At 43.5% G+C, this 979503-nt stretch overlaps 59 protein-coding genes and 4 long non-coding RNA genes across 158 annotated transcripts in view; 21 read left to right on the forward strand and 42 right to left on the reverse strand.

Annotated features, from left to right (window-relative positions):
• slc52a3-2a (solute carrier family 52 member 3-2a) overlaps window positions 1-2729 on the reverse strand; it is a 3889-nt gene extending 1160 nt beyond the window's left edge. The window contains exons 1-3 of the mRNA XM_086062931.1: window positions 2640-2729; window positions 291-1279; window positions 1-38 (exon numbers count right to left, since the gene is read on the reverse strand). The exon at window positions 1-38 is cut by the window's left edge and continues 86 nt beyond it. Of these exons, the coding sequence (XP_085919057.1) occupies window positions 1-38; window positions 291-1264 (1012 nt within the window). The 5' untranslated portion in view covers window positions 1265-1279; window positions 2640-2729. The remainder of the gene's footprint in view (window positions 39-290; window positions 1280-2639) is intronic.
• A 1057-nt stretch (window positions 2730-3786) lies between these two features.
• slc52a2 (solute carrier family 52 member 2) lies at window positions 3787-9498 on the reverse strand. The gene is made up of 5 exons (XM_086062166.1): window positions 9208-9498; window positions 7922-8506; window positions 7261-7570; window positions 6953-7076; window positions 3787-5838 (listed from the first exon to the last, which is right to left on the reverse strand). The coding sequence occupies exons 1-5, from the start codon at window positions 9335-9337 to the stop codon at window positions 5629-5631; spliced, it is 1359 nt and encodes a 452-aa protein (XP_085918292.1). The 5' UTR covers window positions 9338-9498; the 3' UTR covers window positions 3787-5628.
• A 539-nt stretch (window positions 9499-10037) lies between these two features.
• LOC147157426 (uncharacterized) lies at window positions 10038-36243 on the reverse strand. Of its 3 annotated transcripts, none has more exons than XM_086062162.1 (3): window positions 36151-36243; window positions 12910-12976; window positions 10038-12802 (listed from the first exon to the last, which is right to left on the reverse strand). In XM_086062162.1, the coding sequence occupies exons 2-3, from the start codon at window positions 12968-12970 to the stop codon at window positions 10311-10313; spliced, it is 2553 nt and encodes an 850-aa protein (XP_085918288.1). In that variant the 5' UTR covers window positions 12971-12976; window positions 36151-36243; the 3' UTR covers window positions 10038-10310. The 3 variants fall into 3 exon arrangements, with proteins under 3 accessions (XP_085918288.1, XP_085918289.1, XP_085918287.1); XM_086062163.1 differs by lacking the exon at window positions 36151-36243 and adding an exon at window positions 14657-15041; XM_086062161.1 differs by lacking the exon at window positions 36151-36243 and adding an exon at window positions 13289-13375.
• On the forward strand, window positions 13896-18478 carry fbxl6 (F-box and leucine-rich repeat protein 6). 2 transcript variants are annotated; one of them, XM_086062164.1, is made up of 10 exons: window positions 13896-14250; window positions 14723-15271; window positions 15662-15820; window positions 15897-15960; window positions 16065-16196; window positions 16584-16691; window positions 16757-16870; window positions 17233-17464; window positions 17743-17983; window positions 18195-18478. In XM_086062164.1, the coding sequence occupies exons 2-10, from the start codon at window positions 14766-14768 to the stop codon at window positions 18322-18324; spliced, it is 1686 nt and encodes a 561-aa protein (XP_085918290.1). In that variant the 5' UTR covers window positions 13896-14250; window positions 14723-14765; the 3' UTR covers window positions 18325-18478. The 2 variants fall into 2 exon arrangements, with proteins under 2 accessions (XP_085918290.1, XP_085918291.1); XM_086062165.1 differs by lacking the exon at window positions 16757-16870.
• On the reverse strand, window positions 18758-36218 carry eppk1 (epiplakin 1). Of its 2 annotated transcripts, XM_086062159.1 has the most exons (3): window positions 36151-36205; window positions 32577-32670; window positions 18758-31602 (listed from the first exon to the last, which is right to left on the reverse strand). In XM_086062159.1, exon 3 carries the CDS (start codon window positions 31585-31587, stop codon window positions 19009-19011), a length of 12579 nt encoding a protein of 4192 aa, XP_085918285.1. In that variant the 5' UTR covers window positions 31588-31602; window positions 32577-32670; window positions 36151-36205; the 3' UTR covers window positions 18758-19008. The 2 variants fall into 2 exon arrangements, with proteins under 2 accessions (XP_085918285.1, XP_085918286.1); XM_086062160.1 differs by lacking the exon at window positions 32577-32670 and having other exon boundaries at window positions 36151-36218.
• A 6466-nt stretch (window positions 36244-42709) lies between the features above and the next one.
• Window positions 42710-110467, reverse strand: pleca (plectin a). Of its 12 annotated transcripts, XM_086062158.1 has the most exons (37): window positions 110293-110467; window positions 109762-109799; window positions 107100-108290; window positions 102815-103028; window positions 71628-71689; window positions 70501-70515; window positions 69969-70058; window positions 68495-68572; window positions 68313-68405; window positions 66231-66397; window positions 64566-64681; window positions 64365-64471; window positions 64006-64125; window positions 63839-63934; window positions 63078-63205; window positions 62532-62625; window positions 61605-61759; window positions 61049-61415; window positions 60898-60975; window positions 60630-60791; window positions 60369-60473; window positions 60187-60282; window positions 59889-60014; window positions 59653-59805; window positions 59363-59517; window positions 59160-59286; window positions 58084-58267; window positions 57907-57927; window positions 57286-57443; window positions 57033-57211; window positions 56833-56971; window positions 56107-56463; window positions 55522-55605; window positions 55337-55441; window positions 55155-55253; window positions 50239-53586; window positions 42710-50164 (listed from the first exon to the last, which is right to left on the reverse strand). In XM_086062158.1, the coding sequence occupies exons 1-37, from the start codon at window positions 110450-110452 to the stop codon at window positions 43991-43993; spliced, it is 15141 nt and encodes a 5046-aa protein (XP_085918284.1). In that variant the 5' UTR covers window positions 110453-110467; the 3' UTR covers window positions 42710-43990. The 12 variants fall into 12 exon arrangements, with proteins under 12 accessions (XP_085918284.1, XP_085918273.1, XP_085918278.1 ...); XM_086062147.1 differs by lacking the exons at window positions 102815-103028; window positions 107100-108290; window positions 109762-109799; window positions 110293-110467 and adding exons at window positions 69655-69690; window positions 100927-101101; XM_086062152.1 differs by lacking the exons at window positions 102815-103028; window positions 107100-108290; window positions 109762-109799; window positions 110293-110467 and adding exons at window positions 69655-69690; window positions 95264-95400.
• A 722-nt stretch (window positions 110468-111189) lies between these two features.
• eif3eb (eukaryotic translation initiation factor 3, subunit E, b) lies at window positions 111190-116527 on the reverse strand. The gene is made up of 13 exons (XM_086063299.1): window positions 116372-116527; window positions 115533-115650; window positions 115178-115295; window positions 115051-115093; window positions 114852-114956; window positions 114176-114301; window positions 113971-114095; window positions 113682-113808; window positions 113499-113600; window positions 112229-112338; window positions 111875-111977; window positions 111652-111786; window positions 111190-111500 (listed from the first exon to the last, which is right to left on the reverse strand). The coding sequence occupies exons 1-13, from the start codon at window positions 116510-116512 to the stop codon at window positions 111462-111464; spliced, it is 1392 nt and encodes a 463-aa protein (XP_085919425.1). The 5' UTR covers window positions 116513-116527; the 3' UTR covers window positions 111190-111461.
• Window positions 116528-122701: 6174 nt separating this feature from the next.
• LOC147157431 (transmembrane protein 74-like) lies at window positions 122702-130829 on the reverse strand. Of its 3 annotated transcripts, none has more exons than XM_086063254.1 (3): window positions 130084-130829; window positions 128425-128483; window positions 122702-123837 (listed from the first exon to the last, which is right to left on the reverse strand). In XM_086063254.1, exon 3 carries the CDS (start codon window positions 123730-123732, stop codon window positions 123265-123267), a length of 468 nt encoding a protein of 155 aa, XP_085919380.1. In that variant the 5' UTR covers window positions 123733-123837; window positions 128425-128483; window positions 130084-130829; the 3' UTR covers window positions 122702-123264. The 3 variants fall into 3 exon arrangements, with proteins under 3 accessions (XP_085919380.1, XP_085919381.1, XP_085919379.1); XM_086063255.1 differs by lacking the exon at window positions 130084-130829 and adding an exon at window positions 129254-129268; XM_086063253.1 differs by lacking the exons at window positions 128425-128483; window positions 130084-130829 and having other exon boundaries at window positions 122702-123978.
• Window positions 129773-134248, forward strand: trhrb (thyrotropin-releasing hormone receptor b). The gene is made up of 2 exons (XM_086063252.1): window positions 129773-130587; window positions 131786-134248. The coding sequence occupies exons 1-2, from the start codon at window positions 129790-129792 to the stop codon at window positions 132224-132226; spliced, it is 1239 nt and encodes a 412-aa protein (XP_085919378.1). The 5' UTR covers window positions 129773-129789; the 3' UTR covers window positions 132227-134248.
• A 3559-nt stretch (window positions 134249-137807) lies between these two features.
• nudcd1 (NudC domain containing 1) lies at window positions 137808-185235 on the reverse strand. 9 transcript variants are annotated; one of them, XM_086062614.1, is made up of 18 exons: window positions 185112-185235; window positions 183972-184183; window positions 182114-182203; window positions 177498-177645; window positions 176830-176861; window positions 172387-172565; window positions 172080-172195; window positions 171097-171193; window positions 168075-168285; window positions 149588-149742; window positions 148089-148274; window positions 147756-147939; window positions 147264-147458; window positions 144540-144747; window positions 144320-144464; window positions 143667-143792; window positions 140831-140990; window positions 137808-138671 (listed from the first exon to the last, which is right to left on the reverse strand). In XM_086062614.1, the coding sequence occupies exons 9-18, from the start codon at window positions 168091-168093 to the stop codon at window positions 138382-138384; spliced, it is 1668 nt and encodes a 555-aa protein (XP_085918740.1). In that variant the 5' UTR covers window positions 168094-168285; window positions 171097-171193; window positions 172080-172195; window positions 172387-172565; window positions 176830-176861; window positions 177498-177645; window positions 182114-182203; window positions 183972-184183; window positions 185112-185235; the 3' UTR covers window positions 137808-138381. The 9 variants fall into 9 exon arrangements, with proteins under 9 accessions (XP_085918740.1, XP_085918738.1, XP_085918739.1 ...); XM_086062612.1 differs by having other exon boundaries at window positions 171083-171193; XM_086062613.1 differs by having other exon boundaries at window positions 171083-171193; window positions 172370-172565.
• eny2 (ENY2 transcription and export complex 2 subunit) lies at window positions 151079-153244 on the forward strand. 2 transcript variants are annotated; one of them, XM_086062621.1, is made up of 5 exons: window positions 151079-151258; window positions 151348-151418; window positions 151730-151800; window positions 151886-151960; window positions 152943-153244. In XM_086062621.1, exons 2-5 carry the CDS (start codon window positions 151351-151353, stop codon window positions 153017-153019), a joined length of 291 nt encoding a protein of 96 aa, XP_085918747.1. In that variant the 5' UTR covers window positions 151079-151258; window positions 151348-151350; the 3' UTR covers window positions 153020-153244. The 2 variants fall into 2 exon arrangements, with proteins under 2 accessions (XP_085918747.1, XP_085918748.1); XM_086062622.1 differs by lacking the exon at window positions 151079-151258 and having other exon boundaries at window positions 151265-151418.
• On the forward strand, window positions 154211-188957 carry pkhd1l1.1 (PKHD1 like 1, tandem duplicate 1). 4 transcript variants are annotated; one of them, XM_086062607.1, is made up of 74 exons: window positions 154211-154282; window positions 154379-154436; window positions 155045-155122; window positions 155224-155368; window positions 155816-155924; window positions 156006-156063; window positions 156145-156238; window positions 156677-156730; window positions 156840-156913; window positions 157101-157143; window positions 157415-157485; window positions 157571-157681; window positions 158195-158299; window positions 159042-159307; window positions 159381-159472; window positions 160784-160943; window positions 161018-161153; window positions 161280-161423; window positions 161522-161676; window positions 161754-161864; window positions 161950-162093; window positions 162171-162295; window positions 162370-162533; window positions 162627-162799; window positions 162910-163042; window positions 163284-163561; window positions 163793-163898; window positions 164051-164158; window positions 164230-164394; window positions 164496-164617; window positions 165528-165660; window positions 166596-166788; window positions 167036-167172; window positions 167404-167508; window positions 168103-168294; window positions 168628-168801; window positions 169432-169637; window positions 169753-170725; window positions 170800-171048; window positions 171121-171270; window positions 172000-172174; window positions 172381-172540; window positions 172729-172885; window positions 173027-173236; window positions 173346-173475; window positions 174016-174257; window positions 174330-174466; window positions 174934-175963; window positions 176520-176711; window positions 177278-177429; window positions 177520-177673; window positions 177824-177992; window positions 178063-178151; window positions 178313-178476; window positions 178560-178808; window positions 178894-179023; window positions 179465-179638; window positions 179712-179815; window positions 179892-180012; window positions 180095-180216; window positions 180393-180483; window positions 180560-180708; window positions 181546-181668; window positions 181742-181853; window positions 182168-182284; window positions 182634-182799; window positions 183562-183794; window positions 183997-184161; window positions 185756-185913; window positions 186012-186147; window positions 186277-186621; window positions 186769-186920; window positions 186996-187142; window positions 187863-188957. In XM_086062607.1, the coding sequence occupies exons 2-74, from the start codon at window positions 154388-154390 to the stop codon at window positions 188256-188258; spliced, it is 12636 nt and encodes a 4211-aa protein (XP_085918733.1). In that variant the 5' UTR covers window positions 154211-154282; window positions 154379-154387; the 3' UTR covers window positions 188259-188957. The 4 variants fall into 4 exon arrangements, with proteins under 4 accessions (XP_085918733.1, XP_085918734.1, XP_085918731.1 ...); XM_086062608.1 differs by having other exon boundaries at window positions 172384-172540; XM_086062605.1 differs by having other exon boundaries at window positions 154217-154282; window positions 154379-154442.
• Window positions 188958-189600: 643 nt separating this feature from the next.
• gdf6b (growth differentiation factor 6b) lies at window positions 189601-193452 on the forward strand. Its single transcript, XM_086062620.1, has 2 exons — window positions 189601-190020; window positions 191305-193452. Exons 1-2 carry the CDS (start codon window positions 189732-189734, stop codon window positions 192165-192167), a joined length of 1152 nt encoding a protein of 383 aa, XP_085918746.1. The 5' UTR covers window positions 189601-189731; the 3' UTR covers window positions 192168-193452.
• Window positions 193453-202338: 8886 nt separating this feature from the next.
• On the reverse strand, window positions 202339-212036 carry ints8 (integrator complex subunit 8). 2 transcript variants are annotated; one of them, XM_086062610.1, is made up of 28 exons: window positions 211915-212036; window positions 211300-211438; window positions 211055-211229; window positions 210730-210870; window positions 210597-210668; window positions 210466-210517; window positions 210198-210380; window positions 209864-209971; window positions 209621-209782; window positions 208979-209079; window positions 208353-208494; window positions 208212-208282; window positions 207958-208133; window positions 207766-207896; window positions 207576-207686; window positions 207284-207488; window positions 207090-207211; window positions 206045-206229; window positions 205900-205933; window positions 205765-205824; window positions 205616-205677; window positions 204980-205098; window positions 204808-204911; window positions 204670-204720; window positions 203522-203595; window positions 203384-203448; window positions 203265-203308; window positions 202339-202644 (listed from the first exon to the last, which is right to left on the reverse strand). In XM_086062610.1, the coding sequence occupies exons 2-28, from the start codon at window positions 211430-211432 to the stop codon at window positions 202528-202530; spliced, it is 3000 nt and encodes a 999-aa protein (XP_085918736.1). In that variant the 5' UTR covers window positions 211433-211438; window positions 211915-212036; the 3' UTR covers window positions 202339-202527. The 2 variants fall into 2 exon arrangements, with proteins under 2 accessions (XP_085918736.1, XP_085918735.1); XM_086062609.1 differs by having other exon boundaries at window positions 205900-206229.
• A 919-nt stretch (window positions 212037-212955) lies between these two features.
• LOC147157438 (putative C-mannosyltransferase DPY19L4) lies at window positions 212956-220344 on the reverse strand. Its single transcript, XM_086063457.1, has 19 exons — window positions 219985-220344; window positions 219792-219926; window positions 219211-219335; window positions 219041-219131; window positions 218815-218936; window positions 218585-218730; window positions 218376-218499; window positions 217122-217256; window positions 216925-217056; window positions 216658-216759; window positions 216479-216552; window positions 215524-215682; window positions 215332-215451; window positions 215126-215246; window positions 214209-214265; window positions 214051-214133; window positions 213858-213990; window positions 213491-213649; window positions 212956-213408 (listed from the first exon to the last, which is right to left on the reverse strand). Exons 1-19 carry the CDS (start codon window positions 220058-220060, stop codon window positions 213244-213246), a joined length of 2259 nt encoding a protein of 752 aa, XP_085919583.1. The 5' UTR covers window positions 220061-220344; the 3' UTR covers window positions 212956-213243.
• Window positions 220345-220890: 546 nt separating this feature from the next.
• Window positions 220891-225535, reverse strand: LOC147157439 (uncharacterized). 6 transcript variants are annotated; one of them, XM_086062854.1, is made up of 10 exons: window positions 225197-225535; window positions 224248-224367; window positions 224093-224176; window positions 223923-224018; window positions 223501-223650; window positions 222747-222893; window positions 222517-222696; window positions 222202-222354; window positions 221433-221558; window positions 220891-221355 (listed from the first exon to the last, which is right to left on the reverse strand). In XM_086062854.1, exons 1-10 carry the CDS (start codon window positions 225207-225209, stop codon window positions 221303-221305), a joined length of 1122 nt encoding a protein of 373 aa, XP_085918980.1. In that variant the 5' UTR covers window positions 225210-225535; the 3' UTR covers window positions 220891-221302. The 6 variants fall into 6 exon arrangements, with proteins under 6 accessions (XP_085918980.1, XP_085918976.1, XP_085918979.1 ...); XM_086062850.1 differs by having other exon boundaries at window positions 223923-224015; window positions 225176-225535; XM_086062853.1 differs by having other exon boundaries at window positions 222202-222351; window positions 222517-222681; window positions 225176-225535.
• Window positions 225536-226267: 732 nt separating this feature from the next.
• On the reverse strand, window positions 226268-235174 carry kdm1b (lysine demethylase 1B). Its single transcript, XM_086063462.1, has 21 exons — window positions 235001-235174; window positions 234562-234704; window positions 234069-234190; window positions 233862-233951; window positions 233662-233773; window positions 233468-233581; window positions 233345-233383; window positions 232266-232458; window positions 232006-232190; window positions 231667-231837; window positions 231505-231579; window positions 230669-230803; window positions 230273-230444; window positions 230081-230208; window positions 229847-229978; window positions 229679-229753; window positions 229493-229609; window positions 228511-228636; window positions 228299-228421; window positions 228041-228193; window positions 226268-227228 (listed from the first exon to the last, which is right to left on the reverse strand). The coding sequence occupies exons 1-21, from the start codon at window positions 235014-235016 to the stop codon at window positions 227145-227147; spliced, it is 2505 nt and encodes an 834-aa protein (XP_085919588.1). The 5' UTR covers window positions 235017-235174; the 3' UTR covers window positions 226268-227144.
• Window positions 235175-235433: 259 nt separating this feature from the next.
• cfap69 (cilia and flagella associated protein 69) lies at window positions 235434-244589 on the forward strand. Of its 3 annotated transcripts, XM_086062921.1 has the most exons (24): window positions 235434-235707; window positions 235802-235994; window positions 236138-236197; window positions 236398-236463; window positions 236625-236734; window positions 236815-236891; window positions 237903-238067; window positions 238408-238560; window positions 239196-239373; window positions 239580-239703; window positions 240171-240219; window positions 240301-240422; window positions 240506-240737; window positions 240975-241139; window positions 241371-241495; window positions 241559-241677; window positions 241890-241971; window positions 242318-242510; window positions 242579-242716; window positions 242862-242938; window positions 243296-243493; window positions 243630-243716; window positions 243802-243885; window positions 244191-244589. In XM_086062921.1, exons 2-24 carry the CDS (start codon window positions 235914-235916, stop codon window positions 244347-244349), a joined length of 2844 nt encoding a protein of 947 aa, XP_085919047.1. In that variant the 5' UTR covers window positions 235434-235707; window positions 235802-235913; the 3' UTR covers window positions 244350-244589. The 3 variants fall into 3 exon arrangements, with proteins under 3 accessions (XP_085919047.1, XP_085919048.1, XP_085919049.1); XM_086062922.1 differs by having other exon boundaries at window positions 235434-235994; window positions 241371-241486; XM_086062923.1 differs by having other exon boundaries at window positions 235434-235994; window positions 237903-238004.
• Window positions 244590-244973: 384 nt separating this feature from the next.
• Window positions 244974-246296, forward strand: LOC147157442 (uncharacterized). Its single transcript, XM_086063011.1, has 3 exons — window positions 244974-245158; window positions 245292-245358; window positions 245608-246296. Exons 1-3 carry the CDS (start codon window positions 244983-244985, stop codon window positions 245758-245760), a joined length of 396 nt encoding a protein of 131 aa, XP_085919137.1. The 5' UTR covers window positions 244974-244982; the 3' UTR covers window positions 245761-246296.
• A 5579-nt stretch (window positions 246297-251875) lies between these two features.
• Window positions 251876-272069, forward strand: LOC147157443 (sodium/potassium-transporting ATPase subunit alpha-3-like). Of its 2 annotated transcripts, none has more exons than XM_086062498.1 (23): window positions 251876-252104; window positions 260451-260564; window positions 260723-260782; window positions 260871-261074; window positions 261602-261715; window positions 261791-261925; window positions 262017-262134; window positions 263050-263138; window positions 263198-263377; window positions 264473-264671; window positions 265107-265351; window positions 265440-265632; window positions 265963-266138; window positions 266204-266340; window positions 266417-266567; window positions 267646-267814; window positions 267889-268043; window positions 268678-268801; window positions 268871-269016; window positions 269111-269241; window positions 269588-269689; window positions 269925-270016; window positions 270150-272069. In XM_086062498.1, the coding sequence occupies exons 1-23, from the start codon at window positions 252099-252101 to the stop codon at window positions 270176-270178; spliced, it is 3069 nt and encodes a 1022-aa protein (XP_085918624.1). In that variant the 5' UTR covers window positions 251876-252098; the 3' UTR covers window positions 270179-272069. The 2 variants fall into 2 exon arrangements, with proteins under 2 accessions (XP_085918624.1, XP_085918623.1); XM_086062497.1 differs by lacking the exon at window positions 251876-252104 and adding an exon at window positions 255334-255426.
• Window positions 272070-276167: 4098 nt separating this feature from the next.
• Window positions 276168-338198, forward strand: pou2f2a (POU class 2 homeobox 2a). 12 transcript variants are annotated; one of them, XM_086063133.1, is made up of 20 exons: window positions 276168-276339; window positions 278916-279159; window positions 279900-280015; window positions 282360-282439; window positions 292230-292418; window positions 324539-324601; window positions 324773-324801; window positions 325076-325129; window positions 325653-325835; window positions 326610-326909; window positions 327024-327144; window positions 327236-327330; window positions 328374-328607; window positions 328697-328838; window positions 329524-329672; window positions 329750-329947; window positions 330030-330078; window positions 331620-331749; window positions 331894-331967; window positions 337837-338198. In XM_086063133.1, exons 5-20 carry the CDS (start codon window positions 292319-292321, stop codon window positions 337899-337901), a joined length of 1986 nt encoding a protein of 661 aa, XP_085919259.1. In that variant the 5' UTR covers window positions 276168-276339; window positions 278916-279159; window positions 279900-280015; window positions 282360-282439; window positions 292230-292318; the 3' UTR covers window positions 337902-338198. The 12 variants fall into 12 exon arrangements, with proteins under 12 accessions (XP_085919259.1, XP_085919250.1, XP_085919248.1 ...); XM_086063124.1 differs by lacking the exon at window positions 337837-338198 and adding an exon at window positions 333255-334330 and having other exon boundaries at window positions 292002-292418; XM_086063122.1 differs by lacking the exon at window positions 337837-338198 and adding an exon at window positions 333255-334330.
• Window positions 338199-345417: 7219 nt separating this feature from the next.
• On the forward strand, window positions 345418-376969 carry erf (Ets2 repressor factor). The gene is made up of 5 exons (XM_086062247.1): window positions 345418-346089; window positions 367402-367636; window positions 370475-370587; window positions 372973-373835; window positions 375455-376969. Exons 1-5 carry the CDS (start codon window positions 346068-346070, stop codon window positions 376040-376042), a joined length of 1821 nt encoding a protein of 606 aa, XP_085918373.1. The 5' UTR covers window positions 345418-346067; the 3' UTR covers window positions 376043-376969.
• Window positions 376970-380364: 3395 nt separating this feature from the next.
• Window positions 380365-410143, forward strand: cica (capicua transcriptional repressor a). Of its 4 annotated transcripts, none has more exons than XM_086062245.1 (22): window positions 380365-380502; window positions 391132-394654; window positions 394885-395155; window positions 398522-398656; window positions 398810-398960; window positions 401214-401316; window positions 402342-402524; window positions 402778-402904; window positions 403398-403567; window positions 404296-404431; window positions 404656-404738; window positions 405337-405916; window positions 406083-406219; window positions 406513-406649; window positions 407019-407247; window positions 407509-407692; window positions 407764-407891; window positions 407978-408156; window positions 408953-409104; window positions 409186-409320; window positions 409405-409530; window positions 409676-410143. In XM_086062245.1, exons 2-22 carry the CDS (start codon window positions 391325-391327, stop codon window positions 409918-409920), a joined length of 6921 nt encoding a protein of 2306 aa, XP_085918371.1. In that variant the 5' UTR covers window positions 380365-380502; window positions 391132-391324; the 3' UTR covers window positions 409921-410143. The 4 variants fall into 4 exon arrangements, with proteins under 4 accessions (XP_085918371.1, XP_085918369.1, XP_085918372.1 ...); XM_086062243.1 differs by lacking the exon at window positions 380365-380502 and adding an exon at window positions 382849-383021; XM_086062246.1 differs by lacking the exon at window positions 380365-380502 and adding an exon at window positions 382849-383021 and having other exon boundaries at window positions 405337-405616.
• LOC147157447 (uncharacterized) lies at window positions 384204-387930 on the reverse strand. The gene is made up of 3 exons (XR_015091377.1): window positions 387869-387930; window positions 385656-385711; window positions 384204-384770 (listed from the first exon to the last, which is right to left on the reverse strand). It is a non-coding gene; the product is annotated as an uncharacterized LOC147157447 (long non-coding RNA).
• Window positions 410144-414125: 3982 nt separating the features above from the next.
• LOC147157448 (glycogen synthase kinase-3 beta-like) lies at window positions 414126-422737 on the forward strand. Its single transcript, XM_086062999.1, has 11 exons — window positions 414126-414512; window positions 417047-417132; window positions 417215-417316; window positions 417389-417472; window positions 417573-417683; window positions 417769-417899; window positions 418776-418980; window positions 419048-419143; window positions 419232-419418; window positions 420198-420275; window positions 420386-422737. The coding sequence occupies exons 1-11, from the start codon at window positions 414329-414331 to the stop codon at window positions 420445-420447; spliced, it is 1326 nt and encodes a 441-aa protein (XP_085919125.1). The 5' UTR covers window positions 414126-414328; the 3' UTR covers window positions 420448-422737.
• A 444-nt stretch (window positions 422738-423181) lies between these two features.
• On the forward strand, window positions 423182-428435 carry LOC147157449 (transcriptional regulator ZNF706). 2 transcript variants are annotated; one of them, XM_086062944.1, is made up of 4 exons: window positions 423182-423243; window positions 424052-424202; window positions 425827-425940; window positions 428216-428435. In XM_086062944.1, the coding sequence occupies exons 2-3, from the start codon at window positions 424068-424070 to the stop codon at window positions 425920-425922; spliced, it is 231 nt and encodes a 76-aa protein (XP_085919070.1). In that variant the 5' UTR covers window positions 423182-423243; window positions 424052-424067; the 3' UTR covers window positions 425923-425940; window positions 428216-428435. The 2 variants fall into 2 exon arrangements, with proteins under 2 accessions (XP_085919070.1, XP_085919069.1); XM_086062943.1 differs by having other exon boundaries at window positions 428302-428435.
• Window positions 428436-428977: 542 nt separating this feature from the next.
• On the reverse strand, window positions 428978-441994 carry bmp8a (bone morphogenetic protein 8a). Of its 3 annotated transcripts, XM_086062801.1 has the most exons (8): window positions 440394-441994; window positions 438047-438239; window positions 430140-430288; window positions 429886-430065; window positions 429723-429802; window positions 429528-429638; window positions 429207-429403; window positions 428984-429128 (listed from the first exon to the last, which is right to left on the reverse strand). In XM_086062801.1, exons 1-7 carry the CDS (start codon window positions 440869-440871, stop codon window positions 429254-429256), a joined length of 1341 nt encoding a protein of 446 aa, XP_085918927.1. In that variant the 5' UTR covers window positions 440872-441994; the 3' UTR covers window positions 428984-429128; window positions 429207-429253. The 3 variants fall into 3 exon arrangements, with proteins under 3 accessions (XP_085918928.1, XP_085918926.1, XP_085918927.1); XM_086062802.1 differs by having other exon boundaries at window positions 428978-429403; window positions 438047-438266; XM_086062800.1 differs by having other exon boundaries at window positions 428979-429403.
• A 999-nt stretch (window positions 441995-442993) lies between these two features.
• macf1a (microtubule actin crosslinking factor 1a) lies at window positions 442994-574226 on the reverse strand. 7 transcript variants are annotated; one of them, XM_086062443.1, is made up of 101 exons: window positions 573854-574226; window positions 571137-571377; window positions 534071-534132; window positions 531864-531953; window positions 529880-529957; window positions 529709-529801; window positions 523175-523341; window positions 522911-523023; window positions 521966-522072; window positions 521751-521870; window positions 521388-521483; window positions 520710-520837; window positions 520414-520507; window positions 520187-520341; window positions 518828-519110; window positions 518627-518755; window positions 518454-518531; window positions 517837-517998; window positions 516790-516894; window positions 516486-516707; window positions 515806-515958; window positions 514159-514313; window positions 513804-513930; window positions 513371-513554; window positions 513134-513294; window positions 511979-512157; window positions 511756-511894; window positions 511471-511664; window positions 511194-511353; window positions 510899-510982; window positions 510574-510681; window positions 510398-510496; window positions 510066-510188; window positions 509473-509564; window positions 509257-509392; window positions 501757-507708; window positions 501516-501671; window positions 501126-501341; window positions 500866-501012; window positions 500490-500762; window positions 499662-499817; window positions 499306-499539; window positions 498906-499061; window positions 498547-498720; window positions 498237-498404; window positions 497834-498031; window positions 497000-497173; window positions 496789-496912; window positions 496510-496709; window positions 495936-496253; window positions 495361-495527; window positions 494439-494595; window positions 494247-494358; window positions 494082-494144; window positions 493737-493975; window positions 493286-493415; window positions 492968-493167; window positions 491577-492069; window positions 490109-490707; window positions 489749-489937; window positions 489441-489647; window positions 488472-488789; window positions 487741-487923; window positions 470156-470317; window positions 469906-470076; window positions 468810-468976; window positions 468150-468309; window positions 466273-466357; window positions 465963-466189; window positions 465669-465875; window positions 464558-464785; window positions 464279-464497; window positions 463652-463855; window positions 461402-461627; window positions 460850-461076; window positions 460097-460219; window positions 459876-459977; window positions 459699-459800; window positions 459446-459619; window positions 459177-459332; window positions 458573-458770; window positions 458359-458487; window positions 457531-457713; window positions 457303-457458; window positions 456992-457198; window positions 456754-456873; window positions 456432-456601; window positions 455546-455705; window positions 455200-455394; window positions 454812-455084; window positions 454452-454640; window positions 453424-453535; window positions 453133-453308; window positions 452829-452991; window positions 452348-452502; window positions 452033-452107; window positions 451078-451095; window positions 449988-450105; window positions 446852-447060; window positions 444787-444895; window positions 442994-444642 (listed from the first exon to the last, which is right to left on the reverse strand). In XM_086062443.1, the coding sequence occupies exons 2-101, from the start codon at window positions 571360-571362 to the stop codon at window positions 444395-444397; spliced, it is 22608 nt and encodes a 7535-aa protein (XP_085918569.1). In that variant the 5' UTR covers window positions 571363-571377; window positions 573854-574226; the 3' UTR covers window positions 442994-444394. The 7 variants fall into 7 exon arrangements, with proteins under 7 accessions (XP_085918569.1, XP_085918568.1, XP_085918567.1 ...); XM_086062442.1 differs by lacking the exons at window positions 529709-529801; window positions 529880-529957; window positions 531864-531953; ... (1 more) ...; window positions 571137-571377; window positions 573854-574226 and adding exons at window positions 445795-445899; window positions 448566-448598; window positions 448855-448917; window positions 466660-466986; window positions 524881-527089; XM_086062441.1 differs by lacking the exons at window positions 529709-529801; window positions 529880-529957; window positions 531864-531953; ... (1 more) ...; window positions 571137-571377; window positions 573854-574226 and adding exons at window positions 445795-445899; window positions 448566-448598; window positions 466660-466986; window positions 524881-527089.
• Window positions 574227-576008: 1782 nt separating this feature from the next.
• On the reverse strand, window positions 576009-577489 carry ndufs5 (NADH:ubiquinone oxidoreductase subunit S5). The gene is made up of 3 exons (XM_086062980.1): window positions 577391-577489; window positions 576472-576691; window positions 576009-576203 (listed from the first exon to the last, which is right to left on the reverse strand). Exons 2-3 carry the CDS (start codon window positions 576685-576687, stop codon window positions 576096-576098), a joined length of 324 nt encoding a protein of 107 aa, XP_085919106.1. The 5' UTR covers window positions 576688-576691; window positions 577391-577489; the 3' UTR covers window positions 576009-576095.
• Window positions 577490-577828: 339 nt separating this feature from the next.
• Window positions 577829-596236, reverse strand: rnf19b (ring finger protein 19B). 2 transcript variants are annotated; one of them, XM_086062063.1, is made up of 10 exons: window positions 596023-596236; window positions 587862-588882; window positions 585053-585252; window positions 583847-583991; window positions 583585-583747; window positions 582693-582807; window positions 582426-582566; window positions 581433-581622; window positions 581230-581364; window positions 577829-580472 (listed from the first exon to the last, which is right to left on the reverse strand). In XM_086062063.1, the coding sequence occupies exons 2-10, from the start codon at window positions 588512-588514 to the stop codon at window positions 580043-580045; spliced, it is 2172 nt and encodes a 723-aa protein (XP_085918189.1). In that variant the 5' UTR covers window positions 588515-588882; window positions 596023-596236; the 3' UTR covers window positions 577829-580042. The 2 variants fall into 2 exon arrangements, with proteins under 2 accessions (XP_085918189.1, XP_085918188.1); XM_086062062.1 differs by having other exon boundaries at window positions 596012-596236.
• LOC147157454 (hepatic lectin-like) lies at window positions 595954-604947 on the forward strand. Of its 4 annotated transcripts, XM_086062066.1 has the most exons (9): window positions 595954-596431; window positions 596745-596972; window positions 597171-597250; window positions 601927-602001; window positions 602427-602531; window positions 602611-602697; window positions 603006-603157; window positions 603362-603486; window positions 603565-604947. In XM_086062066.1, exons 3-9 carry the CDS (start codon window positions 597172-597174, stop codon window positions 603740-603742), a joined length of 801 nt encoding a protein of 266 aa, XP_085918192.1. In that variant the 5' UTR covers window positions 595954-596431; window positions 596745-596972; window position 597171; the 3' UTR covers window positions 603743-604947. The 4 variants fall into 4 exon arrangements, with proteins under 4 accessions (XP_085918192.1, XP_085918190.1, XP_085918191.1 ...); XM_086062064.1 differs by lacking the exon at window positions 595954-596431 and having other exon boundaries at window positions 596438-596972; XM_086062065.1 differs by lacking the exon at window positions 595954-596431 and having other exon boundaries at window positions 596438-596972; window positions 602611-602691.
• Window positions 596714-600851, reverse strand: ak2 (adenylate kinase 2). Its single transcript, XM_086062068.1, has 7 exons — window positions 600646-600851; window positions 599451-599576; window positions 599267-599377; window positions 599093-599187; window positions 597892-597964; window positions 597446-597668; window positions 596714-596934 (listed from the first exon to the last, which is right to left on the reverse strand). Exons 1-7 carry the CDS (start codon window positions 600742-600744, stop codon window positions 596927-596929), a joined length of 735 nt encoding a protein of 244 aa, XP_085918194.1. The 5' UTR covers window positions 600745-600851; the 3' UTR covers window positions 596714-596926.
• A 134-nt stretch (window positions 604948-605081) lies between the features above and the next one.
• Window positions 605082-618209, reverse strand: LOC147157456 (zinc finger MYM-type protein 4-like). 2 transcript variants are annotated; one of them, XM_086062061.1, is made up of 27 exons: window positions 618068-618209; window positions 617038-617422; window positions 616065-616667; window positions 615497-615687; window positions 615161-615411; window positions 614149-614329; window positions 613752-613955; window positions 613531-613684; window positions 612779-612894; window positions 612536-612700; window positions 612307-612457; window positions 612072-612244; window positions 611063-611210; window positions 610901-610987; window positions 610741-610803; window positions 610490-610521; window positions 610242-610404; window positions 609942-610054; window positions 609672-609864; window positions 609410-609526; window positions 609202-609311; window positions 608042-608210; window positions 607704-607855; window positions 607507-607621; window positions 607037-607276; window positions 606384-606549; window positions 605082-606116 (listed from the first exon to the last, which is right to left on the reverse strand). In XM_086062061.1, exons 1-27 carry the CDS (start codon window positions 618128-618130, stop codon window positions 605891-605893), a joined length of 4731 nt encoding a protein of 1576 aa, XP_085918187.1. In that variant the 5' UTR covers window positions 618131-618209; the 3' UTR covers window positions 605082-605890. The 2 variants fall into 2 exon arrangements, with proteins under 2 accessions (XP_085918187.1, XP_085918186.1); XM_086062060.1 differs by having other exon boundaries at window positions 615161-615414.
• Window positions 618210-621921: 3712 nt separating this feature from the next.
• On the reverse strand, window positions 621922-640643 carry LOC147157457 (paraspeckle component 1-like). 4 transcript variants are annotated; one of them, XM_086063037.1, is made up of 12 exons: window positions 639348-640643; window positions 638578-638766; window positions 638197-638498; window positions 637935-638030; window positions 637639-637835; window positions 637478-637562; window positions 637275-637386; window positions 637138-637186; window positions 636634-636740; window positions 622405-632757; window positions 622210-622310; window positions 621922-622008 (listed from the first exon to the last, which is right to left on the reverse strand). In XM_086063037.1, exons 1-10 carry the CDS (start codon window positions 640500-640502, stop codon window positions 632647-632649), a joined length of 2403 nt encoding a protein of 800 aa, XP_085919163.1. In that variant the 5' UTR covers window positions 640503-640643; the 3' UTR covers window positions 621922-622008; window positions 622210-622310; window positions 622405-632646. The 4 variants fall into 4 exon arrangements, with proteins under 4 accessions (XP_085919163.1, XP_085919164.1, XP_085919165.1 ...); XM_086063038.1 differs by having other exon boundaries at window positions 637484-637562; window positions 638578-638769; XM_086063039.1 differs by having other exon boundaries at window positions 622405-622456; window positions 638578-638769.
• A 328-nt stretch (window positions 640644-640971) lies between these two features.
• Window positions 640972-647875, reverse strand: lypla2 (lysophospholipase 2). 5 transcript variants are annotated; one of them, XM_086063097.1, is made up of 10 exons: window positions 647798-647875; window positions 644484-644576; window positions 644346-644377; window positions 644090-644155; window positions 643956-644003; window positions 643790-643860; window positions 642671-642744; window positions 642425-642526; window positions 642175-642348; window positions 640972-642086 (listed from the first exon to the last, which is right to left on the reverse strand). In XM_086063097.1, exons 2-10 carry the CDS (start codon window positions 644559-644561, stop codon window positions 642036-642038), a joined length of 696 nt encoding a protein of 231 aa, XP_085919223.1. In that variant the 5' UTR covers window positions 644562-644576; window positions 647798-647875; the 3' UTR covers window positions 640972-642035. The 5 variants fall into 5 exon arrangements, with proteins under 5 accessions (XP_085919223.1, XP_085919224.1, XP_085919221.1 ...); XM_086063098.1 differs by lacking the exon at window positions 647798-647875 and adding an exon at window positions 647602-647789; XM_086063095.1 differs by lacking the exon at window positions 647798-647875 and adding an exon at window positions 646143-646247.
• Window positions 647876-648315: 440 nt separating this feature from the next.
• On the reverse strand, window positions 648316-650802 carry pithd1 (PITH (C-terminal proteasome-interacting domain of thioredoxin-like) domain containing 1). The gene is made up of 6 exons (XM_086063042.1): window positions 650488-650802; window positions 649627-649670; window positions 649416-649493; window positions 649186-649290; window positions 648978-649086; window positions 648316-648656 (listed from the first exon to the last, which is right to left on the reverse strand). Exons 1-6 carry the CDS (start codon window positions 650674-650676, stop codon window positions 648555-648557), a joined length of 627 nt encoding a protein of 208 aa, XP_085919168.1. The 5' UTR covers window positions 650677-650802; the 3' UTR covers window positions 648316-648554.
• A 1173-nt stretch (window positions 650803-651975) lies between these two features.
• On the reverse strand, window positions 651976-662123 carry eloa (elongin A). 2 transcript variants are annotated; one of them, XM_086062340.1, is made up of 12 exons: window positions 660160-662123; window positions 658759-658815; window positions 658567-658679; window positions 657951-658489; window positions 657085-657434; window positions 656804-656915; window positions 655999-656151; window positions 655795-655892; window positions 654704-654884; window positions 654455-654584; window positions 653932-654089; window positions 651976-653843 (listed from the first exon to the last, which is right to left on the reverse strand). In XM_086062340.1, exons 1-12 carry the CDS (start codon window positions 660229-660231, stop codon window positions 653782-653784), a joined length of 2025 nt encoding a protein of 674 aa, XP_085918466.1. In that variant the 5' UTR covers window positions 660232-662123; the 3' UTR covers window positions 651976-653781. The 2 variants fall into 2 exon arrangements, with proteins under 2 accessions (XP_085918466.1, XP_085918467.1); XM_086062341.1 differs by lacking the exon at window positions 660160-662123 and adding an exon at window positions 659437-659469.
• Window positions 660927-670212, forward strand: klhl43 (kelch-like family member 43). Its single transcript, XM_086062339.1, has 7 exons — window positions 660927-661259; window positions 662971-663385; window positions 663478-663626; window positions 664857-665203; window positions 666396-666695; window positions 666775-666950; window positions 667723-670212. Exons 2-7 carry the CDS (start codon window positions 663069-663071, stop codon window positions 668537-668539), a joined length of 2106 nt encoding a protein of 701 aa, XP_085918465.1. The 5' UTR covers window positions 660927-661259; window positions 662971-663068; the 3' UTR covers window positions 668540-670212.
• Window positions 664868-670880, reverse strand: LOC147157462 (uncharacterized). Its single transcript, XR_015091158.1, has 4 exons — window positions 669164-670880; window positions 666292-669039; window positions 665336-665516; window positions 664868-665237 (listed from the first exon to the last, which is right to left on the reverse strand). It is a non-coding gene; the product is annotated as an uncharacterized LOC147157462 (long non-coding RNA).
• Window positions 670881-670972: 92 nt separating this feature from the next.
• Window positions 670973-674019, reverse strand: rpl11 (ribosomal protein L11). Its single transcript, XM_086063445.1, has 6 exons — window positions 673957-674019; window positions 673003-673156; window positions 672586-672692; window positions 671339-671470; window positions 671148-671258; window positions 670973-671052 (listed from the first exon to the last, which is right to left on the reverse strand). Exons 1-6 carry the CDS (start codon window positions 673960-673962, stop codon window positions 671023-671025), a joined length of 540 nt encoding a protein of 179 aa, XP_085919571.1. The 5' UTR covers window positions 673963-674019; the 3' UTR covers window positions 670973-671022.
• Window positions 674020-674750: 731 nt separating this feature from the next.
• Window positions 674751-678890, reverse strand: LOC147157464 (elongation factor 1-alpha-like). The gene is made up of 8 exons (XM_086063117.1): window positions 678807-678890; window positions 678236-678388; window positions 677616-677795; window positions 677133-677429; window positions 676914-677064; window positions 675559-675815; window positions 675223-675457; window positions 674751-675085 (listed from the first exon to the last, which is right to left on the reverse strand). The coding sequence occupies exons 2-8, from the start codon at window positions 678377-678379 to the stop codon at window positions 674967-674969; spliced, it is 1383 nt and encodes a 460-aa protein (XP_085919243.1). The 5' UTR covers window positions 678380-678388; window positions 678807-678890; the 3' UTR covers window positions 674751-674966.
• A 141-nt stretch (window positions 678891-679031) lies between these two features.
• Window positions 679032-682182, reverse strand: LOC147157465 (elongation factor 1-alpha). The gene is made up of 8 exons (XM_086063116.1): window positions 682017-682182; window positions 681245-681399; window positions 680818-680997; window positions 680440-680736; window positions 680209-680359; window positions 679882-680138; window positions 679567-679801; window positions 679032-679481 (listed from the first exon to the last, which is right to left on the reverse strand). The coding sequence occupies exons 2-8, from the start codon at window positions 681386-681388 to the stop codon at window positions 679360-679362; spliced, it is 1386 nt and encodes a 461-aa protein (XP_085919242.1). The 5' UTR covers window positions 681389-681399; window positions 682017-682182; the 3' UTR covers window positions 679032-679359.
• Window positions 682183-684973: 2791 nt separating this feature from the next.
• Window positions 684974-692385, reverse strand: LOC147157466 (sialin). The gene is made up of 11 exons (XM_086063114.1): window positions 692255-692385; window positions 690009-690172; window positions 689623-689837; window positions 689299-689532; window positions 688193-688367; window positions 687893-688011; window positions 687645-687806; window positions 686508-686640; window positions 686241-686388; window positions 685998-686088; window positions 684974-685919 (listed from the first exon to the last, which is right to left on the reverse strand). Exons 2-11 carry the CDS (start codon window positions 690094-690096, stop codon window positions 685740-685742), a joined length of 1545 nt encoding a protein of 514 aa, XP_085919240.1. The 5' UTR covers window positions 690097-690172; window positions 692255-692385; the 3' UTR covers window positions 684974-685739.
• Window positions 692386-692638: 253 nt separating this feature from the next.
• On the forward strand, window positions 692639-693916 carry LOC147157467 (c-Myc-binding protein-like). Its single transcript, XM_086063118.1, has 5 exons — window positions 692639-692744; window positions 692919-692994; window positions 693083-693131; window positions 693659-693773; window positions 693836-693916. The coding sequence occupies exons 1-5, from the start codon at window positions 692730-692732 to the stop codon at window positions 693872-693874; spliced, it is 294 nt and encodes a 97-aa protein (XP_085919244.1). The 5' UTR covers window positions 692639-692729; the 3' UTR covers window positions 693875-693916.
• LOC147157468 (gap junction alpha-9 protein-like) lies at window positions 693857-697633 on the reverse strand. The gene is made up of 3 exons (XM_086063115.1): window positions 697297-697633; window positions 696847-697116; window positions 693857-696006 (listed from the first exon to the last, which is right to left on the reverse strand). Exons 2-3 carry the CDS (start codon window positions 697087-697089, stop codon window positions 694771-694773), a joined length of 1479 nt encoding a protein of 492 aa, XP_085919241.1. The 5' UTR covers window positions 697090-697116; window positions 697297-697633; the 3' UTR covers window positions 693857-694770.
• Window positions 697634-698164: 531 nt separating this feature from the next.
• Window positions 698165-701970, reverse strand: LOC147157469 (uncharacterized). 3 transcript variants are annotated; one of them, XM_086062216.1, is made up of 7 exons: window positions 701790-701970; window positions 700639-700743; window positions 699789-699892; window positions 699633-699662; window positions 699491-699588; window positions 699151-699204; window positions 698165-698745 (listed from the first exon to the last, which is right to left on the reverse strand). In XM_086062216.1, exons 1-7 carry the CDS (start codon window positions 701852-701854, stop codon window positions 698392-698394), a joined length of 810 nt encoding a protein of 269 aa, XP_085918342.1. In that variant the 5' UTR covers window positions 701855-701970; the 3' UTR covers window positions 698165-698391. The 3 variants fall into 3 exon arrangements, with proteins under 3 accessions (XP_085918342.1, XP_085918344.1, XP_085918343.1); XM_086062218.1 differs by lacking the exon at window positions 700639-700743 and adding an exon at window positions 700173-700482 and having other exon boundaries at window positions 699789-699895; window positions 701790-701956; XM_086062217.1 differs by having other exon boundaries at window positions 698395-698745; window positions 699491-699662; window positions 701790-701967.
• A 190-nt stretch (window positions 701971-702160) lies between these two features.
• Window positions 702161-705156, reverse strand: LOC147157470 (fatty acid-binding protein, liver-like). Its single transcript, XM_086062219.1, has 5 exons — window positions 705035-705156; window positions 702924-703066; window positions 702678-702850; window positions 702528-702617; window positions 702161-702289 (listed from the first exon to the last, which is right to left on the reverse strand). Exons 2-5 carry the CDS (start codon window positions 703045-703047, stop codon window positions 702239-702241), a joined length of 438 nt encoding a protein of 145 aa, XP_085918345.1. The 5' UTR covers window positions 703048-703066; window positions 705035-705156; the 3' UTR covers window positions 702161-702238.
• Window positions 703619-712298, reverse strand: slc9a1b (solute carrier family 9 member A1b). 2 transcript variants are annotated; one of them, XM_086062214.1, is made up of 12 exons: window positions 711751-712297; window positions 709763-710223; window positions 708901-709151; window positions 708600-708817; window positions 707936-708132; window positions 707724-707813; window positions 707305-707375; window positions 706942-707112; window positions 706180-706288; window positions 705980-706078; window positions 705329-705404; window positions 703619-705242 (listed from the first exon to the last, which is right to left on the reverse strand). In XM_086062214.1, exons 1-12 carry the CDS (start codon window positions 712058-712060, stop codon window positions 705052-705054), a joined length of 2244 nt encoding a protein of 747 aa, XP_085918340.1. In that variant the 5' UTR covers window positions 712061-712297; the 3' UTR covers window positions 703619-705051. The 2 variants fall into 2 exon arrangements, with proteins under 2 accessions (XP_085918340.1, XP_085918341.1); XM_086062215.1 differs by lacking the exon at window positions 707305-707375 and having other exon boundaries at window positions 705072-705242; window positions 711751-712298.
• Window positions 712299-713519: 1221 nt separating this feature from the next.
• Window positions 713520-843436, reverse strand: pvrl2l (PVR cell adhesion molecule related 2 like). 2 transcript variants are annotated; one of them, XM_086062552.1, is made up of 10 exons: window positions 841872-843436; window positions 781842-781954; window positions 778391-778634; window positions 767199-767492; window positions 766054-766171; window positions 765107-765255; window positions 717395-717524; window positions 717205-717262; window positions 716779-716877; window positions 713520-716225 (listed from the first exon to the last, which is right to left on the reverse strand). In XM_086062552.1, exons 1-10 carry the CDS (start codon window positions 841972-841974, stop codon window positions 716052-716054), a joined length of 1482 nt encoding a protein of 493 aa, XP_085918678.1. In that variant the 5' UTR covers window positions 841975-843436; the 3' UTR covers window positions 713520-716051. The 2 variants fall into 2 exon arrangements, with proteins under 2 accessions (XP_085918678.1, XP_085918677.1); XM_086062551.1 differs by lacking the exons at window positions 713520-716225; window positions 716779-716877; window positions 717205-717262; window positions 717395-717524 and adding an exon at window positions 744584-746435.
• Window positions 843437-855504: 12068 nt separating this feature from the next.
• On the reverse strand, window positions 855505-861909 carry tcf19l (transcription factor 19 (SC1), like). 3 transcript variants are annotated; one of them, XM_086061950.1, is made up of 6 exons: window positions 861753-861909; window positions 860243-860793; window positions 859063-859232; window positions 858569-858980; window positions 858030-858477; window positions 855505-857182 (listed from the first exon to the last, which is right to left on the reverse strand). In XM_086061950.1, exons 2-6 carry the CDS (start codon window positions 860520-860522, stop codon window positions 856819-856821), a joined length of 1674 nt encoding a protein of 557 aa, XP_085918076.1. In that variant the 5' UTR covers window positions 860523-860793; window positions 861753-861909; the 3' UTR covers window positions 855505-856818. The 3 variants fall into 3 exon arrangements, with proteins under 3 accessions (XP_085918076.1, XP_085918077.1, XP_085918075.1); XM_086061951.1 differs by having other exon boundaries at window positions 855505-857179; window positions 860243-860863; XM_086061949.1 differs by having other exon boundaries at window positions 860243-860863.
• A 447-nt stretch (window positions 861910-862356) lies between these two features.
• On the reverse strand, window positions 862357-881675 carry LOC147157474 (uncharacterized). 5 transcript variants are annotated; one of them, XM_086062282.1, is made up of 13 exons: window positions 881506-881675; window positions 876889-877000; window positions 873654-874024; window positions 871753-871812; window positions 871482-871502; window positions 870972-871238; window positions 870816-870903; window positions 870079-870308; window positions 869710-869997; window positions 868625-868806; window positions 867316-867341; window positions 865920-866012; window positions 864740-864953 (listed from the first exon to the last, which is right to left on the reverse strand). In XM_086062282.1, the coding sequence occupies exons 4-13, from the start codon at window positions 871796-871798 to the stop codon at window positions 864887-864889; spliced, it is 1308 nt and encodes a 435-aa protein (XP_085918408.1). In that variant the 5' UTR covers window positions 871799-871812; window positions 873654-874024; window positions 876889-877000; window positions 881506-881675; the 3' UTR covers window positions 864740-864886. The 5 variants fall into 5 exon arrangements, with proteins under 5 accessions (XP_085918405.1, XP_085918404.1, XP_085918406.1 ...); XM_086062279.1 differs by lacking the exon at window positions 867316-867341 and having other exon boundaries at window positions 862357-864953; window positions 873654-873785; XM_086062278.1 differs by lacking the exon at window positions 867316-867341 and having other exon boundaries at window positions 862357-864953.
• On the forward strand, window positions 874426-881014 carry flot1a (flotillin 1a). Of its 2 annotated transcripts, XM_086062284.1 has the most exons (12): window positions 874426-874705; window positions 875066-875149; window positions 875545-875620; window positions 876211-876301; window positions 876396-876539; window positions 876607-876726; window positions 876883-876978; window positions 878263-878597; window positions 879087-879132; window positions 879301-879438; window positions 879523-879684; window positions 880422-881014. In XM_086062284.1, exons 2-12 carry the CDS (start codon window positions 875107-875109, stop codon window positions 880440-880442), a joined length of 1272 nt encoding a protein of 423 aa, XP_085918410.1. In that variant the 5' UTR covers window positions 874426-874705; window positions 875066-875106; the 3' UTR covers window positions 880443-881014. The 2 variants fall into 2 exon arrangements, with proteins under 2 accessions (XP_085918410.1, XP_085918409.1); XM_086062283.1 differs by lacking the exons at window positions 874426-874705; window positions 875066-875149 and having other exon boundaries at window positions 875227-875620.
• A 505-nt stretch (window positions 881676-882180) lies between the features above and the next one.
• Window positions 882181-888523, reverse strand: zbtb22b (zinc finger and BTB domain containing 22b). 2 transcript variants are annotated; one of them, XM_086061975.1, is made up of 8 exons: window positions 888386-888523; window positions 887680-887886; window positions 887276-887588; window positions 886233-886582; window positions 885837-886124; window positions 885292-885477; window positions 884767-885231; window positions 882181-884713 (listed from the first exon to the last, which is right to left on the reverse strand). In XM_086061975.1, exons 2-8 carry the CDS (start codon window positions 887884-887886, stop codon window positions 884642-884644), a joined length of 1881 nt encoding a protein of 626 aa, XP_085918101.1. In that variant the 5' UTR covers window positions 888386-888523; the 3' UTR covers window positions 882181-884641. The 2 variants fall into 2 exon arrangements, with proteins under 2 accessions (XP_085918101.1, XP_085918100.1); XM_086061974.1 differs by having other exon boundaries at window positions 882181-885231.
• Window positions 888524-888885: 362 nt separating this feature from the next.
• On the reverse strand, window positions 888886-896687 carry kifc1 (kinesin family member C1). Of its 2 annotated transcripts, XM_086062889.1 has the most exons (17): window positions 896457-896683; window positions 896263-896351; window positions 895729-895828; window positions 895598-895651; window positions 895442-895525; window positions 895193-895373; window positions 894921-895086; window positions 893459-893626; window positions 893261-893374; window positions 892309-892395; window positions 892038-892238; window positions 890777-890941; window positions 890480-890618; window positions 889531-889670; window positions 889377-889450; window positions 889220-889295; window positions 888888-889128 (listed from the first exon to the last, which is right to left on the reverse strand). In XM_086062889.1, the coding sequence occupies exons 1-17, from the start codon at window positions 896473-896475 to the stop codon at window positions 889084-889086; spliced, it is 1902 nt and encodes a 633-aa protein (XP_085919015.1). In that variant the 5' UTR covers window positions 896476-896683; the 3' UTR covers window positions 888888-889083. The 2 variants fall into 2 exon arrangements, with proteins under 2 accessions (XP_085919014.1, XP_085919015.1); XM_086062888.1 differs by having other exon boundaries at window positions 888886-889128; window positions 893261-893626; window positions 896457-896687.
• A 727-nt stretch (window positions 896688-897414) lies between these two features.
• Window positions 897415-906555, reverse strand: znf384a (zinc finger protein 384 a). 3 transcript variants are annotated; one of them, XM_086063186.1, is made up of 11 exons: window positions 906409-906555; window positions 904987-905054; window positions 903971-904283; window positions 902933-903055; window positions 902699-902853; window positions 902556-902632; window positions 902250-902474; window positions 900510-900677; window positions 900288-900366; window positions 899385-899543; window positions 897415-899305 (listed from the first exon to the last, which is right to left on the reverse strand). In XM_086063186.1, the coding sequence occupies exons 2-11, from the start codon at window positions 905047-905049 to the stop codon at window positions 898946-898948; spliced, it is 1722 nt and encodes a 573-aa protein (XP_085919312.1). In that variant the 5' UTR covers window positions 905050-905054; window positions 906409-906555; the 3' UTR covers window positions 897415-898945. The 3 variants fall into 3 exon arrangements, with proteins under 3 accessions (XP_085919312.1, XP_085919313.1, XP_085919311.1); XM_086063187.1 differs by lacking the exon at window positions 900510-900677; XM_086063185.1 differs by having other exon boundaries at window positions 902556-902853.
• Window positions 906556-907367: 812 nt separating this feature from the next.
• On the reverse strand, window positions 907368-913104 carry daxx (death-domain associated protein). 6 transcript variants are annotated; one of them, XM_086063516.1, is made up of 13 exons: window positions 912756-913104; window positions 912173-912206; window positions 911878-912076; window positions 911317-911736; window positions 911103-911234; window positions 910902-911018; window positions 910574-910805; window positions 909563-909717; window positions 909393-909486; window positions 908910-909216; window positions 908135-908329; window positions 907879-907996; window positions 907368-907802 (listed from the first exon to the last, which is right to left on the reverse strand). In XM_086063516.1, exons 2-13 carry the CDS (start codon window positions 912196-912198, stop codon window positions 907743-907745), a joined length of 2055 nt encoding a protein of 684 aa, XP_085919642.1. In that variant the 5' UTR covers window positions 912199-912206; window positions 912756-913104; the 3' UTR covers window positions 907368-907742. The 6 variants fall into 6 exon arrangements, with proteins under 6 accessions (XP_085919642.1, XP_085919643.1, XP_085919645.1 ...); XM_086063517.1 differs by having other exon boundaries at window positions 912938-913079; XM_086063519.1 differs by lacking the exon at window positions 912173-912206.
• On the forward strand, window positions 911953-913446 carry LOC147157480 (uncharacterized). Its single transcript, XR_015091460.1, has 3 exons — window positions 911953-912104; window positions 912218-912282; window positions 913376-913446. It is a non-coding gene; the product is annotated as an uncharacterized LOC147157480 (long non-coding RNA).
• A 356-nt stretch (window positions 913447-913802) lies between these two features.
• tapbp.1 (TAP binding protein (tapasin), tandem duplicate 1) lies at window positions 913803-917254 on the reverse strand. The gene is made up of 8 exons (XM_086062807.1): window positions 917033-917254; window positions 916112-916297; window positions 915791-916030; window positions 915372-915731; window positions 914672-914995; window positions 914504-914605; window positions 914228-914256; window positions 913803-914149 (listed from the first exon to the last, which is right to left on the reverse strand). The coding sequence occupies exons 1-8, from the start codon at window positions 917100-917102 to the stop codon at window positions 914138-914140; spliced, it is 1323 nt and encodes a 440-aa protein (XP_085918933.1). The 5' UTR covers window positions 917103-917254; the 3' UTR covers window positions 913803-914137.
• A 622-nt stretch (window positions 917255-917876) lies between these two features.
• Window positions 917877-922403, forward strand: tap2a (transporter associated with antigen processing, subunit type a). Its single transcript, XM_086062806.1, has 11 exons — window positions 917877-918829; window positions 919065-919179; window positions 919347-919477; window positions 919570-919775; window positions 919871-920068; window positions 920224-920352; window positions 920453-920641; window positions 920726-920899; window positions 921114-921273; window positions 921461-921597; window positions 921731-922403. Exons 1-11 carry the CDS (start codon window positions 918310-918312, stop codon window positions 921926-921928), a joined length of 2157 nt encoding a protein of 718 aa, XP_085918932.1. The 5' UTR covers window positions 917877-918309; the 3' UTR covers window positions 921929-922403.
• Window positions 922404-925897: 3494 nt separating this feature from the next.
• brd2a (bromodomain containing 2a) lies at window positions 925898-935479 on the forward strand. 2 transcript variants are annotated; one of them, XM_086062290.1, is made up of 12 exons: window positions 925898-926521; window positions 929615-929924; window positions 930761-930898; window positions 930985-931135; window positions 931272-931471; window positions 932153-932698; window positions 932774-932902; window positions 932988-933182; window positions 933262-933521; window positions 933633-933952; window positions 934062-934187; window positions 934490-935479. In XM_086062290.1, the coding sequence occupies exons 2-12, from the start codon at window positions 929643-929645 to the stop codon at window positions 934609-934611; spliced, it is 2469 nt and encodes an 822-aa protein (XP_085918416.1). In that variant the 5' UTR covers window positions 925898-926521; window positions 929615-929642; the 3' UTR covers window positions 934612-935479. The 2 variants fall into 2 exon arrangements, with proteins under 2 accessions (XP_085918416.1, XP_085918415.1); XM_086062289.1 differs by having other exon boundaries at window positions 925899-927932.
• Window positions 935480-936010: 531 nt separating this feature from the next.
• On the forward strand, window positions 936011-939529 carry hsd17b8 (hydroxysteroid (17-beta) dehydrogenase 8). The gene is made up of 9 exons (XM_086062790.1): window positions 936011-936072; window positions 937194-937399; window positions 937538-937654; window positions 937717-937812; window positions 937891-937976; window positions 938049-938133; window positions 938821-938863; window positions 939173-939247; window positions 939345-939529. The coding sequence occupies exons 1-9, from the start codon at window positions 936027-936029 to the stop codon at window positions 939362-939364; spliced, it is 774 nt and encodes a 257-aa protein (XP_085918916.1). The 5' UTR covers window positions 936011-936026; the 3' UTR covers window positions 939365-939529.
• LOC147157485 (uncharacterized) lies at window positions 938449-940045 on the reverse strand. Its single transcript, XR_015091282.1, has 2 exons — window positions 939857-940045; window positions 938449-939234 (listed from the first exon to the last, which is right to left on the reverse strand). It is a non-coding gene; the product is annotated as an uncharacterized LOC147157485 (long non-coding RNA).
• Window positions 940046-940265: 220 nt separating this feature from the next.
• col11a2 (collagen, type XI, alpha 2) lies at window positions 940266-970795 on the reverse strand. The gene is made up of 65 exons (XM_086062556.1): window positions 970417-970795; window positions 961528-961689; window positions 960356-960566; window positions 959201-959363; window positions 959000-959122; window positions 956446-957468; window positions 955536-955655; window positions 953398-953646; window positions 951678-951731; window positions 950960-951001; window positions 950788-950850; window positions 950638-950712; window positions 950407-950493; window positions 950122-950178; window positions 949989-950042; window positions 949855-949908; window positions 949730-949783; window positions 949605-949658; window positions 949471-949524; window positions 949343-949387; window positions 949155-949208; window positions 949034-949078; window positions 948910-948963; window positions 948791-948835; window positions 948583-948636; window positions 948464-948508; window positions 948299-948352; window positions 948164-948208; window positions 948039-948092; window positions 947837-947944; window positions 947672-947725; window positions 947555-947608; window positions 947427-947471; window positions 947291-947344; window positions 947149-947193; window positions 947020-947073; window positions 946885-946938; window positions 946746-946799; window positions 946470-946667; window positions 946345-946398; window positions 946171-946278; window positions 945990-946097; window positions 945853-945906; window positions 945721-945774; window positions 945533-945640; window positions 945402-945455; window positions 945274-945327; window positions 945135-945188; window positions 944991-945044; window positions 944798-944905; window positions 944675-944728; window positions 944535-944588; window positions 944402-944455; window positions 944283-944336; window positions 943750-943857; window positions 943614-943667; window positions 943370-943531; window positions 943236-943289; window positions 943114-943149; window positions 942968-943021; window positions 942596-942881; window positions 942404-942513; window positions 942186-942254; window positions 941876-942112; window positions 940266-941661 (listed from the first exon to the last, which is right to left on the reverse strand). Exons 1-65 carry the CDS (start codon window positions 970532-970534, stop codon window positions 941515-941517), a joined length of 6375 nt encoding a protein of 2124 aa, XP_085918682.1. The 5' UTR covers window positions 970535-970795; the 3' UTR covers window positions 940266-941514.
• Between the last annotated feature and the right edge of the window lie 8708 nt (window positions 970796-979503).

Below are 979503 nucleotides of genomic sequence, written 5' to 3' on the forward strand. Positions count from 1 at the left end.
TGCCCACCAATGTCAGCGCCCCCATCAGCCACAAGGATCTGGTCACAAATGAGATTATGCTTTTAATAAATGAAAAGCTTCCCAGGTGTCTCGACATCTGCATGTGCATCAGCATGGTGAGGAAGTGTTTTTTTCCGATGACTCTGTCTTCCTCCCAAAATGTCAAAACCATGCGTGGTAGGTTAACTGAAGACTCTAAACTGTCCATCGGTGTGACGGCATGTGTTGGGCAGGTGGCAAGGGAGCAGCAGGTTCGAGATCGATAGCAACACCACTGTGCCCGTACTTACCTTATTGGGAAAAACATGGCGATGAAGCAGGCCAGAGGGTTGGAAACGGCCGCCATGGTGGCAGACAGGTGATAGGCGTTGTTTCCGTACGGCATGCACGAATACGACTGCACCGACGGGAGCACCACGTTGGTCAGCGCGTTGGTCCACGCCAGGATCACGAAGATGTAAAACACCTGCATCCAGCTGTAAGTCCCAACTCCAAAACTGCTTTTGGGTCTTGAGGGTCTGTACGGCTCCATCATGGGCTTCTTCTCCACCCAGTTCTTATCCTTGACTCCATTGCTGTATTGGCATTTGGTCTTCTCCCTGGCAACGGCGGGGTGATGGTTGAGCAGAACGAACGCCAACAGGCACACCAGCATCATGGCGCTCAGGAAGTAGAAGAAGATCTCAGCTGAGAAGTTGGCCGGCTGGCGCTCAGCCCGAAGCGTCGGAAGACCGTCGGTGGCGTTTCGGTCCTGGGTGCCGTTGACGCAGTGAACCACACCGACGCCCTGAACCAGCGCCACCACGGCCGGCAGCAGGCCGCTCACGCCCTCGCCGATATAATAGGTGGTGAGGTACTGAGGCTTGAGGCGCATCATGAAGGGAAGGAAGGTAACCGAGGAGGTGCAGTCCACGACGGCGAGGAAGAAGGTGAGGACGAGCAACGCCACGCTGCGGGGCGCCCCCGCTACGACAACCGTCTCCTTCCAGAAGAAGCTTAACAGGAAACTGGCAAGCGTTCCCAGTGCGATGATGGCGTAAACGACCGCCGTCTCGCTGAGGGCTCCCGGTCGGAAACGGTGCATCAGGGTGACGAAGAGCGGGCCGACGTTGGCCATCTGGATGAGAACTGAGAGGTACGATGGGAGGTACCAGCCCTCGGGAATCTGGGGGACTATCAGGGGAAGCTCCACCCACAGACCATTAATGGACACCCAGGAACCCGTGCCGAAGAGGCACGCCAGAAGGTGGGTGAGCGCAGACATGGCCGAGGTTCTTTTCTAGAAGGTAGAAGGTTTGGAGTTAGTCGTGCTCACAACAGGATTTGGATGGAAAACCAGCAAGGATGAGACCCGAGCCCTGGTCCGAGATCAGGGTTGGGCAATCCAGGTCCTCCAGGGCCGGTGTCCTGCAGGTTTTGGAGCTTTCCTTCTTCCAACATGCTGATTCCAACCAACAGGATCGTTATCAGGCGTATGCAGAGCTTGCTGATGAGCAGATTATCAGCTGTGTTGGAGAAGGGAAACATCTCAAATCTGCAGGACAGCGGCCCTCGAGGACCGGAGTTTGACACCTCTAAATGCTACCCGTTTTAAAGTATCCTATCCGGCAAGGGTTACCAACCTCGTCCTGGAAAGCCCCTACCCTGCATGTTTTTGATGTTTCCCTCCTCCAAAACACCTGATTCAAATACTCAGGATTGTTATCAGATTTCTGCAGATCTTGCTGATGAGCTGCTCATTTGAATCAGGTGTGTTGGAGTAGTGGTTCTCAACCGCGGTCCACGAGTACAGCTAGCCAGCCTGTTTTCCATGTCTCCCACAGCCAACACAGGTGTTTCAAATGATCAGCTAACTAGCAAGCTGTGCATGAAGCCTGATAACGATCCTCAGCTGTGTTGGCTATGGGAGACATGGAAAACAGGCCGGATAGGGGTACGCGAGGGCCAGGGTTGAGAACAAGTGTGTTGGAGGAGGGAAACATCGAAAACATGCAGGATAGGGACCCTCCAAGACTGGTCTGAAGATATAAGTAGCGACATTATTATTATTATTTTCAGTTGTGAATTAATGCGTGACCTGCAGCAGGAAGTGTTTTGAAGCCAACTTTACGACAATTGCCATAGGTTAATTTTTTACTTCATCTCGTCGTGCATGGAGCACAGAACACTTATTTGGAATTTAAAAAAAAAAAAAAAAATTGCGCACGTGTCTAAGCGGTCAAGTGTGAGTTAACGTCAACATGACTTGCTGTTACATAAACTGGGAAACATGAGACTGAATGCATTGTTTATTATTATTGAGGCTTTACAAGACTGAGAGGATCAGACTTGGCCAGGGTGGACTTGAGACATTCCGGCCTCCCTGTGGTCTTCATCCCCACCAATTGCACTTGCATCCATTAAAAAAAAAAAAAAAAAAAGTTACGTAAAAACGACAGCAGCATTGTAATCTAGTCATTCAGGGTTCGTACAATTAGTGACGCATCAGCGCAGCCTTTCACACATCAAAAGACAAAATTCCTGTTTTTCCTTCATCAAAAAGTGGAAGCAAGAGTTGCCGAATCACTTGACCTGATGTTAGAACTACAAACATCATCAAACATGGGTGGTATATACATGAAGGCAAAAGGTATACTCACAAGTTGTCAGGATGTTGCGTTTGGAGCGAGTGACTGAAGCCCGAAGTCCGGGATTAAGAGCCTTCTCGCTGAGAGTGGGCGTGTTCACGCTCGTCCGGCCGTGGCACGTGCTGGTTTTTGCTGATCACAATGTTTTTAAAAAGCGCATCCGTGTGACGCCTTCGGGGGGGGGGGGGGGGGGGGGGGGGTCACATGTTGCCGTCTGCCACCACTTTGCCTGCAAGCCTTGTTTTTGACTGAACTCATTGGAGGTTCGGAACAACAAAACACACTGGCTAATTCATTTGCTAGAACTGCACAAGATGATGAGATCATGCAAGGGAATAGCCCACTGAATGTCAACTCATAATAATTAATGTTATCTTGCGAAAAGCAAGATGGATCAATTTCATTGTGCAAGTGTACTAATTATAATGGCTGTTGAAAATGTGACTATACTCTGGAGGATTTAATTTTTTTTAATATATATATATATATGTCATTCATAAATTGGCTCAAATAAGACACTGTTGGACAATTGCCATTAAACAAACTTAAAAAAGGTTTTTTTTAATTATTACATCAGTTGTCATACATACTCAACAATACCGGTAATCTATTTTAACAAGCAACATATTCTTTTCCATAATAAAAACAATTATGTGATTAAAAACTAAATATCCTAACCTCTAATAGACACTTGGTCTTTGAGGTTAATTCAAGCTAACATTTGGAAACATGTTTATCAAAAAGTAAAAGACTACAAACCCATGTTTAAAGTTGTTGTTGTTTTAGCATTTAAATAAAAACTAAGCAGATGAGCAGTGTTGCTTTTGCATCAAACGTACTTTTTGGATGTTCATTAAGTTTAACGTATTTTTTTCAGGCCGTTAAACTTTTTTTTTTTTAATGAGAGTTTCGTTCCAGTCCACTGAACCCAAGGTTGAACTTTCTGGCCATAATTCCAAAAGGTATCTTTGGAGCAAACAACACTGCTCATCAAAAAAAAAAAAAAAAAAAAAGTCAATAGAAAACAGTCTACTACCTAAAGTGAAGCACATTTTAGTGGCAGCATTTTTTTTTCTTCCTTCAACTGCAACGGGAATCAGTGTTACTACAAAACAGTTTGACTTCTGTGAGAAAGCAAAACAAAATGACAAGAAAAGCCTACAAGAACAGCTCAACTTTATTTCGGCTTACTCGGAGGCACTTTTTAAGTAAATGTTAGCGGACGCGTGCCGAGTCGACCTCCCGCCTTGAATAGATAACTTTTAAATCGAGTTGAACTTCAACTTGTATTGTCATACATTCACATTAATGGTGAGGAAAAAATTGCAAATGATTTATCTTGGTCTCACGTTGTTCAGATCACAAAATTCTGCCATTTGAACAGAGGTGTGTAAACTTTTCGTACGTCTTCATGACTTTGCTGTGTGACAACAAAAGAGTAACACACACACACACCAGCCATGTGATGTTACAAACGTTACGTGCATTTAAAGGCAAACGAGAGTCCGATTGATAAGAAAGGCAACAGAACAAACATCAATCGCAATCACAAAAGGTCGGACTCGCACCCAAAATCCCGATTTGCCGTTCCTATTGATGTTGGTGACAGAGTTCCGACATGATTCATACCTTTTGCACAACAAAAAAAAAAGCCATCATAGCCCAACAGATGAAAAATCAAATTTGATCAAAATGGTGAATTTACTTAATTACACATCAATTTATCTACACCAAATGATGGGTTACCAAATCGACTCACAAAGCCTGACATTCATATTTGAAAACTTCTCGTACTCAACACTGATGGCTGCCGCTTTTAATTGCCAAAACTTGCCAACGTTTTTTTTTAATTTTAAATAGCGTACGTTAAGCAGGATGAGGCGCCGCATTGTGCCTAAAGGGATGGAGGACCAAAGCTGCCAAAATTCTAAATAAATAAATGACTAAAAGTGAAAATAAAAATGGATATAAAAATAGAATTCAAATAAATAAATAGAAAAAAAAAATATATATATATATCCATAAATAAATAAAAGTAAAAAATTAAATAAAAGGTGACAGTGGTCAAGATTGTTGTACATTGCTGGAGCTCTCCATGCAAGCCGACCATTAAAAAGCAGCTTGCAACGGCAAAGTCCAACCCAAGGCACGTTTAGGACCGCCCCCTAATTTGAATAACATTTCGTCCTAGGCAGAGCGTCTGCAGCATGAAATAAATAAATGTGAGAGCAGCGCGTTTTTATTTGTTGATATTTTATTGTATTAATATATTTTTTTATAATCTTGTTTTTTTTTTTTTTTTTTGTATTTTTTACTGTTATTTATATATATAGTTATTTTTATTTCCATTTATATTTAGGATTTAATTTTTGAATTATATATATATTTTTTAAACCTGTTTTTATTTTCACTTTTAGTCATTTATTTAGTCATTTACTTATTTTGAATTTTGGCAGTTTTGGTCCTCCATATGAAAAAGGTAGCAGCTGGGTTGGTTATTGCGTCTTTTGTGCCCAAATCAGGATCCAGCGTTCATTTTTCCACGACCGCGCAAACCCCCATTCGAATCACCAGCGACTTGTGCACAGCCCTATTAATTACAGTACAATCAATGGTGATTTAAAAACAATGTATAAAAACTGAAATTCCTTCTTAACATTAAAGCAGCACAACAGCAGAAGCAGTATTTTTTTGTTTAAAAAAAAAAAAGACGGCAGAGGGAATTCCTTTGAGAAGATTACGAAACACTGAAGCAGATTGAATCAATGAGGAGGTATGGGGGGGGGGGGGGGGTTCGAGTCCCTGAGGAAAATAGTGTCACATGGTCCAATGTAAACAACTGCACAGGTTCAATTCTCATACAGCACATAAAAGCCCCTCGGCCAGCGTGCGGCAACACAACGCTTCCACTGTCATCGAGCACTTTGGACCTCTTGATGCTTCAGGACCACCTGATGCTCTAACCGTAATAACATATATTTAAAAAAGCTCTTATCTGGCTTTAATCGCATCCATTGACGCAGTCCAGTCCCCGCTCAAAGACGTTGTAGATGTTGACCAGCGGGAACATGGTGAGAGCGCCCACCAGCGAGCCGGCTTGGATGGCGATGCCGCACCACAGCAGGCCGGCGTGGCCCGCCTCGTGCAGCAGCGTGCCGATCACCACCTTCAGGTAGGAGAAGAGGCCCGTGAACGTGATCCAGGAAGACACCTGGCAAGGAAGGCACATGCGGGTTACTCATTCGCATAGAGGATCTGAATGTTTAACTACTTTGTAAAAACTTATTTTACCCTTCAAAACATTTTTTTTTTTTTTTTTTTTTTAAACATGGCAGCTAACGTGACATGTTTCGCGTGATATGACATTTAATGCCACACTTAACTTAAAAATTGAGTGCAATATAATGTAACAGACGTGTGCGTCGGGTTCAATAAATATGTTTTCCAGAATTTATTTACTCCGTAGAAGACAAAATGGGACCCAGTTTGTCTTCTTATTGTCATGTAGTGTCGCAATGTGAGGGGAAACGGAAATGTTCCGGAAGCCTAAAAGGCTGAATGGAAGCAGAGTGCGCAGATTACCCAAGAATTGACAAAACACTGATACATAAAAAAAATAAAAAAATTAAACTAATTCAGATTAAACTCACCAATATACAAAAATAACCACCAAATAATAATTCAAATTAAAAAAAATATATAAGAGGAATGAAAAATTATAAATTAAGTACATTTAACTGTTACAATAAGGTACTTCAGTTATGTCGTTTCTCAGTCTAAACACTAGGGGGCAATGTGTTAATGGAGTACATACAGTGAATAAGAGATGAAGAAATGAGAGACATAGCTACCTTAAAATATCTCCACATCGCAGTGTGTTTTGTCAGCATTTTTCAAGTCTGAGTACAGACGTACAGTATCATCACCGATAGGGCTGATCGATGATGATGAAGAAAATATTCATCACGAATATATTGGTATTAATTGAAATCACTATTAGGACAATCTTTAATTTTGGGGTACAAAACAAGAAAATATAATTATGCAAGTTCCTTTTGGATGAAATGTGTTATTTTAAAATAAAATAAAAAGGTTGCAAATGTATACATTTAAACAACTCCGTTTTTTTTTTTACGATTATGCTGATTTTGTAATTGTGGAGTGTAATAATTGAACTATCTAATTGAATTTCGATTAATTGCACAGCCCTAAATCACTGATACCGATCCTGGTATCCATAACTAAAAAGTCTGTGATATTGTTGTCATCAAAAATATGGTTACTAACTCCAATAGGATTTCAGATGAAAAAAAATGCCCACTCACCACTAAGACCACCCCAGCAGTTTTCCCATGCAGAGGCGGACACGGACTGCGGACAGCCAGAGCCATGAGGTAGGCCGCAAAGACCCCGCCTGCCAGGGACAACATGCCGAGACGCGAAGAGGACCTGGAATGCAAAAAAAACGTTAGCTCAGTGCGACCCACCGAACAAATTACTGAGAGTCAAGTTTAAAATGTACTCTTTTAACATAATAAAATATAAATAACTGGTTAATTATTACATTTTAAAACAAATTTTACCTCAAAAAATCAAGGCTACATTTGAGCACTAAAACGTGCCCCCCCCTCACCTCAGGGTGACAAACATGGCAACGAAGCAGGCCAGTGGGTTGGCAATGTTGCCGAGCACCACCGAGAGGTGGAAGGCCATGGCGCTGTACGGCAAACAGGTGAAGCTCTGCACGGATGGCAGGACGCCGTTAGTCAGCGCGTTGGAGATGGCGAGCAGCGCCAGGAGGTAAACGTTGTGCGGCGTCCAAAACGTCTGAGCGGGCGGCGACGGCGCCCCCTCCAGGCGCACATCCTCCTGGGACGACGGCGAGCTGCCGTTGCTGAGCGGGTGCGTCTCGTCGCCACTCTTAACCGTGGCGTCCAGGGTTCCTACATATTTGAAATATGGAAATTGCTTTCTTTTTATAAACCGTAATTTCCAGTCTTTTCTGTAATTTTTTTTTTTTTTATAATTCTCAGTAAAAAATAAACGTTTAAAAATGTATTAAAAAAAATAAGTAAATCGTATCGTAACCATGCATAATTGCATATTCAATTACGTAACTTACATAAACCTAAAATAATAATAAAAAATAAAAACATTTACTTGTATATTTAAATTAAATTTATATTAATATTAGCAAGCGCATTCATTTTGCGGGCATAAATGACTGTGCAGTCTTAGACACCCCCCCCCCCATTTCCATACTTGGAAATGTTCAAAGTACATTTTTTCCATACTTTCAATACTTGCGTATGATCCCTGTGGGTCGTTAGAAGGAGGCGGGGCGGCTTCTTTCGACGCCGTCGGCCGGCGCGTCAAAGCCAAGAAGCTCAGTGCGGAAACCGACAGCATGACAAACAGGAACCAAAAGAAGTTCTGCGCCGGGAAGTTCTCCTTAAGGTGGTGCGGCTGCACGGTGCCATTGACAACGGGGCACTCTAGCTGGCCCACGCCCTGCCCCAGAGCCACCACGCACGGGAACAGGGCGCTCAGGCCCTGCCCGACGAAGAAGGTGCGGATGTACTGCGGCGGGTAGCGGAACATGAAAGGCAGGAAGGTGACGTTGGACGTGCAGCACACCAGCGACAGCACGAAGGTGAGGATCAGGAAGGGCAGCGAGTGCAGCTGCCCCGCCACCATCGCCGTGCGCGACCAGAAGATGGCCAGCAGCATCGATGCCACAACCGCCAGTGCCTGGATGCAGTGGATGACCACGCGCTCGTTGAGGCGGCCTGGCGAGCAGTGGTGCGTCACCGTCACAACCACTGGACCAACATTGCCCAACGCGATCAGGACTGAGAGGTAGGCCGGCAAATTCCAACCTGCAACCACAACACAAGACTGCTTTTTTTTTTTTACGTCCTCATACTGCTCCCAATGATTTTTTTTTTTAATGTATTTTTTGTTGTTGTGGAAATTTGATGTATCAAAAGTGCCAGTGGTATCGGTGCTTGGTTGGGGAACTATTATCAGCCGGGCTGATCATCGGTGTCGATATTCAGTGTTTTGACGAATATCGCCAACAGGCTTTTTTTTTTTTTTTTTTTATTAATCTGACAGCCAATAAAGTATCTATTTAAATCTGTGTTAACTTCGGGGAAGTATTTTACTATACATTTTCAATTATCTTTATAAGAGACACTGCTGACCCTGGGATTTAACTCTCTACAACTCGTGTTTTTGTTTGAAATTAAAACAAAGATAAGTGAAAACTTGACATTTCAAATATTTGGAAATTTTGGAAAACTTTATTTACTATAGAAAACAATAGCAAGCAGTTTACCGTCGTGTTTTTATTTAGTTTTTTTAGACGCTTTTTCTGACCGTTAGCAGAATCGTAGTATGCTATTTCGGTATGAATTAAAAGCAAAAGCGAATGATTATGTTGGTGTCAAACGCTAGCTGGCTAATTGCTAGCTTGTTCTTAAGTCCACCGAACTATTCCATGTCAATTCAACCGGTGAGCAAAACTGCAACGTCTTGTGACTAGCCGAAGAGAGAACGCCAAGAGACGGCCACTGACCTTCGGGCAGCACGCTGACGATGACCGGGAGCTCGACCCACAAACTATTGACGGAAATCCACGAGCCCATAGCGAACAGCGCCATGAGGCCGTGGGTCACCGCATCACTGCTCCACCAGCCCGCCGACATGACGCCGTCGACTCTGGCCCAAGGAATGGAGAAGAAACCACGGTGAACAAACCAGGAAGCGGTTCAAGCTACGGGGTTTTTAAAAACGAATCACCGGCAAAGCTGCGCTCCGCACGCCGCTTTCGAAATGAAGCAATGGTGGACACTTATCAAAGAGTTCCCGCCCCTTGAGATGCCTTCAAGTACTCTTCGGAAAATAATGACAGCTTCCCTTTCCACACGTTCGCGGCTGTATGAGTGCAAAGTTAGCTTATGTATGCTTTCCTTTGTATGAATATTGCAGAACCCAAGTAACACAGTTATACCCATAAAATATATATAAGACCTTAGTTATCACTGTGTTAAGTAAAATTTTCCCCGAAAAATATATCCAGTGTTTTGAGAGCCTTGAAAGCATCACGGTTGGTTGGTTGATAAGGGTCTGTTCGTTTTACAACCACGACAACAAAGCAGGAAGGAAGATCAGATGATACGTTTCGTTCACTTTTCATCTTAAAATCTTACTCGATGCGGAATGTAATTTGCTCACATTTGCGCATTAGTTGTATAAACATGACCTCGAGTGACTGGGCTTTGTGATGCAACCACTTAATAACCTTCAAATGTCACTGCAAAGCAAAGACAAAACAAACAAACACGTTGCTTAAACTCACAACGATTGTGCACAATGAAAAAGAATGTGCCTGACAATGACCAACTATGCAGATATTTATTGATGTTTTTATTTTTTTTCCAGTAATACTCATGATCAGTTCAGTTGTCACATGTTTAAAAATGCATCTTTTTACAATAAATCAAAGGAACTCTGCTACATTTATGAATAAGTACATGATCAGTTCCAAAATAAAGACGACTCGGAAATGACTAGCTATATATTTAAAAAAAAACAAACATATTTTCCTTTGAGTGAAAAATCAATAATCGATTCTATATTTGTTCTTTATAAACGAACACTCATGATTGATTGATCATATTACACCTGTTGGTTTCCTTCAGGTTTGGGGTGGCCACTCAAACTGTCCTGCACGCTAGGACGCACGCGCTTCATCACCGCAGTCTTCCTGGGGGCCAAAACGATTGAGTAGCCCGGCTTGAGGCGGGGCAGCGCCAGCTTCAGCTTCAACGTCATTTGGGTGGTGTTGCTGAAAGAGGAGTTGAGGATGGGGTCGGTGTTGTGCAGCACCATTTTCTGATAGGCAATCTCGCAGCGGATAGCCTCGCGCTTGGTCTGCCTGTCGTCGTCGGCCAAACGCAGCAGCATCTTGTCCACGTCCGGCTGGGTGCGGCACGGCCCCCCGTTCCTCTTCACGGTGGCGGTGATGTAATCCAGGTCCATGCACTCTGAATAGACCGTCTTAATGGCCGGACGTTGAACACTCTTCTGCTGTCCACGACCTTTTACCCATTGTGCCGACACTGAAAGGGGAGGAGCTTGGTTTCCGAAAGTGTCTTCAGATTCAGATGAAGTCAATTCCTCCGAGCTATCCGAATATGCGGGGTTTCTTTTCTTGTTTTCTTCTGACGGTTGGCTGTAGGGATAGTCGGCTAACAGGATGAAGAACTTGCAGCTCAGCAGCTTGATGTTCAACTCGGGAGACGGCACTTTGGCAAAAATTCCTCCCGGTAGGAAATCCATCAAGTGCAACTCAGCGACGCCGGAAATGGTCTTGATCATCCTCTTCAAGCAGACCCTGATGAGGTCCCTGTTGGTGTGCAAATCCGAACAGTAGTTGTACACGCCGGTGTAGGTCTTATCGTGCACCGCGAACTGCAGGAAGACATTGGTGATCTTTTCAGGCACCATCAGCTCGGAGGGGTCTTTGGACCATTCGAGGAACTTCTGGTAGAGGCAGAGCAAGTACTGGCTGAAGAGGGAGTACTCACCCGCGCTCTTGAGAAGCTGCCAGTAGGGACCTACCACTTTGCAGTAGATGATTGCGAGAACGCACACGATGCTCTGGATGACAGAATCGCTGGCGTCAGCGACCACGCTCTCGAGGAGAACGTTGGGGCAATTGTCGTTGCGGAGCGCCAGCATGTCAGAGAAGAAGAGCGCCACCTCCTTGTGGTGGTGAATGAGACCCGCGGCGGCTTCAAAGTAGCTGCTGAATAGCGTCGGCGGCTTCCTGAGTAGCTGAGAGGGGTTGTCCTTCTCATTGCAGAAGGCAACCCAGTGTTTTTTGTAGCCAAGCAAAGCTCCCTTGTCGGGGTCCAGCATGTCTGTGGACATTTGGATGAAGCGGGAGGTGGCGCTCTCGGTGAAGTTGACCACGTTCTTGAAAAGAGGGTGCGCGTCCCGGCCCAGCTTCTCACCTCGCGACTGGGTGATCTCGCCCTCGAAGGCTATAATCTGCTGCTCCACCGTGTCGTGCACATCCACCAAGAAATTGGCGTTGTGGTGGAGGAAGACCACCGGGGGCGCCAACGAGACCTGGTTGCCGACCGAGTGAAGAGTTTTCTCAAACGCATCCATGGTGGGGTTCTCCTTGCACGTTAGCGCGTACTGATTCATGAGGAGGTCCCAGGAAATCCTCTTGCACTTTTTGGTTTGCCCACGATGTATACTCGACAGCTTCTTGACAGACAACATGGCCACGTCCAGGAGAGATGGCAATATTTCGTCTTTTTTTCCCGCTGCGGCTACGCGGGATGCTTCCCCAGTGTTCACTGCACCACTGCAGACTGACACTTGATTTCCGACTAATCGAACCGAAGAATTCTTCTCGGACTCGTTGCTGGGAGAGATTTCGTAGGTATCGTATTCCTCTTTGATCACCATCTTTTCACAAGATGACTGTGGGCGCTTCTTGACCAAAGTTTTGTGGTGGTCTTTGGACGTCATCAGCTCAAACGGACTTTGAAGCAAATTCTCCATCACAAAGTTACGCCTGTGACTTCTCGTTTGACAATTGTAGTAGCACATCTTTAACCTTTTGATCTTCACTTTCAGGATTTTGTAAGCTTTTTGAATTTTGCCATCTTGGCAGTATTCCGGGTTGAAGTTCCTCAGCCAGGTGACCAAGTTGATGGGAGAAACTCTCTCCCTTGTCACAAAGTTGTTCAGTTCCAGGATCAAACCGTTTGTGACCTCAATGGACTGCGCCCGCTCGGAAAAGTCTTTCATCTTTAAAAGGTGGTCTCGTTCAACACCAATGCTGTCGCTTATGGGGCCCACAAAGTTAAAATTGACATACGACTCCAGAAACGCCTCCCTGGCACTGCCCGTCAAGCTCAAGGTAGTGGCAATCCCTCTTTCTATCAAGCACCGAAAGTCCGCAGAATGGTAGGCAGGGAAAATCCTCTTCAGCCAGTCGACGACGGAGATCCATGCGAAGTTATTTTCCTCCCTCATGAGGCCACTTTGAATCAGCAGTCTATTTCTGCAAAGTTCTCTGTCCAGATCCAAGCCTTCCCCCGTCTGAGGGCCAACAAAGTCTGCCACCAGCTTCCAATAATAATCATCTCCTGAAAAACAGAAATATTAGCAAATTATACCTACACCCAAAGGGACATATAGGTACAAATACCAATTTAAATTTGAGATTTCTTTACATAAATGTCTTTAGACTTACTCAAATTAGCTTCAGTTACAGCTGCTTTTCCACAAAGCGAGTAATTCCCCCCAGACGCCATTGCCAGCTGTTGTGGTAGACAAACAATGCAAGTTAACTTCTCATCAATACACTGCGACCTATACTTAATTATTGGTGTGTTTAAGTGTCACTGGGATTAGTAGGTAACGGCGATTCTACACAAACTAAAAATCTGTAACGCTACACAAGTTATTGTAAAGTCACGTGCAAAGCTAACGTTAGCAATTACTGTTTGCTAGAAAGACCGCTCATCGGCACCGCTGTCGCTAAGAAAAGTTAAAATACACAATAATAATGATAATTAAAACAAATTACAATAAAATGCAAATTCATTTTGAAACGTTAACAACTGTTTTACCACGAAATGTCCAAAGTCACTGCAAAGCGTGTTTGTGCTAGCCCGGAAATATATACAACCCGATGATTGGACGAGTAATGAAAGTAGTTGAGCTTTTTACCAATCGTATGGCCCGCTTTGTTGTTAGCATTTTAGCCTATAGATGTATAAAGACTAGATACGCTGATGCGCCAAAGTAGACGTGTCTACGGGGCGGCCACCTTGGATGTGGCAACGTTCCCATCTAAGGTTATGTATGAACTTTATTGAAATGTTATTTTTAATTATGTTAACACAGTGAACACAGTAAATCATGCTTCATGTAACAATTAGCAAATGAGGTGAAGGGAAGCTCGAGTACGTAATAAAAAAAAATACACCACTGTTCAAATGGCAGTTTTTTGTGATCTCTCCCCAAATATATATTTTTTAAAGGAATTTAAAAAACAAAACAAATGTTGTCTACCTACAACCCGTAACCCATGGCTTTTCAAAATATGAATCACATGTGTACATAATGAAAACAAAGTTTGTTGTTGTTGTTTTTTTCTTTAGGGCGTGACCTACTAGCAGCAACCAATAATATTGCAGCAATGAGCGTACTCCAGCCAATCATGTTATAGCAGGACGTGTAGTATCCTGCCGCGAACCTGTTGGGATGAAAGCAACAACACAACAACGGAAACAGCCAATTCGCTCGAACTGAGGATTTGTAGAATAAATTGAAAAGCTTTATCTTGCGAAATATAACGACGCTAGTTCAACATTGATTCACACCTAATATAATTATGTCTTTTGTCGTCGTTGTACCGCCCGGCGTTGTTTACTTCCTTAGCTAACAGCTAGCTGCAGTGACGACCGAGCTGCTCAATGGTGTTTTCGAAATCAATTGTTCCCGAGTTGGTCTGACTTTTGCCCACATTTGGGTCTGACAGTGTTATAATACCATAAAAAAGAGCTGCTGATGCGGACACGGCTTTCAGGTAATAGAACAACACAGGTAATTCAGTTTGTATATTTGAAAATGGTGTCTTTATCTCCGTGATGAGCAATGGATGATTCAGTCATAAATAGGAATGACACTTTGAATTAGCTCAAATTGGGTAGTAAATGTAATATAACGATAATAAGACACAAACGCTTCACACATGTACACATGCAAATAAAACACTGGACAGTTTCAAATATACATCTGTAGGCAAGGATGCAAACATGTCACTAAGACAAATCTAGAACATAATAAAACAGAACAGGAGGGTAGATAGAAAGGCTTGAGGAAAGGGTAAGACTAGTAGTAGTTCAACAGGGAAAAGATAAATGCAAACATTTATTTGTAATTTTTTAAATAAAGTCTTAATAATTTTACCGCTCCCAAAATTAGATTTGTACCTCTTGGATGCAGTACTTCCATGAGCCTCACAAATCCAGTAATATTTCTTTCTAACTATTTTTCAGATTATTTGTGTTCATTGGCTTGTAAGGACAAGAAAGCATCCTGATGATGGCATCCACTGAAGGGACGGTTGAAGATGCCGGGGCATCCGTGTCCACCCAGGGAGATGATGCACCAAAGCCCGAAAAAGCCTCACTGAAAAGGAAAACCGCTGAGCCCAAAAATCAAAAGGCAAAAAAGAAAAAGACGAGCGTGAACAGGGCGGCCTGGCCCGGATACACGGTCCACGAGGGCGAGGACATGCTGCTCGTCATATCCAGCAGCACCTCGCGGGATGACGGCTCCGTCTGGGCCCACAAGAAGAAGAAGGGAAGAAAGAAAAAAGTTACCAATAAAGGAAAGGGTGGAAAAAAGACTGCAGCGAAGAAGGAAAAGAGAAAATCTATTATTCGTACGTCAGCTGTTGAGACAAAAGAGGAGGCGACACCGCCTGTGTTTGTGGCGGAGAAGCCAAAGGACCACAGATGGGGACAAAGTCTTCCCGAGGAGGTTCTGGTCAATATTTTTAAGATGGTGGTCACGCAAAATGGTGCCGTCCCCTTTCTGTGCAGGTAATATTCAACCAGTGTTATAAATTAAAAAAAAAAAGATATGAAATTTGAAATGTGACTACCTCCATGTCTTTTGAGGCAAATTAAATGTAATAGTTGAAAGCTCAAAAAAGAATACATTCTAACACACAAAATACATTTTTATTGCCAGTGGATTTCATTCTTTATGCTGAAAAAAAGAAGGAAAACATAGCCAACAGTAAACCTCTACTCTAATTCAAAATGATGCTTACTTTTCACACATTTCATGAAATTTTTACATTTGAGTGAGAATTTTCTGTGTTTTTAGGATACAATTTTCTCTTCTTTTTCTTTTTTGGAACACTCTTGACTTTCGTATTGATGTTGGCCTAATTACCGAAGTTAAAAACGATGCGTTTCCCATGCTAGGGTGGCAAGAGTGTGCCGCCTGTGGAACGCCGCCGCCGCCACTCCTGTCCTGTGGCGGAAAGTCTCCGTCGGTCACTGCTGGATCGCGCCGGGCAAAAGTCAGCTGCCAAAAACACAGAGTCGGATTAAAGACACGTTAGACTGGCTGGCGCAGGACAGGTATGGTACTCGATGTTGCTATTTAGATTCGCTGTGTAAATGCCCTGTGTAAGCGTAGCCTTTTATTTTTTTAAAGATTCTCTCAGCTGCGGGATTTCTCCCTCCATCACTGGTCCAAAAATGTGGACCACGCAGTAGACGTAAGTCAGCAGGTTTATTCACAAAATCTGCTTTCTAAAGTTTGTTGCATAGTTACACTTTAAGCTATTGATTTATTATTAAAAATAAATACATCTACTGGCAGGTGGTGTCACAGTTCTGCCCTAACTTGAGAGCCCTTACGCTCTCCTACTGTACCGGCTTGACGGGGGCGGCCTTCCAGAGCCTGGGCCTGCACAGCAGATCGCTGCAAAGTTTAAATCTACAGTACACGGAGGTGAGCCGATGACCACGGCTTGTGCTGTAAAATGCGATTACAAAAATGGCATAAAAAGCCTGCTAGAACTTCAGATTTTTTTTTAGGGGGTGGGGGTAATACGAGGCATTTTAAATGGTGGCAGACTTTCACTATGTATGAGTTTGAATGTGATTGTTTGAATGTGCCGTATTACGAGGGTGTGCACACTTTTGCAACCACATCTCTGTTTTTACTTTTGAGATTTTTCCGATGTAAATAATGTGCCTTAGTTCAAAAAAAGGTTGTGAGACACTAGTTTAAGATGCATACCAATTAAATTTTACACAACTGCGTGCGTAAAAAAAGACAAATTTCTGTCAAATAACTTCAATAAAGTACATTTAAGAAGTGTTTGTGTTGCTGTAGTTTCAGGTGGAAGGTCTTCTCACTTACCTTGAAAGTCACGGCGCTCAGATCCGGCAGATTTGGTTCACCCACGGACTGAAGTACGACCGACTCCTCGCCGCCATCTCCGTAAGGAACCACAAGTCTCGCAAATGCAGCGGAAGCAAAGCTCAATGCCGCGCTTCTGTTTTCAGAGGGGATGCTGTCCCGATTTGGAGTTGCTGGAGGTTAACAAAAAACTGGACAGTAAAGACGGCGAACTGCCCGTTTGCGTCCAAGCGTTACAGATGGCTTGCCCCAAACTTAAGGTAGAAGACGGTAAATATCAGAAGTGGGGGATTCGAGTCATGTTACTTGACTCAAGTCAGGCTTAACTTGTCATTTGGTGACTGCGAAGTGGCTAATGTAATACATGTCGTGTGCCTGGAGATGGTGCTGTGGAGTCGATGTTGTGGATTGTCCCTGAGGGACATAAGCTGTATGAATCCACTTGCTTGACGTGTGATTTTTGCCACAGTAATTTGGGACTTGCTAATACTTGAAGTTTAAGACCTGAGAGTTTATTATGACATGTACATGTGTGACTCACTCTCACCTCTGGTAAATATTTTATTACGGCTTACTGATTTTCGTCCATTCCCCAAAAAAACTCCATTGAACTTGTCATCAGACCTTCCGGATGCTGAACGTCCGCCCGCTGCACAAGAGCATGCGCAACGGTGCCGAATTGTCTCCTGGATTTCCTCTACTGGAGGAATTGTGTATCGCCACCACGTCGTACTCCTACATGACCGACAAATACTTAGGAGACATACTCTTTGGCTCCCCCCGGCTGCGAGTCCTGGACCTGCGAGGCTGCTCACGTGTCACGTCTGCGGGTCTGACAGCGTTACCCTGTCTTGGTAAAGGGGCCATTTTTACTTTAATGTCTTTATTTTGCGGTTTGAAATTAAAGTTAGGTTTTCAGAATAAAGTTTTAAGACAGAGTTAGGGTTTCAGAAGACGGTTACCGTTTAAAACTAGTGTTAGGGCTTCAATCCAGTTAACCAAATTTTAACAAACAAAATTTTGATCAAAATTCAAACATACGTTTTTACAGCTAAGACATTTAGCAACTCTCTTAAATTTGACCTTAAGTACCCTTCAAAAGTTTGAAATGTGCCTACTTTGTGTCTGGCAGAGCTGGAGTGCCTCTTCTGGGGTCAGTATTTCAGCAGACACTTGGGCACATCCCAAAAGGAAGGCCTCCATGCTGTGATGCAGAAGTGGAGTCACACGCTGCGGCAGCTGGACGTGGCCAATCAGCTTTTCTCTGAGGAGGACCTGGAGGTGGCCATGTGTCACTTGGCCCGGGCCAACGACGCCGACACCCTGCGGTCGCTCAACCTTAGCGGGACCAGAATCACGCCAGCTGCTCTGAGGTACCAGGAACCACTTCCTTTGTTTACCTTTAGAACCAGTGATTCCCAACCACTGTGCCATGAGAGACCATTACGCAATTCAATGAAATGATTCCATTTTGCTGTCGACGTTTGTATGAATCAATAGTAAAACCTGTACCCTGGGTTGGGAAATACTGTTATAAACCACAATGACTGATTGTATTTCCATCTTTCCGTTTTGGTTTTGCAGGCCTGTCATAAGCCAAATGACAGCACTCGACTACCTCAACCTGTCCTCCTGTCGGTATCTTCCCAGAGGGCTAAAGAGGATTTATCGCGGACAGGAGGACATTCGCCAGTTGCTGGACAAATTGGAGTAGAGCTAAAACCATGAGACGTGATTGCTTCAATAATGTTCCTGAAGCTTTTTTTAGACCGCAGTGAAGCCTGGATTCACACTTTGTGTTCTATCATTCAAATAGACACAGTTTTTTCCCCCATTGATTATTGGAAATAAATGTTTACAGTTTCATATTGCCTTTGTTTGGTTCCTTTAATACGACACAGGTGATATTTGAGTTATAATCATGACACTAAATGTTTTTAGTCATTCTTATATGAAGCAAGGTTTTTTTTTTCCCTTTTAGGTGCTTAAGCTAAAATAAAAAAATTATCAAGCTTTTTGGAGTATCGCTTGTCTAATGTTTACCCTTGACATGTACTCTAAATGCTTAATTTTAGGTGGAAAACCTGTTCACTGAGCAAATAAGAGCTTCAGAAAGCCAAATCATACTGGTAATAAAACAAACAGTGTTTACATTCCTGTTTATTAGGTCAATTTTTTTAATAACAGTACAGAAAAACTAGGTTATATGACCTTGACTTAAACTAAATAGGATTTAAAAATCATGTATTTATTTCATGAGACGTAGCGCAACAATTTCCCGGCATATCAGTATGAAACATGAAAAACTAAGATTAAATCTTCTTAAGTGAAAAAAGTAGTGCTTACCTAATGCTAATTATGATTTACAACAAAGCACAAAAAACATGAAAAAAATTAATTACTTTTTGATCAAGGGGAGTAAACTTAGTCCAGTGATGGGATCTATTATGCACCTTTTGAGCAGCTGGAGATAGGTGAGATTCTCTTGTGTATTGGGATCAAAAAAGCCCTTGGTGTCATCATCAGAGTCGGACAGAATCTGGTTCATTTCCTCGTCAAAGTAACCTCTTTGGTAAGCCACCTGCACAGGAACTCTGTGGCTGTATTCTGGGTCAATGATGCCTCCTGTGGCAATTTGAGCTTCCAGGAGACGAATTCCATGATCTTGGACGATCAAGTCCTTCTTCAGGGCCTGGAACAGAGATATTGTTTTTTCGGTGTAAGGGTCTCTGTATCCTGTGACAGCTCGTTCTGCTGACAGCAGTTTCTTTTGCCACTCAATGCCAACAACTCTCTGAGCCACAGCTTCCTCCACTGAAAGTTTCTTGTTGTTGACTGGGTCGATGACAAATCCGGTGGCAGCTTGGGCCTCTAGGAGCACAAGAGACGTTCCAGGAGTCAGCAGGCCTCTGGACTTGGCTTCATGGATGCTCAGGGTCTCTTTGGTGGACTGTAAGTACACACCTGCTATGCAGTTGGTCCCTTCTAGATACTTACGGACAGAGTCCATTTCACTTATTTCCTTTACTGTGATTGTTCCTGTGTTGAGATCTTTGAAGAGGTCTTCATTGATGATTTTAGATTCTAGCAACTCTGTAGCACTGACATCCTTCCTAATACCATGAAAGCTTTCAGTCTCTGTTACTGTGGTGGTGCTGTCAACGTTTGTTTTTGATACTTGACATGTGGTGACTGACGATGTGGTTGTAGTGGTGGTGTGCTGCTGAATGATCATCAAGAAAATCTCCAAAAAGCGTTCAATCGTGATAGCACCAGACTTGTACTGTTGCACAAGCTCTCGCCTCTTCTCCTCAGTGACATATCTGGAGTAGAGCAGATCCCACAGTGACACCGTGGTTCCCTGATACTTCCCGCCGGCTCTGGTGGTAGTTGTAGATTTCAGTATAAGTTTTGTGGCCTCGTCAACAAAGAAGTAGACCTCCCCTTTCTTTACAATAACCAACAGGCTAAGTCCAGTAATGGGATCTGTGATACATCTCTCGACAAGCTGGAGATAGGTGAGGTTCTCCTGTGTGTTGGGATCAAAGAAACCTTTGGTGTCGTCATCAGGGTCGGACAGAATCTGGTTCATTTCCTCGTCAAAGTAACCTCTTTGGTAAGCCACCTGCACAGGAACTCTGTGGCTGTATACTGGGTCAATGATGCCTCCTGTGGCAATTTGAGCTTCCAGGAGACGAATTCCATGATCTTGGACGATCAAGTCCTTCTTCAGGGCCTGGAACAGAGATATTGTTTTTTCGGTGTAAGGGTCTCTGTATCCTGTGACAGCTCGTTCTGCTGACAGCAGTTTCTTTTGCCACTCAATGCCAACAACTCTCTGAGCCACAGCTTCCTCCACTGAAAGTTTCTTGTTGTTGACTGGGTCGATGACAAATCCGGTGGCAGCTTGGGCCTCTAGGAGCACAAGAGACGTTCCAGGAGTCAGCAGGCCTCTGGACTTGGCTTCATGGATGCTCAGGGTCTCTTTGGTGGACTGTAAGTACACACCTGCTATGCAGTTGGTCCCTTCTAGATACTTACGGACAGAGTCCATTTCACTTATTTCCTTTACTGTGATTGTTCCTGTGTTGAGATCTTTGAAGAGGTCTTCATTGATGATTTTAGATTCTAGCAACTCTGTAGCACTGACATCCTTCCTAATACCATGAAAGCTTTCAGTCTCTGTTACTGTGGTGGTGCTGTCAACGTTTGTTTTTGATACTTGACATGTGGTGACTGACGATGTGGTTGTAGTGGTGGTGTGCTGCTGAATGATCATCAAGAAAATCTCCAAAAAGCGTTCAATCGTGATAGCACCAGACTTGTACTGTTGCACAAGCTCTCGCCTCTTCTCCTCAGTGACATATCTGGAGTAGAGCAGATCCCACAGTGACACTGTGGTTCCCTGATACTTCCCGCCGGCTCTGGTGGTAGTTGTAGATTTCAGTATAAGTTTTGTGGCCTCGTCAACAAAGAAGTAGACCTCCCCTTTCTTTACAATAACCAACAGGCTAAGTCCAGTAATGGGATCTGTGATACATCTCTCGACAAGCTGGAGATAGGTGAGGTTCTCCTGTGTGTTGGGATCAAAGAAACCTTTGGTGTCGTCATCAGGGTCGGACAGAATCTGGTTCATTTCCTCGTCAAAGTAACCTCTTTGGTAAGCCACCTGCACAGGAACTCTGTGGCTGTATACTGGGTCAATGATGCCTCCTGTGGCAATTTGAGCTTCCAGGAGACGAATTCCGTGATCTTTGACGATCAAGTCCTTTTTCAGGGCCTGGAACAGAGATATTGTTTTTTCGGTGTAAGGATCTTTGTATCCTGTGACAGCTCGTTCTGCTGACAGCAGTTTCTTTTGCCACTCAATACCAACAACTCTCTGAGCCACAGCTTCCTCCACTGAAAGTTTCTTGTTGTTGACTGGGTCGATGACAAATCCGGTGGCAGCTTGGGCCTCTAGGAGCACAAGAGACGTTCCAGGAGTCAGCAGGCCTCTGGACTTGGCTTCATGGATGCTCAGGGTCTCTTTGGTGGACTGTAAGTACACACCTGCTATGCAGTTGGTCCCTTCTAGATACTTACGGACAGAGTCCATTTCACTTATTTCCTTTACTGTGATTGTTCCTGTGTTGAGATCTTTGAAGAGGTCTTCATTGATGATTTTAGATTCTAGCAACTCTGTAGCACTGACATCCTTCCTAATACCATGAAAGCTTTCAGTCTCTGTTACTGTGGTGGTGCTGTCAACGTTTGTTTTTGATACTTGACATGTGGTGACTGACGACGTGGTTGTAGTGGTGGTGTGCTGCTGAATGATCATCAAGAAAATCTCCAAAAAGCGTTCAATCGTGATAGCACCAGACTTGTACTGTTGCACAAGCTCTCGCCTCTTCTCCTCAGTGACATATCTGGAGTAGAGCAGATCCCACAGTGACACCGTGGTTCCCTGATACTTCCCGCCGGCTCTGGTGGTAGTTGTAGATTTCAGTATAAGTTTTGTGGCCTCGTCAACAAAAAAGTAGAACTCCCCTTTCTTTACAATAACCAACAGGCTAAGTCCAGTAATGGGATCTGTGATACATCTCTCGACAAGCTGGAGATAGGTGAGGTTCTCCTGTGTGTTGGGATCAAAGAAACCTTTGGTGTCGTCATCAGGGTCGGACAGAATCTGGTTCATTTCCTCGTCAAAGTAACCTCTTTGGTAAGCCACCTGCACAGGAACTCTGTGGCTGTATACTGGGTCAATGATGCCTCCTGTGGCAATTTGAGCTTCCAGGAGACGAATTCCATGATCTTGGACGATCAAGTCCTTCTTCAGGGCCTGGAACAGAGATATTGTTTTTTCGGTGTAAGGGTCTCTGTATCCTGTGACAGCTCGTTCTGCTGACAGCAGTTTCTTTTGCCACTCAATGCCAACAACTCTCTGAGCCACAGCTTCCTCCACTGAAAGTTTCTTGTTGTTGACTGGGTCGATGACAAATCCGGTGGCAGCTTGGGCCTCTAGGAGCACAAGAGACGTTCCAGGAGTCAGCAGGCCTCTGGACTTGGCTTCATGGATGCTCAGGGTCTCTTTGGTGGACTGTAAGTACACACCTGCTATGCAGTTGGTCCCTTCTAGATACTTACGGACAGAGTCCATTTCACTTATTTCCTTTACTGTGATTGTTCCTGTGTTGAGATCTTTGAAGAGGTCTTCATTGATGATTTTAGATTCTAGCAACTCTGTAGCACTGACATCCTTCCTAATACCATGAAAGCTTTCAGTCTCTGTTACTGTGGTGGTGCTGTCAACGTTTGTTTTTGATACTTGACATGTGGTGACTGACGACGTGGTTGTAGTGGTGGTGTGCTGCTGAATGATCATCAAGAAAATCTCCAAAAAGCGTTCAATCGTGATAGCACCAGACTTGTACTGTTGCACAAGCTCTCGCCTCTTCTCCTCAGTGACATATCTGGAGTAGAGCAGATCCCACAGTGACACCGTGGTTCCCTGATACTTCCCGCCGGCTCTGGTGGTAGTTGTAGATTTCAGTATAAGTTTTGTGGCCTCGTCAACAAAGAAGTAGACCTCCCCTTTCTTTACAATAACCAACAGGCTAAGTCCAGTAATGGGATCTGTGATACATCTCTCGACAAGCTGGAGATAGGTGAGGTTCTCCTGTGTGTTGGGATCAAAGAAACCTTTGGTGTCGTCATCAGGGTCGGACAGAATCTGGTTCATTTCCTCGTCAAAGTAACCTCTTTGGTAAGCCACCTGCACAGGAACTCTGTGGCTGTATACTGGGTCAATGATGCCTCCTGTGGCAATTTGAGCTTCCAGGAGACGAATTCCATGATCTTGGACGATCAAGTCCTTCTTCAGGGCCTGGAACAGAGATATTGTTTTTTCGGTGTAAGGGTCTCTGTATCCTGTGACAGCTCGTTCTGCTGACAGCAGTTTCTTTTGCCACTCAATGCCAACAACTCTCTGAGCCACAGCTTCCTCCACTGAAAGTTTCTTGTTGTTGACTGGGTCGATGACAAATCCGGTGGCAGCTTGGGCCTCTAGGAGCACAAGAGACGTTCCAGGAGTCAGCAGGCCTCTGGACTTGGCTTCATGGATGCTCAGGGTCTCTTTGGTGGACTGTAAGTACACACCTGCTATGCAGTTGGTCCCTTCTAGATACTTACGGACAGAGTCCATTTCACTTATTTCCTTTACTGTGATTGTTCCTGTGTTGAGATCTTTGAAGAGGTCTTCATTGATGATTTTAGATTCTAGCAACTCTGTAGCACTGACATCCTTCCTAATACCATGAAAGCTTTCAGTCTCTGTTACTGTGGTGGTGCTGTCAACGTTTGTTTTTGATACTTGACATGTGGTGACTGACGACGTGGTTGTAGTGGTGGTGTGCTGCTGAATGATCATCAAGAAAATCTCCAAAAAGCGTTCAATCGTGATAGCACCAGACTTGTACTGTTGCACAAGCTCTCGCCTCTTCTCCTCAGTGACATATCTGGAGTAGAGCAGATCCCACAGTGACACCGTGGTTCCCTGATACTTCCCGCCGGCTCTGGTGGTAGTTGTAGATTTCAGTATAAGTTTTGTGGCCTCGTCAACAAAGAAGTAGACCTCCCCTTTCTTTACAATAACCAACAGGCTAAGTCCAGTAATGGGATCTGTGATACATCTCTCGACAAGCTGGAGATAGGTGAGGTTCTCCTGTGTGTTGGGATCAAAGAAACCTTTGGTGTCGTCATCAGGGTCGGACAGAATCTGGTTCATTTCCTCGTCAAAGTAACCTCTTTGGTAAGCCACCTGCACAGGAACTCTGTGGCTGTATACTGGGTCAATGATGCCTCCTGTGGCAATTTGAGCTTCCAGGAGACGAATTCCATGATCTTGGACGATCAAGTCCTTCTTCAGGGCCTGGAACAGAGATATTGTTTTTTCGGTGTAAGGGTCTCTGTATCCTGTGACAGCTCGTTCTGCTGACAGCAGTTTCTTTTGCCACTCAATGCCAACAACTCTCTGAGCCACAGCTTCCTCCACTGAAAGTTTCTTGTTGTTGACTGGGTCGATGACAAATCCGGTGGCAGCTTGGGCCTCTAGGAGCACAAGAGACGTTCCAGGAGTCAGCAGGCCTCTGGACTTGGCTTCATGGATGCTCAGGGTCTCTTTGGTGGACTGTAAGTACACACCTGCTATGCAGTTGGTCCCTTCTAGATACTTACGGACAGAGTCCATTTCACTTATTTCCTTTACTGTGATTGTTCCTGTGTTGAGATCTTTGAAGAGGTCTTCATTGATGATTTTAGATTCTAGCAACTCTGTAGCACTGACATCCTTCCTAATACCATGAAAGCTTTCAGTCTCTGTTACTGTGGTGGTGCTGTCAACGTTTGTTTTTGATACTTGACATGTGGTGACTGACGACGTGGTTGTAGTGGTGGTGTGCTGCTGAATGATCATCAAGAAAATCTCCAAAAAGCGTTCAATCGTGATAGCACCAGACTTGTACTGTTGCACAAGCTCTCGCCTCTTCTCCTCAGTGACATATCTGGAGTAGAGCAGATCCCACAGTGACACCGTGGTTCCCTGATACTTCCCGCCGGCTCTGGTGGTAGTTGTAGATTTCAGTATAAGTTTTGTGGCCTCGTCAACAAAGAAGTAGACCTCCCCTTTCTTTACAATAACCAACAGGCTAAGTCCAGTAATGGGATCTGTGATACATCTCTCGACAAGCTGGAGATAGGTGAGGTTCTCCTGTGTGTTGGGATCAAAGAAACCTTTGGTGTCGTCATCAGGGTCGGACAGAATCTGGTTCATTTCCTCGTCAAAGTAACCTCTTTGGTAAGCCACCTGCACAGGAACTCTGTGGCTGTATACTGGGTCAATGATGCCTCCTGTGGCAATTTGAGCTTCCAGGAGACGAATTCCATGATCTTGGACGATCAAGTCCTTCTTCAGGGCCTGGAACAGAGATATTGTTTTTTCGGTGTAAGGGTCTCTGTATCCTGTGACAGCTCGTTCTGCTGACAGCAGTTTCTTTTGCCACTCAATGCCAACAACTCTCTGAGCCACAGCTTCCTCCACTGAAAGTTTCTTGTTGTTGACTGGGTCGATGACAAATCCGGTGGCAGCTTGGGCCTCTAGGAGCACAAGAGACGTTCCAGGAGTCAGCAGGCCTCTGGACTTGGCTTCATGGATGCTCAGGGTCTCTTTGGTGGACTGTAAGTACACACCTGCTATGCAGTTGGTCCCTTCTAGATACTTACGGACAGAGTCCATTTCACTTATTTCCTTTACTGTGATTGTTCCTGTGTTGAGATCTTTGAAGAGGTCTTCATTGATGATTTTAGATTCTAGCAACTCTGTAGCACTGACATCCTTCCTAATACCATGAAAGCTTTCAGTCTCTGTTACTGTGGTGGTGCTGTCAACGTTTGTTTTTGATACTTGACATGTGGTGACTGACGACGTGGTTGTAGTGGTGGTGTGCTGCTGAATGATCACCAAGAAAATCTCCAAAAAGCGTTCAATCGTGATAGCACCAGACTTGTACTGTTGCACAAGCTCTCGCCTCTTCTCCTCAGTGACATATCTGGAGTAGAGCAGATCCCACAGTGACACCGTGGTTCCCTGATACTTCCCGCCGGCTCTGGTGGTAGTTGTAGATTTCAGTATAAGTTTTGTGGCCTCGTCAACAAAAAAGTAGAACTCCCCTTTCTTCACAATGGGGAGTAAGTTAAGACCTGTGTTTGGCTCAGTGACACACCTCTCTATAAGTTGGAGATAAGTGAGGTTCTCTTGTGTGTTAGGATCAAAAAAGCCCTTGGTGTCATCATCTGGGTCAGACAGAGTCTGGTTCATTTCCTCGTCAAAGTAACCTCTTTGGTAAGCCACCTGCACAGGCACTCTGTGACTGTATACTGGATCTATTATGCCTCCTGTGGCAATTTGAGCCTCAAGAAGACGAATTCCATGATCCTTGACTATGAGATCCTTAATCAAAGCTTGGAATAAAGAAATGGTTTCACCAGTGTAGGGGTCAATGTATCCTGTGACAGCTCGTTCTGCTGAGAGCAGCTTCTTTTTCCACTTGCTGCCGACTACTTTCTGAGTTACAGCTTCAGCCACTGAAAGCCTTTTGTTGTTGACCGGATCAATGACAAAGCCAGTGGCAGCTTGAGCCTCTAGAAGTATAAGAGACGTCCCAGGATTCAGCAAGCCTCTGGACTTTGCTTCATAGATGCTCATAATCTCCTTTGTAGACTCAACTCTGACACCGGCTATGCTGTTTGTCGCACCAAGATACTTTTGGATGGATTCCATTTTGTTAACATGGTCTACAGTCACTTCCCCTTGTACGATCTGTGTGAAAAGCTTCTTTGAGATTATCTTTGACTCATAGAGCTGACTTGCTGAGACCTTCTTCCTCAGTCCGTTGAACTTTATTTCTTTGGAAGACACCTCTGTAATGATGACTGTGAGTATTTCAATTAACTCTTCAACAGTTATTGTGGCAGTCTGGTATTGTTGTACGAGCTGCTCCCTCTTCTTCTGTGATATGTATTCAGACAGCAACAATTCCCACAAGGTCACATCTTTGCTTTGGAATTTACCCACATGCATTGCAACTGTTTTGTTTTTAAACTCAAGCTCTATTTGTTCCTTTGTGTGAAAAACATTTGATCTATCCTCCTGCAGCGGTATAAGAAGCAGTCCCGTTTTAGGATCTATTTCACATCTCTTCATCAGCTCAAGATAGGAGAGTTTTTCCTTTGTGTTGGGGTCAAAATATCCCTTTGCATTTTCAGGAAGGTTCAGCAGAAGGATTTTTAGTTGGTCATCCAGAAGTCCGCTTTTGATTGCAACATTAACAGGCAGCCTGAGACTTATGTTTGGGTCTACAATTCCACCTGTTGCTATTTGTGCCTGAAGAAGACGAATGGCATCACTTCTTTCAACCAGCTGCTCATTCATAGCCTCAAACAATGATATTGTTGTGTCGGTATAGGGGTTTTTATATCCAGTAACGGCTCGCTCGGCCAACAGAAGCTGTTCACACACATCTGGCCCAATTACTTCCTCTTTTGCAGCCTCGTCTACCCTGTAGAACTTGTTTGTGAGAGGGTCAATAACCCATCCTGTAGAAGCCTGTGCTTCGAGCAGTAAATGTGCAATGCCATCGGTCAACATCCCTTCCGTTTTTGCACCATATATGCTCAGGACTGTTTGCGATGGATACACTTTAATCCCAGCAATGCTCCTTGATCCATTCAGGTATCGTTGCACGCGCTCATCTCTGGTGACTTCTGCCAAAGTCACTTTGTCTTCCATCACCTGGTTGAATGTGTCAATGTCGATAATGCCACAGTCGAGCAATTGTTTGGCTGAGACAAGCTTTCTCAGGCCCATTGTCATTTTGGGCGCTTTACTCTTCTCCAGTTCTTCAATGGTAGATACTAATATGGTGATGATAGAGTGTGTGGTGACCTTTCTTGCTCTGAAATTTTCCAGTAGTTCATTTCGCTGTTCTTCAGTGAAGTAGCCAGAGTGGATCAAGTCCCAGAGAGAAATAGATTTTCCTGCATAGCGTCCTAACGTTATGCTCACCGCTGTCTCTTCAAACACTTTCTTTATTTCACTGTCAGTGTACAGGCACACATTTGTTTTTGAGGTTTTTGGTGTGCTAGTCATTGGTAAGAAGAACAGTCCTGTTTCTTTATCTTTGACACACCTACCCAACATTTCCATGTATGTCAGATTCTCTTTGGTGTTAGGGTAAAAAAAAACTTTTGTGTCATCACTTGGGTCCAACAGAATTTTATTCAGTTCTTCATCAAAATATCCTTTCTTGCAGGCTACGTCAAGAGGTAAGTGAAGACACTTCAATGGATCAATGATACCACCTGTCGCAATTTGGGCCTCGAGTAAACGTATACCATGCTCCTTTACAATGAGATCCTTTTTCAAGGCTTGGAAAAGAGAGATCTTTTGGCCCGTGTACGGATCGGTGTAACCAGTGACGGCCCTCTCTGCAGACAGAAGCTTTTCATACATCTGAGGACCAATTAACATTTCCCGTAGCGCTTGTTCCACGGTGAGCTTTTTGTTTGCCAGTGGATCGACAATGAACCCCGTGGCTGCCTGTGCTTCTAGGAGGCAAAGAGCTGTGCCTGGTGTCAGGATGCCAGTTTTCTGTGCTTCGTAGATGCTCAGCTTCTGATTGGAGGGCTGCAGTATCACACCGGCGACGCAGCTCTTTCCTTGCAGATAGGCTCTCACGCTGTCCATTTGCAATACATCATTACTCTTTAATGTTCCATCAATCAAGTTACTGTAGGTTTTTTTATCCACTATTTGAAGCTCCAGAAGATCCACGATGGAAACCTCCCCCCTGAGGGCTCGGAAGCGTAGGTCTGCTTGCTGTTTTATCTCCTTGCGCTCAATGATGACTGAAATGGACTCACTGATTTCCTCAATTGTGAGTTTCCTTGACTTGAAGAGTTTGAAGAACTCCTGTCGCTTTTCCTCTGACAAATACTCTGAATTGATGAGGTCCCAAAAAGTGGCGTGCTTGCCCTTGAAGCGGCCATACCGTACAGAAACAACTGTTCTTCTGAACAGTTCCTTCATGGCGTCATCTATGTTGATTTTGTGACTTTTGCCTTTGAGTGGCAGGAGACAGAGTCCCGTACTGGGATCTGTGACACATCTGACCATGAGCTGCAAGTAGGTGAGGTTCTCATGTGTGTTGGGGTCAAAAAACCCTTTAGTGTCATCACTGGAGTCACTCAGGATTTCGTTCATGTCCTCATTGAAGTACCCACGCTTGTAGGCCACTTGGACAGGAATACGATGGCTGTTAACCGGGTCGATGATGCCACCAGTGGCAATTTGTGCCTCCAGGAGTCGAATGCCGTGATCCTTTAGGATGAGGTCTTTTTGCATGGCTTGGAACAGAGAGATTGTGGTCCCGGAGTACGGGTCTGTGTAACCTGTCACCGCCTTCTCTGCAGAGCGCAGCTTTTGGCATAAATCTGGCCCAACAATCTTGGCTTTGACTGCATCGTCCACGGAAAACTTTCTATTTCCAATAGGATCAATGATGAATCCTGTTGCCGCCTGTGCCTCAAGTAAAACCAGAGCTGTTCCTGGCATCAGTTTGCCTTTCTGTCTAGCTTGGTAGATGGTCAGGATCTGGGAGTCAGGCAGAAGAACACCTGCAATGCTGTTTTTCCCTTGGAGGTACACATGTAGGTTTTGATCTTCAATCACTTCCGTAACAGACTTCTTCCCTTTCTTTAGATCGTCTAGGACCTCCTCGCTGATGATGTCAGCCTCAACCAGCTGTTTGGCTGTGACCGTTTCTCTGATGCCTTCAAAGATGACCTTGGTGGTTTTGACATATGTCTCAATGATTTCTAGAACTGTTGTGACAATCATCTCGATAGTGAGCCTCGTCTCCCAGTATTTCAGTATAATGTCTTTCCTCTGCTCTTTATCCAAGTATTCTGACATGAGCAACTCCCACAGAGATACTGTCATTCCCGTGTACTTGCCACATGTCACTTCCACCTTCTTCTGTTTGAAGGCCATCTTAGTTTGGTAGTCAATGAAGGTGAAGTTCATTTCATCCAATTTGTCTCGAAGAGGGAGGAGGCAGAGTCCGGTGGCAGGATCTGTGACACACCTTTCTATCAGCTGAAGATACGTTAGATTCTGCTCTGTGTTTGGGTCAAAGAATCCCTTTGTCTCATCTCCTGAATGTTCAAGTATGGCTTTCATTTCTTGGTCGAAATAGCCTCTTTTGAAGGCCACCTCTGTAGGAAGTCTGTGGCTGTGGATAGGGTCAATGATTCCCCCTGTGGCAATTTGCGCTTCCAGTAGGCGGATCCCATGTTCCTTCAAAATGAGATCTTTGGAAAGTGCTTGAAAGAGGGAAATGATTTCTTCGGTGTATGGGTCTTTGTATCCAGTCACAGCTCGTTCGGCAGAGCGCAGCTTGGCGTAATATTCTGGGCCAATGAGCTTGTTTTTTACAGCCTCATCCACAGTGAACTTTTTGTTTTCTACGGGATCAATCAAGAATCCGGTTGCGGCCTGCGCCTCCAGCAGAACTAGCGCTGTCCCAGGCATCAGTATGCGGTGCTTCATGGCTTCATAGATGCTCAGTCTCTGATTGGATGAGAGTATCGCAATGCCCGCGATGCTGCCTTTGCCCTGAAGGTATTCCTTCACGTTCTCATCCAGCATCACTTGCTGGGTTGTGGTCTTCCCTTTCTGCAGGTTATCATAGATTTCTTTGTCAATGATTTTGGATTCAAAGAGTTCTGCGGAGGAAATTCCTTGTCTCAACCCCTTGAAAGTGATGAAGATGGGGAGAAGAAGCAGGCCTGTGTCAGGATCCACGATACACTTCTCCACCAGCGATTGATAGTTGATGTGCTGTTGTGTGCTAGGATCGTAGAACACCTTTAACTCTGACATCTGGTCATCCAACAGACCTTTTTCGTAGTAGCCTTTCTGGATGGCTGACTCAACTGAAACGTTTGTCTTCTCAATTGGATCAAACAGGCCATGCGTGGCGATTTGCGCTTGAAGTAGTCTCAAGCCGTAATCTCTGGGTACTAAATCTTTCCTCATGGCTTGGAACACAGAGATGGTTTGGTTAGTGTAAGGGTCCATGTAACCAGTGACGGCCTTCTCCGCAAAGAGGAGCTTCTCCCTCAACTCCGGTCCAACGAGGTCCTCTTTGATGGTTTCCGTGACTGGAAGTACTTTGTTCATCACGGGGTCTACAATGCCTACTGTGGCAGCCTGCGCTTCCAACAGGGCCAACGCGGTTCCAGGTTTAAGTAGACGCTTCTTCATGGCTTCGTATATGCTCATCTTCTGCTTAGACTTCTCCAGGTAGACACCCGCCACAGGTCCATGGGTGTGGGTGTGGCCATTTTTCTTCTTCTCATTTGGATCAGCGGGCTCCATCTTGGCCTGGTGTAGCTGTGAAATGAAACATCAGATAGAATGAATTGTCTGAAGGAGCGATTCTCAACTGGTGGGTTGGGTGCCAAAAGTGCTCATGGACTTGTTATGGGTGGGTCACAGTTAGTTAAAAATTACAGGGGGTCCTTGGTTTATACTCATACACATTTACCAACGTATTTACTGTTTTTCATTGGATTGGTTTATATTTAAGGCCTAGAAGTGTTTTTTTTTCTCTTCCAAATATCTATGTACTGTAATTATGACTGTTTCACTAAAAATTCTGGTTACATTGCCATCGTAGACTGAGGACCCCCTGTACAGTAAAATATTTAACATGCATTATTTGCTGTGCCTTTTATTTGGAAAATAACATTTGATAGGTATGTGTCTGAAACTTTATTACTTGGGAGTAGCCGTATCTTTACATGTATTTGTACACATCTGTATGATACTGTATTAAAAAACAAATATGACATTATAATTGTTGTTGTTTTTCCACTTGAGTTCAACCTTGGGGGAGGTCTGTGTTTAACTGATTGACATTCTAGCAATTTACTGCCATTACAGTATATTAATAAAATAACAACTGTAAGACATTCTCCTCAGTACTGCATTGGAATTTACAGTACAGTCCACACATATTGCTTCCGTTCAATCAACATTGTGCTGCTCCTTCTGTTGTATGTGCCATGGCCACCTGGGGGCAGTATAATACAGACATACTGTACATGGAGCTGGTCACAGCTTCTCAGAATGTTGCAGTAGGAGGATAACGACGATATGCCTGTGGCGATATTTAAATGATCTGTTTACACGTGTGACTGTGTGTGTGTTGAATACAAAACTTTGTATTATGCTTAGTTTGACAGTAATCCTTTAGCTAGGGGATTCCAATAAAATAGGAATTGTTCTTTTTTTAATAAAAAAAAAAAAAAAGTATAGTTCACTATCTGCAAAACTGCAGCTTATAGTGTATATATAAGGCATACCCAATTAGTTGAGTTTCGTTTTGAGTGTTGGCAGCCTTATCTCTGATGTGACCATCCAAAATTCCAGCGAAGGTTTATGGCGCAATCGCTGCCCCTGCAGAGATGAGGCCTTCATTTTATCATTCAGTTAATCATTTTCACATTAAGCCGTGTGTGACCCTGATCACAATACGTAATAAGTAGGTTGACGACACAATTAAGAGCTCACAATTTACATTTTAATGCAAACTTTGCATGCCAAGTTGCCAGTCAAGTACTCGATCCTCGAACAGTCGCAAATGCAAAAATAGCGCCCGTCACTCTTTCATCATCATCCCGCTTGGACCCAAGGTGTGAATTTCCTTCGCCTGGGTGCCGCTTGGTGACATCATCACAATAAGAACCTACAGGCCCGACTGGACGCGAGTCTGCACACAAAACACAAGCGAGTCGTGTTTGCGCAACAGACGCTTGCAGGTGCCCAGTGTGTGCGAGCACACGCCCACACGCCCGCACACTTTAATGAACGTTTTGAAAGCTGGCGTTCTGTAAATTTGCACCCTTCAAACGCCAAGGTTCCGCAATTGAGATTTACATAACGCCATCTTTCAAAACGTTCATTAAAGTGTGTGGGTGTGTAGGTGTGTAGGTGTGTGCTCTCAAACCGCAATTGAGATTTCGCTTTCACATTAGAAAGTAATTACTGTCTAATGTGAAAGCGAAATCTCAATTGCGGAACCTTTGCGTTTGATGGGAGCAAAAAAAAAACGCCATCTTTCAAAACGTTCATTAAAGTGCGTGGGTGGGTGCTCTCAAACCGCAATTGAGATTTCGCTTTCACATTAGACAGTAATTACTGTCTAATGTGAAAGCAAATTTTTTTACAACTGTTTCGTATGGCACCAATAAAATTCAACTCCAATAAATTTATCACATATAATATAAAAAAGTTTACACTAAACATTAAAATGTACAAGTATTCATGTAAAGTGTAGATGTGGTTCTTGTTTGGCATAAAAGGTTCAGTTTCACATTAGACAGTAATTACTGTCTAATGTGAAAGCGAAATCTCAATTGCGGTTTGAGAGCACCCACCCACGCACTTTAATGAACGTTTTGAAAGATGGCGTTTTTTTTTTGCTCCCATCAAACGCAAAGGTTCCGCAATTGAGATTTCGCTTTCACATTAGACAGTAATTACTTTCTAATGTGAAAGCGAAATCTTTTACAACTGTTTTTTACGAGATTAACTCAAAGATCTAAAACTTCTTCCACATACACAATATCACCGTTTCTCCCAAATATCAAACCAGTTAAAATCTGTCACGGTGAGCCCTTCTCCTTTGCCGAGAATATCCATCCCACCTCACAGGTGTGCCATATCAAGAGACACCATTAGTGCACAGGTTACCTAATGTGCACCTTATAAAATAAAAGGCCACTGAGAGGTGCAGTTTTGCTACATTTTCTGGGGAGTTCCCAGCCCCCCCCCCCAAAAAAAATAAAAATAAAACAAAATTGCACCTACAACCCTAGTATAGAGTATCAGTGAACTTTAATACTTCTCTCCGCTCTTAATGCCAAACATCATACAATCAAGATGTGTTTAAAAAAGGAAAAGAAACAGTAAGCAACTGTTAAAGCCGATTTCATTGTGATTTACGGAGATTTCCTTCCATAGTACTAACTGTCATGTTGCCTTCCTGTCATTGTGAATTACGAGCGTCGTGCAGCCGAGCGAAACATTTGCCTGGGAGCCACCGAGGATCGATTGTCCCGTCAATTAAAAGTCAACAGCCTCCAAGCTAAAAAGTTGTACTACATTTGGAAAAAAAAAAAAGAAAAAAAAAAAGGCAGACAGTGGGGGCATTCCGTCATAGTTTCTGTAGCGCTGCTTACCTTGTGTCAACAAGTCAGTGTCTCAACTTGTGAGCCGTAATAGAGTGACATTTGTATGGGTGAAAGGCGACTGGGGGAGGAATGTTTGCTTTCTCTCTCTCTTTTAAAAAAAAAATATATATATATATTTTTTTTTAATCAGAAAGCGTGTTGTCTCTCTCACCAAGCAGGATACTGACATTTCACTATCAGCACCAGAAAGTTAAAAAAAATGATGTCAAACTGCTGATTCTTGTCATACAACACATTCCACTTCGCATTCGGTCTGAACGGAGTGTTTGCGCAACAGCAGCTTGCAGGTGCCCAGTGTGTGTGCTCGCACACACCCACACACCCACGCGCGCACACACACGCGCCCACACACTTTAATGCCCGTTTTGAAAGCTGGCGTTATGTAAGTTTGCTCCCATCAAAAACAAAAGGTTCCGCAATTGAGATTTCGATTTCCCATTAGACAGTAATTACTGTCTAATGTGAAAGCGAAATCTTTTACAACTGTTACACTTTCGTATGGCACCAATAAAATTCAACTCCAATAAACTTAGAACATATAATAATCAATTTAAAAAAAATAAAAAAAACGTTTACACCAAACATTTATATGAGGAAACTACTTTGAATATTCATGTGATTATTGCATAATAGTCATTGCCAACATCGCAGTTCACCACCTGATAAGTGAAAAGATGACAAAATAAAAGTAAAAATACTTTGATGGCCTTGTTACTTATAAACTTCTGAGGACCTTTCCAGAGCTGGAAAAGGGAAAATGAGTCAAATCTCCAGTTCACCTATCGTAGGAAATGTGATTAGAGAAAAGGTGAAGTATTTTTTTTTCCAATTACATTTATATTGATATTTTTACTCAAGTGGAGAATGTGATTCAAAATGTACTTTTACATTTTACTTTGACTGTTAGGCGAGTACAATGATGGAAAATCCCAAATAAAAGTGATTTTTAAAGTAACACTGATTGTCACACCCACTTAAGTGGAGCGAAACTCTTTCTCCGCATTTTGACCCATCCCCTGAGGCAGTGGTGAGCAGCAGCAGGAGCCGCGCTCGGGAATCATTTGGTGAATACATCATATTTTATTAGAGAAATTCAACAACACGTTTTTCCAGATCATCGATTCTGATACCAAGTACAGATACCACTAGTACTTTTAATGCATAACCCTCCCCCCACCCCCCGAAAAATGACAGATATACTCAAATATATAAACGCAACACTTTTGTTTTTGCTCCCATTTTTTTACGAGATTAACTCAAAGATCTAAAACTTCTTCCACATACACAATATCACCATTTCTCCCAAATATCAAACCAGTTAAAATCTGTCACGGTGAGCCCTTCTCCTTTGCCGAGAATATCCATCCCACCTCACAGGTGTGCGATATCCAGATGCTGATTAGACACCATGATTAGTGCACAGGTTACCTAATGTGTACCTTATAAAATAAAAGGCCACTGAGAAGTGCAGTTTTGCTACATTTTCTGGGGAATTCCCAGACCTTTTTTTTTTTTTTTTTGAAATCACAAAGGGTGTTTTCTCACCAAGCAGGATACTGACATTTCACTATCAGCAGCAAAAAGTTAAAACTGCTGATTCCAGTCATACAACACGTTGCACTTTTTATTCGGTCTGAACGGAGACGTTAAAGACAGGACAGGACAAGGCAATAAAAGATCTTACTTGTTGCAGAGTGGAGTGCACAACGTCCAACTTCCTCAGCAGCCGATGTCGTCTGCCGTGCTCACAAAATCTCCTCAGAAGTCTCGCGGGGCGTCCGGATTTAAGGCTTTTAGGATTGAAGTCCAACCCCCCCCCCCCCCCCCCCCCATTCGCTTTGGAAGAACGTCCTCCTCCGCGGCTGTCTCGACCAGGAGACCGAGCCTGCAGGATGCCAAGGATTCCTGAGAATCGCCTCCATTGTGTTGTAAAGCGATAGGGGGGGGGGGGGGGGGGGGTGGAGGATGTCTAATTGTGCGTCAGGTACGCTTTAAAATTACTGCCAGCGGAAGACAACATTTCATGTGTCATACAGATCTGGAGATGTCCGGTAAATGGTTTACCTTCCAGCTGTTTTTCTACTTGTGATTCTTGACTACTGTGCTGCCACTCAACATGACTAAACCAGGGGCGTCGCTAGAAATTATTCAGTGGGGTGGCCAGGGTGACAAGACATCTCACCAAACATACTTTACAAGACAAATCGGTTCAGAGTTTGCATTCAGATCAATTGCAAATTTGCCCTTTAAATATGCACGGAATATAAATGAATTGTGGCAGAATATTAAAAGAATGAAAGAATACTGCATCCGTGTGAAAATGACATTTTCTGCCAGATTTGGGGTGGCCAGAGAACATCCCTCAGCACAATGGTGTATATACCACGGAGGAGGCGGGACTTCCGACTTCCTGGGTTTCACACATCCGTTTCCTGTTTGCGACGTGTGGGCCGTGTCCCAGTTCTTGCGCTTCCGCCTTTGTGCCCCTCGGTTGCGCGTTCCTGTCGACGGGTGTGAGTGTGTAGTGTGTCTGTCTCAGTTGTCTGAAGCATTTCAGAGAGTTGAGACATCGGCGGGAGTGCGCGGTCGGGGGGCGCATAGGTGGGGGTGCGAGTGTTGGAACGCGGCCATCAGTGGCCGGAAACAACGCTGATTTGTGAAACCCGGAAGTCGGAAGTCCGTGGTATCTATGCCATATCCATTGAAGCAGGAAAAAAAAAAGTATCAACAAATGTTGAATTCTTTTCCGTAAGTAGTTCAATACTATTGATTGCTTTTCCTTAAAAAAATACAAAATTTTAAAAAACATCGGTTATCTGAATTTTTTTCTGCCAATCCATTTCAGTTAGGCCGTATTGTCCACTAGTTCAGTATTCTTTATCCTCTGCACACACAAAAAAGACAAATTTTACTACGGCTTACTGAGTGACCTCCTCCACATTTGTCTGTTATACTGCCCCCAAGTGGCCAATGTGTGTACATCAAGAGGAGCAGCACAATATCCAGTGAAGCAGATTTTTTTTAATTAGATTTTTTAAAAATAATTTTCAGTATATAGTTTAATACTATAGATTGCTTTTCCTTAAAAAATATAATAATAATAATAATAGGTTATCAGAATTGTTTTCTGCCAAATACTGGAATTAACCCACCCCCCTCAAAAAATATATTTCAGTTGAGCCCTATTGTCCACTAGTTCAGTATTTTGTATCCTCTGCCAAAAAAAGGACAAATTTTACTGCGGCTTACTGAGTGACCTCCTCCACATTTGTCTGTTATACTGCCCCCAAGTGGCCAATGTGTGCACATCAAGAGGAGCAGCACAATTTTTACTGAAGCAGAAAAAAATTATTAAAAAAAAAAAGTTACATTATTTTCAGTATGTAGTTCAATACTATAGATTGCTTTTCCTTAAAAAATATAATAATAATAGGTTATCAGAATTGTTTTCGGCCAAATACTGGAATTAACCCACCCCCCCTCAAAGAATATATTTCAGTTGGGCCCTATTGTCCTCTAGTTTAGTATTCTTTATCCTCTGCACACACACAAAAAAAAGACTAACTTTACTGCGGCTTACTGAGTGACCTCCTTCACATTTGTCTGTTATACTGCCCCCAAGTGGCCAATGTGTGTACATCAAGAGGAGCAGCACAATATCCATTGAAGCAGAAAACATTTTGTCAAAAATGTTTGAATTCTTTTCAGTATGTAGTTTGATACTATAGATTGCTTTTCCTTTAAAAAAAATAAAATAAATCATCGGTTATCTGAAATTTTTTCTGCCAAATACTGGAATTAACCAACGTTATTTACTCACTACCAACATCTTTGCCAGTGACGCAAAGTGACGGGCATAATAATGAAATTTGTGATTAAATTTCAACGAAATTGTCATAATGTCAAAGTAATTCCGTATTCTGATATTGCCATGACTTTTCGTTTTTTTCCAATATAAACAGTGTGTCTTGGTCCAAAAGTCGGGCAACATCGTTTTGCTGCATAGCACAGCGGGGATGTGAAATCTTATCTCTTATTAGCAATCACACACACACAAACACGTACATACATGACACAAAGCAGTCTTACGCATGCACAATTAAAAACGGGTAAAACGCCCCCAAAGAAGACATTACTCAGACGATAAAGCATGTTGGAACGCTAACGACAATGACGGGCGCTTTTACTCGCTCGTCGTCATGTAAACATGCACGGAAATTCCATTGCATCACCAACGAGTGGGAATATTAGTGTAGGTGTCACATTCCGACCAGATAAGCAGCAATTATTGTTTTTGTGCCGCTCCGCACCTCCATTGAGCCGATATGGAGTTAAACAATGCGAGGACCTCATTTTTATGGCCATCATTTTCAGTTGGCAAGATAAAAAGAGGTGAAAGTGCAAAAACTTTGTTTGTTAGTCGTCCATCAGACTCGGAGAGAATGCAGTACCACTCCAGTCCTGTAGGCGGCAATCATTACAAAATGGGAGGGTTACAGCTCCACTTCTCCACAAAGCAAGCGGATTGTAACAAAAAACAGACTTCAACAAAATATCTTTTTTTTTGGTTAACCAACAAACAGCAATCAAAGCACGACCTTTTCGTGACAGGGTTAGAATTGTTTTGGATTTTTCATTATTACTTTTTATTGCGATTTGACTTTTTTTTAAATAGTTCTAATAAGTTTTCAAGCTGTTTTGTTTTTAGTTTTTGTCAGAAATGCTTCATTTTTGTTTCGTTTTTTTGAGTGCTCAACGCTCATCTATATATTGACAAAGATGAAAAGATAGTTTTTTTTAACGCAAGATGTATTTTCAGTTAATCTTCATTTTTTAAGAGCATTTTTGTTATTTCACAATAATGTTTTGGAATAAAAATCTAATGGCACAATGTTATCGTAGCTTTTTCCTTGGCCACTCTACCAAGTTTAGTGGAATGGTTACTTTTTGAGATTTTTACCAGCTCACCAAAAAAAACATCAATACAATCAACCCTCGCTATTTGCTGTTTGGGGACTGGCTGGCCGCAAATAGCAACAATCAGCGAGTAATTGAAATGGCCATTGAAATGCCCTGGGAGGGTGGGGTGGGGTTTAACCCCCCCAAAAAATCTTCCAAACAAAGACTGCTAAAAATTCAAGATATGCTTCCTAAGAAACACGAGGGGGGAAATGGGTGGGGGGGGGGGGGGGGGGGTCAGCTTCCCTTTGGGCCTGAAAGTGGTTCCGTTCCTTCCAGATGACGTCATCCCATTCAATCAATGCAGTTGTCTCTTCGACTAACAATCGTTTGAGATTTGGCCTCGTAAGTACGTCATGTCAGATTTACCTCACTGTCTGTTGTTACAAAGGCGAAGGAGTGCTACTCACCGGCACTTTTTTTAAATTTATTTTAAAGGTCACTTGTTTAAACAGGTCCAAACAAAGCACGGATGATCCTGCTTAAATCACATCCAACAACATTTGTAACAATAAAAAAAAAAAAACATAAAAAGATTACCACAAATCTACAATAATAACATTTAAAGGACGACCCAGACAGATTTATTTTGCCTGTGGGCTTTTTCGGCTACGCAATGCGGGCCGTGTTGACTAATTGCTTTCCACGGAAAATGTGGCGGTTGTGAAAGAGCACGGGCAGAAACACGCTTCTTATTTGTTTTCCTTTCTGTGCCAACATACAAAAGGATTGTGTGGCTCCTGTTGGTTTTGAACCCTTCTGTGGTAGATGGCCTAAATGTTTCTTTGAATATCGTCAGTTATATTTTGACACAAAAAAAATGGCAGAACGTTGGCCACTTCTGCTAAAATTGGACACATAGTTCAACAGATCATTCAATTGTAACCCTGAAATAAAATTAGTAATAGGCTATTAGGCTACATATAAAATCAGTATTTGGTGCAGTTTTTCACGTTTTCTGAAAAGGCCATTATTTTAGGAAGCTGACGATATTGCATGTTGTTTACCCCTGCCCTAAAAGGATTCCCACTCCCAACCTTCCCCAGCTAGGAATGTTAGCAGCGGTGTTCCCATTGTCCACTGTTGTCAGCACCACGCCCAGTTCACAAGTCTGCGTAACGCCAGCCTGTTGTTTTGCCGCAAATCTTCACTTGCCGAGAGTGCGTTTTAAGGGCGATCTCTTTTTCTGGGGCCTAATCCTGCTTCTGTACACTAAAAACCGCAAGAAACCGCAAAAGCTTACCCCACTCATAACATTTATCAGGCCCTCAGACACACATCGTCGTCGAAAGCCTGGAGGCATGTAAGGCCGACCCGCTTGCCGACACGTTCCGCCGCAACAGAAGGTGACGTTTCTCAATGATTCCATTTAAACCTACGGTAAAAAACTGGTTCCAGTTGTTGGACTCGGCCATTACAAAATTTTACTGGAATTAAAAAAAAAAAAGAAGCAAAGATTAGGTCTATCTACTCTTCAGAAAAGTAAATCCAAAGGAGGTCTAGAGGCACCAATATAGCTAACCAGCTTCAATATATCATTCTGTGGGCACAACCCAACAGTTCGGGGGTTGTCCCTTGGTGCTGCCGCGGCCTGGGGGGGGCCCTGAGGTGTTGCGCTTGCTCTGTCCTGGAGGGGGTCGACGGCTCCCCTCTTTGGTGGAGATTTTCATGCATGCCAGATCCACCACACCAGCATCTATCGAAACTCAGACACGATCTGCTTCCTCCTCAGGTTATTGAATCGGTGGAGGCTGGCTGGTGTCTGCGGATCTCACTCTGCTTCGTCTGTCCTTCCTTCCTTTCCTCAGTCTCTCCTTTGGTCTCTTGAGATCTCCCTGATTTGTTGGAATTTAGATGTTTCTGGGGTTGGTGAAGGACTCTGGTTGGTAGCCCGGTGGGTGGTGTCTGGTCGGTGCTGGATTTCACTTTCCTTTGTTTTCTTTGGTCCTTCCTCGGGTCTCCTGACGGCCTCACGACTCTGGCTGGATTCTGAAGTGTTCGGTTTAGGTGAACGGTATGGGATTTTTTAATAGGTTTTAGGTGAACTAATGCATACACACTCACGCACATACAAAATAAATATGTATAAAACAAATATAAAAAAATAAAAAATAAATTAAAATAATTTAAAAAAAGAGAGCAATGATGATGACATGTCAAATCGGTAAAATTAACGAATGAACTGAGCTCTCCATTAAAAAAAAGAAAGAAAAAAAATTAGGTGAAGTAGCTTTAGGCGCATGCCATCACACCGTGACCACGCTGGGCAGGTTTTCAATTAATGTGCAATCACAGGCGCACCCGGTTTAACAGGAAAAAAAAAATGCCTACTTGACAAGAGTTGTTTCCTTATCGGCGCTTGTTGAGACACGTTGACTCAGAAGGGGCAAATGTTAAACATTATTAAGAAACACAAATTTGTTGTGTGTTGTATTTGGCTTCTAGTAGCACTCGTTTTTCCAAAGAAGCTCAGTCAACGAGAGTGGCACTCAGGAATGAATATACCTCTGCCAAGGCCAAACAATCTATATTTAGATCGATACCTGCTTCCTGCATAGCCTGCGCCAGGTGTCAAATCCAGGCCCAGGAAGTAAAAACCCTGCCACAGTCTGGCTTTAGCCGCCAGGTGCTAGCATCTGTAGCTAAAGACAAACTAGTAGGATTTTTACTTTCTGGACTTGAATTTGACACGTCTGGTCTTTGCCGTTACGATCCATGTGTTATTCATTAGGAAATGAAGAAAACCTTCCAGGATACTCAACAGAGCCAAAATCTTGAAGCCCCTTTCACCCTGGCTTTATCTCTGGCCTCAATGCAGGATGGTGTTTTCCAGCTTTTGACATAACAGAGGGGGCCGCCACCAGAGTGTGAAGTTTCACACCTTGAGTTGAAAGCACTTGTCACTGTCCGAGAAACTGATGTCTAATTACAGTGGGTCATCGGTTTTGTTCCCCCGAGTTGGCAGACTGTTCATCTAGAACAGGGTTCACCAATTCCGGTTTTCGAGGTCCAGAGGTCCTTCCTGCAGGTTTGAAATGTTTCAAGCCCACTAGCACACCTGATTCATATAATCAGCTCATCAGCATGCCTGATAACGATCCTGATCTTTAGTATCAGGTGTGTTGGTAAGCGGAAACATCTCAAATCTGCAGGACTCCGGATCTCGAGGACCGAAATTGGTGAACCCTAATCTAGAAAAACACTTGTTAAAGCAGAGACGTCTGCCAGGCTCCCAAAAACATTTTTACATCATGTTGATAAGTCTTCAGAGAAATGGTCACAGAATGTTTCATATCTTTGTTTATTTACATAGCGAGGGCGTTACAACTAAATTCCTTTTCAGCATTTTTTTTTATTATAAATACACCACGCATTAAAATATATCCTTCAAACCCCTTTGGTGCATCATCATCATCATCATAATAATACAACAAATGATTTAAAGGGTACAGCCCGATTCATTTGTTTTTTTAAATGTTAGTAAATCATGCAACTGAGAAAAATATTGTGTAGGAAAATAAAAGGATATAGGCTAGATAATTAGGCTTTGCTTTACAAAGGAGCTTTAACATCAAAAAATACAAACACTGAGGCTGGTGGCAAAACAAAAAAAAAAGCTTAAGAACTAAATAGAATCTGTTAATGGCTTCCAGCAGTGGCGCGTATACAGTACATACAGTCACGTCAATATTAACATTCATGAGTGTTTAATGTGGATTGTGAGATAAACCTGATCGCATCCTGCTCGGTCAGTCATGCAAGCGTCAAAACCACAGCACCATCTTTATAATATGCGGCAGCCGCTCTCAACGTCTTGACATGTTTTTTTTTTGCAGGCACTTTAAGGGTTTCTAACATTGAGCGAGCACAGGGTTAGTTGCGAGTGATATTTTTGCATAAATTCCGGCTACAGTGAAAGTCCAGGTGAAGGTTTCTGGAAGACACGGAGTACGGTATCTAAAAAGGAGCACATGGTGACGTCAGTACAAGGGGGCAAGACATTGGTGGTGGGGTCCTGGGAAGCAGCGACTACTTGGGTTACTTTGGTGTCAAGAGTCTAGAAAGTCAGATTGATGTATTGATGGTCTACCAGTGCATGGGAATGTGCTCTTTACTGGTTCCCATTGAGCTGTTAAGTCCAGGTTTTATGAGAGACGTCGGGAATGGAGTCCAGCTGTAGTTTTAGCAGGCGTGCGGCGCCACAATCGAGGACAAAGATCTTGAAGCTTAGCATTGAGAGAGACATTCTTCATGTCAGCAATCGTGCCGAGACTCCGAATTCTGCTCTGCAGTGTGGCCTTCAGCTTTCAATATATTCATTGTTGGAGAAATATGTTCTAAGAATATGTTCTAAGAATATGTTCTTTCGGTTGTCGTGTTACACTCAAAGCTAATTTCCTGTCTGTAACAATAAAATATACACAGGTGAATGTATATAGGTAAGCAAAAAAGTCTAAGTTGTACAAAATTAAATATCTAAAGTCTTGCAACAACCACATGCAGAGCAGAAACATGGTAGTCTTGAGTCCACTGACATTTAGGCATCTCGGTGGCTTTGTCGATCCTCAATATCGGCGGCCATAACTCGGCGAACTGTACGAGGAGGAGGAGGAGGAGAAGGTGGTGGTGAAACTGGACCCAGTTGCGTCAAAGCTTCCTCTTCTGGAGCCGGTTCTAGAGCCTGAGCGCGAGCCGGAAGCCGAGCCTGAGCCGCTGATGCTGTAGGGGCTGTAGAGGCCTTTACTGGACTGAGAGGAGGCCTCCAGAAGCCTGAGGCCGGTGCCCTCCTCAATCATGCTTCTGTCCAACGCATCCTTGTAGGAAATTTTGAGTTTGGTTTTGGGACATGTGAGGTACTTTGAGTGCGTGTTGACGTCGCGGAGCTTCTGTGCGGCGCGAGCATCCAAGGTGCCCTTCTTCAAGGCGTCGTCCAGTGAGACTCTGCTGGTGACGTCTGGTTCAATTAAACCACCAGTCAGATATTGGACTTCTAGGAACCGCTGACCGGCCTCGTAGTACAACCAGCCTTTCTTAAGGGCTTGAGCTGCTGACATTTTGGTTTTGGTTCGAGGGTCCTCGAATCCATCGCAAGCCTTCTGCGCAAGGCTGATGCGGTCCACCATGATCTTGTCCACAAGCCCTTTGTTCACTGCGTCTGTGACAGAGAATTTTTCACCAGTGTTTGGGTCGATGATTCCTCCAGTGCAGGCCTGAGCTTCCAGCAGCCTCTGACCGGTTATGTTATCCACAAGGTTTCGGTGAATGGCCTCTGTGACTGACACCTTCTCTAGCGTTTGCGTGTCCAAGATTCCGGCTACGGGGCCGCTTTCCTCGGTGGGGTCATTCCATGTGACAGGCGGTGTTTTTATGGAAGGCATCGGACTTGAGGTGTAAGAGGAAGTGGATCCAAAGGAGGATGACCGTGATCTAACACCGCTGGAATTTCCAGATAGCATGTCTGCAAACTCAGTGATAGATAGATTTCCACAGCGGTACTGGTCCAGAGCAGACTTCTCAATCAGGCCGCTTGAAATGGCATCGTCAATGTCGTACTGTCGTCCAGACCTCCTATCGATGATTTTGGATTTTACAACTCCATCAGACGAGGTGCTGGTAATTTCCTCCCATTCGCACTCCTGCTCTGCTAGCTCCAAATAGGTCTGGTGGTCAATGAGTCCTTTCTGGTAGGCCTCGTACACAGACATCTCCTTGCCTGTCTCCGGATCGACGATGACAACTCTGCGTTTGCGAACAGATGACTTGGAGGAAGTCTTCCTTTCCCGCTTCTTTTCCTTCAGCAACAGGAGAGCAAGCCCCGTTTGAGGGTCCGTCATGCATCTCTCCATGAGCTGCAGGTAAGTAAGGTTTTCCTCTGTGTTGGGGTCAAAGAAGCCCTTAGTGTCATCAGATGGGTCAGTGAGGATCTGGTTCATCTCTTCGTCAAAGAGGCCGCGTTCGTATGCCGCTTCCACTGGCAAGCGGTGACTTTCCTGGGGGTCAATGATTCCACCCGTGGCAATCTGAGCCTCTAGCAGGCGGATGCCGTGGTCTTTCAGGATCAAGTCCTTTTTCATGGCCTGGAACAATGAGATGACCTTGCCAGAATAAGGATCCCTGTAGCCTGTGACCGCTCGCTCGGCTGACAGCAGCTTGTCTTTAAACTCTGGACCCACGACGCCCATCTTAACAGCTTCGCTGACATTCAGTTTGAGATTTTTGATGGGGTCGATCACATACCCCGTCGCAGCCTGGGCCTCAAGAAGCTCAAAGGCAGTTCCTGGTCTGATCATGTTCTTCTTCATGGCTTGGTAGATGGACAAGCAGTCTTTGGTGGATTCCACAAAGACACCGGCAATGCAGCTGAGGCCTTCGAGGTACTTCTTCAGGTCCCTGCTGGCCTCTTCCACGCTGATGGTGCCCTGAGTAAGTTCATTGTACATCTTTTGGTCAATAATCTGAGAACGAAGCAGCTCATCCACGGTGATTTGCTTCCTGAGACCCTTGAAGAGAAGTCTCCTGTCCGCTAGAGACAGCAGCTTCAGTCCACTCTCTTTGTCCAGCCGACATCTTTTCAGCAGCTGAGCGTAGGACACATTCTCATCTGTCGTGGGGTCGGTATAACCTTGCACGTCGGCGGTGGGCTCAGATATTTTGTCCAGTGTCTCTTTGTTGATGTACCCGCGCTGCATGGCAACGTCTGCGGGCAGGCGGAAGTAGTATTCGGGATCCATTAACCCCCCGGTGGCATTCTGGGCTTCCAGGAGCCTCAAAGCATAATCCTCAGGAACCAGATCTTTCTTCATTGCCTGGAAGAGAGAAATCACTTTTCCGGTGTATGGATCCTTGTAGCCTGTCACAGCTCTTTCAGCAGAGAGAAGTTTGTCGTGAAGTTCAGGCCCCACAAGCCCCTTGCGCACAGCTTCATCCACTGTGAGAAGTTCGTCTTTCACCGGGTCGATGATAAAGCCAGTTGCTGCTTGGGCCTCAAGAAGTGTCAGAGCAACTTCAGGCTTAATCTTCCCGTTTCTCATGGCTTGATAGATGCTGATCTTGCTTGGTGTGTCCGACATAATACCAGCAATGCAACCAGTTCCAAATAGGTACTGTTTGACCGATGGCATTGCCATGATCTCACTAATGGTCATTTTTTCTTGTTTCAAGAGGTTGTAAGTCTGCAAGTCTATAATTCGAGCACTGTAAAGCTCCTCAATTGTAATCCTCCTTCTGATAATGTCGCACGACATTCCCTGCTCAGCCTTTTCGGCCTCCCTATGCTCAATGATTTCAATGATGATAATGAGCATCCTGTCCTTTGTGATTGTACCCAAGCGATACTGTTCCATGAGGCGGTGTCTCTCCTCCTCGGGAAGCATGTTTGAGTTCATGATCTCCCAGATGGTCATGCTCTTGCCTTCAAAGCTCTTGTGCGGGATCTCAATTTTAGTGTTGGCCAGATCTGTCTGGGCTTGCTCCTCAGTGTACTCGTAGGATTTCTCAGCAGGAGGAACCACTTCAGCTTTGGACAGTGGCAGGTAGCACAAACCAGAGTTGGGGTCTTTGACACATTTCTCCAGAAGCTGCTTGTATGTGACACTTTCTTTGGTATTGGGATTTGTGAAGCACTGTACGTCACCGGAGGATTCGTTTAAAGATTTGGCCATTTGTTTACTTAAATAGCCACGCTGAACAGCAACATCAGTGGGAACACGGTGGCTACCGATTGGATCAATGATGCCTCCTGTGTTGAGCTGAGCCTCCAGGAGAGGAATAGCATGCTCCCGCAGCACCAGCTCTTTCTTCAGGGCTTGGAACAGAGAAATCTTATTGCCTGTGTATGGATCTTTGTATCCCATCACTGCTTTTTCAGCAGAGAGAAGTTTCTCATGAAGCTCTGGGCCAACAGCTCCGGCCTTGACGGCATCATCCACTGAATATTTCATGTTTTTGACAGGGTCCGTTATGAAACCAGTTCCAGCTTGGGCTTCAAGTAGTGCGAGGCCAGTGGAGGGCTGCAGAATGTTATTTTTCATAGCTTGATATATGCTCAGCTTTTCCTTTGTTCCTTCCATTGCAATGGCATCTATGCGCTCTGTGCCTTGCAGATACTTCCTAACTTTATCATCTTCACTCACTTCCTGAGGAGTCTTTGTGCCCTGTTGGAGCTGATCAAATGTGGCCTTGTCGATGATGTTGGCATCCATCAATGCACTAGCAGGAACTGGTTCCCTAAGACCTTCAAAACAGGGTTTTTCTTTTTCCTGGGTTTCTTTTTCCTCCACAATGGTCATTACAACCTTTATTAACTTTTCTATTGTCACATGGCCCATTCGGTACTGACGAATCAGTTCAATTCTCTTCTCCTCTGTGATGTACTTGGAGGTGATGATTTCCCAGATTGTGACCTTTCTGCCTCTGAAAGGTCCATAGTCCAGCTCCACAGTACTCTGGTTCAACGCCTCTTTGGTTTTGGCCTCTGTAATCTGTTGATCCTCTTTGGGCTTAGGAGCCTTCTTTGAGAGCGAGAGCAAGGGAAGTCCAGTTTCATTGTCAGAGATGCATTTCTTCATCAACTGCGCATATGTGGCATATTCCTGTGTGTTGGGATCATGGAAGACCTTGGTCTCGTCCATGGACTTGCTCAAGTTCTTGCTGGTTTCCTCGTCCAAATAGCCACGTTTGCAGGCAACCTCGTGTGGGACGCGATAGCTTTTAACTGGGTCAATAATTCCCCCAGTGGAGAGTTGGGCTTCTAACAGACGGATGCCATGATCCCTCTTGATGAGACCTTTATTAATGGCTTCAAACAGAGACACCTTCTTGCCAGAATAAGGATCTTTGTAGCCACTGACTGCTCGTTCTGCAGATAGCAGTCGCTCGTGAAGTTCTGGGCCCACCAAGCCCGACTTGACGGCTTCGTCCACAGGCACCCGCTCATTTTTGACGGGATCGATTATGAAGCCAGTTGCCGCTTGAGCCTCGAGAAGATTAATGGCAATCTCGGGTGAGAGAAGCTCTTTCTTCATGGCTTGATAGAACGGCATTTTCTCCTTGGTTGGTTCGTTAAACAGTCCAGCTATGCTTGGTGTTCCTTGGAGCGCTTTCTTCACAGGATCCATTTCAGAGATCTCTTTGACGGTCATTTTGCCGTTACTTAGCTTGTTGAACACGTCTTTGCTTATAACCTTCGACTCCAGAAGTTCACTAGCTGGCACAGGAGCCCTAAGGCCGTTCAACACGTTTTCATTGTTCTTCTCCTTATCCTCCACAACGGTGATAACAATTTTGATGATCTTCTCCACCGTAATCTTGCCTGTTTTGTACTGGCGGATCAGCTCTCGTCGCTGCTCTTCTGTAAAATACTCGGAGTTGATCACTTCCCAAATGGTGACCGTCTTTCCTTTGAACCTGCCAAAGGGCACGGTCACGTTGGAATTGCTGAACACTTCTTTCATCTCGGCATCTGTGTAAGTCCTCTCACTTTGGGCGGCTTTTTCGGTCACAGGTAGAATCATCAAGCCTGACCCCGCATCCTTGGTGCATTTGTCCAGTAGCTGCTTGTAGGTGAGGGCCTCCTGGGTGCTGGGTTCTACAAACAACTTGTATTCCGGCATTTGTTTATTCATGTCAGTGTCGAACTGCTCCTGCTTGCAGGCTGTCTGCAGCGGGACTCTATGGCTGTTGATGGGGTCAATGATTCCACCAGTTGCAAGCTGCACATCCAGGAACTTGGTGGCCTGCTCCTTCTCAATCAGACCTTTCTTCATGGCCTCGAAAAGGGAAATTTTGTCTCCTGTGTAAGGGTCTTTGAAGCCTGTGGCAGCTCGCTCAGCAGACAGCATTTTGTCATGGAGTTCGGGGCCAATCAGCTGCTCCTTAACAGCCTCGTTCACAGAGAGGAGTTTGTTTTTAACAGGATCTATGAGGTAGCCAGAAGCTGCCTGAGCTTCCAGCAGCATTACGGCTGTATTGGGTGTAATCTTATTGTCTTTCATGGCCTGATAGACGCTCAGTTTCTCCTTTGACGGAGTCAAGACGCCAGCGATGCAGCTTTGACCATTAAGACATGACTGGATCTTGTCTGTCTTTGCGAGGTCTTGCACTGAGACTTTACCCTTCTTCAGTTTGTCAAACTCTTTTTTGGTCAGGACGCCGATGTCGTGAAGCCTCTCAGCAGGAACCTTGTCCCTTATTCCATCAAAAGCCCAAGGTGAATCTTTCTTCTCGCCATCAACTTCAGAGCCGTTATAAATTTTCTTTGTTGTGACCGACACTGTGGCAGAGACTAACTGTTCCCCAGCATCATTCTCTGTCTGAACCTCAATTTCTTTTCTTTTTGATGCACTTTCTTTGGACGCTACCTCGAGATTGTTGAGTTTTTCCCTCAGTTTTTTGTTCTCATCTCCCAACAGCTTCTCTTGTTCATTCCTTTTCTTTTCAAGCACCTCCATTTCCTTCTGCTTCTTCTTCATCTCTGCCTCAGCTTCCTTCTGCTTCCTCAAAGCATCATCCATGATTGCCTGTAGCTTGTTCCGCTCATCCTCCATCAGTTTCTGCTGACGTTCTTGCTCCTCTTTGAGAGCCTTGGCCCTGCTTACTTCAGCCTTGAACTGTTTTTCCAGCTTTTTCTTCTCGTCTTCCACCTCCCTCTCTCTTTTTAACAGCAGCTCCTTCTCGGTGAGGAAGGTCTTTTGAAGAATGACTTTCTGTTGTTCAATTTCCTCTTTTTGGGCAATGGCCATCTAGAAAACAAGAACAGAACCAGTAAAAAAACTGTGAATTCATTAAAGAGTGTTCGTTACTTTTGTTACATTACCTCTTTGGAATTTTTCTGAAGTTCCTCCGCCTCTTTCTTCAGCTTCTCCCTCTCTTTTTCCAGGTCAGAGATGGCTTTCTTGAGGTCGTCGGCCTCTCTGGTGCTCTGCAGCCGTTGAGTCTCCAGCTTTTGCACCACAGTCTCACTGACTTTCTGTTGCGAGTCTCCAAGGCGAGCTTTGGCCTCATCTGCCTGCTTCTTGAACTTCTTGGCCTCCTCCTGGGCTTTAGCCTGAGCATCACTGAGCTCTTTCACCTTCAGCTTCAACTTCTCCGCCTCGGCTGACACCTCCTGCTTTCGCTTTCGCTCGGCCTCCAGGGATTTCTGGAAGCCTTCGGTCTCATCGTCCAGCCGCTGCTTTATCTGCTGATTGTCCTCTAGGAGCTTCTTGGCCGCCTCCTGTGCCTTGGCCTTCTGCCTCTGGAGGTCCTCTGCCTCAGCTTTCAACTTCGTAGCCTCCTGGATGGCCTGCATTTTCTCCTTGAGCATTTTCTCTGCTAGTGCCCTCTGTTCGGCCAAGTCAGACTCTGCAGTCTTTCTGAGTTTGGCAGCTTCCTCGGCCTCCGCACTGAGCCGAGCTGCTTCTCCCGCCAGGGTCTTCATCCTCTCTGCTTCATCTGCAAGCAGTTTCTTTGTGTTATCTTTGTCCTTTTGCATGAGACGCTTGTTTTCGCTCTCGATTGTTATCTTAAGCTTAACAAGCTGCTCCATCTGAATCCTGACTTTGGCGAGTTCATCCTCTACCAGCGCTTTCTGTTTGACGGCGTCATTGACCTCGCCCTTTACCCGCTGGAGCTCCTCGTCCAAAACGGCTTTGTGCTTGTCAGTTTCCTCCAACTGCAGTTTGATCGTTGACAGTTCCTTCTCAACCTGCGACTTCTGCTTCACCGCTTGCTCGGCCTCCTTCTTGTGCTTGTTCATTTCGGCATCGGCCTGCTTCTTTTGTTTGAGAGCCGCGGCCTCAGCTTCCGCTCGCTTGGAGGCCTCCTTTTCTGCCTCTTTCCTCAGTTTCTCTGCATCCTTCTGAGCTTTGGCCTGCTTGGCGGCTTCATCCTCCGCAGCTTTTTTCTGCTTTTCAGCCTCCTCGGCTTTCTGGCGGAGCAGCGCCGCCTCTTTTTCTGCTTTCTCTTTGGCCTTTTCAGCTTCACGTGCAAGTTTTTTGGCATTCTCAAACTCCTCCTTGAGCTTCTCCTGCGCAAGATCGCCCTCTTTGTTCTTGCTGAGGACATCTTGAGCTTTTTGCTCAGCGGCGCTGCATTTCTGCGCGGCCTCCTTGGCCAGAAGCACCTGCTGCTCTGCACCCTTCTCAGCTTTCTCCCGCTGCTTCTTAGCTTCCGCCGCTTTCTTTTTCAGACGCTCCACCTCCTCCTGAGCAGCTTTGCACTGCCGCGCCGCCTCTTCCTCCGCTGCCGTGATCCTCTTAACCTTCTCCTCAGCTTCCTTTCGCTTCTTCTCCTCATCTGCAGCAAGCTGCTTCAACGTCTCGGCTTCCTTCTCCGCTTTAAGTTTACTCTTTTCCGTGTTGTCCGCAATCTGTTTCAGCTTCTTTAATTCATTCTCTAAATCTGATTTGTCCTTTGAGGCCTTCTCAAAGTTGATCCTAATGATGTGGATCTCCTCCTCCACCACTTTCCTTTGTCTGAGAGTTTCCTCAATGATTGTTTTCTGTCGCTCCAATTCAGAGTTAGATGAGCTCTGCAGATGCTGCATTTTTTCAGCAATGTCTTGTTTGTGCTGAGCTGCCTGATCCCCCAGCAGTTTCCTCTGGTAGGCTTCATCCTCAGCTTGTCTTTTCAGCCTTTCGTTCTCGGCCTCTTTAGCTTTCAGGGCGATCTCGGCTTCCGCCTTGAGACGGGTTGCCTCATTAATGGCGGCCAGTTTCTCCTTGAGGATCTTCTCCGCTTCGGCACGCTGTTTGGCCGCCTCCTCCTCGGCAAGCTGCCTCTGTTTCTTGGCCTCCTCAGCCACAGACCTCAGCCTGGTCGCTTCATCTGCAAGTTGCTTCATTTTTAAGACTTCCGACTCGAGGAGCTGTTTGGTCTTTTCCGTGGTGGACAGCGTCTCCTTCTCTGCTTTCATCTTCATCTGGAGAAGAGCATTCATTTCGCTTCGTACCTTGGCCAGCTCCTCCTCCAGCTTCTTTCTTTGGTTTTCAGCGGCATTGACTTCATTCTTTAGACGCTGGAGCTCGTTGTCCAGGAGGCTCCTCTGTTGCTCGGCATGTTCAAAGTCGGTCTTTAGGCGGATGCATTCTTGCTCGGCTGACAGCTTCTGCTGGGCGATCTGCTCAGCGAAAGTCCTTTGTTTGTCCAGTTCTTTCTCGGCATTCTCTTTCTGCTTAAGGGCGGCCTCTTCTGCCTTTGCCTTTTTCTTGGCGTCACGCTCGGCCTCCACTTTTTGCCTCTCTGCTTCTTCCTGCGCCTGGCTCTTCCTCTGGGCCTCCTCCTCGGCTTGCAGCCTCAAGCGGAGAGCCTCGTTGGCCTTTTGCCTCCACGTCTCCAGCTCCTTCTCTGCCTGTTCTTGAGCTTTTCTGGCCTCCTCTTGCTGTTTACGGAGCTTCTCGGCTTCCTCCTGCAACTGAAGCACAGTGCCCTGCTCTTTCTTGAGGGACTCCTCAAGTTTGGTTGCCCTCTCATTGAAGGATTTGGAGGTGTTCTGCAACTGGACAGCAGCACTCTTTTGTGCCACCTCCTCCACCACCATGACCTGCCGGAGTTTCTCCTCCTCCGCCTGTTTCATGCGCCGCTCGGCCTCCTCCGCTTGCATCTTAAACTTCTGTAGGTCGTCCAGGGCTTTCTGCTTCTGCTTGGACGCTTCCTTCTCCGCATCGGCTTTGCGCTTCAGCTCGTCTTCAGCGTTCTTCTTTTTCTGAGTCTCCTCAGCCACCTGCTTGCGAAGCCTCTCAGCCTCCTCCTGAGCAGCTTTACGCAGCTTCTCAGCATCTGTGGCTCTGTCACGAAGCTGCTGAAGCTCCACGTCCGCCGTGCTCTTCTGCTTGATGGTTGTCTCGAGTTGGAGTCGGATGATGTGTATCTCTTCCTCAATCCTCGTCCGACTTATGAGAGCGTCCTCCAACTGAATGCTTTTTGTCTTGATCTCCTGCTCCGACAGACTCTTGAGCTGCTGCAGCTCCTGCTGGATGTTCTGCTTCTGTTTCTCGGCGTCCACGGCGACGTCTTGTCGCTTTCCGGCCTCTTCTTTCATCTTCAACTTGAGAGCCTCAGCCTCTTGTTCGGCCTTGGCCACCGATTGAGCGTGAGCCTTAGCCAGCTGTCTCTGTTTGTCCAACTCATCTTGGATCTCAGCCAGCTTCTTCCGCTCCGCTTCTTTCAGCTTCTCGGACGCTTTCTGCATTAGTAACCAGTCAGTTTGGGGGTTAGAGAGTTGTTGAAAACATTGATACAAAAATGTCAGCATCATAAGCTATTTTCAGTCAAAAAAACACACGCAATCACTCCACAACATAAACACAAATGCACTTGTTTTCAGGCACTTTAACTCATTTGCTCCCAAAAACGTATACATTTGTTCTATTTTAAATATTACCATACTCCTAACGACGTATTTATACGTTGTTGTTTTTTTAAATGCTAGACCATACAGAAGGCTTTGATTCAGCCTCTGAACTGAAGAGACTGCTTGAAGCAATGTTAGTTATTACAAAAACAGCCAGCAGGTGGCAGCAGAGTATAAGAGATCAACCAGGGCCATGTTGCAAAAAGCTCTTGAAACTTAACTATATTCTAATGCTAATTGCTGCAAAACAGAAACAGATAGGAATATACTTTTTTTCTGATGAAAAAAGAGACACTAATCTTTCTTTTGGTAGGTTCCATGTTTTTATAGAAATCAAACACAATATTCTGTGGGCCTTGCAAAATCAGTCAAAATCCAGTAAAATAGTTGGGAGCGGGGAGCGAAGGGGGTTGCTTCAGTGAAAATGGCTGAGTTAAGGGCTTTATATTCATATAGCCTTGATATAATAAGGCATTAAAAAAGATGATTTTCTAAAGTGTGCAGATTATGTTGCTTGTTTGCTAGTGAAGTCCATGGTCATCAAAATTGTAATTAATATGTTATTAACTAGTAATAACAGCCCTTCATGAGCTCTGTAGAGGTAAAAAGTACAGGAACGATACCAAATGATCCTGAAGCCTAATTAAAATATAAAATGATGGGACATGATGTAAATCAACCACAAGACAATTTACGGATTGCCCTGTTTTCACGTTGAACTCGACAAATGACTGGACAGACATGATTGACAGCTCAAGGGAAGGTTCAGCATTTATATGACTCGGCAGAATTAGATGAGTGAGCAATAAATACTCAGAGCTGAAATAACATGCCAGCTCAAATGAGCGTTTAAATACTGAACCTTCACTTTTGCAATGAAAAAATGTCTTTAGGCAAGTACCTGCTTGGTCTTTGTGGTTAACTGGCCTCTTAAGATTAGTATTCATCGTGACAACGCGCTGGCAAGCAATTCAAAAAGGAAATGAGGATGAAAAAAAAGTAATAAATAGATGTTAGGGGAAAGTAAAAGTGCCCTGGGAAACAAGCAAAAGAGTAAGAAGTAAAGCAAAAAGTAAGAAGCTGGTGAATGAAAACAATGGGAACATTTCAAAAGTAAATAAAGAGGAAAAATCCAAAGTGAAAATAGATGGAAGAGCAGTGTGCGTTGTGTTGTTATGCGGCACTACAAAGACTGTATATTCTGTTTAACGCTGGATTTTTTGTCGTAATTTAAGTTTTGTGTGCAAAACAGGCCCCGATTTTATATGGTCCGTATTGTGATCTTTACATTAGATAATAAGGTATCTCATGCTTCAATTTTGAATTGTCCAGGAATATCGACAAAAGTGCAATTCATCAACTTTCATTTACCAAACGTCACATTTAGAGCATGTAGTTACCTCATCGGCCTCTAGGCGGTAACGTGCGTCCGTGATGAACTTGACGTATTGGCTGACAAGCGTCAAGAGCTCGCTGTAGCGGGTTCTCAGCGTCACATACTGCGAGCGACGCAAAACAGGGACAACGTTAGATGACTAATGATTATTTCAATTTATCGGCCATCTTGCCGGTGAAAACCTGCCTCTTGGATGATGTCATCTGAGGCGCACTCCATTTTGGGCTTCTTCAGTGGTGAGGCAGGCGGGTCTTGCAGGGCTTTGTAGGTCAGGAGCTGGAGCTCATAATCCTAAAAGGACAAACATAAATATTTTCATTGTGATTTTACATACCAACCACATTCATATATACACACACACCCACACTCACCTTGACAGAGTCAATGTAGTCTTTGGCATTTTTCTGGCACTTGTCGATCTTGTCCTTGTTCTTCTCAATCTCGTCCAGGAGTTTCTGTAAGAATTGAGAAATAAAAACAATGTACCCAAACATGTTGACGAATAACTATTTCTAAAACGTGCATGAGTTCAAGCAACATGTAGAGGAAATCATTTCTACTGTTTGAGCGATGGAATAGGACCCAAAATGGCTGCTTGAAAGCCAATGGTCAACTTCCTGTTTTTGGGCATGGGTCCTTGAGACTTTTTTGTGTGTTATTTTTATATAGACGCGTCCACCAAACTGTGCCAATCGATAAAACTAGACATGGGGGAACGTTTTTTTCTCTCCAACTTTCGAGGCCTGATATTCGCCACAAAATGGCTGCTTCAAATATAAAATGGTCAACTTCCTGTTCAATTTCAGGCAATGGTTCGTGAGACTTTTTTCTGCGTCCCGTTACGATAAACATCCAATTTGGTGAAACTGGTGTCGGGCTGAATTTTTCTAACTTTCCAAAAGTGTGACAGTGACTTTGGGACTTAATGAAGTGTTCCGTGAACACGTTTGAAATACCTTCTCCTCTGCTAGCTGCTCCTTCAGTGCCGCTCCGTCCCCAACGGGCAGTGCCTGGATCTCTCCCTGGCGCCGCCTGGCATCTGCCAGCCAGCGCATGAGCAAATCGTAGCTGTCGCGGTAGGCGCCCATGTGGCGTCGGAGCAGCTCCAGCTCCTGTTTTCGGATCTCCAGCTGAGTCAGCACCGCCTGCCAGCGCTCCTGCAGGCCGGCCACCAGTTGGCGGTAGTGCTCCAGCTCGGCGTCGCGCTCGCTGTGGACGCGCGTCATCTTGTCGTGGACGGCCGACGCTCGCTTGAGCTCGTCCTGCATGCGGTCGAAGACCGCCTGGTCTGCTTCAGATTCGGTTTGCATTTTCTGTTGGACACAAATGATCAAAACTCAAAGACAAAAACTCCACTAACAAGCCTTCATTTGTACTTCTAGCAAAGTTGCACTCTAAAAACAGTTGGGTCAAAAGTAACCCAATTATGGATAAAAAATGGACCGATCCACACTAATGGGTTAACTTGACCCAACTTTCTGGGTTGGTTTATACAAAATGACCCAATTTCTTGACCCAAGCAAAGGATCTGACCAATATTTATGAGTTGATTTACACTAAAAGACCCATTTCTTGACTCAAAGTTAGGTCAAATCGACCCAATTAGAGAATTGGTCCATTTTTACTTGGGTTATTTTTGACCCAACTGGTTTTAGTGTAGTTTACAAAAGTCCAGTTGATACCTTTATCTGGCTCTGTTGCTTCTCCGCTTCCTTCTCCTCGGTCGGCACTCTGTGGACGTCCAGAAGACGAGTCTCGTAGCTCTTCAGCGTCTCCTCGCCGTCGTTGGTGTTCCTGATCACCACATCGATAGCCTTCAACCTGAGAAAAAAACGTTAGCACCAAGACGATGTGTCTAAAATGGAAACTAAGGGAGGCTTACTTGTCCAGGTAGATGGACGAGAGGCTGTAGACGCGGTCCATCTTCTTCTGCGTCCCGTCCAGTTCTGAGCGCAGCAAGGGGCCGGAGCTGAACAGTTGAGGCGAGGCCAGTACCTCCTCCGCTTTCTCGCCGATGGAGTTTAGTTCTTTCTTCAGGCTTTCCAGCTCGTTTTGGACTTTCTGCCAGCAGGAATGAGAATTGTTGAAGCACTCAGGACAAAAATGTCACACATGTCTCCATTTTGGATTTTCACCATCTGCTCAGTGGTCTTCAGGGCGCAGGCTTTGAGCGGTTCTTTGTCGGCAAGCTGGCGTAGTCGCGTCACCGTTCGGTTCTCGCAGCCCTCCAGCCTCAGGCGCAGGTCCTTGAGCTTGGTCAGGTAAATCCTGCACACGGACTCGTCCTGCTCTCCTGGTGGGAGCAGAAAAACCGGGGAAGGACACTTAGCATGCATCCGTCAAATCCACTGTGACTTTGGATTGAAGATAAATAGTTCGAACAGGATTAAACATGCCCTTCATTCACGTTAAATCATGTGACAGATCCAGTCCGTCAGTCGTCAATTGACTTCATGCGTGATTAGACGGTCCCGGTTTTGAAGGGCCGTTGACATTCAAAGCCATGACGAGTGCGGTTAGGAGAGAACGCAGTGAAGATGATGATGATTGGTGGGGTTAATTAGTGAATGCATGAATGGAACTTGGAAGCACAGCAGTGCCGTGGCAATCACAAGCTACAACACACACGCTAATTGTTCACACTGGCGCATCCTGACACATACCGGCCCAGACAACAACAACAACACACCAGGACGCACTAAGACACAATCACACTGACATACTGGGTGACACTTAGATGTAGTCAAGCACCTTACCTGTCTTGGGGGGCACGTAGCCTGTAATTTGAAGCCAACAGTCAACTTATTCATCAATCGTGAACCGTGTGATTGATTGATGCGTTTATGGTCTTAAAACAACAACAAAAAATGAATTCCAGATGCTTTGCCAACTAAAAGCAGCCACATGGTGAGGAAACCCAAAGGCAGACCAACCTTGTTCTGCGGTGCTGACCAGCGTGTTGTAGTGCTGGTTAGCTTTATTGTAGCTGGACTCCACCTGCATTCGGTCCTCGGCCCCGAAGGCCTGCGAGTCCTGACTGTCCCTCAGGAAGTCCTGGTAGTGCTGCTCTAGGTTCCTCAGGGCCAGCCGGTACTCCTCCACCGTCAGCGTCTTGAACTGGCAAAGAGAAGCGCCGTGAGACTCAACACTCTAAAAACAGTTGGGTCAAAAATAACCCAATTATGGATAAAAAAATGGACAGATCCTCTACTTGGGTCAGTTTGACCCACCTTTGGGTTAAAAATTGGGTCATTTTCTATAAAACCGTTTTTTGGGTTTTTTTGCACACAAAAAAAGGGGGGAGGCATTTTGTATAAAACAACCCATACTATTGGGTCAGATTCTCTACTTGGGTTAATTGGACCCAACTTTGGGTAAAAAATTGGGTCATTTTATATAAAACCACACTGAAAGTTGGTTGGGGAAAAGCAAAACAAACAAAAAACAAAACAAAGTTGGGTCAAATTGACCCAAGTAGACAATCTGACCCATTAATATGGGTTGTTTTATACAAAAGGTCAGATTTTTTACTTGGGTTAATTTGACCCAACATTGGGTCAAAAATTGGTCATATTGTTTAAAACAACCCAGAAAGTTGGGTGAAAAACTAAACAAAATAAAACAAAAACAGAAAGTTAAGTTGGGTCAAATTGACCCAAGTAGAGGCTCTTACTCAACTTTTTGTTTTTTCACAAAAACAAGGGGGGCATTTTGTATAAAACAACCCGTATTATTGGGTCAGATTCTCTACTGCTAAAAAAAAGAAAGAAAAAAAAAGTTTATTTTGTATAAAACAACCCAGAAAATTGGGTCAAATTGACCCATAAAGTGGATCGGTCCATTTTTGATCCATAATTGTGTTAGACTGAAACACTAACAAAAGCCTGGTGGCCCACCAGGCCTATAAAGCTCTGGAGGAAACCCTGTAGCTGTTTGAATGATCAATAACCAGTATTACAGAAATCAAATTTGTGTGTGAACCAACTCTGATAGGAAAGTTTGGTGTTACCATGGAGATGTTCCAGGTCTTGATGATATGGATGTCTCGCATGAGGTACTGCCAAGACAGGAGGCTCCTCAGATCCACAAATAAGCTCTGCCACATTGTCTGCAGCTTCTGCAGGTTCCCGTCCAGCCTGAGAACAACAGACACCACGGGTCAGCGGTCATTGGCGTTGCAAAGTTGCCATGACGACGCCCCGGCGTCCTCACCCAGCGACGCTGTTGACGGCGTCCTTGTTGGCGGGCGGCACCAGGAAGCAGATGGACGGCACCGTTGCCTCGTTGCCCTGCCGGTTGAGCACTCGCCACTTGTACGGCTGCGAGTTGTTGAGCAGGGCGCACTCGTCTCCCCGGTGGACCGTGATCTGAAGGCAGATAACATGGGCCATCAGCGCCATCTGCTGCTTGATAGGTGGCATTGCAGGTTGGGACAGGCACTCGGGTAACATTGGACAAACACTGGCAGACATTCAGACAGAGTGTGACAACCAAGACTTTACCTCCATTTGCTTGAAGTCGCACGCCGCCTGGATGGGCAGCTTGCTTTTGATGGCGGTGGCCGGGTTGCGCGGCTTCAGCTGCACCACGTTCTTGGCGCGCCTCTTCAGACCTTCCAGGTGAGTTTGGAACTCGGCCAGCTGCTCTTTCTCATCCTGGACACCAACCAGCGACACCGTAAGAAGTCAAGATACTTCCAGTTTGAGACAGGAAGTAGCGTTTGTTAGTCGTAACGCACGGCAGCGTCCTGCAGGAGGTCCTCCAGCCTGGTGACGGTGACGGAGCGGTCGCACGTGTACTTCCTCTTCATGTTGTCCTGCATCTTCTTCAGCTTGTCCTCGGCCTCTTTCGCGTCAGCGAAGAACTGCGAACATACAAAGCCGTGCTGTGTTCAGGAAAGCAACCGTAATCCAACATTTAAGATTTAACAGAGGATCATAAAGCATCAATGCATTACTTTTAGCATGTACACAATCATGAACCAATTCTAATATAGAAAATGGCAGACTGGATGGCTTCTGATGCATTGGACCTACCTGGAAGTAGGCGGTGTTTTCCTTCAGGTGGCTTTCGATGCAGCAGCACAGCTGGAGGATCCAACTCCACTGAGTCTGCAGGGCGGCGGTGAAGGCCTGCGGAGGACCGACCATGACATCGGCGTATAAACATCAGCATCTTGTCTATTCGGAGGTGAATCCGTCCGGGCCCGGGGTCTTACCTCGATGGTCTTCCTGCCGGGGTGTCCGTCCCTCAGCAGCTTGTCTCCCGTCACCTGGACGGTGCTCATCTTCTTCTCTCGCAGCTCCAGCTCCCGCATCAGACCCTGAAAATGCACCAAGCATATGAATGAATGTTCAGTGGATAGAAAAAGTCTACACACCCCTGTTCAAATCCCAGGTTTTTGCGATATAAAAAATGACTAAGGTAAATCATTTAAAAACTACAAGTCAATTATTTTAAGTCATGTTGTAACTATTACCGAGTAGTTGTCCTTCTTGGCCGCCATGTTGGTGTTGCGCTCACTCCAGTCATAGTTGACCTCTTCCTCTTCCTTCTCATTGAGCCACATCAGCTCCTTGGTGGCGGCCGTGATAAAGGTGTGCAGCTGCTCCAGGTGGCGCAGGCGAGACTTGGACGAGTTCTGAGCGCAGGTGGTGAAAAATTTGTCAAATTATCACAACTAACCTTTTCGACCCTGTCCTTAATAAGTGTCCAGGGATACTATTTGAGTGTTTGGGGTGACTCACCAGGAGCTTCGCATACTGTTGGTCCAGTTGGATCAGGTAGTCTCTGTAGGCTGCCTTACTCACAGGTGAGATCTGACTCTGCAGCCAAGAGGTCAAAGTTTAACGCTACGCACATGTTAGCATAAAGGAAGTAACGGGAATGGTAACGAACCTCATCGGCCTTGGCCCGCTCCACCTTGGAACGGAACTCCTCCACGGAAAGGTGCAGGCCGCGGTGGCTGCCCAGGTGCGACTCTACGGCGGGCAGGTCGGCGCCCCACTCGCCCTGGTCCACGCGTCGCTGGTTCTCCTCCACCCAGCCCAGCAGGTCCTGGGCGTAGCGCAGCGTCACCTCGTCCAGCTCGGGACGCAGCCTGACGGGGGCCTGCTGGAGGACCTGCGACGTGTGCACCTGCGTGGCGTGCATCTGCGTCATGGGCAACTGCGCCGCTGGCACCTGCGCCACGCTCACGCCAGACTTGAGACGCAGGTTGTACTCGCTGCGCAGGTTCACCAAACGCTCGTGGAGGCGATACACTCTATAAAAAAAATCACATTTGAGATTTTGTGACTAAGTCGTTGGGGCTAGTAGTATATCTATCAATTATATATAATATGTATAAAACTAAACATATAATTATTATTTTTTATTGCTATTGTAAGTTGAAATTGACTTTTGCACCTGTGCTAAGAGGCTAACAATATATTATGTTGTATATTTGGAATACCTGCGGTACATCTGCTCGGCCTGAAGGTGGCGCCCATCTTTAAGCGTCTGCACATCGTTGAAGAGGAAGCGAATCATGCCCTCCGCCTTTTCCAGGTCCGCCTCCACCTCCGCTGTGTGTTGGGCCGGTTTGCCTGAGTTCAACAGCCGCACATCCTGCAACACAACACAAGTTTTGAATTTAATTGGATGCTTTGGCTAATTAAATGCATTTTTAATTAATTTAATAAGAAATAATTTAATATTTTCTTATTTTATATTTTATTTAAAAAAAATGTACTCCACATTTTCCAATGTTAGTTTACACAATTCAGTTTTACTTCATACATTTTAATTTGATTAAATCAAATTAAATAAAGTACATTATATTTGATTGAATGTAATTTATCACATTTTTGTACATGCACAATTATTTTACACAATTAAATTTGGTAATTTATTTATTACATTTTTAAATATTTAAAATTTGTAATTTAGCACATTCTAACAAAATTGTGTTATTTTGTTTTTTTCCCCTAACTTTTTATCTTATTTTAAACGAAAGGTAATTTAGTACAACAATATGTCAATTATTTTGTATTTTTTAATAAATATTTGAATTAGCAATGTTCTATTATTGATTTTAATTTAGTAAAATTTTACTTTATTTTACTATATTGAATTTACTAAATTTGTATTTTATTATATTTTAAGTACATGTTTATTGTATTACTTGAATTTAATACAATGTTATGACATTCAATACATTTTGAATGTTATTTTGTAAAATTGTATTTGATTAAAAAATATTATATATTAATATAATCTATTTAATTTATGTATTTACTTACTTTTTGTGTGCTTTTCTTCCTTTTTGTAAGTATATATTTTTGGGGTCTTTTTGCTTTTCATTGTGTTGAATTTTTTTCTTGCATTTTTTTCCCCTCACCGTTTGCAACAGCGCCTCCACCTGGTTGAGCTGCTCCTCGCACACGCCCGACTCCATCTGCACCTTGCCGACGACCCTCTGAAGACGCTCCAGCCTGCATAGCGAGGGGAAAGGTCAAAGTTCAAGGGTCTCACAAAGACAAGACATAGTAGAAAAGCGCTCACTCTGTCCTGCGCCGGAATAAAAACTTAAAATCATATCCCTGATGCAAAAAGGCCATGATGGACGCCTGTGAAGCTCACGCCAAGACGGAACTTTTTAAATAATGCGAGTGAAATTATTGAAGAAGTGAGATGAGCGAACCGACTGCCTGCTCAACTTGTGATTCTTTCTGCAACTGTCATTATGACCGCGTTTTTGTTGGATTATTGCTCTGCCTGCAGCAATCATGTGCTTCCTCTCTTCATTTTCTTGCCAAAGTGGAAATGAGTCATCTCAGTGGTCACACTGTGCCACTCGTCTCATGATTTTTTTTTTTTTTTACTTATTTGAAATTAATGTTAATGCCGGTATTGTTTGGAGCTGTTGACGAGGTGGGCGGCTTGCCTCTCGAACTCGGTCCTTAGCAGGCGCTCGCGCTCCAGGATGGCCACGTGCAGGCGACCCCATTCCTTCTCCACGTCCAGCGGGTGGTAGCCCGGCGGCACCTTGACGTGGCCCGCCTGCACTGCGCCCTGACACACAGACAAATAGGGCAAAAAGGGATTAAAAGTAGATAAGAGCTCAAAACACTTGTATGGGGAAAAGGCATTGATCTTGTTCCAGCTCTCCAAAAATCACTAACAAATATTTTTGCAATATGTTTACAATGACAAAAATAGCACTAAAAACATACAGTGACACTATAATTAAATAGAACGTAAATAATGTAATCAAATCGCTGTCTTGTGTTTAAGTATCCGTTGCTTTACTCATTCAAACCCCAAATCATATAAACACGTCTTTTAATACTTTGTCCTTCACTCCCCAAAACGTATTTATACTTTTTATGCAACAGCATACAGAAGGCTTTGATACAGCTTCTTACATAAAGAGGTCACTTGAAGAAATGGTAGTTATTACAAAAAATGGCCAGCAGGAGGCAATGGAGTATAAGAGATCAACCAGGGTCATGTTGCAACAAGCTCTTTCCACCAGTGTTTTCAACAGATTTGTGAATAAGGATGAAACTTAGCTATATTCTAAGCCCCCCCCCCCCCAAAAAAAATTTTTTTCCATTTGATCCCATTTTCAACATTTGACAACATAAGTGAGCAATTGCTACTCGGCGATGGTCCAGTAACTCGAAAGTTAATGACAAGACTCACCTCAAAGGACTTGAAGATGTGTTTGGAGCGGTTCTTGTCAGCCTCCTTGGCAGGGAGCTCAGTTTCCTTGAACTTGAGAAACTGACGCCAGAGAACCTGCGGCAGGAAAAAAAGTCCTCAGTCGTGTTTATGAAAATGAGCTTTCAGTTCAATGGGGTGCCACTAACCTCGATCTCCTCGTAGCTGGTGGGGAATTTGCGCTCCTCAAAGACCAGGATGTGGTGTCTGATCCACTGCAGCAGCATGGTGACCAGCTCGTGGTACTCTTGCCAGCGCAGCTCGAGTTCCTACAAAGTGGATTTCAGTCACACAATTTATTTCAAGCCAAAAAAACCGCAGTACAGAATTGGATTGCTGGATATACAGAAAATGATTTATTTTCCGATTTTGTGGCGCCCTCTAGAGGCCATAGCACACATCATTTGCCAACAGTATATTGCCTAATAGCTAACTGGCTCTGGATATCATATTTAACGTTTTTTCTTCCTAAATCTTCCCATGACTCCTGACAACATTCCATACTCACGTTAGCCTTGACGCCGTCCTGAACGTCGGGCACCCTCGGCATGGCGTCGTACAGCGACGACACGTACGTAATGATGGATTTCTCGTCGGGATGCGGCACGTCCACATCTGCGCGCAAACGGGACATCGTATAGTTGCCGTTAGCATTTCCATTGGGTCTCGACATTGGATTGGCTGCCGACGGCGCCGCCGCCCTCCTTACCTTCGGGGTCCAGCAGTCTGGTGACGCCCAGTTCGCGCTCGGCCACGCTGAAGGCCTGCTCCAGGTTCTGCTGGTTGGTCTGGCGGCCCACTTTTGTCATGTCGATGAGGTTGGGCCTGCGGGCACACCAAGCGGGCATTTGTTAATTTTCCTCGCTGCAATAACATCGGATATACTTTTTAGAATTAAACCTAAAATGCCGACGAGCTATTGCATTTTAATGTTGCTCATTTTGGTGGTCCTCGAAGTATTTTTAGGTGATAATTGCTGTAAAAAGTTGAAGAAACGCTGCTGTACATCCCGCACAGACGTGCTGTAGCTGCGGGCCAGCGCGGTACGAGCCAGGACACGAGCGCTAATACCGCAGAAGCTTCACATTCCCAAATTGGAAGCAAAAAGCGGCGACGTCAAACTAGCGTGCAGCCACAAGCTCAGCTTAGAAAAATATTCTTCATGTACATGTGCAGGGTCCGGTCCTGCTCCTGGTAACAGGCGCGTCTATATAGACTCGGGACGCGGTTCATGGTCTTGGCGCTGCGAGGTGTCGCCCCCTAGTGGCTCCCCGTTGCTCTTCGGGCGCCTCCTGGAGCGGAACTTCCTCTTCAGGTTCAACATGACGGCGGGGGAAACTGGAAAAGCTCCTCGGCGATGTCGGAATCTTGAGCCTATGGCGGACGGATCGGAGTTCTCCAGCGCGAATGGGCGCGAAAGGAGGTGGCGCGCCGTAAATCCGCGTGATGCAACAACAGATCCATGCCAAGGCCAGACTGAGAGAGACTCCACCCGAATGAGCTCAGTACGAGGATGTGCCATAAGATAAAAGAGGAAGGAATTTTTTAAGCAAATCTGCTTACTTTTGAGGTCTCAAGCATGGAAGGACCCATTGATTTTTGGGGTGGGGGGGGTCTTTAGCATACCAAAACTCTTAGAATTTTCAAACATCTCTACTACAACCAAAAAACAAACAAACAAAAAAAACTAGCTTCCTTGATTAATGCAAAATGTGGTAGGATTGACATGACAGGACAAATGAAAAAGTCTCATGTATTGTAAATAAGCCCTAAAAAGAACAGGAAGTCGGCCATTTTGGTGAAAAGTGGAGTTTTTTCTCCAATTGCAAGGGCCTTACTTTAAAAAACTCTTACTGGAATAAAGAAAAATTCCCTTCCAGACAGCAGCTTTATTGATCAGTGTGAAATTTGGTGGGACTTTCTATCGTGACAGGAACTACGAAAAAGTCTCAAAGACCCATATTCTAAAATGGACAGGAAGTCGGCCATTTTGGGCTAAAATTGGATGTTTTTTTCCCAATTCCAAGGGTCTCATTTTAACCAACTCTTACTAAGATTGAGAAAAAATTGTTTTCACTATTGTGACAGAATGCACAAAAAAAGTCTCATGGGCTAAAAAACACACACATCAAGTCAGCCATTTTGGGCAAAAGTGTCGATGTTCCGCCAATTTTAAAGCCTCAAGGTGCAAAGACGCCTAAAAAACATAGCCACTGCAATATTTGGAACCCATGAACTAAAATGTACAGGAAGTCGGCCATTTTGGTTAAAAATTTTAAATTTGTGGCCAATTCCCAAGGGTCATACATTAAGATACTCCTCCCACGGAAATCCAACCAAAAGAGTCCAAATTGGATTTCTTGGAAGTTCTCACCTGTGTCTGTGTATGATGGCATTGAAGAGTTTGCCATCCCTCCAGTTGCTGGTGAAGTTGTCACAGCGGAGACCCTGGTAGCCCTCCACCATCCTCTGCGACCACAGCAGCAGACGCTCCTTGGCCGTCATGTCGTCCGACTGGCCGTTCACCTGGATGTCGGAGATCTGCAGGGGGGGGAGATGGGGGGGGGGGGGGCGCAAACACGTGATTGGCACATCGCTTGTATTGGATTTATTTTTGGGCTGTGGCATGTGTACCTAATAAAGCGACTTGAAAGTCTTTATTTCCACATAAGCAGCCTTTTCTTCCGCAGAACTTTACATGAGTCAGTCGAACCGCAATTAAACTTACCGTTTCCAGATTTGTACACGAACCCGCAGTTTACAAAATTCACATGAAATGAATCACGCAAGCAGTTTGAAATAAATAAACTGTCATTAAAGTCAACGAGGGCAGCTGCAAAGGAATGCTGGTATGTTTTTTTTCCCCCGATGCCTCCAAGGCTATTTTTTATTTTTTTTTAATGAATTGCACAGCAGAAAAATGTAAATGAAACCCTACAAGGTCGATTTTGTGTTTGTTTTGCTCGACTTTATGTGCCACAAGGGTGGACTTTACAACATAACCTGCAAATACAATCGCAGGAAATGTGCTTTTTTTAATACCCGTTTTACTGCTTCTTTGTTTTTCTGATGTTTTTAAATATCAGTCTGTTTGATTAGCAGAGTTTCAATGACTCACGGCCAACTTTCACCAACAGGCTCTTTTTTTTTTGTAGGAAAGGGGAAGAAGATGGGGAAACCCAAGCATAGTGATTCAGACCCTGAATGGAAAAAGGACCTCCACCCAGTTCCTTCTAAAAATCTGCACATGAATTTATTATTTTTTTGGTTGCTTTTTGGCCTTGAAAACATGAAAGCTGATGAAAAAAATGCCAGCCGGGGATTCATTGTGGTCGTTCCCACTGCATTTCGAAGCAATCACGCCCACGATTTTGCCTTCTGGCATCCCCCGGGGAAGCACTGACTCACTCAGGAAAATGAAACCCGCATCCCAACGTGACCATTACGCTCATTATAGCTTCAAAAAAAAAAAACAGATGATCCTTTACTCCCACTGCTTTGGACTCAAAGTTTCCAAACTATGCTGCTCCATGAAACGGCTCATTCTTGTATCCTGGCATTCATATGGAAGTGAGGAACCCTATTAACCCTAGCGTTACTTGAATCCCAAGAACAACCCGAATCCAACTCCAAAATCTTCCATAACAGGCCCTCGAAACAAAAACCCAACATGAATCCTGACCCACTCTTGAATCAATAAAGGACGATCTAAAGCCTAACCTCACCTCACAAGCCCTACCCGAGCCTGATAACAACCTTCAGCCCTACTCCCCTAACTTCACCCATGAGCCAAGGCTAAAACAAAGAAAAATGAAGTCAAGTGAAGAGAGAGAGAGAGAGAGAGAGAGAGAGAGAGAGAGAGAGAGAGAGAGAAAGAGAAAGAAAGAGGGAGAGAGAAAGAGAGAGAGGGAGAGAGAAAGAGAGAAAGAGAGAGAGAGAGAGAAAGAGAGAGAGAGAAAGAGAGAGAAAGAGAGAGAGAGAGAAAGAGGACGAAATGGAAAAGGAGAGTTAAACAGACAGTGAGAACAGATGAAAAAAATATTGCAAGTACCAAGACAAGGGCAGGCGGAACTCTCAGACCCTCCGCATCCTGGTCACCACCTCTTCCAGCTCCTTATATTAGTTAACGAAAACTAACGGAAAAATACTAAAACTAAAATTACAATTAAAGTAAATGTCTTACTTTTTTCATTTGACCATGGTGTTTAATAAAAATTGCACAAGTAATACACTTAAAAAAAAACAACGAATACTGAAACTAACTAAAATTAAGCATTTTTCATTTATTATTTTTTTTACTTTTATTATTACATTTTAATTGATTATTTAATTTAAATGAACTAAATTCAATTTAAAAAGTCTACAATTGTTTACTTTCAAACTCGGCTTGTAGCAAATGTGAGCGACGTCATGCCTAACCTGAAACCCAGTTATATAAATAACGGCCAACGTGTACCTGGAAGTGCAGGATGATGGTCCATATAAGCCCCAGGGTCAGCTTGGGGTTTCCGTCGGCGATGTCGTCGTTCCTGATGTTGACCAATTTGACCTGCAAGGGTTGGAAATGATCCCGTTTCGGACACGTTTGGGAGACGAATGAAGGTTTGTGTGCCAATTGGACGAGAATTCCTTGCCCACCTGTCTGTGCTTGAGGAAGTCCAGCGCGATCTGGACATTCTGGAGCTTGTGGAAGCGCATGCGGCCCTTCTCCCGAGGCTGAAAGAAAGCAAAGGGGACACACATTTGGGAAAAGCAGCCAATGGCGAGCAAAGTTCTGCGTGACCTGGATGAAGGTGCGAGGCCATGTGAGAGCCAGGCGTCAGATCCGCATGACGGCACACGTGACCCGGGGCAGGACGTCGGATGGGGATGGCCAGTTTATGAACATGCACATTTAGTGCTAAACGACCAATCAGCTGGCAGCGATTGAGGGGGACTCGGTGATTACGAGCACTGGTGTTAAAACATGTGAAGCATGTAATTAAAGTCCGTCAATCAAAATAACTGAGATGCAGCATGGAATTATGGGATGTGCAGAAAAGACGATGAATTCATTTTCGATGTCACGACGTAGCGTAGCTGCTAATGAATACTTTACTGGAAGGTCTTCGATGTATGGTAAATACGATCGTATAAATACAATCCAAATCATCAGCATCCAATAAAAAGCAGGTATTTTTCATTTAGACTTTTTTTGTAATCTAAAAACACAATGAATATTATTTATTTATTTATCATTTTTATCTAAAGCAAAATGAAAAGAAAAACAGTTTTTTTGGTTTTAAATAAATTGGAATGGACTCAACATTTTTTTTTTTACATTTATTTAATTTACAACATATTTAATATTGATACAGCCATATATAAAATACATTTTTATTCACTTTTGATCAGCTATTAATTTATTTAACATTTATTTTATAATAAAAAAATAATTAAACAATTACATGTTTTTAAAAAATGAATTAAAATTATTTTTAAAAAATACTATGAAATTTCTATAAGAAAAACGAAAATAATTTTTTTTTATGTTAATAAAATGAAATACATCTTTCCAAGTCCATTAATGAGTCGCTTTCGTCTTATCAAGAACTAAAGATCACCACCTAAAGTGTGACTGAAATCCACTTGTCGTCCACTTTTCATCCACTGAGCACCCGATATGACACCTAATGACTAACATCAAAACATGCACTACCAGTCGATGTTTGGGTGCAGGGGCTGATTTTAGGGGAGGCGGGGTGGTGGTCGTGCGTTGACGCATGCCACGCCAGAGCCAGCGTGCGGGCAGCACTCACCAAGCGCACGTTCCTCACTAGGTCACGCTCCCTCGGCTAGCACGGCAAGAGCATCACAAGGAGAAGGACGAGGCGGGCGGAGGAGGGTAAGGGGGTTGTAAGGTCGTTAGAGCCCAAAACAAAAGGAGTCAACAAGATGGCGGCCAAGAATGAAAATTAGTTGAACAGGAGAATCAACACATGCCACACAACAGTACAACAACAACAACATCGAGAAGAGTAGAAGACAACACAAGAAGCGAGGGAGGAGGAGGGAGGGAGGGAGGGGGGAAGACAGGAAGTGAGGGTGGGTTGAAAGGTCAAAGGTCACTCACCAGGGTCTCTCCGGAGAGAGCCTCCAGCAGGGAGATGAGGTTGTGGCCATCGCGCAGGTCCTCGTACAGGTCACTGACATGTCGCTGGGCCTGAAAACACACAAACGTATTTAATTAAATAAAAAATAAATAAATAAATAAATATATATATAATAATAAATAATAATAAAAATAAATAAATTAAGGGCAGCATGGCGTAATAGTGGTTAGCACATCTGCCTCACAGTTAAGGAGTTCTGGGTTTGCACGCCAATATTCCCAAAAATTTAATTAGATTTAAAAAAAAAACATGCGTGTTAGGTTTATTATAGACTCTAAATTGTCCATTATGTGTCAATATGTTCGACTCTACGCGTGCGACACCGACTTGCTTAATTTAATACAGCAACATAGGTCATAATATTAGGTATAGCCGGGTGGACGGATTTCAGTTGGGAACTACACACTGACAAACGCTTTTAGCATCGTACTGCAGTCCATGCGTTTAGCATTTAGCATTTATGCCGGGGGCCCAAAAAAAAAAAGAACCTACCTCAGCCTTCCAGTGCTGATCGGGATAAAGAGGACAGGACGTGTGGTGGACGGAGGGGGAAACAAAAGATTTGACAATAAAAGATGATCAAAAGAAGAAGCTTAATGGACAGATGATTTTGGATTAGCTGGAACCTTAAATTGAACGCAACTGAACGCACTCCGTAGCTAGCTATTAGTAAATGGAAAAATGTAATTAATAGTTACTTAGTTACTTTTTGTTTGTTTTTACTTCATTCTCAGAAAAACGAGTAGCTACTTCTCTGTTCTTCTCTGTTTTGTGTAGTAATGTCTAAGTAGAAACAAACTGATGTAAGCCATGCTAGTTAGCTTGTTATCCACCCTGGTAGCAAGTATTTAGCATTTACCTTCACATGCTAACTCTCGTAGCTAGTTGCAAGCGCTCATTTCAAGGCAGCGTCACAGTAAAATTAAGAGGATCTTGAATTTGTTTGTGATATCATAATGGAAATATAGCCTCCTATATTCGTAAGCTAACTTTTTTTTTGACAAGGGCGGTTCACAACAACGAAAACCGCTAAGGTTTTCATGTTTTTTTTTTCTTTCTTTCTTTTTTTAAAATGGCGGTACACCTTGAAACTGGAATGATGTCCAAAAAAAAAAACCTGAGAATGAGTCAGCTCCCGCATGGCCTCATTTCCATGGACGCAGACTCATAAAAACACACAATAACAACACATCCTGGCCCGTTTGTTAGCCTGATGCTATCGCAGGACGCACATGGCGAGCCGCAGCAGCCCCACTTGGCTCGCTTTAGCTTCCTTAGCATAACAGATGACATCTACGTAACCATGACAACTCAAAATGATGATTTTTTTTTTGGTGTGCGTGTTTGTGTTGCAGTTGCTACATGAAAACAATGTTGTTGCTCTTGTGACTGGTGTGTCACAAGACTTTGACTTACAGTGAAATCATTGATATTGCTAAAGGGGAGGGCGGGGTGGGGGGGGGGGTGCAACACTTTGATGTGACCCAGTGGCGAGACGTCAAAGCCACGTGTTTTGAAATGTCCTCCAGATAAGAGATGCGTCATGGATGTGCTATTTTCCTTCTTATCAAGCGATCAGTCTTCAATCAGCAGGCAAGTGAAAGCATGTGTTCTCGTACCTTCACTAGATGCTTGTTGACCCATTTGGTGAAGGTCTTCTTCTGAACTCGGTCGCGCTCATCTGTAGGGGGGGAAAAAAAAAGAAGACGTTTTCGTTCAAAAGGACAACAAAGCTGCTGCTTATTTTTTTGTTTTATTGTTGTTCATCAGGAAGACAAACGAGTGAATGAATTACAGGTCTCACTTTTCACAAATGACATCACAAGTCAGCTCATTTACGTAATAACCTTCCTCCGCCCATAAAATGATGAGGTTGGGTGGGCCAAGATCCGGAGCCACTTTCAAGCAATGGTCCGACGTCACTTCATTTGTCAGCAGAGCTTCATTGTGGCAAAAATTTTTCCTTTGGGTAAATATTCTTATTAATAAGACACTTGGGAACCATCTTTAATTATGGTGAGGTCAGAGTTGAGCCAATAAAAATATAACACAGGGAGGTTACAAAACAGAAAGAGGCTTAAATGAGATCTGTCATGCTGCACATCATTGCGTGTACAGGAACATGTTTCGCCATGCAGGACTGTTCCTGCGCACATTCCTCAGCATCAGGACATAAAACACTCGAGACTTCAACATCAGCGCTTGCGCTCAGAAAGTCCAACGTGGATCCATAAAGTTGTATTCGTACCAGGGGACGATGAGAGTGACGGCAAAATGTTTTTAAGTAAAGCAAAATGAGACACGAGTTGCACAACAAAAACAAAAAAGGCGACCCCCCCCCCCCCCCCTGTTTTTAACAGCCAATCAGAGACTGGAGAAAAAATACATAATTATATAAATGATGAACATATTAATGACAAAATATAATATTATTACAAATGTATTAATTAAAATTCACTGAATAAAAATGAAACAAAGCTATTGATGTATTCATCACAAAATGGAGAAATTTGTTTGAATGTATGATGATTCGAATGACAAATTTTTAAAATGTTTTATTATTTAAAAAAACTATATAGCATTATTATTAAACAATGGTTTAAATGTATCAATGCGGATTAATTTTAAATTAAATGTACTTAAATTACAATAGAAAAAATTTAAAATAAATTATACTATATACTTACGTATAAATAATAGAAAAATAATTAGATTTACTCTTATAATAAAGACATTTAATTTAATGTACAGTATCATATTAATGATGGTCGTAAAAATGCCTAAGAAATAAAAATGTAAAATATACCATTTAATGCATTCATTCATTCATTTAATTTGTTGACAACATAATAATACAAACAATCTAATATATAGAGTATTTATTCAAATTTTTGAGTATATGAAAAAAATTGAATACATAGATTAGATAATTCAATTTATTAATTGAAAAATTTAAATTCTACATTAAGTAGAACTCTAATAGCAAACTAAAAAAAAACAACCTTAAAATGACATCTTCATCCGAAAAAATTGGAGTGCACTTTAAAGCATTACTATCAGATCTCCTCTTCAAGTTGATCACCCCCCTCCCCATTAAAAGACCAAACTTCAAAACATATGAAAGGGGGAGTGGCCTATTTGAAGCCCACCACCACCACCAACAACAACACCAACACGCTGCACACACAAACTTTGCTTGTGCTTCCAGCAGAAATGCAAATAAAGTTACTGTCAAGCCGCGTCTACCTTTCCTGCAGTCCATCGACTTGAGTATGCCCTGGTAAGGCGAGTCCTCGATGAACACGCCGTCGCTGCTCAAACTGTCGGACGAGTACTGTCGCAATCTGGCCTCCATCGCAAAAAGAATCCTCGTACGGGGAAACAAGAAGAAACAACGGCTACCCTTGACTACTTTGAAAGCGACTGCCTGCTGCGTCAGAGTCAGTCTGCTCCGTCCCTTGTCGACTTCCTCCCCCCCCCTCCCCCCCCCTGCACCGCCACGCTTTTTGTTTTCCCCACGCGCACACGCAAGCGTGCCTGCGGGCGACCGTGTCACTCAAGAAGTAACACGAGAGGTAAGGGGGGAAGAGACGGGAGTCTTTCTTCCCGGTCTGGCGTGGTAAAGGTGCGACCGCACCCTGACACGACAACAAAACGCCTCCCCCCTCCTTGCTCCTCGGGTCCTCAAAGACCACCTGACACGTGACGAGTGTGTCTCGGTGCAACCGTAACGTCCGTCTCCGTGCATGGATGACTTTGAGGTCGCAGATGCGCACAGGTGCGCTATTGTTTACCTCAACCAGGGAGGATTGCGTTTCCCTCCGAGTCTCCTTTAGGGATTTAGGAATTATTTGAATGGCGGTGGCAGCCATTTTTCAGATACGATTAACCCAACTTTGAGTCAAGAAATTTGGGTCATTTTGTATAAAACAACCAGAAAGTTGGGTCAAATTGACCCATAAAGTGCATGGGTCCGTTTTGGATCCATAGTTGGGTTACTTTTGACCCAACTGTTTTTTTTAGAGTGTTACAGGCAGAATTTAGTCTACCACGTGTAACCGCATACCTCTAAGTCCATGTCTCCAAAGATTGTTCCAAAAAACTGTTTGGTAGGGTGTGCGTAAAAGAATGCGAAATTTAAGTCTCATATGGTTTTTTCTCTGTAGAGGGGTGGCCTATGGGTAACGAGGAATCCCAAAACGTGAACGTTTGCGTAAAGGACGTTACAGTTTACGTTTGCCAAGGAGGTTGTGTTTTCATATGCCGCCATGGCTCAAAGAAGAACCCACCAAATGTACGTCGATCCAAAGATTTTTCCATGAAAAGTCTATGGAAGGAAGTTTAGTCAAAAGTTGACGGAGATTTTGGTTTCTTATCCATTTGGTCCATTTGGTTAGGTTGGCCCAGGAAAAGTCAAGAAAAACCCACAAAATTTTCTGTATAAGTGAACGTTTAGGGGAGCAAAGTCAAAGTTTAAGAAGGTCAACATTAGTTTTGGTCCACATTGACATTGACAAAATTTTTTGTTCTTTATGTCGACCAAGCATTCGTCAGTCTGTATAAAAATAAAAAAAAAAACCCATCCCAAATCTTCCAGGGAACGCCCTCTAAATTTTTGGGTTTTGTCTCATGACACCAAATCAAAGCGGTTCATGATAACCAGCTCTTTGTCCACAGTGGAAACAGTGAACAGAGCCAAGACTCCGTGTGTGGTGGACGTCTTCCACAAGGGGTGCGAAGCCCACATGACGACCATGAGTCAAGGAACAAGGTCATTCTCTTCATCACACGAAAACTCCCAGCATGGACTCAAGAGGTCCAGTAGCAACATCTGCACTTTGGAAACTGGGAAAGGTTTTCCCTGTTGCTCTTGGATCATTGCCACTTTTTTTTTTTTTTTTTTTATAAAAGCTTCTGTTGTAAAAGGTGCTCGAACCAAACCAAATCAAACAAGGGCAGCCATTCAAGTTACATCTTCAACTGTCGATTTGGCGCATTGAACTAAAAAAAACAACAACAAAGCATTGACACATTCACGTCTCATGAATTCCTGCAAGAGCTTTCGCTGTCGGGAAGAAAGGATTCCTTAAATGCTTCCTTGGAGAGGAGGCTTGTCGGGACAAGAGGAGCAAGAGGCGGTGTGGGGGGGGGGGGTTCCATCCCTGCCACTCGACCCCCGACCCACCTTGAAGATCCACATTAAAATATCCATCTTCAAAAACTTTAGAAAGCAACATGCAGACAAAAGTTGAGTGTGTGTTGATTCATGGATTTAGTTGGACTCTTTCCACAAATTCAGAAACAAATTAGTAGAATATATCCTTCTGGCTTGTCATGGATGTTTTTGGCTTCTGCATTCTCGAGGAGGGCGAGGCCACCCCCCTTCCCGCCACCCCCCACCAGCCCACCCTATCACCCATATCACTCCCACCATGTCAAAAAAAAACAACAACAAGTGTGCAAGTGAAAGCATGCGTGTCCATCACAGAGAAGAAGAATGCGCAGCAGCGCCAGGTACCATCTGGCCCCGCGGCATTATGGGTCCGTGCCGAGCTGACGCACTGCGAGTAGTTCTGTTACTGTTCAACACTGTGGAATGTACTCCCTTGTAAACATTACTCATAAGACGTTTGCAGGTGAAAAATTAACTCGTTCGGTAAACAACACATTTTTTCAGCGCTGTTTTTGTCTCTCTCTAGTGGCGATGGGGTGCAATGACGCTTGAGTTTACTTAAGGAAAGAGGGGAGGGGCAGGGACATTGTGGTTTGGGTGGTAGCCATGGCAACGCTGAAAACACATGCTTCTGTTAGCATTGAAGTATGCCACTTTGTTGCTGCAACCGTTTACTGTTGCTAAAAAACAAAAAAAAACATTGTTGTTCAAGACTAAATGCACACAATGAATTCATGAATTAGTCATATTTTGCTGGACAGGCTAAAAGAGGAAATAGAAAATAGGAAGGTGCGGTCATTAACCAACTGCACAAATTATTTCACCGAAAGACAATGCCAATTCAGTCAATCATTAAAAAAGGACCAGCTCAAACACTCACTTCCAAGACCCCCCACCCCTCAAAGAGCAAACTCAAAGATCCTCCTTAAAACTTCCTTTAAGACAATCTCAAAGACCCTTCTGACAGACCAACCTTCAAGACCAATCTCAAAGACCGACCTCCTAATCAAATTTAAAGACCATCTGCAAAAGCTAAAGTCAAAGACCCATATCAAAGACCCTCCTCAAAGAGTCTAATAAGAATGTTAATAATTTCTTCAAGTACCCTCTCAACAAAGCTCAAAGATCATCCTCAAAGACCCTGCTTTAAAAAACAACCTAAGAGACCCAAAACAAAGACCCCCTCAAAGACCACTCAATGACCAAAGCCAGAGACCCTCCTCAAATAACATAGACTCAAAAACTCGTCTGAAAGACCACCCTCAAAACCAAGTTCAACAATTCCTCTGAAAGACCAACCCTTAAGGGCCCACCTCAAAGACCCTCCTCCCCCCCAAAAACCTTGAAGATCCGCCTCAATATCCTCCTTACAGGCCAATATCAAAGAGCAAGTTCAAAGACCAAACTTCAGGAGCCAGTCTTGAAGTCCGACCTCAAAGACACACTAGCCTCAAAGACCCTCTAAATACAATGACATCATCGCCACGCCACCACAGATGCCAACTAGGCTCATTTATAACCAGTACAATGTTATTTGTTATTAATAACTAATCAAATTGTTAGTTACAAATTTGATACGTTTGCTTCCACTTAACATGCGATTTAACGACTATTTAGAGTACTTGCTAACGAGCTAACATAATGAGCTCTCTCTGTTAATTGAAGTCAGACACGATTAATCAATCTCACATGGACTCAAAGTTTCCAGCTTGGACTTCCACTTCCGTCACGCACGCACGCACACACCCACTCATGCCGCGATCAGGAGGATTTGCTCGAGTTCCCCAAACTGCGCGTTGAAGCAAAACAAAACAATGCACAGAGCGCATGCGTGCGCCAATCCTCCTCCTCCTCCTCCTCCTCCTCCTCCCTAATGTAATCCGCCTACGGGGACGTCAGTGAGCGCGCGCGCGCGCAAACGTACCTGCGCAGCACATGCGGCTGTAGAGGTGCGAGCCCACGTCCTCGCACCGCATCTCGTGAATAAAATTCATCGTACGGTACGCGAAGACGCGCTCCGCCACTGCGCGGTCTTCCGCGCGCGCCTCCATGCTTGCTGCCGAGCGATGTCGATAGAAAAAGCCCGCGTGGATTTTTTTTTTTTTTCCGCGACTAACTTTTGTCTCTACCCGAGCTCCATGGAGGAGGAGGAGGAGGAGAGGAGCAGTGTCGTCTCGGATTGCACCCAAGTCCAGCCCACTCCGGCTGCTGCGTTCAGCGGCCGTGCGTAAAAAGCTGCCATTTACGCACAGCCACGTGCAGGCGCCCGAGGCTCCCCCCCCCCCCCCCCCAATTTTTTTTTTTTTAGTTTTTTGGACATGTGTGACATCTGCACCGCCCACCACTTGCATAACCCACCCCAGAGCTCCAATTAAACACACGCACGCAACACACACATGCAGATTGTAATAAAAGTCAAATTAAACTCAGTTACTTATAAAACGACACAAAAAATACACATTTTAAACAAAAACAAACAAATATCTGCTTTCTTTGCGTACAGTTTGGTTGTAGAATTACAAGAAATATTCAAAATTAAAAAAAAATACAATAAAATCGGTATTAATATTGCAAATTATATGTATATTTTTAAAAATAATGTTTAAAAAGAAAAAATGCTTAGTAATTTTTTTTTTATGTGATTTTGTGAGTAATTTTTTGACCCACCCAGGCCAGTTAAGTGTCGCGAACCACCAGTCGAACAACCCTCACGGTACATAGTGCACATTTTTAGCCTCACTTCGGCCATGTTTGCAACAGCTGTGCATCATAAATAATCGCCCCCCCCCCACACACACACACTGAAGCTAAACTATTGTTGTCTTGTGTGCAATAGTGCTCAACCATTCATGTCCTTCACAGCATGTGAAGGAGAAACACGCATACGCAAGCTGTGGGAGGACTCTTGAATGGAAACGTTTGTCTGCCGACAGTCATTTTCTCTAAACGGGCACGTACAGAAATGTGTGGTCGTGGACCACCGCAGAGTATATACCCCGGGCATTTTCGGGGTGTTTATGATACAGCAAGTTGTTCAGGAAAACCGGATTTGAGTTTTATAGCTTGTTTTTAAAGAATCCTGGTAAATAGACAAGATGAGCCAACAAGTTGCAGCTTCAAACCACCGTGGCAGACTCCCTGTGTGTTTTTGAGCATGGCTTCTTGAGACTTTTTGGTGGGTCTCCTCATGATTGATACGTCTACCAAGTTTCATGTTGCGAATTAAAACGGCCGTTGGGGGCTGAATTTTCAAAAGGCGACTTAGTTTCATGTTTTGTTTTTGGCAAGTTATCAAAAATGGCCACTTCAAACCCCCGTGGTAGACTCCCTGTGTCTTTTTGAGCATGGCTTCTTGAGACTTTTTTGTGGGTCTCCTCATGATCGATACGTCTACCAAGTTTCATGTTGCGAATTAAAACGGGCGTTGGGGGCTGAATTTTCAAAAGGTGACTTCGTTTCATGTTTTGTTTTTGGCAAGTTATCAAAAATGGCCACTTCAAACCCCCGTGGTAGACTCCCTGTGTCTTTTTGAGCATGGCTTCTTGAGACTTTTTGGTGGGTCTCCTCATGATCGATACGTCTACCAAGTTTCATGTTGCGAATTAAAACGGGCGTTGGAGGCTGAATTTTCAAAAGGTGACTTAGTTTCATGTTTTGTTTTTGGCAAGTTATCAAAAATGGCCACTTCAAACCCCCGTGGCAGACTTCCTGTCTCTTTTTGGGCATGGCTTCTTAAGACGTTTTTGTGGGTCTCCTCATGATAGACACGTGTACCAAGTTTCATATTACTCAATGAAACGGGCTTCAGGGGATGAATTTTCAAAAGGCAGAGTTAAAGTAAGCATTTTTTGGGGGCAAGTCAGCAAAAAAATGCAGACTTCAAACCACCGTGGCAGACTCCCTGTGTCTTTTTGAGCATGGCTTCTTGAGACTTTTTGGTGGGTCTCCTCATGATCGATACGTCTACCAAGTTTCATGTTGCGAATTAAAACGGGCGTTGGAGGCTGAATTTTCAAAAGGTGACTTAGTTTCATGTTTTGTTTTTGGCAAGTTATCAAAAATGGCCACTTCAAACCCCCGTGGTAGACTCCCTGTGTCTTTTTGAGCATGGCTTCTTGAGACTTTTTGGTGGGTCTCCTCATGATCGATACGTCTACCAAGTTTCATGTTGCGAATTAAAACGGGCGTTGGAGGCTGAATTTTCAAAAGGTGACTTAGTTTCATGTTTTGTTTTTGGCAAGTTATCAAAAATGGCCACTTCAAACCCCCGTGGCAGACTTCCTGTCTCTTTTTGGGCATGGCTTCTTAAGACGTTTTTGTGGGTCTCCTCATGATAGACACGTGTACCAAGTTTCATATTACTCAATGAAACGGGCTTCAGGGGATGAATTTTCAAAAGGCAGAGTTAAAGTAAGCATTTTTTGGGGGCAAGTCAGCAAAAAAATGCAGACTTCAAACCACCGTGGCAGACTTCCTGTCTCTTTTTGGGCATGGCTTGTTGAGGTTTTTTTGTGATAGATATGTCTACCAAGTTTCATGTTGCTAATGACAACAGGCCTCAGGGCTTAATTTTTAAAAACACAAACCAAAGTTAGCAAGAACGGAACATTGTTGTCTTTTTGTTTGGGTGTGCAGTAAAAGTGGGCTGCTCTCCTCTCGTCGAGTGTGTTATTAGTGAAAGGAGGCCTCAGAGTGAGTCACTGCAGCGCGAGATATAAAGCGCACTGCAGTTTTGGGTGCGGCTCGCCACCAAATGGAATCGGCCTCTAATGGACTCCGTTGCGGCTTGACGATACGAACGCTGGTACAGCCTCGAAGGTTTCTGTTGAGAAGTTTGCAGTTTGAATCTTTTGTTGTGACTTCTTTGTCTCCGGGATACGGCGGCAGACAACCGCCAGTGTCAAGTTCGCCGCCTGGCGTGGAACTTGCCGAGCTTTTTTTAAACGCCGGCACGCACCTTCCCCACTGGGTCAAAGGCACCTTGGGCTCCAACTTTAAATGACACGGATTGAATTCACCCCCAGCGGGACGATAAGAATTAATAATTATCCCGGAGAGGTGTCACGTTGCTGCGCGGGACACGCTTTGAAGCGATCAAATTCAGACGCGACATCGACATGGCCGCCGGCATCGTCTGTCACGCGATACTTTCGCCAGTGCAAACAGGCCCAGTGTTGACACTTTGGTTTCATATTTGCGCGTCATTGCAGTCAAAGGCCGTCTGGATTTAACGGCGCGGCTTCCAGGAAGCAGATGTCATTATGATACATAATCATCGTGATAAGGATAATAATAAGCTCTGTGCTGCTATCACATGAGCGGACTTTCAGCTTTTCTTCATTACCGCAGACTCGCACCCGCCAACCCGTGAAGAAATAAGTTGTCACAGAACCGGCTTCTATAAAAAGCACATCTACAATTGCCAACACAAGGCAACATAAACATCATTAGCTAGTCGAACATAGCCTACCATCGCGTGTTAGAACATATTGTAAAGACCCCATTAAGTGTCGGTGCACTTTCTATCGCTTTACTGAACTAACGATGACAAAATAAACACGTAATAATCATTAATACACAATAGACAAAACTAACGAAGCTAACTGGTAGCCAGTCAACAGCTAGCCGCCAACTTGAGCTCACAACAGCCTAGTCTACAACTCGACACTCTCGTTCTCTGACACCCATGTCACTCACCAGGCTCGGGATCCGCCTTTTAAAGTCACACACACACACACTCAAAGTCACAGATAATACAGCGCCCAATATGAGAATCACGACCCCCAAGTGGACAAAAATGTACCTGAAATTCAACATTTTGTTAAATAATAATAATAATAATAAAACATACATTTGATTCACTAGATTAGATGATGGGATAATTGGTAGAATAATTGACTCGCAGTTACAACGCCGTAAAACGTAAATAAAAAGTTCTTGCATTTATGATCGTTAAGAAAGCAGCAGAATGCACATTGAATAATAAAAGACACGTAAAACTGTTTAATGCGACTCAATTGCATTTTTAGAGGTTCTTAACTTTTATATAAAAATACATTTTAATTTATATAAAAATGTAACAAATACATTCATTATAAATTCATTACATTTAAAAAAAAGTACTTTGATTCATGCTTAAAATAAAAAAGGTTCATTTTTAGTTTAGGTTTAATTCCTGGATTTAATCAATTTCTTACATCCTGTATCCATCTCTATCAAGCTATTTACTGTACACGATCAAAATCCTCCTTGGTGGAGGTAATTACGAGGTTGAAATGGGCGTGTCAAAAGCCAGTTTTTATCTCGCCAAAAAGGTGTGGCCCGTCCTCTTCCTTTCTGAGAGCTTTTTATGACCCCAATTGCCCCGCCGGGAACGCTAAAGGAAAAGCGGCCGGCCCAACCTGGTTCTCCAGCAAACAATGGCTTCAAGATGGCCGCCGCGCCCTCACAGCGGGTCGACAGCAACGACGACTGCGGCGGCGACTTTGCTTTGAAGGCGGCGCTTTCAAACCGGTTTGTCCAACATGCAAAACAATCATCCTCCCTTTTTGACTCGACGTCAGGTGAGCTCGTTTGAGGGCCGCCATTGCGTCGCAACACGCCTGCCTCTGGCACGTCCCGCTTCCTCGCTGCCACCAAAACGTGCAACGATTTCCACTGAAAGTCACTTTCAAACGAGTTGAACGGGTGTTAAGATGTTTCCCTCTAATGACTATTATTATTTTTCATAAGCGCTTAAAACTATGCAACAACAGGGAAAATGCATCACAAACAAAATCACAACTTCGAGCGCGGAAAATAAATGTACATTTAAAAGTTAAATACAACTGAACTGTACATAAAATAATGCACTGTACTGTATTTTAGGACGTTTAGAGAGTTGTATATGTTGTCCATTTTATTTGTATTTTTAATTATGTGATTCTTTGTGTACCCCTAGAGGGAGCCCATGTAACACTAATGGGAATCTTACGCACTTTTCCACAGAGAAGGAAATCTTTGAAAAAGTTTTGATCAAAAGTTGCTTTTTAAGAGAATTTTGTGTGGGGGAAATGTATACATTTCATGAAAAACATTTTTTATGCAAAACTCGTATATCACGAAGTTACGACTTCATTCTGAAAATATCCACTGCATAAGTTTTGTTTAGTTAAGTTTCTCTTAATTATTTTTTTGCCTTATAAACAAATAATATATTGTAGTTTGTATCAAAAACTATTAGGATATTGTGTGATATTTAATTTGTTGTGTATTACTTTTTGCTGTTTAAACACACAATGTTTCATTTTGTCGCGCTTCAGTTTCGCCGTAAACTTTCTCTACAATGAACAATTGAAGATACGAGCAGCCTTCCGCAATGTAACTTGTTCCAAAATAGCGGCTTGTTGTCATGCCAACGCACCCAAAGACATTCTTAGGGTGCAGTCTGAGGAAGGAAAACTGACACGCGTCCAAAACCAAAACTAAAAGCAGATGCCGCCTTCCCGCCGGCGTTCACGGGGTTAACTCCGACACCGTCATTCCACGGGAAACTGAGCCGAGGGAGGAGCAGAGAGGGGAGGGGGGGGAAGGGGGGGGTGGTGACGGCAGACGGGATAAGAGAGCAGTGAGGACAGCGGCGAAGACCGAAGTGAGCGAGCAGTGGAGCAAAAGTTTCCGTCCTCGGAGTTCAAAGCGGCGAACCCCCCCCCCCCCCCCCCCCTCTTTGAGTTGCCCTTGAAAGTGGCACGGGCGGCGCTTACCTTGCCTCCTGCGCAACCTCCAGCGCCACACCAGCAGCAAGGTGACCAGGTGGCCCGTCGCCACCAGCGAGGGGAACACATTTCCTGGGGGGCTCGCCGGCATCGGGCCTGGTTTCGGAGTGCGGCGATCGCGGCGGATTTTGTTTGCCCACACGTGGGAGGGCGCGCGCGGGGGGGTTGACAGGTGAGGAGGGGAGGGTAGGAGTAGGAAGTAGGAAGGAAGGCGTGGAGTGGAAGGGGGGAGAGGAGAGGGGGGGGGGGGGGGCGCTTTAGGGGTGTGTTGCCATCCGGGACGTTTGAGAGCTGCAGCCAACTCCTCCGGTAGGTTTTACAAAGAGAGAGAAGTCGCGGCAGGAGCACGCCTCCCTCTCATTCTCACTCCCTCCCTCCCTCCCTCCCTCCCTCCCTCCCTCTCTCACCCCTAACCCTCCCCCTGCACTCACTCCTGAATGATAGCGAAGTAACACTCGGTTTTACAGTCGGATCAGCGACTCGCTTCCTCAACTGCACTCCTGTCGCTTTGCAGCTTGCGAACATTCATGAGCAAACAAGACTCCCCCCCCCCCCACCGGTTCGAAGTAAGAGCAGGGGAGTGTCTTCTTTCATTTACTCCCTCCCTCCACCCGTGTTCACCACTGCCACTCGCGGCTCAAAAGCACTCCGGCAGCTCACTCCTGCTACTCCACGTCAACCCAAAACTGCCTGGCAGCAACTTCCAAACGTTAGCGAAGAGACGACACTCCACGGCGAGTTTGTGCAAAAAGGGGGTGATTGGTCTGAAATGCTCACTCCTGTAGCTCACTCCTCTCACTTCAGGACGCCAACTCACAAGGTAAAAAAAACTCCTGTCAATTATAGAATAAAAAAGATTCTGTAAGTTTTAGGAAAAAAAAGTGTGAAACTTCGGCCCATTCACTCCTTCACCTTGAACTCACTCCCACCACTCTGCCACGCCCCCCCCCCCCATGCAGTATGGCAAAACAAAAGAAAACCCCCTGCAAGCTACAGAACTTGACTCCTATGATAGTTTTCACACAAAAATAACGACGCACGAGTGAAACTTCCTCACATTCCCTTTTCACCCTGCACTCACTCCTTTCCACTCCTGCCACAACTTACGAATTTCACAGAATAAACAAAACTACCCGCGACCCTCGTGAGGATATGCGGTTTGTATAATGGCTGGATGAATAAAACAAAACTCCTCTCCTCGTATTTGCACACGTGAGGTCAGTCACTCCTTACACTCATCCCCTCCCTCCCGCTACTCACTCCCGCCACTCCACGTTGCCCCCCCCCCCCCGCCGCCCCCCCAAGCTGGCCAGAAGTCACCAAAATAAACAGGACTCCTGCCGCCCCTTCTGTGACTCGACCGGCCTTGCTCGACAGACTCACTCATTGCAGTCTGTTAATAATACATGAACACGCACACATCCGTGCACGCACACACGCACACACACACACACACACACACACACACACACACACACACACACACACACACACACTTCAAGCAGGATAATCAGCCAGGCTCAAACTTTCCTAACTCCCTCAAGCTGCCCCGCACTCCCTTTTCCCATTTCAGGATCATCCCAAGACGATCCCCTTTCCTCCCTCTCTCTCTCATGTTTACAACAGAGCCATTTTTTCCCACCCCTTGCCCCACTTCACGCCTCGATCCCGCGCTCTCCCAGACTCGTTACGCAACTCCCGCCAAGGTTAATTGCAACCTCATGCTACAAGCTGGACAGCAAACTCTCCCGAAATTCTTCGCAGCTCGTAAAACGATAACAACAGAAGCCGGAATGCTTCCATCCCCTTTTTTTTTTTTTCAGCCCCTTTCACGCGGCATGTCATGTTCGTAACAATCGGGAATGGCGGGGGGGGGGGGCCGATTCCCCGAATTCCGAGGGAGCATCAGAAGCGGCAATTTGGCACGAAGTCAGCATGAAAGAGACTTTTTGTCTGCACTGTCACAAGCGATTCACTGCAGGCGGAAAAAGGGCGTCGGCGCCGCTTGGATCGATCCAGAGAACATTCGAACATGGAGGGAGGAAGGAAAGAGAAGATGATGATGCCGTTTTGTCTTGGAAAAGGTGTTGCTCTCATCTCTAAAAGGAAGCTGACACCGAGACGTTTGTTCTTCTTGTTGATGTTGGAGGTATTCGTGCTCATTTTTGCAGGTATTCAATCAAATATTTTGGCATTAGGAAACATAAATGCCAAAACAATTTAAATAACAATCAGCCTGAAGGAATGAGTGGTGCCACTATGATGATTGACGCATGAAGGTGGCCAATGGCAGCAGTGCAAATCATGCCGCGACAGTCAAGTTTTATTGCTACTCATTTAATCGTTTTCAATGAAATGATGCCTACTAGAAAAAAAAATTTATGTCATGAAATTTCATTTTGTTTTGGATTAAAAAAACAATTAAAGGAAACTAAAGTTTTAAAAATAGTTTAGGATAGAAAAAATATCTTAAAAAGTTGTCATTTTTAAGGAAGACATTTAAATCAAGGCTATTTTATCTCCTCAAAAATTGAGTTAAATAAAAAGAACAGAAAAAAAAAATCACATTTTTATTTTTTGATTGGTAATAAAAAAATTAAAAACTTTTTTTAAACAAAATCTAAACAAATATTTTTGTGTTTTGTTTAAAAAGGAGATTTATATAAAAAAAAAATCTTTGTTTCAGATTGAAAAAATAAAACTTACAAAATGTGGCTAAGCAATACACAATTTCTGTTTCTTTTTCTTCTTTAATAAAAAAAAAAAAGGGGGGGATCATTTCAAAATGTTAAGATTTCATGTCAAATTTTTGGTTTCTTTATTTAGAATTTTAAAAAATATAATGAAAAAAAAGCACATTTTGAAATTTCGTCACAAAAATGTAAATTTTTGTTTTGCTTTGTATTTAAAACACACCCAAACAGACACACACCCACACACACACACACACACCAAATGTGGCTATTAATTAATAATAGTTTGTTTAATTCCTCCACTCAAAATAAGGTCAACATTTTCATCTCAACTTTTCTCTTTTAAATAACGAAATTAATTCAAAACAATTCTCTCATGGTACCAATCAAAAGTCAGCGTTATCATCTCTGTGGAGGCCCGCCATTTACATTGAGTGCCATTAGTATTTAAGTGTACCTAATCAATTGACTTGTTTATATTCAACATGTCAACCTGTGAGGACATAATGCAAACATGAAACAACAGTAAACATTTGACTAACAACAAACGCAAACCAGCCTCAACGCAGTAAAGTTCTGTCCGGCTCTCTGAGCCATCCGACAATTTGAGCGGAACAGATGTGCGGAATTCCCTTTAACCCCCCCCCCCCCCCCACTGCTCCAAAAGGGAGGAGTTGGCGGCCGCTCCCACACGTGCGACGACGCGCAGACGCTCAGCATCCTCGACCGCTCGTTCGCTCAATAAACACTTTGGCCGTTGCCCAATGAGCCGATGTAAACACCACATACACAAGATGATGTCGCACAACGGAAAGCGCTTTCAAAGTGGACTCAACAGCAAAAAAGAAAACAACAAGAAGTCAAAACGTACCACGAGGAGATCCGGGACAAACGCAGCAGCACAAGTCCATCCTGCCTTGTTGCGTGCTCACCACTTTTCCACAAAATCTTCCTCCTCAGACCTCAACTCTCCACATTGTGTCTTCTAATCAGAAGCCAAAGGGAGGCGGAGGCGGACGGAGGGAGGGAGGGAGGGAGGGAGGGAGGGGGGCGTGCTAGGGAAAATAACGGGACGAGAAAAAAAAAAAAAGTGGAGGCTTGTCAGCCGGGAAAGCGAAAAGCAGCGAGCAGAGTGGAAAGAGCATCTCATGCTTGCTGCTTTTTTCCCTGGATGCCGTCCACGCAGGGGGAAAAAAAAAAGAAACATTTGGACAAAGGGCGGAAAAGGGGCCTGACAAAGAGGCCTCTGTGGAGGTTGTAAAAAAAAAACAAAAAAAAAAACGCTGCGTCTCGTCCGCATGATGTGCCTCATTTTTCTTCCAGAAGCGTGACAGCAATGCTTCGGTCTGGGGCGCATTGATTAAAGCAACAATTTGGGACAACGGCTTCAAAATCAACATGGCGACTGAAAAACACCCAGTTGAGCCGTCTCGAACCTCAAAAATTTACTTTGCTAGCCAAGTACCGGCAACATTCATGAAATCGCTGCCAGACCAGTTCAAATGGATCTTTGACGTCCGTAGCCGTCAATGGCAGTGAATGAGTTAAAAGTACAGTAGCTAGTAGACTTAAGTGTTCATCCACCACACGAATGCGTCAATTTTTTCGTCTTTCTGACAATTTTTGGGGGTTTGAATTGCGAGCAAAATGGTGGCCGTAAACTCTCTTCAACTGACTTCACAAAAAGCAGCAGTTTAACTGTCAAACTAAATATAGCACAAATAGAATGACACTTTGTGTATATAAAACGACATCGTTTAGGCTTAACAAAGTCTGCTTATCTTAATGCTAACAACAATAATACAAAACAACATAGAACCGCTAATAAATAGCATAGGTGTTGTGATGTTATCACTCTTAAAGCGACAAATATTTGAACTCAAACAGTTTGCAGTAACACACTGTGGAAAAACTAATATTTTTAGCTGTGTTGGTGTTATACTGCCCCAAGTGGCCTAGGAATGAACAGCACAAGGAGCAGCACAATGGCCAATAGATAGAAGAAAAAAAATGTGGCAAAACTTGAGCAGTTTTTTTTTACATTTTGCTTAATTATGTTATTACTGTATGATTTAATTAAGCACTGTTTTACAGAGTGCCATTTTGCTTATTAAGAAGCACTTCATAAAAAAAATATTGTTTTTGAGAGGTCAGAACAGGCATTTCCATTCAAGAGGATTAACAAAAATAATAAAAATAATCTTCTTGAAAACTAAAAGAGAACCAAAGACAAGTGAGCCTAGTAAGCTAACAGTCTTAATGACTCATTACTACCACCCGAGGCCAAACGTGGTACTGCATCTTTTATCAAAAAAAATGTGAACGAATTCAAATAAACCCAAAGCTAATTTTCCCAAAGAAAGTCAACAATCTGCTCCGAAGAGTAAGCATAGAAAATAAAAAAGCGTATCCAACATCCACACGGCGGCCCGCAACAGCCACTCGCCGCGAAAAAGCATTTGCGTGCTGACACCTTTTGGCAAAAACACTGAACTGTCGCCGCCCTACCTTGACCGTTCTGAATCAAAAGCTCCATGAAGTCTCGGCTACGCACGGGCTCCATCTCGAGACTCCTTTTGTCACGTCCGGACGCATCACACGGCGAGGGAGAAGACCAAAAAGCCAGTCGGCCTGTGAGACGCGCGGAGGGGGCCGCTGCCCGCCACATGTTGCACCCGCTTCTTCGCCCTCCCTACACCAGAGGCCACCGGCTGGAAAACATGAGCCGGCCTGCACCACACCAACATTTGCCATCTGCAGGCCTGGGTTGCTTTTCTTGCGTGCACATTGGACACACATTTTGTTTTTATGTGTATATTTCTATCAAAAAAGCAAAAATCATGCTGACCTGGATGCAAAGAGAGTTTCTGGGCAGCAGGGGGCGCCAGAGGAAAAACTCCAAATGTGTACCATCAAGCAAGTGAGTTAAATAGAATAATATATATAAAATATGACCAAAAAACAAAGAATACCCGAGTGATTCCTGCCCAAAAAGATCTCTTCAGCCAAACTATTTATAACCATCGATAAAGTCTTAACCGGACTTGATGAGCGCGGTCGCTTTCCGCCTGCTTCTCATTTCGCCGCATTGAAAACGACAAGCTCATCACTTAACCGGCGAGCAAATCGTATTATCAGCTCCCGCAAAAAGCAGTCAAGATGACTTGAGATGATGATCGCGGACGCAAACAAGGCAATTAACCCGGAAGCGGGTCAATGAACAAACAGAGCGCCACATGTCGAACACCCCTGGGGGAGGTTCGGGTCTATAAAAGAGCAGACTTGAGGACAGTAGCGGTTGCAAACATCTGGAAGCTATATAAAGGTCGCGATATCCACCCGAAAGCATTTAGGATCATATATCTTCTTAAGTGCGCATTGAATGATGTAATCCGCCATCTTAGCACGGCGGCAGTCAAGATTGTTTATGTTTGAAATTTGAAAGACTTGAAATCATCCTGATGGGCTCTGCGGCTACAATAAGCTAAAGCTAAAATTAGCTCAAAAATTTAAGCTAAGGTCAACAAAGCTCAAATAAAGCTAATACGGGTAGAACAGGGATTCATTGTGTGGAAAAAAAAATGCCGTTTGAGGCCATTTCATTCGTCGGCCGTGAAACTTTTGAGCACGTGCCGTTTTCTTTTGGACGCGACGGAATATCACGCAGCGGCGTCGCACTCATTTCTTCCGCGTTCACGACAACAATTGCGCTGGTGTTCTTTTCCAAGACAACCTCCTCGGGAGCTCGACTTGGAAGGAACGCCGATTCGAGGAGGTGCCGCGGTTGTTGGCGGGGCCAAAAATATACACGAGGTTTGGAACATATTGACAGTTTTTTTTTTTTGTACTCCTCCCCCGTAATTAGCTTTTAAACACACTGGTGGAAGTGCGCCATCCTCTCATTTTCATCCGTGCAGAGACGCCACGCTGCCACGCCATCACTGCATGCTGCTTTCTTGATACTAACAACACCAAAAAAAAATGAATGGCAGAGTTCCTGTGTCTTTTTGGGGCGTGGCTTCTTGAGACTTTTTTTGTAGGTCCGCTCATGATAGACGTGCCTACCAAATTTCATGCTGCTCAGATAAACCGGCTTCAAGGGCTGAATTTTTCCAAAAGTTGAGTTATGAGTTTCGCGTTTTAGGCAAGTCGTCAAAAAAATGGCCGCTTCAAACCAAAGTGGCAGACTTCCTGTGCGTTTTCAGGCGCGGCTTCTTGAGACTTTTTTGTAGGTCCGCTCATGATAGACGTGCCTACCAAATTTCATGCTGCTCAGATAAACTGGCTTCAAGGGCTGAATTTTCCCAAAAGTTGAGTTATGAGTTTCGCGTTTTAGGCAAGTCGTCAAAAAATGGCTGCTTCAAACCAAAGTGGCAGACTTCCTGTGTGTTTTCAGGCGCGGCTTCTTGAGACTTTTTTGTAGGTCCGCTCATGATAGACGTGCCTACCAAATTTCATGCTGCTCAGATAAACTGGCTTCAAGGGCTGAATTTTTCCAAAAGTTGAGTTATGAGTTTCGCGTTTTAGGCAAGTCGTCAAAAAATGGCCGCTTCAAACCAAAGTGGCAGACTTCCTGAGTGTTTTCAGGCGGGGCTTCTTGAGACTTTTTTGTAGGTCCGCTCATGATAGACGTGCCTACCAAATTTCATGCTGCTCAGATAAACTGGCTTCAAGGGCTGAATTTTCCCAAAAGTTGAGTTATGAGTTTCGCGTTTTAGGCAAGTCGTCAAAAAATGGCCGCTTCAAACCAAAGTGGCAGACTTCCTGTGCGTTTTCAGGCGCGGCTTCTTGAGACTTTTTTTGTAGGTCGACTTAAGACACATCTGCCAAATTTCATCTTGCCAAGTTCAACTTAAAATTGAACGAACCCAAATTGATCAGAGATCACACCTGCAACCTGCAATTTTCACAGGCATGAAGACACCTGCAAAAAAAATTCAAAAACATTCTGCAAAGTTTTTTCAAGAGTTCAAAAAGCTCAAAATCACGATATTAAATCATTCACATGGCCAAATGGATCCCGCACGTTTTGATAAGCGGCCCTTGCTGGCAAAATCCCAAACATGGGAGATCACAAGGATGCTTTACACCTTGGCGGTCTGGGTTTGAGTTATATTTTTTTTGGGACGGCGCGAGCAGACCTTCACCATGTGCTCTTCATCACCTGACATACGTCATACATCAAAGTTAAAGATTTATGCCATGCGAGTGCGTTGAGATACTTTTATATCTGACAGTATAATCCAGCGGTCCTCAATAGGTGGACACGGGAACTGAATCTAGACCAAAGTACAGACTACATCATTCAGACCAACCCGCATTCCTGATGAAGCTTTACGGCGAGTGATTTAGGACGCAAGGGTTGTCTTCCAAGCCTGCCTGGGAACTCTTGGACCCGAGCTTCTCCCGTATGAGAAACATCTGGCATTAAATTTGTTGGGAGCGTTCCAGCAAAGGATCGTCTTTCATCTGATAAACACACCCGGAAAATGGCGACCAGTGATTGGCACAAATGAGCTACGCGTCTGTCTAAACATGCCAACAATAGCTTGTAGCAGAAGAGAGTAAAGTATTAATTACAGCGGATCGAGAAGTGAGCCCTGTGGCATTCCACATGCTTTGGTTGGGTCTCTCTGCGAGCATGAAATAAGATGTGCCGCATAATAATCTGATCAGGTATGCGTGTTATCAAAATTGTCTCGGTATCAATATTTCTATACTATAAGCAGCGAGCGGGAGCAGCTCGCCCAGTTTTGTTTGCAATGTACCAAGAAATGAGCCCTTTGTTTTGGTTGCCTCGAGAGTCAAAAGTATGAAACATGAGGATGAAGCACCCTACAATAATAATCGTACTGATTATATGCTATCAAATTAAGTGACGCCGTTAAACATTTCAACAATAACCAGCTACTGGTAGTAGCTTGTCAAGTTTAAATGACAGTGGGCTGAGATGTGAACCCCTGCGGGACTCCACGCGCACAACATGAAAGAAATATGAAATATGAGTATGAAAATCTTAATCGACACGCGTGACATGAAAGAGAAATGTCAACATCAAGCAGCTCATACTGTCGTAGCAGCTTGTAAAGTTTGAATTGCAACAGACTGAGAAGTGAGCCCTGCGGGACTCTACATGCTTGGCTTTAGTTTCTGAAATTAATATTTATGAGTATAACATCAAATAATAAATCTGACAGATACGCAACAATGTGGCACGACTCGTCTTTTAATTTGAATGACGTCGTGGCAAATTGAAGCAATGAAATCTGAATGCGAGGCGCTAACGGATGCTAGCTAGCAGGAATTTGCCCTCGGACTGCCTCAAGAATTTGGTGTGAAGGTGACTGAGCTCAAGTTTATTTGATGAACCGCTCGTTGCCACGAATAATCCCAAAAGGTCGGTAACCGTGGCGACGTGACCTTCCACCAAAATATGAGTAAACACTGTTGAGACAGAGGCGCGAGCATTGCTGCTAATGGCAACACTTAAAAAAACGACAACAACAAAAGACACGTACTTCCTGGTCGTGAGTGTGTCATGCTACACAATGTTATGCTATGCGCTTTAGAAAAAGGTTTTTAATATGATTTAACGTAAAGTACTACCATATATAAATAAAGTTTTATTGTATTTGGACCGCCTGTGCAAAAACGTGTTCTTATTGTCTTCTAAGACTTTTAGTCGAATGTCTCGCTCAAACAGAAGAAAAAAAAAAAGAAAAAAAGAATAAAAAAATAAAAAAATAAAAAAATAAAATAAAAATAAAATAAAAAAAATAAAAAAAACAGAAGGCCATAAAACATCTTGTATCAATATTGATGTGGGGGGGGGGGGGGCTCTGCCATTATAGGAGTCAAGACTCGGGCGGCCTTGTCAACAAGATATACCAGTTATACATAACTGGACCCCTTTTCGAACCTGCAGGTGCCGTTCCTGTCTTCGGGGCATTTGTACCCCCCTTGAGGAAAAACAAAAATGCACCAGGGAAGCGTAGCACTTAAACTTCACAATAAATACGAATAGGAAATATGACAAGGACAGTGCAAGAGCATCTTGCAACGCAGCTTCATGAACGGGTCCAACCAAGAGCACCATCTAATGGACGCTAGAGGAACTACAGACTAGAAAACATTGGCTTCCATTCATTCACTCAATTCAGAGCTTTATATATTTTTTTAGAAAGTAGAAATGACACTAACTGGACACTTAATTAGGTACACCTGCACATTCCAATAAGCTCCAGAACTAGCGCTCAATATTGCCATCAGATTGCCTCATGTTTGTAGTCCAAATTATTAGGAACAGCTCTCACGATGACACTTTCCAGTTCATCACTGCATATATTTTAGATTTTTCAACTGCCTTTCCACACGACTAGCGTGGTTGCGGCATGCCCGTCGCGCACGGAAGCAGGTGAGGAATGTCAGCCATTAAACGCCGGCGCCTCAAATTAGCGGCGGAAGCACGCGAGAGCCGCGCAGTGAAACGCGAGAGGTGCGAATGTGCGCGCGTCGGCAAAAAGTGCTGTCCAATGCTGCCGTCTTCGTGTGGCGTTCAACACAATTACGCACACACAATGTTGTAAATGCTTTGAAGGCCTCCCGAAGGGCGCATTGGATTGGAATTCCACAACAATTTGCTAATGCGATCGATCAATCACGGCTGCAGACGCATTGCAAAGGCACAAGTAACGATACAATGCAGGATATAAAAAAAAGTTTTGATCTGCTTGCATTGAGACCAAGTGATGACCAGACGTCGCCAATGGTGAAAAAAAAAGCGTGCAATTTAATATTGTAATGTGCATTTCCACAACCTACAAGACTTGAATGGATCATCATAAATCATTTTTTTTAACTGCTAGATGGACATTTGTATTATTAATATTCATCATTAAATAGCATTATGCGACAGCTCCAAGCAAACGGTTTGACTGGACAAGATTCCTTCCATGAGTGATGATGATCAGCAAAACAATACTTTGACATGCTAACGCGGCTAACGAGTGCACGCTGATCGCGTCAGTTGGCTTGATTTGCATTTCCTGGCTGCTTTGCGTCATTTTTCCAAAATAAGTGGATCAATCATCCAACGCTAGCCCCTGAAAGTGGAACAGTAAAAACATGCTTTCTTTATTTTTTGACGCTTGGGCTAATTTGCATCAATGCTCTTTTAGCTAACAAAGATATGTCCAGCTTTTGTTTTGTTTTTTTGATGTGTGATTTTTACTCAACAAAAGTTGAGTTACAGTTTTTCCGCTAGGTTTATTAGCACTTTAACCACGAGTGTGTGTACACTACAAACGCCGTACACGACGAAAACAAAAGACGGCACAACCTTGCACGTGTCGCGTGGCAAGCGCTGACCTTGTGGCACCGACTTAAAAGATTGTCGTGTTTAAATGCTGAGTCATCAAACTACTCCGACCAAAATCTCAAAAAATTTGCCCCCAAAATAAGTGTGATAATAGGCTTGTAAAATAAATAAATAAATAAATAAATAAATATATATATATATATATATATATATATATATATATATATATAATTAACAAACGGAATCTTTGGCCTTTGCCGTTTACCAGATCAAGACGGGATAAACCCCCCAAATAAGCTGAGAATATTTAGGTCGAGAAGTGAGCCAAAGCTGTTCGGAACTTTGGGCTGATCTATTCAGAAGGAAGTTCTGCTGGTGTTTACTAATGACTAACTTTTAAGTCCAATGAAGCGAGGGAGTTTTTGTCTCTGGATTGCAAAATGCGAACCGCCCCCGCCTTGGCACGGCCGAGTGGGTCAGACAATTTCACGTCCCTCTTCAAAGACCTTTTCAAATCAGCAAACGCTAAATAAAAAAATAAAAAATAAAAAAAGCTTCTGACTGATTTGTTGAAAATCTCTACAGAAGTCACATTTTTGCATGTATGCTCACTGGCCACAACTTTAGGTACACCTGCGAGGGTCAAATTCATCCTGATCCAATATCAGCTGGTTGAAAAATTCAGATAATAGTAAGTTAATATGCAAATTAATCAGTTAGTTATGTCACAAGTTAGTAAATAAGATTGTTACAAACTAGTTAAATCCCTCAGTTGTTTTTTTTTTTTTTTAATTCAGCCTCAATGCATGCTTATTTCAACTTTTGGCCGGTTACAGTCAACTTGCATTGGGGCTGACTTCAAAGAAAAAAAGTGTGCCAAGAGCTGCCTAACATGATGGATTATTTTCAAGGTTGTCTTCAATACACATCCATTGAAAGAGACGGCAGGCGAGCGCCGGCTCCCGATTGGACGCCCACTCATCGTGACGTCACACATCCCGGGGGACAATCACGCCCCTTTTAAGTCAACTTAAACAACATGTGGTTCAAAACAACGAGTCAAGTCCACACTGTGCCCACGACGACCTCGTTGCTACGGCGATGCTGCATTGCTGCTCCACTTTGCCGCATGCAGCAGCAGTGACACCCCCCCCACCCCCTCCACCCCCATCCCAGCACCCCTGCGGCCCCCCTTCCGAGCAGGACACAAAAGGCAACAAAAGCGACGGAATGAGCCTCATTCCTCAACTGTTTATGAATCGCCGGCCACGGATGCATTGTGGGAAAACGAGCTAACGTCGCTAACGGGGTGAAGTACCTTTAAGAGAGCTGATCTCGTGCTGGATGGACCGGGCCGGATCCATGCTGGCTCGCTCGCTCGCTCGCTCCCAAACAGCCAGTCTGAGGATGCAATAGTCTGAGAAGTGCAACAACCAGCCTATCCCCTGCTACTGCCTGCTCTCTCTCTCTCTCTTTCCTTCTCTCGCTCACTAGTTGGCAGCTTGGTGCAGGTTTTTGTCCCCTCCTGCCTCGCACACAATCCCTTTCATTGGAGAGAGAGAAAAAAAAAAGTGTGAAAAAAACCAAGCACACCTCCTGTGGCCCCACCCTGATGGTGCATCCTCATCGTTCTCCTCCTTCAAATGGAGGCGGCAACCTGCTCTATATCTATATGACTAAATGATATGATTGATGCTATAGAGTTCGCTTTTTTATCTCCTCCAGACAGTGACTCAGCATTATTTGCTGTGGAGGTAAGGTAATTCGTGCATCCAACAACAGTGCAGCTCTGTTTAGGATTTGGCTTTGATAGTTTGTCCCGGCCAATATTAGCGCTTGCAATGTTTTTTTGCTGGTTGCTTTTTTTTTTTTTCTTGTTGAAGCAAATTTTTGTATACATTAATACATAAGAAAAAATAAGGACAAAAGGTTAAAGGTCATACATCTATTATTTTAAGCTATCGGTATCTCCTCGCCCTTTTTACAATTAGGAAATAGTCATTAGAAATGAGAAGAATAGAAAATTGCCATTCATTTCATGCAATTTTAGCTAAAATTTATATATATTTATATATATATATATAAATAATTTGTTTTTTATTTTCTATTTAGTTATATTTTTTTAATTAATCAGTTTATTCTCCCGGCCTAAAGAAATTCAAATTGGTCAGGCCGTGTTAAATAATTAACGTTATGACGACGACTGAGTGATGAGTCAGCGTTTTTAAAAAGGCACACAAGTTAGTGAGCTTTTTTTTTTTCTCTCTCTGTGTCCCATAATGGGATTAATCAAATAGCTTTGACCGTCACATGATTGCCGGCATGCAGGCTTCGTTCATCGTTATGATTACATCAAATGTTCTGTGGTGAGTTTTGATCAAAGGCCTCACAGCTGCTTTTCCATTTTATGGCATAAATGCCAGACACAGAGAGAATTATGTTGGAGCAGTAAATTATGACCAGAATTTATTTATTTATTTATTTATTTTTCCTTAGCACAGAGCTGCTGAATTCAACAGCAACACTGAGAGCTTGTTCACTCGAAAGCAACCATCAACCATTTTTGGACTGAAAGCTTCATTTTATATACGTGGCGATTTTTTTGACTCGATTAAAATCGGCAGACGTGTCGTTAACAATCTTGAAACATTGAAAATCCTCTTGGAAATCAGATCTGGTTTGAATGATCTTGTCCGGAAGAAGGAGCGCAAAAGCTGTTAGCACAGTAGAAGTTGCACAGATGACAAAAAAGCCTTGGTGGAGGTCAGTGCTCATTAAACGATGGATGACTTGATTGAAATGAGAGTCATTAAAGTCGAAAAAAGCTGACAAAGCAAGTTGGGTCCGTGGCGGCTTTTCTTTTAAGCGGCGCTGGACACGACGGGGGGGGACGCGGACGGTCCAACGGCTGACATTCCGCGCGAGAGTCGGGCTCGCTGTGGCGTGCCTGAGCCCGCCTGGCGTTAGCGCCATTGTTGTAGGGATGAGCGGGTGGCAGACGCGCATCATCCTGTTTACATCATAAGGTCTTGGTGAAGCAGCATGTGGCTCATTATACAAGGTTATTTTTGAAACGCCTCGAGTGCAACAATTAATTCGTCAAAAGACTTTGAGTTCATGTATTAATCTTTAGTTTAGTCATGGTAATTACTCCTTTCCTAATACAGCAACATCATTTAAATTTCAGATTGAAATATTAGGAACTTTTATGAACAAATTAAATATTGTTCAAGTGGTGTAGGCTTAACTAATGAAGTGACTGAATTAAGTTATTGAACAAGATTGATAATATAATAATAATAATAATAATCAAAATATAAAAAAAGGGAAAATATGTAATTTATTTTATTTTAAGTTTCATAAAATACATTTCTCTTTTCATTATAATATCCATAGCTAATTTACATTACACAACATTTTCAAATGAGCAGTATATGCGCCAAATGTATTTTCTAATAATTATTGTATTTCACTTTTTACAATAAATCATTAAATGTTTTTTGGGTTGTTGAAAAATGAATAAAAATAAATGAAAAATAATTACAGGTCAAAAAATAATTAAAATAAGTGAATTATTTTATTAGAGAAATATAAAAAAAAAAAAATGAATATACAGTATAAATATGAAATATAAAAATATAAAATATTTTGACAAAGCATTTTTTATCTTTGATAAATTCACTAATTCTTTGATGTAAATTATATCTTTAACAAATACATGTATTTTAACGAATCATTTTAGCATGAATAAATTTAAATAAAAACTGTAAATAATTTAAAAAGAAAAAGAAAGTCATTTTAAGTACTTTTTCTAGTTTTTAGCGGGGGAAGCTAAATTTATTTAACATATGACAGGAATTGATCATGTCAAAGTTTGTTGGGTCGGATTAAAGAGCCGAGACCGTGGACCAAAACAGAATCAAGCCCGGGTGCAAAACTCTACAATAAAAGTGTTTGTGTGCGTTTCATGAGCAGAAATTGTCCAAAAGTGGACTTTGACGGCCGATTTTGACCTTCCACTTGTAAGTCTGTTTTTAGGAACGGGTGTTGCGGGTGTGGGGGGTTGCGTAATTAATGTCAGCTGTCTCCAGATCTCATGTCCGATGCTCCTCTCATCAGATCCATTTCAAAGCGCACTTCCGACTCTGGTTCCGATTCACGTTCACTTTGCACCCGACCGAGGAGTCCATGATTGCGTCCTGTTGCCTCCTAGTATTATTATTATTATTATTATTATTATTATTATTATTATTATTATTATTATTAAAAGTATTGAAACACAGATCAAATGTGTCCCAATACTTTTATCCAAGTACGTCCTCTGTCGCTTTCGGCTGAAGACAACATTGCTAAATGATCACCTTCATGTTTTACACCTTGCAAAGGTTCGAAGAACATCTTTCACACGGAGTATATTTCAGTCATTTTTACGCGCTGGCGCTAAATCTCGCGTGTGGCCGAGAAAGCTGTGCTCACGTCCAAAGTGAAGCGTCGGCGTCAACGTGCGTGGAGATCATTTACGAGCACGACCTCCGTCAACGGGGGTCACGCCGGCGACCCCACAAAGAAGACCGTTGCGACTGAACCGCAATGAATATTTGTATTAGTATTGTTATGTTGCCAGTCCACATGTTGCACCATTTGTGTTCAAATATCGGTTGGGTTATAAATACAGCGACGTGGATGATTTGGGATTTTGGTTTTTTTTAGTTTGTTTTTAGCCTGTCTATTGCATTTTGAATTATGCGTTAACATTAAGCTAGCAAACAAAAGTAAAAAGTGGTTTGGTCAAAAACCATGTTTAAAATCTCTATGATGAACTGCAGCCGAGTGTGTGTGTGTGTGTGTGTGTGTGTGAGTGTTACTATTTTTGAGCTGCATGAAAGTGATCTGAGGGAAGCACGGCATTAATGGTGGGGGGGGGGGGGGGGGTGGTGGTATCATGTGTGTGTGTGTGTGTGTGTGTGTGTGTGTGGGGGGGGGGGGTTCTATACACACGCTCCCAAAACAAACTCATCACATCGCCGTTTTAGACATGAACTTTCCTGGCATTTGCGCATGCACGCACGCACACACACGTTTGTTTTACTATCTTTGTGGGGCCATCTCATTGACATAATGCATTTCCGAGCCCCTTCCTCTTACACCAACCATCAAAAAATGATTGCCTACCCTTATCCCTTACCCTAACCTCAACCATAACCCAATTCAAACCTAAACTCTAAAACCAAGTCTTGACCCTTAAAAAGAGGTCTAAATTTGCGGGGCCCAGCGAAATGGCCCCACGTGGACGGGTGGGCCCCACAACTCTGTGAAATCCCAAAATGTTGGCCCCACTATGTGACAAAAACAAGACCCCCCCACACACACACACACACACACACACATTAAAGCAGGACACACACGTAGCTGCGTATTTCCAAGTGTGTATTTCGGGTGTCTAAGAAGTGGGCGGGGCACATTGCATGCTGGGATGCATTTAGACCGTCGCGTCTAAATGCAGGACAAACAAGGAGGCTCTGTTTGCTTTGCACGTCAAAGATAAAATACGGTTAAAAAAAAAAGGCATTTCTTTTTTCTTTTTTTTTTGGTCTTACTTTAAGTAATTTAATTTTAAAAATATACTTTATTTTTAAATTTAGTTAATACATATTTTCCATTCATTGAATATGTATAATCGTCTGTTGAACTACACTCGCTGGCCACTTGATTAGGTACACCTCCAATACGATGTTCGACCTACGCAGGTGTGCCTAATGAAGTGGCCAGTGCACGTGAGAAGAGCGTAAATATCGCAATAAGTGTGTGCGCGCGATTCTCCCTCCGCAGTTATTTCCGAGCCGAATGCTTCGATAACGATTGCCTGCTATTACGCCGGCGACTGAAACTCCGTTTCACCTGCTGCAATAAGTTATAGAGGGACAGCTGGCGTGTTGATAACAACGTGTTCACGGCGGCTGCGGGCATCAACACTCGCCATTGGTGGCGCTGAAAAGGGAACGTGGGGGAGTCTTTAAAGAGTAAAAAGTCGAAATGGTCCCACCGTGGAAACACGACGATTAACTTTCATGTGAAATAAAAAAGTAGTAGCCTTGAAACAAATACAGCCATAAAAGTAGCAGGAAGTGATAACATGGCAGGATTAGTGGGCAGGGAGGAGGTCGTGGGAAAGAAAATAACAGATGGCAAAGACTTCCCGATCGGGGACCACGCTGTGGAGGAGACTTTGTTTGTGTTTGTTTTAGTGAGCGAAAGAAACGGAACTACCTTATGTCACTTTGCACAAATAACAACACTGCAGCCCTGACGGTATTTCCAGAACGTCTGACCAAAATGTCGATCATCTCAACTGTCTACTTAAAAGAAAACACAAAAATGGTATTTTACTGTGAAAGTATTCCACTTCCTGTTCACCCAGAAAATTGATATGAGATTACATTTTACTGTGAAAGTATTCAACTTTGCAGCAATGAGGCCTCGCCTGTTCTGACATCGGATTTTGTGTGCCGCAAAACTGCATTTTACTATGAAAGCATTCCACTTCCTGTTTCCCCCAGCAAATGAATGTGGGACCCATTAGCGTGCCACTTGCTTGACAGATGGGCGTACTGTACATGTTGTGACATCGTTTATCCAACAAAAATGAGATCTTACAGTGAAAGAGTTCCACTTCCTGTTTCCCCACCAATCAACATGGGACCAACTCGTGCTCATTTATCGCCCCAACATGGCATTTCGCAGTAGAAAAGTTCTACTTCCTGTTTTCCAAGCAAACCGATGTGGTACCAATTCCTCTCCCTTGACACGTGGGCTTACGTGTTGTGACATTCTTTATGTCCTAAAAATGAGTCGCCCCATTTGTTTTTGACACACGGGCTGACATTCTGACACAGGCAGCTCATCTGGTCCTAATAAAAGTGCTTGGTTGCATTCCACTTCCTGTTTCCACAGCAAAACCGGCGTCCCCTCCCCTTGCCTCACCTTTATACTTCTCCCTCACATTCTCGTAGGCTTGCATGTAGTCCTGCTCCTCGGGCAGACGCTGGCCCGGGGTGAGCACGGCGGGCCGGGCCTGGCCCGGCTCCGGAGGACGTATGCTCTCCTTGACGCTGGCCACCGCCTCGCTTGAATTTGCGCTCATCTCGGCTCAAAAGGAAAGTCAAAGTAGTACAAAGCCTGCCCCCGCCCCTGCCAGCCTGGCCTGCCCGTCCGTCCGTCTGTGTGTGTGGACCCAGACTCAGCCTGGACTGCGTCGAGCCCCTCCAGACGCACACCTCAACACACACACATCATGTCATGACATGTCAGACCCTCCTCTTAAAGGCGCAGAACGCATGCTTTTTTTTGGGGGGGGGCTGGGAAGATGACACGCGTGCGCTTCTAATCGGATGACATCACAGGTCAGTTGAGGTCTTTCTGTTGGAGTGTATTCACAAAAATTGATGACTCAACTTTTGCTTTGTGGCAGCCAATGAACAGTTTTCATTGGTTTTTGGCTACATACCTCATTTGAAACACTAAATGCGAAACATTGCTTCGAAGCTGCAACCCAGGTTTGGAAACTCACTTTGAAACCTAACTCGAGGTTCAAATCCTACTCAAACTCATAGACAGGCATGGAACCCTACTTTAAAACCCTAACCTTGGCTTGAAACCACAGCCGAGGTTTGAAACCCAAAAACTGGTCCTGAAATCCAATTGTAAACCCAAACGCTAAACTTTCTTGAAACCCTAATCTTTGCTTAAAACTCTCATTTTGAGACCCTAACCTTGTCTTAAAATCTTAACCTGAAACCTAAACACAGGCTTGAAACCCTAACCCCATCCTGAAACCCAACTGAAAAACAAAGGCGAGATTAAAACCCTAACATAAAACCCCAATCCTGTCTTGAAACCCTAATCCAAATTTGAAACCCTAACCACAGTTTAAACCTATAACCCTGTCTTGAAACCCTACCTTGGAACTTGAACCTCAACATGATTGCCAACTTGAAAACCTCCACCCCAATTGAACTCTAGTCAGGCTTTAAAACCCGCATTTCAAACCCGAGCCCTGCCTTGAAACGCCAATTCACAACCCCAACCACGGCTTCGATCACTAATCAGACACTTAACCCTGGTTGAAACCAACTTGATTTCCAAACCCTGGCTAGAAACCCTAACCCTGGGTTTAGAACCCTACCCCTCAGTTTAAAACCCAGCTTTGAGCTCCTCACCTCGGCTTGACGCCCTACTCTAAAACCACAACTCTGAAAAGTCCTAAAGTGGATAAACATGATCATAATACGTCTGTTTGTTTGTTTGTTTGTTTACTTCCTGGTTCGTGGAGGACAACGAACAAATCAGATTAACTGGACTCCAAGATGACCGACTTTACTTCCACAACAATGAAGTACCCCTAAAAATAACACACTCACACACAAGTGAGGTAGTATGTTATTATTATTATTATTATTGTGTGTGCGCGCTTTCTTGGCTCTCCTGGCAGCCGCTCAACAAGCTTGATAACAAACGTTCCTGTTTCCGCGAGTGCTGACATCAAGTCTCGGCTCCGTCCTTATGTGTGTGTGTGCACGTGCGCGTGCATGTCGCCCTTGACTAGTTTGCGTATCATCTGCATGACGTCACCCTGCTGCAGTACCCCGCCCTGATCAATTAATATCAGGGACGGGCAAAGGAAGGGGGTCTTGTTTCATACCGCGCGTCCGCTTGTAAATCGATACGCGCCTATAATCCACCGGCCGCTTCATTAGGTACACACAGTCTGACAAAAAGTCAATACACGGAATACAAGCAAATGGACGTTTTTGTAGCACATATAATCATTCGAACCCGCATCTCAGGGAGTGGCCATCAAAAAGGAGGGTACCTGCGATCCGGATGACGGCGCGCTCGGCCGGGTCCAGCACGTCACCCGAGGCCGACTTGGAGCGTTTGATGCGCTGATGCTTGGGCAGGTTCCAGGGCAGCGTGTCGCCCGGGGACGGCGAGCCCCCGAGCGGGTACATGTCGGCCGTGCTCTCCTCCGACGCCGCCCGGACCAGGGGCCTCCTTTTGGGCTGGTCCTGCACCTCCTCTGTGGCCTGCGGGCAGGGATGCAGAATTACTACACGATCTCGTACATACAGTCGAAGATATAAAAAGTCTACACCCCCCCCCCGTTCAAAGATCGATCGATGAACACAGGGTGTGCACACTTTTGCAACCACTGTGTTTAAATAATCAAACGTGTAAATAACTTTAATATTACAACATAATTAAGATGATTTACTGTATTAAATACATATTTTGACACGCTATTAAGCTCAAATAAATACAAAGTTTTCTGAAGCCGATTACGGCGAAACATCAAAACGAGCGCACGTGAAGGACTCGCTCGTCTTGCCTGTGCTGAGTCACCATCAGCAACAGAGCAAAGCGCGCACGCTGCCTGTCGACTGGGCGCTGGCTGCGCCATCACACACACACACTCTCCGATTGGACGGGAGCCAGCTGGGAGTTTAAAAAAAAAGAAAAAGAAAAAAAAAAGTCCCCGGACGGCATCCGTCTGCTTCTAAACACAACAACCATTATATCTAGAGTGTCCCATTTCACATCCCTCCAGACTGTTGCTCAACTAACACGCGGCAACACTTTTATTATCGATGGAGAATTAACAGGAAAGAATTGGAATAGATATGAAGGATGAAAAACATAGATAGCAGATCTAAAACAAAACAGATCGAGTTAGATAGGCAGACGGATGTCGTACAGACCGATCCAGGATGCATCGCAATAATGGATCTAGAAAAAAAAAAAAAATCAATGGACGTCCACAGATCTAGAATACAATCGACCTGGCATTGATGCATCTACATTTGCTACATTTGTCCGTTTGTATAGGCCCAGATGATAAAAAATAGCCCAGCAAGTGGAGAATAGAATATCTAGAAAAGATGCATCTAGAAAAGAAATCGCAAGAACCACATTACTTAGCTCTAGACTAGCCAAGTTACAGTATAGCTACAGTAGAATGAAAATAGATGGATAGATTCAGAATAGCCAGATATAGTATGAATGCCATTTCTAGAAAAGATGCCTCGATTAGACTGGTTGATCAAGACTAGCTAGTTCAATAACAGGTGCGTCTCGGACGGTTAGCTAAATAGAGCTAGAATAGGCATAAAGAGAAGAAAAAAAATCCAGAATGAATGGATCAATCTACGTTGTCCAGAATTGGATCTTGGAATAGCTACAAGCGAGACCTTGTGTATTTTTTGTGTATTCATTTATATCTAAAAGAAATAGCACTAGATTACAATTAAATATCAAATAACTACACGCCAAGCATAGATCTCGTTTTGAATAACAGAGGTAGAATAGTTAGAAATGTCAGCCCTACAATGGATAGATCTCTTTTTTTTTAATAATAATTACACTGATTAAGAAAAATTGTAAATACAGAAGAAATCACTCTAGATTACAATGTATAAAACTCAAAGCTCAAAGTAATGAGACAAAGCATGGATCTAAGAATACATGAAGTCAAAACGCCGAGGGCAGCCGGATCGAGGATGAATCAACAGATCTAGAATAGCGGGACGGCATATATAGTTCTAGATCGTAACAACAGAACCAGAACAGGCAAAAAATAACTAGGCCAAGGATGGATAGAAAGATTTATGTATCATATGAACAAGTAGCGTCTAGACAACATAACTCTCGATTAAAAATAATGACATCTAGAATATTGCATAAGGGCTGCATTTAGCATAATTGCATAGGTCAGGCACAGAAACACTGTTGTTTAGAATTTGCTGTCATTAGATTGCGCAGGTGTACCTAACGAAGTGGCCTGCAAGTGTACCGTACACGTCATCGGCGGAACTTAAAGGGAAACCCATTCAACATTTACTGCCTCCAAAAGAGCAATCACGTGACCACTGACGTTCGTGCCATATGAACACTTTTCACATCCATCACGCGTTAACAGCGCGGCCTGCACCTGCGAACAACCCCCCCCCCCCCCCCCTTACTGTGCTTCCGAACCGACACGGAACCTGCTGCCGACGTCATCATCATACTCACGGCAGACATGTCCACGGTAGCGGCGGCGGCGGCGGTGCCGGCGGTGGGGGGCCCACGCAAACAGTGCGTTAACAAGCGTCGCATGCAGGAGTTGACGATGGCACACTTGAACGCGCCTACATCAGATTCTCTGCTGCAGCAGCGGCGAAGGAGGCGCGCATGCGTGCTGCGTGACTTTTCAGGGGGGGGGGGGGGGGGGGGTGTCCGTCCCGGGCTGAACCCAATGCAAAACTTCACACGGTGCTATTTACGCTACTTGGAGCGTATAATCATACCGCGCCGAGGATGGGGTGACTTTAAAAGTAGATATCGATCTTGGATTGCTAGCACTTGATTGACAGATTAATCCATTATACAGTCACTGTAGTAACGTTTCCATAATCAGTCTAGATAGAGCTATATTATTATTTATTTATTTATTTTCTCTCTCTCTCTCTCTCTCTCCATCCATCTCTTCCGGGCCATTCCACTGAATCAGTGCTATTTGCTTGTAGCGCTCTCAATACATTTAAATTTCCATTCAAAAAATTAAAAAATCATCAAAGGGATTTAACCCTGCCCAAAAAAAAAAAAGGGGGGGGGGGAACAGGTCTATCTTAGATTTTACTTGCCTAGTCATAACTGAAATATCAAATAATAAACTTACTTTTTTGCCTGCAAGTGATCTGCAGCGGATCTGATGATGCAACTTCCTGTGGACCGCGTGACTTGTGAAACAAGCTAAATTTTTAAATATTAAATCAGTTCAACGTGCAAGACATTGCTTTGCTCCGTAAAGAAAATAATAATAATAATAATAATTCCCTTCACCATGACGAATGCACGAGAACCAGATACAGCGACGCAGCCATGAATAATAATGAATTAAGAGCAGTGTAAAAGTGGATTATGTTGAAGGGGGCGGGCGTCATTATTTGACAAAAACATTTCTCATTTCTAAAAACGTGTGTAGTCCTAAATGAAGTGCAGAGAGTTGAAACAAAAGTTGTCCTGCTGCGCGAGGTGGCCTAATGAGCGAGCATTGTTTGTGTGAATGGACCAGTGTGCTGCTCCACTTTTGTTCCCATCGGATCCGCATGCCATTGCGGCGTCTCGTGCCAGCTCTGAGGCCGCCATCTTCAGCCCCGAGAGACTGACTTCTCAAAATGATTCAATTAGATCGGACACAAAATGTCTGCCCGGTGGATTGCAGAGGTGTACCTAATGTTGCGTCCAGTGAGCGTAAATGTAAACAAACCGACGACAGCTCACCTTTTGACCCCTTCGCCGCCGCCTCTTCCTTCCAGACGGTGATGATGCTTCCACTGAAGATGCCTCAGATTCCTTCAGTGGCTCATCAATCACCTCCGGGACCACCTTCAGCTCCTCCTCCTTGGGTGGTGTCTGCCCAGTGGATTGCACAGGTGTACCTAATGTTGCGTCCAGTGAGCGTAAATGTAAACAAACCGACGACAGCTCACCTTTTGACCCCTTCGCCGCCGCCTCTTCCTTCCAGACGGTGATGATGCTTCCACTGAAGATGCCTCAGATTCCTTCAGTGGCTCATCAATCACCTCCGGGACCACCTTCAGCTCCTCCTCCTTGGGTGGTGTCTGCCCAGTGGATTGCACAGGTGTACCTAATGTTGCGTCCAGTGAGCGTAAATGTAAACAAACCGACGACAGCTCACCTTTTGACCCCTTCGCCGCCGCCTCTTCCTTCCAGACGGTGATGATGCTTCCACTGAAGATGCCTCAGATTCCTTCAGTGGCTCATCAATCACCTCCGGGACCACCTTCAGCTCCTCCTCCTTGGGTGGTGTCTGCCCAGTGGATTGCACAGGTGTACCTAATGTTGCGTCCAGTGAGCGTAAATGTAAACAAACCGACGACAGCTCACCTTTTGTCCCCCTCGCCGCCGCCTCTTCCTTCCAGACGGTGATGATGCTTCCACTGAAGATGCCTCAGATTCCTTCAGTGGCTCATCAATCGCTTCCGGGACCACCTTCAGCTCCTCCTCCTTGGGTGGTGTCTGCCCAGTGGATTGCACAGGTGTACCTAATGTTGCGTCCAGTGAGTGTAAATGTAAACAAACCGACGACATCTCACCTTTTGTCCCCTTCGCCGCCGCCTCTTCCTTCCAGACGGTGATGATGCTTCCACTGAAGATGCCTCAGATTCCTTCAGCGGCTCATCAATCACTTCCGGGATCACCTTCAGCTCCTCCTCCTTTTGTGACTTCGCCTTCTTCACCTCCTGGATCACCTTCACTTCTTCGGTTGTTTCCTTCATCGTCTTGACTGGTTTTGCCTTCTTCGCTTCCTCCTGGACTGCAGTCAATGTCTCCTTTACTTGTTGGACGACCTTCACCTTTTCCTGGGTCACCTTCAGCTTCTTGACTGGTTTTGCCTTCTTCACCTCCTCCTGGACCATCGTCAATGTCTCCTTTGCCTGCTGGACTAACTTCATCTTCTCCTTCACCTCCAGCTTGACTGGTTTTGCCTTCTTTGACTCATCCTGCACTGCAGTCATTGTCTCCTTTGCCTGCTGGACTGCCTTCAATTTCTCCTTCTGGACTGACTCAGACTTATTCACCTCCCCCTTTGCTTCCTGGACCGCCTTCACATCCTTCTTGCTATCCTTAGCCTCCTGGATTTTGTTAGACTTTTTGACAGGCTTCAACTTCTCCTTCACCTCCTGGACCACCTCCAGCTTGACTGGTTTTGCCTTCTTTGACTCATCCTGCACTGCAGTCATTGTCTCCTTTGCCTGCTGGACTGCCTTCAATTTCTTCTTCTTGACCGACTCAGACTTATTCATCACCTCCTTCGCTTCCTGGACTACCTTTTTGCCCTCCTTCTCTATCTCCTTGACCTCCTGGATGGACTTCTTGACTGCCTTCGACTTCTTTGCCACCTGTTGGAGTGGCTCCTTGACCTCCTTCTCTATTATCACCTTCACATCCTGGACAGACTTCTTGACTGCCTTTGGCTTCTTCACCTCCTGGACCATGCCCTTCTCCTTGACCACATTTGCCTTCTTGACTATCTTCTCGGTTATTACTTTTGTTTCCTGGACCACCTTCAGCACCTTTTGCTTTACCTTCTTTACTACCTCCACCTTCTGAACCTCCTCTCGATCCACCCTCACCTTCATCTCCTCTGACTTATTGACCTCCTCCTCTTGATGCTTCTTTTTTGCATTTGGGACCACCTTGGTCTCTTTTGCCTTCTCCGCCTTGACCACTTTTGCCTTCACCTGGTTGGTCTCAGCTTGCTTGTCTTTGGGCTTTTTCCTCCTCTGAAACGTCACAAAAAAAAAGTCACCACTTAGCACTTCACCGGCAGTTTTTTGTCCGTTTCTAAAGGACACAATTGGAGCGTATAGAAACTGTACAGCGTGTACTGTGTCGGAAATGTACAGTATTTAGAAAGTTTGTGGCATTTGCACGCACAAACCCTCTCATTCACTCACGTCATTGTGATGGAATGACGAGAACAACTTGTTGGCGCTCATTGCGTGCCGTCCATGCCATGACATTTTGGATCTTTGTATTCATGTTGGCGGCACACAAAGAGCTTCATACATGCAGGCATGTTGAACAGACACAATCACAGTCCGCTCTTTTGCAAACTGGCGGCAGGGGGGCCGCCACACCCATTGAACATGATGCTCAGGTTAAAAATAAAACCACTTTGTTCACCCGCGCCATCAAAGTCAGGCCAGCTCTTGATATATTGGAAACACAATGAAACACTTTTGACAGTTCAGGGAATAAGAAAGTGAAGATTGCTAGATTTTATTGCCAAAAAAGAAGGTTTTTCTTGTCAGTTCTGGGTTGGTTCTGGTAGTTTGGAGTCGGTACAAGTGTATTGGTCCAGCTGTAGAGCTCCAGACCAATAGGGTTCGAACTGTAACTGCTTATAGGCCAAACTTCTAATGCAACTGTTCATTTCAGTGAAATGTCAAGTTTTACAGAGGAAATTATTTACCTCTCAACAACCCTAAACAGGAAAAGCATAGAAAATACATAGATGTGATTGACATTTTAGAATTTTTTTTTTTTTTTTAAACATGCATTACTAGATTTTAAGTAAAAATATATTTTTTAAGAAGAACTACTTAAATTGATAAATAACAGGACTATTTTAATAAAAATATATATTCCTTTACCTATTCTAAGAAATATGTACAATGAGCAGTAATTGTGTTGCAATTTCTATCACATTTAAAACAACGCAACTTCTTTCAGTGAAAAATATTTTTGGGACGAAATACTATAAAAAAAATTAAATTGTTTGCAGGCATTTTGTACACATCTTTTAAAATTTTATTTTATTTTTTAAACAGTAAATATTTAACTGATTGAATATACACTATTTGTTTAAACATAAATATATAATAATAAATCATATGCATTGTGCATACTTTTTGGAAGAGAAATTGGAAACAGCTTTATGTAAGCTTTTTTTCTTTTTAATATTTAACCATAAAATTACATGAGTAAAGTATCCTGTGAGTCTTTTTTTAGCCCCAGTACATTGCTAAAACCACAAGCCCGCTTATACTTGCTGGGTCCACTTTAGCAAAAGTACTTTAAAGTGAACTTCATTTTGAGGACATTCGTCATGAGAACATTTTGAGATGGGATGGTGGTTTTGTTACGTCATCGGGTCCCAGGAGGACAACCGGAGGGAAGTACAAGTAAGCAGGGACCCCTAAAGTCCAAAAGGAGGAATTACATCACAGTTCCTGGTCACGCTGGTCTCACCTGAGCGGGACCCTTGGATCCGGGCGGCTTCACCATCACTGTGTGGGAGGGGGTGGGGTGGGGGGGGGGGGGGGGAGAATAAACAGATTTACTACCTTGACTAACGAAAAGAGGATAGTTCACATTGGGAAAATGTGATAGAGCACCAACAAACAAAAATGTCAGAAAAAGTAGACGATCAGTTGCATGCAACAGCAGTTTGTGTTCAAAATAGTATGTTTATTTCATGTCGTTTGTTTTGGATATGAAGTATGCTTGCAGTACCTCCCAGAATGAATGCATTGTAAATGTGAGCGTAAAAAGAGCCGTTGTACGCATCCAAGCCGGCCAATCAGCACTTTTCCAACCACAAAGTAGAAGCAGAGCCAGTTCAGTGGCGGAAAAAAAAAAAAAAAAAAAAAAAAAAAAAACCCCGGGCCCCCAAGTGAGTCAGAGTGGAAACAGGAAGAGTCTATCACGTGGGCCGGGAGGGGAAGGGAGGAAGGGAAGGAAGGCGGGAGGGAAGGAAGGAGGGAGGGAGTGTCCACCTACCTTCCAGGTAGCGCTCCATGGAATCCGAGGAGCCGTGGTTCCACGTGTAGCAGCAGAAGGAGAAGAACCACACGAGCAGCGTGGCCAGCACCAGCGCCAAGATCCACAGGATCCGGACCACGGCCGGGTCGGTCGCCACCCAGGCCGTCAGCGTGTCCATGGTTGTGCAAGTCACTCCGGAGAGGGAAGGAGCGCAGGAGCGGAGTCAGGAAGTAAGTAGCAGGCAGGACGAACAGCACAGCTGATGGATTCCAGCTGCCGCGGCCCACGTCAGCTGCAGGGAAACAGCAGAAAAAGGGAGAAGAAAAAAAAAAAAGAGGAGGCGGTGTGGACAGGCCCCTCCTTCAAGACACATCAGAGGGAATCCTCACTTGAAAAGACAAGTTACAAAAAATGCACCTGAGGCACTTTGCCCGCACACAAAGAAACACATTAATTGGCCCGCAAGTATTTAGCAAACCAGTTTGGGAGGAAAAACTAAACAAAAAAAAAAGTCCCACAGTCCGCTGACACCAAAGCATAACAGGTTTCGCTTGACATTATCAAAGGCAAATATTTGCATGGTGAAGGCGGATACAGGTCAGGTTTAATATTCTAAAAGTGCGGCTATAGGAACAGCCCCACTTCCCTCTAATGGAATACAATAAATGCTCACCTGTATTGATTAGTTAACTACAGTTCAATAATCAATAGTCCCACATTTGTACACGTCAGGATCGACAAAGCCGTTGGAATGCTGCAGACGGCAATCAGACAACATCGACATCTAGTGGACCAAAATGCAGGTGAAACCAGACACTTGAATGCTTTAAAAATTAGCAATAAGCACAAAGCTTAGACAACACTGACACCTAGTGGACAAAGTGTGAACCGAGAGGAATAAAAGAAAAAGCACAACACTTTTGCAGGGTTTATTTTCCAAAGAGGCAAAAGTTTTAATGTTGGTTTGACTTTTTTTTTTTTAATGTTGGGTTAACTGCTTCAAAAATATTGGACCTGGAAAAAAAAAAATACTACTAATAATAAAAGGTGACATATCTGAAAGGGCAGCAACATGATTCAAGCAGCCAGTTGGAATGACGCAGGGGCTAAACTGAGTCAAGTAAAAAGTTGCGATTATTTGCCAAGAACCAACAGCGTCCTCTTTTTGTTTTCCTTTTTTTTTTTTTTTAGTAGAATCCGGAGTCTTGAGCAGCCCAGTTTGGAGTCTGTGGAAACAAGATGAGACAACATGACGAAAGATCCAAAATGGACTCTCGTGCACAATTCTCAACTCATCATAATTGAAGTTTTATTTATGCTTTAAACAATAAACAGGCAATCATAATGTTTTGTTTTTTTTGGGGGGTGGGGGTGTACCTCGTTCCTGTTGCTGTGAGCCACCTTCTTCTCAATGTTCATGGCCAGCATTTGGCTGCGGAAGGACAAGCTTTTGGTCTTCTCGATGACCTGCTGGTAGGGCGACACTGCGTTGTTGCCCATCACCACGTGACCCTGCGAGGCGCACACACGCAAGATGCGGCATGAGAACGGCCAGGCTGAGATGTTTTTGCGGCCGGCAGTTTCTTCTGCCGGTGCTCACCAGCTTGGAGTCGATCTTGGCATCCAGCCGGGCGTTGCGGATGAGGTTGACGATCCACCTCTCCGCCTCCTCGGGCGTCATGTTGAGCTTGTCGGCCAGCATGCTGTGCGGAAAGAGCGGCTCAGTCGGGAAAATAACGTGGAAGGTGGTTCTTTATGTGACACGGGTTCACGACTGTGTACAAGCAAGCAGCATGTCGTTGATGCTTTATGATCCCCTCCATTTTTAAAGCGCTTTACCGCCATCTTGTGGCAACTGCATGCAATTGCAAATCCTTAAGGGGGGGGGGTCAATTCACAGTTGGGCTGGGTGCTTCGAGAAACGAAAAATGTTGATGAAGGTTAGGTGCCGTACTTGATGCTGATGCACTGATGGATGCGGCAGAAGGTCTCGAAAATGAAGAGACGAGCGTTTTCAATGAAGTCCTCCAGACATGCCACCAGGAAGAAGTCGTTGACGAGGACCTGGAGGAGAACGGCATCATCAACATCATCATCATCATCAGGTCAGTAGCGAACAAAACTGCATCAACAACATTGAACCAAATTCCACCATTTTGTAGTGCATTTGACGATTTTGCAGCGTCAGCTTATTCTTAAAGGGCTTAAGCTTAAAAGTATGAAGGTATTACGTGTCCGACAGTTTGAAAGCCAAAGTCGTAGGCACCAATAGAACACTGAAAGACTCATTTGGCACTCCTCTTGTTTACATATCGTTGGCCTAATAGCATACGTGACTCACTAATTGTCACTATATCAAAATGTACTTCCTAAAATATAATGGCTGTCAGATAACAGTAATTTGCAAACGTTGAATCGAGGCATCGTCAAATTGTTTTTTCTTCTTCTCTCTTTTATAAATGTCTATTTAAAGATTTTGCCAACCAGGGATGTAAATGAAGCCAAAAAACATTTTTGGAAAAGGCACAGCAACAACAAAAATGGCAAATGAAGGAATAATGTGTTGAAATGATAGAAAATTGAAATTGAACATTTAAAAAATAAAGACCAGAAATGACATGCGATTGCGTGCCAATGTTTTTAACTACATAATATTTGCTAGCCAATGAAATCGCATATCCACATTGTGAATTTTCTTTTCATCTAAATAAAAAGGAAAAAAAATGTTGGTCACTTCTTGCATGAAAACCACAAAACAGAGAGAAATGCTTTACATTGGCCAAAGACCAAATATTAGGACTTTGTCGACTTTTGTTTTTTTATTAGTTCTAAAAGCAAGTTAGCATGTGGATACAAACAAACAATCAAGCTTCCACAAGGACCTTCGGACCAAGGACCCTCTGGCCAAAAAAGGACAAATGAAATCCCAGAGGATGCACACAAGTCGCCGTGTGTGACAAGACAAATGAAGCCTGCGGCACTGCCACAAAAATTCTCAAAAAAGCAAATCTGAGCAAAGCACAAAGTGGTCCCAAAGCGGAGAATTCAAACTGCAGGCTGGCCCTAAAGCTGACAGCGGTTCCGCTTAACAAAAAAAAAGAAGAAGAGAAGAAGCTGAATTTGAAAAAGGATTTACTGATTGGATTCGGTGCAGCTGCCTCGGTCAAAGCTAAACCGTCGAAGCGCGTTCACGGCTGAGGAAAAGCAGGAAAAAGTTCTCTCACCGACTCGCACTCCCTCAGCTTCTTCTGGGCGCTGTCAAAGTCAAAGTTGACGTAGAGGCACTCCACAAACTCCGTGATGGGGTCCTTGTACGTGTACGACTCCTGAGATGAAAAAAAAAAAAAAGAAAGATGAATCAGCGTTCTGGACGCCTTTGGTAAAAACAACGTTGTGGCGGTCTTTACCTGCTGAATGACCTTGACCAGGTCCTTGAGAACTTGCCTGCGCTTGCGCACGTCCTTGTTGGTGATGACGGCGGTGGTCAGGTAGCGCAGCATGTGCGGGCACATGGTCTGGATGGCGTTTAAGTACCTGCGGGGGGGTTCAAAAGAAGGTTCGAGGAGCTTTTAGCTCATTTACAATGGATATAAAAAGTCTACACACCCTTGTTCAAAGGCCATGTTTTCTGTGATATTAAAAAAAAAGAGAGAAATGAGGTCAAGGTGAATCATTTGATGCACGGCAAGGACTCACTGAGGCTGGTAGAGGAAGAGCTCGATGATATTGTCTCGGCCCTTGGGGTGGTTGAAGAACACGAAGAGGGACCAGTGGATGAGCCAGGTCCTCTGCTGGAGCGACTGGAGAGGCGAGCTCACCGACTGCGCGACGGGACAAAAAGGAAATCTCAGGACCGACTTCGATAAGAATCCCAATCAAAAAAAGCTTTTGTCGCACTCACGTTGTTGTCGATGGTTTCCCTCAGTCGCGTCAGGTCCTCCATGGCGGCCTCCCAGTTCTGCATCAGGATCTCAGAGGCCAGTTTCCCCCACAGGGAACTCAGAGCGTTCCTGTCTGTCGACGGAACCTGAAACCCAAAAGCCCAAAACTGAATGTACAGAGGATATTAAAAAGTCAACACCCCCCCCCCCTATTTAAATGACAAAAATAAACGACAAAAAATAATGTGGCTGCAAAAGTGTACACATCCTCTTATAACGGTTATGTGGCTTAGATTCTGAATTAACAAATGAATGAAGTCACATTACCACTTATGTTAAGTGAGAGTCAGCACAAAGCTGTCACGATTTCAAGTGCCTCTAATTAACCCCAAATAAACCCTAGCTGTTCTCGTAGGGTTTTCCTGACTTTTGGGTTTTGTGCCAACACTGACTGCTATTTCAAATGTATCACATTTCCTTCCACTTTATCCAAGGCATCAGTTCCCGCTTGTTTCCAGTGGTTGACTACTCTTTACCATATGACTATAAATGTTAATAAAGGTTTGGCTGGTTCCAGTTTTACATTATTTCCTATGTTTCAAAATGTAAACCAAGACACACTAAAACAATACTGACTCCTCTTATTTATTTATTTACTTTTTTTTTTTAAATAAATGTTTGTTTTTGTGTTCTTACCAGGACGCGGAAGAAGTAGAGATACTCTGCCGCACCAGAGTAGTTTCCACACTCGTACTGGAATTTGGCGTATCTGTACAGAGTGTCCAGGTACTCTTGGCGGAACTAAAGGATTCGCAAAATTGTTGAAAATTAACAGGCATAATTTTCAACTCCCTCAGAAAATGTGTGAATGGTGTGAATACATTCAAAAACTCACATTGTGCTTCTCTGAAAGATAATCGAAAAGCATCCTCCCGTCTCTGTCAAGAAAATGACGAGTTAAAATTGCGCAGCTCAATCCTTACACCAGGATTGATTGTCTCCAAAAATATTTTTAGAAGGACCTGGTGGACTGCATCTGCCTCGTCGTCTCGGGGTCCTCAAACATCTTGACAATGGGCTCCGTCTCCGACTGGAGCTGCTTGAGCTGAGCCACCACAGTGCCTCTCTTCTCCTTCAAGGCTACAAACGGGGATATGTTTCATCAGTGACATTGGAAAAAGTACATCTCGAAATCTAGCTCCGCTGTTTTTGTGTTGCTGCTAGTGCAAGCAGTGTTTGATGAGGCGCTCTTTGAACTACAGGAGGAGACCAACAAATCATCCTGAAAAAATGAAGTCAATCACCCAGCATAAACGATTTAAAAAAACAAAAAAAAACAACAACCATGGAACAGGCGGAAACAGCGCATCCACTTACAATGTGGGATCTCCTTGTCGGGATAAAGGTTCTTGTATACATCCATGGCGAAGTCCACCATGTTGGTTTCACTGAGGAGGTCCAGCTTGCCTTGGAGTAGCTCCTTTTCATTGTAGATCTGTTGCGAGGCAAAACAAAGTGTAGTCTGTTAAAGATAATGTTTACAACGGTATAGACATAAGATGTTTCGAGATTGCAAAATGCCGGGAATTAACCCGTTTTAATGGGCAGTGCAAGAAAGAATTACAGGGCACAAGTCATGCTCCATTAGCACCATACCATACTAGTTTTTTTTTATTAGACTACGTAATATTTTTGAACTAACAGTATTTTTGATAGCGGTTTCATGTTTTGCAAGTCTTTTCTAAGAATAATACAAGAGTGCAAAGATGAGTGAAAATGTATGGTCCTATTTTGTGCTCTTCTTCAGTTTCTTATTAGTAGGATGTCGACAGGTATTTTTGAACAAGACATTTTCTGTACTGTTCCTAACTTTTATTAAAAGCAGAGGGATGCTAGTCGCTCCCTTAGATACAAACCAAGCGTAGCTAACAGGACACTGCGTCGCCAGAAGTCTAATAGCGGTAGATTGCAGTCATAATGTTATTGCTCCTATACAGAAACATGCTAAAACGCAATTTAATGTGTGAACTACTAAAATGAATAAATCCCCGAATTAGCATCGTCTAAGACCGCTGGCTAGCCAACGTGACTGCAAGCTAACGCTAGCCCGGCTACGGTGGCTGCTCGCCGGCTTTAAACGCATTTGCAGGTCCAAAACACAAAATAAAAATAGCTGCACTTGAATAAAATGTCATCCGACACAAACAGTGACGTACCTCTTTCACGGAAAGGAATTCCAGGAGGGGGAAAACCAAATGCCGGTCGAGAAAATGTGCTATCTTGGTTGTAAGATCGTAGTCCGCCATCTTGGCTGCTTTGAAAAGAGGAACTTTATTGACAATGTGATCGGAGAACATAGCAAAATATGACGTCACACACATTTCCACACGCCCAACGTTTAAAAAAAAGTAACAAAAGTAAAATAAAAATTCTACACTTATTACGTCTCTTGCTGTGTTGGGTGTATTTATGTTTTTTTTTTTTTAAATCGGATAATTTTGTTTGTTTGTTTCTTTTTTTTAACAACTACAGTACAACAAAATAGTTTGTGACGAGTTAAAATGGAGGGATTTGACTTCAGTGGCAAGAGAAAAATAAACTTGCTTTAAATAACGATAACCGTTTAAAGGAAACAGATTTAATGCAAAGGATATCATGTTGTTTCTTAAACCATGAACCACAACACCACTATGGAAGCAAATGCAGATTAAACTAACAAACATCCCTTTAAAACATGAAAAGACTACCTGAAGTCAATTTCATAAGTTGCTGTTTCACAAATGTCCTATTTGAGTGGGAAATAGTCTCTCTCTCTCTCTCTCTCTCTCTCTCTCTCTCTCTCTCTCTCTCTCTCTCTCTCTCTCTCTCTCTCTCTCTCTCTCTCACCCTCTCCCTCTCTCCATCCAGCAATTAAATCCCATCATGCAACCTCAATAGAGAAGATATAACTGTAACAAAAACACTCTGTTGACACCAGAAGCCACGAAATGCAGGAGAGGCCTCAGATTTAAAATGCGCAAGAACAAATCACTTGCAAGCAACACGGAAATCAGCAGCAAGGTTAAAAATGCTGTCCAGAATATCCTGCACCCTCTGTTGAATAATGTTCTCTTATGTGGTGCGAGCTTGCTTCAAAGCCGGTGAATTTCCATGTCGCGACAATGACAGTGTGTCCCGGGGACGCTCCCCGCAACTTCTCAGTCGGTGCTCGCCGGCTGATTTTGACTTGAGCTGAAAACACGCTGCGGCGTCTTAGGTGTGCTGGCGGGGCGACATTGATAAGACTCTTTCCTCAGGCTTAAGTGACACTAAGAATAACGTGGCGGCAGTCGAAAGGAATGCAAAGAGGGCCAGTCACTTAAAGCACAGGGATGAGTTCGGAAGTTCTTTGTGCAAACAAGTCATGTGACTCACAGGGTGACACGAAGTTGTTTTTACTTCATTATGTGGACGAAACACTCACATATGCAGAAAGCTCCCATCTAGCGCCTTGATATGTGATTTGACTCAATAGGGGTTGGTCCCAATTTCATTTTGAGTGGAGTTTGATTCCCTGAAGGCCAAAGTCAGTCACCACTCAAATTGCAAATCAGATGAGACGCTAGCTACCAAACTGTGAGACCATTGGGTGACCCCCCCCCCCAAAAAAAACCAAAAAAAAAACAAATTTAGTCAGCCTGTCAGGTTTACAATAAGATTGAAGGCAAACATATTGCTTTATTGTGTTAACATCATTGTATAGTAACAAAATAATCACACAAATGCAAAGCCCTTATCAAGGGCTTTATTATGAGACATGACTTGATGTGGTTTGCTGCATAGGAATTTTTGATGACCTGTCACCAAATAAAGATCATCAAGAGGTGAAAATGAAGCATCGCGGCCTTGCTCAAAGACACTGTAGAGCTGTAGTCACAAAGTAAACGGAGCTCATGTCGCCGTATTTCATTCCGAATCAAACAATACGTCTGTGCCATTTTAATTCGCTTGACTAAACAGCCTTTGAGAGCGCATGTTGGCCCCTTGGCTTGATAAAAGCCAGTCAGATTCAATTTGTGTCAAACAGCACATTTACTGTGTGTACTGCAATTGAGGTTTGGCTGCGCACACACTCGCACTCGCACTCGCACTCGCGCTCGCGCACACGACGCAGAGTACTGATGCCTCGGGAGACCTAATTAGATTCAGTGGTTGAATGGCGACGTTTATGCCCAGCACGCTCGCGAGGGTGTTGGAGTGACATGCAGTGTGCAGAGCGCGCAGCTCACGTGAGCTAATTGTTGTTGAATGACAGACTGAAGCGTGTTGACAAAGGCCCGCCTGGCGCGAGTCACTGATCGCCAAAATGCTCCCAATGTGCGGCGTTGGACTGAGACGTTGCATCCGAAGGAGCGAAAGCGTCCCGGGAGAAAGCTGCGATGTCGTCTTCTGACTTGTTTACATCGTCGTCAACGCCGCCGTGAGGGGGCTGAATTCATCAACATCCGCTGCAGTCCTGCAGGTGGCACTAATTGAAAAGCATATTTGAGCGGACAGGGACAACACAGCACAGTTCCATCTGCTGGGTCACTCAATCACTTGACCCCACTGCAAGCAGAGTGTAACTGCAAAATCTTACAGACACTTTTACATGTCTAACTACTTACCTACCTACACAACTGTCCAACTGTCTACCCAACCAACCGACTACCTACCTACCTGACTGTCTAACTACCTACCTGCTCAACCAATCCAACTAACCAACCAAATATATTTCTAATTACCTAGCTAGCTAGCTACCTAACCAACCACCTACCTACCTGACAGTCCAACTAACTACCTGTTCAACTATCTACCTAACCAACCAACCATCCATCTTCTCAACTACTTAGCTATACCTACCAAACCAAACCAACTACTTACCTACCTATACAACTGTCCAACTATCTAACTAAATTTCCAACTACCTACATGCCCAACTAACTACCAACCAACCAACCAACCAACCATCTACCTACCTACCGGCTGTCTAACTACCTCTCTAACTAACTATCTGCCCAACGATCTACTTAACCAAACATCTGTCCAATTACCTAGCTAGCTAGCCAGCTAGCTAGCAACCAACCAACAATCTAGTTACCTACCTGACTGTCTAACTACCTGTCTAACTACCTACCTGCTCAACCAATCTAACCAACCAACCAAATATCTGTCTAATTACCTAGCTAGCTAGCTACCTACCTAACCAACCAACTACCTACCTCACAGTCCAACTAACTACCTGGCCAACTATCTACCTAACCAACCAACCATCTGCTCAACTACCTAGCTACCTACCAAACCAACCAATGTCCAACTACTTACCTACCTATACAACTGTCCAACTATCTACCTAACTAACCACCTACCTATCTACCTGAATGTCTAACAACTTACATGTCCAATTATCTACATGCCCAACTAACTACCAACCAACCATCTACCTACCTACCTGACAGTCTAACTACCTACCTGTCCAACAACCTCCCCAACTGTCCAACTACCTACGTAGCGGCACTTGTATTTCACACCTGATTAATGACAATGTAAAAAAAAAAAAAGGCTTTATTTAATGTCACAGTTCTTTTCCAGGCAACTAAACGTAATTGTGGTGATCTTTACTGCATCATGCGCATATGCCATAATAAGTGGAATAATTAAAATTGAGGAAGTGTGTGTGTGTGCGTGTGTACGTGTGTGCGTATCGCCAATGCAGGTCTGGGAGCAGGTCGGCGCCGTCAGTTTAATGATGTAAGAGGAAGGAGAGGCGCTGCCGAAGCTTTAATTGGTGTCTGTGTTTGCTTTGCCAGGGGAGCCTTGCAGACATGAAATCAAACCTGTGACACACACACACACACGCACACGCGCACACACACGCTCACGCACACACACGCTCACACACATCCAGAGTAATCAGTCAGCGTTATAGGTGGCAGCAGGAAATGGAACTGGATCGCTCACGGGGTCAAAAGCTCGGGCGTGGTCGGCGAGCAGGAAGATGGACGGCCTTAGGGGGGGTCGGACGCTTATCAATGGCGGTGGTTCTCAAACTGCCGTTGGCGAGCTGCACGTTCGGGGGCTGCAAAGTTATTTGTAATATATTATTGCGTGGTATTGTTTTAAAAAAAAATACAGTATGTGGACTGAAACTCCAGAAAAATAAACACAATAAACCGATTACTGCTCTCTACCTTAACTTTGGCGAAGTTAGCAGTTAGCACCATTAGCCAACAACCCCGGCGAGACGACTTTTTATCCCCGGCGCGATACGTCTTTGATTTTTGTAAAGACGACAACATGATGGACTTGTGGGCGCCGCTGATCATCAGTCGTGCGACGGCAGGCCTCTTGAACTTCCGTTAATGATTTAGTCAATAACGCGTACGACGTCGTCGCGTAGCAACCGAGGGGGCTCGCACCAGAGGCAAAAGCGACTCAGCTAATCGGGGGGGGGGGGGGATGTTTTTAAGGAAGAAAAGACAGACAGAGCAAGCGAGCGAGTAGGCAATAAAATCAAATCACCCTCCTCATCGTTTAGCGGCTTTATTCCTTGCGCTCGGGAAGGATTTCAAGTGCAAATCCTGCACAGACGCAGCACTCGACTTTGAAGAGGCGATACCTGAGAAAAAATGCTGACAAATTGCAGCAGGGATTCATTTTCTGTTAAAGAAAGACACAATACGGAATTGAAACAGTTCGCGGATGTCTTAAGGCTGCACTTGGTAACAATTTGCCCAAAAATATATTTACAAAAGCCTTTTTTGGACCATTTGTTACTGAAACATTTTTTTTTTTTAATAAGTAGATTAACACCATAGCTGTTCATAATGGGAGGTCCTGTAAGCCTCTGGCCAATAGTTTTCAGACTGGATTCGGGTTCGAATTTCCCACCCTCTGGCTGCGGATGTGACGTCACGTGCGCATTGTGGACGTGAAGAAGGGAAAATGCAGTTTCCCATAAATGGAACTTTTTAAACTTGAAACCTTTATACAAATTATTTTTGATTGAAATTGACAATTATTTTAAGTGTCTTAAATTTGTAACGAACAAGAAATGTCATTTGATCATTATTATACATGCAGAATTATTTTATTTTTAAATTGTATTTATTGTGTTATTCATGTAAATTGGATTGACTGGTATTTGTATTATTTTTCAATGGTCAATATATATATATTTTTTAATTAATAAAAAAAATAAAAAAAAATAAGGGAAATGCAGTTTTATTTTCGGCCACAGGCGGCAGTAGCGATTTGAAATGACATTTTCTGCGTTATATAAAAATATCTTTGATCAAAATAGCCACAAAAAATGAAGATTTACAGCCCACTTTTTGCTCTCTTTAAAGGGTCATGGGGGGAATCTTGAAACAGAAAATAATACATTTTAAATCTGCACTTCCTAATATGATATCAACTGAAGTTCAAGCTGACCCAGGCCGGAATATTTTGTGCGCGGATGCAAAATGAGCAGGACGCAACACCCACAACATTCCTGGTAGGGGGGGGGGGACCACCTGCTGAGGCACTGCCCACATACTGCTCATCTTCCTTTTCCTTCTTCTTTCTTGCCATTGTCGCGCTGGAAGCAAAGCAGGCAGGACATTATTACCATAGCAACGAAGTCGGCCTGTTGCTACGGAGAAATTACGGTGAAGAAGAGGGAGGGGGGGTGGGGGGGGGCGCACGGCAGAGGATGACACCTCTGTTTTGCACTCGCCTTTTTCCTTGACGTATGTCGAGTTGCTTTGTTAACGTATAGTGGAACAAAAGTGCGCATTCCTTTTGTTTCTCTCGCTCCAGCCTTCATCAATTATCTTTTCAAAGCATGTGCAGCAACGCAAGGTCGCCCTTTCCCGGCACTTGTCATCATCAGCGTGCGCGCGCGCGCGCGTTAAGTTCCCCTCAGGTTGTCTCCGCCGCGTGTTTGAGATCCTTTTAAGATGATTAAGTATCAACGCTTGACGGCGTTTCAGGAGCTCTAAGTGCATTTATTGCGCTGTTCGGCTCTGTCAAAATTAATGAAAATGTGTTTGGACCTCGCCAAGTGCTTTGGAAGTTTACACCTGTTTGTTTTGAAGAGCTTCTTAAATGATACCGGATGATCGTAATCCTTTATCAGCATGATTCAATTATTGTGATTACCTCATTGCAATGTAAGGAAATGCTATTAATCCATTCTAGCTTCTCAATAAAACAAAAACATTATACGATATATGAAGACATTGTAATGATATAATTATGAAGCCGTGAGATTGAAAAAATTATAAGATGTGGCCCAAGAAGGGCGCCCTGAGGAACTCCAAGCTGTTTTCTTTGAGTTCCAAAGTCGTCTTTTTTTGTTCTTCTTCCCAGCAACACAATTATTTTGGTTCCTTTTAGACTAAAACTGCTTTAAAAAAAAAAGTTGTATATACTTTAATTTAAAGCTGAATTATTCATTATTGACTTTTTGAATTTTTGACGACAGCTGTTTTCAGTCAAAAATAAAGGAACTGGCCTGTATAAATACAGACATGCACTTGTGATAAATGCAAACTTTTTCACATTTTTATTTAGGCTCATAAGAAAGAACATTGCAAGCCATGATGCACATGCATTCCTAAACACAAATAATTCATAAATACTGAACATTTCCGAGCATAATGACATCCAACCGTGAGTCACAACCTTCAAGGCGCAAACACAACCATTCGTTTGTTGATTCTTTAGCCGACTTGTGAGTCCTTCAAGTCTCCCAAAAGATTTGAATGACTTTAAGGTTCACATTTTGGAACTTGATTGTCTGCATTTGATATTGATATGCTCTTCATCCAACGGCTGATGCGCATTTAAGTCAATAGCGAAACAGGTTCATGAGTCTCCGGGGAAGATTCATTCATCAACAAGCCCCCAGTCCTGCTGATGATCGATTTCCGACGGACGCAGCCGCAATTCTCGCAGAAGCACAATCACAGAATGAGGATTTTTACTTTAATCAATTTATATTTGTATTGGAGCTGCGCATGTACCTAATAAAGTGGACACTCCGACATCTCAAGCTCAGTATGTCTTTAAAGGGCCGCCACCCCCCAAAAAAAGTTTCTCCATTTCAAAATTCAACCCAGTCATCAGCAAGGGCGGCCAAACTGGCCCCGGGGTCCGAGTGGCCCCTGCACCCGATGGCCCCGTACAAGTTGCGCTCGCGCTTGGCCGCGCGCGCCCGCAGGGCCCTCCTGCGCATCCTCTCCCCCTTCCACATGGACGCCATGAGCAGGCTGGAGAGCAGCACGCCGCCCAGCGTGAGCAGGCACAGCCCGGCGATGACGCAGCGGTCCAGGTGGGCGCCCAGCCGCGCTCGCTCCCGCTGCAGCCGCTCCATCTCGCGCGCGGCCACGCCGCCCTCCCCGTCGGGCACGCGCGCGTCCCGAGGCACCGCGTACGAGATGGCCACCAGGGAGATGCCCGTCAGCAGGCAGGAGACGGCGGCGATGAAGCCGTAGTCCACCGAACCCTCCGAGGACAGGTCCGAGTAGTGAACTTCATCCTCCTCCTCCTCCTCTTCCTCACATCCACTCATCTGCTCCTCCCCTGGGTCTTCTTCACCCGTCAGAGGGGCCTCATCCTCGGCGGAGGGACCCGGTGCTCCCGGTGCTCCCGGTGCTCCCGGTGCTGTGGTGCGCGACTGCCCGCCCGGACCCGGCGTCACCCCCATGGAGAGAGAAGGAGAAGAAGACGCAAAGTTTGCCAAGTGGCGCTCATTTTACGCGCGCCGCTGCACGAAAGGCGAGGAGCAAAGCGAGAGGAGTCATTTGCACACGCAAGCTCCGCCTCCGCCTCCGCCGCCCTGTCAATTAGTGGGGGGCTGGTGGCAGACCCCTCCCCCTCTGCGCGGACGCGCATCTGCGCCTGCACGGGCTCGTGCGCACACGCCAGGATGCGCCGGCGGTCAAATATATGCACGCGGCGCAATATCAAGTCGATTACCGATTGTTTAAGACGTTGTTGGGTCAGGGGCGGACAGCCGTCATCTCAGAAGGAGGGGTGGGGGGGGTGGGGGTGGGGGTGCGAGTAAGCCAACTTTTAAAATCAAATGATCATCCTCTTACAAGAACACAATAACCAAACTAGGAGGTAAAACATATGCAGATAAAAAAAAAGATGATTTCTTTGATGTTGAAATCACAATTACTAAACACGATGATTCACTGATTTCAAAATGTTGTCATTTAAAAAATAAACCAAAAGAAGAACGGTAAAATCAAAAAGTGTAAAGTTAACTACCACAGTGTTAAATTTAACACTTTCCCTAAGTTTATGTTCTCACCAGTTCAGAGTTAAATTTACACTTTCAAAAGTGTAAAATCTCTTTTGGTAGAGTGACTTTACAACAGCCACAGTGTTCTTTGACACATAAAAGTGAGCTTTTTACACTTTAAAGTGTTATCTACTTTCACTTTTTCAGTGTTATTTTTTAACACTTAAAAGTGTTATTTCCTTTAATTTTTTTGGTGTTAATTTCTCACAGTTTTAGTGTTGTAAGTTTTTATTTTCAAACCCAAATCAAATTATTTGCTCACTACCAAGGCTGATATGTAAAGCATACAAATATAATCATGATGATCTTTGATTTTGAAGTCACAATTAATAAACACAAATATTCACTGATTTTACAAATGTAGTATTATTAAGTAATTTTAAAAATAAACCAAAAGAAGAACTAAAAAATAAATTAGTAATAAGCAAAAATAAAAATAATGTAAATGTAAACAAATTAAAAAAACATAAAAATAAACATCTGCTGTGCACACCTTGGCCTCTTGGGGGCAGTGTGGGGCAGTGAATGTGGAAATATTGCACACATTTACATTAGTGTGAAAACTTTTGTTTTCAAAATAGTTTGGCACCCGTGGATTCACATATTTGTTTCCAAATTAAATTCATTATTTTCATTTTATTTTTACTTTATATATTTATTATTTTTTTGGAGGAGGGGGTGTCAGGGTTTTCCCCCCCATCATTTTTTTCATGTATCTTGGGAGAAACGTACGGTTGACGTTTATTAACGTTTATGAATCATTTTTAGGGTTTAATATTTTTATTTATTATTATTTTTCCTCTCCAGTGCATTTCAATGACGTGTATTTTCGCAATTTGCGGGCCGGCACCGTCCCCATCAAATACCGGGGACCGACTGTACTTTATGTCCGCCCACTCTCGTCTAAACACGGCATTCTGATCAATATTTTGTTTTCGGAATAACAGTTCAGCCGCCGTTTTCAGCCACCTCAGGAGGCTGACATTTAACGCAGCACCGCCCCCTGCTGTCCACTGAAACTGACGTCAAAATGCCTCGGGACTTGTGTTGCAATTCGCAGCTCACCCGTCAAGAGTGCGAAGGAAAAAAATCCGGGAAAAATAACTGAAGAAAATGTCACGATGCAAAATTTCACCAGTTGCTGATGTTGAAAAATGAAAAGAAGCTGGGATGGTTTATAAAAATGCGGCGGGGAAAAAAAAAAGAGGATTTTCCACTTGCTGAGCTCCTTATGGAAAGCCTCCTGCATGTGTGTGCGCGTGATGCAGATGTAGGTTACACTTTGCCAAAGGTCACAATTTATCGGCAAACTCGCACAGCATTCGTCCTTCCTTCCTTCTTGCAGCTCGAAAAGAAATGAAACAAAGAAGGACAATGTGCTATTGATTAATTTTTTTTAAGCTCCTATTCACTGAACGTCCCCAAAAGCAGCAGCTTGTTTGTTATTATATTCGGAGCCACATTCGTGCCTCGTCGTTGACGTGGAACGGGAGAATGTGCCGCTATATTAGTCGCGCGTTTACATTCAGACCGTTTCAAAGCACAGTAGGACTATTATGCATGAGCAGAAAAGCTGGCACGCTCTCACACGCACTATGGAAACTTTTCTCCCTCGTGCGCCACTAAAATACTCTCACGCGCTTAACTTTGTTTTCACTATTGCACATTATTGAAACGACCTCAGAAGCACTACAGAAATGTCTCACACTACTGAAATATTTTTTTGCTCACATTCAATTTGAATGCTCTCCCACACACACATCTAAAACACTCTCATGCACTACTGAAATGCCCTCAGTTGACTCCAATGAAACACTCGCTTACACACTCATTAAATAAATGCTCTCTTATATCTCATTCACGACTGAAACACTGTCACACACACTACTGAAACACTCTCAAACACACACATGAGTGGAATACTCTCACGCATGTCGCTGAAATATTTTTTTGCTCACACAAAACTGAAACGCTCACACACACACACTACTGAAATTATCTCATGTAAACAAATAAAAATATTTTTTTTGCTCACACACAATTTAAATGCTCTCACACACTACTGAAATGCCCTCAGTTGACTCCAATGAAACACTCGCTTACACACTCACTAAATAATTGCTCCCTTATATCTCATACACTACTGAAACACTGTCACACACACAGCTGAAACACTTAGACAATACTGAAACACTCTCAGACACACACATTAGTGAACTACTCTCACACATGTTAACGAAATATTTTTTGCTCACACACACACATTACTGAAATGCTCTCATGCTGAAACACTCCCATACTGTCACCAAAATATTTGTTCACTCACACTCACACACTGCAGAAGCACATGTACACACTATTGAAATGCTCTCACGCTCACTGGTGAAACTCACACATTACTGAAATATGTGTTTTGCTCACACACACCAGAAATGCTCAAACACTACTAAAATACTCTTGTGTAAACTAATAAAACAATCTGAAAGACTCTCATAGAAACTATTGAAATGCAAATTTCAGTGAGTATATCATATGATATGAGCGTTTTAATTTGTAAAAAGGATTTCAAGAATGTGTGAGAGCGTTTTGGTAGTTGTTAGCTTTTCCTAATATTGCAACCCTCTCATGTAACGGAATAATGACAATCATTTTTGTAAGAGCAGAATTTTTCACTGGATATCATCAGAACGTGTATACCTAATGAGGTGGCTGCTCAAATAAAAGATGAAATAAGGCTGCCTCTCATACATAAGCATGACTGCCAGTGCCAGCACTCACGCACACGCAGGCCTGAGGGGCATCAGTCCAACAAAGCACACGCACACACAAAATGGTGAAAGACGCCTGAGAAGAAGCTTTTGTCACGCGTAAATGTTGTGCTTTGTTTGATTCAGAAGACGCATGAATAAAAGAACGAATATTAAATATACATCTGACTCATCTCAGGTGTGATGTTACACAATCTGGGGGGGGACATGATGATATGAATTTGTTATGAGGGAGGGTTGGTTTCAGATTTTAGGGTTATGTTGGATTGAGATTGATACAAAAAAATTGGATTGAGATTGATACAAAAAAATTGGATTGAGATTGATACAAAAAATTAATATAAATGGAAATAAAACAAAAACAAAATATACCTGAAAGAGCGCGCCCAGCATGAAATATATATAAATGTATTTATTATTTGTATTTATTTAAACAATTCGTTTTATTTTTTTAATCTGGTTATTTATTTATTCATTTATTTTTACTTTTATTAATGGATATATACATAATTTTGTTGTTGTTGTTGTTGTTTTATTTCCATTTATATTTATTTTTTGTATTATTATTATTTTTTTAATATCTGTTTTCATTTTCACTTTTAGTCATATTATTATTTAATGATCAATTCATTTATTTATTTATTTTAATTTGGGCAGTTTTGGTCCTCCATGTGGGATTAGAGGATTCAGGATCAATTAAATTGAGGGTTTACGCTGGTTATAAATAACCCAACATTGGCTCAATGCCTATCGGACCCAGCACCGGATTAGCTAGCTCTTCATTTGCAAAAAAAAGAGAAAAAAGGAGAACATTGATAGAGCATGTTAACATTTACACGGGATCACGGGGTCTTGGCGTGTACATGTGAAGACTAATGTGTTCTGTCAGCGAACGTAACACACAAGTTTTTTCCCCCAACAAAATGAAACAACAATATATATCTACCAGACAAAAAAATACAGCAATTTGTTGCTTTTTAAACGAATTTAGTGTCTTTTTTTCTTTTCTCTTTTTAAGAATGATGAAAATGTTTAAATGAGTGTACTGTTCATCAGTGTCCAGCAGGTGTCAGCAAAACCTTGCGGACACATTGATGCGGAAAAATACTTTCGAAAGCATGAGCAAATAAAACATATTTAACTGTCGTTTTGTTGTTTTATTTTATTTTATTTTTGAACTCCTCACCTGTTACTTTTGTTACCTCTTCCAGGGAAGAACTTAAGTCCTTTGCTGCGTGGGTCCACCTGAAAAACCACAACAGAGACAATTTCTTGGTGATTCAAGAGTAGTTGTTTCCCTTTTTTTCTTCATTTCTTAGCTGGTGTGTGCGCGCACAGTTGGTATGTGGAGGAGCGTCCACCGCCTCCACACTGGCTGGCCTCAGCGGAGAGAGACATGTTATTAAAAATAATAATAATAATAATAATAATAACGACAACAACAGTTGTGCCTCGCTCGCTGCCAGCCACCAACACAAACGCTGCAGTTTTCTGGCTGCCAGAATCAGTTAAAAAGTCTTGCCTTCGAATATGGACCTTACCACTCAGAAACTCCTAATTACGACTGAGTTCTGTTCATGTGCTTTTGTACTTATGGCAAAACAAATAAAAATTAAAAAAAAAATGACACGTAGCAGCGGATGTACTCTTTGCTTGCAAAACCGAACAATTACAGTAAATAATAAGTTGAACATTGAATTATGTATGCTACGTAAACGTGTAGATTCTAAAACAAGCTGCTAAGTGGACGTCACCGCCCTTATAAGTGTTAATATTTCACGAATCCTTCGGCGCAAATCCGCCATGTTGAAACTTGGAAAGTTCTCTCAGCTCGGAAACTCGGGTATCAAAATAAATGTCCAGTTGTTCAGTAGAAAATGTGACATGAGGGGGCGTCGACATTTGGTATTTACCATAATTTCTATACCACGTGAAATGCAGCATGACGAAAGTTGTACAACATCACACAAAAAAAATGGATTTGAGGGCAGAACAATCGCAAAATGTCCACTTACGTCGTACGTGTAGGCTGAGACGAGTTGATTGACCAGGAAACCAAATATGGTCAAGAGGAAGACGTTATAAATGACGTCACAGCTGCGTGCGTAATGAGAGTGTGTGCAAAAAGGAAGCAACAGAACAAGGGCGGTAGACTTTTACGCACAACTCGAATGGAACAAATGCTTTGCTGCATCGGTGTAAATTTTTCCACTTTGCAATTTTGACGCACATTTCCGGAACTCTCTGAGATACATTTTTTTTTACCGCATCCCTGCTTTGATGGTGTACAAATGGACTTTTACGCACAGCTTTTTGTCCAAGAATAACAACATGAAATTGCGAGGAGATTGACTTGTACGGCACATCTGAACTCCTTTTACGCACACGTCCTCTCCTCTGCGGCCACGCGCATCCCACATGCGCGCGCGCGCCAGCACACCATCCCGGCAAGCAGCACCGGGAGCGCACCGCTCTTAAAAGCAAAAACCCCCCCAACCCCACCCCGACCCCACCCCCTGCCAAAAAAAAAAAAGCGACTCTGCAAGGCCAAATGGAGAACTCGACCAAGCAGACTCTGGGCGTGTGGACGGACTCGAGCGTGCAGTACAAAGTGGTCAGCACCGCGCTGGTGCTGCTCATCTGCTTGGCGGGCGTGGCGGGCAACGCGATGGTGGTGCTGGTGGTGCTGACCACCAAGCACATGCGCACGCCCACCAACTGCTACCTGGTGAGCCTGGCCGCCGCCGACCTGATGGTACTGACGGCGGCCGGCTTGCCCACGGCGGCCGACGGCGCCTTCGGTTCTTGGGTGTTCGGCCACTCGGGCTGCCTGTGCATCACGTACCTGCAGTACCTCGGCATCAACGCGTCGTCGTGCTCCATCGCCGCCTTCACCATCGAGCGGTACATCGCCATCTGCCATCCCATCAAGGCGCAGTTCCTGTGCACGCTGTCCCGCGCCAAGAAGATCATCGTCCTGGTTTGGACGCTGACTTGCGCCTACTGCGTCATGTGGTTCTACCTGGCCGACCTGCAGGTGCTGGTCTACGACAACGCCAAGGTGACGGCGTGCGGCTACCGGGTGTCCAGGAAGCTCTACCTGCCCGTCTACTTCTTCGACTTCGGGGTGTTCTTCGTGGTTCCGCTGCTGCTGAGCGCGGTGCTGTACGGGCTGATCGGTCGCATCCTCTTCCTCAACCCGCTGCCCTCGGACCCCAAGGAGCAGCAGCAGCAGCAGCAGCAGCAGCAGCAGCTGCAGCAGAGGCACAACAACAACAACGAGCACGGGGTCAAGAGGAGCTGCAGGAACTCCAGGCACTCCAGCTCCACCGCGGCCTCGCGGAGGCAGGCAAGTAGCCCTGGAACCCGAGTGCAGTCCGAGGCGTGCCTCAACGTCGGGTAGACTTAAACGCTCACACGGATTTAAAAAAATAAAAATAAAAATGGTTTAAACTATTTTTTTTCCTAACAAAATTTGAAGATTTAATGGTGCGCCGTCTTATGAAGTGAAGTTATTTTTTTTAAAAACACATTATGGAGTATCGAAAATTACAAACGCTCAAGCCTCAAGTCAGCCGGGGCGGAGCTCACTAAACGGTTTAAGGAAGAGGCGGAAGTGCAGTACTACATATTCCCAGCAGGTAGCGCATCACTGGACGATTGAGGTTAGTGTTCAGGTTTCGGTCAGTTTTTCATTTTTAGTTGTTCAATAAAGTGTTCAAAACATACTGTAATCGTTACGTGGTAGGGTTATGGTTAGGTTTAACAACAAAGAAAGAAGGCGCTTGAAGGTCAAAAATCCGTATGGGAGGAGTCAAACGTTTAGGTCCACCTGACGTTGAGGCACGCCTCGAACTGCGCTCTGCATCCAAGGCTTACTCGGGACAGGTGGGAACTTGATGCACACACGGACTAAATATAAGGGACACGAACCTGCCAGTTTTTTGGGGGAGGCGATCCCGCGTGGATCGCAAAGTTTTTTTCTTTCAGATTTTTTAAAATGCCAGTTCTAAGGGAGTGTAAATCCACATATCAATGACGCCCATTGAAATGCATTGGATTTTTTTTTTTGGAAGACACACAAAAAATACATATATATTCAAAAAGCATTCAATATACGTTTTCCATGAAAAACGGGGTGAGACTATAAAAACAACCTCTAAAAATCGAAAAAAAAAATTGAGAAAAAAAACCCACCTGCAAATATGTGAATCCACGAGTGCCGAACCGCGAGTATGCAGTCCAGTGTACAATGTTTATTATTATTGTGCTGAAATTTCTGTCGTCAAAGTCAGTTCCGAAAGGACTCGTCTCGTCGAGCCTGAAAATGAAGTCAGCAACGGTGTCGATTTTGGGACCGCATTGTGTCAGTTTCGGATTCAAAGGAAATAAAATAAATACATAAAATAAAAACACTTAAATCATTGAAAGCTCGACAGGACATATTTAAACTGGGGTGCCAATGAATGACTTAAGTCAGTGGTTCTTTTATGTACCACTAGAGGGAGCTCGCGTGCCACTAATACAGTGCGTGTGATCCCCATCAGGTGACCAAGATGCTCGCAGTGGTGGTGATCCTGTTCGCCGCGCTGTGGATGCCGTACCGCACCCTGGTGGTGGTCAACTCCGTCCTGGACCGCCCGTACCTGAACAGCTGGTTCCTGCTCTTCTGCCGGATGTGCGTGTACCTGAACAGCGCCATCAACCCGCTCATCTACAACGCCATGTCGCAGAAGTTCCGCGCCGCCTTCCTCAAGATCTGCCGATGCGGCCGCAGGAGTTCCGACAAGCCGGCCGGAACCTATAGCGCGGCGCTGAGCTACAGCGCCGTCAAGGACTCGTCGGCGGCCGAGAGCGCCGACCACTTCGCCACCGACGTGGAGGAGGTCACCGTCACCGACGGGCTGCTGGCGGAGCACAAGGCCGTCTTCGCCGGATCCACTTCGTCACCCTCCTACGGGAAAGTGGACTTCAAGATGGCGGCTTGACAAGGGTGGCGACCAGAGGAGGATGTTCCGCACGGAGTCAACAGTCGATTACAGTTTCCCAACCTCTATCGCGCCAAGGCACTTATTTTATACTTCAAAAAATATCACTTTATATTAGCGTGTTGCTCGTCAATACTATCGATGAGCCTCATTTGAATGTGATTTGCAAGGGTTGGGAATCTTTGACTGTCCCACAATTTGATTCGATTCAAATTCAGATCTTTGGGCCGGCGATTCGATTCAGAATCAATTTTCGACTCTTGATTCAAAATCGTTTGATTGACAATGATTTCTGCTTCAATTTATAAATGTGCACAGAATCGTCATGATCTCCTCCAGTCTGGTTTGCTGGACACGATGACAAATGGAGACATTCAAATGTCTCACTATTCTTTCAGGGTTTTTTTACATTTATTAAAGTTTTGAATTGCAAGGAAAGTGCCCCACAAAAACTCTACGTAGCTAGCTAGCTAGCTATAGATGTTATCGCTTTTACAGTATATTCTGCCCTCCCTAAACAGACTAACTACAGTTTAGCACACAGCGAACAGTCCCTCAAAAAAAAAAAAGAGTCCAATGCTGGTATCGGTTTCACCCTGTTCCGTTTTCACCGATCATACAGAGTGGACGATTAAAGCGGTGACTTGTTTAGCTTGTTTCCCCCGAACGAAGCTAGCTCAAGGCTAACGTACAATGGAATGTGCCATTGACGCGCTAACGGCAATTAGCGCGCCACTCGCGGCACTTTTGTGACTCAAAAGAACGGCTATTCATACAAAACGATATGCAGAGAAGGATCTTAACATGACTCAGCGGCATATGCTTTTCCTACGCTGCAAAATAAAAACTTGATCGTGACTTCCCTTCGACTCTCTCATGTGGCTAACAATTGAACAGTGCATCAGAACGCGCGGACCCACACTGCCCCTAAGTGGCCAAATCGTGTACAACAATAAAGGCACACACAAAACAAGGGCAAGACAGTATAAAACAATTTAAATCAAATTGATTTTGGGACATTTCAAATTGATTCTGAATCGTACTAAATGAGAATTGCGATTCTTATGAGAATGGATTTTTTTTTTGGCACACCCCTAGTGATTTGTTTGTGTTGAATCATTTACTAACAGTCATCTATGTAACATGGGCTCATCATTGTGGTCACGCTCGATGTATGGCTTGTTGACGCTTTGCTGATTACTCTTTGTCTGACTACGTCATTAATGCCGGCTAATACTATTGATGAGACTCAGGTTTATTTGAGTCGATCAATTGACCTATTGAACACACACAAGAGTGTGGACACGCTAGCGGCATGGCGCGGATGCTAATTGTTAGCCCGTGTCCAAGACAACAGTAAAAAAAAAAAAAAGAAGAAAAAGAGCAATTCCTTTTTTTTTTCTTTTCCATCGTGCAGTTGTTAATTGTGCCTTTTCCGTGAAAGACTTTCTTCAGGCGTCTGATTGGCTAAGAGGACCTTACACATGACAACTTACCTGGGAAACGCCTCTTTACGCGGACATTCCCTTTCTCCGCCATCACCGTCGCGGAGGCAGACGAAAGAAGGCCGACCGCCGTCTCCTGGCAACCGCATCCCTGATTGGCGAGATGCAAATGAAGGTGACGGCAATTGAAGCGGTCATGCCTATGGGGGAAAAAAAACGCCGTTTCGTGTTATATGTTCACGTGAACTTTTATTTATTTTTTCTCCCATCGAGCCGAGAAAAGCGTCTTTTGTTGAGCTGCTGTTCTGTTGTTACTTGCAATCCGCGGGATGTAATTGGCTGTCGGCAGCAGCGGCGGTGGAGGAGGAGGAAGATGAGGAAGATGCTGTGTTGCTGCTGATAAGCTGTGGTTATCTTTTGTGTGTGTGTGTGTGAAGTCTGTGTGTGCGTTGGTGCAAGCCTGTGGTTTTAATGTGTGTGACTTGTTGAAAAAAATATTTTTATATTGATTATTGGCCATCTTGGACAAGTGGATGTTGTTAAGTTGCTGCCATTGGTGGAAAGTGTGCTGCTAATAAAGATGTTTGTGGAAATGGGATTGAGGCTTTTTGTTATTTGGACTTTTTTTTTCTCCCCCAGACAAGACTATTCAAGTTAGAAGATAGTATTATAAAAAATAAAATATAATAAAAATCTATACCGTGGGGGATTGGGACATGGTTGGCCTGCAAAAATCCTAAGTGATGCTCATTATAAATGCATTGAGGAAATTTAATATAAAAACACACATATATAAGCATCTTCCACAAAAAAACAACAGTTGGTATTAAAAAGCAGTTTTTTAAATTATATATATATATATATATATATTGCAAATGTGTGAAAAGTTGATTTTCCATTTAAAAAACTGAATCTTATGAAGATTTATTTTTTATAAATCTGTCTTTTCCAGGAAAATTTTTGATTAGAATTTTTTATTTCGAACATGCGGTAAAAAAAATTAATACATAATGGAATTTTTTTTTAAGCCAAAACTTAAACATAAACAGCAAAAAATAATAAGAAAAAAAAAACAATTAGAGGAAACAAGAAACAACACTAAATATAAACATTATTTCTACAACTATTTATCAAGCCATTTTGCTATTTTCTATTTTTTCCCCTCAAGAATTTACAAAACAAAACAATAATTGTATTTTTTGAGAATATTTTTGCTTCTTTTCAAATAATTTTATACTATAGATTAATCCACCCTTTCTCATCCAGTTCGGGATGCGGCCATTTTGTCATTTTACCGTCTTCTACCGTGGACTGAAATTGACGTCAAAATGCCTTCGGGCTCGCACTGCGAACATCTCACGTGACCATACCCGGAAACACAGAAGAGGCGTGGTCAAGTGGAGTCCAATGAACGTTAATAAAGATGTTTGTGGAAATGGGATTGAGGCTTTTTTGTTATTTGGACCTTTTTTTTTTCCCAGACAAGACTATTCAAGTTAGAATATAGTATTATAAAAAATAAAATTAAATAAAAATCTATACAGTGGGGGATTGGGACATGGCTGGCCAGCAAAAAACTCTTAAGTGATGCTCATTATAAATGCATTGAGGAAATTTAATATAAACACACCCATATATAAGCATGTGTGAGCCTAACGTTGTGCACGTTTACGTTGCTGTTTATGCCGAAGCGACGTCGCATCGTTGGACGTGCAGCTCGTTGGACGCGCAGGGTGAAAACTCACTGATGAAATCAGTCTTCTTCTCAGGCGCGAGACGAGGTGACCCTGTGTCAGACGCCCGACGTGGTCGGCGTGCATAGAACTTTGTTAGCACGAGCGTGTCGCCGGCGGGCGCAACTTTTCAAATACGCGAGGGAAATGAGCGAAAGGCGACCTGCGGACTCCGAAGGCCTCTTTGCACGTCTACTACGGGCCTGCTAATAAAAAGAGGCAGGGAGGCGAGATTCAATTGCACGACCGCTAATGACATTAGACGTGGCTTTTCCACAACAACAAAACACAACGAGACAACGGGAAAAGAGCCAATTGCGAGGATATTGAACAATTTCTGTGGGATTTCGTGCACAAATGAGAACAGCTAAAAAAAAAAAAGCCTGCCAGGCTTGATCTCACACGTAAGAGTAAAAATAAAAATAAAATAATAATTAATGACTAAATAAATGAATAAAGTGAAAATAAAAACAGATATAAAAAATATATTTCCAAAATTTAATACAAATAAATAAATATATATATGGAAATAAAAGCAACAAAAAATATATATACTGTAAATAAAAAAATAAAAGTAAAAATAAATATACAAAAATAAAAAACGAGATTCAAAAAATTTAAATATAATAAATGTCGAAATAACCCAACCCAAGACACACTTAGGACCGCCCAACTCATTTGAATAACATTTCGAGCTGACAGCGCGTCTGCAGCATTACATAAATAAATGTGAGAGCAGAGCGTTTTTATTTATTGATTGATATTTAATTCTATTTATATATTTATTTTTGTAGTTACTTTTATTTATTTAGGTATATATATAAATATATATATTGTATTTAATTTTTGCATTATATTTTTTATATCCGTTTTTATTTTCACTTATTCAGTTTCAGTCCTCCATAAAAAAATACCTTTACATACTATAAATGAAACGCTACATACAGAAAACGGATTTCACAAGATATGTCAATAATCTTGTTCAAACTCACTGACTTCACTAAATGAGCCTCCAACTGTCGCTTTTTGTAGGCGTAAAAAACAGGATTGAAAAGGATTTGACATTAAATGACCTTCAGCATAAATAACGTTGAGTTGAGCTGAAATACTTCCTGTTTTATTTCATCTGTTTTGCAGTAGCAGATGAAAGTGTGCTGCCATCTAGTGGTCGACATTCATATTACCCCTAAAATAATTGAGTGGCAGAAAAAAAATAGTTATATGGTGTACACAAAAAGTCCACAAAATAGTGGGGCTGCAAACATGTAAAATGTAATGGAGTTGGGATTACTCTACTTCCAGAATAAACTCACAAGAATAAGGACAGATTTTATGTGAGGAAGAAGTTGTATTTTTGCAAGAACATTTTTTGGGGTGGAAAATGACAAGTCCAAGAATACGGTATTTTCTATCCTGAAAGATGATTATATTTTATTTTTTCCCCTCAGGAAAAGTCAGGATCACGTCACATTTGTATTTGTATTTGTATTTGTATTTTTTTTTAAATTGGAGAACTACGAGAGACTCAGAGCGCCAGTCTTGGACAAAAATCTCCGTAATGCTTTCTGATTGCGTATCGATAGGCATCATGAGTGAAAACGACGCGCATGGCGAAAACGCTCGCACGTCGTCCGTGCGAGCGTCAAACAAGTTCCCTATTCCGCTGATATGAAGCTTCGGGTCAAGGCTGCGTCAAAAGTGGTCATGCAAATGTATGCAAATGAGTACAAACTATCAAAGGAGCAGAGCTGAGGGTTTTCCATCGCACCACGACAGGAAATTAGGAATGTGGTGGATTATTGGCGGGCGTGAGGTGAATAATAAATGCGCATGAGCAAGTGGCGCCACTGGAGACTTACAGCATGTTACACGAGAGCGCCCAGTTGACGTCATTCAATTAAAGTTGTTGTCTCATGACTTCCAATATTCTCCTTTAGAAGCAGGCGATTGAGACATTCGCGTTGTGGTGTGCAAAGGGTGGACGATTGTCCAGCCCACTGGACATTACTATTACGAAGACTCCACTAAGATTTCTTGCATTCATTTAACAGGTTTTTGTTTTTTAAACAAAAATTGTTTAGTTAAAATGGGTTTCATTTTTTAAGTGTTTTTTTTCTTCTAAATTCATTTATCATGAGTGATAAAATTATTTATTGTAAAAAAAAAAAAAGAAAAAAAAAAGGAAATAAGTTGGTTGATTTATTATAAATGCAAGAAAAAATATTAAAATGTAAGTGTTCATGAAATAATTGGTGAGTTTATTATAAATAAAAGGAAAAAATTGGCAAAAACCTCAAATTGTATGCAACCTTTTATGTATTTTAACACACAATTCAAGTTTTGAATTGTACACATGGCAGTACATTAAATATATTTTATTTTGTTAAACAATTGGCTAATTGATTTATTGTAATAAAAGAAAAAATACAACAACAAATTCAGTTTCATTCATTTTTGAATTTGTATTACTGATTCATTAATTATAATCAATTATAATACAACTTAATAAACAACACTTGAACATATGCTACTAGTTTTAATCTAATTTTATTCATGGTTCATTATAATAGGTAGGTAGGTTGTACATTTTGAAATGTTACCAAAATAAACCTTGTTCATTAAATACGTTATGTAATTATGACTAAATTACAAAGAAAACTAAAAAGTATTATATTTTCTTAATAAAATAAATGACATTTACATATACATGTGGTCATAATGAAATTATTGGTTACTTATAAATATATTTAACACAATAATTGTTACTTCATTATAATTAAATGATGAATATAATAATAAAAAAGAAATAAATGAGAACAATGTATTTATTTTTTAAACATCCTATACAAACGAGCTGGCCCATCTCTGCATTTTAAGGTCAAATTGGACCCTTAAGTACAAAAGTTGTCCCATCCGAGCAGACTTAACATTTGCCACTTCCAGTCGTTGCTTTTTCCGAAATGCTTTGGCATCCATCTTAATTATTATTAACCTTAAGCACAAAGAGTTTGCGGGAGGTGAGGGCGAAGAGCCTCTCGTCGGTGGCCCTGAAGCCCAGCACGGCTTTGTCCGAGTCCACGCTGGCCACTTGTTGCTTGGCGACCTGTCCTACCTGCCGGCCCTGCTTCCTGTTGAAAAGCACGCCGTCCACCGCGGACGGCTGGCGGTAGATGAAGGCGCGGCGCAGGCATTCGCACAGCGACGCGTACGAGAAGTTGGGGGCGCACGTGGAGAACTTCTTGTCCCGCTTGGACGCCTGCACGTAGCCTGGCGAAGAGGAAACACGCTCACAATTAGGCTAGCATGCTAGCTGATACTATTGATGAGCCTCAAGCGAAGCTGCTTTGTTCGTCTTGAATCGGACACATACTGAAAACTGTTGTTGATGGAACATTGATTTGGCTGTTTTAAGAGATTGGTCGCCATCTTGTGGCAGCGATACGCAATCGCAACCTTTTATGGGCGGTCAAATGATTTGCGACGTTTTAGTAGGGCTTCGATCGATTGGATTTCGAGTCACAAGAGTTCAGTTCGATTCGATTTTTCCCGATTCGCTTCGCTTCAATTCAATCCAATATCGATTCATTATGGCACATCAATTATTCTTGAATGTCAAAGACATGATAAAAACTTCACAAATATTAAATTCCAAAGTAAATTTGGCGGAGGCAGTAACGCTAACATTGACATCAGCAAGGATGAGATGAAAATATTTTCATAATCTAATTCAATAACTGTAAATATAAATGTAATAACAGACAAAAACAGTAAGATAAAAATATGCGAATAAAGTGGTATTATTTTAAAAAGAAAAAAGTGTTGCATATTTTCCTAAAAAGTCTTAATCGTACAAGTAAGTAAATCATTCATCAGGGGGAATAGAATAGTTTTCTTTTCTTTTTTCTTTTTGTAAAGCAAAAAGTCCATTCAAAATTTTTTTTTTCAGAAGCGGGAAAGGCTTTTTAGAAAATAGTCGAGATCTTATAAGTCAAGTTTTCATGTTTTATACTTTTAAGAAAAAAAAATCGAAATCAAATTGTTTTCAATATAATAAATCTTCTAAGACTAAAATAAAAAAAATTCAACACTGAGGTGCATTTCCCCCCTAGATTTTAAAAGAGAAAAGCTATTAAAGTTCTAGATTAAATTTTTTTTAAAGATGAAAGGTCATATTACAGATGGCCTCAGTGTTGGCCATGAGACAAACAAAAGCTTTCAGGAGGCAGAAAAACTAATTATACTCCATTTGAAGAAAAACAACCTGATTAGCACAAGGCCTCATTGCACACCTGCCGACTTTGCCTCTTCTGCGTCCTTCCTAACAAGATGTGTGCTAACCGTTTCCCCAACTTATTGTATTTTTCCAGAGATAGAAAATTATAAAGCAGTCGTACCTCAACTTCATAGTCTGTTCAAGAAAAATATCAAACTGTTGGCCACTCCCAGTTGAAGTTTAAAACTAAAGCTAAAAAAAAAAAATGCAAGTTGCGACTTCAAGCAAACAACATGCTATTACCAAAAGGCAACTTTTTTTTTCTCTCTGAGAAAGTCATCTTAACGCTAACACATAATGGCAAGCGCTGCTCTCCCCATGTGACTCAATTAGCAAAAGAAGGATTGCAGGTGTGCACTCAAACTGAGGTCCATTTTTCATGATAAGTCGAGCAAATTGGTCAAACTAATGAATGCGCGGCAGCCGTCAAACGGAAATTAAAAGCGCTTCCGGCGGCGTGGGCGGCAAACGAGTAAATGTGGCAGGAGCTTAATTACAGCAAATTGAAAGAGGCTCCTGGGGCGCAGATAAATAATATCGACGCGCACGTGAACGTATAATGACATCGATGAAACGTTCATTTATGGGCTACTATTTACTTTCTGTGTGTGCTCACACTGGGCGACATCATTGACAATAAGCGAATACTTCATGAAGTACATCATTTAATGAGAGACAATAGAAGTCAAGCTGGATCTGATCTCTGCCATTACACAATAATATCGAGATTTGTTTGAGCGCCGAAGCCGGCTTAGCTTCCGTCTGGACGAAGCCTGAACCTGTTGCGTTTGTCCAGTCGGTGTTGGTGCGTTGCCTACGATGTGTGGACGTTCCCATGTCAAGTATTTGTCACAGCCAAGTAGCCATTGCCACAGCCACAGCCAGGTCGTCTTCGTCATAGCCAAGTCGTCTTCGTCACAGTCAAGTCGTCACAGCCACAGCCAAGCCAAAGCCCCAGCCAAGTTATAGCCACTCCACAGCAAGTCAAGGCAAAGCAAATTAGGTCACGTCACGTCCTGTCCAGTCATGGCGACCAGTCTAGTCACATCCTGTCCAGACATGGAGTCCTGTTCAGTCATTTCCAGTCCAGTCATGGCAACCAGTCCAGTCACATAATAATTATATCATTTCTAATGGAGTTGTTCTTTCCTACCCAGAGCGTTGAAGGTCGCGACGTGCTCCCACATGTCGGCGGGCCGGTCGGGCCGCGGCTGCCACAGCAGGGCGTCCACGTCGTGGCGCAGGCACAGGCACGGCATCTGGGCCGGATCCACGGTCACGGTGAAGAGGTACTGATGGCTGCCCAGGTTCACCTGCAAGGAGGACAAAATGCATCCACTAAATTGGTTATTGACTTCTTATGTCTGGTGTACTGATTTGCTTTGATGCAAATGAACCCTGGCTTGAATAACATTTGCTTTTCTACAAGCGAAAAGGGGTTTGACTTTGAAAATCGGACTTTAGTGAAAATCCTAAGCAGGACAATTTATTTTAAAACTAGCATCGAACATCTCTAGCGCCTTGCGAATTAAACCGGTGTAAGCCGACCGGCATTCCAGCGAGCTATCACACCTCCACTCCAAATCTCATTTTCACGCCACTTTCCAGGCCGGCGCAGTTTAAGTGGTGAGGAAGCAGGTTGCGAGGGACCATGACCCACCATGCACCCGAATAACTGAAGCCAAGACGAGAAATAAAGTGAACACATGCACGGAGAAACCTAGCTTGACATAAAATGTTACATTTTAATTCAGCACCCATTAGTGGTAATTATCATCAATTGTTATGAACAGACCAGGCCAATTAGTCTGTATAGACTCTAGAAGATCTGCAAAACTACAAGGTTCACAAGTGGTAGTTCTTTGTGTGAATTCTAAGGCTATTATGTACATTTAAAACCCATTTTTGTTATATCTGAAAAATATGATAAGCATAGCAATGGCTTCAATGATATTTTTGTTCATCCTCAACCTTTTGGGTTTAAACTTTTCAATCCTTATGGAAGCTGATGCCATTGAAAACCAGCACATACATCTTTGCGATAAAAGCTCAAGTTATACAACCATTTTATTATGCATGACGTTGTCAACAATGAGTCATCGTGCATTTTGCTGCGCTAATGCAAGAACTTGTTTTCCAGATACAAAAGCTTACAAGGGCCGACATTACAGAAGCATTTCTATAAGAACATTTTTAAAAAAGACACAAGCAAAACCCTCGTCAGTTTGTCCTCATAGCTCAACAATCTTCACCACTTTCTCTCCCGCCCGCCCTGGCATTTCAGGGGGGAAAAAAGCCACCTTTGTGGCGATTACGCAAAGAAAACACTTCAATAAATGAAATGTGCGGCAAGGACGAGGAACGGGCTGAGAAAGAAATGATTCGAGGCTGGCGAGCATCTAAAAAGTCCTTGTTGTCATGATGCTTATCCTTGGCCTTTATTTGTTTGTTGGTAACAAGTTTGGCCGGGAAGTTCCTCATGAACTAAAGTCTCTAAATGAATAGGATACGCTACAATTGAAAAAAGATGAAAGGTTATTTTACACAACAAAAATAAATATTCAACTTGACACAAAGAGGGCTGGAAGAAAAAAATGGGAAGACAAGCCTTCCGAAATGACGTTGTAATAAACGCACGCATGCACTCAGTCACATGCTCGCACAGACAGTGGTAGCCTTTAAAAAAAAGGCGGATGGTTATTTGTGAGCAGCGGGGAAACATTCAAAGGCTTTTCATTTTCCGGAAACACACAGCATCGCTTACATTCAAGCTAATGATGAGCCCTCTCATTCATTAGGCCGTGAAGTGGACTCCCGTGGGAGCTTTGTAATGGACAGAGAACCAAACAGAGAGACAGGGCCATTAGCCTCCTGGAACACACTTCATTCAGACCTTTTTTTTTTTTTTTTTTTTTTAAACCATTCTTAAAAAATATATAAATATATTAAAAAGAAAGTACATCACTTGTGTGTCACATGTTTTCAACGAATGCTGAGCTGGTGCTAAAAAAATAGCATACATGTCACCTTGGGGAAAACAAAAGTGGCAAGAAGGTCACTGGCAGCCTTTTCCTACCCTCCATATATGGAAGGCCTTCTAACAACAAGTCCATTTCAAGCTAAAAGCAATAAAACATGTACGGAGGAGGCTGTAAATGACAAGGTATATACCTCGGCGCAACATTAATGTCATCATAAATCATAAAAAGCGCCATCCTCAAGTGCTTTTAGTGTACTACGATACTTAAGTCCCAGTCATGGACAACGGCAGGAAATCCATCATTAAAAGGATACACATCTCCTTGGAAGCACACCGTGAAGTGATGTTCCGCAAAATAGGAAGTGTGCACTGATGCAAAAAAGAAAAAGTAAATCTACATCAGCAAATGGTTGCCGGATGCTTGTGGAGATTGAAAACCAAGGCTTTTCATTTGCAGGGCTGATTTGCAACAAGCCCATACATTAAATTGAACTACAGCACTCGGCTCGATTGGAAAGTAAGCATTCATATTTCATACCTACGTTCGACTTCCCTCCAGTTGCTGCTTTACGTGGTTTATTATTATAATTATACAGTGTTGCAAAAAATCTAATCCTTTCAATTTTAATAGAGTAATATATTGATCTGAACAGCTTTCTATTTTATTCAAATACCCTTTTTTGTCTTCATTGCTGGGCTGCCTCTACAGTGTTGCAATAGTCAGCAATGTGGAATCCATTTTCAAAACGCTATTTAGAAATGCAACCGGAGCACACAGTGAACAGATCTGTGACCATTAACTTCTAGACAGATTGCATTTTTTTTTAAACAAATAGGCCGATTACTCGGTTAGCAGAATTTTACTCAAAAATCCATATCAGCCAGATATCAGTCCTAGTTACATTTGAGTCGTAGCTGTGCTCTCATGAATACCAACAGTGCACCCAAGGGGGGCTTCCAAGACGGCAAAGGTTGTCATGTTGAAGTGTTTACCGCCGCAAGTACTCACCACCTGAGTGGCCTTGAGCGACTCGCCGTCGAAGTGCATGAGGCTGGAGGTGTCCTCGGGGTAGCCGTCGCAGTCCTCCAGTTCCTGGGAGTTGCAGGCCGGCTTGTCCAGGTCAGGATTAGTGTTCTGGGGAAAGCGCAGAGGCGGCTGGTTATTTCCGTTCTGCATGCATTAGCATTGAGGCGGGCCTTGATTAGCTTGGAGAAGCTGGAGTGGGAATAGAGGACGCTCACAAGGGCTGAAAGGAAGTGGGGCCCCAAACGTCAGATGATGGGCGAGGGAAGCGGGGCTCTGAGCAACTGAAGGGGGTGATCATCAATCAGTACAGCGTGCAAATGAAAGCTAATTTAAAAGTTGGAGGGATCAATTGCATCTGGAATGAAAGTGGAACAGAGCATGCCTGAAAGACCACAAAAAACTGACAAGAGACAAGAAAGAGGTTATTACAATACAAGTGGTTGATGAGGACATTGATAAGCCTCACCAAGCAAAACTGTTTGTGCTGGGAGACTAATCAAGAAAAGGAATGAATGGAAGGTCTGCGATTGGCTGGCGACCAGTCCAGGGAGCACCCCTGCCTGTGGCTCAAAGTCAGCTTGCATAGGTGTACAGAAGATAGATAGTCAACCGGGTAGCACGAGGCGGGGCCTCACCAGGTCTTCGGTGGTCAGGTGGGTGAGCCTTTCGTGGATGAGGGCGGCCTGCTCGTCGCTCATCACGTGCTCCCCTCGACGGTCACCCATCACCAGCTCGGGCCACGTGGGACCTTCGGTGCGCTTCTGCAGGGTCACTTCCAGGCTGGCGAGACCAAAATAACAACAACCGTCAAACAAAAAGTAACTTTTTAAAGCATTGCGTGTTAAGACGGCACACCTCTTGTCATCCCTGAGGATCCAGGCGCTGGCCTCGGGGTCTACGGAGGCGTACAGCTGGCCCTCCAGCAGGGGCGCGAATCCCTGCACGCTGAGGCTGATGGTGTCCGCCGTCAGCCGGAACTGGACCGCGTCCTTGGTCACGCCCTCTGGCAAACGCACGCTGGCCGTGATGTCGTTCGGCGTCTGCTGCCAGAAGTAGACGGGATCTGAATTGCAAGCGGGAAAGAGGGCTTATCATTAATAGCATGTAAAGTCAGCTTCACGTCAAAGCTACGGCTAACCTAGACAGAGCTTGAATAACAACTACTGTAATTTCGTCAGTGAGTGACCCTCAAAAAAAGATGTGACCCCTGGTGTTCTTTTCAGGAAATGCTTTTGTCATGTTTCGGTTCTGTGGGGGTTGGGTTTTTGTCTGTGGTTGTTTTTTTTGGTCTTGTGTTCCTGGTTTCTTCCCTTATATCGTTACATCCAACCACAAGCTGTGTGTGTCTTCCCTTCCCCAGGTGTGTCTCATTAGTGTATTTAGTATGTTGTGTTTGTCCAGTCGGTGTGGGTGCATTGTCTATGTTATGTGTGGAAGTTATGTGTGTGTCAAGTCTTCGTCACAGCCAGGTAGCCATTGTCACAGCCAAGTCATTCTCGTCACAGCCAAGCCGTCCTCGTCACAGCCAAGCTGTCCTCGTCACAGCCAAGCTGTCCTCGTCACAGCCAAGCTGTCCTCGTCCACAGCAAGTCAAGGCAAATCAGGTCCTGTCACGTCACGCTCGTTCCAGTCATGGCGACCAGTCTACTCACGCCCTGTCCAGTTACGACGACCAGTCCAGCCATGTGCCGTCCAGTCATGGCGACCAGTCTACTCACGGCCCGTCCAGTCACGGTGACCAGTCTGCTCACACCCCACCCAATCACGGCGACCAGTCCATTCATGGCAACCTGTCCAGTCATGGCGACCAGTCCAGCCGTGCCCCGTCCAAACATAGCGACCAGTCCAGCCATGTGCCGTCCAGTCCTGGCGACCAGTCCACTCAAATCCCATCCAGTCATGGCGACCAGTCCAGTCCCGTCCCATCCAGTCATGGTTGTCTGCTCACCTTTCTCCCTATGGTTAATAAAAGTACCATGCATTGCACTTGATTCCTGTTTCCCTGCATTTGGGTCCACCATCCCTCATCCACTCACGTTCCATCATGACAGCTTTGATGCGCCGTCCATTATTGTGTTACTGAACCAGAAAGAACACGGTGGATCGGATTTGGATTTTAGGGTTATGTACTAGCCTAAAAATTCAGCTAATGTCGGAGATTGGCACTCTTGTATGAAACATTGCCATTTGCCTAATGATCTTGGCAGTAATCAATGCTTGACACATTATGTGGCCATTCTGGTACTTTTGCTCCGTTTTAATGAGTCAGAATGGGCTCAGGCTAATTATCTCATTAGTCAGACATCAAGCCCAATGCGTTGTCACATAATTGCCTTTTTCGGGAATGTTTGCTTAAGTTTGCATGTCGTCGAGCTTTCCCTGCAGGCGATAGATAGCAAAGCTCTTTATTTGCTTTCTTCGATTCTTGGCATCTGAGTGACATCAGGGAGGAAAGCTTTTAACCTGAGGCCAGAATGCAAAGAAAAGGTTGCCTTGAAAGGCAATGGGGCGCAGGGCATTGCTTTCTCAGATTGTTGTTTCCCGTCTCGGAAAGATATCATCATCATCATCATCATCATCTTGAGGAAGAGGCAGCCTCCGACTCAAGTACGACTGTGAAATTGCCTGCTTTCAGATTTTGCCATTTGTTGAGATTATTGGTTCACGAGTACACACTTGGCAGGCAAAAAGTCATTTCTTTGATCCTAGTTGGATTCTTACGAGAGGAGTTAAAACAGGACACACTGAAGCTTGGGAAAAGTACTCAACTTAAGACAGCTGGTCTGCTTTTGCATTAAATGAGCTATTAGATTCGCAATCGTGTCCCTAACAGAGACAATTAGGTCTCTGGATTGCTTATTACTTTGTCTTAATTAAAGACAGGTCGCTTATCTTATCACAAAAACAAACCCTTGCTATTTAATTTAAGATAAGTAGAGGATGACTGGACTAGCTTAAGTAGCTTAGCAGTTGTAGCTTTTTTGATATATGTTAGTTTAGCTTAGCATGGAGCATATGCAGCAGTAGTTGTTTTTTGTTTTGTTTTTAACCACCTGGTATACCTTACGGTATGCTTTGTTTCAGAGAGAAAGATGTGGAATTTTTAACTAAAAGATGTTTATAATTGCTTATATTAAGAGTTTAAAGTCCAAATATACCCCAAACAATCTATGCTCATGTCTGTTAGCCTGTCTAAAGGTGTTTTGAATCGAATCGCAGACACAGAAATCGAAATAGAATTGAATCGTGAGACAGTCAAAGATTCCCACCCCTGGTATCAAGTGCTGGTGGGTCTGGAATTCCTGTGATAAATGGGTGTTCAGTGGACAGAAAAACTGTCATGGTGATTTGTGACTTGGTGGACGTCTACTGTATTTCCAAAGCTGGAAATGAATAGAAACAGCCGGGGGTCTGAACGAATGTAATGAGCGACAGACTGCCAGGCATGAACAACACACTCATTCCATCACAAAGAGAAGAAAATGTCAGATACATTGCTTGCTGTGACTAAGCGCACGCCTTCATCACAGCAAATTAAACAGGGATAAAAAAAACAAAAAAAAACGGTGTTCTACCCACCTGCCTTCTCCACCTCCATGGCTTGCTCATCCGACGCTGGCTGCTGGAGGGACTGGCCATCCACGTGCGTGAAGGCAAAGGGCCTCTCTGACGCCACCATCAGGCCCTCTCCCTGCGGTGTCACGGCGGCATAATGAGGCGCCGACTTGCCTTGGAGGAGCCGCCTCTTCTTCACTTCGTAATTCTTCTCCACGCCTGTGAGAAAAGAAATCCGTTATTACGAGTCCCCTCAGGCCACGTTAAAAAAAATAATGTGACATAGAGCTGAAAAAGGTGTTTAGTGGCAACATACATGTAGGTGCAGAATATTAGCTTGGTAAAAAAACAAGGTGGAGTTCCAAAATGGATCCATAAACACTTGAAAATATCCAAAATGATGAACCCATAATGGCCACTTTGAATCAAAATGGCTGACATGGCATTGGCCCTCAAAATGGCCGCCAACTTGCGATGAACATGGCCTCCAGATGGACTAGATTTTCCTGCACGCACCTTGCCCCGTTGCATTGGCGACTGAGATCCACTCGAGTGTCACCGAGTATCCACTTCCCGTCGTTTCCTGAGGGTCCTTGACGATGCGAAGCAGCAGGACCTCCAGCGTGTGGGCGCCCGCCCGGACGTGGGCCACGCTGTGGAGGACAATGAAGGGCTCTCCCAGGTCCTCTGTGAACAGCGGCTGCAGACGCAAACGCTCCAAATGACACCTTTATTTACATCTATCATTCATACAATTAGTAATAATATAGAGTGGATATAAAAAGTGTACACACCCCTGTTTAAATCCCAGGTGTGTGGCTATATCTACTGGAAGTACCGTATACGAACCTCCCACTTTAAGTGGGTACTCTCTCCCCGCTTGCTGGTCCGAAGGAGGTAGAGGCGCCCGGCGCCGTCGGAGAGGGCGGCCCATGTGGCCGACGTGAGGCTGAGGGAGGGGCACACGCGGTTTTCACGTTTGTTCCATTCGGTTGCTAGGCGGAAGACCTCCCTTGGTTTGCCCAGCACTGTGTCCTGCAAGATGAACACAAGAGTGTCATGGTTCGTTTCTGTGGGGGTTGGGTTTTTGTTTGTTATGGATGTTCTTGTTGTTTTTGTCTGTGGTTTGTGTTTTTTTTGTCATGTGTTCCTTGTTTCTTCCCTTGTCTTGTTATGTCTAACCACGACCACCTGTGTGTGTGTCTTCCCTTCCCTTCTTGTTTGTCCAGTCGGTGTAGGTGCATTGCCTATGTTATGTGTGGAAGTTCATACGTCAAGTCTTCGTCACAGCCAAGTCATCTTGGTCACAGCCAAGTCATTTTTGTCACCGCCAAGTAGCCTTCGTCTTATTTTTGTACTATTTTCACTCCCAAGTTTGTATTTTTTTCAGATAAAATGTTTGTGCTTGTCCCCACCATTTTGTACCTTTTACTGATATTCGCTTTTAATGTTTTTTTCTTCCCTTTTGGTATTAAAACCCCCCCCAAAAAAACGATACCGCCCCACCCAACATTACTCGTTAGTGATAGATGGATATGTCCTTCCCGTTGCCGTGGCGACGGGTCCAGGGAGTTTTACACGGCTAACTGGCCTTGCACATTCACATCTGTTGCGCGAACATGACTACACACGCATGGGCACACACGCACGAACACGCACAACATTGATGATTGGGAACATGACAAGACAGCAGATGAACATCATTCAACTGTGTGAACTGTGAGGCGGACTTGGCAACCGCGAGACCACCGTGTTGCTCTGAGCTCCATCTCGAAGGATAAAACTGTTATATCAGCTAAAAAAAGGAATGATTTTTCCCTAAAATTGGTATTAAATGTGTTTTCACATGTCTATAATTCCTTATTCATCTGAGTTTTTTTTTTTTTTTTTTTACGTTTGATGTCACATCAGTAAAAAATACTGAACTATTGAATCTCCAAAAGTATTTTATAGGAAATTAAAACTGGATATTTTTTGTTATTAAACATTGCAGCATTACACTTATCATTCTATTTTCAACACTTTGTTAATTAAAAAAAAATAACAGACCCGTGAGCAATAGTATCAATTTGTAAAAAAAAGAAAAAAAAGATATTTTTCTTTATTTGTTTTTTCGTCATCTATGAATTGTAATGCCCATCTGTCCATTTTGAATATCAAATGTCGCACTTGAGCACTTAAGTTTGCCCACCCCTTCTACGAAAACTACAAATCACATCCAGCCATGTGGTGCTGTTGGTCACCACCTGCTGGTGAGTCAGACACATTGAAGCCTCATTTCAAAATGAACGAGTGTTGGATTGTGGCCAGAAAACACACACAAAACACACACATCATTCAAGGCCTACCAGAGTGACGGTGAGACTGAGCACTCGTCCTTTGCAGTCCACAAACAACACGCTGTCTTGGTACCAGGGGTCCAAGTGGAGGTAATTGTACATGCCAAACGCACGCATGTGCTCCAGCGTGTACTGGCAGTCCTTCAATGTCACCTCCTCCACGGCTGCATACAAACGAGAGAGCAGAAAGGTCAAGGAGAAAAGAAAGGCAAGGGACATGGCAACTTGGCAACAAAAAATTTACTTTTATGAAAACTCTGCCGATCATTTATTTAAAATGACTTGTTAATGCCTTATTTACTACTCCTTAAGCAATATTTTTGGCCAAAAAAATGTGACAAAAATTGGCCAAAAAAACAACAAACAAATCTGCCGATTTAAAAAGATACAGCTCCACCCTAAAAAACCCCAACAACAATTGAAATGAAAACTTGTTTTTGATGATGTCATTGTCATTTGCTTTTTCTATTAGCGAAGGGGGAGAAAAAACACTTAAAACTGGCCACATCACCCAGCCCTACAAAAGGATAATGTGACCCATCACAAAGAGCGCCTCTTTCACAAGCTGGACAAATAGTGCAATTTGCATGATGAGCCATTTTTCGGTCACCTAATAAGCCTGATTAGAGGTTCAATGGTGGGTTTAGGTCAACCTAATTAGCTTGGCGTCACATTATGAGTCCCACAAATATCCATCCAACCTCATTAGGCTCGCGGGTGAACTGGGGCCTATCCTAGTATACTTTGAATGACAGCACCTTTAGGTGAAAACCTGTGTGACGTTGAAGCCAACCAACCTACATTAGACAAAAGCATGACAGAAGGAGTGGGTGTGGCGTTAATTACGGAGTACATATAGACACACGGCCGATTACACCTAAGGATAACATGTTCTTGGAATTTGGAGGAAGCCGGAATACCCAAAGAGAACATTCAAACATCACGCCTGGATTGGAACTTCATCGTGCCAAACACTTTTACACCATGCTGCTCTCCCACAATGCATGGAATCAGATTGATACTATCATGCAGTTACACACCACAAAATGTTGCATAAACTTCCTTATGCAACAACGCCTTCGTCATTAATTCAAACAACCACGAGTATCGAGTAGTTGTGAGGCTTTTTATTGTGTATACAATTGAGATAATTCTGTGCAAATTGTGCCTTGTGGAGGTTCCATGCTAACTTCAATCTTACCAGCGTCCAGCTCAACGTTGTACGTCGGTATGACGTCCAGGGAAAGCCGGTAACTCTCAAAGTTGGGGTCCAACAGTTCTCTGTTGACCTTCAGGGTATAATTCGACGTGGGCATGGCGTTTATTTTATATTTAAACTCTTAAAAGATTCACGGGTATTTTTTTAAGGAAAGGGAAAGATGGTATGTACTTATGACGCGGTCGTTTTTTGTTTTCAGCCGGGGATATTTTGAGAACGGACGCGGAAGTTGATACGCCGGTATAATAATAATAATAATAATAAAACATTCAACGCGGACTCACGGCTGGAATAATAAAATATTAGAAAGGAAAATAAACATTTGAATCAATACAAAGTTATACGATATGCAAGTTGTTGAACAGCAGCAGAGCGGAACTAAATAGGTCCGGGTCGTGTTGTAGCCGGTGCATTGTTAACAAGGGACAACTTGCTCCCTAGCCGATCATATCACGAAAAAGGTAATCCGACGCAATTTTTCGCTATTAATACCTCGTTTACCTCGCTAAAATACGCACGTGCGTGCTTATTTGCGTTTATTCCTCGTCAGAACATGAGCAAGGACTCCCAAATGAGGGCTGCCATTAACCAGAAGCTGATTGAAATGGGCGAGAGGGAGCGGTGAGCAAACTGCAGTCGTTTACAAAAAACAACAAAAAAACACTTTGTACTCACTTATAGGTACACCTGCAGTATTCAAATGTACAGCTGTGCCTGATGTTGTGTCTGGCCTAGTTTTTTTTTATGTTACTGTACTTGAGTATATTTTTCAGGTATCTACGCTTGACTATTTTATGACCATTGTTTACTTGTACTTAAATAAATTGATTGATTTGCATAAGTGTCAGTACTTCTTCTACTTCAGTGCAGGTTGTGAGGACTTCTGAAAGCGTCATATAGATTTGATGCATTTTTAGTATTTCTGGCTGCAGGTTGAAAGAGTTGCTCAGGGCACAGCTGGTGGAGTGCGGTTGGAAGGATCAGCTGAAGGCGCACTGCAAAGGTACATGTTGGGCCTCATTTGTGTACTCTTGTTAAACCGGCTTCATTTGAATTGTTAATTACATCTGCCGTGTGTGTATGTGCAGACGTGATCCGAGAAAAGGGCCTGGACCACGTCACGGTGGAGGACCTGGTCACCGAAATCACACCCAAAGGCAGAGGTAATGCCAACACGCTTACTTAAAACTGTCATTGATTGCACAGTGAACCGCAGGTCATGAGCATCAAAATCTAAGTGACCATGCACATATTAAAACATTCCTATCTCAAATCAACTACCTAGTGATGAAATGAATGGAAATGCCATTAATCCTTTACAGCCAGCCTCTTATAAAAAAGCCACAAATTAAAAAATGAAATAGTAATAAAGTAAAAATAATTAAATAAAAATAAAAAGTAATATAATTGAATAGAATGTCAATTAATGGGGCATTATGCTGTTCCGTTGTGTGCACACAGTGGCCACATACATAGTACTTTATGTATTGCATGTTTGATGAAACAGAAAATCACAACTGAACTGGGTTTTTCGCAGAGGATAAAGAATATATACCTGTCAGTGTTGTAATATTTCAAGTATAAGTTGTGGTTTAAAGTGAAAAAGATAAAATAAGGTTGAAAAAAAATAAAGTGCCTATTACCTGTCTACACTCTTCTATGCAACTGGCCTGGGAAACCTACTTAAAAATCAAAGTTCTTTGATATATTTGAATGTTTTTCAAAAAAATACAAAAATAATTACTTTCCCTCATAAATGATCACATTCATTAAAGGCATTACCAGTTACTAATACAATTACTTTGAGGAAATTAATGAGAAACTATAAGTACAATTTTAATTGTAACTTAATTTAGATTCTATCATCCAAGTCATTTTCACATTTGTAAAAAGCTAAATACATTTGACAAGAATTGCTTTGTTTCAACCTTTTCGGATTACTATAACCTGGATGACTGACAATTTAGAAAGAATTAAAAAATATATCTTATATGTAATATATCTGAGATCGTTGCAAATGATAATGGAAAATTACAAATAAAGTGTTAAAAAATATATATGTATTGTGACAGGAAGATTAAAATGTCATAGGCAATTACGCTGTTAGTCTAACCATTTTGCTGTTTTGTCTGACCTTCCCCTTAGCGCTGGTTCCCGACAGCGTGAAAAAGGAGCTCCTGCAGAGAATCCGAGCGTTTCTTGCTCAGCACGCGGCCTTGTGAACACCACTGCTGTCCACTTTTTTTTTTTTTTAATGAAAAATGAATGAATGAATTTGTATTTTATCCACTTTAGCTAGCTTGGTAGATCCATAGTTAAAATCCAGACTGAGGTTCATTTTCATCATGTTTTGTAACACGTTTCATATTGATTTATTATTATTTTTTAGTTATGAAATCAGTTTTGGGAGAAAAGAAATAAAGTCATGCCTATTTTGGTTATCAGTGCTTTCTGTCTTTTGACACGACTCTTAATTATATAGCGTTGAATGCACACAAACACGTGACACATTCTCAGACACAAAACATTTGCTGTCTCTTTTTGACAGCAAAGATGGTAGCGTGACAAAAATGCTGCTGCCTTTTGTTTCACAGAGGCTTAAATGACTTGGAGGTCTTATGTAATGAGTTATATTTCCACTGAAACATCCTCTAAAGTTACATAACAAAAGATAATCCAGTATGTTGTGTATAAAAAGCCTACACACCCCTGTCTTTGTGATGTACAGATTTGCTGCTCCCCCCGCTAAATTCATACATAATTGCATCATATATAAAAATATAACTAAGCCACAATATAATAAACCTGGAGTGGGCAAATCTGGTCCACTGAGCATTATCAAAACTCGTATAGTATTTTTGCATACATTTTTGGTGAATTGATGAAATACTTAAAAAAAAAAGTATTATTTTTTCTTTTTTGAATTGCATTATTTGTAATATAATTAAAACTGATCCCAACTATTTAATGAAATAAATGTGTATATGTAAAATTGTTTTAGATTGGCTGAATTTTTTTACTAATTATTGTCATATATCAACTAAATTCAACAATTATTTTGTGAGATAAATGATTGAAAGGGAGGGAGCGCACGCTGTTAAATGAATGCAACAAAAACAGGACTCTTCATAATATAATTTATAGGTGAACCTCCATAAAAGGACATACTTGGCCCAACCTTAGTCCAAGAATGTTCTGACATTTGTTGACATGTATTTCAAAACAATTCTAGTTAATAGCTTTGGAGAAAGTGTGACATCTGACACCCTTTCACCAGTTGACAGCTCTTTTGTCTTTGTACCCTGTCGGTGTGGTGCGTGAGCATCTGGGCGTGGAGCTCGGCCCACTTTGCACGTGAGGCCACCTTCATAAAGAGCCATTGTTTGCCACAGAACACCACAAAAAAAAAAGAGGGAAAACATAGTAAGTGTTGTTTCCTTCCTTGAAGACCCCAAGACATTAAAGATTTTTGTGACAGAGTGCGGGTGAGACAAAGACTTTCTGTGCGTAGTGGTTTTTTTTTGTTTTGTTTTTTTGCATTTGACCTCAATTTCTTTCCGATTCTTGTTCTGATGTTGCAGCGGGAAAGGATGGGGGTCCAACCGGCGTCTCTGCTCATCGCACTTTGCTGCTGCTGCTGCTGCTGTGAGTTAAGTTGCACTACAGTAGTTGATCCCCTTCACAATAACAATGTGCAATCATTTGTGGAGTCGTGGGAAATATTTACAGCAGGTCTGTGGGTTACTCCTGTGGTCTGCGGGGCTACTTGGTGCTGCTGGGCAGTATTATTGTTTGCAATGCGCACAATGTCGCGGTTGTTCACAATATTAATTAGAGTATACTTTTTTAGGAGCACTATCCTACTGTATTTTACGGAAGAGGATTAGGGCCAGTGAAGAGAAAAAAAAGAAGTTGGTCTGACTATTTTCAGAATTCTGAGAATTTTCACTATCAGAATTCTGACTTTAAAGTGAGAATTCTGAGGAGAAAAAAAATCAGAATTCTCGCTTGATAGTCAGAATTGTCATCTGACTTTTAAGAATTCTGTGATTAAAGTGAGAATTCTGAGAATAAAGTGAGAATCCTGCCAGACTTTTCCCCCCTCTCTTCACTAGCCTTAATCCTCTTCCGTATAATTTTAATGTTAGTATTCCAAGCATTACTTGGAGTGTTGAGTCTTTTTTAGATAGGATTGTGTTAACATTTGAGAACTACTGGATTACTGTAAATTAAACTGTTTTACTCAGATGCCCAGCGCCTGGATTACGTGCAACCACATACAGGAAGTACAGAGGGAGCAACGCGTCTTACCCTGACGGGAGAAGGTAACCCCCCCCCCCCCTCCCCCGAGATCCTCAAAATATGACCTTGCAAATGCTTCATTTACCGTCAAGTTGGCCTTCTGTTTTGTTACTTTTTCCATAAGGTTTCGCTCAAGAAGGACAGTTCCAGCTCAATCCCCAAAATGACTCATTTGGGAACCGCGTGACCCTGGTGTCGGACACTTTGTCCATCCCATGCGATGTTGAGAGGGACTCCACTCATGGCAACCAGATCATGTGCTACACCAGGTATAGATCACGACGACAAAGTCAAGGGAATCTATAGGGACAGCACAGTGATCTAGTGGTTAGCGCATCTGCCTCAGTCATGCAGTTCGGGGTTTGAATCTCTCTGGATGTTCTTCACATGTTCGTGTTTTTTGTTTTTTTCCCTCCGATTTTTCCGGCTACCTCCCACACTCCAAAAACAAGCTTTAGTAGATTCATTGAAGACTCTAAATTGTCTGTAGAATGTGAGTCCGGAATGAATTGGTGACCAGTCCAAGGTGTACCCTACGATACCGAAGTCAAGAGTCAAACCTAACTGTTAGGCAGACATGCAAGTTCACCGTGCTGAGCTTGACAGTGAATGAATTCCAGAATTTGTGGATACCAATTGAAATAATTCACCATAGATTTGCCTTGTAGCCAGACTGTAGTCGTATCACTTCATCAAGTACGTCATTTTCTTGGCAGACGCATGCCGAGTGACCGGTACACGGTCCATGTCAGCATCAATGGTCTTCCCATTCCTAATGGAGACAAATGCAGAGGTCATGTCAATTCGTACCACTGCAGCTTCTATGTAAGAGTCCTTAAAGTCAAAATGAATCAATTTGTCTTCTTTTTTAATGGCCATTTTGTAACATCGCACTTTTCCCTCCAGACAAGATGGTACCGCACACCAACCATCCGGTCTCTCAGTCCCATTAGCGGTCTACCAGGTGACATCTCTACTCAGATTTTTATTTTTTTTTTTAAATACACTCTGTGAATACCTAAAAACTGAAAATCATCTCCTAAAGGGACCTTGGTGACAGTGCGAGGAATGATCTTCACAGACGTCTATGGCAGCAACACCGCGCTGAGCTCCAATGGAAGGAACGCCAGATTTCTCAGGTATGACCAGTCACATGATCCAAAGTGGGTGATTAGTAAGCAGTGGTCGGAAAAGACTAAAGACAAATACTTTGTTGCGCAAGACTAACAGTATCTGGCATTCAAAAGTTCTCTGTTTTAATCTCATAAAACATATTCAAGTAGCCCAAGGTTAACATTTTTAGTTCTTATCATTATCTAACTTAGCATTTTTTGTTAGTTCATAACATTTGCAAAGCTGAGGGAACATCTTTTTTATTTTTACAGTGTAAAAGTTCAGCTACGGCTCACTAGTTCTTAAACAACAACATGCAAAGTGACTTGATTTTGTTGTTGTTTTTTTCCGTATTATCTGTAGCTGTTGTATCGATACTTCTAAAGCGTGTCTCCGTTTGCTATGTCTGCTAATAGGACTGCCTTGTAAAATTAGTTAAAGAATACAAACGTTCCTTCACACAGGGCCTACATGAAGGGGATGCCTTGCGAGCTGATCAAACCAGATTCTGATGAACTGTAAGTATCACACACAAAAGAAATGGATTAAATGTATTCCGGTCGCTACAGATGCTGTAATGTATTTATATTTCCACAAGTATTTCAATTATGTTATGTGTCTTTGAAGGTATAATCTGAGACTGGATTCGGAGTCCTCTGTCTGGGGATATATGAGCTGCAAAACTACGGGGACTTATGTCGGTAAGCTACAGTAGCTGACTACAATTGAAAAACAATATATATACACCCATCGGAATTTAATTAAGGTTTGAGAGAGAACTACAATTTGTTAAATGAGGTTACGTAGAGGGGGATTCATTTATTTAAATTAGGAGTGCCGTTTTTACTTTGTAAATTTTAACCATTTCTCCCAAACTGCCTCCCACAGGACATCACAACATGAGCTACATTCTGGATTCGGATTATGGCAGGTAAGGAGGAATCGTTTTTATTTTTTCATCTCAGACAACCTTTTAATAATAGTTTAATTTAACTGCCATTACTTGGGAACTCAATAAAGTATGTATGTATTGTATGACCATGTCACATACATACTAGAATCCAAATTACATGATAAATGAATACATTTTAACTACAGTTTGGCCAGTTTCTGAAATTATTGCCAGGGTACTAATGTTAGGAAGCGACCATTGTATTTTTGAAAAAGTAAAAAAGTAATCACACGGCTATGTTTAAATGCAGAAGTTTACCCGATAAGCATCTCATGAGGGTCTCGTCTCTGAGCTCGATCTTCATGTTTCAGACATTTGCAGGTAGGTAAAACTTAAAATTATTAACAATTTAGTCTGAAGTTATCAGAATCCGACTAAACCATGCTCTGCTTTTTTTGCATTTTAGAGGTTACGGGCATTACGCCTTCAAACGGCAGCGTCATGGGTGGCACCCTCCTGACCATCCACGGGCACTTCTTCGACGAGACAGACTTTCCGGCACGTGTTCTTGTGGGAGGTAATCACAAAACATACGCTCCCCTCCTCCCCGTCCCCACCCTTGTTTCCGTGACGATGTCACAGCAGACATTGTGTGTCAATCATAAGACAACAAAAGAGACAACCATGTCTGTGGGCTGACACGCAACAGTGGTAATCGTCTTCAAAGCAACATGTGCACAATTGCACATACTGTACTGACAATGGAACAATGGAAATGTGTTAAGTAATTGCACAGATTCTTCTGGCAGATTAGTGAGACCATTTCATAGCCACTTATCTGTAAATTACCTTTGCCAAGGCACATATTGTACAGTTAAAAAATCATAAAAAACAAAACTCATGGCAAAAAGGTACATTGTTAGCCAAATAGCATGATTGCCCAAATCATTTTTAACTAACTGGTACCAAATCAATTTAAAAAATACCAATGTTTTTGAAAAAGCTCAAATCCTGGATTTGCACCATCTGCACCGAAATTTTACATAGTTTTCTTCTTTGGTCCCGTACCCACTCTTCAACATTTCCACAGGGTTTCCATGTGAAATCAAGAGTCTTATCAAAGACAAGATCACATGCATTACTCAGGGTCAGCATGTGGATGACAGCCACGCCAACAACATGACAGTCTACCCAGGTAAAACGCGCAGACTTTAAAACATGCAGAAAACTTGCGACACGTCTTTGTGTCTCACCCTCACTTGTCAACATTTCGATCCTTTGTGTGAGATAAGGTGATAAATGACTTTGAAGGTGAACAAACCCAAACAAGATCTGTTCCTGACAACCCAGGCAATGGAAAACACCTAACTCCCAGAGCAGGCCTACGCGCAAAGCAGGCTGTCTATTCAGAGGGCTGCACTGGACTTCAGTAGTGACAAAAGCTCGACTGAGCAGATGATTCAGATAGTGATAAAGTTTTACCTCAGGTTGACTTTCCACAGCTTTGCACGAATGTCTGTTATAGGAGTTTGATGTTTACAACAGAGGCCTTCCGCTGCATAAAAGAGAAAATTCAGTTTTGAGAAACTTGCCATGGAGAGCGAAAACCGCACTGCGCCTTAGAGCAGTGTGACGGCCATTAAGTTCAAACTGGAGCTGAATGGCAGTCGGGACTGGAAAAACATTGATTTTGCACCGCTGGGCCAATGTCAACTCGCGAGCCTTAAATGAAGAAAAGAAGTGTATTGTGAATCTCGAGACCCTGTACTTGGAGGACAGAGACAGTAGAAACAGAAATACAAACAATGGCAAGCCAATGTGTTGTATATTTTGTATCACTGTATTTTAATAACTATATCATGAACTTTGTGAGTCCTCCCTGTCAAAAGTGCTAGATACAGTAAATAACATCCACTTCCTTACGGCATTCAACCCAGGTGGCCGAGGCTTAAAGATGCAGGTGTGGAATAACACACGACCCTCACAACTGTCCGACATACGGGGCTACAACGAGAGCAAAGAAGGCTACTGGGAACAGTGGATCGACTCCATGCCCCACAGCTTTGCGCTGGAACTGGACCACTTCAGTACGAGAACCACAGGCTTCTTTGTGGCACCGGCCAGCGGCAACTACACCATCTACCTCAACTGCGACGATCGCTGCGACTTGTACTTCAGCAATTCCAGCCGCCCAGAGGACAAGGCATGACAATGTACAGCACAATCAAAAATCATGTTTCCTCCTTAAAACGATTGTTTCACAAACACTCCTTTAGGTGAAAGTGGCCTATCAGCCAAGCTACGTGTCAGACTACACAAAGCTCGCATCGCAAAAGTCGGAAGTCATGATGCTAGAGAAAGGAAATGCGTAAGTGCAAAGACTCGTTCTAACAGTGGGGGGCCATCACAATCACTGACCAACAATTACAACCTAAATTCTAATATCTGCTCCAATACATTTTATTCATTTATTCCCAGCAATCTATTTTCTTCATATAGCGTTTCTCTCGGCTGCACTGCTTCCAGTATGTGTACACGGATGTTTTGCATAGTCAGATTTCTGCCTCGTATGTGCTGCCATGCCAATCTAATCTGCACAAGGCCTTTAGTATCAAGAGGGTTGGCTGATAAAACAAACTATATTCGCAAAGGGACTTCTCTAATCAATCAATCACATTTAAAAATTTGTCTCTGATCATTGGTTGGTCAGAGCAAACCTTTTTGGGTGGAGAGCCGGACGTTGACGTCACACGTCCCAAAATGGGCGCTAGCGAAGCCATTTTGGCATCATAGAAAACACCTCTGCCACTTTGCGTAAACGGCAAACACCACACTTTAACAATTATTGACAGCTGTTGTTGACCAACTGCCACAACGAGAAGAGGCAAAAAAAAGGATCGAGCATGCTCCAGGCTACCAAGAGGAACCAATACGTAGCCAATATTGCACTTTGTACATGGTGGCTGACTCGGCAGATGCCTAACTGTTACCGCACACAAAATGTGGGGGAAATAATCTGTTTGGTTCATTTGTGTTGCTACGGTTGAATAGATATTAGTTTAATTTAATAACTGACCAACCCCATAAACAATACTTTTTACGGCGGCCGCGACCGAATTAGCAGCTGTTAAGTTGCTAACGTACCTAAAAAACACTGCCAAGACGTGCATGAAACTTCTAACTTCGATGGCATTTTGACCACACGTAAAGAGAAAATAAATCCGGATTGTATAAACTTGTAAAGCCTTTGTATGATCTGATTTGAAAGCACGCACCAGCAAGAGAGGAGGTAATTCCACGTAGCAGCGTCACAGAGTTTGAAAAAAGAAAAAAGCCCTCCCGACACTTCAGCAGCAATTTAACATGTCCACCTTGCGCATGTATATCGTGTCCTTTTCATCAAAGTGACTGTCAATGCCCTTGGGCGGAAAGTTGACGGATAGACGCTAGCTTTAGCCCTCCTCGCCGTTCTAGTCCATTAACGCTGCGTTGCTACTTTCCTGCCGCAGGGGGGCATGTTCAGAGAAATAGTCACGTGATGTCCGGATCTCTATTGGGTAAATCCCTACAGTAGGCCCTGGTACTAAATGCATGGTCCGCCACTGAATACAGCAATACAGTACTGTCTCTATGTTCATAAGACCTGCAAAATTTCCGTTTCATTCAATTACTCCTGCAGCTACTACATTGAAATTCTGCATCAAGAATATGGTGGAAGAGCCGATATCAATTTAGCCATGTTCCGACCGGAGAGTCCGTTTACAGAAGCCCAGACGAACGACGCTGTCAATGAGGTCCAACATATTTTGGTGGAGTCCGAGATGTTTGATGAGGAGCAGGTAGGTGGAGATTACTCTCATTTCTTAAAAAGTGGGCCCCTGTGAGTACAACACCTGTTGATGGCATCTTCTAGATGCTTACCTTGGAGTCATGGCCCAGCAGTGCTAATGGTGTCAAAGAAGTTCAGAAAGTGAGCATCAATAGCAGCTGCATCGGCCTTCAGTGTGGAAGCATCTACTTCCGCCTGCAGTACGAAGGAGCAATCACTGGTAACTTAGATGCACTGTCAGATCCTACCAGGCACACACTCATTGTGGAGAATCTTCATTCGTTTTCATTTTTAATTAAAAAATCCCAATGATACACATTGAATGAATGAACCTAAATCCCTTTAGATCAGATCGCTGTGAGCGCCACTGCAGCTGTGGTGGAGAGAGCCTTGAACAGCCTGTGGTCGATCAAACCCGACTCAGTCCAAGTCGTCAGGACCGAGGACGCTGATGGAGTTCATTTCACCATCACCTTCAATTCCGACAGAGGTGAAAAGATGGCGATCTAATCGTCTTTTTCTAAGAGTTGCACTGGACTTATGTCAACACAACTTCAGCATGAACCTCATCCTGTTTTTGATTCACAGGCGACTTCAAACCTTTCTACTTTGAGATTCATGACCAGTCCACCAACATTACAATTTACGAGGTGACCAAAGGCAGGAGCAATATGGCAACGTTTACCTTGCTCTGGGGAGGCATTGCTTCAAAACCCATTCCATACAACGCTAGTGGTTTAGAGGTCAGTTCCGGGATTATTTCCAAACTGTGTTCATGCTCAGAGCAAACCTAACGGGAATTTTGTGGGACTATGGCCAGGTTCAGTCAGCTTTGGAGGATCTGATGAAGGCCGAGTGTCCCGTTGAGATTCTCGCCGAGGAAGGAAGAGATGTGATTTTCTTCAAGGATTATGAAGATGACAACTCCATGGTTAGTGAAGTGACGAGATGGTGGAATAATCATGTAGTCAGATTTAGATTTTCCAACAACCTAGACTGATTCTTGCGTTGAGCAGTTTGGCAACGACAGAGGGAACCCCGTGAGAAATGGTTTCTGTGGCTTGTGGTCGCTGGAAAACGCAAAGGTTCTTTTCAAGAGAAGTTACACCAAAGATTCCGGCGCCATCTATGGGGAAATTTCCCTGAACCAGTATCCAATGGTAAATCTGCTTTATTTGTTTCTGCACAGATTAGATGATTATTTGGATTAAAACAACACTGTTCCCTTTCCTTCCAGCTCTGCTTTGCACATAAGGGAATGCTAAAAGATCAAATTAGGGTCAAGTTCACGTATAAGGACACTGTAGGCAGAACTGTGACACAAACTGCAAATATCAACGTATCCTTTACCAAAGGCCACATGTCAGTAAAGAGAACATCCAGTAAATCTATATTAGTCTAGACTTGAGATGATGACTTGGTTTATTTCTGCACAGGTGGAGTTACAAGTGTGTGGACCTGCACACACCTCTGCAAACAGAATACAAAGGAAGTGCCTACGCTGTTGAGGAAATTTACTTGGACAAAGATGACTCTGGGGAAGATTTCTATGTGGATGCTGTCCACATCGGCAAGACGCGTACTACCCAGGAAGAGCAAGGTAAGCAGCCCCGGTTTTAGGTGACTGCTTTGAGAACGACCCTATTCTGTTGCCTGAAAATGATATAAATGTATTCATGCGATTTTCCCATAGCTGTTCCCCACAGGAGGAGACCGCGACCATTTGAGAACTCTGGTCGTGCTTTCCAGGAGATCTCTGTCATAAAAAAGACAAAGTCAAATGCTTCATTGATCTGCTATGAGATCACAGCCACACCATTGGACTGCGCTTTTGGCTTCCCTCTCATAGACATCGGTTTCCTGGAGGTAATTCATCAAAAGATCTCCTATAAGAAATAAACGTTTGTTTTTTTCGTGGAACGTCATCGTAGCATCTCAGCCTTGGTTGAATATTTTTCCTTTACGTCTATTTCAAGATGTCGAACAGTAGCGACGACATGAACGAGTTGCAGGAAGGGGCAGCAAGGATCACCGTCACTCGCACTCACAGAGCCACCCCATCTGTAAATGGCACTTTCGACCTGGAGATGCATGGACAGCGTACTGAAGGTAGCCCAGCTGGACTAGAAACACCACCACAGTCACCAAATGATAGTTAAGTTAAATGGAAGCAACTGAACTCTTCTTTGTTGAAAAAATTAATCCAAAAAGCTTCTTTAGTTCTAAGTTTTAGGTGTGGAGTCCCCTTATTTACACTATGTGTCTGATGTGTGTGTTCTCTGGGTGTGGCCACATAAAAGTTGAACCGGTTCTTTGGAGAAGCATGTGGTTGACCAGCGCTTGTTCTCAGGTTTGTCGGTGGACATCAGTGCAGAGGGCCTGAAGTACTATCTGGAGGGAATCGCTGGCATGGGCGTGGTTGATGTCAAATACACTGGAACATGCAGGAGGCCCAAGTGGGTGGTCGAGTGGCTGACACAACCAGGAGATCAGCCTTTGGTGCAGTTGGATGGTTCTTCGCTTGAGGGCAACAACGTGGTTATCTGGGCCCAGGAGAGAAAGAAGGGAGGACAGATGATATCGAGTTTGACGGGAGACTTCTTCCGTGTCGGCGAGACCAAACCGCAGGTATGATTCCAACACTTTAGATAACCACCTCTTATAGTCTGCTAAATGTGGCATGGCGATCCAGTTTGGATCACAGGTATTTTGTGCCTATGGGTGATCTTAAAATTGTAGGACAATCACTGTTGGCGGATATTCCCTTCCACTGTCGTCCCACTTCTGATATATGATGCCTTCCTCGATGAGTTCCAAATCCAAACCTTTTTTCATGCAAACTCTTTGACATTCTCACAGGTGGAGGTTTACATCAACGGCATTCCCTCAAAGTGTTCCGGAGACTGTGGCTTTGAATGGTCAGAGGAGAAGACACCAACAGTGAGCGGAATCAGTCCATCTGAAGGTGATTTGTTCGTTCTTTTATCACCAGAAAATGGCATTCACATCCTAGTTGAAACTTGGTGTTGGATGCTTGGATTGTGGGACTTGAGGGTGGTAGGGTTACAGCTGTGAGCGCCAGTTCATACTGCTGATTAACATGCCTGACCTTACCAGGATCCGTTGGACTAGGGACCCTTTTGACGGTAACCGGCACTGGTTTCAGCAATGAAAGTGCCTCCATCATGGTGGGAGAAGCCCAGTGTGTGGTTGAAGAAGTCTCAGGTGCATTCAGAAACCATTTAATCTTGTGAAACTCAATGAAACGAAGCTAACCAAGAGGGTTTTTGTCGCAGTCAACCGATTGGTGTGCCGACTGGGAAGCTCTGCCGCCGGTACCTTTCCCGTGTGGATCAACTTCCCCTCCCTGGGTCGTCCTCGCTTTGTAGGCGGTAGCGTTCTCAACTTCACCTACCAGCTCATTGTGTCCTCCTTCTCTCCTGCATCTGGGAGTGCTGCAGGTAAAGCTCAAATCGTGATACGACTCACACAGCCAGAGATGGCAAAAGAATAAGTACAAATAGTAGTAGGCTTAACCGTTTTTTGTGTGCGTGTCTCCCAGGAGGAACTGTTTTGACCGTGGCGGGCTTCGGCTTCAGTTGGGAGACCAATGTCACTGTCGGTGGCGCAGTGTGCGAGGTGGTCCATGCGAGTCCCACGGAGCTCAAATGCAGAACGCCAGCAGTGAGTTTCCATGTTGAAAAACTAAAATGTCACGAATGTTCATAAATTTTGGTGTAAAAACCATTGAAACGGTTTCCCTGGTTGCCCTGTGTAGCTTCAGGGGAAGCGGCACATATCGCACATATCAGAAACAGTCACTGAGTGTCAATTTGGTGCTGATCCACATTATGATTTGAACAACTTTAAGAATGTGATTTTTTTTTCATTTTCTTACAGGATTTATTTTATCTTAATTTTGCAATTTTCATGAATATTAGACATACACAATAGACATTTTGTGTCTTAAAAAATGTCAATTTGGTTTTGATTCCACATCATGATTTGTTTATTGTCATCATGATTACTTCTGCACTTAAGTTAACTCATTTGCTCCCAAAAACGTACAAATACGTTCTATTTTAAATACTGCCATGGTCCCCAAAACGTATTTCTATGTTTTGCTAGAGCATAAAGAAAGCTTTGATGCAGTCTCTGACCTGAAGAGGTTGCTTAAAGCAATGGAAGTTTCAACAAAAAACGGCTAGCAGGTGGCAGCAGAGTATAAGAGATCAACCAGGTCCATGTTGCAAAAGAGCTATTTTCCACACTGTTTTAAACAGATTTGTGAATAATAATGAAACTTAGCTATATTGTAATGCTAATTGCTGCAAAACGGAAACTGATAGAAATAACCCTGATGAAAGAAGAGACTCTAATCTTTCTTTTGGTAGGTTCCATGTTTTTCTAGTAATAGAACACAACATTCTATGGGCCTTGCTAAATCAGTCAAAATCCAATAAAACAGCTGGGAGCAAAGGGGGTTGCTTCAGTGAAAACGGCTGGGAGTGAATGAGTTAAAAAGGACAAAAACTGTGTTTACCCACTGTAGTTCTCAGAGCCTCAAATGTATCATCTCACTTGCATGGTTCAGGGGAGTGCGGGCTCACAGATGGTCACAGTGAGCGTGGGCAGCATGAGCGAGAACGCAAATGACACCTTCAACTTTGACCTCACCTTGACACCTCAGATCACCGACCTGAGTCCTGCCAAGACCACCGTGTTTGGTAAGGGCGCCTAGTGTGCTGATTCACATGCATCCTGACAAAAGATGCATTTGTGGTAACACTATCATTGGAATGTGAGAAGTCATGAACCATATTGTGATGCCCCCTAAAAGTCAATCCATGTGCTCACAAGGGCAGGTGAGTTTTGCTTTACAGCAGAAAAACAGACGTGGTGCTGTTTTGTACTCGTAAAAATCCCATGCTGTGCTAATTATGCATGTTTAAAGGCAAACAAGTGAACAATTTAATTTACAGTTGTGTGTGTGTGTGTGTGTGTGTGTTTAGAGTTGTGCAGTTACTATGTTTCATAGTTTAAATGTTTTATTGAATCTATTTATTTATTGAATTTTATTGAAATGTTAGATTTATTCTTTATTATAATATTGTGTATATATATATATATATATATATATATATATATATATATATATATATAAAAAATCTTATTTGGGTAAGTTGCATTCCAATAACATATCTAATAAAATTGAGGAAAGCTAAATAGAGTTTTGAATTAAAAGGGAATAATAAAACGCGAATTCCAAGTCCATAATGTAATGTTGTGGTAGTTGGGTGGTTCAGCAGGTGAGTCAATTCAAATGTCAAAATCATTTAGTCTGCTGGGAATGTGTCTCCCATTGTTGTTTACTATCACTGAGGAGCCTCTTATTAACCATCTACAGCAATTATAAACCTGAGCAGGTAAACAAACACCCAAAAGGAAGAGCGTCTTATCTCTCACGCTTCATTTACTGTTTTTTTACATTGTCACATGTTTTTTCCATCACCAAGCACCTCACATTTGCAACGCGTAATTACCCCACACAATGGCAACAATAACTTAGTGATTTCAATTGCAAAGCTGGCAATTATTTGAGTGACAGGAGCGACATGTTTGATGGAAAATAGCTCACGTGCGTGTTGGGTTATTTTCTCAGGACGTCGCATCCTCACTGTGGTAGGGTCAAACTTGGGCGAGCCAGCCAATGACGGCAAAGTATTTGTGGGCAAGATGGAGTGCATAATCGAGCAGTGGACGTCCACAAACGTCACCTGCCTGCTGCCTGTGTTGCCACCCGGCCTGCACGAGGTGCACGTCCAAGTTGGGAACAAGGGTTACCCCCAGACCAGGTACCCCATAAAAGTATTACGAAAATTGTACAAAATGCAATTTTTAAAGGTGACTAAAAAGTAAAATTACATTATTTCACATAGCACTAACAACAATGGGTGGAGAGAAAATAGATTAAAACCAGAAATTAGATTTTTTTTGGTAATTTTTAAGGCTATTAGCTAAGCCCTGGGATCCATTTTGATTTTCAAGCCTGGCAAAAACTGTTCATTTGGATTTTGGGTTGTTCTTTCTTGGTTTCCATAGCTTGGACGCCAGCATAGAGTACGTCCTAGAAGTCTACAGCATATCCCCAACAACAGGCTCACTGATGGGAGGAACCCAGCTCACAATTTCGGGATCCGGTTTCAGCCAAAACGTCTCTGATAACAAAGTCTATTTTGGTAAGCAATGTGATTTCCCACATAATGCAACTGATGCTTCAATTTGATAGAATTATTATTATTCTTAAAGAAAAATAATATGCACCAGCTTTCATTGACCCCTGGAGAGTGCTTTAGTTTATGTCGTTTTTCCCCTCAAATTAAAGTCCGCAACTTGGACATTATGCAACTCTAGGGTCCAAGATATATTTTCCCATTATGTCACACTGTTTTCGTGTACGTGTGCGACAGGCAAATCTGAATGCAAGGTGCAGGCAGCCTCGGAAAATGAGCTGCACTGCTTTCTGCAGTCACAAGAGGAGACCCACATTGTTACCAACCAGGGGTTGCACCCCGGTAGGTTTGCTTTCCCTTTGTTCACATGTCAAACATAACTGGATTCACTTTCAGAAAAATGCTTAAAGCAAGGAAACCGTCACCTACCGCTTATGTCACACGCGTGTTTTTCTCACATGTTTATGGATTAATCGTTCCTGTCACAGACATGACCATTAGGAAATAGGAGTAACATGCATGTGTAATGCAGTGATTGAACTTAAGAATTCGAATTTTCTACTATACTGTAGAGTTCCCCCTTTTTGGGGTCAATAAACCTCCAAACAAATCAAAAATGTTCCAATACAAGAAGACTGTAAAGCCCAGACCTTTTTGACAACAGTGTGTTGTAGTGACTTTACATGTGTTTAAAGCATGTATGAGGTATAAAACTATAAAAACTGTATTTGAAAAAAGAATTTCCCATGTCATGTCTGGGGTTCCGCAAAACTGCTAAGCTAATAATAATAATAATAATAATAACTCATTACATTTGGAAGTGCCTTTCAAGACCCTCAAGGACACTGTACAACAGTTTGAAAAAATTAGCTAAAAAACAACAATACTGTATCATCTGCATGTCTTACCAACACTTGTCGTCTCCATGTTGTCCAGTTCACGGTCAGGGGTACTCTTGGGATCCCCCTTCTATCACCGTGGAGGTCGGAGATCAAGTGCTGTGGAGGTGGGCGGTACCAATGTTCCAAAATACTTTCCGTTTCGGTGTCCACCACGTTCCCAGTCCTGGTGACGCCATTGATGACGATGACATGCTGTTCTCCAGTGGAGAGCCAAAGCCTGGGAATGGTAGAGAATGCAGTTTCTTTAAAAAAAAAATCTTACAGGCATCTGCTCCAACACCCCTGATAAGCTTTTTGACATGCACACACCTTGGTGCACCCCTAACTCATACACCACGATCCCCCAATGCATCCTTCAGAAATAATCTAAACAAACTGCACCCATAGCCCAAGCAGCCCCAGGGGTGGGCGCACCACAGTTTACTGCTGTAATATAATACCAATCCACTATACGTAGTACATCATATCACCCCCAGCGTGGTGAGCCTTACACTGTTGGATCTAAAAAGTAAATAGTACTTACAAAGAAGGACCTGACAAATTTGTTCTCTCCCTGCAGGCTACTTCAGCTACCGTTTCACCATTCCCGGTGTGTATTACTACAGCAGCGGGTATATCGATGAGAACAACAAGTTGGAGTTAAGGGGCGCCGTGAGAGTGGAGCCCCTGGTCACGAGCAGCAAAGATGTCAACGTCCGAGTCGGGGTGGTGGACGCCCTACACATGCCAGGCAGTATGAAGATGTTATCTTTTATCCCAAATCATATGTACAGTACAGTAATTGACATACTCACTATATGTTTATATTAATAAACAAAGTTAGTAACTCATTCAGTCCCAGCCATTTTCACAGAAACAAACCCATTCGCTTCCGACTGTTTTACTGGAATTTGAAAAGATCACAGAATATTGTGCTCTATTGCTATAAAAACATGGGACCTACCAAAAGAAAGATTAGAGGAAAAAAACGTATATTTGTATCTGTTTCCGTTCTGCATCAATTTAGAATATAGCTAACTTTCATCACTATTCACAAGCCAGTTAAAAACACTGTTAAAAAGAGCTTGTTGCAACATGGCCCTGGCTGATCTCTAATACTCTGCTGCCACCTGCTGGCCATTTTTGTAAGAACCACCATTGCTTTAAACAACTTCTTCAGGTCAAAAGCTGCATCAAAGCCTTCTGTATGCTCTAGCATATAAAAACATTTTTAAAAAAACGTATATATACGTTTTTGGGAGTGCAGGACAAAGTATTAAAAACATATTTATATGTTTTTGGGTTTGAATGAGTTACTAAATAATTCATTAGGATAGAAAAACAGCTTGCTAGGTCTTCAGTCTTCTTTGTTGTGCGCGGGCAGAATCGCATCGCATCTCCAGGTCAACACACGAGTGTGTCGCCACGCCAGATTGCAATCAGACCAACACATCATCCAACAGCCTTTCCTTCAGTGCATCTGCTTGCTCAACCCCGAAAGTCAACTCCATCTGGCCCAACCAGGGCTCATACCACCAGGTCATCCACATCCAGGGAGAAGGCTTCAGCAATGTGACCTGCGCCACAGAGGTTTGTGCCATTTTACAAATTGACTTTCCTCATTCCTTGACTGTAGAACCCAGTTTGAAAATGACTGTGCTCCAATGAAGCATCTTGCTTGCTGACATGCACCCATGCTGTGCAGGTGACGGTCTCGGATGAGCCCTGCAACGTCATCAACAGTACCCAGTCGGAGATCTTCTGCAAGCTGAGCGCAAACAACAATCTACCAATTGGCGTCCGTTTACCTATAGGCGTTAGAGTCAACAACTTGGGCAGCGCTTGCATCGCAGTGGCTAAGGAGGAAGAGCGCCGCTTTGTGATTTTGCCAGTTATCGACTCGGTATGGCCCTCTGAAGGCAGCTCCACCGGCCATACCCGGCTCTCCATCCAAGGGTCCGGTTTCTCAGAGGGACTTTTGACCGTTGCTGGAGAACCATGTTCTGTGGTGTCAGTGAATAACACCCTGGTGGTCTGTGACAGCACCCCTTCCCAGCCACATGACGGTGATGTCATCTTCCATCGGGGAAGTATCCAAAGTTCCTGTTCTTCAGATTGCTCCTTCCTGTACACATCATCAGTCATTCCAAAAGTCATAGCCGTTTCGCCTGACAGCATCAGCGATGTCACCAACGTCACCATCTCCGGCACAGGGTTTGGCTCCGATGTCAAGGATGTCACCGTTTTTGCTGATAACATCGAGTTGCAAGTCACCACTGTTGTTGACAACGCCATTACGGCAATGATCGAAGCTCTCCCTGCGGGCGAGCATGGCATTCAAGTGATTGTGAGAAGTAAAGGCTTGTCGTCCGGGGATGTCACCTTGACCAGCCAGGCTCAAGCCACCCTGAGCCCCAGTGAGGGCAGCCTGGAAGGGGGCACCAGGCTTCAGGTCACTGGCAACGGCTTCCTCCCGGGGAACACCAGCGTGATGATCGGCAGCAAATGGTGCGAGATTGAGGAGGTGACACCTGGTAGCCTTAAGTGCCAGATGCCTCCTCACGACGAGGGGCTAGTGTTAGTCAACATCCAGGTCCTAGATGTCGAATATCCTCCTCTTAATTTCACCTACTCTGCAGGCCAGACCCCCATCCTCAGCTCCATCAGTCCTGCTACTGGTGAGCACCCTGTTCTTGAAGATCTAGCTGTTAAAACCTCTGGCATTTCACCCCTTGTGCTTTTTACATCGTAGGTTCTAGCGGTTCAGCAATCACACTAAATGGGTCCGGCTTTGGCACCAACACAATGCAGGTGACTGTGACGGTGAACAGCGTGGCATGCGACATACTCACGCTCACGGACAACCAAGTGGAGTGCACCGTTGGGGACAACCCAGGGGGGGAGTACCTGGTAATGCTGTACCACCACATCAAAGGTTACGCTCAGTCAAACGTCACATTCAATATTGAACTGACGTTCGACAGTGTACAGCCCAACGAAGGTAAGCATTCAATGTAGGAGCGACTGATGTAAACCTTGAAGCACTGACTTGGCTGTTTCGCCTGCTCTCCAGGCAGTTTTGGTGGTGGCGCAGAGCTGACTATCCAGGGTTCGGGCTTTGACCCGCTCAACTCTATGGTGCTGATCTGCAATGAGAAATGTGATATTGATAGAGAAGCGTCCACATCCACGCACCTCTACTGCCTATCTCCGCTCAATAACGGTATGACAGTCACCCGCATATTCAACAATTCGTGCAACGTTATTAGGTACACCATTTGGTAGTGAGTGAGCTGCAGCCTATCCTATCAAAATTGACTCTGGGCGAGAGGTGGGGTGGACTGGCTGCCCCTAATATGAAACAATAAAAGTACCAGGGTTATTAATTTAGGTACCGATACCAGGTATTTCATGGTATCAGTACTCGTGATAGGTATCGATACTGGTATTGGTCCCGCTCTTGTGGCCGTTTTTTGGTCAGGAACTAAAGGTTGAAAGACTAAAACGAAGGACATTTTTGCTATTAATAATAGTTTTGTAAACATAAAATGTCGTTTCAGTTAGTTTTCGTTTTTTAAAAAGCATTTGTTTTATTTTATTTCATCAACAAAATTGTTTTGGAAAAAAAAAATTTTTCGTTAGTTTTCGTTAACTGCAGATAAAGGCAGGATTTTTGCAACTGGAGCCCTTTCTAAATTACACCAGTGCCTCAGGTAGTGTTTTTCTTAACAAGCATGTTTTTCCATTAGCTTGTTTTGTCAGCAGCTCATCCATTGATGTGCATTTAACCGCTGATCTTTGCTAAGAATGTGACAGCGCTGGTTCTCTGAATCTCGACAAATCTTCAACTCCATTGTATAACAGACTGCAGAAATGCAGTCTGCCTTGACAGTGACAAAGCACCACGAATGAGGACACGTTCTTCTCATTCTTGTGTGATGTTTTTATTCAGGCACCGACTCGGAGGTGAGCTGCACGGTGGCTATATTTAACCCACTAGATGCCGTCAACGTGTCGGGCGGCTTCACTTACAAGACTCAGCTCACGCCTGTGATCACGGAGGTGTCGCCACGGCGTGGAGGCACTGCCGGAGGCACCACTCTCACCATCAGCGGCTCAGGTTTCAGGTGCAGCCAAGGGAACAGTCCCTATACATGTAACACACGTATAACACAATGGCAGAAAACATACAGATGAATGATGTCTTCATCGTAAATACATCACATGCTATACAATTTTGGATGCAGCTCTAGTGCCTTTATTCAACAAATACACTAGAACACAATACTTATAGTGATCTTGTGTTTTCACCAAATGACAACCTTGTGTGTAGCAGTACCGACTTGAATGAGGTCAACGTGACCATCGCGGGCTCCGTGTGCGACGTCCAGTCGGCCAACGACACGCAAATTGTGTGCATCACTGGAGCCCAGCGTCAGTCCCAGGAGACTACGGTGCAAGTCGGCATCAGAGGCCAGGGCATCGCCAAGACGGTACCTTGTGTTCTTATTTGAGCCACTAAGAACAAGAGGGGGATAACTCAATGTTTGTAATTTGCAGTTTGTCAAAAACATTTAGTTCAGCATGAATCTAAAAGCCATGCCGCCTTTCCTCTTTCACTTTCACACATCACGGGTAGGTCTGGAATACAACATCATCCATTATTTGTCTTTTGCTTTAGGACAACGCCTATTACTTTTACATTGATGTGTGGTCGTCCAAATACACATGGGGTGGACTGCCTCCACCAGAGACCGGCTCATTTGCAATTGTCACCAAAGGACAGACCATACTCTTGGACACCAGCACCCCTGTGCTCAAAATGCTTCTAATTCAAGGTGACAAAAATGGAATTCAACCACTAGTAGCGGTTTCAAACATGTTTTCATGGTTGCCCTCTGCGTTGGAAGTAAGATCTGGACAGTCATGGACCAGAATACTTCTTGCTAGGACTAAAGTAGCTTCTTGTCTGAGTTCAGGTGGCATGCTGGTGTTCGACGAGGCCGACATTGAGCTGCAGGCAGAAAACATCCTCATCACCGATGGCGGGCGGTTGCAGGTAGGCCTGGAGGAGGCACCGTTCCAGCACAAAGCCATCATTACCCTGCACGGACACCCACGCTCGCCCGAACTTCCCGTGTACGGCGCCAAGACGCTAGCCATCAGAGAGGGCATCCTAGACCTGCACGGTAGGCAAACAAAACAGTGGACAGGGAGCCTCTGCTGTCCCTTTTGTGTGTTCCTGAGATTTTCAAGTCCAACTTTACTACGAAACTTATTTTTCTTCTGTTCCTTAAGGTAAACATGTTCCAGTTGTCTGGACACACCTGGCCCAGACAGCGGAAAAAAACTCCTCCCTGCTGACCCTGATGAAGGCGGTGACGTGGGAAGTGGGAGATGAGATCGTCATTGCCTCTACCGGTCACAGGTAGATGTTGGCACACTTACTTTTCGGCTGTCAGCACAAAAATCGGTAAAAAATATTAATTTTCTTTAAGAAAAAAACAAGGCTCCCAGCTGTTAATTGCCATTACTATTTGAATTTTACTGTCAATCGAATCATAAAACAAAAAGAATGATGGTGCACTTAACCAAATTATTTTTCTTTAGGAGAGTCTGGTAGCTTAATACTAACACACAAGTCAAAACTGCAACTTACTGAGCCTTTCCTGTATATCTGAATGTTTAGTATTATACTGTATATACATGCTGTCTTATACTGCCATCTGGTGGTGAAGGTGCACATACAAGGGGCCCAATGCAGAAAAACAAAAATATATATTTTGTTCTTGATTGCATTTCAGTTTGTGCCCAAATCCAAGAGTTGAATCAGAATCTTTTTTCATAAGTATCTGTACTTCTACTTAAACATAGCAAAAGTCCTTACACTTTTGTCACTTCTGCTTAAATGTAATCTGCCAATCAAAGGGTATTAAAAACCCGACTTTGACTCCCTGTTTGCTTCCAGGCACAGTCAGAGAGAGAATGAAGTGAAGATCATCGCGGGCGTGTCGGCCAATGGCAAGACAATCACCCTGACCGAACCCCTTAAGTACTCCCACCTCGGGATATCCGTCACCCTGCCCGATGGCACATCCTTTGAGGCTCGGGCGGAAGTGGGTCTGTTGACTAGGAACGTGGTGGTGCGAGGCTCCCAAAGCATAGACTGGCAGGTGAAGATCGAGGCCTGCCCAGCTGGTTTCAACACAGGTATTGTTTTGATCTGGCGGCAGAGTGTGTCGAATGAGAAGAATTTGTCATGAAACTGATGACTGCGTGCAGGTGAGTTCAGCACCCAAACATGCTTCCAAGGAAAATTTGGGGAGGAGATGGGCAGCGATGAGTTTGGTGTCGGCATCATGTTCCACGCACCCCGACCAAGCGAGGGTCTTGCTGTTGGCAGGTTGACCTATGTTGAGGTACATTCTTTACTCGCGACTGCAACCCCGCTGTATCATGATAGTCTGAGGTTTATAGCAATCGCCTTTCTAAAGGTTATTACAACCTTTTACGTTACTATAAATGCTCTACAGTACAAAGAAATGCAGCAAAATGTCGACACAGTAATGCCATGACTTACGAGTTTAATTTGTTCCGAAACACTTATTATTAATTTTTAAACATTAGATGTATATAAAATTAGGAACATGCTTGTACTCTGATTGGCTGCTGGCATCATCACAAACAAAATACTTTCATTTTGAATCCTACAATGGCTTTCAAGCATCTTTGGAAGAGGAAGATCCTGACAACAAACAAACCCTTCGTGATTATTCTATTGTCACTTCACTTTCTTCTGACGCAAACGAAGGAAACTTTTAATGTACATTTAAGGCAGTGTTTCCCCAACCTTCACCTTTTGACATGGTTTGGTTCTTCCGCACAGATCTACCACGCAGGACAGGCCTTCAGGTTGGGACGCTACCCTATTCATTGGCATCTGATGGGAAATCTGGAATACAAATCATATGTCCGCGGTTGTTCCATCCACAAGACGTTTAACAGGGCCGTGACAATCCACAACACCCACCAGCTCCTGGTGGAGCACAATGTCATCTTCAACATCATGGGCGGTGCCTTCTTCATTGAAGACGGTATCGAAACGGAGAACATCTTGCAGTACAACCTGGCTGTGTTTGTCAGGCAGAGCAGCAGCCTGCTGAACGACGACATCACCCCCGCCGCCTACTGGGTCACCAATCCCAACAACATTATTCAACACAACGCAGCGGCAGGGGGCACCCACTTTGGCTTCTGGTACCGCATGCACGAGCACCCCGACGGACCCTCCTATGACCCGAACGTCTGCCAGAAGAGGGTTCCACTCGGCGAGTTTCGCAACAACACGGTACACTCTCAAGGATGGTTCGGCCTCTGGATCTTTCAGGACTTTTTCCCCATGAAGGGCGGCAGTTGCTCTTCCACTATGCCTGAACCTGCTATCTTCCGGAGCCTCACCACCTGGAACTGTGAGAAAGGAGCCGAGTGGGTCAACGTGGGCGCTGTGCAGTTTGCTGATTTCCTTGCGGTTAATAACGAGAAAGCCGGGCTCGAAGGCAAACTGATCCTTCCATGGGCAGTAACCAGCTTCGGGGAGAACGGTGGAGCGGGGGTGTTCAACTCCACCATCGTGGGTCATGTGGACGAGCTCGGCCTGGGCGCAGACTACTGTACAAATCGAGGCGTCATCACACCGTTCGCTGACGGCATGAGCGTTGTCGGCACAAAATTCTTGAACTTTGACCGTGACTCGTGCGCAGCTATCGGGGTGACATCGATCGACGGGACATGCGTGGATCGCTGTGGTGGCTGGGGTGTCCGCTTAAGTGGGCTTCAGTTTGTGAACTCAACCAACAAGGCCGCCTTCAAGTGGGAGCACGAGGCGCTGCTGGTGGACATGGACGGCTCCCTCACAGGTATTCTCATCCTAGCCCAGCAATTCGTTACTGAAGAGAATCTTTTGAAGGACTTCTTGATAAACTTCACGCCAATTGAGCCACTGAGAACTACTCATCATTTCAAAGTCAAGCACAGAAAAAGCTTTGTGGCCTTTATTTCATCTTAAAAATAGAACTATATCCTCTAAAACACAAAATTTGCCCAAAAATTTGACTTTATTCCTGTAATACATCCATCTATTAATTTTCTCAACCGCTTATTGCTCACCAGAGCCGCATCCTGTAATACACCTTTTGTTAAAACAACTGCTCATGCAAGGATTATCATTTTATTTGATTATGTCACACATTATCAGCGCTTCAAATAGGCCCAAAGTTTTTTTTCTTTCTAAAATTGTTTTAGTATGTTTTATTTGCATGCCAGTCCCCTTCCGTAGCTATGCACTTTTTAAAATAACAAGAAAAAATTATTGCAAGTTGTTTTGCTGACACCATTTTAAGAGCCACTGATTAGGTAGATATTCAGGTCAACTTTGTGATTGTTCTTTGACATGGTATTCACATTGTTTTCCAGGCAATATCAACCATAAAGTCATTCCGATGAGCAACCTGCTTGACCCGGCACACTGCTCCCTGAGCGCCGAGTTTAGCTTGGTATTCCCTGGAGCTGTTTGCGACCAAACAGTCAATTTTCATCGCGTGGGGCTCAACAATCCCACGCCGTCGTCTCTAAACTCCAAGGATCTCATATTCACCAACTCACATGGTATTAACATTACCCGGACAAGCTGCTCTTAATAATGCATTTCAGCTTACCGGTATATTTAAACGTATATACAGCAAAATAAGTTATGAGTAATAAAATGCATGAGAAGTCAGCCTACCTGCACGTTTTCTGTAACTTTTGTAAAGTGAGCTGTTAGAAAAACAACAAAACAGTTAACATCTTAAGAATAAGCATATTAGCTATATTTATGAAAATATTGTGTGAAGTGTTGCTTAGCTCAATGACAAGGATTTTCCATAGACACGCAAACAGAAATTAGCAGACGCGGCGAAATGTTCACATGAAAAAACAAACTTAATTGGTCATTTAGCCTTTGTTTTCATTCTTTAAGATGCTACAGCAGAAATTTCATGAAATAAATTTACCATCAGTTTACTGAGTTTGTCAAATGGCACATATTTGGTGCCCGCTCAGTGCTAAAACCTATAGGGATTCTCCATCGAAATGCTAACAGACATTAGCTTTAGACATTATACATTGTGTTAGCTTTGTCTACCAAACACCACAAAGATATCGAATAATTATGTTTTTTTCCCCCCCTTAAGGCCACACTGTGATCCCGTACTTGAAAAAGAGATTGACCCACAAGTTTGGCTGGATGGGCATACTGCCTACAAGCCTCACGTACAAAATGCACTTTGATAATGCAGACCAACTCACAAATATCAGCTACAGTGCAACTTTCTATGGCTTTGAGGTACATTATTGTTTTACCCCCACCAAAAGTCTGACATGATGTTGAAGCTGTGTTGTGCGTTGACTCACCAGCAGTCTCTCCGTCTCGCAGTCAGATCAGTTTGTGATCATCCACCACAACTTCAGCCAGAATCCAAACATGGTCCGAATCCTGGATGAAAGGAACGCCTCATCGTCGCCGCTCAGCTTCGGTGCTAACCACAATGGTGACTGGTACCTTGACAATAACAACCTCTTTTATATGGGTGAGGCCCGCTTTTTTGTTTTCAAATGTTAACAGCCGTGTACACATGTAGCAGTTTTTAACATCTTAACCAATTTGGAGACCTCCACGTGATGAGGAAAAACATATCGCAAGATAATCACTTAAATCACCATTGCGTTCATTCATTCAGTGTCAGGAAAGACGAGCCAGAGCCAGCGCAAGCGCCGCAGCAGCGTGGATCGTTCCTTAGTGGACGTAGCAGTGAACTTCAAGGTCTACCGTTGCTTTTTCGAAAACTGCATCCCGCCGCCGCCCACCACCATCACCACGCTGCCCACCCATCGCCCAGATGACTTCATGTACGGTAACATTTAACACATCCGAGTTATGTGATAGTCATGTTTTATAAGCGTCTGTGTGCTTTTGCAGTCTGTGGTCCAACACATCATTCTGGGAGGGCTCAGCTGAAAATGGCTTCAATACACCAACAGAGGGCGCTGATGTTTTCATCCCGCCAGGTAGTGTTTAATTCTTGTAGAAATATTTGCAGATTCTAAAATTAATTGGGAATATCTGGCTCTGGTGACCATTGAAAGGACAAGCCAAAAATCGCAACAACATTCAGTTGGATTTGTGGTTGAAAATCCAAAGTCCAACAATTCACTTCATCCATCCACAGGAATGTGGGTGCTTTTGGACAGCAACACCCCTCCCCTAAACAAACTGATAATCATGGGAGTCCTGGAGGTCCCACAACCAGCCAACAGCTCGTCCAGTCGTCCGGCTCGGGCCTTGCCACATAACCACACCGTCGTCATCAATGCCGTCTACATCTCTATTCAGGTAGGGGTCAAAGCTGCAGTCTTTCTTATGACTATAAAGAGGGAGCTGCATGTTGACAGAAGTGATATGTGCTTGTGTTCCAGGGAGGGAGGCTGTTGGCAGGCTGGGAGGACGAACCCTACAATGGAGATCTGCACATCAGATTGAGGGGGAACCACAGCACCCCTGACTTGCTTCTGCCAAACGGGCCCAATCAGGGATCTAAAGTTTTGGGTGTGTTTGGCACCCTGGAGCTCTATGGACAACCGCACAGCGTTTATCATACCAAACTTGCCACCACGGCCAACGCCGGGTCTAGCAGACTCACCTTGGTGGAGGCTGTTGACTGGAAGGTCCATCTGATTTTTTTTTAAGATTCATTTTCAGTTGGTTCGTCTTCAAGTTGTTACAGTTACTCATGTATGCTTGTGTGCACAGGCTGGAGACGAGGTGGTCATCTCCACCACCAGCTACAGCGTCTGGGAGACGGAGAAGCGAGAGATAGCCGTCGTGTCCGACAATGGCCTTGTGCTCACCTTGACCCAAGCTCTGAGCCACACTCATGTCGGTTGGTTGTTTTCACTTTTTAATAATGATCATACTCCTTAAAAAGAGGCAGAAGTTGTGAAAAGGGCCGTCTTGTCAAGTTTGCGTGGGGGGTTGAGGGGAGGTAGATACAAATACAGGGAAGCAAGGGAGAGCAGAAGGTAGCCACCTGGAGAAGCATTTTGGATGAAAGGTGAAACCTCTTAAACTACCAAGAAGAATCCAGTTGCCTCCATTCAACTTCGGCCAGTTACCATGACTTAAAATGACTGAGAAGCTTCAGACGATTTAAAGGCTTGTATACTCACCTCCAAAAATATTGAAGTAATTAGATCAATGCCCTTGTTTCATGTGAACAAAAATATTACAATGGCTGTGATTTGTTGCCCATCTGTCAATTTCATTAATTGGGCGCTGATTGTCCATGGTCAGATATGGGTTTTGCCTCTATTTACCGTACCAGGTGAGATTCACTCCATCGAGGGAACATCACGGTCGTACAAGCTGGCAGCAGACGTCGGCCTGCTGACCAGAAATATCAAGATCATCGGTGACGAATACGCAGAGATGATGACAGAATCGTTTGGGGCCCGATTGCTGGTCGGCGCCTTCTCCTCAGGAGGAATCGACTTCCGAGGTAAGAGGTAAAAATATGTGCCATTGTGTGGGGCTACATGTATTGTGACTCAGTTGTCTAACTGTTCTTCAAGGCAAGGCTCAACTTCGGAACATAGAGTTCTTCCAGTCTGGTCAGGAAGGCTGGACTGATGAATATGACCCGCGATATTCGGTGGCCTTCTTAGGCCTGGGACAGGTATGTCCAGACGTCAAGCATTTTATTAGGTACAGTTGCTGAGTGTATTTAAAAAGGGGACTCTGTTGTCTTCCAGGCCAACGACTCGTCTATTCAGGGCTGCTCCTTCCACAACGGTTTCTCGCCCGCCATTGGCGTGTTCGAAACTGATGATCTGGCTATCGACGACAACGTCATCCACCACACAGTGGGCGACGGTAAACATTTTATTCTGTTGTGCTGCTTTAGTTTTACTTTCACAGAGTCAAAATCTAAAGGTTTGTCATGGTGGTGGTCCAGGGATCAGAGTGTGGGGGAACAGGATTACACTGAGGAGGAACCTGGTCACAATGACTTTGTGGCCTGGATCATACCAGGACCGAAGGGAAGAATTCAACTATGACCAAAGCGCCGGCATCAAGGTCAGTCCAAAATGCCAAATGCCTCTAAAATGTAAATTTTTACCATGAAAGTGAATTAATTCTTAAAAAAAATTATTAATTGTATGGGCACAAGAATTTTGGGGGCAAATTTGTTTTAAAAAATCCAAACAAAAGCCACCCTAACTACAGTATCGTTTGCTTATTCTTGGTGTCAGGTGAATGAGGGGACAGACGTGGTCATGCAGCACAACATCGCGGCGGGTTACGAGCGAGTCGGTTTCCGCATTGATGGAGAGTCTTGTGTGGGTAAGGACTGTTTTTTTTCTTCAAAATATACATTTATATACAAACATCCTCTGAGAGGTGAAGCAAACTTGTGCAGGTTCATCTAATGGGAAAGAGGCCTGGTCTCACAATGAGGCTCATGGCGGCCTTTACGGCGTCTTTATGAACCGCGACGGACTACCCAGGTGCTCGCTAATCCGTGACTTCTTTGTCTGGAGAAACTTCGACTACGGAATCTATTTCCAGGTAGGAACTCACCTTCTCTCGTTAGGTTTCATTTTGATTTTTTTTTCTTGTTTTAAATCTTGCATTAACTGAGCCACTTAAAATTAAAGTGGACTAACTCCATCTTTGTCATTTGGTAGTAGATTGATTTAAAGTTCTATTTCGTCCCTCGTCGACCACCAGATGGCGGTGCTGAACAGCACAGAAAATGCCTTTGTGCACGTGCAGACAAGAATGTATACCAAATAGACACAGTCATCGTCTCCCGGGTGATCCATTTCGTATGTATAAAAGGCCATGGAACCCGGAAGACAGTCTCTCAAACTTTCTCGCGCATTTGACTTGCTCTTGCTTTGCATACCGCTGTTCTTGTGTGTCTTCGTTGGCACTCTGATAAGGCGGGGGTCACACTATGGCCCAACGCCGCTTTCGTCCCCAAAGTTTTGTCTGGCTCCCAAGTTAACCGTCCTATTTGTCTTGCTCATTTTGCCACCCACCCCAGTTGGTGGACGGAGATGTCGATCTGAGCTTTTTATGCCGTGTGAGAGCTCTCTGCCCTTATGTTGGTGCTAAAGCGTGCTTCCATAAGTCCACTCAGCTCTTTGTGTCTTACGATGGCCCTGCTAAAGGCGCTGCTCTCGCTAAGCAACGTCAGTCTCATTGGATCCGGGATGCAATTCGGCTGTTGTACCGGATCTCTAATCGTCCCCCGCCTCCTGCTGTGCGCAGTCATTCTACTAGAGGTGTTTCTACATCTCAGGCCGTTCTGAAGGGCGTCTGTGCTGCTGCGTCCTGGTCATTTTATGGCTACAACAAAATCTCGGGGATTTATGACTCATATTCCTGATTACCTCCCAGACCATCATGAGCATCACGGTGTCCAATGTGACCTTGGTGGACAACGGCATGGGAATCATGCCCATGATCTACGGACCACCCTCGCTGTCCCACCAATATGCTGACAAGAAGGTCCGCGTGGAGGTAAGACTTCAACAGCGGCTCTCTTTTTATATGCTTGCCACACCCTTTCTTACCCTCAGCTTTTTCCCCCCAGAATGCCGTGGTGGTTGGCGGAAGCCCCCACTTCAACTGCTCTGACACGCTCGACGTCAACGACTTCAACACAATCAGTAGCAGCGTCCATCGAGCACCCAGGCCCGTCAATGGTAACAAATTAAATGACACAAACTAAATTGTCACATTTGATGCAATCATAAAAGTACATTTATTACTTGAATTAAATGTCAAACTAAATTACAAAATGACATAGAATTTGTGTATAAAGTATGCAATAATGTATATATATTTAGTTTTAAAGGAGTATATAAAAATAGTAAATTAAAATTGTGAATTTCTTTACAATTAATCAAATTAAATGTTTAAATTAACAAATTACAGAAGTAAATAAAATTAATAAATAACTTACCGGTAAGTTAAATAATTCAAAATGGGTCAGTGATCTCCTTTGTGCTGGTTCCAGGTGGCAAATCGGGAATCTGCTGGCCGTCTTTTGCGTCTGCACACAACAACGCTCCGGTGAAACCCTTTCCCGGCAACATCAACTACAACGCTATCAAGGGCCTGATGGAAGTGGCGGGTGAGTTGCAAAAACGCCCGAAGCTTGACCATACTTGCCTATTTTGGGTTGTGAAAAACAGGGAGATTTTTTTCATCGGCGTATTGATCGGCCCACTTGCTATTGGGGGGTTGTTGTTTGACGGACATCCAGCCATTACTATTTGTGATTAGTCACCGTAGGAAGGGAGTGTGCACAGCGATGGGCGACACGCCAATTAATATTTATCGACTGGCTGGAAAATGGCTGCGTTTGCCAGTCAATGTGTCAAATAATTCCCCACAATGTGAACTGTGCACTTTGTGGTCAAAATATGGAGATGAGCGTATCCTCATTCCTCACAAGTCCGTCGTCGCGCTCCCTCATCCAGATTCGACGTTCGTGGGATTCGGCAGTGCATGCGCGGGCCAGACCAACGTGATGTTCATGACCAACCCTCTCAACGAGGACCTGCAGCACCCCGTGCATGTTTTCAACCTGACCACCGTTAACAGCACCAAGGACGGGCGAGTCTTCATACACAGGCCCGATGTCAGGTAAAAAAAATAAAAAAAAGATGTTTGTGTCAACATGGTCGAATGTACGACGGTGCATTATGGCCACATATATTTTTTTATTTATATTTTATATTTATTATTCTGAGAAAAAAATGACAAATTTGCCACTTCATGAAGTGGCAAATTTGCGAGAACAAAGCTCAGAAACTTAGGAGAAATCCACGTAGCGTAGTTAGTTTTATGTGAGCATTCGTCAGTGGTTACAAAATAAATATAAAATGAAAACGCAGGATGGAGACAGATTCATTATTAATTTAAATTTTACTCATCATACACAGCAGCTAGAGCAACAACACTTCCTGATCCCCTATCAGCTGACTAACACTAATCAACTTAACTACTTGTACAAAAAAATACCAAAGTATGTGTATATAATAATTCTGGAAACATAAATGTACAAGTAAATATACATTTTACAAATAAACTTAAAAGCTTTTGATCCTCAGGGTGTGGACCTTCGCAAAGCGCAAAGCTTCAAACATCATATGGTTAATCTCTGCTAAAGCAATTACTATCTCCTTATTTGAAAAACCCGACTGAAAAGTATTGGCCCAAACATCCGAGTAGTACGCTACGTGTATTTTTTTTTAAGTATCTGCGTTTTTTTTTCCTCCGAATATTAACCCCCACTACCGCCCCCCGAATTTTTTTTATATATATACGTGGCTCTAATACGCCCTCGTAGGAATGGAATTTCTGGAAGCTTTTTCATTTTTAATGTTATGTGTGCGTGTGTGTCAGCAAAGCGAACCCGGCTGACTGCGTGGACATGGATTGCGACGCCAAGAAGAAGACTTTGCTACGTGACCGGGACGGTTCCTTGCTGTTGTCGGCAGGCAGCGTGGTGCCGCAGTCTGAGTTTGAGTGGAACGGGGACCCCAGGAGGGGGCTGGGCGACTACCGCATCCCCAAGGTCATGCTGACCCACCCCAACGGCACCCGAATCCCCGTGGAACAGATCGCCCCGAATAAAGGTAAACCAGCGGGTAACCTAATCGGCGAGCGCCGAATAAATGTCATTTCATTTGGAATTCATTCAATTAAATAAAAAGTGTACATTTAATTATTTGTAAATGATATGAGGTTTGTAAACTAAATGAGAAAAGGATTTACTTTTGTACATTTGTCAATGAGCAGACTTCCCGACTTACTTTTTGGCGTCTTCTTTGTCATCAGGCGTGATCCGATCCAACTGCACGTACGTGAGCGCCTGGCAGGCGTACGAATGTCACGAGCTCAACTACAGGATGCTCGTCATCGAAAGTCTGGACAGCGACACGGAGACCCGACGTCTCAGCCCGGTGGCGGTGCTTAGCGAAGGCTACGTCGACCTCATCAACGGTACAAGCGCCACGATGTTTACCTGAATAATATTGGACATAAAAATGACAGGGTTTTGTGACCGAATAGAAAAATAAGACCACAATAAATCAGTTCAACGTGACATACACTGTACAACTCAATAGAAAAAATATAATATTTTCGGAAATGGGCTTCTGACGGTGAATCCCCTAACACACAGGCATAAACGGAACTGTGACACAAAAAAAAAACATGTTTTTTTTTTTTTTTTACTGGCGGCAATGGGCTTCCATACATTGCAAATACTTCCTTAATACTGTGAAAACAAATGGATTGTTATAGTAGTCAAACGACATCTCATAAAATTTGTAATTCAAAATAATATTTTCAAATCAAATAACGATTCAAAGTCCAGTGCTTTTCAATGAGCAGTGTGAATTCTTTCACCTAATTGACCACCATTTTGGCTTGTGACGTAGTTTGGAATTGCCATTGGAAACACTGTTGTCAATTTTTATGTTAAGTAAGGTTGTCCATGTCATTTGAATGTTGTAACTAATAAAGTAAATTGTTATCAAACTTAGCTACTTTTAAATCATACATTTCAGTAAAGTTAATCTTCCAAGGGAATTTTAGTGGTCACTCGCGCTGTGGACGTCGCAAGATGGCGACGCATGAAATGTTTGTACATTACCTTACAGAAGGATTCGACATGCCAAATAAGTACAACATGTCAACAAACACACAATTCTCGACTATGCTTTTCTACATTATACTTCAAACACCGAAAAGAACACATTAATATTCATAAGTTATGTTTAAAACTCGTGATTACTTGGTGCGAGGTGAAACTTCAAAGAGTTGCGCCGGGGAGCTGTCAATCAAATCGGCGCCGAAACGCAACACGTCACAGAAATGGCAAATAAACACGGCGGCGCCACAAATAAGTACAATACGAAACGACAAAAGTCATTATTTAGTTTACTCACTGTGTTTCAGAGACGGACACAATCACTATAGCACTGGACACATGCTTCCACGGCGGCGTAAAAGTTTAGACTGCGGGCTCAGTCACTGCTAAGTGCTAACCATAATGGACAAGCACCCAGAATGCATTGCGCGCCTTTTGTGGGAGGTTATGACCTCATTCTATTCTTAATATTCAGTACGCGCATCCAAATATAAGAATAATAATGAACGTTAATATTTAGAACCTGTTAACAAAAAAAAATAATAATAATTTATTTAAAAAAAAAAAAGGGATGCAGTGTTCAGAATGCAAATAAAATTCAACCTCTTGTTATTTAAACAGGATTCGATTAAACACAAAAATAGTTCAGTTCTCGTAGGTTACTAGTTACACTTATTGTTTTAATCAAAGTTATAGCTACTGTTACTATATACAAAGTCAGGATGTGGCTGCACTTGGAATTATCTCATCAAATTTAGCCTCGGGCTAAATTAAATTATAGTTCCCCGACTTACTTTCATTTTTGCTTTAGTTAAAGCATTCCCACATGTGTTCTTGTGCTTTTTATTCTCCACACTTTTTCTCCAGGCACTTGATTCACATGAATCCTTTGCAGATGTTGTAAAAGTTGTATGTGCGTTTTATGTGTGCGTGTGTGTCAAGGCCCCCAGGATCACGGCTGGTGTTCAGGTTACACATGTCAGAAGCGAGTGTCCCTCTTCCACAGCATCGTCGCCATGGGACGCGCCGTGGACGTGTTCTTCACGAGCAGCAGTCCCAAGAGGCTGCGCCTCACGACGCTCAACGCTGGCGAGGACGAGGTCGGAGTACATCATGTTCTGGTTTTTTTTTCCTTTTTGTGCGTTTGATGTAATATGTTAGTAGATGGGTTGTTGATGGCCTTGTTTGTCGCCTGCAGCACGTGCTGGTGTCCGTCTTCTACTCCAGGCCGCAGCGGATGGACGTTTATGTCGGCAACCAGCTGGTGGCGCCCACCAACGCCGAGTGGAACGCCGACAACACCGACTACGCCCTCAAAGAGCCCACCTTTGACGGTACGTTTATGGCTACACTGTTATTGTTGCTACTTTAGTTAGCCTGTCATCCTATTATTGCGTTAGCATTAAGCTAGCAGACTTGGACTCCTTTTTTGTCCCCTGAAGCGTCCCGTGTTTCGCCTGCAGGTGAATATGTCCCGCAGCTCAACGTTTCCACACCGCATGGCTCCAACTTCTTTGATCAGGACTTCAAGATGTTAAAGGTCCTTCTGAGAGGATCGGAGGCCGTTGAGATCCAGATGTCACCCTTGCTCATTGTCTCCTTCGAGCTGCCCGCCATGACCGAGGACCAGTTCTTCGGTGACAACCTGGTCCGCAACCTGGCCGCCTTCTTCAAGGTCCCGACCAACATGATCCGGATCACCAAGATCATCCGGGAGGACTCCAGGCGGCGGAAGAGGTCCACGGGTCTAACGGTGGAGGTGGAAATTAAGAAACCGCCGGTCCAGCAGGTCTCCAACACCACCGATGGTGAGATTTGGATCATGGTGGACTGGTTGCTAGCTTTAGTTTTGAGGTTCTGGGTTTGAATACCATGTTTTTTTCCCCACACACATCAAGCAACATTTTGCCTTTAAATTTTTTTTTTTTTTTTTTTTTTTTTTTTAACTATCCTAGACGAGGAGGACTTCAAGCTATTGCAGAACATCGCCGACAATTTAGGTCAGGCGGCTGTCTCGGGCAACCTCAGCCAGTCCATCGGCTTTAACGTATCGTCGGTGGGAATGGTGGCGCCGCCGCCTCCGACTTCGGACCCCCGCTGGAATGAAGTAAGACGGAATCGCCTGGAGTGACAACATAACAGGAAGGCAATTCATACCTTGGCTTCGCCTTCGCCTTCGCAGGAGGCCTCCGAGGAGCCGACGAGAGAGGAAGCGAAGGTGAGCCGCGTGTCCAGCGTGGAGAAGCTGCTGGTGGTGCGAGAGCCTGTCGCCGGAACATATGTGGGGCCGTTGACGCAGCAGCCGAGTCTCATGGCTGTGGACCAGCAGGTGAGCTTCTACACTGATTTACAATCCTCCCAATTGTCAGGTTCAGTCAACCTAGAACATTTAATAAACAACAGACAAGGAAGGAAAACAAGAGACTTAGACTATTTTTGCTCGCGAAGAGAACGGACAGAGATGTGCAGTTACAGTCTCCTACCGCTCTGAAACACTCTGCCGAGCCCTCTCTTTTTATTTCTTTATTTCTTTTTTTTTTTTTTCTTTTTTTTTGGGTGGTCCCTAGTTACACAGCAATTGCTGCTCTAAAGGTTGGGGTGCACACAGCAGCATGTGAAAACCATCACCGATATGAGCCATTGCGCAGATAATAATACAGACGTGTCTTTCTTTGGAAAATTGGCACTGAAAATTTCAAGAGTCAAAGTTCAATAGTTCAGCCGCAAAATGTTCCGGCCACTATCTTGTGAAAAGGGCACAGTTCCTGTTCCTCCTTCTCAGGGGGACTCTGCTCTCTTCACAGATATCTTCAATTTACAAGGTTTTACCACTGAATAAATGCTTTGCAATACTATAAGAGTTAATATGGGATAACTTACGTACATTTATTCTAACACCAAAAAATGTACATTCCCTCTAAAGGAAATTCTGCAATACCCTTTTTTAAACACAACTGAACTGTATTTAAGCAGTTATTTTGCATACCACTAGAGGGAGCCTGTTTACCCCTTTTACATTTTGCTAATCTTCTAAAAATTTGACCTCCAGGGAGATTGCGTGTCGGTGGGCGTGACCACCATGACGGTGACGGCCAGCCTGAAAGATTCCACCAATGCCGATGTGAAAGGCCTCGAAGGCAACGGCACCGTCTCGTTCCACTCCTGCTGGGCGAACTTCAGCGACCTGTCGGTGGTCAACGGCGGCGACAACCTCACCATTGTTTTCACCTTGAAGGACCTTGTGAGCGCCCGCTCACAGGAATTCAGCGTCCAGGAGATTCCGGTGCCCACGCCGACGCCGACGCCTTTCGTCACCGTCACGCAGGCCGCCACGCCCGACGACAGCGTGTTCGGCACAGGCGGTGCCATCGTGCCCGGGAGTTTGTGCCTGGTGAGCGTCATCTACACGTTCGCCTGCTGCACCGACGACTTGCCCCTTTGTTAAGGGGGCGCTATTCAGTCACCACCTGGGACAAAAACGTGCCAGGTTGCGAATATTTAATCATAGCAATGATGATCATTTGGGTTTATATACTCAAAAGTTGATTTTTTTTTTCTTCCTTGCTTGTGCACGTTGTGATTGCTGAAAGCATTATTTTGATATGCATCTACTTTCACATAATCATATCATCCAAATTTCAACAATTTCAAAAAATCTGGCTTTTGCGGGCTATCATTTTTGTCATTCCAAACATTCATAATTTTCCCGTAATTTAATATTTTCAACCAAAAATTCCCCATTGATTCACAATGGGACTCACATTGTCACCATTTGAAATTCAAAACATTAAGCTCAATCAATTCACTACCCTGAATTCCCATTGGTCAAAATTTCAACATTTTCACCACTAAAAATTCCCACCAAAAAATGACACATTCAACAAAACAGGTTCACATAATTGTTCCCATTTGAAATTCAAAACCTTCAGCACATTCGCCATAGGTGTCGATTTTCGACATCCCCAAAATGTCCACGTTACACAAAAAAATTGCCCATTCACATCATTTTAAAATCATTCTATATATTTTATAATTCCACATGCTTCCATATTTTTTTTCATTCAGCATTTCAGCATTCACACGCAAATTCTCCAGAAATGGCAAATGTCTGATTAATAATAAAAGCTATGATGCTTAACATTCATTCTTGTGTGTGTCAATTCATGAATTGGTGACTTGGGGAAAAAAAGTGGAAGATATTAAATGACCCGTCGCCAGCTAATTGAGTGATACATGTATACATTTCGGTTCCTGAGCAAGCTGGAGTCTATCCCTTCTAAATTTTGGTGAGAGAAGTGGGGATCCATCAACATATTCAGTAGACAAGCATTCACATTCACATCTACGTACAATTTGCAGTCTTCAATTAAGATAAGCTGACGTTTAGTAAGAGAAGCGGGATCCGCCCAGCATTGGCTGTGACTCTGTGTGAATGTTTTCTTGCCTGTATCTGCCCTATGATTGACTGGCGACCAGTCAAGGGTGTGCCCCACCTCTCACCAAAAGTCAAATGGCATTAAAGACAGTACATTTTTTAGAGGCGCAAATGTCCGCAAAAAAAACAAAAACAGTACTCTGTCCATGGTCCTGAACTCTTTTGGTGTTTCGCCTGCCTTCTTTTCCGCTCCACTGGAGGGCAGCATAGCTCCATGGCAATGGAATACAATGAGCTTAAAAAGTCACAATCAGCGGGGGAAAAAAAGAGGCATCTTGTCTGCTCCCTCGCCAGGGGAGGGGTGACTGCATGGGACTCCCACAAAAACTTTTACAGCCTTCATTATGTGGGAGGGGGGGTGGGGGGGGGGGCAACACTTAAACTTTGCCTGCGTTCACGCACCGTGCGCACTTTGCGTGGACGCCTGTGCGTGCGTGTGTGTGTGTGTGTGTGTGTGTGGGCCCCCCCTCCTCCAGGGCCCCCATGGATGTCTCTCTCGTGGCCGCTCTGTGCGGGGCTCTGGTGTTCGCCTGGCGGGTGCCCCCCGGCCGGCCCCTCGGCCTCTGGTCGCAGCCGGCCAAGGCGGCCAAGCAGGCGGTTAAGGCGGCGGAGGCGTCCCGCCACTTGCCGGAGGTCCGAGCGGAGCCCCACGACTACATGATGTCCATCTACAAGACCTTCTCCGCGGCCGAGAAGTTGGGCCTCAACGCCAGCTTCTTCAGGTCCTCCAAGGCGGCCAACACCATCGGCAGTTTTGTGGACCGCGGACAAGGTACGTTTCTTACAAATGACATGGAGTTGTTTTTGTGTGTGTTTTTATATATGTGACGTTTTTTGTTGCTGTTGTTTTGCAAACTCTTTTGATTGCGTGCTCTTGTTTTTGTGTGTGCTTATTTATTTATTTTGGGGGGGTAATTTGTTTTTTTTTGTTTTTGTGATTTTAGTGTTATTTTGTTTTGTTTACAGTTAACATTGTATTTATTTATTTCTGCTTGTGCTTGGTAGTTTTGTATTTTCTTGGTCTTTTTGGTGGACAATTTGTTTTGTTTTTATTTGGTATATTTTGTTTTTGTTTTGTCTTTTGGACAGTTAATTTGTTTTGTTAATATTTTGTGTTTGAAGTTTTGGTTAATTGAGTGAATTTGTGGTTATTTGTCACTATTGTGACAAGTTTTTTTTTGTGGGTGAGAACAATTTGTGTTTATTGCTTCCTGTGGTTTTGTTTGGTTTTTATGTTGCAGGACATTTAGTTTTCTCTGTTTGCGGGTGTTCTGTTTTTTGGTATTTAGTGGACGTTAAAATTGGGAGATTTGTCTGTGTGTCAATGTTTACTGTAAGCTTCCTTGGTGTGATTTGTGGACAACATGATCATATCACAAATAAAAACAAAATGTTGTCCTTTTTTGGGTGTTGGGCAGACAATTTATTTTCTTTTTTCTTTTTTTGTAGACAGAGGATGAGGTATGTGCACAATAAATCACTTCTGTGTTTGTTTGGTACTCTATACATGGCTTTTGTGTTTTGTGGGGGGAGGGGGCTGTGGACAATTAATTGTTCTTATTTCTAGCATGTTTTTCAATAGATTTTTGTGTTTGTTTTGTGGGTATTGAACAAGGTACAATCTCACAAATGACATATTTCATGTGCAATGTTTTTTTTTTTTTTTGTGGACCATTTATTCAGAATTGTGTTTTTTTATTGTTTGTGGCTAATAAACAATAATTTGCATATCCAATCTAAAAAAAAAACAGTATTGCATGTTTTTTTTTGCTTACTTTTGTTTTCCATTTTTTTTCTTTTGCATAATTGTTTTGTCTGTGTTTGTGTGTTCTTGTTATGTTGTCGTTGGTGCATTTTTTTATGTGGACTTTCCTTGTGCTTTTAAGATTTGTGGACTGTTGACAAGGCACTACACTTTTACATTTATTTATTTATTTAGTGAGTAGGTCAGGTATAATTTATGTGGATTTTTGTCCCTTTTTTTTTTCCAGGTACCGTATAATATTCACGATAACTCACATGGATGCTTTTTTGATTGTGCTTCATCTTTCCTCAGACGAGCTCCCGTTTTCTCCCCTCAAGAGGCAACGTTACGTCTTCGACGTGTCCACCCTGACGGAAAAATCGGAGGTCCTGGGAGCCGAGCTGAGGCTCTATACTAAATTATCCGGCAACGTTGGCCTTTCCGAGTCAGTGGAGCTTCATCTGCTCTCGTGCCAGGACCGGCGCCCGCTGGACTCCAAAACCCTGGAGCTGCACGAATGGTCCGGGCCCAGATGGGAGGTCCTGGACGTGTGGGAGCCGTTCAAAGAATGGAAGCGGCAGGGCGAGAGCGCCGGGAAGCAATTCTGCCTGGAGCTCTCGGCCACGTCGGACGACTCCGACGGGGAGCTGGATCTGACCCGGCTGGGCCTGCGCCGGCACACGAGGCCCCGGCAGAAGAAGGCCATCCTGGTGGTCTTCACCAGATCCAAGCGGCGGCAGACGCTTTTCGCCGAGAGGCGGGAGCTCCCAGCCCGAGGCCGGGGGCTCAAATCCGGCCGCAGCAGGCGCACGGCGGCGCCCAGGAGCCGCCACGGGAAACGTCACGGCAGGAAGTCCGGGTCCAGGTGCGGTAAAAAACCACTCCGGGTCAACTTCCGCGAGCTGGGCTGGGACGACTGGATCATCGCCCCGCTGGACTACGAGGCGTTCCACTGCGAGGGCGTGTGCGACTTCCCGCTGCGCTCGCACCTGGAGCCCACCAACCACGCCATCATCCAGACCCTGATGAACTCCATGAACCCGGGAAACATGCCGCCCAGCTGCTGCGCTCCAGCCAAGCTCAGCCCCATCAGCATCCTCTACATCGACTCGGGCAACAACGTGGTCTACAAGCAGTACGAGGACATGGCGGTGGAGGCGTGCGGGTGCAGGTAGGACTTTGGACCCTGGACCCTCGCCAGCTTTGAATCCTGAAAGGACTGAAATGGATTTTAGAGATGGTTAATACCTCATACCGGATGCTCCTTGCAGATCACACAGCACGAGGTGTTTTAGGCACAATAAAATGCCACTCGAACCCGAGCCGACAAAAAAAAGAGCACATTTTCAAGTGGCTTTTTATTGTGGGCAGCCAAAGGCACACCTGTGCAATAGTCCATCCATCCCGCCATTTTCAGTGCCACTCATCCCGTTCAGGGTTATGTAGTGCTGGAGCCTATCCCAGCCGACTTTGGGTGAACGTGTCCAATAATCGTTGCCATCTAATCAGGATCTTGACTATCTAGGCAAAGGAGAGGTGCTCACTAACTCGGATTGAGACAAAAGTAGACGTCAATCATTCGTTTCAAGTAGTTAAACATTAAAAGGGGTCAAATTGCTTCCGAAGATAAGAAGAGTGTTAAATGGATGATTTGGGGAAGGCAAGACTGAAGACCTCTGCCAAGGCCTCGCATTCCGAATTTGGATTAGCATCTCATTTTGAAAATGAGATTTTATGTAGTGCAACTAAATAACAACAACAACAACAAAAAAAAACGACTAAAAGTGACTTGGTGGAGGTTGCTGGTCCTCAACCAAACAACAATAGTGCAGCACAAAAACTAGAACGACACAAAATTCAAGGTTCTTCCAATTAGCGTAGCTTAGCTTTAAAACGTATGCAGGTTAGCAGTTAGCCGTTGTTTACACTCCTTTAGCCACACAAAAGGCACTTTAAAAATAAAAAATAAACTTACATTTCACGCTTCATTTAATGCTGAACTATTTGTTTAAAGCCAAAAAAAAACACAAAATACGCTCCAGCTTTTATTTTATTTTAATTGCATTAATCAATGAAAAAATATGTTCCAGATATTTCATTATGTTGTAGATTTGTAGCCAATGGAATGTCATTTATAGTATAGAGTGCGAATGTGGGAATATTTCAATGCACGTTCTCAAATGTTGCTGTTTGTTGTTCTTTTCAGAAGCACTGATGTCAAAAAGCACCGCATGTAAATATTCGATGCGCAAATGATGCTAATTTATGTTTCCATGAGTAAGTTATTGCAAACGCATGCTGGATGTTTTTGTATGCTGTCAGATGTCTGTCCTAAAATGATCATTTCAGACTAAAGACATTTTTTTTCTTTTTTTCTTTTATATTTGCCAAATATTGTATATTATTGATTTTTTTTTCACTTAAACAATATTTTAAAATTGCTCAACTAAATAATTATATTCATATGAAATGTAAAACAATATACCTAGAGTACTAATTAAAGTATATATAAACATGTCCAAGTTTCAATGTTTTACTGAAATTTTTTGGGGATGAAATCCCAACTTTCATGAAAACAACAAGGGGACCCGAGACGGAGCCCCTGAGGGATATCTTAAGAGTTCAGCGCCACAGTACAGTACACAAAACTGGTCTGCATGGACGGAACTCTTCCTGTCTCGTGTCAAAAAGTGCTGCGGGGGTCAAGAGGGGGTCAGCAAACAAGTGGGCCCAGCGCCATCTTGCCTGGGTGGCCTCGGTGTGCGTGCCCGCTAATACTGGACAAACAAATTGGCGTACAGATGCAACTAGGTGACCCCTATTTAGTCTACAGCGGGACAATGGAGGAGGAGGATCCCGACATCAGATTAAGGCTGGCTTCTCCACCCGGGGGTTCAAAGTTCAAGTGGCCTATTGTCTGCTACTAAACAACCCCGAAAAGGCTGGAATGGAATGCCCAATGACAAGGTGAGATCAAAATAAAAAAATAAAAAAAACAGGAGGGGACAAAAGAGCGGAATGCGACGTCTCTATAGTGGCCCCCGTGGAGGCGTTCCCGCTTTGGGGAAGATTTGCGGCGAGATGGAGCGATGCACAAAAGACGCGCGGGTTATCAGCATGGAAGCGGCGTGAACGTCTCCCACATGCGGACAAAGACGAGGCGGGAGAAGGAATTTCAGTCTGCAATGAGCAAGAGGGCTTGAAAGGAGATGAGTTGAGGAAAAAAAGCCCCCTCACTAAATAATTTGATTTTCACACTTGTCTATGAAAAGAGTTTCGCCTGGTGAAACTCTTAAGATTTGAGCGGCAGTTTGAGGAAACGATAAAAAAAAAAAAAAAAACTTTTTTAAACCTGCAGGTGTACCTAATAAAGCGTAGTGGGAGGAAGTTTCACTCGCACAAACGCACACTCCATGATGGGATTTGGGTGTAAAACAACAATAAGGGGCTCCGAGATGGAGCCCTGAGGGACGTCTTAGCACATTAGCGATGAAAGCTAAAGTGAAACGAATGTGTGTGTGTGTGCGTGTTGGCTGGCCAAGCTACTTCTATTCATGAACGTTATGTTTACCATTTTCAGTTTGTAAATTGTGTCAGTGCACCACCTGGTGGTTAATGTTATTTGCGCGTGTAGAAATAGTAGTAGAAGAAGTCACAAACCGGAAGCAATTGATCTTATGGAACCCGCAGACAACTCCACTCTTGTTTCCTTGTAGTTTCTTGTTCAAGCATCGTCTGTAAGCGATTAGATGTGCGCCAAATTGTGAATGTTTGTCAAACTTATGCGATCGCTAATTGTTAGCATATGCTAATTACATTTGTTGTCTTATCAAATGTGGCTCATATGGCCTAAAGAAATTTGCAGTGACTATATAATTACTGAACAATGGATTTGTGATTTCATGCTTTGGAATAATAGAACTTTTATCGCAGCACAATATTTAAGCTACTCTTTTTTTTTTTTCTCTCTCACAATTGAAATGTAAACACGTATCAAATGTAGCAATCGTAATAGAATGCCCCTGCAAGGTCGAATTGTAACATAATTGCTTAAAGCACATCAAGCATATTTACTTAGCAAATACAAACAAAACATAAACCTTCAGAAGTCAGTGGCAAGAAAGTCCATTATTTATTTATTTTTATTTATTTTAATTTTTTTTCTGTTACGTGGTTGATCCTCGTGTTGTGGAGGCAAAAAAAATAAATAAAAAATCACCAATGCTACTTGTGTATTGCTGAAAATAGTTTTTCCCCCTTGCGATTGAACCGGCAACCCTTCCCGCAAGCGTTATTTTGCCGTGAATCTCTATGACTGGTCAATCAGAGGCACGAGAGAAAAACGCCGCGATCGCTCGGGGTACGAATAACACAAATGTGCACGTTTAGGCCTTTGGGCGTGCACGGCCGTTGAGCAACAAAAGCTCGCCCCTCCGACCAGCAATGCCTCGATAATGGCTGTTCTTTTTTTTCTTTTCTTCTTTTACTGTCACATCGGGAGGAGGATGAGGATGATGAGGCCACATGTTTGCAATAGCGACTCACAGCTGGCTCTCATGAGTGCACTTGACATCCATCCTTGTGTGCAAAGAAACTTCTGTGTGTGCGTGCGTGCGTGCGCGCGCGCGTGTGTGTGTTTACTAAGTAAAAACAGAGCGAGTGTCTCTCACAGGATGACAATCAGACATTTTGGACGCGGGTGCCGTTGGTTTGGGGGGGGGGGGGGTGACAGCGCTTGGCTGAAGGTGTTGCTTTACAATCCGGCTGCACTCGGAAAACACAAAACAGATGAATCCTCTCGCTCGTTAAAAAAAATGTCTGCCGGGAAGTCGTTATGATGCGACAGACGCGAAGGGAATGGATACAAATAATAATAATAATAACTTCATTTGGAGAGCAGGCTTCGTGCAAAACAGATGAGAGAGAGAGAGAGAGAGAGAGAGAGAGAGAGAGAGAGAGAGAAAAAAAAGCAACATTTTTGGTTTCAAGCCGAGGAGTCAGGTTTTGAATTAGGGTCTCAAATTAGGGTTTCAAACAAGGCGTGCAACATAAGGGTTCAAATTTGGGTTTCAATCCTGGATTAAGATTTCAAACCAAAGTTAGGGTTTTAAAGTTGATTGGGGTGTCAATTTAGGGGTTCAAAACAGGGTTAGGGTTTGAGAGTTGGGAGATTCAAGCCTGGGGAGGGTTCCAAACAAGAGCTCAGGTTTTAAAGTAGGGTTTCAAGCCTCGTTAGGGTTTCAAAACTGGGTTAGGATTTCATACAAAACTTCACATTTCAAAGGTGGGTTCTAATCATAGCTGGGGTTTCAAACCAGAGGTCATGTTTTAAAACAGGGTTTCAAGGCTTTGGTTAGGGTTTCAAATGATGGCTCGAAGGCTGGTTTAGGCTTTCGAAAAAGGAGACGGGTTTCAAGTTACATTTTTTAAGACCAGGTTAAGAGGCTACATTAGGGTCTCATGCCTGGGTTTGGGTTTGGGTTTGAGTTTCAAATGGGCATTAGTGCAGTAAACTTATGAAAAAGTCATCATATAAAACGAAGACTTCCTCTTCACTGTGCTGGACTGTCTTCCCCTTTAAAAGCAACAGTGGGGGTGGGGTGGCGGGGGGGGGGGTGCGGCTCGGTGGTGGTGGGGGTCAGTCAATAAAAGTCAAAAAGGTCTTGATTGGCTTTGAAGGCGTTTTGCCGTTGGAGGGAAACCCAAAACGTGACGCGGCGCCCACATGAGGTCGGACGGGAAATGCAAGGAGACGCCGATGTGCTCAGCGAGGAAGTGTTGATGGGGGATGAGGGGGCGGGGCGAGGGGGCGGGGCGGGGGGGTCTGGGCAATGATATTTTCCAAAAGGCTCCCACTCGCAACAAATTAGGGTTTTAAACAAGGGTTAGGGTTTCAAAGTAGTAGAAAGCCCACCGCAGGCTCCTAACCGAGATTTTTTATTTTTTTTTTGCAATCATTTTTGGGTGTTCTTCAAGGCGGTACCCCAGAACCCTTGCATTTCTCTAAAGTGGTCTTCAGATGCTCTCACTCTCAGTAATCTCCCCCCCCCCCCCCAAGGCTGGCCCTCTTTGACCTTTAGGTGTTGATTGCTTTGTGATCGCTAAGTCTTTCCCGCTCGCCAGGGTTCAGAGGTCAATGAGGCGGAGGGGCCTAATGGCGGCAAATAGCGTCAATCACCTTAAACGCCAAAAGACGACACACACAATCACACTTGCGCGCACACACAGATGAGGAATGTTGGGAATCTGGTACGGGTTAAGCCACCGCCACTGAGCGCGCGCACGCACGCACGCACACACGTACGCACAACATTTTAAAAGCGCAAATGTTGAGTGTCGTATCACCAAATGATGTGAAATATTTTTATTGTGAAATGTGTGGAACCAAATGTGACCCGTTATTTTTACTGAATTGTTTGTATCTTAATAATATATTTTTTCATTTTATTCATGCTTTGTCCAAACTTGGTATTCTTAGTAAACTAAAAATGCTTCACATTTATTCAATTTTAGGATAATTATGTATTTTATATTGTACTATAATACTGTATATACAATATTAATTAAGCCATGATATCTTTTTTTACAATGCCTACTATATACTTAACTATACTTAGAACAGTCCAGTCACATTCTTTAATATGTTATTTATATTTACTGTTATTTTTAAAATAGCAGTCTTTTATTTTATGCATTAATTAAATTGAATTAGCATTTTATTTTCATTTATTTTGCTATTTGAATTAAATTACCCATCATCCATAAATAATCCAATTACCATAATTATTTTTTTATTAAATGACCAGGCTTTTTAATTGAATTTATTTGTATTTATTTATTTAAATTAAGATTATGTATTTCCATTTTCAAAGTAAAATACCATTCTTTAAAAATGGAATTCCTTCTAATTTAATTTGAGTCTTTCTCATTGTTGTATTTATTTTCTTTTTTTGCAAAGTCAATTACCAGCCTTTTTAATTGAATTTATAGATACCAATCTTTTTTGTTGCATTATATTTATTTTAATTTTTTCAAGTAAATTACGAGTTTTTTTTAAATCGAATTCAAAATCTTGGCTGCCTCAGCCAAACCAAACCTGCTATTGCGATTTAATCCTAAAAAGATCCCGTGACAAATTGTGTGTGACACCGACAACGCAGCGGCCAAGCAACCCTCGGCTTTTATAAATCCAAAAACCAGTGCCAATGTTAATATAATGGTTTAAGGACCACCGACATGGTCCTGCCGCCTTTTTGATTCCAATGCTACGAGGCAAGGTGCAGAAATAAAAAATTATACAGTACATCTCGTGCGCGCTTCTATGCTGGATTATGGCAGGAACGAGCTGTCAATCAAAGCCGCGGTTGCTGAACGGCAGCCAAAAGTCAAACAACAACACCGAGGCCTTCACTTTTTTTCTTCTTCTTTTTTTTGACACTTCCCATTATTCGCTTATATTTTCCACATGTTCCTAATGCGGCGTGCGGAAAACATTTCCCGCACACGTTGTTTGCATCTGCACTTTCCGTGCCTTCGCCCTTCTCGTCTTCCTCAATTCCGCAATCATTGTCGCTTTATGGCGGCCATTCACTCGCCGCCGCCGCCGCCGCCGGTCTGAGCGGGACGGCGGCGGCCGCCACTCGTAAAAGTCCGTCCATGTGGTTCCGGACAAAGAGAGAAGAAGCCGTAAATTCTTGAGAATTGTGAACGTCCGCTGTGTTGACCTCTTGACCCCCCCCCCCACCTCGGTTTACATCGGGGTTTCAATAGTTTTACGTTTGTAAGTTTTGTTAGTTTTTCTTTTTTGCAAATGCTTTTTGTTTAGTTTTTGTACAATTTAAAAAAATAAAAATAAAGGTCACAAGAGGTCAAAAGGTAATTTGTGTATCATACTGCCCCTGGTGGCTTAGTGTTATTGTTTGAATAGTTTTACGTTTTTAATTTTTGTTTCGTTTTTATTTTTCGCAAATGCTATGTTTCAGTTCAGTTTTTTGTTGAGTGCAATTAAAAAAAAAAAAAAACCTTAAGGTCACGAAAGGTCAAAAGTACTTCTTTAACTCTCATACTGCCCCCGGTGACTTGAGTGTGTTATTGTTAAGTGTTAACATTTTTTGACGGTGACAGTTTGACCTTGCAACACATGATTTCCATTCTTTCCTTTTCAAAATTCTAACAGTCCGAGCTGTCATGGTGACACAGTGGAGCAGCGGGCAGACGACCAGCACACGGTCATGGGAATCAAACGGGGGGGTGGGGGGGGGGGGCACATTCTTAGCCGCTCATTCCCTGGCAAACAGCAAATCCAGATTTCACAGTGGCATATTTTTACCAGTCAATTGATGTATTAAGGAGCTATTTTGCGCAAGTTGCTAACGTCTGAGCTAATAAATCATCTTCATGTTGCCGTTTAGAGCCTTAAAAGCTCAAACGAGAGTTTGTTGATTTGAACAAATGACGCGTTCTTGGCGCCGCTCTCTCCGTAGCAGCTGCAGTGCAGACCGGCTGATATGATCTTAAACTAATAATAATAATAATAGTTTGTTGTTTCAGAAAAAAAAAATCAATGCAAGTCTCGTCATCAAAAGGAACACCTGACTGGCATCATTGCCTTTTGCACAGTTCCAAGTTGCAGCCAAAACATGAAGGCTTCTGCAAGAAAGCAACAAATGTCATGGAAAGCCCACTAGAACAGGTGAACTTCGTTTGGGCTTCGCATTGCACATGCGATTGCTTCGTTCTCAACAGTCACATTCTACATTGTAACCAAGGCAACTGTAAAAGCGGACATTTGAACAAGGGTGTGTAGACTTTTTATATCCACTGCACATGAATGTTATGGAGGACCAAAACTGCCAACATTAAAAATAAATGAATAAATAAATGAATAAATACATTTTAAAAAGTGGGGAAAAAAACGGATATAAAAAAACCATATATATAAAATTAAATAGAAAAAATAAATATAATAAATGGAAATAAAAACAACAAAATATATGTATATCTATAAATAAATAAATAAAAGTAAATATAAAAATGACATTTTTAATTTTGGTCCTCCATAGAATGTTGCCTTTCAGGCCTTGCTGGCTGGTTCAAAAGTTGAACATGGCTTGTCGGCTGGCGGAGGCCCTCAAGGCTCCCCCCGATGCCCCCTAATCCTTTTGTGTGTAACTGATTTCATGAACAAAGTGAAAACACCAGCTTGATCTTTTAATCCCTTCAGCGCTACCAGCTACTTGAAGAGCGCTCCTCGGGCACGCCCCCCCCCCCCAACCCCCCCCCCCCCCCCCAACCCCACTCCACCAACGCTTCTTCGAGATGATCGATCGCTGCAAGAAATCCACCACCAAGCCACCATTTTGTATCTTAAAACGTTTGCGAATATCAGCCAAGCGTGTGGAATCAAACAAACTGCGAGAGGAGGATTGGTAATAGATCATGCTGCATACTTCTCTGTGGAATCCGTGTGTGTGTGTGTGTGTGTGTGTGTGTGTGTGTGTGTGTGTGTGTGTGTGTGTGTTGTGGCATGTGAAAGAGATTGAGTTTCATAAGGAGCTCTGCTAGTTAATTCGCAGTGTTTATCTCCACACACACACACACAAAGTTCTGAACTGCATTTGACATTCATTTATCGGCTTCTTTTATCTTTATCTACTTTTCTCATCACATCCTCCTTTTTTTTTTTCACCCCCACAAACACATACTGTTCGCATATTCTCAAATGCCGTGTAACACATGTTTTTTTTTTGTTTTTTTTGTTTTCAAACAGCCAATTCTGTTGTTTATTAGCTCGATTAAAAGCGCGTTAAAGTTGATATTTACATCCAAAATACTTTGGTCTGACGAGCAGCAGAGCGGTGCGAATTCAAAGGTAAACGAGGAGATGTGGCGAGCCCGACGGCGAGCCGACCGGCTGATGGGACGTCCGTTGCTGGAGGGAACAACAACAACAACAACACAACTTTTAAAATGGCGTGATTACTGTGGGAAATTAACGAAAAAAAGAAGGTACGGGCGCCGTAAAGTCAAAACGACGCAACTCGAGGTGCCGGAAAAAAGTGGCAACAACTTTTCGTTACATTCTATTTAATTACGGCATTACCATATGTTTTTATAAAAAGTGTTGTTTTTTTATTACAACAGCACAAAAACAGTTTCTTATTTTACTTTGTTAACATGGCATGCTCTTTTTGAAGGCATTTTTTCCGGAACTATAATTGAATTTAATATGGATATGGAGAGGTTATCGTCATTTGTGTGGTATTTCACAATTTCATAGTGAATAATGTCGATTTTTCTTTTTTCATTTACTTTTCTTTCAGTTTTTACTCCACACAAAAAAATATATATATATAAAAAAAAGGCCTCAACTGTGCAAGATACTGAACTTCTAATCCAAGTTTGGAGCCCCACCTAGTGGTGAAATTCCACCTTCTCATTCACATGATTGCATCGGGCGTGCCAAACACAACATACATTAATATTAAAATGGAGGCTATTAATCATAAATGTTGTAGTCTGCAGTACTTGACAAATGGAAGACTGTGACTCACTTTTTTTTTCTTTTTCTTTTTTTTTTATAACCTTGTCTTTTTAGGGGAGGATAAAAGAACTTTCTGTGGTGGACATATTGAATTTATCCTGCAAATTAGATTTGACAAAAATGTCATGGATAGCGTTGAAGATGTGCAAGACTTGCAGTTCTCATTGTCCGCATGTGTGATCTGTTTTGCGTCTGCCTTGATAGCAGTAACAATGTCTGTCGAGGCCCGGGGACTTCAAAACAATACATCGAGAGCATCTTTTTGGTGCATTTGGGGGTTTTTTTGGGGGTTTTTTCACGACATTGATGGCTCGGCCCGCAAAATGCAAAAACATATCACGTTTCTCAAATGGAACGCAACAAAAGAGCCGCGCGTGGGAATACAAGAATGATGCTGGGAAAAACTCACAAGTGCTCATTTTGTACAGCAGGTGTGGGCGAGGGAGCGCAACAGTTTTGCTCTGACCGATTAGAGAACAGAAAAATGTTGACGTCCCGCTGAGAACTCATGTGAAGAGCGCAGCACTTCTGAAATTCGCTCAAATGACCTTTAAAAGTGTTACTGTTATATTAATAACTCGACTAAGTGCTGAATGCTTATGAAGTCAATTGAAAGATAAATTATGTGAAAATGACAAACGTATTAATTGTAGTTGGAAGGATAAATGAATAAAAAGAACACTTGAACCCGGGAGGCGTGAATTTTTGTAGCAAGTTGAAATTTATATGGAAAAAGTGTTATCCTCCATTCATTTAGATGGAAAAGTGGAACTAATGATATCCAATGGAAAAATGAAACTCAATAGTGCCACCGAGACATTTAATTTTTTGTTGCTTTCATAAAAAAATGAAAAAAAATGTTGATTTTCAGCAATTTTAAAAGAGTTAATATTGGCCAATTAAATCGGCCAGCCGATTAAATCGGCCAGCCGATTAATCGGCCAGTCCCGACTTGTAGCGCAACAAAAAAAAAAAAGAGAAAAAAAAGGGATTCAGAAATAGAGCTTAGCCATAGCCTGCAGGAACTTCTTCTTGCGCTTCTGCGCCGCCAGCTGCAGAACCTCCTCGGGGTTGCTCGTGTTCAGCTCGGCCTGACCGATGGCTTTCATCTGGAACGGACCGCGTTTCATTAGGACACGCCCGCACATTTGTACAGCGCCATTTAAATGTGATTTTCAGTAAAAAAAAGAAAAAAGGATTCCTTCCATTGGTTTCCATAAACATGCAAATATCCTGTAAAAACATTTTTGGGTTTGTTTAGTGACTTTTTAACAATTTAATTAGCATGCAGGTGTACCTAATAATCAGGTAAGTCTTAATCATACAAATTACACACGTCACAATGACTCCTATTTAAGGCTGAATTGCAAACAAGGTGGATATAAAAAGTCTACACACCCCTGTTCAAATGCCATGGTTTTGTGATCAATACTAAAAACTGGGATCAAAATAAATGATTTGAAGCAATCGCATGTAAAATGGAAACCAACACGTGCCACTAATTAGTGCCTCTGATTAATCCCAGATAAAGTTTAGCTGTTCCTGTCGACTTTCCCTGACCATTTCGCTTGTCACATCTTACAGCACAAGCCTTATTTTGCAGAGAGGTTCCATCAGCATCAAAATGATTTTTTTCTCAGTCTCGTTTTGTTACATCACAAAAACCTGGCATTGCAACACTGGTGGGTGTGTAGACTTTTCATACCCGTTACAATTGAATGCTGCTTACCGCTATTTGTCTCTTTTCCGTTTCACCGCGCTTGTGATGGATGTCTGATCACAGTCAAGGTTATAAAAAAAAAAAAAAAAAACTGAAAGTCAGAAAGTGGACCATTTGAGTAAGGATACGCGTGAGGTATTCCAAGATGGTGACGTCCCAGATGTAGTCGTAGAAGGAGTCCATGGCGTCGTGACTGCGTCCGAGGTTACAAACAAGGTCATGTGGTGCACCTTTGGTGGTCAAGGTTGCGCGAAACAAAATCGTACCTGTTCTGTTCTTGGAGCGCTTTGAACGCCGTCATGTAGTCCACCTCTCTCAGGAACTGACACAGGACCGCCACCTGCGGCACGATCATATTTCGAGTTTCTGCAGGCATCTGAAAATCTCATTTAATGCTTTTTAATGCCATTTTTTTAATGTAACTTAACACCAATTAATCTCAAGATTTCCATAGTTAATTTGCGATTAATTACATAATATATATGTTCCAAATGTACAATATAATGTTTTCCATGCTCTTGTTAGTAGACACAAAAGTGGACAAATATGGCTACCAAGTACAAATGTGGTTGTATCTTCCAGTATTTTTTTTTATAGTAAGTAATTAATAAAGTTATTTGAATTTTTTTTTAAAACACATTAACTCATTCACTGCCATTGACGGCTATAGGCGTCAAAAATTCATTTGAACTATTTCTATCAGTTTAACATTTTTTCCCCACTTTTGTTAACAAGACTATGAAAACCTAGAATTTTTTTTTGTACATTTAGAGTTAACTATTGAAGTCATGCGATTAATTACAATAACAAATTCTAATCGCCTGATTTAAAAAAAAAAAAGAAAAGAGATTATTAAAAATTAGGGGCGTCAGGCGATTATTTTTTTTTTAAATCGTAATCAATCGCATGACTTCACTTGTCAACTCCCGGTTAATCACAAATTTTATATCTATTTAAATGTACAATATTTTTTTTCTAGGTTTTCATACTCTTGTTAACAAAAGTGGGAAAAAATGTTAAACTGATAGAAATTGTTAAAATTAATTTTTGACATCTATAGCCGTCAATGGCAGCAGAGTACGAAGCATTGAGTCATAGATTTGTGTCGAGTTTTTCCCCTGCCACTAGGTGGCATTGGTGTTTCATGTTGGACGTTGTTGACAGGAACAGTACAATTTTCTTTTCAAATTCAGAGCAATTTTATTGTATGCATTAATTGTATTTAATTTTTTGATGCCTCTGGACATGATATTTCAATTAAAAATTACAATTTAATAACTTCCAATTCTGATTATAATTGCATGAAAAGAAAGACCTTTTTTTCTTAACTAAAATTTTTTCGAATAAGAAGGGAAATACCACCAATAATATAATATTGTGTGTGCGCATGCACATGTGTGAGATGTTGTGTGACCTGTGTGTGGCAATTCATCATGGAGCAGCACTTGATCATCCTTTTCAGAACCTGCGTGGAACATTGAAGGACAATGACGAGCGGTCGCAGGGAAAACACGCACACGCGTGTCCAATCAAAGCGATCCGTGCCCCCCACCTGGTCTGTGTAGACGTCAGGCGGTACGACTTTGGTGAAGAAATCCGACGACACGCCGCCGGCCTGGAGGTACAAGTTGAGAGCGGCCGAGTACTGATTGGTTGCTGCGGGGAAAACATGGCACGAAGGTTCATGTTGAAATTTGTTAAAGTTGCGGAAGGTTTTGCGTTACCAAAATAAATGTCGGCCTGCGTGATGAGCCACGATTGGTTGTTGGGGTTCAGCGTGAGGGCGTAGGTCACCAGCTCCTTCACCGTCACGGCTACTGCCTCCACGTCCACCGCCTGGATGCTACACGACACATACAGAAAGACACGTAAAGGCTAAAAAAATAAAATCTAGTAAAACCAACTATAAAAATAAAACACAAAAGTACAGTAAGCAACATAAAAAAATATATTAAAAATAAATATTAAAAATAATTCAATAAAATAATTTAACAAATTAGAAAAATAAAATAAAAATAATTTTAAAACAAATTTAAAAACTAAAAACAAAATACATTTAAAAAAGTTTTAAAAAATGAAATAAAAGAATAAAAAGAGAATGCAGTGTGATAGCACATTTGCTAAACAAGCGTTTCCAAAGTGTTGCACATTTAGATCCGCACACTACACATGAAATCTATAAAAAAGTAAAATAAATAAAATACAGTTAGTAAATAAAATACATTAAAAATACAAATTAAAAATAATTCATTAAAAGTAATTTAAAAAACACATTTTTTTTTTTTTTAATTATTTAAAAACAAATGAAAAAAAAAGTTTAAAATAGTTTTAAAAAAAGAAAAGAAAATCCAGTGTGATACTTTGGCAGAGACGCCGGCCAGATGGTGAGGTGCTCGGCCGTCACTTCGTTGACAATGTCGTCCTGCAGGGGGGGGGCGACAAAGCCTTAAATCAACACTTGGACAAGCCAATGTTGCGAGGAAGAAGAAGAAGAGGCGCTGCGTCGTACCCTGACGATGCTGTGAAGCCTGACGAAGAGCGAGATCAACGTGGTCAGCACCAGCGGCTCCTGACGCACAAACGCAAACGTCACCTCAGCAACACAACATCAAAAACAACATTTTGCTTTGAATCATGTACTCACTCTGATCTTCTTGGCGAACGTTACGAATTTACTCCTGGGAGGACAAACAACCACAAGAGAAGAAGAATTATTTTTGTCATTATTTCTTTCGTATTTTTGTGGCGGTGCCATTTTGAAGGGAATTTCAGAAAGTAGTCGCTGGCACCTGTGCAGGATGCCCAAGGAAGAGTCTCGGTGCTTGATGAGCGCCACGCGTCCGTCGTTGCTCCTCTTCTGCTGGACTGAGACGCTGCAGATTTGCACCACGGCGTCCCAAAGCTCCTTGGCCGTGCGCCGGCTCTCTTTGGGACCGGGGAGCTCCTTGCACGTGGACGCCAGCAGCTGGCCCAGCTGAGTGGAAGATTGGAGAAAAACAGGAAATAGTGATTCTTTTTATACACACACATACATATATATATATATATATATATATATATATATATATATATATATATATATATATATATATATATAAATATATATAAATATATATATATAAATATATATATAAATATATATATATATATATATATATATATAAATATATATATATATATATATAAATATATATATATATATATAAATATAAATATATATATAAATATATATAAATATAAATATATAAATATATATATATAAATATATATATAAATATATAAATATAAATATATATATAAATATATAAATATATATATAAATATATAAATATAAATATATATATATATATATATATATAAATATATATAAATATAAATATATATATATAAATATATATATATATATAAATATAAATATATAAATATATATATATATATAAATATAAATATAAATATATAAATATATATAAATATAAATATATAAATATATATAAATATAAATAAATATAAATATAAATATATATAAATATATATATATATATATATATATATATATATATATATATATATATATATATGTTTTTTTTTGTTTTAGTTTTTAGTAAGGTCACTGTGTAAAGTGTCCCTCTATGTTAATTTCACTTGTGACTTTTTTCTTTTAATTAGAAATGTTTGATAACTTGTGGGCACCATCAAAATTTCCTCACAATGGTAGTTAAATCTGGAAAAACACACGTGTATGGGCCCCACAATGTAGCAAAGACAAAGGCACACACACACACACACATATTTAAATGTTCATGTTGCCATTTGAAAGAATTGCTGGCGCATCACCTTGACGTAAGGGTTGTTGACGACAGCCGAGGAAGGCACCTGCAGCGTCAAGTAGTCGTTCTCCCTCCAATTCAACATGAAAGCCACGCACTCCTCGCCAACCACCTGCCGCAGAGGAAGATCTGCACCCCAAAAAAAAAATAGAAACCGTTCCAGCCTCACCAGTCGGACCCGGCAGAAGCCATAAAACTCACCGCGTATCCTCATCTCCAGGTATCCGCGCACTCTGCTGACGAGGTCGGGCGGCGGCCTCTCCTTGCTGCCGTCGGCCGCCGCCGTCTCGTGGGCTCGCACCTCCATCAGCAGCAGCTCGTTGAGCATCACCTGGCGCAGACGTGGCGAGAACTCCGTCACCAGCTCCAGGCAAGACGAGAAGAGCTGCCGCGCGTGCAGGAAGTCCTGAAAGGAAACAGTTAAGGGGAGGAGGGGGATGTGGCAACGAGACGGTGACTTCATGATGATGCAATACGATGACATCATCCTTACTCTAATGGCTATGCAGTGGAGGCCTTTCGCCATGAGGATGTAGATCAGATCTTTGGTCACGTTGTCTTTGATGGCCAGGATCACGTTAATGTAATCTGGAGGAACTTCCCACTGAAAAAAAAAATTGTGATAGCCGTTTGTTTTTTCCCAGTGTCCATGAATGCAGCACGATTCCGTACACATCGTCTACCTTGCTATTGACTCTCCAGAAGGGTCTGTCCGCCATGTCGTGGAGCTCGTTGAGGATCTGTCTGATCCTTCGCGGGTCCAAGGAGAGGATGAGCTGCTGCTCCAGCTGCCCGACGCTCACGCTGGCCGACGCTGCGGGGAAACGCGGCTCATCAGCGAGGAGCGTTCCCGCCGACAAGCGGCGCGCGCCTACCCGGGATGTCGTAGAAGGAGGGCAGCGGTTTGGCGCTGAGGTTGACGGCGGCCGAGCGCTTCCTCATCTGCTCCACCAGCAGCTTGCGCTCCTCCTCCCTGAGGAGCTCGGTGAAGAGCTTGTGAGAGGACACCACGAAGACCAGGGGCAGCTCCTCCAGGCTTCCGCAGAGGGTGCTGCCGGCCCGCGCAAGGACGGGAAATGCTGAGACGCCGCAAGACTGAAACATAATGATGACCGTTTACGTCACTCACTGCATGAAGGTAGCCATGTTCCTTCTGGATGCTTCTGACGAACGATCTTTCTCCAAGGACCGCGTGCACACCTGCAAGATGGATGGATTCAAGTCACAACATTAGGTACACCCCAACAAAGCTAGTTAGCTTGATGTTTACCTCTAAAATAAAGTCCACCAGGCGCTTGCTGGGCTTCATGAGCAGCTGCTGGAAGCGCACGCCGAGCACGTCCCCTTCCAGGGCGTCGCTCACGGCGTTGCACACGCACAGCTGGTGGCACACCTCGTCCAGGCCCGTCTCCCTGCGTGACGCCATGTCGCAACTTTGTCTCATTCACACTCGCAGCCATTTTCACTGAAGCAACCCCCTTCGCTCCCGGCTGTTTTACCTTATTTTAACAGATTTTGCAAGGCCCACAGAAAAAAAGTATATTTCTATCTGTGTCCGTTTTGCAGCAATTAGCATAGGAATATAGCTAAGTTTCATCATTATTCACAAATCTGTTTAAAACTGTGGGGAAAAGAGCTTGTTTTCAACATGGCCCTGGTTGACCTCTTATACTCTGCTGACACCTGCTGGCCGTTTTTGTAATTACCACTGCTTCAAGCGGTCTCTTCAGTTCAGAGGCTGCATCAGACCCTTCTGTATGCTCTAGCATTTTAAAAAAACATATAAATACGTTTTTGGGACACTGTATAAACGTATGTATACATTTTTGGGAGCAAACGAGTCAATTGGGACCGATATGGACACGTGTTGGATAAGCGCAGGACGTGTTTGCTCACCCTTGCTGGGCCTTGTACAAGACCTCCCTGAGAACGGAGCGTCTGAAGTGCTTGGGCAAAATGCGGCTGATGTTGTCTTTGATGAACGCTTCCACCACGGCCTGCGACAGGGATAAGCGTTATTCCGGAACTTAAATTTCCACTTTATAAAAATAGGAACTCCCTACACTTTTTATTTAAAAAATAATAATAATCAAGAAATTATGTAGACATTTTTGGAAAACTTTATTTACAGTAGAAAACTTTAGGGATCTATTTACTTGCTTAGTTTTTCATTTAGCTTAACACATGCTGATGACCCTGGAAATTCCCTGCAATTTTTGTTATAATTTTTTAACCAAATCTGTCAAGATAGTTGAAAATATTTTTTTTTACACTAAGATTTTTTCTTTTACTGCAAATGAATATCGGCTTGAAATATCGGTTATCGGCCTCCTTGACTACTAATAATCTGTATCGTATCGGCCTTGAAAAAAAAACATATGGCAAAGATATCATTTATTTATTTTGAATTTTGGCAGTTTATCCACAGATATATAACTTGTTCTCATTTTTCATACTACAAAATCCTGGCATTTGAACAGGGGTGTGTAGAGTTTTTCTATCCACTATACATTCACGGCAGCTCTGCTGATTTCTCACCTGATATTTGCGGGCGCCGAGCAGTCCGTTGATTTGGTCGTAGTGTGTGCTCTGAGAGTCGCACGAGTCACAGTCGCCGGTCAGAGCTTTGCAGGCGTTCCAGTAGCCGGCCAGGCGCTCCTCGTCCAGGTGGTCCAGGTGGACGTGCACCGTGGAGTCCAGCTTGGAAGACAAAGACGGAGGACAGGACTTGTGTGTGTGTGTGTACTTTAACACGGCATGCGAACGCGAGTGAGGTGGTACCTTCTTCAAGAGCTCCTTGGTCTGCCTAAAGTGGTCTCTGGCTTTCTCAAAGGCCGGCTGGTCCGTGCAGCCTTGCTGGAAGAAAATGGCGCCCAAGTCATAGTGAACCTAAAAAGACCAGAAGGCGGACACTGTTCAAGTAGTGATGCCATCAGGAAATCATCCAATTTCATTTCATTGTTGAACGATTTATAAAAAAATTTTTTTTAAAAAATTTAAAAAAAGAGAGACCATTTTTCTATTTCTTTTTTAGTGAAGAAAAAGTTACATGGAGGAAGTTTTTGTTATTGTCATCCTGTCAATCCGAGTTGGGAAACAATGCATTTGAGCCCACCTGGCAGTGCAGCTCGTTGGCACTGATCCGGAGGCCCGCCGTGGAGGACTCGGTCTCGCCGTTGGCTGCGGCCGTGTCGGCGGCCAGCAGGTCCAGAGTCCTCATGGTGTGCACATAGAAGTCCTTCTTCAGACGCAGCGCCCCCGCCAGGACGCTGATGGAGTCGCTGGCCTGCTCTTTTAACTGGACGCACAAAATGGCATTGATGTGGCAATTGTAATTCATCGCCAGTTTTCCTGCCAGATTTTTTTATTTCAACATTTCTCACCACACTGAGAATGTTGTCTGTCATCTCTTTTTCCTGCTGCACAACACTCAACCTGCAGAAAAGCACAAACAAATTCAAGTCTGTGTGAGGTAATCGTGATTAAAACGCGTCCACTGCGGGAGAAAACTTGCATGTTCATTTGGTGCGGTCCCGGTTTGGTCTGTTTCTCTGGAAAGCTGCTCAGCACGATGGTTCTGATGGCCCTGTAAAGCGGGAAGAGGTTTTTATTCTGGTGATTTTAAATATAATGTCTTTTTGTCTTACCAGCGGTTGTAGATGAGGACGGCCATGGCGGTGGTGGGCGGCAGCGTGGAAAGATCCAAATCTACGTGTTTAACGCCCGCCGGCACTTTGCTCACGCACAGTAGCTCGTTGAGCAGCATGTTCAACACGGGGATGGTCAAGCTGACAAGGAGACAATGTTTACATTTTTCTACTTTAATCTCTGCCTGTATTATACTGCCGCCAGGTGGCCAAAACACACACACACCTGAAAGAGCAGCACAACGTCTATTAAATTGAATCATAAAATGTGTCACAAACGGTTTTAAAAAACAGATTTAAAAAATTTAGATTATTTTTTTCGCACCCTTTCTCCAGTGCATCCAGATCCCACTTCATGTACGCCGCCACTTTGAGTGCCAGCAGCTTCAAGGTGCGGTTCCTGCGGTTGTCGGCTGGAGGCTGTACTTGATTCTGCTCGTTGACAGACGGCTTGGAAGCCTGCTCCAGAAACTGGACGACGAGCTGCACCCCAGTCGGGTCTGAGGAGGCGCACGGGTTTCGTCATTGTCATGTTGTTATCTGCAGAATGTTACGAGGCTGACTTCTCACCAGGGTTGGAGCTCTGCAGGTGTGTCTCCAGCAGAGATGCGTCCAGGAGGAATTCAAACCAGGAAGTCTGGAGCGGCGTGCTGGGCCGGCTGCTTGTCACAGCGGCGACCCGGTCGGCCGCTTCCGCGCTCATCCTCCACTGATGAACACAAGTCAATATTTGATTTGTGAAATGTTACAGAACAAATAGCAACAAAATTATAAACTTAACAGTGTGTTTGAGCCAGCACCAACACTACCTAAATAAAATTTCAGCCAAGAAAAACCTTGAATGTTAGGATGTTTCGAAGCTTTCTCTTGGTTCACGGTACTAAAACTAAAATAGCACATTTATGTGTAAAATGATGTGCAATAAAAATATTTCCAGTACAAATATGGTACTACACATGAACCTAGCTAGCTAGTTTATTATTGTGTTTATGGCAGCCCGACCGGGCGGGGTTGTCGTTGTCGTCAATCGAAGTGCAGTGCTGTGTACACCGGTACGGCGCAGCCTCTGCTTCAAATATCAAGCGCACTCCCCCGTACTCTGTTATGTTTCATTTACGGTTTATTTTCTCGTTAACTGATAAACTTTAGAACCCAGCACGTTAACTGGAAAGTGAATTATCTTACCTTCGTACGGTAACAATAACTATAACAACTTAGAAGGTGTATATAATCTCAAAGTGGGCTTAAATGTTAGGAGAGCGACATAGAACTGCTGCTTCTCACGTAATTGGTTCTGAGCATCGCCATTGCGTCGCTTGGATTTCCGGTTCCGGTTCGTCTTCGGTAGAGCGCATATTGCGCCGCATTTTGCGCATATTTATAGTATCCCAAAACCAAACAAAAATATTTCAAGAGGGTCCAACTTCTTATTACACATTTTCATTTTGTTGCTATTTTAGTAACGCCATATACAAAGTTGTCAATTTATTCAGCTTTCAATGTGCAAAACGTCATTATGGATATCAGTGTCTGTAATGTACTACACATTTTGAACAAATATTACTGTAGCAGTTATTTTATTTACCATATACAGGCATGCAATATCGCATTGCTCAGATTTAAATATATTTTAATCCCTGTTGTATTGCATTACATTGTTGTTTTTGTAACTAATTTGATTTCCTTACATGATGAATGTAGTATCTAAAAATAACTAATACTGTCATGCAACAACAAAAAGTCACACTATATCATACAAAAATGTCAGTTTATTTGGACAAAATCTTGAAGACATGTAGAAAAGATAAAGAGTAAATCAAACGCCATAGTTTAACGAAAGCTAACTTGTACAGTGTGGGAATTCAAGGATGGACAAACAAATGAGCATATAAGGCATCAGAAGCAAGAGAAACACAAAGGCAAAATATCATCAGCCTCCAAACACACATTCACTTAAATGAGGCACTACTAATGTAACAATATATTTTGAGTTAGCCAAAAAATAAAATCATCATATTCACATTCTGTGAACACGATGATATTATAATATATTCTGTAACTTTGCAACCCTCTTTATCTATGGCCTGATGCAGAGACAATATTGGCATCTCAGAAAATCCAATGAGTTTCAGCAGACAGGAACAGTAAATGCACATTTAAAAATAAAATACAATTACAGTACAGAGACTACAGAGACTACAGAGTCCCCCCCCCCCACCCCCTCACTTTTTGACTGGCCATTATTCATACTATTGTTGTCTTTTGTTTCAGCTGCACATACATGTGCAAGTATGGACAGTCACAATGTGAGGACAATTTTTAGGACAAACTGCATTATGGCATATTTCATTTCAATTCATAAAGACCCACTTTTATGGAACGCAAGTTTAACTTTACTAGTAAGACACACAGTTGCTCTACACGTGCGCTGAATCTTACCAGTGAGGACAAAGTGCATACTAGTACACAGATATCAAGAATATCAAATAAATGCTCAAGTTCAGCTGCCTTCTGTTAATACTGGAAGGAGATGACCGCGTTGACTCTGTAGACGTGGTAGGACCGGTTCCAGAAGACGCGGGTGAAGTAGTTTGTGTAGGGCGAGCGGTTGGTCTTGATCTCGTGGCAGAAGCGGCGATGTCTGGAGAAGGCGTACGTCTCGCCGTTGTCGTGAACCACCTGTGGGGGGGGGAGGGAAGGCATGGAGGAGGTGGGGGGTCTTTATTGAAGATAAAAGCAGAGTGTGGTTTGCGAGACTCACGTGTCCGTTGGCGACGTCCAGCAGGTCCTTGATGCGGCAGCCGCGGTCCGCAGTGAAATCGGCGCACAAGGACTCCTCCATGATCACGTAGTTGGCCTTGCGGGAGGTCAGGATCTTGTACACCTCCTCGGCGGAACGCATGGAGTATATCTGGTAGGTCTGAAATACATTGAATCAAATGAAAATAATTCAACAGTTTGACATTTTTGGCTTCAATTGTCAATATGTGAATTCTAGTTTGCTGCTCCTTCTGGTGTGTGCACCGTGGCCACCTGGGGGCAGTATAATACAGATAAACATGGAGCTTCAACTCAACTTACATCATCACTTAATTATGGAAACCGAACGCAAGGCCGCCGTAACTCACGTCCTCACTCCTCCTCAGCATGTCTACATCCGAGTGCAGCGGCAAGCTGGTGACGGCGGCGCCAGAGCCCGACTTGATGGCTCCTAGGAGCTGAGGGCTGCCGGCAAACACGGCCGCCGCTGGAAGGTGAGTCCTGCGAGGAGTGGGATGATGACTACACGTTGACGACATGCTCGCCTGAAGGAAGACTCACCGGATCCAGCTGATCATGTTGGCCGCGTCGGGATCGTAGAACACCTCAAGTTCGGACAGGTCGGTCAGGACGCGGGGGCAGTACTGCCGAGGATGGAGAATACATTTTATTTATTATTATTATTATCATCACTACTATTATTAATATCAAAGTCTCACCTCTTGCCACAAGCTGAAGCCGATGATGGCCGGAACGGCAATGCTCAGGATAAACGACTGCAAGGAAGCAACCAAAAACAAACCAAGGATTGAATTATTATTGCTTTCCTAATTATATTCTATAATTAATAAGAAATTGCATTGTATCGTATTGTACATGATATTTGTCCAGGTTAAAAAACAAGTACATTGGAATTCTTGTGCATAACCCTGAGTCAATAGCAAAATAATAATAATGATAATGAAATTACAATAAAATTAATAAATACATTTAAAACAATAATTATTGCATAATTTAAAAAACTATAAATTCCCGTAATGTAATGCTAGTGAAGGATTAAAACCTTTCTAAAATATATATTTTTAAAGTTAATAAAAATTATAAACAATTGGAAAATAAAAAGAACAGAAATTTAAAAAAAATTACTCATTAAAAAGGTTAAATGTTTTTTCTATTTAAAAAAATCTAAACAAAAACTAAATTAATTAAATAAAAAAAATGTAACAGTAATTTTAAAGGTATAAAAAAAATACATGTTAAATATTATGAAACAATTTAAAATAAGTATACTGTAGTAATAAAACAACACAAATCGTCAAAAAAAATCATATACATTTCAGACAATTTAAAAAGATATTTAGAAAAAGCTTATGTGACAAAAAATGTTGAATATTTACTCCATAAAATTGTATGTTTACTGACAAAAAATAATTAAATAGGTATGCAGCGGGAACTAAAAATAAGAAAAAAAGACCATTAGTAAATATTTATTACTTTTAGAGGTCAGCAAAAATATTCCTCCAAAGTCAAGCAATTTGGAGTTTAACCAAAAACTGAAACTTTAGAAAAAAGAAAAATGTAATGGCTTTGTAATGCAATGTAAATGGATTCAAGTTTTAGCCTGAAGGCCTCTCACCAGTACAACAGGATGGACCGACTTGACCTTGAGCCACCGAAAGACGGTCATCCAGAGATCCGGCGAGCACACGCCAAACGCCGCGAATGCACACATGTACGGCGTCCACAAGTACTTCATCCTTCCGGTGACCGGGAAGACAACACGTTTGAATCAAACAGAGCAGCAAAAACGATGACAAACTGTTAGCGGCATTTCCGTCCTACCCGTTGAAGAGCAGCGTCAGGCCGCCGAAGAGCAACGTGTGCAACACGTGGTAGACGACCTCGGGGCGCTCGCCCACGTGTCCGTCTTCTGGCCGCCGCTCGCTGCTCTGCATCGGCTGACTGCTGACGAAAGAAGGAAGACAAACGAGTCAGTGGCGAAAAGAGACGAGACGAGACGAGAATTCGCGAGACCTGAGTCTGGTGTAGACGGCCTGCAGCGCTGACACGGCGCAGACGGCGAGCACAAGCAGGTAGAAAGGAAGAACGGACGCCTGAGTGAGGCGAAGGAACAAATCCTGACCGGGAGACTGAAGACTCTCTTGGCACACGAGGAAGTTGCTCACAAAGTCGCTGCAGCACACCGAATGTGAAGCAATTATAATGCGTTGACATGTTACATTTCATAGCATAAATTGCAACAAACTGAATAACTCCCTCAAGTGGAATACAAAAGAATCGCTGAATTAAATGTTACCCTGGTGTACAATACACTACATCTGCTGAAAACTGTTAAGTCGTTAACTTTTAAGTACAATAAATTTGCTTTTTAATCATTTACAAGAGTTTGCTTTCATTTATTTAGGTACTTATGTAACTTGGATGGGCTACACATTTTAAAAGATTTTTTTTAACTAAATGTATTACATTTTTTTATTTGATTTTTCCCCGCCACATTTTTACGCAGTATAAATAGATGTATTTTATTTTTTTAGTTAAATGTTTTTTTTTTCCCCTCACATTTTAAATGTATTTAATTTCCCCCCTCACATTTTTGCTCATTATCAACAGATAAAATTTTTTTTTAATCAAATTAAATTAATTTAATATTTTAATTTTGCCCCCTCCCATTTTTGCTCAGTATCGATCGATTTTTTGTGCAATTTTTTTTAATTTAATGTATTTAATTACCCCCCTCAAATTTTTGCTCAGTATCAACAGATTTAAAAAAATATATATATATTATTAAATTAAATTAATTTAATATTTTAATTGAAATTCCCCCCCCCCTCACATTTTTGCTCAGTATCAATAATTTTTTAGATTTTTAAATTACATTTATTTAATAAAATTTTCCCCCCTCACATTTTTGCTCAGTATCAAGATTCAAACTGCCCCCAAAGCCCCCCAAACAGTCAGTGAGGCTCACTTTGTCGTATTGAGTCCAAACTTCACCTCCAGGAACTTCAATACAAATTCACTTTCACTTACAGGCACGACTTTCTGCAAGTTAAGAGAATATTTGATTATTATTTTTGAAGTGCAACAAAACAGTCTGATTACAATCTGTTTTTTTTCTCCTAAACGTCCTTAAAGTCATGTCAGCACCTTGATTAAATAGTTGAAGGTGATGCTCGTGGTGAAAACCAAGTGGAAGTGAAGGAAAAGTTTCATCACTCTGGCCACCAGAGGGCCCTTCTTCATCTTTTGCTGGGGGAAAAAAAACATCGTGTTACTCACATACATGCGCAGTCGTTGGATCATAAAAATGGATCAGCAAAATTCAAACAAAACACACACACAATAGAAAACAAATCAAGAGTGGGCAAAATATGCATAAACTGAAGGTCATACTACATAAGGGGACCACACTACCTGCAGGTACCTCGCCAGCCCGGAGCCAATCAGGAGGCTGAGCAGCGGCGAGCCCAGCAGCGCCATGTTGTGAAAATGGAAGAAGAAGGCCATCAGCAAGGAGCTGACGTACACCTTGTGGATGTCGGACAGCTGCGCGGAGAAAAAGTTGATCATTTTTAAAAAAGTCAAACGAGCAGGAAGGAGACATGTTGTACCTTACGAGGTGGCACCAGGTCCAACGAGTCCAGGAGGAAGAGGCAGAAGGCTTGGACGAAGAGCACGTAGTGGCTGTGCTCCCACACAAGCAGGAAGGTCAAGGTGGTGGCGCTCATGGTGAGATAGCAGAACAGCTGAAAGCAACGATCGGACGGTTCAATTTGGAGTTCAACCAGAGTGTTCTCCAACAATATGCCTTAAAAATGAAAAAAAAATTGGAAAAATAGCCCAAAAGTCAAAATATTTGGAGTTAAAAAACTAAGTGTAACTCAAGTCAAACAATTTGGAGTTCAACACTACTTTCTCGATAAAAAAATATGGCTTAAAAGTCAAACCATTTGTAGTTCAAATACAATTTGCTGGAAAAACGAATTTCCTTTAAAAGTCATACCGTGAGTGTTCTGAAAAAATATAACGTTAGCTAAAACGTTCTGGGGGGGGGGGATCTGCCCCAAAAGTAAAAAAAAATGGGAGTTCAAATTCCATTTTCTGATTATAATGTACAGTTCAGAGTTCAACCATATTGAATTGGAAACGTGCCAGCAAAGTTTCACAATTTAGACTTCAACCAGAATGTTCTTGAACCATGTGACTCAAAAAATTATAATTTAATTGGGGAAAAAATGCCCGGAGAGTCAAAATATTTGGAGCTAAAACAAAGTTGAATTGAAGTCAAACTATTTGGAGTTCAACACTATTTTCTCGATAAAAAAATATGGCTTAAAAGTCAAACCATTTGTAGTCCAAATACCATTTGACGTTAGCTGAAACGTAATGGAAAAAAAACATCTGCCCCAAAAGTCCAAGAATTGGGAGTTCAAACTACATTTTCTGATAATAATGTTCCTCAAAAGTCAAACAGTTCAGAGTTCAACCATATTGAATTGGAAACGTACCAGCAAAGTTTTACAATTTGGAACTTTCTAAAAGAAAATATGATGGAGTTCAACTAAAATGTTCTGGGGAAAAAAATGAATTTAGGGTTTAACTAAATTGTTCTGGAAAAATATGCCTGAAAAATAAGCAATTTGGGAAAATGTGACTCCATACTTAAACAATTTGTAATTCAAAAAAAAAAATCTGGAAATGCATACCTTCAAAATCAAACAATTTGGACTTCAACCACATTCTGTTAATATATTCCTCAAACGTAAAATAATTTGGAGTTTAACTACAGGAAAAGTATGCCTCATAACGTGTATGACCTGCCAATGACCAAAAATTGGGGTTCAACCCCCAAAATAAAATCTTACCTCAGCTGCCATGCCAATGTTATTACAAAGAAAGCCGGTGAGCGCCGCCACCTGACAGGCGTAGTACGGCAGAGCCCAATTCTCCCGCAGAGGAAGCGCCTGCTCCACTTTGGTGGCGTCGGGTCTGAGATGTTGCCGCAACGGACAGCAATTCAACAACCGGGACTCGGTTCAAAGTCCCTGACTGACGCCGTCCGTCCAGGACTGACCTGCTGATGACGTACCAGGCCACCGTCAGCACGCCGGCCACCCAGGTGCCGCTCATCAGCCAGCTGCAGGCGAACAGCGCTGTAGCGTACACCGCCTGGAGCGCCAGCACCGTCCCCACGTAGAAGTAGATGGGCTCCACCATATCCTGCAAGGCGCCCGCAGTCTCAAATTCCTATCCCCCAACCATCAAAAGTCCCTTTTCCATAATACGTCCCCTGTTAAAGCTGACCTGGCATCCGGAGACTCTGTAAATGTAGCTGGTGATGACTTCAGGATACAGAGAAAGACGCTCCACGGCGTTGATGGTTTGTCCCGCCAGAGTCCTGTCATCTTTCATCAGCTCGTAGAAGGCTGTCTCGGCGCACACAAAAAAACAAAACAACACAAATACTGTATGACGTGTTCAGACGGACTTGGTTTTCCAAACAACACCGAGGGAGCGAAAAAAGTCACACCTCTATCGAAGGACGTCGCCGCCAGCATGTGTTTGTAGTAGTAGTAGTAGATGGCGCTGCCTCCTTGGAAGGTGAGCTCCCGTTCCACTTCCTAAGAACAGGTCAAGGTTCATGATCGTGTACATTTCAGAGGCATGGCTTCCGCCATCCAAGGAGCGGGCGTGACTCACCTGTCTCATCGAGAACCAGAACTTCCTCTCGTGAAATGCAGAGAGGTAGGCGGCATATAGCGTGCCGCATGCCACCGCCGCCAAGCATCCGAACAAGACCCTCAGTACGCGCTGAACAGTGCTCACTGCAGAGAAACGCGCAAATAATCGTGTTATTAACATGGCACCGTATTAGTGGTATGTGGAATATACATTACATGTTGGTATTCAGGTGAAACTTAATGTATAGTTATGTAAAAAAATATATATAAAAGCTCAAGGCCCTAGAGAGGAGCATTTCGTCAACAAATTGGATATCTTGCTGTGATTTGCGCGAGAACTCAAAGTACAAATTCTGTGCTGGTGACTGTGGACTAATTTAGGGGATAATGAATTTAACCCCTTAAGTGTGGGGCGCCATGGGTTTGAATCCCGCGCACTATAAAGATTTTTTAGGGATATATTTTTTTTCTCAACAGCTAGGCTGGTAAAACAAAATAAAATAAAAAAAGACACAAAGGGAATGAAGCGAAGAAGGAGCTATAACCAATCAGAGCCGTTCACGGCAAAATAACTACTGCCACAAAGAATGATGAACTTACACGCAGAAAGACGCTTGGAAACTCTGACCGTTGACTCTTGTTTGAATGAATCTTCCTCTTTCTGTTGACAATGTTCGTCCTCCTCGCCTACTTTCGATTGTTTCTCTTCAGCCGCTTCTTCTTCTAATTTACCATCTAGTCCATTGGGATGAAAAACTTGAGCCGACGCCAACAACAGCAACATCGAACTTACCATCACTTCGGGGTTCTTGCTCCTCTTCTTTGGCCACCTCGAAAGTCTCCGACGTCCGACATCGCAACCCGGTCATGGCGAGGTAAATCTGTTTTTTTAAATGATCTATAATATTATCTGGCGTTCTGCAAAGGCAACATGCTAACTAGTTAGCCAGTTAGCAGATGGCTAGTGACACCGGTCAACCCAGGACGACAGGAAAATGCGCACCTCTCGAAAATATTGTGTTAATGTTTAAATCGCCATATTTTAATGTATTAATGTGTCACGACAAAACTAATGTGACAATTCAAACGCAGGAAATGATGTGCCTGGCATCTGGCGACACAACCCGGAAGTTGTAATCCACCGGCAACCGAATTGCGCATGCGCAAGTGAGCAGCTGTGGTCAGGTGTGGATATATTAACCACGTGAAACCGGCGGCCAATGTACGCATGCGCGAGCAACATTGCGTTTTACTAATAATGCTAAAAAATGAAAATTTTTTGTCATATCGTTTCACATACGACACCTTTATGTAAATTAGCATATACATAGATAACGATTAGCACCACCTGAGGCATTATTTTGTTTAGTACTGTAAAAATGATTTTAAGTATTGACTTATACAGTACCATGAAAAAAAAGTGGTATACTGCGCATATCTGCATGTCATTCTGTAATCGCAGTTACAGGTATTAATTTAGCATTATTTTTCTGCACAAGAAATCTAATTAGAAACATGCAATATACTCTAATAGTATGATAGCATGTTACATGGCATAAGCATTAGATTAATATTAAAAAATAAAATAAAAAGCAGGACTATTATCTTTGTAAAGAATAAAGTTTTTATCTGATTTAGTTGCTTATGTGTACCTAATTTTTTGGCCGGCAAAAAAAAAAAAAAAAAAAATCCACACACATTTGTTCCTCATTTTTTATATTACTTACTCAAACATGCTAAACATATACATTGAAATCATGAAAAAGCTTAAGAGATATTAGAGTGCAACTTCAAAATTTTCCAGATGTAAACAATAAAACTCACCGATGGAAAAACTAAATTGGCACAAATTGTAAAATGACACTTTACAAGCATGCTTGTGTGCACATAAGAGCAAAACTGACATTTGGACCCAAACTAAAACGCGTTTGGTCCCAAACTAAAAAAAGTGGAGCCAAAAAAAAAACGACTCCTTGAAAACTTTCACATATAAAACACATCCCCCCCCCACCCCCCTCAACATTAAACACGGTTTAGAAGGCATCTCGCCCCAAAATGTCTTTTAACAAACTGGTTTGAACATTGAACGCATTTCTCCTGAGCGGCAACGATTACTCAGAACTCTCCTCGAGTTTCTCGCTGGGCTCCTTGGTCAGCCGCCATTCTGAGTTGAGGAGCGAGAAGGACGGTCAACACCCGTGGACGTTTGATGATTTCCGATTCGGTTACGCGCTCGGTTACCTGCTTGGCTTCCCGTGGCGGCGGCGGCTTCCTTAATCTCGCACCTCTCCAGCTTGATGCGGAGCGTTTTGGTCACTTGGGGGTGTTTGATGGTTTCCATCAATGGCTCGTCTTCTGAGCTGACGCCTGACGAAACATCAGCCGGCTTTGCATTTTTCAAACATATTTGAAAAAAATTGTTGCGAGGAAGAGTAGCCAAACAAGCAACACTGACTGAGCTGTTGTTTGCAGCCATGTTGTTTAGTGGCTGCAGTGCACATGAGCACATTTTTCAAATTGAAAATATTTGCCCTGACAAATGGAAGTCATCGGCAAAAACAATGATTTTCAAAGCGTAAATATCAGCCGATTAAGCGATGGCCATAGCACATATTCCTTGTTTTTACCAGTGTTCATTTTGACAAGAAATTTTAATTTAGTTTTAGTTATAGTCTTTTGACTAAAATGTATTCAAGTTTTAGTCATCATTTAGTTATCCGATTGTATTTTAGTTTCAATCCAATTTTAGTCGACGAAATTGACAGTTTAGTCAATTTATTCCTTCAGCGTACATTTCAACTTTTATACAGAAAATGATAACACACCTATTTGTAACTGCAGTTTAACACACAAGACACATTTAATACAACGGTGTCTCAGTTAACGTTATCGTCTCAATGAATGGCTTCTATTTTAGTTTTAGTTTTAGTTTAATTTTCGCCTGGAAAACATTTTTTTGTGACAAAATATGCCACGGCCACGAAATTCTCACAGTTTTTTCATGCGTTACCTGCCGTTGCCTTCGTCCCGGCTTTGGGAGTGGCCCCCCTCTTCTTGGGGGCCGAGGGCTGTTTCTTCAGCTTGGACTTTTTCTCCGTTTGGGATTTCTTCACCAGATTGATGAGGGGCTCGTCGCCCGAGCTCTCGTCAGACTGACCTGCTTCTAAGTAGACAAGATTTTGACACATATTACGCTTGCTGGTTTCTTCATTACAGGCTTTGGTCAAATTAACCCAAGGACTGTCAGAAACTTTTAACAGTTTGCCTTAAATCAGGCTGCACCCCTCTACTGCGGGGTGTGCCAACTACCAATAGTTTCATCTACCTCGCCTCTTTTTCGACGCACTGCCTTGTGACGCGGCGCTCTTTTTTGCTGGCTTTTTCTTGTCTTGCGCCGGCTTCGTCTTCTTAGCGATGAGGTTTACCAAGGGCACGTCATCGTCGTCGTCGTCGTCATCATCATCATTGCCGTCGTTTTCGGAGCCGTCGTCTGGGGACAAAGATGCTTTTCAAATCTGTCACGTCGCCGCTGGAAATGGGAGCCTCGCGCCTTACCTTTCTGCGCTCTGCTTACTCGCTTGGCTCTGGTTTTCTTGTATTTGGCAGCGGGCGTTTGCTGCCGATTGGCGATTGCCTTCTTCCTCGCCGTGGCTGCCAGCTGGTTGTCGTCCGAGCTCTCGTTGGAAGACTCTGTGTATTTGACTGGGAAAAAAAAAAAAAAAAAAAGAACGAAAAATGTCAGTGAACCTAAAAAAACGCTGATTTTAAACTCACATGGCTGGTTAGTGGTTATATTGCTTGTGTTTATTAACTCATTCACTCCAGCCATTTTCACTGAAGCAATCCCGTTCACTCCCGGCTGACTTACTGGATTTTCATCATTATTCACAAATCTGCTTGGAACTGTGGGTAAATCAGCTTGTTTTTAACATGGCCCTGGTTGATCTCTTATATTCTGGTGCGACCTGCTGGCCGTTTTTGTAATTACTACCATTGCTTTACTCGTTGAGAGGCTGCGTCAAAGCCTTCTGTATGCTCTAGCATAAAAAAATTTAAAAAATTAATTAAAAAACGTATAAATATGTCATTGGGACACTTTAAACATTTAAAATAGAACGTATTTATACGTTTTGGGGAGCAAAAAGAGAATAGGAAATTGAAAAAAAACCACCACAATATTGAGGGAAAAAATAATCTTGGTGTTCTTTTTTTGAAAAACAAGAAAACTAACTACAGAAAACCAGTTAACAAGAATTAAAGGACCACTTGGCATATTTAAATAAAATAAATTCCATTTTGTGACACTTGCCTCTTTTCTTGGCAGCGTTTCTTTTGGATGGGGCCTTCGTGGCTTGTGCGGAGGTGCTCGCAGGCACATTTTCCTTCTGCTGCGGCTTCAGCTTCTTGGCGATTACACTCAGAGGCTCGTCGTCCGAACTCGCATCCTCATCTCGAACCTCTGGACAAGGAAAATGACTTTTACAAAAAAAAAAGGGGAGGGGGGAAGAGGAAAGCACTTTGGGAGACGGAAGATTCCAATAGAGGCTGGAAGGCAGGTGAGACTACCTGTGGGGATGCAGAGAAAGGTCCAGATGGATACTGGCAGCTTAAGAGTTGATCAGTTTGTAAACCCAAGGTACGGTATGTTATTTTGCCAATTATCAAAATTGGCATTGGCCTAAAAAAAAAATCCATATTGGTCGGGCCCTACAAATCAATGCAGTTTATTACCTTTCTTCTTCTTTGTCTGTGCAAATTTCTTGGGTGGCGTGAACTTCTTGCCAGCTTTGGCTTTCACCAGAGGACCGTTGTCGGAGCTGTCGTCTGCTTTTAGAATCACAAGCACGGAGACGTTTACAGAAAAAACTAACAAACAAAAAAAAAAATGCAACTTGTCTAACCTGCATTCTTGGATTTTTTGCCATGAAATGGGGATAATCGGTTTTCTTTCTTCTTTGACTTCATCTTAATCAGCGGCTCGTCATCTGGCGAGTAAACAAAAACTCGTCAGAACTTTGCCACAAGGAAGAAGATACAAATAATCCGACGCCTTCACCGCTCTTGTCTTCGGCGTTGGAGCTGTGCGCGTCCTCGGCGGACTGCTTCTCCTTTATGGATCGCCTCATCACGAGGTCCGAGAGGGGAACGTCATCCTCGGAGCTGGAGTTGTCCTTGCCTGCAGTGCAACAGTCACCACAACGTCCAACGGAATAGGAAAATGTGCAGTTAGTTTAAAATAAATCGTAAGTTCTAAAATAAATAATCAAATACTTTAAGTCGAATAATACGATAGCTCCAGCCTTTTACTAGTCACAAAGTTATCTCCAAAATTGGGGAAATTTGCTTTTGTTTGCTTGTTCTAACATAATTTGACCTTCTTTGAACTCACTACTTTTTGCGATTGCTTCACAATTTTCACAACAGGTGTTTGATCCAAGAATGGACCGATACATTTCCTTGTCATCACACTGCCCACATTTTTAACATCATCGAAACAAAGACAATACCAAACTATTGATTAATAGCATTCAATTGATTAACAACATTCAAACAAAATGCTCTCAGAGGGAAGTTGCTACAGAGTGTCATCTGCAGGCTGTAGCTGAGATACATAGGGACTGGGATAATCAAAGAAAGGCACACAAGACAGAAGTCCATTCGTTTATTAGGATCAAGACTTAATAAAAAAAAATATGATGAACGTTTTGGTAGCATGTTTTCCTTTTCTTCTTCTTTTTTTTTGTACCATTCTGTATGTACCTCGAATTGCAGGTCACTACATTTTTCAAGGAGCTTGCCCATCACTGTATCCTGTATTTAGTATTTCTAATTTAAATAGTTGGTTGTGACAAAATGACGTTGAATGTTTATTATTACGGGCACACTACAACGCACGCACAGCATGTCGCTAACGTAATGGCACATTTCCACACACACGCAAGCTAAAACGAAAACTAAATGTAATAAACTAAACGAATGACTACCTGGAGACTTAAGTAGCGTACCGCGGCGGTCCATTTTGTCGCTGATTGGGAGTGAAGATGCTCATCCAATGTGCGTCCAAAAAATAAAATAAAAGGGGGGAAAAAACTAGCTTAATTCGCGTATAGCAACGCTAGTAGCCCACTTGTCCGGCGTTTTGTCGCTTGGCCAGCGGCAAAGTTTGGGTCATTTGTTCGACGTGTTATAACGAGAAGAGCACGAAGGGAGCCGAAAAGGCTCGCTCGTCTTGTTGGAGATGCGGCGCAGTTGACCTGCTCCTCCTCGCCGACTACACCTGACTCGCTCGCTGACGGCCGTTTGAAGAGAGTCGAGACGTTCAGGGCTCTGTTTTGTGACGTCACTGCGCGGGCTCACGGTTTGTTTTGGCGTGAGTGTCGCTTTAATGTGACGTCACAGACATGCCTTTTTTTCCCACAATGGAAACACGGAAATACTTTTTACTTACTTACTTTTTTTTTTTTTATACTAATTTTAACCCCATACAAATTTAATGTGTTCCAAAAGAATTATCTACTCCGTGTGAAATCATGGCCTGTTCAGTTGAACACAAAGTTAATCACATTGGTGGTTAATTCTGTAATATTTTACACCAAATAAGTACTACATAAAAAATGAATAAATAAATACTATATAAATCCTCCATCATTTCTAAAACAGCAGGCCTAATGGTTTATCACAAAAACAATGCAGATTTAGTGATTTTATTCCTACAAGGTGTATTATTGTAAACCATTATAACATTATGATTATGCAGTTTGAACAATAACACTACACCCTAAATTTCGTGACAAAAAGTGTAATTTAAGTCAACCCCCCAAAATTCTGTTCTATGCGCCCTTACTAGTGTAAACTTGGCACTGTGATGAATATTGAGTTTGTGGAACATGAACTAAGCAGTGAAAAACACTTTTTTTTTGCATATAAAATATTTAAAGAAAATGTTGGGTCAACTTGAAATGTACTGTTTTATTTATTGCACGTAAATATGACTGAATTCACGATAAAGTATTTTGAGTTATTGTTGGCATCTTGGTTGACAAGCTAAAACCGTCATAAAAAGGTTGCTACACATGGCAGTTTGCAGCGCGTTTTATTACACAGACAATAAAGCAGATAAATACTACATGTGACAAACAGAAACATCTCAAAATGTCACACATTTGGAAAAACAAAAACACTGGACAAACGTCAGAGACAGTGAGGATATCGTTGTGCTGTTGACCAACTTTAGATAACAGTGAATTTAGTATTTTTTATTTTTTTTTAATCAGGTAATTTACTGTACTGCCTGTCCTGATGTCATCCCTGAGAAAGTAAAGAGTTTGTTACATTATTCACTAAACAATAAGCATATTTGGCTTTTTGAGTGAAATTTCAGGAGGAACCAAAGATTACATTTACTTGTCTGACACTTAGTAAGGTTTAAGTTGACTTGTAAAGGTTATAAGTTTCCTCCTAAAATGTCACCCAAAGCTTAATATCTCAAACTTATTGCGAATTGTTTCCAAACACATCAACTAATATGACATATTCCCGCTTTGGCTCAAACGGGCGTCACAAAAATCAACTCAAAGTGCTACGACAGACATATTCTGACTTCTTCTACACATGTAATCTTGCACACGCACGACACATCACCAGCCATATCAAACACTGAAACAAAAAACAAAAAAGGATGCTATTTTAGTTTTTAAATAACAACACAGGTCAGTCTTGCTGGTTAACGGCGAGTTTAGCGATGCTTGATTCTCAGGAGTTTTCAACCGAGCCAGGCAGGTCCATGCTTTTTTTTTTTCTTCTTCTTTACGCTGTGTTTGGAATTGAGCACCAACGTTTTGCTGAAGCCCTTGGTGGTTCACGTGGTTCATAAGTGTGTGCGTTCGAGACACGGTTTGGCGGCGTTTCAACCCGTGCGTCTGTGCTGGTGACTTGAGAGCGCTCGGTGAAATCTCAGAGAGCGGCCATCTTGCTGGCCTCTCGGACCCCGCTCAAGTAGGCGCCGGTCACGGTTTGAGGGAAGTGTCGGTTGGTGGCCTAGAAACACAAAGCGTGGTAAAACAAAAACAAAAAAATCCAGTTCAGAATGTTTCTTAGTTGTGTTAAGGGCCACATTTGGTACACTATTATAAGCCTAACAATAGGTCTGCTCAATTATGAAGAAAATATTAATCATGATTCATTTGGTAACAATTCCAATCACGATTAGGACAAGCATTTGTTTTTTGGTAAAAACAAGTAAATAATTAAAAATATATAAAGACAAATACATTTCTTTGAAACACTAGAATTATGCAAGTTCCTTCTGGACCAAACAAGATTTATTAAATTTGTCATTTTAAAATAAAAAAGGTGCAAATATATACATTTAAACAACTCCAAATTAGTATTAATTATCTTTTATTTTAAGAATTTTGTAATTGTGGAGTGTAATCATTGAAATTGTAAATTTAATTTCAATTAATTGTATTTTAAAAAATATATATATTTATAAATTATTATTATTCATTAAAAAAGTAATAATTTTTAATAAAAAACAACTTAACATTAAAATAATAAAATTATTATTATTGTTATTACATAATATTTATATATATAAAATATTCATAATTATACAATAATAATAATAATAATAATAATAACAACAATTAAGCATAACTAGCATGTAGCAGTATATACAATATATGTGATAAATGTATAGAACAGGCCAAGGATATAGATTTGGACCCTATCGACCAATACCAATGGCGCTTATTGATGACATCATCATCATAGCTGCCACAGTGTGAAAATGGTGTTAAGCAAGCCTGACCACTACCTAAAAATGACATTTGGGCAGCTTGTCGTACCTCGCCGGCGAAGAACAATTTCCCCTGAACGTCCTCGGCGATGATGTCGTACGCCTCACCGCTGCCGCCCATCTTCACGAAGCTGTAGGACATCTGCGACCACGCGTCTTTGCTCCATTGTGTGACCAAGAAATGCAGAGGCTCCGGGACTTCCTGTTGCAGATGGTGAACAATATTTTGGAAATGTTAATAATAATGTCTATTTCCATGCAAGTCAAGAATATTTCATAAGGTTTGCTTACAGGACCACATCATTACCTGCTCCATGAAGAGTTCCCGCAGCACCTTCATGCACTCGCCCACTACGTCCTTGTCCTGCATGTCGTGCACGGCGGCGACGGCATCCCCGGCGATGACCGACATGAGCACGGCCTGCTTCCCCTGCACGTAACGCACACACGTGGATGCATTCGCATCAGGCAAAGGGTGGACTTAATGTGTTGAAAATGAGGGGGGGGGGGGGAACAAACCTGCGGGTCCATGTCGTAGAAGACGGTGAACATGCCTCGCTTGTCGGGAGTCGGCGGGATGTGACCGAAGTAGTCGGCCCCTTGGATCTTGTTGTCCCAGAATCTGTATGGGAACTTCAGAGCGATCTGTAAAATTCACATTATGGTTCAAGTACACAATCCCCAGACTACATTTGAATTTGAACATTTAAAAGAAATACAAGTAGTTAATGTCTCAAATGCATCCAGTTGGCTGTTTTTATTAACTATATAATGGATTGGGTCTAAAATGTAGTGAAGTAAAAATAAGAAACAAAACCTACTCGATTGATTTGCTTAAATGTTTGTTTTAAACATGCGGAACAATGTCCAATGTAGGGTTGCTCGATTATGGAAAAAATAATAATCACGATTATTTTGGCAATAATTGAAATCATGATACATCGTTTTTTGGTACAAAACAAGAAAATGTTTAAGCATTTAAAAATATTAAGACCATTTTAAAAAACAAATAGAAACACTATAATTATGTAAGTTCCTTTTGGACCTAACAGAATTTCTAATAATATATATTTATAATAATTTTTATTTATTTATTTAAAACAAATAAAAAATACTAAGACAAAAATTAAATACAATTCTAAAAAAAATAAAAAATAATACAAATACATTTCTTTGAAAAACTAAAAAGTTCCTTTTGGATTGAACTAAATTTATTAAATTAGTTATTTAAAAAAAAAGTGCAAATGAATCAATTTAAACAATTCAAATTTTTTTAGCAATAAACTTTCTTTTTACGATTATGCAATTGTGGGGAGTAATAATTTAAATTGTAATTTAATTTAGCTTAACTGCACAGCCCTAGTCCAATGTAAATATTATGCCAGTGCGAAAACTTACATTTAAGTCCAAATGTTGTACAGATCTTTAAAAAAAAAAAAAGACTTTAAAAAGTGCATAAAAACAATTGAATTACATGAGTAACTTTGCTGTAACTCTGTACCTTTTCTATGATGCCTGCTCCCAGACTGTGGATGGCTTTCACTTTCCTCTCGGGAAGCGGCGGGACGAACTGGATGAAGTTCTTCTGCAACAACGTCAGCGGCACCGTGACCAGAACCTAAAGAAAGAGAAAACGTTTGAAAAAGCACGGGGCTCAACAAAAAACACTTTTCTCGCTCGCTTTTACCTTCTTGGCTGTCCACTGGGAGCCATTCGAACAAGTAACCCTAACGGCATCACCTGAGTAGTCAATGGTCTTCACCTGAAATAAAAACATTTTACATAAAAAAAATATAAATCATATTTCCAACATGATTGTAGTTGTACTATACAAATCTTGATAGGATTGTCCTACCGGGCACTTTTTGCGGATGTCCAGACCCTCGGCCAGTTTGTGGAGTAGAGTGCCGTAGCCTTTGGTGAGCAGCGTGTGGTCTCCTGAGAACTGCGCAAAGAATTCGTTGTGGTCCCAGGATCTTGCGGAAACCTGCAAACACGCGTAAGACACTTAAAAAAAAACCACCCTTTAATTTATAACCCGCTTATCCCGTTCACAGGAGATCAAAATCTGAATCCCGACAAGTCTGACCTGGTTTAAAGAGCTGCCACAGGCGTACTCCAGGTTGCTGAGGTGAAACTGAAGCACCTTTTCCTCCAACTCACTAAATTGGATGCCGGACTCCTGAAGAAAGTTCTTCTTAAGCTCCTGCACTTTTTCTGTCAAAACGAAAACAAGAGTTTTAGTTTCTCTCGATACATTTGCTGTAAAGAATAAAAGCACCTCCGAGCGGCGTGTCCTGGCTCTGAGATTTGTCCTTCCTCCATTCCGACACCACGTCCAGAATGGCGTTGAAGTGGAAGTCCATGCGCTTGTCGATGGCGGGGTCGGTGGCCTGCCCGCCCTCTTGAAACAGGTCGCAGCGCTCGCCCAGTTTGTGCATGCGGATACCCATCTGTGTTTTTGTCATACAGAAAAATTTGACCCCCCCCCCAAAAAAAATTCAAACCCTCTTCCACCATCAATATAACCTATAAACCGTAAAACCAAATGAGTGTTTTTTTTGTTGTCTTTCCGAGAGAGTAGGTAAAAAATAAATAACTGAAATAATGTGGTTGTAAAAGTGTGCACAAGAGCCTTAGCAAATTTTCCCCCCCACATGTTTTCTGTCTCTCTCACCTGCTCACACATCAGGGCCACCGGGTTGTTCACGCAGCCGTTGACGATCTGTGCGCCGCGACCCACGACGACGCCCAGCGCCGTGTCGTCCCACACGCGGCCGCCGATTCTCTCGCGGGCCTCCAACACCAGCACCTGGAGCCAGCCCAGTAGAACATGTAAGATGTGACAGAATCGGTCTAAAATATGAGAATGACTTTTTCTACATAAAAAGTAATAAACCATAATTTGTCATTGTAAAATCTAAATTGTAACATTTAGTATTTTTAACTCATTCACTCCCAGCCGTTTTCACTGAAGCAACCCCCTTCGCTCCCGGCTGTTTTACTGGATTTTGACTGATTTTGCAAGGCCCACAGAGAAATTGTGTTCTATTGCAATAAAACGTGGAACCTACCAAAAGAAAGATTAGAGTCTGTTCTTTCATCAGGGGAAATAATGTATTTCTATCTGTTTCCATTTTGCAGCAATTAGCATTAGAATATAGCTAAGTTGAATCATTATTCACAAATCTGTTTAAAACAGTGGGGAAAAAGCTTTTTTCAACATGGCCCTGGTTGATCTCTTATACTTTACTGCCACCTGCTGGCCGTTTTTGTAATTACTACCATTTCTCCACCCGTTCTCTACAGTTCAGAGGCTGCGTCAAAGCCTTCTGTATGCTCTAGCATTTAAAAAAAAATAGAACGTATTTATACGTTTTGGGGAGCAAAGGAGTTAAGGGTCATAAAAGTTTTAAAAGACGCGAACCACTTAAATAAGAGTTTGGAATTCACACAGCAAGATACACCCGTCAGCATAAGTACTTCGTACTGTTCAATTCAGAGGTCACAAACCTGAGTGCCAAAATTGTGCAGCTGGCGTGCAGCGGCGAGCCCCGAGGCCCCCGCGCCGATCACAATGACGTTCTTCTGCAAAAAAAAAAAATCATATCAGAAAATCATATGGTTACGTCTTATTATTACGTTAACTTCATTTTTCGCAAGGCCGACACTCACCGCGCGATGCTTCTCGGGCAGCAGGGGCCGCTGGACCGCCAGCACCCCCGTGTTGATGAGGCCCTTCCTGGTCATGAAGTGGAGCACGCGCTCCATCTCCTGGACGCAGCGCACACGCACCAGCCCGCGTACCACCACGTGCATGATGCACTTCTGGACAGTCAGCACCTCCTTGCGGGGGGGGACAACTCACTTTGGTTTTGTCCATACAATTGATTGTCACATGATCGACACACAGACAGATTTAGGGTACAAGAGCTAAAGAGTTCAACGCAAACATGGTGAAGCAGCATTTAGCTGTTATGCTGCTCACAAATGGATTCATGTGCCAACAGATACCTTGCAGTTTGTGTGCCAGGAGGCCAGAATGAGATTGCGCAGTGCCAAATACATGGTGGGGTCGCGGGAAAATTCTGGAAATTCATAAAGTTCGTCCAGCTCCATCATGTCGGGCCTGACGCACAGAGCCTTGCCGCACTCGTTGGGCTGGTAGAAGGGCTGGAAGTATGGACACAAGCCTGCGACTGAGCAGAGCGGAACGATTAGTGACGAGAATTTCCAGGAAGCTGCTGATGATGATGAGGTTCACGCGCACGTACTTTGTGGCTGCACGGTTCTGCAGTGGTCGGCCCTCAGCTCGCTCAGCGAAGTGCCGCCGAGCGAGCCGGACGGACTCATGCCCACGCAGTCGGGGTAGTAGGCGGCCAGGAAGGGCGTGGCCGGGCTGTCTTTGAACAACGGCGGCAAAATGAGCATCGAATGCCACCAGCTGTCCGTCACCTCCGCCACTCTCTGGCACACAAACACAAACAAACACGAGCATCGCTCAAGGAATGTGAAATGTGGGGACCTCCCAAGTTGGCCAAAATGCACAGGTAAGACCGATACACTCGCAGCCATTTTGACTGAAGCAACCCCCTTCGCTCCTGGCTGTCTAACTGGATTTTAACTGATTTTGCAAGGCCCACAGAATATTGTGTTCTATTGCTCTAAAAACACGGAACCTACCAAATAAAAGATTAGAGTCTCTTCTTTCATCAGAAAAAAAAGTATATTTCTATCTGTTTCTGTTTTGCAGCAATTAGCATTAGAATATAGGTAAGTTTCATCATTATTCACAAATCTGTATTTTTGCAACATGGCCCTGGTTAATCCCTTATACTCTGCTGCCACCTGCTGGCCGTTTTTGTAATAGCTACCATTGCTTCAAACGTTCTCTGCAGTTCAGAAGTTGCATCGTCTTCTGTATGCTCCAGCATAAAAAAAAACAACATAAAAAACGTATATGTCTTTGAGAGCATGGTAATATTTAAAATAGAACATATTTATACATTTTTGGGAGCAAATGAGTTAAAGACAAGGTAAGCAAAGTGTGGCCTGAGGCTTTTTTTCTTGTAAAATTGATTAATTAAAATGCATTAATTTATTTGATCATTTACTGTTGATACATAAATAATAAAAATACAAATACACTATCATTCAAAAGTTTAGGGTAATTTTGAAATATTTTTTAAAACGGAAGAAAAATGTTAAATTAATCAGAAATACAGTTTGGACATTGCTAATTTGGTTAAAAAACAAACAAACATGCAAGGCAGCACAGCTAGGGTGAGTCCAACTACCTTGGCGGAGGTAAACATGGTAAAAATGAAGGCTCAAGCCTGTATTATTATTTTACCAGGTCTTCTGGCTGGGAACACTGGTCCGGCCCTTCGCTCTGTTCACAGACAGACACATAATGTCACAACACTTTTCCGATTGTGCTCTCCATGAAATAATTACTTCTAGCCTGTGGCTTTACCTTGACGTTATTGAACTTCATCCCACAGCGGTACGTGGCTGCCAGCGAGGGGGTCAGCTGGATCTCCTTGGTCAGCTGACGCCACTTCCTGCAGTCGGGTTTGGTGCACTGGACCTAAACGGCACATGGGAAAGAACATTCCGGCGTCAGTGACCGTAGCGGCGATGGCAAAGTCATCCACGCCAAGTTGTTACCCAGTAGGGAAGCTGCTGGTCTGCCATGAAGGCTTTGAGACTGGGCTCGCTTTTGCCGTTACTCGTCCACGCTTTTTTCCAGGCGGAAAATGTCTCGTAGCCGTCTTTGTGACTGGGAAGAGAGAGGAAGAGAAAAAAAAAAAAGACACCATTATCGACTACAACGGGTACAAATTTAATAGTGTCAAATGCGCTTTTACCTTCGGTAATAATGATCGAAGCACTCGTTGCAAAAGTGCTCGCCACATGACAGATGGTACCAGCGGGATGTGTATCCATTTTTAGCACATCTGAGGAAAGAAGAAAAAAAAAAAACATCTATAATGAATTTTTTTTTTATAAAAAATGCAGTTGTGCCTGGAGATAAGATGATAATTAACGTGTGTTTTGATGGACAAGGTTCCCACCGGTCAGAAGCGCTTGCAAAACAGACGGGATACGTGGCCGAGCAGCCCGCCTTCTCACACTTCCTGTATTTCTTTTCTGACTGGTCGTCTTCCTCTTCTGTGTCCGTCGCTTTCCTTTTGCTCTGAAAGGACACAAATCCAACATTTTGTTATCGCTATGAAATAGACGCGTTCAAGACCCCATGACGGACCTCTAGCAATGACATGCGTTAAGTTAACACAGCTCAATTTAGAATAACTGTACATAACAGTAGACCACCACACATGTATAGTAGTGGCTAGTTGGTGTTTAGCAAAGCACTAGTCTCTTGCCCTCCCTCACCCCATGACATCTGGATTTTGGCCTGTTTTACTGCCACTTCCCCTCTCTCTAAACTGAGGTGAGGCTGTTGCTGTAAGGATTCTGCATCGACTGAGCAAAAAGATGCATGGGTTAATTAATCGGAGGGTTAGGATACTAATGATGTGGGTCTGGGTTGGTCGACCACTGCACCTGTCCAGGGGGAGGGTTGTTTGCACGCTTCACCCGGACGTTGGACTGCCTCCCGGAGGATCGCAGGGCCTGGCCGTCGCCCGGAGACTCCCCGGAGTTCCTCCTCTTGGCTCGCCGGGCGCCGGAGCCGTTGCCCGGGTAGTCTGATGAACAAAAAGCCCCGCCACCGATGAGTCAGTGGCATGTCAACATTGTGGGACAAAGCGGTGCTCCACTACGGCCTTTTGTCGCGCTGTTACCAGACAACGCGGCGGTTCTTAAGCGTCAAACCATGAAGAGTGAACACAAATATGAGGGAGTTAACGACACACAAGTGAGTTTTGTGTCTTAACGTGACAAAAAACACACATCAACGAACTCTTTAAATCAGCCATGTTGTGTTAGCCTGCCACGTTTAGCATGTGGCTAACAGCGTTGGCTATCCCCATGCTTCACTAACCTGCGTCCGACAGCATGTTGTTGGACTCGTAGTGCTTCTGGATTTAGATGTAGTTTATTTGAATTCTTCTATTCCTCTTCGAAGATTTCCACTCGTTGCCCCTTTATTGTTGTGGTGAGGAATGAACACGTCGTTTGTTGTTGCGGGAATACTACTACCGGTTTGGGGAGGAAATGGGCGTCTTCTTTCGAAATTTCTTTGAGTTCCTCTCGCTCGCCGTAGCTGTAGTCTGTCACCATGGCGACTGCAAATCAAACTTCCTTCATGGTGCCTTTCAGTAACTATGGAAGTTTGAAAACCAAGGCGGATAAGACGTCAGTTTCACGTCTGTCGAAAAGACAAAACGCGTGGTACGTCACTAAAATAATTGTATTCTCACTTTATATATAATGCTCTAGCGTGGAGTTTTATCATACAAGATAGCGGTAGCAGTACATGTTGCTTCTTTTTAAACACCATGCAGCTACTAAAGTAAACCACATACTATGAAAAACGTAATATAAATTCAGTTGACACACTCTAAACACGCTGGAAACAGTTAGCGATATAATTTAAAACGATAAAGATTTCCCGAGTTTATACCCTTGTCCAGTTGCCTTTTTTTCGACCGTGAAAGCGGAACGTTCTAACTTCCACGGGAACATGAATGCACCATCATCCTCTGGCAGCGTTTTGACAGCGACGTGATGTTTGCGAGGTGATCATAGGTTGTAATCAAGTTCTTTATCGAGTTTATTTTTTTATAAAATGTTCCGTTAGATAACTAATTCCCTCAATTTGTTGTCTTTTGTCACATTTCAGTGTGGCTTGTCACATTTTTGACGTCGTTTTGGGTGAATCGGTGACCCGGGTAAAGAATGGCAGGTGTCAAATGCTGCTAATGAGACACGTTTCGTTTTGATTTTAATTAAAAATGGATTCGTGTGAAGTTGTGCACAGAAAGAAAGCGGAGGTAGCTGTTGTCCGGCCGAGAGTACCAGACCATGTCGAGCAGGTAATTTTTATTATGTTTTAGCCTGTTGCATACAACAGCAGTGCATATTTGCTGTCGTAACAGTTTGAATTTTATACATTTATCTACCAATGCAAATAATGATAAATGTTTACAAATGGGGTTTTATGTCTTGTCTTTGTCAGGCCTGTCCAAGGCATCTCGACCTTGGCAAGGTGATCAGTCTACTTGAAGACCCCCTGACAGTAAGTGATATTATGCACTTTTTATATCATTTGCAGCGTTGTGCAAAGAGGGTGGGGGGACACCTGAAAGTGCCCCCACCCACCCCACTCCAGTGAGACAGAGAGGTATCAATAAGCAGCAAAAGGTCTTTTTGCAGGCCAACATCAGATGCATGCCAAACTGAATAACTTAACATTATAATAATGCTCTATTTGTTTAGACCAACATGCTTGAGAAGCACATTTTTGTGCTGAAGAAGCTATTCAAGAGGAAACAACAGGGCTTTGTATCCTTTCTCGTGTCAACTTTTCCTCCTGAGTGCTCCCTAGGTGTATGCGGGGATGGAAATAGATTCCCAAATAATCCCCAAGCGCTCATTTATCCCTACGCACGACTGTCAGCATTTTTTCCCCATGACAGAAATGAGATTTTCTTGACGATGTCAAGCTACTGAGGGAGCTGGCGAGCATCTCAAGGATCATCAAAGTCTGCGGCGAGAAGGCCGACAAGCAACCAGAATATTGCAGCATTCTGTGTGAGGCTCTGAACATTAGCAGGTAGGAAGCATGCGTTCTCTGTTTTTAAATGGAATTTAGTTTCTTGAACATGACAAAATGTTGTTGTTCTTTCTTCTAAGGCTGCCATTCTTGAAGGAAAAAATGTCGGATGAGCTCAACTATGCTGAGGATGTCAAGCAGTTTCTCTCTCGCATGGGTATTGAGTACAAACATCATCATGTACTTATTTGGCACTTTATTAGGTATACCATCGAAAGAGATCTAATGCAAGAGCGTATTACTTAGGTTATACTATAATAATAATAAATAAAAAAAGTATAATTTATTATTATGATTGCAAGTTTCCCCAGAGTAGAAAAATATAAAAACATATATTTTTAAATATAGATATAAAAAAAACATTTTTAAAGATTTTTTTATTATTTAAATTACTTTGTTATTGGCCAATAATTCATAATTAAAATACATATTTTTCATTTTATTCTTCACAGTTTATTTAATTGTAATTCATCAATCAATTAATCAATTAACCATTTACTAAAATAAACAGAAATATTGTAGTGATATTTCATTATTTATAATAATTTAATCTGAGAGGAGTTTTAAAAAGAAGTTAAAAAAATCTATGCAAAAAAGTTAGCATAGTGTATTTTAAATAATACATTATCTTTGTAATTTTAAATGTTTACAATAAATCATTCCTTGAGGATGTTAAAAAGAATGTTTGTTTTTTAAAGTAATAAATTATGTAACTATTCAGACTATATATGTGTACTATATATTTAATATACTGTATAATTTTTATAAAAGTAATAATATTGGCAAATATTAAATTTTTAAAAATGAATTTGAATAATTATTTTTCATTTTTTAATGTTATTATTTCAATATAACTACGTAAGCAATTATTAAAATAAATACAACATTTTACCAACACTTTTCCAAATGTAAATATTATAAATAAATGCCGTTTAAATCAAATCAATTTGAGGGGTTTTCCCTCCCTAAAATGGGTTAATTGAAATTATTCACATTTTATTTTATTCTATATTCATTATAGCAACAAATATTACTTCACTGTAAATGCTCACGTGGCCCCTGACCATACTTTAATCACCTTTGTATAATTATTTTCTGCAAAGTTTCTGATGAAGTGGTTATCTCTAATCCAGCTGTCACATTGGCGTGTGTGCGTGTGCGCGCGCAGGCTACCTGATGGGGGTGTCGGACGGTGAGGTGAGGCGTAAAGTAGTGGAGTCGGTCAAGTCTTACTTCAACTGTTCGGCTCCCAGCAAACCGCCGCTCGACGGTATGGTCCGACCCGCCAAGCCCAAGTATCGGACTCTCCATTACCGCAACCGACTTCTACTAAGTCAGCTTCTCTTCCTCCCTTTTTCTTCCACTTGTCATCTTGTCCCTCATCTTCATCTTTTTGTTTTCCCATCTACATTTAAAATCAAAGTATTTGTAGTGTAGTTGTATTCATTTTAGTGCTGTTTTATTGATATGTAAAGTGACAGACACAATATTAGGAACACTTGCACAGTCTGATATCGTAAGATTAATATCTTTAATAAAAAAGCCAAATTTGTGTTCTCGATTTTATTGGCTGGTGTACCTAATGTTGTGTCCTGGTCATTCGACGTGTGTTTTGGCCTCATTTGGCTCATTTTGGTTGTGGGATCTGCGTTAACGAGTGTCGATGCGCACAGGGCCTCAACCGACGTCCCCCGGCTACCGACTTCAGCTTCTGGAGCACAGCGACCTGGCCAAGACGCTCTTCCTGTCCGTAGCGGCGCTGGAGCATCAGCCCGCCATCAAGCTGCTGCTCCTGCAAACACTTCAGATGCTCTCCAGCACATCTGGTCAGTGCCCAGGGGATTACTGAAGAATCCTTCATTATTACTGGACCACCTTCATTAACAACACAAGGGTTCTTGTGTCAATGTCAGCGGGTTGACATGCTGATTAGCATGAAGTGGATATAAAAAGTGTACACACCCTTGATGAAATGCCAGCTTTTGTGATAAAAAAAATAATAAATTAAACACCCCTGTTGAAATGCTTGAGGAAATTATGAACATTTTGAAATAGCACTCAGTGCTAACACAAAACCTTCAGGTTTGTGGTAGGAAGCAAAAAAAGGGCAGGAAAAGCCTTCTAGAACTGCTGAACTATATTCAAGGTTAATGAGAGGTACTTGAAATGGTGCAGGCTGAATTTGATCGGTTAATTCAGAACACAGCCCCAGTTACAAGAGGGTGTGCACACATGTGCAACCATATTATCTCAGTTGTTTATTTTTATGTCCCCTTTTGTAAAAGTTAAAATTTTCTTCATCGCACTATTGGTGGAAAAAGTTTTGAGTTATCTTGGTCTGCTTTAAAAAAAATATATACATATATATATATAATCAGACAAAACCTAGCATTTGAACAGGGGTGTGTAGACTTCTTATAATCACTGCAGGTCACTAATCCTATCCTACATCCATCCCTAGATATGAACTGCGCTTTAATGCTGAGCGTGCGAGGGGCCGAGAGCGTCTGCCTGCGCCTGAACGAGCCAGACCCGTCCGGACTGATCCTGTTCCACTCCTCGGAAATCCTCTGGAACCTTCTGGAGAGCAGCAACAAAGCTGCAGTGGCCGCGCAGCTCAACAACTTGGAATGTGCCGTGTATGTCGGATCCCAGAGCCCCAACTCCATGAAGCCCGCTCATACTCTTGTGTTTCTCTATTGTGTCACTCCACTGGTCCTAGACCAGACTTCATTTAACCCGAGCACCTCTACCCCCTTACAAACCCTAACTTCACCAATCCTAATCCCAATAACTCTAGTCTGTTTGATCCTATATGTCTTATCTCTCCCTGTCTGTCCCGTAGATCTCTAAAAGAAGCCTTTAAACACGCCCTGTTGAACACTTCCCGACACGTCGACCTCCAAATCCGCAACGATCTGCTGGTGCTCACCACCCTCTTTGCTGAGAACTTCTGCGCTCTGCTCATTGTAAGTGATGCCTTCTACGGCAGTCATTCTCTGGGTTAGGATTAGGTTGAGGGTTGATAGAGTTCGGTTGACTGAAGATAAGGTTAGGGGGTTAGGGTTAGGCGCAGAGGTGGGCATCGAGGGCCGGAGTCCTGCAGGTTTTGCATGTTGCCCTTCTCCAACACAGCTGATATATGATCAGCTCATCAGGAAGCTCTGCATAAGCCTGATAACAATCCTGTTGATTGGAATCAGCTTGTGTTGGAAGCGAGAAACCTCCAAAACCTGCAGGACTCCGGCCCTCGAGGACCGAGATTGCCCACCTCTGCGGTTAGGGGGTGTAGGACTGGTAGCTTGAGTTTTGGTAGGGTTAGGAAGACCGACTAGAAGCATGTACTGTATGTACACGACAGGTAAGTTGTCTGTCATTCAGGATCAATAGCATTATTGATTTGGAATAAACAAATATCAATTTTTTTTTTTTTTAGGAGAGCTTCTTCGCCAAGGAGCTTGTTGCCCTCAGCACGTTTCCCGAGCGTAAGTCAAATTCCCACCCGTTCCACGTGAATCGTTTTTTGGATTTGACGGACGCAGACTCTCCCGCGCTTCCATTTCAAGTGAAGAGTGACAGCAGTTTGGTGGGCGAGCTGAAGCTGACGTACAACATGGAGGACCTGCAAATGAAGAAGCTGCTGTTAAATCTTCTGGTTGTGATGTCCAGAGATGCGGCGGCCATCCCGGTGGCTGCTCCTTGCTTCTGTAAACGTTGAAAGCACATACGTAGTTATTGACGTGATAACGACGTTGTCCCATTGCGGAGTAGATCTTCAAGGAGGAACAAGTGATACTGGCTCTGCTGACCCTGGCCAGGCCGCCCGCCGGACCTTCCGAGGAGAAGTCAGGCTCTCGTGACTGGTCATATGTCCAGATGGAGGAGCTCCAGCTGCAGGCTCTGGCAGTCCTTGCGACCGTGGCCCCGCTGATGCTGGACCACTACATGGCCTGCTATGGCAACGTGGCCCTGCTGCACCTGCTGGACTGGTGCGCCAGGCAAGGTGAGACACCGAGGACAGGGTTAGGGCTAGTGAAGCAGAAGCCGGGGACTCGAGTCACATGACTTTGACTTAGGTCCGACTTTGATCTAGGACTAGGACTTGGGACTTGCTTGACTAAAAATGACCAAAATCCTGACTTTAACTTGGTATTAGTTAAACTGAAGAGAGTACATGACTTGACTTATGACTTGCTTTACCCAAGGGCTGACTTGACTTGACGGACTTTTTGATTCCCAGATGGCTACTGCGGACAAGGTCACAGCTTCCATGCTACTGGAGGACGAGGCAGTAAGAAGGCTCATATGCGCTACTGCATCAGATTAATGAGAGCCGTCACCTCGCTGGATGACAAGACCCTCAACCAGGACCTGTGCGACCAGGGAACCACACAACTGTTTCTAGGTCTGTGGGGATGATTAGGGTCTGGGTAAATGAAGATGGGGGTAGGAGTTAGGGTTTAGGGTTAGTAAAGTTTGGGTTACTGGAATTCATTTAAGTAAGGTTAGGGTTTGGAATTACTAGGGTTAGCAGGTATTTGGGCCATGGTTTGGTTTAGTGCAGTTAGAATCTCTGTTCTAGTCAATTCAATCCCTCACCGAAAACGCTCTCCAACTCATGCGTTGACTCCCTCAGGGCTTCTGATGCAGATGGAGTCGAGCCCCGGCGATGAGGATGCGTTTACCGTCGAGATGAAGTCCGACATGCAGGTCATCCTCTCAGCTCTGTGCGAGAGTGACATGCACAGAAAGGTAATGGCGGTAAGTTAAAAGTTTGAAAACCCAGAAAAAGTATGTCTGACACACCCGGCGTTCTCATGCCAGGAGCTGTTTGGGTCCGAGGGCGTGGAGATGGCCGTGCATTTCCTGAGGAGGGGTGCCGGCATGTTCTACAGTGGCCTGGGACACAACAAGCTCCTGCTCTCAACATTGATGTGTGTGCGGTAAGTGCAGCTAAAGCTAACGGTTTTCACTCTGTTGCTGATCATGACGAGCGCTCACTCTTGAAGAAATGTTGTTTGTGCCATCTGAATTTGGGTTACTATAGTTACGGTGATGGTCGAGGGTAAGTGGGGTGCTTGGGTTTTAGTAGGGCTAGCGAAGTTTGACTTAAACGAATTAAATAGAAATGGTTAATTTGTGATTACTTTGTTAGCACCTGTATCGTAGGCTGCTGCCCGACAGAGGATTTCTTCCTAGCCCAAGATGGTGTTTTGGTTTTACTGGACCTACTCAGTGTAAGTAACCCAAACCTTAATGACATCCAAGGAGAGTTTTCGGCAGAGGTGGGCACGTCCGTCCATCGTCAATTCCCGTCAATGACGATGCCCACCTTTTTGGCGAGTGCTTCAGCACTTTCACCAAATGCTTGGTAATGCGAAGCCTCACAAAAATACACAGAAGGAGAAAGACCGTGTATACTCACTGCGATCGACTGAAGTAATCCTGCTTCACTCCTTGACGGGAATTGACAATTGACGGAAGTGCCAACCTCTGGTTTTCGGGGGTTCTTAAAATTTTGGGGTCTAGAAACTCCTTTTAAAGAGGAGACATTTTTAACCTCTGCCTTCATTTTTCTTTCAGTCGAGTCCCAAGTGTGTCCACATTGTGGTTCTGGCCACCCTGTTGGAGCTGTGCGACAACCAGAACACGATTCCTCACATCCTGAGCTGGAGCGACGGCGGTGGCCGGACGGCCCCGAGTCTCCTGCTGCGACTGTGGCGACGTGAGGAAGAGGAGTTGGGAGTCAGCCGGAACCAACACGGCGGGATCACAGGTTCGTTTGAGTTGGCGGCTCTGAAGAACAAACAAACGCCGTGACACATTTTTCTATCCGACGCAAAGATCCTAAGCAGCCCATCCTGGCTCATCGGAAGGTGGACGACGCAGAGCTGATGTCGACTCTGGACACTGCGAGCGCCGCCGTGCTGGAGATGCAAGAGAACCTGCTAGCCAAGATTTACTTGATCTTCTGCAGAATTGGTAAACTGGACGCGGGGCAAACAAATCAAACACGCAAATACAAAATGAGGCTGGCGGCCAGTCTAGGGTGGGGGCTGTGATAGGCTCCACCATACCTGCAACCCTAGTGGTCTATATAATTGTGATTGATCTTGATCTTGTGCAGGTTTTGAGGATCTTCCGGGATTGTCCGTAAAAGATAGAGTGACCTTGAGTATTGTCAAAAGGTACCTTGATTTCAAGGTAAGAACAAAACAGCTTTGGAATTATTCTTCTGACAAATGACTCCCCTTTTTGGGGGCATCACCATGCCTGAAAATGCACCATTTTTGGCAAAACCATGGACCTGGTGACATTTTTTTTAGTTGCAAGAGTCCCAAAGGCGACATCCCAAAGGTCACTCAACAGTGCCCCCTAAAAAAGTTAGAAAAAAAGCAGCCCCAAGCAAAACTTTCACCAATCACCACAAAATTAAATGGCCGTGTGTTTCATAACGGGACACACAAAAAAAGTCTTAAGAACCCACACCTCAAATTGAACAGCAAGTCGGACAGTTTGGTTTGAAGCACCAAAATAAAAGTATTTGATAATGTGACGCAGGTGAGCGAGGTGTGGGACGAGATCAGCCGCGAGCTGAGCCTGGAGGGCGTTCGGCCCGTCACACCGGACCAGGAGACTCTGCGCATTGCCCGGCAGATGTCGCAGCGCACGGCCGAGGAGGTGGTCGCCGAGCAGGAAGAAATCTTGCGGCAACATGCCCAAGAAGCCAACAAGGAAGAAGAACTCATGTACGAAGAGGTGAGAACATTCAACATCGTCAGCAAAGGCAATGAATGACTAACTTTACTGCAGCTTACTGAGTTTTGAACACCGTCGCCATGTATATTCGTTAGATTTGAGGGTTTTTTTCCTGGTTTTTTTTTTTTTTTTGCAGATGAAGTCTCACTGGAAGCAACGTCAGCTCACAGTCAAGTCGTGGAGCAACTTTGTCTCCAAGACGTCCAACTATGACATCCTCAAGGTTCGTTTTTTGTCCTTCATCAATTCTCCTTCGTCCCACTCTGGAAAGCTTTTCCTCTAGAAAGTTTTATTCTTCTCACTTGAAGGAAATCAAAGAAAAGAGGGAGAAGCACATGGAGTCCATCAGGACCGAACCAACGGAAGAGGATGTGGCACAGCGTCACGAAGAGGTCTGACACCAAAACTGAAATAGTCTTCACCTGCTACATCACAGTTTTTCTGATGAGAGACTTTTCAATTATTATTTATGATCAAATAATTTCCCTGTCCTGATTCCAAGGGCACCTAATGAAGGGTCCAGTGAGATTGAACCTCATTGAGGGAGCTCAATTCATGTCTATAACTGTTCTCTAACATAAGAAAGTAGAAACAACTTTCACCAAAATAAATTAAGATAGCAGCAGAAAGTTATAAATGACAAACATGGCGTTCTTCAGCGGGTATTTTCTCATGTTTTTCTTGTTGTTTGTTGCAGGTCTTTATCGGGAAGCTGATGGTGGACACGGATAGCGACGGCCGTAGCAGCGTGAACTTAAAGGTGGTCCAAACTCCTGTGATGGCGGCAGCGCACGAGGAAGCCTTGCTCGCCCCGCGGGAGCCGCACTACTTCAACACGGTCCCTGTAAAAGACTAAACAGAGACCAAGCTTCTTTTTATTATTTTTTTTTATTTTTATAAATGCCATTTCTGCTATCTTCATTTTTATTTGTGACCCAAAAAAAACTTTGCGTTTCGATTTCCCAAACAATGTTGCATTTCCTACAAGAAAAATAAATACTCAAATAAATGGATACTATATACCAGGGATTCACATAGTGGGGTACACACATACATACCACTAGTGGTACACAGGCTCGTTCTAGTGGTATGTAAAAGAATAAAAACATAAAAAAATAAAAATAATAAAAAATTAAAAAATTAAAAATTAAAAAAATAAAAAATTAAAAAATAAATAATTAAAAAATTTAAATGAATATATGCACACATGACATCATATCCGTAGACAGAGGGTGGAAAATTCGAACTCTGATCCAATCTGAAAACTATTGGCCAGAGGTTTGCAGGCGTTCCCATTATGAACAGCTGAGGTGTTAACCTACTAAGACAAATGTCTCCAAAGACGAGCATTTTTCTTGTGCAACATCACAATCCAAGCTTGCCCTCGTTCTCAATAAAAATGTCCCAAAAGCCTGAAAGTGCAGCATTTTCACCTCTTTGACACTCTCATGGTCCCATTAGGACACTTGTTGTGGTGCTTTCAAGGGGAATGGGAATGGCGCGGACTTACATAAGTCACCGCAGTGCATTAACACACACGTTCCTTCAAGCGTGCATCCATGCGAGACGGGACAGGTCGCAGTATAAAAGCCGCCTGCAGGCTGAAGACAGGGGCGAGCTGGCAGACCGTTTGGATCCACTGCTGAGGTTCTACAACCGACGAAGGTACAATTTGGGGCTCTTTTGAACAGTTTGTTAAAAATTAAGTTGGCTTTTGTCGTCGCGGAAAGGCTCAAAAAGTGCATGAATTTGTGTTGATGTTGAAAAGTTGCAATCGATGATGACCCCTCTATGAAAGGTGTCCAACAGCAGAAATGATCATCAGACTGGGAAGACTGACCCCGGGTTACTTCCGCCTCCTTCAGGTTGGTGCATCAGCTCCTTTATTCTTTTAAAAATGTGCTTTCAGCTCATATGAGGGAGGACATGAAATTGTGTTATGTAAGCCCCTAAAGACGAAGCTAAAAAAAAAATTGGGCTTTTACTAATTCATGAAGCCCAAGATATGAGCTTTAGTCGATCTTCACAGAGGATCAAGAATATGTACCCGTGAGTTTTGTTAAATTGTTTGTTTACATGTGTTCCCCACTGCGCTATTCTGTCTCGTCTGGTAGCGGCAGATGTCCGGCGAGGTCCGCATGCAGCCTCCAAGCAGCCTGGTCAACCCCTTGGCCGCGACCATGGCGGCAGCCGGCTCCTGCGTGAGTCTCTACAGTGCCGTACAGATGGTGGTCAGGATGCATCTGGACCAGCGCGCCGACATCTAAAACGGCAGATTGCAACAATGGATGCCATGATTGTGAGAGAAAGTCGAGAGTGCTGGAGGAGGATGAGGGCGATCGGGGAGACATCAGGGAGGTTTTTGAATACAGTCGCAGGATTCCAGAACCATAAGGAGAAAGTCTGCAATATAAAGATCCAATAAAACTCCTACATGGTTTAAACACTATAAAAACGGATTAAAACACTTTTTAAAGTATTCCTTAGCGCTTGTTGTCACTCCCAAGCTTTCTATTTCTCACTCCTAACTGAAGTTCACTGTAAAACTGACCCATGAAACAAACGTATTGCTAGCACGTAATGCTAATCGGCTAGATGAGCAGAAATTAGCATAGATGTTACGCCGGTAATTCTAAACTTCAAACAACCCGATTTGCTGTAGCAATGGTACAAATAATGAACCCGCTCATTTATTTCAGTGTATGCACTTTTGACTCAATGTGATGTTAGTGCTAAATATTCACTTGCCTTAGAAACTCCTTGTATTTGAGTACTTTTCATAAATAAAACGAATTCTGTTGTCTCTTTGCGTGTGCGTGTGCTTCGCAATGAGAACATTCGTGCGCGGTTGACCGCACAAACTGTATGGACTCATTCATGTGAAGGACAGTCGGGCCGCAGAGGAATTTTACTGACACTTTTGGACGCCAGCCAGTTTGAGGCCTGCTGGGTTCAGGTCTCAAGAGTTAGGGTTTCAAGACTTTGGCTTCCAAATTAGGGTTTCCGTTTCCTATTAGTTTATGCACTAAACTTAAAAAAAAAAAATGGAGTCACTCTGAGCCCGACTCAGTTCTCAGTGGTTCAATTGTGATTGCATTTGTGTTTGGTTATGCGTTTGGCCAAGCTATATGAGAAATGTCACATTTGTGTGAAGAATCTCTCCCATGTTGATATTTAATCCCGGCGTCCTCGTTTATTTTTACGATGGCTCCCACGACGCCGGGATTCCTTGCAGACATCGTTTTCACCAAGCGGCACAATCCTCACTGAAAAGGAGGAGGACGAGGAGAGCGAAAAGGCTGATAGCCATCTCCATGGAAACAGCCCAGCAACAGGCTGGATGCTGGCGGCCAATCAGAGCCTGCCCTGGCCCGCTCTCTCTCTCCCTATTGGTGAGGGAGGCTCGGGGGACGGGTGGTGAGATTGGGGCCCGTCAAGGTGAATGAATGTTGATTGAGGTGTGACCAGCTGCGTTCACTTCCTGAACTCACCTTTGCAAATTGTTCACATATATTTATTTCTATTATTCCACTACTTTTTTGTCCCTCTGGTCTTGTCGCATTTCTCAAATGAGTCACAACACTGGAACAAAACTGTCCAGTGCTTTTTGCCCCTAATTAAAAACCAAACTAAACTAACGGATTAAAAAAAAAATTATAATTGAAATGCTGTATTTTTGTGGGCTGGTACAGATTAATGACATTTCCATTCATTTCAATGGTGAAAGATGATTTGAGTGGACATTCTCTCCTCTTAACTAGACTGGGAAAAATGAGGTGGACTGCAATGCATTATGGGCCAGGTGCTGACCTGTGCTCATCAGCCACTCTCCAGGTAGAATCCCCAATCATAAAACAATGCTATTTTTAGCTCATCCCAGTCATCCCATCAAAGGAACACCCCCACAATTTTTTTTTTTTACGTAACATTCCAGGGCACCCCGGCCCTTCACCACAATGCATTGTGGGATGACGCATCGACACTCGATATTTGTTTGGCATCTCCTGTGCGTGTGTGTCACATGACCTGCAAAATCCGGATGCGGTTACCAGGCAACAACAGCCTCTCGCCTCCCCTCCTCTGACTCGCTCTTTTCAAACATCAAACTGTGATTGCGTGTGTGTATTTGTGTGCGCGCGTGTGTGTGTGTGTGTGATAGATGGAGTTTATTTATAGACGCGGTCTAAAATTAAACTCCCCGTCTCCCCTTTTAACCCTCCGATTATCCCTCACATGGTTGTCTCCAAGCTCCCTGCTACATTCATTCACAGAGATGGCAATGGGAATGGGGTTTGTGTGTACGCGTGTGTGTGTGTGTGTGTGTGAGACTCTCTCGGCATGCATCCGACTCTCCGAAAAATATATGCATTTTCACTAATAATATATTAATTATAAACTCATACAGTGGTGCCTTGACAGTTAATGTAAAAATACAAACAGGCATGCATTCTTTATCCTCTGTGAAGAATGAATATTACTGCCGTACTGAGGAGCTGCTAAGAGTTTCCAGTACAGTATTTGCATAAGTCTGTCTTATACTGCCCCCAGGTGGGCAGTATATTTATTGAATATTTTCCCAAAGAAGCACATAGTGGCTTAAATTGCCGCTAAGACACAGACAACATGAGTCTGAAATCGTTTTCATATTGTTTTACTCGTTTTCGCCTCCGCCTCTTCTCGTCAGTCCCGTTCCTTGTGCTCTCTCGTATCTTGTCAATTTGTTTGTATTCACGTCACTGGTGTGGAGTCAATGCTGTGTTGTTGATACTTTGAATCTTTTTTTTTTTCTTGTGACTTTGTGCTAATTTCCTATTTTAAGTCCTCCACGTGTCTTGTTTGTCCTTTTGCTTTTGAAAATAAAAGATTTTCTGCTTTTCTGCGGTTGCTTGGGTCCTCCCGCTTTTCTGACAGAATAGCTCAAACGCTAGCATGCTAACATTTAGCATGTTCATTAATACAATGCTAACATGCTAACAGCTGCTGTGCTTATATAAAAGCAGTTTTCCGTTAAAATGTTTGACACAGTAAATGAACTCATCCTTTTCTTTAGTTTTTTGTTTGTATATCGTAAACTCCCGACTAATTCAAGCGCAACTGCTGTTTAATATCCATGAGATGTTACAAACATGAGGGCGAGCATCCACTGGTGGATCTCAAGGTCTTTCGTTTCTGCTCCTCGCATCACCGAAGCTGATGAAGTTGATGAATGGTTTCCTCCGCAGAGTCGACCCTCGCGTGTGCTCGTGCAGGAGAAAAGGAAGCCACATTATCACGGACAATCACAAGGCAGACACAGAGATGGATGTCTGCGCTGGCGGGGTCAGCATTGGAAATAAAGTTGTCATCTCCACCACATGATATTAATACTACTACTAATAATAATAATAATAATGATATATGGGGGAAAAAGAGGGAAAAAAAGTTATATTGCCTGAAAAATCAATCTTTAAAAAAATATTTTTAAGGGTTTTGTCATTGCATAAGTGCTCACACCCTATAACTGGGATGTAGCTCTATTCGGATTTAACATTCAAATTGACGTTTAATGGGAGTCAATGCACACCGGCCTCTAATTAAAGTGCCTGATTAACCAGACATACATTATAGATGTTCTAGTAGGCTTTTCCTGGCTTGTTTTTTCCCACACTGTTATTTCAAACTGTTTCTAAATTTGGACTTACCTGTATAGTGTAATAAAAAAAAAACATTTAAAAGAAATTGCTTAAAAATCTGCGATATACGAGGCATCACTGTGAAAATAAATGCTTGCAAACCCAGACAAATATTGGTACAGATTTGCTGCCAAAATCAAAAAAATCCAACTAGCAATAAACAAGAAGTAGACACTTGATTTGCTTTAGTGGGCTTTTAGTTTGCAACCCAGGTTGTCGGTTCCTCTTCTCCACCTCGTGCATGCAAGGGATTGTGCAACGTTCATTGTGTGTGTTAGGAGGAAAAACGTAAAAGACAGAGAAAAAAGACCCCCTCGCTCTCCCTCCTCACTCGGCTCCGTCAAGGTCGTCCACAAGGTCGGTCCGCACACATTTCCTGGCAGAGCCAGTGACTTAAAGGGACAGATATTTCAGTTCCTCGACAGAGTGGCTGTCTTGCACAAAGACGTTTATGTGATACGTCGGCTGGATTTACGCTGCAGGTGCAAGGGCCTATACTGTATATGTCTGCTCTCATTTCAAGTGCCACATGTTGCATATTGCTGTATTTAAATTCATCTGTCAACACGAGGTTGTGACAACGTGTAGGTAAATAATAATAAAGTAGAAATATTCCTGTGGACATTTTAAATGCCTGAAGGATTTCTTGCAAGTTGGGCAACAAAATATGTAGTGACCACCCTCTGACCGGCCCTTTGATTAATTTAAAATTTGTAGTATGTTTTTATACCCCCAAAATGTTGGGATTGGAAATTATAATCATGTTTTCTCAACTACAGTGGACTGCAATTCAGCACTCAGACTTGACCTTTTTTTCTTTTTTCATTATTAAAAAAAAAAAAAAATTTTTTGCAGGACCCCCATTATTTGCGGAAAATGCACATTGGAGGTTCATCAGTGGGTTTTTTTTTTAGGTTTATAATCCCCCTGTCATGTTTTGGTTCTGTGGGGTTGGGTTTTTGTTTGATTTTGGGTGTTCATGTCCCTTTTTATCTGTGTGTTCAGTGCTAGCTAGCTAGCTCCCTGGCGGGTAAACGAGCACTATGGGTGTTAGCTAGCTAGCTAGCGCCCTAGCAGGCAAACAAGCACCGTGGGAGCTAGCTAACTAGCACCTGAGGCTAAAGCCAAACCGAATCTATACAGACATAAAGAAGAAAGAAACACAATTTGTAATAAACACACAGGTCACCTTTATTGATATTGTCACAGTATGTTGAAAATGACATAGGCAATTACGCTATTAAATTGACGCTCATTTTATGAGAAGTGAATTATAATTGTTAATATAGCCCGTGTTTACTTGTGCGAAAAAAGGTTATTAAATGTTTCTTTATCTGTGTTTTATTATTAATTGTTAGTCCTGCTGGCTGTACAGCACATTGACCCGCTGGGATAATAAAGTCCTCCCTTATGGCGACTAAATGTCTCCTATATCGTTGCTAATAAAAAAAAAAACGTTGTTGCTCATGGTTACAGTTACTTAGCATTTTCCATCACAACATTTGTACGATAATTACTCCATTAGTGTTTATTTTAATGGGATGAGTAAACCATGGTAACCTGACACTTGTTGCTATGGTGACCTGCAGGTCTAAAAACAACAACTACAAATTATTTGTTGTAAGCAGTTGAATCTCCACAATCCTTTTTGTGATGCTCACTGCTCTCATTTGAAAAATTTAAGTTTTGATATTATGAAGTTGTTTTCTCCTCCAGCTTCAAACTGTCACCGTTATTTAAAAAAAAGATGATTTTCATGCCGTGTGCTTGACTTCCCCTCTGCTTCGTTAGCAAATGATGGATGAAGCAGCTGCAGCGCAGACAAAAGAGAAATCAGGCCACGCTGCAATTATGATGGAGGCCAATATTGATCCCATCTCACATATTTGCTCATTGACTCTTATTCATCTTTATAGTTCATGTGTGTGTGGGTGGGGGGGGGTATAAAAGCATGCATGTAATTGTCTAATCCTCCTCAGCAGGTGGAAAATAATCACGGCAAAAATAAAAGCCTTGTGTGTCCTTATTAGCTCACTGTTATGCACGGCATCTTTTGTCGTTATGTGCACGAATGTCAACCAGCTTAAACCCGATTAACTGTCTGCTTTCTTTCAATCTAAATTGTCGTCACAGTGTCTACTTATTTTACTAATGCGGTGATGTGTTTTTACACCAAGTACAAAACAGATTATGGCAGTAAAATGTTTCAGTGAACTTGAAGAACAACTCTGGCAAACTAATAGAAAAATAGGGCGCACTACTAGTACATTTTTCTACTCTACTACTCTACTACTTCCACTATTGGATGAATGTAGTACAGCAAAGGTGCACTGGTTGAATGTCGAGAGTGTACTATGAATAAAGTTGTTTTGCTTGGGTCATATTACTCAAAAGTAAAAGTAGGCCCACTCTTACTTTCGTAAAATGTTTGGCTAACTGTTTTCTGTTTTCAACTGTATTTTATATTTTTTTTACGCAAGTATATGTAGCTACTGTGGGCTATTTCATCACAATATGTGCTTTTCAGTTGAATTTTACAGGTTTATTTTGACGTTACCGCAAAAAAAAAAAAAAAAAAAAGTTTTGAAACGATGTTTCTGAACAGATTCTGTATTTGCAACGAGCTGTTGCTTGGCTCTAGTTCCTTGCGCGGAATCCGGAGAGCGAACAGCCTCGCGGAAGGACACGACATCCGAACATCTGCCCGGCTCTACTTTCTCCAGCAGCATCATTTGCGACGAGGAAGGAGACAGCAGCGACCGTGGCTCTTGTGGTGGTATTCAAATGTTGAACACTTCTTCATGACACTTTTTATGTCTCTATAGGGCGGTAGCCGACAAGTGAAGGGAGATCTTTTTTCTTCGCCCACCTGACGATCTTTTTTTAAGCGGACAAGTGCACCTGCTCGAACCGAACCTCCCAGTGAAGCCAAAATGGGGGTAAGGACGACATTTGTCCGCACGTTTATTTATTTTTTTAATAGCATGTCTATTTCTTTTTCTATGGTGCTTACGTGCCGACCCGCTGTTTGCGTCACATTTGTGAGCTGCGTCCAGTTGCGGAGTAACTGGAGTAACGCGTTGCATTAAGGGCACATCTCAATTAATTACGAGCAAACGTTTAATAGCCATAAACACAAAGTTAAGATTAACAGTGGGTCGGGCCAGGGAAATGCCACGTTATTGGGCTTAATGTTAACCGTGTCGAGATTCGATTAGTAAAGAGCAACATAACAATTGAAAAATGTAAGAAAAGACAATCACCATTAACCAGGTGACGCCATTTAGTCAAAGTGTGTGATGACAAATTGGAGGCTTGCAGCCATACTTCCATTGAGAGTATTTGTCTTTATATAATATACTTGCATGTTTGGATTAGGGTTGTGACTCCGCATGATGACAAAAACAGGCGCCCTATAAGTTACATTTATGATCTCCTTTCCAATTTATAATACAGGGTCACACATCAACTCACAACAGAACATTGAACAAAAGCAAATCCACAACGCATATCAAACCAGTCCTTCATTTCTTGCCATGTTCATCAATGGCAGCGATGGTCAGGAAATGCTCAGGGGCTTACAAACATGCCCAATTTGGTGGACAAAGGATTGCAAATGTTGCTAATCACTGAGAACAAATCTAATATCTTAATCATTTTTTTTTTTATTGTTAAGAGATGGTACATGAACATGTTGCGTATTGGGGCTAAGCTGAGCGAAGGGGGCGGGAAAATGTCTCCCTTACTTGTTGAAAATGTGCACCATCTGTTTTCAGGATGTGTTTCTATGAGGCTTCTGGTGTTCATGTTTGGCGGACCCCTCAGTCTCGTAGTACGTTTATTCATCCCGCAACGAGGACATTTACAACAGCAAAACAGAGTTGAAGCGTATACGGGATATGAATAGACAAATATGATGATGATGGTGGTGGTATAATTGTAGTCAAAAGTATAATTTTTTTTTTTTAGTGTTGTTATGTTTGTTGTGACTACCACGATTTGTGGCTTTAGCTTGTCTTGGCATAAACTTTTGCGTATCTGACTACCTTTAAAACCAGAGGTGGCAAATCCAGGTCCAGAAAGTAAAAACCTGCCACAGTTTGGCTTTAGCCTCAGGTGCTAGCTAGCTAGGTCCCTAGCTAGCTCCCATGGTGCTCGTTTACCTGCTAGGGAGCTAGCTAGCGAGCATCAGGGGCTAAAGCTCAATTGTGGCAGGGTTTTTACTTTCAGGTGCTCGCTAGCTAGTTTCTAGCTAACTCCCATGGTGCTCGTTTACCTTCTAGGGAGCTAGCTAGCATCAGGGGCTAAAGCCCAATTGTGGCAGGGCTTTTACTTTCTGGACCTGGATTTGCCACCTGTTTTAAAAGCCTGATTCACTTCTTGAGTCTCTCATTATGTGATGAAATGACTTTAAAAAAAATAAAAATAATCCAAAGTAGCACATTTCGACTTTGTGAACAACCCAAGCTAAACTTAGCTCCTTCTCGACACACTTTAGGCAGACAAATGATCATAAATGTACCGCCTCAATCTGAGCCAGGAAAAACCCTGACTGGAAGATGCCTGGCAGGCTACACGGTATTTTCCACCAGTGGGACATTCTAAGCTATTATCGCAGTAATAGTCATCGTGTATAGTCACGATAGACTCCAGTCCTATTAGCGCCACGCTAACACGCAGTGTAGCGAGCCTCCCACTGCATCCAGTCCTTCTAACGAAGTGTGATTGGCAGGGGCCTCTCCTCCGAGCTGGATTCGAGTGGGTGGGAGGTGGCAAGCTGGAATCGTGGGATGAGAGAGCATTCAGGCCGGGCTGGAGAAGTTGTGCCGCTCTGTCAGGCTTTGGCCACGAGCTCGCCCGAGGCTAATTGAAACGAGCAGGGTACTGTATGTGTGTGGGATTTTTACTCTAGAGGAGGAAAACGAGAGTGGGGGCGGGGTTGATAAGGCATCTGAGGTCAATCAATCGGGAATCCGCTGGCGATGGGGCGAGGGCGAGGGTCAGGTTGGGATTGGCATTCCTGATTGGCAAGAGAGAGGATGGCAAAGGTTCTGCGCGGAGGCCGAGTCACCTTGAGGACGATTTTGGGAAGTCATGTGCGGAGGTGTTGAGGAATGCTGTGGGGGGGGAAAAAAATGACAGGTGAACACATTCAGATGGGCTGTTGGGAATCACTTGCTATCCGCTATATAGAGCAGGGATGGGCAACTGGCGACACATAGCCACGCCCTTGATTAAAAATAAATAAATAAATCTTCAAGAAATGATGATAAATATTAAATACCGGTAATACGTTTTCAATGGAAAGTGAAAAATTCAGAAAAAAAACCCCGGGGGGGGAAAAATGGAGAAGAAAAAAAAAAGAAGCATATGTTTAAATTGTAATATCACCATTCACCACTAGATGGCAGACATGTCTTATCTGCGCTTACACTAAATATTTTACAACTTTTTCCTACAATGTGAGTTAGCCTAATATTTTTTTGCCGGATTTGGAATGATTTGCATACCATAGTACCTAAATAAATAATATTAAAATTTTGAGTGAGTTGCGTTTATAAAAAATGACAAAATATCCAAAATGAGTTCTTGTTTTTTTTCTGTCCAGGAGTTTTGTGTTGTCCTTAAATGCTAATCTTATGCAAGAGAGCTCTTTGCAAAACATTATGAATTTATTTTGCGGTTTGCATCAAACCCTTTGTGAGTGGGTTATGATATGTATGCGTTGAATGTATTATCAAAAATGAAGTATTTTAAAGATCACATATTTGGCACATATGCATGTATTTTGTCCATATTAAAAAAAAAAAAAAAAATAATACAATTGGTTAGGAAGTGCGCGTGGTCCCATGTGGCACTGATTGTGGCTCCCTCCAGCATTTCACTTGCCCATCCTTGCACTATATAATATATAATAAAACCACTTGTTTTTATATAAATACTTACGTCTAATCTGTTACCATATTTTAATGTGATGGTTTTTTTTTTTAAGAAAGTCCTTGATGTAAATAAGTCAGAGAAGCAATGCACATTGTATGCGACTTCACCATTTTGTAATGCGACTATCCCCTCTATAGTGTATCCCACAATGCATCTTGTCCAGTAAAGCAGCCCTCAACCAATAGTTGCTCGAGAAATAATCTATCCCATGATGCATTGTGCCAAAACAGAAAGAACAAAGAAAAGAAAATGGCAGAGGGAGACATACAAGGGGAGCAGTGGCAGCCTTCGTCTAATTTGAGGCGAGAAAACATCTTCAATGTTAGTTGAGCGACTCATCACAACACGGACATAAAGTCATTATTTGTACATTTTGTACACTACGCTCGTCTCCAAACAATATGTTAGTATCATGCATTTGTTTCATATTTATTGCGTACGTTCCACCAGTTGACGTCGAGCCGGTGCGCAGTAATCCAAAGCGACTTTCCGAGTGAACTATGTCGTCCGCTTTCTAAATAAATACTTCATAGCGATTAGCGTGTCGCGAATGAGTGAACCATTCCAAGCACAGCCACGGAGGAGGTAATAAAAGAGGATGGATGCTACCCATCATGCACTTGGTGTGTCAACCAATCGCCGCGAAAGACAGACGGTCTTGTTAATGAGATGTCGCTGTCTCGCGTTTTGTTAATTTCAGAACAAATTATCGTATCTGCCGCAGTTAAGACGTCGGCGTCAAACGCGCGCTGATTCATTTAGTATTTAATTGTAGAGAGAAAAATTGGCAAAAATGTTTGATAGCGGATGTTTAATATATTTAAAAAAAAATCAACAAATATTGGCAAAAAAATTGGCAGATTTTTCCCAACCAGCTAATGAACCATTTAAGCCTTATTTTGGTATTATGTACCTTTTAGCTGACATTTTTGTTTGGTCGTGCGCAGAAAAATTGGCAAAAATGTTTGATAGCGGATGTTTAATATATTAAAAAAAAAAATCAACAAATATTGGCAAAAAAATTGGCAGATTTTTCCCAACCAGCTAATGAACCATTTAAGCCTTATTTTGGTATTATGTACCTTTTAGCTGACATTTTTGTTTGGTCGTGCGCAGAAAAATTGGCAAAAATTTTGATAGCGGATGTTTAATATATTAAAAAAAAAATCAATAAATATTGGCAAAAAAATTGGCAGATTTTTCCCAACCAGCTAATGAACCATTTAAGCCTTATTTTGGTATTATGTACCCTTATAGCTGACATTTTTGTTTGGTCGTGCGCAGAAAAATTGGCAAAAATGTTTGATAGCGGATGTTTAATATATTAAAAAAAAAAATCAACAAATATTGGCAAAAAAATTGGCAGATTTTTCCCAACCAGCTAATGAACCATTTAAGCCTTATTTTGGTATTATGTACCTTTTAGCTGACATTTTTGTTTGGTCGTGCGCAGAAAAATTGGCAAAAATTTTGATAGCGGATGTTTAATATATTAAAAAAAAAATCAATAAATATTGGCAAAAAAATTGGCAGATTTTTCCCAACCAGCTAATGAACCATTTAAGCCTTATTTTGGTATTATGTACCCTTATAGCTGACATTTTTGTTTGGTCGTGCGCAGTGAGATTTTTTTAAATATGTGCTTTAGCCCGATGAAGGTTGGGAGACATTTTGTAATGGATGCTGAAGCCCAATTGTGCATTTGTACTCAGTCGTTATAAAGCAGCATTAATTAGCCTTAAGTGCATTTTATCTTGATTTAAAGCAACGCTAGCAGTTCTTTCATGTTTTTGATGTCATCTTAGTAGCACTTCATCATCATCATTCATCATCTTTGTAGTGGCATTTTATGCAGACACAAAGCCGTGTTAACGCTTCGATGATTTGTGTAACTCGTATGTTAAGACCAAAGTGGATATTTGCAAAGCGTCACATGTTGGAACATGCGCAAAGTTAAAAACTTTTAAGTACTTGGTGACCTGAATTAGTTGTCAGGAGCATCTCTTGAGTATCATGCAGTTGAGTACAACCCCATTAACTCATTTGCTCCCAAACACGTTATATTTTAAATATTGCCATGGTCCCTAAAGCATATTTATTCTTTTTTTTTTTTTTTTTATGCTAGTGCATACAGAAGGCTTTGATGCAGCTTCTGACCTGAAGAAGTTGCTTAATGCAATGGTAGTTATTACAAAAACGGCCAGCAGGTGGCAGCAGAGTATAAGAGATCAACCAGGGCCATGTTGCAACAAGCTCTCTTCCCCACTGTTTTAAACAGATTTGTGAATAATGACGAAACTTAGCTATATTCTAATGCTAATTGCTGCAAAACGAAAACGGATACAAATGTACTTTTTTCTTGATGAAAAAAGAGACTCTAATCTTTCTTTTGGCAGGTTCCATGTTTTTATAGCAATAAAACACAATATTCTGTGGGCCTCGCAAAATCGGTCAAAATATAGTAAAACAGCCGGGAGCGAAGGGGGTTGCTTCAGTAAAAATGGCTGCGAGTGAATGAATTAATAATTATAACGTTAAACCCCCCCCCCCCCCAAAAAAAAATACTCCACATATAACACCAATGTGCTTGCTAAATAAAAAAAAAGATTTTTTCTTCATTGGGCATGTTGCATAATTAGTCGATATTTGGTCTATATATATTTTCCATCTGAGTACGACGAGTGTGTGAGTTTTGAATCGATGACAACGCGGCACTGTGAGCTCACTCACTCCAGCAGCGTGCCGTGACGTCAGGCCTTAGCGGCGTTTCCACACACTTGCGTTTCATAATACGCTTTCGCGCAAGGTACATCATTAAAAAAAATTATAATAATAATCCAGCACCACCTCTCTCTGCCTCTTGGCTGTCCTCCTGGAACCATTTAAAATTCCCCGGCGGATTGGTTGTTGCTAGGAAACATCACACCCGCTGTTAGCTGTCAATCACCAGCAACTGGCATTTTCTGGCGATGCTAATGACGGCGGCTCATCACCGTAAACTTTCATTTGCGTCTGTGTGTCATGTTTTGAACGGTGCGAATGTAGTCATCATTTTGTCATTAGACGCAAGTAGACAAATGTCTAGAAGCAGATGGGCGTTCCCAAAGGAAGTGAATGCAAAAGATGGGGGTGGGTACGGAGGCATGGATTATGGAGGAACCCCCCCCCCCCCCCCCTCATATAGAGAGAGCAATTTCTAGGTCGACTGCTCCACTGATCTGTGTGTAATCCATGACGTGTGTGTGTGTGTGTGTGTGTGTGTGTGTGTGTGTGTGTGTGTGTGTGTGTGTGTGTGTGTGTGTGTGTGTGTGTGTGTGTGTGTGTGTGTGTGTGTGTGTGTGTGTGTGTGTGTGTGTGTGTGTGTGTGTGTGTGTGTGTGTGTGTGTGTGTGTGTGTGTGTGTGTGTGTGTGTGTGTGTGTGTGTGTGTGTGTGAGTGTGACAGCCACATCGACAATCCACCAATCAAAACCAATCACCCACCGCTCGGCAATCTGTCTAACTGAACGACGTCGTCCGATTTTGGCTCGAAACTGAAAGACTAGACCGACTTATGTTACTTTTTTAGTCTGTATTAGTGATGATACGCGTGGAGGCTGTCGATACCAGCCACGATACTTAAAGAGGCAGTGTGTGTTATGTAGCGCCATCTTGTGGTGAACTAATAATTCATTCATTTAAAATAACACTATTCATTCCAAAAATATCCCCCCCCCCCGAAATACGTTTGATCTCATCAACATACATTCATTTATAATCATAGGTCTAGTAATTATATTAGATAGGTCACACCACGCCTTACAGGTGGCTGCCATGTTTCACCGCCATCTTTGTGCTGAGGATACCCGAAGGAGAAGAACTTTGCTAACTTAGTTAGCCTCTGCCGCTTGTGCGTGAATACAATATTAGGACGCTTGCCTCCCTCTGCTTTGCTCTTGCTCGCTTTTGCTAGCTGCTCTTGTTAGCCGCTCCAGCTAGCTTGTGCTAGCTGCTCTTGTTAGCTTCCGCTCACCTGCATTCTATTAGTTCACCATTAGATTGCAATAAATAATACACACTGTCTCTTTAAGGGAAAAAAAAAATTTGGGCATTGGTTAGTCCTCCTCAGCACTAGTTGGCGCTATACTGCGACAATAACAGTTGAATGTATGTTGACACAGATCCCTGTACATGGCAATGTTGCAGCAATTTGGATCTGAAATCAGCACAGCATCATGTTGTACATTTTGGTCGTTTTACGAGCGTACTAATGTTGCTGAAGCTCTTTGGCTCAAATTGACTCCCATTTAATTGCCACACAATTGTTAACAATTCCCAACGGGCAAGGAAGTGGAACCCAACGCCAGCATGCACCTTGCAGCCTTACTTGTGCTCACGTTCTGATCAATTTGACTTCATTAAGCCCTGCGGCGAGCCTGGAAAAATGTCCCGAAACAATAACAACTGCTGTCAGCTATTTATTTCATAGACCACATTTAAAACGTAACAGGAAGTTGAAACATCAATTATGCTCTATAATGTATTAAAAACTATGCAAATGACTGATTTAATCTGGACCTCTTGATGAGCCTCGTTAGTGCTAAATTGCCACAGATAGGATTTCCACGTAAGGGGAACGCATGCATTCTCTTGATCACATGACGCCCACTCCGATTTAAAAAAAAAAAAATGCAAATGAATCCTCGGTCGTGCTCGACTGAAAACGTCGTGGGTTTTATTAGGACTTTTGTTGAAGTGAACGGCGCACTCGGACCTGCTGAGATTATTGTTGTTCACTGGCCACTGGGTTAATCTGCCAGTGTAGTAAAGCGCTGTAATCTGATGGACGCCGCATGACAGATGGCAAAAACGCGCACACACAAACGCACACTGAAACAATTAAAGATTCTTCAAGTAAGGTCTTGAGGTTGGGCTCAATTTGCTTGCTGCCCGAACAGGTCGCCATGCAAGCCATCTTTCGAACTATATAAGAAAAATAATAAATAAATACTACATTTCGCAATACAGTACTCGTCATAGCAACAAGACAGACTGGTGTTGAATAAATGGGGAACAAAACATCCCATAATGACAACATGAAATGATAAAATTCCAATAACAGATTAATTGGCTGATTATAAAAAGAGCTAATATCGGTCGTGGCACAAATTTTTATTACATTTGCAAAAAAAAAAAAAAAAACGCTTTTTATTCCGTTATTATGGTCGTGTGCACAATTTAGAGTTTTCACAAATAAAAAGTGCTGCGCTATGACGCCTTGTCCATTTGAATGAGCCTGAGATTGTGCTACCTTTTTTGGTATAATTCTGTTGTCTGTAATGAAGCTTTTTCCATGTTTCGTTGTCAGTATGGACGGTCGGACAGCTACCGCGTGGCCACCACGCAGGACAAAGATGAGAAGGAGTCGCCCAAGAAGAAAGGAGGCAAGGGCATGGACGACCTCAAGAAGGAAGTCCCGATTGTGAGTGTTCCGTCGATATCTCCAGAACATGAGCAGGGAAGGCGTTCTATGCGCTTTCTGCCATCTTGTAGAAAAAAAATGTCATCATTCTGCCTGTCAGTATACGTCTTCGTCATTGATTCGTGAACAAACCAATTGTCTCCATTTCAACTCTGCAGACTGAGCACAAAATGTCCGTGGAGGAAGTTTGCAGGAAATACACCACTGACATCGTCCAGGTACGTCAACATAACGATACACTGAGCACTTGATGCTCTCGAGAGGCTATTCATCGACGATGAAAAACCCAAATGGCGCCCGGTCCAGGGTCTGACCAACGCCAGGGCTGCGGAGTACTTGGCGAGAGACGGCCCCAACGCCCTGACCCCGCCCCCCACCACCCCGGAGTGGGTCAAGTTCTGTCGCCAGCTGTTTGGCGGCTTCTCCATCCTGCTGTGGATCGGCGCCATCCTCTGCTTCCTGGCCTACGCCATCCAGGCCGCCACGGAGGACGAGCCTGCCGGGGATAACGTGAGTGCGGGGGGGGGGGGGGGGGGTCAGAGCGCATGCTGGACTAAGGCTGACACACACACAGAACCAAAACGACATTTGGTCCATCTCAAGTTGCAGCTACTCCGCCGGGCCGACTCTTCCAGTTACATAGCTGTTGCTGCTCTAAAGGGGAGGGGTGCACACAGCAGCAACCATCGCGGGTATGAGTCATTGTGCAGATAATAATACAGACGTATCTTTCTTCGACATGCTGAAGGTTTCAAAAGTTCTTCCGCAAAGTGTTTCGGCCGCTATTTTGTGATGAGGTACAGTTCTTTGCATAAATGCATTGCAATACTCTTAAGAGTAAATATGGGATAACTTATGTCCATTTATTCTGACAATTAGCGATTTCAAAATCGTCAGTAATCGGCAAAAAAGCAGATTTGTTAGTTTTTTGTTTTATTTTGTAGCCATCAAGAAGGTTCACTTGATCTTTAACCGAGAGATTTGTTACCGCTCCATGGGTTGACTATCTTAACCGGGGACCCCCTCGTATCTTCCAGTTGTACCTCGGTATCGTGCTGTCGGCTGTTGTCATCATCACCGGCTGCTTCTCCTACTTCCAAGAAGCCAAGAGCTCCAAGATCATGGAGTCCTTCAAGAACATGGTCCCCCAGGTACTTCGCGACTCAACGCGTAGCTTGAAAAAGTGGAGAAAGTCACCGTCACGCTTTTTTTCTCTGCGTTCCCAGCAAGCCCTGGTAATCCGCGAAGGGGAGAAGATGCAGATCGACGCCGAGCAGGTGGTGGCCGGGGACCTGGTGGAGGTGAAAGGTGGAGACCGCATCCCCGCCGACCTCCGCATCATCTCCTCCCACGGCTGCAAGGTGATGACGTAATGCTGTCTTACAGGGAGGACACCTTTAGTCGCGGTTCGAATCTGAATCCTCGCCTTGGTTTTTTTTACGTTGACCGCAGGTGGACAACTCCTCCCTGACTGGCGAATCGGAGCCTCAGACCAGGTCGCCAGACTGCACCCATGATAATCCGCTGGAGACCCGGAACATCGCCTTCTTCTCTACAAACTGTGTGGAAGGTAAGACCACCATGTGAAAGACTCTGTGACGAGGGTGGGCAACGTATGGAGTTGGCGTGGCCACTTTCTGCACGTGCTCCAAATTCCTCCCACATTTCTATTTCTTATTCTTTTTATCGCAGTGATTCTCGAAAAGTGCGGTGATGTTACGCTGGTTCCCTCCAGTGGTATTCGAAAGAATCATTGATGTACAGTTAAGTTTTATGAAATAATCTGTGAAATGATTGTGAATAATGAAATAACAAAATTGATTAAACAAAATAAAAACATTTAAAATGCTTAATTAAATTTTTGGTCGATTATAATTAAATGGAATATAGATATTTTACAAAATGAGAACGTATTATTTTATTAATAAGGGAAAGTTTTTGAACATACAGACTTTTTTATTTTATTTATTTTTTTACTTCCTCTACAAATATCCTGCCCTATCTGTCATTTAATTTTTTTTTAATGTTTGCCTCCTAGTGCTTTATATATACTGTAATAGAAAAGTGTTTTTTTTTTTTTTTAAGTGTGCTACACTAGCTCCCTCTAGTGGCAAACAGGAATCCGTGAATTAATTTGCATATTTTATATGTTTGAGTGTCTTAAACTACATTTGAATCCACAACAGTTGAGCTCTATTTAAGTGTTAAGTACAACACATTTTCATTTAATCTTTTGGAACTTTTTTTGTTTTTGTGGGGCGATACATTTTAATTTGTCAAATAATAGTTTTTGTTTTGGCAATGTTAATCTTGAAACTGTGAATAGTGTTACACTGGCTTGCAATAATACTAGATACACATTTTGGGAATGAAACCTATAACCTATGTTTGGATGGAGGTTAAGAATAAGGAATGGCGCCCTCTTGTGGTAGAATCGTTGCATTACATCACAGAACTGAACCGTCCTCCCATCCTTTTTGTCCAGGCACAGCTCGCGGTATCGTGGTGTGCACGGGCGATCGCACGGTGATGGGCCGCATCGCCACCCTCACCTCGAACCTGGAGACCGGCAAGGTGAGCCTGCCGCTTGCTCACACCGCGCGATGACGTCGCTCATCTTCTGCATTCTGCAGACGCCCATCGCCAAGGAGATCGAACACTTCATCCATATCATCACCGGCGTGGCCGTCTTCCTCGGCGTCAGCTTCTTTGTCCTGTCGCTGGTCTTGGGGTACTCCTGGCTCGAGGCCGTCATCTTCCTCATCGGCATCATCGTCGCCAACGTGCCCGAAGGTCTGCTGGCCACCGTCACTGTGAGTGCCGCGCCAGTGATACAGGAAGCGAAGAGAGAAGTCTTCAAGTCAGCCTAATTTGAACACATGTTTTTCCCACTTTACGTATATAAAATGTAAATGACATCAATTCATAACATGTTTTGATTTCCCCGTTCTGGGATTAGCTTTATTTCAAGTTTTGAAAATGTTTCCCCTTAATATATTTTCACCCATAAAAATAATAGAAATATTTTCTTCCTCTGCAAAAAATTTGAAAAACTTAAATTAGGCAATTAACATTTTAAATGTCAAACACTTGAAGTCAACTTTATTTAAACATTTTGGAAAAAAACGATCAAAACTGAATTAAACCCCCCCAAAAAAATAGCAAAGTCAAAAACAATAGAAATAAATAAAATGCTTAATAAATCAGAAAAGTCACTAAGAATAGCAACCAAATCGCTAACGCTTTGAACTATTTTAAAAATGAGTCGAAATAAACGAATTGGAAATACTAAATCGATATTCGAATCAGCCCGCATGGTTGCATTGACTTGTTGTGTGTCTGCTTCTTCTTCTCTCTCCGTGCTTGTCATTTCAGTGCCGCGTGTTTGTTGTGCTTTTGTGTACGTTCGTGTTGTCGTGTCCCCTTTTTTTCTTGTGTCTCTCTCTTTCAGGCCAGTCGCGCCTGATGTTTATCTGCAGTGAGACCAACTCGCACATGTAATTTGGCTAACGACTGTTAATGCACTCGTCGCGTTTTGGCCCTTGCGATTGGCTGTCGTTGTGCATCGTGATAACGTAACCTAACGCGCCGCCGGCCGCTCTGCTTGACTGCTTTACTCACTGCAGCCTGGCCTGTGAAAGATGCTTTGACTTAAGCGCATTTTGCGGTCGGTGGGGGGGGGGGGGCGGGGGTAGGATGGACATCTCCAGGTTTTTTTTTTTTTTTTTTTTTTTTTTTCCAGGTTTAACTGGGAGGGTTTAGGTACTTCTGTATTCACTACTATTCAGGTATAGTATGGTCCCAAATTAGTTGCGGTTTGTTTCCCAGCTGCCTGGAGGTGTCCTACCTGTTCATCATTAGCTTCCCCAAAGAGGCTAACATTGATTTTGTGCCGTTGGCCCCGGTAGGTGTGTCTCACGCTAACTGCTAAGCGAATGGCCCGTAAGAACTGCCTGGTCAAAAACCTGGAGGCGGTGGAGACGCTGGGGTCCACCTCCACCATCTGCTCGGACAAGACGGGCACCCTGACCCAGAACAGGATGACCGTGGCCCACATGTGGTTTGATAACCAGATCCATGAGGCCGACACTACTGAGGACCAGTCAGGTAAAGGACGGACGGACGGACGGATGGATGGACGGACGGATGGACGGACGGATGGATGGATGGACGGACGGACGGATGGATGGATGGATGGATGGATGGGGATGTGGCGATATCCAAACCAACCCAAATATGGGCACATTTTCTATGACGTCATTTGGCCCTATGCCCAAATATGGACTTCCTATGACGTCACACTTCCGGTGATCCAGAACAAATCAGGACATGTTTTTGACAGAGATGTTGAAAAATATTTTCTGCTATGATGGATTTATGGAAGTGATAACTGCCACATTGGCCAAAACATTCCTAAATTACACTACTGTAATAAACTAACCACCAGAGGGTGCTAATGTTGCGATATTGCCTTTATCGTTACGTCCCAGATAGATAGATAGATAAAATGGACAGATGAAAATGGAGAATTTTTCCCCTCAGGCTCCTCCTTCGATAAAAGCTCCAGCACATGGGTGTCCCTGGCCCGCATCGCCGCGCTGTGCAACCGCGCCGTGTTCAAGGCCGGCCAAGATTCGTTGCCCATCCTCAAGCGCGACGTGGCCGGCGACGCCTCCGAGTCGGCGTTGCTCAAGTGCATCGAGCTGTCTTGCGGCGCCGTCAAGAGCATGAGGGAGAAGAACAAGAAGGTGGCCGAGATCCCCTTCAACTCCACCAACAAGTATCAGGTTGGTACGACCCGGTCGGACCTTTTACTGGCCACGACGTTCGCTGCGCACACGCTGACGGCAATTTGTACTTTTTCTTTGTCGCCAGCTCTCCATTCACGAGAGCGACGACGAGTCCGACAAACCCTACCTGTTGGTGATGAAGGGGGCCCCCGAGAGGATTCTGGACCGCTGCTCCACCATCATGTTGCAGGGCCGCGAGCAGCCAATGGATGACGAGATGAAGGAGTCCTTCCAGAACGCTTACCTGGAACTGGGAGGCCTGGGGGAGAGAGTGCTGGGTAAATACTGGTGGTTTTTTTTTTTTTTTTTTTTTTCAACTTTCACCATACAACCCTTAAGAAAGCACCACAAGCGCAAAATAAAGTTTGAAGTGATGGAATTGGAAGTGTCAGTGGTAGTAGTAAGTGCTTATGTTTCAAGCGTGGGACAGCACATTCAGAAAATTGCTGTGCGAGAGACTACAAACCGGACGCACAGAAATAAGGAGTTGAAACCATTTAGGTTGATGTCGCATGGCATGACTCCTTCTTGTTATTGTCGCCAAGTAAATCAGGCCCATAATAGCTAGTCATCTTTTTTTTAATTATTATTTTTTTTTATCCTGCCAGGCTTTTGCCACCTCTTCCTACCAGAGGAATCCTACCCAAAAGGTTTTGCCTTTGACACGGACGATGTCAACTTCCAGACGGACAACCTTTGCTTCGTGGGCCTCATGTCCATGATTGACCCGCCCCGAGCCGCCGTCCCCGACGCTGTGGGCAAGTGTCGCTCCGCTGGCATTAAGGTGAGATCGCGTTGGGTTTGTCTTCTTTTTTCTTCCGTCCGCTTCACTCGTTCGTCCTCCTTCAGGTCATCATGGTGACCGGCGACCATCCAATCACAGCCAAGGCCATCGCCAAGGGCGTGGGCATCATCTCCGAGGGCAACGAGACGGTAGAAGACATCGCCGCACGTCTCAACATCCCCGTGAGTCAAGTGAACCCCAGGTGAGAGACGGACGTCCATATATGGTCGCGCGCCTTCCGAGAATGATTCTTAATGGTCCCAATGCGCCCGCCATAGGGACGCCAAAGCCTGCGTGATCCACGGGACGGACCTGAAGGACCTCAACCAGGACCAGATGGACGACATTTTAAGGGATCACACAGAGATCGTCTTTGCCAGAACTTCACCTCAACAGAAGCTCATCATCGTCGAGGGCTGCCAGCGACAGGTGCAGCGAGCATTTGATTATTTGGAATCAATCAAAGGAAGCAGTTGACTTTATAGATAATTAGGGTTGTCAAAATGAGTGCGTTCATTTAAAGGTCCTTTTTAATGCCACAAATTTTGGGGAGTTGTATTTTGCGATTTTAAAAATGTGCACAATTTCACAAGCCACTTTATGTTAAAGATTAGATAGCTCTTAATATGAATACAAATGCAATTATGCCATCTAGTGGCAGAAAAATGACCAACACAAATCAATATCACACTTGCTTTTTAATTTTAACAAAAATTTCAATCAATGACTAAAAGATGCAGCCATATTTCTATTAGTTTAATATTTTTTCCCACTTTTCTGTTAACAAGAGTATCAAAACGTGGAGATTTTTTTTTTATTGTACATTTAGAACATATATAAAATTTGCGATTAATCACAAGTTAACTATTGAAGTCGTAATTAATTATGAAAAAATGTTTGCGCCTTACACCCCTATATTAACTCATTTGCTCCCCAAAAACTTATAAATACGTTCTATTTTTATATATTTCCATGCTCCCAAAGACGTATTTATGCATTTATTTATTTATTTATTTTTAGGCTAAAGCATAAAGAAGGCTTAAATGCAATCTCTGACCTGCAGAGAACGGGTGAAGCAATGGTAGTGATTACAAAAACGTCCAGCAGGTGGCAGTAGAGTATAAGAGAGCAACCAGGGCCATGTTGCAACAAGCTCTTTCTGCCAGTGTTTAAAACGGGAATGTGAATAATTATTAAATGTAGCTATATTTTAATGCTAATTGCTGCAAAACGGAAACAAAAATATACTTTTTTTGATTAAAAGAAGAGACTCTAATCTTTCTTTTGGTAGGTTCCATGTTTTTATAGCAATAGAACACAATATTCTGTGAGCCTTGCAAAATCTGTCAAAATTCAGTAAACCAGCCGGGAGCGAAGGGGGTTGCTTCAGTCAAAATGGCTGCGAGTGAAAAACCATTCGAACGGACCAATTTTAAGGGGGGGAAAAAAGTACAAATGAATAGACCAAATGTTGCAGGACTCAGTTTTGATGTTTCCTCGTTGCCAGGGCGCCATCGTGGCCGTGACGGGCGACGGCGTGAACGACTCTCCCGCCCTCAAGAAGGCCGACATCGGCGTCGCCATGGGAATCTCGGGCTCGGACGTATCCAAGCAAGCCGCCGACATGATCCTCCTGGACGACAACTTCGCCTCCATCGTCACGGGCGTGGAGGAAGGTGAGCGCAACGTGGCGGAGGGAGGAGGAGACTTGGGGATGTGACGCGGCTTGAATGTTTTTTTGCGCTCGCAGGCCGCCTCATCTTCGACAACCTGAAGAAGTCCATCGCCTACACGCTCACCAGCAACATCCCCGAGATCACGCCCTTCCTCTTCTTCATCCTGGTCAACATCCCGCTTCCGCTGGGCACCATCACCATCCTCTGCATCGACCTGGGCACGGACATGGTGAGTGCGATTATGGGCGAAAGTATTGGGACACGTGCAACCTCAAAATGATCATCGACACGCTGGAAGGTTGTGTAATTGCACAATTGGATGCGTGCGAGGAAAAATGAGTGTTATCGTAATTTGAGTTGAGCTTCTTTTTTTTCTTCTTTTTTTTGTAGCTTCCGTCGTGCACCTTCAGTGTTGCTAAACGAGCAATATATCATATATGCATACTATTTATATCATATTTAGCGGCTCTTTTTCAAAAAAAGCAACTATTGACTTAAAATAATAATTTGTTAAAACTATCACATGAAGAAAAAAATCAGCCCTGTCTGGCAGCATCTTTTACCTTTTATTAAAAAAAAAAAAAACTGTGCAGAAACAACCAATCGGAGACAAAGGGCGGGGTTTATGTGGTGTTAATCATTTGTTGCCTTGTTAACCCAGAAAAGCATCCTATTCATAATGGAATGTCACTCTAGCACTAAATGTTACCGGTTTAATTTTGGGAATTCTTGGAATTTGGAAGTTTTTTTTTTTATTATTATTATTTTTTTTAGAAAACAACCGTAACCAATCCAAAAACAATTGCCTCGATTCTTGCTTTTACCCCAAATCATATGAAACCATGTGACTTTTACGCGCTCAGGTGCCCGCCATCTCTCTGGCGTACGAGGCTGCGGAAAGCGACATCATGAAGCGGCAGCCCCGGAACCCGACGAGGGACAAACTCGTCAACGAGAGGCTCATCAGCATCGCCTACGGGCAGATCGGTGGGTTTGCCAGGTTTTAATGAGCAGCCCGCCGGTCGTTGTCCTGACGCGCGGCCGCCGTGTCTTCAGGTATGATCCAAGCCCTCGGCGGCTTCTTCGCCTACTTCGTCATCATGGCGGAAAACGGCTTCCGGCCTTCCGTGCTGATGGGAATTCGCCTCAATTGGGACGACCGCTCCAACAACGACCTGGAGGACAGCTACGGCCAACAATGGGTAAACGACCCGATTCAGTATTTGGACGTTTTCAGCTTCGCCGCCGACAAAAACGGCATCCTCTGGTTATATGTCAACGTTGGAATTTCCGCAGACGTATGAGCAGCGCAAGATCGTGGAGTTCACGTGCCACACGGCCTTCTTCGTCAGCATCGTGGTGGTGCAGTGGGCCGACGTCATCATCTGCAAGACCCGACGCAACTCTGTTTTCCAGCAGGGAATGAGGTCGGGCCGTTTCTTTCTTTTACAATCATCATACGGCGCGGCGTTCAGAGGAACGCAATTCAGTTGGCCCCCCCGTCGCCTTCTCTTCCAGTTGTGGTTTCCGCTAGCGGCCGCTAGGTGGAAGCAAAGCGCTCGTTTTTTTATAAAGTCGAAACACAAGCCACTTGATTAGGTACACTTGCTCAATCTAAAGCCACTGAACAGAAGCAGAACTTTACAAAGACAATATTGATTAATAAGTAATTATTATTTTACTTGTATCACTTCTTCTCTGAGGACTTTGATTGCCTGTTTTTTTTTTTTTGTTTTTTTGTTTTCTGTTGATGGGTTTTACTTTTTCCCATAGGAACAAGATTTTGATCTTCGGCCTGTTTGAGGAAACGGCCCTCGCCGCCTTGCTGTCTTACTGCCCCGGCATGGACGTGGCGCTACGGATGTACCCGCTCAAGTAAGAGGAGCTCTCTGGAAGTTTTTGCTTCGTTCCCGCAAAACAGAAGAGACGAGAAATGTGCTAAGTCACCACTGGCGCATTTGAAACGAGACCGTCAGCTACTTAGTTGTGTCCATCTTGCGTATCGATGATGTATTCTACCGCCCCCTGGTGACACCAGAAGAGCAGCGCAATGTCAACAGGTATTGAAGCCTAAAATCATGACACACAAACTGTGTCACTTTTTTTTTAGGGCCAGCTGGTGGTTCTGCGCGTTCCCGTACAGTTTCCTCATCTTTGTTTACGATGAGATCCGGAAGCTCATCCTGCGCCGAAACCCTGGTGGTAAGCGCGCACACACAATGCGTCTCGCACTCAGCCATTAAGCCCCTTTTACCAAATAATTTGAGTTTGAATCAAATAATCCTGAAATGTGCTGTTTTTTTTCTTTTTCGTCTTCTTTTTGTGATGCGTTCAGGTTGGGTGGAGAAGGAGACGTACTATTAAATTATCAAACATCACAAATGTCTCATCATCCCCCTGCCCTCTCTCACCGACCCTTTTGTCTCACCCCCCTCTCCCCTTTCTCAAACCTCACCCCGCGTCCACCGCCGGCCCCTCCCTCCCTCCCTCCTGTGCTGTCAGCTGATTGGCTCGCACATTACAAATGCACGTGCTAGACCATGAAGTGGCATCCATTGTTGTTGTTTACATTTAGAGAAGTGCACGTTGCCACGGTAACGAGCTGGCGATTGTTTACTTTTCTGCCATCTGCACACACAAGATGGCGCCGGGACCAACGACGGAGCGGGGGAGGATGGTGTGGTGTGCGGGCGAACGCGCACGTGCGTCCTCCTCTCCGTCGCTTTTCTTCCCTCTCAACATTCAGCTCGAAACTGCCAACCGTCGCCATTGTGCCGATGCTCGTTGCCACGGCGCCCAAAGTCGCCCGTTGTTACCGCTTTCCAAACGCCGCTATCGCACCGCGCCGCTTTTCAGAAATCCGGAACGAGAGTTGGGACACTTTTTGTGTTTGTGTGTTTGTTTCCAGCTCGACCAGCACGATGGTGGAGTGGTTAGCACATCTGCCTCGCAGTGCTGAGGTTTTAGCGTTCGCACGTCCTCCTCTTCCCTGTCGCTCTCCCCCAATCGGTCACTTACTCCTGCAGCCACTTCCACTGTGTGCTGGCTGTTATTTTTTTTTTAAATATTTTTATTTGGGAGTGCGTGTAAGCTGCTTGTTATCATTCGCACGTGACGAAGCACAGTGCCCCCCCCCCCCCTCCCCCTCGACTCACCCCCACCCGTCTTATGTGTTGACGCTTGTCTTGTTTGTGAACGCCGTGCGACACCCGCCGTCCTTGTGGAACCACCAGGGGTGGGCAAACGTTGGAGCTCAAGGTCCGGATTTGATTTTGGAAAAAGGACAACTGGGCCAGCAAATTCATAGATGAGGTAAAAAAATAAATAAAAAATAATAATGTTATTGTAGAATGACAATTCTATAAATTAAATGTTTAGCATTACATTATTTCCTAGAACAATTTTTTTTTTTAACCTTTTATCTATTTTAATATTTGCAATCAATCAACTAACCGGTTATTGAATCAGATAAATGAATGAAACAAAGACATTTAAATAAAATAAAAAGTTACATTAATGCATTAAGAAAGAAAATGTTCATATTTATTGCTTAATTTGATGTGATGAACCCATTGACATACTTTAAAAAAAAACATTCATAAATATCAACTTTTTTATTTTACTAAACGTTTTACAATTTCAAATCCATTAACCTCAAAGTAGAAAACGTATTTTATTTCAACAATTTTAAGTTAATACAGTTGTGTTAGCCTACACTGGCATTTTTGTAATATGTATAACATTCTTTAAAAAAAAAGAGTAATATGGCAAAACACGTTTATTTTTTTTAAAGGATTGTAATTCACTACAGTAAAGCATTTTAGAAGAGCACAATCATTTGACAAAACATAGCAATAAGAAAGGAATGGCCCGTGTTGCCAATACTTCACAAATTCTGCCAGGGTGTGTCAACTTTTGAGAATAGCTGTACAGCTAAATGAATGCATCAAATGTTACAGGAGAGCCACACTTTGCCCACCCCTGCAACAAATCGACTTTCTGTTAATAATTAGAAAAAGTTCCAATCTGTGTGTCCTGGGAAAAAGAGATTTCTCTCTCATTTTCATGATTTTAATCGGTGGAGCAAGACGATGACTTCACTTATGGAAACGGCAGCAAAACAACAACAACAGAAAACATGCAAAGGTTAAAAGAAATGAAATACAATCGAAGATATCTCTCTTTTTCACTTTGCTCTCCATTTTGTTTTTGTGTCATGAAAATGGAAATAAACGCTGTGAACAGTTGTTACTGATGTCTCCGGTGTCCTGGCGTCTCTTTCCACAAACGTTCACAAATGCACTTGAATGCCTTTTGCCTCTCTTAAGACTTCAAGTTAGCCTTTCTATAGATCAACAACTGATCGTTGAGTCTTGATGTGAAGAGACTGGCCACTCCTTCCTCTGCATGTTTTTCATTATCGCTATGGATGAGTACATATAAGTAATAAAAACACTTTTAAACACATATTTTGAGATCAAGATCAATGGATAAGGCAAAAATATTCTAGTTCCAAACGAACAAATTTATCATCTCACAATATACGTCAAGAATCATGCCTAAAGATGTACGTAATAAAATGAATTTAGAGCTGTCACTTTCTGTAGGCATACATTGCAGGATTGGCTGGAATGAAATACTTTTGTTTGAAATTTGCACTAAATTGTGCCGCCATCTAGTGGTCAAGAGAGAAATTAAAACCAAAATAAATTGGAGATAGACCAAAATAGTTACTATGACGACATTCAATAATTTTCAACAAAAAAGGCTGCGCTGAAATATTTCCTGTTCTTTCAAATTTACACTAATTAGTGTCGCCATCTAGTGGTCAACGGGGAAATGACAACCAATATAAATGAGAGTTAGACCTAATTAATTACGATGATAATAATTTTCAACCAAAAAGGCTGCGCTGAAATATTTCCCATTCTTTCAAATGTTCACTAAATTGTGTCGCCATCGAGTGGTCAGCTGGGAAATTACACCCAATATAAACAAGAGATAAACCAAATAGTTACTAACTACGATGACATTCAATAATATTCAACAAAAAATGGCTGCGCTGAAATATTTCCCTTGATTACAAATCTACACAAAAATGTGCCGCCATCTAGCGGTTCATAGTAAAATTACAGCCCACAGCTCTTAATCGTAAATATTGTATTTATTTTGTCGGAAAACCCTTGTGACCAGCAGAGTAAATTCAACCCTCTTTTTTTTGTAAACTATTTTCTCGACTCTCCGAAGGGTCAACTTTATCCATCATATCCATATGATCTGACTTCTTATCCAATGTGTTGTGATCACGTGACGCGTGTCTGTGACGTATGCGTGCGCAGATGGAGAAAACTTTCCGGACCAGGAGTGGACTCACTGAGCGGAAAGAAAGCGATTGTCAAGAGTTGACGTTCACCTTGAGTTGAGGTGTTAAAAGGCGCGCGGAGAACAAGCAAGAGAAGCCGCTTCACCTGCGTGCGTGCATGCGTGCGTCCGGTTGCGCGCATGTGTGTGTGTGTGTGTGTGTGTTTCATGAATACTATTACAAGGCTCACGGAGCAAGTGAGTGGGGCTGCACACATCTCGAAGTGAGGACAAAGGTCACCTCTTCTGTCTTGATTCCTCCCTCTTGTTCTACACGCGCGCACACGCGCGCACACTTGATTCTGGACTCTCACGTTTGTGACGCCGAGGCACCGCAAGGTCGCAGTGTGTCAATTCGTGTCGCCATGGTGACCGAAGCCATCATGAATGATTAGGTAGCAATAACAAGGCTCAAAAAACCGGACCAGCTGAATAGGAAATACATTGTGACTGTTGATCATGTTTACGGGTGTGTTATACTGCCCCCTTGTGGCCAAAGTGCAAAACTGCACACAAGAAGGAAGAAAGAGCGCAATGTCCATTTAAAAACAAAAATGTGACCAAAACTGTGGATGGTTATTCTTCACATTCCAGTATGTATGTAATACAATATTATAGTCAGCTTTTATTCTGAAGGACATTTGGGAAAAGACAGGGAGCTCTGATTTCAGAGTGTCCTTGAAGGCAACACCAGATATATGGATATATATATGAAATACAGCAATAGTCACAGATGTAAGATTATTTTCTTTTTCATCTTTTATCAGTATATATATAATGTTTGTTTGATTTTTGTTTTCAAATCCCCAAATTCTTCAAAAATTGTAACTCTAATATACATCCACGATGCACTTTCTATGAAAAACGGTGGGAAAAACAAAAGGAAACCTAAAAAAAAAAGACAAAATATTGATAGTAAAAAAATTGCAATAAAAAATATATTATAAATATTATAAATTCAAATCCGTGGATGCGGACCCATGAGTATGCGACTGTAAATTCAAACCCACATTACAGTATGTAGATTTGAGGGAAAATGTTCATTTCCCACCGAACCTCGAAGCTAACACCTGCTAACTATTTAGCATATGTCCCTAACGATGAAGGCGCCAAAGCACGACAAGACAAGTCAGCCATTTACTTTTTGTATTTTAGCATGTGCACACAAAAGTACAAAATCTGCCACAAATTATGCAAATTGATGCAACTTTGCTTAAACTTTGACATTCTGACAGAATAAAAAAAATAAAATAAATGAAAGTAGATATTAAAGTCACACACAAACATAACAAAAAAAAGCACACACGCCCCTCTCAATCTCCTACCCTACCTGATTACACACACACATCTTTTCCATCTCCCACCTCCTCTAAAACCTTTTCCTCTCTGCTACAAACACGCACACACACATGCCTTCTTTTTTTTTTGTCACAGACCCCCCCCCCCTCCCCCCTCCCACAAGCCCCTCGCCTCCCCCCAGTAATCTGGCTGGCCCGTGGCCTCCTCTCTCTCGCTCCACTGTTCTGTGTGATAGAATATCGATCGCTTCGCCTCGCCTTGGCGGGGAGGGGGGAAGAGGGGGGGGGGGTCTTGTCGGGTGTGTTGTGTGTGTGTGTGTGCGCGTGTGTGCACGTGTGTGTGTGTGGTGGTCAGATGAGCTCCATCCAAGGTTGTTACCACGGCAACGGCAGGATGGGTCAGGGGGTTGCCATGGCGCCTAGGTCGCCGGGTCATGGGGAGGGGTCCTGGAGGGCTCGGAGTGTGTGCGTGTGTTAATAGGGAGTGAGGTGGGGGTGGCGGGGTACGAATTGGGGGGTGAGGAGGGGGGGGGGTTGGCTAGGGATGAGACAGAGGTGTCCACTTGCGCTCTTTTCATTTGATGTTTTTTTCATTCATTTGTAAAACACACTCCAAGTAAAGCACATCATGATGATATTATGGGAGGAAATGACCCAGCAAATACTGTATATACTAAATAATCTATTAGATAAAAAATGTGTGTGTGTGTGGGTTTTTTTACCTTTATAAAACATTATTGTTGTGACTGTTTTCACACTGTCGAGTATAGTCATTTAAATGAAAAGCAAATATTAGTAAATAAATATTTATTTTAAAGTAAAAAAAAATAAAAATCATAAACAACACTATATGTGCACATTTTTATTTGATTTGAAAAGGCCTAAGGTAAAATATGTAAATGTATTTATTTTTGCTAGTTTTAATATTGTTATGCGTAATGTGAGCGAGTCAAGTGGTTTCACTTTATGGTCATATTTTATAGATTTATCAGTTAAAATATAGTATTTTTTGTTTAAATCTTTAAGGCCAGTGTAGATTTAACATTAATAAATATAATTTACAAGCATAATTTAAAATTTTCCATTACCATATGGACGATGCTTTTGAGTTGAAAGTTATTGAACATTTGTCAAGACACATTTACTATATTTATTAATTCACATAGAGTGCAAAACTGAAAACGAGTCTATGAAATGAATACATATTCATATATTTCATGATCATGTTTTGCATATTTGTTTGTATAAAAAAATATTATTGAATTAAGCCAGTGTTACGGTAACTGTTACATAAGATCGATGGATATATTCATATAGTCCAAATTATACAATTGACCACAAAATGACTCAAAAATAGCAAAATAGCATTTATATGTAATGCACAAAATTGTTCCACTTGTCTTGGAAATTAAATACATATAAATGGTATGCCATTATAATTAAAAAGTGAATGCTAATTTGTTGAATTTAAGGTGCTTTTCAAATTTTAATCTAACTTGTGCACAAAATAATTGGATTCATGTTTCCTTTTTTTTTTTTGTTAAGTCATTGACAGTCAAAAGTTTGTCGCGGACAAAGGAGCTCCTTCTTCCTGAATGTTGTCATCCGGCCACTGGGGGGCAGGCGAGGCTCTTCTGCATTGAACAAGTGTGTGAATGCAATAAACAAACCCCAAAGTTGAATGTCTTTTGATCTTCTCACATCGTCCAACTTTCTGTGCTTATCACGAGCAACCGGCAGGCTGTTGCTGCCGGTTGCACGGGACAGGATGTCGACGCCTCCTCACCTGGCGGCGCGTCGCCGTGGCAACAGTGAAGCTGCTCCGAGGCGGGAAACTCTCGTGAAAGAAAGCGTATTGATTTGAAGGTGAGAAGCTGGTGCAGAAAAGGCGGAATTCAACGGAATCCCGCCTTTGTTGCGGCTCGGCAACTTTGGCCGTCATCTTTTCCTTCTTTTACATTTTCTCTCTTTTTTTCTTTCTTTATCTCGTCTCTTCATTTTCATCTTTGCTTTGTTTTGCTTCTTTCTTTATTTCTTTTAATTGTCGTCATCTTTTTCTTGTCTTTCTTAAGGTTCCTTTTTTTCATTTTCTTGTCCTTCTTTACTCTTTTCTTCATCGTTTTTTTCTTACTCTTTGTTTCTTCGCTTATTTTCCTAAATGACTTCCCCCCCACTATTTTTCTTTCTTTGCCTCCTTTCCCCCCCCTTTTTTTTTTTTTACTTCTCTCTTCTCTGTCCAATTAATTCTCTTTACCTTTCCTTCTTTCTTATTCCCTGTCCTTCCTTTTTGTCCTTTTCTTGTCCGTCTTTTCCCTTCCCTTTCCTTATTGTCCTTTTTCTTCCCTCCTTTTGCTTTTTTTCTTTGCAGGCTGAGAGTCCAGATGGGCCGCAGCTCCTTTTCTTCTCGGGGGGGGGGGGGGGGGGGGGGGCGCACGTGCCGAGGACACGGGGGCCTGGCGGCATTTCATTTAAGACACCCTCCCGCCTTCTCTTCGCCCTCCTCTTCCTCTTTCCCGGCTTCTCGTTCCCCCCCGCACACGCTCACACTTTGTTTGCGTGTGCTGGGCCTCGTGTACGCGCTTCTTGCCTTCTTGCCTTCTCATCCTTTCATCTTTATGATTTTTCCAGTCATCTCTAAGTCCTCTTTTCACCTCTGCTCATCCTTTTCTCTCATCGTCTCGTCTTCTCATCCATTCACTTCCTGATTTTCTCATCTTCTCATCCTTTGGACGGAGGTCCACTTCTTCTCATCTTGTCCTTTCCTTTTGACATCTTCTCATCACATGGCCTCCTCATCCTCTCACGCATAAAAGTCATCAGGGGTGACATGTCAGCACGTGGATTTGGTTTCAACAGATTTGATTTCACATCCGTTGTGCTCACCTGACACAATGTGCAGCTGAATGTAATGTATTAAAAATAATTTTCAATCCAATTGTGTTGGACTCTACTGCATCGCATCAAGATCTGTTTGTTACTTTGTTTTTCTTTTCTTTTTTTTGCACGAGCTATGAAGTGTCTGGTACATGTATATGACTTTATATAGTTTCATTTATACAGTGTTTAAAATTCCACAAAGGGAGAATAAATTGTGCCTCTAAACAGGCCTATGGTATTATTATCGTCACTTTTATTATTGTTCAAATGTGATTTTGATTTGCCCCCATTTCCCCCCTGATCCGAATGTGTCCCAGTCATTTTTTTAATCAATTCAACGAATGATTTGTCCAAATTTCCACAAGTGGACTATTGCTTTTCATTCTCAGATTTTTTTTTTTGTCTCATTATTTAAAATACATGCCCAGCTCATTTGCATGCGTGCCGTTGAGATTCCCACGCGTGTTGTATTCGTGCCGTCTGACTGTAATTGTTATCGAATGGCGACTTTATTTAATGAGCTAACCGCCGCGGAAATCGATGGCGACAAGACTTGAGTTCATTATGACAAATCAATTAAAAGGCCGAGATGCTGCGGTGACGTCACAAGCTTTCCATTCATGGGCCTCCTGGACGGGGGGGGGGGGAGGACACGCGCACGCGCACGCAGGCATCGATCCACCAGCGCGCGCGCGCGCACGTCTCCCGCAAACGCTGCACGTGGACTTCACCTGCTTATATTTTCATGTTGTTTAATATTAGAAATGAAATGTGTGATTTGGTGTCGATTGGATATGATTATATTCTACGTGTTGGTTACATTTAAGGCGCACAACGCACCTGAGTGGTCAAATAATCGTCGCAAAAATAAAAGGTACAATTTATTTCTTTTATACATAGACAATTGAGCATATTTTAAGCAAATGTGCATTTTCCTTTTTGCATGCATTTGAACCGCATAAAATAAAATAAAAAGATACTTATGCAAGTAGTGATATGTGGAATTAATCTGCTATGTTGATTCAATCAAATTAATTCATCACAAAAATGCAAAGATTTTTATTTAAATACTCGTAAATTACTCATTCAAAACGTGAGGTATTTTTTTAATGAAGCTAAAAAATGTATGATCATTTTAACTTAATGTTTTATATATATATGTTTTGTTTTTAATGTAGACTCTGCAGTTATGATAAAAATGCAAATAATTGTTTGGACGACATTTACGAGTACTGTATCATATTTGAAGAAATAATAAAATAAAACGTGTTTTTCATTTGTATGGATGAATTGCAGGCAGCCACGATTTCCTGCACACACAAAACGTGCCTCTATGAAATGATCTGTTATCAAATCAGTGTATACTCCAAGCTTACAATTTGTGAGCTGCTGTAGATCATTCCCATTTGTATAAAAAGATAATTGCGTGAATTGTAAACATCTAACAGGTTTCTTTCATTTAAAAGAGGACAATACCATAACAACAGCAACATTATTGTGTCTGCAGTGTTGACGTGATGGGTTTCTTTTAATTTAATTTTATTGATTTTTTTTTCACTCCCCAGCTTGCTCGCGCAAGGCTGACCCCGCCGACGTGACGTCAGAGGTCAGCACGGCCAGTCTGCTATTACCACCACCTCCTCACCCTATCCATCTTCCATCTATCCTTCCCCCCAAGCGAGCACCGGGTGAGGCCGGTGTTTTGCTGATATCACGAAGCCTCGAAAACCGTTCTGAAGCTCGGAGGCCGGCCGGACACTTTCAACGTCGTGAATTTCGCCTGGTTTCCTGGCGACGCCACACTTTACGGTAGTTGCGCATATTTGGAAGCCATTAGCCGGTAGCTGCCGCCGCTAATTTGTCAAATGTAACGAAATCACAATTTCTCATCTTATAAACTGTCTCTATAGCTCATTTGTGGCTTCTGGCTTTAAATTGGGGAAAACAACTCGCAGTGAAGCAACTTAAAGTGAAATAACGGTAGATTATATCGTCTTTTTAAGCGAGGCTAATGTCACTAGCCACTTTTGACGCATCTCAATGACGTTTGTTAATTGAATGTTAGTTTTTTTCCGCTAAGCTAGCGTGTGTATTTAAGGACAAACAAGTGAGCAAAACAATCACATTTACACCCACCCTAAACCGTACGTCGGTGCTTTTGTGACATTAACTAAACTGACAATGTTTGATGTTTACCATACGTAAAGAGAAATAGTCAGAATACATCCGGTTTTATCTTAGTTAATTTTGTTTTGTGTTGTGTACAAAAATAATTTAAACCATTACAATTCGGTGGCATTTCAAAGTCATTTGTGGAGAGTGTTTGGTTTTTTAAGGTACGCCAAACTTAAATTTGATTCATCTGCTGTAGCCACATCACAATTAATGTTATTTAGGGACCGTTCTGGCTTCACATTTTCACAGTAAGTAGCTTGACTGATCACAATAAAGACACAAATGAGTTCTACAAGATATTTGTGTTGTTTCGATGTGTGCCGCCTCAGCCAGTCGGGTTGTTTAATAGCATTTTCTCCTCCGTGGCTAATAAGGATCATGAGTGTCTGCCGGCTGATAAGCGGCACAGCCCTGCTGATGCTGCCCCCCTCAAAGACCCCCATAACCCCACCACCATCATCACCGTGGACCACATGAACTGATAACAGCTGTAAGTATGATGCTTTTCTTGCTTGCTTGCTTTTTTTTTTTGTGTGTGTGTGTGTGTGTGTGTGTTTTTTATTAAATGGATACAGTAGCACAATCATGTCCGCAAAAAGTTGAATAGGAGCAACTGGACTTTTCTTGGTCGTTGAAAATGTTTCACCTTTAATCCAAAAGGTTTCTTTAGGTTTAAATCTTTGCTGTGAGGGAGAGCTCAAGAGTCAGCAATTCATTTGTAGCTTCAAAATCAGGGCTATTGCTTTTGAGGACAATATTGGCCAAATTCTGGACAGAAGGCGTTTCGAGAGAGCCATCGATATGTCAAACTAGAAAGGCTCACTCCGAAGGGAGGAGGACGTTTCTCTGTCACTGACCGTCTTGCGAGATGGTCACTCGGCACCCTCATGTGAACACCCCAAGAAATAAATACTCTCAACCAATCCATTCATCAGTCAACCTATCAACTGACCCACCGGTCAAACCAATTAACCAATAATTGAATAATCAACTAACCAACCAATCATCTGATTAACGACTGACCAACCAATCAAGTGACTAAATATTAACCAACCAAATAATCATTTCATCAACCAAACGTTATGTCCAACATAGCAACTAGGCAATCAAATGACTAAACAACTAGTCAGTCAAATAAGAAACAAAACAGATTAATTGTCTTAATAGCAAACCAATCAATCCGTTGAGCGGTCAACAAGCCAAAGCAACCAAACAATTGATCAGTCAACTAACCAACAAGTCAATGAAGCAATCAGTTGACCAACCTGCCAAACCAATCACTCAATCAATTCACAAACTAAGCCAATTGCCTAATGAACCAAGTCACCATCCAAACAACCAATCGAGCTATTAACTACAGCCTATCAATTGACTCACTAACCAATCACGCAACTTACCCACTAATCAGTCACTGACTGTCAAATCTACCCAACCAGCTAACCTACCAATCTTTTTCTAGTCAGCATTGCGATCATGTCTGTGACATCACAGGAAGTCCCGGCTTGTTTGACTCGATGGAGCAGGAAAACACTAACTCCTCCCGGATTGATTTCCAATAAACCTCGCATCCCGCAAGCGTGATGCAGGCTGGGAATTGTCACATTCGTGTGCGTGCGTGTCGTTGACTGCCTGTCGCCGTGGTGATAATAGCCGCTAATGAGATATTAACCCCCGGATAATGAAGAAGCGGGAAGCCGCTAGTGCGCCCATCGATTGCTTCCGCCTTGATCAATAGCGTTGCGGCCTGTTCTTCGACGGCGGCGAAGGCGACGAGCGGCTTGACCTCGTCGCCTGGGAAGCGACCGGACAAATCCGACACACGCACGCACGCACGCACGCACGAGTGAGAGAGTGTGTTGTCCAGCTGCTTAGAATGCGAGCGAGCAGTTGTGCCCTCTGGGTCGAAGGTCAGCACCATGCCAGACGTCTGACCCCATCCACCAAGGGTTGACCTCCAGGGTCACGGGTGTGTGTGTGTGTGTCTGTGTGTTTTGGGTATAGAGCCTTACAGATCGAGCAAAAGGGCAGATGGAGGAGAAAATAGCAAGTGAGTGTTAATGTGTTTTTATTTGTAGTAAAAAAACAGGCCTGGCTGATACGGCATTTCATAAAAAATAAAATAAAACAAATCGATTTTAATAGATGCTTGTTCCCCCTCTTATTACATAAAACGGAAATGACAATGACAGTTTACAAAAAAAGTTTTCAGATATTGAGAATTGGATATGTAACTATTTTTGTATCCATCTGTTTTAAAAAAGTCTTCATAATTTAAAATATGCAAAATTATTTGCCTTTTTGTAAGATTTGTGGGTTTATTGTTAATTTGTATTGATGGCAGAGTTACAATACAGTCCATAGAGCACATTCAATACAATAATCCATATTTTAAAAATAATTATAATAATTGCTTAGTGCCTTGTTATGTATCATATATTATTACAAATATAAATAAGAGAAATATACTTTTTTTTCAGGCTCATGTTAAAAAACACATTTATCATTATTTTAAGGATCCAAAATGTGTACACTTGTAAGGCCACACAAATATTTTAAACATACATGACAGAATTTGTGAAATTATAAGGCTGCAGTTGTCCCAACTTTAAAGTGTTGTCCATGTTACCTCCCCCAAGGAAGTTCAGTTACTTGTACCATTTATAGTTATTTATCTATTGAATCTTTCGCTATTTCTTTACTTTGCTCTAATTTCGCAGTGACATTTTTTAATCTCCCAACGGTTTTTCTTAAACACAATATCTGGTATGTATTAATGACCCAGTCAAATTTGGTTTGGCTGTCCCTGAGAGGAGGTTGTCTTTTTGTGATTGCAGTTAATGAATCGTCCAGCCCGGTCCCGTCTCCTCTTCGCAGCGTTCTCGCTCGGCCGCCGTGCGATGCTTCAAAGACGAAGGTGAGTGTGAGGAGGAGGAGGAGGAGGATGAAATAGAGGAGGAGGCAGGATAAAAGCAGGGCTGGAAATCCGGCTGGTCGAACCCCCCCCCCCGTGCCCCGTCCTCGTCACATTCTTCTTCTCCCGCTTTCGCGCTCTCCTTCACCCCTTAATCCTTTACTACTCGGCTGCATATGTTTCCTAATCCGGCCTGCGTGTGTGGGAGGCCCGCCTTCATCCGCCTTCATCCGCCTTCATCCGCCTCCTTCTCGCGTTGTTGCATCACTTCGCTTATTTTCGCTCACACCTTCAAATACTCGTGTTTTTTTTTTTTTTTTTTTTTTTTACATCTTTTTACATCCACCCCTTTTGCTTCTTCAATCGTGTCAACAATCCATGAAAAGTCAGTACGCCTTTTGAATGGATAGTGAACCCCTATTTTAATACCGGAGATACGTTCCAGCAATCGTTGAGAATCTGAGATAGAGAGAAATCAGAAAGAAAAAGAAAAAAAAATCAACACTTTTAAGCTTCTTAAAATACTTTTTTTTTTTTAAAGCATAGGTTGGTGAAACTGACACATAAATAAAACACAATTGAATGTTATAATATTTAAACACGAAGAGAACAGAAGTCCGCTAAAAAATTAAATACAATTAAATTAGCATAGCTGTTGCATTAATTATAAAACTGCTCCTGAAACAAATGTGGAGCAGCAAAACAAACCCGAGCCCGACCACGAGATGCAAAATTCAGTGAATTATTGATGCTCCCTTAAATTTGTCATGAAAACAAACCAAAAATATAAATAAGTAAAAAACACACACACAAATTACGTGGGATAGCTTCCAAAACAATAAACTGCAAGTATGTAAATTTTTGTGAATGTCGAACTGCAAAAAAAATAAAAAAATCCTCTTTATATTCTCTCTGCTCTGTCAGAACAATTGATGTTAAAACGGCCTTTAACATCATCTAACAGAAGACCACTAGCTCCGCGCTAACATAATGAGAATTGTCATAGACCGGCTAACACAAATTAGCATAACCTTTCAACAGGTGCTATTTAACTCGCATGGAGCAGCAACACATACAAACAGAGCATACAGGCTCTCTTCTTTGTGGGAGCAAGTAATGTTCCAGTCGACCTCAGTGCTGCCTGGCATGTTGTGGTGCAACGTGGTACTGCATTAGCAAAGAGCAACTCCACAGTATACTGTAAAAACCCATCAAAATTGATTCCAATGAAAATGATTTAGTCAATAACTATAAACAAACTCATTTTTTAATTTAAAGGGTTTCCAAAAACAAGTCGTCATTGTACTTTTGTTCATCCTTTTTTGCCAGTGCTCTAATTTTCTCAGGTGATTTTCTTCTTCATGTCCCTCATTAAAGATGCTCTTGAAACACGCACGCACGCACGCACGCGCACACGCGCACATGCGAGAACACGTTCTTTTTGTCCACCGTCCTGCCCGAGCTTTGCCTCGTCACTGAATGAGTCTTTTATAGGCACATGCCAAGTCAAGTTATACTGCCGCATCTTGAACGGAATTAATAGCCGTCCACCCAAATAATCTAAAAAAAGTAAAATGAGACAATATTGTAAGTCTGCCTGTAGTCTCTCTCTCTCTCTCTCGCTCAAACACACACACACACACACACAAAAAATCTTTCTAACATATATTTTATTGTACTAAATCATGGTAATAATAAATACCTGTTTTTAAATAAATAAAATGCACATGTTTTAAATAAATAAAATAAAATGAGATTTAAAAAATTTATAAAAAATTTAATTTAATTTAACAAATATATAACTAAAAACCTCAATTTTACATTTTATTAATAATTTATTAAAACAAAAAATATTTCCATCTGTATTGAGTGTAACTGGATTATTCATTCTGGCACCATTCATAAAATTGCAATATTTATATAATTGTAGAACATTTCTTCAAGTCTGTCGCTCACAAAAAAATTACATATTATAAAAATATATAAATTTTAAACTAATGAAATTAGACATACTGTACATAAAAATGTGTAATTTATTTAAAAAAAAAAAGTCAGTTCCCCAAAAAACGGTAAGAGTTCGAGCATGCTTGCTTCAAGCTGCTTTCTCTCATTCCCAATTGAAATTTACTATAAAACTCACACAAAACAAAATAAAACAAAGCAGTGTATATTTAAACACTAAAGTGTGCAACCAAACCATATATTAATGAAAGTCCTCTATCTTAATGCTAGCGCACAGTACAGAACAACATAGACCGGCTAACACAAATTAGCATCAATGTGTAACGGTAATTACAGGTCTTCATAAAAGTGTTACGGCATGTTAATTGCATATGAACGTTTTGGGGGTTTCCCCAGCACTTCCTGCTCGGGGGAGCCATCTTGGAGCGCGTTTGCAACCTCGTCAATAGTGTTGTATCGATAGGTTAATAGGCGGCGTGTCACGTTCACTAACTCCCTGATTAGTTGACACTTCACTAATCCACACGCCGTCCTGAGTTATTGGGCCGGCCCATTGATTTCCGCGTCGCCACCAGCCGCGGGGTCGGAAGTGAGCCTGCCGCTATCGATTGGCCCCGCAACAACCCTACACGTGCGCACACACAAACACACACATACACGATGAAATTAAATATTAGATTTAGTTATTTATTATAATCAATTCTTTTAACAGTTTTAGATTTAAACAATATTTTGAATATTTTTTGATAAATTTTTATTTAATGCAAAAAAAAGAAAAGAAAAAAAAAGACTTTGACCAAGTCCTCCTTGGCAGTAGTTGGCGCTATACTGCGTCAGTTTGACAAATCATCATCTGCGTCAGAAATGTCTGTTAATGTGTTCAATGAAATGTTATATATCAAAAAATACTAAAGGTATTTATACTTGGTAGAGCGAAAAATAGCGCGAATACTCTATAGTAATAGTAATAAATTATTAAATACATTTCATACTAAAAATATTTGTAAATTTTAAACAATATTTTTTTTAATAATTTTAAATAAGATTATAATGGTGAATAAAATCTATGGAAAAAAATGTATACAGTAATTTCTGGACTACAAGGCGCACCTGACTATAAGCCGTTGCAATTATTAGCAGTAAATAAACACCATTACTGTGTGTGTGTGTGTGTGTGTGTGTGTTTGTTTGTGCGTGCATGTGTGTGTCGGGTTGCGTGTGGGCTCCGGTTCATGGCGGTTAAACATTTTTCTTCCTTCTTAATTGTTTTTACTCGGGCCATTGGCATCCCGATTAGGCGCCATTGATTCCCCTCCGCTAACTTCATTGATTTCTACATTTCTCATTGATCTCCGACTCTAAATCTGCCCGCACGCTTTCACTGTGTCTCCTTCTCGCATTTCAGGTTGTGTGTGTGTTTGCGTGCACGTGTTTATTTGTGTTATCTGTCCACACTTGATACATTTCCACTAATAATCAACAGCACTACGAAGCTTCAGGGATCCATTTTTACTTTGCATTCATTCGCTCACATCATTCACCAGGCTAGGCCCCGCCTCTTAAAGCCATACACACTCAAAGTCACAAATAATACGGTGGAGAATGTGAGGTAGTGACCCCCCAAGTGGACAACAGTAATATCGGGCCCTCACGTGCATTTTTTTTTCAGCTAAAATAACACATTTTTAAGTAGTGCTCATATCCTTAAACCTTTAGTACCAAACTTTTGGAAGCTGTGCACCCCTTTCCACATCCCCACAAAACTGAGCGCACCCCCTCTGACGACCTCAAAACGGAGTAAGATAATTTTCAGAGGTAATGGTAATAAAAATAATAGTTTAGGAACTTTGGGCATCCTTCTTGAAAATCCCTGCCGAATTAGTGCACACATCTTCTGACACCCTAAAAAAAAAAATGTTTTTTAAACCTAATTTCACAAATTTTACAGGGAAAATGATAAAACATTTAATCCCATTGCACACCCCATCTGATGCCCTCAAAAATTTATTATTATTATTTTTAAATCTAAATTTACTTTTTGGGGCAGTCGTTCCCAAACTTGAAGATGCGCACCACCCAAGGCACACATGCCATTAGCTAGAAATTTGTTACCAAAAAATGAAATGTTCGATTTTTAAAACCATATTTGGTGCACATCCTCCACCTCCTCCTGCAGTGTGCTTTTAAAAAAAATAAAAAATCCACCATTTCCTGCACTCTGCTCATGATCCTCTCACTGTTGAAGTCAGTCATATCACACACTCGCAGGCAGACAGGCGCGTCGGCACGCTGGAGGTTACGCCGGCTCGCAAAGCTGCATCCGTGTCATCGGCATTACCGCCGGCCTTGATGGGGGCCGCGTTTGTGCCGAGCTAAGCGGTTTAGGCTTCGCCCGATCGGGGCGTCGGCGCGGCGTGTCACGGCGCTCGTAAAATCGGCGGGAAAAAAAGCTCCGGCGCGTTGGCGTAAAACCAGCACTTTGTTACGCACGTTGTAATGCTAGCGAGCTGCGATGCTATCGCTAACGTAGCGCGGAGGGCGTTTGACGGCGGCAACGACTGTGAGTAATAGATACGCGGCAGGCGTATTGGCAGCAAGAGGAGCAAACTATTGACGATCTGTCACCATTGATTACTTTGGGTCAGCAGGCCATGCTGGGCCAGAAAGTTATACGACAACAAACGGATGCCAAAAATAAATATCTTCACTTACCATTTGAACTCGTTCCGTGACATTTAAAACCACAGGATCTTTTTGTTGGGCATTTGGAGCTGGTTACTCTTAACATGTCTTTTTGTATTTTTGTGTTTGACTTTTGTCTAGATGACAGGACATGGGCTCTCCTTGCCCGCATGCAAGGGCAATAGAGTGCCTTATTGTCTGCTGGTGGTATCTGGAGCTCGCTCACAACGTCAAGCAAAAAATAACAAATAGGCCAATACACGCCTTATAACGGGAAAACCCGTCCGTGTAAGTTACTTGGATGCTCAAAATTAATTAACTGTAAATATGCCACAAAATATGATCTGAAAACACTTTATGATTTCAAATTCATCTTTCAACATTAACCATAAAAAAATGACTATCAAAACAATTCTCGTTCACACTGACCTGCAAGAAGCAATAAAAATAAAAAAATCCTGTAATGAGCATGCCAGACATTCATTCATTGAGTTTGACTTAAGTTTTGTCACGTTATAGTCGACTACGAAACACTTTAGTTAAAATGAGCGAATGAAATCAACGTGTCAGTAACGTCGTCGGCAAATGTACACTTTGATGGCGACGCGTTGAGAATCTTGAAGTTTCAACACGTTAACATTTGTTTATCCAAAATAAGCAATTATCACTTTGCGGTGAAATGGACCAATCAGGTCACGCTTGCGCTGTTACCGTGCAGACAAATCATGAATTTTGCTTCTTTTGTGGCATCGTCCCATCTTAAGGGTGTAATAAAGTGAAACCGCTGGTATCCATTGCAACGCTGTGGGCCGTGCTCCAGATATGATTCATTATGTTTTTTAAATATATTGAGTCACACTTGTGGTAATGTGTGTGTGTGTGTGTGTGTGTGTGTGTGTGTGTGTGTGTGTGTGTGTGTGTAGTGCACGCTCATGCTATAACTTGTGACATAATTGTACGTCGGTATTGATTGCAAGCTAGCCCCCTTACGTACGTAAAACCCCCCCGTCCCCCCACCCCTTTATTGATGAGAGGGAATTTAATTCAACCACCTCGTTTGTCAACACGACACAGCCATTTAACAGTGATCTGTCTGACACACACATGATTTATATATTGTGTGTGTAATATAAAATGCCAATCCTGAAAACTGTATATAGATAGATAGATCTATCTATCTATCGATAGATAGCTTGATGCATATATGTGTGTGTGTGTGCGTGTGATCAGATGTGCATTAACGGCCTGTGTCCAGTATCCGTAAAAAAAAAAAAAGTATATTACAGGAGGGACGGAGAGGAAAAAGAACATATTGCTATTGATGAGGCCCGCCGTGCGCCATATTGCTCACCTCTCCTTCAAACCCCAACACCCCCACATATACACACACACACACATATACATGCACGCACACACACGCACACACTCCCTCCCCAGCTGCGATGGACGCACAACACACACTATATTTTTCAAGAAATAATTGCTTTTGTCTGGAAGGAGTTGGGATGTGGGGGCTCCTCCGCACTCAAAGCCTTTTATCTGCAGAGGGGGGCTCCGGAGGGCCGACCGGTCGCTGCGTCCGCTCGCTCGCTCGCTCATTGGACACGCAGACGTCATCTGTCAATGGGGGGGGGGGGGGGGGGGGTGGAAGAGAGGGTTTGGGAGGAGGAGGGGGTGAGATATTAGCTTGTTGGGGCTCCTTTGTGAGGCCATACTGAAGGACGAGAGATCAGTGGAGGACATAATATTAGGGACATCTGCACTATAGCAACAAATCTGCCAACACAAAAATGATTATGCTTCATTTTTATTCATCTGGCCCACCACACGTTTACATGATCAAGCATTTTGCATAAAACTGGTTCATTAGAATTTTCATTCCGTTTTTTGTTTTACGTTTTTATTCATTTTGCGTATTATTATTATTATTATTTTTTTGAAATAAAGTAAAAATATTAAACATTTTAAATAGGTCAAATGTGTGTGTAAATTATCTACATTTTTCATTGCATTATTAAATTAATTACATTTCATTTACTACAGGTCAGATTCTATAAAAAGTATTACATATTTTATAACATATTTGAATGATTTTTTTCTTCATTTTGCTAATATTTGAAAAATGTTTATTTCAAGAATAAAATTATGATTCAATCTCATTGTAATTGTATTTTTCTCATTGGATTATTTAATATGAATGGAATTTATAATTAATTATCGTTTTATTTAAAATACAAATTTTAAATATTAAATACAGTCCAATACAATCAAAATACAAATTTTTTCCATGTTATTTTTTTATTCATCTATTATTTTATGTAATAGGATTTTTTTTTAAATGAAATAACTTGTTCCCTTTTTTAATTGCATCATTTGAAATGAATGCTTCACAATTAATTCATGAATGATTTAATACACACGCCTCATCTCGAAATGACCTGTCCCGATTTTCAGCAGCGACATTTTCGCAGCTCGCAACGCGTCTGAGCATCCGTTCGGGTATCGATAGCGTCCAAGTGAGCTGAGCGGCGCTTTCGCTGTATCAGTTGCTGTGTAAAGCGCCGGCAGAGATCCCCCGGGGGCCGTAACGGATCAATAACTTATTAACACCTGGTCCCTTCAGGAGTGCGCGAGGAGGAGAGCGGCGTACGTGATTATTGACTGCCATATTTACCGTATCGATTAGTGTATTTGGAAGAATCTTTATTGGCGCCGATGATGATCTGTGGTGCTTACTCACACTACACATTCAGTGTCTCTACTTGCTATTGTTGCCTTGACTGAAGTACATTATTGTACTTTATAAAAATAAAATGTCAATAATTAAACAGTGCATCATGATTCATGGTAATTCAATGGGCTTTGTGCTGCTCCTTCTGTTGTGCATCCCATGGCCACCAGGGGGCAGTATAATACATAGACGACAGTACACAGATTTGATGATGTAAAACAGAATATCGTAACTACAAGGACAAAGGATATACCCCGGTGAATGTTGGTGTGAGCCTGTGTTAATTGAATTAATTCGAGTTAATTCATCAATATAAATTCGACATGCAATTTTGGGGTAAAAACCTCCCCGCTTCATTTTGGTCGATTGGTAGGTTTATCTGTATAAGTCGGCAAATCTAATTGAAGTAGATCAATAAACTGACTTTCATATTAATTCATGTGCTTTTATTTTTTAACAACTTTGAGGCATATTTTTCCCAGAAAGTTTTAGTTGAAATCGTAACAGCTATGGAAGGTGCAAGATACTATTGTAAATATGTAAACATGAGAAGAGAGAAGGCGAGAGAGAGGTGCACCCACTGAAATATACATCAAACGTGTGTGTGTGTGTGTGTGTGTGTGTGTGTGTGTGTGTGTGTGTGTGTGTGTGTGTGTGTGTGTGTGTGTGTGTGTGTGTGTGTGTGTGTGTGTGTGTGTGAGTGTAAGTGTGCGAGGAGGCGATCGATGCTCTCCAGGCTGATGTGATGATGTGATTATTGGCTTCATTGTCATGACGTTTTCAGAGGATCAATTGACTGGATGCGCGCGTGTACGTCTCTGTGTGTTACAAGACCAAGGCTATTGACCTGTAAATAGAGACCAAACGGCAAGACTTTGTTTGCTGTCATCCGAGTTTGAATGTGAATTTCAAATTTTCAATTTGTATTAGAAGGTTGAATTTCAAATTCATTGTCAAATTCAGATGGCACAAACGTTTGGAAGTATATCTATGCGTTCTAATTTAGATTTTTTTTTGGGCTATTTTTTTTTAAACCATATTTTTTTTTGTGTAGATAATAAAAAAAAATCTGTAGAAAGAAATATCAAATTCACGCTCACGAAATTAAAACATAAAAAATGGAATTTAAACTCTGATCACTATTAAATTTGAATTCCTTAGTTTGAATTAGAATTTCCGATTTTAAAATGTAATTTCCGATTTGGAATTTACATTTCAGGTTTTGAATTAGAATGTTTGAGTTTCAAATTGAGTTTCTCATGATGAATTAACGCTAAATGTAGTGTAAAAGTTTTACGTATCCGGTGCCAAATTCAAACTAATTTGGCAAAAGTCAATAAGTATTTATCTGTACCATCTGACTATGAAAAAAAGTGGAATTCTGTAAAATGTCATTTCCGATTTGGAATTTAAATTTTAGATTTTGAATTAGAATCTTTGAGTTTGAAATTGAATTTCCGACATTTTAAAAATATATAATGCATTTAAAAAAAATTAGTGTCAAAATTCAAACTGATCACGGATTTGGATTTCTGATTTTTGAGTTCAAAATTTTTAAGTTGAATTTGAATTTCTCATGATGAATTAACGTTAAATTGAGTGTAAAATTTTTACGTGTCTAGTACAAAATCAAACTCATTTGGCACTAAAATACTGCAAAAGTCAGGAAGTATTTATCTGCACTATCTGACTTTGAATTAAAATTTCTGAGTTTGAATTTTTGAGATTTTTGAGATGCAGCATTTTTTTACACTGGGGAAAAAAAAAAGGTGTTAGAAACTCCGTTTCCAACTCAGAAATTCTCCCAAAACTCTTGATACACTTCCATACGTTTGGTCCATACACTTTGCGAGTGTGTGCGTGTCGGGGTGGCCATTGGGGTTGGGGGGTGTTAGAGAGAGAGAGAGCGAGAGAGAGAGAGAGAGAGAGGGGAAAAAAGCGGGGGGGTTGGGGGTGTGTGTAAAAGCGGGGGTGGGTGTCTCTTGTCTCTTGTATCCCGGACGAGGCGCCTCGCGATCAGCAGAGCGCGTTGAGGCTGCGCGGCGACGGAGCGCGACTACCGTCGTTAGTGGTGGGGGGAAGAATCCCGCCGAGCACCAAAGAATCGAGATCACATGGATTTACTCATCGATTGATCAGCTATCGGGAGCGGAATCTCACTTTTTTTGTTTTCCATGCCGTTCATTCCAGCTGAGAAAAGGACACTTTGCCTGCAAGCTGGGGTAGCGCGGAAGCCGTCGAGGAGCCGCGATGCCGTCTTTACGCACGAGAGCGGGAGCGTAGCGCCTCACCTGCACTCCCCCTCCAAGCTTTAATTGCCACGACCAAAGAGGAAAAAGAACCAAAAAACTGATTATACTACCAAGAAACCCCCGGGGGAAAAAAACGCTCCTTTTTTTTTTTTTTGTGTCCGAACAGAAGATCGGAGGGAAAACTAAAGACCAGAGGAGAGCACAATAAAAAGCAAGGAGCAAAGAAGGGAAGGGGTCCCAGGTCGACGGAGGACCATGTTTGTCCCCCTGCCGGTGCCCTTCGTCTTTCAGAGAACTGCGTCCGACTTCAGCGCCTGGAGACTCAAGTCGTCGCTGGCTCCGCGGTCCAGCCCCGGTAAGACTCCGCCGGAGACCTCCGCTTCATTCTCGGCATTTTCAAAACGGAGAATACTCGCAATATAATGACATCAGAGAAATAATCATCAAAAGGAGAATTTATCTTCGCCTGAAACATTTTTTTGACACCCTGTATTGAAATCCACCTGAATTATAAATCAAAAGTTTTCCACTCTACTATATGTAGAATTCACAAGCAGGTGAAGCTTGGAGGGGATTCATCATTTATTTATCAAAGCATAACACATTCCTTGAAAACATTTTTGGGAGCTTATTAAGTATTTCAATGCAGAAATGTGCATTCATTAGCATATTTGTCCACGTTTTCCTTATTCCTGCATCCATCCCTCACACTAGGTTCATGGTCATCTATCGATTAGTGGATATTGATCCGGGTCTGGGAAAGGTGGGGAGGGGGGGGAGTGTGGGGTCGGTTGCCGGCAGAAAGTTTGGCGGAAAAGAATACTCTTGTCATGATGTAACAGTGGAACAGGCTTAAAGAATAGACGAGATCATATCGCCGAGTGGCTCATTGTGTGTTTATGATTGAATCTGAATGTGTAGTTTGATGGTTCGTCAGGGTCGCGCTTCCTCCCGTTTCATCCCGTTTCCTCCCGTTCACCTATAAAACGCCATTCGGTTGTTTCTAGTGGGTGCACGCTTAAGTGTATGTATGCGTGTGTGTGTGCGTGCGTGCGTCACATTTGCTTGTGAAAGCAAATGTGACTAAAACCGGTAGTTGTTTGAAAGCAAGCGACCACATGAACATTATATATATTCAACATCATTTTTGTGAGGTGTATTGTGTAATCAACATTCATTAAAAAAAAAGAGAGATTTTGGTTCAATCCCAAATAAATTTTCCACTAATTCAAGTGTTTTTGTTTTTGTTTTATAAAATCCTACTCAATTCATACTCCATCCACTATGATTATAATTTCTTTCTCTTTTCTTTTTTTTTAATTGGGGTGTATTTTTATCAACTTTAGTTCATTTGGTAGAGAGAAAAACAACAACATGTTAGTCACACTGTTAACATTTTTGTTGCTTTTTTTTGTTAGTAAATAAATACAAATAAAATTTAATAAATATTTTAAATAAAATAATAAATTAATAAATAATAAATAAGTTTTCACCATAATGTTTTTTGTAAAGTAATAAATAAATACATAAATTAAAAAAAAGAAAAAAAAATACAAATAAAACATTTCATTGTAGTGCTTTTTTTTTGTTAAATAATAAATAAATAGGCACATAAATAAAAATAATGCTACAAATTTCGAAATAAATACTTGTCTCAGCCATTCTCAGCAGCAAGAAGATATTTTGTCTATAATTGTGATAACTTCATTATTTTCCTTGTACAATTAATACATTTAAAAACAAAAACACAATTTTGCCCGCTATCAACAGAAGATGGCATCGTACCTTGCTCGGGGGAAGAAGTAACGACCAATCATGGCTCAGTTTGCTAACATCACATGACCAAACCCAGGACTCAGGTGAGCCGTGATTGGTCGCTACCCGTTTCCTGAGCACGGCTGATGTCGTCTTTAGCGGACAGCAAGTGGCAAAATGTGTTTTTAAATTGTACATGAAAAATGATCAAATTAATTCTAGACAAAATATTTACTTTTTACCTGCTGAAAATGGCTCAACGAGTAAAGTATCCCGTTAACAGAACGGACTCCATCTACCAATTGTTAACCATCATTCATTCAAATGGAACAATAAAGTTTATTTTGTGGGTCACCTTAAAAAATGTCTTGAAAATTGGTAGTGAATTTCCCCCCAAAATCCTACTAAAATATTTGTAAATTAACCTCCATTCACTGTGATTATTTTTATTTTTACGATGAACAATTTCCACTCAGGGCAGTGCAACATCCCACTAAATTTGATCAAATTTTGCCCGCACCACAAAAGAAAATGTCAGTTGTCAGTCTTTGTCTGTTTTCACCTGTGTCCCGTTAACACTATTCTTGTCCCCAATGTGTGTGTGCGTGTGTGTGCTCAAGTGAGACTAGAGGTGAAAGTGTCCCCATCCCCACTACGCTGGCTCAGTCCATCCAGGCAGAAATATCTAATGGCCGCCGTGGGGTTGGGATGGGGTTTGGCGTGTGTATGGGGCGGGGGGTTGGGGTTTGCGCTGGTGGATTTAAAGGCGGATTGGTCCGGGGGGGGGGCGTGGCGGGGTAATTCTGCCTTTCACCTTAAGTAGGTGTCAACGGCAGGGGGAAAAAAATGGCAGTGGGTTTAATGAGTGGCGCTAGTGGACGTTTGACGGGCGACACGTAATCACTGCTTGGGGGGGGGGTGGGGGCGGTTAGGTGCTGGTGGGGTCACTTTGTCTGTCCACGCTTTAAGAAATGAAAGTCAAAGAAAAGATGAATAATGAATGAAGCATGTATGCTAACAGGGAGGGAGGATGTATGACTTGATGCACTTTATTAGGTACACCTGCACCTTGCTAATGAAGTCCAAGGTGCAAACATGCCACCCCTTTTACTTTTGATTGACACTGTTAGAGAAGTTATTATCTAGAAATATGTTTATTGTTGTGCTTTTATTTATTTATTTTGCACATTTTATTTATCGCATCATTCATGGCTCTAAGATCCTTGAAAAAGAGGTTGGGGAAGATGACGTGACCATGGTTGTTTTTGTGAAGACTTAAAGGATTTTTTTTTTTGCCTATTAGATAAGCAATTGAACATGATTTTGGGCTTGTTTTGGCTTAATTAAGATTTTGAATTTTTGTGTGTGTGTGTGGATTTCCTGTTTTATCACTCGTAGTTGTCATGGATGTGGGTGTCACAACCCCCAATTTTCAGGGCTTTAGGCTGACATGGCTGCCTTAGAGTGTCTTGTCGGCCGTGGGTGCCATTTCTAACCATTGTGTTCAGCCGGTCTTTTATTTTGGGTGTAATTCCACTGCCGACCACTAGATGGCAACACACTATTTAGTTTGGTGTCAGTTTGAAAGATGAAGAAGGAAAACAGGAAGTACTTTATACGACAGCGTATTAGGTCCATGTATAAAACTTGCAAATTTGCCACTTTACTAACTTGCAAATTTGTAAAAAAAAAACTAGCTACGTGTATTTCTCGTAAGTTTCTGAGTTTTTTTTCTATTTTTAGAGTTTTTTTTCTTGGAATATATTAACCCACCGCCCCTGCCTCCCCCCAACCCCTTGAAAAAAATATATATATGTAACTCTACTTTTGCTCAGCCTAGTTTTTGCTGATTATTATTGAATGTTAGGCTGTTGTTTATTTTGGGTTTAATTCCACTGTCGACCACTAGTTGGCAGGACACTATTTAGTTTGGTGTCTGGTTGAAAGATGAAGAAGGAAAACAGGAAGTACTTTGAGCTCAGCCTGTTTTTTGCTGAATATTATTGAACATTAGTCCCATTTAATCCTCATTTTTACGCCTACAGAAAGTGACGGCTGTAAATTGAATTTTATAATGGGCATCTTTGGGCATGATTATTACACACATTTTGAGATGATAAGTTTGTTAGTTTGGAGAAAACTGGATTTGTTTACTGAAGTCCAGTGTACAATATTTTTGTATTATCAATATGTGTTTAAATGTGTGACGTAAATGCTATAAAAACATGCAAAGGGTGTCTTTAAATAGGGTATTTCTAGATGGCGAATTACTGTATTTATTTTCACTGGAATTTCAAAACTCACCAAAAATTGGTCGTGTTTTTCGGGGTGCTGGAAATGGATGTCATGTCATTTCAATACGTTTCAGTAGATGCTTGCTGTAACAGTTGTGCGAACATAACTGCTTGGCAAGGAAGTAAAGTGCGGATCAAAAGGTGGGGCGCTCATTCCTCGTCATCCTCGTCTGGTCTTTCTGTCTCATCCCGTCTCTCCGGAGACTTGGCAGCCGCCAATCCTCGTCGGCGCTCCGGTTTGCACCGCCAACTCCAAAGCCCCGCCGGTGGAAAAACAAACCCCGGCACTCTCTCGTCTCCCCAGTCGACGTTGAATTGGATTTGCCCGCCGCGGTCTGGTCCGGGCCCCCGTAAGCCACTTTAGCTAAGTCTGTTAGCCGCCGCAAGTCCGCCTGGCTGTGATCCGCACCTTTGACCGTGCTTGTGCATCTGTATGATTGCTTGCCACCTCTCACCCTGTCACACTCTTAACTCGTGGTGTTTATACGGCCAAAGACGAAGTCGGCCGCATTCGGCAGACGCTAGCATGAACTCAACTTACGGGGTTTTTCTCAGCTCTGCCTGGGCTCAGCTGGGTCCCGAGTCGCGTCGCCTCATCACCGCCTTTTCAATAGAATTCATCGCGATTCCACTCTTCTTACGGTTTCTCCCTCTGAATTTACTTCGGGTTGCTATGCTGCAGGGCGCCACCCCCAGAAGTGTAATTCAATAAATTGATCAATACTATATTTTTTTATAGCATCTTTAATGTTTAAAAAAAACGTGAAGTCTTTCACAGAACAGGGAACAAGAAAGGGTAAGAGAAGAAATGCGTAACGTATTCGTACAGAAAACTAGTTCCATTTGCACCATTCACGACATCTTAAATCCAAGACCCCTTGTATGAACAGAAGTTGCCATGACAACAGAAACACGAGTCATCATTATGGGTCTGGGTATAATTTATTTTCCAGCAGGAAAAGCACTTATTTTCACATTATCAGCAAAAAACAACCCAAAAAAGTATTTAATTTCCAAGAAAGTTGAAGAAATTGAATGCCTGGGAAAAAAAAACTCATTTCTAAATCTGTTTGCTAGGGCTGGGGTTTAAAAAAAATTAATAATCGATATTGAATAAATTTTCATTTTTTCGCCTGATATTAATTCATAAAACCATGAATTCTCTTTTATTCCCCATAAATTCATAAGAAAATATCATTTTAAAACTATTTTTTTTTGTATTTTACTGTTTTCTTTAAATTTATTGTTCATATGAATTTTAAAGTATTTTCTTACATTAATGGACCTGACTTATTGCACTTCAAGAACACTCAGAATATGTATTTAGAATTTGTTTGTGGAGTTTTTAATCATCTCCTTGATCTTTAAGAAGAATTGATTTTTCTTAACTAAGCAATAGCGATTGAATTGAAGTGGATCGAATCGGGAAAAATCGAAAATCAAATCGAACTGAACCCGTGTGAATCAAAATCGAATCGATGAAGGAAATTAGAATCGATACCCAGCCCTACTCTTTGCGATTTAGAGAAAGAAAAAAAAAAAGAGATTTCAGAAAGGGGAAAATCAAAAGCAAAACTTGTTATGAATGGTTTGAATTGAATTGAATTAATGTGAAGAAAAATCTGTAATTTTATTTTCAAGTCATTGTAAAGTGAAAAAAGGAATTTGACACAACCCTGTGAAATTTAATTGATAAAAAAAAATCAAGTATATAAAATGAGCACTCAAAACCATGAAAAATCAATTTGTTGTCTCTCTTCTGAAATGCTATATGGGCGTGTCCGCTTAAGGCTACTGGTAGCTACAATATTTGCTACCGAAAGACGCTAGCCTCCTGCTAGCTTGTGAGCTTGCAATTGCGGCGAGAAAGTGATGCAAACAAAAGCCCGAAATTCCGGCACCATTTTAGCTACGCCAAAAACAATCTGTAAATTGAATTAGCTATTAGCTTGATCATTGATACCGCTCTACGTCTAATCCATTGGAAAGGGATGGACGGAAGTTTTGTTGCGCCACGACTACAAGAATTGAAACTCAAGTGCTTAAATTGTTAGCTTTGAAATTCCCTCCAAAAATGTCAGTGACGTCCCTGCGCTCATTATCCGAACCTTCTTTTCATTTTGGGTCCGCCAGCATCTGATGTCTGAGGCTGACAGGAAGTGGCGAGACGCACTGACCGCAGTACGCTGAGGCAAGATGGACGTCGGTTTTTAGTGGAAGTTTTAGGGAGAAGTTCCGAACACACACACACACACACACACACAAATGCACATAATGCTCCGTGCTGTCGGATAACAACCTCCCTGGATTTTTACCTCGCTGTGCTCAGGAGGAAGGGGGTTGGGGTTGGGGGGTGGGGGTGGGGGGGTGTCTGGTGCTAGTGTCTGGACCAAACTGCCGAAGCGAAGGCCTGGACTAATTGGCTCTATGTGTGTGTGGATGTGTGTTAGTGTCTCCTTGCATCTGTCCGGTAGTACCGGCTTTTACTAGTTAATAAAAACATACGCTCCCCCAAAAAAAGGAAAGACATGTTTCAGTGATAATCCTCGCATTATTTCAGGAGCACGTAATACGGACGGCAAAAAAGATGTTTACTATGCAGCACAAATTGGTAATGGTCAGCCAATTAAAAACATGTCACATTTTAAAGTTAAAAAGTCAAAAACGGTCATAAAGCGGAGTGGAGCTGTCAAAATTAATCGACTAATCGGCAAGTAATCGATTATCAAATTAGTCGACAACTATTTTGATAAACTAGTAATTGTTTGGAGCCATTTTTTAATTGGAAATTGTCCAAATCCTCTGATTTCAGCATATCAACAGTAACTGATTTCTGTAGTCCTTCATGAAACATCTGTTTTTATTTGGAAAACAATGATCAAACCGGTAACATAGTACATCATCAACCCCCCCCCCCCCCCTTTTTTTTTTAAATTACTATATGAATATGAAGTACAAAATAACCACAAATAACTGGTTAATAAACAGTAATGGGGAAAAAATGCTTTTATAATACACTTAAATGCTAAACTAAAATGAATCCAATTGGTCGATTTATCGATTGAATAATCCACTGATTAATCGATTCTAAAACTATTTGACAGCTCTAAAACGGAGAGATGCAGTTTGTCAGAGTGCAAAATTTTGGGGTTTTCCTGGCTTAAACTGAGAGTGATGCTACCTCTCTGGTCACGCGACCGTTCGGAAATGGGAAATTCCTTCTTACCTGCCACTTGGGACGGCACGTAGAAATTAGCTGCAAAGCTGTCATTTTATACAGAGCATTGCAAATCTACATTTTAAATTTTCCCTGCAAATTGCAGTTGAACGTCAGTACCCTGTAGATCGTTAAAGTTAGGTACTTAGCGAGCTAGCTAACTACCCAACCTGATGTCACTCACAAGGAGGCACCCTTCAAAGGCACACGTCCAACACACCATTGTTATAGTCTGTATAGTGATTACACTGTATAAAATGAGTTTATTCACACTATTTTTTAAAAAATATATTTCATGTGATTTGAAAATGAAGAAATGGATTAAAAGAATTTCAAAAGGGGAAAACTTATTTGATGATGACAAAATTGAGTCTCTCAGCGTGTCAAACTTTCAAAGTCAAGGTAGCAGTGCACTATTTCTTTCATGCCAAAAGTGCGCAAACAGTGTGCCCAACACCATAAAGTCACAAAAACTGCGCTTTGTGTAAGTGTGTAAAAGCGGCGGATACACGCAGGTTGACGACTCAATAATTGCACGTTAAGGTCACATGTGCGGTTTATCTGCCAGCAGCTCACAGCGGCCCATTGTGTGATTGGTTTTAACCTTCCGCGGCTATTGATCAGCACCATTGACTTGCCTCCCGCCGACGCCAGTGTGTGTGTGGTGTAGTGAGCTGTGGATGTGAAGGAATGTGTGCGTGTATGGATCAGATTTTAAAAAGGGGGAATCGGGGGGACGGGTGTGTGTGTGGGGGGGGGGGGCAGCATCGTAGGCGAGCCGCGGCGCTAACGTGATTGCCAATGACAAAGCGTCCGGGCGGGTTTGTTAGCTCCATAATGGGGAATCAATAGACACAACACAGATGTCAATACAACATGCTTTATTGCGTTAAGCTGCCTCACACCCATGCTGAGCTATATACACACACACACACACACACACACAAGATGCCCTGCAATGCAAGCGCACATTAAACACACACAAGTTGTTTTAGTTCACTTGTTTCACTTTGGCTTGTTGTCACTACAGCATTATATTTACCTTTAATGGCAAATATCTATGACTGTGTATTAGGGCATCGTATGTGTGTGTGTATACATATATATATATATATATATAAATGTGTGTATATATATGTGTGTATATAAAATTTTAGAAACTCTTAATACACTTCGCAAATGTACAAGTTTTTTCTCTCGCAAATTTGCCACTGTATAAAGTCACAAATTTGCAAGAGAAAAACGTGTAAATCTGCGAGACAAAAACTCTCAAACTTACAGCAAATACACGTAGCGTAGTGGCAAATTTACCACTATATGAACTTGCAAATTTGCACGTTTTTTTTCTCACAAATTTCCCACTTTATAAAGTCGCTAATTTGCAAGTATTTTTCGCTCGCAAATTTGCCACTTTATAAAGTCACAAATTTGCACGAGTTTTTTCCCCCCAGAATTTTGCCCCCACCCTCTAAAAAATATATATTTATACGTGGCCCGAATACGCCGTCGTACAAAATCGTTATCACACTCATTTTTAACAATTTTAATATATATATATATTTATGATGTGCATCTATATGTATGCGTGTGCATATAAATATGAATATGTTTTTGTCACGTGGCTGCACAAGTCCCACTTACACGGTGTGTAGAAATGTCGCGTTTCCACCAAATATAAATATAAGTGTACTGTACCGTCAAATATCATAAAGGAGGAAATGGTGTTGCGCGCCATTTGACAATATGGCGGCTACCTGCTGCTCGCGTTTGAACTCGGCTTCACCTCCGTCGTTACCGTGGAAACATTGGCTGGCCATTAGACACACGAAAGCGGCGAAGTCAAGGTAAGCACGCACGCACGCGCACACACACAGAGCGCTCATCGTTGTCGTGATGGGCGCAGAAAGCATTAGCGGCTAAATTGGCTGCACTCAGGCTATATTTGACTGCCCATCATGTGTGTGTGTGTGTGTGTGATTGACAATTACGTGCTAGTGTGCGTTTACCGACATTTCTTGCTGCCTTTTGTGCTACTAGTGCGTCTAACCTTGCACTTATTTACTTTCTCCCCTGTTGCGCCGCAGCCCCGCTTGATAATGAGCCTTCCTGGCCACAGGCGGCCACCCTTGTTTTGATTCAACGTCGATGCGACGCCCAAAGCGAACACACTGTGTGTGTGCGTGTGTGTGTGTGTGTGTGTTGGCATTCCTGGACAACATAGAAGCAGCATAGAAAAGCGCAAATGTCAATTCCCTTACAGACGACGACAAAAGGCCACAAGACTGCAAACTACTGATGACATGTTCATGGCAACCCGCAACTATCGAGTGCCAAAAGTGGGGGTAAAGTCGCATTATGTTGAAGTTTTAAGATGAGTTGAGTAATGACATCTGAGCACCACTACTTTCACTGCACATTCATTCATGCTCAACAGAAAAAGCATCCCGTTCCCTGTTTTTCTCTAAATTGGTCGTTCTCGTTGCCGACCGTTCTCATGACTCGGACCAGGTGACAGGATATTTTCCTTCCACTTCAGAAATATGTTTCACTGAAAACTGTCTTGAGGCTGAGCTATGGTAGCCCAAAAGTGATTAAAAAGAAATTATCACATTATTTTGTTTTTGTTTTGCCATTTGTGGATCTCATTCTGCTGCATCTATCCTTCCTTCCTTCCTTTAGTCTTACCACTGGTCTCTTGATGTCTCCCTAATCATGTTGGTGAAAGATTCTGGATTTGTAACTCTGTGGGTGGAGGTTGGTGTCTGACTGGTGTTGGATCTTTCTTTGCTTCATCTTTCCTTCCTTTAATCCTTCCTCTGGTCTCCTGACAACATCATGACTCTGGCGAAACTCTGACGTTTCTGGTTAAGGTGAAGGGTTTTTGGATTTATGACATGCATGCACGCGCGTACGCACAACAAAAGAGAGATATGATGATGACATGTTGACTTGGGAAGGCTGCCGAATGAATAATACCGAGCTCTCAAAACAAAAAAAATAAAATAAATTATGACATTAAATGTTGATATCAAGTACAGGCCACAAAATATCATCCTGCGGGCCATAAATGCCCCCCAGGCCGCAGGTTTGAAGTACACCTTACCTGGCAGCTATGTGGCTTTTCAATAAGCACATTGCAGTCAGTTTCAAGTTGTTTCAAGTTACAATTGTTGATTTTTCTTTCATTAACAATAAACAGCAAGTTCAGTTTTGATCTGGGGCTGCTTTACTACATCTGAACCTGGTATCTCATAACTTTATTTTAACTGCAACCGATCACCGATTTTGCATAAAATGCAAAATATCTGCCGATCTGATTCGGCCAATTAGATCTGTGTAAAGTCTAGTTCCAGTGAATCTGAACCCATAAAGGTACAAGTGTACTTTCTAGCTAATTCTGTGGATTGGCCGCGACCTTAATGACTTCTCGGCTACAATCCCGGCGGTGCGCACTTAATTGCTTTCTCCACCCGCGCACCCACCCCCTTTCCGGGATTAATTTTTCAACCCTTAAATTCTGCAGTCGGAGCTGGTTAAACGATAAGCGTCTTATGCTGCTAATCCCAGATCACCGCCGCTATGTCATCTGGATGTCTTCTCTGGCGACCTGTCCTTATCCCCGACACCTCTCTCGCGCTCACTTTGCACACATTGTGCCGCCACAAACACAAATCCACTTGGTGATTGTTGACTTTAGCGTGCGGCGACTGCGGCGCCCAGAGGTGTGATCACTTGTTGGTTGTTGTTGTTGTTGTTGTTGTTAGCTCGCATAGAAAATCCGCCGGACCTCCTCACGGGGGTCTGCCGTAATGAAGCCGCCGTTCGGTCCCCCGCCGGGCCTCTCTGCATGTGCGTGAGATGACGCTGCGGGATGCAGACGCTCAAGTTCTCTGTGATGTTTAAAATAAATAAATAAATAAATATATATAAAATTTGTGTGTTTGCACGTTTGTGTACTCACTGCTGTAATGTAATCCATCAACCTTGAGATACAAGTAATATTTGTGTTTTTTTTTGTGACAAATAAAATATACCTGTGAATATTTTTGTAGTGTGTCTAGATGTGTAAATGTACTGTTTGGGTTCAAATATCTGTTGCTTAAAAGGTCATAACTGTGTGACTATCAATGCTAACCATGAGCCTGTTTGCGGCGTTTTCCATTGTGTGTTAGCATTAAGCTAGCGCAAGGCAAAGTTGTTTGGTTGTTTTTTTATTACACACCATGCAATTCTCTTAGCAAAAAAAAAAGAAGAGAGTTTTGTATCTCTCAAAACTCTGACATTTTAACAAAAGTGCCACAAAAGCAACTATAACGCTGACTGTCTATGCTGTGTCTATGACGTTATGCATTGTGTTAGCATTAAGCTAAAAGAATGGCTCGGGTATAATGAAATAAAATTTGAGATTAAATTTTTCCTTTGTGTGTGTGTGTGTGTGGGGGGGGGTTTAGACGGTGTGTCAACAATGGCCTTCCTTCCTGCAGCAGCGCCACATTTAGCTAATAAAGTCAGATGACACATGTGGCGGTTAGCCCAATTGGATCTTTTGTGTCCCCTTGGCCGCTGGTCAGCGCAGTTTTGGGGGCCGACGAGGGGCTACTCACTCCCCCAATTTAATTTAGCGGACAGGATATATGCTAATGAAGGTCAGAGAGGGATTGGAGGGAGGGGAGGCACCTTGTCCTTCCTTGGCTTGGACCCCCTCCCTCTGTACTGGCAATGGTGACTTGAGTTTTTTGTGTGTGTGAAAAATGAAATATCATAAGGGGGTGTGGGGGGGGGGTCTACATGTGTGTATGTATGAAAAGAAACAAGTCAAGTGACAACAATGGAAGATGGAGGAGAGGGCCTGGTTGGACAATGTCTTCAATAAATTGGAGTGCTCTGCTTAGTGCTTCAATCTGCTCAACTAACCTCGCACACACACACACACTAACACAACACAATCACGCACACATTCACAAAGTACATCCACAATACATCGCATGAACACGAGATGTTCCAAAGTCCGCTAAAACATGCAGTTACTCGTCGTCCGTCGTACTTTAATTTAAAACTGTTGCTTCGTTACGAGTCCCCTTTATTGGTTTTGAGGCCAGTGGGTCAGTTTGACCCTCAAGGAGAGGTTTTCAATATTTATTCATCAAGTGACTTATCCTTTTTTAAATCAACACTAAATACCGATTCAAATGGTTTGTTGAGACGTAAAGAACATTCATTTCCCTTTGTGACACTTTGATGGTGAACATTTTACCCGGGTCAACTTGACCCAGGGTCGTTGTTGCGTATTCCTGTGAAACTAACAGGACAGTTAAAGTGCACTTTATTTCTATTCTTTACATTTATTTGGACATTGAGCCTTTAAATTGAGTACAGTGGGCGTTAAAGGATACTTGACTCATTGATATTTTGTCCAGAATGAATTCAGTCGACAGCAAGTGGAAAACATAATTTTTAAAGGTATACATTTTCATGAAAAAAGTTATCACATACATTCTGAACAAAATATCAACTTTTTTACAGCTTAAAATGGCTCAATGTTTCAAGTATACTTTTAAGATATGAGATGGCAAAGCATCTTTCCCCATTGAAATGAATGGAAATAGCATTAATCCGTTCCAGCTACCCCAAAAAACAAATACAGTACATACAGTTGAGTAAACATAAAATAACATAATGACATAATTGAATAGAATGTAAAAATTAAACTGTTTTTGTCACATTTTTTGCTTCAATTTGATGAATGTTGTGCTGCTCCTCCTTTTGTTTGCCTGCCAATCTGTTACAAACTGTGTTACAATTGAACTGTATGTACAAGACAACTACTTGCTGGACACTTCATTAGGTACACGATGTAAAGTAATCCAATACAAAACTAACCAAAATGAATAGCGTAGAAAATAATAATAATGCTAATTTTTGAAGCTATCCATTGATTAAAGTGAATTTCCGAAACCCTACATGAGAAAAAAGGGCAAAGCTGCCTTCGAGTGATGTTTTTTTGCCTCCATCTCCTTGATTTAAAATCACAATTTAACCCCCCGACTCACACACACACACACACACGCATTATCCCCATCAGATAAAGCAGGAAAACTGGCTCCCAGCTCTCCTCCTTATCACCATCCTCCCTCCTCCTCCTCCGTTTTTTTATCCTCTTTTATTATCCGCCGCTTCTTTACCACAAATGAAATGAATCTGTTGTAGCACACCTCGCCATCCTTCCTCCTTCCTCCCGGCGCGTCTCAATCTCCTCGTGACTTTGACTCGTCACTTTAACCTCCTCGTATTGCTCGCCAATCCGTTAGCTCGCCTTAGCGCCCTCTCGCTAACGCAGGCTACATTCTGTACACACACACGCACGCGATCCCGTTTGTGCACGTTTCGCATCCTATCAGGGGACTGTCATTCGACACTGATTAATAGGGGACTTGGGTTTGTGGTTATTTTTAAATGGAAAAAAAAAACAACATAGAAAGTGGTGGAGTGAGTATGGGCTTTAACACGCGCGCACTTGTGAGTCCCCAGGGCATCTTAGACATGATTTTAGCATGATTTTAAGCACGCTTTAAGCTTTTTTCCCTATTCACGTGGAGTTTGTGAGGTTGTAATGACAACAAGGACCCCCCCCCCACACACACACACACACTCACATCCACAGAGTAACGTTGACATGTTGCGGCTCGCTTCAATCCAGCACATTGACACCAATCTGTCCCGCGGTGGCTGTTAGCAGCAGCTGTTTCTTTAGCGGGTGCACATCTTTCATCAAGGCCTGTGAATGGAAAGGAGCTGTTTAAACACTCAAACACACACTTTTTTAGAGACAACAAGACAAGGCGATATTGGCGGAGTTTAACCTTATTAAGACACGCGACTGAACTGGACAAAAGAAATGGAAACTGCAGACAATTGCTAGCGTATTAGGGCTTTTTTAAAAATAATCAAATTGGGATTTTTTTTTCTTCAATATTGTGATTGCGATTTAACATGCAATTATTTTCTCGAGGTAAAAAAAATAAAATTAAAATAAATAAATATTTATTGAATAAATCAAATCAAATAGAACAAATAAAGTAATCAGCATTATAATAAACAATATCAGATTGATCATGTTAGTTTTGGTCTTATAGGTTAGTCTTATGCAAAAATAAAGACAAATTAATATAAAAACTGGGTTTATTTATTTATTATTTGACTCATTCACTGCCATTGACGGCTGTAGACATATATATATATATATATATTATTTATTTATTTATTTTTGAAGCACCACCTATATGATTTTTTGGAACACAAAGCCAAAAATCGCGAAAAAAAAACACGAAAAACTTGCCGTACCTGCAAGTCAAATCGCTGTACATGGAGCGTCCACCTTTTGTACTTTGTCTCATCTTCTTTAAAATTCTTTGCACTTTATTAGGGTGGAGGTCGTATGAATGAAAGGTCTTCGTATAAAAAAAAAAGGCTGGAAGGGACACTCAGGGAGGGGAGGGGTGAATGTGTGGGGGGTTACGAGGGATAGAATGCGCACAGTTGCCTCTAATGGTCCCCCCTCGGGGGTTTTGCGGCCGTGCGAGCCGGTGCGTTGAAATAGGACAGGTGACCCCCCGCCCCCCCCCCCCCCTCCCTCGGTAAAGAAGTGGTATGAATATGGTAAACCCGCCGTCCGCTTGGCAGCACGATTCTCTTCCAGTAAAATGGCCCCCGCGTCGGCGTTCCCTCGGGGGTACGCGCTAAGAAGATTCTGCATTTAGGCCCAGCACTCAGTCCCTCTGTGCTCTCTGGGGGGTTTGAAAGGGTCCCGGTAGCCTCCCGCCCCCTCGTTCAATCCTCCCCCTATCTATCTCGCGGGATGGTGATAGCGCGTAACGCGGCCTGACGGCGGCTTACGTGGATCGGGGTCGGGAAACGGTGCGGCAATCGCGATCTCGTGCCGGAGCATCCGTGTCAACGGCGGGCGGACTGGCTGAGCCGCGTCCATTTAGCTTAGCTACGTGTGCTAGCCTCAGGCGGTGCAGGGAGCTCCATCAGCACACACACACACACACACACACACACACACACACACACACACACACACACACACACACACACACACACACACACACACACACACACACACACACACACACACACAGTGCTTAGAGAAAGTCGACACACCCCTTTTAAGTCACTGTTGGGGGTGGGGGTGGGGGGCACAATCTCACAGCATCCTTATACGTATATCAGGGCTAATTTCTGTCAAGTATTGACTCTGTGCTATTTGTGACAACAATCTCCCGCCTTTTCTGGGCTAATTTATGGTCCTTAAAGTTACAATGACCTTCCATCTTTCATAATTTGGACCAATTTCTTGCAAGTACTGGTTGTGGCCTACATATGACGACATATCTTTTTCCTTTAACTGGGCTGATTTCTGGCAAGTAATGGCCAAGTCCTTCAATCTTTCATCTTGTTCATGTGTCCATGTCCTACATTTGATGACAATCTCCTGTTTTCTTCATATGTTTGTGCTCATTTCTGTCAAATAACTAACCGTACCCTACATGTAACAACAATTTACCACTTTTTTTTTTTTTTTACCCTGATTGGTCCTAAATATGACAACAGGCCTCCAGCTACTCATAGATCTTGGACTCATTTTTTTTCTTATGGCTGGCTGATTCATGGCGAGTTTAGCAGAGGTCTACAATTTTGTGTCGTCTTCATGTTTCCACTGTAATTTCTGACCCTGCACGTGGGCTAATTTTTGGCAAGTACTGGACATGTTCTGTCTTCTTCACACATCCTGGCTAATTCCTGGCAAGTGGTGACCGTGTCTCATGTTTGACAACAACCCTTCATCTTCGTCATACATCCAGCCTAATTTCTGGTCATACATGTGACACTAATCTTCCGTCTTCATCAGGCTGATTTCTGATGCTGTCCACCATCTTATGTCTTGGCTAATTTCTGATCCTACACATATTGGTAATGTTTTGGTCCTGTTTACATATCTAGGCTAATTTCTGGTCCGTACTGTCCTACATGTAACAACAATCTCTTGTTTTTTTCCTACTTCTAGGCTAACTTTTGCTGTGTCCTTACCCGTGACAACAATCTCCCATTTTCTTTGTTGTCAAAATAGCATGAAAATAACTCACAAGCCAATTTGTAAAAAATTAGACACCAATTATTGATGTGCGTGTTCACGTCAAACGGGTTGTGCGTGGGCTCGCTCGTATGTGTGTGTGTGTGTGTGTGTTTGCATAGTGCACCTGCCCATGTGTGCCTTCATCTTGCACCCCCCCCCCCCCCCCCCGGCCCTCCGCATCACAGCCTTTGTGTGCTCGTCAGTTAGCGTGCGTAGTGTGTGTGTGTGTGTTGGTGGGGTAGGTTAGAGAGGGGGTTAACCCTCACCCTTCACCCCCTGACCCCTGCCCTCCCCTCAACGTTGACACTCCCCGTCCCATCCAGCCATTCATATGCAAGCCAGGCGTCATCGAGGCCATTCTTCTTCGTCTTCCACGCCCGGCCGGCCTGTTGTGGTGTCACGTCTCAAGTTCAAGTGAGAGAGAGGGTGGGGTCAGGGGTCAGTGGGCGGGGCTGGGTGGTTAGCTGACCAGACGGACCCGCAGACGGCGGACTTGACTTTGGTGCTGCTGCTCCGAGTGGGGAAACCAAAGCCATGAAATTGACGAACGTGTGCGCGTTGAAATATTTCGATAGTCTTCGTTTGTAATGAATATGATGTAAATATAGTACATTAAAGGTGAATACGCTTGAAATATTATGTAACTATGGTCTGTTTGTGATGCACAAATATAATATGATGCAAATTGTTATATATTAGAGGTGTATACAAAGTAAATTAGCTAATTATTTAATGTTTAAGTCATTAATTATAAATGCTACATGAGAGATGTCTCGTACATCCAGTTCATAAATACATGTCAGTACAAAATATGATGTAAACAATATATATTAGAGGTGTATACACATTAAATGATTTAAATATGGTACATGAGATGTATTGGGGGTCGGGGGGGGGGGGTTATTCCCAGTCCTGCTACTTGCGTCTCCTCTAACCTCATAATCCACAAGTGAGTGACGGCGAACTAATGTTACATGCGGTATATTTGGTTGCGACACGTAAAAAAAATATAAAAAGACAAAAAAATATATATTTACTTGAAATCTACTTGGGTGGTGGCCAGTTTACTTGGGTGGCCCGCCCAAGTATTAACATGGTGTGGGAAACACTGTAAATATGCAAACATGGTACAAAATATGGTACATTAAAGGTGTATACATATTGAATGTGATGTAAATATGCTACATTACAGATCTATCAAACGAACAAAATCCGGCCAAGAAGGTACATTCGGGGTGCCTACACATCAAGTATAATGTAAATGTGGTACAATAGAGCTGTATGAAAGGGTAAATATGCAAATATGGTTAGTGGTGTATACACATTGAATATGATGCAAATTTGGTACAGTAGAGGTGTATGCACAATAAATATGGTATTTTGTAGTATGTACAGTACATACATTAGATATGATGTGATATACAGAAACATATTGAGCATTAAATATATAAATAAGTATATATTAGAGGTGTATACTAATAAGTGTAATATAAATATGGTACAGTAGAGGTGTATGCACATAAAATATGATGTAAATACGCCATATTACAGATCTATCGATCATACAAAAACTGGTCAGTAACTCTAAATTGGGCGCTTGGGCCATGAAGTGTAAATCTAGTTTAATGTAAACATGCTCATTTATGTCAGGCAAACATATCCACTGACACACACACCTTTACACACACACACACACACACATGCACATACATGTCGTCCTTCAGTGTGTTTGTGTGCTAAAAAAAGGTTCCAATGACAAAAACATGTTTTTCTTAAGCAGAAAACCTCCTCCAATGTGCGCGTGAGAAGCAAACGCCTTCAAGTCAAACATTGTTGCTATCACTTTGCGGTGCAGTCACTGCATCCAGGATACATGAATCCTTTTTTCTCTCTCTCTGGTGACATTTGAACCCGGCCGCTTGTGTTTGCGGCCTCCTCCCACATAATGGCGGCGGCGGCGATTTCGCAAAAAAAAAACATGCCGATTGACGACTGATTGAGCTGGCCTGTAAGGTTACAAATGGAGGAAGACCTCTGGTACCCGCGTCAGACGCTAATGGCCGAGCGAGCGCGGACGGCTGGCGTGGGGGCGCAGGTTCCGAGGCGTTTAGAGAATCTGTAATGACCTTAGCAACATGGCATCTGCACCAATTTAGAGATGAAGCCATATAGTAAACCAGTAGGAAAAGTCATGTCATAATTCTTGCATTAGCTGTTTTATAGTTATATATATTTTTTATTTATTTATTGTAAATAACAGATTACTGTAATTTCATGTGATTAACTCATTTACTGGCAGCCTTTTTCACTGAAGCAACCCCCTTTGCTCCTGGCTGTTTTACTGTATTTTAACTGATTTTGCAAGGTCCACAGAATATTGTGTTCTATTGCTATAAAAACATGGAACCTACCAAAAGAAAGATTAGAGTCTCTTCTTTCATCAGGAAAAAAAAGTATCTGGTTCCATTTGGCAGCAATTGGCATAAGAATATAGCTTAATTTCATCATTATTCACAAATCTTTTTAAAACACTGGGGAAAAGAGCTTTTTGCAACACGGCCCTGGTTGATCTCTTATACTCTGCTACCACCTGCTGGCCGTTTTTGTAATAAATACCATTGCTTTAAGTGACCTCTTCATGTCAGAAGTTGCATCAAACCTTCTGTATGCTCTAGCATAAAAACAAAAACAAAAAACGTATAAATATATTTTGGGGAGTGAAGGACAAAGTATTAAAAAAACATTGATGCGTTTTTGGGTTTAAATTAATTAATATGCAATTTTTTGCCTTAAAAAAAATCTGTATTGTACAAGGGTTGATTAAAAATAGCTTCTTTTTTTTTTAATATTTAATAGACGTTCACCAGTAGCTACAAGTTAGTCCGTATAATCGCGTGAGTTAGTTAGCAACATTAGCCTGCTAGCTTTGCCCACGAGATGTTTGCGGCACAAAAGAGCCGCCATTAGCGCGTACGCCGACAGCTCTTGTGCGTGGCATTTATCTGAATTATTTCTAGTGCTCACACGTGGTCAACTTGTGGTAGCAAAATAGCGGCCCAAGAGTTGTCATGTTTATCAAATATGGAGTCTAGTCAAAGTTGTACAATTTAGCCGCTGAGAACTCGAGTGGGCTAACCAAATTGTTGTCATTTTGCAGGAGACGGAAAATCTGAGGGATTTTTATCTCAGTATATGGCTTTGAATACTTCTTCTGGATACTTACATAAGGATTTTGCACTTGGGTCATTTTGTATATTCATATTTGATGTACTGTCATGATCTTGCGTTTCATATTTTTGATCTTTGTGTTTGGCTCAAAGCGAAAATATTGGTGCAAATTCAGCAAGTTATACCTCTTTCTAAATTAAAACCTGACAGAGAAGCGTTTGCTCTTTCTTCAAGAATGTCGCTTATTTTCTTTTTTTTCCTCAGCGTGACATGCGCCTGCGCCTGTCGTCAGCCCGTCTGTTCAATCACTGTCTTTCCCCATCTTAAGTGCTGTCACTTTTCTTGCTTTTTTTTGGGCTTGTTTTTACCTCCGTGCCCATCAACTGGCCAGCACTCTGCCCATTGAAGTGTAAAGAACATCAATTATATGCTCCATTAGAGATGTAGAGGGCTTTAAATATGATGTTAATGGCTGCCATTTGCTGATTGTAACGCTCTTAGAATAAATCTGATGATGCGTATCAACCTACTCAGAATGTATCGTATGCAACCTTTTTTTATGTCCTTGCTTTTGTTTTGGATTGCGGCATGGCTCAGCGGAAGAGAATTTTGAGGTTGTGGGTTCAAATCCCTGGTCCATGTGACCATGTTGAAGTGTCATTGAGCAAGACATTGAACCCCCCCGTTGCTCCTGAGGCTGCGCCAGCCCATCAGTAGGTGAATGGGAAGGCAGTGCGAAGTGGAAAAGTGTGTAAAAATTAATTTAACTCTACTAAAAATCAGTAACAGCACTGAAAGTAACGAGGGATTTTTTTTTAGCATGGAATTAGCACATAGCATTGATGCTAATATAACAGTAGCAACATTTTTTGCCCACTGTGGTCAGACGAGCATCAGACAACATCAATAATGGGCCACTTCAAGCTAATTAATACGAGTGATTATTATTATTATTATTTTAGCATGGAATTAGCACATAGCATTTATGCTAATATAACAGTAGCATTTTTGCCTACTGGGCCACTTCAAGCTAATTAATATGACTTTTCATCTTTGTTTACTTTTTCGCTTCATCACAATTGCTGCCTCTGAACCAGGATGCTGCTTGCTAATGCATATAAGCACCCACCACCTCCCCATTCCCATTCCTATCCTTCCCTCAGGAGAAAGCAAGAGGGGGTCCAGAAAAGAAAAAAAAGGGGGGGGGGGGTTGAGAGGACGGAAAGATAGCACAGATAAGCAGGACAGAATCCTAGTGAGTTAGGAAGGATGGACGGACGACGTGATGGCTCAAAGAAAAAAGAGTTGACTGTGAAGGGATGTGGGGGGGGGGGGGGACACACACGCACACACGCACACCCCCCCACACACACACCAAAGTCAGACAGACAGTGAGGCATTAAAATTCATGGCCTTTTTTATTTTCTGTGCTGAAAATCAATACTGTCTACTATGGATGAGGTGAGATGTGGACAACAGCAGTTGCCGGCCAGTGCGAGTTGGGGGGGGGGGGGTTGCTTGCGTGTGCGTGTGTGTGTGTGTGTGTGTGTGTGCATGTGTGAGGAGTGGGGGGTGTCGTCAATATTAGCAGTGACACGGCCACTGCAGGCCAAGGTAGAGCTGGATTGAAGAGGGAGGGGGGGGGATGGGCCGCGTGTGTCGGGTAAGGTTCATTAAGTCTGACCAGCAGCAGAGCTTTTGGCCAGCAGGCTCTCGCAGATGGACGTCCTGATGGATATTAGCCCCCTTCTCCATTGTCATTCGCCAGCGCCATCGTTTAGCCAATGGACGAGTGTTTTGACTTCATGTCTGGCAGATGTCGGGACGATCGTTGCGCGCGCCCTACTATTGTTGCAAGGGGGGGCTGGGGGTCAGCCAGCGTCTAATTCTGGAAATGGAGATTCTTGTGCATCTGAGAGGATCATAAATCTTCCCCCTGTCCCTTCTGGTCCTCCACACTTATTGCATTTCATTCATTTATGTAATAAGAATTATATGGCGCTAATGTCCCATATTTGTAATTATGTTAATATCTTTTTTGTTTGTTTGGTTGTATGCCACTTTGTCGAAATATGTCCTTACGTGAAGCAGGTTAGTGGTGCAAAAAATATCGCAGACATTAATTGATTCATTGTTGTTGAAAATTTCTATTTTCGTGGGATGCAACTTCTCGTTTACGAGGGGGTCCCACACACACACACACACAAACAAAAAGATACAAAGCAATTATAACACACCAGACATAAAAGACAGGAAAAATAAAATAAAACCAAAAAAACATATAGAATAAAATAACACTTAACAGAGACCTCCTTAATCTCAAATAATAAAATAACAAATACAGCGTGACAATACAATATTAAAAAAACATTAACAATCTGTTTTAAAATAATTTAAACAATTTAAATTTAAATTAAAAAAAATATGGAGCAACAAATGAATATTAACAGGTAGACTATTAATCAGTCAATGATTTAATATTTTTTGGTGCGGACTGACTCATACACGCTGTAGTTTGAATTGTAATTGTCTGCGTGAATTTCGTCGAGGGAGCAAATATGGAATTCAAAATGGCCGCCAGAAATGATTTTTGCCTGCAAATTCATAAAGCTATAAAACTTAATATAAGGAATGAAAACATAAAAATATTCATGAATAATTCAAATAACGTGTCACGTGACTTCAACCAGCCAACCAACAAAGGGAGGTTGCTGCTAATCATCAAAAACAAAATATTGTTAGCTCATTAGCATAATTGCCAAGTCGCGTTTACTTACTGTTACAGTAGCAATTCGATTAAAAAATAACAATGTGCTTGCAAATTTTATTTTTTTAATTTATTTTTTATTTAAAAGCTATCCAGGTCAAAGGTTGAATCGAGGCAACTTTTTGTTAGTTGAATTTGTGTCTTGTTTTCTGAAGACATTCATAAAGGCTTCGGCTAGCAATTGCGTTGTTATGCTAACGCACTAACAAAATAAAACATTACAAAATATGTGAATTATGTATTGTTACATTATTTTTACAACCTCCTTATTGTACTTTGAGTCAGCACTGACATTATTGCTCTTTTATATTATAAGTTAGCAGGAGTTTTGTGTTTGTGACGCCAGTTGCCACGGAGACGATGCAGGTAGCTAGCTCAGAGAGAAAGAGAGGGATGCATCCATGCAGGTAGCGAGCGAGCGAGCAAACTAGCGAGGGGAGTCTGTGCTGGTTTTGAGGTGTAAAGCGTCATAAATAATGGAGGCTGCGCCTCGCATTGAAATGCAAAGGCTTCCACTCGGCCATCGGCCGCGCACAGCTCATGTTGCCTTTTTTCGAACCCTGAGCATCCTCCTGTCACACCTGGACGCATGTACATTACTCAACAGTATTGTACTTCATTAAAAAAAATACACTGATAACATAATTAAACAGAATGTGAAGTATTAAACTTTTTGTGCAGCATGAAAATTTGTTTGGCATTCTTGTCTTGACCACCAGGGGTCAGTATAGGTTTGTAGACATACCACACATAGATTTGAGGATAAAGAATGCATTCATGTGAGTATTTTGTATGCCTGCCTGCATATGTTACTACAGCTTGTGTTCATAAAAGTCGTTAAAAGGTTTATAATTAACGCGGCATTGATGCTAGTTCTGTGAGGCAGTTTTGGAGTGTGTGTTAGCATTAAGCTAGGAGCCATTTTTAAGGCAAAGTCAACGTGATTTGGTTAGACACTCAACATTTAATTTGCTTTGTTTTACGAATTGTTCACCATCTGCCAAACTAATGCTTGTTATGGAGTTTGTTGCCACCACAGCTCGCACTTGTATCTCAAATATCTGCTCGCAACTCAAGGCACTGCTTGTCGAGAGGTTACCACTGTTCTAAATTGTTATTACAAAATTCTCATTTAGGTATAATGTGTGCACAAAATACACATTCATGACATTAGTATACTTCCTGGATGTTTGAGTCGGCAAATGGAGCGCACGCTCTCGAGAAATGGAAGGAGAGGATTTGCCGTTTACAATGGAGGTGCGCCCCATTCGTGTACCCTGACGTCCAACTTGTTCGTGGGAAAAGATATTAAATCCACAAATTCATATTTTATTAATTAGCTAACTATTTTATGGCTATATGTTAAAAAATGACACACACAAACACACACTTGAATAAGGTCTAGCCATCATTAGTGTGTGTGTTGGTGTGTACATGTGTGTTTGTGTGTAGTAACATGCCACAGTCAGCTGCAAAAAAAAAAAAAAAAAAAAGCTGGACTTTCAGCCAGAATGTGGATGAGGCTCCTAACTATGTGTGACTTAGCACAGCTGCTCATATGTAGCCTCTGCATGTGTGTGTGTGTGCGTGTGTGTGTGTGCGTACACAATAACACAACATTGCCACTCGTGGGCTTTTGCAGCGTGATGCATTTACAAACAAAATTGCTTTAGATTTGACAGTGCTACATGTATTATACAGGGTCCCACCGATATTGATTTCTTGAGGCCGATGCCAATTTCAGTATTTGGCAGAATAAAAGTCCGATAAGCGAATAATCGGCTGATTAAGTCAAAATGTATATAACGAATAAAATTGCATCTTTTGTGGTCCCTTAATGCTTCCAGCAATACAAATATGAATTGGAGGCCGAGCATTTGAATATTTCTTTTTACAGTGCTTTGTCCTGTGTTATATAAATAAAGTTGACTCGACTTTACAGTGGAGAAAAAAAATCAGCTTTTGGGGGGGGGCTGATTGTCAATATTTTTGTCTCATTTTGTGATGTCTCAAATTAATGTGTAAAAAAACCCAGCATGAAAATCAGTTTTTTGTTTTCAATTATAAAAGTGCTAATATCGGTTTAATGTTTGTTTATCGTATGGATACACAATATATAAATTTTTGTGACAGCATCTTATAGAAAATTACCTCATTCACTCGCAGCCATTATAACTGAAGTAACCCCCTTCGCTCGCTGCTGTTTTACTGGATTTTGACTGATTTCTATTGTGTTCTATTGCTATAATCCATCTAAAAGAGTTTTTTTTTTTTTTTTCAAAAAACAAAACAAACAACAACTTTCATTGACTTTGGACCATTCCTAAAAAAAGTCCAAAGTTTGTCAAACAAAAACAGTCCAGTGTCAGCGAGCCGTCATAAGCGGCCTCCATCTTCATCTCGTTTGAGCTAAGAAGCCTCTCGGCCTGTTGTGCATCGTCAACGCGGCAACCGGCGTGCGCACGCGGACGTGGAGGCAATCTGGCGTCCGTCCGAAGCATCATTAAAGCTGTTGCCAGCTCGAGAGGCGTTTAAGTGCCAGTTGGTCTCAGGCCGACAATTTCCATCCTGCTCGCTCCGGCACCTCCAACGCCATCAGCTGACCCTCGCCAAGGAGAAGAGTGCGTGTGGATTGTTAAGGGTGTCATTAAAAAAAAAAAATCTCTTTATTTATTTTTTTTTTTTTAAAGAAGCTTTTGTCTGACGCTTTTCAGTGCTGGGTTAACAAATTCCCCCAATTTGGGTTCGTGTGGACCCAGCAGCTGTATCAAATGTTCGTCGCTATCGATTACGACGAACTTTGTCTTGGCCCGAATTTCCCGCTGAATTTTCGCAGGGCGACTTTCCTTGGCCATGCCCGGCGGCTCTCTCCCGCCGCCGGCGCCGCCGCCGCCGCCTTCCCCTCTTCCGTCTCCATTGATCCGGCCGTAGTTTTCCGTCTTGGCCGTGCTGGCTGGCTGCCTTTAATCAATAGAGATAATTGTCTGCTTTCTCTTCATGCCAAACACGCTGTTTTTCTCAATGAGCGCTGCTGGTCTTTCCCCGATTCCCCCCCCCCCCCCCCCCTCGCCATGCGGGAATCCCTCTGTTAATGACAGGAGATAACCTGCTTTCGTTACCGATTTTTTTTTTTCCCGCTCGCCCCCCACCCCACCGCAGGTTCCCTCGCTTATCGATTAGCGTGAGATATGGCCCCGCCTGCCCCCGACAACTCATGTAAACAGCGCTGTGAGTCCAGGACAAATATTCCCGTTGACAAATGTGTGTCACGGGCGTAAAAATCGCGCGGGAGATGCTAATATGACGTTAGCTTTAGCGCATTGTTTTGTTTTGAAGGCACTGGGCCGCCCTAAATTTTGGAGTCCGACTAAATCGTGTTTTTTACGAAGAGGTGCTTGTGGAACTCTGTTCTTGCTAGTAAATATTTGTCAATACAACTTTACCATTGATCGAAGTCTCGGGCTCGTTTTATTGGCAGTGTGCTGCCCGAGTGCATCGCGTCAGGCTAGCCGTTAACTTTTCTCGCACCTAAGTTTGATTTTATAGGAGTTTCTCTTCTTCCTGAGACTAAGTTGACAGTTTCCTCATTTGGTTTTTGATGTTCTAGATACATTAGGTCAAAATAAAAGAATATATTAAAATAAACAAAAAAAAAATACATACAAATTAAACATTATTAGCTTATTTCTCACAATAAATAAATATATATATATATATATATTGGAGCTGTCTAACGATTACATTTTTAAATCAGATTAATCACATCTTAGAATTGTATTTAATTAATTAATCACAATTAATTGCTTATTTAAAAAGGGTTTGTTTTTTTGCCCACCAAATTTGAAGAGCACCTGTTATGTTTCAATTCTTTTGACATTTAATGTTCTGAGGACGTCGCCAACATTTGTTGATCCACTGCACACACACCCTCCTGTTTTTCTAATCACTTAATTATTTGCATAATAAAAATTTAAAAAACATTAAAAATGACCCCGATATTTTGACATGAACAAATATTCTAAATGTCATACGCAAACATTGACTTTAATGCATATATATTCTTGGTAACATTTTCAAATTTCCTTTACGACGACCCCCGCTGATGCCATATTCAGCCATTTTGAACTTGTGTACATTTTGTGTAGACGTGTGTACTAGTGTGATGAACTAGTGCAAATTGTGTGTTTGTGTATAAAAGTGTGCCGGTGCAGAGAAAATGGACCCTTATCTAATTTGTACTGGTCACTAGTGTGAAATGGCGCTAGGTCACTCAGCCGCTGTGTGTGTGTGTGAATCCCTCACACACACACACACACGCACACACGCGCTTGTAGTCGGTAGACTAAAGGCAGCGATTCCGGCCTCAATGATAAAGACACTTTGTGCGATGCAGAATGTAACGCTGAGAAGCATGTTGTGTTGTCTCCTGCTGCTCGCGCACACCAGCAAGCATCAAGAAACAGACCTGCATTAAATTGCTCGTTATTGTGACCGATGTCACCCATACAATCGCACACATCGCTTCTTCTTATGAGCTCGCAATTACTTACACACACCTTTCATGTGTGTGTGTGTGTGTGTGTTGTGTGTGTATCTTAGAATGTTTTGATGGTACTGAATTTCCTGGCCTTGGAAGTAAGTCGTTTGCAACACACAGGTGGACAAAGTCTGCCCCGCTGGGCATTTACGTCATCAAGAGTACGGCAATGCATATTTTGCTGGGTTTTATTGTAAAATGTGTTGATTTAACATTATTCGTTCGGCTAATTCATTCGTTCGTTGATGTAAATACATTTTAAAAGTCAAATCAAAAATCGTAATTATTTTTAAATATTTTTTCAGTTATTTTGCATTCTTTATAGTGCTTGTATATAAATATTATTTTTTAAATTTAATTTTGGTAAAAGTTTGGTATTTTAGTTACAAATGAACTCTTTTGACTTTCTAATTTCAATAAATAGATTAATTAATCATAATGGAATTGATCATCAGTAACACAATAAAAAATTATTATTAATTATTTTGATATTTCGTATTTTTTTATATCTAAATAAATAATTGTTTAATTGGCTCACAGTTCAATAAAAATCTCTTCGCTAGCTCAATGCTAACACACAGTCGGAAAAGTTATAGACCAGCTAACAATTAGCATGTATTTAGCATTTTTAAGCAAACAGTAAAGCAACACAGTTTTGTTTTTGTTTTTCGCCTCACTGCTCTTATATTTATGCTGTATATACATATATGTTACACGTTTGTCTATATATACAGTATAAATATATGTTTTTGTTTTATGGCATTGTATTTTACATTGCTTTGTACGAGGCTGTCCTTTTGTGAAGCACTTTGTGACTTCTATCTGTGAAAAGCGCTGTAGAAATAAAGCTTAGTTAACAGGCATACATTTTTTATCCTCTGCGAAGAGTGACTAACATTCGTGCGGCTTATTAAGGAAGGAGGTGAGCACACCTGAAGCAGTCCATTGAATCCAAGCAAAACTATTTTTAATATATATATATTTTTCTTTTTACTGTTATTATGCCAATACAGGAAATTCTTTAGGAAAATAAAAGAAATTTTTTTTTGTGTGTTTTAACCGCAAGCCAGCCCGTGAACTTCACAAGCGTGTGTGCGTGCGTAGCTCACCTTCTCGCTCTGCTTCCTCTCATCCCTCCATCCCGAGGCCACACTTGGGACCCCTGCACCCTTAAATCCTCAAATTTGGAACGTGCCCGTTGGCGTGCCTGATCCTGCGCTTGTCACGCTCGATCCCGCCGGATTAGGGTCAGCGGTACAGGTGTGTGTGTGTGTGTGTGTGTGTGTGTGTGTGTGTGTGTGTGTGTGTGTGTTAGGTGTTTAATGTCCTTCCATCCATTTATGATAGCACTTGTGCTCTTTGGGGTGGCAGGTGAGCTGGAGCCTTTCCGAGCTGACTTTGCACCAGAGCTGGATATGTCATTATGAATACTTTATGAATAATAATCTATGTTCATGTAAATATTTCTCGCATAAAGTGTGCAAGGGTGCAAATACTGTAAGAGAGTGACAAAAGTAGCTCAACCTGCCCAAGAGGCCAAAATGTAATAATTGCTTCGACAGCATTCCTAGGAAATCACAATGCCTCATGACTGGTAAGCTATTTTTAGACTTTTGTGGTCGCCAGCCAATTGCAGGGCACATGTATACAAAAGCATTTACGTATATATATATATGTGTCAAAACTGCAAAATGTGAAGCAGTGGCACCAAACCACTAGGGCGCCGCGCCGCTGTTGAATCTTTATCCAACTAGCGTTGACAGCGATTGCGGACGAGCGAAATCAAAGCGCGCGCTTGGTCGCAGCAGACGGAGGGGCCTGCAAAAGGGGCCGGCACGCGCGCGGGTCCGACTCCCCCTTTGGCGGGGGCCCCGATCGATACCGACTCAGAGCAATAAAGCTTCCCCCTGTCATCTCCGCGGAATACAAAGCAGAGCCGGGATGGAGGGTGTGTGGAGATTTGGGGGGGGGGGGGGGGTGTTTGGTTGGGGGGGTTCTGTTCCGCTAGCCACACCAATTTCCTACCCCCCCTCTACACACACACACACACACACACACACACACGCCACCTTTCACCCCCCTCCCTTTTCCAAGTAGCCCCCACCTCCACCTTGCTTTCCCTCCCGACCGTCCTTCCTTCCTCCCGCCGCTAGTTTATAATTAATGTTGTTTGAATAAATACGCTCAATAATTCATCGGCGTGATTTAAGCAGGGGATGACGCTTCGGAGCAAGGATGGCATTCTGGCTGTTTAAACACAACGAGGGAAAAAAAGGGGGGGGGTGGGGGGGGCAGCGGGAGGGCGCTGAAGAGGTATTAACCGAGCGGGAGATGGACGGCAAGGTGAGGGCCAGACGAAAGGGTCAGACCGCAGCCGCCGTTAATTGGCAGACAATTTAGGGCGGCGGCAATCAACGGGCCGACAAGTTGACAACATCGCAAACGTAAACTAGCATTGGTAAAAACTACTTTAGCTTGCTAGCCGCCATTTTGTAGTCTTCTTCACATGTAAACTAGCATTAGTAAAAACTATTTTAGCTTGCTAGCCGCCATTTTGTAGTCTTCTTCACATGTAAACTAGCATTAGTAAAAACTATTTTAGCTTGCTAGCCGCCATTTTGTAGTCTTCTTCACATGTAAACTAGCATTAGTAAAAACTATTTTAGCTTGCTAGCCGCCATTTTGTAATCAGCTTCACACATTATATCGCGCTCAAAATATAGAAAAATAAAACAAAATCTGGTGTTTTTCTTTTTTTCAGTTAGATTACGAAACAAACTAGTCATGATAAATGCGTCTATCATTCTTGCCGCCTTGTGTCCAATTGGACCTTTTGGCCGCCATTTTGTCGGTCAGCCGCCATTAGCGTCCTTCCCGGCGTCGTCGTTTCCGCGGAAATTTTAACATGGCAGCGGCTGTGGCTCCCTCTTTGCTCCTTCCTTTCCCGTTTTATTCGCGCCGCCCTCCTCCGGGGAGGGCCGGTAATAATGGCGACGGAAAGGCGCTGCCATTATTGTCTTGTCGGGAGTCCGAGGGATCGATCGGCGCAGAAATATGTGGTGCGAGAAACAGCCGCCGCATCCGATATAATAAACACTCCAGGGACAGTTTGTGTGTGTGCGCGTGTGCATGTGGATGGTCTTGCGTCCTAAACCTTGAAAAGTGTCTTGCCTGTGGACACTTTTACAGGAAGTCTTAAAACCTTGTGCGCGCCTGTTTCTGACTTGTGTGTGTTTTTGGTTGTGTGTACGTGCGTGAGTGTTAGTCTGCATGCGCATGTGTGTGTGTGCGCGTGTGTGAGAAACCACCTCCACGTGTTAGCATGCTGCAGCTAGCAGACGCGCTTATTCTTAATGATCACACACGCACACAGGTGTGCGCACGCACATACACAATGCTCTTTCTCGGCTGTTGCCTGGCAACCGCCGGGTTTGTGTGTGAGCGCGGCGTTGTCCAGGCCTGGCCTGACCGGGTTGAAGTAGTGAGTAACGTCTCAGAGGTTCAAAGAAGACAATTTAGAGGATTTAGAATGATTGTTATGAGTTGTTTTATTTTGAATATTTGAATGGAGTTGAATTGCTTTTGGAAGAAGTTGATGGCACAAAAATGCCGTCTGCGTGAAACTTTTTACTTTATGGCTGTTAATCCCAATAAAGATGATGAGATAGAATTTTTCATATACTGCTTTTCTATTATTATTATTATTTGTATTATTTGTATTATTATTATTATCATCATTATTTTGTTTATTATTATAAATTAAAATAATTTATTATTATCATTGTTGTTATTATTATTATTATTATTATTATTATTACCATCATCATTCTTTTGTTTATTATTATTATAAATTAAAATAATTTATTATTATCATTATTATTATCATTATTATTATTATTATTATTATTATTATTATTATTTTCCCGGACATGTTATTACAACAGATTTCGCCGATCACGTCTCATTTGCAACATCATCGACATCCGAAAATCGCACTAATAGGTCTCCAATAGACAAAAAAAAGCAATTACACTTTCACATGATGAAGCACACATCACTAAAATAGGAAAAAATGTACTCAGAAATCAAGCGTAAAACCATCATAAAGCAGTATAATATTTTCTATAAATAATGAAAATCGAACACTGCTCACTAACTTGTCTTTGTTTTTCTGCTTACTCGACACTGAAGTTAGCGCTACAGCGCGCGTGTGTGTTTGTGTGTTTTCCTGAGCGTGACAGCGGGCAGGTGGAGAAGGCAGGCGGCAAGCAGCTTGACTGTGTGTGTGTGTGTGCATGTGTGCAAGCGGGACAGGACCGCTACCATGTGCCTGAACTTTGACCTCCACACGCCAAACAGCGCTGCCCGCGGCCCCCTCAACCACACACACACACGCACACAAACGAACCCACGCGCCGTCTGTCACGGGCCCCTGACAGGCGTAACTGAGGCGGGGTTGGTGGGCAGCAAAAGAGGAGGTGGGCGGGGTGGAGAGGCCAGTTTAGGACCCCTCCAGCCATCACATTAAAACACACACACTCGCTTCAGCCATTATGTGGCCAGCTTCACTAAAAAAGGCAAATAAGGAAATGCTCTTCTTTGTGTTACATTTAAGTTGTGTTTGTTGTGTTTGTTGTCGTTTATACATTTTGGATTGAGAATGGTTGCCCCATTTTTTCATGGATGCAAAAGATGATGTACCTAATGACGTGGCCTGCTCATGTGGTGTTCTTCTTTTGTGCTGGAAGGTGCTGCCACCATTTGGCGCACTTGTGCAACTGCACCCATCCACACACACTTCGACACTTCTGTAATATCCCAAACTTTATTGAACCAAAAGAGAAAATATGACAGCACACCATCAAGATCACATTAGGATGCAGAAATTCAAATTAAGGGAAAAAAGGGAGTAGAAAAAAAGAAATAGATGACGGACAGAAAGTGAGAGCGTTTGAGCCAAAATGGCGTCAGGCAGTGTTGAGTAATGTGCCGTGCTGGAGTAAGCGCTTCCTTCGCCGCCGTCCTTGTCCCCGTAATTACCGCCTCTGTCCCAGAGGTCGCCGCAAACGGATGTCAGCCAACAGTCCTTTTGATTAAATCTGTCGCTCTTTGTGGGATGTTTTTTTTTTTTTTTTTTAATTGAAGAGTTGAAGTCAATAGATTACACTAACATGGAGGATGATATGGCCTTTAAATACAAATATCAGATTTTTCTGCACAAAAATACAGAGATTTATTTTTAAAACCCACCCAAAAAAATAAAATAATAAATAAAATAAAATAGAAAAAGTCTGATTTCTGATTTGGCTCATGTTGGCTGTTTTTTAGTGTCGGAAAGAGTTGCAAAATATTGCCACCAAATTGTTATGCTTTGGTCAACTAACTCCTTCATGTCATAGCCATCATGTTAGTGTAAGCAGTGCACATTAGCAAAGATGTGTTTTAATTAATTAATTTCAATTTGGAAGCTGTCAGAAAAGGTAAAAAAAAAAAAAAAAATTAACTCAAATTATTCAATAAAATGAATAATCCATTTCGGATTCTTGTTTTTCTCCGTCCACGTCTTCCATTTCACATCTTTTTAATTTGTGTTCTTTGCAGATATCAGGATGTCCAAAGCAGAGGAGGAGAAGGCCGGGCCGGACTATCACGGCGATGGCTCAGGTACAAAAAAACATTTCTGTTTGCTGACATATATATATATATATATATATATATATATATATATATATATATATATATATATATATATATATATATATATATAATTATTATTATTATTATTGTTCTCTCGTTTTTTCCCTTCTGTCATTTAACATCCTTCTTGTGTTTCAGACTCAGACAGAAACAGTCCAGACGACCAGGTTAGTCTTAAAATATTAACAAATATGTTCATTAGTCAGGATTGTTTTAATGTGAATTTTTTTTTCTTGCCTGTAATGTTAATAATAAACATAAAAATTGTCATGTACTTTTTATGAAATATGACCATGCTTTCAACAGATGCAAAATTCAATACCTTTAACATGTTTTTTTTTCCTCACTAGTGTGTGAAAAGTAAAAAAAATGTATTATTAATATTTCTGCATAAATTCATTTTTTATACTGATTTTTCATCTTTTCTTTTTCTTCCACAAGCTGCAGCCGATGGAAAGCAGCCCGTTCAGCCTTTCACCAACCCCAGCCAGCAAGGTGTGTGTGTGTGTGTGTGGGTGTGTGTGTGTGAGTGTGTGAGTGTGTGCTTGCGTGTGGGCCTGAACATATGAAGAAGGCGTTTGGTCTTAATAAGCTGATCCATCCCTTTAAAAGATGCTATATGAAGCTTGTATAATAGATATTATAATATACTATTTAGAATGATTATAAATTTAAATATAAAATAAATACATAATTATGTATATAAATAAATCTAAATCCGGGGTATTATTGAGTGATGTATTTGTTGCATTCATTTAGCAATAATTTCTCCTAAAATTGATTGGGTAAAATGTATTTTTATACATTGATATAATTAAATGTTGTTGTTTTTTTTTGTTAAAAAAAAAAAAAAAGAATAGTAAGATCAGCAATTTGATGTATGTGTTTGACTATAAATAATGCAGTTTAAATATTGTAATTAATTTGCATATTTTGCATAGAGTTGAACTCATCTGAGCCGTCTGCCCATTTTAAAAACCTCAACTATATATTGAAGAAGTGTGTTGTTGTTTGTCAGGTGAAGGCGGAAGAGAGTTGTGAGATGACCCGCAGCGCCGTCCCGCCATCTTCTCAGCAGCAGCAGCAGCAACAGCAGCAGCAGCAGCAGCAGCAGCAGCAGCAACAGCAGCAGGCACAAGCACAGGCGCAGGCACAGCATCACCACACGCAACTGATGCTGGCCGGCAGTCAGCTGGCGGGGGTGAGGACGCACAGCCCGCACTGGGGTGGGCGAGGGATATTCATTGATTTTATCGATTCATTTCTGTTCATTTGCTTGGACGATATTTGTCGCGGGTCCGGGCTGGTGGGCACTGCTTACACTCATAACGCGGCTGCCAACAGCGACACAAAACGTTTGTTGGCAGCATTTCTGACCAACCTAGTAACTATTAAAAAAAAAATTTTTTTTTAGTTTTTCATTAAGGATGAAGAGGGAAAAGTTGATCAATATTCTCAGAATTCTGACTTTAATACAATAATTCTCACTTTAAAGTCAGAATTGTGAGATTAAAGTCTGAATAGAATAAAGTCAGAATTCAGATCATTCTGACTTCTGAATTCTGAAAATAAAGTTTCGGAGAATAAAGTGAGCATTATCACTTTAAAGTCAGAATTCTGAGAATAAAGTCAGAATTAAGAATTCAAATGTTATTCTCAGAAATCTGATTTAAAGTGAGAATTCTGACTTTATTCTCAGATTTCTGAAAAGTCTGAAGTTTCTGAGAATAAAGTCAGAATTTTCATTTTAAAGTTTGAATTCCGATTTTAAAATCAGAATTCTGAGAATAAAGTCAGAGAATAAAGTCAGAATCCTACCAACCTTTTTTCCCCCTCTTCGCTGGCCCTAATCCTCTTTTGTAGATTTTTGTTTTTGTAAAAAAAAAAAAAAAAAATCTAAGATTTAATTTTAAGGCGATCTCTCGCCATTTAAATGTCTTTCCTGTCTTCAATTTCTGCCTTTTACCTTTTGCAGCTGGCCGCACTGCTGCCAGCCCAGCAGCAGCTGCTCCTGCAGCAGGCCCAAGCTCAGCTCCTGGTGGCCGCCGTCCAGCAGTCCAACGCCGCGCACGCCGCTCACGCCGCCGCCCAGCACCACCACCACCACCAACACCAACAACAACAACAACAACAACAACAACAACAACAACAGCAGCAGCAACACCAGAGCCAAACATCTCAGCAGCAGCAAGCCGCCAAACAGGAAGTGACTGTTCAAGCTCCTCCTCCGCCGCCTCAGCTGGCCCTCTCTCAGCCAATCCAGCTCACGGCGCAGGTACCAGCAGCCAATCGCAGCGTGCCAACGCAACGATGGAAGAAGGTCGCGCCAGCTTGTCAGGTTTTAAAGGGTGTCGTCACCTTTTTTTTTTTTTTTTTTGTGGTCCCGTAGGACATCCAGCAGCTGCTGCAGCTCCAGCAGCTGGTTCTCATGCCAGGCCACCCGCTCCAGTCCCCGGCCCAGTTTCTCCTTTCGCAGCCGCCCCCGCAGACTCAGCAACAGCAGCCGCAAGGTACGACAGGATAACTGCTGGAAGAAACAACAACTGTTGAGGATAGAAAATGGATATTGATGTTTTTGTGGCGGTTGTTTTCCCGTCACAGCTTTGCTCTCCACGTCAAATCTAATCCAGCTACCTCAGCAAAGCTCGGCGGGGCTGTTGACGACGCCGACGCCTCGCCTGAGCCTCCAGGCACAGGTGAGCAGTGTGAGGGGGCGTGGCAACAGGGAGAACCTGCTTGCTCAGCCCACTTATTTCGTACACGAGCAATCGGAATGTTGGTGCTTGGTGGGAAATTTGGGCCAATTGCCTGCTTTGGCGATTGGCCCAAAATGGCCGCCTCAAATCAAGATGGCCGACTTCCTGTTCAGTATCTGGCTTGGGTCCTTGTGACTTTGATGTCCACCCAAATTCGTGCTGATCTGTGGAACTTTGAAAACTTGCAAAAAAATCTGCAAAATGGCGGCCTCAAATCAAGTTTTGTATCATTTCTAAACTTTGCTCCGCCATTAATGTAACTCATGAACTGAATTTATTTCCAAGAGAGGTGAAAATGAACTACTGAGATCATGTGGTTGCATAAGTGTGCACACCCCCTTAAAACTGTGCTCAGGCTGAGCCAGTCACATTCAAACTCATGTTAAACGCACACACCTGCCACCATTTCAGGTGCCTCTAATTAACCCCAAATAAAGTCGAGGTTCCTACAAAATGATGCTCCAGTTTCTCGGCATTTCAACACATTTGGCCGTGAATCCCCATCCGCTCATCAGCTGGGCATCCGGCATGCACAACAGCAAGCACGTCCATTTTGGAGGAGTTGTCAAAGGCGCGTTTAGCATCTCCCGCCATCAGGAATTCAGCCGCCAGGATGGCCGAATTGAGCTCGCATCATGCAGAGCGTGGACCGGCGCCGCGCTCATTTACATTCTCCGCCAGCGTGCATAAGCGGCACTTGGAGCGGCGGATTGCAAACATGCGGCACGTCGGCCGACGTGTGCCGGCGCATTCAGACGCCACTTTAAGCTTGATGTTTGACATGCCGCCGCGCTCTTTGCATTCGGATTCATTCACAAAGCAAATGCGTAATGGAAAGCTGTTCCCGCTTTCATTCAATATCCTTCTTCATGCATTAGTTAACGAGTGCAGTTTTGCTTCACCAGTAACATGTGGTTGTCCGACCAGTGAGGTCAAAGGGCACATTAGCACATTGACCTTACTCCCACCTGCGTTTCCTCCAGCAGAGGGAGAAGAGCAGCGATGTTGGCTCAAGCATCAGCGCCCCGGTAGCATCCACGGGCGTCGTCGGCACGGCGGCGGCTGTGGGCTCCTCGGGCGGCGGCGCCATGGCGGCCTCCCTGAACTCGGCCCTGACTCCCGGGGGCCACCTGGGAGAGGAGCCCAGCGACCTGGAGGAGCTGGAGCAGTTTGCTCGCACGTTCAAGCAGCGTCGCATCAAGCTGGGATTCACACAGGTACGACATAAAGCGCGCGCGCGCGCGCGCGTGTGTGTGTGAGTTTGATGTTCTGACACGGTGCGCTTGTTTGTGTGTGTTCCCCACAGGGCGACGTGGGCGTGGCCATGGGCAAACTATACGGCAACGACTTCAGCCAGACCACCATCTCGCGCTTTGAGGCCCTTAACCTGAGCTTCAAGAACATGTGCAAGCTCAAACCTCTGCTGGAGAAGTGGCTGGGGGACGCAGGTGAACACTCGCTCACTTCACCTCGATCCAGGGATCGAGCATAGGTCAGCTCCTGGGATCATTTGAAAATTCTGACCCAGAAGCCAGTGACACTTAAAAAACACGAAATTTGGCAGGCGTGTCATTCATGAGTAGACCCCCCCCCCCCCCCAAAAAAAAGCCTCAAGAAGCCATGCCTGAAAAGACACAGGAAGTCGTTTGTCAATTTGGTTAGAAGTGGCCGTTTTTGGGCCATTATCAGAGGTCCGAAGTCAAATTTGTCACGGGAATTTTTTTGAAAATGTAGCCCACAAATCGTGTTTCACATAGCAACATGAAATTTATTTGACATGTCTGTCATGAGTAGACCCACAAAAAAAATGTCTGAAGAAGCCATGCCTCGAAGGACACAGGAAGTCGTCTGTCAATTTGGTTCGAAGTGGCCATTGGAGGGCCAGTTTTGGGGATCCATCGTCTTTAGTCTTAGGCATTAGTCTCAAGAAGCCATGCCTGAAAAGAAAGGGCAAGTTAGCCTTTTTTTGTTTTTAAGTGGCTATTTTATGATCATTTCCAGGTGCCAAGCTTAATTTCACAAATTTGTGATGCATAATCATGAGGAATTACATTTCATGGTCGTTTGATGACCTGCCGTAAAATGCTCCTTGGTGGAGGTCATGCTTATTTTTGGTGTCGCGTGCATGCGCAGAGATCATGGCAGTGGACAGCATGCTGCCCAGCCCCTCTTCCATCTCCTCCCCCCTGCTGGGCTTAGAGGGTCTGGCGGGCCGACGCCGGAAGAAGCGCACCAGCATCGAGACCAACGTGCGCGTGGCGCTCGAGCGCAACTTCTGCGCGGTAAGAGAGCGCCACATGTCGCGCGGTGGCCCGCCGTCGCCGGTTCGCTTGTGATCTCACGCCGTTTGCGGCCTCAGAACCAGAAGCCCACCTCGGAGGAGATCCTGCTGATGGCCGAGCAGCTCAACATGGAGAAGGAGGTGATCCGCGTGTGGTTCTGCAACCGGCGGCAGAAGGAGAAGCGCATCAACCCGACCAGCAGCAGCACGCCGCCGCTGCCCGGGCAGACCTCGCCCGCCGTCACGCACAAAGCCCCCTGCTACAGCCCGCACATGGTACGTACCTTTTGCCGGCATCACTCCTTTTTCTTTCTTTCTTTTTTTTTTTTCCCAACCACTCTCCTCTCTATGTTGGCAGATATCCAGTCCAGGTGTGTCTCAGGGCAGCAGCAGCCTCAGCACAACAGGTGAGCAGCAATCAGCTTCATTTCTGATCATCGCACTTTTTTTTTTGTGGTTCAATAAAAACATAATGCAGTGTAAGTGGCAGAGTTGTAAGCATTTTGGATTTTGTTTTGTTTTTTTAGAAAAAAAAATTCGAGGGGGGAGCTTCGTTTTAGTTTTGTTTCTATTAGTTTTAGTATTAATTTTCTTTTTTTTTCAAATGTGTAAAGTATTTAAGTGTGAGATTTAAAAAAAATAAATTCTATTAGTTTTATTTTTTATGTTATGTTAGTTGTTGAGTGTAAGATAAAAAAAAAAATTGTTTCTTTTAGTTTTAGTATTAGTTTTAGTTTTTTTAGAGCGAGAGAGAGAGAGAGAAATATTATAAAATACTATAGTAATAATATAAATACAAATTTTAAAATCAACCCCAAAAATTCATCAATGATGCTAATTGACAACATTTTCACTACAAATTTTCCAAATTTTAGTTAATTTATTAAACATAAAATATAGTTTGATTTTGTAAACGCTCTTTTAAATTTTTTTTTAGTGATTTATCAATTTTAGGTTTAGTCGTTTAATTATAGTTTGCATTAACTATAATAACCTTTTTAAGTAGAGCCTCAAAACGTTCCTCTGATAAAGACCTTTTTTTTCATTTGATCACCAGGTTATGAGTCTTATGAATATCAAGTCAAAAGACATGAAATGTGAATCATGCGTTTTAGCCGGGCGAGTCCCAAGTCCAAAAATCGGTGACTTGAGTCTAACCGGGGTTAATTCATGTGACTCGGGTCCCCCCACCTCTGGTGAGCGGTAATTCACGTTCTTATTAAAGCTTGTCCCACATGAGCCCGTCAGCGAGATGAAAAATGCGATGGCGTCTTTGATGAAACGCCGAAGAGGCCGATGACTTCTCTGAGCGCGAGTCAACATTGATTGTGTTGTGAGTGACACATAAGACAACTTTGATGATTTCCACTGTGTGACAAGTCGCCTCGTCTCCGTTATCACGCAGTCGATGACAGTCTGCAAAAAACATTGCGCTTTATTAGACAACAACAACGTGTCCATTTCCTGGAGCCCAAAACAACACAAAACATGTCGAACATACGAACAGCGTAATAGGGCCACCTATAAATATATATTTTTTTCTGTGACAAGAAAAAAACTCTGAAACTTAACGAGAAATACGCGTCGCTATAGTCTAATGTGAGGATTCGTTGGTTGCTTATGAAATGAAAAGGCAGGATGGAGACGGATCCATTCTTCATTTAAACTTTACTCGTCATACGCGGCAGCGAGAGCGACAACACTTCCTGATCAGCTGACTCAGACTAACGAATCGGAAGCTAGCATACTTCAGGTAAATGCAAGTGAATGACGGGGAGCAGCCGATTCGACACACGAATATTTATTTTAACAATTTAACTTAACTTTTCATTTTTTTTTAGAGCCCAATCAAACATGTCTACTTCCTGGAGACCAAAAATTTCCACGTGACGTATTTCGTCCTAAACTAGCTCCTCTTTCTTTGTCTTACTTTTTGCGCCCCTTGTAGTTGCCACTTTGTCACCGTCGCCCGTCAGCTCCGTGGCAGCAGGATCCGCTTCCTCCTGTTTGACTCCGCCCCCTCATAGCACAGCCAGCCCCGCCCCTCCTGGTCTGGGTACTCACGGCCTCAACACCGGGTGAGTTCCGCCACGCCGTTTTTCCGGCAAACGTGGCAGCCCTGCGTTAATTAATTGCATGCTATGCGTGTGCCATAAAACAGTGTGGCAGATTGTGGACATGAACTGAACGCAAACGATAATTGGAGGTTTTTGCTCTCTTAGGAACACGATGATGGGCCTAAGCACAGGGATGAACCAGGCGCTCATGGGAAGTAATCCATTGGCGACCATGCAAGGTTGGTGTTATTATATATGCCAGATAAGGCTATAGGGACCTAAAAACAAACAGTGTATATATTCTTTATCCTCTTACTGCAGCTTATTGAGTCACTTAATTGGGTCTGTCTTCATGTATTTATTGTTGGTAGTATATTGCCCCCTGGTGGCCAATAATTGTAATTGACTTTTTAGTTGTCTTCATGGTCCGCTGCCAAAAAGTTGTCGGCAGCACTTCTTCTGATACATTTTTACCACAATGGGAAGAGAAATTGAGTAGTCAGCGAAACTGGATGTGTGTGCGTGTGTGTGTATGCGTGTGTGTGTGTGTTATTGTGCCTTCATCCATTGTGACCACACTGAATGTCGCGTTGCTCAGTGGACTCGGTCAGGATGAATCAAATCCGCACTAAAGAAATCCTCTGCACTCCTTCCAAATCAATGAGACGTCACAAAGGATGTTTTGCGGGGGGGGGGGGGGGGGGGGGGCTGCTCTTTGAAGCGACCTCCTGCAGGGAAAGCCAAATGAAGGGATGATGTGGGGGATTTGCGCGGCAGTCACCTGGATTGGCATTGTTAGCATAGCGAGCACTAAGTGGAAACTCGGCTCCATTTTGATGATGGATTCACGAGGGATTATCGACCACTTCACACTTGAGAAAGTTGAGTTGACTTTATTTTGTTTCTTTTTTTAGGCCGACGCCAATACTGATTTTTGGCAAAAAAAAATACAGATTACAGATTAATCTGCCGATTATTTTAAAATATATATTTAATATATTCATTATTTGAAGAAAAAAAACCACTCCTGAAGTTGATGCTAACTTCCTGTTAGCATTTGAATGGGATCTTCCCTTCACTGTTAGCATTAGCGCTCGTCTTGCGACGTTTTAAAAATGAAGCATGTTTTATATTTAAATATACGATGGTGGATGTAATTCTTATCGTCGTGTGTTTAGTTTTATATTTAACTTCAACTAGTGTGTCATTAAACCGCTTAAAGGGCGCTTGGGGACAACAGAATAACGAGAAGAACATACGCTACACACTTGCTAGTTGCTAATGCTACGCAAGCAAAATGGTGCATTCAGGGTACTTTCACGGCGTTGGAAACTTAGGTTTTCTTCGATGATAACATTTTAAGGGGAAAATAATTCATCGGTCGGGCCCTATTTCTTTTCTTCTTCTTATCAACATTCAGATGTCTTCTAATTTCTGTACTGACTTTTTCTACTTCTTTCCCTCCCTCCACATCTTTCTTTCTTTCTGTCTATTCCCTTCCTGCCTTTTCGTCCCGGCCTCGCCAGCAGCACTGGCAGCGAGCGGGGGTCAGCTGTCAATCATGGAGGCAGGTGCGGGTCACTTGATTCTGGGCGGCGGCCGCGGCGGGGTGCCCCCCTCGCTGCGCCCCTCGCTCTTCCTCAACCGCTCGGCCCTCCTGCCCATGACGACGGGCTCCATCTCCATGGCGACGGGCTCCATCTCCATGGCGACGGCGTCCCCGTCCGCCATGGGGCTGGTGAGGGGTCCGGCGGGGGGCGCCCCCCGGCTCGCCTTCGCCCAGTCGCCACCGGCCGGTCCCGCCCACCTTCTGGGCCCGCCCTCGTGCCCCGACGACTCGCCCTGCTCCAGCCCCGCCTCCTTCTGTTCCTTCAGCGAAGCCTCGCCACCGCCCCTGGGCGGGGCTATGGCTGAGTGACGGCCTATCGGAGAAAAGAGGGGGCGGAGACGGGAAGCTTTAAAAACATCGCCTTTCAACCAAAGCCATCTCTCGACCTCGCCGACGTCCTCCCAAGCCAAAAATTGTACACAAAGGACGAGGAGGGATGGCGAGGAGGCAGAGAAGAGGAAGAGGCGACTTGAAACCAAAAAAAAAACAAAAACCACGTGGAGCTGAGGAGTCAGGAAGTAGACTAAGTGCATGATAGGAGGCGACCAACACCAAAAACCAAAATCTACAAATACCAAAAACTCAAAACCAAATAGAAAAAGACAAAAAAAAGAAACGGAGAGAAAAGCTTTAGACGTTTGCATTCCGATCCATCTGGGATCGCGTTTCCGATACATCCCGACCCCATTTTCACGCATTCCCATTTCACTCAGGATGATTTCAATCGATTTCTCTTACTCATCGCTCGCTATGACACGTAGCGTGATGTTTACATGCCGAACTTTCTACCTCGCCAAACACGCCGCTTGTTTTCACCACCAGGGGGAGCAGACGGACGGGGCTCACCGCCAAGTTTGCCGATTATCACCAAACTTTGCAGTCGTCATAGCATTTGATCTGGGAATTATTCACGGCGGTTACGATTTAATGCTAACCCTGAACCCTATCCAAGATGGAAGACACGGGCAGGATGCGAACTCAAGTCGGACAAGGAACAACTTGGAATTCCTGCCTTGGATTTATCATTGAAGAATTCCAGTTTAGGGCCGTTCTCGCACTCGCAGTTACACGTGACACCCCACAGTTGCCTCTGAGAAGGGAAAGGAAACGGCTGAACTACTTTTGTATGCTGACAGAGTCAACTTAAGACACAAAATATACTCAAATATGTAATAAGGTCCTTGTGCTAGCTAGCTAGCGCCCGAGCAGGTGAACGAGCACCCGGGGAGCTAGCTCGGGAGCTAAAGCCAAACCGTGGCAGAGTTGTTACTTTCTGGACCTGGATTTGCCACCTCTGATGTTTGGGTTTAAAATCAAAACATGAATATGAGACCAAAGTTCAGAAGATTTCCCATAGACAGATCTCGTGTCTTCATGTTTGCGCAACAGCAAATGCAGTTTTTACAGGTAAAACTCGAAGCCAAAAACGAACACTATCCACAATTTTTGTTCTACCCACAATAGTGGGTAGATAAAAAAAAAAAAAAAAAAGTGCTCTGTCCAGAGTTGTTTCATATATTTAGATGTAAATACCATCAAGTAAAAGCTGGAATTGTCATCTTTTGCTCTGAAACCAAAATGTCTTCAGTTTACAACAAAAAAACAACGAAATTGACCTTGCCATTCCAATATTATTTAACCCCGCCCACCTGTCAGATATTCAGGAATTCCAACCTTTGAATTCTTCGATTTTCCTCTGAGGAATCCAAGTTTGCAACCAAGTTTAGAGAAGAGAAGTGAAGCGGCAATAAAACAGACCAAACAGACCGTAAAGTCCAAAACTCCAAAGCTACTTGATCAACTAAACCCCACCCGCCTGTCCAGACGGGATGCGTTTATCAAACGTCCACTTCGTTGTTGTTATCCGCCTGCCTTATATTTTTCTGTGCCAAACCAAAAAAAAAAAAAACACCTTTCAGTCTATCAGGAAGTTCATCGCCTTCATCACCAGCAGCAGCAGCAGCAGGAAGCGCAATGTTTGCTCAAACCAAAGTTTTCATGCGAGGGCGCACCCTACAGGCAATTTGAAGTATTTATTTCTTATTATATTTATTTATTTATTGACAACGGCCTCCATACTTCATCACCTCCATCATCATCATCATCTTCATCATCTCCCAGCAGACCGTCACTCTCGGATACCAAAGCCTGGCCTGTGGCAGCCGCCGTCTCACCTGAGACGCACACGCGCGCGCACACGCACACACACGCACACACGCCCAAACTGAAGAAGAGGCGGGGAAAACACTCCCCTGCCCTCCATCCCTTCCTCCCATCCTTCCCTTTTGTTTCCAAAGATCTTCGCATCAAAGGACCAAAAAGTAGAGGAGGAGGAGGAGGAGCTGCAGGTGGTTAAAGAGGAAGGGGGAAGGGACGAGGTGCGCTGGGAGCAGGAAAAACCAAAAAAAAAACTACAAACAAAGCAAAAAGTCAACCCAAAAAGAAGCAAACGTGAGTGACTGACACCCTGAAACCAAATAGGAACAAAAGAAGATAGCGGGCGGGGGTGGGGGGGCGTCAGGGGGGGGCTCTCGTATGTGTGTGTCTATAAATGTGATGTTTTCGTATGGACGCACTCAAACACCCCCCCCTCGCCCCCGTTTTGACGTTTTTTGGACTTGTAGTGACTCTCAGAGAAAAATGTCTATTTTCCCCCCCCCCCCCCCGTTTTTTTCTTTGGCTTCTCATGGTGTTTTTTGTCGATAATGACGATGATGTGCGGGATTTGTCTCATGACTTGATATGTGGCGGGAGGGCCCGGGGTTGGGTTGGTGGGTGTGGGCGGGCGGGGGGGGGTGATGTCCTACCTAATTTCATATATTTTACTTGTGATTTATTGATGAGTGGAGCAAAGTGTGAAGATGTAGCTTCCCACGACGAGGAGAAAAACATGGAATGTTAAGACGAAAAACAAAAAAGCCAAAAGTGAAACAAACCCAAAGTTTTTCGACGTAGACGCAAACCAAATAGAACAAACCAAATCCACGCACGACAAACTGCAGGACTGGCTGAGTGTGCGTTTTTGTGCGGATGCTTGTGCGGCTCATATTCCTTCACAACACACATCAATAATAATGCATTTTTTTACAGCGTAATAAAAACTCATTATCATCATCAGTTTCATCTGACTTTTTATTAGGGCCTGACTGATAAGGATTTTTTTTTTTAGTCCCATTCCGATATGCAGAATGAAATTTACCATAATCGATTAATCAACAGATTAATTTAAAGAACATATCATTAATAAAAAAAATTTTTTTTTTTAAAAGCGCTAATATCAGATGGTCAAATCGTTCGGGCCTTAATAATAATAATGATGAGAAAAAATACTGATGATGATCAGGGCGGAATGTTCTTGCTGTTTCTCATGGGAGAAAAAAATACCAAAAAGCTTTACACGGAATTGTATTTATCGTAAAAAGTATTAATTTGTACCTTATTTATTTTGCGGAGCCTTTAAAGTGACGGGGGATGAATAATGTTTCTCATTTTGATGAGAAAATGATCCCAGAAAGTTTCTTGCCCGAATGAGAAACATTTCAAGCCCACCCATTTCACTTTCAGGGGCTCCGTATTATTTATATCTTTTTTGTATTTATTTTTATGTATTTATTGAATTCTATTTAAAACGCGTTATGGTTTTGCAGGGCTCGTCGGGAATATTGTTATGTTGGATTTAGTTGGAAATTATAAAAAAAAAACACACACAAACTTGTCATACACGCGACGCCAAATTCAATTTGGTTTGGTGCGAAAATGCATCATGCTTAAAAAAATTTTTTTCCTCCTAATAGTGGTTGAGTTTTGGTGTAAAATGCTACTAAATTCCACCGTTGGAAGTTTAAGTTTTAAAGGATTTCGGACACACAAACTCAACATGAATTGGCCGAAAATTGTAGTAAATTGTACCCCACACACAAAAACAAAAATCTTTTCCAATTTTTGGTGTAATGTTTGAACACAAAAAAAGCATATTGCTAAAAATGTCATTTATTTCAACTCATTCAAATGGAGTTTTGTTGTACACAATTCGACTAATTCGGTCATATCAACTTTTTTTCACGCCAAAATTCCGTATTTGTTTTTGTACAAAAAGTATAAGAATGGAGGAGATTGTAGAACATTTTATTTAGTAACACAGTTTTTTGACCTTATAAGAAATGATTTGGAACGGCCCCCCCAAAAATGTCACAGAATTTGGTCCGAAAAATCGTCTTCTGTTTTGCTTATGTCATTTTTTTTCTCAACTCATTGCAGTTGAGGTGACAAAATCGTGCCACGAAGAAAGTGATTCGATGAACGTGTTGACTTTTGTGGGTAGAAATTTTCTCTCTCTCGTGAAAAACCAAATCAAACGTTTGCGCTTTGAGGACTGGTGTGAACTCAGGAGCGGAAGTCAACGACCAAAGTTTTCAAAGTCCACATGAGTGCAACCTTCAGGATGCGTTCATGGCCAACACGTTGGCCAACACGTTTTTTGTCCTGTGAATGTTTTTCAGCTTTTCCTCCGACAAACGTCGCTCGGCTCGCCCTTGATTTTATTTGGATGATTTTTTTTTTCTAGCATGCAGCTTCAATCCAAAGTTCGATGAGAGGACAGCAAAGATTTTACTGCTAAGGAAGAGAAAAACCTCAATAGTAAAAACCAAAGAACTCCACTCGATCTTTTGTTTCTTGTAATGTAGATTCCTGCGTTTCTATTTATGATGATGATGATGATTACTGATGATGAAGATGATGATGATGATGTAACAAAGGCCACTCTGGAAACTTTGACATCTTTTCTCGTTCATGACGATGATGTTTTTGCAACCCGGATGTTCTTCTGTCCGGGTTTGTGTCTCTGAACGCATCGCCTGGTGTGTGCCTGTGGTTTCTGGGGGGGGGGGGGGGGGGGGGGGGGAGGGGAGAAGGGGGGGCTCAAGCAAACTGTAAGTGTTAGAAATAAAGTGCGGATTTAGACCAAAGACCTCATGTCTTGTGTTTGTTCATTTAGCGTGATGCTAAGCTAGTGATGCTAATCTACGACAAAGTATTAAGGCCACGTATAACTGTTTTTTTAGCAAATTTATGAGTTTGTTTTTGCCTAAATTTGCCACTTATCAAGTCCCAAGTTAAGTTAAAAATTAAGTTTGCGACTTTATAAACTCGCAAATTTGCCATTTTATAAACGTTTTGATTTTTTTCTCTCACAAATTTGCCCACTTAATGAAGTGGCAAATTTGCGAATTTATATTTGCCTAAATTTGCCACTTTTGCGACAATTTTTTTTTTAATGTGAATCTTGACTTTATAAAGTGGCAATTTTTTTCTCTCTCGGAATATTACCCCTCCTCTGAAAAAAATTATACTTTTTTATACGTAGCCCCAATACGCTGTCGTACTAATCTTACCAAGAACCTCAGAAAGTAAAATGGCGAATAAATTGCGAGCGGCCTCAAGGATGACATCCGAGCACTCTGATTGGCTGCTGACATCTTGCTTCGATCCGAGCTTTTTGACTTATCTGGCCGAAGTTGAAATCACTGCCAAACTTAGCCAAACTTTCCTGGTTGTTTTCTGTGCCGCCGGCGACACGACGACACGTCAGATCTTTGACTTTTGATGCCTTTTGTCCATCAACTGGACGTTCTTCCCGGACTCCCGCAGCCCCTCGGACCTTCGTGGATAATTCATATGGCGTCCGCGTGCCGATCAGAGACGTCACAACTTGCACAGTCCCAAATGCTGCAACACCCGATCGGACCCTGAAGGCTTGCAAGCATTTCAGATTGCGTCGGACTCTTGATGACATGAAAGAAGATTCCGCAGCCGCTTTGTCGGGCAACTTTTGCAACACTTCACATGTGTGTGTGTGTGTGTGTGTGTGTGTGTGTGTGTGTGTGTGTGTGTGTTGGTATGCGAGCGTGTGTGTGCAGAATGCTGCCAGTGTTGGGGTGGTCCCACTTGGCCCCATTCTGGGTGGCCCTCATCCATGTGTGTGTGTGTGCGTGTGTGCTTCCAGTCAGCGTCTCTTCTGGCAACGAGTGGGTCAGAACCGCAAGTCTACAGGGTTTCAGCACACACACACACACACGTAAATACGAACAGCGCGCACACACACGGCCGGTGTGAGCGCTTGTAAATGGACCTCTTCAGTCAGCAGGTGTCAAGCAGAGGTGAGCCGAGTTCACTTTTCATGTGGACATGTTCAAAATTGGATTGCGAGGCATTTACATACAAAAATATGGCACGTCACTTTATTTTTTAATATTTGACTTTATGTTCATTTTTGTGTTTATAGCTTATTTAATCATCTAAAAAGATGGGATTTTTTTCAAAGACTATTTTAATACAATATTGAACATGAAAGCCCCAGTGTGTATTTTTAGCGCCGTCTAGTGGTGAACTAATAATTCATTCAATTTAAAAAAACACTATTGATTAACTTTAGTAATCTAATTTACATAAAAGCAATATATTAATAAAAGTTGTATTTTTAAAATAAAAACTATCATAAGTTTAACTAAATTGTGTATGCAGTAAAAAAAAAAATATCAAAATGTTGCACTATTTTATATTTACTGTTATTATTTATGATGTAGTGACAAGTTCTCATACATAAACATAAAAAAAACTTTTTAAATAAAAGTAAACATTATTGATTTAACTTTAGAATATTCACCATCTTCCAAAATAATTTTTACTTTTCTCATCAAATCCTTTATAAATGTTTTTTTTTCCCTTCTCTCCTTCAGCTTATTCTTTTGGTAATGTTGATTCAAAATACAGGTATAGTCAAGCTGAAATGTGACGTCTTTCCACCAGGGGACGCTCTTGTTTTGAAAAAAATCCGCGACGGCCTGTTGGCGGGAAAGTGGCCCGCTCATCTTTTCCTTTTTCATGTTCATACTTCATCATCATTCGTTGTTTTGTTTTTCCTATTCTTGACTGATAAATGTAAATGTGACTTTTTGTTAAATATTTTCTTTTAATCAGGATCTGATCTATTTTAGAGATGCAAGTTACAAGTGTACTTTCACCGAACACATCATTAGGCACACCTGCCCTATAGTGGAAAGTGTGCGCGTGCGCGTGTGAGAGAAAAAGAGGGAAAGTGCGATTATATGAGAGGAATACACAATACGCGTGTTGGAATGGGGGGCACCAGCTGTGCGCGCGTGAGGGCGAAAGTTTGTTCTTGCAGTGCATGTATAATGAGTGTTTGCGTGTCGTCCTGGCTCACACTGCATTCGCGTGTGTGCGTGTGTGTGTGCACGCACACTCATTTCATATGTAAATCGTGTTCACAGTTGCACTGCCTTGCGTGGCAACGGGGCGACAACAACAAAATGGCTGCCGACGCGCAAGTGAATGCAACTTGGTGTCAGCAAGTTGCGACGTGTCATCGTTGTCACTTGGATGCCATTTTTTTTTTTGGCCTTCCTTCTCAACATCCGCCTCCTTTTGTTGGTCCTCTCTCTCCTCCGCACGCATCTTCTCCTCCTCCTCCTCCTCCTCCTCCTCCTCCTCCTCCTCCTCCTCCTCCTCCACCTCCTTCCTCCTCATCCCCGTCGTCGTCCTTGCGGCGGGGACGGCGGGCTGCAGATTGGCGAGCGTCGCGACCGCGGCGGTCCTTGCTGCGATGTCTGTTGCCATCGCAGCCAAAAACAAGAGGCCAAATAAGACACAGAGGCCTATAGACGCACGCGCGCGCGCGCGCGCACAACCCCAAGGTGGAGCCAAAACCTACGCAAACACACGGCGGGCCAAGTCGCAGACCATCCAAGCCCACCCTGCTCCGCCCTGCATTTGATACGTTCGCACCCGCTCGTCCCGCACACGCACGCTGGGAATGATGGCAACAAAAAGTCTCCAGTTAGAAAAGTTTAAAATAGCACGTGTGGAAAAAAAGTGAAATTTGCTGCACGTAGGCCACGTTTGTGTGTGTGTGTGTGTGACCCCCCCCCCCCCCCAAAAAAGTAATTAGCCTAATCCAGGATGGACGAGTGCTGATGCGCAACAGCAGCACATGACTAGACTATACATGTCAGAGGAAATGTATACACACGCGCACGGACAGGAAGTGAAGCACTTGGATGACGCTCAGCATTCCCTCCGACTGGAATGTCACTTTTACACGCCACTGTCCTCCTTTACACTTCCTGTTTGAGTCCAACATTGATGTCGGTGCCACAGTTACGGCAATATGGGATTCATTTTACTGCAGTGAGTCCGTGAGTGGAAAAAAAATAAAAGTTGGGAAAACCCTTCCTTAATAATTGCGCTGAGTGTCTGGTGGTGTGGTCACTTGTTGCTGGGCAGGCTTCATAAGGCCCAATCTTCGACTTTGATCTTTTTTATTGTGACAAGGCTAACTGTTAGCTCACTAGGTAGCCGCTTACAATGCAGCGACAATTCATGAGGATCACTAATTCAAAAATTTATATAAACTTAATAGATGCTCTCGTTATGGCAATATGGTTATATTTTACTGTATTGAGTTTGTGAGTGAATTTTTTTTGAAAAAACCCTTCCTTACTAAATTAAAATAAAATTGTAATATAACCCATTTGCATTGAGTCTCTGGTGGTGTGGTCACTTGTTGCTGGGCAGGCTTCATAAGGCCCAATCATCGACTTTGATCTTTTTTATTGTGACAAGGCTAACTGTTAGCTCACTAGGTAGCCGCTTACAATGCAGCGACAATTCATGAGGATCACTAATTCAAAAATTTATATAAACTTAATAGATGCTCTAGTTATGGCAATATTGTTATATTTTACTGTATTGAGTCCGTGAGTGAATTTTTTTTGAGAAAACCCTTCCTTACTAAATGAAAATAAAATTGTAATATAACCCATTTGCATTGAGTCTCTGTTGGTGTGGTCACTGGTCAACTTATTTCTTTTTTTTTTATTGTGACAAGGCTAACTGTTAGCTAGCCACTTCCAACTCTGCAACAATTCATCTATTTAACATTTAATATGAACAAAACCAAACGTAAACAAACATGGCGTGGCGTAGCTAGCGCGAATGTTAGCACTTTCACGTTGACTGGGGGGGGGGGGGGGGTCTTATGTGGGGGTCTCATGACGTCCGGCAATGGATGCCAGCTCGCCAGCGCAACAGAGAAAATAAACAAGCCTTTTGATCACAAAGGCCCCTTTCACCCCACCCCACTCCCCCATTTTCTCCCCCCTCCCCCATTCCTCTTGGCCTTGGTGTTGGCCTCCTCGGACCCCCCCCCCCCCCTTCCCTGTATCATCTGATCATGTGACCTGACAAGAAACAGACAAGGGGGCTCCTTCTTCATCAAACTTGTCATCATGGAGGGAGGGAGCGAGAGGGCAGTGGGGGGTTTTGGGGGGACGACATGGTCCATCAGAAGCACAAAACAAGAACAGGAAACTTTCCCCTGCAGGCCACTTGGCAACATCGACTGTCACGAGTGCATGGCCGCGTGTGTTTGTGTATTTGTGTGTTGTTGTTTTTGTTTACTTCTCATGATAACAGTTTGATCCTGGGTTGTATTTTTTTTTTTACTTTCCATTATTTCCTATGTGGAAAATGTCTCTGGACTAGAATCCTAGAAATGATACTGTAGTTTAAAAAAAGAAGAATCTGGAATATGGACTGACTTACTCATTAGCACGGCAGCAACAAAAGTGCGCTGATCAATTAGCGCCGACCCCGCCGCCAATTCTCACGTATGCTGCACTTTCGACGCCCCGCTGGGCTTTTGTGGCCGACACTTTCACATGCAGAGCCAGCAGCGTTCATGCCGCAGACACACAGCTTGACCCCCCCCCACCCCCCACGACACCCCCCCTTGAACCTCCCCTCTCCACACACAAACTATTCCTGCCCCCCCCCCATCTTCTTTTCTTCAGGTGTTGCTCGATAAATAATACATTGCAAGAGACACCCAGTGGACACTTCATTAGGTACACATGCATGTATCAAGCAGACAAGATGGCGCCCACTTCAAATCTTGCCAACAATAAAAAGCAAATATTTCCAAATTTGCATGTTTTTTGTCCCGATTGCGATCGTTCCCAGAAAGATGCCGAGTTTTTCCCGTCAGTCACGAGCTCAATTCTGCTTTTTCCTCACATTCTCTTTTTAGGTCGCCGGGTAAACCTCAAACGTGGTCGAGTGTGGATGTCGTTTTCAACCGTTTTCAAGTCGAATGAGATGAACGTCAAGTTTCATGGCCGCTCGAAAAAGCTTCACGGCTGTTGGGGTTATATACGTTTTCCGGGAAAGGAGGCGCAGCGAGCGTGTTGCGACTTGTTCTTGTCAACTTACTCGTCCTGCTTTCTGCAAGGGGGGGAAAGGATGAGAAGCAAGGGGGGGGGGATAATTGAGGTGAGGGGGAAAAGGAGGTGAGGGATAAGAGAAAGAGGAGGAGAAGGAAGTTAAGAAAAAAAGGTGAGGAGGAAGTGAAGCAGAGGAGAAGCTCAGGTAAGCAAAAGGAAGTGAGGAGATGGAGAAAAGGAGGCGAGAAACAAGGGGGGGTGAGGAACATTCAGGAGCGTGGATAAAAAGTGAGGAGTAAAAGGGGAAGAAGTGAGAAAAGAGAATGGGGAGGGGTGAGATGAGCTGAATGGCAAGAAGTGAAAAGCAAAAGGAGGTGGGGAACAAGAGTAGGTAAAGAAGGGAGGAGTAAACGGGAGTGAGGAGCAATGAGGTGGGGAAAAAATAAGAGTTGAGAATCTAAAAGAGGTGAAGAACAAGTGCAAGCGAGGAGTAAGAGGAGGTGAGTAAGTGACAAAAACAAGGAAAAAAAATTTAGGAGAAAAAAAGGAGGTACGGAGGAACAGGAAGTGAGGTACGAGACGAGGTAAAGTGATAAGCAAGAAGGAATTCGGGAGGAAGAGGAGGTGAAGACAGGGCAAGGAGGTGAGTAACCAGTAGAGGTGTTGGATAAGAGGTGAGGAGCCATAGGAGGTGAAGAGGTAAAGAAAGGAGGAGAGAGTAAAGCAAAAGTGAGGAGCAAGGGGAGGTTAAGAGCAAAAGGAGGTGAAGGGAGTGAGAAAAATAGAATGGTGACTGAAAAGAGGAGGTGAAGAAACGGGGCCCAAGGAGGAACTGAGGAGTGTGAACAGCAAGACGCGAGGGGGGGAAAAAAATGGAGGAAGGAGAAAGAGGAGGTGAAGCACAAGAAAAGCTGACGATCAGCCTGGAGTGCAGGAGACGACTTCAATTGCGGCGAGGAGGCATGCGTGGCCGAGCGAGGGTGAGGAGTAGAGCGGGCCCCCTCATCCGCCCACTGAGGAGGCGACAAGTAGGAGACACACTCACGGATGACGAGGAGGAGGAGGAGGAGGAGGAGGCTGTGCTGTAACAGGTGACGAGGCTGACCTCGCGTAAGCAACAGTTGTCGTGAGATGTCGGACGACGCGCTCCGACTGACAAACACACGGTTGGATGGACGGACGGACGGACGGACGGATGACAGAGAGAGAGAAAGAGATGTTGATTGGCTCTTCCTTCCCTCCTCACCTGTCTCAATCTCTTGCAGGTTAACACGTCCTGGTTTCCATAGCAACCTGTCAGAACCGGTAGCACTTCGTGGTGGAAGTCATCAAACATCAACAGTGGACCAAAATCGACTTTGTAACTTGTCGGTTTGACATGCTAGCATGTTCTACTTTTCAAACTTTTCAGATTTGATGTCGTGCTTTCACACCAGCACTGAATTGGCAGATATTTGGCACGCGGAATTCTTGTTTGAGATGATTTGTTAATTCGGTTTCACGCGCGCACAACTTCAGTCCGTGCTTCCTCACGCGAACTCGCACAATACGCTCATTGTAAATGACTAGGGCACACATTTGCCACGCTGTTTCCGTGAATAAGAATGGTTCAAGAATAGTGTCTGTTTAATCCTAAACAAAAGATGTCGTTTTAATCCAATTAAAGTCGACTTCTAGGGAGAAAAAAAAATGTTGAATCAAACGGAATGTTGAAATCCAAAGAACGAAGACGATCTTTTGGCAACAAGTGGGCGTTGAGTTCCCCCCCCCCCTCCCCCTCTGCCTCCCTCCGTGGGTGCGCGTGGGCGGCCCCGTGTGGCAGGAGGGGAGAGCGAAACACGACACCCGACAGAAGAAGAGGAGGAGGAGGAAGAGAAGGGGGCCCGGGGCGCTCTAGCACTGAGTGGAAAAAGAAAAAGCGTGCGCCGGAGAAAGCATTGCACAGAAAGGAGAGTTGGCTCGGTCACTTTTGTTTCTTCGAGCATCGCCGCCGTTTGGGTCGCGGAAGACGACGACGACGAGGACGAGGAGGAAAAGGCGGACGATGATGTGGAAGGCGAGTGGACCACCACGCGACGTCGCTCCCGCAAGCCGACTCGAACTGTAGCCTCGCCGCCACTTCTTCTCCATTCCTTTGCTCCCGTCAAGCGAGCCCTCGGCACCCGCCCCCCAACTTCGGCCTGCCTACCGGATTCCCCCCCAGCGGAGACACGGGGCAACTTTTCCCGCATGAAGACAAAAAAAACCTCAACGCGGCTCGTAAAAGTTTCCAAGCGGCGTGCAAAAAGTCAGCCAAAGTAATCCAAGCCAGGCTTGAGAGTGAAAGAACCCGAAGGAGCTGCTGCTTTTTTTTGCTTTTTTTTCTTCTTCGGGGCCACTCAGAACAAACACGGGAGGACTGAGAGGCTAACGCGGCTAGCCAGCTAAACCCAGGGGAAAAGTTAGCACTCGACGGGAAAAGTGAGCCGAGAAGCCCGTCGACGACCGCAATGAAGACCCCGGGAGACCCGGGTGAGTATATATTCTCATACTTTTAAACTTGACCCCCCCCCCCCTTAATTTGAAAACATGTGTTGTAGGGGCGAAACAAGAGTGTTTAGCTTTGGTGGCTAACCGCCGCTAGCAAGCTAAGTCGCCAACTTCTCCAAGGGAAAGTGGCCGCAAGCGATGGCGCCTGAGAGGCTCCGTCCCAAACTCTCCGTCGCTATTGTTCAACACGCCCGAGAAGGGAACGTTCTCTGCCGGCGTGAATTAACAATAGCATTTGCATCATACTTGACGTGCCCCAGGCGCTTTTTTGATCAACGGTGATGTTCTGCTGAGCACTTTGGAGGAGTTGAGGCAAAGCCACCCTGCCGGGAAACGTGCTCGTTTATTTGCATTATTTTGCATGTATTATTTTAAACAGTTAATCCAGAGACGTGACTCCTATTTATGGGTTTCAATGTTCTAGAAGGTCATTATTTTTGACACTATTTGGAATATTAACATTTTAGATCTGATGCGTGATACAAAATATGTTTGGCAAAATTCACGATACACAATTTGTCCGACTTTAGGAACCCACTGAAATTTTTCACAGCCCCTCAAACGTAAATAGCAAAGTCAGTAATTTGGCATGCATATCACTTGGTTTCGCCAAGGACAAGTTCTCGTACTTGACGATCCAAGTACCAACACTTTATGATGTCGGTACCTCTTGCAATTGTGGTACACGTTTTACTGTATATTCCAATCTGATACTTTCCAAAAACACAAAGTTTACAAAAGCACGGCCCCAAGTTTCACGCAATATAACATTTTTAAGCGTACCAACTTGCCGTTAATGTGCATTTTAACACCCATACGCATCATTTTCCTAACACTTGCCATACAGTTCCATTCAGGGCAGCCTGTAGCACAAGGCAATTCAGTTATGTAGTGTCTCAGTCTGGCCATGAGAGGGCACCGTGGGAAAGGAGTGCACCGATGAGACCGATAAGAACGTAGAATTGCGGCAATGTGGACGCCATTTCACCGCGGTGTAAAAACTACAAAAAGCGAGCTGAAAAAATATATAAGACTGCTTCCTGAGAATAGTTGTAAAATAAAACAGAGACGCGACAACTCAAGTGCTACTTTATCACGCTTTTACTTGACTTTAAAAATAAGCCAAGCGACATGTATTTATTTATTTATTTATTTAAAGGATAGATGCGTAATGTTGCCACTGGAATCAGTTTCAGTGCATCGTAACCCGGTAGTAAATAACACGTGCCGTTGTGGCCTCTCGGATAAGATTGTCATATTTGCCAATGTGGCAAACCAGGAAGCGCGTTTTGTGTACAAAGTGTGGTTTTGCTTCGCCGCAAGGAGCTTGTTGCATCTGTGGTGTGACCCGATTCCGGGCCAAGTCACTTCAACGCTCATCGCGTTTTTTTTTCTTTCTTAAAGCCGATACAAACGCGCCCCTCCTGAGCTTTGCAAACCCGACAGCCGGTCCCGGTTCCATATCGACCGATGCTTTGACGGGAGACGAGCGTGAGATTAGGGCCAGGGCGGCCTGATTAGATCACCCCTGCTGGGATAAGACGCCTATGATGGTGTGCTTGGCAAGAGAATGGCCAATCACGTGAAATAATCCACTTTAATTTATTTGCTCCCAAAAAAACAGTTCTATTTTAAATATGACCACGGTCCCAAAAACATATTTATACGTTTTTATTTTATTTGATGCTAGAGCATACACAAGGCTTTGATGCAGCCTCTGACTTGAAGAGGTCGTCGAAAGCAATGGTAGTTATTACAAAAACGGCCAGCGAGGTGGCAGGGGAGTATAAGAGATCAACCAGGGCCATGTTGCAAAAAGCTCTTGAAACTTGGCTATCTTCTAATGCTAATTGCTGCAAAATGGAAATGGATTGAAATATCCTTTTTTTTTCCTGATGAAAGAAGAGAGACTAATCTTTCTTTCTTTGTTTTGACAGCAATAGACCACAATATTCTGTGGGCCTTGCAAAATCAGTCCAAATCCAGTAAAACAGCCGGGAGCGAAGGGGGTTGCTTCAGTGAAAATAGCTGCGAGTGAATGAGTTAATGACGTTACTGGTTCTATTAAAATGGTGGCCACGTCTTTACAGCGTGGCAACAAGTGTGTTTATTTTTGGTCTTATTGCAGGTTTGTTAGTACGTGACTTCATTTTTGTTGTTTGTTTATGTTTCATATGTTGTTTGTTTGTTTTTAAACAAGTGTAAAGAGAATGAAGCACTACATAACAATGCAAAACGTTTCAGTCGCAATCTCCCGGTTGTGTTGTTGTGGCACGCAACACGCGCACACACACACACACACACACACACACACACAGGCCTTTTGTGTGTGCGTTTCCTGTGTGACTTCATGCACATACGTGTAAATATAAATGGGTCAAACTCTTCCTATCAGGAAGTCGGCAGTCTGGCCGCTGGCAAGTCCAATTTTCCACTTGTGTTTGCTCCTTATATCAACACGGCCGACGTCACGGCCGGCGCGCTTTGTTGTGCTTAGCGTGTGCGCGAGTGCGTGTGTGCGTGTGCGCTAACTGGGAGCCCAGTCAAAGGGGCCATACATGAGCAATTAGCCGGCGTTAAGTCTGGCGAGGACGGGCCCCGCTGTTAATGACCGCCAGCGCATTTATGTGTTTGTGACTTGTCGTGTGTGCGCGCGTGTGTTTGTGTTGCGTGGCCACGTGTCGGGTCAGTTTGGCGCCGCGTGACATTGACGCGCTCGCAACGCGGCCACGGTTTGACTTTTGAGGCCGCCCAAATTGCCCTTTTGGGGCCACCATTTGTCGAAGGCAGGAAGAACAAGATATGGAGATGAAGCACCGGGGGCCATTTTGTTTTAAGACGGGGACCCCCTGCCGGTCCTTGCTAACGTTTGCGAAGGTGTTGCTGAGTAAAGACGGCGCGGTTGACTTTGAATCCTCGGCTGTGGTTTTGTGTAGACGTTGTTGCATCACGTGCCTGTTGGTGCCCACTTCCTGTCGCCGGCAGAATTTGCTCCTTCGGAATCGTGCGTCATTCCCTTTTGAAATGTTGATTCATTATATAGTGTTGATCAAATTGGAGGGAATCGGTACACTTATGGGTTGTTTATGCGAGGCAGTTATTTTTATTTTTATTTTTTTTTACAATCATGTTCTGTCTAATTTTCACCCTTTTTCCAAAATGGAAGCCTTAATTATCCTTGAAAATAACACTTAACCCGTAAATTCTAACTTAAAAGGTCTTAAAAAATACCACAAATGTGCACTTAATCTCCAACATATTCAGAAATTTGCTTATTGTTTTTTTGTGATTTCACAGTAAATTATGTAGAGCCAATTTGACACTATTTAGTAGCGTTAGACCGTTAAGGGTTTTTCGGGGCCAATACAGATTATTATTAGTTATTGTCAAGGATGCCAATAACTGATATTTGGAGCCGATACTCATTTTCACTAAAAGGGAAAATATTGCCATGAAAATTGTGGGGGGAAAACAAACTCTAGCTCAAAAAAAAAAAAAAAGAAGAATTTTGAAGCATATGTTTATTGAACAACTTTCAGGGTTTGTAAAATATTGGAAGTAAAAAAAAAAAAAATCTTAATCAATAGACATCTTTGTGTTAAAAATCTAACAAAAAGTTATGGAAATCTCCTAGGGGCAGTAGCACGTTTTCTAAAGTTAAATAAAAACTTAAAAAAATTGTTTTCTACAGTAAATAAAGTATTTCAAAATATCTGAAGTGTATATATTTTTTACTTATCTTAGTTTTGATTTCAAACAAAAACAGAAGGTGCAGAGAGTTCCCACGGTCAGCAGCATAAAAAAAGAAGAAGTAAATTTAAATGAGTTCCCTGAAGTGAACACTTTTTTTTTTTTATGGTTCTATTATCGGTCATATGATTCTTCAAAATGGCTGATGCCGATATTCGTCAAAATGCTGATAATGGTCTATCCCAAGGATGGCGAGATCCGGTCCTCGAGGGCCGGAGACCTGTAGGTCTTGGATATTTCACTTCTTCAACACAGCTGATTCATGATCAGCTTATCAGCAAGCTCTGCATAAGCCTGATAACTATCCTGTTAATTGGAATCGGCTGCGGTTCGAGTAGGGAAACCTCTCAAACCTGCAGGACTCCGATGGTTTTGATCTCCTCTTGTAGATAAGCAAACCGTAGGAGTGGCCATATCTCAGGTGGTAAGTGTCTCCTAAATTGAAGGTCGTGAGTTCGTTCCTCAACCCTTGAGTGACTTTTATTTATTTATTTAAATCTTATTCTTTATTTTACTCTCTTCCAATTGTAAATATTACTCTAAAACGGAGTCTATTTGGTCCCACTCTAAATCGAGTCAAATTTATTCTACATCATTTACTGTGTTGCTGAAAAACTCACCTATTAGATGACCGTTTGTTATAAGCAGGAATAACTTGTTGAAATTGAGTACTGGAGGCCATTTTGTGCACAATAGAAACCAAACTAATCAGCTAAAGTTTGTGATTTTTATTTTTGTCACATGCTGCTGGTGACCACTTCCCGTCTCCGCCATTTCTAAGGGAATGGCGAAAATGGCGATTATATGCCGTTGAAAATGGGGGGGGGGGGGGTGACTAAATTTACGGCTCGTCTCATCTTTGAACCCGATTAATTTTCACCCTTTCCAAAATCGAGGCCTTAATTGTCCTTACGGTGGAAAATGAATCTTCCAATCTGCCGTTCAAGGTTTTGAAAATAGTGACAAAAAGTTCAGTAATCCGCTGTGTCTTTGCGGTTCACGATTCACAAATTGAAACGATTCATGCCGGTGACGGATGATGTGGTTGACTTTGACTCTCCGGCCGTGACTTTGCAAACAAGTTGTTGTATCACATGCTGTCGGTGCCCACTTCCCGTCCACGCCTGATTTTGGTTCCTGAACAGCCGTGCGTCATTTCTGTTTGAGTGAAGAAAATGCCGATTTATACGGTGTTGGCACGTGTGCGGCCATGTTTATGCGAGACATTTTGTCCATTTAAAAAAAACAAAAGCACATCACATTGCCATTGCAACATTTTTATTTCTCAAACCTATGACTATTAACCTTCTACATTATAATTATCAGTCAAATGGTGGTTAGAAAATAAATCATGCTGCTGTTTTGACATTGATCAATAAATCAGACGTCCGACAGATGGAGTAAATACAATAATGGCAGGAAGCAACTCCCCGAACGACCGTCACGCGCATCAACCCCCCATCGCATTCCTGATTGGGACCAGAAAAAACGGCCGGAAAAAAAAAGAAAAGTGCCACAGAGTGACGTCAGCATCTCCCTGGCGTGTTGTGAAGCCGCCGCTCGGGTCGTCACCGTGGTGGCAGGCATCCTTTCCTGGAAGCGTGAGTGTGTGCGCGCGTTTGTGCGTGTGTATACAGTGGCTGCGGTGACCCGAGTCGGAAGAATAGAAAGGAGGTCGCGCACAAGCTGGGACATGCGGGCCAAATAAACTCGGGGGGGGGGGGGGGCTGCTGATTGACGTGTTTGTGTGTCTGCAGTGCGTTCGTTTCAAGTTCCTTTAATGCTACTCGTTTTTTTTAATGACCGCCCGCCCCTTACGTCGAAAGCCTGTAAGGGGTGAATTCCAATCGCAACGCAGCTGACACGTACACGTCAATAATTAGCAGTGATAAATGTAATGTGACTGGGGTCAAGTTGTATTTTACAATTTTAAAAACCTGCAGACTTTCATAAGTTACTTCATGTTAAAGATTAGGTAGCTCTTAATGTGCTCTAAGCTGTCACCGTCTTACAAATGCAATTATGCCATCTCGTGGCAGAAAAATGGCCAACACAAATCGATATCGCACTCGTTGTTTCTTTTAGTTTTAACTCAATTTTATGAATTATTATGAAATTACTGTGTCAATGACTACAAGATGCTGTTATTTTAGGTTAACATTTTTCCCACTTTTGTTAACAAGAGTATGAAAGCCTATCATTTTTTTGTACATTTAGAACTGATATTAAAAATAATAATAATCGTGAGTTAACTAGTGAAGTCATGCACTTAATTATGATTACAAATTTTAATCGCCTGTGTCCCTCATTTTTTTCTAATATTTTCTTGTAATATTTCATAAAACATTATTTTTAAAGAAAAGATTATTAAAAATTAGGGGCATCAGGCGATCACAATTTTTAATCGTAACTAATCGCATGACTGCACTAGTTAACTCACGATTATTATTATTTTTAATATCTGTTCTAATAAAAAAAAAAAAATTCTAGGTATTCATACTCTTGTTAACAAAAGTGGGAAAAATAATAACTAATAGAAATAGTTCAAATGAATTTTTGACGTCTATAGCCGTCGATGGCAGTGAACGAGTTAATATTAGTTGTTTTTCGCAGGGGATAAATTCTATATGCTTGTGTGTACTGTTGGAAAAGCGCACTTTGCGGCACCCTGACGATGTGCTTTTCAATTGTGGGAAATTGTGGGAATGTCCTTCGTGTGATCACTCGAGCCTTCCCGGCGTTTTGGAGGCTGCTCGTGTTTTGACTGGAGTCATCCAAAGTGAAAGAGGCGTTCCTTGTTATGTCTGCCATCTCCGAAACACGACGCGCCCGAATTGGCACCGGCGGCCCAGGTGCCATCCCGTCCGCGCCGGCGCCCCGCAACCCCGTAGAAAGCTCCGCCTCGTTGCAGCGGAGCGCGGCCAGTCGGCTCATGTTGTCGTAATTAGAGAGATCCAGAATGTGTGTGTGTGTCTTGTTATAATTTTTTTTTTTTCTTTTGCCCTAAATGGCAGCATTCAGACGTGCAAGTGTGGCATCTGTTGGCGGCGGCGCGCGAGTGGAAAGTCTGGAGCGGGGAAAAAGTGAGGCGGATTCTCACAAGCGACCACCGCCTGAGCCGCCGAGCCGAGAAAGTCGACGGAGGGAAAAAAATAAATCAAATAAAAAGCCCAGTTTTGGTTTTTGCGGCGGCTGAATTTGGGTTGATCCGTCCCAGACGTGTCCCGAGCGCGTACACTTGCTGCCCGCCTGCAATCCAAAAAGCTAATATTTTTTGGATGTGCCTTCCAAGCAGACAGCCAACGCTGTTGTCTTTTGAATGTTGATGAATGTGTGGTCTCGGTGCGGTCGACTTGCGCACACTTCAGCGGCTCGTGGCGACTATTTGCTTTCATTTGATGCTTCGCGTCCGCTCGGCCAGTAGCGGGCGACGACCGTTTGCGGTCCAAACCACCTCGGCCCGCTCGACCACCATCAACGTGTTTCCATCTTCCCGTCGGGGGGGAGAGTCTGGATTTCAAATGGTCACCCGACTGTTGTGTGTGTGTGTGTGTGTGTGTGTGTGTGTGTGTGTGTGTGTGTGTGTGTGTGTGTGTGTGTGTGTGTGTGTGTGTGTGTGTGTGTGTGTGTGTGTGTGTGTGTGTGTGTGTGTGTGTGTGTGTGTGTGTGTGTGTGTGTGTGTGTGTGTGTGTGTGTGTGTGTGTGTGTGTGTGTGTGTGTGTGTGTGTGTGTGTGTGTGTGTGTGTGTGTGTGTGTGTGTGTGTGTGTGTGTGTGTGTGTGTGTGTGTGTGTGTGTGTGTGTGTGTGTGTGTGTGTGTGTGTGTGGAAAACAGGTGAAGAGTTAACATGGACCAAAAATAGCGGCTTTGTTTTCAAATTTATGACATTGGTAAAGTTTTGATAAAACTGTAACCGGGTGTCTTAAAAAAAAGGCTGTAATTATAGTAGAGATCGGTTTCCATTCTAATTTCCTCAATCGATTCAATCCGTTATCGAGTGCAATAAGTTGGGTCTTTCATTCGATAGCGATTGTTCAATAAATAAAAAAAAAACATATCAGCCTTAAATTATGGTGATGTCCATGACGGCGTTCACAACAACTCGGTAGTGTGCATTGTTTTTCTTCAAACCACTCACTCTATTGCCAAAACTCATATATTGTCAAATCGAGTCTATGTATTGCCCTACTAGTGTAAAAGGGGGCCCGCTGCGGGTGGGAATCTTAGAATGTCTCACGATTCGATTCGATTAAGAAAGATTTTGAGATTGAAAATGATTTGCTTTTGACAATGATTTTTGCTTCAATCTATAGATGTGCAAGGAATCGTAATGATCTACTCCAGTCGGACTCGCTAATGCTAATTAGCGCGCTACTCGCGGCGCTTTTATCACCCAAAAGAACGGCTCCACGCTGCAAAAAAAAATTAACTTTTATTGGAATAACTTGATGGTGACTTTTTCCTTCCGCTCGCTAATGTGGCTCCAACTTAACAGTGTATCAGACGGCGTGGAACCACACTGCCCTTAAGGGGCCAAATCGGGTGCAACATGAACAGCGCTCCCAATAAAGGCACACACAAACAAAAGGAAGACAGTATCAAATAATTTAAATGATATAAATTTTGGGACATTTAAAATGGATTCTGAATCGTACTAAATGAGAATCGCGATTCTTTTTTTTTGGGCACACCCCTAGTAAATTTCTAGTATGTTCATCCTGCCAAATGTCTTCACTTTTGTGATACTTTATAAGACTGAGCTGGCATCACCTGACATTGTTGCTTTCTGATGACCGCGCGTGTGTGCGGCAAGGACGTGTCAAGACGACCACTTGGAATTTCCTTGCGACGAGGAGCAGGATTCTCACCAGAATTCCTGCCTGATAAACAATCTCAAAATGGCGGCCGTCCTCGGCGGCGGAGAGATTCTTTAGCTCAAGCCAAATATATGAACAAGGAGTTGAAATATTATCTGCCCGGTTTTCGGTCGTGTTTGTTTTGATCAGTGTGGCGGGGTACACCCTTGGACCCTGTTGCATCTTTCAAGGAAAAACAATACAACATGTGAACACTAGGATGTCGAAATTGACATAAATGGTCCAAAGTTTGGTAGTCCAGCCTACCTTGCAGCGGTCTCGACCTTCCCAATGATGTCGTCGTGTTTTGTCTAAAGCGCAATGGGAAGGTTTTCTCCTGTTTTATCTCAAACCTTGAGAAATTTGACGACTTTTCGTCTCTGCCGTTCTTTTTTTCTGTCCTGACAAGCTGCAGGTGCGCTTTTGATGTCACTCTTTCCCGTTCACACGCTCGACACGCAAATGGCGCAAAGTCATTGACTTGCGGCCGAAGCCCATCTTTTTGAGTCATCGATCCGATTTCTGCGGCAGGAACTGTCGAGCAGCTCCGAGGTGCCGTCGCGCGCTTCAAAGGTGGCTCGTAAACGCCATTAGTGATAAGCGCGTGCGGCGTTTGATCAGGTCGGCCCCGAAAGGCCGCTTGTTCACCTTTGCGCTCTCACCTTATCAGTGACAAAACTTCTGTGGTTGTCATGGTAACCAAAGGGCACGGAAATGTCACGACTTCTTTCTTGGCCCGAGCGCCACCCCTCCATCAATTTTTACGGAAACAAGAAAAAGTCCTGCCAACTTCCTTGGTGGAGGTAACCACTCACAAGTCCCAGTGAAAGTCAGTCACGAGCCCCCCCCCCCCCCCCCCCCCCCCACACACACACACACAAGCGCAGTAGTCTGTCTCGCATTAGTGCGCACACGCTCTTTTAATATTCCCGCCCTGGTTGGCGAGTGCCGCCATGTCCCTGCGGTGACGCCGCCGCGCCTCCGCCTTTAATGTTTTTTACGCCAAGCACGAGCCGCTCAGTCTAGAGGCGAGAAGATCCAGCTTTAATGCCGTCGACGGGGGAATTAAGGCGGCGGCGGCGGCGGCGGCGGGTGAGGAAAGGCTGAGTAACGCGGCCAGACGTCTCCTTGGGGAGAAAGTCCCGTTTTGTTTTTGCTGCGTGGGGAATCGAACGCGCGGGCCGACTTGCAGTCGGTGCGAGCTGCTGCACCCCACAGTGCTTCCATCGCACAGCGCCACCCTGCGAGGAAAAGCAAACATCAGTGCCATGTGGACTTGCGTTTGCTAAAGCTGATCCTAGAAGTTGGGCTCGGTCACAAAAGCTGTCAAAATTAATCGATGATCAAATTAGACTATTTTAATAATCGAGTCATCGTTTGGAGCCAGATTTCTGCATCTGTCTGATTTCAGCATATCAACAGTAATCGTTTACTGATTTCTGCAGTCCTTCATGAAAGAAGACTGATTATCTTCTGTGTTTAATCAAAATAAGACATTTACTTTGGAAAACAATGACCAAACAGGTAACGAAGTACAACATCAATCCCCTGTTTTTTAATCACGATACGAAGTATGAAATGCACACCAATCACTAATAAACAGAAATCGGGGGGGGGGGAATGCTTTTGTAATACACTTTAATATAAAACTAAAATGAATCCGATTAATCGATAGTTTAATCAATTCTAAAAATATTCGATCGTGACAGCACAAGTCCCAAGTCACTGTGGCAAAAATCAAGCAACTCATTATTTGGGTTAAGCAGGTCATGTTAGTTGGTTAGTTAATAAGTTAGTGCTTAACTATAGGCTATTTATAGTTAGCTTTGCACAACACATTCACACTCGCATCATTTTATCTCCGCATTGTCTATTAGTTTGTCCTGTCAATTATTCGTACTGATGTGAAGATCTGTTGGCACACTATTTTCATAATGCACATTTTCAGATGCAAGACGTGCCAAGTCATGAAGTTGAAGTTTTAGCCAAGTCCCAAATTCTGCAACTCTTCGCCACACAAAAAGCGATTGAGCGCTGCACATTTACCGACACGCTGCAACGGAAAATCAGGTTGTGATACTCCACATACAGTGTACTACTGTACTGTATTTAAAAATAATAAGAATTGAACCATAAAATCATGGTGCGATTGTCGGGGGAGAAGTTGATTGCCACAATGAGAGGAAACGGACAATAATAGAGCGAGCTTACTTTCCCTTTGAACCCAGAAACGTTTGAAATCTTGTGTGTATTTTCGATTGACTGATTTGCCAGCGATTCGCATTTTGAATCGGAGCGGAATCTCGTGTGCATGACTTAAAGCTGAGTCGCTGTGTGCGGCGGGACCTCAAGTCTGACTTGGAGTCGAGTCGCCCGCTTCTGTTTGATTCCCTTGCAAGATGCTTGTTAGCATTTCACCGATTGTCGTATCGACCCTGATAACATTTAGTCATAACAACAAAAAAAAACTCAACAACTTAGTGATGCCGTTGGATGTTTTGGCTAACAAAAACGCGAACTGGAGTTGTGAGTATTTGAGCGATTCTGAGGGAGAAGCGTTGTCTACTTTTCCACATATTTGTCAAAAGTGACAAATAGCGTTCACGTCTCGCAGCAGCCACGCGTCGAATATGAAACGGTTTTGGATGTGCTGACGCGCGCTGAAGAAAAGTCTTCTCAGCAGAACCCGCGGAGGACATGTGGAGCTGATCACAAGCTCGACGTTTATTCCTGACGAGCGTCCAGGAGCTCGTCTCGCTTCCATCGTTCCCAGTTGCAGGAGAAGGCAAAATGTTTGCATGGCGGCTTTTATCGGTTCAACCCCCCGCCGTTGCAAAGTGTCACGATGGCCGAGGAAGGCCGCTCGGAAGGTTCGATTGGCGGCCAGTTGAGGAATGAGTCAGTGGTACGAGAGAGCCTCCTGGATGTCAAGCTCCGAGGGCCTATTCTGGGATGTGTGTGTGTTCGTGTGTGTGTGTGTGTGTGTGTGTGTGTGTTGGAGGAAAATGAAAGTCGTCTGGTGACCAAAACCACAACACGGGAGCCAGTTCTAAATTTCTCCCAGCACCGCCGCGCTACAAACGACTGCAGCTGCGGCGTTTGCCTCGCTCGGTTTCTTCTGGATTCCAAAAGGCTGCGCTTTTATCCCGGGTTTGCATGAATGGGCTCCCAACATCTCACACAATCCATGAGTTTTTCTGCTAGAAAATGAAGATACTGAACTTGTTTTTTTTTTCGCATTCATATCGTATTTGAAGGCGGAGCCGTCTCATTTTCCGTCCATTTCAGTTCTACTAGGGGTGTTACAAAAATCCATTCTGCAATATATCGCGATATTACAGCGCACAATTCTCATATCGATTCAATATGCAGCCGAATCCATTTTTTAAGATCAAATGTTGTATGTAAATATTCAACAAAATGTCTTAATTAGGGTTAGGGTTAGGGTTCACACTTGAACTCATTCACTGCCATTAACGGCTATAGACGTCAAAAATTCATTTGAACTATTTCTATTAGTTTTTTCCCCACTTTTTTTTTACCAAGAGTATGAAAACCTAGAAAAAAATTATTGTACATTTAGAACAGATATAAAAAAAATTCGCCTGACGTGATTAAAAAAGAGAAAATGTTATCTAAAAAAATATATATATATATTTATATCTGTTCTAAATGTACAATAACAAAAATTCTAGGTTTTCATACTCTTGTTAACAAAAGTGGAAACAAACGTTAAACTAATAGAAATAGTGCAAATAAACTTTTGACGTCTATAGCCGTCAATGGCAGTGAATGAGTTCATCATGGAAGAATGTTATATTAAAGGAACAACCATTCAAACACGAAACCGATTGCAACCTGTTTGTTAAATACAGAATCATTATCACAATTATAAGCCTGAAGTAAATTTCCATTCAAATCTTAAAGTGCACATGTACAAGTTTACTGATTTAGTATTTTCAAAATTTGAGCTAAAAATTTTTTTTTAGCAATAATTGATTCATCGAATCGTGACCTATGAATCGTGATACAGAACGAATTGCATCTGAGGATCCGTATTTGTTTGCAGTGTTTATATGCGAATAAAAAAAAAATGTCATTAGACATTAGCAAGAGCTTGTGCTCCCGTTCGGCTTGTTTTTATCACCATAAAGAAGTAATTGAACCCCAAACAAAAGCCTGCCTCTTCCACAATAACATAACATAAGCCAAAATATTTGAACATGAATGTTTTCATGCTCATCGAAACACATTTTCTCAAATTGGAAACGTCTCATTCATTCATGAAAGTATTCAAAGTATGCTTTTGAAGACAACAAGGCCCGACCCGTGAACGGGGATCGCTTCCAAAGCACTCCCAATGTTCATCGGAGCGAGATCCCGCGCCGCCTCGTCCCAGAGACGCTGACTCATCTCCCTCACCTCTTTTGTTTGTCTGGCTCTTATTCCGCCTCTCGCTCGCCATCATTCACTTCTTCTCCCATCCTGATGCTTGGGAGCCATCTCAGGTTGGAATGCTTCTACAGGCGTGTCATTTTCTGGGAGCGGGTCCACAACGACCTGCCCGGACACGATTCCCAGCGTGGTCTTGTACCGACGGAATCTGCTGGTCTTAGCGCTTCTATCATCAGACGAGGATTTATGAATCAATGATTTTTGAGTTGTCATCAGGTCAACTATGATAATCGCCTCCTTTTAAAGACTGGATTTTAGTCTCTTGTGGGTTTTCACACTAACCACCGGAGCTCACCTGAGAATTGACTTGGCTCTCGTCATGTAAACAGTCTTTGTTGTGCATTTCAGTTCTTCTTTCTTCTGTCTGTGGGACCAGCGTTCATTAAAAGGCTTTCGGTCTATCAAACAGATCTTAAAAACCCTCGTAACCTAATTTTTGTTTTTTTTTATGACACATAAGTAAAATGAGCCCAAATTTGGCTCACTGTTGTAATTGTGATACTTAAGTCATTTCTGATATTTTTTTTATAATTTTTTTTACTTGCGACCACTCAAAATGTTCAGTGGCATCAGACCTTTCTATACATACATAATATTTTTATTTATTTGTTTTTGATGCCCTCAACTTTTTTTTTTGAACGCCCCTACTAACTCTCATCTGTGTGTGTGTGTATGTATATATATATATATATATATATATATAACACATTCAAATAGGAATATTCACGCACGCACATACACTCATCACATACTCGTTACACGTCACTGTTACTGCGTCCACTCACAGGCCTGAGCTCTCGAACCCAACCGTGCTTTCTTGTTTTGGTATAAGAATGGGGACTCCAGTGAAGGGATAAATAGGTAATCGTGGGGAATGCACTATAACACATCAGGTGTACAGTGCATGAAAAAAATATGATTTGTAATGGGAGTCAATGGGCCAAAATTTGGACATTTTTACTCATGTGTACTATAAAAAAAATTCCTACATATAATAATGACAATTTTGAAATTTTGGACGGTGCCATTTTGAACTTCAGCGTGTTTTGGACGATTGCGTGCAATTTCAGCTCACTCGGTGGTATTTTCATATTCTTTATATTTGATATGAATAAAAAGCAAACATTTGACATTTTCCTTTTCAACAAATGCAGGCTTATTGAGTTTTTTTTTTTAGAACCAAACAAAGTGAATCACTGCTCAGTATCTACGCTCCTTAACTATAAACGGTCCGAAGCTATCATTGCGATGATCACACCCGAAATACTGCTCCTATTGACACGTCGGGTTTGGATGAACCGTGGGAAGAATGTCAGCAGGTCCACAGAACCATGCGACGAGACGGCACAACAGCAACAGTAATTGTTTTGTAGTCGGGTTCATGTTGCTCCAGTAAGTTCTGTCCGCTCCCTTGTCACGAGTGAGGCCAACCTTCTTCCCCTGCTTTCATCTCGGCAGGCTCGCCTTTCCCCTTTTGTCCATCGGCCCTTCTCCTCCTCCGCTAATCTTTCCGGCCCGTTGCCTTCCCGACACTCCCGCTGCTTTTCAGACTCTTCTCTGGCCCGTAGCCAGCGAATATCCGTCCTTGAAAGGGTAATTACGAGCTCAGGAGTCCAGACGGAACCGTGTGACGCACGTGGGCGCAGGTGCACTTCGGGCTCCGACTGAGCCCCGGACGACCAGCTGAGTTTGTGCGATTTGATCTTTTGGCCGCACGTACCCTTTTTTAGATCATTAAAAAAGTGAAATGCCGGGAAAGCTTAAAATGGCTTCGCTTCTCTCCCAACGACTTTTCGGAGGCCTCGACGTACCCGGAAACTCGACGGAGTCTCGTGGCCCGGAGAAAATGGGTTGTATTTGAGGGTTTCCCAACATGACGCCACAGGAGCCGCCGTCACAGCCCAAATTGTAAGAAACGGGGCTGCATGGAAAAAGTCTCAAGGGCCCGTACCTGGAATGGAGCAGCCACTTTTATAGAACTGCTTTCCTAAGTTTCCCATTGTTTATTATGATGCCTTTTCTGACAGGACTTTCTTCCGTTTTCTGATGGTCTCAGACGACCTGGCTTCGGGTGCCAGCTGTTGCGTCTCCAGAAAAAAAGACATTTATTTTAGGGCATCCGTTATTTATTCCCTTTGGAAGTTGGCTTTCCGCACATGCCGGCACTTTCCACGTCAGGGAGATTCCCCCCCTTCCCCCGCCTCTTCTTGTCGGCAGGCCATCGACTTCCTGCCTTATTGCGCTCGGGCCGGCCGATGGCATCCAGATAACCTCCCGCCCTGGACGGCAGCCAGCCGTCGCCGTTTAGCACAGCCCGCTCGCCTCTCTGCATCGCCGCCGTGCCCCTGAGTCACAGACGACCTTTGAGAGGGCTAAATATAGACTCTGCAAAGAATAGGAGGAAGGGAGGGGTGAATGCACAGAGTGGGTGGCACGCTACAGAAACTTGTTGCTGGCGGCTTTGGATGCATCTTTTGTTTTTTTTAGCTCAATCAGTGACTCTGTTTTGGAACGGCGGTATTAGAAAATATCTCTCATCATATTGTGTCTAAAAAGTGTCAAGTATATGGATTTACTTACTTTGTTGCCGGATTCATATGGACACCCCAGAGCCATAATGGCAAAAATAATTTTCACTTGTGGGTGCAGCACTTCATGCCAGGCACAAATATGTACCAACCTTTGCCCAAGTTTACCAAGCAATCCAGTATGTGCCGCTTTTCAGGTGGCAGCAGAGTATAAGAGATCAGCCAGGGCCGTGTTGCAACAAGCGTTTTGCCAGTGTTGTCAACAGGTTTGTAAATAATGATGAAACTTAGCTATATGCTAATGCTAATTGCTGCAAAAATGGAAACGGATACAAATATACAGATGTGTATTTTTTTCCTGATGAAAGAAGAGACTAATCCTTCTTTTGGCAGGTTCCACGCGTTTGTAGCAATAGAACACAATGTTCTGTGGAGCTTCCAAAATCAGTCAAAATCCAGTAAAACAGTCGGCAGCGAAGGGGGTTGCTTCAGTGAAAATGGCTGCGATTGAATGAGTTAAACAATATTTGAATACATGAATGTTTTTGTTCCATTTCACTGGCTGCCATAATGCTTGATGATTGACCCTTGCGGATAGAACAAAATCCTACCGCAACCATCTCGAATACGAAACAGGTTTTGCAGCATTTTTGCCGAACGTCTCGGCGTCAGCTCTCTGTCCAGATGTGAGCTGATCTGCTGGCTCGCCGCCCAAAACTCCACAAACTCCTCTGGCAACTTTTTTTTTTTTTTTCCCTTCTTGTAATTGAATCCCATCTAGTCGTGAGTCAGCCGCTTATTTTTAGCGCTTAAAAGCTTGCGTTGCCAGGCGACTGCGTCTCAGGGAAGGCGGCGGCGACGGGCGGGCGGGCGCGAGGGCGGGCCAGCCGTGAAAGGGAAAAGGGAGACGGCAGCGAGGCGCGATCGGCGCACGACAAAAGCCGATGTGCCGTGAGTCAGCGGGAACGCGTACGTGGGCGTGATCACTATTCCTGTGTTCTTTGTGCACGTGCGGCACGCGCCCACGTATGAACCCACTTACCTCGCCCACAAACCTGCCCGTTACGCGTGCGCGCGGCTCGCCCACAGCGGCGCTTACGTGAGACATGCACGCGTACGGCACGTGCGCGCGCGAGTGATTGGACCCCATTGACAGATGCGCTTTCTAAGAACCTCATTGTCTGCCGGCTGAATCACGCTCGCTCGTTCGTTCCCTCGTTTCCAAGGATGGATACATCGATGAATAGCTAACTGGTTAAAAAGTCTCGTCATTAATCGAGTCATCGTTTAAAGCCATTGTTTGACTGCAAATTGTCCAAATCTTTGGATTTGAACCTCTCGCCGGTAATTATTATCACATTTCTGTGCTCCTTCATGAAAGCAGACTGATTGGCGTTTGTGTATAATCAAAATAAGATTACATTTGCAAACATCTGCTTTTACTTTGGAAAACAATGACTGAGTCTGTTTTTTTTTTTTTTTTTAAGGTTGGTGAGTGCAACATCAATCCCTCTCGTGTGTTATTGTTTAGTTGGGTTTTCCAGTAAACAGTACCTTTTTATAAAAACAATATTTGATTAATAAACATAAATGGTTTTGCAATAAAATGAAACATAAAATGCAATTTTATTTGATCACTTGATCAATAGTTTAATAGACTGAATGAAAATGCAATAACTTTTTGTACGCGGATGCCGCCGATAATAATGGGCCGATTATTGCCCTTCAAACATCGGCCAAAACAATCGGCCAATTATTTTCCCCTTAAAACGTTGTCGAAGAAAACCAAAGTTTCCGACGCTGTGAAAGTACCCTGAATTCATCATTTTGCTTGTGTAGCATTAGCAACTAGCAAGTGTGTTATTCTGGTTATTCTGCTGCCTTTTAAGCTGTTTAATGACACCACAGTTGGAGTTGACTGTCAAACTAAACACACGACGATAAGAATTACGTCCACTGTATATATAAATACAAAACATGCTACATAGCTAGCCTAGCGCTAATGCCAAAAGCGAAGCGAGGATCCCATTCAAATGCTAACCGGAAGTTAGCATCAACGTCGGTAGTGTTTTTCCTTCAAATAACGAATATTCACACACAAATGTTATATCCACAGATAAGATAACACTACGCAAAGGCACAAATTCTTCCCAATGTGTAAAAAATGGATGCACGGCACCACACTGCCCCCAACAGGAAGAGTCAGTATTTGTTCAGTTTTTTCAGTTGCTATTATTTTAGTTTATTCTATTCTTTTTTGCTTTGTCATTGTCCTTTCAAGTTATATTTAAATAATTAATCGGTAATCCGTATTTTTTTCCTGCCAAATATCGGTATCAGCCTAACAAAAAATGCATATCGGTCGGGCCCTACTGAAGATCGATTCATACATTTGGTGTAAAAGTGAAATTCCTCAATTCTGTTCAAAATGTTGATCGCTGGTCTTTTAATTTTCACACAGACTGTTTCAATCAAAAACGAATTGCGCAAGTGTACCTCATGTTGTAATCACGATGACCCAATCAGACATTGTTTGTCCATCATCACGTCTTCATCGTTACCTTTTTTGTTCAGTCCAATTCGTGGTTGTTGTTTCTAAAGCTGCCAACCGTAAAATGTCCAGAACGAGCCGTGTTTTTTCCATCAAGACGATTATAGGCAGCTTGAATGCGTTACATTTTGTGGATCACACTTTTTCCCACCGTTTAGCCAAAAGATTGATCACAGTTGCATTCACATTGTTCTTCTTTCATTTTTTTACTCGTCTCCACGTGCGCTGGCTTGTGAATGATTACCGCCGCTAGCCCCGCCGGCTTCCTCGCCAATGTGTGACGTTGCCCTTTATACCCGCCGTTATGGTGCCATGTTGATAAGCAGAGAGTCCTGTCGCTGCTTGCTCAGGTCGTAAATGATCTGCTACGTAAATCGCGCTCGTGCGGGCACAATGTGCCGAGTCAGCACGCGCACACTCCAAACGAGTAGCGCTGCTTTTAGAGCGTTAGAGAGTTTCAATGGTCACCGGTACAAAATGCCCATATTTTGATGGAAATGTTTTACTTGAGTCAAATATTGTTCAGAAGTTTGTCCCAAATGATCAATCGATTATTGTTTAAATTGGCACACACTCGCACACCAAATTTGACGAGGGCCTGACCGATTCATTGGCCGCCGGTTATAATCGGCCGATGATTGTCCTTCAAACGTCGGCCAATTGGGCCAAATGGCCGATTATTTTCCCCTTAAAACATTATCTTTGAAGAAAACCCACATTTCCGACACCGAGGAAGTAGCCTGAATGCACCATTTTGCTTGCGTAGCATTAGCAACTAGCAAGTGTGTAGTGTTTGTTGTTCTAAATATTCTGAGACTGTTTAATTAACTGTCAAACCAACACACGACGATAAGAATTACATCCCATGTATATTTAAAAAAACATGATTAGTTTTTAAAACATTGCTAGCCTAGCGCTAATGCTAAAAGTGAAGGGAGGGATCCCATTCAAATGCTAACAGTAAGTTAGCATCGACTTCTGGAGTGTTTTTCCTTCAAATAACGAATATCCACACACAAATGCTGCGGAAACGCATACACTCAGGTGAGATAGCACGACGCAAAAACACAAATTCTTCCCAATGTGTGAAAAACAAGTTATTTGAATAGAATTCGGGCCCTCATTTTTACTCCTACACAAACACACGACCCGTATAGAACCACCCGACGGCGCTCCTCGCGGCTTCTTCTGGGCATTTCCCGACATGCAAGCCACAAAAACAGTTTTTTGAAAAGTAATGACTTGAATGGCCATCTGGGCTCCATATTGTGATACCTTTTGGCGGTGGGAGGCCATTTTGTCTGCCAGGTGTGTCTTCCTTTGTTTTTTTTTTTGTGTTTTTTCAATTTTTATCTGCTTTTCATGTTTTCATCATCTTTTATGACACTGGTCCAAAACTTTTACAGGCCAATAAAGTGCACCAGATGTGCGCACTTACGTGTGACATATCGGAGTAGTATTTTTTTGTTTGTTTGTGTGTTAGCGCTTAGCTTACCATGCCTAAAGTTGCCAATATAGATATGACAGTTTGTGGAGTGTGGGAAACTGATCGCAACCGAGGCGCTCGCCATAGGGCTTTTCTCACACGCGCACACAAAGCAGTATTGTTATATTGTGCCCATATGTTTCCTAACCTCAGCGCTGAGCCCGGGTGCCAAGCACATCTGGTTTTAATGAGGTGTGTGCGCGCGTGTGCACGTTATATGTGCGCGAGTGACACTAAGGCCGAATGTTGAGTCTTTTACTGCCGCACACGCCCGTCCACATGCTTATATTTTGTCTGCACCTTAGCAGCGGTCCGCCCGTCCGTTTGAACGCGGCCGATAGCGGCGGTGATGCGACCGCGGCCTGCGGGAAAGCCGCCCATGGTGGCGGCCAGCCCGACTTTTTCCCGGCAAGCGAGGCAAAGTCGGCACGTTGTGTTCCAGTTATTGTGGTGCTGAGAAAGCAGCTGTGCAAGAATTAAGAATCTGGAGCTGTTGCACGCTGAGTCACACTTGTTAAAAAAAAATGTCGACAATTAATTTACAATTTAGAGTTTTAACAAGTTCCTAACGCAGTTGCTAATGTACTTTTTTTTTAAGGAACATGCAGCAGGAAAGCAAGTCAACTAAAAAAAAAAATAACAAAAACGGGGTACACGCACCAAGATTTTTAGCATAACAGATTTTTTAAATATGGGAGACGTTACATGTAATGAAACCTAAAATGGCCGTCTTTGTACTGGAAATAACCGACACCGCACACTAAGCACATAACGATGTCTGGTGTAGTACCATGACTGACCTGTGGGGGGTGGCACAGGAGACTCCAGACTGCCGAAAAATACAAAAAAGAAGAGAGAGTACGGAATAGAAGAAGTTAGTTAGGGCTGGGCAACTAATGGAAATTCAATTACAATTTCAATTATTACACTCCACAATTACAAAATCAGCATAATCGTAAAAAAAGATTATTAATACTCTTTTTTGAGCTGTTAAAAGTTTATACATTTGAACCTTTTTTTTTTATTTTAAATAACAAATTTAATCAATTTTGTTTCATCCAAAAGGATCTTGCATAATTATAGTGTTCCAAAGATTTTGTTTTGTCTTAGTGTTTTTTATCTTTTAACTCAAACCCCAGTTTTTGCCAGCATCAATAAATAAATATATATTATTATAAATTCAGTTTGGTCCAAAAGGAACTTACATGTGTTTCTATTTTTTTTTAATTGGTCTTTGTGCCAAAAAAATAATCGTTTGAATAATCATGATTACAATTATTTGACATAGAATGTCACTATAACACAATTTAGCAATAATAAATGTGATTTAAAAAAAAAAAGTATTTGTGGGGACTGGAGACTAGTTGTAATCAATTTACAAAATGGCGTAGAATCCACGAGTTGCTTTATGTTCCGAATCCCAATTGCTCTGAATTAGAAAATAAAATGTACTGTTTCTGTCACCACCCAACATGAAACACAAATGCCGTCTCGTGGCAGCAAATTACCTCAACTCAAATTGATAACTGAGTTTATCATAACTTTTTAGCGTCAAATAACTATTGCGGCCTCGTCAGCGCCAACATCTAGAAAGGAAAAAAAAACGTTCCCCCTCTCGGTTCATCCGCCATCCACCTGACGTCCATTCTTGCCTGTCATCCAATGCCAGGGTACGCCTTCCCCGAGTGGGCCTACAAGCCCGAGTCGAGCCCGGGCTCGCGGCAGATCCAGCTGTGGCACTTCATCCTGGAACTGTTGCGCAAGGAGGAGTACCACGACGTCATCGCCTGGCAGGGGGACTACGGCGAGTTTGTCATCAAGGACCCGGACGAGGTGGCCCGGCTGTGGGGCGCCCGCAAATGCAAGCCGCAGATGAACTACGACAAGCTCAGCCGCGCCCTCAGGTCAGACCGCAAAGGATACATGTTCAGTTTGGGAAAAGCTGATCGGTTTGTTTTGATAAGCGGTTGACATTTTTTACATTTCAGATATTTTCACATTTTTGAAAGCTTTATTCACGATAGAAAACAATAGGGAGGCGTTTGCTTGTTTAAGTTTTCATTTAACTTTTAAAGACTGGGAGCTACCTAAACTTTTTGTTAGAATTTTAAAACAAAGATGTCTATTGTGTAAATCTAAAAAAAAATTAAAAAATCGTCATTTTTCAAATGTGAAAAGTTTTTCAATAAACAAACATTTTGATTAGGTTAAGAGTTTTTATAATATTTTCCTTTTTTGTGAAAGTTCCAAATAGCAGTTATCGACCTCCTTGACTGCTAATCATCGTTATCGACCCTGAAAAAAAATCATATCAATCTTTTGTCTATTCTCAACTCTCCTCATTTCCCACAAAAAAAAAAAAAAGATTTGTTCAGTTATATTGAAGACTTTTGCCAAAATAAGACATGACAATGTTGCTAGCAGGTGGTAATAGCTAACGGGTTAGCAACCTGTGTGTATTGCACACCAGTTTGCATCTCGATTTTTTTTAATTTAAATTTTTCCTGAGTAGTGTATTTTACGACCGTGGAAAACCTCTGAAGGTTTTTCTTCGGATGGAAAAGAACTTTATAACATAAAATGACGTTACCCTGCTGGCACGCACCGGAGTGGCCATCATGACTCCTGTTTCTCATTTCCAGTTCTACTCTTGCTCATATTCATCGTTTTTTTTTTTTTTGTGTCTGTCACACGCCTCCGAACGGGTCCAGGTCAGATTGACGCGAGAGCGGAGGGCGACCGACCATTTTAGAAATGTTCCCTCGGCCTGCGTGGCGCACACGTATGCCGATGTTACTGTCGCTGGGGTTTTATTTAGCGGACGGTCTGTTCCCTTGCTGTACATAACACACACACGCGCGGTTTGTCATTGGCGTGGCCTCCTGTTTTGTAGGTTGGTGTGGCTTCCATTTGCCGGATGACTTGCGCTGTCTGCTTACACGCGCACGCACACACACGAGCTTCGCACCTTGTTATATGTCAGCCCTCCTCCGGCCCATCTGCGCCTTATTTGCCGCTCTTCCTATTTTTCGCGCCGAGCGGGGAATGTTGCGGCCGCTCGTGACTCGGGCGGGCCCAGCCAGCGAAGAAGTTCAAGTGATCTTCAAAGCCAGACGGGGGTCGACCCCGGTGCCATGTGTGTGTCCTTTCGCGCGTACGTGTCGGACATCTCCGCGGCGCTTTCCAGGATTCGTCCCGACGCCGCCCACGTCTGGCTTTTATTTGGAGTGCCGGTCGCTTGGATACGCTCATCAGACACTTGATTAGGTACACCTTCACGGTGCGATAAGATCCAGTCCACAATCTGCCTTGACAACAATAATGCTAATGACAAATTGTCGACCATCTGTTTAGTATGTGGTTCAAATTTGCAAATGTCGATTAAATAGCCAAAATGACCCCGATTTGAATAAAAATAGACTTCCTGTTTCTTTTCAACCATGGATTCTGCTAAGTCAAACCAACTTCAGGGGCTGAATTTTCAAAAAATTAGTTGAGCATCACAAATATTTTTAGAATCGATTAATCAATCCATTAATCGACTAATCGAATTCATTAAAATTCTGCATTAAATTGTATCACAAAAGCATTTTTCACCCTGATTACTATTTATTAACCAGTGATTAGTGTTTATTTCGTACTTCATATTTGTTATAGTATTTAAAAAGTTTGTAAATGTCTTATTTTGATTAAAAACAGAAGATAGATAATCAGTTTTCTTTCACGAAGGACTACAGAAATCAGCGAGCAAATGCTGTAACAAAGTATTTGGACAATTTTCAATAAAAAAAAAAATTGGTTCCAAACGATTACTCGATTATTAAAGGTGCATTGTGCTGTTTAAAAAGGTCATATTCAAGGTTTTTCTACATCAGGCATGCTCCACCAATGCCCAGATGAGTACAAAGAGCCCTGACTGTTTTATTCTGACTGCACCTATCAGCTTTAATCTTCCCTTTGGAGTAGTGTGGACCCGTTTCTTTGAAGAGGGGCGGAGTTTTTTGTTTTTAGTAGAGGTGGCAGCCGCATGTAAAAAAAAAAAAAAAAAGTGACAAACGATCCTTTAAAGTAGTTGCCGATTCATTTGATAATCGATTACTTGACAGCTCTACTCGCACTAGTTTGTGACTCCCACGTCACTCACCAGACCAGTTGCAACAATAAATGGACAACTATACCTGCACCTCGCATGCACGGTTTTTGGGTTTAATAATGTCAAATCATTTTTTACCGATTGCTGTTATAATCGGTGGAATGATTGATTCAAAAAAATACTTGTTGCTGTAGCTCTCTGATTGGATCTCATTCGTGTCCTTCATCGTGTGTGGAGCTGCATAAGAAAAAGTATATTTGATGGAAGGAGACGTAATCTTTTCAGCTTGTTGACATCAGAATGTGTGAATGCAGCCAAGCGCGCGGAAAATGTGAATAAAGTCCTCCCCGAATGAAGTTTTCGCCTTTGACAATGGAAGCGAGAGACGATGTTGAATCAAAGTCCGGAGGCTCGCTTGTGTGACTCACGTTTGATCATCTCGTTAGATGAGCTGTCAGCCGCTCGCTTTTCACTCCTCCACCTTCTCTGACCGTGACTCATACTTCCTTCACGTATAGGACCGCATGTTCTTGCCACGGGGGTTGGAGTTGGGGGGGGGGGGGGGGGTTCGCCACGTCCTGCCTGGAACGTCGCGTGAATTGGAGGAGGAGGAGGCGGTGATGATGACGATGTGCTGTCGCCTCCGCAGGTACTACTACAACAAGAGGATCCTGCACAAGACCAAAGGCAAGAGGTTCACCTACAAGTTCAACTTTAACAAATTGGTGCTGGTCAACTACCCCTTCATCGACATGGGCTCAGGTACATTCATTCACACTCGGGCTGAAGCAATGTTGCACGGCTCCCGCGCCTTGCGAAAGGCGCGCGGCACGTTTCAAACCGTTTTTAGGGCCGCCGATTACAAGCTTCGGGCATTGAAACAATTATTATTATGATTATTTTCCCCTTAAAACGTGTTCGAAGAAAACCAAAGTTTCCGACGCTGTGAAAGTACCCTGAATATGCACCCTTTTGCTTGCGTAGCTTTAGCATTAGCAACTAACAAATGTGTAGCGTATGTTGTTCTGTTGCCCCCAAGCGCCCTTTAAGCTGTTTAATGTTAACTGTCAAACTAAACGCACGACAAAAAGAATTGCATCCACTGTGCATTTAAATGCAAAGCATGCTACGTTTTCAAAACATCGCTCGCCTAGCGCTAATGCTCAAAGCGAAGGAAAGATCCCATTCAAATGCTAACAGGAAGTTAGCGTCGACTTCAGGAGTGTTTTTGCTTCAAATAACGAATATTCACACACAAATGCTGTGGGAACGCATACCCACAGGTAAGATAACACTATACACAAAGGAACAAATTCTTCCCAATGTGTAAAAAATAAGTTATTTTAACTTTCTTCTGTACTCACTTTAAGTGTGTACAACATGGCCGCATGGCACCACACTGCCCCCAAGAGGCCAAAACGCACAGGAACAGTCAGTATTTGTTCCGTTTTTTTCAGTTGCTATTATTTTAGTTTATTCTATTCTTTTTTTTTTTCACTTTCTTATAGTTTTATTTTGTCATTCTCCTTTCACGTTATATTTAAAGTTGATATTTCAAGGATTCAAAGACTTTCTTTTCTCAAAATTCAAGTTTTTTTTTGTGCGCGTCTTAACACACATTTCCACATGACATGGCACGAAATACAATCTCCGAGGTCCCGGGTTAGCCCAGTAAGTCCAAAGACTGGTGACAACGCACACACAAGATAAAAATATACAAAAGAAAAGGTTCATGCTTTACAGCAGTTGTAAACAAGTAAGAATGGTTTTATTATTGACGCATACATCTACAAAAAACTTGTATATTTCATGAAATTTGATGATAAGGTCAGACTATGGACTTGTCATTCAAAGCAGAGAATCTTAATGACCAAAGTTTGTGCCCAAGTGACACCCATTGAAAAGGAATCGGGTCATTTTATGCATTGTATATATTTTAAATAATTGGCAGATTCATTGGTAATCTGTATTTTTTTCTGCCAAAAATCAGCATTGCCCTAAAAAAAAAAAATGCATATCTGTCAGGCCCTCATTTTTATATAGTTTTGTTGGAATTAACACTTGTCTAATGTAAAATATTTGCCTCCGCACAATAACGGGCCGGAAACATTGCTAATTAGCAGCGTGGCTAACATGTCAGGTGGCAAAGCACTCCAAATCCACTCAATTCCACACAATGGACATCGGTCTTTCAACGATCAATAAATCGTGTCGTGATGTGCGTGATGTCATCCGTCATCATGACAACCTCACCCACACGCCCCCCCCCACCCCCCTCCCTCCCCGCCTGCCTCCCCCCTCAAGTGGTCTCTCTGTGTTCTGTTCCAGTGTAAACAGGGCCCATATGGAGCTGACTTAAGTGCGGCACGATACTTTAATTATAGTGTGTGTGATGTGGCCCACGCGTGTTGGGATGTTACATGCGCACACACGTGCCCACGTCAGTCTGCGCTGATTGTTGCGCGCGCGCGCACACACACACACACACACACACGCACACACACAGTGGCAGTCCACTGGGGGAAGGAGAGCAGCCCAGCCCATGTTTGTAATGGCAGCCAGAGCAACTTTTCCAGTATTTAATTCTGGGCAGGCCAAAAATTCATTGCAGTGCCACAGTCTTGTTGGGAGGGGGGAGGGAGGGGGGGGGGTCAAGCGAGGGTTCAAGAGAGGTAGAGGCCATCATGGACCCGTTTTCTCTAAGCAGGGGGGTGCAGGCAAATTGTAGGGAATTGTTCAATTGTGTTGTTTACATTGAAGCCCAGTTAATTGCAAGGAAGTCAGATTCTTGTAAAACTTTTTTTTTTTTTTAATTGTTTAAAGTCCGTATCGCTCTTCCCTTGCCTATGATTTGATTGCTTTTCGCTTCTGGCAAACATTCCCTTCCTGGCGTCAGCTGCATTGATGCGACGCTTGTGGTATTATTTGCCTTTTCTCGCCCACAAATTCCCCAAACAAGTCAAGTTTTGTATGCGCAGCCAGAACCTCACATGGTTTCTTCTTAATAATTTTTCTAAGATCTGTTCCAGAAAATGATTAGAAACACAGCAGCGGTGAGTCACAGTGGAAGGAGGATGGCGTTCATCCGCAGCGCTAAGTAGTCCCACTTTGCTCATTGTCATGTCTAATCGCCTCCCCCGGTTGCAGGTCGCGGCATTCCACAGAGCGCCCCGCCGGTGCCCACCGGGGGCAGCCACTTCCGCTTCCCCCCTTCCACGCCGTCGGACGTGCTGTCGTCCAGCGAGGAGCTCCGCAGCCCGGGCGTGTTCAGCGGCGTGACGCGGCGCATGGCCCGCGGTTCCGTCAGCGACTGCAGCGACGGCACCTCCACCAACTCGGAGCTGGAGGAGGCGGTGGGGGCGGAGGAGCGCGGCGCGGGGCCCGAGAGAGCTTTCAGGGGGCTCCTCCCGCCCCGCCTGCCTCACGAGTCTCTCTTCAGGCTCTACGGCGCCGCCCCCAACCCGGCGGGGCTCCCCAGACCTCACAGGGTCCACCCGGAGCCGCTGTCTCCCTTCCCGGTGTCCCCCCTGCCGGGCCCCGGCGGGCTGCTGGCCCCGACTCTGTCCCCCGCCCTCTCCATGACCCCCACCCCGCACCTGCCTTACACCCCCTCCCCGTCCCTCGCCTCCCCCTTGATGGGCTCCCACTTCTCTTTCAACCCGGAGGACATGAAGCACTACCTTCAGGCTCACACCCAGTCCGTCTACAACTACCACCTCAGCCCCCGCGCCTTCTTCCACTACCCCAATATCGTCATCCCGCAGCCCCACCGCCCCACCCCGGAGAAACCGGGACCCCACCACATGCACGGCCTGCCCATGCAGCTCTCCCATTCGCTGGGAGGGCAGCCGGGGGTCGGCGGCGGTGGCGGCGAGGAGGCCTTCAAGTTCAAGTTGCAGCCGCCGCCGCTCGGTCGCAAACAGAGGGAAGCGGGAAGCTCGCTGGCGGCGGCGGCCTCGTCCTCGGCGGCCGGGCAGTCCTCCTTGTTCGCTGCGGCGCCCAAGATCAAGGTGAGACCTGGAACAGGAAGTGATGTCGTGAGAGACTCCTCAAGCAGACGTGTAGCAAATGCTTTATGTGAGATTTAAGAAATGTATTTTGCTAGCTTTGTGGCTAATACTGTGAAGTCCGGCGTGTGCAGTTTCTGTGATGAAGCCAGACTCCAAACAAAATTTAAATCAATTGCTCTCGATAGTTATGAGTTGCTGAGCAAACCTAATGTCGGCTTCCCGAAGAGAACGACGAGAACGCCAGAAACGGCGCTCGTAAAGGAAAGAAAGATGAAAGAATTACGAGTAGTAGTTGAATGGATATAAATGACTAAATCTAATCTTATTGGGCGGCAATAGTTTAAGAACTTTGGAGCTTGGAACTCAGACCTTCTCTGAAGATTAGAACCCTCTCTCTCGCGGGTTTGGTACTTGAGTGTTAACTAAATAGAGAACGAGTAAACATTTGTAATCATTAGATTAAAAGTTCCATGCATTGCTTTGGTGGCTCTCTGTTTCCCAAATACATTCTATACCACATGTCCGTTAACTCATTCACTCGCCACCATTTTCACTGAAGCAACCCCCTTTGCTCCCGCTTTGGCTGATTTTGCAAGGCCCACAGAATATTGTGTTCTATTGCTCTAAAAACATGGAACCTACCAAAAGAAAGATGAGAGTCTCGTCTTTCATTCGGAAAGTAAAAGTATATATTAAAATATTTCTATTTGTTTCTTTCTTGCAGCAATTGGCATTATAATATAATTAAGTTTCAGCATTATTCACAAACTTGTTTAAAACAGTGGGGGAAAGAGCCTGTTGCAACATGGCCCTGGTTGATCTCTTATACTCTGCTGCCACCTGCCAGCCATTTTTTGCAGTAACTGCCATTGCTTTAAGCCACTTCAGGTCAGAGGCTGCAGCAAAGCCTTCCGTATGCTCAAGCATAAAAAAATTATAAATACGTCTTTGGGACACTTTAAAACATTTAAAATTGAACAACGTATTTTCACATTTTAGGGAGCAAATGAATTAATGAAATATTAGCGCACGCTGACTTTCCAACTGTATGACAAGTGTTAATTTTGTAAGTTGTCACTTTAGGAAGTTGTCAATTTACTTATATTACTTTATAAAGCATATCTGCCACATTCAAGATGGTGGACACACTGACGCGTCGCAGAAACAGGCCACCCTGCTAAATGACTACAACTACAGCAAACTCCATCGAGGGAGATACTTTCCAAAACTCGTGATAAATGATAATTGATTGAAGTGATGTAGAGACCAAATAAAAAAAGTTTGTTTTTAACATTTAAACACTTAATTGTATTAAAAGACAAAAGTATTCTCACTGTTGGCTCAATTTTTCCAAACTAAGGCATACTGTGCTTGCTTGAAGCCGTTGACTGTAAATTGACACACACAATGAAAGAACTGAACCAAAGTCCGCTATCTTAACGCGAACTTAAATTGCAAAACGCCATGAACACGCTGACAGAAATTAGCATAGCTTGTTGCAGCCATTGTAAGGCTTCAGTCGCTACTTTGATACACAGCAAACAAATACTCAACTGTAATACAGTACATGTCCTGTGAGACCCTCAGCAGCTCAAATTGATAACCCGCATCGCTTTCAGGTGGAACCCATATCCGACATCGAGTCCGAGGAGGAGGTGGAAGTGACCGACATAAGCGAGGATGAGCTGAACCCAGAGGATGACGACATCTTCGCGCCCGCGTCCCACCATCAGCTCCACAATCATTCCAAGGCCAACGGCAGCCCCCCCGCCATCTATCCGCAGCCGCCCTCTCACCCCGACGACGACGACGACGAGGAAGTCTTCAAAACTCCGGCCACTCCGCCTCTCTGCGCCGGTCATTCGGCGTTCCCTCTGCTCAGCCTGAAGACGGAGCCGGTGCCGGCGCCGGCGGCCCCCGTCAGCCCCGGCGGCACCCGCTGCATCCCGCTCAAACTGCGCTTCAAGCGGCGCTGGAGCGAGGACCAAAAGATGGAGGCGGACGGCGAGCGGGACGAGGCCGAGGACAAGAAGGTGAGGGCCGAGGGGCGCGAGGAGGCGGAGGAGAGGGAGGGGCCTGTGGACAACGGGGGAGGACGGGGCCTGATTTTGGGCTTGATGATGCCTCCGCCGCCCACCCAGCGCCGGGCCAGCTCCGAGCTGCAGAGAGCCACCGCCCAGTTGTCTTTGGAAAATGCCAGCTGCTGAGAACCCGAGGCAACAAGTCATCACGTGGGAACTTTTTTTGATTTTTTATTAATGTGGCCATAATATAGACAAACTGTCTTCAAATGCTAATTTGTGGCCGCGAAATAAGTGCACACAAAATACTTGATGGCTTTCATGTCATTCCCATTAACAGCTTGGACGAGAGGAGCGGAGAAATTCCTGGAATTTGACTCACTAATCTGAATATACGACTGGATAGCCGATAGCACGTACACGCCACAGGGCGGCCATCTTGCTCCTCCCATCTCGCAAGCAGACTACTGTATAAATTATATGTATACGTACAGATTAGACATACACAGTTTGTAGGCTTTTAGTATGGGGGGGGGGGGGGTTTGCCGGGGTGGTCACTATTTTAACAAGTTAAAAAAAAAAAAAGAACAAGTGGACGGTATGTGCTTCTTTGAAGACCCCCTTTTATTTTATCGCGCAGTTCCTTTAAATATAAAATTTGGCAGAGACATCTTTTGTTGAATTAGTTATAATTTAAAAAAAAAAAAAATTTCCTCCTGTAAACATCAATAAGCATATAATTTATGCATGTATTTAAGGCAGGTTGTAAAATGTCTGAAGTCCTCTTGTTTATGTTTAGCAAATTTAATTCTAATAAATCATGCTGTTTATACTTAGTACTATCTCAAATGTTCTCCAATTTCAATTCTGTAAATGTATAGGATCGTATGCCGCAAAACGTTTCTTGGGAGGAGCAATATGGCGGCCTCGCCGCTTCAAAAGTTTTGACCTACCAGCCATCCAGTAATATATACAGATCAGTGTATTGACTCCAGAAACGGTCCGTTCAGTCCAAAATGGCAGACTTCCTGTCTCTTTTCAGGCATGGCTTCTGACACTTTGGTGTTGGTCTAATCATGTACCGATATAACGATATCCAGAAGTCACGATATTGTGGGAAGGCTGGGAAAAAAAAGAAGAAGCTCACGGTAGTATATAAAATGTCACGATATCGTAAAAGCGCTGTGTGTTCGGCTGAAGTGGGCAAAACGTTTTTTTTGTTTTTTTTGACGGTGCTGCTTTTAATATCGTAACGACGATATGGTGTCAATTTTAACCGCAATATCGTTATTACGTCCCTACATAATAGACCCACCTACCAAATTTCACGTCGCTGAGTAACTGATGTTATTATTTTTGGTCATTTTTGTTTTTTTTGCGTGCATACAACTAATTTGTGGTCAGATAAAAGTGCTAGCTTCTTAGGAAACACGTGCAAAACCTTGCTCAATTCTTGAGAGAATCGATTATAGTCACTGGGATTTTTCGGTTCCATCATGCTGACTCATTGGCTTTGAATCATTTGAAGATTTTTTTTTATTTTATTATTTTTTGGGTGGATCGCCTTCTTTTTTGTATAAAATCCTACACAAACATTTTTGGTCAAACTCATTGCATCTGCTATGATTATTTTTCACTTTATTTCAACGAGTTATACTTTTATCCAAAATCATTCATTTGTTGGTTAATTCATTTGCTTCCAAAAACGTATAAATATGTTCCATTTCAAATATTACCATTCTCCCAAAGACGGATTTGTACTTTGTGCAGCCTCTGAACTGAAGAGAATGGTTGAAGCAGTAGTAGTTATTACAAAAATGGCCAGCAGGTGGTAGCAGAGTATCAAGAGCTGAACCAGGGCCACGTTGAAAACAAGCTAATTTCCCCGTTCTTTTGTTAAGTTCCATGTTTTTACAGCAATAGCACAAAATATTCTGTGGGCCTAGCAAAATCAGTCAAAATCCAGTAAAACAGCCAGGAGCAAAGGGGGTTGCTTCAGTGAAAATGGCTGCGAGTGAATGAGTTAACCTTAAAAAATGTCTGTTTCGTTTTTTTTTGGTACCAAATCCTACTTGTATTTGACTGTTTCTTGACTGCAAATTGGCATTTTGTTTGCACGTTATATCAATATTGTGGCCACAATTTATTTTTTTTGTTCTGGTTGAAAGAACCACAAACTCCTTCGAGGACAACAACTTGGACTTTTTTTTTCCCAGCCAATCGAAGTCAAATGGTCATAAAGTATGAACAGTAAACATCATTGGACTGTATGGAATCCCCTTTTTTGGCAGATGGCGAGCCCTCCATTTTGTTGACTTGACAGAAGTGCCCGGCCAAGATGGTTTTAAGACTGAAGAGGGACCCCTGGCCCGGCGTCGTGGAACGCCGGGAACATTCCGGACTTTACGGAACCGCTTCTTCCTGGAGGCGAGGACGTTTTGTACGCTTTCAGGAAGTGACTCAGACTCGCCGCCAGCCATGTTGTGTTGCCGAAGGCGGACATTTTGTCCCTTCTGCTTACTAAGAAACTTGAGCATTTTTGGAGCTTTGGCGAATCCCGTCGTCATTCCCGTCGATTCCAAAGACTCCCGGCTTAGCGCGTCGACGTATTTTTGGGGCATTTTGCTTATCAGAGCCAAAAAAGCGGAACCTTAAAAAATATATAATAATTTTGAACTCTTTATTGGCAACAAGCGCAACTGACGGATGTCTTTTTTTCTTTCTTTTTTTTTTGGTGCGCTGCTGCTGCCATGAATGTCACAAAGCGAAACTCAGGCAGAGAGCTTATTTTTCTTGACTTAAAAAAAAAATGTATTTCCAATTTTAAATCCAAACAAGCGTGCCTTTCAAAGCACCACATACCAACTTGCCTTCTGTTTTTAAACATCAAACTATATATATATTTTAGTCACAAAAAAAAAATCCAAATGTTATATTTCAATATGGTCGTTTGATACAAATTGGGGAACTACAACCTATTTTTCGTGCTGAAGATATACGTGTACATATAAATACAGTATATATATATATTCTATATAACGCCCACTGTATTACCACGCCTTTGCCTTCTTGTGCCGCCGTTGGAGTTTATATTTATATTGATAAATATGAAAGTTAGGGCCCACAATATCATGGAAACGCACACAAAAAATGTCAGGTCCAAAGCTGGCGCCATGCTCTGATTGGCTGAGATGTGGACTGTTGACCAGCACGCGCACACACACCCGTGTTAGGTGACATCACAGACGTCGCCATAGAAATGGCACACGCCCTTTCCACAAACACACACACACAGGAAATGACATCACTAAACCTCAGCGCAAGTGTGGCGAGAGCGGGACTTCCCATAGAATAGCTCGCTCGGTGTGTACGTGAGTTTGTGGCAGTGTGTGTGTTTTCAGAGCGCGTGTGACGCCGTGAGTGGATCTGTTTCCACAGTTCCACATAGAAAGCCAGCTGCGGTCTTGCACATTTTTTTGTCATCATCTTGGCCAGAGAATGTGCTATTTTGACTCTTAAATTTGATAGTTTAAAAAAAGCGGGTCAAACCTTGCACAAAGTGTTTGTTTTTGTTTTTTAAAGTAGTGCTCAAAAAACATCACACCAACTTTAACCCCCGACCCTTCCCCCGCACACATGCATATATTACTGTTACTATTTTAATGATATTGTATCGTGATATTAACCAGCTTATTTTGTATGTACGTTTGCCCAGTCGCTTTTTTGCTTTGGTTATAATTTTTCTCTGAATGATTTATTTTATTTTATTTTCAATTTGCACTCTTGTCTTTCTAGTGGACCTTTTTTTCTTTTTAACTTTTTTTTTCTTTTTCTTTTTTACCACAAGTGTGTAACCCAGGAAACTGTTTTCTTTCTTTTTTTTTATTACTATTATTAATGCTGTGTGTATATATATTTTTTCTTATTTGGAGAATTCTGTAAGGAAAATGTGTTAAAAGAAAAAAAAGAGCATTGTAATGTTGAACTGTTATTCCAATTTGTCGGTGTCTCGTCAGCTGTCGGTCAACGTGATTGACGGCTTCATGGAGGAGGGGAGAGGCGGCCGCTCAATGTTTCTTTTTCTGTGTTCATCTTCACGTGTAATTAAAACAATAATCAGGGTTCATTAAAAAAAAAAAAGGAAAAATGCATTTGTTTCCTGTTTGTTTCATTTTGGCGCCACCAACAGGTCTGTTGAGAACACACAGCCTAGCATTGTGTTAGCATCATTACACTGAGCATAGCTGGCTAATGCTAGCATGTAGCGCTTAGTTTACAAGTAAATTTATTTGCTAACTGATGACAAAATTGCTTTTTAGTGTCTTTAAGAAAACTACCAATATCGATGCATTGTGATTAAAAGGTATGTAAAACAGAAATAAGTCTTAAAAATGTGATGGCCTTATTGTCATTTCCTATCCTGGCACATATGGCAGCCATTTTGAGGATGTGATGTTTTTGTGTGTCTTTTGTCAAGCAGACCTTTGTGTTGCGGTACACGGGAATCTCTTGGGGAAGATTGGAACTCTTTGTGTGAGTGTTTTGTGCTGGATGACACCATGTCACACTTTGTTCTCCTCCATCTGCAGGAAACACAAACACTTCATTTGACATCTTTCGCCGAAAGTCTACGTGTGCTGCCGGAGGTTCGATCTTTTTTTCTCTCCCCTTTTTCAGTCCTCAGAATTTTTTTTAAAATGGTTGAACTGCCCTAAGTTTAGTTAATTACATTTAAACGGTTCAAAAGAGGACATTCACATTTGCTACTTGTGTCCTTGCCTAGTTACAGTTTGTGTCCACCACCATGTTAAAATGCGTCGAGGACATTCATGTTTTAGCTTTTAGGTGGTTACTGTACTGTATACACTTTAGCTTCACTAACTGTAACGCCCCTTGGTGGCAGTATACAGTATTGCAACTCGATACATCTTTCTTGACTTTTAACAGTGCATTAGTAGTATACATAAATGAATACATTATATCAATGAGTTTGTAACGATGCACGCAACAATCGTGACATAAACTATACACGTAGCAGTTTTTGAGTTGTATATTTGTGGAATAGTATACTGAAAGATTGCCCCTATGACCCGGTTGTCATTTTAAAACATCTTGTTAATATCACATTTTTTGTTGTTAGTTTTGAAGCGTCCGCCACAATGTGATTGACGGCCTGTTTGGCCTCCAGCTGAGAGGCACTGTTGTCTGGCTGAGGGATGGGGTCAGAGGTCACGCACCGGAGGGGGATGAGAGGTCGGTGAGGGTCCGGGGGAGGGAGGCACCGAGACAGAAAGCAGATCACAGCACGGCTAATTATCACACATTGTTAGGGGCCCCTGCTGGAACGCAAAAATAACATTCACGTCTTACACAACAACAAAAATTCTTACACTAACAATAAAAAACTCACACAAGAAAATACCATTGTCACCAAAGACTCGCACTCCATAAACATTCATCTAAAACCCTAAAAACTCACAATCACTAAACACACACACACTAAAGCAACCTTGTACATGCAAATCATGAAGAACCTCTAACCGCAGAAAAACAACTCAAGTCTCACCCCACCCCCTCCCTTAAAAAAACTCTCTCAAAACTTATGCAGCAAAAACAAAATACCTCTCATGCAAAAACACACAAAAAAACTTAGACAGGCAATTAACAACTTTTCACACAGCAAAAAACAAAACAGCATGCCTGTTTTAGTTCAATACAGTACTTTTTAAATTGTGTATAGTCTAATTTCGCGTTTTTTTATTGTATTTGTTCTGTTCTTTTTAAACATTATTTTTCTCTAGTACAACTTGTGTTTTTATGATTCCCAACCGCTTAGTTGCACGTTGTATTAATGCGATGGCGCCACCTAGTGGGCAAAGTGGCTTCCTGCAGCGGTTGCTTATGATAAAACAAAAACATAAAATTACCATCAACTACCATGAATGGATAGATAGATAGATAGATAGATAGATAGATAGATATAAATGATTGCCTTGGTGCACGTTCACAAACATGTCTGTGTCTGCGAGCACGTCAAGTTATGTAACACGCGGAATGCTGTGCGTGCGCGCGCCAGTCAAGACTGCAGCGTTACCGTCGGCTAACTTCACATCGCCGCTTGTTAGCTATTTGTGGACAATTTGTAACGCACGCGTTAAATAGTTATACGTGCGTGCTTCCAGCATCTCAGTGTCTTAAAATGAAGCTTAATCCCGCCCTTGGAGCACTTTACTCTACGGGCTTTTCCCGTTTGGCGAAGCTGATGGCAACAAGCTTCTCATGACCTCACCGCTGCGTTCGCCTATTGGTCCGCGCAAAACAGCGCCCTCGGCCAATCGTGCGCGGCTATGGTGACGTATGGCTGCCCTGCGCCTGCACCGATTGGGCCGGAGGGCGGAACTCGGGGAAGCAGTGGTGTTTTGAACGTCTCTGATTGGTCGAGAGAACGCAAGAGCGCCTGTGAAAGAGAAAGTGTTTCAGTTGGGAGTTATGTTGTTTGCTTCTGCTCAAATTAGTCTTTGGGTTTGTATTTGACATGAGAAGAAATCAGACATAGAAGGAAGTTAACTCATTTTGGTTTAAGTATCTTTACTGTTTGAGCTGACGGCGCAACGTTTTTAGCCATATTAAAAATGACCGGTTCTTCTAGTGTTTTATTTTTCGTCTATTACATGTTTACCGGTTTAAAACACTTGATTAAAATAAATAAATAAATAAGTGAATACAAGACATATAACGCCGCTACTTCCGCATAAGTCACGCCCACAGAAGCACCCGATTGGCCAGCGCATCCTCGATCTCCCAACAGCTGTTCTGTGTTTTCCCACACCGCCATTGGCCTCCTCACTCTGTCAATCAAATTTACTTTCCGGCCTTCTCCCGCCCCTACCTCGTCTCCTCGCGCTACCATTGGCTACTGTACCCGTCCGCGTGTTGCCATTGGTCGAGTGTGTTGGTTGTCAAGGCTTCGGGGTCTCCATTCACCATTTTGCGACTGTAGCGTAGAATGTACAGGGGCACTAGTTTTTTCTCGCCTCATTTTAAGTTGCCTCGCCGGAGAAACATGGACGACGACTAACTGGCAGCCGCGGACGACCGGAGCGGCCTCCCTTGCCCTATTTTCACCCGCGGACTCAGCCCGGCTCTCGTCCACATTAGCCGCGCGGTGAGTGTAAGCTAACTAATGCTTCTCTTACAGCACTGCAGCGAGCCGCTAACATTCTCCCTTTTTGTCTTATTCTTATTTAACGCTGTTATTTTCTGCGTATTTTAGTGAGGGGTCTAGCTTGGCGTGTGCGTGAAAGGGGGCAGCCGAGGGAAGGGAAAGGAGGAGGGGGGGAGAGAAAAAGGGAGCGGTGCGTCTCGACATAGTGAGCCTGGCTCAAAGTTTTCCACTAGAATTAAATCCAACGTCATAACTAACAAACTACACCGACGGCTGCGAGTTCAGAGCGCAGAGTGTCGTTATCACGACTGACTGCAAGGGAGGGCTGCGGGGGGGCTGTCGAGGAGCCGTGTCGTCCCAATATATATATATAAATAAATAAATAATTAAAAAAAAACATTTAGAATCGGGCCAATGACGTCGTGAGTGCGTGCAAAGTTGTGCAGGAGGCCTCAGCTGTCATTTCACACAGCTGTCACTCTCAGATGGGGTCGAGCTGGCACTTTTAAAAGACACTTGGATGTCTTCTTGTTGTTCGGCGTTTCCAATTTTTGGGTCGCCGAAGAAGGTCTCACTCAATCCTAGGGGAGAGCAGGATTTCCTTGCGGCCTTGTGCGTGCGCGTGTGTGTGTGTGTGTTTTGTGCGCGCCTGCTCGGCCTGCAAGCATGCATGTTGCCAGGCTTGCACAAAACTGGTGCAAACATTCACGTAGTCACTTGCTGCTTTTGTAATAGTCAAGTTTGTTTATATAACGTAGACTCTGAATATTCTTTATTGGCCAAATGTGTGAAAAGTAGGGCTGGGTGATATGCCAATAATGGTAATTAATGAATTTTTATCATTTACTATGACCTGCAGGGAAAAAAGAAGAAGCTGAATTTAGGTCATTTTATTTGAACTTATAATGCTTAAGCTCAGCACAACTATGAAAAGTTAACTTAATTGGTCAAATTAAAGGTTAAATAAAGGCTGTTTGAAACATAAAGGGGCTGAATTCCCCCCCCCCCCCCCATATAAGCTAGAGCGGTCAAATTCATTCCTGTCGTGGGCCACTTTGTAATTGCAGTTTCCCTCGGAGGGCCATTATGACGGTGACACCATATAAATGTTTAATCGCCTCATATTATTACACACACTATATATATATATAGTACACAAAGTGATGGCTAACTCATTTAGAAATCATTACTCAATAATAATTTGTCATTCATTTGCTCCTTTGATGCTAACATTAGACAAAAAAAATGTCAACTGTCATTTTGGAATATCAAGCGACATACAAACCTTTTAGAAATTCAAAATATATTTGTTAAACAAACAGCACACAGTGAGTTAGGTAACTGAATCACGTTGCAACGTGAACGTACGCCACGTGCTCATAAAATGCTAACAATAGCCAAAAATGTCATGTCTGTCATAGTGAAATATCAGTTGTTATAGTAATAATAATAAAGAAATAAAAAAAACATCAGAAATTCAGAGCAGCGTAACAAACACTCAATAAGTAATAGTCGCTGCTAGTGTGAGTAAACAGGCTCGGCTGCACGCAGGCCCAGCTGTAATAATCCTGTTACTCACTTAGTTATTCCCCCGTGCACAGAACGGCACAAGCTTTTGTGCATGACAAATAGACCATCCATAGGTTTCAGACATCCCATAATATGCGGACAGATGACCCCCGGTTGAGGACAAGCGCTGTAGAAAATGGATGGATGACTGTTATTCCCATTTCATTTCTGCGATGTTGCCTACAGGAAATAATAGAAATAAGCTTTTCAGGGTCAAAATGTCGCCGCCGTAAAACTTTTAAGTCACTTTTGAACCTTCTGAGACCGGAGGTAGGAAAACGATGGCGACGTAACTGCCCGTCCCGGTCTTTAATATGGCCGACCAAGAGTTTAAAAATACATTGTTTGCGTAATAGCATGAATTGCGTGCATAATAAGTTTTTGAACTTTTTTTAGAAAACAAGAAAAATATAGAACATATTCAATAAACGAAAATTGCATAGATTCTACCGATTTGCACGAGATGGGTGACTGAGAATCTCATTTAGTATTATTTTCTTATTGGTTGATTCAAATGTATTTGATTTAAAAAAATATTGTTTAATTAAATAATTGGTTGCTTGATTTATTGAAATTAATATAATTTTACATTTACTTATTTACTTCATTAAATATTTGATAGATTAATTATAATGACATAATTGTAAAATAAATAATAATAATACATGAGAGTTATTTTAATATTAAAATAAACTATATATTTTTCAAAAAAGTCATCAGTAAAGGTGTTAAGCTAAAATATATTTGATATTATAATTTCGATATTGTTAAATATTTGGTTGATGTAATTCTGATGAATAATTTCAAAAATGTTTTATAAGTAAAGTTAACTCATTTACATCCACATTAAAATTTGGATCAAAATATGATATAATATATGTAGATGTACATTTTTTAAAATTGTTTCTTTTAATAGTTCAATATTAACTTTTGCATGTTCCACAAAAACATACTTTTTTACATAAACTTCCGCTCTATTTTATATAGCTCATGTCGCAAACCACATACTCGCAGAAGCAAATGAGGCCCTTGAGCACAAAAAGTGCGCACACCCTTGTTTCTTACCTGTCGTGCAAGTGTAAAAAATAATTGGCTCATTTGGTCCGCGAGCACCTTCCACCCTTGAACACACAAATTGTACAACAGTTGACATTAACGCAGTGCACGGCAGCGTAACGGCGGCATTGTGCCATCCATTTCATGGAACGACATATCTTTGTCAAGTCATTTTTCTTGTCATGAGGCCTTCAGGGTCCCCTTTGAACAGTAGTCTTAACTGTCATTATAATAATGTTACACTTGTGTGTAATTATAATTATAGTACACTTTTGTGGGCACAAAAAACAAATAAACAGCAACTAAGTGCAAATAGAAAAAAGTCAACACGAGCGGATCAATAATAATAAATAAATAAATCATAAAATTGACCAGTTCAGTTTAAATGAAAGGTTAATAATTACCGTATCATAATTAGAGTATATGTCACACACGTTTGAATTATGACAGAGATAAATAAAAAAATATATTTAAAAAATCCACCCTTATTAATGTGGCTATTTTGTACAACTAAAAAAACAAATTAGCTTCGGCTGTTTGAGTAGGCTTTTCCTGACTTTTTTTTTTTTTTTTTTTTCACAGTGAGGAGTTACAGTTATTTACCTACAGTTACGCCATCACAGTTTCAGATACTTAGTTGAAGTCACACAGTTGAAGTCATTTAGTTCCAAACTTGGAATGTGGCTACGTTACAAACTGCGCAAACTTGTGTTACATTGATTGGAGTCATTTAACTGACTGCTATTTGGATCTGTTTATAATTTCCCGCACCCTGACTCAAGTTGCATCAGAATGAAAACAGCCCCAAAGCATGATTGTGCCACCAGCAGGCTTCATTGGAGCTTTGGTGTTGTTTTGGTCACGAGCCGTCTTGTTTGCCCCAAACATGCTTTTAGGAATTATGTGCCCAAAAAAATTTATAAAAATCATCAGACATTTTCCCACATGTGTTAGGGAGATTTTATTATGAAAGAGACACGTTTTACAAATTCTTCAGGTTTCTGCAATAAATAAATAGCTCGATTGTGATTGTCATTTAGAAGAGGGTGTGCACACTTGTGCAACCACGTTATTTCAATTATTTATTTATAATTCCCCTCTCAAAAAATGTAATAGAATTATTTTGTACAGTGTAAAGGTCTCGTAATGGTGCGAAATGATTGATCTTGGCCTCATTTGGTTACATCGCCAAAACCTTGCCTTTTAAACAGGGGTGTGCAGACTTTTTATAGCCGCTGTACTCATCACATAGACATGACATTCCTTGACCTGACACGGGGAATCCACGATCGCGTGTGTTTTTTTTTCTTCACCTAACATGACTCGGCCTACGACAGCGGATATTCCTGTCCATGTGGACACGTGACATACAACTGCAGTCATTAGCAGTTTTACATCAAGACGTGTTTCGCCTTGGCAAACAAGAGCAGCGGCAATATTAGTTGTATTTTTGTGGAGGATAAAGAATATATGCCCGTGAGTAGAGTTGTACAGTGGACGCCGACATGTTCGCGGCTTGATCTCGTGTTATTTGTGGAAAATCCTGCTTATTTGTGGCTATTTGTCCCCCTTATGTTGCATTAACAACAATTCTAATATACCGGTATACAAACAATAATGTATAAGCTTTTTTTCATGGCAGTTAATGAGTGTCATTATTCACAGATGTCGGTGTTGAAATATGATTGGCTTCGGGGCTTATAACTAGCATGACATCGATGCTATTTTTGTTAGCCCGTGTGTTAGCATTAGGCTAGCAGACGTTCGGAAGTTATGTGGTTATTAAAAACACAACACTTCATTCTCTTCTTGTTTAAAGTTCAACTGGGACTTTTGGACTTAAATACATGTAAAAGTCTGTACTTTTTGAGGTTTAAACATCACTTTTTCCTTTTTGTCTACAAGTTCTACTACTACTAGTACTACTGCTTATTGTAAATACAGAGTGTATGATTGCTACCTGTAAAGAATTGACGGCTCGGATTGCGGATGATTTCTGTACTTTAATGCGTATTCCATTTTGTTGACATAAACCGCAAACGCAAAATTCCTCAAGAAAAGCCTTCTTGAGAATCGCCATTTTTCGAGGGTACCCGAAATTTGCAAATACAAAACTGTGAAAACCACAGAGTTCTTTATAAACACATCTGCTTGACAGTACTCATCAATTTGCTCTCATTTTTTTCTCATCGTTAAGAGACTTCAATGCCCGTCACGTATACCTGTTCCGTACGCGCTGCAGTTGAGGCCGCCGCGGGTTTCACGCGGCCGAACGCGAGTTGCATCAGGTCTTTGACGCCGGCGCGTTATCATCGGCCCCATGACTGCGCCACCAGCTGTTGCTCCGCCCCGCGAGCAACAAACCGCACTCACTCACTCACTCACACATGCACTCACTTACTCACACATGCTCGCTCTCACACACGCACGCTACCTCAGCTGCCACCATGCCAGGCTCATTATGCTCTCGCTTCCAACACAGCAGTACCTTGACTTTCGTGTTTGTGAGTCAATGCCGACATTGACTGGCAGCCTTTTATTGTTGTGTGGGACCAGTTCTCGTGTTTTGTCTCATACTTTAATTTTTTTTTTTTTTGTGGACTTGAGCTTCTTAATGATGGCTTTCCTTTTAATGTCTTGTAACTATAACAACAAGAAGCGGTGATGTCACTCTTTCCTATCCTATGCGTTGTTGGTTTTGGCACTTTTCGCAGTCGTGGTTTTAAAGTGCTCGTCTTGTCTTTCCGCTCGCACTGACCGCTCTTGGACTATTAGCACTACTATGAGTGAGATGTTTCATTACCGCCTTTCGTTTTTGGTATTTTATGTTTTTTTTTTTTTTTTAAGTCGCGCAGTTTAACTCTTGACTGCACAAAATGAGGCAACGGAGAACAGATGAGCAAACAAACAAGTTAAATGGTGACAACAGGCCCCCATCAGCCACATTCAACATGTCAGCTAAATCAATCTATTGAGCTAGTCACCCCCCCCCCCCTACCCCCGCCCCCCCGAGCGGAAGCACAAGTGTGAGCGAGCGAGGCGATTAGGACGATTATGACTGATTCGTTCTGAATGTGAGTGAAAAGAACGAGCTAGGAGTCAAAAATCAATAGCAGGGGCCGTCACACGTAAGCGAGGCCTCAGCTGGAAAAAGAGGAATCAAACATACCGGTACTCGTTTTTTATATATTTTTTAACTAAAACTATGGCATAAAAACAAACCTATTTATGCCTATCCATCTATTTTTGCGCTCTTTCTGTAATGGCTTGACAGTGACAACAGTGTGAGTCAACGCATGTTGCTACAGCTAACTTTTTTAGGTCCAAAGTTTGCGATCATGTTGAAGAAAACATCAGAGGCACCGCTGAAAGATAACTTCAGAATCTAACGCTGGATGCTAACATTGGTCGAAAGCTAATATCAGAAGTTAAAATTGGTCTTCATTAGGATTAGCGGTTCAGAAAATGGATGGATAGCTCTAGGTAACGTTGGAAGCTAACTAAAGCAGCTAACACTAAAAGCTCACTTTGGACGGTAATGTTGAAGCTAACGTTAGAGGTAACATAGACGCTAACATTAGAAATAAAGCCGGACGACAACTTGAAAATCTAATGCTGGGTGCAAATTGTTGCGAGCAACAATTTGTAAGATAATTTTTGAGCAACATTGGAAGTTGATCTTCATTAACACTAACATGAAATCTAACATTGGGTTCTAAGGTCAAGAGCAAACGTAGGGCTTCGTTAGCGCTAAAGTGGTAATGTTGGAGCTAACATGAAAGCTCATGCTGGAAGCTAATGTTGAAGCTAGTCCCATTAACAATCTAGGTAACAAGCCATCTTTGAAATCTTAACTAAAAATTGGCGGCAACATTGGAAGCTAAGGTTGGAAACTAACATTTGGTGAAAATATTGGAATCTAATGTTGAAGCTAACTTGAAAGATAACTTCAAATGGTAAATTTGGAAACTAATGTGCTAACAGAAGCTAATGTTTGTTTCCCAATGCAGAGAAATTGTCCAAATTGGTGTTGACGGTGGCGGAAGTTCAAAAGCCAATAAAATGGCTAATCATAGGAAAGTAGTAATTAGTACTTTTAAAGTTTGTAAAGTGGCAACATACACGCTGGAGAAATCAAATAAACTGTCAGCCATTTATTTTTAAAGGTACTGTTGTTAGATACATTTGAAATACTTGAGTGTTTTTTTTTATCATAGTTTGGGGTTTAAGAACTGTTAATACAGGCAATTTTGCCACACAGCTCATTCAACATGTCAGCTAAATCTATCTGTTGAGCTTTTTTTTTATTTTTTATTTTTTTTAAAGTCTAAGCATTAGTGTGAGCGATATCGGCAAATACAGTAGTTCCTTCCGAATGCGAGTGACAAGTCCAAATCAACCGGAGATGCGCTCACGCGCGTGAGCAAGGCTGAGAAAAGGAGGAATAAAGTAAAAGAGGAAGTTAGGTAATGGAGGAAATGGAGTTAGTTGGGGCGGATTGACTCTGCTTTGCAATACAGTAAACAGATAAAGGTCGCCACAGAAGAGGAGGAAGGAGCGAGGATGAGGGTGGGTGGAGGGTGCTCAAGACAGAGCGAAAGGGAGGGTTTGACTATGCGAGCGAACAAGGAATTCCCCCGCCCCTGCTTCCCCGGATAAAATGCAGTGTGTGTGAAAGAGAGTGAGAGCGAGTAGGAAGACTTGCCCGGGCAAACTGCAAAGTGCTCGTCCATGTTTTACTTCAGCCACGGCTGCCGCCGCTTCAATGTGTTTTAGCCTGCTAGCCGCTAGCCTTGCGTGGATGCATGTGAGTACAACGTCTTATGTAACACCGTGTTGTGTTATCAAAGTGTCAATGAGTCACATTCATTACTACGCCAATTCATCAATAAGCCGCTTAAAACCTTAGCCAGAAATGAAGGCCAGGCAACTCGCGACAATGCTTCTTCCAAGTTTGCGGCGAGAGTTTTGGTCGAGGAAAGCCTGCAGGCCGGGAAATATTTTGTGTTATTGCCGAATGCTGTTTGTTGGTCTGTGAGGAAGACTACGAAGCACGCGTCGACAACGTTTCCACGTACCTCAAATTAAATGGAAACTGTTTCCCAATCTCTACTGAACTAAGAACATTGTACAACTCTCATGGCATTGCACTAATTACAATTGTCACAAAAAGTACATGTATTGAAGTAATGAGGATCTCATCTCAATGGACCCACAAAATGACCATGTGGTGTGTATTTTGGGACAGTTTTTCTGTTTTTGTTGTTCAAATGGCAACAGGTGGATGCATAAGTTAATTGTGCCATCTGCCATCTAGTGGAACAGCATTTAATTGTTCTGCCTATCACTATAAACAGACAAAAATATATATATATATTTATAGTGGATACATGATTTCCAGACCAATCATACATTAATAAATTGATTGATGAAACTCCTCCAACGCTCTTGTTGTGTTGTTATAATTATCATTCCTGTCTTTCAGCATCTCTGGAATAAAACGGTGGCAAGTGAAGAAGTGGCCCCGATCGAGAAGCAATGACAGCAAGGGTCCCTGGAAGACATAACTAGAGAGGAAAGAAGAAAGGAAGGGAGGGGGGGGGGACAGAAGAGAAGCAAACGTGATAGAACAACTAGGAGACGGTCTTGTCCGGAGGAAAGCCTAGCTTCATGACAAGATGAAGCCAATCAAAAAGCAGGGCCGGCGTTCCCCCCCCTCCACCCGGGCCAAAGGGGGAAAGCGGCGGGGTGCCAGCGAGGCCCCCGAAGGAGGCGAGAAAAGAGACTCTGATGAAAACCGAGACAGAACCATGCAAGGCCAAGATCACTTTTCTTTCTCTTCTCAGTCTGAGACCCCCGATCCAGTTAGAACCCGGGACTCTTCCAACGGGGAATCGCTTGTCATTGACTCTGAGAATTTGCTAGCATCGTCAGACGTTCGATCCGGACATTCGGCGTTGAGTGCTGGGAGCCACAGTGACAGTAATGCTAGCAGCTGCAGCAACAGCAGCACACCAAGCGCCAACAGCAGCCCCAACCCTACGTCCAGTCGCAAAACTGCCACCTTTAAGGCCCGCGTTCCCAAGAAGAAGTACACATCTGAACACTGCTCCATTACTACTGGCAGTAACCATGGCAACCTTGCCTCCAGGACCCCTCCTCCACTTGTGAGCAGCGGGTCCCTAAACCAGGGGTCATCATGTTCAGGTAGTCCCATAAATGTTTCACTCCCTGATGGCCATAGCCAAAATCTGGGTCTAATGGCGGACAGCAGAGAACCACATCAGGACGGTTCTCCCGGACCTCCTATCCTGTCACTGCGAGGGGAAAGGGACAGGCCAGGAGGGGCAGAGGTGGCCAGGGATGCGGAGCGAGTGTCGCCCAGTCCCCTGCCCCGCTGCTCCTCCACAGACACGGCCAGTGAGCACTCGGCAGACCTGGAGGTGGTCGCAGATCTTTCCTCACGTCCACCCTGCAGTCTCTCCGAGGCGCTCTCTGAAGCTCTAGCCAAGGGACTCAAAAATCAGCGAATCCTGGCCCGTCAACTCCTAACAAGAATTGATGAGGATGGAGGAGCTGAAAGACGAAGCGATGGGAAGAATATGGACTTGGTGTTCTGCGCCGGTGTTGTCCGTAGAGTCAACGGTGAACATGGAAGCTTGGAGGTACAGCTGAATGGGCAGAAGACACTCTACCGTTACCCTTATCGACACATAAGCCCCCCAGGGGTTGTAGACATCATCCTTGATGCCCCTCCTCCTGGTGTGCACCCTATTCCACTCGGCACCCGCGTCTGTGTACCCTTCAACAACGAGGAAGGCAGCGAGGGCAAGTGGTACCGGGAAGGTGTGGTGACTCAGGTGGATACTCATCCAGCAGTGGCCAATCGCTACCGTGTTCTCTTGTCTGATGAGAAAGTGTCATCTCTGAATGAAGATGAGGATGACAGGGTGGCAGCCAGTTCCACCCAGGCCGTGTGGGTGTCCAGGCAAACACTGCGGCTCCTGGTGCCACCTTGGGACCTGGACTTACCATCAAGAGAGACAGATGTAGACGCTCAAGATCATGAAATGGCGCAAGAAGACAGGGATGAAATGGACGTGGAGCAGGAGGTGTGTCGTCTCAGCCGTGGGATGACACCGGTTGTCGGGTCCTTGTTGGGGAGAGTGTACCCTTGCATGGTTCCTGTCTCCACCACACCAGGACACAGCATTACCACTCCAATCACACCGGCCTCAGTCCTCAGCCTGGCTCCTTGGGACATTGAAAACGATTTTGGAAGAGAGAGGGACCTTCAGAGAAAGCAACAAGAAAGGGAGAGTATTGTAAAGCAACAGCAGCAACATCATTCATACATGCCACTCACCCCCGAGGAAGACATGGAGGTGTCCCGCTTCAACATGGTCCCCATGGGAGCATTTATACCGGAACCCAAACCCATGGCAGTTCCTCAACATCGCCACATTGTCTCAAAGCCTCCACCCGGCTACCTCAATCCTCATTTGTCTGTGGTGCAGGGAATTGGAATACCCTCTGGCCATCTTGCCCTAAACCCTCACCCACCTCTCTCCCCGGTCCTGCTTGGCCTGGACCCGGTTGTCGCAGCCGTGGCAGCTAGTAATGCCATCATTTCCACTGCACAGCTCCCGCCCCTGCCCCCTATCTCCTCCAGCATGTCCTCCTCCAGAGTGGAGAAAGCATCAGGAGGCGTTTCCTCCAGTGGAGGTGGTGGTTCTGGATCAGGTTCCAATTCCTCCTCTTCCTCACGTTCGCGCACCCCACTGACAGCCGCCCAGCAGAAGTACAAGAAGGGAGACGTGGTGTGCACGCCAACTGGTATCCGCAAGAAGTTCAACGGGAAGCAGTGGAGGAGGCTTTGCTCCCGCGAAGGCTGCTCTAAAGAATCCCAGCGTCGAGGATATTGCTCCAGACACCTCTCCATGAGGACTAAAGAGATGGAAGCCAGCGGGGGGATCCGAGAGCGAGGAGGGGCCAGCAGCACGGGGACCTTGACCCCGTCTGATCTGCGACTGAGCGGCGGCCGAACAAGCTCAGAGTTTGACTGGGATGAGACTTCTCGGGAAAGCAGCGAGGCCAGCAGCCGTGGAGGAGACTCCCGGCCACGTCTGGTGCTGCCCTCCCTGCTCCCTCAGGACCTTTCTCGCTTTGACTTTGACGAATGTGAAGCGGCAACCATGCTAGTTTCCTTGGGGGGTTCGCGTTTGGGCACGCCTTCATATTCACCCATCTCTAACCAGTCCCCCTTCTCCCCTACACCATCGCCGTCTCCCTCGCCACACTTTTTCCGCCCGGCCAACTTCAGCCCCATCACTGCCCCCTCGCTGCGTCATCGCCAGCTGAGTGGCACAAAATTGAGCACTCTGGGCGCAGAACGGGAACGCCACCTCTCGGGCATCGTGCCCACTTGTCAGACCAACCTCACCTTTACGGTGCCCATGAGTCCCAGCAAGAGGAAGTTGGACAGCCACCCACCTCCTCCACTGCCAGCAGTCCAGGACTACCAGACCAAACTGGAGCAACAGCAAATGGTGGCTGTGGGGGGAGGTGTCGTGGGGGATCTGAACCTCGGGCCCGCTGCCTTTAGAGTCCTTTCACCCCAGAGTCAACCGACAACCCCTTCCTCGCTGACTTTCCCACGGCCACGTAGCGCCACCAGCCGGCCCCCATCCTCTGCCGCTTCCACACCCCCACCCATGCTGGTCTCTCCCACGCCCCCCTCCCCACTTCCCCAGGAACCCTCTCCGCGTCGCATCGTGCCCCTACGAGATTCTCCGGTTATCGTCCGCAACCCCGACGTCCCCCTGACCAAGTTCTCTGACGGCCCCCTCACAAGGCGGGAGAGAAGCCGATCCAGGGAGTTGAGCCAGGCCCAACACGCAGTCCCTCCTGGCCTTCAGGCACCCGTTCCCATAAACGGAGCCACGACCAATGGCGCTGTTCTCCTGCGCAACCCTGCATCTGCCCTAGTCCTGGTCACGTCCAGCTCGGTAAGAAAACATAGTTTCTTCTTTTTGTTCTAATAACTTTCATTCAACCAAGCTGTACTCTTTAGCTTGGTTTTCTGTTTCCATTGTCAAAGGGTATTAAATTATGTACCTTGGCTGACATTGACTGGCGACAAATCCATTGTGTGTCTATACGTGCTCTGACTTTGATTGACTGGACAATCAAGGGTGCGCCCCACATCTCATCCAAAGTTTCCACTTGCTCTGCCCAGTCCCTCACCCCAGCTTCAGCAGGCCACGCCGCACTCTCCAGTTCCTCCACTGCCAGTTCAACGTCGACCAACGCAGGGCCCATCCTGTACTCGTCAGGATCCGGGGGCAGGGAGAGAAAGCCTGAGGGTCACCGGGAGGCCACCGGTGGGGTCTTGCCACAGCCGGTAGCGTGTCACCCAACACCCACAGCCCTCTTGCCACTCATTCTGCCCGCCGAATCTTCGCACCCTGCACCCCGCAAGCAAATCATCATGGGACGTCCCGGAACGGGTAAGGAGTTCTCTTGCTCACCATAGACATATAAACATAGACGCCTCAATGAGTGAGAGAAGGTACTAGTCCAGAGAGAAGGTGTTAGTTCCCTCTGTACTGACTCTCTAGGAACTAGTTCCTAGAGAAGTTTAGTCCCCAGAGAATCTACTAGTCCAAGAAAAGGTTGTGGTCCCCATTCGGGGTTCAAGTCTATAGAGAATGTTGTAGTCCCATGATTAAGGTTTGAATAAGTAGAGAATGAACGTCCCTGTTCCAAATATAAATTTCTGTTCCACAGAGAATGTTCTACTCCCAAGTCAAGGTTCTAGTCCAGAGAAAATGTCTTAGTCCTGAGAAGGTTTAGTCCCAATAAAAGGTAGTAGTCCCCGGCAAATCTTCTAGTCTCGAGAGAAAGTTGTACTCCAGAAAGAAGGGTCTTGTATAAAGAAAAGGTTGTAGTCCAGAGATGAGGTACTTTCCCCTAGAGAAGTTTGCAGTCCTGAGAGAAGGTTCTTGTCCAGAGAGTCCCTAGAAGTTTTCAGTCCCCAGAGAAGATTCTAGTATCAATAGATACCAAGATAATCTCTAGCTTATTTTCCATTTTGTGTCTGCTTTTCTGGTGTTCCTTATTGTTTGACTTTTCAATGGCTTCGCTTTAGTCTCGCTTTGAAACAAGTGGGTGTCTTTTGTTCTCGTGTGTATGTATTTTGGCAACATGTGATTCAACATTGTGCGAGATAAGTAAAGGGAGGTGTTAATCACATACTGTCCAACTGTTGCCATGACAATCCTCCTCACATCCACTACGGCCAAATGCAGACGTATAAAAATATGATGTCCCATGCGGAAAAAGATTTGATATAATTTATACCAATACTTATCATTTAACTCTAACTTATCTTTACTACAAAAGTAGGTTATGTGAAGATGAGGGAAACTATAAACTCTTGAATTATTCGTACTGGTCACCCCACCCATGCTGCTTATTATTAATAACTATGACGTTTGCCTTGTATCGCTGGATGTGTGCTGCCATGCATAGTTTCTGTGTGTGTGCGTGTGTGTGCCAGGGGTGTTGCCCTTTATACCAGCGTGTGTGCGTGTAAGAGATAAGGAGTGTGAGTGAAACTCTCAAAGGGTGAAAATATTGACATGTCTAGACATGCAGCGCAGAGTGCAACAAGGACGTTCACGCTTGCACGCACGCGCGCGCGCGCGCACGCACGCGATCCGAGAGGGCACTGAGTCTGTCTGATCGCTAAAAAAGGAGCCGTGGTGGTCTACGGCTGGCGTGTTGTCATGGTTACGCGTTGGAAGAATTAGCGCACTAGCTGATTAGCCCAGCGCTAACGCCCTCGCACATATCCTTCGCACGGCCGCCAGCCACCTGCCTTTGTAGCGTAGCGTCGCCTCCGCTGTGCCATACAAAAAGAATATGTGCTACAGGCAACCCCCATTTATGAAGTTTACTGTAGAAATGACACAAATAAATGAAAGAGAATTAAACGTTGTAATTTTAAAAGCCAAAATGTTCACCCCAACTATGTCATTTGGTGTAAAGTCAACACTAAGGAACTTTGATTTTACATTTATTATGGCGGCGCCATATGGACAAAAGCGGTATTGTTATGCCTGAAGAAGAACCACATTTCCCATGAGGACAAGTGCATTGCGTCGTTTTTGAGCTAACGCCAGCGAATGAAATCCAGGCCAATGTTGATGCTTGATGTCCTTTTATCCGGGTAGCTTCCATTTGTCGTTTTTGTCTCCTCAGACAAAACTTTTCAGTTGTTTTGCAGCTTCTGCCAGGAAAGCAGTAATCGTGTGTGGCGACATTCAAGTTGACTGGATGGCGAAAGGGGGAAGTGACGTATGCCATAAAGCAAGTCAGCACATTTGTAGTTTTTGTGTGGCAGTGTTCCTACCATCCTCCTCAAAGTTGCCTAGTGCCAGTAAAAATGATACAGACCCCAGGTACCATTCAACTGTGGATGTTTCATCAGAAGAGTTATGGAAATATTTTATTAAAGCAGGTACCATTCAACTGTGGATGTTTCATCAGAAGAGTTATGAAAATATTTTATTAAAGTTGAAAAGTTCCTTAGTGCTACTTAAATGCTAACCTTATTGAGACTTTTACTTCCTCAGCTTAGTCAAGTTTGATTGTCTTCACTGTTGTGATGCAACCTTGCAAATCGCCAGCAAACCTGAGCTCTTATGAGAGAAAATGCTAACCTAGCATAGCATTAGCATGTGGCGTAAGAGCAACCAGCTGGGTCACCAAGCTAGAAAAAAAAATGTCAAGTTTTTTTTGGCCCCCATTATTCTTTTTTGGGTGAACCTATCCTCTGCCACTTGCTGAAAATTTCACTTATCCGCCATTTTGTGTGCAGGCTCAAACCATGTCTACTATAGAATATTGCATTGGCGCCATCTCGTGGCATATTGCTCCCAAGTAACTGTTGAACTAAGGGAAAGAGATCAATTTTGTCTGGCCATAGCCTTGTCTAATAGAAAAAGCACTTTGCTGCCCTCTTGTGGCGTCTGTAGGTGATTACAAACCTTTTGATTGGCCGTGAATTAGCAGGCCTTAGCCTTTCTAACGCTAATGGCTAACAAACGTGGTCCTGTATGACTGACTTACTCTCCTTCTTGCCCTCAATCACACTGCATCTTTTGCAGTAGAGCTCAGTGCTGCCTGGCCTGTTGTGGCACATCGTGGTACTGCGCTGACGGCAGGCAACTCTGAATTCAAGACTCGCCTGTGTGCTAAAAACCCAAACTAAAAGGATCGCTTAATTATCCGCAATGAACTGCGGTACAACGCGGGTTCACTGTATACATATAAAAACAAACAGGAGGCGGCGGAGGCCCCCGCGGATGAGATTCCTCCTCAATCTAAATATAGAGCAGCCGCATTGGCATCAGCAGGAAGTGAGGCGGGTGGCGGCAGGAGTGACGACTCAGCAGCGGCGCAACTTCACCTCAATGTGTTAGCTCGTACTACGAAACCTTATGCATCGGAACACCATGGTTTTTGCTTTAACACCACATAAATCGTGTCAGAGGCTTACTGGGATTCATTTTGGTCATCAACAACTGTGGATTTCTCATAAGAGCTGGACAACTTTCTTAAAAACACAAACATGTCATTGTAATATTACCAGGGAAAAAAACTGTTTTTTCTAGATAACTCTTTTTTTCTCTCTTTGTTTTTGTCGTAATGTTACAAGAATAAAATCATGTTTGGATAAATTGTAATCCCATGACAATTAAGTTTGGATTCTTTGTTTGCTAGAAAAAAAAAGTTAGAACATTTTCAGAAAAAAAGTGGTCTTTTTTAACGATCATTTTTGTATTTGTCCTTGTCCAAACACACACCAGTGTGGACCAATGTGGAGCCTCGCTCTGTGCCAGTGTTCCCTTGGCACTCGCTCGTCCCTTTCCTGGAGCCCAGCCCATCGGGAGCGTCCGTCCAGCCCGCCATCGACGGACAGCAGCTCGCCAATCAACGCCAAGGTAACAAAAAGGGAAGAATGATGTCGCATTTTGGTCAGTTAAAAGTAGTCAGTCACCAGAGGACAGCTGTATAAATAAATTAAGAATATATATATATATTAAATTTATGAGAATTAGGACAAAGTTGCTATTTGTATTGTTGCAATGTTTCAGAGCCTCGTTGCGGCGTGGCCCTGGTGGGCGACCGACGACCCCCTGACCTGGAAAGGGCGTCGCCGTCACGTCCGCCCCCGACCAATAACAACAACGCCCCTGCGGAGAGGGGCGGGGCCGACAGCGAGACTGAGAGCGACACGGATGACCCGTGAGTACAAAACGCTTGGCCACAAAGAAGAGAAGTGCTTGCTTCTTCACTTGTTGTGTGTTATATATAAATCATCAAACATCAACCCTGTGTAGGTTTTTTTTTTTTAATTGACAACATTTTATAATAGAAATGCTTTGTTTTTTCCTATTAATGTTGTTGTTAATGGTGTTGTATTATGAGGTTAAAGTTGTACATTTCAAGAAAAAAATTCACCATATTGTGGAGAACAAAGCTTTATTTGTCAAGTGGTAACCTAGTGTTTAACACACCAAAAAAATTCTGACAATATATATATTTTTTTAATAATTTAATATTACCATAATAAAGAGGTAGTAGTCTTTCGAGAAAAAACTCAAGTTTGATTTTTTCCTATCTATCTATCTATCTATCTATCGATAGAGTTTTTACACAAAAACGGTAATATAATAATTTTTTTGAGGGAAAACAGTCACTGTACTTTTTTTAGGACTGGAACTTTGAGTACAGTTGCAATTTTCTTTTAAAACAAAATGTGATATGAGAAAAAAAAACTATTTTCTTGAGAAAATAAATTGAATAACAAAGGTTGTTTTTTTCCCCTCGTTATCTTATGCAGAAAACGTTTTTCCCCTCCAAAAAACATACAATAATAGTTGTCATTTTTTCAATTAAAAATAGTATTATGAGAATAAAGCTGTATTTTTTTTTTATATATAAAAAAGGTGCCATCTTATGATAATAAAGTAAGTTATTGTTGTTGGTGTTTTTTTGGTCAATGTCAAAGTCAACATTATGGCAAAAAGTTGCTTTTTTTCCCCCCCAATAATTTTTTTTCCCCAACCAAAGTGCCCTAATATAGCATGAATAAACTTTTTTTTTTTTTTACGAAAATGTTGAATATTACAAAAATAAAGGCTTATTTCTACACGTATTTTCAAAGTTGGAACTTACAAGGATAAAGTGATAGTGGTGTATAAATTAGTGTTGTCTCGTTGTGAAATGGTGCTTTGATTTATGTGAGCACTCCATGGAAGCACCACTTGTTCTTCCTCTCAAGGATGCTCCTCTTACACACGCGCACACCCCCACACACACTCGCACACACGCACACTTGTTGTGTTGTGAAATCTGCCTCCTCTGAGAGTGCGACTAAAATGGCGCGATGCCGTCCTCGCGCGCGCGCGTGTGTGTGTGCGCGCGCGTATGGTACACACACACACACACACACGCTGCTCGCTGGCTCTTCATAACGTCTGATTCTGTTTTTGCTCTTTCACGCTGACTCAGACAGGCTGTCTGGTTTGTAGCGTGCGTTTTTTTTTTTTTTTTTGTCAAAGAAATGTTCCAGGGTCGCCGCGCTCACAAAAGGCCACCGTCGCCGACTAGAAAAGAGAGCTTCCTCCTCTTCCTCCTCTTCCTCCTCCTCCTCCCCCGTTGTCTGACTTTGGATGGACTACAAAGTCAACATGTTTGTCTAACCTTAGCATTTTTTAGCATGCGGTTCGACAGGACAGCTCAGGTGTCTTTTGCGTGTTGACTCAGTCACTTGCGCTGAGGCGTTGCCATGGCTACAGACGTTACATCACCGGCCACTTCATTAGGTACACAGGCTAATGAGGGCCAATGCAGCAGCTGTGTAGAAAATGAGTTGTTGTTTTTTATAGAGATGACAATGCTCAGTTTTGATTGAGGGATTACAAACAACAAACGTTGTAACAAACATAGGCTACGAGGATAATATTTTTTTTCTTTCTTTACAGACAACATCATACTCTGATGAACAAAAAAAAATTTGGGGGTGGGGGGGAGGGATGAGGGCATGAAACAATAAATGTGTAATATTGTTAAAATAAAGCAGTATTTTTTTTCCCAGAAAAGTAATAATCTTCTTATTTGTGTAGGTTAAGTCTTATTGTTCCTAAATATTCTATTATGCAGAAAAAGTCAGAATATTACAAGAAATACGCTGTTTTCTCTCCCCAATAATCTTACAATAATAAAATTATATATGGGATTTTAAGTCTTATTTATTTATTATTTATTCATTTATTTGGAGATATTTTTTTTTTCAGAAAAGGTCAACATATAAGAAAACAGTGAGAATAAAGTTTAATATTTTATAACACTACAAAAATAAAATGGTTGAAATGAAATGAATGATTTTTTTTCAGCAAATATTTTCAAAAGTGAGCTTTTTCCTTCCCAAAAAAAATCAAACTCTTGGCACTATTTTGAATCATGCAAATGTTGTTTTGTGTCTTCCCACTGCAGCTTCTCCCCCGGCGTGGCTGCCAACGACGCATCGCCCTCGCGTGGCCCCGCCAAGAGACGCACGCAGTCCCTCAGCGCCCTCCCCAAGGACGCAGACAGGAAGGTCGGTCCGTCGTCATGACCACAAAATTCACACCAAACCATCGTTACAGGTGGTGGAATAAGAAGTTTCATCCATTTTCATGTACCTCAGGGTGCTGCCATTTTGTTGCCTGAAAGTGGCCCGCATTGCCAACGTCGTAATTTTAGTCGACACCAGAGGGCAGTACAGGACAAAAATGGACAAAAATGGATGGATTAATCTTCTTATATCTTAATCTTCTTCTCACATTCATGAAAAAAAAAGGTTTCACTTTAACATGGACAGTTTTACATTTAATTATGTGATTGTTTTGCATACCACTAGAGGGAGCCCATGTGCCACTATTTACCTAGTATGTATCTGTATTATTGTTTATTGTGGGAATGCTGGAAGAAAACAACTCCCACATAATACTTCCGATTTACACTGTTCAAATTTCTTGCTTCAAAAATTCACGCCTTCCGGGGTATATATCGTCTTACTTACAGTACTCGCACAATTTAACGTTAAATGTCAACTTTTCCCCATTCATTTTCAATGGGACTGACATTGAACTTTTTTTAAGTCCCACTTTCCACACCCACTTATGCATACCATACATACAGCTGATCATCATTACCAGCTCTCTGATACAGCTCAGTGGCGCACTTATTGCATTGTCCAGTAAGCAGGAGGTCACGGGTTCGAATCCCATATTCATGGCAATTATGCTAAGGGTTATACACGTATACCAACTGACTGTCATAGTTCCACTTTTCCATCTAAATGAATGGAGGGCACTTTCAGATAACACTTGCTTCAAAAATTCACGGGTTTGTGTTCTTTTTATTCATTTATCTACAATTAATACTTTGTAATTTTCACATCATTTATCTTTCAATTTACTTCATGAGCATTCAGCTATTAGCATTCAGCTATTAGCATTCCCACGCAATTTCAACAGAAATTGCAATTAGTCTAGTCTAATTAGGAACTGGATAAAAATATGGACTTTTGGAACATGAAGGAACCTTGATGTCCTTCTTAACATGCCCTTCTTTCACCAGAGGGAGAAAGACCACATTCGCCGGCCCATGAACGCCTTCATGATCTTCAGCAAGCGCCACCGGGCCGTGGTCCACCAGCAGCACCCCAACCAGGACAACCGAACCGTCAGCAAGATCCTGGGCGAGTGGTGGTACGCACTGGGCCCCAACGAGAAGCAGCAGTACCACGACTTAGCCTTCCAGGTCGGGATGCAGGCTAAACGATTTAACTGCATTACATCACCGGACTATTTTTAGCACTAGTAGTATTTAAACGTCACCTTTGCTTGTGTGTGATGTGGCCTTTAAAAAAAAAAAAAGGTTGGCATTGAGAATGAGAATCAATTCTTAATGACCTTAAATCCTCCTTTTTGTCAGAATATTTACATTCACGTTTGACCATATTAACAATGTCTGCACTGTATTTATGTTGAATCGAATGTTCCCTTCATGGCAGGTGAAGGAGGCCCACTTCCGAGCCCATCCCGACTGGAAGTGGTGCAACAAGGACCGACGGAAGTCGCTGTCTGACGGCCGTGGGGCCCCCAAGGAGGCGCGGGAGAGAAGCATGTCCGAAACCATAGGTGGGGGAGGGGGTTGTTGTTTGTAATGATGATGAAAGTGGAACCACGTAAATGTATAATCGCAGGGTTGTATAATGCTAACCGTGATGTGTGGTTATATTTGTTCATAGGATTGCAAAAAGATGTACTGTACTGTAAAAAACAAGTGATTTGTGTTGAGGTCATTTTTCCTGCCACTAGATGGCATAATTGCATTTGTAAGACGGTGACAGCTCAGTGCATTTTTCTTTTCATATTAAGAGCTATCTAATCTTTAACATGAAGTCACAAAAATTCTGCACATTTTTAAAATGCAACTTGACCCCGGTCTTCACAAATATATGCATTATTATTAAATGCATTACTGCTAAGTTTAAACGTGGGCGTGTCTGCTCCCCCAGTACAGGCTTTCCAAGTAAGGGGCGGTCATTAATCGCACGTTTGAAATGAAAGGAACTTTAAATCAACGCACACATTTTGACACCATTTTTGTTTTTTTCTTCCTTCTGCCCAGACCCGCATTTGGAGTCTCAGGCGCTGGAGGGCAAGGTGCTGAGCTCGCCGTGGACCGGCGGAGGCGAGCGCCAAGCGGGCGGCGGCCCGTTGGGTGTTCAGCACCCCCGTCCCAGAGCTTTTTCCCACAGTGCCGTTCACAGCCTGCGGCGCCGCGCAGACGGCGAGAAGGTGGGAGACGCTTGCGTCTGCTCGCGACGCACTCGTGTGCGATTATCTCCCTGCCGGAACAAAAGCGTGAATGCAGGCCGTGTAAACAACACGAGTGTGTGCGCGCGCGCGTGTGCGCCCACAGCTACCATGTGTCCTTCGCGCCGCTAAAAGGGAGTCTTTGTGTGATCTTGAAACATCTTTGTGCTTTTCAATGCCTTTGAAGTGTGCTAGACAGCAAACCACACGGGAGAGAGCGAGCGAGCTCGTCTCGGAGGCAATGAGTTTGCGTCGTTGCTAGCAACTCTGCCGCAGCGTCAACCAGCCCGAAATAAATCTAAATTGGATTAATAAATTCAAAATGTTGGGGCATTACATTCATTTCATGGTGTCATTGTCCACTATCTGAAGAATAGGAAATGAATTCAAACACTGATCACGCACTCTTAATATACTAAAAAAGAAAGAAAGAAATTTTAATTTAAATGTAAAATTATTAATTAGATTAACATACTTGATATGTAAACAATTGAAATGTTTGATTTGCTTCATTTTATTATTATTTTTTTTTAAACATTATAAATTCATAAATAAATAATAGCAATAATCACTTTTTCTTTACTGATAATGAAAAAAAAAAAAAAAGTTTCCTTTTGGAGAAATGCACCCGATGATATTGACATTTGTATTCGCACCTTTTGTCAATAGGAGCTTTCAAAGATAACCAAATCTTATTTCTTTTTGGTCAGGAGGACGGCCCCGGTTTTTTCCGCAACCGGCAACTGCCGCCATCTTCCCACCATCAGGGCGGCGCTAACGAGGATGTCAACAGTGACGAGGAGCGCATGGTCATCTGCGAAGAAGAGGGGGACGACGACGTCATGGGTGGGTGGTCCTCGGCAACAGATTACCATTCAATTATGATCGTAATTTGTTTTAAATGATCTCATTTCATCGAATAAAATTGCTTTTAAGAGACAGTTGAAGTTTACCGTTAAACCTGGACAGACAATGAATCATTGTATAAATACACATTGAGTTGATGCGAACATATAATGGGAAACGGCATGGATGTGAAATTAACTGTGACTTGACGCGTGTGTCTTCAGAGGACTCGTGTCCCGAAGGCTCCATTGACCTCAAGTGTAAGGAGAGAGTGACGGACAGCGACGAAGACGAGTCCGATGGCCAGGTACGAGGCGTAGAGCTGTGCAGCTTTATTTGAAAAATGCTTTTTCCATCGCAAATTGATGAATTGGATGATTTTTATTTCCCCACACCCCCGCTTGTCAAGTCGACTTGACTTGGCTACTCCACATTAGCGATTCATTGCTAACCTCGTGTCTTTGGCTTCTCATCTTCCAATTTAAATCTTCAACTCATGAAGCCAGTCATGTTATTGTTGACTTCCCCAAAAATCGGTTAATCATTTGGGGATGACATAAATAAGTCCTTATTTTTTGAAAATATTTTTTTTTACCATATGTTTTGATCAAAAATGGGATGTTTTCCAAGAAGAAGCGCATTGGTTTTTTTCTCTATTATTTCTGTGGAAGTTGATGTCATACAAGTTAATAATCAGAAAATAAAACGTTTGCTATCAAGAGATACAAAGCAAATCCCAGAAGGGGGGAAACAAAGATTTTATTTGAAGCTTATGTCGTCCAGCCCGAGCATGAAGCTGTCTTATGCATTCAAACTTATTGCAAACGCCGTCGAGAAAAAGTCACGTAAGAGATATCATATTCCACTTTTTCTTTTGATCTCCCGTCTTTTTCCTTCGCCTCCAGCCTGGCTTCCAGCCGTTGGCTCGCTCCTCCCTCGCCTCCCCCTCGCCTCCCGACGAGCGTGCGAGGAAGACGGCCGTCGATATGGACGAAAAGGACATCATGGGAAGCGCCGTTGGAGGAGAAGGCGGGGGGACGCCCTCCCTGCCTGTAGGGGGCTCCACGCCCAGCACCCAGGCTGCCGTTGGTCCCGTCGAGGGCGCCGTCACCCTCGGCCCCCCGCTGCAAGAGAAGAAAGCCGCCATCCTGATTGGAGGGAAGCAGCTGCCAATCACCGCAGGGGGTGGGTACCTGTCCTCCGCCTCTCCTGGTCCCGGCTTAGCTTTCGCTGGCTCCTTGCTGCCCGCCCAGCCTGTCAAGCTCCCGCCCCACGCCCAGCCGCCCCCCCTAGCCGTAATCAGACCCACTGCCACCACTTCCCCCGTCCCGCCAACCCCCAAGTACATCCTGCCGACCCCCCAGATCCACTCCCCGCCTGAGCTCACCTGCCAGCAAATGGGCTCGGTGGCCGCTGACGCCCCCCCGTCGGCCAATGGCACGCCGCACCCGGGGGCGAGAGTGACAGCAGCCACAGAAAGCAGAGGTGAGATGCAGTGAGCCTTTCAAAATAAAATGCTATATAAACGATTGCCGCCCACCTGTGCCACTCCAACTATCTCCCCACCTCTGCGTCCGTGCCCCCCCCGCCACCTGGTGTCCATTCAGTATGGCCTCCATTCATGTCTTTCGTTCTCTTTTTCGTTCATCAGTTCAAGCCCAGCTGCAGAGTAAGATGCTGGTTCCCATGGCGACGGTTCGACCCCCCGGGTCTACGCCCCCTCATGCGCCCGTCTCCTTGCTGGCGCCGCCTCTTCCTGTGCAAAATGGCGCCGCCGCTGGAAATAAGGTGCATGAAGAGGCCGCAACGCAACCCACTTGACAAATAAATGCAAACATTTTAAATGTCTATTTACATCTATTTTATGTACATAAATATAAAAATAAATAAATACAAATAGATCTCATTTGATTCGTTCTAATGAATCAACTCATTTGAAATTTGTATAAATGTCTGGAGAAAAAAAGACTGCTGACATACTGTTGATGATATTGTTTAACATCATATAGTAAATTTCTTGTATCCTGCGTCATTATGGTTAATGTGGTGTAACTGTTGTTGCCTTGCCGTGTCCTCCACAGATCATCCAGATTGCTCCCATGCCCGTGGTCCAAGGCAGCGTTCACCATGGGAGCGCCTTTCCTGTTTCCATGGCGGCAGTGATGGCTCCCGGCGCCACGCCCCCACAGACCCTCCTCCTGACCACGCCGCCCACCAGGTTAACATTACCTGAGCATCTTTATTTTGCTAACAATTAAAATCTGCGAGTAATTGACCTAAATGTGTTTATGCTGTACTGTAATTGCCAATAGATGCCACAAGATGGCAGCACAAATAACTCTAAATGAAGATACTCTACTCGCCGCATCAGACGGCGCCAAAGCAATACTGTCATTGCTTGCTTGGAGATTTTACTCTTCTTCTTGTTAATTACGCTGCTTCCAGTAAAGCTCAGTGCTGCCCAAAAATTTTGTGGCACAACATGGTACTACACTTACTGCGCACAACTCTAAATTTGTAATTGTCTGTATACTGTAAATGTTTTTTTATTTGTTGACGTCAACACTCAACTGCATCTCACCCGCAGGATCACCTACGTCCAGTCCAGTCCGGGCGTTACCACGACGACTCCCCAACAAGCCCAGGTTCCGCCGCCGCTGCCGGGCACTGCGTATCTCTCGTCCCCCCTGACGACATTAGGCTTCACCGCCCTCGCGCCGGCCGGACACCCTCTCCTGGCCCCGCCTCCCAACCTGACTGGTCAGAACCACAATGCTAAGACCGCCTCCACCTCTGCCAACACTGCTGCTCGGCAGGTGAAGATCAGCAAGTAAAAAAAATCAATAGCCTTCGATGGGCTAATGAAATTAGGACATAGGATATTTGAACACAAGTGAACACGTGTAGAAACACAAAATGCCAATACTGACATGAATATATTCTTCATCCTCAGCAAAGAACAACTAATATTAGTGCAGTTTACCAAGCAATCTATGTTTTGTATTATACTGCCCCCTGGTGGCCAAGGCAAATCACATTAAGTGTGATTTTAATGCTTAAACAATCTCCTGCATCAGGTTCTCACCACCATCTACCCCGCCGGGTCCACCGCCCCGCTGGTCGCCGTGATGACGGCCTCGCCCGCCACCGACGCTCTCGACGCGGCGAAGCCCTCGGCCGCGACGGAAGTCGAGACGAAGAAAGCGCTTAGCGGGCCGGCCATCAAGCAGGAAGCGGATCAAGACATGGAGGAGATCAGAGGTAAAACTAGCGCTCTCGTCGTCGAGTGGTGGTGGTGGACTGTCGAGTTGGAAATCTTTCACCTCTTGCAGAAAAACAGGACGACGACATTGGACATTTGATCAAGGAGGAAAATGTCAAGATCGAGGAGGATGAAGAGCACGAGGAGAAGATGAAGGAAAGCGGAAATGAGAAACAAGGAAGAGAAAATGAGAAAGAGGTGATATGTCCCCAAAATATATATAGTTTGTTGCATTTATTTTTTTGTCATCATGGCTCCAAAAAAAATGTCCTTTTTCATCACAGGCTGGAGCTCATTCTTCTCCTCCACCTCCTCGGCCTCCTCCTCAGCCGCCATCTTCAGCTTTGGAGCCGCCGCCACCTCCACCTGCCGAAAAAGAGCCGGCGGCGGCGGCGGCGGCGTCCTCCAAGAGGATCAAGTTCCGACCTCCGCCGCTCAAAAAGACGCCCATTTCTCATGACAAGTGAGAGCCCTTTCACGGGAGACTTTATTTATTTTATTTTATTTATTATTATTTTTTTGAACGTACAAGCATTCAACCAACATCTGGTACAAAAAGAGATCTAATATTCCAAAAAAGTGAAAGGATTATGATGTGTTCTGTTTTCATCTACATAATAATTCCTCCATTCTTTTACTCAAAAACAATATCCTGTGCATGCAATTAATCCAAATTAAATTACAATTTTAATTAATGCACTCCACAGTTACAAAATCAGCATAATCGTAAAAAAAAAAAAAGAAGAGAATTAATACTCATTTTTGAGTTGTTTAATTGTATACATTTGCACCTTTTAAAAAAAATTTAAATAACAAATTTAATAAATTTTGTTTCATCCAAAAGGAACTTGCATAATTATAGTGTATCCATTTTTTTTTATTTGTCTTCATTTTTTTTTTTCAACCTTTAAACATTCTTGTTTTCTACCCCAAAAAATGTCCTACTGTACAGCGCACATGCTGCACTCCAACTTCAAGTTTTTGCCAACATAAATGAATAAATAAATATTATTATAAACATATATTATTATTAATTCTCTTTGGTCCAAAATGAACTTACATAATTTAAATGTTTCTATTTTTTTAAATTGGTCTTAATAATTTTAAATGCTTAAACATGTTCTTGTTTTGTACCCCCAAAAAATTATATAATAATAATCGTGATTTCAATTCTTGCCAAAGTAATCGTGATTATAATTGTTCCCTTATTCGAGCAGCCCTACTGACCCGCCCGCCCGCTCGCTCGCTTCTCCGCGCAGGCTTTTGTCGGAGACGTACTTCGAGGAGCGTTTTGCCGAGCTTCCTGAGTTCAACCCGGCGGAGGTTTTGCCCTCGCCCACCTTGCAGAGTCTGGCCACGTCCCCTCGAGCCATCCTGGGCAGCTACCGCAAGAGGAGGCGCAACTCCACCGGTAACGACATTTTATCCTCCCGCCATTGCACCCCTCGCATTGCTTTCATTTGAATTCCTTCTCCTCCATCGGCCCATCAAGAAGTGGATCCGGCCAACGATGACCCGAGCTCGCCGCGGAGGAAGACCCGCCGCCTCTCCAGCTGCAGTTCGGAGCCCAGCACTCCGAAAAGCGCCGCCAAGTGCGAGGGCGACATCTTCACCTTTGACAGAGCAGGTGGGAGCGCGGTGGCGGACGGCAGCCAATCACAGCTCAGAGCTCTTCCGTTGGGTGTCCTCACTCCCGCCGTTGCCCCGGCAGGCATGGAGGGAGAAGATCTCCTCGGAGACCTGGACCGGGTGCCCTTCTCGTCCCTGCGTCGAACCCTGGACCAGCGGCGGGCGCTCGTCATGCAGCTCTTTCAGGAACATGGCTTCTTCCCCTCAGGTCAGAGAAACTTTATCATGTGCTGCAGGTGCAAAATATTAACATCACGTGGGAAACACTGTTAAGCTGCTCTAATTGTCACGGGTAAGCCCAAAAACGAGGAAACTCTCGAACCGGCTGACCTCTTCCTGCCTCCTCCTTGCAGCTCAGGCCACGGCGGCTTTCCAGGCCCGCTACGCCGACACCTTCCCCACCAAGGTGTGCCTGCAGTTGAAAATCCGCGAAGTCCGCCAGAAGATCATGCAGGCCGCCACGCTGGGGAGCCTGGAGGGCGGCGGCTTCTCCATCGAGGCCGGCAGCCCCGCCGCCACCTCCGCCTTCAACCCGCCGCCGAGGGAGGACGCAGGGGGAGGAGCGGAGCAGCCGGACGATGGAGGCGCCCAAAAGTGAAGGTTTCTAAGAAGGGACGAAGTTTGGATGCAGGCGCTTCTTCATCTTCATCATCTTCATCATCTTCATCATCTTCATCTTGACCTGGGCGGGAAATCTCAGAACAACAATATTCACGAATATACTCGGAAAATCTACGCCCAGGTCTGCCCTCAGCACATTTGTACAGTAGTTTGTAGTCGGGACACAAGCTCTGTGGTACACACACACACACACACACACACATATTACACACATGTTACACACATATTACACACATACCTGTATGTATGTATTACGTATATACATACACACCTTGGTGCAGATGTAATCTTCAGCATGACGCTGACACACTTAGCAAGTCAGACTGTTACTCTTGGATGGCAGCAGCCAGGACCGCCACCCAGCGCACGCACGCACACACACGCACACACACACACATCTTGAAAAAAAAAGGCACTTTGTCACTTGTTGTTGTGCAAATGCAGTTTAGCTGTTGCCAGCCAGCCCTCAGTTGCCATTGACTTGACCTCGTCGTCCGTCCACTCCTCAGCACAGTTGGGCCCGGACGCAAAACCACAACCCCGACGACCTCCACTCATATTCCACGGCCCCTCGATGCTGCACACACACACACACACACACCAACACACTTTACACCTTGCAGTCAGTGCGGCGTGTGCGCACACAAATGCCGTGACCAAGCCATGGGCGCCCCCCACGCACAGTTTAGTGAGCAACGGCGAGGACAAAAAATGAAAGATCTGGCCGTGATTTCTGTTGTGGCCAAAACTTTTGCACTTTCCGTCGTCGCCCCTCAAGAGATTTTTGACAGACGCAAAACTGGACGCTGGATGGAAGGTTGACTCCCAAAAAAAACAACAAAAAAGTTGATATGCAAAGCAGCAACACGATGTCAGGTCCAATGACGGAGAGAAGGAAAGAAAACGAAAGCGCACTTGTTGCTTTCTGGTGGAAATGAGCAGTTTTTCTGTTTCTTTTCCAGCATCACGTCAAGAAAATCACTAAAAAAAAAAAAAGAGACGTTGGACTTCAAATGGGGGGGGATTTTATCTGTCCCCAAGCCCGAATCTTGATTTTAAATGTACTCGCGTGGGGGTGGGGTGGGGGGTGTGGGGGAGAGGTTGCCCCCCGCACCCCCGCCCCACCCACCCCCCCCGCCACCACTCTCGTGGTGTCTCTTTGTAAAATGTTGAAATCAGGTGTTTGCACAATCCGTGCGGCGCGTCTCGTGTGAGAGCGCCGCAAGTTAAATCAGGAAAGTATTGTTTTTAGAGATTGTTTTCGTAGAGCAGACAGATCAAGTCTGCCTTGTTCCACGTGTTATCAATCACCTTTGACCCCCCCCCCCCTCCCAGCCCCCCCCCCCCTGCCCATCCCTCCCTCTCCCTCGCTCGTTCAAGCGTTGTTAGAAAGTGCCCTTAAGCACTGGTCCCGGGTCAAGCGCTATGTAGCTCAGGATGGTTCTGGTTAGGCTTCAGTTCAGGGAAAGCAGATCCTAGACCAGCCCTGGAGGGCAGTCTCTCGAACCCTCCCCACTTCCCTCGCTTCTCGACACTTTATCCTTTCCCATCAAATGGTGCAATAGGACTTTTTTTTTTCTGGGAATACTGGGAGGGTTGTTTTTGTTTTGTGGGGTTGGGTGGGGGGGGGGGCTCAGTGCCATAGAGAATGACAAGCAATGCAGTCAAGTGAGCGAGCGGAATGTGATGCTGTAGCTTACCAAGAAGTATTTGGGCCAGTTTGAAAAGAACACCAAAAAATATACGGATTAAGGTTTTTATTTTTGTTTTTTTTTGTCTTATGATGAGAATTTAAGGAAGGATGTCAGGTGCGGAAAATTGAGCATGCCATTAGCCTAATAGCATTATTTTATTTTTTTTATGGGTTTTTTCCAGAAAACAACACAACACAACAAAAGTCCAGCTGCATAGATAAAAAAAAAAAAACTTCTTCTTTTTTTAGCAAGCACATTAGTAATTTTTTATTCTCTCCTAACATTACTTTTTATCTTGTTGAAAGTAGGACTTACAACATAACATTAAGTACTTTTTATAATGTATTATTTTTTTTCCCTTTAAAAAAAATCTGCCTTATCTGAAAAACATCAACAAAATCAAAGACCATGCATGCTCTTTATGTTTTGACTTTTTACATACATTTTAAAAAATACAAGCTGAAAAAAAAGGTAATTAGGGCTTTCTTCTTGGGATATTGTAAAGATATTTTTGCCAATTTACCAATTTAAACTATTTCCATGAAGTTAGGACTTTTTCTGAAAATTTTACTTTTTGATCTAAATCTAAAAAAAAATGCAAATATACCCCCCCCCCCCCAAAAAAAGAAAAAATAATTAATAAATGTTCTTCCCCCAAAAAAAATTCTCCTAACATTACGACTTTTCCTGATGAAAATTTGACTTTATTCTCATAATTTTAAGAAGTATATTTGGAGAAATAACCCCATCTAAAAAATGTTTTAAAAAGTACCGGTAAGACTATTCTCATAAGGTTATCACAATACGTATCGTCATTATTTGTTTTCTTTTGAGTGTGGCCCTAATACTCCTTGGTAATATCTCAGCTATGGTATAAAAGAAAAAATGAACGTTGCAATTATTGTTGTTGAAGAGATTATAGCGTGTAACTTTACTTTTTAAGTAAAAAATAATAATAATTGAATAGCACTTTGTGGCTCTTGGCTTCCTTTGCTAAAGAGTTTGGAGGGGGTAGTGATTGTTATTATGGGTATTGCTTTTATTTCTCTGTAAACCGTTGGATGTGTGAAAAAAAACAACAACAAATATATAAATATATATATAGATATATTCACCGTTTTTTTTTCCATATGTGTGCATTTTAGGTCTGTGTTTGGGTGTGCGTGTACGTTTTGGCACATGCAGGTAGTGCGTAAACATGACCGACCACTCGTTCTGTCGTCGCACTGCAACAGCATCGACTAACGACAAAATATATATTTTTCATGCTAGACAGTATTTTTATAGTCGCCACGACTATTTTTGTCCGCCATGTTGACTGTTATCAGTTACGTTCAGGATGTATACAAACGATATATTCAGGCTCTCTGATACACGCAGGTAAAAAAAGGAAAAAGAAAAAAAGACTTATCACATCCCCGAGAAAGTGTGGGTCAGGGCCGCCGCGTGCCCCCCCCCCGTCTGCATGCATGTGCAATGGCATGCAAACACCCACACAGACGTATGTGTACACACACACGCACACACGCGCCCGCACACGTATGTATGCGTGTGTAACTGTATGATTGTGCTTCAAAAATGAATTGTCCTTGCTTTGGAGAAGGAATTTTACGATGAGTGAGGCGAGTGCGATCTCATAAGCAAGCATGTTGACCATGTGCAATATTTCTAAACGACGACAGAAGAAGAAGAAGAAGAAAAAAGAAACTAAATATTAAAGATCTAACACAAGGCCCTTTGTTGTTGACGTCACTGTGTTTTGTTGATGAATGCATCTGTTTGCGTAAGTCTACACACCCTGTTTAATGCCAAGTTTCCAGTTAATGTGACCGATAGCACTCGATTTAAAAAGTAAACAATTGAAATAATGTGGTTGGACTCGAAAATCTGAACTTTATTTGGGTTCATCAGAGATGCTTTTTAAATGGCAGATTTACTTGTAAATGGTGACAGTGGTGTGCTGAGTCCAATTTAACACGAGCTTGAATATGATCGGGTTGATTGTGAATACATTCTTACCGCAGTTATGAGAGGGTGTGCACATTTGTGCAACCACATTATCGCACTTTCAAAAATATTTTTAAAGAATTGAAATGAGTTATACAGGTTATGTCAGTCACATCAATTGTGAAAAAAAAAAAAAAGGGTTTTGAATTGTTTTATATTGGTCTCGTCTGTCATTTCAATAGGGGTGTGTACACTTTTTGTATCCACTGTTTATTTAAAAGGACTTAAAAAAAATATTTTTGCTGATAAATGACACCATGCATTAATAAGTGGTTAACACAAGAGTTCTCACAAATCAATTCAATTTTAATACAAATGCTATGAGTGCAAACGAGGAGAAACGAAACAAACATTATAGACTTGTGTCTTTATTTCTTTATTTGAAACATTTCCATTTAGCTGTACATGTACAGTCCGCAATATTTTTTTTTTTTAGGATCGTATCGAACTACATTCCCCAAGTCGCTTTGCGCGCAATCTGTTTCTGGGTGTCTAGCAACAGCTAACCAGCCCCGCCGCCAGGCAGACAGCAGCCGGCGGCAGCAGCGGCGGCCTTTCTCGGCGTGTCTTCCAGAAAATTGCTCGCTGTCGGGATATTCGCATTTCGTTGAGACATACTCGCTCAGCCGGGAGGGGGGGGAAAAAAAAAGAGTGGGAAGACAACCGCGAGCCCTGCGCAAAGATATGAGCGGCAGCGGGCGGCCCAGGACCAGCTCGTTTGCTGAGCCGCCAGGAGTTCCAGGAGCCGCCGCCGCCGCCGCCGCGCCCGCCGGATCAGCCGCTGCCGTGGGGAGCAGCACAGGAAAGTCCGGGGTCCCACAGGCCTCCGGCAGTAGTTTGTCGGGATGCTCCAACCTCAAGCTCGCCAGTAAGATTTTAAATACAATACTCAATATGATATACTTTCTAAATTAATGTTACATATTACTGCGCTGCCTTGACTTTTTTTCCCCCCCCACTGTTTGAGTCACAAGAAGACAATCGTCCCTGCTGGTTAGCATGCTAACGTTAGCCACTTGTTTTGTACGTTAGCAGCTCATCGCTCAGTGTTACCGATGTGCTCCGGCCGGACCCTCGTGAAATTGAAAAGCGTCTTCCAATCGCCATTTTTGTACTTTGTTACACATCTCGCATCTTTGAGCTCACTATTCATGTCCAGGCCAGCATCGAAACGAGGTAATTACTGTAGCAGGGGTGGCTAAAGTTCCGAGCGAAACGGTCATTGTTCACGCGAGCTGCCTGCCCGGTGACTCGCATCATCGCGGGATTCCCGGGTGGAAAGTTGCCCGCTCACAAGGTCACCTGTGCGGGCTCGGGGAAGGCTCCGGTAAGGCGCGTGTGGTCGTCCGGGGCCGGCCGACATCTGGAGGACGCCAGTCATTGACGTCCAGGGCGGCTTGGGGTGTTAGCCGCCTTGCTACGGTGCAAGGACGTGTCTAAATCATGTTATTAACATTTAAATGTCAATGCGCACACCTCATCGCACACCGTAGGACATTTTGAAACGAAAAGGTTGCCTTTTTGGGTGTGATGGATGTGTCTGCAGGTGAGTTATCCACAGATGAACCCCGTTAGCACGATGAATTGCATGGGGGGGGGGGTGATGTGCTTTGACATTTTTTTGCATCCCTGGCGTAAAGCGAGCCACTTGGGCTTGCATTGGTCAAATGTCAAGTTGCCGTCAGAATCGCCAAATGTTTCCAAAATCCCGTCCCAAACATTGTGTTCTTTGCAAGTCTGAAAGTGACCTGACATCCTTGGGATTATTTTTGACAAGCGTGCGACCCTAAACAAGAACCCCCTCCCCATGTGACCTAAACTGTAAATTGGTGTTTAAGAAGAGGATGAAGGGCAGAAAGATGAACACCGCTTGTCGCCACACGAAACATCAACTTGAAATTACATTTACTTGTTGTACAAAGTATTTAGATCCGCACTGAAAAAAATAGCAACAATTATAAGATTATTGTCGAAATATTACGAGAATAAAATGTATGACTTTTTATCGTTAATATTGTTGTTCTTAAAGTATTGATGAATTGACAGGAGGTGACTATTTTATGACTAAAGAATAGGACGGTGTACAAAATATGCTATATTTTCCTAAAAATGACGACGGCTTGTAAATACAATTTTATGGTAAATATACTATTCTTTCCCAAATGTACAACTTTTTTCTTGTTTATTTTTAAATGTTTGGGGGAACATAGTCCCTGTCATTTGTGGACATTTTTTCTCTCACTTTTTTTTACACAATCCCCTGCTTATTTGCGTTATTATTTTTTTCACTGCAGTTATAAAGTCAATTCCGAGATTTTCACTTTTCGTGGTCCAACTCCAGGTCCACTGTATTCAAGACAAAAATATGCAATTCATGCAGAGTAATGTTTATTGTCTATGATAAATGGAAAAACAATATTTTTCGTTTTTTTAAATAGCGTCTACCAGCTGATGCTTTGGGATGAATATTAATGAATGTAACTTCCTTTTGTGACTCCATTTAGAACTTGGAGTTCATGTCAGGATCATGTTTTGCACTTGGCTACTTTGTACCGTGCACTTCGCCACAGCAACTCTGTCTGTTGCGTTCCAATGCGAGAGACACGATGCTCATTTTTCAGTCATTTATTTAACCACAAATTGTTATTGTGGTTATTGTCTGCGCTTGAAATGCACTTGCTACCACACAAAGAAGATCTCTTTCGTGAAATGAGAAGCTAATAAATATTGGAAGCGGATCTCAAATCAAACGAGTAAAGCAACTGTGGCTTCAGCTGTCGATTACTTTGAGAATTGATTATTCTACCAATTATCTATCCCAATGAGATTCTCTCGATCCAATAACAAAACTGTTTGGCATTTGCGTGATCTCATGCGGTCGCCAAACTCTCATTTGGCGACCGCAAGGCTCTATGTGGCTTTGAGTGTGTGCGGCTTTAAAAGGCAGGTCTGGTCTGGTGAGTGACGTGGGTGTCAACAAATAAATGCGCCGTATTGCCACTGTGCTATTTCTACATTGGGGGGGGGGGGGGGGGTGCGTGTAACGCAAGTGTGGAAAAATGATGACTTAACGCTTCGAGGCAGACATTTTGCTGTAATATTTGTAATCAAATTATTTAATATAATTATTAAAGTATGTTGTGATGCTAACGTGTGTTTTAAGTGGTTCAAAAAATGGCTCGGCGGATGAGACGACAATCGTCATTTAAAGCGGTCCCACCAGGAGAAAGAAATTAGAGGCTGGCCTATTTTTGGAGCATTCCCCCATTTAATTATCCACAGTGTCGTCTTAAAAGTGAACTTAACGATCCGGAGCGGTAATGAAAGTTGCCTTATTAACCCTCGTATTAAAAGAAAAAATGTCCAGTTGAATTCATCTTACGACGTCATGTGGTTTCCAAGGAGACAGCGGCAAGGTGACGACGGTGGTGGCCACGCCGGGTCAGGGCCCGGACCGCCCGCAAGAAGTGTCCTACACTGACATCAAGGTGAGACGAGGCCCACGCCACGTGCGGGGGTTGTTGTGTCCCCCCAAACGCGACCTTTGACCTTTTCCCCCTCCCCACTCAGGTGATCGGCAACGGCTCGTTCGGGGTGGTCTACCAGGCGCGCCTTATCGACAGCCAGGAGATGGTGGCCATCAAGAAGGTTCTCCAAGACAAGAGGTTCAAGGTGCGGCATCCGCAGAGACGGTTAAAAGTGTGTGCAACGTGTTGGTTTCCCTTTTTTATTTTTTCATTTTAGAATCGTGAGCTGCAGATCATGAGGAAGTTGGACCACTGTAACATCGTCAGACTACGTTACTTCTTCTACTCCAGCGGAGAGAAGGTTGACTTTTTTTTTGGGGGGGGGGGGGGGCGTGTGTGTGTGTATGCACATCTGCGCTGATGTCAATATGTGACACCCGTTTTTGTCTGATCTGATCTAGAAGGACGAAGTGTACCTCAACTTGGTGCTGGACTTTGTCCCCGAGACGGTCTACAGGGTTGCCCGGCATTTCAACAAGAACAAGAGCATCATTCCCATCATCTACGTCAAGGTCATTTTTCTTTTTTTTTTCCCATTTCCTGCCTTCCCCCTTTAAGCGCGGCCGTGACGTCGCGCGCTCGTCTCTTCCCGCGCAGGTGTACATGTACCAGCTGTTTCGCAGCTTGGCGTACATCCACTCGCAAGGCGTGTGTCACCGGGACATCAAGCCGCAGAACCTGCTGGTGGACCCCGAGACTGCCATCCTCAAGCTGTGTGACTTCGGCAGGTGAGCCCCACACACACACACACACACGCGCGCAGCGCGCGGCGGCCACGTCTGCTCGCCAAGCGGACCTCCTTCGAGGTTTCGAAATCGGACTTCGCGCTCTTCAAACAAAACGTTTGGGTCAAGCAACCCAAAGTGGGTAAAAAAAAATGGTTAAATATTTGGCTTAAAAAGTTGAATAACTAATCAATGTTTTTGAGTTATTTGACCCCAAAAAGTTGGGTCAAATTCAATTAATAGGCCACAGACTGACCAAAGTTTTTGGGTTAATTGAAGAACCCAATTGAATTGGGCCAAAAGTGAAACGACCCAACTATTTGAGCACACAAAAAGTTTTGTCAAATTAAATGAATAACCCAATTTTTAGGGTTGTTTTGTGCATTGGAACAAACTTTTTGGGTTCATTGAATAATCAAAGGAAAAAATTCGATCAATTCCTTTTTGACACCGTTTGGGTTCTTTTTGACCCAACTGCTTTTGAGTGATTTTAACTTTTCACGCCCAGAGTCGAATCAAAAAGCTGGCGGACATTTTATCAGTCAGCCACTTAGGATTGCCTTCGACCTCGAGATGCTGCCGTGCGGCCGATGCCGTGAGTCGTCCATGATGGAAAGAAGCTTTTTGTTAACAAAAACACTTTGGTGTCGATAGGGAGGAGCTAAGTTGCGTTAACTTGCGCATTTGTTATCTTTTTTATTGTCACTATTCTAAAAAAAAAAAAAAAAAAATGTTTTCGTGATTAGCAGCCCATACTGAAGTAGCATGCATACGAACATGCCTTGGTGGAGGTCATCAGCATACGTCTGCCGCATGGAATGGTTTTGATTGGGCGGCCGATTTAACGACGAAGCGCCGCGCGTCTCACTCCTTCCTCAGCGCCAAGCAGCTGGTGCGCGGCGAGCCCAACGTGTCGTACATCTGCTCGCGCTACTACCGGGCGCCCGAGCTCATCTTCGGCGCCACCGACTACACGGCCAACATCGACATCTGGTCGGCGGGCTGCGTCCTGGCCGAGCTGCTGCTGGGCCAGCCCATCTTCCCCGGCGACAGCGGCGTCGACCAGTTGGTGGAGATCATCAAGGTGAGCGCCCGGCGTCGAGACGACGACGACGTCGGACCTGGGCTCACTTTGGCTTTTTTCCCCCCAGGTGCTCGGCACGCCGACTCGGGAGCAGATCCGGGAGATGAACCCCAACTACACCGAATTCAAGTTCCCGCAGATCAAAGCTCACCCTTGGACCAAGGTAAGTCGGACCGCCGCGTGAAACGTGTCGCCAATCGCCACAAAGGTGTCATTGAATGTTTTGTTTTTTTTCCTTTCCCGCCGTTGAGGTGTTCAAGCCGCGCACGCCGCCGGAGGCCATCGCGCTCTGCTCCCGCCTGCTGGAGTACACGCCGGCCTCGCGCCTCTCGCCGCTGGAGGCGTGCTCGCACACCTTCTTCGACGAGCTGCGGCAGCCCAACACGCGGCTGCCCAGCGGCCGGGAGCTGCCTCTGCTCTTCAACTTCAGCACCACAGGTACGTACACAACGCGCGGGTGCAGGTTCCAATCCCGGATCTTCAATCAGACGTTAGTTTTTGACTGAGGTGAAAGGTCAAGAGAGGGGAAACTCTGACACTCGTATTTTTACGAATATTTATGAATTATTATTAGCCTGGAAATGATTTGGGGTTGACGAAACCAAAATAACATCGTGCCAGAAAATGCTCGCTTCTGTTCCAACAGATTTGCAAGATTTTTTTTCTCTCCGTAAAATATCGTCAAAATATCGTTAGCGAGTGTTTTGAAAAAAATATCAAGATATTTTATTTTGGCCCATGTCGCCCGCCCCTATAATCACTAATAACGGAAGTGCGCATACAAGGAAGAACAAAGACATTTTTGATTATTCAGTGTTGATTCATTTTAAAAACTCACTGTTAATTGTAATAATATGCAACAACAAAAGCTGAAAGTTGTTTTTTTTTCTTTTTTGTAGTGCGCATGCTTTGAATTCAGGTCACTGCATTCTATTAGTTGACCGCCAGATGGCAGTAAATCGCCACATTGCCCTTGAAACAACCCACGCAAGGCTTAGTTAATCTGACCTACTAAAATGTTCGTTTCGAGGTCTTAGTTTCTGATTTTGGTGCCATACTGTACCATCTTGTGACTCATCTAAAAAGAGCAGGAAAGCACTAATACGATTAATTAACGATAAGATGAGAGGAATGTAAAATAAGATGGACTGTTCACAGAACTTACGTCGGATCGAATTATTGAATTTCGTCCAATCCAACGTTGTTTGTGTGTGCAGAGTTGTCAATCCAGCCTCAGCTGAACTCCACGCTCATCCCTCCGCACGCTCGCGCTCACACAGCCGCTTCCTCTCACGGTAGGAACGCGCTTTCCTTCCTTCCTTCCTTCCTTCCTTCCTTCCCACGACGAATCGATTCGCGCAATGATTGTGTTTCCCGCGCTAAGCAACACGTTTGCTCTCGTCAGACGGTACCGGCCCGGACGCTTCCCAACTGGGATCAGTACCAGGATCGCTCAACAGCATCTGAAGCGACCAATCGCCTTCCTGCCTGTCTGCTCGGCCAGCCCCCGAACCCCCCCCCCCCCCTCCCCCTTTCTTCTTCCTCTTCTCCCTCAATTACGACACACGTACGTGAATTCTAAGCGCTCATCTCCGTGCTTCCTCGTAGATGATGTTTTTGTACAGTGGACGCGTTCGACAACACCGCAGACGGAGATTTAGCCAACACACACACACACTCACACACACACACACACACACACACACACACACACACACACACACACACACACACACACAGTGCCGTCTGGCTGCTGCTCCAGTGGTATGTGAAGGTTCAATAGTGGGGGCTGGTCCTCTGTAATATAACCTTTTTTTTAATTTTATTTTACATTGACTCCACCCCCCCCCTCTCTTTTCTTCACCCATGTTTGTCTTTATTTATTTATTTGAACACATTTCCTCATTCACTTAGCGTTTTTGTTTTGTTGTTTGAAATCAATGTTCAAGTGCGTGCGACGTCAACTGGACACGGCGCGAGCCACAGAATGTTCTCGTTAAGCTGAAGATGTTCACTCGGGAGATCGTCTCATTTTCTTCCACACTTTTTTGTTTTTTTTATTCCGATTTTATGTTCCTCACCCCAGCCGCATGTTTCGCTTCCATCCGTTCTTACTTTCTTTGCACACAAAAAAAAAAGAAAAATAATTTTAGACCATTTTATTGAGCGTTGTCATGTTTTTAAGACATTTTTTTTTTCTTGAGACATTCTTGCATTTCCCATGATGCACTGGCACGCGTCAATCACGAAGCGTAAACATTGCAGAATATTACATAAACAATATTTGTGTCATTAATTTGGTACTGCAATTTGATTTGATTTCACCAGAACAAAACCATACACAAGCAGCGTGCGTGACTCTCCGTAAGAACCCGTGCTAAACTTAGCTCCTCCCTCAATTACTACTTTCCTACTATCCAGGTCATCTCGTGATGTTTTGACGCATTACACAAAGTAGAAGAATCAAGGTGAATATGTGAGCGGGGGATTTGTAGGCAAATGTCGATGGTCCTCATGTAGCAGCACATGCCTTCCGCAGCTTATTTTTATTTTTATTTTTATTTATTCTCGTTCCTTGGTGAACGAGAGACTCACTTCTTGTACGCGTTTTGTCATCGGTTCATATTCATTTCCAGGCACAGTCATGTCGTAACTGGAGGCTTTTTAAACTCCCCTGGAGATCAGTTGAAATCCTCACGCTGTCATGGCATGTGTAAATATATATTTTTTTCTCTCCCCATTATCTTACCTTTTTTTAATTTTTTTTTTATTATATTACAGAGCTGTTTATATCTGCTGCCACTCATTCTGTCCATATGTTCGTGCTTGTTTATTCTGTAAATACAGTACACCTTTGTGTCGCCGTGTAAATATTGCAACAGAGAAAAGAAAAAGAAGAAAAAGCTTGTCATGTTTGTCCAGCACTTTTTCTTTCTTTCTCTCTCTTTCCTTTGCTTCCTGTGAAGTAGCCGTTTCGCTTCGGGGGGGTTTTCCTTGAATGAATCTCTCGCTAATCTATCCTGCAAGTGACGCTCGTGGGTCGGTAGCTAGGACACGCCCTCTTGCCGTTTGTTGGTGTGGTGCGCACCTTCACTTTATTTGGCAATGGAGCTTCTTGTTTGTGTATCCTGTGCAGTGTTTAGGGGGTGTTACAAGAGTTACATTTTGTCACTTGTCCAAGTGTGAGGACGTTATGTATTGGAAGGAGCTCCAATGTGCTGCTAATTATCATCAGGTGACATTTTGTGGTGCGACTGCCTTACAAGAATGTTTGTGTCATTCCCCCCCCCCCCCCCAACCCCTGATTTTTTTTTTTTTTTTTTTTTACCTATGATTTTTGCTCTGAGCTGTGAAGGAGAGAGAAAGAAAACCAAAACCTGTTTGTCTCTGTTCTGTGCGCGCGCGTGTGTATGTGAATTCATTTACTGTAATAAAGTGATGATGAAACTTTCACTCAAATTGTTTTTATTCACACTTAACGAGTTAGTAGTGAAATTGGCATTTATAAATATACATTTCAAATCACAGGGTTTAAAAATATATATTTTTAACGATGACCTAAACATTTAAAAACGTGAGGACGTGAGATCGAGTGGGGCTTCGGCCTTCGTGGGCGGCGCTTCTACGTTCTTCCAATGGTAGGCGGTGGCGGAACGGGTGGCCGACTGGTTAGAGTGTCCGCCTCCCAATGCGGAGGACGTGAGATCGAGTCCAGTCATCGGCCTTTCTGGGTGAATCTTGTACGAGTGTGCATTTTTTTTCTCGAGTGTGCTTTTTTTCTCTCCGGGTACTCCGGTTTTCTCCCTCGTTTCCAAGACGTACATGGCAGGTTCATTTAACACTCCAAATTGTCCGTAGGTGTGATTGTGAGTGTGAATGGTTGCCTGCTGACCACCTGTCAGCTGGGATAGCCTGCAGCGCCCCCTGCGACCCTTGTGAGGACATGCGGTTAAGAAAATGGATAGATGACAAATGACATTCGTTTAAAAAATTTTTTTTAATGTTTGATCGACGTTGCAGATCAGTGTCTCTTTTTTTTAATTACGTAATAACGATAGATAATTTTTTTATAAATACATTTAAAAATATACATTTATGGCAAGGGGTGAAAAAAAAGTGACGTACTGCTGTTGTTCGTCTCCAGAACAGAGATGGCGCTGTTGTAAGCGCCTTCCCCGAAGTTTTTAAAATATGTGACGTACTTCCGGTTGACGTTCAAATACGAAACGACAGAAGAGCGAGCGTGACTGCTAGACCTCCTAGGTAAACGAAGCTTCAAATTGTTACATTCCTCTGCGAATTACCGTTAAAAAATAACTTCTGTGTTTTATTGGTATGTTCAATGTTCGAAATGTTCGAAATGTCCTCATTGAAACAGAACCCAGCCTGACCTGTAATGTCTTGGCGTCGCTGCTATCGAAGCGAGCTAATTCTGTTAGCATTTTCGCTAAGATATTCCCCCCTTTCCCCCACAAAATTACAAGTCGTAATATCTTTATGTAAATGTGTTCCATTTCGACCAAGTTGAACAATTTCAATATTTTTCATCTTCTCGTGTTTGATTGATGATTAATGTTAACTCGGTAATGCGAAAAGCCGACGCTTTTACGGGTTTCTGGGCACTAAGCCAAGCTACGTGTTCAAAATGTTTTTTTTTAACTGTTTCAAACACACATCTACAGGAACCAGTATGCAATGAAAATAAAATACACCATAAAATACAATTTAAAATAATAATAAGAACAACTTTTCACGTAACATGTATTTGTCAATTATACAAATAAGTTTAATAGCATTCCTATTTTTGATCAGTTTAAGGCTCTTTGAAAATAAAACAAATTTGTGAAAGTAGTAGAAATTTGGTTTCACATGTTCAAAATGTTAGCTGTATGTTTCCACTGTACCAAATTTACCTCACAGGATAAATAATGAAATGTAGGTCGCTATAACAAGATACCTTTATTTAAAAAAGGTTTGTAATTGAGCACAGTTGTGGATGAAATCTGTATGACATGACTTAATACTCTTATGAGCTTTCTAACGGCGTGCATGTGATATGTTGGCTTTTCAGGTTGCATGTGAGGGCCATGGCTCGCGGGCAGCAGAAGATTCAGTCCCAGCAGAAGGCCGCCAAGAAGGCCGCCGAGAAGAAAAAGGGTCAGGCGGCCGACCAGAAGACAGCAGCCAAGGTGGCGCTGGTCCACACGTGCCCAGTCTGCAGGGTACGGACACACACAAAAAAAAACTAAAAGCCTCTTGCGTGTATTTATGATCTTGGTGTCAAAGACAACATAAGTAGTGTTCAACAAACCTTTTTAGAGGGGCACTTTTTTTTTTTTTTTGCCAGTCACAGCAGGGCTCTCCCCCTTGAATAGTAGATGTTCGCTGCACTTTTTTCCCCCTTGGAAGTATTTTTTTAAAAAGTGCCCTTTTTTTCCCCCGGAGGCATCAAATTTGCCTCTCTTTTGGTTTTGGTTTATGGTTTTATTGAACATATAAACATAAAGTAAACACATTACAAGTATAAAATACAAGTTGAAGTAAAAAAAGAAAAACAAGAATAGGGAGAAAGAAAGGAGTTTATATGTTCAAAAGGCGTCGGAGGAAGTTAAAAACGTATCTAGTTCTACCCCTTATTCGTTTTATGTTGATAAAATAATAAGGTTAATGTATTTCAACAAAATACGTGTTGTGTTATAAGGACGCTCTCTTATTTCAAACAGCTGCTGAGTAGATTGTTGTGTTCTTTAAACATTATTTGTGCTATTTCAAATTCAACTAAGTGGTAAAATTTCATTGTATTTGATTTAATAGAGAATGAGTTGGTTCAGTATATTTGATGGCTCTTTTTTGCAGTTTGAAAACAGGATCGGTATTTGTTTTATATGCGTTTGCCCAGATTTCCACACAATAGGTCAGATATGGTAATAATAATGAACAATATAATGTGTAGAATAATTTCTTATTCAGGACATCCTTGGTTTTAGAGAGTAGCCCTATCATTTTGGACATTTTCCTTTTGACATTATCTATGTGTGACTTCCAACATAATTTTCATCAATAACTACTCCAAGAAATGTATTTTCATACATTCTTTCTATTTCAATTGAATTTACCATAATTTGAACCTGTTGTGTGGTTTGTCTAGTACCAAAAACTATAAACTTAGTTTTATTTAAGTTTAGTGATCATTTGTTCGTATCAAACCAATTTTTGAATGATAATCTACTTTAAAAAAAATAATTTGTTGCTATTTTTAATTACATGATTTAGTATTTTCCGTATTTCTTTTCCTGGAAGAAATTTTTTTTTTCTTCCCCATAAATGTTTTCCTAGATGTTTGTTAATCCTCCCAAAAAGATTTTCATGCAAATTTCCCCTTTTATATACAAGCTTCTTTCCCCAAGGGTTCTGTTTTTTTCTTCTGACTAAGTATAAATAATCAACTCTATATTCTGAAAACAAATGCTATTTTATTATTACGCTTAGGGAGGATTTGGGGGAGGAAAAATACTATCCACAAATTTACTCAACATTTTTTTTTAATCCTCTTAAAATACTTTACCTGATTTATTTATTTTTTGCCCCTCAAGATTTTTTTCATCTTTTTATATATATATAAAAACATTTTTTAAGATTCTGCCAGCATTGATCTGTTTTCGAAGAAAAAAAAGGGAGAACTGCTTTTTCCTAAAATATTTTCTTGAAAGATTCCTTTTTCTCTCAGAAAATAACTTTATTTTCTTATATTACTGCGTTTTAATTTTTTCTAGAAAGAACATATTTTTTGTTGAACTATGCAGAAATATTTAACGGCATTTATTCTGATGACATCATTTTTTTCAGACCCAGATGCCCGATCCAAAGACCTTCAAGCAACACTTTGAGAGCAAACACCCAAAGTCTCCAATGCCTCCCGAGCTGGCCGACGTTCAGGCTTGAAGCATCGCAAACCAAACGGTAAGTGCCGCACGCACACCCTTCTTGGCATGTCGCTCATTTATGGCGCCAGATCAGTCTTGTAATGAACACACACATGTTGTGAGATTCATAAACACATCGACACAAAAACACATTTTCGATGCACGCACTCGTCTGGCACAAAACACGCACATTTTGGGATTTGTGAACACATGTGGCACGAAGCACACACACATTCATCAAATGTGTGTGTGTGAACTGTCTTGCGTGCATTTATAACGTGCGTTCGTTTTGTAATTCACTCTCGCGCGCGTGTGGATCTTTTTGAGACTCATTTCACGCGGCGAAGAAACACACTTGCATTTTTTCTAAACAAAGCCCGTCTGGAGCCAATCAGATGTCTCCCTCCTTTACAGCCAATCACACGGGCCGGGTGTTGTGCAACGTCACTCATGTAAGCATACATATCTATAAAAACGAATAGATATCTCGTCCACACGGGGCGGCCATCTTACCACCGTTACCTCACTCCGCCTCTCATCACTGTTGAGTCGTGGCAGCTTGACGATGCATTCGGATGACGGAAACTCAAAAAGATGAATTTTCTTTAGCCAAGTATGGCTTATTTATTTGAGAACTCAACAGAGCAAGCACGTCTGCTTTCAACAAGCTTCAGTTTTAACATAGAAGAAAAAAGTGTGCCCCCGCACGATGACGCAAGCGTCCCATATTCAGTGTCCTTGTGGCCCAATCGCAACATTGCACCTCAACTGAGTACTGTACAATAATAAACAATATCCCTTAATATTTACTATGTTTTATCGTACATGTTCTTTTAAATAACTCAAAATAGCGGTTTACCTAAAAACAACAGATTATCGGGCAGTTTATATGAATAAAGTCGCCTATTTTCTATTGTATTCTCTTCTAATCTTGTCTAGTCTTTGTTGTAAAATGGATATGGACTAAAAATTAAAAAAAAATAATGATTCAACTGTATATGTATGTATATATATATAGATGTATGTATATATGGATGTATATATTTATATGTGTATATATGTATACATGTATATATATATATTTGTGTATATATATATGTATACATTTATATGTATGTATATATGTGTATATGTATATATATATATTTATATATGTATATATTTAAATATATGTGTATATATATATACATATATATATATATATTAAAAAATTCAGGTTGCAGTTTGTTTCATTTTTGAATAACACTGAAATAAAATATTAAGGCTTAATGTTCCATTAATATAACATTCTTTCATGCTTAATGTGTAACCCAAAGTAAGACGTTTTGTTGAATATTCCCATAAAAAATTATGCTTAAAAATGTATATATGTATGTGCGTAAATGTATATATGTAATATATATATGTTAATATATTAATATGTATATTTATTAATATATATTTTAAGGTTTCCCAAAACCGCAGATAGGTGGAAGAAATGGGAACTTGCTTTAAAAAGGGAGGATTTATTATTAACAAGTATGTAGTATAATAATTACGCTTCTAAACTTCTCGATAATAAGTTGTTTTGTGGTAAACCGCTATTTTTAGTTATTTAAAAGAACATGTACGATAAAAACAAAAGTTAAGGGATATTGTTTATTATTGCCCTGTACTCAGCTGATGTGCAATGTTGCGCATGAGCCACAGTGAGGCGCTAGGACACTGAATATGGGACACCTGCGTCATCGTGGGGGGGGGGGGGGCAAACTTTTTTCTTCCGTGTTAAGACTGAAGCTTGTTGAAAGCAGACGTGCTTGCTCTGTTGAGTTCTCAAATAAATAATTCATACTTGACTAAAAAAATAAAATCATCTTTTTGAGTTTCCGTCATCCGAATGCATCGTCAAGCTGCCACGACTCAAAAGTGATGAGAGGCGGAGTGAGGTAACGGTGGTAAGATGGCCGCCCCGTGTGGACGAGATATCTATTCGTTTTTATAGATATGTATGCTTACATGAGTGACGTTGCACAACACCCGGCCCGTTTGATTGGCTGTAAAGGAGGCAGACATCTGATTGGCTGCAGTCGAGCTTTGTTTAGAGAAAATGCAAGTGTGTTTCTCCGCCGCGTGAAATGAGTCTCAAAAAGATCCACACACGCGTGAGTGCCAATTACAAAATGAACACGCGTTATAAATGCACGCAAGACAACTCACACACACATTTGATGAATGTGTGTGTGTTTCGTGTCACATGTATTCATAAATGCCAAACTGTGTTTGTTTGTGGCAGACGTGTGTGTGTGCATCCAAAATGTGTTTTGTCGTGTCAGATGTGTTCATGAATCCCACAACGTGTGTGTTCATGATGAGACTGATCCGGCGCCATACGCAGCAACGCGCGTGTCTTCTCTCGTAGACAACACGGATGGAGACCACCGGGACCAGGTGACCCGACGACGAGGAGCATACGTGTGTGTGTGAAGACCGCAACAAAAGAGGCACAAGTTCAGCAGTGTCCAGTAATAAACTTATTTATTAAAAAATGCGCAACAGGCTTACAACTGTCAGGAATTCTTTGGCAGAATGACTGGCAACAAGTTTTCAAATTCTTAGTGTTCCTCCCCCCCCCCCGCTTCAGCCATGTAGGCTCATGCTGGCCCCTCCCCTCTTCAGCCCAGTGGGCTCCTGTTGCCCACCCTCCCTCCCAATGGACCCTTTGGACAACGCCGCTACTTCCTGAACTCGGTGCCGCGTCGTCATTTCCTGTCTTTCATGATTGGACAACCTGATTAATCCAGGTGTGCCTGACGACTGAGGCCACACACAGCTGGATTAATCAGTTTGTCCGATCACGAACGACAGGAAATGAAGTCGCGGTATTGAGTTCAGGAAGTAATGGATTTGTGCAGGGAGGATCCATTGAAAAGGAGGAAGTGAAACAAACACTTTGAATTTGTGAACTTGTTGCCAATCGTGCTGCACAAGCAAGTTCACAAATTCAAAGTGTTTGTTTCACTTCCTCCTTTTCAATGGATTCTCCGCACAAATCCATTACTTCCTGAACTCAATACCGCGACTTCATTTCCTGTCGGTCGTGATCGGACAAACTGATTAATCCAGGTGTGTGTGGCCACTGAGGTCAGGCACACCTGGATAAATCAGATCGTCCAATCGCGAAAGACCTGAAATGACGCCACCGTACCTATTTCAGGAAGTGGTGGCGTTGTCCAAAGGCCCCGTTGCCTGTTGAAGAGAAAAAAAAGAAACCGCTCAACTCAACTGTCGTGACCAAATAAACGTGCGCATCTTGTAATAAAACACCTCTTGCGTCGGTTGCTTCTCCGCCCAAGATGGCCGCCGGCCCCCACTCATAAGCAGCCGCAGGTCTTGACCACCATGTTGCGGTGCTTCTTGAGGATCACGTTGTTGTTGTCGTCGTAGAAGAGCACCGAGATGGGACTGAGCTTGGTGGGCGCGCAGCACGCCTTGGGCACCTCGTCGGGCTTCAGCAGGTGCACCTGCCGCACAAAAACTTTGTACTTTCATTGTGAAATGCCATCCAAGTGGAATATGCATATTTTTGTGTGTGTGTGTGTGTGTGTCATGAATGAATAAAAAAAAAAAAAAAGTGCTGCTACTGACTACTTGCTGGATGAGGGCGTGGTTGGTGGCGTTCATGCAGGCACCGAGAGGGTAGAAACACTCGCCGTGGCAGTAGTACGCCGAGTAGCCTGTGGGGGCCAGAACCCAGTCCTGGCCAAAAAAAACAGGACACAGAGAGAAAGAGAAGAAGATGTGACTTGTCGTCACAAACATGCCATTGAAAGTGCCACCGACCTTCCATCCCAGGTCGCTGAAGCTGACGTAGAGTTCGTGTTTTTTACACGGCTGGCCGCCGCTGTTGACGGGACTTCGATCTGAGCGGGACCAGATGGGTTTGGAAATCAACGTCGGCGATTCAGCAGGATTTGTTCAAAGTTGGGTGAAAAGCCGACTCAACTGTGGATGCTGGGCACGGGGAGGTCGTATTTGGGCTTCTTCCTGCGGGGGTGCGTCTTGACCGCGCGCGGGGGCCGGCAGGGGATCTGGCTCTCGCGGAAGAAGGTCACCATGAAGGGCTGCTTGGAGCGAGGACCCCTGCGGCCCACCAGCCCGATCCAGGCGGCCGACAGCGAGCGATCTGGAAAGGCAACGACAGTCACGGCGGACATCGGGCATAAAGAATAACCGCGGCGGTAAAAAGCGGTCGCGGACCCTCCTCGGTCTCCACGTAGAGGCGGATGCCCAAGTTGCTGCGGGGGTGAAGAAGCCAGTGGTTGGATGCCGAGGTGACGTCGAAGGCCAACCAGCCTTCTTGACCCGCAGGGACCGACTGCATGTCCAACAGCACCAGTTCGGGCTCCCTGAAAACAACATATGTCAACAATAACAAGTACAGGTCAATGAAGTAAAAAAAAAATGTGCACAGAATTACGCTATACCAAAAAAGTTAATCGCGTACCTATAACTTTAATTTCTTGAACAAAACTTTTGTATGACCATGTATATATAGTAAGCCGTTTTTTTGGTATTGTATTTTTTTTAACGACCATGTAAGGCGTTTGTTTCCTTTTTTTTTTTTTTTTTTTACGACCAGTAAAGCGTTTCTTTCATAAAAAACACGGCCATGTATATAGTAAGGCGTTTTTTCCATAAAAAAACACGACCATGTATGGTAAGGCGTTTTTGTTTCCTTTTTTTTAATTTTTTTTACGACCATGTATATAGTAAGGCGCTTTTTCATAAAAGGCATTTTTTTCATAAAAAACACGGCCATGTATAGTAAGGCGTTTTTGTTTACTTATTATTATAATTTTTTTTACGACCATGTATCGTAAGGCGCTTTTTCATAAAAGGCGTTTTTTTCATAAAAAACATGACCATATAGTAAGGCGTTTTTGTTTCCTTTTTTTTTAAACGACCATAGTAAGGCCTTTTTTTCATAAAAAACACGACCATGTATATAGTAAGGCGTTTTTGTTTCCTTTTTTTTTTAAACGACCATGTATATAGTAAGGCGTTTTTTTCATAAAAAAACACGGCCATGTATATAGTAAGGCGTTTTTGTTTCCTTTTTTTTTTAAACGACCATGTATATAGTAAAGCGTTTTTTTCATAAAAAACACGACCATGAGTATGGTTAGGCGTTTGTTTTACTTTTTTTTATTTTTTAAACGACCATGTATATATAAGGCGTTTTTTTCATAATAAAACACGGCCATGTATATAGTAAGATGTTTTTGTTTCCTTATTTTTTATATATTTTTTTAAACGACCATGTATAGTAAGGCGTTTTTTTTCATAAAAAACACGACCATGTATATAGTAAGGCGTTTTTTTCATAAAAAACACGGCCATGTATATAGTAAGGCGTTTTTGTTTACTTATTTTTCTTTTCTTTTTTTAAGGCGCTTTTTCATAAAAAACACGGCCATGTATATAGTAAGGCGTTTTTTTCATAAAAAAACACGACCATGTATAATAAGGCGTTTTTTCATAAAAAACACGGCCAAGGCGTTTTTGTTTACTTTTTTTTTTTCTAAACGACCATGTATATAGTAAGGCATTTTTTTCATAAAAAACACGGCCATGTATATAGTAAGGCGTTTTTGTTTCTTGTTTTTTTTTTTTAAACGACCATAGTAAGGCGTTTTTTTTTCATAAAAAACACGGCCATGTATATAGTAAGGCGTTTTTTTCATAAAAAACACGGCCATGTATATAGTAAGGCGTTTTTTTCATAAAAAACACGGCCATGTATATAGTAAGGCGTTTTTGTTTACTTATTTTTCTTTTCTTTTTTTAAGGCGCTTTTTCATAAAAAACACGGCCATGTATATGGTAAGGCGTTTTTGTTTCTTTCTTCTTTTTTTTTTAACGACTATAGTAAGGCGTTTTTTTTCATAAAAAACACGGCCATGTATATAGTAAGGCGTTTTTGTTTCCCTTTTTTTTTTAAGCGAACACAGTAAGGCGTTTTTTTCATAAAAAACACGACCATGTATATATAGTAAGGCGTTTTTGTTTACTTATTATTATAAAAAAAATTACGACCATGTATCGTAAGGTGGTTTTTTTCATAAAAAACACGACCATGTATGGTAAGGCGTTTTTGTTAACTTTTTTTTTTTACGACCAGGTATATAAGGCGTTTTTTTTCATAAAAAACACGACCATGTATATAGTAAGGCGTTTTTGTTTCCTTTTTTTTTTATTTTAACGACCATGTATATAGTAAGGCGTTTTTTTTTCATAAAAAACACGACCAAGGCGTTTTTGTTTACTTTTTTTTTTTTTTAAACGACCATGTATAGTAAGGCGTTTTTTTTCATAAAAAACACGGCCATGTATATAGTAAGGCGTTTTTGTTTCCTTTTTTTTTTTTTAAAATGACCATGTATAGTAAGGCGTTTTTTTCATAAAAAACACGACCATGTATATAGTAAGGCGTTTTTTTTCATAAAAAACACGGCCATGTATATAGTAAGGCGTTTTTGTTTACTTATTTTTCTTTTCTTTTTTTAAGGCGCTTTTTCATAAAAAACACGGCCATGTATATAGTAAGGCGTTTTTTTCATAAAAAAACACGACCATGTATAATAAGGCGTTTTTTCATAAAAAACACGGCCAAGGCGTTTTTGTTTACTTTTTTTTTTTCTAAACGACCATGTATATAGTAAGGCATTTTTTTCATAAAAAACACGGCCATGTATATAGTAAGGCGTTTTTTTTTTTTAAACGACCATAGTAAGGCGTTTTTTTTTCATAAAAAACACGGCCATGTATATAGTAAGGCGTTTTTTTCATAAAAAACACGGCCATGTATATAGTAAGGCGTTTTTGTTTCCCTTTTTTTTTTTTAAGCGACCATAGTAAGGCGTTTTTTTTTCATAAAAAACACGGCCATGTATATAGTAAGGCGTTTTTTTCATAAAAAACACGGCCATGTATATAGTAAGGCGTTTTTGTTTCCCTTTTTTTTTTTTTTTGCGACCATAGTAAGGCGTTTTTTTTTTCATAAAAAACCCGACCAAGGCGTTTGTTTACTTATTTATTTTTTTTAAACGACCATAGTAAGGCGTTTTTTTTTCATAAAAAACACGGCCATGTATATAGTAAGGCGTTTTTTTCATAAAAAAAACACGGCCATGTATATAGTAAGGCGTTTTTGTTTCCTTTTTTTTTTTTAAATGACCATGTATAGAGTAAGGCGTTTTTTTCATAAAAAACACGACCATGTATATATAGTAAGGCGTTTTTTTTCATAAAAAACACGGCCATGTATATAGTAAGGCGTTTTTGTTTACTTATTTTTCTTTTCTTTTTTTAAGGCGCTTTTTCATAAAAAACACGGCCATGTATATAGTAAGGCGTTTTTTTTCATAAAAAAACACGACCATGTATAATAAGGCGTTTTTTCATAAAAAACACGGCCAAGGCGTTTTTGTTTACTTTTTTTTTTTCTAAACGACCATGTATATAGTAAGGCATTTTTTTCATAAAAAACACGGCCATGTATATAGTAAGGCGTTTTTGTTTCTTGTTTTTTTTTTTAAACGACCATAGTAAGGCGTTTTTTTTCATAAAAAACACGGCCATGTATATAAGGCGTTTTTTTCATAAAAAACACGGCCATGTATATAGTAAGGCGTTTTTGTTTCCCTTTTTTTTTTTAAGCGACCATAGTAAGGCGTTTTTTTTTCATAAAAAACACGGCCATGTATATAGTAAGGCGTTTTTTTCATAAAAAACACGGCCATGTATATAGTAAGGCGTTTTTGTTTCCCTTTTTTTTTTTTAGCGACCATAGTAAGGCGTTTTTTTTTTCATAAAAAACCCGACCAAGGCGTTTGTTTACTTATTTTTTTTTTTTAAACGACCATGTATATATAGTAAGGCGTTTTTTTCATAAAAAAACACAGCCATGTATATAGTAAGGCGTTTTTGTTTCCTTATTTTTTATATATTTTTTTAAACGACCATGTATAGTAAGGCGTTTTTTTTCATAAAAAACACGACCATGTATATAGTAAGGCGTTTTTTTCATAAAAAACACGGCCATGTATATAGTAAGGCGTTTTTGTTTACTTATTTTTCTTTTCTTTTTTTAAGGCGCTTTTTCATAAAAAACACGGCCATGTATATGGTAAGGCGTTTTTGTTTCTTTCTTCTTTTTTTTTTAACGACTATAGTAAGGCGTTTTTTTTCATAAAAAACACGGCCATGTATATAGTAAGGCGTTTTTGTTTCCCTTTTTTTTTTTAAGCGAACACAGTAAGGCGTTTTTTTCATAAAAAACACGACCATGTATATATAGTAAGGCGTTTTTGTTTACTTATTATTATAAAAAAATTTACGACCATGTATCGTAAGGTGGTTTTTTTCATAAAAAACACGACCATGTATGGTAAGGCGTTTTTGTTAACTTTTTTTTTTTTTTTTACGACCAGGTATATAAGGCGTTTTTTTTCATAAAAAACACGACCATGTATATAGTAAGGCGTTTTTGTTTCCTTTTTTTTTTATTTTAACGACCATGTATATAGTAAGGCGTTTTTTTTCATAAAAAACACGACCAAGGCGTTTTTGTTTACTTTTTTTTTTTTTTAAACGACCATGTATAGTAAGGCGTTTTTTTTCATAAAAAACACGGCCATGTATATAGTAAGGCGTTTTTGTTTCCTTTTTTTTTTTTTTAAAATGACCATGTATAGTAAGGCGTTTTTTTCATAAAAAACACGACCATGTATATAGTAAGGCGTTTTTTTTCATAAAAAACACGGCCATGTATATAGTAAGGCGTTTTTGTTTACTTATTTTTCTTTTCTTTTTTTAAGGCGCTTTTTCATAAAAAACACGGCCATGTATATAGTAAGGCGTTTTTTTCATAAAAAAACACGACCATGTATAATAAGGCATTTTTTCATAAAAAACACGGCCAAGGCGTTTTTGTTTACTTTTTTTTTTTCTAAACGACCATGTATATAGTAAGGCATTTTTTTCATAAAAAACACGGCCATGTATATAGTAAGGCGTTTTTGTTTCTTGTTTTTTTTTTTTAAACGACCATAGTAAGGCGTTTTTTTTCATAAAAAACACGGCCATGTATATAGTAAGGCGTTTTTGTTTCCCTTTTTTTTTTTAAGCGACCATAGTAAGGCGTTTTTTTTTCATAAAAAACACGGCCATGTATATAGTAAGGCGTTTTTTTCATAAAAAACATGGCCATGTATATAGTAAGGCGTTTTTGTTTCCCTTTTTTTTTTTTGCGACCATAGTAAGGCGTTTTTTTTTTCATAAAAAACCCGACCAAGGCGTTTGTTTACTTATTTTTTTTTTTAAACGACCATGTAAGGCGTTTTTTTCATAAAAAAACACGGCCATGTATATAGTAAGGCGTTTTTGTTTACTTTTTTTTTTTAAACGACCATGTATATAGTAAAGCGTTTTTTTCATAAAAAACACGACCATGAGTATGGTTAGGCGTTTGTTTTACTTTTTTTTTTTTTAAACGACCATGTATATATAAGGCGCTTTTTCATAAAAAACACGGCCATGTATATAGTAAGGCGTTTTTTTTCATAAAAAACACGGCCATGTATATAGTAAGGCGTTTTTGTTTCCCTTTTTTTTTTTTTAAGCGACCATAGTAAGGCGTTTTTTTTTCATAAAAAACACGGCCATGTATATAGTAAGGCGTTTTTTTCATAAAAAACACGGCCATGTATATAGTAAGGCGTTTTTGTTTCCCTTTTTTTTTTTGCGACCATAGTAAGGCGTTTTTTTTTTCATAAAAAACCCGACCAAGGCGTTTGTTTACTTATTTTTTTTTTTAAACGACCATGTAAGGCGTTTTTTTCATAAAAAAACACGGCCATGTATATAGTAAGGCGTTTTTGTTTACTTTTTTTTTTTTAAACGACCATGTATATAGTAAAGCGTTTTTTTCATAAAAAACACGACCATGAGTATGGTTAGGCGTTTGTTTTACTTTTCTTTTTTTTTAAACGACCATGTATATATAAGGCGCTTTTTCATAAAAAACACGGCCATGTATATAGTAAGGCGTTTTTTTTCATAAAAAACACGACCAAGGCGTTTTTGTTTGCTTATTTTTTTTTTTTAAACGACCATGTATAGTAAGGCGTTTTTTTCATAAAAAAACACGGCCATGTATATAGTAAGGCGTTTTTTTCATAAAAAACACGACCATGTATAGTAAAGCGTTTTTTTTTTCATAAAAAACACAGCCAAGGCGTTTTTGTTTATTATTATTATTTTTTTAAACGACCATTTATAGTAAGGCGTTTTTTCATAAAAAACACGGCCAAGGCGTTTTTGTTTACTTTTTTTTTTTCTAAACGACCATGTATATAGTAAGGCATTTTTTTCATAAAAAACACGGCCATGTATATAGTAAGGCGTTTTTGTTTCTTGTTTTTTTTTTTTAAACGACCATAGTAAGGCGTTTTTTTTTCATAAAAAACACGGCCATGTATAAAGTAAGGCGTTTTTGTTTCTTGTTTTTTTTTTTTAAACGACCATAGTAAGGCGTTTTTTTTTCATAAAAAACACGGCCATGTATATAGTAAGGCGTTTTTTTCATAAAAAACACGGCCATGTATATAGTAAGGCGTTTTTGTTTCCCTTTTTTTTTTTTAAGCGACCATAGTAAGGCGTTTTTTTTTCATAAAAAACACGGCCATGTATATAGTAAGGCGTTTTTTTCATAAAAAACACGGCCATGTATATAGTAAGGCGTTTTTGTTTCTTTTTTTTTTTTTTTTAAACGACCATAGTAAGGCGTTTTTTTTTCATAAAAAACACGGCCATGTATAAAGTAAGGCGTTTTTGTTTCTTGTTTTTTTTTTTTAAACGACCATAGTAAGGCGTTTTTTTTTCATAAAAAACACGGCCATGTATATAGTAAGGCGTTTTTTTCATAAAAAACACGGCCATGTATATAGTAAGGCGTTTTTGTTTCCCTTTTTTTTTTTTAAGCGACCATAGTAAGGCGTTTTTTTTTCATAAAAAACACGGCCATGTATATAGTAAGGCGTTTTTGTTTCCCTTTTTTTTTTTTAAGCGACCATAGTAAGGCGTTTTTTTTTCATAAAAAACACGGCCATGTATATAGTAAGGCGTTTTTTTCATAAAAAACACGGCCATGTATATAGTAAGGCGTTTTTGTTTCCCTTTTTTTTTTTAAGCGACCATAGTAAGCCGTTTTTTTTTTCATAAAAAACACGACCAAGGCGTTTGTTTACTTATTTTTTTTTTTTAAACGACCATGGCGTTTTTTTCATAAAAAAACACGGCCATGTATATAGTAAGGCGTTTTTGTTTCCTTTTTTTTTTTTTAAACGACCATGTATAAGGCGCTTTTTCATAAAAAACACGGCCATGTATATATATAGTAAGGCGTTTTTGTTTACTTTTTTTTTTTAAACGACCATGTATATAGTAAAGCGTTTTTTTCATAAAAAACACGACCATGAGTATGGTTAGGCGTTTGTTTTACTTTTTTTTTTTTTTTAAACGACCATGTATATATAAGGCACTTTTTCATAAAAAACACGGCCATGTATATAGTAAGGCGTTTTTTTTCATAAAAAACACGGCCATGTATATAGTAAGGCGTTTTTTTTCATAAAAAACACGACCATGTATAGTAAAGCGTTTTTTTTCATAAAAAACACGGCCAAGGCGTTTTTGTTTACTTTTTTTTTTTTTTTTAAACGACCATGTATATATAGTAAGGCGTTTTTTTCATAAAAAAAACACGGCCATGTATATAGTAAGGCGTTTTTTTTCATAAAAAACACGACCATGTATAGTAAAGCGTTTTTTTTCATAAAAAACACGGCCAAGGCGTTTTTGTTTATTATTATTATTTTTTTAAACGACCATTTATAGTAAGGCGTTTTTTTTTCATAAAAAACACGACCATGTATGGTTAGGCGTTTTTGTTTTACTTTTTTTTTTTTTTTAACGACCATGTATATAGTAAGGCGCTTTTTCATAAAAAAAACACGGCCATGTATATAGTAAGGCGTTTTTGTTTCCTTTTTTTTTTTTTAACGACACTCTGTCAGTCATTAAAGAGGAACACGGTACCTTACCTGTGCCTGTTGTCCTTCTGGATCTCGTACACGGAGATGTGCAGGGTTCTGTTGGCCCGCTGGCCGAGCGTCAGCGTCTTGTAGATGCGGAACTCGGCCGCCGTCACCGTCTCTCCCTGCGGCAGAGGAGTCAAGTCGAAGCGAAACTCCTTCCAGTAAGGACGAGGCTGCAGCAGGTCGCGCTCCTGCTCCACTGCGACGTGACAGAAACAAAAAAGCACTCGAAATTCATCGTTATAATACAAACACGTCGCTTTTGTCGCTTGTTTAACGATTGCAGCATTGCGTTTACTAAACTACCAGAAACGCAGCGTGTCCGGAAGTATTTCCTACACGCCGACCAATCGGAGCCGTACACTTCCGGGAAGGGCGGATTGGGTTAGGGTTGAGTGTCAAATTGAAAATAAAATTGCGTAAAAACAATACATTTCCCTACATGTATTTTTTATTCATTATTTAGTAAACATGACGGTCTAAAGTAACTCAAAATTGCTCAATAAACTGGAGGCGTAGACCGAAGCGCTTTCCTCGGGGTGACCAATCAGAAGAGAGGGATACTTCCGGGAAGGGCGTCTCTTTAAAGAGACAAGCAACCTCTTAAATGAGAGGTTGAAGCTGAAAAATTCCTCAAATTGAGAGGGAAGGGGCAAACAAAACGAATCACTGTATAGCGTATTAGTTTAATATTTGCGTTTAAATAATGTGGATGTCAATTGTACACTGTAAATCAACTGGAGGCATCCTCTTTACGAGCCACAGATGCACGCCCCCATGTTGTGTAAACTAACATTGCACTCAAGTGGATGGGAATCTCAACAGTTTTTTTTTTTTTAGTTTTTTTTCCAAGAGCCACACGACACATTGGACACAATCAAGGTAAAAATGAAGCAGCAACACACACACACACACACACACACACACACACACACACACACACACACACACACACACACACACACACACACACACACACACACACACACACACACACAAATACCCTGGATGGATGTTAAATAGAGACACAAAGTTGTGGGCACTCCTGATGGCTTGAGCATCCCTCCCGCGCGCACACAATAATTAGAGAGACTTTCGTGCCGCGCACCGCAGCAGCTGCTGTGCACACACGCACGCCACAAATTGCAGGCCCGCGTTGTATCTTTCCGTATTTTTAGCTCGCGCCGCCCGCAGCCGCATTTTCATCTCACTCGGACCCGGCTGGCTTCTCTGCCGGTGCGTGTCATTCGGGCCCTTTAATCGAGCGCAGCTGTGTGTTCCCTGGCGTGCGCGCCGGGTTCACGCTCGGATGAGGTCATCGCGCGCGCAAAATAGAAAGGCGGCGTACCTGCCGGCGAGCAGCGGCAGGTGAGAAGCTTTTAATGTGGAGGGCCTGGCCGGTGTTTGCGCAACACGACCGCGCTGCGACATCAAACCATGTTTTTTTCTGCAGCGTTGACTGAGAAATTCCAGAGTGTGTACTTGCTTCGGAAAAACACACTTTTGAAAAGAAAAAGGGAAAGCCTTCATTACATTGAGGTGAGGGAGGGGGGGGGGGGTGATGGGTGAGGGGGGGGGGGTGATACGCCACTTGAAGCTTTCCCACCAAGCTGTCCTGCTTGCAGGAAGGAGGCAATCCGCAGGGGCATGCTAATATTTATGTTGGGACCGATAGGCATCAGCGCACGCACGCGCGCCATTTCACAAATGGCAACAAAAAAAAAGCAAAGATTTGCCAAAACAACAAAATGCAAAGCATGCGATTATTTTGTCTTGATAAAAAAAATATTTCTGCCCATGACTTCTCTCCTCAACGTTTACAGTCGCTCGACTGTACGCGCGTGGTTCCTAAATCGAATGAACTCAAGTTCCAAACTCTAATTTGAAACCTTAACACCCGAGTTTAACCCGACCTCTACTTTGAAACTTGAGGTCACGCATTTTCACAGATGCATCCATCATCCGAAACACTGACCCTACTTCGGAACATTAACCCCAATTTTAAACCCTAAATTTAGTTTAAAACCCGAACTCGACTTGAGGTCAACTTGAGCTAACCTCAAGGTCACACATTTTAAGGGTTGCATTCATCATCCAAAACTACTTTCATAAATTGTGACCCTATTTTGAAACCCCAACCGTACTTTAAAACAACACTTTGTAACCCTAAAGTTATTTTAAAATCGTGCTAACTCCAAGAAAATAAAATATTTCACAAAATCGATTGTATCCTGATATTGGTATCGGTAAACTACTGCGATTGTAGTCGATTTGATCACAGACATCCATTATGGCACGCATGACGACATCATTGTGAACATATCACATTCCATCACTTCCTGTTTGCACTCACCCAAGTTGACGAAGCTCATGACGGTGTCGGCCTCGCTGACGACGGTGCCGAGCGGCGGCGTGTGCGTGCTGAGGGTGGGCAGCGCCGGGCGGTGGACGGCGGCCGCCCTCCGCTCGCCGCCGCCCCTCAGCCGGACCACGCCGGGCCTGATGACGTCGTTGGCGGAGGCCGGGTCGTCCTCGCCGTCCACCGCCATGGCGTGGTAGAGGTCCAGCATGAAGAGCGGCGCCGACGAGGGCGGCCTGAGCGGCGGGTGAGGTCTGGGCCGACCCGGCAGGCCCAGGATGGATAAGATCTCTTTCTGCATTTCTTTCTTCTCGCGGCCGCTCAGACGCCGGAAGCTGGAGTGCAGCGCCGTCTGGGCCTGCTGGGCCAGCGGAAGGAGCAGGACCAGAAGCAGGACCAGGACCAGGTGCTCGGACAGGAGTTTAAGGACACCCCAGCGCGGCCTGCTGCTTTGGCGCCGAGACGTCGCCATCCTTGACGTTCACCGTACGCCAGTCTGGAGCCTCCACAAAGAAGTCTTGATCCTCCCGGGAATCTTCTGAAGGTGATGTTCACTTCCGGAGTCTGGTTCCGACCCAAGAGTCCAACCTTCTATAATTCCACAAACAGGGAGCCCGTGGGAGATGTTTAACTCTCTTCAATCCAAGCTTCTCCAGTCCAGATCCTCCTGAGGTTCTCCTCCCCAAGATGGACCCTGTAGATGTTCAGCTCCTTTCTTCGGGTTTCCAACACAAGATCGAACCCTGCTCAGGTTCTCTCTCTCTCTAGTCCAACCTTTTCTAGTTCGGTTCCTCCTGAGGTTCTCCTCCACAAAATGGACTCTGAAGATGCTTTCTTTGGATCTTCAACTGCTCCTGGTCCAGATCCTCCCGAGTCTTCTCCTCCTCGTCCCCGCAAGCTGGCCGACGTTCACCTTCAAGTGTTTACGTCTCCGACCTTGCGGAATTCCTGGCGCTTCGCAGGCAGCCCGGCGTGGGCGTAATCAGCATGGAGCGGATCCTCCCGGCTTTGAAGCAGCAAACTTTAATTTGAGAGGAGCGCAGGTGCCGAGGAGCTTGCGGTGAAACCGGAGACGGGCCGGCTCATTTCGGACCGAAACGGGGGAGACCTCACAGGAATCCGCGGAAAATGAGAAATAACAAAACGTTTTCTGGACCTTCTTCGCGCGCGCGCGTGGTTGGGAGCGTCTGAGCTGAATTTTCAAGGAACAGGAGGGAGCGCTGGTCGGGTTCCGCCCACATCAGCCCTCCCCCCTAAGAGGGAAGGAGTTCATCGACCGCCTCCTCATGACTGCTTCCTTTCATACGGACACCAGCAACCCGTCCATCTTTAACAGAATGTTTACTCACAACTTGCACTTCCAAATGTAGACTTTTTTTTTTTTTTTTTTTTTAACTTGCATACAGAATTCCACAAAATGTGGTAGTGGACCTCATACCTCCACTATATTGCAGATATTTTTTATATATTTTTTAATATGGTCTCTATATCGTGTGTTTGCCTTATTCTTCGTGGGTCTGGAATATCTTCTTTTTTTTTTTTTTCTAGAGAAAGAGCTCAGTATTGTTCATTCGGTAATCTTACCGATTTGACATGTCAACATCATTGCTCTCTCTCTTTTTTTCTCTTTTTCTTCTTTTTTTCGTATGTGCGTGAGTACGTGCATGTGCGTGTGTGTGAGTGTGTCCTCATGAATTCCCCAAAAAACCTATTAGAAATCCCATATTGTTCACCTGAACCGAACACTTCAGAATCCAGCGAGAGTCATGAGGTTGTCAGGAGACCCGAGGAAGGATCAAAGAAAGGAAGGTGAAATCCAGCACCGAGCAGACATCACCTACTACCCACTCATTCACTGCCATTGACAGTTATAGACGTCAAAAAATATTTTTAACTATTTCTATTAGTTTCACATTTTTTTCTACTTTTGTTAACAAAAGTAGAAAAACCTAGAATTGTTTTTGTAATAGAACGGATATAAAATTTGTGATTAATCGTGAGTTAACTAGTGAAGTCATGCGATTAATTACGTTTAAAAATTGCAATCGCCCGACGCCCCTAATTTTTTATCATTTTTTCTTAAAAAAAAAAATTACATTATTAAAACCTACAAATATTTTTTTCCCCATCATTTTTTGATGTGCCACTGTTTCAAGAATGAACTTGTGCAGTTTGTGTGTGCGCAAGGAAGAAGTGAGTCAAGCTTTGCGGGCGCGCTTTTGCACGTTTGTGCGTGCCGGCCTTCGAAGACGACGACGTGCTTGCGGCAGGAACGACCACGCCGGGCCTCGAACCCAGCCGTGATCGTAGCGCGTGCGCGACACAGATGGAGCAAATATTCACACAAGTCGCCGCCGCCGCAGCAGAGCCAGCCGGGCGTGTCCTTATCTCAACGCGGGAATTACTCAGACATGTCCGGCCCGGGGCATCGCGGTGGCGTAGCGGTTAGCACGCGTGCCTCGCAGTTCAGACGGGCGTCGATTTTTTGTGAACCTCACATTCAAGTTTTTTTTTTTTTTAAATGAAGACTCAACATTGTTCCATTTGTGTCGCTGTGCCAATATTTTTGTCCACAAATGAAAAGAGACTTTTTTTTTTTTTTTACTGCAAGCATCATTTTAATAGAAAAACAACAAAAAAGGTTTACAATTTTAGTTTTTTTGCTTCATTTTACACAACTTGCCCCCCTTTTGCTCCTCCGTGTTGACACGTGAACGCAGCATCTTGTGAAAGGGAGACAATAAATAAATAAAAATCCATAAGATGTCTTTTCTTCTTTGTCTTATAAACGTCTGGGGGAAAAAAAAAGCCACTTTTGCTCTCGAGTCCGCACATGATTGGTCACGAGACAAACGCGCCCGCTGTTCGTCTTCTTCTGCCAACTTCATCATTAAATATTAGATTTTTATTCCGAGCTAAACAACAACAAAAAAAAAAGAGTTGGATTATAAATTAACAGAAAGAAGTGACATGAAAATCTTCCGTAACGGGCAGAAGAAAGAAAGCAGCCCCGAATGGTCGGGGAGACGAAAGAGTCGGCTGTCCAAACTTGACGGCCCTGTCCCGGCATGGCGGAATTCTCTTGCCGCGTTGATTCCATATCCCGGCAATTCGGACTTGCGGGAGGAAAAGGCAGGAAAAATAAGTCGAGGGAGTTCACCCTCCCGCATTGACTCACTCGTGCCACCTTGAGCGGCTTCAAAAGGCCGAAGAAGGGTTCGAGACCCAGAATGATCCCGCCCTCAGTTACGGCAGAAAAATTGCCGCGGTGACTTCATCTCCTGCCAAATTTGCGTTTGGCAGGAGGAAACGTGGGAGTGCACTTTTTTTTGTTTCGCGTTTCCATCCTGGTGTTTAAAGTTCCAAGTTTGGAAAAGTGAGCGTCACAATTCACAAGTTCATTTGCAGCACGGCATACAGGTGTGGTCATGTCTAAGTTAAGGCGGGAAATGACGTGCCGTTGGGTACGTAATATAGGCAAATGACTCACTAGCGCCATCCCTTGGTTGGAAGCCGGGAAGGGCTCTTGCGGCGTGCCGCCAAACCACAGCAGCTGGCGCGGCTCCCTCGTCAATGTGGGTGGCGGCCCCCGCCTGCCCCCGCGCCTTCCCGTGATGCATATTTGCTGGCCCACAAGACAAACAAAAAAAAATCCTGAATTCTATCAGGAGTTTTTGTGTGTGCGTGTTGTCGCAGCACGTCGCGTATGCCGGGAAGGACAACGACGGCGGCGGAAGCTTGTCACTTTCCTTGACACATGATTTTCTTATTTCTTGCTGCAGTGACTCACTTGCGCCACCGCAAGGATCCTGGAAGCTTGTGTAAAATGTCGCCATTTTTCAGATTTTTGCAAACCATGAGCGCGGTGACCCCACCTGCGCCTCCCTTTCGTGTTCCACGTGGCGCCAGAAGCCCTCTTTTTTTTTTCAGGATTTTTTTGGGGGGGTCACAAAATGGATGCCAGAAAGTGTTGGCAACAATGTCTTTTCCCGGTCTTATTTCTTGCTGGACGCGGGCGCTTTGGGACTGGGCGCCTTCTTGCTGATGGTGGGGATTTTGGAAGGTTTGGCGCCCCCGCCGGGCCTGCGGGGGGTGTCGGACGCGTCGGAGCAGACGGAGCGAGCGTCCTGCAGCTCCGAGGCATCCGAGGCGTCGCTCCCTCGACGACTGCTGGCCCGGCTGCCCGCCCGGCTGCCCGCGCGGCTGGTGGGACCGCTGGCCGACGAGCCGGCTCGCTTGGGATCTGTTCCGGGGACGGGAAAGCGTTAGGGACAAGATGCACTATTTGACACACGAGGCAGCAAGTCAAATCAAGCGCAGTCAAGTCATGACTAAGCACGTCATGTGACTTGGGAAATTTGAAATCAAACGGATGCTGAGGTCTCACCGCTTCGTTTGGCGGCGGCGGCGTGCGCCGTCCCGCCGTTTTCTCCGGTCAGCGAGCCGCGACTCGAGTGGAAGGTTGGACGCTTCAGCTTGGAGCCTGATGACGCCCCCTGCAGGAAGAGATAGGAAGTGTCAGCTTACCTTGTCGGGTGCTACTAAACTCGTATTTCTGTAACAGTGTGTGTTGTTATAGCAACTAAAATACAATGATAGAATAATATGAAATATCATAAAATTAAAATATATTATTATTATTAATAATAATAATATGTATATATATAATTAGATAGTATATAATATATAGTTAAAATATGGAACGATCGTAACAATACATAACTATACATAATAATAGTACCAGTAATTAAAAATAAAAATAGAATTAATAATATAATTAATAATAGAATACAATAGAAAAATATCATATAATAATATGTATAGAATATGATATAGTATAGTATATAATTCAAACACAGAACGGTCGTAACAATCAATAACTGTACATAATGTTACTAGTAATAGAAAAAATTAATAATAATAATAACGGTTAAAAAAATACAACAAAAATAGTGCTAGTAAAAATAGTCATAATAAATTATACGTACATAAATAAATACTTTCACCAATGCTTAGTTTTTAAACGTGCAAAATTCCACAGTAAAGTCAAGAGTATATATATTCCGCGAAGACCCCTGCAGGCCAGTGGAGGTTATTGCATTATGTTAGCAAGACAACACGCAGCATGAACAACAAGACATTAAACAGAAAATAAACACACATTCTATATCAAACGTGTAATTAACGTCAGAGTTGATTGTTTTCCGATCGTCGGTCTTGAAACCGTTTCATTAACTAATTCATTGAAAAGTGATGCAATCAAATGATGGAACATCAAAATGCTTTAGCGATGAAATGGCGTTTTAGCGGGAGGGGGGAGGGGGGGTGGGGGGTGGCTAGGGGAGATGGAGGTGGGATGTTCTTATGTCTGGGTGGTCTTGTGGTGCGGCGTTACCTCGTCTCCGCCGACATCCGGGCAGCACTGACACTTGCTCGCCGTGGCGCTTTTACTGTGCGCCAGCCACGGCTTGGCGTAGTCACGAGAGTGAGTGTGTGACGACTGAGGGGAGGAAGGCAGGAAGTAGCGAGGGCCAGGGAGGAAGTCAGGAAGCGGGAAGGAGTAGCAAGGTGAAGATGGAGAGCAAGAAAGGAAGGCAGGAAGTAGCGAGGGAATAAAAGCGGCGTGGCAGGAAGTGAATGTGTCGCAAGGCGATGTGCAGATGTGGAGTCATTGTGACAGTGTTTGATTTGGCGGGAAAGGATTTTGGTTTTAATCAAGTTGAGTTGATCAGAAAAAAAAAAGAAAAGCGTGAAGGAAGATTAACGACGACGAGAGACAAAAACAAGACAAGACCAGAAACATGTCAACGTTGAACAACGTGGTAGCACACAACAACACACATCACGTCATGGAACAATTCAATTCTCCTCCACCAGAGGGCAGAAGGTTTTGAATTTCTTTTTTTTTAATGTGATCCCCTGCTGACCACTGCTGTAAATAGCTACAAATCATGAATGAGTGACCCCCCAAAAAGGGTTACATTTGCCTATAGATGGCAATTACTTGAAATTTTAGTTATTACTCTCCACAATTACAAAATCAGCATAATCGTAAAAAAAAAAAAAGATTACCATAATACAAATTTTTGAGTTGTTAAAATGTATACATTTGCACTTTTTTTTCTTCTTAAAGTAACTCATTTATTAAATTTGGTTTCATCCAAAAGGAACTTTCACAATTATAGTGTTTCAAAGAATTGTATTTGTTTTCATATTTTTTATTTTGTTTTAATCGATAAATAATTGATTGACCTCCTGCGCAGTACACGTGCTGCACTCCAACTTTGCCAACATAAATAAACAAATAAATAAATAATTATAAATTCTGTTTGCTCCAAAAGGAACTTACATAATTATAGTGTTTCTATTTTTTAAATTGGTCTTATTTATAATTTGATTAAATATTATTATTATTTTCTTGTTTTGTGCCCAAAAAAATCGATGTCACCTACCCTGGACGAGGCCGATGCGGTGGGCGTGGCCGGCGTGGAGGGCGCCGAGGCGCCGCTGTGCGAGGCCGAAGACGAGGAGCGCGTGGGCGAGGCGTTACGGGAGCCCGGCTTGGAGCGGCGGCCCCGCGAGCGCAGGGCGCACACGCTCTGCGGCGTCCCCTCGGGAAGGATGAACTTCTCTCGGAGCTCCAAGTTGGTGCGCCCGCGCGCTGGGAAAACAAACGCAGTGAGAAGGCACAAACGTCACGAGAGGTCTCCGGGGGGCGGGGCAGAGGACGGGAGAAGTGCAGCTCATAATAGTAAAATAATACATCAATAAATAATAAAATACTGCAAGAAACCAGTAAAAAAAAATGATAATAAATGATAGTAAAAAAAAAAAAGTAATTATAAATAGTAAAAAAATAAACTATAAAATAATGTTCCTAATCATAATAATCATTATCATAATAAGGAATATGAATATAATGAACATACAATACTGACGATAAATAGTAGCAATACAGTAAATAGTGAGAAAGAATTCTTTAAAATTAATAATAAAAATAACTTGTAAAAGAGGAATCTAGTAATTATGATAAAAATTGTAAAAATAATTATCTAAAAAAAATTGTCAAAATAGTAATACAATACAATTATGGACAAAAAATTGTATCAATAAATAAAATTAATGATAACACGAATAATAGTAATATTAGCAGTAACTAATATTAAAAAGAGAAATAATAAAAATGTATTATAGTTTAAAATAATACTACAAAAAATATATATTTTTAGAAATAATAGCAAAAACTATTGGTAATAATAATAAATTAACTAAAGAGAGCACCGGCACTTTCTTAGCAGTGGACGCTTGTTTAGCAGCATTGCACGTGCTCGGGTGGGTGGGCTCATTTTGAATGGGTGCGTTTGTTTTCGAGTGGATTGCATTTGATGAGGCTAAATAAATGTTGGCCTCTGCGGGCGTTGCACTCCAATAACATCAGCGTGCCAGTAAATGCGTGTGTCGGTTTGTCACTGGGCAGCGTTCGGTGACTCCACAGAGCGCAGCAGCCCCCGTCAAGCGGACAACAACAAGCCTACACAAGCTACAAACATCATCATCATCATCATCATCATCAACAATATTCATATTCATCATCAAAAGAGCAGTGAGAAGAAAATGAATGAGAAGTGCGCGGGAAGGTCAAGATGCAGGCGGTAAGCAGCAGTGCAGCAATTAGCTTAGCTTAGCTTAGCTTCGGCGCGTCATCAGTACTACGAACATGACTTTGTACATCTACAGTATGTAACACGAGTGTTCGCATTGAAGAATGTTTATCAGCACTTGAGGTGCATTGTGTGACAAAAATATAGATCAAAAGGCCAACTTAGTACTTGTGTCGACCATTGACAAAAATGTCAAACTTGAGAGGAACCACGTTGAAAAACGGGCCCGCCCGGGTCTCAAGTACTCGACGCGAACGAGCAAAAACAACAAAAGCGGACTAACAAAGAGTGAAAAACCCGTTCGGGAGGCCTTTGAGCAAGCAGCGCTAACAACCGTATGAGCACAAACTGGACCGCAATTCCAAAACACACACACACACACACGCACACACACACACACACACTGTCAAGACAGTCAATGCGCAGCGGTGTGAATTAAAGATGGATGGATGGTGATGGAAGGATGGATGAACGGCTGGAGAGAGAGGAGAGGAAGGGTAGATACCTCTGCAGCAGAAATAGCCTGGAGTGACTGCCACTGAGAGACACAGGAGACAATGTGAAACACGCACACGCAGGCGCACACGCGCGCACACACGCACGCACACACACACACACACACACACACACACACACAGCAGCAACCAGCCACGTCAGGACAAACGATAACGTGAGAATCGAAGGGATCACAACATTCGTGAGCAAAACCAACAAAAGGGAGGAGAAAAAGAGACGACAGAAAAGTCGCGGCGCGAGCTTCTCGAGAGCGAACGAGCGAGAAGGAGAAGTCCAACCTATACGAGATGAGATGGAGCTACTGGAGTCGGAGCGAAGGATCTTAAGTCCGGGATGTTGAACTGGAGGAAGAAAGAGGAGTGGAAGGAGGGAGGAAGAAAAGGAGGAGAGGGAGGGAGGGAGGGAGGAGCATGCATCATGCGCTACTTGATACGACTCACGAGTCATCAAATGTGACAAAAGGCGGCCGCGAGACGGACACACGCTCACATGGACACAAAAACACGACAAAAAATGTCTCGTTCACAAATGTTGTGTATTGTATAAGGAGAAGCGGGGGGGGAAATCGAGTAATAATTGTATCTAAAATAAATAAATAAATAAGAGGAATAATAACTGAATAAAAGTAATATAAATAATAAATATAATTATATTAATCAAATAAATAAAAAATAAAAGTAATATAAGTAATAAATATAATTATATAAATTATACAAATAAAAAATAAAAGTAATATAAATAAATATAATTACATTGATCAAACAGAAAAATAAATACAAGTCACATAAATAATACATATAATTATATAAATAATAAAAAAGTAATATAAATAATAAATCTAATTATACTAATTAAATAGATAATAAAAAAGTAATATAAAAAATAAATATAATTATATTAATTAAATATATAAAAAATGAATGTAATATTAAAAAAATAAATGTAATATAAGTACTAAATATAATTATATTAAATAAATAAATAAAAAAGTAAAATAATAAATATAATTATATTAATTAAATAAATAATAAATGAACACAAGTAATATAAATAGTAAATATAATTATATTAATTAAATAAAAATAATTGTACAATTGTCTTGAGATACATATGTTTGTAAACAATAGAAAATGAACGGAAAATGTCAACCAAAAAAATACATTAAAAATACATGTAAATAAAATAAATTCTCATTTAATTTTCATGATAAACTACTTCTATTAATTCCAATTAATTAAAAACAACATCAAATGTAAAGTATGAAATAGTTTGCCGTCTGTAAATGGAAACAGAACCGAACCGGACTGGACTGCACAGTAACCGACATCAAACACCAAGGAAAAAGACAAACGACAAATTCTGTTTCTTGATATGGATGCTGCTGACCGCCATTTTTTTTGGGGGGACTCACCTCGACATGGATCGTTCTTGACCAGGAACTCGTCCAGGGCCATCCAGCCTCCGCCCACCCGCACCATGACGGTGCTGCGTAGGATGCGCACCAGCCGGAGCTGCTGCGAGTCGCCGAACTGCGCAGAGAAAGACGAGCCGTCAAGACGAGGAGGCCTTGAACCGCGTCTCGAGTCGCACCAAATCAAGCAGCCATGCAGGTCAACATGCACCGGAAAGACCATTTTCAGCCACAATCTCCCAATGGAAGCCATGACATCATCACGCGTGTCATTTTTGAGCAAGGCCACGAAAAAATATAAATCGATAGGCTTGAGATCAATTCCACATGAAAAGAAAAAAGTGTCAATATTTGCATGGTATAACAAAGTAAAAGGTCAACAGTGTTAGTGTGATAGCTTTTTTTTTAGAGATTACATGACCTCGTGTAATCAATTATAAAATTCAACTTTTTTTATATTTAAAAATCATTTTAAATAGTGATACCTTGTAACTTTCAAATACAATTACAAGTTTGACCCCAAAAAAAAAATATTTATTATATTTTTCACCTTCAAAAATGATTAATTTGAATGAATTTAAATTAAAAAAAATCATGTGACAATTTAAATAAAACATTCCCCCATTTAATTTTGTATTAACCTTTACTTAAACGCTTTAGAAACGATTGATTTCAACAATAAAATATGCAGAAAACGAGCAGACTTTTTCTTTGAGGTAAAAGCAGAAGTCTGCAGCGAGCCCACGACAGAAGAAGAAGAAGGAATTGCCTTCCCTTCCGGCAGCCTGATTCCTTCACCAGCGTCAGTCCAAAGCACAGAAAAACACTTGCGGGATTATCACTTTACAAAACAAGGGTGCTGAAACCTGCTTCCGACCACCGTTTCATATTTTGCTTTGCTTGCTTTTGGAAACAAAACAACAAAATAACAATGTTGTTGTTCATCATATTGCAGAACGAATTGCTGCACTTTCTACATTTGTGTATAAGTGTCCATTTTGGAGCCAAATTCATTTTTGCAATAAATAGGATTGTGAAGGCGAGGAAGCAGATTTCGCACGTCCAATGACAGCATCAGAAGTGGCGTTACCTGGTTTCCGAGGAAGAACTACAAAAAATCCGGCACAGGCGGCGCACGGAAACACAAAAGACAAAAGAAAGAAAGGAAGAGATGACGATCGAAACAACAAAAATGACAACAATATAAAAACAACAACAACAAGCCTGTGGAGGCGCTTTCATTTTCATGGGACAGCGGCGCCTTGACTTAAGAGCTCCAATTGCTCATTTGCAACTTCAAAACTCCTCAAATCAGATTTCCTCCATTGAAATAAATGGAGAGGATAAAGAATGTGCTCAAATACAAGTCGATTAAAGTTTTAAAACGATTGCTGCCTTCATGCTACTTCCATTAGCCTTTCCATTGCGTGTTAGCATTAAGCTCGTGGCTCGTATCTTGAAAAACTCGCAAGTCGAAGGCACCGCTGCGCGTTATCAAATACGCTACTGGAGTGTGACGTGAGTTACGAGTGGGAGTGACACACAAAACATGAGCAGACACACACGATGTGACAACGGGGCGAAAGCGTGGGAAAACAGCACGAGGTGCGCGTCGGGACCTCATCTCGTCCGCTAAGCCGAGATTAGAGCGGGATGAGAACATTTCTAAATATAAAACATGAGGTTAGAGTGTGAGGTGCGCATTTGGTGATCTCCTCCAGACGAGAGAGGCGAGACCACATGGTGGGGTCAAGAAAACATGAGAGGATAAATAAAAAAACATGTTCTCATCCGATGTCATGTGATGAGCGCGTGAAGGTGAGACGCGCGCGCGTGACAAACGCATGCAAATGAGGTTAGATTGTTAATCGCTTCCTTCTGGTTAAAAAGACAAATGTCAAGTTATTCACAAGTGGGTCAAACAGTCTCTAATGGTGGATCATGCTTTTTAAAAAAAAAAAAAACAACAACCAATTTCTATGCCGCAAACATGAGAATTATTCAGTAATATATGAGAAGTAAAAAAAAAGTGGGTTTTAGCTTACCCGGTATTTGTTCTCCCCAATTTGCTCCACCTGGAACCGCTTGGCACACTTACACTGCGCCACCTGCCGAGTCACCTGAACCACATCACGAGAAGAAGAAACCTTTAGCTTCTATTTAGGCTAGCGTGCTAGCTAAGACGATTGATTCTTTTTTTGCGTGTGTGTGTATTGTAATGACTGAATCTCTGATGCTTTGTGAGCCTCTGTTTGCATTTTATACGCAATTACCAACCCCCTTGTTGTTATTATTGACGGAGTGCGAAAGCAGCCCCCCCCCCCCCCCCCCCCACCTGCCGGTCAGGTGCGCACACTCACCTCGTCCTCGATCTTATCGGCATCTGTGGTCGGCCTGTAGGCGTCCTTGTTGGGATGCAGGGCGGCCACAAACTCGTAATAGTCGATGTAGCCGTCGCCGTCTCGGTCGAAGATGTCCGCCACTGCCGTCATCTCCAACTTGCTGGTGGGGAACTCTGCAGGGGGGAAAATTCAACGTAGAGAATTGTACACACGCGTCAATTAGGGATGTAACGATAATGGCAATATTGTGATATTAAAACTGCCACAATATTGTCACGTCACGATATTATCTGTTAAAAAAAGTCAGGTTAATTTCTATTTGTGCAGTTCTAGCACCCTCTGGTGGCTAGTTGTTTTTTTGTGTGCAGTTTAATTTTCGTAAGAGATGTTTTGGCCCTTCTATGTTTAAAATCCACGCTAATGGTCAGATGAAGGGAAACGTAATATAGTCCACATCCGAGTGTGTGTGTGTGTGTGTGTGTGTGTGTGTTGGACGCACTGGATGCCAGGATGCCGTCGATGAACTCTTGCCGCGTTATTTTCCCGTCCTGATCCTTGTCGATGCGCCGGAAGAAGTCCATGACGCGCGACTTCTTGTGGTTCATCCAGCGCATGTACTTCTTGCGCCACACGTCAAAGTCAAAGTTGGCAAACTCTTTGAGCTGCCGCAAGCACATGCAAAAGGCTCAATTAAGAAGAATGCAAATCAAAGGAAAAGGGAAAATGTACTTTTTGTTTGACGCCACTCAAAACTACGATCAAACATTGTGTATTTGAGGATGAAACTTGACGCTGTCTCGTACCTCCTCCAGTCTGTCCAGAGCGTCGTTGAGTTTCCGTTGCCGGTCCAGCGCCAGAAGCCAAACTTGCTGCCAGCGGGCACACAGCTGGTTGAGTCGCGGGTTGGTTCCTGGCACCTGCATCGAGGCCTGATGCTGATGCTGCTGCTGTTGCTGCTGTTGCTGCTGTTGTTGCCGCCCTGGAGTGGACCAATCATTTAGAAAAAAATGATCAATACCAGATGACTCGGCTCGTACTTGGCCTGTAAAGGCGGTATCGGCGTAATCCCGAGAAATAATCCATCTATCACTCACGGCCCGCTCTCCTCTCCGCCAGGCTGCTGGGAGGTTCGACGGGTTTCCTTTTGTAACTTTTGGTCACTTTGTCCACGTCCGGCTGCTTCCTCGTCATCTCCTCCATGAACATCTGACACAGACACAACATTTACATCGAGCGCAATCAATATTTGGGTATTAGTTCATGCGTATATGATTAATATGTACGGATCAAAATGAAGGCCGTGGATTTGAATAATGTACCAATGAATAGATTGTTGTCTTTAAATGTAATTGTCTTAATAGCTTCTATAAATTATGTATATTTATTGATTATAACTGTTGGAATTGGACAACATTTCCTGGACCATTGGAGAAACTGTCAAAGTTACAGGACGATTCATTATTTTCAGTTAATTCTTTTTGTTATTATACAGCACCTTTCAGGACACCAAGGACTCTTTACAGATCAGAAAATAAACATTTAATACAGTGATTTTTTTTTATGTACCACTAGAGGGAGCTCATATACCGTAAATGGTACTCCTAACTTGTTTTGAAAATCATAATGGTGTGTCATAGTTAAGATTATTTTAGTTAACAAACCCTAAGGAAAAAAACAAAAATTCAAAAAACATTTTCATTAACGAAAAATAAATAAATAAATTAAAATTAAAAAAAAAAAAATATATATATATATATATATTTTTTTTTTTTTTTAAATAAACTAACTGAAACTACATTTTACGTTTACAAAACTAACTATAATTATAGTGAACATGCCCTTTGCTTTAGTCTCTGGTAATTGATTATTAATTTAATGCATGAGCTTTGGGGATGATTTTAAATGTGATTTTAAGCAGATGTACTTTTAGCATGCTGTTAAGTAATACACATTTTTTTTTAAACTAAAACTAAATGAAAACTAAGCATTTATGAAAGAACTAAAACTAATAAAAACGAACAGAACCACCCTGAAAATTAATTAAAACTAAGAAAAATGAAAATTGCAAAATTATAATAACGCAGTGTCAATAGTCGAGGTTTGAATCTGTCCACATGCCGACCTGGTGTTCCGTGATGAGTCCTTGGACTTGGGGGATGTCCTGCGGGAGGGGCTCCATGTCTCTCTGCACCAGGGTGGTCTCGGCCCACTGGAGCCACGACAGCAGCTCCTCCAGCAGGTTGGCGTTGTTCAGAACCTCGGTCAGCGCCGCCTCCAGACGCTGCTCGTGCTGCTTGGCCCACGTCAGTACCTACGCGCACGTAAATAGGACACTTAGCGTACCTTCTTGTACGGCGTGAAGATGCACCCTTAGGCCACCTATGACCTTGACATGTCATAAGATGGAAAGACAATTACCCCCCCCCCCATCCCCCCCCCCCCCCGCCTGTCCGCCATCCGCCCCAAATGTCTCCCGACCCACCTCTTCAAAGCGTGCCCGGATGATGGTGATCCAGTGCTTGATGGTGGTGATGGAGTCCGGGTGGCACAGGGTGAGGATGGCCTCGCCCATGCCCGCCGCCCGGTTGACCTCGGCCCTCTTCTCCTCCACGGTGCCCAGGAATTGGCGGTGGGCGTGCAACAGCGCCTGGAGGGTCTCCGCCTCCTCGGGAAGAACGCCGCGGAAGCGAAGGCTCTGCTCGGCCTCCGACAGCCACTCCAGCAGCATCTGCACCGCCGTGCGGAACTCCTCCGCCTGACACGTGCACAAAAACAAAAACAAAACAAAAAACTCATTGGCATCATCTCGGCCAGTCTTTTCATTTTATGGACAAGACAATGAGACTGAAGAAGTATTTTTCATTTGTTACCTGTTTGAGCGCCTGCTGCAGTCGCGTCTGCTTGGTGACGGACAAAGCGCACACCGTCTCCCAGCGGTTGCTCAACTCCTGCAGCTGAACTTTGACCCACGCCGTGTCGTCCCGACCCGTCTCCATGAGCTCTCGCGCCGAGCGCTTCAGGGCCTGAACGCTGCCCGTCCTCTTGCCCATCTCCTTCTGGAAGGCCTGGAACAGGTTTTCGGACAGAAGGTGGCGTTGTTGAAGGCGCGTCATGGAATGTCGAACCGTTAAAAACACGAAAAGAACTCAAAAAGGCCGTGGCAGTTTTTGGCTTTTAAGCTACGACTGCGACAGCTTAAATGGCTAACGTCGGCACCTTATGGGAGTCCATGAGGTTGGAAACCAAGTCCAGGTCCCCGTGCACGGGCAGATCTTCAGCCAGCTGAGGCTCCACGCGGTACAGCCAGTCGACCAGAGCCTGGAGGGCTTCGGCGAACTGACCCGAGAACAGCAGAGCCTCCTCCAGCTTGTGTTGCCTGGTGGATGACAAACATCAATTATAAAAAAAAAATTTGTATTTATGATGCTATTGCAACGATATGTGGATGCAGTATTATTTAAAACTAGGGGTGGCAGGCAATTCATATTTTTAATCGTAATGAATCACACAACTTCAATAGTTAATTTACGATGAATTGCAAATTTTGCAGTTGTCATACTCTCGTTAACATAACTGGAAAATAAATTAAACTAATAGAAATAAAGCTGCATTGTTTAGTCAATGATACAGCAATTCTAAAATAGTTCATAAAATTGAGTTAAAATTAAAAAGATGTACTATACTGTAAAAAACGAGTGCGATATTGATTTGTGTTGAGGTCATTTTTCTGCCACTAGATGGCATAATTGCATTTGTAAGACATTGGTGACAGCTCAGTGCTCGGCATTTTTCCTTTCACATGAAGTAATTTGTGAAATTCTGCACAATTTCAAAAGTGTAAAATACAACTTGACGCCATTCTCCACAAATATATGCAATAATATTGACGTGGGCGTGTCTACTGTGTTGCGGCTGGAATCCCCCCGGCACAGGCTTTTTGCAAGTAAGGCGCGGTCATGAATTGCGCTGCCGTTAAAGGAACTTTAAATAAACGCAAAATGAACGCACTCATTTTGACACCCTTATTTTAAAAATTGAATTCTAATGAATTAACAGCACGCCTTACTTACAAACCCCCGATTTGTCTAAAATCTCCCCTTACCTCTCCACGCTCTTCCCACAGACGGTGTCCCACTTGTCACGGACTTCGCCAACCAGGTGGTCCAGTTTCTGGGTGTCGGCCGGCAACTGAGCTTTGTCGCGCATGGCCCGGCCGGACCGCACCGTGGTGTCGTAGACGGGCTGCTTGGAGCCCAGCGCCTTCTGGAACTCCTGCAAGGCCGACCGAGACGGGACGTGAGGCGGGACGTGAGGCGGGACGTGAGGCGGGACGTGAGGCGGGACGTGAGGCGGGACGTGAGGCGGGACGTGAGGCATCGGGATGTCCAACGTGAGGGACGTCAGCGCTCACAGGATTTCCGTACCTTGTGTTTGGTCAGCTGCGCTTTGATCTTGTCCGGTTCGTTGGGGATCTCCAGCTCAGAGTCCAGTCGGTTCTCGGCCTCCTCCAGCCAATCGGTCAGCTTCCTCCAGGCCTCGTGGAACTATAGAAAGATCAAGTTTTTTGTTTGTTTATTAAAATTAAAAATAAGTGCTTTGCCACCAAAAATCCTGATATAGTTCTCTCAGTGGAAAAACTAATTAGTCATCCCGGTTAAGTACCTGCTTGGCCCGCTTGCGAGCCTCGTCCAGGTGCCGCCCACGGTCCAGAGACCTCTGGACCAGTTTGTCCCAGCGGGCCTGGACACTTAGTAGCAGGTTCTTAATGAGGACCACGTCCTGCTTCAGGCTAGCGAAGCGCAGTTGGGAGCCGGACTTTTCAAGGGCTAGAACCTGCTCGCGGTGCGTATTCACCTCGTTGACGAAAACCTGAACACGGACGGGGCAGGCCAGAAAGAGAAAAAATGTTTGCAAAAAGCACCAAGAGAAGTGCGTGAAAGGACAAAAGCAGTTTGTCGTGCTCGGCCACCTACCTTGTGCTCGTCGATCTGGAAGAGGACCGTGTCCAGGAGGAGGCTGGGCGGCTGGGCCATGTTGAGGGTCTGCTCGGCCTGCGTCAGCCAGTTGATGGTGTCCTGCAGGGAAGTCTGGAAACTGGTCGCCAGCGAGAGAGCCTCTTCCAGCTTGCCCTGCGTGGGCGACAGTTCACAGTCAGGCACGTGAACTGACCGACTGTCGCCAAAACGACAAACCCGGCTTACCCGGCGGTCGTCCATCTTGGTGTTGAGGCTGGCCCACTTGTTCTGCAGAATGGCCAGGTTCTGTTGGGTCTGCGTGGTCCCCGGTCCCGCATCCTCTCCACCGCGAGCCAGAAGCATGGACTCTCCGGCGTCCAGTAGCCGGTGGTACTGGTCGGCCCGCTGGGTCAGCTGGCCTTGGAGCTCCTGTGGACAACAGGTACAAAAGATTTTTAAAAAGTGTTCATTTAATTCATCCAACCCCAAAAACGTGTAAATACGTTTTTTAATACTTTGTCCTTCACTCCTAAAAACTTATTTATATGTTTATGTTTTTTTTATGCAAGAGCTAACAGAAGGCTTTGATGCAGCTTCTGACACAAAAGCAATGGTAATTATTACCCAAAAAAAACGGCCAGCAGGTGGCAGCAGAGTGTAAGAGAACCCGAACCCTGGACTGGGCCATGTTGCAACAAGCTCTTTTTGACCAGAAATGTGAATATTGATGAAACTTAGTTATATTCTAATGCTAATTGCTGCAAAACATACAAATTTATTTTTTTCCTAAATAACTGTAATCTTTCTTTTGATAGGTTCCATGTTTTTATAGCAATAGAACACAATTTTATGTGGGCCTTGCAAAATCAGTCAAAATCTAGTCAAACAGCCGGAAGCAAAATCCAGCTGTATATGTAACATGGAACCATAAATGTGTACATGTTATATGCATGTTGTTGCGGTTTTGTTTTACGTGCTCTGCTTATGTCTCTCGCTATCTGAAGGTAATTTTTTCATGCCTAAAAAATGTGGGGTCCATGGAGCTGGTTTTAAAGATGCATTTAGTTTAGTCACCATGTGCTGCTCCAGTTGCTCCCTGGCCGTCTCGGGGAGACCTCCAGTGGGCTTGGCTGCAGACAGCTGGCTCTCCGTGCGCCTCATCCACTGGAGGAACTCCTCCAGCTCGCCGTGGAAGCCCTCCGCCTACAAGAACAGCATTTAAAATGAGATCCGGTAGTTTCAGGGTCATTTTTTTTGGGAGCTGTATGTAAAGTAAAAGGATTTTGACCTGCTGCAAGGCGGCTTCAAGCAACTTTTGCCGCTCTTGCGTCTTGAGCAGAAGGTTCTGCCAGCTGTGGTTAAGCTGGTCCAGTTGTTCTCTCAGGTGGCTGGCCTCGTCCCCGGGGGACGACTCCAGCAGCTCGGCGGCCGCTGCGTTGACCGCATCCACCGTGACGTGGTGGGACAGCACGTCGTTGCGCAAAACCTGGAACCAAGGATTCAGAAATGTTGCCTCAAAAAGTAGCTAAATAATCACTTGTACTGTATGTATAAAATAAATGTTGTTGTTTTTTTCACAAAAATGAGATTTAAAAAAAATACGTTTTTCTTAAGGTTTTTTATATATTTTTTTATTTTTGTTCTATCGATTATCCCATCAATTAATCAGATAAAAAAATATTTTGTGTTACTCAACATAATTAAAATTTCTGTCCAACATCCTGATGTTCTACTTTAGTATTGTTGACTTTGAAGGTTTATGACTTTAAAAGTGACGTGATTTAAACTACATGGGACGCTTATGAAAAAAAGTTGAATTGAGCAATACAATTAATTGCTTAGAGCTATTTAGAAGGCAAAAAAAAGAGGGGGGGGGGGTGAGAGAAACTCACATGATGTTTGGCCAGTTCGATTTCAATGGCCTTGGGGTCTGAGCTGATTGGTCGCTGTGTGTCCAGGGTGGTGTACGTGTGACTCAGCCAGGCCTGCAGTTCAGACAGGGCATGCTGGAACTGACCCAGGGCCAGCAGGGCCGCCTCCAGCTTGTGCTGTGGTGAGAATAAAACAGCTTGCGGTTAAAGCAGTTGCTCGGATGCGGAAGTCTCTTCTTCATCATCATCATCATCATCATCATCATCGTCATCATGAGTGGTTTGCATACCTGTCTCTGGGTGATCTTGTCCCCTAAGTTGTCCCACAGGTGGCGCAGCTCGATCAGCGGCTCCTGGATCATGTCCCGGTCGGTCTGATCGGAAACCTTCTTCAGCAGCAGCTCCCCCTGGTGGCAAAGCTTCTCCATGTCGATCTGCTGCTGGTACACGTCCACTTTGTAGTGCTGCTCCATGCAAACGCCACAAAAGACCTCATTCAGTTCTACTGAAATAAAGCGTCACGTAAGCATTTCAGATGCCAACCTTGAGCTCCTCAATCTGGTGCTTGACTGTTCCCAGGTCGGTGCCCACCGTCGACATTTCGCACAGTTTGATCACCGCGTTGTCCAAGTAGTCGAACATGGACTGCAAAATACGCAACAATCATCACCGTCGAGTTTTTGCTGTTGGCTTCAAAAGGACACTTCAGAATGCAGTCACCTGCAGTGCATCTTGATACTGCACCGAGGCGCTCATGGCCTCGTCCAGTCTCTCCATCCTCTCTCTCCACGTCCGGTTCAGACCTTCCCAGGCGCCGTTCATCTGAGAGTTACAAAAACAAAAACAAAAAAACAAAGCATAAGGAACCGAAACGCAAAGTCTTCAAGCCCTTTCTGAATTTTCTCAGCAACTCTTGAGCATGTCACATGTTTGCTATTCACCTCATCGATGGTCTTCTTGACTTCGGGTTTCTCGGTTTCTCCGCAGGCAAAGATGAGGTCAGCCCCGAGGGTCCTGACAAACTCCAGTTCCTCTCTCAAGCCGTCCGTCTCCGCCTTGATGGCCTAGACCACGGAAACAGTCAATTCAAATATAAATGGCTTGAGAACCACTTTGGTCATCCATGCTGGATACACGACGAGGTAAAACACTCTAATATCCATGATTAGCATACTTTTTTTATTTTTTATACACAACAGTGCCTCTGCTGTTATCCCAAAAATGTATAAATACGTTCTATTTTAAATATTACCATGTTCCCAAAGACGTATTTATCCATTTTTTTGTTTTTTATGCTAAAGCATACAGAAGTCTTTGATGCAGCCTCTGAACTGAAGAGAATGAATGAAGCAATGGTAGTTATTTAAAAAAAATGGCCAGCAGGTGGCAGCAGAGTATAAGAGATCAACCAGGACCATGTTGCAATAAAGCTGTTTCCCCCACAGTTATAGCTATATTATAATGCTAATTTCTGCAAAACGTAAACAGATAGAAATATCCTTTTTTTTTATTCTGATGAAAGAAGAGACTCTAATGTTTCTTTTGGTAGCTTCCATGTTTTTATAGCAATAGAAAATAATATTTTGCGGGCCTTGCAAAATCAGTCAAAATCCAGTTCAACAGCCGGGAGCGAAGGGGGTTGCTTCATTGAAAAAGGCTGCGAGTTAAGGAGTACCAACCACGCATTCTCCTACCTCGGCGGCCTCGATCTGCTGCTTGATGAGCGAGGGGTCCACGCCGGGGTCCTCCAGCTCCTTGACGATGTCTTGCGAGTCGCGCAGCGTGCTCAGCAGTGCAGCCACGTCCGCCCAGAACTTGCCGGCCAGGTCCAGCACGTCGTTGAGCTTGCCCTCGCGCTCCTCGGCGCGCTGTCGGATCTCGTCCCACAGCGAGCGCAGGCGCAGCAGGCGGGAATGGACGGCTGGCAGGGGATAATTTATCATGCTCATTTAAAAGCATCAATTCAGCCTTAATGAGTCTCATGACAGTCTTACATAATTGAACTACTGAATATAGTCATTTATATAACATGGGTTCATAATTGCATATATGCTTGAAGTATGATTTTGATGCTTTATGATCCTCTCTTAATTTTAAATTAACGATAAAAAAAAAGTTACAAATTCCTTTTGGAGGTGTATTAATTATTCACAGGCGTTCGCGATTGGTTGCAGGGTCAAAAACAAGAGTTAATTGGGCTACTTCCTGGTTTCCATCGTCCAATAGTTCCTCATTTCCTCACTCACCCTGAGCAGCCGGGTCGTCGTGGGCCGCCCGGCCGATGAGTTCCTCTCCTCGGGCGCAGAGGGCGGAGAAGCTGGGCAGCAGTTTGTCCAGCTCCAGGCCCTGCGCCCGGTGCTCGGCCAGCTGCTCGCGGATCTTGTCCACCTCGGCCGCCACCGGAGGAGGCTGGCGAAGGCGCTGCGCGGCCGCCTCCAGGGTCTCCAGAAGGGGGTCCATCTTGTCGTGGAACTGCAAAGAGGGGAATTGCAGGGGGAGGTGAGGGCGAGGAGGTCGCTAAGGTGGAATATACACTTAAGAGGGCTGGAGTTGAGAACCAATTATTTTCCCGATTATCCCATTGATTAATCTGATAGAAATGTTTGCATTATCAAACCCCAAAAATTGCTCTCCTTACGCGTTCACAAGACTCGGCAAAATGTGTATGTGTGTAATTTTCACCTTATTTTTTAAAAGCTGTGTTGATTCATTGCAGAAACATTTTCTGTCAATCATTTAAAAACATCAAATCCGTACCAGATGTTCAATATTTATTTACATTCTGTACAACGTAAAATTGGATTGTAACTTTAGCACTGAGCTAAACTGACACGCTCACCTTTTTTGTTTAAGCAATGCAGTTAACTTTTCTTCTCAATTCTTTATTTGGTATGCTATGCCTAAAAAAAGCCCAAGTTTAATCTTTACAACTAAAAGTAATTAGTTAATTAACTCATTCACTCGCAGCCATTTTCACCCAAGCAACCCTTCTTTGCTTCTGGCTGTTTTAATGGAGTTTGACTAATTTTGCAAGGCCCACAGAATATTGTATTCTATTGCTATAAAACATTGAACCACCAAAAGAAAGATTAGAGTCTCTTCTTTCCTCAGGGAAAAAAAAGTAAATTTCTATCTGTTTCCATTTTGCAGCAATTAGCATTAGAATATAGCTAAGTTCCATCATTATTCACAAATCTGGTGAAAACACTGGTAAAAAGAGCTCTTTTGCAGCATGGCCCTGGTTGAGCTTTTATACTCTGATGCCGCCTGCTGGCCGTTTGTAATAACTACCATTGCTTTAAGCGTCCTCATCAGGCCAGAGGCTGCATCAAAGCTTTCTGTATGCTCTTGCATTAAAAAAAAAAAAAACATAAAAAACGCATAAATACGTTTTTGTGACCATGGCAATACTTAAAATAGGACATTTTTATACGTTTTTGGGAGCAAATGAGTTCAACGTGAAGGCATTCAGTGCCTTGTCAGCATTTTGTTGGTCGCGCTTCATTTCCAAAATGTCCCTTTTGGCATTTTCTGCTTTTTCTAAAAATAGGGTCAACATTTGCATCAGGTAGTACAACTAAAATGCTTACATTCATTTATTCTAAAGAGGACCAAAACTGAATATCAACCAAATTGTGCGTAGGAGGAAAGCATGTGAGAAAGCTGCAGTCCGTCTTACCTCCACCAGCTGGATGAGAGCAGTGAGCAGTGACCATGGAGAAAAGTGGAGGTGGTGGTGGTGACATGTGGCGACAACACACAACCGACGGGGCGTGACGGCGTGGCGGACGGGACAAAACGACATGTTGGAGACGGTACAGTTAAAGGACGGACAAGGAGGGTTAGGACACGGTGGAGGTGGACGGACGGACAAACGGACGGTTGGAGGTTGGATGGAGGGTGGAGAAACAACACAAGCCGTTAAATCTGACACATGCCTTCACAGTGCAAAAAAAAATGGACAGCGGCAACCAGAGGTGGCAGTCGGTCAGGTGCATATAAAAAGTCTACACACCCCCTCTGTAAATGCCAAATACACCAAGATTACGTTTGAAAACTTTTAGTAAAAACAAACAACTGAGATAAAGGGGTTGCACAAGTGTGCGCACCCTTTGACAACTGGGGGTGTGGCTGTGTTCAAAATGAACAAATCACATTCGAACACCTGTTAAAGTTCCCCTGGTAAACTCCAAAGAAATTTCAACTGTTCTAGTAGGTTTTTCCTGATATTTGTTTGAGTACTTAAATCTTTAGTTAATAGTTCCACACTTACAGTTACATCAGATCAACACATTTTCTAACGTGCCTTTGAGATATTCGGAAAGTGTGCCATATTTAGTCATACAGTTCAAGTCATGATCCAAGTCCTAAAATTGTCGACCCCACCTCTGATAGCAACTTATGATGTGAAGCAAAATAGAAGAACATTCTTGATTATCATCACCAAAAACACACGTGCTATTTAGTGCTCACACTTCTTGTGACGTTTGTCCTACCTGAGCAGACTGCGACACGGCCTCGTCCAGTAGCGCCGCGCGACTTTTCACCTCCTCCTTGATGGCCAGGTAGCGGCGCTCGGCCTCGCCGTAGCACTGCATCACCCGTGAGCCCTCCGTCGCGCTCAGCTCGGCCATCGGGGGTCCGATCTTGAGGAGCTTGTCGATGTGCGGCTTGTGCTCGGCGATGGACTCTCTCAGCAGCTGGACATAAAGGTAGACAGAATTAGCAGTTGATTCGATAGATTGCTTCATCGATCCTTCCTTCCTTTCTTTAGTCTTTCCTCTGGTCTCTTGAGGTCTCCCTAATCTGTTGGAATTGATATGTCTCTGGGGTTGGTGAAATATTCTGGTTTTGTAACTCTGTGGGTGGTAGGTGGGTGTGCGGTTGGTGCTGGATTTCACTTTGTTTCTTTCTTTTGATCCTTCCTCTGGTCTCCTGACAACTTCACGACTCTGGCGGGACTCTGAAGTATCCGGTTAAGGTGAAGGGTAGGGGATTTTTTAAAAACAGGTTTAAGGTGAATTAAAGAGCACAAACCCACACGCCCAAAAAAAAGAGAGCGATGATGAAGACATGTTGACTCTGGAAAAAAGTAGTCGCTTTATTTAATTATTTTTTTTTACCCTCATCTGGTCTTGTTGAAGGCGCAGGGCGTCCGTGTCGATGGCGGGCGGCGGCAGTTGCCCAATGAGGGTCTCGGTCTCGCCCAGCCAAGGCTCCAGTTCCTCGTAGGTCTCCCAGAAGCGGGCCACCAGCACCTGAGCCTTCTCCAGGGCCGCGAAGCGCTCGCTGTGAATCTGGTTGACGGCGTCGTAGCGGGCGCTCAAGGCGTCGGTCTTCACCTGGAGGACAAGATAGGAATTAAAAAGTTTGTCAGTTTGCGGCTGATGTGGCTTCCTCACCATCAGCGCGTCCTTCTGGGCATCGCTGCACGTTTCCAGGATGTCGTCTCTGGTGACGAGCAGCTGGTCCACGGTGTCCTTGTGGCGGATGATGTCGATGTTAAAGGCCTTTTGGACCTGCAGCTGGGCTACCGTCACGTCAGGCTCCAAGCTCAGCGGGCCCAGTGATGCCAGCTTGCGCTCCGTCTCGGCCACCCAGGCCAATTCCGCGTCCACAGCTTCCTCGTACTGAAATAACAATGGCGATAAGAAACTCAAAACAACTTGAAATAATCCAACGGAAGCGAGATTTAATATTGTCAAAGAAAATTAAAAACAAAAATAATTTAGTCAACACACATTTTTCACCAGACTAAAACTAGACTAGACTAAAACCCTAATTAATAAAAAAAATAACAGACTAAATCAGTATGCATTTTCGTTGACTAATGAAGACAAAATTAAAATGTACTTCATTTAATAAAAACGGGACTAAAATCTATGGACATTCATTTTAGTATATAAACAAAAAAAGAGATGAAAATGATATGATTTTGTAAAATCTTGTCTCTGCTAATCTGTCACTGTGACACGACACATCACCTTTCAAATCTGCAGCGAGCAAGTGCAACATGCACAAACACATAGGACAGACAGGAGGTGGATTCACGGCGAAAGGTAAAAAAAAAATATACAATTAGAACGTAACATTAATCCAACGGCAATATAATAATGTTAATCGGACCGCTAACTAATGCTGGCTAATTTACTAGCTCATAGCATAGAGCTACAGTAGCCACACTGTAATTGTACGTGAAGTTGTTTTTCATCAAAAAGGTGAGAATTGTTTTTATGTGAAATAGTAGTTTTAGAGCCAAAATGTTCCACATTATTATGACAAAAAAACATACAGGGGTAAAATGATTGTCCTGACTAAAATTAGACAAATTAAATTAGGTTTCCTTGGACTAAAATGCTAGATTTATAGTCAACTAAAAATGGACTAAATAAAAATGGGATGAGGTTGACTAACAATGGTAAAAACTAACAAGCGTGATTGAACTGGGACAAAAAGACGATAATTGAAAAATGTCTGAAAATTAAAACGTTTGTAGCAGTAAAACCGCAGTACCTGCTGCGACCTCTGGATGGCGGCCTGCACAAGCTGCACCCGTTGTGTGATGGTGTCGTCGGCCTGTCGGTAGCGCTGGTTGGCGTCAGCGACCAGTCGGTCCAGGCCCTCGCGCGCCCGCCAAGGCACAAGATCCAGTAGGGCGCTGCCCACCTCGTTGAGTGTGTCCAAAACCAGACGCTTCTCAGCGGAAACTTTCTTTAACTCCTACAAATTAAAAAACAATATATATATATATATATATATTTGTTTTTAAAGATACAAAAGAGCCTCGTTTGAAAGCCACTGACGTACCTTCTGTCGCTCCTGATAGGCTGGGGAGGCATCAGGCTCCACGTCATTGAGCTCAGCTTCCACGGCGTCCAGCCATTGGTTAAGATCGTGGTGGGCGCTGGCGAATCGCGTGGCCAGCTGCAGCGCCTGCTCGAGTGTTCGCAGCGCTTTGCTGCTGCCCGCCGTCATCTCGGCGTAGCGAGACTTGATGCCGTCCAGCTTCTCCTGGATCAGCAGAACCTCCTCTCCTGCGGGAGGAAGACCAGAACCAGGTCAACCGGAACCAACAACTACTGACGGACTGGATCGGCGAAGACCACCAGACACCCACCTGTGGTCTGCTTGAGCAAAGCTTGTCCGTTCTTGATGGCCTGGTCCACCGTCTTCTTTCTGCTTACAATCTCCTCGTTTAGAGACTGTGAAGGACAAAAACAATCAAACACACATTTCAATAAGTTCTTATTTCTTTCTTTTTTTTCCATTATTGATTGAAACCATCACACTGACAAAAGTATTGGGACACACCTCAATTCCATTAGGCAAATTCTATAAAAATACAATTTAACTAATGTGTTGTACTGGATAAAAAAAATCTAACACAGTTTCAACATTTGAATTGAGTGATATATTTGTACACCACTCGAGGGACCCCACACATCACTGAATTAAGTCACCCGTTACTATATGAGTCTATTTTCTCCTCCCGCCGTGGTCGTACCAGCGTGTGTTTGTGCTGCTCAGCCAGCACGTCGGCCCGGTAACTCTGCACCGACACCAGCGCCAGCCGCTGGCCCACCTCGGCCAGCCAGTTGAGCACCTCCACCTCGTCCTCGCCAAAGAGCCGGGCGTTGGCCAGCGCCTGCTCCAGCAGCGCCGCCCGCCGGGCGCACCACTCGGTGAGCTGGGCGTGACCCGATCGCACCGCCTCCACGCGCTCGCCCAGCCAATCGCGGTCCGACGCGCAGCTGAGCGGGGCCAGCGATTGGCTGAGGGAATGCAGGCGGGCCACGTCCGACTCGCGGGCGCGCACGTCGTCTTGGATGGCCTGGGAGGTGTGTGCGTGTGCGTGTGTGTGTGTTTGATGGAAGGGGATAGGTGATGGAAAAGAGAACAAAAGATGGAGACAAACTTAACAAAATGAGCATGCTGGTGACAAATCATAAAACTGGAAATCATAAACTTGATGACAAATGAAGAATAACACAACAAAAGTATAAATAAATGATGAATATGAAGTTTTATAGGCCATGTTGCCCTTTTTTTGCGATTGGTTTCATACACTGGGTGTATTATATTTCATCAATATGTCTTTATACATATACCTAACTTACTGTAGTTATACTTACCGTACGACAATACAACATCTTAATCAGATTTTTCTTTTTTAGATTGGATTTGAACTTCTTTTAATACCTCCTCAATGTTGCTCTGTTTTTGTTTTACGACTTTGGTTGTACTATATAATTAATACAAGTGTTTATATGTGAATATTGCTGCTGTGGTAATCTAATTTCCCCTCAGAAGCATCTTGGACTAGGTAGCTAGCTAGCTTTCTAGCTATGTAAATATCTAGCTAGCTTTCTAGCTACGTAAATATCTAGCTAGCTAGCTTTCTAGCTACGTAAATATCTAGCTAGCTAGCTTTCTAGCTACGTAAATATCTAGCTAGCTAGCTTTCTAGCTATGTAAATATCTAGCTAGCTAGCTTTCTAGCTATGTAAATATCTAGCTAGCTAGCTTTCTAGCTATGTAAATATCTAGCTAGCTAGCTTTCTAGCTATGTAAATATCTAGCTAGCTAGCTTTCTAGCTATGTAAATATCTAGCTAGCTAGCTTTCTAGCTATGTAAATATCTAGTTAGGCCTTCATACATAAAAGGTTAAACAATCACTAACAAATGACAAACAGGTTTCATTATTTTGGCAAGCCAAAGCCCCACTTATCAGCCAACAGGGAGTCAGATTGTAAATGTTTTTTTACGAGCAACGATGGGTTGCCCCCCCTTTTCTGCTAAGTGTTATAGCCAAAAGTGTGCTCACTATTTGGTAAGGTCACACATTGTTTTCATTTAAAAAAAAAAACAACCCTGTTTATTCAAGCTGTATGAAGTGTTAACGATCTAATTAATACCCACGTTTTAAATAAATATTAAAGATGCTTGTGAGTGTGCTCGTAGCGTTCTCAGGAGAGTTCCGCATGGGGGCTTACCTTGTGCTTGGCGATCTGCTGGCTGATCTTGGCCGTCTGGGTTCCCATGGGCTCGGCGGAGCTCACGCGCCTCTCGGTGGCACTCAGCCACTCGCCGAGCGGCTCCAGGGCCTCGTGGAAGTCGAGCGCCAACACCTGCAGCTCCTCCAGCTGCCTCTGCCTGATGATGCCCAAAGATGAGAGAGAGGATTTTTCTTAGCATTCTACTACTTAGCTCAGACCAAACTCTGGGTCCTCCAGCTGTTTTAAGAAACGGTTCGAGTGTGTGCACATAATAAAAAAAGTTATTTTTATACTGTGAGGCAATTAAAATGTGTTATGTAGATGCCACAGGAACAGGTGATGCTGTAACCCCTAATTGTAAGATCATTCTAGTCAATCACAAGACTTCTTGAATTAGTGCTCCTTATTTATTTATTTTTTTAAATGGGAAAGGTGTTGCATTTTGTAATATTGGAAGTCATTCAACATAGGCCATTAATTTAGTCTCAACATAACAATAAACCTAAGCAATTTCAAGAGGGCCTTCCTTTATTTTCGCACTATTTTAACTTATGTTTAAAGTGAATCCAGAGAGTCCATGTTCATGACAGCCTGACCAGATGTTCGTAAATGTCAGGAATCGTCCGTCTTCTCAAACCACAAACCACAAACCGGTACCTGGAGCTGGCCTTGTCCAGGAGGTCGCTCCACCTCTCGGCCAGACTTTGCAGCTGGCCCCGGATCTTCTCTCGGTCCTGAAGGTCGGCGGTGGCGGCGATGCGCTCGCCCTCGGCTCGGATCATCTCCACGGTGGGCCGCCGGTCGTCCAGCAGCCTCTGGAGCAGCTGGACGAGGAAACACAAGAGAGTGTAATTATTTAGAGCGCTTCGGATTGAAATGAGAGCATGGAAAGCGCTGCAAACATATCTCAGTGTGCGGTTCGAATCGAGTGGTAGACGTAAACAAAAATGATTGATGACTAAACACAAATACAGGAAATAAATGTAAATAAATACAATGAAGATGAGGACTTCCTGCCTGCCTGTTGAGCACTAACACGGTTTTAAATTGTATGCAGAATGGAATGGAATCAAATGTATTCTCATTACACATGCACGTAGCAACACAATTCACTTAACAGTTTCACGAGATATTAAAAAAAAAACAAGAGAAGCCTGATAGGTCACCCAGATTTTCTTAGGGGGAAAAAAGGCAGGATGAGGGAACAATAATAGTTTTGCTGTCATAAGGGAGGAGCACAGTATGGGATTGGAGAAAAATATGAATAAAATATGAATGTTGAGCAACCCCCTTGGCTCCCGGTTGTTTCACTAGATTTTGACAGATTTTGCAAGGCCCACAGAATGTTGTGTTCTATTGCTATAAAAACATGGAAGCTACCAAAAGAAAGATTAAAGTCTCTTCTTTCATCAGGAAAAAAAGTATATTTGTATCAGCAATTAGCATTAGAATATAGCTAAGTTTAATCATTATTCACAAATCTGTTTAAAACAGTGGGGGAAAGAGCTTTTTTTTCAACATGGCCCTGGTTGATCTCAAACTCTGCTGCCACCTGCTGGCAGCATTCTCTTCAGTTCAGAGGCTGCATCAAAGCCTTATGTATGCTCTAGCATAACCCCCGCATAAATACGTTTTTGGGAGCATGGTAATATTTAAAATAGAACATATTTATATATATATTTTTGGGAGCAAATGAGATAATGTGTTTGTTTTTTATTTCACTACAAAAGTGTGCGTGAGATCCTGGTCCCACCTTCTGCTCTTGGATCTGGGCCTTGACCACGCGGTACTCAGCCGACGGCGGCTTCTGATTGGCCACCAGCTCCTCGGTGTCGCTCAGCCAGCTGAGCAGCGGCTCCAGGGCGTCCTGGAATTTCCCACAATGCAGCAGGGCCTCCTGCAGTTGGGCGATCCTCTCGGCCACCTGTCGAGCACACACGCTTACACTTTCGTTTCCAGAGATCGGTCGTTCCGGGTTTTTCTGCCGTGGATTTCCTGGTTACCCTTTTGTTGAGCGAGTTCCAACTCTGGTTGGTTTCATCCAGGTCGTGCTCCAGCGCCCGCGTGTCCGTATTCTTGGCGGCGCTTTGGATCAGACCCTGGCCTACAGCGTTGACGTGCTGCAGCTTGGCTTGAACGCCGTCCACTTGCTCCCGTTCCAGAGCCTGAACGGTCAAGACACACAAAGAGTCTAAATTAAGTCACCGCCAGGGTTCGACACATATTCGCAGATTTGCACTTTTCGAGTCAAGTCGTTCAGAACTTCTAGCCAAGCAAGTTCACAATTCAATTCAAGTCATGCGACTCCAGCCTGGCTATTAATGACTCGCTCGCCTTCACTGAAAGAAAGAAACAACAACTGCCGCAGAGTAATCGGTCGCGCATGCGACACTATCTTTTCTCCACATATAGAAGTCACCTATGAGGGGACAGACGGACTGAAGGCAGACAGACAAGGGGTGGGAAGAGGAGAAAGGAGGCTGGGAAGGGCGGCAGAAGGGGATTACGAGGGATTAAGGGGGGACAGGGGGAGCGTAAGGGGGTTGGCTGGAAAAAGATGAGTCAGCAATATTTGCACCCATTGTGTAGGCCACAAATTCATGACCGCTAACGCATAAATGACGCCGTATGTACTGTACATGCACATCTGGGGTCACGAAGTAGAACAATGTAGCATTTGAATAATATGGTCAAATGGTGTATTCCAATGAATTAAAGGTCTCAGTCAAGGGAGGAAAAAACTGTTTGTTATGAATTGGATAACTGCCACTTGGTTCTCTAACCCTTTGCTGACTCCTTTTGCTGTTTACGCTTGTTATTAAACAGTCAGGAGGGGGAAAAAAAGGCATCCAAGATAGCCAGTTGGCTAATCTGATTTGTTGAGCTCTGATAACATCAACCAAAAACACACTTCCATTAAGTCAACAACAAGAGAAAAATAGGCTGCATTAAGAGCCTGAAAACAAGCCTGTCATGATTTAATACTAATATTAATTCAATAAGCACAACGGAAAGTTGCTGAAGGATTTCTTTGGAGTGGAAAATGAAAAAATAAATCAAACAGTTTGCAGGTTTCTGGCTGTTTTTGAAGCAACAACTTTATTTATAAACGAATGTGAATTATGACGTGACTGGTCGAGTTCCTAGTATGACTAAACACTGCATGTGTGTGTGTGTGTGTGTACTTTCAAATACACACTGGGAGTATCATCGCGTGATAGATAATATGCAATGGAATCATTGAGGATAAATAAAGACTCTGTGTGTTTATGCGTGATTAATTACACATCTGTAACCAGTTGTGTTACTCAGGTACACACCTGTGAAGATATGTGTATGTGTGTGCGTTTCTTTCCAGCCTCTTACTTGTTATATCACTTCCAGCTAAAAAATGATCCCTAAAATAAATTCACATCAACTGAAAATGTGTTTGTTGTACATTGCTGTTGAAATGTTCACAGTTTTTTTTTTGTATATATGTATATGATTAAAGAAAGAGTGTTTTATAAAAAATAAAGCATGAAAAATTGTGAGCTCAGTTGCGTTCTACAACTATATGACTTTGTGTGTGTACTTTAGAAAATTGGATCAAATTGACTCATAAAATGGATCGGCCCATTTTTTTTATCCATAATTGGGTTACTTTTGACCCAACTGTTTTGAGACTGTATGACGCCCCACTAATATGGTATTCAGGTTAATATTGCGTTAGTGGAATATAATTTAATCAGAAAAATCCAAAAGTTTTTTATCAATGTCAGAAGACGGCCATTTTGCCACTTACTGTCGAGCAAAAATGACAAATCACAGTTGCTCGGGTCTCAGGTACACAACCTGAGCTCAACTTCAGAAAACAGCTGAGCTGTGATTGGTCATTGCCTGAGCAACTGTGATGTCATCTTCAGTCGACAGAAAGTGGCAAAATGGCCGCCCCATGAGATGAAAAAAAAAAATGGGCTGGATTTTGCTTCATAACTCATTTTCCACAACTGTAATATTAATCAGAATGTCATGTTTCGACTAGCGAGGTCACATATAACATATTATTTATTGTCAAGAAATGTTAAAGGTTGACTTCCCCTTTAACACTTGCATGCGCGTAGATGTGCGAGCGTGAATGAGCAAAGAGAAGCAGCTGTGTCGTGCTGCGGTGCCGGGCGTGGATATGCCTGGCGCAGGAAATGTGCGGACCAGGAACAACAATAAGCAGCAGGCCATGACCCGTCCCACCCTGCGTGTGTGTGCGTGCGTGTGTGTGTACACTCGGCGTACTTTGTAGTTGACTTCTCCTCCTCCCTCTGGCCACAGTCCACACACAAGCGGCGTTGTGGAAAATGTCCCACATACTTGTCATTCTTCCATTCCTCCACCAGCACGCGCGCGCACGCACAACCCACGCACAATCCTCCATCTTTTCTTCCTCACATCCTTTGTCGTCCTCCCCTCCGTTAACCGCCTCCGCCCCATCCTGGTTTCCGCGTGTGCGCCGCGCCGGCAAACTTTGCGGTTTTGGCTCAGAGGGGATGACAGTTGAAGATAGTTCAAGCATTTCAAACTCATTTTTGCCACATGCGACTTTTTAGATGGCTTTGTGTCTAATTGCATCATTTTAATGTTAGGAGTCGGAGGTCAAAGGTAACTAGACTATGTGCAATTTCTGCAGAAATTGCATGGGAATGCTGAAAGCTAAGCTAAATGCTAATAGCCGAATGCCAAGCTGAATGCTTATGAAGTAAATTGAAAGAGAAATTATGGGAAAATTACAAAGTATTAATTGTAGTTAAAAGATACATTAATAAAAAGAACACTTGAACCCGGGAGGTGTGAAGTTTTGATGCAAGTTTTTATATGGAAAAGTGTTAATCTGAAAGTACCCTCCATTCATTTAGATGGAGAAATGGAACTATTGATATCGAACGGAAAAATGCAGGAAAAAAAAAATCATCATCATTCTAGCGCCACCTAGGCATGCAGTACCTTCATTTAGATGGGAAAGTGGAACTATAATAGTCAGTTGGTATACATGATAATGAATGGGGAAAAGTTGATATTTAACGTTAATTTTTGTTGAAATTTGAACGGTGTAAATCGGAAGTATTATGTGGGAGTTGTTTGATGCCAATAAAGTGAGGAGAATAAAATGCTTTCAGCAAGGTTAGTCCTCGGGCAAAGGTTAACAGACCTAACAAACTTCCTTTTACTAAAAAGTAATCATTCAGAGTTTTGGAGTAAGACAGGAAGCCCTTGGGCACCACCCGCGGCCTCCACAAAAATGACATTTATTGCACTTGTTTTCCATGACCCGAATCGAAAAACGTCTCTGCTATCAGCTTGGCCGACTGTTTGTCTTAAGCCTCTTTTTCCTCACTTCCTGCCTGCGGCCCGGTCGCCCTCACTCACTTCCTGCCTTTCAGCCCTCCATCCTTCCTGCCGTCACCGAGCGAGGAAAACAAGCCGCGGGTCCGACAACGTGACGTGACGCCGATAACGATGCATGAGCCTTCCCCCATTCTCCGCAGGTTGCGCGTTTGAAGTCTCGCCGCCGTGTTTTTGCAAGGATATGCAAAAAGTGAATTGAGTTTTGTTTTTTTTCTTTCCCATTTCCAGCTCGTTCACGTCCAGCGCGAGATCAATGTTTCCCGGCTGTGGCTTTCATGCATTCATCTTGTTTGAATTATCACATCAATAGATACACACAAACGTATGAAGCGCACACCTAAGCGATGTCTGGACCCTATTTGAGTTTTTGAGAGGCCAGAACACTGAAAACTAACGTCACGTCCATCAATTGCCGATATGAGCGAAATGTGGCACGACGATTCAATTTTGATGCTTGAAATGTTCTGCAGGTGTCAAAGAGCGAACGTGAGGCTCGCCCCCGTCTGTACGCTTGCACCCTCCAGCCAATCAAACAGCATGCTAATGCTACGTCCATCTGTCTGTCTAGTCTGTCGTGTCTGTCGTGTCTGCGGGGCACACAAAAGCGCGCTGGCCCTTTAAATGAAACCAAAAAGCCTTCTGCTGGTGCGCCAGCCTGCCAGCCCGTTTGCTCTTATCTTGGTATCAAAAGCTAGCGGGAGAACGAATGCACATGCACACGCACACACTGGTTAGCTCTCACCTCCTTATCTCATAAACAAAAGGCATCCAAGCGTGGATGAGAGAGTGTTTGAGGGGGGGGGGGGTCAGTTGACAAGAGGCCTAAAAAGGATTTAATAACACGGCAGGCGTCAATGTCACCTTTGACAAACCAGCAAAAATGTTTGCATTTTCTGGTGTTTTTGTGTTCATTGTCCATTATAATCACGTTCAATTTGGGACATTAGCATGTCGTCCAATCAAAAAAAATAAAAAAATCTGCAGAATGAATGTCTGAAAAATACTTTTTGGGGGAGGGTTCAGACGGCAAAGTTGGTTAAAATTAGCTACATGAAATTTGGTCAAATCATTAATCACGAGTAGGCTCAGAAAAAAAAAAAAGTCAAAGTTTGCCATTTTGTTCCAAAGCAGTCGTTTTAGCGTCATGATGACTTATTAAACAAAAAACTCTCATAAAACAACCACAACATTCTTTCGAGAATAAGTCCCTGAAGCCAGTTTCAGAAATTTGGTAGGCACCTCGACCATAAGTAGACTCACATTAGAGCCTCAAGGAACTTTAAGTCTTCTATTAAGCGTCCTTTCAAAAATTGAGGAGCAACAGCTGATGCTTCTCCTCGTGATTTTTACCATTTGATGTTATCAAGCAGAGCATCGTTGTCCTCGGTGAGCGCGCACAGACGTTTTGTCGCGTTCAAGCCGAGACGAAAGCGGACATGGCGACTGATGCGACGGCGACAAACAAATCACGCAAAAGTGCCAGATGAAAAATGCACTTGAAGCCTGTAGTTATCATACAAACGCTCGAGTGTGGCATCGAGGCCTGCCTGTCTCTGTGTTACATCTAATTGGATGAGATCTCTCGCAGGGGTCACGCGGTTAGCGTTTGGCGAGCGGAGATTGGACAATACTTTTAGCTCTCACCACATGCTGCTGCGCTAAATGCTGCGCTGCAAAAAAGAAGGCCAGCCACAACGAGAACAAACACTATCGCGCATGTAATTATAAACATAACGACATGTTCATCTTCCTGCTCTTGTGTTAAATGTCATATTCACACAGGTAAACACAAAGAACACTTACGGTGGTCACCGAATTCAATGCGAAAAACAAAACAAAACAGTTCAAATGATCCGCACACGACACCCACCCACCAGGGACACGCCCGACACCCGAGCAATTGTGAACTCGGGCAAAGAGTCAGTCACGACAAGACAAAACGTTCTAAAGCTGACATGAACCTTAACAAGCAGGCTGACACTTCTCGTCGCTTCACGCACATAAATAACTTGATCGCTCACACACTCGCGCCCTCCCCCACCGCACGTAGATTAGCGCTGACCTCCCACCCAAATGCCCGCCACAAATACGCATACAACTTCAGGGCAGCCGCGCACAAGCGGAGAGCATCGAGTTGCAATCGGTTAAAGTTGCCCCGCGCTCGCAAACGCACTAACAACGGCGTCTGCATAACTTGAGCCCGTTTTGAAGAACAAAACATTTCAATGGCGGCATACCTCGTCCTGCGTTTCAGTGTCGGAAAATTCTTGCACTGATCCACCGTCTGATGCAGAGCTCTCACTTGGCGTGGTGGTTCCAGTGGGACTAACTGGGGATCCCCTCAGGGATTCATCTTCCACCATGCTGGTCTCAGGCTGACTAAAGAGACCTTGTAGCAGGCCTGGCTCCAGTTGGTCCCAGACGGGGTCCTTGGAAATGAACGCCGGGAAGTCCAGAGCAGAGTCTTCAGACTCCCAGTCGCTGTCCTCTCCCGTAACAGAGCCCAGGACAAATTCCACACCATCCATCCCAGACTGAGTGCCCTCCGAATAAGAGTCTAGATCTCGGATGTCCCCGCAGGCCGAGCTGACATCCGACGGGCCAGGCTTGGGCCGCTCAGGTGCTGCCATGTAAACAAAACTATCAGGGGAGAGGACAGGGCCCTCCTCGTCCTCGTCTTGGCCTGAGCAGCAGGGTGGTTCGGGTACCGGGCTTGGGGAATTGGAGCTTTCGAGTGGGGATGGGGAGCACTCATTTAAAAGCGGTGGAGGCGCCGACACTGCCAGGTAAACAAAACTATCTGATATTACAAAGGCCTCTGAGTCTTTAGAATGTGAGGCAGCAGCACAGTAGTCGGATCTAACGAGGCACCGAGATAAAGAGGATGCAGGGCTCGAGTGTGTGACCTCAGAGGGCGGAAAAGAGTCTGATTCAAAGAGGGACTGGGGTAAACTTGAAGACGGGTCTGTGAGCGGAGGGGATGGAGGATGGACAGAGGCTGATTTTGGGGTGCTTGCTTTCACCTCAATTGGAGTTTCCAAGTCCACGTCTTGTCCAGGCACATCCGCCTCAAAGAACATTCCATCAGACTCCTCAAAGGGGACCAAGGCATCCTGGTAGGAAATTTGACCGTCAACATCCTGTTTAGACCCTTTTGTGTTTTCCCGTGTGTGCAGAGGTTCATGGGAGTGATCCCCAAGAGCTCCCTCACTGCTGTCCAAACTCGACTGATCAAAAAGATCTAAGTCAGCTTCAAACATGTCTTCTTTTAACTCCATTCCTTGCTGTGTTTGCTCGGATGCAAATGGATTCACGGGAATCTGAGGAGACGGAGCATCACCTTGTGATGATGCCCCGCTGTCTAGGTCCGTCTCAGCCTCTGCTGGTATTTCCTTTACACAGTCTGCCTCGCTAGTGGCGGTTTTGTCTGGCTGAAAGGTGTACGTCCCGCTGGAGTCGGACTCTTGCTGATAACCAAGAGCTGAGTCTGTGGGGAAACTCCTCTCCTCGTCCCCGACTTCATAATCACAATGGACAACATCTTCATCATCATCAATGAAGCAGTGTTCTTTTTCACAGTCCTGCGCACGCTTCGAGTCAAAGTCTTTGAAGTCAATAACATGTGACTCTGCAGAGGGGGTTTCAGTTAAAGGAAGGGTCCCCTCACAACTTTCCCAGTCATGAATGGATTCTTCCTCTTGTTCGTCTTCCTCTAGATAAGGACGAGAATATGGATCAAGAGGCTCGGGGTCTACACTCATCTCCACTCCTTCATGCCCTTCCTCCTCCTCACATCGTCTTTCCAGCTCGAGGAACAGGTCATCTGATTCAGCCTCAGAACTAGGGCAGGACGACGCGCCAGGTGCCTCGGGGCTTCCGAAGCCCACAGGGGGGGTTAACACAGGCCACTGTCCAGCGGAGCCGCTTAATTCCCATCCCTCTGATTCCAATGTTTCCCATGGCTGGTCTATCACCTCCCTGTTATCCAATTTAAGGACTGCGTCCCACTCTCGCTCTTCTCGTTCAGCTCTCTCTTCCTCTGCTTTAGCCCATTCCAGATTCCATATGTCCTCCCTCCTCTCAAGCATCTCCACATCTGACTGCTCTTCTTTCTCTTCGAGTTCCTCAAGAATTCTACGCTCGTCCTCCTCAAACTTGAGCTCAGAAGCTGTGCGTTCTCCGAGATTGCCTCCCCACCCAAGCAGACTGTCGTCACCACCCAACTGACTGATAGAGGGGGACAGAGGCAAGCCTCTATATGCCAGCCCTTCGTCTTCCTTCAAGAATGGCGACGGAGGATCCAGCAGATAAAGTGACTCCTCGTCCTGGCTGCTCTCCTCACCCAAAAGGGGAGGCAAAGGTGGGAGAATGGGAAAGTTGTGCCTCAAGCTCCCTGGGGTCTTTTTTCCTGGTGTCATCCCACGGGGCCACGTGCGGGCTTTGGTCGGAGGGCAGAAGACTGGTTTTGGTGGAAGGAGAGGCATATCGTCACCCTGGTCCTGTTCTAAAAGAGGGGAATCCCTCTCGGAATCTGAGGTCTTTACTAATTCAACAGGTTCCTCAGCAATTTGCTTAATTCTGCTCTTAGAAGAGCTTATAGTTCGTTTGTGGCCTGCATTTTTGGGGGGGCTCTGCTGGCAGGACTGCTCACAAGTCCTATGGCTCTGACTAAATGTGAGCCCCGGGTCTTTGGAAGGTGAGGACAACGGGTCACGTTGTTTAGCTTGTTTGTGCAATAAAGGGTGAAGCTGCTTTGGTTTGCTGGGATGCTGCAGGAGCGTCGGCACAGGGAAAACGGTGGGTGAGGAGGAGACGGGAGGCGTGTGAGGGGCAGATGAGGACGGCGAGGGCGTGTAAGGAAGTAAGGTAGGAAGTAAGGTGTAGGAGGTCGGCGTGGATGGGTGAGAAAGAGGAGCGTGAGGAAGGCCTGCCGCCGACGAACGCTTTTCTGCACATTCGACTGACGCAAACTCCAATCTCTCTGCAAACTCTGGAAAAGTTGGCGGCATAAAAGCTTTCCAAGAGCGACGGTTCGGGTTGTCCCGCTTCTCTCCGGCCTGATGACGCCTCTTGGCCACCAGTGATACTCCTGAAGCGGACACCGAAGGTGGATTAGTCAGACCTGAACTCAAGATGCCCACAGGCGGTGAAATAATCTGAGCATCGCCAGTTAGTTTTAGGGCATCAAAAATCACCCTCTCGTCCAGTTTCCTGGCTCCGCCGGGGTTTTCCACAGCCCGAGAGACAAAAACACCTCCGAGGTCAGCTCCGATAGTTCCGTTGCTGGACAGCGTGCTCCCTTCGCCTCGTATCTCCCCGCCCGAGCCCAGAGTACTCCGCGAAGGTTGGCACAGTTTGGCCCCTTGATCAATCTGCTCATTGATGCGCATGGTGTCATAAATGGACCTCTGTGGGACGTAGCAGTCCTCGATATAGGCCTCATCCTCGTCGCCTTTGCCCAGGCAGCGGGGGCTCTGCTGGAGACAGTCGGGTCGACTCAGGGGCTTCCCCATGTTGCCCTCACTGGCTTTGGTGTGCCGCACAAGTTCCTTTGAATTGCAGCAGGTGGCAAATAAAAAACAACACACAAAAAGACAGTCTCTCTGAAGAAATCCACAAAACCGCAGAGCACATTTGGAGCTGGACAAGTCCCCGGGAACGGTCTCATCCACTATGTCACCTCAACAGCTGTGCAATTGCGTGGTCTTTGTGTGATGCTGCGTGGCACCGGCGAGGGAGAGACACAGGCGGCCCCCTCCCTCTCGGCACCATATTAATCACAAGTCGTGTTTATTTAAAAGGAGCGAAGGCTGCCGGCGCTGAGTGAGGAAGAACGAGTCGTCATCTCCTCCGCCTCTCGGAGGCGCAAAGTCCAAAGCGAGGCGATAACATCCCTTTGTGTCGCCTCGACGAGAGAGGAGCGCGGCGATGACGTCCTCGTCCATAGTCAGAAAGAAAAAGTCATTCTGTGGCTGCTGTGCGGCTCTTCCTGAGCTCCGGCATGCTGCTTCCCCCCGTGTAGGTGGCAACGTGCAGTGGGGAGGGAAGTGTAAAAGTCTCCTTTTAAGGTGACAAAAAGCCACGCGCTTATCTGCAAGGAACGAGCATGTGGAAAGTGCAAAAGAAGAATGTCAATGCTGCTTACTGTCCGTCCTCCCGTCACAAAGAATCTGGGGTTTGCTTCAGGATTCCAAGACGGCTCAGCGCCACAGAAATAGAAAAAAAACAAACAAAAAAACAGTCCAATACTTAAAACGAAGAACAAAAGAGGAAAAAGGGTTTGTCCCCTTGGAGGTAAATCCCAGTTTCAAAGTGGCTTCATTTCTCTCTCATCTCAGGTTTATCCCACAGCTCCTGGGGGAGAAGTGGTCCAGCAACTCCGAAGCAGGCAGGTTCTTCACAGGGGGAGATCAAAATAAAGGAAAAGGGGGGCGGGAGGGTGTTGGATCCCAATCCAGGCAATGAGCGTCGGGATGGTACCAAGGGAGGCAAAGACCCAGACAGACCCTCCCAGCCCCGCTGCCAGCCCTTTGGGGTTACTGACGACGGGCTCCCTCCTCGTTAGTGCAACAAAATCCCGAGACGCTCCGCTCGCTTCTTGCTCTCTCTCTCTCTCGCTCTCTGGGAAAACAAAGTGCCACGCAGTTCCCCTTTTTCTCCTCCTTTCCTTTTCTTTTCTTTCTGCCGTGTGTGCTGCCAAGCTGTGCTCTCTCCCTCTGCCTCTTCTCAGGCCGCCGCACAGCAACTCAAATGGGTTGCAGCTGCTAAAAAAATCTCACTCTCGCTCTCTCTCTCTCTAACTCCCACCCCCTCTCTCTCTCGCTGCTTGTATTTGAATTCAGCTCCGTTTGTTCTGTTTCCTGCACGGGTATTAAAACACAGGAAGTGCTCCAATCATGCCGGTTTCCTGTCTTGCACAAAAAATAAAATAAAAAGGGAACAACAGATCGGAGCTGGAGAGAAAGTTGTTTGCTTAGGAAATACCACGGAGAAGCAACACGCCAAACAATTAGAGGAGGAATAAATAAGTCAAGCAAAACAAGGCTCGCTATAGCAGAAACTTCAGTCCACTTTCGCCCTAAAAGCTCCACTGGGAGTGCGTGCGCACACGGAGCAGAAGAAGAATTGACACATGATTTAACAAGCGACTTTTCCACCGCCAAAGCAACAGTCCAGGCTTTGTTGAGCTCCTCCTATGCTTCAATTAAGTGCATTAAATACACACGCGAACAAAAAGTGGGTGATTCACACACAGGCTCCACTTGCGCATTCCCGTCTGAAACTCAATCCAGGCCGGGGGAGACCAGGGAGGGCGTCAGCGGGAGAGGCCGAGGGGCCGGGTGGGGGTGGGGGTGGGTGGGGTATGCGGACGGGGTTTAGTGGTCTGGCTCTTCAGAATTCCACACAAAACATGGGGAGCAGACCCCAAGCAAGTGGCAACACAGTAACCTGCTACCCCCCTTGAAGCGCTGCCACATTGTTCTCACCACGTTATCTAAAGTTTCAGGCTTCCCAGGAACACGCGCGCGCTTCCGCCACCTTGGTGCACCAAGTAGCAGCATCTATGCTAGCTTAGTTAGCTCCCAGACCGGGATGCTTGGGGCATTCAAGTGTGATTTCTCTCACGTACCACAGTAAAACGCGGTACTTCGAAGCCATTTTCACCGAAGCAACCCCTTCGCTCCCGGCTGTTTTACTGGATTTTGACTGATTTTGCAAGGCCCACAGAGTATTGTGTTCTATTGCTGTAGAAACATGAAACCTGGAACATGGAAACATAGAGTCTCTTCTTAACATCAGGAACAAAAAAGTATATTTCTCTCCGTTTTGCAGCAATTAGCATTAGAATAAGTTTCATCATTATTCACAAATCTGTTTAAAACACTGGAAAAAGAGCTTTTTGCAACATGGCCCTGGCTGATCTCGTATACTCTGCTGCCACCTGCTGGCCGTTTTTTTTTTGTAATAACTACCATTGCTTCAAGCATTCTCTTCAGTTCGGAGGCTGCATCAAAGTCTTCTGTATGCTCTAGCATAAAAATAAACATATAAATACGTCTTTGGGAGCAAATGAGTCAATATCAAATGAATTAAGTATATATTAAAAATATTTGGAGGACTACTTATTATTGTTGCCTGACTCATATCATTCTAAAGTAATAGTACTCTTACTTGAGTACAATTTGTGGCAACTCTACCCACCTCTGCCCCTTTCACACAAGCAATCGCAAACTCCTCGGGCCCTCGCCACCATCGTCACAGCATCGGCAGCGCGCACCAGTACAGAAGCCTCACTCGACTGTCTGTCGCACCCGTGGCCTGCATGTCAAATGTGCTAAATACACCAGTCTTTCTTTGCAACTGCCAACACGGGCACACAAGCGCGCACACAGTCAGTTGCGCTGCAGCTGCCACTGCTGCGTCTCGGGCAAACGTCTCGTTGGAAACAAAAGGGGTTTGTCGCCGCCTTGTTGCACACACCCACGTACAAACACACACACATGCGCAACATCTCGCGTGATCAGCTGCGCGCCCACAAGACTTCCTCCACCATTTCAAAGCAGACTTATTAGCGTGTGAGGACGGTGAAAATAAGAGAAGTGGAAGTCGGACAGAGGACTACGAAGGCGCGTTATTACTGTAGAGGGCACCTATAATAAATCTCTTAAGGTGCCACCAGCGCACACAAGACATTTTGGTCAAGTTCTGACCTTATGGAGTTGTGTTATTAGAGTTTTGTGATTTATGGGGAGTCATTTAACTTTGCTGCCAGGCTCCTACAATACACAATGGGAAAAGAATAGAATCTTCCCAGAATGGTGGACTTCCTGTGTCTTTGAGGTGTGGAGTCTTGAGACTTTTTGGTGGGTCTACTCATGATAAGACATGTTGCGAAGTCAAACTAGATTCGGTTTTCAAAAAATCTCCGTGACAAATTTGTCACCTCTGGAATGAACAAAAAAAGACCCTAAAATGGCCACTTCTAACCAAGATGGCAGACTCTCTTGTGTCTTTGCAGGTATGGCTTCTTCGAGATTTTTTTTGTGGGTCTACTCATGATAGATATGTCTAACAAATTTCATGTTGCTAAGTGAAATTAAATCCGGGGACAAATTTTCAAAAAAAAATTCCTGCCTGAAAATGACCCAAATGATCTTAAAATGGCCACTTCAAACCAAAATGGCAGACCTCTTGTTCTTTTCCAGCATAGCTTCTGGAGACTTTTTTGTGTTGGTCTATTCATGCTCTATCTGCCAACCAAATTTCAGGATGGAAAAACAGGCTTCAAGGGCTTAAATGTGTTATTGTTTCAATTTGATAATGAGAAAGCCTTCAAAAGTTGATGGAAGAGTAACGTATGAATAAGGAACAAAGCAATTCCAAAAAGCCAAGGCTCCGCCTGCGGCTCGCATAAGTGGAGGTGCTAAAAGGACAATAGAGGCGATAAAAGGATTAAACTGATTTAAATGACACATTGTCCCGCCTCCGCCCTTTTTGACAGTGACCGTCTGACCCCCACTGATGTGGGATGTGGTCAAGCCTAAATTTGATTAGGCGAGGGCTTCCCTTTAATTATCTCCATTCCTACATCATCATCATCATCATCATCATCATCATGACAGCTCTGCGTCCCTGGGGGAGGTAACTGCACACAAAGAAGAGCATACAAGCCTGGACTACTCGACTTCAACAAGTGCGTGTTGCCACTATCAAACAGGAAGTTGACACTTTTTCATCTCAGATTATAAAACGGACCCGTACAGTCAACCAAAACACCAAAATGTGAAGCCAAATACTATTTTGTCAAATGAAAGTCTATTAGCTTAATGCTTAACGCGTTTTGCACAATACTGAGGATGAGCTAACAGAAATTAACATGAAACATTAAAATAAGTGCGACATAGTAATAAATAGTTGTGTTCTGTGCATTTTTTTTATCGCAAAAATCTGAAGATTATTTTTCATTAAAAAAACAAAACAATTATAGTATAATAAGTAGTTGTGTTCTGTGCATTTTTTTTTTAAATCGCAATAATCTGAAGATTTTTTTTAACCTTTTTTTTTTTAAATATGTTACAACACGTAACACAGATAATGATCAAATCTGCCAATTTTTCTCGCTGTTGTGAAATAAAACAAATACGAAAGTATTGTAAAACAGTCAAATGTTCTGTCTGTAATTCATGTCTTTATTGCTGTAAGCGTGACCAAAACAAAGTTATTTGATCAATTATATATATTTTTCAATTAATCAGCCGATTAACCTGTTATCTAAATTCTATTGTGCCAAATATCGTTAGTTGGCACTGATCTAAAAAAATTAATAAATAAAAGGTTTGCTCGCACCCCTATATAGATGCAATTTACTTATTTATTTATTGATTGCTACATAACAGCAAAACGCTGCTGAGCCTCCTTTTTTGCTGTCCACGTACGCCCTTAAAGCGACAACGCGCTCTTTTTCAAAAACCTCCGTCCTCCTGACTCGTCGTCTTCTTCTTTGCCTTAAGTTGAACATTAACTCAGTAGCCTGATTCCTCACGGACACACAACTTCATGGAAAGTATGTCAACACACGCACACACACGCGCACGCGCGCGCACACACGGTATGTAACACGCACCAAGTTTGAGACGCACGTGTGAATAATGCAGTGAGGACTTTCCACGTCGTAAAGACTTGACAGTTCGCTTGTGCTTAAACACACACGCACAGAATGAAAAAAAGAGTGTGTGTGTGTGTGTGTGTGTGTGTGTGTGTGTGTGTGTGTGTGTGTGTGTGTGTAATAAAGGGACACTACACGGACCTTCCTAATAGTTGACCTTCTTCCAAGACAAAAGATGATATTAAATTTCATTGCAAATGAAAAAAAAAAAAAAAAAGTGAGTAGGCGGGCCTGAGTCTTGGCATACACAGCTAATTCACAACAGCTGAGGCAAAACACAACCTGGAAGTGGAACGCGCACACAACATTTCTGAAATATTTAGTTGAATCATAGCGCATGACAAGCTGCCATTTTTCTTCATTTGACACACAGGAGACGATAGAGAAGGAGACAGACACGGGATTACAGGATACATTCAGGCAGGCAAATCAAGTTTTACAGAAATGATGTTAGCCAAGTGACATCATCAGCCCCCCCCCCCCCCCCCTTAAAGACACACACACACACACCTACAGATGGGTGTGATGGTGGGACACAGAAATCCCTTCTGATCAATCAATAACTCGGCTACCCAGATTAGTTCTTCGACACTATCCTCAAAAAAAAAAAAAAAAAAAAAAAAAACTTAACTCAGTCACTCCCAAAAACGTATTTATACGTTTTTAATGGGTTTTTTTTTTTCCATGCTAGAGCAGGGGTGCTCAAGTTTTGGTCCTCGAGTGCCCCTATCCAGCCTGTTTTCCAAATGGCGGCGAGTGAATGGGATGATAGATTAAAACGTGTTTAAGAATCTGCGCTTCACTCCAAGATTGATCGGGAGGTAGCATCCAATTACTCTTGCCTCAATTTCTCCAGTCAATTTCCAGCTTTGCGGAGGGGACGGCACAACTCGTCTGACCCACTTTAGCGCGGCGCTTAAACCCATTATCTAATAGACACTGCATGTGTGTACGTGTGTGTGTGTGTGTGTGTGTGTGTGTCACAATGACTCATTGGCTAAAAGGTTCTCCATGGAGACTCCGGCGAGGTGGAGAATGAAGTCATGTTAGCAGGGGAGGTGAACAGCGTGAAAAGAAAGTGGGGGTGCAAGATGTGCTGTTATCATTTACACACCTACACAAACAAAAACACACAAAACAAGCACATTTAACACACGCACACACAATTAGCCTGTCCTGGGAATATCCAACTGTAGCCATACACTCACTAACTGTGTCAGCCTGTCAGCTGCACACAAGTTGAGTGGGGGGGGCTGATGCCACACCCTAAAATGTGTAAGCGTGTGTGTGTGCGTGCGTGCAGACAGCTGAGATTCTTGCGCCGTCCGGAAAAAGACGGCAAGGAATCAGAAGCATCCGGCGGCCATGTTTAAATGATAGTCTGGTGGGAAATAGGCGCACCTCAATCCCTCCCTCCCCCATTAAACGAGACCCCCCCCCCCCTTCTTTGCACCCCACCCATTCTTTGAGGCAGGATGACATCATGGCTGTGGACTGGAAAAGGGCCCATCGGGGGAGGGGAGGCCAGACAGATTTCGGAATGGAGGGGGATCGCTTACATGCACATGGGGAGTGACATGGGAGGGATAGGGGTAAATGGGGAGTTTAGGGGGGGGGGGGGTTTAATAGCTTTGTTAAAAGTTTGAGCACACTTTGCCCCACATATTGGAAGAATAATGAGAAATCTTGTCTGCTATTCTTAACTCATTCACTCGTAACCATTTTCACTGAAGCAACCCCCTTCGCTCCGGCTGTTTTACTGGATTTTGACTGATTTTGCAAGGCCCACAATATATTGTGTTCTATGGATATAAAAATATGGAAACTACCAAAAGAAAGATTAGAGTCTCTTCTTTCATCAGGGGAAAAAAGTCTATTTCTATCTGTTTCCAAGCCAGTTCGCCTTAGCAACATGAAATTTGGTAGGCATGTTTATCATGAGTACGCCTACAAAAAAGTTTGACAACTCACCACAAAACAAAAACTCAGCTCTTTTTAGTTCAATAGCAAACGTTTGTGGGAGTTTGTCAGAATGAGGAGAAAAGATGAGAATCTGAAAATGGAGGCCAGCGCTATTCCGTCCTCCTACGCGTGCTCGCAGCGGCGAGCCGAAAAGCTTTCTTTCTTTTTCTCTCACTGGCCGGGAGAAAGAAAAAGCATGGCGGAATGTTTCAAATGGCGTTTCATACGAGCCATCCATCACTTTTGGAGAACGACACACAGACACTTATCATCATGTCTCCTTGGGCCCTCGCTCGCACACACACAGGAAGTGACATCACAGCCATAAAATGTGCTCTTTCGTGACGGCGTGGCGACCGAAAGGGCAACATGCAGGCCTGTGAGAAAAAAAAAAAAGTCATAAAAAAGCAAAGAGTGGTGCCTGTATGCACATTCCTGTGGTCGGCTACACTTTTTCAAGTGCAACACAAGGACACAAGATGGTCACGTTCAATATTTAAATGGTCCAATCACAAAGCAGCAACAAGTTATAAGTGCCAATTTCTGGTGGAACGTTTGACTAAATCTCCCCCCGGGCACCAGTTTCAGTGATCGACACAAAATTGAGTGGATACGCATGGGAAAAGGCTGAAGGTGCCGTCCCCAAATTCAAACGTTTGTTAACATACGAGCCATGGAATTTGTCCAGAATGCCTCAAACCAAAATGGCTGACTTCCTGCTCAATTTTGGGCATGGGTCCTTGAAACTTTTTTGTGCATCCTGTTGTGATTGACATGTCCACCCAATTTCATGGCGATTGGTGAAACAGTTTTTCCTCAACTCATTCAAACCCCAAAACATATAAATACGTTTAAAAATTTTATATATATATATATATATATATATATATATATATATATGCTAGAGTATACCGAATACTTTGATGCAGCTTCTGACCTGAAAGGTCGCGTAAAGCAATGGTAGTTATAACAAAAGCGGCCAGCAGGTGGCATCAGAGTATAAGAGATCAGCCAGGGCCATGTTGCAACAATCTCTTTTTGACAGTGTTTTAAACAGGTTTGTGAATAATGATAAAAACTTAGCTATATTCTAATGCTAATTGCTCATTCCTGATGAAAAAAAGAGACTCTAATGTTTCTTTTGGTAGGTTCCATGTGTTGATAGCAATAGAGCACAATATTCTGTGGGCAGAACAGCCTGGAGCGAATGGGGTTGCTTCAGTGAAAATGGCTGCGAGTAAATTAGTTAAATATATACTTTCCAAGGTGCGCTCCACGGAGTGAGATATTGGGAGGCTCGTGCTGGGGACAACCAATAAAAATATTTTTTCTAGTTTTGGGGAATGTTGCAGCCTCTTATAATGGTGAATCACAATAACACAAAGATTCTAAAAAATAGTCATTTTGCCAAAGTTATACAGCGACAATGCAGTGGAAGGCGAATTCATAAGCACAAGTGGCAATTTTCGAAAGGAGCTCGTATTATTAGGCGGGTAGGAGAAAGGGGTGTGGGTCTGTGTGGGAGGTCACAGGTGCAAAAACAGCAACAGCAGCAGCAAAGAGAAGTGAAGAAAGTCCAACCTTGAAGTCGTCGAGCTGCTGCTTGATGACGTCCACCTCGGAGCCCACCGCGGCCTGCGCGTTCAGACCCTCCTCGGCGGCTCCCAGCAGGCCTTGCAGCTCGCCCACCAAACGATAGAAGTGGCCCACCCGCTCGGAGGCGTCCTGGATCTGGACAAGACGTGCCTGGCCGCGCTCGTTCAGCTGAAACACATGCACGTCATGTTGGTTTGAGAGTTGAGTTTTGATTTTGTAAAAAAAATTATCTGTTTAATTTTGAAAATATTCATTTGACATTTTATCTTTCACATTTTGTACATGTGTTATTAACTTGTAAAAAATTTTTTTTACACTTTTTATTTATACTTTTGTATTTTATTTAAGTTTTGTACATTTGTATTTTCCAATGTATTTTTATTTCACCGGTTGCCATTTCTTTCCAATTTTGAAAAAAAAAAATGAATAATTTTCTTTCACAATATTTAATTTATTACAATTTCGTTTTATATTTATATAAAATATTTTATATTTTGTAAGTATATATTTTTAAATTCCTCAGTCTTGTTAACACATTTTTACATTTGCTTCACATTTTGTCAATTATTTTTACCATTTTTTTTTTTACTTTTTATTCATTGCATTTATAGTATGAGGCTGCAAGAGGATGTATTGTAGATTCCTTTGTATGCAGCCTACGTAATCGGCGTTCCATTACATTGACCTCATAAAAATCCGATCCCCTTCATCCTCACCTTTCCAGCCTGCCGACTGAGCGCCTCCGTCTCGCGCCTGAGAGCCAGCAGGTCGGGCGATGAGCCTTCCCGGCGCAGCATGGCCGTGCACTCGGCGGCGTGCGTCTCCAGTTCGGTGCGGAGGGCGGCCAGGCGGGACAGGAAGCCCCCCAGCGTGTCCGCCTGCGAGGCCAGCGAGTCGGCGTCGCGTCCGACGGGGCCCAACGAGTCCAGCTCGTCGTCCAGGTCGGCCAGGCGCAAGAAGACGTCGCGCACGTGCGACTGGACCTCGCCAACGCCGTGCAGACGCGATTCCAGCGTGGAGCAACACTGCTCCAGCTGAGAAGAAAATCAACTCAACTCAAAATCAAAAAAAAAAATTTTTTTTTGGGGGGGGGGGCTTCCTACACATATACAGTACATAGTGCGTAGATACACATGTGTTTGTACTCACTGGTTAAAACATTACATACTGTATTTGCATCAAATCTGAGCGTGTACAGGTGTGCCTAATGAAGCGGCCGTTGAGATGTAAATACAGCAGGCCAGTTGCTGCCAACCACTGGTTTGCATTTCAAGCGCTCCAAAGTCCACAGTGACCATATACGGGCGCAGGAAGTTAAAAAGCTAAACTGTTTCAGTAGCTCTGTTTTCTTTCAGTGTGATTAATGGGCGCACATTTGTTGTAAACTGTTTCGCTCAGCTGTGTCAGCTGTTCACTCATTCAACTAGCATGCTATGCTAATATTTACACTACTGTAATCTTTAAATATGCACTTTTGAGTGAATTCTTGCTCAATTGCGGTTTATCATTCACGGCAACGCTATACTGCAGATTTTTTTTAAGCAATTCTAAATTTAGAATTTTCACGCCATCATTTTGCCGTTTTTATATTTGTCGTTCACACAGACAGCGAGACTATACATGAACATTGTGCTGTCTTCAATGTGACCCTAACAAATGGCGGTGCGCTATAAACGTATTCGTACCTTGTTGCTGACGTCGTCAAACTCGCTCTGGGTGTGTTTGGCCTGCTCCTGCAGCCTCTGCGCGCCCTCGGCGCTGCCCTCCGGTCTCTGGGGGGCGTCCTGCACCAGCCCCTGAGCCAGATCCCGCAGGTAGACCACCTGAGGCTGCAGGCATGCTAGGTTCTCCTGCTGGCTCCTCAACCTCTCCAGGCTCTTCGCGCTACATGCCTGAAATGAAGAGATTAAAAAGTTGAATTGAGCTTTTTATTGTCGCGTCCGCCATTATAGGTCACTGGCATAGATAGTTGTAAATCAGCGTCTTCACCCACCTGAGGCCCAAGCGCCTCCTGGACTTCGATCTGGTGCTTGGCAGCCTCCAGGCGTCTCTCCACCGCCTGCTGACCTTCCTCGAACTCCTTAAGGCGGCCCGAGAGCTCTTCCAGCTGTGACGTGCGACCGAGGAGACGTTCGCTAAGGACGTCCAGGCGTCGGTTCAGCTGCGCCTTCTCGTCTCGGACCTAAAGAGAACGTCGGTTCACGGTTAGCATATCCCCCCCGCTTTCTTCCACTTTACTGTTGTGCCCATTGTTTTGAATTTGTACAGTGCCTTGAACTACAAAAAAATTTTTTGAAGTGTCTCATTGGAAAAGTTTTGGATGTCCCTTTATTAAGTCAGGGACAGGAAGTACCTCGTCCTCTCCGACGCAGCACTGCTCCAGCAGCAGATCGGCGGCCATATTAAAGGCCTCCAAAAGGGGTTGTCGTCTCTCCAGGTCCAGGGCGAGCCCCCGGGCTTTCTGCAGGGCCTCATCCAGACCCGCCGGGTCGAGTGACGGCTGGATCTCTGCGTCTTTTTCCTCACATTCATCCAGCCAGGGTGCAAAGTCCGCCTTGTGCCGCTGGTAGCTTTCCGCTTTGCTCAGGGTGCTTTTCAGTCGGCTTTCCCGCTCCGAGAGCCTCCCGTTGACGTCTTCCCAGTCCTGCCGCAAGCGGGTCAGGCGGGACTGCAGCGCGGCGCGCTCGTCCCCGCCGACGGGCAGGGCGGCCAACAGCGACGCGCCCTCAGCCTGGATCAGCTCGTAAGATCCTCGTTGGGCGGCGACGGCGCGCTGGAGGTCGGCGGCGGAGGACAGCAGTGAACGGACCGCTTCGGGTCGGCAGGGCAGCGCATCCAAAGACGAGTCCCGGAGCTCCGCCTGCTGGTCCAGCCACGAGCGCACGTCCTCGAACATCTGCTGGAACTGCTGTGTGGAGGACAGCGCGGCCTGCAGCTGAGACAGACCGTCGGCTGGGGACAGGACAAAAACACATTTTCAAAGGCTTTTGTTGGTCAACCAGGAGGCTAAATAGTATGGAGGACCAAAACTGCCAAAATAAAAAATAAATAATTGACTTAAATAAATAAATGAATAAAAGTCAAAATAAGAAATGTAACTCAAAAATGTAATACAAAAAATATATAAATGGAAATAAAAACAATATATATATATATATATATATATATATATCGAAATACATAAAAGTAAAAAAAAAAAAAAAAAAAAAAAGATTCAAAAAGTAAAAATAAATACAAAAATAAATAGATAATTAGAATTAAATATCAATCAATAAATAAATAAAAACGCTCCGCTCTCACTTTTATTTATTCCATGTTCCATATTTCAAAATGCAAACTTCCGTGTTCGCCGACCCGCTCACTCCAGGCAGTTTGCAACAGCGGAGTCCAACTCAAGACAAGCTTAGGACTGCCCCCCTCATTTGAATAACATTTTGACCTGACAGAGGGTCTGCAACATGAAATAAATAAACGTGAGAGCAGAGCGTTTTTTATTTATTGATTGATATTTAATTATATTTATATATTTATTTTGGTATTTATCTCCACATTTATTTATTTTTATTTTTTGAATCTTGTTTTTTTTTGGGGGGGATGTATATAGTTTGTTGTTTTTATTTCCATTTATATTTATTTTTAATTCATATTTTTAATTCTTTTATTTTTGAATTATATTTTTCATATCAGTTTTTATTTATTTATATATGTATTACTTTTTCTTTTATTGAGTAATTTTTTTTTATTTTGGCAGTTTTGGCATAAAATAGGGCTGCAGCTATCAAATATTTTCGCATTCAGAGTCCTCGTAAAAAAATCGTCACCTGCGCGTTCCTCCAAGCTCTTGAGCGGCGCGCTGACACCCTCCAGCCTCTTTTTCAACTCGTCCTTCAGGTAAGGCTCAGCCACGATGGCGCTCAGGTCCTCGCACAGCCGCTCGGCCTCTGCCAGCTGGCCGCGCCGCCTCTCCAACTCGGCACGGATCTCGCCCGTCTCCTGAAGACGCTGCCTGAGCGCCTCGGGGCGGGCGCTCAACTCCGCCTGGCCGTCCAAACGCTCGGCGAGTGCCGCCGCGCTGGCCGACAGCTCGCGCAACAGCGCCTGGTAGCGCTCGCTGGTGCCCTGCGCTTGCTCGATATGCTCCGAGCGCTGGGCCAGCTTGCCCGTCAGGTCGTGCCACTGTTTGGAGACAGAGTCCAGTTCGGCCCGAACTTCCTCCAGCTCCGTGGGGTCCTGAGTCTGTGAGAGGATGCCCTCGGCTGACTCGGTGAACTGCTCGAACTGCGGGCGACGGGTCTCAAACTCCCGCAGCATGAACTAGAACAAGTTGATGTTGGACGTCAGTGATTCTCAAAGTGTGGGGCTAGTACAGCACAGTTCAGTTGTATTTAACTTTTCTGTTCAGTACAATTCTATCCTATGCATCATACTAAGCTCGTCTCTGCTTTGAGATGCATTATATTTCAACATACTTCTTTGACACCAAATCCTATTTAGACAGGGATTTGGTGCCATCTAGTGGCATGTTACAGTGTTTCAGAAAAAACACCCAAAAAAAACCACAATAGTTCATCAAATACGTGTTTTATGTTTTTTTTTTATGCTAAAGCATACAGAAGGCTTTGATGCAGCCTCCGACCTGAAGAGGTTGCCTAAAGCAATGGTAGTTATTACAAAAAAATGGCCAGCGGGTGGCAGCAGAGTATAAGAGATCAGCCAGGGCTATGTTGCAAGCTCTTTTCCCCAGTGTTTTCAACAGGAATGTGAATAATGATGAAACTTAGCTATATTCTAATGCTAATTGCGGAAAAATGGAAACAGATAGAAATTTTCTTTTTTTCCTGATGAAAGAAGAGACTCTAATCTTTCTTTTGGCAGGTTCCATGTTTTTATATTAATAGAACACAATATTCCATGGGCCTTGCAAAATCAGTCAAAATCCAGTAAAACAGCCAAAAGCGAAGGGGGTTGCTTCAGTGAAAATGAGATGCAATACAAGAATTCTGTTTTTATAAGGTTCGCTTTGATAACCACTATCAAGGAGATAATCATTGAACAACATGTTTATTATCTTGTAGTATTAAAAGAACACTGCGTCACATTGGGAGCCGTTCCTAATATTTTGACCAATTGAGGAATTGAGCCTTTTAGGGGCAAATCTTGGAATTTTTAGATTGTTCAGCTGCACCTGTGTGTGTTGTGTCCCAACACCAACCTGCACTTGTTGCTTCTGCGTGTTGAGCATGTTTGGGTCGATGCTGAGCGGTCCCAGCACGCTCATCATCAGCTCCTTCTCGCGCAGCCACGGGCCGAGCTGCGACGCCGCGGCCGTGAAGCTGCCCAGGCGGTCGGCGCACGCCTCCAGCTCCGCCTGGCGCCGCGATGCCGTCTGATTGGCCAAGAGCCAACGGGAGTCTGAGGTGAGGCGGCCAATGGGAGAGATGAGTTGAAGAGTGTCCAAAATGGTGTCTTGCTCTACTTGAACACTGACGATGACAACTTGAAAAGTCATTTGTGATGCGGTCGCACGTACCGATATCCTGCAGCTGTTGCTTCCAAGCGTCGGCCTCGGGGGAGTCGGGGTTGTCAGTGATGAGCTTCCTCAAGGTTCCCTTCAGCGCCTCCACTCGGGCGGAGTGCTCGGCCAACTCCGACAGCAGCGCCTGGTCGTCATTAGATTTTGCATCATTATTAGGCAAATCCGATGCCGTTTTAGGAGGTCTTGTTTCTCGGCCATATTACCGCAACCAACGTCTATGCTAATTCCTGTTAGCCTGTCGATTGTATTTCCTATTACATGTTAGCATTAAGCTAGGGGACTATTGCTAGATGAAATTGTATGGTTTGACTTTAGTCTACCAATAAATATTGATGTACATAGTGTCTCTATATTGCGTATCTTGCACATCTGCAATAAACCGAGGTTCACTGAACACTTCAAACGATACGTTAGAATATAAATATAAATAAAAATCATGAACGACCTTATTCTCTTGGGCCTGGGCGCGCACCACTTCCGGCTTGGACGGCGAGGCGGCGTGTCCCTGCGCGAGGTTCTCCTCTTTGTCCTTCAGCCAGTTCTGCAGCTCCTCGGCGCCGCGCCTGGCCTGCTGCCTCTGCTCCAACGAGGCCCGCTGGCGGCCCAGGCGTTCCGTCAGGTCCACGCCCAGAGCCTCGTGTCGGCCGTTGACGTCGGCCACGGCCACTTGGATCTCAGTCAGGTCTGATATACACAAAACAGGAAACACAGGATGCGTTTGAGGACGAAACATTGCGCTTAATAGTGTAGATGATGAAACATGCAAGCAGTTGCAATTGGTCATTTGAACCTTTGCAAGTATGAATGCCGTTGACGCTTCCGGGACCTGCAGAGCCGTTGATTTGGAGAGGGCCTGTGAAACACAAAGGGGAAAAAAATATGTTACTATTACTCTTGACTCGATGGCATTAAAAGCCCTGAGCTAATATTTTGTTTGTAAAAACAGTTTCCTTACCAGATTTTCTCTGAGGGGCCGTGATGTCGATGACTTGCGCCTCCAGCTCGGAGCCGCTCTTGTTTAACTCCTGCACCCTGGACGCCTGCGACTCCCACTCCTTCAACAGCTCCTGAAGGCATCATCATCATCATCATCGAATTAAAGAGGAAGGCAGCCCACGTGACCGGGTGGCGAGTTGGCGGAACCCACCTGCAGCTGCTGCACTCGCCTCTGCAGGGCTTCCGTGTCCAGGGCGACCTCCTTGGCGGGCAGCTGCTCCTGCGCCGCCTGGAGCCACCTGAGGAGGGAGCTGGAGAGGCCGCGGAAGTGGAGCAGCTGCTGCTCGCATGACAAAATGGCCGCCAGTCTGCGCCAAGGGGGTAAAATTGGAAGGAGGACACTGTTAAGACGTTATGGCTTCTCACCATTTTAGTTTTTTTCTTTTTAGCTTTAGCTCTAGATGTTGGGAGGACACACAATAGGGTTTTACAGAATTCATACTGCAGTAAAAAAAAAATAATAATAATAATCTGTATAATGATTAAACTCATGTGATGATGTCTGCTTGTTTTCAAGGCTCATTGTACTGTAAGAAGGATTAATGCTTTTTAAACTCACATGACTGTGTCGCTGATGAGCTGTCAAGCTCGGTTGCCATAGTAACCAGTGCTCCGGGTTAATTGCCGATTTGGGGAAAAGGCCTTTTTGGGCAAATGCCAAATCTAATCTAATCTCTATCACTGCATTGATGAACTGAGCCAGATTTCAGTATTGGTTAAAAGAAACATGTATAAAAATAGAAGTTGCTTTTAAAAGTCATCTTTGAAGGCGACGTATTATGAGAAAGTGAATTTTGTTTATTATTGCGATTCTTTTCTCAATTTGGACCCGTTGTGATGTCACAATTTTGGCCAGGCTGGCTGAAGAGCCTCTGCCACTTTCAAGCTACTGTGTGTGAAACACTATCATGTTAGACTGTCAATGCGTGTCCTCAATTGTCATGATATCAAAAATCTGTGCTTGTCTTTGGCCCGTGTGAGCAGTGGCCGACCTCTCAAAATGGACTTTTGATGTTACAGACATGTTAAACAAAAAATTCAATAAAAATGGCTCCTTTATTGTCTTTTCATACCTTTGGTTGACGTCGTCCTCCAGTTGCTTGAAGTCATCTGACACGCCTTTAACATGTTCCAAGAGGTTTTGCGTGTGACCAAAAACTTTTAACGTGCTGACTTCTTCCGCCAGGTCGCAGAAAGATTTCAGCTGAGGAGCTTCCTGTTGCAGCTCTGACTTCACTTCCTGTCAAAAAGACAACCAATGCATGTTGGAAGTAGAGAATGGATTTTCAAGATGATTTTGTCAATTTTTCTGCACCATTTACACTAACATGTCTGCGACTCGAGATGGGCTAGTTTGCGAAACCACAGGGGTATAGTTGATAAATTAGTGACTTCTCCGACCCCTCTAGCGACTACGGAATTTTATTCCCACAACAACAAAAAAACAAGACAAAGTTCACAAAATAATTTTCTTATTATTGAATAATTCTGACATTTTTGCAAGTGTCTTTGCCTCATGCATAGCACAACTCTTGGTTTGGTTGAACATTTGAACTTAAATTAAAAAAAGAGCGAAGACTTTAAAAACGGTTTAATGTGTTTGAAGCGCAAATTTTCAACCGTCCGTAAACTGCTCAGGAATGCTGACCTCCACAGTCTGCCTGTAATCATCCACGCTGCGATCTGGCTGCCCCGCCGGGCTCAGAGCATTGGCACGACTCTGGATGAAGACGCGCAGGTCGGCCGCCAGTCGCTCGTAGCTTTCCAGCCTGGGTAGCAACCTTTTAAGCTCCGCCTCCCGCTCGGCTTGGCTGACCTGGGCGGCGGCGAATCGCCTTGTCAGCTCGTCCAGCGCCCCCTGCAGGCCCGATGCCGTGGAAGCGTCGGGGCTCTGGAGCAGCTTGGAGACGGAGTCCCGCGTGGCATCCACGCTGCCCTGCCGGGAGAGGAGCTCCTGACGAAGTTTCTGGGGCAGGAATATATTTCAAATGGTCAAAATGGAGAACATGGACCAAGACTTCAACATTGGTAGGGTACACTTCTAATCATTTTCTATTAAAATTCCAAAATGCAAACCCAATCCCAATTCATGTTAAACAGAAATTAACATACACCTGCCATCATTTTAAGTGCCTTGGATTAACCCCAAATAAAGTTCAGATGTTCTAGGAGGCCTTTCCTGCCATTTGTTTTGCTTCCTAGCACTTTAAAGGAGTTGCTACCTGGTTCTGAGTGAGGGCGTCCTGGAGCGCCTGCGCCGTGGGCTCCACGGGTGCAGGGTCCAGATCCAGTGTGTCGAGCCAGGCCAGAAGAGCCTTCAAGCCCTCTTGCACGCTCACCGACTGGGCCAGGGCCGTCTGGAGCTGCTCGGCCCGCTCCGATACGGACGCCGACAGAGACGAGAACCTCTTCTCAAAACCATCTGAAAAAAAATAATGATAGAACATTTAATGGAAGCAGAGGTTCTGCTGGGAATGTGATGACGTGATGTTGGTTTGGACCTGCAGCGCACAGGATGTCCACGGCCTTCAGGGAGGGGGACTCGTCCGCGCTGACCAGAACTTTTCCAGCTCGCTTCACCTTCTCCAACTGGACCGAACGCTCAGCCAGCTCGTCCTGTAGCAGCTGAATGCACGCCGAAAAAAAAAAAGAGCTCAAGTATCTCATTTGGCAAGAGACGAGCTTGGTGCGGAACCGCCAAGAATGCGTTACCTGAACTTGCCGCAAGGTGTTCTGCAGGTCATGGGGGTCGGTGTCTCCGCTGGGCTTGGTGATGCTTTGGTTCTGTTCCTGGGCGCTGAGCCACGAGTGGAGCGAAACCACCTCATCCTGGTACTGCTGGTAGCGCTCCAGCAGGCCTGACAGGCGGCCACCCAACTCTGACGACTGCACACAAACACACAGTGCAGTTGTCGCACATGAGTAAGTTTTATCCTGAATTCTCTCTCTCTCTTTTTTTTTTTTTAGTCTTTCAGTCTTTGTCCTGACAATGCGTTCATTTGACTTGCAACCTTATGCATGTTTACCCAGGATACATATAAATAAATAAACCAAAATCCCCAAGAACAAAGCCTCCCGCCATTTTTTTTTGTTTTTGTTTAATCAAGATTATAAATACAAAAAATAAATTGTCAATTTGAAGTTCAATTTACATTTATATATAATTTTATATGGAATGGAAATTAAGGCAGTGGATTAAAGAAAATCATCATTTAAAAAAGAAAAAAGAAAAAAGGAAGAAATAAAATAAACTGTAGAAGTGTCATCCTATTTTTAACATTATTTTATTTATTTATTATTTCTTAAAAAAGACACACAAAAAGGCCATCAGCAGAGTTAAATTTTTCCCCCCATTATTATTTTTATTTATTTCCCCTTTTCTATTGGCAAGGGTAGAATTTGGTGAAATTATTTGTCCAAATTAAAATATACGTGTTCAGTAAAAAAAAAAAAAAAAAACGCAACTGACTGACTGCAATGAAGGTGTTGTGCACATCCCTTTTATTTTATTTATTATTATTATTATTTTTTTTTTTAAGTGCTCACCTTGGCATGGAGTGAGGTATATCTGTGGTTCGAGTCTTGCAGATTGTCAGTCACCAGCTGCTTGGTGGCCTCCAGGGCAGCAGCATCGCTGGCGCCCTCTTGCTGTTCCATCGCGCCTTGACACGAGTCCAGAACCTTCTGGCCCGAGATGGAGACGAAGCGCAGGTCGGCCTTGTGGCAGATGACGTCCTCGGCCAGCTGTGGACATATTCATGATTGTAAAAAATTATCTATTTGGGCCCCCCGCCTCTGCTACAACTACTGAGCTAACAGCACCTCCTACTGGCAAGTAGAAAAAGTTGCACTAGAGAAGATGCATTCTACAGCAACCGCCTTCTATTGTGTTTACGGGGTCGAGGGTCCAAGCGAGACAACGCAAGAAACGGATGAGGGTTCACTGCACCTTTCTGTGCTCCTCCAGCCGGTTTTTCAATCCCTGAGCGTCCGTTTCGCCTTCCCCCAAGCATCTCAGCTCCTGCTCACTCTGCTCGAGCCAGGCGCCCAGATCGCCGTGCTCCTGGAGAAACTTCGCCAGCTCGTCCTTCAGTGCCTCAGACTTCCTCAGTCGCTCCTAGAAGCGATGAGACATGACATCATTCCCCATCATAGGGCTGGATGATTTGAGATTTTTTTTTCACACCTTTGCTAATCGATTTAGGTTTGAAATCATATTGCTTATAGAAACAACTATTGTGGCTATTTTCTAAGTCTACCTGGCAGCTGTGTAGCTTCTGCTGGTGCTCAGCCTGCAGCTGGTCCAGCGCGGCCCGCAGACGTCGTTTCTCCTCAGGAGGAACCGTGGAGTCGGGCTGGTCCAGCAGCGTGCGAGCTGACTGGCTGATTTGGAGAAGTTGGGCCTGCTGAGCCTGCAGTCTCTGAAGCTCGGCCTGAGTCACAGAAAAAATCCTCAAGATGGAGCGATATGCCACTCACAGAATGTTAGCGTTATTGTACTTGTGAGGTGAAATTACAAAACTGAGAATGGAAGAGAAAATTCACCCAAAAATCCAATATCCTAAAATATTTGCGAGTAGACTATAATGACAGATGCTGCAATGGAGAATTTTAGGACCTGCAGCGCCCCCTTGTGGGACATGATGGCGGCGTCCGGCTGCGAGGACGACAGGTCGGTGACGTCTTGAGCTGCTGATTGGTGAGTGGCGGACAAGTCCTTCAGCAGGGAGTCCATCTGATCCTGGGTCTGCTGCAGCTCCTTGAAGGCTTTAGCCTAAAAAGACAATCAGAATGAATATAGATGCAACTTGACAATATATTTATCAAAAACATTTTTGACTTGTCATCTGTGTTCCTTTAATTAGCCTAAAATGGCAAAGCTAGCTAGAAAACCATTGACAAAAAAAATTCGGAGCATAAATTAATTAAATAATTTTTTTGTGTGTGTGTACTATTATATATATTGTAACACATTTGAGTGTGCAATCAAATATAAAATATGTCATATGTCATCTCACCCTCTGTGAATTGTGCTGCAGCGTGGCGTTGATGGTAGTGTCCACTTCCGACACGGACGCGTTGGCTGCCTCCGTCAGGGCGGCGTATTGCTCTTTCATCCGCGCTAGCGCCACCTGTAGGCCCTCTCGCTCTTCCGCACTCAAGCTTTCCCCTCGCTCGGCCAACAATTCCTCCGCCGAGCGGATGGCCTCGGCCACGTCTTTCGCTCTGGTCTGGAGGTCCTTCTGTACTTCCTGGAAAGTGAGAGAGACACGCGCTAAGACCTTAGCTACACTCTATGGTAAAAAAATAACAACAACAAAAACAAATTTTTGCAGTATACAAATGCAAGAAGGTTTACTTGAAAATTTCCCACCTTTAAGTTCTTCTGCTTGTCCTGCAAGATGCTCATATCGTCCGAGTCCGCTGTCGACTCCGATTGCTGATTGGCCAGAACGGCGGCAGCTCCTGCCAACCAGGCATTGAGACCTTCTAGTTTGTGAGAACATTCTGCTTTCTGTTGCTGGACCACCTGGGGAGATGGAGGACCACCACACAAAGGCAAATAACATGTCAGCACATTTTTGCTGTAAATTTATAAAAAAAAAACGGTGTTGTGCCAAATTATGAGCATATTGTGTCCAGATACACATTCACAATGACACAAAAATCACACAAATGGAAAAAATATCTTTATTATTGGAAGTTTGCCCGCATTGCACATAAATAAGCCGTTACCACGCAACGCAAGCGGCTCCTGTCGGCGGCCATCTGCAAGAGCAAGGCAAACATGTTAATAACACGCGTGTAGCACGACATGCCCGGGGGGAGGAACACTCGTGATGTGAAAGTTAAGCAGTGCAAGTTTAAAGTATGACACACTGTGTTAGCAGTTGAGTGTGCGATATGAGGGGATATCTGGAAATTGTTGAATTTATTTGAATTTGAGTACCAAAAAAAAAGAAACTTCACTTTTGCATTTTGTCACTTTTGGGCACGTGTTGCGTCATCAACAAGCATTATTACAATTACTCAGCTGAGATGGACTTAGGTCATAGGTCATAGGTCATAGGTAACCCTATGATGACGAGGTCTATAGAAAATGAATGGGTGAATGCTTATGAATGTTTTACGAGCAGTAGTTTTTGAAGTTAGTAAGAAAAAGCCACCAAACCAAAGCAACTCATTTGACGATTTCCCAAACCTCTCTCTCTCTCTCATTCAGCTTCTCCTCGACGTCAGCTCTCCGTTCGTGCTGGCGCCGCCTTTCCTCCTCAAGCTCCCGCTGAGCGGCGGCCCGGGCCCGAGCCTGCCCTGTCGCGCTATGGAAGGCCCGCTGCAGCTGCTGCAGCTGCCCCAAAAGTCGCCTGCTCTGCCGGGGCGCCAGGTCCTGCGCCCGCTCCGAGACGAAAACTTGGACGTCCGAAGCCACTTCGGCTACGTCGGCGGAGCGAGACGTCAGGCTGGACTGAAGCTCCTTAGAGAGGGAGATGCCACACAGACGTTTTATAACCGGTGTCCCAAAAAAAACATGCTTACTCCGTGGGTAAGACCGCAGTACTGCGATTATTAAAACGTGCCTCGGGAAGTTGCAAGTGATGCAATAGTTGACCATCTCCATCCGTATTTTCACTTTCTTCTTTTACAAGTGCCTCCGTCTCCCTCAACCAGGACAGCAGAGCCTCCACGCGTCCTCCGAGTGACTTCAGCTCGGCTTCTACGGCCTCCTGAGGGATAACGATAACTCCATCAGTTCACAGTTTGATCCCATGAGACCAGTTTTATTTTTTAACTGAACATTTATATACACTTTTCTTCTTCTTCTTTTTTTTTTTTTTACCTTGTATGAGTCTCTGTGAAGTCGCAGGTTTTGCAGGACGTCCTCAGAAAGTGCTCTGGCCGCCTGGTACGCTCGCGCCAAACTCTGCCGGTCCTTGTCCAGAGCCATCAGGAGCTGCGGAGGAAGATCTCTGGGGTGGCGCGACAAGAGCTTCTGAGCAGCTTTCACTTCTGTGGTGACCTCGGGTTCCAGGTCCCGCAGCTCCACATCCAGATCCTGGCCGCAATTCGAGTCAAATGCCAGTCAGATGCAAGTCAACTCACGATCTTCTGAATGCGAGGCTAAACTCTAATGCTGGATAACGCAACGTCATACTACAAATTCTATAATACTACCGATGCTGGAGTGTACTGTTAAAACCCTCATCATTCATGCCAGTCTTTTCGTCACCTGCGTCTGCCCGATGTTATCATCCAAGACGATCAGGCTGCGTCCGACCGACTGCTGCTGCTGCTGCTTGAGTCTGACCTCCGTGTGTCTGACCATGGAGACCAATGCTATGATCCTCTGGTCACGCTCCAAGCACTCCTGACGCACGAGCGACGACTTCGGGAATAGAACAAAAAAAAAATAATACATCCGTTACACATTTAGAATAATTCATGAGCTGTTATGGTTTGCTGTTATATACCTTGCCAGACGTGGATGTCATTTCATCTTCGCTTGACGTCACGTCCACTTTGTCATCTTCCGCTTCTCGAATAGCAAAAGCTGGAACCGACTTGAGAAGTCCTGCTGATCCGGAGTCAGCAAAAGCCCCCTCTTGTGAGAGGACGGGTGCAGTGTCTGGAGACTTAACGTCAAGACCTTTGCTAGTTGCAGCTTCAGGTGATCGCCGCTCCTTTTTCTTTTGTTCTGCTCGTGTGGCCGAAGCCTCAGACTGGGCCTGAGGTGGATCATGCGGTTGGCATGCGTGTTCCTCGTGAAAATCACCAACTTTCGTCTTCTCTGAAAGCTTTTTTTCAAGAGCGTCACGTTTGGGATCCTTGGGGTGAAAATTCGGTTCCGCTAGCGGTGTTGAACTTATTCTAGAAGTTTGCGTTAGCGCAGTGCTTCCACCGGTTAATGGACTCTGCGTAGCGCTATTACGATCGATTCCTGTCGTCGTTTTGCTTATTTCTTTTGTGGACTGAGAATCTTCCTTCTGGTCTGTTGGTAAAGTGGCATGCTCAGCTTTCAAGTTCTTGGACTTACTTTGTTTACTATCTGCAGGCTTGACCGCTTCATTCTTTAGTGACATGGCGTCACCACTCTTCAGAGTTTTTTCTACGTCTGGGGTCTCTCCCCTCCTGACCTCTTCAGAAGCCTTCTTGTCAGTAACTCCTGCCTCGAACACCTCCTTGAGGTCTCTCGCTCTCATCTTCATGGTGGCCTTCTGCTCGTCTGGCAGATCCGCTTTCGGAGGCACCTCCTGTTTGCTCTTTCCAATCACCTCCTGAATGCTAATCGATTGTTCTCGATGGTTCATCGGCGACTGTGGGGCTTCAGGTTTGAGTCTCTGTTGCACCCTCTTGTCAGTGGCCTCTCGTGAGGGGGCTGCACCTTCCACATGCCCGTTTCCTTCATTTTGGGGTTGTTTTACCACACAAGGTTCAGCCTCTGCTTTTGTCTGCGAATTGTCGTCTTGAAGAGTTCTAATTGCCCTGGCATGACTCGGTGCTTCCTCGAGCTGATACATTTCAGGTGGGAGTTTGATTTCTGATTGCTGCGTGTTATATTCTTCCTCTGCCACTTTTGCCTTCTTTTTACTCCTCTTCTTTTTCTTGGTTTTGCTTTCTTTGTCCAAAGCCTCTTTCAACAGAGGTTGTTGCTTCTCGATGGAAAAAGAGGCCTCTTTTTCGAAGCTCAAAATGTTCTCTCTTTCGGCATCGTTCCCCTCCACACAACCTCCCATCCTACTTTCCTTATTCGTTTTCTTTAAGTGTTCTTTTGTTTCGTCTCCTGTGTGTTTACTTCTGGAATCAATTGGTGGATCCTCTTTGACGCTGACTGATGAACTTCTCTGGTCATTGGATCTGCTGTGCAACTTTTCAGGAATCCCATCTCGCTTTTCTGCATCCTTTTCTTTCAAACATTTGTCAACATCCGCGTCATGTGCTTGAATTGATTTTAAAAGTGAACTTTCAGGCATGACACCTTTTTGTCCGTCTGTGTTCTGTTGACTTATTTGAGATGCATCTGCAGCCATTGGTTTAGGAATCTCCTCTCCTCGAACGACCTTCCGTGGCGCCGCCCCCAATAGCGGTTCTTGCCGCTCCATGGCAAAAGGAGCCTCAGTTTCAACACAAATGTTCTCTCTTTCACCATCACTCACTCCTGCGACATGCCGCATCCTACTGGCCTCGTCACTTGGTTGTACTCCATCTTTATCATCCTTCTGCTCCACCTTTCGAGAGTCAGTCAGTAGACCGTCAATGTCATGTCGCTTTTCAGGTTTGCCGTGTGACTCGTTTTTGTCCTCTTCCATCATACTTTTATTCACATCCATGTCACATTCTTGAATCAACTCTGCAACGAAACCTTCAGGTATGCTTTCTTTTTGTCCACCTGTGCTCTGTTGACTTTTCTGCAGTTTGTCTGCAGCCGTTGGTTTAGGAGTCTTATTTGAACTGCCGAGCTGCAATACGGCCGTCTCCAACAATAGTTTTTGCTGCTGCATGGCAGAAAAAGTTTTCGTTTCAAAGGTCAAAATATTCTTTCTTTCTCCATCGTTCCTTTCTGCAACATCCCCCATCTTACATTCCACGTCACTTGGTTTTGTGCATTCTTCTTCTCTGTCAGCTATTCTGGAGTGAGTCAGTGGACCGGCAAAGTCTTGGACTGACATACTTTTCTCTTCACTGGATTTACACAGCAACTTCTCAGGTATCCAATCTGACTTTTCTCTGTCTTCTTCCTTCGTGCCTTTATCAAAATCTGTGTCATGTGCTTGAATCGATTCTGCAACCAGACATTCAGGCATGCATACTTTTTGTTCATCTGTACTTATCTGTAATTCATCTACAGTCTTTGGTTTGAGAATCTTCTGCGCTGTAGTGATCAGCGGTACGGCCTCCTCTATGGCTTTCTGGATTCTCTTCTCAACATTTGAAGCAAAGCTGCTCAAAAGGTTGATGGACCGATCAGGTTCCAGCATCTCGTCTACTTCAGTTATAACATCAGTTGATTCTGCAGAGGTCAAAAGTTCAACACCACCCCATGAGGGGACTTCAGGGCTAACAGGGCTATGTGTACTTTCTGATGAGGTGATAGTAGGTGAACTATTGTTACTGATTTTAATCTCCAAAGGAGTCAATTTTCCCAGGATTTCCGAAGCCGCGTCACCAGAAATCAGCCGTAAAGCAACCGCGTCACTGAGATTCAGCACTCGCTGACCAGTTGTTGGATTAACGAGACCACCTTCCATAACCTGGTTGGAGGCGATTTCTAAAATCATATCCTCTGAGACTAAATCATTTTTAGATGCTTCAGATAGAGGAAGCCTCTCTCCAGTGGTGATATCGACAATGCCACCACTGTCTGCCTGGCTTTGGAGCAGTCTCAGAGCTGGAATTGGGTCAACTTGTTTAGCGGATAAAGCTTCAGGAAGAGTCATGAAGCTTTTTGTTTGCTTGTTCTCAATTCCACTGAATGGTTTCACTTCCAAAAATCGCTTGCCCGTCTCAATATCAATCTTACCCTTTCTTACAAGGTCTGAGTAAGGCACAATCAGAGCCGTTTGGGGGTCAAGCACCCCCTGTGTTGCTGTTCTTGAAGCCATAGCTTCACTTGCAACCTCCTCGTCCAGAAGACCCCGAGCAACAGCCTCGCTCAATGTGACTCTACATCCTGACTGGGGGTCAAAAATGGCTCCAGTTGATGCTTGTAAAGTCGCAGCCTCCACGCTTGAGTCTCCGCCTTTACCTTGGTAAGCCCACTCGATCTCCTCCAAGCCACGAGCGACAGATCGATCCACGAGACCTCTGTCGACAGCATCAGACACTGACAGCCTCAGCCCTGAAGCGTGATGGATTATACCCCCCTCGGCCACTTGTCTGAGCAACGCCTGATATGCATCGTTGGGGTTTATTAAGTGCTTCTCAATGGCTTGGTCCAGAGGAACAGGACACTCAGTCTCTGGATCAATAACACCTTCCATCTGTAGCTGTAAACTGACTTTAGTGAGGGCTACTTCAGACACACTCGCCTTCCCTTTGTAGGCCTTCTCAAGTGCTAATAGTTCTTCTCTCTGATCATCCTCTATCAGACCAAGGTTTGACGCTAAGGTGACCGAGACTTTCTTATCCCTGTGGAGGTCTAAAATACCTCCAGACGCCACCTGGGCTTCAAGCAGTCGAGTTGCAGTGTTGCCGTCAATCAAACCAGCCTGAGCTGCCTCCCTCACGCCACATATCTGATTTTTCTCCACATCCACGATCCCTGAAAGTGTTTTATCTGACTTAAGCACACTCCACATCAGATCCTCATCTAGTAGACCTTCCTGCATGACGTCATCTATGCTCAGCGACTCGCCACTTCGAGCATCGAGAAAACCGCCAAACAATCCTATGTGAGCCATTAATTTGACCGCAGTGTGACCGGGAAGGATGCCCTGCGCGACTGCTTCATCCGGGAGCAACCTTTCTCCATCTTCCGTCAACAGACCTCCCTGAGAGAGGTCGAAGGCCCAACTTGACAATTGAGCATCTTCCTCCCCAGATGCACATTCAGGAATGTGAACCACAGGTTTGGCCAGCTTTGACACTTCCTCTTTGAACTTCTCGGATTCAACCCAACTGTCAGGTTTCCTCAAAAGTTTTGAATCGGAATCGTCATTTACGGAACGCTTTAAAATATTTTCTGGTCCAAGTGCTGTCTGCACGAGTTTGGCTTCAGCTGGAACCTCATCTTCTGTGTCCTTCGATTTCTCTCTAAGATGTTTGAGCTTTCCTGTTGAAATCTCAAGACTGGATGTCCCCATTTCTCCATCTGTTATACTTTTACCTTCAACAGTTTCTGATGATCTGTCTAAATTCATCTTAGCAGTTGCCCAAGACTCAGGTTTAGCTTTATAATTGGCTTGCTGTCCGTTTGTGCTGCAGGACTCCAGGTCTTTGTTTTGTGTGACTCTATTGGGTGTTTCCTCTTTTGCCTGAGTTTGCCTATCAGTAATCTGTTTTCCCATCAAATCGTTATGTGCGTCCAAACTGACAAAAGTCTCAACTTTGTCTCTGCCAGCCTCATCCCCAGTCGTCGGCTGAACCGCGTTAACTAACTCCGGCAACTCAGGGTCGAAAAGCACCACGCGTTTCCCTGTGTGTGCGTCCACATAGCTGCGAGTCATGAGATGAAAGAGCAGCCTGTGTTCCGCTTGCTGCTCAGCGTCCATCCCATCTGCTGCCACAGCATCCCACGCAAGGCTGGCAGGAGGTGGGGAGCTTGAAGAGCCCCAACTCAGGCGGTTCAAAGACGGCGTGCCTGACTGCTTCATGTTGAGGAGAACATCTGGCAAATGGATGTCTTGGAGAATATGGATGACACTGGGCTTCAGGACCTCCTCAAAGGGCAGCAACTGGAGAGTTTCTGAGTTGTACAGCGCTCCAACAGCATTCCGCTGCCTGAGGATGTTTCGCGCCATCTCCCCTGAGATAACTCCCTGCTGAAGAGCCTCCGCGATGGACAGGACTTCACCAGATTCAGGCCACAACATTCCCATAAACGTCCAGAGGGACTCGAGGACTAGCAGTGCCATACGAGAGGAGAGTAGTTCCCGTTCGATACTGTTCTCCAAATCCAAACGTTCTCTAGTTACGGGGTCGAGAATCCCACCATTTTTGAGCTGTCGCACAAACAGGGAGCAAGCCAAGTCCTGGTCCATGAGTCCATGACGAATCGCCTCATGAACGGTCAGACGGTGTCCAGATCTGGGGTCCACGATGCCACCGGCAAACAGCTGAGCTTCCAGGAGCCGTTTGGCCACTTGCCGATCAATCAGGCCTTCCTCAATGGCACGGAAGATGCCAACTTTTCTGCCAGAGCGGAGGCAGACGCTTCCACCGGGCTGCTGTTTGACAGGAAGCAGGAGAAGACCCGAGTCATCGTCTAGGACACAGCGCCGAAGCAACTCAGTAAGGTTTACTTTCTCAGCCGTGTTTGGATCAATCAGCTCTCTGCGTTGGAGCCGAGATTCAAGTTTGGCCTGAATGCTGCTGGACGACAGGAGCTTCAAGTCTTCTCCTCGTATTAGAAGTTCGAGAATCCGAAGTCCTGCATCCTCTGGAATGAGTCCAGACTCCATAGCTGTAGCTAACGTATCTACATCGAGTTGTTGGTCACGAGTTGCAGATTCCACCAGAAGCAGAGTGTTCTCCAGTTCCAAGAGGGACTGCCTGGCGTTAGCATCAATCAAACCTCCAGTCAGACTTTCATCCAGGGAGAGGCCGAGGGGGGCGTCGGGAGAGAGGAGCCCCCCCGCGGTGACAAGCTGGGCCTCCAGCAGAATGCGACCCGTGTCCTGGTCAATCAGACCCCGCTGGGCAGCTTGGAACACCGGGAAAGTTTCCACACTTCCCAGGTCGATCACGCCGGCGATGCAAGGCGGCGTCTACAAAGATGAAATAAAATGTGTTATCATTAATTGCTTTATATGGAGATGTGTTTTGTTGTTATATAGGCTTAAAGAATCCAACAGAATACCATGCTATAAAATAGAGCTACTTCTACTACTTCTGTAACAAAATGACACAATACCTCTACTACTATTAGTAACAATAATAATAATCATCATAATCACCACAATAAATGTGACTTAAATAGCATTTTATGAAACCCAAACATGGTACAAAATATTTTTGTCAATTTTATTTTTAATCTCTTTTAAATTGATTTATTCTACCATTAGTATTAAAAACAAAATACTAATAATAATAATACCAGCTATACAACAATGACAATAATTAATTTATTGCACCTCTACCAACGAAATAATGATGATGATAATAATAATAATAAAATAATACTACGATAGCCACTACTACCACAAAAAAATATATACTACGCATATAATACTTTAAATAAAATCTTGTTTAACATTTATTGTACTTATAGATAAAAAAAATCATGAAATAATATTTAGCAGGCATTAACCCCCCCCCCCCCCAAAAAAAAGCAAAAGAAAGAAATAAGCAAACTATTCTAGCATATCTTTAGGCAACATAATAGACAAAGCGAGCAGTACTTACCGGCTGGTGGAAACGCACGCTTAACGGGCAGAGTGCGGCGCAGCGCGGCGTGAGAAGCTGATGTTAGCGTTGTGCATGCCACACTCCATCCTGACCCGTAAACACTACTTTTTTTTTTTTAAATTATACAGTAAACCCTAACGATAAACTGACGGGGGACGTCCACAACGCTCCTTTGTGGCCGCTTGCTGTTAGTGGTTGTTGTCAAGCAAAATGCTGGTTGAAGAGTGACACACTGTTAGAAAATTGCATTAGAACAAACAGGACAAAATCAGACATACACACATAAACACTCGTGATCTGGACACAACATGCTCATGGTGAGGTTTGTTTTTGCATAGCTGGCCTCTGGTGCGCATAAACACACACACACACACACACACACACACACACACACACACACACACACACACACACACACACACACACACACACACACACACACACACACACACACACACACACACACACACACACACACACAACAGCAAAGCAACACACTCAGACACATTTGTATCAGTGTACTCATTATGGTGATGAAATATATGACTTTTATGGTGACAGAGTTTTCTGTATATCCACAGCGTACTTTATTAGGTACCCTTGCACGATTTAATAAAGACTTAAGTACGCAAGTTGAACTCTCCTGTTCTATTGTGGGTTAAATTGAATGCTTTTGGTACCAACGAAGGCCTGGTGTTATTAACGACATCAGCAGCCCGGCAGATGTGATTGGATGTGATGAAAATAGCAACATGAATTTATTAAATGAGGTTGAGGGTGAAATGAATGACACATCTGAAATAAATGAGACCATTTGTACACACAGACAGCGTGAGCACACCTCATGCACGCACACGCATACTCGGTTTGTGAGTGATGTGGAGTCTCAAAGTGACTTTTCCGCCCACCTTCCTCTCCTCCTCCCTGGCCAGTTGCTGCTCCAGCTGCTGCATCTGCTGCGTGGAGGCCTCGCACATGTTTCGGTAGGCGGACGTCAGCTGGTCCAGCTGCGCCTCCACGTCGGCGCGCTCGCCCGGGGACAGCCTGTGGGACGGGCGGGGACGACATGGGTTGGACGCTGGACGCTGTGGGAGTGGACGTCGCAAGCGTGTGAAGCGGCTTACTTGGCGGCTTGTTTGGAGAGAAGGAAGACCTGCGTGCTTCTGATGGCTTCGGCAACGTCGTCTTTCTTGGTGGCAAGTTGCTCGTTAATGGCCTGCATGACAGGAAGAACAGGGCATAAAAACGTCTACCGTATGATATGACCTTTTTTTTGGTTTGTCATTTTGATGTGTGGGGTATTGGGTTAAACCCAGGGGTGCTCAAGTTCGGTCCTCGAGAGCCCCTATCCAGCCTGTTTTCCACGTTTCTCTCCACTCACACACCTGATTCGTGATCAGGATCGTTATCAGGCTTCTGCAAAGCTTGCTGATTAGCTGATCATTAGATTCAGCTGTGCTGCAGGAGGGAAACATGGAAAACAGGCTAGGGTAGGGGCTCTCGAGGACCGAACTTGAGCACCCCTGGGTTACACTAACGTAGCATCCGAGACGGGAGTGGAACAAATGTGGCCTATCTATTAGGTCCCCATGTTAGGTCTGAACAATTAAGACACCTCAAATCGACATCACATATTAAATCACAATATTGAGGAAGGGGGGGGGGGGGGTTAGACACAACTATATTATGTTTTAAATCTAATCTAATGTTTGTTTACTTGTTGTGCAGCGAGTGACGACTCAGCGTTGGGACCGCCGGTCCGTCCCTGGAGACCTCCGATCCAAGCCAGCAGGTCCGACACTTGACCCACCCTGGCCTGCTTCTCCTCCTCCACCTCTTTCTGCATGCGAGGGAACAATGGCTATTACCTCAACCAAGCAGACTTGCTCTTGACACCAAATATTGTAGCACTACAAGCTAAGGCACAATAACAAAGTAAAGAGATTAATAAAAAAACATTTTTTTTAAACATTCATTAGAATAGGACGTGTATTCTTCTTGGTTCAATGTTTTTGCTATGAAATACAAAATTCGTCATTCACATCTCACCTCCTCTTCTTCGAGTCGTCTGAGGGCGTCACTGATGTATTTGACGTGTTGCGTTGTCAACGTGACCAAGGCCGTGTAGCGTGTGCGCAAATCCATAAACTGGGCGGCAAAAAAAAAAAAAAAAAAAAAAAAATTATTTACGAGGCATCTTCATATATAAAAACGAATGAATGTACCTCCTGAGTGATGGCGTCAGAGGAAGAATGCATCCTCCTCCTCTTCACCGGTGACTTGTGCGTGGACTCCACGAAGGCTCTAAAAGTCATCAGTTGAAGCTCATAGTCCTGCAGAAAAAAAAAATATATATACTTTAATTGTTTAAGTGTTCAGGCATTAAAAAGCCACCTGGAGCCAATCACATTGCATTTTCATAGTTCAATTATTGTATTATACAGATTGCCCCTTTGTCATTAAAAACTTTATTATGCAAAGAACAGGATGACTTGTCTTATGTCTTATCCAATAACTGTGATAACTACAAATACTAGCATATACACTTACCTTGACTAAGGTGCAGTACTGTTTGGAGTCAGTCTGGCAATCGTCTAGTTTGGTCTGGTTCTCTTCAATTTCAACGACCAAAGCCTGAAATCAGTTTCAAATGGAATTAATATATGTATTATTAGTACATACAAAAAAACATAATATTAAGTAAACATCATTAGTATGACCCTAAAAAAATATGTAATTACAAAACAATAATAATAATAAATACATAAAATAAAGCTCATCTTTACGACATAAACATTGTATATATGAATTCAGATGGCGTTTCTGTCTCAGCGCAGGCACCGACCGTCTGTTGTGCCAGCTGCTCCGAGAGCGCCTTGCTGTCGCTGGTCCCGGCCGGCGTGTTCTCCTGCCGCTGCGTGGTCTCTCGGATCCACGTCATCAGCTCCGAGTGTCCGTCTCTGTAGCGCTGCAGAACCGAACCAATTCCCTCCAGCTCTGCCCGCCTGCGCCCACGGGACAAAAAAAAAGAAAGAAAGAAAGAAAGACACATAAATGTACAGTAATCCCCTTTTTTTTTGTTTTGGATACCGATACCACATGAGGCGTCCGGCACCACTCACCGTGTTTCGATTTGTTTCTTAACACCACTCCACCGCTCCGTTGCCTGAGTGGCTCGTTCCTGGTAGCGCTCCAGCTCGGGACTGCGGTCCGGGTGGAGGACGGCGAGACGGGACGCCGCTTCTTTGGCGTGGAGGACGTCCGACTGAAGGGACTGGAAGACGCCCTCTTGCTCAGGAAGCTCACATTGCCACTTCTATGAAGAAATTCAAAAAAGTTGTTGATTCGGATTTTAAATATCGATCCATGCATCGATCAATTCATTGTGCAGGCGCTTCACACTTTACCCCCAATTGATCTATCAGGCTTTGGATGGCCGACGTGTCCGCAGGAAGGATGTCCTCCTCGCTCAACCTGCTCTCGTACTTCCTGTTCTGACTTTCCGCCTCCTCCAGGCAGCGCATCAGCACGTCCACCGTTTTTAATCTGGGAATGAACACGAAAAAAAAAAAGAGTCTCTTTTAACGGCGAGAACTTCACCGTGCTGCATTTAAACTTGAGCCCACTGACTTTTGCAGGAAGACAGACGAAAGGTGGCGCAGCTTGTCCATCTTCTCCACAGCGTGGTTGAGCTCCGAGCGCAGGGTGGGGACGCCTGAAGACGTGGGCTTTTCCTCCAAGAAGGCTACGCAGCGCCGAGACACGGCGCTCAAGTCAGAGCGAAGCGCGTCCAGGTCAGAATCCAGTTTCTGGAAATAATTATATTGTCGTAGTAGTATTTTAAGGCAGCAATTCTTAAACCATTTATTTAATTAGTTTGTCCCACCTAAATAATACTTAGCTCTACAATAAGTAGCATAAAAATATAGTAAGTGGTATGCTTAAGTGTTCTGCAAAAAATTAGACGAGTTCTAGTCCTAAAAAGCACTTTTAATATTATGAATGGAAGCCACTGTAACAGTATTCACAGTTTTAACAATTAGGAAAAATAAAATTTAAGAGACCAAAACATATTTTAAAAAAGATGTAATATTAAGAAACATTAGCCAAATATAATGCGAAAAAAATTACTCAATATATAAGGAGATTAAAGAATACTTTTTTGAGGATTTTTATTTTCAAGAATAAAATCAAAATTTACAAGTTGGAAGTTAATAAGGATTATTATAATAAGGATAAGGATATATAAGATTAAGGACAAGAAAAACCTGTCATAATTAGAAATTAAGGTTAAAGCAACACTAAAGAACTTTCAGTCTACGTTGATAATGGCGGCGCCATATGGACAAAAACGTAATGTTATGCCTGAAGGAAGACCATATTTCCCATGAGGACAAGCGCATTGCGTTGTTTTTTTTAGCTCATGCCAGCGAATGAAAGCCTGGCCAATGTTGATCCTTGACTGTGTTTTTATCCAGGTAGCTTCCCTTTTTTTTTTTTGCCTCCTCAAAACTTAGCAGTTGTTTTGCAGCTTCTTTATAATAATAATACTCCAGACCCCCTCAGACGATGGCAAAGGTACCATTCAACTATTTTTAAGTCAATGTTTTAGTAGAAGAGTTATATTTTATTATGGTTAAAAAGTTAACATATATAAGTGCTACTTATATATATATATATAATAGCAGTAAAAAGTCGATATTTATTGAAAATTATTATAATTTTTTTGCTGGGGGGAAGAAAACTAATGTCAATTTTTAACGAAACAGAAAAATGCCAAGTAACCTCTTGCTCCGCTATCCTGGCGGCGTTGTCCGCACTGTCGTCCGCAAGCCGACTGGTCGTCTGAATGGCGCCAATCAACCTCTGCTCGGCCTCGCTGAGACGCAAGGTGACGTTCTGCAGCTCCGACATATACGAGCGAGACACCGACTCATCTTTCTCCTCTGAGGACACACGAAAGCCGTGAGCATCAGCAAGCCTCGTTGGGCAGGTCCCATTTGTCTCGGAACGTTCTCTCACCGCTCTCCATGTTGAGCAGCAGGTCCCGGCAGCGCTGCTGGGCTTGCCGGACATCCGCTTCCAGCTCGCGCCGCTCGGCCGGCGTGAACAGCGAGCTCTCTCTGCTGTCTGACACGAAGTCGGACAGATGGGAGTCCAGGTGGTCCAGAACTTGCTGGCGCTCTGACGGAGACTGGCTGCGGATCTGTGTGCAAATGGGATGTTGCCGGTTTGATGGTTTTAGCTGGTGCCAACGTGTCTTAGTTAGCCCCAAGGAGTAGCCTACAGGTGTGTCTCTAAAAAGAGCTCACCAGTGATAGGACACTGCGACTTACTAAGAAGAAGAAGAATGCTAAAATGTCATCATCTAATATCGGGCCATTCCTAAAAAGCAACATTCAAGGCAAATAGTACTTTTATTTTGAAAAACTGGTCAGTTTTGCTGAAGACTGACCGTGTCCAGGTTCCACTCTGAGACGGCGCGGAGGTCTTTAAGCAGGTAGTGCCAGGAGACCGCACTCTTCATGTTGATGTGCAGCTGGTGCCACAACGACATCACCTGCTGGTACAACTGCTCCGTCCTGCAAGCGCCGCACAGCACACGTCACCCTTCGTTTAATATTAGGTCAATGGGGAAACCGTGCCTTGTAAAAATATATGTATGTGGGTTACATTTTAATTTAGTTATCATTTTCTAACTATTGAGAGGAAAACAATGTTTTATTGCCTTACAAAATATCATTATTATTGCGCAACTATTGAAAGGCTGAACTATTCAGCGTGATGCTAGTGCGTCTTTAAATAACCACCTGCCGGCGGCATCGATGGCCTCCTGGTTGGGCGGCGGCACGGTGAAGCAGACGGAGGGCACCATGGCCTCGTTGCCCGTGGGGCTGATCACCTTCCACTTGGTGCGCTGCCCGTTGTCCTCCAGCACGCATTCCTCGCCGCGGTTGATGGTGATCTGAGACCGATGGCGGCGGGACGCGGGGGAGGCCAGGATGGAAAGCATGAGGGGGGTAAATTAGTCGGGAGTGAGAATGAGGATGGAGGCGGGAAAGAGGAGGAAACAAAATGGAAGATTATTGAATGTTCAGATGATGAAAAGAACACAATTGAGCAGTACAGTCAAATGTGTCAATGATGCAAACAAAATGACATGCAAAAAAATTGAAATCAAGACAATACAAAGCCAAACGATGATTGAATGTTGAGATGATAGGAAGAAACAAGCCCAATCACAACTTCACACTCGAGCCGATCTAAACAAACATAGTCGATACCAACGTTGGTATTTACCTAAAACAAATTGTCCAATTTATGTCCTGGATTTTTAACTGATTAATAATCAGTGTTTTCTTAAAACTTGAAAGTCATAAAAATCCATTCAAATTGAGCATATTGCGTAATTCGTCAATTGTAAGTCTTAAAAAGTATTGGTATCGGCAATACTGGCTTCGTACTCGCTTGCTTTAGGATCGAATCCAAATCTTCCAATATCAAACACCACCAGATTACCTTGTTGATGTGTACACTCTAAAAACAGTTGGGTCAATAATAACCCAAATATGGGTCATAAATGGACCGATCCTCTACTTGGGTCAATTTGACCCAACTTTGAGACAAAAAATGGGTCTTTTTGTATAAAACAACCCAGAAAGTTGAATCAAACTGACCCATAGTGGATCGGTCCATTTTTTGTCCATAATTGGGTTACTTTCGACCCAACTGTTTTTAGAGTGTATTTAGTAACAGTATCAGTATAATATCAGTACCTTTATTAGTTTCAAAATCTTGTACTTTCACACACCACTTAACATATTGTTAATTTGTTGCTCTATTCGGTACTGATATCAGTGATACTGGCCCTGTATTGATTTCGGATCAGCACCAAATCTCACAGCCGAGCGAAAGGCACAACGCAACAATGTTTTGTTAGTCAAGTAAGCAGATTGTGTTGGTTTGAGTAAGAATGGTGCGACTCGCGTCAGCACTGAGCGAGAAGGCGGGGCCAATCGTAAGGAATAAATAAGACAAAATGGCCGCTCTACCTGAACGTTTGTCTTGACAGCCCGACCGACGAGTGAGGGGGAGGGAAAGGAGGATGGGAAGAAGTGAAGAGGAAAAAGATGAGGGAATGGAGAGAAAGAAGAAAACACGATAAAGTGAAGGAAAGAACTTGTGCGAGTGTGCCAGGTGACCATTTAAAAAAAAAAAAAAATAACAGTACATGTGACTCATCATGAAAAAATTAAATGAGACATTACATCTCTAGTCTGACAACATGGTTGGACCTAACAGAGTAGCTAGCATTGAGCTAACAGAGAGGAGAAGTTATTTGGGGTGGGGGTGTAAAATAATAGTGTGCAGGTGGTAGCTGGGCGAGCTGCTGGGCGGATATTGTTGTCCTTTTGAATGATTAAAAAAAAAAAAAAAAAAGTTGTGTTTACGGCTACCTCTATTTGCTTATAGTCGCAGACAGCGCGGATGGGCATGGCCGCCGGCAGGGGGCTGTCGGCGCAGCGGGGGCGCAACTGCACCAGCATCTTGGCGCGGCCCACCAGGCTGGCCACTTTGCCGCGGTGCTCGATGAGCTGCTCCTTCTCGTCCTGCAGGCAGACAGGCAGAATATCAACTTGAACATTTTGTTGACATCAAGTTGTTCACCCTGAATGCTGCCATGGCACTTTGTTGCCATGACAACATCAATAAAAAGTCGGTAAAACATTTCATTTCAGGGTTGTAGAAAAAATATGTTTTTTTTTTATTTTTAAAAAAAGGCCAAAAATACAAATTAAAAATCAGTGGGGAAAAATATTTTTTAAATCACAAAATATTAGAAAAAAATATATACAATATTAAAATATAATTAGAAATATATTTAAAAAAAAAAATACAAAAAAAAAAAATACTATTATAGACAATAAATAAGACAAATTAAAAATACTGTAAAATGTAATATAAAATAAATAAAAGTATGAATAAATTAGAAAAAAAAGTCAAATATTAAAAAAAGTATAAAAATGCAGTACTATTTGGAAACAAACAAAAACAAACAAGTCCTCTATTTGCAATGTTTTCTAATATTTGTGTGTCCTTGACGGCGGGTGAACGTGAAGCTGGACCAAGTGCGTACCATGGAGTCCTGCAGCAGGTCCTCCAGCCTGCTGAGGCGGCTGTTCCTGTCACAGGTGTACTGCCTCTTGATGCTCTCCTGCAGCTGCCTCAGGTACGACTCGCAGTCGCGCGCGTCGCTCATGAACTGGAAGTAAGCCGTGTTGTCTTTCAGATGCTGCTCCACGCACGCGCAAAGTTGGTCCACCCACTGCCACTGCGTCTGCAGCGCCGCGCTGTACGCCTGCAAACACGTCAAACATCATTATGTCCAAAGCGCCGTTGTTTTTGTTTCGGCGGAAATAAAGAACCCCGCTCCTCCTCACCTCCAGCGTCTGCTTGGCGGGATGGTTTTCCTGACACAGGCGCAGCGCCGTTTCCTGGAGGGAGCGCATCACGCCGTGTTTCTCGTCCAGCTCGCACCGCAACTCCTGAACACATGACAACCATCCAATATTAACTCATTTGCTTCCAAAAACATATAAATACATTCTATTTTAAATGTTACCATGGTTTCAAAAACATATTCATGTTTTTTTGTTTTGTTTTTTATGCTAGAGCATACAGAAGGCTTTGATGCAGCCTCTGAACTGAAGAGGGACGAAGAATGGTAGTTATTACAAAAACAGCCAGCAGGTGACAACAGAGTATAAGAGATCAACCAGGGCCATGTTGAAAAAAAGCTCTTTTCCCACAGTTTTCAACAGATTTGTGAATAATGATGAAACTTAGCTATATTCTAATGCTAATTGCTGCAAAATGGAAACAGATAGAAATGTACTTTTTTTCCTGATGAAAGAAGAGAGTCTAATCTTTCTTTTGGTAGGTTCCATGTTTTTATAGCAATAGAACACAATATTCTGTGGGCCTTGCAAAATCAGTCAAAATCCAGTAAAACGGCTGAGAGCGAAGGGGGTTGCTTCAGTAAAAATGGCTGCGAGTGAATGAGTTGAACACAATCCAGTGCAGAGATGACCGATTGTTGAAGTTTCAGTTTTAAGGTGTAATAACAGGGTTCGCCACTAAATGGCAGACAGGCCGCAAAAGCTTCAAAAAAGTAAACAAGAACAGTTCGTTTAAAGTGCAAGAGTTACAAAATTTGTGTTATACAGGTGAGTGAGCCAGCCTGTTAATTTTGGGACTTTGAATGACATGCGGGACAAACATACGGTAGTATAATATTCAACTCATTGTTGAGTAAGTTGCTTTTTGTGAAAACGTGCACAAAAATGAGTAATTGCAGTTATTCCAATTAGTTATTTCGTGCCATCTATGAATGGGAGTTTGTATGCATGAGAGAAAACAGAGCTGACATTTTTGACACCACACCGGACATTTAGTGTGTGTGGTTTGCCCCCCCTCCCCCAACTCACACTGTACATCTCCCGCTTGGCGTCCATGTTGGTGTTGTTGTGGCTCCAGTCAAAGGCGATCTCGTCCTCCTCGCGCTCGTTCAGCCAGATCAGCTCGTCGGTGCACTCGCGCACCAGAGAATGAAGACTCTCCAGGCTGCGAAGCCGCCACGACGAGTGCTCCTAAAGGCCAAGAGCGCCGCATGACGTTAGTGGGCGACGCATGCACACGCACACGCCAGCAAATCCAAACGCACGTTCATATGAGGGGACACAGACTCACAACAACACATTTGTTTGGGTCGACAATTAACCTTTTTTTTATGTGTAGTGATGTGTGTCCTTGTCATGTACGTCTCTGTGTGAGAGTGTGAGTCCTTGTTTGTGTAAGTCTATGTGTACTTGTGAGGACCATATTGCGTGTTTTTACTATCATTGTGGGGACCACAGGTGCTTTCTGGGGACATTTTGGCCGGTCCTCACAACTCAAGACCTCATTTTGAGGGTCAAGACTTGGTTTTAGAGTTTAGGTTTGAATTGGGTTTTTAAGGTTAGGGTAAAGGGCTTACGAAATGCATGATGTCAATGGGATGGTCCCCGCTAGGAATAATGTGTGAATGTGTGTGTCCTTTGCTGACCAGTAGTTTGCAATACTGCTGCTCCAGTTTGGCCAGCGTGTCGCAGTAGTTGCTCCTGAAGTTGGTGGACACTTTGGCCTACGACACAACAACGTCGTCAGTGTTGTTCAGCTGACTTTGTGGATTATTTCCAGCCATCTTGTTCCTTTCTTTGGTGTGAGCCAAGCACATACCTCGTAGCTACGAGCCTCCTCCAGGCCGCTCATCAGCTCCTCCACAGCCACATGCACGTTGTTATGTTCCTGCAGGTTGTTTTCCACCGAAGGAAGGTCCGCCCCCCATTCGGCTCCTTCCAGAAGCTCCTGAAGCACAACAAGTTTAACCAAGAGTCCCGACGCCTCTTCGGGGGTGTCCGAATATGTGCCCGATCGGACCTGCGTCTCCTCCACCCATCCCAGAAGCTCGTAGATGAACCTCAGGCTGCCCTCGTCCTCAGACGACGACATGGCCACCAGCTGGGAGCGGGCCATGGGGCGGCGCAGGAGGGCGGCCCCGGCGGCGCCGGCGGCCCCCAGCAGGGTCTGACCCAGAGAGAAGCCGGAGCCCTCGGCGAGGGCGCGCTGGCTGGTAAGCCTGCCCCCCATAAAGTGACCTTTTCTGTACAGGTTGGAACACTGAAGTCGGAGAGACACCAGCTCCTCTTCAAGGCACGATAATCTGCATTGGAACAACATACACACTTTGTATTACCTCCACCAAGAACATTGAGTGCTTGTGTCAATTCAGGATGCAGCTATTGATTCTTTTTATAATCAAGTATTGCACGTTATTAACTCATTCACTCCCAGCCATTTTCACTAAAGCAACCCCCTTCGCTCCCGGCTGTTTTACTAGATTTTGACTGATTTTGCAAGGCCCACACAGAATATTGTGTTCTTATGTTATAAAAACATGGAAACTACCAAAATAAATATTAGAGTCTCTTCTTCTATCAGGAAAAAAGTACATTTCCATCTGTTTCCATTTTTCAGCAATTAGCATTAGAATATAGCTAAGTTTAATCATTAGTCACAAATCTGTTGAAAACAGTGGTGGAAAAGAGCTTTTTGCAACATGGCCCTGGTTGATCTCTTATACTCCGCTGCCACCTGCTGGCCATTTTTGTAATGACTACAATTGCTTCAAGCATTCTCTTCAGTTCAGAGGCTGCATCAAAGCCTTCTGTATGCTCTAGCACAGGGTTCACCAATTCCGGTCTTCGAGGTCCGGAGTACTGCAGGTTTTAGATGTTTCCGCCTACCAACACATCTGTTACTAAAGATCAGGATCGTTATCAGGCATGCTGATGAGCTGATTATATGAATCAGGTGTGCTAGTGGGCGGAAAAATCTAAAACCTGCAGGATTCCGTACCTTGAGGATCGGAATTGGTGAACCCTTCTCTAGCATAGAAAAAAGACCATTAAAAATCGTATAAACCCGTTTTTGGTAGTATTCAAAATAGAACAAGCAAATGGGAGCAAATGAGTTAAACAATAACGTGCATATGAATTCCACTAATTATTTTTGGCCACAGCCTGGTGAGTGACGTGGGTGTCAGTAAATGAGAGTGCAGGGTTGGCTAACTGTTAAAAAAAAAAAACTAATGCAATATATTAAAACTAAATATTAAACGTGACAGATTGTGTAATACCATTTAAACAAAGTCAGAGACGCACATCTGCTGACCTATTCGGAACCAAGATTGAAAATGTGATTCATTTGCTGAGGCGTGCACTCTCTCATCTTACCCACCTGAACGCGAGCTGCTCCACTTGGTAGTATTTTTCATTCCGGAGGACTTTGAGCTCTTGCTGCATTTGTGCCATCAGCGCCTCGCAGTCGCGCAGGGAGCAGGCCAGCTCGCTCTCGCACTGCACCGCCTCGCCGCTCTCTGCCCGAGACATGTCCTGCTCCACACACGAGACCTTTCAATCGAGCACGTTCCGTACGGGACACGCGTTTAAGACACGAGTACTCACGGCTTGTAACGTGTTCTTGGCCAGGGTGAGTTTCTCCTCGCAGTCCAAGGCGAGGTTCTGGAACTTGTTTGCTCTCTGGAGTAGCAGCTCGAGCCTGTAGTAACAAGACATTTGAATAAAATGTCAAGGATTTCAGTTTGAGCATCGTGACAATTGGGTTGAAGCACTTTGATCCCCGTAAGGCCAATTATACCACAACATATTACGGTTTCCCTCCAAAACCACAAAATATTGTTAAATAAGTGATACATTAGAAACAGAAATGCAACATTATGCCATTAATATTGACAACGTACTTGTCCACCGCAGGTCGCAGAAGCTTCTCCCTCTCCAGCATCTCCAAGATGAGTTTGCCCCACTCCTCCTCCAAGTCGTTGGGGTGGAGGCCCTGAGGCAGCTTCACGCGGCCAAACTCCATCCAAACCTTGTGACACGCGCACACAAAAGTGATCACAAACACCAACAGACAAGATGATAACGCGTGACGAGGTAACAGTGGGAAATCATCATTTGTTGACATTAGCAACTGCATTGCCAGTGTGGGAAATGGCCGTAGGGGGAGGATGAACCTCTCAACTCCACAAACTCACTCCTTTTTTCTTTTCTTTTTAAGAGCTCAGTATTGTTCATTCGGAAATGTCATCATCATTGCTCTTTTATTTTTTTTTTTAATTAATTTATTTATTTATTTATTTATTTATTTTTCATCAAATCATCATTTGTTGACATTAGCAACTGCATTGTCAGTGTGGGAAATGGCCGTCGGGGCAGGATGAACCTCTCAACTCCACAAACTCACTCTTAAAAAAACAACATCATATTGTGCGACCAAATGCACATTGTATGAAAAAAAAAAAAGAGGACATCTTATTGGTAAAACCTTATATTTGATAGGTTTGCGATTTATGCTGCCTTTTAGATGTCGTTTTAACCAAAACAAACCTGACCTCTGTGAAAACCCGTTTCCCGTTTACCTCCAAAAGTTTATAGAGATGTTCCACGTGACTTTTTTCCAGCTCCTTGGCGGGAATCTCCGTTTCCTTGAAGTGGACGTACTCATTGTAAAGTGCCTGTAGGAGCACAAGAGACAAAAGTCCAACGTTTGTTAACTAGTGTCAGTGTCCAAAATGGATTCATTTGGCGATTTTCGAAAAAAAAAAAAAAGTGCACGTGTAATGCAGAATCAGGCTGAATTTTTGCGCCCCTGTAATTTTGACACCAATTGTTACGTTCTTATTTGCGTCCTTTTTTGGTGTTCCAGAAAGAGCTCAAACATTTACAAATAGGTCATTTCAGCAAATGGAAATGCTCCACAGGAGAAAAAAGAAAAGCTTCACCTTGAGTTCTACTGGATTCTGTGGGAAGTTCTTGTTGGCCATGATGGCCGTTTGCTGGCGGCTCCATTGGAGCAGAGACGAGAACCTGGACTGATACTCGGACCAGCGCTGATCCACCTCCTGAAATATTAAAAATAAACCAATTTTAATGACTGCTAGTGGTATTACATTTAATTTACAAAAATGGAAAATAAATGACATTGATTAGGACATACGTGTGCGACGATGCCCTCGCCTCCCTCGGGGATTTTGGGGAAGGCGTCATAGATGGACGAGACATACGTGATGACAGACTTCTCGTCTGGGGACGGAACGTTCACATCTGGCAGGAGAAAGAAAAGCAAACATTTTCACAAAAAATAATAGAGGAGGTGCAAAAGCACCATGTTGTTACTAAAGTAACAATCCTGTTCGGACTTTAACTTATTCACTTGCAGTCATTTTCACTGAAGCAACCCCTTTTGCTCCCGGCTGTTTTACTGGATTTTGAATGATCTCTTAGACTCCGCTGCCACCTGCTGGCCGTTTTGTAATAACTACCATTGCTTCAAGCGTTCTCTTCATCAAAGCCTTCTGAATGCTCTAGCATAAAATAAAACCCCATAAAAAAACGTAAATGTAAGCATGGTAATATTTAAAATATAACTTATTTACACGTTTTTGATATTTAATTATATTGGGCCAAAAAAATCTAATAAAAAAACTAACATTAAAAAAAAAAATGTAATTACTGGAAAAAATATAAAGAAAAGGATCAGAAAAAAAAAATCTTGATTTGACCTGCGATTTAGCTAATAGCAGAGTTGGTATCTATTTAAAAATTCCACTAAATATTTATGCAAACATAAACAAACAAAAAACTATTTCTGGTAATGCATATAAACAAATTAACGTTTTATTTGGTTATTTACAAGAGAAAATGTACATTACAAATTGTTCATTGAAGTCCAAAAAATTATTCAGTGCTCAACTGAGGAGCTACTTTTTAGTAGAAAGTCATATCTATGAGGCTGTGTTTCAGCAACCCGTCAGTCCACTAAATAGAATAGAACAGCATAGAATAGAATCTTTACTGTCATTGTAATGTGTACAATGAAAATTCAAGTGCCAAACCAGTCGGTGCAAAAGCATGGAAGTCAAGAGTGTGAATGTATCTTCACCCTCAGCGTCGAGCAGTCTGGTCACCCCTAGCGACTCGGCGATCTCGAAGGCCTGCTCGAGGTTCTCATGGTTACTCTGCTGTGACACCGCCTCCATGTTGATCAGGTCGGGTCTGGTGAGGGGAGGGGGGGAAAAAAGAAAACACTGTGAGGGAAAGCGGGGTTGCTGCGATCAAAAAATATATACACTAACCACGAAAAAAATGTGAAGCTATGTGGCTTTGTGGGTCGTGTACTTGTATATATCTAAAAAATGGCAGCAACCTATATCTGTGCAGCAGGGCATTGAACATGCGTCCATCGCTCCACGACGAGGTGAAGTTGACACAACGGAGGCCCGGATAGCCTTCGGTAGCCTGCTGACTCCATAGCAGCAACTTCTCCTTGGCGGTGAGGTCGCCCGACTCACCGCAGACGTAGATCTCTGAGATCTGCAAAGTAGAAGAAGAATATCCAACCACTTGAAAGCCAAACTATTGTTGAGTGACGAGTTTTGTCTTTCTGTTTACTTTCCACCAAGACAGCGTAACAGAATTAAAAGATGAGGATGGCGACTCCATGAAGTGGAATGTTGGCTATTCTGAGACCCGTTACAATTGAAAGGCCAAAAAAATGCGCTTGACTATTGACCGCTGCAGCCTGGAACCTTCTGGTTTTACGTCAATATTTGTAGACCCAGCTGGAAGACACTTAAGTATCTATGTGTGGTTGCTATGGGAACAGACTTGTATATGTCACGATTCAATGTGCTTAGCCAACTCAAATGGATTAATCCAACTGTTCACGGTGGCCCTGACTCTCCATGTGGCACTGAGCCAAGCGAATGAGCTCAGCTTAGCATGTCGGCCCTGCTCACAACATGTGCATAGAGGGCTCGTGACTATTTCAATTCTCGCGTTCATTATTCAATATTTTAAAGACAAAAATTGTTGTTTGCTGCTACTCTTCTTTTCAAACCCCCATCTGATCAAGGGAACCTTTCAAATCTGTCCCGCACACAGACACAGCAGTGACTCAGCAAAGTGCACCTTAGCATCTACCTGGCAGCTATGCTGCAAATTTCTGCGTCGCCTGATTGCTGCAGAGAAGCTTCAACAGACGCTGGGGCTCCTAACGTGATGCACAGTGTTATATAAACGTTGTAGGAGAATACAGAAAGGCAACCGATACTAATAAAGAGCAAGGAAGTAAGAGGATGGAAAAGGCAAGTCGCTCTGTGTCGCCTCGATTAGACTCTTGGGACAGAGGCAGGAAACACAAGGCCAGTGTCCCTGATAACACACACAGACAGTATATCCTTAAAAGCCCTATAATAGCGAGAGTCTACATGTTGGGCGCAGGAATAGCCGCCCACTCAGAAGCCTGCGTGATAATAAGATGCAAATATGTTCCAATGTACGCTGCTTATGTGCGGCAAAACGATTAAGTCAGAATTTGGAGTACAGTAAGTTCTCAACGTACAATCAAGAAAGATTAGAGTCTCTTCTTTCATCAGGAAAAAAAGTATATTTCTATCTGTTTCCGTTTTGCAGCAATTAGCATTAGAATATAGCTAAGTTTCATCATTATTCACAAATCTGTTTAGAACTGTGAGCAAATGAGCTTGTTTTCAACATAGCCCTGGTTGATCTCTTATACTCCGCAACCACCTGCTGGCCGTTGTTTTAATTACTACCATTTCTTCACCCGTTCTCTGCAATTCAGAGGCTGCATCAAATACTTCTGTATGCTCTAGCATATTTAAAACAAAACATTTAAAAAAAACATATAAATACGTCTTTGGGACACTTAAAATATTTAAAATAGAACGTATTTATACGTTTTTGGGAGCAAATGAGTTAAGGGTAACTCCCCAGTGGCACGACTTTGGGCCCTTAAAATAAATAATCACGCTCCTCCAGAACCAGTTCTTAAAAATAAAAAAACAGCTTCGTCATTGCCTTCAGAGTGATAAAAAGATCCGAGCTGACCTGCGGCAGGTGTCTACCAGCAGCCTGCTGCAATCCCTGCGGACCCTCCTCCGCCATGGCGTCCAGTATCTCAGACGAGCAACTGGTTAGCGTCTGCCAGTCCGCGCGGCTAGGAGTAGTGACGGCTGTTTCCGGCGAGGTCATTGGCAGGTCGCTGGCGTAGCCTGATTCCAAGAGGGAGCATCTCTCTAGCGCGCGACTCGGCGTGTCCAAGCTAAGTCCTTCGCCGGCGAGATTGTCCGGCATCCAGGTTTGGTTGAAGGCATCCTCTTCTGTGTCTCCCTCATCTTCCGATAGTTGGACTTTGAGAATATTTCCTGTCACCGGGAAAGGAGCAGGTGGCTCTTTGCGAACTTCCACTTCCCGGTCACTATCACCCCTCCAAGCTGGAGAGCCGTAGTCACTAGGGTACACCGTCCTCACCACGCAGAGCTGACCATCCACCTCTCTGATGTGGACCACACCGTTGCGCTCCCCTAAAGAAGAAACCGCCTCTAATGTCTCTACTGCCCGTCTTTTAATCATTTCACCCCGTGTCCTCTCACACTTATTTGCCTTAACTTCTTCAAGTATGCAAGGTTTCTCCAAGACCCCATGGACTTTCTCCTGAACACGGCAGACCCTCCCCCCTCCCGGGGTGGTGGTACTGCCCAGAGCTGCTGCAGTGTAGACTGGGCTAGTGGTGGTGGTTTGGCTGGGGAGGCTGGAGACGTCAACGATTGCGCTAGCAGCGTCTTCCTCTCCGGGGAGGCAGAAAATTCCTCTCCAGGCCGGACTGAGCTTGGGGTTATGCTGAGCTTGGGGGATACCTGGGCCTTGAAGGCTACTGGTAGGAGAACTTGCAGATCCTGGAGAAAGCAGACCTCGACGATCCAACTTGGGCAACATTAGATGAGAGCTCGAGTCCAAAAATCCTACAAAAGTAGGCTTCATCTCGACAGCTTGAGGTTCTTCTACGTCGACTTTCCTGTTTTTCCGTCCCTTGTGCCTTCGCCTGAATCGTAGCCGCTTCTTGGATGACGGCGGAGGGCCTCCAACAAGTTCAGAGTCTGGTGGATGTCGGACACAACCCATTGAGTTCCCCATCTTGTCTTCAGTTGCTGAGAAAATGTATTTCTTTCCAACTTGAGTCACGGCAAAATTCCATGAAAACAGACACTTTAATAGGAGGGGATTTAGGTCGCCCACCAAAGTGAGAAAATAGGGATCCTATTTAATAGGACCGGACAAACAATATGGATGCTATGAGCTACTCCCGGCAAAGAGTGAGAAAGAACCTTGTTCCTCAGCCAATAAATGATTCAGCTGCAGCTTCACCCCCACCCTGATGCATCTTTTAACTCTCTCTTGCATGGTCATCTCGTCAGAGTGCCTGCACTCTCAAGCCATAGTCAGAGAATGAGCATATAACATGGTACTTGCGCTCTCTTTTTTTTTTTTTTTTACTTCCCGGAAGACTTCAAGGACACTCAGACCCTGCAGAGACTTGCGGATGATGAAAGAAAATGTGTGGATTCCAGCAGGTGATTTATCAAACAGCTACTTGGCAAGGAAGGTGATAAGTGGCACGAGACCACGTCGTCAGAAAAGTGCAGCGTAATCCAGAGCGTCGGGAAAGCGCTACGTAGACCCGCTACGGGGTTCAACACTGTCCATTCCTCACTCATGACAGATAACACATGTTGCAAGCCCTTGAATTAATGATGCCTCCAACTCTACTGCAGAAGCGTAGGTTGTCCCTGGGGGGGAATTCCAATCCGGTAGCCCCCGGTTGAAGATGGATTAAAAAGGCGATGCGGTTCCGCGTCTTGCGTAGTGAATGAAAGCTCAGATTTATTTCCGAGTGGTGCCGAGGCTGCACAGCCTCCGGATTGGTTGTGAGGGAGACAACACAGCGCACGGCCAACCAATGCAAACGCAGAATGCAGCCAGGCTCGGCCAATCTCCTCCCAGCTTGCTGGATAGTTGGCATCGGCTTCAGCAGTCACGTGAGTTGCAGGTTTTACAGGCGTCAAAACATTGCAGCGACTGCAGAATCACATTATTTGCTCCTTGACGTAAACTGAAGAGAAAGGACTCAGCATCAGCAAAACTTCCCTCCAGATGATACTCTGAAGACCGATGTCATCCATATCAAGGAGTATCATTGGTTCAAGCAGAAAAAACTGGTCCCGGCCGCAGCTAAGCCTCCATCAGGTGGTGCACTGCGACGGCACAACAAGTCCAGAGTTTGCAAGAGGAGGACCGGCCTCGATCTGTCATTGCCCCCCCAGAAGGGGAGGTTTATCTCTGATAACAGCTCCTTGCTGTATCTAATTATGAGGAGGCACCCATCCCGGACTTAAATCAGGCTCCTGAGATAATCCAGATTCAGTTGACAGTCAGATCGACATATTCAGCATCCGTTGCTAGGGACGTCTGGAAGTTCCCCCCATCCACAGGGGCGTCTCCTCCTCAAGGCAAGCTAGTCCGTCGACGTGATGGTGTCAGCTCCTCCCCCCCAGACACTCAAGGCTGTTTTTCGGCCTGCCGATGAAGGCGAGCCTGGCGCTCCGGTGCCAGAAGCCCGCTTGGATGTGACTCCCCCCTTCGCCTGCTTGCTTTATCCCCCGCTAGCTTGCCAGCAGAGGAAAAGCTTTTTTTTTTATCTCCCGCCTGCTGCTGCAGCTTCCATTCTCGCTCTCTCCTCCTCTCTGTCACTTTCTCACATACAAACCAACCCTCCCTCTCTCTCTCTCTCTCTCTCTCTCCCTTGCTCACTCACACGACTCTCCTCCTCCTCTTTTCCACTTCCTTGTTGCTACTCTCTCACTTGTCCTTGCTCGCACATTTAACCGTTAGCAGACCAAATGCGCACACTGGAGCTGAACGCTACATGGAGTGAAGCAAAAAAAATCAGCATCTGCGCTAGATCTCGCATGCTAACTTTAGCATATTTGATTGTCGGCTTTGAAAAACGCTTTTGCATCACTGCGTGGTACTGAGAGGATTGGTAGCGCTGCCGCAATAATTCCAGGCCACGTTAAGTGGCAACAATTTGTCAAAAAAACCACCAAAAGCAACAGAGATCTGCATATACTGAAAGGCGCGAGGAAAAAACAGAGCTAATTGATTCCTGAGGCTTTCATGCCTTCATTTCAATGCCATTAGCTAAGCTAGTAGCTTCACGGACACCCACACCCGCACTTGTGATCAATTATTCAACTGCTATTTTGTCAGTAATAAAGACTGATGCACATTACAGCCTTTCATTTGCATTTCAAATGGCTCGAAAATGTTACCAAGGCTGGACTGATTACAATGAGCTCATGATGAATAATTCCGTAATGCTGTTTTCAAGCTTTTAATCTTATGAATGTTCATTTGGAAGACAAAAAGTGATGGGCTTAGACAGAATAGTGTGCCAGTTTTATGAGCAAACGTTTGTTGTTGTTCTTTTTTTTACTTTTATTTTTACCACTACAATAACATTTAGCAGGTCACATTGACCCATGAACAACTTTCAGCGCACCAAAGAAACAAAAGTGAAGGAGGAGTCCTCATTTTTTAACCTGATTCTGAAGTGGAATATTACAAAAACCCGCTATGACCCACATGTTTTTATAATTAGCTTGCTATCTAAGCTACGCTATTCATACGTTCCATGACTGGACGGACAATGGTGGTCCAAGCCACAAGCAGGCCTCCCTCGCCACCAAGTGTAGCACACACACTTGTACTGAGTCACGTTTATGCCCTTGCATTGCCAGGCTGCTTCCAGAGCAACCAGGCCGCCATTGTCACCTTCATGCTTTAAATATTTGGACGTGAGGCCACTGAGGAGCTTTGGGATAAAACTACAACCACTAGTGGTATGAAGGCTCCCTCTAGTGGTATGCAAAAGTACAGTTCTGTTGTATTTAACTTAATAGTGCAATACATTTTCATATAACGTGTTTTAAAACTCATTCATATAAATGAGTTAATTATTTTTTATTATGTGCAATAAATTTTGATTTAACAGTGTTTCCCCCTGTATTTAAGTTCAGTGTTGTTCAAACATGATGTTACTGTACAATGTCTTACAATAATATTTATTAGACTTTTTAGGAATAAAATCTCCAGTGGTGTGCAAGATTAAAGTGTAAAAGTGGTTTGGTATAGTTTTTCCCATTAAAAAAGGTGACATATTTAAATTCTAAATATCAATATGACTATTCCTGGTTAAATAAAATAAAAACTAGATTTTTTTTGCTCAAAAAAATATATATTTTGAAATGCAAATTAATATTTGTTTTTATTTGTTCATGATTTTTATTTTATTTTATTTTTACTTTATTAAATGAATACAAAAAAGACAAAAATGTTTTTGTTAAATCAATAATTTTAATTGAATCAATATTTTTTATAGAATTGATTTTGAAAATATTTAAATGAGGTTAGATAAATGATTAAATTCTGCAAAATTCCTTAAAATTATTTTTAAGTAGATAACTACATTGTCATTTGAATAATCAGACATTTACACCAAAACTATACAATAGTAAATTGATTTTAAAAAGTTTTTAAAAAAACTTTTTTTTTTAGCAAGATTGTTTTTTTCTTTTTCTTTTGTCACACAATTTGGTCAGGTTTGCCAGATTAAACATGATTATTATTACTATATATTAAACAAGACTTCTTTAAAGCTGATCTATCAACAAATAATCTCATCATAAAGTCATTGTAAGTGACCATTATAATAAAGGATGGGATCTGTATGTCATTAATGCAATGAAATCTTGAAAAAAATCAAGTGCATGCTAATGACCAGAGCCAGCACAGCAAGGCAGGAAGCGTCAGAACAGACCTGGAAGTGGAGAATGATGGTCCAGATGAGACCCAGTGTAAGTTTGGGGTTCCCGTCGGTGATGTCATCATTTCTGATATTGACAAGTTTGACCTGGAAGCAGACAAGCAGACATCGTCAAAAAACTGTGTGTAAAGAGTCTGAAGATGTGAGGTGGAGACCACAACGTACTTGTCTTTGTTTTAGGAAGTCCAGAGCTATTTGGACATTCTGCAGTCGATGGAATCTCATGCGCCCCTTCTCCCTGGGCTGGAACACACAAAGGAAGAAGAAAAATGAGGAAAACAGAAAAAGAAGGAGAGGAAAGAATTGGGCCGTCAAGCACGCGAAAAAGAAGAGTTGCACATGAAAGCTCTGATGGTGAGGAAGGTTAAAAAGACGTGGACGGCAGCAACTGCACACCGGTGACAACATCACACAAGATTAGTCAACACGTGTGTCATGAGTACATTCCATTGCCAACTTAAAAAAAAAAAAGAAAAATCCCATTACTCTGCTTTTAAATGTCTAAAACGTGTTTGTTTGTAAATGCCTTTAAATTATGTGAAGCACACTGAATTCCTTGTATACGAAAGCGCTATACAAGTAAAGCTACCTTAAGTCAGGTTTTTTTATTGTATTCAAAGCACAACCATTGAAATTTGTCTTAATTAATACATCTGAAAATAATGAAGTTCAATAAGTAATGAAATTCAGTTAAATTTCTACTTTCTGTGTTGACATCAAGGACGGTCTTAGCCACGAGGTCGGCTGCGATAAGTCGCTCTTCGAAGAGGATAAAGAATACTTGTTACTATTGTTAAAAACATGAATTAAAGTTGAGTCCCTCCCGCTGCCGTTTGGTGAGCATTTCCGCGTGAGGGCTAAAATGCAGCTTTTATACCAATCCTGTGTCATTCTAATGGAAGCGCTTCGCAATTGGCCACTGGCTGTTATCCACACGCATGCAGCCCCACAGCGCCACCTAGAGGGTGACGGCAAGAGGCAATCGGGGGACGTACTCCCTCAGCTTCTTCCTCCTCGTCATTATCATCATTATCCTCCTCCACCGCGAGCAGGATGAGAGGAGGCGCACGTGACGCGTACGGCCTTTTCAGGAAGGGGCTGCTTCTGGGTTGCTATAGTAACAGCAGGGGAGGAAAAGGGGGATGAAAAGGAGGGGAGGGGATGAAAGAAAAATTGGTTCGGAAGCAGATGGCCCGCCTGACGCCAGTCAGCACGCTGGATGCGACCGGCGTTGACATCTTGACAGCAAGAGGGCACGATGGGAGGAAAACAGAGTCACCTGACTGCTTAGCGTCCTCGAGACAAAGCCGGATTTACTCGAAATGGTCTCACTCACATCGCTTGGATGAGGGAGGCAAGAGGCAAATGTATATGAGAGCATGAGGCAATGTGAGATTAGCGAGAGTAGCAGAGACAAGAGTGACAGCATGTGGGGGAGAGTGATAGAGAAAGTAGAATAGACTAAAAGAGTGTAACTTAATGAGAGCGAGATGAGATAACATGAGAAAATAAGATCACATGAGAGAGAGTAAGAGTGGAAAGTATCAAAGTGTAAGAATATGTGAGTGAGACAAGAGTGAAAGAACATCAGAGCGTGACAAAAAAGTATGAAAATACGAGTATAAAAAGGGAGCAGTGTGAGTGAGTATTTTAGGATTGTTTGAGAGTGCAGCGTATGAATGTGTGAGTGTATTAAAATGTGAGAGTACGAGCACGACTAAGAGACACGAGATCATGTAAATATATGAGAGAATGATGAGTTAAAGAGGCTATAAGAGCCCGAGAGTGGAGAGTATGAATGGGTGAGAGCATGAAAATATTCATCTGAATGTGTGAGAGTGAAAGAAATGTAAGTAAAAGTGTGTGAGAGTAAGAGTGTGAAATAGTTAAACTATTAATAGTGTTAAGAGTATGAGACAGCGTCCAAGAGTGGGAGACAAAATGTTCATCTGAACGTGTGAGAGTGGAAGAGTGTGCGAGTAAAAGAGTGTAAGAGTGTGAAATGGTTAAACTATGAGAATACGAGCGTGAGAGAATGACAGCATGAAGAGTATGAGACAGCATCCAAGAGTGAGAGAGAACGTGATGGAGATTGATAGTAAATAAGAGAATACGAGAGAGTGTGTGGGTGCATGAGTGTAATTCATACCAGGGTGACGCCAGAGAGGACCTCCAGCAAGGAGATGAGGTTGTGTCCGTCTCTCAGGTCCTCATAGAGGTCTGTGATGTGCTTCCTCACCTGCAGGAATGACAGCGCGTGAGGTGAGGTCGAGCAATATTGGGCTGCTCTTCCGATTGGTCGTTTACAATCAAAATTCAGATTCATTTATTTCAGTCTACTCCATCGGCAATGCTGCGTGGTACCAGGCGGGGTGCCAAATGCACCACCCGCCCCGCTGCATGTCGGCCCAGTGGGGTCGGCGTGGCAACAAAGAGCAAGGCACGAGCTGTCGCCATGACGCTTGAGGGAGCGGAGGGCGAGAGCTGACTCAGGACAAGCACTCGCATCCAAAATAGAAAATACAAGCGAGGACTGCAGTCAAGGACATGTCGACATGTGTCACTGCGAGTTTTCTGCCTGGCTGAAGTTCTGTGGCAGTTTTCCAAACAAGAAAGCTGCAGTGCCACTTATTACCACAGGAGGGAGACAAAGTTGACTTAACGCCACTCAAATGCAATGGAATTACTTTTCCTAACAGTTCAGCCGATTGCAAGCGTGGTCACAGAACAAATTAAACTTGGAACTCAAGGAAATAGCAACACTGTTTTTTTGTTTTTTTTTATAATAAGGTGAAAGGAATTTTATAGTAAGGACTGACAGGATGTTGTCATCGAGCAGTTTACGGGAAAACATTTCGACAGTTGACATTACTGCAGATAACAAGAGCTGGACTTTTAAGATGTGCCGCTGACATGAAAACGGATGCTACAATCTCTTTATAGCTTTGTGCACTTTTTATTAGGCACGCTGCTTTCAAGCAATTCGAGCAGGATGGACACAACTTCCGAATCCTCATCGGCCGGATTTGTGTGTGTGCGCATACCAGCAGCTGTGAGTGTGTACACTACACACACACACACACACACACACACCTGTGCAGCCGAAAGACTCAATTCAAGGTGTGTATGTTTGCAACGCACTGAGCAAACTTGGCGAGGATGATGTCACTGAACAGGAAGGCGGAGGCCGGCCAGCTTTCTTTGCTTTTTAGCGCTTGCTGCAGTCAAATTGTGGAGTCTTTCCACGGGTTTCTTCTGCACAGGTTTGGTGCTTATTTTATTTTCTAAGTAATGCTTTTCAATTATTATTGTGATCATTTTTGTCTTTAGGATGGTTGTGCTTTTATTGATTGATTGTTTTTTTTTTTTCAGCAAAACATCCAATAGCTGCCACTAGGGGGCACATTACATACACAGTGCGAGTTCAGGACATTCAAAAAGATCATTTATTAAAATGTTTTTTTTTTTTGAGCATCCTAGCACTCAGTCCTTTACCCCAAATGCAGTTGAGTGGTTGGTGACCTACATTTGCACACTCGCCGATATTGAGTTACATGTGCCAGCGGCCGCTATTGGCGCAGTTGCCTCACAGTTTACAGTTGCAGGGGGGGGGGGGGGGGGGGGGTATTCAGACAGACGCCTCGTTCGTTCCTCAGTCGTGTGACACGGACACCCTGCATTCCATTTCTCACAATCGCCGTGTGCTTGTGTGCAGATTACAAAGCCACACAGTGCACTTCACAGCTGTGGCACAAACGGCACGGCGTGCTTCGACGTGCCGCTATACCAGCTGTCGGTAAAAATGGAATCATTGAAAATGACCTGTGTGGTGGTTGTTTGTTTTATATGTAAAATTGTAGTCTAAAATATACGTTAAATACTTAATTAAAAAAAAGAGTGTGAAGAATTCTACCGTTTATGCTTCAATGCAATGCATATTGGACTGCTCCGACCGGTGTGCGCACCTTGGCCACCGGGGGGCAGTATAATACAGACATACATCGGTTCAAGCTCCTCAGGAAGCCGCAGTAACTTTGGATATTGTTGTTTGGGTGCACACAATCGATAATTGGTTCGATCACAAGATGGAGCAATATGTCAATTTAAATAACTTGTTTTTACTCAATTACCCAAGTAATCGATAGGAATAATTGATTGTAAAAAGATTTGTTAATGGCCCTTATTAATCAACCCTGGCAGTGATGACATCGCTTCAACATATTTCCTTGATGCCAATGTAGTACTTTTAGATTTGACTGAGCTTTGGCGCCATCTTGAGGCGTCTTTAGGGTGTTTGAAAAACAGCACAAACTCCACTACTAATATGTGAATAGTGAACGGCAAACATGCAAGTACCTTGATGAGATGCTTGTTGACCCATTTTGTGAAAGTCTTCTTCTGAACTCTGTCACGCTCGTCTGCAGGGAATCGAGAGAGAGAGAGCGAGGGTTAATGACATCATCGAAAACACTTTCATTTCGATCGTGTTGGATTTCCCCCTCAGTCGACACACTCACACCGACGTCTTTTCCGGTAAATTTGCAGGGTTTGCGAAGGGCCTGCATTGTGGCTGATGGACAATAATTGTTTTTGTTGGCACGCTTGAGCTTTAGCACATTGTAGTTGTTTACGCTGCAAAATGACGCATGAGACAAAAGTACAACATGAGGTCGGATGTCCATTAGTGACCGCTAATATGTCAGTCGGTTTTAAACCTTGTGTGTAGTTTTTTGACTTAACTGGTTTGTAAGGGGATGAAAAAAAGCATAACGTATATGTATAAATACTAATATTTGTTTGGTTTAGGTGAACGGTATGGGATTTTTTCTAATAGGTTTTTGGTGAGCTAACAAATACACGCACGCACGCACGCACATACACATACCAAAAAAAAAAAAAAGAGCAATGATGATGACATTACCGAATGAACAATACTGAGCTCTTTAGAAAAAAAAAAAATAAATAAATAAATACTAATATTTACGTTTAACATTTTATTCTCTCTTGTGATGATCTTTTTTCTTTATATACGAGCTGTAGGTCTGAAATACATGAATGACTGTAGTGCCTTTGCTGAAATTGGTGTCTCAGTATAAGATATGAGGCTCCCCAAGGGTCAACGCCGGGACCCCTTATTGTTCAATCTATCTATACATGCCTCCTTTAGGCCAGCTCATATGCAGATCAGTGTGTGTACACAAAACATTTGTGAAGGTGTACAATGATCCAAATTAGGGCCTTGGCGGAGGCCTGTGTTGTGTTTTGTCTCAATGGTCAATCTTGTTCCGGGACGGCCATTGCGGTCCAGAGGGGTGATGCATTTGTTCTGGGAATAGAAGCGGATGATGGGCCGCCAACGTCTTATCTCCTGCCTCCTCTCTCCCACCGCAAACAACACACACACACACACACACACACACACACACACACACACACACACACACACACACACACACACACACACACACTGCTGGAAACAATCTCCCTCTTCTCCGTCTCCTTGTGACATCATCCCACCTGGGAGAAACTCTCATGTACTTCCATTCCTTCCTTGTGTTTGTACAACACCTTTTAAGCCACCGCCTTATTTTGAAAACATTATGTTAATGTCCGCTGAGATCACCGAAATGCAGCTCTTTTGGAAAAAGTGCTCCAAAATAAAAAGCATTGGCCGAATGTTGCTATGTTTGGCTTGAAGAGCGCGGCAGCGTGGAAAAACAGGTGTTTAGCTGTTGCCACGGAGACAGAGCGCCAAGCCACGTGGAGATGGACGTTATCACTTCCTGCTCGTGCACACACACACACACGCACACACACACGCACACACACAGGCTCTAAAGACCTTCAACTGCTCCTAAAGTAGAACGGCTTTCTGACCAGGTTGTTGGATTGAGGATTAAGTAGGTGAAGTGTCTCAAAGTCAACGTACGCGTACGCACACGCGTACGCCAATTTTACAATAGAAGCAGGAAGTCAGCGAGCGAGTCTTTCAACAAGCGCTTGCGACATAGTTTCACCACACTGCAACACGCCTTGCTCCCCAAACCTGCTGCTCGGGTGGCTCAGCTGAGAGCAAATATGCTTGCAGGTGCTTTTAAAATATATATATATATATATATATATTTCTCACATATATTCACACACATGTATAGTGTATGATTATAAAGTAGAAAATGTGTCATAAAATAAAATGTGTGTGCAGCATTACAGTGTGGAGGTAACTGGCACACATTGGCACTCGTTCACGATACAATGGGGGATTTATTGTTGACACGCACTCTCCCTCTCACACATTTACACTTTCATTCACACAAACACTCATGGACAGAGACGAGCACACATACTCATACTCTACCACACACTTTCCACATACACACATGCACAAACACATACTCTCTCATGCACATAGATACATTTTCATACTCTCACACACAAATGCACACACACACACACACACACTCTCTCATTAACACAAACCAGAACAATCTCTCACACTCACTGTCACATGCACACTCACTCTCATATACAGTCATACACACAGTCTCAGTAAAACTCATACATGCACTCTCTCACACACAGTCTCTCACACAAATTAATACACACCCTCTCATAACCACACACTCACACTCTTGTATACTCACACTCGACTTTCTCTCATACTCTCAGACTACATTCACAAACAACCACACTCACAGGAACACATACTGTCTCACATTTACTCTCACACTCATATTCCACACACACACATACTCTCTCATTCACACACACATTCTCATACTCTCACACACACAAACTTTCTCATTCACACAAACCAGCACAATCTCTCACTCAATGTCACATGCACACTCACTCTCATATACAATCACACACAGTCTCAGAAAACTCATACATGCACATGCACTCTCACACACACAAATGCAGACAGTTTCTCACACAAATTCATACACACCCTCTCATAGCCACCCACTCTCACACTGACTTTCTCTCATTCTCTCACACAAAACCACACTCTCACACAGCAAAACATTTTGTCTCACATTTACTCTCACACCCTTTTTCAAACATATATTCTCTCTCACTCTCTCTCTCTCTCTCCCTCTCAATCACTTAAAACACACAAACACGCACATCCTGTCACTCTCACACCCACCTGCACAGCACATGAGCGAGTGCAGGTGCGCGTTGAGGCGAGACTCATTCTGGTAGTCAGGCCACATAGTCCCTCCAAGAGTGTCCACAAGACGTCCTAATCTGCCCCGAGGCCGGCAGCCGGCAAATCCCCCTCAGCCGTCCTCTCCCGCCATGTCGCCCCGGCCCGTCGGCACCGTGCTTGTGTGGCGCTCTGCACACGTGTTGTGTCAGGGTGCCTTCCTCTCCTCTGTCCCCTCCTCTCAGCTAAATGACTTCACTTTCCCCGCCTTCCTTCCCTCGCTCCCTCTGCAGAGATCAGCTGGCCGAGGCTCTGTGAGGCACTTCCTCATCTTCTCGCCTCACTCGGCGACGCTAACGGAATTCTATTTTTACACCGACTGTCACTTTTTAAGTCTCTTGTGTTTTCGGTCTCATTTTCCTCATCAAGCAGCTCTCAGCATTCACGGCCAGCCCGCGATTCAGCCAAGTCTGTAATTGTTCCTAATTTTAGAAGCCTGCATCCAATCACAGCCCTTCACCCTGGAAGCTCCGCCTTGCTTGCTTCCTCGCATCCCGACGCCTCCTGGCCGGGGAAAGTTTTGCTGTGTCATGTTCAAACCAAAACAGAGCCAAGCAGGAGAGAGGTGGGAAGCAGCGAGTCGGCACGAGCTGCGGATGCTGAGTCATATTCAAAAAATACTTCTTTTTTTTTTTAATGCTTTGCCTCAGGAAAGTCAGTCCGCTTAGCTTAATGCTAGCAACCAATGCACAACACCATAAACAAGCTAAGGAATAGCATCTTTATTCTTTTACATTCTATTAAATGATGTTTTGCGACATGTTTTAAAAACCGTGGATGCAAAACCAAAGCACAAAGTGACATCATCAAATGACAGCTCTCACGTGCACACTTAAGTCTCCATTTCCCTCTGGGCAACTCCCGTCCTTCTTTCTTTTTTCCTGGCTTCTGGTCCAGCGTTCGTCTGACATGAAGCACTCAGATTAGCGCTCCTCTCGCTCTAATCTCCCTCACTCGCACTTACTGGCATCGTATGATCTTCTCCTTTTTCGGTTTCACTTTCACTCTGATTAATAGTCCGTCTTCTAATCGCAAGTGAAGCTCAACAACAAGCCGCCCACGTACTAGCCACGCTACTAAGGAGCCTACAATACTCATCAGATGAGCAAGCAGCATACACTGCCCTCGTGTGGCCAAATGGGAGAAAATGCGCGAGTGCTTATATTCATGTCAACTTCTTGTTCTACCAAACGACACAAGATCATCTCATCGACTAATAAATTTACAGCACACTTCATTGGGTAAAGAAAAGTTGGTCTACTCTTTTACAAGGTAACTCAAGATCACTTTGGTGTAATTTGACGAAAATGTAGTTTGTTGTGAAGTCAATGTCCCTCAGGGCTGCACCTCGGGGCCCTTGTAGTATTCTATTTAGTTTTTAAGGGATCTCCTTATGTATAATTTTTTTTTAAGAGCTGGTTAAACCAACTTAACCAAGTAAATCTCTCTCCTATTCTGCCCCCGCTCTTACAAACTATAGCGCTCATTACGCTGCGCCAGTGACTTGGCGGCTAGTGAAACACTACGTCAACTGAAACACTTTTGTTTTGATGGAGGCACAGATTAGGGTTAGAGCTTCTGGTAAGCGGCACGTACTTGATTGCCAAGCGACAATGTTGACACAAGAGTGGGAGGTTGGTTGTCTGTTGCATTCGCCACACGCGCAAATCTGAACAGCAACTGCAGAAGTAATTCTGAAGTCTTGAATAGAAAGTGCTGAAGATGTTAAAACATTTGCTGAGTAAAGTGCATTCATCTTGATTTTGAAAGGTATTGGGTCAAAAAGCATCTTAAAGTGTTATCTAACACCTGGGACATGTTAAATTATTAAGGGGGAATGCCAGCTTCAAATTCCTCTCCGAGTTCCTGCTCCCCCCCCCCCCCCCAGTTTTTACTACCGGACTATCTAGGACCACGTCATTAGGTACACCTGCACCATAAAAGGTAAGCATCGAAGTCAAGGAGAAATATTAAACACAGCCCTCAGTCAGTCCAGAAAGCTCAGCATGTGTTTTACCTCTCACGCCAAGGTACTGAGCAATCGTTCGAGAAAACCACACTGCAAGCAGATCAAATCAGTCGCGTGCAAAAGCAACAAATCCTAAATGAGCTTAAGACGCTAAGCCTGCAATGTGGCCCGAGCTGGAAGTTCTGGCCAATTGCTGGATATGGGGAACAATATAAACAAACAAAATAAAAGGTTAGATGAGGAATTTGGTATTAAGCAAGAGGAAGTCACAAATGAGAGGAATTTGACATTAAGCGACAAAACAATCAGGGCCCCAGCACGCAGTCCTGAGGGACTCCAGTATTAAAGCAGACAAAAAAATGTGTCAAATTAATAAAAACGAAGCCTTATAGGTGTTTTGATACATGAGACTATATTTGATTGGATCTCATTAGCTTGGGTAGGTTTGACAAATGTGATCAGTGAGTCGTGGGTGTGCTGGAGCCCATCCCGGCTGACTTTGGGCGAGAGGATGGGTCCACCCCTGGACTGGTCGCCAGCCAATCGCAGGGCATAAAGAACAAATAACCATTCAGCCTTACATTCCCACCTAAGTCGGAAGACGCAAACACAGACAGCAACTGAATCAAGGTCACAGAAACTGAGCACTATTGGACTCATTGTTAGTTTGGATTAGATCTCAATAGCCAGTGGAGATGAATTTATGTTGTGAATGTTGTGGCCAGAAAGTTTAGAAGTGGAAAAAAAAAATGCACACGAGAGGCTTACTGGAAGTCCACTTGCATCAACAGCTCACAGAGCAAGCGGCCAACAGTTTAACAAAGCTTCTGATAAAGCATGGCCTCACTTTTGGATCCAAATATGGACTCGGCGCACGAGCAAATACTCGTACGCGGGTTGTTTCACTGTAACAGGAGAAACAACGTGTCTGCCTTTAAAATAGAACCGTGGACATGGTTTCGCGTTAGCAAGCCTGGAGCGCTAATGCTACATGCTAAGACCCGACAAGGTAACAGGTGTCCATTCCCGAAAGGCCAAAATAGCTAATAGGATGCCATGCGCAACACAAAAGCTAATTAAGAACTAACATGCAAAAATTGTGACTGAAATCAAAAAGTGGGTGGAGTCTCAACAGGAAGTGTGTGACGCTAATGGCTAATATGACAAGATCTACTTCCTTCCTGTCAGGGGCCGTTATTACCTCCTTGAAGCACGAGTGGCGCGAGGAGACGCTGACGATGACGGCGGCGGTAGAACCAAAAGCCGGCCGCGGTGAGGAAGTGCACCGTTGCCACCAGGATGGGCACCATGACGCCCGGGTCGCACAGAAAGTCCATGACCCCTCCCCAAGAAAGACGCCCGGTTAGGATCCAAAGGAAAACGAAAGCATCTCATGGGATCACAAACACAAAACTAGCCAGCTTAACAAGTGCACAGTGCTTCTCTCCGTGGAGTTGCCCTCCCTCTTTCCCTCTCTCTCTCTCTCTCTCTCTCTCTCTCTAAAGCTCACTCACCCCCTAGAATGAATTTCCATTTCCTCCAATCAAGTCATCGCAGAGCATTTGGGCGAATGAAACTCGAAAGCAGGAAGCCACAAACTGCACTTCCTGTGGCTGCCTAAACGGGCTGTGGTATACTATAAGTAAAACATTTAAATATGTAAGTAATGTATATGCAAAGCAGATTGGTGATCTACTGGAAACTTGAGTTGACAGGACTTAAGCTGTACCCTTTTTTTTAACTCATTCACTCCCAGACATTTTCACTGAAGCAACCCCCTTCGCTCCCGGCTGTTTGACTGGATTTTGACTGATTTTGCGAGGCCCACAGAATATCGTGTTCTATTGCTATAAAAACATGGAACCTACCAATTTTACAGCAATTAGAATTAGAATATAGCTAAGCTTCATCCTTGTTCACAAATCTCTTTAAAAGCTTTGTTGCAACATGGCCCTGGTTGATCTCTTATACTCTGCTGGCCGTTTTTGTAATAACTACCTTTGCCATTACCATTCTCTTCAGTTCAGAGGCTGCATCAAAGCCTTATGTATGTTCTAGAATTAAAAAAAACATTAAAAATGTATAAATACATCTTTGGGAGCATGGTAATATTTAAAATAGAACGTATTTTATACTTTTTTTTAGGAGCAAATGAGTTAATAGATTGTTGTAAGGTGTTTATTTGTACAAGAGATCGGTGTCAAGTGACTGCCTAAACGGGTTGCGGTATATTGGAAGCTTGAATTAATGGAAGTCGGGTAGTTTTCATACAGCATTGGTGGTCAGCAACTTGAAATGACTGGCCAAAGTACGCATACCCGTAAGAGCAGCACAATGTCCATCTTATTCCTTTGACACAACCATACATACACACTTACAAATAAAGGATTTGTATAAAATTTCAATTAGCATTTTTTATGATTCTTTTAGGAGAAATTTTAGATTATGTTTCTTTTGCTGGCCTTTTACATATATTTTTTTTAGATCTAAAAAACAACTGACCCATGAACAGGCAGCAACAGGAGGGTCAAAGAAGTGAAATGTGCTTTGGTGTTTATCAGCGTTGCCATGACCGGAGTGACGCATCCCGGCTGTGATATTTTGATTTTATTTTTACCTTTTGGACATCAGCTGACTATGACGCCGGTGGTGGAGGATGTGGGTTGAGGGTACAGAGGAGAGGGTCAAAGACCGAGCCAGCCGCGGGAGAGCGCGAATGGACGTCTCCTGTTACTCGCACTTCAGAAAGAAGCGCGCGTGAACGTTAGTGACAGAAATAAACGATATATCCGTTTGTTGGGGAAATGTTATATGCAATATTTATTAGCATTAGTTTTCATGTAACGGCTATCTAACAATTGAATTAAAAAGTAAAGGTTTGATAGCGCCTCCCAGAGGACATATATGCAAAGTAACAGATGACAAGCTCGATACAGTTGGGGTCATTTAGGAATTACATTAACAACACGCTTTGTTCAGTAAACAACCCTTATCAATTCTTAAAGGACTACATTATTATAATTACTGCATAAAGAGGAATAATAAGACAAGCTTGTGGCAAGTGAGACCAGGACTGCAACCACTGCTCACCACCGTGTGGCAGGAGAGACCAATAATACAAAGTCCCACTGGTAAGCAGCAACTTTGCTACGTACGAGTTTCTACAGCAGTTTTCAACTGCAGACCACAATAAGAAAACAAATTGGTCCAATGAATACCTCTCAATTAACTTTTTTTTTGTGTACCTTATGTTATGTCCACTATGACAGTTACACTGAAGTGTATATTTTTTGCTTTGCTTTATAAAAAAATAAATAAAATAAAAAAATAAAATAAAATAAAAAATAATAAAAATAAAAAATTTAAAAAAGGAGTAGAAATGACACGAATCCACAGAAATAGAGCACGATTATAAGCTTTGCATTGTGTCGTGAAGTGAATGGCTCCTTTCATTCATTCAGCACGAAAACGTGTCACCGCTTCTCACCCCGCACGGACAATGCCGCCTTTTGTGACACGTTCTCTACGTGTAAAAACAGCAGAACTACATGAAGTGTCTCATATCGCTATAAGGCACCTTTTACCGACCTTCAACCCCCCTCCAAATTGTCCTTCGTAGCAAGGTCACGCTGACACAATAACTGAGATGCTGCAAAAAAACATACAACTCAAAATGACAAGCTGGGTGATAAGAGGATGAGGATGGCAGGAAACATGATGAGCAGGATGAGGAAAAGGACTGACGTGTCCTCTAAACTTCAATTTAATCCACTAAAATAAAGCTAAATAGTCCAACATTTTGTCTAGAAAATGTCAACAAGATGACTCAATAAGTTGCAGCAATATTAGTTGCTTTCCGCACAGAATAAAGAATATATGCCTGTGAGTGTTGTTATATTGTCTGTCGACATGTCGCTGCACTGAATTTTGAACAGCTGGCACCGCTCTTCATCTTCCCCGCGGCACTGAATGGGATCTACGGTATAAAAAAAACAGGCGGATGAATGGAAAATGAAAACTTAATATGTAAAAATATCAATGCGGCCAAGATTGGAGAACATGTTGGAAAACTTTGCAGCCTGCCACAGACTCAGCTTGCCACGCAGTACCACTTTTAGCATATAGGGGGCAACCTGATGCAGCTAGAAAAACACACAGCTGTCCCCCTCTGTTCATATTTGATGACGCTTTTATAGACAGTGGCAGATGAGCGACCACCCAGACGATGACTCTGGCATCAGAGGGTCAAACACAGGCATGAGCAATCGAGCTCGGAGCGTGTCGGCTCAGCTAATCTCACACGCGCGCATGCGACAAAGAGACTTGAATAGATAGCTTTGGGAAAATAAACAATTAGTGAGTGAGTGACAGTTAGCTTACAGTATGTTTTGACAGGCTGAGCTTAGTGGGTAGCTGCACGCAGGAAGTTAGCGGGCGGACAGACAAGACACCCCGAGAGGCCATTAAGAGATTACAAGTAGCATGCATGACCGCTGCATAAACTGACAAGTGTGGATTAACAAGCCTCAACACACAAACATCAACACACACACACACACACACACACACACACACACACACACACACACACACACACACACACACACACACACACACACACACACACACACACACACACTGCCTCCAGACAGAACTGCTCAGTTTGGAGTTAAAGCTAAATGCTAACATTGGGGCTAGGCGATTCATTGGTTCAAGTTTGTTGCTCAGATTAATGAATTTATTTATTTATTTATTTTTAGTAGCTGGTCTAGTTCAACTTCTTACACTAACTGGCTGCGATCGAGGAGCTAGTTAGCGTTCAAAAGCAGTCAGAAGTGACAATTTCGCCTCGACCAATGCGTGTATGCATTAGTCAAGGCTAAAGTAAACTATAAAGATAGCGTAGTAGCGCAGCAAACGTTTACGGTAGACTGGAGCTCTTGTTTCCAGTCAACAAACTCTAATTACCCGATTCCTTTGCCGCAAGACAATCAGGACAGATGCAACTGACACCGTTTTTCATCTCCTCGGCCCCCTCGGGGGTCACCTTCACTTTAGTATATAATCAAGTGAAGTGACGGCTCAATATAGAGCAAATGTGCTCACCCACCCGCAGCCACTTGACGGACGTGCGATTGCGTGTTTGTGTATGCACTAAAAACACACAGCGAATCAAGTTCACCGCACACGAGGTTACATCCTGGAAGTTAGAGCTAGCACGATCGTTAGCATTAGCGCTGATTGCGTGAGATTGTTGACGTGGCTTCGGTTTCATCGGGCTAACATCAAAGTGAGCAGAGAGGAGAAAGGACGGGGAAGCAAAGTAGGACCACACAGACGATCACTGAATGGAGAAGGACGGTGGGAAAGGAGGGAGGCGACCACGGAAAGCGGAGATTTATGACCCTATGAGAAAAGAGAAGCTTCATTCAAACTCTTTTTACGGAAGGAGAGAGTGGGTTGATTTAGCTGTATTTGATTACGAAGGACTTTATCGTGTGGATATTTGTCTATGTGGTGTCGGACTCAAAATTTCACTCGTCACCGCAATCAGCTTAAAGTCGCAAGTAACCCAGGCCCAACGAGTCAACTGCCAAAACGGACTGCAGTATACTGTAGTTGGAACAGGGAGTTAACCAGAAAAAAAGTGGATTTTTCTATCTAGTTTGTTGCGGTTAGTAATGTCTATCTATGTAAGACACAGATTGGTGTCAAGTGATTGCCTAAACGGGCTGTGGTGCCAGCGTCATAGCAAGAAATGTTTTCGGGGGGGGGGGGGTGTGAGAGCGACGAAGACGAAGAGGAAGAGGAACAACGGCCGAAGAAGGTCAGCGATGGGAAAAGGCAAAGTGAAGGGGATGAAGTGGGAGGCACATTCAAAGGGTCTGGAGGGGCAAGGAATGTGAAGAGTGCACACTAACACACGGGAATTGAACACAACGCCGTGGCAACCGGGTCCTCCATTTTAACCTCGGCTGTTGTTGTTTCCATGGACGCGCATCCATTAAGATCCCGTCTGTTCTCAAGTCTTTTATTGCGTCATCTGACCCCCCCCCCCCCCCCCCGACACAGCAGTTAATTACAACGCTGTCAGGGAAGACCATGATGTCAAGTCATGTGACATCACAAGCTCACGCTGATGAATGTTTGTACCAGTAGGGCTACTCTCTAATGCTTTACTGCTTTAGCTAGTTAAAGTGTCTTGTTAAAGCCATCAGGAAGCCATGCTGACTCAACGGGTTGGTTTTATGTGTCAGGTTCAAGAGTGTTTGTTTATGTCTGCAGGAGGTTGCACATGCTGGACGAGATTCTCTCTGATTGGGTGTCACAGGGAGCTTGTGTGTGCGCGCGAGTGGATCCAGCCTAGTAAACCGCCTAAATGTGCTGCTGGAAACTTGGAAAGTGAAAGCGAAAGCACTTCACTGTTAAATTCAGTGCTTGACTATTTTAAAAAAATATATCCTGAAAAAGCTAAGTGTACTCATGTTGATAATATGTGTGCGTATGTCAGAGTGGTATTATATGTGGTATATTTGAAACTGAGCTGGCAGGAGTTACGTTTTGTTTTGTTCTTACTTTATAAGAAACTGCATTGCAATCTGTAATGGGAAAAAAAGCTAAAAGGACTGCAGTACATTGAAAACTGAGGAATGACAAATAGAGCATAGTTTTGGTTTTAGTACGTATTTTGTAAATATGTTACCAAAACATACAGTAAAAAACTGTGCATCATAAACATGGTGGTATCAAATGACTGTTTAAACGGGTTGCGGTATATTTGAAACTGCTACCCCGCTAAAGTTTCACGGTGCCATACATTTTTTCAAATGAGTTTCTTGTAAATAGGTTATTAATGTGTATAGTATAGTAAAACACAGATTGGTGTCAAATAACCTGCCTAAATGGGCTGCAGAATATTTGAAACTTGGTTAAATGAAAAATTTGGCACTGTACTGATTTTAACCAAGTTTTATCTAAATGCAATACAATTACAAATGTGTGTATGTGTACAACTCAGATCAGCGTCAAGTGACTGCCTAAACGGGCTGCATTGCATTAAGTGAGTGGTTGTTTTTTTTTTAAGGGAAAATTGCAAGTAACATGTATTCTACATAGACTGGTGTGAAATGACTGCCTAAACGGGCTGTACTTGATGTGAAACTGAATTAAAAGTCATTAAGTTTCAAGTTATTGTAAAAACATTTAGTCAGGTGCATGTTTGTAAAACAGTGTCAAACAGAGACGTCAAACTGATTGCCTAAACGGGCCGTGACACACGAGAGTCACAATGCGGCCTAGCAGGAAATACGCCACCGTGTCGGGAATGTTTGCCTGATGGGCACATGAGTGTGATCAATGGAAGATGTAATTGCGTTAAAAGTTTTTGACTGTAATCCCATTTTAACGAGCTCCCCCCCCCCCCACACACACACACACACGCATGTAGCATGAGGCTAATGTGTCAACAGAATGTTCTCAAATTGCCGGAGTTGTACATCAAAGTCCTGCCCCGTCGGGCTGCGGGGGGCGCTATAGGGTCTGTAATTGTTGCTCATGTGTGAGAATGAGCAAGTAACGCCCACAAGTGTCGCGCCGCTGATAAGCAGAAAAGCGTAAACATGCTTATCACGGCACACACGTCTGCTGCGCGGCTACTGGAAACATGCTAGTGAGTTGTTACAACAGCTCCAAGTGAACTTTTGGTTATCAAGCGTCACGGCACTGACAAAAGTGTTGACCCTCATTTGAATCCCTAATTTTGACTTAAAACCTTACTCTGAAACCTACTTTTTAAATGCTAACGTTCCATCCTTGAGACCCAAATTAAAAACTCTTTTCCTACTTGAAACCCAATATTAAAAAGCTAGTCTTTTCTTAAAACCGCTCCTGTACTTTGAAACCCAAATTTTCAACCCTAAGATTTGACTGAAACCCGAACCCTGGCCAGAATCACTTATTTTTTAACTTAACCTTTGCTTGAAATTAAACCCTACTTTGAAATCAAAACCGTAATATCAAACTTTACCCCTTGCTTGAAAACATGACATAAAACCCTAACATTTGCTTGAAACCCAAATTTGACACCTGAAAGCACACTTTGACATGCTTGAAACCATCCGCCAACCATTCTGGTGGAAATGCACAAAACGCAAAAAGGACAAAAAAATGGGGATGGAACTACAAACTCTACCTCAGGCAGAGTCAGATGATAAGCAGGAAATTGGAGGGATGGCGGTTAGACTCTGGTGGGCATTTTACATGGCGTTGCTATGACGACCACCGCCAGCCTAATAAAACATTTTACAGCTTCTAAAAATCAGTGTGATCCATTTGGAAAGCATGTGATGTACAAAAGAACTATTAAGTGATCGTCCATCCACTGCCCAGCTTTACAACTACAAAACTCTTAGTTGTGGGTTGTTATATATATATATATATATATATATATATATATATATATATATATATATATATATATATATATATATAAACACACACATACACAGTATATTGCATGTAAAACTGAGTTACAGCCTAAACGGGCTGCGTCACATTAGAAACTAGCAAATAGTCAAGTTTGGCGCTACACTGCGTTTAGCCGGTTTCTTGTCAAGCTTAATAAAATACAGGCCTGAAACCCGGATCCTGGCTAGCAACCTTAAAACCCTGAACAGAAGCCTTCATTTTGAAACTATAAAACAGAGCTAGCTGCAGTGCCGATATTAGCGCTGGAAGAACGTTTACATAACCTGATCAACCAGCTTTGAAAGTCCAGACGCTAAGCAATGCTAACAGTCACGCTCCACCTGGCTCCCATCATCACAAACGCGCAAACGCAGCCAAACGTGGTGAGCGTAATAATCGCATCAGACCGTTAGCAAACAACACGTAGTGCATAATGCAGGGATGTTGTTTAGCTTTTTTTACCCGTTCTTTTTCAAAAATCCAAACATTGAAAGCCCGCAATCCCCCCTTAATCCAATTGGAGCTGGCTTTGAACCCGCGTGACTGCGGTTTGCTAGAAAACAAACTCATGACAACGGCCGCGACAATACCGCTAATGTTAGCTTAACCGCAAAAGTCCAAAAAGCCCTCATATGACTGCCTTGAGCCGCTGGACAAAACACATCATGTGTCGGCAGGCACTGTAACAGGTCGAGCTACTTGTAATTAGGTTACTAACGTGTGTATATGTGAGACACAGGGTGGTGTCAAGCGACTGCTTCAATGTGCTGCGTTATGTTGAAACTGTTAACAAGAGTCAACTTAAGTCTGGCGCAGTTTTTAATCGAGATTCACGTGGATTGTCGACGCTAATGCATTATGCTAAATTGCTAGCATAGCATATCACACAAGAGTGACACTAATATATGGCACACTGCTCCTATCCTCTAGGCAACTTCGAGCATATTGCGCTATGCTAATAGGTTATGCTAACATGGTCGTCGGCACATGAACCTGAAAAACAAACAGCGTGCAAACGTGAGCACACGAGGCCACTGACATGGAACAACAAGCCGAGTCAGGCTGCGGTAGATGAACAGATAAAAGACCACAAAAAAAATACAGTCGATGGCTACGGTGTTAGCATAACATTGTAGCGACCTGAGCTATGGCACACAAAAAAGTTACACATGGGTTATATGTCGACGTTTGTGCCATTTTCATAGCTTTGGAGAGAACGACTAAGCCATAGCTGATGTTTGCGTGACATTACGCATAAGAAGCTAGCAGGTGTGCGGTGAAAGACAAAAAAAACAATAAGGCTAATCACTAAAAACCAGTACAAGAGACAAAAAAACTCAAGCGTGTAGCACAGCTGTTGCATGATTAGCATACGTAGCAAACAAGTGTGTGCTCAAGTGTTTTTCAAAAAGTATTCACATTCACAATACCCGACTCACTTTCAATACACAAAAAAAAAAGGACTTGAGCGAGGCCCCAATGGAGACACTCGAAGCTACGCTTCATGCGCTTAGCTGCTGCCACGCTAATAGCATCACCTGACACTGGAAACCAAACATCCTTTGCTTATCTTTTGTTGAAAGAAAAGAAAAAAAACGTGCGTAGCGGATCCAGTGTCAACCACCACAAAGCAGACGGCTGACATAAACAATTAGCAGCGGTCGCTAACTAGCCTCAAGTTGCTCAAGGAGAAGGAAAACGTTTGTGTTTAAGGGCTACATTTCTTTCTTTAATTTTTTAAGGGACAGATGGGCCAGTTCATATGTAGATAAGGGGGGGGGGGGGGTAATGTTAGTTAAATTGTTACTCTAATAGCATGATAGCATCAACAAAAGAGAATACAAGTTGTCTGGTAAAAAAATATTTCTTCATGTCTGTGTAGATTTGGAATTCCAGGTCATGTTTCCGCAAAGGTTGAATCGAGGCAAGTGGACTGTTTCTGCTTGTTTAAATTTGGTGGCGTTTTCCAAAATTTTTCACAAATTATTTAGCCAATTATGCTATTAAGTTAAATGGTGCAAAGGACACCTGCACATTCATGTTTTTTTTGTTTTTGGGCCACGCTACTACTTTGTGGTATCCCCCCCCCCCCCCTTATATGACATATAGGGGTCTACAGTATACTAAAAGATGTAAAATAAAATAAATTAATTGGGTAAAAATTAATTGTCCTTTTTAAATACATTATTTATAATTAATGTAATAAATTGTGAAACATTATTTTAATTAAATAAAGTTGTCAAAATGTATACGATGGGTGTCCAAAGCGCCTTTCGAATTGAAACAAAAACAATTGAATTTGTGAAAAACATGGCGTCCATTTGTATGTTGTAAAACTTCTACGAAAATCAAACTATTTTATTGTAAGAAATGATATTGCCAAACAACACAACGGCTGTAAAACAATTGCGGCACTTAACCTAAAGTGGAGCGACATTTAGACAAACTCCTGAAGAGCAGGTATGACATCATTTTTTCCCCTGCCCAACCCTCAGCTGACACTGATTCACCTTCATCGCCTTCATGTGCTCCGTTTCCTCATTTCACAACATAAATCCTGCTCAAAACTTTAAGAACCAAACAAAAATACTAGGACGCAGGGGTGTCAATAGCGAAGTAATCTACCTCGTTTGTCCTCCAAGTCCTGGAGGAACTGTCTGTACGCCGCCGCGGAGCTCATCCCTCCCCCCTGCCGGAACAGTCAGAGGCGGTCGGCGTGTAGACAGCAAGGTGAGTGAGGAAGAGGAAAAGGAGGAGGAGGAGGAGGAGGAGGAGGGACGCCGAAGATCCACATTGTCAAAAGGAAGACGTCCGCAATAATCCGTCAGTCTCGACAACGATCAGCCGCCTGTGTGTGTGTTAATTTAAGTGTGTGTGTGTTAAGTGTGCGCGCCGCTCTAAGCCGGATAGAGGAACTGGACTTTGATCAGCCTGATGATGTCATAACTACAGACACGTGGGTGTCTAGCCTAGCATCGTAGCACACTGACACTTGTTGGGCGTGCGTTTCGGAGCTTCTTGACTGTCACATATTTGTGATGACACGCCCACTTTTTTGGGTAGCGCTTGACAACACAAACTAGCCGTCGTCGGTGAGTTATTACTTTACGTACGTGGCGCGATGCCATTTTCTTGTCTTGATCCACAAGGTGATTAATCATTAACCACAATAATGTAGGTGTACATCTCCATCATCTGAAAGCTCATTGGTCAACTTCGTTAGCGACGCAAGCTAACCACTGGCGAATAAGATGATGTAATATGAATTTTATAATATAGTAGGTGTCCTCAAGAGAAGTGTTTGTATTATAGCTTCATATAAGCGATGTAAGGTACTTTTTTTCATAGGACAGTGACAACATGACGGTCAGCTAATTTCTGTTATCTTTTGCTTTTTCTTTTTTTTTTACTTCTCTCTTTGGCACATCACAGCCAAAACCTCTCCACTCGCTCACTCACAAGGACCTTTTCCGCAACCCCCCCCCCCAAAACACGAGGCCAGGCTGGGGCCAGTGGCGTGACTGGTCGCCACGGCGACAGCACAGGAGCTCAGGATTATAAAAGGAAAAAAAAAAAAGATCTGAGTAAGGACCAGTCAAGTGACCCCGAGGCATTCACTGTGGAGAACACAAGCAAAACACGGCCGGGGAGAAGTTTGACCCCAAGACGGCAAATGATGTGATGTGGACATGCAAACAAGTTCAAGCGTGTTTATTTAACTTTGTGAAGTGGTGGAGTGGGGCAGCACACATGAAAGGGAGGGGGGGGGGTCAGATTAGTCCTCTTTTACACACGACATACATCATCATCATCATCAAGATGTATGATTGACATGAAGTCATGTGACCTCCAAAACCTCCAAGTGGGGTCATGCTGATGGCAAACTGCCGGGAAACAGCTGGTAAGCAAATGTCAAGATACAGTGATATCAAAAGTCTACACACCCCTGTTCGAAAAATAAACTTAGAAATAAATAGTAACTTAACTACAGTTACTTAGTTACAATTAAAGTTAGCTACAGTTCATTACAGTGGCGTACTTAGTTACAAACTGGGAATGTGGCTATAATGTAAAACGGACGCCAACGCTCACTTGATACCATTTTAAAGCACGTTTGGATGTTCTAGTAGGCTTTCCCTGACATTTCTCTCATATTCCAGCTGAAGAAAAGCAGCCACAAATGATGCTTCCACCGCTATGCGTCATTTTTAATAATCTTTTCTTTTAATTTTATTTTTTATCTTCTTTTTTTTTTTTTTTTTAGAAAATACTATTAACAATTAGGGGCATCAGGCGATTACAATTTTTAATCGTAATTAATCGCATGACTGCACTAGTTAACTCACGATTAAATCACAAATTTTATATCTGTTCTAATACAATTTAAAAAAAATTTTAGGTATTCATACTCTTGTTAACAAAAGTGGGGAAAATGTTAAACTAATAGAAATAGTTCAAATGAATTTTTGACGTCTATAGCCGTCGATGGCAGTAAATAAGTTAACCGCCGTCTAATTCTTTTGATTGCGTATCTAATGAATTGGCCGAAATGGAGCAGCTGATGCTTCGCATGTGAGCAAGGAGAGCGACAGTCGCAGCCGTTGATTGGACGGTACGACAGTGCAAAATGAGAACACTCTCAAGGAGCTGATGTAAGCCACAACTCGCTCAAATGCTCACAAAAAGACGAACTCATCCAATACTCACTCATCCAATACGCAAATGCTACAGCACGTACACACGAACTTTATAAACGGGTCGCTTTTATTCTGTTTGATCACGTCTTGACACAATTTTGCTAGAAAACAAAAACTGTTCTTTGTCTTGTTGGGCTGGAAAGAATTAATGGCATTTCCATTCATTTACACATTGAAAATTGAACCCTGCCAATGTGCCGTGTCGCCACCATCCCCATTAGATCTTCAAAAGCAAAGCTGGATAAATCTTCCATGGCTCCGATTCACCAATTATTTGCGTGGGGGGGGGGGGGGGGGGGAAGCTAAATCTGCTGTATGGCATAAATACACCGTTTATTTTGGATTGGCGGGATGCACGCGGCGGTTTAGCCCAATGAACTTGAGGTTCGGGGAAGTTCCCTGTCTGAGAATGGACACCTTTGTGATTGTCACGACGAGGCGCCCCCTTCAGCCTTCATCTTAAATTAGCAACAGCCACAAAGCACAAGCTTGTAAGCCTTCTGTTTTCTTCTTCTCCTTGTCCGCTAACGTGCGTCCAAAATGTCGGCAAACTATTCCAAGCATGTGTACGCGTCTGTCATTACAATCAATCACATGACAGGACTGTAGTATCAGGATTTAATAGCACAAAGAGCCGGTTGAGAGAAATGCGTCCACACCCTGCAACTGACCGTCAAACACTGTGACGCATAACATGTATATGCTGGTCTGGGAGACCCCCGACACACCCGACGCAGCAGCTGACGGGGGGTGGGGGGGGGTGGGGGGCATGTCCAAAGGCTAATTTAATGCAATCGAAAATTAGCTGCAGCGCCACTGGGGAAACAGTTAGTAGATGTAACTATATCAAAACATCACGATACAATGATTATCACAATATTGTGGGAAGGTTGGCCAAATATAAAAATAAGTCATAAAACTGTGTAAAAACATACGATATAAAAATATACATGATAAATAAATAAAATGTTATTTTAAAAAAAAGAAGCTAATATTAGGAAAAAACAATGCACAGTAACGAAGAAATTGGCTTGGCCATGTCATTGTCATGTGCTCCTTTTGGCTCAGCGTTGCAAGGCATCATGGTCTATGTAGTTCACAACGTTGTGTTTGGCTGCAGCGGGCCAAAAGCAAAAAAAAGAGTTGTTGTTATGACTGATTTATAGGAGTGATAACCGCCGCAGTGGCCAAAACATTCCTAATTAAAACTTAACTGCACTAATAAACTAACCATCAGAGGGTGCCAGAACGGCATAAAAAACGAATGTGCTGCTTTTATTATAATGACATGACGACGACGATCTGGTGGCAACTTTAATATTGCGATATCACGATATTGCCGTTATCGTTACAACCCTAGTGACAGTGTTATGATTGGAAGATGTTCATTCATTTCCAGATATGGTAGATACTGAAAAAAAAGATTACCCATGGATCACGTCTTCATGTGTTTCACACTAACTGCTACCCAACGCAACAGATGCGTTAGATGTTTATATTTCCAATGCACGCAACCATTTTGAGAGCATTTTCGTTGTTGTTTTTATGCAGACCAAGTGTTACGAATACGACTTGAGTGACTGCCGATTACTGGCCCGACGCGCGAATTGTAATGTTTTGGAGGTTTGTGAAAATTGGTTGAGCATCTTTGGTCAAACCTTTGACAAAACGCTTTCTGATTAGTGTTGAAACAATTGACCTATAAACCGAGATAAAATGTTGCCATTTCAAGTGCCTTGACTTAAGACTTTTGAGATATGAGCTATTGCTTGGCCACATTCATTGCCTTGAGGTACGAGCAAATAGATTGAGATAGGATTCGATTTCAGACCCGCAATGCTAGAAGGCGCCAGTAAATTGGGTTCCTTGCACTCGTGTTTTTGTGCATTTGTGCAAGGGGGGGGGGGGGGGGAGCACAAAATGAGAAATGTGGAAGTCCTACTTGGCCCAAGGATGACAGGTGCGCGACAAGAACGCCAACAACTGGACGTCGCATTCGAGGACACGCAATCCTGACCATCAGTCGCTTGTTGGCATGGAGTCAACGCGGTCTCTCCCTCCAACAAATACCAGAGACTTTTTTCCCCCTTAAAGGGTGTGTCCAGTTGTGCCTGAGCACCTGTTTCAAAACTCCCAAAGAGCTGACTTCTGGTCCGGGGGGGGTAAATGCAATGCGCCTCCTGACACGACGTACGATGAAAGCCTTACATAATTAGATCATCATTTCCCCCCTCTGGCATTCATTAAGTATTCTGATGAAGCAGCATGTAAGGTTGATGACTTTAAATTTTCATAACTTAAGCTGATCCAGCGTCTAATGTGTTGTGATAATAGAAATCCTCTACAGAGGAAGGATAAAGGTTTATACGCATTTCTATGATTACACGCGGTTCAAGGTTTGCTATGAAAGAACTTGACCTCCATATCAAGGCAGGAGAATCCTGTTTGGGATCCGTATGCAATTGGACATTTAATGGATGCGTATAAAGCTGAGTTTTGCATTTACACCGTTAGGATTATCTGAAAATATTTAGCAAAATCATTCCAGTGTGCGAGTGCCCCGAAACCAGTATTTGTTGGGTTCTACCAGTAACCGTTCAAAATATGTGTAGGGCAGTGCGGCTTTCAGCAAGACAAAGCCGAGCTTTCCCGGACGGAAGTGCGGCCATTTGTCAGGGAAGGGAGACAAGTCACGACAAAAAAAGCAAGAGAAAAGAAAGGACAAAACCAGATGAAAAGAGTGGAAAAAAAAAAACGGATGATAAAAGTTTGCGTCTCCTCCGCGTGGGATAAAGATTTCATTCATCGGCCTCGGACAAACGCCGCCACTCTGTGCCCTCCTCCATTCTCTCTTTGTCAAAAACCAAGCCAGACCTCCTCCCCACCACTCCACTTTGCTATTGATGTCAACAAATGAAAGGAAAATGGCCCGATGCGGGACCCCAGAAAACCTCGCAGCACTTGCAAACATACAGAATTGGGAAAATTCGAAATAACGGCTTTTCCTTTTCGACAAATAACTGTCACAATTCTATCCTAAAAAAAAAAGAAAATAAAAATACTGTTAAAAATCATATTTATTAAAGTATTTCTTGCAATCATGCTATGAAGGTAACGTTAGGGCATGATTTTTTTTTTTGGGAACAATTTGGGCTATCATAGCATCATTCATCCCAAACAAGCTGTACCAAGCATTGTTAGCATTTTAGCACGCTAAGATGAGGTGACGCCATCATCGCTTTTTTTTTTTTTTTTTGCCCCCCAGATGATCTTGACTTTGATTTTGATGAGGAAAAATATTCCGCTAAATGTTTGGACCGTCATTCGTTATTTAATTCCATAACTGGGTTTGAACAAAATGGGGAAACGGTAACGCTAGCAGAAATGCTAGCACTTTTGTGGTGTGCTGCGATCCTCGTGCGATGCTATGATATCGTTGCTTTTTGTTTTCTGTCAACAATTTTGGGTTTTGATATTGTAAAAGTTTAATATTTTTGGAAAAGTTTCCAAATGCCGGATTTGAACACCAGCCATTTGAGAGGACGGATCTATGGATTTTTGTGTTTACGTAAAATAAAAAGACAAACTGTACAAGAGATTAATTTTGTCCAACACAATAGAAAATCATTCAGAAGGTCACGAGACATCAACCATCTTGGGTTCCAGTAACTAGCACAGCCTCCATTTTGTTTCATGGAAAAAGCTCTCGGCCATGAGACAAATGCTCAGAAACAAGACGATTGTCATGTGAGAGCCTCCAAATAGCGTGAAAATACCGTTTGAGAACGATCCGGAAATATCCTGGAGCGGGAATCAGCTGAATCACTCGCAGCTGTTTTGCAGCGCGAACAGCATGACCATTGGAGAGGACGGATCTATGGATTTTTGTGTTGACGTAAGATAAAAAGACAAACTGTACAAGAGATTCATTTTGTCCAACACAATAGAAAATCATTCAGAAGGTCACGAGACCATCAAACATTGGCGAGACGTCATATATGGTCCAAAAAGGAACCACCAAGATTTGTTTGTCGATCGTCCCAGTACTTTTGTCCATTCGGTTTTTGTCCTGTGCAGACCTCCTGAGGACAAAGCGGCCTCCCGCAGGAAGTCCAAAAAAGTGGGTCAAACTTGAATAAAAGCATGAAGCAAAACATTTTTGACACCAGCTGGGACAAATAAACAAGTGCTTGGGAGTCGCGTGAGAGACGGAAACGTGTAAAAAAAAAAAAAAATAGTCTGAGGCCGTCGGAAGGATCTGGAACGTCTTGGCTTCAGCGTGTTAACACATCAAGCGGAACCACCCTTCTAAAGATTGGGCCTCAGTCAGAAGCGGATGCAGAACTCCGGGGGGACCAGCCGCACGTATTCCTGCGCACTTTTAGACATAAAGCATCAATTATTTAATTCGACGGTAAAGACTCGACTTTGGCAGGTTCAAACTGGATCGGTTTGAAGGCGACGTCCACCAGAAAGAGTCGACGCTGCCGCTTTAAGAACTGCAGACGGAACAGACCTCCACTCCTCCCGCCATCATTTTGTTATTTCAGGAATGTTCTACACGCACGCACGCACACACACACACGCACACACACAAGTCAGTAGGAGTCACAGTGAAAGTGTTTGTGTGTCAACACAAATCATTAAGCGTCCTTGCGCACTTTCACACAGAGGCTCGCAAAACTTCTTGCGCTTTCACACGACATCAGGCGTTCACATTTTTAAATGCGTGATGTATTTTAGGAAAAGTTTGAGACAACTGATTTCAACCCAACAGGGTGGGAGAAAAAAAAGTGTCAAGTGGGAAGTTTACAGCCGGCGTGGCGCTATATCATGTCTCGGGCCCGACCGATTATTCGGCTTCCGATTATAATCGGCCAATTTGGCCAAATGGCCGATTATTTTTCCCTTAAAATGTTATCGAAGAAAGCCGAAGTTTCAGACGCTGTGAAAGTACCCTGAATGCATCATTTTGTTTGCATATCATTAGCAACTAGCAAGTGTATATGTAGCGTATTTTATTCTGGTTATTCTGTAAGCGTCCTTTAAGACGTTTAATGAGTTAACACATGACGATAAGAATTACACCCACTATTTATTTAAATACAAAACATACTTCGTTTTTTAAAACATTGCTAGCCTATGCTAAAAGCGTTCAAATGCTAACAGGAAGTTAGCATCAACTTCGGGTGTGTTTTTCCTTTCAAATAACGAATATTCACACACAAATGCTGTGGGAACACATACCCAAAGGTAAGATAACATTTCGTAAAGGTACGAATTCTTCCCAATATGCGAAAAATTTGTATTTTAAATAGAATTTAATCGCAACTTTATTCTGTACTCAATTTAAGTGTGTACAACATGGATGGACAGCACCACACTGCCCCCAAGAGGCCAAATATATATATATATATATATATATATATAATTGAGATTTGCACCCCTTGGAGCATAAATGAACCTTAACCTCCACCCCAGTCCTTCCTCTTCACCCTCCCCCTTCCTTTAAGGCCACTTTACACCTTTAAGACCCGCACCAGCAGTACCATACACCCCCCTCCCCGCCCCGCCCCCATTGGAATGCTATTGAGCGATTACATGCTCAGATTAAAAAAAAATAAAAATTTTAAAGGGGGGGGGGTGCAGCAGAATACGGCAACTACAGACGGGGACTGCGGCAGGACGGGATTAGCAGAGAAAAAAGGTTGGCGGTGCTAGAGTGACAGAAGGGACCTGCTAGTGTAGGGGGGGGGGGCTTGAAAGGGAGCCCTTCCCCTCCCTCCTTTAGGCTCTTTTTTTATTATCCTTTCTGGTAAACGCGATGCTGACACTTCAATGAAAACACATGATAGCGTTTAGCATCTTGAGCTAATTATAGTCAATATGGTTGCATTGTTAATTGTGCCACAAAGGTTTTTTTCATGTGGAATTAAGTGGTGGGTGTTTATTTAAGGGTCCTCTGACAGATGGTATACACACACACACACACACACACACACACACACGATGTGCGGCTATTAGTTAGCGAGGGGGGGGGGCGTCGGCGTCCGCCATCGATCTGTCGCTCACTCATCCGCAGGGGGCGCCGCTGTCATGGAATCATCTCGGTGTCCACCTGTCAGCCAGAGTCGAGCGCTAACATGCTAACTTTGTTGTGGGAATGATTTCTTATTGTGATTTTTATTCTCCACACTTTTTTTGCCGTGAAACAACACCGTCCAAATTTCAACTTGCTTGAAAAATTCACACCTTCCAGGGTATTTATTGTCTGATTCCACATGACAGTCTTTGCACAATTTGATGTTAAATATCAACTTTTTCTCATTCATTTTCAATGGGACTGACATTGAACTTTTTCTCAGTCCCACCTTCCCCGCCCACCCCCATAAAAACGCCTGACCATCATTACCAGCTGTCTGGTACTGCTCAATGGCGCGTTTGGTAAATTGACCAGAAGGTCGCGGGTTCGAATCCCACCTCTGACTGGTAGATTGCTAATATATCCATGGCAATTATGCTAAGGGATATAAAGTACATGTATACCAAGCGATTGTCAAAGTTCCACTTTTCCATATAAATTTGCTTCAAAAATTCACGCCTGCCGGGTTCAAGTGTTCTTTTTATTCATTTATCCTTCAACTACAACTAATACTTGGTCGTTTTCACATAATTTATCTTTCAATTGACGTCTTAAGCATTCAACTTAGCCTTGAGCATTCCCCACGCAATTTCTGCAGAAATTGCACTTAGTCTCGTTTTGCATATTATTTGCCCGCCTAACGAGATACTCGAGAGCCGCTGAGGCCGAGGTTCAAGTGTACGGAGTTGATTCACGTTGAGCGGCCTTGTGGTTCTCGCTTTTCCACCGCTAGATTTCCATCGCGCTCGAGCTCCATCCTTTCCTCTCGCCCTCTCGCCTGTCAAAGCGCCTCAGAGGCCTTCAGGGTCCAATTGTCCAGACACAACATAACGCAATCAATGATACATTCAAGTAGGATGGCAGACAGCGATACATCAGACGCGAATGATACGGGATATGAGCAGATATGAATTATTCAGTGGCGCTGAAGTCTGCAACTACTGCACCGTTCATGGCTCGAGTCGCACCGTGCTTGATGCCTGCAGGATGATAATTATAGTGCATCTCAATTAGGAGCAAAGCCTGTTAAGAGAAGTCGCTCCGGCTTAACAACTCGTGACCCAGTAACGGCGGAGCCCGGCGGGAGAAGAAGGGCCAGCCGTGACGACGGTTTTTAGCGTCTCGCTATGGTGACGAAGGAGGCAAGAAGGAAACCACGATGATAGTCATTAAAGTGGCCGGCAGCGATAGAGGGGAATCGGAGCAGTCGGAGGAGTTAATGCGTTCGTACGCTTCTGCCAGTAGGGGGTGCCGATGAAACTATTCTAACGGCCAATACAAATCGTGGCGCTCGGTGCAGCTCGCTTTATGGCGAGAAGTTTTGCTGCCAGATGTTCTTTGAAGTAGAGACGGACCGATATGGGTTTTTTCGGGGCCGATGCCGATTATTAGTCGTCAAGGAGGCCAATGACCGATATTTGGAGCCGATATTCATTTTCAGTATAAAAAAAAGGGGGGGGGGGGATATTGGTGTCAATTTTTTTTTAAATACAGATTTTAAGCTTGTTGAACAATTTTTCTGACTTTTCCAAATGTATCCGTTTTTTGTTTTTGTTTTCAATTTTTAACACAATGTTCAGGGAGCTACCAAGGTCATCAGTACATCTTAAAAAGTTAAATGGAAACTTAAACAAGTAAATTAACAGAGCTCTAGTTTTCTAAGGGAATTTTTTTTTTTTTTTTCAAAAATTGAAAAAATAACTCAAATCTTAAACGTTCAAATTTCTTTGTTTTAATGTCAAACAAAAACAAATGGTTCGAAAGGTGCCCAAGGTCAGTTTTAGATTGACTTTTTATTTATTTTTTTAAAAAAAGGCCGGTACCGAAATTCGTCAAAAATATCGGCGCCGATATCTATCCCTATTTTGAAAAATCCCTGGAAATACACGAAACTACCCTAAAATGGCCACTTCGGGGGCAGACCTTCCTGTGTGTTTTCGGGGATGCCTTGAAAATCTTGACATGTCTGCCGAATTTCATGCTGCTCAGTAAAACTGGCTTCAGGGTCTGACTTTTCAAACGATCTCACAAGGAGAATCTGTGCCAATATCTGGGGGGGGGGGGGGGGGTATGAGGAAATCCCTCAATATGCTGTCTTTGCTGAATCTCAGGTAAGACAATGTGATTCTGGCTTGAATGGGGATAAGGGGGCGGGGGGGGGGGGGGAACAAGGAAAGAAGCTTACGAGACGACTAGCGGGATTTTAAATGGAAAGACATTTAAATGCTCAAAGGAAGCGCAATTTACCCTTCGTAAAGGGTACGAGCCATGACCGTGCGTCTACGTGAGACCCACCAGATTATTACCCTCTGAGCCCAATTGAATAGGAAATCTGTGCACTTACTTGTAATAATAAAAAAAGGGTGGAATTAAACCATGAGGCAAAGAGGTCAGTGCCAGGAGCCCTGAGATTTCCAAGGGCCCCTAAACGTCTCATCAAAACTGATGAATTAAGTTCAGAGCTTACAAACAAATCAAGATCCCTAATCTATCACGATGGGTTCGAGTGCTCCCACCTCCCTTCTCGTGTTGGACTATTCCATCTTCTTCGTGTGAATAATTGTGCAGGCAAGAGAAAACAACGAGGCGCTCTAAAGCTAAGCTGCCGTCCACGCACAATTGTTTTGGGGTTTTGTTGACATCATTCTTTCAACTTTTCTCTGTGACTCTGCACTCATGGGTGACAACGAGGCGCTCTAAGGCGGCCACACCAGTGCACTATGCAACTCTGCTAAATACTTTAAGAAAAAGATGCGTCTCTCGTCTCGTTATTTGTGCGGCTTTGCAATATTGACCGGAGCACCTGGCGGCCTCGGCAGCGTGCGCATCCATGCGGGAACGACGCTCTGAAGGAATTGGAGCAGATTAAAAGTCAGTGTGTCGCTCTCTCTCTCTCTCTCTCTCTCTCTCTCTCTCTCTCTCTCTCTCTCTCTCTCTCTCTCTCTCTCTCTCTCTCTCTCTCGAGGTCGACGCTCACCACGTCCTCTTTCTGAGTCACTCGTGAACATGGCCGACAATATTGGAATTCCTATGTTGTTGCCATTTTGCAACAATCCATCTAGAAGTCGCCAAAGCTTCGTAAACGGCACCTGAATTCGGTCATCAAGCCAAAGAATAGCAAGAAAAAATACAAATCCAAGACTACAACACTATTTAAAGAGATACTCGAATCATTGAGCCATTTTCAGCAGCAAAAAGTTTATATTTTGTCCCGAATGAATTTGGTCACTTCATTATTTTTCATGTACAACGACTACCTTTAAATACAAAAAATTCCGCTTTCTGTCGACTAAAGATGACATCACCTGTGCTGAGGAATTAGGTAACGACCAATCATGCCTCCGTTTGCTGACCAAACCCAGAAAACAGGTGAGCCACGATTGCTCGTTACCTACTTCCTCAGCACAGGTGATGTCATCTTCAGTCGACAGAAAGGCAGCAATTGTACGATATGCAAAAATTTATGTTAAAAATGTGTCAGTGCGTCAAGTTGACCTTTAATCGATGCAAATGTGGCATTGTGTGTTGGTCATGTGATAACATCTGTGCGTTCTGGTTGGATGGTGACGAGGATCAAGCGTTTTGCTCGGATGCCACAATTTTTTAGTATCTCGATGTGAAAGTTTCGAATATTTTGACCTCGCACATGAGTATTGTGTTTGTGTGTGTGTGTGTGTGTGTGTGTGTGTGTGTGTGTGTGTGTGTGTGTGTGTGTGTGTGTGTGTGTGTGTGTGCGCATGAGCGTTGAGGTCACGCAATTGTATTTCTTCTTATGTTTCCCGGAGGAGACTTGTCATTGATTAAATGCAAGGCTAAGAGCACATTGAACACACGCACACGCACACGCACACACACGCATGCATATCTTCCATCCTGGCATCTACTTGACCTACTTTCTTCTTCACGCATGCCCTGGCGTCCAAGCACTCCCTTTATCTTTTTTCCTCCTGCGAACGTCTTTTTCTATTCCGAAACGCAAGAAGTGTGACGGCGCAACTGTCAAAAAGATCCCACGCGCATTGACACGCAGTTAGAAACGCACACCAAAGACAACAAGGCACTCCGTCAAGTCAGGCAGCCATCGTGAATGCAGGCCCTGTGCGCGGCGCGGTAACACACACACACGTGCACACGGGCACGCACAATGAAGAGCCAACACACACATTTACGCGCAGTGGCAAATATTTGCGACGGGCAGGCTGCGGCCCTCGCGACCAATCAGCAGGCGTGACGCGCACAATGCGCCTCATTGATGTTACGGCAGCACACAACATCAGCCCGGCTGCTCGTTATGCAAGAAAGCCGCCGAGGCGGAACGCTCTTCGAGTGTCTGACTTCCACTTGGACTCTTTTTTTTCATGCCATTGGTGCAAGCACGAGGACCCAGCAGGGTGGGGAACCCCCGTTTGCCCGCTGCCCACCTCTACTAACTTCAATTCCTCTGGTGACTCCCCCCCCCCACCCCCACTGACAGACTGTCCATCATTGCCTGTTTTGCTGACGAATGACAAGAAACTTTAAAAAAAAATTAATTTAAAACTCAAAAATGGGGAAAAAAGACAAAAAAATATCAAAACTTTTAAATGTAAAAAATAAAAATACAAAATGACAAATTAAAATATGAACCAAAATACTAAAAATGCTATTTACAATGGTTTACTAAATATATAAATATGATAAATATAAAAGGTAAAAGTAAAATATACACTAAAAAATTATTTTGAAATAATGCTAAAAGAATAATTTTAAAAATATAAAAAAAACAATTTTACAAATTGAACAAATTCAATACAAATAAATATAAATATATATTAATATACCAAAATATACAAAATACAATAAATAATTAAAAATAGTCAAATTAAAAGATTTATTTAAAAAATGTAATAAAGTTAAAAAAAAGAAAAAAAGGAAAAGAGACAAAAATGTACTTTAATATAGCACCCAGGAAGCTTGCAAAAAAAATAAAAAATCTTCCTATGGATGAGCACGAAACTGTCCGGCCTTGATAGATGCACAGCTGCACTTGACTGAATTCATGTATTATTCACAAAGAAGAAAAACACTTCAAATCGCCAAGATCCATTTTGTGCCATCTCGCAACATGATCATCATCAACAAAATCCCTCAAGCACTCCTGCTGACAAACACCGACAACGCGACCTCCTTGTTTTGGTGGGAGGTCGCCAACATGGTGGGCGACGACGGCGCGGCGGTGGTGGAGGAGGGGAATCGGCGAGACCAGGCGGAGGAAAGAAGTAGGCCACGTGGAAAAATAGGAACACTCCCGCATCTCCTCTCACATCATCTTTCATGAGCGTTCGCTCATCCAGGAAGTCCTCTCTCGCTACTGCAGAACAAAAACGTCAACACCAAAAACGGCTTGGCCTTGGATTCCATTTTTATCAATCTACGCTGGCCTCCTTCAAAAGCACAGCGCAACAAATAGAATGTCTGTGCTGTCGACAGTATTTGATTTGTGAAACGTAGCTGTCATGGCGTCCAAGCACTCGGTGAGGCTAACTGTGGCGTGGCAGAGGAAGGATAGCACATGATCGCTATTTGATCAATTCAAGTTCATGTCAATATATCACGATAATGCCGTCTTGGAATACAGAGTTAGCAACAAGAGTTAGCATGTACACAAATACTACAGACAGGCTAGGACGTCTAGCTAACTAGCATGGCTAACAGTTTGTTAGCAGTCTGCCATTTTTTTTTTTTTTACGTTTACATATTATCACAATATGAATACAATTATATTCTCATAATTTAAAACTTGGTTTCATTTCCATCTTGAAATTAAGCTACAAGAGTTAGCATGTGTACAAATACTACAGACAGGCTAGGAAGTCTAGCTAACTAGCATGGCTAACAGTTTGTTAGCAGTCTGCCATTTTTTTTTTTTTTTACGTTTACATATTATCACAATATGAATACAATTATATTCTCATAATTAAAAACTTGGTTTCATTTCCATCTTGAAATTAAGCTACAAGAGTTAGCATGTGTACAAATTCTACAGATTGGCTAGGAAGTCTAGCTAACTAGCATGGCTAACTGTTAGCAGTCTAACTTTTTTTTTTTTCGTTTACATATTATCACAATATGAATACAATTTTATTCTCATCATTTAATACTCGTTTTGTCGAGTATTGTGTTGTTGTTTTGTCGTCTTCTCAAAAAGCTCTAATGGATCAGAATTCCACAGGAGCCAATTTGCTATAAAAAGTCTTTACTGGAGCTTCCAGCAGCACATATGGTCAGAAAAAAATTCATAAACAAAGGATGCTTCGCCGCTTTCACTTCAGAGACGGTCAGCATGCACACACACAGACACACACACGCACACACACAATATGAACCAAAGCCTTTCCCTCACACACACACACGTTTGCAAGTCAGGATTGGGACAAGCCAGCTTTTTCCCGCGTTCAAAAGTGGATCAAGACGGCAATCAGAGCTACAATTGAAAATGCTAACAATGCTAAACAAAACTACATTGACAAGCTGACACACACTCATACTATTTTTATAAAGTGCATCAGCAGTACTGCAGTGGAATTCTTTTTTTTTTTTTTATATCGGCCTCCAATTGTTGGCTTTCCTGTCAGACTTCCGCCGTTTCTTCGTGTGGATTTCAGCTGGCTGACGCTGCAGCTTCCACGGACACGCGCACACACACTCATCTTTAAAGAAAAAAAACAATATTTTATAGAGGAGATTTTTTTATTTTTTTAAGCGGTGGGTGAATAGGGGTAAAAAATCACGTGACCGCCTGCTTTTCCACTGACTCAGTTGCGTGCTTGACTCGCGTCCCACCCGGTGTTTTTCCACCAGTGACCCTGACGCTATGACTGGAGACATCCTGGCATTGTTGTGTGTCGGCAGTGCACGTCAACACAAACACACACACACACGCCCGCGCAGGCTTCACACTGCTGTGAATGATTTAAGACTTCTACCGTGTCCCTTCTCCGGTTTCGCTCGAGCCATTCCGCATGCCCGGCGAGCCAAGTTCGCATTTGTCCTGACACACAAACAGCTGACGCGCGCACACATTCTGACGGGGACGGGATAGGGGCAAGTTCAAGTATGCGCGGGTTCAAGTGCAAAAAGGACAAGAGATTACCGCCAGTATCGTGAAAGTTAATGATTTTGTACAAAAACGTGGCCAAATTTGTACTAAACTGACATTTTTGGGATTTTTTTTAATTTTTTTTTATTGAAAAATGTTATGAAAATGTCATGGCTGAATCCAAAGCTTCTATTGGGGTTTTTTTTTTCTTTAAATATCAGCCTTTTTTGTAGTGAGTTGACCATAATTAATTGTTGTTGTTTTTTTTGTGGTTGCATTGCTTCTAAATTTCCGCACGAATTCACTCCAATCGGGCCAATTCCGATTCTTCGCAAACAAAGCATGTACCATAAGATCTGTTCAACAGATCAATTCAGTTCATTGATATTAAACCAGCTGCCCAAACTACGGTATGACATTCAAAAATAAAAAAATAAAAAAACAGCTTGAACCCCACTGTCAGTACAGCCAGCGAAAAATTTAACAAATACATAAAAAGTGGTGGGGAAAAAAAGTTAGCTAAGAAAAAAACCCACCTAAATGATAGTGGTTTAAATATAATATTTAAATAAACAATAAATGGGAACGCTAATGTAACATACTCCTTTTTTTTTTTAACACTGCGCTAAAATATTGGCAAATAAAAATGTGTACTTACTGATTCAATTCAAAAGTTTCGCACTTTAAAGTTCAATTTAGCGAAATAAATGTTTGAAAACCAACCAATGTTCCTAAAGGATTCAAATGCAAATGTGCCTAAAAGTTCAATACAACAAAAATACACGATACTTAAAAGTACTACTGTAACGTTACGCAGCATTTGAAAATTGAATTCGATGATTCTTTTGCACACCACTAGAGGGAGCCTGCGTACCACGCTGTAAGAATCGCCTCTTAACGATATTTAACGAGTGGAGAAAACATCCTGCTGGCAAAAAAAAAGCTCTTCTTTAACAGCAAACCTCACGAAAGGACAAGCGAAGTGTTGCCAAGGTGCTGGAAAAAAAAAAAGCAATCTAAATGTCAGAGAAGCACACACGCACGCTCTTAAAACCCGAGGAATTGTATTTCGTTAGCATAATCAATCATTAAAACGCCCGGTTCCATTTCATCACACGTGACCCGAGCCTACTGGCTGTCAACTGAGCGGAGGCATTCATTTTTAAAGTGTCACGGGGGTTAGGGAACAGCACTGCAGAAGAGGACGGGTGCGGGGGGGGGGGGGGGGGGTCCCGACGTGGAATTGTTGGAATTGGACGTTTACCCTGGCGTGCACGGCAGCGGCGTTGATATTTACAGCACAAACACAAGGTGACGGATGTTGGCCAGGGCGGGCGGGGGTGTCTCCGTAAAAGTGCTTCCTCCAGCGGATCCAAAAGTACACAAGTGATTAGAAGGAGAAGAAAGAAAAGGGCAGCCAAAGCAGAGCAGATGGAACTGGAGGTTGTTTATCCAAAAAAAGACGCATTCAAAAACAAAAAAAAAAAAAAAAAACATCTATTGTGTTGGAATGACCACAAACGTTTCGCTGAAATTTCCAAAATTCCCATTTGGCCTTAAGAAATGCACCAAGGATCACAGTTTTAGGCACGCAAGCCAAGAATTGACAACAAGAATGGACCAACTCCATTTTTGTCATTTGAACGTCAAGCAATCAAGTCCTTTATTATTATTATTATTATTATTATCCAATGCCATTTCCAAGATGGCTGCACCCGTAGAAGCAGGCTTCACCCTTCTGCAAAAACACAAGTGAGGTTCTAATCTCTATCTGTAGCGCTTTATCTTGGGTGCGAGTACATCTCCGAGTTAGTAAAAGTGATTGTTATCATCTTTCATGGCAAGTTGACAGCTTTGACTGATGCTTGGATTTAAACAACTTTGCACTACCCCTTTTTTTTTTCTACTCCTAGTTTGTTTCCTGTCTTTCAGGCATCCTAAATGGGATCTCACTTTTAGAACTGAATGGTGACAGCATCTCAGTTATGGTTGAAAACAGAAGCAATATGATTCGATAAAGAATATCGATTATGATTAAAGTCCAAAAATCAACATATTTGACAGAATTGCAAAATCAGAAGAAACTCTCAAATTCTTAAAAACAACAAGTATTCAAAATAAGTCATTTTCCATAGCAAATAACCAACATAAAATCCCTCTCCTGTAGAACGACAAAAACGAACACAGCCCAGCCGAGAATTGCTAGCCAAGCTGTTGTGATGGCTTGTACCTAATTAAGTGGCCCAACCATGCACCCTTCCGTTACCTTTATATCGTTCCAGGACATCTTCGTAGGCCTGGGCGAACTGCTTCTCCTGGGAGTGGTTGGACGGCAGCAAGCCGGGAACGAATCCGGCCATGGCGCTTTTCGGGTCGGGCTACCCGCAGTGGTCCCGCACCGCCGGTGCTGGCTCGATATCTCCCCCCTCCCCGGCGTCCTATTCACGGCCGGGCTCGCTGCATTTGGCCCGTCCAAATCTCGTCAAATAGTCAATATGTGCACACACAAAAAAAAGTCTTAAGGGGTGGAAAATGTACGACGGGGGTTATGCAAATGTTATCTATCCATCATCAGCCCGCTGGTTGGCGTGCGCCGACGCACGGTCAGAGCTCGGCGTCTCCCTCCGAGGAATCCCTCCTTAAATATATCCCCATCCACCGGCGACAGCTGTTCAGAAGCTGAGGGGAAGGAGCGCCAACCCACACGCCCCGATGACACAAGGCGAGCTGGGGGAACCCAGAGTGTCCGTTTTCCAACCCGGTTATGTGGTGGGGGCAGGGAGGGGGGGGGGGGGGGGCGCTATCGGGCCAAATTGTATCCGGACCCGCGCTTCCTCTTCCCCGGCTGCGTACGTCAGCGAGCCGCCCCAGTGATTCCCGGAGCTTCTTCCCAGCCGCCAATGGCCGCTCCGCACGCCGAGTTCGGAATTCTCCGCGCGCCGTTCTTCGGCTGTGTTTTTGAGACTCAGCTCGGCCTGCCGTGGCTGTCTTCCATCTTTATCTGCCGGCCACGTCAGGAAACGCCGCCGCAAGAATCTCAAAGCCCGGCGGCCAAATGTGACTGGCTACTAGCGTGCCAAGCTAGCCGGCTGGCTCGAAGGATTCGAGGAATGCTAGGGCTTTATCGCCCCCTGCCAGGCCAACAGTGGTACTACATGTTCATGTGTGCCAAGGCATGCATAGATAGATAGATAGATAGATGGATGGATGGATGGATAGATAGATAGATAGATAGATAGATAGATAGATAGATCACTGGGTTGGCTCTGTGAGGAAACTTGTCTTTCCGACTGTCCCTGAAGGCAACACCAGGCTCCAAATTATATTGAGGGTATATACCGCCACCTAGAGGCTAAAGTGGTGAAACTGACGAATCTAAATCCATACAGCATGCTGGTTTCTATATTTGACTTGGTGACCTATTTGCTATGCTGTGTCCTCCTGTACTGTATGGCATTCTGTCCTGTCCTTTAAACCATCATCGGATAATCTCCCTAAATCAGCTTCAACAGTGAACGACGCACAGATTATTTCATTAATCCAAAAGGAATTAACATTAAGATTGATACATAATGTGCATTGTCGTCGCCGTACATTGAGAGATGTCATTGATGTGTTCTATACCAGAGATGTGGAAATAGATTTATTATAAACTATTTACATGCAACAAACCTAATATCAGCAAAGGTTTTGAGCCACATAAAAATGAGGTAGCAAAACAATGGCCTTGAATATCCTGTATATTCATATTCGTATGTATATTCATATTTATTTATTTTTTGCCAAATGTTATTTATTTTTCCTAGACAACGTACATATTTGATTACTTTTCGTATAAACATGCATTTCTTCATATTTTTTGTCAAACCTGTCACATACGTTTGTGTCAGCGGTGGCTGGCCAGTAGAGGGCGCTTAAATTAAAGTAAAATACTGTATTTAAAAAAAAAAAAAATAACATCAACTTTTAGTCATAAAGTGAGCCGCCGGATTTAGAGACGATCGAATAAAAATGTCAACGAGAGGGAGAGCAATTCACACAAATCACAATAACCACAACATTTTAACTTTTGACTCGCATTCCTAACATATTTCTAAATACAGCAACAATAGTCAACCCAATGCTGCTTTCTCTACCGCATTTTTCACCACTTAACCTCCCCCAAGGCCTTTTTCTCCCAGCTCTTATCCAAACGTTCCCTCCTTCCAAGGTTTCACTTCATCGTTCTTTCGCCTCAACTTCGCCTTGAAAAAGTCATTAACTCCCCCTTCCCGTCCTCCTTCCCGACTCATTCACTTTTCTTTGCCCTCTTTTTATGCCCGTTGTCACCCTCTTCCTCCCCCGCCACCACTGCTTTCATCACCGTGGCAACGCGAGACGAGAGAGAGGCCGCCTGTTGGGAAGAAAATGCTGCAGGCGGGACGGAGGACGCCTAAATAAATGACACGCCGGCGTCGGCGCGCGGGATCCTGCTTATTGCGGCGTCTCCGTGTAAATATCGGAGCCGTCAATCACGTGGCACGCTAAAGGATTCCGGGGTCCGCATTCCAGCCTTTGTCCTCGCGGGGATCAGGGTCAGCGCAAGCGCGTTCAAATCGGCGACGACGCGACCGGACGCGAATAAGGGAGACACAATGGGGCTTCAAGCCTGAGCGAGTCGGACAATCCTGACATGTTAGGACCACTCGTCGGGATAACTCTGCATCATGGGGCCGCTAGTTAATTATCAGGAGGCTCTGGATTGAGAAACTCATAGAAATAAAAATTAATTATATATATATATATATATAATATGACAATGATTTTTGCTTCAATCTATAGATGTGCAAGGAATCGTAATGACCTACTCCAGTCTGAAAAAACAAAAAATTTTGTTTGGAATAACTTGACCGCGACTTTTTCCTTCTACTCTCTAATGTGGCTACAACTTAACAGTGTATTAGACCGCGTAGTAGTTTAGTTGTTCTCTTTTTACTTGCGTGACAGTCGGGAATGATAACATTTTTGTTCTCGCCGCTTCAGTTGATAAACGACATGTCTTAATTTAGATTTATTTTGCTTGAGTTATTGAATGTCAACATTCAACATTTTAAACTCTTTACACAGGCACATGACATTTATGGAAATGTTAAAAATGTTTAAAAACCCTGGTCACTGATGGTGTTTATTAGGGGTGGGAATCGTTGAATGTCTCGCGATTCGATTCCGATTTTTTTGGGCCTGCGATTCGATTCAGAATCGATTTTCGATTACGGACAATTTTTTCCTATATATTTTTCTAAATGATTTGATTGACAATGATTTTTGCTTCAATCTATAGATGTGCAAGGAATTGTAATGATCTACTCCAGTCTAAATCGCTAATGCTAATTAGCGCGCTACTCGCGGCACTTTTATCACTCAAAAGAACGGCTCCACGCTGAAAAAAATAAACTTTTATAGGAATAACTTGACCGCGACTTTTTCCTTCTACTCTCTAATGTGGCTACAACTTAACAGTGTATTAGACCGCGTGGAACCACACTGCCCCTCAGTGGCCAAACCGGGTACAACATGAACAGTGCTCCAGACAAAGGCAAGACAGTATAAAATAATTGAAATAAAATCAATTCTGAATCGTACTAAATGATAATCAATTTTTTGGCACACCCCTAATATATTCACATTTGACCCAGTTGCCAAATTGTAATAATAAATAACAAGGCATTCCCAAAAATGTGGTTTTCACGGGTTTCATTTGGCTATGTTGTTGCCATGTCAATCTAATCAAATTCATCCTCACAGGGCCACAGCGCGCCCTCTGATTGGTCACCCCGTTCAAAACCGACACTGACAACAGCCTATGAACCAGCTTCCTCACCTGCTACGCGGACCACCGCCCTCTCCGCAGGGTCCAACACCGAGTCCTGGCTCCTGCGCTTGCGCCGCTCGTGTTTGGACAGGTTCCAGGGCAGCGTGTCTCCCGGCGCGCCGGCGTGCTGCGACGAGGGCCGCGGCGAAAGCGAGCCCCCCGAGCGCTCGCTGCGGAAGGACGGCTCGCTCACGCACGAGCGCTCGCTGAGGGTGTCGTCGTCCGATGACTCCATGGGGGGCCGTCGGGCCTGGACGGATGGATGAAGGATGGTTTTTAATTCAGCAGAAACAAAAATATCATTTGACAGTGTGTGTGCGTGTTGAGGCACCATCCTGGCACCAGCCAATCACTTGAGTAAGAAATCAATGACAATGAATAGCCAGTGAAACTGGATCCCGTCGAATCAATGAAAGAGCTTCTTAAAGTGCCTTCGCAGTCACTTTGACATTCTGCGCTCTCCTTAGCATCAGATTGCTAATATCCGTTGAGAGGTGACCATTAAAGGTCTTGAATAAAGTTAGCCGCAGTAAATATGCTAACACGTGCTAATGTTTAGCTTTTTTTTTTTTTAAACATTTGCGGTGCTTCCAAAGAGACTTGAAAGATCGTCTTTGTGTATGTGATGAAGTTGTAGACTAAACATGGTGTTTTTTGGATAAAACTTGCTTTTAGCACCACTTCCTGAAGCACTGTCGCCATGGCGACGATACAAGCAGGGTCACCGAGTTGGTCCGGAGCTCTGCAGCCTGGGAATTTGTGTATTTGGAGTTCTGGTTCTGGTCCTGGTGCGCATTTAGGTCTCTATGACGTCCTGTCCTCAATGTTTTGGTGAGTCACTTCTGGTTCTGTGCGTTTCATTTTCCACGTTCTGTTTTGAGTTTATGAGCGTAAAAGTGAGTGAGTCAGCGTCAGTGTAAAAATAGCATGGCGGTCGGGAAACTTCAGAACCCGAACCCTGTCATTAAAGTTCTACCAGCTCCAGGTGACATCACTTCCTGTCTGCCTGCAGCTCATTCCCAACACTGTGCAGCTTTCACCACGACCCTTATATGTATTCCCTCAGTGTGTGTCTATTTTGACTTTGTGTGGCCGTTTCCTGCCGCCTGTGAGCCAAATTGTTGGGAAACGGCATCCCATCTATCGTGCCTTGTCAATTCTGCCTAGCAACAAGAGACCTCATTGACATGACCTGGAATGTCCATTGAGCAACATGTCTGCATCTTGTAGCTTAAAATGTATTCATTCAATTGTGATTTATTTTTTAAATAATTAATAACATAGACACACACAAAATATATATGCTTTACAATGGTTAATTTGTTGTTTTTACATCTAAATTCGTTTTTTTAAATGGGGAAATGCACATTTTTACATTTCATATTATTTAATTTTTTATGTGTTTTTACCTTTTTAATCTATTTTTAACTGAGAAAGTGCATCATTTTAATTTATATTTACTTTTATTAAATGAAACTTTAATTTTAAATTGGGTTTTATTCGATTTTTTTTAATCAATAAATAAATATTCATATTTCCATTAGTTCCTGATGTGGGGTAGTTTAGTGTTTAGAGAGAAATATACATTTCTTTATTTTTAAATTACACTACATAAAAAAAATATACATTTAAAAAATAATTCCTATTTCTATTATTTTTCCAAAGGGTACTTTTGAACTTCATCCTACGTCAAATTTGAATTTAATTTATTCTTTAAATTGTATTTTTTGAAATACATTTTTTAAAATGTTATTTTATTATATTTAATTTGTAAAAACAATAATGAATTGGGTAAAAAAATCCTATTTCCTATGGGAATGCCATTTTCTTCATTTTGAATACAATTAATTCACTTTAAAAAATATATCTATATTTCGATTCTTTACTATGGGAGGAATGCAAAAACGAGCAAATCGAATCGGTGTTAGTCGAAGTCAAATTAACCTCAGCAGTATCCAACTATGCTGATGATGGAGGAATGACGGTGCGAGTCCACCGATGGGCTTGCGTTGGACCATCTGCCACCAAGCTGCAGGAGATGAGCATCTCTCGGTATCACCAAGCGGATGGAGATGGCGATACTTGTCAAGAGGTTTCGAGTATCCTCTCGCCACCAACGCGACATGGACGGACGCTCTTCACATGCAGGAAGAACGTGTGCCGCTGAGCGTGGACGCATTCCTCTCTCCCGAATGTGAATGTGCTTTGCATGAGCGGACGTGGAGACAAGACAGCGAGGGAGAGAGCGCGCGTGCATGACTGCGATCTCTTTTGTCCACTCCGCCAAATGCATGTGCTCAACTGCCATCACAAGCCAAGTGTTGTGGAATTGCTCTCGTCATTCATTAAGGTCTCCTTGTCGCCAGTTTATCACATACAGACATCCATGCTGCCTGTGTGTGTGCGTGTGTGTGTGTGTGTGTGCGGTGTCAAGGCTATGTGTGCAGACGTTATGCAAAATAACAGTCCTTGGGTACAATTCCCATTACAGCCAGAAAGCATCTCGTCGCACTGTTGTGACACAGATAAAGCTGAGACTGCTGCAAATGGAAGATCGTGCACTTTATCAATACACCCCACGAGTAATGGCGACAGCCCTAATTGAATCAAACTGTCATTTAAATGGATCCAAAGCCATGAGTATTTATTTTCCGGTGATGCTCAGTATGACAGCTGGCGTCTTTGAAAGCGGTCCGAGTGAGCTCCGGGAGCGGTTCAGGGCTTACCTTCAGCGGGCAGCGGCGGTCCTGCTAGCCGGGCTCCGAGCGTGGAAGGCCGGTGTGGCTGCCGCCGCTGCTCCCCCTCCTCCTTCTCCTCCTTCTCCTCCTTCTCCTCCTCCGCCGCCTCCGGATGGATGGCGAATAATGTCTTCCGCTTCTCGGACGAACCGGACGTGCTCGGCGGAAGAATGAAAAGAGCGAAAGTGTCGATGCTGGTGCTAATGGTCCACCACCTTCACCTCCGCCTCCTCCTTCGTGGCTCCCTCTCCCGGTCACACGCACGCTTGTCTTCCCGCTCGTCCGCTTCCGTTACGCGGTTAACCCATGACGAACAGGGGCCGGGACGCGGCTGCTTTTCTGGGGATGCTGGCGGACATGTCTTTTCGTGCTCGGGGCTGGAGTGAGGCTTGTGGGGGGGGGGGGGGGTCTCCTGCTGCCTCGTCATCGGGCACCGACCCACACTGGCTGCAGATTGTGAAGAGTGCATTTAGAGGCGTGGCTAAACGTAGGGTGGTCCTAAACGTTGACTCCACCCACCCGGATTCGCGTCGCTCACTTGTTGATGTTGTAATTAAAGTATTTCCTCGGCGGCCTTGACAACGCGCCGTCTGAAAACGACACGCTTATTGTTTAAAAACTTTATGAAACAGAAAATTACAAACTAACCGTAATGAAACCTAACCTTAAGGTATGCGCCCACTGCTGGTGACATATGGTACTGCACTCACGTTAATATTGAATGCTTCGTACATATCAAAAGGTTTACTCTTTTCGAGTGAAACGCAAATTGGGGTGGGGGTTGGCTGTTTGTGGGGCTCAATTGCTGTAATTAAAAACGCTTTTGCCATGGTTTGGGTTGGGTTAGTATAGTTGCTTTTCTGTCACGGGTTGGTTTGGGTTCCGTTTGAGTTTGTTGCTTTCTTCTTCGGCTGTCCCAGTGAAGTACGTCATTTATGTGGGGGGTACCCAGTGTGCCACCCGGTGTTCAAACTGCGACACTACATGTGTTGAACTCCAGATAAATGTGACTGTAAACTGTTGTATCGAATGTAATTTGCCTTGAAAAATCTTATTCTACCACATGTGAATGGGACTTTTTATGGGTACTAGATATTTTTCTTTCATTGTATTAATGTATTTACTTTTTAAAATTAATGATATTGGGTTTCTATAGGCTGTCTATATAGTCTGGACACAGAGTTGAAAGTACAAATGGCCATACACATTTAATAGATCAATGTGATTAAATCAACACTTAATATATAAGATTTTTCACTTACCTTTTAATAATACAATATGAATCATTATTTTCTTATCTCTAGTTATTATAGTTATCTTATTGGTGAATAATTTGCCAAAAATAACAAACACATGTATAGATAGTAATAGTTTTTTTTTTTTTAAACAAAATATTAAATTGGCCAAATTATGATATGTGAGGTATCGGACCAAGCCAGCCACATACAGGGACAGTGCTGGTTCTGGCAGGGCCACCACCTAAAAAGACTTACCAGTAACTCAAAATATGAAAATACGGTTGATAACAGAATGCATAGATTAAAAAATATTCAAATAAACTAATGGAAAAAAAAAAAGCATCCCTATTGGTTTTGTGCAAAATGTTTTTTCAAAAAAACTGTTAAGAATTTTTTGGGGGTGTGTGCACTAATTAACAAATCTTGTTTGCAATCAATGGCCCACATTTGTGGAAGTATTTTGTTGTATAGTTTGCCAGAGAAAATTCTTGATTCTGAAAGGAAACTAATGTTGTTCTTACAAACCTGTACCAAAGTACGCATTCATATGAAGATATTTGCTCAAGTGTTTTCGTGACAGCGGGTTTTTAAATCCAATTGTTTTTAGAATTTTTTTAAGCGAATTTACTGGAAATGTGCAAAACGGACATGCGACGTGAGAAGTAGACATTTTGAAATTCAGTGCAGAAGGTAATAACACAAAATATTGGTCTGAATCAAAATTTTCTTCCAATTGTGTTGTGTCATCTCGTGCACTTTTCCAAATTCATCCACGCAACATTTGGGGCGGCAAGTCCATGCAAGGCGGCTTCACCTCCCTCAAAAACGTCCAAGTTTCCAGACGTTTGGTAGATTCAGAAATGACAAACATTTGGGTCATCAGGACAAGACAATTATCGAGTTAATTCAGGTGCATGAGAAAAGATTTATTGTTAGAAACAGAGAGGATGATTTTTACTTTACATGGTGACAACTGAGGTGCGGGCGTGCGTTCATGGCTTGGACTCGTTGCTCTGGCCCGCGTGGTAGGCAGGCGGCGTGTACGTGCCCTCCTTGATCATCTTGTCGCGCTGCTGGCGGATGGTGCACAAACGCTGGAGCTGGAACCACAAGAAAACAAGATCATCTAAAAAAAAAAAAACGCCTCACAAAATCGGACTTTCAATTTGAAACAAATGTTCTCCTTTCGCTTATAGAAAAAGCAAAATGCAAAACTGTCCCCTTCCTTCACATTTTCTTCTCTTCCTTCCTCGTTTCCTTTCATAAAGCTACTTTTTGCCCCACACCGTAAAATGCATTGCATAACGTACAAAAACAACCTCCGTCACGCCACCCACAAAAAAAAAAAAAAGAGGCATCAATAACTACCTTCTTCTGCCGGTGCATGCACTCGTAGAAGTCCTCAAGCTCCAGCCGGCACTCTCGCTTGGCGCGGATCTGCCCGATGCCGTGGGAACACTCGACCCACTCCTTCTCGAAGGCGTGGCAGCGCGCCGGCTGCTGGCTGGGCTGCGGCGAGCTCTGCAGCAGCAGCCAGCGGTCCACGTTCACGCCCAGACGTGTCTGCAGGTCCACGAACGGCATCGTGCTGAGGAACAAAATCACACACTTAAGATGCGTTTTGAAAACATGGGACATTTCCCAAAGGAAAACACTTATTTTCACATAATCTGTAAAGAACGAACGAACGAATGAATACATATTTAATTTTCTGGGGATGGCAATGCAGGCCTCTGCTGGTGGAGGGGACATGCTAGTTTGTTTCCAAGAGAAAATAAAGATAATTACTTTGAGAGCATATTGTTGTTGCATAAAAGTCAGCAAAAACAATGGTAAGCAGCTTAACTTTGTTTTTGAAATCATTTAAATTGTATACCTCACATATAATAATAATGAAGAACGTTACGGTAATGCAAAGTTATCTTTTTATAATATAATGTTTACAAACACATGATTAAAATCGAGCAAATTCACTCATCTTTTTATGCGTTCAGACTAGCATAAAAACTCTAGGAAGGTCCAATCGTTATAAAATGATCAATTACAACCACTGTTTGCACAAAAATGCTAACGATAGTTTAAAAAAAAACGCCTTATGTCGGCGAGCGAGTCTGTTAGCACGCCAGCTAGCCAAACAGTCAATGACAGGTCGTGCTAACAGCAAGTTGATTAAATGCTGAACGTTAGCCACAAGCAATGATCACACCACATCTCAAAGTCTCCTTGCAAACAAAAAGTCTTAGTTAACTGAACAATGTCGAAATATAAGTGAATTACATCACATTACCGTGTTTTGTAGGCGTCGATTTAACCTTCCTCCGGATGTACGCGTTTTGCTTTACGACCGTCGAACATACACTGCCGTAAAGTGCCGAGATACGTCGCGATGAAGCCCTCAGTCGCGCGCTACTGCCGCCTTGTGGACAAGGATAGCATCGCTCGACATAGTTGAGTCAAATTGATCCATATATCCGTCCATATTCTGCTTGTCCAGTGAGCCATGATGTAGAATATTCCTCAACTCTGTTTAGGTGTCCATCCGTGTACGTACAATTTATTGTTTTGTATTTGTAATTAATTTGGGTGGAATTTTCAGGGGGAAATTGATTTATTCCTTTTTTTTTTTTTAATAAAGCTGTAATGGAAAAAAAGTGAAGCACTGATAGAAAATGAATGTATGGATGAGCAGTATAGTAAATAATGAAATACTGTTTTGGTAAACATCAGATTGTGTTTATTTTTCCCCACAAAAAAAAAATAAAGTCATTCACAGTCCTGCATTTGCGTCCTCACTCCAGGGCGAGACTTTGACCGTGACAGGAAGTTCACGAGCAGTTTAGTTACACTCAAATATTGCTAAATCTATATTCTTTTCGATCTCCAATTCTCCAATCGACGCTCGGTCAGTCAGGTACAGGTGCAGGTGCGAGCCCGTGGTACATTCGAGTGGTTTGTCTCAGGCAGGCAGAAAAACGAGTGAAAAGTGCAGCAAATGAAACAAGCAGCTGAAGGCGAAAAGAAGCTACTCGCACATGAACAACATTCCACGCAAAGTTTTCTTCATAGGCAAGCACAAAGCTGATAAATAATTTAGGCCAGTGAGAATGATTAAGACGATCACCGGTGTTTGCCTCCAAAAATTGCAAAAAATAAATAAAAAAAGAAGCAGTGAATCCCCAAATGGATTTTTTAAAAAATGTTTTGGAGGTTAACACGTCAGTCATATCCAACACAAAAGGCATCGTGGTTTGAGTTTTGGTTTTATGGAACTTAAAGGGGACATATTGTCGAAATGCAACTTTTTGTCTATCTATGGACTTGTTTTCCTCCACAGTATGAAATGTGTCTAAAGTGTGTTTATTTAATTTTTATTAACCTTTGCAGACCAAAATATGTCTTAATAAGACAACTAGTAACAATTTTAAATTCTCGGGGGGGGGGGGCATAATATGTCTCCTTTAAATGCAAACTTATGATGATGGTCAATGAGTAGCCCAAAAAAAAAATAGATAAAATTGAGTAAAGTGCAAAAGTGCGCATTCAAAACAAACAAAAAGACACAATATGCTAACCAGTTACATACACGCACACACTTGCATACGCACAGTGGCCACTCCTGGTGTGTGCAAACTTCCAAAAATCAGATTTTTATTGTTGTTGTTTCTGCCAATAGAAACTAATAGAGTGGTGCCTTGAGACACAAGTTTGACGCCGTAACCCGTATCTCAGATCATCTTTACCCATTGAAATGAACAGAAAGGCCATGAATCCGTTCCAGCCTCCCTGAAAAAAAGACAACAAAAAAATAGAAATTTCTTGCATAAAGAAACTAGCACTCTACAGTATTTTAAAATATACAAATCTATAGTATTAATATAATTAAATAGAATGTAAATAAGTAAAGACTGTGCATTATAAGACTTGGCCACTAGGGGGCAGAATAATACAGGCGGATATGAATAAAGAAGAGTTTCACAACTACTGTGACTCTGTAAACTTCAGTATTGGTAGTCGTTTTTCACAGAAGATAAAGAATATGTGCCCGTTAGTATTATTTTTGTCCGTCTAGATTGGTCTATGGCATTTCCCATGACGTGTTAGCACAAAGCTAGCAGGCCTGTTTGGCTGTTTTTTGAAAACTGTTGCCTATTTGCTGCTTGCTGGGAAGTGAGACGAGTTCACTCCCACCATGCAGCACTCCTATCTCAGAATTTGAATCATAAAGCAAGGCTAAAAATGGCCCAGCAACTCGCAAGTCGGGTCACTTGTATCTCAAGGCGGCGCTGTGTTGTCTGCTTGTGCCTCCTAAAAAATCATGTCGTTGTAATTCCTCTCACACGATTGTTGCTGATCTGTTAAACATCGATAGACTTTCTTTTGTGTATTGGCTGCGCATCACGGTCGGTAAACATTCCACACCGGGCTCATGCGCACTCATGCACACAGCAAACAAGTTCAATATAGCGGGAGGAGGAAAATAAAGCCAGTCTTTCTTTCGCACGTGAGAATTGTGGCGTCCCGCTGGGCTGTGCGCCAGGTTTTCGCCCGCTTCGCTTGTGTGTAAAACTTGTACCTCTAGGTTTTTGTTTGTTAAAGTAGTAGCCAAGGCATTTTGCACCAGGGAGTAAACACGCTCGCTCGTACAAATCTCAGAGGTAGAACTCTGACAATGAGGAGATTGTCAGCCGGACGCCAGGGCGGCGTCTGCAGGAGGCCGAAAAGCAGCAGGAAAAAAAAAAGGGAAAGAAAATACGGGATAAAAAAACATGATGGGAAGTCAGAAAGTTTGTTGTGCGTTCCTGAGAGCTGCTGCCTATGGAAAGACATTTGAGCATTTATTTGATATGCTTGATATTGTGTCGGTCTACTAGCGGACCTTAAGCCGGATATCACGGATACGGAATAAATGCTCCGACGGCTTTCCAAAGCTTCGGGCATCTCACACGTACAGGACGACGTTGGCCTCGGCGGGACAGCGAAGGCCTTCGGCGGGGGTGCTCAGGGCCCGGCACGAGGCGGCCTGCGCGGGCGGCGGTCCCTTGGGCCGGGGCGAGTCGCACTCGTCCGACGTCAGCTCGGCGATGTCGTCCGACTGCGTGTCGGACATCTCCAGGTCGCTGCGGATGCTCTCGGGCTGGGCCAGCGTGACGTCGCGAAGGCCCTCCTCCTCGCACCGCGCCGAGCCGCCCGGCGACAGGCCCGGAGCGCCGCCTCGTCTGGAGCTGCAGTCCAGGGGCTCGTCCCCCGCCGAGACGCTCGCCGCGGCGGCGGCGGCGGCGGCGGCCGGCGCCAGGTCCTCCTCGCTGGTCAGGCAGAGATGGCTGGGTTTGGTCTCGATGTCCACTTGGATTTCCAGGTTGGTGCGCTCCCTGAGGACGTCACGCACCAAAACAGAAGACACGGTGAGGGTAGGCATCGGACGACTCATCAGCGAAACCAAAATGGCGGACTTCCTTTGTCTTTTCGCCAATGGCTTCATGTGACTTTTTTGTGGGTCTACTCACGAGCCTACCAAATTTCATTTTGCTCGGTGTAATCAGTTTCGGGGGATGAATTTTCAAAAAGTCAACATACGAGTTTGAATGGGCATAAAATGGCCACTTCAAAACAAAATGGCAGAATTCCTTTGTCCTTTCGTCAATAACTTATTGTGACTTTTTTGTGGGTCTATTCATGACAGACACGCCTACCAAATTTCTTTTTGTTAGATGAAATCGGCTTCGCGGGCTGAATTTTCAAAAAGTCAACATACAAGTTTGAATGTGCATAAAATGGCTACTTCAAAACAAAATGGCAGACTTCCTGTGTCTTTTCGCCAATGGCTTCTTGAGACGTGCCTTCTAAATTTCCTGTTGGTCGGTAAAACTGGCTTGAGGGCTGAATGTTCCAAAAGTCCAATTATTAGTTTTAATGATCTCAAAATGGCCGCTTCAAATCAAAATGGAAGACTTCCTGTATCCTGCCTAACGCTGGCTCGCCGGGTTACAGCCAGCCGACGACACAGTGGAACATGAGGACGGCAAGCCCAAGTGGAAAAAAATTCTACGTGGACCCCCATTTACGGCAAGTCCAGTTGGTTACAAGACCCAAACAGTACGTAAGCGTTTGAAAGAAAAGCTGATGTACCTGTCAGGCAGAGTGTAGGAGGAAATGATGGAGCCGGCCATCCCGCGCGTACTGGCACAGTCGCTGCCCGCCCCCAAGCTCCCCGTCTCCTTCTGGGCCGACTCCTTGGCCAGCTCCCCCGCTTGGACCTCCAGCCTGCACGAAACGCTTGCACGTCAGTCCGACTTCATCCAAAAGGGTGTAAGCGCCGTCGTCCTCCTCACCTGCTGTATTTGCCGGTGCGGGCCCCCAAGGCGCCGCCGGCCAGGGTGTTGAAGTGGGGCGTGTCCCCGACGGTCCCCGGCACCACCGAGAGGCCCTCGCTGGGGGAGGTGGTGCTCAGGCCGCTCACCGCACCGTCCAGGCTGCTCTCGCCCAGACTCGGGGATTTGAGAGCTCGCCATGCATCCGCCACTGAGTCAGAAAAGATTACGGATATATTAGCCAATCACAATTATGATCATATAGTGCATGGAAACGTACAGAAGTTGACACTGTTTTTTTGGGATATTTTTTTACCAATTTTGTTATAACACATTTTAAATAAAGGTAACAAAGAAAGTCAAAAAAAAAAAAGCTTAACTAAAAAAAAAAAACATTTTCCACATAAAATAAAGAGGTTACTACTTTTAAAATGTATTTATTTTTTCACTCATTCACTGCCATTGACGACTATAAACGTAAAAAAATAATTTGAACTATTTCTATTAGTTGATTTTTTTTCCACTTTTGTTAACAAGAGTATAAAAACCTGGAATTTTTTTATTGTACATTTAGAACAGATATAAAATGTGTGATTAATGGTGAGTTAACTAATGAAGTCATGCGATTAATTACAATAAAAATGTGTAATCGCTTCTTGCCTTTAATTTTTAATAATCTTTTTTTTTTAATGCATTTATGGCAGTAAATGAGTTAATTCCATTGAATTAAAAATGTAAAACAGCAATTTTTCAACATTAAATAAAAACAACATTTTAAATAGATGATAAACACATAATCCAAAATATATTTGTTTAAAAAAAATTTGATTCAAGATTCGAGTCTTACTGTAATACTTTTAATCCATATATTTTGATTACTTCTGGAAACTTTATTCATGTTATCCAATTGAGTCAAACTAATATTGTAACAAAAAAACCCTCTCAAAATAATCAATTTGAAGCGGTTACCAGACGATCAAATAAATGTTCTTTGCACCTGGCGGTGGCCCTCACCTGTGATCGGTCCATCGTCCTCGTCAAAGTCGATCCGCACTCCCCGGCCCTTCCCTCTGCTCACGCCGCAGCCGCCGCCTCGGCACAGCGAGATGGGCACCACGCCGTAAACGTACGCCAACATGATGGGCACGCCGATGCCTGGCGAGGGGACGACAAGGCCACGACACGGAATGAACATATGGCGGCGGTCAAAGTCAAGCAATTGGATGAGATTGTTTTTCTTGTCTTTTGGATGACGACGACAAGATGACGGCGGGCTCTCACCCACGCTGACGGCGGCGATGACGGGCGCGGTGAGGATGGATAAGGCCACGCCGCCCGTGATGGCCAAGTTCCTACGGTGGCGAGACGTCTTCTTCAGTTCGTAGTGAGCGTGGATCTGACCAACACACAAACACTTCACTACAGCGATATGGAGGACCAGAACTAGCCAAATTAAAAATAAAGAAATGAATAAAAGTGAAAATTAAAACAAATGTAAAAATGAAATTCCAAAAATAAATATAAATGGAAATAAAAACAACAATGTTGTTGTTTTTATTTTCATTTATATTAATTTTTTTAATGATATTTTTATATCTGTTAAAAAAAAAAAAGGCAGTTTGCAACGTCGTAGTCATTTGAATAACTGACAAAGCGTCTGCAGCATGAAATAAATAAATGTGAGGAGCGGAGCGTTATTATTTCTTGATTGATATTTATATATTTATTTTTGTATTCATTTTTAGATTTATTATTTGAATCTTGTTTTTTATTTTTGTATTTGTTTTTTTATATTTATTTTGATATTCTTTTTTTTTATCTCGTTTTTGATTTTTGTATTTATTTTTACTTCTATTTATTTATGGTATATATATATATATATTGTTGTTTTTATTTCCACTCATATTTATTTTTTGTATCTAATTTTTAAAATATATTTTTTACATCAGTTTTCATTTGTACTTTTATTCATTTATTTTTAAATTTGTCAGTTTTGGTCCTCCATACAACTATCACACATTTTTGTAACCATATTTGACTCATTTGAATTGGCTTGTTATAAAGCCACGTAACTAATCTTTTTCCCAAAATGTTTTTTAAAAAGTTCATATGCTAATATGTCTAACTTTGAACTGTTTATCGAGCTTCTCAGCGAGGTTTACGTCCTTCTCACCTTCCGCCCGACGTAAACGGGGATGCCGATGACCATGGCGGGGATGGCGATGCCGGCGATGAGCGTGATGCCCACGGGCGCGCCGATGAGCGTGCCCAGTTGCCACAGAATTTTCTTCTTCCTGCTCCACGGCTTCTTGCCCCAGAAGGTGCAGCCGGACGGACTGCGGCGGGAGAAGCAGGATGAGGATGGAAATGTGCGGGAAATACATTGACGGCCAAGATGCCTCTCAAACTAGCCGGTTAGCTTAGCACGCGCTAACCTGAGGTAGTGCAGGTCCGAGATCTCCTTCATGCACAGCCAGCAGAACTCGCAGCCGCACACGGCGCACGTCATGTGATTGCAGCTGCCGTCGTTCATCTTGATGATGTAAGCGCCGCAGCGCGGGCACGGCTTGATGTCGTCCGCTAAGCGCGCGCACACACACACACACGAGACCAATAAATCAAAAATAATCTCAATATGACTGACAACAAATTCAAGTGAATATGTTGAATATAAATGAATAACACACATCAAATGTTTATTATTCTAATTTATATTTTTAATGTTACTTTTGTGTTCGACACATTGTATGGTGTCCTTCAGTGGCTCCATACAAAATATATAATTAAATCAGCAATCTGGATCAAATCTGAATTTGTGACCTTAAAATCGGATCTGGAATTTTAAAAACTCATATCCGACCACGTTATAATTGAAACATTTTGATACGAAATCAAAATGTAATGAAAAACAAGAGCACCTTGTAGGAGGTAATGATGCACGCAGCTGCTTAGCTTAGCATGTAAAGAGAGATTGTTTGAAATGATGCTGGAAACACAACCTGCTGCCCTTTAAAGGTCATTTTGACCTTTAAATGACGTGTGTGTGTTGTGATGACGCTTTTGTTGCTTTTGATTTCACTCCCACTCTCTCTTGCGGCTAACTTGCATCCTCACTGTCCTCGTTCATATACGAAACATACTTTTCAAAATGTGATCACAACTTCATATTGTTTAGAGGAAAAAGATGTGACGTTGTGATAAAAGTTGCTCTTTTTTTTTTTTTTTTTCAAACATCATCTTCACCGTATTATATATTTTTTCAAGTATTTTGTCCAGAGAAAAACAATTTTTCCAAGACGACGTCAGAATATCAGGATATTAAATTCAAAGTTCAACAAAGATTGAATTTCAAGAATTCAACTTTATTCTTTCAAAGACTTATTTGGTCTCTAAAAAATAATAATACGTGTATTAATAATAGGTCGCCACATCGTTCACTTTTAATTTACTGTCACAATAACACTTTTTCTTGATGTATGTCTTCAGGCTTGAATCAAGGCAACTGGACTCTCTTCCTCTTTGGTGAATTTGTGAGGCAAATATACTAACTTGTTATGCTAACTTGTCAAAAAATGCTACGACATCATAATTCTCGCGCTTTGAGAACCACTGGTCCAAATCGTCCGTGCGTCCGTCCTTACCTGGTCCCTGCTCTTGGGTGTAGCTTGGCGAGTGAGTGCTGTGCGTGTGCAGCGATTGCGCCCTCTGCTGGCGGGCAGAGTCGCAGGTCTGGTTGGGGTGCCAGGCCTGCTTGCAGTGGTAGCAGAACTCGGCGCCGCAGCCCTCGCGCCGGCACACCAGCCGGGGGCAGCTGGCGCAGCCCGAGGCGATCACGGCGAACCTGAAAACAGACACGGGCGATGACAACCACAAAAATACAAATGCAGCAGATAGAATAGACAGTGGATATAAAAAGTCTACACCCCCCCCCCCTGTTTAAATGCTATTTTTTGCTGGTATAAAAAAAAAAAGAAACCAAATTTGAAAACTGTTTTTTGTCAGTGTTGTGCGTGGGAATGCTGCTGAGCTTGCACACCAACAGAATAATGCATTTCAAACCGAGACGCAGCACACAAACATCACAGTGTGAAAACGCACAAACGCATGCACAAACGCACACAGACACACAACAATGTCCCGGACACAAAGCTCCGTTGGTGTGCGCTGATGTGTCCAACGAAGTCCCATTACCCATGGCAACGCTGCTTCTATTTTGCATCCCCAATCGTCATGGCAACTGACAGCCCCAGCAGAGGGCCCGACACGCTCTTTCTTGATAGGCCAGTCCACATGAATACACACACGAATACACACACGAATACACACACGAATACACACACGCCGATGCGCAGCAAATTTATTTATAGTATGGAACACCAAGCGAGATCCATATGGAATGTTCCAGACATTATTATTATTATTCTTATCGGGTGCCATTAAAACGACGCATTTTCCCAGTTTCCCACCACATAAACGCTGCAAAAAGATGAAAGAGAGATTTAAAGATGCAACAAGTCAGGTTTTATGTGTTCATCACTTAACCACTAGAGGGCAATCATTCACTAAACGTGCCCAGAAAAAGGCAGGAACAGGAAGTTATTGAGCTCGTCTACCCTTGTTTACTCATGAAATATGTATTAATATGGAATATGGAATATAATATGGAATATGTACATATGCACTATTACATATGTAATGTAGATATAATGATGTATGCGTGAACTACATGGTAGTGAGTGCTTGTTCACCTTAAGTGGTAATCGCTAGCGTGCTAATGCTAATCGCGATTGCTAACCGTTTTGGATGGGCTAATTTTGTTGGTGTTTAAAAAAGCATATGTATAGAAGATAATAAATGATGAGTACTTATACCCATTCAATTAAATTTACATCCAACCTTAGTGGGGAGGCAAGGGGGTGATTAACCGATTATTTGATGGAAGAATTAATTTCTCCTCCCACACTTTTGCATCTGTTGGATGTGGTGGGCCAAGTGGAGCATAATAGCAACAACCGGTAGTCAACACATAATCAAACATGCCCTTCCTGCCTACGAGAAAGGTGCCACCTGGTGCCACCTGGTGCCGCCTGGTGCCGCCCGGTGCCACCTGGTGCCACCTGGCCTGTGTTGTGTCGCTGCAGCTGCTGTTGGTGCGCCGCCTTGGAATTAGTCAACGGCGCGTACGGTTTTTGGAGAAACGTGAGTCAGCGCTGGCGTCAGACAAGGCATCATCCCTCAGAGTACTGAGGTCAGCAGGCGGGCTCGCCGTGATACTGCTGACGCACGCACACACACACGCACACAAGCCTCGGTTTGAGGTGTTTATCAGGGAAAGGATTGCGTACGTGTTTATGCGTAACCTTTAGTCGTCTTGTGGCAACACGCTAGTCCAAGGGTGGGCAAACTCCAAACACAATTTCCACTTTCTCAACACCGCGTTCAGTCTTTCTTTCTTCTTTTTTTTTTTTTTTGGTCTTCTTTTGTAAAGAGTATCTACATAAGCAGAAAGTGTGAGCACTTTTGCAATCCGTGTCCAGACACGCTGAAGGAGGCTGACGTGACGCAACACCGCAGAATGAAATCGTCCAGATTCCAGATTACGGCAGAAAAAGGAAGGTGACTGACGGAAAAGATGTGAAATTTCACACCCGCAAAGTCTGCCGTCATTTCCTCCACTTCCTGTGTGCTCATTGGGACTTTACAGTATGCGTCTGACAAACTTAGGCAACACTCACACACAAAAGTTTTTTTTTTTTTGGACAGATTGTTTTTTGCTATACTGCATCAAACTGAGAGCTGTTCCTAATATTCTGGCCTTTAGATGACTTACTACATCTTTTTTTTTAAGACATCTGCTTCTGATTGGGGTTCATTTGGGTCAACTCCCTCGTAGGAGTTCATCAAAGTACGAGCACTGGAATTTGCCAAAATGGCTGACTTCCTGTTTAATTTCGAACAAGCGTCTTTGAGATTTTTTTGTTCCCACGCCTCCCTGGTTGGGATTGACCTTAAAACCTCCCATTCATCACGCGTACCCAAATGAGGTTGCTTTGAGTGAGTGAATTCCCTGGTTGGAGTTCCTTAAAAACCTTGGAATTCGCCCCAAATGGCTTCAAAATGTCCGACATTCTGTTCAGTTTCAGGCATGTGTCTTTAAGACTGAAACAGATCTTTGAGCTAATTTTGAAGTGTATGATGATGGGACAAGTTGAAAGCCATAAAAATAACAATAAGTTGAAGCATATTTTAAAAAGTTGACATTTGTAGAAGGGATGAAACGATTTGGGGGTTTGGGGAGTCAAGCAGTCACCAATCCTCTATTCTTTTTTGGCTGCTTGGAAACTACCAGAGGAATGCTAACTTCGCGTTAGCTACACGCTAGCAGGCTCGTTAGCACGGTTAACCATTTCTATGCCCGGCCTGAGGTGCACTGTTAAGTGCATTCCTTACCCGCAATCGGGCGCCGGGCACCACCTGCAGTCGGGGTCGGAGGCGAGGCATCGGCGCAGCAGGAACTCCTCGTACTTGTCCAGCAGGGCGGCGTCGTCCAAAATGTCGGCCACCTGCCGGGGCGCCAGGCGCTCGGCGCACTCGGGGCAGCTGAGCTGGACGCGGCTCTCGGTGATCTCGATGCGCAGGTACTGGCGCAGGCAGCACAGGCAGGAGCGGTGGCTGCAGCCCAGCAGCTCGGGCAGCTGCTGGGCCGGCTGGCGCACCAGGCACAGCGGGCACTCCAGGAGATCGCCGTCCCCCGACGGAGCCAGGGACGCCTGGCTGGAGGAGAGACGCCCGGAAGGGCTGCCGGGGGCGGCGTCCTCGGGGGCTGCCGCGGCGGCGGCGGCGGCGGGCGCGGGCGGCACCGGGGCGGCCGGCGGGCTCAAGGCGCTAGACGGTAGAAGCTGCTGAGCCTGAGCGTGGGGAAGGTGGGAGAGCGGGGTGGCGGCCCCTCCTTTGGGACCCTTGGTCGCACGGGAGCCCCGCTTGCCGTGGAAGAGGCTCTGGAAGGAAATGCGGCGTCCGCGTTTCCCTGCCGCCCGGCACTTTGCGTTGGGGACGCCGCTCAGTGACGAGTGCGGCGACTCCGAGTCCTTCTCCGAGCCCATTTTTAAGGCCCGAGACGGTCAGAGTTGGATGTGAAGAAACAAGACCTCCTTTCGGGAACGTTTAACAGGGAAACAGACGACTCAACACTTTGAACATCTTACGTGTCCCGGGTTGTTTTTGGTCTTTCAGGGTCAAGCACACGAGAATTTGAAGCAGCGTCCACGAGGGACTTCCAATCGGGACTTTTTAAAACAAAAAGAAAAGAAAACTGAAGACTTTTTCTCCCACTTCTCACATCTCACATCTCCCTCGGATGACTTGTGTGTCTTTCAGTGCCGGATTCTTCAAATCGCCCAAAAGAAAAGGCAGAAGGATCCACAAGTTGAGCTCCGAGGAGATCCTTTGTCCTCGCGGCCTCTCACGCTCTCTGTGACGAAGAGAAGAAAAGGAAGTTAAACGAAGAGCGCGCTCGGTGCGACATGCGCTCGCTCACCCTCGGACTTCCTGTTTCTCATTGCGAGCGTCTACACCTCAGATCAAGGTGTAGTGACACAAAAGTGTGGTACGCAGGCTCCATCTAGTGGTATGTGTTATTGACTCTTTAACTCATTTACTGCCAATGACGGCTATAAACGTCAAAAATTAATTTCAACTATTTATATTAGTTTAAAAAAAATTCTTCCCACTTTTGTTAACAAGAATATGAAAACCTAGAATTTTTTTATGGTACATTTAGAACAGATATGAAATTTGTGATTAATCGCGAGTTAACTAGTGAAGTCATGAGATTAATTACGATTAACAACTTTAATCGCCTGACGGCCCAAATTTTTAAAAATATTTTCTTTCCTTTTTTTTTTTTATTCATTCACTGCCATTGACGGCTATAAACGTCAAAAATTTATTTCAACTATTTCTATTAGTTTAAAAAAAAATCCACTTTTGTTAACAAGAGTATGAAAACCTATAATTTTTTTTATTGTCCATTTAGAACAGATATGAAATTTGTGATTAATCGCGAGTTAACTAGTGAAGTCGTGCGATTAATTACGATTTTACAATCTTTTTTTTTAAATGAATTTATGGCAGTGAATGAGTTAAAAACAACAATACTTTTTTTTAAATTGGATCAATTACATATTTTTTGAAAAAATAAATAAAAAATCATTCTATATTCAAGCCAAATGTTAATGCTCAACTGCATAATGTTACAGTGGCATAGTAATAAGTTGTGCAATATAAACGATCAGTTGAGAAATGTGGAAGGACCGAGAGGGGAAAAAAATGGTGGATTAAAGAATTCTGGTGCAAAATATCAGCGCAGTCGCACAATCACAGCCTCAATTAAACGCGTGACATCATCCAATCAAGTATTCATGTGGGGAAGCGAGCGTCTTCCTTCCTTCCACTTCACGCAGCGCTGCCAGTCCTGTTGCCACGGCGACGGCCGCCACCAGCGAGGCAAACAGCGGCCCGCTCTGTGACTCTGGCACTTAAGCGCGCACACACACACACACACACACACACATGCAGACACTAAACATGCGTGTAAATCCCACACCGACGCAAACACACGATGTAAGACAACATGTTGTCGAGGCGTTAACTAGAACACATGAATGTGAAGAAGAATAAGAAACAAATATTTTACAAAGTAATTGATTCATTTATCCATTTTTAATGGGGGGGGAAAAAGTGTTAGTAAAAGAAACTATTTTTCTTTTTTGAATTATTTTATTAAATGATTTCAAAATTGATTTACAGTAAATAGTCAAATAAAAGAATATCATAACACCGTGCGGAATTATTTTAAATAAACAAAAGTTTGCACACCCTGGTATACACACACACACACACACACCTACAATAACAACAATACGGCCATTGGCGGTTGCCGTGGCAACCCATCGCCTTCTCAAGGTCAAGCTGTGGGGTTGGCTGCACAACAAAAGCGCCGTAGACTGCCTGCCATCTGCGATAAAACAAAACAAAAAAAAACACCTGACGCCATTTACGCTTTTGATTCCGACAAATGTTTGTACTTGTGTGTGTGCGCGTGTGTTGCTTTTGGATCCCATTTGGCAGGCTGATCAAAACCTCGCAGCGGGCGTTCTCTCGACAGATAACGCGCCTCAAACTGCTGCTATTTTACACTTGAATCTGCTGCCGTTGAAATGCAACAGGTGTGTATGGCCGCACACGCGCGCACGCACGCGCGCACGCACGCACGCAGACTACAGATGAGGCAACAAGTGTCAAGTTCCAAAGTTCAAATTGCATGCATCATGACAAGAGTAAGAAGTCCGTGTCTGGACAATAAGCAAAAATCTTATGTGTCACTTTCACTTTTTGGAACGTTATTAGCATGAACGAGGACAACAAACAAGCGCTTGCTTCGATCGCAAGTTAGCATACTAGCTTAAAAACATGCTAGCACGAAATTGGCGTGATATCACACGTGGGCAGACAACGGGCGCGTTGCGTAAAAGTTATGACGTCGACCTCCAACAAAACAGGACATCGGAAACGCAGAGGAAAAAAAAAACTGAATCTAACAATAACACCAATATTCCACCAGATGGCGCCAGAGTAAGTTAGCATGTTAGCCGGAGTACAAAACAAGTTTTTCAACAAATAACGGAGAATAAGACCCCCCCAAAAAAATGTCCACGGACATATTTATTCGCAAATACCGAACTGGAATAATAATTTTGACCAATTAAGTGAAATTGGATCATTTGGCGCAGTGCTTGGCAACGGCGCATCGAGGCTGAAGGTTCACGTGTTGTCAAATGTGCACCAGCGCGGCAACCGCACCGCTCGCCCTCTTTGGAATACAATACATGTTAATAAATGGTATGGCAGCTGTGTGTATATGTGTGTGCGGCAGATGGGTCTGAACAGGCTGAGATTCAACCACACACACACACACACACACACTTTTGTTCCACACACTCGTCCTCCCACTCCACGGCTGCTCTATTCAAAACACACATACATACACATGCTTATCTAACGGACTATGTAAGCTTTAACAAAAGCAAAAAAAAAAAACGGAAGATTTTTCATAACATTCCGTGTGACGTGGCTGCTATCGAATTGCATCAGAGCGGCGGGACGTCGCGCGTTCGCACCGCATTCATAATAATTAAAATCCCACGCCTATTTGCGAATTGTCAGTAGGCGTGAATGCATGCGTAAATGCTTGTTGGTCTACATGCGCCTTAATATTTAGGAGGGCCCGACCGATTTATCAGCAAGCTGATATTAGCTCTATGACCAAAACCCCTTGGCCGATTGGCTGACGCGTTTCTAGGGGCGTGTCAAAAAAAAATTTGATTCTCATTTAGTACAATTCAGAATCGATTTTAATTTAATTATTTTATACCGTCTTGCCCTTGTTTGTGTGCGCCTTCACTGGGAGCGCTGTTCATGTTGTACCCGATTTGGTCACTTAGGGGCAGTGTGGTTTTGCGCGTTGTGATACACTGTTAACTTGTAGCCACATTAGAGAGTAATTAAAGTTGTTGTTTTTTTGCAGCGTTGGGAGAGCAACATATGCCGGTGAGTAATGTTAAGATGCTTTTCTGTATGCATTCCTGCAGCGTTTCGTATGACGAGCCGTTGTTTTGAGTGATAAAAGTGCCGCAAGTAGGGCGCTAATTGGCGTTAGTGAATAAGGCTGGAGTAGATCGTGACCATTCTTTGCACATCTATAATTTGAAGCAGAAATCATTGTCAACCAAATCGATTCTGAAAAAAAATCGCAAAAATCGAAAGGAGAGGCAAAAATTCTGAGATGTCAATAAAATGTTTTTTTGATTATCACATTTTTTCTGGAGGATTTTGGCGGGGCTAAGCGCTCATTCCATGTTTGTTTGTTTTTAAGAAAAATTCCACAAAGATGGCCGCCACTTGTCACGGTGCAAAATTAATCGGTTATCGGAATTTTATTCCGCCAAATATCAAAAATCTGCGGCAGCCTCAAAAAATCCAAATTGGTATGTCGCTAAGTCGTGACCATCTTAACATAATAATAACCTTTCAGAAAATCACAAATATATTTCAAACTTGGTAGTAAAGTATCACTGCATCCAAAAGACCTCCACCAGGAAACTCGATAAGGGGTGTTAAAGTAACTTTGGTTCCCCGTCAACGGACAAAATGGTGGCTTTTATTGTCACTGAAGCAGACATTCTTCCGTGGTCAGCCTGGATGTGACGATCACGTTTAATGGATCATAAAGAATCGTCCAAATGTCGGTTTGGTGATTGAAGCGCCTTTTAGAGGATCTCAGCCAGGGTTTTTGAAGTGGGTCACGATGACGGAGAAGCCCGGTTGATCGGATGAATAATTCAGGTGTCTTCTGCACCTCCCACTCACTCGGTCCCGCAAAGGTAAATTAGGACACCGACAGGAAGTTGTGGCAACGTCACTCCGTGCTCCTGATCGCTTCCAACGGGAGCGTTTGATTTCGTCTCGTCTTTTCGTCTCAACACTGGCCAATCCAAATCATCAAGTTTGGAGTTTTAGCATTCAAACGGATGTCAGAACGCTTTGTCCAAAAAAGGCGCCGTAGACACTCAAGAGTTGGACGCCGTTCCCACCCTCGTGTCTCTAAACTCATTAGCCTACCTCGTGTGCTGGCAAATATGCCTGCCCTCCTTTTCCATCCTTCTTTTCCCCCCCAAAAAACAACTGGAATTTTTGAGTGTTAAGAGTCGTCCACAAATTGCCCATTAAAAGTCTTTTATAACCGAACACTTTTTTTTGGTATATTTTTCACCCGTTGAAAAAAATGATTCCGCTTTTACTTTTTTGGGGCCCGGTCGCTGAAACGGAGAAAATTGATTAAAGATGGAATTTAATTACAAGGGGAAGTCAACCGTAAACATTTTATTTTACAATAATATGTTGTATGTGACCTCACTAATCTAAACATGACATTCTGATCAATATTACATGTATATGAGTTATGAAGCAAAAATAATCCATCTTTTTTTTCACCATCTGAGGGGGCGGCCATTTTGCCACTTGCTGTCGACTAAAGATGACATCAGTGTTGCTCAGGGCTCAGGCAACGACCAATCACAGCTCACCTGCTTTCTGAAGCCGAGCCGTGAGCAACTGTGATGTCATCTTTAGTCGACAGCAAGTGGCAAAATGGCCGCCCCCTCAGATGGTGAAAAACAGTTGGATTTTGCTGCTTAACTCATATTCCAATAAATCAATATTAACCAGAATGCCATATTTAGACTAGTGGGGCTGCATAGAACATGTTATTGTCCAAAAAAGTGGAATGTGGAAAAATTACTTTTAGCTTCTTTAAACAACAATGACGATGACACAATAATAGTTTGAAGTTGTTTGAAACCTGCCTAACTCGCTTCACTTCATGCGATTTCAAAGTGCTTTTGCCTGTTTTGCTTCACTGCCGTCTCTTCCCATTAGTGAGGCCTCGGGCAGAGCAGAGAATTGGCAGCAAAAAAAAAAAAATCTAAACAGTCAGGAAATAACGCTTGTTTGGCAAGTAGCTGGCAAGCATAACGAGGTTAACGTTTTTCTCTGGAAGCGACCAGGAGATTTCGGTTAGTCAAGTGACGAACAGGCCCTCACAACTGCTTTTGATGCGGCGAATCTTGGAATCGACATCGTTGGGACGCCGAGATTAGATCTTAGCCACTAAAGTGCCGCCGGATCCAATGACCTGCCAGGCAGGCTTTGCGTTTCTGAGGAGGAAACGGCAGCACAATGAACGGACACGCACACACAAAACGGCCGACGACGGAGTGTGTAATTATTCTCCGCTGGAGTGAAACACGAACCGTGCGATTGCGGGAACCTGAAGCGCTTCCGCATGAGGTCATCGCTCTGAGGTTTTCGGGGGAAAGGAACTCGTCAGGGAGCAAAGGACAGCTGAGAGAGAGAGAGCAGACTTTCGCCGAGGCTGAACAAGAAATTCAAACGAGTGTAAAGTAGCGGCAGCTAGCGTTTTAAACATATTTAATTTATTTGTATTTTATGCTTACATTTTACAGTAAAAAAAAATAATTGTCAATACATGTTAGCATTAAGCTAGTAGGCCTTTAATACATAACATATTTAATTCTCTTTTATTTTATGCTTCACTCTAAAAACTGCTGGGTCAAAATTCAAATTATGGATAAAAAATTGACTGATCCACTTTATGGGTCTATTTGACCCAACTTTCTGGGTTGTTTCATACAAAATGACCCAATTTTTTTACCCAGGTAGAGGATCGCTCCATTTATGACCCATATTTGGGTTATTTTTTTACACAATTTTTTAGAGTGTTCCATTTTACAGTAAAAAAAAATTTTTTTTCTATGCAAGATCCTGCCTTTTAACATACAGTTTAATGCTTAACGCGTGTTTAAATTTAGATTTAAAGAACTGCTGAATGTACGCCCACAACATGTGGCTTTTAACTACAAAATGTCCGCTGGCTGCTGCGCGTCCTCCAGTCCAGCTGTGCTGCTGATTTCATGTGTGAATTATGTATTGTGTCTCCTTCCCTAGAAAAACACACACGGGGAGGGAATGAGAGGACGTTAAGAGTATTTTGGGAGTGGCACCACGCTTGGAAAAGCTTGGAAAGGGAAAAGTGACGAGGGAAGGGCTCCAGCTGGATGGAACGGCACGACACGCAAGGCGTGTTGTCTCTCCGCATGGAGGACACGTTGTAATCATGCTGTCTCATCACAGTAACGATACGGAGTCTTTACACTGCGGACGTGTCTCTCCTACGAGGACTTGTCTCCGGCGGTCAAGTCGTCTCTATACATGTATCTTCACACTGGACACATTTGTCTCTCGTTTTATGCTTCTGAAGACATCGTCCCTAGCGATGTTGTTTCTTGACGCGTTTCCACACAATGAATCATTTTGTCTCAAAACACTGAAAATATGTGTCTAATCTGATGATGTCTTTCTGAAGACGTGTTGGTGGTAGTGATGCAGGTTCTCCACACTGGGAGTGGGGACATGTCCTGTCCTGTCTTGTCTCACCACAATGTTGTGTGTAGCTCTATCATCTGTGGACACTGAAGACATATTGTCTCTCAACAATGAGGACACGTTGTCTCGAGTCATCCAACGACCACGTCAGATAGTGGGAGTGTCTGCAATAGTGCGTTACATGGTCTCTAAAGAGTTGTCTCCCCAGAGGATATGTCTCTAGTGTGTAGACAGCGGTTATATCGTCTTCTAATGATGTCTCACCCCCACAAAACACATCACACCATTTTCATCACGTCTCCGAGAGTGGAGACATGCCCGTAATAGCGTGTAGATAAGATCTTATGCGGTACCTTAATGATGTTGTCGTTCCGGTAAAGGACATGTCGAGACACGAATCCGTGAAAACTGAGAAGTCTCCTTAGCATCCTGCCTGCTCATGTTTGCTATGCTAGGACGTGTCCGCCTGCTGACGCATGACTCGGGGAAATTTCACGCAGCCCGCGAGCTAAAATGTCCTTATACGTCTTCCGCTTTCTGTTTCTATCGCCCAGCAAGAGCAGAGAGACTTCACCTACCAGCTTTTTACCTTCGACGGGGCGAAGAAGGCGTCTCGCTCGGGCTTCCTCTTTCGGTCGCGTCGCCCGCTCCAAACACGGAGGGGAAAAAAAACTCCACGACCCTCTGCTTGGCTAGCCCGTCTCTGGGTGGCTGAAGGCGGCCTGGAAAAATCGGTGCGTGCCGGTGAGTGAGTGAGGTGCTCTGGTACTGTGCTATAGCCGCAGCTCTCTCTCTCTCTCTCTCTCGCTTTCTCCGCCCCTCCACCACGTGACGTAATGGAGGAAAGCCCCGACCGGTGACGTCAACCTTACCCAAACCACGCCCCCGCTAGAGAGCGCTTCGGTTTATTGCCCCAAATTTGTTACTTTCCTGTACGCTCACGCTTTCGCTTTCAGCGCCGATTGATTACCTGTTTATAGCAGGACAACGGGGAAAAGGTTTGACCATATCCTCTAATGTGTGTGTATTGGGGGTTTGGGTTAACAAAAGAAACCTTTCATTTTAGATGGGCGTGTTGTAATGACAAAATTGAGACATATGCAAGGTAGCTATTCAGGCTTATTGAGTGCCATTTTAAAATATATTTTCTATTATATAAAAATCATTTGCATATGATTTATCACTTTGATGTGAAAAATGTATGTCAAGAAATGTTTTACTTCTACAATCAGCATGAGAGGAAATTAACAAAACAAAAAAAAAAGGACAGTATGTGCCAGTGATAGTAAAAATAATGAGGTTTATTGAAAGACCAAGAACAGGGAATGATCAAGAAGATGCTCGCCTTGCTCGGAATCCTCCGCAATTTGAAGTCCGGCATCAAAGCCCCGTCACCGTGAGGATTTCTCTTCTTTCATCCACCTTAACAACCAACCGCCATCCCGTCCGTCGCAGCGTTCCTCCAGTCATTGATGTGAGAGCACCCTTGGGATTCAAGCAGCTGAATAGAAAGAAAGAAAGAAAAAAGAAAAAACAAGAGTGAGTGTTTGTTTAGTTTAAAGAGCGGACTTAAAAGCCAGTCATCACAGGGGCATTCTGGGAAGTGACTTAGACATGAGCTCATATTTTGGGGGGAAATTAGCTATCAAAGTGGCCGGCTGAGCTCGATTAAAGAGCGAAATGTCCCTGCTGGGAATGCCACAAACATCTGCTATTTTTTTCCCCCTCTCTCATCAGCATGCAGGAAACGTGTGAACGGAACGGCTGGGCTCAAAACGCCACAGAGAGGAGGTCAAGGACAAGCTGGATGAAAACTGGTAAGAAAACAAACATTTCCTTGAAGGAAACCTCTTCATTGTTTCGGTATCAGAGCACATTTACAGCCAATGATGTAAGAGGTCCGCACAAAAAGACATTTCTTGAAAAAAAAAAAAAAAAAAAGTCGCAGCTCGGAGCCAACGTGAGCGACGTCATGAACGAGCGCAAGGGAAGGTATGAAGAGGACACGTTACATGCGCTGGCGCGGGCCGGGGAGGCCTGGGTGGCGGCGGTGAACGCGGCCACGATGGAAGCGAAGACCACGTCGGGGCTCTTGGCGGCGTCCACGGCCGTGTGGATGCCCCTGGCGCTGTAGTACTGAACCAGAGGCGCCGTCTGGCGGTGGTACGCGTCCAGGCGAGAGCGCAGCGCCGTCTCGTTGTCGTCGCTGCGGCGGATCAGGGGCTCGCCGGTCACCTGGACGGAAGAACCAAAAAGTAGGAAAGATTTGATTCGGATTTTTGGTAACCTTTCCAAATGATAAAAAGTGCAATCCGAACCAAACTAATTGGGCCGAAATAATTTGGCCGGTTATTGCTTAATCAAAACAAAAAAATCCCATAGGATTTTCTAAGACGAGTCTCAACCAAATAATTAACATTAACTAAAAAAAAAAAAAAAAAAGCCATGAGCTCCTTACGTCATCTTTCATGGCCTCTTTGGGTGGGCTGAACTCCTCGTGGTAGGATCGGCCGCTGGGTTGATGTATCAGTCTGCCGAGACGAGCGATAGAAGTGGCGCTTCGTTAGCAACTCTCGCGTGCAGAGGGAATCAATCCGTCCAGTGGGCAAGTGGACCACCTTAAATTCGAGCGAGTGAGCGCCCATCCCCAACGGCCCCAAGACATATGGCTGTGGTGTCCTTGAGCAAGGCACCGATGCCCCAAAAATGCTCCCCTGACCTTGAGAGGCAGCACAAGTGTGTGCCACTAACCGGGTGAGCTTGACATGTACAACTGTGATGGGTTAAATGCTAAATGCTGAGAAAAAGGTTTTTGCGACAACAACGATTCTATTCTTCGTCACAGTAGGCCGGTGCGGTCGCACACGCCCAGCACAGGGACCAAAATGCTATCAAAATGGTAACATAAGGCTCGCAAAAAGGTATCAAACCGCTAACACACGAAAAATGTGAATCGAAATGTTAAGCAAAAAACAGAAAGCTAACAAAAAGGCCATACTAATGCCAATACGCTACCAAAATGATATCAAAAGGCTACCAAAATACTCAGGCTAAAATGATATTACAATGCTAACAAATTGTTAATGAAAGGCGAAGGACTAACAAAAACAATAGAAAAATGCTACCAAAAAAATCCCTATAAATATGCTATAGAAACGCCAACAAAATGCTATCAATACTAACAAAACGAGCAAAACCCAAACAAACAAAAACAATCAAAACGCAATTGAAACGCTACCAACATGCTAACAAAGTTATTGCTGTTATCAAAACACTACCAAGGCCTATCAAAATGATAAACTGGTGACAAGGGATTATTAAAAAAAAGCTAACAAAATGGCTATCAAAATATTAACAAAAATCCTACAAATGTCAATATCAAATAGCAACAAAAAAAACAAGTTAAAATGCCAACAAAGTGCAATCTTTCAAAATGCTACCTTTTTATCAAAATGCTATTACAGGGCGAACAAAAACGCTATATAAATGCTAAAAATGGCGTGCAAAAGGGCTACCAAGATGCTAACAGAACAGCTTCAAAATACTACCAACAATAATGAAACGGTACCAAAGCGCTAACAACACATTTAAATGCTACGGAGGTTATCAAAATGCTAACAAAATGATCAACTTAACAAGTGACAATAGCGAACAATTACCTGCCACAGATCCTGCGCACCAGCAGCGAATCGTCAACAGAAAACTCGACGACCGAGTCCAGCTGCTCGCGTCTCTTGTCCAGCAGCTCGTCCAGCTGCAAGGGGACGAACACGGGAGGGACGTCAAAGAACGGTTACCCGTCAAATCCCGGCACCAGCTTCCACCACCCTCACCAGTTCGGCTTGCTTGACCGTGCGGGGGAAACCGTCCAATAGGAAGCCATTCTTGCAGGGAGGCGTGTCCAGGTTGTTCTCGATGAGCTCCACCACCATCTGGTCGCTCACCTGAACCACAGGAAATGGCTCGCACGTGGCAGGAAACACGAGAAGTCACGTGACGGACGCAAACGCCGCTTACCAGTTTGCCGGCGTCCATCGTCTGCTTCAGCTTGTTGCCCAGCTCCGAACCCGACGCCACCATGGCCCTCAGCATGTCACCGGTGGAAAGGTGACACACACAGTAGCGCTTGGCTAGTCGAGAGGCCTACGAGATCACCAGCCCGTTTAGAAAAAACATTCAAATGACTTCATTTCAACGGCAGCCTGTTTAGGCAGCAGACAAAAATTGCGACCCGACTGATTGTTGCTCAACATCTAGAGCAGCCCGTTTATGCAGCTCAAGTTTTTTTGGGTTTCTTTTTGCGTCTTCGTGTTTGTGCATGCTTCCAGCTGAGGAAACACTGCAGGAACGTCAAGTTGTGTTCACTGTTGACTTTGTAAACACGACGCTCCTCTGAGACTAAAGTAGAGCTTAAGTACGAGCTGGCAATGTGGAGCTGTGCACAGTGTTTTACTTTGGATACTCAATGTTTAAAATAATCCTTAAAAGCATGTTGAGAATTTTATTTATTTTTTTATTAAAAAAGTTCTTCATTTCAGAGACTCTCCACGCTTGGCTTTTTAGCAACATACTGTATATTATTAGTACATAATGTAAAAGACAATACTGTGGTATTGTGGTACTCTCCACGATTTGCTTTGCTGTCATTTGTTGGCGATTGCGCAGTTCCGTCACCTTCGGCCACTTAACTTGGTTTGCGTTGGGCCTGGGGTCTCCACCAGGTCACAAACACAGACCCGAACCCTCGTCTTAAAACCTTGACCCTGGCTTGGAACCCCATTTTGAAACACAACTTTGCAAGATTAATTTGTATCTAATAAACGCGCTTCCAACGAATAAGTAAACTGTAACTTATTTTAAAGTGTATGCATATTTTTGGCCATCGCTGTATGCTTTTTATTCAAGTTGGGGGTTTTCAGGGTTTACTGGACTGCGACTGCTTTTGACTGTAAGTTCCTATACAAAAAAAAAAGGGTGGGAAAAATATTCACTTAACTTTAACCTTACCGTTTTTCTTAACTGACAAGCAAGCCTTATGGACTAACACTCTAATTAAACGTCAGAAAGTGAATAAAAACATGTCGCTGTCTGAGTGGAAGTCAGATTGAATGCATTGCAAAATTAGCATTAGCCGCCAGCTAACTCCAGAAAGCACCACGCGTACAAGCTAGCCGCGACAAGCTAACGCTAGCCGCCGCCGCCGCCCGCTCACCTGGGTCCCCTTCCCGGCACCGGGCGGCCCGAGCAGTATAGCCCGGATGCCCTCATGCACGTCGGCCATCGCCTCTTTGAGCTGCGCGCTAGGAGCCATCAGCGGAAGGTGGCAGAGGACCAAAAGAGAAACTTTGTCCCAAGTCTGGCACACGTCGCTCTACAGCTGACAGATCAGCCAAGTCGGCCGTGGGGAAAAAGGCGAAGCTTGGCTTTCAATTGGCTGAAAAGGAGCCAGAGACCGCCCCCGGTAATGAATGCACGTTTTTGATTGGTGTTAGGTGTTTGCTGTCAAATATCGCATGCTATGATTGGATGGAAATAAGATAACTTTTGTTTATGGCGTCCCTCCCCGTTAAAAGTTCTAAATTAGAGTTTATTCACTTTTCTTCTTACTGACTTATTTAGTTTTATAGTATTTTGGGGGCAAAAATTAAATGAGCCAAGTAATATATTGCATGGATAAATGAATTAAATGTGAGCTAATGTATAAAAGCCTAACAACATACTTACCAGTCATTTTTAACGTACTGTGTCAATATCAGTTTAAAAAATAAATAAATAAATAGAATAATGTCTGTGTAAATTATTCTCAGAATCAAGAAAACTAGACTCATCTTGTTTGTTGAACTTGTTGGGCATTTTTTTCTTGTTTTCCGAATACATAAAAAAAAAAAAAAGACTATTAGTCTAACGGATTGCCCATTACTGAACTCAATTAATTAAATAACTATATGAAATATGTTTGAGTAATTATTGTTTATTTGATGTATTTTGGTTATATTTTGAAAGGCAGGTAAATCAATTGGTCATTTTCCATATAGGATTTGATTACAAAATGTAATTAATGGGCAATTTAATCATCTGTGGAATTTTGGAAACTGTAGGTTTCATGTCAGCGTTTAAAAAAATATCGATATTTTGCTCATCATCAAATCGATATCACCAGCTCTCATCGCCTATTTCGGTGCGATTCTGCTCAACTTGCAATTTACGACTCATTTGGCACAGAAAGGGAAGTGATACTCGGACATTTGTTTTTTGGTGATTATGCACCCCTTCCTCATGTAAGCCTGAAACAGGAAGACAGTCAAGTCAATATCTTAAGGCTTTATTCACGGTGCTAAAATGCCTGAAGGAGACGTTCTGTACTCAGACTTGGTTTTCAGCAAATCGCGGGAAAATTGCGGCAAAGGTGAGTGTTGAACAACAAGTATGACTCGTGTGGATTATTTTGTCTTTTTTTTTTTTGGGGTCAAACTGGGCAAAATTGTTTGGACAGATGCAGCCTCGTCAGCACCCGAAACAGATTACGCCTCGGTCAAGGTGTCGAAGACGCAGTCAAAGCCACAGCAAGGTCAGTTACCACCTCAAATGTGTAAGAATAATTTCATTAAAAAACTGACAAAATTGTCAGTGACGAGGCGGTTAACTGCGGGGAAAACAGACGGGAAAAAAAAGAGGAACGTCAACGCAACGATACGAGTCATCTGTTACGCAAAATGTGGGTTTTTCTTTAAAAGGACAGCATATGTTTGATTTAACCATAAAAAACATTTAGAAATTGTAGCAGGTATAATAAAATACTTTAATCAATTTAAAATTAAAAAACGCGGTTATGCTGCTCAGACAGAACTAGAGATATAGGTGCAGTACACAAAGGGACTTAGAATTGATCCCTGTGGAACACCATCACTGCTGAATCAGTTATGTCAGAACCTGCGAGTGTTATGCAGTGTGCAATTTTACATTTGTGTTTATGTGTGTATTTTGTCTATTCAGACCCAGGTGCCAAGCCGGCAAGGTCAAAGTTGACGTCGGAGAGAGCAGGCTTGGCGGCGTTGTGCATTCTCCTGGTGCTGGCGTTTGTCGCCCTTTGTTTCGTCTGTGAGTCGTTTTTGTTATTTAGCAGTTTAGCGTATTCAGACACATCATCTATTCATCATGACCGCCTGGTTTCTCGCAGCTTACCAGAATGTTCGGAGCAGGAATCGTCTCCACAATCTGACGGCTGAGATCGAGACGTGTCGAGCCAATCGGTCAGATGGTACGAGTGAGTAAAAACACTTTACCGTGTCTGTATGACACGAGCTTATCTTGTGAAGCAGCAGAAGGTTGATCACCTAGGCTAGCCTCGTTAGCTTAGCCAGCTGAACTTCCACAACCACAGACGATACTCATTAGTTGTTTACTATTAACTTCTTGGCTAAAAAGTTAACGGATTGAAATGACTGCGTGGTGCGTGACGTTGGCATTTTGAGCTAACAAAAGCTAAACGTTATTTCCCATACGTTGCTAGCATGATGTTAGCATTTTGAGCTAACCACAGCTTACCAAAAAGTCTTTGTGGTGTCTTCCAAGATGGCGTCTGCAGGCAATGCAACAGCGATTGGGTGCTTCACGGAGAAAGCTACTACTTCTTCACATCCGTCAATTTAACCTGGGAAGAGAGCAGACGCTTTTGCGAACATCTAAGTGGCAACCTGGTGAAGATCGACAGCCGCGAAGAGCAGGTGCCACAGCCGCCATTTTGTGTCGTTTGAGTCCACGAGTTCTGCCTAGCAACAAGTGACCTAAGTGAAGCTAAGATAAGCTAAGTCTAGTTGAACAAAGATATTTTATAGGTCCTTTACTTTGTTACATTAAGCTTGATGTGGGTGCACTTTCAACATCCACACTTTTTTTAAGAGGGGTTCAACTCTCACATGTCTGATTAGCGCTTCGTGGAGAGGCAACTGAGGAACAAAATGGACTTCCCGGAGGACAAGTTCTGGATCGGCCTGACGGACTCCAAGCAGGAGAATCGTTGGCTGTGGACGGACGGCTCGCTTCTGGACCCAAGGTTTGAGGATGAAAAAAATTTTTTTTGTCTTCAATTATTTTTTTCAAATTTGATAATTCTTGTGCACATTTTGCTCAGCTTGACCTTCTGGAGCGGGATTGAGCCTGACAACTGGTCAAGGGAGGGCGACAGCGATGCCGAGGGCGAAGACTGCGTCCGCATGGGTGAGAAGGACGGCGCTGAAGACCTCCTGTGCTGGTTCGACAAAGCCTGCAACGCCCGGCACAGGAGTATTTGCGAGATGGCGGCGCATTGAGGGCGACCGTACTGTCATTACTACCAATCTCAATTTCTACACTAAGTGAGAGTCAAGTCAACATTTTCGGCAAAGTGACTGAGGGCTCACATTGTGAACGTCACGTGGCCTAACCCAGAAAACAGGCTTGCCTTTGATGTCAATTTCAGTCGACAGCAGGGGGTAGTGTTGCATAAAATATATATATATAAAAAAAGACAAGTCTTTTTGGGCTTTTTATCTGCTTTATACTTATTCCACCAACCCAATATTAACCAGAATAGCGGCTTTGGACGAGTGGGACGGCGTAGATCATATTTACTGTTAGATTTCCAAACAATGCCTCAGAAGAAAACCTGTACAATAACCTCAATTAATACAGAGAATAAAGAGGATTCAAATGAAACAATTAAGAAAGCAAATAACTAAACATTTACCTCATTGGCCACTCACATTTGCTAAAAAGGAATAATGTCCACGAGTCTTCTCACCAAAAATGCACGTCATCGTTGCAAACTCTTTCCTTCCATGTCGTCCAAATGTGCATCAATTAACCGTGTTCATTAACTACGTATGTGCGGAACCAAAAAGAAAATACATTCCTCCTTTCAACAACGTTTTAACCCAAAATAAATTATCCGAAAAATTATAACATATTCAACATTTTCACGTGAGATAACTACATTTTGTCCCCCCCCCCCAACCAAATGCGAACTGTGAAATAAATAACATAATTAAAGTTTCCTCAGACTTTAGCTACGATAATTATTACACGTGCTGCTTCTTGCTTTACTTGTCTGCTTAAATCGTATTCGTCCAACCCAACATTAATCAGAAAGCGTTTTATATAACATATTTAAATAAAATATTTTGACGTGACTTCCACTTTAATACAAGTCGTCGACTGAAAGACAACGTAGAAATGACAATGTAGCAATATTTTTTTTTTCAATATATTTTTAACTTTAGCAAATAAAATAAAACATCTCACCTGGAGGGCATGTGGATCTCGTGTAGTTTTTTTCTGAAACAGACGTCGGGGCAATGCCGAACATCCGGGGATTTCTGATACTTCCGCAATGCAATGCTTCCTTTAAACGGTAAAAACAGTCGCAGTATTGTGTTGCTATTGCCTGCGACTGGCATGCAATCCAGGCACATTGTTATAATAGTCAAACGCAATTTGACCACATTTTGAGATCAGAATAACCCTCATAAATCAAATGACAACGATCCACAAGTCAGTCCAACGCAATGAGCGAAGGGTTTCAATTTCACCGCCATTTTGAATTGTGACGGAAGCTCCATGGCTGATAAATGGCAGCGCAAAAAATAAAAGTGATTAATGGCACTACAATAATTAAACATTCGCAGTTTTATTTAAAAAAAAAAAATCAATATAAAATGTTTGTCAAGGGATACATGAACGAATACACGTTATTTGTACATACCTAATATTTGGGGAAGGCCAACATGTTTCGCCTGAAAGGTGCATTGAACTGCAGGTTTTATGCGTTCAAGTAGTTTTACTCAGCAAGAACTAGCTTGTTCTAAGCTGCACTGAATGTACTTACTCTACTGCAGTGATTCCCAACCACAAATGATCCAATTTGACATATTTTGGCGACAACGCAATTTTCTCTCAATTACACACCCCTCCACTAGAGGGCAGAAGTTACTATTTAATTAACCAGTGTTCAGTCATTCAAACAACAGAAAAGCTTTGTGTTCAAACTAACGAAATTTCACACCGAGTAAATGAGTGAGTACATTAAAACGACATCTCGATTATTTCAGCATAGAATATAAACTTTTGGTGATTATTTTATGGTTTGGCTCAGTAAAGGCTGGGAAACACTGATCTAAAACGTGAGCGAAAGAGGAGTTAACACAGTACAAAAAGAGGACATTGTATCGTCCAGTGACGTTGATCGGACCTTGAGAAAGAAAACAGGATTATCGAATACATTCCAAACAAAAAGAAATGCTCATCATGGAATTGCATCTGCGAGTCCGTCCTTCCACTCCAAACAAGTTTTTGGAAGGTCAGCTTTGCTGCCCCCCTTGAGTGTCACAAAAAGTCTCGCCCCGATCCAAGCGCGGCGGCTCGAGCGCTGCCCTCAAGACACTTTTTTGATTCCGTCTCCTCGGCAAGAGTTCGCAGGCCCGTCACGGCCAGTCGTCGTCATCCTCGTTGGCCTCGTTGCGCTCGGGGGCGGGCGTGGCGGGCCTGGTGGCCAGGTGCAGCTGGCGCACGGTGAGGATGCGGGTGAGCATGGCCTCCTTGGTGTCCTCGTCCAGCGGCGTGGCCGAGAACCACAGCGGGCTGTTGGGCACGCAGCAGCGCTCGGGCAGCAGGTAGAACACGTCGGTGCGCTGCTTGACCGTCTCCGAGCTGCGTGGGAATACATGTGGAGGACGACAGGGAGGGGGGAAACACAAAACAAACAAAAAAAAAGGCGATGACGGTTTCTGGCATTTCAAATCTAAATCATTCGATTTTTAGAATCAAAAAGAGAGTTAGCTCTTTTGCAGATGAGGTTAAAAAAAAATCCATTTAGACGAAAGTAATGCCATTTTGTGGCATCTTTGTGCCAATCTCAAGGAGCTTCATTTAGACAAAAGTAATGATTTGCTGCCGCCACGGGGGACGTATTCTCACCATTTTGATAGGTAGAACTCGTAGAGTCGCACGGGACAGCGCAGAGGATTTTCCGTGTTCTCCTTCATCTCCAGGATTTTCTCCTCTTTGAACTCCTCGTCCTCGTCCTCGTCCTCATCCTCGTCCTCCTCCTCCTTGCGCCTCTTTGCTGGAACTCCATCCACATCTAAACGCATGTTAAAAACGTCACTATTAAACACAGTATATATTAAAAAACATATTTAAAAAAAAATCCTAATTAATCGGATGACTTCAATAGTTAACTCACGCAAATTTTATATCTGTTTTAGATGTAAAATAAAATAACGTTTTTGTACTCTTATTAACATAAAAGCAGGGGGGAAATATGGCTGCAACTTTTAGTCATTGTTACAGTAGTTTCATAATAATTCATAAAATTTATAAAAAATGTACTATATAACTATGACTATAAAAAACGAGTGTGATATTAAATTGTATCAAGGTCATTTTTCTGCCACTAGATGGCATAATTGCATTTGTAAGACATCGGTGGCAGCTCAGTGCATTTTCCTTTTCATATCAAGAGCTATCTAATCTTCAACATGAAGCAACTTGTGAAATTCTGCACATTTGGAAAAACTGTCAAACACAACTTGACCGCAGTCCCCGCAAATGGATCCCACTTGGCTCACCGTCATTGGTCGCGATGGGCGGGTAGAAGCGCAGGAAGGTGGTCTTGACGTTGCCCTGGGCGGTCTTGGTGCAGCGCATGACGTGGGCGAAGGAGAGCTGGCGGTGCTGCTCGGCGCTGGTGAAGCCGAAGTTCTTGCAGAAGAAGTAGAGCAGCGTGTTGAGCAGCACGATGGGCGAGTACACGCCCAGCTGCTTGCAGTCCCACAGGAACTCCTCCTCCACGCGCGAGTGGATGTAACCTGAAAGACGGCGCACGGAAAGGCAAAGTCTGGTGAGTGACATGGGTGCCGGGGAAGGGCGAGTGTACAGTTGGCTGTTAAGTGGAGAGATTTCATGTCACTTTTTTTTTTCTTCCTGGAATTGAATAGTTCCAGTTAACTCGATTCATGGTGGCAGGTTTTTTTTTTTTTTTTTTTAGAATTAATAATGATATTTATTTGTATTTATTTCAGCTAGCTTACTGACTCACCGGTGGCTGTGAGGGTCGGTTGGAAGCCTCTGAGCATGTTGGTGAACTCCGTGGAGAACTTGCAGTAGAAGCCGTCGGTGAAAATGTTCTCCACGCGGCCGTTCTCAAACAGGTGCTGCGGGCGGGGACGGACAACGGTGGCGAGCGAGTGGCGAGCGGGGCCGCGGAGCCGCAATTGCTTCGGCGACTGGTCTTACCTGCTGAATGCCGAGGCACAGGTAGAAGAGGCTGTCGGCCGAGTAGCGCTCGCCGGAGGGCCGCCTGACCTCGGAGATGAAGCGGCACAGGCCGTAGCTCAGCTCGGCCGAGGTGCAGCGGAGGAGGTCTTCTTTCAGCACTAGGGGGCGCACTGGTCACCGTGCAGAAAAAAACAACAACAACAACCTCAGACTTGGACAAGGATGGGATCCCTTTTTTACGAACGAATAATGGCTGGGTGCTTCATTGATTTTCACGATTACAGTTAATTAATACAGGAAAACAATTTTTCATCTGGATTTGATTTTCAGGCCTCGCCACGCAAGAGCTGACTCACTTCCGATGCGCGGCGTCTCCACGTCAGGCTGAGCGTCCCGCCAGCGGATCCATCGCTTCCAGGCGTCCACGCCGTACTCGCTCTTCAGCTTCGGGACTTTGGGGACGGAACTCTTGGCGGCGGGTCCTTTTTTGCCGGAGCCCTCGCCCTTATTTGACTTTTTGCGACCCTAACGGAGAGAAATAAAGAGAAAAGGGAGTTCATACGGGATGTCCTGAAAAATGGACATCATTGGAAAGATGAATAATAGTGGTATCAACCGATATGAGCTTTTTTTTTTTTAAATTGGCAAACATATGCTGATTTTTCCTTTTTACAAACTTAAACACATTACAACATAAGATAATTGGCAAAATTCGCAAAAACAAAAAAGCGGATTCTTTTTTTAAACTAACTTATTCACTCCCAGCCATTTTCACATATTTTACTGGATTTTCACTGATTTTGCAAAGCCCACAAAATATTCTATTCCATTGCTATAAAAAACATCTGTTTTGCAGAAATTAGCATTAGAATGTAGTTAAGTTTCATCATTATTCACAAATCTATTCAGAAATGTGAGTAATGAGCTGTTTTTCAACATGGCCTCTGGGTGATCTCGTTTGCTCTGCTGCCACCTGCTGGCCCTTTTTGTAATAACTACAATTGCTTCACCCGTTTTCTGCAGTTCAGAGGCTGCATCAAAGACTTCTGTATGCTCGAGCATAAAATAAAAAAAATAAAAAAAACGTATAAATATGTCTTTTGGACACTTAAAATAGATCGTATTTATACGTTTTGGGGGAACAAATGAGTTAACACATTCCCCCTCCAAAAGGCTTTTTTTCTTTTTTTACAAGTTAACACATTGCAACATAAGACAATTGGCAAAATTTGCCAAAAAAGCAGATTTGTATTAAACATTAACAGGTTGCAAAAAAGAGGCAGATTTTCCTGTTAAGTTACAAAATTACTAAAGCACAAAATATTGTTAAACAGTCAACATTTATACTTTTAATGTCACAAGAACAAAAAAATGTATTTGAAAAAATTACAATTTATTTAATATGTACTTTATAAATGTTTTTATTTAATTGGCCGATTAATGAATTATTGAAATTTTTGAAACGGGGTTTAGCAGACTTTTTTTTTTTAAATCCACTACATGTGACAACGCTTACCCTGGTCTCTCGGGATTTCCGTGACGGTTGTCGTTTTCGCGAGCCGGTGCGCGTGGGGCTGGCCGGCGGGGGCGACGACTCGCGCAGCAGGGACATCGTCTCCAGGGTTTCTAAGGAGGCGGAAGGACGGCACGCGTCAGAAGCAAACCCGGGAGGAATCGAGCCGTCGTCGTCGTCGATTCGGACGTCGTCGATTCGGACGTCTCACCGATGGGGAAGTCGGTTTCGATGTCCATGGGAGGAGGAGCGCTGGGCTCGTCCCAGCTGTTCAGTAAGCTGGCCAGGTCATCCGTGTTCAAGTCGTCGTCGTATGTGCTTATCGTGTCTGTGTTGGGTGAAAAACAAGGAAAAGCAATTGCAACATTAGCGTCAGTGGGTTTAGAAATAATTCGACATTGATGCTAGTTTTGTTAGCCTGTCTATGGCATTTTGCATTGCGTAATAGCATTAAGCTAGAGGACGTCTCCTACCTCCACCGGCAGCAGTCCCCGGCTGCGTCTCCTCCTCTTTGTCGCCGCCGTTGGTCTCGGACACCATCTCGGCCATGAGCACGAGCTCGGCCTCGAAGGGGTCCTCCGGGAACTTGTCCTTGATCTTCTTGATGGTCTCCACGATGCGGTCGGCGTTGTCCATGTTGACGGGCAGCAACATGGGCACGGGAAGCTGCGGGGACACGCGGACGCCGTCACACGTACGCGAGCCACGGTGGCGCGCGTCCACTATCGCAAGCGTTTACGTACCGGTAGGGGCACGCCCACGGGATTGGGGGTGATCTGGCTGTACATGTTCATTGGCACGGGGACGTACACCGGCACGGGAATGGGGAGGAGCATGACCTTAGGTATGGAAATATCTGGAGGAAAAAAGTGGGTCATTAACGTGCCATTTAAGTTTTGATTAGCATTGTTAGCATCATCGCAATCGATATGACTTGACACCCACCTCCACGTGTGCTAGTCTGTGCCTGTTTGCTGAGGTTTTTTAGTTTTCAAATCCATACTGTTGTGGCACCCCCCCCCCCCCAACCGCTGCCCTCGTACCTGTTTGCGTCTCAACGTCGGCCGTCTGCGTGCGGCACGAGACGCCCTTGTTCTGCACCAGCGGCTTGCACAGCAGAGCTTTGTTCTTCATGCTTCTCGGCGTGCTGGTGCCGATGGTGGAAGGCGACGGCCTCTTCTTCTCTGGACTGTCGCTAATAAAGATCTGGCGAGAACACAAAAAAAAAATGATTTAGAAATATTGTTATTATTATTTTGGTTGCCAAGTAAGGATGCGAGCAGCTACTCACCAGATCAGGATCTGTTGTTTGTGAGTCAGCACCTGCAGAGAGAGAATTTTTTTTAAGTGTATTTTGCATTCAATCAAAAGGACACTGAGCTGCTCCTTTGGTTGTGCACATCTTGGCCACGTGGGGGCAGTATAATACTGACTCTGCATAGGATACAGAACATTTTATGATTTGCTGTTAAGTATGCTGTTTTCCCCCCTTCTGCTAACTTCAACTGACAGTGAGAAATAACATAAGAAAGCATATTTTACCTCTGGCTCGAGAACCTGTGGAGTCTTCTTTTCGCTTCCTCAAATTGATTTGATGGTCTCCCACTTTATGATGGCAAGAAAAAAAAAAGGCACAAAGTCATGTTTGAAAATGTTTTTTTTTTCAAAATTGTTCAAAGTTGAAATCATTTGTACTGCGTACTTTGCTTGGTGGACTTGTCAGGGGCGGCGCCGCCGCCGCCGCTTTCCTGCTCCGCGAGCGACACCACATTGGCGATGACGGGCGAGGCTGTAAAGACAACGTGGGCGGTGTCAAGGCATGCTAGCCGTTAGCACGCGAAAGGGGCGAGGACGGACGGCCCACCTGGCGAGAAGACGTCACCCTGCGTTTTGACTTGGATGTTGCAGAAGTGGAAGAGACACGGCAGGTCGCAGAAGTTGCGCACCTCCCCCAGCACGAAAAGACTGTGCTTCAGTTTGCCTTTACGGCCACACGAGGCGCACTTTGCAACCTGGTGGGTGCCATTTGACATTAGAGGCATTGGGGCTCAATAACATGGAGGACCAACAATGCTAAATTCAAAAATAAAGAAATAAAAGTGAAAATAAAAACAGATACAAAAATGTTATTATCAAATAATAATAAACAAAATAAAAATATCCATAAATACACCTTAAAAATGAATACAAAAATAAAACAAGATTCTAAAAGTAAAAACAAATACAAATAAATGGTCTCATATTTATTTATTTCATGCTGCAGACGCTGCCAGCATGAAATGGTTCTCAAATGAGGGGGGGCGGTCCTAACTTTGAACTATTTGCCTATTGGTTGAACAACATGTCAGTCTGTCGGAATCTGGACGTTCCTGAGCAAAGGAGAATTCACACGCACGAAGCTTGTTGTTTACAGGAACTTCTGTGTTCATCTTGTTGTTTTATTTTTTTTATTCATGTATATATTATTTTATTTGTTTTTGTTTCCATTTCCAGTTATTTTTAATATTAATTTTTTGAATAATATTTTTATATCAGCTTTTATTTTTACCTAATTTTTTTTTGAATGTATGTATTTATATATATATATATTTATTATAGAAAAAAAAATTGCATTTATTTTTTATATTGAATTTTTTATTAATTTTTTTTATATCAGTTTGTATTTTCTTTTTTATTTATTTATTTGGAATTTTGGGTGGTCCATAAATAAATGCAAATGTGGAACACGATGTCGATTTGGTACCGAGATTATACTATGATAAAATAGGCCACGTTACGGGTTATGCACACAAAATATGACGTCAAATATGCATTAAAGCTTGCTGTTGATTGCGAGCTGAACATTTCCGCTTGTTTCTGTATGTGCGACTTACGTGGCAGAAGAGCATGGTGTAATTGGACCGGCACTCCTCGGAGCAGAACTCCTCGCTGGACTCGCCGTAGAGCGCCTTCTCCAGCTTCTTGGAGACGCACTGGCAGTACGAGCACGACTTGCAGTGCTTGCCCCAGCGCGCGTCCAGGTCGTGCTCGTACAGCAGCTTGCAGCCTGCGGGACAGCGGCGTGAAGGGGGCGTCGTCGGGCGGGACGTCGGGCGGCCGGCGACTCACCGTGGCTGCAGAAGGCGCAGTCCTTGCCGTTGATGCGTTTGACCTCTCGGCCGATCTTGTCCATCTTGCAGTACTCGCACTTGGCGCTCACGTTTTTGCTGGTTTTGAACTCCAGGGCGCAGTTCCAGCCGCACACAAACACCACCTTGTCCTGCGCAGGCGGTCGGGACGGGCGACGAGTTAAAAGGGTTACGAGGCAACGGAGGTGCCACCCGAGCGGTCCGGGCACCTTGATGTGGATGACGTCGGGCTTGGACGTCATCTGGCGGGCGCACTGGGCGCACTCCAGCGTGGCCGGGGCGCCTTGCAGCAGCGGCGACGCGGCGCTCGCTTCCTGGCCGGACGCCACCGTCAACTTTGGGAAAATGGTGGCCTGCTGCTGCTTGAACTTCTCCTGCGAGCGAGCGCACGCCACAGTCGCGTCAAATGCAACCGCGGGCATTCGGCGCTGGTGCGTGTGCGCCGTCCGTACCTGATAGGTCATCACGCACGGCAGCGTGCAGAAGTTTCTGATGGTGGTGTCGGACATGGCCAGGTGGTACGCCGGCAGGGCGTTCTTGCCGCAGTTTTCGCAGTTCAGGTGTGTGCCTGGCGCAAAGTAAACACAATTGATAAAGGGACTGCTTTGGTGGAAGTGAGTTGAGGAGCTTCATTTAGACAAAATTAGTGCTTTGCTGCTTATTTTGTGGCATCTTGGTGCCAAGGAACTCTGTTGGGAGTGGAGGAGCTACATTTTAGGCAAAAGTAGTGCTTTGCTGCTTATTTTGCGGCATCTTGTTGCCAATTATCTAGGCTGGAAGTGAGTTGAGGCGCTTTATTTAGACAAAGCTAGTGCTTTGGCTGCTATTTTGTGGCATCCTGTTGCCAAGTAACTCTGTTGGGAGTGAGTTCATTTTGACCAAAAGTAGCACTTTGACGCCATCTTGCTGCATCTTGGCGTTTAGGAACTATGTTGAAGTTAGGTGAGGAACCTAATTGAGACCAAAAAATATCGATTTTGGTGGCATTTTGTTGAGCTTTATTTGACCAAAAATAGTGCTTTGTCGCCATCTTATTGTTAACTACATACGCTAAAGTAATTTGAGGCGCTTCAATCAAACCAAAAAAATATTGCTTTGCTGTCATTTTGTGGCATCCTTTGTGCCCAGGAACTACTATTGAAATTAAGTTGAGGAACTTCATTTAGACAAAATGATGCTTTGGCGCCATCCACGGATCCGGTACCTGAGGAGCTGACGCTCTGCACCATGAAGGCCATGATGCAGCTGCTGCTGCAGAAGAGGCTGACGGAGTCGTCGGTGGCGCTTTTGTTGTGGACCATGTCGGCGAGCGGCCGCGGCGAGCGGCACATGGTGCACGGCAGACTGGTCTTCACTTTCTTTTACCGGGAAAAAAAAAATGAGTGCAGTCGACTTTTTCCCCCCCCACAATTTCAAAGGTTGTACCTTTTTGTACTTGACGAGGCAGTCGAGGTTGCACAGCGTCTTGCTGCTGCCGTCCATCTTGAGCAGCAGCGGCCTGAAGTGGCAGATGGTGTTGCAGTTGGCGCAGCCCGCCATGGTCAGCCGGTTGGCGGTGCGAAAGAGCTTGAAGCACGCGTCGCTGCACATCTTGTGGACGGTGCCGCTCAGGACCACCTCGTGCTTGCTCTGGTGGAAATGCAGTACTGCCTTTGAGATACAAGTCGCCCGTGATTTGAGTTACAAGCGATTTGAGTTGTGACGCGACTCGCTTCTTTTCGCGACATGCAAAACAGTCCGAGTTGAAGTGAACTGCCAGAGTAAACAAAAGCTGCCATTTTCCAGACTCGCTTGAACGCATCATTCATCCGTATTGACTTACGACGGCGAATTTGGAGCACATGCTGCACGCCGACTGCAGTTTGACGTTGGAATCGGCCAGCGATTTGGCGTCGGAGCTTTTGTTGAGGTTGAACGCGTTCAGGCACGGCTCGCTGCAGAAGCCTCTCGACACGCCGTCCACGTCCGGGGCCAGGATGATATCCTGAGGGCGGGAAATTCGCCTAGCGGGCGGAAACGGTCACAAATGGTTGACAAAGGACTCGATTCATCCATTGGTCGATTCTTTTGTTTTTACACATTACACAATATTCTGCCAAATAACAAAATCAGTTACGGCTTTAAAAAAAAAAAAAGAGAGAGAAAAGAAATGATCGGTTATCGTTATTTTATTCTGCCAAATAAAATCAGGTACGGCTTTAAAAAAAAGGGGGGGAGGGGGGAAGAATCGGTTATCATCATTTTATTCTGCCAAATAAAAATCAGTTACGTCTTAAAAAAATTAATAAAAAAGTTTTGGTTATAATTATTTTATTCTGCCAAATAAAATCAGTTAAGTCTTGAAAAAATGAATAAAAAAGTTTTGGTTATCATTATTTTATTCTGCCAAAGAAAATCAGTTCCGTCTTAAAAAAAATAATTGGTTATTGTTATTTTATTCTGCCAAAGAAAATCAGTTAAGGCTTAAAAAATATATTTTTAATAGGTTATCGTTATTTTATTCTGCCAATTCTGCCAAATAACGAATCAGTTACGGCCTTAAAAATTTTAAAAATCGCTTTTAATTGGTCTTCGGAATTTAATTCTGTCACCATATAGCGAGATCAGCAATAATAAATAATAAATAAATAAGAAATTAACGGCCGATGCATCAGTTACCGGAAGAATTTTATTCGGCCAAATAATGAAATTAGCCTTGGCATAAATAAATAAATAAAAGAACCCGCTTCATCAGTTATCGGATCCTTATTCTGCCGAGTAACTAAATCAGCCTCGGCCTGAAAAACAACCGCCACATTTTTACAGCTAAAAATCCCCATCTTGGTCTTGCTCACTTTTGGCAGTGGTAGCAGTTCTTGACGCTTTTGGCGGTGGTGAGCGACGACGTGAGGCAGCCGGTGGAGCAGAAGAGCGCCGGCGAGCCTTTGCGCTGGTACGCCGTCTGTCCTTTGATGAGCCTCTTCCGGCAGAGCGAGCACAACATGTTCAACGTGGAGGAAGACGGCCGACCCCGCGACCTCCTGGTGATGCTGTCCGGGTTCACCGTGTACACCGAGTCGATGATTAAGTCGTCGTCCTCCTCCTCCTGCTAACGCAGCGGCGAAGACCTCGGCTTCAGTAGAGCGGACGAGAAATACGAGATGTGGAAATGTGGCTTGTCGGGAACTTACCTTGGCAGCGACGGGCTCGTCCTTTACAGCCGCGGTCCCGGACACGAGGGGCACCTCGTACAGGTCGTCCTCGGGCTCGTCTTTGACTTTGATGGGAGGAGGTGAAGATGAGGAGGAAGAACTGGACGCAGAGTGCTTGTTGACTTTGGTCCCGTTGGTCATGTCGGATGCTGACGCGGAGCCGCCGGACGCTGGTGCAAGAAAAAGGAACGATTTGCAATAGCACGCAAATAAACGTGAGTGGGTAATTGACTGCCATTGACGGCTATAGACGTGTTTTCTGGGGAAAAAACTTTTTTTTTTTTACTCATTTTGTCTCCCACAGTTGAGGTATATATGATGAAAATGACAGGCCTCCTCTCATCTTTTCAAGTAGAAGAACTTGCACAATTGGTGCCTGACTAAACACTGTATATATATATATATATATATATTAGTTTTAGATGTAATCATAAAATATTTTACACTGTGATTTTGGGAATTGAAGTACTGAAACGCGCATTCCGTTGCAGCCCGATTACAAACCAGAAGGAGTGCAGTATTGTGAAAAAAGTGCTGTGTGACTCACTTGTTGCTGCTCGGCTTTTGGAGCGAGTGGCGTAGAAAGGCACATGCTCCTCCTCTTTCTCCTTCTCCTCTTCCGCCTCCTCTTTCACCTCCTTCTCTTTCGCTTCCTCCACCTCCTTCTCTTTCACTTCTTCCACCTTCTCTTCCACCTCATTCTCTTCCGCCTCCCTCTCTTTCACCTCCTCCGCCTCCCTCTCTTTCACCTCCTCCGCCTCCTTCTCTTTCACCTCCTCCGCCTCCTTCTCTTTCACCTCCTCCGCCTCCTTCTCTTTCACCTCCTCCGCCTCCCTTTCTTTCACCTCCTCCGCCTCCCTCTCTTTCACCTCCTCCGCCTCCCTTTCTTTCACCTCCTCCGCCTCCTTCTCTTTCACCTCCTCGGCCTCCTTCTCTTTCACCTCCTCCGCCTCCACTTCCTCCTTCTGATCCTCCTCCACTGTCATCTCCTCCACCTCCTCCTTTTCCTTCTCCTCCTCCTCCTCCACTGTCACCTCCTCCACCACCTCCTCCTCCTCCTCCTCCTCTTTTTCTTCTTCATCCACCTTCATGTCAACGTTTGGCTTCACGTGGACATCCAGCTCCATTTGTGTTTCCTCTTCCTCAAACACTGAAGACATAAAGAAAAGATATGATGTTCCTACACTCCATCTAAAAAGGGAAGTTAACCCAATAAACGTATCTACAATAATATGATGAATGCAGCCACCACTTATCTAAACAGAGCATTCTGATTAATATCGCGTTAATGGAATATGAGTTTATCAGCCATTTCGCCGCTTGCTGTCAACTGAAAATGACATCCCAGTTGCAGAGGGTTCGGGTATTGGCCAATCACGGCTCACCCGTTTTCTGAAGCCGAGCTGCGATTGGTCATTTCCCCGAGCAGTTACAAACTCATCGAATGTTTTTTTCTTCTTCTTCTTTTTGATCGGTCAAAGTCGCAGCTTTTTCCTCAATAAGTACACTCAAATAGTTACCTGTGCTGCCATTATGATCATCAAGGCACATCTGAGCTTCCTGTTCCTGCTGATCCACAGTACCGATGTTCATCATCTCGTCCAGGCTGAACGACGTGGAAGAGGCGCTTTTGCCGGCAGTCTCCTCCCAGCCCGAGTCCTTCACCTGCATGGGAGTGGCGTCCATCTCCTCCTCTTCCTCCAGGTCTTCATCATCTTTTTCGCTGACCGGGCCCCCTTCCTCGGTCTCGTCTTCAGAGTGGGACGGCGAGGCGTTCAAGGCCTCCATGCGACACGGGACCAGCGGGGTCTCGATGTCTTTATGTTCAAATCTGTTCTCTTCGATTTGGTTTGCGAGAGAACTTCCAACATCGTCTGAAGCTTCTTTTCCTGTCTCTTGTGTTTCCTGCACGCCATCAAGACCATACCAAAAGCTTTACGATTGGGAAATACACGAACACACACTTTAACGCATGCACTAACATAGTTATATTTTCAACAAAATTGTCAATATTTACCATTAGTGCAACTGTATTTCAGATACCCACAAGCAATTATTGCATATTCTCATCTATCAGAATTCACACGTCATTTAGAAACAAGTTAATGTAAAGTTAATGATTAAAACAATGATTATTACGACTTCTAAATGTATTCGTTATAGCTATCACAACGTAACGAGGGATAATATCGTGGTTTTACAACCGTTATTTCGATACAAATACTACCACTGCTTCCCATTTCACTTTAAAGACACTTGAACGAGATTTAATCAGAAATAACCTAAAGTGAACTGAATATTATGTTACTGATCTCACGATTGTTGTCCGCGCGACTAGCTCAGCTCATGCTAAGCTAATGCTAGCATCCTGGCCAAGGTGTACTCTTCTGATGCTAGTTAAATTATTAAAATAAGCGCGGCTGAGCTTTGCGAACATTAGCATATAGCAAAAAACACACACGTAGATAGATAATAATCCGTCCAATGAACGCGTTGTGAATCCGATCGGGTTATCGATTGTGCGAAGGCGTGCAGGAGCTTGATTATTACCGCAAGTCGCACTTCGTCGGCGGCCGGATGTTGACGTCCATCGCCACTTTCCACTGCCTCCATGTTCGCTGCCAGTGCAGAACGCTCGGATTGTGCATAAAAAGACGACTCAAAGCATTTAATTTGTTTACAAAAAGGGGTGTACCCTTAAATCAACACCAATGGAGCATCCTACGATGGGGATGTGGCTAGCTTGATTAGCGTTTACTTCTTCGCGTGTTTACTTCTGGTCATGCATAAAAACACTTAGGTCATTGCAACCCCTAGTGGACACTACTACTACTACTACTACGGCCACGACAACAAATGACCTTAGAAAGCGACTGTATGTCAACTCAATTAAATGGTGGATTTTGATGATTCATGGCGAGAAAGACATGTATGACAAGTCATAACATTTTATTACTTCACTGAACAATATAACTGAAAATGTATATTTATTTTAGTCATAGCAGATAGTGACAAATGTCTTTTTCAGGAATGTGACATGAAGATAACTAGGAAAATAAAATGTCATATTTTGTAGTTGATTAGATTTATGGTTGAGGAGGCCTCGGCTACACACTTTTGGCCACACATGGCTGCGCCACCGCCAGCCGATCGCCGTCTTCCTTCCTCAGCCTCAGCGAAGCCATTTTAGCATCCAACTCATCCATGAAGCCTTCGTCCACAGACTTGGCGTCCGTTTCCTCCTCCGCCTCCGTGGGCAGGAACACGTGCAGCTGAGGGCGCACCGGACCCGTGGCAGGGCGCTGGTTGCAGTTCAAAACACACGGTTTCCCGATGATGGACAGCGGCTCAGGTTTGAGGGCGCGCATGGCCCGAGGGCCGCCGAGGTCTCCGGCGGTGGCCAGCGTGTGCGAGCGAGGCCTAGCGAGACGGGGCTTGGAGTTGAGCCTGATGGTCTGGGACGAGTGGATATAGGTGGGATGGAAAGAGGGGACGTCTGTGTGAGTATGACTGGCTGCTGGTGATGGGTGGACCTTGGAGGGGGCACGAGAATTGCAAAATGGAGTGCTAGGAGGCGGCGGCGGCGGCGGCGGCGGCGGCGGGTGGACACAGCAGAAGGCTTCGAATGAGGCGCCGTCCTTTGTGTGGTGCAGCGATGGCTCGCTAAGGCTGTAGAAACAAAATGTACACTTTGATGGAATTCCATTTAATAAACGCGAACAGGATTAAAAACCACTTATGTGCAGTCCACTCGCTCAAGTCGACACCCATCAAATTGTCCGCTGGAGGGCTTTTCTTTTGTGTGGGTGCACCACAGGGGGCCACATCAGGCCCCCATATCAGTTTCAAGCCCAGAGTTTTATATCCGTTGAGCGGCGCTATCAAACGGGGCTTAAACAATGACTCTGTAATTCCAGTCACATGCTTAACTTGCCCTCTGGTGACACCAAACGCTGACACGGTGCAAAAGACAAGTCGGGGTCGATGGTGGTCAACGCCGCGGGGTGCCGGGTCAGATCAGTTTCACTCTCACATTCGAGATTCCAATCACAACTAAACTCAAGTCAAATCCAGGACTAGTTTTCACAAGGTCCATAAGAACTGAAACGAAAAACCGGTCCAACTCCTTACCATCACTTCGGTTTTTGTTTCCATTTACCTGAGTTGGGATACGTTGATGCCACGCCTGCCGCCAGGTGCTCTGCTGGGCAATCCGAGGGACGGGAGCCTCAGCGGAGTCTTCTTCTCACTCCTCCGGACCGGAGCCGTTGACCTTGGGTACCAGGTCCCGCCGATGGCCACGCCGAGCACGACGGGCGGCGGAGGGGGCGCGCCGGCGATGCCACTCATGGATGGACGCCGTTACCGCCACCCACGGGCAGCTTCGAGGGACATGGACGGATGTGGCCGTCCTCCTTCGGCAGAGGCCACAGGGACAAGTGAGCGCAGGTGGGATAGTTGCGCTGCGTCTGTGCGGGCAGCTGCGTGCATCAATGATTAACGAGCGTTATTAAAGATGGATGACGGCCAGTGGTCAGGTGCGGCCCATTGCCAGTATTTCCTCTCACCTGCCGTTTTATCCCTCTCCGGTTATTTTACAGGTCGGAAATGGGAGATGGCGAAGGACTTGTGCTAAATCATACATATTCTATCTTGAAAATAGTTTTTGGCGTAATTTAGTTTTTTCAAGTTTACTGCCTGATTTGGAGAGCTGGGTTAAAAAAATTGGAGTCATCGATATGGAATCGATTTTCCTTTTCACGCCCGGTATCGATTCATAAAACATGACTTGATTATTTTATCTTTTCCCCCATAAATTCTTAAGAAAATCATTTTAATGGCCAATTTTTTGTCTTAGTTTTTTTTTCTTGACTGTTCACATTAATTTAAAAGTATTTTCTTTTATGAAAGACCTGATATTACACTTTTCTGAATCTTTTAAACTCATTCACTGTCATAAATTCATTAAAAAATATATATATTAAAAATTAGGGGCGACAGGCAGGCGATTAACATTTTTAATTGTAATTAATCGCATTACTTCACTAGTTAACTCATGATTAATTACAAATTTTATATCTGTTCTAAATGTACAATAAAATTAATGTAGGTTTTCATACTCTTGTTAAAAGTGGAAAAAAATGTTTAATAGAAATAGTTGAAAATAATTTTTGACGTTCATAGCCGTCAATGGCAGTGAATGAATTAAAGAAAACAAAAAATTTGGGGCGATTAAAATTTGTAATCATCAATCGCATGACTTCAGTAGTTAACTCACGATTAATCACAAATTTTATATCTGTTCTAAATGTACATTCATTTGTTTTAGTTTTCATACTCAACAAAAGTGGAAAAAAAATGTTGAGTTCAAATGAATGTTTGACGTCTATAGCCGTCAATGGCAGTGAATGAGTTAATTTATATTTACAATTATTGACTTTGATTATGAAAATATTTTAATCTCATCCTTGCTGATGTCAATCCAATTAGAACACGTGTTACTTTCATTTATAAACTAAATTGACCAACAAAATGTATATTTTTTTATATATGTGGAGTTTTTATCATGTCGTTGACATTTAAGAAGAATTGATGTTCCATCAGTAATCAAATTTGGATTGAATTGAAGTGAACCGAACCGTGAAAAAACAAAAGGAAACCGAACTGAACTCTCGTGAATGATAATAGAATGGATTGAGGAAATTAGAATTGAGACCGAGCCCTACGGATGTCTTTGTGAAACCCTACCGGATGTGTTGTCTGTTATGGGTACGTTTTCTCAGGGTTTTTGTGCCTTCAAAGCTATTTTCACACAAGAGATTGCAAGACTAAGCTCCATTATTCATTTACACACCAAAAATATATAATTACTAAATAGTCACATCTGCTAATTTCCAAACAAAATAATGTGATAAACTGATTCAATTCCATGACTGTATGAAAGATGCATTTATGGTTTCGCTGGAATTTGTTGACAATGCCAAGCTGACGCACAGAACCTCCGCGCGAAAGGAGCTCGTTCGAAGTGTTCGCTTTTAATCGCAGATCAGATGACCGTGAAGGTCAAGGCTTTCACACGCGCCTGCGGTGCGAGGATTGCGTGTTCCGGTGTCGGGTCAGCGTGACACAAACCCACATTCAATCTGGCCACCGCGGGTGGATCGCCTTGCTTCTGTGTCTCTGGGCTGGACCTCCTCCAAGGAAATGCGGCACCTTCCCAAACACACACTAATGTCGTTTACCGTGAGAAGGCTTTCGGTAGGATTAACGTCACTTTTTTTTAGTGAGTTGGCGATACAGTTGCAGGCTGGGGGGGGGGGGGGGTGTAATCAGACACTGGAGACTTGTTTGTTTTGCTACCTGGTGCTGTTGCACTTAATAGCAGAAAGGAGAGGAGTAAAGACTCAAGTGTATTTTTTATTTTATTTTTTCATATTTTAGAGTATCCATCCACTCATGCTTCGTCCAGTGGTGCATCACGGAATGCACCTCTGCCAGGGGAGGGGGGGAAAAAAACAAACACAATTAGGCATTTAAATGAAGATGAATTTTTGAAGTATTCAAACAAACACACACACACACACACACACACACACACACACACACACACACACACACACACACACACACACACACACACACACACACACACACACACACACACACACACACACACACACACACACACACACCGCTGATTTGGACATCCTCGTCGTGAGTAAAGGCAGACAAACGGGGATCTCCCCCCCCCTCCCCAAGGTTGTTGCATCATTTCACCAAGTGACCATGATCTCTGGAAATCACAAGTACACAAAAATGAGCACGACACTATTTCAGATTGCGTTTCTTTCAATTACAAATCTATGATGTACAGATTTGGGAGTTACCGTCATGGCGAAGCGGCGAGGCCGGTCACCCTCCGTCGGCAAGTGGAGGCTCCTGCGGCGAGACACGCAAAACAATGAGAAGCCGACAGGGAAAGTCCAAATAAAAATGGCAGCCTGTGCGTGGTTTGTGTGTGTCGGCGTCCTAAAAAGGTTACGATATGAACATGCATTACACAAAATGTGTTAATGTCGTATGTGAGACTCGTGGTCACGCTACACAAGGTCCTGAGTCGGCAGGAACGTAAAAAAAAAAAAAAAAAAGTATTATTATTATTATATATATTTTTTTAAATAAAGTTTGACCAAAAGCCATGTAGATAATGCGAGAAAATGCAAAGAATAGCTTGTGCAAAGCATAATCATTCAAAATGGCACATATGTCAAAAACATCGAGCAGAAAATAAAAACGGAAGAAACCTTTACGCAAAGGTTGACCCTGATCAATGTTTAAAGTTCTTAAGGTATTGTTGTTAATTGGCGAAATTGTGCAGTGTGACCTTGGCGAAAGTAGAAGTGTCGTAGGGAGCATGAGTGGCATTGTTCACCAGAGGTGGGAGACAGTCACACATACAAATCCTAAATCAGTCTCAAGTCTTGCCCTTCAGGTTTCAAGTGAGGGTCAAACAAGCCGCAGAGTCCCAAAACCCTCCAAAACGTCGTCATATATTAAAAGTTAAAACTGTATTTGACTTAAGTCTTTATAGGGGAAAAACATCCCTCTCTGCCCCCCATCTTTGACTGAAAATTAAACTTCAGGAGTCTGGTAAGCTGATTACCTCTCATATATGATCCAAAAAGGTACAGCGTCAAACCGGTAACATTTCATGTTTGGCAACTTTCCAACATGAATAAGCAATGCTACCGATGTGGCTTAGACCAGCTTTGTGGTTTTTGTCAAGGGATTTGGGGGGGGGGGGGTGAAGAGAGTCGCCATTCAAATTCCACCTTTAAGCAAGTCCGACAAGTCAAGTCGTAAAAGTTGCATATTAGGGCTGCACGATATTGGAAAAACATGCGATACAGTCGCTAAATATAGCAATATCGATAGTATTGCAATATTTAACGTGTACATGAATGACATGAAAGAATTAAATTTTTGGGCAAACTAAATGTATTCCTAGATAATTAATTACCTCTATAATGTTCAACTATTGGATGGCGGTGCTCATTTGAGTTAAACGCAGATAAAAGCATAAAATGCTTGTGGGCCAATATCACGATATCGCTATTTTTTCAATATCTTATGCAGCCCGACTCACGATCTGTACTTGCCTTAGTTTGCTTCAAAAAAAAAAAAAAAAATAAATAAAAAAGCTTCCGTAATGTTTATTTCTAATGTTTCAAGACTTGTTGTGTTTGTCAAGTTAGGTCGAGTCTCACTACAAAGTCAAAGGTCTTTAAACAGTCATCTTTAGGTTTATCTCAACAAATCCAAGTCTTAAAATTGGCGACTTACGTCCCCCACCTCTGCTGTTTACTTGTCAAGCTGCAAGGATACATGACAAAACTCCAGACCACTGCATACTTATATATATAAATATATATATATATAAAAAAAAAAAAACCTGAACCCTGGGTTATGTTGCAAGTTGTGTTACCACACCCAAGTGGCAACAGAGCTTTTTCCGCTACAGGCCAAGTCGCTTTGCGTAGCGTTGGCGGCCATTAGTGGCCGCGAGGGGAGTTCTGGCATCACACTCGTGTTTTTGGTCGAAAGGCAACCGAAACCCGTCTCGACCTCTCGACTCTTGAGAAAGGAAATGGATCACAGTGCAGATGGACAGGCCTCGATAGAGCGGATACAACACAGTTCCTCGAGAAGCACGCAACCACAATGGCCACTCGCTGGCGGGACGATGCCCCAACAAGAGACGACCTCAAGGATGGAAGCACAATGACGGTAATAATGACAAGATATTCGTGTACGCCCGCCCCACAACACATGAAATGACTTCAGATTTGATTTATTGGTACAAATGTCGTGTGCAAACCATGAATGTTGTTTAACGGTTTGACAATTTGACTCATGTCATGATTGCAAACCAGACTTTTTTTTTTTTTTTTTTTTTTACTCAACATTTATGCGTTGAGACTATAATGTTAAAATGTATGGTGTGTTATGAGTGATTGCCATCGAGGGTCATCAGCACTGCTTTAGGAAACAATCCAATTTCACTTGATTTGTTTGAAAGTTTATTAGTTATAAAATATCTTTGTTCATCTATGGCAGCAATGTAAAGTTAAGAGTTAGAATAAAAGTAACGCCTTTTCAGTTTAACAGACCTAAATTTCACACAGTCAATTTGTGAGTAAATTCAGACTAGGTAATCTCAGGATTCACATTTTTTTGGTAGCATGTTTTGGGGTTTGCATTAAAAAAAAAAAGGGGGGGGTTGCCTTGTGCCTTGCCTCGAAGGTTGGGATTGGAAACACTGGTTTAGAATAATATCAAAGCCTGTTATGTCATTCAAAACAATCATTTAAGACTCCCAAACCCCATCAACACAACAGAGATGTGATACGAAAAGAGATTTAAGTCCAGTTGAGACTTCTTTAAGGTTCTTTTGAAAAATATCCTTCAATCCCACACCCAGTTATATGCAAGAACCAACCTGAAAAACCACAAAGACACTTTTGATCCAAAAACCAAAGCCATGTTCTGGGTTCAGAATAAGTAAAGTCAAAAGCAAAAAAAAAAGAAAAAAGTACTATGAATATTATTCATTGGTCGAGGTATAGCAATGTCCACCAAACAGTCCAGTACATCACCAAGGTAACCTTTGGACGGGTAAGCAATGATTATTTTGTAAATTGTGATATAATAGATGCCAATGAGGGCGACAAAGCTTTTTTTTGTTTCGCTTGGGTTAATCAACACAATATACTACCAGGTGCCTTTTTCTACTACTGGTGATAGCCAGCCAGAAAAGTGCCAAAAGTTATAAAAGTGGCTCTCTCACTGGCCATCCTTATTTCAATGACTTGCCAAACAAAGTGGCATGTTGGGTGTTTGAGTTACACACCTCACTACCCGCACCCCCCGCTGGGTTGACAGCAATTTACGTTGCCACAGATCTAATTGTCTGTATGGTCCGGCCAGACCAGATGTATGAACACACACACACACGCACGCGCGCGCGCACGCACGCACGCACGCACACCGGCACGGGCTGCTTGAAGATGGAAATACTCATGTGAAATAATTGTGTAGCGAAGGCAACTGTTCTGCTTGGTGGAAACAAAACCGGTTTAATTCAGTTCAAGTTTCAAGTCGCGAGGGATGGTTTGAAGAGCAGCACTTTTTCGTCAAGAGTGAAAATGGCCATTTTTGAATACAAACTCTCCCGAGTAACACCGCCCGCCCTACGACACAGCAACCGAGGCGCTTCTGAGCCCCGTGTCAAAAAGGCAACAAAAAGGGAAGGTTTTAAGGCATACTTGACGCGTGGTCCAGAAAGTCGACCACCGACTCAGCCACTCTCACTCATCGTCTGATACGCGGCACTACAAGCATCACATTCACACGCACTGCAGAGTCGACGGCACTTGTTTTTTTTTATGTACACATCCAAGAGTTGTAGGATCTGCACTGTGATGCCATTTGATGGAAAAGTGTGATGCCAGAAGCCCCTCCCCTTCATGTTGTCACCGTGACGCGAGTGAGGACAGAGAGGAGAAGGTTATGGGACATCTCGGATAAGGTAAACATGGATGAGCACTTACCTCGCTCGTGCCGTGTTAGCGTACCTCTCTGGCTGCAGCGCAAACAAGTCCAGGCTTTACTGTCCACTGACTGCTGCAGAACTACTCATGGGAGCAATGTAACTTGCGGACTGGGGGCAGCCCGCCTCTGACAAGTTGGCTGACTTGCGGCTAACGCAGCTCGCTTTGCCAAAAACATGACACACACACACACACACACTGAAGCACAGCGGGCCACAATTTGTAGACCCGATCGTAGGTAGATAAGGTTTAGGTTCACAGTGAACAGATTTTTGCCACAAAAAAAAAATCCGGACATGAATACAAGTGAGCCATAAATACTGGCGGGCTTCTTTAGAAACAGATGGCAGACTTGGTATTTTTGTCACCGTCTTTAAGTTTCCCTCAACGTGGCGTTTTGACCAGGAGACCAAAAATGTTTAATTGTCTCATATTACATACAACAAATTGATAAGTTTGTTCACCCAGTTTAATTTTAAAATGGGGCTTGGAAAAATTAAGTTTGTAGTATTTTTTAGCAAGACGCATACAACGTAGCATAGAATGGGATGCCCCCCCCCCCCAGGCCTCAAGATTAACGCGTGGAGAGAATGTTGGGTCATTTAGCTTTGAAATTCTCAAAAATCGAAAGTTTAAGAATAGAGAAATATGGTGGCCAGTCACTAAAAATCTATATTATATGGAGATGAATGGGGCCAGTTTTTAGCAAACAACCTGCCCAACATTTAATTTCTACACATTAGTACCGTGTCTAAAATAATTAAAAAAAAATAGTCTTATCAGAGCATTCTGCTTTTCTTTGACTTATTTTTATTTACTATGATCTTTTTGACATTTGATGAAATATTTTAACAGTCTGATGATAGCGTAAGTTTAGAGGGTAAAATAAGTCACTCCGGTAAAATCTTGAAACGAATCTAAAATCAAATAGAAAGTATATTTAGATTTAAAAAAAATTCTAATAGCTTTCTTTGGTCCTTCAATACAATCGTTCTCCTGTAAAATACAAACGTTGAACAAAACGATCAAAACAGACTCGGCTTTACAGGCATTTTATATTCTTCTCAGAAACAATTCTTAAAACTTCCCGCTTACAGGTTTAGTTCTGCTCACGAGCACCAGACTGCAGCAGCGACGGTTTGCATAGCCGCGTGATTTAGCAGGCAATTTTGCTCTGAGATGACGCGCCCAATATTATGACATTTGAATTTGAATTTAAATTCATCTTCAACGTTAACGCTTTCATCTCGACAGCATGGTGCTACAGAATATTAGCTCATTCAATGCGAGGGACGCATTTTCATGTCTTGAAAGAATAAACACATTCAAACCTACGTACAAATATATATACACGCACATTTTTCTCTCCATGTGACGGGGTAAAGGAAAGTCCAAGTACAGCTGCCACTGTATGAGTTTAAATACATTTTAAATGCAGTCAATTCAAACTTGTTCCAAGAAATGAAAGCAATCTTGCACCATTACAAACGATAGGCTACACCGGACGTTCACAACACCAATTTGAAGAGAAGGAGATCAAGTCGTACCTTTTCCATCCACACCACCCCAACGAGAGCTACACACGAGCTACTGCAGAAGTTTACCCCCCCCCCCCCCCCTTAAATAAAATCATCAGCTCTGTAGTCAGCAGACTTAATTGCTGGCTTTGGATTGTTCCTTCTCACCTTTAAAGATGGACAAACCTGTTAAAGAAAACAAATTGTACACCACACATACAACATATATATATATATATATTTTTTTTTTGGATGGACATTTGGCTCAAGTGCTATTCTCTTAACGATAAATGGATGCAAAAATGCATTTACGATGTTATTAGGTTTTTCAAAGTTTATATTTCATACAACGTTAAATGGCATTAAAGAATCCCAGTTACAACTACGGAGTTTTCTATCAATTTAAGTCAGCGACAATGTAAAGAATCAAAAGTCTGTGCATCGTGATTGAACACTAAATGGTTGAGTCCTCAATAAAGAAATGCTAATTGACCATTTACCCAGTAGTGCTCCGAGGACTGCAGACTCGTGTCAAAAAGTGCAACGCAAACACGGTAAAGCAGCATTCCGCTGTTGCGCTGCACACAAATGGCTGCTGAGAGAAATGGTATCAGCCCCAAGTGTAAATGCTATAAATCCAAGTTAAAAGCCATGCCCCCCCCCAGCCCTAAAAATGCCTATAGTTAAGGATTTTATAACAATGGTAAAATCAATTTTTCAAAAATCTAAAAAAAAGATACTATTTCATTGCTTTCAAATGTCCTAAATTCTTGTTTGTAAATGCTTTTAAAATATATATTTTTTTTTAATTGCGTGAAGCACTTCGAATTACTTTGTCTAAGCAACATGTTATACTCTATAATGCTGCCTTGGCATCGATCAGCAGCGGGCAGTGGAAAACATACTACAGTACACGTATGCATACACACGCCGCTTGTTCACACGTCTCTGCACAGTGTGTTCAAATATCCATTGTTTTAAAGTAGCACTAAAGAACTTTTTCAACCGTAATAAAATATTTTCAGAACTCTTCTGATGAAAACATCGACTCAAAACTAGTTGAATGGTGCCATTGCCTGAGGGGGTCTGTATCGTTTTTACTGGCACTAAGCAACTTTGAGGAGGATGGTAGGAACACTGCCACACAAAAAAAAAAAAACTGAAAATGTGCAGACTGCTTTATGGCATACGTCAAAAGCTACCCCGGGTGAAAGGACAGTCAAGGATCAACATTGGCCCGGATTTCACTCGCTGGCGTGAGCTAAAAACGACGCCCTCAAAGGAAATGTGGTCTTCCTTCAGATCTCATCATGGATGGACTGTAAAACTCACAGGGGAAGTCATTCCTGCAATATGACAACAGCCATAATTAAAAGTTCCACGTTAAAACTAAAAGAGGAAGAAGGTTTCCATTTCATATTATGCATCTACTCGCGTTGCCATTATTTTGACGTTATCATTTTTACCCAGCTTATTCGGCTCCTGTATTTGTACATTACTACTATGCTTGATAGTAACATTAATTTGTCTGATGCCTATTGTCACTAAAATTGCTATATTTTTAGCAGACCAATAGCATCAAGTTGATCTGGCCGTTGACGGTACAGAACTTCTGAAAGATCGAAACAAAGAAGCAGGTACTCAAACGTATCAACCTCAGTTAAGAGTTAAGTTAACCGGTTGAGCTTGTATTTAAAAAAAAAAAAAAAGAGGTTACCGCAACATTTGTCATGCAAGTCACAGATGGGGCCGTTACCTACCAATTTCCATTGGTGCTACACTGACTTCAAAGCCAAATGCAGCCTTTCACAATCTACCATCACTTGAGGTTTAAAAGATTTGCTAAAGCGCTACACAGCCTCAATTTCCTCCACAGTCCAAAATCTTTATAGTCCGTCAAACCTGTTAAAGAAAGAATGTAAAGAGCACATCAAAGTAGCAATACAGAATATACTACATATATCCAACCGCTAAAAACATTTAACTATAATCTACTTGGGTGTAAAATTTAGGACAACATTATTTTAAGATGTTATTTAAATGTTCCTCTTCAATGTTTTTAAATCCCCACTAATAGACCAAACTGGAATCAAATGCATTTCAAAATTGACAAATTTAGGAATCCCCGGTAGACGCCTGAAAATGGGCACCAGTTAGGGATCGCCCACGAAACCATTTAAGGAGGAAATTAATTACATAGAAAAGACGACAGATTGCTTAAAACTTGTGCCATCGAGACATTCCCCCGGACTTTCGATTAAATGTGTTGCTACGGGGAAACAACATCAAAAGGGATGATGGACAACGAACATCAAACATTTCCAAAACATTTTGAATGGATGAGCTTGGAGATGACGGTAGCCATGATGGCTGCACAAGTATGTCAGTGGGAGGGTCTTTTACCTTTTTCAAAGAGTTATACAAGCATAAGCCACAGCGGAACAACCAATCCTGGAACGTAGAAAGCGCCGCTGATTTGGTCAACAGACGATGATTTGCCAGTTGTCCGATGACAACCGACACCCATAAATGCAATACTTTTTTTTTTTTTTTTTTTTAAAGATAACTTTAACCCAGTTGAGATGATCAGTCTTGTCCTCTGTGTACCCGATGTAGCTAACCAACTAATTGACATTTTTAGAGTGTCCAATGGCTGCAAGAACTGTCCTCCAGAACAGACTTCCTCTTCAGATTGTGGTCACTTGGTTTATAAGAGGAGCAAAGACAACAACAACAAAAAGATGTATATCACTGATATAATTAATATAGATTCAAGTTTGTTATTACAGAGCTAATTGTTTATGAAATGCACATTTGTCATCGGGCAGTGGTTAAGTACAATGGCAGCACTGAAGAGCAGCTCTACTGCGCAATACTGATCGCCTCATAATCTTGAATGTTGGAAGTTTATACCTACGTTTGTCAAGAAATGTAAAGACCATACAAAGATGGGATCATAAAGAGATGCAGGACAAACCAATCAATTAGCAGACGGACGAACTTCCATCGTCTTATGCAATCTTTTGATTAAGCAACCAACAAAACGTTTGCAACTTGATCTTCCTCTGGAGAATGTCTTGTCTTCTTAAATCCAAAAAAGTGAAAGGACGCACGTCTCAATAAAGATGCGTTTCAAGCTTATGAGCGGCCATCGCGCGCTCATGTCCAACAGCTTCTGAGCACACAGCGCAGCAGTTTTGACTGCAATTCGGGATAGCAGCAGCTCAGCTGTCGCTTCGGAGTCAAAAAAGTCACGGACTAAAAATGCAACATTGGCAACTGGACTGCATCGTCCTTGTGACCTGGTTCTCCGTGTGGTGTGCAACTAATTATACAGCAGAGCTATGAATTGATTTTCGCCTTCAAGAATTAGAAAGAGAAATTAATTGAAAATTAACAAAAACGTCATCTCGCTTTATAACTGCTTACTACAGCTCCTACAGAGTGTGTGTGTCAATATACATACATATCATGGCAATAGACAAGACCATTTGGTGACTACTTTTAAAACCTGCCTTAAACACAGCATAAGGCTTGAGCTTTAAACTTCGTTACCACTTTGTAGGGGTGGGAACTATAATCGTCTTTTTGATGCGTACTAAAAAGATTCAGGAGGTATTAAAATTTTGAAGTTTAAAGAAACTAAAAGCCACAGTTGTCTGCTGTATATTGCACTTTCATGTATTAAAATACAGGTTACGCTAAACCAGATTGATAAGTTTAAATATGTTTTTGTAAATGTATTGTGATAGGAGGAAGTTAGACATCTGTTAACGCAAATGCTTTTTAAAAATGTTGTTTGCACACTTGACTATTGTAAACCAGCTTGCCGTGCCACTTTTATAAAAGTCCAAGTGTGAAATAATAATCATTGCTCTTCCTTGAGGGCTGCAATCATTTATATATATATATATATTAAAAAATATAATAATAATTGGTACCAGTGCTTTACATGGACTATAAAACGTAGTGATGCACCGGAATCGAATCGAATGCCTCAATCGGAATTTAATCAAATGATGGGCCCCTGGATCGGAACCGAGAGGTACCCATAGATTCCCCACCCCTACCACCACTTTGTTCTACTTAAAATTATGTCATATGTTCCGTTTAAATGTTATTCGTGTACAGCCCTTCGTTTTAGCTGCGGTCGTTTTTCCAAGTGCTCTATAGTCTATAGATAACCGAGTTGATTGATCAGGGCACAAAAGGATAAAAGGTAAAGCTTTCATTATTAGAATTCAAGAGACCCCAAAAGGCTAAAAGGTTTTCTGTACAACAGTGGGCAATACAGAAAAAACATCGACCCCAACAGAAAATCCAGGGTTCAAGTCACTGAGTGAGCTGGAAAAATGCTACACTGTAATCCTCAGCTTCAATGACCACTTTCTGAAATACTGTAAATTACAGGTGAGTTAATTATGACAGGTGAGTTAATTATGAGATAGGCAAAGTACGCATCTCTGATTACCACTATACAAAGATTTGATAGTGGGGTATGAGCACTGCATGCTTGACCCGTCATACAACTACACGAAGGTCCATATGATGGTAGTGAGCTATCAGAGCCATTTTATTGTTGACAACCAAATGCTGCAGCTTTGGTTGTTTTGAACGCAGCAAGAATAAATATTAAAGTTTGGCCAAATGGAACTCAATTTTGTTTTTATTGTAACATGCTTTTGAAGTGGATGGCACAAACACAGCCATGGAGAATTAAGAAGAAAAATTACAATTCACGACCAATCACACAGCACAGTACATCTAGAAAGTAATTAGTATACAGGGGTCAAATGCAGCTAAAGGGAAATCTCAGCTTCCTATACTAGTGACAATACAAAAAAAGTAGACTGACTGGTCATAAAATGAAGTGTCAAGACAAAATGCTGGAACATTTGGAAATTAAATACAAACTAAGTCAGCCTATTTATTTTTTTTAGGGGAATCTGTACAAAAAAAAAAAAAAACGCGCTGCAACTAGGAACGTCAAAGGGGGGCGTGTTTAAAAACGAGCTTTCTTAGCGGGACTGTCAAAGTCTTCGCGGACCCTGGCGTAAGCGCCGTTACCGGGCCCCATTCCTCGGGGACCGCCCTGAGCGAAGCGCTCATTGCGCTGTGGAGGGCAACGTGCCAGTAAGGCGGGCAAGGGGGTGGTGGGTGTTCATAAGGGGTGGGGGGGCAGTGCACAAGCACACAGTTCATGTCCATGTTGGAGGGAGATGTATGAGTGAGTGTGTGTGTGTGTGTGTGTGTGTGTGTGTGTATGCATATATATATATATATAAATATATAAATGTGTGTTCGTGTATGCATGTTTAGATCAACAAAAGCAGCAGGCCACACATCCGAAGAAAACGTTCGTTCCAATATGAAGGTCCACAGGTGCCACAGGTTACATACGGAAAAGGAAGAAAGGGTAATGCTTTCGTTAGTCAATGCCTCCCTCGCAGCCTCAGCAGTACATACCAAGCCGAGGCTGTAGTCGCTTATAGCCGTCAGCTCTGCTACCGTAGGACCCCATGAAATCCGCCGAGTGGAAACGGCGTTGACGGAACCGAACAGGTTTTGTCAAATTGAGAAACGCGTTACACTGAAAGCTCAACGCGCAATTTTAGAATGGGAGTTCTGACATCAGCGTACATAAAGTAGTGGTCAAATTAAGTCACACTCGTATGCAAAGTGGCTAAGGTGGAGTCAGTCAAAAACAAAAAGCGATTCAAATGGGAAATCTGATGTCAGTTCAGGTTTTTGTGTAAAAGTCCCTGTAAAGTGAAAATGGCTTCTAAATTTGACACCGCACAGGTAACGTCGCAGGGCCTTTACAAGCTGCGACAACGAAGCACTCTAAAGCAGCCATATAAACACAAAGCCCCAGTTCACAAGCGAGCTGTGGTGTCAGACTTACAAAAATATTTTTAAAAAATCCACATGCCTCGCCATTCCGCCTTTTCTCTGTGTGATGTGCGTGCACTCACAGCCAACCACAAGGCACGCTAAAGCAACCATGCCAGACAACTACCCCGAAAAGGGAAGACATTTGGGATGCATTTTGGGGTTTAACTGCACGCGGGTAACTGCTGATGCAAATGAAGGCACTCTTCATTGGTGCTCTTATATAGTACACTTTTGCACACCTCCCTTCCTTGAGTTTGCCAAAACAGCCTAGTTTAAAAATGCAACAAAAAACTGCGAGGGTAATATTTTGGGGAGTGTTATGGAATTTTTAGTAGTTGGGTGAGATGAATAAAACAGTCTGGTTAACACAAGTCTTACAGAGAGAGCAGTCTACAAGAAGTAATCTGTGAGAGTGTGGGCAGCAAATCATTATGGGAAGATTTTTTTATGCAGCCTGGTTAGGTTTTGGGAAGAGAAAAGGAGGCGTCAGCTAGACAGGAAAGCAAGAAGTCTGTATCGAGCAGACTTATCAGTCAAAGTCACTTTGACATCGCTTCATGTACAAGAAGTGAATAGCTCATTGTTAAAGAAAATACAGGTGTCCACAATACAGTATAAACTTATGTTAATATGTGTTAGTTATTTTCTATAACAGGACAGTAAAAAAAAGCCCACACTGGCGACTGCCATGTCGCAATGTTGCATCTTCTGTGAACACGAACGAGGTCGCGAGCATTATGTCACAAATAAATGACACTACTATAGGAGAGGGGTTGAGAAATTGTGCACAACTTGAACCACAAACGCACATCGGCGGATTTCTTTATCATCTGGTTTATCTGTATGACGTAAACGTGGTCGATAATTGTCGATATTATCGTGCATCCCTGACTATGTAGAAACGTTGACAAATTCACTTTACAGGGTTTTTCATGAACGGCGGCAATTCTGATCAGATTGCTTTTGAGAAATACAAATTCACAGATTTAAACGGGAACCAGTGTAAACAAATCCAGATTTCATAGGGTCCTACATTTTGAAACTGCTTTAGGGGAAAAAACAAAAACTATGGTAACAGAACTAAAAGTACTCAACCTCAGACGAATAACAAATGTGATCATGTCCTTTTGATTTTAAAAACGGCCCATGGGTGCAAATGAATCAGCTCATTTGCTGCCTACGTGCTATAAGACATATTGAACTTATATGATTGTACAGCATGGCTAAAAGGCACGTGTGCAATAGAGAAGCTTCAGTTCGTTGTAGGACTGGGCAATAAATTGAATTAATTCGATAATATTGTAATTTCAAAAATCAAAATGGTTGAAAATTTGCTCAATCGTGAAATCCAACTTTGTCTACTGGATTATTAAAAGATGTTGTTCTTATGTTCTGTTACATTCAAATGTTTTTGTGAGTTGCAATTTTGAACAAGTAGCAGATAATGCTGGATGGGTGCTTTACAAGCGCTGCAAACTACTTAATTGTGGCATTTAAGCACAAACTATGAATGTTAAATTTATGGTAAAACTAATTTAGAATCAGTATACATTATTGTTGACTTAACATTTTGCATAAATAAATCAAACCTTTAAAAAAAAATTTTTGTTGGGTTTATTCGATTAAAATCATAATCGTCCTGAATGCCAATGAATTTTTGGCCATATCGCCCAGCCCTAGTTTGCTGTCAGAATCAGTGCTTCCTCCAGTATACCACAAAATAAACCTACAAATGTGGGTCATTGACTGCTAATTATATTTGACGAACGCGTACAAATAATTTATGGGTAACAAATTGAGTTAATACATTGTGAAGAGTATTTCTAAATAAGTTTGTGAGTTATCATCAAAATTCAGATAACTGTTCTTGTTTTCACAGAGGAATGAACAAAAGATGGTGTTGCTCATTTAGAATTGAGCACTGTATATATTTTTAAAAAAACTGGCATCGGGCAGAATCGTACCGCCAAAATTATCACCCAAAAAAAGCATCTTCTTTACTATAAACATTGTAGTATCCAAGAGATCAAGCCATTTTCCAATCTTTCGATTGTTCAATTTGCAAACGTGACCACATACATGTGTGGGCTGGTAGCATAGATTTGTGGGAAAATGACTTGGGACGTTTCTTCTGCCCGATGCCAGCGAAATAATATTCATGGCAGAGTGTCTCAAAAGACAACATGTCAACAAAATGTCACAAAAGTGTCAAACGGTTGAAACACAACCTCATTTTGCGTGACCTCTACAACTATGCTCCTTATAAAAAAAATGTACTTCATTTTCAGGTGGAAAATTATGCTAGAGGTGCCAACCACAGATACTGTCCAGCAGTCTTTGTCAGTCTATATGCAAACAATCCAGAAGAATAAAGACCAACTGACATTTCTATTGTGTATGCAGTCTACAGTAAAAAACACCTGAGCATTCAAGTCATAAGGCTGTGCCTATCCCCCCCCCCCCAGGAGTTCATTATCATAAGTCACTTCTTGATTGTGGTTTGGCCGCCAGCCTGCACTAAACACTATATAAAAAATACAGCCGTTCACGAGGATGAAATACGTGCCTACTTGCATCATAGTAGTTGGTTCATTGCACTAAAAAGGAGCACACAAAAACACACAGACGTCGTCCAAAGGATTTCTTCGCACGACGGATTACACTTCAAGTCTGCTCGCACGTATATCAACAATTGTGGGCTTTAAAAAGACTGGTAGATGCCAAGAAAAAAAGTGCCTGTCCAGCTCACAAGAGACAGGGCTTGCAGTAGCAATCCACAGCACAAAATGTCGCGATATGACAGAAGTTTTAAGAATTTAGTGCAGGCTGACAGTCAGCTTTAAGCTTAACCACTGATAAAATTGAGGGGGAATGGCTTGCCAATGCTCTTTTCTTTTTCTTTTTTTTTTAGTTTATGTGACAATCATATCCGCCAGAATCAACAAGTGGCAAGTGTGTGGTCATAATGCCTGGGCAGATGCCAACTTCCTGCCAAGCCATCATTTGAGGCGACTAATCTGTTCCAAGTCATCTCCCACTGGATGGGAAACGCCTGACACGAGATACAACATCAACGAAAAACGGAATACATTACCAAATCATTGCTCATCTGGGATCCTGGAGACGCTCCCATTGACTGCTGCCCCTCAAATCCCATTCCACTCAAGGAGAAGTTCTGGGTAACGGCGCCGTAGGACATATCTGATTCATGAACATCAACGGGTCAAAAACAAGCAAGAGACCTGACATTTAGTTGTGCAGTGTGCACTCCTGTAAACGTTCTACTGGAAAAGTACCAGATATTTAAGATGTGTCACCAGCTGTAGACCAAGACAGGATAAAAAAAAAATAAGGAATAAGCTGTGGGTGGCGAGCCACCAGCCAGCATGGAGTTTTATTCACCCACGCCTGGAATCAACTCTACTGCCATGACTACAAAACATTCTTAACTGAGATTCTAATCATTTCAGCACTTGTGGCTGTGCACTAAAATAATGCAGATTCTTCCAAATGCTGACATTAAATATAAGCCTTCTGTAATGAATGCTTGGAAGTAGAACTGAGCATTATCCACCAAGAGGGAGAGAAAAAAACCTACCTCCCATGCCCATTGCACCACCGGAACTCATTCTCATGTCTCTCTCCCTCTGAAAAAAAAAAAAAAAAGAATTCAAAAACATTACAATTTCATTCAACGTCAGGTTTCTCTCTTCATTTGCCAAATGCTGAACTCACATCCATGTAGTTGCCCATCCTGTAGCTCTCCTCTCGCTGGCGACGCATCTGTTCCTCCATCTCGCGCTGGCGAAGCATCTCCTCTTCTCGCCTGCGACGCTCCTCTTCTTGCCTGCCCGCAAAAGAGGTGAAACCGTAAGCATGCGCTGTGGCATGCACGTGGACAAAAGCGCGTGGCCCTCCAGCCAGATGAACATCGGTACCGTAACTGCATTTCCTTCCTCTTTTGCATCTCCTGACTGTGGAGCTCCTCCATGCGTCGCAGTTCCTCCTGCCGCCTCATCAGGTCTGCGAAGGAATGTGAAAATTTAGCTGAAGGGGACTGCAACAGTTGAGATGACGACATAGCCGCAAAAGGTCCTACCCTGGCGGAGAAGGTTGGCCTGGTGCTCGTGGTAGGCTTCCTCCATCTCGCTCTCGAGCTTCTCGCGGGCCTCGCGCATGTTCTTCTCCACCTGCTGCCTCTGCTGCTTCTCCATCTCATCCAGTGATTTCCAGCGTTTGGAGTACTCAAACTCAAAGGTGCCTGGGCGGGCAAAGCGCGGGGGCTCCTCTCGCTCTCTGTTCAGAGTATACAGGAAGGACAAAAAATGTTCTGTTAAACTGTGGATGTATACCATACAAAGAGGACAGTCAAAAGGTGACAATGGACGTGCTTACGATTGGTATCTGTGGTTCTTCTGTGCCAGCTTCTCGGGAAGTCCGTCTTCATCATCACACTGTTCAAGAGGCTCCACGAGTATGGGCCTTGGTGACCTGAAACAAAAACATGGCAGCATGTTCTTACAGTGTTCTGTTCAATATACTTTTTTTTTACTTATTTTAAAAGACGGGGTATAGAACTTTTGATGGACTATAATACAGCCAATGGGGAATTCATACAGTTAAAAAACAGAAGCATTAAAACTGGGCTAAAACTCACGTGGTGAGGAGAAAGACACCTTCGTTGCACCGGTCAAGGGCCTTCCTGGCAGCGGGCTTGGAGGCAAACTCGACAATACCCTTGCCAGTGGAGCGCCCACGGTCGTCGACAATGACGATGGACCTTTCAACCAACCCAAACTGGGAGAAAGCCTCCTCCAGTAGCTCATTGGACACGTAGGGCGACAGGTTCTTCACGGAAAGGGCCGCCGAGTGAGTGGCAAAGCGGACGCGGAGGCTTCTCCCTTTCATCGGAAGGTCGTCCAGTTCGGCTTTTGCTATCTCGGCAAGTGCACGAGACTCCTGCAATAAATGTGACAATAATTTCATGGCATAATCAACAAAGAGAATCCTTGCATTCATGAGTAATGTCAAACCTTACCAGTCGAATGAAGCCAAAGCCTTTTCCTTTGTTGATGAAGACCTCACTGGGCTCCCCAAACTTGGCGAAAATCTTTCTGAAATTCTCCTCTGTGATGTCATTGGGGAGGTTTCCGATAAACAGACGGCACCGTTGTGTGTATGCTTTCTCGCCAGGCTTAAGCAACATGGACAGAGTCGCCTTTAAGTCCTGCTAAATATATATATGGGAAAACAACAACTGTGTTAAACACAATACTCTTTATAGTACAAAACGCAAATAAAAATAAATAGGGGCACAAATAAGTTAGGCCATGACTTATTTTCTTGGTCGCCATTTTCTCGTCTCTCGAGGTTAACGTTCGTTCATATCGACCATGAAGCGCAAACAACCTCAAATCTGCTACTACAATTTTTTCGCGGTCGAGAAAAAAAATCACGATATAAAGAGAAAATAAATATGTAGGTCAAAAACAAACGATTATGTAAGTTTGTGACGATGGATTTTTTTTCACACAAAATGGCGGACGGGGGACGCTATCCCGAAGGGTGCGTTTGATTTTAACCCTCCGTGCAAGCGGTTGCGCGAGACAAAGACAGGAAACACACATTATGAATGGATTTTTAGCAGCACCGCCCGGTTAGGCTAAGCGATATGAATTTCAACACAACACTAACATATAAAATAACTACAGTACAACCATTTTTGGGCGACATTTACGATGTTTAAGCGTTTTTGAGTCTTTTAAAAGACTATTATTTTTAATTTGGGGAAAGAGTACAAAAACTAACCTGAAATTTACTTTCCCCCGAACTTGTGCCAGGGGTCTCCTGCTGCTGCGTCTGCCCTTGCACCGGTGTATGCAATGTTGTATTCATCTGGGGCCCCATTTTCGGACCCGGCCTTTGATTCTGTTGGTTGTGCTGCTGGCCCATCCTCTGGTTCTGCTGAATTTGTGGTTGGCCTGGCCTCTGGTTCTGTTGCGGACCCGTCCTCTGGTTCTGCTGAATTTGTGGTTGGCCTGCCCTCTGGTTCTGCTGCGGACCCGTCCTCTGGTTCTGCAGATTTTGTGGTTGGCCTGCCCTCTGGTTCTGCTGCGGACCCGTCCTCTGGTTCTGCAGATTTTGTGGTTGGCCTGCCCTCTGGTTCTGCAGATTTTGTAGTTGGCCTGCCCTCTGGTTCTGCAGATTTTGTAGTTGGCCTGCCCTCTGGTTCTGCGGCTGGCCTCCCCTTTGATTCAGTTGATTTTGCGGTTGGCCAACCCGCTGGTTCGGTTGTTGTTCTGCCTTCTGCTGGTTCGGTTGTTGTCCTGCCTTCTGCTGGATCGGTTGCGGGCCTACTTTCTGCTGGATCGGTTGCGGGCCTACTTTCTGCTGGTTCGGTTGCGGGCCTACTTTCTGCTGGTTCGGTTGCGGGCCTACTTTCTGCTGGTTCGGTAGCGGACCTACTTTCTGATTCTGTTGGTTTTGCTGAGGACCTGACTTTGGACTCACGGCCGTAGATTGAGTCTGCTGCTGTTGTTGTTGTTGTGGCGGGTTACTAGCGTTTTGAGTTGGTGACTTGAGCTGCGGGTTCTGGTTGGGCTGGGCCGATGTGATTTCTTGCTTTGGCTGAACTTTCGTCTCCGTCGCGGGGGTTGTCGCCTTTTCTTGTTCCTGCAACTTGTCCATCGGGCCTTTCATGGTGAGAGCAGGCCCGGGGGTCGGAGCTGGGAGGCCTGATACGCCTTGGTTGTTCTGTGGCTTCTGGGGAGTCGACTGCTGTCCCCGGTTGAAGTCATTGTTTCCTCCCCGACGATTCTGGTTCTGGAAAGGATGATTTCTAAAATTTTGGTTTGCTATTATACCGCCCCGCATCGGACCGCCTATTCCACCGCCTCGGCGAGGGTTGAACTGGTACATCCCCATGCCGCCGCCGCCGCCGCGGTTATGATAAAAACGAGACATCGATCCTTATTATTATTATCGAATAAGTATGTAAAAGAGCACAAAAACGGTTGGCGAAGTTAATACGCAACGCACACCCTGGCTTGAACGTGTCAAAGATGGCGATCATCGGTTGTGCTGAAAGCCTTCTTTCTTCCTCGGATGCAATGGCCCCGCCTTAAAATTTAATTGGTAAGTTTCTCTCTTCTGCCATCTGATTGGTCTATTATTGTCCACTCCGACACTTCGCCCACTCTAAGCACTTCATTGGTTAATTCGCAGTAGTAGGCGGGACCAGAGGCCATAGTGTTTCCGGGAGCCATTTGGTTTATTCAAATAGTCGTAGTCATTGCGCTAAAGTAATCTCGATTAGTAATTAAATAGAAGAAAACTAAGAAAAAACGATCTGGGCCCATCTGTGTGGAGTTTGCATGTTGTCGTGTGAATAATAAGCACAAAAAAATAACGGATGATTACAGTAAACGGACAGTTAAATGTTTTTCTTGTCGTTTATTCTGCATACAGGTGCTTGGAAACAGACCACCAGTCTCATGTTACTGAATGCTCATCATTTTTAACATAACACAATAAAAGGATGAGATGACCACAGTGGCAAAACACAAACATACATCAAAAAGTTATGGTACACAAAAACAGATGTAAAAACTTAAACCGAGGAGAATCCACATGAGAATGTGTGACACTGTCGCACATTACAATAATTAAAAAAGAAAAGACAAAAGGAGGCAGCAGTCGAAGAGGACAAAAAAGCAAAGTTTAACGTGTGTGACAACTGAGACATTCATTGATTTGTCAACTACAATCAAAGCGGATGTCTCCCCCCGCCCCCAATTAGCTTTTCCAAACAAGAGTGCCAACACGAGAACAAAAGGAGAGTCAAAACAACATTCATGGAAACAGGAAAAAAAAAAACGCAGAACACCTGACAGATGTCGATTTCTTTTACGCACACGGGACTTTGTTGTCCAAGGATCAAGTTGTTCAGGGTTAACTTTCTTTTGTCATTCGTAAAATCACTCTTCAGTTATGCTTCCTACCAGAGCATATTGCCATTTGCGGAAAGTTTTGAAAGTCTGACCTTTGAGATTGTTGATCAGTGGGTTAAGTCCGTTAAATAAGTTGCCAAAGGAGGGAGATCTACTTCATAAGCAATAATAAGCATTTTAAACTTGGGGTATTTTGTGTTTTACAGCTACAAACAAAAAACCCTAGCCATATTAATAAAATTAAATAAAAAAAACACTTGGAATGGGGTTGAATGAGGTGGGCCGGAGGGTGACAAGTGGACAGCAACTCAAAAGGGAAAAGTGTTGCAAGGCGGACACAGAAAGTTGATTTAAACAGGAATGTTGCAAAGTGGGGCTGATTTTCTCCCTCCAGAGGCTACAAATTGTGAGCACTTAATTCAAATGTATTTTTGGAATCCAATTGGCGTGTTTGTGGAAGGAAGAAGGGGTTGCTCATGGCTGTTTCCTGTTTGGGGCAATGACAAATTGGGGTTGGAGGCGGAGTCACAGTAGGGATGAGGTGAGGTCAGATCGGAGGCAAATGCTTCTCAATGAACTCCTTCACCGCCAGCATCTCCTGCAGCGCGACAAACAAACACAAGGACGCGTGTCAGGATGCTGCCGAAACCAAACCCGGGGGGCGCGACTTCACGACACACGGGCACCTGAGCGCAGGACGAGTGAGGGACGCCTGGGTAGGTTTTGAAGGTAATCATCTGCGGGCTGACGATGTATTTGAGCTTCTCCGCCGTCATGGCGCCAAACTGCACGGGGATCATTTCGTCCTTCTCGCCGTGACACTGCAGGATGGGCAGGTTCTTGTAGCCGCTCGACGCCTGCTTTCGCCACAGACGCCACACGTCAGTGCACTGACAACGCCGCGGGCTTTAAATGATCACAAACGAATATAAGCACCAAAGGGAAGGTCTTGTGAAGCGGCAGCCAGCAGCTGAGGGCCACCACGCCGGCCAATTGGTGCTGGCAAGTCAAAGCGGTGTACAAAGACAACGCCCCGCCCTAAAGGAGGAAGCAGACATGTTGACAAACCGCTTTTCAGGAGTCCTGAACAGAAATCGTGGTTCTCAATCAATACTTCAACAACTACTAAAACGGGTGACAATATTCTGGATGAACATGAAACTGCTATCTTCGGGATCCTACCTGAGAGAATCCGCCAAGCATGATGCGGTTGGGAGGGATGCCATTTTTGGCCTCATGCTCGATGATGGCCTTGACTGCAGGGAGCGAGGGGGACAAAAGTGCGGAATTAAACACAGAACACAATGCTCACCAGTTCGAAATGCTCTCTGTTTTGTTTTCTCCACATTCCCTGGTTTCAGAACTATAGTTCGTCCACTAGGGGGAGCTACAGCTCAGCGCATGCCAGTAGTAGTATCGTTTGTGTTTTTAATTGAATTATTTGCTGTTGGCTCAACGTCAGTCAGCAAGCCTTCATTTTGGATAGAAATAGACCGATATGTTTTTTTTTTTTATAGGACTGATACAGATACAATTAGTAGTGAAGGACGCTGATAACAGATATTTGGAGGATAAGGGAAAATATTGGCATCAAAAATAAAAAAAAATACAAATTTCAGCTTTTATTTTTAAGCATATGTTTATTGAACAAATTTAAGGGTTCGTAAAATATTGGAGTTAAAAAAAACATTTTTCTAAAATTTGCTTTACAAAGCTAACAAAGTTCAGGAATCTTCCAGGGGCAGTCTTCAAAAGTTAAATAAAAACTTAAGTAAATAACTCCCTATTGTTTGTCACAGTAAATAAAGTTTTTTTTAAAATTTCTAAATATCTGATGTATTAAAATTACATTGATCTAGTTTTAATTTCAAACAAAGACAGAAGGTGCAGAGTTCCCAGGGTCAGAAGCATCTATGAAAATTTAAATAATGAATTCTCTGATTTTTTCTCTCTCTCTCCTGAACACTTTTTTAAATGGATTTATTATCGGCCGTATGATTCTTCAAAATGGCTGACGCCGATATTTGTCAAAATGCTGAATATCGGCGCCAATAATCGGTCTATCCCCAATTTTGGATGATAACAGGGTAATGTCATCGAACGACTGACCGAGTTGAAGAACAGGCAAATCAATTTACAGATATTTACTGGGCGGAATGGCTCTTCAAATGATCAACTATAGTTCAATGTCGTGGTCTGGCTGCCTTGTTTTACGTCACACTTGTAGTTTTTAATCACTCAACGACCAAGTTGTCAAGTCGTCACAATAGTGGCTCCCCAGTCTACTGTCATAAACCTCACTGTTCTCAGCCGCCTTTTTGATCCCGGATTCGTCCTCGGGGGTTTCGGGGCTGAGGCCTATGAGGTCGAACCTGTGCAAGAGCACAAAACAAACCAGTTAAATATTGTGCTTTTTTTTTTTTTTTTTTGTCATTACGCCTGTCCTGGAAAATAGCATTCTTCTTACCAGGCGGGCATCATGACGTTCATGTTGAGGGTGACGGGGATCCTTGGCCTGCAGAAGAAAGCGAGCAAGTGGATGACGCGACACGTGTGGACGCTTAATCCGTGCATGGAGCGACTCCTTGTACGGACACTCACGCGTGAGGGCAGATGAACTTGACGTGAGGCAGCTGGATCCCCGTCAAGGTGTCAGCCCACCCGTGCCTGGTGACCAAAAAGGCGATGTCATCAAAAAAAACAACACATGGTTTTGGTTTGTCCTCGGGATGCTATCATACCCCAAAATAGTCTCATCCGCCAATCTATATGGACTCTCAGCATTAAATTTAAATACACTGAGGGTGGTTTCATTTATTTTTAGCCTGAACTGAGACTGCGCCGCTTACGTACTTACCCGGAGTCTCCCAATCCATGAAGGAAAATCACCTGTAACCAAAACAGGAAAAATGCAGTTAAACCGCTGCCCTCGTCGTATTAACTCCAATTATGGACATATCACGGCACGAGTCAACGAGTCAACGAGTCAACTCACCGCCGCGGTCTCCTTCTCGTTCCCGGAAACCGTCACAGCCTCGGCGAGCAGCGGCACAGACATGTTGTTGCCACACATACACTGTGAGAGAGTCTGAACACCGAGAAAGCGCACACATTTGAAATGTGATCACATTGAATGTTTGTTTTCCATGAAAAAAGTGCAGCCACCCGTGCTGGCATTGACGATTTGGCTATTGTCACATCTCTGTGCGTTGTGTTGTTGGATGCTGGATGCTCAATCATATCATCCAAATAGGTCAGCTCCACTATGAAGAATTGGCCTTTGTTAGGTTGAATGTGTTTACTACAGATATAGCAATTAAAAAATGCCATCGTTTTCTTAGGCACCAATTACCACCGGACTTCTCAGAATTTTAATTATGCTCAATATGTATGGCATGAAATGATTTTGAATACTGTAAATTGAAGACCAAACCGACACACTTCCACTGCATGGCATAAAAAAAAATAAAAATAGCACTCTGTCTGCATTGATGGCGCAACCTGATATTTTTATCGAAACGCACCCACTGACCCGGACGGAAGCGCGACGTTGAGTCACAGATAACAGCTTTGGGGCACCTAATTATTAGACAGCACAGTCGTAAAAGCCTCTCTTGATGCCCTTTGACTGTGTGATGATGCGGGCCCAGACGGGGCCAGGTTTTGCAAGAGGAAACGCGAGGGGGGTTAATGTGTAAACCGCACTCTGGATAATGCCCGACCTTAGAATTGAAATTCCAACGGCGTCCGGGCCGGGCAGGATCAGCGTGTTTGCTCAATGAAGGTCATTTTCGCATGAAGACGTGCAAGTCTGTCTGGCAACAAAACTGTAAGTATAAAGCGTGTCACCATCATGACTAATGCCTAAAATAGTCTTTCAAAACATGCTGTAATAGTCTGAACTTAACACTTTTGTCGGTTTTATTACAAGACAAATTTGTCTGTTAAAAAAAAAAATGTTTTGTTGATATATTTCATTAAGTTTAAAATGTGTTGCAAGCATCCAGTAAAAATTAATTAAGAATTACAAAAATGATTTTTTACATGGTCTCTATATTGCGTACTTGGGTAATGTGTTCAAAGCGGAGCATTTGAACACCCAAACAATACTTCTTGAAAAACGGAATGATTAGTTGTTGTGTAGCTTTTTTTCCCCCTGCACTCACAAAACAACGCTCAATAACACAGCGTGGGTTTTAAAGGCCTGCTCGGAAACAATGGCTCACACGCTCCGCACGGCAGGAGGCGGTCAGCAGTTAAAAATAGCGCTAACTCAAATGTGGCAACCAAAACTCGGTTTTAATGAAAACACACCTCCGTGGCTTCGAACCCAAAGAAAATTGAAGGGTGATGCAATCAGACGACGAGATTACGTAAAATGTGCAGTTAATAACTTATTAATGGCCACTCAAAGTGGTTACAATTGGCTTCTGGGAAACAGTATGGTGCAGTGGAGAGCATGACCCACCGTAGTAAACATATCGTAATACCTCTCCTGGCAGTGACAAAGCATTGAAGGCACCTTTGGTGGGTGAAAAACGCCGGAATCATTGAGATTTTGTACGTTTTTTCGTGTTCCCAACTTTGACGCTGGCTGTAATGAAACTACTCAAGTGAATTACTGTGGTTAATTCGGACATTTTATGGCTCGAACCTTTTCACTTTTCATTTGGTTAGGGGGCTCCAGTCGCAGTCCATTTACAAGCCTTCATGTGTGCCATCTGCATGACTTCAATTACTAGAGAGCATATAACACACACACACACACACACACACACACACACACACACACACACACACACACACACACACACACACACACACAGTCTAATTGAATAAAAGGCTCTCATGCTAGCTAGCATGTTTCAGTCAAAATGTAGGATGGCACACAAAGATAAAAATACTTTCTCTTTCTCTTTCCATAGCGCTGTCACTATCGAATATTTTTTGAATCGATTAATCAATCGAATCCATTTGAATTTTTAATTAAAGTGTATCACAAAAGCATTTTTTCCCCTGATTACTGTTTTTAACCAGTGATTGGTGGTTATTTCATATTTGGAATGTGTATAGTGATTAAAAAAAGGGGAGGGGGGTTGATTGATGTACTACGTTACTGGTTCAGTCATTGTTTTCCAAAGTAGAAACAGCTGTTTGCAAAATCAGTCTTCTTTCATGAAGGACTACAGAAATCAGTAAAAATAATAAAATAATACTGTTGATATGCTGAAATCAGAGGATTTGGACAATTTGCAAATAAAATATGGCAGCAAACGATTACTTGATTATTAAAATAGCTGTTGATTAATTTCATTATGGATTACCCGATTGATTTTGACATCTCAACTCTGACACACACAGCGGCGATATTCACTCATTTCAGGGAACTATTGTCAAAATTTAAGTTATCTTTCTCAAATAAACGCTGCTGACCTTTTGTTTTTGTCTGAAATTAAATGGTCTCTCTCGTTGCCACACGACGACATAAAGACAAGAACACAATCTCACTCTTACACACACACACACACACACACACACACACACACACACACACACACACACACACACACACACACACACACACACACACACACACACACACACACACACACACACACACACACACACACACACACACACACACACACACACACACACACACACACACACACACACAGGGTTGGTTGGGGGTTTTAGATCGCTGCCAGACAACAGGACGATCAAATGCGGCAGTGAGTGACAGGCGGCAACCCCCCCCCCCCCCTCTCATTTCCTCCTCCACACATCATACAACCGCAGCTCCCCTGGCCAACAACCACCACAATCGAGCTCACTATTGACCGCGGTCGAACGACCTGACCGACAAAAGTGACGGCGGAGGCGGAGGCGGAAGCTGGGCGGCGCGCGGTTATTGAGCCGGGGGAGGACAATGGTGGATTCTTCCTTTCATCCCTCGTGATGGCATTCAACCGTTACAATCAAACTCTCTATCCGACTAGCCCACCATCCCCCTGAGACGGATTAAATCCCGGTTAATCTGTCCTCTTTACACACACACGCACACAACGTTAGCATGTGCTAATGCTAACACAATAAATGTAATTGTCTGCTACCGGCGTCTCCGTCCGTGTGTCCGTCCGCGACGATGGGGAGCTCAAACGTCACAAAATGGCCACCGTGCGCCGAGGGGGAACTTCAGGAAGGGTCCGAAAACGTATTAAAGATGATATGTCCGCGAGTAAACCGCGGAGGACGCAAATGCGGTGAAGCCGCGGCCCGCTAGTAGCTGACATAAAATGTTCCACTCACCGCTGGCTGCTGTCTTCGTTCACTATCGAGCAGAACTTCCGGTTGGCGGCCATACAATCGAGGGGCGGGGCATGCATGTGACGCCAGACATAACCATGCCCATAAGTGATTATGATATTAAAAAACAATTCAAGAAAACTATATTTTAAAAAATATATATATAAAAAAATAAAAATAAGGTATTGTAATTATTTAAAAAAAATTTTTTTAATCTGTTTTGTTTAAAAAAAAAAGCCAGCAACATTTTTCAAAAACAACTTCTACCACACCACTCTTACTCAACTGCTAATTTTAAAAAATATATATATATTATTCTGTTTTTATTGTTGCACAGTGTCCTTGGAGGCCTCGTAAGGTACTTTTTTTTCTTAATAAAATAAAATACAAACTATTTGCAAGACGGTCTCATTAAAGTTATGAAATATAACCAAATATAGCTTGTTTGTAAACTAGCTCCTCTGTTTGCAGCCATATTGAGAGTGCAAGCAGTCCGTGTCATTAAAGAATTGCTCACTTGATTGTCAGTTCTCGGGATTTTATTTAAGCATATTACAAACTCTTAAGAATATTATCACCATTTCCAAAGAAACACCCGTGACGCTCGAGCGCATTTTCAAAAGGTCGTCGGATTTCAGCGTTTGCGTCACGCTCGACGAGCTTGCCAACAACACGCGGCCACAAATGCGTCATTGTTTCTGGCTTGACCGGCCTCAATGACAGCCTGCAACTCCACCTCTTCATTTTGGGATGTGACGCTTCAGGAAATAAAGTTAGTTTGCGGGATAATGCTTTCCACTTTGTGATCGGCGGGGTTTGCCGACGCCTCGTAGTTGCAGATTGTAACTTCGTGTCTGTGAGCCTTTAGAGAAAAGAAACAATAGTCAGCAGCGTTGGATGTAGAAAAAACTAGTTACTTACATGAATATATTTTTACTAATATAGTCGTCTTAAATACAAAATAAGACAAAGATTCATTCAGGCATAAAAAAAAAAACATTGGAAAAAAATCAGCTGATTAAAACATCGCAACATCAAAGCTAATTAGCGTTAGCATTGAGCTAGCGGGGCCTTTCTTGAGGTCGTTTGGATGTTTTCAAATCATTCACCAATTGATGAATCGAAAGCATTTGATAAACAACTTCTGTTTTCGCCTCAATTCCGCCATCACCGCGAGACTGACCTCAGCGTATTCTCCCCTGAGGCCGATGTAGTAGATCCGGGTGCTCTCGGCGCCAAAGTTCTTGGAGATGTGGATGGAGAGGTGCTGGACGTTGGAAAATCGGGCGATCCTGGAAGTCAAAAGGAGACAAAAAGGTCACGCTCAGCAGCAGACGCCAGCTTGTTGTGGCTGTAACGAGAGCCGCGCTGTTTCGTGAACAAAAACTCACTTGGTCGGGTATTCCAGCTGAGCGTTGGGGTCTCTGTTGAGTCTGAAAGCTTGCTCTGGTTCTCTGCCGGTGTCGTCAAAGCACATCTGAGGGATGTTCTTGTACCTGGAAGGAAAGTCTCTGTTATGCAAATTCTCTCCATAATGAAGATTTTCAGGAATCTGCCCATTAAAAACGCAAAGCCTGTAAATATATATATATGCCCTATGTCCAATTTGCGTGACACTCACAATCGTATCTCTGCCGGATGCGAGTCGTCGTCCTCTCCGGAGATGATGAGGCCTTTCAGCTTGACGCTGCCAGTAAACCTGAGAACATAAAGAAATGAAAACAAAACGGGACGCGGCGAAAAAGCAGTATCGGAAGCGTGCCGTGACGGAGAAACTGTGACGCTTGAAACTGGAGTGCGTCTCTCCGGAATGGAACTCGTGGGGAACTTACGGGATGTTGAACAAGAGCTCTTCGTCGACGTCACTCTCGACAAACTGGATGGGGAAAAATATAATGCGGGTTAATTAATACATCATGGAATATCATAAAAAATTCTAAGATGCATCCATTTTGTAGTAGTTCCTGCAAGTTTCTTATTTGTATGTATTATACTGCCCTCTGGTGGCCAAGGCAGTACACTACTAACATTGTTTTCAGTAATCGTTTGGCCTGTCAATTATTTTGTCAAATAATGGATTGATCTGTTTACGAAAACACATGTTTTGATTTATGTCCCTTTATTCCAAGACAGGCCTTTATTTCAAACTGACAGTGCAGAAAACACACAAACATGAATTATGATTAATTTGCTGTTTTTTGTCCGGAACATGTCAGAAAATAGGCAAAAATGGTGAACATTGTTTTTCTAAATAAAAGCAAATGTTTTATTTGAGTCATCACTCAGATGACCAGTCTGCTTTTATGGAGGACTACAGAAAATGCTCGAATATTTACTGTTGAGACATAGGCTGAAATTCCAAGGATTTGGGCAATTTTAAATCAAACAAGGTCTCTAAACAATGAATCAATTACCAAAATATTGATTAATCTAAATTTTACATTAAAAAACAGATTGTTTTTGAATGGCGGTAACGGATTAATGGCATTTCCATTTTTTTTCAATAGGTAAAGATGATTTGCACCACTGTAAAATAAAACACTTTTACCTTGCTAATTGTAAACGCATACTTAAAAAAAAAATAGCCTACCAAGGCATCTGACTATGCTGTTTGACTTACTTGACAATACATAACCAGTTCCCGAATACCTCACTTTGAGTTTAGCACATATCGGAGGCGTTTTGTTTATTACTTTGTCGCGGTCGTTGCGCTGGTCCCACGGCTTGAAGACCAGCTTGCCGTCGCCGTCCCTGCTCTCGTTCAGACACTGCAGCTTGTCGGCGTCGATCCGCCGATACAGTGCGTACTCGACGCCCCTCTCGGCGGGTTCATGGGCGCCCTCGCAGCCGCAGCCGTCGTGGTGGTGGTGGTGGCCGGACATGGAGGCGACAGACGCGGAGCTTTTTCGTCCCAAGCGTCCGCTAAAGATCCAGAGAGTGAGGAAGGCACAGAAGCAAGTTTCACTTTCGTGCCAAACACGCCGACGTCAAAACAACGCGAGGTTGAGATTTACTTCCGGGCTAATAGTTTCAAAATAAAGCTCACGGTTTGCCCAAAGAAACGTCTTTATTTAAAACAGGGATGCGCAAAACTTTTGATTTGTATTAATTAATTTGTAAGTTAGTAGTAATTCCTCTTCCATTTACTCTTAATTTAAGATTTTTTAAACATTTATTAACATTAACTAATTGTAATTAATTTTTATTTCACTAATACTTAGTTATTTACAATAAATTAACATTTTTTAATTAGAATGACTGGGGAAACCATTTTAATAACTCGTATTTATTTGTGGTTTAATTATAAATACCAATTATATAATAAACTAACTGTAATAATGGAATGTTTCTATTATTGACAATATCGTCTATATATATATATATACTATGTAATGAAAATAAAAATGAAGATACATTTTTATTTTCCAATTTAATATTTTCAGAAAATTACTACTTTGCTCCCTATATATATATATATATATATAATATACATATATATATATATATATATATATGTATATATATATATATATATATATATATATATGTATGTATATATATATATATATATGTGTATATATATATATGTGTGTATATATATATATATATGTATATATATGTATATATATATATGTATATATATATGTATATATATATATATATATATGTATATATAAAATATTCATATAGCACCATTCAACAACCCATAATACAAAAATGATATTGTTGGTGTAAGTGACGAGATTACTGCACTAAAAAAAAGAAAACGTTTCTGGTGATAAGTTGCGAGGAACTGGCCAAAATAAGAGACTATTTATTATAAATGTTATATTATAAATGACTCTGCTGTTGCTATTATTGACTTCCACTTCCAGTAACATGGCGAATGAATATCTCGCTAATAGTAAATGTATATTACTGGCATCTGGTAGAACTTGTACCTCCAAAATGATCACCTTTTTAGGAGTCCACAAAAAACGTCATTTTTGTTCAACCATGAACATTGCGTCGTCACTGAAAGGAAGCCATTTTTAACACTTAAGAATAGTCAGCAATTTGTGACTCACTCTTGGACTGACCAATACTATAGACGAGGTTTCCGGAAAAACACCAGCAATTTATAATGTAGCTATTTTATGTCAAACACTAACACAACAAAACATGACAACAGGGAGACACAGTTCAGAGGGGGGGAAAAAGTCAAATTTAATAATAATAATAAAAAAAAAAAAAATAATGACCATAGAACATTTATTAAAATCTAATAAAATTACAGGATTCCAATCTACTTCCTGGGGCATCTGGTCTACGTCATTAATAGTGTCATAAATACATCTCTTAAAACAAGCTCATGGTTGGATATTTTCCTCATCTTCTGGTTTGTCACAGTGAAGCAGATAAAATGGATATTTACAAACAGGACGCACGCATGGTGGACAGCAGGAAAGAAGACTTGAAAAAAAAGAGCAGCTCATTGATCCTTTTGAGTCCTCGCAAAAAAAGTCAAACACGCTGAATTGTGTTACTTCAGAGCGGTCAGTGAATGGTTTGCGACATGCACTCAATTTAAAAGACAGTCCTCATGTTTTCATCTAAAGCGGATTTATTTGGACATAAGTTATAAAAAAAACAAATGAGCCATTCCTTACTGTTTTGTTAAAACAGTGTTGGAGTGTACAGAAAGCCAGACACGACAAGAGGGGGGGGGGGGGGGGGGAGATACTTATTTGTTGTAAGACAGTCTGGCTGCAGCCCCCATTCTCGGGCCCCATATCCCTGCAGACCTCAATTGTCCACCACCGTCCGCTCAGAAATACAGTACATTGAATATTTTCAAAATAAAATAGGGGTAGCGTTTCACTTCCCAAAACCCCCCCCCCAATTCTTCTCGACCAAACGGTCATAGTCTGTCAAGACGACCGTTCACAGCACGGGTGTCAGACTCAAGGCCCGGGGACCAAATCCAGCCTGCTGCACCATTTTATGTGACCCGCATATGCAAATCATGTGTGTCAAATTCCATTTCCCTTACTAAAATCTGTGGCAACATTTAAAATTGTGTAATAAATAATACTGACATTTTGTAATTATTTTTATTTTTTTACCCATTTGACAGTGACTTAAAAAATATATGAACAAACTATTTCCCTTGTGACTTCTGATTTAAAAACTAGTAATGCATCAATTTGTTGTGTATATGTAATAATCTTTATACGGTATCATCATCATCAGCAGAGCCCTCTGAGGGAAGCTGGAACTACAAAATGAGTTTGACACCCCTGGTTTAGAATCCATAAAAAAATAGCTTGGGATGCTCATAACGCACGCCTGCTCTTGTCGACGCGTACAAAACTGTAAATAAGTTGCACCAAAGTCACACTCAGGTATTTGGATACAGATTGACATAAATAAGTATAAGAATAACAATAGTACATGAGTATAGTTCCCCCCCCCCCATGTTTTCAGAGTAGTCACTTTCTGTTTTTCCTTATACTGTGTTCATGAGCGTCTCTCGACTATTTCCAGTTCAATAAATGTACAATAAATGATGACGTTTGCGGAGAATTGGTCTGCGGGGACATGCGGTCCTCTTCCGGGTTTATAACCAGTCAGTCCCATCAACGACAAAATAATCATATTCAAAAGTCAGCAAGTGAAGGTTATACCTAATTGGTGGCCACGTTCGTATTTTGTCTTTATTCTGGAGCCACAAATGACGATTTTGTGCATACATTGTGGCAACTGTTTGTTTGTTTTTGCCCCGCGTGTCATGTCCGTGTACGTTTGTGCATTTGCTTCCTAAAAGTACCTTCTTTGTTTCCAGTTTCCACACTGCCGCCATTTAAATAGGTATTGAACAAAAGAGGCCAAATTAAATAAAAAAAAAAATCTGTCCTTTTTCTCTCCAGATTCCACAGAGTTCATTTTTTAGTCAAAAATGTGTTTTAAGGACACTGCCTTGGATTAAAAGTTTCAATTAAAAACGTTTATCGGCGGGAGAATCTGTTCTTGAAAGCTTTGATAGTTTTGGCCATCATGGGGGCGATTTCTGTTGGGGGGGGGGGGGAGAAAAAAATCAAGACAATGAGATGTTGAAGTGACTCGACGAGCAATATTTGAACAAAAACTCGACTTACTTTTGCCTTGCGGCTTTTCTCGGGAAGCGAACGCGCCCCCTAATGCTCCCGCGCTCGATGCCGACGATCGCGACGATCCGGGCGAAGGGTTGAGGAGCGACGAGGAGGATGACGACTGACTGGACTCGCCGGAGTAGTCGGTGTTGACCGGTCTTATTCTGGAAGGAGGTGGATTTTTCAGGGGGACGGATTTTCAAGCGGTGGTGATTTTACAATATGCAAGCTCGTCGAAATTCAGAGTTGGGTGCTTTGCGTGCAGTACCACTTTGTGCCACGACAGCAGTAATGAGCTCTACTGGAAGAGATGCGGTGTGATTAAGAGTGAGGAAAAAGAGGCAGAGAAGGCCTCAAACGAAGCTCTCCAAAATAAAGTAATACAAATTTTTTTTTGATTATTTGTCAAAATCATTCAACCCTAATATATATGTATACAAATTGGACCAACCAACAAGATTTTTTTTTTTCCATAAAAAAAATAACCCCAAAAGAAAAATCTCTGACATTTTCGGGATGTGTGACTGACTTGATGGGCGTGGCGGCGGCTGTGGAGGCTGCCGAAGAACCGTTGATGGTCCCAAACTTTTCTTGCCGGCGGCGGACATCTCGAGGCGGCTTGGCCACAGAGTTGACAAACGCCATCTTGACTTGCCGCTCTGCCAAACAACGGCCTTGCGTTATAATAAGTGAATTTAAACCATGGAAGAGAATTCTCTTACAGATGTCTGAATTCTCTCGCTCTACAAAAACAAAAAAAAAAAATTGGAGAAAACACCTTTGGGCTTGTTGGCGTGCGCCATGCTGATGTTTTGCGTGAGCCGGCGCAGGCGCGCCTCCCGCTCGTCGTGCAGCCGCAGGTACATCTCCCGCCAGGACTCGTACTCCTGCGGCGTCTCCCGCTTGAAGTCGCGTTGACAGTGGCGCATCCACAGCTCATTAGAGTCCTCCGTGAACCACTGACGAAAAACACGCAACGCCCTGAACGTTAACTATCTGCACTTTTTCTCATGCCGCCTAAATATCATTGGCTTTACGGAGTAAAATAAATAAAGGCTGATTTTTTTAAAAATTCTGGGGCTGGAATGGATTAATTGCATTTTTATTCCTTTCACTGTATAATGCAAATGCTTAATTTGACTAATAATTATTTTAAATGTACACTCATTTTGTTTTTTGTATTATTTACAACTACTATATTAACTCTTGTCATTAATTGAATGAATTTAACATGAATAAAAACATTTAAATTTTGTTCAAGGCCACGTTTGACTTAAAGAAAGTTAACAAGTGTATGTAGAATTTGTTTAACAAATTAATTTTAAAACAATCTCATGTTTAATGTGTTATTTATAATCATTTGACAATTAATAAATTATTTAATTTTAAAATATCTCCAATGCATATATTTGACTATTGAATATGTAAAAAAATATTTTTTTATTTATGATAAATACATTAACCAATTATTAATGGGATAAATAAAACAGTGCTTCTCTATTTTTTTTTTTATATCGTCCCCTGACCGCCAACTTTCCGCCACGACAATAAATATTATCATTTGTGTATAAAATTGTTAAAAGTACACCTCTGCAGAAGTTAATAATACTCTTTGTGCACTCTCTGAAAACGAGGGTGACACTGCCACCTACTGCAGTGGATGTGCAATGACACTTTATTCTAGTGAGGCAAAAATAAATTTAAAAAATCCCTGAGGTCACACGTCTATATAAGATGTGGGATAAATGAATACCAAAAAAAAAAAAACACATTTTAATGAACCAAATTCCGGAAAAATGCATGCAACAAATAATCCAAAAGTATTCATCTCCATCTGTGCGTGTGCGTGCGTGTGTGTGTGTGTGTGACCTGATTGCTCTGCTCGATGCGGAACAGCTGCTCCGGCGTGCAGCGCTCTAACACCGGCCCCAGGATCTCAAAGGGGACACCTCCCACCTCATCGATGGCTGAAAGCGTGCCAAAAAAAGACCATACCATAGGGTTAGGGTTCGGGTTCGGGTTCGGGTTCGGGTTAGGACCGTGAGCCATATAGACAAACAGCACAAGACTCACAGTCAATGTTGTTTTGCAGCACGCGGATGCACTGCTCGTACAGCGTCATCATCCGCGGCAGGTAGGCGGTCTTGGATCCCGAGTAAACCACCATCTTGGAGTTGAAGCGCTTGCCCGTGAAGCCGGCGTCCTCTTCGTCGTTGAACACGGGACCTGCGGCGGAAAGGGTTGTCATTGATTGGGATTGTTTTTTTTAGAGATATAATTTCGTTTGGACTTTTGTTTTTCAATTCATTTAGTTTTAATTTGTTTTTAAAGCAGCTCATTTTAGTTGTAGCATTATTATTTATTTATTTTTTTGAGGCCACTAAGTATTATGTAATAAAAACGTTTTCTTCTGGATAGACATAAAGCATCCATCCATCCATCCATCCATCCATTTTCTGTACCGCTTGTCCTCACAAGGGTCGCGGGGGTTGCTGGAGCCTATCCCAGCTGGCTTCGGGCAGTAGGCGGGGTACACCCTGAACTGGTTGCCAGCCAATCGCAGGGCACACAGAGACGAACAACCATACTCACAATCGCGCCTATGGACAATTTGGAGTGTCCAATTCACCTGCCATGCATGTTTTTGGAATGTGGGAGGAAACCGGAGTACCCGGAGAAAAGCCACGCAAGCACGGGGAGAACATGCAAACTCCACCCAGGAAGGCCGAAGCCCGGACTCGATCTCACAACCTTTGCACTGGGAGGCGGACGTGCTAACCAGTCAGCCACCGTGCCGCCCAGACATAAAGCAATACAAGAATAAAAACATTTAACCCCTGCCACATGCGTCAAACCCACGTTGGAACGCACGAGTTACCTTTCCGCCTCTGCGGGGACAGCGGCGTGATGTCGATGGAGGGAAGAGGTCTGTAATCGGGCTGGATGGCCGGCAGGGGGATTTCGGGAAGTGACGGCACGGCCTCCACCACCTGCACGGACGGAGACGCGCAGACAAAACGCGGACAATGTCACTATAGCTATACAGTATCGATATTTGATACAACCGTTCAATTTGAGTTTTTTTTATTCGTTATCATGAACTCAAATAACCTTGCTTGGGACTCGCTTGAAACTTCAAGGTAGCGACTCCTTACTTACCCTTTTGCGTTTTTCCGTCACGGTCGAAGATGAGCCTGAACGAGACCTCTTTGTGCTCTGGACGCCGTTTGCTTTGCTCCCTCCTTTGGAGGACGAGGACGAGGAGGCGGCGGCGGCGGCGGCGGGCTGAGCGTCGCGACGAGAGGACGTCGGCTTTGTCGTACTGGCGGCCGAGGAGGAGCGAGAAGGGCGAGCGTGCGAGGACGCGGTTGCCGGCGTGGGCTTTTTCTTCTTCTTGAGGGAAGACGTCGGCGCGTCGTAGGTGAGGAAGGACTCGAAGGACATGGTGGGCGTCTCAAAGTCGTCGTCCTCCTCGCTGGCAGGCGGGTCCTTCTGCGCCGGCGGTCGCCCTGGGGCAACGGAATCCAAATATATATTTATTTATATATATATATATATAATTGATTTAGGCAATCGACTAAATGAACTCATTCACTGCCATTGATGCTATAGACGTCAACATTTAAACTGGGCTGGCAGTGAATCATTTGTAAAATAAATAAATAATGAATTACATGCAAGCCAATCAATTTTGCATTGAATAACTACAAATTGCAATTTCTATAGAAAGCACTGAATTCAAAGTGAAATGCTGTGGAAATAATCGAATTGTCCAAACACTGAAAATTGTTGGAATGGTTTGAATCTGTCAAGAAATGTGGAAGGAGGATATGAGAAATATCTCTTAAATTTGGGAATTTCATTGTGAAAAGTGCGGAATGATGGGAAATTATTGGAATGTGGAAACTAGTTCTCTAAATGTTCTGTATGAGCTGAAAATTTTGAATCCAATTTTTTTGTTGAATATTTGTTCACTTGAACATTTTTTTCTTGGACGAAAATTGGGAAACAGATTAAAATCTCACCTTCATCCGCTCCCTTCCTGCTCCCTTCCGACTTCCTGCTGTGCTTGGCGGACTTTGCGGGCGAGCTTCGTTCCCTGTCGGCGTTGCGCTTCTTCCCGTCGCCGCGGCTCGTGGGCACGTGGCGCGGCCGCGTCTCGCCGTCATTGCCGCGGTCCGAGTGGTCGCCGTGATGGTGGTGATGGGGGTTCTTGTCAGTTTTGCTGGGCTTGCTGTGTTTGCGGGGAAGCTGCGGCAGACGGGGAGGTGGAGGGGGAGGGCTGGGCTCGGGTTCAGGCTCGGGGCTGGGCTCGGGTTCGGGCTCGGGGCTGTCGTACTTGTCGGACTGGTCGCTCCCAGGCTGCGGGGGGCTGTATTGCTGGCGCTGGGGCGGCGAGGGGGAGTAGTTGGTACGATAGCCTCGCATTTCTTCCTCCTCCTCTTCTTCTTCTTCTTCTTCTTCTTCTTCGGCATAAGTATGCTCCTCTTCCTCGGGGGAGGGTTCACGCTGGCGTCGAGAATGTGACCGCGGTGCTTCTTTCACGTGACTGTTGCTGCTTCGACTGTCGATGAATGCAAATATATCAAATAAAAATAAAAAAGACAATTTTTTGCGGGGAGTTCTTCCATTCTTACGTACCCGTCAACCGACTGCGGGACGAGTTTCTTCCACTTGGCCACCAGGTTTCTTGCCACCTCTGCAGCTGCTTCATGTTTCCGGAAGGAGTTCACAGTCTTTCCCACTCCAGTTTCCTGGCAAAGACCAAATGTTGCTAAAAATCCAACGTGAGATGAACACATGAGACGAACACACGAGGATGGCCATGCTCACCACCAGGATGTCGACAGTCATCGGCAGCTCGCTGAGTCTTTTGAGCGTCTTGAGGAGCTGATACAACAAACGACACAGAAGAGCATCAACTTGCTGGTTTGCAGATGATCAGCTGCTTTTAACTATAATCGTTTTAATAAAAACGTAATTAACAGCAACATGTGTAAAGAATCAGACATGCACTCAATTTTCACATGACGTCTTTGTGGTTGCAACCTAGCCTCCTTTACAGATTTAAAAACCGGATTGTGACATAAGTAGAACTCATTTCCCTCTTTTTGGTTATTGTTACTGTGTTACTTTGCTGCTAGGAAACATGTCTGGTCTGTTTTGGCAAAACAAACACACGTCTGCATTAACAAAGGGAATGTCATATTTTTATTTTTAATTTGTTTTCCGCTTTACAGGATCAAACATAACCGGACCAAATTGAAGTCGACGTCATGAGTTTGTGCACGTTCACACCCGGAATGGTATTTTTTTTTTAATGTCACCGTATGTTAGCTGCTTGGCTAGCGGCTAAAAAGGCCTACAATGGTCCACGCTGGTCCCACAATCAAATAAAACGACTCGAGTTGTTTTTTCTCCTGAATGAAAGACGCATGTGTGTGACCGTAAGAGTCGTTCTGTTCGAGTCATTTGCGGGTTTTCAAAATTTCAATAAGCAAAGTTTAAAACCTCTTTCATATATCGTGACGTCTCTCACAACGCGTTCAAATGCCGTCGGAAATTAAGGAACTCTATCAGCCAGTCAACAAAAGCACCTGAGTGTTGACGTTGTATATGGACGAGAATTTAGAAAAAAATAGCTTAAATATAAAATACATAAAAATCAGACAAAATTAGTCTCATTATGTAGTCATACATAGTCCATCCAATATTGTAAGATACGGGATGTTAATAAACAAAATGATATGTGGCAGTAGTACACTACAAAAACACCTGAAATTTGTTATTTTCACTTAAAACATGCCTTGATTCGGATACAGTATGCATATATATGGACAATTTGAAGATTTAACAATTTTAAAATATTAAAATTAGACAAAAGGTGTCATTTTAAGTCACCATTAGGAAAGCAATTAAACAGTTGTTTAAATTGAATGAAAACATAAGACTGCCTTAGAACTGAAGCTGAATGAATAAAATAACGTTTAATTAAATGCTTATAATGGTTTAATACGTAATGCATTTTAAGAATAGAGCACAGGGTGCCATCACAACAAGGGCCGATTATCCCGATGTCAATGAACGCATCGCTTCAGACCCTACGCTACTCTGCGGGACCTGCCAAGGCCTCCGCTACGTTTGGGGTTCGAGTGACAAACGGCTTCGGGGTGGGAAAAGGCCGCCGTTAAACAATCCACTTAACACTTTGCTCAACATCCGCACATTTGTTACCTTTCGCGGCTCCGGGCTCTCCATGAGCCGGGACTGAAGTCTGTCCACTGTTTCCAGCAGCTCCTCCGCCATGTTAACTGCTGGCAAATACTGTCTCCGGAAGCGACTTCATCTCAACTGCAGCGGGGAAGTTTCCGCTACCTCAACGCGAGGTTTCATACAGAAATATGAAATTGTTCATATTAAAAAATCTAAATTAAAGGCAGTGGAATACTGGAATATATACTGTGCCAAAAAACGGGGCGCAATAGTAAACATTTTCATGGAAACCGGAAGTAGGTCACACAGCTGCGTCTTCACCTGTTTACGTCAGCAAGCGTGTCAATTTTTTTCTTTTATTTGTATATATTTACTTGATTAAAATATGACTCAAGATTTTAGAAGATAATTTAATAATGTAATAGTATAATTGTCGCAAAAAGAAAACAATATATATACAGGATTCAAATGGGACGTGTAAAAAAAAAAATCTAATAGTTTTCAATATTACTGAACTGCGACGAACATGTAATCGCATAGTTTATTTTTCGGACAGAGAGGCTTTTTATTTTATTTCCGTTAAATGTCAACTTTATTTTGATTACCTTCACCAGTAACATGTCCGGCCACTTGGGGGCACCAGAGATACGTCAATGAGGCACAATTTTTATTTGAAGCAAAAAAGGTCGAAATTCAGCAGAAAGGAAATCAGTGATGAATTTCACTTTATGCTTGAATTTTTTTTCCCCTAACAAACATGGTAACTTTCATTTTGAACACTCAAATCACTCAAGCCCGAAGGCTCTGGGTGTTGGGCCTACCAAGAGGGCCTCTTATGGGTTATTTCTGGCAGGGTGGCTGCCGTGGGTGCCTCTATTTGGACATGGAGGTGGTTTGATGCGCTCTCGAGGAGGCAGTGCTATCCGGGCGCATGTGTTGAGGGGGTTGAAGCCTACGTCACAAGTATAGTTTGGACCCTGCGATATGGACCAACACATACAGACACAACACAGCACCTTGGTTGAGTGACAGGGGGACAGAACGGTGAGGAAAAAGTGAGAACATCAACAAAGCAACAAGAAGGGAAAAGGGTGAAGGGTCCGAGCAGGCAGGAAAGGAAGGTAAACTGACTCTTATTTTCGTTTAATAGATTTAAATCGTGCAGCAGTAGGCCTACGTATTTCTGAAAAACAAACCAAGGTTGTTGTTTTTTTTCTAGTTGCATGCAAAATGCCATAGACGGGCAAACAAATAGTATAAAATAATACGCATGCATTCTTTATCCCTTGCAAAAAAATTACTATTATCGCAGCCTACTGAGTCAATTAAGTGCTACAGTTCTTAAAAAAATAAATGCAAATGTGTTGTACTATATAGTTGAATGCAACTTGAGCAGTGATTCTTTTATATGGTACGAGTACTACACTTTGTGTTTGACCTTTTTAGCCCTCAACAAGTTTTATATGGTACAAATCCAACTTAAATCCATAAAAAAACATTTTCTTTTAAAAGTTATCGCCAAACGTAATCCGACACAATCAAAGCCAAGTTGGTTAGCATTGGTTAGCTAAATAGAGAAAGCTAATTTTAGCATGCTATCTGCAGTATAACAGTAAGATTTTAATAGAGTGTTAAGCTAAAGTTAGCTACGTTTAAAACAGTCCGACGCCATCTAAGAAAAGTTAGCTTGTAGTTCAGCTAATCTGACAAAGCTAACTTAAACATATTATTAGCTATGTAACAATAACATAAACCTTTTTGTTTTCGTATCTAGAGTGTTAAATTAAAGTTATATTTAAAACACAGTCAGATAAGGAAATGTAGCCTTACTGTTGAAAAGAGGAAAAAACGTTACATTTGCGTCTTATCGGCTAATTAATATAGATTGTTATGATAGCTACATTTAAAACAGTATTATCCACTATATACAATAAGATAAAGAAAACACACATTTTTTCAGGTACATTGGTATTTTTCATTGATCTTGTGGCAATAGGCTATATGACATAGGTAGGGTGACCATATTTCCACCCCCCCCCCCAAAAAAAAAAGAAAAAAAAGAGGACACTTGCCTCAGCCTTGAAATTGTGCTACTAGTCGCAGTTACACAGTGTACTTCAGCTCCTATTAGTCACGCAATGCAAACCGGACATTTTCACAAATTTATAAAAAATAAAAACAGATGCCCAAACAGGACGTAAAAAAAATGTCCTGTCCTCCCAAAAGAAGACGTTTGGTCACCCGAGACATAGGCATACATAATTATGCTATTGTTAGGCTAAGACGATACTGTACATGACCTACTCCCTTTGCAAAGTTACCATTTCAGAGTTAAAAAGATAGCCATTATACATGTGGCTTTATTTATTTTTGCTTCCTTCCAAGCGTAATGGCTGACATAAACAAAGTCGCAGTGTGCCAAGACTTTCCAATGATATCAGCGCAAATGTGAACATGATCCAATCCGCTCCGGGGAGCGCACTATGAGCTCACTAGCCCCCATGCTGCCCCTCGAGTTGGGGGTGTCATTTGAAATAGCTCTGCTCAGAGGACAAGACGGGACGGGGCGGGTCGGGACGAGGCGGGGCAGGACGGCAGCTGTTGGCCGTGTCTTTTTTTGTGACGTTGAGTTAAGCGACCAATCAGCTGCCACGGGACTGATTCAGGGGGATGGAAATAATGTCAGACGCTTGAAAATATCCGGGCCAAGGCCGGAGCGGGACGCAGCTGGTGTCATTCCACCCTAATTACTGTATGGAGAGCTGTGCAGAGTGTATAAAAAAATAAATAAAAAAAATGACATCACTAATGCAAAATTTTCATGTTTTGTAGGTGCTGTGTGTTGTGTCCAAAAGTTTGAAAAGGAAGAAATATTGGTTGAGGATAAGACAGAAAGCTCTTATTCTCGTTAGCGAGCAACAGGAAGTGCGATGGCTCCAAAGAAGAAGGCCCTACGCCCGAAAAAAGCCTCGACGGACGCCCTCCCCCAGGTGGTGGCGGAGAAGGCCCCGCCGACCCTGAAGGTGGAGCGCCGTGGCGACGGCGTGGTGGTGGTGGTAGAAAGCGCCGTCAAGAAGATCGAGCAGATGGCGGCGTTGGACATCGCCCAACTCAACAGCCTCAACCTGCCCCTGCCGCCGCCCATTCTCAAACCCGGAGAGCGCGGCCTGGGACTGGGCAGCGAGCTCACGCGCCCGCTGCACGGCAACGCCATGCTGGAGGAGCTCAGCAAGATGCGTCAGGAGAAGTGATTTTGCAGGATTAGAATTGTGATATGATGACAATAAAGTGTTGTTGTTTTTGATGTCACCGAAATAAACTGGTGACGTTCCTCATTAGGTTCCTGACCGATCTGGAGTTGAGCTGCAAGACCAAATCCTTCGACGTCCACAAGCTTGTGATCTCGTCCGTCAGTCAGTACTTCAGGGAGATCCTGGCTAAAGATCCTGACATGAAGCGTCTGGAGCTGCCCTCCCTCTCGCCCCTTGGTAGGATCGACGCCGCACCCAAAATGGCCGACAACTTGTCATTTTTGTTACTGGAACTTACAGGAGCGTATTGGATTTACTTGAAGAAAAAATATAACTCCTGTTTTTCTGACCTGGGGGGGGGGGCTTTTTTGGGGGGGTTCTCTCCAATTTTTTTCCCAGATTTTTTTTTCAATTAAAAAAAGATTACTCAGAAAAACAGAAGGAAAAAAAAACTGTGGACCCCCCCCCCCCCCCCCCCACCCCGTTTTTGGAATCTTTTTTTATGAGAGAAAAAAATATTCTGAAAAACTGAAGAGGAAAAAAATACACCAAAAACAAAGCGCCCCCCCCCCAAATAGTCAGAAAAACTGTTTTTTTTTTCTATTTTCAAGTGAATGCAATACGCTTTTGCAGGAACTAAAAGTGTTGACGTTCCCTAACAGTTTTGGTAACTGCACTACCTATCTAATCCAGTGAGTGGCGCTGCTAAGAGACCCAGCCATTCTTTTCCTCCATTTTCTAACACAAACTTTGGAACACAGAAGTGGACACGTACACAAAGAGTGAAATAGAAAGTGGTATTTTATCCTCACATGATTAAAAATTTTGGAGAGAGATAGAAAAAAAAAAGTGTCAATTTCTGCCATGGAAAAATTGGACTGTGGCTTCTTAACAAATATGCCTATATTCTCCTAAAATTTAGTTTAATTTTGCAAAGAATTTTTACTTTATTCTCATACGATTACAATTTTCATTAATAAAATGGGAAAAAAAGACAGATTTCCATCTAAAAAAAAATTAAAATTTTTGTAGGATAGCCTTTTTTTCCCTTGGAATTTTTTTTTTTAATTTAGGACTATTGTGAATCATTTTCTGCTGAAAAAATACATCTCAAAGTCTCAAATTATAACTTTTTAATAAACATAACTAACTAGATAAATGAAACTGTAATAAAGTAACATAATTGTTAAAGAAAAAAAAGTGAGGAAAAGTCTACTAGAACATCCGAACTTGATGTGGTTTTAAGCAAGGGCACTTAAAATGGCGGCAGGTGTGCGCTGATCCCCATTAAACACGAGTTTAATTGACTACTAAAGTATTTACTGTAACTTGCTCTTGGCCTCATTACTCATACCTGCAAACCAGGTATTTGAACAGGGGGTGTGTAGACTTTTTCTATCTGCTGGCTGCCATTCTAATATGTTGATGGTGTATATGCCCAACCCCCCCCCCCCCCCCCCCCGCCAGGTCTCGCCAACGTGATCACGTTCGCCTACCTGGGCCGCGTGCACATGTCCCTGTACACCATCGGCTGCACGGTGTCGGCGGCGTCCACGCTGCAGATCCCGCAGCTGCTGAAGATGTGCACCGACTTCCTGCTGGCCGAGCTCAACGTGCAGACGTGCGTGTACGTGTGGAACATCGCCGCCGCCTACGGCCTGCCCACCGTCTGCGACGCCGCCCGCCGCTTCGTGCTGGACAACTTTGTGCAGTTCGCCGACACGCCGCTGTTCACGCAGCTCACGCTGGAGCAGATCTGCGCTTTCCTGCAGGACGACTCGCTGGCGCTGCCCTCCGAGGTCGTCGCCTTCCAGGTACGCTTTCCACACCTCCGAGTACAGTATTTATCTGGGGGGGGGGGGGGGGGGGGGGGACTTTTTCAGCGCACATTTTTAGAGAAACTAAAATATAGACTAAGGAAAGCATCATTATGTGAAGGGACTCACGTGATTGTCACCTTGTCACAATAGAACGTGACTCGCTCGAGCGGAGACCATCCCCGATGCCAAACAATCCTAAATCCATCCGGGGCTCTAATGGGGGAGGAATTTCCCCACGTCTATTTTCATCCAAGTGTAAAATCAGAAGTGAGAGCAGCTGCAGTTCTGGCGTGTGACACCCGACCACCTTCAAACAAAATCAAACAGCTGAAGAAGAGAGACATACTGCAATATTAACACCACCAACAGGGGGCGCCCGAGTCCACGCATTCCAAGTACAATACAAAAATATGATATACAAAATAAGAATGACTTTTTTTTTCCATAAAAAAATTGGACTGTTATCAGAATATTTCGTCCTTTTTTTCCTTGCCAACAAATATGCCTATATTCTCCCAAAATAAAGTTAAATTTTGAGAATAATTTTTACTTTATTCTCATACGATTATGATTTTCATTTATTAAAAAAATAAAATAAATACTTATTGTCTTCCTTTAAGGTAAAGTAAACTTTTCTTCCAAAAAAAAAATTACTATTTTTGTAGGACTTTTCCCCCCACATATTCTAAGTACAATACACAAACCTAACAACACAATAACTTTTACCTTGAGAATAGCGGTCTAAATTAAATCAAGAATAAAAAAAATCATTGTACAAAAATTTGAAAAGAAACATTAAATTTAAGTCAATGATTTATGAGACTAAAGTTGCATTTTTTTTTATAATACATACATTCAGATTTTTCAAGGGGAAAAAAAGGTTGTAATAAATGGGGGGGATTACGATTTAAGGGCCATCTAGAAATATTTGACAATGGCCCTACTGGGAAATTGCAATTGCAATCTTATGAAAATAAACGTTTTTTTTTAAATTAAAAAAAATATCACAATACAAGACAAAATAAAAATGTTAAGAATTTTTAGAAAATAAAAATAAGCTCAGATAACCAATCACTCCTCACCTGTTTTGTGGCTTTGGTCATGTGACATTTGTCGGCTGAGACCTTTCAGCACTGTGATGTCATTTTCAGTAAAAATGACGCCACGTGATTTTACGTTTTCCCAGCTGGCCATGAAGTGGCTGGACTTCGAGGAGTCCCGTCAGCCGCACGCCGCGGCGCTGCTGTCTCACGTGCGTCTGGAGACCATCCCGGCGGGCGAGCTGGTGAGCCAGATCCAGACGGTGCCCCGCATGATGCAGGACCCGCAGTGCCACCGCCTGCTGGTGGAGGCCATGAACTACCACCTGCTGCCCTGCCAGCAAAACGCCCTGCAGTCCCGCCGCACCCAGGTCCGAGCCAGCCATCACGCCCTGATCGCCGTCGGCGGGCGGCCGTCCCTCACCGAACGCGCCCTGAGCCGCGAGGTGCGTCCTAGCGAAACATCCCATTTCGCCTCAAATTGAAATCCCGCCTTGACCTTTAACCCCGCTCAATGTCCTCCAGGTGCTGTGGCGGGAGCCCCGCGATGGAGGCGCCGCCTGGCGTCACCTCACGCAGCTGCCGGCAAAGAGCTTTAACCAGTGCGTGGCGGTCATGGACGGCTTCCTTTACGTAGCGGGCGGCGAAGACCAGAACGACGCCCGCAACCAGGCCAAGCACGCCGTCAGCACTCTAAGCAGGTCACATATCACCATGAAAAAAGACACGCGCAATACTTACGCAACTTTTTGGGTTATTTGTATAAAATAATTGTTTCATTGGATATGTAAAGCACATTTTCTTTTAATAGGATGTTGAATCTTTTTTAAACAATACTTCCTCAAAAAGGAATATTCATGTTATATTTATTTTTTTGATTTTTTATTATAAGTTTGTTTGTTATGATTATACTTAACTATCGGCATACACATTTCAGCCCAAAAATGTTTTCATTGTCAAAACATTTTGAATTTTCTAAAAAAAAATAAAAAACACCTATTTGGGGACCGCCAACGCAAAAAAATAAAATGGTTGTATTCTGTATACGGCAGTGAGACAAAAAAAAATCCTTTAAAAAATTGTCATATTATTGTATTTTATTCTAAAAAAAAACAATTCTTCGTGATATTTATTTTTGTCATAAATGTAATGTTTTTATAATATTTTGGATATAAATTTTTAGTTTATTCTTGTATTATTGTCATCTTCTAAGTTACTTAAAGTTTTTGTAATTTATTATTTTTTCCGCATTAATTTGTGTGATTCTCGTAATATTGCAATTTATTTTTATTTTTGTGTATTCTTGTATTTTTTAAATTTTTCTCGGAATATTGCTATTCTTTTAATAAAGTATACAACTTGGTTCTTCTAATATTGCAAAAAAATTATATTTAACAAATGAGGTTCAAATTTGCAAGAACGATGGTAAGCTGCAATATAAAATAACATGTTTTTGTTTTGCCTTGCACGCAGATACGACCCTCGTTTCAACACGTGGCTCCACCTGGCCAACATGCGTCAACGCCGCACGCACTTCTCGCTGTCGGCCAGCGGGGGGCGCCTGTTCGCCACGGGCGGCCGTAACGTGGAAGGCCTGCTGGCCACAGTGGAGAGCTACCTGCCCTCGGCCAACGCCTGGCAGATGCGCGCCCCCATGGAGGTGCCGCGCTGCTGCCACTCCAGCGCCACCCTTCCGTCGGGCGACATCCTGGTGACGGGCGGCTACGTCAACTGCGCCTACACGCGCGCCGTGGCCTGCTACAGCGTGGAGGGCGACGCCTGGACCGACAAGCCCGCCATGGAGATGCCCCGCGGCTGGCACTGCTCCGCCACGCTGGGCGGCAAGGTGTACGTGGTGGGCGGCAGCCAGCTGGGGCCCGGCGGGGAGCGGGTGGACGTCCTGGCCGTGGAGGTCTTTTCCCCCGAGGGCGACGGGTCATGGGGCCGCGCCGCCCCGCTCCCGCTCGGGGTGAGCACGGCCGGCCTGTCCGCCCTGGGGCCCGACAAGCTGTACCTCACCGGAGGCTGGAACGAGGCGGAGAAGCGCTACAAGGCCGCCGTCCAGACCTACGACCCGGCTACGGACAGCTGGGCCCGCGCCGAGGACCTGCCTGAACCCACGGTGGGGGTGTCGTGCTGCGCGCTGGCCCTGCCGCCGCGGCAGGCGCCGCGCCGCCCGCAGCACCGCAACACGCCGGCTCACGAGGAGCCGCAGCAGCAGCCGACCGGGAAGAACCGGAGCCGGGAGAGCAGCATGCCGCCGCCGCCGCCGCAAAGCGTGACGGCGTGAAGGGAACATCGACAGAGGGCAACCGGGCCAGCATCTCTGCTCAACTTGATATTCATCAGAAATCAGCACGCAAAACTATTTGGAACGGAATTAAGTGCCCAAAATTCAGTAATTACGAAGTAAAATTAGGCTGGCATTGAAGTGCAGTAAAAAAAAAAAAAAAAAAAAAAAAGGTTAGAGTAAAATCTGAAAGAAATACAAACAAGAAACGAGCCACTGAGAACTAGCGTGAGCTAAACTATTGTTGACATTTTTCAGGAGAGGATTGAAAGTTTTCTAACAGAAATTAAATCTCGCAGAGTTATATTTTTCTGACTTGTGGCAAAGATTACCACTTTTGGATGCTTGATTTCAATACGTCAGATTTCCGTATTTGCCAAATATAATGATTTTGGACCTGGATCGTTTTTGCTTGCACTTTTACCTTCAACTGCGGGTGCTGTGGAATCCTCTTCAGTTTCATGGGTAGGACCCCGGTCAGCGTCACCCGGGACGGTTGCCTGAAAGAAACCACAATGAGAAAAAGTCGAGTGCAATAGCGGGCTAAAATGAACAACCTTCCGCCAATTCACTTCTCGTGACATAATAAGATACAAATGGTACCCAAGCTGAAGCGCTACTTACTTTGTGAAATCTTGAGGCGGCCATCTTGGAAATGGGGTTTGGCCCAGTGTCACACAGATGAATCGGAAAAAGTGCCAAGTGACGTCATGGTCCGCTCCCTATGGGGCAAAATTGGAACTAAAACTTGAATTAGATAAGTATTCATCTGAAAAGGTTTGCCTTTTCTTAAAAACAAAAAAAAATCAGCTCAACGACAAAAGTTGGCCCACTCGCTTTCTCAGCCACTGAAACTATGGTAAACAATACAAATCTGAAAAAGAATGTGCAATAGAAATAACAAGATTTAATTGGGGTTTAACGCCAAATCTTAATCATAATAGAATACAATACACAGTACAAAAGTACACAATAATGCAATTATGAAGTAAAAATCGTTTTTAAAATCCAAATCAGAATGGAAATAAAATGCAATAAACTGAATTAAGGTCAATCTTAAAAAATATGAATGAAATCAAGTGCAGTAAACTAGAATCATTAGATTGGTGCAATTTTGATCTGAAAGTAAACAAAATTTAATTTGGTTCAGGCTACTTTCAAAGTCATAAAATGCACTCAAACTTTGATTACATTTGGATTAAGTATCACAATCTCAAATTAAAGATTTAAGATTGAAGGTCAATCAAAAAGTCAAATTAGTTAAACCCAAAAATATAGCAAATAAAACCCGAAATAAAATAATTATACTACATTAACAAATATTAGCGTTAGTTAATGGTCAGAATCCAAAAGCTAAATTAAGACGATTATAGTCCATTTACTGTAAATCAAAATTTGACAATAGTGAAGTGCTATGAAAGCTACATGACAATAATCTATAAAAGGCAATGCCAGTAATGGCTTAAGCATTTATCATAACCAACAAGCAATAAAACAAAAATGTTGTGGTAATTGCTCATTTGAACTTTTCAGTTTGTCCCACGAAAACAATTCAATGATGGCCAAGTTTAACATGAAACACAAATACAGTCGATTAGCAAGTGCACATATCATTGATTAAGACTCATTTAGTTACAAATGTTTAATTTCAGTATCTAAATTGTAAAAACAAAGAGCGTTTGTTTTTTTTAAATGATGAAGTAAGGAGGAGCACTTGCACGTTCCGGCACGTTCTCAAGAGGGATGAAAACGAGAAATATTTTGGAGATGGAATCTCCCTCAAGCAAGGAAGCGGAAAGCTGAAGCGAGGACGACGAAAAGACGAAACGGGAAGAAGAGTTGGAAGCGGTGAGAACGACTCGCAATCGGCCAACGACAAGAAAATCACTTTTGTCCTTGCGCCTTGTGAGTTTAGGAGCCATTAAGGGAGAAGAATCAGGAAAGAAAAACAAATACATGTAATAGTTTGTACGTGATCGACGGCATCACAGCAAACGACATTTGAAAGGGAAAAGCTCATGTATTATTTAAGATGTCCTAAGAGAGAGGAAGAATGAAGTCACGTCAAGTAAAATAACTTCAACATTTGTTAAATACGGTGAACCAGTGAGACTAACGTGTTAAGATCAGTAAAAAGGAAAAAAACTAAAAAAAAGGTGAATCCATCCTCCTTGTATATGATGACATGTCATGTTTTTGGGTTTCACTGAATAAAAACCAAACTGAACAAAACTGGCCTCCCTCACTAGAGCATGCTGGGAAATGAAGTTCTTCATATTTATTACTATCAATTTTTAAAAGAAATAGAAAACGGACTAAATTCGGACACATAGCTTAACCAATCTTCAGCATTAGTGACCTTTTTTTTTTTTTTTTTTTTTTTTAAGTTTAGTACCAAATAAAAGCTATTAAAATAAGGACAGGAGCAGTCTATTCTTTTCTATTTTTTATTACTTTCTTACAAAGATGTCAAAGGTGGTCCTTTACTTGCCGGGGAGGATGACGCCATCGTACTGAAAGGAAACGAGAACACAAAACAAGGCCGAGCGTTATTGAACGGCGCCATTCGACAACCTCGATTCAAACCCGTGTCGCGCGCTGCACTGACTTTCTGCTGGAACCAGCGCATGGACTCCTCTTTGCGGATGCGGTGCCTGAAGCCGATGCGGCCGCGTTTCCGCTTCTTGTCCGCGATGCTGAAGCCGGGTCGGCCCAGAACCTGAGCGCGACAGTTCAATCACGACACAGCAGTCGACCCGAGATCAAAGGACGAGCGAGCAACGCGCCCGCGTCACGTACCACGTAGAAGTCGAGTCCGTAGATGCCGATGCTGGGGTCGTACTTGATGCCCAGGTCGATGTGCTCCTGGATGCCGAAGCCGAAGTTTCCGGTGTCGGAGAAGTTGTTCTTTCTCAGCTCGTACTCGCGCACCTGCGGCACAGTCGCGCTTCGATTGAAATGACTTTCCGCGGTTTTTCTTATTTTCAGTTTTTATTCTGTCGATGAGAAAAGGTTTACTTTATGGCATGGGCGCTATGCGTGTAATTAAGGTTCTGAAAATAAAAATTGCTTACATATATATTAGGGAGATATTAGAAGAATTTAGTTTGATCCGCAGGACAGATATGGTTCAAGAACGGTGCATGGATTTGGTTTTGTTCCGTTTTTTCGTCTTCGTGTTAAGGCAGTAGCTTTTTCATGCTTATTGATATGTAGCAACATGTTAAAGCTCTGCAAAGCCCAAACTATTCAAAGTAATTCAACCCAAATCATCATAAACAAACAGATTTGGTCCCATTTATACATACCTAGCATGCATCTCTTCGGTACGTGTACGTCGGGTCGGGTGCAATTATATTTAAGAACGGTACATTTGAAAATGTACCGATTCGCGTCTTTTCTCATTCAAAATGGTTTTCATTACATTCCTAACATATAAATGCTTTATAAAGAAAATACGTATTTGTAAGATCGCTGATTTAAAACTATATCAAGGATCGGTGTCAAATAACGTCACCTTCCTAACACCTTCGTCTAAATCTTTTTCTTTTTAAACAGGAAAATCTGAACCAAATACTGATTCATTGTATTTATGAATAATTTCATCTCATTGGTAGAATTGAACGCTCTGTTTAACTAAGGTTGTGGCTGATATTACGGGATCCCGAAGAGATGTTTAAGCCGCAGGGCTGTGCAACTAATCAATATTAAATTTCAATTATTTCACTCCACAATTACAAAATTGGCATAATCGTAAATTAAAAATAATACATTTTTAATATAATTTTGAGTTGTTTAAATGTATGTATTTACACATTTTCTATTTTAAAATAATAATTACAAAAAAAATGTGGCTCAAAGAAACTTAACTAAACCTAATTGTGATTTCAATTATTACTAAATTAGTTGCGATGAATATTTTCTTCACAATCGAGCAGCCCTAAGTTTAAGGCTTTGTTTTGTGAAAATATGACCAGGCCAATATTCCAATATTTGAAGAGGGCGGTCTACGCTTGTGATTGCCAGGCGCGCACACACCAACACACCCTGAGTCCTTTCTCCAGGATCTCCTCGGCTTTGGCGCCGCGGACGGTGCAGTGGACGGCAATCTTCTCGTTCCTGCGGATGCCGAACGATCTCACAGTGTAGCGAGCTGCAACAAAACACACCCATCGATGAGAAGAAAATAGCTACTTGTGACTTACTGACATCATCCAAACCATCTCACTGTGCGGCTCATATGCTACGTGTTCAAGACCGCTGGGAATCAGGAAACGTTCACGCTTAAGAATTTTGCATGTCCGCATCATTTGTCAGCAAAAAAATTAAGTAAAAATAAATAAATAACACCAATTACTTTTTGAGGAACCTATTTCCTCTTTTCACCATTTTTTTTTTTTAAAACATAAGACGGAAGCTTCTAACTTTTTTCTTCCATTTATTGTCCAACTGGACCCGCTCACCCTTGGAGAAGACAGGGGTCTGTCCTGTAAGCTGCTCCAGCACTTTAGCAGCTCGGGTCAGCCTGTCGCCGCTCTCGCCCACGCAGATGTTCAGGCAGAGCTTGCGGATGCGCAGCTCCCTCATGGGATTCTCCTTCTTTTCACCCTGTTCCTGCTGTACAAAGTGGACAGATTTTATTAGCAAGATGACAGTGACAGCTAAAATACTGAACACAACCCGGTTAAACTGATTCATGCCCCCCAACAGTTGCGGATTAACATGTCCAAACAGAGCAGTGACTCGCAACCGCTGCACCGTGCCAGACCAAAAATAAAAAATATTTTTCATTGACTGCAAAATGCAAATAATGTACATTTTGTCATCTAGGTACAGTGTCACGCGGAACACATTACAGAAAGTACAATTAACCTGTTGCCAGTGATGAAACAGAATAGCTTTGAGTTCAAAATGAACATTCCCAGATTTCACGCAGAGTCACTTTGTTTATAATTCAGTGACTTTTATGTGGAGGGGCTTCGCTCAAAGGTTTGAGAACCATTGGAGAACATGCCCGTACATATCCCCTCTGCTAGCTTAGCCACGCAGCACTAACACGCAAGAGAAATAAGATAAAAACGGACGTTTTGTTGTCAAACTACAGAAACTAACTCAAAAGGTATAGTGGACCCGTTGCTAAGAATCACATAATTAAACATAAACTCTTCTTGTTGACGAGTAACGACGTAAGTGCTCCATTTTCAGGGCACCTAGCATGTTAGCCTTAGCCGCTTTCCATATTTCCGGACGACTAATCATGATAATCTGCGGAATATGACTTGTGATGTTTCCACAATATGAGTGTCTAATTATTCGTGGGTGAAACGACACTTCATACGCGTCCGTAGCTCCGATGGTTGCGGATTACGATAGCGTCTTCGTGGCGGTTTATTTGTATGCGCTGATGATCTACTCACCGCCATGTTGGATCGCTAGAAGAGAACGTATCACTTCCGGTGAGGAGTATTTATATGCGCGTGTGACCCGGAAAACAGTCCGACGATAGATGGTGTCATGAAACGCAGGTTCCACTTCCATTCCACTAATAAACAATAAATACTAAAACAAAAATCAACACAATGAAAAAAAAAGAAGAAAAAACTATGAAAACAAAAAATATGTTTTAACTCATTGATTCATAGAGTGCTTATTGATAGTGTTCGTGTATTATTGATTGTAAAAAAGAGTTTATATTCTGATTCTCTACAAACAAAACTAACAATTGCATCATTATATATCAATGTCAGTAGTATTACAATTCCTAATTTGTATAAATATTACTGTAGCATAATTTGCTCAAGAGAACCTTTACAATAGTATAGAACCAGTTCTAGTTGCCTTTCTGAATGTTGGTAGCAGGACTTGAACTTTTCCCATCGGGTTCTATCAGTCAAGTACTTACAGGTGAGCTACTCCAGCTGTGGCTGGTGAAATAATTATTTTAATATAAAAATCAAGTTTAGACGAGTTTATGGGCACTCGTTTATTTTATCCGTGATAAACGGGAACCAATTAATGACTCAATAAAATCTTATTGTTGAGTGTGTTATGGTATGCTTTGCTGAGATTAGATTAGCATACGCAGTATGGAAATCAAGAATCTCTATTGTCATTATGCAAACGTGATGATAATTAGAGATGCATTCATACACAGATTGACAGACTACGAATGATGATACATGCTCATATAAAACCCACAAAGAAGAAAAACTTGATTTGGTCACAGATGTTTATTTTTCTGACTTCAATGTAACAGTAAGATCGCTTTGAATGCAAAACAGGTGTGTCCTCCTTTCCTACGGACACTTTTCCACTGAGTTTTAATGAGCTGAAGCCAGTTATTGAGAAGCGAACTGATGAGGGGAGAAAAGGGCCAAGCGGAGGACACGTTGGCGACTTTCTGCTGTGCACCCTGCATGACGACAATTCATTTCTTCTGTGCCTTCTGTGCGGCCTTGGTGACCTTCCCGGTGCCAACGGACTTCTCCACCGACTTGATGACCCCGACGGCCACCGTCTGCCTCATGTCCCGCACCGCGAAACGGCCTGCGATGACAAGTTGGTTTTCGTTATACGGTGCAGCGATGTCACGAGACACAAGCTATGAATAAACTATCGGGTACAAATACCCTTAGATGCCACAAGGTGGCGCCATGGTGACAGGTTTGCCAAGTGACACTCACCAAGGGGCGGATACTGAGAGAAAGCCTCCACCGACATGGGCTTGGATGGAGTCATGTTGACGATGGCGGCGTCTCCGGACTTGACGAACTTGGGGTTTTCCTCAATCGTCTTGCCGGAACGTCGGTCAATCTTCTCCCGGATCTCGCTGAACTTGCAGGCGATGTGAGCGGTGTGGCAGTCCAGCACGGGGGTGTAGCCGGAGGCGATCTGACCCGGGTGGTTCAGGACGATGACCTTGCGCACAAAAGAAAAGAGACGCGAAGATGAGCTTGCAGCAGATGCGGTGTTTGTCCACTGAACACAAACGATAAGCACTCCTTCCTGTTTGGGCTCACCTGCGCAACGAAGCTGGCAGTGCCGCTGGGAGGATCGTTCTTGCTGTCGCCCACCACGAACCCGCGGCGGATCTCCTTGACGGACACGTTCTTGACGTTGAAGCCGACGTTGTCGCCGGGCAAGGCCTCGGGCAGGGTCTCGTGGTGCATCTCCACCGATTTGACCTCAGTGGTCAAGTTGACGGGAGCGAAGGTGACGATCATGCCGGGCTTCAGAACGCCGGTCTCCACACGGCCGACGGGTACTGTTCCGATACCTGAGTGGTGGCGAGAAGCGGTTAGAAGGTACTCCCCACGAGGTCATTTAGGTTCTCAACAAACTGGAGTCTCCGGAACCTTGGGTTCTGGAAAAATTCTTTGCGAATCTTTTTTGTTTGTTTTTGTCTTCTTCCTCCTTCCACTTCCTTGACTGACTCACCCAATCACAAAATCGCCTTCAAGGTCTCACAGACAGTCGACAGCGTTAATTTTGTTAACGGAAACTAAATGAAAATAATATTTTTGTCGTTAGTTCCTTGACACAGTAATTTTATAGTAAGTAAGTCATAAAGTTGCAGTTAACAGTTACGGTTAAAATGAGTGTGAAACATCGAGTCGTAGATTTGTGTTCAAGTAGTTTTGTGCTACTAGATGGCATTAGTGTTTCATGTTGGACATTTCAAATTCAGAGCAATTGGTATTGGAGAATGAAGCACCTCGTGGACTCCATGCCATTTTGCTCATTGTAAATGACAATTAGTCACCAGTCCCCACAAATACTGGTATATATTTATATATATTTTTTTTTTATTATATATATATATATATATATATATATATATATATATATATATATAAATATATATATAAGAATAAGAGCTGTCAAACGATTACATTTTTTATCAGATTAATCACATCTTAGAATTTTGATTAATCGCTTAATAAAAAAAAGCCTTTTTTTTAATATACATTACTTGCACAATTGAAAATGGGGGAAAAAAATGACCCCGATATTTTGACATGAACAAATATTCTAAATGTCATACGCAAACATTCATTAAATGCTTTAATTCAATGCGTGAAATTATTTTTATTGCTCAAACACAACCTGTGCTACCTTTAGCTGTCACGCTATGATTAATGAATTAATTGTGATTAATTAATCAATTAACCCGTTAACTTTGACAGCACTAATATATATATATATATATATATATATATATATATATATATATATATATATATATATATATATATATATATATATATATATATATAGTTTTTGTGACATTTTGGTTTGGTTGGTGATACACTTTTATATTGTAAAATGCGTGCCATGCCTCAATAAAGGTTGGGAAAAAGAAAGAATTCCTCGCCTCCAATTTTGTAGACATCCTGCAACGGCAGACGGAGAGCCTTTTCGGTGGGACGTTTCGGCGGGAGGATGGCATCCAGAGCTTGGAACAGGGTCTTGCCAGCGGCATTGCCCTCCTTGCGCTCTATCTTCCAGCCCTTGAACCATTTCATCTACAGAGACAAACAAACGTCAAAGCCGCAAAATTCCATACGTCCCCCCCAAACACGTGAATTCTCACCTTGTCACTCTCCTCCAGCATGTTGTCGCCGTGCCACCCGGAGATGGGGACGAAGGCGACGGCTTTGGGGTCGTACCCGATCTTCTTGATGTAGGTGCTGACTTCCTTGGTGATCTCGTCGTAGCGGGCCTCGCTGTAAGGGGGCTCGGTGGAGTCAATCTTGTTGATCCCGACGATGAGCTGCTTCACGCCCAGGGTGAAGGCCAGCAGGGCGTGCTCGCGCGTCTGGCCGTTCTTGGAGATGCCGGCCTCGAACTCGCCCACGCCGGCAGCAACGATCAGCACGGCGCAGTCGGCCTGGAATCCATTCAAATGCAACAGAACTGTCATGTGACATGCATTGGAATGTAAAGTATCACATTGTAAGAGTGTTGTAAAATAATCAAAATGCAAGTAATAAATAGTGAAAATTGAGGGCTATAATTATGGATAATATTATCAACTGTGTTTACGTGTGTGTGTGTGTTTGGTGTTTCAAAGTACCTGAGAGGTGCCGGTGATCATGTTCTTGATGAAGTCTCTGTGTCCGGGGGCGTCAATGACGGTCACGTAGAACTTATCCGTCTCAAATTTCCACAGGGCGATGTCGATGGTGATGCCGCGCTCACGCTCGGCCTTCAGCTTGTCCAGCACCCAGGCGTACTTGAAGGAGCCCTTGCCCATCTGAGAATAGTTTTTTTTTTATGATTTAGTCAAATAGAAATACATACTCAAACTATTTTACAATAGTTCAAATAAAATCAGTCATAACGTTAGCCCAAATCTGCAAACATTTAAGTGCCTCTGATCAACCCTAATAGTTTTGTCTTTTTTGTTGTTGCTTTTGGTGCCAAGAATTAGTTAATTATAGTTAATTACGTAGCATTTACTTCTTTATAGATACTATGTTACTGTAATGGCAGTAAAGTAAATGTACAGGAAGTAAATGTGATACGAATCATTTGGAAGGTAAACCACTTGATTTTACATGATTCTTAAAATTTGCGATCCCTGTTGCAGAGTGCGAGTTACAACAGTAGGTGGCACTCATCACCAGGATATGAAAATCAGCAGCAGAGCGAAAAAAAAAAGAAAGAAAAAAAGACGCCGTTAACCGAACCAACCTCCTGAGCCTCCTTCTCGAACTTCTCGATGGCTCTCTTGTCGATGCCGCCGCATTTGTAGATCAAGTGTCCGGTGGTGGTGGACTTTCCGGAGTCGACATGGCCAATGACGACGACGTTTATGTGGGTCTTTTCCTTGCCCATTTTGAACGACTGGCGGAGAAAGAACGATATTTTTAGCGATCAACTTCCCGAGACATGTTGGTTAAACGAGGTCAAATGACGATTAGTCGTGAATGCGTTTCTCAGTCGGTGCCACACCTCGGCGGGTCACGTGGCCGGCCTCCATGTTGTTCTGCCGCCATGTCAGTAGTGGCGGCAGTGCGAGCATGCGGATGGACTAGAACAGACTACAAAATCTATCATCCATTGGGACGAATCAGATTTTGACGTCCATTTGTTTTAGCCAATTCATTATTCTGTCACTCGGTCAAGTAGAGTGACAATGCAGTTCCCCCCCAACAATTTGAAGAGAAGACCTTCAGTACCATCAAATCTTAAACACAAAATATCAATGTGCTGCATTTGGAGAAAGCTAGCTGAGGTTCAGATTGTTTATAAATATACCAACCTGTGATCAGCAACAGCTACTCCACCTCAGCTTGAAAAGACTGAGCCGGAAACGCTCCAAGCTTTTATTCAGTACCCGTGAAAGGGGTGGAGCCACATTGCTTACACGTCATCAAAACTCAAACTGGAGTCACAGGCCAGACTTCAAAGCATACCTGCAAAACTGGTTTATCACCACCGCTAACCCAAGGAGACTTGGAGCAGAAATACAAGTTGACGCGCTGTGTCCATTTTTTCAAAGACATTTTTATTGGTTACCAGCAGCTTTTGTTTCCAATCAACTTTTGTGGCATTTGAACATCCAATGAACAGTTTTAAACCTTTTCGAAACTTAAACTTAGAGGCACCAACATGTGATTCAGGTGACCGACAACATCGCAAGTTCCTTTTTTCCTGCGAAAACTTTTGCGATGAGTTTTAATCAGCATAAGCCAGTCCTTGAGCAGAGAGCTGTGCCTCAGAGATGAACCGGGGTGGGGCGAACAAAGTGGGGAAGAAGGGGTGGCCCGATGCTGCCGGCGAACGTCCCCTTGCTGGATGTCCTGCACGACCATTCATTTCTTCTTCTGGGCCTTCTCTGCCGCCTTGGTTGTCTTTCCGCTCACGTCCTTCGTCTCCACAGCCTTGATGACGCCGACGGCCACCGTCTGCCTCATGTCACGCACGGCAAAGCGACCTGGAAAATAAGAGAGGGAAAGCGTGTTAGAAAGCAAAAGTGCCCAAATTGGCTTTCATACTGCGGGTTGTTCAAGAGCGCTCACCAAGGGGAGGGTAAGAAGAGAAGGGCTCCACCACCATGGGCTTCTGGGGGATCATCTTGACGATGGCGGCGTCTCCGGACTTGACAAACTTGGGGTTGTCCTCAAGCTTCTTGCCGGAACGGCGGTCAATCTTCTCGATGAGCTCCTTGAACTTGCAAGCGATGTGAGCTGTGTGGCAGTCCAGCACGGGGGCGTAGCCCTCATTGATCTGGCCAGGGTGGTTCAGGATGATGACCTAGGGAAGAAACAAAAAAAAAAAACGGTTAGAATGTGCAAATTAATCAGTTTGAGGCAAACTACAACCAGGAGGCAAACCTGAGCATTGAAGTTATCGGCGCCCTTGGGCGGGTCGTTCTTGCTGTCGCCAGCGACGTAACCGCGACGGATCTCCTTCACGGACACGTTCTTGACGTTGAAGCCGACGTTGTCGCCGGGGACGGCCTCGGGCAGGGACTCGTGGTGCATCTCCACAGATTTGACCTCAGTGATCAAGTTGACGGGAGCGAAGGTGACGACCATGCCGGGCTTCAGAATGCCGGTCTCCACGCGGCCGACGGGTACTGTTCCGATACCTGGGCAGACGGTAAATTAGCCGCCGCCAATTGATTCTAATTGTCATTTCAAACGCAGCAGGTTTCGTACCTCCAATTTTGTAGACATCCTGCAGGGGCAGACGGAGGGGCTTGTCGGTAGGACGTGAGGGGGGGAGGATGGCATCCAGAGCTTCCAGCAGGGTGGTGCCGTTGGCATTGCCCTCCTTGCGCTCAACTTTCCAGCCCTTGAACCAGCCCATCTTTCAGAGAGAGGAAAAAATAGGTCAGACTCCCACAATGACTAATAGTCACATTCCGACAACTGGCAGCCAATTCTCACCTTTTCACTGGTCTCCAGCATGTTGTCTCCGTGCCATCCGGAAATGGGGACGAAGGCAACGGTGGCGGGGTTGTATCCGATCTTCTTGATGTAGGTGCTGACTTCCTTGGTGATTTCCTCAAAACGCTTCTGGCTGTAAGGGGGCTCGGTGGAGTCCATCTTGTTGACTCCGACGATGAGCTGCTTCACGCCCAGGGTGAAGGCCAGCAGAGCGTGCTCGCGGGTCTGGCCGTTCTTGGAGATACCGGCCTCGAACTCGCCCACGCCGGCAGCAACGATCAGCACGGCGCAGTCGGCCTGGAATTTCAAGCTTGATTACTACAATGAAAGTAAATAAAATAAAATAAACATGGGCTTGATTGGTATAATTTATATTACCTGAGATGTGCCAGTGATCATGTTCTTGATGAAGTCCCTGTGTCCAGGGGCATCAATGATGGTCACGTAGTACCTGGTGGTCTCAAACTTCCACAGGGCAATGTCAATGGTGATACCACGCTCACGCTCTGCTTTCAGTTTGTCCAGCACCCAGGCATACTTGAAGGAGCCCTTTCCCATCTGTGAATAAAAAAATAATAATAATAAAATACATTTTCAAGCCATTATTCTCTTTTTTCTTTTCTTTTTGGCATCTTGCACAGTCATTCTAGTAGATTTAAGTCCCCACTGCGCACGCGCAGAATGGGGCACGCCCTTTTGCCGACAACTCAGCAAGAGCACGCTGGCGCCGCCATTTTGAGAGAGCACCGTAACTGCAGAGGGGAGAGAGAGGGGGAGGAAAAAAAAAAAAGTAGTAATGGCTTACCTCAGCGGCCTCCTTCTCGAACTTCTCGATGGTTCTCTTGTCGATGCCACCGCACTTGTAAATCAAGTGGCCGGTGGAAGTGGACTTGCCGGAGTCGACATGGCCGATGACCACGATGTTAATGTGGACCCTTTCCTTGCCCATTGTTAGAGTTTCTAAGAAAAATAAATCACTATTAAAAATGTCCGTGCATTAAAAGATTGAAGGCGTTTAAGAGTGAGAAAGTAAAACTTTAACGCGCTGTAATTACTCGCTTAATAGCTCTCGAGTATCGTCGATGCTAAGCTAAACTGCTAGTATGATGCTAACAGGCCCCACCGAGGCCCAGGTCGGACTCGACACGTGTTCCACATACCACGTCATAATTTGTCATTTAAAATAAAATACTAATATAAAACCCCATCCGCTCCTCAAACGTAGCTGTTGCCGTTTATAAGGGACCATTTGCTCCAGGAAAGAAAGGAGCCGCCATTTTAGGGCGCTCCCTTTGTCCTTTCCGTATCAAAGTCCGAGCGAGCTAATTATACACCCATCCTAAATCAAAGTACATATAATAACAGTCAATCCTTAAATCGAGGATTATTTAAAAGGACATCGTTGTAAAACCCAAACGCAGTATATTACATAATACACCGCTACTGCAATTTAAAACACACACACACACACAAACCCGTTATACAGCAAGATAACGGTTTCGTCAGGGTACCGATGGAGGATGCTCGAAAAACCGGCTTCGAATGCAAGGCCCGAGGGGATAAAAAGCTCCACTTACTGGTGTTTCTGGGTTGTCGCGGCCAAAGCTGCTGCCCCTTGCCAGGTAACAGAAAGAGAACTTTGGGCCTTCGACGTCAGCTTTTATACTAGCGTACCACAGTGATTTCCGGTCACCCCTCCTTCCCTAAGGCGATCAAATCAAATTGCACAGTGCCCATGTGACGTAATCACGTAACGTGATGGACGCGAGTACCCAGATGCTAAACCATGGCGTTCACTTTTAGGGTTCACGACGAGAAACATGTTAGCGTGAAATGGAACTGAAAACACTCTTGCGAGTCTTGTTATCAAGTGATTCCATTAAATAATAATATTTTTAAACGCCATAAATGATTAAAAAAAAACACATCCCACCACCTCAAATGACAGGTTAGCGTCTCTTCAATCCTTCAGTCACACAGGAGCGTCACATAATAATAATAAATAAAAGAAAAAAAATTCCATCCATCCTCTGTGTTCCTCATTTGGGTGGCGGGTGAGTTAGAGCATGTCCCATCTGACTTTGGGCGAGCAGCAGGGTACACCACGGACTGGTCGCCAGCCAATCGTAGGGCACAAAGAGACAAACAAACAACCATGTTCACAACTTTGCCTAATTTAGAGTCTCAATATTCAAAAATATTCTTCCCTGCAACAATCCATCTATTTTCTGTGGCATTTGTCCTCATTTTAAGGTTACGTGTTATCCCCAGCTGGACACCCTGGATTGGTCGCTTTGCCAGCCAATGGAACGTAATGTATGGTGGTAGGCCAATAGCAGTCGGCTGAAAGGGAAAAAAATGACAACAATGGTTTAAAAAAGGGCTGTGAAATATGTGTGCTGTGGTACAAAAAGTCAACGCATTTGACATTTGAAAAATAAAACAAGAAAAAAACATTCCAAAGCTATAATCTGTACAACTCAATAAATAAAGATAATGTGGTTGCATAAATGTGTACACCCTCTTATAACTGCAACGTGATGATTGTGTTCAGAATGAAACAATCACATTCGCACTAAATTGGAGCCAGCGCACACCTGCTGCCTTTTTAAGCACCTATGATTAACCCCATATACATTTGAGATGTTCTAGTTGGCTTTGAAAACAGGCTTTAATATGTGGAGCAAACTCTTGGGGGCGTGAGCAGACACCTTATGGAATTCCACGCTTGTCATCGCATCACCCGAGGCGGATCGAGGTGCGAGGTAAAAAATGGGAGTCAACAAGCCGACTGGCGGACGCTCAGATGAGTCACCGGTATGAACGGTTGTCATGGCAACAGAGGAGATTGGAAGCAACTACTGACTAAGAAGAGAGGCTGAGATTCTTTACACTATTGACAGTGGTATAAAAAGTCTACACACCCCGGTTCAAATTTACTACTATATTGATTTAAAAAATATATAGATATTTTTGAGAGGGAAAGTAAAATTAAACAACTGATTAGATGGTGTAGTAGATTGAGTAAATTTTCAGCGTAACAAATACATTTCAAAATTGGACTCCATCTCAGTTGACGATGCCAGCATGTGGCATGCAAACGGCGTCTGGAACAGTTGATGCAAATGAGGTGCGTTTGCAACACTGACTTAAACTTGCAAAAGTTGGCCAAAAGCACCCGCTCCCCCGCGCGCCTCAAGATGTCCAGGTGTAAAAAGGCTAATGACAAGCTGAAAAAGCCCTATGGAGATTTTATGGTCTCGCTGGAGAGGAGAGAGGCATGTTGGTTTCTATTTGTAGGTGTGACAAACCCCTACCCTGAGGCCTTTTCTTTTATGGTCAGGACAATACTTGAAACTCAACTGACTTGTGGAACAACTCGCTTGGCCTCGGTATTAAATGTCATAAATAAAGGTACACCCTATCATACTTTATAGGAGCTAATTCAACCACTGCAGGACACATTATTCACTAATCCTGCTTTAAAAAAAGAAATTAAAAAGTAACAGTATTAGCCAAATGCTTTACAACAAAACCCCGGTGCCTGGTCCAGCATCTGATGATCCTTTCTTCAGTTCTATCAAAAAAGAAAAAAGTGCTAATGATCATAATCCTAAAGTTTTGTCTTGCTTGGATCACTCACATGTTCCATTTTTACATTGACTTTCAGAACACTGTTTTTGTTTCTTTATGAATCCTTTATGTGCTATCCTGGTTTACACTGCATTAACACTTGACATATCCCTTCCTAGCTTCATTTTATATTGTGGTACCAATTAAATAATATAATAATAATATTAAGTGAGATTAAAAACCTCATGAAAACATGACTTAAATAAAAATAAACCCAAAATGAATCCAATCGTGAGTTTATAAACTTATTAAATTGGAAATTTCAAACATAGTCAAAAGTCCAAATATAGTCGGATGATGTGTATTGAAAATCCTTGATTATTACAACAAACGTTATAAAAAACAAACAAAACAAAGTGATTCGAATAGTCAACAGAAGGGGAAGATTTAGTGTGTTACACCACTGTGACGTGGAGGTACTTCCAGGTTGACGGTCACTTACACCGGCTGATGCAAACGACGGCAACTGTGAGGCAACATTCCACAAAAGCGTACACACACAAAAAAAAACAACAACACGAAATTGTGGCTATTTACATATGTTTAAGAATTAAACTAAATTGAATCATTTACATTAGTGAACACCGGTGGTATGGTGCCAGTGTTGTATTTTTTCATTTATTATTTTTGTTTAGTTCTGATGTCGCAATTATCTTATAAATACAATGAAAAATAAGTAAAAAGTAACACTGTAATTGTATTGTTTATATTTTAAATATGAAGTTAAATCTTCAGGTCGTCGTCGCCGTTATTGCTTTGGCTTTTGGAGTGCCACCTGCTGGCCATAAATGCTATTGCTATTGTATGCTTTGGTGACCAGACATTGTGCTGTATTATTTTTTTCCATTGATTTAATAGTTGCCGGGATGGAAAATAAAGACACAATTGTACAAATGTGAAGTAAGCTTGATTTTTTTTAATCTTAATTTAAATTCTGTCAATGAAAGTCTTTTTTTTTAATGCGTAACAGGATACAAATTCAGTACATAAAAATGGTGAAAAATTCAACCTGGCACAGACAGTCAAATAAATAACCAAATATGTGCTGTGACATTTCGCAATACTCCATTTAAAAATATATAAACAAATAAAAATAAAAACATTGTTGCCATAAAGTATAATTTAAATACTATATAAGGCTTGTGTTGGGGTTTTTTTGTACGTAAAAAAGTGCCTTGGTCCACAGGTTTTATGAAAATGATTCTTGCAACTATAACTGTATAACTCTTTGGTGGCGCGTTAAGAAAACAACCATCCAAGAGATTAACCTTATAAAAAGTGTCTGTAACATTCATTCAACACAACAGCAATACCAGCATTGATTCGCCTGTGCCTTTCAGTCAGAACTCACCCAAGTGAGACATAACCGGCAATCACGCAGCCGTTGTGGCTTCACGCATTCAGATAAATAGACGACGTCTGCATCCGGGACAGCGACGATTGCTTTCAACACAAAAAAAGCATTGCTGCTTGTTGTGCTCATTGTTCTCTCCCACCTTCCCTGGCTGCTCAATCCCGTTTTCTCTCTGTCTACACTTCTGCCCATCTCAGACCAATCTGTGTATAAATCTTGTATTTAAAAAGACTACATAAACAAACTGTAAAAAAAAAAAAAAATCCTGAATATCCCATTTAAAGCTTTAAAGTGTGATCCTAAATCCTCCCCGCTACTCATTAAGTGCAGAATTTGCTCCAATTAAGGTCTTCCCCTCGTCCTCGTGGTCTTCGTCCTTCGGGATGGCCCACGGTTGGACCTCACCGCTTCCGAACAGCGTGTAGAAGATGGCGGCGCAGACGTTGACGCTGGCTGAAACCCAAAAGACTTTCCTCCAGCCCTCCATGGTGTGCTGACCAGTGGAAACATAAGAACGACGCGACCGTTATTGGCCCTCATGACAAGCGAACGAGCGCTGAGTTTCTCTTACATCCTTGGTGAAATATCCCGTCGCGATGGGGGCAATGACTCCGGGAATGGTCCCGAACGTGTTGGTGATTCCCAGGAGGAACCCAGCGTACCTGAAGGGGGGGAAATGCATGCGTAAGTACAATGTTTTCAAAGACAATTCATGTTGTATATTTCTTATCGGAAAAAAAAAAAAACGTGATCAGCAAAAGAACACGATGAACGAAATGAGATAGTGTAAGTGTGCGTTTGAGGCCGGGCCCACCGCGGGGCGATGTCGATCTGGTTCATGAAGACCCCTGCCCCACTGGTGCCCCCGGTGGCCGAGGTGAGCGTGAAGAAGATGATGGTGAGCACGTGGCTGCAGCCCGAGTAGGCCACCGCCAGGAGGAAGCTGGCAGGAAACAGCATGCCTGCGCAACATCAAATCATTCCAAATTATTCACGCTCAGCTTTTCCTCAATACTTCAGACTGTTGATATCGAATTGCTCTTGGGAGTGGTCGCAGGTGAATTGGGCTTGCGGCGCTTGCCTGTGAGCGTGAAGAGTTTGCGTACGGCGGTGACGCTGAGCACCTTCCTCTCGATCAGGTGGTCGGCCAAGAAGCCCGACATGGTGGCGCACAGCCACGCCGCCAGGTAGGGCACGGCCGAAAGGAAGCCGTTCTGAAGACGCACGTGTACGGTGCGGAAGACGGCAGAACAATTATCAACAAGTCATTTGTCATCAGCGAACTGAACAACCAAACAGGTAATAACAACCCATTTGCTATGTGACTATCTATTTATCCATCAACCTATAATTAACCGAAAGACTAAATAACTAAGTCATCAATTCATTAACCAACTAACTCACCAAGCGAGCGAGCAACTAACTAAATGACTGACTCACAAAACAACTATTTAATATTTAACTAACCAACTGCTAACTGATTGATTTACAATGGAAAGACGAACCGACCAACTAACACATCGACTAACCATCCAACCAATTGGCTAACCAACTGCCCGACTAACCAATTAACAGGCAGATTTACCAAGGACAAACTAACTAACCAACTGGCTTACTAACTCAATGACCAACTTAGTAAGTTTGTCGACCAAGAAATCAGGTGACTAACCACATGACTAAACAACTGACTAACTAACAGAATGACTGGTTAACTAAGAAATAGTGTTGTTTCAATACCGATATCCAGCTTTGCAGTATCGGCCAATGCCGATACCATACCGATATCGTAAAAAAAAAAAATTTGACATGAAAAAGCTGCCCTGCCATTGGTTCAGAGCATTCCAGGGCCAATAGGATATCTTAGCTCGGCATGCAGTGCGCACGTCACACATCAGTGAATGTCGTGCATGAGCAAGACACAAGATGCTGCAATGGTATCGGCATGGCACTTGTTAGTACTCACCGATACCACTGTTTTAATACAGTATCGGGGCCTCTGCCGATATCAGTATCGTATCGGAACAACACTACTAAGAAACTAACCAAAAGGTGAATACCGCAATTGACCAACCAACTAACCAAAAGACTGACTAACACAATGACTAAATGGACTAACCCAAATATTATTAGCCGAACTGACCAAGCCATTAAGTAATTAACCAACTTAAATGACTTAACACTAACTAATGAATATGAACGAAGCAAGGTCCCAACCTACCGATTTGAGGTCAAAGTGCAGGATGTTGTTCAAGTATGTGGGCAGGGAGGTGAGTTGCGTGTAGAAGGACCAGTTGGAGCACATCTGCGTGATGATGATGGCCCACAGCGGTACCGACGTCAACATGCTCAGCACGGGCACGGACCAACCGTGACCGCTGCCCTGAACAGTCGCGCACGGTGTACGCGTGCTTTTAGGCATCTTTCGAGAAAAGATCCCCCGCCACGGCGTCATAGTCCAGCGTTTACCTGATGTCCGACAGAGGCAACGATGTAATCTCGCTCCTCCTTGTTGATACGCCGATGGGTGCGGGGGTCGTCCGACACGAGGAGAAACCAAAAAACAGCCCAGAGGCAGCCGGCACCCCCTGAAGGAGGAGGGGAAAAAAACATCCAAATGAGGATCGCCGACTTGGCAGGATCCGTGCGCTTATATGTGTGTGTGTGTGTGTGTGTGTGTGTGTGTGTGTGTGTGTGTGTGTGTGTGTGTGTGTGTGTGTGTGTGTGTGTGTGTGTGTGTGTGTGTGTGTGTGTGTGCGTGCGCTTCACCGCAGATGTAGAAGACGGCGGGCCAGCCCAGTGTTTGGCAGATGTACCCGGTGAGCGGCATTGCCACGAAGGCACCAAAATTGGCGCCGTTCCCCGATATCGATATCAGGCGAGAACGCTCTAGTGGCGGAGCCCAGTGGGCCCACATTGACATCATTGCCGGGAATGTCACGCCCTGCCACCACAAACAACAAAGAATAAATAAAATGGCATTTTAGCGCCATAAAACAGAAGTAATAACAACGGATCAAACAATTGAACAAGTAACCAACTGACTAAGTAGCCAACTAACAAATTAACAGCTCACCAACTGACCAATCGAACAAATACTAACTAGTCAACTACCTGCCTGGCAAACTAGGTAACTAACCAGCCAAGTAACTAATGGACCGGCCAGCTGACTATCCAACAGAGCAATCATTCAACTCAACAAACAGCAAATATAATAACTTACCAACAAACATAACAACTCATCGACCACACAACTAACCCACCAATCAACCAACTGCCTAATTAAAGAAGTGGCTAACTCACTGACCAACTAACTACATTACCAGCTGAGTAACTGTCCAAACAGCCAAACAAAACTTATGAACCAAACAACGAATTAACTAACAAACTAAACAACAACTCTACACTAACATATTAACATAGCAACTAATTGCCAGACAGGCTAACTAGGAAACAAAATAACTTACAGACTGGCTAACTAACTCACTTACTTACCAAAACAACAAAATGACCGCCCAAATGACCATTAACCAATAAAATTACCAACTAATTAAATGACTGGCTGACTACTTAACTAACCGACCGATGAAATACACTAGTAACGCACCAATTCCCCAAAGGAATGAACTACTAACTAAGCAATTAAATCGAACTGATCAAACAAACCACCAATTAGGTGGGACCAACCTACTAATTACTGTAAATACAACTAACTAACTAACCGACCGACCAACCAACCAACCTAATTTACGCTCACCAATTAGGTGCGACCAACCTACTAATTACTGTAAATACAACTAACTAGCCCCCCCCCCCCTATTTCAACTTTCTTTGACTTGAATTCCTAACACGTCTCCTTGCCGCGCCACACTGACCTCGCCCAGTCCCTCCAGCGCTCGCAGGGCAAACAGCCAGTAGGGTCCCCACTCGGCCGCCAGGGGCGTAAGGAGCGTGAGGGTGGCCGTGCCCAGCACCCCCAAACCCAGGAAGACGCTACCGCCGTAACGTCCCGACAGGTAGCCCCCCGGGATCTGTGTGCACAGGTAACCGAAGAAGAAGGCTCCCAGCAGCCAACCCTGAGTCTCGGCGTCCCACGGGTACTGCGGCGTCTGAATGCGGACGGCAAAGAGAGGACAGTGAATCGCTCGCCGCGCGGGGCGCGCACGCACGCGCGCACGCACGAGACCTTCTTTTCTTACCCCTTCGGGCTGCTCGAACGTCTTGCTGGTGTTGTCCAATCCGGCGGGGAGCGGGCACGCGCGCACCGTGCCGTTGAGCCCCGGGACCGGCTCGCTGGCGTTCACCATGGCCACCATGGCCACGCTGAGGTTGACGCGCAGCCCGTAGACCACTGCGACGCCCAGAAACATCAGGCTGGCCAGGTTCAAGCGGGCCGAGCAGCACAGCGGAGGAACTGCGGGAGGAGCGGAGGGACATCCACAACTTTCCACAACTTTCCACAAACCCACGCCTCAAATCCGAGAAACTACTTTTGCAGATTTATGTCGGTTTGTTTGCTTGTTCTTGCCCACGACTGTTCTGTACTGAAATCAATCACCGTGAAAACAAAACAAACAAAACCCACTTGTAACGTCGCGGAGGAGCGGCTCGTTGTCTTCGCTCTCGTCCGACGGCGCGGCGTTGATGGAGTGGCTGCCGTTGGGCTGCGCCATGTTGTTCCTGCTGAGCGCGGAGGCGCGAAGAAGAATGGAATCACTGAACCATGGTGCGGCCGTGTGTGAGTGTGTGCTGCAAACAAGGGGGCGTGGGGGGGGGGGGGTCATTTGAAGAGTCAGCAAAAGGATGCGAGGTGACCACATGACCATGAAAATATGCAAACAAACCAAAATTCAACACTGCAGCAACACTTATTGTAGCTTAGTTATTTGGCTAAATGAAAATAAAGGAACAAGGTGGCCGAACCCCCACCCCCCCCACCCCCCGTGTTTTTTTGTGTGTCAGTCTTCTCATGATAGACAACAAGTTATTTATTTTTTAAAGAAAAATGGCCGCTTCAAAGCAAAATGGCTGACCTTCCGTGGCTTTTCACACATGACTTTTTGTGGGTTTACCTATGATAGCCAAATTCATGTTGCTAAGGGAAACTAAATTTAATTTAATATATATATATATATATATCTTTTTTTTATTTATTATTATTAAAAAAATTTTTAAAGTGCTCAGAAAAATGACCAAATGTAACCTAAAAATTTAAAATGAACACTTTGAAGTCTTTTTCCCAAGATGGCTTCCCGAGGCAGTTTTTGAACGATGAGGTGAACCCAAAGTTGACAAGTGCACATCAAGAGGTGCTGCTGTGTCAAGTTTCAACAGAAAAACGCCGGCGGCTCAATTTGTGAAATGCTCAGCAGTAAATAGAAGCGCATTAAAGTCATGTGCTAGCATGTCAGCAGCTGGTTCGACAAGATCTGACATGAGGATGAGCTACTTTTTTTTTGTCAATGAATAGAAAGCGCGATAACCCCCGTTTGCTTTGACCTTTAGATGAGTTGTTTCACAACGAGCGGCATGTGAAGTTCCCCAATGAAGTTCACGGAAGCGAGACCGTTCACTTTCGGGACAAAAGGCCACATTAAAGCGATGCAAAAAAAAAAAAACAACAAAGACAAAAACAAACACAAGGTAACGTGTGTCACCATTTTGTCTTCCGGGACAATGAACACACCAGAACGCCGCATTGGGTCATAACGCTCACAATGTGATCCGAATTAAGTCATCCTAGAAAGATTAATACTATAATTTGATTGTACGCATGAAAACGTATGATGCTAAAGTGAATAATTATTACGTGGAAATAGGAGACAAAAATAGTACAGACTTCTTAACTACTTCAGTACACTCTGCAATATTAGTGAAATAATTCCATGCTGTCACAAAGGTCACAATGGAAAGTTCTTCAGCGGGAATCATAAAATAATTTCGTTATCTTTTTTTCTGCAAAACCACACAAATATAGACACGACAAATACCCTGAAATGCACATCTGATATTTCTAAACTACATTATGATCCAATTTTCTAGGTAAATGTACATCCTCAAAAATTAAAAACACAAGACTTTGGTTACGAGATGCAATTATGCTGCTAATAAGCGGCATATTCAGAGATAGGCACCGCCCAGTCAAAGTCAGGCCATAAACTTGTTATTTTTGAGACTTTTGCATTGTCCAATGTTGACTAACATGGTAAAAGTGTGTGTGCGTGTGCGTTTATTTGTTTTTAACAAATTACTCAAGTTGGTTGAACTCTTGATTATTTGTTATTTCCACTTATTTTTATGGGGAAAAGAAAGTCATAAATCAAGGCACCACTGTAGGTATTTGCTTCCTTACAGGGGACCCAAACTTGCAAAAATATGCAATGTACTGCCATAAAAGGATACATTATATGTATGTCAATGATAAACAATAAAAAAAAATACATACATTGAAAACAACACATCACTTTTCCAATATTACTTGAAAAATCAATGAATTTGACTCAGGCAATCTGCCAGGCCGCCACAAACTAGGAAATTGGGGGTCCTTTCCCTAAATTTGACAAAAACATTATTTTTGTGCTAATGTTTTGATACAAAATAATACATTTCGCCAGCGTGGCATGACAAGTTGTGAAGCATTTTAGATCTGATTGATTATTGCACGTTATATACAATAACGAATGTAATTTTATCAGTAGTAGGAGTAATAGTGTCTCGTTTCATTTAGCTGCAAATGTACGTAAATAAGCGATTAGCTAATGTATTAATAACCCATCTATGCCATCGCTACATTATTTAGACAAATGGAGAAAAAAAAAAGGTACAACTCACTCTGGTGTTAGATGTAACTCTTCAAGAACAAGATCAGACAACCTGCTTCTTCTCCTCGTCGCTCTGTGGCGGAAACATTTTGACTGCGATGCTTTTTTTCTCACTGAGACCGCAGTCACATGAGTGATGACGTTGGCAACTTTGCGGAAGTGTAGATCTACAAACTGTTGGAAGGACTATAAAAATGGCCACGCTTGAATCCGGTTGATTTGTAAGTCAGCTCAAATGATAGCGTTCTTAGTACTGGAAACGACACGTAAATGGAAAAAAATGGAGAGATTTAAAATAATAATAATAATAATAATAAATAAAAAAACATATATTCTCAATATTAATCACCAAACAGACTAAAGCTATAAATTACTGTTTGAATCTCTTGTTATGCGTTGCCCTAGTGACGGAGTGCATCGCAACCCTAAGCAATTCACCCGAGTCGTCACATTTTTGCGCAAAATTGAACTCATTAACTTTCTTCATGGCTCAAAAAAAGGTGAGTTCAAGGTCATGTAGTTTGTTGATATATATATATATATATATATATATATATATAAAAGAGGTCCAGATACCTCTCACAAATAGGCTGTAGAGCACCTTGCAAAAATAAAATAAAAAAAATTAAAACATCCCCACAAATGTTTGACACAAAGTTGTTTTTGTGTTTAAGGGCTCAATAATGGCGGCGAGAGCAGAATTCAAATTATATCTCGAACAAACTGGGGTGGTAGATTCCTTGGCAAACGGTAAGTAGGCCTACGCATCAATTGTAATGTAAACATTTCAAAATCATGTCAAATTAATTTAGCTGCATTTCGCATCACATGTTTACAGCTATGACGGCACTTTACTGCGAGGATTACAAACCCGACAATGCCATGGAGTATCCTTTGTTTCCATTATAAAAAATTAATTATAGTCCAAATATATGTACTGTAGATTGTATTTTTCACAGGTCAATATCAAAATGGTGTCTGCTGCACATGCATGAATACACTCAGATTACTTTATATTATTATTATTATTTTAAAACGGAAGTAAATAAAAAAAATAACTTTTTTGGGGGAAGGAAGGAAAAAAATACTTTTTGGAGGAAAACTTTCTTTTATACCACAAGTAACAAAAACAACAAAACCAGGAAGAGTTAACAAATAAAGCTTCGCCAGACTTTTTTTTAAATTTGTAATAAATTTAACATTGACATTTGTCTCCATATGTCAAATATAAAAGTTTAATTGACCCACAAGAACAATTAAGTGCCAAAATGTGCAATGTCTCATGCGCCCTATTATTTTATTAACATACGCTTTAAGTTCTATAACGAGAAAAGGACAGAATCATGTTTTGTTTATGCAATTAAATATGGAACAAAAAATAGACGTTTATAACCTGAACCTTGTGTCTATGTAGTTTTTTGAAGCGTCACATCATCGCGCAGAAGGCTAAAGCGCTTACCGGCGAAAAAGATGAGCTGCAGAAAAAGTGTCAGCTTCTCGAGGAGGAGAACCAGACGCTGAGGAGCAAGGTAACATTTCTTGAAGATACGTTTTTCATACATTTGTCTGTGTTTTATTGTTTATTTTGTAGCTGATGCAGCACGAGCCATCACCTGAGGCTGCCGAATAGAAGCGATCGTCCCAATACAAGAGATTATCAAAACGATTTTATAATAAATAGCATTGCTTTATTATGCAAACAAAAAATGTACAATGAGATTTTTGTAACGTAACATGTGTAATAAAGGTTGGCAAACTCTGTTCCAATTGATTGTTTATGAACTTTCATTTTAATAGCAAAGCTATATTCATCAATTCAGTTCATAATTAGTTTTCATGAACTTTAATCGCACTTGAAATTTCTATAAGGGTTGTAGCAACAGAACATATAAATCAGTCAATCCTTTTCCTTCTTTTTTTTTTTTTTTTAGTTTGGCTTGAATTCATTCCTGCTGCTTATGTAATGTCTGCTACATTATTATAGATTAGAGTCAGACTTTTCCGGCCCCTCCCTTCAAATTCCCCTCGGGGCCTGAAAGCAGTGCATTGTGGGTGCCACTAGAATATAAAGATTCCGCTAATAGAAGTAGTACTGATTCAACTTCTGTACTTAAGTAAAAGTAAAAAAGTAGAGGTGGCAAATCCAAATCCAGAAAGGAGAAACCCTGCCACAGTTTGGCTTTAGCACCGGGTGCTAGCTAGCTAGCTCCATTGGTGCTCGTTTACCTGCTAGCAAGGGGCTAAAGCCAAACTGTGGCAGTTTTTTTTTTTTACTTTCTGGACCTGGATTTGCCACCTCTGCTTAAGTACTAAAGTGAAAATTAAGCCGGTCAATTATATACAATAGAAAAATCTACTTGAGTACTGTAACAAAGTATTTGTACTTTTGTTACTTCTCACCAGCAAAATAAATACTCAAGCATAGATACCTGAAAAATCTACTCAAGTCCTGTAATGATGTATTTGCATGTCGTTCGTCGCGACCACCGCCTGTCACAAAATGTCCGCCAGAGAGCGAGCGCCATGTCAAATCTGCAGGTCAGTGGGCGCTCGCCTGCCGCTGCCGCCACTGCTGGTTGCCGACACGCGTCGGTTGGGGGACGAAGTGGCGGGGCTGGGGCTATCGTGGCTACGTCGGGATGCCGAGCTGGCGTCCCCGCCCGAGTCCGGACTCTGGGGCCTGGCGGGCCTCCTCACGCTGTCCGACTTGGAGAGCAGGCTCCTGGCTCGGGGGCCCGCACTTCCGCTTCCTGCGCGGAGCTTGGTGGAGCCGCCCTGGTAGGAGTCGGCGCTGTCCGAGGTGTTGCCCTCAATCACTGTTGAGCAGTTCCACTGCGGACTGGGTCTCCGGGGTTTCCGGGCCACGACTGGGAGGGCGGCGCAGGAAGCCAGCTCGGATGAGGCGGGGCAATCGGCGCAGTCCAGCTGGTCGGCGTCCTTGTCGGCGGGGGGCGAGCGGGTTTCGCTGCTCGTGTTGTTGCTGTTCTGGTCGGTAGGGCTGGGGACACCCTCCTTGGTGGTCTCCTTGAAGCCCACCGGCTTGACGCCCGGGTCCTCCTGGATGGGCACGAAGGCGGAGGCGGCGTTGAGCAGCGGGTAGTTGGGCCCGTTGCCCTGCTTCTCCAGCAGCAAGGTGTAATTGCTGGGCGCCGCGGGGATGGTCGCCTTGCGGCCCCCCGCCGAGGTGCCCACGCACACTTGATGCACCACCGAGTTTTTCTTGGACTTGCTGACGTAGTAGTCGTCCAGCTCCTCCTTGATATGCGGGTAATAGTCCAGAATGCCCTTTTTGATCTTCTTGTATCCCAGGTGCATAATCTCCAGCAGGCTGAGGAACAAAGAAATGCAGGCGATCATCTGCATGAACACCATGAAGACGGTTTTCTCGGTGGGTCGCGACACGAAGCAGTCCACCACGTTGGGGCAGGGTTGCCGTTCGCATCGGTAGAGCGGGCTCAGGCGGTGGCCGTAGAGGAGCAGCTGGCCCGTCATGAAGCTGACCTCCACCACGGCGCGGGTGACGATGTGCGCCACGTAGGTGCACAGGAGCGAACCCCTCAGCGGCGCCTTGTTGAGTTTGCCCTGCTCCAGACCCCGCATCTCCTTCTCGATCCGCCGCCGGGCGTCGGCCAACTCGGCGTCCACCGACTCCAGCTCGCGCCGCAGCGCTACTTTTTTGCAGTGGCGCTCTTTCTCCAGGGCGCGCAGACGGTAGATGGCGTGGCCCATGTAGACCAGCGACGGCGAGGAGACGAAGATCACCTGCGGAATGGAAAACACGATCAGAAGCACTGGGCCGGAGGACTTTGAGGTTCTCAGTCATTCGGGTCCTTTCTTTCTCAGGTTCGTCAGGTTCGTTAGGAAAAAACAAGAAACAATTGATACCCCAAATTGGAGCCAGGAGGCACACCCTACCACCGGAAGTGGTAACTCTATTCTATTATTGCTATTTATTTATTTTGCCTTTTTTTTTTTTTTTACATTGTTGGCAATTTTGTGCACATTTTATGGTAAGTTTGGAGATTTCTTTTTGAACGTTTTCTTTTCTTCCTCTCAAAAAAAAGAAGATAAGAATTTTTGTGGCTATTTTGTGTACATTATTTGGTAATTTTCTGCCTTTGTTTTTGGACGTTTTATTGTTATATTTGGAATGTTTTCTTTTCTGACTTTTTAAATTAATGTGCAGAATTTTTGTGGTAATTTTGTGTACATTATACGGTAATTTTCTGCCTTCTGTTTTGAGACATTATCTTGTATGCTTAAAAGAATTCGGACCTTTTTGTTTACAATGTGTACATTATATGGTAATTTTCTGCTTTGCTTTTTCCTTTTTGGACATTTTTTAGTTTAAAAACAAACACTTTCTTCTACCTTTTGTGTCAATTTTTTCTTACAAATTTGGACTGAGATTTTTTTCAATTATTATTATTATTATTACTTTTTTTAAATCTAAATTGTTAATTCATTCAAACAATATTTTTTTCCCCCTACTAATATTTCTCCAGATCCAGGGAGCCACAGGAAAGGGACTAAAGAGCCACACGTGGCTCCCGAGCCGCAGCTTGCAGAGCCCCGAGTCGGCATCTCTATCGGGAGCGTCACCTGAAGGACCCAGTAGCGAATGAGCGAGATGGGAAAGGCCTGGTCGTAGCACACGTTGCGGCAGCCCGGCTGCTCCGTGTTGCAGATGAAGTCCGACTGCTCGTCGTTCCACACGTCCTCGGCGGCCACGCCGAGGACCAGCATGCGGAAGATGAACAGGATGGTCAGCCAGATCTTGCCCACCATGGTGGAGTGGATGTGCACCTCCTCCAAGATGCCGCCCAGGAAGTTCCAGTCGCCCATTTTAGATGCTTTCGAATTACACAAGCCCTACAAGGAACGAGAAGATCCAACATGATTTTACAATTACTGTAATATGCTATGCTAATTTCTATTCACCCATAGATGAAAAAAAAAAAAAAACTACAAAGTAGCAACCAAATATTTTTTTGATTTATATTCAAAAGCTTTCTGACCCTCCCCACTCTAAAATATAAGAAAAACACTAACCTTCCATCCTGGATATGAAACGTGGTCTGCCGACGGCCTTTTTCCTCCACCAAAGTAAAAAGCGCTACCAAAACCGAACCATCTCCGGGCCGCACTGCTGCTGCGAAGCGAAAAACAAAAAGCAACTAACGATTCCCTGCCGGCCTCTGCGACCCTTCGTCCAGAGCTGGAGAGCTGATCGATGGCGGCCGAAGCTCTGTTGCTTTTTCCCCTCGCAGCGTTGTTCTCACACTCAACACATGCAACACATGTATGTTCTGTTGCGTGGCCCCCCCCACAGAGGACTCTGATTAAGCTGGAAGCTTGGGTAGGGCCCTAAATGCCCACCTGATGGGACCTTCTGATAATCGTTTGGTGCCTCAAGATAGCTCCAGAGCTTCGCTAAGAGTTCCTGATGAAATACATACTGCACTATCAAATACTTTTTTTTTTCCCACTTCCTGCAGAATTATACGTGTCAAAAGTGAAAATGAACTTTAATGAATTCAAACATGCCAACACACTGCGAGATCAATGAGTCTTTTCGCTCGATGGAGTGCGTCCCATTTCATGCATGGCCGGTCGCACGCCGGGAATGTGGATCAAGCTGCCCCCCCCCCCCGACAGCGTTGCATCCCGTCCCCATTTATAAAAAAAACTCATCAATAAAATGCTTCACACTCACAAGTTCATTCGGCGTTTAAAGCATAGAATGCCGCTATTCGTTAGCCCTTCTATGGAGTTTCATGGGTTAGCGTGAAGCTAGTGGACTTAAAATGAGTTTGCCAGTAACCAAGTTGGAGTGGCATTTAAGAGATTTTCAATGTTAAATAAAAATTTAATAAAATCAGCTGAATGTCTCATCTCGAAAAAGTGAACAGACGCACGGTTTCCTTTAAGCGAGTTTATTTCTGAAAATAATAGCTTCTTCCTACAGATGACGAAGACATGCACCAGAAAAGAAAAACAAAACAAAAAACTCACCAACAAACGACGCAAAGTTAACAGCTGCAGACACATCATGTGTTTTGAAAATGGCTGACACGGTGAAGTGGATTTAAAAAAAAAACACAGGGCGACGTTTTGGCAAAGAAAAATGTATCGGAAGCGGAGGACCTAAGCAAGTGTGGAATAATAAAAAAATAAAAAGGTAAAAAATAAAATTGTTGGCCACAAAAACAAGAACGAAGGACCAACCAAAACGCATCCATTACATTCAAGTCCAAACAAAAGCACCTCCTGGACCCCCCCTTGGCCTTCCCTTAGCGTCCACCGGACTTGTGGCCCGTCCAAGAGCGCGAGCGAGACCTGGACACTGAACGGGACCTGGAGCGCGACGGCGAGCGTTCCTGCCGCGGGTCCTCCTCGGCGTAGTGGGAGGCGGCCGGCAGTTTGCCGACGGGCTCGGGCGGCGACGCGGACCTGGAGGGGGTTCGCCCTCGAGACTCCCTTCGGGGCCTCTGGCGGTGTCTGAAAACAGAAATAACGCTTCTGTTCAATTCCTGTTGCCGCTCGCGCACGAGCGCGTTCATTTGTGATTTACCGTATTCATTATTTTTCAATAAATGCCGAGCCACCCGCCGGCGACAAGCATTTGTTACTCGGAACGAGATTTACGAGAATAACCTTTGGCGGCAAGCCACATGCTGCATCACCGAGTGGAAAAAATAAACAGCGCTCTGGTAAATTTCCATTGCGATGACTTGCGTGTTGTGGCGTAACAAGCGCCGGCAAACGTGCATTGAGCACACAACGAACCGAGTTTGACGTGAAAATGTGACACCACAGCCGCTCAGACGTTTATGCTGCCGCACCCGTCACACATTTGAAAGAAATGGAAATATCCGGAGAGACGATTGTAAACAAAGAACGTGCCTGTCCTCTTCGCGGCCTCGGCTTCCTCCTTGTCCATGCGGACGTCCGCGAGATCTGCGGAAAGGCAAAAGTGTCCCGTCAGACGTCTCTCAACATCATCAAACATTTTCTCATACCGCACAATTTTTAATACAGTGCAACATTTTAGATTGAAATACATTTTAATGTAATTTATGCGTTCCAGATAACCCCAAAAACACACATTTTGCAACGTGTTTTTCTTAAACCAAAAATAGAGTTGTACAAATTTTACTGTAGTTATTAAAAACACATACCCCTCCCCCCCAATTTTTTTTTTTAAACGATTGCCACCTGGTTCCTGCAAACGGAAGCGACTTACTCTCGGGGGCTGTCCGAGCGCCTGCGGCGTCTCTCGCAGGAGGGGCTGCGCGAGCGCCGGCGGTCGTAGCTGCGGCTGCGCGAGCGCCGGCGGCGGCCGTCGCGGTCGTAATCGTCGTAGCGGCCCGACCGCGACGGAGAGTGTCGCTCCTTCGTCTTCATCTGGTTCGGCGCTGGAAAGACACCCAACAAATTTTTTTAGCAAGCACGAATCATTTGCTAATTGATTCCTTGTCGATTCATTGTTAATAACCCCCCCCCCTCCCCCCAACAAACAGAAATAAAAGTCCACCACTCACTCTTTCGGTCTCCCTGGGCGAACTGGATCTCGATCTGGCGGCCGCACACCCACTTCCTGTCCAGGCTGTGAAGCGCGTCCTCCGCATCGCGCACGTCCTCAAACATGCTGAGCGGTTAAGGCTTTTTTTTTGTTTTTTTGCAAACTTTCGCAACAAGTGTGGGAGGCCACACAAATTCACATTGAAATGAATCAAGCTATTGGACTCCATTTGGCCGTGCTGTTAATTGATGTGGCCTGAAGCACACGTGACACACACAGTGTGAGATTTCCAAACAATGGCGTCGGGGGGGTCAAAGCACAAATCAAGAGCTGAAGAGCTGATTGGGTTGAAATTAGATTGCTTCCATGGCCGATTTGTGGAAAACGTGTCTTGAGAGGATACAAAATTATTCCGACTTGTTACCTTTGCGTGACTTCATCTTGACCTTTACACTCTTTAATCGATTCCCACATACAGCGAGCGACTTGGGTCGGGTCTCCTGCTTGACTCTTTAAAACTTTTTCTTTTCTTTTCTTTAGCCCGCTCTGTGCCACTGCCGAGCTTTGCCTCCGGCACCTTTTTCCTCTTCGTGCTTTACTTCCTCCCAAACTTTTCCCTCCCTCTGGTCTGTGCCTTGTCTTTACAGCTATGCTACGCGGGTCTTTGTTACTCTTTGTGTGGCCGCTTCCACAAGGGGATGCTTTTACATTTTCTGAAGCGATAACAGAAAAATAAGTCACGGTTAGATACGTCAACGGGGGTGCAAAGACAAAACAAAACATCACAAACCACAAATCTGCTCTGCTGCGAAGGGGAAACAAGATGATTTGTTAGGCACGGGCACAGCAAGACTTTTGGGAAAGGATATTGAATGTATGCAAATCCTCTTGGTTGTCGATTATAGAAGTCAAGTGGGATGTAGACATCTACTACTGGCCCATAGCGGCCAAACTCACGTCGCAAATCCTCAGGCCTGAACACCGTAAATATACAAGTGTAACTCAACTGGGCAGCATGTACGGTGGGTGAGTGAGCTTCAAAAGGGTCAGTTCACCACAAACAATTGGCTAAATAAACTTACCTGTAGGACTGGGCGATTCATTTTTGCCCACTTGAGGTCACCCTTCTATTGTAGTATCTGTGACTTTGAGTGTGTATGGCTTTAATAGGCAGTGCCTGGGTTGGTGAGTGACGTGGGCGTCAGCAAATGAGACTGTGTGCTCAGGTTAGCTAATAACTGGATAACGTTAGCCTTGTCAAAAAATGATCACGGCAAAGCTTCAAGACAAATTTGATTCGTTTTTTTGTTGTTGTTTTTTAAAATCGTGTCGACAACTTTTGACATCGCCCAGCCCTACTTACCTGGACCCATTTTCAATTCATAATTGGTTGATTTGGGGTAAACTGGCCCTTCATTCATTAATCAATTTAAAACAACAACTGTGCAATTTACAGTAAGTCCCCAAATACCCTTTACAACTTAATACCAAAGGCAAGTGAAGAGACGAATCTGTGTTAACTATTACAAAAAGTATATATTTTTTTTGTCTCTATGTGGCACTAATCTATATCCCCAAAGGGTACAGTGAAAACTAAAATAAATAAAACAAACTGTGTGGACACGTTGCATATTCATCTGAAGTATATGATTCAGTATTTTACACAAGACAGTCATTTTTAATATTTCAGATAGAATATTTAAACAGTTCAGCGAAGTTTTACAAAGCAGTTTGTGACGAGTCTGCGAATCGGCAACACAACTTGAGACAGTTCCACGTCCGCAAACGTGACATATCCACTAGTTCACTTTCGCTACTCAGTCTGGTTAAAATTACTCCAGCATGTCTATTATACCAAAATGAATACTATAGTAATAATTGCATTTAGAATCAATGTATATTTCTTACATTGGCAAATGCAGAGCGTGGGCCGATGTTAGCTCGCTGCTAGGCTACGTTAGCTTCCAACCGTAATCGTTTCTCGTGTGCCACCTTTTTGCGCAACGGAATTTAAACTCACCTGGAATCGTCGGAGATGTTTCTAACGAACAAGGACGAGTTCGGCGGGCGCATGTAGCGAGCCATAGCTTTTGTTTCGTGTATAAATTTGGCGAGTTCGAAACAAAAAAAAACGTGCTCCTGTTTGGTCAATGTGGAGCCAAAAATGCTCCACCTCTTCTTCGCAGCTGGTATCTGCTGCCTTAAATAAGCTTGAGCTTTTACAGCGCCCTCTTCAGTAACGGAGGTTAGCAAATAAAGTTTAGGCAATATGTTATCGCCACCTACTGGTGTAGAAAAATATATCTTATCTCGTTTGTTGATATAAAAGTTGACATTCGTTGGGATTTGTTTTCATTCTCAAAGTAAGGCTTCAATAATTTGGAACCTGCAAAGTGATGATTTAGGTTTATTAGTAGATGTATTCATGTCTTTTATTATGGTTGTTTTTGTTGTCGTTGAATGATGACGTCACACTCGCTTGCTTTTGCTGATGTAAGTCACGGAGTCAGTTGTGATGGTCTGTGGGGGGGAAAAAGAAGAGCTTTTTAGATGTTTGAGAGCTCATCAGAAATGTCACTTAAATGTTCCCAAAAATATTATAGGGAGATGCTAGTGACTTCAAGTACAGAATTATATCTGGATTACACTGCCCTCAGGTGGCCAAGTCTCGCACATCAAAAGGAGCGTCCCAATGTCCATTAAATTGCATCAAAAACTTTTGACATTTGTGAAGCACTGGAAAATAATCTTGACTGACCTCAACCATGTCCTCTCCTTGAATTTCTCGCACCGATGTGAATTTTTCAGCCTCGGTAATCAGCTTACCGTTCTCCTCCCTGACAACGCACTAGAAAAACATTCAAGCTGAAGCTCCAAGCACAACAATTGCGAAGGGTTCCGCGCTTACTTTGATCTTCCTGCCGTCCACGGTGGTCATTTCCGTCTCCTTGCCGATGCAGAAGGAGTGCGACTTGCTGAATTTGGGGGTCTTGAAGGTGCAAGTCCAAGTATCGCCCTTCTGCTCGAACACAATCAGCGGCTTGACATCCTTGCGCATCTTGATGACCATTTGTGGCGCACCTTCAACATGAACATTTGTGTCATTGGATATTTTCAAGAGAGGAAGCACTTCACTTTTTTCTTTTTGGCATACCCATTGCCTTCATGAACGCCTCCAGGTTTTCCTCCGAATAGACTTTCCAGCAGCCGATGAAGTCCATGTTTGCCCCTGATCGCGTTGTGCCGTGTTTGTGGCTTGTTGTGCTGCTGGTTGGCATGTTAGGGAGTTGCAAGTCCCTGTTGTTGCATTGACGCACAGTTTCACAAGAAGGCGCAACCATTTCTCAGGTTCACACATTTATTGTCAAATCGTTTTTGGCTAAAATTATTTTATTTTTTTTGGTCTCAAAATATGAAAATACTTTGACTGGGGAGTTAAAAGTCAATTTTGTTCCACTGATGCAAAGTCACATGGGAAGGCAAAACATGTTCTGTCATTAAAAAATATATATACAATTTTCAAATATGTAATATAAAAGAATGAGATCAAAATTACAATAAATCTAAATAACTTATGCATGAAATGGAAATAAAATATTAAAAATGAAGGGGTAAAAAAAAAAACTCATTCACTGCCATTGACTGCTATGGAGTTAAATATTTAAATTCAACTAAATGTAAAAACAAAAAATAATACATTTGAAATTAACTTAAAATGACAAAAAATTAAAACAAGATAATAATGAACTAACAGAATAAAATGCAGTAAAATTAGTTTGTTTTTAAATATAAATATTAAAAAAAAATCACAAACCTTTACATTTTAAAAAGAAAAACAAAAAAACACTCTCATGTACAAACCTTTATTTTACCCCCCCTCCCAAATCGATATGGTTTGGGGCTGAAAATGTAAAAATACTTCGGCAGGCACATACCCAAACATTATTTTAAGGCAAACATGCAGGCAGCTTAAGCTCAGGCAGTGACAGATATGCAAGATACTGAAATGCATTCTTGCCTTCCAAGAGACAAAAACAATTTACAAAAGTAGAATGTGCTGTTTTTGTGAAAATCACACGTGAATGCTGAAGAGCCGGACTGACATTTTTGGAGGTTGTATTGAATGTGGGACTGAAAAGAAAACGTATATTTGTAAATATATTTGGGAAGTGAGTAATGGAAAATGTGTTTTACTGCAGGGAAGGAGGAGGTAAAGATGTAAAATATCTCTTAATTGAGGGAATTTGGTTGCGAAAATGTGGAATGCTCATCCTCATCCACGCATGATTCATTCAAAGGAATGTTAGCGACACACAAAAAAAAAAAAAAAAAAACACAACATACAAAATCCATTGAAACAAGCCTTTACAGTCCCTGAGAAAAAAACATTTGCCACGTTTGCAAAAACAAATGCAGTTTTTTTTTTTGGAGTATAAATGAACTTTTTAAGCACGGGTATTTTTTGGTGGCCACGCTATGCATGTGCTTTGAAAGGTAAACATCACTCATTTGGCGCCTCTAGCAATAAAACAAGCACATAGGAACACAAAAAAAACACAAAAAAACACAAAAAAAACACAAAAAAAACATATACCAGTATGTACAGTAATCCCCACAGTTATTAATTCACCTATTCACTTTTTTTTGTGTGCGCTTTTTGGCATAGTGGTGCCTTGAGATACAAGTTTAATTTGTGTCATTAATCCATCAAAAAAAAATAATTTAATAATAACATAACATACAATTTTAACAGAATGCAAATAACTAAACATTGTGCCCCTTGGCCACTGGGGGCAGTATAATACAGCGATGCAGACAAACAAAGAAGAGTTTCATAAATAGTGTAAGTGACTCAGTAAGCTGCAGTAATATCTGTTCTTCACAGAGGATAAATAATATATGCCTGTGAGTGTCGTTCTATTGTTTGTCCCCACGTTGCAAGTAGCCATAGCTTAAAGAGTTATAACGCCGCCACATTGATGTTCGTTTAGCTTGTGTATGACGTTTTTGCGTTGTTTGTTAGCATTAAGCTAGGCGGGTAAAAAATAAATAAAAATCTCTTCATTCTCTTTGGTTTTATGTTTAGTTTGCAAGTGCTTGTATATCATTTTTTGTCTCAAAAGTCAACATAAAAAATAATCAGAATGACAGCTCATATCTCAAAGGCACCACAGTTTTTTTTAACCCCCCCCCACACACACACTTTTTGATCTAAGTCTCCCAAGAATATTTGAGGATTACTGTTAAAAAACAAAACAACCTTACACATGTCTGTTGAGCTACTACTTTGGCCCGGGGTCACTGAGACGGCGCAGCGCTTTGAGCTGCTCCCCCTCCTCCTCCTCCTCCTCTTCTTCTTCTTGGAACCCGCGGCCGGATTCGTTTAGCAGGCTGACGGCGTTGGAGGAGCTCGGGTTCCGGCGGGCCTCCACCGGGGTGCCCTCGCTGTCATCGTACGTGTAAACTCGGTGTTCTGAGAAAACGTGTGTTGTTTGTGTGTTGGAAGCCTCTCAAATGCACGTTCGAACCTCAAAAATAGAACAAAGTGGTGCAACACACCTGGTTGGAAGGCGACCCGTCTCACGGATGGAGGAGGATCCGGGCGTTTGGCGGGCACGGTCAGATAGTGGCTCATCTGTGCAATGCAAAGCAGTTGTCAAAAAATTATGTTCGTGGTTAAAAGAGAGGCATGAGTAAGTGAGCCCAACATTTCTCAAAGTGTGGTACGAGGGCTCCCTCTAGTGGTGGGATTTGTATTCTACTTATGGGCGAGGTAACTCGGTGTTCTTCACATAATTAAAAGTACTGCAGTTAAAGCCAAAGAAAATAAATACAAATTAGCTTACTAAAACAACAAAATAAACGTGCAAGAACAGGATTTTGGGAAAAATGGATTGAATTTTTTTTTTTTCTAAATGTTTTCTAACTTATTTGGAAATATTAACATATCAAATACGGAAATGTAAAGTAAAAAAAATAATGAAAAAAATACAAATGAAATACATTTTTGTAAACACTTATTTGCCCACGTGCCTGGCGAGTCATGCCAGTTTGTGCTAAGCTAGTTTGCTAGCTAGTTCTATTGAGTCACATCTTAAATTGGTCTGTTTTTAAATTTTATCCAGTTACTTTCTACATCAACTTGACCCCTTTCTGTAATGAACTTTGGACTTTTTCAGGGACGTTCGACAAGCGTTCGCGCAAACTCACCCTCCTCTCCAGCTCCACTCGTTGCTTCCTGAAGCGAACTTCGCTCAGGTCGTCTTCGAAGGGGTCGATCATCAGGTCGTGTCTGCTGTAGGAACGAAGCTGACGGCACACGCAAAAAAAAAAGCACAAGCGTGTCAAATGTCGGTTCGCTACAGATGAAAAAAACTAAAAGCACACACGCATCGTCGCCTTCTGCTTACCCGCTGTCTGTTCTTCTGCATGTTGGAGTGCAACATGTTTCGGATTTCCTTTTGGCGACTTCTGGAGTTGTTTGACCTGCGTTGATACGTGGCTTCGGGTTCGATGTTCCTGTGGTAAAAAAGACACATGGGAGCCAAATGTAGATCAGATAAAAACATAGCTTTATCTGAGGAAAATAGTATATCGTTGTATTTACACTACCTACATATTTTTTTTATGACTATATTTATTGCATTGGATTGCTGTATATGGTTTGATTGTTTGAAGGTTTACAATTACCATAACATCCATGCAAATTTATATTAGCATCAAATATGGCAATTCAAATTGTGTTAACATTAAGCTAGCTGACATTTGCTCGCCAAAACGGTATGGTTTGATTATTTGAACGTTTACAATTACCATAACATCTATGCTAATTGACATTAGCATAAAGTATGGCATTTAAAATTATGTTAGCATTAAGCTAGCTGACATTTGCTAGCCAAATTATATGGTTTGATTATTTGAAAGTTTACAATTACCATAACAACTATGCTAATTTAGGTTAGCATAAAGTATGGCATTTCAAATTATGTTAGCATTAAGCTATCAGACATTTGCTAGCCAAAATGATATGTTTTGGTTGTTTTAAGGTTTCTAATTACCATAACATGGACTTTTGTTTGGTGAATAACATGTTTAACTCTCTTTTGTTGTTGATGTTTTGCTTTGACTTCAACTCGATATGACAAACAAATTGTGCGAGTGCAAATACTTACGGCACCATGGCGGGCGGTCTGAAGATGCTCATGCCGCCGCCGCCGCTCTCGGCCATCATCATGGCCTGCTTCATCTCCATTTTGTTGTAGAAGGAGAGCAGCTGTGGCTCGGTGGAGCGATCGCCCGCAATCAGCCACTTCTTCACGTAGGCCTTGTTGAAGCGTCTCAGCCTGAATACAATCAATAAAAAAACCACAGTTATAAAAGCTAAGCGCTCTGTTTGTTGGAGTGCTTCCAGTGTGTTGCAGTCATCGGGATGACTAAAACAACAAGCTACAAGAATGAGGATTCGTAACCACAATACATGTACATATGGGAAAAACGGAATGAATTTTGTATGTGATTTGATTAAACCGTCATACTTGTCTTTCCAATGATGGTGTCCATAATGACCACAGATGTCCTCAATTCCCACAAGGAGATGATCCAGGAACTAAACAACAGAATTTAAAATTACTTCTGCGACAGCGGTTTTCAAAAATGTGCAAAAATGGGCGTTTATTTTGGGTGCAATTCCACTGTCAGCCACTAGATGGCGGCATACTATTTAGTTTGACAGCGTACATTTGAACGAAGAACGAAACAGGATTAATCTACATGTGTTTATGTGTGTTTGTATTATTTTAAAAGTGTGTTCAAAGAGGTCCATAAATGCTCTGGATGCATTGGGTGTATTTCTATATTGCCAAGTTCACTTATTGCGGGGGTGGTGTGGAATGTAAGCCCTTCGATCACAAACGGCCACTAGGCGGTGCTGTTTCTCACAAACAATAAACCTGACCTGTGTGTGAATCTCCTCATTGATGGAGTCGTCACACTCCTGCTTCTTCTTCACTTCCAGAAGCTCCACCAGAGGCCTGATAGTCATCCCCTGATATAAACAATCAAAAATCAAATCATACGAATGTTCCATTTTTCATGGAAAGGGGAGACATAGAGCTGATTTTTAGCAGTTGTATTTTTGAGTAATTGTCGTCTAAAGGTTCTTGTTACCTGGACAAAGACGGTGAAGAAGATGACGGTGATGATGGCGGTGAGGAACAAGTGCTTCATCTTGTTGTCGGTCAGCAGGAAGCAGAGCGAGAAGGCGATGGCGCCTCGCAGGCCACCGTAGGCCACGATGAACTGGTCCTTCTTGGTCAGCTTGTTGATGCGGAACTTGTTGATGACGAACGTCATGCCCACCACGCCTGAAACACAAGATGGAGGTGAAGTCCGGCTGAAGCAACATTGGAGGAAGAACTGGGAACGCACAAGCCATCTGGGGCTCTGCTAGGGAGTCCTCCAAACACTAGGGGCGCTCTAGAGCTAGTACTAGTCAACCAAAAATCTTTTTAGTCTTATGACCTTGTCAACACCATATTTATTTATTTTTAATTATTTTTGTCAGCTACATCATTAAGCAGAGGCTTGAACTTTGTTTTTGTACAACAAATTATTTATACAGTTGCAGTTATTTATTATTTATTTATTTTGTTCATAGTTTAGCATTCTCAAAGCTGTGATACAAGTATCACTAGCAGCACACTGGCTCCCTCTGGTGGTAAATTAAAGAATCACTGCCTTGAAAAGAAAAGGCGTACGCTCGTTGACATTGAGTACCTCACTCGGTATGCCATCACATGTAAAGCCTTGCCATTGTGGCGATCGTCCTCACCGATCACTCTGGAGACGAAGCAGAGGACCACGGTGACGATGACGAAGGTCCAGTTCCAGGCGTGGGGTCCCGCCACGGTGGAGACGCCGAGGAAGATGAAGATGAGGGTCTCGCTCACGCTGCTCCACATCTTCAGGAAGTACTTGACGGTGGTGTAGGACTTGTGCGAGATGTTGGCCTCCACGTACGGACGCATCGCCACGCCGCACGCTATCAACCTTCGTGAAGTTATTTCTAGTTAATGTATTTATACTTAAAACAATTATTTTTTAAACGTTTTCAAAATGTGTGCGTAACCCACGACATGATGCCCGACAGATGGAAGACCTCAGCCGACAGGTAGGCCATGTAGCTGTAAAGGAAGACGAAGAGCGGCTCGATGACGCGCGAGTGCGACGTGAAGCGCGACGTGAAGGCGCCCAGCAGCCCGTAGATGGCGCCCACCAGGATGCCGCCGCACGACACCACGAAGAAGCACACGACGCCCAGCAGAGCGTCGGCCACCGCCACCGTGCCGGCGTGGGAGAACTCCTCAAACAGGTGGTACAGCACCTGCATGCGCACAAGGTGACAAATGGACCTTTTAGCGTAATGCTAACAAACAGTGTAAAACGCCATAGACGAGCTAGCGCGTAGCATCAGCGTCACATCGTGTTAGAACAACAAATATTTGAACTTTTTGGATGTTAGATTCTTCATCCAATCAGATTTCAGCTTCTGTTGGTTGCTATGTTACGCTAATCTGCTCATGACTTCAGAATCAGTGGTGATGAACCTCGTATCTTAAATTACATTAACAAATTCCTTCTGACAGGGTTAGAATACTAGCCCAAATGATGTCACAATTTTGCAGTCCTCTGATTGGTCGGTGAGAATAAAACGTGCTACAGCTAACTCAGACTAGCAAAATACATCTGTAGCGAGTTAATACAAGTCAGGTAAGGCCCTACTGAAAGTACATCGGTAAAAACAAAATGTCCGACCACAAATTCCTACTCACAGGGCTAGAATACTGGCCCCAATGATGTCACAATTTTGCAGTCCTCTGATTGGTCGGTGAGAATAAAACGTGCTACAGCTAACTCAGACTAGCAAAACACATCTGCAGCGAGTTAATACAAGTCAGGTAAGGGCCTTCTGAAAGAAAAAACAAAATGTCCGACCACAGTGACGGCGTCGTTGAGCAGCGACTCGCCGAAGACCAGGATGTGCAGCAGCTCGTTGATTTGGATCTCCTCAAAGACGGCCAGCACGGCCACCGGGTCCACGGCCGAGACGATGGAGCCGAAGAGCAGGCAGGAAAGCAGGTCCACGCCGGCCAGCTCCCCCGCCTCAAGCTGGCACACGCCGTACATGACGCCGCCGATGAAGAAGGTGTTCCACAGGGTGCCCACCACGGCGAACACCAGGATGGTGCCCAGGTTCTCGATGAAGGGCCGGATGGGCAGGAAGTAGCCGGCGTCCAGGATGATGGGCGGCAGCAGGTAGAGGAAGAAGAGCTCGGTGTCCAGCACGGGCGCCGTCTGCCGGATGGCCTTGATGACGCCGCCCACCAGCAGCCCCACGAAGATCAGCAGGCAGCTCTCGGGCACCACGTGGGACACTCGGGGAATGATGTGGAAGCCTGACACAAAAACACGGCAGGGTCAGGAAGTAAGCGGATTCTGGTCTGCGTGAAAGACAACCTGCAAATTTGCCGGCTGACTCTTGGAATCATGTACGTCTGGAAGATTTCAAGGTCAAATTTTACATAGTCGGGCCATAGCCATGTCTAATATGAAAACAAGCCCTTCGCTGCCATCTGGTGGTATCTACAGGCAATTACAAGGGTCTTGATGTTTCCGCATAGTCACGTCGTCTGCACCTCCTCCCTCCTCCTCAGCTCGCCAGTCACGTGACCCCGAGTTGCAGCCGACGCCCCCCCCACCCCCCCCCCCCCCCCCCGCTCCGCCCGACGCGCCACTCAGTCAGCACACATCGCACTTTTGTTATCGAGCAGTGCATTAGGGCAGGAAGTCGGACCGGCCCTCCCAGACAGCAGCTGGACGCGCAGATAAGAGCAGACACAACCGTCGGCATGGACCTCGACCTGCTATGCTGCGTCCGTGTCGTGAATGTAGAGTGGATATCAAAAGTCTACACACCCCTGTTCGAATGCCGTTTATAGACTTTCTAAATTCATTGTGTTTATTTAGTAGGAGGCATGCAGATGAGGAATTCATCAGGTCTTAGTATACGACACACGGCAAACAGGTGCTTGGAGCTGACACGAGTTAAATCGCGTTGGACTGATGTCCAGTTGGCGCCGGGGACATCTCGCTAATGACACATATGACAAGAGTGAGGATTTCTCGCATGTCTTTGGTTGTACAATTTGAGGTCTTTGGTCAAACAAACCAATCAAAAATGATCACAATAATTGGTTTCAAGAACAACAACAAACATGATTATTATTATTTTTAAATCCAAACCAATCCAGAAGACAACAATCCATGTGTAAAGATGCTAGACAATTATACACCAGTCCTGTAGGTGGCAGTAATTAACAATACAGACTGGATGTCAACTGCCATACACAGCAACTTTTTGTTTTATTTTGTTTTCTTTAAACAGCTCCAACTGCTGGTTCGGACCAAAACATTTTTTTTTGGTGGAATTTAGCTATGTTTAAATCAAACCAACAATCAAAACATAACTGCGTGCCTCACAGATTAAGGGATTGACAGGGGTGCCCCAAATGGGATTAAGCCTAAATCTGGTCTGGTATAAATAACAAAAAATACATTCCCAGCCTTAGCCTATTTTTCCCAAGTTAGATATTAGAAAATAAAGTTTAACGTGGGATTATTAAACTGCCACAAATTGCATTTTGCACTTTCCTCCGTGAAAAGCGCGATGACAATCTGGTATAAATAATATTACACTTTGCATATAAACGGATAACATGTTAGCATTTTGACATCAACACATTTCTAGCCATTAATAGCATTTAAATTCATGGGTGGACATCTACAGCTACGGTCCTGCTGCTAATCTCCTATCAGCTGTTCCACCTGCTCCAGTTTCCAAAACTTGAAAATGCATCAGTGCAACTTTTTATTTATTTATTTTTAACTCACGTCAGACACATCATTTTTAAAGGGCCACTCACCGAGTTTCATGAGCAGCGCCAGTAGGATCCACAGCGAGATCTCCAAGGGCTTGCGGACGCCCTCGTAGTTGAAGGACAGCACCGGGAAAGCCTTCCGGTGCGTCGTCCTGTTTCCCTGCTGGTGGTCCCGGTTGTGCCGGTCATCCCCATGTCCGCGGGTGCCGTTGTCCGGCGCGCCCGGGTTCGCCTTGGCGCAAACCGCAGGCACCAGGAGAAGGAGGAAGAGGAGGAGGAGGAAGAGGAGGCGCGTCAAGCCGGGGAGACGCGCGCTCCTGCCGGCGTGCTGCTGGGCCATGCTGGGGTGCCGCATCCGGTCTAGTCCAACCACAGCCCAGACTCGCGATGAAGATGATGAGGATGAGGAGGAGGAGGAGCGCGAGCGCGAGCGCGAGCGCGAGCGCGAGCGCGTGAGGGCGAGCGCGCACTTTTACGCGCAGCGTCCTCGCAGACTCACAACGCGGCATGGTGCGATAGTGGCAGCCGCTGGGAGGAGATGATGATGATGATGATGAAGAGTTGAAATGATCTTAAAAACAAACCCCCCCAAAAAAAGGAGCTGCTCTCTGGTGTGCGTTCTTGTCCCATCGTGATGCCAAGCGACACCTGCTGGAGTGGAGGAGCATCGCAAACACGTCTCTTCTCTCTCTCTCTCTCTCTCTCACGCGCGCGCACGCACACACTTTAGGTGCTTTTGTTTCCCCACATTGCAGTGCGCGTCAGGCCGCAGTCACGTGACCCCATCAGCACATTTCCAGTAGACGATGAAGAGAGAATGTTTGTGGGCTGAATGTGCGAATGCTGAGATAAAGCGTTAATAATCATCACCGTTTCGTCTTTGTGCTTCGAGTGAGGAAAACAACAACAACAACAACAACAACAACAACAACAACAACAGGGGCCCTCTTTTCCCACACTCCCACTCGTGCGGCCGGATGTCAAACATTCGTCAGTTAAAAACAGACCCTCGATGGGAAAAAATGTCCATGTGTGCCAGACTCGCATTTTACTCAATAAAGTCAGGCAAGAAAGAACAAGAACAGTACTTGAACCCGTAATGTGAAACCCTACCCCTAACTTCAAACCCCAATTTGAAAACCTCAAACATTGTTTGAAATCCCAGATTTACAAACCTGGGCGAGAAACCTTAATTTGGAACCCTAACTCTTATTTAAAACCATGACTCGGTTTAGATAGTTGACTTGAAACCCTAACCCCGATTTGAACCCCATTCTTGTCGCCCTAATTTAAAACCCAAACCTCATTTAGAAACCTGGTTGGTGTCCGAGTGTGTCAATAAAATTCCTCTGTGGTCGGACCGTCCTTCGCATGAATGACTCCAAAGAGTTTGTGCGGTCGACCGTGTGGAAACGCCGTCGCGGTCAAGCGCAGCCGCACACAAATATCAACAAGAGGATTGTTTTTATTTGGCAATCGAGACTAAAATAAAGTACACAAATACAAAGCGTGTTGCTCATGGTGACATTGGAGCAGCCTTGGAAAACGTTTTTCTCGTCCCGACAATCAATTAAGTGCCAGTGAGAGGGCGTCACCAAGTACAATTTATGCTAACCATGCTAAGTTACTTGAAACGGGATCTGTTTGGGCTGCTAGCATGCTGTTAGCCACCGTTAGCCACCCAGAAGTTCTCTGAAATCTACGGTAGCCTATTAGCAAATTTCTCGTTATTTGCATTCTTTGTCCAGTCGCAGGTTTTCACGTCAACGCATTCCCGTGGCTGGCGAGCAAGTCAAAATCAGCAAACCAGGACGCTGGTGGATTAGCTTTCTGTTTTTATTTGACAAGACAAGGATTTGTAAAACACGTCCATTAACATTTCTCCCACCCCCCCCCCCCCATAAGCGTACAAAACAAAACTCATGACAAAAACAAAAGACATCCCCAGTGTGAAAATCGAGGTCATTGTGGGTTGGTGGTGAGTAATAAAAAGCTTGAAATAAAGAAAGAAAACAAAAAGCAAACAAGGCACGTGTGGCTCTGTGATGAACAGCTGTCTGGGGGCGTGTACTGGTCTTGTCGCTAACAGCTAACGCTGCAACATTGTCATCCAAGAATGTCGAGAGAGCTTTTATCAATCCAATTTGAAAAATGGGGACATCATTTTTTTTCTTTACTCTTGTAATATTAGAAAAATTTTCTCTTGAAAAAAAAAACATTTATATGTTTTTGTTCTTTATTTCAAAGTTTAACTCCACAATTTAAATTTGAAAGAAGAAAACAGGAAGTATTTCAAGCTCAGCCTCGTTTTTTTGCTGACGAGATTAGAAATTGATTACTGAATGTCCCCATCCTCTTCCATCCTGCATTTTACGCTTACTGAAAGCAATTTATCATGTACATCTTTGGGCGCGATTGTGAAGTGAGAAGTTAGGTTGGTTAGTTTGGATTTGTTTACTGTCAACACAGGGATTGCTACACTATTGATACAATATTTTTTTGTGTGTTTCCCTTGTCAGTGTGGCCCTCGTACAAATCTTTGTTGCCTTTTCTAACCCAATCCAAGTGCACACAAATTCAAACATGCACATAGTGTCTCTTGTTTTTTGTGTTTGGGGGAAAAAAGAAAATCCCTTTGAGTGTTGTAGTGTTTCACGTAACATGCAGCAAAAACAACAAACATGATTGTCATCAAATCAACACAAACGAACTTTGAAATCAATCACATCAGTTTTTCAGAGTTGGACTCGTGACTTGTTGACTGAGTGCTGTGGGTAAAAGAAAAACATAACAAAACCTAATCCAGATTTTAAAAAAAAAAACCCTTTTGTTCTTCAATCGGACATGCTGATGAATATTTCTTTAAAAAAAATTTTTTTTTAATGAGGCTGCAGTCAAAGAGCTTTGGGAAGGAACAAGCCGGTCATCATGCCATGCACAGTTACATAATTCAAGTCCACACATTTCATTATTATTCATGTTTTCTCGTGTCGTCAGTTCAGTGACAACGTTTTTGTTAAACAGTAAAACACGCCTCCACCCTCTCCGCAGAGGCACTGAGAACCACTATATATACTTTTTTTTTTACACCAATAATTATGTATCATCATCATCATTATGATTATTACTCATCATCATCATCATCAATCAATATTAGCAGTACTATTTACACTGTTGGTCATTTGGTACAATGTTAGCATCCACTGTAATGGCAGTATTTTCCCCTCATATGCTCACGGGACACTTCATTAGGGACAGCGTCCAATCAGATGCAGACATAAAATCGCTCACTTTTTCAGCGATTATTGTAAAAAATATGTTTTTTTTCTATTTGATTGATGATAATTAGTGTGCTTGTTGCGCATGTGCTTTCCAAGCCTTGAAAACAAACCTCATCTAAATATTTGGGACCGTTTTGTGATTAGCTAAAGGCGAGCATTACTATTATGATAATTATTATTCATAAAGGATTGTTGCCTAATGAAGTGTCCAGTGTGTGTACAGTAAATTCCCTCTCCATCATTTTTTTATTTTATGTGTATTTCTCGTTTAAATTAGATGTCGTTCAACGGCTGACCACTAGATGGCAGCACCCTTATTTTATTGAAATTCCGTATTTTTTATATTTTGGAATTCAGTCCACAATGGAGGAGGGGGTTTACTTTACATGCACATTTGTTACATTCCCTGTGATGGATGCCTGGATGTGCTTGTGTGTGTGTGTGTGTGTGTGTGTGTGTGTGTGTTCAAAATGAAAAAACAACAACATGGTCGCGGAATGTTTCTTTAACCGAGTTGGGAATATCATTTTGACCTTTCCCTTAAAAGAAGCTCTCAAGTGTGTGGTTCGCGAGCACTGAGGGCCGGGTGATTGATAATGACGTCGTTCCGCTGACGTGCATTGCTTACACTAACAACAGGGCTGCAAACAGGAGACGCTGGTTTACAAAAGCACGGCCAGTTAAGTGCTGACAACTTTGCAATTTAACAAAAGCGCTTATTTTCACATGATCCGGAAAGAAAAATGCATTCATTTGTATTGAAATCGATGCACGTTAATGCTAAGAAAAAAAACAGTTTCAGAGCTCCTTGTTATTCGCTTTTTTTTTTCTCTCCGAGAAGCGATGGCCGATTGGGGGTTAAAAAAAAAAAATCTATTAAAATGTATGAAACAACTGATTACATTTGAAGGCCATATCACCCAGCCCTACAAGATGTACTCTGTGTTATTCTCATCAGTGAGACTGCAACATAAAAAAGAATGTTGGTTAAAAGTGTGTGAAAAAAAAAAAAAGTCACAGGTGCGGCTCCCTTAATTTGCCCCTCCCTCCAGTGGTCGACCACGCTTACACGTACATGGCGGGCGACACGAAGCTCTCGCCGCGAGCGATGTTGGTGGTCGGCGGAGGCTCGTGATTGGTCGAGACCAGGTCCAAGTCCGGGTCCAGGTTCAGGTTCACTTCGTCTGGCAGGGAAAGCCCACCGCCGTTTGGCGCGCCGGGAGTTTCGCCGCCTGGGTTCTACAAGGATAAAATAAGGTGTAATAAAAGTCAGTCAGTTAAAAATAGAATAAAAAAAGAATAACTTTTTTTTTTCCTCAATAAAGTTGTAATCTTGAAAGAAAAGTAGTTGTAAACTTAAGCGATTTTTTTCTGCTCATTTAAGTTGTGGGCTAATTTGTTATAGTTGTATATTTTGAAGTAAAAATTCATCTTTGTAAAATTAATTGTTATTATTATTTTTTACATGTACACAAAGTAATGACCTTGAATAACTGAAAAAGTCATAATTTTATTTTTGTTTTTATTATTTTATTATTGTTATTTTTTTAAAATTTGGAATGTTAGCAGATAAAATAAAAATATTATCCTAGCAAAATTAACTTTTTTTCTTTCTTTTTTTAACAGAAAGGCAAGAATAATAGTGGAAATTCATTACCAAATTGTAATCTTGCAAAATAAAAATTGAAAAAAATCCTAATATGAGAATTTGAATTTTTTTCCCGACTTAAAAATATTGCAGCCTTGCAAGATTTAAGTAACATTTTTGTCATAAAAATAAATAAATAAATACCCTGACAGGCTCGCTTCCCGTGGGCTCGTAGTAGACGTCCCCCGCCGGCGTGAGCGGCGCCATCTCGGTGGCAGCGGGCGCTTCCGACGGCTTGTTGAGCTGCGAGGAAGCAAACAAAAAATGTATTTGTTTATAAATGCAAATGACGTCATTGATAAATATATATCATTAATGAACTTGTTCATGCTGTGCATGTTGTATGAATGCTAACAGGTGGATACACAGGCTAATTGTGGACCTTCTGCCATCTAGTGGACGAGCATGTCATTGTTCTGTCGTCACCATATATCACGAGCGTTGATAGATAAACAGTATGAGTCATAAATAACTTTCAGAGCAATTATGTAACGTGGTCACTCAATTAAACAAGCACTAATCACCTCTGATCAAAACAATCAACACAAATTAATTTCCTGATTGACTCACCAGCTCTGTGGAGCCGCCACTCTTGACAGGGGGCGCGGGCTTGTGCTTGGGGGGGCCACTAATTGGACGACAGTCATTCATATTAAAATGACGACAACCAAATATGGTCACTCAAACAACAGCGTCGCAGCGACGCGATTCCTCCGCCGTACGGATGATCAATAAGCATTGGAATTGGCCGAGGACTCACTCGGCGTCCCGCTGGCGTCTGCGGACGAAGAAGACGAGACCCACGACGATGCCGATGATGGCGAGGGCGCCGATGAGGCCGCCGATCACCGCGCCTGTCGACGGGCCCGGCGCTATGCGACGCTCCTCCTCTAGGGGGCGACACATGACACAAAAAGCAGCACCATAGAAAAAATTAGGTAGGGTTTGGCGTTCTCGTGTTGTTTTTGAGAATATTAGCACTTGTACAGTATAAATGTACAAATATGTTTAAAGAATGGCTAATATTTAAGAAAAATATGCAATAATGAAAGAGTAAAATGGATTTTGATTTGAAAGGTTTTGAACTTTAGAGAGCAAAAAATGAAGCACTTGAAGTGTTGCTGAGGTCTAAAAAATATTTTTTTTGGGGTCTATGACTGAACAAAGTTCACTGCCTGTTTTGTGTACTTTTTCATGCATGAATATTTCCTCCATAACAAAGACAAAAGTGACCAAGGTTACATTATGTCCTCCTTGAAGTCTTTCCGTTCTGCTCATAAAAATGTGCGTAAAACATGCAGGTGTTTTATTTGTTCCTTTGCAGTAACTGGAATGTTTCAAGGTGACCCCATTTTCTTTTTCAAGCCCTTGAGATGACACAAAACGAAACAAAAAAAGAGAGAAAAAGAACATGAATTTCCCTCTTTGCTTTCCGCGCCTCACCAGCAGGTGGCACTGTGTGTCCAAGCTTACGCACGGGCCACGGACTGTTTTATACAGCAACCATTGTGATTTCAGATGGACCCTGAAGGCACCACAAGACTTCTGATAACATTCAGCGAGTTGATTGAGCGGGGAAACTAAGTTTTACAGACTGTCCTTGAAGTAAGCTAGGAGCTAGCTAGCTCAATAGATGAATAGCTAGCTAAACTGATAGATAGAAAGATAGATAGATAGGTAGATAGATGAAGCAGCAGGTTGGAGGCCGCATGTGCGAGGAGGAGTTAGAAGTGGAAGAGGAATAAAAGGAGGAATAAGAGGAAAAGGTGAAGGAAGCGGCATCTGTGACACTGTTCTCCTCCCACCTTCCGGCCTTCTTGCCTTCCTGATGCTTTGATCCCTCTCTCATCCATTAGACTATGCACGCACGCACGCGCCCTCTTCAAAGGCACTTTCCTGCCTTCCAGCATATCTCTTGTTGCTCATTTGCGCTCATGGAAAAAATGGCCTTCCCTCAGAAAAACACCTCTTTTCCCACAGAACACACGCACTCTTACACGCTCATGCACGCACGCACGCACGCACACGCCCCAGTGTGACTCAAAAGCATCCACATTAGCATGCCCGATCCCATTTACAGACAAATTGACTCACTGATGCTGATGAGCGCGAGCAAAGAAAACACAAATCCATAAACACCACAAACAAGGACACCCCCCCCCCGTCCCACACACACACACACACACAGCCAGCTCCCCTCCAGCCTACAAAATACTTCCAAAGTGACGAGTGCACGGAAATGACTGCAATCAGCCGGCAATTACGGTGAATAAAGCGGGAGGTTTTGGAAGCTAAAAGCTTCTTTATTCCTTTCAGTAGGCCACTTGAAGAGGAAGAGGGGTGGGGGTGGGGGGGGGGGTAAAAAAAAAAAAGAAGAAGGTAAAGAGCAGCTCTGTGGCGCTAAAGATGATTTGAAGCTGCTCTCGTTTGTTTGTTGAAGCTTCAACTTCGGGACCAACACAAACGTAATCGTGTTCACAAGAAAAGAAGGAGGGAAAAAAAGAAAGAGAGAGATTCTGTTCCAGCAAAAAATTAATTCAAAACTAAAAAAATTAATTTAAACCACAGAAGAAGACAATTAGTACAAAACAAAGGAGATAATACGTTTGAACACAGAAGAAAAAAATAATTCAAACCCTCAGAAGAACACAAGATGACATTCACACCATAGAAGAAGAACCACTTCTACCGATACTTGATTTTCGGTACAAGAAAAATTCCGATTGGCTCAAGTTGTGGCGCGAAAATACCTTTAAAATGACAATAGAAATAGACAAAAAGTATTATTTTTTGTAAAATATATTCACAAACATCACAGAATGCAAAGAAATATTCAAACCACGCAAGAAAATAATTTGCTAGCCCAGTAGCATAATAATAATATTTTTTTTTAAATTACACCGTTATTTTTTCTTTACGTCTGGGTCGATTTTTCTTGTTTTCATAAAATGCTAAAAAATGACTTTGGCAATTATGCTATTAGGCTAACGAAATTAAAATCACGGTTAACAATACATAAAATAACTTTAAAAAACGAATTGTTAGCTTGATAATTGACTCATTTTTAGCTTTGTGTCACAACAACAATACACACAAAACAAAATCAATGTGCTTGCTAAGAATTGTGTTTACACTGTCAGTTCTTGTTTTCATAAAACATAACTTCAGCAATTATGCTACCGGGCTAACGGAATTCAAATCAGTCACAACAATACAAAATAAAAAAACTGCAGAAAAAAACTAATTGAACCCCCCCCCCCTAAAAATACAAAGAACAGAAGAAGACAATCCATGACAAACAAAGAAAACGACAAATTCACACGTAGCAGAGAATAAACCAAAGCACAAAAGAATGATCAAAGAAAAAAAAAGAGACAATACATTCAAAGCACAGAAGAAGAAGTCAATAATTAAAGCTGAGACGATGAATAATTCCTCGCAAGTGGATGAAGACGTGACGTTGGTCGGGCGCCGGCAATTAGCTTGAGCGCACCTGGCCTGGCTTTTGGCTGGCGCGGCGTCGTTGGCGTTCTCTTCGCCGCGGCTTACTCGCACACGACGTGACATGCTGGCTTCCCGGGGACTTGACCGGCGACGCTCTTCGCCAAGCGCGAGGCTAAGCTATCATGACCGCCCACCGCCCGCTCCTCGGGCCCCCCGCGCATCCTTTGACCTCACCCCGCATGAATTATTGATGCCGTGACCGCGTTCCGTCCCCGAAAGGGAGCAAGTCTTGTGCGGTTTGAGGGATTTCATCTCCTCACAGCAGGACACACAAACACACAAACACACAAACACACGTAAACACTGCAAAAAACGAAAATCTCACCAAGATGAAATGTCGAGGCAACATTTTTTTTTTAACATCATAATATAATGGCATGGTGATTAATAATCATCGTGAATTTCAGGTGGATTACGGTGAGCATATTTACTCGATCAAACACGGCGGAAATGTGCAAGACAACAGGCAATCTATCAATCTATCTTTTCCTGCTCCACTTTATTCGTAAAAAAAAAAATGGTTTTAACTGAAAATTAAAAAAAATAGAACATTTGTTTTGAACGTTCGCCATCACACTGCTGTTCCAACAAGGCGTGTGGCTCTTCTTCACTTTGAGAATGCAAGCATCTTCTTTGGTGCCTCTTATAAGGCAGCAAACGCTGCCGCCTGCTGGCCGGAGTAAGACATTGCACCCTATTAGACCATAATGCATTTAAAAAAAATTTTTTTTTACTTCATTTGTTGCATTATTATTTTTCTATGTTCAACTTCCACATCTTTAATTTACATTGCTTCGTGTATTAAAATGTTGAAGTACTCTTTACTTTCTTTCGTTTTCATTAAAGTATCAAAATTTAATTGATAAAAATCGACAACAGATGATAAATATCGTAATTATTTATTTTTGCTTTATCGCCTAGCCCTTCCATTACCCTACTTCCGCTCACTGTTCCAACTTTCTCACTGAGGTGCGCACACTCATGGCTAACAACAAGGCACTCTAAAGTAGGCAAATTTAGCTCAATCAAACTTTCCTGCTCTATTGGCAAACACTTTTGCTCAAATTAAGTACTATAGTCTTCCCCTGATTAACGTTTTAATGTGTTGTGCCGTGTGTACATCGACACACAAACACAGCGCGCACACACAGAGCAGCCGAGTGTGACCTTTGTGTTTCAATTTGTCTACCACTGCTCGCTGTTTTGTATCTGTCCCCTCTGTCCGTATGTCTCTGCCCATTTAGCAGATTACACACACACACGCGTGCGCGCGCACGCACACACACGCACACACACGCACACACACGTCTCCCGAGTGTCGAAAAGATGGGAGGTTGGTGTGCGCAGAGAAATGGCATTGCTCTCTAAATGATCCGCAGCAAATGAGTTTATCTGAAAGACACACAGCCCCCCCCCCCAAAGCATCCACCAACAAAGTGGGTCAAAGCCTGACAGGGAGGGAGGGATGGAGGAGGAGAGGAAGCATGGAGGTTAGGAGGTAGGGGGCGAGCAAGCATGGAAGTAAGTAAGAGCGAGGTGGGCAAGGGAGCAGGAAGCACAGGCAGGGGGGCAACGGAGCTTGGGGGAGGTAAGATGGAGGTTGAGAGGACGCAAGCTCGGCGCTGAGCGTCGTCGTGATTGAGGGAGTCAAGTCGAGCGCGGGAGCAAGCAATGCAAATAAATAAATGCATAAATAAATAAAATGGGTTAGGCATGGATTTTGGCCTGTTTTACTGCCGATTCCCAACCCTCTCTCGTGTTGATGTCGTGAGTAAGAATGAGGGACGGTAAGGAACAACATCTGGACTCATCCCTGAGACAGGAAACTGTAGATAGTATGCATGTATTTTGGTTGCACTTCCTGTTGTAGCAACACTTCTTCGGGGCGCTGGCGGGACGGAAGCGTATGCTAGCTGCCGTCCGCTGCCACGCCAAATATCGCTCAGTCGCGGTAAAGACGCACAAACACGCGCAGGCGCGCGTACACAGACGCTCACGGCTCTGAGCCCCGGCGGCCGCCCCGTCCTTGCGACCGTATCGGTCAGCCGTCCCACACAGCGGCGTTGGCCGACCAACAATCTAAAAATAGCATAAATCATAATATCATTCATACACACACACGCGCGCCCACACGGAGTTGAGCCAGAGGGAAGGAGAAGATGAGCCCAGTGGAGCAGCTCTCTGTGGAGTGCGATAGAGTCAATAGAAGCCGGCCATGGGCACTCTCGCTCGTTGCGGATGGAAAATGAAAGGGAATCTTTTCAGACTGATGATTATTTTCTGTATTCTACTTCAGCCAGTCAGGCAAGTCGGTCCATCAAGCCAACAAGTCAAGTCAGTCAGTCAAGTCAACTCAAGTTAGTTAGTCAGTCAGTCAAGTCAAGTCGAGTTAAATCAAAGTCAAGTCAAGTCAATCAGTAAGTAAGTCAGTGAGTAAAGTCAGTAAGTCAACAAGTTAGTAAGTCAACAAGTTAGTAGTCAGTCAGTCAGTCAAGTTAGTCAGTAAGTCAAGTCAAATCAAATCAAATCAAAGTCAAGTCAAGCCAGTCAGTAAGTCAGTGAATCAAGTCAGTAAGTCAACAAGTCAAGACAAGTAGTCAGTCAGTCAACTCAAGTTAGTTAGTCAGTCAGTCAAGTCAAGTCAAGTTAAATCAAAGTCAAGTCAAGTCAAGTCAAGTCAAGTCAATCAGTAAGTAAGTCAGTGAGTCAAGTCAGTAAGTCAACAAGTCAGTCAGTCAACTCAAGTTAGTCAGTCAAGTCAGTCAGTAAGTCAGTCAGTCAATCAGTCAGTCAACTCAAGTTAGTCCAGTTAAGTCAAGTCAGTCAGTAAGTCAGGTCAAGTCATTTATTCACTAAGTCAAGTCAGTCAGTCAGTTAATGGAACCATTTGTCTCCTTACCCCACAATGCAATTGGTAGAATCCTGTGTGACATTAACATCTCCATGAACCTTTTTATCTTCCACAAACCAGGAAGTAGCCTGCCCCACTATTTGTTCTGCGCCCCACACACACCTTCAAATCCCAAATGGTGCAAACTTTTTTTTTTTTTTTTACCTCTGTTGTTGTTCAAATGGTACCCTCCAAGAACCAGGAAGTAGCCAGCTAGCTAACACCGAGAGAAGCCTGCCGCTAGCTTTTCCGTGTGACTTTAGTCAAGTCGTTTGAAGTTTTATGGCTAAATAACAACAGAGAGGCCTCTGAGCGCCAATGTTGGCGTCTCATTGTCGTCCCCGCCTGCTGTCATCTTGACTCATGACCGCCATTAGCCGCCCGTTAAGCGCCGATAAGCGCACTCGTCTTCTTTAAAGCTTTAAGGTGGAAGCTCGTTGAGGAAAAGTACAGTAACGTTTGCCGGCTGCGAGGGGAACATTATCTTCAAACGGAGGACGAGGAGGAGGAGGAGGAAGCGGAGGGGAGATTAGAAAGTGGCATCAAGAGACGAGGAGAAGAGAAGGCGTTGGCGGCAAAAAAAAAAGAAAAAAAGGAATGGCAAAGATAGAAACGCGGAAAGAAGAGACGGATTCCTCCCACGGAGCTCTCGGTTGCCTTTGGGGAGGTTAACGGCCCGCAGCGTGACTGCACAGCACACGACGTAAACACGAAAACGAGGGGCTGCGGCGGCAAATTATTAGGAACACCTCCGAGTGTCATGCGTTGCAGTCAACGCACGCGATGAGCAATCGGGTGTACCTAATAAAGTGCCCGGCGTGATTCGCACATTTAGCCGCGCTGAAATGAAAATGTCAGCATTAGGGAGAGTTGACGCGCACGCACGCGCGCACGCGCGCACGCGCGCACGCGCACGCACGGCGTCTGCCTTCCATGCTAATGTTCCGCCTCATTTGCATAATAAAAGGCTGTTGTGTCAATTGGAGTTAATGTATGCTGATTTATCCGCCCATCACCTTGCTGACAAAAGGCAACCTGGCAGGTTAAACACAATGTGTGTGTGTGTGTGTGTGCGCGCGCGTGACAATTTGTGCGTGTGTGTTTGTGAGCGGAAAAAGTCATCAAATTGAAGTTTGCGTTCAATTTTCGAAAGTGTGAGAAGACAAAGATGGAGGCCGGGCACGTCTTTGGGCTCAGGTGTTCTTTCCTTTCATTCCTCAGACATTCACACCCAGGTGTGTGCGTGCGTGTGCAGGGGTGTGTGTGCGCGTGTGTTTGTGTTCAGGTGCGAGGGAGGCTTTGACTGTTTTGCAGCCTCAGGCTAAGAGCTGTCAGCTTGTATAGGATGTAATTAAAATTCTTCAAGTGTAAAATGTACGCTGTACGTTTAAAGGCACGCGCACGCGCGCGCACGCGCGCGCACACACGTGTCCATGCATTGCTACATATGTGCATACAACACACGACGAGGAGACAACAAGACAAAGGCGGCGCTGACGAGGCCCGCAGAGCTGCTGTGTTGCGAGGAGCCTGTCAAAAGTGTCTTCACCTGCGCACACGCGCGCGCGCGCGCGCACACGCGCGCGCACTGCAGGCAAGTCGGCACAAATACAAATAAAATAGAGAGTGGAAACAAAAGAGCACAAGAACATTGTTGGAGGCAAAGTGGCAGCTCGTGTGTTGTTGCGCACACAAACACACGCGCGTGGGGGTGTTGCTTGTTAAGATGTGTGTGCGTGTGTGTGAAAATCCATAGCAACAGTCAAAGAATGTTGCAGCAAAAAAAGAGCGACTATTTTAAGCCTCAGTCCACTTTTGTCTTCAATTAGCATGTTGCCATTGTTAGGCTGATTTAACACGTTAGCTTCATCACTTAGCATCAGTAAGTTAGCCACTTCTCGCTATTGCAGGCTGAACTTTAGACTGTGGGCGAAATTCAAAGTGGCGGCCATATTTGTGGAGTGAGTTGTGGCGGCCATCTTTGTAGAGTATGTTGAGGCAATTAGTGACATAGCAGCCATATTTATATTTAAGTTTTTTATGGGCAGCTACATTTGTGGCTCGAGTTGACATCTTTATAGAGTTGATAGATTTGGTCATATTTGTAGCGTGTTCTGGCAGCCATATTTATGGAGTGAGTTGTGGCGACCATCTTTGTAGAGAAATGTAATATTTGTAGTATTGGCAGCCATATTTGTGAAATCCACGGTGCCATATAGCAGCCATATTTGTCGTGAGTTGTGGCGGCCATCTTTGTAGAGTATGTTGATAAGTCATATTGGTAGTGTTTTTTGGCAGCCATATTTATGAAGAGAGTTGCGGCGGCCATCTTTGTAGAGTATGTTGATGTCATATTTGTAGAGTGTTTTGGCAGCCATATTGGTAGAGTATGTTGTAGCTTTTGTGAGTTGATGTGGCCATATTTGTGGAATATGTCGATACAGTCATCATTTTCACATCTTTTGCATCTCATGTTAGTCTGTAAAAAAAATGCTAATGCTAATACAGTGAGAGCGTAGCCATGTGTGTTGAGTCTCTGGATTGGCTTGTGGCGGCCATGTTTGTGGAGTTCCCCGCTGATAGGGGTTCTACGTTTCAGGAAAATAGTCAAGTAGAATTCTTTTTTTTTTTCTGCTATGATTTTCAGGTACACAATCTTCACATCAGCAGGAGGAGAAGCTGGAGAGGATGACAAGAGGATGAAGTGGAGGTGGGCGTGAGGAGAGGAAGGAGGAAGGCGAGCGCTGATGAGCAGCGAAGAAAAAAGCTGATTAGATGAATGTGGCGACGACGAGACGAGACGAGACGCGACCCGCCGTAATTGCAACGTTAGCGCTAAACGCGCTCGCAGGCCTCGTCTTCTAAAGTGGATAAATGCCAGACGGCATCTTGAAGGCGGGTAAAAGTGCTCGTTGGTTGCATCATCATCATCATCATCATCATCATCATCATCATCATCTCATGAACTTTCCTTTCTAGGCCAGCCTCATCTTCGGACCTGTTCATCCACCACGCACCTGTTTAGTGCCCCATCCATTCCATTCTCACGCTCTATTTACACACTTGCTTGCGCGCACACACATCCTCGCTCACACGCACCAGGCGGAAGACGACGCGATGCGACCCGACGAGGCGTTAAGAGACGAGCAGACGGACGTCAGGAAGATGAAAGTCGTCGGGAACGTTAGCGAACGCGAGGCAGCGGACGGACGCAAAACATAACAATGCCGTTCCGTGTCGACGTCTTTCGGTATGTCACAAATACTTTTCAATATTTAAATAATATTTTAATACTTTTTAAATATATATATTTTTTATTTGGCTATTTTTTTTATTTATATTAGACCTTATTTTATTGATTTTAATCTTATTTATTTGAAGTCTTCACTGTGGGAAACTGCCGTCATGAATGAAACCACAATGACGGTGACTGGCGCCCTGGTGGCTCCTCCCCCTCATTGTGCATGCAGCCCGTGCGTGCGTCTGAGTTTGCGCCCGCAGGCAATCACGCGCCACTTCGGCCTCATTGTGTCATTCTGCTCTTTGGTCCCGCCGCCGACGAATGAGGAAACGTCCCGTCCGTGACTTCACCGCAAATTTTGATAAAAGTGACAATGATGACGTTTTCAACACACCAACAACATTTGCGCTCCCTCCGGCTCCCTCTGGTGGCAGGAGGCAGAATTTCATGGAAAGTTTGAAAAATGAGGACGTGACAGTGCCAGCAGTGACAGTATGCTACGAGCATGTACATAATCTTGAACCCGTGTCACATAAACAGTATTAGCTAGCATGCTAGCCAAAATAAGAATATGCATGGTTCATATATATATATATATATATATATATATATATATATATATATATATATATATATATATATATTTAGAGCAGGGGTCTCCAAGTTTTTTTCCACCGCGAAAAGCAAATATATACCAAAATCATGCTCAATATGCATGCGAGTGCTGCAACGGATCACAAAAGTCACAGTTTAGATCAGAAAAACAAAAAAACAAAAACTAAAAGATAAACAGTACTTGTCTATTTTGTAAAATGCCCATAAAACAAAAGCAAAAAACAAAATATCTAATATGGCAGTTAAGGATTTAGGAACAAAGCTTTGAGTGCAATATGATGCTGAAACATTCTTATTTTATACATGGTCCATGTGTAAAAATAACAAAGTATTAATTGCTTAAAGTTGTGTTCCTAAAATCTAAACGGCTATATTTGACATTTTTAGTTGAATGTGTGTGCGCGTGTGACCAAGTTCTACTTATTTATTTATTTATTTATTTTAAATAATAATGAAAAGACCTCAAAGTCAAACTAATTTATGTTACCAGCCAGGCACCTGTTACTAATGCTAACAGCTAGCTGCTAGCCACTAACATCGGAGATTTGTGCCGTGCCATACAATGACGGTGAAATTAGCTAGCGGTTTCTTAGCGCCCTAAATTAGCAATTGAATATGAGTTTGGCATAGCATTGTTTTGATATTTGCCGCAACTATATAATGTCAATAAAAAGTAAGATGAAGAAATCCTTAATGTCGAAAATGGAAGTCAAGCTAGCCATCGTGCTACGACGCGGCCCAACTTCAAAGTAAAAGTCTCCTGGATTGCATTGTCGTCCGTGTATTTATTTGGTCAACTTTATTTTGAAGTTAGCTTTAGCTATCTGCCCGCGAGCTACTCAAACGATTTAGAATGTGTTGCAGCAGCCATGTTTGTGGACTACTCAGTGGCGGCCATTTTGGTGGCAATTTCCATTTGGACGCTCACAAGTAAATCCCACAATGTCGGGTCGAACGTTTTACATCTCAACCACAGGCTGGCACATCGTCAACATTGGCAAGTGCTGCACACACACGCGCGCACACACGCACACACACACACACACACACACACACACACACACACACAAAGCAATGCATGTTGCCACGGAGATAAGCGAGCTCTGATTCGCACCTGAATCCCTCGAGTGTGCGGCCTGAGATTACGCTTCCACTCGCCAGCACACAAAAAAAACGGTCAAATAAGCAATAAAATAAAATAAAACTATCTCGTCACAACACGCGCGCGCGCACACACGCACACACACGCATAAAGTAGCAGGGGAGAGTGACGGCAATAGCGCAGGACACTAAGTGTAATAATCTCCGTGTCGCTCCAAGTGCAAGGCCCGGGCACAACGCCAATGACCCGGAGGAGACGAGATGGAGGCTGACACACGCACACACACACAGATGTGCGCGCACACACAAGCAGACACACGCATATGTTGACATTCGCACACAGGCGCACAAAAGGTCAGTTGGTGCAACGCTTTGCTGACACAGTCAATGTTGTGCTGCTCAGCGGAGACGCGGGCGGGCCGACCGCTCGTTCATTCCCGATGACCTATGCGGCGGCCGGCCAATCGGCAGCCGGCGGGACCATCGCGCGCGCACACACACACAAAGCGGAGGACCGTGGTGTGGGAAAAATAACTTTTGCAAAAAAATACCGTTGAGTCACTTTATAATAAAACAATGAGAGCATCGAGGCAAATAGGAAAGTAGTCATTTGAGTAAGTGGCCAAACTGTTAGCACTGCCGAACATGACGAGCGGGCACAACAAATGTCATCTAGCGCGGCGGGAAGGCCGCGGCGGATCGGCGTGTCGCCGGATTAGCCGAGCGCGTCGGCGCACGGCGGCGGCGGCGACGCGGCGTCTCCGTGAAATGAATTTATCGATCTGGCGAGTGTTTGGCCCATAACGGCGGCCGTCACGTGCTCAAAAGCTCAACGGGTTCCAAAATTCCAAAAAGCTGCATGCAGACATGGCCGCTGTGCTCTTGTTCGCTTTGTGTGTGACGCGCACGTGGATGTGTAGTCTACAAATTCTAATAATAATAAACTTATTACAGACTCTAAAAAGTCCACGTAAAAAAAAACTAAATAAAAAAAAACAAAAATAAAAATACTATAAATTAATACAATAAATAAACATATAAAACAAAAATACAAGAAATAAAATTAAAATTAAATTAAATACAAAAAAATAAAATTAAATAATACATGTGTCGTATACAATATTAGGTGCATGTGTAGCATATAAAATATTTGTGCAGTAAACGTGTAGTATAGAGTGTAGTACATGTGTTGTGCACGTGTAGTACTAATAAAAAGTACATTTAGAATGTGTAGTGCATTTGGTTTATTTTTAGTATGTGGTACATGTATTTTTTGTGTACATGTCATGTGCAGGATAATTATGAGAAAGTATGTAGTATTTATTTAATGCGTAATACATGTGTAGTATATTTAGTACATTTAGTGTATGAAGTATATTAATTTGTACATGTAGTTTGTAATTTGTAGGTACATTTGGTACATGTGTCGTGTATGTATATATTGAAAATGTTGATCATATGTGGTACTTTAAATGTAAGTCCATTTTATGCATTCCACAATACTGCATATTGTAATACAAGACAGATGCGGTTTTGGACATTGACACGTCAGCACGAAGCGTCCTGGTTATCGCATCACTTCCTGTTTGCGGCTGGCGAGTCGCAGGCTCAAAGCTTTCATTTCCTGTCTGCCGAAAAAGACTTTTATGGCATGTTCGTATCTTCTTGATCATCACACCGAGCGACTCCACTTGAGCGTTCGGATGCTTCACGGCGGCGAAGCGCTCGCCGTTCGACTTCTTTAAGCGCGCCGTGCAATCAACACACAACGCATTTTTTAAAGCATAGTCACCGTCTATTATTCATAAATTTGCTTCTTTTTTCCCCCCCCTGTTGGTAATAGGAAAGTAGTACAATAACTGATCCAAGGAGGTATATTGACGTGATACATCTCGACGGGCAATCCGAAATCAAAAGATCCGTCTCAGCAACATGGAGGGCAGTTCCGAGTATTTTGAAGGGCTAATTTTTACAGCCCCTTGACGCAATGCCTTGTGGGTAATAGGCTGATGCGTGTCATTCATCTCGCGGCTCCATTAGGGAAGACAAATAGCTGCTGCCTGCCTCTGTGTGCGTGCGTGTGTGTGTGTTTAAAACAGCTCTTTCATGTTCTGCTCCTATTTGGTCCAATTTTGCTTCACCTCTCATATTTCCTATCTTCTTCTTTTCTGGCAAGCACACGCGCGCACACACCGATCTATATCAGCGTGCAGTGTGTAGGGAGCTACTTTTCTTCTTGACAGAGGGCTAATGGGACTTTGTCTCATCAACACAATGAGCCACCTGTTGGTCACGCACGCACGCACGCACGCACACACACACACACACACACACATATCACCCCGCTGACCTCAATACTGTCCAGCCCGTGTGATATCATGGCTCATGTTTGCGTGTGACTTGCCAGCAGAACCGGCATCGGCGTTCCCCATCGATCGCTTCCGTCGAACGTTACGTCTTCAATTCCCAAGCGCGGGCATCCCGCGCGGATATTCTGCTCACGCGTCGAGCGGCTGCGTCGCTTTAAATGAGACATTTAGTCGCACTTGTCCGCTGAGTTGAGGTTAAGAAAGACGTTTTTAAAAAAAAAAAAATAATTTTTTATGGGAGCTACTCCTCCACGTTGAGAGGAACCAGTTGAGGTGGCTGGGGCATCTGGTTCGGATGCCTCCTGGGCGCCTCCCTGGGGAGGTGTTCCGGGCATGTCCTACCGGCAGGAGGCCCCGGGGACGACCCAGGACACGCTGGAGAGACTACGTCTCACGGCTGGCTTGGGAACGCCTTGGGATCCCATCGGAGGAGCTGGCTGAAGTGGCTGGGGAGAGGGAAGTCTGGGCTTCCCTGCTAAAGCTGCTGCCCCCGCGACCCGACCCCTGGATAAGCGGAATTGAAGACGGAACGGAACGGAACGGGAAGCGAAGGACCGGTGGGCCTCGGCGCTCACAGGAATCACATCAGCGACTTTTGGACATCCGTTTAGCGCAAGGTGATAACTGGGAGGGAGGACGGTGGCAGATGGCATTTGACCTTTATTCCGTCTCAAGACCCGAGGGTTGAATATTTTGAAAAAAAAAAAAAAAAAAAAGATGTTCGTGCGCCGGCATGATGAAGTCATTGAGGAAAGATTGACTGCGAGAATCAACTCGTTTTGTCTCGGCATTACGGGGTCGGATTTTCTAATCATTAGCTTCTTGATTGTTTCCATGATGGAGCGCCCATAAACGCGTCTTAATTGGGGGAAAAAAAGGAAACTTAGAGAAGCAATAGGGTTCTTATTCGTCATGCATAAATCAATGCAACCCGTGAAGGCTGTTTGATTTTTTGTGTGCTTAATTTGGAAAAATAATGTCATTGCGAATGGGAGTATTTTTTTTTTTAACAAACACAAGCAATAAATTAATCTGTATTACCAAATAAAATATCAGATTTGTTAAATGTTTTGGTTTTATGGGGTAAGGCTTATGCTAAAATAAAGCAAACGATTAATATATCTACTAACCTTGTGAGGAAGAAACGGTTTGAAAATGGATGGATAGAAATTATACCAAAAATAAATAACTAAAATTGTAACTTTTAATTGTAATTAATCGCACGACTTCAATATTTAAATCATTAATCTCAAATTAATTGCACATTTTATTTCTAAATTTACAATATTTTTTTTCGGACTAATTTACACCCCTAATATATATATATATTTATTTAATTCTTCCTACCTAAAATATGAATATGGATCTTTGATGGCGAATAATCCTTCAAGTGTGTTCTTGCTTTTGTGCGTCCAACAGTGACCGGACGCTGGCCCCGCGCGGATGTGACGCTCGCAAGTCTTGACGCGGGCGCCATTAAAAAGTCATTTCCACCTCAGGCGAAATAAAAAGATGATGAAATGTTGAACTTGTGACCCGCTTTGTCACATTTTTTATGCAAATGAGCTCGCGAAGGAGGTGAGCGGGGCTCGTTTGCGGCGGCGCAAAGTTCAACGGCTCCTTTAATCACCTGTCAAGTTGGCTTTGACCTCCTGAATCCCTCCCGTCCATCATACCCGACTCCGCTGACCCTTATACGACGGACGCCTTCGTTTTTCGAGCGTTCTGTGACAATATTATCGGCATGTTGGCGATCGCATGAGCGGCATATTATAATTAAGAGCAACGAGAGGCATAAAAGCCCCCCGAAATCCAATTGATCTCCAGTCGAAATGTTACAGAGCAGAGTGAATATACGCCTTTGAGTATTGTTACAGTTTTTCCAAGATTTATAATTCCAGTAATGCTAATTTTGATTAGCCTGTCTATGGCGTTTCCCATTACATGTTAGCATGAAGCTAATAGGCTTTCGTTGGACTAAATGATCTGTTTGGCATTTAAATGGTATAGAAACTTTAAATCTCTTTTATTGTGCGGCCGTTTTGCTTGAAGCAAGCACACTTAGCGTGTGGAAAGTAAAAAAATATTTGAAAAAGGTTGAATATGGTTTCTATATTGCCCATTTTCACATGACTGTCACATGCTACCGTCACTGCCACACTAACTTGGGACTCAAAGCTTAAGTTTTGAGACAAAAAAAAAAAAAATCCCGCAGGTTTGATCACCATCTCGGCCAAGACAGACAGGCAGGTGGCGAGCGGGGAGTGACGTGGGGGGCGGGTGCGAGGAGGCATGGTGAGGGATGTCGGCTGTGTGATTGTGGGCATTTGACAGCGCAGGTGGAGAGGCTGAGCAGCGGCGTCCTGACGACTGACAGCTCTCTTTAGCGTCAAGTCAGTCGGCCCCGCCGAGCGCGATTGACTCCAGTGTTAGCAAATCTTGACTTTTTTTCTATCAGCAGCCACAACCGAATCATGGATATTATTTGTTTGGTTGGTGTTTGTCTATGCACTCACGCTAACTATCTCTGCTCACCATGCACACCACAACCCGCACTCTCCGTTCCAGCAATTTTATGAACTTCGAAGTATTTGCATTCGCTTTCATTTGACTTTTTTAACTTTTTAAAATATGACAAAGTAGATGGCATGAAAGAAAATGTTAAAAATATGTACGACTTAACCCTCCTGTTATGTTGCGGGTCAAAATGACCCACTTTCAAGTTTCCCCAAAACGTATAAAAACGTTCTATTTTAAATGTTGCCATGATCCCAAAAACGTATTTTTAAATCCTCGAGCTTTGGTGCGAACCAGGGTGCATAGCCCGGGTCAAACTGACCCATTTTGAAGTTGGACTGCATATTAGTATTGTTTTTTGCTACGAAACTTTTCATCAATTAAAATGGTCTACTATGACATATTTTCAATTCAAATGGTGGCTAATGTTTATTGGAATGCTTTTGGAACATTAAACTTAGCCGGGTCAAACGGACCCGTTTTTTAAAGTTAAATAAATACAAAAGGTACTATTTCATGATGAAACTTGTTCATATGAAATGTTTGCAATGAAAGCAGATCATGTTTATCGGGATGTGTTTTTATCATTCAACATCGTCAAATTGACCTTATTGAAAAAGTATTGACGTGATTCATCGGTATTTGTATTGAATTTGCCACTAAGTGTTCAACCCGTTGAGTTTGTCGGCGTGCGTTTATGATTTATAAATACGCCGCTTTAAAACGGCGATAATCACGTCTCGTCCGGCTCCCGACTCCCATTTGCGCTTTCTGCCTTTGAGCGAAAAAGTAGGCCAGAATAAAAAGAAGAAGAAGAAGAAGAAGACGACGGGAAGGTTCTTGTGGCTCATCTTCACACGCTTCTCTTCTTCCTCCGTCTGGTTTTTCTTGCTCCCGACACGACTGTGAGGCGGCGAGCGGCGAGCGGCGGCGGCGGAAGCAGCTTTCGGCGCTGCTCCATTTGGCAGCGACCGCGACCGCGCCGACTGCATTTATTAATTGAAAAGTTTTTCAATTATCCCTAACTGCTCACTTTTGCAGCGAGAGGGAGAGGGCGAAAAAATGGCTGAAGGCTCTTCTGCCTTTTAGGCTCGTCTAATTGGCGCCGAGCGACAGGAATGGCTCGTGAAAAAGCTTTGCGCTTTTGTTTTGTGGTTTCGTTCCAGAAGTGATTTAGTAGGAAAACGTAAAAAAGAGACGTTCATAAATGGACGTAAAAACAACAACACGATGCACGACTGAAGCAGTCTTGGCCAACATTTCAAAGCCACTCAGCAATATCCCCAAAATCTAAAAAAACAAAGCCTGTTCCTAGTCAATAATGTCATAAAGAGGGTGCGGCTGTATTCAAAATGAAACAATCACATTCAAACTCGTCTTAAATGGGAGTTAGCATTCAGTGTCTCTGATGAACCCCAGATAAAGTTCAGCTGTTCTAGTAAGCTTTTCCAAACTCTTCCCGCTTACTTTTATTTTGCTTTACTTAGTTACAGCAAAAGTTACTTATTTACATCTATGATTTTGCAAGGCCCACAGAATATTGTGTTCAATTGCTATAAAAACCTGGAACCTGCCAAAAGAAAGATTAGAGTCTCGTCTTTCATCAGGAAAAAAAGTACATTTCTATTATTCATACTATTAGAATATAGCTTTTTTTTAAGGTTTCATCATTATTCACAAACCTGTTGAAAACACAAAACTCAAAAATAGCTTTTTGCAACATGGCCCTGGTTGATCTCTTATACTCTCCTGCCACCTGCTGGCCATTTTATAATAACTACCATTGCTTCAACTGTTCTCTTAAGTTCAGAGGCTGCATCAAAGCCTTCTGTATGCTCTAGCATAAAGAAAAAAGAAGCGTAAAAACGTATAAATATGTCTTTGGGACACTGCTAACATTTAAAATAAAACGTATTTATACGTTTATGGGAGAAAATGAGTTAAACTGCCTCTGATGGTTTCATCAGAGGCTTTAGTAAAGTTCAGATGTGCTTTCCATACCAACATTGACTACTTGTCCAGTTATAAGTGGGTGTGCACACTTATGCAACCACATGATCTGTACAGATTACAGGTCACATTACTTGTAATGGTGGAGACGGTTTCAGAAAATATTTCTCTTGGTCTTACTTTTATTTGCTAGAAAAAGCTGGAATTGGAACAGGGGTGTGTAGACTTTTTATATCCAAGATGTCCTTATTTAACATCAAATCAGGCCAGGAAACAATATGTTAAATCAGTCAAATGAAAATACAATATTTTGTACCCATATAAATAAATACATTAATAATAATAATAAAAAAAATAATAATAATAATAAAAAAAAAAAATATATATATATATATATGTATACCGGTATATATATATTGTACCTTTTATTATCTCCATTTGCTGCCGCCGCCTGCACATTGAGTGTCATAAGGGAAGCTTGAAAGTCAAATTGATGAGGATTGCGCCTGTCACGGCGTCTCAAGAGCGCGGCGTGAAAGGTGAGCTGACAGCAGTTCAGTGAGCGGGCGCCAATAAACGCAAACGGGCGTGTCAAGTCAGGAGGAAGAAAAAGTCCAAAAGGAACGACGGCGGGTTTTCTTTTGAAACGGCGCTGCAAAAATAAATGCGTCTTTCAAAGAAGAGAAGTTGCCTTTCGTTCGGGTCGCAGACGCTACGAGAACGCCTCGTTGTTGTGGAATTACAATCCCGGGTGCAAAGGGCTCTCGCAAAAAAAAAAAAAATGAAGCAAAGATTTAGTCACTTCAAACGAACTGTCAACGGTTCTTTGTTTGTTTGTTTGCGTACCTTTCAGATCGGTGACGACCTCGGTTGACGTTTTTTCATGGCTGATAGCGTCTCAAAGTAAACGAGGCGGCGTTTCAACTATGTTGCATGAAAGACGCCGTTTTCTTCTCCTAGTGATGAACAATAGTATTGCAACTACTTGGATGGAGTCCATTTTTTATTTTCAAAAATTATTCCAAGGGCCATCTCATTTTTTGGGGAATACCACAACGTCCTGTTTGTCCCCTACAGTAAAGTACAAATTGTGCGCGCGCACACACACACACACACACACACGCACACGCACACACACACACACACAATCGCCTTATTTAAAGCTGTGCCCTGAAAGTACAGATGTAAACAAGTTTGCCATCTCGCACAAAACACTCGCTTCCTTGCCACAAATATTACACACACACACACCACCACACACAAACACACACACACACACTCACACTATCCGCGAGGCATTCAAAAGTAAGCTGGTCTAATCCCGCCATGAGGAGCGCGGGAATAACTTTGACTTTTTCCTCTGAAACTTGCTACACGCACACACACGCATGTAGCCACAGACGCGCGCAGACAATCTGTAAGAAAACCACAACAAAAACCCTCCGCGTGAGTCATCGGGACCCTCCTGCCATTTATTGCCTGCTCGGTTCGGGCCGCCATTGTTTTTGGACGTGTCCAAAATAACAAACTGATGGGGAAGATTATCCGAACGTAAGCAGCAAGAACACCAACAAGGCAAAAAAAAAAAAAAAACAAACAAAAAAAAAAAAAACATGCGCGATTAGTAAACAAAAAATGCAAACCGTGCGCGTGAACGTGTTTAATCTGGTCGGTGAGCCGGACTAAATCCTCCCGCGGGGCAGGATCACCCGACGTGGTCAAAGAGTCCCACGCCCTCTCACAAGTATGGTAATGATTGTTTTGTTTGGTTCCGGGCGAGGGGAAGACAATCGAGTGCGAAACAACACGCCGAGGAGATAAATCCTCGTCTCAAAGCATCACAGGGAGAAGAATAAAAAATGTTTCCCGGGATCAGCATGTGGCATTATTTTCCAAATGTGGCGTGTCGCTCGCCTACTCGCAGCTTTAAAGGCACGTTCAGGATGGACTTTTGCTGACGCTCGTTTGTGGATCTTTTGGCAGACTTTGTGTATTTTGTCATGAATGGCTTTCTTGAGACTTTTTTTTTTTTGTAGATCTATTCATTGTGGACATGCCCACCAAACGTCTTGCTGCCAAGTCAAACTGGCTTCAGGGGCTGAAAAAAAAAAACAGAATCAGCAAAGTCTGTAGTTCATCAAACTTCGCCGATATGCAATGACCACAAAATATTTCTGTCTCGTTCAAATTTGGTAGACAAAACCTCGAGAAGTTTGTCTTGGGAGGACACCTGAACATGGACAGCCTGACACTAATATGTTTGCTTGAACAGCAATTTGGAGATTGGGCTTCTTGAGACTTTTTTTTGTGGGTCTACTACTCATGATAAAGATTCCTACCAAATTTCATTTGGGAGGCTTTGGTAGCAAATGGACCATCTCGAGAACAAGTCTGCCTTTGAAGGACCTTGAAGAAATAAGACTAAAATGTCATCATAAAACCAAAGTTTGCCCCCTTTGGGCCTTTGGTTTTTGTGGGTCTCCCCATGATACGCATTCGTACCAAAGTTCATGGTGCCAAGTGGAACTTCAGGGGCTTTGGTAGCAAACGAATGACATCTCTAAGGAAAAACTGGAATTAAACCTCAAAACTAATTTTGGTGATACATTCTAGAGACTTTTTTTGTGGGTCTACTCAAGATACACATTCCTACTAAATCTCATGATGCTCAGTGGAACTTAAGGGGCTTTGGTAGCAAACAAATAACATCTCTCGAAACAACTGGAATTTAAGCTTAAAAAGTCAACTTAAAACCAAAGTTTGAAGTTTTTGGTCATTGATTCTTAAAGATTTTTTGGTGGGTCTTCTCATGATACCCATTCGTACCAAATTTCATTTGGGAGGCTTTGGTAGCAAATGTACCATCTCTAGAACAAGTCTGCCTTTGAAGGACCTCGAAGAAATAAGACTAAAATGTCATCATAAAACCAAAGTTTGCCCCCTTTGGGCCTTTGGTTTTTGTGGGTCTCCTCATGATACGCATTCGTACCAAAGTTCATGGTGCCAAGTGGAACTTCAGGGGCTTTGGTAGCAAACGAATGACATCTCTAAGGAAAAACTGGAATTAAACCTCAAAACAAAAATTTTGGTGATACATTCTAGAGACTTTTTTGTGGGTCTACTCAAGATACACATTCCTAGTAAATCTCATGATGCTCAGTGGAACTTAAGGGGCTTAAGTTCTCTCGAAACAACTGGAATTTAAGCTTAAAAAGTCAACTTAAAACCAAAGTTTGAAGTTTTTGGTCATTGATTCTTAAGGATTTTTTGGTGGGTCTTCTCATGATACCCATTCGTACCAAATTTCATTTGGGAGGCTTTGGTAGCAAATGTACCATCTCTAGAACAAGTCTGCCTTTGAAGGACCTTGAAGAAATAAGCCTAAAATGTCATCATAAAACCAAAGTTTGCCCCCTTTGGGCCTTTGGTTTTTGTGGGTCTCCCCATGATACGCATTCGTACCAAAGTTCATGGTGCCAAGTGGAACTTCAGGGGCTTTGGTAGCAAACGAATGACATCTCTAAGGAAAAACTGGAATTAAATCTCAAAACTAATTTTGGTGATACATTCTTGAGACTTTTTTGTGGGTCTACTCAAGATACACATTCCTAGTAAATCTCATGATGCTAAGTGAAACTCAAGGGGCTTAAGTTCTCTAGAAACAACTGGAATTTAAGCTTAAAAAGTCAACTTAAAACCAAAGTTTGAAGTTTTTGGTCATTGATTCTTAAGGATTTTTTGGTGGGTCTTCTCATGATACCCATTCGTACCAAATTTCATTTGGGAGGCTTTGGTAGCAAATGTACCATCTCTAGAACAAGTCTGCCTTTGAAGGACCTTGAAGAAATAAGCCTAAAATGTCATCATAAAACCAAAGTTTGCCCCCTTTGGGCCTTTGGTTTTTGTGGGTCTCCCCATGATACGCATTCGTACCAAAGTTCATGGTGCCAAGTGGAACTTCAGGGGCTTTGGTAGCAAACGAAGGACATCTCTAAGGAAAAACTGGAATTAAACCTCAAAACTAATTTTGGTGATACATTCTAGAGACTTTTTTTGTGGGTCTACTCAAGATACACATTCCTACTAAATCTCATGATGCTCAGTGGAACTTAAGGGGCTTAAGTTCTCTCGAAACAAGTGGAATTTAAGCTTAAAAAGTCAACTTAAAACCAAAGTTTGAAGTTTTTGGTCATTGATTCTTAAAGATTTTTTGGTGGGTCTTTTCATGATACCCATTCGTACCAAATTTCATCTTGGAACATCTCGAGAGCAAGTATGCCTTTGAAGGACCTCTAAGAAATAAACCTAAAATGTCATCATAAAAGCAACAAACTTTCAGCAAGCGGTTCTTGATACTTTTTTTTGTGGGTCTTCTCATGATTCATATTTGTACCAAATTTCATTATGCTAAGTAAAAATTTAAGGGGCTAGGCATTAAGCCTAAAACGTTATTTTAAAACCAAAGTTTGAGTTTTTGGTGATTGATTCTTGAGATTTTTTTTGGTGGGTCTACTCATGATACACATTCGAACCAAATTAGGAATAACACAGAAGTCATTTCAAGAATTCTACGAACAATCCCAGGAAGTCCCGCTCACAACCGAAGCTCTCATTTTGGGTTCTTATTTCGCCCCCCCCCCCCCGTGCCCCCCCCCCCCCAATGAGCTCCAATAAATGTGCACTTTGTTGTGGAAGGCGCAAAAGCGCGCAAACCCGCACGGGATCCCTTCAAAGAGGCGTGTCCACGCACGCGCCCCTTGCGATAAAGCGCTTACGCCGCTCGACAAGGCGGCGTGGGAAGAAGATGGGAACGTTCCGCCGCATCATCCGTCAGCGTCGCGGCTGGCCCGGCACAAGCTCGGCTCTCGCCGGATTAGCCACAAAAGCCGAGCTCAATCACTAATAGGCCGCCTCCTCCTCCTCTTCCTCCTCCTCCTCCTCTTCCTCCTCCTTCTCATTCTCCTCTTCGCAGTCAGACGATGATTCCAGAATCTTTCGATCCCCGATGCTGAATAATAAAAGATGGTGGGCAAGGAGGACACGCTTGGCCCGATGACGGCTTACGCGGGACGACGCAGGACGCTTAAAGTCTTCACCCTGCGACTGGTTGCGTTAAAAATGACAGTCTCGCTTGTTGTCTGGCGGAAGCGGACCATCGCAAAAATGAGCCCCGAATACTTTTTGGGAAGACTTTGCTCGGTCTTTGTACTGACCAATTGCCGCTCGGGACGACGTCCTAACGAGCCCTTTTAGAACGCAGATGTCCTCGAAAGATGGCCGACGCTCAATTGCGGACGATCCTATTTTGAAGATTTGCCATGAAAATGGTGACGTTGGATCCTTGAATTCGTCTTCAACGCGCCGGAAAACTCGCCAACGCCATTTCTGGACTCGCACGTTGACAAACGCCGTTGGGAGGCATTCGGCCGAATAACGTAAGCGACGTCGATGGATGGGTGACGCTAACTTGGGAAGCCATTTTTAATGGCCACCATTTTGAGGATCGGGACGGATGCGAGTGTCCGAGGACCTGCTCGGGAGATGATTTCGGCTTTTATCTTCTCGCAATGAAGCCGGAAAACGTCCTCAAATGCGGTTTCCTGCCTCAAATTGATTTCATGTTGATATCGCTACACAGAAACTCGCGGTTCTGCAGGAAGCAAGCTTTAAAAACAAAACAAAAAAAAACCCCAAATGAAGATTAGAACATTTAAGGATTAACTCCATCGGTGGTTTCCTCACATCTCTTTTTTTTCTATTCGCCTCCTCTTTGACTTGTGAAATTCTCCAGATGGATCGCCAGGCGAACGCCCTCGCCGCCGCGTTCGCCTGGCGACTGCCAACGCACGCCCTCGGACTTGGCAGAGGTTTTGTGGCGTGCGTGCGGCGAGGCCGAGAGCGTCCGCGTATGAAGATCAATCTTGACTTTTTTTGTCAAAAAGACTCGGACCTCAAGTCAACGTGGCGGAAGTGGAGCTAATTAGCATTGCTATGAATGACACTTTAAACAACTCGACCACAGCATTGATTACTGAAGTGAACGCCTCATGGCTATTTTGTGGCTAAAGATGTTATGGGTACGAGTTTTAGGGTTCTGCTTTCTCTGTCACTGTAATTGAACCCGCGTCCTACTGAGGGATTAACGTTTGCAACGATAGCGAATGTTGTTTTCGCGTGAGGGTCGGTTGAAGGTCGCAGCGTTTCCTAAATGTTCACCAAGCAGTCTTAACGGTTCTCTAAAGTTTGCATCGTTTCCTAAACATTCTCTAAACACTCTTAATGCGTCTCTGTACGGTTTTTAATGGTATTTGTGTTCGTGACGGAAAGGAAAGACCATTAAAACGGTTTAGAGAACCTTTCGGAAACACCGTGACCTTGAACAAAGCCTGATGTGGAATCAACAATCAACCCCTCAGTGGGATACGGGCTTTAGGATTTGGGATTGATTAAGTTCCAAGGCCCGTCGTGTTGAGTTTACGCTTGTGGGTCAAGGGTTAAGGGTTTGAGCTAGCTAACAACCACCCTTAGTCAAGTTAGCAATGGGGATAAGGTTTATGGGTTGGAGTTTAGGTTTAGGTTGAGTTTAGTATCTGGGTTAGGTCGATACTCATTTCATATTTTTCGATCTTTTTCTACATTCGCACATTTGGTTATCGTAGTCTTACCCTCCCTTAATCCTCGACATCTGGACTTTCGCCTTTTTTACTGCCGGACCCCCCCCCCTCCCGAACTTCTATCATAATGGTGATGACCAAAGTAAAGCTGTTGCTATAAGGATTCCACATCAATGGACCGGGACCGGTCCTGAGGTGAACTGGTTCCCGGGAGGTGTTGATCTGTGGCGCTTCATTTCACAAAATGGACTCTCGTGCTGTTTTTAACTAACTTTGCACGCCATTAACTCACGTGATAAATGGCGCCCGCTCAGCATGCATTGCAGTCTGGAAGGGGGGGGGTGGATGGGGGGGGGGTGCTCACCATCTGTGATCCCTTCTCAAGGTTTCTTCTATTTACTTCCCCCTGAGTTCTGAGTTTTCTGCGGGGATGGGGGGGGGGGGGGGGGGGGGTTCGAGACCCTGGGATGTCTTGTGAAGCACTTTGAGACTCTTTTGTGCTTGAGGACGATAAATAAACTTTGATTTGATTTAATCCGGCAAGGAAAATAGAATTAAGGGGCCGGGGTGAAGGTTTTGGGGGGGTTCACGTTTGGGTCCGCTCTGTCACTTGAGCGTTGATGACAACGACCTTCTTCACAACGCGGTGTCTAGATTTATGCAAATGCGAGCCGCCGCCGCAGTCGGGCAGTGCATTGTGGGTAATGTCACACTGATTACCGGCATTCCCGCGGAGGCTCGCGTCAGACTCCGGCTTTTATTAAAATAACTTGTGCAAGGGAACAAAAAAGTAAGCGGCTGATCTCGCCGCACGACTCCGCCTCTAATTAGTTGCCAAAGTTGTGATTCCCGATAAAGCGGCGCGGGAATACGCCAGGGAGGCGACGTGCTGAGGTGAGCTAACAGTAGTTGCAGGAAGCGGATGAAACCGCGGCATCAGTCGGGGTTTTTTTTTTTTTTTTTGTGGTTATTTATCGGGTGAAAGATCCTCAAAACTCTGGTAAGAAACTTTGTTTGTTTCTTCATCAAAGTGTCTTCGTCTGAGCCGGCGTCAAAGCACCCCCTTTTGGGGACGCGCTAGCACGAGACGCTCCCGACTCGTGTGATGATGTTTCAGCGGAACGTTCCGGATGAAACGGCCCCACGGAGGGTGTTGAGGAACAATCGGCGCGCGGCGACGGCTTTTAAAGCGGCTAATCGCTGCTTTTATTTTTTTTTTTCTTCGCGCGAGAAGATCAGCTGACGGAGGCTGAAACATCGGCACGTTCTTTTGACGGACCTTCCCACGCTCACGTGTGCAAACCCACACAGAGCACAAGCAGCTTTTGCTGATGATCACATTTTATTCTTAGACAGGAACGGCTCGTCGTGACAGATCCCGACGGCACACGACAGCGGGAAGCAAAGACACTTTATTTATTTTCAAAAGTACTCACACAGCCCTTTTTTTTTTTTCTTCTTTTTTTTTTTTTTTTAACTCCAATGACCAAAACACGTCACGTAACACACTCACATTTTATTTTCTACAGCCACCATGTTGGTAGTTCCTCCGCAATAAGACGATGACGTATAAAGAAAAAAAAAAAAAAAAAAAAGGAGAAAGCAGCAGCGAAACAAGGCAAATGTGTTCAAATATGAAAACGAGGCTCGATTCGCACCGCAGGTCCAAGTACCCGATTCCGGTCTGCAATGTTTCCTTTCAAGTGACACGCGACTGCGTTTTACATTCACGGAACACGAGAAAACAACCCGCATGCGCAGAAGCACAAAGTGCGCGTAAATAACCACACGAGCGTCAACACCAAAGTCAACAACGTTGCACAAATAATAACACAAATATGAAGCGTTACATCTCATTTACAGTCGTTGACCCGGGCTGACTTTCGCCTCCGTTGATTTAAATGAGGCCAATCTGCACTTTTTTTATTTATTTATTTTTTTACACATTCTAATGCAACATATTTACATCCTATTCGATGCTCTATAGACGTCTAATGTAGCATATTTACATTAAATGTAATTGTCTCGGCTTTGGATGTAGTTTTTCGATTTTCGGTGTTTATTTGTTTTGTTTGTGCAGAAACGGCTGCGCTGAGGTCACCAATTAGTGTCGTTGGATGGCATTAAGGTGGCCTTGACGGGGGTACGTACTCGGGATTTAACCGATTCGCCGACTTTACCACAAATCGGTTAACGTCCAACTACGTGAAATTTCCCGTGTCACAACTCGTCCTAAGTTTCTTAGATGGGGAAAATATAGAAGAAAGGGGGAAGGGAAGCCCAGCCACTTGAAAAAGGGGGGGGGGGGGGCGCAGTATGAACCTGGAAAAAAATAAGCATATAAAGCCATATAATAAAATAAATGATCATTTACATATAAGGGCGAGGGGAAAGGGGGGGGGGAATTGGACGAGCGGGCTGTGATCGCAGTGAGAATGATCTCGTATCGAGAAACGGAAGGCAATTAGTTATTAGTTGAAAAATATCATCAATTGATTGACGTCCACTCAACTATCATCGTGTCGGCTGCAAAGAAAAAAAACAATCAAAACCAAAACGCAATCCGAACTGAGCGACTTGAAGCACGCGGCGCAAATCCAGCCGAAGTATGCAGACGAGCCACTAACGAGCAACATCCGCACATTTCCCAATCCGCCTGGCAACAGCGGACCTCGTTCATTCGTTGCGAAGAAAGTTTCGGAAGAGTGCGACGCGGAAAGCCAGATGGTCGTGGTTAGCATAATGCTAATGCCCCGCCACTTTCGACCCCGCTCAAGGATACGAGACAGCAGGGAGCTGAGCAAGCACACACACAGGAGGGGGGTGGGGGGGGGTGGGGTTGTTTCGCTTGGGGGGCGCTAACTCCATTTGTGCACTCGGATCCCGTTTACAAGTGTTGGATTTCAAATGAGGCTGAAAAGCCCCGCAACCCGTTTGGCTGTGATGTCATGTAAGCACTTTGTCAAGTACCCCAAAAACTATGAAAAGAATGACAATACATTTGTAATTAAAATCCTAATCCTAAACATGTGCAATCGCCAATTACAATGTTCAAGCACTCACGCCACACACACAATTCTGTGAGGATTCTGTCATGTGTTCCTGGGATTTGTCGGAACAAATCCCGAAAAAAAAACAAAAAAAAAAAAAAAAAAAAAAAAAACAACAGGAATAAAAAACGACAATCTTATTGAAAAGACGCGTTAAGGGGGATTTAGGAAGAAGCGCGTTCCAGAGAGCGCCGCCGAACGAGGTTCGCTTGTGCGGGATGCGAGAAACAAAGACGCAGATTTGCTTTTTCTAAATACCACGTGGTTATCTGCGGCTGCAGATAAGCCGGCCCGCCGCGCAAATAAAGACGCGGGGACGAGATGGAGACGGACAGCCAGGAATAGAGCAGCATCTACGGAGGACGACAAAGAGAAGGCGCTAGAAAAGAAAGTCGTGGAAATCGTGTATTTATATCCACTCGATGAGTCATTTGCTGCCAAAAGTTGCTTCTCACCGATACGCGACGACGACGACAACAGCGACGACGACGACGACGACAGCGACGACAACACCGACGCGAGCGAGACGACGCCCAGCAGATAGAAGACGACGACGCGCGCCGTTTATGAACCAGAGGTGGGACGAAGTCACATGTCGTACGGAAGGAAGTCTTCTTAAGCTTCAAGTTTCAGGCCAGTTCTCGTGGCAAAGAAAAACAAGTCAGTTCCAGTCCACGTTAAAGCTCATGAATAGGATCAGGAAGGTCAAAAGTCAAGTCATACAATCCAGCTCAGTCACAAATAGGGATTGGGATTTGAAAAGTGGTTTTTTCTTTAACTCATTCACTCGCACCCATTTTCACTCAAGCAACCCCCTTCGCTCCCGGCTGGGGGGGGGGGGGTGCACATGTCGGATTTTTCTGCTGATTCTCATTTTCCAGATTTGATCCAAAACATAATCCCTGAATCCAAACGTAATAATCTTCAGAAATCCCTCCATGCTCGCATGACATCACGTGCCCGGGTTGCCAGGTTTGAACGCATCACACACAGACTTTGAAATGTGAAGGCAAGACTTGTTGAGTCGTGTCGTTCAAGTCTCATGAATCAGTCGAGTCAAGTTTCAGCCAAGCAAGACCCGAGTCCCGAATCCGACTCGGGTCAAGTCATGTGACTCGACCCACCTCTGCCATAAAACACCACAGCAGCCACACATTAGCACGCGCATTTTAGCTTCTCCTCGCGAGAGGCCCGACAACAGAAGGCAAGAAAGAGTTGCTGAACGTTTCCAATAGATATCGAGTACCGAGTCGCGAAGCTCAAGGTACGACAACACAGCGACAAGCGGCGTCCATTTTGATGCGTTGATGTGCTTTGTCCAGTCACTCGTTGACGTGTTCCGCCGTTTTCAAAGTTCAGGTTTTGCGGCGATTCCTTGGCCGCCTCACACGTAAATGGCCGTCCGGGAAATAACGGAGCCGTCCCGTTGGGACTCCATGTCGTCATCCAGGTACACGGCGTCCTCCTCGCCGCCGTAGGCCGGAGGGTTCCCGCCGTCGAATTGGTCGTAGCACTCGTCCTCCTCCAGGCTGTCGTCAAACTTCCTCCTCTCCGCCTCGTCCAGGAGGATGTCGTGGGCGGAGGGCTTGGCGGCGGGATGGCGGTGCGGGCGGCGGTACTGGAAGTCATTGGCCTTCTCCGTCAGAGTGCCGGTGTTGTCGCAGCCTTCGCGGTACGTATACGCCGGCCCGTTGTTGTTCTTGCCCTCGCCGACGAACAAAAGACGAGCCTTGTTGCCGTAGTCGGCGCTGTTGCTGCAACCGCCGCCGCCACCGCCGCCGCCGCCCGCCGCCACCGGGTCGGCGCCGCCGCCGCCGCCGCCGCGCCGGTGCTGGCGGCGGCCTCGGCTGACCAGCACGCCCACCAGCGCCGCAACCGAGAGCAGGGCCAGCAGGGAGCCGATCACGGCGCCCGCCACTACGCCGGTGCTGGGGGGGTCCTCCAAGGCTTCTGCAGAGAGGATGGAGGGGTTGGAAGGAAAGATGGAGAAAACGGGTGGAGGAGAAGAAAGAGGAAGTTGGATGGCGGCAGTTAAGGGAGTCGAGGCGCTCTGCTGTCTTTGAAATCCTCTTAAAAGAACGTCTCGTTCCATGGGAAATGTCAGTGGCCCCTGAGGGGCCGTTTTTGCCGCCGGGCCGGCGGCCGACCGGTCGCTATTCCTCAAAAAGTTGAATTGAGGCAACTGGACAAGGTTGGCGAAGAAAACAAGACGCGTCCAGTTGCTTTGATTCAACTTTTCCAGATGACTGAGAATCGACAACGACTGACCTTTGGTATGCCGGACGGCCATTCACGAGCCACACCTGGCAACAACAACCGCCGTCAAACCCCCCCCCCCCCCAACAGACACATCAATAAGAAGACTCCGCCCCAAACAAGAGGCCGTCGTCATCCACCAGGAAGCGTCCACGTGCCTCCGTTCAACTTTTTCGCGGACTCTCACATGTGCTGCTGTTCTCTCCCGGGATCAGGGCTGACTGGACCGCACGCACGCAAAAAAACAAACCCGAGCGAGCCGTTTGCTTCTTTGCTTCCCGTTTGGTGTGAGCCAAGTTTGCCCCGTGGACGCCGACGCCAACGCAACGCAACGCGACGTCGAAAGCCAACGCACAATCGTATGCTGCACAACCTCACGAGAAGCGACGTCAACGTCAGTTGCGATTGGACATATTGTGTTTATTCCGCCAGTTATTCAACTTCCTGCGTTAATATGACGATCGAAATGCCACGACGCAAATGTCATCATTTCTGCTTTGAACTTTTAATAAAAACACATTATAGTCACGTCACTCACCACACGAATAAAGTTTCCTCCTTGCGAAGTGTGGTTCTTGTGCTTTTGTTACCGGTTGAGGTTTGCAAAAGTCTTATTTTGATTAAACACAGGAAGATAATCAGTCTTCTTTCATGAAGGACTGCAGAAATGAGTGAAAAATCACTGCTGATATGCTGAAATCAGAGGATTTGGGACAATTTTAAATAAAAAAAATGGCTCCAAACGATGACTCAATTATAACAATGGTTCATAGATAATACTTTCTTTCTCGATTCATTTTGACAGCACGAGAGACAGAAAATCACGCGAAAACGCCACGGAGAAATCAATATATTCAAGTTAGGTTCGTTTCGTGAGCGGCAGCGTAAGATGGCCGCCGTACTCACGAGAAGTTCAGGACCAAAGAAATCAAAGATCTGTTCCAAAAAGGTTCCCCGATCAAATATTCAGGCAAGAAGAGGCCTTATCTGATATCACAGAATATTACCACAATATGTTTTCATGATGGCGTTGGATTGGCTGGAAAGCAGTTCAGGGTTTGCCCCGCCTACTGCCCGAAGCCAGCTGGGATAGGCTCCAGCACCCCCCCCCCCCCCCTGCGACCCTTGCGAGGAACAAGCGCTTGAGAAAATGGATGGATGGGTTTCACTATGTTGCAGATTTTCACCGATCGTGGGAGGGCCAGCAACACCCCCCCCCCCCCGCGGCGTCTTACGCCATTACTTTGTGTATACCTAATAAAGGGGCCAGCGAGTGCACATCAACACGCACACACACGCACACGCACACGCACACGCCCAGAGGGGCTATTTGAAGAAAACGAGCGCACAGCTGCGCCTTCAAAACGGGCCGCCGCATTGGTCGTCCCTCAAGCCCTCGCTGTCTTGATTCTTCCCGGTAGCCTCATTAGACGCCGACGCCGACTTCCGATGGCGGGAGGTTCGCACAAGTGGACTCACGCTGGGCTCAAACACACACACACGCGCGCGCGCAAAGCCAGATGATATTTTTGGGGACATGTGAACCAGTTCATGTTTGATGTGGCGCCGGCAGTCAATGCGGAGATTGGACGCCAATCAAACAGTTGGCAGGGAGGAATTTCACGGGGCCAAATGGCTGCTCATTCCCCATCAAATAATAATAATAATGATAACAACACCGATAAAGACGACGGCTGTACGCGCGCACGTGCGTGTGTAAGTGATGAGCGCGAACGCATGCAGAGGGTGAAAGGAAAGCTTAGTTGAAGACAGCTGCGGGTGTGAAAAAGAGTGAGAGAGTGAGAGAGTGAGGTCATTAGATGGAGTTAGTTGGTAAGAATAATGATAGCGCGAGATCAAGCTAGTAAAGTTGGAGAACAGTAAATATCGTGCAAAGCTAGGACTTAGGAACAATGATAAGATAGAGAGTCAGACTGAGTGAGATGTAGTTGGTAAGGAGAGCAAAAGATGGGAAAATAACAGATGAGTTAGATGGAGTTAGCAAGCAAGTGGGGAAAGCAAGTCGTAGGAGATAGAAGAGCGAGGTGGAGTAAGAAGAAGGAGAGAGACGGTGGGGAGTTTGACGAATGAGCTGGAGTTAGGAGACTAAATTGGAGTTAGTAATGAGAACAAGATGGAGGTAGCAGAGTAAGCGGAACAAGATGAAGTTAGAAAGGAGAATGAAACAGAGTTAGCGTGTAAGGAGAGGGAGGTGCATTTAGTCAGGAGAATTGCATGGAGTTAGTAGGCAAGGAAAACAAGATGGAGTTAGTAACTAAGGGGAACAAGATGAGTGACTGAAAAAGTAAGGTCAAGTTGGAGTAAGTAGGGAGAATGCAGAGTTAACAAGTATAGTAAGGAGAAGATGGAGATAATAAGCAGCGTGAATAAGGAGGAGTTAGTAAGAGCAAACTAGAGTGATTAAAAAAGGAGAACAAGAATGACAAAAGCAAGAACGAGGAATTAGTAATGATAATGAGTTAGTCAGTTGGGGGAACTAGATGGAGTAAGTAAGTAGGGAGAACTATGGAGTTAAGAGATAAGAAAGAGTTAGTCAGAAGGACAAGATGGAGGCAGTCAGGAACACGAGAAGGAGTTAGTAAATAACTCATAAGTAAAGAAAACAAGATGGAGTTAGTAAGGAGAACAGGAGGTTAGCAAGCCGGAAGAACTAGATAGAGTTAAGTAATTATAGAAAAACGAGTTAGTGAGAAAAAAGAGATGGAGTTAGTCTGAAGGGCAAGATGGAGACAGTAAGTAAGTAAGGAAAATGAGAAGGAGTTAGTAAATAAGAAAAACAAAAGTTGGCAAGTCAGGAGAGCTAAAAAGTAGTTGGTAAGTAAGCAAGGAGAACAATTTCGTCAATGAAGAGAACAAGATTAGGAGCGTGAATGAGATGGCGGGACGGAGGCGGGCCCTGCCGGGACAGGAAGTTGACGTCTGCTGTGAGTGACGGCGTTAAGACGACAACTTGGCTTGGCCCGCTTTGCCCTCAATATTTATATTCACGGTGGGTATTTTCAGGAGCTTTTTCATATTTATGATGAATATTTCCAAGAATGGCGGCTGCGATGGCGACTGAGTGATGGCCTTCTGCGGCCGCCCAGCGACTCTTTTAATCAAGCGCTTTCCGAGCGTTATTTGGTGCGCGAGCTCCTCAAAAGCTCGGCCGGCAGCGCAATGGAGCCGTGAAGGAAAATGACGGCTCGTTAAGTAGGATGGATTCTTTGTTTTTCCCGGCCTGGGAAGTGCTCCATTCTGCTCCATCATGCAGGCCATTTCATTAGGAACGCCATCAAGTGAGATCCAATCCAAAAATTGCGCCTTCGCCGCCAGAGAAGTCATCATTAAAATACTTTTATGATCACGGATGTACTGTAGTTTGCTGTATAAAACTTTATTGCAGTGCTTTTTTACGATCTCGCGAAGCTCCTCAATTTGCCACAAAAATAATTTGTAGGCATCAAGTTGCTACAAAATGGTGGCAAAGCACTATTTTTAGTCTAAAAGAAGCTCCTCAACGCACTTCAAAATAGGTCTTTGACAATAAGGCGTGACAAGATGGCGACAAAGCACTACTTTTGTCAAACACAAATGAATCTACTCACTTCAACAATTCTTTTGAAAAAAGATGCCTAAATGAAGCTCCACAACTCACGTCAACATGGCTCTTTGGCAATAAGATGCTACAAGTTGGCGGCGAAGCACTACTTAAGTCAAAACTCTACAACTTACTTCAACACAGTTCTTTTACAAAGCCCTCTTTAAGTCTAAATGAAGCTCCTCAAATTATTTCAACATGGGTCTTTGGCACTGAGATGTGATGCGATGGCGGCAAAGCACTACATTTGTCAAAATGAAAGCCCATAAATCACTTCAACATAGTTCCTTAGCACCAAGATGCCACAAGATGGCAGCAAGGCTCTTCTATGGTCAAAATGAAGCTCCATAACTCACTTAACATAATTCCTTGGTACTAAGATGCCACAAGATGGCGTTAAATCACTACTTTAGTCTAAATGAAGCTCCCTCAACTCACCTTCAAACAGTTTTGTGGCACAAAAATACCATGAGATGGCCCAGAAATTGGTACTTTACAAAAACAGCAAATAGGTTTTTCCACGAATAATGGCGGACAGTCCTCCCCGCCCCCCCCCCCCCCCCAAAAAAAAAAAAATCTGTGAAAATGGTAATCCCAAATGGCAAAAATGCCGGGCAACACTGACGACATGATTCAGCCGGCGCTCCGCAGAGGTTCAAAGCGGGGAAGTAGGCCATACTTTTCCTCAATGGTGGCAGGCTGCCTGCTTAAAAAGCGAGGCGCTGATAAACGTGACGGCGGGAGTCAGGCGGGGGGGCTCCTATCACTCTCCGCATTAACGTCATGTACACCGCGCAGATTAAGGCGTCCGCTACGGCAGCCGGGATAAGCTCCAGCGCGAGATTTAGCATGCGGCGAGGTAGAAATATAATTCTCCGTCAAGGCAAGCCGCTGTTCGCTTATAGCGCACACGCACACGCACACGCCAACGCACAAACACACACACACACACACACAGGTGGGTCTAAGTCTGATATGTGCGAGTCATAAGCAGAGGTGGCAAATCCAAGTCCAGAAAGTAAAAACCCTGCCACAGTTTGGCTTTAGCCCCTGATGCTAGCTAGCTAGCTCCCTAAAAGGTAAACAAGCACCATGGAAGCTCGCTAGCTAGCTCCCTGCCAGAATTTGGCTTTAGCCCCTGATGCTAGCTAGCTAGCTCCCTGAAAGCACCACCAAACAAGCTAGCTCCCATGGTGCTTGTTTACAATTTAGCATTTAGAAATACACTTTGTGTATTTAAAACAATCATATCTTAGCATTTCGGTCAGCTAGCTAGATGCTAACGCTATGTTGTGGCGCTTTAACCCGTCTGAGCAACGGATTGGAAACAAACTGGACTAAAATGGACACTGACAATATAACACTAATGATAATCAGTGTTTTTAGTATGACTGAGTATTTTTTGTAAAAATCTTTTTTTTTTTGTATTGTTGAGTTGAGTATTCAAATTTGTGTTTTTCTAAATCGCACGGCTCACAGATCGCAAACGCGCATCACAATTGCTACAAAAATGGTAATCAAAGAATCTCAGCATTCTGAGAGGTGTGTTTTCATGCAGCAATTTGATATCTGAATTATTCAAGTCAGCACATGTTGTTTACACGTCTGCGAAACAACCCGAGTCAATAAATTGAAAAATGACATATTTACAGTTTGGAATGATCTTCAACCCACATTATCATAATCCGGCGTTTAATCATGGCACTAATAAGACGCCTGATTCAGCGTGCAGCTTGCCTTTATGTCTTGTGCAGCACACACAAAGGTGCTCCATTTGCCTCCTTTCGAAAAGCGTCCATTAGTCAGTGGGAACTAAGAGAGGATGTCAAAGCGCGCCGCTATTTTACATCTAAAGTGGCACCTCGAGTTATGAGCAACCGGTGTTACAAATTTTGTCTGGAATTTCACTTTTTTTTTTTTTTTGCTAACTTCACAACAATTAGCATGCAGTGAACAAAAAAAAAAAACCCAGTTGAAGTAGAATCCTAAAACAAGAAATACACGTGTATTTAACCAAACCTAGATGGCTAACAAAATTAGCATCAACGCAACAGACAATAAAAAAACACTCACAGGCATATATTCTTTATCTTCTGTAAAAAAACAAACAAATATTACTGCAGCTCATCGGGGTGCTTAACAGTATGTCTGGATTATACTGCCCCCTGGTGGCCACGGTGCACACAGCATCCGAAAAGCTTTTTTTCAATGACAAAATCAGTGATTGGGAATCGGATTCTAAAAGCTGCAAAAGTATCTTGAGGTGAAAAAGTGCAGGAGAGCGACGGTGACCTCCTTTGCCTGCGCCGCGCAACAAAGCGTTCCGTCAAGACATTAACGCCTTGTCGCCGTGATCACGGTCTGGCCAGCGGCGCCGAAGCACTTCACTGGGAAAATGGCAATCTGCTTTTGATTAAATCCGACTTTCCTGGAGTGCGCTCGCCACTCCAGCATCGTTTTCTGGCGGAATTGCGCCGCAGCGGGCAGGCTAAAGAGGGTCGCTGGACGTTCGGCCGATCCCGACCTTTTCCCCCCCCCCCCCTCAATGAGACGATGTTCTACATAAAGTTTAATGGCCTCGCCACCGTGACGAGGAAAGGTCAGAGGGACGTTGCGCACGATTGAAGCGCTAATGTTCTCGCGACCTTAAAGCCTCGGAGACACGTTTTCATTTTGGCACAATGGAGGGAAAATGAGCCATGGTGCTATACGTCACGTGCCGACAAAGGTGTAAAGCTAATTCCAACTGTGCATACAGCGCTACCTTGACTTACACATCGCCATTTTTTTTTGTGAATTTAGTATTTTGTCGACTTTTGGTCACATTTTGAATAAAGAATCACTCTTCGGCATGGGCTAATATTGGCTATCACTGAAAATGAGCTCTCCTCTTTTTTGAGGGGACCTCGAGTTGAGTAAATAAGCCGACTCTTTGAGGTTAATTGCCTCCAATTAACTTTTTCTTTTCCCTCTTAATAATTTAACGCAGGAGCGAGCGAGCCAGCAAGAGGAGATGCTGAGATGCTTTTTTTGCTCTGATTATTGTGCATTGTCCTATAAAAAAAATAAAAAAAAGTGCCAAGGGGTACTGGTTAGCCCCAAGAACAACATGACTAGGACAAGGGGTCTGTTCTAAAAAAATATCTCAATGTAACTTACTAAGATGAACTAAAACAGAAGACGAATGTTTACATTCATTTATTTAAAATCAACATGATACAGGTTTTCTTCTATTGTATATAAACTAAAACAGAATGTAAAGAAATAAGCTGAAAAAATCAAAATACAAATAAAAATCAAACAAGCGACTGCTGGTAACTTGAAAAACTTGCAATAGAAGTGTAAAGTTTACATCACATCAACGTTTTCGTGTTGAAATGGAGGCAGGACTTCACACTGCGTCAACACAATAAGTCATCCCGCCACAAATGCGTTTGATAAACACTTTGGACAGCCGTGGCCGAGGACAACAAACAAAGTCTTGAAGGGGAGCAAAGGCTCGACCTGAACAAAGGACTTCCAAACAACTCTTTTATTTTTTTACACCCGGCTTCTCAAAAAAAAAAAAGACATTCTTCTCCTCCACAGATATATGAGGCTCTTTACGCGGCGACCCATCATTTCCAGACCACTTTACAGGCCCAGCCACACACACACACACACACACACGCACGCACACAGACTGGAGTGAAAGTAATTTCCGCTGTTTTTAAGCAGTGAAAGCTTCCAACTGTGAGGATTAATGGCCGCTTTTCACCTTTTTGGAACTCTTTGTCAGAAAGTGCCACCACCTTCCGTACCGTGAAAAACGTGCACAACATACTTTAAAATCACAGCACAATTTATGTGCGGTTAGCTTCAGCCAGCTAGCATGAAGGAAAGCAGTACAAAGGCTCTCTTATTAAAATGGTTATTACTGCTCTTCTGATGAATAAACTGCTTTTTGGCGGCCTAAACATCCAAAAAATGGGCACATTTGGCAAGTGTGTGCATCCTAGGAAAATTTTAATGTTTTTTTTAAGAGTCCCAAACGCAGACCCGAAAAAACTCACTCAGTAGCTTCCAGTGGAAAGTTAGGGGGAAAAACTGCCCCAACACAAGTTTAAAACAAGCGTTTTAGGCAAATAAGGGCTCATATTATCATAAATGGAACTTCATCCAGATAAGACCAACTCAGAAGCGGGTTTTCTAGAAAAAAAGGGTGACGTTAAATTGTCAATCTTTTTTTGTGTGCCTACGACTTATAATGTGCAGAAATGGAAAATCCAAGTCCAGAAATCCTGCCACCATTTGGCTTTAGCCTCTCGTGCTAGCTAGCTAGCTATCTAGCTCCTGATGAGTTATTAACATTGTTTTTTAGTTTTAATTTATATTTTAGCCGTTTTGGATTTAGTTATAGCAGTATGGCTCAATGAATAGAATTGTATTCTTATCTGTGTTACTTTCATGAGAAGGGCAACGAGTTCATTTTTGTATAAGTATTGATGCCCCACGTTGGACGAGACAGAAAACCTGATAGAACACGGCTTCAGTGTCATCAGCCTTTTGTCATCAGAAGCTTCTGATAATTATTTACCTTTGCAAAGGGACTTCTTCACCAGAATCTCACCATTCAGTTAATTGAACACGCAAAGAGTACAATACTTAATATTGTCTACTCTAACACTCCCTAGCAGGTAAACGAGCACCATCGGAGCTAGCTAGGGAGCTAGCTAGGAAGCTAGCTAGGGAGCACCTGAGGCTAAAGCCAAACTGTGGGAGGGTTTTTACTTTCTGGATCTGGATTTGGCACCTCTGATAATGTGGGCGGAGCATGGCGTGAAATTTGAATGATCATTTATTTCGAGGGTTTTCGCACAGTAAGAAAACAGGACGCACAAAAAAGTCTCACGGACCTATGTCTGAAATTGAACAGGAAGTTAGCCATTTTGGTTTGAAGCAGCAGATTTCAGGGATCGTTTCTACTAATGAGGGCAGAACCTGGTATCAAAGTTTGATGACTATTTAAAGGACCGAAATGGATGAACAAGAGCGTGCAAGAGCTGAGAGCATTATTGAAAATGTATAAAAAAAAAAATCTTTTTTTTTAGCTGAGTGTTGTGAAATCAACTCAAAAATATTCCCTTCACGGAATGCACGGAGACAGACTGTCACAGGAAGAAGTATTTAATTCAAATGTGTGATGCTCCGTCATCCCGCTGCGTTGCCTCCACGTACACACGCACATACAGACGCCTAGCATGGGTTCAGCGGTTCCATGAACATTATTGATGACCGGGCTTGAGCGAGGCGGGTGTAATTAGCGTGATGTCTCTCACCTGCAAGTCTGCGCCTGCCATTAATTCAGCGCACGTGCGCGCTGGTATTCATGGCCACGCCCACCCACATACGCACGCCGCGCGACACCGTCTGGGGTCAGTCTTTGCGTGCGTGCGCGCCAGATATATTTTTAGTCTTATTGCGCAGTAGCTGATTGGATCCAGAGCGGCGCTATTGATGCCGATCAACAAAAGCAGCCATCAGCCCCGGGGCCTCCCGTTGGCCCGGTCCGACCACCCCCCACCCCACCCCCCCCCCGGCTCCATCCATCCACCCCGATTTGCTCTTAAATGCTTTGCGGTCGTGTGAGTCATTTCCAAGAGAATCGGGAGCACTGAGTGCGAGCGGGAGGAGGAGGGGGGGGGGGGGTTATCGGGGATGGAAGAGGCCCGGGAGAGTAGAAAAAGGTAAGACCCACTCAAACAGCAGCCCAGGAAGCAGGATTAAGCGCTCCTCTTTGCTCCCCGCTAAAAGTAGACTCTAATGGCCAAGACAAGCACAATGAAACAGAAACCAGCACCGACACGGACGGCAACGAGGAACGCATACTTTGAGCCAGAGCCGATTTCTACCTTAAATGGTGCCCCGTGCGAGGCGAAAGCGACCACAGTTTTCGTTAATTACGCCAATCACTTTAATTACATGAACCATAACGTTGAGGCACTGTTTTTCTCCATAGTAACCGCAGTTGTTTGACTTACCTGTGCCGTTGCTTTGCGGTATCAAGAGGGGTTGCACGCTTGGTGTGAGCGCCATCTGCAGGTTGTCGCTTTAACGAAACAACCTCGTCTGCAGCTGTCTAAGAGTACGCCGGACTTCTCTCGTAATGACTCAACGTCGCCACAAATATATATATTTTTTAAAATGTTGTACTAATGCAGAACTGACCAACTGATGTTTTGAGATGTTTCGTAATTTATTATTTATGTGAGTTCTCCAAAAACATTGGTTGGTGAGCCACATACACACAAGCACGCGCGCACACGCGCCGCCATTCTTGAAGCCAATTAAGGCGCTTAAAAAGCTCTTGTGCCGAGTTGCAGTGCCGCCACAAAGCGGATTAAGCAGTGAAATGGGAGCAGTATAAAACCCACTTGTGCCGCTGTTAATGACTATGTTCAGGATATATAATGCAAGCGTAGCGTGGAGCGCGCAGTACATCCGTGTGCCAGCAAGCCGCTAAAAACCTACCTGGCAGCCTCGGCGACAACATGTCGGCGAGTTACTATTTGTATACGCACGCGAGTATTGTTGAATTGTGTGTGTGCTAAAGTAGGAAATGTTTGAAGGTTTATAATTACCGGAAAAAAAAATCGATGCTAATTTCCATTAGCCCACCAATGGCATCTCCCATTATATGTTAGCATTAAGCTAAAGGATGTTTGTTTTTGATTTTTTTTTTTCTTTTGTGTCAGTTTAAGTAAACGTCAACTAAGAGTGACGGACAGCTTGAAATAAGCGCGCTTTGCCTTTTATTTGCAGAACTGTGCAATCAAGAGAGTCTTCTTTTCATTTCCTTCAAAGTGACGTGCGAGAAAAAAAAAGTCTCCCGTTTCTTGACAGCAAGAAAGTGAGAACAGGTGCTGAGGAATAATACTTTAAAAGTATTTTTTTTAATAAGGTTAATAACGAGATGGCATGGGAGGGACAAAACTAGAACTTTTTTTTGTATACAACTTTATTTCTAGAGCACTTTAAAAAAAAAAAAGCACCCACGAACAAACAAATGCAATCATTTTCTTTTTAAATTATCCTTCTTTAAAAACAAACTCCCGCAGCGCCGCCGCTGTGTCTAAGCCCAAACCGTCACAGTTCTTATGCTGGCCACCTGCTGCTGGCACCACGCAAAAAGAATACTAAATAGGAAAAAAAGGGGTGGAAAGTACAAATAAAGTAAGAGCGTTATTTCTCTTAATCACTGATTTTCACATCACGCGGGTGGTATCGCCGTTCGCCGGAGTGCCATTAAAAATCAGTCGAAACGGGACGCCGTTAACAAACGAGCTCATTTTCTCCCCGCCTGCTATAAGTAAGCGGACGTGAACATCTTCCTCCTCCTCCTCCTCCTCCTCCTCCTCAGTGGCTGTGCTGCCCACGGCGATGGCCGCCTGACCCCGTGCTGCGGGCCCCTGCCGGCTAATTGAAAGGCGCTCGGAGGGACGGGAGCGCGCCCTGTCTGGGTCGTTATTACACGCGCGCACACACACACACACACACACGCACGCACAAAAACAAACGCGGGCAATTAGAGCGAGACGAGGGACCGAGGCGCCGAGTTTTCCAAGTTTTGCGAGGTGTCGGGGTCAGAAGGAGCCTCAAGTTACAGCCATGTGAATGGACCTTCAACGTACTTAAATACGGTATTATGTCGTATATTGCTGTTAATTTTTTTTAATGATGTCTATTAGAGTAAATATGGTATTATTCAGTAAACAGTTGTTAAAAAAACAAAGTGACGCTGAATAGAGTGAATATGGAATTATACAGCATATGGTTGTAACGAATTGACATCTATTAGAGGAAATACGGTATTCAAGAACTGAGTAACGTCTTGCTGCGAGACAAATTGTACTTGGTTGTGTCATTTCATGAATGGGCACCCCAGAGAGGCAAACATGCCACACTTGCCTTAAAAAGCCATTTTTTTTTCATAGTATTTCCTCTTTATGCTTGAATGACTTCTCCATTTGACAGATAACCGTGTGGTTAGCAATCTTGTTATGTATAAAAGGCATAAAAAAAAAAATAACTAACATGTTTGAGCTGCGAAAATATATCAGCTGAGAGACTCCAATGGCTGGAATATTGGAATATAGCCCACTAGATCGTGACAGGGCTTTTTCACACCACCACAACAAGGCACTCTAAATTGGACATGGGACTGCGAAACCCTGGTCCACATCCTGGCTGTCAAGTCAGACTAAAAAAAAAAAAGAAAAAGGAAGAAAAAAAGAAATCTCGCTCGCTGTCTTTTTCTGTGTCGACATGCACTCATTCACAGCGCAACAGCGAGGCGCTCTAAAGCCGCCACGCCAGCACAAAACCCTGGTGCACATTCTGGCTGTCATGCCTGACAAAAACAAGTAAATAAATAAATTTAAAAAAAGAAATAAAATGAAATCCATCCCCTCTCCTCGCTCGTTATCCTCTCTATGTGACATGCGCACACTCAAAGCGCAACAATGAGGCACTCTAAAGCTGCCAGGCCAGCACAAAACCCCGGTCCACATTGAGTCTGTCAAAAATAAATAACTAAATAAATGAAATTAAAAAACAAAACAAAAAGAAAAAGGAAATCCCCCTCCTCTCCTCGCTCGCTACCTTCTCTGTGTGACATGCGCACACTCACAGCGTGACAACGAGGCGTTCTAAAGTGTTCATGCTAGCCCGCAAAGTATTTTTTTCGATCAGTTAATCGAACCTGCGTTAATATTTACACTGTTCATACTTCACGAAGTGCAAAACAGATGATAAAAGACGCAAACAAATTCCTCCCACCCACTCGCAGTCTGTGACCCCCAATTTGGGGATTATTCATCCTCATGTGTTGAGGATTCGGTGGGCTTGAAAAGATTTTCAGAATTCAAATTGAGTCCCGGCAATCCTCCAGTTTAAGAATGACTGCATGCTCGGTGTTTAATTTGAAGCGTGTTGAGAAAATATGCCAAAATGTTAATTAGTTTTTAGCGACAGTGGCTGATGTTCGCTTCACTTAAAACACAATCTGTCGGCTTTCATGGAGGAAATTGGAAAGTATAACTTTTGAGAGGATGACATCAGAGGATTTAGACTTTTGGTAAATATTTGAAAAGTGGTTCAAAATCTCTCTATTTTCAGTACCCCTTCCCCTTTTTTCAAGTTTAAAATTGACACATTTCCCAAACGTTCCCCTTCATATTTGCGGCTGTTGCCACGGCAACCGGCCTCCTCCCAAATGTCACCATCCTCACCTTCCCTCTCTAAAGACGGAGATGACAAAGAATAAATTCCCTACAAAGTGAGACGTCGCGACCGCGCATGTGAAATATTTAAATGCGGGATCAAATATTCACACGCGATACGGTGTCCCAACATTCCTGATTCCCTTTGAAGCGTCACGACAAGTGCAGTCTCGGCGAGTAGGTAGTTCCTTTGAATATCCCTGTTGAATGTGCACCTGGGATATCAGAAAATATGAAAGAAAAAAATGATGCGGCGTTCCAAAATCAATATTCGTACAATCGTAAAGCTCTAAAGCTGAACACGTGTACCGTGTTTGGGCAAAGGAAGGCCGGACGTGCCTACAGTATTTACTCAACTGCAGATGTGTCAATACATAAATAATGCATGATTATTTTCCATTATTTATTTAATACTATTAATAACTTATAATTATTATGAAATTATGATTGAATATCTGTCTCCGGCAATGAGCCGATGTCATTACATATTACTATATAATTTTTTCCGGATATACTCAATTGGAAGCATATTCGTGAAAATATGGTATTAAATACAGCTGCTAAAAAGTGATGTCTGTTAGAGGAAATATAGTATTATATGAAGTTGTCTAAAAACTAAGTGTGTGTGTAAGTAAATATGGTATACAGGATACAGTCGTTACAAAAAGTGATGTTTATTAGAGAAAATACGGTATTATGTAGTATATTGCTGTTAAAAAAAATTAAATGATGTCTATTAGAGGAAATATGGTATTATTCAGTAAACAGTTGTTAAAAAAACAACGTGACGCTGAATAGAGTCAATATGGAATTATACAGCATATGGTTGTTAAAAAAACAAATTGACATCTATTAGAGGAAATACGGTATTCAAGAACTAAGTAACGTCTATTGGAGGAAATAGGGTATTATATAAGGTTGTTAAAAAAATAAGTGATGTCTATTAGAGAAAATAAGTTTTTATACAATATACAGTTGTAAAAAAAAATTAAGTGACGTTTAATAGAGGAAACACGGCATTATATACGGCTGTTAAAAAGATGCTAGCGATGTCAATGTTGTGACGTTACGATATGCAAACGTAGCACGACGCATCGCGTGACCTTTCTGGCTCGCTTCCTGGAAAGTAATGCAGTCACAACGCAGCCTCTTCAAGCCCATCCAGCTCGTTTAAAGTTCATCAAAGTTAATTAGTGCCACGCACACACACACACACACACACACGGGCGCCCACTCGAGAGCTATTACATGCTTGGCGCAAATGTTTCACATTTGACGCTAAATTGGAGGCTAATCCTGATTAAGTGTCATTTCTTATCCTGACACGCGGCCTCTTGCGTTTATTGGATCATTTCAATTAAGCGCCAATTACGCAGCGCGGCCGTGACTAAATAAGCAAAATATCAGAAACGGCTCTCAGGATCATATGCAGTCATAGATTTGTTAGTAAAAAAAAAATGCCGGCTCAGGGGTGGGTAAACTTTCGTCAGGTCATTTGGAGATGTATCGCTTCAACAATACGCCACGTACTACTTTCCTATGAGCTAGGGCTTTTGGCACCACCGTATGGCGTTTTAGGGTATTGCAGGTGCAGCACAAAACACAAGGCGACTTCAACCACCTATTCCTTTGCGGGCTACCTTTCACGCAGAAGTGCCAAAAGGGAAAAGGCACGTTCATAAGTTACCCTCCTCGCAGCGAGAAGTCAAACATCAGAGGCTGTCGAACGCTAATCAGAATCGCATCCTCCTCCTCCTCCTCGGCTGCGAGGCAGGCGGCGCACGTGACGGCGAACGACACGCAGCCGCTTTCATCCGACGTTTAGCAGAACAACTTCAGTTTAGCGCGACACGGGCGGGCCCGCCGCCGCCGGCAGGCAGGCAGGCAGCTCTCGGCGGGCAAAATTAACAATGTTGAATTCGCCCCAAGACGAGCGAGGCTCGAGCGGGCGGAACGGCGGTCAACGGATTACTCTCACACGAAAAACAAAAAAACAATCACAATATTGAGAGTGAAATAAAAATATCATCGTTTGTCGGCAATCAATCCACGCTAGCGAAACGCGCAAAGAGGATTTGTTCCGGCAGGAGAGACAATTCCAAATCTTTTATCGTGATTTCTCACCTGTACTCTAAATGCGGCGCAGTTCTCGCTCCTCACGCCTCCGATTACGCGGCGTAATCCTGCGCAGGAAGGAGGGGGTGGGGGGGGGGAGAGATTTTTGCGAGTGGTCGGGCGAGACGGGCTGGTGAGAAGACACCTCTCCAGGCCCGACCAGTTCGGCGTACTCGCGTGTGTGTGTTGGATCAATGTGCGAAAGTGATGGGAAATGCATCACAATCGCAGTTGCGATGTTCTCTGGGTTTTTTTTTTTGTTTTTGTTTTTTTGGGTCAAATAAATCGAAATTATAGCAAAGTTAGAGTAAGTTAGTATTCTAGGGATAGGCCGATATTGGGCATTTTAATTTTAATGAATCAAATCTGGCGGACGATGAAAGGTCAAGCTAAAACTATTTCAATCTCAGGAAGCTGTTGAGAAGAGAGAAGCTGGTGACCCGAGGAATCCGAACCATTTGTTTTTGTTCGACAGGATTTCGGTTGAAGTTTCAATTTGAAGATGTACTGATAACCTTGGGAGCTCCCTGAACATTTTAGTATATTGTCAATTTTTTATTTCATTTCTAAAAACCTACATCTCGGAAAGTCTGAAAATGTGTTCAGCAATAATTAATGCTTTAAGACATTACAACAAAGTGAAGATTGGCATCTTGTATTTAAAAAAATTTTTACACCAATATTCGCCCCCCCCCTTTTTTTTCTTTTTTTTTACTGAAAATGAATATTGGCTTCAAATATCGGTTAGCGTCCTCCTTGATTACTAATAATTGTCATCGGTATCGGTCCTGAAAAAAGCATATCGGTCTATCTCTAAGTATTCTTCAAAACATGTCGGTGGATGTGTGTAGGTCTACTTAGGGTGGTGGTGGTGGGGGGGGGGGGGGGGCGCTAACGGGGTGTTTCAAAGACGTAGCCATTCAAGCTAGGACTGCCATTGTGCATTTTAGGTTTTCGCCCAAAATCTTTCACTTGAATTGTTTTTAATTACTAATTAATTAATTGGTTAATATTGTATATAAGCTAAAACAAATCTTAGAAAAAAAGATTGAATGTTTTTTCATTTATTGTATTGAAAATAGAAGTATTCGTCAAATAATTCATTTTACATGTCGATTTAGACTTCTTTATTTTATAAAATTATTGCCTAACACTCTCATCAATTTAATTCTAAATACATTTTTTAAAATGATGATTAATCATTATGTTATAATCAAACTGGAATGATTGGTAATTAACTTGAAGCATGCACGCTTTGCCACGTAATTGGAAAACTGGCGCGAAAGAATCATTTAAAAGTGTGTTCATATTTGAAGTACATTTTATGGGAAGGGTAAAACTAAAAATATATATTTTTTTAATATGGTCTCTATTGCAGATTTTTGTGGGTTTTCTGGAACGCATCAATGCACAAGTGACTGAAAAAGAAGTCATCAGAAGGAAATGAAAAAGGAAAAGAAGCAAGAGTAGGAGCAGTAGAAAGCAAGCCGCCTCGCAAAGATGAAGAGCGCGCGCGCGCGGGCCCGCGATGAAGACGCGTTCTGAAGTGGGTGCAAAAAAGTCAACGCTGAGGAAAGGAAGGAAGAAAAGAGACGAAAGGGAGAAAAACAAACGCTGGCAAACTGACTCACACCAACTTGAAAGCCCGCAGAAGAATCCAGAAGGGGCTGACCACGCCAACGCAACAAACTTACGACCGGGGTTTTTTTTTTTTTTCATTTCAAGGCCCGAGTGGACTTCTGATCCCGGTTTCAACCGTCTGGGGGTCTCGTCGCCGCGCCGTGTGGCCCTGCTGAGGGGGTCCGCGTCAGCCCGCAAAAAAAACACCACACAAATGGATGCTAAAGACGGAGAGAGAGAGGGCCAGCACCCCCGCAGTTCTCAGATCAGCCTTGATCCCGGCGCTTGTGTGTCGGTGGGCGAGTGCGTCTGCATTGTGTGCGTCGCTTCAAAGCAACGCGGCTGCCTTTAATGCGTGTGCGTGTCGAGGAAAAAGTGGTGGAAAATTCAAAGGCTTCAAGCAGTGGCGGTTCGAGGGGGGGGGACAGGAGGGGCAGGGCCTCCTTCGTTCTGTGCTCGGCTCCCCCCACTGAGTAGATTCGAAGCGATGCCTCAGTAAGATTTGGGTTCCGTTGCATCATTGCCGTGAGTGTAGCGCATGCTAACTTGATATTTTGCGATAAGTGGCTTGAAATTACAACAATTAACACAATTAATAAATATCATCAATACATTTGAACGCTGGATCGGATTGGCAGATATTTTGATGCATAATTTGCCGATCGATCAATGACATCAATGATTGGATCCGCAAAATAAGACATAAACTTGGGCTGTGCGATGAATCGAAATTACAATTTCATTTTTATTTTATTTTAAAATAACTATTTTAATACATTTTCTTTCATCCAAAAGGAACTTGCATAATTATAGTGTTTCAAATAATTGTATTTGTCTTGATATGTTTTACGTTTAAACATTTTCTTTTTTTGTACCAATAAATAAACGATCGTCCTAATTGTGATTTCCATTATTACCAAAATAATCATGATTAATATTTCCTTCGTAATCAAGCAGCCCAACAAACACAATTTCTTTCACTCCATTTTTAATAATCAAAAAATTCTCATCATAAACAGTTGGATTAAGAAATAATCCAATATTTTTTTATAATTTCGATTTTTGTTTTTTTATTTGTGCAAATTTTTAGGGTTTAATGGTTATATTTTTTCCCCAATGCATATCAACTGGTGCAAATTAGGTGCAAATTTTGGCTGTTCGTGGGCCAGGCCAGTCCCATACGAGTTATTTAAACAGATTGATTGGTCCCTCTTCTGATCAGATTGGTGATCGTTTTTTTTTTTCCTTCAAAATCCTTCGGCTCCAAAATCCTGATTATGTAAAGTGAACAGTAAAATTATTTAGACAATAATGTGCGAGCGTGTGTTTAAAACCGTGCTCCCCTGACAAAACCCCTGGCCCCGGGCACAGCCCCCCGACCCCCATTCAAAATGAGTCTAGAACCGCCACTGCTTAAAATAAAGATTTTTGAATAAGTAAAATGATTACGCAATAATCGCTATAAAGTGGTACCTCAACTTGCGAGTGGCCCGATTTAAGAGTTTTTTTGCTTGCAAAAATTTGATACAAGCGCTACAAAAACTTTTCTCTCCGAATATTTCCATCTGACGGAATTTTCCATGAATTTAATTATGTAACAAATATTGACTGCATATCATGTTGCTGTGTATTGTATTGTGTGTATTGTGTGTGTGTGTGTGTGTGTCGTCATGCTGCTGTTGACAACAGCACAGCAGGTGTTTGCCGCACTTCAAGACAAGACAAGCATCGCACGCCCCCGCCCGCCCGCCCGTTGCCGGCCGACTCACCGATGACGAGGGTGGTGATCTGGTTCTTGGCGGCGCCGTGCTTGTTGTTGACCTCGCAGATGAAGGTGGTGTTGACGGCGTCGTCCACCTTCCTCACCGTCAGCTTGTTGCCGTCCACCAGCACCGAGTCTGGCAGCGGGCCCGAGGCCCTGGAGGAGGGGGAGGGGAAGACAAGATGGAGGGATGAAGCGAGTCAGACGAAAAATTCTCACGTACGGCCGCAACGTTCGCCATCTGTGCCTTCGGGTTACTTTTCAAAATGTTCAGTTTTTTATTTTATTTTTTGGTGGCTTTGCTTCAAGCTGTTTTTATTGCCAAAATGTGAAACAAAAGGCTGCTAGTTTAATGCTAACACGCAATACTCAAACCCATAGATGTGCTAATGAAACTAGCATCCAATTTGAACTCATTCACTCCCGGCCATTTTCACTGAAGCAACCCCCTTCGCTCCCGGCTGTTTTACTGGATTTTGACTGATTTGGCAAGGTCCACAGAATATTCTGTTCTATTGCTATAAAAACATGGAACCCACCAAAAGAAAGATTAGAGTCTCTTCTTTCATCAGGAAAAGTAAAGTATATTTATATCTGTTTCTGTTTTGAAGCAATTAGCATTAGAATATAGCTAAGTTGAAAACACTGGCAAAAAGAGCTTATTGCAACATGGCCCTGGCTAATCTCTTATACTCTGCTGCCACCTGCTGGCCATTTTGGTAATAAGTACAATTTCTTTAAGCGACCTCTTCATGTCAGAAGCTGTTTCAAAGCCTTCTGTAATGCTCTAGCATTAAAAAAAAAACACGTGAAAAACGTTTAAATACATTTTGGGGAGTGAAGGACAAAGTATTAAAAAAAAGTATTTTATACGTTTTTGGGTTTGAATGAGTTAAGCAATGGATATTTTGCCGACGATTGGAAAGGAGTACTGGAAATGAGCAGCCATCTTACGCGGTCCAGGTGACGGTGGTGGGTTGCGGGTTCCCGTCGGCCATGCAGACCAGCGCGGCACCCGGGCGGCCCATGTACCAGTTGTGGTCGTAGCCCTCGATGGAGACGGAGGGGGGGTCTGTGTGGGGGGGGGGTGTGGGGGGATTTGCGGGGGGGAGTCAGAGGACATTTTAGGTCATTTTGGCAATGTAACAGCGTGTTAAATCAATCAAATGAAAAGCTAATCGTGGCTAATTGGTCAACTATTTATGCCAGCGACGAAGGTACACAATTGACCAATTTGGTGGTGTTGACGTGAGATTATTATTAATGTAAAATGAATGCCTTGGTTTAATACAATTTGTGAAACACTATTCTCAGTATTTATAATGTTTCTCGTGCATTCGACGTGTCTTCTATTGTTAATTGGCTGAACAGAGACAATGTGCGACATCTCGCCGCCGTTCAGCCGACGCCACCAGTGACGACTCTGAACCTGTTTTAATCCCTTGTAAATTAAAAAAAGGCATTTAAAGGATTAAATGTGCGCGTGTGGCCATCTTGTTCTCTTATGCTAATCCTCAAAGTTAGCCTTAAAGGAGACATATTGTAATATATTAAGTGACTTTTTAATGCCTTCTTTATGAATGGTTGCGTGTTTGTTGAGTGAAAGCAAGTCAATCAAATAGTCTATCAATTAACCGAGAAAAAAATTCATTTGAATATATATATATATATTTCAAAGTTAAATAACTACAAATGTTAGTAATTCATGATGAAACTTGCTTGCTTGAAAAATATTTGCAACAAAAGCGGTTAATAATGTTGATCAGGATGTGTTTTTTTATCATTAAACATACAGGAAGCATTATTTTTTGTTAAACAACAATTTGTTGTCCACTTTGAGTCACCATTCTTAAATTCTAGTGTCTGTGACTTTTCATGTGTGTGGCTTTAAAAGGTGAGTGACGTGGGCGTCGATGAATGAAAGAGCCCAAAAAATGTGCTCGAGCCGCAAATAGCTGAAATTTTCAGCAAATAACTATGAATAGGTTCTAAAAAAAAAAAGACATGAATAAGTGATTTAAGAATGTATAATTATTTGGAATATAATGATTACTTTGACAGTTTTTTTTTTTTACAGTTTGCCCGCGCGTGTTGCTTACATTCCACAGACAGTCTGAGTTGGCGCGTCCAGGTCTTGTCCTGGGTACGCTGGTCCACCATGCACGTCACCTCCCGGCCGTCGTCCGCGGGCGTGGGCACCAGCCGGTACTCACTGCGCACCGTGACCGTGCCGTCCGGCCCGTTGGTGCTGCTGGTGGTGTGGTTGCCGCCCACCGACGCCAGCCACTTGATGGTCGCCGCCGGCTTGGCGTCGGCCGCCTGGCACTGCGCCACCACCGCCGCCTTGGTGCCCGCCTGCACCGTCACCACGTTGGCAGAGTTCTTGGGTTTGGCTGTGGACGGGGAAGAAGAAGCCAGGAATGAGAGAGGCAAAAAAGTGAAATCCAAAAAATCGGAAATGAAAAAAGTCATGAAATGACGAATTTGGAACTTCATTCATTCTTCACAGATGATAAAGAATGTATGTCTGTGAGTATTGTTTTACTATCTGTCGACGTGTTACTCTGTTTGTCCGTTGTTAAAGGGCTACTGTTGCTATTCGTTGGCCCGTTTATGGCGTTCTGCATCGTTTGTTAGCATTAAGCTAAATAGACTTTTGTAAGGCAAAGCTATGTGGTTGTTTGAGAGAAACGAGGTCTAAAGATCTTTTTTTCATGTTTAGTTTGTCAGAAAACATCAACTGGGAATGTCAATAAATCACTTGAGATGTATTTTTGAAGAACTGTTTACTATCATCGAAGAAGTTAGCTACAAAATATGCTAAAAACAAACAAACACATTAAAACAATACAACAACAAAAAAATCACGCAGTCCTAGTTCAAAAGTGAGGAATGACGCGCTATGGAGGCGGAATCCGGGTCTCACCCCATTATTTCCATTGCAATGTAAACGTGGGAAAAAAAGTCCAAGTGGGTTTTATCTGAGTGACATTTTGGACATCAAGTAATGACTTCAGACGTCAGCAAAGGGGTAAAGATGAGCAGGCGCCGCCGCAATATGCGCCGCTCCAAAAGAGCTGTCAATCATCTGGAAAATGTCACGCTATTTGGTTTGGCCACAAGATGCATCACCCTGCATCGCAACGTTTTCATTCGTTCCATCGGCAGCTCCCCCGGAATGACTTTCCGGCCCGTCTTTGTGTGCATCAGATTGCGTCTGAAAGGTTTCTGATGATTCCCGAGTGTCTGGCATTTTTCAGGCAGCTGAAATATCAGCGCGTCCCAGGTCAGTCCGGCCTCCGCCGTCTACGGAGACCGCACTGTCAAACCTTAAACGGGACGCCCGAACCTTATTTATGCTGCCAACAGGCCGGGGCCGATATGAAAGTAAAATAAGATTGCAGATGACGAATGTTTATAATATATAACTAGCTAGTTGACAGTTATCAGCAACAAATCAGCTATAGTTGCTAATTGATAGTTAGCTACAGGAAGTTAGCTAGTTAGCTTCTAATTGCTAATTAACCATCTGGCATTTGTAGCTATGTATTTTTTGTCCACTTTTGAACGGACGCCTTAATAAATGTTTGTCATAGTGTCACTAGCTAGTTAGCATTTGATAGTTAGCAACACAACGTTAGCTCATTTGTTGCTAAATGCCAGTTAACTTTCAGAAACCTACCCCATAGTTGTAGCTAGCTGTCATTTTTGTACATTTTGTAAGACGTTTTGTGAGCTCGTTAGTCACTAATGGATAGTTTGTTACAGAAAGTTAGCAAATCATGGTTCGGGCTTGTTGTCATTTGTGGTGTTATTGATCTAAAGACACAAAGGAGACACTGCAGGAGTTGTTCCATGTCAGTTTTGAAAGAGATGCGCTGTACTGTACTGTACATCAATAAGTTGTGAGACAGAGAGAAATATGGGAGAAAAAAAAAATCATTCAGACAAATGTTAATAGTAACTGCTGTTAGATGTTGAAATGAGTACAAAGCCAATTCTTTGTTCTTTCTCTATTGACTATGCCGGGATAGCGATGTGAAGAATAAGAGCAAAGTATTCTCCAAAAACACGGAAAAGTAGACGTCCACATGTGAAGGCGCTTTCGAAACTGGGGCAGCATTATGACATCATCAGCCCTTTAAACGCAACCTTCGAATCCCGCAGCTGCGTCGCATCTGCGGCTTGAGTTTTCCCCGACCAAAATGGAGCTCAGTAACAAAGACGGGCGCCCGCTTTGTGACGACACAGCTTCCACTCCTCACATCCGTCTGAGGAATTAGATGGCACAGATCCCCCCCCCCCCCCAACCCCCCCACCGCCTCTGCCCGACACCCATTGTGCACGGATCAACGGGCTAAATGTCAGAGAGCGGACCGGAGATGGGGAAAAGGTGATGCAGGAGGGTTTTAAAGCAGGTCATTTGCATAAAATGTGCTCACACTTCATTCATTAGAGCAGCAAACCATAACCTTTTTTTTTTTTTTTTTTTGTGCCACGGTCTGGTTTCCCGAGAGCGTTCCGACTTTGATACTAAACCTCCATTAAGTACCTTGAAACCAATACTGAAATGATAACATGGCAAAATGCAAAAAAAAAAAAAGAAGCTACATTGGCTTTTTGTATTCCGGTATATGTTAGCATTAAGCTAGCTGACTTTCAAAATTGAGGTTTGGTAGAATATTTTAGTGCTTAAATATACTGTACAATGTGAAGTCCTCTTTGCTTTAGGTTTCAGATCTGTTATGAAAAAAGCTTGTTTTGTGAATTAGACTCGTGTCTTCCATATGTCAATGGTAGATGCTAGCGCCACCTAGCATCAGGAACAACGGAGGTTTCAGTATCTTGCCCAAGGCTCCTTCGACGTGGTCACAATGGCATGGGATCGAACCCACAACCTCTGGGTGGCAAGACGACCACTGGGCCAAACATTGATTCATTTATTATTATAATAATCATCCACATTGAAAGGAATGACAGATATCGCAAAGTATCGTCGCACTTTTGTAGCATTGATAGGCCGCGCAAACGTAACGCAAATTGATATTTTGAAGCGCCGGCAAACGAAATACTCGGTTGCATCTTGGGCTAATGGGAGTCCAATTTAGGTGCAGAGATGGCTCGGCGCATAAGAAGCACCTGGAGAGAAAAAGCCGTCGTTAAGTACGACTGTTGATTTGTCTTTTCAATGCAGCGCGCTTATTCTTGGGAGATGTAGGATTTTCTTTTTCTCTTATCATTTGGTCTTCTTCCCTTTCCAAAGAAGCTCCTAAAAGACGTTTTTCCTTTTTTTTTTTTTTTGACTGCTTACTTTATTACGACCGAATCATGTGATCAAGATGAGCGCTTTGACATTTGCACAGAGGCGCAGACGGACGCACCTCATCTTCAATAAACCTCTGGCAGACTCTGACGGTCCATGAACCTTTTTTTGTTTAGTCTCTCTGTGCAGTCCGGCACCAAATGGCACCACGCAATCGTATTAGCACACGAGCTGACATGTGTATGGAGTGTAGGGGAGGAAGCGCTGCCTCCGCCAGCGAAAATGCTTTTGTCTCAACAGGTTCGTGCTTCCCCTCAACACACTTTGGTAGTTAGAGGGTGGGAAAAAAAAAACTCATAAAAAAATCCTTACAAAGATTTTGAACCGACGACCTTTCGTCTTTGGCGGGTCGCCAGTTCGCATCGCAGCGACGCGAGGCGAGCGAGGGCGGCCGCTGGGCGACATCTGTCGCCTTCACACTTTTTCTAATTAAAGCAACCGGCCCGCATCAGCGCTTCCACTTGACCCACATGCACGCAATTGTGCAAGCGACAAACGCCGGCGGATGTCATTATTAGCGTTAAGTCCACTTAATAACTCACGAGGCGCGTTCGCGGATGCTTAAGCTTGGCGACAAACACGGAGCACTTATTAATGATTGATTAAGTCATTTACTGCCAGCCAACTCCATAATAACAGCTGTTTTTGGAGCATTTTGACGGCTATTTCAAGACCCACAGAAGGTTGTGTTTTATGATTATATATTAGGGGTTTCAAAATGTGTGCATTCATTTTGAGCTCATTTAAAAGTTCCTCTAAATTTGAAATTTAAAGTCAAAATTTTGCAGTAATGAATGTAATAATAATGCATAGATTTGTGGAGACTGGGGTCAAGCTCTTCATATGAAAAGAAAAATGCACCGAGGCTGTCACCAACGTCTTACAAATGCAATTATGCCATCTAGTGGCAGAAAAATTACCTTAACATATCACACTCGTTTTTTGTTTTTTTTTACAATACAGCTCATCTTTTTAACTTTAACTCAATTTTATGAATTATTATGAAATTACTGTTTCACTGACTATTAGATTAACATTTTTTTCCACTTTATGTTACGATGAAAACTTAGGGATTTTTTTTATTTTTTTTTAGTACATTTAGAACAGATATCAAATTTAATCGATTAAGGTCATGCAATTAATTACGATAAAAAACGGCGGTGTTCGGTTTAGGTGAACGGTATGGGATTTTTTTCTAATAGGTTTTTGGTGAGCTAACAAATACACGCACGCACGCACATACACATACTCACCCACATACAAAAAAAAAAAATATATATATATATATATATATATATATATATATATTAAAAAAAAATAAAAAAAATAAAAATAAAGAGCAATGATGATGACATTTCCGAATGAACAATACTGAGCTCTTTAGAGAAAAAAGAGAAGAAAAAAAAAAGAATTACGATAAAAAAAAAAATCACCTGACAACCCTAATATATATTAAAATGCTTCAACTCTAATAAACAGACATTATTTTACATGGACATTTTAAATCTCTCACACGCACACACAGCTCCATTCCATGTTGTCGTAACACAGCAGCTTGTAGGTCACGGCGGAACAAGTCATTTCGAGTGGCTGACATATTTAACCTTTATCAAACAAGCGCAGCCCCTGCAATTTGTCCACGTCTCGGCTTAATTCACGGCGCGGCGGTCTGCGGCGTGAATTTATTATTTAGGATTTAACGGCACTGTCTTTTTTTGGCGCGCGCCATCAGTGTGGATTTATTCACCGATCGAGCGATGTGTTGTCGCGCCGGTGAAAAATGTCGACGGGTATTTGTTTGTCGCGCGCTGCCCTTGTCGCGGCGGAGATAAACGTCTGTTCGCTTCCTGGGCCGCTAATAAAACATCAACATTGGAGGACGAGGAGGAATATTTGGAATCGGCAACAATCCGGGGGCCGCGTGACAATCCGTAATTGGCTGCCGGAAATGCATTCGTTTGTCTGATTGAGACTCATTTTGGGTTTGATTGAAGACGCGAGCGCCGAGCGGCTCCGCTAAGTGACCAGAAGTGGCCTCCATGTAAAAAAAAACAAAACAAAAGATTGTTATTTCAACATTTACAAGCGCTAATGCCAAATCATGGCCGAGGTGCTTTGAGGCTTCGGCAGACTTTTTGTGCTGCTTTTGTTTTGAACCCGTCTTGCGTCTCATCAAGCGTGACCCGCCAAGGTCATTAGCACAGCATTGGGGGAAGGAAAATCCTGTTTTAGACTCCGGCGACCCGCCATTCATTCCAGATTTTCATTGTGTGCGCGGGTCAAATGGAAATACGAGAGCTGGATGGAAAATTCTGCTTGAACAAAAGAAAGGATCGCACATTTTGTTCCGGAATATGTGGCAGCAATCAAACAAAAACATTCGCCTTTGAAAGACGTGGAAAGTGGCAAAATGGAAGAATGGAAGACGTCCTCTGTCTTTTGTGACCAAATTTTATATTGCTTAGCAGAACCATTGAGGCATTCCTGAGGCCAGTAGTGGATAAAAGAAAAAAGAAAGATTTGTTTTGTTAGATTCAAAAAGCATCTTAATATTTGTCTTTGTCGGATGTCTGGAAAGGCCCAAAATGACCCTAAAATGGCTGCTTTTGTATTTGTTTTGCAGATCTATTTATGATTGACATCTACCAAATGTAATCTAAGCGTAACAACAAAGGTTTGAATTTAAGAGCTCTACGCAAAATTCGGTCTCGACAAAGATAACGATGACATATTTTTGCAATTAGAAAAAAAATCTCGAGGACAACGAGATGTACTGGTATGCAAAATGTTGCCTTGACAAATATGACAAATATTTCTATCAAGTACGCATGGTTTAGTTTTGGTCGCGATCTGACAAAAAACAATATCCGCATCTGCATCATTGTCTTGGATCTGGCGGGTGTACCTAATATTGTGGGCGGCCAAAATAAACGCCTCGCTGCCGATTCTTCGTTGGCGCGCGGCAAAACTCGATAATAAGATTGCGTTTGCGCGGCCGTGCCCGCCGCGTCCAATAAACGCTAATCGGATCGTTTGGCAGGATTATCTATTCGGCCGTAAATGAGACGCGATTGCTTCTCCGCTCGACGCCACAAAACACCATCTTGAGCTGCCTCATATATTATCGAAATCTATTATTCAGCCAGTCAAGGTAAAATAAAATGCACGCGCACTCGGATCTCGCCTCCATTCGGACTGACTGATATTTTTGAGAGAGGCATCAAGAGTTGAAATTGCTTTTGTGTTTTTGGGTGAAAAATGTTTTTCCGATGTTCGCGTATCGCAACCATGCTGCGCTGAAGGCTGCTGGCGAGGTGGACATTTTTCCCTTCTCAGTTTCGACCTCCAGGCATTCTCAGCGAACGACAATCATGTCTGATGCTCATGATAAGCGACTGTTCGTTTTGAAGGGCAAGCTCGTCTTTGAAGGACCACTCGAAATATGCGAAATGAGGCTAAAGTGGCCACCGAAAAAAACAACAAAAAGGGCAAGACGTTCTTTATCTTTTTAGGCTCCTTTGTGGGTCGACTCGTGAAAGACGTGTCTGCCAAAGCACGTGTTGCTCGATCACCGCTATGCCCCGCCCACATGCAAAAGCAAAAAAACGAAATAGTTGCGGTCAATCTGTTTAGCATGCGTGGCTCAAATTTAGCAGCAATCAGGCAACATCTCTTCAACAAGAGAACACGTTTGTCTGAGAAGGACCTCTGCCAAAATGATCCAAAAATAGCGGCTTTGAGCCAAAATGGCGGACTTCTTGCGTCTTTCCACAAATGGGTTCTTGAGACTTTTTTGTGCATCGCGTCGCGACAGATATGGCTACTAAATTTCATGTCGCTAAAAGAGAGACAGGCTTCGGGGGCTTGCATTTATTTGTAATTGAAGTAGCCTGGAAATGGCCCTAAAGTTGCTACTTCAAATCAAAATGGCTGACTTTCTGTGTCTTTTCGGGCGTGGCTTCTTGAGATTTTTTGGGTGGGTCTCGTCATGAGAGACAAGTCTACCAAAGTACATGTTGCATGAGTCAAACTGGATTCGGGGGCTGGGTTTTCAGATGAATTGTGTGTTCTATGGCAAGTTGTCATTCTTCACCGCCATGCTACAAAATACATCTAAAATGGCTGCTTCAGAAACAAAATGGCGGACTTGCTGTGTCTTTTCACTCATGGCTTCTTGAAACTTTTTTTTGTGGGTCTGTTTCCACGTGTGCGGTTCAAATTAAAATATCCTGCCACAATTTGGCTTTAGCCCCTGTGGCTAGCTAGCTAGCAGCCATGGGAGCTAACGAGGGAGCTAGCTTTCTAGCTAACTAGCACCTGGGGCTAAAACCAAACTGTGGCTTTTATTTATTTATTTATTTTTACTTTCTGGACCTGGATTTGCCACCTCTGTTCAAATTTGGTTGCAATTAGACAAAATCTGTTGGCTAATTGTTTTTGAAGGACCTCCGAAATAAACGGTCAACCAAAATAGCCGACTTTGTGTGTTTTCAGGCAGTTTTTGGTGGGTCCACTCATGATAGACTAAAAGGATGCGTTTCAAATTTGGTGGCATTCAGACAAAATCTTGGACAAGATAAATCAATTAACTTTCTGTGTCTTTTGAGACGTTGCGTAAAACTTTTTTTTTTTTTTGTCTACTGAGTAAAAGTAGTTTCTTTTGCTGAATTTTTCAAAAGTACAGATCCAATTTCAGGCCTCACCACTGCTTTTCTCTCAGCCGGCATACAAACACGACCCAATACATGAAAGGCTGATTCAACAAAAGGGAATGAAGTGAAACTATGTTGACTACGCGTTTGAAAAGCCCACATCCTTGTCTTTGTATCCGCGTTGTGCCTGCATTCCGTTCTTTTCACAGCTGAAGCCTTTTCTGACATACCTGCTCTGATTGTGACAATTGGAGCAACAAAAGCGAGCGAGGAGGGCTTTCATTTATGCACTCCAGTAAACACAAACGTGTGATAAACGCGTGAAAAGATGGGAAAATGAATTTGGTTCGAGTTCAAAGTGCGGCCCCCCCTCTCGCAAGGTTCCCCCGAGCCCGCCATTACCGCGGGAGCGCTTAATGTGCCGGCTCTTTATCGTACGAGCGCAGACGCCGCTCGCCTCGCGACGGGTTTTCTCCCTCGCGTCGACCTCGCCGCGCTCGGCTGCTCTGCAAATGGCCGCTCATGTGGGAGGATGAAAAACACCAGCTGTCTCCGATTACACACAGCGGGCGTCCCCTCCACCACCCGCCAGCGTCGTCATAAACATCCTCTTGCGTTTAAGACGATGAGGCGCTCTCTTCAGTTAGGCATTAAGATCCCTACGGAACACATGCTAACAGGTGCACCTTCACCACTTTAGCATCTTGTTAGCAGTCGTATTAGAAGCGCTGGCGTACGTTTACAACCAAAATTCTAATATTTGTTCATGTACAGTCTATTTGCGTCACTTGGTAGTGTTTCTCTTGTGCAATCAGATTTTAGACCCTATTTATGTGTTGCTGTGTCAATCTAATCTTAGACAAGCTAACAAATAGCATTGATGCAGCGGTGTCATAACACAATTAAACACCGGATATTTAAACAAATGGAGAGCAACACATGGTGATAAAAGCACGCACGGGAATATATTCTTTATCCTCTGCAAAGAAACGACTAATACTGAATAGTTGTGACCCGCTCCTTCATGCATACATTTTAAATCAATAAACAGCTAGCTCAATTAGCAGCCATGCGAACCAAGTGTAATGACAGTTTTGTGTTAATGTGGATGGAAACAATACAAAACATTTTTGCTATAACTTTTCATAAAAAAATAACAATAACAGCACTGGCTGAATACGACACATAAAATGCTAAATTAATGATTTGGCTACGTGACTCGCATGCGGTCGCTAATTTTAGCATTCAAATTCATCATGTTTGCATGAATAAACTGTGTCCTTAAACTGATCTTTACCAAAAAAAAAACAACATTTTCACGCAATTTCCCAGGGAACTGCAATTTCCGCTTATAAATAAATGAATAATCAGAGACGTTTAAACATCCCTAAACTGCTTTTACACGGCAATCACAGCGCTTTAATTGCAACGCGGCCATATTTAATGAACACGGTCATGTTTGGATTCACTAAGCATCGTTTACATGTTCAAAATCGAACAGCAATATGATTAAATTCCTTCAAGTCGTTCTCCGAACCGACAGAAACCTCTGAGGGAATCGGCTTCAGATTGCTCGGTCGCGGGCTTCGGGCACGACGGGGCGCTCGCTCTTGGGAGACGAGTACTGATAAGCAGATGGCGCCTGTCAAGGCTGATGGAGCGCAACAGCTCTTGGGGAAAAATAAATAAATAAATCACGCCACCTTCTTGCTACACTGGCTGGCATGAACAAATGAATCGGTAGCAAGGAAGAGATACATCTCGACGTCGAGGAGGAGCTAGCTTTAGCCTGCTAGCGTAAGTCACACGTAAGCAAATCAAGGAAGTGATACATCTCGACGTCGAGGAGGAGCTAGCTTTAGCCTGTTAGCGTAAGTCACATGTGATCAAATCAAGGACGTGATACATCTCGACGTCGAGGAGGAGCTAGCTTTAGCCTGTTAGCGCAAGTCACACGTAATCATATGAAGGAAGTGATACATTTCGACGTCGAGGAGGAGCTAGCTTTAGCCTGCTAGCGTAAGTCAAATGTGATCAAATCAAGGAAGTGATACATCTCGACGTCGAGGAGGAGCTAGCTTTAGCCTGTTAGCGTAAGTCACACGTAAGCAAATCAAGGAAGTGATACATCTCAACGTCAAGGAGGAGCTAGCTTTAGCCTGTTAGCGCAAGTCACACGTAATCATATGAAGGAAGTGATACATCTCGACGTCGAGGAGGAGCTAGCTTTAGCCTGTTAGCGTAAGTCACACGTAAGCAAATCAAGGAAGTGATACATCTCGACGTCAATGAGGAGCTAGCTTTAGCCTGTTAGCGTAAGTCACACGTAAGCAAATCAAGGAAGTGATACATCTCAACGTCAAGGAGGAGCTAGCTTTAGCCTGTTAGCGCAAGTCACACGTAATCATATGAAGGAAGTGATACATTTTGACGTCGAGGAGGAGCTAGCTTTAGCCTGCTAGCATAAGTCACATGTGATCAAATCAAGGAAGTGATACATCTCGACGTCAATGAGGAGCTAGCTTTAGCCTGTTAGCGCAAGTCACACGTAAGCAAATCAAGGAAGTGATACATCTCGACGTCGAGGAGGAGCTAGCTTTAGCCTGCTAGCGCAAGTCACACGTAATCATATGAAGGAAGTGATACATTTCGACGTCGAGGAGGAGCTAGCTTTAGCCTGCTAGCGTAAGTCAAATGTGATCAAATCAAGGAAGTGATACATCTCGACGTCGAGGAGGAGCTAGCTTTAGCCTGTTAGCGTAAGTCACACGTAAGCAAATCAAGGAAGTGATACATCTCAACGTCAAGGAGGAGCTAGCTTTAGCCTGTTAGCGCAAGTCACACGTAATCATATGAAGGAAGTGATACATCTCGACGTCGAGGAGGAGCTAGCTTTAGCCTGTTAGCGTAAGTCACACGTAAGCAAATCAAGGAAGTGATACATCTCGACGTCAATGAGGAGCTAGCTTTAGCCTGTTAGCGTAAGTCACACGTAAGCAAATCAAGGAAGTGATACATCTCGACGTCAAGGAGGAGCTAGCTTTAGCCTGTTAGCGCAAGTCACACGTAATCATATGAAGGAAGTGATACATTTTGACGTCGAGGAGGAGCTAGCTTTAGCCTGCTAGCATAAGTCACATGTGATCAAATCAAGGAAGTGATACATCTCGACGTCAATGAGGAGCTAGCTTTAGCCTGTTAGCGTAAGTCACATGTGATCAAATCAAGGAAGTGATACATCTCGACGTCGAGGAGGAGCTAGCTTTAGCCTGCTAGCTCAAGTCACACGTAATCAACACGTTCGCCGAGCGCTCACCCAGCATGACGAGTGTGGTGGTGCCCTGCTCGTTGCCCGACGGGTAGGTGGCGTACTCGCAGGTGAAGCGGCCGGCGTCGGACATGCGCAGGTCGGAGATCCGGATGGACGGGTTCTCCAGGTTGTTGTGCAGAAAGACCACGCGGTCCTTGAAGGACAAGTTGGGGAAACTTTGGCCGTAGAAAGGATGGTACACGGCGATGTTGTCACGCTGGCCTTCGATGGGCTCCCAGATCCACGACACCTGAAAAAAATATATATAATAATCACACGCTTAGCTCTTTACAGCTGTTTTTGAGCTTTTTGACTCATTTCCAAGACACACGGAAAATTGTGTTGTACACCGAATCTACTAAATCAAAATATATTTAAAAAACGGTCTGACGAGTACACCCGTCGAGCGAATGAGTTGAAGGGCCACACACGCTTGTTGTCGAGCAACTGAAGTGGCAAGTTGTGTTGACACAACTCCACCAATGAAACGGCGGCGTCCAACCCAAGACACGCTTGGGACCGCCCCCTCATTTGAATAACATTTCTTCCTGGCAGTATGGACCAAAACTGCCAAAATTCAAAATAAATAAATGACTAAAAGTGAAAATAAAAATGGATGTAAAAAAATATACAATTCAAAAATTTATTTATTTACGTATATATCTTTTTGTTGTTTTAATTCCATTTATGTTTATTTTTTTGGATTACATTTTTTATTTTCACTTTTAGTCATTTATTAATTTATTTATTTAGTCATTTCGAATTTTGGCAGTTTTGGTCCTCCATACACCATGACCTAAACATTCATATATAATAAATCATTGCTTGTGTTTGTTAAAAGAATAAATGGGAAGGCCTTGAAAAAATACTCGCCCATTAAATGGTTATTGCACTATTGAGTGAAAAAAAAAAACATTCTTTTCTGCGAGCCACCATTTTGTACTTTTTGCGCGCTTTTTATATGTACAGCCAGGACACATGTAATCCATCCAGATGTGCCGGCGGTCCATGCTGAGATTGTGACGGACGCATTGATTTATTTTAATGGCCACTTTGCCGCATGTAATTTGCACTGTTGTTGAACTTTAAAAGGCTCCACATCGCGAGCTTCATAGATTCATATTTTAAACAGTATTGTGTCGCTCATTGATCCCTGTAATAATCTCTCCTGCTGTGGTAAAATGTCACCGTCAATTAAAGCAGCATGAAGAAGCCGAGAAAGGTTTCAGTTATTCCACACCTCCTTCTCCTGGTTTTTAAGCATTGAGTTGAGCTGGGCAATTAATTGATTTAATCAATTAAATGGAGTTCGTTAGTCAGGATGAATTATTTCTTGATCAATATTTTCCTGCAGTCTTGACATGGTGTAAATGTGTTATGTTTATTTAAGTTAAGATATTTAAGTGTCATCTGTTTGCATTTGTATCCAGTGCTGCACCACTGACATGCTAAATTAAGATTTTATTTGATTATCGATGCATTAGAGTTATGTCAAGGCCGGCTGATTGACCGTCTGGCCGATTTAATGGGCCAATATTAAGTCTAATAAAATCTGAAAGAATTGACTGCTTTTTTACGGAAGCGGATTGCATTCACTTAAAAAAAAAACTCTTTGTTTTTTGGAGTATTTTTTTTTTAATTTTCAGATGTTTTTTCAGTTTTACTGGAAAAAAAATTCTGTCAAAGAATATTCAGAAAAACAGGCTGAAAAATATTATTCACAAAAACAGGCTGAAAATTAAAAAAATAATAATACTCCCCCAAAAATTAGTTGCTTTTTTTTCCCCGAGTGAATGCAATAAGCTTCCGTCATGTTTTTGTTTTACACATTACAACAAAAGACAAAGATAATGACATTTAAACATTCCCCCTCAAAACAAATAAATAAATAGGCAAAAAATATCGGCCGATTTTTTTTTGCAGATTTTTCTCTCCGTTGTAAAGTTAAACAAATACTAAAGGAAAAAGAATTGGGGAAAAAAAAGTCAAATGTCCTGCCTGTAATTCTTATCTTTATTGTTGTAAGCAATCAAGCGGCCATGTTATTTTATTCACAATATTTTTTTAATAAATCATCGCATTATTTGGTTATCAACATATCGGATCTGGCCTAAAAATAATAAAACATAATCCATAGCAAAAACAATGTAAAAAGAATCATGTTGGGATCCATTAAAATACTAAATTTGGATGCACACTTTTTTTGTTCTCGTGAACGCATTTCCAAGGTATCGAATCCGAACTCGGTGTCAGCAAGTACTTCAAATCATGTGAGCAAAACATCTCGACGATACATATTTTAAGGCCACGTTGGCCAGCCCCAACATTTTGATCATTTCAACTTTTTTTTTTTTTCTTTCCTTCTGACGAATTCCACCCTGAAGAACAAGGTTCATGTATTAGCAATCACCAGCAGGCGCACAGAGACAGCACGTCCAATTAGCCCACGACGGAGAAGCGGCCGATCGCCCGTGCTTTTTGCGTGGACAAATTGAATATTGATCGCAAAGAGGCAGGCAGGCGAGCATCGCGCCAGGATCAAGCAAATGCTTTCTTGTTTGCTTCTTCGCCGTCTTCTGGCGCTCGGCAGCTTTGGCGAAACGCCCAAACAAACATTGATGAGCGAATGCGTTTGCGTGTCAGCCGACGATGCGATGGAAGCTGAGAGAAATGTCCAGCAGGGGACGGACAATGAAGCGTCTGGGACAGCGAAAGACTCGCTTGATTTACAGCCTACATATGGATTAGGGGCGTCAGGCGATTAAAATATTTGATCAGAATTAATCGCATGACTTCAATAGTTAACTCACGATTAATTGCAAATTTTATATCTGTGTACAGTAAAATGTTTTTTACAACCAAGTTTTCATGCTTCTGTTAACATAAAAGTGACAAAAAAATATGAAACTGTGTGCCCAAAAAAATCGATTGTCATAAGAATCGCGATTCTCATTTAGTACGATTCAGAATCGATTTTAAATGTCCCAAAGTCGATTTTATTTAAATGATATTATACCGTCTTGCCTTTGTCTGTGTGTGCCTTTATTTGAAGCGCTGTTCATGTTGTACCCGGTTTGCCCACTGAGGGGCAGTGTGCTTCCACGCGGTCTAATACACTGTTAAGTTGGAGCCAAGACATTGCTGACAGCTTGGTGCATTTTTCCTTTTATATTATTAGAGCTATGTAAATTCTGCACATATTTAAAGTTGTTAAATACAACATGACTCCGGTCTCCACAAACGTATGCATTGTTATTACATTTATTACTGCTAAATTTTGACGTGGACGACCCAGTACGGGCTTTCCAAGTAAGGGTGAAAAAAATTTGTGGTGCTCAAGAAACTCTAAATTGACACAAAATGAACGCACTCATTTTTGACAACCCTAATATACATACATACATACATACGGGGTTCCATTCTGTGTAAATGTATGAATGACGAGCTCAAGACTGACCTGTGTGAGTTTGGTTTTGCCTCCCCCGTCGATGAACTGACAGCGCAGGTCCACCGACTCGTTGGGGTACGCCTCCAACTCCTCCTCCACGCGCACCTTCTGAGCGCCGACGCCTGCGGGGGGGCACAAAGACGGAGAATGTGAATATGACTTTTTGACGACTTCTTGTATCGAGTAAGCTGAAGCATTCGCACATATCTTATTGTGATTTTTATTCTCCACACTTTTTTTTTTTTTTGCCGTGAAACAACAACTTCCGATTTACACTCTTGGAATTTCACCTTGCTTCAAAAATTCACGCCTTCCACACAACTTACAGTATTTGCATAATTTAACGTTAAATATGAGACCGACATTGACCTTCCATACGTACAACTGATCGTCATTGCCAAACTGTCTGATACTGGATTATAATTTCACTCAAATGTTTTAAGCACATGCATTCAAATTTGAGTATTCGGCTAACGGCTAACGGCTAACGGCTTTCAGCTTTCCAGCATTCCCACGCTGCATTGCACTTTGTCGAGTTGGAAAAGTGCATCGTTCCGCCTCTCGTCGTCATAGTAACGGAAACCTACTCGCCTTTGGCCAGCGGAGCCGCGAGACAGACAGGCCCGCCCCCTCAAAACAGGCTGATACAACTCCACACAGTGTCCCGATCCTTACGCAAAAAGCGCCCGACAGGCATCTCTTTAAAAAAAAGTGTGAAAAAGAAAAGAAAAAAAGCCATAATTGAAATCTCCTTGAAATGGTTTCCAAGCTGACGATTTTCTTGACAATCAAACGGTGTCCTTGCAGGGTCTTTTCTTCTCCTTGCAGCCCCGTCAAGACAAAGTTCTGGCTGACTCACAAAAACAAAAAGAGGGCGCTCGGGAGGGAGGCGGATTAGCATTGGCCCGCTGCTCGTTGGACCCGACCGAGTGCTTGGGAACAAAAAAAGCCTCTTAAGTGTGCCAGTGGAACAACGTGGCAGAAAGAAAGAAATCTGTCAGTGTGTACATTGTGTGTGTGTGTGTGCATGCATCACCGCTCTCAAGTGTTGGTTATTGTATTACGGGTGTGCAACGTGTGTACTTAGAATTGATCTCAACATTCATATGTATTGTTCCTGTAGAGTTTTTCTTCAATATTCGGATGGCGATTTAATGTGATGACTTTTTCAAGGTCCTCTTTATCTGTATTTTTTTTTATTTTTTTTTACTTTATTGAACTGTCTGTTCAGGATGGACGTAATCTAGTTCAATTAGAGTTGTTGTTGTGAATATCCAAACATCACAATATGATAAATATCACAATATTAACTCATTCACTGCCATTGACGGTTATAGATGTCAAATATTCATTTGAACTATTTCTATTAGTTAAAAAAGTATGAAATCTATTTTTTTTTGTACATTTAGAACAGTTATAAAATTTGCGATTAATCATGAGTTAACTTGTGAGGTCATGCAATTAATTACGATTAAAAAACGTAACCGCCTAATTTTTAATAATCTTTTTTTTTAAACCGCGTCAGGCGATTCAATGTTTTAATTGTAATTAATCGCATGACTTCAATCGTTAACTCGTGATTAATCCTAATTTTTATATCTGTTCTAAATGTACAATAAAAAAACATTTCTAGGATTTCATACTCTTGTTAACAAAAGTGGGGGGGGGGGAAATGGCAAACTAATCGAAATAGTTCAAATGAATTTTTGACGTCAATAGCCGTCAGTGGCAGTGAATGAGTTAATATCACGACGACGGCGATTCCGCGGCAAATTTTAATATCGCGATATTGCCGCTATCGTTACATCCCTAGTGCGTACGCATGCATGGTTTTGTATATGAATAGTTACAGTAGCTGCGTGCGTGCGTGCGTGCGCTTCATTACAATATGATGCATATTAGACAGTCGTCGAAGCACGCTCCCCATCGCCCAAGGGAGACAACAGCCTTGTCAAACCAGTGATCCTCTAACACTGCACGACACACACACACACACACACACACACACGCACACCCACACACACACACACACACACGCGCAGACATGCAAAATGGCTGTCTGATGAGCGAAAACAAACACAAAAGCTCTGCCGTGAGCCGACAGCTGATCTGTATTATTTCAGTATTCCGCTTTCTGTCATACTTTTGTTTTGTTGTTGTTGTTGTTTTTGTGGCTCCCTCTTTATGCTTTAGACAGATTGATTTCCCCTAATTGGACGTGTCGTCACTCACTCATCCATGTAAATAAACATTCGTGCTGGATTTGACTCCTCCCACTATAATGTCCGTACACAACATGTATACACACATTAAAAGCACAATAAAAAAGAAACGATAAAATGCTGCCTCCGCCAGCATTCACGCGACGGAATCCCTCGATGATTATCACGTCGGTTCTTTGGTTTCAGGGCTGCGTACGTGTCACAGCATCAAGGTCAAAGTTGAATGTTAAGGGCACTGTGAGGGCCCTAACTAGAGCTGCAAGAAACGGCATCGAGTCATATGTCAAACTAAAGGTCTTGGCAAGGACTTTCTCGATGTGATATTTATTTCAGTATGTGTTGTTATCATGTGAAAAGGTGACCGGAACTACTACTACTACTAGCACTAATCGTTGAATGACTTCTGCTTTTTTTGTTATGGACAATTGTGACGTAATCAGCTGTTGTCACACCAAGATTGTATGAAATATTGTTCTCATCACACTTGTCTCTCAAAGCCTTCCTCTTATTTCCTATCAGCACATGTACATTAACTCTGCTCTCAGGGGATGTTACAGGGGAGTCAAGGGGGGGGGGTGAGGTGGGTGCGAGGCTAAATGAGCACCCGCTGACCTCGAGCAGCGGAGAGATGAATCACGCTTAATTGACATTTAGAGGCTGGTGGCATTTGTCTGTTTATCCTCTCTAGCGCGTCAAGAGTGTGCTGAGCGGGTGTGCCCGCCCCTCATCAAACCCCCCCCCCCCCCTAACCTCCCCCTCCAGTCAAAAGCAGAGTAGAAGGTCTGCTTGTTTGTTTGGGTTGCGCGTTGTTTACCGTTGATTTCGCCAGAGATTCCCGAAGTGCGGGTGCGCAAGTGCTCTCCAGGGGGTCCGCGAGATTATAATGAATGGTTGGTGACTACATGTTTACAAATTTATACCCTAATGAATTTTTTTTCCACAATCTACAAGATTAGAAATCAGCATTTGCACTGACAAATTTTATATTAATATTAATGAACGAGCCCTTGCAACCTTCGAAATGAACCGAAACAAATTGCTGATGGGTATTTTCATACGTCGACGAAATAAACAAGCAAGATGGCTAACGAATTAGCTAGCTTTCAAACACATAAATAATAACTAACAAAATACAGTTTTAGCTATTTTTCAAACTCATTTGTTTTTTTGTTTTTTTTTGTTTTTTTTTTGTTTTTTTTTATTTTTATTTTTCAAACTCATTTGTAATTCCAATAGTCTCAAAAGGTTTGGAAAAGGCTTGTTCACTGAAGCTAAACTGGCTCCATTTTTTACTACTTTCACCCTATAATTAGCTAATTGAATAATGAATGAATTAGTGTGCAGCACTATGACAGATAGTGAGTGTTTTTTTTTTTTTTACGAAAAAAGCCAATCCACGACTGACATACAACGTGTTTGAATAACATTAGCCTTAAAGTGTCTGTTACTGTCTCCGCAGCCACTTTGAAACTCTTCCGAGCCTTTCCCGGTCTTTTCTTGCCATTTACGTGTTCAGCCATGAGCGGAAGAGAGGAAGGCGCGCACGAGCACCGCCCGCGCACGAGCACCGCCCGCAGTCGTTCAGGTTAAACGCGTGATAACTCCTCTCGGTAATTGCTCGTCCCGCGGCTTTTATCGCAAGCGGCGGTCGGGAGGGGCCACGCGGCACGCCGCTTGGTCGCCCTCTCGAGCGTGAACGGAGCGCGTTTCGCCGTGCGGCGGATAGGACCGCGACGCTAACGAGGACAGATACGTGCCAGGCGAGTGTATTACAGCTTATTATTGTTTTTAGAAAATAAAAAGGACTTAAAACACATTTGCTCACAAGATAAATTCTGTTCATTGAGTCCAAGTATGGAAGTAAATCTTTCAACAGTTTTGCTTACCACTCAAATGACTGACAGATCCCTGTAGATGGCGCCGTTGCATCCCTAGCTATCTAGTAAAACGTAACCAATTCCAACCCCAAAACTTATAAATACGTTTATAATACTTAGAGCATACAGAAGGCTTTGATACCTCTCCTGACATGAAGAGGTCACTTAAAGCAATGGTAGTTATTACAAAAAACGGCCAGCAGGTGACTGCAGAGTATAAGAGATCAGCCAGGGCCATGTTGCAACAATCTATTTTTGTTTCGTTTTCAACAGGTTTGTGAATAATGATGACACTTTGCTATATTCTAATGCTAATTGCTGCAAAACAGAAACAGATACAAATATACTTTTTTCCCTAATGAAAAGGCCTCATAAGAACCTACCGCCGACCTACTTTGGCTCTGGAATGAAAAGGATTCCCATGTTGGCTGTCGACGACTGCGTAAATAGTCGACAGTCGTCCATCTTAATTAACTCATTTGCTCCCCAAAACATATAAAAACGTTCAATTTAAAATATTACCATGGTCCAAATAACATACGTTTTTTTTTTAATGCTGGAACAAACAGGAGGCTTTGATGCAGCCTCTAAACCTGAACAGGACGCTTAAAGCAATTGTAGTTATTACAAAAACGGACAGCAGGTGGCAGCAGAGTATAAGAGATCAACCAGGGCCATGTTGCAAAAAAAAAAAGAAGCCCTTTCCAACACTGTTTTAAACCGATTTGTGAATAATGATGAAACTTAGCTATATTGTAATGCTCATTGCTGCAAAACGGAAACTGATGAAAGACGAGACTCGAATCTTTCTTTTGGTAGGTTCCATGTTTTTATAGCAATAGGACAGAATATTCTGTGGGCCTTGCCAAATCAGTCAAAATCCAGTAAAACAGCCAAGAGCGAAGGGGGTAGCTTCAGTGACAATGGCTGCGAGCGATGAAGCACTTCCTTAAGTTGTCGGAGAATACAGGAACACAACGCAACACTGAGTTCGGATAAATAATCGTGCTGGAACGGGTGAAATTGCTCAAATTCAGCTCAACAACCCAAAACGTGTACGTTCGCTTAAGATGAAGATTTCCTACAATGCTGCTGAATGTTGCTATTTTTTTTTTTTTGTAGAGACCCAGTGAAAAACGGATCCGCCGCCCACTCTTTGTGCTCAGGGTGTCAGGCGACGCTTCCCCAAAAAACATTTCACGGCCCTCTAAATGGGAACGAAACATGATTACAGATGATTGACAGAGCGTAAGCGAAGCTGTTTAGCAGCAGGACGCTAATAAAGACTGTCATCTGGGGGACAAACCGTTGATCAGCGGCGGAAATGAATGCCCGAAAGCGCATCAAATATTGAGAACCAATCAAGCGTTGATGTTGATTAAAAGCAAAACGGCTTCTGCAAGGACGCCGTAATTAGCCTCCATTGTTGATTTTTCCCTAATCTGCTTCATCTCGAAATGCTCACATGGCTTCTTTTGTGGCCGCCGTCTTTGTCATTGCGGCGAGCAGGTGACTTTTCATTCGGAACAAGCCGGCGCTTAAAAGCGATCGGGAAACTTCTTGCGAAGACTCGGAGGACTGGATCATACATAATGGATGAGATTTGGCGCGCCAGACGCTTCCGAATGAAATGGGACTCATCAGCGGGATTAAAAGCGCCGTGCCGAGCGCGTTCTCGGCCGACTTTGTGCATAGCGCAAATGTGAATGACGCGGTCGTAGTGACTCGGGAGAAGCTCTACTTCCTGTATATTGTAAATCCTCAGTGATTCGCTAATCACCAACTTGCTCATTTTTTCGCTAGAACTAAAACTATTTGTATATAATCAATCGCGCCGATGCATGTGTATGTGCTAATTCTCGAACGGCCCAAATACCGTGTTCGTTCCGGTGACAAAGTCGCTAGCCTTGGCCATCAGGTGATGGCGAGCGGGCGTTAACAGCCAATAACAGTGTAAGTAAGTAAATAAGTAAATAAGATTAAGAAGTAGTACGTAAGATTGCAGTGGAGGTGCTGCTATAACAGCTAGCTAGCTAGCTGTTTGATGTAAGGTTCAATAAGTAAACCATTCCTGTAGCTATTCACGTCGTCAATTCGTGTTTTTGTTTTTATTAAACCTTGCTATTGCTATAAACTTAAACTTCATTTCAAGTTTTAATAACTTGAATAACTTAGCAAAAGAGCTAATTTCGAAGTGTTGCAGGGATCCACTCCGATTAGAAACATATAATATAGGAACACATCGATGATAGCTAATTTGCCTACTAAATCTAGTTAGGACGTATTGTAATGTAAAGGATAAAAAAATGAAACGACAGGCGAGCCTGCCATAATCTCATTTGCTGACTCCCATGTCACTCACCAGCTCAAGCCCTGCCTTTTAAAACATCCAATGTCCCACGTGGACAAAAATGCCAGCACCTCAACGTGCACATTTGTATTAAAAAACGATTTTTATCCGATGACTCAATCAATGGGATAATCAGTAGGTTACTTAATACGATTTTTACAAACTGCCGTCCGATTAAAGTGTAATCAGCGAGACATCCGCGGCCATTCGTCTTGAGACGAGCTGACATTTGGCAGGCGCGCGGCTTTGGAGCGTGACACAAAATGCAATGCGGTCATCTGCATTCAGACTTTCGTGGAGCTTTCCGCCGTGATGAATGAATCGGCCCCGTTTACGACGCCCGTGTTCGGGAGGGAGCAAATTCTACGCACAGAAGGCTTTAGTCATCGCCACCATTAGCTGTTGAACACGTCGAACCTTGCTCGATTTTTTTCTCCCTTTGCAAATGTTTGAGAATATCTTTGATTCTGAGCTATTCTTTGATTCTCGCGTGCTGCTATTGTCAGCTTTCCTGTTATAAAACCCGTAAGTGTCCCCACTGTGGGACCACTAAAGTCTTCTTCTCTCCTGTTCAATTCTATTCTCTCGACAAATTGAAAACATGAGATCGTCTTTGTTTTCCTCCCACGTAATGCGTCGAGAGGAACTCAGTAGCAAGCCCCCTCAAAAAAGGTCCGCCCACAGCGTGTTCAATGAAAACATCAAGAACCCCGGTGGCGGCTCGGAGGAAAAACAACAGCGTGTCCAAAACTCCGCCGTCTCTTGTTGTAAAGCCCACCTGACATTTTTCCACGCCACCGGCGAGCGCGGAATCGAAGCAAGACGCCCCACACGGGCGCGTACGAAGCCACTTCCAACGACACACCCCGACGCGTCTCGTTTCTCTCACATTTGTCCGCCACGGAGGCTCGGCACGTGGAAATGACTTCCTTTCCTTTCATGTGCAGGAATCCGAGCGTTTCTCTCGCCGTCTTGGGGGACGAGGGCTTCTGCGGGCTCAACTCCACGGGTCCGGATCAAAGGCCAGGGCGGGAGTCATCACATGGAATTATTCAGGGGCGAGCGGATGGAGATGTGAGGATTGGAAGTTTGGAACAAATCAGGGGGATCCGTTTTAAATGTGGTCGAGCGGACACGTGGCGAACGCGGTTTCAAGCATAAACAGTTTTCTTTGAAATAAATATTTTTTGGACGCTCAAAGTTCGTATTGTAATGCCCTCGCAAAATGGTCAAGGATAAAAAAAAAAAATTTGAGGAAAAACGGTAACAGAAGAAAGAAACGACAGGCTAGCCTGCCATAATCTCATTTTGCTGGCTCCCATGTCACTCACCAGCTCAAGGCAAAATTCAACGACGACAGTTAGAACCACTTTAGTAACACAATAATCCAACACGTCGGAAGTTGGACAACTTTAGACGCCTAACGTTCAGAGTATTATATAGGACGCCGTCAAAAGCCCTTTCCCAGTCCTTGTTTAGCTTGTTTTATAATTACTTATACGGGCGAAATTCGAACCGCGAACACGATGGGGACGACTTCAATAAATATAGCTGATATTTATATGGCGCCATTCAAGGAACCCAGGGATGCTTAACAATAACTCAGGCGCGTAATTAAAATGATGAGTCTGCTCGAAGCGCCATGTTAGAGGAGGTACGTATTTAAAGGAATGAGAATATCAATTTATCACCAAGTCAAAAGGGCAATAAAATGGCTAATAGAAAAGTAGTAATTGCTATTTTTATGGGTTGCGACGCGGCGGCGGCGGCGGCGCCAGCGTCCGCACTTCTTCTGCCTTAGTGCTCCGTCCATTTTCAGCTCTGGTGAGAGATGCAGGGGTAAAGCCTTGACCGGTCATCAGTCAGCCGGTAGACCACAAGAAGCACTCGAGTGACTCGATCAATTCGTCCCCAGCGAAGCTACAAACCACCGACAATGAAATTGACGGCGCTCGCGTGGACGCGTGATTGACAAACGCGCTGATTTGGAGCGTTCCAAAGAGCCGCCTGTCAGTCACTAAGTCGTCATCATCATCGCATTTTAACGAGGGACGCCTCGCCAATCCACTGACGTCCGTTCGGTTCAATGGCGCACGTCTAACTCAAAAAAACAAAGCTAATCATTTTGCTGCACGCAAAAAAACAGCTGGCTCGTCCGGGAACTGCTCAATCGGGGCCTGATGGTAATCCAACGACTAGCATGTGTTCCGCTCATACGGCAGGAAGGGAGGGCGGAGAGGATTAATCTCATCCCGCTTAGCAGTGAAAACAAAAGGCACGTGCACAGAAACAAGCCAAACATTATCGTAAGGTCTGAAGCAGAACCTTAATCACAAAAGAGTCAAAGCAGCAGCCCACATCTGGAAAAGTTGATTGGAAGCAACTGTCCTCTTCTTGGTTCATGAAGACATTTAAACTTGAATCCAAAAGTCTTCTTCAGTTCTTAACTTTGGTGTAAGGTCCTTCTATTTGTGTCTCTAGTGGGTGTGTCCCAAATCTAAAAGTCTTCTTCAGTTCTTAACTTTGGTGTAAGGTCCTTCTATTTGTGTCTCTGGTGGGTGTGTCCCCAAATCCAAAAGTCTTCTTCAGTTCTTAACTTTGGTGTAAGGTCCTTCTATTTGTGTCTCTGGTGGGTGTGTCCCCAAATCCAAAAGTCTTCTTCAATTCAGATTTTTTGGTGTAAGGTCCTTCTATTTGTGTCTCTAGTGGGTGTGTCCCCAAATCCAAAAGTCTTCTTCAGTTCAGATTTTTGGTGTAGGGTCCTTCTATTTGTGTCTCTGGTGGGTGTCCCCAAATCCAAAAGCCTTCTTCAGTTCTTAACTTTGGTGTAAGGTCATTTTATTTGTGTCTCTGGTGGGTGTCCTCAAATCCATAAGTCTTCTTTAGTTCTTAACTTTGGTGTAAGGTCCTTCTATTTGTGTCTCTGGTGGGTGTGTCTCCAAATCCAAAAGTCTTCTTCAGTTCTTAACTTTGGTGTAAGGTCCTTCTATTTGTGTCTCTGGTGGGTGTGTCCCCAAATCCAAAAGTCTTCTTCAGTTTTTAACTTTGGTGTAAGGTCCTTCTATTTGTGTCTCTGGTGGGTGTGTCCCCAAATCCAAAAGTCTTCTTCAGTTCTTAACTTTGGTGTAAGGTCATTTTATTTGTGTCTCTGGTGGGTGTCCCCAAATCCAAAAGTCTTCTTCAGTTCTTAACTTTGGTGGAAGGTCCTTCTATTTGTGTCTCTAGTGGGTGTGTCCCCAAATCCAAAAGTCTTCTTCAGTTCTTAACTTTGGTGTAAGGTCCTTCTATTTGTGTCTCTAGTGGGTGTGTCCCCAAATCCAAAAGTCTTCTTCAATTCAGATTTTTTGGTGTAGGGTCCTTCTATTTGTGTCTCTGGTGGGTGTGTCCCCAAATCCAAAAGTCTTCTTCAATTCAGATTTTTTGGTGTAGGGTCCTTCTATTTGTGTCTCTAGTGGGTGTGTCCCCAAATCCAAAAGTCTTCTTCAGTTCTTAACTTTGGTGTAGGGGCTTCTCTATTGATGTCTGTGGTGTGTAGTTGCTAAGGCTACTGTTCTTCTTCTTCTCTCTCTATTTTCCGCCTGCCCTTTTCCTCCGTCTCTCCATCTCGCGGTTCTGTTCAAAGTTTTTCCTGCCGTCTGTCGCCAAGCGCTTGCTCATGTGGGGCTCAGTTGGTCTTCTTACATACATTATGTATGAGGCGTGCGGTTCTTGACCCGCTCAAGGCGCAAAGGGCCTTGGAGATAACTGCTGTCGCCAACTGGCGTTATAAAAATAACAATGGCTTGGCTTGGCTTTGAGAGAAGAGGACGTTTTTTACTATCACTTATCGCCTGCTTACAACAATGTCCTGACATTTCTCTACCAAAGATGGCCTCGGGCTACGTGGAAAGTGGCCACCCGGGAGCTGTTTTGCCTCCGTGCAGGTGAACAACTGCTTCTTACGCAAAATGGTCATTTACCAGCCACGCAACAAGCCTATTGGGACACACAAAACAGAAACACAAAGGAGAGTCCGCTCCCAAAATTTTGAGCCGAGGAAGCTTTTTGTCATTCAAGGTGAAACCTTTTTAATCACCAAGAAGAGTCTGATTCAACGTTTGCGGGTTACCAAGACCAGAACGTTCTCTCACCAGTCGTACCAGGCAACAACAACAACAACACGCCCATAGATTAAAGGTGAAAAGTCTTCAGCCACCAGGAAGAGTCCTGTTGTCTCCATTTAACTTTACCATGAACTGGATGACTGAGACATTTAAGCACCTCAAATTCAGGATTCATTCCCTCTAATGACATAATCACGGCAAGCTCGGCAAGACGGCGAATCAAATGTACGAGGGGGATGAGCGGCTCCCGATTGCGGGGGCGGACTCGGTTCGTTTTGCCTGGCGGAAAGATGAGGGTCCGTTAACGAGCACTCTGCGACGAGCACCTACCCCCGCCGCTCCCACCCCCCCCACCCCCCCCCCCCCCCCCCGCCACCCCCGCCCGCCCCGTGTTGTTGCAGGACAAGGAGAAGCGAGGGGCCAATAAGCCGATTACGAGCCTCAAGATCAACGACGGAAGTATGGCGCATTGTTAACAGATGTGACACAGCGGGCAGGGGAAGCCATCTTGATTGTGAAACGGAGGGTGTCAGTTTGTCTTTCACAATATTATACTTTAGAGAACATCATTAAACAGAATTAAATTTGAACCGTTTTTTTGTCACATTGCATTAATCGTGTTTCCACTCGAGTTCTGGCAACAGCCAATCATCACTCACTCACTGCCATTGACGGCTATACACGTCAAAGGTCCATTTGAACCGGGCTGGTAGTGTAAGAGCGAATACAATGCGTAGTTCTCTTTTCTTTTTTTTTTTTTCATGTCTCGTTTGACGGTAAACTTCAACTGGCAGTGACATTAAACAGCTTGAAGCCTTTCTTTGACGAATCGTTTACTATTAGCCAAACTGCTGCAAATTGCAAAGCGCGTTGATTGAGTTCATCGCCCCCGTATAGCGCTCGCAAGCGCACAAGGGTTATCAAAGACACGGCAGAGAGCTGATAGCTTTTAATTATCCAAATAACACAAATGTTTGAAGAAACGGATCCAGGCATGGAGGAAGGGGGGGCGGGCGAGGGAGAGCGCCCAGAACACGGCGTGCTCGGATGTTAACGTGAAATTACGGGACAATTTAATTTAACACCACCGATTCCCGTTTGTCATTTCCAAGAACCAATTTTGTCTCTTCGCGTGTGCGTGCGAACGTGTGCCCAGCTGGCCAGTGGGCATCCGCGAGTACCGCGTGACCTCTCACAATTCTATTATCTCTGCAGGTATTGTAGATCACATCCAGCTGCATCCACTCCCCGCCAGCGCTGTGCGCGCGCGCGCGTGTGTGCGTGTGTGCGCGCGTGTGTGTGTGTGTGTGTGCTCATGTGTGTTCACGTGTGTTTGCTCTCTGGCCGTCCTTGCTGCTGCGCTTCGCGCCTCTCCCGTCCTCTGGTGTAAATCACACTAGTCCTAAAATCTCTTCACTGGATTTTATGCGAGTCGAAAAATAGATCTTACTGTTGATCTAAAAAGCTCTTGGAGCGAATTTTTTTTTTGGTTCCCTGTGAGAATTCCACATCCCTCACACAGAGCGATAAATGGTCCACTAGCGTCATGCTAACATCTACCACTAGCGTCATGCTAACATATAATGTAGAACACCATTGACGGGCTAAGAGAAATGAGCAACAATTAAAAAAACACATCCAAACATAGCACACAGCAAAATGCACGGGTAAGCGGCAACAAATATTCGACGACTCATCGATGACATAAGTAATTGACACGTAATCAATCAGTAATTGACAGCCATTTTGATCAACGATTCATCATTTAGAGCTGTCGTTGACCTTAAAATTGCCCACGTCCTCTGATTTCGGCCTCTCAACAGGAAACAATTCTCTGGTTTATGGCTTTGACTTTGGAAAACTACGATTACCTGTACTACTTTCCTATTTAGACAGGACTTTGGTCAGGTGGCATTTATTGCCGTTTTAGAAAGATTGACAATTTTCTGACATTTTGTGGCCCAAAGCAAAGCCGTAACTGAATCATAATTAGTTCAAAAATAGTCGTTTTATACCATTACAAAGATAATCGTTATTTGCAGCCGTAGTAGTCATAATAATAGGGCCCCCTTCAGGAATACATTTGAACTCTACCCACCAATCACAATGATGCTTGATGATGATGTCATTGTATCTTCCTCAGAGTGACAACGGCTTTCAGCATGACTGACCATGTCAAACCAGTACCAGGACTATCGTGGTATGCTAGGCGCTAAGCTAACTCGCTCAGAATGCGCGATAGCTAAGAGCTGCGGCTAGCTAGCGCGGCTAAACACTGTCATGGTGAGGAGCCGCTCCTCGAAGTCAATGTGCGAATAAGACACACTTTTAGCAAACGTTATCACTAAAGGAGGACGAAAAATAAGAGAAAAAGGGAAAGCTGTGCTAACCGCTAAACTAAGGTTTAGCTATAATCTATCAGATTTGGGTAGAAGAAGAATACATGCTGAGGTGGATTTCATCTTCTGGTTGAACATTATTTTTGATCCTTATTTCTTCTCACTATGGATTCGTCTTGCGTATGATTGGTTCTTTCCCAAAAACCCGCCTTCTCTTCGGCAACGACAAGGAAAGCCTGCAGCTGTTTTTGAGTCGCCCCCCCCCCCCCCCCCCCCCGTCTCCGTCGACGTGACAGACACTCGGCACGGTGGTCTCCTCCCGTCCCCCGACTGACCCCCCCCCCCCCCCCAATCTATCGTCCCTGCCTCGGCTTCCTCCTTATCGCGCTCGTTCTTGTCATCTTCTGCCCTCCTGATCCTGCTGTCTGTCTTCCTCACCCTTGTCACCCAAGCCCCCCCCCCCCCCCCCCCACAAAGTGTCTCAACCTCGCCTCCCCCAGACCATCTGATCTCCCTTCCCCAGTGAGCTCGTGGAGCAGTTGGTTGCCTGCGCGCAGAAGGTACATAACAAATAACACATATAAAAAAAAAATTTAATACAAAATTAAACAACCCGTCGCCGTGAAAATGTTGAGTTTGACTCCCGGCGGTGTGCAGTCAGTCGAGTGCTGACATAATAAAAACACAAATAAAAACAACAACGCTGACGCCTGCTCGCTCTTATCATCCTAAATGAAAAGCCTCGAAAACAAAAAACGTTTAAAGCATGGGCCTCATAAGAACCTACCGCCGACCTACTTTGGCTCTGGAATGAAAAGGATTCCCATGTTGGCTGTCGACAGTCGTCCATCTTAATTAACTCATTTGCTCCCCAAAACATATAAAAGCGTTCTATTTTAAATATTACCATGGTTCAAATAACATACGTTTTTTTTTTAATGCTGGAACAAACAGAAGGCTTTGATGCAGCCTCTAAACCTGAACAGGACGCTTAAAGCAATGGTAGTTATTACAAAAACGGACAGCAGGTGGCAGCAGAGTATAAGAGATCAAAAAAAGCCATTTCCAACACTGTTTTAAACCGATTTGTGAAACTTAGCTATATTGTAATGCTAATTGCTGCAAAACGGAAACTGATGAAAGACGAGACTCGAATCTTTCTTTTGGTAGGTTTCATGTATTTATAGCAAGAGAACACAATATTCTGTGGGCCTTGCAAAATCATTCAAACAGCCGGGAGCGAAGGGGGTTGCTTCAGTGAAAATGGCTGCGAGTGAATGAGTTCATAAAAATAACATCACACCTACTGCTATTGTTAATCCTTTCAGCAATTCTGTTTTAAAATCGGAAATTGAGAAAAAATGTGGTGGGGGGGGGGGGGGGTTGGGTACAGAATATTTTCCCAACGATGCATCGCAACGATCAGTGTTGTACATTTTCTACGCGGTGATGTCATCAAATGATCTCATTAACAGTGTGTAGGATCGGATGGAAATGGCGCCTGTGTCTAAAAGGATCATGGGAAATCCGGACTAGGGTGAGAAGTTTAACACCCGCCACTCACGGTCACCGTCACGGTCGATATCATGTGATTGCGGGAAGCTGCATCGGCTGCTCGACTGTTACGCCTCACAGAAATGCAGCGTGAATGGGGGTTGCTCATTCACAAAACGCTTGTTACATCTTGCATTCTTCCGTTTCCAGTTATCATCTGTGCCTCGTGTCTCGGTATTCATTCCAACTTCTTAGTATGCCGCAGCGCGCAAAGGGTTTGAATTTGTCTGACATTTGCGCAAACTGACGATCTTGTGATGTCGCTGTGATGTGTTTCGCTCAGCTGCTTTTTTTTTTTTTGCAACTGAATGGTTTTCTATGTGGAGTACTCCGTGTGCCTGTTCTCTGGCGGCACTCTGGCTTGCTCTCAACACTCTCAAAATATGTATTTGAGGTTCAGTCCTAGACTCAAATGACTTCAGGTGGGAGGGTGAGCGTGAATGGTTGGCGGTGATGTTCTGTCATAAGGCTGGCCGTGCTAACCTTTTCTGGCTAACAGTTCCTGGCAGAGAATTACTTATTTTTTTTATACAGTTGCAGTTAAGTAGAATTAGCTGGATTATTACTACGTCAAATGTGAAAGTGATGCGGAATGATGATTAAAACTTACTGTGTTTGGGTTTGAACTGTGTTCAGGTCTTAAGAGACGTAAGCTTACATCATTGGGTTTGCGCGGAAAATCAATTCACTCATTCACTGGCTTTAGCCTCAGGTGCTAGCTAGCTAGCTTCCTATCTAGCTCCCATGGTGTTTGTTTACCTTTTAGCTAGCTCCCCTGGTGCTTGTTTATCTTTTAGGGAGCTAGCTAGCTAGCATCAGGGGCTAAAGCGCTTACATCATTGGGTTTGCGTGGAAAATCAATTCACTCATTCACTGGCTTTAGCCTCAGGTGCTAGCTAGCTAGCTTCCTAGCTAGCTCCCATGGTGTTTGTTTACCTTTTGGCCAGCTCCCCTGGTGCTTGTTTATCTTTTAGGGAGCTAGCTAGCTAGCATCAGGGGCTAAAGCCAAACTGTGGCAGGGTTATTACTTTCTGGACCTGGATTTGCCACCTCTGGTCAACAACTGTTACGTTCGTGAAATACATTTTTCAATTGGAAGAGAGTCCCGCCCCGCTCAGTTCAGGTTTGTGAACCAGTGTAATGACTAACAGACCACTGTAGATGGCGGCATTGCATTGCTTTGGATTTGAGTTTGGTACAGCTTTTGAGTTGAAGAGGGCGAATCAGCATTGCTCGTAAATTATTTTTGCCATCATTAGTCCTTTCTCAGTATTGTTTGTTTTCATAGTTTGAGGCCTCAAAAAATGAAAAAAAATTATTATTTTGAAAAAATTTATTAACATCAAAGTCAATGTTGTTTTTAATTCTACTCATTCAAATTTCATAGTTCAAGGAATAAAATAATAATAATAATAATAATAATAATAATAATAATAATAAAATCGGACTGTTGGTTCCCCCCCACCACGTTTTCACCTTTTTTTCTAAACTTTTTTATTTCATACTTTGAGTCTTCGAACAAGTCAAAAGTATGAATGTTAGTCACTGTTTTGTTTTTTTCACCTTTTCACCTTTTATCCCTGCCTGCTTTTGTTGTTTTACAGTTTGAGGCGTCAAAAAAGCCCTGTTGTTGTTTTGGGGTTTTTTTCCCACTTTTTTCCACTTCCTTTTGTTTTATACAAAGTCGTTTGAGGCATTAAAAAAAGCCAACGGAAATATTAATGTCAAAGTCACTGATGTTTTTTTTCCCCCCTACAATAATTGTTTTCTCTGCTTTTTGGTCAGAAACCAGCATTTTTGGTGATACCAATCAAATGCTGACTAATAAATAAATACGTCAGTAGAGAAGAAGGGTAAACAAAAATCATCATTTCAAGCCATTTATCCTGTTTACTCAATCGCTCTGCCTTGCTCAAATGAAATCGAAGGTTTTCTTTACTATTGTTCAATGGTGAAAAAAAAAACCTTTTACAAATAAATCTACCAGCGCATTTCTAGGAAAAAGTATGACCCTGGTTACATGGTTTTCATTCCGCGGTCCCTCTGCCGCTTGGCGTTGTTCTTTGGCGCAATTTGTGGCCGTCTCTCGCTCGCTCGGCGCCTTTCAGTGCGGCGCAACGTGATCCTGTCACTCCATCTCCCCTGCCATTTATTATCCGTCTCTTTATGCCACTTCATTCGCGTCATTTGTCTGCTTGCAGGCCTGTCGTGCATTTTTGTGTGTGTGTGTGTGTGTGTGTGTGTGTGCGCGTGTGTGTGTGTGTGTGTGTCACAGCGATTGGTTGTGAGCCTAAGCTATACTAGCGCGGCGGCATACTGAGAAAATTAAAAAGAGATTTGACGGGTTTTGTGTGACAGATGGAAGTGTGTGTCGCTTTGGAAGGAAAAACGTTGCTGGCGTGTGTGTGTCAGCGAGGGTGGAGCGTAACCATGGCGACATATGTTGGTGACTCACCCGAGCAGCAGGCTGACCGATCAATCCCTTTTATCAATGAATTTGAACTTTTTTTTAAACCATTCTAGTAACTTCCATAGTTCAAAGTCTAACTTAGCTAGCTCGCTAGCAATACCTATCGCGTGAATGCATCGTCCCTTAAGCTAATGCATTAGCGTGGCCCGCTTTAAAGTGCCTCATTGTCAGCTGTGAGTGTGAAAACAACGCGGAAAGGAGGCGGAAGAGCAACGGAAAAACAAAAAAGTCTCACTTGATGACCAGTGTGTGGAAAGGGGCTTTGGGCTGGCATGGCTGCGTTAGAGCGCCTCGTTGTCCGACCCAGAATTGTGTCACATTTCAAAGACTTAAGATTTATTTTCACATTTTATAGTGACTTTAAGGATCATGTTTATGTGTATGTTTTGACAAAAGGGACGTTTGTATAGAAAAATAACTATTTTGATTGAAGTATAGGGTGAGGACGAAAACGTGTTGGAAAAAAATGGTGTCAGGATAAACAAAGTAATTTCCAGAAGGAAAAAAAACGAGCACAACATGATTTTAATAACGTCATTGTCACTCGCTTTTTTTCTATAAGCCAAGAGAAAGAAACAGATTAAAATCGGAAATCAAATTTTCATGAAGGCAATATTGCCCAGCTCTATGTAAAATTAATTTGAAAAAAAATGGATCCATCGACTATTCACAGCAAATCCACATATGAATAAATGAAGACTTCTCTTACTAGTCTACTACTTTAAAGACCGCAAACATCGTCTACCTTGCGAGCCTCGCGTCACTTCTGTGAGCGCGGTCGGGTGCCAACATGAATAAACCATGTGACACCCACTTTCGCCTCGCCGCCGGCTGGCGTGGAAAGCCGCTCGGTGCATTAGCCGCAACAAAAACAACGTTAAACACACATGCCGACACATGCGCGCTCACTTGCACATGCCAACCAACTTGTATTTTGTGTATTTCCTTCGCCGAGGTGAACTATAATAACCGTGGTTATACCATTTTATTATTTAGCTAATTTAATTCCAAATATTCAACAAATTAATTGATCAAGTCATTTTAGCAACAAAAAAAAAAGTTACACCCATATATATATTAAAAAATAATAATAATAATAATAATAATAACAATAAATAAATAAATAAATAAATAATAATAATAATAAATTAAACACCCATATTTCAGGACTCTTGATACATTTTTGGGGCCCGACCAAACAGGCATGTTGTGAATTCCCAATGCTAACACAAAGTAACTTTCCCAGCTCGACATTATTTGCCGCCTGAACATCCGCGGCACGCCGCCTCGGTCACATGCGGGGGGGGGGGGGGGGGGGGGGGGCGAGGACTTCGTGTGTCGCCGGTTAAAAATTCAGCAGCACGGTCAAGACGGCGGCGCTCGCTCCCTTCAATTATTGACCCGCAACATGGAGACGCTCCTGAGGGGGACCGCCTGGGGGGGGCACGGACGCCCGAGTTTGTGAACCATTCAGAATGACAGCTAAGCCCCTCAGACTATCACAGCTAGCTTTTTACAAAGTCATATTTTTCTGTGGGAATTATCACATAAACTCACCTAACGATCCTACAACTAAAAACGTTCAAATGTAATGAATTGATGGAGTCTAACCGTCCTGAAATAATGTATAAAGCCTATCGTGAAATGTTACCAAATCATTTTTTTTAAAAGGGAATGTGAGTACAAATTAAGAGGAACCGATATATTTCCCAAACATAAACACGGAACATAACAAAAAGAACGATGCATTTGACAAGCATTTTGTGCAACAATCCAGATCAATCTTTGGAAAAAAAAGCAGGAAGAGGATGCTAACAATTAGCATAAGAGAAATCACTCTGCCGACCCAGCGGGCCCAAAAAGCAACATGGCCGCCCGCCCCAGGCTGCGGCGCTCTGTGTTTGTGTCACCGCAATTAAGGCTCGTTCCCCAAGGGGGGAGGGTGAGCGGGGGTGCGTTCTTTTGCAGGCCGCCATCTGCCACCCCCCCCAGTAAAGACCAATAATAAAAAAAAAAAAAGCGCTTTCAAAAACACTCCGCAAGCATCTGCTTTTTGTCCTCGGAGGTAAATTGTCGTTAAAAAGCTCGTGTCAAACGACTCGGCGGCGTTTTGTGGGCTTAGCGGACAAAACGAGTCACGTTTACGCCTGCAAAGTTTACGGCGGCTGCTGCAGGTGCTGCCGTAAATTCAGATCTGGCTTGCGCTTTTTCAAAGCTACATAAACACGGTGACATCATTTTATTATATTAACAGTGCATCCAGAAAAGCTAACGTCTCCACCCATCTGTCACCTCTCCAGCCCTCTCGCCGCACGTCACCTCAAGCCAACGCGTACATGAAGGAAGCCAGATAAAAGATGACACCCGCCTTTAACGAAATAATAAAAATGTCAAGCAGTATTGAAGCTTCTTTTTTTTTTCCCCGCCATCAGATAATGTCATCTCCTCCAGCCGAGCAGGTAATTGAGGCGAGATCTAAAAGAGCCTCCTCGCAGTCAGAGATGCAGATGAGGCGTCACGATAGCGTCGCCGCCGTAATTACACGACGGATCCCCCCCCGAGGGCCGGCGCCGGGTTCCGAGGCGCAGCACGACGCTCGCGACTGTGCTTAAAGTAGACGCGATCGCACCGAGGTTTACGGCGGGACATAAATCCCGCCGTTTTTAACCGTCAACGCCCACGTTTGTGTTTGTCTTTTTGTGTCCACCGCTAACGAGGCGCCGCGCGCGAGATTGATCACACATTATGACACCACCGCGCGTGATTGATCGCTCGTTGTGACACCCGGCGGGCCGTGATCCTTGACGGATGACGGCTCCTGCGCAGGAAGAGCAACGATCCATCAAATCCATCAACGTCTCTCGCGTAAACTCTGCGGGAGTGACCTCAAAGTGCTGTGTACGCACAAAAAAGATGACTCAGACATCCCGAGGAGCGGACCTCCGCCAAGGCTTTGTGACGTTAACAAGAAGCTAGCAACAATAGCTACATTAGACTAAGATATTATGATTAAAGTGGTGCCTTGAGATAAGAGATGGATTTTTTTTTAAGCTTCTGCTAATGCTAACATAATGGAGAATGCCATTAACATGCTAACAGAGCATCACTAGTTGTGTTTTTATAATACTTTAAGGAACAAGTATTTGAACACAAATTGCGAAAAAAAAACACATGTAGATGGATAACATAACAATACTCACAGACAAATATTCTTTAAAAAAAAAGTCTAATCTTCTTTGTTTTTGTCTGCATGACAGTTGTGCAGTACTGCCTCCCGGTGGCCAACAGAGGGATAATGTTAACCTTAGTGTACAGCGACATGTATTCTTGCTCTCATTCAGATTTTATTTTTTATCATCTATGCGGGATTGTCCATGGAATGTTAAAGCCTCATTCTAAAAATAACAAATAATAATCCCGGTTGATACATTAAATCAGAAATCTGCGCACAACACCCACAATATGCAAATTTGGACAATGCAATAAGGATGAAATGAAATGACGACTCTGCTTCTGCACTGACGGAAATCACAATTTAAATGCTGTAACAAAAGCCGGTCAACAAACACACGAGCAGGAGAAAGAAAAAAAATTCCACAAAGAATATTTCTTTTACGATGTAATATTTCCACTAGCAAAGTTTGTAGCAATCCACCATAAGATAGCAGCTTGGTGTTAAAAGCCCGTTTTCTTTTACTTACACATTATAGATCAACGTCAGAATGAATCAATGAAACTATTAAAAACTTACTATGCCTCAAGTGGGGGGGGGGTCTTTCCCACAGCGGCAGTCTGTTTTACTACAATGGAGGACCGGGATGATAATGCTAAATGCTAATGAATGCTAAGACTTGTGCTAACACATCTCAGTGACAAACTCATTAGTTTAGTAGTAGTCAACAATTTTAAAATAATGGCGTTTTAAAAGTGCTTTTTGGGGAGGAATTCCCACAGTAGGCGTCTGTCTTACTGCAACGAAAGAACAGTAGGGCATTGCTAAAGGCTAATGCTAACGTCTGCTAACACGCCAGCACATCTCAGTTGTATTAGTCAACATTTTAAAAAATAAGCAAAATTGTCTTAAGGGATTAAAATGAGTACAATTAGTTTAATTAAATTTTTTTTTAAAAAAAAGTACTTTTTTCACCATTTAAAAAAAATGTAAATATGCAAATCTCTTTGGTTGTAAAGAAATTCTTTTTTAGGTTTAATTTGACAGTAAGCTTCAACTGGGAGTGGCTTCATGGGTCTTCAAGTTGGGTCACTCACATCTCAAGGTATTACTGTATTCGTGTCATAAAATGACAAATGAAATATGATCCACACAACTCGACTGTCACGCTCAACACATCAAAACCATAAATCAATAAGTTGCCCAACTCTGGTATGACAATACAATCTAATTAATGCCCCAAAAGAACGCGTCGCACCACAATAGCAACAAAAAAACGAGCGGATTTAAGAGGACCAAAGTGGTCTGAATGGCAGCAGATGTTTTCATCGAGTCGCAAACAGCAAAACTGCTCTGCGGGTTACATAAAGTCTTAACATGCACGCTCACTATCCGTGTGCATCCGTGTGTGTGTGTGTGGAGAGCATGATGCGTGCACGCGTGCGCGCTGATGCGAGTGGGAGGATGACTCAGGCAGCAGGTGAATCACTTTAGGCGGATGTGCACTGGCACATGCGGACGCAAGCGCGCACACACGGCGGCCAAACCGCACGAGGAGGTGTCGGCGGCCGCCCGCGGAGAAGATGGTGCCCGACTCGTCCACCTGATTGAGCCCAGTTAACCCCCCGCCGACACTCACACCGCGCTCAAGGTCACCGGAGACTTTGAGAGGACCAGACGCAATCACAGTCGACACACTTCGGCGTTCTTAAGGCTGAACGATTAAAAAAAAAAATAATAATACATTTTTGCTGAATATTGTGATTTAATATGTAATTACATTGTCACGGTCCTCTTCCCAAGTGATTTTTAACAAATACAAGCAATAATTGACAACATCCGATTTATTAGGATATATATATATATATATATATATATATATATATATATATATATATATATATATATATATATATATGAATATTTATCTACTTCAAATAGAGTTGTTAGCTTACCACTTTGACTTGAAAAACTTCAAACATTCTACCCAACGAGTGTGGCGTAAACATAAATCAGAGAGTCAGCTTTTCATGTTTCATGAAAGGGTGATTGGGCTGGGAAAGGGGGTCATTGGGTTGTTATGGTATTTGTCCCTTGTGATGATGAGGACGTCAGTTACTATGCAAATACTATATGCCTTATGATGATGATGTATGTCAGTCTTAGTGTTGTCTAGTTACTCTAATTTTGTAGTTGCTCTGTTCGTTGTGATGATGTTGTCAGTTGCTATGTCCCTTATGATGATGTACTTGTCACTCTAACTTTTTATTGTCACTCTTATTATGCGGTTGCATTACAGTTATGTCCCGTATGATAATCATGTTGTCAGTTATTATGCAGTTGCTATGTCCCTTATGATGATGTACTTGTTACTCTTATTTTGTAGTTGCTACACAATTGCTATGCCGCTTATGATGACCGTGTTGTCAGTTATTATGCAGTTGCTATGTCCCTTATGATGATGTACTTGTCTCTCTTATTTTGTCTTTTCACTCTTATTTTGTAGTTGCTATGCAGGTATGTCCCTTTATGATGATCCTGTTGTCAGTGATTATGCAGTTGCTATGTCCCTTATGATGATGACGTGTTTGTCACTCTCATTTTGTCTTTTCACTCTTATTTTGTAGCTGCTACGCAGTCGCTATGTCCCTTATGATGAACACGTTATGCAGTGGCTATGTCCCTTCTGATAATGATGTACTTGTCACTCTTATTTTCACTCTTATTTTGTAGTTGCTTTTGCAGTTGCTATGTCCCTCGTGATGATGATGTGTTTGTCACTCTTATTTTGTCAAGTCACTCTTATTATATAGTTGCTATGTCCCTTGTGATAATGACATAACTATGTTGACACTCTCGTTTACAGTTGCTATGCAGTTGCTATGTCCCTTGTGATAATAGGCACTCCTATTTTGTAAGATAACCGACTGACCGAAATGAACGTTTGGGGTAAATTGTTCGGCTTTCATTGAATGCAATCGTCTTTATCCCAGATCCGAATACTTGAAGGCACAACGGCTTTCTGAACACGCCGTATAATGTTCTTCAAGAAATTGCGTCTGTGGTCTGATTTTCGGAGGCTATCAGATGAGAAACAGCAGGAAGTCACAAGTGTGCACTTTGTGTTGAAAACAATCGTCACTTTGGCGTGAAAGCGGCTAATGCGAAAGGGCCACGACCCCGAACCGGATAAGCACTCGAAAATGGACCACTGGTTGGAGGACGCTCGATCTGCGGGATCAGGCGTGTGTCACAACTTGACGTCATGAATCTCTTAGCACAAGCGTGCGAGCATGTCTTGAAGGAGACAATCACCGGCTAATTCACACATCTCAGAAACTCTCAGGAATCTGCCTGACGACAATCGTCGGACAAGAGCGCCCGTGACGTGACTTCCATGACGATCGCTTCTCGTCCCTGTTTGCCAAAACATTTTTTTGTTTGTTTTTTTAGAAACCGCCGCGTATCAGATAATTGCCGGCGTGCCGTGGAATGATTTCATCTATTCAAGTCGGCGGGGGTTCCGCCGAGGCGGGCCTCGTCCCTGCCATTGTGTCCGTAACAAGGCTGATTGAAAGAAAATCAAAGGTAATGCAATCAATCCTCTCGAGAAATCAGACAGTGCAAAGCGTCAATTTATAAAAAATTATTTTTTTAAACGACCGAGGCGACTCGGGTCCTGATGACGACTTTAAGTGCATTTAAATGTAAATATGCTGGATACCACGGAAGAAGGAAGAAAGTGATTAATGACGCTCACTAACTCGCTACTGACACAACACGCACACACACATACACACACACATATAAATGTGCACAAATGAGGACAGACGAGGGCTCATAGATGATATGAAAATGTGCTCGCTCAGTGGAGTCACAGCCAACATGAGCCTGCAGGCTTATCTACATACGTACACGCGCACGCACACGCACACACATTCGTGCACACGCAGATTTGGCTGCTGCTTTGTCACTGTAAGTCTCAAAGATGACAGAGCTTGCCCTTATTGACACACACAAAGACAAAAATACACGCACACACACACACAAACATGGACACACACAAACGCACCCAATCACACTCACACGCGGATTAAGACACCTCAATCTCAGCGCACCTCTGGCATGCGCACACACTTGATTACATTCATATGGCTGTGTGTGTGTGCGCGTGTGTGTTTGCACAGCCTGATTTTCCGGATTTCCAGAGTCACCGTCACAATCCGGCGGGAAAACATTCCGAAGTGAAAACTAATTACAGAACAGAAGGTCCTTGGCCCAAAACACGCGCGCGCGCACACACACACACACGGACACACATGCATTCACACAACGTATTATTCAACTGGTGTTTCTTGCTGAGAGGTCACTCACTCACTCACTCACTCACTCACTCACTCACTCACTCACTCACTCACTCACTCACTCACTCAGTCACATGCACTCAGTCACATTTACTCTCACATGCACGTAGTCACTCACTCACTCACATGCACTAACTCCCACTCACTCAGCCAGTCACTCATTCAGTCACAATTACTCACTCGCATTTACTCATTCACGTCACATTTACTCACATGCACGCAGTCACTCTCACTAACTCATATGCACTCACTCACCTAGTCAGTCAGTCACTCACCCACTCACACTCACATTTACTCTCACATGCACGCAGTCACTCACTCACTCACTCACTCACTCACTCACTCATTTACTTACACGCACTAACTCAGCCAGTCATTCACTCAGTCACATTTACTCACTCACTCACTCACTCACCTAGTCACTCACTCATTTACTTACACGTACTAACTCAGCCAGTCATTCACTCAGTAACATTTACTCACTCACTCACTCACTCTCACTCACTCACTCACACGTACTAACTCAGCCAGTCATTCACTCAGTCACATTTACTCACTCACTCACTCTCACTCACTCACTCACTCACTCACTCACTCACTCACACATACTAACTCAGCCAGTCATTCACTCAGTCACATTTACTCACTCACTCACTCTCACTCACTCACTCATTTACTTACACACACTAACTCAGCCAGTCATTCACTCAGTCACATTTACTCACTCACTCACTCACTCACTCCCTCACTCACTCACTCCCTCACTCACTTACACACACTAACTCAGCCAGTCATTCACTCAGTCACATTTACTCAGTCACATTTACTCAGTCACATTTACTCACTCACTCACTCACTCACTCACTCACTCACTCACTCACTCACTCACTCACTCACTCACTCACTCACTCACTCACTCACTCATTTACTTACACGCACTAACTCAGCCAGTCATTCACTCAGTCACATTTACTCACTCACTCACTCACCTAGTCACTCACTCATTGCCATTCTGCCAGTGTTTCCTACCTGAGACACACACACCCTCTTTCTCTCTCTCACTAACACTTACACATCACACACACAAATATATATAACATATAACATAAAGGCAGCGCACACGCGCACACACGCCCTAACTGATGGGTCAGGCCACGTCCTCTACGACCTCTCGCCTCCGTAAAAAGGCGGCTCCTGATTGGCTGATCATCAGCAGGCAGTCACCTCTCAGGGTTGAAGCGTCGTCGCTCATTTGATAGGAAGAAAAAAATCATAAAAGCGGAGGTTTATCTTCATGGATCGAGAGGAGAGGTCGCAGCTCGCTCGCCCAGCAGGCGACCGATAAATCTAATTTGACTTTATCTTTATACTGCAGAGCCAAAAACGCTCCCCCGGGGCCGTCAAAAACACACGATAAACAATTTCATAATAATAAAGTGGACGGTCTCACATAGTAAATATACGACATTAGCTGTATAACACATGAAATATGATGTCAATATTAGGGCCAAACCAATATGGATGTTTTAATGGCGATATTCGATAACAGATTAATTAGGCGATTAAAAAAAAAAGAAGCTATATAATGAATAATATACCTTTTTTTTGGGTCACTTAATGCTTACAAATATAAATATATGAAGTACAGGCAGAACCTTTGGTATTTGTTCAACTTTATAACAGAAAACAGCATTTTGCTTATTTTTTGCAAAAAATAATAATTTACAAATTTTGATTGAAATGATTTTTTTCCTAAAAAAAAAAAAAAAAATTTAAATTAGCCGATATTTGCAGATGAAGAGCTAATATCAGTCAGACATGCCCAAGTAAATATGCTACATTCGAGGTGAAAAGACGATGTGCTACACGGCTTGACACTCACTTAAAATTACAGCGTACACACACTCACACGCACACACACACACACACTCACACACACACACACACACACACACTGCATAACTTGTCAGTCAAGTCGGCTCCCACAGGACGGTCGGACGTGCACCTGAACCCGACGCCGTTTCCCAAGTGGGCGCGGCGCAGCCTTGCGCAAAGTGACAAACAGCTGCTCATTTGCAGCCACATCTGGCGGGATGTCATCTCACACACACACACGTACAAACACACACACGCACTCCAGAGAGGGAGTGCTCAAGAATTCAAGCGTGTGCATATGTTTGCGTATATATATATATATATATATTTATGTATGTGTGTGTGTGTGTGCGCGTGTGCGTGTGTGTGTGTGTCTTCCTCCAGGCCATCTTGATGTCACATCGCTTAGCGCGACACGGAGCCGGGCCCAGCGGATCAGAAGTGAATCTGCCGCTTATTGTTGTTTTTCTTCCCGCTCTGCCTCGCACCCAAATGAAAATGAAAAGTGTAATTATGCAAAAATGTCCTTCGCACGCGCCCCCGCCTCAAAGAGCGGCGCAATAAGTGCGACTGTGCAAACACACTCTGGTCAAACATTGCACAACGGAGGTGACGAAAGTACAAACGCTCTGTGTTTAAGTAGAAGTTCGGATACTTGTGCAAAAAAAAAAAAAACACACACAAAAAAGACTCTGGTAAAAGATAATTACCATAACATCAATGCTAGCCTGTCATTAGTGTTTTGCATTAGCTCTTAGCATATATATATATATATATATATATATATATATATATATATATATATATACACATATATACATATATATATATATATATATATATATATATATATATACACATATATACATATAAAAAAAAAAATCTTATTCATTTATTTATTTATAAGTATCCAAAACGAAGTTTTACTACCAAGTAAATGAAGCAGTGCGCATAAAACAATCATTGTAACTCCTATGCTAATTTCCGTTAGCCCATCTAAAGTGTTTCACATGACATGTTAGCATGAAGCTGGTAGTCAATCCTTGAACAAACATACAGTTTAGTTGTAACTTTGATGTTTAAATTTACATGTAATTCCTCTTTTGTGTCAGTTTTACAATAGATAATATATAATAAGAGTAGTAGTAGTAGAAATAGTTTAAAACGCTTTGTTTGTTTTATTTTCTTGTTGACGCTGCTGGTTAGCGTGTTGCGCTAACCGCTAACTCCGCCACTAACATCACTGTTTGCGAAATTATTATTTTGTTTAACAGTTTAAATAAATTAACAAATCATAGTTTGTAGACATGATAAACAAGGGTTCACTGTATCGTAACCACTATATGCTATATTTGGACATTTACTTTAGCTTTAGCGCAGCTAACCATTAGCAACTGATCAGTTGCTAATGGAGGTCCAATTGAAAACGGACCTCTAGCTAAGCAATCCAGACCTTAAGTTTAGCATAATACAATCTACTTGAATTTCCCATCAAGCTGCTGTTTGCGGTCAAGCTAACTAAACGCTAGCTACAACTCCGCTAACACAAAATAGTCATGATCTGACCATTTTTGTTATGTTCTACAGAAAACAATGATGACTGAGTTCGGTTCACTTTTGTCCAAACAATCAAGGAAAATGGGTTACAGAGGAGATATTGCAAGGAGCACGTAGCAGGCGTGTAACCTTCACTTTGTTTTCATTCCATCATTTTTGACTCCTCACGCGGCGTGGGAATGTCATCATCCTTCTCCGCCATCAGCCCGCCCCCTCCCCCGCCGTCCCTCCCCTTCATCTCCCGCTGATGTCATTGCTCGTCTTCCTCCGTCCTTTCCCAATCGGCCTAAGCGTCTGCCTCTCAACCAGAAGCGCGCCGTGTCACCCTCGCCAATTGAAAACGGACCTCTTTTCACGCTTCCAATAGGAAGCGATCCTATGAATAATAAAAAAAACATGGAGAAAATCCAAAAGCGTTTCCAGGACGATGCGAGCTGACCGCTTCAAAAGCGCCAGATGCTCAGGGTTGAATTTCATCTTTTTTTCATGAGCGAACTAAAGATGATTCTGCTCGTGTCGCGTCCTGGCGGTGAAGAGGTCACAAATGTCTACCAGCGTGTCGGAGGTCTTCATAAGCGAGGCCGATGGCTGCCGGAGGCGGGTGAAAAAAGGTATTGGCGCGCAGCTGCGTTTTCAAATGCCGCTGTCTGGCATCCGCATGCAAGCGCCGATTTGTGTCAACTGGAAGAGAACTTGTACGAATCCTTTAAGCTTGATCAATAGTTGAAGTTTGATTAATATTAAAAGCTTGCTCGGCACAGAAAAGGGGTTGAAATTTTGATGACGAGGTAGTATCAGATCAGCCTATTTATCATTTTCCCCCTTCACTGTCCTGTAATGGCAACAAAAGAAAACTACTTGAGCGGCAATTGTTTGCCTTCAGTCGTATCTGATCCAGTTGCGCTAACGAGCAAAAGTCAAGTTGTGGTAGCCATTTTACAACCCGCAACTGACCTGGATATAATACGATAAGTCTCAATGATTTACAATTTTTGGGCTCCAGAATCAGTATCAGAGCGTGACAACCTTGAAAACTTGTCACAATTGTGGACTACCGGCACAGAATCAGGGACAAAGTTAACCTGGCAATTGTCCGTCGTCCGAGCGAGTTAGCACCAGAGCTTGAAGACTTAACTATTGCTCTTCAGTAACACCGTCGTGACCCGGAAGTTTTCCGTCATCTGAGGTAGTGCCAGACTTTTAAGTCCCTGACACGCTTCTGTAACACTGGAACGGAATAGAGGACAAAGTCAATCTGGCAACTTTGGATTTTAGAGTTCCTATCAGAGCTTCATAAGAGCTGACCCGATTGAGCAAAAACATGACAAAGTTAACCCGGCTGGTTTTCACTGTCCGATTTGGTAGCAGACTTTAGAGTCCTTTCGCACAGCCTGTAAAAAAAAATAAAATGTCTTCAATTACTTTCCGTGCCATTTGTCTGTCATTCCAGCACGAAATTGGGACCCGAAAGAGTGACCAAAGGTATCAGCAGCAGATGCTGTAACTTTGTCCTATGGTTTCCATTTGAACTTTACTAAACGATCACGATAACGTTTGTTGATTGTTGTTCATCACGTCTGCCTCAGTGGAAACACGGCTTCAAAAATGTCTGACCACGCTGATTAAAAAAAAACGTGCGTCACCCATCCGGCTTTGTCTACCATGGATCGTGCGCCAGACTAGCATGCGAAGGTAGCTAACGCGGCTAAAAAGTGTCCTTCCACGGTGCAGAGTATCCGAGCTTGATGTCCTTTCAAAAAGCCGTAAAGAAACACGATTCATTCTTTTGTCCGTGTTGCTGTTCTGCGAATAGAGAAAGAAGTCGTCCAGGCTATTTTTCACCGTTTGATGTCGTATCAGAGCTTAAAGCCCTTTCGCGCATTATATAAAAACCAACATTTATCCAACTTTTGTCCCGGAAGCTCTTCTATAATACCAGCACAGAAAAGCGAACAAAGCCAACCTGGAAATTTCCCGCCGTCACGGCTTGCATCTGAGCTGGTCGCCTTTTCGCGCAGCCTGAAAAAGCCAAAATTGCCCCACTTTTATTTCTCAATACAACAGTTCTGTAATACTAACAAATGACCCGACAATTTTCCAGCACCGTTTGGTTGTAGCAGAGGTTGCGGCCCATTCGTAGCGCCTGTAAAAGCTGATTTACTGACTTTTTGGAAAGCTTTATAAAGCTCAGCACTCGCTAAAACCTTTGAAGATGTTTCGCTCCTTCGCGGCGTTTTCCTTCAAAGGCCGACCATCGACCATCTCACTCAAATTGCACCTCTGAGGCACTCAAGGCGCATTTTTAGCGACGGAACTCTTTGTGACGCGCTCTTGAAGAGACATGCAGAGCGGCCCCGCGTCTGGCGGGTCTGAAGGGAGTCGATGATTCCGGCTTCGGAGGAGGGCGAGTGGATCATTAGCAGCTGGTGAAACATGACAGGCCTCTCGGCTGGAGCGCTAATGCACAAAAGAGGCTAAAAATAAGAGCTAACTCGCTGGAACCGCTTCACATGGCCACTTGGCGGCTGTGATCTTGGCTGCGGGCGGGGCCAAGGAACCTGACTGGCATTCGAAAGGCTTCCGTCGCCATTCAGGAGCGCCAGTTTTCCCTCCTGGAGCCGATTGATGAAGCCCACTGAGGAAACAACGTGCTTGCAGTCTGACTACGTCCAAGAAATACCTGTTGCATTGTCACACAATTGCCGCCGCTACATTCCGTTTTTTTTTGCACATACAGAAATTGTCTGTAATGTTAACATTATCTAAATTATATCGATTTTTTACTTCTTTCACTGCATAAGGTTTTTGTCATTACAACAAAAGATCCTATTTTTGGTTTTACCTTCAAATTTCAGTTTGTATCAACCAATATGCATACATATATATATATATATATATATATATATATATATATATATATATATATATATATATATATATATATATATATATATATATATATATATATATATATATATATATATATATATATATATATATATTAGGGCCCAACCGATATTATGCTGATGCCGATTCTAATATTTGGCAGAATAAAATTCTGATAACTGATTCATCAGGAGAGTTAATTTAAAAATATTTATAATGCCAAAAAAATAAAAAATAAATTGGGCTCACTTTATGCTGACAGTAAAGATTTGAATTATAGGCACAACTTTCAACTGTTTTACAATACTTTGTTCTTCAGTATTTATTTAACTTTAAAGAAAAAAACTACTTAAATTAATTAAATTACTTAAATTATTACTTATTATAATAAATAATAATAATAATAATATTTTATGCTGTAATGTGTTAATCTTTAATTTTTTTAATTTGCAAAAAAAATAAGCCAATTTTGCCAATTTGGTGTTGAAAATAGCCTGAGAACAAATCTTAAACCCTTGAACGATCTGAAAACTCCGAAAGCTCCGCCTCTTCCTCACTCCGCGGAAGCTAGGCTGCATTTTGTCGCCTCAAGATTGACAGTCAGGATGTTTTTTTTTTTTAGAGTGTAATGATTGAAAATAGGTTCGATCGGGGATGCACAAGTCCAGTCCTCGAGAAACCCTATCCAGCCTGTTTTCCATGTTTCTCTACACCGACACACCTGATTCATGATCAGGCTTCTGCCTCGCTTGCTGATGAGCTAATCATTGGATTCAGGGACCATGAACTCCCTATTCCTGGTCACTCTGGTGGGAAAGTGCAAGTAGACAAAATACTTTGTTTTCAACAAGAGACACTTTCAAGCACAAAGACTTTGTGTACTTGTGCATGGTCATTGTGCACCTGATCTCCAGGTGTGCGTTTGTCTTGCCGAGGTAGACAAAAGTCTCAAAGTTGTCCCCAAAGGACCTCGCTCGCTACGCCTGCGGGCACATCGCCAGTGCACGGGCCATGAAACAAAGATGGCGTCCGGCATGGCGCCCATCGGGTCCGCTGAATTCGAACCGGAACAATGCGGCCTTTCTGTGCTGCTGTTACGCAAGAAGGTGTGGCGCGGCCGGCGCGGCCAAAACTGTGGCCGTTTCCATGGCGATCAAGTCCCTTTCAATTTGAATGTAAAGCTAAGGACATTAGCATTGGAAGTGACGGGCCGTGACTGCCTGCCGGCATGTGCGTGTGTGTGCGTGTGTGTGTGTGTGTGTGTGTGCTCCTTGTTTCCACAGGAGCGCAGGTGAAGTGGGGCAATAAACAAACACACAAGCAGATCGCATCACACTACAGCTGCCTCACTTTGGCTTGGTGGGATCACATTTAGCCTGCTGGTGTGCACACACACACACAAACACATGTGCACAAACACACACACACACACACACACACACAAAGGAATGCAGCTGCAGCGGTCAAACGAGCAAAAGTTGAGCCGGTCATTGCTTGTTTCTCATTTAACGGCAGCGGCCACGCAATCAATCTAATTAGTGAAGGCCGAGCCAATAACTGAGCCATAAATCCGCCCGCCGGCTGCTTTATTAGTTGCCATGGCAACACCCGCCGTAACCAAGGAGACTGCAACACTTGCTGCCTCCTCCGACCGTTCCCCGTACTGAACTGGGAATTCATGAGTGACGGCCGCCGGCGGATCCGCCACACGGCAACGCAGCGCTTGCCGTCGGGCCGACAACGCATTTGGAAAGGTTGGAGCGTTTGCTGCCTAAACAGGCTGCGGCAAGTCAGGACAACGGGTTACAGCTCGGTATGGGAACATTAAGAAAAAGAACATTCCAAAGTTCCGTTTTTTGAATTTTCCATCATGATAAGTGGAAGCACCAAGCGGGTCAGTTCAGTCCAGATCACTGCCTAAACGGGCTGCCCAAAGTAAAAAAAAAAAAAAAAACAAGGCACATTTTGGAGTGAGAACTTCAAAACAATCTTTGTTTTTGTTTTACTTTTGTCACTATGAATACAACCAGATAGCGGTCAATTTGTGAAAAGCCGTTCTCGTGCAAACGTGATGATGTCATCGTTAAATTATGTCGCAGCAGAGGAATAAAAAGTCAATTGCAATACTTCCTTCCTGGTTGTGGAATTTAAAGACGTGGACGCGTTGGCATCTCATTTCCTCTGTCCCGTGATGCGATGCTGAATGATGTGCACAGTATTGATCTGCCATTTGATACACTGCCGGCAAAGCACAGCAGATCCATATCGCTGCTGCATCGCCATTCATATTCCGACAGCATGCGCGCGCGCAGGACGTCTTTGGTCTGACCGTCTTCCCGCAAGGAGAAAACATTCGCCGTGTGGGTCATGTGACTGCACACAACTCATCTCTGGCGCATCATTAAGACCAACAGTAAAAAAAAAATAATAATAATAATTCCAACAGTGAAACAACTCGTAAATAGCCTGGAGACTGTGGACGAACTAGCAGCATGGAGCTCAGGAAAAGTTTTGAGACTATGGGCAAACCAGCAGTGAAAGAACTCACTGAAAGTTTGGAGAATATGAGCAAACTCGCAGAGAATGTCCTTGATAAAAGTGGGGAGACTGTGGGCAGCAAAACATCATAAAAAGTCTTCAAACTATGAGCAAACCATCAGTGAAATGTCTCACTAAAAGTAGAGAGAATAAGGCCAAACCAGGAGAGAGAGGCCGAAAACTCAATTTATGCGCAAATTCAGGCGTGAGAGATCACAAAAAAATTGAGAGACGATGGGCGCACCAGCAGCAAAACATCTTACGAAAAGTCAGGAGACTGTGGGCAAACTATCAGTTAAAGACCTTGTTTAAAGACGTCAGAAAAGGTGAAGAGAATACGGTACCAACAGTAAAATACATCAATAAAAGTCGGGAGACTATGGGCAAACTGTGATTACCTGAAGCTACAGAAAAACTAGCAGTGGTGAAAAGTCGTAAAAATACAAGCAAGCCAGCAAAGAAAGACTCAGGAGATTATGGGCAAACCGGTAGAAAAACTTTGGAAAGTGGAAAACGTTGCTAGAAGCCATGGGACTATGGGCAAACTAACAGTGAAAGGCTTTGCTGAAAAGGAAAATACAACAGTGAAAAAAAAGTTGGGAAACTACCTTTTCATAAAAACAGACTATGGCTCAGGTCAGGGGACTTTGGTTGGTAAAATTCGGGAGGTTAGAGGCAGACTAGCAATAAAAGACCTAAATAAATCTCAGGAGACTATGGGCAAATCAGCATTGAAAATTAATGTCAAAATTCCAGAGACTATGGGCAAAAAACAGGCAGCGAAAAACCAAGAACAAAATTCGGGAGATTACTGGCAAACAGCAGTGATAGACCTTGTGAAAAGTCATGAGACTGCGGGCAAACAAGCAAAATACCTTTCCCTTTAAAGGCATGTCTTTGCCGCCTCTCCCTATCGTTTCTATGCAGTGTGTAGCAGCCAACTTTTCACTGACGCTCCATAAAGTCTGCCTAGCAATAAACGACTATACAAAAAAAAAAAAAAACGTAAACAGGAGAACCAATCAGAGCAATCCTGCCACCTGAGATTCGTCAGCTGCCTGCCGAGAAGAAAGTTGCAGCTAAATTATAGCGCAGGTGGAGCGGGAACAAACATGATCAATAGAGGGAAAAATCCAATCAGACGTGATGTGTGGAGGCCTCGCACTTCTCGCCGCCATCTCGCCGCACCTGTTGAGCGGGAGCGGGTCGACATAATGGCGGCTATTAGGGAGCCAGTAAGATCTATTACGCGGCGTAAATAGAGGCTATTAGCGCACGCGCTCGACTTTGCTGCAAAATGTCAATGTCGCTTGTATCGAATGTCATCGCGGCAGCTCAGGAGTGGAACTTTTGTTGCTTCAATTGTTGTAAATATAAGCTAACTGCTAATTATGATTAGCATCATTCAAATGATCGCAGTTGTAAACACGCAAGTCATATATAGGGGGGAAAAAAATTGGGATTTCTGATTTACTGTCATGCTCGTAGGTGTATGTATGTATAAGTGTGTTACAAAGTCTTATTTTGAAATTCCCGCCTCAATTTCTCTCTCCTGCTCCCTCCGCAAAGGTCGTGTCAATGATATGCCAGCGTGTGCTCGGCAGAGGAGCCGGGAGAGTTTGCATATCGTCTGCAATGCTAATCTGGTTAGCATTCGACCAAGCGGGAAGCCGCCGCCGCTCGCGCGTTATCGGACGTCTTTGGAGTGGCGCCCGTGTCGCGCGGCGCTTTTTGACAAGAGGCGACAAAGCACATATTGAAAGAAATTAGCATCAGGAGAATAAATAAATAAATCATCTTTTCATGTTAGCTTGTTTTGATGCGTCGCCACTTTGCCGCGCTTAGCGACTTGTTCAGAGTTGAGTGCACACAAATTGAAAACGTTCTCGTTCTAATGAGAAACGTTCACATTAAGACGAGAAACTTTCAAGTTTCGTGTCCTAGTGAGAAACACATCGGCTTTAGTGTACGTGGCCACGTGCGCGTGTTAGCATACGTGCGTCAGCGCGTGCGCGGCACAAAACAAAGATCTCTTTCCCAGGCGGGGGTCTCCCTCTGATTGCTAATTAGCGGCCTGTCAACAGTTATTCCTGTGTGCTCCCTTCGTCACCTCTCTGGCACCCCCAGCACTCACTCACACTTTCACACAAATGAATGCGACTTGTTTCTCAACAAGAATGCAGCAAATGTGTGCGCAAAAAAAGTGCACATGCTTCATATTTGATTTGACAGCAACGGCGCATTAAGGATGTATTACATCTATACACTTGTACACACGTGTAGCGTGAGGCGTCACAGAAAAAAAAAAATTCAGATGTTGATTGGTTTTGTTTTTCCTGGTGTGGTTTTGAAGCCACTCGACACATCATTTGCTACGATGGCAAACAAGAAGCAGCTGACTGGATCAAGTAGTGGCGAGCTAATGAGCACAAGGACCCTTGGAGGCTCCGCTGGGTCGCGTACAGGAAGCACTCAAACACTTCAAAAAAATTGGGGAGGGATAACCGACCAAGCGCACCTTTAGAAGCACTCAGATGGAAGCAAAGATTGAAATTGAAATTCTATTTTGCAGTTGGACTTAAAGGAAGTCATTGTGAACCCGTTGGTCACACTCGTCATGATTCCATGAATTAAAAATTTAAAATAATAATAAAAATAAATGTATATTACACTGGCAAACTTTTTTTTTAAAATAATGTCCATTCTTAAATTGCATTAAAATATCATTTAAATTACAATGTAAGTAAAAACAATTATTTGAAAGACTTTCACCTTTTTATTTATTTTTTATTAAAAATAATTAACTAATTAAATATATGTACATGACTAATATAATAAAACATTTATATTAGACTGGCATATTGCCTTTTAATGACTATTTTTAAATCATATTGAAAATAAAACACAGTTAATTTAATATTATATTATTAATATTTTAAATTAAATAAAAATGCTAAAATAAATTCAACTAATAAAAAAAAATGCATTTATATTGTTCGGTAATATGTTAATTTTCTATTTTAAATGACATAGAAAAAATTATAAATTAAATTTCAATACGTAAAAAAATAAAATGCATTTAAATGAGTAAAATCAAAAATAAATAAATAAAATGTGAGGCTGCGTGTTCCCGTGCGTGGGAGCCGAGTTGTGCAATGGGAATAATCGCATATTCATACGTTCCAGGAGGACGCAAACATGGCCGCCGCCCACGGCAGGTCGTTGTCAGGGGCGCCCCGGTTACGAGAGGGCGTCGCCGATCGCAATGTCAGACTGGGAGGCGGGCCTGAAAATAAATGCCACTTCCTTGGCCAGTGTCTGCAAAGGTTCACATCCTCTCATGTGACATTTACATACAGTATATATTGTACGTATGTATGTATTTTTCTTTTATGGCAATTATAGAGACACGGCTAATCAATTATTTGCAGATTTTTGCTAAATAGCAAACTTGTGCGGAAAACGTTTTTTGTTTTTATGAGAAACGAGCTAAGTGACTTAATGCACGCAAGTACCCATTATATGTACTTTCGTCTAAATGATTACGATGACTGTGCTACATTGTTAGCCTAATAGCATAATTGTGCAAGTCGTTTACCGCCACCAATGTGCTTGCTAAAAGATGTTGTTTTTCTTTATGTCTGTGTGGTTTCCTTGAATTCAATCGACTGCTCTCTTGTTGAAATGATTGTTTTTCTTGTTTTCCAAAAATGTTCAAAAATAGCTTGGGCAATTATTATTTTTATAGGAACGAGTCTCCGTCTCATTTTTTGGAAACACTTTGACCGACATTTTACAACATTTTGACATTTTGTTCGACATCCAACAAGTGAGTATTTTGCTCCCTCGTGATGGACGTGACAGATCAAGATTCAAAAGCCGATTCATTGAGCCATTTTCAGCAATATAAAGGGAACATTTTGTCCAGAATGAGTTTGATAACTTCATTATTTTATACTTTTTGAAACTAATGTTTCCATTTACTGTCGACTGAAGATGACGTCACCTGTGCTGAGGAAGTAGGTAACGACCAATCATGGCTCAGTTTGCTGACCAAACCCAGAAAACAGGTGAGCCATGATTGGTCGTTACCTTCTTCCTCAGCACAGGTGTCATCTTCAGTCGACAGCAAGTGGAAACTTTAGTGTTTAGCTCATTTGCTCCCAAAAACGTATAAATATGTTCTATTTTAAATGTTTGAAGTGTCCCAAAGACATATTTATACGTTTGTTTGTTTTTTGTGCAAGAGCTTACAGAAGGCTTTGATGCAGCCACTGAACTGCAGAGAACGGTTGAAGAAATGGTAGTTATTACAAAAACGGCCAGCAGGTGGCAGCAGAACAAAAGAGATCAACCAGGGTCATGTTGGAAAAAAAGCTCATTTACCCACAGTTCTAAACGGATTTGTGTATAATGATGAAACTTATATGCTATATTCTAATGCTAATTGCTGCAAAACGTAAACAGATACAATATCTTTTTTTTCCTGATGAAAGAAGAGACTAACATTTATTTTGGTAGGTTCCATGTTTTATAGCAATAGAACAGAATATGCTGTGGGCCTTGCAAAATCTGTCAAAATCCAGTAAAACAGCCGGGAGCAAAGGGGGTTGCTTCAGTGACAACGGCTGGGAGTGAATGAGTTAAAGGTATTAATTGTACATGAAATATAATGAAGTTATCAAATTCATTCTGGACAAAAATATAAACTTTTTACTGCTGAAAATGGCTCAATGACTCGAGTATCCCTTTGAGAAATATGGTGCTAATAAATTAGCCTTCAAACGCTAAAGGAAATCACAGGTAAATTTCACCGCGCAGTACCTCTGTGGCAACGAGCTTCTAACTCAAATGTAAACAAACACGGTGTCACGCAGTCAGTCAGCGCGAGGTACATTGTAGCGTGTACCTCCGTTTTTTTCACCCCCCCCCCACCTTCTCCCTCATCTCTTTACTTGTTTTCCATCCCTTCATGCAATCTGGCTCCCATCTGAATAAACACACGACGAGATGGCAGAGGAAGAGAGCACACGGGAGACGAAAGTAGGGCAGGCCAACCTGGACGCATCGTCCCGAGCAATTTGCTCAGATGGCGAGCGAGGCGAGGCAAGATGATGAGGATGAGGGGGGGGAGGTTGGGCGGGGGTTTGGGGGCGAGGAGCTTAAGAGGCTCCTCGCTAAAGAGGAAGCGAGCGAAATGGAGCGACGGCGAAGACGAGGAGGAGGAGAGTGGTCGTCGGATGACAAAATGGAGCCAGCGTGATGCCGGCGTGACATTAGGCTGCGGGGAGATGAAAGGGAAGACGATGACCTCTTTAGCGAAAACAAAAGCTATATTTTGATAGTGATGCTCATGTGTTGTTATGATTGTGAATGACTCCTGATTTTGTTTCATCATATCATAAAAGTACTTTGAAAAAAGCATTCCGGGTGCTTTTGATATTCTAAGGCACGTTGGATTTTTTTTTAAACAGACAAATGGGCACCCCATAATGATTACAATGTATAAAATATTGTATAAAATTTATACCAATGTAAATAAACATCCAATTATTTAAAAGCCGATATCAAAAATGTAAATAAATTAATCGATGACATTACCGATATCCCCAAGCTATAAAAATGACCAGAGTCGTCATTCAGCCGATTCTTCGCTTTGACTTGTGAGGATAAAATTTGAGATACAAGCACTTTACGGAGGCAGTGAACTCAACACACTCAAAAAACTAAGAAAACAAAATCATCAAAAAGTGACTTCAAGTATCACACTGAAGATAACAAAAGCGAATTACACGTGTATTTACATTAAAACAACCACTTATCTTTGTCTTTATAAAGTCATTTAGCTTAATGCTAACAACCAATGCTAACCGGCATTGGTTCACAAATAGCATCAGGTTTGCTATGCTATAACTTGGACTGTAACAAACTCCGTTTCAATCAGAAACAAATTGTTGTTTTAAAAGATGTGTATACAACATATACAGTTTATACATAAACTTTTAGTGATTTGCGATACGAGTGTTTAAATGTCAACAAGATTCCTGCCATGTCGTTTCACAAAAATGCTTGTCAGTACCGAGTGCCTCTTTGACACAACATGATTGAAAATCAATGTGTTTCTTGCTCTGACACCCAACAGTTTAAAAACGATTGATTGAGAATTGGATAAGATTGAACACGCATCGACGGCGATGCCGTCACACGATTTACGACATTGTTAAAAATCAATAGGGTTGACATAAAAGCCAGTTTGACGAATTTCGTTTGAAAAAACCAAAAGGGTCCGGAAACAACAGATTGCTTGGCAGCTGGCCAGTCGAGGAGTTGAAAGTGTCAAACGGAGAGAAATGAAAATGAAGACGAGGAAGACGAGAACAGATGAGTGCAGACAAGAGGATGAAAACGAGGATGATGATGAGGGGGGGCTGGCAGGCCCCCCTCTGAGAGCAGCCATCAATAATCCATGCCGCCTTAAACCGTTCTTTTGGGCAGGACAGAAAAATATATATCGCTTCTGTCTTTATCTTCCGAATGGAGCTCGTGTTGTCATCGCTTGCTTGTTTGTTATCAGGATTCTTCATAGAACTTCAAAAACGGAAAATCTGAGAATCCAAAGTAGGACAGTTGGGCCTTGGCGACGGTCTGAGCTCCACCGCGTGTTACCGTTTAAACAAGATCTGATCTGATGATGATTTGAAAACAAATAATGTCCTGAATATGTGGAATCTGGATCCGATCCAGATTTGGCTCAGTGTGAACGCAACAGCTTGTGACAATGGAAACGTAATCAGGGCAATTTGAAGTGGGATTGTCCACATTTTACTTTTATAAAAAAAAAAATTTTAAATCTCATTATTGTGTGGATCCTTGCAAAAATAAAGATGTTTGAAATACAAATAAAAAAAAGATTCCCAAAAAAAACACTGACAATCATGCAGTGTAAATGTTCACAAGAAACTGAAGTTTTAAGTTGTAATATCACCATCCACCACTAGATGGCAGACATGATGCCAAAGACACATTACTACACGTAACGTATATTAGCACTTCTAAAATCAAAACAATACGATGATAATTGTTGAGTGGTTGTTAATGCTAATTGTCAAGTATTGCGGTGATTGCCCTTCAAAGGGTTAAACGGCAAAGAAAAGCAACAAGCAGCCACCAACATTCCTGCCCTAAAACCGGCTCCATGGCATTCCGACAAGTCTTTCCTTCCTTATTTGCTCTTCGTCACAACCTGCGAGGGCACGCGCGCCTCCTCGCAGAAAGATGAGAAAAATGATCGCGAGGGGAGGAAGGGAAGGAGGAAGTTAAAAAAAAAGGAAAGAAAGGCAAATGTGGAGGGTTGGTGATGAAGCACGGGGTGAGAGAAGGATAATGAGGGAGGGTAGAAGAGTGAGGTGAAAGGATGAGACGAAAAAAAAAAAAGGAGGGAGAGAAGGAAAGGAGGAGTGGAGAACACACGAGGAAAATGACGTGACAGCCGAGTGGGGAAAAAGAAAACACAGCATAGGAAATGAGGAAGAGGAGTCGGCTAAGGCGTTGCCGCGGGCGATGTCATTGTCTGTCTTTCCGTGCGCGTGTGCGTGCGCGTGCGCGTGCGCGTGCGCGTCTGCGTGCCTCCTCTTCCTCTCTCCATTGTCATACGTACAGTTGGCCGAGTGTAATCCCCTTTCGTTAAGCGGACTCCAAAGCCAACAGTAATGACATCTGAAAAGATATCTTCATATCGCCATAACTGCGCAACCCCCCCTCCCCTAACCAATCAACTCACTACCTCTTCCTTACCCAATCCAGTGTTGCTATGCGAGGCCACGTCGCTCTGTAGAACAAAAGATTCTAATGTGGATTCTTCAAATGAACCCACCAGAGTCTTTCAAACTATCACACTACTGACACTACTTACCGCAGAAGTCTCAGAATCTGTACACTCGACCAAAGAGATATCGCTGGAGTCTTATCACGTAAAGGTTCTTGAGGGTCCTTCAACCGGGTATCAGTATGGGCCATCCCATTTCTGGCACCATTCATCACCTTGTGTCCCAAGGGGGTCCTTCAAACTGGGGTAGGCATGGATGGCCTCACTGATAATTCATCCCACTTCCTCATAGAAGTCGCAGGAGTAGTACAGGGATCCGCGTGTGGATGCGACACATTCTCCAGCTCAAGTCAGCCAGAACTGAAAAAATATTGTCTGTGGTCCACAGAAACAAAAGAGAATGTGCTATCAGTCACCGTGAGACTCTCTAAAATGTAATAATCAAGTTTGAAGCCTAGGGGTAATATTGGACTCAGACCTGAATTTTAACAACCACATTCAATCAATAACATCGGCAGCTTTTTCTCTTCTCACAATTATTGTCAAAATCAAAGGAATAGTGTCTAAACCTGATTTACAGACACAAAGTCAGAAGACTGTTTCGGTTTCCTGTCGCTCCGAGAATAGACTCTGCTTGTCCCTGACGTGTTGGAACCATATAGACCTTATCGGGCTCTCGGAACCTCAAGGTGCTCAGCATCAAATCTAGAACAGTCTTCCAGTCTGCCTTATCCTCAACTCAGAATTAAAAACCATTCACTACACAGACTTAGAAGTTTACCGCACTGAGAGTCTAGAGCAGGGGTGGGCACACTCGGTCCTCGAGGGCCGGAGTCCTGCAGGTTTTGGAGGTTTCCCTTCTCCAACACAGCTGATATATGATCAGCTCATCAGCAAGCTCTGCATAAGCTTGGTAACGATCCTGTTGATTGGAATCAATTGCGTTGCAGCAGGGAAACTTCCAAAACCTGCAGGACGCCGGCCCTTGAGGACCGAGTTTGCCCACCACTGGTCTAGAGAGTCGGCCCGTGCCTAATCATCCCACCTCTGACACCATTTGTCATCAAAGTCTCAGGGGTAGTACCATCAACCTATAGTTGAAAAGCCTGTCCACAATACCAAAGAGATCTACAGAGTCTATTGTGTAGGGGTCCCATAAGTCCTTCACAAATAACCATCCGACGACTTGGCACCATTTGTTACCAAATTCTCAGGGGTAGTACCCTCAACCTCGAGTTGAAAAGCCTGCCCATGACACCAAAGGGAGATCTCCAGTCTCTCGCAAAGGGGTCCTAAGGGTCCTTCAAATTATGACTTCACAATTAGCTATCCCACTTGGCACCATTTCTTACTAAAGTCTTAGAAGCAAGACCCTCAACCAGAAGTTGATAAGACTGCCCATTACTCCACAGAGTGATCTAGAGATCTACATCGCCCATCTGGTCCAGAGGGTCCACCAAACTGTGGCCTCACCACTAACCATTCCATTTTTGACATCACTTGTCACCAAAGGAAAGGCACCATCTCCAGATTCTGTTGCGCTGGGATATTGAGGGTCCTTCAAACTGAGGTTGGCACGGACGGCCCACTTCAGATACTAAAATCTCATGGGTCGTACCCTCAACCCTGACTGGATGCCATGTGTGTTCAATTGAAAAGGCTGCGCAGTGACAATTCTTGAGCTTGACTCGTTGATGTGGTAGCCGGATAGCGCGAGGCGGACGTCTGCCTCGCCTGCTCGTCTTGAAAGACAGCTATAAACAGAGGAATGTCGCAGGTCCAGAATCGGAGGATCAAGTCCGCGGTTGGTTCGTTAGCTACTTTTCTGCCTGCCGAGCCGGCAGCACTGATCGGAGACGCGAAAAGCGAGCTGTGTTAGTGTGGAAAATCCCAGCGAGTACAAGCTGGAATCCTGGCAGAGACGTTGCCCACTGTGAGCGCTACGACTGACAATTCCCAAAGGAGCGCACAGTTTATGGAATAACACTAATCTGCTCGGGCTGCCATACGCTGCTGCCAGTGCTTGTAATTCCATTGTTGCCTGGAGCCCGAGCTTTGTGCCGCATTGTGTCCAGAGGTCTCCAAAAAGCCTGCACAACACAACACCAGGACAACAACAACAACAACAACAACAACAAGGATGCTGGCAGGGTCTAAACAAGCACAGTGGACAGTTTGCAAAAAAGGGGCCTCGGGGGTGGACTACTATCGGTCCAATCATCTAACAAACATTCCGGCCCGGCCGCCATGTGCAATCTGCAGCCGCCTGATAAACAGGATGAGCAGGCAGCCATTCGTCTTCTTTCATCTTCACAAAGTCCTCCTCTTCCTCCTCCTCAACCAACTTAAAGTCCCAGCATGCCAAGCTGCAGCCTGACATCACAGCGGGTTCAGACGGCGGTCGAAACCTGTAGGGGAGCGCCATCCATCTCTATTTTTATTTTACACGTCGCCACACGCTAAAATTAATTCCATTTCGAATTTCAGCATTTACCTAACGCTTCTTTGCACTACACACACACACTACACACACGCCTGACCCTGATGTGACTGGACCTGACCCCTATTTGTTTTATATGGCCATCTTCCAGGGTTAAATCGTCCAGCGGCCGACATTCCCCGGACCATAAATCCCGTGTGAAAAGCAGAGGACGTCAATGAAGTGCTACTTGAATGTGTAGCGCACTGAATCCCTCAAAGAAATGGCGACAAGCTAACGGATAGCCAGCACGGGCCCGCAGGCGGGGGGAATGAAAAGACACTGCTACTAGCGCCACTGCGTCATGCTTCAAAGCATCAATAAGGATTGCCCAAAATGACTGCTTCAAATCAAAATGGCCGACACCCTGTTCAATTTCAAGCATGAGTCCTTGACATTTTCAGAGGGGGAATTTTGGCTAGCTTTCCATGGGGTGCTACGTAGTCATTTTTGGGATGTCGTATTGGGGACCCCTAAGATACTGACATTTTCCCAAGGATACATGGGCTTGCCAAAATTGGTGAGTTTTCGGGCATGTTAAAGCCTCCAAAATGGCTACATAAGGATACATATACTAATAAATCAATAACAAGAGTGATAGTATTGCGGCAAGCGCTAGCAAGTAGTTGATTGGGGATCACCATGGCAACAACAGAGACATTCTCCTAATTGGAGGACAACTTGGAATATGCTATCTAAAGCGATAATTACTACATGCACTTACTGGCCACCTCATTAGGTACACACGCTAACAAAACAAGAGCTGTCTCAAAAAAAACAACCAATCTCGTGCCGACATAAGTGTTAGATGCGCCGACAGCTTACCAGCAGACCAAGCGTTAACCGCGGGGTCACACGTTGTGCACCTTTCTTGTGCTTTGTGCAATGAGACGCACAACTGCGCTAATTGGAAGGCAAATGTCAGCCGGCAGGCTAGGTGGCTAATTAGCAGCTCCGGCGCGCCACATTAAGCAGCGTGTTAATGCTACTGACTGCTGCCCGTTTAACATTATACAAAGGGAGGGCGGCTCCGATTCATCGATACCACCTCCACTTTGCCTTGTGGGCCTGGGATGTACATTTGACAACAGACAAACATGACCTCGTAAAAAAAAAAAATTATGCTGTTAGAATTAGCGTATAACTGACTTTGTATTACTGCACTTGCGCAACAAAATTTATCAATAAAGTACCAACATGCAAAATGACTTCAGACCCAACTAGTTCGGTTTCTGAATGGGCTGGCAAGAGAGATTCAGAGTCAAGTATTTTCCAACTGAGAAGGGTGTACTAATTCTTTGTCTGAATAGAGTAATGTGTGATTGTCACATTGAAGCTACAAGTACTTCAGACCCAATGAGTGACAAACAAGTAACGCACATGACAGAGGTCAGAGGCAGTACCACCCCCAACCCCCCTCCCCAAGTGAATAGAGCGTACTAAGAAAAGTAATGTGGGGTTAAGCAATAAGCACAAGCACTTCAGACCCGACAAGTCAAATCCCCTCATACAGTAGAGTAAGCAAAGCTTGTCTAATTCCTGGACAAACTGCATTATACAGACTAGGAGCTGTACTAAATGTTTGTGTGAATTAAGTCATATTGTTAGACCATCAGCTCTTGAAGCAACAATTACAAGCCCTTCAGACCCGATGAGTCATACAGTACATCCCAGTGCAAGTATAACAACAGTAAGCATTTTCACCAGAAAATGACATACTCGATTTTTTTGTATAAATGTGTTGTCACCTCCTGAAGCAACACGCACTTCAGACCCGACTAGTCTGCTCCCTGAATAGGCTCCATGTTTGTTTTTTGTTTTTTAAAGTAATAAATAACAAAGTAATAAAAACAAGGTAATCTTCTATGATGATCATCCCCTTGATGTAAACAATTACAAGCAATACAGACCCAACTAGTCTGCTCCCTGAATAAGCACCATGTTTGTATTTTAAAAAAGTAATAAATAAAGTAATAATAACAAGGTAATCTTGTGTGGTCATCACCTCCTTGATGCAACAGTTACAAGCACTTCAGACCCGACGAGTTACATGCATGCCTACTATAGTTGAGTAAGACTAGTCGGGACTGCTTCCTGAACTGTTTGGAAGCAATTCAGACCCGACTAGTCTGCTCCTTATCACGTTGCATGTCGATAGACGAGGGATGTACGAAAGGTTTGCATAAATTAAGTCATCTTGTGCGGTCCGCACCCTTTGGAACAAAACACATAAGCACTTCAGACCCAAGCAGTTACGTTTACACGGATGCTATTCGGAGCTTTATCCTTGCAGGCTTTGTCTTCCGCCTGCGCCTCTCCTTGGCTCATGATGAATGGCTCTTCTTCGCCGCCGCCGCTGCGTGTGTGTGCGAGTGTGCGTGTGTCTCTTTGTCGGGCCTGGTAAGTGTTTGTGGGCTGCAGGTGTGTGTTCCTGCACTCGTACGCGTCTTTGTTGGCCTTTACGGGCCAATCCCCACCTGACACCACAATTACGTCTCTGCCGGTGGGCAGTGCTGGTGACAAAGGTCCGCCGCGGAGGAACATCCCTGTCGTCACAGCGGTCCCCTGAGCAAAATATTTGATTCGTATAACTTAGTTGTGAGGACACCATCCAAGATCAATAGCGGCCTATTAAGTTTTGGACCGGCAGAGGGGTGAGACAAAGTCTCGCCTGCAATAAGGGACCCTCGCGGTCTGCATTCTTCACATACAGCTGACACTCCTGACCTCTCGTCATACGGGGTTAAAGAGTTTAGGGTGACTTTGCCTCAAGGTGAGCGCTTCACTGCGACCAAATATGGACGCCTAAAAGTATGTCGTTTACAAACACGTAATCTATTCACGCACGCGTGTGCGTCATAAACATGTGCATGTTTATGAGGCGCAGGCAACGACTGAAGGATATGCTGCTGTTTTTTGCATTGTTGTACACGTGACAATGTTCACCAGGGTGCCGAAATGACACACGCACACTAATAAGGAAGGCGCGCGCGCACAGCGGCGGCGGCGGCGGCTCGCTGATGGAAGCGGCGGGTGTTTGCGATAACGCCGTAGTCACTTTTTCACAAGCTATTAAAAAACTGTAATTAGTACACACGCTGCTGGGCCTGATAGCACAACACACACACACACACTCACCTACATACACAAGAACATCAACACACAAGATTTTTATTCACATATAAAAAAGGAACTGGAGTGGTTTCATTTGAAGACAAATGATATGTGTGTGTGTGTGTGATGTCCCGTTGTGTTCTTTTCCCTCATTAAAAGCAAACAACACAAATCAAACCCGCGCCTGGTTAATTGAAAGGAGAAGTTAGAAATCACGCGTGATTAGCATGACAACAATCTGGTGGGTGAATGGGAAAAGACATACACGCATGCACGCACACACACGTGCGGGGTTATTGATCGCATCCAGATGAGGTCAGTAGAGATCCATTATCTTAATGTACCTCACGCTTGATGGTCTCACTCACACACACACACACACACACACACAGACACACACACACGCACACTCGCACTTACAGTACACGAATGTCAGCTTTGCTTCATCAGCAGCATTTTTGATGAACTATTTACAAATGTAAAAAAAAGTGCATAGTTTACTCTCAGCTCCGCCTATGGCGTATGTACAAGCAAGCTAGCGTCCTGTTAGCACCCATGATTAGCGATCTTATGCCAGAGCAAGTCATAAGGTTTTACCTTCAAGTTCAAGGTAAGTAGCAAGTGACTGGGGCTAAAAATCAAACTAGCCGAGTCGAGTCTCCACTAAATGTGTCTGCTAGCTTAAGGCTCGCACATAATGGGAACGCCATAAACGGGCTAATGGAGCTAGCGTCTCCGTTTTGATGAATTATTAACAAATAAAAAGTGTATGGTTTACTCTCAGCTCCGTGTGTGTGTACTCCACAAGCAAGCTAGCCTCCTGTTAGCACCCATAATTAGCGATTATTATTTTTTTATCACATTTTTTTATTTTTATTTTTATTTTACAACTTTTCAGTTTAATTGTAATTATCTTGTGTGTTTTTGTTAACTATAATAGTAAATGGCACTTTTCCACCTTACAAGGCCCTCAAAGCGCTTTACATTCAACTACTCATTCACCTGATGACGCAGCATCAGGAGCAGCTGGGGGTTCAGTATATATTGCTCAAGGATTCTTTGACGTGGTCACAATGGCATGGGTTCGAACCCACAGCCTCTGGGTTGGGGGACAACCACTCAACAACTGAGCCACACCGCCCCTATAATGACCTTGGTCACAGGCATGTATTCTTTCTATATTCTTTCATCTGCAAAAAAATTATCTTAATAATAATCTTCTGGACTTCATGAAAATTATGTGTAAATCCGTCTGTATGTATTATAATGCCTCTTGGTGGCCATGGCGCACACACCAGAATGAGCAGCACAATGCCCATTGAATTATCAAGATGCACAAACTGTTTTCATTCTTTACATTCTATTGACTTACGTCATTTCGATACATTTTTATAGATCATAATAGAGTGCTATTTTTCTTATCAAAAGACCCAAGTGACAGACGCCGCTGTTCCGTGTCGCCATTTGGCAGCCGTCAGTCTCAAGGCAAAGTGAGGAAATGATCAGTGAGCGAGCAAAGGGAGGGAGGCGGTGAGGCGGGGAGGGTTATCTACGCCGCCGCCGCCGCCGCTCGTCTCGTCTCGTCAACACCTCCAAACGTTCCCGTCTCCGCCGCTTCTCGTCACTCTGCCGACAAAGCGTCGGCGGTCAAGCGCTCTGAATCCTTCCGTGTTATCCGACGCGTCTTCCTGCCCGCCGCCCGGCAGCTTCGAGACGCACGCGAGCGGCGCTAATTGGCGTTTGACCCCTCGCGCCCGCCGCATATTGACTCCTAACGAGCTGTTACATCATCCGCTCAAAGGCAAGTCTGGCCCACATTTTTAAGAATCACAAATAAATGGCATGAAATTTTGAATTTCTCTCAGGTGAGATTGGAAGTGACAGAAAGTTGTTTGGTAGCAATTAGGGGTGTCAAAATGAGTGCGTTAATTTTAAGTTAATTTAACGTTCCTTTAACGCGCGATTAATGACCGTCCCTTACTTGGAGAACCTGTACTGGGGGAATTCCAGTCGTAAGGCAGCAGACACGTCCACGTCAACATTTTGCAGTAATAAATTTAATAATGCATATACTTGTGGAGACTGGGTCCAGTTGTATTTTACAATTTAAAAAATGTGCAGAATTACTTCATGTTAAAGGTTAGATATGAAAAGAAAAATGCACTGAGCTGTCACCAATGTCTTACAAATGCAATTGTGCCATCTAGTGGCAGAAAAATAACCTTAACACAAATCAATATCATACTCATTTTTACAGTACATCTTTTTAATTGTAACTCCATTTTATGAATTATTATGAAATGACTATCAATGACTAAAATATGCAGCTATATTTCTGTTTAACATCATTTCCACCATTGTTAAGAGTAAGAAATGTTATTGTACATTTAGAACAGATATAAAATTTGTGATTAATCGTGAGTTAACTATTAAACATTTTAATCGCCTGACACCCCTAGTAGCAATCCATCAAAAAGGGGCTGTGGAAATGGCCAAAACGATCCTACAATGGTCGGTTCGAAGCAAAATGGCGGACTTTCTTGTCTTTTCAAGAATGTCTTCTTGAGACTTTTTTGGGTCTACTCAGGATAGAAATGTCTACCAAATTTTATGACGACATTTTACAATACTTCTCAGACAGTGGAGAGTTCAAAGAGTTAAAAGATCGATCAAAAGAAAGAAAGAAAAAAGATGAAATGACCATATTTGGACATTCAAGTTTCCTGCCGAAAACACCAATATGCATGCATGTTTATGTGTCGAACCATTTGCAGTATTGCCAGAATCATTTGGTCGGCTGCATTCAAGCGATTTAAGACTCAAAGCTAATCGAGAGAAGAACTTTGCAAAGTTGTTGGAAAGTTTGCAGCGGTGCATGCTGGGAGGCAAAGTGGACGAACATGAAAGTGAAGCAGGACACCTCATTAGTACCCCCGACCGGCGAAGCGAGCAGAACCCCCCCCCCCCCCCCCCCCCACTACTCCTACTGCCAGAACCACTGGAGCCTCCAAAAGCCTCCCTGGGGATTAAGAAGTCGTCCTTGGCGAAGAGGCCTCCTGCAAAGAGACTCGAGGATGAAGACACGGTAGTCGTGGCGGTAGGGGGCGGGGTTAATACGCTCTCGGGGTTTAATAGACTTTTTGTGGTGAGAACAAAAACACCTGACGGAGGGGGGAGGAATGAGTCAGGGCTCACTGCAGGCCAAAGGGAGCATCTCTAAATTGCACCAAGCGGTAATTACAACAACGGCCGCGTTTCTGATGCTTAAAATCTGCCTGAGGTGCGAACGTTTACAGCGAAGGAGGCAACCTGCTGACTGTCATTCCTTTTACCCAGGAAGAGTCCTCCCCGTTTGCGAGTAATGGCCGACCGCACGCGGCGAAGTGTCCCCTCGCGCGGGAGAGCCTGCGCACCCCCCGGGGTGCTCTGCAGCACCACTTTTGTGTCACATTTCACTCGACTACCTAAAACAACAACACGAGCTCTTCTTTTACTGACAATATTATTCCAGGGCACAACAAGGAGCCTATTGATTTTGAACAGTGATGCCAGTGGCAAATTACAACATACATGGCTACCCAAAATGGCGCAGTTCCCGTGTCTTTTCGGGTCTGGCTTCTTGAGACTTTTTTTGTGGGTTTACTCATGATAGACAAGCCTACCAAATTTCATGCTGCCAAGTCAAACTTAATGTCGGAGCTGAATTTTTCAAAATTGGGTTTTTACACATTTGTGTTTTATGGTGAGCCATCGAGCTTTGTCGCCATGCTCCGCTTACAATAATTAAGACTAAAAATATTTACAATTTGGCATTGCCCATCTTTCAACTGTAGTAGCAATCGGACAAAATCTCTAGGACTAGTAGTTAGTCTTTGAAGGACCCATAGAAATGGACCTGGAAATGATCAATGCAGTGGATGCTTTGAACCAACATGGCAGAATTCCAGTGTCTTTTGCAGCTTATCTTCTTGAGACTTTTTTTTTCATCTTCTCATGATAAACATGCCTACCAAATTGCATGTTGCTAAGTAAAACTGAATGCAGGGGCTGAATTCTTCAACAGTGGAGTTTTACATTTTTGCATTTCATGGTGAATCATCAAGCTTTGCCGCCAGGCTCCGCCTACAATCAATGACAAAAACTAAAACTATTTACAATTTGACATTGCCCACCTGTCTAGTACACGCGTTTCAAATTTAGCAGCAATCGGACAAAATCTCGAGGACTAGTTAGTCTTTGAAGGACCCCTAGAAATGGACCCGAAAATTGACATAACATGCTGCTTTGAACCGCATAACTTTTTGAGACTTTTTTTTGTGGGTCTTCTCGTGATAAACCGCATTTCATGTATCCAATTGAAACTGGCTGAAGTTTTGAAAAGTAGAGTTTTACATTTTTGTGTTAGACGGTGAGTCATCGAGCTGGGTCGCAATGAAGCGATTTGCAGATTGTTGCTGAAAACTGATAAAGAAAAAAGAACTTTTAACCTCAAAAAGTCGTTTGAAACTTTGCCGCAGTCTACGGTGGGCGGAAAAAAACGGATGCACGCCATGTACAGACCGACTGTTGTGACTCTGATGTCTCACAGGATGCCCGACAGGAAGCACCAGTTGCGCAGCGGACGCCATGATGGAAACATGTCCGCTTCCTACTCATCACAGACACCCACAGAAAGTCGACGAGGTCCCTTACTAGGAAATGGTCCCTGACAAGTATGCAGTCAAAAAAATGTATCCGTGCCGCTTTTTTTTTTGGGGGGGGGGGGGGATTTTGGACAAAACTATGTGGCTGCATCGCACTCAGAGGAAATAGTAAAGTAAAGAAAATGTCTCCAAATGCGAAGATAATTTAACCTTAACGAACGGATTGAGAGCCGCCTCTGAATTGATTGGAAATGACTCGAAACATTTACGTCTCTCGCTGCCTCGCTGTGTAAACAATGAGGCTGAATAAAAGTGTTTGGAGGGCTTATAGAAGGGAGTGTATTTGTGTGTGTGTTTAAGTGGTGGTGGTGGGGGGGGGGGGGTTGGCGCATTGGCAGCCTTTCCAATTCCTACAAATAGCAGTTCCAATAAAAGGGCCTCCGACGCGGCAGCCAGCCAGGATGGCTGGAAGAGGAACTCGCCAGCACAAGAATGCAGAAAAGAAGGAAAAAAAGTGAGAAGATGCTTGAATGAAGCGCGGTTATGATACTGTGTCATCGGTGAATTTGAGTGCGTGTGGCTGTAAAAGGCAGAGCCTGGCCCGGTGAGTGACGTGGGTGTCAGACAATCAGGGTGAAGAATTAGCCAGCTTCCGCGTCAATCACAGATGAAATTCAGATCCTTCAAGAACCATTCATAAACCCACCCCAGAACACAGGATAATCGTTTAGGATCATCTTGTAGACATCCCATAAATCAGGCCTTTGGTGGCGGAAAAGAGATAATCGAGCAAAGAAAAACTGCCGTAAAAGCGAGCAAAAAGCCGAGAACTCGTGCTGTGCTACGTTATACAAGCATTTTGTGACATCTCAGCTGGTATTAATGAGAAAATAGAAATAACCAAAGCATTAACCCAGCAGACAGTATTTTGATTTGGAAACCCAAAGTCACATAATAGCGCGCAAGCATGATGCAATCACCCCGCACTGCGTTAACACAATGGAAGCTCTGTTGCTCGACACTTAATGCCATCCTGCCTCGCTATAAGTGACAATGGTGGGGGGTGGTTAGCGTTTTTTTTCCAAAGACACATAATCACAATCGAAAACTATAGTCACGGTTTCCCCCTGTGCTTTGTAGGCCTGGCGGGATGCCAGGATTTCCTTGCCCCTTCCTCCAGGCGTGACGCACCCATGAATAGTAATTGGCACATGCCATTCGTCGCCCTTATATAGGATCACATACTAACTGGGAAGGGGCCACCACTGCTCGCTTTGCCGTTGGGCTTGGGTGGTGGTGTGCTGACAGATATTTGACCAATCGAGAAGCTTTTACAACATTCTTGGGGCCCCCACTCAGTCTTTCTATTTTTCGGCCCAGATCGCCATTTTTGGTCATTTGCTTATTGAACTACACTTACTCTTTCTAAAATGTATGTTTTGTGTAGAGATAGACCGATAAGCTTTTTTTCAGGGCCAATGTCGATACTGATTATATAGCCGATTTTCATTTATAGAAAAAAAAAGTTGGGGTCAAAATTTTTAATAGTAAAAACTCCACACGCTAATTCCCAAATATCTGCTAATTCAAAAGCTAACGGTTAGCACACGGGCTAACCGTTACTACTCCCAAAAAGCCGTTAATTCGTAAGCTAGCGGTTAGCTCGCGGGCTAACTGTAGCCCGCATGCTAACTCTCAAATAGCCGTTAATTTGCAAGCTAGCGGCTTGCTCGAGGGCTAACCGTTAGCCGGCATGCTCACTCCCAAATAGCGGCTAATTCGCAAGATAACGCATTGAAGTGGGGGCAGCTTTATTTATATAGCTTATTTAATACACAAGGTAGTAAGTTTAACTTAGGCCTACCTATTTAACTGCACACCGGCCGGGTGGTGGCCCGTCTGCATTCGATTTTCTCTTCTGCACGTGAGCATCTAGAGAAAAGTCTGCTTATTGGCTGTTAGCACCGCACAAGCAACCAATCAGATAGTGCTGTGGGCGGGCCAATGTCGCAGGGAGTCAACAGCCACCGATTCGGAGCAGACGGAGGAGAAAAGCACCCATCGGAGCAAAAATAATTTAATACATCGGCCATCAAAACAAAACAAAAAAAAAGGCTGATGCAGATATCTGACTATCTGCGCCGATTATCGGCGAGGCCCATTATCAGTCTAGCCCTAGTTTTGTGAATATTTGTGGGTGTCTGGAACGGATTAATTCAATTTACATTGTTTCCTATTGAAATATTGCTTTGGTTTTTGTACAATTTATTCTTAATCAAACTTTTTGGAACGGGTTAATGACAAAAACCACATCATAGACCCGCTCTCCGATCAACAAGAACCCACACCCCGTGCCCCGCCGTGCGTTGTCATGCAGGTGACGACTTCAGCTCTCGTCAACGTGCGGCTGAGCGAGTGCAGACCTGCAGAAGAATCCACAAGTGCTCCCGAGCCCTGCCGAAAACTCCCACGGCAACACCAACTCCCCCCCCCACTCAGTCACTCCAGCTCCCTCCCCGCCAGACGCCAGCGAGGCTCACTCATCGTCCACGCCGAGAAACCCCCACAGCACAGCTCGCGGGAGACGGCCTCGTCGGCCGTATCCATGGCGACCATTTCTAAATGGGCGAGAGCGACCTGTCGCGCCGGCCGTGGGCTGGCAAAACAGGAAGTGTGATTTAGGAAGGATGCATAATGCAAGAGGCTGCGAGGTGCAATGCTCATTAAGCGCGCGCCGGGTCATTAACGCTGCGGATCGATAAAGCACCCCGGCAGGCGAGCGTGAGAAAAAGACAAACAATGTGACGCAACCGTGTGCAAAAGTCCGCCGGAAAACTCTTTCATTGGAGAAAAACTTCCTCTTTCTTTGACACAGCACGCGCGTCGTCGCGGCTAGTGTCATGACGACACGCCATCATGTCCAGACAGTCTGTAGGCGGTTTCATTTGGCAACATGAGATTTCATAAGCATGTTTGTCAAGGCTTCAAAAGCCTTGCCTGAAAACACACCATGTGCAAGACACTGCACTGTATAATTGTGTACTGAACCACAAAAACATGGTGCGATTGTCAAGAAATAAGTAAATGGCCACAAAGAAGCATGAGTGCAGATATTTTTGATGTGTTTTTTTTTTTATTCCAAAATGCTCCATTTGATCTGCGAAATTGTAGCGCTGCTCACCGGCGACTGGAATTTTGAACCACTGCGAAACCAGTGGCAGGGAATCGCTCCTCAAGACACGAGAACTGAATGGAAGAAAAGATCAACTTGGCTTTTAGAGCGCGCTGGAAAGAGAAGTCCACAAGTGGCTGGGCTTTATCGTGCGTGTAAAAAGTGGGCGAAGGCAACGCACACCCGCACACAGCTACACACAAAAACACTACTCTCAAGACAGGCTCTTGACATTTAGTCGATGCGCCAAGAGCCACAGAGGGATGTGGACCTTTACGCCAAAGAATTACTTCTTTTTTCTTTTCTTTTTTTTTTAAGGTGACTGAATCTGCAAATGGATCTCAGTCTCAGGTCACTGAGGCCACTGTGTCGATGTAGGATTTAAAACCGGTTTCTCTTTTACTTTTATCATTAGGGCCTAAGCACAGAGGGCTAATGTCGTCTTTAAATAGTTTTGACGGAACATTTTGAGGGATTTCCTTTACACAGAAATACACTGCCGCCACTTCTGGAATTATAACAAAATCCAGCCCCGGGAGGCAGTTCTGTTTAGAAAAATGAAATTTAGTAGACATGTCTATCATAAGTAGACCCACAAAAAAAGGCTCAAGAAGCCATGTTCTAAAACATACAGGGAAAAATTAGGGCTAAAGTGGAAAATAGCAACAACATATCGATGTAATTGTTTTGAAAATTCAGCCCCGGAAACCAGTTTCACCTAGCAACATGAAATTTGGTAGACTTGTCTGTCATGAGTAAACCCACAAAAAAGTCTCAGGAAGCCACGTTTTAAAATGTACAGGAAGAATTAGGGCTAAAGTGGAACATTGCAACAAAGTTGGGTTACTCGCGGTAGCATGTCTGTGCAATTGTTTTGAAAATTCAGCCCCGGAAACCAGTTTCACCCAGCAACATGAAATTTGGTAGACTTGTCTGTCATGAGTAAACCCACAAAAAAGTCTCAGGAAGCCACGTTTTAAAATGTACAGGAAGAATTAGGGCTAAAGTGGAACATTGCAACAAAGTTGGGTTACTCGCGGTAGCATGTCTGTGCAATTGTTTTGAAAATTCAGCCCCGGAAACCAGTTTCACCCAGCAACATGAAATTTGGTAGACTTGTCTGTCATGAGTAAACCCACAAAAAAGTCTCAGGAAGCCACGTTTTAAAATGTACAGGAAGAATTAGGGCTAAAGTGGAACATTGCAACAAAGTTGGGTTACTCGCGGTAGCATGTCTGTGCAATTGTTTTGAAAATTCAGCCCCGGAAACCAGTTTCACCCAGCAACATGAAATTTGGTAGACTTGTCTGTCATGAGTAGACCCACAAAAAAGTCTCAGGAAGCCATGCTCTAAAACGTACAGGAAGGGTTAGATTTAAATGATATTGTCATTGTGAGTGGGTACATTTTGAATTTTTTTGAAAATTCATACCTAAAGCCCATTTCACTTAGCAATGTGAAATTTGGTGGACATGTGTATCATGAGCAGGCCCACCAAAAAGAAGCCATGCTTGAAAACACACAGAAAATCTGCCATTTTGGGTTTAATCAGCCATTGTAGGGTCATGTTCGCCATTCCCATGGGTCATACAAAGACAGACATCTCCCAAAGATTTTGTTCGACTGAGACCAAATTAAAACCTCAGAAACTAGACACACTGCCGATGCTGTGAAATTGGTAGCATTTTTGAAATGCCACGCCTGAAAAGAAACAAGAAACCATCAGTTTTGCTTTGAAGTGAAATTTTGGGGTTATTTTGACCATTTCCTGGGGTGATTCAAAACTGAAAATGTCTCTGATCGCTACCACGTTCAAACCTTGTATACTACTTAGATGGATGATGCCGAGTGGTGAAAAAAAAACATGTTTTCATTTCCATCCTCCATTCAGCGTACATCCTAATTTTGGCGCGTCACCACCCGCTGTGTTCACCACCACATTAATTATTATCGAAAGTGAAACCTCCGCTGTTGAAATAATTGTCGTCGGCCCGCAGGCCCGTTGTTTGTGTGAATTAACAAACCAAAGCGAGGAGAAAATGTGAAACGATTGTTTGCGCCGGCAGCGGAACACACTAATAGCTGATGAACAGCGAGGACTCAAATAATTGTTACACACAAACTTCATGCTGACCTTTCATTCTAAAAAAAAAAAAAATGAATAAATAAAATGTTTTTTTGCCCTACGGCGATAACGGGCTTGGAAGGCGAAGAACGCTCGCTGCTGCCGTCGCCGCCGCCGCCGTCGCGCACGCCACAAACAAGCACCACCGGATGAGTCATTAATAAAAGCTGTGCACAATTAGGTCGCGCCGCTCGAGAAGCAATAATCATCGCCGCCTGCTCTCCGACTGATAAGCTCATCAACGGCAAACACACCGTTGACATTTCAGCACGGGGTCACATCTATAGGGAGGCGTTGCGGCGTTGCGGCGTTGCGGCGTTGCGGCGTTGCGGCGTTGCGGCGTTGCGACGTTGCGGCGTCGCTTAATCAGTATTGCCGCTAAAGAAGTTTTTTTGTTTTTTTTCTATCCGCCATGGCGTTACCTCCCTCTTAATTCCAGAACGTGAGCTCGTGGACGGAAAACACGGCGACACCTCTTTGGTGCGAGATGGTCACACTTGTTAAGTTTCCAGTTTCCCGGCGTTAAAACCCTAATTGGAACACTTTTAACTGTGTCACCTGTACGGGTTGCTGGGGGAAATCCTCGAGAGGCACGGCGTCGTGCTAACGCGCTTTGCCGGAAGCTGCCTCCGGGTGGAAAGCGTCACAGTGCGCCGCCAATTCACAGGGGCGGCACACATGCGTCTTGGTGGCAAAAATCCAAAGCGTTCTCAGATGGCATCATTAGTAAACAAACTATTTAATGATGCTGTAAAAGATAATTCAGTGCGAGCATGTGGAGCGGGGGGGGGGGGGCTTCAGGTTGGCATGACTGCATCAGAGTGCCTCGTTGTTGGACATAAGTGTGTGTGCACGTCGTGGAGAGAAAGTGCAAAAGCAAGTGGAGAAAAAAAAAAGTCCAATGTAACAACCAGTGTGTGGACAGGGTTTAGAGCGCCTGGTCGTCCAAGTCGATGGGATATAATCCAACCATCTTTTTCCAGGTCATAGAGGGGCGGAGCTAACAGCAGCTTTTGAAAAATGTCATTTTATAAACTTGACGATTTTTTTTTTTTAAGTCCTTTAAATTTCGCAGTGTTAACGCTCCTCTCTGTGGTGTCAAATTCATAAGATATTTATTTCCACTTTAGCTCGTAATAGATGACACGTCTTAACCTTGGTCATGATGGATTGGTCGATCCTTTGTGTGCGTGTGTGTGTGCGTGTGTGTGTGTGCGTGTGTGTGTGTGTGTGTTGTTCATCACGGATGCAGCAGCTACTTGTTTACGACCTCGCTTGTCGCAATCTTAGCTTGTAGCAGACATGTGTGACGTTGCGCATGTTGTGATCACGTCTTTGACAACTGCTGAAAGGAGACCATTTCTTTCCTCTTTCATCTATAAGTGTTTTTTTAAAAAAATTTATTCTATAATGGTTAGCGAGTTGTAGCCTACTCAGCCGCGCTCATTGTTTACAAACAGTGCGAAAATTGGCCTACATAATCACGCTCAACCAGTTGGAGCACCAGCATGCCCACAGTCAAAATATTAGGAACCAGCAGTCTGAGAAAAGCCCTCCACGGCTGACGAATCAACTCGGTGAGGTTTAACATGGCAGCGCCGTCCGGAAAATTCAACATGCGCGGCCTTGAACTAACAAAACACGGCAGCGGCGTCGCCCGAGGCTCGGAAGCTGCAAGTTTCACATTCAAATAGAAGCCGAGCGTGACAAAAGGAGCAACATGTGAATGCAGTCTTGTCGCGCACAGAAAACAAACGCAATAATCACTAAAACCATGAGGCACGTTGCAGTTGGAATTTGCCCAAAATGGCTGCTTCAAAACAAAATGGCTGACTTTTTTTCATGCGTCCTGTCAAGACAGACCCAATTTCGTGTCGATCAGTAAAACTGATGTCAGGGGCTGATTATTTTTTTTCTTCTAACTTTGCAAACAGCAACTCAGGCCATAAATGGGCGTGGCCCTTCGTGTTTTTCATGAATACACCACTTTCCATAGTTACCCTCACGTCTGATCAATTATGATTGGAGGCAAAATAAAGCAACAATGTCAAAGAGTCAAACAGTTTTCCACACACACACTAAGGGAGAAGACTAACCTTTTTTTTTTTTTTTTCATTAATAAACCACTTTCAATAGTTACACCCCGATGCCGGATCACTTATGATGGGCCGCCTGTCAAACACAAGCAGCTGCTTTACACACATGCTGAGTGAGAAGTGGGGCACAGTCAACTTATTTTGGATTTTCATTAATAAGCCACGTTTAGTAGTTACCTTCGTCCGATCAATTATGAGTGGAGGCAAAATAAAGCAGCAATGTCACACGTCACACAAACGTTTGCGCACATGCTGAAAAGGGGAAGGGGGCGAGTTATTGCTTTCATTAATAAGCCACTTTCAACAGTTTCCCTCTTGCCTAATCAATTTCAAGTGGAGTGAGGCACAACAGAAAAAAAAAATCCATCAAATTTCAAACACAAACAAAACAAAAAAATCATTAATAAACCACTTTTTACTCTCAAGCCAGATGAGTCAATTAAATAAAGATTAAATAAAATCACGTTTACACAAGCAGCGGCTCAGCATACATGCTCCCTCCTCTCCCTGCTCGTTTTTTTTCTTTTCATTAATAAACCACTTTCAAGAGTCACCCCCTCCCGCCCGATCAATCATGACTGGTCGCCAAATTGATCCACGACGTCAGGTTTCAAGCATAACCATCAGCTTTACACGTATGCTTCGAGACGAGATGGGCGTGGTCCTCCTTATTTGTGTTTTTCATTAACAAACCACTTTGAAGAGTTACCACCAAGCCGAATCAATCGCGTCTGGAGGCCAAACACAGCCGCAATCAATACAATCTCTCGCAAAGTTGCCATGCACGGGACGGCAGGCGTCTTAATTAATCACAGTTATTTATAGAGCGTGTGCGCGACTATATGGGTCGTGTGCAAAAAAAAAAACATGCACGTGCCTTGGGGGACACCTTGACAACTTTAACGCTGCCATAAATCAAAAAAATACAGTTTGATGACGACGTTTTTTTGAGTGCAAGAAACACGCGTGGCCACTGACATTGCGCAGCGTTAATAAAAGAGTCCTCTCCGGTGGGAAGCAGGTGCGCGCGCTCACGCCATTCATGACAACGCCGACAGCAACGCGGGTGTCCGACGGAGGCATTCCAGCAGGTGAACGTGAGCCGTGCGTGGAGGCTCAAGGCGGATTAAGCTCCCTCGGCGGTCACCTGCCGCCTTAAACCGACGATGTGAGCAGCAAAAGAAAGCAAAGCACGCTCAAGTCCGCGCGCGTGGGACCTCAGCCCGAGTGACAGCCACCGTAAACTTTCCCGTGCGCGCCCCGCCGCGGTGAGCTTACCTCGGCAGGTGAGGAGGAGCCAAGCCGCCGCCAGCAGAAGCGGCGGCGGCAGCAGCCGGCGGGCGGACCGAGAGGAGGACCGGGCGCCGCCGTCTCTCGCCATGATTGCGCGCGCCGGAGCAGGTGGACGTCAGTCAGAGGGGAGGGGGGGGAAAAAAATCCACAAGAGCCAGATTAGTCCAACAACTTGTGCGCGCGTGTGTGCGTGCGCGTGTGTTTGGTTTGGGACTCGCAGCCAAGTTGCCGATGTGCGCGGCTCGCGTCTGCGTGCGTGCGTGCGTGCGCGCCTCCTCCGGCTGCGTGACTGACGGCGAGGAGCGGAACCACTCCCCGGGTGGGCCGGCCGCACTGCGCACTCTCAGCCCCCCCGCAGGATGCCCGAGTGACGGCGTGAGGGACGAGCGGGAGAGTGTGCGTGTGTGTGTGCGTGTGCGTGTGTGAGAGTGAGTGAATGCGTGAAGGTGTGGGAGCGAGCGTGAAATCCCGCCGCGGAGGGCTTCCAGAGTGGAATTGAACTGTGACGTCAGAACAGCGACACCAAGAGGACAACGGCCGACACGTCGTTAATCAAAAAACTGGAAATGTTTTTTTTCATGAGGGGCACAACAAATGCACTTGCTAAAATAATTGTTTTTCAAACATACCGTAATGACATAATTAAGTCGAATTTTTCAAATAGTTTTGTCACATTTTCCTATTCAATTTAATACACTTTGTGCAGCTCATTCCTGTGCGCGTGCATTGACCACCTGGGGGCGGTATAATAAAGACATACGGATTGACATGAAGCTCAGACTCACAAATTGATTGGTAAATGTCATCGTTCTTCGCAGAGGATAAAGAATACTAGTGTTACTTGTGTTTTGCACTCGAATATCGTTTGCTTCGCCGTCGCATTGATGCTAATGCCTATGGCGTTTTCCATTATGTGTTAGCATTAAGCTAGCAGACAAAGGCTATATATGTTAATTTTAAATACCCATTGTGTAATTCTCCGTTTTATGCTTAGTTTAAAAGTAAGGCGCACACACATGCACACACATGGAGTAGCCTATTAAATCTTTCATACTGGATGTGACAGAAGCTGATTTTCCCATTTAGCAAAGATGGATGGAATAATGGCCTTCTGTCAATCAAAAGAAAAATAGGCTTATTGAAGTGAATGTGCAGGAGGGGGCGCCGCGCTAAGGGGGTTCAATTTGGTGGGGTGGGTCACACGGGCCATCAGAATGATGACTGATGACGTCAGCAGTCCACAAGGAAGCTGAGCTATGGGAGGGAAATGGGAAAATAAAATGTGGTTTTAAAAATAATAGGGAAAATTAACGTCAAAATCAGAATCGTGTCTTCTTTTTTTTAATCAACGTTTGTATTGTTCTGATTGTTTTCCTTTGTCTTGTTTTCCTGCATGTTTCTTGTTTGTGTCTTCTGCTCATTATGTCTTGCCAGCTCGCACCCGTTCTCATCAGACCTGCTCGCCAGGATAACCAATCAGCTCCCTCCGGCCAACTTAATTGTTTCTTGTCAGTCAATGCGAATGTAGTTCTTTATTCCTCCACTTCCCATCATCCTCACCCCCCCCCCTCTGTCTTTTCCTTTTTTTTATCCTCTTCCTCATCATCATCTGACTCTTCTTTCCTCTAACTTTCTTGTCCTCCTCTCCGCCGCCGCCGCCGCCGCCGCACTAAGCTGAGCCTTGACGGCGACAAAGCTTCAAAGACGGATACGTTACATCAAAGTTTCGCTTGAGCTGGCGAGAGGCGCCACTTACAAGCGCCGCTTTTAAAGTCAAAGGCGTGCAAACGTGCCGACATGGCTCACCACAAAAACACGATGACAACAACCCAATAAACGCAATGACGGCCGTCCGTCAATTCTGACATGCAAGACGTCCGAAGTTTCCCCTCCTAAAAATAAGAATAGCGATGAGGAAGATGTTATTGATGATGACATCATTGTATCGCCCCCCCCCCCCCCCCCCCCCCCCGCAGACCTCGTGGGGCAGCCCACCGCCCCATTAGCAACATTAGCACCTCGTTAGCCATCTGTAAACAGGCCCGCCCTCCATTTTGGCTCTGGCCGCAAACAGTCCATTAATCAAGGCAAGGCAGGGAAGCCTTCAGAGGAGGTTCCACATTCGTTGGAGCCACATTGCGCCACCTGCTGGCAGCTCATTGAATTTTGAGGTACATTTTCAAAGGTTGCAAAAACCTTCAATAATATAGAGTGTCACGATACCAATAATATTTCTGCACGATGTGAGTAGTATCACAATGCCACAAGTATCATGCTACAGTGCTATATTACGATATCGGCACTGCCATGATATGATGCAACGTAACAGTGTCATGATACCAGGAGCATTAAAACAAACAGTATCACAATATCAACATTATCCAACACCAACAGTATCACGCAATCTCACAATACGATGGTATCACTATAACTTCATTATCACAATACTGAACGATTCATGATACCACCGATAACAGTCTCACAATTTTAATACAGTACTATCACAATACCAACAGTATCGCCCAATCTCACTGATAATTCCATCACTATAACAATAGTATAATGAGAGTGTAGTATCACAATACTGATAATATCATGATACCACCGGTATCACGATACCAGTAGTATTCACAGCCGCATTGGCATCAAGATACCAACAATATCGCATTACTATAACTACAGTATCATGATACCAGAAGTATCACAATGCCGAAAGTTTCATGATACCACCGATAACAGTCTCACAATACTAATACAGTACTATCACAATACCAATAGTATCATGTTAAGACGAGTATTATGGTATCACAAAAACAATAGTAGTCCTAATGGTGGTTACCTTATCATCCCAGCCAGCTATGCCACAATACAGCAGTATCATGAAACCATCAGTATGACGATACAAACAGTATAACAGCACCAGAAATGTCATACTATCATTATATCCGTAGTATAAAGTAAATGAAAAATAATGACAAATAACAATATTAAAAAACATAAAAGGAAATTGGATGGCCGTACCATCCGTATAACGCTGGCATCGTACCAGAAAACGAGAGAAGTCGTCGATATTTGACTACACTTGTCTGTTGAAATATGACAAATGACTGATGATTAAGAATGAAAATTATGGAGAAAAACTTTTCATTTCTTCCACTGCAACAAATTGCAAATAATTTCAGTCCAGCATTTCAACAGTAATGCTCCGTTTTTATCATTATTACCGATGATTGCCTTCCATCTTTCCAAGCCAAACAGACTGCACTTTTCGACCTCGACTCCTTAATCGCCCACGGCCTTCACCTCTCCCATTCCACCATCCATCCCTCCATCACCATTACCCCCCCCCCCCCCCCCGCCCCGCCGCCCCCCAGCTGTCAGTGCACGTCCTGGTATGAATCAACTCGTAGCCTGGTGACAGATGGCCGGCCCAGAACGCAGATGTATTTACTTCGGTGCGCCTCTGAAGCTAACCTGCAGCGGTGCAGTCAACGCTAAGCTAAGTGATACACACACACACACACACATACATACACATGTACGCACACACACAGGTGGTATGTTGGTGTGGCTATAGATTGAAAGCAAGAGCGGTAATAGATGGACGGAGGCGGTGGCTACCATCTTTCGGTCTCTATGAAAAAAGGATCAAAAGGTGCCTGTCAGTCATTTTGTGGGCCGGTCGCCGTGGCAACCAAGTGATGGGTTGCAGGCTCCGAAATAAGGGGTGATGGGGAGGGGGAGGGGGAGGGGCAGTGGGGGACTTGGCAAGAGTGTTTTTTTTTGTTTTTTTTAACTCTCATACTTGCAAGCATCTGTTTTTGATTAGGCCCGTTTACAGAAGGCAGGCAGCTAGCAATAAGATTCAGGCCTGAGCCCAGATCCGAACCCCAAACCTCATACCAGGTCCAAATCAAGCGTGACGAAGCCTTCCCCGCACTTTGGTTGCCATGACTGCAGCCTCCGTGGCGCCGGGCCGTGCGAGCCGGCCGGCGAGCGGGCGAGGAAGCGACGTAGCGAGCGCCCCCGCGGCCAAGCGGCGAGCAAGTCAGATTGATTAAGCAAGCCGGCGGCGCAATGTGACGGCGTATCCGTCAGCGGACGAGGCCGGACGAGTTTATTTGTATGGCGCCATTTAAACACGAGGCAAATTCAGAGAGCTTCGCAGAGGCAGAGAAAAACGAGATGAACATCAAGATTACATCCCAACGTGTCAACAACCTGTCTTCACGCTGGCTGTCGCAACAGATTTAAAATAAATAAATATATCATCTCGCTCTTCGCCTTCCCTCTCTGTGGTATGCACACACATAAAGCGGACAACAAGGCGCTCTAAAAAGGCAACACAAGGCCGAAGCCCCAGTCCATAGGTGGGCTGTCAAATCAGGAAAAATAAAAATAAAAATAAAAATCACCCCACTCCTCGCTCGTCTGTCTTTCTGTGCATGCACTCATGGCAAACTACGAGGCACTCTAAAGCAGCCACGCCAGCGGCCTATCCAAACGGAAGATGAATTTTTGGGGTATGACCATAGCTAGCTGTCTGCTAATTAACTGCACGTTGCAATTGCACCAGGCACCAGGTAACCTACCTAAAGTTATTTTGTCGAATTGAATCATTGGGGGAATAAAAATAAAAAAAAGAGAGTGAAATAGTGAAAAAATACTTCTTTTTTTTTCCACACTTCAGTACTACAGTTCTTATTCTGCACTTTTTCAGCGGCGACTGAATCTTCAAACAAGTATATTAAGAAATAATTATCTAAATTCACTTCACAGTCTAGAAATCCACACCCTTAAAAATGTTGGGTTAAAAGAAACCATAAATGGGTTAAAAATAACCCAAAATGGGTTATTTTTCATCCATTCATTTTCCAAACCACTTATATATTTTTTCCATTTGTTTTTACTTACCCCAATGTGGTTAATTTCTTTCAAAAAAGTTATTTCATCATAACCCAGTGTAAAAAAAAAAAGGGTTATGATCAACTGGGTCCAAATTTCTCAATTGGCTCAATTTGACCCAATTTTCAGGATTGTTATGTACAAAGCCATTACCATTACCTACTGTATACCTATTCTGTAAAAAACAATTGGGTCAAAAACAACCCCAATAAGGTCAAAAAGGGACCACCCAACTTTTGGGGTTTTGTGGGTTATTCATTTGACTCAACTTTCTGCGGTTAAGTGAATAAACCAGAAAGTTGAGTCGATGTATTGCTTGGCATTAGTAGTGCTACTAGTGCAGCACATACTAAAGTCAAATTGTGTACTAGTAGCCAAAATGTTGCATTACTAGTGGAAAAAAAGTAGTCGCTCTAATTGTGCGCATGCAGTGACCTTAAGTTGGATATCAAGCATGTCGACTAAATGCTCAAACAAACTTTCCATCCTTCTCATGGTCGCAGGTTTGGCCTATTTCACATGGAGCCCAACCTGGCTCACCCTGGCGTCCCTGACCTCCAGCCCTCCGCCGGATATGCCGGCGGGGGGGGGCCTTCTCGGCTTCATTAGTCGGGCGGCGCATCCGAGTGTTGCTTGGCTAACGCCGCAGCGAGAGAGGAACACTGTTGGCTTTAATTAAAGACATTAAAGCGCTGCAAATACACACAGCCCCCGGGAGGATGTGTTCTCGGCGCACACGCACGCACACACACACCTCCCCAAAATACCTCCGCCTTGTCTCTTCCCTCCTCGTCACGTTTGCCTTCGTCGCCGTTCCTTTGAAGCCTTCCCTACTTGTCGCCGCTTCCTCCCCTCTTTAGTCTCATCCCGGCCGAACGCGACTTTCTTTTCTTTCTTCCTCTCTCTCTCTCTCTCTCTCCATCTTCACCTCCATTTCCCCCCCCCCGTCCCATAACGTCCGACCCATACCCCCCCCCCCTTCTCCCCAGCATCACCATCCAGCGCAAGGTGCTTTGTTTACAATTAATTAGACTTTGCTTCTTTTGAGGTTTATTTACATCACAACGACATCAACACGGGCTCTATTTATGATGACTGCACACACTGCAAGTTCATATTATAGTGTGTGCGTGTGTGCGTGTGTGCGTGTGTGCGCGCGCGCGTGTCCACAATCTAATGAGATCCGATACATAAATTCTGCCTTGAACAAGATAATAATGTTCAGTGTTTATTTTGGTGCTTGCATTGAAGTGCAGCTGTTCCCAACATATTGACCGTCTTATGACTAAACATCCCCTCCACCTGGACTGGTCGCCAGTCAATTTTGGGGTACAGAGACAAACAAAGGATTGGTCGCATTAAAAACAAAACCAGCCAGAATGCTAGACAGCTCCAAACAATTTCATATTGGATCTCACAAGGTGTGGCTGTACCTATAATGAAGTGACCGAGGCTATTTTTGTGAACGAAAACAAACCAAAAACTCAACCTAAAATTCAAAAAACGATTTAGTTAAAATAAAAATACAAACGAAAACTGACAAACTACATTTTATGTTCACAAATCTAACTAAAACTAACTAACTAATTATAGCAAAAATGTCCTTTGTTTTAGTCTTTGGTAATTAATTTAATGCATGAGCCTTAGGGGATGATTTTAAATTTGATTTTAAGTAGATTTATATTTACGTTTGAAAGTGTTACACAAAAGTGACGTGATCTAGCAGCAGCCAATAGAAAAGCACCTTCGGATGACGCCACTCCAAGGCGACAACGAAATATGCTAGGTAAGAAATGAGTTACTTTTCTCATTTTATCATGATGTTTATTAAATATTGCGCACAAGCAGAGGTGGCAAATCCAGGTCTAGAAAGTAAAAACCCTGTCACAGTTTGGCTTTAACCCCAGGTGCTAGCTAGCTAGCTAGCTAGCGCTCATGGTGCTCGTTTACCTGCTAGGGAGCTAGCTAGCTAGCATCAATGGCTAAAACCAAACTGTGGCAGGGTTTTTAACTTTCTGGACCTAAATTTGCCACCTCTGAGCACAAGTAACACACATTAAAGAAAAAAAAACTAATACTGAAACTAACTAAAACTAAGCATTTTTTAAATAACTAAAACTAATAAAAACTAACAGAACCACCCTGAAAACGAATTCAAACTAACTACATTTAACAAAACTGAAATAAAAACTAACTAAAAAAGAAAACTCCAAATCTATAATAACGCTGGAAGTGACCCTCTATGAAACAATTGCCTCATTTCAATATTGAAATACAATCTGGGGCGTGCGCACATAAAACGAGCGCCATTAAGGCTAATGGCGTGTGACGTGCACGTGGCTGGATGGGAGGTGCGGCGAGTGCAAACGTGCGCAGTGGAGAGGAAGCGGGGAAGGAAATTAAGCGGCGCAAGGATGAGATGTTAAACGAACATCATGTTAGCATCCTGTTAACGCGAGGCTAGCGTAATTTTCTACACGGAAGCGCCAGACTGGAAGCTTTTATTCGAGAGAGAGACGCAATCACGTCGGCGGGCCACGAACGCACTTCAGAACGTCACTAACCAACATCATGTATAATGGCGCCTCGAGATATTAGCTCAATATCTTCCGTGATCTCAAATCAGCCGTATGGAGATGGTCGCTGCAGTAATATTAGTCATTCTTCGCAGAGGATAAATAAATAAATAAATAAATGCCTGCGAGTAATCTTATTTTGTCTGGCCGCATGCGTTGATGCGCCATTTGATCGCGAGGAAGCACTTAAAAACGGGAGGACCATAAAGCATCAACGCTGTGCATTTAAGAATGTACACAATCATGAACCCATGTTACATAAATGACTATTAAGTAGGTAAAAGGGTTATAGGATTTTTGGACTTTTATCGTTTTCATTTTGTTTTTACTCAATTTTAATTAGGTTTTAGAGCAGGGTTCTTAGTTTTCGTTTTTTGTCAAAAATGCTTCATTTCATTTGATTTGTTTTAGAACTTTTTTTTTTTAAGTGCAAGACAAAAAATAAAATAAAGGTCACGAGGTAAACTACAAAAACAGCAATACCGAAATATATTTAAAATGAACCCCGAAAGCTCATGTATATTGACCAAGACACAAACTAAACGACATTTTCGCTTTCAGTTAGTTTTCTCAACTTTAATAGCATTTTCGTTTTTACCATTCCAAATTTATTTATTTAATGGAAATGTTTTTTCAATTCTAATTCTACTTATTATGTTAGTTTTCGTTAACTGAACCAAATAATCTTGGAAGGTAGAGAGCCCAACACAAACCACCTTCACAAGAAGCCCATTAATAGCATCAGCTAGCATACTAGCCTAAATAACTAGCATAGATGAATGTGACATCACACACAAATAAACGTGTATTATTTGTACTTGACACAAATGCTACACATTCATTGCAAGTACTTAGGATTTTACGATGTCTTATCTTGAAAGTTGATCAACAAAAGGAGCAGACCGGTTTGACTTTAACATCAGCATTAGCTAGCATACTAGCTTAAATAACTAGCACAAACGAATACGACATCACACGGTCAAACAACACATGCGCATTAGCACTCTAGACAAATACAACATAGTAAGTACTTTGACTTTATTTTACAACGTCTTGAACAAGCGGAGCAGACCGCTTTGAATTTAACATGCCTCGAAGTGAATATGCAAATGAGCGCAGGCCTAACATGTCAAGCTGCGTCGGAAGCTAACGCCGCTATTTGTGTGCAAATGCTGTCGTTTGGCGCCGCGCGTAGCGTAGCATTACATTACAATGCGCCACGGCGCGAGGCACCAAAAAGCTTTAGTGCTTTGGGGCCGCTAATACAACTTGTTTAGCGTTTCACGCGCGAGCCTCTGCGACATTTATGTGCTTCGCAGGCACGCACACACGCAGGGTTGCGCATTTAACGCCGTTGATTAGTCGACATCACATCTGCTCACACTGCGCTGCGTGTGGCCATCACTCCGCGACGCCTGCGCACGCACGCACGCACGCACGCACACCTTGACAGGCCTTAACACACGCACACACGCGCAGGCACGCACACCTCCAAGCAGAACGGGGACGGCAGCGAGGCACTTTGCGATCGTCTTACATCAAGTCAACATCGTCCATAAATAGAACAACAGGCTCAGCACCGGCGGGAAGGAAACAACATTTGGAGAAACACATTTACGAAGGCGCGTGTGTGTGCGCGCGCGCGCACATAAAGAATCTTCACCATTGAGGTTCATGAGTCACACGGGATAAAACGACATTTTCATTTACAAATTTACTATGTCTCCTATGTGTGTGCGTGTGTCAGCCTAATCCCTGTTAAGCCCCCCCCAGCAGTGACAACGCGTCCAAGTCATCTTCCTTCACGTCGAGAGAGAAAAAACAGGGAAACGATAAACTTAAGCAGCGAGAGGGCGAGACTGTTCGGGGGCGGGTTTGGGGTTAATATGGGTGAGTGGGGAGGTGAAGGGGGCACATTTGGGGTGAAAGGGGTTGAGCGGAAGTGAGTTTGAGGGTTGGTGTAATGGTAGCCTACTGCAAGAATCCACACAAAAAAATCCACAAATAATGGATCTCCTCTCTAAAATGAGTTTTCTAATTACATAAAGATCACACTTAGTAACAGAAAGGACCAGAAAGCATGTACACAATCATGAACCCATGTTACGACAATATTCAGTAGGTTTGTTATTCAAAACAAACAAACATGAGGCTATTCGCTAGCATCCTAGCCAAAATAGCATGCTAGCACAAACTATCACCCTGGAGCAGTTTTACGGGAACTGGCATTCAAACGGTTAGCCATTTAATAGCTAGCCGCTAACCAAGGTTATTTTAGTTAACGAAATCGAACGAAAAACTCAAACTAAAATTTAAAAAAAAAAAACATTTTGTTAACGAAATAAAATACAAAAATAAAAAATAAAACATTTAAACAAATGAACTGAAAATACATTTAATGTATACAAAATTAACTAAAACCATATTTATAGCAAAAATGTCCTTCGTTTTAGTCTTTGATAATTAATTTAATACATGAGGCTTTGAGGATGGTTTTAAATGTGATTTTAAGTATATTTATTTTTATATTAACCGGAATAAAGACACAGAAGTGATGTCATCGAGCAGCAACCAATAGCAAAGCACCTTTTTTATTTAACTTAGCAAAAATGCAACGCGAGGTAAGAAAGTTGTTACTTTTTTTCATTTTACCATGGTGTTTATTAAATATCGCACACACGTAATACACTTTTTTTTCAACGAAAACCAACACTGCAACTAACTAAAACTAAACTAAATATTTGTTGAAATAACTAAATCGAATACAAACGAACTCAATTTAAAAAACAAAACTCAAAACGAAATAAAAACTCAAATGAAAATTGCTCAAGACAGCCAACTCTCATTCGCTGGCGCCCACATCACTCACCAGCTTAAGCCACACACACTCAAAGCTATTACAGAGTGGAATGTAAGGATGGCGCCCCCAAGTGGACAACAATAGTACCTAAACCTCACATGCACATGTTGAAGTTTAAATAACTGGTAAAATCAAAGAACAAAACAAAACTCTGTTGCAGAGTCCAGCAGGCGTTGATTTTTTATTATTTTTTTCCCCCGGGTGGTCGTCTCTACTCTCAGTGAGCATCACAAAAGCGGACGCCTCGCTAACTCTTGATCACGACTTAGCTTTGGGAGTAAACGGGGGTGGTAAAAAAAATGTCCTCGCCGCGTCTTAAAAAAGGAAAACATTTTCTCTTTTCGTGGCGACTGATGCAAGGCTTACCTCACTCGTGGACGGCGACCACGTCACTTACCATCAAAGCGGCTGGGACACTTTGCTCGTCATTAAAAGTTCACAAAACTAACTTTCACCTTTCAAGTGCAAATTAACTATGTGTACTAAAACACACAAGTGTTATTACTTGGTATGTACTCTAGTAACCCCACAGTCTAAAAAACAATTGATGTTTTTGTTGGGATGCAAAGTCTTAATGTCCTGTTGAAATATTTAACCTCATGAATAATTAACTCGGCTAATTCAGTGTAGTATATACAAAAGTCGTCTATAACCGTAATCGCTTACACTTGGTCAAGCTATTAGCTTCTGAGCGTCCATCTTCTCGGCGAGAATGCTCATTAGCGAACGTTGTAAGTGGATAATGTGCTTTAACGTACTAAATGAACATGTAGATTAACATATATTAGCAAATTTATAACCATACATGTTAATGATGATGCAGGTACGACCGCCCACAACGGAAAAATAAAATCGCAATACGCAAGATATACAACACTTTGGAATGCAGAAGCAAAAACTAAATAGATTAGCGGGTGTGTTGTGTTGAACTTTTCACACGAAAGGTCCTGAAACATTTGTATGCGCGCGTTGATGTACATCAGCTAAACAATTTGTTGGCAACGTCGTGGTGAACCTTTCACATTGTGCGTTGTCATCTTTTAGAATTTAGCTGTGAGAATAATGTGCCGATTTTCAAGATGTTCTCGGTATGTGTAAAGATAATCTACTGTAGCTAAACATCCTTAGCATATTTGGGCATTATTTCTGATAGAATGACTTGCTAATATGCCAACGTCCTCAAACATCCGTGCGCGGTTAAAAATGTCCTTTGTTGTCAGCTGCGTGTTGAACTTTTCACACGAAACGTCCCCAAACAAGATGCGCGTAGTGATGAGCTGAACTAAATTGTTGGCAATGTCATGGTGAACTTTTTACAGTGTGCTTTCTTTCACCTTTTAGCATTTTAGCAACTTTTAGTATTTAGCTAAGAGAAGAACTTGTGAATATGTGTAAAGATATACACTAGCTAAACATCCTTTGTTTGCTACCGCATATTTATGTTTGAACTTTTCATGCTGTGTTTTCATCTTTGAGAATTTAGCTGACGGCAGAGGTGGCAAATCCAGGTCCAGAACGTAAAAATCCTGCCACAGTTTGGCTTTAGCCCCTGATGCTAGCTCCCTAGCAGGTAAACGAACACCATGTTAGCTAGGGAGCTAGCTAGCATTTGGGGCTAAAGCCAAATTGTGGCAGGGTTTTTACTTTCTGGACCTGGATTACGGACAGAATAGCTTGCTAATATTCACGATATCACCAAACGTGTTTGTGTAATGATATACACTAGCTATTAGCTAAACATCCTTTGTTTGCTTTTGCGCTGTTATCTGGAACAATTCATGCTGTTTGTTTACCTTTTAGCATTTCGAATGAAATGGCTAAGCTCATATGCTAACGTCCTTAAACAGCTGTGCGCGTTAAAAAAAATGCACACAAGCTAAACGCCTTTTGTTGGCAGCTGCATTTTGAACTTTTTCACTGTGTGTTTTTAACTTTAAGTCGACGTGCTACTTTGCCAACGTTCTCAAATGTGTGCGCGCGCGTAAAGATGTAGCTAAACGTCCTTTGTCGGCTTCTACGCGGTTGTTGTGTTGAACTTTTCACGCTGCGCGTTTTCATCTTTTAGCGTCTTTTGAGGCCGGCGCGAAGCACCAGATGAAAGGCCAATTAATTCCCAGCTTTCGGGGGACCGCGTCGTCGCTCGGGGGGGGGGCGCCCCTTTCGCATCGCAGCTGACTTTGAGCGCGCTTCTACAGAGAAATGATTAATGGTGTTATTAACGTATGTGTGTGTGTTTTTGTGTGTAGCAGGGGAGCGAAGCGCGCAAAAGGTCGACGTGGGGACAGCGGCGAGAAAGTGTAAAATCTCATTTCCTGAAGGAGAACAAGACATAGGCCAAAGCTGTGCACTTGATTACAATAAACAATGCCAAATAGGAAATTAATCAATTTTAACGATTATCGAGTCTTTTTGTCAGGATGTTTACAGGATGTTGGCAATTTTGCGACTTTTCTAACCATTTTAGAAACTACTCCTACTCAAGTGAGTAACAAAAAAAACATTCAAATTTATTAAAATGTATCAAAGGGGAAACAACTTGGATTAAAATCATAAAGGTGATTTTTGTGACAAACTTTAAACGTCATATTGGTCAGCCTTTGGCAAAATCAATACTGTACCTCATTGGATCAATGTGTCTTGTAAAAGGAAGGCGTGGATTGATGTGGAAGGTACGAGGCGGCGTTGTCGAGTTTTGGTCAACCATCATCACGGCAGCCATTTTGCCTTCCGGAAAGACAGCCTTCAAAAGAGCACAATGATCCTGTAAGGGCCCCGCGGAGGCTTTTGAATGACACCATGGGGAGAAGATAAAAGTTGGACCAAAAGTGGGATGAAGAAGAAAGGGAGACGCTATTGAAATCAATCATGCGCACGCACACACGCACGCACGCACGCACACCGACAGAAGGCCTCTCACTCTGTGACGCATTCAAAGTAACGAGAGCACATCAGCCACCGGGCCAACACTGCCCCCTGCTGCATGACATTGGTAACACACTGGTCAAAATATTAGGAACACCATCCTCACCAAACGTAGCTTGAAAACAAGTTTTAACTTAGCCAAATAATATTACCATTTTATTTTACTGTTATGAACTAAATGAATTGTCTTAAAGTTGTATAAAAAAATAAAAAAACAATCTCAGACATCACAAGCTACATGTTTGTTTGTTTGTTTTGTTTTCTGCATTACCAATGTAATGCTAATAGTCATAATTTTGGAACAGAATGTAGGAGGAAGCCGGAGTAGCTAAATAGACAAACTAGCCAAGCGAGGTGATGAACATTGTTGTGTTTACTGAATCAACAAACACATACAAAACACACACTGGACTAATATTTGATGACAATACCATAGATTGCATGTACTCCTATGCAGTAGGTGGCGCTCATTTGCTACGTCAAACAGAACCATATAGAGAGAGAGTTTGGCCAACTCTGTTTCAGCAGGGTAACAAGATGGCGTCCATTTGCCATGTGACCGGCAGCCCACATCACAGCGTGACCAATCACGAGATCATGCTGGTCACATGACATGCGAAAGCCATCTTGTTACCCTGCCGAGTTGGCCAAACTGACTTCAAACATGAGGAACATCTTTGCATTGAACCCCGTAACGAAAAAGTTTTCAAACGGGCTTTTACTGTGAATAAAACTTTGGTTAGCAACAATTGAACACATTTTACCAATCTCTGCCGCCCCCTGCTGACAGAGTGGAATATGAAGTAATTTGTAATAAGCAATCAAAATTGGTCAACCGAAAGAAAAATCATATTCTACAAGTACATCCAAGAAGGTTTTTGTTTTGCATTTTATTACATCATTAGCATAAGCACCATTTTCCTTGCTAAAGTATAACTGCACATTGACCATGTGGCCACAACGGGGCGCCAAAGACATACAGACCATCAAAAAAATTCCCCCATTACTTTTTGACTTATCCACATCCCCCTCCCTCCCAAAAAAAATTAATCCCTGTGATCAACGAACAGCCCATTTTGTGGTCCAATTGATTGGAGAATCATCGGAAACTTTATTAGGTACACCTCTTAAAGTTAATATAAAAAAAATACTGTAGTTATGAAGATGTTCACTTTTGATTGACAGGTATTAATCTGCTTAGTTTTCCAAAATATAGCAAAGGAAAATGTTGGCCTGATATTTTTTCTCCCTAACTTTCAAGGTGGTGTGCCACAGGGGTCATGTTGCAGCCCACCTGAAAATGTGATTAATTTATTAATTATAAGAATGAACAATTCCTAAATAGCCTAATACAATTTATGGGTCAATAAAAACTGAGCATTACTTTCGTAAAAACGTTTTTTGTCGTTGCACTTGAACCTCAAGAGATGGTGTACCTAATCAAGTGTCCAGTGAGGATGGCGCCATGACATCCGGGTAGCTACTGTCTGCACAAAATGGCGGCGCTGCCTATGTAGAGTTGCGGTGAAACTCGAAGCACCTTCATCCTCAGGAATAATCGATAACAAAGTATCCGAGTCGAGAATGTCCGACAGCAAAATCCCACCTGAGATTTTTCCAAGGCAGCATGAGGACATCGAGAACGAGCAAGGGGGGCGCGCGGTGGTCCTCAGCAGCAGCCGCAATGAAAGTCAGCATTGGGGTCCCTCAGCAGCTTCTTGCGGTCCACGCGGAGACAGTCGATGTGGTACCAGGCGTCGCACACGTCGCACTGGATCCACTGGACCGGGTCCTGCTGGGGCAGCAGGCAGCGGGGGGCCGCACAGGGCTCCACCGGCCCCCCGGCCGACGACACCGTCTTGGTCGCCGCCGCCGCCTCCTCCTCCTCGTCGTCCTCCTCCTCGTCGGAGGATGACGAGGACGAGCCCGAGGAGGACGAGGCAGAGGAGGTGGAGGAGGAAGACGAGGAGGACGGCGAGGGCAGCGAGGGCCGAGGGGGGAGGGGGTGTTTCCTGGGACGCCCGCGACGCCTGCTGTAAGCAAGGAATAATGGAGGAGTTACCACAATTGGCCTAAAAACCCCCAAAAAAGTGGGGGGTTTCCAAGGACGATACTGATTATTAGAAGTCAAGGAGCGATATTTCAAGCCAATATTCATTTGCAGTAAAAGAGAAAATTTTAGCGTAAAAAAACGAAGTTTTCTTTTAATTTTAAATATATAAAGAAAGAATTGACAGCTTTGTTTAAATATAACATTTTCAGGGAGCTTCCAGGATCTTCAGCATGTGTTAAGCCAAATTTAAAAATAAGCTCAAAACTAAATCATTCCCTAAAGTTTTATACTGTAAATAGTTTTGTATTTCCCCCAAATTTTCTTCAATTTTAAAAAGTAAAACATTTAAGGAGTGCCCAGTGTCAGCATCATTTTTTTTAATAAATTAGAAATTTTAATAAATCCATAAAATTAAAGTCCCCCTGAATGCATGCAAAAGTAGCGAATTTAGGGTTTTCGTCGGGGATCGTAAAAGGTTTCAAAAGATCTTCGCAAACAGCGAAACATTTTCTGAATGTTTGAAATGTCATTGCGACAAGTAGAAACTGTCTGTGAACATCTTGCAAATTCTGATAAAAAAAATAATAAATTCGCTACATTTGCAAGCATTCACCGCTCAGTGAGAAACAGCTTTATTGGCATCGGCACCGATATCCCTAAAACATTTAGCTTGGGCCCTAAATGACTTAGAACTGACTACAGATGGCGCCAAAGCACCACTTTTGTATCAGACAGGGCTATGTCAATTACTCAGATTTCAATATTCACAGTTGGGATCAGTACTTCCTGTTTGTCTGCAATGTTGAGCACCTTCGGAAGAGTCTTACCTCGACTGCTGGTGGAAGCGGTTGAACGCGGCGCGGCCCCGCGGCGCCGCGCAAACCCTCACCGAGGGCGACGCCGGGTTGTAGCTCTCACCTCCCACCACGAGGGGGGAGAAAACCAGCGAGCTGTGAGCCCTCCGACGGCCCCTCGACGCCAACGCCGCGGGTCTGTGCTGGCAGAAGGTGTTGTGAAGGTGGCGCGGCGGCACCGACGCCTCCTGGCGGTCTTGTCTGGGCGGCGCGGGGACGATGTGGTACTGGTGGTGGTCCAGGCGGGTGTTAGTCATGGCGCCGTGGAAGCTGCCGATGGTCCTGATGCCCACGGGGAAGGGTTTGGCTTCCTGGGGGCGCGGGTGGGAGGATGGCGGAGGAGGAGGCGGCGAGCAGAGATCCTCCGGGTCGGACTTGTAGCGCCTCTTCCTGCCTCGCGATCGCTGCGCTTCCTCCAGACCTGCCGGGAATCAACCAGAAAATGTTGTTAAGCATCATGAAAAAATCAGATTGAAATGTTTCTTTCGGGAAGTCAGATTGGCGAGTCTCACCCGTCCTGCTGTGGGGGTCGTCCGAACTGTCGTCCTCCAGCAGCACCGTGTGCGCCGACTTCCTGCGGCTCCTGGAGGCCGGCGCGAGAGACTTGGGCGGCAGGGACTTGGGCGCCAGCGACGGGGCGGCGGGTGAGAAGGACGGCGGCGTGGAAGGAGGCAGCGGCGGCGAGCACCCGCCGCTCAGGGGCGGCGGCGACGATGAGGAACCCGGGTCGGAGGCGGCGCCCTCGTGGCTGCGGCTCCTCCTGAAGGTCCACGCGCTGCCTTTCATCTTGCTCAGACTGCCGATGGAGTTGAGGATGACGGTGGAGCGGTTGTTGGACAGCTTGGACAGATCAACGCCCGGCGCCACTTTGTGCTCGGGGTTGGTCCTGATCCGGTTCTGCAGGTCCGAGGAAAACGACCCCGCCTGAAGGAAAACAAGACATAAGTGTGGACTTAGACCACATAGAAAATCTGGAGGCGTCACCATCGTCCATCACGCGCCTCACCTTGGGAATGGTGATTGCGTCAAAGTCCAGCGGACGAACTTTGACTTTCTGGAAGAGGAAGTAGAATTCGGGGCTGCCGGGAGCCGCGTCGCCCCCAAAGGTCAGCGCGTCGCCATCCGACAGCTCCCATTGGACGCCGAGCTGGAGGCGGACCTCGTTCACCCAAGTGCCTGTTGACAATTTTGTGCGGTTGCGTCAACGTGTTTTTCGTTGACAATTTTGTGCGGTTGCGTCGACGTGTTTTTGTTGACAATTTGGTGCGGTTGCGTTGACGTGTTTTTGTTGACAATTTTGTGCGGTTGCGTTGACGTGTTTTTGTTGACAATTTTGTGCGGTTGCGCCGATGTGTTTTTCATTGACAATTTGGTGCGGTTGCGCCGACGTGTTTTTGTTAACAATTTTGTGTGATTGCGTCGCCGCGTTTTTGTTGACAATTTTGTGTGGTTGGGTCGACGCGTTTGTGCTGGCAAATTTGCGTGGTTGTGTCCCACATGAAAAAGGAAGTAGAACTCTGGGCTGCCGAGAGCCGCGTTGCCCCCAAAAGGTCAGCGCGTCGCCATCCAACAGCTCCCATTGGACGGCGGGCTGGAGGCGGACCTCATTTACTCAAGTGCCAGCTCACATTTTTGTGTGTTTGTGTCATGTTTTTTGTTCACACTTTTGTGAGGTTGTCATGTTTTGGTTCACAATCGTGTGGTTGTGTTGTTTTTTTGTTGACAATTTTGTGAGGTTGTCAACCCGATGCTTTTGGTTTACAATTGAGTGACTCGGCATGTCAAGTTTTTTTGTTCACAATTGTGTGATTGTGTTGACATGTTTTCGCGCACAATTTTGTGAGGTTGTGGCAACAAGGCACATTTGTTTACGATTTGTCAAGCTTTTTGTTGACAATTTTGTGTGCTTGTGTCAACTTGCCATGTTTTTTGTTAACGTTTGTGTGGTTGTCCTTTTGGTTACAATTTTGTGTGGCATTTGCGGACATTTTTTGTTTACAAATTATTAGTGGTTGCATCGACGTTTTTGATTGTCGCTTCATGTGGTTGTCAAGCTGGTGTGGCTGCTTACATGCTATTTTTAGATGTTCCCGGAATGTGTTTTTATTTATACAAGTGTGGATCTTAACATATAACGTATTACATGTATTTGTTTACAAGTATGCGTGCTTTTGTTTACATCTCACCGTGAGTGCTCCTGTCCTTGATGTGGACCCTCCATCCCTCCTCCTGCGCCGCCGCCACCTTCCCGCCATCACTGCTGGCCTCACGCTCGGCGTGCAGCTCGGCGTGGACGCGCGACACAGCCGGCGAATCCAGCGTGACGTCACACAGCTCCTCCGCCCTTCCCAGGCGGAACACGGAGTGGCCCGGCGCCGGCCTGAAGGTGTAAAGGTCCCGCGTGGAGCCCCCCGCCGAGGAGCCGATGCGGAGCAGCTGGAAGCACGGCTGCGTCCCCGAGAGCATGACGGACGCTTTTGTCCTGGATAAGCGCGACCGCCCCACCCCGCCGTCCCGGCGCTACAGAAGGACACGTGGCATTCGGGAGTCGCTGTGCTTGTGGTAAATTGTTACGTTGACGACATCTGCGGCAGGCTGAATGGCATCTGGCGTGAAGCTGGGAGGACTGGCATGAATAAATGAGACCGTCTGAGCTGATGAGGTATGCGAATCCTATCCTATCCTATCCTCGCCTCGCCTGGCCTCTCTGCTGGAGGGTTTGTGGATAAAGAATAGGCTGTCAAAAAAATGGAACAAAAAAAATCCTTGGGGCTTAATGATTCATGGTTTGTGCTCCTTCTGTACATCTGAAACGAAATAAAATATAAACATGAAGCAAGCCATTACAGGAGCTGCCAATTAAGGCCCAATCGATATGGACATTTTTTTTTAAGCTGATGCCGATACTTGGTAGAATAAAATTATGTTAAAAAACAGATATAATGAATAAAATTTAGTATTTTTAGTCTCGTAACGCGTACAACAACAAAGACATAAATTACAGGAAAAACTTTTGGCTGTCCTTTAGTATTTAACTTTACAGAGAAAAATTCATCGCTACCTCAAATCCTCTTTCGCCATAGAATGAATGCAAATGCAATTATTTCGTTCTAGCCCTCTTGCAGAAAAACTTAATTTGACCATCTCTAAACTTTAAAATGTCGTACTGTTCATGGTTTCAGCACTTTTAGCACAAGGTGTTCAATGCCAAAATTCACATTCGATTATTTATTTATTTTTCAAAACGTGAATGTCTGGAAAAATCTTTTTTTGAAGCCTTGCAATGTGAAGATAGTGTTTACTACGGTTTTAAATAGATGGTTCTTTATTATGAACAGTAGAATTTGTGTGTGAATATTGCTGCTGTGACTATTTAATTTGTTTCACAGGATGTATTCAGCCCGCGGGCCACACTTTGTTCACCCGTTCAAGTGTCACTTTTTCTGGATCCAGGCCGAGCAGCGACCCGCTGCGTCACCGGAAGCCCCAGAATCGGGTCAAACGTGATTACGTAACTTTAAATCACGCATCTTAGCTGATTATCTCTAACTTAAATATATATATATTTTACTTCTATGAGTTAGTACGGCTCGAATGTGCTCGGGGAGAATGAACGGCCAGTCGCGTTGCGTAAGCTAGCTGACGTCGCTTCCTCCCGGACAAAACCAGCTAAAACGCGACACTTACGACACCCACCCGAAGTTAGCGGACTTCTCGCCTCCTGAACAACCGTCAAGCGGGCATTGAGCCGCGGTTGAAGTTCGGCTTCGGCCGCCGTCGTTTCCCGGGACGCCTTCTGCTCGCTGCCCTTTCTTTCCTCCACACAGGAAGTGCTTTGAAATTTGGCGCGTCGTGCCAGCAAGCGCTGCCGTGTACGTCACGTCCGGCTCCTGCCCGATTGGCCGACGGCCAGGCCTTTAGCAAGGACACGCCTGTTTTTAAAGGGGCCGCCTGCGTGCTAAAAATGAAACAAAGGACGTGATGTGAAGTACAGAAGTGGAATCATTTAAATGCACAGTTCTATATAGATGTAGCTCGTATCAATTAAATTATTGATTAGGATTATTTTGACCTGGACAGAGGACATGATCAAGAAACATTGTCCAGTAAAAGTACATCTAACAGAAATGAGAAAAGATTACTCAATTCCTGATTTTGCACAGAAGACTTAAAAAAAAAACATCCTTGAGCAATTGTTTGTATGTGGGAAGTAGAACAGATGTCCATTTTAACAGAATTGTCCTGAGACAAGGTGATTCATCTTCAACAAAATGCAAAAAGTGAAACAATAACAGGAATAATGTATTGAAAATGTATTTATTCAGAATTATTCATTCATTACAGAAAAAAAGAAAAGCACTACAAAACTCTCTGCAGGATGCAAAAGGTCATACTGAGTGTAGAAATGCGGAATGTTTTTTCCAGCTGACGATGGAACGTTTGTTTGCGGCTGTACAACAAAGTGGTTGAGTTGAAAAGAAATATGAATCCGTATGAAACATTCATCAACAAGACTATTCGTCGCATGCACACAAAGCAGTTCACGGTCTAAAAAACGCGATGAACTGGTGACACCTCTTGAACATTGTGCACATCCGTGTTTGCTCGACAACTTCACTGTCTACCTGGAAATACATGAACACATTTAATGTCGTGAGAAATGATTTAAACACCTCTAAATTGTCCTCCTTAATCACACAAAAGCTCATTTCAGGCCTTTGTAATGAATCAAGACAAGATTTACATACAAAATGGCAATATTTCATGAATCCTGTGCTTGCTTTTCTACTTCAACAAGTGCATGCGCCAATATGCTAACACCTAGAAGAAATGTTTATGCTAGCGAGTACCTCACATCTAATAATATGTTGGTAGTTTGCCAAAGCAAGGGGAAAAAAAATGATCGTAAAATGTCATAAGGCGTTGCATCCATGCATATAGTTGTGACCTGCCCTGACCAATATGGCGGCGGCATTGACGGCTAACGTACAACCCAAGTGTCTTTGATTTCAAACATCAAAGCTAACATCTTACCAATGTTGCTCATATTTACTAATCCGCAATCAAGACTTTCAGAGTAGCAAAACGGTCATGGCTAAATAATTAGCACTTAGCTTAGCATCGGAAAGGAAAAGATCACTTGGATTTTCCAAACAAAAATAGAGTGACTTTTGTATTATTTACATAATGCTTGCGCTAGTCAAAAGTCTACATAAGTGCATCAGTCAAAGATAAAGATCATGAAAATGTGGTTAAATGCCCAAATTGATGAAAAGTGAGTGACAAAAAAACGTTTTGTGTTCAACCGCTAGCAAAAAGGACGATTTTATTTCATATCAGTCAGTGCTATTATCAGAGATATTGCTTATATTAGTCAAGCTCAAGCATTGCCTTTCATAGATATATAGTTGTATATACGTATATAAGAATCATGCCATAGAAAAATCTATAATTTTGTGTTGGTTAATATACATTTACAGACATTTTATTTACATTAGCTGCTACCAACTTGCAGGTGGATCATTATTTTTATTATTATTTTATGTTGTGCTAGTCCTTGTCCGGGCCTGAAATCTGATGTGATCTAAACACACACAACACACACACAAACACACACTTGTCCAGATTCCAAAGTGATTCCCTGACGCTGCTTCGATGTAATTTAGAGATGAGAAAATTGGATCATTTTGTCTTTGGTTTCCTTTCGTCGGAAAGTCGTGATCAGTCAAACCATATCGTACATCCAAGCGTTTTAAATTTGGGCTGACCCTAAAACCGTCTCCAGTCAAGTCATGTGACTCGAGTCCCTGACCGCCGGCGATTCCAGAGGCTTCCGTGCAAGCTGGGGTTCAAATATCCGCAAATCCTGGTCAACGAATGATACGCTAATCATTCTCCATTTTGAGTCGTTTCCAACAAAGGAGAAGACCTCAACGGAAGCGGTTGAGTTTTTTGGCTCACATGCAGCGATTGGATTATTCTAAAGTAAACTACGAGTGCTTGTGTTGAAGGCGTGCACACAGTTGTTTTGTTCTTCTTCTGTTATTGTGCTCTTGTCGTAATTGTGCTCTAAGTGCAAAGTCTTGTAGTCCACTGGTTCTCAAACTGGGGTCCCTGGACCGCCTGGGGTCCACGAAATAATTTCTTGGGGAGTTTTTCAAGTACCGCGACTTGGTGGAGGAAAGATATACAAATTGTGCTTATGAAGAATTCTGTTCAATTGTTACCGATGCAGCTAACGAGCTAACTAGCATGGCTAACATCAGTTTGTTTCCGCACGGACGTTACACAACAGAGTGAAAAGCCGAGAAGTAGCAAATCATCTAATGAGTTGTTTTTGTTCTACTTTTTTAAAAAAATATTTCGAAAAATTAAAATTTCTTTTTATGTTTACTAATACCAACATAGCACATTTCATGAATTAATAGATGTAAAAATGACTCCCATGTAAGAGGACCCAAAAGGTTTGAGAACCCTTGTTGTCGTCAACACTGATGTCCGGATCCGTGATTGTGCTTCCCCCAAAAGAGCTCACTGGACGGATGCTAATGCTAATGCTAACGGCATTGAAATCTTTCATGTGCTCTGCACTGCATCCTCCTTCCGCTCGGCTTCTCCGCCCTCGGCCGCCGTCCCGTCGCCGGCGGCTGCTTCGGCGGTAGTTTGGGCGTCCCCGTCGGGCACCGGCGCAGCCTCCCGGCCATCTGGGACAGCCCCCTCGGGGGCGGGGCTTGGAAAATGAGCATTGAGGAGGGGCTTGTTGGAGGCGAGGGTCACGGCGGCGTCCGTGTCGCTGTCCAGGGGGAGGCCGGAGTCCACTCCGGAGTCGCTCATCTCCAGGAAGTTGGCGTCGGACGTGAGCGCCTGGTAGCCGCCCGCTTTGGGAACGTCAACACCCTGCGCAAACGATACAAGTCATTTGGAGAGGAATGGAATTAATTGCGGAACTTCATGTGTGACCTTACATTAGATGGCGACCAGTCCATTCTTTCCCTCTTTGTGTCCTGTCATTGAGTGGCAACCAGTTTTTTGTCTATATGTGACTTGAAAAAAGCTGGCGAGTGTTTGTCAGTACGGACCTTGACATTGACTGGCGACCAGTCCATCGTTTGTCTGTATGAGAACTGACACTACCTGGCAACCAGTTGATTGGCCATTTTCTCTCCAGTCAATTGTTTGTCTATATTTGGCCTGATATTAGGTGGCGACCAGTCCATCGTTCATCTATATGAGAATTCAATTGACATTGACTCGTGGCGACCAATCCCTTGTGTGTCTATATGAGCTATTGTGTTGAGTGGTGACCTATGCATTGTTTGTCTATTCATGACCTGACATTAATTGGTGAACAGTCAATTGTTTGTCAATATCTGCCTTGATATTGACTGGCGACCAGTCCTTTCTTTGTCTATATGTGACCTGACATTAACTGGCGACCAGTCAATTGTGTGTCTATACAGTATGTGCCTTTACATTGGCTTTTAATGTCAAAGGACCTCCGCCAAGGCCAAATGTAAGTATATATTTGTGTTCTAGCTTAGCGGCTAACAAAACATGTCATCATTTGTCATTTAAGACAGAGCGTTTTGAATGTGTTCTTTTTTAAAAGCTGAAGAATTATGGAGGAGGAATGAGAGGGAGGCGTTCACAATACAGGAAGTGGCCCAAATTGAGGTCAGTGGAAAAAAAACACCATCATTCATTTATGAACACAATCCAGCAACATTATTTATAGATTCATTCCTCTCCTCACACACATGCGACGACACAAGTCAAAATTCTGTCGTCGTTGCAGGGCTGAGCAATATTGCTCATAAAATAACGTTTTTATTCTTTAATATTTGCCATAATCGCCACACTGACCTTGATGGTGACGTCGGCGTCCCCGGCTGGTTCGTCGCACGCCGACTGCGTGACCGACTCTTCTGTGAACCTGCTGTACGCCTCGTGGACCACCTGCGCGCGCACACACACACACACACACACACACACACACACATACAAGGTAAAAGACCGAAACACACAGTGAATCCTCGTAAAACGCTCGGAATATGTTACAGATCCACTTGTAAGAGTGACAACATGACAGCTTCATATGAACACAACACAACATACAACACAACAAAAGACACACAAACACAGACACACACCGATTTCCACTTGCTAAACACACATGGACATGTACACGAAAAGACAACAGGAAGTGACATCACAAGTTCACAACACACATTGACCAAGCTCCACCTGCTGCAGCGAAGGAAGGAAGGATGAAGGAAGGAAGGTAAAAAGGAAGGAAGGTAAAAAGAAGGGGGGAAAAGAGGAAGGAAGGAAGAAGGGAAAAAGGTGGAAGGAAAAGAAGGAAGGAAGGAAGAAGGGAAAAAGGTGGAAGGAAAAGAAGGAAGGAATAGAGGAAGGGAAGTATGGAGGAAGGAAGGAAGGAAGAAAAGAAGGGAAGGAAGGAAAGAATAGAGGAAGGGAAGGATGGAGGAAGGAAGGAAGAAGGGAAAAAGGTGGAAGGAAAAGAAGGAAGGAAGGAAGGAATAGAGGAAGGGAAGGATGAAGGAAGGAAGGGAAAAAGGGAGAAGGGAAAAAGGTGGAAGGAAAAGAAGGAAAGAAGGAAGGAAAAGAGGAAGTGAAGGATGAAGGAAGGAAGGTAAAAAGGAAGAAGGGAAAAGGTGGAAGGAAAAGAAGGAAGGAAGGAATAGAAGAAGGGAAGGAAGGAATAGAGGAAGAGAGGAAGGCAAGGATGGAGGAAGGAAGGAAGGAAGAAGAGACAGAAACATGAAAGGACAGAAGGAAGAAGGGAAGAAAGGCCTTATCTACAAGCAGCAGCTAACGGGACAGAACCATTTCAACATGTTTGCTTTTGATGAGGAAAAATAATTGTTTTGAATCCTAATGAGGAGAGTGTAAGATTATGAGCAGATTATTATTGAATATTTGCATGCTTTTGCAATTGGTGTGAAAAGTTCAACAAATGACATCAGGAAGTCGTTTGAAATGGATCTTTTCTTTTTCGACAAGGTTCTCCTTCAAGACGCAACCAAGCAGCTTGTCGGGATCCCGGAGACATTTTCTGCCGGATCCGCTCACGGTTACGTTTGGACTTTTTGTCAAATGAGCCCACGGATCAACTTGCGCTTGACCTTGAGGCAATTCGACCCAGCAGGAAGTTGATCGTGCGTCTTATTTGCCAGAAAAGTTCGTCGACCAAACATTTAGAGCAGAAACAAGAAAGCCACAACGCGCTTTGTCTCACCGGGAAGACGCTCCCACGTGACGCTCCTTAAAGTCAGAGGGACAGGCCACAACGTTATTACCCACCACATGGAAATCGTTCAACAGGGGCGGGCAAAGGGCCCGGTGGGGCTCCAATGTCACATGACCAAACCCAGAAAACAGCTGAGCCGTGGTTGGTCGTTACCTGAGCCCTTAAGCACTCACTCGCGATGTCATTTTCAGTCAACAGCAAGTGGCAAAATGGCCGCCTTCCTGTGATGGGTCAAAATGGGAGGATTTTGCTGCTTCGTTCATATTCCACAAACAAAACAGAATATTAAACAGAATGTTTTGTTTACACCAGTGGGGGCACATACATTAACGGTATTGGAAACAACACTTTTGACTTTTGACAGGGAAAAAAAACATTTTCCTTTGCTAAATTAAATAATTATTCATTAAATAATTAATAAAATAAATAAATACAATTCTAAAAAACAGAAAGAATATTCATTATACTTATTTATATTTTCTTAAATTACGTTTACTATTTAAGTGTTCTAAATTAATTATATTCATCCAAATTATAAAAAATAAAATTAAATGAAAATGATTTTTAATATAAAAATATATATACTTTTGGTATAAAATAAATCTGATAATTACATTGATATAATCTAATAAAAAAACTTTACTAAATAATCATTTTAAATCATTATGAATATAATAAATAAGTATTATAATATAATAATAAAATAATATGAAATATTATTATTAAAATAAACAAATTTTACATTTTCACTTTACATTTTCTTAATGCCTTTTGTTGGATAATTAATGATATTCAAGTCAATTGCAAATAAAATAAAAATATATATAATTATTTAAAACAATGACAATTTCATAAACGGTATATTATACATACAATAAATATATAGAAATAACAGACTAAAAAAACGAATTGGAGGGTTACCCCCCCCCCTCCCCCTTCTATTACAAATCTTCACATACCATGCAGTGTCTCAATGTCCGCAACCAGTTTCCTGTTTTTAAAATTATACTTTTGCATTTACAACCAAGTAATATTTTATTTAGTATCATAGTAGTAGCAATAGTAGTAGTGCTTTAAGTTCGATTCTATTTATGTACCACACTTTGTTTCAGCTGCATTTTTTTTTTTAAAGTGCTCTAAAAATAACATCGAATACAACTGACCCGGCCCATCTGTGCATTTCTTTAACCCATTTTAAAAAAATATATATATTTTTTTTGCCCACCCCTGTCATCCAACCTCCAATCCTCATCTCGCACCCGCGGCCGCCTGGCGCGACGGGAAAGCGCGCCTTTACCTGTCGAAAGGCCTCGCCCTCCTCGCCCTTGCCGGCCTGCTGGGCCAGCATCATCAGCTTCTTGTTCTTCTCGCCCCTCTTGTGCTCCTTGTAGAGGCAGGACAGCAGGCACGCCAGCAGCATGAAGGCCAGCAGGCTCAGAAGCGACAGGACGGCAACCGTCAGCGGCGGCAGCCTGGAGGCTGCCGGCGACACGGCACAAAGGTGGAGCTAAAGCTAAATGCTCGGATGGTCAGTTACATAAAAAGTGATGTACTTTGTTGTGTAACGTGTTTTTTTTTAACATGAAAAACATATACAGGTATGGATAATTCTACAGTATTGTACTTTATAAAAACTATGTAAATAATTGAACAGTTATGCATCATGATTGTCATGCAGCTCCACCAGGGGGCAGCAAATGCAAGCAAACGTAGAGTATATATATGAAGAAGACAGTCACAACTGCTTAGTAAGCTGCAGTAATATTTTTAGTTCCAGATTTTTCACAGAGGATAAAAATTATATGTCTGCGAGTATTGTTTTTTTGTCTGTTTACATATATTGACGCTTATGTTCAAATATGTGTTGCTTAAAAGGTTATAACACTGCAACCAACCTTGATGCTAGTTTTGTTAGCATGTCTAGCTTTAAGCTAAGGACAAAGTTATCTGTCATTCAACATAATTTTAGGTCTGATGGCCAGGTGTCGAGTGTTCTTATCAAGGTTATTAGCTAACTTAGCTAATAGCTAACTATAATTGTAATTATTTCAAATGTATTTTTGCATTTGAAATTTATTTTATTTCGGTGTTACTGCTTAGCCATACAAAAGAAAAAAAGGTTGAACAGGTGTTTGAGAATTGTAATTTAATTTACTTTATTATTATTATTTATAGTGACCTTTTTCCCCTTGCACTCAACAAATCTTGATATTAAAAAAACTAAAACTAATAAAAAAGAAAATATAAAAAAATATATAAAAAATAACACACCCGCTCTAAAAACTAATCAAATCTAACTGAATTTAAAACAATAAAAAAATCAAACAAAATTAAAACTAACAATAGTGAAAAATCCAAAACCATTCCAACGGTAATTCTTACCGACCACATCTACGTAAACGTGCGCCACGGGGAATCCTGCCAGGTCGGTGATTTTGAAGACACCCTCATCAGACCCTCGCACCTTCTTGACCAGCAGCTCGGATCCGTCCACGGTGACGCGGCTCGCCAGCTGAGGGTCCGCCGGCGTCACCAGGACGCCTCGTTCCAAGATGGGCCGGTCCTGATGGCCGGATTTGGGCCTGTAGACCACGTTCACTTGGGCGTGGTGCAGGTAGAGTTTCACCGTCATGTCGGCTCCGTTGACGGGGTGCAGGAAGTCCTGGTGCTCTGCGTTCCCAAGGGAAACATTAAGGGAGACGGGCACGGGTTTCCGGCACAAGGGAAGTCCCGAACCGCCGCCTCTCTCACCTCTCACATGAAGGCAGTTCCTCCTTCGCACTTTCCCCTCGCGGTCACGCACGGTGAAGCTGCCCTCGTCCGCCATCTTGACCGAGTGCAGCGCCACGCTCTTGTCCGTCACGCTCAGACGTCCGGAGTAGGCGTCGGCCAGCACCAGCGTGTGGCGGAAGAGCAGCGCGGCCGGCGGCTCGGTGGCGTGCAGGAAGTCCGAATGGTTGCCGTGGTGGACGGGACCTGGCCTGAGTGACGACAGCGAGACTGCGGATCAGTGAGGGAGTTTGCAAATGGCCTCGAAGCCACCATCGTTTTTTCTTATGGGGTTTTTTACTAGCCATTGATTGGTTATTATGACATTTGACATTTTTTATTTTTGTGTTATGCATACTATAATGCATGGGCTTATAAAACACAAAACAATCCAAATGGCCCGGCACCAGAATATATATATTTTTAAAGCTTTAGTTTAAAAAAAAAAATGCAAAAGTCAGGCTTTTTTTGGTCTACTTTTGCCAATTAAAAAAAATAATTACACAAAAATAATGACATTCAAACATCACCCTAAAAAATTGCTATTTTTTTGCAGAAGGGCAAAATCGTCATTATCAAATCATTTCTCAGATGATTAGCATGTCTGTAGAGTTTCAACATTGTTAGCATTAAGCTAAACTTGTTAGCTGAAACTGAAGTGATGTGGTTGGTTATTTTAAATAAGACATTGTTTTAATGTGCGCAACATCAAGGCGTACCTGAACTCCAAGCTGATTGGACCTTGCACCTGGTTCAAGTGGATGTAATAAGTGTCTCCGTACTTGACCACCTCCTCCACGGCGCAATCTAAACACGCGCACACACAAAACATCAAAACACAAACATTTCCTGTTTTTCTTCTTCTTCTTGTTGACCTCGGACGTCGAGGGCAAGACGCCTGAGCGCGCCTTCGGTCCTGCTGACCACGTAGACGCCCTCGTCCTCCTCCTGCACGTCCTCCAGCACCAGGTGGCCGTAGGGATTGAGACGAGCTCGGCGATTCAGCACTTCCCCCGCTCGAAGGAGCGGCACCTCAATGCTCTTGTTGGCCTTGGGGCGGAAGACCACCTCGCCCGTGTCGCCGGGCGGGATGTCGATGTGGATGTCTTCGCCGAAGAAAGCCGTCCTGTGCTCTTCCTTGACTGGACGCCGCAGGGAAATAAAAAAATCTGCTTAGTTAATGACGTAGCGAGTCTGCTCCACTCTCATTTGGTGTTCCACAGGGTTCCATTTTAGAACCCCTGCTGTTTTCATTGTTTTTGCTGCTGCTTGTTTTGAAAGTTGAATTGACTACAATTTTGATATCTTTTCTTCCCCCATGCTCACATTTATCAAAAACTATCCCAGGTGTGCTATTGACGGGCCTTGGTGGAGGTCAAGCTTACCTTTAAAGGACGCCGACGCAGCTGAAAAAGAGGGAGTTAGAGAGAGTTAAATTCAACAAATCTTTGCGTGTTTCATTTGATGTGGATAATTAGTTCAAAGCATCCTTGGTGCCGGACGGAGCCTTTGAAAAGTAGCGACGGCTAACAATATCACGTGTGGGTGGTCGATACACTGAGTCGGCACAAAACACGGTGAGGAGGGAGCGGTTCATCTGAATACGGTTGAATTTCTGTGACGAGCGTCTGGAGAACGTCAGGCCGCAATGCTTACCCGTGCAGAGCAGGTTGCTAAGCAACACACACGCCATCCCTCTCATCTTCAACACGCGGGCTAAGAAAAAAATATCAAGAAAACAAATGAAGTTTATTGGCTAATACACAATATATGAAACATGACGATACCTGTCAGAGCAAGATTGATTAACTATTGGCGTGTGGTGTCATACAACAACCAAAATCAATATGGCGATTGAGATGACATATTTTATGCATAATTCATTAAGCCTGTAAGATAATGTATTAATCAAAATCAAGTAATATATGCTGTGTATAGCATTTTTGGACTTTGCTATTAAAAAAAATGTTTTTGACAAATATCACTCAAAATCAATATGGCGGTTTCATATTTATGTCAATTTGACCATTTGAACTCAAGTGTATGATTCAAAATCAGTTTCCTTTTCTATTTGGAGGTGGCTGAAGTCCCGACTGAAGGCGCAGGTAGCAAACGCAGACTGGCTAAACGTTTCCGTGCTGACGGGTGGTCATTGCTCCCCTGCCAATTAGCCGCAATTAGCACAGCTTTGTTGACGTCGGCAGCTTCCATCCCGCCAAGTCAGTCACTCAGCGATGAGGAAGAGGAGGAGGAGGAGGAAGAGGAGGAGGAGGAGGAAGAGGAGGTGTCGGGCTTCCATCCTTCTCCACTTACACTTTCAATTGGATTATACTGCTTTTCTTTTTTTTTGCTTTTCCATAACAGTACCTTGACTTGGTGTTAATTCATTTTGTGACGATGCTACAAATTAATACATTTTCCCCATTGTCATTGAAATGCCATGAATTCATCCCACCACTATTTCATATCTCACTTTAAAGCAGTGCTTCTCAATTATTATTATTTTTATTCCGCCCCCACCCCAAGAAGAAAATATTTTACACACTTCCAGCTCCCCGCCGACTATTCTGACAATAGGAGCGCCACTGCCACCTAGTGTACTGGATGTGCAATTACACTTTATTCTCGTACCACTTCATTCCACTACGGAAACTTGATTTAAAATATAAATAACAATATATTAAAATAACAGCAATACAAATGACCTGAAAGAATATGTTTAAGGGGCGTGGCCTAGTGAGTCAGATTAACCTGCTTGTGAGTTGTGATCGACAGCATCTCCTTGAGAGTGTTTATATTTTGTATTTGATGGCTTTTCGCATGCGATAAATGGCTGAAAGTGCATGGGCGACTGTGTGCTCTCCTTGCCCACATTTGAGGGCATTCATTGCTCAAACCACAAAGAAAGCAAGTCAAGGTACCGCTACATCCATAAACCAGACGCCATTTTAGCAGGCTTCAATCCAAATTGAAAAAGAGGGTCACTTGTTCCTCTCTTGTTCCACGAAGCCCCGCCTCCTCTTCCTCATCCTCCTCATCTTCCTCCATGCAGCTGGTGATGCAGCCAAGGGTGTGTCAGGACCAGCATGCCTGCCTGCTGCCTATCCCGCCGCACTCATGGGGGGGGTCCCAGATGGAAAAAAAAGATGGAGGATGATGGGAGTGAGATGCTGGTGAAGTTTGTGCGTAAGATTATGGAGCTTATGGAGGGAGGTGGGACGTGGAGGGGGGCGGGCATCCTGTGTGTGTGTAGGAAGCATTTGAGATAAATAATGTGAAGATATAGATATCTATAGAGAGCACTAAGCACTTGAATGAGAACTCCTCAAAAGGATAGAATGAATGTGGCACAATTACATACAAATACATCTCGTACTCCATAAATAGAAGTGATGAATGCTTGTGAGAGTAATAGTAAAAGTCCAGGGTGTGTGTAAAGAGGCATTGGTTAAAGGTGCTTGTAATCGGACCAATCCGCCCTAAACCGAGAGTCCAAAATCCTAATCGTGCATACGGTACAGTACACGGTGCTGCAGTGTACGAGTTCTGGTTCTTACCTTACGTCGTGTTGGAGAAACGAGAACGCAGCAAAGTGCTTCTTTCTTGGATGGAAATCCCCCTTCTTTTTTTTTGTCACCCCTCTTTCAACAAGCTCGTCCAAGCCGAACGCACCAAAGCACGGAGGCCATCTGGAGAAAACCAGAGAATGAGAAAGGGAAAGGCAGGAGAGAGAGAGAGAGAGAGACTTTCCCCGTAACGACGACGACGACGATGCCGCCTTTGTGCGCCTTCGGGGACTCGGCGACGCTCGGGAATCTTCGGCTGCTTTCGGTAAATGTCGGCCGAAGCCGCCGGCTGGCGCTTTTGGATACAGACGCCTTCCGTGTGGCCACGAAACATTACGATCATCCGGGCATTTAGGATATTTCTGCGGCGCAAAGCAATGCAAATGCTTTATTAACACGGTGAAAACAAACTGAACTGATTTTGCGACTCGCATACAAACCACTAAACTCGGTAGATTCTATAGTCGACAATTTCATCACATTTCGAAACCAAAACAATCCTCACAAATCAATCTCCCTTTCACCATTTTGACTTGATGTGACGCAAACTGAATTGTTCTTGAATTATTAAATCTAGAAATAATGTCTAAAGGTGTACTCAGAAGTCTTAAAATACGAAGAAAATGGTGGTTTAAAATGTAAAATTACTTGAAATGTATTTTTTTTACAGGCTGACAATTAGATCACAGAAACAGCAGGCGCGTGAGCAACGCGGCGTACTGTTGCTGTAATTCCCCCACTTGGCCTTGTGAGGGCGACAGAGTCCAGTTTTCTCGACAGACGTTCTCGTTTGTAGCCGTCGAGCTGCCGTCGCCTGCGTCACTCGATCGACGGCCACCGGGAAATCACGTCATCATTTTTCTACCATCTGCTCCGTAAAGCGGCCACATCGCTGTTACCGTTCGTTTACACATATTTTTAATTTTTGCTACTCGACCACCTGCTACGCGTCTGCGCTGTTCTTGTCTGGACCGCACACACACAAACCCCCCCTTCGACTCACTCGTCGCTGGTGGTTCTCAGTCATCAATTCTCCTTGCTCGGTAAGTTGCTTACGTTATTTTTTCAACGTTTGACATTTGATTTAATATCGCTTCCACCCCGCACGCCAGTGTCATATTTCCAGAGGATGCTGCTCGAGGCGGGTCTATTTGTTGCTAAAAGTTGCTAGATGACGTAGACGACGTCATTCTATTACAGGCTACGCGGAGAACCAAGCACTTGAAATATGCTCATTTAGATGAGTTTATTATCATTTCGTAATTTAAACACAACACATTGTAGGTTGCATTTATCTTGTGCAGTACAAATTGTTATCTATATTTTGGTTCGACTGTTGAAATATTGAATCATATCCAGTAGCCGAAATCTAGCAGTTCACAATGCACTTTTTGCAACTACAGCTGTGACAGGACGTGTGTTTCTCCTACTGTGACCAGCCGACATGTTCTACACCTGTGGGCCCAACGAAGCAATGGTGGTGTCAGGTGACTCGCTCTCATCATGCATTTGCAGGGGTTCTCAAACTGGGGTTCCCCTGGGAGGGGGGGCTGCTAGCTGTAACTTTATTGGATCATAACTAAAACAAGAGACCACCATAGTTCCTGTTTTCGCATTCGACAACAAAATATTGTATTTAATTGTAATTTATTGTATTCCAATTTAAATTCCTTTCTATTGAACGGCTCATGAGTATTCAGAATGAAACGTTTTAAAAAAAAAAAAAAAAGCATTTAGTAGTCACTATGTTTATTTGGAGTTATGATCATGAGAACAAATGTCTCCCCTGTAAAGAGTGAGGAAAAGTTTGAGAAGCGCCGCAAAACTGAATGGTTTGCGATTTGCGATAACGTCTTCTCGTCTGCCGTCCACCACATTGCAGGCTTTTGTCGCTCTCCTCCGCTGATGATCGCCGGAGGCCGAGTCTTCGTCATCCCCTGCATTCAGCAGTTGCAGAGGTGAAACAACACCGAGCCTTAAACATGACAGCGACAGTAAATATTCAGGTTTGGGTGAATATTCGGTAAACGAGAAAACATGGCAAAAAAAAAAAACTGCCGCTGATCGTTCCCAAATATTTTGCGGTCACTAAATCATGAGAAAATTAAATGCACTTATAGAATTCACGGCACTTTTAAAGTAAAACAAACACATTCCATGAGAGCAAGAGCACAAAAATATGGTGCAGCGTAATAGTGTATTTATGTGTTTACACTAGAAAACAAATCATCATACATCAATAGTCATGTACATTAAAAAAATGAACCTACAGCCATCACTTTCTGTGAGGGTAAAATACTTCCTGCTTCGTTCTTCTTTCAACTTTACAGTCGCGAACTACATAAGTGTGCCGCCCTCTAGTGGCCAAAAGTGGAATTGTAGCCTTAATGAACAAGACTGACCAAAATAGAGTTTTTACGAAACGAAACCCAAAAAAAAAACTGCCAAACAGCAGGACTGACAACCTGGAACCCGCGATGACAATTTTTTATTCCAACAATATTTTTTGGTGATTCCACGTGAGAGCGAATTCTTTCTACTTCCTCAGGATCTCCCTCAACACGCTGACCCTGAACGTGAAGAGCGACAAAGTGTACACCCGCCACGGCGTGCCCGTCTCCGTCACGGGCATCGCGCAGGTCAGGCGGAAGGAAGTTCGAATTCGCCGTCAAGCGACTCGGCAAATTCATTAAAAAAAAAAAAAAAAAAGTTTTTATCTTGATTTGTTCACAGATGAAGATTCAAGGTCAGAACAAGCAGATGCTGGCCGCCGCCTGCCAGATGTTCATGGGCAAGTCGGAGGCGGAGATCGCGCACATCGCCTTGGAGACGCTGGAGGGACACCAGAGGGCAATCATCGCACACCTGACCGTCGAGGTGACCTGGAACCCGTGAACCGCTTTGAAAAGGAATCTGGTTTGGATTGGAGTTTCTGTGCGCGCAGGAGATCTACAAGGACCGCAAGAAGTTCTCGGAGCAGGTTTTCAAAGTGGCGTCGTCGGACCTGCTCAACATGGGCATCGGCGTGGTCAGCTACACGCTCAAAGACGTGCACGACGACCAGGTCGTAGTGATTACCTCGACTCCGCCCATTTCCGGAAAATGCCGCCCCACATGTCGCACATGCCCAAATCATTGTGTTTTTTTGTTTTTTTTGATGGCGTACGCTAAAATGAAGTTTGGATTCGAATGTTTTGTTGTTGTTGTTGTTGTTGCTCAGGATTACCTGCACTCCCTGGGGAAGGCTCGCACGGCGCAGGTGCAAAAAGACGCTCGCATCGGCGAGGCTCTCAACAAGAGGGACGCCGTCATCAGGGTGAGAAGCGTGAAAATGTGCGCTGCAAACGACAATGCGCGACTTGAGTTGTTATTCTTGCCATTGAATTCACAAAGGCGTCAAAATAATGGGGTTGCACAAGTGTGCACACCCTGGGGGCGTGGCTGTGCTCAGAATGGGCCAGTCACGCTTAGTTACTTAGCTGTGTAGTTACAGTTACTTAGTTACAATTATGGTTACTTATTTGCAGTTACTTAAGTACAGCTGATCTTGCGTACTTATTACATGGGTAATTACAGTTACTTCAGTGCTGTTACATGGTTACTGTTACTGGGTTAGTTAGTTTTAGTTTTAGTAGTGAATTTAAAAAATGCACGGATCAGTAGTGCTCGATGTTATTTTTAAGAGCACTTAAAAAAAATGCAACTGAAACAAAGTGCGGTACATAAATAGAATCGAACTTAAATAAACTACTATTGCTACTACTATGATACTAAATAAAATTTGACTTGATTGTAAATGCAAAAGTATAATTTTAGTTGAAAAACAGGAAACCAGTTGAGACATTGAGATTATATCAATGTAATTTTCAGATTTATTTTATATCAAAAGTATTTTTATATTAAAAATAATCATTCTCGTTTTTTTACTTTTATTATTTATAATTTGGATTAATATAATTAATTGACCAATTATTTCATAAATTCAAAACACTTTAATAGTAAACGTAATTTTTAAGAAATTTAAATAAGAACAATGAATATTCATTTGTTTTTTAAAATTGTATTTATAGTTGATTTTTTATTGGTTAACAATTATTTAATGAATATTTATTATTTAATTTAAAAGCAAAGGGAAGTGTTTTTTCTGATATTCTTTTATTATGTGGTTCTTGACATATTCTTACAGTTGCTTAGTTGCAGTTAAAGTATGTATGTAGTTACATATTACGTATTTACAGTTTCATCTGCTTATTTCGCTTTAGTTAATTAGTTCCAGTTACGGATAGTTACAATTACAGGTACTTAGTTAGGTCAGGCACAGTTAAACGTATTTGGTTACGTGTACTTTTCTTTTTTTTTATTACTTAATTGCAGTTACTTTGTTACAGTTACTCCATTACAGTTAGTTACATGGTTACTGTTAGTTACTTAGTTACAATTGCAGTTACTTTGCGACAAACGTGTTCAGAATTCACAATTTAATATTTTTTTTTTAATCAGTGGAGTTGCACAAGTTATAGGTCACATTAATGGTGGAAAATAAATTAAAGTGATTTATCATCTTTCTTTTTTTTTATTCCACCAAAATCCAACCCCGCAGGAGGCGCACGCCATGCAGGAGAAGGTGTCGGCGCAGTACAAGAACGAGATCGACATGGCCAAGGCGCAGCGCGACTACGAGCTGAAGAAGGCGGCGTACGACATGGAGGTGAACAGCAAGAAGGCCGAGTCGGAGATGGCCTACCAGCTGCAGGTGGCCAAGACCAAGCAGCGCATCGAGGAGGAGCGCATGCAGGTGCAGGTGGTGGAGCGCAGTCAGCAGATCACGCTGCAGGAGCAGGAGATCACGCGCAAGGAGAAGGAGCTGGAGGCCAAGGTCAAGAAGCCCGCCGAGGCCGAGAAGTACCGCCTGCAGAAGCTGGCCGAGGCCCAGCGGTCAGTCCGGCGCGTTTGTCAAACTTTTCAAATGGGAAATAGTTGTGAGAGGATTTGTATTTATTATTATTATTCAGACATTTTTAGATGATAAATAATTCACTTAGTTTCAGGGGTATAATACTTTTATTACAGATCATTTTTATTTTGTTTTGACTTTTGTTTTTGAAATAAAGTAGATTTATTATTTGGGTTTTTTAAATGCTACATTTTAATTTATTTTTATTCGTTTTTCTTAAATGTATGGACAATTACAGCGATACCGAATTAAATTCACTTAAAATAAACCCTGAAAACTCATGTATGATAATTGACAAAAAAGGACATTTTCACTATAATTATTATAGTTATAGAAACATAACATGTAGTTAATTCCTTTTCAATTTTTATAAAATACTATAAAATCCTTGCCAATCATTCAATTATATTGACAAAAAAAAAATTCTGTGTAAATTTTTGTTGTTGTTGCCTGGTTTTGTGTTCTCACAGTCTCAAGCTGATCATGGAGGCAGAAGCTGAGGCGGAGTCCATCAGGGTAAGGCGGGGGGGGGGGAAATTATTATTTTCCGATGTAAATTTATGAATTAATGGAGGCAAAATATTGCCATTAATTTTATATATTTTTTTATATTTTGTAAGTTCAAACATTTTACAAATTGTCTTAAATTTCAACCTTTTAAAAGCGTCCTGCCCTCCCCGGCAGATTAAGGGCGAGGCGGAGGCCTTCGCTGTGGAGGCCAAAGGCCGCGCGGAGGCGGAGCAGATGGCCAAGAAGGCCGAAGCCTTCCAGCAGTACGGCGCCGGCGCCATGGTGGACATGTTGCTGGAGAAGTTGCCCCTGGTGAGACGGGCAACCAGACCAGGGAGGGACAAATCGCTTGATTGGACGCACTTGACACGTTGCTTTTGCGTTTGCTTCCACTAGATGGCGGAAGAGATCAGCAAGCCTCTTTGCCAAGCCAAGAAAGTGACCATGGTGTCCAGCGGTGGCGAGGTGGGGGCCGCCAAACTGTCCGGGGAGATTCTGGACATCATGACGCGCCTCCCCGACGCGCTGGAGAAGCTGACTGGGGTCAACATCGCCCAGGTCACACGCGCGCGCTCGCACACACACGCACACACTTGACTTCATTGTTGCTGGGCCACATTAAATTACTTAGACAGATGGGCCAGAGTTAAACGGTGTACTATAACGTTGTCAAATTGGCTTTGCTAATAATAAAACTAAAAATGAATTTCAAATTATTTAACAATATGTACAAATTATTTATTTAAATATTGCATCCCTATATTATTTATAGCTAATGTCAGACTCATAATTAACTCATTCACTGCCATTGACGGCTATAACGTCAAAAATTCATTTAAACTATTTCTATCAGTTTAACATTTTTTCCCCACTTTTGTTAACAAGAGTATGAAAACCTATAATTTTTTATTGTACATTTAGAACAGATATAAAATTTGTGATTACTCCTGAGTTAACTCGTCAAATCATTTAAAAACGTTAATCGCCTGTCACCCCTAATTTTTTATATTTTTAAAATTAATTTATGACAGTGATTGAGTTAATTAGCCAATTATATATTTGAAAATATATGCATGCATATATTTCCTTTTTTTTTTTTTTTTTTTTTTTACAATGTGTTTAATGCAATAGATGAATTAATACTTTATGAATTAATACACCAATCATTGTAATTTTCCCCCAAAATGACTTTCTCCTGAGTTCTGATTGGCCGGTTCGGTTTTTGAAACTGGTGCTGTTGTAGGAATGAGCCAATTAACGCCGCGTCCCTCTTTCTGTCCCTTTGCCCATTTCAGGTGAGCTCCCGTAGCGGCTGAGGAAGACCGTCCTGGCCTCAAGTTTGGGCTGTCGATCAGTTTTATCGTATTGTGCACACGCTGCTGTCCTCACCTTCTTCACAAATATGATTCTTTTTTTTTTATTTGTATTTTTTGAAAGTCCTATTACTAACGTTGAAACCTCATTGGCCAGCAATACTGATTCTGAAGGTAATGGGCAGATTACACTGACGTGGCAACATAGAAGCTCAAATCTAATTGGACAATAAAAATCCAACATTCAATACAAAAGTAGAATCAGTGCAACCACGCGGAACATTTAGAAATTAAGAGAACAGACTGCTGGGAATGAATCAGTATATTCATGAAAGACATATTAGAATTACAATTAATTATTAATTAATATTCAAATTCAGGTTATAAATATTATCACTTAGCTCTCGAACCTCAAGTGCTACTAACCTCACTGATTTATGTCTCCACTAATCCAGTAATGGATGACTCCAACGTAGCAGTTTAGAAAACCAGAAACTTTATTTATGTACGTATTCATTTATTTATCAGTGTTTTTTGTTTTTTTTAAATATAATAAAGTGTCAACGATTGTTTAACTGTGTCTCGGGTAGGAGGGGTCATGGTAGTTACCTGCTGTAGCATTTCTCAGGTGTTCGCTGAAGTGAGGGAATGTGCATATACTGTACTTTTATGGAATGTTTCTGAATATCATTATTGTATTTTATGATATTTATTGGTGTGCTTGGTCCAGTTGTTAACTGTATTAAGTGTGTATAACACGCATAGATTGGATCTTTATTTATTATCACCTAAAAAAAAATAATACCTTGCTTGAAGATGGCCGCTATATGTATGTACTGTATTCACAACTAACTCTTATTAATAAGTTTTTAGTTTTTTTGAATAAATGTGTGCTTTTTTTAAAAACGAATAATTGTGCCTGCTAGTTTATCAGCACATACAGAACAATACATAAATGCCTCAAGATGGCGGCAGACCCCTACATTAAGGGTGACATCACACACACGCGCGCGCGCGCACACGCACACACAAAAGCAAGCCGTTAACAATGCGTCTACTTAGTCACCTCAGATCGTGGAGCCGGCTGGTCCAACATGCTGACCGAAACATTCTGTCCTCCTCCTCCTCCTGACCACCTGGCCCAAATAAAACTGAAAAGTTGAATGTCTGCAGACCAGCTAGTTCAAACACGAAAGTGAAAGTTCTTCTCGGTTTGAATGTTTTGCCATCTGAACTTCCTGTTCTTCTTCTTTGAAATTTACACGTAGTTTAAACACTGATGTGCCATCCCTAGTGGCTGAAAGCGGAACTACACGAAAGACCGGGTGGTGGACCCGCGACCGTCACTTGTCTACGATGCAGGTTGGCGTGGGTTCGCTTCCCCGCCTGGGAGACCATGTTTGTATGTTGTGCGTGTTTGCGTGAGTAAATACAAAGAAAAAAATAAAGGAGAAAAAAATAGTTTTCATTGCGTGGTGTTGTTTTGTAACGATGTACGTAATTAATGCATTTCATATCATCAATCTTGTTCTAATATTGGCAACATTTACATAAATGTCGACACATTAACAGGAGACCTAATTTTTTCATGGCATATAGTCCAATCCACAAACAAGCAAGCAAGCAAAACCTTTACGTGAACTTTATAATATATTTTTATAGAAGTCTAAAACAGAATTCCGAGAAGGGACAAACAGGAAAACAAGAGAGAATATTTGATTGCCTTATATGGATTTAATTTTGGCACAAACAAGCCTCCATACCAGCCATCCACAAACATGTCGAGTATTGCGTCACTCACAAGTCACAAACAATAAAAATAAATTAAAAATATGGTCGCGCGATTTATCAGCAATATTTCATTCTTCACCGACTGCATTTCGATCAGGAAAAAAAAACATGAACATCCTTCCCTCTAAAGTAGTGCTGGGAAAACGTCTTGCTTAATTGTTTCTGGAAAATGTTAAAAGGTTTATTTAAATCAAAATAACTAATGTATCATTTATTTTAGTTTATTATTTGTAATTCATGATAAGGAATTAATCAATTAAAAATGTATGTGTATTTAGAATGGCTAATTTCACTAATTGCTTTATTCATTGAAGATAAATCAAGAAATAACGTTAGAAAAATGAATAACTATTAAACATTCATTAAGTTGCAAGAACTAGTTTATTTTATTTACAACTATTTACAAGAAAACTAATTATGATTTTTCTAACTATGCAAATTATTTAATTGGATGAATAAATACAAAATAAATACAAATTATTAAATACATTTTCATAGAACAATTTTAGGAAAAATAAACAAATATGACAGGACTATTAAAAAGTAAATACTCAGCAGGCCATGGTTTGCCCATCTCTACTACAGTATAAAGTATTGCACACTTTTTTGGAGTTGCCGGGCAGATCAACGTCTGCTCCTGAACACAGCAAAATAGGTAGAAGTCTGACAAATTATTATTTTTTTAAATTCAAGTATGTTAAGTATGTATGTTTCAAATGATAATAATATTAGTATGAAAGAACGTCACGAAAACTCAACGGCTCGATATGGCATCCTCGCAAAGGGGCATTACGTCGCTAGGTCCCTCGTGCTAGCAATGCAGTGCGGCTAGCACATTTAACGTTGTGCGAAAGTTGCTAGCATGTTTCCTTCGATAACGTCAACTGCTGAACTGGGAAGATGAAAATCTCCCGCTTCATCTAAAAGATTGCACTGGACCATGGGGCAGACCTGATTGTGCCCTACGAACTCTGCCTAGCAACAAGCCATGTCCGCACATATACAGATATATATGTAAATACATTTTTTACATTTTCCAACTTTGACGGTGAAAATGATAAACATCTACACATAACAGCCTTTAAAAAAAATAAAAATAAAAATAAAAAGCATCCACATTAACACGTCTCTGTAGCGTAATTTTTCCTATCAAAAGCCTGGAAAATATACAAGCTGACATGATCTCCTTCATTACTCAATTGACATTTTTTTAAAGCAATATTTCTAAAAACAAATGACAGCTTGTATGTTTAAATTCTTTCTTTTAATGTACATATTAGCTTAAAATGGTTATGTCATCTCACACATCAAATCTCGACCCAAAAAAAACCCCACACACACAAAAAAAAAACCACACTCTCCCAAATCAATTTTAAGGGAATTTTGTGTGTGGTCGAAAGGACAAAATAAATCTCTGGTGCGAACATGACCCGTGTCGGTTCGCTTGGTAACACTGGCCACGAAAGCGGCATTACGGTCAAGTGATATAGCGCACCTTAATTTGAGCTAATTGTGCCCCGTTTGTAAACGATGACTAGCTTTCGTTAGCGGCCATTAGTCATTGTGAGAGGTCACTAGCGCTTATTATTAGCTTTAAGCTTTCATGAGAGCTCACTAGCTATTAGCTGTCACACGTTGTTGTTGTTGTTAGTGGTCATTAGCTGTTGTTTTAGGTTGTTAGCAGTTAGCAACTCCCATCAAGCTGCCGTTATTGGTTATTAGAGGCCACTAAGCATTGTTAGCTACTGTTCACTGTCATTATCAATCATTAGCAATCAATAGCGCACATTAGCGGCCAAGAGTTGGGACATCATTGGCCTAGTTTTTTTTCGATGTACCGCATTTCTAAGTATTTATTTTTAATGACGTACTGTAGCACTTTAAAATCATTTGTTTGGTGTAAAGTGCATTATAAATACAATCCATCATCATCATCATCATTATTATTATTATTATTTAGCTGTCCTTAGCAAGTTTTAGAAATCACGAGCAGCCATGATCAAGTATTAGCGACCACTAGCGCTAATTAGCAGTCACTAATGGTCATTAGCTGTCCTGAGAAGTCACTGGCTGAAGTTAGCAATCGTTTGAGAAGTCGCTAGCTGTTATCAGAGTTTGAGGGTATTAGCAGTCGCGATTGCTCAATTGTGGCTGTTAGCTGCTGTCATGAGCTAGCTAGCGGTAGTTAGCATTCATTAGCTGTCATTATCAGTAGTTATCAATCATTAGCAGTCACTAGTAGTCGTTAGCTAAAGTTATCAGTAATTAGCTTTTAACTGTCATTGGCGGTTGTTAGCAGAAGTTACCTGCCACTACTGTCAATTGTCACAAGCTGTTGCTATCAGTCGTTAGCGGTCCGGTGCTAGCTGTCGTTAGCGAGATCAGTGCACACGCCGTGCTCCAACGGCAAGCTACCAAACATCCCCGCCGCCATGCCGCTGCCCGACGCAGCGGCGGGAGCAGCATGGTGAAGGCGCGAGGAGGTGGCGTGTCCGCCACCTCCTCGCAGACCTCCCTCGCCCGGCGGGAGGAGGAGGTGAGGGCCGGGCAGGACATCGGCGACATCAGCGACGTCTTCGCTTCCTCCTCCTCGACGCTCGCAGTGCGATCGATGCCTCATGAAGCTGTCCCGCCACATGAACTTCCTGCCGCACCCGGCGCAGTGGTACGGCTTGAGCCCCGTGTGCGTCTTCATGTGCTCGGTCAGGTGATGCTTCATCTTGAACTTTTTGGCGCACACGGGGCAGTGGAAGGGTCTCAGGTCCAGGTGCATGTTGATGTGGCGGTCCCGCATGCTCTTGTGCGTGAACGTCTTGCCGCAGTGGCACATGAAGACTTTGGCGGAACCCCCGCCGCCGCCGGCCCCGCCCTCGCCGCCTGGGACCGCCGGGCCGTGCTCCACGCTTTTAAAAGCGCCGCCGCCAATCATTCCACTCAGAGAAGGCGGCGCGGCGTCCATCGAGAGCGCAGACGTTTGTCCGTAGACCAGGATCTGGTTGCCCTGCGGCACGCCAAGTTGACGTAACAATAGCAAAATCGTGTCGAGAATAAAACGGATTACCTGCATGTCTAGAGGGAAGAGCTGGGTGCGGGTCGGGCCCTGACCCAGCAGGGCCGACGCGACTCGGTGGGCGCCCTGGTTCGGATTCTGACCCGCCGCCGAGTCCTGGACATGCTGAGCTATGGCCGCGTCCAGCAAGCTGCCGTCCAGCTTGAGGAAGTCCTCGGAAGACTGGCAGTAGTCCATCTGGACGCACGGACAGGGGACAAAATGTTGACTTTGGACTCGCAATGTCAGACAGGAAACATTACATTCATTGTCATGCTTGTAAAATAGAATGTATTTTATTTTGTTGATGTACAGATGCTATTTGTTAGCTTGTCTATGGTGTTTTGCATTTTGTGTTAGCATTAAGCTAGTGGAGGCTCCATTTTTGTGGCCACAAATGAGCATTTTGAGCACCGATTGATCATTGATTATTTACTCAACTAATCGGTAGGGCTGCTCGATTAATTAACGCACTCATTTTGACACCCCTAATATGTATGTATTATAAATAAAGTTTTTCAAAAAAAAAGAAGAAGCGTGTATTGAAATAAATCAACCTGGGCGTCGGCATCTCCTCGCCCGCCAGCCTCCACGGAGAGCGTCCGCACGTGCGAGATGGCGAAGTCGCCGCCGTCCCTCTCCCGGCCGGACGCCAGCTCCCTCTCGTCGTCCTCGTCGTCCTCGTCCTCGTCGTCCTCCTCCGCCCCGCCGCCCTCCTCGCCCGACACCACGATGAGGTCCTGGTCCTCGGGCCGCTCGGCTTTCACCACCACCCACTGCTTGCGGGGCATGATGCTGGGCTGCATGTAGGCGGGGCGTCTCTGCAGGGACGCGTCCTCGCCGTCCTTTGTGGGACAACGAGCGGTTTACGCTTTTCTATTGTTACAAGTTCAGCAGGCTAAAATACCGAAAACGCAAAATGAGGTCAGACAGAAGACAGATTTAAGGCTCACCTGATATGAAGAAACCCCGAAACTGTCACTGACGCCGACTTCCTCCTCTGACGCCGAGATGGATTTCTTCCTCCTGCATCCTCTCTTCTTTTGCTGGTACTCTTCATCTTCATCCTCCTCTTCTTCCTCCTCCTCCTCCTCGCCCTCTTCTATCATGAAGGCCTCCTCTCCGGATGGCGTGCAGTAGCTGGGCGTGTCGCCCGTCACGCCGCCGCCGCCGCCACCTCCTCCCCCCGCCGAGGTCGTGGCCGCTCCGGGGCTGAAGTAGTTGGTGCTGCTGGGAGACTGGCTCTCGCTCGCCGACGGACGGCTCGGGGGCTGGGAGCATCGCGGGGGCTCCTGAAGGGTTCCTAACGCATACATGAGACATTTCACAAATTCCGCCATTTTCAAGCTAAGTCACAAAAAAAACCTGTAGTTGGTCGTTTTCAATTTCAACACAAACCATATCCACAAAAATATTTGTGTTCACTTACCTTTACAAACATGAACTCATTTACTGCCATTGACGGCTATGTACGTCATAAATTCATTTGAACTATTTCTATTAGTTTAACATTTTTTTCCACTTTTGTTAACAAGAGTATGAATGTTTTTTTGTACATTTAAAACAGATATAAAATTTGTGATTAATCGTGAGTTAACTAGTGAAATCATACGATTAATTACGATTAAAAAATTTAATTTCCTGACACCCCTAATTTTTAATAATCTTTTTTTTAAAAAAATAAATAAAATAATAGTAATTGTAATTTTTTTCTCTCCAATTTTTTATATATTTTTTAAAGGCGTCATATTACCATTTTTAAATGTAATTAATCGCATTTCACTAGTTAACTAATCACAAATTGTATATCTGTTCTAATATGATAAAAAAAAAAATCTAGGTTTTCATACTCTTGTTAACAAAAGTGGGAAAAATGTTAAACTAACAGAAATAGTTCAAATTCATTTTTGACATTTATAACCGTCAATGGCAGTGAATGAGTTAATAATATTAAGAACTATACGTAAATGATAGCAAATTTTTATACTTTCCATACTTGCGTAGGAACCCTGCGAGTCTTGGGCCGCCGCCGGTCGAGCTTGATCCCGACCGAGAACGCCGGCGTGAGTTGGGCCGCCGCCGCCGCCGCCGCTCGCAGATCCGCCCGCAGCCCTGCCCTCCTTGAGGAGTTCGGTGCACTTGTCCACAATGTGCCACATCTGCAGGACGCTGCCCACCGTCAGGTAGTTAACGATGTCCTCGCGCAGCATCCTGAGTTGCCCCGTGTAGGCGCAGCGCAGCACGCTCTCGAACGCCAGCGGGTCCATCACGGCCGGGATGGACACGCTGGACATGTTCTTCAGCAGGACCTTCAGACCACAGGATGACAATTAGCAATTGTCCACCAAACCTTTTTGATTTAAAAAAAAAAAAGGAAAAAAATGGTGACCGTGTTCTCACCTGGTCGTGGAAATACGACGAGGAGGCGGCCAAGACGCAGCGGTGGGCCTTGAACACGTGACCTTGGACGTGGATGGCGAGGTCACACAGGCGACCGTCCTCCCTCTGCTGGTTCAGGCCGTCCAGTACCGAGGCCTGGGAGTTTGGGAAGCACACCTGCACCACGGAGTCGCCGCTGCTGACGACCTCAACCGAAGCGGACTGCATCTAAGGTGATCAAGAGCGCATTATTAATTATAGTTGTGCATCTATCTATGCCAGCCACATCTTGTGACAATCGGAAGAATTTAATGCACTTCCACTAGAGGGCAGAAGGTACAATCAAACGTGTGTATCCACCTGTTAGATTCATACAACTGAATACTGTAATTGCTAGCCTAGATTTCCAACTATGTAAATTAGAGCAGAAATTGAGAAAGGACCATTATTAATTCACATTAATTTGTGTCACATTTTTCTTTATTGGTTTTCTTAGTCTAACACGTGTGCCTTCATTAAAATTAGCTGTCAACAAGGTGAGCTTGTAAATCATTCGATTTTAGTATACATTTATATTTGTGTGTAGCAACACAATTTAAAAATATTTCAATCAAATCCCCTTCCACCCGGACAGATGTACCGTTAATATGCTAGCACGCTAGCTAGCCTAGCCGCTGGAATTAAACAAAACAAAAAAAAACACGGCGAACCGCCCGCCTTCACCGACCTCCTCGCTTTTTCTAGCCCCAGAAGAGCACTGCGGGCCGGGCCGCGCCGGTCGTGCCAGTCGGTCCCGCCGGTTGAACCAGGCCCGGAAGTTTGGAAAGCATTTCTGGAAGATGCTCGTTTTCTTTTTCTGCAGACGGTGACGCGGCGCCTTTAAGACGTGCAAGCGGGGAGGAGAGACATGTTTACATATGATAGCCGCAAATAGCTTAAAATGGTAAGACGATATCGCCGCCACATTGGATGTGGCAAGGAGGGAGCTCGCTGGCGCAGACATGTACGTAGCCGTAGGTCTACGCCGTAAATGACGCCGTGTCTTTAAGAAGCCACGAAGACAGGAGACAAGCTGTGCCGCCGATGGGAAATTTTTTTTTGGGGGGGGGGTGATGCGTTAATAGAATGTGTCCTTAAGGCCATAAACGAAGGAATGTGTGCTGGTACAGTGTTCCCTCACTTTGCACTGGTGATTTTAATATCAGGCCAAATATACCAGACATTTTGGTAAAATATGAAGCCAACAATTTATTTACAAAAGGCAACAACAACAAACACTTTTGAGGAAAAGAAGAAGAAATCCTAACTATTTGTGAATACAATTCAGTAAAATAACCTTAGCCAAAGTATTGGACCATGCATTTTATTAGATTAAGACAAATAAAAGAATCCTTGTCCACAAGCGGAGGCAGCGACTTTTCCGATTTACTTTCGGTTGGCGCTGGCTGTGCCGATCATGCAGTCGTTGACCTGGCAAGGGCGACAGAGGCGAAGACATCACATGATGAAATAGATTCTCTTCTTCACAAAATGTCCGACACGAGGCCCGTGCGAAGCTCACCTTGCTGGCGAACCTCAAAGAATTGAGCGTTTCAGCGAAGCTGTCCGACTCGGGCGCAATGTTGACGAACATCAGGCTGGAGAGAAAGCAAGTCTCAGGTTTGAGTCCAGGTGAGAGTTAAAACCTTTTTGTGCCCACTCCTGGTCTAAGGACTCACGTTTTGCTGTTCCCGCCCAGGCAGCCCTGCAGCAGGTAGGTGAGCTTGGAGTTCCTGTAAGGAACGTGGCTCTCCTGCAACACAGCACGCGTGACGCGTCAACACGACCAAACGCGCCGTTAGTGGCCATTGCGCGAAAGAGGAATTCACTGACCTTGTTGGCCAGCGCGGCGATGACGATGCCCAGGTTGGACAGCGAGCCGTTGATGGCGGTCATCTCTTTGAAACGCTCGCCCTGAGACTGACTTTTTAGCATGCGCTCACTTCCTGCTAAGTCCACCAGACACAGTGTGGCTGCAAACACAAGAAGGAATCAATCAATCAATCATCAAATTAATTGACAACTGTTTCAATAATCGAGTAATCGTTTGGCGCCATAAATTTATTTTATAAACATCTGTATTTACTTTGGAAAACAATGATTGAACCGGTAACAGTACATCAATTCCCATCCCCCCACCTTTTTTTTATTTTTATTATTATTTTTTAAATCGCTATACATATACGAAGCACAAAATAACCACTAATCACTGGTTAATAAACAGTAATCAAGTAAAAAAAAAAAATTTTTTAAAAAGCTTTTGTAAAAGAAATTAATGAACATTTTAAATTAATTAGTAGGGCTGTGTAAGTAACCAAAATTCTATTACATTTTGAATTATTATACTCCAAAATTCAGCATAATCATTAAAAAAAAAAATCTTTATAAATTTGCACCTTTTTAAAATGTTAAAATAACTAATTTAATACATTTTGTTTCATCCAAAAGGAACTTGCATAATTATAGTGTTCCAAAGATTTTTAATTGTCTTAATATTTTTTATGTTTAAACATTTCCTTGTTTTGTACCAAAAAATAAATAATCGTGATGTCAATTATTGCCAAAATAATCATGATTATCTCCCCCCGCCCATAATCAAGCAGCCCTACCGATTAGTCAATTAAATAATGGATAGATCAACCGGTGCACAAAATGCTAATTTGTGGCCACAAAAATGGAGCCTCCACTAATGCTAATGCTAACACAAAATGCAAAACACCATAGACAAGCTAACAAATAGCATCCGAGGAATTACGACTGGCGCGGCAAAGCAAGCACTCACAGTTGCATTTGACGTCCCTGCCCGTGTTGACGCCCTCGATGTCCAGCTGGAAGACTGAATGAGAGCGGGACGAGCGGTCGTTTTGGGTCGTCTGGGCCGTGGAGCGGTTCTGGTTGGCCAAGTCGACCAGACACAGGACCTGGTGTGGAGTATGTGAAGCATGTTGACTGACTATAGCAGGGGTTCGCTCTCTCTCTCTTTTTTTTTTTTTTTTTTTAAATTAGCAAGTGTTCCCGGACTTCCGAGCCCCCCCAGTTTGAGACCCGCGGGGCCGAGATACACGCGAGCGCGCAGTACCTGGTCCTCGCTGGCGACCTTCTTGTAGGTGAGGTTGGTGATGGTCATCTTGTTGCTGGTGGACTTGCGGATTTCGTGTTCCGGCCTCTTGCTGGCCTTGCCCGTGTACAGCAGGTCACGCAGGCACTCGTTGTAGATCTCCACAAAGCTGGCGGTGAAGGAGAACTGCCGGGAGGTCAAGTCAAAACAAAATTAAAACGAACTATTCGGGGGGGCGTTTATATAAAATAAAATTAAAATCGATTTGGCGATATATCGGGATATTACGGCGCGCAATTCTCGTGTCGATTCAATATGCGGCCGAATCGATGTTTTGATGAAAATACTCAACAAAACATTTTACTTGGGGTTAGAGTTCACACTTTAAGCATGGAAGAATGTCATATTAATGGAACCATAAGCCTTAATATTAGATTTTCAATTATGTTCAAGCATTAAATCAATTGCAATCTGTTTGTTAAATACCGTAGCTCACAGTTATAAGCCTGAAGTTTCAGATAAATTATACAAATCTGACAGTGTACAAGTTTACCAATTAGTACTGATGGGAAAATGAAGCTTCGTGAACCTTCACGATGCACTTGCAAATTATATATATATATTTTTTAACTCCTATAGATGGTGCTCGAATGGCGATGGAAATTGATTATATTCTCACTAGCTTTAAACCAAGAGTGCCATCTAGAGGAGTCAAAAAATATTGTAAGTGCTTCATGAAGCTTCGTCTGTCTGTCTGTGTCTGGTGAGTATTTTAGGTAGCTAGCTAGCTAGCTAGCTGGCACCTTTAAACTAAGAGTGAAAAAATATCACAGGTGCTTCATAAAGATTCATTTGTCTGTCTGTCTGTCTGTTTAGTTAGCTGTTTAGCTAGTGAGCTAGCACCTTTAAACCAAGTGTGCCATCTGGAGGAGTCAAAAAATATCACAAGTGCTTCATGAAGCTTCAGTGTCCGTCTGTCTGTTTGGTTAGCTGTTTAGCTAGCTAGCTGGCACATTTAAACCAAGAGTGCCATCTAGAGGAGTCAAAAAATATCACAGGTGCTTCATAAAAATTAATTTGTCCGTCTGTCTGTTTGGTTAGCTGTTTAGCTAGCTAGCTGGCACATTTTTGAGTAAAAACAATAGCAATAATCGACTTATAGATTCATATCGTCAACGATCGGAATCGAATCGTGACACGGATTTTCAATTCAATTCACACCCCTACTAACTATAATGAAGAAAAAAAAATCAAATTATTATGAGCCCGTTTGCGAACCGACCTCCCAGCCTTGTACGGCAAGCTTGCAAGTGGCGGCGAATATCTGCTGCACGGCTCTGGGGATCATGCCGCGGGCTTGCTGGTCCTGGGCGTCGCCCTCCATGGTGTACGTCTTGCCGCTGCCCGTCTGGCCGTAGGCGAAGCAGCACACGTTGTAGCCGTCCAGCGCAGACTGCACCAGCAGGGAGATCTCCTCAAAAATCTGCAAACGCAACAGATGTTCACAAACGGCCGGCCGCCGCGGCGTTTGGCGCTGATGGCCGCTTGCGCACCTGCTGCTGCGTGGCGCCGGGGCCGAAGACGCGGTCGAAGCTGAAGTTGTAGTTCTTCTGGGTGTCCGCGCTCTTGCCTGTGTGAGACTGAGAGGAAATGCGCATTTGTTAAAATTAATTTAAAATATATATTTAGGGTTGTGACGAGGAGAGTACCCAGAATGCAACTAAATAGTGGTTTCAAGTATGAAGTGCTGCCTGCATGAGTGAAAAAGATTGTCTTTATTTTTCCCCACACTCTGTGCTTCATTCTTACAGTAAGGAGATACTTACAAAATGATAAAAAAAACATTAACAAAATAATAAAAATTAAAAAAAGAGAGCGCCATATAGAATTTGGTGTCATCTAGTGGAGAACTAATAATTCATTTGTTTTAAAAATCCACTTTTAATGTCAATAATCTGCACACAAAAAAAATTATTACAAAAATTAAACTGCATGTTGCTAACTATAATTAAACAGAAAATGTCCCTCGTTTTGTCAATTAATTTCATACCCGAGCTTTCCCAATTCATTTTAAATGCAAATATTTATTTCGGTATTGCTGAAGGTCCCACACAGAAGAAGGAAGGTCCAAATGTCATTTATATTTAAAAATTAAATAAATCTAAAACTAATAAAAATTTAACTAAATGAAGCATTTTAAAAAATATAAACGAACAAACTAATTTATAATAGAATATAATTCCTTTGTTTATTTCTGTATTGCTGAAGGTCCACACAGGAGGAGGAAGGTCAAAAAGTTGTTTCAATATTGACGTTTAATAAACAATACTTCATGACTTTTATCTTGCACGTAACTTTCTATATAAAAATAAAATACAATTTTAAAAATATATTAACGAAGAAACTAGCTCTAAAAAAAAAATCATGTAACTACATTTAGGTCAACACAAACTATAACATAAAACAATTCGAACCCTGGCATCCCCCCCCCCCCCCCCCGCTCACCTCTTCCGTTTTGGCCAGCGTGACGGCTTTGGCATCGTTGGCAGACAGCTGGATGTGATCGCTGAGGCCGCCGTTCGCGAGCGGACGCACTCGACAAAACACTCGGATGTTCCCCTGCAAGCGAGCATCGGACAAATTGGGAAAATGGACGCGCGGCGGTTCAAGCGAGTCCCGGCTTTTTCGGCGAAAGCGACTTGCCTTGAGCTCCTGGAGCGTATTGTGGAGCTGCCGCCGCTCCATCTCGCCGGCGTGGAGTTCGTCCTCCAAGCGCGCCACCGTGCCCCCGAGCGAGCGACCCTCGTCCTCACTTCGCCGCAGGCTGTCCTGCACGCGGGCCAGCGTGGACTCCTGCGCCGACAGCTTCATCTGCAAGACGCCGACGCGATCAATGTGGATTTTCCTGACGACGGGGTTGATTTTCGATATTGGGCGGGATAAAATTCCAATCGCCAATTCATGAAATTACATGAATAAAATAGCAGCAACTTATTTTTTGCTCCCTTAAAAAGGGATACTTGACTCATTTAGCCATTTTCAGCAGTAAGAAGCGATCGCGTGTGCGCGGGTAACGACCAATCATGGCTCGGCTTGAACGTCACATGACTAAACCCAGAAAACAGGTGAGCCGTGATTGGTCGTTACCTGAGCTCTGATCGACTGTGCAATTCATCGAAATTTAGTTACACAATAACTATAGGGAATATAGTATCCTAATATCCTTAGTAAACAAAAATAAAAGAATATTAAAGCTAATTTTGAGTTGTTTAAATGTATATATATGCACCTTTTTTTTAAATTAGTAAATTAATAAATCTTGCAAAATTGTGCAAAATCTGGATTATAAAACAAAATCATCTCATCCCATTTGCATTTTTAAAAAAAAAAGTATAAAAGCACCATTTCTGTAAAAATATAATTAGTACAAGGTCAATCTATTTAATTATTTTATTTAAAGCTGCAATATGGAACTTTTTTCCCCAAAATAACTTTCCAATAAGATTTTAATTTGACCATTTATGACTGAAATGCCTTCTAATTAGTAGATTAACACCTCAGCTGCAAGCCTCTGGGCAATAGTTTCCAGAGTTGGATTCGGGTTAGAATTTGCCACGCCCCCTCTGCGAATGTGACGTCATGTGCTGGGTGTGTATGTGAAGAACGGTATGTGCAGTTTCATTTTTCGTCAGCAGGTGGCAGTAGTGATTCGAAATGGAAGATTCTACATTCAGTGTCATGGAAGATTCTACATTCAGTGTCGATTAGGGATAAATATTATTACTTTTTTTTTTTGCTTTCTGTCCCTTTTCATTTATTTTTCTTTTAAAGAATGATTTATTTATTTATTTTAAATTGAGTCGAATCGTGATTTCAAATCATTACCAAATTAATCGTGATTAATATTTTCTTCATATTGGAGCAGCCAATGATAGCCTCGCTTTAGAGGCATAAAATCAACATGAAAAATTATCAAATTAAAATCATGGACAAAATATTAACTTTTCATTGCTGAAAATTGCTAAATGAGTCAAGTATCGCTATAAGTTTTTTTTGTTTACCACAATCTCAAATAAATAGGAAAATAATAATAATAAGAAGAAAATCAATCAATCAATGCTTCGTCCAGCCTCAACAGAACGTGAACCTCGTTTACGATAGTCACCTTGAGGGTTTGGTTCTCAGTCTCTTGACTGTCCCGGAGTGTCTCCATCACCCTGTATTTGTCTTGCAGGTTGCTGAGCTCCGTCTGCAGGGTCTTCTTCTCACTGCTCACCCTCTCCAAGTCTTCTTGGACGCCATGGAGCACCCGCAGCCTTTCATGGCTCTCGCTGAAATGAAATGAACATTTTTGCATATAAAGCTTGGAGTGGGGCAAATGCGCCAACCCTCTGAAATCGTGAAAAGCGTGGCATGCGTGTGTGTGTGTGTTCGCACCTGAGGTCCCTCTCCATTTCAGCCACTCTCGATTGAAACTCTGCAAGGGAGCCCATCAGGTTCTCTTTCTCCAGATGAGCAGATTTCATCTTGCTATGGTAGTCCTGGATCTTCCCTTTCATATCGCTGACCTTGCCCTTCATGTCCCACGGGAGCCTGCGGGAAGCCCCGCCAGCGCTGCCTACAGGGGGGGGGGGCGCGTGATCATCAGACAGAAGTCAACCAAAAATGCCGGCAGTTTAGCTTTACCTGCTTTTGGGACGGCGGGGGCCGCTCCTGCTGCCATTTTGCCTCCCTTTGCTGCCATCGACGCCAGTGGCGCTCTGGAGACGCCTGAGCAGGGAAGATCAAACCTCAAAATTAGCCACAATTGCGGGTGAGCGTTGACAATTCACCTTCTCTTACCTCTGGACGGGGCGACGGCCACGGTCGCAGCGCCGACACCTCGCACTGGCCGAGCTGCGGCGAGGACAGAGTTGCATTTTAAAACGGCGTCACAGGTGAGAATGACCTGACAGGACCTGGAATGAACTTACAAACGGGTGCCCTGGTGGCAGTGACGGGCGGCCGTCTGGTGCCCAGGACGGTGGCAGCGGTTTGAGGTTTGGAAGCCATCAGCTCCTTGCGGGACTTCTTCTGCAGGTGAGAAACATTTCATATTAAACTTTTATTAAAACCTCCAGATTTGACTCACAAGCACGGTTTTCTTTTTCCTAAACTACAATTTCATTATAACAGCCTAAACATGAGTTTCTGACGGTTATGGTTAGGTATGCCGGTAACTGTCTATCTTCGTTAACAAAACTTGGTAGTGAAAACTTCGGGAAAAGACAAAAGTAGTTAAGCGAGGAAGAAACCACGCCAGCGCATGACTCGGTTTAACGATTGACCAATCAGAGACGCTCACGGCGAAATAACACAACAAGCAGGAGAGTTGCCTGTCACGGCAAAAATATCCACTGCCATAAATAAACAGAGAGAAGCACAAATAGAGGCACCCAATGGCAAATTTGTTGTGTTCTGTACCATGAGAGGAGAGAAACCGGTAAAGGCGTTTTAAAATGTTTTACCTGGACAGGCTGTGCGTCGTCAACGTCCTCGGAACTTGCGAGCACTCGCTTGCTTGCCATGACCGGCAGTCGAGACATAAGCGGCTGGTCTGGAGAAAAAAAACGAACAAATTGTCGTAAAAACGCCGCTTTGTGGTTTCTCACTGCTCAGCAACTAAACGGAGCTCAAATGTTAATTTTGTGAGGAAAAATACCTTTTTTGGAAGCGTACATTTACGCTCGTGGTGTACGACTGTTCGTTGGTAAATGTTGACGACTTCGCGTTGGATGTCTCCGACGGTTTAAAATTTGAATTGCAACTGTTTGGGTGGGCGCCGCCGACGGGCTGCCGTGATTGGCTGAGCCCGCGTAAGACTGTTTTTTTCCGCGCGGGCGGAAACGTATGTAGAGAAATTTGTGTCAAAGCACCGGATAAACAGATCAAGGGTTGCTTTTAGACAGATATAAGATATATGCAAAACAGAAAAGTTTGGAATAAATATAGCAATATTGCGCTGGCGTTGGCTGTAAAAGGGACGGAACTGAGGACGGATGTTGTCACTTTCCATACTGACCAATGAAAGTTGTCACAACATATTACAAGCTGACCAATGAAAAGGCTTCTATTGGTACAAGAGAAGGACCAGCCCACAAGACACTATTTGCACTCAGCAGTCACTTTGGATAAGACAAAAAATGAAATAATGATGGCTGAAAATGAAATATAATAAAAAGATTTCAACATGAATTTATCGATTTAACTCTCATTAAAAGTTTGACATACGCAGTAGCTCCTTCACATTTTGAGTAATGTGATGTCACTGTAAATTGTATGTTCAACGTAGTTTTGCGATTACATCATCAGGCAACGGAAACATCCTTTAACTTCTAAAAAAGGGGGAACAGGGCTTTAAAAACTACATTTGGCTGAGAAAGGTGAAGAACAAAAACAAAGCAAGGCTTGAATATTTTTTTATATGAAATCAGTTTGCCAACTTTATTCTCCTAAACAGTCTGATCACGTGAGCATACACGTATGCTAAACAGTAGCACGGCTCAATAATGGGTTAGCATCAGCCATGACATGAATAGCAATTTCAGTTTTTCCTATAAAGTCGACAACGGATACACGGAGGAAAATGTGTGCCAAGTGAGTCGAGACAAACAAAAATATATTGTAAATTTAATTTACTGTCATTTCATGTTGCTCAACAATAATGTTTGTCAATAATTCCAGTCCAAACACTATTTGGGTGAATATCACTAATACATCATTCAAAAAAAAAAATCTTTCTTTTTTGGTTAAGCGCCTAAGCTCACGAGTGGATTGATATTATTGTTCTTTTAAAAAAAAACTTTTTTTTCACAGGACATGCTTCCCTTTGACAGAAAACTCTTTATGTACAGCATACTGCCATATAATAATGCCTTTCGGGCAATAGCGTGGATAATATTTGCAATACAGTTGTAATGAAAGCCATAATATGCATGAAAAAAGCTTCTTCTTTTTTTTTTAAGAAAAGATGAATAATAACAGTACCTGTCAGCCATATTGTCATACAATCATTATTCCCCCAACAACTGGCTGCCAAAATGTTGCGACCGCCGGTCACAAACGATTCTGTTAGTAACAAATCAAAAACAAAAACACTGTTCTCTCTTCACATTCATGCTCTCACCTTCCTCTGCTGGTAGAAAAATACGAACATATTCAAAATAGTACAGCTGACAAACGTATAAGGTGAAGTACAAGCTTCATCAAGTGCTTAGTTCGTGAGCCACGCGTGGTGTAGTGCATTCGGCAAATGTCCATCGACGGCCATTTGGAGCGGCCATGATTTCCCGACACACACGATGGAGCCTCTCGCTAGGAGTACAGACGCTAACCCACTTCCCGGATAATTACTGTGTGTCAAGTATCATTTATTTGAAGATTTAGAATGAACGTACTGCAGGGGTCACCAACCTTTTCCAAACAGAGCTGCTACCCGAGCGACCAGATTGATCGTCACTTTCGAAATAACAAATTTGCTCAAATTATTTTGGAAAGTCATCTCGTCATTGCGCCAATACTGACCGTGGAATTATACTAGATTTTTACAATATACGGTATCTTCAAAATATTTAATTACAACAAAAAAAGTTTGTTGCTAACTGTCAATTGGCGCCAATTAAAAAGTCATCTCACTGCTGGGTTATTTTTCGAGCTGCTCTTGTCCTTGGGGGCTATTCGGTGCCCGTGGGAAGCATGTGGATGACGCCTGAGATGTTAGCATTTAGCTAGCAGACTTATTTAGATGAAATCATGTGGTTTGATTGAACATCGACGGCGGCTGTGTCCGGAACTATCCCCCACGCCCCCACGACGAATTCCGAGCCACGCTGTAAGGTAGCGTCTGTATTTGCAAACAAGCTGCTCCTCCTCGCAAACGAGGACGAACCACAACTCGGCGCTGGAGGTGGCGTTTTGGGAAAAGTCTGGTCGCATCTGAGATTTAGAAGCCGCTTCCTATTTTGGGCAGGAATGAGGCACTGCGCCAACACATTGGACACAAGCTTCTTCCTTTTTCCTGCGCGTCTTGAGACCTGATCAGTCCTTTTGAGAGCCACGCAGAAATACACGTAGAAAAGCCAGTCAGTCCTTTTGGAGAATTTTCCCACACTACGTTTCAAAGACTTTTTACATGGAGTCAAGTCTCGTCTCCTACGAGTTCATGTGCTCCACCTGGATGGCGGACGTGGACACGGTGAGGCAGAGGTCTTTGTGGTCTGCCACCGTGCCGGCTTTGTACTGGATCTCGCCGGCCGCCACCGTCTTGTACTGGTGGAGATCGAAGGGACACGGGATGACCCCCTGGCCGGGCTGCTGGTAGCCGGCGGGGGGGCCGGCGTTGGGGTTCTGGCCGGCGCTGTTGGGGTTGGCCTGGCTTTGGAGCGAGGCCCCTCGACCCCGCCCCCTGCCGCGCCCGCGCCCCCGGCCGCCTGAGCCGTGGCCCTGCGCCTGCTCGGCAGCCGTTAGCGGGTCGGGGTTGTGCTTCCTCATGTGTTTCATCAGGTACGTTTCCTGCGGGAACAATGCGTCAGGACTCCGAGACAACGATGAGGTTCCGATGTTTTATTATTATGATGATTATTGTGCGTACCGAGGTGTAGGAGCGGTTGCACAGGCCGCAGGAGAAGAGCTTGGCGTGTTTGACGGTGTGCGTGGACAGGTGCACCTCCAGGCTGGCGGCGTCCGTGTAACCGCGGTTGCAGTTGTGGCACTTGAACGGCTTGTCCTTGTTGTGCTGACGACGGTGAGACTGTGAGAGAAAAAACAAAACAAAACATAGTGTTATATTTAGGGGTGTCTCTATCGAATCTTTTTTAAATCGATTATCCTCTTAATTGTTCCATCATTCCCCCGGCGAAATTGTTTTTGTTTTTATTAAATTTGTATTTTATTATCTTCTATAATAAGCTACAATCTACTAATACAATTAAAATTAAATAAATAACTAAAAATAAAATTATGGATGGATTGATTCCCCCGCCATATTTTTTTTTATTGAATTTATTTATTTTAATTAGATTTATTATCTATAATAATCTACCAACAAAATTATAAATAAATAAGTAAATAAATAAATACAAATAAAACTATGGATGAATGGATTCCCCCTGCCATAATTTTTTTGTTTTTATTTATTTATTTATTTTTCTATAATTACCCACAAAAACTAGCCTATGCTAAATGGTTAGCAATTGCGACTATCAGTAGCGCACTAGCGATTACCATTTAAGGTAAACAAACACAAACCACCATTTTGTTCACACTTTATAGCTACATGAGTTGAATTGAGTGAATATAACTGCTAATTACTTTTTATCTTTTGTGCATGAACATTATTAAACACCAACAAAATGAGCCTATGCTAAACGGTTAGCAATCGCGACTAGCATTAGCATTAGCCAATGCCTGATTTTCGCTGGTTAATTTTCATTTATCTTCAGATTCAAGTGATTTATGTGACCGATGAGCGGGTGGGTGTGTACACTTGCGCTACCTGCAGGTTGGAGAGCTGCGTGAAAGCTTTCTCGCAGCCGGGATGGTTACACTTGTACGGCCGGTCGCCCGTGTGAATCCTAGAGGACACACCACAAATCCTGAGTTGAATCGCACTTGAAGAACAACACCTTCCTGCATCCTGATCCTTTTTTCTTTTGCCGCCGAGCCCACCGCCGACACCCCCCAGCCCGGTCCGGTCCATTCCAGCCCAGTCCAGTACCGTGTGTGCTGCTGCAGGTGGCTGAGCTGCCGGAAGGTTTTCTGGCAGTAGGTGCAGCTGTAGGGCTTGGCCCCGCTGTGGATGCGGATGTGCTGCGACAGGTAGCTGGAGTTGGCGAAGGACTTGGAGCAGTGGGGGCACTTGTGGGGCTTGGCCTCAGTGTGGTTGCTGAGGCGGGACGGCCACGTGGAGGGAGGGGGGGTGGCGGGGGGTTGGGGGGGGGGTGGACCCAGAGAGAGACAAAACAGAGAGAGAGAGAGAGAGAGAAAGAGCGAGAGATCTTTAGGCTGGAGCATGACCAAACTTCACAGTGAACTCAAGAGCAAATCATGCGTTCAAGTGATGCTTTGTGCTCGTTTGCTGCGCTGTGTCCGACTTGGGAAAACACAAGAAGTGCAACAGAAGCAAGCAGTCACGCTTCTCTCGCTCTCTCTCGGTCTCAGTCAGGCTCTGTTTGGAATCACTCCCTATCCGCTACAGAGTCAACCCGATCATGGGGGATGCCGTCCGGACCCACCCGCAATAGGTGAAAATCCGCATGATCACAAAACTCTTAATTTATTCATCATCGGAGCCCCCGATGCGCTTTAAATGTTATCAAAAGACATTTAAAGTCAAGTATTCCCGTGCTTGCTTCAAGATGTTAGTCACGCTAAGTTGATGTTTACTGTAACCACCACACATGCATCTTAATTTCATCAAATCAAAGCCTGCTAGCTCAATGCTAATGTATGAAGCAAAATGCCAAAGACAGGCTAAAAATGTTAACTTAGAAATTAGCCGCAGCCAAATATTCTTTACACTCTGAAGGAACAATTACTAGGGTTGTAAAAGTTAGCACCAAAGTAAATTTGGCCTGATTGTGATTAGGGCTGGGTAAAAAAAAATAAAATAAAATAAAATAAAAAGATTAATCTATATAAAATCGATTTTCCTTTTTGAGCGTTATATCAATTCATAAAAACATAAGCCGATTATTTTAATATCTCTTTCCCCCCCCAAAAAAAATTAACAAGAAAATAGAATTTTAAAGGCCAATCTTACTGTTTCTTGAACTTTACTGTTCACATTAATTCAAAAGTATTATCTTACATTACATCAGAATCTTTTTAATTCATATTTAGAATTATTTAATTAATATCAATGTTTGTAATAAATAATTTTAACCAGTTACTGCCTTTGCAAAATTTAATTTGGAATGTAATGTTTGTGGAGTATTTTTTTTTATCAGGCCCTTGATGTTTGTTAAGAAGACTTGATGTTCCATAATTAATCAATATCAGATTGAACTGAACTGGAGTCGAATTGAATCAGAAAAAAAATCGAAATCAAATCAAGTGAGGAAATTTGAATCGAGCCCTAATTGTGACGTCACAGTTGGGCTAATTTACATAATTCCCGCCCTCCTGCCGAGTTTCTCCACACATGATTTGACTGAGCTGTAATGAGTATTGGCCTGGCAGAAGAGGTGGCTGGGGGGGAGGGGCTTATCTGCATTACACCGGACCGACCCCTCAAAACAGGCCGACTTAATGATTCCTTGGGTTATTTTGATGAAAGCATGCCAGAGGCATGTCACGAAATGACTATTTTAGAATGTGGAAAAATGATCCACTTTGAGTGGCCAAAGCAGCTTTCAAATCTAAGAGGATTATACAAATGCTGCATCCCCCCCCCCCTGGTCCCGGGGCCTCATGCACAGCAAGGCATGCACATGCATGTTGTCAAACAGTCCGGTACCGTGTGTGCTGCTGCAGGTGGCTGAGCTGCCGGAAGGCTTTCTGGCAGTAGGTGCAGCTGTAGGGCTTGGCCCCGCTGTGGATGCGGATGTGCTGCGACAGGTAGCTGGAGTTGGCGAAGGACTTGGAGCAGTGGGGGCACTTGTGGGGCTTGGCCTCCGTGTGCGACTTGGCGTGGATCTGCATGTCGGACTTGCTGAAGAACGTCACCGCGCACATGCGACACCTGGGAAGGGTGAAAAGGGTTGGAGGTGAAAACTTTCACAGGCGGGAACATTGTATTGTCCAAGATGTCTGAACCGCCAACCTGTAGGATTTGGGGCCCTCTTTATTGGAGTGCTCGTCCTCATCGTTGGAGAGGTCGTAAGGATCGGCAGAATGATGCTGGAGAATAAACACACAAATCAGCCCACCACTAGGGGCCCCCCAAGAGCAATTATGCCAACGTACCTGCCCGGTGGCGGCGAGGTGCGCCAATATTAACGCGTCACTTCCCGGAGGGAGGATGCTGCTCGTCCTGCTCATCGTCTGCTTGCTCTTCTTCCCCCGCTTGCCCGGCGTCGGCATGACGACGGCGGGGGGTCCCGCCATGTCGCTCGTCTTGTCTGCAAACGCAGACGTCACCCCAACCTTTGTTTAACTTGTGACATCCCAAAAGAGAGGATCGTGTTGCCACAACTTCACCTGCATTTAAGGGGTGCACCGCGGACACGATCATGGTGGTGGCAGAGTGAGGCCCGGCGACAAAAGACTGCGTGGAGGCGGTGGGCACGAGCGTTCCTTGCGGGGTGGTGATGACCAGGCCGGCTGGGAGAACAAAGCACAAGTTAGTCGAAACACTGACAGTTTGACGTGAATATTCTCATGCTATAAGAATTCTAAGCTGCAGCTCACCAACATTTTTATTAATAAAACAACAACAACGTATTACACCGATTAAATTATTCCATCAAATAATCAGATGGAAATGTATTTTTCTTTCCTACTAAACGCATAAACGAGCAATTTGGGGTTACCATTGTCAAAATCTACTGCAGTACTTGTAACTGAGTAAGTATGGCTTAAAAAGGCGGGGCTGGACCCGGTGAGTGACGTGGGTGTCGACGTGTTGAACCATTAATCAATTACAAAAAGACGTCACAATGTAGTAGGATGCCATTTTTAAATAAAAACGGTATCATTTTTGTTCATCAGTGGGCTTTATTTTTTTTATATAAATATATATAATCAATAAAAATATAAACGCACTACTTTCGTTTTTGCTCCCATTTTTTATGAGATGAACTCAAAGATCTAAAACTTCTTCCACATACACGATATCACCATTTCTATCAAATATTGTTCACAAACCAGTTTAAGTCTGTGTTGTTGAGCACGTCTCCTTTGCCGAAATAATCCATCCCATCTCACAGGTGCGCCATATCAAGATGCTGATTAGTGCACAGGTGTGCCTTACGACTACCCACAATAAAAGGCCACTCTGAAAGGTGCAATTTTGTTTTATTATTGGTGCAAAATGTTAGCAAAACCAAAAGTGTTGCGTTTATATTTTTAAATAAGTTTAGTCATCGCAATCACAATATTGAGGGGGGAAAAATGTCAATTGGATTGATAAAAAAGTGATGAATTCGATTATTTTTCAAACTCGCTCAGCCCACGTGTAAAGTTGAACGTGACTGGAGTCTGTTACCTGCGAGTGTACCTAATGAAGCGGCCACTCACCTGCGGTCATGATTCCCGTGGAGGGAACAGGCACGACCGTGACGTTCTGCGAAGTGTACGAGTGGTGCATGTGTCTGCCCACGGCGCCCATGGACGCGTTTGCTCCGCCTCCGGCTCCCGCCGAGCCGCCGCCCTCCTGTTTGGTGACCACCCGCAGCCCGGCCCCCGCCTCCGCCGAGCCGGGGATGGCCAGCACGGCCGTGGGGTAGTGCGGGCCCGCGGAGGACGCGGCCGAGTGCTGGAACGCCGCTGCGCCGGGCTTGTCGGCGCCGAGCTGCTCCTTGGATTTGTTCAGGAACATGGCGCTCTCGATCTAGCGGAGGGGACGAGCACAGGGGCGGCGGCGGGTGGGGTGGGGGCGGGGTGACGGGAGAACAAGTGAGGGGTAGGGCGTTGGGAGGAAGCAGGCGAGGTGAAAACATGAGGATGATGTATGGGAAGAGCGAGGAGGAGATGGAGAAGAGAGAACAAATCAAAAATAAAGATGAGATGCAAAGAGAAGAAACAAAAGTGTGAGGAGAGCTCCGAGAAATGAGAGGAGAGGGAGAGGAGTAGGGTTGCAAAATTCCGGGAATTTTCAAACTTGGGAAACTTTCCATGGGATTTTACTAAATTGTCACATGTAAAATATATTTTCTTGTGTTGAAGAAGCAATTATGAGCTGTACTGTAAGCAGGTGGAAAACTTGCACGGACATGACACCTCTCCATTACATCACCCGCCCATGAAAAGTTTCCAATTTGCAATATTTCCAACCCCCCGAACCCCCTCCCCCCCGCTGAGCTTTCCAGAGAAATTTGACGGGAAGTTTTCCACCCCTTTGCAACCCTAGACAGGAGTGGTCATGTGACTGGCGGAACCGTCAAAAGAAGTCACATGACTGACGCGAGGGTGGCGTGCGTGGCAGAGCGGAAGCATCGGCATGGACATAAAACGGCAAGGAATCCTGCGACACGGAAGACATGCCACGACACCATGTGCATTCAAGACAAGGCCAACAATGAGGTTGTCTCTACCTGTCCTTGTACAGTGGGGACGGGAGACCAAAAGTAGGACGAGTTGAAATGGGATTCGTCCATTATTTCTGGAATTGAAAAGCAGCACACTTAGAAAACACCTCTACTCCTCCTCTCCTCATGTTCCAGAAGGCCCCGCAAGAGATGCAAGTCCGATAAAGTGATAAGCTACTGTAAAAGTCTGCTTGAAATGGCCACTTCAACCAGAGTTCACTGCACCAATCTCCCATCTACTCGGAGATCCTCTTTTCCAATTGGCCGACAAGTTTAAGTTAAAAATATCCACCAATAAGCTTTGACGGGCCGAAATTCCAGGGTCAAAATTACTGTGATGTTTCAAATGGCGTCACATACCCAACTTAAATAGGGCAAATGGAACATTTGAGAAAATAGCGGAGTGTCGGTAGTAGAATAGCTTAATGATTTTGTTGTTGTTGCTGAATTCAAATTTGTTATGGAGGATTTAAGAGGTGTTTAAAATTTTATTTTTATTTTTGAAAATGCCACAAATATGTTGACCACTTGTAAGGTGGCAAATAAAAATTGATGCACTTGAGACTGCGATTTTCCTATATTCAAGTGCAGTATTAATGTTCTAACTATGCACAATGATACAGGTAACGATTATTGTAATGATCAATGAATGTTGACCCCCCCCCCCATTAATCAATTAATTGTATTTTAAAATAATAATAATTATGATTCAGTTACTAGTTCGGTTCATACCATGTGTAAAAAAAAAAAAGGGCAAAATTATAGCTATTTTTTTCCACAGTAAATGCAGATGTTTACAAATGTCATATTTTGATTAAGGACAAAGATAATCAGTCTGCTTTCATGGAAGACAACAGTAACCGCGAATTGTTGACAAGCTGAAACTGTGGATTTGTGGACGAGCTACGAGCTCGTCAACTAACACTCGTTGGGGAAGTTTTACAATTAGTGGCCTTATTTCAATTAGGAAACCGGTTGATAAAGCACTTGACGTCTCTGCCAACAACTTTACAAAGAACCACGATGGCTAGCATGTCTTTCTTGGCTATAAAAGACAGAAGGGGCTAGGCTAAGCTAAGCTACCGAGGCTAACTTGCCTCCATTAATTTTCTCCTTTTGTTCGCTAAAGCTACGCGGAGGCCGCGGCATCGGTGTGCTTTGTTGGCTAAACACAAACACGATGAGCTGGCTCGCTCACTTCGCTACTCGCTACTCATCGTGCCGAGAGAACATAAAAAAAATAGAAAAAAAAGTGTCTTATAAAAAAAAAAAACAGAAGGCAGACAGGGGGAGAAAAAAAACTCGTCGACGCCGTCGTCGCCTTGCCAGGGAGACGAAAGCTTCATGCAGACTTCCGGCCGCTGGGACGACGACGGCTCTTGCAGACAGTCGGTTAACAAGCGACAAATTAACTACGGAGGTAGTTACCGGTGAAATGGACTGGCCGTCAGCCCCCCGAAGCTTCCTCGGGTCGGGACACTTTGGAAAGTTTATCCAAATCCGCTTCTTTTACCCCTCGGATATTCCTTTTTTTCCTTCGCTTTTTTTCACCCTCTAGCTGCCCGCCAGTGTAAAGTCGGTCGGACAGGAATATGTGTAATTCCGCTCGGATCATTCAAAATAAAGCATATGATAACAAGCTTTAAAAATAAAACAGAGGCACGCAGAAAACTTGTAAGTTAATTATTACAAACGTGAGACATTTCGTTCCTCAAATACAGATAATTTTGATCAAAAGTGTGATTTTTGTGCGTTGGGTACCTCAATGATACGTGAAGGGCGCATTCAGGACTTTATTTTGGAGAGCAAAAATAAACTACCGGTAGTCCTTGCATCTAAAGGCATCTCCACAATAATTCCAACGTCAATACGTGCCTTCCAGTGTATGAATATTTGTCCCTCTAAATATATCTCGACTGTCTGTTTGCACCAGTCTATACTCTTGTTAATTTGTTTCTTGACACTTCTATTTATTTAATGGCCTAAGACTCCGTTTACAAAAATGCAGATGTCAATAAGGTGTCTTTTAACTGTATTGATTGGTAGTACAAAAAAAGAAAAGAAATGAAAAATAAACAGTTGAAATACCATCAACTGCAGGTTCAAAAAAGAGATGGAATATAAAAGAGTCAGACTTTATTGCACAAGCGCTACATTAGATTTTATTTGTTGTTGGTAACTATATAGCTACCTGATGTTTAAAAAGAAAAAAAAAGAAAAAAGTATGATAAATATAAGTCAGGCTGCTTAACAAAAATATGTTATTTCTAATGTAGTTAAACAACTAATTAATATTTTTTCATGTCGATGTAAAATAGTTGTTTATTTATTTAATGTTTATTTTACGAATATTTTTATTTTATTAAAAAAAAAAAAAGTCAAAGTCAAAAAGTTCCAGTTACTTTATTGCAAAATATCAAAAGTAACCCCTGACGTCTCCCAAACGTATAATACAATGGGCACACAAAATTCAAGATTATTTTTTTTTTAGACCAAAGGTTGTCAATCGGGCTCAAAATCGGAGCTCAGTGAGGCTGATGACAATGAAGGTCAATCGTCTCTGATCATAATAAGAAGGCTGAGGTGAAAAACATCTCAAAATGTTTCTGCAGTAGCACTTTACATGAGATCCAACCAAAACATCCAAAGCAGTAAGACGGTAGAAAAATGTAAACAAACTGGCGTTACAGCACCCCCTAGGTGTCCTGAGTTGAAGTTGCGCTCCCAGTAGATAGAAACTGATTTGAACTCGTGACCCTTGGTCATTCCGAGTCGGACAGTTCGATGATCTCCAAGGGGTCGCACTGGGTGGAGACGTTGACCTGTGGAGACAAGACAGACATGGTGGCGTAAGCGCTGGGACGCGACGCGACGGGGTCGGATTGGTCCATGTCTTACTTTGTTCTTCTTTGGGGGCGGCGATTGCGAGCTGCTGACCAGCTGGCAGTCAGACGAGTTGGCGGTCTTTGGCGGAGAGACGCAGATGACGCCCATGTCAAGCAGCACCTCCACCTCTCTGAAAGATTCCACAGGGGGGGAAAAATATAAATTAGGTTGAATGATTCTGAAAATTAATTTTTTTTCCTCAATAAGCCTATATTTTTTCAAAGTCCTCTTCTTATGTATGTTAGATTAACGACGGCGAGATGTTCACCTGTCGTTGCCGTTGATGTGATTCTGCTCGGGCGTGGCGCCCCGCGTTTTCCTCTTGCGGGTCCTGCTCAGTCTATGGTCGGTTGGTGTCGAAGGAGGTGGCGAGGTGCCGTTGGTGATGGGCGAGTGGCACATCATCTCGAGCGTCAGAGGTGAGGACGCCTCATTGGCGTCTCCTGGGGGGTCGGTGCCACTGCTGGGGGGAGCACTTTGAGGTTATATGCTCCATATAAATGAAAAGGCATTAGGGGTTAAGAAGAGAGCCTTGTGGTGTGCCACTTTTGACTTGACTTCCGAAATCAACCCCCAGAATTTCTAATTTAATTGTAAATGTTAATTTTTTTTAAATGTTAATTTTTTAAATTAAATAATTAATTTTCTAATTAATTTTGCATTTGTGGAATATGAATTCAACAGCTAAATCTACCATCTCCATCTCTGAGGGCAACCATTTTTGCTACTCGCTGTAAACTAAAAATGACATCACAGTATCTCAGAGCTCTGGCAACGACCAATCATGGCTCACCTGGTTTCTGAGTTTGGTCATGTGACGTTTGCAAGCTGACCCGTGATTGGTTGTTACCCGAGCCCTGAGCAACTGTGATGTCATTTTCAGTGGCAAAGTCGCAAAACGGCCGCTTCCTGAGATGGATAAAAACGGGTGCATTTGATTTCATTATTTCATATTATTGTAAAGAAAATGTTGGCTTCCTAATTTGGAACCCCATGCTGGTGTAATTTGCCACAATAAGCTAAGACTTGAGATTTGTTCCCACCTCTGGTTGCGGGTGACCTGATCGGCAGGACGGGGGGTCTCCTCAGTTGCGGCGGCGACGGCGCTCTCGGCCGGCGAGGGCGCGCAGGACTGCGTGGGCTCCGAATGGCTGGGGCTGTTGTTGACAGACGTGTCGTCCGACAGCAGCGAGATGCCCGACATGCTGAGGTCAGAGTGGAGGCCGCTCGTGACGGCCTCGTCGTCCGCCGTCGCCACGCTGACGTTTCCTGTCGTCGGCTCGTCCTCGTTGCCGTTGTTCCCCATTTTCTCCGCCTCGTTGCCGCCATCTTCATCGTCGTCGTCGTCATCTAATGAGGGGAGGAAAATAGGCGTTTTGATTTGAAGTCTACTGACTTTTGTCATATATTTTCATCATTTCCCCACCCCCCCAAAAAATGTGTGATTAAAAAAACAACCCTCTTAAAAAAAAAAAAAAAACAACCCTGACAAATTAACTTCGAGATGATATGTCAACGGTTCGTACCTGGTCCATCTTGCTGGTTGCTAGCTTGGATCTCTTCTTCAATGTCTGCTTCTGAGGACAAGTCCTCCTCCTCCTCATCTTCCTCCTCGTCCTTCTGCAATGATGAGACCAAGGAAATGAGAAAAAAATCCCCGTGGTGATGCGGCCGGTGGGCCACGGAGCCCTCGTACCTCTTCAACGTGCCGCCGCGGTTTGTCATTCTCGTCCGTGGTGTCCTGTTGGGCGGCGTATTTGTTGATGACGTCCTCCAGGCGGTTCAGACCCAGTTCGCGGTTGTCCCGTAACTTCCGGAGCAGCGTGGTGTCCTTGAGCGCCGGGTCGTTGTCTGTGGGGATGACGAGAAGGCATTGAACGTTTTGATTTTCTTACACAGTGCAGGCGATTCCGAAATTACCAACATCTCAAGACATTACACAACATTTTGGTGTTGGTTGAAAATTAGTTTGGTTAATACTGCCATAAATCTTATTTTTGAGTTGCACATGCGATTTAGTTGACAAGAATGGTGTTAAAATGTATTTTTTTTTTGTAAACAAATTTTTGAGGTATGGTTATTTTAACACCAATGCTAACTTCTGTTGAACTCTCTCAGGTGTATGGCATTAAATGATAGCATTAAGCTAGCAGACTTTGTTAAATGAATTTACGTGGTTTAGTTGACAGGATTGGTGTTTAAATTTGCAATGTTAAATAAAAATTAAAATTAAAATAAATTTAAAGTAGCAGTTGTTTGAAGATTTATAGTTATTGTAACACCCATGCTAACTTCTCTTAGCCCATCTCAGGCATTATATGATAGCATTAAGCTAGCAGACTTCCTTAAATGAAGTTACGTGATTTAATTGAAGAGATTGGTGTTAAAACTTACAATGTTAAATGTAGAAAATAAAAAATGTAAAGTAGCAGTTGTTTGAAGGTTTCTAATTACTATAAAATAACACCAATGCTAATTTCCGTTCGCATTAAGCTAAGAGACTTAATTAGATGAAGTTATGTGGTTCAGTTTCATTTTCTTTTTTTGTAATTTATAAAAAATAATCTGTTCTTTGAAGGTTTATAATAACTGTAACATCAATGCTAACTTCCATAAGCGCAGAATTATTTTAAAAAATGTATTCTTTAAATTAAACCAGGTCAGCTGGCAGCGGAGAGTCCATGTCTAAGACAAAGGCGGGCCTTACCCGGTTTATATTCGCTGGTAAGTTGGCAGCCGAAGTCGTAGAGCAGGTCCTGGTGGCGCCTCTGCTGGATTTTGCTGCCGATGTCGGTGAAAGCCTTGCGGGCGAGCCGCTCCAGCTCCTTGTTGCTCAGGCGCAGGTTGTGTCGCTTGCTGGCCAGCTGGACCTGCTGGAGGATGTCCTGGTAGTCGGGCGGGTTCACGCAGACCTCGGCGCTGTTGATGTAGCGCTGGATCTGACGGGATGACAAAACGATTGAAGGTGGCGGTTCTCAAACTGAAAAAAAAAAAAAAAAAAAAACTAAAAATACTCTGATCGGAGAGACTCTCACCTTCTTGCTAATTTCAGGATAGCTAGTGTCACTGTAGAGGATTTTGCGCTCGAGGATTCGGCCCGTCAGCGAGGTGCAGTCCTTCAGCTCGCACAGCTTGTTGTAGATCTTCATCATCTGCACCAGGAGCAAAAACAAAAAGAGGCGTGAGCGTCGCAGGCCGGCAGGACATAAGCACCCCGGACAAAAAAGCAGGCCGACCTTGCGCTTGAGTTTGTGTTCCTGGATGTACAAAGAGTCCTCGGCATCCAGGTCTTCCAACGAGAGGTCGGTTCGCTGCAGGCGGCAGATCTCGTCGTTGTAGACCTTCAGCAGGTTCTCCAGATATGCGATCTGGAAGTACGAGCACGGCTGAGGAGAACTCCCCTAAACACGGGGCGACAAACGGGGGTGACGCAGCCGCCGGGGCGCTGACCTGCTTCCTGGAGGCCCTGCTTGCTTTTTTCTCCGCTTTGCGCTGGTCTTCCTGAAGCCCCGACGTGGACGGCTTCTCGTCTTCCGTCGCCGGGTTCCCCCCTTGTTTTTGCGCGCCCGTCTCGACAGTCTGGCTTGTCAACGAGGTAGACTGACGACAATCCGACGCTGAGGTAGAAGGGTTCTCACGGTTCTTCTTCTTCCTGCTCCTGTCTTTGTGCTGCTTGAGCACCATGCACAGTTCATAAATGTAGACAAACACCCTGGAACGGTTGGCCTCCAGGCGGGTCAAGCATCGGCCCAAGCTGTTACGGAACTCGACTGACGACAGGTAGTTGCTGCAGGCTTTGGCGTGGTTCTTCTTCAGGAATTCCAACACTTGAGGGCAGTCCTGGGTCACGGCCACGACGTGCTCCACGAACTGAAGGGAGGCGGGGAACAGACAAGGCAAACATCGGAGAACTGCTGTTAATGCTTTGGGAAACATACTGGCAATACCCTGGTCGCATCAAACAAAACATTCTGGTCTCATTGAGATTGTGCCTAAAGAACTGGTGATCACCTCAGAGAACAACTTGTGATTCTCCGCCTGTAGAACGTGCTGCTTCTTCTTGGCCAAAGTGAAAGGCGACTGGGTGATGTGGGTCGGGGCGGACAGCTGTACTCGGCGGGACGAGGACGACGGCTGAGGGACATTCTCTTCATCCAAGACGATGACATTTGAGGTGGATGCCGGGGTCACCGCCATTTGTTGGGAGATTCTTTTTTGAGGCAAATAAGTAACACACAGTAAGTGCAACATAAAACTTTTTGCGTCACAGATAGTATCTCCCCTATGTCCCTCTACTTTGTCTGACCTTTTCCTGACAAGCGGTTTGCTCATGCTCTCATCTTTAAAACAGGTCCCGTTTACATCCCCATTGAGCAAAGTAAGAAGAGAAGGGGAAAAAAATCACAGTTAGGTTGGGTAAGTAAGGAGGATGCTCCAGCTCAGTTTGTCCTACTAAGCCAGGACATGTCAGATGCTTGAGGAATTGTGCATAGGCATGTTGTCATGATCACAACAGCTCACCTCCTCTCACACGAAATGAAGCAAACATTACAGGAGCTCATTGAAAGATGATCATAATCTGCCTCGCGCTCAAGGTGAAAACTTGTATTTACATCTTCCTTGACTCCATTCCAAGGACATTTATTACACACCTCGTATTCGGAAACACTTTATTATTAGTCCTCTCTGTGGAAACGTCCGAGTAAATTGTCTCACTTAACAAACGTCGTTCGAGCACGTCAAAGAAGCCGTGGAGTGTAATGTGTGAACTTAAAAGAATGAAGCTTGTAACGCCACATAACAAGACACACCGCGAGCACAAACACGCCTTTTCACACGATGACAAAAATAAAATAAAAATACGAACAACATTTTTGACGTATACCAACCTGTTGGCTACAGATAACACTCAGGACGGAACATCAACTCCCGCTCGGCATTGTCCAAATACTTCCCCTCGTTAGCTTACCCTAGCATTAACGACCTAGTTCCCGCGCGATTTCACGAGAAGTAAATAATAAATCGGATCTGGGTAGTAAATAGTCTCGTCGAAAAGTCGGCGATATCTTACAAGATGCTGTGTCTCGTCTCAGGAGTTTTTACATCTAGCACAACAACCTAAAACATTTAGAAAGACCTCGAAAACGTCCGTAGAAGCGCTTCCGATCAGGTCTCGCTCGTCTGCTTCCGATGCGAAAACATCTTTGACGGGTCGTGGGCAAATCGCAAACTTGACCCACTAGCGCCACCCTCTGCCGCGGAGGGGAACTTGTCATGAGCGTCGAAATTACATGAACACTTTGGAATGTCAGACTACAACAAACAAATAAATCAATCTTCGTTTTCATGTTTTGGTTGGATACACTATAACCGCGGGTGACAAACTTAAAGCCCGGAGGTCCACCTCATCATATTTTGTGGCAAAATAAAGTGTGTCTACTTCATGTTCTCGGCTAAATTGATTACTTTGTGTCTGCTCCAAAATTGCAACTTTTTGTTGTTGTTGCAGGTACCACCCCGCCAAGAAGCGTTGGCTGATGCGAAGCATGACTTGCACAAAATAACTTTTGAAATACCTGCAATTAAAAATGATTAACTTGCATGAAGCTGGAAGTTTTTGCAGAACTTTTGCTAATCTCCCTAGGAATTGCCGTCCTGTGAATCTGACTGCAAGAGTGCAGCGCAAAAATGAGGCGAGGTGACAAAGAATCCTGTCGTGTCGGTTAAAGATTTACAGAAATTTCTGGCGCTTGCCAACATCTCCGTTGGTACATATTCACGAAGTAAAACATTTACACCACGCAGGACGTTGAGCAAAAATGAATTTTAAAACTAATTTGTGTTAAATGTGTATGATGTAATCATGAATTAATTCAAAGTCCCAAATCCTGGTAAATGATTATTAACAGATGGAAAACAATAACCTGAGTCCAATGTACTGTGTTCAAAATATTTATTATTTTTTGCAGAACTTAAATTATAATTGATACCAAAATAAAAACAAACACGTATTAGATCAAATAAAAAAGCCTGACAACTTTCTTGAGCACTCAAATTTGAAATTTCCCCTAAACACAAAGCAACGTTAGCAATTATTGGAGGGATTTAAAAGCAGACCACAATAATGTATATATATATATATTTTTTTTTTATTTACATTAAAAGTCTTGTTGGCTGTCATTAATGTGAAACAAGGAAAAAGTAAAATGTATTAAAATGCTTCATTTTGTTTGGCTTCTCCAGTGTTGCTTGACAAAGCGGGAAAGCCTCTTCACTTTTCTTTCTGCAGAAAGTTGAAAGTTAAAAGTTCACATATTGACAAAACATTGAAATTGACATTTTGTTTGAGAAATAAACTTACCTTGTCTGATTCTTCTGCTTCGTTTGAATCTACAGACGAAAATAAAAGACATTTACTTTTGTTGCTAATGCTTGCAGTGCATGCTTTGCGCTGCTGGAATCAAATCATCGAAGATATTTGCAGTTTAAACTATTAATACAAGTAATTCAACTTTATTTAGATATTTATTTATTTTGCTATTTGTGGCTGCCTCAAAGGTGCATTAGGCAACCCCAACTAAACAACAGCAACACGACGTCACCCTACAAGCACATTAGCTTAGCTAATTTTAGCCACCTGAGGGGAGGATGGTCCAGCAGACGATCTTGATGAGGCCGTAGAGCACCAGGGCCACGCCCACCATCGCCATGGAGTCCTCGATGGACGGTGTGCTGAAACCTGACAGGACGAAATTCACGATAGAGTCTGACATGAAACGCAATTTGCGCGCTAAGATCATTTTACCGATGACTCTGAGGGCCACGCTGGCTCGCCGCGTGCCCCCGGGATGCTCGGCGACGCAGGTGAGCTCCCCTCCGCTGCCCAGCCCCGGATCCGACGTGTCCAGCTCCAGCCGGGTGTCCTGGCTGTAGGTGCCGTCCCCGGCCAGCCTGTGGCCGGTGAGGTGGCCGGGTCCCAACAACTTGCTCTTGCCGTCAGGCCCTTTCAACTCCCAGCTCAGCTCCAGGGAATGGGGGGCAAAGCCTGAGGCCTCGCAGTGGACAGTCAAAGACTGACCGGGGGCGGTGAGGGGCAACGGGGATGGGTGGATGGACAAGGAAGGAGGTTCTAGGTGCAAGACAAAAAAAAAAAAAAGAGTTCTAGTGGTGCAACGGATCACAAAAGTCACGGTTTGGATCAGATCACTGATTAGAGTCACGGATTGGATCGTTTTTCGGATCAGAAAAATATATAAATAGTACTTTGTCTTCATTTTCTTCTATGAAATGCCTTTTCCTTTAATAAAAAAATATATATCAAAATGTCTAATATAGCCATTTAGGATTTCGATTTTTTACCAACCAATCCACGGATACGTGATCCAAACCGTGGGGCCTGATCTGAACTAATCACGGATCAATGATGATCCGTTGCACCACTAATTGAAGTGGAAGTTGAGTTGTAAACTTGACTCAATAATCCATTCATCGGCTTTTTAACTTGCCTGTGATCTCCAGCTGAATGGTCACCTGAGCCAGAAGGTGCGGCAGGTACACCATGCAGATGTACATTCCCGAGTGGTCCACTTTGGCTTCCTGCAGCACCAAAGATGCGTTGCCACTCCGGTGCAGCCCCTCAAAGTCCATCTTGGCGCCCTCCTCCGGCGGCTCGACCAGCCGGTCCGATTTTCCGTCGTAAGCCAGCAGCAGTCGGCCGCTGCCTCGGGACTGGTAGCGCCACTCTACAGCAAAGCCGGATCCGCTCAGGGGAGATGCGGGGTCGGCCCAGAACTTGCAGTCCAGCAGAACCTGCTCCCCGAGTCTGGACTGCACCACCATTGTCGTGGAGGTCACGCTGAGGACCACTGAAGAGAGAAAAGGCGCATGAGAACTTCCTCAGGCGATTCAAACCCGCGTTCAGTACCGTCCAGCTCGTCGGTTCCGGTGTGCGCGCGCATGATGCTGGACGTGCCACGCCCTCCGTCCAGCCCCTGAACGGCGGCAGAAAACCAGTCGGCCTGCAGGTATATAGGGCTGAGCTGGCCTGAGAGCGAGGCGGCCCATGAGATGCTGGACAACTGCGGCTGGATCCGGTTGAGCTCACAATAGGGCTTGCGGTTTGAATCTCTGCGAGAGCGCCGGTGACACAGAGTCGCCGCCGGATCTGATCAAAGTGGAGGCGACAAGCAGCGATTATCCTCCGCGTGTTTATTATGACATGTATTTATTGCACACGCCAACAGACCGGCAACATGGTAGACTCTCAGGATGCTGGGGTCAGCCGAATCTTGGAGGCTGGCTGCACGGTGGCCTTCTGTCCCGATGTGAAGCAGGGACTTCTCCTGGCTCGGTGGCGTCGTTAGGCCGCCTTTAGCCGCCTTCTCGTTCAAATACCAGCACTCCAACGTGGGACAGGCGTGGCTGGCGAAGGCTGCGGGAAGGCCACAAGCAGACAACAAGTGTAACGAGTTGACTCGCTTGTGGCGCATCAAATGGCAGAGGATATTTTTAGCCACTGGATCAAGGTGAAAGGTTTGTTGGACTGGAATCTTTGTTAATTGAGGCGTGTTATTGAGTGTAATTGTTCTAAAGAGCCAAATAGCCAATAGATGTTGCCGTGTCTTTTAAACTACAATATCTAACAGATTTTTTTTAAACATCAAAATGTTCCATTTTTTTCCATTTTCATCTAAAAAGAATAAAGATTTATATATATATATATATATATATATATATATATATATATATATATATATATATATATATATATATATACATATATATATATATATATTTATTTTTTTATTTTTGAATTTAGAATGAATTTATTTGCACTGTTGAATTATTTTTTAAAAAATGTTATTTTTTTATTTTATTTTTTTATTTTTTATTTAATCTATTTTTATATACAGAAAGCTCAATTGTAATTGCTGTTACGCGCTTCAACCACAGGGGGCGTACACACCAAATTCCCTTAAAAGCTTGCCTTAAACGAAGCTCGAGTCGTTCTAATGTTGCATAAGTGTGTGACAACATTAATAAACGGCAGCATAATATGAAATGCTCTTGAGCATCGTTCGGTATGTTTTACTGAAAAACGTTTTTGAGGGGAAGTGCATTTCAAGCATTTTTTTCCCCCCAACCTGTCGCGTGTTGTGTCGCTTACCTTGGACGAAGCAGCTGAGCAGGAAGACATTACAAATGGACCAAATGGTCGTTATGGTCGTTCCGCTCATTCTTGCTTCTTGTTCTTCCTCTTGTCGTCTTGTTTTCGTTGTTCTTTCAGCAAAAGTGAGTCGAGCAACCGTAACGTGTCTGTCTTTGGTTTCCAACCCCCACAAATACTTTCACTTTCACTCCCCGCTGCCAGTTCGTTGAATGAGAAAAGCGCCACCTTCCGTTTATGGGAAGGGTGCAAACACAGATAAGAAGACACCAGGAAACTGAACACAAATAAGTTATTACATGAGAATTTGTTGTCATTGCAGTAAGTGTACTGTGTAAATGCTTTATGAAAATCCAGAAAAGATATACAATATAGCGGGGCTGCAAACAATGAACTCTAGTTTTAAATCTACACATTTACGTGGTTGTGTGACACGCCAGTCACTACGTATTTATATGTATACAAGACAAATAAGAGTACATTCGACATAATATATTGTTGTTGTTTTTTGCTTTGCAGACAACAATCATCGCCATAGAGTTCAATGGCGGAGTGCCTACCGCCTCTACGACAACAAACACACGCACACGCAAACATTTAAAATCAAATTAAGTTTACATTTTAAACTGAAAAAAACAGACTGCACTTCCCGTGATATTTTAAAATGTAAGCAACGTTTTGGTTTGTTTTAGTACTGTCACTTAAAGACTGTAATGTGAGTTCAAAGATTTGTTTCCAAATACATTATATATTCTTGAAGATTATTTATGAAATTCCCAAGTAAGGAGGTACTTCCGCGAATAAATCTGCCGGCCATCCACTGATCGAGATGAGCTCCAGAGGCCTGTTAGCTAGCGCCTCTCACCGTGTGGCATTAAACAGCTTGAAGCCTTTTTTTTTCTTCTTTTTTTTAAGTATTGTTCTCGATTTGCCAAACTGCTGTTTATTGTGAAGTTAGCTGATCTAAAACGTATGTGCTAACATGCTACATTGCTAGCATGATTTATTCATGGTGTTGGGTGTGTGTGTGTGTGTTTTTTTCCCCCCAAGTAACTAAGTAACAGTAACTAATAATGTACAGTATTGAATTTGTGAAAAATAGTTCAATGACACTAATACAGTTTCACATTTCAGTACAGCATAGTTCTTAAGAGTTTAGTCTTTACAGTGGAGGCATGTATCAGAAGTCGGGTGTGTTTCCAGTAAAACGAAACCAAAAGCAGATAGGAGTTCCACTTCGGGTATAGGTTTGACACGCAGGCTGCACGTGCGTGAAAATGGGGACCAAGAGTTCAGCACTTCGCCAAACTTTCGCTGTGTTTTTGGCGCTCGTGGCGGACGCCTGCCTGGTTCACGCCGCGGCGCCGGCGGTGTGCGCGGCGAGCCGCTTTTGGCTGTCGGTGTGGCTGCTCGCGCTGCTCCGGTGTTGTTTGGCGTTGGCCGCCCTCTCGCTGCTCAACTACGGGGAGCTTCCCCCGGCGCCGGCTCGTTTGCTCGCCTTGCATAGCGCTCTCCCCGCCGCCTTGGACTGCGTCGCCGACCACATATGCGGTGCGACGATGGCGGCGGCGATGGCGGGGGCGGCGGGGGCGGCGGGGGCGACGCGCTGCTGGTTGATGTGCGCCGGAGCCTCTCTGGCCGCTGCCTTGTTTTGGGAAGTCGGCGTGTGGGTCTCCAATGGCCGCAAAGCGAATGGACAAAAGGCGGGAGTTTTGTTCATGAGGGTGGTTCGCATGTACAGGACGGACTTGGTGCTGCTACTTGGAGGGTTTTGCTTTCTCACCTTGGCCGCCGTCTGTAAGTACTTTGATGATGATAATGATCGACTCGAAATGGAGTAATACGTATCTATGTCATTTACAGTAGTACCTTCACTTACAAGTTGCATTCGTTGTATGGTCAATGGTAAACGGACTGCTTTTTTTTTTTATAGCGCTTTAAACACACAATAAAAGACAGAATGTAAAGACATGACACTGCCTTATTCAGGGAATTTCTCTCAAGAGTGTGTGTCGCTGTGTTCGTGTCTCAGGTGACATCCAGATCCGGTTTTACACGGGCAAGGTAATTGACAACCTGCGCGACGATTACATTCCGGATGAATTCTTGTCAGCTCTGCTTCTCATGGCCTTGTTTTCAGTGGGAAGGTGAGAATGCGTAACCGGACTCGCAAAAAATACTAGACCTCATCATAATCCTGCACCCCTAGGAATAAAAAAACAACACAACTTAATTTATCACAAATCATTTGCAGACCCCACGTTTAGAGAACCGCTGGTTTAAGTGAATGCTCATCTTGTCTTTGTTTGAGCAGCTCGGTGGGCGCGGGCAGCAGAGGGGGTCTCCTCATGTGGGCCATTAACTCCTTCAAGTGCAGAGTGAAAGGGAAACTGTTTCAAGCTCAGACCAAACAGGAGATTGCATTTTTTGACACCACAAAAATAGGTATGGCGTGAAAATTGAAAACTCACGAGAAAAAAATGCCGCACGGCGCTGTGACTTCTCGCCAGTAATATTTGTATTTCTTCCGCGTGCAGGTGAACTCACCTCCTTGCTTTCCAAAGACATCCCCCTTATGGCTGAAACGGTTTGCCTGAACATCAACGTCCTTCTGAGGACCCTAATCAAGACGGCGTTCACGCTGACCTTAATGTTGAACCTTTCATGGACGCTAACGTGCTTAGTGCTCCTGGAGGTCCCCGTCACTGGCCTCATACAGACCATCTCCGACAAACACCACCAGGTAACGCCGACGGACCGATTGGCTCCATGGATTGACGGATCCAATTGACGACTCGCTCGAACCCCTTGACGAATGACCGATCCTCGTGTTTGCAGCGGTTGAAGCAGGCCACGCAGGACTCGGTGACTTCGGCAAACGAGGTGGTCAACGAGATCCTGTTGGCCGTTCGGACCGTGCGCAGCTTCCACGCTGAGGAGCACGAGGCCCGTCGCTATGACAACCGGATGATGGCCACGCACAGGCTCAAGACCTGGCGGGATGCCGTCAGGATCGTGTCCCTGCTGGCGCAAAGGGTAAGTAAGATGTCGGTCGCCATTTTTTTGGGAGATTCCGCCCATGAGGCTCTCAGCAAAACGCGACGACTGATTACCGACCATTATTTCTACTTGAAGTTACTACAGGAGTTCAAGAGCGGACAGAGGTTGGATTGACGTGTGTGTGTGTGTAGCTGACAGGTTTGGCAATTCACGTGCTGATGTTGTGGTATGGCAGGCTGTACATCCAGAGAGGCCAGATGACCACCGGGAACCTGGTCTCCTTCATCCTCTACCAGTCGGATATCGGACACAACATCAGGGTATCGGCTCTGAAAAGCTTCTATTCTCAAACGGGTGTAATTTGCAGGCGCGTTGCGGGTCGTGCAGGTTCTCATATTGGGAATTTCTCCTGCATGCCAGAGTCTGATCTACATCAGTGGCCACATGTTGACCTCGGTGGGCGCCGCTGGTAAAGTCTTCGAGGTTCTGGATCGACAGCCTCGGATCAGGACGGATGGGGAACTCGCGCCCGATAGGCTGGCGGGACACGTCGTCTTCCGCCATCTCCACTTCGCCTATCCGGCACACCCCGAGGTCGCCGTGCTGCAGGTGGGCGTCGCAATGGAGTCATCCGGGTTTTACGGCAATGCGCAAAAAGTTCAACGGAGGCATTTGTGCCCTCTCGTGTATTAGGACTTCTCTTTGGAGCTGCCAGTGGGTCAGATGACGGCGCTGGTCGGCGTGTCTGGAGAAGGAAAAAGCACCTGCGCCAGTTTGCTGAAGCGCTTGTACGAGTCGCAGGGCGGACAAATCCTGTTGGACCGCGCCGAGCTGGAATCATACGACTGCCGCTATCTCAGCAGGAAGGTGAAAGCCCAAAACGGAAACTGTTGTTATTTACGTTACGTTTTCAGATTTGGATCTTTCGATATGAAGGCGGACCAAAGCATTAGCGTTCCAAGTCCACGGACGGCTACGAGGGTCTTGCTCGGCTAGCGTTTAACATCGAAATGCGCATCAGCGCCACCTACAGGACCGGAGTCAGATGGCAACAATCTGAACACCCTTGTGTTTTTCACAGATTGCGGTCGTCAGCCAAGAGCCGGTGCTCTTCTCCGGAACGATCAGACACAATATTGCTTACGGCCTGGACGACTGCTCTTTGGATGCCATCCAGCAGGCGGCGCACCAAGCCGATGCCCACGACTTCATCACAAAGCTGGAGAAGGGCTACGACACCGGTGAGCCAAAGTGGACTTAAGATATCAATTTTTTTTTTTTTTTACAAGAATTGAAAAATGTTTAGACAGCAGTGAGCTTGACTGGCTGGATTTTTGCCACAGTAACTTGCTTCAAAACTTGAAGGTTATGACTTGAGACTTACTTTTGACTTGGAGTGCTGGGCTGAAGATTTGATTGTCTGTCAAGAGGTTGGTGAGGCGGGAAGCCTGCTGTCCAAGAGCGAGCGGCAACGCGTGGCCATCGCTCGAGCGCTGGTCAGACGGCCGCAGGTTCTCATCCTGGATGAAGTCACCAGCTCCTTGGATGAGCGTAGTGAAAACAAGGTCGAGTAAAAAAAAAAAAATGAAAAAACATCATCCTAAAATACTTCTACTTTCAAATTCAACCTACTTGAACCCGATTTTTTTCCATTTTTAAAGTTGACAAAATATTCTGTGCTGGTCTCACCTGACACAGGTCCTGCAGGATCTGCTGAGGCGTCGTGATCGAACCGTGCTGCTGATCACTCACAGACTAAAGACTATCGAGAAGGCCGACCGGATTGCGGTGATCGGCGGCGGTGGCGTTCGGGAGTATGGAACACACCGCCAGCTGATGGAAAAGAAGGGAATATACTATAAAATGAGAGATATGCTCACCACCGCGGGAAGATAACCTCGCACCGATCTCGGTCGGCCAAACGCATTTGAAGCACTGACCTGCATTTACAACCTGACTTTTCAAATTGATTCCATGAAACTTGATTCCAGTAGCCTGTTCTGTTAATCATGGAGAGTTTCTCTAGATTTTAGATTTTTTTTTTTTTTGTCTTGTTATTTGATAAATATTGATTCTGAAGTGCTGCAAATTATTAATGTGGAACGGTTGTGCACTGAGGTTTTTGGTTATTGTGTAATATTGATGGTTTGTATTGCTACATGATAATGGTGGTGAATTGAGTAAGACATTTTTTTTATTGTGTTTTTAATCATTTTACCGTGTTGTTTTCTTTGAATTTATGCAGCTTGTGTGTTTGGATTTTATCTTGATTTTCATCATTTTATTTGAAACTCCTACTTTCCTACCTTGTAAAGCACTATGGAAATGTTTTCATGTTTATGATTAATTAAAGATTAAAAATAGAAAAGCAACACAACTATTTCCTTTTGAGGGAACACAGTCGACTGCGTGAAAACGTTTCAGTAAAATCAACACAAATATCTTGTACTATATCTCTATGAACGTATATCTATTAAGTGTTTTCAATAGAAATAATTCCTCTGACTTGACATTATTGAAGTAGTTCCACACTACTATTTAGTTGGTTTAAAGACAAAACCTTTAAATTGTGAAGACTTGCGTTAGTAAAGTCATAACATGTTAACATCTACAAAAAAAAAAAAACGTTTTAATTTCATTGGAACACGGAAATGGTGTGGAAAAGCCTGCCAAACAAAACAAAACACTGCCATCTCATTGGTTGAGAGCTGCAATGCAAAATGGCCGACACGCCTGGAAAGTCCCTTGTGTGTTCACTTTCGTTTTGTACAATCGAGTAATGTGACTTTATGGTTATTACCATTTTAAAAGTCGCATAATGAAAATTGATGTCTGCATGAATTTGAGCCCTTTAAAACGTCAAGACTTTTCATTATTTGTTGTTTGGGGAAATAGTGATCTATATAAACTCAGGACAGGAAAAAGTGCATTTTGTAGTATTCCAGTTCCACACTAGCTTATATATTGCAACAATCTACATCAAATTTAGATTACTGTCTGTAATACCCACTCCATTTGTTAATCTGACCCACATACATTTACATTGAGTAATTATTTTTTCATAATAATAATAAAAAATCTCCTAAAGAAATTCTACAATTTATAAGGAAGTAATAAAATAACAAATGTGAATACAATACAAAGTTCTTTGCCCCACCCCCCGATACGCTTGTTATACAACGCTTGGGTGACCTTTGCCGAGTCGTCTTGAAAGTGGAGAACCAAGACAACAAAAACAGTTTGTTGAATTAGCTGAAATCATCATCATATACAGCAAACATGACACACGCGAGCGTCCCTTCGTCAACGCATTTCACGCTTGCTTAGCTTGCATCGGAACTGCTTTGGGTTTATTTTATGCTTGAGAAGCAGCAATGCAGGTTTGAGGTCATGGTTTTAAAATCTGATGTCACCCAGCCAGTTTTGCTGTCAGTTGATTTCTGAAAGGGGCGGGGGTGGGGGTGGAGGGGGGGGGTGCTTTGGCAGAAGGGCATGATGAGGGAAAAAGAGTGGCTCCATACTGCCATCTAGCGATCCTGGAAAAACTAAACTTTTGTGTTCTCGGGCCATATTTGAGTTTGAAAACAGCAATGTCATTCGTAGATGAGATTTAACAACAACAACAAAAAAGGAAAAAATAAACTAAAATAACCTAAAAAGGATCACATGTAAGTTTTCTTTAGTAAAACAGTATAATCTTAATAATTCTCATTTTAAAATATTCATAAATAAATACCAAATTCTGCAACAAAACACATGTTTAAGAATTCAACATATATGTATAATTGATCATATTAATAAATTATAAAATAGTTTTTTTTTTAATAGCTGCATTTACAATTAATTAATCAACCGCTTATTTCATTTGATAAACAAATAAAACCTGTGGACACCAATAGATTTTAAATCTAAATTTCACAGTTCATTACCAATATGGACACTAAAAAGGAGTTCATTTTAGAAGATGTCAAGAATTATGAATTGCGTGTTTACTGCTCTGTGGGAAGGAATGCAGCTCAAAGTGGCCAGTAGGTGGCGATCTCACACTCCAAAAAGCTTGAGAAGGTCGTGACCCGTGACCTACAAAGGATGACACGATTTCAGGCCAACATGATTTTACGTGCAGAACATTTTCATTTTTATTTATCTTTTTTTTTTGTTGCCAAGCGTCAACAGAAACAATTCAGTTGAGAGGTGGCCATAGAAATTCATATTTATGCCTCTAAACATGCACTCATGTTCAAATGTGACTACATTTATATTTCAATAATAAGGTTTGTTGATCATTCATAAAAATATAAATAAAGGCAATCCTGTATCTTATTTTCTTATCTTAAGATCTGTTGAACTCATGCTGCGTTTAGCGCCTTCCTTTAAAAATAAATGCCACACGCTGCTGGATTAGAAAGCATGTTAATCTCGTGCAATCCCATTTCATCTCGGCGATCTCGCGGGCCTGCATTCAGGGTTTCCAGTGTGATCGAAAATGATGTTTGTGATACCATTCACATGGAAATAGCTCACTGCGAACCCGTGCGTCTCGTTGGCATCTCAATTGAGCAAGAGAAACTAGGGCTCTGGTGGACATGCCGTCATCGTTGCGATTCGTCGACTCTCCAGCCCAGGAGGAGGGGGGGGGGGGGGGGGGGCATTTTCATCTTCCAGTTTGCATGACTGGGAATGCAAGTCAGTAGTCAACGCAACAAGCAAAGACTGAGTATGTTTGGGGGGGGGGGGGGGAGAGAGAGAGAGAGAGAGAGAGAGAGAGAGAGAGAGAGAGAGAGAGAGAGAGAGAGAGAGAGAGAGACTAGTGATGAGTCAGAGGCGGCTGATTCTGATGTAATCTGCTCCTTCCACACCACCTCACGCACGAACCATACAAACTGGCCCGGTGTAAGATGGACCTGCTCTACCTGATGTTAAACAAATCTTATGCAGACGGTGCTTGCCAATGAATTCCAACCCTGGCTGGACGATAAAATAAATAAAGACACAACGACAAGCGTTGTTAAAAAGCGTAGTTCTCAAATGTAAAGTGCAGCCTAAATAATAGACTTGGCTCTGCAAATACCACCATCAAGAATAACACACCGACTCTAAAATGACCCAATGTAAATATCAACACCCAAAAAAAAAAAAAAAAAAAGAATGTCAATGATTTAGTTAAAATGTATTGTAGCTAAATAAATGCTTCAAAACTAACACAAAAAGACAAATGTATTGACCTTAAAATTTAAATACAACTGACCTACATTTAGGCAATGATTCATTTACATTTTGCGAGAGGAGATTTTGATTTTTCACTAAATATAATGTAAATAAATACAAATTGGGATTTGGGGATGGGTAACAAAGACGACCGTTGTATAAAATTAGTTTCTCACCGTGATGGAGAAAAAGAAAAGAAAAGATGAGCAATAACCGATAGCAGAAATACCTAAAAAAAGAGAGCAAAGATTGGAATTTAATTATTCTCTAAAAATAAATAAATATTTTTTTTAACTAAAACCTGGAAACAAATGTAAAATATAGAAATGTAATATATATTTTCTATTTTATTACATAATAAATTACAGCAAAATGAAATAAATTACAGGTTTGTCAGTGCCACTACCTGATTTAAAATTGTGTCCTGACTATCTTTGGGTCCTTTAAAAGTTCGTATTATTTGGAATCATGAATCGAATTATTGTATTTTCTTATTGTTTTTGTACTGCTGGAACCTTCAAAAATGTTTTCCTTCACTCCACTTTTGTTGACACAGTTAAAACACACGCGCACACACACACACCCACACACCCACACACACGCGCGCACACCAAAAACAAGTATCATCTCGCGGGTCTCCATTGCAGTAACACAAGCGCATGCGCATTGGCTTGTCTCAACGCAACGCGACAGAGTTTGTGAGGACATATTCGACGCTTCTAACTACTTCTATCTTCTACCACACAAATCAAAGCTTTTTGGAGACGCTTGTTTCGCCGTGGGATTAGCAGAATCGACAGCTACTTAAGCAATCGTGATTAAATCGACAAAAAAAAAAAGCGTCTTGTCACGTGATCAATACTGGCCAATCAGCAAGAGCCCCGACTAAAGTCTGCTCTTTGTTTGGATTGTTTTGGCGTTTCCACCTAAAATTGTTGAGGAATTACTTGTTGAGCTTCTTTGGGGGGACGCGAAGAGGACGATTTTTTTTAAACCGCCCCGCTCCATACATTAGGCACGTCGTGGACATGTTCGATGGGCTAATTTGAATGCCATGGCAGCCGTTTCCAAGTTTCGTTCAACGTTTGGATCCGGGGTGTAACTGGTCACGTGGCTTCCCCTCCCCCACCCTGCCCCAAAGAATGGAAGAAGGGTGGACATGTGTGAGGGAATATTGTGTTGCTTATAAATAAGTATCGAGTTGGAAGACCAGAGGATGTTTTCAAGACTTTTGGATTTACCCGTCGACATTTCTTTGTTTTAAACCTTAGGATTTGGGGGGTATACTTTTTTCTTTTTTTTTTTTTACCCCCACATATAACTCAAAACTTCATTTTATCACACAATGTTCCCCCCACAACCTTTATATCTGTCTTTTTGTAGTGTATTCATGTTGTGGTTTGATTTGCATGCTTGAGTGACATTGTTGGCCGTCTGTAACCTTGGAGAGTGGGGGATGGGCGCCTGTGATTGGGTAACCATTGACACGTTCGGCGAATTTGCTGTTGGTTCGTTTTGTCTGGTTTTCCTCCATTTTTGGTGATGTTACGGACTTATTTCACTTTAGCCATTTTATACCAGATTGTGCTGTTGGTAATTTAAAGCGTTGAGCAACATGGCGAATTGTTTTATCAGGCGTAAAAGAACGCAGCCATTTCCAATTCAAGTAGTTCAAAGCCGGTGATAAAATTGCTGCGTCATCCTGTTGTTCCGACTGCTCACCGTGTAGGCAGATAACGTTTCGACATTCGTGAAGAAAGCAGTGGCAGCGTTTTGAATTTAACGATGTCGTGACGCACGTTTAACCATTTTGGTAGTACTGTATGCTCTTTGTTTGCCACGCGGGCCGTGTTCGACGTTGCTTCCTCCTTTTGTCTTTCAACCCAAGCGAAACACCATCGTCGGGGCCGTTTCGGTTCGCTTATGGCACGTAGAGTGTGTTTAGATGTATTAGTGTTAAGTTTATTGCGATACCTGAGCACAATTCGATGATTTAAATCGTCGTTGTTGTGCTTAAAGATGGCGACCGGCGCCCCTCTGCGACTGATGTTATGGTAAGTGGGGAGAGGCTCGAAACCGTATGAAAGCGTCGTCATCCAGCGGCTCGACCAGTAAGGTTGCAGATATCCGCACAGAAAGCCCGCGTTACTTGCGCATTGGCCAATCGCCGCCTTCGCGTTGCATATGTTGACGTAATTTTAGACCTTCAAGTAGGGAGGCGCTTTCAACGTCCTTGCAAAATGTCATTGTGCTCTGAACCACTAAGCAGCGGAGTGTATCCATAATTTCGAGGGGAAAAAAGCCACAAATATTATTTAACGGTTTTGTGCGATTCTCTTTACATTAAAGGATATGCTTTTATGTTTCCACTTCAAAGGCTTAGCAAGCCGTTTCTGGGTGCGGTGAAATTGACTTGCACTCGAAGAGCCAATCGCAACTCAAAGGGCGGGGACGTTTTCAGCACGCGTGGCCAATAGGGTGCGTCGTGGGTCTATAAAAGAGCTGGCGTAACTAAGCGAGCGCCATTTCCACGAAGCAGGAGGAGCGATACGTCGCCGTTGGAGGGAACCGATAAAGAGGAGAAAAAAAAAAACACGGGAAGCGGAACAGATCCGGATACTGGCTTGAGTATAGCAAAAGCGCAATCCGGATCCATCCTGATGGATATGGCCGTTAACCCGCTGATTGACAGGTATCTACTGGTAAACTTGACTCTCAGCTTTCCAGCGGAGGCGATATTTGACACAATTTTGTCACTAATCTAGCTTTTATTTTGATGAGATGTTGGACTATGCCGACGCTGTGTGTGTGTGTGTGTGTGTATGCGCGCGGCAAAATGTCTCGGGAGAAATTGAGCGGCACACGGGAAATGGTGACTCGACGGGGAGCGGACGCGGAGTTTATGACGCGGGACTAAAATGTTTGTAAAGTGGCGGCGGTGGCGTTTGCGCGACGCCGGCGCCATGTTCGCAGCGCCGCTGCTAGCCTTGTTAGCATTAGCTCCTCATAATCTTGGCGTATCCGTTCACTATTGTGACCCATATGTTGACTTTAAATAACGTAATTAACGCCTTACTATTAACGCTACTATGTTTAGCGTGTTCTAGGCTATAACTGGTCCAATGCGTCCGTTTTTACGCCATTTCAGCGCTTTGTTATGATTGTTAGCCGTCAGTGGTGTTTTGCTTGAACCGGGAAATTTCGTATGAGATTAGTGATGCTACTTGACCACCACCGGACTGGTTTGTGTGGTCCGTTGCCCAGGTTACAGCGGCCCGGTGTCACTCAAACTAGAAAATTAAAAATACTTTTACTACTGCCACCTCCACCAACAACAATATTTTGTTATCCTAACAGCATAGTCAGTCATTTTTGTATGTTTTCAGGAAACCAGAAAAACAATAAATTCAACAAACAAGAGTCGAGTTGCCTCGATTTAACCTTTGCAGGTTACCATGACTGAGAGACTTGACTTGAGAATCAACAGACATAACGGGAAAAATCGTGAAAACTAATTTTGTTGATGTTGTGACAATAAGCTTAAAAAAAACTTTTAATGGCACGTATGCCATTAGACTAGTATGTTTACCTCCATTTTGTTTTCTAATGTTGTATCTTAAAAAAACATAATAAAGCACACTAACTGTCAAATGTTTCCAAAGGCTCTATCATTCAAAAATGGATAAATACTACCAGATTTGGTGTATTTTGGGAAAATAAATGCCCCCTGCTCCCCCTACCCCCCCCCCCCCCCCCACTCCAAATTTTCTACAAGTGTAATGGCGGGGGGAAAAAAATCATTTGTCAGAGATGATGCAGAATGACATTGCTGCTTGTGGTTCCAATATTGCTGTTAATGGTGTAGGTATAAACGCCATTAACCAGAGTAAAATTCCCCCAGCCACTTGCACGCTTTAAGCAGTCACTAGAGGCAGTAGAGAGTCAAGGGAAGCCACGTTGCAGGTCAAAGCAGCACTTCCTGTGACAACATTACTGCCACATGGGCAAAACGCCAACACTGATAAATCAGCAGTGTAGACATCAAATGACATCTTGCCCTTGAGGCATTCCTGTTGGGAATGTCAAGACCTTTCCGGCCACGGCTAATGTGGTAATAGAAGCCCTTTGATAACCTGGTAGATGTGCACCCATTGAGCCTTTGGTGTGCTTTAATGGTCTGAGGGTAGAAGGGGGGCGCTGTTGAGTCAGAATTACTCAGCAGTGCGGGATTTGCCGAGTCATGATTTGTTCCCCGCATAACATTTCACTTGAGTTTTAACACCGGGGCAAAGTGAAGTGCAGACAAATATTGAGCATTATAAATATTTTCTGACCGCATAGCCCTGCTAAGATGCCACACTGTGCTCTCCACAGCTCCCATGGTGGGCTAGACGTCGGCCTAATGGGGCTCACGGCACTGGATCAGAGTTCCGGCACAGCTGGAAAAAGGATCCGGAAGCCGTCCCTGCTCTATGAAGGCTTTGAAAGCCCAGGGATGCCCCTACACAACCAGAACACCACCCATGTCCCCCTGCAGTCCCTGGTGAAAGACCCTCACGGCCGACGGGGCAAGATGACTAACCAGCTGCAATTCCTGCAGAAGGTCTTGCTCAAGTCGCTGTGGCGTCACCACTTTGCTTGGCCCTTCCACGAGCCAGTGGATGCGGTCAAGCTCAACTTGCCTGTGAGTATTTGCTCAAGCAACGTCTGGTGGAGGGAAACTGTCTTGTTTGGAGCAGGGTGGGCGTGCCTGCGGAGCGAGAGAGGTCGTATTAATGCAACCAGTTAGTGTAACTGCTAAATTAAAATGCCTTGTTACTTGTAGCAGTTTTTCCTAGAAGTTATTTATTAAATTGTTTTAATTAAATTTTACCTTATCATCTTTGGAATGTTGAACAGTATCAAGGTTTTTTTTTTAAAGAATTTCCTTCGAAATTTGAAAAGCAATTTGTCTTTTTTTTTTTTTTTACTTTGGCAGCTACTCATTTTCTTTAATGAAAAACACAAAAGTGGAACTTAAATTCAGGTGACTAACGGGGACAATGATTTGCTTCATTTCAATTTAAGAAAAAGTAATTAAAAAAAATCTAGTGAACTCATTTGGGATTAATTTCTCAGTGATGGTTAAATTGTTTCTTACAAATAGTTGTGTAAACAATGTTAGCTGAATTATTGTTAAATATATTTTACGCAAATGGCTATCACTAACAGCAATTTTTTTGCAAAAGTTTTTTAAAATAAAATTTGGATTTTTATATAAAAAAAATGTTTTTAAAGTTGATAATCTAAATTCTAAAAAATAAATGGAATTTGAAAAGCAGCATTAAGTACTACAGTATAGTTAAATGAAATGCAAATGTGAAAAATTAAAAATACATTTAAAAAAAATTGAACCATTCATTCCATGTTATGAAATTAATAATGTAACAATTTAACCCCCCCCCCCCCCAAAAAAAAATCTACAAATGACTTTGTCCAGCCGGCAAATCAAAAGCCTTAACATGCATGATCCCTCTTCAGGACTATCACAAGATCATCAAGATCCCAATGGACTTGGGCACCATTAAAAAGAGGCTGGAGAGCAACTACTACTACAGTGCCAGCGAATGCATGCAGGACTTTAACACCATGTTTACCAACTGCTACATTTACAACAAGGTACGACGGTTGCAACTGAAAAACAAGTTAAGAGGCCGGACGTCACGTGACCTCCATTACTGAGCCATCGCGCGTGTCCCTCTTAGCCGTCCGATGACATCGTCTTGATGGCGCAGTCGCTGGAGAAAGCATTTCTGCAGAAGGTGGCGCAGATGCCCCCCGAGGAGGTGGATCTGAGCCCCCCCCCTGCGCGCAGCAGACCCGCCAAAGTGGGAAAGAGAGGCAGAGGAAGTGCAGGTGCAAACACACATGACTGACTCAACGGTTTTTGCTTCCCCCCCCCATGGACCTCCCCATACATAATATTACTTCTGTGGCAATGTCAAGACAAGAACCGCTGATTAAACATTGTCGTCTTATCTTTGCTAATTAGCTTCCGGAGGAGTCACCACTGCTCACCAGGTGCCCGCCGTCTCCCAGTCCGTGTACTCTCCCACCACGCCGGAGACGCCCGAAACCATCCTCTCCACCCCTCCGCAGACCATCATGAGCAAGAGTCTGACCCTCAGCCTGACGAATGAGCACAGTATCCCCCCAATGACGGGCCTGCTGCCCACACAGCCCACCACCAAGGTCAGACTCGCCACGAGGAAGATCTTAGCTTAGCTTGTTTTGTTTTTTTTGACCACTGTGTATTCTAACAATGGAACTTAAGCATTGTGTGTATTCATAAGGTCTAAGCGACATTTAAAAAGTGTCACTCGCACATTGGACAAGAACCTCTTGAATATATCTATTATTTTTTTCTTTGCCAACAGCCCATCGCCGCGGGACAAAATAAAACGCTTTCAGTAACTCTTCATCTTCAATAGGAACGCCAGATAATTTTGTAGGAAAAAGTTCAAATATGACCTCAATAGGAGTTCAAAAATTGAGCCACATTTAAAAATACAAATTGCAGACTCTTTTTGGTTTAGAGCAGGGGTGCTCAAGTTCGGTCCTCGAGAGCCCCTATCCAGCCTGTTTTCCACGTTTCTCTCCACTAACACACCTGATTCGTGATCAGGATCGTTATCAGGCTTCTGCCGAGCTTGCTGATTAGCTGATCATTAGATTCAGCTGTGCTGCAGGAGGGAAACATGGAAAACAGGCTGGGGTAGGGGCTCTCGAGGACCGAACTTGAGCACCCCTGGTTTAGAGTATAACTAAACGACTTTAGTCCAATTTTCATCAATCTCGGTGAAACTTTGAAGTGCGTCGTTAAAAAATGAATTCCAGACGTGTGATGCGCTTCTCGTTTTCTTTCAATGACAGAAAAAGGGCGTAAAGAGGAAAGCTGACACGACCACGCCGATCACGGTGGCCATGCCCATCATGAGCTCCATGAACATGGGCGTGGGCGCCATGGGCATGGGCCACGTCGGCCACGGCTCGCCGCTCACCCTCGCCGCGCTCGGCATGGAGCACGACGCCGGGCTGAACCTTGGCCAAGGTCTCGGCCTGAACCAGGGCCTGAGCCTCGGTCAGGGTTTTGGCCTCAACCAGGCTATGGGAATGAACGCCGAGCACGGGCAGGTCATGTTGGGCGGCAAAGGGCCGGGGGGGTGCAGGAGAGGAGTGAGCGGGCGGCCCATCAAGCCCCCGAAGAAGGACCTGCCGGACTCCATCTTGCCGACGCCGGTGCGCCGCAGCAAGCTAACGCCGCAGCTGCGCTACTGCAACGGCGTCCTGAAGGAGCTCCTGTCCAAGAAGCACGCCGCCTACGCCTGGCCCTTCTACAAGCCCGTGGATGCGTCCTCGCTGGGCCTCCACGACTACCACGAAATCATCAAGCAGCCCATGGACCTCAGCACCGTCAAGGTACGCCCGCCCGCCCGCGCGCGCGCGCCGCAGGTTTTCAAATTGCTAACGTGACTCCGCCTTGTGGCGCCGCAGAGGAAGATGGACAGCAGAGAGTACATGGACGCGCAGCAGTTTTCGGCGGACATCAGGCTGATGTTCTCCAACTGCTACAAGTATAACCCCCCCGATCACGACGTGGTGGCAATGGCTCGAAAGCTCCAGGTGAGCCGGGGGTCCCCTCTGCATTTTTTTTTTTTTTTTGCACCGTAGACCAGAGCGCTTTTACATGAAATGGCTCCTCCCTCAGGACGTTTTTGAGTTCTGCTTCGCCAAGATGCCAGACGAGCAGCCGGTGCCCCCGAGCTCCTCGTCGTCCTCCTCGTCCTCGTCCTCCTCTTCGTCCGAGAGCGAGCTGAGCAGCGACGAGAGCGAGAGCGAGAGCAGCCCCAGCTCGGACTCCGAGGAGGAGCGAGCCAACCGCCTGGCCGAACTTCAGGAGCAGGTAACGTCGGGGGAGAAAAGGAGCCCCGCCGCGTGCGCCGCCGGCCGTCTTCTGACTCGCTTGCTTTTCTCCTCCCCAGCTGAAAGCGGTCCACGAGCAGCTCACGGCACTCTCTCAGGGCCCCATAGTGAAACCCAAGAAGAAGAAAGACAAGAAGGACAAGAAGAAGAAGAGGAGGAAGGGTGAGAAGCATCAGAAGATGGAAGAAGAGCTGGTGCTCATCCGGCCCACCAAGCCCCCCAAAGTTAGCAAAACGCAAAAAAATAAGGGCAACAAGGCAATGGGCAGTCCCATGATGCCGATCAAAAAGTCCCAGAGCAAGAAAAACAACAAAAGCAAGTGAGTGCTGACACCTGCTGGGCGATGTTGGTACTGCTCGCTTTCTGCGCGTGTCGCGTATGGTTATTATTGCGAGTGCGCGTCAAAAAAGTGTTCTCTCGTCTGTGCCAGATCTAAGAAGGGAGGCATGATGTTCAGCATGCCGCCAGCCGTGCCGGAGCCCCTCATGCACCACTTTGACTCGGACGAGGAGGAAGAGATGGTGCCCATGTCGTACGACGAGAAGCGGCAGCTCAGCCTGGACATCAACAAGCTGCCCGGCGAGAAGCTGGGCCGCGTGGTTTACATCATCCAGTCGCGGGAGCCGTCCCTGCGAGACACCAACCCCGAGGAGATCGAGATCGACTTTGAGACGCTCAAGCCGTCCACGCTGCGAGAGCTGGAGCGCTACGTCATGACGTGCCTGAGGAAAAAGCCGCGCAAGCCTTATGGTGAGGAGGCGGACACACTTTAAAAAAAAATTTTTTTTAGCAACTGATCCTCACTGCTTTGAAGAACTTAGCGGTCGGCCATATTGTGACTTGTGTGTTCCCTTCAAAGCCATCAAGAACAGCGCCGGGAAGTCGCGTGAAGAGCTGGCTCTGGAGAAACAACTCGAGCTGGAGAAAAGGCTGATCGACGTCAGCGGGCAGCTCAACTCTGGGAAGAAGCCCGCCAAAGCCAAGCGTAAGTCGTGCTCCCAATTTGATAATGTGCCCATGAAGCATGCTAATTAATTTCCATGGGCTGCTAATTGGAGGATTTTGGAACATTGGCATTTCATTAGATTTAACTTTGAAATATTTTGGGGGACAGACGAGGCAATTCTGTCATTGAAGACAAAAAAAGAGACATTAAGCAACTTACTATTATTTGCATGAAATATGGTTGCTTTCGTCAGGATTATTACCGTTATGAAGTTCCCGACTGGTAATCGCATAGAAAACTCCTCTTACCAATCACGCCGTTTTTCTTTTTCCCCCCCGCAGTTGAGAAACCAGCCACCGAGTCGAGCACCCAGCCGTCACGCCTCAGTGCCAGCAGCTCCTCCTCAGACTCTTCCTCATCTTCCTCATCGTCCTCATCCTCAGACACCAGCGAGTCCGACTGAGAGGCAGAAGACTTTTTTCAGATTACATTTTTTTTTAAAGTTTATATGGTGGGTGTTCACCTGACAAAACCCCCAGTTGCGCCAGTCCCAACTGGACTGGACTGGACTAGACTGGACTGGAGCGGCCGGTCCAGCCGAGAGATGGCGCCTTCCTTGGGCCGATGGCGAATTATTGTCGTTCCAGGAAGGGCCAGTTAGGCCAAGTGAAGTGGGCCGAGTTAGGGACGTTTCATCGGGGGGAGATGGCGTTTGCATGTGTTGGGGGGAGTTTGGGTGCTAGAGCCAGAGTGCGTTCAACATCTGGAGATGCTTTCCCTTCTTACTGTGTTCGCTGTTCTTGACGGTGTTTGTAGATGTTCTGTACAGTTATAGAACTCTTTTCTTTTATAAAGAAGTATTTTACTTATTCCCGTTGTGGGAACCATCAACTGTTGTGCGTTTCAGCTTTTCATAAGTGCTCAAGAAGACAAACGTACGCGTGTGTTTGCGGCCTGCTGAAGTTCTCCATAGTTTTGACGCAGGCGTTGAAAAGTGGGCATGGCGCTCCACCCGTTCCAGGGTTGGCGATTCCAGAGCCAGAAATGAAAAACCATGAAACAGTTTTTGCCACAGGTGCTTCTCCTAAACAGGTGGAGACTTAGCGTGTTTACCTGCCAGTTGAATACAAGCACCTGTGGCTAAAGCCAAACTGTGGCAGGGTTTTTTCCTTTCTGGACTTGGATTCCCCAACCCTGCGTTTGAGGTGTTTGAGTGGAAGTCGAATTTTTTTCCTACCAGTGTTTTGGTTTCCCCTCCTTTCCAGTGTTTTTCTGTACACTCGATTGCTCCTTGACCAATTTGCTAATAAAAACAAAAGCAGTTGAAGGCATCTGTGTGACATCTTCTGTGTTGTTCTGTTGCCCCCCCCACCCGTTTTCCATGATCACTTTGGAGCTGCTCAACAAGGTGTATGTTTGAAAAGAAAAACAATACTAACACTTTTTTTTGGGTTGGTAATAATGTACCGGTAGTGAAGCACTAGGTGTGTGTACAACAATCTTACTGATAGTTCTATCAAAGCAGCACAAAATTGGGCATCATTTACAGAAAGTTAGGTAGAAAAACATGTGCAAATATGTATAAACGATAGATGAGAGAAGTCTTACGCTATTGTGTTAAATTTGCATGGTAAAACAATATGTATTTAAAATATATATATGACAAATATAAGGAGAGCGTGGCTGAGAATAAAAATATATATATATAGTCCAATGATAATGTTTATTTAGTATGAAATGTATCATTTTGTTATTGTGACCAAAAATCCAATCTAAGAATTTCTTCCTCTCGCCTCCACTTCACCTTTGGGGTGCCTCTATCTCCATCTAGCGTTCGAACGGAAAACTACCAAAATACACACACACACAAAAAGCAATATGGCGACCGCCGGGCGGCTTGTGTCAAGGTTGGCGGTGGTGACGGGTAAATTAATTATTTAGCCCATTATAATTAAACGTGTCAGTTAGTAGCCGTGCTCTCTCTGTAAAATGTATCTTTCGGTTGGGTTAGTTGTTGTCGTTTTAAGTCGGATTCGAAGTTTTCCAGTTAGTCGGTAACGTCAGCCACCGCAGCAACTTGGACTCTTGCTTTTTGAATAGTCCTCGAAAGATGGAAAATGTTCTCACATTTATTGGCGCGCGGTAGACACGGAATGTGGGCCTTCAGCGGGGATGATCTCATCCAGCTCTATCACGTCGGAAATTAGTATACAAAAAAAACGAGACATTCCTATATTTGAGAACGAATACAAGTCTAAATGTCTACACTTCAAGAAACAGTTCACAATCATTATAATTTATCCCAAAACACGGGGAGAGAAAAAAAACTTGATATAAAAAAAAAGTACATCGTACTCACCACCAGACCTTTTGTTTGCAGACAAAATCCATCATGCCCTTTTTTTTGCTAGCAGAGTTGGGTAGTTAATGAAGCTAGCAGTTCTTGCCGAAGTGGCGAATAAATTATTTTGCTTCTTTTTTTCTTTCTTTCTTGGAAACAAGGCAGTCAGCTACAGCGGTGTCCGACCTGGCCTCGCAATGTCAACTCGAAAAGTCTGCCTTGAAAGTGAATTTTACTGTCCGACATTTGTCCGTTTATCTCTAATCACCTGCACGTCGCAGTAATTTGGAATCCCGCTCAAGGAGCCAATCAGATGACAGAACATGAAATCTGATTGGTTCAAATTGGTTTAACCCCCCCTCCCCCAAATTCCATTTCTCATGTGTGAGTATACGTGTGACGTCATCAGCACTCGTGATTTCAGTTGCCTTTTGTAGATTTCATTCCCATGGAACACATAGAAGCTGAAATCTGATTGGACGTTAGAAAATTAACCCATAGAGTAGACTATAAGCTGCTCAGCCAAGACACACGACGTGAAGACAAGAAACTGTTCTTTGGAAACTAATTAATACAAATTTTATGTAAATTTAAATAGTCAATAGGTGGTTGGTGACCTGCAGTCTATCCCAGCTCATTTATGGGCACACCCTGGATTGGTCGCCATTGTCAGGTCATTCGGTGTGAACGCTTATCTCATCCAGGTGGCGGCAGCGGAATTGGCCGCGCCGTGTGCCAGCGCTTGGCCTCCGAGGGCGCCTCCGTGGTGGTCGCTGACGTGAACGAGATGTCGGCCAATGAGACGCTGCAAAGCCTGCCAGGTGACCTCAAGGGTCAGACCCACATGGCTGCTGCTGCCGTGGACGTGACGTCAAAAGAGAGCGTCAAGAACCTGCTCACAACCATCCAAGTTTGTCTTTAATTGGACATTTTTGACACGAAATTGCAACGTTAGCAGCAGCTGCTCGATATTTGCGGCCATTTTTGTTGGTGTAACCTGCTAAAAATAAAACAATTTGAAGAAATGTGATTATTCACAATGCCGCAGGCTCGCTACTTCCAGCCGCCCTCGGTGTGCGTGAACATGGCGGGAATCACATTGGACAACTTCCTGCTGGACATGGAAGAGGATGACTTTGACAGGGTGGTCCAGGTCAACCTCAAGGTCGGACGCCCGTCCGGTCCCGTCCCCTCGTTCCGCTCAGTCTCATCAATGTTGTCTTCTAGGGCTCCTTTTTGGTCATACAAGGCGTCGCTCAGGCCCTGGTGGCCTGCGGAGCCTCCAAAGGATCCATCATTACTGTGGGCAGCATTGTGGGCAAAGTTTGTATCCGTCACCCTCATTGAAAAGAGCGCCATCAAAATCGAAACTGTTCTTAGTTCATCCCTCATATTCCGCAGGTGGGGAACATCGGACAGGTCAATTACGCCGCTTCGAAAGCCGGAGTGGAAGGTTTAACCAGGACGGCCGCCAAAGAGCTCAGTCGGTGAGGAGAGCGCACGTCGCTGCGAAATATCAGGACGCCGTGTTCAGATATTCCTCTCGTTTTGGGCGTTAGGTTCGGGATCCGGTGCAATTGTGTGCTGCCGGGGTTTATATCGACACCCATGACGGACACGGTGCCCGACAAGGTGATCAGCAAGGTAAAAGGCACACTTCAGTCTTTACTATGAAAAGCCGGGATTATCAACAGTTGTTTTATTATATTGATGTTTAAAATAGATGGCGTTTACAATCATAAAATACATTAAAAGTCTTTTTTTTTGTGTCTAAAAAGAACACCGTGGTGTCAAAAATCAACTCCACTGTGTCAAGTAGGTTTTCAGACTACACTGCCACTTAGTGGTCGTTAGAAAGAATGCAGTTGTGATGGGAACCCGTAAAGCGCGGTGGCTGATTAGCCATGAACGGCGCAGCTGGATAGAAAAAAACAAAATACAAAACTGGAGAGCAACAAATAAACTGGAAGACCACAGACTTACTTTATTAATAGGAAATAGATAAATAAATAACACAGGCTTCTCGCGTCACGATTACACGTCCACGGCATCACATGCATTGACGGCCAAACGAAAAAGTGCTGCATAGGCACAACAAAAACAAGGAGGCGCCACCCTGTGGCGCGGTGCCACACTGCGGATTGTTACAGTGCGTTTCAAAAATCAAAATAAACCACTTTGAGCTATTATTTAATTCAACGTAAAGTCAGTCGTGGGTCTGAAAGTTATTGACGTACATTTTGCGTGTGTGAACTCATGTTTTTATAAGTAAATGTGTCTCTTGTCTCATTTTTAACATTGTGTCGCCGGTTGTTTGGTTTTTAATGTCAGATGAAGGCTCTGATCCCGCTGGGGAGGATGGGAGAGGTGGCAGGTGAGACATTTTTAACAGATGTCTCCTTATTTGCATACACGTGGTACCTTGACTTTACCTGCGAGTAATTCATTCAACTGAAATTAATCCAATTTACCCCAGCTGAAATAAATTGAAATTCCATTCATCCGTTCCAGCCCCACCAAAAGACTTTTTTTTTTGTTCGTTAGATTTTCTTTTTTTTTACTCGCTCGTAACCCAAATTTTGGCTATCAACATGAGCCACTCTAAAGTCAAGGTACCACTGTACTATATATTGCATTTAAGCCTTGTTTTCCCGAGCATGCAATGTGCTCTCTCGTCCTGTAGAGGTCGCTGACGTGTGCGCCTTCTTGGCCTCGGACGATGCACGTTACGTCACGGGGGCCAGCCTGGAAGTGACAGGTACGGAATATGACGTCTGGCGGCACTTGAGCGCCCTCTGTCAGACACTTTTATATCTCTCCGCCAAACAAATGTTTTGTGTCTTTTTCTGCTTCAGGTGGACTTTTCATGGGCTAAACCTGAAGTCGGCTGAACAATGTTTGTACGCCTTGAATCATGGGCGTTAAATTCAAGGCCTTGGGTCCAAATCTGGTCTGTTGCATAATATTTGCGGCCCACGAAAGTGAATAAAGTGTTTCTACCTTGGTTTGTGCTAAATAAATTTTTCATTTTGGCAAGAAATTGTAATTTGATTTTTTTGTTATTGTACAAAAGATAAAGTATTTGTTACTATTTTACTTGAGTATTCTTTTCAGCGAATACTGTTCTACTGGTACTTGAGTGTTTTTTTTTATGACTCCTTTTTAGTTTTACTTGAGTAATATTAATTTGAAGTAACGCTACTCTGACTTGAGTACAATTCTTGGCTACTCGACCCACCTTTGGGAATGTAAGGCAATCACAGTAACATGACAGGCCCACTCATTTTACACACAAGGAATTCAGTCATTTATCCACATCATCGCAATCGACAATAACAATTAAACGGAAGTGGTCGGTAACTCTCACCTGTGCGTGTTTACTGGCGTTGCAGGGCAGGCACGTCGTTGACAAGAAGTGCAGGTTTAAGGTCCGCCATGTTTCTGTGTACTTCCCACCAGCAAGAAAAAAATCCTTCCAGCTTTCACGACATGACGTTCAAGTACTTAACACCAAATGGACAAAAAAATCACAAGGAAGCGTTCACGTAAAAGTGCTCACGCTTCGATGTTAAAAATGGACTTATGGTCACCCACAGCGCCGCCTTGTGGCCAATCTTTGTAATGCAAGCGTTGCTATTCTCTTTCGAAGAAAAACACGAGTCAAAATGGCATTTTACAAAAGATTATATATTACAGGAATTAGAAAAATACTTACACACATTATAAAATCATACGTCTCTTTTTCAGCATCATAATTTTTTTTTTCCCACGTTGAAATGTCAGCTCAATAAAAACAAACTAGCAGTTGAGGTCATTCTCTCTGAAGGACATTTATTTATTTTTTCAGTTGGTTTTCTTGGCCTTCCCCGCCCACTTCCCTGATATATTTAAAAACAAAATCAACAGCAATTCGATTTAACAAACAAAAACAAAAATCCACAATATGGCTGACAAGAGACTGGGAGGCCAGGCGGGGTTTGCGTTGGGTTCGTCCCCTGCCACCCTCTCACCCTCCCTCTCGCCAACCGCCTCCTACCCTCTGTGGTCTCTCGCACCGGCGTGAACGGTTCGGACGTGAAAGTCAAAAGCAGCGGCAACAGAGGTGGAGAGAGTCACCTTTTTAATGGTTACACACTGGAATGGAAGCAACATTGAACAGCACAGGACAGTCCAGAGGGGGGAAACACAATCCGGCATAGCCGCAGATTCTTTGGCGTGGTCTTCCGAAAAAAAGGGGGGCCGCTGGCAGAAATAAATACAAAACGAAATATATACCACATGTGACCGGCGAGAATATTTGGTGGTCCGTTTCTTTCCTTTTTTTTTTTTTTTAATGTCAAAGCACCCTGTTTTGTTCTAAAATAAATACAATAGAATATCACTATGTCTGTACAAACGGAGTGTAATGCACATTTGCCCAGCTGGAGGCTCGATGACATGACAAGAGGAGACAAACGGAGTCAAACTTTTGGCACAATTAGCACTTTTTGCCACACGCGTTCTCTCAGGAAAAACAAAGATTTTTATTCAGCCAAGATAGTTGGTAGGGAGGAATCCCCTTCCCTTCCTCCCGAGGATGCCCGGGAAGGACACAAGATGCGATCACGCTAACAAGTTGGAAACCTTTTTTTGAAGGAATTCTGTGGTTCTTTTAATACGTGGACCAGCTGCGAGACGGCGGGGGCGGAGCCAAGTCGGCGTGATGGAAGGATGGCAGGTGGGCGGAGGGGAGGGTGAGCCAGAGGGGTGGGGGCTTTTTGGGGCCGCCCCGCTCCCTCTCGAAGGTCCTTCCCTCTGAGACCTCTTCAGAACTTTTTTTTTTTTTAGTTATTTTTTGACGTCCATTAATTAGGAGGATGCTGCGTTGCTCGGGCAACACCGTCCCTATGTGTGTGTGTGTGTGTGTGTTACATATCATTTACAAGTTAATTTACAAATTATTGAGCATGAATGGCTTGTGTGTAGGTGTCTCTAAGTGCGTGTGTGTGTGTGTGTGTGCGTGAGTGTGCATGCGTGTGTGTGAGATTAGCCTTGGAAGCACACAGGTCCCACTTCAAATCCAAACTGTTGGTTGCTCTCCCCAAAGTCCGACACTTTGATGTCCAGCAGAGGAAGATGTTCCACCTGTGGCGTGTTGATCTCCAGCACCGTCCTGTCGAAGCCTTTGCGATACTGCGGAGACACGCGCGCAGGAAAGAGGACGTTCAGACAAGTTCTTGAAGAATAGACGAAAGGGCAACCTTGATTTTGCGCTGCCACGTGTGGCCACAGAGGGCGCTGTTGCCAAGCAAAATCAAAATCTTGGATTTAAAAAAAAAAAAAAATTGTCTTTGGTGTTTACAAAAAAAAACATCTAGGTGTGATTGATTCTAAAATCTGGACTCACAGAGCATCCGTCCACCAGCGCTTTGATGTACGGGTTGGTCTCGTAGCTCAGCTCGTCTTCGTTGGCGCCCTGGAAGTGCAGCGCCCTCTGGTGGTTGTTCTTGGCGCTCTGGTCGGCCCAGGCCACCGAGCGGTGGCAGTGGTAGGTCAGGTTTTGCCGGGCCCCCACGCTCAGGAGGCGCAGGAATCCCAGCTGGACCACGCCCACCGGCTCGCCGTCAGAGTCCACGTAGGAGAACTGCGAGGAGGAGGCAGATGAGGATCACGGGGACGATTTGGAACGCGGCTTTCGCGTCGGTGGGCGGACTGACCTTTCCGCCTGTGGCAAACTCACTGTACCAGGAACCTGGAGTCTCTTTCTCCCACGAGCTCATCTTCACCTGCCACCACAATCACATACGAGGACCTCCTCATAATCCAAACACCACTTAATTCATTCATACATGAATCTTTGACGTCTATAGCCGTCAATGGCAGTGAATGTGTTTAAACGTTAATTTGTGCTCTGATGCCGAGACACGGGACTGACCGCGTTGACGCTCTTGTGGGGATACAGGCACGTGTCACCGCTGGTGAAGTTACAGAAGACCTTGAAAGAATCTCTGGAGCAGCCCTGGTTGGGGTCAATCCAGTACTCTCCTGTTTTGTTGTTGTAGTCAGAGGAATCATGAGATGAAGATCTGAGCATGAGATGATCCCCCTGAGAAGAAGGTCTCCTTACCGTCTTGGAGCTCGGGCTGGCTGAGGCGGAGATCCTGGCAGGTTCTTGCGGGACTGTCCCGCGTTCCCATGGGGTAGCGCATGGTCTCGATCTCCTGCCGTAGGGAGTTGAGGGAGCCGAAGATCTCCTCCATGCCGTCGCTGGCCATCAAGAAGTCGGCGCCGGCCGCGTCGGAGGCTTGCATCTCCGGGTCGGACTCGGGGAGCAGCTGGCTGGCGTCGATGGAGCGCTTGGACTTGGGGCTCCTCTGGATGGGGAGCGGCTGGATGACCTCGCCGGGTGGGCCCTAGGTGGACAAAAAAAAGGGACCACGAGTGAGTCCTCCTTCATATCCATTTTTTAAGACACGTGAGAGAAGGTTCATATCCATACAGGAAGTCCTGGAGGTCCTGAAACACCCTTTTCTCCTTTGGGACCAGATCCTCCCTAAACACAAGTAGGATAGGAACGATACATGAGGAATTGTGTGCACCCCCCCACCCCCAATCTCCTGAGGAACATCGAAGGACAATACTCACAGAGGCACCCTTGGCTCCTTTGACTCCTTGAGGACCCTGAAGACGACAAGAAGTGTTAGAAGATCTCAGTGTGATATACATCACTCCAAAATGTACGAGAAGTTAAAAATGCAACCACTCACAGGAAGACCAGGAGGACCAGCAGGGCCGAGGGGTCCGGTACCACCAGACATTCCCTACAATCAGCAGCAGACTCATCGGAACCATCCTCAACATCATGACCCTCAAGCTCACAAATTTCCCTGGCCCGACTTACAGTCTCTCCCTTGGGTCCGTTGGATCCATGAGGTCCGGACAGACCTCGGTCTCCTTTCTCTCCCTGCTCTCCCGGAGGTCCAATAAGACCGATAAGACCTGGATGTCCCTTCTCTCCTTTAGCACCTGGGTCACCTCGCAGACCCAGCAAACCTGGCGGTCCCTGAAGAAAAGACACAAGAAGATGAGAGTTGTACGACTGCAGTGGGAAGATCTTCCCAGAAAAGAGCAGGGTCGAGTCTTACAACAGGTCCGGGTGGTCCCTTTTGCCCGGCAGGGCCAGGAGATCCTTGCTCACCCTAAAATAAATAAAAAATAAATACACACACACACAGAGAGAATGCGCATTCTATGAGACACAAACTCCCGTCTTTCACTGACCACTGATCCGAGGAGACCTCGCAGACCCTCAGTTCCTGGTTTTCCTGGTTGGCCTTGAGGACCGACGGGACCTGTCTTTCCCGGCGGGCCGAGGGCACCTGTGTCGCCCTGGAATGAGCGGACAAACACAAATGTGATCAATCAATGAATGAACACCGAAAAGAGGGTCATGGTAAACCATTTGTAAGATGTGTTTGAGACTGTAGTGACTAAAGTGGCCACTAGGTGTCACTGTTTTCACTTGTGGGTTGCACTTCACCTCTCCAACATTTTGTATATTCTTTGCTGCTTAAAATGTCTATATTTCAATTTTACTTGGCAGACTGTTATTTATCAACCTGCAAATATGTGATATTCAAATAGATTCTAAAGCTCCCGAGCTAATTGTGCTAATGCTAAGAGCTTTAGCCAGGCCCATTTTTTTGCTGACTAGGGAAATTAGTTTGACTTCTTTCTTCTTATTTGCATGACTTAATTGCAAAATAAAGTAAACAAAAAAAATTTTTTTTTTAAAATTAGAACCGTGGACTGACCTTGGTTCCCTTTTCTCCTTGTCGTCCCTCAGGTCCTCTCGTTCCAGCAGGACCCTGCAAAGAAGCCAACAAAATTGCTGACGTCTGAAGAAGTCGATGTGATTCTGTGGTGATCCTACCCGCTTTCCTGGTGGGCCAGGAGGTCCGTTCTCTCCAGATGGACCAGGAGAGCCCTGCAGCAAGAGAAGAGGATCGGCGTCAGTAACATTTTTGAAAAGTTTACGTGAATAACGTGATAAGCTTTGAACGCACAGATTCTCCCTGTTCCCCATCTTCTCCTTGTTCTCCTTTAGCGCCATCTTGACCCTAAGAGGGAAACAAGTAGACTTGTTAGAACTTCTCTTTGGTTCTAATTAAGAAAACCCACGAGAGACATTCTGGATGACACTCACTCTGGGTCCAACCTCACCAGAGGGTCCAGGATCACCAGGGAAGCCAACTGGACCCTAAAAACGGCAGTTTCAGATGTTAAAATGGCGTCAACGACACAACACAGATCGATGAAAGCATCGTACAGGGTTTCCTTTAGGACCATCATCTCCAGGCCGTCCTCGTCCTCCAGCGCCGCCAGCGGTTCCAGGCTGTCCGGACTCTCCTTTCTCTCCACGCTCGCCTCGAGGACCCTGACAACGGGCGAGCAGAACCGTTTGTTAATTTGGTGGGAATTGACGAGTTATTCTTTTCTCCCTTCCCACTCGAAGATCTCACCTTCTTTCCTGGTTCTCCTCCGATTCCGGGTGGTCCAGCTTCTCCAGGCTCTCCCTGTGGAGCGCACAGAATCCGTTTTTAGTGGTCGACAAAAAATCGGATGCGCCTCCGTAGCACCCAAGTGGGAATTAAACGTCTGTGTACCTTCTCTCCAATAGATCCAGGATTACCCAAACCTCCGGAAGGACCTTGAGGGCCCTGAAAAAAACCCACGAGTTTCAGCTTGATAGTAGTGCGACCCATGAAAATCTGATGTTCATGTTTATAAACGCTACAAACTCACATCAGCGCCGTTTGGTCCAGCAGGGCCGCGGGGTCCTGGTGGGCCTGGAGGTCCCTGTGGACATGCACATGTTTTGTTGTTCAGCATTTTTCATTTCGTCTCTCTTTGACTGCAGCGTCCAAACTCACCAGGGGGCCAACGTCTCCGTTCTCTCCCTTCTCGCCTGGTGGTCCTGGCAGTCCCTGAGGGTCAAAGTTGAACAATGCGTTCATGCCTGACCTCCAAAGATCACAACGTGACCACGCTGCGATCGATTTACCTGCAGTCCGATGGGTCCGGGTGCGCCGGGGAATCCTCGGGATCCTTCATCACCTTTGGCACCAAAAGGTCCCTGTTGGCCTCTTGGTCCGAGCTCGCCGTCAGCACCCTGTGGACCACAGGAGAGCAAAAAGGATGACGAATCCGTTGGTTGGAGGGGAGAACATCATCAACAAGTCTGGTACTCACAGCGGGACCAGGTTGGCCTAGGGGTCCCATCGGCCCAGGTGGACCAGGAGGTCCCTAAGAAAGATTGATGAAAAGATCCGTTGAACAAAATGTTGTGACGACGGTCCATTTTTTTTTTGCGGTTTCACTCACATGCTCTCCTTTCCCACCCTTGGCTCCCTTCTGTCCATGTTCGCCCACCTCACCCTGCAATGGCAGCGACACGACAAGTCAGGACCAATCCCAAAACTTCGTTTTCAACAACACCCTTTTTCACTGATGCCGCTGACCTTGTCGCCGTCCTCTCCAGGTCCTCCTGGGGATCCAGCTGGGCCCGGAAGACCCACTGGACCCTGAACGCCATCCCGACCAGCAGGGCCGATTGGGCCTTTCTCACCCTGAGTAATAAATATACCACATTAAAAACTTGCTTTTAGAGTCAAAAGGTTTGACGGAATTTGCAAGACTTACAGGAACACCCTTCTCTCCAGCGTTACCAGGGGGTCCTTGTGGGCCTGGTCTACCCGGGGGTCCGACAGGTCCGGCAGTGCCGGCAGGCCCTCTCTCACCAGGAGATCCCTGTAAAGTTTGCATAATTTAGTGGTTCTGGCGTCACTTTTACAAATTGTTTAATTTGAAACGTACAGCAGGTCCAGGAGGTCCGGCAGGACCTTCGCTTCCTTTCAGTCCTCCACCGCCCTAGAAGAAGACCAGAGGAGTTCAACTTTGTGGCCAGTAATACGTGCTAGTATGGTCCATTAGATACTCACAGGGGTACCAGGCAGTCCTCTCTCTCCAGGGAAGCCTCTCAGTCCAGGTGGTCCATCTTTACCTGGACCTCCTGTGGGACCCGGGTCTCCCTTGGTGCCTTCTTTACCCGATGGGCCGGAAAGTCCCTGCTCTCCAGGTGGACCTGGTGGTCCGGGATGGCCACGCTCGCCCAAGGGACCGGTTTCGCCAGATGGGCCCTGGAGAAGAATCATGATTAAGGAACATGGAGAGGATGCCACAATTGAGGATTCCTGCCCAGTGACATCTCAACTCACCTGAGGTCCGACGACTCCAGGAGGTCCTGATGGACCCATCTTTCCTTGGAAACCCTGAAAAAAAAAAAGAAATCCAGTGATTCTCCGTCACCAAGACCTGATTTTCCTCTCACAAAAAACAAAACAAAACCGAACTTACGACTTCTCCTCTCTGTCCAGGGTGTCCGGGCAGACCATCCTTTCCTGGTGGTCCCTGTGAGGAAACAATCGAAAAAACCCTCAGAACAAGCCGGATATTGCCAATCTCTCACCAGAATCCACCGCTCTCACTCACAGGAGGTCCCTTTGGTCCGGGGAAACCGTTGGCTCCCTGAGGTCCGGGCAGTCCCTGTTGACACAGCAAAGTAGGATTAGCGAGATGACCTACAAGCTGGGAAAATTGGCCGGCAATCAAAAAACTCACCCTCTCTCCAGGTGGACCGTGGGGGCCGTCGCTTCCTGAAGTCCCCTGTTGTTGAGCAAGGCCGAAAAAAGAAAGACACAGTGAAAGAAGGAATGGAAAGTGTTTGTCTTTAAACGAGAGGAACTCCTGATTGTCGACGAACCTTTGCACCTGACTTTCCAGTGGTGCCTCGTGGTCCTCGCTGCCCTCTGGGACCCTGATGGACACAGATAGTGAAATGATGGGAAAAACGTGACACGAGACAAACTGGACTTTTGTGAAGGACAAATCAACTTTACCGTTGGTCCTCTTTGTCCTCTTGGTCCTGCTTTGCCTGCCAGACCCTGAAAGACAAAACAACAAGAGTCACAAACCTGAAAAATACACCAAAATTGTGACCCCACTCCAGAGGTCTGACACTCCGTACCCTTGTGCCCTTCTCGCCATTTGAGCCAGGGAATCCTGGGAATCCAAGAGAACCCTACAAGACAACAAAACCGGGTCAAACCAAGTTCCACAAGACAACAAAACCTGATCTTCTGACCTTGGGTCCTTGTCTTCCGGGGTAGCCAGGAAGTCCAGGAACGCCAAGTTTGCCCTGAAACCACACGGCGGTCTTTGTTAATGAGCCGTCAGGCAACTCAATCAAACGTTTACCCGTCGCTTCTCTTTTGAATTCAAATGCTCGGTAAGAGAATCAACTTCTGACCTTCTCTCCAAGAACACCGAGGGGACCGAGTTCACCAGGGGGCCCGACTCGTCCCTTTGGCCCCTCTGGGCCGTCCTCTCCTCTGGGGCCTGACACGCCGATCTCACCCTGGCAGCGGAAGAAGAAAAGCACTCCAATGAATTGGCACATATGACGACGACACGCCTCAAAAGGTGGAAAAAGACCAATCGTTCCACGTTACCCGCTCTCCTTTGACGCCAAAGTCTCCCTTAATTCCAGGGAAGCCATCTTCTCCCTAAAGACACCAAGAAGATTGTCATTCGTATGTCACAGGCAGTTTTCCTGAGCAGGAAGATGATCACGCACCTTCTCCCCCCTGTGGCCCTTCAGTCCTCGGATTCCTTGCTCGCCCTGCAAGCAGAAAGCACCGGAAGATTGACAGAAACACTGGACAAAAACTCAAAAGCACCAGAGCCCAAAAAGGCCGACGATGTGACTGACCTTGATGCCGCGAGGGCCGGGATAACCGACAGATCCCTGGGGACCGTTGGGGCCCTGTAGACACATGATATGCATTCAACCAATGGTAATTAGCGTACAGCTCTTTGGATGTTTCTCAGGTAACACGTGATTGTGTGACGGATGCTTCAATCCAGTGCCGCTTACCTGGTTTCCTTTGGTGCCAGATGGCCCCTCTTTTCCTGGGTGACCCTGAGGGGGGAGCAATGATGGCTTTAATTATTATTGTTCAAGGCGAAATCCAAATCCCAAAAATATAAACTCACAGGAGGGCCGTCAGCGCCTGGCATTCCTGGCAGACCTGGTTTTCCGGTGGGCCCCTGGAGGGAGTTACAAGGGACTCGATTACACTTGGCGTGTTTTGTGCTTGGAAATACAACATTTCGACTTGACTGGATCACATTTGGGATTATTGGAATCTGAAGAACCAGTGTCACCCCCCCCAAAAAAAAACTCCTCTCTCCTTGGTCTTACCTTGTCTCCTGGGGCTCCGGTGGCTCCCTGAGGTCCTGGCATTCCCTGTGACAAAAACAAACACACACATGTAAAATGTGTCGACTAAAAATAAAAAGTAAGACAGTTCAGTGGCTTACCTGAGTTCCTGATGTGCCCTGCTGACCTGGAGGTCCGGGCTCCCCTTGAGGACCCTGAGACCAGACGAAGAGTTAAGCAAATCGACAAATGATTGAATCGGTGGCGAAGTCATGTGACACTGACCAGGTTGCCCTTGGGACCACCGGGCCCATCATTTCCTCGAACGCCCTAAGAGGAGAGAACCCTGATTAGGGAGGATTCAGCGCCGTCGCTGGAATAAAATAAAAAAACTCTTATGACTCACAGGAGGTCCGGAAATTCCTGGAGGACCTTTGGGGCCGAGCAAACCACGAGGTCCCTTAGAAGGAAAGAGAAAAAAAAAATGACGTTGAAAGAAAACCAAAACAATCTTGTATCCTTTGCGAACACCACAAATTGCAACGTGCTAACAAGGGCTCCGTTCGATGACGCTGTCGTACTGAAAATACTTACTGCTTCACCGGGGAGACCTCTGGGTCCGACCTCGCCATCGTCGCCCTGAGGACACACAGAAGAAGAAGGTCCAAAATGACAGGTGTCTTTCTCATTTGACCCATTTTCAGATTGCCGTGTCTCTCTACCCTCTCGCCGTCTTCTCCCTGAGGTCCTGGGGGTCCCAGTGATCCGGTGTCCCCCTGCGAACGACGACAACAACAAAAATGAGCTCAATACGATTTAAAGGTTGAATTTGCGTAGCGTAGTAGTCAACACTCACCCTGTGTCCTTTGTCGCCGGGCAAACCAGGAAGCCCATCAAAGCCGCGGTCGCCCTGAGAAGACATCCGAGCTAGTTAGTGACCACGTGGCGTCTTTGAGACTTTGGGAACGTTCAACGCGTTACCTTGGTGCCAGGCTCTCCAGGCATGCCTCGGGCTCCATCGCCTCCGGCTCGGCCCTGTTGGCGACGGGCGGTTATGAGCGTAGCGCCATCAAGCCTGCCATTTTTGTGATTTCTTTAATACTCACTCTCCTTCCTGCTTTGCCTGGTGGTCCCATCAAACCATGCGCCCCCCTGGGTCCCTATTGAACACATCAGTTTTAGCGTGCCGCTCTCTCAAAATGTCAAATGTTTTAACCACTTCGTTTCTGACTGTTCTTACCTGAGGACCAGGGTCTCCACTTTCTCCTTTGAGTCCATGACTTCCTGGGTTTCCCTAAAATAGACGCATGGATCATCGATAGTTAAACTTGCATTAGGGTCTAATAATATCTGTGAAGGTTAGGGGGTCATACCAAGGGTCCGGGACGTCCGGTGAATCCCATTGGTCCAGGGGGTCCTTTCAGAGCCATCTACAGTCGACAGGTTGTGATTAATGACAACAACTGAGCAAGTGCTATTAAAGGCAAACTTGGGACAAAAGTATTGAGACACTGAAAGGAAGTGACAAATGTATTTGTGGCGAGAGCAGCTTTGGCTCTTCTGGGACGACTTTCGAGTCAAAATCCTCCAAATGTTGCTTGTTTGGTGCAATAGAGACAGAAAAAGAATCTCGGATCCTTGCGGTAAACACAACTCACCCTGGCTTGAGACAAGATGGCGGCCGCTTGGGCTTCCTGAGCAGACACGGCGGGACCCTTATCTCCTCCACTCTGGCCAAAGCGGAACTGTAAAAGTGAAACAGCATTTGGACCACGGCAAGGCTAAACTTTAGCGAGCAGAGGTGCGGCCCGCCCATCCAGCCACAAAAAGACATTCGCCGAGTATATTCGCCGGGGCAGGAGCAGGGCGGCGACGTTTGAATGACTCACAGGCAGCATCACGGAGGATCCGGGTGGTCCGGCAATTCCGTCGGCGCCAGGAATTCCGGCCTTGCCGGGAGATCCCTGCGACATAGAGCGAGCGCGTTACAGCCTGGCGTGAGGTGAACCATGTCAGCTGACGTTTGCGCTCAAACTCACCCTCTCGCCAGGATCGCCAACAGAGCCGGGAGGACCGGAGCTACCGGGAGGGCCGGTAGGACCCTAAGAGAGGGCGAGAGAGAGAGAGAGAGAGAGAGAGAGAGAAAGAAGAGTTGAAAGAAAGCACTTTTGGGGGAAAAAAAAATGAAATGATGTGAGGTCATGAACTCACAGAAGGTCCTTCAGGTCCAGGAGGTCCTTCGATCAGCATACCCTGCGGAGGATCATCATCAACATGTAGGTTATATTCAATCAATCAATCAATCAATCACATTTGGACACAAATGTTCGATGGAAATTGTTTAACTTTTGGTTTTTAGTTAGTTGGTTTCCTGTTTTGGTTCAGGCAAATCTCAAAGTCTCAATTTAAAAGGAAACTTTCCCCCCAAAATTCTTAACAATAAAATGTTCTATACAAGCCCCACTAGTCTTTTATTCTTTTTCAATTAAATAAGGTATTCTGGTTGATATCGCGCAGCAAAATCCAGCATTCTTTTTTTTTTTTTTTTTATATCAGAAGGCTGCCATTTTGTCACTTAATGACATCTCTCAGGTCTCAGGTAACAACCAATCACAGCACAGCTTCAGAAAACAGGTGAGCTGCGATTGGCCGTTGCCTGAGCCCTGAGCAATTGTGATGTCATCTTCAGTCGACAGCAAGTGACAAAATGGCCGCCCCGAGATGGATAAAAAAACGGCTGGATTTTGCTTCATAACTCATATTCCGCAAATGTAATATTAATCAGAATGTCATGTGAGGTCACATATAACATATTACTGTCAAGAAATGTTCAACGTTAACTTCCCTTTAATCATGACAAGTGTGTATTCAACCTGCTCATTGCAGGCACAGTAAATAGAATGAAGAGAGGGATTGTGGGTCCACTCACAGGTTCGAGCACGGCGGGCTCTCCTTTCTCACCCTTCTGTCCTCTGATGGCCGCCTGAGGACAAACAAACATGGCCGACAGCACGCCACAGTCAATAAGAGTTAAAGTCTTTGCCACACAACGTCACAATGACGACTGCACCCTGGAATGGCTGCCTGCCAATCGCGCTCACATTCAAACCGTCAACCGAGTGGGAATGTGAAGTTGCTGCACAGAAGTCATGCGGGTAAACTAATTACACTGACAGTGACTTCTTGAGCAAAAAAACCTGCTGATGCTGGGAAAGGAACTTCTGCTCCTGCGTCGACCATTCTGCTTTACATTTGAACTCGGTGACATGAAGAGCATCGCCAACGGGCGGCGCGGGAATTTGACGCGCTCTCGAATAGCTCTTTATGCACCGCAAACACATTTCAACCAGCCATATGAAAACGCGGGCTTGCCAACGTACACTTTTGAACTTGCTACTCAGTTTTGGTCAGAGGCGGCAAATCCAGTTCCAGAAAGTAAAAACCATGCCATAGTTTGGCTTTAGCCACTGATGCTAGCTATCTCTAACTAGTTAGCTAGTTAGCTCCTGTTGGTAAAACATTTCTAGATTTCTGCGTGTTCAAATAAAATTCAAAGTTGAAGTCTCGTGGAGAAGAAGAAGAAGTTTTGCTAGCTTTATTTCAGAGTCTGAAAGGCATCTCTAGAACCCGGCTCAAATAGCCCTGGTCCCAGAAGTGTAACATTTTCACAATCCACTCACACATTTATACCTAACAGTTCCCACCCCCTTTATTGACAAACAGGTACCTTTTGCCCCCAGGCATTTCCTGTCAAGACAAGAGTTTTAAAGTCTACACATCCCCCAGTCTTATCTTTCCTCAGTCCCTGTCTTGATCAACTCAGAGGATGTGGGTAAACACCTGGCCCCCGGAGCCCCCCGACACCAGGAACTCACGCAGACGGCCCTTTTGTTCAGACACCTCTTATTTAGATTAAATCAGACACCTTACTATGACAGGGAAGAGGACAAAGACTATAGATAAACTAACATATGGGGAACAGTTGTAACATATCTAACTAAAATCAAAAACACTTAGAAAAATATACACTCTCAGAAGAAGGGCAACGGGTTTATTCCATTTGCTATCTTGAAGGGAGTTTTTGTCTGGGGCCGGTCTCTGCCGGTCGGAAGGGAGGCACAGGCTGATTATTATTGTTTTTCTCTAATCTGATTCATACCCATGGGAACAGAGTTGTAAACAAATGTACTGTGGGCTGATGGGAGGAGACTTTTCGTATTCACCCACTTTTCAATAAATAATGATGTGCCGGAGTAGACGAGACACAATCTGATGGAACACGGCTTCAGTGTCGTCAGTTTTTGTCATCAGAAGCTTCTGATAATTCTAATACCTTTGCAAAGGGACTTCTTCACCAGAATCTCACCATTCAGTTAATTGAACAAGCAAAGAGTACAATACTTAATATTGTCTACTCTAACACAGGTAAACAAGCACCATGGGAGCTAGCTAGCTAGCACCTGGGGCTAAAGTCCAACTGTGACAGGGTTTCTACTTTCTGGACCTGGAGTTGCCCACCTGATTTGAGTGAATTTGCATCACGAGAGTCGTGACACTAAAAGAGCAGAGTGTAAACATGACAAATCCAGCCAATCACAGTTGGTTGAAATGATTGTTTCTGTTTTGCCCGTTGAAGCAAAATGACTTACGCCTGCCTCGTCTGTCACGGCGGACAGGGCGTGGCCAATGTCGCCTTCCACCTCTCGGGCCTCGGGCATGGGCTCGCCGTAGTCCCGATAGGAATAGTCGTATTCCTTCAGGCCCACGTCGCCGGTCACGTACTCCTCGGTGAAGTGCTCCTCACCGACACCGCCGTCCGTCCTGGTATAATCCACCTCCTCCCCCGCCTGAGCCGTCTCCACCTCCTCCCCCGCCTGAGCCGTCTCCACCTGCGACTGCTTTTTTTGGGGGGGTCCGAGGGAGCCGTGAAAGAACCGAAGGCAGTGGGAAGGAAGAGTTGTGTTTGCCAGGAGGTAAAGTTAGTGAAAGGAAGGAGTGAAAGAGGAGCATAAACGGAATAAATGAGTCTTACCTTGTAAAATGAGACAAACACATAAAAAAAAAATGACTCCATGTCAACACTCATTTTCTCTCATTTGGGGCTTAGCGTGTCTTCGACGAAAAGGTTGTAGGGGCGATCTAAAAGTGGAAACACTTTGCCCTCAAAGCTGCTGACTTACCCTCAAAGCGGATTCACGCAGGGGCCAGTGTCTCATTTGAACACAAGCAAACATCTCTGTAAAGCTTCTGTTTGGTGCTGGTGTGAATGTTTTGACACCGAGGACAAAGTTAAAGGACACAACACAGCGAACTGCGAGAAACACACCTTACGGCGTGGATGCTCTCGAGTTCACCGAGAGCTTCCGTCAAACACCAACGCGCCACATTCGCTTCCCCTTTTGTCACAAGACGTTTGCAGACATCCCCGCCGAGATGACGAACAAACCGAGTCTTGGTGTTAAGGAAAAAAGGGGGAGACCGTGTTAAACTTAAAATGTGGCGCGTGGTCCTTGGACAGGAAGCCTCAAGTGGTCTTGTCTGGCGGCGGCGGCGCCGACAAAACTGTTGTGAGGCGTGAGTCACACAGTGGAAAGTTTCAGGGGAAACTATAAGACTTATGTTACAGCGAAACGGAATAACGGAATGTATGGTGTTCCACAGGGTTCAGTTCTAGGGGCTCTGCTGTTTTCAAAAGAGTGGTGGTTCACTGCCATTGTCAAGGATTCAATTATTACTGGGCTAGCAGTGAATGAGGTGCTCTATAAATATCGAGTCAGCGTCCTAACGGCATGATTTGCAATGCTAAGTTGAGCAATTTACACTCAAGGGTTGAGAAACAAACCCACAACTTTAGGTTGGGAGACAGCCGATCTACTCCATGGTCTCCTTTTGGATATAAGCAAACAGTAGGCGTGGCATAGCTCAGGTGATAGAGTGGCAGTCTCCCAAACTAAAGGTCGTGAGTTTGTTCCTCAACCCTTGTGTAACTTTTTTTTAAAATTAACTAGTAAAATTTAGACGAAATCTTTCCTTGCAAAATGTACTTTATTTTCTGAGTGAAAAATCGTTAAGTTTTTTTTCATGTGATAGGCAAATTCTGTTGTATACACTAAAAATATTTAGCTTATAGCTAGTTATAGCTTTTATATATATATATATATATATGTATATATTAGGGGTGTCAGGCGATTACAATTTCTAATCGTAATTAATCGCATGACTTCAATACGTAACTCACGATGAATCGCAAATTTTATATCCGTTCTAAATGTACAATAAAATGTAGAATAAATTTTTTTTTCTAAGTTTTCATTCTCGTTAAAAAAAGTGGAAAAAATGGTTGCATCTTTTAGTCATTGATACAAAAATTTCATAAAATGTAATTAAAGTGAAAAAGATGTACTGTACTGTGAAAAACGAGTGTGGTATTGATTTGGGTTGAGGTCATTTTTCTGCCACTAGATGGCATAATTGCACTTGTAACCCGTGACCGTTAAATGCATTTTTATTTTTATATTAAGAGCTATATAATCTTTCACATGAAGTAACTGAAGTACCATTTTAAAAATGGTCAAATACAACTTGACCCCAGTCCCCACAAATATATGCATTATTATTACATTTATTACTGCGAAATGTTGACGTGGACGTGCCCGCATGAAGATGGGGAGCCAGATTTGATTAAAATTTTTTTTTTTTTTTTAAAGCAATTTTGATGGTGAGACGATTCAAAGGTGCTTTTTACTATAACCCGTATATCGTTGGCAAGGTCGTTAGTGTGCGTTACCTGCGTGGGGTTCTCGTCTTGCGTGACCACCTCACCCTCCGGTTCTGGCAGCGTCTCCTCATAGAAATAATCGGTCTCTGTGGGGGTGTTGTCGGCCTCGGAATATTCAGTGTCTACATCCTGATTGGTCGAGTGGGCAGAAAAGAGGGGGGGAAGCAGGGAGGAAGTAAGCAGATTTGACCGGAAGAGCGAAGGTTAGTTCAAAGTCTGCTTGCGAGTGATGATGAGTTATAAGAAGAGAACACAACATAGCATTGTGGTTGTCTCGGACGGCAACTCACATCACAAACATCTCGGAAAAGAAATGTCAGCCGCCCGGCGACTATAAACGTCGCCGTGTGCGCGAGGTTTAGGGAGTCGCCGAGACGTTGATGACATTTCTTTTCGCTGTATCGCAGGACAATGACGGCGGGGTTCGTTTGCGGCCGCTGGCCTTTTTTTTGCGAAAGCCGCCGTTCATCCCAGGAGAGGAAAACATCACAAGCGATGCTACGGGATGTGAGCGGCGCTCGCGACCATGAAACAACCCCCGTTAAAAAAAAAAAAAGAACAAAGCGGCCTCGCAGAAGTCGAGCGTGTCGGAGCTTTTTGCGCGAGGCCGCTTCGTTCACATGACCAGAAAGGAAAAAAGCCAGTTGGAAAAAAGGCAAAGGTAGAACGTGACAGCACCAGCTGGTGCTGTGCGGCGAGTGTGTGTGTGCGTGTGCGCGTCGTCCCGGGCCGCATTCATTCGGCAGGCCTTCCCGACATGCTTCACCGTGCGCCGTCGTATTTATATCATATGGACAAGATGGCCGCAGAGTGAAGAGCATATGATATATCAACAGAAATCCTGAAGGTCAGAATGTCCACCACACAAGAAGAATGTGAAAGAAGCTGAGGGACATTCCGACCCAAACCGGAGTCGTACCTGTTGGTAACCGGTGTCAAATTTCTTGGCCGGAACTCCGGTGCCACTCAGCGCGGTCTTGTCGAAGGGCGGGAAAGGTTTGTGCAGGGACTTGACGTTCATGTCCAGCGCCGCCTTGGACTTGGTGGGTCTCGGAGGAGTGGGCCGGACGGGAGCCGCAGTGGTCGGGACCTTTTTCAAGATGGCCGACTTCTCCACCACCGCATTCATGGCTTTGCTGACCGTGGGCTTGACGGGGGGCACTTTGGAAACCACGGTTTTCACTTTGACTTCGGATTTGACTTGAGACGTTTTAGATGCGTTGGTGGGCTCGGGTTTTGCTGCTTTTGTGGCCTTTGGCGCTTTGGTAGCTTCTACTTTGGATGCGGATGTTGCTGCACTCATAGTAGTCTTCTCTATTTTGACCACAGTCTTTGTTTTTGTAGTGGTTTCGCTTTTTGCGCCTTTCTTTTCTACCACAGTAACTTTGCCGTTGCTAGTAGCTTTAGCCTCACCGCTAGCTTTGTTCATGGTTTTCCCGTAAACTTTGACCTTGACCTCTTTCACCTCGACGCTTGTTTTGCCGTTAGCCTTGGACGCGGCTTTATCGTTTCCGGCTTTCTTCTCGGCGGAGGACTTTCCATTACCGCCAACCTTCTTCTCGACCACCACCTTTCCGTTACCTTTGACCTCGGCCGAAGCTTTGGCGGTTTTCACCACCACAGCTTTTCCACCGGTCTTCTTCACAGTAACCACTTTAGCGCTCATCGCCGGGGCCGTGGTGGTCTTCGCCTTAGCAGCCGACGTGGTCTTGATCTTGGACAAGAAGACCGCGGTGGCGGTGGGCTTGGCGGTGGGCTTGGATTTGGGCGGCTTGGCCGTGGAAGACTTGGGGGCTTTGTTGGGAAGGGGACTTTTGACTACTTTGAAGGTCCCGCCCTTGGCCGGCTTAGCTGGGGTGGACTTGGCTTTGACGGGGCCGGCTTTGGCGGGGACGGCTTTGACGGGGCCGGCTTTGGCGGGGACGGCCTTCCCGTTTGCCTTCTAACATTTTGATATCGATGTTGAATGTGTGCGCGCCAGGTGGCAAAGACACAGAAAAGGAGAAGCGTAGGGTTGGGAGGGGGGGACAGAAGGGGGAGAGAAAGACAAGAGTGGCTGTGTTGAGAAACAATGACATCAAGATTGCAAAGGTCTTGGATGATTTACTGAGACTGCGCAGGCATTACTGGATACAGCAGAGTCCTTCTTTTGTCATTTGAACCCATCGGATTTCCCATCATTGACCCCAGTGACTGATCTCTCCAGTAATGCCATTCTCAACATGAAACAACAAAGCGGCGTCGTTGGCCTGATCACAACCGAGCCGGTTGTCGGGCGGCGGCGTGGAGGGCGTGGCTGTTGCAGGCGGGCAAAAAAAAAAAAAAAAAACATGTCGCCAATTGTCAACCGCGCACACGATCACGCCTCGTTATGTCAACCAAATCACGCAGACTAACAAAAAACAAACTCATGCATTGTATACGATGTATACACGTTTATTATTATTATTATTATTTGTTGCTCAATCTACTGTATGCTTTTTAAGTGATCTCTCAAAAATACAGTCAATTTGGATTGGAACCAAAGTAGAAGAAAGCCATGATGATTTCACGTTTCTTTCAAGCGGCACGCCCAGTTTAGCCACGCCCAGTTTAGCCACGCCCAGTTCCACCGCTGCAACAACCCAGCCATGTGGACATATCAACACACATGACATTTAAATGACAAAAAAAAAAAAAAAAAAAAAAAAACAAGCAGCAATGTTAAATCGTTGCGATAGGATAGTTGCGATTGTTCCTCCTCATATTTGGAGTATTGGTGGCGGTCCCTATTCCTCATCAAAGCACTGCTGGGCGGGGAGGGCGAGGAGGGGGGGGGAGGGAGGAAGGCGTGATGGGTTGAGGGGGGGGGGGTATGAAGGCAGGTGAAGCAGGAGGATGAGGAACAAAAGTTTATGTTGAAAAGGGGGAAAGAAGCAATAAATAAAAAAACTGGCCTACTCTTTTTTTTTCGTGTTGTCATCTGGAATGAAAAAAGCGCGAGGAGCCATGTGCTCCGCCTTCGGCTTATCTTTGACGATAAAGAAAGTAGCCCACTTACAAGGTCGTCTTCCAACAAAGGAAGAAGGTGAGGAGGAAAGCGATGCTGGGAGGTGAAAATGGGAAAAGGAGGGGGTATGGAGAGCTGCACTTTGATGACTCATCAAAACCCTCAGGACCTGCTTTTGTGGGGCTTTTTGAGGGTTTGACGTGGACTTTCACGCGGACTTTCACGTGGAGTTTCATTCCAAATATGAAGAAAGAGGAGCTCGATATTATAGTCTGTGTATGTTTCCCCTTAAATCCAAAAGGAATATTGATCACTAAAAGCGGAGTCCCTCTACGTTTCTGGTGAGTTTGTCCCAACTTCTGCTGATAAGATTTCTGTCCTATCTCATTTGACTTCTGCCGGTTCCGTTCGGAACCGCGTAAACATCCGGGGCGTCGCGGTGCCGTTGGACCTGTCAAGTAATGCGTCTGCTTGCGCTACTCACATATGCGTTGGGGTCTTGCGCCTGCGTCTTGGGCAGGGGCGAGTCGCAGTCGGGGCTGTAGTGCTCGCAGAAGTCGTAGGCGGCCTGAGCGTTGGGGGCGATCAGGAGCTGCTGAATGTCTCCCTGAGCGCAAACACAGCCAGGATGGAGATCAGAAGGGGAAGCCCCCCACCTACCCCGCCGCGAACCCGAGCTTCTCACCTGGAACACCTCCTCGTCGAGCAGGCGGGCTCCGAACACGGTGATGCCGTTGGTGTCCACTTCGGCGTTGTGGCTGCGGGGCAAGGGCTTGGTCATCTTCTTCTTGCAGTCCAGCATCAGAGTCACGTTCTTCTTGGACACAGAGATTGCGATGCGGTGCCACCTGCAGGCGGGAGGAGGAAGGCACGGGCGAATAAATGCGCGACGCGACGAGGGGTGCGGCAACATTTCTGACAAGGTAGCTACTCCACAGATGCTGAGTGCAAAGTAGCGAACATGCAGTAGGAGTACGTATAGGTCAGGGGTCAGCAACCTTTACTGTCAAGAGAGACATTTTAGGCCAAATAAATAACAACAACAACAAAATTCTGTCTTGAGCCGCAAAAGATTTGAACGTCGAAATATGCAGCATCCAATTCATTTTCTTCTACCTTTTTGTAATTTTTCATACATTATTAGATTTTTTTGAAGGGGCCTATTTCAGACATTTTTGGCAATTTTAATGACATTTGGTAATTTTCTGCCTCTCTTCTTCCTTTTTTGGACATTTTATGGCTATTTTTTGACATTTTATTCTGCCTTTTTTTGCTATAAATTTTCCGACATTTCTGGCAATTTTGATAACATTTTATGGTCATTTTTGGGATTTCTTCTTCTGTTTTTGTACATTTCATTATTGCTTTTTGAATGTTTTCTTTTCTGCCTTTAAAAAAAAAAATCCAATTTCTGACTTGTTTTTAAATAAAAAAAATACATTTTATGTTCATTTTCTGCCTTTCTTCATATTATTTGTTTTATTCAATTCTCTGACTTTTTTTCTTTTCATTTTTCTTGCAATTTCATGGACATTTTATAGCAATTTTCTTTTCCTTTTTTTTTTTGCAATTTCATGGACATTTTATTGCAATTTTCTTTCCTTTTGGACATTTTATGGTCACTTTTTGGATGATTAATTTTTACCTACCTTACCTACCTTTCAAAAATTTGGTCTCTGACATAATTCTTATATATTTTTTAATGTAATCATTAATTCATTTAAATATTATTTTATCTAAAAAAGTAAAACAAACATGTAAAAACAATGATACATTTTTAGAGCCCTGGTATAGATTGCATGACATCAAATCCCCCCCCCCACCGGCGCTGGTTACTGACTTGCCATCAGCCAGGTTGACGCCTTTGAAGAGCGGGTAGTCCTCGGGGGCCGGCTTGCCGTGCTGGTCCTCGTACAGGAAGACGGGCGAGCGTCCGAGCTCGATGCCCAGCTGCTGGACGCCTTGCTCGCTGTAGACTGACAGGAGGAAGGCCTGGAGACCGGCGTGAGCCTTCACCAGCGCCATAATGGAGAAGTTCTCCGGGAAGCGACCTGCGGTTGACAAGACGCGAGGACATTTGAAGTTCATATCATAGATCACTTCTGTACCATCTGTACACCCATCCTGACAAATAATGAAGACACAAAAAGGAGAAGGAGGACGACCGCGAGGAGCTTACAGGTGATTACATTTATCAGGAGCAAAGGCTCATGGGAGCAGTTGGTCTGGCATCTTTAAAGCCACAAAAACTCCACCTGAGATCCTCTTGTGTCTCCTCGCTCAGACGCATAATTACAGAGCATGTCCAAACATCGTAAAGAGACGACGCTGATGATGATTGCAGGTTTGCCGCGCTCGGGAATTTCATGACAAGTGCGACCGATTGCACATTGACGTGTGCTGCGGCAAAGAGCGCTTGGGTTCGAGCAGTGCTGCGCCATGCATAACACTGTGCAATTATAGAAAGCGTCAATATTATACCAAAATGCACATCATCTGGAGTGGTTAACAAGCAAACAATAAATCATGCACTGAGTGCCGTTGTGGGCGTGAACACAGCCCGACTTGATTGGCCGCCATTTCCTTTAGAATTGGTGCGTGAGAGGCTCATGGTCCTTGACTGATTTGTTGGAGTCCATGCATGTGTTTATAAGGAACTGCAAGCAGACCCACACGGGTCGATGATATCAAGTTGGTCAGGGAGATGACAGCTCTATGAAGTGGGCATTTGGAACCCGCCTTCCACATGTCCGCGGACCTCAAGAGTCTGTTTATCAAATTCACATTATACTACCTGCGCCAACTTTTAGACATGGTTCCAGCAGACGTAAAGTTTAGTCTACTTTCCAGCCACTAAATTGTCAGGTGCGCCCGGTGCACGTCGAGGGGAACGCCTTCGATATGCCCAAACGCCCAGCATGGCGCAGAAATGAACCAAATGAAACCAGCTGAACCAAATCGAGGCTTGCGTTAGAATTTGCGTTCTAAATGTGGATGAGTTCTTGTGCCTACCTGAGAAAAGCTGCTTGGTGGGGGCGGAGATCTGGGCCTTCTTGCTGATGCGGTAGGCGTGGTCAGGGTTGCTGGAGCGGCGGGACGTGCAGAAGCCCGGGACCTTCTTCACACCTTCTGGGAGGGTGGTGACCTGCATGGCCTTCAGAACGTCCACGGGTTCTGTGAAGGAAGACAAAGCCACCACATCAGCTTCTGTCAGGTCGTCACGTCTCAACTGTTTGATCCGACAGCAGTTACCGGGATTGCGTCATGCACTGTGGGGGGGGGGGGGGGGGGGGTGGAACCCTTTTCACTGGGAAGAATGCGGGTGTTGTAATATGCACTCAAAAAACATGAAGGTAAAAAATAACCCCAAAATTGATTTTATTATTATTCCTATTATTTATTATTATTATTAGTAAAAAATTTTATATTTTTTTTAAATATACTTTTTGTTCTGTTTTCTTTTGTTTGTCATTGGAAAGCTTAAAAATTATCAATAAAATATTGGAGAGAAAAAAATTGGGGTTGTTTTGTACAAAGCCCCCAAAAATGGTGTCATTTTGCAGTTTATTCATTCATTACATAAATCAGCCAAAATAGTTAGGTCGGCACCCTTTTTGACTACAAATAAAATAAAGTTGATTTGAATTGAACCCTTTCACGGTGAAAACCTGGCATAATGTGCCACGGGAAAAAGTAAGCGGGGAAAGTGTGGGTGTTGAACATCCCTTTTACAGGTCAATGAGATCACGTCAACTTCTTGCTGTGCCTGGCTGTCATGTTACGCCGTTTGACCCGGGCAATGCTTCAGACGCGTCGACACCGGCAGGTGAGGGCGCAGGTGCACAATGACGGCTTTGAGTGGAATGGGGTCGACGGGGGCACGGTTGGTCGAGGGAGGGGGAGGGGCTAAGGGCCGCACGTGGCGGGTACAGTAAGACTCAGTGTGCATCAGGAAGGAAGCAGGGGTTGTGCTCACAAACCTGTCACAGACCCCCCCCCCCCCCCCCCCCATCCCACATGATACTGCTTTGGCCAATAGGAAAGTAGTAATTGGTACGTTTAACAGACAAGACACAATTTTTAACGACATTGGGCTTTAACACAATTTAATTGGATGGTGATTCCCAAAGTGCAAAAGAAAATTAAACTTGACAGTGACTTATGTGATCATTTACTGTACTTGGAGTTTTATTTTTATTTATTTATTTATTTATAGATGGTGTTTAGTGTAAAAAGGAGGGTCACTGTGCTAATAGGAACAATTGAGGCCCAATTGAGGCACCGCACAGACAAGAGGACAAGCCAGCAAAGGAAAAACTAAGAGTCAAAACCAACATCGGGACAACGATTCCTTTCAGAACAAGATGGACAAACCCAGACATTGGACCCGTTAAATAAAGAAGCTAATTAAAGTGTGCCATCCAGCTGCAAAGCAGTCCAGCAGTCACAAATTCGGGCTGCTTTCACTTTCACCAGACTCAGTTTTTACACACTTTTCCGAAGAAAATAAAAAGTGACACAGTGAGAGGAAGTGGAAAAATGACATGGCGGGAAGTTTTGTGTTGGGTTTTTAGAACTGATGACATCATCAGAGTGGAGCAGGGATTCCCAACCAGTGTCACAAGAGATCATTGAGTATGCTCAAATTCTTTTTTTATTCACGACAAATACACAAAATATATATTTTTGCTCTCCGAAACCGGTGACATACAAACTGCTGGGTTATTTTCCTAACCCACTCACTTGGGTTGTTGTGGATTTTGAGCATATTGGGCTACCTTGACCTAAGGTCGGGTTAATCATTTTTGACCCAGGAAATTGGGTTGAAGATTGGATTAGGGCAGACTGAAGAGATGAAGCCGCTCGCCATTTTGGACAGTTTTTGCTGACGTCAATTAAATGTAACATTCTTACTGGCAGCTGGATGGCATAAATAAATAAATAAATAAATACATTTGATGGCCTGCGTCCAGTGTCTTTAACGGTGCCAACAGATCATGCAAGTGCGCCGATACTAATAACCTGCTAACCCATTTATTTGGCATGAACTAGGCATGCCTAACCCAGCGCTGGGTTAGCTGTTCCACCCAAATTGGGTTACTTTTACTAACCCAGCAATTTTAAGTGCGTTTAAATGACTGGCAGAAGAACGAGATGCTCTTCCAACTAGATGGCAGAAGGTGCAATTCACCACCCGTTGCCAAAGGAATAAATAGCCTTGCGCTCGACAGCACTAAACAGGCCGAGAGGTTTTCGTCATTTTGTGAGTGACTTGAGACGACATTGTCATTATTTCATTTGTTAGCGATATTGCAGTTTCACATCCATCCTTTTTATTATTATTATTATTATTTTTATTTTTTTACATCATTCATCCTCCTTAGGGTCACACACCGACGGACAATTTCGAGCCTTCAAATGAACCTGGCGTGCGTGTTTTTGGCTTGTTGGAGGGAACCGGCGTACCCGGAGCGAACAGCAAACACGGTCTGAGCATACAAAGTTGCTGACGGTACACAGGAAGCCCCAACCTGAGAACTACGAGGCGGATATGCTATCCGTTTGGCCACTGTGTCGACCCTGGTTACACAATAACAGTCACCAAAACCCCCAACACGTCCAAGAACAATTTTGAATGGGCAGCAAAATTATTTCGGCCGGTTAACATGTACATCGTTATTTTATTTTTTTTTGGGTGCTGCGGGAAACACCGGAGCAAAGGACATTCCAAACGTCTTATCAGAAGTATTCCTGATCAGAGCTATACAATGTGTGTGCGTGTGTAGTGACAGTGTGGTGCTGTGACGGCACGATCAGATTGCAGACACCCCCCCCCCCCCCCCCCACCCAGGCGGCACCAGTACAATGTGGCACTCTGTTTCTAGTTCACGTGAGGCCCTTCCTGCCAACGGGGCCGACATCACGCCCGCTAAAACAACACGCCAGCCTACGCCCGGCTCGGCCCCAAGATCAAAGCAGACAATATATACATGTATTTTTTTTTTTTTTACATTCCGTCCTCATCACCATCATAAGCGCTCGCAGATGGCTGCCACCTCCGGGCCAATTACACGCGGTCATTGGGACAGGAAGCAGGCGTCAGACACACCCACAACACAAATACACATACTGTACTGCAGTTGTGGCTCGTTACAGTGTCCGAGGCAATTTGAACAAAATGCGCCATTGTTAACCTAATCAACATCATTTGAGTTGTTAATGTATAATCTCAGCTAAGTAGTTCTGGAATGACTTTTGTTAAGACACACGCTATTCATACAGTAAATAAATACATATACGTACATGTCTATTTTAGTAAAAAAAAAAAAATATTTGTCAAAAATTAACCCATTATTGAGCATAATTAATAAAAAAATAAATTAATATACAAATGTTATTTTATTGTTTATAATCAATTTAATTAAAATGTGTTCACCACTTATTTCATAAAATTTAAATATTAAACATGTCAATGTATATTTGTTTGATAGTAATATTTATCATTTTATTTACAATTAATCACTACAAAATATTTAATAAAATAATTACTTATTATAATTTATAAAATATTAAAACTCTCTCTCGATACATTTGTATTTTTTTCAATAAATTAATAAAACCAAATATATATTAACATAAAATGAAGAAATACATTTATATATAAATTTGCTTAGTTTACAACATATCAACAAACTAACTAATAAAATTAATAAATTCATGTAAATACTGTTTATTTTACCAATATGGTTTTCTTTTATTATTGACATTAATTTACCGAACCAATGCTAAAAAAAAAAAAAATGCTAAAGAGCTAAATGTGCTAATCCATTACTATTTTCTAAACATCAATTCAACAATTATTTGATCAAACTTAAATATGATGCAAATCTAAATACTATTTTAGCCATGTTTTTATTATCAAAAAATCAATTCAACATTTACTACAAAAAAAATATTAGAGGACTCCTAATAATGTAAATTCTCGGCGGGCTGGAGTAAAAAAACAGATCGAGTCGCATACTTTTCTCTCGGTCCTGCTCTAGTGGTACCGCCGTGTCAAATACCGGACACACACTCCAGCTGACACGCTGACCTCTCACCTCTCACCTGCGTACAACCATCACATTGTATGGCAGGCGCCACACACTAACAGACGCACACACAAAGTCTGGAGCACATAAAGGTCGCAGGTAGTCGCTTCACTATTCGAGATGCCACTAGATGGCGCCAAAGCCCTGGCTAATAGAAAAGTAGCAATTGGTGTCAAGGAAGTATGCTGAAGTGACAGAGAGACAAACATCTCAGGGTTGAGTTGACAAGTTTGTTGCCCCGGCAACAAACGTTTGCCACTTGGACCACAGAGCCTGTAAAAGTGTATCTTGAGCCACTTCCCAAGTCAACTGACATTTTGGTATATGTTTATAGGTTTAGCAGTCGCTTCCGCCCATACGCCGACCACACCAGCGAGACTGTTAAGTACAGGTTCGAATTTATGTGGACTCTAACTGGGTTTTTTTTTTGTTTGTTTTTTTAACTAAAATAAGACCCACAAGTTGTGAGTGTAAAGTAGTTCATTAAAAACAAGCAGAAATTTATCCGAATGCTGAGCTAAACAAAAATAATCCAATAAGATACAGTGTACAATGTATATCGTTACATAGCACAGGAGTTATTTGTAACATTTAAAAAATTAAGAATATTTAAAAATATGATCTTTTACACTCCCTGCGATCAGCTGAAAATGACATCAGACACGATTACTGATCACATGATTGGACAGGACAAACTTAATATCAATTGCTATTAAGGGTCAATAAATGCACACCCCATATTTAAAGCTAAAGCTAATGCTATTGCACAAGTATTTAGACGCGAAACAATTTCACATTTGCATGGTGTCCTAGTACGTTTGTCTGCATGTGCCCTGCGATTGGCTGGCAACCAGTCCAGGGTGCACTCCACCTCTGACCCCAAAATCAGCTGGGATAAGCTCCAATGGCTGGTGCTAGTATTACTATTGTTATGCAGGCTCCCTCTAGTGGTGAGTGATAGAATCACAGTTCTGTTCTATTTCACTTTTTATTGCAATAAACACATTTAATCTTTAAAAGCTGTTTGTTTTTAAACTAAGTGCATTCCACCCATCCTATATTTAAGCGCGTTAAACGCCAGTTTAAGGCATCACGAGAACAAACTGTCCTGCCACGTTTCACTGCACAGTGTGTTAGAGTCGTGCGTGTGTGTGTGTGTGTGTGTGTGTGTGGTTCTGGTGTCTCGTGCGGTTTTCGGGGCAGCGAGGCCGCAGTCCCGTTTTGGAAGCGACTGGTGGATGCGGACGCCGGAGTGGATGGAACCTGGACCAAAATGTAAAGTGGCGACCGCACTCGCAGTAGCGAGCCAGCCTTTCTGTCACCAGAATTCCACTCCACACTTTTGTCTAGGCTACTTTCACTTTTTTTTTTTTTTACTAGCTTGATGTGTTTCCGTGCAAAGACTGGAACAATAAAAAACTATTTTTTTTTCTTTTTTCTTTTTTTACAGCTTCGACTCAATTAACACATAAAATATTATATGACTCTTGAAAATCGACACCCTGGACTGGCGGGCCAACCAATCACAGACTTTTAAAAATTGTACATGATTTTTTTTAAACTGAGACGCCCAAATTTGGCCTTGCGGACATTACTTTGCTCACTCCTGAGCTAACAGTTAGCCTAGCCTCCTCTATCTATCTTTTTGCTCCACGTACAGTGCTGCCTCTCACAGGTCAGTCTCGGTACTACGGCAGACACCTGCTTGGAGGGCGGGGAGTAGTTGTGGAGACCTCTGTTATTCATCCATCTATCCATTATTCTATCTATCTATCTATCTGTCCGTCCGTCCGTCCGTCCGATCATCTATCCACCCATCTACAATGCATCAATAGTATCTATCTGTCATCCATCAGTCTATCATCTATCTATAAAATCTATCCATCAAGCTATACATTTTTTCCATCCATCTTTTTCCATTCATTCACCCATCCGTCCATCATCCCAACAAATCCTAAAATACTCCCTTCGCGGGCTCTTTGCGCCTAATGGGCCACCGCACAATTGTTGTATTTAGGCCACAAAAGCACATTCGAGGGCACACGACGTCTACCGTTCTATAGCCGGCAGTTGTGAACATTTGTTTCCAAACTGCGCAGCGCGTGTCAATGTCTGGAAAAGACATGACGTGCACGGACATCATACGAAAAAAGGCCCAGCTGGCCTCCCGCGCCCGCGCCAAATAACAGTGAGCAGGAATAGCCTCGTCCACAGACCGCGGCCTATCATTACGCCGCTGGCTATTCTGTCCCCCCGTGGAGCGACGACGCCTAGATTTTCGATGCTCAAAACCGCCAAAAAGCGTGGGCGGACGCTCCATGTGTTCCCTCAAACCTGCAGTGATGAAGCGGTTTGGAGAAGACGCGGGGGTAAGGGAGGGGTCAGATCAGCTGGGACTGTTAGCATTCAATGCTAACACTGCAGATGCTTCCATATCCACCAAGGTCATACAAATTTAAAACTGTGACTAAAATGTAGCGACAGTATGCAGGCAGAAAATGCACATTTGTGGCACAAAATAGTTATAACGTGACCACGAAATAACAATTTGTTGCCACTGTGGCACAAAATACAAATTTGTGGCCAAATTAGGGGATCCTTGCCTTGTGGTGGAATAAGCCCCAGACATGACATAGGAGGGGAAAATTACAATGTGGCCACAAATTTGTTGCTAATTTGTGGCTACAAAACAATACATTGTGGCCACAAAATAGATATCATTCACACCAATTTCTAAATAGTGGACACAATCTATTCAATTGCAGCCAAGAGTTAGCCATAATGTGCGCACGCATTATTCACTTGTGGCTAATACTTTACACACAAAATATTATATTGTGGTCACGAAATGCTAATTTGTGGCCACAAAATCTGCAATTGTGGCCAGTAATTTGTTACAATGCACACACAAAATACAAATCAATAACTTTTATTATTGTTCCGGGACAGTGAGGTAAGCAAATGGAGCGCACCTTCTTGAGAAACAGTATTTGCTCCATCACACGTCACGTGACCACAATTATTTTGTGACTTCAAATTAGCATTTAGTACTCATGTTGTATCTGCATTGTAGTCACATTTAATATAATTCTTTACCCCCTCATGTCAAATCTGGGCCTGCATAGAACACAAACATTTGCACGGGGCAACAAAAAGTGGGACGACAAGGAAACGTGAGGCCAAGCTTCAAAAGCACCGACTGACACTTCGGGACCCTTAAAAGAAATTCCCAACCAGGAAGGTTGACTTTAGCGCCGGAGGTGGCGAACTTGAAGGTGAGGTGGAGAAATGATTCAGGAGGCGGAGGAGGCCCTCACAGACGCTCCATTCAGACGGAGGCCATGTTGTGTTTATCCAGGAAGACGGGCAACAGAGCGTCCTTTGAGGAGCTCTGTTTGACGCTTTGAAAAGGAGCCGTACGGAGGACGAACATCCATGTGGACAAAATGCTTGTCCTCTGAATAGAACCTCTTTCACGGCTCCTTTTGGGAGACGCGTCTCTTTGACTCCTCCGCTCGACTGACATCTCTCCTCCAATCACGTCGCTGGATTGGGTGTCGTTTTATTGTCCTGCTCGGCGGTCGACTGACTGCCTATTACCTAATCCTTTAACAACCAATATAATAGCTGAGTTGTCTCCTGATGGTTAAAAATAAATAAATAATAATAAGAGATGACTTTAAAAAAAATGTGTATATGTCTGTGTGTGTGCGTGTATACACACACACACATATATATATATATATATATATATATATATATATATATATATATATATGTATATTTGTATATATGTAAATACATTTATATGTATGTATGTAGTGCATGTTTGGATACAAATTATGTATATATATACACAACAAATATTTTCCCACACTAAATTGATTGATTGACATGTAACAAAAAATTAATAAAAATAAATAAATGAATGAAATCCAAGAATGTGGGAATTCATCAACGAACATCCACTACAATTCCCCAATGACTAATTACTACTTCAATTTGTTGCTATATAATTATCAAGGGGGCGGGAAGCAGGGGCGCAGGTACAAGAAAAAGGTGGAGGCTGGATTGTAAGGTGGGGGGGGGGGGTTGGGGGGGGGCGTGTAATGTCACTCTGCCATTATCAAACAAACTTATAGAGAGGCGCTTTCACGCACGCGTAAACACACACGCGAGAGACACTGGCCGCTTTCTCCTCCGCACCAACTCCTATAAGAAGCCATTCATATAAGTGGTGCGCGCAGCCAAAGAACACATCAAAAGGGGAGGGGGGGGGGGAGTGCGAGGCAGGAGGTCGCCTACGTAAACACATTGTGCTAAATTAGACTTTTTAAAAAAAAAAAATTGTAATAACTGAACAATGAAGCCATAAGTGACAGTAAACGTGCGCGATGCTGCCGATTATTGACACGGGCGCACCAGGAGGCACCAATGGGTGACCTGGTGCTCAGGCTGGGATGGGTGGCGCGGGCACGCGCATGCGCAGAGTCAGGGAATACGTGACAGCAAAAATAGACGCTTGATTTTTGTTTTTGGGGAGGGGGGGGGGGGTTGACTGAAGCACACTTTGAAAAAAGAAACATTTTAAATGCTTTTTTTTTTTTTTTTTAATAACCAATTAGAGTCCAAGCAAAGACCGATTTTATTCATTTTCTTGTCCAAGGATTTGCATCCATTATGGGAGACGTTCCAATCTCATTTATGACCTCGTAAAAGTCATTAGCATCCCACATGAACCCTCGACTCGACCGGAGAAAATGACACACGCAGCCAATTAAGCCAAAACAAAAGCGAGCGGTGGTCTTACCTGCCTGCGCCGGGGTGCTCTGGCACAGCGCGAGCACCAGGGCCACCAGGGCGACGGAGGTCATCTCCGGGCTCCACGGCCTCCGTTTCTTGCGGAAGGGGCAATCTGCAATATCCATAGTGACGCAGCGGCGGTGCGGGCGGCGGCTGCTACTGGATGCGAGGGCGTCCTCTCCCAGAGAAAGGCAGCCGACGAGAGGTAGCCGACTGAACAAGTGACAAGACTTTAAAAAAAAAAAAAAAAAAGGAAGGAAGGAAGGAAGGAAGGAAGGAGAGGGCCACCAAAAGTGACGGCAGGGGGGGGCAAAAAAAGGCTTTGGGGGCAGCCCTTAAAGCTCCATGGAGTCCGCCGAAGTGCGGGGCACAGACACCTGGAAGCTCGCGCTTTCTCACACCCTTCCCTCACTTTCCCGCTTTACTTTCTCCCACCCGAGTGAGAGTGTGTGCATGGAGGGAGGGAGGGAGAGAGAGAGGGAGTAAGTCAACGTGGGAGGGAGAGAGGGAAAAGTGAGGGCGTGCGTCTGCGCGCTCCGTTGGGTTGTTCCTAAAAAAAGTGCACACAGAAAACGATCAAACGGATTAAAAAAGCGCATTCCATTTATTATCATATGCTGTATTTTCCAAAATCTTTATACGGTTTTAAAATCAAGAGGTAAACTTCTGCTGCGGCACATGCGAGCAAGAGTCAGGCCGGCCAATCGGAGGTCTGTCCGTGCTTTAAACCACGCCCCCCCGGGACACTCAGTAGCTGATTGGTCCGTCCGACGTGGCCCAGTTTCGCCACTCGGGTGATCAAAGTGACACCAATCCATCATTATGTTTCCCACCTCATCATCTTTCATTGCAACATTTAAGTTAATCCTGCTATTTTGAACATTTGAAGACTTTTTGCGTGAATGTGGTTTTTTTTTCAGCTTGTCAAGCACAAGTTCAAATATTTCATTAATCCTCTTTGGAATGTTTTTAAACTATTTGCTGTCATTTTCCCAATACGAGAAGGATGACAAATTTAAGTGACGATCAGTGGCGCGCAAAGGTGGCGGCAGTGGCATCAAGGATGCGCCAATTCCACGGGGCGCCCATATTAAAAAAAAAGGGGGGGCATCCCGCAAAACAGACGGCAGACATCTACAGTCATACATTTGTGTCTATGAAGTCGGTCAAAGATACACATGAAATACTAATCTGTATTCACAAATCGCAAATTTGAGGCCACAAATTATATATAATCTGCACACAAAATAATTTGCTGATATTGTGTCCACAAAATGAGATGATAGTTTTGGAATTTTCATTTCAATTAGTTTTTATTTCATTATGAGTTTTGTTTTTTAAATTGTGTTAGTTTTTATTAGTTTTCAGGGTGGTTCTGTTTGTTTTTATTAGTTAAAAAAAAAAGAGCTTAGTTTTAGTTTAGTTTGTTAGTTTCAGTATTTGCTTTAGTTTTTTTTTAGTTTATTTTTTTAATGTGCATTACTTGTGTGTAACACATTTCTTACCCAGCGTTGCATTTCGTCCGAGTTAAATGAAAAAGCAGGCGAGCGAAACAAAATATTTTTTGCCTATTCATTCTAAATTGTTGCCACAAAGTTGGTATACAGTAACTGGATGTTTATAACGATATTTTTTTAAGGAGACAAATTGCACTTTGGCCCTAACTCGGACGCTGTAATGTGAGGGTGGCACCAAAGTTTTATTTGAATACTTTTGGGGTGTTGGAGTTATGAAATGGCCCAACTAAATGAACTTAAGTTGAATGCAATTGTTTCCTGGCAGATTTGAACTGTGAGGTGGCTAAATTATCTCGGCAAAGGAGAAGTGTTTTTTGCTCTACTGTATATCTACTAATGAGCACACCTTTGACCCATCCATCCATATGTCATTGTATTTTAGACCAGAGATGAAAATACAAGATACTGTGTCAAATAACTTTTTTTTCTGATTACAAAGAACACTTTGACTGTTTTCCTTGCCGGCGACAGAACTCTTAAAACTTTGATACTGTTAACTTAACAAGATAAAGATAAAATGCGGTTTTGTTCATCGCGTCGTCAGTAAGTCTGTGAAAAAAGCCACGCGAAAAGAGAGCGAGAGAGAAAAAAGAAGCTTTAGGGGGCGTTCCGGTGTGAAAATGCAGGGTGGCGGGGGGGGGGGGGGTGAGCTTTGATGGCAAAGGGGAGGGAGCAGCTGCGCACCCAAACTATCATCTGGGATGCTGCATCCAGCAATTATCTCGAAGGAATGTATAAAAAAAGCTTGTTTGGTTTTCATACCTACATATTACTAAGAAAAATATGAATTTCGATGTTGTCTGGAGCAAAAAACAAACCATTTTCCTGTCAGGACAAAAAAATAAAAAGAGGACATGCCAGGCATGCACAAGCAGAAACGTTCTGGATCGTGAACACCGATTCATTTTTTTCTCTCAGTTTTTTTGTTTAAAGGTACTAAAAAGTTCTTGGTTTGGTGTTTGGTTCTGGCCCGAGATCCGCCAGCGTGAAGTCTGTCGGACAAGAACCTCGACGGTGCCAGGAGGCGGCACGGGAAGTGGGCACTAGGCTCTCCAAACACGCACAAGTCTAACCTTGCTTTGCTTATTTTAAGGAAAATAATCTACAGTGGACATAAAAAGTCTACACACCCTTATTTGAATGCTTAGGTTTTGTGATATTTAAAAAAAATAAATAAAATAAAAACGAGACCAAGATAAATGATTTCTAAATGTGACCTGTGCAGCTCAATTGAAAAAACAAACAAAAATAAGCAAATGAGATGAAATGGTTGCACAAGATTTGGACGCCCCTTCAGCTGTTCTAGTGGGCTTTTCCAGATTATTATTTTTTTTGCATACTTTTTTTTTTTAAATCAGGAGTTGTAGTATGCTACCTTGAAACATTTTTACTCATACCGTTTTGATGTGAGTCTTACTTAAATTGTTTTATCACAATATGCAGCAGGACAATGAAAAAACAAATGGCACGACTCGTTGCCATAGCAACAGTCACAAGGAAGGTCCCGAGTGGCCAGCTCTCAAACCACATGACGTCACGGCAATCGAAATGGATGTAAAAAAAATTAAAAATAAAAAATAAATAAAAAATAAAAATAAAAGAGCAATGATGATGACATTTCCGAATGAACAATACTGAGCTCTTAGAAAAAAATAAATAAATAAATAAATGGATGCAAGGTACTGCACATCCCGCTCGAGTGACAGGTGCTTCCACCACAAGAAAGCAAACTCTTACATGAGGTCATTCATCATCTCTACATGAGGGATGCTGTCAGTGCCCTGGCCGGGAGGAGCAGACAGGCAAACGCGAGACAGGGGTGGGAGAAGATGGGGGGGAAAAAAAATCAAATCAGCTCTAGGGCGTCTCTCTCCCTCGCTCTCTCTCTCTCTGTTCCAAAAGTAGAAGCTTGTAATTAAACTAAAGCAGCCATGTTATATTGCTGACTCCCTTGAAAAGTCTGTACTTTACGGGGCAGGGCACATACACACACACGCACCACAGTTCACCAAAATAGATCTTGGTGGAGGGAGGAAACAGTGAGGATGGAGGAAGAGGGGGGGGGGGGGTCAGGGGGGGTTTTTTTCACGCCTGTGAGGGTCACGCAAATAGGCAGCGCCGGCATTACGCACGTCGAGCTCGGAGGCCGAGGGGTGCCAGGTAGAGGAGGAATTTAGATGGAGAAAGGGTCAGTGATTCTGGGCCGTGGCTGCAGGACACGCCCAGTAAGCCGCATACCTCAAATAGGCAGGAGGGAGGGGGCTGAACATGGGTGAGCACGGCAGGAAAAGGGGGGCAGCCAAAAAGTGCCCACAAGTGGGTGTTTTTTTTTTTTTTTTTTTTATTTAGTGTGTAATGTGGCAGTCAGCACTGTTGGCTATAGAAATATATTTCATGTATGTACGGATTTCTGTAACATAGCTTGCACTTGACTAGATTACATATGATGTTTTTGTGTTTACAAAGTATGGAAGGGGGATTTTTGGGGTTAAAAAAAAAAAACATTTTTAGGGGTTGCTTACGTTATTCTGAGACTTTCACTTTTTTTGGTTTGGTTTATTGGAAGGTGGTATGGAGTGGTAACTAGCGGCTGGAAAAGGGGGGCAAAAAGTGCTCACAAGTGTTTGGATGGGGGGTTTTTTTTGGGGGGGGGTTGAAATGTGACTGTAGATATGAAAATGTACGTTTGATAGGATTTATCTTGGTCTCATTTTTGGTAACAAAAAAACTGCCATTCAAACACGGGTGTGTAGACTTTTTACATCCACTGTATTTCTGTAATGTACACTAGACATAACATTGAGTGGTCAGTACACTGGCTTTTTTTTGTGGGGTGGAGCTACTGTACCTGGGGGCTGGATAAGAGTGAGCACGTGGTCGGAAAAGGTTAAAAAAAAGTGCCAACAAGCGTCTGTGGTGTTTTTTTTTTTTTTTTTGTTATATATATATATATATTTTAAAAAAGGATTATAAAAAAAAACATTCTATTCACATATTTTTGTAATGTACACTTGACATACAATTGAGGTCTACTAAATATACAGTGCAATGCAAGTGTGCTGTGCCGTTGTTCAAGAGGTTGGTTCAGTGTGCGTGAAAATATTCACAGTACTTCACATTTTCCACATTTTGATCTTACTTCAAAATGGGAAGGAAAGATATCCCTCAAAATTATTTTTATTTAAGTATTTTTGGTATATTTATTAAAATTAAAATTAAAAAAATGTGGAGAAACTGAAACAGTGTGAAAACGTTCTGAATGCATTTCAAAGGACTTCATTTTTATTTATTTTTTTGTAATTTTACAGCCATATTTCAAAATTCCTTCTGAATCTGGTTGAATTAGAACGAGTCGGCCACTGAGAACAAAAGTCTCATTTTTGTCATTTTGCAGGAGAACTATCAACCCATGACTGTCATTTAAAGTTAAGCGCCATTATGGTCTATAATGGTCTAAGTCCAAACAGCTGTCAAAACTGTCAGTATTTCATGAACGATAATAAATAACATACAGATACACTGGCACCCAAGCTAAACAAGAAAAAGTCCTAAGTGAAACAATGGACCAAATGTCAAGATTGGATCTAAACCTTGAATTTCCTCCACTCATGTCTACACTTGAAGATGACAAAATGGAGTTAGCCCACTCTCGTTCCCAGCGGCTGTCAACTGGTGAGAATGCAACAGGACCAAAACTGTAGCCCAGAGTTTTAGAAAAGTGCCGCCCGACGGAGCATCCGTGGAAAGGTACCGGCCCAAGAGGAGGAGGAGGGTGTGTTGCGGTGTTGGGGGAGCGCGCAGAGGCATGCCGAGGGTGAGAGGGAATGAAAGAGGGCCATTGATGAAGGCAGAGGAGGGAGCACATGGAGGTAAAGGGGAGGGAGAGAGGAAGGATCAAAAGCTATTTGCGTGTACGGATGGACGGCAGCGTCGCGAACTGACCTAATGGCTGCTCGCTTGGTGACATTCAAGTCAGCGGTTGTGACTTCTGCAGCACACATAAATGTGCTAAATGTAAATGGGACACAGCAACCCTGCGTCCCCGACACCCGGGGTTGGTAACTAAAAAGAGGGGCCACCAAGAATACGTCCTAAACCGAGGATAGGCAAGTTGGGCCTGCATGTTTGTTTTCGGTGTCCCCTGTCAAATCATCAGCTCATAATTACGTTCTGCAGGAGCCACTCAGCTGTGTTGGAGGAGGGAGACATCAAAAACGTCATGCAGGACTGCGGCTCTCTAGGATCAAACTTGCCTACCGCTGTCCTAAGCAGATGTATGACAACAATGCACTTTTCCAACCTCAACAAACGATGACGCAATGTCTAATCATTGATTGTGAAGAAATCGCAGCTATGTGACGCATTGGAACAATTGTGGGAAATAAAGCCCAACTGTGACCCAGCGCAGTTGGCTGGGCATTGAAGGCAAGGGGAAGGGTCAGGTGGGTCATTTCGACATTTGGTGTGGCGGTTCCAGGAGCACTAAAGTCCGTTTCACACCTGTGGCTAAACTGAGCTCGTCCAGGTCGGAGATGACCCTGAAGTTCTTTGTGACCATTGTGAAGAGTCAGCTTCCAAAATGAGGGTAGGACAGTGGGCCCAGAGCGTGTCTGCCTCAAAGTTCTACACAATCTCGGCTCTGGTTTTCCTCTGTGGAGTTTGCATGATCCAATGCTGCCTTCCATAGTCCTAAAACTTAAACCTAAGCTTAACCCTAAAAGTTTAAATTATGCGAATGTGACTAGGAACTTTCTAGGAACCCTTTCAGTGGCCCCCAAAATGGCGGCTTCAAACCAAAATGGCTGACTTCCTGTTCAATTTCAAGCATGGGTCCTTGAGACTTATTTTGTGCATCCTGTTATGATGGCATGTCCACCCAAGTCAGGGTCAATCACAAAAACTGGTGTATGGGGCTCATTTTTTTTTTCAAACTTTCCACAAAAACGGCTGCTTCACACCAAGACAGCCAACTTCCTGTTCAATATCGGGCATGGGGTCCTCGAGACTTTTCAGTGCTCCACCGAATTCCCTGCTAATCAGTGAAACTAGTCACGGGAGCGAGTGATGGACCCCAAATCTAAACGGAACCAGGATGTCTCATGCCTTTTGAGGCAAAGCATCCGCAACTTGACGCACCAAAACAATGGCTGTGGATTTTTTGACGAGCAGGAACTCTGGAAACGGGTTCCAGTGTGCAAGCGCGGCTGATGGCAAGACTCCTCTGCCGGCCGCGGCCCGGCAGGAATGCACCAGTGGAGCGGGAGGGAATGTACCACAGGGGTGTTGAGGAAAGGGGGTAGGGGGGGTGCCAGCGGAGGAAACGTAAGGGGGTGAAACAGAGGCGCCTTTTGTGATACAGGAAGCAGCCGGGAGCAGGGTAGTGAAGCCGCGGGTACGAGCCACAGCAGATGAGCGGAGAAGACACCTGCAAGCATGTGGGACGGATTTTGTTCCTTTTCTTTTTTGCCGGGAAGTTTTTTTGAAACTTCCCGAGGTATCGGAGCAATATGGCCTCATTATAGAAGTTCAGAATTTCTCACTTAGTTTTGAGCATCAAAATCAATCATCTCTTTTTGCTCGAGAAATTGGTCCTAAGAGTTTAAAGGAGGTCAATTGTCAGATAAAAAGTCAAAGAGGGGAGATTACACGAAGATGTACGCCGTTCAAATGCTTCTTAAAAAGTTTCAAAGTAAACAGCGGAAGCCATCTTGATTGCCGCAGTAGAAGGGAGAAAACAAAACAGCGCTGACAAGTGTGATCAAGTAAAAGCGAGCCTAGCAGGAAAAGGAAAAGGACTTTCAAACAAACTTTGGCTTTGAGGAGGGTTCTATTGATGACAAAATCCCAAAAAAAAGAAGACCTGCCCTTTTCCTCTTCGCATTTTAGGCCCGTCGGAAAAAACTTCCCATTTTCTTTCGGCGCGGCACGTACCAGTGGCGCTTTTGCTAAAGGTCTGCTAAACGTTTTCCTGGATGTCCTTCATCGGGTTCCATTTGCTGACTGGCACATCGCGCATCAATTAAATCCACAATCCATCTATCAATACCTAAAATATCTCGATATGATGAAAAATGAAGTACTGAATTAAATTGACAGATTATTTGTGCCCAGAGTCTACACAGTGTTCTGCTTTTTACTTCCGGAACCGGTAATCGAGTTATTTGAACACGCCCGTGTGCTTCACGTTAAATTCTGAACTTCGACCCGACGACAGAAGCCCCGATCAGGCACACGATGTTGTCGTCCCTCGGGTTCTTCTCTCGATTAGAAAGCAGCAGCAGAAAACCAGCCGCCGACTGATGTGCAATTACGTCCTTTCAAGTCCGTCTCGTCCCAAGTTTAGCTCCCGTGTGCAGCCAAGCGGACACGCGGACAGCTGAAAGAGCTCGAGGGACAGAGACTGACCGGTTACTGACAGGGAGGGGGGGGGAAAAAAAAAATCCTGTCCCGTCGCAGGCACATCAAGCTGCAAAATGTAGACATAATTGTGGCTGAAAAACAACAATTGGAACAATTGGGTAAGTTCGCTGCGCTAACATTTTTAGGAACGACGACTGAATGCTAATGCGACTGAAGCAACGCCACTACTTTGTGGTTGCATTTTGACATCCACCGCAAAAAAATACTTCTTCACGGCACAGCTCAGCCCAAGGACGTAAACAAAATGGCCGATGCGGAGAGCTTAGCAGAGAACAAAAGCGGAAACAGAGCCCAAGAGGAAGTTGGTGTCAAAAACAGGGAAACAAAATTCTATGGTTTGGTTTTTAAAAGTCACAGAGCAGAAAACCATCATCTGCAAAACTACCGCACAAAAAAGTAATGAGCGACTTGACCACGTCGAATCTTCTCTAAACATGAACTGCGCAGAGACAGAGTGAAGTTGCGACAAAGCACGAACATTCAATCCAGACCAGAACGTGATGAAAAAACATCAAACGGGCCTACAAGCCATCTTGCAGATGTCGTCCTCACTCCGTAAACGAGCAACAAGATTTCCTTTCATGTCCAGCTTGTGCTCCGAAAAGTTCATTTATGAGATTGTTCTTGAATTCTATCAAATGATTGTATTTCTTGAAAACTGCTTGTGCTAGCAGACATTTTGAATTGTACGTGTCCACAGGCTATTTTGTTTGATTCTGTTTTCTATATTTTTAAAAAGTTAATTGAGAAAACATACGAGAAAATGTTACACATTTCTTGCAATTTTAAGGAAAATTATAACTTTGGATATTTAAGAGTTATACTGTAAGGGTAAAAAAATATATATATATGGATAATTGAAATGTGAAAATGAGAAGGTTAAAGGAGAGTAACAGGGAAGAGGCAGGTGTAAGAAAGGAAGGAAACGAAGCGAGGAGGAGGAGCCTCGGGCAGATGAGCTGAAAGGTGAAGATGAAGGGAGGTCGTTAAAGGAGAGGAGAAAATGGATGAAAAGAGCAGGAAGGTGGGTGGAAACCAAAAGTGTAGAGAAGGATGAGGAGCCCAGGCTCGTTTCGCTGGGAGGGGAGGCGCAAGGGAGGGTGTGGTTTGCTTTGGTCACTTCATGAAAATGCTCAACCCACATTATATTCCCAAAC

The sequence above is a fragment of the Leptonotus elevatus genome, chromosome 19, assembly GCF_054856555.1.
Source record: "Leptonotus elevatus isolate MCC_2025b chromosome 19, RoL_Lele_1.0, whole genome shotgun sequence".
NCBI lineage: Eukaryota > Metazoa > Chordata > Actinopteri > Syngnathiformes > Syngnathidae > Leptonotus > Leptonotus elevatus.

Excerpts from the sequence above, each read along its gene's own strand:
- tapbp.1 (XM_086062807.1), bottom strand. The coding sequence starts at position 917,102 with ATGAGCGGAACGACCATAACGACCATTTGGTCCATTTGTAATGTCTTC. Across the intron at positions 915,732-915,790 it reads CGGAACCGACGAGCTGGACG|TGGTCCTCAGCGTGACCTCC; the intron begins GTACTGAACGCG and ends TTCTCTCTTCAG. Across the intron at positions 914,257-914,503 it reads CTGGACCATCCTCCCCTCAG|ATTCAAACGAAGCAGAAGAA; the intron begins GTGGCTAAAATT and ends TTTCGTCTGTAG.
- LOC147157465 (XM_086063116.1), bottom strand. The coding sequence starts at position 681,388 with ATGGGCAAGGAAAGGGTCCACATTAACATCGTGGTCATCGGCCATGTC. Across the intron at positions 680,737-680,817 it reads TGATCACTGGCACATCTCAG|GCCGACTGCGCCGTGCTGAT; the intron begins GTAATATAAATT and ends TTGAAATTCCAG. Across the intron at positions 679,482-679,566 it reads CTCTTCTTACCCTCCCCTTG|GTCGCTTTGCCGTGCGTGAC; the intron begins GTGAGCGCTCTT and ends CTTATTTTCCAG.
- LOC147157426 (XM_086062162.1), bottom strand. The coding sequence starts at position 12,970 with ATGGCGTCTGGGGGGAATTACTCGCTTTGTGGAAAAGCAGCTGTAACT. Across the intron at positions 12,803-12,909 it reads TGTAACTGAAGCTAATTTGA|GAGATGATTATTATTGGAAG; the intron begins GTAAGTCTAAAG and ends TCTGTTTTTCAG.
- pkhd1l1.1 (XM_086062605.1), top strand. The coding sequence starts at position 154,388 with ATGGGGGTCCAACCGGCGTCTCTGCTCATCGCACTTTGCTGCTGCTGC. Across the intron at positions 159,308-159,380 it reads CCAGCCGCCCAGAGGACAAG|GTGAAAGTGGCCTATCAGCC; the intron begins GCATGACAATGT and ends ACACTCCTTTAG. Across the intron at positions 178,809-178,893 it reads TGGAGGCTGTTGACTGGAAG|GCTGGAGACGAGGTGGTCAT; the intron begins GTCCATCTGATT and ends TTGTGTGCACAG.
- rnf19b (XM_086062063.1), bottom strand. The coding sequence starts at position 588,514 with ATGGGCTCGGAGAAGGACTCGGAGTCGCCGCACTCGTCACTGAGCGGC. Across the intron at positions 585,253-587,861 it reads TGCCCGGCGCCCGATTGCGG|GTTCGCCGTGATCGCCTCGG; the intron begins GTAAGGAATGCA and ends GTCTGTTTTCAG. Across the intron at positions 583,992-585,052 it reads CACCCAAGAGCAGGGACCAG|CGGACGACATCAAGCCGTGC; the intron begins GTAAGGACGGAC and ends GCGCGCGCTTAG.
- LOC147157443 (XM_086062497.1), top strand. The coding sequence starts at position 255,355 with ATGGCAGAGGGAGACATACAAGGGGAGCAGTGGCAGCCTTCGTCTAAT. Across the intron at positions 260,783-260,870 it reads ACACCACTGACATCGTCCAG|GGTCTGACCAACGCCAGGGC; the intron begins GTACGTCAACAT and ends CGCCCGGTCCAG. Across the intron at positions 266,341-266,416 it reads GTGAGTCAAGTGAACCCCAG|GGACGCCAAAGCCTGCGTGA; the intron begins GTGAGAGACGGA and ends CGCCCGCCATAG.
- slc52a2 (XM_086062166.1), bottom strand. The coding sequence starts at position 9,337 with ATGTCGGCGGGCTGGTGGAGCAGTGATGCGGTGACCCACGGCCTCATG. Across the intron at positions 8,507-9,207 it reads CGTCAGCGTGCTGCCCGAAG|GTTGGAATTTGCCGGCCTAC; the intron begins GTCAGTGGCCGT and ends TTGTGGTTGCAG. Across the intron at positions 5,839-6,952 it reads CTGCTGGGGTGGTCTTAGTG|GTGTCTTCCTGGATCACGTT; the intron begins GTGAGTGGGCAT and ends CTTCCTTGCCAG.
- cica (XM_086062245.1), top strand. The coding sequence starts at position 391,325 with ATGAAGCCAATCAAAAAGCAGGGCCGGCGTTCCCCCCCCTCCACCCGG. Across the intron at positions 406,650-407,018 it reads CTGACCACGCCGCCCACCAG|GATCACCTACGTCCAGTCCA; the intron begins GTTAACATTACC and ends TCTCACCCGCAG. Across the intron at positions 409,321-409,404 it reads CTTCACCTTTGACAGAGCAG|GCATGGAGGGAGAAGATCTC; the intron begins GTGGGAGCGCGG and ends TTGCCCCGGCAG.
- trhrb (XM_086063252.1), top strand. The coding sequence starts at position 129,790 with ATGGAGAACTCGACCAAGCAGACTCTGGGCGTGTGGACGGACTCGAGC. Across the intron at positions 130,588-131,785 it reads CCGCGGCCTCGCGGAGGCAG|GTGACCAAGATGCTCGCAGT; the intron begins GCAAGTAGCCCT and ends GATCCCCATCAG.
- bmp8a (XM_086062802.1), bottom strand. The coding sequence starts at position 440,871 with ATGGCGACGTCTCGGCGCCAAAGCAGCAGGCCGCGCTGGGGTGTCCTT. Across the intron at positions 438,267-440,393 it reads CATGAGCTTCGTCAACTTGG|TGCTTTTTTGTTTCTGTCAC; the intron begins GTGAGTGCAAAC and ends ATGAATTTCGAG. Across the intron at positions 429,803-429,885 it reads CCCCGTGCCCAGCATCCACA|ATCGAAGTCCCGTCAACAGC; the intron begins GTTGAGTCGGCT and ends GGTCCCGCTCAG.
- znf384a (XM_086063185.1), bottom strand. The coding sequence starts at position 905,049 with ATGGACGAATCCCATTTCAACTCGTCCTACTTTTGGTCTCCCGTCCCC. Across the intron at positions 902,854-902,932 it reads GGTGCACCCCTTAAATGCAG|ACAAGACGAGCGACATGGCG; the intron begins GTGAAGTTGTGG and ends CTGCGTTTGCAG. Across the intron at positions 899,306-899,384 it reads GCAACCGCTCCTACACCTCG|GAAACGTACCTGATGAAACA; the intron begins GTACGCACAATA and ends TTGTTCCCGCAG.
- lypla2 (XM_086063095.1), bottom strand. Across the intron at positions 644,378-644,483 it reads ACGAGAAGGAGACCGCGGCG|GTGATTTTCCTTCATGGATT; the intron begins GTGAGTTGACTC and ends TTTTGGTTACAG. Across the intron at positions 642,745-643,789 it reads CAAAAAGGCGGCTGAGAACA|TCAAGGCCATCATCGAGCAT; the intron begins GTGAGGTTTATG and ends CGCTCCCTGCAG.
- eif3eb (XM_086063299.1), bottom strand. The coding sequence starts at position 116,512 with ATGTTCTCCGATCACATTGTCAATAAAGTTCCTCTTTTCAAAGCAGCC. Across the intron at positions 114,302-114,851 it reads TCTACTTCTTCCGCGTCCTG|GTTCCGTCGACAGACAGGAA; the intron begins GTAAGAACACAA and ends TTTGGGTTTCAG. Across the intron at positions 111,501-111,651 it reads CTCACAGCAACAGGAACGAG|ACTCCAAACTGGGCTGCTCA; the intron begins GTACACCCCCAC and ends TTGTTTCCACAG.
- col11a2 (XM_086062556.1), bottom strand. The coding sequence starts at position 970,534 with ATGGATATTGCAGATTGCCCCTTCCGCAAGAAACGGAGGCCGTGGAGC. Across the intron at positions 951,002-951,677 it reads AGCCCGCCGTGCTCGAACCT|GGTATGCTGATCGAAGGACC; the intron begins GTGAGTGGACCC and ends GATCCTCCGCAG. Across the intron at positions 947,472-947,554 it reads ATGGCGAGAAGGGCACAAGG|GGTCTGGCAGGCAAAGCAGG; the intron begins GTACGGAGTGTC and ends TTTGTCTTTCAG.
- LOC147157467 (XM_086063118.1), top strand. Across the intron at positions 692,995-693,082 it reads GGTAGATTCCTTGGCAAACG|CTATGACGGCACTTTACTGC; the intron begins GTAAGTAGGCCT and ends ACATGTTTACAG. Across the intron at positions 693,774-693,835 it reads ACCAGACGCTGAGGAGCAAG|CTGATGCAGCACGAGCCATC; the intron begins GTAACATTTCTT and ends TTTATTTTGTAG.
- eny2 (XM_086062621.1), top strand. The coding sequence starts at position 151,351 with ATGAGCAAGGACTCCCAAATGAGGGCTGCCATTAACCAGAAGCTGATT. Across the intron at positions 151,801-151,885 it reads GCTGAAGGCGCACTGCAAAG|ACGTGATCCGAGAAAAGGGC; the intron begins GTACATGTTGGG and ends GTGTATGTGCAG. Across the intron at positions 151,961-152,942 it reads AATCACACCCAAAGGCAGAG|CGCTGGTTCCCGACAGCGTG; the intron begins GTAATGCCAACA and ends CCTTCCCCTTAG.
- macf1a (XM_086062437.1), bottom strand. The coding sequence starts at position 525,966 with ATGGGGAACTCAATGGGTTGTGTCCGACATCCACCAGACTCTGAACTT. Across the intron at positions 498,405-498,546 it reads AGAAGCTACACAGCTGCCAG|GAGCGACTGAGGAAGTCTGA; the intron begins GTAGACTTAGAA and ends CATCGCTTCTAG. Across the intron at positions 488,790-489,440 it reads TTGACGACGTCAGCAACAAG|CTGGAGCAGTGTTGCTCCAC; the intron begins GTACGAATACGT and ends TTTTCTTCTCAG.
- hsd17b8 (XM_086062790.1), top strand. The coding sequence starts at position 936,027 with ATGGCGACCGCCGGGCGGCTTGTGTCAAGGTTGGCGGTGGTGACGG. Across the intron at positions 937,400-937,537 it reads ACCTGCTCACAACCATCCAA|GCTCGCTACTTCCAGCCGCC; the intron begins GTTTGTCTTTAA and ends ACAATGCCGCAG. Across the intron at positions 938,864-939,172 it reads GAGGATGGGAGAGGTGGCAG|AGGTCGCTGACGTGTGCGCC; the intron begins GTGAGACATTTT and ends CTCGTCCTGTAG.
- LOC147157431 (XM_086063253.1), bottom strand. The coding sequence starts at position 123,867 with ATGGGGGTGACGCCGGGTCCGGGCGGGCAGTCGCGCACCACAGCACCG.
- klhl43 (XM_086062339.1), top strand. The coding sequence starts at position 663,069 with ATGGCTCCAAAGAAGAAGGCCCTACGCCCGAAAAAAGCCTCGACGGAC. Across the intron at positions 663,386-663,477 it reads AGCAAGATGCGTCAGGAGAA|GTTCCTGACCGATCTGGAGT; the intron begins GTGATTTTGCAG and ends GTTCCTCATTAG. Across the intron at positions 666,951-667,722 it reads GCCGTCAGCACTCTAAGCAG|ATACGACCCTCGTTTCAACA; the intron begins GTCACATATCAC and ends CCTTGCACGCAG.
- slc9a1b (XM_086062214.1), bottom strand. The coding sequence starts at position 712,060 with ATGCGGCACCCCAGCATGGCCCAGCAGCACGCCGGCAGGAGCGCGCGT. Across the intron at positions 710,224-711,750 it reads GGCGCTGCTCATGAAACTCG|GCTTCCACATCATTCCCCGA; the intron begins GTGAGTGGCCCT and ends TTTTTGTGTCAG. Across the intron at positions 708,133-708,599 it reads CTTCGTCTCCAGAGTGATCG|GCGTGGTGGGCATGACGTTC; the intron begins GTGAGGACGATC and ends CTTGTGTTTCAG.
- kdm1b (XM_086063462.1), bottom strand. Across the intron at positions 231,580-231,666 it reads TGCCCGAGAAGCATCGCGCG|AAGAACGTCATTGTGATCGG; the intron begins GTGAGTGTCGGC and ends TTTTTTTTGCAG. Across the intron at positions 229,610-229,678 it reads CCCAGTGGACAGCCAAGAAG|GTTCTGGTCACGGTGCCGCT; the intron begins GTAAAAGCGAGC and ends CTCTTTCTTTAG.
- ndufs5 (XM_086062980.1), bottom strand. The coding sequence starts at position 576,687 with ATGCCGTTCGTGGACCTGCAGACACGTCTGGGCGTGAACGTGGACCGC. Across the intron at positions 576,204-576,471 it reads GCATGCACCGGCAGAAGAAG|CTCCAGCGTTTGTGCACCAT; the intron begins GTAGTTATTGAT and ends TTGTGGTTCCAG.
- LOC147157470 (XM_086062219.1), bottom strand. The coding sequence starts at position 703,047 with ATGCCAACCAGCAGCACAACAAGCCACAAACACGGCACAACGCGATCA. Across the intron at positions 702,851-702,923 it reads GGCGTTCATGAAGGCAATGG|GTGCGCCACAAATGGTCATC; the intron begins GTATGCCAAAAA and ends TTCATGTTGAAG. Across the intron at positions 702,618-702,677 it reads TGGACGGCAGGAAGATCAAA|TGCGTTGTCAGGGAGGAGAA; the intron begins GTAAGCGCGGAA and ends ATGTTTTTCTAG.
- zbtb22b (XM_086061974.1), bottom strand. The coding sequence starts at position 887,886 with ATGCAGTCCGCTTCGGTTGAGGTCGTCAGCAGCGGCGACTCCGTGGTG. Across the intron at positions 886,125-886,232 it reads TCGGGGTTTCTTCATATCAG|GACGGCGAGGACGCGTCCCT; the intron begins GTGAGCCTTAAA and ends TGTCCCACAAAG. Across the intron at positions 885,478-885,836 it reads GAGGAGATGCCGACGCCCAG|ATGGACTACTGCCAGTCTTC; the intron begins GTTGATTTATTT and ends CCGTGCGTCCAG.
- LOC147157464 (XM_086063117.1), bottom strand. The coding sequence starts at position 678,379 with ATGGGCAAGGAAAAGACCCACATAAACGTCGTCGTCATTGGCCATGTC. Across the intron at positions 675,816-676,913 it reads GGATGTCTACAAAATTGGAG|GTATCGGAACAGTACCCGTC; the intron begins GCGAGGAATTCT and ends GCCACCACTCAG. Across the intron at positions 675,458-675,558 it reads CTGCCAGCTTCGTTGCGCAG|GTCATCGTCCTGAACCACCC; the intron begins GTGAGCCCAAAC and ends TTTGTGCGCAAG.
- ak2 (XM_086062068.1), bottom strand. The coding sequence starts at position 600,744 with ATGGCTCCTAGCGCGCAGCTCAAAGAGGCGATGGCCGACGTGCATGAG. Across the intron at positions 599,577-600,645 it reads GTGCCGGGAAGGGGACCCAG|GCCTCTCGACTAGCCAAGCG; the intron begins GTGAGCGGGCGG and ends GTGATCTCGTAG. Across the intron at positions 599,188-599,266 it reads CGGTCAAGCAAGCCGAACTG|CTGGACGAGCTGCTGGACAA; the intron begins GTGAGGGTGGTG and ends GTCCCCTTGCAG.
- pou2f2a (XM_086063124.1), top strand. The coding sequence starts at position 292,319 with ATGTTTGTCCCCCTGCCGGTGCCCTTCGTCTTTCAGAGAACTGCGTCC. Across the intron at positions 292,419-324,538 it reads GGCTCCGCGGTCCAGCCCCG|ATATCAGGATGTCCAAAGCA; the intron begins GTAAGACTCCGC and ends TGTTCTTTGCAG. Across the intron at positions 331,750-331,893 it reads ACTCACGGCCTCAACACCGG|GAACACGATGATGGGCCTAA; the intron begins GTGAGTTCCGCC and ends TTGCTCTCTTAG.
- LOC147157468 (XM_086063115.1), bottom strand. The coding sequence starts at position 697,089 with ATGGGCGACTGGAACTTCCTGGGCGGCATCTTGGAGGAGGTGCACATC. Across the intron at positions 696,007-696,846 it reads TTCGCTACTGGGTCCTTCAG|GTGATCTTCGTCTCCTCGCC; the intron begins GTGACGCTCCCG and ends TCCATTCCGCAG.
- LOC147157454 (XM_086062064.1), top strand. The coding sequence starts at position 596,728 with ATGAGGTTTATTGAAAGACCAAGAACAGGGAATGATCAAGAAGATGCT. Across the intron at positions 597,251-601,926 it reads GACAAGCTGGATGAAAACTG|ATGCAGCCTCGTCAGCACCC; the intron begins GTAAGAAAACAA and ends TTGTTTGGACAG. Across the intron at positions 602,698-603,005 it reads CAATCGGTCAGATGGTACGA|ATGGCGTCTGCAGGCAATGC; the intron begins GTGAGTAAAAAC and ends GTGTCTTCCAAG.
- rpl11 (XM_086063445.1), bottom strand. Across the intron at positions 672,693-673,002 it reads GACCCCTGTCTTCTCCAAGG|CTCGCTACACTGTGAGATCG; the intron begins GTGAGCGGGTCC and ends GTTTTGTTGCAG. Across the intron at positions 671,259-671,338 it reads ACGGACTCGACTTCTACGTG|GTTCTGGGCCGACCCGGCTT; the intron begins GTACGTGACGCG and ends TGTCGCGCTCAG.
- pvrl2l (XM_086062551.1), bottom strand. The coding sequence starts at position 841,974 with ATGGCGAGAGACGGCGGCGCCCGGTCCTCCTCTCGGTCCGCCCGCCGG. Across the intron at positions 778,635-781,841 it reads GCAAAACCAAACTCACACAG|GTGTCGTGGATCTGGGAGCC; the intron begins GTCAGTCTTGAG and ends TATTTTTTTCAG. Across the intron at positions 766,172-767,198 it reads ACTCAGACTGTCTGTGGAAT|ACCCCCCCTCCGTCTCCATC; the intron begins GTAAGCAACACG and ends CCCCCCACACAG.
- gdf6b (XM_086062620.1), top strand. The coding sequence starts at position 189,732 with ATGGATGTCTCTCTCGTGGCCGCTCTGTGCGGGGCTCTGGTGTTCGCC. Across the intron at positions 190,021-191,304 it reads TTTTGTGGACCGCGGACAAG|ACGAGCTCCCGTTTTCTCCC; the intron begins GTACGTTTCTTA and ends ATCTTTCCTCAG.
- LOC147157442 (XM_086063011.1), top strand. The coding sequence starts at position 244,983 with ATGGGAATGGCGCGGACTTACATAAGTCACCGCAGTGCATTAACACAC. Across the intron at positions 245,159-245,291 it reads AGGTTCTACAACCGACGAAG|GTGTCCAACAGCAGAAATGA; the intron begins GTACAATTTGGG and ends CCTCTATGAAAG. Across the intron at positions 245,359-245,607 it reads GTTACTTCCGCCTCCTTCAG|CGGCAGATGTCCGGCGAGGT; the intron begins GTTGGTGCATCA and ends CTCGTCTGGTAG.
- pleca (XM_086062158.1), bottom strand. The coding sequence starts at position 110,452 with ATGGACACGCTGACGGCCTGGGTGGCGACCGACCCGGCCGTGGTCCGG. Across the intron at positions 60,792-60,897 it reads AACAGTATGCGAAGCTCCTG|AACTCGTCCAAGTCTCGCCT; the intron begins GTGAGTCACCCC and ends ACCTGCGCTCAG. Across the intron at positions 56,972-57,032 it reads TCGTCCATCTACCTGGACAA|GTTGAAGGCTATCGATGTGG; the intron begins GTAAGCCTCCCT and ends TTTTTTTCTCAG.
- LOC147157466 (XM_086063114.1), bottom strand. The coding sequence starts at position 690,096 with ATGGCGCAGCCCAACGGCAGCCACTCCATCAACGCCGCGCCGTCGGAC. Across the intron at positions 688,012-688,192 it reads CGCCGTCTTCTACATCTGCG|GGGGTGCCGGCTGCCTCTGG; the intron begins GTGAAGCGCACG and ends CTCCTCCTTCAG. Across the intron at positions 685,920-685,997 it reads CGGGATATTTCACCAAGGAT|CACACCATGGAGGGCTGGAG; the intron begins GTAAGAGAAACT and ends TCCACTGGTCAG.
- ints8 (XM_086062609.1), bottom strand. The coding sequence starts at position 211,432 with ATGAGCGCGGAAGCGGCCGACCGGGTCGCCGCTGTGACAAGCAGCCGG. Across the intron at positions 210,518-210,596 it reads GGACCGCACCAAATGAACAT|GTTGAGTGTTGTGCAGCAGG; the intron begins GCAAGTTTTCTC and ends GCTTTTCTGCAG. Across the intron at positions 209,972-210,197 it reads CCAACGAGCTGCACTGCCAG|GTTCACTATGACTTGGGCGC; the intron begins GTGGGCTCAAAT and ends TGGTCTTTTTAG.
- LOC147157448 (XM_086062999.1), top strand. The coding sequence starts at position 414,329 with ATGAGCGGCAGCGGGCGGCCCAGGACCAGCTCGTTTGCTGAGCCGCCA. Across the intron at positions 417,473-417,572 it reads TCTACTCCAGCGGAGAGAAG|AAGGACGAAGTGTACCTCAA; the intron begins GTTGACTTTTTT and ends GATCTGATCTAG. Across the intron at positions 419,419-420,197 it reads CTTCAACTTCAGCACCACAG|AGTTGTCAATCCAGCCTCAG; the intron begins GTACGTACACAA and ends TTGTGTGTGCAG.
- pithd1 (XM_086063042.1), bottom strand. The coding sequence starts at position 650,676 with ATGTCCGGCCACCACCACCACCACGACGGCTGCGGCTGCGAGGGCGCC. Across the intron at positions 649,087-649,185 it reads CAGCTGGAATACCCGACCAA|GATCGCCCGATTTTCCAACG; the intron begins GTGAGTTTTTGT and ends TTTGACTTCCAG. Across the intron at positions 648,657-648,977 it reads TCAGGGGAGAATACGCTGAG|GCTCACAGACACGAAGTTAC; the intron begins GTCAGTCTCGCG and ends TTTTCTCTAAAG.
- brd2a (XM_086062289.1), top strand. The coding sequence starts at position 927,901 with ATGGATATGGCCGTTAACCCGCTGATTGACAG. Across the intron at positions 932,903-932,987 it reads CAATGGCTCGAAAGCTCCAG|GACGTTTTTGAGTTCTGCTT; the intron begins GTGAGCCGGGGG and ends CTCCTCCCTCAG. Across the intron at positions 933,183-933,261 it reads TGGCCGAACTTCAGGAGCAG|CTGAAAGCGGTCCACGAGCA; the intron begins GTAACGTCGGGG and ends TCTCCTCCCCAG.
- erf (XM_086062247.1), top strand. The coding sequence starts at position 346,068 with ATGAAGACCCCGGGAGACCCGG. Across the intron at positions 346,090-367,401 it reads GAAGACCCCGGGAGACCCGG|GGTACGCCTTCCCCGAGTGG; the intron begins GTGAGTATATAT and ends ATCCAATGCCAG. Across the intron at positions 370,588-372,972 it reads CTTCATCGACATGGGCTCAG|GTCGCGGCATTCCACAGAGC; the intron begins GTACATTCATTC and ends CCCCGGTTGCAG.
- eloa (XM_086062340.1), bottom strand. The coding sequence starts at position 660,231 with ATGGCGGAGGAGCTGCTGGAAACAGTGGACAGACTTCAGTCCCGGCTC. Across the intron at positions 656,916-657,084 it reads TGACGGAAAAACGCAAAAGG|GTGGTGGAGGCCGTGCCGTC; the intron begins GTAAGTAAGGAG and ends CCGTCCGTGCAG. Across the intron at positions 653,844-653,931 it reads AGAAAAGCCGCAAGGCAAAA|AAATCGCCCCCATGATGGCC; the intron begins GTAAGTCGAGTT and ends CCCCCCCAACAG.
- daxx (XM_086063514.1), bottom strand. The coding sequence starts at position 912,117 with ATGTTGCACTTACTGTGTGTTACTTATTTGCCTCAAAAAAGAATCTCC. Across the intron at positions 909,718-910,573 it reads TACCAGCGAATATAAACCGG|ACAACGACCCGGCGCTCAAG; the intron begins GTAAGGCCCGCC and ends TCATCCCCACAG. Across the intron at positions 907,997-908,134 it reads CACATCAACGGCAACGACAG|AGAGGTGGAGGTGCTGCTTG; the intron begins GTGAACATCTCG and ends GGAATCTTTCAG.
- flot1a (XM_086062283.1), top strand. The coding sequence starts at position 875,424 with ATGATCATGAGAACAAATGTCTCCCCTGTAAAGAGTGAGGAAAAGTTT. Across the intron at positions 875,621-876,210 it reads TGCATTCAGCAGTTGCAGAG|GATCTCCCTCAACACGCTGA; the intron begins GTGAAACAACAC and ends CTACTTCCTCAG. Across the intron at positions 879,439-879,522 it reads TGCTGGAGAAGTTGCCCCTG|ATGGCGGAAGAGATCAGCAA; the intron begins GTGAGACGGGCA and ends TGCTTCCACTAG.
- LOC147157457 (XM_086063036.1), bottom strand. The coding sequence starts at position 640,502 with ATGTCTCGTTTTTATCATAACCGCGGCGGCGGCGGCGGCATGGGGATG. Across the intron at positions 638,770-639,347 it reads CGGGGGAAAGTAAATTTCAG|CAGGACTTAAAGGCGACTCT; the intron begins GTTAGTTTTTGT and ends ATATATATTTAG. Across the intron at positions 637,563-637,638 it reads GGCCAACCTTCTCCGCCAGG|ACCTGATGAGGCGGCAGGAG; the intron begins GTAGGACCTTTT and ends ATTCCTTCGCAG.
- nudcd1 (XM_086062611.1), bottom strand. The coding sequence starts at position 150,894 with ATGCCCACGTCGAATTATACCCTGAAGGTCAACAGAGAACTGTTGGAC. Across the intron at positions 148,275-149,587 it reads TCAGTCTCACCGTCACTCTG|GACACAGTGCTGGGCAAACC; the intron begins GTAGGCCTTGAA and ends TTCATCTTGCAG. Across the intron at positions 138,672-140,830 it reads CGCGACCTTCAACGCTCTGG|GCTACGTGCAGGCGTCCAAG; the intron begins GTAGGAAAGAAC and ends CCTCTTCGCCAG.
- fbxl6 (XM_086062164.1), top strand. The coding sequence starts at position 14,766 with ATGATGGCATCCACTGAAGGGACGGTTGAAGATGCCGGGGCATCCGTG. Across the intron at positions 15,272-15,661 it reads GCCGTCCCCTTTCTGTGCAG|GGTGGCAAGAGTGTGCCGCC; the intron begins GTAATATTCAAC and ends TTCCCATGCTAG. Across the intron at positions 16,197-16,583 it reads TAAATCTACAGTACACGGAG|TTTCAGGTGGAAGGTCTTCT; the intron begins GTGAGCCGATGA and ends GTGTTGCTGTAG.
- LOC147157439 (XM_086062849.1), bottom strand. The coding sequence starts at position 225,209 with ATGGACCGCCGCGGTACGCTACTTAAGTCTCCAG. Across the intron at positions 224,368-225,175 it reads TACGCTACTTAAGTCTCCAG|GCAAGGACAACTCCAGCTCC; the intron begins GTAGTCATTCGT and ends GTTGCACTGCAG. Across the intron at positions 224,177-224,247 it reads CAACGCCGAAGACAAGAGCG|ATGACGAGCCGCTGATTAAG; the intron begins GTGAAGGCGTCG and ends TTTACTCGCCAG.
- LOC147157449 (XM_086062944.1), top strand. The coding sequence starts at position 424,068 with ATGGCTCGCGGGCAGCAGAAGATTCAGTCCCAGCAGAAGGCCGCCAAG. Across the intron at positions 424,203-425,826 it reads ACACGTGCCCAGTCTGCAGG|ACCCAGATGCCCGATCCAAA; the intron begins GTACGGACACAC and ends CATTTTTTTCAG.
- cfap69 (XM_086062921.1), top strand. The coding sequence starts at position 235,914 with ATGGATTCGTGTGAAGTTGTGCACAGAAAGAAAGCGGAGGTAGCTGTT. Across the intron at positions 236,198-236,397 it reads TACTTGAAGACCCCCTGACA|ACCAACATGCTTGAGAAGCA; the intron begins GTAAGTGATATT and ends CTATTTGTTTAG. Across the intron at positions 241,140-241,370 it reads AACCACACAACTGTTTCTAG|GGCTTCTGATGCAGATGGAG; the intron begins GTCTGTGGGGAT and ends TGACTCCCTCAG.
- kifc1 (XM_086062888.1), bottom strand. Across the intron at positions 895,829-896,262 it reads ACGACGCACAGCCTGTCCAG|AAGAAGTCCCGCAAGGAGCT; the intron begins GTAAAACATTTT and ends TCTCACCTGCAG. Across the intron at positions 893,627-894,920 it reads CTGAGAACCAAACCCTCAAG|ATGAAGCTGTCGGCGCAGGA; the intron begins GTGACTATCGTA and ends GGCGTCTTGCAG.
- LOC147157469 (XM_086062216.1), bottom strand. The coding sequence starts at position 701,854 with ATGGCTCGCTACATGCGCCCGCCGAACTCGTCCTTGTTCGTTAGAAAC. Across the intron at positions 700,744-701,789 it reads AACATCTCCGACGATTCCAG|GCCTGAGGATTTGCGACGTG; the intron begins GTGAGTTTAAAT and ends TACGGTGTTCAG. Across the intron at positions 699,205-699,490 it reads CGCTCGGACAGCCCCCGAGA|ATCTCGCGGACGTCCGCATG; the intron begins GTAAGTCGCTTC and ends GCCTTTCCGCAG.
- tap2a (XM_086062806.1), top strand. The coding sequence starts at position 918,310 with ATGGGGACCAAGAGTTCAGCACTTCGCCAAACTTTCGCTGTGTTTTTG. Across the intron at positions 920,353-920,452 it reads ATATCGGACACAACATCAGG|AGTCTGATCTACATCAGTGG; the intron begins GTATCGGCTCTG and ends CCTGCATGCCAG. Across the intron at positions 921,274-921,460 it reads GGAGAAGGGCTACGACACCG|AGGTTGGTGAGGCGGGAAGC; the intron begins GTGAGCCAAAGT and ends TTGTCTGTCAAG.
- tcf19l (XM_086061950.1), bottom strand. The coding sequence starts at position 860,522 with ATGCTCTCGGGGACGCAGCCGTGCTTCCAGCTGCTCCGCATCGGCTCC. Across the intron at positions 859,233-860,242 it reads CAAGGACAGGAGCACTCACG|GCACTTGGGTGAACGAGGTC; the intron begins GTGAGATGTAAA and ends AATTGTCAACAG. Across the intron at positions 858,478-858,568 it reads CGACCCCCACAGCAGGACGG|GTCTGGAGGAAGCGCAGCGA; the intron begins GTGAGACTCGCC and ends GATTCCCGGCAG.
- LOC147157456 (XM_086062060.1), bottom strand. The coding sequence starts at position 618,130 with ATGGAGGCAGTGGAAAGTGGCGATGGACGTCAACATCCGGCCGCCGAC. Across the intron at positions 612,895-613,530 it reads GCAGAGCGTCAGCTCCTCAG|GCACACACCTGAACTGCGAA; the intron begins GTACCGGATCCG and ends ACTTTGCGCCAG. Across the intron at positions 607,277-607,506 it reads ACCGACCCTCACAGCCACCG|GTTACATCCACTCGCGCGTG; the intron begins GTGAGTCAGTAA and ends GCCGTCTTTCAG.
- LOC147157474 (XM_086062279.1), bottom strand. The coding sequence starts at position 871,798 with ATGAGAGGGATGGCGTGTGTGTTGCTTAGCAACCTGCTCTGCACGG. Across the intron at positions 871,503-871,752 it reads TAGCAACCTGCTCTGCACGG|CTGCGTCGGCGTCCTTTAAA; the intron begins GTAAGCATTGCG and ends CCTCTTTTTCAG. Across the intron at positions 869,998-870,078 it reads GAACTGCCTTCATGTGAGAG|AGCACCAGGACTTCCTGCAC; the intron begins GTGAGAGAGGCG and ends TTGGGAACGCAG.
- eppk1 (XM_086062160.1), bottom strand. The coding sequence starts at position 31,587 with ATGGAGCCCGCTGATCCAAATGAGAAGAAGAAAAATGGCCACACCCAC.
- LOC147157438 (XM_086063457.1), bottom strand. The coding sequence starts at position 220,060 with ATGACCGGGTTGCGATGTCGGACGTCGGAGACTTTCGAGGTGGCCAAA. Across the intron at positions 219,336-219,791 it reads TTCCAAGCGTCTTTCTGCGT|TGAGCACTGTTCAGCGCGTA; the intron begins GTAAGTTCATCA and ends GTTTCTCTGCAG. Across the intron at positions 215,247-215,331 it reads CTGACGCTGCTCTTCAACGG|GATGAAGTACTTGTGGACGC; the intron begins GTAGGACGGAAA and ends GGTCACCGGAAG.